Genomic DNA, 1,153,433 nt, shown 5'->3' with positions numbered 1-1,153,433 from the left:
ACATTCTCTGGATAACGGCGCTGGGAAAAAGGTCACCGAATTTTCTTCCAACCGACTGGTAGCGTGAGACGTAGCAGAGGAATTTTCAGTGATAGCCACGAGAATCGAACATTATGCTACTCGCTGTGGTTCAGTGTTGCTTAGGACGTGTTATTGGGTGTTTGGTTGGAAATTTGGAATCGAGCGGTGAGTGAGAATTTTGTGGTTCTGGTGATCGAACGTAACTTCAGATTTTTCATCTAAATCCTTCGTCCATGTTAATAATAAATTCGTCGTTTAGTATCGTTTAGAAGGAATCAACGTTATGATTTACATAAAATTAAATGCCGATTCACCATCTTTCGTTTGATTTATCCTTCGTATTAGATAGCGTTGCAAGTTTTCTAGTATTTTCTTTATACGCAACAGTGTAATGGAATCATGTTCGACAATTTGAATCATGTCTGTGTGTGAATCGAAATTCGCTGATTCTGTCACCAAAGTCGTATACAAAGAAGGCGATACTAATAGACGTATCATTCTTTTATTTTAAGTTTCCTATTAGTGATACTTGTTTCCAAAACCAGAAGATAGACAATAAACAATGTTATGAAATTTACTATAAGAAGAATTTTGTTAATGTACGATTTATATTTTGAAACAGAAATAAAATTTATTTAGCAAGTTTTGATAACCGTTGTACGTGATAAGCCTCATTATGATAGTAATAAAACTGTACGATAAAACTATAAAACTATGTATATCAACGTTTAAATATATATTCTTAATATAAAACAGCGGTTAAATAGTGTTTAATGCAAAATTGTGTTGAAAGATAAAACTTGCAACTTGAACGTTATAGTAACGAAATAGTGTATTTTTAAGTGAGCATTATTAAGCTGTCTTATCACACCTTATTTAGCGGAAAAGAAACACTCTGTCCGTATTCTATCAACATAAAATGATGTCTAAAACGTAAAAGGAATTTTCAATTATTAAATATAAAAAATTAAATATAAACTCAAATAAAAATCTAAATTAACCGATCACACTGCAGCTAAAAAGTGTCGTGACAAGAACCGATAATAAAAAACCAAACTTCTCCGCCTGTTAACTAAAACTTCGTGTTTTCGAATATACGTTTCGCAGGACAGTGGCACGAAAAATCGGACTTTCAATTTATCCGATGAAAAATCGAAGAATGGTCGAAGTACAGTGTAATCGAAGTGAATCAGGCAAGAAGAACTAGAATGGCCGGTGGTTAAAAACAGCTAAATGGATTCGAGACGCAGTTTCCTCTTTCGAAGGAAATTGCTGTCACGCAAACAGAAACGTTACAAGAAATCTTTCCCTCTTAATCAGCCGTACGAGCTGTTTACAAGGCACCTTAAGCCGCTCCCATCGTGATTCCGTCGAAAATAAAGCACATCGATAATCCGTGCGATTGCGCGCTCGCGCACGCGGTTATTTAAAGCGGAACACGTAGACAGGAAAACGGAGGTTGTGGAACGGGGGCATGTTGCATTTGCGTCGAAACTAGATTTACAACGATCAAGAAACCAGTTGGAACCCCTTTTGCCAGCTGCAATCACGGTCACGTGATCAATTTAATTATCACCGGGTTCCGATGCATAGCTTTCGGCTGATTGCAGCCGTGAACGACTCGATATCGACTTCCGGTTGCTGGGTGATCGGCGCGAGCCGATGAAACGAAAGCGGTCAAACGGCAGTTTGCAACTCTGTCTTGGTAATTGCGCCGATTGATAATCAGTACAATCCGCACGTTTATGCATATTTATTTTTTTATAAACGCGATTGAATAACGCTTAGTAAATATTATAATGAGCTCTATACTTATTTTAATTAATTTTAATTAAATATTAAGTATTAATATCGAATATTCTTTATATTGAATATTAATAAATAATCTCAAATATTATATTCATAGTATATATAATAGTATTAATGTCGGCATATTACAGTCGTCATAAACGCACAGGACAGTGATCAGATTGTACGTCTGGTTTAATCGTGACTGTGCTGAAATCTACTTATCATTATCCGCGGAAACTTTTAAGTAGTATATACATTTATGGCCAGACAAAAGAGTTAACGTTGATTGCATACAGATGTTATGTGACAGAACGGTCACATATGGACCTAAATGCATGTAACCGTTGTTTGAGAATGCCTCTTCAATGTATTGAAAATTTCGAGTACAAATAATTTAATAGTACAAATTATAAGCACATTATATAAATCTGCCTCAAATGGGTTGTAGATTAGATCAAGATATACGTACATAGTAATTGAAAACGATGTGATGTTTCTCTGTTAGCCTTCCAAATATTTTCTCCAAATTTTTGCGATATGACTTGTCTTTGATTTATTATTACGTTTCGCATGACAGCGGCAGGTGATCTAACGCATACGTATTGTACTTCATTCGAGAAACGATAGTCTTCAATCGTTGAAAACAACGTTTACTATAGGTAGAAATTGTACGGTAAATTAATTGGTTTAACGAAATGGTAACAAGAAAGCCAGAAAACAAGGCGGAGTTTAGATATTAGAGGGCTGCAAACGATCTAAAGTTGGCTGAGAAACTAGCGTGCGAATGGGGGGACAACGTGAAGCGATAAAAGCCGGATAAATCGTGTTGTTGAATCGCGATGACGGTGAAATAACGAGGGCAATATCGTGCGCGATAAACGAACCGAAAGACGCAACCACGACGAAATTAAAGAGGCTCTTCCGTTTCGGTGCCCGATTCCGGTGGAATCTCTTAATTAAGCACGATTCGATCGGGACCGAGTAATTAGATCGGCCGATTCGACGTATAAAAAGAATTTTAATGGAATCCACCGGCCGTGTCTTTCGGCACTGGTACAATTAACGCGTGTGACTTGTTGCCTCAGTGATTAATCTTCCTCGGCTGGATGAATTAACAAGCCTCATCAGTGAGAGACGTGTTCGTTAAGTATTGGTACCATTGACGGGGGAATTATTAAGAGAGCTGAAATGACTGGTCTGTAATCATTCACATGAATTATCAAATGCAATCTTTTAATCACTTTGTATGTTTTCAATGTACATACGTTGCTATTTTTTAAAACTTGCAATGTAAAAGTATATTATTGTAGAGAAGGATATATTTTACAGTTACGTAAGAACAATTATATAACGATATTAGTAATTAATTTATTTGCGTATTTGGTCGAGTTGAAATAATTAATTTGCGATGATTTTTCTCTCCTTCGACAAAATTAGAATCACATCATGTCACAGTAATTTAAATTTATGTTGCTATAGACAGAGATATATTTTGTTGTAGTATGAAACCAATTACATCACGTGATTAGTTATTAATTTATTCGCATATTTGATTGATTATTAAAAGAAATTGAATTTGATCAATCAATTAGAATGGGTGCGATGATTGAGCAAATTGGTTTTTTAATATAATTGCGAAGGCACTATGATCAACAAGTAGAAACAGAATGATTTGAGAGCTCGAAGAGTGAGAATAGCTAGCTAAAATTGTGCGAAGATTAATATTTTAATAACGGTTTGCCATTTTCAGTGCTGTTTATGGCAAACTTCGACGCCATTTTTCTAGCCGATATCAAATTTTCCAAATGGTTGGCACTCATTTCAGTTATTAGGAGATACAGTACTATAACATATAAGTAACAGATACCTTTTTAAAATTAATTTATTAACTAATATACAAAAGGGCACTCAGATAATACGAAATTCTAATCAGTGAAAATTGTTACAGACAATTATGCTAAGGCGTGAGCATTAGCAATTATTTAATATTCTACCAAATAAGAATGCAGTAACAAAGGGTATAATTATCGATGCAAATGAAATTATTGCAAGTAGAAATGAAAGAAAATTAACTACGGAAGTCTGTGAGCAGACTTAGGATAATAGATCTACTTTAAGTAAACCTGTTGATGAAAATGGGATTATAGAGATTAGAACGAGTGCACATAGAACAATTACATGTAGGATATATAATTTGTTTCTTTTATGGAACATTCGCGGATAAGAAACCGAATCGAAAATGACATTATAAAAAAACGAATAATCTAAGAAGAAGTTATCGCAAATAAAGTGATTAGAAATCGCATAACAATTAATCGATGATCTGAAGTACAATAATTAGGGATAAGAACGAATTGGGATCGTCGTGACATGACTATTAACGTGTACCAGTAGAATTGCTGTAAACGGAATGGCCGTAAGTAGAATGGCCGGATATAGAACGACCTGAAACGTAAATGGAACGACTCTATAAACGATTTAACTATAAACTAATCAACTGTAATTGAACTATTTTAAATGAATTGATCATAAGTGAAATAACCACAGTTAGCTATCGTAAAATAGTTTATTATCCATGAATTTCTGTAAGTTGTGTGACAAGTTCTATGTATTAGTCGAACAACTGTACATATTTGTATATAAGCATTGTAACATTTCTAAATAAATCTATTATAATTCCAATAATTAAGAATATAGTTGCAGTCAGAATTACGTACAAATATCGTAATCCTTAATCCAGTGGCTACAAATGTGATTATATCGCGTGAAAGAATTCTAAATGCAATTATCACAAAAGATTTGAAACTTTAAACGAAACTTTTGTAAACGACTTCGAATGACTGTGACTGATCAATCAAGTACGAGGAAACAACAGCCAGAGGATAGTCATCATCGTGAAACAAAATTATTGCAAAGAAAAGTACAGCTAGGAGAGAAATCTCAAATGGAATCTCAGCGAATGGAACTGTAAACGAACGATACTGTAGGAACGGAACCATCGCAAATGGAAATTTCGTTTGAAACGAAGGAAATCTCGAATGAAATATGACGTACTAAGAATAGTCACAGGATCGAAGGTACCGTATATTCAAATAGATCCCTCTAGTCAAAGTTATCAGTGAAGAGATCGAAGATAGTCCAACGACATCGTGTACTTTCTCCGATGTAAAATGCTCTCTGTCGGCTCTTCCTCTCTTACTCCATTTTTTTCTCTCTTCTGTTCTCTCCTTTCTCTTTTTTTTCTCCGTAGCCGTGATCTGTTAAACATTATCATCGTATACGGAACTCAGTGGGAAGGAGCGGCATATATTACGAAACCGGTAACAGACTAATGTCATGAAAACTGGCCAAACGGGTTAAAAACCGGCCGGCTGACCGTCCCGGACTAAACCGGCGCCAAACTGGGCCCCGAACTCGTTGTTCTTGGAAAGCGAAGTCTCATCGGTATCGAATTAAAAATTCCTTTAACGCCGGTGAACGATGAACGCCTCTTGCCGATCTTTCTTCGTCTCTCTTCCGTGACCGAAAGAATTCTTCCCGAAGAAGGGTTGTAATAACTGTTTGAGATATTTTGCGCGATTTCAGCTAATTAAATAAAAATTAATTTGCAGTACATTTGAGTCCTGTGGATGATCAAGAATTTGAGACATTTTTGGAATTATGAAATCGACAGCTGGTTTGGCGCTGTATTTTTAGGTTAAGGTTCTCCGGTTGTGAGACAATGCTATTAAGATTTGCTTTTCCACAGATTTTTGACAGTGGAATTATTAGTTTATAATTAAATGTTATTGCCTATTATCACTAATGCATAAACTGGAGAGCAAAAAACAAAAAATTGCTTTAATCAAAAGAAACCGCTCTTTCATAATTTAAGTTGAAGAGCAATTCCGATATTAAAGAGGAACAATGAAATATAGATTAGAGATTACAAGTGCTGCTGAAATAGCTTATTAATTATGCTAAATGATGAATATCTCAGATACAATTAAAGAAATAGATAGAAATTTATTTTACCTCCAAAATATTATAATAAATACTTTATGCCTTATATATAGTATATTTTAGCATATTAAATCATCCCATAAACGATTTCTTAACTTACTCATAAATCCTCTCGACTTGAACCACAAAGTAACCACAACAAAACCTCTGAACCATCAAAAAATCACTCACTTCTCAAACTTCTTTATCCTTCATAGAACGAAGAATTATCGCTACGTGGTAGGACATTAACGCGGATGATGCATCTCCAAAAGCTAATCCCTACTCGATTCCATCGACTTCTATCAGGAAACACACGAGGAGGATCGTGTACCTATTAGAATCCTCAAAGCTTCGCCACGTGAATGGGAACGCGCGTGGAAGTCGCAGTAAAAGGCACTTGTGTCTTGAAGAGGTTGGAAAAAATCGGTCGTTCGGATAAACGGCGTCCATTGTGCACACTCCTGGCCCCCTGTGGAACTGACCGATATCTGGACCCTCTAATAGGGCGGATTAATGGAGCAGGATGTGGGGCAAAAGGCGAAGCTGGGCCGAAATGCAGCGCAGGTGGCCAAAGAGAAATGGATGGAACGAGGGAAAAGAAAAGACGGTTCCACTTGAAGAAAGGATCCTGGATAGCGAAAAGGGGGGAGGGCGGGTTGAAGAATGGAGAGGTCCTCGAAAGCTTCGTCCATTCCGTCTGACAATGCCGTTGCGACTGATATCGAGAACGGTTTCTCTGTGGCTAGATGTGTCTACGCTAATATACTGGGTGTTCTGGTAGGATCTTTTAGTTTCCACAGGAAAATAATTAGATTTTGATTAGGAGCATTTGCTTTCGTTATCTTCGTGTAAAGGAACGTGAGAGAAATTTACATGTTTTAGAGTTTCGATTCGATTTAAATGCGGAGATATTTTTTGGAAAGTAATAGAATTGGCTCTTCATTTCTCTTGCGTTGTATTGGGAAGATTTTATGTCTGCATTGAAATTAAAAATATTTCGTTTGTAACACGGATATGAGAATTATTCTGCTTATCAACTGAGGCACAGACTTAGGTATTCTAGCATTTACAAGGTATAGCAATGACATCGTAATAACGATTTTGTTCAGAGTTGATGAACACAGATGGACAGTGCCAATGTAGTAAATAAATTACGCAAGAGTTTCACTAATTTGGCAAATAAATAAATATATATATTACAAAAGAACAAGAAGTTCCAGTTTTGTGATATGATAATAGCGATGCATAATGTAACATATCTTTATTTTGACCAGTAGAATTGGAAGTTGTACGACAATGTTAAATATCTATTTTCCCTTATATTCCATTTATAACTAATTAAGCTTCATGCGCGTAACTAGAAGAAAAGCGTACATTGCAAGATATAAATAATTTCAAGAATAATTATTTAACTACGGTTGAAAAGTAAAGGAACGATTAAATGATAAGAGTTTCATAATCGAACACCCAGTATTGAATGGAGCGGATACAAGTATCAGAGAAGCCAAAGCCCGGCGGGTATTATTCCGCAAATCGGTTGTAAGATGTTTGAAGAAACGATTGTTTCGAATCGATCCTACGCCGGAGGTTCGAGTGTTGAAATGAAACTCTCGACGTCTGATCGAGACTCCATCGAGAAGCACCACCTCATCGGTACTTTCGAGCCCCTCCACAATAGTATAATAGAGCCCATTCAAGTTAAAAAGGTTCTTCACTATTCTTACGCGATTCCGCTTTAAGTCTTACCTGACTTCGGTTTGAATACTTATACTCGACGTGCCTTTTTTCCCTGTCAATTTCAACGAACGAAAAGAAAAGATACCATCCGCTTTTTGCTTTTCGCTTTCCATTACATCCGACGGTAAAACATTTTTGACGTTTATGCTGAATAAATAAATAAATAACAGAAAGGAAACTAAATTTTATATGACAGGAAATTTTACATTTTACAAGAGATCAAGAAATTGACGATTTTCAGAATGAGCTATAGAATTAATTTTAACTTTCGGAATTAAGTTGACGTATATGAAATATTATTCTGAAAAACAAATCGTAGTTTTTCTATAAAACATTATATCTATTTAATTAAAGCAATTTCCATACGAATTAATGTATTTTTCCAATTAGTTTCTAATTAGTTTCATTACCATTTATAATAACAATCGACTCTAGGATTTTTTAGAATGGACCTGTTGCAATTCTAAAATTGACAAAAAGATAATTTATGCATCAAAAATTATCTGAACGGAGCGCATGGTATCATTAGCCTTCCTCTTAAATGCTTCTGTTTTCAGCCACTTCCATGCCACTTTTTACAAATTTAAACTGTCACAAAATAATCAATATTTTGATTATTCATGATGCTCAAAATGAAGGTTCTGGTATTTTCATTATGCATCCTTACGTGATTCATAAGAAGTTTCTTCTTTTTTAGCGTCTTTGACCATCCCCATTAGAGCAAAGCTTAATGCGTGCTATCAAACTTCAAAGGAGCGACATATTATATGCATCACAGCTTAATTGAAATCCATTTTACATGATTTTTGAAAACATAATTGAAACAATAACTGTTCCTTTATTAATTCGGATAGCACATCGCGTACCTGTATCTTCAAGTAATACTACCAAGTATCGCAGTTCCAAGAAGGAAGTATAATATACAACAAACTATCAAGCGCGATATTATGTTAATTAGGAATCATTATTTCACTAACACGAGTCGAAGGGAGCCACTTAATCGTATGTAAAATGCAGCCGAATAACGGTTTGCAAGGCTATCAAATTGGCGGTATAAGCTCGTGTGCAAACTTGGAGAAGGAGAGACCGTCATTTTCTGAAGTTTATGTCTATAACTTTGCCGGTATGACAAAACGACCGTGATTCTGCTCGCGTTAAAGGCGGATGTGCATGTCAACCTGCCAGAATGTGTTACAAAATAGCAAACTAATTTCCCCCTTTCTTTCTCTCCGTCCCTGTTATCGTGCATTATATGTGACATCAATGTTAGCGTATCGACTGACGTAATTCACGGTTCGATAGAAAGCACCAGATACGCCTGGTCATTAAGATAATAATACAGAAAGAAAGAAAAAGGAAAGAGGAAAGAAAGGATGAATAAGTTAACGAAATGATATTTATTTTCAAACAGAGCAAAGCGTGTTTGCGATAAGGTTACGAGCACGGTACTCGCGATGAAGATAAAATGAAAAAGAAAAAGGAAGCTAGTTGAGACGTTCTCTTTTCTTTCTTCCTTTTTTTTCCTTTCAAATAATTCCTAGCAGATTCTTGAAATGTATTCTATAGGACATTCGGCTGTTTGTTTTAGCTGTTAAAGGTAACGTTTAATTGACTGCTAATATCATTGGATCATATCTTCATTGGATGTTACAAAAATGTATTTATATTTGATCTTGCGTCGCTGGGTCCTGCGACTGCTTCTCTTTCAATCTTCTAACGGATACTGTCGACGTACAATGAATAGGCTGGTGCGTTTGGATGGTTTATTGTTCTTGTTTTTTATCTATCGAATATTCGCTGGATCTTCTCACTTACAGCGGGGATTTGACAATTTTTACGTAGCTTTTCATTTCGTACGTATCAAGATGCGTCTACTGTGGTACGAACTATGATTGATGGCATAGCGTCTATTTTGACGATGTAACTTTTAGCCGCTATACTCCGCAATTAGATGCTAATACGTCATTATTGGTTTTATTATGACTTTATAGATTAATAACCTGCTTTCTATACCTGGTATAGGTATTTCTTTCCTTTTGGTTCTTACTTATTGTACTGTTTTGTGTATGTGCTGTTTCGAAGTTAGTTTGGAATCTAACGTGGAGTCCCGGGTATTTGATCATTTTTATTTGCGGTATTTCGTTGTTGCGAAGTGTGATTTTTAGAGCGTCTCTTTTACGGAGGATGAAAAAAACAATTACGTTTGTTATAGTTGACCTTCTATTCTATGCTCTACCAACCATCTTCCCAGCGAACTTATGTGGCTTTGTAAGATCTTAACTGCTTCCTGTGGATCTTTATGTATTGCTATTATTCCGGTGTCATCTGCGAATGTGCATGTTGTAGTGTTTGGCGTTGCTGGGATGTCTGCTGTGGATAAAGTGCAAAGTACTGGACTCAGTATGCTTTCTTGCAGTATTCCAGCGTTTATTACTTGTATATCCGAGTACGAATCTTTTACTTTACGTAGAATGTTCTGCTATTTAGGTAAGATTTCAGTAGTTGGCAAATTGCATCTGAGAAATGCTGTTTCATGGTTTTCAGTTAACCTTCGTGCTAAACTTTGTCGAACATGTTCTCTATGTCTAAAAACAGATGTATGTAGTATTTCTGACTTTCCAGAGTAATCATAATTTTGGCAATTAATCTGTGAGCCTGTTCTGTTGTGGACTATTTTTCTCTAAATCCAAACTGGCAATCTAATATTAATTTCACAAGGATAAAGATAGTATTAGTAGGATAGAAACGAGTCTGTACGAGGAGAATTCGTGAATGTTTCTATTTGATTTCGACAGTATTATTATTTTAGGGAGTTTCTATGTGCTTGGGAAGTAATATACTTTGAGTATGGCGTATAAACATTATTGTGATCATTCTGATAGCCTTGTCTGGAAGTTCTTTAATTATTTCCCCGCTGGTTAAGTCAGAGCCCGGGGTTTTATTAGTTTTGATTGTTGAAATTAGTCGCTTTATTTTTCTTTTCGTAGTGCTGCGTATTTTACTGCCCGGTCCCTTGTTGTCGATGATGTCACTTGTTGTTATTATTGCTCCTGTTGTCATAACGTTTGATTGAGAGATCTGATGTAGATATTCTGCAAATGTCGTGGCTTGTTCCAGAGAAGTCGTTGCTCAACAACTTGTCTCCTTTTCTTATTGATGGTGTCAGCACTATTGGCCTTTTTAATCTTTTCGATACCTCGCCTAATGAATAATTTGTGATCTTCCGTCTGGTGTCAAGTTGGAGACAGATCTGCTAAATTCTTTATTGCAATGTTCTTGTATGGCTTTTTTCAACTTCTTTCGTAAGTGCATTCAGCTATATTTCATTCTCTCTTGTTTTATACCGTTGTCATTGTGATATTGCTTTTCTTTTTTGTTTTATTTTTTGTAAAATACAATCTGGGTATGATAGACCGGTTTGATTTTTAACGATGGCGGAGATGGATGACCAAGCTGATTCTTGGATTATTCGTGTTAGAGAGTCCGTTGCATTTCCAATGCGTACAGGTTTTCTTTTTTTGATAGGATTTTACAATTTAGTTTTTTACTAATCAGTGATCTAAACCTGTCCCCGTCTGTTTTTCTGTGTTATATATATATGTCTTTATTGATATTATTTGCTTCAAGTTCAATGGTAAACAGAGATAACGGTTGCTTGATGTCGCGTTTGACTATGTCATTTCTTGCCTTGTCAGAGTGATTGCACTGATTTCATTCTTCAGTGATTTTATTTCTCTGAGTATTATCTTGTAACTTCGATCTGTTTTAAGTTGATACATGTGAAAATTTGCATTTCTGACGGGTTCACTATTTTTCTGTAATATTCTCACGATTTTAGCTGTATTTTTACTTGGCTGTTTTTTAATTATCTTAGAATTTCACTAATTATTTGTTGCTCCATTAATCCTATCAGTGGTTCAATAATTTGTGCCTGCACGGAGAGAAGAAATGGTTTTGCTATTTCGATAGTACTAGTGGTGACAGTTTGACTGTCGTCTGGTACTGACAAGACACTGTCTATGTTACTTATGGGTACATCTTTTGTTCCTGTTTTTGATTATATGTATGTGCATCTGTGATGATATCTATTGCGTTTGCGTGTGAGTAAACTTTCCTTCTTTTCTTTATAGCTGGGTTTTGCGCAGAGTTCGTTGGCTTATTTCTGATCATTTCGTCGTTGTGATCGTTTATAGTTTTATAGCGTTCAACAGATTCTGCCAGGTGTAAGTTGTTCGCAGTTTTCAGACATTTAGCTGTATCGGTGGAATTTCTGGTTCGGTTTCCATGCTGTTGTAGATACACAAACATGAGACTCGCATCACGACAACTCTAATGGTCGTTTTGTGTATACTTATGTTTGTATGTTTAACTTCTGTTTGAACTACACTGGTGATAGCTGTATATACGTACATAACTGACTGGTGGTATTAAAGAACGTCTTATCTATTCGGCGACTTGACGAAGACTGGTTGAAACGCGGTTTTAAAATTTGCGTTGGCGGATCGGTTCACGGAGAGTCCATTTTCTTATCGTACCGAGTTTACCGCGGATGCCTTCACGTAATTGCAGATTAAACATAATTTGTGGAGATGCGCGTAGTAAAAAGTAGGAAGCAATTTTCTTTCACGCCGGTAAATTAGACGAAATTGGGCCCATATGCCAGACGATGAATCTTTATCTGTTCTTTTCGTAATTTTAAATGAATTGCGATTCGAGCCCAGCTGTGATAGGAAATTGTATACGTGTACCGTTTTTGTAGCTAAGAGGCTATTGTAGGTAGCGTAAGAAAGAATCGTGAATGTTGGTTAAAGAAGTATTGAGGCAAAGGAAAAGGTATTTTAGGTTCTTACTTGAGTAGTTCTTCAACGATTTCTCGGATTTAATTGGAAGACGAGCGTCTGTGAGAGCTTGATCGTAAAGAAGTGATTACAATTATGTAATTCTTATCTAAAGGTGGAATTCGGAATACTAATGACGTATGCATTGAATCACACATTCGAGGTTGAAGTAACAAAACTAGGTGAAATAATTTGCAAATACTCTACGAAGATACTTATAAATGTTGATAATAATAATGAAACGTTAAAAATATTTATAACTATTTAGAATGACCTTCATTATTAAATTTGTACATCGTCGCTTTTGCTGAAACGATGACATACATAATATGACTATGCAATTACTTCAAGATCGACCAGTCTGAAATAGAGAATTATTAATTATACTACCACTTAGCAATCAACAAATTTTGTCTTTTTCGTGTATCGTGTATATTGTTTATTATTAACACGAAAAGGATTGAAATTTACTTTGGATTATGACATTGCTCTTATTAAATAGTATAATTCTATCTGATAATTTGTAAAAGCGAAGATTTTTTAAACATGTCGCTCTCTTAGTAAACTGACGATGTATGTTACAAAGACACGACTGTCATTTCTGCAGACGTCATCATTATAAATAAAACATGATTTCAAGAACATACGAGTATACGTATAAAATATATACTTAATATCGTTTATCTGAAATTAAAAGAAGTAACTTACATTAAAAAATATAAAGGTATGATGCTTAATACTTGATCCATTTGTTCCATGAAATATATAAACTAAGAGTCTCGGATTAATCTATTTCCATGAAGTTACTTACGCATCGAGCATTAATCATTCGCGGTACGTAGGAATTTAATATGCACGTAACGGAAATCTATTTTTAAATCTGGGTGCATTTAAGAATACATTACGCCGAAGGTAGCGTCGAACGTTTTAATGCCTCTGAAATGTATCAGGCTTCCATGTCCTTCAGCTTTTTATGCTTCTTTTATCGTACTTCATTCCGTAGAGTCTCGCTTAATAGTACATCCGCTCGAGAAGCTTTCGAGCTGACAATAAAGATATTGAACCCTTACGTTTCAAGCAGACGATTGCTACGGTATTAATTCACGATAAAAGCGCTCCTCCTTCGTTTCCCAAACGTTTCGATCGTTCCTATTATTATGACGAATGCGGTGTCCGTGAATCGCGTCGCTCTTCTGCGTTATCACAAAATAATTCATTTAAGTATTAAGCTCAAGTATTAGTCCGTAAAATTACAAATTATACATTTATGAGCGAGCATGAGTTCGAATTAGAAAAATAATAAGGAGTAAGATTGAAATTAATTTAACGACTAGGATCAACATCGTATGTATATTCTTCAAATTTCATGCAAGTTATTCTCAGACAAAATTAATACGTAACGACATAATTGATGCATTGTCGATGATATTGTCGGTTCTGGTATCATTCCTTGATTCTCTTAAAAAATTTTCAATCCATGTTAACAAATCGATTGAATTGTAAGTTAGATGAAAAAGATCCTTCTAAATATTTGTCATTGTGATTACATGAAAGATCCTATCGTTTACGTGATTTACATGATATTAGAAAACGTTAGAGATTTATCCTCGTTACTGTAAAAGTGAAACATTTTGATAAATCATTTAATAAAACGAAGTAAAAGTGCGTGGATTATTTGCGAACAGTGATATATATATGTGCATGTAGCAGGTGGGACATCAGCAAAGTTCTAAAGTCAACTGGAATTTTGAAATATCTATGTTGTACCATTGATCATTCAAGTACAATATTTAATAAATTTACATATTAAACATATAAAACTAAATTTCTCAAATTTAGTAAATTATATATGCACGTAAACGTGCCCTATTGTATCAAACTTGAAATCCATCGATATCGAAATACATCGCTATTTTACAAATTAAATTACAAGCATCAATTACAACTTATGAATATTCCTGCCAGCGAAATTACATTTTACTACCCCTAATCACCCATCTTCATACTATTCCACTTTACCCTTATTCCAAACAGTTATCCTTCCAAAACCCAATCAAGGACACATCGACGCTTCCAACAATCTCCATCAACAACTACAGAGATCCCTATCGAGTAAGAAACTTAGGGTTGAGATTTATATTGCCACTTCGAACAAGAGGAAACACACCAAAAGGGTATGTCGCGTGTTTTCACAGAATAAAGAGGTGTATATTTTTCTGCGCGGGATAGCAAAGCCAATGTATCCCTTGGATATTCATTGACGTTTATTGCATTGATATTAATCGATTAGGAAGGGTCCCATGTATCGATGCCACGTCTCTCTCCTCTCTATTCTTCCTCTCTCCTCGACCGAAATGCTACCTGCTCGTACAGCAGGGGATGTTTGCGGGCACTCGTAGTTGTTTGCGCGTGTTCGATGGCGGTATAAACGGGAACGAGCATTGTTTGATACAATGGACCAGCTTTAATGGATGTTTCTCGCAATGGGAAATCGCGCTGCGAGCAGGAAACGCATTTTTTAATGCGGCCAACGAGCGAGACACTTGTACAAGCAGCCGAGTCCGTTTGAAATGTAATCGCGCGCAGGGATGAAATATTCATTCGCGCGTTTCGATGTTGGCAAGAGGGAAAGGGTTGATCGATTCTGACGACGCGCAACCGTTCGAACTGTTTTTATAAATTAAAGTAATTTGGGGGTGAGTCTGATAAAATTGATAAAATCGAATGTTCTTGCGAATATCTCTGTATATCTTGAATGGAAACGGTACATAATGAAATTATGATTAAATTATTGATTATACGAGTGAATTCTGTTTTTAATAATTTCCTGAAACTGTAACATGACGCTGGCGAATAAGCAGAGAAAGAGAGAGAGAGGCTGTTACGAAAAATGTAACAAAATAATGTAAATTGAATAAAATCATTAAAATAGATGAAGTATGAATTGTAAAAGAGAGTGGATGCTTAGGGCACAATTACGAAAGCAATAACGATTCATTAATGACAATAATTTTATTCAACTTCATTGTCAAATTGGTTCGTTAAAGTGGAATTCATAGATCGTATATTTGAAAGACAAAATTTTATCTCTGATCCATATACTTAAACTTCATATTGTTATAAAGAATAGTATATCAATTAGGAATTCGAATCATATTTAATTCCTGGACAAATAATTTACTACGCTTTTTAAGTTTCCAAGTAATCTCGATTTAATGTTTTCATACATAATGTACATCTTTTGATAGAATTTCTTATTGTAGAATTAAAATCGATCATGTAATAACATCTTCTTATCAAGCTACACAGTATATGCAGAAATTTACGTTGTAATTTACAAGTGATCTTTTTTATCGTGATTATCTAAAGATCACATTCATATCAATAGTACATTAATATTGTAGTATCGTGGGCGAGGGGCCTGGGGGGTGTCGGACGAGTTATAAACAAGCGCTTGCGGAACATGTGCGTGGTGGGGCTAAGACAAAAGACAAGGGGTTGTTAAGGGGCAAAAACGAATTAACAGTCATTGTGAGTTGAGAAGTCAGAGTGTTGCTAGCGTTGTCGAGAGAGTGTAGTTCGCGTGAGAAAGAGAGTTGGATCCGTGGTGACGAGAGTTGCAAATTAACTATCTAGTTGTCTTAATTATAATACGTTATCGTGATTAGTTCGTGTTAAATAACCATCGTTTTCTGTTTATCCAACATCTGTTTAATCCATTTATTGTAAATAAAGTAATTATAGTAAAGATCCTACAATATAGTATGTCACATACTAGTACGATAGATATATAATTTCCGATGTAACATTTGCAGGAAAAATATACGAAGATCAATCGCATTTGCCGATCTTTAACCTTCCTATCTGCATCCTCGAAGCCAACCTTCGTCTAAATTGATTTACCATACCACAAGTAAACACATTAATCGCCGAAATATCGCCATTTATACACCGTCCCCTAAAACCTAATACCAAAGGCATTGCTGCACGGTATATGAATAAGTGGTTAACAGGCATCGATGTCAGCCCGTTTCTATTTTCTCGCGGTGGCCCTTTGAGATGCAGACTATCGAGGCACGTAAACGATGCACGAGCACGGGAACGTGAATCGGCGTGCTCCACAGGTATCGATGGCGTATCAATGGGGTCCCATTGTGAATGCCTTTTCCTCTCCCCTCGACGACAATGAGGAGAACGGGCTCGCGTAGAGCAGGTAACACGTCGAGAAACGATTGTGCCACGACAGCGATTGATACGATTCCGAGCGAAATCTCGCGGCGCCATTGTTGCGTTTCGTCGATACGACTTACGCGTGTCTCTCGAGGGCTCGCGAACCAGCTAAAAAAGACCGATTCCCCTCGCAAAGAAGCTGACACAATGCCGCGGCAAAATGATAAAGGTAAGAGCGAGGGAAAACGGTGGAAAAGATACGCGACGAATGGGGAACGGGCAGAAACGTAGGTTCGTTCAGATGCTGAATGTATCTTTGCGGTTTATGCGTTTTGTGTAATCGGACGATGAAAAATATTAGGCTGATCGTGCGTTACAACAAACACGGAATTAATTGAAAAATTGCTTTAGAATGATCAATTATAGAAGAGTTGGTGATTTTAGTTTAATTTTTGGGGTGTGCTTTATGACGTTGCATGACGTATGAGCATTAGAAATAGGATTAAAAAGAAGGGTTGAAACATTGTATTAGAATAATTAGATTTAGATAGTTTGTTGTATTTTTTGTAATTGGAATGTTCCAAATAGGGTTGATATGATTGAGAAATGACACTAGGATTAACTATAAAGGGATTAACGATGATAGTTTAGTGCTTTTTAGTGCTTTAAAGTTAGTGTTTTATTTTCTTCAGGATATAAAATTCAAACTGTGAATTTCAATATCGTAGAAAACCTTTGGTCCATTGTAACATAATTGAACTCGATGAATTTTGAACAGACGAGAATGTTCGTCGTTAAAATGAACTATAGGTACTGGGCGGTACTGTGCGAGCAAATTGGAACCATGTTTCAATTTTTGTCGTGCTCGTCGATAATTTTATTTCACTCCCGGGAATACTCGCAGGATTTTTATTAACTGACCATCGATAGATGAGTTCGATCTTTTTGATCGACCGTATCAAATTACGTATTTCGCATATAAACCACCGATCTTGCCCCATCCCTAATCTTACTAGCTTAATTTTAATTCCTTTATAGAGTAGAGAGCACAAATTAAAATTAATATTCTAAAATGAAGTGTCCTAATTTAGATTTAAAGTATTATACATTTCCGTACGAGCCAACGATACTTGTTGAAAACTAATAATATCAAGATATAAAAAGTCGTTCGTCTTTCCAATCCTATATTTATCTTGTATACAGTCAGTCGCGAAAGTCTACGCAAAAGTTTAAGTAAAAACGTTAGCTCTACGAATTTTGTTGACACACTGAGACCCGCATTGTTAAAATTTTAATACGATTTGTTCACTTTTATCTTTATAAAAAAAGGGGGGAAAGACATAAAACACAATGTCATATTTACATGAAATCATAAAAATAGTAGACTGAATATTATATTCACATCCTGTAGGCTCCCCCCTGTCCGCTACGTAAGCATCGATAACGTTCTTCTACTTCGTCCTGATTTTTGGTGTCGAAACAATTAAAGATCTTACAATTTGTAACATAATTTTACCCCAAAATTGCTATAAATTGGATTTTCTTTAATTCTTCTTAGAGATACGTTAATAACAATTGCATCTATAATATGTAAATATAAATAATTTCTAGTTATAATTTTAGTTTTCTTTGGTAAGTTAGATACATAAAATTCGACGAGTACTATACGTAGACCTTCGTGACTGACAGCAGTTAATCATCATACAGACAATGTTAGATCGTTTCGTATCGAACCGTACTTTCGACGCTGCGTTCGATTCCACCTACAACCTGCTACACTAAACATTTCGGAAAATAAATTATTGCAACCTACGCAATACACTATTCGGATTTTACGGTCGGATCGTTATTTACGGCATAAATTTAGCGGTGGCCGGATCGGTCGTGGCCGTTCAATTAAGATGGGTACACGGGACTGACAGTTTACAGTCCGGCGTAATTGACAAAGTTTGTTAGGGAATTCGACGGAAGCGAACCGCGCCATGTATCGGTGACAGATCACGCCGAACCTTGCTTTCCCTCGTCCCAGTGATTGAAAAAGCTCTGTATTTGCCGGAGGAAATTTTATATTCGATCAAAGCCCGGCTGACCAGCGAGACAGGCATCCCAGGAATTCGATTAAAGGGTGATCGAATTAACGTGACAACGTCGATTACAAATCTATACAGTGCTTTAAAATTTTTCGGGGGCTTGCGAAACGAAAGTCGAGTGATTCCGGAAAAATTTTCTGTTTGAACACTGTGTGATTATATCGTGATGGTTTGGTTTTTTGTTTGGTCGGTTGGTTTCTGTTTATTCAAAGGTATAAAGTCGTGGAACGTGGTCACGTAATCGTTGAAAATGAGAAAAACGTATATGGGATTGCTTAACGTATTATTAAAACGTGATTACAACTATCTTTATATGAGCTCGTCAGAAACTGAATTGATCACTTTTATTAATTCCTTAATTTCGTTAGATAAGTAAATTCTAAAGTAAGCTTACAAATCTCTGTATTCTGGATTAGTTATGTAAAGACACAACGTAAGAAGTCAAGAGCAATAACTAATTTATCTAAAAAGATTTACACACACACAAAAAAATAGAAAAGAAACGATAAGTTCCCTTAAAGAAAATTACATCAAAGAATATTAAGCTTCTACAAAAGTTGTATTATATAAAATATATCTACGTGCGAAGAAATATTTAATACAAGATCGACAATTTCTCTCTTTCTACGATGCGCGAATTTATTGAAACAGCAATTAATACAACTGCTTCTAAATGAAATATCATTAGCCATAAGGCATAATCTGTTTGATCGTGCAGGATCTCAAAACAGGACGCAATATACCAAGACATCTATCTCATCACCTCTCGATGATTTAATTTATTACGCCACTCAACGCAACATCGAAACGATTTACTAGCCAAGATTCGCTATTAATTCCCCCGTATCCAATCTTCCGAGCCGTGTGACAGTTGTTTATCAATTAAAACTCGTTCGCTCGTGAAAATACGATGCTGTGACACGGCTACTTACACGAGCCACCGCTATCGAAGTTATCCCGAAATTTCAATCTCCAACGACGCCGTTCGATCGACGCAATTAATGCGACTGCCTTTAATTATCTTCCTCGTCTCCTTCAAAGGAGAAGAGGAACCACGCTCGGAACAAGGAAGGAAAATATCAAAGGAACACTGAAAGAAACACGAAGATAAATGGAAAGAGAGAGACCAATCTTGGCACAGGCGTGTAAATAAAGAGGTTTATTTATACGCGTGCAATTAACCAGCGAGCAGATCGGCAGTCGCAGATGCAACTCTGCTCGAAGTGCATCAAGTAGCTACTTATCCACAGCGGTAACTGCGCTGGTGATAGCGTTAATAGCGGTGCGTGTGCGCTCGACTAAAGGTCGTTAATGCGACGTTATCCAGGAAATAGGGCGTCCGTTTTATCGGTCCCGTCGTTTCGTCGCATTTTTCGGTGGCCACGCTGTTATCGTCTGGTCGATAAAACGTTGGCCGTGATGGAACATCGAGAAATAATGTCGTCGTTGCTCGGTCGATCGGTTTTGCGGCGAGTATTTAAAAGAGGAAGCGTGTTTCGCCATATCGGGCCACTTTTAGTCGATAGATAAGTAACTCGATTTTTAGATCATCGAAGAATACGTGTTGACGTATTGCTGAGAAAATGTTGATGATAGAAAGAGATGGGATGACAGGGTTGGTGAAAATTCCAGGGATTTGATAGTTTATTGCAATGGTATCGTCTCATCGGTTTATTTTAGGAGGATGTTTGAAGGGGAATGTCGAACCGGTGGTTTTACGAGGACATTTTTAATTTGTGCAGGAGTGAATTGATAAGATCGATGTAAAGTAGCAGAAGTAACATTCCTAAGAGACATTCCTAAATGAAGATATTGGTGTGGTAAACATTAGGTCGTGGATATTTAGGTAAATTCGGATTTATAACTATTGATACAAGTGATAAACATAATTATGTATAATGATATACAGTCAAGATCCACCCAATTTCTTTCAAGCAATTTTTTAATCGTTCAGTCGTATTTACAGTTTTTAGAAATATTGATTGCACAAAATCAAACTTCGAATTACTTTTTTGGGTAGTAAATGATTACGAAATTATGAATTAAACTACAGATCATACTTTTACAAATATAGTTAAAAGAGTTGAAAATAAGCAATAAGTTCTACTCAGTTAAATATGTTAACGAGTACTATAGAAGTATTAATTGGATATTTTGTATATTCCTGCGTGTTATATTTATTTCATATATTTTAGCACATTTATACTTATAATAAATGGATAAACATTCGATATCTTATAATTAGATTAATAATTTAAATCGATATAAATAAATTTGTTTCTTTGCAGAATTCCTCGATCTAAAGTTTTCAACGTGTTGATTGTTGGAAATATATATGTATATATCTTCAACTTGAAGAGCTATTTAATTCAAAGAAAATGACGATATAAAGAATTAATAATTATTTTGTACAATTTACTTGCAATTGGATAGAAAATCTTGAAGAACGATCATTGCGAAAGGCAAGAAAAATACACGCGATTAACATAAAAAGATAGTGAATTTTATAAATACGTCCAAAAAATGTCGAGAACGAGGTCAAATAGCACGAGAATGCCCCGCTGTTGTGAATAATAATGATTAACACCTGTTCGTTAATTGAAACGTGCCAACAACGCCTGTAAAGCTTTCTGCTTCAATCACTGTAATTATGTATTTATAAACGCTATTTAGCATTCGTCGGAGAAGGTCTAAGGCTTTTCCTCGGCTAATGAGTCTTCGTTATACACGCGTTAAACCTGTCGTCTAATCGCATCTGAAATGTTTTCGAAAATGATCAACGCATCCTTGGCAAGTATATTATAAATACGTAGAGGTATTTACATTCATCGTGATTATACGGATGACATGAGAAATTGCTTCTTTGATTTCGAGACTATAGTTTAAAGATAAATTACTTAATTAAACATACTATGAAATAGATAATAATATTAAATTGCTGTACTGTGTTAAACAAAAATTATAAATAATACCAAATTATCATCGCAAGAATATTCCCGACGATAACGTAATTGACGTACCGTACAATTCCATGCAATTATATGCAAGTATGTGCGATTCCGCATACTTTAACAATATGTTGGTGAAAACATAAAATTGCATAAACGTTTGAAGTGTACTCATTGAAAAGAAAAAAAATTCAAAAGTGGCTAAAAGGGTGGAAAAATCGAGGAATCTTTAAACGGGCCGACTGGGACGGGTCCCGTAACATCGTAGCTTCACGCTTTCATCGGACCGCTGGGTCCGGAGCTTTGATCCGCGAGACAGCTGGTAAAACGGCCGCGTAACAAGAGGAAAATAGTATCCGGTATCGATTAGAGGGGTGCGACGAGATTTTCCGTGGCAGCGAGCGACGCACGATTTCACGGGCGTTAACTCGAATCGAGGCGAACCGTCGATGGCCGGTCGATCGCGACAAGATAAATGACCGTGCGTCCGGCCGACCAGCAAACCGGCACTATTCTCCCAATTATGTGGCCTCTCCATCGACCCCGGTGTCCACCTGTCGCCGGGAACACGCCGTGATTGATGGACCACACGCGAGCAGTACGTGCCTCGCCACCGCCTCGATCTTTCCACCACTCTTCCTTCTCTCCTTTTCTTGCTCCACCTTCGACCGCTCGGCGTCGTTCAAGACTGAAATTTCGCGAACGCGTGACGCTTTAATTGTCCACTTTAATGCCTTTGCGTGGTCTTTGATCACGCGATTCCACGTATTTAAGCGAACCGTGAACCGATTCTGACGAATCGTCAGTTTCAGACGAATTCTTTAAGCTCCAGCCGCGAGCCACTCGGGGCATTCTTTTCACGCGGTATGTAATGACGGTTGTTGACGTTCTTCGCGGCTACTAGGAAGTCTGAGATGCGTCGCGCAACTTTTTAGACGTTACGTAATTTGAGATTTCTGGATATTAGTCGAGTTTAATAGGAATTATATAATTAGTGCTTCGGTGATAACTGGCTGAACAACATTAAGATAAGAATAATACTGTATTCGATGTAAAAAAAAAAAAAGATAGGAGTAGATATAGAAATGGACGATATTTGTATTTAATATTTTCTCATGACATTACAAAAAACGGAAACGTTCAACGTGGATATAATTATAACCCCAGCTTGTGTCTTATAAAATTCTTCAATCTAATAAATATCTAACAGGGAGTAAGAAATTATCGGAGGATAGAGAAAGTACGATCAATAATGGAAAATATAAACCGCTGCAAACAGTAATAAGAGATACAAAATATCTCTGCAAATTACCAAACTATCCTAATCGGCGCGTTAATTATAAACGCTCGATCCCGTCCCTGATTTCACTCACAAAGAATCCCAATCCCTATAAAATAAATCCGGACAACCTAACTATATATGTGCAAATAGTAGTCCCAAAAATAAACCGTGGCTACCGTTCAATGATCAAATAATGGCCGTAAAAATATGAAGAAACCGGATCGGAGTAACGAGGACCGCGATAAATCAAAAGCAGCGGGATGAAACGTTATCGGTCCCAGATCAAAGAGCTTAACGATCGGATCGAACGCAGCGACGTAGGCTTGGCCAATTATCAGTGCCACGAAGAAACGGAACGGCGCGGCAGCAGCAACGATGGCGACCTCGGTTGGGGATGTTTAATTAATTAAGCCGGTCGTTAAATATAAGTCGCGTGGTGGTCAGGGTGTCTAATATTTCTTTGACTTTACGATTTTGCGCCGCGTGGACCAGAGGAGTCCTCATAGCCTATTGGACACTCAATGGGCGTCCCATAGGTACCAAAGTGAAAAAGAATATGTGATCGTAAGGTAGTGAATGGAATTAGCTTATTTTATATTTGATTAATATTTTTAATATTTAAAAATCTGGTAATAAGTTATATTTTTCATGTTTCACAAAAAAAAAACGGTCTTAAAATTCGACATACGTTGTTAATGAATTTTACATTAGCAATTTCTCATTTTTTATTTGATTTTAGTTTTAAATATATATATACATCTTTGTATAATATTTGTCAAAATTTACAAAACTTCGTAGATTTATTGGTTATTTTCAGAAGGCTTATATTTTGGGATTTTATAGTCTTCTTAATTAATAAGTATATTAAAATATTCCTTGTTAGTCATAAAGCGATTTTAGTAATAAAAATAAAGTGTTAGTTGCTAGAATAAAAAAAAAAAAAAACAACAAAGATGTACCGATATTCTGTTCCTGTGATTTTCATTTGTCATGCTTCTTATATTTTTTCAAGCGAATAATAATACGAAACAAGTAGAACAACAAGAAAATAATATTTCAATTACACTATAAGATCGAACTATCAAATTCACTTATTTCTCAGACAACTTTCTAATAATCACAAAGATCGCGTTCTACGAATGTAAATAGACTGGAAATTTTGATTCGTTTACAGGAAATTCGAAAGTGCAAAATTTCATAGAATGCAGAATGCGCATAATATGAAAAAATATATAAAACATCCAAAGTATAGTGCTTTCTATAACACTTTATAGGTAAATCAATTTTCTACCAAGGTTCTACTTGCTCTTTTACGTTCTCAAAAATATGAATTCGCATGAAAATCCGCAGTCGAAATATAAATAAGCAAACTGACTAATTAAACAGGTAAAGACGAGTCTGATAAAACGGAGACATTCCGTTGCAGCTAATGCACGTTCCATGGATACCAGAGTGAAAAAAATTCGCGATCGCAAGGTAGCGGAAGGAAGCAACCTATTTTTGTGGCTGGAGAGCCCGTACGATGGGACTCAGCGTGGGGTTCGTTTCTTTTTGGTCGGTGATACTAGATGCCCCGTCTAGGGGAGGTCTTTGACGAAGACGAAGGCGAACACGACGATGGGTAAAGGAAGATCGAGAAGATGAATAAGAGAAAAGAAGGAAAAAGGATGGATCGAGCGACGAAATAAAGAGAAGGACGTCGTCTGGGTGTTGGATTACTCAAGGCCTACGGGCAGTGGTTCCTTGAAACGTGCAATCGAGGCCCGCGGGTTTCGACAGTCTTCTTCCTGGGAATTTGGTTGCCAATTGCACGACGATGAGTCTTTTTTTAGGGTAAGGACTTGGAGAGCTACGAGGAAGGATACTGGTGTGAGTAGATGTTTATACGGTCGATGGCTCGAATTCGTTGTTTTCGTTGTCACGTTATTTCTTATTGCATATATCCATCGCTAAATTATTCTCATCGAATGGCACAACAACTAAAATGCAACAATTACGACAGCAGAATTGCTTAACCTTACTGTGGCCCGATATAACTCAATTTAGCCCGAAAACGTAGATATATAATTGAATAAGTATCATTGGAATATAGTTAACGATACCAAAGATAGTGTTTCGATATTTCATTCCAGTATGAAATATATTTATCTGTGTTCTAGTAGCTTTTATGTATTTTACGCTTTTCATAGATAGAATATTTTAAAATTTGCGAAAAGGATATCCGGAAGGTATGCAAACGTCGATAAGAAACGTAGAATAAGAGCAGAATTAAATAATTAAATCTACACAACGTACGTGCCACTAACAATGAATGGAATCGTGAACACTAGTCTTTCATGAGTTTAAAATATGAATGACATTCGTAGGTCTCACGACTTGTCTATTCGAAACACTCTGAGAAGACTTACGAGTAAACGGCGTTAAGAGCCTCTGTAACCGCTCGATACCGGTACCGTTTCGAGTCACGAATCGAGAAACGGAGATCGATAGCCGGGATACTCGCCAATATTCCTGGTGCCGATAATCTTCGCGCAATTTCGCGGAGCCGTGAAGCCCGGGGCGGTCGGTTCGCGGCGGCGAAAACAGAAAGAGCGAGCGGATCCGCGGTGCAGGATCACGGAATGGTTAAGAAGCGTTCTCGTAGTCTTGGCTCTGAGATCCAGCCACCCCGTCATTTACATATTCATACCCTATCGGTTGATCTCGATCAACGATGCCTGATAAAACAGTTTAAGCGCTAATGCAGCCGCCGCGGTGCCCAGTTCCAGGCTTTTTCTCGTCGCGATAATCTCCGTTTCGTCGGGATTTTCAATCGACTGCCATCGCTTTCCTCTGGCCTGGAACCACGGGAAATTACCAATGAATAGTGGCAGCTTTGGAGAATGGTGAAAGGAAACGCGGCCAAGTGTCGCAGTGTGTTCTTCGATGCTTCGAGGGATAGGATGTTTACCCACGTGCGCCAACGACTACACCGAGCTGGGAGTTAAGATAATGTTTGCTCGAACCAGGAATCGACTATAGGTTACCATCGACTGCCGTGCAGACGCTTTTTTTTTAGCTGACGTTACCGTGCAAGGTAAGGAATTGTTTTTTCTAGCGAATTATTTTTATTAGACTTTCCTTTGGTACGCGGAGCAATTTGTTGGAGATTTTAGAAGTTAAGTTAAGGAGCTTTTAATCGAGACCGAGGAGCGAGATTTAGATTTAGGACCGAGGACGCAATTAGTTACGCATGTGTGTGTTAAGTTAATTTTAGAGACATTTTTCTTCGTGCTTTTGTTCAATATTTACGTAGAATCGAGCGAAGGGAATATTTGGAACGTGTCTTTTGAGTTTATATCTGTCTGTAGTAATTTGTCGTGGCGTGAAACAGATATCGATACATAGAAATAATAGAATTCGGGATTTATCTTCACTTCAACGAATTTTTCTATCTACGTGTATTCGAAAATTTTCTGACAAAAGAGTTAGCAGATTTAGAATATCGCAAGCTAGTTATGGCAGGTGAATTTTGCGAAGCGAAGAAATAACGTGGTTGTATGTTTCAAATCTATTTAAATCTCCTGAAAATATCTTAAATAAACCAATCGACGATATTTGATAGGAAAGTTCCTAAACAAATTAAGAAGCTACGGTAAATCTAACAATCCAAAGCACGATATCAAAATCAATCCTATTCAAACAATTTCATACACACAGCCTCCGATGAAAACAACGAAACAGGCCTAAAATTCTTGAATAAAATTAACAATCAACCATCGATAAAATCCATCAAAGTCGCATCGCGTATCAAAATGAAACACTTCCGTGTAATCATTAATCTGAAATCTGGAAAACGCTGAAACACTCGTCCAATCCGGAACTCATCGTAATTCCTTTCACATAGAATCGTTCGAAGCTGTTCGCTGTAGTTCCGCAAAACTCCATCTACCCGTCCATCTATCTGAATATTTCCATCGGCCAGGATTTTACGCAGGATCGTTTCATCGATCGACGATTCCCTTCCCATTTATACACGTGCTTCCCCGTTTATCGTCCCGATAAGAGTATCCCGAGGAAAGATAGTGTCTACCAGAACAAGAAGCATTCCGTTGGTTCGAGGAGAAGCCTGGAATTCCTGGTCCGTATCCATTTCAAAGGACAATGATCCGGCAGTGCCTTTGTGCGATCCGCAATGGAGTGGTTGGACTGTCGTTGATTACTGGTGAAGGAGCAGCGCTATGGGTGAAAAGCTATGACAAGGGTTGCACGAGTGAAAAGAGAGAAACGAGAGGGGCTGGATGAAAGTTTGGAAGAGAGGAGAGTAGAGGAGGAGGGATGGTTGCTATCAATCACACAGGCTGGATGAAAGCCACGCGGTCGGCTCTGTGTCACGCCATTGTGAAATACCAGCCGAAATTCGAGCGCGAATCGTCCGAAATTTTGGAATTTTAATTCAACGGCTAGAAAATCGCTGGCTATTCGACGGATCGACCGGTATTGTCTGCTGTCCGCGACACGTACGGATGCCTGGAAATGATTATTTGCTGGCTGTATGGTGTTTCGATGAGATATGGCTGAATGGAAATTTCGGGGGCGAGCCATAGGTACGGATTGATTGGTGGTAAATATTCGCGGAAAGATTTGTGGTACTATTCGTATTAAAATCTTGTAAGTTGAACATGGGAATTGTTTCGTTATGTTCTTACGATGCTTGATAGCCGCGTTAAAGGTTTTTAGTATCGGTAATGTACCAGTATATTTAACAACGTGATTTCCGAGATTTTGTTCTTACTATGATTTGGTCAAATTCTTATGTCTCTTCTTTTAGAAAGATCGAATCCCGTAGTTGGTTTTATTCGTTCAATTGGGGTTTTCCTTTATTAGCGAGATTAGCGTTTGATCAACATTGTTAACATTTTTTGATATTCTTCTATCTCTTTTAACGTATTTTACGCTCGTTAAAGTTTATTATGTCTTCTATATCTCTTCACGTTTGTTGCGCTTCTTCAATTTTTCAAACCAATGATAAGACGGGACAGATGCAGAAGAAGTAAACAAAATATTTCAATCGCGCAATAAGGTTTGCTCCGATGTTCTTTTGAAAGATCCAGTTCGCTCGTTTGTCAGACAATTTTTCGGCAACTAGAAAACCACATTCCACAGGTACAAATAGAAGAACTGATTAATTAAATCGGGAAAAAATATAAAACGAAGGCGCTTCGTGGTATCCGGCGTTTAATTTGCGTTACAATCCGGGATTACTGTCAACAGCTTTTATTATACGTTCTGGTCGTAGCATTTCGCGAATCGCCTGGTATTTTCTGCCCTAAACGACAACACGTTTCCTCCTCGAACGACATTCCGTCTTTTTATCGTTCCCTTTATCGCATTCCCTTTATATCGAATTCATGACCAAGAGATGCATCGGATAGGATGTTCCATGGCGTGTCCAGCTTGATGCCTCCAACGGGCATCATCCGTATTTTTATCAGTGTCTCCCGCAGGATGATGACACGACGTCGCCTCGTGAAATGACAGCAATTAAAATTCCATCGTTCGCGGACCTCGAAAATCGTCTTGTAAACGAGTATCGTTCGATCGATGCTTGTCGTCGATGTAATCTTTTCATTAATGTACATTTTTAAGCAAATTGGTCCAATAACGAAGAGACGGAACTCGATGATCTATACTCTGTACCTGTTAAGTAGACGACGCTCGAACTAGTAATAGGATCGTTAAAGAACGATCTAGTAATAAGATCTACGGTAGTTTGGTCCTTTGCAAGACGACCATACACTCTACACCTCCTTCTTTATCCTTTCGTTCACGCTGCATATTTCTTCCTTCTTTTGTTAAGTAATTCTTCCTTTTTCGCGGCTCGTTATAACTTTTTTGAAATTTCATCAGCACCTAGTCACGAAGGAATCTAATACCAGGTCCTAGATTTTCATGAAGGCGTCGTGTTCACATAACACGTGCAGCCGAATATTATTTTACCTGGACGTAGGAGGGGGGAAACGAATTAGATGTCCTGGGGCGAGCAGCGGTCGGTTTCTGGTTACACATGGACCTCCTAAGGCTGTCCGGGTTAATAAAACATTGGTACCAACGACAGTAGTCCCTTTATTACGAACGTGTCGCATGATTTTCGACGGTTTCGCCAGTCTGCCAAGAAATACGCTTCGATCAGTATCGTGCTGTGTCAACGGGATATTTTGACTGGTAAAAAAGCAACGTGCTTTCAAAGGGTTAAAAGATTCTTGTTTAACCACCTGGACTAGCCAGGATTCTATTTTCAGATCGGGAGTCTTTGATTATTGTATTTAATTTAGTTGACGAAGTGAATTTTTGAGAGATTGTGGAATTTTGTGTGAATACTGCGCGTATTCTCTTTTATGTAAAATATCAGCGACGACTAAGAGCTCGTAGAATTATATCGTTAAAAACAGAAATATATGAATTGCTATTAATTTAGAATGTTACAATTTACATTCATGCGTTAAAAAATATATTTTTCGATCTTGTAGTTACGAGAGAATTCTTCCTAACTTTAGATATTTTCGATTAATTTTGTCAATAGAATTAACTTTTTGTAGTACCAGAAGGACTAAATAAAAACTGAGTGTAAAAAAGTTTATTACCGATCGGAACACCACCAAACTACGATCGCTAATAACAGGGTATAAAAGATCCAAGATAAATGGCCCAATCACACCGATTATTTTGGCAAAAAATTTTATCAACAACATCAATTTTGCGCACATCTATGCTACTGCCCCAAAATTGAGTATAAAAGTAATTTATTACAGATTGGAACTTCGCCTTTAATTACATTGTGACCACAGTGTACAGAAAACACAAATGACTTTATAAAACCGATTATTTTTGTAAAAAAATTTCTGAAAACAATATATTTCTCCTCCATTTATATTCATTAATAGCAACAAAATTGATAGGATCGTGATAAAGGAAATGGGGTAACGTTGATCGTGGCCACTGTGATATAATACGATGTTATAAATTTAATACACATTTTTGACCTACCTGCTCATTTACATACGAATAGATCGCGATCAAAGATCATTAAGACGAAACAACCGCTCGATGTTGCTCAGAGCGAAAGATAAGGGAGGCAAGATGGTGCGAAGGTTTCGAGCAAAAATCGAGAACGATTTATACCGACTCACGGTAGTCGATCGATCGATAATCCAGCATCGATCGAACCCTTTTCACGAGCCAGACTTGGAATAATTGAGCTGTATGCCCGAATAACCGAATTAACGATATACCTGTCCCTTTATCTGAAATGAATCAACGAAGAGAAGAAAGAGTATTCTCGTCGCGTCATCGAACGCGTCATCAATTATATCGTCAGCAACGCCCTTCGTGATGAGAACGTGCAAACACATATATGAATATTTTCATATATCCTTTAGAATTTCCATTAACTCCTTTATTCTTCTCTGATCTCGATTCTACTAAAACACTATTTGTCGTTAGCAATTTCCAATGTTTATTGAAACATTATTTCTCGTAAAAAAAAAAGATGAAATTTACTTCTCAAGTAGAGAACAAAGAAAACAAAAGAAGAAGAGAAAACAAAAGAACAAGAAGATAATTTACCAAGGAGAAGAAGGAAGACAAAACTTTCGAATCAAACTTTTCGCACAAATCCGTCGTTAACGAACATGCACCATTTAATTTCGATCAAATAAGCAGGTATTTCAGAGAAATAAAAATAAACTGATCTCGACAAGGGAATACGTAATTAATCTCACAGCTTTCAAGAAAAATACTTGCCTCGCAGTTCATTTGGAATGTGTAAACTGAATATAATAATACATCGGGCGATATAAAATTGATACCTGTGGAAGATAGTAGCTTTTCTGTCGAAATAAAAGAACACATAAATACATGTAATCATCGAAACTTGAAAGAAAGATCAATGAAACTGCGATATTTTGCAAGAAATTGCCCGATAAGGAGCGTCGTACAAAACGCCCTTGCCGCATTTAAATGGGGACCAGTATCGACTAACGGAGCCGCAAAGTCCACTTAGTTGTTCCGCACGAACGGACCCCGAAATGAGAGGCCCACGAAAGTGTCCACCTCCTTTCTCAAGGATCCATTTACTCTCATTGCTCGTGGTACAACTTCCACGCATCGTCTCCTTCCCACAATGAGCCACCCTTCGTTCTTTTGCTTTCTTTCGTAAAGGATACTGTCCATTCAGCGCGAATGGTACACCTTTCAGCGTATAATGTTAAAAATCGTTCGAGAAAGGCGCTAAGAATAGGATGAAGGATGTTGTAAATAGTATTGTTCTGTATAAGAAAGAAAGTGATATTTGAATGAGTATCACGGTAAATAACAATGAGATCTCAGGTGTAATAATGTCCGCAATTTTTTTTTCTTTTCAGATTCGTGTTTTCCTTTTTGCGTTGACGGATAATGGCAATTATTATTACTTGTCTTCCGTCTATTATAAAGACCATGATCTTCGTATTTGTCTTCCGTATGATCTTCGTATATCAAAGAGCGTATTGCAAATTTAAAAAAGAATTACAGATATTTACAGAATTACAGATAATTACAAATGGCACAGAACGAAAAAGCTAACTATTTCACATGGAACTAAATGTTCTCGGTCGAACTTTTCTACAAGAGAGAGACTTCCGCAACAGTTTTCCCGCCAATAAATAAATAAATAGACACGATGTCGTACAACGTATAGCTGAATATATCAGCTTCTTATCGTGCAAGTACATGTACTCTATCAGGCGTGAAGAACTTCGATCGACGCCGATAAAATCTATACGTGTTCGAGCCTTTCTCTTTGTTCTTTTTCAAACGTAGTTGCGAAGTTAGGTTTTCAAGCCGTACGAATCGGTTCCACGCTTAACAGATATCCGTGACGATCCCTCGACCGCTTTACACGACGCACCTATCCAAAGGTACATAGACGCCTCCAGTAAAATCCATGACGTGCGCGATATTCAACGATGATCTTTAACTCTCCCTCTGTAGCTCTTCCGACATTACCGCGCACCTCTGTCAATTCAAATCCAAGGCTATCACGTGCTTATTTCGTTCGATGACGCGTACGATTCTTCAACGCGAAATTCATCGCAGCTGGAACGCGCTCTATCGAAGAATCTTAAAGAATCGTTGGTAAAAGTGACCCGCTATTGCCAGAAATTTGTCACGCTTTTAGGTAGTTAGGAATCTTTCGATCGTCCTTTCGCATTAATTTTCTGTTATTTTCTAACGAATTGTTTGATAGACCGTAGAATAGAATTGACGAGGGATAGGAAATTGTAATAAATTATTTCTTTCGGTATTTAGGACAGGCAGTACGGATTAGAATATAACGAAATGTTTATCCAAATAAAGAATATGGAAGTCAGAAATTCGGTAGAATCTTTGTTATTTTTGTCAGATTTTTTCTGTTTGAATTTAATTTTTTTAGTGGAATAGCTACTTTTTTAAAACACGCGATAATTCTGTTATTATATGATTCTGATGCGTTATTCCGTTATTAGATTGCGTATATAAACCAGATAAACCGTAAGGTTCAACCAAGACACTTGCATCTAGCAAGCTTCTCGTCAGCAGCGATCCCATGATAACGTCAGCAGCAATTGAAAAACAGAATAATTCCCTTCAGGTGGAACACCAACATTAGACCAAGTCGTAAAACCCTCCCTGGACAATTTACGAGGCAGCAACTCTTGCAGCTGGAGTTGTTTACCGCGCCTTTTTCGCGTATACATCGCGGTACAGTTATTTCCATTGGCAGTACCGCGCTGCAACTTCATCTTCAAAGACGAAGACCGTTCGAAGAGGTCGGGGAGAAGTTGTGTAGTTTAATTGTTTACAGACACACGAGAGGCCCACGGTGCCCGCAACGTCTACACAGCCTCGTACGATTCCGCGAGGATGCATTTTGGCTGCCCTAGAATTAACCTGGCGTGGGGCCCGCAGAAAAATTGCAGGGTAGCAAAAGCTGGGGAACGCGGCGACCGTAGGAGATGAAGAGAAGAGAAACGAGGATATTAAGTGTGGGAAAGGCGAAGCTGGCCCACATGACGCGAGAAAAGTAGTCCTCGCGATCCTTTCTAAAATGGGAATCACGTTTCTTTTTATTTCTTTATAATGCACATTGCTTTAGATATTTTGTATATCGGTTGATTTCTTGCGAAAAAATGAGGAGAAAGTATAGAAAATGATTTTTTCGTCCGAGCCTCGGTTTTCGAAAACATCGAATTTAAAAATGTTTCGAGTGAAAACATTTTGTCCCATATTTTCTTTTCATTTTTTTTTCAAAAGGAATTACCTCGTTGTTATTCGGCCAGATTGCGTATTATGTGCGTTCTTATGTGCATTCGCCTGATCTTCACCAGCAAATATCCCATAAATATATAAATATTCACAGTCTACGATTCGATGAATTCATAAGTTTTATTAGGGAAATTTTTAATACTTTATATCCTGTAACTCGTGGTTTTATAATATCGGATCGAATATCCTACTGAATTAATATTCGTGATGCGGATTATGGATCAAATTCAACGAAAGAAAATTGTAACTGTACCTACTCTGAATTTAATTCTAAACTACAAGGTTATCGGATATCAATTATGGATATCAAACTACTGCGTATCAATTGCATATAAAATTTCAATGTTTCGTTGCACACATAGAGGCAAAGATTTAAAATACTTCGGATATGGGAAATTTCGTTCCTCGTTTTTTAAAAGATTTCATAGACGCACGAACAATGAAACAATATTGTTTACAGTGATTTAGATCTTTTATTTTTACAAGAATACATTTTTAAATTTTTTAGGTAACATGGTAAAATGCTGAAGATCTACAGTGTTTCAGATTTCTCAGGTGTATTTGGCCGATGTTTGAGTATTTTTCTACAATAAATCCTTCAATACATAGGAAATCATAAAGCATTACTAGAATAGTTTTCAATTATTTCGGACGATTCCAGATTTCCCTTATGTACAACATATATTTTATTCTAGTAATAAACGAAGCCAAGGTATTACGATTTTACGATATTTAAAATCTTAGGAAATAAAATTCGAAAACGTTTTTTTTTAAACATATTAATTTCGTTAAACGTACGAAACACACCAAACTACCAATATCTCCTCATACTTTCGATCTTCGGGAGAAATCGATTCAATCTTCGATTTCCTTAAGAAAAAACATCCCTAAATATAAATTAAAACTTTCGTACACGCTTTCAACGATAAAAAAAAGAAAACAATCTCATTGCGGAAGTAAAATGAAATATTCAAAGATTCGAGTCGCGTCATTTTTAACGGTTCGCAGAGAGCAGAACGTATTCGTGACCGAGTTACGACGTTTCGATTCGTATAAATCTACACTTGAGTATCGTTCTGGCTTTGTAGCGTGATATACACGCAGCGGTTGGCTCTCTTCCTCTCCCCCCCTTCCTCTCTGTCGTTTGCATAACGCGAAATTGCCACTGAAAATGGCCACGCACGGTTATTATTGAAATTTCTCGCGGTCACACGGACATGACCCTATTCCGAAGCGCAGTTACGCGCGAGAACGGGAACAGCTTCGGACGGAACACGTTCATCAATGGATCGTCATCTTCCTTCGAATCGGCGATTTCACCTCGATCGGACCATTACCACGGGTTATCGAGAGGCTGCGGTGGATTTCGCATGACGACTGCCGTTTGTCGACGTCGTGGTTTCTACGGTTTGATTAATGAAACGCGTGGAAAATCTTTCAATCGTCCGAACCAGCTACCTTTTTTGCCTGCGAAATCATAACCAGTAGCCGATTCGGCGTACATTTGGAAAGCGCGTAGTGAAAGATAACGTTCTAGCGACAAATTAATGACAAATTATTTTTGAATCTTTAGCAGGTTTGTTAATCACTTGGCTTGGGATTTAATCGACGTCTGTTATCTGCGTTTATTTAATTTCGCAATATTTAACTGAGAATAATCTTTGACGATATAATACAATAAATGTATATCGCAGTTGTAATAGAATAATATTAAATTTGCATTTATTAACCATTCACTTCAAATTTAATCGATGGTCGTAATTGCGACGACTATTTAATTTTATAATATTTAGTTGAGAACAATCTTTGATAAATGTATGTTTCGGTTACAGTGAAGTAATATTATATTGCACAGATTAAAAGGAATTAGAGATTAAAATAAATCGTAATCATTTGTTCCATAAGAATCGAAACATTGTTATGTAGTAAAAAAAAAGTATTTTATTGCTACTAGGGGATTAAGAAGAAATAACAAATTCATCAAGTTCTTTATTGCAAAATAAATTTTGCGTAGAGGACGATTAATATAGTAACAGTACACGTGATATATTTCGAAACTTGAGAATTTAATAACATACGGCAGACGTTGTACCAAAACTTAATATAATATGCTTAATATTTTTGTTATATTGGAATAATTTAGAGTACCAAAAATTGATAGTTGAGGAAACATAAAAGTAGCATTAATGGTAAATTTAATGGTCGGTACGTTGATCCTTAATTGAAGAATGTTAGAGATTAAAGTTCGATATGGAAGGTAGAATGACTAATAGTCAAACAGTACGAGATAGTTTACGACAAAGTGACAAATGACATTTTCAAAGAACATTAATGATCCGTGAAGAATCTGATCTAAAATGTTGAAAGACTCCTGAGACGATAAAAAATAAACATTCAAGGAAAAAGAATATATAATATTCGTGATAAGTTCATAGTAATTTATCTTGCAACATTACAACTAATCTAATGCAATCTATCCAAAACGTTCTTAGATATAAAATTTATACTCATGTTTATAAATATATTATAAATACGAATAAATATATTTATATACGTGTAAAGAATCACAACCTCGAGATATATTTTGTTTTACTTTCTATTTGCTGGCAAGCAAAAAAACAGATAGGTATTTTCAAAGGAACGAAATTACCCATAAAATTCCATTCCACCAGCGACGATTGCCTCGGATGCAATCTAATTTCTAAAGTTCCCGATGAAACCTTCTAGTTTACGAGCGGCCATTCTTTAACTTTTACGTAACGCACACGCATCGTAAGAGAAACATATCTACGTAACTAATGACCGCAACAGTTTTATGATGAATGCACAGAGACGTCGGAGCGCGCGGAGAAAGGAAAACGGTTGCTTCGATGAGACAAATCGCATTTTCTCAACGACACGTTGCCATTAATTGACTCTTCCATCTCATCTATTGCATCCATCGCAATTCGAGCGCTCATAAGTATCGTAGCTCCCGCACAGTAATCGCGAAATTGACGTTTCAATTAATTCAACGATTACGAAATCATGAGTATACAGTTCGAAGGAGGTTTGCTAGATGTATAACTTTCGTTTTGCTTCGTTTCTAATTATGAACGCGTCTCTCCGCGTCGATCCTGCACGCTCGATGAGAATTCCGGTAGGATATTTATAATTTAACGTTTGATGACCCTACGTCATGCGTTTCACAGGGATTTTGATCGATGATTATTGACAAACGAGCGAAGGATAAGCGTTGCGGAAACTAATGTTACTTTCTCTGTGCAGATCTTTACGGGCACCGATCGCAAATGGAGACGTAGATGAGGAAATATAATTGATACGAGCGTAATGAAACACGAAGTCGGTTTTAGTCATTAATTCGTACGCTCATTCGTCTTGTTGCATTCTAATTGCGTGTACGATGGTAATTTTTTACTATTATTTTTTCCTCCTAGCGGTTTTTACACCTCGCGAGATAACGTCGATACACGTAATTTCTTCGAACATGTGTCTTTTTCGTGATACATATTAATATAGATCTTTCTTCTCAGCTGCGAAGCAATCATAGATAACACAACATTCTCTTCCACACAGTGACAAATATTCGTACAATTTCATCGCTATATTATACTCTTCACGATCATAACACTCTTCACAAAATCTATAAGGTTCTATTTCACATCACCAAAATCCTCAACTCTATCCTCAACTACTGCCCAATTATAGAGAAAGGAAGAATTTCTTAAACAGCCAATTTGTGGAAAATTGACCTGAACTTTTAGTACCTGTTACATTCATTACTAAAGGTTGTATATTACCAAGTATATTATTGGCTTTCCTAGCAAGATAATATATTATTTTACTGCTTTTTTCCATTGAATCAAGAAACGAAATGTTCACAACTACTCAGAAATGTTTGCTTTAAAGAAACTCATTTTACATTTCGTTATTCCTTCCCCATCAATTTATATTAATTATATATATTGCGAGATTATTCAAACCCACAATTAGTCAAAAATTTCATTCCCTGAGAACCAACCATACAACTTGCACTCAATTCACTTTACGCGATACTTTCCAAACGATCGACATCGATGGTCATACACGTACCAGTACCGTATGGTTGCGTCACTCGAAGTCTAACAATTCCAAAGCCCGACAATCAAAATCATCGATAGCAAGCAACAATCGCAGGCTGAAAAGCCCGATAGGCGAAGAATCATTTCCATGCACGTTACCCGGTAATAGTCGATCTACAACGCGATCGTCGATCGCAGTTTTGCGGCCGGCCAAATCGAGCTAGGTCACGGTGACAAATGGCCGCGCGATCAGGATCGCGTGTGATAAATTCCTAGCTCACGGTATCGTTGTACAGCTCCGACGAGTCCAGGAGCAACCGGTTCCAGATCACGATGATATAGGTTTACCCGGTCGCGGAGGATCGATCGATATCGGCCGATAAATCCCATTATTAATGCGGTCTATCGCAAGAAGTTGATAAATTGCCGACGAAGGGTGAACACGCCGTGGCCGCGTCGGTCTCACGTTACAAAACGATCCCCCAAGGCCGCACGGGGAGATTTATCCGGCAACTTCCTCATGATTTTCGCGATCCTATGCATCGCGAGGTCCGCCTAATGACTCGAGCTTTTTTTTTCCTCGTCGTGTGGACGCCGAGACCGGTGTCGCTGGTTCGACGGAAAATTATCGTGCTTGAGAACCTGCACGATTTTTAACCGAGGAGTTTTCTGTTGGCAGGATGAATAGGAAATTGATGGCGAACGATGGACGTACAAGAAGAGGAAGGGCTGGAAATGTGAGACCCAGAGGCGGATGGCTCGTTGAGATTTATGGCGGTTCGGTGGAAAATAAGAATTTAGAATTTTTCTTCCTGGAGTACGGGTGGTGGTCTCGAGTATGATGTAGAGTTGGAGTTTCCTACGTGGTGATTGATTCTTGTATATTTGTTACGATATTTTTGAAACTGCACCTGCAAAATTTCGTTTGGTTCGTTTGTTAAGTTCTAGATCGACGACAAACAAATTTTAATCGATATTTTTCTTCGTGAATTTTAATAAATTAGGGTGTCTTTTTATACGCATAGGTATGTATGCTTGTACATTATCTATCTACGCATGTACCCATGGATATGAATATTCGATATAAATTGAACCTATTTATTTTCTAGGAATACAACTTCTTCTTGTAAATAATAAATAAAATATCATATCAGAACATAGACATCAAAATCACGCGACATCGTTATTTCAATATTCCTCCCCTCCCCTCAGAATCTTAAACCCTGAGAACCAGTCAGCTCGTTGAAAACCTGCTGCAACCGGAAAGGGTTGATCACATCCTTCCATCTGCGGCGATGTAACTCAATGAGCTCATGCTGGAAACAGACTGTCACCAGAACAGTATCACCGTTTCACCGTTATTACTGTTCGTCGAGACCTGTTCCCCTCTGCCTCTCAAAACACCTTTCTCCGTTCTTTCGAAACAGAAACTGACCTGAATCGCGGTGCATCTATCACGAGGAAGAATCGCGACGAGACACGTACCTATACGTCGTTCGATGCACACGCCGCGCCGGTGGTAACGTTGGTGTACACGGCTGCCACATTCTGTGTATATTCTCTCTCTTTCTCTCTCTCTCTCTCTCTCTCTCTCTCTCTCTCTCTCTCTACCTCCGTTGTTAATATTATTGCATGGCGCAAGCCGAGTTCTGCAGCCGGCTGCAGGTGCGTCGCTTCTCCACGCTCGATCCACCAAGGAGACGTTTCGGTGTGCATTGTGATCGAATGATATAATAAAGGCTGAAGTCCGTGGGAAACGGAGAACAGAACCACCTGACGCATCGTCGGCTACGACGTAGAGAAAGCCGCGCCGCAGGATAGGCCACGTGACCGGGACCGATGCTACGACGCCGTAAATACCGATCCCGTCGGAAACTGTCGAGAAAACGGGAACGAAACGTTCCCTTATAAGAGACGTCGCCTGACTGGGCGTTTCAATGGATTTAGGATGGCGTGGTTTCTGAGGTGTTCCGATCCTCTTCCACTTCGTCGTGGGACAGTGTCGGTGGTTTGACTCGATGCATATTACATCTTTCGTTGTATAATTTCTGATATAGGTTGTTTTGTACGACGAATGAGTTTGTGTTGAAAGGTAGTGGATCTTTCTGAAGGACAACGATTTCTGATATCGTAGAACTTTGATCGAAGATCATGCGCCAAAGATACAATAGGAGTCGACCTTTGTCTTAGTCGGTAGCTAAAAAGATGTATTTTGATATGAAATAGTTGGGGATCGTAGAATCGAAAATATAAGCTTCTTGAAAATATGTGATAAATGTTTTGTAAGAAACGAATAATATTAGTTTAATTGTTATGTTACTTTAGTTTAATTAACGTTAGTCTATATAACTAACGTTATTAATATTTCTTAAATGTCCAAGGAAATGATAAAAACATATATTTAATCTTAAGAACAAAGGGAACAATAATATTGATGTAAAATTGATTGACAACACGTGGAATTGTAAAATTGCTTTTCTATGAAACATGAGCAATATTATGTATCACGGTTTCCTTTTGTGACCTCCAATTGGGATTATTCAGCCTCTCCAATTTTGGAAATCTTCAATTAAAGAGTGATTATAATATAATGTTCAATGCGTCAATTGTATGTATATATCACCTATAATAATGAATTATTTGGTATTGAATATTCGATACTTTAGGGGTCAGCAGGTGTGTACCGTTCTAATAATAAATTGCAAGATAAGAATAGTATATACATGTAATTGACGCATATAAAATGTCGAATATTCAATAGTCAATAATTATATAAAATGAAATGCATCAAACTAATCCTCGTATTAATTTATATTAAATTACGATAAACGATAGCACTTGTAATAAATCAATAAACATATGAAAATCTTGATTGTGCTTTTAAGAACATCCCGTATAATATAATGACTGGCAGATTAGTAAAATGGTGACGCAGGTCAACGCCAAACGTGAAAGGACTAGCGCCAAGGAGGAGCAGTCAAGTCAGCAGATCCCATGTCCACGAATTGTTCGAGCACGGTGTCATGAGTTTACGATACGTCTATCGCTGTTAAGTGTGCAGATGCCAGGTCCTAACAGTTCACATGGCCATCAAAGATGCAGACCCTTCTCGCCCATAAAATAATTTTTAGGCTCCTGACTTGAATGGTCGACTACAGCATAAAAATATTAATTAATGCGTTATCAAAAATAACCTTCTTCGAGGTCTGAATCATAAACCCGATCATCTTAACGTTTTTTATGTCGTTGAAAATTAGAAATTATTTGACAAGTATAAGTATCTAACGCGATTGGCGATTTCGTGGGCTAATTTATTTATGTGGATTAAATAAATTTAGAAGTTTTAATTGAACAGTATATTTGCAATTAGTAAGTCTCATTGAGATTGTCTCAGCGAAGATTAAATATTTCACTTTATAAAAATATTTTTTTGATGTTATTCATTACCCATTCTTAACGCTGGTTTTTAACTTAATTTTTATGCGAAGAATAACGACGCGTATAATTTTTCTTATATTTGTAGGAAAAACCAATAACTCCGAATATTTGAAGAGTAAAAAGGTAGTAAATAATTAAAACAAAGCGCAAATAGATAAATAGCTAAACACGCGTGTATATTATACATTAACAATCAACACTCGCACAGCGTTAGTGTAACGTTGTCCCACGGTGTAATATTACATGAAAGAATATTAAGGGCGTATTGTAATTAACATAAATTTTTCCATGCTTTAGATTCGCTATTTTTTATGATTTTATAACTTATAACAGACGATCAGAGAAAATTGCGGGAAAATTTCTAATCCATTTCTCTTTAATTCGATCATTGTACCAACGATTGTATCACATTTGTATATTTATGCAAAACGGTTTTATTTTCCTTCAAACCACATAATCGAACTCTAATAATTACTAAGGAGTATCTACTTAGCCATCTAACGTCATATTCAAATCTCGTTGAAGTCCATCCTAATAGAAAGGCGAATACCTCGCATATATCTAACGTTGAATTAACTACTACAAAACGAAGAGTGCAAAAGCGTAAGCCTAGCATCAACGCGGAATCATTACGTCGTTGAATCGAACAAAAATCTCTGTAGCATAAATTGCAGACTTGACTGGTTCGTCCATCGAACCTGTTGCACCAACCGTTCGGAGACTGTCGAAGTAACTTTTATGAAAATATAATTATTTCAATAACTTCCTTGATAACGTTTTCATCATCATCATCATCATCATCATCATCATCGCCGACGTCATCGTGCACGCACGTATTACTGTAATTACGCTGTCAAACAGCGACAAAAGAAAACAGTTCGAAATGGAGAAAAAAGAAAGATCGAAATAAAGAAAGAAAGGAAAAATACACGACAGATGATGGAACGATATTAACAAACAGATGACAGCGGTACCTCGCTGCATCGGCAATTAGGGATATCATTAACGAAGGAAAGCTGATACAAGTGCAGGGAGAGGAATGTGTTACGAGAATGCAAAAGGTGATAGGGGAAAATTACGGTGCGCGATCAAAAATTAAAGTCGCTCTCCTTGTTATTACTCGTGTTCGGTGAGCGCGTTCACGGAGTAATTGAACTCGTGGCTGAATGTTACCGCAAGCGTAATAATATGAAAATAGATTGTGAATTGGAAAAGAGTACTTACGCACGTCAAGGAACGTTTATATTTCCTTCGATAATTGCTCCATACTGTGTTTCTGAATAAAAATGCAGTTGGCTATTTGATGTCATACGTGGACAATGAAAGAGGGAAAAATAAATTAAAATTTAATATTGTACACAATTCTGTAATAATTTAAAATGTAACAGAAATAATTTGCGTTAAACTCCTGGAAATTAATAATTGCGATACATATATATATATAGATAAATTCATAAGAATGATTTGTTTGAAATACTTAGGAATTAATCGAGAAACTGCAGAATATTAATAACTGCAATAAGTAGATCAATAAGATACGTGAAGAATTAATGATCTTGTATAAGGAAATATGTTGTATAAGTACGTGTCACGTGTACGTGCCATGAATAGATTTTACGAAAATCTTATTAACAAACTGTTACGATACGTGCAATTATAGGCGATAAAATATTTTCTGGTATTTTGATATACGTGTACAATCACCATATTCGCGAATATCTTTCACATAATAAAATAAAATGATACACATGTATACATATGAAATGAAGAAAAAATGAAAAGAATAAAAACTGAAGAAAATAACATCGCAACTTTATCAAGCATAAGAAAAAATAAACTGAAACAAAACAAATTTAATATAACAGAGCATAATATGATATGAAAATATAATCTAACAAAAGAACCTACGCTTCCTAACAATATCATTCATTAACTAACCATTCGTTACATTAAAATAATTTTAAAAAACCTATCTCAAAACATTTTTAATCGGCAAAGCGATCACTCGAAATTCACTATAATAAAAAAAATTCACCACTATTTCCTTGTGCAGAACATATTCTTTACACAGCCATATGAGAAAACACAGTTAATCATGACAATAATCGTTAGGAACACGCACCAATAAAACGATCTCGCGAAACATGTTTCGCAGGAGTATCCATTTTTATACGAATAGGCAAAGGAAAAAGGAGAAACGCCGAACGTTAGTGTATTTTGGAGCGACTCCCACGAGCTGGGAAGGATCGACCTAAGCAAAAGAAAGGTGCCAGTACGCCCCCGCTCGAGAACAAGAGTCGAAAAAGCCTACGAATTATTCCAACCGTTTGCTCGCAACGGGATATCGAGGTGATATCCTGCGGGGCACGGCGTGGTGCCGTGCCGCTATCATCCGAAGCTTTCACCATCGTCATCATCATCGTCATCTGGCAGCTCCCTATTCCGATGGCCGCTGCCCTTAATGGATCGATTCGTCATAACTCGTTTCAACACCTTTACCAACTTCGACTATCGATCCCGATGATCTTCTGCGAGCACCATTTTCGTCGAACTGACGCGATCGAGATGTTAGATTGTTGAAGGTTGTCTTTAATTGCGTGGCGAATTATTGTGAAGTTTGAGAAGTGTGAGACGATCTCATTTGTGTCTCATTGTTCAATGAACTCGATAAATTCGAAGAATTCAAGCTTGAATTCTAAGGAAATGTCTTTTTGATACGTCGAGATGGATTCTAGTTCTCGAGATTGGCAACTGATAGGTAGATTGGGTTATGCATTTATAGGAAATTTAAAGATGAGAAATGCGCGGAGTGGAAAATGTGAAAAATTATCGAGAATTAATATTAAAAATTCGTAGTTATTAAGATCTAATGGAAGAATCATCTTGAAATAATATAGAAAATATAAGAAAGACTAAAAAAAAAAAAAAAAGCCAACAGCACATGGAATTCCCAAGCGGTCACCCATCCAAGTACTATCCATGCCCAACACAACTTAACTTTGGTGATCAGACGAGAACCAGTGTACCTTGTGTGGTATGGCCGTTGGCTGTAATACTAAGAGTATTACCTCTATTTCTGGATAATTATTTACGTATTTTTTAATAAGAGATATAGAAAATCATAATAAACTTTTCACAATCTTTATTATAAATAAAAAGTGAAGAATAAAATATTTCTCACCTACTATGTACCTAAAATCAATATTAACTAATATTAACTAACTATTAACTAACAACACTAAAAATATACTTTTTGCTTATACCAATTCCTCCAATCTTGAAATAAATAGATTCTCCCAATTCGAATAACATTCACCCTCTTTTCAGCCATCTTATATATCAAAGAAAGAAGGATAATTTCAGTGCAAGTTTATTTCAACAATTGTATGATTCCTTTCACAATCCATCTATTTCTTTCCTCATGAACTCCGAGACAGTCGAATAAACATTTTCTTAAATTAAACGTCGCGAAACTCAGATTAAGGTCAGCAGTTAGAGTCGATACGTGAATACACCTCTCCTTTTGCTGATTCTAAACAGTGGAAATTAATTCACATCGCTTAAAAACGTACTTGTAGATCCATCTTCCTTTATGCAATCACGAAGATGGAATATACAAATTGTTATTATTGGTCGAAAATCTCACATTTACGAATTGGACCATATCACCGAATGACGAAAAGAAACAACGAAATATGTATCCAGAATTGATCGATCCATATGAGGGATACCAAAGAACAATCATTCACAATCATAACAATCGTAGATAATAATCTTTGTTATAACTGAACGTTAACAGTTATAGCTTTCGATAAGACGCCCGAGTCGCAACTGAGCGCACGTCGAAGAGAAAACAGTCAGGGCCTACTTGAGGATACGTGATCCTGTTAGGGTGGCCTAATTGGACACGCTACATATTTACACTCTGATCTTGTGAAAGGTTACCACTGGACTTTAAATTATCTTTAAACACCAATTCAGACGCGCCCAGTAATTTAGTCGAGTAATTTAATAACCGATCGTGTGTCAACACGAAAATTTAGTCGAATAGTAGAGTAAAACGATCTAGCGAAGAAGATCCAAGAAGAAGCCAATTGAATAGATCATAAATTAATAATCCAGGTATACAAATTTGATCGTTGTGGCCATAGTTAAAATTCCGTTTCTCCTGAAACAAATTCTTACAGTTTCCACGTAAGCTCGATCAGGAGAAACATAACACGCGTGCGTGTGAAACGCGGGCTTCCTAACCTAAAAAAATATCCACGCGCGCCTCGGCTGACACCTGGCACAATCGTCGGCAATTTCTACGAGTAAACCGCGTTTACATATGCATACAAAGCGGCGGTTCCAGCTCGACAATGTGCGACACAGGCGGCCACTGCATCAATTCGAGAAAAATAAAAACTCCAGTGGCAAAGACGACTATGACGCGGTATGGTTTACCGCACGTCCATAGAAACGTCGTTGGATAGAACGTCGGCCATTTATGTAGCCGCCTGGAGGATCGGATTAATAGCCCTTGTACCTAGCCTGCGGGAGCGGATATCATTCCTTGCACCTTGTTTCCCGTTCCTACGCGAACGCTGACAATTTGCAAGGCCAAATAGGGCGGCTCATTTAACCGGTAGATTTATTCGCCGATTTCTTGCGAACCTGACGATCGAATACTATACGATAGCGGGACAAGAAAGGAATTATTGGGATTTTCGTCGAGCGTACATGTTAATGGTGTTAAATCTGTTTGCGTTTAGAGAAATAGCGGTTTGACCGATGATTTCTGTAAGGATAATGCGAAATTGGTGAATATATATAATATATATTGGTGAAATATAAATTGGTGTAATTTTCGAGCGACGATAATAACTTTTTTTTATTCGGGAACGAATATAGTTCAGTAGTAGAGTATTCAGAGTATTCAGAAATGGAGAGTGACAGCATTGGACGTAGATGAGTACACAATGATTAGAAACAGTAATACAAATAGAAATCAAAATAGAATTTATCTTTTCAATGGAATACCTATATCTAATGCATATTTTTAATATCACACCCTGATAGCAACTACGAGACTATACTTTCAAATGTCATTGTATATATCTAGAAAACTAGACATCTCGTTGTACTTTATCCAATATTTAACCTTCTTATCAAATATCAACTTTGATAAAAACGAATCAGTTACGCTATACGATACGTATAGCGAAAAATATATTTTAGGATCGTATGTACCAAGCTGTACATCGTGAACACGCCATCAACCCTATCCTTCCATCACTCTAATTCAGCTTCAACTAAATCTTCGTACACGTTCGAAAGTCACGGAAAGCAGCTCACAATCGCGGATTTAAGCACGCCAATCGTGGATCCCTTTCGGAGTCCGGGAACGTTCGTTATTCCTAGTATGCGCGAGGCGGTGTAACCTTACGTAGCGTTCCTAACTTGGCAGCAACAATTCGCTACGCCAAATAGGGCCGGTTATTTAATGCTCGTTGGACTTGTTTATTCGATCCGTGCCGCACAATTGAATTGCGCCCATTAAATGCTGTCGGAGAGACAGCGAGGAGAGCTTTCCGCGGCGTGCACACGCGGATCGTCGCTTATTCGCGCGTATATTCCACGTGAAAATTCAATATTTTACAGAAGCAGATAATCTAGACGGTTACGCGGGGCTCTGTATTTTCTTCGAAGCGGAATGCTGTTCGTTCTCCGCGTGTACCATTACCCCATTACCCGGGCTATGAAGACGTATGGCTCTATTTTCCAGGCTGAAACTGAAGGTACAATTTGCCCTGTCAAAGAAAGTTATTATACCGACGGTGCAGAAGAACGCGTTGCTGCGCCGTGATTTACTGGAAGCAAGGATTATATTATTGGAAGCGTGTAACAATTTGCCAAAATAAATGGTCATTGGTAACAAATAGGTGATGTCTAGGTTAAACAAATTTTTGGGGTCAGTATGGTTTTACAGATAAATAGAAACTCTTCTATTAACATATAACTGAAATATGGTCAGATTGTTATTAATAGTTATACTAATATATTATGCGATATACGGAGTATCTGAAGCTTCTCATAAATTCGTATAAATTTTACCGGAGTCAGTGTTACAGGTAATAACAAGAGTAAAATGTTATTTAAGGAAAAGTGTACAAGTATTTTATTAAAACGTTGATTAATTAAATGTTTATTCAACGTTTTATTAGATAACGTTAAAGATATGAGGAATTATACGATAACACTGTCTTTCGTACTGTATCATAACGAATTAATTATAAAAATCAACATTGCATGGAATTTTAAAATAGTATTGTCTTCAATTTATATACGTTTCTTATTATAAATTATGATAATCAAGCCCCATTGCAATTTATAAGCTGTTAATATTACTGGTTAATTTTATTTGTCAAAGTGTAATAAAAGAGGATTATATGTATGGGTATATATGTACAAATTTATTTTTCGAATATACAAACAATAAATACTAGTCAAAATTCATATTTAATATGAATTAAATTTTCAGCATTTTATGTGAAAACAAAGAGGAAATAATTTTTGATAAAAATAGGATGAATATTGATGGAAAGAAGAACGCATAAACGTTTCCCGTCTTATGGGATATCAATTACATCCTGCTATCGCCCTTGGCGCGAAAATATCATTAGAATCAATAACACCGACTAACCTTCCCCTAGGGTCATCCCTCTTAGCTTGTGTATTCGCGATTCTGCACCCTAATATTTCCCTTCGTGGAATTTCCACCATGGTACTGTCACTCAATAGCATTGTGTCTTGTATTTGGCCATGCTACAAAATTTTTCTTTATCCTCTTTCGATCATTCATTTCTTTACAGCAACGTGACAAAGATATGCGGGAAGATTAACAACACTTCAATGATTTAAAAATTTTTTCCAAAATAGAATTGATTAAGAAATACATCATATTTAGTGGAGTCCTCCTACTATTTACTCCTATTTTAGAATTAAATATTTTGAATTAAGTATTTCTAAATATTTTAATATTGCGATTAAATATGTTTCGATTCTTCGTATCAGAAAATTTTCTTAAAAAACTTTAAACATACAAAAATATTATGAAATAATTGAATAAATGTTGATATTAAAATGAGTGTGCTAAAAACGAAACAAAAGACAAGAATTATTCTAGAACGAGCATTAATCGAAATACATTTTCCATTAGCAGAATACAAAACTCATAGCGAAAGATTATACCGTTTTCATCTCTTAAAATACTCCATTGTTCTTGTTTCTCCAAAGCATCAGAAACCAGGAGCTCGCTCTCTCCATATCTTTCGTCGGTTCAGTGGTAATATTTTTTCGGTATGACCCTCAGGAGCTGGCGGTCTTGTCAAGTTGTTGGAAGGACACGCGAAATCCGGCGTCGTCGCAACAAGGAAGGGTGGAACGAGAAATTGGAGACGCGTACACGGGGAAAAATATATACGTGGCCCGAAGGTCCAAGGGGCCGCGACATTGTCTTCTGCAAGGAGGATTTGCCTTCGAGGAGGTTGCGGTCGCTACGAGGGAAGAAACCACCCCGCTAAGCCACCATGATTCCACGAGATAAACCCCCATATTATGTCGCCTGGGATAATACGAAAAACCCACCGCGAGATGCGGTCCACTCGTGTGTATAGAAGTATCTGTGTACACAGGGTGGCGCCAAACGAAAGAACACTGGATGTAGTTTATGGAGTCTTTATTCGACTGAAAACACGATTCTTCGTGGAAGGATTGTAATTGAAAATATGTGTTGTTCATTGGGAATTATTATATGACAAATGTAATTTTCGAAATACAAATGACACATCGTATTGTATGTTCTTGTTTTCTTGTTAATTTTATAATTGCACGCTACGAACAGGTAATGTTATTTAGAAAAATAATTTCAACGAAGCTACTGATATAAACATTCCATGAAATAAAATAAAATAACATATTCTAAAGTAAATACGAATTCATTGTACTAACTGGTAGTGGTTTATATTGTAGTATAATTAATACTGTTATATCGTAATATATAAGACAAAATAAAAAGGGATGATAGCTAACTCTTGTCTCATTTACAATTTGAAAGTCGCTCATTTTTATTGAAAAAGTTATAGCAGAATTATAGGAACATTTAGACAACACTTCGCATCTTGTAAAACACATCGTTCGATGTAATCAGGAGTAACATATATGTATGACTATCAGTAATTCAGACAAGTAACTTTAACATTAAAAGAGATGAGGTATATTTACTATATTTAGCCGATCACATAAAACTTCATATCCAAACATGGGTACTGTTTCAGCACGCAGTGAAATCGCTTTAGTAAACAAGCCTCCAATTACCTGAAGAATGTATTCGAATCTCATTTCACCAAAAGTCCGGTATTTTAGTGTCTGAAATCAACTGCTTTCTTTCGTGACACCCTGTGTGCACACATATCCATGCATAAAGATTTTACGGGCGGCGTGGTCAGGACGAGGCTTACTGGAAAGAAAAGAGCCTTCTGCAGTATCCCAAGGAACGAAAGTAACGAACGAGCGTAATCGTACACCGCGCGTGTTTCCTTAAATTGATTTTAAAAAACGAGCAAAGGAAGGACGGAGTAGCATACGGAGCTGAAGTAGCAGAATAAAAAAATCAGGACGAGAACGAAAATAAAGAGGAGGAAAGAATAATACGAGAAAAAAAGGACGGAAATCCCATATTCCCGGATTCGGAGACAAAAACGTGATCGTACGGGCCAGGGATAGAATTTATGGCGCGACATTAATCAGCCAGAGGTACGAACGATTCGCGCGAGCTGCGTTAATCGGAGAATAATTTCGCGAGCAATTTCGCCGAATTAGTAATTTATTTTACAGCCGTTCGGGGAGATACGCAGAGGCCTCGTAAAGCGGCTGCAATAAAAATCGAACGCGAGCCCGCACGAAAACAAGCACAGCCCCGCGAAAGAAGCCCAACAGAGATGCCCACCTAATCGTTGTTTCCTCGTAACGTTCGATCGTTTAAACAACCAATCGTTGCACCTTCAGCGATCCACGTTCAACGTTCGTCAATATTTCGACTAGATCATTTTAAATTTACAATAATTTCTTTTTTAATGTCTACTGTTTTTAAGTGTCGTTGAAATTTTAAAAGATTCTTCTTTGTTATCTGTCGCCACTTTTATGTGCTGACGCGATTTAAGGAAATTAAAGTAAAGCTAAGGCATTTGGGTGAACATTGTTTTCTTTTTTAATTTTATCGTGTTCTTGGTCCTTATATTTTTATGTTTTTGATGTAAAGTAGAAAACAACATAATAATAAAATAATAAAGTAGAAATACAAGCTGATGAAATGCTTATTGGCTGTGTACATCTTCAACAATAGTACGAATGGATTGCGAAAGATAGCTTTTGCTCAAAATGTTCTCTGAAGTAATTCGCCATTGTTCCTGACGCTTACCGTAGAACTCTCTGTACTTCAGAAGTCAAACTGACTCCTGAAGATTCCATTTTCTACAAATTTCCAAATTTTAGCATTATCATATTATTTCAAAAATCAAATATAATTTATTCCGATGTATGTAATCAGCCGTGCCTCTATATGATCCAATTAGCAACGGAATCAATATTTTACAATATCATTTAACATTTCAATATGACTCGAAATATCCAAATCCGCCTAATAAAACCTGAAATAAATCCATTAGAAAGAAACAAACAAAAAAAAAAAAAAAAAAACGACAGATAAAACAACGATAAAATACGGTATGGAAACAGACAAGAAAAATTTCTTCCGCGATCTAAAGCGGACTCAAACCGAAAGGGCAGTTTATCGGCGGTGAAGAATAGAAAAAGAAAGCGACGAATAACCGCGCGGCCATAAACGCGTCCGTGGTCTGGCAACGGGTGGCTCGTATTTAAGGAACTTTAAGGAAGCAGCAACGTTTCGACGATTTTTCGTTGCTGTCTCGGGGACTTGGTGCGTTTAATTAAGCCGTAAATCGATGCGGCCCAGGTCCCACGTTTATTGCGGCCCTAAACTATATCAGCTACGCTGAAAAAGATAAAAAGCACGGCCTGAAATTTCGAAGCCTCTCTCCACAGCTCGATTCCGTTCCCATTCGCGAACTCGTTCCTCGTTACGATTTTTGCTTTACTCCCCACTAGTCCATCCATCTCTCTCTATCGTCCTCCGTTTCGACCTTCTTTATCCCTTTCTTTTCCCTTCCTTTCCTTTCCAGTGAAACGACCCGTTTTTATCTCGACAGCCACCCTCGCGATCCTCCTTCAGCCCTCTTCTCCCTCCTCTGTAACGTCGCCACGCTTGTTAATGACCGAAGAAGCTCGTAAACAGGGTCGTGATCACGGTGGTCCTCAGAGATCACTCGTTCGTGGTCCTTCTTTCCGCTTGGCCCGGTGTCAGCCGTGTTTAAACTTTAACGTCCCCCGTTTCATTGGCCTTTATCCTCACGTGAGGCCGTCGTTAATGTGACGATCAAAAGCGCGCTTTGTATCGCGGACCTTTGCCTTGTTTTTCGGCTTATCGACGGAACATACGCGCAAATAGTAGCTTTTAGCTGGTAGAGTTTATCGCTTCGAAGCTCCGTGTTAATTACGTGTCGTACGTGCGCCGTGAGATTTAACGTTTCTCAACTTTTAGCATTTTTGAGATTAAAAGAATTCTTGGTAGACAGATGGAGATGGTTTTTACGAATATGGAAGAAAATAAGTGGTTAGGTATTTTGTACGATTATTTAAAAGCTAACGTTGTTGTTCATCTATTGCTATGCATATCTGCCAGATAATAAGAAACTGTAAATTAATGTAGGGAATGTACGTGCACGATTTTACGATTGGCCAGCGATTGTTCCTGTTTGATTGTTGTAGCTATATTCGAATGAGTCTTCCATAATGAAGAGATTTAGTTCCTGCGTTAGTGTAAAATGAACGAGGAAATAGGTGTATTTAGTAAAACTGGGACAAACTTGAAAAGAACTAGAAATACGTCATAATTCTAGCAAAGAACGTTTCTAGTATCTCACTTTTCATACATTAATAATTTAAAAATCTCGGTAACAATGCTTGCTCTATCCCAATAAACGGCAATCATTAAACGAACGTCTATTCTGAACTAAACTAAAATCAATTATTCGGTTATTCGGAAGATCTGCAGCATTTTTGATAATTGATAAGTTCTATCAAAAACCTTTGGAACGTATTAGCTTCTTAAGAATATGTATTAACGAATTCTCAACCTTTAAGTTAAGTTTGAGTAAATTCTGCATCCACTGAAAAGAAACGATACGTATTTCACTTTAAAAGATATAAATTTTACAAAAATATGCTTTCTTCAACCCCTACTGAAATTTCTCTATAAACCTTGCAAACGTAATATTTCCATGCAACGCCTAATCAACGTCCGTAAAAAACTCCACATTCGATTTCTCTCCGCAAGCAGAAGCACTTCTTCCACTTTGAAAACGCTTTTCCCATCTCTCCGGCACGAGGAAGAGGAAGGCGAACAGAAGCGACTGAAAACAGAGAAAAGATAGTAGGTGGGGATAGAAGCAGAAAAAGCGAGTCGGAGATGCAGGTCGCATCCGGCGCAGCTCGTCGCCTTCCACTCCCATTTGAATAAAAGCAACGATAAGCACATCCTTAGAGTCACTCGCAGTTCTGAATTGTTTCCGCTTCTTAAATCCCCGACAAATTTATTATAATAACTACCCTTAGCCGGCGGATCCCGTTTTTCCGTCTCTGTCCTCTCCGCCGCCTTCGTCCCTCGTTTCGTTCCTCTTTGTTCCGTTTCCACGCCAGAAATACGCTTCCCTCCTCGTTCAACCAATAGCATCGCCTACATCACCGTAATCCTCTCTTGGCCGTTTTTCCTCGCGTCGCGTCTTCTTCTAGCTGGTTTTTCGCCGCGAGAGAACTCGGCCCTTTTCTTCGTGGCCGCGAGGCGAAAGGAAGGATCGTTTCCGCGAATAATGCGTTCGTTCTCCGCCACGCGGTAGAGAAACTCGGGATAAGGTACGGATACGGGGGTGGCCGGGGGCATCGGCTGCAATATTCCCGATGAAAACATTACGGCAACGAGTTTCAGACTTCTTACACGTGGCCATTTTTACGCACGCCTTGATCCTTCTTCTTTATGCATTACGTAAGATTACGTATGAAATTGCATTTTATCGTGGTTGTATGCACGTTGATGATTGGACAGGTTTGTATAATAATAATAGAAACTGGGGTTTCACATTTAAGAAGAACGATAGAATTGTAGTATCATTTTTGAAAGTATTTCGAGATTTTCAGTAGCGCTATTCGTACTCGACATTATTCTTCCATTTAGACAATAAATAAATAAAATAAAGATACAATTCCAAAATTTAATTAACCTATCTATTCGCGTTAAATCTTAAACAGAGAATGAATAATTTGGATGTTAATTTTAATGATCACGCGGAGACATCAGTGGCAGTTCTTGAAAATTACTTATATTTCTGTATTATTTGATTTTTGTTAAAACTTGTTGTTCTTCCAATATTCCATTTTGTAATTCTCCTTTCGTCTGAAAATTTTGATCGTACAATTGACGGCTGGTGTATTACCTCTTACACATTTATCGCGATCGTTTTATTTCGTGTAAATACTATACTGCGGAAATAATTCAGTTATATCTATGCGAAGAATCGAAGAATCGAATTTTTGTAAAGATCCAAGAATAGATGAAAGTAATTGATCTGAGTAAGTATGCAGCTGCGTTTATGGGCAGATAGAAAACAAAGCGTAAATCTCAAAGCAATCAAGGTCTTGGTGAATGAAATATGCTTCGTGGAAACGTTAACTGTTATTACGAATAGCTTATGCAGTTGTTTAGATTGCAATTGTTCACAGTTTACCGTAGAGTAATAGCTTCTCCTGGTACTACTTGCAGTGGCATGATGCAACACACATATGGTACGCATTTACAGAAATAAACGTTTCTCCTAGAAATTCTGACATAGTTGCACGATTTGGAAAAATAACCCTAATATTACTTTTATATACAATTGTAAAATCATAACTAAGGAAAAAATGATACATTTAATAAATTGTTTAAATCATATCATTAAGTCATATCATTAAAATACGACTTGAAATTTCACTCTATTTACATATTACCGAGGCTTAAGAAAGATATGAAAAAACTATTCCCGCGAAAAAATTTCTTCCAAGCTTTAGAAACTCTCTAACCTTGTTTTCTTATCCATAAATAAATATTAACAAATCGTCGTAAAAATTTGTCTACATAGTTTACAAATATTTCTGATAGGATAACAAAAATCTATCTATATTCCAAGTCTGTATTCTATATTAAAAATTATTCTCAAGTTTATGTTTTAACATTTTCGTTTAACGTACGATATAGTAACTTTTTTTTTACTTCGAGTACAGTGTATCATCTCATTAATTGCTTTGGCAACACACTTTCACAAAATCATTTTACGTCACGCGAGCGTTAAGAGTTTTTGTAAAAGCGACGCGAGAGACAGCAGGGAAATGATAAAAAGCGTTAAAACGGTCATAACGATGAGCAACTACGAGAAACTGGCGCAACGAAAGGGTTCTTTATTGTTTGTTTCTCCAGCCGGATCCTCGTTTTAAACGACACGGCGGCAAAACACGAGAACACAACATCTCAGCTGTTAAAATACCTTTCTTCTTCGGCCATGCAACACGCAGCGTCGTTAAATGATATTGGACTTTTTTGCTGAAGAGCAGAATTTTCCAAGTTTTACGTCGGTTTTTAACCAGAGAGACTTTTACAGGATAATCAACCTTGGTAATGTACAGATTTCACAGTACTTTTAGCTGACGAGCGATATCTTTTTTCAATTATGTTTACGAATCGTTTCGCTTTAATGAAAGAGCAAAATTTTATAATCTTTAACTATGTATATTTCTGATGTAAAACATTTTTTTACGATTAGGCGGTTGTCTATTAAAAGAATATTGTTGATCTTTAAAATTTGCAGCTATAGAATTTTTAATTTACAAGAAATTATAAAAACTTTTTCCTGTTTGATTATGATTTGAAAAATCACATAATATATCAAAATGCTTCTACGTTAAAATTATGTTAGGTTTATTAGAAATAAGAAATTCTTCATACAATTCTTATATTCCTTCCTAAATAAACGCAGCTTTGATATGGATACCCATAGCAACAAATAAATTTTTCCAATATCCAAACTTCGATCTAACTTCTATATTCGTAATCTATTTTTTTTTTTTTTTGGAAAAGGAATTTTAAAGTTTGATTCATAGAAATTGAAAAATCCTACGCTTTTAAAGTAAATAGAATTGAAATTACGTGAAATTACACTCTGAAATATTGTTCTGCAAAAATGTTAATTTGATTAAAAAATGTTATACTTGAAGATTTAAAAATTGAATCGATGAAAGTCAAATTTTACGAATAGTTAAATTAAATCTAAATTAAATCAAATTGGAATTACAAGGAATTATACTCTCAAAAATTAGTACTTGAGAACATCTTTCACTAAAATGGCTTCCATGGACAAAACGCCGAGCGAAACCACATTCTTTTTATTTGTACACGATATCTCGAATATACACAAAACCTCGAGACCGCAAGTAAAATTATTCGGTGGTCGAGTTTCGAAACGTTTAATTCACTTTCCCCGGACTGTTAAAAAGATAACATCCTCTCACTTGGGCGCGGTTCGACGACGTTACGACAAACAAGGGATCTCAATTTTTTCCACGGTATATGTCCGCGTGCATGCCGTTTCCGTAAACGAAACCGGAAACAGTCTGTATACTCATTTCAGCCAAATAATGGGCGTTTCAACTTGGCCGCCTTTGCTCTTTTGAAACGGCCCCTTTCACTCGGCTAAATGCATGCACGTAGGAATCTCTTTCGCTTCCTTTTTACAGGAATTTTTGGAGAACCTTGAGAAAAAAAACGGGGGTTGCGAAACATTGCCAAGAATACTCGAATAACGACCACATACAAAATTCTTAGAGACGATGCTTTCAACAACTGAGTGTTCTTCTTCTTATCTTTCCTCTAACGATGATTCTAACGAAAATGAAATTACTAATGAGAGTTGCAATGCTTTTTCTAAGCATAATAAATTGTCACGATTTTTTGAAATTATTAAATTTGTCTATTACTCTTATTGACGCTTTATTCTAATATTGCTGCAAATATTATTTATCTAATTTGGTCAATTTTCTGCAAAAGTAACAGTTTCACGATTTGTATTCCTTCTATAGAAGTCATTAATTAATTATACATAGAGGAATAATTGTTAAACAATAAAGTTAAATAATAAGTTTATATAATATTCCTCTTTATATAAAGAAAAAGAACAAAGTACAGAAACAAATCTAATAATTTCTAAAGTAAAGAGTTTTAAAACACAAAACTAAATCTAATAATTATAAGTTTCTGCAGATTCATAAAATCATACTTCAACCGCAATCGTTCCCTTATGTCAAATTTTTCCGTTGGAACCACCTGCAACACCTGTCACAGACACTCCTATTTCTACCTCAATCATACTAGAGGAACCTGTCAATTTTACGCAACACTCGTAGCAATTATCCTGACATGAAATCATACTTCAGTACTTCAGTACTTCGTGCATACTTCACGTACTATACAGTTCGCACGAGATGTTGTAATTCTACCCTGTTGGTTTCGTTCTACCCACTTCCATCAAAAAACGCGTTTTATACGGTGAAAATGTTTTCTGAAACGCAGTTACGAAAGGCGGGCCTGTTTCAGTTGGATATGACGACGTTTTCGTGACAAATAAGGAAGCCAGCCCTTTCTCGTTTAGTCGCACAGTTTGAAAAATCGGACGAAACGGAAACAAAAAGCTAAATAGAAACGAGAAATAGTCAAAGATGGAACAAGATAAAGAGAAAGGAAAGTTATTCGACGTAGCGCACGACGTCGCGCAGTTTATTTTTAATATTTACGTAATATTATTATATCTGTCGTCTTCTTCCTTCCCTTTTGTCTTTTCGAATGTATAACAACACGTGAGAAGCTTTAGAAAAACCGATATTTGGAAAGTGGTAAAAAATCGATTGTCTGATCAGTGTACAAGATATTATTCCGAAACAAATCGAGCAATTCGATGTCAGAAGCCTTTATAACATTGCACCAAGTCAAACTTATAAAAATCTCTTTATCGTTAAAACTCTCTTTTCCATCTATTACTTCGAAACTCCTCGCGATAAACATCGAAACCACCAAATCCCTAATTCCGGTAGCCGAAAAAAATGAAGCGTCAAACAGGCGAAACGCGTTCAGTTGGTTAGTCCGAGTAAAAAATATGCTTAGAAAGAAGTAACGTATCGAATCAATTGTAGAGCGGATCGCGTAGGGAAGAAGGAAGGTTAGACTGAGGCGCGAAGAAAACAAAAGGGGAATGGGATTACGCGAGAAGAAGCGCAAGAAGGTGGCGCCTGGTAGAAGGGGAGGTCGGCGAGTAGAGGCCAGAGGGTTCGGGGACCTCCGACGTGGTATTTACGACGTCATTTCCTCGCTGACTGTCAATAATTTCCCTGGGGGATGTGGAAGATACCGTAGCGGCTCTCGTGTGCGGTTTGCCTTCTTTCTTGTCCGCCTTCTCTCTTGGCCCATCTCCTTTCCAACCGGAGGACGCTTCCTTGTTCGCGTTTCGCGGCCTCCTTTTTTCTCCACAGGAGCAAATTGAAAAGCCAGCGACGCGACGCCGAGACGTCCTCGAGATACTGTTTCGCGGCGACCGAAAAGTAATATCGCGCAGATAGAATGAGATTGCGTCGGACCCGGCCGCGCCGAGTATACATTTTTGATAATTTGCTCGTATCGTTTTGGCGGAGGAGTGCAAATACCACGGAGAGGATTGAACAACTGTGGTCTCGGTAATTAGCGACAAGTGTATGGAAATATGTGTGTGACGTGTTCTTGGCAATGTTACTGCGTTATCTTCTGCAATACCAAGATAAATGTAAAAATGCACCTGTCAACGTGTTAGTCTGAGAAGACGAATTAAATCGTTACTGGTTAACTTCCAGCGATGCTTATAATTAGACGAAAGCCTAACCTACAGCTTCTTTCAATTTAATTTTCCCAACATTACCTATTTTTTAATTTCATTTAGAATCTTTATGATCTGTTAATCGGAGAAAATCAATTAGCTGATCATTGTCAAACTTAATTATTACTCTTGTCCGATACGTAAAGTAGTAAAAAAACGAGTCTAAAGTATTAAGAAGAATGATCGAGTAAATCTGAAAATGTCACAAACTTTTCTATATGAACCTTTTGTGCGTGTAATTTCCATTTAATAATCATCGGTCTAAAATACTGAGACTGCATTTAAACTAACCGACTAAGGGTGACTCGAAGAATCTCGTAAAAAAAGGAAGATGCGTAAGAATCAAAAACGGTATATATACAATCTCGTTAATCTTCAGCAAAACCTCAGAAGGAAATAAATCGTACGAAACCAAGTACGTAATTCTCGATCAATCCATCATCCCCTTGATACTTCCAGAATATTCCATTCTGTTGTCGGTTAAAATCTAAGAATCAGCTGATTCTAATGAAGCATCTCCTTTAACTAATTTACAATCAGCGCCCTCGTGGCGGTTCTCGCGAGGGGCGAAGCAATAGAGAAAGCCAGGACCAGAGTGGAGGAGGGGCGTGAGTACCTAAGTTTCCGCACTTTCTCTCTGTCCCGGGGGTTGTCGCCTTCATGACCCAGAACTCTTTAATTCCTCCAACCCCGATACCATGGTATCCCCTTTAACTCATTAGACTCAATCAATTATACGGGCGTACGGTTACAGTCTCTTTTCCCTTTCTCTTGGCTACTACCCTGCCTTTATCTCGCTTTCACTCTCAGTCTCTCGCGTTCTAGCTTGTTCGCGCCGATTCCACCGGCCCTCTGTCGTCTCGCCGAACAACCCTGTCTTAATCCCTCGACCGAGACCCCGAGTGGTATGCCGAGATATCAGGGTTTACCAAGGTAAACCTCTTAGCTGGCAAGCCAAGGTCACAAGGCTGACAAGGATCAGACGAGCCAAGGGAACTTCGTGAGATCGGCGAACTCAATGGATGGCCTGGTTCTGGTCAATCGAAGAGTCTTACCTGGAACAGAAAAAATTCAAGCTTTCCTTTAGTAGGAGAATTTAATATATTTGACGTTCTAAGATTTGAAAGGTACGTGTCGAGTTGATAATAAAAAGAGTGACTATTTGACATGGTGTGATAGGCGAGGTAGAATGAATAGAATGACGATAGGGAAGATCTCTCGTGATATACGTGTTTGTTCGATTATTTCATAGCTTGGAACGATATAGATAAGCTGATAGTGATTATTTGGGAATAAAGTATGTGTATCTTTTGTAGAATTTAAATTTGTGGTAATACCAGTGAAATATAGAAAATATCTTAATTTTGTTAGCAAAATTCGTTCGATCAATCTCTCTATTAATAAATGTTCCTATTATTTTGTGATTCTGTTAATCGCCATCAAATTAAAATCTGATACGGTATCACGATAACTTCATTATACGATAAATCGAAGAAATCAATCTTACATGGACTGTCCAGAAGCCATATTAATCAGTTCCATGAAAAGTGATTCGTGTGATCCGTTTGCCTTAAATAATCCTACAGAAACAAATCAATTATTTTTTTAAGAAATTTCAAGCAACAAACTCGATCCGAAACGAAACTCTATTCTCTAATATCACCAGTCCATCCAACTAAATCATAAGGTGACTAAAACACACAAAGAACGAACTACGCTATTTGGGGGGGTTGAAGAACCTGTGACGACCTGCTGGAACCTCGCAACGTTGCCTTCGTTATCCTAATCTACAACAGGTACTCACACAGATACACACGTGTACGTACATCCACACAACCTGAAAGGAACGCATTATGGCAGGGTGGGCCATTCGTTTTCTCCACGTCCAGGTCCGTAATGTCGACCGATAAGGCCCCGATAATCCACGGTCGCGTAGTGTGTTAGTCGGCAGTTAAAACGTTATCGTCCCGAATCTCTTGTTATTCGTCAGGCCGTGACGAGTGGGTGGAATTTTACGCCCGGACGTCTCCTCGTCCGCTACGTCCCCCGTCTACCGCGTCCACGTTGGAAATAAGCTCGATAATACGAGCATAATGTTGGATATCCGTCTGTCGTCGATCACCATTACGATCGACTTAATGAATCGAACGCGAGTCCCGCTTTCGCGGCCATCTAATTATACGTCCGACGCGGACAAATTAATTTGCCCAGCTTGCTGATTATGATTCGCGATAGTGGAGAACGCGATACCACGGTATAAGAGTATCACTGTTATGCAGGCTTGTGTTTGCGATGAAAAATGTACAGATGCATAAACGGAATGTGTTTATTCAGTCTGAGCAGCGGAGTTCATCGAATTTGACCGTTTTACGGATGGTTGTAAAAAGATATCGTATGGTATGAAAGTTAAAGATTATAAAGGCCTTTTTGTGTGAAATATCTCCTCTTTGAAATCTTGTTTAGTATTCGTGTCGTTCACCGTGTTTTATTAAGTTTTATGTTGCAAAATACGTACGCAAACTAGGAATCTGTTAATCGCGGTGGTAATAAGATGGTGAAGAAGTTTTTACTGCAGAAATATTGTAATTATCTGGGAAACTATTTAAGAAATTGAAAATCGAAAACTTCGTGATTGGCAAAAATTGTGTATTCGGTTGTTAAACTAGTTGAATAATTGGAGATAAGCGAATTATCCAGGTCATTGCTTTCGATTGTTATTTTAGAATACTCTTCCGATACTACTTGTTCCATTATTATTTAACAAATTTCATACGAAGTGCGTGGCGTACGTAACTGTTCTGATACTATTTTTATCGGTTAATATATGAAGATAATGTATCTGTACCAGATATAGCACTCTCCATGATATATTGTATATATGATTCCAATACTTCTTCAACGTCTTTTCGACACAAACATATATTCCCCTATAGGGGAAGAACACGATAAATCACATTTTCCATTTTTTATATTGCAGCAGATTTAAAGTTCTGTATCTTATTGTTAATTAATTGCCAATTAATCTTACGTTACTAAAATTATCTTTCTATTTGATTAAAAAGACATTGCTCGCTATAACAATAAAATATGGAAGATATTAAAATATATTAGTCGCATTAACGATTTATATCTGTAGTTAACTTTAACAAGAGTTTTCCATTTTTAGCTATTTAATATAAAAATATTTAGTTTCAGTTAGAAAGCTTCGTTAGAAGCAAATAATCCGTGAAATTGTAATTATTTTCTTTCCAATGACCCTATTTCATCGTAAAATTTCTAGTATTTCTCTCAACATCATGTCACCGATATAAAGTAATTAGCTTGTCACCATCTTATCCAAAATGTAATATTATCTTGTTATTAAGTTATATCCTTTAACCAGCTATTACTTTTCAAACAGAACGTACACACGAAATAGTAAGTTCCCTTCCGAAATAAGAACGACGGTATTCAAACGGCTAGAAACTATTCAATTTCACCGCGGAATATCTTAATCTCGAAACGCGGCGACTGCACGAAATCGTATTTCTTTCCCGTAGTAAAAAATTACGGGGCCGCGTTATCGGCTTGTTAATTCCGATAAGCGTTTCTCTTCTTTATCGTCCGCCATTATGGCGAACGATAGTGGAGCGGGGAGGGATCGGTGGCGGGAAACGGAGCGCCGGGGGTGAGAGATTAACGAAATAAATATGACATCGTCTTGAGTCGGCCGTGCAGCACGCGGCAGTGCCCGCGTTGTTTCACGCTCGACGCGATAACAAAGCGTTTGCCATTAATTACCGCGCTCTGAAATTATTTAACGACCTTCCTTCAGCCAACGTCGGCACGCAAACCACCGACACCACCGCCAACTGATCGAGTTAATTCCCCGACGATGTATCAGTTTATGAAATTTCCGTGTGTTTTAACAGTCTCAAATAAATATTCCTCTGGACGTTTCCCTTTGCACGAAAATTCCAACAGTTTGACGCATGTCGAAATATTTTTGTTCAACTGTGATAGCTAGCAGACGTATAACTCACTGAAATGTAATTGTAAACATGTTCCAATAATCTTGCATCTTCAATTTTATTTAGAGAAGAAAGTTGGTCGTCATTAAGCGTAGATTTTCAAGTGTAAGATAATTATTTCGTTAACCATTCTGTCAGCTAACTCATTCTTTTTCAATACCGATATGGGCGGAATATTTTGTTTATAAATTTTAGCCGAGAGTCGTGTGGATCACAATTAATTTTGGATGATTGTAAATATTTCGTTGTCGTAGAAAACAATGTGTTTCAAAAACTGTTACAATATTATCTATTAGTTTCTTAAAAAAATATAGACACTTCTTTTGATATTTACATTACTACGAGCGTATAATATGATTATTTTGTTATCGTACGATAGCTCAAAAATATAATATTGACTCGTTAAGATATCAGTGATTAAAACTCGTCTAACTACATTTATTATCGTGTTATACACACAAATAATAATATATTGCGATATACTAATCTTATGTAAGCTCTATAATGTCATAATCTATTAGCAATCTTGTTACTATTCTAACGTAATTTTGGTACACAATTTCGTTATTCTGCTCAAAAGAATGTTCCTGTGCAGAAAGTATTTTCCACAAAACAACCCTAAAATAAGCTTCCATAAACTACAGAAATTAAAATATTTATATTTCCATTTCATACTGTTAAAAATAAAGAATACGTGCATTTACAAGAACCAGGATTCCGAAACAGTAATTTGTGTGGAAGAAAGCGTAAGAAGGAAGTCTGGAGAAGAAGTCAGAGGGACTGTCAAGACTGCAGGGACGCAGCTGGTGATATTATGCAGGATACGAAGGCAGGAAACGGTGTAACGTTGCCTGTAGAGCCTGTATACGAGGGTGGAATATGCTTAACGTTAATTTGTACGATAAAGGAATTATTGATTTTTACTTAGGCGGCTCAGTGAAGGGTGAGAGAGGTCGGAGGGGTGATGAAACGTCGCTTTAAAGTGGAGGTACTAATGAGATGCCCTCAACACGACGTTCAGTTCCTTCATTTATCCACCTTGCTCCCAGTAATTCTTTAAAGCGTCAGGGTCATTTGCGCTAAACGTTCGATTTCATGACTATCACGACGAGCAAACATTTTATTTCGCCAAAGTAATAATTGACATTTTTTACGTCATTTCAGAATTATCAATTTTAGTGATGATATTTTTTTATACACGTAAATTGAACTTATAAATTCTTGAATAAAGTTGTAGGATATCCAGCGATTAGTAAAGAATAATGAAAACTATATCGGTTTAGTGGAATCTAGAAATCTAGAAATTGATTTTAGACAGTAAATTTAATGAAGTTTTTTAATTGATACTCTTGTTTGTAGTTATAAATTGATTTGCAAGTTCTTAAATAGAGGTGTAAGGCACTAAAATTTGTACGATATAGTTTTTGAGAAATCTAAAAAAAAAAAACCTTAATTTTAGCTGTTTTAAGTTTTGCATGAGTGAAACTCGTACAGGTTAAACAAGAGACTGACTGCGCACAAAGGTTTCTTCAACCTGGTAATATGTTTCAGGAAGTTTTTACCTAACTCTTTGGAAGTTTAAATTGATTCAAGTTTGATAAGCCTCGCTGGCATTTCTTTTAATAAAGAATTCCGCATGAAATGTACCAATGAATAGTTTCAATCCAAAGCTATATAACTTTCCTCGTGCTAGAAACAATAAGCTTCAACGTTTTCTCGAACAAAAATTTGTATCTGCCATTTCAGAATCAAATACAATTTCGTGAATATTTTGCACAATTTCCAAGGTGTGATTCGAAGAAAATGTTAACTCGAGTCCTAAAACACACACACAACAGGTGCAAAGATATTACCGCGCAACTATAATCAAATACAATTGTAAATTAGGAACTTTTTAATACGATAGCGTATAATTTCCAACATAAATATGGACGTGAAAAAGACAAATCTGAAAATTCTCAAATCTTTCATTAATATCAACATACACCAAAATATTCAATTACATTCAATAAACAATTATAGAACAAAAATTCTCACATGAAAGGCAAAGAGACAAAATTGAAAACTACGAAATTTCCCTTTTCTTTCAACGTACGTAATGATTTCTATAAAAACGAGCAATTACTTCCAACAAGCACCGAACCAACTATGCGATAAAAATTCTAAATAAAAATTTCTGATATACGCGTAAAAATCAAATATATGGGATAAAAAATTCCTAAACTTCTCGTTCATTAAAAAAAGAAATTTTCAATTATCCTATATCCTTTGAATACTTAAATATCCTCAAAAAACAAACCCCAACGTTCGGTTGCTGAAACAACAAAAAACCAGTCCCACGACGATACACCAATTAGGCATTTACTAAACAGATCGACCGTTTCCCCGCGAAGAATTTTGCAGTCTGGCTGCGGTACATTCCCGCGGCCGCGTATTTCTAATAAATTCAATCTCTTCGCCATCGGCGTAGGCGTTCGTCGATGAAAAGAAATTTCCTTCGCGATACGACCGGCTGGCAGCTCGGTAAACCACTCTCGTAACACGGCCTGGCGAACTTTTAGCCACACGCACAGAACCAACTCGCGTTTCACAACAGTCTACGTGTATATATGAGTGTAGGTGTGTGTATGTGGTACGCGCGTTCGCCAAGCTTTGCCGCGGCTGGAAATTCGGAGTAATAGGAAAACTCCTGAGCGGAAAAGAAGTTCAATCTAGCCGGCCGAGGGAGAAGCCTGGAAAAGCTCTTTTGACTCCTTTGATTCCGACTCAGCCATCCCCAACCCATTCCTCCTCTACGGCACCTCACCACCACCTTCTAAATCTTTTCCAACCCTCTTCGTCGGCGTCGCCAGCGACATCGAGTCCCGTTTTACTCCGGAGAACGTTTCTCAACCCAACGATGCCAAGAGGATTCCAAAAGTTGCTTCGCCAATCTACCCCGCAGCCCTGTTTCAGACTACTTGGGCCAGTCCCGAAAAATTTTACCATCCTTGAAAGACCGACTCTGTTTTAACCACCGCAGAGGGTTCGTCAGCGGAGGCAACGTCTTCCGCTTGTGGTTTTAGACAGGGTCGAAAATCGTGGAGGATCTTTGCTGAGGTTTTAGGGGTGAAGTAATGGCAAAAGGGGAACGGAGTTTTGATTTGGTGGAGTGAATTTGCTTGAGAAAAAGGGTAGCGTTGCGATCTTGATGATAGTATCGCGATTATTTCTTAAAACGAGTCTGCTATGTTGAAACAGCGTCGAAAGGGAAATATGAATTTATTTCTCTTGTATATTTCAATTTCGATGGGAAATTGTTTGCATTGTAAAGGGAGATTACGTTTTAAGTGACCATGGAACGACGATACTTGAAGCTATTTTAAAATTTGTAGATCTGTGAACTACATGACTATGCAATTTATTTCAGAACATTGAGATCCAAGATCGAAGATATCAAGATATATTCGAACATTAATTGCACCAAGTAATTGCAATTTATTTCATATCCACTTATACAAACATAAATATCAAAGACACAAATTTGCAAATCTTCCTTCTCTTCCCTTCCAACTTCAACTACTAAACGACAAAGTTTCACAAATTTCCTTCACAAAGCTGTACTACATTTCCAACACCAGCAACCAACAAGCCACCCTCAAGTCGAAATAAAAATACCCTCTTGCATAAAGAACAACCAATACACCGATCATCGAGCTCGATGCAAGAACAACAAAGCTTCAGCTCTCAAAACTGTACCCTTTATCGAGCCTGTTTCCTTTCAAGTGTCTCTCAATCTGCATCAAAGAGAAAACACAACATCCCCACGTTTTCTTCGCCCAACCTCAATCCCAGCAATCATTTCATAAAAGCGCATCTATCCTCGTTCTCGAATACAGAGTAGCATTTGCCTCGTTATTCTCTTCCTGCTCGTCTAATACGGCCCGTTGCCAGTAGGTCAACGAAATACTAACCAAGTTGCCCGTTGTTCTCGAAAGGTCAGAAAGGGATACGAAAAGGGGATGGGCGCGATCGCCACGACGAAAGAGTGGAACGACGAATAGGAGGCGGAGATGGAAGTCGTGGCACGAGCAAAGAAATAATGAAACTCCGTGCCAGGAAAGTGCTCGCTTTATTGACAAGAGGGCCCAGGAGAACGGCCAGGAGGTGCGACGAGGGAAAATATAGTGCTTCCATATCCGTGCGCGGCTGTCTATCGATTCTCGACGAGTATAAAGTACTGCGATTCCGCCCGACGCCGTCGCCTACTCGACGGAATAAATTTGCGATCGCCCGGGTAAAACGGGGTGAGAGTCGCGAGCGAGACCGCGGAAAAGGAAAAAGGAGAGGAACGAACCGGAGGAAATGGAAGAGGCGACGCGGAAGACGTCGACGATGGAATTTTTGAAATTCATTCGCCTCCTTCTTCGCTGTTTCCGCTCTTGTATAATTTTGTTGTTTAAGTACGTACTGTAAGCAGCTTTCAACGACGTAATAGGATTTTTCGTTAAGAATTATTGGTTTGTTAATTCGACGGAGTATAAGCGGAGTATATATTATTGTTAATTGAGCACCATTTGTGTAAGCGGCTTATATTGTACTATCGTATAGTTTTACTATGAGAATCTTGGATTTGTTAGTTTCGATGGAGTGAAATTCGGAAAATGACTCCTATCTGCTAGAAAATGTGAAACTTAAAATGCGTTTTATAGAAACGTAGAATGTCTCTAATCATCGGAATTTCGCCATTTAGTTAATGTATTTTATTGTTTGTTAAAGTATAAAATGTCTAATGCTAAATTATGAACTGAATCCTGTTACGTTGTACGGGACATTTTCCGATTATATCGGTAAAAAAAATCCTCGAGTTTGAAGAAAATATCAAAGAATCCTTAGCCCATATTTCGAAACAACTTATCGTGTCAAGTTTTTGTCAAAATATATTAAAAGTCTTTTTCTTTATTGAAATAAGCGCCATATCAGGATATAAAAATAGCTGAATAACATTCTATGACAAGCACAATGTTTTGAAGATTTTCCTATCTTAAAAGAACGATTACATGTCACTAAAAAGAAGTGGAAATTCTAGAAATTCCAGAATCAAGTATCCTTCGATAAAACCGATTTCTGGAACTCGATCGAAATTAACGTAAGAAACGATCATCGAGAGCAAAAATTTCAGGAATACGTTCGACGTAAAATCTTTTCTTGATGAAAGAAAAAGGAGAGCGGTAAAACTCAAACGTCGGTAGCCGAGGAACGTGATTTTCTACGCGCGGAACGAAAAGACGGCGAAAAAACCCTTTCCCTCCGTTTTATTCCCTGTAGATCGTTCCGAGGCGAGCAGGGAAAAGGATCTCTTCTTTGACGGTCGAGGATCATTACGGCGGCTGATTGGCGGGAATCTTGTTAGAGGTTTCGTTTGAATAATCGCCGCTCGAACCGGCGATTTTCATGACTCGATCATCGCGTAATGTCGCGTGGAAATTCGGCCCTCCGCCCTCCACTTTCTTTCCATTCCGCGAACAATAATTTCGAGGGTCGATTTCTCGTAAGCGCCGCCGCCCTCGTGTTCTTCTTCTCCTCCTCGTTACAAACGAATTCAATTCCGCGTTAAATATCCCGAACGCGGATCGTCGTTGCCCTTCGACTCGATTAACGATCCCTTCTGGTTCGTAAAATATTAGGTAACTCATTTTGACTTTACATATTCTGCGAATCAATGTGATATAAATATTGCAATTTTATAGATAGAGAAAAATTATGTACACGAAATTTTACGTAATGTGCATCTACCTATTTCTAGTATCAGTTTAGTTGTCAGTTCTCGAAATGAGACGAACGAAGATTGCAAGTTAAATAAGAAGTTGAGGTACATTTTTGACAAAGTGTAGATTGTATATATTCATAGCATGATATAGTCGAAAACAGATTAAAGATTTGAAAAACAAAATTATCCAAGAAGTAGATTACTCATTATAAGAAATTGTAGTTTATTAAAAAAGTCACTCCACCAAACAATAGCTTATTATCTATATGTTTCAGCATTTATATTTATCCACATTTCGCGTATCACTTTTACCCCATAGCTCGAATAAAATTACCACATACTATCCGTTAAATACTTTTCAGTGACAAATGACATTCAAACGTTTCATGGAGTACTCGTTCGAAAGCCATTGACATAACCAATATCTAACAATTATAGGTAACTAAAAACGCTTTACAAAAATGGGAATAATATAATTAAGTTTCATTATCAAGTTCCCCCTACTTTATTATTCTTTCCAACCATCCATTACCAAAGAAAATACCAGCCACGCAAACCTCAAAAACCGTCGAAAAAGGAGACCGAAAAATACATGTTTCCATTTGAAACAACCCACAGGTGTAGCGCTTTACACGATTATCCAGCGCCCTTTTTCCAAGAAGCGTCTACCCTTCATCCGTTTTCCCCGCTCCGTGGAAAACGGAGCGTAGCTTCGCAGGGAAAGGTGTAGGTGGTGGAGGGGAAAATAGCAGGAGGAACGAATAAAACGCGTATCGGCGAGGTACGCGGCCAGGCAGATCAATCTTCGCTTCTTTCCCCGTTGCGTTCCTTCGTTGTGTGCGTGCGTTCGCGCGGCCAGCTCCACCCCCGCCGCCCCGTTCCAACCATCCAGCTTCTTCTTCTAGCCACGTAAACGCGTCCTGGCACACGTACGAAACACGCACGCGTGCACGTCGTCCGTAGGAAAATATATCCGGCCGAGGTCCCTCCTACGGGACGCTCGCGAGTAGCAGCCACGTTTCCGGATTTATCGAGCGTGGCCCGTGCCATTATTTCAGGGATTACCGGCGGTGGGGCAACGGCGAATTTTTCACCGGCTCGTACATCGTTCTTCGACGCTGCTGTTAGCAAGGAAAAATGCGCGAAGGAATGATAGAGGATTCCGGGAGAAAGGGCGAGGGCGAGGCGAAATTTCGAGTTCGCCATAGGATCATAATCGGCTTTACTTTTCCGAGTCAGTCCCTTTTTTGCTTCGTTCTAGATTCTTCCTCGTCTTCCTCGTCTTCTTCGTTTTTCATTAGGGTTCGGTTAAGAAGGGACTTTTTTACCGGATGGCCTCTCGAGCGTGAGCATACGAAATTCTAGAGAGACTTCTTAACGAGCCGCGTGGACCGTGTCGATAAGATTGTTTGCTGAACGGACGTTTATTCCGGCGCGCGAACACCGGATTTCCTAATTATTCGCTGCAGGCGAACTCTTATCGCCGCCCACGCGCCGCTACGTGCCCGATACGCAGGGTAAACGTAATAGTTCTCGCGCTGGGTCTGGGTCAGGACATTGGCTTCCAGAAGGATGGAAAGGGGTGAGGTCGATGGCTACTCTTCTTGTTACTTCGAGGAGATTTTTCAATTCATTTTGTGGAATTCCTGTTAATTGGAGTCTCAAAAACGATGTTTTATACTAAAAATGATCGTCCTTTTAAAATACCTGTATTCATAGGTAGAAGAGAATAGAACTAGTGAATATAATTTTTAGATGAATAGTAGAGAACTGTAAAACTAAGACGGATACAGAAACGTATTCGGTTATAACGCAACGCGTTATTTCCAAACGATATTCTGTACGAAACAGTGACAAATAAAATAAAATTTACTCGAACAATTATTTTTAGAAATTGATACATACTATAATAATATTATCGATTTGTAAATTTTGGTGACTTTAGACTAACTTCCATGCAACGAGCGTAACTTTTATGTCGCGATTCCTGCACGATCGCAAGCTTCGTACACAATATCTTCTCGATAAAAATTCTTACCAACCCATCCAACCAACGACCCTCGTCAACAAATTCTAAAACTCTTCTCTAAAATTTCATTGAAATCGTACCTCTGCTTATCTCACCTTTCTACACGCAAAATCATCTCACGAAAAGGCAACGGCAGGCGTGGTCGCGAAATCTGGAATATTTCAGGGGCGCCGAATGGAGGCAGAGAAAAGAGCAGGAACAGGAAAAAAAGAGGCTGCCGTAGAAAACGGAGGAACCTGGGCAAAGCAAGCAAGCAAGCCGGCAGGCGAGGCAGGCGAACGAAGGAAGCAAGAAAGAAAGAAAGAAAGAAAACACGTGAAATCGAGGGACAGAGAGCGATAGACAGGAGCGTAGAAGGGGTGGTTCGGTGTTCCCGGGGGCGAAAGTGGCGCGGCGTCCTAATGCGATTCCGATATCGGCCCGGACATCTCGTGAGCCGACTACAGCTCCTGTTTCCCCGCCTCTTGCCCCGTTACCCCGTCGTCCCATGGAACGAGTGGAACTCACCCCATCGCGCGGCTCGATGGACGAGAGAGAGCGGATCGGTCCGTGGGTGGCGGAAAGGGGGTGGGCCGTGAAAGCGAACAGGGCTCCCCCGTAAGGGCGGGGTGGCTGCTAGAATGGGCCGATATGTATGCCGTGGGCGCACCGCTGCCACTCCGCCGCCATCTTGGAATCGATGTCGATCAAGCGGAAGGAAGGAACTTCTGCGCAGCTCGGGGGCGCCCGGGGTGCACCCGACCCACCCCCTTTCTACGTGTGTGCGCGTCTCCACGCATATATTCCACCTCCTCGTCGGCGTCCTACGAGCGAGACCTCCTCCTTCATCTCGCCACCCTCGCAGCTACCACCCCATCGCCACGTAAGCAGCAGCCGCGTGCGTGAGAGCACGTACGCCGCTTCTGCGTACGGATTTCTTCTTCTTTCACCTCGAAAAAATGGCGCCTTTGCGGAGACGGTTCGATGCTCTATCAGATGGGCTTTCTGTTTCGATTGGTGGATGATTGTAATGGGAAAGGTGGGAACAAGGCGGATAGATTTGGAAGCTTGGTGGAAGCTTCTTAGTTTCATGTGATCGAGGAATTTGATGTTTTGGATCTAGGTGTAATATGGATATCGTATTTTGTATGAATTGTGTCTGACTTGAGTGTAATCGTCTTAGAGGCATGTAGAAAAATATACAGGGTACTGATGTATGATTGTGTGTTGTTGATATTATTAATATTGATAGTTACAAGATGCATATCAATTAAACTAGACAGAAGCTGAAACTTTTTTTTATCGGTTAAATGATTCGATTAAATATTTCCTAGCTCTAAGCTTCTCATAGCTCTATCTAATTAATAATAGAGAATAAGTAATCATTAACTGCTTCAATTGAATATTTTCCATACTTTCCACTTTTCGATTAATTGGTCCAGTGAAATATCTTCTCCCGATAAATTCTCCCTTACTAATCCGCATCCATATCAACGTTTAAAACCCAGAATCCTGTAATCTACACTAACCCTCCGCTAAGAACACCAAGTTGAAGAACCTGCAAAGAGAGCGAAGAGGAAAGAGCCTTCTCCTTTAACAAGAATATCCAGCGAAATCGGATCGTCTTAAATAGATCCAGCGGCGAAAACAATACCGACGAATAAATTACCCTCTCGGGTGGCGTGTCCGTTTCGAGCTTTCCCTAAAAAGGTTCCCGGCGCTCTCGAACCTAAGAAATATCGCTGTCTACGGCGTTATTTCTGTAAAACGGCACGAGAACGAACACAAAAAGGGGCGGAGGGAGAAAGAGAGATAGAAAGAAGAAAAAGGAAAGGAGGAGGAACACCAGGATAACTGGCGCTAGATATAGACTGGCCGGATCGTACGCGAAGAATCGACAGGGTTACGAAGGCGGATGGGAGAAGGAGAAAGAGGGCGGCTGATTTATGGGATTGCAGGTTGCCGGTATAAGCGAAAATGGCGTCTCTGCAAATCGATCGTAAAAAGGATGTCGCGCGGCCGTACAATGGCTAGCATCTCGTTCGTTAGCTCGACTAGCGAATAAATAAAAACTTGGGGATCGCGAGAGACGTTCACGGGGTTGCGCTGGTTATCGGTTCGCCAGGCGAGGCAAGGGGAAAAGCGTTTCTCCTCTATAACCTATAAAGGATCGAGGCCTACGGTGATTTATAGATTATGACGGCTGTGCACGCGATCCTTCGTCACAATGGCGAAAAAGAGACGAATGATATACGAGAAACGTCTTTTCGTCGTCGCAGTCGTTTCCAATTTTATTAGAGCAGGAAGTTACGTATGAAACTCGTTCCAGGCTCTTCGATCGATCGGTCGATGTTGCTTTTTGTTTGGGTTAGCGTAGGATGAAGAAGGTGAAAGGCGGTCGAAAAGGGAAGACAATTTCATGAATGAGTGGAAAGTGAAACATATGAGGTTTCAGCTGGAATTTATTCAATGATAATTGGAAAACGCGTGTGAATCGAAATTGACCATGTTCCTGGAATCATGAGCTGTGAGAAAGGCATTCTAGAAAGAGAGGAGCGTTGAATTTTGGCACGATAATGTTTAGATAGTTTAAGTAGTTTAGATAGCTTCTATAAATGAAACGAAAAGGAGATTATCAATTAAGAGGAATGGACATGAATTAGGTGGGTGTTTGTTGAACATGGTTTGTTCATTAATAATTGGAAAAATCTTGTACGTATAATAAATGTGATTGATTAGTATGTAGTTAAATTGAGACTATACATATTTGAAACTATAATTATAGATAATAATAGATAATAATAATAATAATAATAACAACAACAATAATAATAGATAATTGAAACTATACATATAATCAGATTAGATTTGAGACATAATATACAAAACTAATATTACACGAGGAAGAAAAATATAGTTTTCTAAATTGCACAATATATTATTAAAAGCGAAAAACTTGCAAAAAATGGGTTCATCTCGGTAGAAGACTCTAATAAAACTGAAAAATAAGGAAGTCATATAATAAAAGAATTAAACTTTTAAAATAAAAAGACTTAATAACTATTTGCACGATTTAACAAAAAATATCTTATAAGTAACAATTTAAAGAAAAAAACGAACATATAATTCCACGAAACAGTTAAATAATTTTTCATAAAAAATTTTACGCGATTAGAAAGGAAAACAAAACGCTAAAAATAACGCTGCTAAAAATGATATCACATTACTACTGTTTACAAAGGCACGTTTTATAGAATGAAGCGGAGCGTTACAGAAACAGGGTAGTGTTACGAAGGAGCGCGATAATAAACCAGCGAGAAATAATCGAAACTCGGAAGCGGGGCTTAAGGGTAAATTCGGTCAGTGTGCCCCGTGGGCTGAGGAATACGGAGAGTTGAATGGCTCGTGACCTTGGCCCCGAGGCTGCTAGCCTGGGGTTGGCAAGGTAATTAAATGCCATGGATGGGGTTGGTCGCTATAACCGGCAGGATAGAACGAAGGGTATCCAGGGGGATGAGGCTAATTGCCGATGCAAGGAAAACCATCCCCCTCCGTGCCACGGCAGGATCTTTCAAGGTGCTCATCCTTCGGATTATACCGTCACCTTATTAACGATCCTCTTGCAACGCTATTCCTGTCGACAAGGAACAGTTCTCTCCCTCGTCAAGAAGTAATTTCCGTCGCATAAAATCGCGTTGACGACATTCTACTAAATCTATAGCTTGATATTAGTTTCAAAGTTCGAAAGATTGCATTGTTGGAAAAAAAAATTGAACGTGTAAATGTAAGGCGTGCTAAATATGTAATTGGACGTTATAAAGGTGTTTGCTTCTTTTTTTAGGCGACGGTGTATACTTTTTGTAGAATTTTTGTGAATAAAAAATGAGAGACACAATGGAGAAATTATTATTATTAAAACGCTGGAAAGAAGCTGACGGAATAACATGGCGATATCTTTAAATAAAGAAACATTCCACACTGCTCAATGTTTAATGTATAATTTTATATTAATATTCGATATATAAAATACTTCTTACTATTTGAAACAAATGTATGTGTATTTTTACAACCTTTCAGCTGTCTTACGCAAACCGTTATTTTCTCTAAAGTCGATCAAGCTTCTTTAAACGTTCAGTACAGAAGCTTTTAAAAGAGAACGATTACCGCCAAAACAAAAACTTTGCCAATTCTTCGTCGAAACAAGTATCATCAGTGGAAAGCCGAAGTTAAAATCCAAGTCCAAGTGCAAGTCCAAGTGGTTGGTAGTTTCCGAGCGACGGCCAGATAAAGTTTCGCGTGACGGGGAACCACTGTCCCGGAAGTAGCCCAGTTACAAATTAGCATCCAAGGATTGCCCTTGGCGTTGCTCTCTACCTTCTCCCTCTCTCTTCCTCTCAAACCATTCAACGCCCTTCCCCTCTCACTCTCTCGTACCGCCAGATCTTCTTGTTTCTATCCTTCCTCGTCGCTCGGAACGGACTCGGAGAGTTCGTTCTCTTTCCTTCTGGGTTATTAAAGAAAGCCGCCTTCGGGGTCAGGTCGGGTTAGGTCAGGGCGGTAGGGAATAATGAGCGGGGAAAAGTTAAACGAGAGTATTTTTTACCGAGAGGAAAATTACGTCCCTTCTACCCCCTCGGACCGCTTGGGCGCGTAGTAAAAGCGGCAAGACGAAGGAGCCTGGATCGCGACCACGTGGTCACGACGAAGACGGAAACCGGGAAAGGGAAGCGGAAGAGCGACGAGGAACCTCCGGTGGAGATACGTTGAGTTGAAACGAGAGAAGAAGAAAGAGAAACTGACGGAGAAATCCAAGGGTTGGTGGTCTCCGAGGTGGCACAAGGGGGAGGCGGTGTCCTCCATTCATTACCGCCGGTTACCCCTTAATGGAATCTTCGTGTCCTCATCTTTCCACTGTCCTTCCTTGCCGCCATTTCTGTTTTGCCGAACAACAAGAAGTCGTTTGTACCCCCGGTCGTCATTCAGCTACACCGCCGACGACTTGTACCCGCCTTGTCCTTAATTTGCCCTATTTCCCTCCTTCTTGGTAATTTCTCTCTTTAACCTGATACTTGATAGTTCGAGTGAGAGTGGACTACGGAGAGGATTTTTTCTTTGTTGCATGGGTTGAAAGTTTTTCTAAAGTGGATAAGTTTATGGAAGAGGTATTAGGGTACGAAGGTTGTGTCGTATATGTAGGTCGTGAGTGTTCGTGGAATTTTATATTTCCGTGAATGTAAGTAAGGGGATGGTAGCTAAATTGCAGATTTATATCATCTATTAAACGTTGCAGTGGAGCTTGAATATTTTAGATGCCTCTGCATATTTGTGCACTGTGTGGCTTTTCGCAAATTCCAACATTTCCCGCAAATGCATAAATGTTAATGATTCAAATATAATACTGCGATTTATCAGTCAGATAAACAAGATCTTTATTAGTTTTCGCAGAAACTGCGTGAAGAAGGATGATTCAAATATTAAAGTTAATATGAAAGTCTGTCGCGTCTGCTACGTCGCGAAATTTTTGCCAATAAATCGTATATGAATATAGTTAACAAAACAGTTAACACGACAGTTGAAACGAGTAAAAAGCAGATTGTAAAAATCAATCCCCTGAGACATATCTAGTAAGAATGTTAAACCTAAAAATGAACGATCTTATATTTCTCAACCGACATAAATAAAAATTACTATTCTCTTTAGAAGAAAAAAGTAAAATTCGACATATGACGGATATAGTCAACCTATAACAAGTACATCCATCGCTAAATTTATTCTCAACCTACTTATTATAATAAATCACCAAGACGATGCTATTTGAAACTATAAAAGCTAGTAATAATTACCAAAAAATTATAATGGTAACATAATGATATAGTAATGTACGAAGGAATAACTGTCATTTTGTCGCGCGGTCAATTTCAAAACGGAAGGAACAGGAAAGATATTCAACGGTGGTAGGACAAAAACGAAAGAACAAAACATGGGTGGAGAAGCGGCGTTATACCTACTCTTTGAAGCACAGGATATCAAATTATTCTGCATAAAGGATGACACAGGTCGATGGTAATAAACTGACTCGGGAAATAATGGCATAACGAGCATAAAGTGGGGTCCGCTCGTGCAGCCGGCAGAGCAAAGAGGCGGAAAAGGGGTTGAAGAGGACCAGGTAGGCCCATTATCCTCGATGTGTGTCCGTGTACACAACAGGGTGTCTATAAATGTTTCAGGGACTCTTGATTCTCGGCGGCGGTAATTTATTCGGAAAGTCACTCGCCACCTGAGTAACGTGAGAACGATCGAGATGCATCTGCATGCAGATGTCGCGCCCAGTTGGCACGCTACTGCCGTCGATTTCGTTTAAATTTTTTGTCGTATGTTTCTCTGCTTTTCTTTTCTTTTTTTTTTTTTGTGTGTCTTTTTTTCCACCGATGGATGTACGACCGTTGAATTTATACTGTGACTGGGTTATACGGCCTTGGAGACGTTTGGTTTGTGATGGATGATTGCGTCGATGAAGGAAAAGAGTAGAGTTAGCACATTGTACAAAGTTTTAAGTTAACTATGTATCGATCTTTTGATAAATGTTAAGAGATAGAATAAAGTTTATCTCTGATAAAAGAATTTTTTAAAAAGCTCTTTATTTATGATTTTATAAATTCTATGTTTTCATAGCTCATTTAAGTCGCCGATTATAAGTTTTATTAATAGATCGATATAAAATGTAAAACCATAAATACACATCACAGTCAGTTCGCAATGAATAACATGTAGCAATGAACAAATGCGTTTGCTACATGTAAGAATTGTGTGAAAAGAAAGCATGACAAAATTCGCGTGAGATTAAGAATTGCCAAGGTATAATATTTAATTAGAAATCAACCCCTAATCGGCCCTACAACTTTCCTACGTATATTCATTCTAAAAATCGCGGTTTTATCTTGTCCTTCATTTTCCTTCCTTAATTCAACTATTTGAAATCAAGATTTAATAGCACGAAATAGTGACGAACGCTATCGTAAGCTAAAATTCCGACAGAATGTCAACGTGTCGCGTGTAACTTTCGAATGTAAACCATGAAGGATTTGAATATCGCGTGACTAACGTTCTCCTCTGGAATTTCCCGTGTACAGGGTGAAGAGATTAGGTTTCTTCGGATGGATAAGCCGCCTGGTGTCCGCGAGATAGGGACATGGGAAAGCACTCCTCCTTTTCGTATGTAGATTTTATGGAATGCCCGAGGGACGCGAGGGATCTCGAAAGCAAAGGGAGCGAAAGGGTTGAGCCAGAGAGGTTCGATACGGATAAGGGTTAAGATATACGCGTGGGAAGACAGTCGTCTAGAATTTTCGAGTCATGCCACGTGTACCGTTCCTTCGATACACCGGATTAATCTGGAATGACTCTTTCTTTTCTCCGTCTCTCTATTTTCATCTACGTTCGTGTCTTTTATTATTCTAGCCTCGAAAATTAAATTTCTACTTTGAGAGATATATATATACGTATGTGTCAAATTTTTGTGTAAGAATAGATATTACAATGGTCAATACTAGAACAAATTATAACAAAAAAATAAAAGTACAGAGTGATAAATTCTGTGATGAACTTGTAGAAAATATTGCTCTTATCTAAAATTAAATTTACAATTCTAAATTATGAAATAACAGTTTACTGCTTAAGTATAATTGAAGTATTTAAATAACGTTTGCAAAATTTGAGAAATTATTCTTTTAACAATATATCAGTTTGTTTGTAGATATAATTTCAAGATTCTTGTTCTTGTGATTACGACATACGTATACGATAATATATTAAACATTTTTCAGGGAATGTTTATAATTATTATCAGAAAGAAATTACTTGTACTTGACGTGCCTTCTGATGATCCGAAACTCCATAAAATTTATAATTCGATAGCAGCCGAAACGTAAAAGAACAAACACAGTGTTTGGCCATCGTACAACAGTTTCGTGCCTGGCTGCGACTGTTTGACGGTCGTGTTTGCTGAAGGTCCGTTTACACGCGAGCTAACATCGTTAGAAAATGTGACAAGGTATATACACACGTGCCCGATGCGAGTCCTTCCTCTTCCAGGGCAAATTTACACGGGTACTTAAAACTTCGGGCCAAACACGAAATAAAATCGAGGAAAGCACCAGGCTATGATATAGCTGCGGCTCGTGTCTTTCCAGGTGTCAAGCATTCCGGTTCTCTAAATATTCTCGTATCTTTGCTCAAAATTCGATGGTTAAAGCGCCATTTAAGAGAAATTATTAATGTATACTAATTACATAGATTTCAAGTATAATTTTTATTACTTCGTAGTATTTCCACCGTCTCCAATCTGTTGAATGTTTTATTCAATATTTGAATATCATTTTTTCTTATAATTTTCATTATCCCTGCATGTGAAATACATTTGCAAATAATACCACTGAAATTCCACTTTTTCCTAAATTTATTTTAGATTCCTCAATTGTACATTTCGATTCTTTCTCATTTCTCAGAAACATATTTGCTTCTAATCGATTTCATACTTAAATAAAATTTTAATTTCCATCATGAAATAATATCGCTGGCCTATGTGCACTCTATCTTAAATGAATTTTAACTTCTCTTAATCAAATTTCATGAAAGATATCGAAAACGCGATTGGTCCTTGACCTTGAAAAGTAGTCGTCGAAACAGTTTGCCAGAGTAGAACACGATCTCGGCCGGTATAGGCAGGATACGCGGGAATTAAACTTGATGACTCAATATAGTTCAAATGGGAATTAACCCACTCGTGTTCTCGGTCGGTGGAAATTAGGCTTAACCCTTCGCGGTCAAAGGTCGGGACATTCACAGCTGAGTACTTTTACCGTTTAGACCGTATGCCAGGAAATATTCAGCTCGGTCAATTTGTTTAATTCAGATACCGACATGCATGCTACCCTTTATTTACTCGTATCGTTCTCCATTACGCCTTCGTGAAATGAAATTTATTTTTTCCAAGCACAATTTCTAATTTAATAATCCATTGATCAACTTCTTTATTGGAAAATCAAGCTGTTCGATGTTTAATATTTTTCATTAGATGAAAACAATTAAAAAATAACCGTATGGATATGGAATTACTGTTAAGCTTAATACATAGAATTATTCGTAGTCCATTTCCAAATAAAACTGCATCGAGTTTTACGTTAAATATTTCTACAAAATATCAATACAAGAATATACGTAGAGACTTTCTATCCAAATCAGATTTTTATCCAATTCCAAGTTCTCCAAGTCCTCGATTCGCATGATCAAAATTTATAAGTATACTATTAGTTACAATAATACCCGATATTTTCTACTTTGATTCCAAACTAATCTAAAATAATAAATATTTACCAAAAATATATAAATAATCTTTTACACTCTTCTTTTTATTTGTCCGTAATTTTACACAAATGATCAAATACTTTTATGATCATCCGTAATTCTAGAAGTACGGCTGAGGAATACTATCCAAATCCTCGATTCTGAATCAGTAAAATCCGATAATCCTTTCTTCGTAAATCCGCCATATATACAACAAGTCCACCGTTTGGGAATTATTAAAATATTCATAACGCGCCCCCCAAACGTTGTTTCTCCGACGAAACTCAAAGGAACGAAAACAGCGCGGTGTATCATAACGATCGACAAATCTTTCCTCCCTTTACCATTTAACCTTGTACGAAAGAATGTTTGAAAATGGTCGCGAGTCGTAAAACGATCCTTCGAGGAGATGTTTCGCCAGCAGTTTGCAAATTGCGAGCAGCCACCGCGCGATCATTCGATTTCCTATGGGGAATAGTTTCCCATAAGCACGGCCGCTTCCTGGTCACAGTTTGCGGTGGCTTCAGCGCGCCCGTGCCAGAGTTCAAGCGACGAACAAATTGCCACGAGTACAGGCCAGCCATTACGAACAAGTATTGTCGGCAATTATAGGATTTAGGATCGGATTCCAATAATACACGCACTCGAAAGCACTCGAGAACACTCGTCCACTCGGGGACAGACGATTTGATACGATTGTGTTTCGAGATACATATATACCATACGCTCTATACCTAATTCTCTCGTCGTAGAATAGTTCGTTTAAGAAACTTTAATGGATATAGTGTAATTAGAAGACTGGATGTTTATGAATATGATCAAAGAAGGCGAAAATTGTATAAGGATACATAATAGCGTCGAATTGAACATTTACTTTGAAGATTTTATATATTTTTATATATTATACTTGTATATAATTTTACATATATAATACATAGTGTATAATATGCAATATACGAGTATAATTATACGTTACGTATATTTTGCGCATTTTTACATCCTCAAATTTGTCGAAAGGACATTCTTAGTTTAATAATTAGTCTATACATTTTTCAAATCTTTCAATTATTAACACGATATTGCTTGATTTTGAAAATGCAAACCATGTCAAGGTATTTGGGGAAACATTACGCATCTCAAAAATTTGGTTTATTGACAGGAAATAAATAATACAAGAAACGGAAAACATGAGATTGTAATTAGCATGGAATATTTCATTTATAGCTGGTTTAAAGATAGCAGAAGTTATATTTAATATATTTAATGCGATCGTATAATATGATTAAGAAAACAGCTGGGAACGAAGATCGTATAAAAACGATGTTTAAGTATCTGTGTAGAAAAAGATATCTTTTTAGCAGCTTATATCGTATAATGTGATCGTATTGAATTTAATGGTATTCATACGAGGGACTAAAATACTAAAAAAAAAAAAAAAAAGAAGAGATGGAATATCATCATTTTCTAATTACCAAACATAATAAAAAGCCTTTGAAATACTCGATATTCAGGAGTGTAGATCATGTTGACTAATTATTACAATAAAAATTATACATTTTAGCATACAATTCTTACTATTATACGATCGTAATATACGTTTATTTATAGATCAATATAGTCACAGAACGTCGACTTATTTTCGAAACAACGATATCTAATCTGAAAATAACTTGCAGTTTGATATATGCCATGCAACATTGTAGAAACGTTACATCGCTGTTGATGAGATTTACTATAATCGTTTACATCGACATTCCATGTAATAGATAAACGGGAAGCAATTTCTTGTACAAGCTACCTAAAGAAACGTAAGATTCCTCACGAACGCCTATTTATTACTACAACCTTATAATCCTTATCCTCGAGAGGTATCTGTGTATTACGTTAGACGAATACGATATTTAACGTCTCATTTTTTTTTAAATTCCACAGATTTTTCTCTAACGTTCTCAATTTCCCAAGAGTTGGAGCATCGTTACTTCGGAATTTTGCAAACTTTTTCAATTTTTATCTCACGTACCATAACGCAGCAAGAAATAAAGAGAAGAAAATAGAACGAAAGATAGATTCGCAAAATATAAAATAAAAAGAAGAAGAGAAACAGATATCGACGATAGGGGAAAAAGCAATATATAAATATCTCCAATTTCCATTTCAACTACAATATGAAGAAAGAATAAAATAAAAAAGAAAGAAATATTTTCAATTGTCACCTGACGCACAATGCCATGTCGAAAGAAACTAAAATAGAAAATATCTCCGAAGCTCGTCCCATCCGTAACATCGAACAAAAGAACATGTTTATTTAAATGTACATTTTAAGTTTACATTTGCAAGAACATTAACAACAAGGTCACTTTTATTTTTCTCGCAATATTAAACCAAGAAAGGTAAAGAAGTAAACAGAAAACACGTCGAATACAATAAAAATTTTCTTTACAATACAAAAGCAAGAAAAGTAAGAAAGGACAGAAAAAATACATTGTCGAGTACAATAAGAAATATCGACGTGATTCGCACGTGCGTGAAACGTCCAGACGACGTGGGTGGAAAGCTGAAAACTGGTTCTCCTATCGTCAACAGGAAACGAACATTAAAAAACCATCAGGCATTGTATCCTCAACGAACTGGACTGACCGCGAACGGAAAGATCAGACGGCAGATTTCGATCTGATAAATTTTCAGCCCCTTTCTTGTCTCGAGGCGGGATCGAGATAAGCCATTATCCCTTAAGGAGCTTGCTCCTGACCCTGTCTTCATTCAAGTTCGATAAATCCGTGATGTAAGGTAATAGCGAGAGATTACTGAACTGCTCCCCATCCCATTCTCAACCCCCTCTGGTTCGCGTCACGGAGGTCAGTCTTTAGCAATCGCTATTTCTCTCGGTCACTTGACCCCTGAATATTGAAGTTGTTGCAATCTTCCGTCTACAAAGCCTTATTGAGGCTCTGTGTGCAGCCCTTGGGAACGACTGAATGGAGGATGGCCGCGTAAACAGAGAACAGAGCGCAAAGCAGGGGAGAAGGAGAATCGTTGTTTGCGAAGATTAAAGTGGAATGGCGCGAACGAGAGAGGCAAGTTTCGTGGAAAATTAATGAGTCGGAGTTTTGGGTTTTCGAAGAAAATACGCGTTGACGGTAACTCGGTGCAAATGCTTTCGTTTATACGTGCACTGTATGTGCTTAAAGCGCAGTTTTGGCAGTAACATAGAAATTTATTCTTTTTAGTACAATATACAAAATATTAATATACGATCTCATCTTTATTCTAGATTTTTAGCTATATATACGTGTTTTAAGATAAAGTTTCGAGTAATGTAAAAATTAACCTTTTTTATTCGGATATTGATTTGAACATTAAAAATTAATACGATCATTCTTTATCGCAAACGTGTCTTATTTCCTTTATATTCTCAACGAGTTTTGAAACACGGCGATGTACATTCCAAGTGTATCTTTTTCCATTCTCCACATATCTTTAATAGATTGACATTCTTTTTTAATTAGCTTTTTATTCTTTCTCGCTTCTCGACGACTCGTTTCTTTAGATCACAAGCTCCAATATCCCTCCGACTCGCAGAAAAGTACAACATAACTTTCAGTAAACTTCTCCATTTCATATACCAAAGTCGTCCAACACTTCTCCACTAACCGTAATACATTTCACTCAATCGATCTACCTCTTCATTGGGCTCTATCTCCTGTGAATAACTGCAGGAACACGCAACGCTAAAGCTCAGATGAAAATCAGTGCAGATCAAAATCGACGCAACAAAGAGAAATTCAGCAGGCAAGTCCGTTGAAACGTGCGAAAGAGATAGGTTTCATCGTTTGATCGGCGAATACGAATTATAGAACCCCGCCGAAAACGGCGTATTTCAGCGTTATCACGATCTTGCGGATCTGACTTCTCGGCATCAACGATATCACGAAGATGTACGAAGACACCTGAAACTTACGACGAGAGACAACACACGTTAATGAGCACCGTCGAACGGTTTATCGTCAGTTTGATGCTCGTTAGCCTTATCGCCAAGGCCTAATCGTGGAACGAGGAGAAAAGTCCCCAAGGAATCCGCGCGGGCCTGTCTCGATCGTCCAACTTCGATACGGAAATGTTGCCGAACCATAGACGATTCTGACGTGACACGGTGTCGTAGGTCAAGCAACAATGTCAGTGGAAGCTGCGTTGGTAAAGTTTCACGACCAAATAAGTACTCTTTTGTATTGATTGCTAGTTAGAGGATAGCTTAGTTAGCTAGTTAGGGAACTTTCGTATATGTTGGATATATTTATGTTGAAAAGTTAGATCCAGGTGATTTATCGTATGCAATTGAAGTGAAACGAATGTTTGGTGTATTTTATATAAATTAAAATTCTTTCATTCGTTAGGAGATACAACTAAGAATTTCTTTTCCGTGCACGTCACGAAGTGAGTTAATTAAGATTACGCTGATTTTGAGGATTCTGTTGATCAAAAAGATAACGATGTTAAGTGGTAGTTTGATTTACGTGAAATACTTCCGAGTCGTACGTGAAGAGTTTAAAAGTATTTTACGTTTATAGTGAAAGTTTGATATCCAAAAGGGTTGTAAAATCTAGTTACATTCCATTAGAAACAACATATGTATGTGTTTGTGCGTGTGAATGTTGAATCACGTCGTATTCAAATTATGCTGTTCTTTAAACTTTTGCTCTGAAATATTGAAACTATTGCGATAATATATTTTCCTCTCATTTCGTGATGTAACTAACCAGGCAGCTAGTAGTAATATTCCTTAATCATTTTCAAAGGAAAGGGAGTAAGTTTTTGTAAACTAAAGATAGATATAAATAAACCAAAGGGTAGTACTTATAAAAATTCAAAACATAACCGATAAACATGAACCGATAAAATAAATTAGTCGTGATAAACTAAGCTACTTATTATTTTCCCAAATTTTAAAATAAACACGCGAACAAAACGGTCGCACGAAACATCCACGTTTAGGAACGAGCCGAAAAAGTTATAAAGGCAACGTGTATAAGCCATCGACAATGCTCTTTCAGAAAGAGACGGAAGAAGAATTAAATAGAAAGAGAAGGGGCGATCCACCTACACCTGTAGCAACGCTGGGTATTAAAGCGAAACTTCAGACACTGGTTTTCAAGTTCAGTGATCAATTTCAGACAGGCTAACGGAGCAGTCTGAGCGGGAGAAATTATGGCCACGGGCTGATAAAGGATCGTTAAGTTAATTCCGAAACGTTGTTCGAGCCTCGAGTTCCGCGAGGAAAAGCTAGAAAGAGAGATTCAAAGCATCCGAGGACTCGTTCCCTTTTCAACTTCTTCTTCCGAGATACTTCTATCTAACCCCTAGTACCCTTGCAATTAGCATGTCGAATATAAACCAAACTATCAAGTCCATTCGACCATCGCAAGAAAGATACTCTCTAATTATACGTCACTATGTTGAAAAGCAAATCGTGGCTCGTCAGTACCTTTCGCAATCAACTTCTCGATGAAAGAACAAAAACTAGGTTTTCTTGGAGGCAAGAACGAGACAGCTCTTCGTGATTCCTGTTCAAATGCAACCGAAGAGCGAGAACAGAATCAAGAAGAAGAAGACGAAGGATAAGACAGCAAGATAGCAAGATAGCAGGAAGAAACAAAACAAAGCAGTGACAAGGACAAAAATAGCGTAGATTCATAAAGAAGAGACAAAGACGGATAGGGAGGCGCCCTTGAGAGGAGTCTCGGGGTCGGTTCTGTATGCGGGCCAAGCGTGAAAGAAGAAAGAAGCCAGTGTAGAGAAGAGGGCATGATGAAAAGAGCGATGGGAGATTGTAGTGGAGAGAAGCTGGTGGCTGGCTGGCTGGCTCCGGTTGGCTTGGCTGGTTCAATTCTCTCTTTCTCTCTCTCTATCTATCTATCTCTATCTCTGGGTTGTACGTGGCGCTCCGAAGGTAGTAGTATAACGCGACACTGGTGGTAGTAGCTTACAGAGGGAAAAAGAAGAGGGAAAAGAAGTGGAGGTTATGGAAGCAAGGGTGGTGGTGAAGGAGAGAAGGGGGTGGCGGAGGAGAGACTGTACTAAGAAAAGCCGACACACGGGGCGGCTGGGAGCAGTGCAGATCAATGCCAGCCAGCCAGCCAGCCAGCCAACCAACCGACCCAACCCTTCCGAGTCTACTGCTCTTCAGTTCCCTAACCCTTTACCCCCTTTTTTCCACCCCGACTTCGGCGGACTCACCCGGAGATAAAACACGAACGGCTCCACGAACCACCCCCGCCTATCCTTTCCTCTTGCAGGTCCCTCTCAGCCTCCCTACGCCTCGTTCGTCTTGCCTCTCTTTCTCTCGTTGTTCTTTCCTCTTCCCTATATCAGCCTCCTTCCCTTCGTTTCGTCCCCTTTGCTCGCCCGGTACTTTTTCTCGTTCGTCCTTCCTCTTCCTCTTTCGTTCGTTTCGTCGTATCTACGTTAATATACGTACAGACGAGACCAGGTACCAACACCGATGAAAAATAATAGCTGCGGCTGTTGTAGCCAAGGCGAAGAGAAGGAGAGAGAAAACGAAACCGAGGGAGATAGGACGCATCAGCGTAAACGCACTCGAGACGGAATTGCTGTGCACCAGCCTCTGCCTTCCCTTTGACGCTTCGAATGCCGTGCATTTCAACGAGTTGCCTTCCTCCCGATTTGTTCCAACGAAACGATTTTTTTCGGGGCAACGACGCCCCGCTTGTATACACGCCGTCCTATCGGCACACGATCCTTTGACTTGGATGATACTCTTCGAAATCGAGGTAGAAGCCTTTCTACCTTGGGACGGTAGAAATGGAAAATGCAAAAGCTGATTTCTGCTTAAAGTTGGTGCTTTGCATTTGTGGGACGAGGTGTCTGAACGAATTAAGCTTGGTACTACTGATTTCAGTTATTATTATTTCCACGTAAGTACTGGCGAGGTAACGGTATCTTGTAGTAGTTCCAAGAATTCTATCAGAATTCTTCATGAAAAATAAATGCTAATGCTTCTTATGACTATTCTACTTGGACACTGAATATTTTCATTCGTTTAACGAAGATTTTCTCTCCCTCGACTCTCTGCCTTATAATACGAAGTCACGCTCACGAAGCAGATTATTTACAAAAGCAGACAGTATGTCGAACTCCATTTTTGACAAATTACGATATTCTAAATTCATGAATATAAATTATATATAATATTTCCGTGCTATTCGACCTATTGTTATTCTTTGGAATATTTTATATATTTTTACGCGTTATATATTTTCTGTATGTTTCTGTAACTTATAAATTATTAAAGAAAAATCCAGCAATCTATCTGGTTCATCCAATTCCGTCTTAAAAAGCACCCAAAAGTTCAGCAACAATCGTAGTGGCGAAGCGGACAGTAGAGCGCGTGAATTTCAGAGTTCTACGTCCCGAGATGCGGTGATCTTTCCGTAGAAAGGATGAACACCGTGACGAAGAGGGGCAGCAAAAGCTGACGAGGGGTAAGGGATGAAACGGCGGGATGAAACGCCTCTCGCAATCTGCCAGGAGTTACTTTCATGTTTCTACAGAGTGGCGGTGGCGCGGTCGCATATAAAACAAATTAATCTTGTTAGGGGGAGCGTCTACCTTCGACCTCCTGCCTTTCAGAAGCTTCCCTATCCCGTTCCACCAGACGACGAACCCGTCGACTATTTGACGGCGAATCCTCCGACTTTGCTCCTCTTTTATCTTAATTCGTCGTCTAAATGAGAACGAAGTCGCGGTTATCGCGGTTCCAGAGGGAAACGGGCCAACTCCTTGAATCGGGACGACTCGAGAAATCCTGTTCACTGGCCAACTCGCCAGTCTCGTTTCACTTTTCTCCGTCACCCCTACCACCTTCCTTTCTTCTTCTTCAGGCTGCAAGATCTTTTCGTTTAAGTCGCGTGTCTTTTAGGTGAAGTGGGCGCACGTGAAATGTTTAAGATAAAATTGTATAGTGATAGATAAGCACGAGTTGAGAGGGAGAGATATTTTTCTGTTTTAAAAGCTAAAATAGATAGTAAGGATTTCGAAGGCTTTGATATAAATTAGAAGGATGATTATGTTATTATTTTCGTGATTTATGTACAGGATCCTCGTTCGTTTAACTTATTGTTAATCGAAATCAATAATGCTAAGTACGTATGTATTCCATGCTATTTATACTGCTAGTATTTAACCGCTTGCTTTATAATTTCTTGACAGTTCCTTGAACAACGATTCACAATTGTAATTTATAACATCTTGCTCGATATGAAATATTTAAGTACTGCGTACATACAATTTGTACTTATTATTATTCAATCTGAAGAATTGGAAGTGAAACTAGAATCCTGTAACTATAGTGTCAACTTGTATATTCATCTAGAAACTATCGTCTTCAAATTGAAACCATAATTTATACGTACCATAAGTGTCATCATACAAAGAAATGAAGCAACAAAGAAGCATGTAAAATTTACATCAGAGATTGTTTGAACTTAAGGTGAAAACCTAAGTAGTCCACAAACGCAACCTCGAGATTTCAAAATGTATCGACTCTCGTGGACCAACTAATTAACAAATTTCGAATAAAAAGAAAAATAAAATTCATCTTCCATTCTCATTCCATTAAACGTCAAAGGTGCCAAACTATGCTGAAAAGAAGAGAACCCAACTGCTATTGCGATACCAAGACATTTGAAAAAATATATGCAGAATCGCCATCGTGGCAACGTAAACCAAAGGGAAGAACGAAAATTTCCTTGCGCGAAACCTCGTTGTCAGCTTCAGCCAGGCTGACAGAACGGAAAGCGGCGGGCATGAAATGAAAAACTTGGAAAAGCATCGGTGGGCGGGGTGATGTCCGCGCCGCGGAAAGAAAACTGCGAGGAACAGAGAACACACGCGACGAGGTAGCTCGCGTGTGCGAGCGGATCGTGTGTGTGGGTTCGCGAGGGTGCTCGTAAGGGTGGCTGAGGGGCGCATGCGCGTATGTGGGCGTCAATACGAGCCGCACACGCTACCCTTTCTCTGTCCTTTGTCACACGCACAAGCGCGATCACGAGCGTTTCCTATCTGCTACCAGGTCCACGTGCACGCATACACAGATAGAATTTTAAAAGGTGTGTAGGTGCGCGCACGTGTTCACCGACGAAAAGAAAATACGTGCCGGGCTTTTACGGGCGCAACGAGCAAGGCGAGCGGTTTTACTGCTCGAATAAATAGCGGTTCGATGCTCGCGCGAGGCAACAGCATGGAAATTCGTAAGCGGGCCGCGCCGAGCGTACCTCGAAGCCGGTTGATAATTAATTAAACGTTACTCAGCTAGCAGAGAGCGCGGCGCGTGTTACAACTACGTGTCTCGCGGTGATTTTCTAATTAAATTGTTTGATCGCGACCGTTTGCTTGGGTCGGAGAGGAACACCACGGCCACGCAATTAAGATGAATATCGCGACGTGCACTCGTTAATGCGCGCCGCGATCGTTTCTCGTGATAATTAATGACACTCCGTTTTAATATTATGTTTCACGGAGGTATGCCGCGGTAACACGGACCCGCGCAGGTGAGAATACTCGCATTACGGTGACGCGTTAGAGTTCACCTTTGAGTAATGGCCGTATTGTAGAATGTCCCGACGCTCGGCAGAACGCAAGTATTTTGCTGCATCGATTGTACGGTCGCGGAACGGTAACAATCGATTAAGAAGAATTATTAAAAGCGCGATATGAGAAGAGTTTGAGATCGTTCGAAATTCAATAATTATTAGTATCTTTAAAATTTTCTTTTGTACATAGTGGTAATACGTTGAAGTACTAGTTATCTAATTTTAATGACTAGAGAATCGTTTTAATTAAGCTTTAAGTGGCATTCAAATGACTGTGAATGGCATTTATATAATTTTAAAATAAGTAGAACGTAAAAACGAATTGTCTGTAAATGAATTTGGTCGTTTGAGTACCAATTTAAATTGAATTACTATCGACATTCTCCAACACATCATTTAGGCGAACAAAGTAATATACCGTCATTTATAATTCATCTATATCCATACGATGTGTACTTAGTAGTATCGTTTGAATAAGTCCGATGCTTATCGAATTTTCATCGTCTACGGTATATATTAAGAAATAATTTTCATACAAAATCTGTTTCTATGTGATACAATTTTAAGTATATATATGCTCGACGTGAATTATCATCGAAGTCTTCCGAAATTTCGGAATTTTCAATTTGCGTCCCACATACGAATTGGTACGATTAGGTGCATGCAGGTATATGTCCCGACATGTCGATTCAAACCCGAGATGTACGCAGTGAACGTGTTGAACTGTACGCTTTCAACAGAGTTGTAAATCAAGTTCGTCAAGTGTCATCCTTTCATGAATACCTGCCAAAATTTGAAATTTTATAATTTTATACTTTGAAAGAGAATAATTCTTTAACATTGTCACTGTTGCTAAAATTTTATTTTCTCTCTCCGGAATTACGAAATTATGAAATGGATATCGCATGGGCATAATAACGAGAATTATGAAATACATAAAATTCTTTCATTAGAAATACATTTACACCAAGCTTCGTTATTAATCATTACTTAAATAAATAAATGTCAAAACTCGATGAATGACAACATATAATTACAACTGCGATACAATATCCTTTTTTTTAAGCGCATATAAATCATACGATGAAACAACAGCAATTCGATGAAAACAAAGTCGCGATAGTCGCAGCAGTAGTAAAAATATCAATAAGTATGAAATATTCTATAAAATATTAAGAACAAAATTTAAGGGTATCTTAAACGTTTCCTTACTCGAAACAATTCAACACTCCGATATATTCAAATCAATCCTAAACCCATTCTAATTCCTTAACTTAACCAATACCAAATAACTCGAACATCCCCTATCCCATCGAATCACCTTAAACCACGATCGTTCCTTAATCAAACGCAACTGAGGCTTATCCTGCGGGAACACGTGCCATAACCATGCAATCTAGCGGTCGTAGCCGCGCCTTAAATATAAATGGACGACGCACATCCACGAGTCGGCCCACTTTCGTATTCATGCGAAAGTTTGCCTCGTTAACTTTACACGAGGACCGCGGATTCGGCTCCGCTGTCACCAACGCTCTCTCGGGGGCTCGAGTTGTTCAACCAGCTAAGGTCATTTACCAGCGGTCCAACTTGCCAGGTAATTCGAGCCATTCCGTGGAACGGAGTAACGAGTCTTTGGCTCGGTGAATTGGTCGGCTCCGGGTTCATTTCTTCATGGCCAAGGTCGAGTGGATCGAAGAAATTTGGCCCCGAATAACGTACGAGGAACGCTGCGGCTCTTGCTTCGTACCTGTTTGCTTCGATAGCATATTTCATCTGGCATTTTTAACAGATTTTTAACCGCCTCGTAACCATGGCCGAGATATACCCTCGCCACGATATCGTTACGATGCCACGGACGAGATACGTCGCGCGTTTGTTTATTAGTACGAGAGTTGTAATTACGGAGAAACAGACTCACAGCTACTCGCGGGATACGTTGTCTGTAGCTTCGTACGAACGGTATTGCGTGATTTCATCAAGTAAGAAAAGTTCGTGTACACGAACTTGTTAGTAACTTCATCAACTTTTCTTCGGAAATATTAATTCTTGAATTAAGTCTCTTAATTGGTAGTCTCTCGTTTCCTCGGCTGAAAGTATAAACTCAAAATATCGATATTAAAAAATAAATACACAATGTACTACCATTGGAAGATGAAGTAATATCGGAAAGTAACATAACGAGAAACTATAACGACAAGTAATAATATCGTGTTAATTGAATCATACTTTAACCAAAAACTTCTATAAGGAATTAAAAGTCAAAGAAGAGAAATTAGATCCTATAAACTCGGTCTTAATCCTTGCAAGTTTTACGCATAAAAACGTAGTAGATCCAAAGAAAGAGAGAGAGAAATTATTATGTACAATAGATTGCTAACGCAAATGATTATATAAAAATGCCTGGACAAAAAAGAGCAAGCTCCCATATAACACCCTTTAAACGACTACCATTTCAGCCATGCAGTTGACAGAAAATGAATTCATGAACTAAACCATACAGAAGAAGCTCTGAAAGCGTAAAAGAAACGAATATTCCGAAGAATTAATTGGTAGGCCGTACTAATTGTTTTCTGGAGCAATTATCGCGCTCGACCGTTCGAAACGCGTCTTTTTCTTGTTGTCGCCTCGTTAAAGGGTCGCCGTGCGTCCGGTTCTGCTCGCACGCGCGCACGCGGACCTGTTTTCACGCTCGCCGAGCATATGTCACGCGGATCCAACGAGAAAGGTTCCGATTCATCGAGCACCCGAGAGCGGTTTCCTCATGCTGATCGCTTAACCGTTTAGGGTCGGACACAAATCGTCCGGAGGGGGTTGAGGTTAAGCGATGAAGCGTGCATTTAAAATGGCCACGAAATGAAAGGCTGCGCACCCGGACGAAGAACGTAACCGCTCGTCCTGATGCGACGCGACATCATTACTATTTAACTCGTGACTTATCGCGCGATGCAGTTTCGTACAATCGCGATGCTTCGCGTTTAATGACACTGAAAATGCGTATTAAATTATGGCCACGCCGGCGTTTCGCCGGAGAATAGTAGCCACATACCGCTGTAATTATGTTTCTGCTCTTTTCGTCTTCCGTCATTTCTTCTTTCTTCTTCGGCTTATGCACTTAATATAGACCGGGTTGAACGTGGAATTAACAGAGGATTCCAACAACGAATTCTCAGAGATTTCTTTTGTGGACCGTGAATGGTAGCGTTTGAGCTTCTTTTTGCTGGATATGAGCTCCTGACGGGATTTCCCGAATTGTTTCATGCGGAGTATAACAATCGTGTTTTGTGAAATACGTTGTTCTGTAGCGAATGTAGCGAGTATAAAATTGATCGATCTGATGATAAGAAACGGTCAGCTTTTACAGTGCTGAGTGAAAATGTTGTTATTTTAAGTATGGTGAAATATGAAAAGGTACGCGTATGTTAATAAACAAACTTATATCAATATCATTTTCTTCGATTGAAGATCGAACAAATTGAATTTATGTTAATTGTAATTAGGTTAAATTTATTTATTCCTTTCGTTTCCCAATCACGATCGACCAAATTCTAGGACAAAACAAAGGGAGTTACCTAATTATTATTAAAATAGCAAAGAGTTGTGAGATAAAACAATTTTTATTTCGTATAATAACAATGTACAATGCGATTTATATTTTCATTGCTTCGTTATAATAACAAAAATACACGCTTACGGATTAATTTAATACTTTTATATAATAACTTTGAGAAGTATCACAGCCCACTTCTAGTCTATTTTTCTAGATTAAGAGAAATAAAACAGCTTATACTTATATAAAATCCTATTACCTCGTGCATATTCTGATTATCTTCGCGCACTGAAATTAGAATTGAAAGAACAACAGTGAGCGAGAGAAACTCGTTAAATGTTAATTTCTCTAAGAATTCATACACCTGTCTTTATTATCTTGACACACTAATCGGAAAAAGAATCAAGAAAAATGAATTATATTAGAAACTTGAACGATACATTTTAATGGATTAAGAACGAATGACTTAATTAATTTAAAACGGTGTCGAACAATTTCACCGTAATAGAAACGAAAGGAACCGGCGGCAACTTTCATTCTCTTCCTTATTCTTTGGTTTACCTTTGTGCTTAGCAGGCGCGAATAAATCCCAGCAAGCATGGAACAATAGCTGGGTAGGTGTATTTTTACTCGAGTATTACCATAAGTCGATCGCGTCCTTCCTTCTCAATGGAAAACACGTGGTACGATGAAAAAGGAGAAAGAGGAAGAAGGCGATGATCAGAAATTGCCCACTCATTATCACAAACGAGATATAAGACTTCTGTACCTCGTCTCTGCTATTATTCGAAATTAAAACGTGCTCTCAGAGAGAAAAATTTCTCTCTGTATACACTTCACCGTTATGAAATAACTTTATGAAAATTTACTATTAACTTACAAATTCTTTTTTAAGAACTGAACTTTTTTTTAATGATTTTCAAGAAATTGAGAATTTTTTAAAAGATTCTCAAACCAATGCTCTTCATATAGAATCAACTGTTCTTACAAAAAATTTTTAAGGAATAGTTAACTGAGTAGTAAAAAATTTGAAGTTTATTCTAAATGTTAGATGCCAGTTGTTTCACGTTCTTAACAAAATTAGCAATTTATAAAATATTTTTGTACGATTAGTAATTTTGAAATTAATACGAATTATTTAAAAGTCAATTTACGTTTATTTTAAAAATTTATTGAAAATGAACATCATGGACACCAAGGCTGAAATTTCGTACGATTTAATTTCGACGAGATAAAATTTCACTCTGGCGAATTAAAAATTTAATAGGAATTGTGATTAACCAAATTGCATAAATTTAATTATACAAATTTAGAAGTTATCGGAAACTTTTCATTGTTTGATATATTTTACACTGATAACTATTATAATGCGAAGGATAAAATATTTTTCTCTTATCTCAAACTGCGATTTCATCCAAAAGAGAAAAAAATATGAAATCATGAAGAGAAAGTGAAAGGAGGGAACGATAGGATAGAAAAAAAAGTAGAAGAAAGAGAGACAAGGGAACAAGTGAAAGAGTAAGACGAAGAACGGCGGTAGGCCAGGAACTTTTTAAGCAAATTAATCAATATCAACGAGAACGAAAGTTTACGCAGGCTATGGCGGAAAAAATTTCACCGAGGGAACATCCGAGCGGACCTCGCTAATTTCTTTAAAGTAGTTTGGCAATTTATTATTTTCCAATTTTCCACGAACTTCCGACCCGTGCACGCTGTCTTCGTGCCCGGCGTCCTTATTCTATTTCGCTCTTCTATTTTCTTGTCCGACGACGATAGAAAATCTGTTCTGAATTTTCGAACAAACGAAATCCTCGAATCTATTTTCCAATCCTGTTAAGGAGGTAATAAATGTCGGTTTTCACATTATTTATGGCATAACTACCCTTATTTTTTTATTTTTTATCTTTTTTTTTCACTACACTGAAACGAGTTTACATCTCTTGATAGCTTCACTTTAAAAGGACCGTTATGTTTTTAAAATACGTTAGTTGTTTAAACCAATTACTTTTTTCTTATGATAGTTATTTAATCATTAGAATGTTGTTTTTGGCATAATTTGTATCTAATATGCATTTTGTAAATTTTAATTTTCTGCGTGATTAGCACGCATGAAGCCTTTCATGCTTGCGTAGATGTCTCAAAAAAATGATTAATTCGTGAGATTTATCCTTCGATCATATTGTCTTTATATCCAACAACTTTTATTCAATACAAATATGTATAACAATGCGGATTATTTATATACAAGAATGTATAGCATTTTTTCTTTACACGCAAAGTGACATTCGACTAATTCGCCAAGTCACCCCTTCATTCCTATCGACACAAAATCTTCCGAAACTTCCTCACACCCCTATCATATCTCAACCAATATTTGCGAATATATTCATATGGCCTGTTGTGCCACTCCAATGCTTTAACTAAGCTACTTAAAGAATTCTTAAATATATACTTAAAAGCTGAAACCCTTCAAACCTTCAAAACACAGACTGCAACACCACTGTGTGTGTCTCGTATTATAAATTAATCTCTTAAGAACGAATCCCAAGATAACTCGATTTCGATCGTATATAAAAATCGGTTTCGAAGAGCCAAGGAAAGTACATAAATCAATGAACAAAAAATGTGCAATCGAAGCTAAACTAATCTCGATCGAAGTTACCGCGAAAGAGAAGGAAGCATTCCATAACAAAATCCGCCAAAATTTCAACCCGTCTCACTCGGACACGGACTGCTCGAGGAACTTCTATTCCCGGCGAGTTTTTCCCTGCTAACGACCGGCGATGTTTGAGCGCGGTAAAAGCCAGGAGCGCGGGATCGCGCAGACGAGGCAAGTTTCGGCTAACAAGGGGCTCCCTGAAAGAGTAGGCAGCACCACGCCTAGGTATGTAAATCTCGTTTCACCGAGGTCGCGCCGCCTCAACCTCTTCCGACTCTTTTCGTTTCTCTCTTTTCGTCCCTTTTCTCTCTCATTCTCCCTCTTTAAACTGCCTCCAGCCGAGCCAGTCCACCCCTGAGTCAGGTTCTTTCGCGGCAGGGGTGGATTTTAACCCTTTTTCCAGCTATCGATTTTCAGCTCGAGACGGATGAGAGGAGGGCCAGGGCCTGTGTGCCTTCGGCCACTCTGCTTCTACACTCGACGCCACTCGACCGCTTCAACGGCGAGACTCTACCTGGCCACTTGTACCCTCGCTTTCTTCCTTTCTTTTTTCTTTATTTTCTTTTTTTTTCTTTGCCCTCCTTCTCGCCTCCATCTCACTGGAGCCGTGGCTCGAGTGGTTCGCCCCCAGGTGAGACGGCGACTTTGTACCCCCTGCGAAAACGACCATCTTCGATTGGCCCACTCGAGGAAACGCTTGCTCAAGCGGATCTCGCGAGCCTAAATTCTGTTGCGTCCGAAGGATGCCTCGGATGAGATTTCATAAAGGATCGAGGATCTTGGCACTCGGTTATAATTCTTCTCAGTTTCGACTGAATTATCCTTCTGAGACGGCGGTTCAATGGGGAAACGAAATCTGTTTAATTCCGGAATATTGATGTAGTTGGTTTAGTAGGAGAGTGATTCAACTGGGAAAAGTAAATCTTTTAAGAAATTCGACTTGAAATGGAGGATTATTAATAACTCGACCATTTAGCATCGAGCAATTTTTGTTTGTTTTAAAACTTAGGCAATGGTCTTTGGGTTTTTACGAATTAAATATCGCTTATATTTATTACTTACTATGGAAGAAGATTTACAACAGCTTTGAAACAGCGACATTGCTCTATAATCTTATCAGTTAGAATAACGACACTCTCATAACGTACCTCTGGCCATTGGATACACAATCAAGACATACTGTCATTATAATGACCGGGAAATCACACAGTAGAAAGAAAGTCAATAAACTTCTGTTATATAAATTATTATTCATCGTCCAAGGCAACTTACATTATAATATTAATGTTTAACTATTCTCCAATCAGCCAACCCCCAAACTACTACAAATCAAAATCCTAACAACTACCCTCGACCAATCTACCGTACTTCTCGTACCTAAAAGTTCTTCGAAAGAAAAAGAAAGAAGAAATCCAGCAAGATCCGTAGAACTCGCAAGATCGGATAATCAATCAGATTCGAATTTCTTTCTTCCATCATAGTGCCACCCACCAGAGTTTCCTCCGTGGAGGGTTTATCTTTCGGCGATGGAACGTCGCCTCGGTTGGCTGTGCCGTAGACGGTGCGCGGGGAACAGGGTGTATTTGATTGATTGCCAGGGTGGAGTCTAACACACTAGGGTGGCTGACTTGCGCAGATTACACACGTACGACTTCCCTTGGCCACGTACGAAGATTCCGCGAAGAAAAGGAGGTCGTAGTTGGCCGGCTTCGCGGAATGGTTTTCCTCGCCATGAAAGAAGAGACAACCGCGAAGAAGAGGCAAAGACATCGTTTGCCGTACGTTATTTGGAAATGCATCTGCATATATATGTTCACGTAGCTATATGTATATACGTTGGTAGCTTAGCTACCGGGAATTCCGTGCAAAAGCAAGCCACGGAGAGAAATCGTACAAGTTTTATAGCACACACGTATCGCTTGACGGGGGTAAGATCGTGCGTGTGTACGTGTGTGCAGCCACACGCGTGCACACAGTGTATCGAGGGGTGTTTGAGGGGGTGGGTGGGCAGAGACCAATCGGAAGCAAGCATTCTTTATCCGAGCTAGTATCTTGAACGCATGCCTCACGTACGAGGCGTGGTTTGGGGGCTACCCTTACTCGAACGGTCGCAGCTTTCTTTTTTCACGGGCGTTGCATTCTGTGTCCCCACCGCCATACTAATCTGCCTCGAATTCGCGTTCCACGTCGCGACGTGCCTCCTCATCGACGTGGGTACGTGTCGCCCAAAGGTGTCGAGCAGGTTCCCTTTTTACCTTTCTATTGCAACTTGAGATAGAAATCTCAGAAACAAGAATACTTCCTTGCATGCCTTTCTTGATGCCATTCTGCATTAGTTGTTGGGTAAATTGATTGTTTTAGATTTCTCTTTTTTACTTAACTTAAGTTCGTGAGTCTTCTTCTTTTAAGATATTTTTATGTTACTTCTTCGGTAGATCGATACAGTTATTTGATTTTTTTTTTTTTTTTTTTGGTTGTAGTAAGAAAGTTGCAATAGTTGATGATTTTATAAGTACGAAATAGTACAGGAAGCAAGATTTTCACGTATCAGCCTGTTCGCGGTTATGACACTTCGCCGCGCACTTCACACTATTACGCGCTGTTTGCACAGGTGTTCGAGCGGTGCAACAAGCGCTCTTTCTAGCAGGCTCTTGCCTTCGGATGGTTTACGAGCCTTAGAATGTGCGCTATTAATTATACACTACGTTTCGAACGCTTTGAAATTGCTTCAAGTTTTTTAAACACGTTCATAGTTGCATATATGACAAGTAACAGAACTACATATTTTATTCGAATAGTATCAAGCTTTCCATAATACAAAAAACATACGTATATTTCCTCTCGATTAATAGTTATGTGTTAAATGCAGGCAATTATTATAATTTTAGTAATAAGAAGTTAATCCTTTATGCCTTGTATCACTTCACCCCGTTTTTCTTTATTAGTTTTATTTCAGATATTCCAAAATCCTTTATATAGCAGAATATGCTGTTATATATATTCTGTATAGTATAATGTAGTACATTACAGTTTAGTATAACATATATATATATATACTATAAATAGATAAATATTTTGTACTAAAATTTAAAAAGTGATTGAACAATTAATTTGAAAAGAAGATATAGACTCTGAATCTGTACTTATCTAAAAACCATTATTTAAAAGAATTGTAATAATATCCCTAAATTTGTAAAAGAATCTTACAAGTATCAACCAACTAAACAGTCTTTAGTATCCTGCACCCTGCCTTCACCCTTTACTCCTAATCTATTCATTCATCCAAACACAAAACTTCCTAAATAATCTTACACTTCCTATATTTTTCTCCTCTTTTCTCGTTTTACGAATCTTAAAACGTTTTATTTCACAGCGACGCAACGACTAGAATAATAAACTAGATCGCTTTCTGAAAATCTCATGGCGGCAGCTCGAACATCTTTCCATCTACCGAGTGAAGATCCAAGGATCCGTCGATGGTTGGTTCGTTAGTTCACGTGCAAAGGCTAACGACGATTTTCTCGGAGTTTTAATTGCGACCGGTAGGAAGGAAACGCGATCGTAACGCGAACGGTTGAATTACTGTTAGAGCCATATACGGTGATGCGTGTGCACATGCTGCGGCCAAATTGCCGGCCGTTCCTTTTTGCCCGGCTGGAAAAATTGGCAAAGGCAGTCGGTACGCCTCCTCCTGCAATATGTAAAATAATGACGGCCGCCTGAAAGGAATGCATAATGAGAGATATCTCTCGACTCGTGCACCGGCTCCGAGGCGCCTCCACCCATCGCCCCTCCAACCCACCCACGTGTCTATCAGCATACGAGCATGCATTATCGTTATGCCGCGCCGTGAACACGCGCCCGCGCGCGCGTCAGCTACCGTCGAGAAATTCCATGGAAATTTCGTAATCGGCCTCGCCTCGTCCATCTTACAACCACCTTCTCCTTTATTCACCCGAAATCATTTCTTTTCGTTGCCTTCACTTTTATGCCACGTATTCTTTATTGGCGTGGCAGTGAGTTAATACAGGTAATTTGCTTTATAGCGGTAACATTCTTCTTTTTTTGGTTTCGTTTAGCGCACGTTAGTTCTATGCTTAATTACTTTAAGATGCTTATTAAACAGAGGAATGAATTTATAAAATTTTGAAACGTTTTGTCTTATGTTTATGAGCCTCTCCGAGATTAAACTGATTCGCTTCACTCTTCTCGAATTGTCGTATTTCATTATACAAGTGTATAATTATTATCCAATATCCCAGAAAACAAATAAAGTATTTTCATTTTCTTTATGACAAGCAGATAGTGAGTATAAATAATCAGAAATTCCCAGACAAATTGAAAATAATAATAATAACAAATATAAAAGCCACTTAGAAACGGAATCGTTCAACTCAATTTTCTTCTCTAGATCTTGATACGATTAATACTTAATTTTTCGATGATTGATCTTGTCGCAGTCGATCAGTTTAATTGACTTCTGTAAGAAATGCATAGTTACGTTCTTGGGCATTGGCTCGTAAGGATACTTTCAGCAATTTTGTATTCATTTCTATGTTAACGTATTCACCGGACTCATCCATTTCATTTTGTTAAAATTCTTTCGTATGATCAACGGTTTTAATGCATATTTGCTGCTATCTTCGTTAAACATAATGCAGCAGTGCTAGACGATATTATACAACTGTTAATTTACATACGAAATATCCACTAAGGTGTAATTGCTTTTTAAGTGGGCATAGCAATCTACATATACATACCTAATTATTATATTGTAATAATACCAGAGTTCGTTTCGATGTTCTTTAAATTATCGAGCCTAACTGAAGCTTTGCTTTCCAAAGCATCCAACAAAGGGATCTACCCATAAATCACGAATGAACCCTCCAACTGAAGTAATTAACCTTTATCTTTAAAAATTATCATTAATAATAAATAATACACGTATGTCAACGAGTTTTCTAGAAAACTCTTCTACAGCTTCCTACAAAAGCAAGTTAATTACACGAAAATCATAAATTAGCACAATATTTTCAAAGTTCCTGTCATTTCTTTCACTTTCAGCATCCCTTTACACAACGATTTGCCAATTAGCAATATTAGTAACTCGATCAGTTGCAATTTACAGTATTTTCTATTCCCTTCACGACGTTATAATTTCTCATCGAATAAAATAACCACACAACTTACAATTTCTAAAATTCAGTTGGAAAATTCAATTCATTTTATTATATCAAAATGGTTATTGCCGTGCAAAAATATACATTGATACTGTATTTAAAACATATCTATATTTATAATATTTACGTTAGTACGTATTAACATTTTTATAACTTGTAAAATATCATTAATAATATTAATTTAATTGTACAGGAGATTCCCCATTTCAATTTCATCGAATTCTTTCGACATTATTTTTTCCTTTTTTAATTTTTACTCTATCTCCTACAACATATGTTATTTATGATTACATATACGATTAATGTAGGTCCTGATGAATTCGCAAACTTCTGATCTATCGTCACGAAAATAAAAGACGTAGCTTTGTTTCCACCATGACAGCGCGATTTCGTACAGGGCATGCGACAACGCTTCCGTGGAGAACGCTCCGTGACGGACACCTTGATTGATAATTAACCGGCAGACGAGGCAAATGATAGGATGTCGAAGAAACGACAAGATCGTTAAGTTGTCCGAATATCGGACGGCAAACGACCCGAGAATTATGGTCGCGTCGTTGTTGTAGTTTGTGCCGCGCCACGTGTAATTATTTCCACCGTTTGCTTGGCTTGTATTCATTGTTTTTAATTACCTCGAAACGAGAAGGTGATCCGTGCAGATAGGCGTGCACCTTGTTAGACGGTAGCCGTTCCATTTTCCTCTTTTCTTCGAGTTCTTCAAGCGCAGGCCTTCGTTCACGTTCGTACATTGGCGATCGCGTATTTTTCCCCCCTCGATTCTTTTCCTTGTCTTTTTGATATCACAGAGATTAAAAACTAATACCTCTGTTAATATTGAATCTGTAATTCGATCTTTTCATTCCTTTAATATTTAAATTCATTTTTATCAATATACTCGAATATCGTTATTACTCCTGTACTTCATACTCGTTCGCGCGGAGTATTTAAAAATTCCTAGACGTTTGAGTAAAATAAAAAATCTACTATTCGTAATATAGAACCCTCTGAATATTTTATATCGTAAGTGAACGAAGAATTTCTTGAAATATTTCAAGAAAAAATCTACATCATCGAAACTCACAAAGACAAAAGAGATAACTGTTTCACAACCCCAAAGGAGGAAGCTTCCAACGAAACTTATTACCCGTGCTAATAATTTCAGTAAGCAGAGCCCACTCCCAAACTTTTCAACCCTTTCCCTGCCTCGGAACAAGCACTCAACAAGCTCCAAACAAAACCTTTACTACCGAATAATCTCAAAAACTTGTGTTCGTAAAATCAGCTTAAAATTCCGCGCATATCCTACGTTAAGATTCCGCTTGCGGCAGAACAAGATGCGCCGCAAAAAAGAGTTGAAAGAAGAAGAAGAGGAAGAAGAAAAAGAAGAAAAAGACAAGGAAGAAGAAGAAGAAGAAGAGGAAAAGTGTCGCGAATAGCTCGCGTTCGTAACGCAATCGCGGCCACGAAAGCTTTCCAGCATCGTCTGGTAACGATTTGCCGATAGCTGGTCCGCTGCAGGCTTCCTCGGAACGCGCATCGATTATTCCAAAAGGGCGAGCTTCTGTTCTTCCTTTCTTCTTTCAGGAATCGTTGGAAGAACGAAGCCACCTGTACGTGCACGTAAGCCAGATAAATCTCGGGGCGAATCTCGATGCAGGAAGAAGGGAGGGTTGTAACAGAGGCCGTCCTATATGTATGGTAATATCGACAGGGAGGTCCCGGCGATCCAATAGCTCGCTATCGCGCGCGTATTATGCGGTGGTGCCGAAAAAAACGAGCGGCGGAACGGAAGCGGAGGAAGAAGGGTGGTTCTGGTTGCGTCGCAGACGGTGGAACTGGAAGACACGGTAGGTAGGAAGAGAGAGGGGAGGAGGACGTAGGGGAACAGGGAGAAGGAGAAGAAGAAGAGGACGAAGAAGAAGAAGAAGAGGAAGAAGAATAAGAGGGAATGCAGAAGCGAGAGACACGAGTATAAAGTACGTAAAGGAAAGAAAGAGAGCACACAGTATCACGTAAGTTCCACACTGCGATTCGTTTCTTTTCTAGTTTCGATCTTCTTCGACGTGGTCGAACTCGACGGCAGGTTATGGCACGACACAGAGAGGTCCTCGACGCAGAAGGAAGACGAACAATCGAGAGGAAGAACGGACTAGAAGAAGCGGGACCGGTGGTAGTAAGAGGAGCAGCGGCTGCAATAGAAATGGAAACGAAGAGTATAAAGAGAGCGAAGGAGAAACAGATGGGAGAACGAGAAGAGAGAGGGAGAGAGAGAGAGTCGTGCGAACGGTATGGTCGAAGGAAAAAGAAAGAGGGTAAAGAGTAGAACGACGACTAAGGGGAATGGGGAGGGAAAGAACATCTCTCGGTTCTCTCTGGAAAGCATAGAGGAGAGTAGTGAGTCGGCGTCGCCCGGGCAACGGCTCTGCCACCTTATTGGATATGTTGAGCAATTTATTTTATTTTTCCCCACTACCCACCCCTCCCCCTTCGCGGTGGTAGCGGAGGGTGGAAAAGAGAGCGGGACGCCGAGTCGCGGATAGCAGAAAGAGAGAAAGAACGGGAAGAACGTCAGGGAGGAGGGGGTGAAACCACCCTCCACCTACTCTCTCTCTTTACCGCGTACCCTCCGCGCGCACACATCGACGCCATTTTCCAATATCGCGTCAAGCGTTCGCCTGCTCGCTCGACTCGACTCAACTCCACTCGCTTCTCCTTCTCTACGCGGCTTGTGCCTCCGCTTTTTCCTCTCGCTCCTTCGCTCTTTTCTCCCAGGGAGAAAGAGGGAATGTGCACGGCACAGAGGCACGAAACGAGAAAAAGGGGGTGCAAAAGGAGAGAAGAGGACTGGGGGGTGATGCTGGCCGGGATCTGCGATGGGACTAGAGGAGAAAACGAGAGAGAAAGAGAGAGAACATGGCAAGCATAGTAGCGGAGGAACGGAGGAACGGAGCGAGGTTAGGTGAGAACCGTACGTTCCTCCACCCGTAAATTGGCAATATTCATGCCGGGCCGCGTACACGGCTTCGGGGGGTGGGCTGACTCGGAGGAGGGGGTGGTTGGGCTGCACAACCGATTCCCATAGCCCCGGGCCGCACCCGCGAAAGCGCTCACCTAGACAGTTCGTTCGTTATTTTTACGCCCCTGCCGGAATGAGGATAAAGCCACGGTAACCGCGCTTCCTCCCTCCACCATGCCACCCACCCCGTTCACCATCTCGACGGTACCTTCTTCATCTAAACGCGGCTGTTGCTCGGGCACTGCCGATGGAAATTCTTTTCTTCTGTTTTTCTTGTCCCTCTGTCTTTTTCCCCGCTTCTTGTTTCTCTTTTTACTCGCGACGACGATTGGTTTTTTTTTCGTTTTTTTTTCTTCGTTGGTCGCGGTGTCGGTCTGGCTTCTTTCAGACACTCTCGAGGCTGCTGGTGCGCCTTTGTTGTGCAGTTAGCTGAGCGTTTGTCTCACTGAGAGGTGATGATGGAGAACAGCGGTATTTGTTGGGCTGGTGCCTGAGTAGGGGGAGGGGGTGAAAACGAAGGCTGGATAATTTGAGTGTCTTTAGCGATGGAGTTCGCTCGGTGCGAAGTTCCTGGGAGATTTCGAGGTTATGAGGTAAGTTTTGTTATGGATGATTTTGCGAAGAGTCTGGATTTTAATTTCAAACAATTTAACTATCGAACAAGCACTTAATATGTAATATAGATTATTCTTAATAAGTTCCATTTAATATTGTCATGTCACGTTTTATCGCAATGGTATGCACGTGATAAATTGTAACATAACTGGTACCTATTGTTAAGAGCTTGTTTCGTTATTGACAAATAATTAAATTAATTAATGGTAAATTTCCAACATAACGTATAACTATTCCGCAAGAAACCTCAAAGAATATGTTAATATTAATTGACTTAAAAAATTCATTTTATACGCTCTAACCACTCAGGTTATCAAAAAACGTCTTGCGACATTGGAAAACATCATTTCCGATATCTGACTCGACCTTAATCTCAGTCTCTTTAAAACACTTTCTTAAAACTGTGCCACATCTTCGAGATTCCGACATGGCTTTCCCAAAATCCCGATTTCTCATACATAAAATTAATAGAACGATCATAACGAAGCTAATCGCAGCACGAGAATCGAGAAAGGGTCGTTCAGGTTTCGGTAAGCCTTCAATTAATCCGAACTTCTTTCGGTAAAAATCGCTTTAAAATTACTTGGCACCATCGTGCTGGAGCCGTGGCCACCCCTTGCCGCGACCTCGTCGCCATGTGCCACCCTTCGCTGAGCCCCGGGAAGCGAGGAAGCCGAGGGCGGCTTTAGAAGTTCGAGCGGTATTCCAACTTTTAAAATATGTCAAATTATTTTCCTTTCAGAGGAGCTGTCGTCTAAATACATTTCCATCTTTCCCGATGTATTTAAATACACGGGACTCGAACCACGTCGCCGTGAATACGAGCCTGCACACCCTACCCGCGTAAACCTACCACACTGTCGAAGTGAAATTATTATATTTTGCGATTGACATGCCATCGTGAATATCGGAAAAATATGTACGGATCATCGATTTCCCTTCCGTTTCCAGGAAAGCTTCTTTTAATAGGTGAGAGTACGTATCGTAGTTCTCTTTTGTTAATGGAAAATAATCGACTTTTGATACTTGAAGCTTTGAGCTTCCAGTGGATTTAAGTTTTATCGGTGTGTTGATGACATACTGTGGTCAAAAAGATATTTGCACATCGTTATATTTATTATACCTATATGCTAATTAATTAAAAAAATTTTTTTAAAATATCATTTTGTAGCATTTTAGTACGACTACAGAAATTTGACGCTATGAAGATGAAATAACGTATAAAGACTGATAAGAAGTACTTTGGAAAAAAAGTTCTATGTAAATTCTTACAATCATTATAGATTTTTGTCTTTTATATTAAGTTGTGAGTTGAGTTTTTCATAAAAGTCGTACTATGTATAGAGACTTTCGAATAATTCCAGTATATGTACATTTCACCGTCAGTTTTTCTTCAAATTAATCATAAATAGACAATTGCAAAATAATACGTTTTAAAAAAAGCACCACCCTGTATCATCAGTAAACTTCCGATCGCGTTAAATCCATCATGACATTTTTCTTAATACAAGCTTTTCTAAAAATTTCGATATAACCACGTTTTCTCTCTCGATTCGATCAAACATCAAATTACATTTCTTAACACTACGTTTAATTTTATTCCAATCTCGAAGCTGCACTTTGCTTCTGCTAAAATTTACCAACACGATACCAAAATGAATAAACAAACCTCAAAACCGTCACTTCTCGAGCAAGTAGCTTCAAAAGCGATTTTTAACCGCGTCTAAACAGCAATTTTCGTTTGACCATCGTCGAAAAGTCGGAAAATCCAACGGCGCAGCTAGCGCAAATTAGACGCGCAAAGACAAAACGACTCATAGGCTCGCGTGCAAGCGCCTCTGTGGAAGCGTCAATTTGAATGACGCGGTGCGACGCTGCAAAAGAAGAACAGCAAGATAAAGGGAAAAAGGGAGGGAAAGTCAACGACTTCCATCTCAATTACAGCAAAAATTCTGTCGAACAAAATTCCCTGAAGCGCCGGTACCGATTTCAAGCGACGTTCAAGAAACTCATTTCATAGCGTCGTGCTCTGCCCGGCAAAAGAGGAGGAGGAAGAAGAAGACCCGGGTCCGGAGCGACAATCACTTTAAACGGTCCCGCGTTTCCTCGAGCAGCGGCCGATTAAAACGTTTCCCGATGCTCGCGCGCGGAATTTTCAACCGAGCACTTTCATTTAAAAGCTCGACGACGATAACGACACCTCTCTACCCGGCCAGTCTTATTCGCTGTCCAGTCGACAAAGGGACACGTGGACCGGCGAAACGCCGTCTCGTTCATTCTCTGTGACGCCAATTCAACGGCACACGCTGTCTGGAATTTTCTTTCGTCCGAAATGCCGTAAGACACGCTGCTTTCCCTGCAATTCTGCGAAAAGTTGCGTGAAGATTCTCTCTGCTTTACGTGTACCTCTTCCGACGAGAAAAGCGGTTGATTATGAAAGGGTCGAAAGATAACAGGGGTTGTAAATGTTTCGCGTAGGTTTATAGGTATATAATTAGCTTATTTCTTTCACAATAGATTACTGGTGATGGTATAGGGCAATGGTCATATTGCGTTATATCTCTTTATTTATGATTTATTTAAACAGAAGCAGACAATAAAATGTATGTTCGAACGATTTCTGTGTAACTATTTATCCGTACGTGGTAATATTGGCCGAAATAGATAGGAAGTGCTGTATTCCTGTATTCGTATGGCGATGATAGAAAATTCAGAATTTTGAGTAAAATAACGAAAATCAGTTGTGCGACACCTTATGGGAATATTCATATTATTGGTAACAAATTATTATTAATTCCAATTATAATTCCAATTCCAATAATATTATATAATTATAATTATAATTATAATTCCAATAATATGTATATAAAAATTCGTTCATTAAAATCCTCCAGTTTCTTAAGGGCCAAAATACACTTGGAAGATATTGATAGAAAATGAAACACTTTTAGCAAAATGAATATAAATCAATACCTTGAAAATACCAATATATTATTCATAACAAATACTATGAGCTGTAAGAATACACAAATCAACATCTATAACAAAACAGTTAAATCGTTCAATCGTTGAACATTGTGAAATATTGCTAATGTAAATGCTAATATTGTTAATGTAAATTGTTGATTTGTAAGGCATTGAAGAGAAATGCTTATTTGTTTATCCAATTTGATCGTTACCTGCGTAACAAAAGATACCAATATTAAATAATATCTATAATTATACATATAATAAAACCATCCAATGTCTAATTGTTAACAAACATACAAAAACCATCAATTACATTAATAGCAAATTAATAGTGAAAAAAAAATAATGAAAAGGAAATGATCTAAAAAACGATTCGATATTTAGAAAACCAACTCTGTCAATTTCACATTCTCCCCTATTTACAGCCACTCTATCCACCCTTTTCTTCCAGATACAAGAAAGCTAACCTATCCATGCAATTATATTACGCACGGAGCGACAATTCTTTGTGCCAAGCTGGATATCAAAGCACGACACGCACACTTCGTCGTCCTTGCTCCTCTTTTTCGTTCTTATATGACGAAGCAATAGAGTCCTTGCCTTTCCGCTACTCTATATCCGCCACTGTTCGCGACGCGGTTCTTCCGCTGCCTGAAAGTAGCCTCCTCCTCCTCCTCCTCTCCCGCATCTCCCTATCCTATCTTGGTATCCTTTCTTCCTATCTCTTGCTTCGACCGGCTGCTTCCGCCGTGCTCTCGCTTCGTAGAAAGAGGATGGCACAGGAGAAGAGACAATTTCTCGCGGCGCCGTTCCTCGCCCTCTTTCGATCCGTCGTTTTATGCGACAGACAACGTGTAGCCTGCGTACACGGCAATAAATTGCTCGCGAACTAACCGTCCTTTGTGACGCGAGTATAAGTTTTTACGTTGGAGAACGACGCCACGTTTCTTCAGAGGTGAATATGGAGCTGGAATTTGGATGGAAATGAGACACACGTAAATAGCAAGGCGTGCCTTACTGTCATCTCAGTTGGTCAAGCTTCGACATGATAAAATTCGATCTTGAACTTTGCACGGAATGATCGAACACGTTGTACAGTATTACGAGATACCATTAGTTTTTTTCTTTTCATGTAGTGACGAAAAAACGTGTATCTTAGGTCTAGAAAAATATCGCGAAGAAAATGTATCGAACGATTTTATGAGGTTATTTGAGTCAGCGAGGAGCTATTATACAACAAGTAATAAAATACAGATGGAATTAACATTCAGAAATAAAGCAATATATACACGCTATTGATCTGCGATTGTTACAACTGAGAATATTAATATCGAACAAATTTATTTCCTATTAATAGATAGAAATTATATTCTCGCGAAAAACTACGAAGGAAACACCGAACTCTCTATGATCATACGCACGATATATTTCTCTATTTACCACGCCACCAATGACCATTTAAATAGTCTGCTTTCAAACGTAGATCGTTTAAAAATTGTTCATGACCGGATTTGGCAGATTCCAAGGCAAATTACTCAGCTTGATTCAAATATCCTCCTAGCACAAATAATTCTACCTTAACTTAGGTACGAATTGTAGAGTTTGCAGTAATACAGAGGCAGCAGCTCCAATGTTTAAATTGCAATTATTTGAAGAGAAAGAAAGTCGTAGGTTTCATAACGAGCACACGCGAAGAACACGAGAAGTCCATTTTTATTAATTTCTTAATTTCCATGTAACTCGAACAACGTATTAAATTTACAAATATTACGTTTCTAAAAATAGCTAGTAATTTTATAACAATTTTATAAACAATCCAGAGAAGAATCATTTTTGGAATGTTAAACAAATTCCACAGTGAAATAGAAAGTTTTTGATGACATGGAATTGATTATTGAATTTTAAAATTGCTCCTTATGTTCTTTGCCCATGGTCTTCGTATTCAAAGCTTCGAAAGCTTATCACTACGAAAATTAGTTGACTGGGTGAATTTACAGCACGTTTGAAAATGTAATTTGATTTTCATGGAATCTGAGTTGGTTTGTTCAAATTACTGAAAAGTGGAGCTGCCTCTTTATTACAGCAGCACCTATAATTGTTGATTTTTAACTTTTTGAGTAATCAATAGAATCTTTTCTAACGCCTCGAAAATGTGTCTTTTGTTTTTTCTTTGTTCGTATAAATTGATCCAGCTCAATCCTGTTGAAAATTTCCAATCGGCAGAAGTAGAAGAATCTTTTCCCTCCTCTTCGTTCGTTCTTTTCTTCACTCTCTTCCTTCCTTGTTTTTCTCTTCGGAGACATCTTCTTCAGAAGATAATGAGAATACAGCACAAAAGATGAAATACAAATATTCTTGGATTATTTGAAATTGAAATAAGAAGAGGAACTGGAAGAAGATTTTCTTAATCCGTTCTCTGAGAGTAAAAAATAGTAGGCGAAAGATACGGAGGATCATGAAACCGCTTTTCACGAAGCTCCAGAGCTACCTGAAGTGCAATATAACTTATGAAAAATAGACAAAAAACTGTTTTAATCTCTGTTTTGATTAATAAGAAGTTGAAATTGAAAGATAGAAGAATTGCCGAATACAACGATACACGAATTCTTCGAACCACACTGAAATCCAATAAATCCTCCGAAATAAAGTGTCAGGTTAACGATTAAGGTTAGCGTTAGGGTTCCCAATAAATCCTCTCACGATTCTTCCGTTCGACTCCAGAAAATATTAATAACCACAACTAAATTTCACAACTCCTCGGCTTTTCGAATCACCCACAGCCAACTTAACGACAAACTTTAAACAAATCTTCGCAACCTACGCGTTCAAAAATTCTTCTAATACTAAAATGGATAATTAAGAGAAATCTTAAAGCTATAAAACGCTAAAGTAAAAATCGAATCATATCGCAAGCTTCGTTGGAATAGACAAAAATCCAAAACTACTGGAGACGGTTGAAGAAGAAGGAGGAGATGATCAGCGTGCCGTAACATCGACGATTACCTACACGTATTCCTTGTTCGCGCGAGAAAAGCAGTTAGCTTTATTACAGTGAGCGAGCGAGCGAAGCTAGAACGCGCGCGCGGCAGTTTTTAATATCGCTTTGGCGCGGTCGCGTCTGCCAACTGACAAAAGGAGGAAAAAAAGGAAGAAGAGGCGTTAATGGAGAACGTTTTCGCTCTAACGAGCATGGAGAAAGGGGAATAGAAGAGGGACGGGAGTGAAACGGGCCAAGACTGCACCGGTCGGGGCTGCGGAAAGGGGTGGACCCTGGCGCCTACTCGCTGCCCACCAGACATGCTCGCCAGACCGTATGGTTTTTGTGCGACGAGAAGCGGAAGAAGGAGGTACAATAAGAATGCACGGAGTTTCCTCGTCCGGAGAAGTTTGGTAGAGAGCTAGGACACGGCCGTTTATCGTTGTTTCGTGGCAGAAGAATGTCGTGAGTCACGATGCTACCGTTGGCTAGCCTGGCTCTTGCGAGATCGAACTCCCTACGGATCACCGAGCAATGCTCTTGTTCCGTATCTCCGTCGTTTCGATGCTTAGAAAATGATAATAATGGGCAGCAGTGAATTTGATTTTGGGACTTTTCAATTAGCGAATTATCAGATTACCGTACTTTCTTATAGCTCATCAGTGTTTTAGTGCAGTTGCTGGTTACGTTGATAAGCAAGAACATTATAAATCCAAATTGATAGGACCTATACATTTTGATCTAAGTTTACAACATCGTTTCACATTTTATTTTGTATTAGTCATATTAGATCGATAGAATAGACGAGTGTTTCCTTTTTTTTTGTGATTTTTGAAGTCGATAGAATAAATCGAAGTGTTTCTTTTTTTGATGATTTTAGTTGGAAAGGAGGAGGCAAGAGAAGAATTCATATTGTAAGACAACCAGTCAGTTGACATGGAAATCTTTGTTATCCCAAATTGGTGCTGCGATGTCTCATTAACACTTTTTATAGCACGAATACGATAATTATACGTTGTCTTTATTTATAACAGAAGTATTAGATATTTTCCGCATCTTGGCCGTAAGAAATCTCTTATCTGCCACCTGGCTGCACCTTCGTTCCTTCCTTAATCACTCCATTACTTGCCACATTTAAACTTGAGCTAATCAATCTTGAAACCTGTTTCCCATACTCGAGAACGAGTAACCATCAATCATCGTGAAGCCGGAGAGTTACGAAAAATATGAATTCCACGGATTTTGCGGAGCGAGGCCAAAAATAAGCAAGAAACGTAAAATGAATAGAGCATAAAGCGGCCAGATTAATTAAAACGACTCCTTACGAGAATTTCTAGTGAGTGACTTTATTTGAAACTTAATTTAACGAATGTAGCATTTTAAAATGTAGTATACATAATTAAAAATAAATTGGAGGCTGTAGAATAGTTGCAACAGAGTTTGTGTAGTTGAGCTGAAATACTTCGTCCAAGAAACGTATTATTTTCTTTCTCCTATATTTACAATTCTTGTCTTTTAAAGTAATTTGATTAAAAGCCAAAAGTTAATGAGACCAGTAAAGATATTTTTCCTAAGTAATCGTACGAATAATTGAACTTTTCAAAAATATTTTCTAGCAAAAATTATATATATTTTCTAATTTAAAAATAAAAATATGAAATGTGAATTTTCATATGTGAAAAATATGAATTTATAATTAGAAATATAAAGGGAATAAAATTTATATTTTATACTTTAATATATCATAAAAGTACGAATGTGACCACACAAAATAAACCTAGAGCCAATATAATAACAACGTAGAAAATGTTCCTTTTCCATAGAAAACACATAGTAGATATCAAAAGAACGAGCTCGAAAATTAAATTAAAAGTCAGTATAATCCCTATATCCAACACTCGCAGCAATATTTATCGATACGTGATTGTTACATCTTATATTTTTCAGATGCAACAGTTAAAACCTTACACCGTACGCGCAGATCTGTAATTAAAATTATGGACTCTATGATTGAATGGTTGAAGCAACCCGCAATTATGTTTGAAATAACCATTAAGCTGATAGATCTTAATAGCATCTTTTAAAAATGATATAATAACAGGGAAACATTAAAATATACTTGTCCTGTGGTTTTTGCGCCATGAACTTATATCAGATTTCACCTGTGAGCCGCAATTATATTGGCATTGTGAATAAAGACTAGCTAACATCAGGATGCTTATCGCGGTAAAAATGAAGAGAAAAGATATTTAAGTATATGTATACATAAATCGTTGCGTAGCCTATCTATCTTCTCGATGAACTAAAAAGACGTTGAGATGGAGGTGAATCGTATCAGTATATCCGTTGATTATCATCTTATGATATTTATTATTTTAAATGTGCAAAAAGACGAGCACAAAGAATGAGAAAGTCTTAGAAGCGAAGTAAAGCTTGGTAGGTTTAATGGAATTATTTAAGTTTTTATTGACGTAGAAGAAAGCGAAGTAAAATTTAATATTCATGTTCGTGTGCAAGGAAGAATATTGCGAATTATTGGAATATTCTAAACGTGATTATGAACTTTTTACTACTCGCTTTGAGCATATACGTTATTGAAAAAATTAGGTCACTTTTTATCGAATAGCAATCGCTGCAACAAATGTGTTTCTTTAACAAGTACGCGTAACTACAAATTATTTCCTTATGAAGTCGATGATTTTCAGATAATTTTGATAATCTTGAAGAACAATAATACCATCCCTTTGTCTTGCAGTGACACGACCCTGATGACCCTTCGACAACTTCTCAACGATCCTTGATTCCTTAGATCCTTAATTAATATGTATTCTTAAAAAAGTTATGAACGTCGAGAGTAACTGAATAATTAGACTATCGATCATCGTACGTAATTCAGAGACTAGAATAGATAAAAAATATTTCGAATTTTTTGCGATATTTTAATAAAACAGATCTAATAATAATAGCCATCCATTAACCTTTCAATAGGTTCTCGATAAAAGTTATTGTTCTAGGGTAAAACCGTCCCTTGTCATCCTGGTTATTTCAAAATAAACGGGGGAAAAGAAAACAAAAAGAACTGTAGAGTCTCGTAATTAAAAGTTCCCCAGGAATCTTTCACATTATCGAAAATACATTTAAATTCCTCGCGTATCACCCCCCTCTCCAATATCCACGGCTAATATCGCTTTAATAATGTAACTTTCGGCTTTGTGCAGCGAAGGACAGGCACGAAGGTCTTGTAAACACATCCTTAAATGTGGTACACAGCACCGTTACTAATATTGACGGATAAAGAGAGGCCGAGGGCTAAGACCTTCCCCTTTCCCTCTTTCTTTCTTTCTTTCTCGTTTCCTCTAGAGGCCGAAGAAAGTCGAAGTAATAAGAGCGACCTAAACTCCGTGAATCCTTTTATTAATCCGCGTGGCGGGATTGGATTTAAAGCTTCCACCGAACCCCCGTTTCAGCCCTCGTTCCCATTCCTTCGAGCTCAAAGAATCTAGGAGATTCGACGAGCTAGGACTCACCAACTCATCGGTTCATATCACTTATTTCTCTTGGTTTCTCCTTCTTTTTTTCATTCTTCGTTGGTTTTATTTGATTTTAGTTGTTTTTAGGTAAGACAGTTTAAAAATAGAAATATAATATCTAATATTTTGATTAATTTTCGTGTAAATTACGTAGCTCGAAGTATGATTTCGTATTTTATTAACAACAGGCAAAATAGGTAAGTTTAAATTACATTTAAAATAACAGGTATATTTATCAAATTTATCGATGGCTGATTTTTGTGCGAAAATTTTACTTAACTCTTGAATTGATAAAATCGATTTTAAAAGTGAAATAAACAACGTTCCAACTACTGTTAATCGAGTGCGACTAAGCAAATTTAGGAAAGTAGAATTCCACAAAATACAGAATTCGTTCGAAAATGTATATATCTGATACTGATATCAAACATTAATTTCCATCGAAACACAAATTTTAATATTTTACAAATTACTTCCAATGTAAATTAAGTGCTATGCAATTCCAAAGACACGCTTCGCTGACGTGTGAAATTTCAGCTTACACACGATATATAAATATCTGTAATTAATTTCGAGCATTATTTAAAACAAAAGTCATCGATCGATATATTTATATACGTTCGAATGAAACGTAAAAGTACGATGTTAAATCTTATTATTTTATCGAAGATCAAAGGGTACGCGAACATCCCTCAGCACATATCTCGCTCGAACGCACGGTCTTTCCCGAGAAGATCCAGACGATAATACAAGAAATTTCTCGTTCAAAGGACCGAAGAGAACAGAATTTATTTATCATTTCTTTGATCTCGCGATGCAATGACTTACGATGATAAAGGTACACGACCGTTCTATACCTCTCGCAGCTTTTGCTAGATGCGACGAAATTTGCCATTAAATAGTCCTTCGAGTATTATCGTCGAAGAAATATAATGTTCAGTATTGTTTATATATTTCTGTAATTCACTATTGCTGGCTTTCTGTACTGCTACAGAAAGCAATATACTTTTAACAAAAGAAAAAGGACAACTATATTTCTTATTAATATCCTAGATAGAAAAAGACCTCTTCCCTTTAATAGTGCAGTACGTATATATATTCCTATTGATTTTTCTTTTTTCTTTTTCGACAGAGATTTGCAAAGTAAACGTTAAATATATTTTTCTGTTAAAGAGTATTAAAATTTCATTTATCCATAATTTTCTGCTCCTTGGAAACGATCATCGAGAAAAAGTCTACTATTTTAAATATACAGAAAAACACCTATGTCCTTTTAAAAATTGGAAACTTGCAAATAATTGTACTCTACGATTGTTATCCTGTTAATTATTACTCTACAATTGTACAAATCTCCGATGATTTCTTAATAGATCGAAATAATCCAATCGATATTTCTATATCAGTTTCTTTAAAATATACCTATTCGAGTTCCTATTTTCGATTTCTGCAGTCAGAAAATTACGATACGACGAAGAACGACGAAAATCAACAAAGTTCTTTCTTGGTAAAAACAATTGAATTCCACATTTCCGACGAAAAGAATCAGATTGGATATAGGAGCGCGGTATCACAGCCGGCGAAATCAATTAAATCCAATTTAGCATCAGTTCGAAAATGGAGCGAAAAGACGCGCGGACAATGAACAACTCGCGATCGAGAGCGCGATTCCTTCGAATCGATTAAACGTTCGGTGCACCGTGAAGGGAATACTTGCTAGCAATTAGCCGGAGCGCTAAATGCCTTCTAGTTAATTCAGAGGCCGCAAGAAATCGACGTCTGGAACGGCGACGTTGTCGAGGAAGTAGGAAAAGAACGCGGAGCCTCCTGTTAATGGCTTTCGTCTTGTCACTACCTGTATCCAAGGGAATAAAATTCGTTCCTTGTACGCGTTGCATTCTCACGATCGCGTTTCAGAGGTACCCTCCCTCCCACCTTATAAAAATTCCCCCACGATCGATCGATTCGGTACAAAATTTAATTCGTTCGTGGGAATTGTTTTTAACTTCTTGCAAACCTTTTTATACCGTTAATCACCGCGTTATCTGATTATTAGACTGCGGATATTTCTACATTTTTGTAAAACTTGAAGCTACAAAGATGTGCACGATAATTATAATATGCAGGAATACATAAAATATATAAAATATTCAAAAAGGAGTATTCATTATAATATTTGGTATATGAAACTATTTAAACTTCGTTTCTTTATATATGTTCATAAAAATATAGAAATGCGTAAAAATTCGTGGTCTACGGATTATTTTCTAACCTAATGGTCGTTTAGAAGAGTGAAGGAATATTTCTTTAAGGCAAGTTTATAATAGGCGAGTTGGATATTTCGCGAATGTAGAGATTTGTAATTCTTGTAAGGAGCGTTATGAAACTTCTGTGAAAATGAATCAACTTCGCTGTGCAACTTTAACGAGCAATTTTAGTTTCGTTGCTCTTAGTAACATTCTTGATGTTTGCATACACGTAGAAAGTTTATCGGCTGTTAACTGAGTTACGCGAATGGAGTATTCCGTAGAATATTTTTAGAATATAGCTGTATTTCTTGAACATATCTATAAGCAATGGAAAATTGAAAACCTGTTATTACCTGTTAGCTATTATATAAATAATTATTATTAAGAAGAGTATTATCTGAACTATAAATACATAGAAGAAATAGAGAATTAATAAAGAAATAATCCGCGTTATGACGAACAGTTAACCATCAATCCTATAACATTATCCATAAACAAAACAATTCTGTCCACATGAGAATAACAAATTTGTGATTTTTTATAAAAACTTCATAAGACTTGCGACAGTACATTCTTGAAGATTCGAATGATTTCTTGTAAAGATGCATTTCTTTTTCTTCTCGCACTTGTCGCACTTTCTGCACATGATTCTTCTCACATCTTTCATTCTGTTCTTTTTTCTACAACCCGAAAATTGTTCCTTTTATCCTTTACAAGTCGACGATTCTAACGTTGAACTATACCACTGAACTTACACTCCGACTACTTACGTACCATTAAACATACCTCTACAAAATCTTCCCAGAACACTTACCTACGTCAAACTCCCGATCGTGGATCAAACCTAGCAGTTATTGAACGTTATCAAGTCAAGTCACCGGCAGCCACGTTAACGAAATTTCATTAACGACACGCGATACGAGAACAGCGAGAGAGATAGATCTAGAACCAGAGGTAACCAGAAATTCGTTGCACTCAGAATCAGCTTATTCAGCGTGCACAGTGTACCCGACGCTCTCTAAACACGTAGCCGAACCGTGATTTTCGCCTTAGTAATTCGCCCAGGCCAGATTTACCTCGTACCTTCCGCCTTACTCTTCGTTTACATCTCGTTATACGTGCCTGAGAATATTTATTTACCGACTGCTTCTCTGCCTCATCGTTGCCTGTCTCCCCGGTTCCGTTGTCCGCCATCGTTTCTCGGAAAGCCCGCTACAATCGACACGAAGAAGCCTCCAACTGCCTCCTTACCACCTTCATTACAGCGATCCACCGGTAAGACCGCAGAAAACACCGAACCAACTTATCGAGGACTTCTTTGCACGAAACACAGCTGAAACACAATACCATGCCTGACCTTTCCCACACCGACTCTGTGGGCTATCCCCGCAGACTTTTCGACGATTCTTCGGAGAACACTGTAATACGTTGCTGGAAATGACGAGTTCTCGGAATTGATGACGCGAAAGATCCCACTTTGTAGCAATTGTAGACGATGGTTCTAATTGGATGATATTTGAAGTGGATATTTGGGGGATTTTGACGAATTCGGAAGCTTTTCAGGATTTTACTCGATTTAGGAATTCAGAGATATTACTCGATTTGAAGGTTCGATCAATTCGACACTGATGGTTAAGAACGAAGATTTCGATATTTAGGATGAATCGAATGAAATGAATAATCTGGAGATGTTTGAGAATTTTGATCAATTTGGAGGTTTCGGAGGCTTCGGGTATTGCGTTCTTGGACGGTTTTCATCAGTTTGGAGATTTTTGAGAATTTTTTAATAGACTTGAAGATTCGAACGATCGAATACCGACGATAAGACAGCTAACTAGTCTTACGGGTTGAAACGTTTCCCTTCGACACCGAAATCATCGACTTTCGGTTCATCGATTCGCGAACGATTCCCTGCGCGTTTGCTGTGCGCGCGATAAACCAGATTACGCTACGAGACACGGCCCCGGTAATTGACAACTGGTAATTATTAAGACCTGACGGACAGCGAGGGCGTGCAGAAACGAGCACGAGAAGGAAACATTAATCTGCATCGTTGGTTTCACAAGACTGCCAGGCATTAAACGACACAAAACCAGTTCGTCGATCATTAGAATTTCTACATCATTGCTGATGAAAATAATTGACAGTGAGATAATTACGGTCTCTGTCGCGGCGTAATGCGTACAAACAAAAGAGCGGGGACAATTTATTGCACACTTATCGCTCGTGTATCGACCGTCCACTGGTTTATATTATACATACATATGTATGTGAACACAAATATGCATACTTGCGACGAGAACGAAAGAAGAAAGGAAAAAAGATTAGAAAAAAGAAGGATAACGTTCGCTTGTTGTGCAAACTGTCCGCGAGTGAATATGATTTACGGTGTCGGTGCGTCGATATAAAACGGTTATCCCGCCTGAATGGCAACCTTACCAAGATCAATTTAGATCGAGAAACAGCGCGCGATTACGCGGGAATTAATGGATCGTAGCGTCGACTCGACAAACCAATTCCGACTTAATATAGCAATTTCGATGGTGAATTATGAATGAAGGTAACACGTTGCGAGCGTCGAACGTTCAGGCCTTCGTGTAATCGTTTCATTTATATTGCTGCGTTATGTCGCTTACGAATGTATCGATGTACATTCGAATTGATTAGAGACGCTTGGTTGTTTCGATTCGTGATAATTGCTATTCGATCGAGATCCTTGCTCCTTTGAATTTACATCTTCTAAGTAACTCGTGTGGTTGTATGGACTTTTACGCGGTTGAGAATGTTTTACGGAATTTTGATCGAGAAATTAGCGTACGTGTATTATAGCGAAACGCGAAAGATTAAAAAATAAGGCGAAGATTTTTATAAAATGGAATTGTAAGTCTGTTGCAATTATAATAGCATAAAGTCACGTGGCGGACACACTGATAAAGCCATATCGTAATAGGCAAATTCGCAAATGTACCTGTCCACGTATTGTTTTATGTTGCACGTCACGTCGTTCAGAATTTACGATCTTTGATAACTTTATATTACTGCATTCAAGATGCACACGTTGATTCTGTAGATACTATAAAAGATTAAATAGAACACAGTATTTGAATATTATTCCCAATAAAGCTAAAAATGTTGAAAGTTTCAAAATTCAATCCAGAATTTGTGTCTAGCAACAATTTCATTTTCCAAGGAGCGTCCACTTGCAAGTTATACAACACGAAGTAAATAATTGGTCGAATATTAATAAACACAACGGTCACTACAAACAGTTCAGCAAACGTGACAATTTCCTTCCACTGCGAAAAAAGGAAAGGGGAAAGAAGAAAGAAACGAAAAGAAAACGAAGGAAGGAGAAACGACGAAATACTACGAAAGAAAGTCACGAAAGAGCGTGTTTCAACGCGTTCGGAGCGTGCATTTCCGGAAGCAGCGTCTCGCGGACCGAGATTTACGCCGGCGCGTTCGCCTAAACGCTGAAACGAAGGGAACATTATTCCCGCGGCAGAAACTTCCTTTTAGCGGGGGCCCTGGTAGAAAGTAAAACGATTCCGCAACTTCTTGGCGGAGGAAATAGTCGAGGCAGCCGTTACGACGAAAAGCATTCGCGACCCTGCGGATACGTTGCCATAGCGGGGAACAGGACAGTACCATAGGCGACCATAGGATAAAAAGAGACCAAGCGAGGGCCATTTGTATTCATATGAAAATATTATCTCGCCGCGCGTCCTGCCTCTTCAGGATCGCTATTGGGTTTGCATAGATACTTATGCATGAAGGTAACATTGCCCGGCATTGTTATGCAACCCGCTGTAGATCCTCAATATAGATCCTCGACGCGCGAGCCGCGCTTCCATTCGGATTTCAAGAGCTTCGTCCTCGCCTTCAGAGGATTCATCGTTCCGGGACCAACTTCTAAATCGAAACTCTTGCTCCGTACCACGCTGCAGATTTACATTTTTTTCTGTCCTCCTTTTCTTTCCTTTTTTTCATGACATCGTAGAGGGAGAAGGAGAAAGAGTTTGGTAAGAGCGTGGCAAGTGTGTAGTTTTGGAAATTTGTTTCGCGAAGCATAGGATGAATTCTTCGAAAGAGAAGATTTGTGTCTTATGTACTTTGAATGGAATTGGAAAAATAGGTACCTGTGTTGTAATTGTTGCGCACGAAATATAAACAAACGAAACGTTTCTGTAGCATGATATTGTAAAGATTTGAAGATAACACTTGTATTAAAATAATATTACAGTACATACCGCTTTGACCTAATCTTCGGTACACTTTCGTAACTAGATTATAATACAAGATGTTTGTATGAAAAGCGCAGATCTTTGATTTCCATTTAATAGTCTTTAATTGCTTCTTGTAGAGGCGTTTATACTCTAAAAGAACAGGATGTATTGCATAATGTAAGAAAATAGAATCATTAATGCACCAATTATGAAAATGATCGTTACATTGAATGCATTACGTAAATAGAATTAACGTTAATAACGAGTAATATCCTCATTTTCTAATAATCGTGTGATTTTTTAAATTATTTATAGATATCTTACAACTACAAAAAATTACGCTTAAAAACAATCAAAAAACCACTTCACCACTATCTAGTAAATAGTACTTGTCATAAATAGATTACGGAATGTAAATTTGTTTCACGCACCAAATACTATAATAAGTACTCTATTTTCAATATTTTATACATATATTCTTATATACTATATGAATTGTATGCACTTTTGCACCTTCAAATTGCCCATAAATATCCGCAGTCCGGTCATAAAAAAAAAAAAATGGCTATCCGATCTTTACATTTTTCATTTTCAAGAATAATACAACAGCGTAACCGCTAATCCACCATTAGCCACGCACCGCCTGAAAATAAATATTCCAACCCCTGAGCTGGCGTTAATTAAATACCAAAGCACTGTTTCTCCTGGCCAGTGCATTGCTATAGACAGGTCAATAAATCTCACGGAAATTACAACGTACAACGAAATTTCAATTCAACTTTCACATATGAACCGGTATTAAGATTTCGATCTTAGAGGGAACGCGGCCACGCGGCTGTTTCTTTTGCGTTCGTTCTTGTTCCGCACGTTTCCGCGATAACGCGATCGCGTTATGCGAGTTTAATGATTTTAGATAAAACTTAATCGCTCGGGAAGATCCTATCGGCACACAGGTGTAGACCCAGGCTCGCGGTACTTGTCGCACGACAAAATTCTAACTTTGTGACGAAGATGAAATGCACGTTTTATCTGCATAAAACAACGCCACTTCCACCTCTTCATCGTATACAATTTGTACAAGTCTCGAAGATGATACAGTTACTCGCTAAAAATTGCCGTTTCATCGTGCCGTGTCTCTGTTTCTCTCTCTCTCTCTCTCTCTCCTTCTCGTCAACCATTCAACTTTTCTTCGTCTTCTAATGCAGTCATAATTTCGCGTTGCTTATTGAATCGATCATGTTGGATTAATGCAAACGGACATCTACGAAGTGGATCGGAATATAACATGAAGTTTAACGAGCAGTTAAATTTGATGAAAACGTCAATCGTTTAGTTAAAATATCGACGCGCGGAAGTTGAGCTTTTTGCAATTATTACGGCTCATGCGGAGTACGTATTGTTACTCATCGAATAGGATTAATTGGCAACAACACCTTAAGGGTGATTCTTATTATCAATGTTTGTTAAATGCTAATGTAAATTAATATGTATCGATAGCTGAATGAACAAAATAAAACAAAATCTGTAATTTTCAGCACGTTCTTTGATCAAGTTACATATCGCGACTAATATTATGGATAATTTACAGCGAATATGGTTCAGTTGAAACATAGTCAAACATAGTCAACATTAAAAAACTTATTTCTTTATTTTTCTTTTCCTTCAGTTAGATCTTTGGACGGTTGTTTTTATTTTCAATCGTGTTATATTAGAATAAAATAACAACATATCATATTTTTTTCCGTAAAACGATAGAACGTTCCGATACTGAGTAACCAGAGTTCAGATACAGCACACCCTATCGCAATATAAAATCCAAGCGAATCTTCATTTTGTTTTTTCACCATTAATTACACCGATCACGTTAAAGAACATTTTTCGCAAAAAGATGCGGTAAAACCAGGAACGGGAACCATTGAAACTTCCGATCGAGATCAGGACCGGTTTAGCAAACGCGGAAAACTTAGTCGTCGCGAATAAAACGATTCGCGAGCTACGCAAACATAAGGCAAGCATTAACCCGCGCACAACCGTTCATCGTATCTCATCGACTCGCATCATCGTGCAACCTTGCGTAAATTCTTAATATAGAGTGGTGCAACGGCCAGGTCCTCTGCCCCTCGCCAAGAGTGACTCGAGAGGAACACGTAGTCGTCTTTGAAGAATCCGTTCACCAGTAGCATGTCCAGTGAACCGTTCGTCTACCCTCTTCCCCTTCCCTTATTCGACTTCTTAACAACCAACGTTGCTTTCCTTCTTCTCGTACGCAACACGGTAAGGTGTGATCGGATTTCCAGTTGTCGGAACGCAGAATTCCACTTTGATACTTTAACGTGACGTCGCGTTGACTTAATCGCGTGCACGAATCCGGTTGGATTCCTGATGGAAACGCGCCCTATTCATTCACGTTCAAACGATGACCTATGTGTTGTGTACATGATTTTCATTCAGTTTCGGGCTTTTGCTTCGTTTATTCGTTTCCTTCTTTTTTTAAGCTTCTCTTTGGATAGTGGGATAATTTAGATCCGTTGTAAATGATAATTTAATTTTCTATCAAACCAAACACCGTGACATTTATATGAAAAATCTTCATTAAATTTGAAGTAGCAGCCAAAGTCGAAAAATATGTACGAGTTATAAGATCTCATTATTTTATTCTCTCTTTAACCCTTCCTTTTTTTATACTACGTCTATGTCAATGAATATATAGCGTGTGTGTTCATTTGATTCAATTATTGCAATTAGTGAAATATTAAGCTTTATTATATACTGTAAAATGATTTACATTTACTCGTGAAATTAGCAGCTAGAAAAATAAAAACATAATACTAAATATCAGCATGAAGAATTTTCACTGCCATATTATGATTTTATACAGATAAAAGTCTCAATGACTAATCTAAAATCTCTTTTTTTAATCCAATTAACGCAATAGGTCTCACAGTGGTAATAAATAGAATTAAACACACTCAACCCCACAACTAATCTCATTCAAATACAATTAATTCCACCAAAAGAATGTTCCATATTTGCCAACATTTATGAAAGATTACACCTGGAGAATTTTTCTTCTTTCGTGGCTTTTGCTCTTTACTTCCTCCATCCTCCCGTTTCATCGAACGTATATTCCATCGCAAGGGTTCACCGCGGCCAATCAACCCCGGATAACAGCCAGCTTCGTTTCTACGTCCGTTATACAATAGACGTGCACACGGTGTACATGTGCGCGCACGACTGCGTCGGGATGAGCTTCCATACCAATGTATTCCGCGTATATACGTGCACGTGCACGTGCATGTGCCTACGGGAGACGGCAACATTTATTGAACCCCCGTATGCCACTATGCAATCAATAATTACGCGGAGCTGGATTAATGTACAGGCTCCGACGAAAGCACTTGTCGGTGTTTGCAATATGTATACGGTATGATTTAGTTTGCTCTTCTCGACGTTTCCATATCATTCGAATGGAGAAAAATGGACGTTTCTATGCGCCGCACAGCGAATAATTAGAAATATATCCGAAGATTTCACGCTTTCTTTTTTTTATAAATGATTTCATTTACATGGTATTATTTTCTGAGGGTTGTAATGGAATAAAAAGGAACCCATTTTTCTTTGGAGAACATTTTGCACAGTTACTTGGATGGCTACTTTTAAAACGAAGAGTTGGATTAAGAATAGTTTGATTGAAAACGAGAATATTAAATCGATGAGTTTGATTGAGAGTGGAGATATAAAATTGACAATTTTGTTTGGAAGCAAAAATATTATTTACAATATTTAATGACGTATAATACGACATTAAATATAATATAGGAATAATTTTTCGAAGATGATTGGAGCTACTGAAAATTTAGATGAATAGGTCTTTTATTTGCGAATACGTCAATTTTTCTCTTCCAATATTAATCGCTACTATTAACGAATGTTTTCCAAGGAATTTCCCTGACTACCGCCTATTCAACGTTAGAACTACCAACGACTGCAGTAATAAAACAAAGATATCTAACAAAGATATTGGGATAAAAGATAAACAATACAAAATAAATAAGACAAGAGTAAAAGCAAGTTTGTATCCACATACTTTACCTAAAACAATTATTCGAATTCCCAAAACTGCAACGTTGTAAATCCATAAAATTTCTATACGAAATGATGAATTAATCATTTACTCGCTCCGATAGCTCTGATGATAATAATTCCATACGTAGCTGTAAAACAATACCAAATACACATAGACTTACAACAAAATGTCACGCTAACCTTCTTTATCCAAAAATCTCAACCTTACAAATTTTAGAAAAACCAATTTAAAAATTCTTCCATGTACCTGTGCACATACAGAGCAAAATATGGTACAATAAAAAATTCGATTAGAAGCGTGATTCCTTGTGACCGTGTTCTTATTCTCTGCTCACAGAGAAAAGGAAGAACGTAATGAAAGGAGGCAAAGCATGAAGGCGAACGAATATAGAGCAAGGATGGTCCGAGAGAGGAAGAAGAAGCGAGAAGGATTCGACCGAAGTATGAGATTACATTACATCCGTGTGGTCTGCGAAAGAAATTCAAGACGGCAATTTCGATTAAATTTAATCTTACGCAGGTTTCGAATCAAACGCAGTGGCGCAATGAAACCGGAGGGGCGGCCGGTTGTCTCTCTCCCATGTAAGACAGCCATCGGGCCTCGTGGGTCTGAGCTGAGGTTACCTACGATCGTCTTAAAAGGGCGGCCCTTCTCCGGAATCTACGGTTTCATGTGGAATTTCCGATTAAAATTCAGCGCGTCCTTTCGGCGATGTCATTCCGATTTCTCTTAAGAGCTGCCGTACCAAGCCGTTCCACTTCCGGCCACTGCATGTAGTAGACTGATAATGTTGCTATAATCGAACTTGGAACACTATCGTTTAGATAAATATTTTTATCGTTTATTGGGAAGTTGATGGTTTTGTTACTTAGATCATAGGTCTCTGTACAGATCGGTAATATCGATATAATTGAACTTGAAACGCTATCTTTTAGATGAGTTCTTTTATCGAAAGTGGGAAGTTGATGCTGTCGATGGTATTTTTATTTGGTATTTTTATATGAATAATTCATTATTTTTATTTAGATCTCGCGAGATTATTTATATTCGAACGTAATATTTTTACTGTTCGAAGCATTAAGAAAGCTGAACAAACTTTCGAATACTTATTAATACCTGTGTCATAGAACCACTCGTTATATCAAATGTTTGAAATTTTTCTCTATAATATCCACAAATTCACAAAATTACATAGATGAGAAGAATATCATTTATCAGCGAACAAAAGAATTTACACACAAAGAAGAAACAAATAGGAAACACTGAAACTTACAGAAGCTTTCGCAATCAACCTTCTCATTTTGACCTCACTAATAATAAGAAGCTTCCAAGCATCTTTACCACAGAACTTGCCAAATTCTCCAACAGTTACCAAATCTTTCGCAGCCTTCTCACACGTTAACCACAAAATCTTAATTCTCTTTATAAGCATCATCTAGACCTAAAATCATCATACTAATCAAACAGCCTATCGAAACTGCAACTCTCAAAAACACATCAATCACACGACAAACCATCCAAAAGGGACATTATACTCCAAGGATAAAGAAGCAAGTCAAGGATACAGAAGCGGTAAAGAAGGTTCGACCATGCGATGCGCGATGGATGCGATCGACCGTAGTCCGCGATGCATCGATTCAAGACAATGCCAATAAATTTCCAACTAAACAGCAGCAAGATACGCGATCACCGGTGCAAATGAATCGCCTGTGAGAAAAATAACCTGCCAGATCAAAATAAAAGATCGTAATTGGGGGAAAAAAAGAAGAGAGCAAACTATGGAAGGTAGAAAGGTGAGAGGAGGATGAATCCGCGGTGCAGGCTGCGCAGCGCTATTCATTAACCGTCTGCGCGCTGGTAAATCCATAATGACAGGATAAACTAGCTGTTTACAGGTGATTACGCCAATTATCGACGATACTGGGAGAGCGTACGCGACTTGTTTACATTTGACGCAATCCTACGCGGTTCGCGCGCGCACACGCACGCATAATGGCGACGTATGCTCGGCTGCATCCTGGTTGCAGGCCTGGCTTGACCAACCGACAGCTTGTTCGAGGCAATTTATTGCTCGCACGGCACGCTAATCGGCAGACAGAGGAGGGAAGATAGCTTTGACAGCGGAGAGACCAAAGACACGACCGGATGCGCCATAGGGGCCCGCTTCGGTCGTCCATCTGAAGTCGCGCTTCGAAGGTCACTGAACAGACGGTAATGAAATACTAACTGGCCACCAATCTCGTTGGAACGCGTGAAACGAAGCTATAGGGACAGCTTCATCGTGAATCGTCTATGGTAATACCCATGGTGTAACTTTGATTTGCGTTTGCCGCTGCTAATATTACTTTCTACCGTGTTATTATCATATATTTGGTGCTTTCACTAGGAATGTTAGCGAAATGTTTATGGATTTATTGTTATCGTATTATGTCTTTTCATATTATCGGGTGATAATTCTGGGATAAAAATTATTCGATGTAAATTTAGTATCCCGAGTTTCGAGGACTTCACGTTATAAGCATTTAACGAATTACTCGTCTGTGTGGTTTATAACAAAGAAATAGGAAAATTACGAGGGAGATTAAAGAATTTGTACGTAGTTTTTCATCGGTTCATAGTCTAACAAATTATTCATAATTTGTGTTGTAACAAAGGATATATAATGAAAAAGAAAAAAGAAGGAAAAAGAAATGAAATTACCAGTAAATTTGAGGCTGTATAAAATCTACTATGTGAGTTTTAATTAAAGGAGATTTTAGTTAATTTAACTATGCACTACGTATTTTAATATATAAGTATATACCATTTGTTAAATGTTAAATAAACGTGGTAAGAAAAGGAGCTGAAACAATATGGATGATAACGTTAAATCCTGCAAGAGCTTCGATCAGTACTTGTTTCTAGCAATTTATCTTTAGTTCGTAACATATAACAAGTAAAACTTTTCGAGCTACCCTGTGGGGCAGCTTAGTCACTAATCTCGCGAGATTAAGTTGCTGCGTGGCTATAAATTATTGCAAACCTGTGCAACAGATGAGACCATTGGGATGCAATAATTAACATTCTACTGCTAATTTAACTATGTTCTATCCAATGTCCAGCTAATTAATGGTCTAATATGATTCTCTGAGCAACATAACAACCGCAATTATAACGAGCAGTTGAATCCAGTAGATTGTAGTAAACAGCTCACTGTCATCTCCTGAAATAGCTTTGTGTCCCTAGTTGATGCTTTCAGTGAATATTTTCGTCAACATATTAAATAATACATGCTCCTTTACTTATCCATTTTTTGATTAGATAGTTCATTACATATAACAAAATGTCAATTTAAACATAATAAATAATAAATAGTACAATAGTTCATTGCTATGAAATATGTAAACACATAAGTATTATGTTATTATACAATTCATAGAATGTTAATGACGTGTAATTGTCAGAACATAAAATAATAAATCTATATTGAATTATTTTTGTTTATGAATCTTTACACTATAACAGTATTGTTATTATAATAAATGATACGAAAAAATATATACATACGGAATGATACAAATTGCGATGCGGACAGATACCTTGCACCAATAGAAAACCCAAACTCCAATCAATGTATATAATAAAGTAAATAAAAATTAATGTTTTTTAATTAAATAAAATAATCTAAGAATTAAACGAATATTATGTTTCGTTAATACGCACAGAATCTTAATTAACGAACCTTCGATAAATCAACAAAATATAAGTAGAAAATTCTGTTACGCAGACATACTTATTCTACTTATTCTACTATTGCTACTCATTCAGAAGTCCAACTCTCGACAATTTAATGAGAATAGAAAAGAGTCAACGATATTAAAATAAACGATAAAACCAAAATCCAAATTTAAACCAGTTACTTTAATACATGGAAACTATCTCCACTCGGTGTCAATTAAAATGCCATGGCGAGAAGATCCCGGAAGTAGAGATCGTGGAAGAAGAGCAAGCGGTCCGGCAACGTTCACTCACGTCTCACAGGTGAATTATAATACACCAATTATTATATTTCATAACGTGACGTTATTAAAACTAGATACGGTAAAAGACGTGGCGTTGCTTCAAATTATACTCGATCTCCTTGCTACCAAGAAAAACGAACGAGGACGGGCCACCCTCGTGTTCTATGAACCTTGCGGATGCGGTCATTAAGAACCTTGCAGACGTGTACCATTAATTAAACAGATCTACAAATTCCTTCCATGTTTAATTACCGTAGACGATGTTACGTGCAGCGATCGACATCGATTAGCCCCGTGAGTATTTTTTAAAATATTTCATTCTACTTCGATCCTTCTTATTTACTCGTATAAACAGTTGATCCGATACGAGAAAATTATAATACTCGAATGGTCTCGAAAAACAATGTGTTAGTTAACCGATACGCGAGTAAATTGCGCTCGTTTCATATCGCGGGTGTTATAATCTGTTCTCGAAAGCGGAACAGATTCTAAGAACGAAATTGGATAATTGAAGCTGGAAGTCAGATTAAGAACACGATATAGTTATAAATTAGCTGTGATTTCGCTTTACAGCGAATTGAATTGGTAATCGAGGCTGCAAATTTCTTGTCAACGATCCCCGTGAAGCATTAATTGCTCGAGCCGATTACTGAAATGAAAGTCGTTGAACGTTGTCAAGACACGGGGTACAGGAACGCTATTACCGTTAAAACAAACTGATAATTATTATCGAAGATAATGAAGCGAGTGAAGTATGAGGAAATACGATAAACATAAATTGCTCTGCTTTATGGTCAAGTTTCTTGTTTCTCGTTCAAGGTTAGTAAAATTAAATATTAAATTAAGATAATAAATTGGAAGCTCATATCACAGATATCAGATAACAAGAAATTAAATTATATATTAATTGCACAGACAGACGAGTTATGGTATCAAGCGATAAATGGAGAGATTTTGAAAATTATATGAAAATTATACTCCATCGAATTCATGTATCTTTAGAATATGATACTAAGAACATAAAAAATATAAATAGAGTTATAAAATAACCGAGAAATCGGTGAAATTAAGTTTACGATATTGGAACACATTTTTGTCCGAGCAGGGACGGACCGATATCACTTGAGATTTCACTCCTCAATCAAGAATATGTCAACGTATACATTCGATTTGTACCATAAATTTGTACAATAAGAGAAAATTGTTTCTACCACGATTTAGTATTCTAGCAAATCTCACACACAAATACACTTAACTATCACAAACTTATAGGAAGAAAAAAATCGATGTTTCTAAACAATCTCTACGCAAATTAATCAGTCATTTTAAAAATAATTTAGCAATAAACCTTAAATATCGCTAAGCTATCGAAAATTCGTACAATATTATATTCTTCGCGAAAAATACAACGTCCCTACGTAACGCAAGCGTTCAACAAACAATCGTTTAATCCAAAGCACAAATTTTTCAAATAAAAATCCATTATTTTTTCCAAAATTGACTACCATGATAAATTCAAAATATTCTCAACTATCGCGAATATAACTGTTACGTATATTACATTTTTCAGGTAGAAAATATCAATATGCCTAAGTAACGCACGCGTCTACCAAACAATCGTTACGAAACGCGTGTACAAAGGTCTTTGCTCCTGCGGTCAGTACACAGGCTCGGAGCAGCGAGATAGGCCAGACAGTTTCATGGCAAAATAAGAGGACGCGCCTTCATTGGCTTTAATGGGATGGCAAATAGGCGGGCAGGAAATTTGCGCTTTTGAAGGCACCTTCGTGCGCACGAGATAGCACCGCGCAAGAGGGCACGCAGGAAATTCTAAGCAAGATGGCCGCGACGAGATTCCACTGATTCAATAGAAACTATTTGCACTGCCATTAGACGGTCCGTTGGTGTTGGTTGGGCGCCGTGGCCTGTAAACACGGCCACACAAGAATCGAAACGAACTTCGCGCCAGAGAGAGATAAAGAGACACGCAAAAACGATAAAACTATCGAACCTTAAGGTAAGTAGAATTTAAAAATCTTCGAGTTACAGAGGTTCTATCTTATCAAGCTTCTCTGATAAGACAAAATTTCAACGTCTCGGAAGTCAAACTGATCAACTCCACTGTTTATTAGTTCTTTATTCTCCTCGTATGGACGTAAGTATACCATTAATATTGAATGTTAGAGGAATAAATGATTTGCTTCCATAAGGGCATTCATCGAAGATGACACGAACGATGGTAAACTGTAAGGTAAATTTAAAAAACAGTGTTCTGCATTTTTCAATTTATGGAATTGCTAACAAACGAAACCGACCTGAAGGCGCTGTGCAAAGGTGAATACTCTTCGAATTGTAACTTTTCGAAGAAACACTAATTCAACTCTAGCAGATTATTTATTTATTTACGAAAGTAAATGACGGTGTACGTTATACATGTAGTCTACAATACGATTTTTCATTATAAAGTATAAATATGTATATATCTGAGTACTTTTTCGAGTTAGAACGCTGTACAAACTTTGACGTGTAGAGATAAATCGCGGCTCGCAGAGATTAGATTTTTCTTTTTAAATTCGAATTAAACAGGTAAAATAACATATCTAATCACGTAGCAAATTATTCAATGTAAATTAAGTTTATATTTCGATTTATAGAAGTTTTCACAGCGGGATGAAAGAGAACGAAGAAACTTGCAGAGGTTTTCGAGTTACCGAGGTTCGACTATACAGCAAACAGGACAAGACAGAGAAAGACAGAGAGAGAGAGGAGTAAAAAGAAAAGAAGAAAAAGAAAAAAAGGAACGAGTGGCGTACTTAATGGCTTACACTGTTGCAAGAAGAACTCTAAATTATCGTTGCAACAGGCGTTTCATTACAATTGCTAATAAATGGCACGCGGCGATGGTCGTGCGGGTTTATGCGCTTATGTGCTCATAAGCGCATGCATGCCCCGCTGAAAAGACACCGGCGATGTCTTTATTTCATTTAAAGGCCACGCGAGCTTCCGAGTTTATGAGAATAAATTATGCACACCTTCGGAGGGCCGTTGCTTGCCACCGCCAGGCGAGGCCTTTTGTCTCTCTTTCGCGTCGCGCGAAAAAAAAACCACATTCCGCGCGTGTCGCGACGCCACGCCGCGAGAATAAAGGCCCTCGCTGTTTAACAGTTCGTCACATTCGTAGCCGTGACTTAATGTCGGACGCGGAGATGCTTCGAACAGGATTCGCCCTTTCAGACGAGAAACTTTCTTGGTGCTTCGTTAAGAACGTCGCGATAATGATGAAACATCACTCGGTGTTTGGCTTGGATTGCTTCGTCGACGTATCCGGGTAAGTTTCGAGGCGCTGTTTAAACGTTCCGGTATTTAGTTTAGAATATTGGCAGTGGTTACTATCTTTGAGTACCAAATCTAGAAGAAACGACTTACCGATGAAGAAACTTCGAGAAAGTCAAGTACGTAATTTGTACATTTTGATACAAAAAGTACGCATTTTGATACATTTGTTGTCCCTTTTTGTGTATGATAAGAATATACTAAAATACAAGATAAAAAATACGCCTGAAAATTTTTATTGGCAATGAAATTTTAATACCTCGATAGCCTAATTTAAAATATTGTCAATAGCACTGTGTTGTGGGTAGCTGTACAATCTAGGAAGTACATTAATGAAGAGATTTTGAAAAAATTCATATTTTTTATTGGTAGTAACTGTATGTATACTGAAATACCAGGTTAATTTTGCATATTTTAGTTGTAAATGAAATCTTGTCAATACTTATCGTGTTTTGGTACAAGATCAAGAGAGAAGAGGTTTCTTTGATAGAGAAATTTTAAGAAGTTTGTGTCATTTGAACTGGAATTTTGACATATTTTGTTGTTCGAGGGTAATAAATATTCAAGTATAAAATAAAATTTATCTTTAAAACGTTTCATTAGGAATAAAATTTTAATTTCTGGAAAATCTCAATTTGTATGATTCTCATGATTTGCATGATCATTAACGAGACCTTTCAAGTGCATTGAATACTATACACGTTTTTAATTATTCACATTTTTAAAATAATTTTTATGCGAAGTTCGAGAGAACAATAATTATAAGTGATTTTGATAAATGACTGTATCATTAGTTATTTGGACGTCTAGAATCTAGACACTAGTTAATCAAGTCCTAAGATCAATAGACGTTGACGTAATCAAAAATTTCTATCCTAATGATAGAAGTATGGTCGAACAGCCGTACTATTACTAATTTATCGAATGAAGTTATTTCCCTCAGTTATTCGCATAATCAGCACCTTGTGGCAAGAGAGCTAACGTTACAAGTAACTACCAGCTTCACTGACATTTACGTGTTTAGTCTCTTTCCTTTCGATCCTTTTAAAAATTCGACTGCATTAATTTATCATATCGTAAAGGAAAAGTGATTCGACCTCAAATATTTGATCTATCGACAATCTAACAAACGATAAATAAATATAAATTATGTTTATAAAAAAGAAATTAACAATACACGTACAAAATTTCTAACGCTTTAAAAAGATTTCATTTAAAGATTTTTAGGTTTCAAGTTCCCAAATATCAATTATCGATAAGTTATTGGAGAATTAACTTAGATCAAATGGATATCTTCAACATATAATAATTTCTAAGATATTTTTCTCATCATTTATAGAGAAACACGAGATGGAAGATCATCGAAATTCTTTTAAGCCTACGTAGATATACCTACTGTTTCTATTTATATTCTTTAAACAATTCTCATTTGTTCCTCTACACGGCCTTTACCATACACAATTTCTATTCACCTTTGCTCAATTTCTTTTCTTAAATTCTAGCCCTAATTCTTTAATCCAAAAAGAACCACAATTCAACCAAGCTGCTACTGAAATTTCTAAAAGCACAACGGATCGCATACCGATCATATACAATGGATCCGTTCAATTTCCGGCTTCCTCCTTGGTGGTGGCCGAAATTGCATTTCTCTCGAAGACGTCCCCGAACGTGTCTGCGTACGCCATCTCTGTCACGCTGGGAGGCACAATTTCCGCTCCACTTCCGGAAATGGACCTATTGTCCGATGTAATCGGAAGACAACAATATCGTGGACGAGCGTATCTCTCCCTTCTCTATCTACAGTCTACATGCAGCCGTGAATCCGCAGGCTTATTCGCACACACACGCACCAGACTAAGCCTCGTATGCATAGAAAATGACACGCGGTACCGCAATACAGAGGGTGGAAACCATCGATGAATAATTTCCACGCGACTTGCACGCTCCGGGCAAATTGTCGATGAATTAAGAAAGGAATGTATGAATGCTCGATGCCTTAGGTTTTGCGCTCGAGAAACGTCAAAGAAGATTCTGAGAGAATGTTGCCCCGGTGATTGCTATTGTTTGATTAATAGACTGTGGATTATTTGGCGTTTGTGGTAAATTTAATGAAAGTGCAAAAATCCAGAGTGCGTATAATGTAGAAAAGTATATAAAGTATACGTGTTTCGTAGACTGCAAGAAATTTAAAAAATAATTCGTTAAGAATTCTGCTATCTAAATAATAATACTCTTGAAGAAGACCATTTTGTAAAAAGTTATATAGAAGTAAAGAATACTTTATCACTGATATCTGCAACGCAGTTATTGAGAATAGAATTCGATATATTTTCTCTTCTTTACTGATAACATAATTTTACATATAATGCACATGGAATAGCTACAATGGTCCGACACCCTTACGATCAATTTTACGTTTGTACGAACCCAACACTTTATTCTTACAACAACGTTACTCTTGTAGCAAAGAGACGTTTCAACGCTCTAAGTAAAATAAATTCGATCTTTATACCAATATGTAAATTATTCTAGAATGTTGTAGAGTAGCGTTACTTCCTATCTACCAGGATGTTATCGATCTATAATCTGTATAATTACGATCTATTTTGGTATATGGATCTAACTAAAAGAAGCACATCGGTTACAATGAAGAAAAAGAAGCTTCGCGATCACGATGTACGAAGAAAAAAAGAGAACCGGTTAAAATGCAAAAGGAACATTCATCGAAACCACTTTCATCCGACGACGATCATCGGTTGACGATCCCGATAATCTCAACGTGATGGTACCTCGATCATATGGACAAGGCGACGTTGTTAAAGCTCGTAAATTCTGAGACATCGATTATCATCCGCTACGAACTAGACACGCGATGTATCTTTTACGATCTACGATAACTGTGTGTACTCGTATGATGCAAATACAAGCGAGATATTAAAGTGACAGAAAGATGCTCGTGACGAAGATACCACCCAGTAGAGGAGACCAATAGAAACGCACACGATCGCGTTCAAGGGGATCGAAATTATCCTTCTGGCGATCCGCGTACTCTGAACATGTACGTATTATGCGAATATCCTGTATATAGGGTGGATCGATAAGAGACACTTACAACGATACAAACAGCAATTCTTTTTATCCAAGAATAACGAAAATAGGATAGCATTAATCGCGTCACGTCCTTTCGGTTATATAATATTTTCGTCTCAATTATATTTTTCTAACGTTAAGAAATACCTTTAGTTCCAACAAAATGGCTAGATCATTATTGTGCTATGCACATTTTCGTTTCAATTTTATGTCAAACATCTTTTTAAAGCATCACAGATATTTTTTATTCGTTACAATGAAAATTGAAATATAAAAATTCAAGGGTCGTAGCGAAAATTAAGGTAAAGAATGAAAAAATTTACGACACGTTATCGTCGTCTTAACACTCTTTTCGTTATTATTTAACAAATTTCGCGAATTAAGCTATCCACGCTGTTTTTACTCTCTATTACAAGAATCGTTTCATCCTCTCTCCTCGCATTACCTACTCGTCTTATGTCGTATTTCTTATTTAAGTTATTTCTTATATTAGTACCAATAGTAGAATTAAAAACTTATGACAGTGCCTTATAATAACCTACGAAAAGATAAATTCTAATAATAAAAAATACAAAATCGTATTACGACAACGAAAGTTTAAAGCGACAGTGAAACAAATTATTTTATATTCATTAAGTCTCTAAATGTTAAAAAAGAAAAGGGACAGGAAACGATTATTTGTATCGTTAGAAAGGACAAAGAATAAATTCTCCTCTCACATAATTGTTATTCAATATTATATTACTGCAAACTTTATCTTTAAATATTATCGAACGACGAAGTTTTGAAACCGCAGAATCTCGATTTCAGATTAAAATCACCGTAGATCGAATAAACGTAACGAAGATATATAGATGTTCTGTTCCTGTTGAATTACCCTGTACATGTATACGTGCATAATGCACACGTATTGCCGCGTATTGTATTCATACAGTGTACGAACGGGATACAAGGCCTCGTACGTGTTGGTACAAGCGCATGGTGTACGGTTTGATGCATGCGAATGCGTATCCGGATCATGGGTAAATTAGTGCGAGAATTAGTGTGAGAATTAGTGCGGTACGCGCACCGACGTATACGCGTAGAGAGATACGAACGGAGAGAGACAAGGAAAAAGATAGATAGATAGATAGATAGAGAGAGAGAGAGAGAGAGAGAGAGAGATCGGCTGGGTCGTTGCATAACGTTAACCCCGCGTGTCGTGACTTGTAAATGCGGTGTAAAGACTGACGTGAATATACGCACTAATGGAGGCGTTGCGGGAGTTCGTAATGGCCGCGTGGTGCGGTGCGGCGAGCGGGTTAATGAATTAAAGAAGATAAGGGACGCGTGTTTCCGCGAGCAACGCCGCGCATAAATCCACCGGGAACGATTCAGTTCGAGATGTCCTCCAGGTGGAAGGTGGACGAACCCCTTTCGAATCGAATCGATCGCCTCTCTCGTCGGCGAAATTCATGGATATCGCTTTGGACACACCTTTAACTTCGAACTGCCTGGTAGGTATCTAGGGATACATATACTAATTTCGTAACATTATAACGACCCGCCTATATTTTATATTCAAGTATATTATACATAGACGATTATTCGCTTATGGTTTCTGTTCGTTTATTGCATTTTTACTACCTTAGGAGACGTCACCCGTGTAAGATTTCTCTTGCAGCTTAGAATTGATTGGCTGGTGTGAGGTCGGTACACCAGGCAGTAAGTATAATAGTATGACAAAAATTATGATGATGATAAAATATGTACTGGTTCAAGAAAGTATTCGTAGTTGGCCATTTGAAACCAATTTGGAAATGTACATGAAGATTAAAAAATATTTATTGCAAATGTAAGTTTGGTACAAAGATAAATACACAATAGCTGTGTTAAGTATATATTAATAAGCGTTAAATATGGTCCCACTGAATATTGAGGATTATGAATTTTAATGGATAGTTGACTGCTTAGATACTTTTACAATTTCTATATTTTCTGATCGGTTTCAAATTTTACCAATATGGTTATGATAGTTGCATCGCATAATGAAATTTTAAAATGTTTCGTGTTAAGAAGCTAGTATATATGTATTGATGTTTCCTATATAATAAAACTACTTTTGATTTTTTTTTATTATGTAATTTGACTTTTATCTGGAGGAAACAATTAAAGTTCTTGACCAGGCAGGAAGAGTTAACTCGTCATCTAGCTCAATATCGACAAATCCCATTAATGGTTTATTCACTGTTACTCTGTACTCTATGCATCATTACTATCTATTAGACATAGATTATATTGCATGTAAATTTGCAAGAATAATAATTGATTGGAGTAAAATTAATTCACCGTATACCGATTGTTAATCTAAATGATCTGATTAATTCGTAATAATGTAGTGCGTCACGGGGCTGTACATTCAGAGGATAAATTAATGTTAGATAATCATATGGCTATCCAAATGAGTAAATAACTGTTTCATTAGATTTCGGTAGAATTAACTAAGCCTAAACGATATAACAAGAAATAAAAGACCGAGAATAAAAAGATATCGAAAATTAAAATTGAAAATACAGATACCACTTTTATGGCACCTTCAACAGCCTACAACTAATACGCATAAAAGTCTAGGAGTATAATAGATACGGAAGTACAGTGCTAGAAGTATAATAAATACAAAACTGGAGAAAAGGAAACAATAAGGAAGGAGAACAATAAGACTATTATATAAAACAAGTGCGTAATTTCTCGACTTAAAAACCCAACTGAAAACCAATTAATTATAATAGCACTTGACTTTTCATCAACATATATAACAGGATTCAACCAGGTGTTAATAGTATCCAGTAATAGACGAGACCATAACATGATACTATAATTAAGAGACATAAAATCCCATAAATCCAAAAGAAACACCAAATCTTCCATAAGTAACTAAGTAATTTAAATTTTAATTAGTAAAAATATTTGATTTTTGCATATCTTGATAATTCCACTTTCGACTTTTTCCCATATTTTTACATCATGCTCTATTAAGCAACCGACAAATCTTACCATTTAATAAGATCCTTGGCACACAAGAACAGGTTTCAATAGCTTGGCATATTGTCATATTTTCTCATACACTGATAAGTATGCATGAACGATATCTTAATATTCGACGTGCGCCATGATTTCGTTAAGCGCAAATTTTTCTACAGCTTGCAATATCGTCCCTCTTATTCTGATAATTTAATCGCATGATTTCTATTAGCCGCGATATTAATTCTCGATAAAATCACTACGATTCTAATAAATCATCCGTACTCGATACTCGCAGCTCAGATTATGTAGCCGGCTGTCTTAACATATTTAATAGCCCACTTGTTTAATATGTAAAGCAACGCGAAAATATATGGAACGAGGCCAAAATGAAAGGAAAAACGTTGCACGCCGTGCGGGGGAGTGACCATAATACGATACTCGCTATGCTGGATATGCAGATGGATGCATCCACTATCACACGCGTATACGCGTACGCATACTAACTCGTACCTGCGTGTCATGCATAAATGATATATGCATACCATTGTGAATAAGTCTAGCCGCTGCAACCACCAAACGAAGATGTTCAATCCGTCTGACAACATCCCTCTTTATACGTTTCTGGCCCTCTGTTTCGCGTCATTCTTTACGCGTGCACGAGTTATACCGAGCTGTTTTTGCGCGTCTGTCTGTGTACATGTAATTAATAATTTATGTTGCGGAGTATCATTTGGGTCTCCGGGGGATGGGCGAGTATTAATTTCGCCGTGTAACCACGTGAATGTCTAAACTGCTTAAATGAAGTCCGTTATTAATCGGTCTCGTGAATTATTCCCAGGTTTATTAGGAAATGTTGCAGAAACGAATCGAATAGTTTCGGGTATTTATGACGAGAGAACGAATTCATGAATTTTATGGTAACGAGTATCGTGTGCTTTCGGAGCGAACTCTAAGCGTTTCGTGTGTAAGTTTTAATAATAAATAGTTATGCATCATTTTACATTCGTGATAAATTATGGAACATGAAGGAACGAATATCGTCTATCGAACAAAGTTTGGAATCATTAAGCACATGTTCTATAGAGTTAACAAATTTCAGGGACATATCGAGTCACGATTAAAATTGATATAGGCGAAGGAGATTTCAAACTTTTAGTCGATAACGTAGGCTAACGTATTATCTGTAGAAGAGTTTCAGATAAAAAATGAAAATGAACGTATATTCATCGTCGGTGAAAAATGTAGAATCGTTAGACACGCGTTTCATAGAATTCAAGAATTTTGGAAAGAGGCAGCTTGAAATTCTAGCATCTCTCGATAATTCCTTGATACATTAACAAAGAGATAAAATAAAAGAGAGATGAAATACTGGTACACTTATCTCTTAAAGTATAAACTATTTTAATGCTAGTTGGAAATATACGAGATTACTGTATTTAGATGCCACTTATTTTCCGTGAGAATAAATAAAAGTCAAATGTTATACATAGTACCTCATGCGGAAATACTCTGTCTATTGATGGTACAGTTAGATTCGAACGTAAAATGATAACGTACGAACGCCTGAGCATTTAGGTCAATAAATGGTTTCGTATAACTGTTCGCTAATTGTTGAATTAAACGTGTATAACTAGTGATGAAAATATTTTCGGAACGAGCACCTATTACCTGATGCACGCAGTAAGGCGCCGTTCCACTAAATTCTGCCAACGAAACCGTGGAAAATCGTTCTGAATCAATGCGCGGCTCCTTTGCGCAAGATACTAATTGCTTCTCTGCATTTCAGTCACTTAACTGTGCCTTATGTAATTTCAAGCGAACCACTCCAGTTTACTGGGTGAACAGAAATTGAATAAACACTGTACAGTTAGAACTCGATTGAGCAAAAGAGTACCGGTTATGTAAATAAAAGATGATGGAAATAAGAATACTTCTCTACTAAATGATAGATCTAACATATAAAAGATTCATTTTGTAATTTACATTATGTATTATATTTCATTATGATGCGAGATAAATGACGTGTGACCAAATGAATAAACATCACGGCGTACCTTAATTAAGCGATTAAACATTACGTATAATGATTATGTGTATAAATATTTCAAAAGAAACATACACGAAGGCATTTACATTCTGTAGCATGGAACATAAAGTCTATTTCCATTACACAAGTCCCGTCGAATCGGAAGAATCCAGTTTAATTACATTCTGTAGTCTTACCTGAAACCAAATAAAAAAGATTGTCGTTAGATCATTTACAATTTGATTAAAAATACGATACACAATTCGATGTATAATTCGCAATAGGATATTAAAAAGTACGAGGTGGATTAATTAAACAGATTAATTCCTTAAATGTCCTGCAAATTAATCGTTGCATTACTCGCAATTGGTGAATTATCTAATTGAAAATAGGATATACGATACACAATAAAGAATTTAATCGAAACAAATTTCCTCCTCACATTTCCTACGCTAATATGAATGACGCTACTACTTAAGTTATTTTAAACACATCTGCATACGCAACATCAAATCTACGAGACAGCTTCCCTACAATCTACATCCTGTCCCAGTTCTCGGTAAAGTTCCACAATCGCACGTTTAAACCCATACTTCGCAAAGCACCCCTTTCATAAACACAATTACACAGCCCACGTCTCTCTGAAACGAGGCTTCCGAAAATACTCAATTATACATTCCAAACCATATTTCTCACGATCCGCCCTCTCAAAAATTCACAATTACGCAGGCAAAGCCGTATTACACAGAATTCAGCCAACCACGATGCACGTAGGCTAAGCCACCCCGTACATTACATCGTACCGTTCGCATACATGGCCCCGGTATGTACACACGTATCGCAACGCTGTCTTGTCGTTACAAGCAGCGGATGGCGAGTTAGACGAGGTTAGAGCACGTGCGATGTTATAGTACAAGTGTACACCCCCGTTCATAAGTACATATTAACAGACATCCTGACTTGATACAAGGTATTATAATTAGAGTGTTCGTAACAATGATAATCGTTCACCACGTTTTCTTAGAATGTTCAATATCCGTTTAATACGTTTCATTCTCCTTAAACAAGATATTTATCATATTTATACAATTGTTGTGAGTTTACCAGTAATAATATCGCAAAAGAACTGTATCGAATTAAATTACGAAGTTGCGTCATAATAAAGGAGAAACGATTAATTTTAAATCGAATATGGCTAGATATTTTTGATAATATATTTTTAATTTATTAGGTCATCCCGTAAGCAACCTGGTACTTGTAACAGCTACGTTTAAAACAAAGAGAATTGTTACCATTCGAGTGCCATAAAACTGGCATAGAAAACTTAATAAAAAGATACACAAAATTAGAAAAATGAACATTACACTGATCAACTTCTCTTTTTTTTCTTTCTTTAATTTACCTTAGAATCTAATTATACCATCTTGCTGCAATAAACGAACCGATGCTATACGATGTAACCCGATAGATAGGTCGCTTGCTCCTCGACAATCGAATACTAATCGTGTACTTATGCAATGAATTTAAGAACTGAACAAGCAGTAGAATTGACCGAGTTGATTTCTAAGAGTCTCGTGTTAGAACGATGCCATAGTACATATGCACCCTGCGCGTTGTTGTATCTGTACATTTTCCATAAATGCATAAAACTCCGCATAATATCGACTAATAATATTTAAAGCTGATCATATACAGCAAGTATGATAATACTTATGAACGGGGGTGTACGCAGGGCCACATAGAGATACGCGCAAGCGTAATTACACGTACATGAACGTAGGGGAGAAGGCAAGTCACGGTCGCACCTGCTCCTTACGCTGACATCGGCCATCCCCATTCGAGGACGCAACCGGTCAACGAGGCGAACAGACGGACGGTACATCGGTTATTGTCCTGTCCCCGTTCAGGACAGGCATTGCCCTATTGACTTCGTTAACACTCGATATCTATCGAAAGGTGTTTCCTGCGCAGGCTCGATCACTGTCACGGGCCCCGTTCGTATCCTCATGCCCGGCTGTCATCGTTAAGTCGAACGAGCAAAGGTTAATAGCGTTTAAATTAGAGTTCCACGATAACGACGACATTGTCGGCGGGACGTCTAGCAATTTATCGGCCACGCTCGTTTACGATCGCGCCAACCATGGTAATATATCGATCGTGCGGATTCTTGCCTAGTTAAGGTGTGCGAGAATATGAGAGGAATAAAATTTTGGCGCGAAAAGGTTGGAGAAGAAGTTTTGATACAATGAAAGTGATTGCTAGGCGAGAAGTTGTTCCGGGGTGACGGGTTAATGGATACTTTAACGACTTTAGATCCTTTTGTGGAGGTTTTGGAAAAGTTTACGACGAACGGATAGGATACTTCATTCGTGTAATGATTGTTTTATCTTCTTTATTATGTAAGAAGTATGTATGAAGCATGTTATTTTAACGCAAAGAATTATGAAACAAACGATTGGTACTTAATTAAGTACCAAGAATATACGGATATTTTTAGTAAATATTTATGTTCACCTTTATCGAGATTGAAATATAATTATATGTAGTTATCTGTTTTTATCACATAACAGTTTAATTATAATTATGAATGCAGGATACGTAATATTCTTATTTTTCAATGAAGCGTTGTTCTATCAGGTTCTAGCATTTTATTTTCGTAGTATCAAATTTTTTTGTATGGAAGTAAATTTAATATACTTCCACCTAATTAACTAACACGTAAACAACAGATATATTAAATACGACGATATATTTTCACTATATATTTTCTATCTATAAAGACAGAAAACGATGAAAGACGAGTGTTCAAATGATAAACGATATAAACGTCCAAATGAAATGTTCTCTATTTGTATCGAAAATCTTCGCCTCTGGCACCTACGTTATTTATTATTCCAACTTCTGAATAATTTCAAACGAATTACAGTACCACTAACAAAATATTAAAAGTTCCTTCGATTCCGACAAAACCACCGAAACGCACCGACGTATCAAAACTCAACCATTCAACTATGCCAAACAAATTACAATACAACCTTACCACATTGAAAATACCTCGGACTGCAGCCAAGCCGAAATAATCGCGTACCGACCCGACGTATCAAAATTCAAAATTGAACATCCAAGTAACGCGTCCCTTTGACAACAATTTATAATTCCCGGCTGGACATCGGAATGGTATTACCGATAATCCATTCGGTTCGTGAGTACCATTGTAAATCCCGACGCATGATTCGCGCGCGAGATGGCGGCGACATTAGTGGCGCGTAACCACCAGATGGAAATTTATAATAGGGAAACGAGACAGAATTAATTGAATGGAATCGTCATCAATATCATTGGCTCGTGTTTGGCGAAGGACGTACCAAACGACGTTAATGAATATCGTCGCCGGACAAACTGTTCCTTCTTTGTCGTCGAGACGCGAACGGGACGGAAAACAAATTGGTTCGGCAGTCGTAAAGTGTCGTTTCCACGATGCAGAAATAGAGGGGTGCGAATGAACGTAGCGGCGAAACTGCGTTGCAGATTTATGCGAGGTTGTAAATGCGAGCGCCAGAGAACGGGTTGCGAACGATCGACATAGGCGTACCTGTGCCGTCTTCGTCTTCTTATTGGAAATGCGACAGGATAGGAGGAACGATGCCGGTGCACCGTGTTATTTGAGCACACCGATCCTCGCCTTAATTCACCATTTAATCGATAGCATGGCCACTTGTACGCTGTACTTTTAATGACGCTATTAGAAAATTGTTCCGTTCTTTTTTCCTTCTCCTTTTTCCTTTTCTTCTTTTGGTGCTTCGATTTATCTTTTTGGTCCTTGAATTCATACGTAATTTTCGTATAACACGGCAGAGGTAGGTTGATTTCTTTGAAATATCGCGCAGCTTACAAACGAAAAAAAGAATTGCGTTACAAATTGGTACGATAATGTACGGATTTACGTTTATTATCAGAAGAGGCATTGTATTCACCAAAAATAGCAATAGGTAGATATCATATCCTCTGCTCTCCTCTCTCTCTCCCTCTCTCTGGTCGATTTAAAATATTTATGGGTCACGTGTGCTGAATTTAAACTTCTGTCGATCGTGCATAACGCAGCGTAATTATAAATGTCAGTGATTTTTGTACGCTCTGCTATGGCGTTGGGCAAATTTAATAGCGGACAAAACGAGTAACTGCATTTTATATCGCCTTTTGTATGTTTTTTACGGAGTAATAAAAACGTTTTATGTATTATTAGGCACCATAGACGTCACATAATGTGTAGGTCCTCGTTTAATATTCTTTGACTTTCTCAACCGTATTATCACAGAATTATACTGTGGAGAAAATTATGTTATACGAAGGTTGACATTATTGTTATTGTATACATAAATTATGTCTGTAGGAAAAAATAGATATTCCATTGAATAATTAATTACTTCACGCATATTTATCGTAAGATAATTATCATAAACAAATTATCGTCATCATTTTTGTGCAGTAGGTATATTAGATCTTTTGCAAATAATAAACAAAAGGTTAAAAAGTGTGAAATAGTACGATATAAATAATCTGTACCATTAAGATACACACGCGTCTCTCTTGTGCATACAAAAAATACATAAAAGTTTCAATCAAAATCCTCCTTATCGTATAATATATTTCAAATATTAATACATTGTACAAAGTAAAAATGATACTTCGGATGGCTTTTACGATAACAGCAGCAATTTTTGTTCATAACTTACCGATTGCTGATAGCTATTGCTGCTCATTTTTACAGAGATTTGCATCTGGTTTAATCGTTTCTACGTGGGTCGAACCAGAACATATTTCATCGAACACCGAACTGTATAGCTATCGAAGGAAATATGTACAATCAAGTCGCAACCTTAATAAAGAACGCTCGAAAGGACATAAACCGAGCGTAATATTTTAGGTGTACTGTACTTCATACCCTTTAATTACGTGCAAACTAACAATTTTATGACTAACAATTTATTGTTATACATCGGCTGAACCGCGGTTGAAATACAAAATGTAAAAGGGGGCGAGGTTCCACAGTAATCATGTTCCAGAAGATGTAACTTCGAATTAAACAAGTTCTGCAATGAGATCATACGTTACAAGCACTCTTTAATGCAACCAAAGTACCGGTGTCGATGAATAAGTTTTATAGAATCATGGAAATGGTTCGAAGAAACGATACTCGCAATTTTTATTTATATTTTTTTAGCTTCAGCCTGTACACGAACGGAATAATTTAGTATATGTCATATTACCGAGAGTCAGTCTCATTTTTGTTGTTAATTGAGCAATTTATATTAAAGAACTTGTGATACTCATAAATTTCTTTCCGTGATATATTGATCAGATAAAACATACATAAGTTGTCAGTTCATTATGAAGAAATGTATTGATCAAGATCCTGAGTTTCATAAAAAGAGAAAAATATCCATGTCTCTTGCCAATAAATTCTTTTGAAGTGCGAATGATATAAATATACCCATAAATGAAAGGAATGTTCTATCTTCATCGACAACATCATTCTTTCATCTTCTTTATTTTTTTAAATTATCATCATCCTGTCAACGGTAGCCAAACAAATTAAGAAATAAATCAAATTCTTACAAATCCTTTACGTTTCCCACGATCTTCTGCTTTCACCTATCACATAAGGTGCAACTTTCCTGTAGAAGATTACTTAACAATAGTGAAATCTATAAAACAAACTCAAATTCTTTTACATTCGCTGCTTGCACTTGCGTAAACTAGCAACACCTAATCTCCATAGTCTACACAAAATAACAGTTATCCAAAAAACAAATCTGTACCTGACAATCATTCAGTGTTGCAAAGTTGCTTAAATCGAGCAATATTTCTTTCCAGAAAAAAGTACAGTAGATTAGAAGATCAAACGCTATATGAAAATACAAAACATGAAATTCAACTTTTATAGTTTTTCATTGACGAAGCTCTTCAGCTGTTTGTTCACCAAAAATAGAACATGGCAGCTTATAGCTGAATCGATAGCGTAGCTTGCTCACTAAACGTATTCGAAAAAGTGAACAACGTTTCTGCGTATTTTTTCACCTTTAAGTTTCTTATAAATGCATAAGCATCCGCAATCAACTAATCATTACGACGTTTCGCGATTTCTCAAAGCCCGTGACGCAGGGAACAGTTGCAGAGCATTCGTGTCTTTCCGACGTTAATTACGAAGGAAGTGAAAAAACGAGGGAAAACCGGTTAGTCATGGTACGTTATCGGTCAGTTCCATCATTTTGAAAAACCGGAGAGACACACGAAAATTGTTCGGTAACGCGAACACGAGCGCGTGCAGCCGTAAAGGCGGATCCATCGTGAGTGGGATAGTTCGTCAAGGAGACCGGAAGCGGCCTACTTCCGAAACGGCGTATAATTTTTTATGCAAAGCCGGGGCCCGATCGTTCCAGCTCGAAAACTGTAATTTGTGGCGGTCGTTGGTAGCCGCGCGTAAGGATACGTCCGCGCGGACCCGCTCGCGCGCGCGTGCAGCGATCGCAAGCTGCCCCCGGAGACGGCCCGATAATTACCTCGTCAGAAGCCTCCTTTTCTTCCACGCTCCACCGCTGCGATTCTGGACACCGAATCGTTAACGAGTCCGGCCCCTTATCTGGTTGGGGAAATCAGGGAAAGGTTCCAAGGTAGGAACTGGGACATGATTCTGGACGAGTTCGGTTTTCGAGCACTTTTTTTCTTATTTTTAATATATATATATATATTGGAGTAATTCAAATTTTTCTGAAGAGATTTTTCGCAATTGAAAGTTAAGATTACTGGTTAAATGGTTAAAATTCCTAATGAGGAATTATAATGGCAATTTGAATTATTCAATAGATAAGCTATATAATAAATCGAGATTAATCGTTTAAGAAGAATTAAAGGTTAATTTTGGTGTCAAAATTGTCAAATTGTTAGGAAATTCTCGTTTAATTTTACATATTTGTTAGTACGTAATATGGAATTTTGACTACGAAGTATTAAAAATGTCATTTGAAGCATACAAAAATATAAATAAATAACTTTCGCAGCTGTTTAGTCAAGATACTATTTGTACTGATCTTGCTTTTATGCTAATAAGAAGAAAATAAGTGGCACAAAAAACATACATATCAGATACCTGTTTTACACATAAAATTGGAGTAAGAAAAGGTAAGTTCTTATATCGTGATGCCAAAGATGAACATTCATCTTAGTTGAAATAAGAAACACGGTAAAATGATGTACTTTCTATCTTGACAACGAGTATCACATGTATTAAGTATCAGTTTATTTCTGCGCATATGAAATATTTCTCAAAGGGCTGTCTGCAGTGAAACTGACAATTCGAATTCGTAAAATCTACGTACATCTTCGATGTGACAAACGTTTCAGTTTCACAGTACTTCCGTCATTAAGCACAGGCGACAGCCAGTCTACCGCAATGTAATAAATATAGATGAATGAGGGCGAATATCGTGCGTGCATCTGCGACGTGAACTCGTTCAAGATGCTTTGATCTATTTCTGGTCCAAACGTGCCACTTTGTCCACCTGCGAGATTTACGAAACCACGTCCGGTTCTCCGTATGTTAGATTTTAGATGATCGTGAATCATCGTTTTCTATCCTGACGCGCCGGATGAAAGGAATCGTAAACGACTATATCCATCCACTTGAGCCAAGACGAACCGGGACGTTAAACGCTAAGTTGAGGATACAAGTGTGATTTAGGATTGTCGAGCTCGAAATATAATTGCGTAAATGAATCCTAGGTACATAAAAGTCCGACTAATCCATTTAGGAAGTATGCGACGGCGCCTTAACATCATTTGGAACTTTATTTATTAATTTTTCGTTATTATTGCATCTAGATCCTACAATTTATTCGTTTACTTTTTATCTTCTATGACGTTTATGGAAATTTAAGCATTTATGACAAAATGATATCTTTTAAATCACGAATATGTTTTTGTATATATCTGATTTATATAACGCGTATCTATTATATCAATACGTTTCTTGCACCTTGATAAAACAATATGTAAATTATTTTATTTATATTTCTTAATAACATCGTATTTATGCAATTTTTACACGTTATTTTATCGTGTGTTACTTAACGTATTAATTGCACTGTAATTAATTCAGGTAATACGAAACGAAGTAAACTCGAATTTCAATTCAAATCACACGAGTATTTTAATTATTCGAGTATATCTAATAGCGAATGCAAAAAGAGTGTTAATTTTCAAAACGTTTCATATCATATTATCGATATTATTAATACAATAATATTTCATACTATCAATATCCTTTTATGTCGTGCTTTTACAATGATAATAAAGATACGAAAAATGGTTATTCATTACATAAATGAGTATTGATATCAAAGAATAATGATTAGACAACGGTCATTAATCATTATTACCACTTATAGTACATAAAAAAATACGATGTAAACAAACTGAATTCGATCGATCGCGTATACAAAAATCGAGACGCGGTCGGTTGATATCGGTGCATACAAATTTTTCCGCGCAAGCAAAACAACTGATCCGGCGAAAAATTCAATTAATCACCATGCCGTCGATATTTCATCTCTGCGAGATGGACAGGTGCAATTTGTACGTATCACAAGCAATATATTATCAACCAATACCCGGAACCTATTTACGACTGCGTAGACTTTGTTCTTACAGTCGCGAATTCATAGGTGAACGAACGCTCGAAACGAGTTTCTGACCAGCGAGAATTCGTCGCGATCTCGCCTCGATAAAATCGCGTATGCGAGCCAGAAAACGGTGCTTTATCGCTAGCCGGAAGAATGTCCTGGTCGTTTAACCTGCAACGTTTCACCGTTTCAAAAGACGACAGGTGGAGAGTTGAAGGTGAAAAGCAGCATTTAAAAACGACTAAGAAAAAGAAACGATGAAAAGAGAGGAAAGAAATGAGAAAGAACACTTATCCGACGACACAAGTCACACGGAAGGGAATATACAAGGTTACGAAAATATTCGAACACTCGTAGACGTCCTTTATGAATATATTATGTGTATTGCAATTTCCTTAGCCTTGTTGCAAGACTATCACGATCATATTGATCAAGTTTGAAAGAAATCTGAAAATACGTATAGTAATTAAAAGATATTTAGTACAGATATACATTTCGCAGAAGTCATAAAAGTATTTGTACAGTCGATAACAAATTTGAATATTCAACGGGCCATATTTAATATTTATTATATGGTAAATATATGCCTGCAACAAATATCCTGTAATTTCTATACATTTTCAGATTCGTTTCGAATTTTATCAATATAATCGTAGCATCTCATTACAGTCCTAATGTTTTGTATAATACGTTCAATACGAACGTAAAAGTCGCCTATGGTAAGACACGTTGACGAACCAGTGTAAATGAGACGGTTCCCGTGGCCCGGAGAAAACTATTTTCGCCGAGTACCGGTCGACGATCTATTTTAAATTTCCAAGGATAATAAATTCAGGAATTTCCGCCCGCTTAATCCTTTCCTCGATTCGGTCCCGATTATATTCACCCCGGCCACCCGCCATCAACCTTTTTCTTCGCAGCTTTGAGAAAGATGCGATCAAGACGCGGGCAAATTCATATTTTATCCCGCGTCGTGTTTCGGTCGGTTCGCGGTGTTTTACAAATGGCGCACGAAAAGCTTCGGGAATAAATTCAACGTGCTGGGTCACGATTATTTACGAGTCGAGGCCGCGTCGACTTAATTAATTTTATGTAAAAATATGTCACAGAGAAGCCGCGAGTCCGACAATGTGACGGCGCGGTTCGTTTCGTTGCTGTACGACGCGTGTATATGGCCGTACGGGCGGGCTAGAGAAAAACGTGTTTGATAAAGCGTTACCCGGTGATCACGCACCTGCCGCCGCGTGATACTTTGCACGCGTCTCGGAGCGCGCATACTTTTATGCCGCGTTTCGTATTTTTCAGCCGTGCACAAGCGTGAATTAATGGCGCGCCACTGTTCGCGTGGACGCTCGGTGACGCGACTCGCACGCTCACACAATCTACATTTCGGACGATATGTGTCGACGAAATTTGAATCGAGTGATTTATCGCGGCTACGTTATATTAGTGTTACCGTGTTGGTAAGAAGTCACGCGTGTGTATAATCAAGACATTATTTCGACCGAGGGTTGTTACAAAACTACATAGACAACAAGATACGGGAATACTAATTGAAGAAAAAAAATGTTCGCCGCTGAGAAGCTGACTACTAACGCGTGGAATATTCGCTTCGTGTGTATTAATTGAAACTTGTATGGAAATGGTATAATAAAATTAGTCCTAAGTGTATGTAAATGTGTGACGTAACTCAGAAATCCAGACAAAGATACATGGAAGAACTGTATTCGCATGATCATCGCGATAAAAGCATCCCCGAGCGATAGAATTCCATTGGGTAGGCAGTAAACGCGAAACGTGATCGTCGCGTTGCAACATTCTGCTACAAGGCGAGCCCGTTTAGACGGCAGGTCACGCGATCCGTGGCATTCTTGAAGAAGGAAGAAGAAACGGCTGAACAAGAGCGGAAAGGCAAAGCATTCGCGACCGGGGTGGATTTGGAAATCGAGATTCCGCCTTGATGGATGCGACTTTCAAGGGGGTGGGTCTGGGTGTGGCGAGAGGGTGCGCTGAAATCGCGTCTAACAGGCCGCCGTGCAGAATGAATCTCTTCGCCGAATTGAAAGCCGTTCCACGTATCCACACGTACGGAAAAAGTTTTACGTGAGATCCCTTTTTCTTCTCGACCAACCCCTATTCGCTCTTGCACTGACATGCGTGCCACGCATATTATGCGCACGCATCCATTATATCGGCTTTGGTTTGTCTTCTTTTTCGTTCTTTCATGGGTTCTAATTTGCTTTTCATTGTCTTTCATTGTGCAATTTTAAGGAATTCGTAGGTAAGAATTACATACTAAGTACGATGTTATGTGTTCTTTAGAGCATAACTAAAAATGCTCATTTGCACTTATTTTATTTCGTTTATTTTATATTTGTAGATTAATTTTATTATTAAATAATCAGAAGAATCATATGTTTTTAAGGGACGTATTTTTAATACAGCGGTTACAGTTAATATCAGTAGTAAAGAGGATAATATTTAATTTCAGTAAAACTAAATCATAAAACATTGATAATCTTCCTTTTACTTGTATATTCATATACTAATTATTTATATACTTCATATTAGTCGCGAAATATCCTATTATATATAAATTTTCGTAAATATTGAAGAAAATTAAAAACAAAGATAAAGTGACAATTATAATTCTATCAATTTTTGTGAATATCATAAAAAAAAGAATGAATTTTTTCCACTCGTATATTGTTGCATATTCTAGAAACTTCGGTGTTCATAAATTTCTTCTAAATGAACAAACATTCGCAGTCTATCCACAACATTTCAATCAATTATCTGATTGCATTGGAAATCGTCTAAATCCCACGGAATAGCAATTACATTAACCAACTTGGTAAAACAAGCATCACTAGCTACATTCTCTGTGAAATCTTCAATCTCTGAACGTCGTTGTAGAAGCATGACGTCGTTCTACGTTCTCGTAGAAAGTTCCGGAATAAGACGACGCTCGAGTTCACCCTGGGGCGAGTAAATCGAGGCGTACGCTAAAATGGAACTGTACAAAGTACCATTTCATAAATCTTGGCCGGAAAAGCGCGCGCCGCTGCGGAAGGGGCGGAGGGAAAAGAAAACTGTTGATAGATGAGGAAGACGAGGAGAGCAGGTCACAGCGCCGGGAGCGCGAGCTGCTGGAAGCATTATTTCGGAGACGGTGTATGATATTATAAACCGAGAGAGGATACGTCTGAGGAGTCTCCCTCTTCGTTGTTGTGTACGTAGAATCTCCGGGAAGAAACTGTGTCTTTGATGAAGATACTTGTGGTAAACTGTATATATATATGTGAACGTGGAACTGAGAAAACACGTGCAGTGTTTGTTAGCCAAATATGAAAAGACACGAACGTTCTTAAATCTATTATATAATATATTATATATCTAATACGTTATATATTATATTGTAGAGTTTTTAGCATTTATATGAAAATTGGAGAAAAAGAAGCAATATAACAGAGACGTTTTATAATGGAATTTCTAAGAAATATTATAAAAATACTAGTGTTAATGTTAGTTTATAAAATATAGAAATTTGTTGGATCGCTGATAAACAATTGATCAGATTAATAGCTTTTTACGCGAAGATGATATATGTGGCAATCTTGTTAGATACCAACGTATATTTTACACTTAATTAACGAAGATTAAATAAAATATCTTTAAAGAACCAATGTTTTAACATCGCCTATAGTTATAAGATATAATTCTTCGAAATGTTTTCTTCGTCGTTATTTTGTTACCATCTTATACCAATTAGGTTCATAAGTATGGGCTTGATGATGTGTAAGGAATTACAAAAATAAGAAAAGTTCTTTAAGCAAATAGGAATAGATAAATGGCTCTTAAAGTAATATACCATTGATAAAATATTATAATTATTCTTCGTTTCGCGTTGCTATTAAATATCTCGCTAAATCACTGCAATTAATATTACCAATATATTGAAACAATTATATTGGCATATAAACATATGATTGGATTAGAACATCTTTACGTCCAAAGACTACGATATTTCAATTTCACCAAAGAGAAACCTTTTTCCACAGGTGTGAACAGGGTAGATAGCGTACAGAGTGGAGTGCGCGTGCTCCTCGAAGCTGTCGTTCTACACGCTGGACGTATAATGTAACGAATGGAGGATAGAAAAGAATAAAAGAAGGGAAAGAGAGTATGAGCGAGCAATATATCAAGCAGGGGTTGGCAGGAAGACGGAACCTCCTCCGAGGAACTACCGACTCCTCTCCTCTTCGTCTCTTTTTACCCTACAGTCAAGAAAAATCCCGAATAATCCGGTTGCAAGGATTATCCTGTCTCTCGCCGAACTTCCCTTGTTTTATATAACTCGTCGAATACCGTGGCTCTTGCGCGACGGGATCGTCGTTCGATTTAATTTAACCCTCTCTGCGATGAAATTTTAAGATTTTTAAGCAATATCATTCAGGCAAAATTGCGCAATTTTATCATATCTATTTATCATTTCAGTTATATTTCTTCAGATACGTCATCATTACAAATTAGTTATTTTTTTGGATGTTATAACTTAGTATTATCGTAAATTACTTCTTTTTCATCAAATTCCGTATCATTGTATTAATGATAAAAACGATGGTAGTGTCATTTCTTTGATCAAAGTATATTCCCTAATATTTGAATTTTTATATACATTTGGAATATACTAGTATCGGCAAATACTTTCTTGAGGATATTGCATAAATAGATTATATACTCAATAATATTGAAATTATGACTTTTCACTGCTGTTAGTATCGTTTCGTTCATTTTTATATTATAAAAATTGATTAAATTTTACTATCGTGCACTGATCGATCAAATACAGCAAAGCAACTTGCAATTTATAATAACTATAAGAGGAAATATTTTACCTCGTACACGTTTCAAAATAGACGATTAAAATCTATCGTTTTGCACGAAGAAGAAGTAAAAATTAACAAATTCCCATATTACGTCATGTATCGAGCAATGTAAATTGGAGGGTTGAATCGTTACGATAATTAATATAAAACATCTCCGACAATTTCCCACAATTGTACAGCAACGCTTCCTTATTTTCTAAACCTCCGCGAATTTCACAACTCGCAAGAAAAAAGCTCTTAACTGACTCGTACCACTGAAACATTGTCTATGGCCGAAACCATAAGCAACATTCACTTCTAAGAATGCGAAAGTGTAGAACGCATGGTAACATCGTGACGGCGTTACATAAAAGGTTTCGAGGCGGTATACTCTGGGAAACTGCGTCGGAACGAACAGATTTATGCGTGGAAAGCGGTTGACCGGTTTTATAGTACAATAAATTTATTTAAAAGACATTAATGAATAGCGGGACCGCTTAATGGCCAAGGGATCCTATGATGATGTAACCGTAATCATGGCGGTGATCGCGTCGGAACAGCTATGAAAATTACACACGGTATTCGCCGAGATCGAGGGAAAGATTGCGTTAAAGACGAACTGAGTATCTAATCGTTGGTCTCGCAATAACGTCCTCGCAACAAAGTTTAGTTTGGCCATCGCGTCGTGCAATCATATTCACGGCGAATAAAAGCGACGAGAAAACGCAATAAACGCGCGAGCCGCTGTAAAACGCGTGGAATGCTTCCCTCGTAGAAACGTTGCGAAAGCAAGGAATCCGGATTGTAAAACCTAAGTATGAAACGGAGACAAACGTTGCTCGTGTGATTTTATACTCGAATATGTTTCGGTCGCGAGACAGACGGCGATAGTTGGTTTGATTAACTCGGGGGATAAGCTTTCTTATTCCTACTTTATTTACTTGAGATGTTGGAAAATAACCTACAAAAGGATTAAGAAATAGTTCGTCGTAATGGTAGAAATTCTTCAACTTCTCTAAAGTTCTCTAAAATTTCATAAAATTATGAGGTTTATATAAAAGAAATAGCGACAAAGGGAATATCGAGCGAATCGTTGGCATTCTCTTTTATAGCTACGATGTTAAAATGCAGATTTCGATAATATAAATTGATCGAGAGAAATTGCAAATGATACGCATTAATTAATAATAAACGTAACTGTGGTCCTTAATGGTTTTCGATATCGATTGTAAATGGATTTTTCTTTAATTAAAAGAAAGAGAGAAGTTTGTCTGGTAGAACAATGAGTTATGTAATTAATAACTTTAAATTGTATTATTCTAAGTAATTTCAATGCTATCAAATTTGTAGTAAAATACGTCGGTATGTAATGAGAATTTGCAACATTTTATTATTGGTTGCTGACGCGTGGGAAGGCATCCAAGAAATGAATTTTATCGCAGCTTATTACGATATGAATTAAAAGTTTGCATTTATAATTCGACTTCGTGAGCGACAGAAATAAACAAATACTTATCCAGCGACGACAGATATTTAACTCTAAACTTAACCTTCTAATATCAAGATAGAAAATCCTGCGTAATTTTCACTTCCTAACATCGTTTCAACTATTTCGACAAATACAATGAAATTCCAATTTTAAAATAGATGATTTCCTAATAAAGAGTCCGAAACTTATACCAAAAACTTCTTCATCCGCGAGGAAACAAAGTTGCCTAAACTCAAGCCGCCCCAATCTCGCACTTCTTCGCATGCCAATTACGAATAAACGCCGTACGCATCTCCGCAAATCTCCCAACGAATCCTACAACCTAATCACCTAAACCAAAACAGGCCGTGGAACCGGAGAAATGCGACCAATTAAACGCAGACTTCGACAACTAAAGTTTCAGGTTGATCAATTGTTTGCTAGTCACCGGCGAATTTCTTACGTCACGTTTAGCCGCTTAAGGTGCTCGTTTAGGGTAAGGGCCACCCTTGTGTTCCTTCTGCCCCATTCTCATGCCGACACTCCCTTTATCGATCCCACTCTCAGCCCTCTTTCTCGCTCCATCCTCCCTCGCGCTCTCTTTCCTCCTTTTCTTTCTGCCTCTCCCTTTTTCGCCCTCTTTCGCCAGGTTCCCGTCGTCTCTGTCCATCTCGTTCCCTCCTCGCCACTGTCTGCGTCCCTCTTCACCACCTAGTTACCCCGGGGAAAAGCTAGAACCGGTTCCATCCTCCGTCACCCTCCTCCTTCGCAGACGCCACCACCATCGCAGCAGCCACTGCTGCCACTCGCCTCTATAAACCCGACCAACCAGGAAGCACGTATCTGCCCTTTCGAATTATCCGGCTGGCTTGCCGCCCTTTGTTGCACGCGGAATTTCGTTTAATTAAAATGAGACTGTAGGGCCGACTGGCTTTCTCCTGAGAGGCCGCCTCGCTCCGCTCGCTTCTTCTTCGATTCTGTCAGCTCGAGAGGAACAAAGTGCTGGTCCGAGACGTTTGAACGTCTGAAAGAATACGCGTTTCTCCGGGCGTTTCGTGATTTCGTCCGCTGCCACGGAAAATCGCCAGTTTCCTTCGCCACGATGGCTCAGGTCATATGCTTTCTAGTGAGTTCGTGATGGTTCAAGGTGGGTCGAGATGGTGTGGTAGAACGTGGATCGGTTTAATCGACGTGGTTCGATGAAGATCGATATTGGAAGATGATGCAGAGGAGTTTGGAGATACAAAGTGGTGAGAGGAGATCGAGAAGGGAAGATATTTGTTTGAGAAAGTGAAAGATTCTGAACGAAATGTGGGTTGAAAGGTGAAATAGGAAGCAAAGGGGCAGAGAGTTTTATACGTGATCGATTAAAAAATTTCTTGATTAATAGAAGATTGGAAAAAGCAGGTCTTCAGTGAACATTTTTATGAATTATAGAGCTATACTGCTAGGTCTCTAAATATCGAGTCGTGTCATTAATATTTCTGTAATACCGAATTAATATCTCATTTGGACAAAGTTTCTCTAAAAATGCAGCTCTTTTATAGATATTGCATTAAGCAGATCACGTGTAAACTTAACCACGTCCATACCTATCAGACTATTGATGAATTATGATTACAGGAATGCGGAGAAAGTTCAGAGTTTTATATTTTTACACAGGGAAAAGGTCGAATGGAAATAGAAAAATACACAACGAGAGATTTGCTAACAGAGAAAGGAGAAAAAACCTTTTCCTTGAAAGAGAAAGACATAAGTTTACATAACTTGAAATAAATAAATGTAACTAGGGCCCTTATATTATTAGGGCTAGTTAGAACGCATCAGCAAGTATCAGATGGGAAAAGTAAGTCGCGCACGGATATGCAAATTAAAAAAAAGATAACAATGTTGCGACGAGCGAATACCAATGAAAGAATAACAATGTTGCGACGAACGGATAACATTGAAAGAATAATCGTACGATCATCGTTGTTCTTTGTTCCTCTTCCTCTCTCTCCTTTGTTGGACGCAATGAGAATTTTCGTGTGACCACGCGGAAATTAGCTTCGATTACGATCTTGGGAGGTGTAAACTGGCAAAATGGCGGTGCTCGAAGAAGGAAATACATTGTACGGGGCGGGGCTAAGCCACTGGAAAGGGCAGACGGGTGTTAATCACGCTATCGAAGCAAGGGATCGACTAATTAACAGCGAGTTAATCGGTCGCCTTGCTGGCCCGAACCAGCCGCACGCGTTCTTTGCCATTCTGCACGCGTTTCACGAATTTTTCAAGATGAAGAAAGGTCACTCGTTACGTCTCCGAATATTAAAGTAAATTAAAAAGCGCGTTGATAATTTATGACGATATCTTTTGCTTCGAAATATTTTTAAAATGTATGCCTTTCAAGAATATCTTAGAAATTCCACAAAGCTATTAATATTTCTTAAAATACTAGAACAGTCTAGTATTTTTCGTACTAAAAGGCGTAAGAATCATTTGGTTTTCTTATATTGACAGCACGTGCCAGTCACGTATGTTTGTCGAACGTTAAAATATACACAACCAGCAACTGATAATCCTCGACCATACTTGTAACCGTATCAAACGTAAACGATAATTCTTACGATTAAATAACGATCCGCAAAACTCGCTGACAAAAGACAACGATTCATTGAAGGAACGTGTCACGGCAACAAAGAAACGACCGTTTCCACCCAAACGCCGAAGATTCACAAAACGCCATCTCCACGAGCCAGAAGCTCGTTTGCAAAAAGCCGAGTCAGCCTCCTCTTGCACACCCAATCTAACTGGTAGCGAAATCAACGGAAAACCAAGAAACGCCAAAACCCATCGGCATCCGTCACTGTCACGGTATCACCGTTCCGTGTCAAGCTTAAAGCTACGTTCACACTTCACCGTGTCCCCGTGAAACTCTTCCCCCGCCTAAACGATTGATCTATTATGGCCCGTGCACACTGTACGCTCTCACTACGGTGTTCACGCGTCCCATCCTACTTCCATGTTCCAGCATTCCAGGGGCAAAACGATCGCATCGTGACGACATCACCGTGTGACGATGATCCGATGGTAATCAGCAGTGGCACGTTGCGAAACAACGAATCGAAGGTTCCTGTTGTGCGCCACGAGACGACGATGACGACGACGACGGGGTGAGACACAGGGAGAGAGAGGATTGCAAGGCGTCGCGGCGCTGGTCGGTACTAGACTTGGCGTCGGTTCGTTCGTTAGCTGGACCCTCTTGCTCGCCCGTATTAATTTGCTTCCTCCTCCTCTACCCCCGTCGACACCGCCCGCCCCCTCCCCCTACGCCTACCCTCCCCCCTTTCGTCGCGGCCCGTTTCCTCGGTCATCCCCCCCAAAACGAAAAGGGGGGCTTCGGGTCGCCCGTGGTCTTAGCTGCTGGCTGCTGCCGCCACCACCGCGCATGCGGACCACGCTAATCACCCTTCGTCCTCTACCCCCTCGGACCACCCCCTCGTTGCCCCGCTCGCAGCCCACGATGTGCTTTCTACGCGCGACGCCGCCGGCTCCATGAAGGTGAGCCGGCAGAAAATTAACTGGAACTACCGACACTGTCTCTGTCTACCGTATACTCGATGAACGGTGGATGGAGAGCGGAGCTGAATGGTCTCTGTCGCAACAACGAGCGTGCTCCAGACCTACTTCGAGCTAGTTACTCGCGACCGTGACCTTCCGGTTCGATGAAACCAGGAGACTCACGGGGAAATTAAAGCTGGGAGTTTGGCGAAGGTTGCTGGCACGAGTGTATTTGGTTTTGAGGCTGTTTAGAGTCTGCGGTTTTTAGCGAAAGGGTTGTTGGGAATTATTAGTGCGTCAACCATATTTTGGATTTTATAGTAGATATAGGAATGTCGAAATCGTTATTCCTTTCTTTCATTAATTTTTTATTCGTTTCCTTTGGTGACTATTTTTGTACAGAGGCTCGAGAAAGAGTAATTAACTAGGTAGGATTTGATATATAAATGTGACCATGAAATATAATTGTTTCAATAAGTACAAGATAGTAGCTTTCTCTAATTTATAAAATCTTCTTCTTGCATTTCTAATTTTCGTAACAGACTTCCACGTAGTATCTATTATTCCGATACATTTTTTCATCTCGATAAGCTATTTTATTTGCATCTTCTAATAACGTGGTATTCGTGCAATTTCTCTTTCTATAGATTAAAAACATCTTATCTTCGTACGTAGCGCGTCACTTGCTTAAAATTACATTTACAACCAACCTAAGCGAGATTGATTCGTCTCTCTTAATTTTTCATTTCATAATTATAGAAATCTTTATTTGCGACGACCCCGTTAGAAATTCTTCGATTTCTTCAAATAATTTTCTAATTTTAAATCATCAGCCTGAAATACACGAAGAAAACATTTATATACATTTATATATATACATAGCGTCAACATAGTGTGGTCGATCGAAGGGTCGATGACGTGATGAGACTTTCGAACAGACCCAGACCGAAACGCGCGCGCCAGGAGGGTGGCGGCCCGATAGTAAACGAGTTATTGGAAAATCGTGTGAGGGGTGCGCCGAGGGAGAGGAGGTCAGCAATTTTTCGCCTCATTGGCTGTAAAAAGGAGACGCTTTATCGTTCGCAACGGCGGCAGTGGCGACGTAACCGAACGACGAGGTTCGAACGGGAAGTTCGAAGGTGGGCCGGGGGCATTAACACCGGCTCGTTGTAGATGTTGATCAGGCGGCGCATTTTTACCGAGGCCAATTTGCCGGGGATGAAGCTCGCGTGACGTTCTCCCGCTGCTCCATCCACGTAACCGCAGATAAAATATCACCTGCCCCGCCGAAAGCTATGGAAATTACGCTGGAATTTCGTTGGCAGCGCGCTCGCGTTCCAGTACGGTGTGTGGATCGTGGAGAACGAGCGATATGTCCTCCGAGGCGAAACGTAATTTCGAGAGGCGAACGTCTCTCCAACTTCTTGACGCGAGCTTCATGACCCTGTTTTCCACGAATTTCAACCGTTTAACCCTTCAGCGGTGAACGATGTAGCCATGTAACAACAAGTATGACTTCTTCGCGTATCGCTGTCTGATGTAAGCACATCCCTTATCGAAAGTTTTAGCGGATGCTGACAAAGTTTTCAAGAAAGTTGTAGATACTTCGGATACAACATGAATTTTGAACTGTATTCAGCTTTCAGGAAAATTGATAGTGTATTTCAGAAACGTGTGTCTATTTCTTTCTTGTAGAAGATAACTCCACTCTCTATAGAGAAGAAATAGAAAGTGCTTATCAGACGAAATAATATTTCTTCGTATCTTTTACACACTGGACTTTGAGCAATTCTCCTAACATTTGTATACACTATATAGAAAGAAAATAGCAAGTATCTAATGAAATAATATTTTTTGACGCTTTTCAAGGACCAGAGTTTGAACAGATAACAGATAACGTTCATAGATGTGTACGTACAAGGTTTAATTTAACATTTAATCGAGACCGATTATAGCTTTTCTCTAGTTGTAAGTAGGAGAAGTATCGGAGGAGAAGCGAATTTTACTAATGCCAATAAAATGCAAGTGCAATTTGGTATTGTCCATATAAATATGTTTGCAACATTCAAAGTATGCACATAGGTAACACTCGAGAAGTACAAGGAAGCAAAAGTTTTATTTCAAAGAACATGAAATAAATATTCCGAGTTTACCTATAAATAATTCAGCACACGTTACAACGCTATGTTTCCATAAGATTTATCATTTAGAAATGGATAACGCTTAACCACCCCATCGCCAATTGATTCCAACTTAATCAACCTAAAATTAAGACAACATACAAAAATTCTACGTTAATCGTACAAGACTCTTTAACGATTTTCCTGCTATTAAACGACTCGAGCAACAAGCAAACAATCAGCCACAGATCCATTAAAATTCCGCAACGCCGGAGAACCACGATGCACAATAAGCTCTCCACTTCTCTCGATTAGAATCTGTCGGATCGTTGACTCTTCTCACGGGCCAACTCGTGCCATAAATAATGTAAACGGCGTGAAAAAAAATCAAACGCCTCTTCTTTACTCGCTTTACACATCCTACGGTGTCCCAAGTTTAATTAATCGGCCACGTTTCCATATACAAACTTCAAACAACGATTTAAACGTCAAGCTCGACGCTGGAATATCGTGGAAAAGCGACGTTGAAAAGGGCGTATCGACGCCATTGACTTCGGTACGAAAAGAAGAAGCTGCAAAAGACGAGGAGATGACTCGATAAAGGCAGCGCACGATGAATCGAGTTCAAAGAGCTCGAAGATTCCGAGAGTGCGGCATATTCGCGGGTATAAAACAGCGAAACGCTTAGCATAGTAACATCGCGGGAACGGGGGCGTCATTACCGTATTGATCGCGGGGGTGGTTCCACTCACCCCTTCGCTCTACCGGTTCCCTCTTCCTCTTTTCCGCCCTCTATCTCTGTCCGTCTCTCTTTCCCATCCCCTTATGATACTCTGTTGTCGAGGATCAGCAGGGTAAGGGCCAGACCAGAAGAGATTCACAGGCGAAGAGAGGGTTGAAAGTAGGACAACGAACTTGCCGGCATAACGAGTCTCGGATCAAAGGACCAGTCTGCACGTGGAACGATCCGATAATTTGGAATCGCGCGCCATCATGCCGCTATCGATCGCCTTCGTGATGATTGTGGACGAAACATGCGCCCTCCATGATGACGCGCCCACCCTGCTGTACGCATGGGATGATTTTCGAATTATCCTTGGAATTACTCGGTCTGCGTGGTAGCCGAGAATGGTTGGTTGGAAATTTTGATTTATGTAGGTTGAAATAGGATTTGTATTATGTTAGTGGATGCGGCGGTTCTTGTAATACGTTTGTGAGGATAAATAACGAGAAGTAAAATGGAAGTTGAAATGTTATTTGGGAATGCGTTATATGTGGGTCAATCTCAGCTTTTGAATGTTTAAATTAAATAAAGGATGAGAATTAACGTGGAATGATGTTTCTCTGGTACGTTCAGACAGACGATCACGGTGAAATAAGATGGAGTTTCGTGTACAATTTGAAAGTAAATAGTGCTCTGTCTATAAAAGTCGAGAAATATTCGGATTATAAATTATTATGTTTATTATTCAAAGATCAGATATTCATCATCGAATGTGAGAATTATATTCCAAATATTTCGAACACATATTGTCTTACTTGAACATATTAGTGGCACTATCGATATTGTTAGAAAATACGACCTATGAATAATTGTAAAACAATCTGAAACCACGATAAAAACATTATGATCATACGTAGAAATTTGAATTCATTAAATACTTTGTGATAAACTAACACGCACTAAGTATTTTAAAATAATCTAAAAAGGAAGTAATCTTAATTTGATTATTGTGGTATACTGCTGATCCAGTATTGTTGTCTTCAAAGACTTTAAACGAAAAAGCACCTCTACTACATAGTATTAAAAAGAAAATGATATTTTATTTCGAAAGATTTGAATGGAAAATTAATCTTTTTGTACAGGACGATGACGAAATGCACCCGGTTCTGATTCAGTCAGGTGATATTGACCTCCATGACGTCAAACGAAGTTCGAGGATACTTATTTTCTTTTCTTGCCGTAACCCACTCCTTTACATCCTCGCCGATGGATCCAGGACCCGTTGCAAGACCGGTTTGGTAAGAATCAACTGATCACGAAGGCAAGAAACAACTGAATCACTGTGGCTTCGACCCTTCAACTCAAGGATCAAGGTACGGATTGCTTCGTCAGAATGTCGAATATTTAAAGAATCAAGAACGAACAGTAAATTTCAAACAATGCCATAATACCCTGATTATCGTGTAATTAACAATGGTCAAGACAGTTGTATGGGAAAATGGAGCGTACAAAAAGAAAATAACGTTTCACTTAGTAATATCGATTCAAACGTATCATAATATATCAAACTTTAATAGCTAATGAAAATAACGAATATTCTAGTTTCTGTGATTTTAATGCTAGATACGTAATGTCGTCTTATGAGTTTCTAACTTCAAGATAGATTTGCTAATATCTATAACATTATATAAAAAATATTCTTCGTCAATTTGAATTTATTGCCTTTACATGGAATAAGTAAATAAAAAAGGATTTCTGAGTCGTATAATTTACGCGACGTTTTCATATTCTTAGGTGGGCTTTTTCATATTCTTCGATAAAATATTGAAATAATTGTAACGTCTAACGACGACAACAACAAGCAAACTGAAATAAAATCATCGCTAGAGTACCTCTCCTACGTTTTCAGATCATTAAGTCACTGTGGCCTTTCTTTATTCTCACCGATCATCACCAATATATGCACAATCAGCCCAGAATGTGAAGATACTTTTCCAGTTGTCTTTATCTTGAATCACTTATGATTTAATATTACAAATACCAATACAAATATCCTTCACTTCGATCCAATTTCTCGTCAATGTGTTTCCTTAGATAAAATTCTAATTTGATTCCTTTTTTAAGATTCTTTTCAATTTGAATCGAATGAAACACGTAATGATACGAAACTTCTAGTCGATAGTGCATGACGAAAACGCATTCTTACAGTCACTCACAACTTCCGTTTCCCCAGAACATTCTACAAAGGGAATATAGAAACCTGTCTGTCAGAAAGACAGCCTCTCGTTATTCCACGTTTCCACCCTCCAACTTTTTCACCTAAAACACCTGCCACTAAAAAATTCCATGCCATGGTAAAAACTGAAGAGACGATAACGTCGAGAGGTAGAACGCACGAATGGAAGAAACTGAAAGAAGAGGAAGAAGAGATATTCGAAGCGAATCGATCGGTTGGCCGCTCGTGTGCCGGCCGACAAAAAAATAAAAATGAGCTTGGTTCTCTCTTCGTGTGTGGCGTGGTTGTGTGGCGCGACGATAAGTTTACCGGGGCACAATGAGCACGAGAGGATGCGGGACCTGTACCAAACAGGTTACAAAATAGTGGGTTACGTGAATCACGCTCGTGTCGCGTGCAATGTAACCGGGTCGTCGATTGTTCGCGCGAGCACGCGCAGGATCTTTATCGAAGGAACACGATCATCAAATCAACTACAAGGAATATTCGAAAAATATTCGATTGCAAGACGCACTGCAAGTTATCGAGTTGTCGTAGAATTACTTGAGACAGTTAAACCTTAACGTATTAAAATTCTACCTTGGACTTCGCACAGAATAATCCAATTTGTTGGATTTATATTACGCGGCACGGATTAGATTATAATATAATTTATATATACTTTAGGCTTAGCAAGAAAAAATATCACCAATGTCAGTAAAATAAATGAATTTGTTGTAGCGTCTTAATCTACGTGTTTGAAGTTATGGTTCTAGTGTTTGTTTGGATTTTAGATTGTTAAAAAACGTTATCTAAAAAATTAGTTATTAGTATTATATTAAAAAGTATAGAGAAGGAAATTTAAAGAGTTGTATTTAACAATTTGTGACAATTTCATATTCAATTTTATTTACCTAGAAATCAAAATGATAAGTTTTTAAATTGAATTCATTCGAACCAATCGGAGTTAATCAATTGACATAAAGATTGCCAAACTGGATACAATAACGTAATATAAGAGGAAAAGTGGTACAAGTGTGTCTTTTTCAAAGAATAAGTTAATAATAGAACCATCGTATCTGAGTTCTACGATTTCGAGATCATCTGTTTGTTGCAGTTGAAGCGTATCTTAAAATTTCAAACGGAATACGTAAATACTTTGGTTTCTGTGTTACAACTTGAAAAAGCAATTGATTTATCATAAACAATAATATCTTCCTTCGAACGATAAGAGAGAATATCGTATAAATATTAATATGGTCTGTCGTATTTTTTTAATATATTCAAGACAAAGCTGATATACAGAAGAGAATATTCCTTTTATTGGATATAATACATTTCAATAAAACCTGCAAAAAATATCGAAAATAGACATTATACGCGAAATACGAATACTTCAAGAATAAAATAAAATGAAATATTTTAGCCGCACGAATTGCAGAAAAAACTGAGACTTTATGTCTTCGTGTTTCTTACAACATAATCTCATAATAATGCTGTAAGAATGCAAAAGACACTATCAAACCAAATTTCAAAATTCGTTTTTCAAATCAAAGCCAAATTGCTTCTAATGCACAGAAATGGCATACAAATTGCTTCTAATCCGTGCAATGACGGCAATAAACGTCGCGAAATTGTCTTTCGATTACCACATCATAGTAACAGGAAGAGATAATACATTCTCAAAGCCTACGCAATCATGATCGCTCGTCAGTCGAAATTTTAGGCTTGCTCGACATGGGAACGGGGGAAAGAATTGGCCGTGATCGTTAACATAATAGTGCAACAAGTAGGACTGGAATGATTTAATGTAGCACGTGATTACACAGGAAATTCGCAATTTCCATACGGTCTTGCCACCGCAACGTTCAACGACACACCGACTCACAAAAGAAAGCAAATTGCCATAAAACGTTCCATCGTGTGCTTGCTTTTTCGTTAAAATTACAAGAACCTACGTAGCACTGCGCGAAGAAAAAGAGTGGTTAGGTCGATCGAGACCACGAAACCCTTCGAGTACTAAATTTCTAGAATAAACGACAATGTACAATTTTCGTAAGGAAAAAGGAAAGAGGAAGGAGAAAATGAAACGATCGAGAAAGAAGAAGCAACAACGACAACAGAAATGGCGAGGAAACGTCGCGTTGCGTTATGACGAATGCGAATGGAAGTGATCGTTTCCCGTTATTATACGAGAACTCTGTAATAATCGGTGTAATTCTCGTTTCTCGTTCAACTGTAAGAAATTATATAGACGTGTATAAATCAACAGGCATGCAGACCATGCGGAGGGAAACAAATACGAATGCGCGTAATTATTGTCTTTGCAGATGGAAACAATAAGCTGAAACCGAGCGTACAGAACGTTGTTTCGTACGTCTGCAGACTGATCTTTTCTCAAACGAGAAATTGTATTATCTTTTTAAATTAATTCGTGCCTTACAATGTGTAGAATTAGTTTGTGAAGTCAGAAAAATTAATTTGCAAAGCTTCAAAATTAATCTCATTCAGATGTAAATTTAAATAAAATGAAATTAATAAGTTCGAAAGAGATGGATCTTAAATTAAAGAATTGTTAGATTGAGAATGCAAGAATTAAGTACTAAGAACTTACAAATTACAAATCGAGGAAAGTATTGCAAGATCTTTTCGTTCATGTTTCAGATACATGTTTAATAGAATGCGACAGCAGCGGAAATGAGTCTGTTTCTGCAGTAAGAACGTATAATCGATAGAAATAGCTTATCTTATGGTATCTGTTCGTAACCTGATTGTAAACCGATTTAATGATTTACAATAACACTATTCAAAACTGATTACTCTCTGATAATGAGTTTCTGTCGCTAAACGTGTACTAAATACATCGTGAGTATACACTATATATTTCACGAACGATAAATTACGAACTTTTGTCAAATAATGTTTACATTGTTAAAAATTAATACATCAGAAAATTAACAAACTGAAAAGTAAATATTGCCAACAACTACATTAAACTAATATCGATGTTGAACAAATAACAGTAAATACAATTAATTATCACATATGCGTAATTTAAAATTAAACAACAACGACCTCTTGAAACTGATATATTATTACATGGAATTTTTGAAATAAATAAATTTAAGGAAATACACGTTGCCTTCTAAAAAAGTGATACTAAATGATCGTGGGCGAACCACTTTACAGTAGCTATTTTGTAAAATTGTCCCGATAACTCGTCTAGGAACTAGGTTCTCCGGCTCTCTACAAAGAATTTCAACCGGTTTCAACACGGTAGCCAGTGAACTCGATTCCTATGATTTAACAAAATTACAATTTACCCACTACTTTTTCTTCCTCTTCACCCATCATCCGCATCTCCCTGTTTTTGTTCGATCTGAAACTCCATTTCATCGAGTCCGGTTTCAATAAACAGCGGTTAAACACCTTGGCATACGTATACTTCATGGTAATATTTTAAAGCTGAAGAATGTTATTTTGCGTTCACGATATTTTTATAACAGTTTAAAACACAATCGTAATTTTCGGACAGTAATTCAGAGTAATTTTATATTATTTTCTCTAATTTTCCTCGGTACTTTTATTCTTCTGTTGCTTTTGTACTACGGGGATCATCGTATTACGATTTAACATAATATTTTCAAGGATATTTCTATTCAGAATTTCAAATATTTTCTGTTTCGTCTATTAAGTACGAGTTTAACAATGTATCGATAACCATACCAATAATTACAATTACATGCCCGAAGAAATTATTAATATGCCAGAATTAAACTTTCAGCGAATCGATATCTAAACAATTTGTAATTCGCCAAAAGCATATTCATAAATTACAATAACAACTATTGTTATCCATTTCATCATCACCCGTAATTATTAACAAACAGCGACATCAAATATCAAGCCCAACTCGACGATCCAACGTTATCAAATTCTCTCTAAAATTCGAAAAACAAAAAATGTCCGTACTTCGAGCGCATGGAATCAATAATCATAAACGCGACTGCACGATACAGCGACTACCCATCGAGGAGAGGGATCGACCGACAGACAAGCGGCAGAAACGAGAATGGCCAACGCGTGCAACGATCCAAACAATGACGCGGTAGTCGACGAACCCGTTCCTCGAAATATCAGCGATATTTCCTGGAATGGCTGTCTTAAATGGACCAAACGCAGTCCCGATATCTTCCGGCAGAAAAATAAAAACAAAAGAAAACAGAGGAGAGCGAAAGAAACGAGAGAAGGAAAAAGAAGAGAAAGAAGAAAGTTCAAATCCTTCGAGATGCTTTCTTTCTTCGCCATGCAACGATTTACGGTCAACGACTCGTCGATCCTCTCCCGTTTGAGCTTTTAAGATTACCCTCTGTCAATGCCACGAGAAATTACCATTCCCGCCACTGTCGGCCGTTATTATCGAGATTACGGATCATTATCGTTCTGTGCGGCGAGTCGAGCAAAAAAAGTTCATTTATCGTGGATCAAGACGTTGGACCGCGAGAGACGAGCATGAATTATTCAGCGAGATCGATTCGTTTGGTAAATCGTGGCCACGATTACGCGTCATACGCGTCTTCGCCATTCGCTCTCCCTTTCCTTTTCTCTGTCTGTCCACGGATAAATTAGACCGAATAAGCGGGTTCCACGGATCGTCGCGTTGCGAACGTTCGAGGATCGTGGCAACAAGCTTGCGATTGATATGTTGTGCAACTGCAGAAAATTGGACGAGAGCGGATCTGTTCGCAGAAACATTCGATAAACGCAAAGGACACACCAGATAGACGTTATGTTACGCTAAATAGATGCTGTCAACCGCTTTTTTGCCATGTGGTTTTACGAAGAATTCCGTAGTTTATCGGGAATACATGATAATCGGTTTTCCTTTGCTCCGATGAAATTGGTATCATCCGTGAATAATTACAAATTATTAGAGTGCGTTGAAATTAAAGTAGTCGTAAAAGTATACTCGAGCCACAGTGGAAGGAAGATCTGCTTTTCCAAGAGATAATTCGCATTCTTTAGTTCGCGCATAGTTTTATTATTAGAAAATGTTTTATACGTCAATTGCATTCTAATGGTGGTTGTAAGAAGTAGCTTTTGCGTCTAGACGTAAATTATTCAGCGATGCTAATAACGTTTATGTATGTAACTATTAATAGAAAACTTCCAAGTATGCACAATCTATGCTTCACAGCTAGGAAATTGTTATTAAAATATATACATATCGCGTATTTTCATAGAAAAGATAATTACGAGGAATTGATTAGTAAAAAAAAGAACTAACATATTAATTTATATTTCCTAATAACACGCTAAATAATACACAGTATTAAACGAACAACGCAATATTCTCGAATCAAATAGATTTGCTACTCTCCACTACACAGTTGCCGATAAATAATTTTCAATTCTTGCGCTTCATCGTCAAGATTTTATTCCATAATACCGTTAGACACGATGAGTTTTATCCTCAACTTTCACGTTATTAATTTTCCTGACTTCTCGAATCGTTTTTTGAAATTTTCTTACACGTGCAAACTTATATTCGAAAAACTCGTAAGTACTTGGATGACTTTAATAAATTAACATATCGTAGTTCGCAATGAGATCGTCTCGGAATAAGCTACTTACTTGAGAAGTTACTTGAAAATTTCACAGGTTCGTGAATAAATTAATATGAGATACCCTGTATTAACTCGTTTAACTTTCAGGGTATAATAGAATTATATATATCTGAACTCTTCCAATTGTAACAAAATTTCAATCAACTTTTGATTACACGAACTCCTGCTCTTGGCATCTGTTCATTTGAACTTTAATTATATTTGTCTCCTAATCAGCTTAAATGAACGATATTCTGTTTCAAGATTGCAGCACAAAATTCTCTCAAATGTTCAAGCTAGCGTCCAACTGCAATAATAAAGTAGCTACAAAAATTATTGATACAGCCTTGTATTTACATATTAATTAATTAGCCTCAAGTACAAGTATATTAAAGCGATCGAAAAATTTGAATCCCATGAAAATGAAACGTTTCGTAGCCACTGTACAACAACACACGTTTCTAAAACGTAACGAGATCTTCGAACCACCAACCTCGTGAACGCTAAAGCACCGATAACGCGAAGCCGCAAGAACGCGTCTCATTGTTCTCGAAAGACGAAAAGAAGCTGCTATCGAAGCAAAGAGTATCATTACGGAAGACGTTCGATAAACGAATCGCAAGAAACGTCCGTATCGTTGGACGTGCTTCTGCTCGGCGATCCGTACTCCTCCTCGTTCTCGTAGCTAGAATCAAATCGTTAGACATTCCTCCGCGTGGTCCTCGTGAACGAACGATTGAGACGTTCAGCACGACGACTCGTGTGGCGCATACAAGGGGAGTCCTTGTTACCGAGTCGCCAGTCGCGAGTTGCATGCTTGGTAATCTTTCTCGAGCACGGCTGCAAAAAGCAGAGGCCATTTAACGAAGCTTAAAAACAAATCTCCGCGTTGTACCCGGTACACTTTGCTTCTCTCTCTGTTGGCCGACGTCTCTCTATCCGTATGTGTCTCACCGTTCCTCTCGACGAACCGGCGGACACGCGAGAGAACGTATCACAATGCCTAACGAGTACCCTCGTGCTTGATGCGTCTCGCGCCGGACTACGTACTGCCATGTTTCTAAAGACACACCGAGTGCTTGTTCTGTTAAGCGCTTCCCTATTTTACTGTTTCGCTTGTTACCTTCGTTCTTTTTTTTCGGATTCTCGAGAACTTTTTCTCGTTATGTCCTTTTGCTTGTTTCTTCGAGGGATTACGCTTTAACGATCGTACGTGGGAACTACGAGATGGAACGTTGCAATGGGCAGTGGAAGATTTCGGTAAAATCATATTTTGTTCGTTAAGTTAATTTCTTGGAGCGTCGAGAATTTGTTCGGTCACTTTGGAAAGAAAATTTGTTGCGTTGCGTTGTTGATAGTTGCATTTTGCTTGTTACGATATATTTTCGCAGAATTTCTTCGCTTATTTTGTTCATAATTACGAAAGTTACGTCTCCAATGGAATGGTAATAATATACGAGAGCGAAGATTTGTGTGCAGCGATTGAAAATTTTAATATCGTATTTTATATTCGTTATGAGTTTTTCTAGACTTTTCATGCCGTATAACGAATGAGAAGTAATACGCGACAATTGAAGACTTTGAAAGGTTTTACAAAGCAATTGTGTAAACCTTTGTGTGGTTTCACAAAGGAAACATATGGCTCTGTAGAAATTGAAAAACTGTGAATCGATTGTTTAAACACGATCTAATCTTCGTTCCATAAATTCTAAATAAAACAAAATTGCTATACCAAAGGTGTTTTGTATTAATAGCGTTTCATAACCTGTGAACTGCGAAAACTAGTCCATAAAACGAAGATATTACATAAATATATTTACAATGAAAATTAAAAGGAATTTTAATAGCAATTAGACAAACTTTTTGACATTTTGACACTATCTTACATCTGCACAATTTGAACAATAAATTAAAGGAAATCTTTATGTCTATCCTTGTGCAGTTAATTACATTTATATCGTATTAATAACTATTAAAAATATGATTTGTATCGTTTTTCTATTTCACTAGTGTTATTGAATATATTTCTATTCCAAGCAAACAGCGGAATTAATGTTGTACGATAAAGCAGGTAACTAATTCAGGTGAATCTAAAGCGTACTCCCTACAATTGAATACTCTGTAATATTATTCAAGAGTGACCTTAAAGCTTGTTTATGCTGTAAGAAACAATAGTTCATTCGGACCGTATAATCAAGGTCTGAACTGTGGCTCATAAATCATTTAAATAATTCAGGTCGTTGACAAATTCTTTGCTCTTAAATATTATACGGTAAACTGGTTGTCGCCCACGCATTCACCAAGTAGCTATCGAGTTTTGTGTACAATGTAGCTGAAACGTGCACGAGACATTCATTGTTGATTTAAGCACGAGGTTGCCACATTGTACCGTAGTATAAGATAGGACGGTGTTAATTTCTCTACCTCACCTTTCGTTTATTGCATTTTCAATTTCATTCACTACCTTATAGTACTCTAAATGATTCTTTGTATGGTATTCGTTTCACAAATGACCGACAAATATGCATTCAAGTATCGTAAATTATTGGATAAGTAGTATAAAGAGCAAATCACGATTATAATTAATTATATTGGTAATAATTAAATTGGTTAAACTTCGTTCCAGAGCATTCAACATTTCTCGCTTATTTTCATATTTTGTGGTATCGTTCGAGGAAATTATGAAAAAATATCACCTTTAAGGTTAAAATTAGATGTTTCCTGGAAACCAAGAAATTCAGTGGTATTTTACTCTCCTTAAAGAAATCGAATAAGATAGAATCGTGAAAGAAATATATGGGTTTCGTTTTCAAAGTAACTTCACCTCTGTCTACAGCTCAATACCAATAGTACGAATAATGTAACTTCACGAGTTCTCTCGTTGCATTTCTTCTCTGCACATTCATCCTTTCAATTATCTTAAACTCTAAATCTAAATTCCTGTAAATCAACGTGCTTACTAATAAATTTTCCTGATGAACGTAATCACGCGATAAGAATAAGACAAACTGCCATATCTAGAAAGCAATACACTAACGTACAAAAATTCCTAAAGCAACTATTCCTCGCTTCAAGTAAGAAATTTTTATTCTCAAGTACAACGTATTTTCGCATTAACAGAGCAACTTTCTCGAAGCAGCGTGGCAATGCAAAATTCCTGGTATCTCTCGGAAAACTAACTCATCGGAGCGTACAGCGGCGAGGAAGCACGGTTGAAATGATATTTCTCGTTGCGCCTCTCCTACGGGATCCTCGTGGCGAAACATGGCGTCTTCGCGTACAGACGAACGGCCACCATAAAGGTACCAAAGATTTCCATGAAACGGAATTCTCCTCGTTATCTCGTCGACGATGCTGCCTCGGGCCATCTCTCGATCTCGCGTGATAAATTGCACGCGAACGCACGTGCGTGTACCAACGAGCACATTCCACGTGTGCCCACACGCGTAATTTTGAGGAAAAGGGAACAAATTCCGAATCGAAAGTGCTGCACTGATTATAAGGATAAAGTGAACCAGATACTAACGAAAGTTAAGTTCGTTAAGTAACGAAATCATTACGCGTTGCTTATTGGATTGTGGTCGATGGATTTATCGAAGTTTGTTCGAGTTTCTTCTTCTTTCCCCTTGAATGGATAACAAAAGATGAAACAAATGTTTTATAGAATAAGTGGGAGGATTTTGAATTTTTAGAGTTGAGCACTTTTGTGTTAGATATGAGTTTTGGATATAAATTGGACATAGATAATTGCTATTAAAGGTATAATACATATTACGTTATGTCGTATAATACGATTTAGTCAAACTTAGAAATTTACTTACGTTTAGATAGTTAAGATGGTTGTATAGATTTGGGAGTTATTTGTTTATGAATTATAAAATTTAATAGCCAGTAATAATTTTAATACAAATAGTTTTTCTTTTCAGATTCAAAACGAAGGACGAGCGTGGCATTTATGTGGTCTAAGAGTTTCGATTGACGTTTAAAATCTCGTTGATTCTGTAAATTAACAACGCGTCAGCAATTATAAATACGCAACAAAATTTTATCAAAAGTAATTGAAATTGTAGTAAAAGAACAGACCACGGTACTGTATAGATATATGCGCAGAGTTTATGGTTATAAATTACTATTGATGCGCTACCGATGGAAATGAAATTTCATGAAAGGCCAAAGAAAATGTAAAATATGCAGCAGCGTTGTATTGTTTAATGAAATTAAACCGAGAAGATATATCTATCTACCATTACATTATAAAATACATATTCATCAAATTCTTCGCTAAAATGGACATGTGCGTTTCTTTTTAATAAATTTACTGTCGAATAACTATGTAAAATATGTTTATGCTACGTTAGCAACAACAATAATTTTACAATATGGACGTGAGATATTTGTATTTTTTGGAAAATTCGTTGAATGTGTATTGAATGAATTAAAACATGCATTTTAACAATATCTGCAATTAAAATTTTTTTCAATACGAATACGAAGCACCATCGAGGAATAATTAATACGGACGCTTTCAGGAAATAATTAATATTGACATTGCTAAAAACCATATTTTAGAGGAAAAGTATCAGACGAAAACACGGAAGCTTTATTTTCTCCGTCAATTAAAATGTTACACAAAAGAGCTGTCGCATTCAAATAATAAAAAGCTATTCGTTCCAAATTGATTTCGTACACATATCTATACACTTTTCATCTGGATATTCACGACGAATTCTAGAGAATACTTTAATTATTCGTCCAATTGGAAGAACATTTTCATATGTATGAAAATATATTCGCTCGCTAAATGAATATATTTTCATCTTCTTGTCACCAAAAATATATCAAACAGACCACAAACGACCAATATTGAAATTATTACGTATCGTATCTCGATGGCAAATAAGTATTGATTTCATACGTATGAACTTTGCTGCCTGTATCCAATCACATTAAAAACATTTTCCATTAAATAACAGCAGCAATAAATTTCGAAAATTGGTAGAACATTCGGTTAAAACGTTAAATTTCATTATTGGAATAAAAATATACGATTATATATGTGTGTGTGTATATATATATATATATATATCTGGTATACTGAATATTAAATTTTTTAACATTAATTTCAAAAAGTACGTTCTGTATTAACCTAAATATCTCGAAATATCTTTTTACGATATTCACCAAATAATTTAACACCCTGTATCGTATTTAGATTATATGTATTAATTCAATCTTCTTATTACACGTCTCTGTTCATTTATTATTTCAATTGTCTACTTAGAAAATAGTGTTAAATATGAGAAACGTTGTTAAAAATCGCGAAAGAGACACAAAAATAACCTTACAATCCCTATGATAACAAATGTGTCTGAATTAACGTCAAACCTTCTTTATATTCAACAGAGAGTACAAGACCTTTTGAAAAACAGGAATGCAGATGAAGAATATGTATATCCAAAGTCTGATCCTTTCTTTTAAAAGATGTATACTAAATTAATGTCAAAAATTTCCATTGGATCGACGTTCGTAAGAGATGGTTGTTGTGCAAGAACGAAGCAGTTTCGCGATTTACTTCTATGGAGAATGTAGCAACAAATCGCACGGCGGGATCAAATTGCAAACTTACGCCTACGCGCGCATTTTGCGGCACGCTTTGCCGTCACATGTGTAAAAGGTTGAAAGCTCGTTCGCTCGAGTTGACACGTACGAGCATACGTAGGCAGCGGTTCAAGATTGAAAACTATAGCTCGATATACAGGCCAAAAGGCACGGGGAATAAAGCGAAATTCGCACTTTTCGAGCGGCCTAACTCCGTTACGACGTGCGTGGGTTGCGTCACGATGGATTACGAAGACCGCGAGATTGCATTCAATGATCCGTATTGTGCATTATAATGTAGAATCTTGATGCGAACAAATGGAGCGGTATAACTACATTTCTGAGAAAAATCCACGCAAAATTAGGTTACGTTTCTTAGGTCAAATTGTGTATAAATTTAGAAGATTAGGAGAGGATTTATTTGTGATAAAATCCTGATGTAATAATTCATTTTCTATGATTAAGAGAATCGCGATATCGTGAGAAATTAATGGCTTCGTTTATTAGCTAATGCCAAGAGTAAATAATCCTTATAGAAACTAAGTAATCATAAAAATATAATAAAACATTGCGAAAATTGACAAATTATATTGTAGAAAATTCCAACGAATCAGTTTGCTCCCCATTTATTATTAGATATATTCTATGCACTGTTACGATGAAGTAACATCGCTTTATACGCTTGTGTTTTAAAGATCTTTGGATATTGATCATTTGACACTTATTTTCGAACATGTACACACGAAACATTCAACGAAAATTGAATCACGCGTTAATTCACCGAATGTACAACACGATAGAAGAAGAAAATCTAGCATTCTCAATGTAACATTTAAAAATATACACAAAATCAAATTAAAATTTTTTACTTAAAATAATAACTCAATATATTCTTTTGCTTTTACTCTAACCGATATTAATAATTCATTTCTTTGAACAACTTTAAATTCAACGTATCTTTTTTCTACTCGCAACCCACGTACAATCCCGCTCGCATCAACTGCAAAGCACGATTCTTTAACATTTGCCACTTTGTTTCTCCTATTCAGGAACTGACTGCACAAAGTAGCTAACACGTACTTGGTGTACGTGCCTTGCATTTAGCTACAGGTTACTGTCAATAACCTAACAAAGCATGCATAAACGCCTGTCGTCCATGATATCCAACCTCGTTCACAAACGAAACATTCCGCTCTTTTACAAGCATCCTTGCGAGCCTAACGTCTTGCCATCTCACAAGCAACTCATAGCTTTCATCTCATCAATCATTCGCTAATTATGCAACCAGTTGTACCACAGCTTCTATACACTCACCGCTTCGCGGACAGTTCAGAAGGTTCTTGCTGTATTTTTCGAAAACTTTGCTCTACCGGAGTCTGCGCGAGCTTTCACAGGATGGGAATACGTAAAGAAATCACGTGTATCATTATCTACCGCTTCTCCACCCCTGCTAAGGCGAAGTTTCTCCTTCCTTTCTGCTCGACTCCACCTCGCGTCTTCATAATTCATACGTCCCGCCTAATGGAGATTTAATTTTGCCCAGTTACCACGGTCCCCACGGTCCGTTTTCATGGCTTTCTTCGAATCCCTCTTTTTCCACTTTTCTATCGTCGCTTTCCTTTTCTCCGGAGATTTTAATGTGTTTTCGTGCTCGTCGTTCGATTCGTTTAATCGTTCGATTCCTTGGATCGGATTTCGTGAGATGAGAAGTCGGGATTCTTTATGGATGTATCTTGGTAGTGGTTAGCTTGTTTATGTATTTGATAAATTCGTAAGATTTGGTAAATTCATGAATCTGTTAATTTTAATTTAATGGAATTGTGGGTTACTTTCAACTGAATCATTTTGGAACTGAGTTTTCGTGCATCACCATTTTTATGTGTAATACGTAGGTGTATTTTATAGCATGACTTTAGTTTCTAAAGGCAAGTGACAAAAAATTCATCTAGATTTAATAAAAATTCGTTTTTATTCGGCTTTTAGCTTCATTTACAAAAGTTGATTTTGGATACCAAATACAGAAAGTTGTTTGTTTCGTTGATAGAAAGAAAGTGTTCTCAAATGTTCACTTTTCTGTATTTTATCTTGTATTCTATACTTATAGACAGATAGTTTGCATAAGATGTGTAGTGCAAATTAGAATTAAATACCCTGAATTTAACCCCAGCACACAAACATTCGTAACTTTAACTTTAACTTTTTAAGGATTGTCACAGAGGATTTATTTAGATAGAAAAGAAAAATCTGGCAAACGGTGTAAATTTCACGAATATTTGTACTAGAAAAATATTATATAACGTTTCTGTTTTACGCTACTAACTGAAATCTAATGCGGATCGCTCTGATCGCTTACGCTCTACGCTATCGATTACGCGATGAATCAATAAATCATCATAAAATCACAAGATTAAAATCCTAGAAATATCGTTAAACTAATGTTTACTCAATTATAATAATCGTATTTCACAATAAAAGAAATACAAAACAAACACGAATCCACGTTTCGTTTTCGTCTTATGCAAAACCAGTTCACGATTTACTATAAGATGACCGCTGCCTCTTCCGCGTTTCGAGAATGAAGGAAGGTCGTTCTTATTCCTTGTCTAAGGTTCGCCATGCCCGACCAGGTTGATCCTGGCGTTCAGTTAGTAACTCAATCCTCACCGAGTAAGGCTTTTCCCGGTGCTGACCGGCAGTGTCGGTTTATTTGCTTAGGAGCTCGTTAAGGCTAATCCACGTCTATTTACGCCGATCGATAAGCGATCGAACGGTAAGTACCGGTGTCGGCGATACCTCGAACACCTTCTACGAACGCGAACAGAAATCACGGAACGGATTGAATGGGAATTCAATTCTTTTTCTCCGATTCGACTGAATTCCATCGACGTCTCCTCTGTAACTGGTAACGTTGAAACTTGAGTCGAGTTTTAGTTTCTTCTATATTCTTCCTATTGTTTTTCTTTGTATTTTACGACAATATTTTTTGGTTGCCATAAGAATCTTGTTTTGCTTTATGTTGCAGCGTTGAAGAATTAGGCAGGAGTTTTTTTTAATTCGTTTTTAAGTTGTGTATCATATCTTGCGCATTTTGAAGCTTTCTAGTACGCATATTTTAATTTCAGCACACTTTACAAAGACACGCACTATCACTAATTAGCGAGGAAAATTTTCATCTCCCATTTTTTAGAAAAGAAATGCAAAATGATAAAGTTGTTAAACGGATGAAGCTTATATTGGATCGTTCGAAGTTAGAATTATGAAGATTCACAGAAAAACGATTTATAAGAAAAAGAGTGGAAAAAGTTTCGTTGGAGAAACATTTGCTAACATCCAAACACACACTGTATGATTTATTAGCCTCGAACATTAAAAACCTCCCGAACGCTTTGATTTCATCAAATAATAATTCACGCAATATCTGTACCATTGATTGATTTCCACAGTATAATACGAAACCATAAATTGTATCTTATCCCTCGTATCCTATTATACGCAATATAATTGTTAAAAATCTATTACTTATATCTTGAAATTATCTTTTGTATCTAGTGTCACAATAAAACAAACGAGTATTTTTTAAATTGATCTTCTCATAGTTCCAGCTCTACCATTGTAAATATATTACACTGTAAAGAGGTTAAAAATTATAAAATAATCGTATAAAGTGAATAAAACTCGCGAAAGACGAAAGGCGAGGAGATTCGCGGCAGACCGACAGAAAACTGATCGAGTGGCCGATCTTCGACTGTGCCTTCCACCTGGACAACCTGAGAAGGGGTTGCAAGGAACCCGCCCTTGGGGTTTAACGTGCCCCACAGCTCGTACACGCCAGTGTAGAACCTGCGTCGGTTCCCCTCTTTCTAAATCGAAACGACGTCGATATCCCATTCAGTATGTCCCAATGCTCTCGATCGTCGTGATCTATTGATCCCCACTCGACCTTTGCGTGGTAATCGTATATTTCATTGGGCGAATTGAAAGCATCAGGCGCGTTTCTATGTTTGCTCGAAGGGCCGATTGTTGTGTCGCGAGTCTCATTGTCGAGCAACGACTTTACACTGAGAGGAACGGGGGAGATTTCTCAGAAGTTAACGTGTTCTCAAAAAGTCTGTGGCTAATAGTTGTGGAAACGAACAGGTACGTAATAGATGAGAATAAGAAAATAGAAATAAAGTACGAAGTTTATCGAAGGTTATCGGAGAGAAATAAAATATCGTAAAATAGATGTCTTTTTTCCAAATAATTGGTATTTCCTAGCAACAAAGTATGGAAGATATGGAGATGAGTTTATTAAAGTCGATCTTACGTTTTTTCTTTCTTTTCTTTTTCCTCTTTTTGTAACTTTGAACGATGAGAATGGGCGTATTGTGAAAATATAATTTTTAAGAATGGTTGTACATTAAAATATCTAGCTTAATAAACGTTACTTGTTAATTATAGCGTGACAATTTTCATAACATACCCACAAATACACATTTACTTGAACACAGAGCAATAACTTCGCAAACTTTTACGTATAAGAAAGAAATTCAAAAAAATGTACACTTTGCATGTCATTAAGCAAATTAAAAACTCCAGGACTAAACGAATTAAATACTCTATCGATTAACTCTTAAAATTCGTTTCTTCAATATCCATTTCTCGTCATGGGGCTAAAGTATTAGCAAGAAAACGTGTTAGGAAAGAAGAATTAAAATAACTCGATCTGGCTAATCAGAATTTGGACGAGAAGATAAAATCGACATTCAGCAAACGTTGTTCGTACGTACTCTTCGAATAAGCGTACCTTGGACGAACAAAGGAAAAAATGCCAATTTATTTAAAGTACCGGATTCATCGAATAGAAGATTGATTATTTCTCGTTTTCTTACATAATTTTCCCCCTTATCTCTTCGTCGTTTTTATAAAAACGCGCCTCCTGCATCGCACCTTCTCAAGTACCTAAGGTATATGCGTTGAAGAACGGATTTGTAGGCTCGATCGCGATCGACGGGGCGCGATCTAATGATCCATGATCGATTGCCAAGCATCGATCGCGGTAATAGGTATAATGAGAGAGCGATATTACGATGCAACGATAGTAATCGGCGATCACGAGGGATGTCTTTAAAATTCTCTTTGCAAACGGTGAATGCGCGGTTTCTGGTGACGTAATCGCTGCATGGGATCTGCTCTGACACAGGATAGAGCCCGGGATTCGACTCTTACATATCCATATATCGTGGCTCTCGTTTTGGTCGTTTGATTCTTTCACGTGGAAGACAGTATTATTTGATCGATAGATTGCGTGATTGAAATGATTGATCGGACGAAGTAATTGGGAGATACATTACATTCGATGGAATGATGTTTTTTTTTTCTTTTCTTACCCAAACACGTCTAACACGTTTCTCTTTCTTCGTACTCCGTATGAAGAATAGTCTCGCTTCTATCTCGATTCTAGTCGTAACATTTAGTCGTATACGCAGTAGCTATAATAACAAAGCGTATCTGCATGTATATTGCGCGTATTAATTTCTACGTTTCATTTTCTTGACATAAATCTCTTGCGAACTCGTGTTAAAGTATGTACCTTCGGACGATGGAAGGTTTAACAAGTGCAGATTCGTATGATTGATACATGCGTATACATATTAGCGTTCAAAAATATCCAGGCATTTGTTCAATTCCAGACTCGATTTAATTTCATTGCAAGATCACAGATAAATCATAGAATGTCACGATACGATAAAATTAATTCCCGAAAGCTATTGTATGCTAAGATATAAATGTCAAATTCAATGAACTGTTTTGATCTTTATACACTGCATTATATTCAGATTGTTTTATTCCTAAGTTATAGATCAGGTATATAAGATACGTTTCTAGAACCGATATGATATAGTATGATTAATTCCAGGTTACTTAATATCAGTAGACAGATAAATCAATGATCAGGTTGTTGATTTCAAGGTACGTCAATTCATACATAATATCAATCATAATTTGTAATTGTCCGCGAAAATGACAAATACTGCGTTTGATCGTTGCTTTGCCATTAATTTACGTATTTTAGTAACATCCATGTGTACTGTTACTGCAGACCATCTGCAATATCCATGCAATCGCTTGTGTACAAATACCGTTTCAGAGTATCTATTTTATATCAGCGCTTGATACTTTCATTATAACATACCGTATAAAATACGATATATAAAATATGATATATAACGCAAAAAAATATAACACATCTCGCCGTGTCTTCAAAACTCAAACACAGTGAACCAAAGAAACGGACCATTGCTGTAATCCCACCGTTACAAAAACATAATACACCAGGTTCCATTAGCCTTACGACCTCTGCAACCGTGCTTGCAACTGCTCGTCTCACAAATCACAATTATTCAGCATATTCGTAAATCTCGAAACAAGTCCTGCCTTCCTCTCTCCGTCTCACTCTCCGCCATAGAAAAATTAAAACCGTCCTCGCGTATCTTTTACCCTGATCGTGCTTCCTAACCTAACCGCTTGGAAAAGAACCCCGAGAAGAAGAAGAGCCTGAGAAAGTTTCTAACCAAAAAATATGCCTCTACCACCGGGCATATTTTTTTCTCTCGACATGCAAATTAGGAAAGAAAGGGTGAGGGAAACACGGGGTTTCTCCTTTCGAACCAACGATTCGTCCCGTCGAGAGGGAAAGAGAGAAGCGATCAACCCCCGAGGTGGAATACCATCGAGTTTCGTCGACCGTTTTCCAGCACGGTGCATAAAAAGCCGGCGCTAATTATGCGAGGACACATACCTGGCTCCGGTGAGACATTAATGCTAAAGTTGCGGCATTATACGCGTGACAAGCCGCGTATACGCTCATTGGGGACACAACGTGGTTCAGGGTGGTGCATGCGCGCCAGTGTTATAGAGTATATACCTGAAGCGCGGGAATGTCACAGACAATGCGGCACGTTAGGATACACGCAGAAAATTCTGTTTCCGCCTGTCAGCCATCAACGTCGTTACGGTTCGTTAGTTGCTACATTTATATTAATCACGAGCCGCCGTGGATGCTCGCTGTTCCTCGGTTTCTCGGTTGCGCTTCTCTTTCAACGGTTGACCCCAAACACTTCCGGACTGACTCGCCGATTTAAGAGAAGTTGAAACCAGCGACGAGAGTATATTACCAGCCAGTTTGAATCTAATTACAAGCTTCGAACATTTTATACGGCACATCGACAAGAGAAAATTCTACTTCTAAATTGATTTGAACCTAAATGAGGTAACATCGAACTGTTCATACGGTAGAACGTCGTTTATCTGGAACAAAATTTTAGTTAGCGCTGGATTAACTGAACTTCGAATCCACTTGATAATGTCTGCTATGCGAACGAAAAATAACAAGTAGAGGGGAAAATGAGCGAACTCCAATTGTGCAAACTGTTTGTCCCCCGACAAGTTGAGGTAAATGCAGTTCTATTGCAAGCACTTTGAAAAGTACAAGTATGCGAGTGTGTGAGTGGTTACCCTTTCAGAAACCTAATTATGTGGCTAAACAATAATAACGCAACAATAGTTGAACTGAATCAAAATATGAATGAATGTTTGCTTAGTTCGTAAAAAGAATGGTGCGCGGTTGCAGCCAAGCATTCTTTTTTAGAAATTTAATTTCCTTAATCGTCGCAATGACGGCAGCTTATTAAAGCAGGAATTATACTCGCGAGTTTGCATTATACGTACAGTACACATTATGGCTACCTTCTTGGATTTAATGAGATGCTACATATAATTACGCTCTCCGCGCGTACGAGTACGTAACATTCGAATAATGAAGTCATGGCATCCACATGTCATTCACATTTCATACCAGTCGTTTCAGTCAGTTTCAACCTTTCACGGTGCTTTGCAAATCAACATGCGACACTCTCGATTATCACCCAGTTCGAGCTGCAAAGAGAGAAGAGGAAACCGGTTTCCAGATGCTCGTTTCCTTTTATTTCTACCTTCAAAGTTTTTCCTCCGTTTCCTCTTTAACCGTTTGCCAGCGTTAATATTCCTTGAAAGACATTGACGTTATACGTCTTTTTACGGACAAACCAATATAACGTATAAAATAATTCGAATTTTAAGACCAAATATTACGTATACTGCTTGCGTAAGTTCCCTCGTCTAATTATTAATAGCGTGTCTGTTAAAACAATAGATGTAACACGTTATTCTTCTACCATTCAAAATGTTAAGAAAATCAAATCCTCTGAAGAAAAGTAATTTCAACCATTTATGATTAAAAATTGTTTGCTCATGGGAGGAAAGAGTCGAAATCCATTAGTATTTTTTCGTCGTAAATAAAATGAACGATTTGAAACGGATGACAATAAATAATTTGACGTTGCTGCAATGCTGTGCTGATAAAATATACGAATAATACAAAGGTAGGAAAATAAAATAAAACTAAAAGGGTGTATCGTACGAACGTCAACGCAAATAAATATTAGATAACAAATATGAAATGAAAATGTAACTGATATAGATATCGAATGAATATTATTTGCATCGATAACGTAAAAGAAACGTTTCTCATTTCGAAACGAAGAAAATTTTAATGACTAACGCCTCCAGTTAAACTTAAATTCCTCGCACAGTTCTCGAACCATTGACGATCCCAGCAGTGACCTAATAGAAACGAAAGTTCCACGTAATTCTAACCAAAGAATTCTCGAGCACCTTTTGGCAAGAGGTTCTCTTTCTCTTTGGCCCTTTCCGAAAGGAGCACGCCCCTTTTCTCATGCTAACTTCTCTTCGAGCGGAGGCACGAAAAGGAGAACTTTTCAGATTTAAATCGGGACGCGGATGCGTACGTAGGCCAGTCAGCATTTGCATGACACTGTGAGTTAAAAACTACGACGTTCACAGTGGCACGCACGAATACAACTTGCGGGAATAAATGTGAAGTACGCTGCTCATTGTCGGTTAAAAGGGGTTACTACCTGTGCGAGATTAACGGTGGAAACTCAACGCAGAAAAAGCGAATACAAAAAATTGCAACGATAGTCGGAGAAATATTAAGTTACTAGCATTGACACGTGTGTAAATCTCGATTCAGAGAATTCAGTTCTACGAGCTATCGATGTTATATTTGCTCGTTATTCTACTTCTACTTTTTTCTTATTTTATTTTTTACTTTATTTCTTCTACTTTGTTCTGCCTGTAAAACAATTTCTTTCCTTCTGTTTTCCGTATACCGAGACAACAACATCGTTACGTTACTTGTTTATAACGTCGTTGTTTTATTTACTCAATATTATATCACGTACTTTATATTTATATATCGCAACATTCTATTTTGGGAAATTCAGTGCTTTATCTCGGACGAAGAAACATACGATACTTTCATAAATTTGACGAAAGGACTTTAGATTAACCGTATACGCTGGCAAAAAAATAGAATATTATAAATCCAACAGTGCTATAATTAAATACCGTTAACAAACGTCGTTTATCACGTGAAATCTCAAAAGCTACATTATCATAGAAAAATGTAGCTCCCAAAATCCCTTAATTTTTCGAGAAAAAAGTGGAAATCAGGCACGCTGATAAAAATGATCAACGCAACGGACAGAAAGGTTTTTACGAAAACACCTCGCGGCCAGTTAATTATCGATCCGGACGATAAATGTTCGCTTACATCGCGATTGCGTTTAATGAATTTTCACTGTAAAACGCCTCTCTGTTGGCCGACTGCAAAGGTAAAAAAAAAAAAGAAGAAAAAATAGAAAAGAGAAGATAAAACGGTAATGAAGAGTAATTATAATGACGCTCCCTTATAATGCTCGACGATGGTAATACCACCACGTTACATATCCACACGCATACACGCGAACACACGGTAATTACGTTTCTTTCCGTGCATTAATTCGCGATTCGCTCGCGCGTGTGACTGAAATTTCATTTAAAAAGCTCATTGTTTGCGGCGCGTACGGATTCACTAGCGCGCAGTAACGCTGGCAATAATAATCATGGACGATTTCCAATTAACGGGCCAATACTTTGACGCGTGCGTTTCGCGTTTTCCTGCGTCCTGATCATTGACAATCTTTTATTATTCCATAGATTACTCTTTTTTTTATTTTACTTCCTTCGGTTTATTGTACGTAAGTATATTTAATGATTAATACCAAATTGACGAGTAGATTGTAGATGTTTATGCAAATTCATGCTGAAACTACAGGGTAGAAACACGAGAAATTACACTTTCTCCTTTACAAGAGTGCAATTTTAATACATGCTCACGTAATACATACTAAACTATGGTTATTATTTTCTTTTTTTATTTAGGAGTTAAATATTGTACAATGTTATTTCTTTTGATGATTTTTTACAGAAAAATCTTTGATTTACTGCCTAGTTTTAAAAGGTAACACATTTTTGCACATAGCAAATCGTTCTTCTTTTCAACTAATTGCAAATCATATTAAAATACTTTCTTTTCTTCGCGTCTAAGTGATATAGAAACCAGAAAATCGACAAGTATAGACTTATCATGCTTTCCCTGTGGTCTTCGTATTGTTATGACTAGAGAAATGAAATTTTCACAGAGATTTCTTTCATTCGCTAAATATTATAACGACTAGATACTGTATTTTCGATATTTTATGTAACGTTTAGTATTACGTGGCTCCTGTGCATTTCTGCACCTTTGAATTTTCTAGAAATGCATAAACATTTGCAATTACCTGTCGATGAGACGCGTTGAACTAGTCAAATAGATGGAACATTTTTTTAGATACGTGAAGCTATAAAACTAGTTAATTAAGCCTTTCATAACGCAAGAGAAAATGACGAATATTACAAAATGATCGGTTTTCACCGTTAAAATGTTGATCGCTATAGCAGGTATAGCGTGACAAAAGATGCGTGACTTCAGCTGTTTATATCTGATAAATTTGAATAATTATATTGTATATCGAACAATTTGAGACTGAAACTTGCAATATCACGTTTCACAGTGTTCTTTTTATACTACACGGTGAAAGAATTAAGGATTCGTTAAAAAGTTCATCATGAACTTTATTCAGGTTCATAAAATATGACTGTCATCATTATCGATTATTATTCAACATAATTTTCAGAAGGTTTAAATTATAACAGGTGCAGAGAGCGAAGACGAGCTTTAAGAACGTATTCAGATTACCTTAAAAACGCTAAGAATGGTCGAAAAAGTTGGTCTGTTGTTATTTTCACGAATGAAAGCTTGTATTATTATAGAAGGAGGAACTTTTAGACACCTGTTGCGACCTAAATATCACAAACTCATGCAAATTGGAAATGACAATGATGATAGTCATTTACTCATCAATCACCGATAGACACGATTTTGCTTCGACTCGGATGTTTGTAACGCGCCTATCATTCTTATTAACGATTGTTAAGATAATTTTATTTTGCCATTATTTTGCCATTCCTGACTCTGATTCTCTCGACTAACAAAATTATATTTAGAAAAATTACACTATTCTTAGTAGATATGCAAAATCTCAGGCATATCGAGGTTCACCAGACAACGAATACTTAGTTTTTTAAAAATTATTTACCAAAATACTTTTGTTCGCAAATTTATAAAAATTGTCTTCGTTCGTCTGATTTTTTTCCTTATATAAGTAATAATTTATTAAGTAATAACGTCAGTGTAGTTTCTGAAATTTTATAATTTTACATCAAACAGGACGATCAGGTGGTTCGTACTTTATAATTCACTTGTTGAACTTCCCTTATTTTATTATCAAACTTCTTACTGTTATACAAGAGATTTTATCGTATTGGTGCTGACCCCAGGTAAATTGTAACTTGCAAAATTTTGCTAGTAATATCTATCAGTTCAATTGCGCAACGAAGCTTTGAACACGTGTCGCGCCAATTCCATACGAATTTTTCCGCACATCCTGTATATCTTTTTTTCTTATTGTTTGCTTTTCTTCTTTTCCCGTTTGGCTCTTATCCATTCCTTTTCTTCTCTCGTTTCTTTTTCTTCTTTCTGTCCTGGTGGACTTAATTACATTGTCCGAACGAAGCGTTACTTACAATGCAATCAGTTTTGTTTGCGTGCGGCATACGTATTAATTTCCGTACACACCCAACGAAGTGGGGACACCTGCTCTCGAGATAATTTGTCTCTGTATAGGCATGGAAGTGCAGGTGACGTCGAATTATAGAAATTCGTTTCGAAGATTCCCAGTCTAAACGTCGCGCAGATGCGACCGCCATTGAACGTATCTCCTCGTTCGACGAAATCATCTCGCCGAAAGGTTTCTTTTGCCCAACGATACTAATCTTACGTTTCTAAATCTTGATACGATTGCTGAATAGTTCGATTAAATCTGCATTAAGTTAATCATGATAAGAGTAATCAGTATCGTTGTTCATACATTTATGGCCCCTGTCTTAGGTGATTTTATATTCGTTATAGGTCCACTTTTTTCATAGTTAAAGCATGATTGATCGAGGAGTCAAAATAGCCAACGATCCAACTTCCAAGGAAGAAAAATAATAAAGAAAAATTTCGTACGAAGTGCAATGGAGAAAGGGTAGAATAATTTATTTTATTTTATATTAATTCATTTTATTTTGTACTAGATGGATCATACGAAAGTAAAGTAAAGGACAGACTGTTAGAAAACCTTAATGGTTCATTAGATATTCGCCATAATTATATTTATTATTACTGGTAGTTATCAAAGTTAAAAGGGTTTGTTTGAAGGAATATGTCAGAAGTTTTAAAAATTCTCCGATTTGCTGATATATCGAAATTCAGATGATACATACAAAACGGTAACTCAGGATCGATGAGATGAAGAGTCGATCATGAAGATATTTAGAGAAACCCCCGAAACATAATTTTTTACAATGTCCACGTTTTACTTCAATTTTCTTACTATATTCGTGTTTGTCAGATATCTCGATTGAAGATCGACGTAATTACAATATCGCCTGGTCAATTTCTTCTGCTAAATATGTACTTATTTTCCATTAAAGTTTCACGCTTGCATACATACGCTGCCGTTCAAAAATATTCAGGCACATGCTCATTATTGACAAGATGAATTTTAATTACGAAATTATGGATACATCAAACCGCAGTAATTTTCTTCTCTTTTCAATATATTAACGTGTAATAAAATATTACCTATGACAAGATTAAATTAATTTTCTAAAGTCAATAATCAGTAATAAAACTGGTATTTGTAATTCTTAAAATTGTTTCTATGGTCTTGTGTCATGTACGCTACAACAAGTTTGGTCTAAAATATACCAAAAGTATGTCAAAGAATTCAAAGAAAATTTTCCCTTGCAATTCCGTTACCTGAGAAAATTCTTCGACAGAAAATCTACCAAATTAAAGACAAGTACCTACCTACCACTAATATTTCTAATACCAATTTCAATAGCGAAATTAGCATTAATAACAAACGAGTAAAATTAACAAGAAATTCATTACAGATGCGACTAAAGCGGTAATTCCAAACTTTCGAGCTGCTTTGATATAAATTGATAATTTCAAAATATTTTATCAAATTCGAAAAATCATATTCAAAGCTTAATGCTTCTTATAAATTGCTTCGTACAAAATTAACAAAGTTCAGATACTATTAGTATAAGTTGACGAAAGAATGAACAGTTTGACGATAGCGTACGCATATTGAACGAACTGATCTAGATGCGTACGATCTATCACGGAACCCGGTTCTCGTGTTGCCGATCGTTACAGAGAGGTAACGCACAATCGACATCTTAATCAGGCATCGGCCTAATTACAATACCATCTTGCACGGCAACGCCGGGCGTAATTTTCCGTCCGTCGATTGATAAGCGTTACTCGCGTCCTCCCTGTGAAAATGCAAATGTTTAATATTACACCTAGCAGTTACAGAAGGGGCTCCTCTAAAGTTGGCTCGTCCGGTGGCTTCTCTAAAGATAGCGCGGCTCGATTAAATTGCCATTGTAACCGTAATCGATATCTCGATCGGAAATCGTAATTATAGTGCCACCCTGCTGGCTACTTGCGCCTCGTTAAACGACGCGTATACACGCGTTACACGATCCGTCGAACCTGCAAATCATCAACGTCGTCCGTTCGTGATCGTTCGTCCAAACTTGTGTTTAGTAAAAATGCGAAAAAATTGAAACATACGGTGCTCTTTTATATCGTTTTGCTTTTTCTCCTTTCTCAGAAGTTCTGTTAACTCTTCGCGATTACTTATCGAAATTAGTATGTGAGAAAATGTGACACGGTTGTGATATGTTCTTTTTCTTTTCTTGTTAAAATACTTTGTTAACGACAATGACTATGCTACGGATGTTCATGCAAGTTCATATCTTCGTGAACACCATTGAACAAATAGAATCTAAACAAAGATCCGTTTCTTCGATACTTGAAATATTTTATACATTTTCTATGCGTATCGTGTAAATGTTTGTATTTTCATATTTCTTACAGATGCATGAACCGGTAAAAACGAACATTCACCTTGATTCACTCAATAGCTTACTTAATATTAATTTTGTATACTAATTAGTCACGCACAATTTTCAAGCGAATGCTAAATTCTTCTTTGATTTGTATTATCAATCAAAACTGTTCTATGTGCCAGCAAATTTACGCAATCAGCGAATATATGAAGCATTCCCCGAATTAGAAAACTCACAAAAATCAATATATATACGACTATGATATATATGACCGGTCTATGTCCATGTTCACAGATTTATACTCGAATCATTTATCTTTTTCGAAGTCGCCGCTGAAATCGGTGGACAAAGGAATGGTGCAGTTGGAAACGGAGCTAATTACAATTCGGACTATCGAGAAGCGCGTAATTGGAACGCGCAACAGCAGCGTGACAATGCAACTGCAGCTTCATCCAAAAATCAATCGAATCGCGAAGCGTCTATCTTCTCTCTTGGTCCCTTTGTTACGCAACCGTGTACAATGCACGTTTCCAGCTGCTCCATGCAAGTCATTGGTATCGCGAGCCTCGATTATCCTTCTCCGAATCGGACAAAGATGGTTGCATCGCCGGCCATTGCTACATCGTCCTTCCGGCTACTTGTGTGAGAACGTGAGCAATCATAGAAACGGGTATTAATTTTTACTTCCTGACGCTTCTATGACCGATCGACGAATATAATTTAATTATTTGATGGTGCGATGAAAAGACAACTCCGGTTTCCATTGATTTGTCCGCAAACTTAATACAAACGAAACATCAAAATCAGATCAATTCTTCGAACGTGCTATGAATTTGTAGCCAATTGATACTTGTGGCATAAACTTTTGCACCGTTGAATATAAAACTTTTGAATATGATATCTTCCAATAAATAAAATTATGTATTATATATTCAATTAAAAAAGAGAAGCTATCTCTTTATTGCTGCAAACTCTTCGATTTCTTTCCATCGACCAAATGTTTGTAAACGATAGTAACGTTTTACGCAGTTCCTTAGATTACACGCGTTAAACTGCCGTGAATTCTTGGAACGTGCCAGTGACTGGACTCTATGGCACACGTAACAATAGCGAGACTTAAATGGCTATTTTGTGCCACTATCGATACCGCGATTTGTGACTCGATATAACAAGCCACAGGATTCACACGTACAATGTTTAAAAAAGAGACTACTCTGCTTCCGAAATTCCATATTGTTCTCGTCAAAAATATCTTTATTCCAACCAACAACATTCGTTCTAACTATACTATTCATTGCGTTCCAATGTTTAAAAGCTTCGGTATTTGATACAGATTGCGGATTCTAAATTATACGGATCCTTCGATACATTTGTTAATACACTGACATCTTGTACATTCGCTCCATGTTTGTTTCGCCGTATAGAATATCAAGTTAAATAATATTCCTTTCATCGGTTATGTGCTTGTTATTGGCGTTTCTCGGCGTTGAAGAAAATACAGTACCTGCCCTAATACTATCCTCTTGTTAAAAAAATATATATATACATGTGCTTGTGCATTTTTATTTTATTCGCGTTTGACTTTCGCCGTCGCTGACAACCTCTGAGAAGCTTTGCACCGCATCATACATCTCCAGTGAAGATCTACGCCCAATTCGATCTCCCGAACATTTTTCTCCAAATAGGTCGAATAAAGCATCGAGAGATTGGAAACGGGAGATCGAGGAACGGACAAGCGGCTGCGACAACAACAACAACAGCAGCAACGATCGAAGAAAAAGAAGAAGAAGAAGCATCGTCGTGAGGAGTGCCGAACTAAATTACCCGGACGTGGCCGCGCAGATAAGGCTCCCTGTGTACGCGCATAATGCGCTACGTAATGTGCAGTCCACAAGCAACCACCCTCGGCCCCTCCCAACCCCTTCCTCCTTCACCAGCATCGCTATCACGCCCGGAGGAAGAGGTAGGAACCTATGTACCTACGTATGCAGTCTGTGTACACAGAGGCTGGGCACATATTGACCGATACGTACAGCTGGTAGCAAGATAAACAGTCCTCTCTGCGTCTGTTATCCCCTTTCTTCCTATTCTCCTCTCTGTTTCTCTTTTCACTCTGTTTCTACCCTCCTCGCCCCTGCTCGTAGATTGTTACGGCCGCGTTCCTCAACTTCTTTTTAACGATGCCCTTTCGTATTTTCGGATTTTTGGTCGTGCACGAGCTTCGTTTCTGGTTTTACTTTGATTTACGAGGATTTTTGGACGTTAGAGTTGGGGTAGTTTTTTTCTTTATAGGAATTTATTTGCAGGATAGGGAATCGTAACGATGCAAGCGAAACTTATGGCCAATTTTCGTAAAAGAGAGTTCTCTGTTTATTATTAGTTATTGATTAGTTAGTTAATTACATAAGTAGTTAATTTGGAAGCCTAAGGGTTGATATATTTTCCAGGCTTGAAGCGCGCGATTAAATTCAGGATCTTAACCCACGTCGTTGTAATTTTCAGTCCGACATACGGAGGCCTCGGGCGAGTTTTAAAGTTGAGTTTTGACGTAGAATTGTTTTGCACAGATTTTTTAAGGTACGATGGTAACTGAATGACGAGGCAAGTAGTTTTTTTAATGCTTTTTAGGTAAGTAGATTGTAGATTGTATTTTTCGTTACTTTGATAAATAGTCGATTAGTATCTTGACGCTGTAATGTATAATTCGTGATTTGAGCGACCGTGAATCTACATTTAGTATTACGCAACAGACGTCTACATCTTGGACAAAAGATCCAAGTTCGTGTTAATTCTACCCGGCGAATATAAGAAAATATATCGTCGTATATAAAAATATTTAATTTCTCTGCAGAATTAGAAACCAGAACACCAACAAAAACACCCAAAATTAAGAAAGATTCCTTAGATCAAGATCAATCGATCAAATTAAAAAGGATAAATATAGACATATTACCTAAAAGAACATTCTCACAGAAGCTTCCCACTACCAAGTACAAACAGCTCGTTATACGCAACAGAAGACCAGCCTCGCTAATCACAAGCGAAGAATCAACAATTCCAATCTCCATAAGAAAGACTCTTTCAAAAGCGTGACCATTATATACGAACATTAACGCTCGCATTTCTCATGAAGAATATGCCTCTAGAACAAAAAGGAACGCGATCCCACAGGGTTAGGAGGCAACACAGGATACTAGTGTTTCATGCACGGTAATTCTAAACTAAACTAAAACATGGATTCCCTGTGCCGCGACTAGATCCCTCCAGCAAACGACAAAAAAGGAAAACGTAGCTTTGAAAGGAGGAGGAAGGAGGGAAAAAAGGAGAAGAGGAAGAAAAAGGTACGAAACCACCGTGAAGGATCACATAAATTGACAATGGCGGGGTCTGTGTGAATCGGATTTTTTCGTCGAATCGACGGTGGCAATTGAACGTCGGAGGGCGATCGTTAGGCGGAAGCAGCCCTAGGGCCAGTGTTTCAGTATCCGCTTAAGTGGCGGCTCCGTGTTCGCTCGCCTTCGGTTACGAGCGGCGAGTTTATTCGCGTGTCGTGCCGAGTTTATGTCGAAGCTCGCACTTAAAGCCAAAAGGGATAAGTTTCTTCCATTGAAATTACCCGTTTTTTCGAGGGTAGCGGACCGTGATTCGGTGTCACTGAACCACCGGCGCTACCTATTGTCCCCCTTCGATGGATCGATCGCAACCGACAATTTCAGAAACGAAAGGTCGGCCGAAAATTGTGATTTCTCGAGAACACGATTCCTGAGTATCGTTCAGAGTCGATTTCCGAGTGACGTGGGCGCGTTCAGCTGAATTATAGTAGCGCTCTATAAAACAAAATTTTATTCATTGAAGCGAACTCGCGAATTTGAATTATAAATCGAAAGATGATAGGTAAACGGGGATAATTGGAGAATTATCGTTTGTCCGATAACAACGAACGTGTAATGATCTTTGTCTCCGAAGAAATGAAAATTCTGTCGCGTAACGACACGGTGTAAGAGAAAGTCAATGCGAGTTCGTAGAAGCTGCATTTTTATATTTTACGCTGGCTAAATAGAAGAATGTCTATACGATACAGTTAGAAGATACAAGATTATAAGATACGATGGGTTTGATGGCAAACTTTTGTTCAATCTAAATAACGACGAATGAAATAACGAACACGACAATTAATAACTGCACGTCAACTTATAAATAATTAATCTACGTGAAAACTGTAAAACTGTTGAAGTTTCTAATGTAGATCGAAAGATACGTTCTTTGTCTCTGTAAAAGTTTCCAATAATATAAATAGGTATACTCAGTTATTCAACGGACTAAGATTGCAAAAGTTAACACGACCGAAGAACAAACGAAAAATATCTAGTCATTTTTATTACATTATTACATTCGTTCTACTCTAGTTAATTAAGTAGTCGAATTAATTCTTGCACGTGTAAACTTGGACGTTTGATAATTACGAAAAATATACAAAGGCGAGGAAAAACGGAAAACGATGTAAATCTAAATGAAACTGAAAAATATACAAGGTTATTCCGTATTCCATGGACTGGTTCATAGGTGTACGTGAACGTACGAACATACGAGCGCACGAGCGGAAACGCATGATAAGCATATGCGCGTTAATGGTTCCGCAGCCGCAGTTTGCGTTGCGAAGACAATGATAACGACACGCTTGGTCGCATGAAACGCGCACAGACGAAAGGCAGACGCGTGTATGCTAATCTCCAGCGGCGTAATTTAGTCGCTTTGGTATTTATGATTCTTAAAATATTCACCACGTAAGCAACGCTTTTGCATAAATAGATTATCACGTTACAGAAACAAATGACATCTATTCTGCTTTGCTTTCGATAAAAAAAACCATAAACTGTTCTTTTAATAATTATCATGATCCCCGCGTTATTACGATCCATCTATTATTTACAGAATGATGCTTTGGAAATTATTTGAAAAATAAAAGTCCTTTTATGTATATAGAATATACGTTTCTTATTACAATAAATTAAAATTGAGTTAATAAATTTTATTAACAGACGAATACTTAGGTAACATAAAAATTAAAACTTCGTCAAACGTTTCTATTGGAATTTTGCAATGTTCGTTCGAACTGTGTCCTTCAAATTAATCGATATATCGATACGAAAATTTTAGGATGCATCCATGAAGCTTCGATCGTTGTTTCTACTGAACTTTTTTTTAATATTCAATTATTATACAGGGTGGTTGGTAACTGGTGGTACAAGCGGAAAGGGGGTGATTCTACGCGAAAAAAGAAGTCGAAAATATAGAATAAAAATTTTTCGTTCGAGGCTTTGTTTTCGAGAAAATCGACTTTGAATTTTCGCTCGGTACGCGTGCACTTTATCGCGTCTCGTTATAACGGATCTCACTGTAGATTGTTGTCTCGATGGAAAAATTAAAAAAAAATGTTTATTTTATATTTTCGACTTCTTTTTTCGCGTAGAATCACCTCCTTTCCGCTTGTACCACCAGTTACCAACCACCCTGTATAAGTCGCTGTTATTCATTAAACTCACAAAAACAAATGTAAACCAACCGCGTATCTAAATGGAATACCGACCACGTTAGCGAATATTTCACATTTTTAACATTTCATTGCTCTTCCCCCGTCATTCCACGAACCACTCCATACATATGCAACTCGAACTAACAGATATCGACTGTAGGACGGTTAATCGAAGAACTCTTTTTCCCCTCCCTGGTCAGAAAATGACTGGATTGATGCTTGAAAATCAGACAGGAAAGGCGAAAGAGAAGCGAAGAGGGAGAAAGAGAGAGCAAGGTAGATTGGGAAAAGAGGAGAGGAAGAGCGGGCGAAGCAAAGAGGTCGGAGAGGAAAGGCGCGGGCCTGCAAATTACATTGTGAAGTGCCATTAATGGCGATGTAATAGCCACAATAGCTGGCACATAACGATACGTGAACCGTTGTCGCGTGTACGAGCGTGTGTGCACACGCGCAACCGACGTCCACCAAATGTTGCTGGCCGACTAGAACAAAAAGAAGAAGAAAAAAGAAAAGGAGAGAAAGCACAACGAGCAACCCTGGTCCCGTTCATTGTAACCAATAATTACCCTGTCTACGCGCTCCGTACGCTGGCGTATTGTAATTAAACAAAGGAAGCTTGTGCGTATGCGTATACCGAGTGCAACCGTTGCAGCTCTGCGGTTAGCCTCTTTCAAGTCCCTTTTCGCGTTAGAACCACTAGATGTATCCTGGCGTAATATACCGTCAGGATGTCGATTAACGAATCGTGAAGAAAGAGTATCGGGAAGGGTGGTATTTCGATTTTTGCGTTCGAACACCTGTCGTATTTGTCTAATGCGTGGCAAGATGTCATTTTTCAACCCTTCTTTAACGTAGGTCTTAGTAGCTCCGCTGGAAAATTCTGCCCATCTGCTGATAAACGAATGGAAAACTATTCCGCTTTTTTCTATGTGATATATAGGATGATAATTTTAGCAATTTCATAATTAGCAGTGAGAACAGGGGAAACGAGTCTGTGGAGAAAATACATCCACGGCTTTGTACGATTTACAACAAATAAAAGAATAACGCGGTTGTAGCCCCGTAAAAATTGTAGCGTGTATTCCATGAGAATCTATTTCAATTGTACTAGGTTGTTCGGAAAGAATCTTACTTTTACAGACACGTCTTTTACAACAACGCATCTTTATACAAACATGAAACCTAATCTGTCGAACGTTGTGATCTTTAGTTTGATAGAACAACATGGATCATACGTAATTCGATAAAATAATATAAAACGGAAAATGTGCATCCATTATTTCCTTACAAAACGAAAGAAACTTTTCGGACGACCTAATACAAAACTTGAGCTGCAACTGGTATGACAATCATTTTATCATATAGGAGGAGATACTTACGAGTGTACAAGAGAAGGTATTGTGGGTTGGACATATACATTAATAGTCATTAAGTAACAGCGCAGCATCCCACGACGCGTACTTTTTAAATTACCAGCGTTATATAGTTTATGGTTGAATTCCAGCTGGTCCTTTTTCTTTTCTATTCATTCATCCTTTGTTAGATGCTAGTGAACTTAAAGGATGAAGACAAAACAGAAAATCAGTGCTGTGGAGAATTCTTTCGATTCTGAAATGAATTAACAGCCAACAGGACAGGGATCCTGATGGAAAAGAAGATTTCTTTTTTGGATATCCTTCGAGCAAGGATCTTTGATTTTCAAAATAATTCTTTCTCCTTCAATTTCTATTTTATGGTTGGATTTCCGGACATTTGTCTTAGTTTATCGTTCCACTGTTTCACGAGTATAGTATTATTTTAATTTAAGCAAAAATCGATCGTACTTAAGGGACAAAGGGCTAAAAGGATATTCCAGGATACGCAGCCAGGACCAACGCAAGTACGATATTTTGCCGCAGAGGGAACCACCTGCTAAGCGATGTGCAACGAGCTCAGCGCCAAATAAGAAGGGAGGGAAACAGTGAAAGCTCGAATTCCTTCCCTTTTCGTCCTCTGACGATAAGGTAGTAGTTTCCGTGATAAGCCTGATACGCGATCATCGCGACCATCTTACACTTGCCATGTGTGGAAGGTTCCTGTCCTTCCTTGGATTTCGAATCGACTGCCTTTTTTCAATGTCACTCGATCGTTGAACAAGCAGTTTAAACTTCAAATCGTTGGCTATGTTTGTATAAAAAACTCGACCGTAAAAAATAGCGTCGTGCTATTTTAAAATAAAGCGTCACTCCCTTTATGCGTGTCTCTGGTATATTAAATTGCGAAGATTCTAAATAAAACAAGATTTTTTTTAAATAAAAAAGGAGCGATGTGTAGGATGATTTTGAAAAACTATTCGGATCAGTCAAGATATAAATTCTCCTATATAAGATATAAAAATAGCGAGGATTTATTTCTTCGTTTTTGTATCGATCAGTTAAAAATCAAACTACGTAAACGTGTTATCAACCTTCGTAAATGCAATATTATTTGTTCGTATTCTAGTAGCAACAGATCAAATGATATCTGATAGACTATGAAATAGAATTCTATAGATTGGTGCAACCGACCAATTGCTAAAAATAATCCAACCAATAGCGATCGATGGTAAACTAATAATTACAAAAAGATTAAATGCTAAAGTTAACGGCACAGGCTTTCCTATAATTTAGAGGAGTTCACGTTACTTTCTGTAATTACGAGTGCAACGCAACGAGTCAAAATTTCGAGACACGCCGCATATTATTCTGCCTTCGAATATATTCAAATGTTTAAATCGACCGAGGCAAAAGGTCCGAGTATAAATGCGCCCGTTTAAAAGTTTACGAGCGAGCGTATTATACCAGGTGATTCGTCGGGTTGAAAACCATGCTGAGGACGAAAGAAGCGGCTCGCGAGAGTTAAAAATCACTACAATTTATACGTCGAGTCCGACAAAGAGTCACGCTATATTTGAATATTTGATAATCATCCGTAACGCATGGAATTTGCTCGGGCGTTCAATATTTTTACGTTTTCTTTTTATTTGGGGAAGAAGAAGAGGAGGAGGAGGAGGTATCCGCTGATATTAAACTATGAAAATCAAAAGCAAAGTCAAATTATAATGAGAGCATAATTATGAGAATAGCTAGACTAGTATTAGTAAATGCAACGATGGTACTCTTGATAAGAAGATGAAATAAGAATATCGGGAAAATTGTCGGGAAGACAAAAGTACTCTTTCGTTCATAACAATATAAAAATTGGTTAAAACACGTATTGATAAAATTGAAACAATGTCCAACGTTAGATTATTAGAAATTATCTTTTTTAAATGTAAATTGTTAAAGATTCGCGTTGAGGAATTCATTTTAGTCAACAGGTTATCAAAAATTCCCGCTTAGACCAATTTGAGATTACTCTACTTAATGAACATCATTTCAATCCGAACTTCCAATAAAACCAACGTAAGTCGTCATGCTACCGTTATACCAAATTATACGTTACGTTACTACGTTATATCCTTTGTTACAAATCCATATAAATCAATCGCGCTATTTAATTTTCCCCTCAAAGTTATCTCTTTATCTTTACCGCTTTCCACTTTCCACTTAATAACAACAATTCATCCTCCTTCGCTTGAGAACCGTTCGAAACAACCTACCCTTCCGTGAAACGTTAAAAAAAACAATGATCCATTCTTCATAGTCCCTGCTGATAAACTAGACAATTTAATTTTCCTTAGAAGATTATCGCCCTATCTCTATCACTTTTCAGTTTACATTTACCAACAAAAATCCATCTCCTTCGCTTGAAAATTCCCCGGCGGTGAACTGTATGAAACAACGTAACCTGCCGTGAAACGCCAAAAACAATGATCTATTTTTCATAGCCGTCTCCGTAACAACGTTACGGAAATCACGACAACCTCGAACAGCCTGAAAATTTCACGGGCAATTTAATCGCGCCGCTTGCAGAAGCCTGGAGGCGTAGCGAGTTTTCAGGCGACGAGACGCAGCGCGTAAGAATGATCCGTGATCAAAATTAGGATCGTAAAGGCGGCAAGAACGCCGCGGCTCGTTCGGTTTTACGGCGCGTAAAGCGTTCAGCAAACGCAACGAAATGCAGCGGCCAAGCCTCGCGGGAGAAGCCAATGGGAAGAACGTAATTAGAAGCCGCCCTGGTGTAACTGACAAGAACGCGTCAATTAACCCGGGCGATACGCGAAGCTTCGTTGTTCATGGACAGTGAGAACGAAGCCGTAACAACGCCACGCCGCCCTCTTTCTTCCCTTTCTACTTTTCATTTAATTCTTCGTTCTTTACCCGTTACGGTTCATTCATCGTGTACTTTAGATTTCTTTCGTAACGCTATTTTGATGGTACGGATAGCAAATTATTAGCCCTTTTGTCGTTTATTATGTATGTACACATGAACATATATACGAACAAAAAATTAAATATTCAAAGGGAAATTAAATGCCAGTTTCATGCATTCAGCGTTTAGGAGGGAAATTTCGTAGAAATTAATTGTATAATTTTATAAGCAAATCGTAAAAGGAACAAGATATGAATATTCAGACTATGACGTACACTTAAGTATTCTTCATCTAGAAAGGAGTCATATAAAAGTCAATTATAAATGTTCTTAGAAAATATAAGAAAAGTCATGTAAGAAATGTATGCACGCGAACAGGTATGTATATTGTATATTGAAATTCATGTCATAAATACATCTCTCTTCCATCACGTTTTGTTATCTTAGCGATTATTCAAATGGTCGAAGGACAGATACGAAGATTACAAAGGCAGAACGTATTTACTATCTTTTTATTATTGGCCTTCGTGAATAATCAGAATATTCGCATCAGTTTCTTAGATGAGTTCATTATTGTTAGACGTGGACAAAATAACAAACGTATAAATTTAGTATTTCACGAAGATTCTGAATATTCCCCGTTGCAGCTGAAGAATTGTTTTCGTATACAAATCATCTGAAAAGAAACCCTACGGTAGCTTCGTTCCAGGAATTTTTGTATTCTACAACATTTCGTTTTTAATTTATATTTTAATGTTAGATGCGCGCTTTACATGTAACATTAGAATAGCTAATTTTGAAGTAAACGAAAATCAACGCTATAACGTTGGCTTAATTCTACCTACGTTTCTAGCCTTACTCTCAACACATAAAATCAAAGTTTCTCGAACACAGGCCATATCTATGTACGTAACGTTTCAATATTCGTCTCTTGCTACAGTATGCAATAACTAAGTTTAACGTAAACGATCAAATAGCAAACAGATATCAGCACCATGGTTACTTGCCGTTATTCATTCTAATTCTAATCCTGACCTGAATCTCAACGTATAAAACCAAAATTTATTGAGTACGGGTCATACGAGTATAAGGTTTCGATATATTATGTACTTCGTTTGGGAAATGCAATTTACTAACAAGTAATAACTATCTTCGATCTAAAGAATTAGATAACATAAATATCAACAAAGTCGTTTTACGCCGTTATAAATCTTAATTTCCATCTTGACTTTAATCCTAATGCATGAAATCAAAGGCTGCTGAGTATAGATCACGTGTAATACTCTGATACTAGTTACGATATTCCAACGAGCAGTAACTAAATTCAATGTAAGGAGTTAAATATTGAACAAATAGCAATACTGTCATTATGTGTCTTTATCGCTTCAAATCTCAATCCTGACCTTAATCTTAACGCATAAAGTAAAGTACTTCGAGAAGAAATGGATAGTTTCAATATAAACAAAATTTATCCATAAATGCGTAATATTACTATTTGGCAATATAACGATATTCTTTTTAACTAATAAGATATATGGTGCGTTTAACGTATTTAAATGTATTACTGTATGATGTATCGATATAAACGAATAAGGCAAAATGACGAATATCTACCTATTATATAATAAATTATTTCTTATTTTATATCTTATTTTTTAAATTATTTTTCTGTGGTCACGTAGGACGCAAAACTCGACAATTTCAAAATGTTTTGTTATATTAGACGTAGAAAGAAATTCCATAAATATTTAACGCGTTAATTTTTCTTCAGCGTGGAAATTTAATTTCTCAGGAAGTTGCACCTATCGCCTATAATTTCATTTTCAGTATAATTCAGAGAACGATCACGAATACAACGAATGAATACACAAGACGTTTGTAAAGTGAGTATCTGACGATTAAAAATTGCACGTTTCTCTATTTTGTAGAAATAAAAATACGTTCTTCACATGAAAGTACATAGTTTCTCTTCTTTATTTAATATTTGAAAAATATCATATATTTAATTATCAAATAATAATAATGTAATTATCAAGATCTTCGTTACACGTATATCTACCCTAATCCAGAAGCTTTAGATTCTAAACTTTGGAAACACCTCGAAAAGTTAGCTACACGCAAAGCGATCACCTTAAGATGTATCCGTAGAACGTCCATCGCAGCAATGAGGACTTGTTTACACACATGGGTGTAAAGTTCGCACCACAATGATTTATCCAACGATTCCAACGAATTTACAGCCGATACCATGTATAATCGATTCCTGGCACGCAATCGAGCTTTGCTATCCATGGCTCCCAATTCAAGTCTCGTTTGTCACAGCCCACGCGCTCGCTTTTGCAGGTACCGACGATTTCGCGCGTTGGTCGTGCACGTGCACGTGCACAGGAACTACGCTCCTTTCAAAATGATCAACTTACGCTATGAATTGTCTCGAATCGAATGTATACGAAGTAGTATAAATTTGTTTTTTTATTAACTCCTCCTTTGTTACAGGTAAATTTATATAGATTTTTAATATCTACTATGAAACTGTTCCAGTATCGTAAGTATAAAGTCGATGATTCTTGGGAACTCAAACGTTCCAAAAAATGTAATATTTCTTGTTTTGTATATATTTTAATAGTAATTGAACGAACTAAATTAAATAAAATCTTAGTCAGCGGACTAAAATGAGTTAAAGAGACCGGCTGTAATGGAATTAAGCGTTGTATCCGAATAGATTGCTGTTTTGTAAATGCATGGCAGATTAATTGTTGATTTATTTAAAATATGAAAAATGTTCATTCCTGTAAGAGCACATAACGTTTCTCGTTTTCTTGGCATACGTTCATTAACTTGAAACGAATTTCTAGAGGAAAATACTACTAAGATAAAAAAGAAAGATCAGAATAAAGTATAGTAATATACGAAAGGAAATAAACGAGGAGTAATTTCCAACAATCACGCAACATCGATAAATAAGAGAACAGATCTTTAACCGGTAATAACTTTCACGTGAATCAAAGATAGAAATATCAAAAGGTAATACGAGCATAAAGCTGTATTACGCACGATTTCTTGATATTAACAGGGCGAGAGCGTGAACACGCGTACGCATATGCAATTTAGAAAATATTGCACCGACGATTATGATCCGGGGTAATAGCGCGTCAGTTTACCGTGGCGTAAATGTATTATGGTTTCGAAGCAACAGCGTATTAGCAAGTCAAATCGCGAGACAGTCATTGTTAGCGAGTGAATTTCAGCCTTGCTATTCGTAAATGCACGTAAATATTTTCAAACAGTTTCTGAAACGGCTCGCCTTCGAATAAATATAAAGTGTAGCACGTAACGCGGACGATTCGTAAACGTGAGTTATAAAACGTAACGCACCCTTAATAGACCATGACGAGATGCGAGGTAAAAGACCTGCATTACTTCGCAACTTTGATTATCTTAAACTTCTTGAACTGGAACTAGTTTTCAATTTATTTAAAATTCCAGTCACAAACAATTTTAAACTTTATTTCGGCTGCAAAGTAATCGACAAACAATGACCATCACGGCCAATCGATACAACATACATTGCTACAAAGCAACATATATCCAACGTATACCTCTAACTTATCCAACCATAATTCTTCACGAAATACATTCAATGCAATCTCATCGTGCATGAAGTCTCAATCAATTAATTCCTTCGAACAGTCTATAACTTTTTCTTGAAAATGAAGCAACGATAAATGGACTTCGTTTTATGACATTTTTCTCAAATGACAATTAACACCAATTTCCAGAGATTTCCACCTTTTTCGATTACGCTATCCTAATCAAACTGTCACCGTTATTTCTCCCCCACGACGTAGGCTCGTGTTTAGCGTTGCACAGTTGCAAAATGCCAATTAACTTCGTTCGCAATTTCTTTTTTCCCTAGGTAGGACGACAATGTGTTTTCTCGTATTATGCTAATACCGTGCCTCCAAGTTAATGTCGTCATGTTGTATCGAGCTATAAACTACACGCTGGAATCCTAGTTTACATCATTCCTGCGTGACGAACAAACACTGGAATCTATCGACTCTCGCGTGTTGCGAGACGTTTATTATGCTCGAACCTTAAGCACCAGCCTAACACAGTGACATCTTCTTTCATCTCGATGCAAGAGAACCACCTGCGGCAAGATCCTGCAGATCGCTCCGCAAGGACGATGTCGTGGATGTGTGAAAGATTGTGAAAGGCATGCTTAACCCTGATACGATCCTCGAATTTTTAAACCTCGATCATGCTCTCATTTTAACAAGCAAAAATTCCTGATGTCGTAAGAAAATATTCAAAATCGTAGGTCGTTAGAAACGAATTAAACCGAATCGACGAGTCCTGCATATCGATAAGATATTTTTCATATTTCGTTCAAACTGTGCGCGAAGATGCTCTTTAACGTTAGAAAAATATAATTGGATCTAAAATGGCGGAAAGAACGTCATAGGGTTAACGATGGTTTTCAAGGGAAGTAGAATTAAATTTGGAAATGTAGAAATTGATTTGGATATGTCTTCGTGATTTACTATTTTATAGAAAGAGTAATTTAGAGGTAGATTATTATGATTTTATGTGATTGCTTTTATAAAAAATTTTGAACACTATACAAATTAGAAAATTTGCACTTGTGACAAAATATTCAATGTTAAGAACTCACTTAAAAATACTATTCTCTTAAAAATATTTTCAGCGATATTTTATATTAAATTAGCTGTCACTGATACGAATCATACTTCACTATCCTTGTCACATGTGAAACGTATAACTAGATGAAACTAGAATAAGAACAATAAATCACTAATATTATATATTGATATACTATTATTTACTTAATATTTTTCTTCCTATCAGAACATTTCAATAATTTAATATTTAATTTAAGCACACGGTTTTAAAGATTCTCTTTAGAGATAAATTCTACCTTTACACATATCATCAAGATAAAAAATCTGACTCGCATTACACTACTCTTTTACTTCTATAAAACCTTCATAGCGATATATCTATGATTTTCACAATCTGCACAATTCCTCCTACTAATATTCTTATGTCACCGTATTGCAAAAGTATTAATATACAGAATACGAATAGATTAGATCCTCGATGGTGTCCGTATCTGTTCACGGTTCGCCTTCTTCCATCCTCCACGATGTCCCTCGATTCTTCGTCGTGTCATTTCCGCTTGCCATTTTCCACCCGCTACCCGGTGAGAATTAAGAATTTGTAATCACTGATCGTGATAACGATTGATGGAACGTTCCCTTCTACTTCAGTTCGTTCCACGAACCTGAATAACACTGGATTCTGATGCATCGTGATATTTATTACGTTGTTCCGTGCGTTATTCTACGATTTCGTATTATTACACGGCGTGTCGAGTCGTTAAACACTTTAATCAGTGGCGTATCTATAATAAATCGAGGCTTTATAAGACGATACCAGGATTCAAAATACTTTTGTTTATATCGAAGAATAAGGTAAACTACATATTTGATATCATGGCATTCACCACATTTGGACAAATATTGAACGATAGCGTGTTGCCTTGTGTATCATTGATATTCAATGACAAATTAATTGCTAAATGGATTTTGAAAATTAAAATGGGTTTATTAAAATTAGCGACGTCCTGGTTTGTGTAGGTTACAAAATAATGCATAGGTAAAATACATATTTTTAATTTAAATGTACATTATGCACACAGGAATATTCATTTAAACTTACAATGGGAAAAATTGTTTTACATCTTTTTAAAGTGGAAGAGAATCTCAGTCAAAGTATCTATGAATCTCAATGAAGCGAAAATAATCGATAAATGTATCGTAATATGTTATATATACCTTGCGTCTTATAGTGAGGAAAACCACTATCTGTAACTAACAAAACACTAACTCTTCTTAAATTGCGTATAACACAATAACATCTCTTAAATTCGTATTTGTTATAAAGTAGATATATGTTCTAGAATTTACAAATCAAATGACAATTTGATTCAAAGATATCGAAAGACTATCTTGAAAACCTATCATTGATTTACACCGCAATGAAAATCTTCCACGAGATAAAGATAATAATGTCATCATTATAAAAGTTAAATTAATTTATAGCGTGAAACAAGACACGAATTATCGGGAAATTACAGGAAAGAAAGAAAGTGTGTTTCAGATGGTCAGTAAACAGATGTTCTTATGTATAAAGCACGATAGAGGGAAGTAAAATGAGATACAACTAGCGTGTGTTCGCCGAGTGGTCATGCGAAACAAGTGGCCGCGCTACGAAATGACCTTAATGGAGTTTGATAACGTAGAAACTTCGCGAAAAGGTGATAACCTTCTCTATCCACTTTCGTCCACTCTTTTCTTTATTACAGAGTGTTTTATCCATCGACTTTCAGCGACGATTCTACGCGAATCTTTGCTTGGAATGATCGACGATCGAAAGGTTACATTCACAAAGGAAGAATGTGTAGGATGCTCGCAACCATCGAGAAAGGTTAGATTTAATGAAGAGCAATAAGGACAAGAAGTATAGATCCGTCTCTTGAGTGAACGTGAACTCTATGTTTCATAAAATTTAATGACGCTTGCTTCTTTTGCATATTAATTATTGAAGTTTATATCGTGCAATGGAATTTTATTAATTCGACCTTATTAGGCTCTGAGATACAAGAAGTGAGTGGAACAAAGTAACGATCATAGTAGGAGGAAGATTTTCTGTTTCTATATCTAATTTTTATTTTAATATGATAATTTAATAATTGTAGTAAGTGTTTTGCATTATTTTTTACCTAATCTTCTTTTCGTAACATTAAAAAATATTGTCAGTTTGAGAGAAATATAAAAGAATCTTTCACGTATGTAATTTCTCGCTCGCATTTGGTCTAAAAACTCTCGGAGTATTCCAATTTTTCTTAATATTCGAACTGAATAATATTTTTAATATTCGATAATGTATATAAAAATACCCACTGAAAATTTTTACCTATGACATTTCAGCTGCAAATTATATATATGAATATGCTTCTATACGTGTATATACGCATCTGTATAAATATTATAAACCTCTAACGACATCAGATGTTTCGTAACAAATTATTTTCACTTACCAATTATTCGACGAAGCAAATTCACATTTCTCAACTTGTATTTCTCAAATTTCCCACTGTGCGGCAAATTATGCCAAGATCAATTACATCATCAAATCTGCAGGAACACAGATAATGGAGAAAAATAAGATGACACAGTGTTTCATTTTCTCCTCTTTCTGGGAATATCTGTTATCCAGAAACGGGCAATTCGTAGAATATCCTCGGCAGTTTCTCCGTAAGAATAGAGGAAAAAAACAACAATGTATGGCCGACGATTAAAGCATCTACACCGTTCGACGAAGGTACAGAGAGAAGAGAAGAATGATCGAAGGAGGTGTGTGCGCGTGATAATCCGCTATGTGGTTAAGGGTTTCTTGGCAAAGGTAAAGATTTCTGCATTCCGAGGATACGTTCCAGCGAACAATTTACTCCGACCTCCTTATATTTTATTTACAGTTTCCCTGATCCTCTGTTTCTTCTTCGTTAACGCAATTCCGCGCATTCTCTGGCCCCTCTCGATGCTCCCCCGTGTCTAATGAACGTTAATTGCGCGCACGCATAATACGCGCAACTATTCGTTTAATGAAAGACCTTAACACCGTATAAAACGCTCGCGGTCCTGTTTCTCTTGTTCTTAATCCCGCTCCTGATGGTTTTTTTTTTCCTCATTTAGTTCTCTTCGTTTCTTTTGGAGGGAGAGAGGAGGGTCGTTTAACTGAGACTGGCTTAATGAGGCTCGTTACACGAGTCAACACGTTGTGGTCGAGGCGACGAAAAATGTGGTAAATTATTATGAATTATCTTATCGATTATGGAATCGCGCAACGAGTGTCCCGGATATTATTGGGAAAGAAGGTGTTAAGTACTTGGAACAAGGATTACATAGTTTAAGGTGAATTTTATGACTTTTATGGCTATATAGAATTTCATAGAAAGATAAGCGTACTAAAATAGTAGGTGATTAAATTACTGTGCAATCGGTTTTATCGTTTTGTTTATCTACGCTGTTAATGATACATTGCTTTTTTGAAATTTCATACGTAAAATTGCCTGCTTTCAAATGTTAGGTAATTGCATATTACTCGTATATAATACACATACGCATAACTGGGAAACAGCGCACCTGCTATAGAGCGTAGAATATTTGGGAGAAAGCTATGATTGAAAGATTCATGCTGTAGTTTCAGCAAATAATGATAAAGATGACGAAACATTCATGTTTTAATGTAATTTGTGTTTTCATGTTTTGATTTCTTCTTCGTCAAAGGTCTCTGAAATTGTGACTCTCATTCCTGAATTTATTAAAATTTAAACAACCTATCTGACCAATGTATTATTTCTTCAACGTATTAGTTTCCATAGCAATTAGAAAATATCAAGCGTCCCATAACAATCCGTTGTTCCTTTAAAATGACAAAATGTTCTAGTCGAAGTCTCTCGAATTTCGAACGTGTAATCCATTAATTAACTGCTTAATTCTTCGATAGACTTACTAACAGGGGGCATCTCATTTTCTGTTTCACAAATTTGATCACTTTACACGAATAACATATAATAATAAAACCGAACAAATTGTTTGAACAATCTCTAATAACCTTATCGTTCTTTCATTTCTTCAACATGTTACTATTCCATTAAAATCTGCTGCTATAGTAACGCAATATTTCTTTTACGTTTCTTTTTTAATTAAGTTATATCATCGAATTCCATTTTTCAACATTGCGGCTATGAAACAAAATCCCACTACTTCTTCTTCTTCTTCTTTCGAAGCTTAAAAATATCAAAATATTCATAACGATACAACAAATCATACAAAATATAATAACTCGAATATTACATACTTTTACGAAATCTTGGAAATTTTGTTTCTTACGTGGTATATCGAACTTTTATAAAGTATTCTCTAACGCTCTTTCCGTACCTTAACGAAGCTACATAATATACAATAAGTTTCTTTATTCGCACTTTCCAACATTTTCTCATCCGCAACTGTGATCCTCAGTGGTTCAGTTCGAGTATCACGCGAAACCTCTTCAGAGTCCGCGTGTCTATCGAATCAAACGAACTCTCCAACCCCCCCGCTCCCCGCTCCAAGAGAAAAAGCAAAGGAGCGGTAGAGTGGTTTTTACGAGGGCGCGAACGCGCGACTAGCGGGACGTTAAGCTATCTGAAAGGTGATCTAAGAGCGGTTGAGCACGCGGTAGAAACCGTTCAACGGGCATCGAGCACGGACTAATTTATTCCGCGAGTCCCTGCGGCCATCGTGATAGCTCATTAAACGCGCAAACAAGAAACGATTCGCGAGCAGTTTCGTTGCGGCGTCTCTCGCCGCTCCCATGGATCGGCGGCGCGACGCCCTTTTCTTGGAACCGGAGGCACGCAATGGGAAAGAAAATATGGAAATGGACGTGGCAAGACAACGAGCTTAATTGCGCGAGATACGCATAGAGACGACCGGGAAGAAGAACCACGAACAGACCGACGAACGACTTGCAAACGGTTACAAAGAGATACAGTACCGACTATTGTCCTGGTAATTGCGAGAATTTGCGCTCTATTCCGTGGAACAGAACTGATTAATGGTCGCCTAGGATTATAGGAAAAACATTAATTTTGCTAATTTTAACTGATTTTAATCGTTGATTTTAATGTCAAGATAATTAGGAAAATTTCGTAGTTGTTATCCTTTGAAAGGAAACGAGTCAATCGTTTTGATCTTCGATATGATATTTCTGTTACTTGTCACTTTTCTTTCATTTATGTAGCAGTTGAGAGGCTATATACGAAACTTTTTAATAGAAGAAATGTTCGATACTTGAAATCAGGCTATAGGCACTGGAATCTGTGACAGAATAAACGAATTGAGGAGTTTGTAATAAAAACGATCTTTATCCAAACGAAAAGAACTTATGCGTACTATATTTTATTTCAATCTTTTTTAACAGAATATTCATCGTATCATATAATCGCGTTAAGTTTGTCTGAGATTATATTACAGAAGATGTGTATCTGAAGATTTGAATCACGAAGTTATGGAACCATGACAAAAGTTATGTTTCTCGTGTAATTTTACTTGTCTCTACGGTCTGATTTAAGGAATTTAATACGTCTCTTGTTCAATTTTACTCGTATCTACAGTTACTTAAAAAAAGATATAATTTGATATCTTCATGGAGGTCTTGCCATTTTATATACGTGTATCGCGATACTGAATTTGTAATTATAATGAATCGTACATCACACGAAGAAGTGGCTTATAGTTTCTATTCAATCTGCGCATGGTATTTTGTCTAAATTTATCTAAATTTGTCTAGATTCAGAAATTAATTTCCTAATCTTGATCTGGTTCGTACTTTATTAGACACTTGTTCGCATCAAACGAATCGGCTGACTGAATTCTAATTGAGATTACAATTGACGTCGATAATATCTTCGAGACACGGCGTAGTTCGTATTTCCACCCTGGCGTGAGTAACTAATTCCACTTCATTTCGTAATTTATATAAATTCATTGTTATCCTAGATTTCCATTAATTATCACAATTTGAAAAGTATAATTCCGGGTAGAAAAGGAAAATGCAAAATAAAGAAATAATATATATAATTACATTCTTAAAGGATAGAAATACATAATTAAAAGCGTAGAGCAAGGAGATTTTATCATAAATGCAAATGCAACGTGATAATAAGCATATCCATAATTAGGCGAGGATCTGAGAAACAATTTAAATCATTTAAATTTTAGATTAAACTGTTTTAAGTTGTAAATTATAATTAAAACAAAAGAAGATGCATCGAATAATGGTTAAAGAATTTCCACTTATAATAAGCATGAAATATTAGGCGAAAGAAATTGAACTCGAGCTGAGGCGAAGGCGTAGCAGCATATCGGTCACGAAAGAGTTAATGAGCGTTTAGGGACGCGTAGATACGCGAGGAATTACTTAAGAACGCGCCGCGCGTAGCCAAGCCGAAAGCCAGGATCGCGCTGAATTATAAAGCAGACCTTTATTCTACGGTCTTCTTGACCATTATCGGCAGACGTATCTTGAAATAGTAATAGAGGCGTGAAACAATTTGTAACGCGGGGGCAATCAACGCGGGAAAAAACGAACAACAATAGAAGAAAGATCGCGAACCAAGAAACTATTTCCTTTTCTTTTTGGCCACCTGTCATTAAAAACTGACGATTTTGCCCGAATTCGACGAGACATATCAAGTTTGTGTTCGAGAAGTTTAACGAGAGTCTTTCTTTTAAATTTACGTACCTACTTTTATCTTTTACCATCTTCTATCTTCTTGAGAAGCTTCGTGAAAAAGGTGTCTGCAGGTGTTACAGAAGTATTTGAATGCTTTACATAGAACACTATCACGTTCATATGATTGTGTTATATAAAACATTTTGAAATTTCACTAACGTCGCGACGAGACACGACTGTGATGATTATACGCTGGTTAAATTTCTAACCGTTCTGAATATGCATGTGCAAATGACGATGCATTTATTGCAAACATGCTTATATTTGGTACAAAATTGGCGTAGCCATCTTCAACGAGAGCAAGCCCATTGAATATTAAGGTTCATTAATATAATAGATAATGATTGTTCAACTGATTTATTAATGTTTTATAATCTATGCGAAATATATATTTGTATTAAATATTTTGTAATTCGTATATCTTCCCGAGAATAGAATAAATTCTGCTCTTCCTCGTTAACATATTTAGGTATTTTATTCAATTACAATTCCTATAATATTATTTCCTAGCAACCTGTTCCTGTAGCAACCACTCGAAGAATAATTACGTCGGTGTTAATAAGCGACCAAGCAAAAACGAAACAGTTACGTACAACTCTTTGAGCATAGTTTTGCATTCACCTGTTATTAGAAATCCTCCAGCGCAACTAAGAAATTATTTATAGAGATAGAAATCGGTAAATCTCTATTACTCCAACTATCTTCCCCCCTGCGTGCTACACGCAGTTAGGAATCCGAATAAACGACTATCTATCCGCTATAAATATGCAAGTATAAAAAAGAGCGAAACGTAAAGATGGTTGTATCGTACACACCAGGGTGCACCATAAGGGTTAATGGTCATTACCTTTCGCGGAGACCGAAATGCACGAGAGCAACGAATTTATCAGTGACGGTAATTAAACGCGCGGCGCCGCGTGCACCTAAATATACACTTGGTTGCAGCTATTTAACATGTCGCGTGGATCGCAACAGGTTTAACGAGACGAAAAATCGTCGCGTTTCGCGTTTGCGTAGCGAGCAATTAAAGGCCGGTAACAACGTTTTACGCCGATGCGTCTCCGTTAGAATGAAAGAAAAAAATAGCGACGCGGATCCAGGGTAATTAACTCGAACGTTCAGTCTCATTCTTTGACCGCTTCGCAATCGTGGACGAGATATCTCGCAAAACGATATTGTACGACGCCACGGACGAGCTATCCCGCTCTAACAAACAAATACACGGGATATCTTATTACGTTGCGAGATATCTCGTCTGTGATAGCGGAGCGGTTAAACGACAGGTAAAATGAACGAAATATCTACGTTTTCCGTTTCTACTAAACATCTGCATTTTGGACATTTACGACGAATAGAAAGATAGGAAATTTGTAAGATAAGGCAAAACGAATTTACAGATCAGAAGTGGAATACGCGCGTTGTCTCGATCGTGATTATCTTCGCGGTAGATATCGATCTCGTAGCGAGAAGCAATTTTAGTTTACGTGTTTCGATGCTACCGATTCTCCGTTATTCTTTCAATCTTAATAATACACGTTGGTATTTTACGGCTGTTCCAAATAAATCATCTAATGCTCCTGATTCAGATACCTAGTTCGAACGTACAAGAAATTTGCAACTCGTAAGATGCTAAATATCAGTCAACAAATATTAGTCTACATTCTGTTCTTCACTGGCCGACGCTCCAACCTAAGCACACAGAATAAAATTACCCTCTATAAGACCGTAATAAAACCTGTCTGGACCTACGGAATCAAACTATGGGGAACAGCAAGTAATTGCAACATTGAAATACTTCAACGCTTCCAATCGAAAACGTTAAGATCCATTATAAATGCATCCTGGTATGTCACCAATGAACTAATACGTCGCGACCTCAAGATACCCACAGTCAAAGAGGAAATAGCAAAATATAGTGATAGATATTAGAGGCTAGACAGATAGACTAGATAGATAGACATGCTGAAGAGACACTACCCGTTAGACCTAAACACTAGATTTAATTAGATATTTATATTACTTATAAATTATACTTATCTATAATAATTAACTGATTATAAATAATTAGCCACGTCACTGCGCCAAGCCAACAAAAATTACTGAAAATTCTCAATGCGAGAATTGATTGTAAATTTTAATAAATAAAAAAAAAAAACATTCTGTTCTTAACTAGCTACCGCTGTCCTAACCACTTACAAATACACGGTGTACTTTCAAAATAAATCAGATCTTTCCACTGACTTGCGCGTGCCCAACATCGAATAAATGGAAATACAAACAATTGCGTCGAACGCGCAAAGTCAGCAATTAACTCCAACATTAAGCTACCCTTTTCACCACTTCGTTTCGCAGCATTCGACGAGATTCAACGAAACGATAAAACTACCTGCTATCTGCCCCTAGAAAATTCCACCACCCTATCAATCTCGATCAGCGACCTATCTAATTCGGCCATTTGCAGGTTTGCACGTTTGAGCCCAAAATGGCGGACACGCGGCAATCTGCGAGGCAACGAAGTCGGAACTCGCTTGTTTTCGGTAGATGCTTTGTCTGGTGTACGTCGACCATGAAGCTCGTAACGCGCGAACGAGCATCGATTGTCACGAGAATTACCAGCGGGTCGTCGCTCCTCTCTTATTCGCGTTTCGACAACCGTGTCACGCGTCGCGGACGGTTTTGTCGAAAAAACAATAAACACTGCCGTTCGTTTCCTCGCCTTTCTAATTACCTTTTCTCTCATCGACACCTCTCCCTGTACATCAGGCTCACTTTGTCCCCATTCCCCATCCTCGTACCCTGTACTTCATACAAACTGCTTCCTCCGGATTGGCTCGTTCACCCCTTCGCTTTCTTCGTTTCTCCCTCTCCACGTTCCCCTTTTTCTATGCGTCTACCACTCTCTCTCTCTTTCTCTCTTTTTCTCTCTTTCTTTCTCTTTCATCCTCATTTCTGTCCTTCTCTTTTTCGCAGATAGGAAAACAGAGATGGAATACGTAATCCTTTCGATGGCACGAAGCGAGAATACGTACGTTCATTCGGTTTCACCCTTGGTGCCCAGCCTGGCCAACTACCAGCGACTCTTGTAACTCACTCAGCGAAATTGTAATCACGGTAATGCGTATCCAGACAACGATGGTCGTTCAACACAGTCGAACGCATCCGGCCGATTAAACATCGTCGACGAAGAAACGACACCTTCGATAGGATCGACGCGGATGAATTTATGGAAATTATGGAAGGATTCGTGTAGAAGACGGTAACTTGCGCGAGACAAATTACGTTAGCAGGGTTATTGTTTCCGTTCTACTGTGCACGTTGAATGGTTTATAATTATTGCACGAGGTTAACTTTTGTCACGATTTCACCACAACACGAACAATCATCTCCTTTCTCGTCCGAAACGCGGTGTATTCTCACTGACTGCCATTGTCCAGGTATAATTACGGCGCCGAAAGGTGTTCCGCGGGTAAATTTAAGTTGCAGAGGTTGAATTAACGGACGTTTCGCGATTGTGAACGATGCAAAGGGTTTTCTCTGGGCCGTGGGTACTTGAATATTTAATTAGTTGTTTAATACGTTAAACAGGCAAAACTTGTCGCTTGGCTTTTCAATTGATTCGATGTAATAACTTCTTTACTTATGCGTCGCTTATTTCTTAATTTCATTTCATTTTTAACGAAAACAAGTCAGATCACTATCTATATAATTATATTTGAAAGAATTGAAATCGACCGAATGTGAAATGTATATGTCCTTAATAGCTTGTAGCTGTCATTTATTCAATAGGTTTCATGATTACAGAAACTTCCGATTAAGTAATGACAGGGGAAGATAATAATAAGTTATTCTTCATTCTTCTAAGGAAAATATCATACCTGTATATAACCATTAACATTAAGAATAATTAATCATAATAAAATATCGTACCTGCATTGAAAAATATTTACTCGGGATAATTATTCAAATGGTTCATAAATTAAAGATTGAAGAAGAAGATTGAATGTACATCTACTATATAAGTGGTAGTATTTCTCAAGAAATTGAGAAAATGTGGTCAAATGGATGTTCATGTTGAAAGATGAATCAGTTATCTCACGTTGGCTGCCGCGCTTGAAATTATTTTTATGATACGTTTATGTCAGTATTATTGAGTAATTGTAAGGTAGATGCGCACATTTTCTATATGGTAATTGATTCGAATGGACACAGGTATAATCGGTATACACTTCGTATATGGTAATTGATTCAAATAGGTAGAGGTTAAGGGGTAAAAGAAAAAGCGGCGAGTAAAAAAGTTGAAAAGTCGTGTAACGATAATGTATAGGAGGTAGTACGCAGTATTGTAAGCAATAGAGCAATTTATCAACAATAGAGTACTATTATCTAGATAACCTAAAACAATGGGCTATTGATACGGACTCTGAAAAGAATACAACTGTAATTTGCTAAGAGAGTACATACTGATATTCCTTTCGTCGTAGTTCGTGCACTAGCCTTCTGGCGGTGTAAAATATTGTATATACACGCAATAGCCCCAGTTGTTTCCAACTATTCAATAAATACAATCTCACCGTTATCTATCTCTAACTTAAGCTTTCATAAATTCTACATAAATTTCATCTTTTTCTCTGAAATTTTTATTCGATTTTATCGTATTCAATGTATTTGAATGGCGACTTCTAGCTAATAGAGCGATCAAGGTTATTTAGAATTTAAAATACACCGAATTTAAAGTAACAAAAATGAAGAATATCAAAAAGAAAGTAACAAGTTATTGATACATACGATTAAAAAAGCTTCGAAGATGCTCAGAGTAATGTGTAGATATCAACAGATTACGATTGCCAAAATCGAGATATCCGAAATTAACAATTCCCCGTATATACCCAAATATATCAATAAAATTTGTAAAATTCGAGACACACGGAATTAGAATCAGAATTTTTTCGTTTTAACCGAAACTAGGAATATCCAAAAATAGAAATATCTACCAAGGAAATCAAGGCAATTCCCTAAACCTCGCAACAAAACCTGACTTAACAAACCCTCCTTTTGTCTTACGCTAGTACTGTTATTCTACTGATCCTATTCTGCTTGACCTATTCTACTTATCCTACTCTACTTATTTTATTCTACTTACTCTATTCTTCTTCACCTACGAACTGTCGTGCAATCAACGAACTGAAAAAAACGTAACAAAGCAACGACGAGTATCGTCGTGGAAGCAGAATCAACGATCGGCATATCCACAGAACAACGAACGCGTGTTTTCAGTGCGTAACGAGACTCGCGGTAGGTTACACACGGAGAAATAATAGCGGCGAAGCCGTGGTCGACGTCGTCATCGTCGTCGTCGTTCTCATTATCGTTATCATTCTTGTGGCCACTTATCATGGGACGAACTCGAAGAAAGCCACAGCTACTATAAAGAGGCGAGCACGAATGAAGTCATCTTCTCTAATGCATCGATGCTTATCCCAAGCGCAGTTTCTTAAGCTCGACTCAACCCATTTACGACATTACCTGCCGCACCCACATGGCGAGGATATGGAGACTAGAAGACGAAGAGCAGCGAAAGAAAGAGAGGGGGAGAAGAGAGAGAAATACGCAAGCCAGCGTTGCATTGTGAGCTCACGCTCTTCAAGGCCCCTCTTTTACAAAATGGCGTAATATGTCGCGCCATTATTTGCACCCATCCAAGGACTTCTCCTTCTTCTGATTGCTTTCGCTACAAGAGACACTCTAAACGAACCGCAACTACCTTTTCGGCCATAATCTCTTCCTAATTGCTATTTAGGGCTGCAGTGGTTATACAGGCGAATGAAACGAAATTGGAGTTACTTTAGCGAATATCGGATGAATGTAAGGGGAGAAGAAAGAAGATGCATTTACTTGTTCATTTTCTTATTTGGCAATGTAAATATTTAATTTCTTTCGCTGTATCTACGTTGAATTGTGTATCTTCGTTCTTTGTCAATCTAGCGATGCTATCCTTCATTGAAATTGTTCAATTGGTTAATTGAAATCAATAGCTTTAATAAATCAGATCCTATGGTCTGCGTCAAAGGATACGATAATGTGTTGGATATTCAGAGGAAAGTATTCCGTATTTGTATAAATACGTAGATATTTTTGACGTCTATGGAATGACGATTAATCAATTTTCTAGGAGCTATTTCATTAGTTATATTACAAGGATATTCATGAAAAAGAGATTCAAGGAAAAGGATTCTTTAATTAAACCAACAGACATACGATCATCAAAACGCTGTAGGTGATTTTATAAAATAAATTCCAATCATATGCACTTGTATATGTAACTATCATCATGTATATTCCAATATGTCTATAAATCTACTAAAAATATGTCGCTACAAATAAAATACTTTGACGCTTCTAAGACCAAGTAGCCATTAACATCTACTGTGTCTTCGATTAAACCAACAAATTTACAACCGCTGAGATAATTTACAATTACTATCGTCACGATCCCTGCCCTATCCATACTCCGCGCTAATATACCCATAAATTTACTAAAAATGTGTGTAGGTGATTCTTCTTAAACCTCGTTTAACTGTGATTAATTCATCGTAAAACCAGACGCTATTGACAACATGCTCACGAATCCCGTGGCACAATGTCGGGGGAATCGAAAGGTGACGCGTCGAAACCGTCATTTTTACCGGGCTCGACGCTGATACACGATCATTTTTGTTTCTTCCGGCTAGTTATGGCACTGGCGTATAATAGTGGCTTTAACTGCGTTCGCAAAGTGGCGTAATTTATTGCGCCATTATGCTCGGCTAAGGAGCTGCTTGTTGCGAACGACGACGAGACCCGGTGAGTCGCGTGCATGCGGACGTGATTTAAGTTAAGGAGGATGACTACCGTGTCGCTATTACGAGGGCCGCGAGTTCCACCAAACCGGGACTTTCCATCGACGTTACTCGGACTATAAATGCCTCGTTTACTCCTTTAACACCCTGTTCGAGGAAAACGCCAAATTCATCAAATATCGGTCGTCCAGACGCTTGTTTTTATAGACGTTTCCCGCGGTAACGCAAGACGCGATAAATTTTCCACGATTACTTGTTAAATACGGTCATTCGAGGATCACGATAGAACACATTCGAAACTGGAGAGAAGTTGCAGTTTGGCAAACATAAAGCGTATCGCGCGATCAACAAGCTGAAGGTTTGACGATGAAATATTTAAAGGCTGTTTAGTCTCAAAACTTGTAAGAAAACGCGTGAGATCTTCGGTGGAAAAGTTTGTAACACAATCACGAAGGAAGGCTATTTCCAAACAGAAATTTGTCGAGTAGAGTATCGTCGGCAATGATGATCAGTTTTCTCAAAATTTATCCTTCAATGCTCTTTAAACGATTGAATAATCTTAAAACGATGCGAACGATGATCACGAATACTTGAGTTTAGAAAATAATATATTCTGAATATCCAAATCCTGAATAAACAAAAGGAAGCGTGACTAATCTGAGCTCGGCCAAAGATAGATTCGTTTCGACGCTCGAACAGATCAGATTATTTCTTCACTCGCACAATCTAAAATTCAATCTAAAACGAAAGTAGGCACGCGAATCGACTCTCATCGTTCTCCGACTTATTATCCTGATTCCCATTGCTTCTAGCCTAAAACAGGAAACCAGACCACTCCTTCGCTAATCCTAACTAACCTTTAATATCTTCTAATCGAACGAGTCTATCACTGTCTCCAACCATCCGAATCTAATACATCAGACAGAAGGTACTCCAACCCATCGTCCAAACCTGATTCCCGTTATCCCCAACCTAAAACAGAAAACCATATCTACCACTCCTTCGCTAATTCACAATTTCCACAAACAAGCTGACTAGTTTAATCATATTAACGATCTTCGAGTGAAATGTCCGCGAGATTTAGTACCAGCGTACGACCGCTCCCAACTCCCAACAGCTTCTAACAAACGAAAATGATTCCGCGCGATACGATCGACCCGTAGACGGAAAAAGTCGGCGAAACCCACGCGCGGTGTACGACAAGAGGAGGGCAAGGTTGAATCGTTTGTAAAAGCGAAGGAAAATCGTGGGAAGTGGTGAGAGACTAGCGAAGCGTGCCTCCTATTTGCTCGTCCGCGGATCATTAGAGGCACACGCTTGCCTATCGAGTTAATAAGCGTTTGGCTTTACGAGGGGATACGCAAATGAAACACGCAGAGGAAACGCGTGTTCACTCTACTCCCACGCTTCACCTGGACGCGAGAAACGACGAAACGAATAACCTGAATGCTTTAAATCCGTGTACCTATCGACTAGGACTATTGCGGACGTCTACGGGCGTTTGGAAATGAAATTATTTTTATTGTCGTAAGTACATTGTACATTGAGGCGCGTTTCAAATGTAATAATTTGTTCCGCACTATGGAAGTACACGTAATTCTCGTTATGTACATAACTACATTTTGGTTCGTGAATATTAAGATATTTATAATAAGTGAGATAAGTCCGAAAAATTATTAAGAATTTATTAGAACCTTCGTTATTATTATCTTTTGTACGACTATGGATTATGAATAGAATACGGATGTTTATGCAGTTTGATAGTTTTACGAATTATGAGACTAAAGGAACGCGATCTACATAGTTTGTTTCATCTGCTAAACATTATAATACTCAACTTTGAATATCTACCATTTTTTCTTCTTTTTTACATATTACATGTATTCTGCAGGCTTATACACTCTCAGACCTTTTTCAATTTTCTCGATATATTTTTCTCAATAAAAATTATTAGAATTACCATTATGTTTGTTAGTCTCTCGTTTGATGTATTCTATGTAATATAAATGATTCCAGGAACCAGATTCAGAATTTTAGAGACTTCGTTGAATTTTCCAATTAATTTGTCAAAAAATTGTACGCGTCAATATATAACACTTAATTCGTTACTTTTTCGTAATTGTTGCAAACAACTGGCCAATCCGACTACTAACTAATTTGTAACAGAAAAAGAAACTTTGTCTAGAATGATTAATAATGATAAATAATGATTTCCACGTTAGAACACCCTATTTCAGACCCACTTCCTACAAAATTTAATCTTGTCAGTCGTACGATCTTTTTGGAAAACTAACGATGCATACCAATTGCATTCTGCCACTATGTTGAGTTATAGAGACAAATATATACACATTTATTTATTTAAAGTTATGAATCTTACAGTATCAATATTAGTCAGGAATATTCAGGTTTGTTTCCATTTGCATGACTAGGAATACATGATTTATTGTCAGCTACACCTCGACAAGTACGAATTAAGTCTACACTTTCAACGAGATGATTCGTCGTGCACTAACTGCACGTCCTCCAGTTATGATAATTTTACGATATCGCTCGCAAAGTCGATACAACTGAAAGATGATTATTGAGAACGAGCCGGATGACGTATTATTCCGGATCGTTTTACGTCTTCGCATATTTCCTTTCCCATGCATTTTATTGATTGTCCAGATGAAGTACGCATATGTATGTCGGGTTTACATTAGAATTAGGGTTAGGGGAGTGAAACGAATCTCCGTTTGGGTTACACGTTGTCGTTATGCAATAGAGAAGACATTGACTAGTGCAAATACGATTATTATAGAACCAGACAAGTAACCGTGGTAGTTAGGTACTCGAGAAACTAATGACAATGATCCTAGGTTCAATAACGAATCCGCGGTCGACGGGATGATAGATGAACGTACTCACAAAATCTAAGTCGGATGCGTAATGTTCCCTGGTCGTAAGGGGTTACTCTTTTTCATCGATGAGATCGCGAGCGGGAATGCCTTTCCCGTCCCGATGATGCCACAGAGGAAAACTATAATGGGGTGTGTCTAAGGACACGAGATCATCGGATTCGTCGAGAAAAGCCTTCGTTCAGAAAGTAAGGGAAATTGGCGTTGCTGCTAATTGGTCAATCTCCATATCGGTGGTTAGAAAAAGATGCTAGCCGCCCTCGAGGGAAAGTTGCTAGTGGGAGACGCCGCTCGTTGAAAAATAGGTCTCCCCTATTTTCCCGTAGTTGGGACAAAGACTGTTTGTCCGTTTGAAAGACTTTAGTTGACTAAATCTTAAGATTTATAACGGGCCCTCGAGCTAGCTGACCATGTACTGCGGAGACGCATCGACATCTGGCAATCATCTTACTCGAAGAATAGGGTCTGCGTGTGACGAGCTACGGGACAGAGACCGTTGGAATGTTTACTGTCGAGTGTTACAACTATTTCCTTTTTAAGGAGAGCTATAGAATTATTCCATGCCTTTGTTAGACAAAGCGTTCATCCCGTGACCGCGACTACGTTCGGCGACTGGCTGTCGCCTCGAGCCCAAGCTCATTATCACAACTCTCGAACAATTACAATCGGATTGAATAACTACAATTGTTTAATTACAGCTATAGTAGACTCTAGGTTACAATGTTGCGGGATTAATCAAAATTCCAAAGACTCCGGTGTTCTTTCATCTCCGACATGTATATATAGTAATATAAATAGTACGATCGATGAGATTTGTATTTCAGACATTCGGATATTAAGATACTTGGATGAAGAAAATCTTTGAAAAATGTTCGAAGAAAATTCGGTACATCTAGACGAGACACTGAAAATACTAAATAGAGATTGGTGTTTGTAAAGAATATCATCTTCCGAAAATTGCGAATGATAAATTCATGAAAAATAAGCTATGAATTTATTACTTTAAACGTCTAACATACAACAGGAAAATACGCACAAAGAAGAAAAAAACCAAGAAAAAATCTACTAGAGGAATTCTTTAAAGAATCAAATTATCATCCGTCATATTATAGAAACCTGTTAACGTCAAATCATAAAACCAAGTCGATCTTTCCTTGTTAGACCAGATAACTTGCCACCAAACTCTCAACAAACCTCGTTCAACTTAATCACCGAACGTCTAATGTTTCTAAAATGACTCCTTAATTAAGAAAGCGAGGAACTGAGAGTAAAATTTCACTCATCCTACTATGGACATCTATTAGATCATTAAGAATCCTCCGACGTTCTCCACGTGGAATGAAGATAGCAGATTACACGGCGCTCTGGTCCGTATTTTTCGCGATACTCAAATGAAACGTATATGCATTGCCCGATGGTATCTCCAAGTTTCGCAGGATTGACTCGGGTTTCATCGCTCGTATGTGGCAACGAGACTCGAAGAAATGAAACTTCAACACGGTACGTTATTTCCGCTAATTTATCAACAGCGACGATCTTGTGGTCAAACGTACGCAAACTAAGACAGTATTAATCATAAACCGCGATCAGATATATTCGCCTGCTGCTCCACCAAGTGTTGACGTGCGATCGTTGCATATCGTCTAACCGTTTCAACGTATGAACCTGTCACGAAAAGCGTAGATATTATCTGTGTAAATTTAATGGGACCTTTAAAAATCGACCAACCCGGGATATAAAAGTGATTAATCTTTTGACACGTCTCGCATTCGTGTTTAGACTGATTCGTTTCTTGTTTCGAGAAATCCGATTCGTTTCGTTGTACGGGATTTCTGTAAGAGAAAAAAAGTTGACATGCGTAGACAGAATGATATAGTGGTTAAAAGCGTGAAATAATCTTTGATAAATTACATGGAAATTAGATCCGTTTTTATGACGCATGTAGCGTAATACGCGATGAAATTATTCTACACTCGGAAAGAGAAAATATACAATAGAAATGCGTATAATATTATTAATTATACAACTTCTGGCTTGTAATTTGTAAATAATATTTAATACAATATTCGATCGTACTTGTTGATTATGAAAACGATGCCATTCAGAGTGGGACAAATACTCTGCAGAAATCGAAGGTTATACAAATTCTTCGATAATCGTAAATTCATAAATATAATGGAATTAGTCCAAGAGCTTCGCTCTATATGAATAATATCACGATATTATCGCATGTTCCGAATAAAATAAAACTATGAACTCGTTAAAATTCAAATAGCTGGAAATAACATGTCTACAACATCTATCAATACAAACTTCAAATACCCCAACTATGAATGTACGAATGAGAAGGATACTCAGAAAACTATTCATCATCGTTCAGAACGTAATAGGTACATGTTTCACTTTCTTAATTATAACGTCCTGTTCTATGAAGAATCGATATCGATATCGATACCATTTACCATATCGAAAACCTCAAAGTAACAAATATCCCGATCCGCATCTCGAATCGGAAAAAGAGAGATTAATTGCTGTTTTGACGAATCAGACGGAATAGTAGCTGACTGCATCGAAGGGAGTAAAAAGTAGCGTACCTACATAACGTAATCTTGTCAGACGTAGCTCGGGATAATGAGAATCGCAATCAGGCCGGAGACTGGATATTTCAGGTGATGATCACGATCGCCCTGGGCCTTAGTTTCGATTGCAAACGATTTATCTTTCGTGCTGACCACGGCAGCGACCGACTATAATCAAGGAAACATCACTCTGGTGGACAGACTTTGGAGCCAGTTACACAAGAGAAAAATACGCCAGATAAAACGTAATGCTCGGTCACCGGAAATGACGGGTTCATCGTCACGCCCTTCTGCAAAGTCCTTCTAGAACGACGTTTAAGGAAAGGACATTGCACCATGGTCTATAAATGAAATTTAACAGTTCAATGGTCTGAAGATTATAGAATTTAAATTTTAGGAAGAAAATGATTTGGAATTTTATATATAGGTTCCTTGATATTATCTTTGAAGGAATTTCGTTAATTTAAGTGGCAACGTACCACTGTTCTGGAAATTAGATATTCTTGATTATTGTTTTTTGTTATTACCTCACGTTATTTTACGTTTCTAAAGACAATCTTAAAATTCAATTCGATGTTGATCAATTTTATACAGTTTTACCAGTATTTATTTTTTCATACAATATTACCAGTTTCGTTCTCTTTATCCGACTTTATTTCATAACGTTATGCTATTATTAGTTTGTTAGAAAATTTCGTAAATTTATCAGCTATCTTGGAAAAGCTTGTATCTTTGTATTTAATAAATCCGCCTATCTAGCATGAAAGTCATAAAATTAAAACAAATAGATGAACCCATATCATACCTTTTTCCCGTGCTCTTTACTTCATTCGTTATATTTCGATTTATTTCTAACATATTAAAATTCACTGCTGGTCTGGCATTGCTTGTACGCATCGTAGATAAATTGTGCGAGTCAAATTCCACAAACATGCGAAGAAAAAAAGACACGTTCGATTAAGAATAATTACGCAATTAAGATTTCGTGCGGGCCAACGTATGAAATATTAAAAGTATAACGTTCACGAGCCAAACGACCTATTCTTTGAATTATGATGTTAAGATTGTTAACCGTGGGTGGCGCAATTCCGTTGAATTATATATTCCGCGCGCAACGTTGAATACAGACCGTAATTTCGACGTTTAAACGGAGGATTAACAATTTAATAGTCGACCCCTAACCTCAACGAGGAAGGTTTCGGTCGACGAATTCTGGAAGCCCCGACCTGTTTCCTCCGGCACAAAACAAAAAAACACGCGGATAGTAATTATCGCAACGACCGACTGTGAATTTTAAGCCTCCGCCGTTTTTGGCCAGCCTTAAGTCTGATTGGCTAATGACTTCATTCGTGAAAGACGAATATGGCCTGCGAATATATTTTTGCTTTAAAAGGGGATACTCTTTTTACGAGTTCCTGGTTTAATTGCGGCCCAGATGAATGTTCGTTCAGAGCATGTTTGGTAAGAACTTTTCTACATAATGAAATATGTTTTCTGACTGGAAATTTGTATAATTAGTAGCTATATAGTTTGGTATCGTTGTGTTTTTGTGGATAAGATTGAATATCCGTAACTATACATAATAATAACATTAATAATAATAATTTATTTTGCTTCGACTTTGCCACCAGAAAATTATACTTGCGTACAATTTTTTTTAGTCGTACATTTCCTTATCCGACCTTCTGATTTATCCTTTCATAATTTATTCTTACGCTACCATTAACATCGTTCGTACATATTAATAGTCTACGTTAGAAGTTATTGCTATTTTAAAACTATCATTTCCGCCAGCCAGCCGTTTGCTTATTGCACCTTTTAATCTTTCATATTTCTTCCAACATCTTTTTCCTTACCTTTTTCTGTTTCTTCCTACCATTCTTTCCTTTTTCCTTCTTCAACCATTCGTCCATCGTTTCGATCTTTTATCCCCTAAATTATTTTATTTTATCCTCTAATTATATATATATACCTCATGACGAATTTATGTTTCACGAGGAGTGTTCGTGGAAAATATAAAGTTTCAGAAGAGAAGAACAAAAGCTTGAACTTGACGATAGTTTGAGGAAGAAGAAAGATTTGTATATGAACTTATTTGCACAAAATATTATATCGTATATTAATTAGAACATTAATTTAAACTATTTCGTTAAACCGCGAAACTTTACGAAATAAGAATTCTTTAAACAAATTGAAACAAGAATCGTTTACTCTACGCCTCCCGTGCCGCACTAAAATTTCGCATCAACATGAAACACAGCGGACAAATCATGAAATACGAATTGTAATTCATGAACGATTCATAAAACGAACACGATGGAAAGATCGCGGTATAAAAATTCGATACGAAAGTTCATGAAAAGAGAATACTAATTCCTACCCTACATCTGACAAACAAGTCGAGAAAGAGCTTCGAATACCTGCTGCAAAGAAACTGTCGATCGATTCGTTTCGAATAATTCGACACACCCCTATAAACACACAACGATCAAAGAAGAATTCATAAAACAGTTTCATGATAATTCCTATGTATTTCGAGATCGCGACATGAATAAATACGACGTCTCGAATTTCCGTGCGAGAACCAATAATAATAAGGATTCACGAGACGAAATGAAAGAAACGTCGAAACGATCTCGTTAAGTTTGCCTCGGCTACCAGGTGCATCGTGTATTGACACTGAAAATTTACGGCGTGTCGCGAGGACCACTCATTATGGGGGCACCTGAGGCCGGTCGTGTATTCCCGCGCGATTATTTCTCCGCCAACGAAATGTTTTTTCTCGAAAACCGTGACTACCCGTGATCGAGCGAACGCGAACACTGTCATTATCCTCCTTCCTGTTCGCGAGCCGCTTCGTGTCAACGCGCACGCATATTTCAAACACGTTTGCATATGTATTATGCATACAGGGTGATTCCGAACCAATGTAGCCTGCATATTAAATCTACAAATGAGAAAAAAATGATAATAAATACGTATCGATTAACTTTTTGCCATGCAAGTAAAAGAATATTAATTTCTTTCTTTGGTTGGAAAGCGTAGAAGGTTCGGCGTGCAGTTTTTATAAAACAAGTAGCTGAACGAAGAAATATGATCTTTTTTAATTTCGTGACGCCATGTGACGATCAAACATGTATTTTATTGATTAACAATGATCATGGATCCGCGAAGATAACATTTCTTTAAAACATTGTTATAAATTCTGATCCTACGATGTTCGAAGTAACGCTTTATACTACAGATTAGTGGAAAAAAGGGCAAAAAATAATATTTATACAGATTTATATTTTTACGAACATAGAAACGCAACCTAAGCAGAGAATCGTTTCAGCCTTTAAATATTACAATACGAATATTTTATTAACAAGTTTTGTTCGGTATCTTTTACTTTGATTTAGGAATTAACCCAGCAGTCGTCTAATTAAAAATTTCTGTCGACTATTGCTCCGATATTATTAAGCTTGCGAATCTTTTTATTCGAAGAAAACATATACGATTGAACATTAATTTACAGAATATTCGATCGTTAACTTGAACCTGCCCGATATCGTGAATTTCATAACATCCATTTAGCATTATGCTGTACATGTGTCACGTTAATCTCGATGCGAGGATCTGACAGTGGACTAAACCGAACCATCTTGATTGCAATATTTAATCATTGTCGCTGTGTAAGTTACCGTGTACCCTGTCAACGCGGTTCCTTCCGTCTGATCGCATACAGAAACATCTGCGAGAAACCGATGGGCGTGGAAACGACGTTTTTTTCAAATAGAAATCATCCGTTTTTGATCGTAGATCGATGTCGCCGCTGTCGACACCAGTTTGCTAATGTGACCCGCTCGATCAGCTTTGCCTTTTGCCACGTCAAATTACCGGCCACGTTTCCACCCAGCCTTCACTTCCAGGATCTCGATCGTAGACATTCGATGTCCGATATCGAGGCGATTACTTTAATCGGCACGATCGATTAAAGTCGTCGCGCTAGCAATTTCCGTGCTGGTGTCGAGCGGAAATGATTCTTTAATTATAGTCTAAGAAAATCGATGACGAAGATTCGAGGGCAATCCAGATGCACAGAGGTGCAATTGAAAGCTGACAACCGCGAAGAAAAACGGAATCGGTCGAGGGTTTCATGGATCATCTGCAACGACCGCTGCTCAATCGGCCGTAAAAAAGGTGAGCCTGGTTCATTTCCTAGACGGTACTTTCTTCGGGTGGTCTATTTTTCAAATCTTCGATCAGTTTTTTCTTCTGAATCGTTCTGAACAATTGCTTGGAATATTCCCTGCTTCCGCCTTCTGTTTTTATCCTCTGTTTAGAGATTCCAAAGTTTCTCGCGACTGGACTGTGGATTTTGACGTATCCATAGGAAATATTGCACAGAACGCACACGACATGAAGAAATATATAGGATATTCAAAGTACAGTGTTCTCTACTATATTTGGTAAGTGAAACAATTTAATAATTATATTTCCAAAAATATGAATACTTTCGTAAAATTACTTGTAACAGATGTTAAGCGACCTTATACTTTCTTTACGATTTTTTCAGTCGGATTCGTTTGATTTGTTGTAACGTGTACGATGAAATAGAAATTTTAAATAACTCGCTTTATACACGCGTTAAAAAGAAGTAAATTCGTTAAATCAATGAAACGGTCAATAAGATATAAATCTACTTCACTATTTTTGGATACAGTAAAAGTTAAAACGTACTAAGGAATAAGCAATATCAGTGAATCTCGCCCATACGCTATCAATCAGCATAATTAAAAAAGCTATTTCACGAATCTTCCAATGAACCCAATTAAAATCTTCAAAATCCCTTTACCATGCCGCCGTGCGCCATTACGAAACAAGTCGTTCGAAACGAATTCTTCCACTTGAGCCTTTTCCATCGACAGAAGAGACAGAAACCAGCACTGCCAGCAGCGTGCACCACCATGAACAAGCAATCCGTTCTCCAAATAGGAATCGATGGCGAGGCGCTCGTTAAGTCTCAGTCTTTCGGTACGCATCGACGAGCAAAAGGACCGAGAAACCGAGCGTTAGTGTTAATTGGGTCGTCGCCGTTTACCCAATAATTACGAAACATTGCTTCAATATAGAATAAATTATTTTATAGAGGATCAGAGTTGATAGGCGAATTTTACGAGATTTGATTTCTATTTTCAGTAAATTAATTAGCATATTTTTTTTTAACTGCTTCAGTAAAAGTATTATTAAAGTTTCATTTAATATTTAAATTAATAATTTATTTTTCTTCTGTACAATCTATAAATTAATGATTTACCTCAAACCAGTGTTATGGACGAAATTTTACAAGTCGTAAGTTACGAACTGTCAGCACCTACTGACAAATTTCCATACAATGGGTAACTTTCTAAAGGGAAAAATTATCGTGCAAGAGAGTCCTGGTAACCCTATCCATCACGGAACGCTAAACGTATAATTCGATCTGTAGATGTGACAGATCCAGACAATAACCAAATTTCACGTACACTATCTTCTGATTCTATCTTATTCTATCTTAATATTTATTTTTATGATTGCGTAAAAAATAGTAGATCCATCGATTAGTAAACGTTCTTTAAAAATACGGCATAAATCAATTCTCATAGCCACAAGCTCTAAATCTCTCTCAACCTCTAAACAAAAATATCAGAATTTTGCTACAAACCTTCTAGCCCGAGTGTAGTCAACCCGAAGCAAACCTGTCCTCGGGTAAGTGTTTTAAGCGTCGTACTGAATCCTGTCATTCGGAATCCAGCACATAATACCGTAATTTTGTGACCAGCTTCATAATTATTCTTACACTCACAGCTCCATATCGAGAAGGACACGCACCTGTGGCGATTCATCAGAAAGACCGATCACCGTACGATACGAAAAACCCGAACGTTGGGCGCCAACGCGGCTGCGAGAATTTGTTGCTTTAATTACGTCGAAACCGACGATACCTATCGTATTCGATTCACGGAGGAGACTTTCGACCTTCCGTGTGTCTCTCCTCCATACGTGGCGCGAGATAAAAAAGACCCTGGCCCTCGTATAAGGGCCAGCCAACTATAAATATTTGATCGCCGGCTGTGTGAACGAAGATCTCGAGCCGAGATACGCCGATTGTTCGTATGGTTCGCTTGATACGCGGCCGTTATTAAGCGATTCTAGTCGCCGGATGAGTAGCCCGTGTCAACCAGTCGCCCGGAAGTTGGAATAGTTCGGTAGTATCGATGCCCGTGAATGGACAATGTAGGTAGAATTTTGGCCGTGCAGGTGTCGTGCAGCATCGATCGAGATTGGGATCTCCGGGGTAGCCGTGTTCGACTTCGGTGTCGTTTGATAGGGTGGGCAGAGATGATTATGATAGGCGAGTCTTGGACTTTTTCGTATATTCTTGCGAGTCTGGTGTTATATTATAAGGTGTGACAGTTGTTCAGGTAGTTTTTCGAGTGAATTTTTTTGCGTCGAAGTTCCGTAACATACGCACGTTGTTCGACCACCATGTTCGTGTTGGAATTTTTATTTCAATTTTGCTCCACTTCTTTGATATTTTAATTTGTATAATCTCTCTTATGTAATATTTACACGTATATCATATGTATATTTTATAATGACTATATTTCATCGACGAGAAAGTTTCGGACGACTGGCACATTTTATAAAAATGATATCTTGCTACCAGTGATATATTGATACGCATTACGTATGTAAAATAATGCAGTGTCCTTTTGAAGAAAATTAAAATTTCATATAAGGATCGCGAGAAATATTACATTTGCCATTAAAACGGTCTTTGTTACTCATCTAAAATGTTGTAAGTCTTACGTAAGTTACGTAAATTTACAATTTTGGATCTTTTAATAATCTGAAAATTTTATGAATTTAAGACCTTTAGATTCTTTTTCTTTGGTAACATACAACGATCAAACTTCTTAATTTAACATGGAAAAAATGGCTTCATATTGCTTATTTTCTCAGATTAAGTCATGTAATCTATACATTTCGCAGAATGACATCGCGTACACGTATTTCCGATCATTCTGTTCCGCTTCGATCTGTCCCTTCTCTTCCTAACGCGAGTCTATGGAATTGCAGATAACAAAGCCGAAGCATCCTACAAATCGATCCTACGAATATCGAGCGATCGAAAGGCGCGTACACGCATTTGACGCAAGTAAATTGATCAATAACTTTGTAACGTTTAAGCGAAGCAAGGAATTACACTGGTGCGATTCGTCGCATGAAATACTAACTCGGGCCAGATAAAGTTGTTAACGAAATGAATAATTGAGGGGTAACGATAATAGTGGCCGTCTACCTGGACATTTCCAACTGCTCCATATTTGTCTTCCACTTTCCATCGACGTTTATTCGGCGGCGCATTAACGGAGAAACTGCACCTGGAGGATGCAGGAGTCACTCGTATATGTAACACGACGTGAATTAGCATTCGATATTACCGGGCGATAACGTTGAAAAACCGTTCCCGCAGTCGTTGTACGTAACCGAGTCTTCTGGTTGCTTGATTTCGCGTTAACGCGCGAAAAAGGGCTGGCTCTTATGGAGGAAAAAAGAGGAGGAAGAAGAGAGAGAAAAAAAGCGAAGGAGAGAAAAAGTGTCCCTTTATCGTCGTAAAATGCTGTCGCAGCTGCCGTGGACGACGATCCGCATTCCACGCTTCTACACGGTAGCACGTCGTAGGTTAACCCCTTAACGAGGCGCCACGTGCACCCCATACCGAACCTCTCGAATCGTGGAAAAAATGAGAGACACGTTCTCTCCAGGCATCGTCTCGTTACGCGGCCACGAGTGTCTTGGGATTTTTATACGCTTCTAATAGGACCGATGTATACCGTTCCTTTTTTTATATCAACTCGCTTCTATCTAAGAGGGGACATCGGACCTCGCTGTATAATATTTATGAAACTTTGGTCGCCTTTGAGCAACGTGCACCCGCTGAGTAACTCAGCTGTTAGAGAATTTGAATGTTTACTCTGTTTTTTCGTTTATTGCTGTGCAGAAATGTTTCAATCTTGTTGAATTTTTTTTCAATCTTGTTACTGATAGATCTCGATATTTGGTATATTTCTTGTTCATCGTATCGATTGTTTTTGATGAATGTGACTATTGAGATTCTCTCATTGCTTTTGAGAATTTTCTATGGATTTTTAAAGGTATGGATATATAACCTGGAAGTTAGGAAATCCTAATACTAGTTTATTTATAACGCATCGTTCTAATCGTTTTGACGAAAGCAACTGTTAGAAAGATTCTTTTGCATTCGATAATTTAATATGCATTTTAAAGACGGTTTGTAAATAAATTGTGTAAATAGATAAATTATTAAACGATGTTAAGAAGGAGCTCAGAAATAATCTAGGGAGGAAGAAATTATTAAATAATTATACGTTTTATCGATTGAAGCCAGTATTGCTTGTAGTATTAATTCCTGTTAGCCATGGAACAACTGTGTTGGTGTATAAATTATCGGGCGATGCTGCGATCATGTTCTTGTTTAATTTCAACTAATTACGTTGAATAATTTCTCTCGTGAAATAAAATGAAGTACCTTGTAAGATAAGAAGAAATACAAGGAGGAGTACAAGAAGGAGATGAAGAAGACGACGAAGAAGAAGTCAAAGAAGGAGAAGAAAAAATTTACACAAGCCATTAATAAATGTTTTCTTCCATGCTTCTTAAGCTTAATCAGCAGCCATTAAACCGCTATCCAACGTATAAAATTCCGCCTCCCTACAATGTTACAACACTTAAAATCTAATACGGCACTAAATTCACAAAAACATTACTGTCAAGCGAAACCGAACATAAACATTAAATAAACATCCCATAAACGTCCTGTAACACGTTCTAAACGTCTTTCACACGAATTTCTTGCAACTTTAATTCTACGATCAGATTAAAAGAGCATCTATGTTCTTAACGAACCGCAAAAAGTATCGACAAAACATAACGAAAAGAAACGCAGAAGAAGAAGAAGAGATGCAAAAAGGAAGAAAAAAAAACATAGAAACAAAAATTACTCGAACAAATCGGTCCAATACCAGTGCGTCGTTTGCCATCGCCCAAGTATCCCAGAATTTCCAATCGCCGTGGACCAATCGATTTACACGATCGATCTTCGGCCGAATTGGCGATCGATTAACAGTCTTCGCACCGATCGATGCGCCCATCGATGCATCCATCCATCCATGTGCGACAAATTTAAAATTCCTGCATCGTTGTTGCCGCAGGCGCATGCTTTGTCTTATCGTTTCTCACCGATGACCCCGCGGCCATGTCCATTCGTACACACACACACACACACACACACACACTCTCTCTCTCTCTCCTTACTCTTCGTATTCCCTTGTACTCGTTCAGTCTCTAGTTCCACGTAACCACTGTCCCCGGCCAGTGTTAGAATAGAATGCATGAGGAATGTTATCTGGCTTTATGGCGGTTTTCAATAATAAAACAGGCGAGTTCCGCCGGCGGGCCAACATGACGAAGCCCTCTATTACAGAAAATTTTATTAACGACCCGATCCCGGAAGACAAAGCTGTTGTACCGTGTGCTACAGTGCGTAAATCAACCGCGGTGCCTCGGATCATTAAGGTTGCTTCTCAAGTGAATCCAACGATATCGCGCTCTTTCTCTTTGCGTACGCGGCATGTGAAGGCGACACGCGATCGCTTTTAGCGGTTGGCTACGTATAAAGTTTCGCAGAACGATGCTTGAAAGGGAAAGAGCTCAATAATTTCACCTCCGCTTCTAATTTCTCTGTTTCATTATTCTGTTTTCGTTCCTTTCTCGCTGGAAAATCGCCCTGTTGCGTGGCAGTGCAGCTGCCATCCTGGCACGATCCTCGCGTGAAACGTTCCCATTATGTACATGTGTATATCCTTCAAATTGACGTTTCTTGTTGACAGGTAGGATTATGGAAAATTGGTTGAAATGTCGAGAGCATATAGGGTGTCTCTAAGGTAGTGGTCGAAATTAACAGATATATTCCATAACCTTTAACTACTACTGTCATAAACATCAGCACTAAAATAACACGCGAGATAACGTTTGATCGATCTTCAACTACGTTCAATCGTATAATTATAATCTATAAGTCGAGATTGCCAAGAAATTAATATATTTCCATTTCGCAGTTACACTTAAGTCGCTGTTAACTAATCGATCTTAATATCGTGATCGAAAAATAGAGAAATTTAAAGTATTCTCTAAACGTGATTATCTTTTCAATGTACTTCCCTCTTGTCACATAGATCTGATAGTAGTGGGAAATAGTCGATAAAAGTACAACTACGTCGCTTTAAAAACAAGTAGCCTTCAATGTCTAAGAAAGAGCCAAAGTACCACAAATTTATAGCTGCTATTTCTCTCCACTTGAACACGATTCGCTGGAAACTAAAATTCCACTAAAACGTTTCCTCTTCCTTGAAATCAAAACACGTCTCGTAGATCTACCATTATCCCTTTCTTTATATATAAACTCTTATTTTTGACGTACACTCTCGGTACTCTGTAAGCGCCTTAAGAGCCTCTCGTGAGAAACAGTCGATACTTTCGTCGAAGAAGAACCGCTTTCGAAGCGATCGCGTCGAAGTGCAATTGAAACACGTGGAATAGCGCAAAATAAGGAAGACAAGCGAGACGCGATAATAGGCTGGAAATGAGGCAAACCTCGTCCCTGTCGTTGTCCAGCAGCTACGAAGATGAACACTTTTAAAGCAAAGCAACGGTAGAGAGCAGAAGCCAAGAATGGCGACCGGCAAAGCGAACAAATACCGATCGCTCCTCGCAATTTGCAGCGATTTCTCATCGCCTGCTGTCCGCGGTATCTCTGCCAGTGCCAGCCGCTCGACACACACTAAACATCCATTTAAGATCCTTCCATTCGTCACCCTTAATTATCTCCTCGCTAGAATTCTCGCGTTTCTCTCGCTGCCTCCCATTGAATCTGCTCCTCGTGTCTCTCGAGCAAAAAGAGCATAATAATTCAATAGACTCTACATCGGTAACAACGGTCTGACCGTCAGATCGAGACCATTTCGGTAGCCAGTTTCTTCTCCTTTCACCTGGACGTTGGCTTCTCTCTTTTTTTTTTTTTTTTTTTTTAAGACTCATCTTTCTTCTTTATCTTTCGATGTTTTTTCGTCTTTGATAGCGATCCTTGCAACGATAATTACGTGCAATTAGCCGAACGACGTATTCTACCTGCGGTGATACCTGGTTTCACGTGTAGTCATTATGCCTCGCATAATCCTATAGCTACGACTATATTTCTTGCGCACTGTCAGTACCAGGACTGCCCATCGCGTCGATTTGGATCGGATACAGAACCCGCGTATGTTAAACAGCTTAAAGATTTTTTGTTTCAGAGAAATAATACATTTTTTTTCTTTTTCTTTTTTTTGTGATATTTGCATTGCTGATTCGAATTGGCGTGCAGATCTTTGTGGATTTTTTGAGACGCTGCAGTGTCATTTTTTTTTTCGTCGATATGCAGATTTCAATCGTTTCGGATCGTGTTATTTAGTTTGTGTGTGTTTTTGATGATTATGGTTTGGCGAACGCATTATTCCCAGTGAACAACTTATATCGGTTGCATCGCTATGCATTTACGAGGAATCACGGCTTGTATTTCTTCCGTATCATTAAGCGTCGAATCGTTTATTTTAAACGTATTGACAACTCCGAGAAAGATGATTCCAATAAAAAAACTATTGCTCGGATCATACGGCAGATCACTGGAGACTATGATTATTTGGGACGTAACCAGTGCTTCCGTCAAATTAATAGGGAAATCAGAAAGTACCTTTATCTTCCGAGACTGCTCCGTAAATTAGGAAATTTAAGAGTAACACTTTGCACATGTGTAATATAGTATTAAGTAAAGCAAGATACACCTTTTAATTCCTGGAACGTGAATTTAAGGATAGTACTTTAAAAACACTAAGAATTCAACTGTATCCACCAATTTTTTTTCAAACAATCTCTGCGTTCCAATATGGTATTCAAAAATTTTCCCAAAATACTGCCACAAACTTTAATTTCTTCGCAGCAAGGATCGTACTAATAGCTACTTAACCCATTTAAGCGATAATTTGTCATAACGTTACAAATATTTTAATTTCTGTAAATTTCATAAAATCGTAGAATCCAGACGGAAGAAATAGTAACGAAAAAAATATTGAACTAATCCTTAAAATTCCTTTTTAAAAATACGAAGAAACGATAATATAAATTGATGGAATAGAATTGCAAATAATACGTCGCGGTAACGCAACGTCGATCCTCGATCAATCCTTCGCTATTGAAATCGATACAACGGACACGTATTTCTAAGAAACTCACAGACTACTCCATTAATTAAATAAATTTCTCCATCGCAGGCTCGCAATCCTATAACAAAGATTGTAAGCTATAAGTGCGTACACATCGTTGGATGCTGCTTTACACGCATTTCACAAAAGAATCTCGCATTCTTGTTAGATGTCGCCGGAGAATTGTAAAAGTTATCGCTGCTAATAAAACTACGATCGAATGTGTGTACCACGTGGTGTGACTAGCGGAGACAAGACATTCCAATCAAATATCCGGGGAAACTTTTGTTCTCTCGTCGGTCATAAATTTCTGTCCGCGTTTACAATTGCAAGCATGGTCGTGAAAATAACTTATTACTTGTCGCCTATTGGCTCACAATGGCCTACACGTATAACATCGATATGAAGATTTATGCCGCCGCTAGATCTTTCTTGCCTTCGAACGTGAAGTAACGTTTCCGATGAAATTACACGCAACAGATACCGCGAGAATTATTTCTCCCTGCCGTGGAAAAATATTTATCCACTACCGTTTCTTTAGCTAACTTTTCCCTGGTGTAACGTCAAAGTATAAATTATTAGATTCGAGTACGAGCCATTCTAGCTATTCGTTTACAAGGCGCGCGAAATGATATAGCATAAGTATGTAATACGTACGTATACCTTTCAATTTTTCACTTTTCAATTAATCGAATCTTTGATTTTTTGATCGTTTTGAAAAATAAACGAATAGATTCGTATTTGCAATGACTTCGACGCAATCTCGTTACCTTCCTTTTCCATTGATGGGAAGATACTTTAACGTTCAGCGTTTCGCCACTGTCTAGAGACAATTAAATTTATTTCATTCGGGAAATAGCAGTAATCCGAATAATTAGAAAAATAATATTTTGTCATATTAATGACAGGATGAGTCGAACCGCATTTTCTCTTTTGTTTCTTTCTTCTCCTTTCTTCCTGCACTCAAGAAAAAATCTTCATATACAAGCTTTATTACAGAAAGTAGTAACCGTGACTTTACGATTATGTAAAGGTAAAAAATAACATTTGTACAGCTATCGGAACGTTCTACGAAAAAGAAAGTAAGTAACGTCCCACATAAGAAACTGACAGAGGAATTAATCGAAATCCTCGATAAAATACGAAGTCATTCGCGCAAGAATTCCACTAAATTCCACCAAATGAATCCTCATACACGTTATATTTATCAATTTGTACACAAAAAAAAAAGCTGAACATGATAGCGCGGTTTCCCACGGTGAAAGTTGGCCCGATCGATACAAATGCCGGGATATAACGAAAATAAATTCATCGACCGACGTGTACGAATTGCGTCTCGATGGCCCGTTCCCCGTCGATATAATAATTTCATCGGGATCGCGACATCGCTTGAACTCCAATTACCCTCGATTCTCACCTCGCAGCCGTATTTCTCGAAACACGTACGCGTACATAATTAATTAAGGAGGCGAATCGACACGGTGAAATCGCTGGCAAGTTCGACACCGATCCGCGTGTAGTACACATCCAGGTGAAAACGATTTTCGGTGCAGCAAAATAACATCGACGAACGATCATTCGCGATTCATCGTACGAGTATCGAAAAACGAGGATAACGAGGTTGTTTCACGCGATTCTGTCAATATGGAATTTATCCGTTTATTACGGATGTAATCTCGAATCGATCATCAAATTCACGTGTAAGTTACACAGGGGGAATTAAAATGAAATGATTAAGATTTTCGTGGTGGCAAAGCTGAGGAGAAGGAAGTTAATTTTGTATTGGATGCGAGATCGTAAAAATTAACATACTTATTAATGACAAGCCTCGGATAACTGGATTCTGGCGTTGTTTTCCATTAATCAGAGTGTAAGTAGGTTGTGCAGAAGATAACGTAATTGACGGTATTACGAAGACGGGGACGGGGATGGTACAACGAACTGGAGACGAGGAATTTCTTCTTCTTCTTCTGGGGCTTTGTAAGCGTTCGATTCAAAGAAAAACGATTTGGAAGTTCGTAATGCGTGGATGCAATTAATAAAGCATATTCAGTGAGTCTCCATGGGAATCTTTATGATAAGTTTTTGATGCAATTAATATCGTATTACTTGTTTTAGAAGTTGCAATATATTTCGTACAGTTGGATACCTTAATGGATTTAATATCTTATATTCACGTTACGTTTGCGTTATAAATGGTTCAGTTAAACTGCCGAGTCTTAAATCCACACATTTCCTTTTATATTCATATTGCAATTATGAGGAAGACGAGGCGTTTTTTCTATATTCCAATTCAACAAACACTAGTTTACATATAATCGAATCTACTATCGTGCTATGACAAGTTTTCTTCTTTCTTCTTTCAATTATTTTAAGATGATCATAAAATCTACTCTAAATATTTCCAACATGAAATAATAAAATATTAATTAATTTAGAACCTGAAAGTCTGCCACAAGAAAGTATACATTCACGATCTCGCGTCTTACTAATAATAATATCGTCATATTTAAATATGATTTATGACATAAAATAAATGAACGCTGACCAACTATCATAAAATAAGATATCAATATCCGTCACTAACGGACGCTCCAGCAGAAAACACGCGTAACAAATCATCTACTATGATATACCGTCATCTGTGTGTATAAGCTATAGAGACACCGTTTATGACATAACGAAAAATCCTGTAAACACGATAAATAAATAAATCCAAGCAGCAAATAGCGGAACGCAAAACCAGCCAACTCCTAGAATCTGTAACTCATCCCATAAATAACACGTATTTCCATACTCAACGTAATACGAAATCCATGAGCTATTATTGAGAATCCTCGATATCAGTCGCAGTCAAGCGAACGCTATATCTTTCATCGGACGCTCGTGGCTACGAGCATCTCTCATCTCGCTAGAGATATTATTTACCGCGCACCATACGCGTATTTATATTGACGAAAATATATACGAAGACCCGCGGACATCCCCATCCTAACGAGAAAGTCAATTTATACGAAGGAAGTGAGTTTATCCAAGCGAGAAGTTACTCGACACCATCCACGGATTTGCTATTTTTGCGTATCCTCGCAAATCTCAGACTGAAACTTCTTTCTAACAACTACGTGTACGAGTTACGTTCGATCGTTTTTCATGCGATGGTCAAATATTTTTACGAAATCCTAACCGACTAGACGAGAACGCGTTTCGAAAACGCGAATATCACCTTTCCGACATTTGGCCTTTCGCGGTTCTGACTTATTCGAGAGATATCGAAGTTCAGGTAAATTTTGCGAGCTGGAGAGAGCAAATAAGAATTTAATCCTCTCCTTCGGATGACGTTAGTGTGGAAAATAAAATGTTTTTAATGTAAAAAGGTCAGAATGATTTTCCATGGAAATTTTATAGCCTAATAATTTGGATTTTGTGCATTTGAGTGATATTCCGTAAAACGTATCTCTTCGTACGTCTTTCCTTTTTATTTATTTCATACAAATTGTACTTTAGTCGTTGATAGTTCTATACCGTAATAGTGCTTTGCGCAAACTAGTTTAATATTTAAAAGATGTACAAGCAAATGGTCATTCGTTGGAAAAAAATGAATATTAAAGAAGTGGAAGATCGTTGACGCGAAGATTAAGAAAAAATATCGAATGAATCTGTTTTGTACAACTGTTCCTTTTAGAAAATTTACGAAAGAGCACAGATGAAATAAAGTGCTGATAATAAAATCTCGTGTGTTCTATATATCATAGGTATTCTATAGAAGATTCATTCTACGTATATTTCAATCTGTTTTACAATTAATTTGAACAATTTGTCATATATTTTGTCCGTTATTAGCTGCACAAAAGAACCACTCCCTTTTATTATGTACAATCCACGTGCTTATATTCAATTCCCTATGCATCCTAGCTATGAAAAAAAAAGATTCACTGTCATAAATATAGCATTCCTAGAAACTTGTCGCAAGATTCTGATTCACAATCGATATCTCAGCCAAATAACTACGTGAAATAAACCTTCAGCTACGTATCTACTCTTGCGACAAATAAATAAATCTTTAGCTACACATAAAGTACCACGCACAATCGTCATCTTGAAAACAATAGACCGTTCACATATCCGTCCGTAAAACCTCTCATCTTATTCCACTTACTCCTCCATGAATCCATCAAAGAGGCCATCCATTAACGTCGAAAACGTCATAAAACGGATAAAAAGTCAACGAGAATGGTTACTCGACCGTTACATTCTCCGAGTAGGTACGTTCTCTACGCGAGTTCTAGGGAATTCAGAAAGTGGGAGGACCGAGGGAGCGGTAAATCACGGTGACGTACAAGATACGCAAATTCGAGACCGAAAGAGCGCGAGAAACGGTCGGACATTTAGCGGATTTAAGGGCGACCGTATAAAGACTGTTCCTCCGTTTCTTCGACCGATGAACCAGACTTCTAAATCTTCCAGCTAGCTGTCTAATACGTTTATTTTCCACAGTACGGCAGACCGTTTGAAAATTTAACGGCAATTACGCAGTTTATTATTTATATTGCGCGTCTGTAATCCGGTCGCAGCGTGAGTTCGTTGAAAATGAAATCCGACGGTTGTTCCTTGCGAGTTATTTCAAAATATCTCTTCTATCTCAAATGAAACTTACGTATATGTCGGAGAGTTACGAGATTTGGCGCGTTCCTAACGTTTTCGTCCATATTTATCGAAGCATAGGCGCGTGAAAGTATTCCAACTTGAAAGTATTTGAATATTACGTGTACTGTATTTTAGACATTTAGAAATTTTCTTAGCACTTTTACGAGACTCGTCTATCACGATTGTATTGGTAATGTTTGAAACAAATCTGGAAATATACATATATATAGAAGTTACATGACATTTGATATAAGTATATTTAATGTAAGTATATTTTACACAAGCCATATTTTAACATTTGTTATTGGTATGTTTCAGATGGCTATTCATAGTGTATACTAATCTTCCACTGCTATTTTTGAAACAAATGCTTTGCGACTTCTATGCTGTACATTTTCATAGGATGCGGTGTATTTCTTTGAACAGGTAATATTTTATATGCTATATACCGCTTCTATGTGGAGTAATTTTTATAAAAAATAAACATTTTATAAATATCAAATATTTTTATTAATATTTATGATATGGCTATGTGCTGTTATCTCATTCGTTATACTTTTTATAAGGGTGTTCTGAAAATTAATCTGCAGATACCAACTGCGAAATTAGCAGCGCTGATGTTTTACGATATTAAAATTGGATTGAATTTCGCGTAGAAAATTTCATATGGAATGCGACTCTTTAATTTGCATATGGAAATTTAAATTTATATTTCAAACCCATATATGTAAATTTCGATTGAATGTTTTAAATTTGTATATTTAGATTAAAGAATAGCGAAGGATTGTCAAATTTGTGTTATTTGCACGGACGGAATCACATATCGTTTAAATAGAATGAAAAAACTCTTCTTACTGCTATCTCAGATAACTTGATTCTTATTACAATCTGTATTAAAACATCATTTGTTATCATTCGTTGTATTAAGATAATTTGAATTATACTCCGAGTTAAATCCTGTATTCCTTAAAGGAAAATCAATATTAAATTCCACCCTATTTTTCCCTACCAGTTATTTCTATTATTTTATTCTATTTTATTCTGCAAGACATTAACAAGTTTCTGAGACAACATACGCAACACACGATTAATAACTAACAATTTACACCGATCTTTCGCCCCTACAATCCAAAGTAACATCAACGCAGCACCTACAGAGATCCAACAAACATCGCAAATAAAAGAACAAGACCGAAATCTCCTATCCTGCAACCAATCAATCTCACCAAACTACGTCTCACAATTTTCTCCGACAAAAACTGAAACGGAGAAGCAATTGGGATTCAACGCTGATACGTGCAGTTACGCGCGTAACACTGTACGCTCCGGAGACAGGTAGTAGTAAAGATAAATAACTGCGACGTAAATAGACGAACGAAAGTACCGGCATGTGTACAAAGAGACGAGGGCGCGCGGTTTTCAAGCAGTTCGATGATTTTTACGCTCGTTAACCGACCTTTCCGTTCCTAATTCGACTATTCGTATCTCGGTTCACGAATAAGTTTTTCTCCTGCGTACGTCGCTGTTAAAGAGCAGACACCATCACAATTTAATGGCGAAATATAATACGGAAACAACGGATTCCGTATTCGTAGCGCGATCCGGTTGTCTCGTCTCTATAGCTGGACGGATTCCAGCGAGCGCAGACTCGGGTTAAAGGCGGTGTTTCCGATGTCCCAATGCTTGTAACAGGCCGGCGGAATGCGCGGCAGCCTCTGATACCGATCTCGCGTTATCCCGTTTGCTGATCTTCCCTCGAGTTACGCGCGCGCGTAGGAGAGATGGAAATGTTGCAACGCGGTCCGTTTCGTGAGAATCTCTAACGATCGAATAAAGATAACGATCGCGTATAAAGGTAAGAAGAGAGAGAGTATGGAAAAGGCTCGATATTGAGAGACCCGATATTGATAGGAAAAGTAAGTATCGAGGAAAATTGATTTAGGTTCGAGCGAGTGTGATTGAATGAGAATTTTTCCGCGATACGCGGACTTGTGAATTTATGCGAATGTGTTTTACGAATATGACCGAAGAAACGGAATCTAAACAGGAATTTGTTTCGCTTATTAAGTATCAGAACGGGTACGCCACCGCCTTCGATATTTTACGCGTTTTCACATCCTTCGAATTTTCATAAATAGATAAAAATCCATCCAAATGCAAAAAAAAGGGATTAGAAAAGTTAGGACAAAGTCGGTGGATTCTTGGTCAGTGTTAGAATATTTTAGTAATTTTTGTTTATTTCGCGACGTGTTTCGGTTATTCCAAGAGGAAAAACAGAGAAAATGAAACACGTTTTAGGATCGAAAAATGAGAGTACCAGAAGAAAACTTAGGAAAAGGAGAATTTAACGGAATAACAGTTTCGTAGATAAAAACTTACCGAATTAGACTACAACGTAGAACGTTGATTTATCCCAAGCTATTCCGTTAAATCGTGAATTTTTGGCACTGAAATTGTTGTATCGTTTAAAGAAACACGAATATCTGAAACTTCGTGAAAGTGGCCACGATGTGAATTTTTTTCGACCAACTGGAAACACAGAACGTGATTTATGAGTGTTTGTACGTTGCATCGTTTAAGAGTCATTTAAATCCAGGCCGTAGGGTTAATGAAACGCGAGACTTATGAAAATTTATAAAATATTGCCGCACCATGCAAATTGCCCCCAGAGTTGAGAAATGAAATTAACCGCAAAGGGTACGACTGCATCGATTTTTCATACCAGTGTTCGCTCGCAATGTACGACGCGACTTATAAAAACGTACATAATTATCTACCGGTGGAAGTTGGTTATTTATAAGTATGCGTTACAGCAATCTTCCTGTCCATTACGAATACCTGTATTATTCGTTGCGTATTTTCATTAATAAAATTGCCACGTTTTCTCCTTTGACTTATCCATCACCTATCAGTAACACCTTGCCTTCAATTTTCATATTTAGCCACTTTTAGAAAATCATGAAATACACTTCGAAAGACCCTCCACTTTCGGCTTCTTCTTCGACGATTTTTTATAGAATTTGTAACAGTCATCGTAATATAATAGGGAAATAAAAAATTCAGTAAACATTACACGGAAGATATTGTAGTCGAGTCATCGTCAAAAAGGAAGGGAGACCGTTACCAAGGACTTACAGCAGTAACCGGAAAAAAGAAGAATTGTTAAAAAAAAATTTGTTGAAAAAATTAATCGGAACGCTTAAATTGCGCGTCTCGTAATAATCTCGATATCGAAAAACGCGATTAAACAATCTTGCAAAAATGACGAAGAAAGTTATTCCGACGGAGTAATAAAAAAAAAAGCGATCTTTCCATAATTAAATTATTACCTTGCGCTAAATAATTAATACGGCTCATCTGTATTAATTGAGAATAAATGGTAGGACCACCATAAAAACGTGGCCGATATTTATCGCCACGGTTCAATTACCAACATCGAACCAAAGACGTATCGATAAATCATACGCGTGAATAATAATCCTGTGGATAGGTCCTGTTAGAATTCCATAAGCTGCCAATGAATTGTGCAACGGACGTTACAAAGGAAACTAATTTAATATGGGACATTTGAACCGAGTTATTCAAAGCGCTTTCTATTCGCGACACGGCCATAGTTACGTTAATGGAACAATAAATGGTGCGTGGTGTCAAAGGTGGGCGCCATAACTTTGCGCTTAATTTATCACTCTTCCCGATCATCGAGGATTAACTTCACGGCTGACCCACATATTTCCAAACGCTTGATGGATAGTCATTGAGGTAGCAGCATGGCAGTCACCTGCTACCAGTAATGGACAATCCCATAAATGGCCTTCCACGGAATTGTCGTCCCCTCCGCTAAGAAGCGACTTTGTACTGTGCGTAGTTTCACCTTGCGCTTACCTGAAACAAAAAAGGAACAAAACGGTTGGATTGAGAAAGCACAGCGTGCACAAATGTATCGTAAATCAATAGACTGTCGTACGACTTCCAACGTTTGATGTTGTATACGATATCGTATCATCCGAAAATAATAAAGAAAATATATGAACATCCTGTCTGACGATTCGCGTCACTTTCTACTGGCGAACGATCCTCGGTAAAGTTTCAGGGAATCGAAGATGCAAAAATGATTTGGAATTTTTAGTCAGACGTACGCTTGTTTGGTCGGTGGACATTTGCTTGTTTTGGGCAAAATGATCGTTTGGCAAAATGAACGTAGATACGATATTCTGGATTGACTTTATCGTTCACTCGTAAGTTACTGGGTCGAATTAAAATGTGCACGATTTTATACTACGAAATAAGCTATATTACGAAATAATCTACATTACGAAATAAAGTCAGCATTTGCGTCAAATATTAAAATTACATAACGTCGAAACTACGTCAAAAGTATCACCGGAATGATGTTTACGACGTTTGAAAGCGATTTGTGCTGATGAAATAAGAAGATGAAAATTATCGTGCTAGGGATTAGACGATAGATCGTTTCAGAATTCCAGGTAGCTCGGGTAATCAATTTTTATTCGATAGAAATAAGAATGTAAATTATATTGACAAAGGATATCTTTTCTATAGAATTTCCAACTGTACATTTCAAATAAAGAATGCTCAGTATCGGTTTGAAATTTCAAATGTGAAGATTTATGAAGTTCCTTTAACGAAGAAGAGCTACCTACCATCTCAGTAACTTCGCATAGTCACTTCGATACTCAATTACCAATGAGTATTCAATTACAGCTCGAATAACTTGCTAGCAAACTTCAAAAATCTCCGGTCAAACTATAAACTTTCTCAAGTGTACACAGATCACAGACGCAGGATATATGTATTAATTAAAATATCATATCGTTTATCGCCGTCCACCCCGAGCAACGTTCACAACGCTTATTACTTCAACTTAATTTGCAGATACCTGAACGTTATTACGTAGAAGTAAAGAGATACGATCGTGACCGATCGTTAAAATTCTGGCTTCTTATGTACAAGTGAAATAAGATATTTCCCGGATTTTATGCGAACTTTTCTGGCTGTCAACGAAAGAGGGACGATCGATTTCTCTCGCCTGGACGAAGGCTCGTTCACGCCATAATTCTTGGCATGTTAAGGGAACCGAGCTGTTCACCGAAATGGATATCCCGCTGCGACACAAAATAACAACGTGTTCGCGCACAAATTAATCACCGGTAGATAATTAATTAATTTCCCTGGAGCCGACAAGCGTCATAAGCCGGCTAACGAGAAAAATCGATGACTCGATGCAACGCGAGTTAGCAAGAAGTAACCGCCGTGTATACCGTGTGTGGTTCACGGCCACGACTCGTCAGCTATTTAATACACCAACGGAGTTAGGTCGCGCGATTCGCGCGAGTAAATCATCCACGTGGATTTTTTTCTTTCGTGAACATCGATCGAGGGGATTAATAATAATCGTACGAAGTAATCGTACGAAATTGCGGTGATTAAATCCGACGAAACAGATATCCGTGTCTAGAATAAAGGTCGGTAAATGAATTTCAGTTCTCGCGAGAGGTCAAGTATGGACTATGCTAATTAATTCGAAGAATGTCTCTCTTTTTCCTGCTTCTTTCTTCCTATTTCCTTTTCGTTTTTCTTTTTCGTCGTTTCTAGAGGAAATCGGTTTCTGTGATGAATCGACTGTGCGAAGTAGTCGCTAATGATCACGAAGTACATATGTTGTTTGCCATTATTGTGACACTTGTTTCCGGTGCTCGTTTATTAGCGGGCATGTGTTTTTTGCTATGTTTAATCGACACGAGCAACTTGCTTCTGGCGAACCAGAAATCCTTCTCGTTATCGGCATTGGTTCGTTCGATTATTTTTAAGATCTCGCCGCTCGTGATTAGTTATGTAAATCGGACCGGCGGGGGAAAAGCGAACGCGCGGCGTAAATTTGTTTTAACGATCGATCAAGTTCTCGCTCTTTCTTTTTCTCGCTTTTTAAGTTCCAAATATATATGAATAAATTAACGGTTATGGAAAAGAATTTTTTAATAAAACGGATAACACGAATCATATCGGTATTCGATTAATTTTTCGTATCTCGCATCTACAATACTGTGACGACTGTTTTCTATATTAAATGTATGTTAAATGTCAAGAAAATCTAGTAGAATTTTTTCCGATATAATATTCGGTATTTATTTCAATTTTTGATAAGATATTTTATAGAAGTAATGTTCGGTATAATTTTGAAATAAACAACATACATTCTATGGTTACTTTAGAATTTTAATTATCTCCGATCGTAGTTATCAAATTTTGCAGTGTTCTTATAACGTTAAATATAAACGAAATTGCGTGATAGAATTATTAATGAAAAATCTATATAGTCCCGCTAAAATAAATCTGTAATAAAATAATCAATAACTTAATAATTTATCTCAGAAAACCAATAACCCGTAGATATCTAGGTCTGCTCTTTCCTTCGAACATACAAATAATACCTTTAAAATAACCCTAAAATGAGACTACCAACGATCGAGCAGTTTACTAGTTCAGTTTCAGAAACTTAACGAAGTGCTGAAAAAGACTCTGCCTTTTTCCTTGAAAATCCCAAATAATCTCCTTAGAACAGCTCTACGATGAGATTACCAACAATCAAGAAATTTATCAGTTAGATCGCAGAAAATTATCGATACGTATCACGAACTTCTGAATTTTTTCCCCTTCGCAAATCGCAGACGGTACACTCGAAATAACTCTGCAAATGAAAAATACCAACAACTAGGAACTTTATAATTCAGATCTGGGAAAACTAGCGACGTGTATCGATAAAAATTCAGATTTTTCCTTTAAGAATCACAAATAATACGTTTAAAATAACTCCGCAATCTTTAATAGCTCGATCTCGGAAAATTAACGATCCGTATCAAAAGATTCTAATTTTTCCCTCGAAGATCCTAAATTATTCCTTTACAAGTAACTGCAATATCGCGAATTCAACACATTACGGAACGTGTTTCCATTTCTTCGGATAAATTCCTTCTAAATATAATACCTGCCCGCCTGCCTGTATCCGTAATTGCGAACTTACGGAAATAAGAAAAGAAGAAAAGAGAGAAAAAAGAGAAGATAAAAGCGAGTTATCCTTGCGGGTTAGGTTCGAACACGAGCGTGTAACAAGCGTGAAACGCAACGAGATTCCGGGTCTCGTAACTCATTAGCGGATCGACTATTTCGGTAGTATAATCCGCACGTCAGGGCGTCGAACCAGTTTAATATGCGCGATAACCGTATAGGCGGACTGGCGCAATTTCAACTCGTAAACGTAAAATATAAACGCCAGTTAAGTTTTTACGATCGGGGCCGGGGATTTTGCGCGAGGGTAAGGCGCGAGTAAATGGCCAGGCACCTGTGTGGACACTGTGCACGAATTACGTAATCGTTAGGTCTATTTCTATATGGGTGCGCATACGGATTTATCTATTTCACCCTGCGGCTATTCAACATCTTATTGTTCTATAGGAAAACCTGGTCGATCCCATCGACGTGTTCCGTTTAAACTAGTTAACTACTACTTGGATCGATAAACACGAAATGAGATTTCTCATCGTAGGATGTTTGAGTTCGTTGTACGTTCGGAGAATGCCGTTTGACTTGTTTTATTAGATAATAACTGGCGAATTTGCTGAACGCTCTAGTATATTAATTTTCGAATATTAAACTAGATTCCATGCGAGAGAACGTTACTCGACTCGAATTAGCTGATAATTTGTTAATTTCCTGCAGGAGTCGGTTATAATCAATTTTCAAAAAACCTATGTGCTAATAGTTCGTATGATTGGTGATTTTAAATTATTGAATGAAATCATTAGGACGTGAAAGTTTCTTAAGGAGAACAACTAATTTGTTGGCAAAAAGATAGAGTAATTTAATTTTACTGTACTCTTTCTAAATGGAAGTCCATTTAGCGAATTGCAGGAATTAATAGCTTTTACTCTGTGTACGAAGACCTGGTTACGGAGCATTTATTTCTCATCAACTCCATTAAAGTGGAACAAATTAAATTCAATCTGCCTTTTATACTATTGTCTCGCAAATGTACTACTCGATATACGTATCTATGTAATTATACCTCTACAACATCCAGTTAATTCGAAGGAAGCACGCCTATACATTCAGAATTTTTGTTTCTTTTTTGCTAGTTAATAATACTGTACCGCTAACAAGTATTTTATGTATAGTAACGATATATCAGATCTGTTACTTTTCGAACTTAAGAATTATAATTGATGTATCTTGCACCGAAGAAAGAAATTTATCTACGAGCATCGATTATTAACATGTTCTGTATCTCATATGCTTCTGATATCGCGTAAGTATTTAAAATGAAAGCTAAAGCAGAGATTTACGTTCTTATATTCATTTCTTAAATATGTTAGGTTCAGTCAAAAACTAAATACAACGTATAATTCCCTGTAATTAAATACCTTAATATAATATTTTTAATATGAAACTTCTGCCAAACTAAAGTAAATTAAATTCACCTCTACGTTTAGAATTAAATATCAATATTAAAAAATACCATAATTTCCAGCAAATCAATTAATCGTAATATCTAATCAATTTTCCAATCGAACCAATGAACCGAATCCAAGTCCACAGAATGCCACTTTTATCTCGTTTCACGTAATTCGATCTTCGATTAATTTCAACATTGTGGCCATTTTATGCCCAATCTGGGATTTAAAACAGACAGAACGATAATCTCGCAATAGCAGCCGCGTTTCTCCATAAACGAGATCATGGATTTGATATCTAAATCGAACAGGACGTCGTATCAGGCCCAATAAAATGATTAATAAAATGACTAACCGAGATATTTATTCTACGCCAACGAACGATATTCCTAGCGTAAATACCAGAGATTTGCATTTCTCTCGTTTAGAAACATATCAATTATTGTACGAACTTTTTCTAATAAGGACAAACCGGATCGGTATCCATTCGTTTAGCCGTGGAAAACGGTCGAACGTAAGTACAGGTGCCGACCAGTGTCATAACACGACGATGACGAAAATCCGCGCTCAGGGTGGCAAAATGATCGTGGCGAGTTTTTCGAGATATAATGGCACGCACGTTATATCACCTGGCCTGAAACGAATGGCCACTTATCGCAGATATATCTTCGGAACGACCGTCGTTTTCCAAACTATTTCGAGTCACCGTCAACTAGAACGAAATCGATATTTTATTACCATATACAACGAAAAAGCATAAATGACATTATCTGCTGGTCAATCCGAGCGGACGAACGTTCGCGTCCACGCTTATGCAAAGATAAAAATGGAGCATTGGAAATTTATTGACAAGAATTATTGGATCGGTAGTTGGAGACTGTATTTATTGAAGTTATCGTTAACAGATCAGAGAGTTTGTTAGTATGTTTCCTTTTTATAAACGTGATTTATCGTTTTGATATCAAAGATATCGTTATAATTATACGTGCATTACGTATACGAGAAGTATATATACACGAATAAGATGCAACATGTACGCCAAGCTGTTATTATAATACTATATAAAAATGAATGTTTTTTAATGAATGTTTAAAGTATGGGAAGTTTTCCAGGATAATAATCGAAGAATTTCTTTAATGAATCTTTTTATTCGCGAAATTTGTATATCTCACGATCGTAAGTTTTTGTACTCAAAATCTTATGGAAAGCTTGTATTTTTAAAGTTCAGCTGTTGAAAGATAAATCGTGCTGAGGTTGACTGATAGAATAACGAGTGGATGAATTTGTAATAGAAAAATATATTGAAATAAATAAAGGTATAAGTATACAATACAATAGAATCGATAGGGAGCACGTTCACATATTATTTAGTAAAAGGAGATTATCAAAAAAAGTTAACCTTATAGCTCTAGCTAAAGGCTACAAAGAACATAAATAGAAATCTATTTATTAGTTCCTTTATTCCTAGACCTTGTAACCCAAAACATAATTTATATTCAAGGGTACAATAATATGGACCTTTCCTCCTTATTTCGAATTTCTTTTTTCACTAAATTTCCAGATTTCCAGGTCACCAATATACAAAAGTAAAGATGTAGAGTTTTTCTTGAAGTAATTACTACAACAAATCGAAATCATATATTATATATTTACGAACCAGAAAACGTTTTCTACATTGTATCCTGCCATTTGATCAAAATTTATTTTATCACGAACGATATCATACAAATTAGACTATTTCGCTTATAATATTAATTTCTTTATATTTGGTTGTCCGAAAAGTTTCTTTCGCTTCATAAGATGATAATAAATGAACGACAATTTTTGTTTTATATTATTTTATCGGATTAGGTATGATCCATTTCGTTCTATTTCTATTATTATGTTCGTGCATGATTCAATAAACTAATATAAAACAAAAAACATCGTGCGTCTATTATTTCCTTATAAAACGAAAGAAATTTTTCGGACAATGTAATACATTTACTTTCACAGGTTTTCGATTTTTCTCTAACGATGTATCGTATAATTTTTAAACCTACGATAGACAAAAAATTTGCCTCTAAATTAGAGCAAATTTAACAGAAACGATAAAAAGATCTTTTATTTCCTCCGCAAGATCGTTACTGTACAACACGAGTAAAATATGGTCAAATTTGTTTAGTTTGTTTTCTTATATGTTGCGTTTAAAATGCAAGTAAATCACTTTGCACCTGGTTAACTAATGGATTCTCCAGCTCCTTAAATTCCGTATATCACCGCTACTTCCCCTACAGTTTGCAGATTATCCATTTAACATTCACAGTACGCACGTGAATTATCCCTCTGCATATACACACCTAATCAACCATTGCTTTTTATTACCGTGAACGATCGTAAGACAAGATCGCAAGCAATAGAAGCAATTCGAAAGATAAGCCTCGAAGCAACCTCTAACCTTTCGTCACGCAATAATGGATGCATATTTCCCTATAGGGGTCGTGGCTCTACGATCCACCATACGATCCACGAACCTAACTGCAATCTAGCTTCTCAATCTCTCGTCGAATTTAATAAGACCGAATCATCGTACCGTATTCGTGATTTTCATTCTCGCATCATTAGGCAGACGAGAAATGAAATTACCCCTTGAAATTTTGCTTCGTAAAATTTCCTGCTGCAAAACGGCAAATGGACGATAATATAAAACGAGTAAAATAACGAAGAAAGTAAAAAAGAAAAAAAAAAAAGAAATTTTGCTTTATGAAAGTTCTCAATGCAGTACGCTAAATGAACGATAAAAAGATCTTTCGCTGAAGAACGTTACGCGGTTGATAAAAGAAGAAAAATAAGCAAAAAATTAGAATAAAGTAAACTTTGCTTCGTGAGATACCGCATTGCAGAACGTTAAACGGTTGAAGATGGAAAAGAAAGAGAAAAGAAGAGGAATATAACGAAAAATGGGAAAAAACGTTTGCTTCGTGAAATCTCCGGTGCAGAACGCTAACTGGAGGATAAAAATGAAAAATAATATGAAATAAAATAAAGACTGCAGAAGAGTAGAATAAAATGTTGTATTCTGGAAAGGTAGGATCATGGGATCGTTGACTACATTTGCACACGCGAAATTCCATGGGCGGTTGCTCGTTTTACGCGGAACATTCACGCGGACGTCGGCGATATTAAGATGGCCATTAACTGGTCCCGAGATATTGCTAAATAATGAAATCCCGAGGTTGTAAAATAATTTGTTTATTGTTCGATTGCGCCGCTAGTACGTTTTATCCAAGGTCCACGCCTTTTTCTCACCTTGTCTCGACGAAGGTAGCGAGCTTTCAACGGGAATCGTACGCTGCGAGATCTCGAGGAACACGCGAGGACGTCGTAAATTTTATTTCTCGTCTTAACGTTTCCGAAATCCGGACGTTTCTTATAGAGAAATATATTTTGCGAGGTAGCCCGGCGAGATTTATCGTGCCATTAAAGCAGGGAATTAAGTTTTGAGAATTTTTGTACGTATCGCTGCCGGTTAAGTATCGTTGCGTGTGTTTTACAGGTTTGAAATTACAGGGTATAAAGCGTTTGAAAACAGAAGCACGGGGGTCTGAAATTGAGCAAAAAATGTAACTTGTAAATAGGTTTTTGGTGATTGAGGATACCGATGGAAAATTGCACTATGTTTGATTTTTATTAAGTACTAATTTTTTTTATTTGCATTTATATGAACAAGTAAACGTCCTTCTGCTTGGAAACAATTTCAAGTTGCTTGAGATATTATTGCGAATCGTGAATATATTGCTATAAACATTGCGAAAAAAATCCTTTCAAGATTTTTATAAAATTTTTAATTCAAAGAATCAGAAATCGATCGATTCGAATTGATCCGGTAAGAAAATAATCCTCTCCGGAACGATGACTATAAGAATTCTTCTCAAAAACTAATCTCAACTTCTTGGAAAAATTTGTTTATTTTGTACTTGAAAAATTGTGGCACGGGGAGCAGCAAATAAAATCGACACTTTTAATATACGAAAATATATTACAATATGTCTAAAACAAAACACTAATTCACATCAGCTAGTCCATTGTTCAATGCCTAATCCTGCATACAGGACTTAACATCCGATTGAGCTAATAAAAGAACAACCTTGTTCGTTTACAAAATAGTTCTCGATCTTCTCCTCTCCAATAGAAATTAGAAAAACTCTGCTCGGAAAAAAAAGAGAAAAAGTCATCTGGACTGCTGAACAAGCAATAAAACGAATCTAAGTAAATCCAGCGCTCGTCTCGCAAGAAGAATCGCGCTTGAAGAAAGAAATTGCCAGGAATTTCAACATATCGCGTTCTCGTGTGCGCACGGCTGGGCCGGTTTGAATGGACGCAACCTGAAAAGCCAGTGTTTCTAATTCATGGCGGGTAAATGGCAAGCAGCCGGGGCTATTTACTGTTTGTACCACTGCCGGAGGAAATTGAAGTTAACGATTGTAACGCGGCTCCGCCGCTCGTCGAAAGTTCTGACGCGGATACGTATCGAGAGAGACCAAGGTAGAACGCGATTTCACGACCGCGTTCGTTTCGTATTATTCGGTTTCGTGTCCGCGTGTAATTTATCGATTCCGCGTTGATACCGCGTTTTGCGTTTATGTCACTGTCGAACCGCCGCGCTGGTAATTGCCACGTTTAACTTAAAGCGCCTCGATCCAGCAATTTTTTTTTTTCTACCTCTTTTCTCTTTTCGTTTCTTTTCTTTTTTCTTCTTCCCCTCCCTCTTATCACTTCGAACCAGATCATTTTTCCAAAGGAACGTTCCCGTAATTGTAGCGGAGAGAAACCCGCGTGGCGGATTTATGGCCGTGGTTTCGTGCACAAAGTACGATTACCGGCGGGCTTAGGAGGAGTTCGATTGCAAATCGTAATGAAATCGCGAGTAATTGAAAGCGGGCAGGTCTCATGCGTGGATGTTGTTGCGTGAGATATGTGCGCCGTTGATATACTTGATTGTGAGAAATAGCGAGTGAGATATTGGCGAGAGGGTTTAAACGTGCCAATGAATATGTATTCGCAATGAATCACCCGGTACTGGAATTTTATTACACGCTTTCGACGCATTATTTCAACGTAACAGGAGTTTTTCTGCTCTATAGCACGTACACGGTATGTAGCGATTATTTTTCCCTATATTGATCTATTTGTTCGCATGAACGGAGTGATTAAGTTCCATGGGAAAATGTTAACGTAACGGATCTTGCGTGAACATTTTCGCAAACGGTGTACAAATTGAATACGATACAGGATTAAATGTGGCAGACACTTGTAATTATTGCATGGTCGTATCGTAAAATAAGAGCAAGTTTATGAGACAGATATATACTATGTATCGTAACAAATTGTTACACCGTAAGAAACTTTATCCTAAATTAAATTTCCTTCGCTCCTTCGCAACTAAGATACGTATCCTATACAATTTCCAGATGTCACTAACGAACAAATATATTCTTGTATGATTTACTAGATATGAATGGGCAATACGAGTCGAATGTGAAATTGAAAAGTGAGGAAGTTCTTCATCCGAGACGCGTGTGCATCATTTGAATAGTTCTAACGTTAATTACTCGAAACAGGAAGATTAAAACTGTAATTAAATTGTCCGTCATACGTGTAATAAGAGAAAGCACTGTAAATATTCTTCTTTAAATACCTTGATCTTCCTTATGAAATTCGTCAAGCATAGTCTTATCGATATTCTCGATCCAATTTTTCAATTGCTATTTTCTTACCGCTTCGTCCATCTCCATAGAGTTTATGTCTATTAATTATTGAAACCAAATTAGGAAAATAAGCTGCAACACGGCGTAGACGTGGTTGAGTGGGCAACAATGCTTCGTTGAAAAATATAGAACTTACGAAACGATCGATCGACGTCTAATGATACCTACTCATCTTACTGGCAGCAATTTTCAACGATCGATCGAAATCGAGCAATCCGTTATCGACGCCGAGATATATGTATCACGTGCCGTCGAATACAACTTTCTCCCTTCGTATCCACGCATAAAATTATGATGAATCGTTCTCATTATCCCGTCCATTGAAATTCACCTCTCGACACGTAAGTAGACAAAAGAGGGATTCGCTTCTCCTTCTCGCGGATTTCCATATAGCGAGAGCACACGCGCACGTTTATGATTTACCAGTGATTTATCGACCAGCCGTTGCCTACAATCCTTCAAAAGCGTATTTACATAATCCATTCTCCGCGAGGAGAAATGACACACAATGGCAAACGCGAACATTGTAAGTTGGATGCGCGGCCGGCGAAAGATTCGCAATAAAAGCGGCGAGATATCCCTACCTGCCGTAAATTATCTTTCATTCGGCAATATTACAGACGTGTATTTCACAAACATGCATTTACCGTTTTGTACCGTTACGCACGCTGTATTGTACGTGGTAGGGACGAGCCGATGATCGGCAAGTTTGAAACGTTGTATAATACGAGGAATCGTCAGCACGGTTGGAGGAAAATCATCTTGGTCATCGTCGGAATTTTCTTCATTTTTGTAGAAAATTATCGAGGAAGATTTAAATTGGATTTTTACCGTATGAGTGATCGAACTTGAAATAAAATATATAAGTTATGTATACATATAATAAATGTAAAATATATCAATACCATGGCCAATAATAATTCAACGATAATTAATCGCAGTAATTATTGTACCAAAATTCTAAAGCGTCCACATTTCTGAATTACTTGGTTGAGACGTCGACCACAGGAATAAAATAAAAAAAAATAAAATTGAACACGTCTTATTAGAAAAAAAAGTCGTTCGAGCAACGAAATCTCGCACAAAATATTATTAGCTTATTGAGAAGGAAAATTTAGAAACGAGCGATAAATTGTCTAATAATTAAATGATATTAAAAAGTTGATATTTACAGATTTTTATTTCACGCGATTAACTTTCTTCAGTTTCCTTCGACTTTCTTTTCCTTCCTTTCGATTTAAGAGATTCTTATTAACATATGCAATTTCTCATATCAAAATTGCCTTGAATTCTCAATATCGAAATACTCGTAAAAAAACTAAGCATCCAATAAACTGCTTTATTTAAAATTCATTATTATAAAATATTCCGTAAAATATCCAACAACTCGATAGCAGGGAATCGTACGGATCAGGCAAGTGTAATATCCCGAACGGCATTAATTTCAGACCACCTTGGTCGAAACGATGATTAATTACGGTGAACATAGGCGACGCGAACACGGCGTTTCGTAGTTTACGACTCTATCGCGATTTTTACCGCGTTTACCTTCGAATCGTTTCCCTGTCGCAATTTACCTCGTCCGCTCGCCGGGCACACCGGGACCGAGGCAATAGCGGAAACATGAATTACCTGAAATCCATTTTATTTGCTTGGCCGGAGTTTCCTCTGTGAAAGGCTCGTTTCCCGTTTTACGAACATTATCGATCGCCCTCCGGTGAACGGGACGAAAAAGATCTCCGCAAGTTTGCGAAAGAGAAAGAGCGCGCAAAGGGTCGAAAAACCGGAGCGACATTAAGAACAGACTGACTTTCAAGGATATACGTGGTTGTCCATGATCGTTCGAGTGTATTTACACTCGGTGCACAAGGTGCGGCGATGACGATGATCATGGAATAAGCATTTATACGGTGTGTGGGTAAAAATCAATGGAAAGTGACGGACGATACGAGATTTTTTAATGGGCATATCGAACATAACGCAGATTTCGCATATCGTTTGTTGACTATTGATCTTCTTAATTTGTAGTTTGATAGCGATAGACAACGAAAAATTCTTCGTCATTGACGAATTAAAGTTAAATTTCCACCCTTTGAATTTTGACGTATAAATTAGATCACGTCAAATCGTTTCTCCGTTGGATGAAGAAATAAATTTTGATTGGCTCGTTGATTCATTTATGCAAAGAAATGGTACGGTTTCTAGATATTAAAAATTTGTATCTTTTTCGTTTTAAGTTTTCCCTTGATAGAGAGAAATGGAAAATAAGTCCAATTATAAGACAATCGTTTCAGAAAAAATTTCTTAAATGTTATCTTCATTTTTTCTTTTATCCATGAGTTATAGATTTTATTTGAGTACCAACATTCGCAGATACTCGTATATTCTTGGAATTAAAAAATAATATCGCGTATCACTTTTTTTGCATGAATAAACGGTTAATCGTGAATTATGGGTCTCATGAATAATCATGAATAATGTATTTTTACAATTTAAAAATAGCATTTTATACTATTTTTCGCTTAGGTGAATGAATCTTTGACCATAGATTGCGAGCCTTATATATAGAAACAGCTCCAACATTAAGAAGGAATAAATGAATAAAGTATTCAAGATTTATTATGCTTTCCAGAACTTTATTATCGACATTTACAAATTCGCAAACGAGTGGGCATATTAATCTACAAAAAAATCGAATCTTAATCAAATGCGCGCATATCAAACGGATGGAAATGTTCGACAAATTTATAACAGTGAATGGACGAAGAAAATTTCTCATCGTTAACGGTACTGCATTTCATAACAACGTGCAAAGAATAGCAACGCATATAAATCACTATCAACTCTCTAACTAATTGCGATATATTCAAACAAGTTTCCCATAAATTTCGTATTTTATCGATATTAATAATACGTTCGTAAACACGCTTTCTTTACATTCTATATATTATGTGACTAAAAATATACATCTACCGACTCCGAAATACTATTTTCTCGCTTATTTATGCTGTAAAATTATCGTTGCTCTTAAAAAAAGCTGGAAAAAATACTCGTTCATACTGCGTTTTTATATACTTATCTTATATATTTTTATTCTCTTTTGATCTTCTAATCAAACCAGCTGTATCGTACTACGTCGATCCTCTGAAGTTATTGAGTTACGATTGAATTATCAAAGAAAAATGTCCAATAATATATCTGTTCGAAACAAGTTCAGTTACTCGAATAATTGAAACATGAAATTGATTTATCACTTGATACCTGAAACAATCAAATACTACTTAAATAACAACATATTAACAAAATAATTTCACTATCGCGAATATTCTTCATCCGAATTACCAGTTGTAATTCGCTCGTCATTCGGTTAATCTTTTTAAAATTTATACCTAACATATACATATTAAATCCGAATTAAGAAACTGAACAAATAAGAACGGACACGTTTTCGACAAATAGCGAACAACGTTTCATTAGATATCGATAGGTAGATAGATATCGATAGGATAGATATCGACGAAAAGACGATGTAACGGAGTAAAATAAAAACTTAGCGATGATAATCGAACGCCTAACTCTATAAACGGTGTCCATAGAATCGAAATTCCACCAAATCGAAAATCATGGAGCCAAGTTTGCAGTACTGGTTTGTCTAACGCGCTGACAAGAGGCGTACACGTAGGCAGGTAATCATGCATTGCACGCGCTGTTTTATTCGCTACCTACGAACAACCGTGTATGTACCAGCTGCCTACTCAATAACCAGACAGCATCGATTAATAAAATAACAATAAAACACGGTCTGCCTACCTGAATCGCATATGGTTAAAGGATTGGCCGCCGCGTGATTCCGGTTCTCTCGTCGTTTGGCCCCGGGCTTTATCGCTCTCTAAACACCTTTTACGACCGTTTAAGAACCGCAATTATGCTCTGGAATGCTTATGATTCGATATAGTCACGACCAGCAAAGGACATCCGCGCGACTTCACACGCTATAAATTGAACCGTTTAATATAAAAGTGCTGTAAGTCAATTTTTTCTCTATTTGCTTTAACGCAACATTTCGAAAGCGTAACCATCGTTCTATTTTCTATAGGAGTATTGCCTTCGTTAGTTTCTTGTTAGATAACAGAGAATAAACGAGAATCGCCTAACCCGATCACTTACAGAAACGTTACCCGCTTTTGCATTAAACCGCTCGATTAATCCTCGCGTGCTGGCCGAGAAAATGCTCTGACCGGCAGAAGATAATCGTTGAACTCCAACTATTGCCCAATGGGTCGTATGCACAGAAGCAAGCAAATGCTTTTAAATCTTAAGTATTTACTTGACAAATCATTGGATAAAGCTTTCGCTTGTTTTCATGCATATACAATGATAATTGTTATATGTAGCGAAGAGTCGGTGTTTTCTCGAACGAATCGCATTTTTACTTATACGACAAGTTTTCAAACTTTCAGAAAGCATGGTCTTTGACACTGTTAGAAGAAAGTTCTTTCTCCTTCTTCTTCAAGTGGTTAATTTAAAACAAGATTTATCGTTTTATTTATTACTTGAAGAAATTTTAAGGTTTTATGGTATATTCATCCATAGACGTAATATTATACTACCCAACATAAACTGCATATTCAACTTGTCACTCTTATCGCAATTATTAAAGTATGTTACGTCGGAAAGCCGATGGAGGTCTTCTTATATTTTCTATAGCCAATGCAAATGACTTTCTTCTTCCTGAATTTCCCTTCGTCTATTCGGTTTAATCCAAATTACACCGTTGCACATTGGGAGAATAACGCTCTGCAATCGACTAACGACTTCTTTGTGCACAGCTATATTATGATTGAACTGACCACAATGCAATGCATCGTAATTACAGGCGTTAAGGTGTACGACGTAAAAGTTAAACGAACACACGCGTTTCGCCTACGATCCATTAGGATAAATGAAGTAAATCAACACTGCTCGCAAAGATCGGGTTTGATGATTCGAAGCGCAAGGCTTTTGCCTCATTAGAACGCAGCCAGTTTTCTAGCTCGGCTTATACGCTCGTGAGATATATAATTTACTGGTAATTGGTAAATCGATGAAACGCGTCGATCTTCCCCCTACATGTGAGAAGCAGGGGCTGTGAGAAAGGGAAACAACGGAGAAAACGCGCATTAAATTCGCCACGGCGTTGCACCTAATAATTCTACGGTCATTAACGAGGCCGAGGAACATTTTAATAGCTAACTAATTCCATGATTAATCATCTTGCTACAAAGGGTAATGAAACGTTATTAACTCATGGCACACATAAACACGCTGGCGTTAGATGGCGAAGATAGCATGTAACTTTTGCATTATTCTAACGAGAGACGATGATGAGTAACAGAGATTCAGAGTCATCGACTCCGATGTTAAGGAACCGTTGATAGAATACAACATCCTGATGGTTTGCGTTTCGCTCGTAACTGTCGATCTTTCATTCACGCTCCATTCTGAATATTCGAAATTATTTTGTTTAATTATCGTTGAATATCTGTGGTAGAACGTTTGTGGAACGAATGCTAACGCAAAGTTGAACTTAAAATTCCTGTTAATTAAATTTGTTGCATTAGGTACTTAGGTAGTTGAGATAGGTAGGTGGATAGAAAATTTTAAATATCTGCCTTTAAATTCTATTTCGTGAATGTTAATTCAAAGAGTAGGAAATTTTCAAACAATCTTGTATCTTTAAATATCGACGAATACAGTCGTATAATAACTGCATAAGGCCCATTGTCCACGATGCGTTGCTTCGTAGAAACGTAAGCGCAGTCTATTAGATGCGACGATACGTTTACACCGGTGTACATAGTCTACGAAGCGTACGGTGAAGGATACATTTTGTCTCATTATTAAAACGCCGGGCGATGATATTTCGCTACAGTCCTTTATGACTGCAACGTACGCCTCGCTAATGGCAATGTTAGCGCCAGTCGTCGTGACGAGAACGCGTAGCGACGAAAACGACTCGTTGCTGTATCGTGGGCAGGTGCACATTATTTCACAATAACCGCTGCGTGGAAGCGTAGTTACTGTTAACACCAAAGCGTCTAATAAGCGTCTACGAAACGGCGCTTCGTGGACAGTGGGCTTAAATATAGCAAAAGAAGTAGTTACTTTTGCGCAACATTGTACAATCCTATAAATATTTCATATTCTTCGATTCAATAAGCACCTGACACTCGTGCCAAACGTAAGCGCATGAGTCGTATGACATGAAAATATGAAAATAAAAGAACAATTTATTACACGCCATCCATATAATCGGAAACACGTCGAACGTATCGACGTATGTGAATAGCCCATAAACGATTTATCCGATGCTAAAATGCTGATCGTTTGGAACCCAGATTCTCCAGCTCTCGGTTGCGACCACAAGAAGGTCGTAAAATATTTTCGACGGGTTCGTCACAATTATTTTTGCTTATAATCATTTTCATATAAGATTTTTCTCGTAAAGAGAAAATTATGTCTAGTATTTGTTTATTTCAGGATATGCTTTATAATATTCTACTGGCTGATAATTGAAAAGAGGTGACTCGAGATCTACCACGGCTGATACTTGAAAAATACTAGAGGCCCGCCGTGTTCATGCATATGCGCTTCTTTATTACTAAAATAATTAAATATTAGATTAAATCTATTCTGAAAATATCTATTTTTAACATTAAAACTACCAAGCTCGTCGAAGCGACGAATTTCAGATGCTTCGTTCCTATAGTTGTTGAAAACATGTAGATGTTCATGGCAAAATGAATCTTGACTTTTTAGCAAGATAAAAATATATTACAATAATAATATATATTTATTTATCGCGCCGTTATAGTCATATTATTTATGTACATTGTATTTATAGTAGTAGATTGCAAATCTGTAATTCTAACGAAAGTGTGTTTCCTTTGAGCCATTAAAGATACCTTTCATGCTAATATGAGAGGAAATCACAGATCGTTCGACCATTAGAAAAGAAGATAGCGCTTGCGGAAAGGTTGGAAAACGCTGGTTTACGACATACAGGACTACGGTTAGCAATCGCGTTATTAAGAGCTCACTACTCTTTATTACATCAACTCCTGGCGAGATTTCTATTTTTCTTGCGAGCCACTATCAGATACGTTGCGCCAAGTGAAAATTATTCCATTCTCCGTAGCTTTCAGTAGAGCAATTAACAGATAATGAAATTTCTGATACAGCCCTGAAACTCGATACCTCGCAGCGAAACGCAATCTTCGAAGTATCTCGTGATCCTGTTCTTATCCATTGCGATAAAACGGTGTCGAGTTGACATACCAAGTGTAAAAGTGGCAGTGTTCGCGAAGCGAAAGCGGGATAATTAGAAGCTATGCTGCACGTAGGTTACACCTTAATTGCTTGTCGTGACGCGAATTATCCGGAAGGCTGAAAGCCTTCCATTGTCAGCCGAAGGAAGTGGAAGTGTTTCTAACTATGTATCTGGCCAACGACTGAAAAAACCAACTGCTCGCCATGGGAAACTTTTTGTCTTCGCGGCCACTTAACGCGCTACATTTTAGCGAGTACGTTCCATTATCGTTAATTATACCAGCATAATTGTAACTTCGAATCGTTGGATGTCTAGGTTTAGCCGATAGCGAGAAACGGATATCGGTGAATATATTGATATTTGACTTTTACGTAAATCGTACTTTTGCCTATCAATAAAGAGCATACGGTAATGGATAAAAGAAAGTTTAAAACGGCAAGACGCTATAATTTTATGAAATGGAATTATACCTGATAAGAGGAGCTTGATAAGTGGATATAATATATACCTCGGAGTAGATGATTGTTATCAACGTAAAGAATGATCTAGTCACTGACATAAAGAGCGCTAGTACCGATTTAAAATTTTCTTCTGATTACCATTTTATGCGGATTTTCTAAATATATAATCGGTATTGTAAGGGAACGATATGATAGCGAAATATAGAGAATGAGGAGAATTCGTCTAAGAATAGAACAGAGTATGAAGAAGCGCGTAAGGATTATTAATATTATAAATTGCTTATCGCTTTTACTCGTGGTAGAATACAAACAATCCAAAATGCAATTGTAATCGTCGTAGTTCGTCGATGTAAACTTTGCAACTGACAAAAATAAGAATATAAAGAATTATTTACAAGAAAGAAAACTACAATTGTCCCTTGCGATAACAATTTTCTTTTTTCAAATCCTTTGTAAGAGTGAAACTGAAAAAATGTCGATTGCTAAATTATCTCAAGAGACCCTAAAACATTCTATTCTAAAAATTCTGCGAAAGAAATCATTGCAATTTTTATAAATTATAAATATATACCGATCAAGATCGTATATACGTACACGAAAAGATTAAAATACCGAGTCGCGACGAAGTTGCAGTAAAACGACCTGGACAAACGTCTACTAAATCTAACTTTTCCTAGAAATAATAACATTATTCACTGTCTGTGTGGCATATACTAAAACGTTAAACTTAGTACACGGTTGACCAAGTTGTTCCAGGGCAACTTTGTCGCATCTCGGTTGCTTACACGATAACCTAACCTGCGGACCTATTCAGCCGATACAAACGACGAAGTACAACGGATAAGGAGGATTAAATTACAGAACTTGCTACAGCTTTCTTGAAACACACCTTCGCAGTTGCAATTTTTATAACACGCGATCCACAGAAATTTGAGAGCATACGATGTAAGTAGAAGCACGTATTGCTCCGATGCACTGTAAATAGTTGTCGTGATAAGGGTACTTTATACTCGAACGATTTCAAAAAAATCGACGAAAGGAAAACGTGGGTGGCGTTAAATATATATATACATATATATAGACGCGCTCATTATACATAATATCAGATGATTTTGCCCAATGATGTTGTACTAATGATAAATTGAAGTAGTTGGCCACTTCATTTATGGTAATTACGTTTGTTCGTGTTGTTATTTTTCATTTTACGATCGGAGTTTCTTCGTGTGATGTGATATAGGAGGTTGAAATTATTATATTAATTGCAATTAAGGTTATAAACTGTGTTTTCCACGATACGGCATAAATTTAGCGAATACACACGATTGTAAATTTTATCGTATTTTATACTGTATGTAGTAAGAAACGGTTGCTTAAATATGTTCATGATGATAAATATATGTAGAAAAAATGATTGCACGTATTTCAAATATATGGTTGTGATTAAAAAAAATTTTTTACCGTGCTTCATATCGGTATATATGATATATGATATATAGATTGAATTAACTTATTTAAGTGTCGAGATAAAAAACTTCAGATAAATCATAAACGCTTTAATTAAAGAACAGTCTCCGTGATGATTATTAATAACAGAATTCAAATTTCACTGAACAATTTTCCGAGATATTCCAATTAAAAAGAGGAAGATCGCTGATTAATTATTATCTACTAATCGTTAATCACTATCAGATTTTGTAATTACGATTAAAAAAGTTTCATAAATGAATCAAATAAACATCACATTGTTGCGCACTAGTCTATTTTCCTTTATAATTCGTACTATCATTTATACGTCGTGAGCAACAAAATAATTCAAGTTTAATACATGGTTACTTGTAAAAAATAATGCATGAACCTGTCGACTACAAAACAAGTTAACAGAGAATTATCTATAATGTGTTAACGAGTTAATTATAATGTGTTAATGATTAAGTGTAATTTGTTAACGAGTTAGCTGCTTACCTACACTACCAATATCTTAGACACAATAATTACCCTAAGTTCTCTACTTTGTTCTTTTTCTGACGATTCATTATCTTGTAATTAAAAACACATTATAGCATTCACGTCGTTCTATGACAGTCAAAAGAAATTGATTTAGCTTTATTACACTCTAATCCTATAATTAAAACAAGATTTTGATTAGGAAGCAACTCAGATAGCAAATTAATTATTTGATATTTCCAATCATCGATACAATACGACCATAGATGACCAAAATTAAAATTCTATAATAAGAATAAATCGAAGTAAATAGATAACGCACATAATCCATTTTCTGTCTCAATGAAAATGAACATTAGTATTATTCAAAGCATATTTTTAGTAATTGCAATAGCAACAAAATTTGATATCCGGCTTTTTTCATATTAATCTTGCAAGATATTTTTGAAGTGTAATAACCAAGAAAATAACAAATATCAGCATTATCATTTCGCGTAAAGCGTTAGAATTGAAGATTAAACGAAAGCATATTCACGACATGGCTTCATGCTTCGTCACGCGTATCGGCTAAACAGGCTACGCTCGCGTTATTACATCGGAGGAACCGTAACTAACTTTAATCCGCGATACTTGATAATACCACGGATTGATCGATCAACCACCACGTTTAGATATCAAACGCACGGTCTCTTTCTTCAGCATAGTTTTGGAGGAAATTGATTTACAGCGAAAAACCCGCAATTAGAACCGTGTAACGTGATTCGGAAGAGAAAAAGTCATTTTTCTGCTAATGTCATTTTAGTGCTAAGTATACGAAGTATACGATCATTAAAAATAAAATAATTCCATAGTATACTTTAGTATACTTTATACTTAAAAGAAATTGAAAAGCTCTGTGAAAGAAAAGTCTATGAAAATATGAGTCTCTGAGAATAAAAATTTATCAAACTGTACTTTTTGTTCATTTCTTAATTTCATTAAGTAATTTCATTAATTTCAGTAAGTAAACGATTAACGTTCAATTTTCAAGAAATAAATAGCTTACTCCTGTAAGCCGTTTATCGCAAGGCTATAAGCTTAAAAAATAATGTATTTCTTAATTTGTAGAGTCGATAGCATGGCTTTGGGACTTCTCATTACTATTGGTCCCAAGTGTGCTTGTTATAATCAAATAGTTGACATTGTATTTATTTTGTAAATACAAAAAGTACAAAATTCTTTAAGAGTCATTATAATTGTCGATTGAAAGGTAACTACTCTCGGAAAAATTAGAATTAAAACATTCGACATTGCCTTCTTTCAGAAAATTCTTTGATCATAAAACATAAGAGTCAGGAAACGTAGAACCCGCGACTGAGTTCAAATTGCATCAACTTGGAAATAAGATTTAATGAGGAATTTAAAAGAAAAAGAGAAAAGAATTTTCACGTGCGTTGATTTATACGCATAACAAAGAAATGAAATCTCGAAATAGCCGAATAATTTCGAATAAAAAGAATTTTCATAATTTGCTCGTATACAAAATAAAGAGATTAAGATTTACGTTTGCTGGCTGGCTCGATAGAGCCAGCTGTAAATGTAATACAGATGTTTAAAAAAAGAGAGAGAAGATTTATAATAGCTAAGCAATCTAGAAAAAGAAAAATTTCATAATTTATAATGAAGAAATATACTAAGAATAAATACATGTATTGAATTAATCATCACTCGTCTGCATCGTATGTTGAACAAAACTCATGAACATTTCCACGAAGTGAAAGAGGGATACCTACAGTGAAACAGGTTGCAATCGACTATATTACATTCCTATCTGCGGCTCCTCCCTTACAAAGTAGTATCCATGTGATAAACGCTTCGTCGCCCATAATGGCAGGGCAGTTTATCTTCTCGAACGTGCCGCGAAAACCAGCAGCGTCAAGATCATCAGGATGACCGGTGCACCGGTGGTGATGCACGTGTGCTGGCCTGTGCCTCTTGGTCCGCTGATGGTCTCAGTTATTAATTTTTATGACGTCCATGAGCGCCAGGGGCGATGAAGAAACGCCGGATTTAATTGCACTGCTCTTGAAATCTTCAACGTAACGTACGTGACAATGTTTGATCTTCTTTCTTGATTGTCGAACTTCTTGTACGAAGGTGATACAATGGAAAATTTGTTGGGCATATAGTTTGCTCCCTTCGTGGGAGCGCTATTTGTTGTTTGACGCGATCAGGTAATTGATGACGGTGTTGTTAAATTTTATGAGATCGTGCGGTTTTAGGGTTGTGTTTTTGCGATGAAGCGATCGTGTCGAGTAATTTCTGCACACGGCAACTGCTAACGTTCCAAAAAGCTAAGACGAATTTTCTCGCCTACCGTTTACTGTAATTGTCGTAATTAATAACTTGAATATCAACACGAAATATCACTTTAAGAAAGGAAAATAAAATTTGTCAAATTAGATGTAACATTAATTATCGTCGAAACAAGAGTTTTCAGTGTTCTATGTTTGGAAATTATAAAGTATACACGTAACGCTTAACGATACTTTAAACAGCGATATAAATTGGTAAATCCGTTTAAAAGTCACGTTTTAAAGCAACAAAACGAGTACCGCCGATTCTCTCCTACTTATTGAAACTTGTAATATTCCATCTGACACAGTGGTCCTTACACAGTGGACTTTGTGTAAGATCGAATTAATTAATCGTCCGTTTTCGATACGGTGTAGGATTTCGTTAAATAGAAGCACGCGGTTTAAGTATTCCGCGAGCTGAGGTTAATTCACCATGATATTTCCATTACAAATCAACGAACGGATATTATTAACTCGATATCAATTAAGAATTGTAAAATATAATCGAATTAACCGAGGAATGCGTGGCTATTTATAAACAAACGTATTTACATTTTATATTTCACTTGGCTTAAGACTCTTCGAAAAAATATAATTAACATCGCGTACATGTAAAAATATATATGCGTATATGTGTAAAAATATATATGTATATATGTAAAAATGCATATATGTATATGTAAGGCTCTGCGCCTTAATTGATTCGAATTACGTTTCTTCTTTTTTAATTATAATCTGAGGATCTCGCACCGATCGTGCCCGTCTCCCCGATATTATCTGATTGGGCAATTGAATTAAGGTCATTCAAAAACACGCAAAAGAATTTCACTTTTCTTTTACACCCAATTTTCGTTGCATCGTCGCCCACCGTTTAATTTTCGGCGAATATATTAACAAACACTATTTATTCATCCTCGTTGTTCCAAGCAGTTTCCTCGCAGCTAGCTGATCGAATAATTAGATTAATGCTAGCCAAAACGAGCAAACAAATTTCATTTCATCTTTATTCTACTTTTCAAATTAATGTTCGTTACCCCAGTAGCCAATGTGTAATCGTCAACGAATATCGACAAACTTCTTTCAACATTTTTGCAAAGAAATCTCATGTAAAGTTTTCTAAATGCCATAGGATGAAGCAATTATTCAAACAATAATTAAACTTTTGTGATCTCTTTTTCACAACCGCTCAATATTTATTTCCAAACAAATATCAACGTATTTTGTATACAACGAAGACGAAAAATATTCGCGTACCATTTATAAAATTATTACGTTTACGTATATATTTATATTTACATATTATATTCCAGTTACATTTATTCATTCAAGTGTACTCTCATACGACTATAAATATTAAAAAATTAAAAATAAAAGAAGGAACTAAAAAAGAAGAATATACATAATGCTTTACGAGTGTATCGTAATAAGTTATTCAAAGAAATTAATTCGCGTTTAGAGGAAACTTTTTCCCAATTTTACTACGATTTAAAAATATACAATATTCGTTGAAACAAGCAAATATTTATAATAAACGTTGATTTTTAACAACGATTTGTTTCTACATTGTTAAATTTCAAAAATTACGTTACAGTGGCGACTGTCTTTCTCATTTCGAAAGAAAACTGTTTTGCAATCTCATTCGCCCTAAGCTCTTTCTCAAGTAAAAACCAATAAGACAATAGACGAGGTCAAGGAGAACGATAGCAGGGAGTTCACGCCGTTCTCGCAGCGTCTATAACGCCGATGTTTCGGTTATTAATTTTTACGAGCACTCGTGAGCACTGTACCGACGAAACGCTATCTTACCCATCTACCGCTCATGCACACGATTTTGCAGAAAAGAAGAAGGAAAGAAGTTCACTTCCAAGAAAATTTACTTTTGTCCCTAAGGTTTTATACATTTCATGCGTAATGCGTGCAATTATCTCGGGTATAACGTACGTTTCCGGAAACGCGCGCGTCCGCCTTTTTTTTTAATAAAAAACTAAATGCTATTTAGTTTGGAGCGAGTTGCGATCACCAAATAAATAAATATCATGTGTAACGAGACGCGTTCACCGTAACGGAATGAAGTTCACGTTTTATCGAAGAAACATCGTGAACAGAATCGTAGAACGAAGGCGGATAAAGGAAGATAGAAAGGTAAAGAGCGGAACTCTACGATGTAATCAGTGCAACGGGTTGCACAGTCAGACGATAAACCCGCTGATCCAATTACTATTACATATAGTCATCTCATTTTCAGTGGCGATGTTACAAATGCGTTTCAAATTGCACACAATTGTGCAACGACGCCTTTGGTCACTGTGTGCTTATATATAAAAAAAAAAAGAAAAAAGAAGAGGAAATAACAGCTTGTAGCATTTCCCTAATTAAGGGTTGTAAGAAATTTATCTGATGGTGCTACTTGGCGCAAAATCGCATCACGTTTTTCTTTGCCATACTAAACTGATTTATCTAACATATTTCAGCGATTGCCTGCAGCACCACGTTCGACGAGATCGGCAAAACGATAGAAACAAAAAAATTTCTGTCTTATCGATGATTTAAATTGCGGACATTATTTTAGAGGAATCGTTGCGTCCGACTGTGTTACTGAACTAACAATGAGTCGTAATTATGCACAATGCTGAAAGAAGGCTGTAAAAAGAGTTCATAGAGATATTTATCGTAATGGAGATTTATTTATTGATCGTAAATCGTAGCAAGTGTATCGTAATAAGTTGTTCAATGAAATTAATTTGCGCTTAGAGGAAACTTTTTCTCAATTTTCTATGATTTAAAAATATACAATATTCGATGAAACAAGCAAATATTTACGATAAACGTTGATTTTTAATAATCATTTGTTTCTACATCGTTAAATTTCAAAAATTTCTATATGCCACTTTGTTCCTTACAATCTACGTGATCTTCCTACGATCTTACGATTGTACGTACTTCATTTTCTTTAATAGGTATCTACCTGTAGGATAAGAAAAGTTTCTTTCTTTCAACGAACATTATCACCATTTTCAAGCAGTTTACAGACTACGGTGAATATTGTTACACGGTTTCTGCACCGTTGCGCAATTAAAAAGACGAGAGATGCAAATATAGAATAAGATAATAACTATGAACATCGAGATGCACGTGTCCGCTTAAAAATACCGAGTGTAAATAAAACTAACACGCGATGAACGTTGATAATCGTGATTCTTTTTACGTATTACCATTTTGTTCCTCCCTGTATGCAGATGCTCATTTATTACGTTTAATTACCATAGTTACAAGTATTAAGTTACAGTAGGGCATGTGGAAAATATTTTCAGCAACAACGCTCTTCTGTCACGCGGTAAGCCAATTTTAAGAAGGTTATCGACAAATAAAACCAAAAAATCTTAATGCCAATCTTCTAAATGATTACACGAAAACAGCAAAACATAGTTTCGAAACAAACAAAATTAATAAAAGGACGAAGTTTCTAAATTCCCTCATACTATCGCGTAATCGTTCGAACAAATGCAACAATATATCGATATATTCGTGACGAACGGAGTTGTCGTCAGTATACTGTAGCATAGTTGGAGACTCATTTGAGATCAACTTCGTTGGAAGTTTTACAATCGCGCGTAAATGCACTGGTAGTAATAGAAAAAGTGATTGATTTATAGGAATACGGTACAACTGGAGAGCGACGATTTCATTGAATGGAAATCGCACGAAGGTCGTGAATTTATGTGCAGGAAATGTTTCGCAGCGTAGATTCGAGACGAATCTATTGTTCGCCGTTTCGAAAAATCGGTTCGTATCAAGATTCACCAGGCGACGATTTTCGATATCGTCTGACGACAATGACAGAATCCATTCGACGATCGTCCATCTTAAAGTCGAATAGCTACGTCCATATAATAGAACTGACTCGTAACTCTACGCGGGATTACCAGTGACACGATCTACATGTGACTTTGATGCTCGTGTTAGCATTCGCGACCTCTTATTGAACCACGTTCTCGTGAAACTTCTTTACTTGAATTCCGTCTCGTTATTCTCTTGTCACACGATCGCAGTTTCTTACAGAATCACGTACAGTTCTGTTCACAAGTTTAGCTGCCGTTTTTTTCAGATCAACGAACATTCTGAATACGACGTTGAATTTTAGATAGAACAATTTTAAACAGAATGAAAGTTTTACAGTATCGCGTGTTATTGCAATTAATTACAAGACATATCATCTAGGTATTTTTAAATTAAGTAGAATTTTCTAACCGGGATCAACCCTTTGTACTCCGAAGACTTTTTTCTGTTAGGATCGGCCAACAGCTGCGATATAATTTTATAACGAACCTTGACTTGGCTATGGTAAATTATAAGCATTTTTGAACTCGTTGATAAAAAAATTGTCACTATCTTGAAATAATTTGGAATTAACATGTTTCGAGAATTTAAAGTCGTAGGTTTCATTTGTTAAAAAGTTGAGAAATCTGATATGTTAGTTTGACACATTATAAATGTATAAAGGAAACAGGATTTTCAATAAAATAACTTGCAAATTTCTAACTATTTATATATTCGCTATAATAAAAATAAGAGATAGATAAAAGTTAATATACGAGGAATGAAGAGAGTGCATGGAATTAAATGCTGCTGTAATCCAGATCAATGACGGGTGTTCTGATAGATCAAAAATTTACGTTACAATGTTTCTATAAATCGTTAGATATATATATAAGCAATATATCATACGAACAAGAATATTTCACGCACTACAATGAATTCAAAATATCGTGGCATACAGTGAAGTTACGTGTCTCTCATTTCCTATCTAGTAAAATGAACACTACTAGAACTTAACTACTCGCATATACCTTTTTACGCTACCACAATGAAATGACAGTACGAAAAAAAAAGTAGAGAAAAAAAACAGAGAAAAAAGATACGAAAAACTTGATGATCGCTTTATGCGACGGCATTACGCTTTTGAAAGGTGCTGTATTAATAATGTTTTAACAAACATTCCTAACGTTCTGTGACACGAAGGAAGGAGAAAAATCGTTCGTTTTTATCAGAAACGGTCGTTTCCGCGTGGAATTCCTTCTCTCTGAATAACGAATTCCACAGGAAACATTGGCGCCATTCCGCTCGCATTTCTCCGCTCGATCGTAAATTATTTTTCCCCTCCTGACACGATTTGAATTCGTCAGTTTACTTTGTCATTGAAACGTATATATGAAATACTTGGCGTCCGGGGACACTCGACAATTTATTATGCACCACGCACCTGCCTGATTTAAGTGGCCCTAGATGTACGCGGGCGCTTATGGCAATAAGTCGTGGCTCGAAAACGAAGACGAAGATGTACTGCGAACATGGTATCGCTGTACTGTTGGGAAAGTGCATGTATATGTCGCTTGTTGAAAGCAAGCGGAGTTTCTTAACATTTACAGGTGCGTGAACGTTACGAAGAACGGACAGAAATTACGTGAATTGAATACGCTCGCGGGTAAACGCGGCTATAGTTTCACGGACAGTCGTTAAGTTTCAAAACGTGAACATACGCTCTGGCATTTCTACGATTTTCGTGTTTTATTTCTACTATTGCGAAGGATAGAGAATTATGATTGGTAATAAGAGACAAGTTGTTTGGACATTTTTATGAAATTAAGAATCAAATTTCACGTCTACGCTTATAATCTTTCCTTTCGTTCAAGCATGAATACTGTAATTAGATAGTAGTTAGTGCTATGTTATTTGAAAATTATCGTGACGAGAATTGAATACAAAATTCACATTTAATTACCTACGTATATTACTGATTCGTTCGTACAGTACAATAATGAGTACTCGCTTTCAAATCTGTGCATGTACACCGAGTTTTATTCTCGATACTAACTGTTATTAGTAATTAAGCAACCAGTACGGTAGCTAGTACATATTTAAAATTATTATATGAATTTCACTTTTTAAAATGCCTAATGGAATATGAGCAACTCGGAAGCCGAACTGACCAAGTTCATTTTCTAAAAATTGTACGAGTTTTGCGCTAATACGCACGATCGAAAATCAAACCATTAGAATCGTATGAATTCGTCTTCTGTGCGGTCCTGTGTACTCAATTTCACAGGTTTCGTAAGTTAATATACAGGGTGGTTGGTAACTGGTGGTACAAGCGGAAAGGCGGTGATTCTACGCGAAAAAAGAAGTCGAAAATATAGAATAAAAATTGTTTTTTTAATTTTTTCATCGAGACAACGATCTACAGTGAGATCCGTTATAACGAAACGCGATAAAGTGCACGCGTACCGAGCGAAAATTCAAAGTCGATTTTCTCGAAAACAAAGCCTCGAACGAAAAATTTTTATTCTATATTTTCCACTTCTTTTTTCGCGTAGAATCACCCCCTTTTCGCTTGTACCACCAGTTACCAACCACCCTGTATATCTGGAATTTTCCATTCAAAAAAATCGTGTGTACCATGACTTGATCCTCGGAATAGTTTTGTTCCCGTCTGATTTGCGAGAACGAATGAGATAGAACGAGTCACGTTGTTATGCAAAATATCGGAGAAATGATGTGTAACTGTGAAATAAGGATCAAAAGTCGTTCGTGGATGAAAGGATGGCGAAGTAACGATCGTAGGCTGACACGAGTAATCCGTCGACGAACATTCTATTCAGGCAACATCAAAAGCACATTGGAGCACGAAAACCCACGCAAGCGACGTATTCTTACGTCCACGCGGCTGTACTTTATACGTGTACATTCAAACACTTGTTTATTGTTCAACCATGCTAAGTAATTCCGACAACATTGTGCTACCGTGCAAAGATACCTTGTTAGCAATACAAATCAACAGAAATTTACGATTCGAAACAAAGGGTGAAAATTCGATACGCTCGCGTTGAATTTTACGTTTAAACGATTCCATTTAAATTGAATTTGTATACAAGTTACATTTAAACGATGGTTCGCATTCGATTTAACGTACGAAAATATTGTACGTTGAAAAATGTAAAGTTTCCATTTTAATTTCGAAATTGAATAAAATTTCATTGAAATTTCGTTTCTTTACTTTCTACGCCATTCGTCTGTTCTTTAAATTTTCGTACCTTTAGCTATTCTTTAAGTCGAACGTTTCTCAATACTTCCAGGAATACGAAGAATTAAATTCATTGCAAAATTTCATCACACACGACAATTACTTGTTATCCCTTCAAATAACATATAGGTACACTTTTAATGACTTATACCGACATTTTAAGATAATTACGAACTGAAAAAGAACAAGAACACAAAAAAAAACACTATTCGATGGATAAAAATTTTGGAAATTTCGTCAACATTGTAACGAGACAGGATTGTCGTGATTATAATGGCCTAATTTAAAAACGATGTGAATATGCATATAGAAATTATAAGACGTTTGTAACGTTAAAAAATTAGCATATGTACGGTATAAGTAACCATCTTAAGCATATGAGTGTTATAAGGTTTATCAATATGGACAATTGCTAATTTTCGATCTCTGCGAAATATGTATATATTCATACCTACAAAACATCTTGCAATATCCAGACGTATCTTCGTATTGCTTTCAAGCTTTACCGATACAATGGCGATTGTCGAGTCTCGTTACGGTGCCAATGAAATTTCAAAATGTTTCGTACAACGTACACGATAGAAAAACAAAACTAGATAACAGGAAATTGGAAAAAAAAATTGAAAAAGGGTAGAAAAGTATTACAACGATATTAACCGCGCAAACAATCGAAGAAAAGCGAATCAAGAGATTTCATCTGGTCTGTTAACAAGGAACAAACAACCACCGACATTGTTCGAGCCGTGAGATCACGTCGATTCGAATCTGGTCGCAACCGTTCGCCGCTGATTGCCGCCGCTAGCATAGCCGGTGTCCATTGAACGTTCGCCAAAGAAAATATAAATTCCGTAGGTCACGGCGATCGCAGCGTGCACACGCTGCAGGCGTTTTGGCATAAGGCCTGCATACCGGTGTATGCGTTATCGGAATTCCTAAGTTTCTTCGTAACATACAACACCAATTCGATCGCCGGTATCGAACGAACAGTCGGCCAATCGAAAACCCGTTAATTGTGAGTCCCTCCTCCGTCCGCTGCAACCTACGTTTTCCTTATTTCTCTACGGCCTCTCCTTTCTTTCTGTCGGGCGATTTATTCCACCTTATCGTTATCGCGTGCCCGGTGTACAACATTCTGGCTTCCCTTGCGAACAAGGGCTGTACCATTTACTTCCTTTAATCGTTTCGCCTGCATTTACACACACGCGCGCCAGACTTCCTCCTCTCTTACTGGTTTCTATGGATTCAGACACGTTTTCAGCCAGCGGTTTTTATACGTGAATCGAATGTTAGATGGAGATAATATAGGCTATCGTTTGTAAAATCGTTATATGGGCGTGTGACGGTTGGCGTATGTAGCTTTTAGTAAGAACGCGCGTCCTTACATACTCGTACATGCTGCTACATATCTTTGAGCAACGAATCGAACAATTTTTATTATGTTATTCGTAACGATATCTAGTTTCTGTATTTTGTTTTAAGAAATTCCGTTGAGTTTCACTTTTAAATTTCACGTTGCCGATTTCTACATGCGTAGCCAATTGCCGAATGACCAGCTTATTTAGTAGAGGATATATCGAAAGGTATTTATCGTCTCGGTACTTTGAACTTAAATGACAATATTTTTAGTAACGTCATTTTATCGTATGAATGAATCGCGTGAATGAATTTCAGTGTTTGGTACTTGTAAGTGCGTACTACTGACGAGGATATAAAGATCTCGATAAAAAAAACATATTACTGGACGATACATTATGAAAATATGTACGTGTATAAGTAACTTATAAAATATGTCAAAAAATGATACCAATTGAATAAACGAATATGGAAAATCTACAAAGATATTCGAAGAGAAAAACACATCTTGTATGCCATACTTTCTGCACGACGATCTATCCGTGTACCAAAACTACTCGTTAGAACACGTACCACGATAATAAATTATCTCGTATCAAATAAGATTCTTAAATTACTATCGTTTCTTTATCTCTGCGATAATATGTAGCAAAATTATTGCCTGTGTCGTATCGGAGCAACATACTGCATTAAAATACAATGATATTTTCGATTGGAAATAATATCTGCTCCAAAAAAACGATCATCTCGTAACGCGTATATAACATCAATGCACATAAACATCGATTACTATTGTTCTTTCTCCTCTACAACAACATTCACTGAAATTACCCAGCGTACCATACGTACCAGAACAAAAGGTTTCGAGCAAACTGACATTCTCGATTCGAAATGAAATATATACGCGCACGTTGGCTGTACAAGGAGCGTTCGACTTGTGACACAAATAATATCGATACGCGTGTAACATCGTCAATTACCGTCATTTTTTCTTTCTGATGTCGCGATCTATCGCCGATCGTATCTGACATGCCGCGAAATTGCTATCTGGAACCTGGTCGCGGCGAAAATTACACGCGAGGCCGCGCGAGTACCGGTGCGAAGTAATCGCGTGGCTCGATCGGGGCGCGTGCGTTTCGCGTGCGCACGAGGAACAGAAGCCCTTAACGATTCGGGTCATCTATCTCATAAACGATCACCGATAGGGCCCCTTACGATTTCATCGATCCCATAGCGGTATTGTCCGACCGATCGATCGCCTTATCGAACCAACTATCTGCACTCGGTCACTCCCACACCTGGCTCCTCGTGAAAACGAGAACACGCCATCAGCCTGCAACCAACCAACGCCCGAGCATCTCGATCTTACGCTTTGTTGCTGCCTTTCTGTTTTTAACCTTGGATTTTATTATTTTCCTCTATCGTGCATATATTTCACAAAAGAAAAAAATTGGTAAAAAATTTGGGATTACTTTTCCGATAGCATAGACGCTGAATGATCTGCTAATTTTATTGTCAATTCGAATGCTACGAGTATCGATAACAATATTCTTCGGTTCGATAGAATTTTTCGTGAAAGCGTCTTCTCGATATAGCAGAATTTTAAATCGACTATTTTTTTAGATTTTTAGGTTTAGACAGAGATTCGAAACCTTTGGCTGATAGCGCCTGTGCGATCGCGCGGAATAGATCGAATTGGACAGGTTCAATCGAGGGTGAATTTATCAGGCGATCGTATTTCATGTATGAATACGAAAGTCGACTATACTCGATACGGTTACGAAGAGAAACTTGTAATTGCTTTAATAAAGGTTCGCAGTGAAAATAATGGACGCTCGTATAAAGTCGTCATATTGAAGACTAAAGAGCTTATACGTAGATAAACCTAACAAATAGATACTTTTTTAAGATCGATCACTTCGACTAGACACGTTGAACGTCTAAAAATATTAGGTTGTCCGAAAAATGTATTTCTTTCGCAAACGTGTCTTTTGCAACAGTACACGTTCGTACAAACGTGAAACTAAGTCTGTGAAATATCACGGTGTTTATCTCAACAGAACAAAACGGATCGTACGTAATTCGACAAAATAATATAAAACGAAACACATTGTGCGTCCGTTATTTCCTCATAAAACGAAAGAAACTTTTCGGACAACCTAATACATATACGAAAATATGTATCTTTTTATATGTTTAACATTTCTAATTCATCTAACGGTTCATCTTTCCTCGACTCTTTTAATTCATTTAAAAGCAAACCTACGTTAAAAAAAAGATGAGAATTTATACGAAAAAAACTACACTAAAACTACGTTAAAGCAACAAACAATAACAAAATGTAGATAAGCAAAAGCTACGATAAAGTAAAATGTGACCTATGTGACTGGTTTCTAATACAGAAACTCTACCGTTCAGACTACAACGTCCACTATCTCCATTTTATCGTCGATTAATCCAGGAAGTTTCATTCGGACGTTTAGACAGAATTTATCAGAGAATTAATTGTAAAGTAGCCTTCGTCTCTCTATGGCCGGATGCGATTCGATAAGGACATCGTATCGACAAATCCTCGTCAGAGAGTCGAACAAATCCTCGAGATGCAGTGGCGATTTTCACGTCGACCGTGTCCGCCGTTCGCGAACCGCCACTATCGCGACAACAATCGAGATCGACGAAACCACTTACACGCTTGCACCTTACGAAACAGTAAATAATGGACGTTCCGTACGATGTTCGCCGTGTAGATCATCGAGCGGCCGTATCTCGGGATTATGCAAAGGTTGAGCAACAACGGGATAGGATACGAAGTTGGAAAAAGTCTGGATCCCGATGATTGTGGTGAAACGCGAATGAAATGGGAAAAGCGTAAGAAACGAATAGAATTTGCATGGAAATGCTTGGTGATTTTTAGAAATCACAGTAAAAGTTGATATCGTTTTGCGTATGCGCGTTGTGGATTTTATATATAAAGAATTCTGGAAAATCGGTCATCGATAAAGTATCAATATCTGACAAAATGTACCGCAACAGGATTCAGTGTTTTTTGTAACATTCTAAAATACAATTTTTTATATTTTATTTTATACGATATTTTAACGGTTTACCATAATATTTTGGAACATAACTTTTTAATACGCTCTATCTTAAAGAACGTTCCATCAAGTAATTTATCGCTTTCTACGATATTTTGAAATATAATCTTTTACTGACGCTCTAAGGACTCTAAGAACGTCTTTAAAATAAATATTTTCCCATTGCCGAAGAATTTGAAAAAGTATTCCGTCAAACGTTACAACACAGCTGCACGATAATAAAAGAATTGTTCTCTGGAATTATCGTTTAAAAACACCGCTGATATAATATTTGTACTAGAAATCACTCGGAAATAATTCAAAAAGTTCAGAAAAATATTGTGTGTAAAATTTTTAGAACGTGATCGTCGAAAGACGTAGAGCAAAGTGAAAACGTTCAGTCATCGTTGGATTACGAATGGACAGTTTCAACAACAACACGATGGTCTTGTTTTTTCTTTTAATTAGAAAGACGTCTTGGCACGGAGCGCTGTCAACCAGACGCATTATCCATCACTGTCCACGGAGAATTTTGTTATTCAAGCTGATGCATTCCTAACCGTCATCTCTAACTCGATCTCGACAGTCTTCGATACTCAACGCGTTCCGATTAGCGCTACTATGTTTATTCAGTCGAAGCGTCACAAACCGTCAGATCGAATCTGACAGACTACTTTAACAAGCGACTGGCCACGATTGAATTCTTGCTGCGAGCTTACTACCAGCCGATTCGAAACGTGTCAATGCGACTTTTATCGGAGATCGATGAATTCGAAACGGCAAATACCGTTACTTGTTAAAACCGATCAAACGAATTCTATCGTTATTATTCGTGGGCTTATTTTGAATCAATTGTGCGACAAGATAATCAGGTGTTGATGTATCAAGAAATAAATTCAAACGGAAGAAGATAGATATTCTTTGCTCGTTTTGTCGGTATCTCGTCGTTTTATTTAACGCTTTATCTACCGCAAGCTTATTAACAGACTTTTCGATGCCAACGCTTATCGACCGGAAAACCTTCGTATTTTACGTTCACTTGTTACTAACCGTACGATAAGCTCTCCATATTCTTACGAAAGTCTCACAATTTTCATCGTTTACAATGGATCAAGATAGCGGAGAAAGAGAGAATTTTGTTTAGATAATTTGTCAGATTGCAGCAGTTATTTGAAAGTATTATACAAATATCAATTCATAAGCAGTACTATTACGTAAAATAAATACAACAGTGGTATTGTGGCAATTGTAGGTGACAATATTTACTGTAATGTAATATACAATATGACAATATTTACTGTAACTGTAATGTAATTGTAATGACAAAATTACACTGTTTTGCAACGAAAAAAAATCTGCCGATATAACGAGTAATCCGTCGCATCTTGGTTATAGTACGAATGGGTACATATTAAGTCGTCCGAAAAGTTTCTTTCGTTTTATAAGGAAATAGTGGATGCACATTTTATATTATTTTATCCAATTACGTATGATCCATTTTGTTCTATCAAAATAAAGATCACAAAGTTCGACGGATTAGGTTTCATGTTTGTATAAAAATGCATCGTTGTAAAAGACGAGTCTGTACAAGAAAGACACGTTTCGGACTACTTAACACATTCCCTGGCGAAAGTGAAAACCGAGACGGTACTTCTTTAGTGGCTAGCAACCTTAGTCATGAGCGGTAGTTAGAGTGTTAAGAAAATTATGTGACAAGATAGTTAGATATCGATTCATCGAACAAATAAAGTACAAATATTATATCGACGTGCAAATCAAACGTGCAAATCAAACGACTTCCTGTTAACAAGTGGTTCCGAAGGATAAAAGGATAAATACCGTTTACCTCGTTGGTGATCATTTTTATAACACTTGGTAACCATTTTCAAGTAACAGATAAAATTAAAAGTCGTAGTGATAAGAAGGTTAAGTTAAATCTTAAATAGAAATCCTGTGTACCCTTATCGAATATACAAATTATACTTGAAACGCGTTTCATTTTCTCAAGTAAATATCGTAGTATCGTAAATATAATAATATTAGTTTATTAATAATAAATGGATTAGACAGAAAACGATGGTTATTTAACATGAACTAATCGTAACAACTCTCTCTCTCTCTCAACAACGCTAACAACGCTATCTCGACAACGCAATCCGCACTCTCTGGCTTCTCAACTCATACCCTCTTTAATTCGTTTATGTCTCTTAGCAACGCTTTGTCTTTTGTCTTATATCTTTTGTTTAAGCCCCATCATGCACGCGCTCAACAACCGCTTGTTTATAATTCGCACGACACCCCCTAGGCCCCTCGTCCACGATACTATGATATGATCTTTCTAAATGATATCTTTCCTAGCAAAGACATCAATCGATATTAATTACAAAGCAATAAAATCTATAGAGAAACTATAAACTATAAACAAAGAAACTATAAAGTGCTCCCATTTAATTCTAACGCGGACGATACATAAAATATACGATAGTTAGGAGGAACGTTGTCGTAGTTAAATAAAGCAACAAACTAAGCAAATTAATCCTCTTACGAAGCTACATCCTTATTTTTCCTGCAGTGTTCCTACCACTCTATGCTAAAATCATCGATTTTATACGCAAGAATAGATGTTCGATACTGAATTCCTCTGTATCTCGAAAGAAACTACTGTTGATTGCTCTGGCGCAGATATACAGATCGCAATTCCGATTACATAAACCGGAATAAATCAATGTCGACTACGGGAATCGAATTAATTAGCGCGGATCGTCGACATAATTGAGTATACGAGAACAGCAACAGAAATCGATATTTGTTAAAATTAGAAAATGAAATAAAATTGCAAGAGATACGTAGAAAAATGTCTTTCCGGCGGAAAGTTATAATCAACGAATATCTTGTTAACAAATTGCAAGAAATTCGCAAATATAAATTTTACAATAGCATACGACGATTGAAATTTCTATGTAGATGTTTCGTTCTACAAGTTAATCATTATAATCGTTTTTCTACAAACATTTCTTGAACATAGTATTCCTATAAAAATGACTATCTCTGTATCGACGCACTTTGATGAAAATTTCTCTTTAATCGTTTCGACTCTTTATAAATATCTTCGTATCCCAGCGTACCCGCAAAAATGTATTTTTCATCGTGATTTTACGACAGAAATCTCCATTTATTCCGAAAATTCTTGACTCTATAGGACATTCTACGTAACTATAAGTTTACATAAATATTCGTCAAAATTTCCATTCATTCGGTGTATATTCGTCACCCTATAAGAGATTCTACGTAATTGGAATTTCTTGCACTGGTAAAGGTTTCCAGATAGCCACGATTTCTGAAAATATTCTACAAAAATTCCTCCGTAACAATATCGCCACTGAAATTCTCAAAATCCCGTTACTTTGTTATCCGGAGACCGTTTCGCCGAGCACCAAAGTCGTGCACCCGGGTTAAATCATAATCACGGAGCATCGGACCGTTGTTGAGAAATCTCGATGGATCGTAAAATCCTCGTGAACAACGAGGAGGCAGGTAAGAAGCGAGAGAGTTAAAACGATATAACTCAGAAGAGCGTTTAGACGGCAAGTACTTAGACGAAGGAGCGAATATTGCCACAGAGCCACGCGGTGGCCCGTTGGATCGATAGAAATACCGAAAGATTCTAATCATCGGAGCCTTCTCCGGCAAACAGAAGTCGTGACTTGCACGTCGTCTGTCGCTACCCCTTTCGAGCTGTAAAACGATCTAGCTCTCTCTTTTCTTCTCGTTCGTGTGCGCATCACGTGTTGTTCGGCTTTCTATCGATGATCTTCGAAACGAACACGCGAGAAAAGAAGAAGTAGAAAGGAAAAATCGAAGGAGAAAGAAGAAGAAGAAGGAGGAGAAGAAGAAAAGACGAATACTCGGACTTTGCATTGACGCGGATCAAGCATCGGTCGCGGTTTCGCAACGTCACGATTTTCTACTTGCTATCGATCGCGGCGATCTATCGAAAAGCATGCGAACGGCATACCTCACGACTTTCCACGACTGTTAGATTCTTGTAGATCCCCCGCGAATTTGAAATACGAACCGACCGTGGAATCTCGTTGATCGAGGAAGCAACTTGTCCCGCTTTCTTCGGCGATTATGACAAATGCGTGTGCCACGGCGCCATGCTGCGTTTCTGAAAAATCACCGTCTTGCCCCTCTGTCTGTTTCTCGAATCGTTTTCAGAATCGACGTTTTTTCGTATCGATGCATCGACTTACACGGACGAAGATTAACAAGAACTACATTCTCCGTCACCGTGTGCGTTTCGTTTTTCCTTTCTTTCTTGGTGTTTTTCGACGGAAGAATTTCATCGGTAGCTCGAGTTGTTATGTTTCTTTGGAAAAGACTCGGTTTCCTGACGTGTGGTTTGCTTCGTTACAAAAAGATCCAACCGTAAATGCTTAATGTCTAGAGAAAGAGATTAATCGAGTCAGAAGTACACGAGGAGAACGTATCTTACGTGATTAATTGCGTGTACGCAAGTTTACGAACAGATCAAAACGAGATCTTTATTATGATTTACAAGACGTATTGGGGTAAGTCTGTATGCTTTTCTTCGAGCTACTGCTCTTACTTTATCCACGTACTCTAATCTTCCGCTATATTCTTCAACTATCGTCGTTCTTTTATTTACACGTTAAATTTTCACGTCGTAATTTTTAACATTATACGCGATTCTATGCAATGTAGGAACGTTTGCATCTTGAAATTTCCCATATACGCGGAACAATTCACGAGCGTAAGCGTTCGGATACGAAAAAGAACGTAGATCTTCCTTCTCAAAAAAGAAAAAAAAAATGGAAAAAAAGACAAAAGAAGAAGAAATAATCAAAGACAAACGATATATAGCAATACCAATACAACAAGTTCGATAAATCAATATAGTTATTATACTTATTAGTAGCGTGTTAATCTCGTACAATACTTTTTCGTCATTAATCACGCTCGTGAGTAGTCGATAAGCCTTCAAAGAAAACAAAACCGTTTCAAATCGCAATTAGCCCCGTAGCCATAACACGATAGTCCAGTTTTTAAGCTAACATGACAATTTGCAGGCTACCAGCTCATTCGGTAAGAGAAGAAAACGAAACGAAAATGCATAGACTCTTCAGAAGTCTTCCACCAGTCATTCTCCAAGAGATGATTTACGTCGCAATTAGGAGAGGAGGAACGAGCATATCTCATCCAGTTATTGAACGCGTCAGCAAAGACCGATTGATGGAGTATCGATGCACCAAGAAAGAGGAGGAGAGATGAAAATCCTTGACGCGTTTAAAATGCGTAATCCAATTTAGGTGACGGCTGTAATCAAGAAGGAGATCAAACTAGCCTCGGGGGAAGGGGCAAAGAAATCGAATCTCTAGCAATCGAAGCGAGACTCTTGATTACCATTCCTAATTGCGTCCATTAAGTAATTACGTGCGTCGTTACAGTCATTCCTCGATCGAAGCGAATATACGTTAGACCGCGAGGATGAAATCGATCGGGGAACCGATCATCCCGTCGCGTACAGACGTAACCTGATTGGTTGGAACCGATGCGACGGGCCGGCCGAACCCGTTCTATTATCCTGGCGAAAAAATCATCCGGAATGTCCGATGCGTAGTTCGTAGATTGCCGATAGTTTAATAAGAACGTTAGCGATAATTAATATCTCTGGGTGCATTCGATCAAGAGCAAAACGAATCGCCGGGATAACGTTGAACCAATAATTAGGATGCATTAAACAACGGAAATGGAGAATGTAATTACGTTATCGGTCGGAAAAATCCGATGAGATACATTTGGGTGGATGGAAAATTTCGTGCTGCATCTTAATTAGCTTTTGATTAGCGCAGGACCGTTTATTTCACTGCGATACAGCGATATGGATGGGCATGCGCGAAATGTTTCGAGAGATCGTTTAGATAAATGCAGTTTGTAATGGAAGAACGTGTTAATATTTTACGACATTGTGATTAGAGAGTATATTGAATTCTCTTCTGGCTGCAGTGATAATCAAAATGATAGTAATTACGGGTATCAATAAAGATATCAAATTATGAATTTTGCGTAAAATGGCACATACCTTAGACGAAGAAAATAGTTCCTCGTTATAGAAATACCAAGTGCGAAAGAATATCTACGCTTTTTCAATCTCGGATAAAATTTTCTGCCAATTACATCTTCTTTAAGACCGAATGATTTCATCTAAGCTATTTGTCTCTATTCTGAAACACCGAGAACGTCCCTCATCAGGGTATCGCTCGTACGAGGACAAATATTTCTACCAAAGCCAAATTCTTTCAAGCAAATTGTCGCTATTGATCTCACGCGTTTCGATATTGTCAATAACTTGTTATCTTTTTAGTAGTACCGAATACTAGATATTATTTAATAAAACAAGATACATTACAAATCATTTATAAAGTAATTTAATGAATTTAAAAACACGATATTTTTTACACCATAAAATTATAATCGTTTTTCTTCTTCGGACAAGATCAAGCTATATGTAAACGCTGTTCGTGCAAAGAACAAATTCACCGAACGTCTAAAACGTTCGCCTTAACGCGCACACTATACCACCATCAACCATCATTAACTCGAGAGACAGACATTCTCATTCCACTTACTTAGCTCGATTCTCAAGCTACTTCCTCCGCAAAAATCACCAACATCTGCATCCCTTTTACTGATAAACCGGTGAAACAATTTTCGCTTCCTTCTATTCCTCTCTTTTTTACATATGTATGTCCCTGTACGCGTGTGTGTACGTTCTTCTTTTTGTTATTTCTTTCTTTTCGCAAGAAACTCGCCCACCGTGACAGGAACTTGAGTTAGAAAGGGAGAATGGCAGAGCCGTAAGAGCACAAATGCGAAACGAACGAGCGTTTGAGTCCAGGAAACCGTTTGCGAAGCACGAGTGGCAGCCGAGCAATACGTGCCCGTTCATTGTCCGTCCTTCCGTCCGTCCTCGCAGTCTTTCACGTGATTATTTTTGCCGGTTCGCGGGCACAATGAGCGATTTCTAGCCGGCCCTATTGTTCCCCCTCGAGACGCGCCGCGTTTTGTACCGATGCCCGGCCCTAGCGCCCACTTGCATGGACAAGTTAGCAGGAATTTATTTCCTGACAGTCTTCCCAGCTACGCGTTCACGGTGAATCGTTAAAGCTGTACTTTTTTTTTTCTTCTTCTTCTTCTTCTTTCGTTCCACGCTTCTCGATCGAGGGATTCGACGATTTGCAACGGAGTTTCAAAGGAGCTATCGATAATATCTCGACGACTTTACGAGGATTTCTAACGTTTTACGCGATGTATAACGAGACGAATGACAATTTGGAGTGTTGATACACGTTTTAGTAGTTTTCTGTTGGAACGCCTATTATAATTAGAACATTGTGTATCGTCGAATATCGTGGAATATCTTGAAAGTGGAACGATTATTTATCGTGTTTATATGTATGCGTGTATGTATACAACGTATTATTCAAATATGTACTAAACATCTGTCAACCTAAATAATTCGAAGAACATTCAGGTACCAAACAAATAAATTCACGTAAATATATAACAGGCACTCGATATAAAAATTTTATTCGATGAAACTTGCCAGTTGTCGCCCGTCTCCGCTTAACTCGAACGTTGATACAAGTTTTACGAACAGGGCAGGCGACCTCTGATCTTAAGAAAAATCCAAAGAAAATCGATAATGCCAGCCCGGAATGCTGAATTTACAGCGTATATAAAATCGTTATCGAGGAGTTTCATCACTGTGTGGCTTTCGAAGGACAACCATAATTTCACCGAACTATTCCGCTACGTATAAACGTTATTATAGATGATAAAACGAGATGTTACGTCAGTAGAAACAGAGAATCGTGGCAGCAGTTAGACAGCCAACAAAGTAAGTAAAATGCACGCGTGTACGCGACGAACGAGCTTTTATTATACTATAAAATCACACAAAATATTTAACCGTATATACTCGACTATGAGAAAACGAAATATACGTGGAATAACCCTTATGGACGTGAATATACATATATATTTAAGGATTATGATCGATATAAATAAAATTATACAGAGAATAAGATAATACAAAAAATATCTTGCAAACATGATAAAAAATACCTTATGGAAACAGCGTGGAACACGTGTACGTTTAATTAAGCAAATTTTATACAAAACTTCTTAACTCTATATCATATCTGCCATCTTCAATTGCATGCAAAGTGCAAATCGATGCAAATGTAGTCGGCACACCGCATTTGTGTGTGCGTATATGTTACAATAAATTTCTAATATTTATACTTACAGCTACGATAGAATTTCACGATTCTCCTTGATCCTGTAATTATCGATTTTCTAATTGTTAAGTTGCTAATTGCTTGGCGACATCTGAAACGAGGTCCTCGATGCCAGTTTCTCAAATAGTCAGTTTCTACGTACGTGTTTTCGATAGTATACCGACAGAACATTTTTCCTTGCCATTATTTCTTTTAAAAGAAATATTACTTTCCTCGAGAGGACACCAAATGACCACATGTTCCGTTTTAATATCAACAGTTACTATTTTTACGAACCACATATCAGACGCATAAAATCTAACGAGGTAAAATATCCTGCAATAATATCGTTGAACCGTTGAATATTAATTACAGGATGTTATTTAATAATCGCACGTAAGATACCGTCCATTAAAACGCTGCTGACTTTACGACACCTGTATGTCACTGAACGTGAATAAATAAAGTAAGATAAAATATGACCGACTACCTATGTTGGCGTACTTTGAAATACTCGACATTCGATGTCACGAGTCAGCCGCGGGAATAACTCCTTCTTACGACCAAGAATGCTCGACAAATCACCACCACTTTGACCTTGCTATTCTTCTTCGTCTTCGAGATTTCCTCGAACCAATAGCATCGTTATTTGTAGTTTGCATTTTTATAAAAAAAAAAATTAATCTTTTTCGCATCGATAATAATTTCGACGTAAATATTTCTGTAAACAGGGCCGGTGCAAGGCAGGTTCAGCGCGTTCGCCGGAATCCGGACCCGCGTTTTCAGAAGCCCCGCGGTCTACCAAAATTACCCAATCAAAAACACCGATTTTGATTAACTTTTTACAGAATGATGATGACAGATACAAGACATTTTTTTAGTAGCGATGATTCAGTCTAAAGGAGTGACAAAAATCATCGAAGTTCAGTGTACCTCCATAGAGTCCTCATATCCTGGAAACTACTTTAGATAAAAAGATCCAGGCGCTTTCAGAGAAACGTACCTTTTAGAGAAAATAAACTACATCGATAGTTTTTGTGCAAAAGTCATACACGATTATAGATTTTGTACTTTCGTTGAATTTTTTGCCCCTTGAAAGCGAATTATGGATGCGAAAAAATATTACTTGTTTGATTTGTTTAAAAAACTGCTTATAGAAACTATATAATATGTAACAGCACTTGTGAATAAATAATTCCTCGTTGTAAAACCGAAGTGTAGGATTTGAATGTGCATTGAGGCCCCGCGAAAGGTCACGCCGACCCTGTCTGTAAAAAGTGGGAAATTTGAAAAAAGAAAGAAAAGAAAATACATTAGGGTTGTAACAGGATTAAGCAGTACAATAGTAGATACGATGATACGATTTGTCATTCGTGATTATATAGAGATTGTCCTTTGCACTTCAGAGGAAATGAAAATTCTTGTAAAGTATATTTATAATAATAAAATGATTACGATTTGTTTAATATCGAAATACCAATGAAATAAAAGCGATAGTCTGATGTACCCTGTGTTGCGTTAAAAGCACTAATTTCAAGTGATTCTGAGAATATTCGCCTCGTTTGTACCAAAGAATTATTTCTACCGCGACATTTTCAGAGAAACGTACGTTTAGAACCGTAAATTAAGTTGAAAATTTGTTACAGCGGAATCCCATATTCTCAGTTAACGATCTTGGAGTGAACTTTGAAGAGATTTTACTCCAACTTGTATTTATACGACGCAGAAACATCGAGGAAGTTGTTCATCTTTCGGGACAGGTTTGTCGAACAATTAAACGACACTTATTTCGAGTTTATTAAACCGAATACAAATGAACGTTCGATCCTACGAGATAACCAAGTTAGTTAGCGCGATTCTTGTAGTTTGAAAATGAATTCTTCGATATGACACAGACTCAAATAGTCAGCTCATTCTTTAAGAAATTAAAAAAAGATACTTTTAATATAGAAAACATCGACCTTTTCTTTTGACATTTAATTGTACAAAATTGCATTGAAAAAGATGATAAAAAGTTTTCTTATCAATTTTTACGTCCGAATAAAAAATCAAATAACATCTGATACCAAGCAGAGAACTTAATTAAATTGCTTTAATTAAAAATTATGTAAATGCCATTTTTCTCTGCTTCGAAATACTTCACATTCGTTAATTTCTATCTAACCAAGGGAAACTACTACTTGCAGTACGCGATACGTGATTACGACGTTAATCAGAAATTTTACGATGTTAAATTGATTGCGACATAAACACGATACCGTACACATATCTTTAATTACCTACTGGTTTTTAATCGAATTTCCTATCTTTCAAGTATACGATATCTTCGTTTAGGAGCCCTTGTTTCTCCACGCATCGATGAATTTCTATTAAAAATGGATTAACTTGTGTTTACATCAACGAGAATTAAAATCAAGCAAGTTGAAATTCATTTGTCCTTGTTAAACTTTCAACTCCGTGGCTACAGATGTTTCTGATTAAGAAACAACTCGGTTAACAGGTTAAAGAAGCGAGAGAACTCGAGTAAATAAATTATCACGTCGGCAAAAAATACCGGCGATCCGGGTGACGAGGCAATTCATCTTCTTCGGTTAATGGGTTGGTTAAACGAATTAAATGGACAAATTCGCGGCGAGATCAGACCGAGCACGAGACTCGATGAAAAACGTTCGATTTCCATTCCGCAAAGGAACGTCCAGCGTGACTTCGTTAAAGTAATTGACAGAAGCCGTCGACATTGTGGAAAGATGCCGCGAATGCAAATGGCCGCTTTGAAGCGCGGCGTTTTATAATGCATGCCGGCTCGGTGCGACTTTTTCCATAGGATCGTCCACTCAAAGATGAAAGTAAAAAGTGCACGGCAACGAGACGATTTCTCGCATCCGCGCGTCCACTTCACGGCTCGCAGTCGAGGACTGTTATCGGATCTCTTAGAGCTCGTTTATACCGGTTCAAAGACCTATTTAGCATTTTCTTGCGAGACTTTAACGACGCTCCGCCACTCGAACCACGCTCCAAGAATAATTTCCTCCTCTCTGAGCTGCGATTCAGAAAGCCAGTTAACATCGCGCCGAAAGAAAGCCGCTTCGACCGCCACGGCGAACGACGTATATACAACAACGAATCACGATCAACTAGACGATTATCGATCGCAATAATCGTGTCTATCAGGCAGCCCGGCTTGCCAATCTACTCGCGAAACGATCTCGTTCCAAAAGGCAAGGACACGAGGTTTACTCATCCTTTCACTTTGTTCTCGTCTCTGCCATCTACTAACAGATCCGACGTGCTGAATCGTGGAAATAACGTAGGTTCGGCATTTGGAAATAAACCGTGCGATAAAAACAAGTTTTTCTTACAATTGAAACTACCACGTTCTAAGAAAACGAGAAATTTGGGGAAAATCTTGAAGTAGAATAGAAGATTGCAATGAAACGTTTCGCACAGTATCGAAACGATAAATAGAAGAATCGCCTAACAATCTTTTATCGACTTATTCTTAGATTATCATTCAACCGATCAGTGAACATCAAACATTTCCAATCAGCGTCATACTTCGAAGAAAGCAGACATTTATAAACTCTACAATATCTTATAAAGTATTTCTATTCTTTGCAATTTGCGAATTGCGTATCGTCTGATGAAATAAATGAATGCACGAGGCATCTATGAAAACATTCAACCTATCAATATTTAAAAATCGATAAACCATCGATAGACACGAACTAGTCTTACAAACCTGCGTTTAAACAGATATTTTGCACCATATACGATATACTAAATGCGTCTCTAAACAAACAATCGGATCAAAACACTATATTCCGTTGCAACAGTAAATCGAAATCCCTTATAACGTACAGCTACCTATACAAACTTCTCTTATCATCGCTTGTCCTCGAAAATCCTATTTTATGAAGCACTTTTTAAAGCAGCAAACGAGCAAATAGAACGCCATTAATATACGTCCTTAATCTTTTCTAAACTGGCTGAAATAAATGCCATTTCAATAAAGACCGATCGATACGAACGATACTGGAATCGAAATCGAAAGCTGCTGGCCTTTTCACGATTAGGCAACGCGAATTCCATCCTAGTCGACCAGAAATTGACGAACGGTGCGCGCTTATTAATTCGTTTACATTGCCGACCGATCGAAAAGAATGCTTCCGCTTGTCGTGTCGGTTAAAAATAAAATCCCATAAAATGGAACTGCAACGACAAGTTATTAAGCCACGTTCACGCCAGAAAATGGCGGATGTTGATTCGTTACGCAAGAAATTTACAGAACGCTCCTATAAACATCGACTTAACTACACAACAACATTACGACGCGATAAAATTGCAGACACGCCAAACTGGTTAATTAAAAAACATGACAATTTATTAGAATAATTAATCATAATAATTTATTGGGTTAACGCAAGGCATGAACATACACAGGTATCGTATGCCTCGCGACTTTTTCAGCCAGCCTTTCGCTTAACGAGTATCTAACACCTGCGAACCGATTTCTGTTATTCAGAGAAAAAGTTAGAAAATGAGCACAGGCGAAGCCTAGTTGCAGCGTAGTTGATAGGTACGTAATAAACAGCTGTTAACATTTGCTCGTAAATAATTGGAAAAATTTCTAAAACCTACCAGTAACGATATTAATAAAATATACAGTGTAGACGTATTAAACATGACGAACGTAATGCGAGCATTTAGGAAGTCGCACCACGGAATAATTTTCTATATTTCAAAATGTACGTAATTCTATTTTATCACAGCGTTGGTATATCGAAAATTCAGATTAAGGTTCCGCGGTGTTAGAAAAATTTAATTCTTACGAAATTCGATTGTCTCGGCGTTCAAGAAATATGCGATCCTACTGCTCCGTAAAAATACAAAAGAAATAACATGGAAAGATAATTAAGACAGTAAAATGGAAATATAATTGAAGCAGTGTAACATGGAAAGCCGACAATTACGTCGTATTTTAACAGAAATTCACAAAGCAATATCTCGAGTAATATGTCTAATATATCGAAGATTAATTGAAGAAGTTAATTTACAAGATAATTACGCGATCGAAGCTAAAAGAGGCTAGAAAATATTTCCATTTACAGCGACTATTTCAAAGTTGCACATTTTTGAGCTAAATGGTCGAACGCCTGGATTGTAAACGTTCTTACCAATGAAATAACTAAGGGCACGGTAATAAGACAACAATTAAACACTGGCATAGCGATAACGTAGGTTTTTAAGAGACCGTTATGCGAACGTTTCAGCAGCGCCGTAATAACAGCGGAACAAGCGAGATCGGGTTTATCAATTCGTTTACAGGTTTGCTAAAGTGTTTTCCGAGTTCAGTGCGTGAACTAAACGAAATAAACGCTTTTTATTGCCACTGCTTTCACACTTGCGCAGCTTATACGAGAAGTCAACAAATCGTAAACAGAAACGTAAATTAAGAGAAATGAGACAGAAAATTAGTTTGGTTTAGGCTGATCGAAAATGGCTATTAAAAGGATTGGATAGTCCGTAACATTGTTGTGCTAGAATATAAGATAAATCGAAGACGATGCGAATAAAAAGTACAGGATTCTTTTAGGAAATGTAAGTTGAGAAGATGAGATAAAATTTAGTTGGAAAATCTCTTGATACGAGTTATAGAGAGATATGAATTTATCTATTAGTTGAATACGATGTCTTAGATTTCTTATTAGATATTGAATTTCAAAAATGAACACCAAAGTTTAATTCGTCATAAGAAGAAATAATACAACTTAGTAATAAAACTTCGATAATAATACGACAATTATCGAAGTGAAACAAAAGCAAGTAGCGTATAATCTTACGACTCTCTAGGGCGAGGATTTGCTTACAAGAACATTTATAAGAACGTTTTTCAACCATTCGCTCGACGATGCGAATATAGTAAGTTAAAACCACTAACGAATAAATTATAAATACTTGTCGCGATATTAACAACGAGAATTAACAACTTTCAATGTGCATTCGAATTTGATTTTCTCACAAATGGAACCTTGCTTTATTGGAACAAATATTAGCCTACACCTTCTTATTGTCCATTTTTCATCGCTCGAGACAAAATTCGCAGAGAGAAAATTTTGATATCAAATTTGAAAGTAACTGTAGAAAATAATTCGTGGAACAACTACGAACATCGTGAATAATATTCCAAAGAGAGCGAAAGCGATACACAAACGTACCTTTCGGTTCGCCGCAATTTTCGATATACTGTGAATAAAAAAGGGAATAAAGAAAAAAGAAATAGCCGGTGAACTGGAATTAGATCGAGTTCGAAGGTCGAGTTGGACGGTCATGGCATATAAAGGCGACGGAGACGCGGAGAAGGGCGAATAGAGAAATGATACCCGAACTTTCGAAGCACAGTGGCAATTGTACCATCGGACGAGGCCGAGGACACAATGATCGGCAAACAATGGACGCTCGTTACGCGAATGAATCGGGCCGAACCGTTTGCATAATAGGTATTAATGAATAGACGACTGGCCTCGACGCCCTTTTCAATTCGTTGCCAGCTTCAAAATTAATTATGATAATGCGTCGCAACGTAGCCCCAGACTCGACGGATTTGGTCGCATCGATGTCGATTTTATTTTATCCAATTTCGTTTCATTCAGGCAACGATCCGGTCGTGGTCAGTTTTGCCTGTGAATATTCTCGTCGATTTTATCCTCGATCTTCAAAGTCGTGTAATCAACGTCGACAAGCTGCTGGATTTGGCGGACTACAGACTAACGCTATTCGTTCTCGATCATAGTGGTCACACCTGCTTGTTGTTAATATTCCTACGTTCGTACGCGAAGATAAAAATGACAGAAGCATAGAACGAAAGACGAATCAGATGCGCAGCTTTGCCATAAACTCGACGCTTTCTTTCTTTGTTATTAATAAATTTAAATAGTTACATTTCCTCTTCAAATTTAGTAATTTTTTATCTCGAAATGTCCAATGGTACAAAAGCGCGAATTCATACGAACCGCCATCCATTTAAAACGAAACGACTCGAGTCATTAGAACTCGTTTAATCGACGTACAATTACACGCGACTCCATCTCCTACGAATCCGGCAAAATAGAAAATAGGAAATAGAAGATGATAGAAAAATAAAGAAAAAGAGAATAGCGAGCGATTAAGAGAAAAACGAACGGCCACTGACCGTCGCGTCACCACGAAAGTAAGTAAATCAGCCGAAACGTTTACGAACAGGAATTAGCAGCAACAGAGAAAATTCCTGGTTCGATCACCTGCGATCAAAAATATTATTACCGCGATTATAATCGTTCCCGTAGGTTTCATAAAAGATGGAACAAACGTTAGATATGTTTCCTACGTTATATCCAGGTCGTGTTAGGAACAACGGGAACAAGAAAACTGGAACCAAGGAAACGGAACGTCCGCGGTCTCGATATCTTTATTATCCGTGGAGAAAAGTAGAACGTTGCTCGGTGTAACGCAGACCGCTGGCGAATATTTTACAATGCGGTTTCTGTCGCTGTACAATGCGGATATACAATGCAGATTGCGTCGTAGCCAGAGCCCCTGATATATGAGCGCATTGGTAATAGTGATAAGTTAGCCATGCCACGGTCCATAAATTGGAAATAGTAGATACTAATTTTGTGGTCGACCGTGCAGTGTGTTTTATTGGTACCTACGTTTACAGCCACCAAGGTGGCTATCCTGAATATCGTTAATATGATAAGATATCTATCTACTTTGCAGGCTTGTCGAACCAGTTGCTACTAAGTTCACGTTGCTTATTATTCTTGATAACTATCTGGATAATTTCAAAAATTCATGCATATTGTTCGGATAATTTTAATTTAACACGGGAATGATCGAAGGAGGGCTGGAAGTAAAATGATAAACGTGTTTAAGCTGATAAAATTGCGAACGAGAGATAAACCTTAATAGGAGAATCTATAGATAACTTTAGAGCAATATTTGCTATACATTGTCGCAAAGATTTGGCAATTCGTTAAAAAATAAAATCAAATAAAAAACATCACCGGATAAATACGATGTCGCGTGTCGTAACTTTTTCTATATTTTTTATATTTATTCTCATTTTTTGGAAAAAAGTATATTCGCGTGTATTACTTCTCCACGTTGAACTTCTCATTTCTAATTAAAATTGGAATTAAAACAACGTTAATCGTTGCAATAAAATTTTACATATCTTTTATGACAAATACTAGGGTAAAGCAAATCTCAGTAAATAATTATAACGAGTAAAAATCTTCAACCATATATCAACAAAATTTCAATCGATTCTGTTTTGTTATGTATTGGAAATAAATCTTTGTCAAATGTAAATGGAACGATCTAAAGTTTTTGCATCATACTGCATATTCTAATGGGCCTTTTACAATCATCTGGTATCGATCAAACCTGTGGCAATTATCATCGTAATGGTCGTATAGATGTAAGTTTGTACGATGACAAGAAATTAATCGTAGACAGGAGAAATTTCGCCGGTTGTGATCGAATTTTCTATACATCGACTGATTTATGAGGAACAATTATGGTAGCGGAGAAACGATTGATATTTGAGTAGCTCGATCCGATTTAAAATACGAATAACTGTTTAGTTGAACTAGAATCTAAGAACTTTTTTCTGATATGCATACGAGGAAAGGATTGTTAATTGAGGAACGCTACAGCTTCACGGGGATTTTACATGCGTTCGTTAAAGCGTATTATAGATGATTTAAAACGTAAGTTCGATTAGAAATATCATTCTTTAAACGTCCAAACCTTTACTTAAGATTAAGACGCTAAAGTTAAACTGTACGCGAATAATGTGGTCGATTTATCTATTTGCGTGCAACGATATTACAAAATAGATCGTCACAAAAAGCGTAAGTATATATTTTTACTTTTGATAACATTTCTTACGAAATCAGATGACGCACCTTGCGATGATTTGTTACGACCGGTTAATGCGTGCATTATTTTGCTGCCGGTAAATATTCGAAAAGCAAGATTTCGTTGCAATTTTCAAGTATAATACTATTTTTCTACCAATGATCAATGAAGATATAGACCCACTTGTTAATTATCTTATGTTTCAGAATTCCACGGTTCTTTCCCATTTCCCAGATTCTGTTAAAGTTATCTTCTATCCGACAGCAAAGTAAAATTTCTCTTCGTAAAATAACGCGTAATAAAGTGTGCAGTTGAGGTAAAATAATTAACCTAAATCATATCTAAACAGAATCTAAGAAACCGAATACGCAACGTGGAATTTCCTGGTTTCCTTCCAATTTACAGATTGGCAAATTTCTCTATATCTTCCAACGACATTCCCACTTTCACCATGTGCGCGTGCATTTAAATTCCCCAACTTTTCTCCTACACGCCGAATGTATCGCGGTAAAGTGACATTCTAAGGATATCGTAGCTAGTCGATCTTCGACCAAACGCTGAAAAGTCTTCCCTTATCTGCCTTCGCAGCCGAGCTATCGTTAGTCGAAGAAACATTCGCGACGCTGGTCGTACGAAGCTTTGCTCGGCCGAAGCGTAAAGTCTCGTCGTAAAGGAACCGTAAGAACCGAGGCGGGTTTACAGCCAATAGTAATTTTCTCAGTCAATGTGGACTAATATCATAAACAGCCGCGGCGTTTTCGCGTTTTACGATAATTCGCGATCCGAAGCGGCCGCCATTACCGAACGTCATTGGCATACGTTTCGCCACGCGAACCAACCTTCGAATACCTACGCTCAACTAACCGCGCTCGTGTGTCTTTTTGCGGAATTTCCGCGATTCCAGCGACGTGCATTCGTACGATTCGACGAAAGTTGCGACCGACCATGGAAATATCTTGCGAGACGTAACGCGTATCGCGTCTCTGTGCCAACAATAACACGGATATCGTTTGCGAGCATGGACAATCGAGTGCTTAGGCAAGTTATCTAATGGAGTCCGCTGTAACTGTTTCCCCCCGCGAAAAATGATCGTTAACGCATCGAAGAGGTGGTGTACATCGCTTGTGCAGAAGTTATTTTTTATGATTTTCTATGTAACGTAAGTTTACCATAAAATGGTAACCAGTTTGTTCGTCGATGTTGCCGGAGGATGCGGGATCTGACTGCTAGGAATAGTGGATGCGTGGCAGTAAATATAATATTTTCAAGAGAATTTTGCAAGCATGTTACGAGAATAACGGAAATTACAACGCTGCTGTAGGTTTGATGTCGTAATGTGGGCGATTTTATCTTCGAAGGACGAACACGTTGAATTATTCCACTAGGCAATTTCTATTTCATTCCGTTTCTAAACGAATCGCAATGCGATATTTATTTATCGAGCCACGATCGAAATTTATACAAAAAGTTTTATTTACTCGAAAGTTTTATTATCGGACTGCGATTTAGAATCAGGGATTTCACTGTAATCATCGTTCTACCATATATACTTGAATTTTCGAATGGAGCTCGTAACAAAAATGGATTAACGACGACTAACGTTAATTTAAAGTATTAACACACTTTGAAATTTTAACCATATATCAAGAGAAAATCTTGCAAACACTTTTTCTTTCGAGTTATTTTCCTACATAACTTACTATTCATCTACGTCATATCTAATGAAGTATAATATTTTCACGAAGCGTAACTTTTATGGTATTTCTCTTGCAGAATCTTTACCTGTACACGATGTTTCTAAAGGTGAAGCTCCTCCATCATTAAGGGATTAAACTCGACCTTTAAATCTACCAGGCATTGGTTCGAATAAAAATCATCGACCAACACCGGATAAACCTTTAAATCTACCAGACCTCGATTCAAATCAAACTCACTGACGAACACAATGGCTCTATCAACGAGTACAAAGCTACCAAAAACCATCGCATCTGTTCCCAACGTCGGCCAACTTTATCCTACGGTATATAAATTATCGTAGCGATCGCGCTTTCACGCAAGAAACGCACAGATATTCCACGTGTGTCGGTGGCCAATTCCAACTTACGATCTAAACAGCAAAGCAGCATTAATCTTGAGGCACGCGGTGCGTCGACGATAAAGGCAATGGCGTGTTTCGTCCGGTTGATAGGTCGTGCATCGCCGTCTTAAGCTTTTCATACTCTCCACTGATTAAGCTAACGAATCTTATTTCTCTCGTGACTCGTCTTCGTATCTTCTGTTTTCTTTTCCGCGTCAAAATTACGCTTCTTTCGCAGAGCCGAAAAGTTTATGGGTTTTGGAACTTGCTCGAGGTACAAATGGGCTTTTTGAGATGGATTATCGTTGAAGTGGTCACCACTTCTAAGAAAACTCTACATCTGGTCTTTTTTTAGTTTTCTCGAGCACCGAAGCCATCGACAGCGCGTAGACAAAAGACTGCGACGAAGACAGACCATAAACGGTAGACAGGCGACGTTGGCTTCAGTGTTTTTCAGTTATTGGGTAACACAGCTAGCGTGCGGATCTGGACCAGCTCAAATTGTATTCTTACTTATAATTACACTTCTATTTAAATATATTTTCTACCTTACAATTTATCCACCAGTTCCTCTGTTTACACATCGAATAATCTCAACGATTATTATACGCGTTGGTTTATTAAAGAGACGAATGATAAAATTGTAATAATCAGTGTATATTAAAATCACGTTAAATACGAGTACAGAGGTAGCGTATGTCGGTCGTAATCGTCGCTCGCTCAATGTTACTGCTCAACTCTACGCTCGCTATTCGACTGTGTGACTCGCTATAATGATTCGTCCTAGAGAGTACGTTCGTCTATTTGTGTCGACCGGTGGTACTGTAAAAAGTTCAAATGTAACTCCGCTTGACGATTACATTGATAATGTTTTGTCTGGAGTTTATTTACATTTGAACCTAGCAAACCAAAACAACGTTGGCGCTCCAAAGCACAAGAATATGAATCTCTGCCGGTTCGAATCTTCCGTTGACTTATTTTCATTTTTAATGAAAATATTGCTAAAATATTGAGAAGTAATAACGTAACAAAATAAAATTACCGCGTTATTTAGCATACGAAACGTTCGATCCGAGGTACGTCGAGTAAAGAAACATATTTTTTTTTTTTAAGATTAAAATTCGTTAGACGTGAAAATGTTAAAGTAAGACGAAGACCACTTGCGTTTTACGTGAAACGATCACTCACAGACTGTGAGTTTCATATCGTAAGTTACGGTATTCCAAATTCTAAACAGATATGCGAAATAGAACAGCGTCTAAATTACGCGTAGAAACACCTTCGACGATTATCTCGAATATAATTATAGTTCTTTGAAAGACCATAAGTACAAATGTGCATTTCTATCTTTATCGTAACTGCGGAAAGATAACTATTAAGATATATATGTAATTCGTAGATGTTTCCTATCGATATATTATAGCTACTATATACCACATGACGATAGTATACCTGTAGGAATCTATAGAATAGAGTACTATACACGTTAAAAAGATAAAGATCGGCAAGGGATACCGCTATAAATTCTAAACGAAACCGATAACTTAATAACTTAACGTCGAACGAATCTACAAAATAGCGACGATCAAAAAGATCCACCCCCGACACAAAAGTATGACAATTTATGGCTAATTATCTCTGCTCGTAGATGAAAATTCGCGGTAATGGCGCGATTTACGACGACGATTCGTCATCGCGACACCGATCGCCAGCCATAAATTGAAGAAACACCAGCAATGAAGCCATCGCGTCCTGGCAATTAATTAACAATAATAAAACAGCCAATAAGGGGCATGGGCTGTCCGTAACAAATTGATCGCGTACGACCTCGCGACCCTGATTCAGGAATCCAATTAATGAGAATGTACTTACACACCGTACTAACGTGACTTGCCCATATTATTAGCCGGGCCGTCGGGAAAAGGTAAACGCCACCCTATGCTTGCAAACATATTGTGATATCGGTGATTTAGGAAACTTTAGTCGGACGATCGTTCGAACAATCGTAATTTCCAATTAACCGAGAGAATATCTTCACCACTACCAAAATTTATCGTATCTCCGTTCGTTATTTACGACGTTATCTGCGCGTCTTACGTCTATCCTATGCGAAGCAACGTCTTGAATTATAGAAGGGAAAAGCTTGATTCTAAATACGTTGTATCGTAAGCGTTGCTAGCGTTTAATACTATTCGATAAGCGTCAAATAGTCAAGCCACGTGCTAATTAAGTTATCGAGGAATCGCTGTAAACGTGAATGTTTTTGCGGTTTCTCGATATACCTTATGGTCGATGTAACCATTAAGATAAAATACGATTGAAATAAAACGTTGCGAAACTTTGACGAGCGAATAGGTACGCGGGTAGAAATCGACGATGGGAAAAAGATTTGGAATTACCGTTGGACGTTTTTTCTTGTTTTTTTTTTCTCGGTCGTTCTTTAGTATCGTTGGATATGCTTGATTAGATGTTCGACTGTTATCGGTCAGAAGAATCACACTCGTCGGCGAATACTTGTTAGGCAGTAATTAATCGCGACGAACGCTTAAGCAAACAGCAAGAAGAAGGACGAGTCGCGATCGCAATCTTTCGTTCGTGACCACGAAACGTTTGATTACGCCGATTAAAGGGAGCTGATTTTTTAATGTTGACTGGCGCAGACAAATGTCGCAGTATGAATGATAAAATTGAAATATCTTCTACGCTATGGTACTCTTTTCCGTTTACGTGCTGATACAGAGGAATGACGTGTTACGAGCATATTACAAGTGACAACTGAATGAGAGATAAATGACGTGTTACTTTTTATACCGATAAAAGGATTAAACTATATATCGTAAGGTTAAATTCGAAATCTTCTAGAAAATAATATGTATAAAAGTTTAGTTTATATAAAATAATCTGTATTTTAAACGAGAGTTAAGAATAATAAAGTAGTTGTAAGGAAATATAGAATAAAGATGTAACGCGTTAGAAAATAGAAAATGAAACTAACATCCGCTAAAGCAAGGAAAACAAGAAAGCACCGGACAGACGTAAAATTGATTTAACCAAAAGAAAAATATAACAATCTCGGATCACTGCGAGGATTATCCTTGAGATGTGTATGTAAAGAAACTACACGGAACGAAGGAAAATTATGTTATATTTACAATTGGAATTTTCATAAAACCCCTTTTACCATTGTATCGAGTCGATTACTGACTGAAAGAAAAATAAAACGTATAGACTTGCAACAGAGTAAAATAAAACGATACGAGGTCGTTGTTAACTTTAATGGTCGTTGCCACGCGTGAATCTCGATTAAGCTCGCGAGTATAAATTGATCGGGCGTTTCGTACCGAACTCGATTTCGCATAAACGAGATACGAAACAGCGATCAACGTGGCGACTGCCTCGGAATATGATATAATAACGTGGCATGCCTAAAAGTCATTACAGAAACTTGCGATAATCTCGATCGAACACCCCCTTAGGACTGCAAAAAGATAGAAAGAGAACCTGAAAAATCGGTCTCTTTACGAATATTAAAATTAAAAAGGCGATGTTTGCCAGTTGCTCGTAATGATTAAAACTTTAACGCGGCATCGGATAAAATCGATAAACACACAGGCTCGCGAAAGTATTCGAACGATTGTTGGAATTTTCTACGAATATGTTATGCGTGTTCTACGAAACATTTTGAAATTTCATTGACATTCTCACGAGACTCGACCATGATGATTTTACTGGTAAAGTTTGAAATAAATATGAAAATTTGGATATATTTGGTACAAGTATATATACAAGTACGTGCATTTCAGAGATCTGAAAATTACTTAAACGATCAACTATCCATTATATTAATAAACCTCGATATTCAGAACCATATTTAACGCTTATTACGTGTCTTAGAACAACCTTTCATTCTGTTGATAATTTTTTACTGAACATATATCGCGATAGATGTCTCGTAATTTCTACGTAGATTTTCAGATTACATGATTATAAATTTTACCAATGTAATCACAACAGTCGTGCCTCGTTGCGATAGTAATAAGATTTCAAAATGTTTCGTATAACGCGTAAAACACGAATATACAAATTTTCTATCGTAAGTACACAAACTTTCGCCAGGCAATGTCAGAATTATTTTTTCGCGAATGAGAAGATCACAGGCGTTTGATCGATTGTACGAGAGTACCGTAAAAGCCGGCTAGCGTGTCTCGCAGCTGTTAGACCCGAGTATCTTCATAATTTTCCTTTAAAAGTAAACAGACTGAAGAATCGCTCGAAGCTATGAACAGCGTATTCCGCTGCTAATTAAATATTAATAACTAAGCGCGTCAATTAAACGTACGTATTTTTCTCGTAATTCCTATAACGATGCGGAGCACGGTTGTAAGAACACAACGATTTGCATAATATATTAGCCACGACTTTTCGAACAATCCCTCGTAAATCCAAACTGCCGCGTTCCACGCGAATCGATCCACCTTGAACCTCGACAAAACACTCGACAACGCGGAAACAGACGATTCGCGGGATGGATCATCGGCAGATCGATTCGTACATACAGCGGGACGCACATAGAAAATCCATTTCGTGCGTTAATTTCGCTCTAATTTCCCGAGAATCGATGATCGAGCCTCTGAAGTTCGCCGTTTCTCTCGTTCCTCTCTTCGCAACTCGTTAACAGGCCCATTTCGCCTGGAAAAAAAATCAATCTCTCTGAAGCCGGTCTCTCGGGAGCTGGTTGATGGCGATGGCCTCGGTAGAAGAAGGAAGGAGCAGCATGTGATCAATATCTGAACGATGATCTTCATGTTTCAGCGCTCGCCGTGGAATTCCAGCCTGGCCTGGCTATTTCATTATCTCGTTGCACTTGTAAACGAACAGCGAAGGATGCGACGAGGTGAGGATAACGCGGATACGAGGAAGGTCGTGGAACGCGTGCCCTCTGCGACACGAGGAGGCAAGTCCACGTGTTCGACGAGTCCGCCTTAATTAAAGGTTCTCTGTAGGGACTTCATTTATTGGTGAACACCGTCTCTTTCTATCTTTCGCTCGTCGAGCTGCCACGTTGCATACATACACACCAGCCGGCATTATGGTCGAGAGCAAGGGGAGGGAGAGACCCGGGGAATAGAGAAACGGCTCGGTGAACAGGGAGGAGAAGGGGATGGAGAGAACGAGAATCACGGTTCTCAATAGACGCAGAGAGCAGAGGGAAGAGGTGGTTGCACAAGGTGGACGAGAGTTATAATCATTGGGGTCGAGGTCCGCCTGCCAGCCACCTTTGAACGAGCCCACGAAAGGTTGGTCACTTCAGGAAGTGAGGAATCATAAGGATCGCCGGCAGACGGTCTGATCCGTTCGTAGACCCTCTCGTTTATTTGAATTACTGCTAAGCCTTTAACTGTCCAGCCGGCCTAACTGTACAACTCGTCCACTTGTCCGTATGGGAACACCATAATTCCGTGCCTCTTCAACGGGCGAGGCTGTCTAATTCTTCGCCGATTGATATTTTCAGCGACGAGTCGCCTGAATAGATCGAGGCTCTTGATATTTCGCCAAAGGATATAAGAGTGCGAAAGAGGGATCAAGGTGTTGCGACGAGGATGCATTTAACGGCTGGGCGAAAGGATCTTTTGGTAGCAGTTGGCTTGGTTTTATTCAACACGGAGGGAAGTTTCTGCTATTCTTAATCGAAACGATAAATTGTCACATGGACGGTAAGAACGTCGGAGAAGATGCAACGAGAAGATGGATTTATGGCTTTGAGAAGCGATGGAAAAAGAGACGCGATCGAAATATCCTAGGAATATTAATACTCTGTCCGATTCTTCCAATCGATAATCTAAGCGCTCGTTCAACAACGAATTGATTTCGATAATTCTAGAAAATAATACGATCGACTCCATAAATATTATTCTTACCATCAACTCTACAATTTCAGTCTAATTCGTCGACGTTGGAATAATCTTCCTTTCGCGTTATATTAAAAGAAATCAACTCAAGAAACGCGTAACTTTGATTTTATCCGCGACTACGTAGAAACACCTACTACTTCAACGAATCTTTATCAGCGACCAGACAATATAGTAAATCGAACCTAAAGGAAACGAAAATATCCATAAATTTTACAAAGATTGCGGGACCTAACCTTCCAGGGCGTTCCACGAGGCAAAGCGAGTCTTACTTCACGTATGATAATTCGCCATAAATCGAACCGCGAGCGCGGCGGCCTAAGCGAGAATAGTAAACGATCAGCGAGCCGCGACTTTTCTCACTCTTATCTTAATCGCCAACGAACCAAAAGCAGAAAGGACGTTTCTCCGCATTCTCGCGAAATTTACGATCGAAAAATGAAAATTCTTCAAGGACGAACGATATCGAACGATTCCATGCTATGGACGACAATTATTAGCCGTGCCAAATATTCAGGTCTGCTACAACGTATCCGCATACCTCTCGTGCCAGTCGATACGAGACAGATACTGTCTCCGTATATTGGTAACGTGATATATAAGCCGCGACAAAAGTGACGACATCGCAGATAATCGCAAAGGCGGTTGTCTTTTAGATCGCGTTCAGATAAAATAATAATCGATCGATTAGCGTTTGTTTCGTTGCTTTGATATTAGTCGTCGTCAAGGTAACTGTCACCGAGGGGTCTGTCGTACAGCGGCTGTAAAGAACATCGGGACACCGTCGTGTTTATTATGCAATTAACTAGGTCCAGGTATAGTAAACTTCAAATTTGGTATTTTCGTAGGATCGATACGATGTAAATAAAATAAATAAAAAGTGCTCTATTTAACCCTTTGCACTCCTACGTCGAATTTGACTCGACATCAGTTTTTATCTCAGCAGCTCCTTTGTCGAATTCCACTCGACATTCTTTCGGGTCCACCTATTTTTGCGAAACGTGCGAAAGAAAATCAGGATTGCATCCTGGAAATTGTTTCAAGGTATATCATACACTTAAAAATTACAAAATAAAACAAATAAAAGTGGTATTTAAGTGAATTTGCTTCTTCCTTTATTTATTTAAATTGTCTTATTTCTTAGTTAAAGCAAATTTCAAATAAAACACTTAAAAGCGTTGGCAGCTGCTGGTAACGAAATTGAAATAAAATTCGGAGTGCAAAGGGTTAAGAAATAAGATTATACAGCGATACTTTTTGCAACCATTGTAAGTAAACTGCTAATATCGTCGTTTTCGCTAAATACGTTACACGAACCTCACAGAAGCTAAACCGGTTAACTCTATTTTTCCGAAATTTTCGATTTCTCGTCCTAGGAATATAACTACTATTGAACTTCTCAAAAAATCTGTACATCACTTGCATGAGTTTATTCGTCGAGAGAAGCTCGCGTAAATAATCGCGAATTTCAACGTGAGAATGTCTGTATTGTCGTTACTTTCTTTGCTTCTTAATTTACGACTTATAACTGATCATCGTCGTGATTTGCTTTCACGAAAGTTGTTAAATTCTTCGATACTTCGATGTCGTTTATATTCGCGTTGTAAAATGCAGAATCATTTCCGTCCGTACAAGAAGTCGCCAATTACATGATATGTATTAGATTTATCTATTTGATTAACGTAATAGGCAGCTAAGAAGTTATGGTATTCTGAATATTTAAATTTTAATCTTGCGTTCGACAATCCATTCCATATCTTCGATTTATTTAGAATTTAGAAACCGACTCATTAACTTAATCGAAGAAACGAAATTTACCATACTCGAGCTATAAACTATATTCCAGAGAAAGTTTCGAATATCTTAACTTTATGCATATAATTTAACGGATTAAAATAGAATAAAAAAAAAATGATACTTGTAATCATAACTAGATATTTCTACACAATCTACGTTAACGGAAACGTACAAGCACGAAAATATGCACACAGCTATAAGCCACGTCCTAATAAGTAGGTAATTTTATTTTTTTCAATCATAAATATGCTCTAACGATAACGATCTGCCTGTCATATATCTCGTCAAACATCCACTTTTGCATTCAGAAGCATTCATACCAGAAACCTTGTTATTTATCCAATTTAAACGTTCGATTTAAAAAAGATAGTATCCAGTTGAATATGCGTCCTAAACACCTGCCATTTTTCTCTTAATTGTTTTCAATCAGCATACATTTATCTGCTGGCAGGCTTTGCCTGTAGTTTGTAGCCGTTGTTTCAGTTATACGTCCACTTGTCTGGTCCATTAAACGTCGATACGATTGCGAAACGCGGCCGAACAGGAAACCAAGCAGCCAATAGGAACGATTAAATTTTAATGAGAAAATTACCGATATTAAAAGGAACGTTGGAGCTGTCGCAGGCATTCGACATCTAATAACAAGTTGCACCCGGAGAATGCGCGTAAAGATCGGCGTCAGTGCGGGCGCGATAAGATCGAACGGCAGAAAATCGATTTGTTGAAAAAGAAAGATCTCTCTCTCCGTTAGGGGAGCAACGCTATCATCGATCAAGCCGTGGCGACGTTTAACACGGCCAACGCCACGAGCGAGCAACGTATATGCCCATGGAACACGCGCGTGCACCGAAGCAACTCTCGATTTACATTTTAATTGAACAAACGAACCCAAATGATTTATCCCGTGCAGAACGTACATTCTTGTACCGGCCGTCCAGATGATGCGCGGTCCTTGGAAATTGAATCAAACGAAACGAATTGACGCTCGCGACCATCCAATGTACGTGATAAAGATTCCCGGTCGTATAACCACTAATTGCATTGTTAATTCGCGAATATGTATCTGCTACGCAGATACGCGTTCCCCGTTTCTTATAATTGTATTATATGTACTACTAAAGCTGGCGATGCAATGGAAATGGCGATCGCGTTAGAAAGAAATCAAATAAATAGTCCATATGATAAATATCCAGAACAATGGTTTTCAGTTTTCAAAGATTTGTTTTTGAGAAATAAAATTTTACGATGAATTCCATAAATATAGACGTTTCTATATTGGATCGAAAGAATTTTACTATTTCTATAGGCTATCGCTGTAGATCAGGTGTTGCGATTTGTAAATTAATTAAATGAATTAATTCAAACGCCAAGATTTCGTGCCGCAGCGTACTTGATCTATAAGGTTGTCCGAAAAGCTTCTTTCGTTTCATAAGGTGATAATAGATGAAGAACAATTTCTGTTTTATATTATTTTATTACATTAAGCATGATCCATTTCGTTCTATTTCTATTATTACTTCTTTATAAAACGAAAGAAACTTTTTGGACAACCTAATATATCTAAACGATAGGATATAATATACATGTACAGATAATTCAGACAAAAGTATAATTAAATACACGTATCTATAAATGTTATCACAACGTAACTAATTAATCTTGACTCTATTCTATTCCCTGTGAATTCGTATCTCTATTAATTAGTATTTAAAACTCTTGGTCGAATATACGAGTAGCCAATGCTCCAACGTCGAAGATATCAATATCTCAAAAATATTTGAAGACTGTACAGTTTTGCCATAATAATGCCCATAAGAAATATTATCATTAGGAAGAATCTCATCCAAATCAGTTTTCCAAAGACGTATGAATCGCTCGTTAAGGGCCGAGGCTCGTTCTTTCTCGTTGGCCGGATAATTGGACAAGCGTGTATGCTGATCAAAGCAGAAAATAATCGAACGGAAGTTGCCTGTTGCGACTAATTGCAGAACAAGAATCAAACGAGACTTATTGCGATTCGCGGAATGAGAAAGGGATTTTTGCATAGCCGGCTACTACAGGTTTCTGATTAAGCTTCGTACCTTGTCTATTCCCTTCTCTTTCTTCCCGGTCTCTTCTCGCTTCGTGCCCCACGGAAATTCGTTATCCAAAGCGCGCGCTTTGCGAAAGAAATATTGTGTCACGCATGCTGATTAATTGGCCGCGTGACGGTAATTAATTTATTTGCTCTCGCGTCGGAAAGTGAACGGAAGCGAAGGTCTTCCAAATACAAAATCGTATCGAACGATCTGACATGCCACGCAGCTCATTGGAGAGACAAATCGAACCGTGATATGCAATTGCGCGATTGCACAATTATAGATAATCGTGAAATTGTTCGCTTATCTGTATCTATTTTCCCTTTTTCTGTACAAGTTTTTCTGCTGCACACGCCAAATTGGTCAAATTTGCATACCGAGTGTCTGCCTACGTGAACGACGAAGACGCCACGTTGCTCGATTAAAACTTTAACACTTCATTTGTTTCGAAGAAAATAAAGATATTCATCGACCGTATCCTCTGGTCTCATCGAGCCATCGTTGACTACGTTAATTAAGATCAAAACAAATCAGATAAATCAGGATTAAATCAGTATACATTTAATTACAAAATGACCACTCTATGTATGTCTACCACACTTGCATAGTAACGTTTTATTACACCAAGCTTTTAACGCTTCTCGAGCCGGGAATAATCAGTTTGCATACGTAATCCTGACTACGATCGCGGCCTTACACTGCATCGAACATTTCCTGTTCTCATAGTTATTTCCATTATTTCAAATTTGATTACCTGTGCCTATAACTTGCAATAAGAAATTCAACGGCGAGCTTAAGTCTATTAAAAAAATTCTACTCGTAGGGATTTCGATAGCAGATTCTGTATTATCAAATTATGTATTATCCGTAGTATGTTAAGTAGCGTCGATTAACCGAGTTTACCATCGCGTAATTTAATATCCCGTAAGGATAGAAGCGGCATTGGGATAGCTCGCCTAATTGGAGAAAAGGCATGCAAATATTCGAATATGATGAAAGTTTTAAAAGCGATGCCGGAATCCACGGGTTGCGATCGGCGGAAAATTCAGTAAGACGCAACGCGCTTCACGTTCCGCTGCGTTCCATTTACAGGCACGATGTTTCGCATTCCCGTTTCGATCTCGACGGCTCGATTACTCGCGACCAGCGTTAATTAAAATTTAATTTACGCCGGATCGTTGGATGGTCTCGGGCCCCTGAGTCGCGATACACAAGTCGATCCATTGCACGAACGAGAACACTCGTTCAACTCGACGACTGCGTGCTCGAATACACAGACAGCGATGCTTATATACTCACCGTATGCATGTATGTGTATATGTATGTACGTACGTACGTACGTACGTATGTATGTATGTATCCGTGAAACGCACCAAAGCACTGTGGTACGCGTAAAAACTTTTTTTCCCCGTGTACGCATGAAAGGGAACTGCATGGACAGACAGCCATGGGGCAAGGGGAACATGGTAGAAAAGGGAGGAGGGATAGAGGGTGCATTAATTAATTACGAATTCGTTAATTGCTACGAAAATGGCCGACTGGGCGTGCCCGATCGATCGGGTACCACCTCGAAAAACCCTGCTGCCTCACCGCTTTTTCTGCGCCCTTCGTTCCGATTTTGTGCCAAGGGGTAGGTCTTTCTATTCGTGCGCCCAATGTTGGGGAGGTGGGATGTGCAAAAGGGAGAGGGTGCAAAAGAGGGAGAGAAAAACAGAAGCAGCAGAGAGAGAGAGAGAAAAGAAAGGGGGGAAAAAGTAGAAAGGGGAGAGGGTACGACTGTGTTACTTAATTTAATAATTATATGCTCTCGGTTTTTACGACTTAATTACCGGCCACGAGGAATTGCCGCGAAGTAGAGTTGAATGCAACTTTCATGCACAATGCCGTTCTAGAATTATGCGACGGGAAAGCAATATTTCTTGAAAGGCTGACCGCGTCGCGCAAGAAAGAAGGGAAGGAAAAAAAGGGAAAGGGAGAAAAGGGAGAAACGCGAAGAATAACGTCGACGAGAATGTTGAAACGAAATAGGAGGAGAGAGACGCGCGTGCTCGCCGCGAAAGCGTAAAGAAACGATTCCCCATCGTTTAAGAAAAGGACGGTTGCCCCCGTGAATTTTATAAGTTATACCAACAAGAAGAACTAGCCTCCGTTATTGCCAATAACAGCAGAACCTGGCAGAAATTACTGCTATTAAAGTTTCTCGCGGCCACGCCGGTGTTATACTTCGTGTAAACACGAGCCTTCGCTCTCTCGCGTGTTTCAACTTTGCCGCGCGCTTTTTCCACACACATGAACCGTATAGCATTTCGAATCGAGCTTCCATACTATAGGATAAGATCGCCTAACGAGTAATACAGGGTGTCTCGCAAAATATGATACTAAACGGTAGGATGTAATTGTTGGTGAAAAAATTGAGCCGAAAATGGGAAGTAAAGTTAGTTCGTGCAATGGTATACTTGACTGGTACAAGATAAATTTATAGAACGTGGTGATAATTGGTCGTAGACAAAAAAGATATCCACTCGTTAAAACTAAGCGATGACGAGGTTTAGATGAAACTAATTTCATATCATTTTTCCATATTCTATAGTATTCTTCGCATAAACGCAATTGCAATGCAATGACGATATGTAAAGCGATATCTAAATTATTTTTCTAATCGTATCGTATATTCTGAAATATTTTCTCCATCTTATACCTGCAAAGAGTAATTTAACGATACTTTGGGTTATAAAAGGAAGTTCTAAGAATCCTAGAACGAGCTAAATGGCTTATATATATTTAAATGTGTAACATTTCGAGTATCATGCGTATATGGATTTAGAAAAATATTCGGTGAAACGAAATTTATTGATATCAAATAGACCAGACGCTCAGGAACAAGGATTCGCATTGACAACTCAATTATATTCTTTTAACTGTACAAAACAAGCGGTCGAGAAGAAAGTATGTTAATAGCGGAATACCAACTGAAAATGAATGCGCAATATCACCGGCTTATTACGAGGAATTCTGTTCTTTGATCTTTCTTAAGCGTCCCGAAACAAATGCGAGCGAGAACGTTTCCTCCGAGATCGTGGAATTCATTTATGACTAAAAACATGCGCTTCAATGGAAGAAAAGGATCTTCCACTCGTGGCAAAATACAATATACACGAGGAAATATGATAATAGTGACCTAGTGAGAAAATTAATACGCTGGTTTAATGATTTTCTCAACGGAATATTGCCTCGCATTCGATACTTTAACCATATATTATGGTGAGAATAAAGACAGAACAAAGAGAGAGAGGTAGGATTCTCATTCAATTAAAAGTAAAAAGTCTAATATCGCTGATAACCGTTGATATACCGACAGAAATACCATAGTAACGCATTATCTTCGGTACGATATTAACATACGCCTACTACGATGTTTATTGTAATTCCAGCTCCCTACACACCATAGAACGAACTTGCTTTACAATATTCCTTAGTGGCGCGCATTCCTCCATACAATACCCGTATCGTCTTCTGATTAGTATTACACGCGGTATTCTCTTTGGTCCTCCTAATGTTAAGATCCACATAGAATTAGAAAGTATAACGAGAAAAGAAAAAACGCGCCAGAGAACACAAGGCTCATCGGGCACCCGCATGCATCCATATACATATATAGTTTGAAAAACGTCTGCCAATAAATATACCGCTAACTACGATTAAATTAAAATTACAGTTAAAAGACTAAAGCTGAAGCTGCACTTAAAATTAAAAACACAACATACATAACGTATTATCTTTCGTCTCAACGAACACTGAAAGTATGGAAAATACGATTGACTCTCTTAATTGACTGGAATATTACAGTACATTCGCAACTTAACGATACCTATGTTCGTTTGACACAGTAAGTATCAAGAAGATACTTTTTCGAAATACATTGGCTCAGCAGAATATCTGAACACTTGGCATATAAAGTTTTTACGTTCATATGGTATATGTCGTATGTAAGACATTTTGAGATTCTATTAGCATCGTAATGAGACTGTTACGATTACATCGGTAAAATTTGCAAGCTGGAAATGTATATGGAAATTACAGGATATTTATCGCAAGCGTTGTATTTAGTAGAAAAAGACAGGAAGTATAGAGCATAAATAACCATCTTAAGCACGTAATAAGCGTTAAGTATCTCACTGAGTGTCGAGGTTTATCACCTAATATAATGGAGAATTAACAGTTTAAACGGTTTCGCGAAATATATACTTCTACCAAATATTTTATTTCTCGGATTGGTATCAAACTTTAGCAACACGATCGTGAAAGCGGAGCGTCATAACGGTGCTTTAAAATTCCAAAATATTTCGTGTAACACGAGCGGTAAGTATATTCATAGTTGGTGTTTACGAGTGTTGGAATACTTTCGCGAGTCTGTGCGCTCTATAGCCATCGTCCGGCACAAAAATACGTAAAATTCATGCGCTACGTTATTATGCACGCGGTATCCAGGAAAATCCTCGACGATTCTTGGCAATTCTACGAAATTATCCCGCATGACCGATTCCAAAGAGAGGAAACACCTCGAACCAAGCTTTAATCTCCGTTGATCTTTGGTTCGGTGGACCGCCATTCCATCCGCGAGCGCTCAACCGCGTTACCGAGCGCGCACCGATCGTAATCGTTATTATCTTGATAGATGCGACTCTCTTGTTAGCGCTAGTCCGATGTATTCGCGGTTGGAACTTTACGAGCTGTAAAATAATTTAGCGGCGTATATACGTATGGCGGTCGGTGCACGTGCAGCGTGTTGCGTGCTGGCGCAACGTACCGTTAGAATTCGAGATACGGCGCGTATCCCTGGTGTCTCGGCATAGAGAAAGGATATTTACCGCGTGCCGCGGTAAGAAGACGAAGAAATTCCGTGAAATTCACCGCGCCGAGAGGAAACAACGAGGATCGAGCGAACGACGCTCCTTTGGCCCGACACTTATCGGTGGGAGACAGGAAGAGGCACCTTTTCCACAGCTCCAAGACGCGACCAGCATTGACACTTAAGCCGATCGTAAGTCATCGTTAAGTTCGAGTTCGCTTGGATCGTGCGCGCCGCTGGAATATTCCGGTAATCTGACATCTCTCGCTCCGCGAGTGATACCGTTAGGGTGCGTTTACATTGTTCCATGGTTTTCGTCTAAATTCCTTTGGAATATTCGCTACGTGTTCTTTGTACGATCAAAATGTTTTTTCGAAGGAGAATTCAAATATTCTTTATTGATTTTGATAACGGGAATTGGCTATGCTTGCTGATACGATATGTGCGTACGTATTAGGTTGTCCGAAAAGTTTCTTTCGTTTTACGAGGAAATAATAGACGCACAACGTTTTTTGTTTTATATTATTTTGCCGAATTGCGTACGATTCATTTTGTTGAGATAAACGCAGCGACATTTCGCAGACTCGGTTTCACGTTTGTACGAAGGTGCACTGTTGTAAAAAAACACGTTTGCGAAAGAAAGATAGATAAAGAATTTAACGCGCGGTTCACATATACCCGATAATAAGGAAAACAATACGACGAATAAAATGCGAGGTAACGTGACTATAGAAATAAGATACGGGTAAACCACGTTGCAAGAATTTACAGCGCGTAGTTTTTGTTCGCTGAGAAAAGGGCGGATAACTGGCAAATACAGCTACGATTTACACCAAAAGGGTATTAACTAGCTCGTAGTTTTTATACTTTAAAAGAGCAATTAACCGTTTAGCGTATTTTCGACCAAACCGATTCAACGTAGGATACGTTAACGAAAACCGCGCAACTATAATAATCCAGCAAAGATAGATTATACTGGGAAACGCGTCGTTCGAATAAAATCGTACGTCGGCAACCGACTTAGAAACATTCTGTACGCAGCTTTTGGAATATACCGTGGCGTAATATACGAAACGATCACGTTACAGGTAGAGCAATCGAATTACAGCACCAGGCAACATGACAACGCATAAATGTGAATCGAAAGTAGCGAACATTGAACGAACCGCGAGTTCCATGTACGAAGGTACGGTAAACCGTTGCCGGAAACAGAAGAACGGTATCAATCGCGAGAAGAAGAACGGTACGAATCCCAACGCAGGCGGCCAGGCGCTTTCGAGCACACCCATGCCTGGTCCCTATAAAAGACGCACATTTGCGTCGAGCAGTTACACGCTAATGCACTTATACAAAACCTATGATTAAACCTGCCGAATGAGCGCGGCCTGTAGGAAGGAAAACGCGATCCACCGTGTACACGCACGGTGTATGCGCGGTATACACCCGGCAACAAAGGAGACAGCATCGCGACTCGGTGCGCTGCTGCGAGTATAACGCACATGGAAAAGTCGGGGTTCGTCGGTACGCGGAGAGTTTCAAATATAACCACATGGAAACAGTCGCGTCCTCGTCGGTGTGCATGCGTGGCCGACATCGTCATCGATCATCCGGCGTCACGGTAGGGTGCGTACGACCGTAGGTATATCAACAGGGGATCGCATCTTTCTTCCTCATTTTTTGCCAGTCGACCATGCTACCTCCCTTTTCTCTCCCTCTCCTCGCCTCTTCACTCCTCTCCTCTCCTCTCGTCCCACAGCCTGGTCGTTTCTTCTTTCGGCTCCCGCTGCCACCGCGCACGGTTTCCGGTTAGAACGACTTCCGGTTGGCGGCTGAACAGCACCGCCTCGTACCTCTTCGCTTCCGGTCGGTCGGGGTAGAACGAGGTTGTCATGGTGACTGGCCTACTGGCTACACCCCCGGGCACACCCTTCGCAACATGGCCGTCATCTCCTCTTCCTACCCTTCTTCCGACGCTGTCACCACCGCCTCTCCCCGCTATCCATCCTGACCCGTGTCATCCACTCCCCCGCTATACCAGCGTCGTTTCCTACAAGCCCGTGTCAAGGATCCTAGGGGCTGCTTTTACCGAGGGCGGAGGCGAGAATATCCACAGTGGCCAGAAACCCCATGGGGCATGGCGTATACCGTGGAAGAACCCTCGATCCTACGAGCGCCACTCGTGTTCCACCGTGTTGGCCATCTATACGTATACGTCTATGCGTACTTCGTAAGGTTAGCAAGTGTGCGAGCGTATCGCGAGTGTGTTTTAGGTGCACGCGGGACTCTAGAGGATCCTTGCTGATCGGGATGACGGCTGGTGATCTCGTAACACCGGTGGGACGCGTCGATCTTTCGGCGAACGGTCTGAACGAACGTCCGAGGGACGAACGAGAGAAGGAGACCGGAATGCGTGTATTTAGCATGGTAACTCGACTTCGCCTACGTAATATCTACCTATACATATAGGTACGCGCGTCCGGTTCGATGGAGCTCGTGCGCGCGGCGAACCAACGAATTCGTATCGCGCTCCACTGTTTCGTGCGATTTACGTTGTTCGACCTCGGCCGTAAACGGATCTATGCCTTCGAAACGCGCGCGAAACCGAAAGGGTTCACGGCGCAACCGGGTACGATGAACGACTGAAGCGGAACGAATTAATTAAATTTATACGCCGGTAGATCGTAAGTTAGTTGGCGAACGAGGAGAGGAAACCGCTCGGGAAACTTTGTTGTACGAGGGGTAGAACTGAAACGTAATCCGCGAATTTTCGAAACGCGCCTCGCTGTAAATCATCTACACTACGTGGGCGTCGGTAGTTTCAATTACGAGTAGCCGCCATTCCGGTCAGATTCTCGCTACGATAACTCGCGATAAAGTGTATAATTATCTTTTGCGTCGTGTTAACGCAACTCCTGCTGGCCTCTTTTATCTTTTTTTTTTTTTTTAATACCGTGCTTTCTCCTTGTTCTTTTTGCACGTTTTGCTTTTACAAATCCCTCTTTTTGGGGAACGTTTCACGGACACTCGTTGCGTGGTTACGGGGGCAGACGGGTCCACCACTCGTCTGAATCGGTCTGCGCACGTACAAGCACAGGAAAGCTCATATCGATCCGTTCAAATCCCCATAGAAATTAACTCGAGAACACTCGGCTGCCCCTTTCGCCAAGCCACCCGTTCCAGACACGAGCACTCGTTAGAACATTCATTAATTAGCCGTAATCGAAGCCGGTTTTACTGACGCGGAATAGAAATTCGCCGGTACCGTCGGGATTTCCCTCCAGAAATTAAAAAAATAAAAAAAGAGAGAAGAGGTAGAAAGAGAGAAACTTAGTCATTCTTCTGTAAAACCATTCTTCCAACTGGCGCGTTTCGAGACTCTAACGCACTTAATTATCTCTGTGGACTCAGCCGGAAAGTCTCGACTTCGATTCTCATTGCATTTTCGTGTGGGCAGAAGAAACGAGACAAAAATTTGAATGTCCCTGATAATAATCCACTTGTATACTATATATGTAATATACTAGCATCTCGTTCGATGAGTGATTTCGCGCGGTAATTGGAGAACCGTGTAAGTACCTTTTGTCGTTGTCGAACGGAGTGGATAGATGATGAAATATCTCATAAAGATTTCTAGAGAAAATTGACCTTTCCATCGAGTGGTTTCGTAATCAAGAAGACCTTCGTGGCTCGAAATTAAAAATTGATTCATTCTAGTCCTTGTAAATGGACGAATACGATAGATACGCTTTGAACATGCTGCAGCGACACGAGTGACAAATTAATTGCCCTTAATCTTTTCGGGACGCATCATTTTCAACAGCAGCCACGATAGTATAATAACGCAGATTATAATTCACGCAAATTTGGATCAAAGAATTAAGAAATAATTTTTAAAACGAAATACGCAGTTGCATTTATCGTGGGATGATACATTCCGATGGATCTCGCTGGTATTAAAAAAGTTATAACGATTTAGCGATCCTTCTAAAAGCTACCTTGTACGCGTGCTCCGTTAATCTCGATAAGATTAAATCATAGATACCGATTATTCAAATATATTCGAAAACTTTCGCTCGATGAAACCCACTACATCTTCCATTAGCATATTATTTACCACGCCCGATTCAGCTTTCCAACAGCTCGGCAAGAAACAAGGAAACAAAAGCAAGAAGAAAGAAGCGTCTCTAAATACATTCAGCGATCGCTGAGATCGCCGAGTCTCTCGCGCCGTCCCCATCGATAACAGAACGACAAGTTTTCCTCGACGGGGCTCGGTATTTCGTCGCGGCTGCTTAAGATTCATCTTGAATTACGATCTTGGCGCCGTCGAAAGATCAGCCGAGCAGCTGGAACCCTTGAAATCCCGGCCGCGGACACGGGGTTTCAGGCGTCGCGTCGCCAACGCCGACGCCGTCGACGACGAGTTGGCACGGCGTCGACAGTGACGTCGCCGTGCCAACCATCCGTAACGACAAAAGAGAGGCGAAAAACCGGCGACAAAAGGTCGTCGCTAGGCGCACTCGACGAAGGAACAGAGAATGGGGGTTCATGGGGTGAGCAGAGAAAGAGAAGGGGTGGAGAGGGGAGGGGGGGAAGGAGCCTTGAAAACAACGAAGGGGAAGAGGTAGAGATCCTCTCGTGCACGGGGGGGAAAAAATTCGGGCGTCGCGCCGCTCTCAAGTGGACGGGCGACCGAGAAAAATCCATACCAGGACACGAGGGGCGGAGTCAGGTACGCGCTGGAGAGGGTGCGACTCCCTTTTTGGGGTGCATGGAGGCGAAAATGATAATTCGTCGGCATGGCAACGCCCGTCCTACCTCGTTTCGATTCTAAGCGAGTATTCTTCCACCCTACCTTCGACCCCTGTAGCCACCGGCGACGACGACGACCCATCCCTGCCTGCCATCCCTCATCCCTCTAGCGGCAGACGAAGCTTCCACAGACTCTCTCTCTTTGTCTCTTTCTCGCTGCCTCGTCTTTCTCCACCACCTAGCGTTTCGGAGCCGAACGAATGGCGCTCGTGAAATCGCGTTTTCTTCCTTTTGAAGATCTTCCGACGGGCGCACTTGCCACCCTCGATCCCTCCATTAGGAAGGAACGCAGGGGTGAAACACGAAAGAGAAGACGATGAGAGGAACGAAAGGGCGGAAGAAGGACGGAGAATGTGGGGGAGCACGGTGAGTGGGAAAAGCTGGTCTGGTTGGCATGGCAACTACTGCCTGGAAACCCTCTGCCAGAGAGGAGGACACTCGGCTGCTTCTTCGACTGGGATGGGGAAGAAGGCAGCTGGATAACCTTGAAAAGCACCTCCTTTAAGGCCGCCGCATCGAGGGTGTAGAGGAGCAAGGGTGGATTATGCAGAGGGTACAGTATCGACGTGCGGGTACACTTGACTGAGCTCGTTGCCGCGCACGAATCCCTCTCTCTCTCTCTCTCTCTCGCTCTTTCTCTCTTGCAGGACTTCTCGTTGGAATTTTTATTCCTTTCTCGGAAGCTCGGCCGAACTGAGATGTTTCGAGCTTTTTTTCCAATTAAGATGCGCGTCGTTGAAGTTCGCTGTCTTCGGAGGTTCTTTCTATAATATAAAAGGTAGGATGGCGAAAGATTTTCACGGAGAAAGGAATATCGTCCTTCTGGAGAACCCGGAACGGGCGAAATATGCAAATGCCCGGCCGTTGAACGACCAAGTCGAGAACGCCGGTGGAAGATGTTTGACATCGGCACGCGACTTTTATGCCGCCTTGGCGCGCGTATAAAATTTAATGAACATTCTTTCTTGAATTGAATTTCTCGGTACACGCCCGAGGAATCTGGCAAAGAGAGAGAAAGAGAAAGAGAGAGAGAGAGAGAGTCAAAGAGAAAAAGAAAAGTAGAAGGAATTGTAAGGAGATCCTCAAGACAACTCTTCGCTTCCTTTTAAGCACGACACCTTTGAATCGCGGTAGGTAAAGAGGGAACGGAGAAAGAAGGACGAAGAGCACAAAGAAAGGAACGCCCGTCCAGGGAGAAAAAAGGAGAAGTTTCTTTGGTGACGCACGTTTTGAGCAGTATAACGAGCCGTCTACGTAATAATAATACTGGCCTGAATAATGGAAACCGTAGACAGCCCGTGAATGTCACGATCTACGGACACTCGATTCGTCGGTAGATCGCGAAGCCCGGTTAAAATTCAAATTTCCGTAGCTGCCGGTACCTTTTACGATCTTCCGGCTGATCGGAGTAATTTGTATGCGAGAAATATCACCGTTATACATCTACTTGCAAATATCCAAACAAAACACATTCCTTCCGGTGATGAAATATTTGACACGAATTTAATTAGCATCTGACATCTTGACGAAACGAGTCGTTCGTACACGTCCTCGACGACATACTACGGAAACGGTCCTGTATCGAGATACTTCGAAACATAGCAGACATTTTACGCGCTCCCTTTCGAAAACCTTGGTCGAAGAATTTTCCGGTAATATCTGCTATAAGAGTACGTCGAGCGAAAGAAAATATACGCTGCTATTATTGCACAGGTAATAGATCTACTCGCGTGAAAGATCGCTACATTAGTTTGTTCGACAGAACCGTAAAAGACGTTTAGCGATTGTTAGATCGCGGATTTTACGCGAATTCGTATTTTCATAGACAATGAAAAAACGAAAATTTCAATAACGGTATCCTCTACATGTCACAACGTATATTTTTCAATTTCTACACGTCCCTCTTTATTTTCGAAAGATTATACTTCACATAAACGCATGAACACGCACAACTAAAAACCGTGCAGCATATTTGTACAAAGTTCTTGAAAACTTGTACCATTCCTACCATACCCTTCACATTTTAATTTTCCACGCCGCATTAACATAAATTAGCAATGTATTGTTGAAAATAGAAAGAAAAAAAGAACGGCAACTATGCTCTAGAGAACGTAAACCGTTCTCGGATCCAGCCGCAGATGTAATTAAAAAGTAACTCATTAGCATGCAAATAGTCTCTCATGCATATGCAGACGCGCATAAAAACTTCCATTTCACAATTGCTCATTTCTAACTTGTAAATACGAACGCGTGCAACGCGGCGTGTCGTGCGACATCGTTATGCGTCTCTTTGCTCCTGGCTTTTACAACGACAAAAATAACCAAGCACACGTGAACCACTTACGAAGCTAATTACAACAATGAAACAGCGGATAGAGATAAAAAGTTCCTGGATATTCGCTGCAGACTCTCGTACAATCCAACCGATATTATCCGTCAAATTTTACAAGTCTCAACATGCAATTTGTCGGTATTAATACATATCTCTATTTTAGAAGACGCTTTATGTATTTAGTATAAACAAAATGTTCTTTGCTAGTTTCATTTCTTTGGTTTTTCTTGATCAAAAATGGTTATTTCATTCGATCGTTAAAACATACGATACTAAAGAAAATAGAATTTAGGAGATTCCAATAAAAGTAGCAATTAAGTACTCTAATATGTGTCTATTTATGGCCAACGACGTACATAGCGTCCCGATCAATCGTATACCAGACTAATTGATCCATCCAGAATATAGAAACGATACAACATCGAAACTTTACTTTTAGTTGACAACGAGGAGGAAAACGACGACAACGATGACGAGTCTTGAGTAGGCGTGTCATTAGCCGATGCACGCGTCTCAAAACTTAATTGTCAATTAAGATAAGCGAGAGGCACGGTCAGCTCCAGCACACCTGTCCATCTGTATTTCATTTCTTCCAATATGAATATCGATGTTTTATTCATGAGCCAAGCGATAAGCCAAGCGTCGACTGTCGGTTTATCGAACGAAAATCTTCGTGTATTAGACACGAAATCAACAATTAGTAGCATTGTTCTCGAAAAACGTAGAAGATAGAATACCAAAGTTATTTTAATATCGCTTCTTTCGTGGTCAATGGAAAATCTCTGAATATCAATAATTAGCAAACTTTTCGTATCAAATATCAAACTTATGTTTTCGTTTTTTTTTAACGACATATTCAGTGCACTCTGTTTCTTAATAATAAAATTAAATTGCCAGTTATTACGAGGCGAAGAACGACCATCGGTGAAAATCCACAAAAGGGGGAGATAAAAGCGGGGAAAATAAGCAAGAACGAGTAAACCTGCTCTACCTGCCGAAGTTATTAGTACCTGTCGCGAGCTTGATACTTTTTATCTGAAAACTCCGGCATTTATGCTCACGTGACTTCTATCGGTACAAAAACACAGGTAAGACGCAGGTTAATTAGCGTGTCGGTACTTCCAAAGGACGATAAATCATAAAAGAGCCCTGGCAAAAAGGACTTCGGGATCAGCATACTATGCGGTAGCAAAGATATATGACCTACTTTATGGCACCTACGAGTGCGGTGTGTGCGGGAAGGCGATAAATTCGCGTACGTACGACGTCGCAGTTACCTTTTGACACGCGAAAAGGTCTTTTTGTTCGAAAAGAAGCCGATTACGGCCGGCCAAGGATGCATATTGTTACATCGTAGTCACAGAGTTAATTACTTCAGATATTTTAAAAGAAATAACATACGTATCTGCGGAATCTTTTTACATCGAGGATAAAATAATCGAAACAGACAGAATTATTTTATACGGTGAACAGAGCATTAAAATAATTTCTTCTTCGCGCAATATTTGTTCGTGTTAACCCGATAGTTTGTGAAACTAGATTCGGCAAGACGCGAGATTTATATATTGTATCTGTACACTTTGAATGTTACAAATGTGAGAAAAACGAGACCTAAATCGGATTCAAATTTTCTGGAGACGTTGCTCTACGTTACAAAAGCATTCGTGCAGTTAATCGATCAAACTCTGAGCTCTGATCGAAACGAATGTAAAGTTTCGACATAGTTCTTCGTTATAATCAATAATAAACTATATAATTGATTTAATAACGAAACACCTGTATGTATAGATAATTCTAGAATGTATTTAAGAAAAAAAAGAGAAAAAATATGAATTAATGGTTTCGAACGGCTGGAAAAAAATAATCTTCACACCTGACTTGCTTCGTGAAAGCAGTCAGCTTTTAAGATAATTAGATGTTCTGTTCTTCATTTATCAAGCAGCGCATAGAATCGTACCGTTAACTGGTCTCTATAAGTTCTCTCGGTATGATATATGAATGTAATTCCGCGAAATAACGCGGTAATGCGTAGCAAGGCTTATGCACAATTACGCTCATAATAGCGCCTTGTAAGCATTATCTTATGAACATTAAACAATCTTATTAAAAGTAATAACGCGATATTGCGGCTTAAATTACCTGTAACAGTGGTAATAAGGGATACAGGTTCTAAATGTAAATTCTTCGACAAACTCCGCGTCTTCGACTTTTCAATCTCGTACGAATAAACTTTCAGTGTGACAGGTAATAAATAATAAATAAAAATCTTTTCACAGATATACAAAACGAAGCTAAGAGATGTTGGATCTATGTCTTATTCTAAAAATGTTATTCGTATAACAGCAACGATATAAAGACGGTATTCGTTGAATATTCGACGAAGTTGATAATAAAGAGTCCATGGTGTGTCGCTATTTTAATTTTAAAATGGAAAGCTACATGCTGATTGTCGTTGCAACGATATCACTGTGGCTTGTACGTATAAGAAAAACGTACGAGTCGATAACCATCTTTCCGAGTTAACAAATTAACGAAGGTCATTACGTTTCTTACGAGGCTACTCTGCGAGGCTACTCTGGAAATATATTACAGGCATATAAGATAGTATCCACGTGTGAACACAACTCCTTTCCGATAAATTCATCGAATCGTAAACGGTTAAACAGCTACGAAAGCAAAGTAACTATTCCGTTACTATCGATGACTTATTCGGTATCTACAATTACCTGTACGTATTAAACGCAACTGCATCGAAGCACGAAGCACTAGAAGACGGAAATGAGGCGAATATTCACGCATGCAAAGGTGTACAGACATGCTGTTTAAATTGACTTCCACAATGCCCTCTCAAAACTCCCATAAAACGCACCAACTGTAACTACAATGCGTACCGATATATTAAATCGCGAATGATTTGTGTCAGGTGCAACCAGCTACATTTTTAGAAATATTTACACGCACGATTGCACGTGTATATTAGATCATTGCAAAAGTTTCTAGCGTAATTTCACGATCGATGTTAAATTTTATCACCTGTCTGGCAAAATTGTAAGAGTAAATAAGGAAACACTGAATTAAGCAGTGTTCCTAGTTAACCGCCAAACTCAACGAAACCAAAGAGAAAATCCAAGATTATTCACCAAACAAAACGTCATTTTTCAAGGAAATAGCGTTCGATTTCGGGTATAATAATATTCACTCCTGTTCGTTACATCGTTCCCGACGATCGTTTATCCCGAACTTTATAAAAATTTAGTAGCAAGACGCTAAAAGTTTGTGATAATTATAATAATATGTATAATAAGATAAATAAATGAAAAGTCTTTCGACAAATGTTCGCGAAGCTGCTTCATCAATGACAAATAATGGTGATTTGTCCGGTGTCGCGAAATCATAGATCCGACGGAAAAGAAATACTACAGGTAAATTGCTATGTTAAACCCTAAAACGCAGTCTATTATTATTATCGCAATGTAATACGTAATATCGAAATTCTTAACTGTTACAATGCTACGTAATACGACGTTGATATCGACTTATGAATATATGAGACGCGCAATAACAACGGAATCACAAAGATACAGCGCGATGAGAAACTATAGCATTAGTAATTATCGATCGTACACTTTGCACGTTATTTGGTAAAACGATTTACGTAAATTCGCTTAAAATTCCGTTTGAAACCGAGCGACCCAATATAACGTAATATTCGTCCCGGTGCAATCGTCGGGAGGCCACGTGTACCACGGACCGGTTTTAACGAACCGAACGGCAACGTACAAGTTTGTTACGGTAATGAAAAAGTATGCAACAGCAGGAATCTTTTCTGTGAAATAATATCGTCCACAAGCCGAGATCGAATAGGTGGTACACGCCACTCCCAACGGATTACGTAAGCGAAGCCCGAGCACATGTATTTCGACCGGTTGATGTATTACGTGTACCTGCACACCATGCACACCTACATGGAAGGGAGCCAGGAGACCAGTCAAGCCGGTCTCCGTTGGCTGGTCGGTTCCTGGTTCCTGGTTCCCGGTTCCTGTACCCCCGCATGCAAAACTCTCAAGGCAATCCTCTTCCGAGGCAGCTCGCTACCTCGGCTACGATCCAGCTACGGCGAACGATTTCGCGTGACAACAACCTCCTTGTGTGTAGTAAGGAAGAGGAAATTCACGTGGAGCGAGCTAACGCGAGATAAACACGGCTCTCGCCTGAAATTTGCTCTCGGCCGCTACCGCTTTATTGCTTTATCTAGCCGTGGATACCCGGCATCTCTCACGATCGGCGTGCACCGGGAACCTTTAGCAACCGGCGCGGTGATGTGCCAACCGTGGAATTATCAAAGAGCCGAGAAAACCGAGGATAAACCGAGGAACCATTAAACGGGACACGTTCGTTTAAACGCCAGAGGTACACACGCAGGATTCAACGAAACGAACATAGAACATAGTACTCGTTTGGTCGTACCTGGCCAGACCTATGTAACTCGAAATTATACAGACACACCGCGAAGGTCGTAAAAATACGCGAGTACGCTCGATAATTCTACGATGGAATCGCGTGTTCCGTTCGTTTCGTAATCGTGAAACCTTCCGGGTATAACAAGACAGCGCGCAACAGAAGAACCTGCTGCTCTCGTCTATACGTCGGCAACAACGAGAAAACCGAGGCTCCTGATGTCGTTATGAAACGGAAATGAGACGATTTGAAAATGGTCGAAGCGGGATGCACGAAATGGGTACCATTCGATACCAGAGAGACGGCAACAAGAGGGAAGGAAATAAGAGAGAAGGACCCGCGCGTACGCCAGGGCAACCGATGATTGCATGCATCTGCATGAGATGATGGATTGCGCGAGGCTGCAAGACCGATCGCAAGAAAAGGAGGCGAAGAGAGTTCCCGTCGTTTGATTCCTAGATCTAGATGGTCGCATCGACCACCTACGGCTCTTGTAATGATATCGATAACGACGCCGGCTACGTACCTACTAAAAACCACCAGACTGCCGCTATAGGTACGACTACACCGAGACCGAGAGATGGAACAGCTGCTGATTGCATTCATCGTGATGGATTGGCTCTCTCGTTGAGTTATACGCCAAATGGAAGTAGCCACGGCCGTGCTTTCCGTTGGCCCACCTACCGCTTCGAGTAATGATACCAATGGTGAGTCGGTAGGAACGTACCTGAACAAACATAAGCCACGGTGTGTACAAGCCACCTGAACGATCCCGACCGGGCTTCTTCAATGAGTCGCGTGCACGCATCGATCGCTCTGCTCGCGAGACCGAATCAATTGCGACAACATGGTGTTGTGTCTTGAATTTGATCTGGCAATTTGTCAGCTCCGTTCTCTCTTCCAGATAGGTACTAACAACTGAATCGGTTTATCCCGGTGCTCGCAGTGACGCGGCGTTGCTTCTTCCAGAGTTGTACAATTGGTGGACGTAATATGGCCATGTTATTGATTAATGTGCATGCAAAAGTCGTAGAATCGAGCGAATAGAAATCGGGACACTGTACATTCATTGTATCGAACATTTGATCTTTGCATATCTTGCGATAGAAAGTTATACGTCTGAGTTTTACGATTTTAGGATAATAGCTATCGTTTCTTAGAGATGTAGGGAAAATTTATCGATATAATCGTCGAGATACGCAGCAATGTTACTTTATTTTTAATGCGTACGTAGAAGTAGACGTTGTTGATGTATTCGCAATTTTATTTAAAAGTAAATATAGCATAGAGTTGGCGATCTAAATAATAGAATTTTATTAAAAAGCAGTTGCCTGTTGACGAATTAAGATCTTCGACGGAGGTGTATATCAAATTTCAAATGATATATAACATAAAATTGTTTTAATATGTACATTCTTTATTGCTGCAACATTTTTATTATACCAAATACAACATTTAGAAGACTGCTACTCTAAAGTTTAATTCATATTATCTCTAACCTGTACGGTAAAGTAAATACACGATGAAACAAAGCGTGAAACGAAATAATCCAAAATGATTCACGAATGTTTAACTATGCATATAACGCATAAGGATGAAAATACGGGACGATATGGCGGAAATAAAAGAGAAGAACGTAGACCAGGGACGATATTATCGAATAAAATATCGATATCGCGATAATGACACGAAATTGCACATCGTGCCGCGTCATGCAGCTTTAAGTAACATCTCAACTCTTCGTAAGTCTATCAAATCTTTTGTTTCGCGAAATAACAATCGTGATATAAATTTTTGAACGAATTCCTGAACCCCTGTTGATTTTACAACCTCTGTATATTCCTTTCACAAACTATAATGGAAATAATACCGGGCATTACCAGCGAGATACAAAATATCCTGCACTTGGCATTCGCTATGCCAAATTCTTGGAGAATCCATGAAATTTAACTTAGACGACAGAACCATTTAACTGCGACGCTATCGTGAAGGTATTAATAGAGACGTAAAAACTTTCAAATCGCGTGAAAACCACTGTTAATTAATATCATCTTTATACGAGCTTATTTCATAGCGTGATTGTCATATTCGAATATCAACATCAAAGCATAAAGCAAGCAATTTTATTAGTTAGAAATTCGTAGAAATAGCCTGAAAGGCGAAAGTGTTGGTAAATTACGAATAATACTGGCTGATTTATTGCAGTTTGATTTATTCACCGATAAATAAATAAAGTTTATCTACCAAAGAAATTGGTTATTTTTGTCTCCAATAACGTACGCCTTAGTTTCGTCGTAAATGCATTATGAACACCATCTTGCGCGGGAAGAATCTCGTCGGTACGGTCATAAACGACGTGTACATAATCCTTATTTATCGTTCATGCGTTTCATAAAACACGAAATATTGCCGAATCGTTGGCTCGTCGCTTGAAAACGCAACAACGTGGCATAAAGTCTTGTTACTTCACTTCCGATTGACCGATCTAACATTTTTAGGAGGCACTTCGTGTTCGTTCGCTTTTTTACTATGCCCTTGCAAAAATTATTTTTGCAACATATTTTCTGTATTATACCTACGTAAATTGAACAACTATAATATAAAAAATATATAAATATATTATAACTACGGTGTATAGAAATATTTAAAGTTATATTACCGTAGTAATATTTAAAGATTAACGAATCGATGGAGAAGTCTTAAAGTTCGTAGAAAAATGTTAGGCAATAAAAAAGATTGTAAAATTACAATACGGAATTTTTCTGAACGTTATCGTTAAAAATAACGTTTTAAAGCCACATGATAGGCTCCCGAATGATTACCGACGGCCGTGAAATTTAGGCCTAAAGAACACGCACGCTATGACCATCGTTTACACATTAAACACGATTAAATGACAGAATTTCGAAATAATTGCATTATCGTTTAAATATCGCTAGAAACTCGAGTTAATAATCACCAAATACGTTATCACCAACTCATCGAACGCTGTTTTATATTTTACGACAGAAAATCGAGTCGCATCGTCTTTCTCTCGCCACGAAACTTACACCTTTAAATTTACATTCAAAAATTATACCCCATAACTTACAATAAATTCATTGACTTTCCTCTTACATAGCTCGCAACTAAACCGCATCATACAACAAAAATGTAAAGCGCCGACACATAATACAGCATGGCTACGTCGTACCGCCGCGTATCGGTACCTTTGCCTAACTTACCATTACAAAAATTCATATTTATTGTGAATAATGCACTTAAAATCTGTATTTTCTGGACTCAATAAACTCCTTTGTAAAAAAAAAAACATAACTCGCAACTTCTCTGACTGGACGTTATACTGGCAAGACACGAATTATCCATAATCGAGCGCCACGAGACGCTTAATCGCTAACCGGACACTTTCATTCAATCGTCGATTTTCAAACATTTATGCGACGGAATATTCATAGATAGCAATTTACCGCCATAAATGCCTAGAAAATATCGGAATTCCATTTGAACCGAGATTTGTATCGCGTGCATGACGCGAAGTATACACGTGGTCGATCAACATGCGATGAAAATACCGATTGATTAAAATACAAACAGCCCCTAAATACATTATCGCCTGGTACAGTGAACAAAAATCCGATTGACGCAAATACGAATATCCTATTCGCTGCTGGCTGTCTGGAAATGCAACGATAATCGCAATCGCGCATATATTCACACGGATAAAAGATTTTCCGATCGAAATGGATTGATTCGGCATAACTGCTTCCACCATAGAGGAAAAAGTTCGTCTCGGTTGAAACACTGATAGGATCTTTGCTATTGTAGTAGCCAGCGTTTTAGAAACGATAAGTCTACTAGGCTTCTCTTCTATCTTTCTCTCTCTCTCTCTCTCTCTCTCTCTCTCTCTCTCTGTTTGGTTTGTTAAGATAAGCGTGACGATAGTAATAAACGGCACGCAGTTAAGCTACTATAAGAGGAAGGCAAAATTATTGCAGCCTGCCCCGCGTTATCATTTTGTATCGCTTTACCTATTACGCTATTGTGGCGGCGTTGCTCGGATGGCAGGTCCTTTTGCTAAATCGACCTATTATCCAATACAGGAATTATTATCCCGGCCGTTGTGTGGTCCGCAACTAGAGAAACTCTACCGACGGAATGTAGGAAGTCCTCGCGAATGCGAGAAATTGTGAAAACGATAACGTTTCTCCGTTTCGATGAAAGCGGACGTGTGCCACCACGACACCGATTTGCATTTAAAGCAAGAGAAAAGGTGAATATATTATCGAATAGTGGGCGCGTTGGTCGATAAATGACATAGATGCTAGACATAGCCGAAGAAAATTACTTCAAGAATTCCAAGTTTCGGGGGATGAGAAAAATTTCCCTCGTGATTGAAGCGTTCAAACGTTCGACAAATTGTCTCTCTTTAGACTTAATATAGACACCGAATTTTTCTCTGGTCTGGAAATTTCCCTCGAAACAAACTGTATTAAATATCGACAAATTTGCAAAAGGAAAGAAAAACGCAAGTTTTATTGGAACGCAACTTCAGGTCGTTCGTGCGTTTCCAAATGAATCGAATTACGTGATTGAATTATTTTAAAATACAGAACTGTTTCGGAACTCGGGAAACTATCGTCTATAGATTACATCGAACCTGGACAATCTCGCTAAGTGCCAACGATCGTCATCGAAACTTCCACCTGAAAGCATCAATTTTAAAATAACCTGGAGAATCAGTGACAAAGTACAATTGACCAAGTTAGAAAATAATCGAAACATAACACGATTCTGAACAAATTCGTCTCGTGCTCTTATTCTCCAACAAAAACATTCCCCAACGACAATATTATCTACAAATCGTGGAAAACTACGAATTTTAAAATATCTCAGGAACGAGAAGCAAATGATTAAAGAGTAACTTCCAAAGCACCGTCTACTTTCGGATGCTGTAACGCGATATTAAATCAACCAACCGGACAGAAGGACAAGTACGATTAATTAGAACAGCCTATCATTAAATTACACGTTGCGTTGGCTTATTGCTGGTCGCGACGTATCTCCATATCTGAAAATGGCCCGATAGGCTATCGAGAGGAACGGTACCACGACACCTATCGACGTCTAAAGTGCGCCCTCTCATTATAAGGTAGCCCCACTTATCTCGATGACGCAGCTCTCTTTTTTAATCGAGCACTAACCGATCGATCAGCCCGCGCAAATCATGCTCGAACACCTTGCGACTAGAAGGTAGCCGGTCATCGACGCCTCGCACCTCGCAGCAATTTGTTTAATCAGCGCCCGTAGATTAATGACTTCGGCAGGTCAGTGCTTTTTTCCCGGACGAAATTACTGATTTACGATTACATTTATTACGGTAATTTTTTACGCGTAATGGTCGATTCGCCAAGATATAACGAGCCCGTGGAATTTTTATGACGCGAAATTCCGCGGTCAACAAAAATTGGATACTTGGCGGATATTCGTTAAACTGTAACCAAATGAAGTTTTTAAAACACCCTTTCACTCTCGATGAGCTTGCGTAAGCAAACGCTTGTAAATGTTGCGTCGAGCCGATGTTTCGTTCGTCTAACCGAGTGCATCGATTCGACGAGATACGTAGGTAATTAGAATCCGTTTTCGAAAGCGATATCTCCTTGGTCTCGTGGCCGCAAACTTGGAAAAATTCAATTAGCTTCGTTCGAAGAAATATCTCCAACTACTTTCGAATGAAATATCGCCATTGCTAATAGCAATCTCAGGGCTTCTCGCGATATATCCATCATAAGCTATAAAACTGTTAATTCGAGTAGAGATTAATTCATCAAGAAGAAAAACACTGGAATGAATGCAATTCCTCGAACGCAAGCAATCGGTTAATTCGTTACCTCCGCGTTGCAACGAACGAGATAACATCTATGCAACAATAAAATTTCCCCTGTCCAAACATACACGTACGGCTTCGTACGGTACACGCCTATAATAATTATGATTAAACGGCGAGTCGCGTTCTGGCAAGTGTATTCGATAGCGCGCTTATCGAGCATGCGAATATTACGCGGATAATGTTTTCTGCGATCGATAACGAGATAATTTCGAATATTTCGCGGCGTTCAAGAGAAAGAAGAGGCGGCAAGGAGAGAAGAAGGATCAGAATCGCGAAGGATCGGTGGATTTCGCGGCGCGCCATCTAACCGGCGTATCTGCTCGTGCCACGGTCGAGAATTCTTCTACTCCGAACTTCTTTTTTCCTCCGGCTGACCCGATAAAATCACGAACACGTACCGATTTCTCTCCGCGGACGGATATATTCTTCGACGAAGAGTTCGAGGAGCCGCGGATTCGGCGAAAGACTCGACGAAAGAATGTAACAATGTTGGCCGGATGGTTTGCACGTGACAGCAGGCCAGCAATCCGGGAAAGGAAGTTTCTTAACGGCACGTACGTGCCAACATACGCTCACGTACGTGCCGATGAGTACCTGGGTACTTACGTGCTCGGTATCCGAGGTCCCCGATGCACTCTGCCTCCTTATCGATGCGGTAAGAAAGAAAGTTTCGAGCTTAATGGAACATGTCGCGGATAAAAAAGGAAATAATACCTTTATTGGATACGCTTAGGAGAAGGGAAGGAAACGGTTAGGCCGAGTATTGTACACCGTCGACCAGTCGATTCGCTGGATCGCCGTTCAGTTTCGATATTTCTTTGTCACATCGGATGATTCCTCTTTGCGGTTTTCCTACAGGTTTTCTTATCGATCGTGTTTTCCTGCTCCTTCCAATGATCCGCAGTCACGATTCTTCCTTGACGAACTAAGAAATCAACGGAAAAACATAGAAACTACGAGAGAAACGATTCGTCGATATGTAACTATGTACGAAGACTGCACGGCAGAGACAGGATAAATCACGTTTCCTATCTTTCGCAAGCCAGTAGATTTAAGACTCGGTACATTGTCAATTATACGGCAAAATTATTTTTTCCTTTAATCTTCAAACTGTATACGCGTGTTCGTCAACGTGTTGAACATTTAAAGATATCGACAACATCCGTCATACGATCTAATCGAATTGAATTAACGCAAGGGATAAAGAAATGTTATTAAGCTCGTATCTTTCAACTTACCAGGTTATTCTCTTCTTCGACTACGTCGTATCAAAATATCTTTCAGCCGCCAAATGACGCAAAAATCGGATAATCGACAGAGACGAACTTGCGTTTTTTTCGTATCTATGGTATTTTTACTTCAATTTGTAGCCATCGTACGTTTATTTTTCGATAATTTCAACGATTTTGAAACAAGGTGGAATATTACTGGAATAAATTGACTCGGAAGTTAAGAGTCTTCGGAATCGTTGTTAGGGAGAATAATAGCGGTTACGATCTTTGTATTAAAACACGAAGATGGAAACGCGAGATACGATAATGTAGATTGACTGTGGATTGATTAGCTTAATAACGTCGAGGTAACCACGATGGACAATGAATTAACGCATACATCGACGAAGGGAGTACGGACGTCGGTAGTCAGACGTTAACCGCGGTGAAACGTACGCGCGGAAAACGGCAAGCTACACGGTGTGCTTATAACAAAAAAATTCTTGTTAACACAGAGAGTAACAAGCAAGAGTACAACAGCGGTTCGAGAAAATTAAGGACCCATTTACAATTACGATGAGAAGTTGATGGAGTAACAGTACGCAAAGCTCATTAAGGGGATACGGCAACTGTGCGCCCGTGATTATGAACGTTGATTGCGTATGTGTAACTCAGTCGCCGGCAACCGACCTTAAGAAGCACGGTTAATTGTAAATGAAGCACGCTGTAATTTACCATGTTTAATTGAAACCACGCGCAACAAGCGCCGTTGATTGGTTTCTTTGAGGGACGCGAATGATTAATGTGTCTATTCCGATCAATACACGGTGGCGTGGCGAGGCAAGAAACTGCATAGGGAAAAATGCCCCGGAATACATATCTCTGTGGTTCATCAAAATGCCAAGTGAGAATTACGGTACCCAGCGCCGGTAACCATGTGTTGTGCGTGAATAAACGTATTAAGCTTTTTTCCCCTCCCCCCGTTCAATGCATAATACCACTATTCCGGCTAATTGGCCGTTACGAAGGACGAAAGTGTTGATTGGTGCACACACGGAATGCTTATTCCTTTCGAATCGAATCAAAGGACTGCGGATTCTCTACTTACTGTTTACAGATAACACTATCTTTCGCAAATTTTCTTATCGCGCACAGATTTTCTCTCGGATACTGTATCGAAGTTCTACTCGATAATGGAACTGTTCATGAGACAAATTGAACGACACCATGGAGTTCTGTATTTCGCTGCTCCGATATATAAATAATATTCATCGGTGTTGAAAAAAGTAAATTGGGTATTTTTATAAAACCGTCGGTCGCAGGGAGATAACAGAAATAATCGTGAATTCCGAAGGTAAATGTTAAAAAAACAATATTTGGCATCGTCACTTTGGCTTCACAGAGTCTCGATTATCGAGCGTTACTTCGCGAAAACACACAGCCGTTACACCGTTTCTTTTGCCAATTCTTTCCTCACGTGTTCATTATGCAGCAGAAAGAAAGAGATAAAGGGAAGACAGAGAGACTCACTTATAGAACCACTTTGAGCAACTTCATTTTTATTTCATTTATTCTATTCATCCGGAACTCGCACTTTAAACATCGGCTACCGTAAATTCTCCGATCGATTCGGCACGAGCGAACGAGACGTAAAACCGTATTTTTCCGCCGGAACAAGGACAACTGGAATCGATTCGTTGGACCATCGATTTCCCTACGATCGACGAACGAACGAGAGAAATCGAATGGAATGACAGAGAAGTAAAGCTATTCGTCGTTTCTCAGAGGATGCTTTTGACGGATCGATAATTGGATGGGGGCAGACACGGCTGAATATTAGGAGACTCTAAGAAGATTGAGCGTCGGAGGCAGAGAAACTGGTTTCGCGAGCGGATCCGCGAACAGCGATCGCCGAATCGAGCGTTTCCTCGCGTTTCTTCGGACGCGAAAGGAGCGAACTGGTAGCAAACATGCGAATGGTACGCGTGTACGTATACGCGAACAACACGACACGTCTGCAACTTCTATGCAACGTGGCCGAAACGAACGCCAGGATGTTCTCTCGTCGCGTCGCGGATAACGCGCACTCTCGACGTACGGGCTGCATTGAGAATCAACAGAGGCTTCGGGGAAACGACTATGGAGGTAATCGTTCAACGATTTTACGTCTTTTACGGTGTGTGATGTACTGAGAATTTACGGGCCTCCTAAGTACATACGTATTCTTCTACAATTTAAAAGCAATTACGGAAGACTAATCCGCTATTGACTCGAACGTGAAAACATTCGGAATTTATTAAAGCGGAGATATCGTGAAATATTAGCAGCGATATTCGCAGAAATAACGACGTAGGAATGAATAAAATATGCAAACAATTGGAAGCAGAAACTCGAGACTTTTTGAGCTGACACGCGTTTAAGCGCTACTTGGGACTGTTCTTTCCGAAGTATACGTATATACACAAGTTTCTTTGTTCTGGACTATATTTCTCACAAAAATGGAAACAACGTCGGCAAGATCGCAACGAGATAATTGCATCGCTGCTTACTAAAAACAGGCAGATTAATTACCTCCGGTGAGTACAGGTGGTTCACTGTCGTCGTATTACTCGTCGTTGTTTTAGCGTCCAAACGGAGGAGGAATTCGCGCGGAGGGGAAAAGATGCGAAAATTAAATACGAACATAATAAATTTTCCGCTGGAATTACAAAGACGAAAAACTGTTGAACGTAGCTAACTGGCTGCGGTGTGGTTCGTTAGGCCATACCTCTTAGCGAGATATAAAGCACAACGTCGGTGGCTGTTGACGGAAACATCATTTAATGCCAGAAACGCGTCCTTGTTGCCTCTTTGCACGGTAATTTCTTTTTTCTTCCGCGATAATATCCGGCGAAGAATTTCTAAAATAACAGTATCATCGTTCGCGATGCCAGATAAGAATGGAAAAGAAACGGCGAAACAGGAAGTAGCCTGTAACGGAGAGAACGTCGATGGAAAGGTACGCGGAGACGAAGAGAAGCGAGACGATAAAAGCGATTATCCTTTGAACAGAGGAAGGAAAGAAGGAAAGAAAACGCAAAGCGCGCGCTGAAGATTCCGCAAATGGTAAATGGGAAGCTTGTTAAATTTTATTGACATTGCTGAGCCAGCACATTCGGAACAAGAAGCATCCGATTCCATTAGGAGGAGGGCAGAAGTGTCCCTTTTCGTCGATGCTGACTGAACCAATGAGACAAAGAACCAGCAGGATCCAGAAAAAGCATAGAAGGAGGCTCGGGAAAGGGTGCATTCCCTAATTGTACCGATCCAATTATTCCCAACTTCCAACGGGATATTCTTCCAGTTACACGAAGAATACTGCGGCAGAAACGCAGCGGAACTGCGATTTCGTAAAAAGATCAAAGGGAAGCACGAAACTAACGACTTACACGATTATGCGTCGTAAATCTTCTTTCTAAGAATTACACGGAAATATTTGATAAGCAATCGAACATTGATAAAGCAGAAATTTCAACTTTCTGCTTTCTCAAACAACGCAATTCTGTGCATTTTATCCGCCGTAAGAAAAGAGGTCGAGCGTCCAAGCTTAAATTTATTGAAACCCTCGATAGAGTGTAACGACTCGTATACGAAAAAGTCGTCCGAGACTTTGATTACAAAGAGCGTAATTAAAAATCCCGATATCATCTGCATTTACGCCCACGAAAAAAGGAGGAAAGCAAACCGACGAAAGAAAACCGCGCGTCTAACACGCGAACCGACACGCGCGCGAGACGTTTACATCCGATTCGTGGGATCATGGTCGAGACGATCGTCTGTCGAGCAATTTCATCGTGGTTTGTTTCTCTTCTCGCCGAGCGAAAAATCGTGTAAGACGTTTTCAGGAAACTTTACGGCCAGATAAGAGAGATCGTTGCACGACAACTAGGACGATTCGTCGCCGTCACGTTGGTGTCGTGCTTCTCTGTATGATTCATGTATTAACAGTCAGCAGGAAGCAATATGTCGTAAACCGAAGGTTGGCGCCAACTCATGTTGATATCATCTCGACCCTCGGCACGTCTGGATTTCGCGTTCGTATGTACATCTTGAACATGTCTTGCGCGCCAACTCGCTTGCCAGGACCTTATATGCAACGAACGTGCAAAAATAGTCGCCATTGCTGCGAGACTATGTTTTGCAGCATGTAAAGCGGTGAACTACACCGTTCTTGATCCTTCATACTTCAACGGAACTTTGTTTCGGAGTGGAATCGTGGATGAAAGATGGGCGAACATTGGTCTGTTCTTATTTTCAAAATAGTATTTCCGATCGCGCGTAGTGAGAAACAGCCGATAGATTCGATATAACTCTTACGCGATTTCACAAATATTAATACGAATTTCTCAGCATTTGGAAATGCGCGAATTGTTTAATATTCAAGTTTCGAAAAGATCGAGGTTGAAAGATTTATAGGTACAAATGCAATTAATTAAAATCGATTTATTTAGAAAAGAATAGCACGCACGAAAATCTTCAGTTTGGTCGAAATTTAAATACACGTCTATCGTAAAAATGTTCAAATCCATCTTTTTTCCAAGACGCAGTCACGTATGAACAAATTTTCTGTATCTCCGGTTAGTTAGAAAATGATTCCTATAGACTCCTTTTAAATCTTTGTACGCGGAGCAACGCGAGTACGTAGGTGTATGAAGAAGACGTTTGAAGATCAAAAGAAACCGAGCTTCTTCTGGTGTGAATAAACGAACATTAACAAGGCGTGCACGTCGGAAACAGTTCGCCACGCTAATTGTTGACCATTGAGAACTATCCAGTGATTTCTTTTTCACGGATATTTACCTTCGCCGTGGAGCACTTTCGAATGGTACTTTTCTCTTTATTTCTTCCTTTGAACGCGCGTCGATATCTGGTCAAGCTCCTTTGAATATCCGCTACGTATAAAGGGATCGTTACCTCTGAAATCTCTTGTTTATAAAGAGCTTCGAATGCTCGAGATCTCTTGAAATCTTGAATAGTGCATCTGTCGTACGCCTTGGAGCTCGCATTTCATAGACTACCACTATTATTCGCGTGCTTGTAAATTCACAGTTAGCCATTAAACGAGTAACAGAAGTTCGATGCTTTGCGATACAAAGAGGCCTTTGTTCGGCCAGGATCCTTTGACTCGATTATGTATATCGAATTCTCGCAGAAAACTTGAAACTCGTGGCACAGAAGAAAATTTCTTTCTTCTTCTCCTTTTTCTAGACTCGAACGTGTCGTTTGTGATTCTGACGTGGAAGCGATCGATGACGAACGACGGAAGAGAAACGATGCAAGTTCTGGTCGAATACCTCGCTCAACATTCTAGAGATCAGCCATCTATGCCTCTGCCTCACGTCTTTTCACACGCAAATCACACGTATTCATCGACGCGTCCACGCGAGACCTCCGACGTAACACAAAGAACGTAACGAGTTTTCTGCTTCTCGCATTCACCGCGCGTTAATTAATTTTCGTGGTAGGCCGAAAGCTCTGGTAATTGGTGGCGTAATGACGTTTTCTCTAATTATGCAACACCGATGGAAACACACGAGGAGACCCGTGCGTAGTCGGTCGGTCTCTCGTTCCGGCCTCTTACTCTTCCCTATTTTTCCTTCTCCCTTCTTTTCTCTCCTCTCTCCCTCCTCCTTCTCTCTCCTTCTCCTCTTTTCTCCTCTCTTAATCTCGCGAGTCCATTATCGTTATTAACGTTAACGCGAGCGTTTAACAACCGCGGATACGTTTTTGTGAAACGCACGGAGAAGTCGCGCCGCGGTTTTAATGCCGGGGAAGCTCGACAAAAGCAGAAAGAGAAAAGGGGAAAGGGGAGAAAAAGTGTATACACCGGTCCCCGAAACGCGCCACGTTGCGATTCCAAGAGTCGCGCGGTTAAAAAGAGAACGAACGGAAAAAAGGAACGAAAGGTGAAAGAAAAAAAAAGCAGAAAGAAAGACGGGGATTGAAAAAGAGAAAAAAGGAAGAGAGGGGGCAGAGAGAGAAAGAGAAGGAGAAAGACGCAGGCTTTGAGCCGCTCGGAGAAAAGTGCTAAAAGCGTCGGCATTTATTCGACAAACGCCTCCGCGCAGCGCGAGCTTTCACCACTTTCTTCTTCCTTTACCTTTTACAGTCTCGTGCACGGCGTATAACCATCCTCGAAACCGCGCCGCGCTCGGCAACTACCACGGAACCGTAGCCATTACCGGAACAGCAATTTTGTTTGTACACGCTCGTTAAGAACGAGTCGGACACAATCTGGACATCTTTCTCAGGGTGGGATGGGGCGAGCCGGTTGCAGAAAAAATGGATGAAACGTTTCTCCCTTAAAGGGGGCCACGGCGCGTTGCGTCCTACTGAATTTTTTACGAAATCACCGAGATGAAAAGAACCACTTCGGGATGTGTTTCTTTCAATAGTCTACCACAGTATACATTTGTCCTTACTTCCATTCCAAGAATTAGTATTTTTGGAAAGCTTGCCTGATATGGAAGAAATGGAAAATATTTCATAAGTACACGGTGCTTGCAAAAAGTATTTGCACATTGTCGTACTTATTACAACTTATACCGATTAATTTTTCGTATCGTTTAATAATATCTTCATACGATCGCAGGAACTTGATGACGACGAGAAGTTCGTTTGAAAACGAAACGCGGAGGTCGATGAAGAAATACTTTATTGGAAAATAAGGATACGTAGATATTCTCTATAGACACTCTAGTTGGAATTTTAGAAACGTTTGAACGATTCGAGTAAAGAAATGTTTTAACATTTTGAGATTAAGCGGAACTTGGAATATTTGAAAAATAATTATTCGTCGAACAGAATTTGCATAACACATTCCAGGCAGGGTAGAAGAGATATATCTTGAATATACGTAGATAACATATTGGAGGTTTTGTTTTCAAAGTATATTTTAAACGATGAATGATTTTCTTTTGCGGTCACCAGGTTGGAAAAGGAAGTATTCCTGCGAAAATAGATTAGGAACGCCCAGGTGTGGAGGCGAGTGTTAGTGGCCTATAGCACCTTTTTTCTTCGACTTTGCGCTCTCACACGTTGACTGTTAAGGGAGGTTAGTTATACCGGTTGTCGGTGCGAGTTCACGAACAAACAGAGACCGGTTCCTTTCCATTGAATCGATCTGTTCAGCGACCGGACACCGACCAAGTTACATATCGTAAAAAAAAAGGTAAAGATCGAGAAAAAAGATTCACAAAAAGAAGAACCATGCCAACGGAGCAAGCACGTAAAGTCGAATTTCAAACCAAATTCTTCCTTTCTTGTTCTTCATAATGTTCGACTAAAATAAACCGCCACAAAAACATCCTTAAATTTTCCAACGTATCGTTAAATAAAAAAATTAAAGATGGAAGTAAAGTTATCTTCGAATTAACTTCACCACGACAAGAGCACAAAATCGTAAAAACGACCACTGAGAGAATACAACGAACATCCTACTTCACTCGCCAATCTCGTGGTCAGCATCACGCGTAGCAATCAATAAAATCACCCAAGAAACCTCCCACGAAAATGAGAACGGCATTAGATGCGACGATTCGATCCTAACAAAATCTGCGACGTGTGTTATACGAGTCCCGTGGTCGGCCGCAAACGTGAACGCAGATCGGTATGGCGACTAGGTCGCCGGTAGAAGCACAGAGAAATACAACAACAGGAGCATAATGGCACCAATGGCGAACACCTGGTATCGTATCAAATATCACGGTCACGTATACGCGAAGAGACGAAGTTTTCGGCTGTTTGCCGTATGATCGCGGAACTTACGATTATCGTCGTGGAATACTGGAGGAATCAGGCGTAGCGGCCACTAATGGCGGTGTTCCGACACTGAATCTGGTCCAAAGACCGGCACGACCCACGCCGGTTGCTCGGCGAGCTCGTAAATTCAATTAGTCGGCGAATATCTCCCGGACCGAGGCAGGCACCAGCCTTCTTCTTCTTCTTCTTCTTCTTCTTCTTCTTCTTCTTCTTCGTCTTCTGCTTCTCCTTATTCTCTCGTCCACCTACCAGATCCTCCTCTTTATCTCGAGCGAGCGGGAATTCGCCCACTTTTGTTCTTTGTTCCATACCACTTCCTTTTGCTCGCGCTACCCTCTACGCTTCCTCCTTTATTCCGTGACGCTGCCACGTCCACTTCTTATTCTTTGTGCTACCTATTCTTCGTCACCGCTACGAAAAGAGTTCCAGGGATAATGTTCCGCGCGAGTCGTGCGTAGGAGTCTTACGCATCGAGGATCTGCACCGGACCTCGCTCGACCAGCTTTCAGAGGCATCACCTGTTTCACCGAGCTGGAACGTTTTCCAAGACCGATACGGGCCATTAGGAAAACCGATAGCATTGATTCGTGAGACAGCCATATCGATTAAGATTATCTGGATCGAGCGAGTCGATATCGTTGCACGTCTGTTGGCGTTTTCGGTGGCTACGTAACGTTTGATCGAAAAATTGCTGATTTACTAATACTATTATAGATAGACAAAATATCTATTTCCTACTTTAATACTACAACAGTGTGATAAAATGTCGAGGAATTCAAAACGAACGATTTAGAAAGTAGGTAATTTTATCGTCAAGATTTCTTGTATTTCTGGTATCCGATAAGAAAAATACATAAATTTACCTTTTAATGGAAAATACATATCGATAATTGCGTTACGTACGATACGTATATAAAATTTATAGTGTTGAATGTAACCGTAGCCTTCTCTTTCGCTATGTTAATAAAAGGTTAATGAAAGCTTGCTGACCTAATTAAGATTAGTGGTAGATATATAGGAAAAGCAAAAAGACAAACGTACGTTGCAATAGCAATTTATGCTTTATGTAAATTGGTTTCTATGAAACCAATCGCGTTATATAAATATGCAAACGATATTTTGTTTATCCTTGTTTGTCTTATGAAAACAAACATGTTCGAGTCAATAGGAGAAGAGAGTGCTGTACATTTTAGAATAATTGTACTACAGTTCGTTTTATTCCGGCTATAATCATCAACGTTCGCTTCATAGTATTGTGTCATACCAGGTTTCGCGAGGTATGAAATTGTCAGTATCTGATTGCAGTAAAACATTCACTAGCAATTTCGATAATATAAACCTGGCAGGACTAAAGTACTGTGATTTCTGGGGCAAGAACTTGTGTATGCCTGGCAGGTAAAAGAATGAGGAGGTTAAAGTGCCGAAGGAACGCGATACCGTAGCAAATAGCTAATTCGTACTCTGTGTGCGCACGATCTCGTCTTGCCACACAAGTAGAATTCATAGAAGACTGTTTCGACATCGAGAAATTCGTATCGGTCTTACTCTGCATGAAAAAGTTCATCGAAGATTGTCATTTTGTCTGATACTTGATCACGCGTAATCGTATGGTCGTCGTATCGATCGGGGATCGTAGAATTTTCTACTCGACCCTTAAAACGAAAATAAATCTTCTTTTGGAACAGATACACATACGTAATCGTAACCTAATCGAACAATTTCATTCTTCACTAGGAGAGACGGACTTTTCCTATGCAATAAATTTTTTCTTCCAAACATCTCGACAATTATTTATAAAAAAAACACACACACACATAATCATAATCGAACGATTTCGTTGTTGAATCGCGACTTAAAAAAAATTCTTCCTTCGAAGTAAGTTTCGTAGGTGAATCGCTCGTGATCGTAATCAGATCGAAAAACTTCGTTCTCTAGTCGAAAATGGAAAAAAACCTCTTATTTTACATGAAACTTCGAAATACCAAAAATCTTGTCAGACGAGAAATTTCGATGTTAAAAAGGGCCTAAGTATACACGTACGAAGATGCGAAAGACGAAGGTCGTAAAACTCGCTGGGAAGATCATCGGTAAGTGATATTTCACGAAAAATATTGACGAGCATGCGATGAAGCTCGTAAAAAAACTTGGACAAGCCATTACGTACGCGGCACGGTCGAGGTAACTTCAACGTGAAACATTCTTTATAGCATTTTACGTAAAAGTTACTGGTACTGATCAAGATAAATGAACTACCCTGTACTCTGTGTACCGGTGGCGTGGTGTATGTGGCAACTATAGGTGTGCCCATCTCGAGGCGAGTTTGCAAATCAATGTTCTACATTGGCTACCGGCAGGCTGCAATAAAACGTGACGAGCGACCGATAGCAACCCATCCTGATGGATACGGTGATGCATTCACGGATACCCGGCATCGGTGGTATACAATGAAAAACTTTCGCATGGAAAGCGCACGTCAGCGGAATCATGGAAGAGAGCACGAGGGCGTTCTTTCATTGCGTGGGCGGCTTTATCGATCATTGCGCTGCCCCAAGCTGGAAGGTTCGAATGATTTCGCCGCCTATAGTATCGATTATTGATTATGTATCCACGGGATGATTACACGATCGAGAAAGAACTGGCAGGCGAGCGGGAGTACCAACGCTTTCATAAAAAATTGATCGGCAAGCTCGGCATGTAATCCCCCAACTTATTTTACCTCTACCTTTTACTTAATGAAACCATAATCTATACACACTGTGGTTTTCGACCATATCGGCTAACTTGAAATTAGCTACTAAATTCAACGTAAGCATGCCTCCCAGTGCCGTGTAACGAACTACGGCTATATTACAGCGCGGACATGCAAGTAATTACTCTGGAAGTAAGTCTATCTACCCGTTTGACGCGGCACATCCTGAATTTGAATGACGAGAACCTGATCGACGGGAGACGATCTGCTTACCTGCGGGCGAGACTTTGGAATAATTTCCAGGAAAACTGTTTTACGATGTTGCTTCATTTCAGAAGGTATACCGCTTCAATGTTCCATCATGTACGACGAAAATCAACCCATAAAGATTCCATCTTAACATTTTCATATATCTGGCTAAACTCTCGGCTAAGTCTTCTTCTTGTATTATTTATAATAAATGATATTTCGTTACCTTGTAATATACGATAGCATCTGATCGAGATTTCGTACTTGAGACGTCGATCTTGACGTCGAATTTCGTACAACATAGACAACAGAAGCGATAATAGAATGAAAATCCTTTAGAATTACTAGAAACTTGTAATAAATTGTTAGCACTTTAATTGTTTCAACCACGTATGAACAACTATGTATCCCCTGTTTCAAAACGTACATCCTATGAAGAGTATACGTGTTATCGATAGGTAAATAAGTAGATATAAAATCCACGCAAAACAATTTTGCTCAAATGTTTTGGGACAATTATTCCAGCAGATGATCATTTTAATCGACAGCGAACCAATTCAAAATTTCGTTTTATTCTGTTTAGAAAAATCTGCATCACGAAAGTTACTAATCCATATTCGATATCACGCGTACGATATTACTTCTCCTAGAGATTTCTAATCAAGGCATGGCTTCACACCGTCATTCGATTACGGTTTATCGAAAATCAACCGTCTATATACGGTCAGCTATTTTGATAATCGAATGGCATTACCACTAACCGTGGAGGAGGATGAAAAATCGTTGCTTATGCAACAAAGTTTCTTACATCAAACCCACTTGCAGCTCTCGTGAAGCGAGTTATCTCGATAATAAAACGAGCGCAACGTTTATCTGCCTACGCTATTAGTTTTCGCGAGCTTATGGTCACCATTTAGGAAAACGCTGTTTCATACGACTTCCTGTTATTTCCGCTGCCGTTACGTCTTTGTTACGCCCTTCCTTACCGCACGAGTATCGTCGAATCGTTCACCGTCAATGAAGATCTCCGTCTACCGACGAATGGAACTGGATCAAAGGCCGTTTATTGTGACGTTTCCACTCAGCAGGTAGACTGGTCATAACGTTTAATTGATTTTCACAGGCGAAGTACGTATCACGTATCGAGTATTCGAAATACGAGACTCGGAATGTTTATTCATTCGAGAACAGTAAAACTCCATTTACATGAATTCTATTTGTTCGAAGCAAATTCAGTGCTCAATTAAATAAACTTTCTCTCTGATTAAATTTACGTATTTGAACGTGATTATACGAACGAAAATCGTAGACAATAGAAAGAATTAATGAACTTTTATTACGTGCGTACCAATTATATAAAATATTTGTCCATCGACGAGTAAGTTTCCGTAAGACGAAGAATAATTGCGTTTCATGATGTGGACGTTGAAGAATAATAAGAACGCTATGGCGTCTCATACGGAGTTTGAATGGTTCTTCCGACGTTGTCATTAGAAGCATTAAATCACGGGAAAATGTCGTAATGTTAGGATCAACGACATCACGTGTCGTGTCTATGCGAAATGATCCTGAGAAATGTTTTGCGTTCATCTCGAATTCGCGTCGTAGTAAAGCCATCTAAAAGATGAATGTACTGGAAAAAAACACGTGGAATGCGATATCGTAGGTGTAAAAGCTGTGCAGGAAAGCATTAGACGAAAGTAGAATATAAAAATGTAGTCTCGTTTGCTTTTATGATCTGCACACGCAAATCACGACCTCTCTGATGGATACCATTTCTTTCTTAATTTCGTTGCACTTAAAACTAACGAACCATGAAGATAAGTTTCCCAATGGACTTCGGTATAGAGTTCTATACAAATTAATCGGAAGAAAAGAGAACACCTGTTACGACTTTCTAAATACATTCCTAAACTTCTCTGAATTTCTAAACTATAGTGACGATGCTATCAATACATTCAGCTAATATTAATACTGGAACCAGTCAGAATGGGTACAGTGACTAATTCGTTAATTTCACGCCAATATCGCCAGAAATCTAAAGGTCTTTCAAACCTCAATCTGCATTAGATGATCGTACAAGTCTTATACGTTGTCCCTAATTGTTCAGAGCATAAACGCTAAAATCAACAGAGTCAACGACATTGCGGCGCCAATAGTACACGAATAGTACAGAATGGCATCGCCCACGTAGCTGGCATTACCAAGCGAATGGCAGATTGATGTTAACGCTGAAAAATAAGGACCGTGGGCGAGAGGAGAAGCGAGGGACGTATTATTTCGTACGAGAGCAGCGTTGGGACGTTTTGTACGATCTGGTAAAACCGTGTCCCGTAAGTAAGAAACGAAACTGCCCCGTTTCTGGTCGTTTCGCGATCACGATACGGATCTGCCATTTTCTCGTCAAGCGTAGAAAACATCTCGGTGTAACTCCACCCACAAATCCCACAAATACGAGCGTAGTGCGAATTGCGAAATTTGCCCGAGCGTTTGCGTAACACGCGCGGCTCCGCGTTCCCGCCATTGTTCTAAGACCGATGGTCGGCCGGTATCTCGCCAGAAAGCGTATTTCTCGGACAGGTAAATGAAGAGGCTTGATATTTATTAGACGTGGCCGTAATGTATTGCCCACGCGTATTCATAAATTCATTTCGCGCCGCTTGTGAAACCGGAAGAATATGGAATCCTAAAATTTACGATCAACGGAGACCGCGATAAAGCTGTATTTAAATAAGCTGTTACCATTTTCTTCTCGTTCTTCATAATTCTCGCGTGTTATGTTGTACGCGTTCAATAGGCTGCCTCCCTGGCTAACTACGTTTTCGAACGTTCGCGTTGAACGATAATTGGCAACATAAGACTACATTGCCCTTTCTCTGGCAGAGACAGTTACGTGATTACACGTGCTCCTACACGAGCAAAAGGGATCTCGTTCTCTCGTGTCGGTTCGTTCGCTTTGGTTCAACGTTGTACGAGTAGTTAGAGTTAACATTAGAATCTTGTATATCGGTATTTCGAAATAAAAGGTACACGAATGTGTCTTGTATCAAGATGAAAATTTTTGATTATCATCTCTAGGATGTAACCTTTTACTCGATACTTTTGTCGCGTGGCAGCAAAATTTATAGAAACACATATACTCTCGAAAAAAAATGCTTCGATAAGAAAATTATCGATCCAGTAAAGAATATAGTAACGAGTTAAACGAATCGTTCGTACACGAACGAAAATAATTCCGAATGTTATCATTTAAAACGACTAAGATAAAATCTCGTTGGAAACCAATGTTTGTTACACAATATCCATAAGACGTGGTTCTTCAAAAATAAAAAGAAGAAACATAATTTAATTGTCCTCGTCGGAAGTTACAGTACGCTTATCTAATTTGCAAGAATAATATTTTGTACCTAGAACTTTTCTCGGAATACTTTACGTGTATCTGAAGATTATACGATGGAACTACGAAACTAACGATCTGCTAAAAGTCTCTAAACCCTTTCGAAACGATCGACGACCAATAGCCGGCTGTTTGTTCAAATCACCAGCCACGGATTAACAAAACTTAGAGGTTCGAAGAATATACATCGAGTTATGCCTAGCTCCGAGGCATAATTGTAAGTAACGTCTCAGCAACAAAACGGTTACAATCTGTCCATCGTCGGAGTCCATTTGCGAGCCGAGCATTGGACATCCATCGCATGGTCCTCGCCACGCAAATCATCCCCCGAAGTATCTACAGAAGCCGATACTCTTCTCGTTTTCCACCAGCTGCCGCTACTACCATCTACGAACAACTCTGCTGTTTCGGCCGCAAGCTAAACGGTGCAAGTTGCAAAGCGAGACAGAGAGAACCGGTCGAGTGCAATAAAGTTCGCGTTTTAATTCCGAGCCGCGGCACGGTGTAAGTGAATTTAAAAGTCGCGCCTTATACCTGCATTTACTGCGCAGTAAAACGGTACGTCGGGCCTCTAATAGTACGCATCCGCCGACTTTCAGTTCCGAGGGCCGTGGCTGCGGCTACGGCATTTAGGGTTGCGCTAGCAACCGTGAAGTACCCCAATCAGCCGATAGGATATCTATTAAGGTATATTAGAGCCACCAGCTCTTCTCGATAAATTGCTGTTTCTTCCAACGTCCTCCCTACCCCTCTTCTTATCATCTACCTTGCCTCGATCTATGAAGATCGATACTTGCGCGGGCCCCTCGTAAATGCTTCGTCTTATTCCGCTCTCGTGTTTTCTTCGCAGATCCCTGATAACTTTAATCTATCTATTTAACGAGGTTTCGTGTATATGGTACGACGTTTTGCTCGTTGAAAATCTTTTTTGCCTCGGAAATATCGTAGAAACTCCGTTTACTTGAACTCGTTCAATGACAGTTTACAAATAGATTATAACAGATCGTGTTATAAGAGTTATAAAACAATTTTCACTGTTACGTGCATGTTGTTATTTTTCGTTCGCGTAATAGGAGTTTATAGAGAGTTGAATAAGCGGAATCAATCGAACGTTAAAATAAAATTTCGTTCGATAAACGAAGAGGAGGCAAAGTGGAATTTTGTTGGAAAGTTCGTTCCTATTTTCCTATATATCTTATTTTCATAGTCTAAAAATATTGAAGTAATTACTTGAAGAAAAACTCTATGTCTTTATTTATGTATATCCGTGACCTGGAGACGCTGTTACGTAGAAATATTCTAAATAAGAGGAGGTCCATATTATTGTACCCTTGAATGCAAATTACGTTTTGGGTTACAAGGTCTAGGAATAAAGGAACTAATAAATAGATTTCTATTTATGTTCTTTGTAGCCTTTAGCTAGAGCTATAAGGTTAACTTTTTTTGATAATCTCCTTTTACTAAATAATATGTGAACGTGCTCCCTATCGATTCTATTGTATTGTATACTTATCCCTTTATTTATTTCAATATATTTTTCTATTACAAATTCATCCACTCGTTCTTCTATCAGTCTACCTCAACAATAAATAATAATTCTCAGTCCATAATCGGTAATTTTACGTTAATGATTGCTCTAATCCAACAGCGTTTGAGGAAGATACGCGTCGTATGAAATTTTACAGGCTATCTCAGTGTCGTATCTAAGACCCGAGGAAAGATCGACTCTCGTAATATACCTACAATTTTCTAAAAATGTTATAAGAAATCTCTTTAGACACGCCTGATTAAGCATAACCGTTGAAAATCGATTCAAGCGCGAATTGTAAAATTCTTTTTTTTTATTATGTAACGCGTATAAGATTAAATACAATACAAGCTTAATTGAAATCGCTAGTTTCTACAATTACCGTTGATGTATACCAAAGACAGGAGAGTGACAAAAAAGCAACAGAGTATGGATCTAAGAATATGAAAAGATCAAGGAACGATGGACGTATGAACAGACTGTTGCAAAGCTTAATCCGCGTAAAATGATGTCGAGAATGATACATAGAATATAGGAACAAACGAGTAAATTGCAAGAATATACCATGTCAGTGGTAGAATTAACAAGTTGGTTTATATTGTTAATTCACTCGTCGAACGAGTAAAGATGAGAAATAATAAAAATTACACTCGGTCTTAAGGCCAAAAGAGATATAAAACTCGTACCATTGAAACAGTCTTTTTTATAATTCAGTGCGCAATGAATTCACAATGCTCGAAACTTCGAAAGTATGAACTGGCATTCGTAACTTTTATCTCTAGTTAACGCTAACCATAAATCTGTGTATTATATATGTTTAAAATTCATAATGAGGAACTAAAACGACTCACAGCTAAACTTCTTCTAATTCTAAATTCTAAGGAATTCGCGTAATTTCTACTAATGTTATTTAATCTCTTTTTCTCCTATTAAAAGTAAAATCTGACGCTTATCAAGCTCGTTTAGCTCGATTAGCGCAAGAAATTCACAACGAGATAGATTCGTCATGAAAATGGAAAAGATCAATCGGAAAGATCAAGTTCCGGAATTAGTATCAGAAATTTCAATGAAATTTAGTGAATTTCACGTTTGACCCGTTTTCTTCGATTCTCCTTAGTCGTATCAATAATTGCGAACTCACAAAGAAACATACACAATCGGAACAAAATATACAAGCCCTATACGAGGAGCATTATCTGAAACAGAAACTGTTGTCAAATATTAACGACTTTCATTTCTACATGAGATCGTATCGACAAAATATTATTCGACTATCTACAACTTCCATCTAGCACACACGCCTTCGTTCGATATATTAACAATTAATTAGTGGTATTGTACCAAGTCAATCTGATATCGCGAAATAAGATCCTAAAAGGCAGGTGTACCAGCCGAAAGACATCTTCAACCTGGATCATAAATAAAATGAAATGAAATACTCTAAATTTTATAATCTAACATAAATAGAATAACATAAATTACTAGAATCATTTGTAATTCAATGACGCTAATCGAGGGTTAATTGTCATAACTTATTATAAATATTATTCTTGCAAATAATTTTAACTGATTTTCGCCATGTACAACAATCGATCGAAATTTGAAAACGGATCGAAAATGGAAAAAAAATGTTGATCGAGTAATTGTTTCCTTGATACTTTAGATCAATTGATATATTTCATATAAAACCAGCAGGTGTTCTAGTACTTATGAACGGAAGTGTACGATCATATTCGTCCGATTCGATATCTCCGCGGTGGTTCGCACAAACGATAAATAGGACGCGACAAGGATGTCCAGCGTTTCGTGAACAAAAGGCAAAAAAACTATCGCTGCAATTAATCTCGTATTTTATAGGCCGTAATGAATTCAGATAGCTATCGTGTACAGAGAATTGTTCGGAGATTCTCTTATGAAAGTAAAAAACAACAGAAGACGCAATTAAGATCGTGAGTAACGAAACATACATAAGTATTTGGATACTATCGTCTGTAAATATTTGAATACTTAAACGACTGTAAACATAGAAAAATACTTGAAACGAAACTCTTTAATTTAATTTTCACCCCAGGCTTTATCTCGGGCAACTATGTATAATTAGTAGATATTGATAAAAAGAAAAGTACTTGATGTTAAGTATTATAAATAAAAAGAGCGATATAACTGAAAATGGCTAAAAATTCGTTTTGCGGAGACACTTGATTTAAGTGATGTTAAATGTGTCTATTCGCTGTTGAGATCTTAGAACGATCTAACTATACAGGGTGGTTGGTAACTGATGGTACAAGCGGAAAGGGGGTGATTCTACGCGAAAAAAGAAGTCGAAAATATAGAATAAAAATTTTTCGTTTGAGGCTTTGTTTTCGAGAAAATCCACTTTGAATTTTCGTTCGGTACGCGTGCGGTACGTTATAACGGATCTCACTGTAGATCGTTGTCTCGATGGAAAAATTAAAAAAAAAAATTTTTATTCTATATTTTCGACTTCTTTTTTCGCGTAGAATTTTTTCTTGTACCACCAGTTATACAGGGTGGTTGGTATGTCCGCTCATATTCTAAAAGTTTCTACGAATTTTGTGGAGTATGAGCCAATCTTTACGGATAACGATACAACTGGAACAATATATTAGGTCGTCCGAAAAGTTTCTTTCGTTTTAGAAGGAAATAACGGATACACGATATTTTCTGTTTTATATTATTTTATCGAATTACGTATGATCCATGTTGTTCTATCAAACTAAAGATCACAATGTTCGACAGATTAAGTTTCATGTTTGTATAAAAATGCGTCGTTGTAAAAGACGTGTCTGTAAAAGAAAGAAACTTTTCGAACAACCTAATAGATATATTTCTGGTTTAGGATTAAATTTAGCATTGATCACAGTTATGAGAAGAGTCAAGAATCTAACGTTAAAAATACGATAAAGTAGCGAGTTACTGTAAAAAGCTAGGAAGAAGCAAAATCAGAAAAATCTGTATCGTACCTTTCAAAAGAAACCTCCGAATGGAAAAACTCGGCAGGATAAAAAAGGTTAGCAACATCATCCTCCTGGATTCTCGCAGTGTACTCGAAAGTTTTCAAAGACCGATAACCAACGTAACGACTAATTCCTATACTCTTGAAATCATAACTGGATATTTAGAATTCTAAGCTTCTGCTAGATCCTCTTCCATTCCTTTGCCGGATTCGCGCGAAACGTTTAAAAAAATCGTGACTACAACGGCTCCAAGAGTACAGTTATCGAAGTAGCTTAAAGAAAGGAAAGAACTTCTTTCAAAATTTCTATAGTAATCAGCCAGAATCTTAGTTTTTTAATTAAAAAGCTCCTTCGCGAATCGATCGTTACGATGATTCGCTGCAGAGCCGATCGTTACAGTCTTGCTGCGTCTCTCGCTCGAGTTCGCATAATTATCGACCCGAAATGCTCATGTACACGTAGCTATCAAGACACCGACTTAAAGAATGAGAGTAGTTTTACAACTTGTGGAACTCAAGTTACAACTACCCCCGAGTATGACCATTTTACTCGTCAAACTAAATGTACTTGCGTGCAATTGTGTCTTGTCGTTTCTCTAGAACTGTAACAGCAAAGCATAAGTTTAAGTGTTTATCTATATTTATAACGTATAGCGAATAAATCCGTAAAAGATTTGAAAGCTTAAATAATGAAAGAAAAAGAAAACAAAAGAGACTGGTCGACTACGTATTAAATTATAATATCATAAAAAGAAGGATAAAAGCGATCGAGCACGCATTACCGAGGCAAATGAGATACAACTAGAACGATAAGATCATTCAGAAAAAAGAAACGAAGATATTTAGGAAGGAAGCCATAACTCTGACGTGTAACGAAGTCTGCTAGTCGATACGACGTTTATGCTTTGTCTGGCGTGTCCGGTGTAATAAAAGAATGCAAATCTCAATGTCGGCACGGGGGATTTATCTGGACGCTGCCTCCGACACCGGATCCACGGTATTTCCGGTCGCCCAGTGCCATCGTTTATCGTTTAATTAGGGAGCAGAACGTTTAGGCGTGCGAAATTCTCGTTTTTCGCTTTGCACGACTTGTCATGCGTTTTGTCTTTCTTCTCGGAGAGGTTGAACGACCTACGCGGTAATCGCGATGACGGGCTCTGCTTCACCAAAAATATCGTTTCCTCGCTACCTCCGCCCTCTTTTTGTTCACCAGAAGAAACAGATGCAGGTGATAGAAGGCAGAAGAAGAAAAGGATCCTCCCAGGATGAGATTCGTTCGATGATAATCGTTATCCGGTTCATAAAAATTCGTAGATGGAGACGGTATTCGAGAAAGAATCAGTGACATTGAATACAGACGTATAGGTAAACTAATGCGACTTAAATATTTCAATTATAATCAATTATAATTTCAGTTTATAATTTTATTCGTTTCTAGCTTTTCATTTATTCAATCTTCTTAGCACGCTAAAAATTGACGAGGATAATCTTGTGTACTCTAGAGGATCCTGCGTATTTTAATTCAAAATCTTTCGATAAATTCAACCTAAGAATATGTATTTAAACTTTGTAATTAGTAAAAAGTATTAGTTGAGAAAAATAAGTTACATAAGTCGGTACTTGGCTTTTCAAATATGCAATTTCTTTATTTGCGAATCCTCTATACTTTAACGCATCGTTTCGTTTCCGTTAAAAACAGAATTCTGCTGTTATTAAAGATTCTATCGTTATTTGTATTTGAAAGGATCGATCGAATCAACCTGTTTGAAGTTGATTCGTCTCTTTTAACTTTTAATTTCACGATGATAGAAGAGTCTGGTTAAGGAATAACTCTAAACGAATCTATTAAACTTTTTCTAACGAATAACTTGAATCTCTTGCCTCGGCTTTTAAGAATATATGTTTGAAAAAATATGTAATGGAAGTGGCGAATTTACAAAAGACAAGCAGCCACATAAAATATCTGAAATGCACAACCATCACGTAGGAAACACGAAAGCGTTTAGCGGCAGAATGCGAAAGACTCAGCTGCTTTCCCGCACCTAAAGCAAATTGACCACCAACCCTTGCAATTAAGGCGGAACTCGTCCCGAAAAGAGCGAATATAACGATTAGCAGGCGTGTTTTATGAACACGGGGATGGTCGAATCGTGTACCTTCGGTGATGTAATTGCAGGTAGGATAAATTTATCTGATAGTTATAACGCGCCTGGTAAATATCGCCAGATATAACATTGACATTCTCCTTGTGTAAGTACATATCGTATAAATGTACCTAAAATAAAATATCACTAACACGTTACTCGCCTTCCCCATTTATCTGAAACTCTTACCGAGACATCTTTTCAGAATTTCAATCTACGTATTTTTAACGGTTAATTGCCCGCAGAAATTTTCCCTAGCGTTTGTAATTTTATGATATCTCTCAGTAAAACTACATTTTTCAAATATCTATAACGGGAGAACCGTAATTGGCAGCAATGATTAAAAAGTTGAATTCTTCGACTAACAAGATATAAATATTTCTACAGATTATTATCACATGTAGAAAATTTACATTCTTTTATATACATTGTCGCTGAAAAATATTTACTATTCAAGTATCGCTGTTTTCATTAGCATTCGAAGTTTTTCTATCAATTTCGAAGACCTTGCTTAATTTGATTTCAGAGAATAAAGAATCGAAGGAGTTTAGTAGGTAACGAGATATCGATTTTATTATTTCAAATTGATATTAGCATATCAATTATAGATTCGTATTTTTTTCGGTTTCATCGGTTTTATCGATAATTAAAATATATCTTACAAAAAATAATCAACTTTCTCACCTTCAACAGGTAGCGTAATTTGCCTGTAATTCCCAATTCGATGTAGTAAAGATATCAATGTCGCGACGAACGAGAATTGAAACGAAAACAACGAAGATACCAAGTATCGAGCATCCTTCCCTCTGTACGATACTTGGACTTTTCGTTACTTATTCGTTGAATCAGAAATGGCCTAATTCCAGTGATAGGGTTAACAGGCACAATATTCCTCGAGTGAATCACAAGGATAATTGGCAGGCGAAAGCGTCCAATTAAAACACCTTAATTACAGGGTTCCTGCGGACGGTCGTCTTATTCACTTTTTCCCCCACGTATTTTTTTTGTCACGACCGAACCTTTTCTTCATTTCTACACTCGGTGGCGACGGTCCTCGATCTTAATTACTTTCGCAGTCGGTTAATTGCGATTAAGGAACGTGCCCGGCAGGAGCCGGATTCTTAAAAACGAGGTAGTTGAAACATTCGCTTTCATTACTGTTAATTGTGAGCACCTTAATTAATTTGCGGACCCAGCTCGGTTCCAGTTTTGCGACCATCGTTCCTTTGAAGGCAATTTTTTTCACCACCCTCCCGAAGCATTAAGCCGATAACCATTCAATCTTCCGCATCCGATTTGACGATTCGTTAATTAATTTCACCCCTCCGTCGTCGGTGAAAATTCGCCGAATACGCATTTACGACCTACTTCCATGCAGGAAGTAATAATTGCAGCGCAAACTTGTTACTTGGTTCGGCTGGTTAGATTAAAAACGATACATAGCCGAGTCTTTATTCACCGTTAGCGAGAAAGATCGATAAGAACACCAGACAAAGTTTAAATGCACATTTTCTGAGAGTCGAATCTTTTCAATTTCACTGATGCTTTTTGGGAATATACAGCAATTTTTAATAACAGTGCAATTGTTCCTTTTACCCTAACGATATTATCGTTATATGTCTTTTTCATCGTCGTTTTTATAAATAACGCTTTTTATTTATAACATACTTTTATTTACATTTATTCAGTCGTAAACTTGTCACCTTCATTCCCTCTTTAAGTACTGCAAAGTACTGCAAAAGGTGCAAGGAGATAAGCGCGTTTCAAGCTTCAGCGTTCAATTGCCAAAAAATGACAAAGAAAACGCTTGAACAACATCTTCTCATTCTTAACATCGGCAAATTCGTTAATATGCATTCTCATTTTATGACAGACCCGGTACACTGTACATATTACCCGAAATCGATTATATATTTGCATGAATTAAAATAATCTGTCTAAAATGGGGCTACCTTAAACCAGGACATTAATTTTTATACCTCGAAACATAAAAGTTTACAATCTGGAACGCGTTGAAATTCATTACCAATTGATTATATCAAAGATACGGAATAATATGAATATCAAGACGAAGCAATATTCATTTCTGGTAAGAAACCTGTCTCGTTAAAGGGAGAAAGATAAGCAGTTGCGGATGACGCTGAAGCCGCGGCGCGAAACGAGGACCAACTTAATAAATTATGCATCGTTCGCCCTTCTGACATTAAACCGACTTCAGGCATTGTCTTCGACGGCCATTGGAAGCGCGCACTTACAACCATTGTCGGCCCGCGAGCGTAACCTTTGTCTCCCATAATAAATGGCCGTCTCGTGCTGGGAACTAGTACCGAGTCGGCCGGTATCCAGAGTTAAACCAAGAAAAAAAAAGGTCTGCTTGTGATTTTGAATAATGTAGATCGTGAAAATCCGTGTTAACACACGAGGAGCCGCAAATGAACACGTTCGCCTGAACTTTCGTTCTATCGACTCAATCACGATCACGCTGACGCGAACACTTTCGTAGATCAAAGATCGCAGCTCCGACACACATTTTTGCATGATCGTTCAATTACTCGATGGAAAGGAGAGTCAACCTATCAGATTGTTGTACAAATTGGAATTTTAGTTCGCGTCTTTTGTTCCACGGCTAATTATTCTACAAATTGAATACTCGAGCTATCGAGGATCTTGAGATACCTGAAAATTACTACACTATACTACTTGGAGTATTATTGGATTAATAGGTTATTTGTCGAGCAATTGTGTGAGCAATTACCATAAGCTTCTCACGTATTAAATTCCTGCGTTTGTTGTTCGTAGTACTATAATAATTATCTCTATGGGGTAAAATAATCTTATTGATAGAAATTTATAAATACGTAACTATTTATTTGTAAATGTTGCGTTTACAACACAACTGGGTTTTTTCTGGCCTGACACGTAATTCGGAATCTCCTAACGAGCGGAGTGGGCCTGTCCGTGTCATAAACGGATGGCCTCCAAATTCCGAACAGTAAACAAACTTATTAATATTAAGCTTTCTTTGTTATTCTTCTTACAGAAAAAATTAACCGGATATCTATCATATGATAATGATCCAAAGATATTTTGAAGCTATAATTAGTCGATTAATCGAACCAAAGACATTTATATAAAAATATTAATTTTCTCCAACCGCGAACGTTTGAAACTCAAGCTTCGTTTTCCGTAAAAAGGAAAATTTGCTTGCTCAACTTTTACGATAATATCCTACCACTTGATCAAAACCTTTCGAAAAAGAAGTTACACCAAAGATAGCCATCGCAGAATCGAATCGACTTCTCATTCCACGTAACATCAATACGATGTGATATCTTCATATATGCAAGATAATTTCTTCACCATAGGTCGCAGGTGAGAAAGAAGGAGTGACTTTTTCCTTTAACGGCCGCACGATTTGTAGATAATCGTAAACTGTGTATATATATATATTCTTCCTATTTTTGCAGGTTACCGATTGTGAAAGGGACATACGAGCGACAACAAGCAGCAACCTTAGGCAGCAACGAGCCCAGAAACGAGTTTGCATTTGTTTTACAAATGGACTGAGCACAGCGAGGGCAAGACGCGCCGCAATAAATGCCAACGTGATTTTATGGCACGATCAACTGATTTTTCGTTGCTGCGAACAACACCGCGAAACAATGAGCTCCGTTCGGAAAACAACACGCGCGCATTGGTTCTTACCGCATTGGCAATTTCTCTTTGCGTCCTTTGACGAAGTCGTTGGAAAAAGAACGACAGGTGTGAACGTCGATGAGTCCACTCGATCGATTTTTTATTCTCCCTTCGATAATAGTGTTACTTGCATTATATCGTCGCTTTTAAACGTTTATCCATATTACACGGATAGTAAGAAGAAGTACGTTTAATCATTGATATGGATATTTTCAGAATTTTTGCAACGAAAGAAAATTCAGATTTGTCGAATCTAAGAAAACCGGTGTGATACCGATAGTATTTTGTGTAAAAGATTGTCCTGCGCTTTTTTATCATTTCAATATATCGCGACATTATCAAACATACGTGGAGGATTATTCAAATTACCAGAGATTAGTTAATAATTAAAAACACTAACAATAAGGTTATTTAAATTATAAGACCTTCGTTTGTCGAAAATAATGTGTTCGATTAAAAGAGATTTGAAGCTTTCACGGGAAGATTAAATGTGCGATATCGTACCTATAAAACTAAAAAGAAAATTCGCATGAAGTATTTGTATCGTAAGATTAACAAGTAGATAGGAGGTCACAAATTCCCCTTCTTCGATAAAAAGAGAAGAAATAAAGAATTTAAAAGATAACTTTGAATACGTTATTTATTTATTCTTTAAATCCATCCGGAGATTACAGTAAACGGTAAAACATAAACTCGATGACCCAGAAATTTTTAATTGTCTCCACGTTGGAGTATGATAAGCATGACATCAAGATCGATCTTGGAAAGAATGTGATTTACATTAATTGTATGTTTACGTTACAAGCACGCTCGTATACGGTAAGAGGCAGTTGACAAAACTCGCTCGAACCGTTAACGATCTCGAGGACGATCGCCGATGCTATGCACGTGTGACCTGTTTTACCCCAAAGATACCGCGATCGATAACAATCGTGACAACCGTTATTCACGCTCGAATTCGAACGGTTCGCCAGCCGATACCCTCTGCTATCTAATTATATCTAATTAACGTCATCTGCTATATAGATACGAAATGACGAACGGCCGACAGCCAAAATTTCTATTATTTCCTTTTCCTTCACTAAACTAAAATCGCAATTTGCATGAAATAAAAACTGCAAGTTTCTATATTCTCCAATTATTTCAGGCGAAATCGAATTTAAAGCGGAAAACGAATCTTGTGTACTTAAAAAGGAAGAGAGAATTTTTTTTTATAAAAATGAGCGTGCGTCGAATGTCTTTTAATATTCAAAAACTTTACACGCGTGTAATGTATAAACGTAGTACATAAAAATTTTCCATGGTTAGCGTAAGCCATACTTTCGTAAACCAGCGTAGCCTCCGGGTGACATAAAAGTTTAGATACTTGTTTTAAAAGCCAAGAAATCAACGAAATCGAGCATACCGTATTTCTCTCGTCTGAACTCTACGATACGAATATCGTAACGCGTCTAGTGAAAATTCGTAATTACTTTTCCGATATGTTGGATGAAATTGTAAGTCACCGTGGGCCGGATGTCGTATTTACGTCATGTCTGCGCCGGCAAGGGACACGTTTGTCCCTCGACAGCCGTGGAAGGTACCGATGCCATAAGGCTATATACGTGCCTGTTCCAACCGGACACGGTAGCGCAGGGAGCGTACCGCATTTTATTTCACCTCTAATGATTCCTCAAAACAAGCTTTATGTCCCGGACGACTCGGCCGTATTTGGCGCGGCGCTTTTATCGCAATGTTTTCTGTCTGTTCGTGTCTCGGACAGAACGGCGAGAACCTCCGACAGGTGGCAACTATCGGTCTCGAGACGCGAAAAAGAAGAACCGATCGTCGTTATGATATTTTTTTCATCACACCTTTTGTTCGAAACCTGCAAAGACCCGGCACCGCGAAGGAATACCAATTATACCGGCTTCGTTATTTGCGAGCTGCAGCGATAAAAAACCACCGACTCAACTCCTCCCCCTATCCTTCTTTTACTTTTCCTTGGTTGCAGCAACAAAGAGAACGAAACGCGAAAACATTCCACCGAATGATCACGCCACGCGATTTTGCGCTTAAATTCACCGTGTCGGAATTTTATCATCGATTATGGATAGTTTTAACTTCTTGTCATGAGATATCGAGTTACGCTCGTGGTGTGAATTGGCAATTAACTATAACGAAGGCAGACTCTACTTACAACGATGTGAAGAAGTTTTTTATCGGATATATTTTTCACTTCGTATCTCGAACGAGATATTTTGAAGAATTTAAGCAATATTACTATGTAACAGTGTTTATTGCTACTGCTTGCCATACCCTTGTATTGCTATGTAACAGTGTTTGTTGCTACTGCTTGCCATATCCTTATGTTCGATAGTAATTGATATTCGTTTAGATTCCAATCCCGCCTTTATTTTCAAATTATAAAATCGAATGCCAATCGAACGTCGAGCTTACTATCGAGGCAATAAATTGTTGAAACCGAAGTTCATATCTATGAAAAATCTCTAAAACAAACTACTACTTTCAACGAATCACGATTTGTGTCAAATTTAACCAACATAATAACGATAATCAGAAATGACAACTCGGAAAGAAATCTGTGCCAATGAAATTTCAAAATGTTTCCTATAACACACATACTATATTCATGAATGTGTATAACGAATGTTTACAAGCGTTCGAATACTTTCGCGAACCTGTGCAACGAATTTCGATCGATGAGATTTCTTGTATAAGGAAAGCAAGTCGACACCGTACATGCGTGTGTCGATCGATTAACGTGATTTTTCGTTAATTAATTACCAGGTGGAATGGTTGCGTGCGCGATAACACGACGATATTCTGGAAAAGGCAAAGGCCGATTCGTCAACTTCCGATCAATTCGAACGGCTGTACCACAGTGACAGCGATCTAGCTCGTTTATATAATCAGCAGCAAGTTCCGTGCGATTCCGTGGCGACGGAAAAACGAACTCGAGGCCGCGGAAAAGGCTAATGTGCCGAAGAAACGAGACGAACTCGTTCGGAATCGAATATGGTTTGACAGCGTACAGTAGGACCCGACAGAGAAAAACCGCCAGTCTTCCACGTGGAAAAAGTCGATGACAGTCAAAGGAGCAACGGCTATCCTTTTTGTTCGCAGGCTGCGACAGATGGCAGAGTTTTTCTTGTCGCTTCATTTAAAGTAATGCCGACTCTGTCCCTTTAACGGAAGGTTCGAATACAGATTGAGTCGCGTCTAATTTTCATTGAAAACACACTAATGACAAGAGCGTACGTTGTAGAAGAACTACATCCGTTACTATGCTACGGCATTAAAAGGAATTGCCTTAGTTTTTACGCATCGAACGTGCCTGCCTTTGAGGAAACGATTATTAGGAGTATAGCTGTCAAATAGGATTAGAAACGTATAGAAACCTGCGAAGTCGAAAATGACAGTTAAATTACGTACTTTCAAATGCTTACCTATTCGCAGAGAAGAACGTCAAGTGGATGGCCAACACGTTCTGTGTTTAGAAAGAGGCAAACGATAAATGGTGTTAAACGCGTGGTGATGATACTTTAAATCGAACTATAGTTTAAGTAAATATTGATTTACTTATATAAAGAAAAGCCAGATAAACAGCTGTAACAAAGATTACTTTTTTTTTCACTTAATAAAAGTTTCCCTATCACGAACAGCTCCAGGTGGCAATGAACGTGTTAATTCTACCGTCTACCGATTTGATCGACGGATTTCCCTTTCACTGGTCGGACAATTATTTTAGTAGTTAAGCTGGCTGGATAATACTCGATTAATAAATTACAAACGAAGGACACGAAAAACTATTTCTTTCGTAAGGTTCGAGCGTAAAGTTTGTAGACGATCGTAAACTGTACGTGATGCAACCAAGACCAACCGAATGGAATAATAAAACAGTAAACTAACCACGACGCTAATTATCACGAACGCACCAAAACATCGATGTTAGAAAGCGAAATTCAAATAAGAAGAAGATATTCCTCGTTTTTTCCGGGCGTTAGACAGAGTTCACGAGGTTAATCGAATACTCATGTCGCAGATAGTTTAGCACCCACTCGCTAACCATGCGGTCGTTTGCTTTCTCAAGTAACGTTCCTGTTTTTTCAAATAACCTGACTACCAGAGGCACAAGAAATGGCTGTTCGATGAACAACTCGTTCCCAGGGATCAAACGTTGATTCATGAGATAAGTTGAATTGTTTGCCTAAGCCCCGCCGATTCACTTCTTCAGCCCATCTTCGGTATACATTCGCCCACGTATTCGCCTGGCTAGGGCAGCTCTTCTAGATTTTCTTTCTAAACTGCACACAACCATGCGGCTCTTCGAAGAAGGAAGAATAATAAGCTGAACGTCTATGCAACCGGATATGTTCGAACTTTGCTAAAAGACAGTGCGTGGTTGGCTAACAGAAAAGACGAATGTCGTTCGGTAAAGTTTATGCAAGACGATAGATTAAATATTACTCGTTTTACAAGATGTTCTAGCTACGTATAACTGCTCCTTCGATCAACCTTATAAATGTTTATTTTACAGTGTGAAATCCATTCGAAGCTTTTGCCATGCTATTCGTGTACTTTATTCGAGAAAGTAAAAGTAAAACTTGTAAACTACGCTTAGTATTTATCTTTCGAACATTATTTCTATCACCTATTCTTCGAAATATCTTTGCTTTTTTATGGTCAACGACCGCATCGATTTAAATGATACAATGGAAACTTTCGAAAGGATCAAACGGAAACGGATCTATAGCAATATTGTTATATGATTGTTTCTTTTTTGTTTGCTTAATATTCTATTCTTTCATACCATTAATCTTCTCCGTATTGCGTTTCCCTTCTTTCGTTATTCCACAAAGTTTTTCCTAAGATATTCCCTAAAATTGTTATTTTTGTAATTTCTAGAAACGTCTTATTTCTAGCGCACCCATAGAACCATAGATATCGGATATTCGTCATAAATCATCTTTACACATTCTTATCTCTTGCCTCTTATTCCCATCTAACGCCTTACGTGCTTGCACTCCCAAGTATTAGCTAATAACAATGATACAATCAAGAAAAAGACTACTTTTTGCCATAATTACTGCCTATTGCGCAAGTTCATCACTACACACGGACGAGTGCGTAACGACAATAGCGCTGTTCTCATCGACCGTCTCTCATGCATCGGCGAAATATCTTTGGAAAGGGAGAAGCTCGTTACAGCTCGGTCTGATCGATTCTCGCATTCAACGGCAGGGGCGATACGTCAATGTTTAATTGCCAGCGCTGTCGATTAACGCCGGTGTTAAACTGGTGGCTGTGCCGCGAAAATAGAAACGGAGCAGCGTTACCGTGGGAGAAAAGAAGTGAATCGGCACCGGCAGAAATAAATATGTCCCGGCGCACGTCCGCCACGATCTTGTCTTCTCTGGTTCTCTAGGATCCTTCCGAGAAGCAGGCAGGAAGGTTGAATAGATCCGGAAGATCGTTTGGACGATAATTAACAAGGTACACCGAAGGTCGAAACGAGCGCGACTAATTAACGCTAACCAGAGCGCTCGTGAAGTTAAACCAGTTGATCCAGCGCGAGGTGAATCCCGAGAAAAGGCTCCAACTCTATTAAATAACGAGTCGACGGTAATTAGTCGTTAATTACGATACGCTATCAGGGAAACGCGAGGTTTACCGGTCGACGAAGACTGATCCGGGGAAACGAACAAAGCGGAGAAGAAGCGCAATTCTCCTGGTTTCTGTTCTTTCCCTTTCTGACAAGCACACGATCTCCACCAACCACCTCGAAGTCGCTTCAAAAGCGGAAGCCGATAGAAGGTCGCGGATCGTTCGATCAACAGATTCGATAATCGACGTTATTCCAATCGCGTCCAGTATTGAAAATTAAAATTTAATAGAATCACGCTGTGTCGATGCCAAAGGATCAGATAATCGTTGTTTAGTGATTTCCAGAGGTGATTGAATACACGCTGAACGTGTCGATCTAATCATCGAACATGACATTTGGTTGCAAATGACAAGCATCGAACAACCGATCTCCTGTTGATCAGAAATTAATAGGAAGGCTGACTGATAGCTTCTTCTTGACGGAGTCTATTTATCACTCATTTATCTGCACTGTACATTCGACTGTACGTTGGTGTATGTTCGATAGGAAATGTTCCTTCTATGGTCGATGAATTAAAGTAAGGAAGAAATCGTAATAAACTTAATCTAAACTTTCTACTGTGTGACGAAAAATGCTAAAAAGAAATGTTAAAAGGACTCCGTTGAAAAAGAAAGCGAAGAGTCTATCGGAAACGTCAGTTCGTCCGCGAAGCGACTATACGTATTTGGCGTCGAAAGCAGCAGTCTGTTCAATGTAGCAAGAAAAGATCAAATCTGGAACAATGAGCAATTTTCTCTTCTTGCAACCTGCCTAGCGATTCCAAATACGTTCGTGGTCGAAGCTGGCGGGCTCGTCAGCATTTACGAGCGAGAGAGGTCTCGGGGTAGTTCACAGAAAACTTAGGTGTACCCGGGTAATAAATCGCGGTCGGTGCGTAAGTAAGACAAACGCATAATAAACAACCAGGACAGCGCTCGCGAGCAACGGAATGGCGAAGGTATCCGTCCCCGCTTAGCCGGTGAAGTTTCAAGTGAAAACTCGGATCGATGCGCCGGCAATAACTCAGAGAGCAACCTTTCGCTGCGAGAGCCAAGGAATGCCAACCAACGCTGCGCATCTCGTTTCTAGGAAACGATATATGAGCGTCGTGACATCTGGGAAATATTAGCATCCAAATTTGCGCCGTTGAAACGGGATCCAGATAATTTCGTTCGCGTTTGATGAAGAATTATTGTCCTTCGTTTGAAGTGTATATTTAACCAGATATTAGCCGAAGAGAACCGTGCAACCAAGCAAACATATAAATTACCGATAAATCGATCATCGTAACAATATTTCCGTAGTCGGTTAGACGGATACTAATGTAATTTCAATCCTGAGTACGACATATCGATGTTTCGGGGAATAATTCAAAATTCATATTATAAATAAACAAGTAATAAATATTGGGGATGAAATATAGCCGTTGACAGGGGTCTAAGTATATGAATGACACGCGACATGCATAGATACATATATGTAAATGACCAGCATGAAGAGTTAAAGAGCGTCGTCATTAATCAGTAAACACGATGTCAGATGTTATTTCAGATGCTGAACAAAAAGTTCGATAAATATCTTATACTGTTATGTTATACAATAATTACATATCCCGATATAGCGTTTTGCAATCCGACATTTTTCACATTTAAATATTTAATTTATTCTTAAGTAAACCAACTTTGAGGCTAATTTATATAACGATCCTAACGCGTACTACAATGTATGAAAATGTGCATATATTACATCAAATGTTCCTTGCTTTCAGTATGAGCACAACGTAGAAACCGGTCCACTTAAAACAAGTAAAAGGTTTCCGATAGAATGCCGTACGACTGATTCCTGTATGTCGAGACTAGATTACAAAGGGTCAAATCAAAGTGTCGTGTGCAACGCATATGCGACAGTGTTGGCGATAGTTCTAATAATATCAATTGATGAATAGGATGTAAGTTTAGACTTTAAAGACTTGTTCCCGCTAAACGTACAATATACCTAAGTCTTGCGCAGAAACAAATATTACACGCATATTTCATAATTAATTACCAACTAAATAGGGAGCATATGCGCAGAAGACACAAGCTGGAATGAATCTTACGGTGAAAGATTAGAGAAAATACCTTGTGTCAACTTCGTCATTCTAAACGTAGCTCGCGTTACAGACACGAGGATGGGATTAGGTTCAACACGTATTCTAAAACCAAAGTTAATTCCAAGACTCAAGAAGTTTCTTCATATACAAAGTAATATAAAATTCGAACTTCATATAGTTCGAGTGCTAATTATAACAATCGTTACCCTGGTCGTTGCATTTATAAAATCTTTAATTGAAGCGAGTTGATTTAATGGATCTTAGATCAAGTGGTACCTTAAAAATTTAATAATTTAAATATAATTGTCCGGATTATTACTGGAATCCTGAAAGTAATCTGTCTACCGTTTAACAAATAGATAATTATTATACATATGGAAATGCAAGAATATATAAAACGTGTAATAATATGTAAAGGTATATAAAATATGCAAAGTAGAGCGCTCATTGTAATATCTATATTTTATATAGGAAGGGTGGGACGAATCTCCATTAGTTATTATTTATAAAAATGTGAGTGCTCGCAAATAGTTGCAATCTATGTACGAGGAACAATAGTATTTTTAAAAACAGCACAAAACTTCGCTGTCCACGCGAAGATTAAGAAACGAAATGATACATAGACCAAGTTGTTCAGACGATTTCACATTTTTCGATAAATCAAACGATCATTTTGCCTGATAGGAACGTGAAAACCAAGCCTACCACAAAAATATAAATCTTCTCGTATCTCCTAATAGCGTTAACTCTCGGTTAAACTCCAACGTTTAATTTCGCGTGCTGTCACCCGCTAATGGATTCACTCTAAACTTCTACAGAGATTTCATGGAATCTCACTAGAGAACATTACGAAGCTTGTCCATTGGTAAAAGGGAAAAACGGGAAGCCACTTCATAGTGACAGCGTTATGAATCTCGTACTTTTGTGCACAGACTCGTTGCTTGTAAAATTACACAGCCCCAAAATTACGAGATTGTTATAGAAAGTCACCGAATAAGCTACCAATCCATCATCTTCTGCTCGAAGAGCTTTGCGCTAGGCGAAACTCTCTCTCTCTCCTTTACATTTTCTCTTTTCATCTCTGTTCCCCCTTTCGTTAACTCATTTTTGTTTTCTTGCGTGCGTCTCATACCCGACGCTGTTCCTTTTGCTAACACGTTGCAGTTTTCCCCTTATTTCACGTGCAACGCCAGAAAGAATTCGAGATTTACAACATGGCCTAATACACTCGCAACGAGAGGACGGCTATACGTCATCCAAAGCCAGCCGGAATTTATCGTATAGCCGAGTTAGTGCGCACCAAGTACCACCACCGTCGACTACATACCTTACGCCAAATCTAAACACCCGGATATAGTCTGATGAATTATGACACCTTCGCTCTATCAACGATGTGCTCTTGCTTCTTGTACATCTTTGTAGCAAACATTAATGAATAAATCTTGCGAATGGCTGGCCTCTTAACAGCGCGTTCGAAAAGGAGGATCGTACATACAGAGAAATCACATATCAATTTCATTACTGGCACAGTGAGATATTCTGAGAAGTATAATTTATTAATGGTATTGCCGAAGGAAAGCTCGTGGGCTGATAAATTATTTCCCAATACCGATCAGAAGAGAAATCGTAGAAACGTAGTGGTAGTCACGTAGTAATAACGATCACATAAATTTCAGAATGACGGTCAATGGCTACTGATGAACCATACAATATACGCCATCCAAGGAGTAATTGGAGTAGTACAAGGCAAAATTCCAACACTTGTAAAAATTGAAGACACAGAAATTAATAACAACCTCTGTTGAAAAGTACACAGCGTACGGTCACCCATTATCTAATAATGCTGTTTAATGTAGAATAGCTCTTGGTTACCGACAAGTGTTGTACGGTATTTTCGAGCCCAAGTCGATTATTCTTTAATAAGATAGAGCAATCCTTATTGAATGCAATCTTGTGCAATCTTTATTGAGTACGATGTGCGCCAATCATTGATGACAATACATCACTTGATCTCTCTTGTACTTAGCGCCAATCCTTAGTAAGTATAGTCAATAGAAGAATCATAAAATTATATCATTTAGGTTTTATGTGTTGAAACATTTCTACGAACGAATCGATAAAACCTGAAAACCTAGCTAGGAGCTACACGTAGCATACCTTGGTACAGATTTTATCGAATAAAGTAGAGGACTACACGCAAACTCAGACGCGAGGATACCAATACCGAAACGCATTTTTTAACAGGACGCACATAGCGTGTCACGGTATTGCAGATAAACATCGTAAGAAACGATATCATCGAAAACGATAAACCGATATCTACCAACGTACTTATCACGATGAATCTTATCTTCGCCCTTCATAAGAAATTCATTTATATTCACAGAAACCACCCAGACACGAGAGAAAGAAAACGAAGAAACATCGAATACTATAACGCGACGCACGATGAGACACGAGGAGGCTATAATTCGTGGCGACACGCTTACGAAATTCTCTCGAGTTTGGACTGATTACGGGAGGAGTTAAGAAGAAACGCGATACTCGAGAAAATTATGAATTTACAATTCGGCCGGTATCTTTCTTCCTGCGATCCGATCGGAGATCGAGAAAAGAAAGGAAAAGAGAAGAAGTGGAAAAAAAGAAAGAAAAAACGGTAGGATCACCGGGCCTCGGGGCCGATCTTATCCCCGGCGTCGTGGCATCGGCTGCCTACGCACGAACGTCCCCGGTGTCTTGACAGACGTCTGAATGTGCATGCGCGCAGCTGCATTTCACGCGAGACACCCACCGGCAATTATGCGCATGGTGAAACGCACGAGGGTGAAAAAGAAATCGCGAAAGCCCATGGCGGGAGCCAGGCCGCGTATAACCGCGCACCAGAAGGCTGCGCGTATACTCTATACGTGGAAAAGACCACGACGACTATTTGTCAACGGTTGAGAGACGGCAGCGGATCTTACCCACGGACTCCTCTTCTCTTCTCTTCTCTTCTCTTCTCTTCTCCTCTCTTCTCTTCCCTTCGCTTCTCTTCTCTTCTTTTCTCTTCTCTTCTCGTGGAACGGAGAAAAAGCGGTGGAAAGAGAGATAGGAGGAGAGAGGACACTTCCCCTTCGCCAGGCCAAGAGAACGGGGCACGTTCTTCTTACGTGGATCGCGGGTACAAATCGTCGCGGTAAGATCAAAAACCAAGCGTACGTTCGCTTTCAGTGCCGTGCCGACAACGAGGCGACCAGATAATCCGCCGTATAATTTCGTCACCGAGGAACGTGGCTCGCTATAGCTGAAAACCCCTTTTAGATCCGGTGGAAACATCGATTCCTTGTGTAAATATAACGTCAGAGAAAAATATGAAGTGGTCGATTCGAACAAGATGCTTTTTCAGGAATGACGTTGCTCCGATACAGGTAATACGTATCGTACGATATAAGAAAGTCGAGACGTACGATTGTGTGCCTACTGACAGAGAATTTGATAGTAACGAACAGTTTTGTTCGGTATCGCGTGTAAAATCGAAACGATTACTTCTGATAGACTACGAACAGCTGGGCTTTCAGATTTATGATGTACCAAGAGGAACAACGAGATTGCACAACGGTGCATTTCAATTCCAAGCTGTTACTACTCGACAGCCAGTTTTATTACGCATCTGGTTGATGAAATAATAGAGTCGAGATCTAATACGGCCGTCTGGTATTTAAATATGGACCGATCGTGACTATTGGTAACCGCATGAGCGTGAACGAGAACCATCGATATACGTTGCTCCATACTACGCGAAGAAATATAAAAACGCAGGGTTGTCCGGCCTCCTTCGAACATTGTGCGTTCGCGAGCGCAGCCGCAGTTCGAATGCCATACATTTTCTCTCTCTCCTGTTCGCGCTAGTCTCGCGTGCTGCTCTAGTGGGAAGCAATTTTTCTAGAGGCGGGCTAAAATAACCGTTCTCTCCGCGTAGGTACGAGGTTGACGCGGTATCAGCCTTGCAAGGCTGCTTCTGACAAGGCGACCTCGTTCGAAGTCAGATAGTAAACTCGTTGTAACGTGACATTCTCGAGCGTGCATTCAACGAATCGCCGGTGTCCAGACAAGCCACGTGAGATATTTTGCTCTTATTCTTTATCGGGTATCGAGTATGGAATCGGTCGGGCATTACCCGTAATCATTCAGAGGTCTGCGAAACACACAGCCGGTCGAGCGATATACGTGAATACGGTTCTCTGTATGATTTTGATCTGCCATAATACTAGCGCGGCTCTATTGACGGTAAATGCAATACAGCTGTCTTCGTATTTCAATTGCGTATAGCTCGGCTTTGAATGCACCGGACTGATACGGATAATCGAGACTGCGCGTATGCATCGATAAACGATGGAATTCCTTTCTTTCATTTCGCTCTTTTCTCGCAAAAGAAATATTAAACAGGAAACGATAGCACGGTTTGATCGATGTCTTAAAATATTCGATCTTATTACATCACGGACTAAGAAACTGGTACGGGCAAGACGAATGTTTGTTTCTCGGATTATTCGCTAGAGGACATTCCCGTCTGTCGTTAACGTTTAAAACGAAAAATATAGAAATACGCAACGTAACGCGATACTTGAGCGTGATTTACGATAAGTTTACGGGTTTCGTGCGTTACGAGCGAGTGAAACTGTAACGAAGTAACAAAATAACGAAATTTTTTCTCTAGACATTATCGGTTTTTAGCTTTGAAACTTCAAGTTGAGAAATTGGAGGAGAAACACGCGTAAAGATGAAAACTTTCGCAAGCCGTATATATGGCCTGTAACGTAACACGCTGTATGGTATTTGCCATCGCAATTATATCCTTTCCGTAACTGCAATTACACCAGCTGCTTATTTCGCGTAGCACTTTTTTCGGGTATATGCCAGTATCCTTTATAGTTGCTAAGGTATCATTCACACCGTAAACACAACTTAATTCTACACACTACACTTCGGGATTCAGGGACAGATGTACGTATTTACCGTCCGTCACGATCGCAATTTCCATCACCATCTCCATCATCATCATCTTCATCATCATCATCATAATCATCATCATCCAGATCGGACCTCCCGGCAATACACGTATCTCTGTTGAGGAATCTAAAAACGAGTCATGCGAACGTATGTAATACCAAGAATCGAATGTAATTGGGGGAGGAAACGCGAGGCCCCGGTCGCGCAATGCTCATGGCAACGAGACCTTATGCATTATTGTTCGCGTTAAACGTATCTGTAATTTCTTGGAATTACATTTACCAAAGTTACGTGTATCGTATACGGCACTCTACTTAACAAACATCTGCTCTGGACTCGAAGAAATCAGGCATCGGACTCCCCTTTCTCTCGTACGCACACATCCACCAACGTTGATTATGCATAATTATTTGTTGCATTTTGAAATCAACTTCTCGCTCGTTTCCATACACGTATAATTCAATACGAAAGATTCTGACGTGTTCGCTCGTTTCGTTTTTTCGTGAAAGTCGATAGAAAAACACATTTTATTTGATTCTAATAAAAATTGAAAATAGGGAAATCAAATTGGATTTTCTACCTTTTTTTATATTCAATTTCTTCTATCGTCTAAGCGCTACGTTGAAACACTAAAAAAAACATAAAACGCATAAACTTGCGTTTACGATGTTTTAATTGTAGCAAAACGTGGATGAATGGATAATCCAGATACGCGTCGGAAGGAAAGCCGATTGTTCGCCGTAACGAGCGAAAGTTGCATAACCCATCGAAACTATAGTCAACAGGCACTCCCCCATTATGAAATTCCAGCTTAATAGGCTTCCGGCTAAGCGTGCGTGCCTGATCGGACCAGGCGGCCTAAATTCCATCCGATCCTGCTCTAATTGTCATTCAAGTTACCGCGGCAAAGTTTTCTTTCCAGTCAAGTTTTTCAACCGTGATCTCGCAACGAGACAGACAGCCTAAGTACGGCCGCGTACCCGCTAAATTCCAACGAAACCGGACCATGAAATGCAACGAACAAACTCGACCTTTGTCACAACTTTGCCATTCTGAATGTCCAACGATGCGTAGACATTCTACGACGCGCGTGTAACGCTCTACCCATTCGTATGCCAATCGTAGAATCAATTAGAAGCAACGCTCGAACATCTCGCCTCCTTAATATCGCCGACGCTATTCAAGTCTAGCCGAGTGTTTAGACAAAAGATTTATTTGTTTGCGCGCACACGCACGCGTATCGCGATAGTATCCGTAGCGGCACATGAGTAGAGGACAAGTCAAATCATGTTGTCGTTTTGCCTCGGAGTATCAAGATCGTTAGGACACACGTAATGTAATGATAAATAACCTCCGGGCAAAACAATGTCGCCACTACGTACAACCGTCGAACAAAGACGAATTTGAATTTTTCGGCTCTCCCGCGATCAGTATAAATAAACGGACGCGATCGCGAGCGAATCAGTATATACCGAGTATCTGGGAATTGTCGATCAATATGTGCGAGTTATCAGCGAGCAATTATACAATGTCTTGACCAATACGTTCGTGCAAACGTCTCTCAACAGTATTTATATTTATTAATTTATTTAATTCTTTTAAATTGACGGGTTGCAACAGCAAGTTATCGTTATTCTATATTACAGTCCTCTACAAGTGCTCTATATTGTGAACCGGAGTAAAAGAGAACGTTTATATATGGATAGAAGCTATAAGATTAATACAAGGGACATTTTGGTCAAAAAAACCAGCCTATCAAGTATACGTCGAAGTGTTCATCGTCGAACAGGATGCGTATATTCCAACTAATATATTTATTAGACAGAAAGGAGCACTTCTGGTCGAGCTTTCTCGACCTTACCCCAAGGATGTGCAGATCGACATAATTTACTTGTAATTGAAGTCGCAGATGCAGAAGGAGGTTCCCAGAAATTCGATAACTTCCTTTTAACAGTTGATCGACGGAGTTCATCGAGTGGAGCAGACAAAAAATGATAAGCGGGAGCGTCGATTTAAAAATTATGGCTTTAAAGCTATGGGAACCTCTGCGAAGTCAAAGTAAAAGTATTCCCGCTGCAGAACCCGAAAATCTACAAGAAGTGAAGGAACGGAAAATCACGAGGTGCACTATTAAAAGAGCAGTTCGCAGCAACATAAGTGTAGCAAAAATCGAATGTCTGAGACGAAAGCGGTGCAAATAACGATAACCGAACAACGGAAGAAAATACCAGGAATAAGTATGTTACGCGGTCTGGCCGAAGAGTACAATTTTCCGATTGGTTTCAGGCAAGTTTCGCTTAAGAGTTGTAAATTATCGGACACAGGATGTATCGGTAACTTTTAAAATAGCGACGACCAAGGACAAAATAGTGTAAACAATTTTATAAATATAACTTAATAAAAACGTTATCACTGATAGGGGCGGGGGTTGTAGCGGCACATTAGTAAAGAACAATTCAAATCATATTGTTGTTTTGCCTCGGAGTATCGAGATCGTTAGGATACACGTAACGTAATAATAAATACACTCCGGGCAAAACAGTGTCGCCGCTATGGACACCCGTCGAACAAGGACAAATTTGAATTTTCCAGCGCTTCCCCGACCAGCATAAATTGACACGATCGTGGTCGAATAGGTATATACCGAGTATCTACCGATTATCGATCAATATCTACGAGTTATCAGCGAGCAATTATACAATGTCTTAGCGAATACGTTTGTACAAGCGTCTCTCGACAGTATTTATGTTTATTAATTTATTTAATTCTTTTAAATACATTTGACGATTTGCAACAGCAAGTTATCGTTATTCTATCTTACAGTCCTCTACAAATCCTCTACAGATCCTCTACAGATCTCTCGCCCTCAATCATATAGTGCAATCGCAATTAACCGCGAGTTCGCACGTAACTACCACCGAGAAACGTTCCAAGATCCCACGTACGGATCGACCCCTGTGTGCGAGCTCTCGTTCGAGAACCGATCGGGAACATTTCCAGGCAACCACGTAGCCGCCTTGGTGTTACGCGGCTAACGATCAATTAGGAGGCAACCACGACGAATCAATCGACGGGGAAGAAACAACGAGCGACCACGACGGAGAAGGGAGGAGTAGGAGGATCGAGATCCCTAGGAACCGATCCCCTTGCGAGGTCGATGCTACTAATTCCTCGGGGTCGAGTCGTGCCGCGACCATGCTCGCGATTGGTCCACGTCGGTGGCGGTCCCTTTTGTTCTTTTCACCAAGAACCGGCGATATGTGTAGAGCAACCTGACGACGATCGTGATATGCCAACTGGCGCCCACGCTCCTGCGACTTGAGACACGTTCTTGTGCTACCTTCTCGGCCCTGACCTGCCATCACCTCGTGCACCACTCTTTAAACCAACACCCTTTTATTTCTTCGCGCCGATTACACCGGACCTGCTGCACCTGGGGTATAGGTGTTTCTATTGCCCCGTCCTATTGCCCTTCCATTCCTCAAAATGTACTTGTACGCTTTCATTCACCGGCATTAATGATGATGGATCGACCGCACCATGGAATCAGATAGTAACCGCTACGGGAAATAATTGAATCGCGATAAGCCATCAGATAGGGATACCACGATCGTATGCTGATCGAATCCACGGTGAATTCATTTCTATTCGTAAATGAGCGATAACTTCCTCGAAACTCGACAACGCGTACTGCGTTATATCGTGGAAGACGACTGGATAAAAGGAATCTCTAGTGGCCGTGAAATTAGTAGCTCGGAATGATAGAATGAAATTGATATAGAATCTGTAGCTAATAGAAGCCAACTTTGAAAATTAAGATACCAAGAGAAGATATCAAGATAACGGAGTACTGAGATAATACCTCTCGTAAATCTACGACGAGAATTATTCAATAACACACGCTGATAACTACCCATAGAATTATCCTTTACTCTGTTAAGAGATGTACATTTTTAACGTATAATTCTAACATGCAAACCTATATTGAGGCGTCGTAGAGAACAATGGAAAAACGAAAAATTATACCTAACACCTATTCTACTTTGGCAGTGGTCAATGACGATATACAATGAGCGTAATGGTAATGGAAAAAAAATCTCGATGGCTGACGATTGCGTTCACCATCCACTAGAATTTCTCCCACCTCGAGCAACCTCTGTCCTCCTACTCTAGCGGCACAGCGATAGTTGGGCCACCTCTTCCTGGAAAGTGTACCATCGTCGACCATTGGATACCATAGAAATCAAGGCTACCAATTGGACGACACCAGTCTCTCTAGCGTTCACCTAGGAATCTCGCGACCTCACGGAACAAATTCACCGCGCGGTACACGCGATGCACGTGCAGATGTAGCCTGATGCAGTCACGATGCGTTATCGACTCGGATCTGCGACGTCACGCCTTCAGGTTGCACGAAGCGTTTATGTTAATTGCACGCGACCTTCGCTGAAACCGATAGCTTCTCGCGTCAGCTGTAAAAATGTTCGACGTTCGCTTTCGCAACAACCACGGACGTAAAAATTGGATAAGATCGACGAGCAAAGCGTGCAAAAGAGAATCGACGAAAGGGATTTCAATTAGCAGCTGCGTTTATTGTTATTCGAAAAGCGCGATATAATGAAATTTAATTCACCGGGTTTATGTACAGGGGTACGTAAGAACGACGGACGGCAGATACGATGGAATTAATTCGATTTTTTCAATGTGTAAGCTTTGTGTAGCCAGGGACCTTGTTATTTAAAATATTTCAATATACATGAAAATTTTTAATCGAAGACAATGAATTTTTTTAAAGCATCGTATTTTTTCGATTTTCGTATAAAGCAGTTCGAACAAGACGATCACTGTGAAATTTTTTGGTAATTTAGATAATAACGATGATACACGAATCGTTAAAAATGACAAAAAGTAATCTACGTGTTAGCTTACGGTCAAATGAAAATTAACCGATTGTATAAAAACTTTTATCGCGAGATTCACAACTTCGTGGTTTATTCGCATACCTAGGTACGTAATCCTTCTGCGATATAATTACAGATACATTCACAGAAATTACGTAAAATGTAGCGATGGATATTTTGTTTAAAGTAATGGAAATGTATGGAATAGAAATTAGAGATGCCAGAGTATCTTTTCGCTATTATGAAAAAAGATAGAAATTTTGAAAGATCGTTTTTTATATGAAATCCTCGATCGAGTTACCATAGTTCGACACATTAGAGATTTATACGAAAATCAAGTTATAGAATTTTCCTAACTTAATAAAGAAGAGATCGAACTCTCTTTCTTCGAACATACATTTACGACGAATCTTTATGAAAAAGTTTATAAGCGCGCTAAAGTTTAGAAAGCACTGTGAAAAACACTAGAAAATGAAAGTTCCCAACTCCAACTTATCGTAATATCATGTAAGAACGACTGAAGAGTCTACATTAATGAATAGGAAGCACGATACGACCGATTTTCACATTCTTCGAGGGAAGAAAAATTGAAATTCCACGCGAGTATTCTTAAACGCGTATCGTAAAAACACTTGCGCGATAAATATTCGAGCAACAATCAGAAGAAAAGGGTGGAAAATTTAATTAGAACCAATTTCACGCGTGAATTTGAACGCTTCCGTAAAGAATTATTCGCATAACAGACGCAATTTGTAAATAATGCAGCGGTCAACGTTTCGTCGAGGAGTTCGACAAAGACAGTCGTTCAAACTTCGAAGCGTAGAGCAATTTGTGCTCTACAACCCGTGAACTTTCCTCCGGCTCGCGTTTCTAATGTGTTGATAAACGTTCTTGGTGAAAAAAGGCAGGAAATATAAGCCTCGCTTGCATTACCGAGAACAAGTTATGCGATTAAGACACCGAGTGAAAATCTCGACGTGCTTCTACCATACCGGTATTCAAAGAACCGAGACGCGGGGTCTCTCAGTCACGGCAGGTATTTACTCCTATGCTCTAGGTATGGGGACACATTAGGCCGATCGCGTATTCCGTGACATCGGTGCTGTTTTTCCAGAAATTCGAGGAATGCTTGAGATCTCTGTGGTCGTGGTACCGGACGTAAAAGAACGGAAAGGTCCCAATTACGTAAGCGTTTTCGTGCGAATCACATTCCGCGAATTCCGTAGGAGTATCGTTATCTGAAGATAGCCTGGAATCTCTCTAAGAGAGGCTTGATAGCGTTTATTCAGAGAAAATCTCGCGTGTTGTAACGCGTGCGATCGAAGAAAACGATTACGCGTAATAGCCCAAACAAGTTAAATTAAACTTTCCCCGGTAGAACGAAAAACGCTCGGTGTTCTGTAAATTAGCGTAATTTGTTAGCTAGATGCTACGCATGCTTTTCATTATCGGCACCGAACAACGAAAGCAACTTGCTGGCTGATCGAACTACGGTAAGCAGACGCAAAGTAGCGTAGGTCACGTTGCCCACGATGGAACACAGGGAGGGAACTTCCTTAGTTAGAACAACTTCGCATAAGTAGGTGATTCTTGCGTCCGCAGAACTACAAAACGTGAAATATGGAACGAAAGAACACACACCGCGGAACGATAGGGGAGGGGCGTGCAAAGAAACCGAGTTTACGAGATGATTGTCCTAGGGACCCTATTCATTCGACACGGAATCTCCAAGCGGATCTCTATTGTAGATTATTGCGCCATTGTCCATTGTCGCGATCCCCCCACAACCAAGCTTCTTGAGCCTTTCCTTGACGACAACGAAAAAGAGAGTCACCGGCGAATCAAGGTGAATGGAAAACGGAAACACGTGGAGGTTGAGAAAAATTTCTTTCTACCATCGAAGATGTGCAAATCTCATTTTACCAAATAATTAAATAACCAGATAACAATATACGATATACAATTTAAATTCCACGCTTTAATCCGAATAATTAAAATTGCGTTTGATCGAAGAATAATTTAAATGATACTCTCGTGCTACAAAGTCGAAATAGATATAGATATCCAGTGTACAGCCAAATGCATCGAGTCTGCGGGGAGCTAGCGATTCCAGTAATTAGCCTGACGCAAAAACCACGTAATTCCAAATCCGAGCACGGGCGTTCTCATCGGAATCCACGCGTCGACGAATGCCAATCCCCGATGCGTTGTTTCCATTAAAAAAAGTTCATCCTAGTTTATCTTAATAATGGTATCACTCTTGATCGTGTTGTGATAATCCCCTATCAAAGGAAGATCAGTTGTTACGCGTATCCAGTAATGTAAGTCATTGAAAAAAAAAAAGAAAATACATTCAGAGCATCGAGAAAGTTAGAAAATCGTGCATCCTGTGGATCGTCAATGCAAATCGATCCGCTTTCGATCGACACCTGCGCGTGGGTACGCGCGATTACATATGTATAACTTCGACGAAAAGCGGTCGATGTCGTCGTATTTTAGATTTTATCAAGAAGATTCTACCCACGGTATCCTGATCATACGAGAAGGCAATTATTAGTAACTGGCAAATTATTGTATCCGTCGTAATTCACTTTAATGGTTACGCGTACAGTTAATGATCCAAGACGCTACTACACGTTTTACGCGTTTAAAGTCTAATCAAGGGTGAACTTTTCTTGTTTCATATAAAACTATCAGATATAAACTTTTCCTCTCTGATAGCTTGTGCTCGACAGTTCTCCTCGCCAACTCGATCAAATGTATAAAATACGCAAATTGTCCCAGAGAAGTATATATATGTACATATATGTATGTATGTTCGAACATAAAAATTAAGGAGATTACCATTTCCACGTGGCAAGTCTAAAGTGTATATATATATATATATATATACGTTAAAATATGAAAATATTTCATTTTGTTTATACACCGGACTATAAATCGAGAATAGCTACGACCAAGATACTCATCGCTCGGAGATAACGAGAATGAGAAGACGAGAAATAATTCCGCGGTCGGCTTAATTGTATGTACCCGATTCCTCGAATCGTTAAGCGTCTGACGAGTATTTAAAACGTTAAAATTGTGGACGTCTGTTCCAATCTAGGTGGATAGCCAGCTAGAATTCCAGATAGTCACAGGGGGCAACGGAATCGACGTAATCAAAATATTCATCGGATAAGGAATGAATGGAAGCACACGGAGAACATGGAGAAGTCTTGACAACGGCATAATTCGCGTGCTTCACTCACGGTACACGGACATATATCCACGGTAATTCGAGAAACATAACTCAAGTCCCAGCGGAGCGCTACATCACGGCCACCAGTTTCTTGGCAGATATCGCCACGGCGCACCGTGTCGGCTTCCCTTTGCTACTTTACCTGCCTTTTTCCTTTTACCACTCCTCGGTCAGCCCCGCGCTCACCCTCGTGTCTTGTCAACCAAGTTTTACCCCTTCCATCGTGGATTAACCGACTGTGACGACTTTTCATCGCGACGCGTGTCTGCCACCTTCCGCGAACCATGTAAACCGATATTCAAGACTTTCGCGGTGTTCGTCAGAATCGATTCAAGTCGATACTTATTTTCGCGACGAGATCACAGGTGTATGGATAAAGAATCGATATATCAGATTTTGCGGGATCATTGCTTGAAAATTTCATTACATCAGGATATCGTGTGCAGGATATAAAAAAAAAAACACGGCCTTTTATAACATTTATAACAAGTTTAATGTATCTAGGAAGCGAATGGAAATATATTTTTGTTTATGTGAATCTGTGAAAGTAATATTTCGATTTCTCTTCCGGAGAAATGTATCGATCAATGTAAGTAATACAACAAAATTATATTCGACCATTTGCATACAATGAGATTAAAATTAAAAACAAATAGACAGTAATTAAAAAGGAGAAATTAAAAAAGACGGGGTTGAAAATACCGACTAATTTACCAAATATATGTCAAATATTTCGAAATTTATTAAATGCTTATCAAAGTTGATGAGTAATACTATGTACAATACACTTTTGAGCGTCATATTCATAAAAGGTCAGTGATCAGGATTTAAATCAAGATATATTACGTAGGAGCTGACAAGCCCGTTACCATTGATTTAGATGGTCGTGTTAGTCGTAGTAATTTAAAACGAAATTACCCAGCTAATTGAACGTATCGCGTTATGGTCAGAATATAATTACAGCGTGATCAAGTTATAAAATACGATGTTACGTCTTTATAGATGTAACATACGAGTTTAAATATCTGCATTAGACCTCATGTTCATAACAGAGAAGCAATCATTCATATCGTTGAATAACGCGCGCACAAAGAACCACGACAGAACAATAAAACCACTATACACATACTTCATGAATCATTCTCAAACCTTATAGTATTTTATGTGCATTACCGTTCTGTTATGTCTTTCGTCGCTGCGTCACACCCTTGTTTCATTGAACATGTTTCAGCTAATAATTATGTAACTTCTGTCATAAAAATAATCAAATCTAATACTTGCCCGATATTGCAACAATATTGCCGTAATGAATATCTACGATAATTAATCGAGCATGAAAAATGTTAAAACAACTTTCTCTAAAACGACAATATATATAATTTAAATGTAATACGAAATCGTTTAATATACATCTTAGATTTTATCGTTCTCATTCACAGCATTTTAACACTAACTACTGACTATTACTAACCTAACCTAGCTTTGTATAGAAACAGTTTCTGTATTTTAAAGAAATTTTAAAGAAATTTTAAAGAAATTAGTTCCTTGAAAACTCAACCAAAGAATACTAATATACAACACTAGCATGATTCGTTCAATAAGTACGATATCTCAATGAAAATGAAATTTTTGACATTCATTGTTTTCCATCACCGGTAACAGATTCATTTTACATACTTGTACAGTGTTGATTATAATGTTTTAATTAATTATACCGTTTTACTATTCGACAACAAGTTATCACGTAAACTGAGATCAAGCAACGGTGATAATAAGATGCAACGTTTGGTAGCAAAACTGGTATCACCTGTCGACAATTTTCTGATGCTTGTCTCGGTACGAGAGGACACATGTAATATTATGCTACAGCTATCCTAAATGTATACGAAGTGGCATGTTCATATATGTTAATCGGCACAAGAGCAGGCACTTAACCCTCGCTCGCTTTTACGAAGTGAAAAATAATTCTCGGTCCAAACGATGAGCACATCGTGAATGTCTGTTTTATCTGGAACTTAATCTCTGCGCAATGTACGAATGGCTTCGCATGTTATCCTAAACGCATCAGACGACACGTGCACAATGTAATTAAAAAATTAAACTAACACGCCTTCAGAAAATATAATTTACGATTCGTCATGGGTCTATAGTTATTCTTATTTTAAACGTTGTAAAATAAAAATATCATGTCAAATTATCGAAACGTCTCACTTTCTCCTTTTCAGTTCCATTTTTCTTTATTAACCGCCCATAGGCAAACTAGGTAATTTATATTATTATCTAAGCCTACTTTTTTTTCATTATTCCATGTTTTCGAAAAACCTGAAAAAATTCTAGAACAATTATCAATATCTTCGCTATCAAATGTTAAAAAGATATTTGCAAATAAGAAAAGAGTTTTTATAAAGAATAGAAATCCAAGGATGAAATTTTGCCTGGCTCGTCAACGATGCAATTTTCCTATGGAGGGTTAATAATTTTATTAGAAGTTTTCATATCTTTATCATTTATAATTATAAATACCATTATTTTTAAAGGCCGTTCACAAGTTACATATTTCAATATCCGAAAATGCTTATTTTCTACTAACATGTGATATAATGTACAGATATCGATAAAAATATGCATTAAATGATCATTGCACATATATTGCTTGCACTCATGTGTTTGCACAATGTAGAAATGCAACGTAACGATTAACATCCATTATAGCGTCGAAGTTTTTCATGGTGCATTTACAACCACGGTTCAGTTTGACATGTAATAAAAATAAAATAATGCGATGAGAACTTACCTTATTGATCCGTTGTCCTTGTGCTTGCCGATGAAGAAGGTTGTCACGCCATCGACCATTTGATTCGCCCACGGTGGTTTGACCCAGATAAGGTGCTTAAAGTGACCGGCATATGCAGCAGGCAACATCCAATTTTCGATGCTAATTTCACTATTGGTGAAGATATGTAATTTAATATCTCATAAATGATTAAAATTTAGAAATAAAAAGATAATTTTTTAAATGTAAAAATTAATTTCAAGAATGATTTTACGAACCCATTTTCTCAAAAATTATTGAAATTGAAAATGTCCTCGTCCCTTCTACGTACAAATTTTTTTTAATATAGCGTCCTACTCGATCTTCTTTTTATATTTAAACTGTTTCACGCGATACATCTTCCAAAATATTTTTGGATGTATTTGTTTGTATTTGTTTATGGTAACTATTTATAAAAAAGACCTAACCCTAATTTTGATAATCTTTTAATATATATGTTGTCATCATCCTGAGTAGTGTTGCGAAGGTTTTAATTGGGGTCGCTTTATGAAAGAGTTATTATCAAAAAAGAGTTTACTCAAAAGTATATAATTTTCTACACATTATTTGCATTTAATATAATGTAGTTAACCAGATTCCTTAATTGTTTACCTTTCTTACTGAGATCGAAAAAGAACTCGAGAAAAGATGACTCACAATTAATACAGAACATATCGTCGTATTCAAATATTGTACATTAATTTCGGTTACTGATAACAACGAACGACAACAAAATACAACGAAATTAACAACAAAACCTAATCTAACCCACATCTAATTTTAATTTAATCAGAAATAAGTTTGTTAGACAAAATTTTTTTCAGAATGAGGTTATTTCCACACATTCGATTTACCATTATCATTAAAATCTTCAGACTGGTGACCTTAAGAACACATTAAAAAATTATCGAAATGAGGGTAGCTCCGCTTTTATGCATATTTATCTTATTTATATATTAAGATATAATACGTTAAATGAGAAAAATATGCAAATATTAATAATAAAAAGAATAAAAAATAGGTTCGTTATAATGAATATATAAGAGAGTATATTTAACAAGTAATTAAGTTTTCTTAACAGCTTCTATTCAATAATAAAATAAAGCTTATTATCAATAACAATAAAAAATCTAAAATACCTAAACAATTGATTTTTATCCCATACAGTGTTCGCCAACATCGTTTTCGGTATAAGCATATCAGGATGCGAATCTAAATGCACGAACGCGTTTCCTTCGAACGGAAGGTGTTTCGATCCCAAACACCGATAAATGAATGGTAGCACCTAATAAAACAATGCAAAATTTCACAAAAAAATTCGAATTTTGTACCACAGTTTAAATTTAGCATCGCACGATTTTAATTTCCAACGCCTTTGATCACGTGACCAATTCGTCATTGGTAGTTGAAACGCTTGTAGCGCCTCTGGTGTGCTAACAAGGAAATTTGGACAGAATAAGTTGCGATGTAAACAAACTAGGAAGATGTTGGTCATTCATAAACTCACCTCATTGTGGCTCTCTACCGCATAAATCGGGATCCGTTTGAAGTATTTCCTAGAGAATGACATATTTCTTTCCAAGCACTAAACGTATACGAACGAACGCACGTAATCTACAAAAAAAAGATAATTACGAAATATTTAATAATTAATACCATACGACATCCACGTACACGATTAAGAGACTCCTTCACGCGAAAGCACGTGGTAACCGACTGAAGTATATACTAGGCGGGCTGCTCAAACGATTATTTTGCGAATAAAGGACGGACACAACAAGCGCGTACCCCAAATTCTCACGAGACGAGTTTCGTAAGGTGGCTTTTTTCTTCTCGTTCCCCTTGAAGAAACGCCTTAGAAACCTGATCCCGCTAACTCACAATCATTATATGACATTCGAATAAATAAAATTACTTAATATTTTTTGTACTGTGAACATTACATATTATTAATATTCTTTTGTATAATTTAAAATCAGTAATAATAAATTTCAAGTTTGCAAGAGAAACATAATTTTGTTGAATTACACAAATGTTATTTAAATTAATTTACCGCGAAGAATGATGAATTGTTTTTTATGTAAAGATTATAAATTTTAAAAACATTAATTTATATTAAATGAAAAAAACGCACACGAATACTTTCATGTACAATATATCAAACAGTTAATTCAGTATGTATTTCAAATATTTATTGTAAAAACATATAATTATATACAAGCTATAAAACATTTTTCGAAAATAATAATTATAAATATATTATTTTCATAATCAACAAGTTTTACATTTTATAAGATATTATCGTGATTTCTATTGAAATTAACGATATATCAATTGATAAACAAGGATTAGCAAATGTTAAATGAGTTGCACACGAATACCGTCCCACAATTATTAGGATAATATAAACATAGTTCATTCTGAGTGTTTTGTACAGTATATTTCTAATTTAAGAATGATTTTCCATTAATTCATCACAGATTCATTATCAAAAAATTTAATTACGCAGTCCACAATTTGATTAACCACGCATACAATACGTACACATACAGACGTGTATTGCATGCACGCCTCACATATACAACAGTTGTTGATAATAAGTTCATAATATTGTTTTATCTTATTAATTTTAATTATAATTTTGCATTGCATTACGGAGCATTTCTGATTTATAAAGTTCCAAATGCAAGCGATTTGTTTCCTCTCTTAATGATGATAAAAACTGGTCAATTTCGACTTCATTAAGGTTATTACTTGATGAATGAGGAAAATGATATACATTCTCTGAAAATATATTGTTGGACAAATGTCCAGGTATATACATATAATCTTCTACTTGATTATGAGGAACATTAGGCATATAATTATAAAAAGGAGCGTAATATTGTAAATTTACAGGCTTCTCAGTTGTAACTTCATTATCTAAATGTCTCTGTGAAACATTTTTTGTTAAAGGTATAGGAGAAAAATTACATGAATTATTCTTTCGATGTTCATTAGTTCTAGGAACAGAAACAGAACTTTGTGGTTCATTATCTACATAAGACTCTTGACAATTAGATATATCTTGAATATTCTGACTACTTTTTCTGCTTAAATTTGTTTCTATAAAAGACGAATTTAACCGATCTGTCATTGATCTAGATGACAAATCTGATTGCGTTTGTGACGTATATTGTTTTTCATACGTATCAGTACTATCAGATGATCTGATAATAAATTGTTCTTTAGCAGTATTATCTCCTTGTTTCTGAATCCTTTTCCGTCTACGAAATTTATTTTTCGGATTTACTTGTCCATTCAATCTATGTTCCTTAACAGTATCATTTTCACTAGAAAATATACTTGATGTACTACTAGTCAAGTTACAATTTTCATGACGTGTAACTTTTTGTATTTTAAAAAGATCATCCAAACCTAAATCAATTGATATAGAATTGTCAGAACTATAGTTATTACTCATTTTATCCCATTTATTATCACTTAGAGAGACGTTTTCTTCTTGACTAGTCATATTTCCAGTATTATCTAGTGCCTTATGTAAAATATCAACCTTTGAATTAATAACGTTTTCACCTCGATTTGTACTATCAAAATGTTCTAATAATTTTTCTTCCTGTTCTTTACTTTCATTTTTATTTGATTCCTTCTTAGATAATTCACTTTGTATTACTGTTAACAATTCATTAACTGAACAGTTGTTTAAACTTTTTAATTTTTGTATTAAATTGTACTTTCTATGCTCATCAATGAATGCCACAAAACTTGCTATTTGCAATAAATGTTCCCTAGGATAAGGATTTGAATATAAATATCGTAATGCATTGAGATAATCTTCTCTGTCTGTGTTGGAGATCATAAGATTTGGCATATATGAATCTAATTCAACAGGATATGGAAAATATGCATTAAAATTTTCTCCACATTTTCGATGGAAACTTTTGAAATTTTCTATTTCTTTATATAGTTCTAATACATTTTCGTCTACAGAAGTTCTAAAATATAAATAAGTGTCATTTACTTCATCGTCATTTCGTATTTCTGGATAAACGCATAAGAGTGCTTTCTTTTGTACTCTATAAAATATTTTGAGCATTTCAATGTGTTTCTCATATATAAACTTTTGTATAGATTCTTTCATGACTTCCATTGTATTATTTAGTAATCTGATTTCAAAATCAAGTTTGTTTTTCCAAATAAATGCCTGTTTTAATAATATTTCCTCGTCATTTGAACATAACTCATCACAAAATGTATTAGAACCTTTCATATATTCTGTGAGATGAAAATTCAATTCTTCTAAAATGGAAACATCTGTGCTATTTTGAACATTATTTGAGATAGTTATCAGAGTATCAGCAGTTACATCACTCTTTTTCTGAATTTTCTGTTCTAAGTCTTGTTTCTGCATTTCATTATGTACAATACTTCTAGAAATGGTATCTTCAGAATATACATCAATATTCACGTAATTATAATGAAAAGAAGATTTTTCTGTATTTTTACTTTGAAAATTATATTTTGTAAATTCAATAATCATATCAATATTAGAATTTGATAAATCATCTTCTTGTAAATCTGATAAATCAACTTCAAATACCACATTTTCATTATTTTTCTGCCAGCTGGAAGGATTATTGATTGCGGCATCCAATGTAAAACTATATATAATTTTAGGCTTAGACACACTGTACGACATGATTGTAGTCTCTTTCTTCTTCTTTTTAATGCATTGAGATTCATCTATCGGATTAATACATGGTACAAACAAAGAATTAACTTTTATTTTATTTTGTAAATTAGGCATGTTTCTTAAACAGGAAAAATCCATTATATTATTTTTTACTTCTTCCACATTTTCTGTAACTTTTTTATTTATATTATCTGTTGTTTCATTAACTTTTGACTTTATATTATTCTGTATTTCTATATTAGCAATATTCATAGATAAATCATTAACACCTGTAGTGATAGGCTTAATGTCAAATTGATTTTCGTCTTTTTCAGATTTTGCGTAAAGTTTCTCAAATTTTGTATTAGAAGTATTCCAAATATCATTTGGATAATCAAAAGGAAGTTTCAGTACATAAAAATTTGGACCTCCAATGGACATTAATAATTTTTTTAATGTTTCTAACTCATTTTCTGCAATTATTGTTATAGAGAGACCATAAGATCCATAACGTCCAGCTCTTCCTATTCTATGCAAATATGTTGGTGCATCTATGGGTAAATCAAGGTTTACAACTAAATTTACGTTATCTGCATCTATACCTCTTGCAGTTAAATCAGTTGTTACCATTATTTTACATTTAAAAGTCTTTAATTTATTAATGGCCTCAAGTCTTTTATTCATATCTTGATTTCCAGCAAAAAAGGTTGCTTTAAAACCCATAGCACTAATTTTGTTACATACAGATTGGGCTCTGTAAAAGACAGTGTATTTTAAGTATATATATGCATGGTGCTTAATTATTTGAAAAAGCGTAAATAAAAGAAATTATAAAAATATACTTACCTTGATTGATAATTTGAAAAAACTAAACTTTGTTTGAATGGAATTTTGTTAAATATCTTTATTAATTCATCTACTTTTATTTGAACCTAAAATTTAGTATTAAAATAATTTTATAACATTTAATATAGTAGATCGAGTCCATAAGTTCATGCATATTTTTAACTGTAATAAAACAATAAAAGGATATGAAAATGAATTTACAATATATTTACCATTATTTAGTGCGATTCCTTATTATTTTTATAATAATTTATGCACCATGTGTTTTTATAATAAGTACAATAAAAATGGACATGAACTTATGAACTGGCTTGATATTTGTATGATTATACAAAACAAGAAAATTAAATCAAACCTGTTTCATAACATTTGGATGAGAAGGAACAACTGTTATGAACTGCGTGAGTCCAACAAGTATTGGTTCATTGTTATCTGGGGATGCTAAAACAGGAGAGCACATATATGCCTGTAAAAATATTTCCAAATCTCCCGGATAAGTGGCACTTGATGCTATAACTTGTTTACTTAATGGTAATTTTGAAAAGATATAGCTGAAAATTTTTATTGTGAATAATACTTTTACTTTTTTAATAATGTCAATAATATATTTCATTATTATACGAACTTAATGTCTTTCTGAAAACTGGTTTCCATTAATTTGTCTGCTTCATCAAGAATAAATAATCTAACATTTTCAACTTTTAAGAATTCTTTATCAATTAAATGTCTAATTCTACCTGGAGCACCAACAGCTATGTGACAATTATTCAATTTCTTTCTATCACTTTCTATAGCTGTTCCTCCTATAAATACTTCAACTTTTAAACCTGAAATTAAAAAAATAATTTTATTTCATAACTCCAATTATACATCAAACAAATAAATTTAACTAAATTTAGAAAAATATTTACCTTCTATTTCACAAGCTACAGATGAAAAAACTTGTGCAATTTGTACAGCAATTTCTCTAGTAGGTGCTAGTACTAATACTTGTACAGACGATATATCTATATCAATCATTTCAAGTGATATTATACAAAACACTAAAGTTTTACCAGTCCCTGATTTGGCACGTACTATTAAGTCTGTAGTTAACATATACATTAATAACTTATAACTTAAAATATACAGATACAAAATAGAAAATATTATATACCAAAACCACATCTTCCTAAAGGAATCGCTTTTAATTGTATGGGTGAAGGTCTTTGGAAACCACAAAGAGATAATCCATCCAAAATTTTTTGGGAAAATCCCATTTGATAAAATGTAATATCTTCTTGTACTTTAATATCCTTTGTCCGTGGCTTTTTGTCAATATCATGTGCAATAATATGAGACATTTTTTCTATTTTCTCCTGTAACATAACTATAAAAATATTGTTTGAAATTTAGTTTTACTATTTAAACGAAATTACGTAGATATTAGTATAGTATTAACCTGCTTAAATCAGATTAGAATTATTTTCTAATATTATATCATTTTGTTTAATCACATAGATATAATATATATATTAAATGAATGTACTTCACTGTTAATATTTTATGTATTACTAGAGGCATATCTAAAGGATATACCTGAATAATCACATATAATTCTTAGCGTGTCGGCTTTTACTTGTGATAAAAACAAGGTTACAAATTTTGTTGGGTCGACATACATAAATATACCTACATGACATTTTATAGAGACTGTTTTGATGTACCAGTATTACTTTCCTATCTGTTACTCAAGTTAATCCATTCTCCAATCACTTTATGTGAACTGGACAAACCGTGAAAACTTCAGTATAGTCAGAGAGGAAATTTCCTCTCTGATATAGTCTATCCATTGAAACAAGACAGTAAACGTAAACAAAATTTGATTACTGCAGCTGTAGTCAAATTTTCTTTGCTGCGTGGAGAATTTCAGTTTGGGTTGTTACTAAAGTACTCTGGTCGTGCTTAGAAGTTTTGAATAAACAAACTTGATAATTAACAAATGGTTTAAAAAATAACATACAGGAGACATGCAAGAACACAAAGAAACCCAAACTTAAATGAATTAAACTTGATACAAATAACTATATTTTAATAAACTAAGTACAGATTAAGAAATCTTTAATGTAGTATGATTTCCATGCTTTTTGGATAGCGCCCAGATGTCGGGATTAGCTTTACAATATTCCTCCCTTTCTCTCTTTATTTGGTCTATTTATATCTTCGTATTTTACATAACAAACGCAATTTGCTTATGGTTCGATAAGAAAAATTGTTATTAATTAATATTAATAATAATTGTTCTTATTGAAGTTTATCATATAGCAGAGCGAACGATTTCTTTGATATTATGATATGTTACGATAATTTAGATAAATATCTAAATTAGAAAGTGGGCGGAGCAGCCAGCTACGCTCGTTAAGACCCAGAACTGAGGACAACGCGTCGCGAGTTCGAATCCTCGGCAAGAAGAACTTTTAATAAAAGGGACGGAAAAACCAATTAGAAAATGATTATAATTATCACTGATAGATAATTTGACAATTAATCAATATTTACATAGGTAAAATCTCTCTGTTCCTTGCTTCGGCTACGTTAGTTTACAATTTGAATTTGGCGCTAGCTAGTTCATGTAGTGTTCATGTAGAGGACGTACACAACGATTTACAGTTACTTACGTCTCCATTTCGTTGCACAGGCTGCAGCAGTTTAGTATACATTCTGCAGTGTATAATGAGTATAGTCGGTGTACCCGTAGTTACGATAAATATAAATATTAATTTATTTAATATAAAAATTGTGAAAATACAATATAAATTTACGTCGTAAACAGTTTTCTTAAGTGAGAAAACATGGGACGCCGTTCGATAAATACCACAAAAAGTGGAAAATATATGAATCCTACCGATCAAGCACGTAAGTTGATAACATAACAAAGAAATTTACTTAAAAATCATAAATTTAATAATTATTATAACTTATTATAACAAATTTGTTGCAGGTAAAGAGGCACGTAAAAAAGAATTAAAGAAAAATAAAAAACAACGGCAGTTAGTACGCGCTGCCGTTCTAAAGGGCAAAGATCCGGCTCAGATTATCGAAGAAATGGAAAAAATAGATCAAATGGGTAAGTAAAATATTTGATAGTTAACATTATTATGAATTGTTAACTATTGTTTTGTTATATATTATACATTTATGAAGGTTAATTTATATATTTATGAAAATATTTATATATTTATTATTTATTATATATTTATATATTTATGTTTTAATTTTCAGAATATAATGTTATGCAGCCACCACCGCTTAATGAGAAAGTGCTGAAAGACAAAAGAAAGAAATTGAAGGAGACCTTGGATCGTGTCTTGAAAATGTATGTAAGTATTAATTTTTAAGTAAGTATTAATTATTAATATTAAATCAATGGTGATAGTTAACATATTGTAAAATATTACATATTTATTTTTGGTTCTTTACAGGCAAAGGATGATCAGGAAAAGTGGGCAGAGTTAAAAGAACAATTGATACAATATGAACGTAGAAGAATAGATCTCGTTTCATATTTTGAAGCTGTACGACATGCACAACAAGTACAAGTTGATGAAATTCCATTACCATCAGCTGCTAATGACATATCTCGAATGTACTCAGGTAATTACTTATTCTGGTGTTTATTATTATGGTATTATCTACAATTTCATTCACTTCATGTACATATTTTATAATCTTATATCTTTATAGGTTCTTTAACTTCACAAATACCTTTGCCGGATATGCCGCAACCACCAGCGCATATGTATCCACCCCATCCACATTACATACCACAGCATCATCCGCTTATGAACATACCAATACCACCAAGTATTTTAAAAAAGACAAGTGCATATGCAACATCTCCTTCTATACCTACACTAGCACCTAATAAAGAATCACCCGGTGTCCCACCTTTTCCACCGCCGGATCTATCAAGTGACGATGAAGATATGTCTGACAAGGTTAGTATTTCAATTTGTTCTAAATCAGTTAATACATTATTACTTTAGAAATACGAATATTATATGATCATGAAATTATTTATAGACTAAAGAATCAGTACCAAAATCGAGAACAATTCGATTTGCAGACGACAAAGAAGATAATAAACAAGAATCAGACGGTAAAGATAAGGACGGTGACAAAGAGAAGGAAAAAGAAAGAGACATAGCTAAAGTAAAACCAACTACTCTACAACAGAAAATGTTAGCTATGGCAGGGCAAGATATTGATCAGTTTATGCGTGAAATGGAAGTTGTTCATAAAAAGCGTGAAACTGAACGAGCTCAAGATTTAAATGCTCGATTGTCACTACTGGAAGCAGAAAATGAATCTAATTCAAAGTCTAATAATAAATCTGGCAATAATAAAACAGAAGTAGAAGATCTAGAACCTCCAGGGGCATCAGACCATTCATCAAACCATAATCAACATACATCACATTCTCATTCTCAACATACACAACCACACACAATGCCACCTATGGGATTGCCGCCGCCTCCTTTAATGTATAGACCTCCACCACCACCTTTACATTTAAGGATGCCACCGCCCCCACCGCCCCGTATTGGACTTCGATTACCTCCTGGTAAGAATAATACACACTATTTAATAATTTGTCAATATAAATATTGTAATAAATAATGAATAAATGGTAATGAATAAATTGATAATCATTACTTTGTTTGTGATTATAGGCCCACCACCAGGAATGCCGAGGATGTTGAGACCTGGTCCACCAAGTATGCCAAGAATGCCTCCTCCACAAATGCAAATGCCAAATCTATCAAATATGACAAATATAGGAAATCCTCAAATGCAGACACAATCTGCAACAGGATCACAACCTAAAACACCTAATGTACTTTCTGCTGCACCACAATTAATTAATCGAAAAGATAAAGACGGTAAAAGCACTACAACTATCGAAGCAAAACCACAAATTAGGAATTTAGCAGCTGATGTTACAAGATTTTTACCTACCTCTCTTCGTGTGAAAAGGGATGATAAAAGGAAACCAAGTATTTTGTCAAGACTTTCAGAAAGGATACCAGAAACGCAACCAATGCGAACTACTCAACCTAAAACAAAAGATGATGCATATATGCAATTTATGCAAGAAATGGAAGGATTACTTTAAATTTGTAATACTGTGTATAATAGAACTTTACTTGAATAGCAAAAAATTAAATCTTGAAGAATACGTTGTGATTACTATTACTATAATATATTGCTATAAAATATTACTATTAGCATAATATAGACATATTTTTTTATTTTTAGTCCTTAATATTTATAAATTTCAAGTGCCTTTATTTCTGTGTAAATTTATATGAACTGAATTTGTTCAGAAGTGTAGCTAAAAGATTTCGAACAAAAAGATGTTTTATTGAATATTGTACTTTCTAGTAATTAATTTTAACAATTAGTAATTAAAAGTTGTTCAAATTTTGCATTCAATATTACAGTATCAACGGTAACTTGTACTTTTCCTACTTAAATTTGTAAAAAATTGTTTTTTACGCAATACATGACGAAAATTTGCTCTATTATTTAATTTTAACGAATTAACAGAATAGACAATGATGTTGTAAAAATTTGTTTTCATTAAAATTATGAAATCGCGAACTATTATTAAGGCATGCGCTTAATAATCCATATGACAGACTTGTTCTTGCTATTTCCGACAATAGTAAACGTCATTTCCTAGTTTTGAGTCAAGCATGATCATATAAACAAGTCTCGACATTCGCTAGTTTAAAATACCAAATATGTTGTTAAAATAAATTAAGTTTTCGTAATAACTAACTAGTGTCTGCAATCATTTCAAGGCAAGAAAAGTCATCGTCAACTGGATTATTAAGAAGATAATAAATAGCCATACATAAAGCATTCTCTCTTGTTGTGACAAGGGAAGGATCAGCACCTATATGCAAATTTAGAAATGTAAGAGACCTACGTGTATTATAATATTTAATTATATTATGTATACTGTAATTTTGTATAATAAATATATATAGTTATGTGTAATTTTGTTTTGTGTTATTATTCTACTTTATACATACCTTTTCTTAAAAGAAAATACCATGCAAATCTTTTTGCTAAAAAAATATTTGACTGTAATTAATTTACATCATATAGAACGTAACTCATGTCACGTAATATAAATGACATAGTATAGAGTGGCAGTGGAGTTAATGTAACGCCATGTATTATTCCCTTGTGAGGGAATTCGCCTGGCAACTGGCAACAGTGATTACGCCAACCCTGTTTCCTACTTCTCTGTAACGAGATAGGAAGTCATTCCTTAGTTTTGTGACTACGTTGTAAAGGTATCTAAATATTATTAGTGTTTCATAAAAATTAATTCTACCCTACGTTCCAGAATTAAATGTATTGTAAAAAAGTATTTTTATGTTCTGAAACTAATTATATTTGAAGTGATTTAACTTGGACTCAAAACATGTATCCAAGAAATAGACAAAGCCAAGGCTATCCCAATAGTAAGTAGCTTTAAATAATTTTACAGTAAATTTGTAATTGTTTTCCTTGATATTTTAATGTAGTGGATATATTTTTTTGTTCATTATTTATAATAGTTAAAGGTATGTATATGGCTGTAGTAGAAGAAAATCGATACCTATATACCGGTTCATAAAGAATGGCGTTCTACAATGAATATTTTGACATAATTTTACGTTATACTTCCTCAATGATGCTAAAAATGATGTTCTAAAATAATTTTTATAATTTATTTTGATTTTTTAAAATATGCTCATATATGAAAAAGAATTTTTTCGTTTAACATGTTAATTTGAACTTGAATAATGTAAAATTTGTATACATAGGTAGTCACAAAATTATTGGCACATACAGAAAGTTAACAGTAATACGAAAAATAAAAAGATGATAAAAGTATTCTCAGCACTTTTTATTTAAAAAATATAGTTTTCTAGTCCTTTAACTAAGAAATCTATGGAAAAAAACAATAAAATTATCATTTGTGGTTATGAAAAAATAATGTGAAACAATTCCAAGAATTAATTGTGATCACAAAATTAGCAACACATGTTATTAAACTTAATAATTTTGTATAATAATAATTAGAATTTTTATTTGGCGAGATATCCTTTTTGTTTTATCACCTCCCCAAGGTGGATATTAATTGATTGTTATAATGTTTTATACTGAATTTATAAGGCAGTATTTGGGTACTTGAATTGTTTTTCATAGAATGTTACATGTGTGTCATTAATTTTATAACCTGAATAAGTGCAAGGAATAGTTACATTTTGTCTTGTCAAAAACTATACTAATAATTTCATTGCTCTTTATATAATATTCATAATTCAAAGACTAAATATCACATTTTTTAAATAAAGAGTGCTAAACGTACTTTTATTATTATTATTTTTTTTTTTTATTTAAAATTTCACATTCACAATTTGTCCAATTTGGACATTTGGTAGAATTTTCTATCTGTTTGATTATCATGTGGGTGACTATCCCCAATGGGGTACCATCTTCGTGTTTGTTAAGATATATCCTTTGTGAGATCTGCTGGGTGTTTCCTTTTTAGTCTTCTTTCTATGGTTGTGTTGAACGTTTCCACTGCCAGTCGGTTTGGGTACGTTGCTATTCTTTCTCTATACCTTCTTGCGAATCTGCTAATCTCTTCCTTGACCGTTGGTATTCCAAGGTCTTTCCATATGTCCTCGTTTCTAACGTACCATGGGGCGTTTACAATTGATCTAAGAATTTTAGCTTGGATTGTCTCTATTTTGCTTATATGGCTCATTGCTGTTGTTCCCCAAAGTGGTATTCCGTACGTCCAAATTGGTTTTATGATCGTTTTGTATATCTTTAGTTTGTTTTTATGCTTAGTTTGGATTTTCGACTTGTTAACCAATACATTTGTCTCCTTGCTAATTGTATTTTGTCTATTATAGATTTAATATGCTGTGTCTATGTGAATCATGTATCTAAGTGAAGTCCTAGGTATTTGACTTGCCTTGTTTGTATTATGTGCGTGCCGTTCAGTATAATGTTTGGAGGTATCTGTTTAACTTGAAGCCACTTTTCTATTTTTGTGATATGTTCTTGTAGTGATGTGACTGCTGTCAGTGTGCCTGACTAGTACCGCTGTGTCGTCCGAGAATGTCAGTATCTTGCTATTAGTAGTTGTTGGTATGTTGGCCGTGTATAGTGTGTATAGAATTGGTCCTAAGATGCTTCCTTGCGGAACCCCTGCCTTGATGTCTTTAACTTCAGAGTATGTGTCTTTAATTTTTACTACGAAGGTTCTGCTGCTTAAGTAGGATTTAATTAAATGGTATATCTGCTCCGGGGATTGCTTTCTGATTGATTGAAGTAGACTTTCGTGGTTTATATTGTCAAATGCTTTCTCGATGTCCATAAAGAGGGCTGTACAGTATTGTTTGTTTTCTAATGCTAGAATTATTTCATTTGTAAGTCTGTGCATTTGCTCTATCGTGGAGTGTTTGTTTCTGAATCCAAATTGGTGATCTGATATGGTAATTTTTCCTTCTCTATTATTGGTTTTAAGCGGGCGTAAATTATTTTTTCTAGTATTTTGGAAAACACGGGAAGTAGTGATATTGGTCTATAAGATGTTGTTTGGTGTGGGTCTTTGCCTGGTTTAGGTAACATTTACCTTTATTATCGTTTCATTTTTCATATTTCTATAACCTCCTGTATGTGTGAATAACTTTGAGACTCACTGTATTTATTATAAAGCCACAAATGTGTTTTTCTTGATTTTATTATCACTGATTTCAACAAAAGATACCAATAATTTCATTAATTATGTTTCCAGTGAGAAACCAAAGTAATCCAAATGTACCATATCAAGGTCAAAGCACTGTAAGTTTGCTATTTTAAGAATAATTTTACTGCATAACAATAACTTAAAAAGTATAAGAGAAGCATATGTATATATATATATTTTGAAAACAATAATTTTCCAAGTAAATGATTCATATAATTACATATAGTATAGAAACATACGTAGTATGTAATATGTAAATAAATGAATAACACATTTTCATTATATCAATCGATAAAATCTGTTTAAGTAATTTAGAAATTTATACATGAAAAGATGCAAAACACACATTCACTCAATATTTGTTATCTAAGTATTCCAGAACTTAAAATTCTTTTATTTTTCTATAATTATATTTAATTTGTTTATTGATATAAATTATTTAAATATACTAAAGATGTTAAAAATATGATATATTTAATTTTATACATAATACAGTGAAAAAATGTGATGTAAAGTAATCTAATATCTTAAGTAATTTAAATTAGTATTATTTAGAAATGCATTTTTTGTTTTTACAAAATATAAAATACACATTTGCATTTCTTAAACTTATACATATGTATGTACACAAAAAATATTTCCAGTATAAAAATAATATGGAAGTATTTTTTATATTAATCTAGTACAAATACTAAACTACATTAGATTTTTATGATGTATATAAATACATTACATATATAATACAATGATATTCACTAATATCATTTGATGTACATATACTAGAAATTTACGACAAAATGATTCATAAATACAAGAATAAATATCTGTATAACGTTATTGATCATTCTTTTGATACTTAAAATAAATACATTTAGTACTTTTTAATATACTCAATATCTGATAATTTTGTTCGATCATACTATGAATAGAGTTATGAAATCTAAATAATAATACAAGTAACAATAAAATAAAAATAAAAGCGAAATTGGTTAATTCAAATGAATTATCCTGTTCTTGTCCAAAATAATATATATTAACATGTAAAATTTAAATTCTTTTTTAAATTGAATATTTTTAAATTACTTTTTTTCTAATCTACTTTTTTACAAATATTATTAAGATCATTATCTTTCATAACAAATAACAGCATTTATACAGCATATTATTTTTTTATTTTATGTCATATTAATATAAGAGGAAAGAAATTTTGTGTGTATGTGTGCGTGTGTGCGTGCGTGCGTGCGTGCGTGCGTGTGTGTGTGAAATATTTTGAATTCATCATAATTAGAATGTGTAATTATTGTTTTCAATATTTCCATTTGTTGTTTTCAATATTTCATCCATTTGCATGTACTAATTAGTGGTCCCTACTTTCCCCTCCCCTGCAATGCAGGAACTAGTAGCTATACAACAATACCGAGGAGGTCTATTCAGCCAGGGGCTAGTTCGTCAGTTACCCCCATAGCGTAGCTTGCCATAGGCCATATTTTTAATAACATACTGAACTGATGTTTACATAACATTTTAGGCTAAACTGTTTGTCACTATTAGTAATTATGCTTTAGGTACAAACTAAAAATAAACTTGTCTTGGTACTACATATGTAGGTTTCTCTGAAATATTATGATTTAATAGTAGATTTAAAATATAAAAATGGCGCATGTAAGTTTTCTGTTTGTTTAAATCTTCATTATTTATTAAATTTTATTTCACTATTAGCTTAAGTGTTTGTTTTCATAAACATGAGCAAATTTTATACACAACATGTTACAAAATTATATTTATTATTGATATAAAGCATATAGTAATGAAACTTTTACTTAGGCTTGAAAATCTTTATTCTTCTTCTTACTCTCCTTTTACTCTCCTTTTTTCTATTTTCTATTTTATGTAAACTCAGTTCAGTTATACATAAGGAAATATAGGCCACAGAAATAATTTGGCTGGTATGAGTTATGGGAGTAGCATTAGACTGCTTTCAAGTGCATATGCGATGCTAGACCTTGGTGGGATAGCACAACCGTACAGGTTCCTTGTGTAGCGGCGACCCACCCTATGTTTTGCAGTACAATCAGCAAGCCAGTTTTCAAGCAACACAACCTCCTCCAAATCAACAAAGTAATTACAAACAAGGAAGTTCACAAAATGCACAACCATTTAAACCACAGCAGCAGCAACAGCAACAACAACCACAAATGCAACAAGTAGCAGCAAGGAATTTGCAACATAGCAAATCTCAGCAGCCACAAATGCAACAAGTAGCAGCAAAGAATTTACAGCAAGGGAAACCACAACAACAGCAACAACAATTGCAACAGCAAATTAAACAACCACAACAATCCATTGCCAATTCTTCTCAAAGCCAAGCTCAACCACAGCCTCAATCACAGTCCCAACAACAATCTCAACCACAGCCTCAAACACAATCACAATCACAATTTCAACCTCAAATACAACGGTTGAAACCAATTTTAAAACTACCTCTTCATAATCAGCAACAAAGTGCAATTGCTATGCAAAATAATCCTGTTTCATCTTCTCAACCATTAGTTCCTACTCCAACATCTCCCTTAACAACTAACTCTAATCCTACACCTCCAACAAGTAATAGCACATCTGAAGTAAAGAATGAAAATCAAGTGAGTGAAGATACAGATACTAAAATAGAAGAACAACTTCCAAGATGGAGGCGTAAAGCACCCGGATGTAAGTATTTAAAATAATCATTAAGAAGCAATTTTTATTTCTGTTTTTTTCTAAGTTTATTTAAAACGTTTTTTTAACTACATCTGAAATAATTTTGAAATTTATATTGCATAAATTATCTAAATATAGAAACATTATATACATAATGATGACAATCCACTGCGCAAATTTGAAGATTGAAACTATTGCTATGTGCTCTAATAGATTACTATTGAGCTATTGCATATTTATAATCATTGTGAATATTGATATACTGATATATATATATATTTATGGAAAAAATTAATAAAATATACTCTTGTTTAATAAATTACATAAAGTTTATACCTTCAGTTAGAGTAAATAAAAGACTGAAACGACTTCGTTTGAATCAACGTCTACGAAAGACATTGCAACCCAAGAATGCAATTATGGTACTAAATGAAATGAAACCTGGAGTCCAGTTCACATTTCCTGAAACTCAAGGACCTATGCCAAACTCCCTGTATCTCGTTCATGCAGAGGTATTTAGAATAATTTAGTGCGCGCACGCACGCGCGCGCGCGCGCGCACACACACACACACACACACACACATGTGTGTTTATACATTATAAATACTAAAATCCTAAAATAATTTTTTTTATTAAAAATAGCTTGATGGTAAAACTTATGTTGGACAAGGACTATCTAAACCACTTGCTCGTCAAAATGCTGCTGAAAATGCATTGAAAGCATTATTACTTGAAAAAATGACGGCAGCATCTATGAAAGCACGTATTGATGCTGAGTCAGATGGACAATCAGTTCAGTCTATGGATTCATCTACTATATCAAAAGAGGAAAATAACGAAGAAGGTGTAACACCAATGGATACTACTGTTGATGAAAGTGATGAAATTCCATGGAGCTCTTTGGCTAGTTTTGCATTGTATAAACTTTTCCTTGAATGGCATAATCAAGGAACATCAGTTCCAGTTCCAAGACCAGGATTACCGTCACCTGTTAAAGGAATTAAAAGAGAGATTTCTCATGTTCAAAAAACTCCAGTTCAGAAAGAACTTCCACCTAATGCAACAAACATACACCCTGTAATGTTATTAAATCAAATGAGACCAGGTTTAACATATGTAGAACTTAATCGAGTTGGTAATCCACCAAATACAATGTTTACTCTTGCTGTTGATATTGATGGTATTGAATATTCAGGAACAGGTAATATGATTTCTGTTTTAGTTTAAGCATTTATATCTTTATTTTATACATCAATATAAAAAATGTGTTATATATTATAGCAAATTGTAAACTAATGATTTTATTTTATATGTTTCTTTTATGTTGGATTAAAAATAAATGTATGTTACAGCAAAGAACAAAAAGGATGCCAAGAAAATAGCAGCAAAATCTGCACTCTTTGCTTTGTATGGCTTAAATTATCCAGATGAAGCTTCATCAGTAATGGACCAACCAATAGCTTAAAACATCAATATTACAAACATCAATAATTTTTGTAATATATTATAAAATAATACTATTATATTATAGTATTACTCATACTATTACTCATTTTGCTTTGACTGCTTTAATTCATATATTGCGTGTATATGTAGCATATTACAAAAGACATTCAAAAAATTTGAGAATTGCAATGAGGAAAAAGATTTAAATATATAAACATGTAGAATTCATTTATACATTATTTTTAGTATATCTTATTTTTCGGTCCAACGGCCTTGAAAACAGCCTTAGTTGTTTGACTTACAGAACTAAAATTCATCTAAACAAAAATTGAACTAAGTCTAAAACTATTTTCTATTATCTTGCTTCATTGCACTTTCTTATTCTTACTTGTCTTCTTTCGCTTCCTAAACTCAATAACAGCAACTACCACCCGCAACTGATTCATATATCTCTATTCTTTTCTTCCTTTCTCTATGCAATATCATGTTCCTTCTTTTGAACTTTTATTGGGTTAAGATCACAAATCTTCCCTTTTTTCAATCCCCCACCCTCCTCCGCCGCACATATATATTCTATGTTTCTCATCATATCAAAACCTACGTATTCTATTCTTCCAAATTTCCGCATCTCATCCTAAGTATCAATCTTATTGGCTTCCTTTAATCCCTTTATTAACTAAGTGCTTTGGTATCTTGTCTGTTTTCAAATCTTTATATTTACAGTCAAACTTAGAATTTATTATTCTACTAAATTTAAGAACAATTCTTCTTGAAGTTATACATTCTCATATATTTTCTAAGAATGCATTTTTTCTCGTTTGTACTTAAATACTCCAATCTTTCCTGACTATATTTAAATCTTCTTAGGTATCTCTCTTTACTTATTTTGACATTTGGAAGTTTTTGTTTCCTTCTTTTTCTTCCTTGGCTAAGGTTCTTCTTGTTACCTCTTCTGCCTTTATTTCATATTTGATGGTTTTAAAGCCCAAACATACTTTCATCTTTTAATTTTTGATCTCTTCTAATGTTATGTAATCTGCCCGTTTAATCCCAAAATTCACTTTAGGTATTAACTGTATTCTTCTTAATTCATTCCTTCTATCCTCAAATTTTTGCTCCATATGATATTACACTCTTTATTAAATTATCTAATAAACTTATTGTTTCCATATAATCATTCAGGAACAGTTTTTCTCCAATTCCTCAGCCTTATCCTACTGTTAACACTTAGCCTCGCTCGGACAAGCCAACCTAGACGCTGTCCGCCGCCCACTTCTCCAAATATCGAGGACTAATATTCGTTACTTAAACAAAGAAGTCTAAAAATTATTTAAATGGTCAATTATACTTAGCGGTAATGATTTCATTTAATGATTTCACATATTGTTTATACGAAACATCAAATTATGAGTAAATATTAAAAGCATAAGAAAATATAGATAAAATTAAAAACATTAAAGATGACTAAAGATAAATAACACGACTTGAACGCGAAGTTAAAAATTCATAATACATTTTAATATTCTTTTACAATATGGTATTGTTCGATTATAATTTTATTTAGTCATAACTAATAGCGTAATCTTTTAATTAGTTTTAACACCACTAAATTGGTGTATTTTATTATATACTGTACTTTATAAAAGCAGAAAAAGTTGTACAATTAATTGGGAACAATTCCAGGTAAACAATAACTGATAATTTAAGCGCAATCGCTCTATTCGCGTACTGTAGTGAACTGTGTCGCGATGTTTGGTCGCGATCGTCAATTCGAAGCGTTATCGCGCTGCATGGCACAATCCGATACAGATTATTAAAAACCGCTGGCACTAAAACGGTTAATATGTAATATATCCTTATTTCGTATCTAATGTTTCTCATTGTATTGTATTGTATTCAAATGACATGTTTATGTATCATAATAAATTGACATGTATAAATAAATTTTATGTTTGTCAATATTTATTACGCATTAAAATACAAATTCTCTTCCATTTTCAACGAAATATAAATTTTTATATTTAAATATAAATATTTGATTTGTTATTAGAAAGCTGATTAAACTATAAAATTCATAAATATAAGTAGTTGTTATGGCGACAATTTTCCAAACACTTAGGTTCAAGTACAGTGTCTGCACTAAATTAAAGTACACATATAATATGCAACCACTAAAGATAATTGTTACAGGACCTGTTAGGGTAATATTTCAGTTGTATAATCTTTATGTAATTACTGTTTTATTATGCAAGAATTTATTGCATTGTTTGTTTCACCTACTATATGTAAAAGTAGTGTTAAATAGAACTTGTAATCAATATGTATATCTATAATGTATACAAAAATACAAATTGAGTTAATTCTAAAATTTCAATTATTTAAAAAATATTTTTTAGAGTGGTAAAACAACAATATCTAATTTTCTTGCCGATGCTACGGAAATACCCTATGATTATCATCCAACTAAAGGTGTTCGAATATTAGAATTTGAAGTACAAAACATAAATGTGAATAACAAGCATATCGCAAAAGATATTGAATTATGGGACTGTAGTGGAGATCATAAGTATATATAAACAGTACTTTATTTATTTAAAAAATAATATAATACGTGTAATGTGCTGCAAAAATATTTCAGATTTGAAAGTTGTTGGCCAGCTATAAGAAAAGATGTGCATGGTGTTATACTTGTATATAATGAAAAATCAAATGAATGTTTGAAAGAAATTCAACAATTATATGATTATTTTATTGATCAAACAAAATTAGATCCAGATAGATGTGCAATTTTCTGTTATGACCCAGAAAAAAGAAATCCAGAAATATCAAAAATTATTTGTGAGTATCTATGACTTATAATATTAATAATCGTAATATTCACAAAAAATTATATATTTTTATTTTATTATAATTTTTTATTTTATATAAACAGCTTCAACATTTATGAAAGTATCCCATGTTAAATGTAATATAGAAAGCGGTGGAAGTAAACTAAAAGCAGATTTTGCATCATTCATAAGTACAATACTTAATAAAATGCATCATTATATAAATCAAGAAGATAAAAATATTTTAAATGAAAACATATTGTTTACAAAATAATATTATTCAATATTATATAGCATAATAAATTTTTATCATCTGTTTTTAGGAATTATATTCAAAAATTTATTTTTGATGCGAACATTTTATTGCAAGAAAATCAATTATTATCTTTTTACAAAATATTTATGTATTTTCACATTCTATATTTCACATTATAATTATAGCATACTTACACGTGAATATTATGTATTATATATAAAAGTTTAGATTTATTATATGACATTATTTTGTTTACACAATATGTACGCAATATATTCAAATATACTTCCTCTCCCCAAACTTTTATTTCTTAAAACTAATCTTATTCTCTCATACAAATATTTTTTATAATTAAAGACATATTAATCATTTCAATTAATGTGGGAAAAATTACGTTTCAAATTTACCCAAATGTAATTTAGAACTAGCACAACTTATTAAGAATTATATTTTATACAAGCAAAAAATAAGGAATTTAATAGATATTTGCGATCTTATACTAACATAATTTCTGTTAACTTTTTGCTTGGTTGGTTAAAAATGTCATTGATTCGTTCCATGCCCTCTGCACTTGTTCTTCGGTAATGTTATAACTCCATAAACTACATATCACAACATTTGCTTCTTTGATTTGTTCTACATTATTTGGTTGAGCTTGAATTCTTACTTTTGCATCAGCTTCGGTTAATCCGTTTCTTTCTACTATTCGTCGTATAGCCTATGAATAGAAGAACAAAGAAGTTCTAAATTTTATTAACAAAAAGTACTCTAACATGAAATATTAATCTATAAAATTTAATCTATAAATTAAAAGTTTACCTCTTCTTGTGGAATAATGCATGTCCAGATTTCATGACATTCATGTTGCCATTTAGCTTGAATCAAAACAGCAGCTTCCATTACAATTACATCAAATCCTTTTGCGTTGAAATCATATATTTGTTTCTTTGTTTCTTCTAAAATTATAGGCCAAACAATCTTATTTAGCTTGCTTAATTGCATCTATAAATAGATTTATATTTTTAAATATAAGCCCAAAAATATCAATATTAGGTGCTAGTAATAATATGAAATAAATAAAAGCTTACTTGATCATTAAATACTATATTTCCGAGTGCTCTTCTATCAATAGATCCGTCAGGTTTCAAAATAGTGGGACCAAAATTTTCAACTATCGTATCAAAACACTTTTTGCCAGGTAAATATAAATCATGTGCTATTTTATCACAATTGACAAGTGCGGCACCCAATTTTTGTAGTTTCTCAGCTACAGATGATTTTCCACTTGCTATACCACCAGTCAAGCCAATGATATAAGGTTTTAAAGGTTTATTTCCTATTTGCTAAAAAGTTAATACGATTAAAACCTTTGTATAATACAATTTAGTATAATACATACAGGAGCTTTAAGTTTTGTTCCCAATAATCGTATTCTTTGATTACTAGAACTGACTTTACTTTCTTCATGTTCTTTATGATTCTCATCATTTATTAATTTCACGACATGAATGTCTAATTTGTTTAAATTATTTTTCTCACGCATTTCATTCACTTTATCTCCACCACGTTTTGTTTCTTCGCTAACTACTATCATCTCAAATCTTGAATCACATTTAGTTGGTCCGTACATATCATTTATAGCCACAACTTCATATGTTATAGTTGGATCTATGTCTTCTAGAAAGTCTTTGAGATTTAAAATTCTTATAGAGCAAGGTTCTATCAGTTCCCACAATAATTTTGCTGAAAATTTAATTCAGTAGATTAGTTAAAATATTAAGGATTATGCAAGATTTAATTTATAAAAAAACTTTTCATTTATGAGATTCTGTAATAATTTATTAATCAGTAATATATGAATTACATTTCTTACAATTTATATTTATCTGTATACTCTTACCAGACAACATATTTGTATCAGTTACACCAACTGTAAGTTTCTCTGTACAACGTAATGCAGCTTCACTTAATAATATTTTATGTCCATTATGTATTCGATCAAATGTACCACCAAGTACTACATTCTTGTAAGTTTTTTCTTCATTAACACAAGATGTTACACTATCTAAGTTTCCTGATTTTAGATCATCGGTAAAATTAATAAAACTACAACCCATGGAAGTGTTTGCTAAATAATCTTGAATGAATGTGTCAGCTTCTCTTTTACTACAAGCTTTATCAAAAATAACTATTTCCACAGGTTTCTTGGTATTTATTACTGATATATTAGGATTTTTCATACTTGTAAGTAACACTCGAACATCAAGTGGAGAAAATATACTAGATGTATTGATATAAATATCGGCAACGATTTGAGCGTAACAACTTATTCGCCACTGAGGATTTGTAATCATTTGATTACCAGAGAGAAATATATTCTTTTCTGGAAAATATTGGATATATAAAGTTTTTAATACGTGTTTTTTTATCATCGGTAATAATTTCATCACTCTTGTAGGATTTGTTAAAACTAATAAACCGGTATTTGCCATCATGTAACAGAATTTCTAAAACTTTAACCTTATCTTTTGATGATATCTTATTTGAAATGTAACGTATATTGTCGTGCTATGCTCATGCGTGTTTTATTATATTAAACTTTTGCATATCAACTACTTGTAACATATTAAAAAATTCTCTTATCATCAAGAATATAACTGTGTTAGGATATTGTCTTCACATAGTTGCCATGCATATACACGTAATATTATATAAAGTATTAGTATATAGACGTAATTACAAATGCTCAAACCTGTTACTATCAGTTTTTAAAATTTTGTTATTCAATTTTTAGTTTATTATTGGGTTTGTTACAAATAATAATAGTACATATTTATAATTTTTGAAAGAAATAAGAATTTCTAGTGAAAAAACATTAAGTAATTAATTAACATTAACAAATATTAATCAAAATATTGCATTTCTTATTCATAACCTATATTTGTAATTTATATCATATCATATCATAACTTACATTTTATATATCATATACAAAAATGAATAAAAATAATGATTAATATATATATACATAATATTTAATTAAATTTATAATTCCTTCATATTGGTGGTGTAGAAAAACAGCGCAAGGACTTGTGCGAGGAGAGTTTATGATGTAAAATTAACCATTGTACTAATTTTATATGATTATTATTAAATGCCATTTCTAATAAGCTATTGTACCATTTGTCTTCAAAGCCAAATCCACATCCTATGAAAGTAGAAAATATTATGTTTAAAACACCAAATATGTTGGTAAAATAAATTAAGCTTTTGTAATAACTAACCAGTTTTTGCAATCATTTCAAGGCAAGAAAAGTCATCGTCCACTGGATTATTAAGAAAATAATAAATAGCCATACATAAAGCATTCTCTCCTATTGTTGTGACAAGGGAAGGGTCAGCACCTATATGCAAATTTAGAGATGAAACAGACCTACGTGTATTATAATATTTAATTATATTATGTATACTACAATTTTGTTTTGTATTATTATTCTATTTTATACATACCCTTTGCTAACATAAAAGCAATTAAACATTTATGACCTTGGAAACAGACACGGTGGAAAGGTGTTAAACCATAAGGTAGAGATTTTACATTTACCAATTGTGGACAATTTACTATTATATCAATGCATTTTAATGCATAAAATTTGTCATAACATTTCTAAGAAATAATACATATAATTCTATATATTTTATAAATATGACGAATCATAAAATAAAGTTAATAATAAGAACTGAATAAATATGTTTAGAAATATTTTTAATACAGAATTTTATATCTAATATTTTATAGTATAATTCATATTATATAACGATATTTAATAGGTAAGCAATTTACATCAGTCGCATATTCCAAAGCATTTAACATTTCTTTATGACTGATAATACTTTGATGTCTGGCAATTACTCGATTATACGTGTTAAACTTTTGTAATTCTAATAAGTCGTATTTCGACTCATTCGTGATTCTTTTAGAACGATAATCTGCAATTTAAACGCAAAATTTAAGATATTAAAAACATTCTTTTTATCTATAATCTATATACAGAGCTGAATATAATATATAAAAAGGTCTGAATTAATAAGATTTTAATTTATATGGAATTATCAGCTATCAGAAGTTTGAAATTTCAAAATGTATGTACCATGAATGTAATTGAGTATAAAAGAAACAACTACGATAAATCCAGTAGTGGCAATAAATTTAAAAATGTTTGTAATTTCACTTAACGTTGTAAAATATTTAAGTAAGATATCGTAAAATGATTCGTTATATTTTAATATGAGGCTCATAGTATCTGTTTCTTTTAAATTATTTCCAATTTCACATGTGTTTCGTGTCAATATTCGAATCGAGAAACCCCTTTTAATCGTACGATCTAGGAACAAGAACAGCAGATAGGAATCTACATATGGCAAACATTTCCCCATAATTGCTCTGAATAACCAATCAGAATAAGCGAGAAATGATGCAGGATGTCCTCTTTCAATAAGTAGTCGACACTCCGGAAGTGATTGTCTAAAGTCTAAGGGGTAGAGAGAGCCGTTACCCTGAGTAACGATTAGATATACCCCGAATCCTCAATTTGAAGTTGTGAAACGGGGTCGCCGTAGGGGGCACAGATATTCAGGTATTGCAACGAAAACAGAATCGACGCAGACGCGAGAGCGATAGCCATAGTTGCTCGTCAGAATGAGTGCGTTGTGTTGAGATACCCGTCCCCTAGTGTTTACAATTTTCTTTGGCAAAACTAATCGGTGTTATGATTGCACATTGTTGGAAAATATTTGTGAAAATAGCACAGTGATCATTCGATTTCCAAATTGTTTTATTCGAAATTATTCGTGATACAGATATATGAGAGGCACAGTGTAGGTAAATACACTCAGTTGTATTTCCCTGTGTTACTTCAAACTTGTGTCTTGTTACGAAAATGGCGAATCTTACAAATCGCCGATATTCTTATGGAAATTTTGTATATATCTATATGGATAACAAAAAGTAAAACTATTCTACGATTCTAATGTGGAAGAACTTTATCGGAGCCAAGTAAGGAAAAAATTTCGGATAGTCAAAGATGGATGCAACAATTGAGAGAGAGTGCAGTGCTTTGGGTGGCCTCTTTCAACAGATTATAACTGACATGAAGGTAAGTAACGTTAATGGTGTGTCAATATTCAATATTTATTTTGCTTGAGCGCGACCGCGTTTTTTCCTGTTCATTGTTTTTTGTACGCTTTTCTACCTTTGCACAAGTAACGATGCAGGCCAAGGCGCGTTGTCGATGCAACTGTTCTTAATACATATACATATTTCGTAAATATTATGAAATCAGTATGACCGAAGAGGCAACATATTCCTTTAGTTATTTTTTCTTATGGTACCTTTTAAAAATATGGTTCCATTGTCCTAATTCTGGAAACTACTCTTCGAAACCATTGAGATACTTTAATGCGATAAAACGAGGACGATAGCTAATTTACACTTGTTCTAGTTCTATAATACTGTTCCGAAATATTTTTTCATATTTCCAAGATAATAAATGTATATATTCTTTTTACTTGATGGAACTAGTAAACAACGAATATAACGTCGAATAATATTTATAACAAAGTAAATTATGTAAAATAATCCTATTTAATAAATTTCATATATAAATTTTTTATAAAGTGTTATTTAATTTTATCAAACAGCCACAAAAATGCATGTAATATTGCAGCTATGTAACAATTCAATTTTCTTCTTCAGGTAGCTTCCTAGTTCATAAAATTATCTAATCAGAAAAGATAGGTAGGCGTATGTGATTGCATTACCCTATTAAATGTGTTGTATTTTTATGATAACATAAAAGTATCTACATCAAATGTAATAATATGTATTTGTACAATGTATAAAAATCGTATATATAAATTATTTATATATTTCTTATTTTGTAAATAAGAAAATGTTATAAAAATTTGTTTTTAGAATGGAGCACCATTATGGGAAGATTTAATTTCAAAAGCAACCAAATTACATTCTTGCCTAAGGTAATAATTATATTTTGATTACAGTTTAATATTTATTTTATTAGTAAACTTAAGATTTGACTTTTGTATTCAATAGTAATACTAATTATATTGTGCATAAAACATAAAAATAAAATTTACTGCAAGCTTGTATTTTAATTACAGATGTATTGTAAAATTTACTTTACAATAATATAATATCTCTAATTACATTAGATATTTTTTTAGGGCTGCTATTTTAGCTATTTCTGCATATCTTGAAACCTTTCAAAAAATTGCTGATGCTGCAACTAGTGCAAGAGGTGAATTATGTCTTATTTTCTATGTTTATTATAAACAATCATACATCAATATTTGTTTGTGTTATACTTTCTTTTTTAATTTTTTATGAAATACTTTTAAATGTTAGCTCTTAGTCCAATAAAATATTTGTAATTAAGGTGCAACAAAAGAAATTGGAACTGCTTTAACCCGGATATGTCTTAGACATAAAGCAGTAGAAACACGAATGAAATCATTTACTAGGTAAGTTTTCATTAAACATTAATAATTTTAAATATTTATTTGTTAAATAAGCATTTTTTATTTACATATTCTTTTATTAGTGCTATTATGGATTGCTTGGTGTTGCCTCTTCAAGAAAAATTAGAAGATTGGAAAAAATCTTTAATAAATTTAGATAAAGAACATGCTAAAGGTTAGTATATTTAATGATAACATATTTGGAAATGTTGAAATATACTTGAAATTCTGTTAATTTCAGAATATAAAAAAGCAAAAGCAGAATTAAGAAAGCGATCTACTGATACATTACGTTTGCAAAAGAAAAAAGCACGAAAAGGTCATCATTTACAAGGACAGACACAAGGGCATGGAACATTATCAGGTGATATTGAATTGAATCGAATGCTAGAATCTTCAGCTGCTGTTGTTCAAGAAAAACGGTTAAGTTTAGAAGAAACGGAAAGAAAAGCCGTTCGCGCGGCTTTACTCGAAGAAAGGGGCAGATATTGTCTTCTTGCCAGATTTTTGAAACCAGTACTTGTTAGTAACATCAATTATAATTACCGGGTAATTAATAATTTAATTTCAAATAACACTATTAATAACATGTAAAAAACAAACATAGGATGAAGAAATTGCAATGCTAATGGAACTGACACACTTGCAAGAGGTTTCTGATCAATTACAACGACATGCAGCCTCTCCACATCATTTACCTCCTGCATCAGAGCAAGTAATAACAGATATAAAAGGTTGCGATGTAACACAGTGGTCACTTGCTACGCCGCCCTCAAGTCCTTCTCTGTCACTTGGGTCAAGAAAAAGTTCAATGTGTTCAATTAGTTCTTTGACTAGTAGCAGCAGTGGCTCTTGTAAAAGTCATCCAAGTCCATCTGGACACCCTTGGCACAGATCACTTTCTCAGGTGAAAATTACGGTAGCATAAATAACGGATATTACATCTTTTTCGTTCTGCTTCGTTATTATACTAAGAATGTCAATCATTTGTGCATGGCATATTAGTTTCACTATTTATGCACTAGCCATATTTTAAGCAAGTAGTTGCTTATGGATCATAGCATGAATGCCACTTGGCATCGGCTTAGTGTGTATGTGGTAGTCGATGTTGTACTCGTTGTAGTCTGTCGGTGTCAGGCCCTCCAGCATCAATGGTATGATGACACTACGCCACTTGGTAAATGGTAGTTCCCGTGACTCTGGCTTCACTTCTCAGGACACGTTATACACACAACCAATCTCTGAACATCAGGTAAGGTTGTTAGACACTAGTTGCTTGCCAGCACTTCATATTTTTCCTTTTTATTTGCAATATTCAATAGAGCACTGCATCCTTTGAGGTGTATGTCTTTTTTATGTTTTTGAAGTTAAACTGTGTTGTCGTAGGTATCAAATGTGTCTTCTCAAACTAATCAAAATACTGGTTGTACTACAACAAGACCTGTAACTACTGCTACTTGGCCTGACTTGCAAGAAACATCAGTTCAGTATGATAGGCAAAATCAAAACACAATCAACGAACGACCGCACACGATTTCTTCTGGTAAGAAAATTATTAATTAAAATATATGATAAAGAATAACGTATAATTTACTTATAATATTACACTTATTCTTGTAGCTTATGAAAAAGGCCATCAAAGACCAGCACTCAGTGTCTACACATTCCAAGCTCCAGATAATAGTAGCTGTTGTCATAGTCAACCCGCTTCTCCAGTTTCTTCTTCCTCTTCATGTTCTTCCTCTAATCAACAAGCATCTAGAGTACAATTGCGTAGAAATAATGGTAGTCATCGCCCTCCTATACCAAACAGATGTTCCAGTTTAGAGCGACCAACAGTTCCAGTAAAAAATGAACCTCCTGGAAGTCCTAGAGGGAAACCTAAGTTACCACTTCCAGCACACTTAGCAAAAGGTCTCTATTAATCTTTATGAATTATGTTAATGTTTAGAAAATAACATATAATATTACGATATAATACAGAATTAGCAACTCATCAACTTCAACAACCAATGTATGTGAACATGCACGAATTAGCAAATTTAGCTGCAAGTCGCGCTCAAGAGATGCAGTTACCTTTACCACCACCTCCTGCTTCATTATCAGCACCAGGAACTGAAAAGGTAAGGCAACAACATTTGACATTTTGTAACTATAAGTGCTTAGCTAAATATATTTTTAGACTGAAATTACGGAAAAAGATGGTGGAAGTCAAACATCAGAATCTAGTATTGAATCTAGCAGTGGATATGGAAGTCAAACTACTATACCGCATTCTCATTCACTTCATAATCCAACTGAAAATGCATGGAATGTACCTGGTGCTGTATCTACTTTAACGGTCCGTAGAGGATCGATGCAGCAAGTGAATAAACCTCCACCACCAACAAGACGAACGTCTACTATTATAACTGCTACATTCAATAATCCTTCAGCAGGTTCTAACGATGAACGCACTGATAATACTTGCGACGAAACTGAAAATCTTCCTCCCCCGCCAGCGTTTTTGTTAGAAGGTTCTTCACCTACAGCTAGTCCTACTCCTCAACGGTAGAATATAATTCTTTTCCATGTCTATTATGAAAGATTTCAATGGCACGTAAAACGCTAATGTAACGTAATATATATTCTATATCGCAGATCTATCTCAGTGTCGGAAACAGTAAGGACTCTTACAGAGTTACGTCATACACCTGCTAGTCCATCTCTTTTACGGAAAGCTACAGGACAAGCACAGTCGCATAACAATGCGTCTGCTACATTACCACATAATGCTGTGTTGCAAGTAACTCGATCATCTGTTGAACGTTCATGTGCAGCCATTCGTTCAGCTTCTCAAGAACGTAATTCAAATACTACACAAATAACTACTGTCAATACAGGTGTAAATATTCAAGGGCAAGGTCCGGGAGGGGTTGGCCAAAGTTTTATGGCGGTTCTCAGTGCTAAGCTCATTAACAGTACAGGTAATAATGCCACAAGTGGTAACAATACGAATAGTAGTCCCAAATCTACCAGAAAGCACTCCATTGAACAGCAGATAAGCAAAAATTCTAAAACACCATCTGGTTTTCTCGAGACTTTGAATGCTAAATTAGCGCAACAACAGCAAAACTTGCAAGGAAATAATACAACGAGTAGATCCGCAAGCGTAAGACGCATAATGGGTAATCGTGTACCCATTATGGATCCTTTACAAGTCAGGGATTCTCTCATGGATCAAATACGAAAAGGTACCTCTTTAAGGAAAACCAGTGGTCCCATTAACGATCGTTCAGCACCTAAAATTTATTGAGTATTATAATACGGATGTTCGTACAAGTTCCTTTGTTATTTCTGATGCATCTGATATTTGCGACCGTTGCAACAATCGCAACACGCATTATCAAGTCTGAACAATAACGTGTTTACATCGCCAAATAAAATTGCGCTTATTGCGCGTATATATGTACCTTTACGAACGTACATTTGGTAATTGATAATCAGTTAGACTGACTTCTTTGCATTTCGGTGCACTGACGTAAAATTCAAAGAGTAAAGCCAATTTTTTACCTGAATTCGTTAATATCGTGTTTAGTTTGATTAAAATTATGTAAGGAAGGCAAGCTCTATATTAAATCCATCTTTAATTTATATTTCACAATGCGTGTCATAATATATATAATATATACATATATATTAATTCAGTGCAAAGATAAAACGACGTGTCTTGTTTAATTAGAGAGCCCAATTTTATTATATCGTACGCGTACTTTATAATTTAAAATAATAAGATTTAAATAATATATTTATAAACTAAAGTAGTATATTTACATATTATTGCAACTTTAAGTTTTAACTTAAGTTGATGTTTGATACTAATGCCTGATGCTTGCCAGTACTATGGAAAACCTGACTGACTGAATCATATTTTAGTAGCAATTTAATACTTTATATTTTAATTTAAAGAAGAAATACAAAATCTGCATATATAATTTAATATAGAGCTCGTGTCTTAATGTATTATTATTTTACATGTAGTGATTAATTTTACCTGTATTGTCTGTCTTTCATTTTCCTGTATGAAGCGCACAAACACAATTGTCATTTTTATTTCAGACTATTTTTATTTTCTACTCAGTATCGTGTTCCATGCGAGCACAGGTTCTAATAGTAGCATTTGTCAACCAATATAATACTGTTTGGTATGACAAAATTGAACGTAAATGTATGTGAGTATTACTGCCCAGGTAGAACTTAATTTTAGAATTAGTTTTTATATTGGCCCGATTCCATCGAGATTTATATCTTTAATATTTATTCAATATCGATATACAATAATATTGTATTTTCCAGACTACAGTATTACTGCATTATTTTTGTTGTTTGAACAATGTTTGTAAGTTAATTTTACCACACCTTGAAAGTTTTTGTATTAACTTAGTGTAGATTTCTTTAGATTATACCAATTGTCTTTTACACATACTGCCTTCTTGCTAGAGAAGTGACACTTTTAAAAAATCCTTAATTTCGATATGTTTGTAAAAATTTCCCAACTTTTTTTTTAATAGTAAACGATATATATGAATAATATTTTATAAAAAATTTTAGAAATCTAAAGATTATTAGTTAAATTACAACAAAATTATTAAATTGGTAAATAATTACTAAATTGTTCAATAATTAGTAATCTTCTATTTCAAGGGTTCTATTTTATTTTTATTAACTGTGGATCACTTTTCTAGCAAATTAATGATAACCACTTAGTCCTAGTTTTAAAACGTATATCCATATTTCGGAATACCATGGATTTGTATTTAGAATACTTCGCGATTGCAATGTCTGTCTCTTGCATATTGATTCTACATATCCGAATTTTTGTATCACTGTGTTTTTTGACATTAGGGTAAATATTGTACAATACTGTTTTATAATATCGATATCTACGAAGTTAGGAGAGCTGTTGAGATATGTGCATTTACTATTTACTCGAGCATTTACTGCCAACGTGTTCGACCAATATTCTCATAAATATTGAGTCAACATTTCGTCACAGTACTTGTGTTCTGCCTGGGCAATGCTGTTCCAATATCGATAAATATTAAAAGTAAACGTATATATGTATATCAGATCGGCGAGAAAATTACTAGTGCGTTAATACATCATTTTTGGTGAATGTATACCTTTGCGCATATTTAACTAACTGATGAAAATTATGATCCCAGTGTAACAAAGTATTATTAATCGTATTCGTCTCGTTTTTTCTTAAGTGACCATTTGCGAATAGGATTCTATAATATCTACTACATGTACCGTGTTGTTTATTCGTACGGATAAACGGTGATGTACTAACTACAAGCAAAAAATATCTATTGAATAGAGTATAATTGAAATCTTTGGAAACGACGCCGACTGAACTGAAAACGCTACTGCCAATTTATAGACATTCAAAAATCGTTCCTTTCATTCCTGATGCAGGTGTTAGGTTTTGCATTTTACTTTAGTGAAGCGTCGCTACGGTTAGTTTCTCTAGCGAACAGTGCAAATAGTCTTATTTATTTCGAGCAAGCATTTTACCGTTTACAAATGTGGATAAATAGCGAACACATTTCCAGTGATAATGCGATTTGGTATTTAATGCTGAAGTCGAACATAGGAAATTACATAAATAACAATAAAAAAAGAAGGACGAAGAAAGAAAGAAAGAGAAGAAAGATCGATAGCTTTATAACAAATATTCTCTGTAGCTGTGCAAAAAGATAGAAAGAGAAAATGTTTCAATTCCATCAGCATTAAATGACAAACACTTAGTATGATAAATAAAAAGAGCCGTAATAATAAAATAGATAACCGTAAAATCTGCTGTAATAAAATAATATTTAATGTAGTAAAAAGTTCGAGAGGTGATTGTTAATTTGTAATAATTATTTCAGTAGCAGATCAGATACAAAGAATAAATAAATAAAAGTATAACAAACAAAAAACCGATATTCGCTTTTTTGCGTGTTCACTTGTCAATATACATATATATACATATACATATATATAAAATTACGAAGGAATAAATTAATCAATTTACTATATTGAAAACTTTATTCACAATATATATAAAAAAAAGAGGAACTTTCCATTCCCTGATACATATATAACTAATTGCGACGATGATGTTCGTTTATGTTTTCACGTGGACTATAGCTTATCCTATGATTACTTACATATTATGTAACTGATATATTTGTAGATAAAAAAAAAAAACAGAAAATGAAAAGAGTAAAGATTCATGTATATACCCTGCGCGAAATTAGTTCAGTTAAAAAAGAAAACAGAACATACAGTGTTATATCCTTGTAATCGAAATTTACACAATCGGTTTCAAACATTTTGCGCATTAAACACATTAAGATAGGTATACTAAATCTAACCGTAAACCGAGGGATCTTCGTACGTGCATTGAATGTTCTCTTCATTGAAACAAGAGGCTCGTGCCTCGGCCAATTTGCAAGGCATACCGCTTACCATTGGTAAACCATATATATGAAACGAATCGTTCAGTGTTTGTTTCTGATCCCCGGATGCAAGAAAGTCGTTATCCTTGTTTATGATTAATGCAAAACTTCCAGCTGCAAGAAAATATTTTTTTATACTAAATATACATTGTAAAACGGTGTACGTGTTATGTGTATCGAGGTATGGTGGTTTAACTTATCAATGTGTACCCCGTCTCTTAGTACGTTACGTACGGTTATCTAACTGTAAACAGGAACAATTTGGGCTTAAAGTGAACTCGACCGTGGCACGAAGACGTTGAACTTCTCGGGATGAATGCAAGTCTAGCAGCAATCTCACTTTGCGAAGTCGTCTGATTGCTACTTTAACCGCGCTACTTGCCGAACAATAAACATCGCTAATGTTTGACGGTAACTCCATACATACGGGACATGATTGGTTTACTCCCGTTGGCACTAAAGTAACATGTAACGTGAGAAACGATAATTGTACGTGTAACTGTTGTAGATTGTAAAATACATTTTACTTACACGGAATATTCGTCTCGGCGATTGTTGTAGTGTTCTTTATTTCAATGTCTGGCTCCACCTGTAAGAAATTGTCTCTATCGATAGTTCGACGAATCTTTTTATTTTCTTCGATTTTTCGTTGTTTGACAAATTTTATTTGACTAATTATTCGCAAGTCGTTTGGAACGATTAAAAAAGTTTGAAATGTATATAAATACCTGTACAGGTTCTTCATTCTCTATTTGTATAGTTGATACAGTTTGGTCTTCCGTTGTAAATGTCGGTGTTAAATCAGGTGATCCATTGGTAGTGATAGCCATTTCTGTTTTATCATAGGCATCCGGTTTCATATAAACTGGAATTGGTCCCTCTATTCCATCTGGCACTGCTAGTTCATGATTGACGACGAAGAAAGAGGAATTCACCGGACTGGTATTAAATTCTTTGTATTGCTTCATAGTAGATAGTTGATTTGGCGTTGTTTGTTCATCGACTGGTTCCGCGCTGCTACAAATTGAAGCGATTGTGTAATTCTGAAAGCATTTATTCTATCAATCGTTACATCTTTTTTTTTCTAATTAAAATTGAATAGAAATCGTCTGGACTTACAGTGGATACGGTAAGCTCTTGCTGATAGTAATCGTAAAGCCTCACGTTTGCTGGCTTAAGATGATCGACAAAATACTCCTGTATTATTCTAAACGAGACGCAAGTATTTTGTCCAGTTAATTTATCAAAATAAATCGTCATAGTATCTTGGTCTTCCTCGAATCGTTTAACTTCTGTAATTTATGAATAGATTTCAATTAATATCGTATTATTATCCGTTAATTCAATTTGTAATAGGAAAGAGAGTGAATTTACTTGAAGATGGATCTAATAACAAGTGAAGACTCGCTCGATCAGGCACGTAACCACTTATCATTCCAATTTCTAGCAAAGCCATGTTACTTTCCTCATCTGCCAGCTTATATCGAGCACAGATTGTAATTTCTTGTAACGAGCATTCGTTTCCATGACTAACGGAACGGGCTCTCACCGAAAGATCAAAAGCATCTGAACCGGTACTATGCGGGACATTGTATTTAAGATTGCTCTAAAATTGAAACGCAATGTTTATATAATTTGCAACGAAAAAGAAATTGCAAGTAAATAATTATATACAGAGTTCGTAGCAAAGTTCCTGTATTCTTGAATAAAGATAAAGACATTTATTTTACCTGTACTAAAACACATCCTTTGCCTTGAGCAAAGATTTCTACGATAGTTGGTAAAACAGATAAACGAATTTGCTTAAGAACCATACGATTTTCGTTATGCAATTTGTAGACATAATCCACTTCCTTAGCAGTGACAAGAACAGACAAATCGATATTTCTATGTTGTACAGTCATAGCATATTTCGTAAGAGCCTCCAGTCCAACAACCGTGTCTTGAGTGGACGTAAATCCACCTTCGGCGTTTCTTTGCTTTGATATCCAGCGAACGGCTTTCAAGGCTTCAATCAAATGTCCATCACCTAATTTCAGTAAGGTAAGAATGACATATGCAGTCATTTCGATGCTTAGACCGATTGAAGGCTTAGTTTTATCCTCCCACCAAATTAGATTCTATAACGTAAAAAGATCAAGTATTAAGAATAATAAAATCGTAATTATAGATATATTTTAACTAAGTATCAAATAAAAAGGAAAAAAGTTTAGAAATAAGATATATTTCCTGATCGATTATATATGTTCATTCTCACTTTGTAGCGTGTAGCGAGATTCATCAAAGATGTCATGCTGGAATTGGCCTTTGGATCTCCCAATAATGCTAACGCGTATGTAGTGAGAACCGTAGTGTGTAGATTATTGTGACCACTAGCTGTTCCCTTTTCCAAACAACTCTGGGCATTATTAACAACAGACGATGACAAAGGAACACCAGATTCGAGCAAAGAAATTAGGATGTATGCTGTTATTCCTGATGACAAGCCATCGTATTCTTCAAGACCGCCCTAAAGTAAAACTTGTTGCAATTTATTGAGACATTCGAACAGTTGAAAATTTGGCGAACCTTCATCTGTTTGTGAAAGACAGTGCCTATTACGGGGAAACAACCATTTTCCAATTGTTGCGATGTGATCCAGCTAACAGATAGCTTAAGATCCTGTTCGTCGATATGAATCAAGGTTACAGCCTGAGCAAATGATTTTAATACGAATGCAGTCAGCCATATAGAGCTTTCACTACTTCCAAACGCAGAATAAGAACCATCCACATGTCTGTACGTTAGCTCTCTCTGATATCCTAAGTTCAATATATAATAAAAACGGTTAATACTGCCTTAACTGACCAATAAAAAATGGAAGGTTTTTTTTCAATTTTATAAAACAAATTTCAATCAAGTACATTAATCGTTCTTGCTAAAAAATATTCCTCTTTCATAAAAATATGTAACGATACCTTTTTCCATATTCCTAATCGCTTTCGTACGAAGTTCGGGATTATCGATTCCGATCACATCCAGATATTTAATCACGTGAATATTTGGAACAAACAGTACCATATTTTGTTCACCGCAACCTTTTGGTAATTGTACAAGTTTATCTAAATTTTCGAGTGCCGGACCTAAGATGTCTCCTATCAAATTTAAATACGCTCTCCCACTATCCGGTACCGCATCTTCAGGCAATGTCAATTCCCACATGAACGCGGAATCATCGCTGAAATCCATCGGGCAAATCAACGTAGATTTCGTTTCTTCCATGGGGAAACCTTCGGGTAGAATTAGAATCGGTTTCATGATTACGTCCCTTAAACATGAATAGATCAGGCATTACGTTCCTTAAATATGAATAGATTAGTTATTTGTTTATTATTAATTTCTATTTCTTATCTTTGTATCGTTAAAATTTATTCTTACTTCCTATTAGGAAGTTTCTTCTTTTTTTTTTTTTTTTTACTATTTGACAGTACGAGCTATTTATTTATTCTTAATTACCGCGTAAATACCACAGTCTCTGGTCCGCATGGTTCAGGAAAATCAGTGTCTATGAAAGCGGCAACTGTTACGTTAATTTCTCCGATTACTCGTGGTTTCAAGATGTATTGATAGACAATACTGTCTCGTGGTTTTACACAGAACGAGGCGATAGAATTCGACGAATGCAAATCAATTCCTTCTACTTCTTCCATTTTAATTTTTACCTGTATATTAATAAGTGAAACAAATTATTAAATACATGGATACGAATTTCGTGTTACATGGATTTTGGAGTTGGGAAAATTATTTGAAATAAAATGCAATTTCGGTAGACGGTATACGCCTAAAACCAATCTATTAGAAAGTATATTTAAAAATACGAAATTTCATGCATAAGAGAATTCATATCTTTTAGTACTTAAGAATTTATTTGTTATAACAGTGGCAGATTCAAACGGAGTGAGGGCAGTAGCGCGGTCGCCTGTCCTCTCCTCAAGATTAATAAAATATAAAAATATTATGTCACAGTTTGAAAAACTAGTTAGATATGGTACAAGATAGAAACATTAAAATAAAAATTACAAGCAAATTTATATCTTGTAAAATAAGGTTCAAAAATGTACTTATATATGTACTTTTACACCTTTTGTTACTTCTTCCTCAGAAAGGCTTCTGGATCCGCCACTGTGTTATAGACGAACTTACAACGATGCACTTACAGGTAAACTGTGATGCATGTAATTGAAAAGGGACACTTTGAAACGCATTATTTCTCCACGTTTTATGCTGTATGGTAAACTATAATCCAGGAAGAACAATTGGAATGCTGTTATAGTGGTCGGAGGGGCTATTCCAAGACCGTGAACCGGCGAAATACATGTTGTATATCCAACCCAATCGGTGATGGTGTGCGGAAGTGTACGTTCTATCGTTACTTTGCCCTCTTTTCTATGAAAAATAATTAAATATATAGTTATAATAATAAATCTGATCGAATCTTGATCGTGATCAACAAGTAACGTATTTATCACAAGAAGACATATAAGAAGGATTGTTAGCACTCTCGAAATATTCAGTACGCTCTTAAAATGTATTTCAATCATACCCAGTAGGCACCAATTCCCACAACCACGTTTCAGGAAAATATGATCTAAGTGTAGCCGTCTGAGCCGGATTTTGGTCAACATATTCTACTCCTGGGTCCATGGCCGCAGCAGCAACAGCATCTGTTATTGGACAAGTTAAAAATTTCAATGTTTTTATACTTAGTCGCTTTCTTCCATAAAGAAGTTTTGCAAGCATGGAGCGTGAAGCTTTGAATTTAAAATCCACTAGTTTTGCGAATGCATAGGTCGCAATTGTTTTCTTTGCAATCGTCAGCTTGGACGAACGATCGAAGAACGTCTTTCGTTTATTCTAGTTCTGTAAATATACATATATGTATATCTCATCGATTCGTACAAACTTACACTCGATTTCTTTTCTTTTATTTGCACATGCATTACACATGCCAAGTAAATGGAATTTTTTAAAAACAGAAAATGACCTACGATATCTTTATGTTCGTAAAAAACTGAAGGGAAACGATGGCATTGCGTACCTTTCGTACTTTGTTACACGAGATTAAATTCGTTAGTAATAAGAAAGATTAGCAAAAACTCGCCAGAATGGAAGGACTTGAAAGAAGACACATGGGAGGCAAGAAACATGTCTGTGTGTTCCATGTACATCCACGGGCATGGTCGTGTTTGTAATACGAGATCGCTCATTACAATCACTCCAAAGTCCTATGAAAATCAAGATCGAATCGTTTAGAGTGTCTAGAGGTTAAAGGGATGAACACATACGCAAAAAATCTTACGACAAAAGCTTGTACAGCGTCCACATAGTTAACCCTTTTGTTGTATATTACGTTGTATTTCGTGTTTCTCCTTTTTCGCAATTCGGTAAATCCTGGAAAATGATTGATCTCTTCGTTCGTTCCTTCTGATGCCATTGCTGTACGATTCAAATTTAATATTACAAATTACGTCAATAATTATATCAAAGTTATAAATAATTCAAGGACGTACATTTGCAATGAATTGCCGATAGAAAATGTGGCTCTGGAGTTGGATGAAATCTTCTCAACTGGTCGAACGTTTGAGTGGCACTGATCAGATTGGATTTCGATTTACCCAAAAATAGGGTCGATTTATCTACCGCGGAGATTCCACAAAGCGATCCAGGAGCAGCTTCCACGTGATACTGAGTCGCCGATCCTGGTGTTTGAACATCAGTATGCCATGCGGTTTTTACTTTGTTCTCAAAACAGTGGCCAACTTCTATTGTGTAAGTTGTTGCGACAATTTCACCATCTGATCGTACGTAATAAAGTAGCAATTCCGAAACTGGAGCCATGCTTGGCGTTACTTTAACGCTTAATGGGAATCTAAAAAATATATATTTTTTAGCTGAGAGCTAACGAATTGTCGATGACACAATTTAGAAATCGTAGTATAAAAATATTAGAAAAATTTACCTGTGTACTATAGCTTCCTGCTCCGTTTTGTTAGCAAAAGATTCAATAGAACCCAATAAATTGTGAAATTCAAAATAATTCAACACCGTATCCCGATTAGGTTTGTGCTTTACGTGTCCATATATTAAAATACCTCCCTTGGAATTGATCGAATAATGGAAAGAAATGGATTCACTCATGTTAGGGGGTGTCGTATACATAACGTTAAAGGAATACTTTTCGCCACACGTGATCGGTTGATTTCCCCGAGCTACCGTTAAGTAACTATCGGACGGAGAATACCAAGGATTTACGGTGGTAGATGCTGATGGTTGATTCATGAAAACCTGAAATAAATTGTATATGAGACCAACATTTATGAGAAATTAAAATCTGAATGTTTATAAACATAAAATGTTATTAGGATTGATAAGTCTCTAACGATAGTTAGTAGCAATATTAATAAGTTACTATCAATGTTACTTACTTTCCAACGTTGGTCTGGTGGATAATAGGTTGTCGGATAATCAACGGCGGTGGCGACAAAGCTTAACAAAACGATATTTTTATGTTGCGGTGGTACGACAAAATCGACGAAACCATCAGGCGATGACATAAAATCACGACATTCTACAACATCTTTGTCCCATTCGATTTTTCCACGTACTTTTAGGCAAATTTGAATTTTTTCGTTCGGAGCAGGCGTGTCGTCGTGTCGCAAAACTCGCAACTATCATAAAAAGATACGATTTAAATAAGGTAATTATTACCACTGACAGATTAAAAATTATATTCGAGTAACATAAGCATGAGATAAAAATTCACTTTTCCATGATAAGGTAAACCGAACTTGAAGTATTTAGGTGTATAATTCTCGTATTCTAATTTCAGTGCTTCGTGCATCACCACGGTTCTACTAATCGTAGTTTCTACTACACCAGTCCCGGCTTCTGTGAATTCGGCTATGAGAACGATATTGTTCGGATCCATTTTCCAATGCGCCAATCCAAGAACCGTTCCAGAAAGAACAAATTCGGTGCAACCATCCGGTTTATCGAGCTAAAATATTTATTTCGTCTTTGATATACCTTTCCACTTCGATAATCAAAATGAATACGATAGAAGAAATGTATGACCCGTTTGATGCAAAAGTGGTATAGGTCGATCTTTTGCCTGTTTGGTTTAGCTGCAAATCTCGAGAACAAGTATATATTCGTTAGTTTCTTGGTGGATGGCAGAATAAGCAACGATCTTCCTTATGGAACTCTTACTCTATTCCTCGTTATTCGGTAACCAGCATTTTTTTACTTACACCACTTTTGCATTAAAAGGCTCGTGTATACGTACTTCCGTTTCGTAACGTATTGCCGGAAGATTGGGCAATCTTCTCCAACTTGGCGTTTGCGGAGTTAACTTCAGCAATAGATTACCTTTCACAGGTTTACCGTAACTATATCTGTAATGTTAATCATTATTTAATCTTAATGTATAATACGATTTACGCATTAATGTAATAGCTTAGCAACGTTGTTCGTAATATTTGAAATTTTATGGTAAAGATACGATAACGATACTTGACACAGATGTTCCAAGTCACGTTCTCCACATCCGCAAGAATATATTGTGGTGAATTGATGGTTATTTGAAATTTTGGCAGAACGTATTTCTCTACTTCAAATCGAGTAGTGTGAATCAACTTAGAATACTCTCTTTCTTTCATTACTTTTATGTTCCACGTTCCCTGTTACATAAATTACACGTAGGGTTTATATAAAATTATTTAAGCATAGAGAAAACCATCATATTCTTATTTTTCTTATCTAACAAAATAGCAACTTGTCTTTAGTCTTTGAAACAATTATTTTCTCGTTTAGTCGATTTGTTCTCTCTATCTTTTGATTCGAAGTATTCGGTTCTTTCTAACTTTCTCTTTAACTTGATCGCATTTAATTATTTTCTCCATAGACGTTTCGATTTTACCAAGGTTGGTTCCGGAGACAAAGGAAACGTCAACTGAGCCATCCCGTTCTCCGTGCTTATGTTCGTCCATTGCGCTACTCTCACTAACGATGGACTTTCGATCCATACTTCTGGAATCTGCGAAACATATTCAAAGTAACGACGAAACGATAACTTCAGGGAAGCAATAGAAATCTAACGAAAAATTTGGAACGAAGTAATTTCTCACCGATTTTTGCGACGGTTTTAAATCATGCATAAGCATAAGAATTCTGATTTTAACGTCTTGACCGGGCTTGTAGGTCGGTTTATCGGTTTCTACGAAGGTGATCAAAGAATCATCCTCGATCTCTACGGTTGATTCCGATACCACGACGTAATCGGGATACTTGTCGAATTTGATTTTTAATCGGAGCCTTGCGGTTCTGGAAGCAGTCTGCGGTACTGTTAAGTGCAGGCATGTTTCTGTACCTGAAAAAGGGAAATTCGTAGATAACATCAGGAAAGAAAGTTTTGGGATTGAACTGGTGCTTATAATTTATAATATTAAGTTTGAAAATGTAATATATGATTATTTGCCATGTTAGCTTGCAACATCGAAGCAATCGTCTTCGTCTGACATAAATGCATTCGCGCAAAAGGACATCCTTAATCGTTAAATTGCTATACCAAGAAAGGCTGCAAACAATTAGCTGCTTAATTACACGTCGATTTAGATAATCGTTGTTCCTACAGTTGCCCATACGAGCTTTAAAAAAACATTTGATACTAAAGTTTTCCCAATAATAATAGGATTAAATTTGTTCATCCCGTATATAATAATATAAATGGGTTTCTCATGTATATATTCTAGCGATTGCTTATTTCCTCTCCAGAGAGGGAGTCGGCCAATTCAGTCCCCCCGCAGGAAGCGACAATTTCAATTTACGATTTGTTTAAAGAGTCCGATATGAGATGAAAACACCTACAGAGATAAGGGAGAAAATGAAAACCAAGAGAATAGGAAAAGAATTTCTTGAAAGTCGAAACTTTGATTATTTTGTAGTTTCTACGTCATTTTTCGCGTAGCTAGACAATTGTAAATTAACTACAAAATAACGAGTTATTCGAAATATTCTTTTATACCGTAAAACGTTGTTCCAAATATCATCTTTTCCCTTAAGCAGTAAAAGCGTAGAATTTGGAACGATCTTTATTAGTAAAATCTTTATCTTCTATGTTACTGTACACCTAAGCACTCTTACATCTTGATAGTTTTCTGCTTACTCGTTATCGCAACAAAGATTACGTAAAATTAAGTAAAATTCATTAATAGTAATTATAATTGAAGAATTGCGTGTTTAACGTTTAAAATCAAAATCAGTAATAATTTAACGCAATGGTATTTCTATATTAACAACTCATCAACATTTCGTTAAATTAATAAATAATACAAATTCGTATAAATTAATATAAATTGAGATACATCTTGCAAATTTCATATATAGTTTATGCATGCCATTGACGGAGGTCGCTTATCGAAATGATACCGATGATCTTGAGTACATACATAATATGTATAATGTACATACACAATGTGATGTCAAAGGTCTAGATTGGATCTCAAAGAACTGTGAATCTATTCTCGCAGTACAATAAAGACGAGTATATACAAATTACAAACATCTATCAAGACAACTAACGATGTAACGCGTGAATAATCTTTTAATAATTATTAATTTAAAACTTGAAAAATTGAACTTTGTTTCTTCGTATGACAAGAATTTTTTAAGTAACTAATAATGGCGTGCACGTAATTCTTTGAAGATTATCGTTACTCTTGCAATATTCTTTGGTTTGCAGTTCTTCGTTCAATTACAAGTGTATTTACCTGTTTTTACAACGGCGCTAGTACGAGCCAATACTTGATTTTCTATCGTGGGCACTAGCTCGAGAAGAACATGAGCCGGTAGTTCCAAATTGTGTAAAGACAAACAGCCGCTTTCGGTTTCGCCGGCTAATAATCTTTTCGGTGCCATAAACACATATCCCCTAAAAACAAAATAGAGCTAGCACAAATGCAAAATAATATGCTACAAACTTTATTTTTCGTCTTGTTCTGCAACCCCTGCAGTGCATACGTATGTTTAACGACGTAATATTACATCGATCAAATTTATATACGTTAAAGATTATCGGCATACCACTGTGTATTACCAAATATCGTAACTAAGTAAGAAAGTTGATATCTTTTTAGAAATCAAGCTTGGAGATTCTATCGAACAATCGCACAATTTTTCTCCTGAATATTATATATTAAATATTTTTTTCATTTATACTTTATTTATATTCTATCTATCATCTTCTTATCTTTCTTCTATATATTATCTAGTCTTTACGAAAATTATACGCGCAATTAGTTAGTACTTCAAGATGGCATATTCTTCTCGTAAAGTTATCGACGTCTAACGCGTCCACTAAGACATTGTCGTGATCGATAATCTGATCGTTATCTTGAATTTGAATTCATAGAATTTAATCGGCTACAATTACCGATTTGGAGTCGACGTAGTTTCGCAGTAGCGTGAAATTCCCACAGAATAAACAAACAGCACCAAAAACACCAATTTACCCATCGTACGTATCTCGTATAGTCACACTGTTTCTAACATTTAGTTTCGACAAACTATATTCGCGAACATGCTTAACGCTTATTCAAGACCTAGCGCTTGTTCGCCCATTAAATGGCAAGTATCGTTTCCTGTACGATAAAGACGCAAAGAACGTTTAACAATGCGTTAATATATGTACGTAGCTCTGCGCTGTACGCAGACTGAAAGCACGATATTCGTTCAGTCCCTCTTATTAACCCCCTGAATCTGTAAGGAGAAGGGTTAAGCGTTTCGCTAATACCGAATAGAACACGTACGACGTACGTTCAATTTTCTTCTATGTCACTTATCAAGCTTTAACGTACGATGAAACATGAAATTGTTGATAGAGGTAAGGAGTATTACAATAAAAGAATTTTCTGTACATTTCAGAAAATGTATAATTTGGTGTTTGATCTAACAAAATTATAAGATATCTACGATAAAGAACGAAGTATAATAATTTTTTGTACTAATTTGAATAATTATAAAATTATTGAAATATACTTAATAAAGAACTGTAATAACTTTGTCACAAGTAATATTATATTTCGTAGGACATTCTTCTTGTTTAATTACTGATAATTAAATTATATAGCTGAGAAGTATATGCGGACGAGTTCGTCTAAACTCTGTTTCTTGCGATTCATATTTCTTAATCCAATATTCTTAATTCAACGTTAATAATGTTGCAATGATTTAATGTTTACATCATGCATTGCATATCTTCTTCTCAATAACTCTACGTTATCGTAAAAGTTATCAAGGTTTATTATGGATTTTCATTCAACTTATTTAATCATACAAAATCAGAGAGGAAATTTCAGAGGGTGTATCTCTATACAGAGTGTATATCGCAACTGATAAAAGTATAGGGTCTAAACGATTCGTCTGAAAGATACTTTAACTTTAATTTCATACAATCTATCGTATAAAAGACAAAGAAACGCAGAACCAATTTATGTTTCCCTTGTCTTTCGTATGAAAAGTTTTGTTAACTTGTGGTTAAAATATCTTTTAAGTTAATCGCTTCTGTATACAAGCACCACAGTATGTTTTTATAGAGGATAAAGAACGCATCGATTGATGTAGAAAAAATATATAATTTAATAAAGAAATAGAAGTAACCTTGAAATCTTTAAAAACGCCTTTACTTTGATGACAATCGCATACGTAGCAGAGATGAAAAGAGGTTTTCTGGAAAGAATACTGATCTGATTGGTTGTTTTTGACAGACCGTAGAGTTAAACAACACGCGTATTGGCCGAAAGTGCCACCACATGCAAATAAAACAATATAGCAACGCGTGAGTCGCATGACAGCGGACGATAGACAGCAATAGCTCCTTTACCCATGTAACGTTTTATGAGTCTTTTTTCCATCTTTGTATATATACATTATTTATGTCACGCGATATAATACACGAAACCATTTAATTTGTTGTGTTATTAATTTTTATGCACTTTTACTGTTATATGAATTTGATTGATAACATAATATAGATATCGCTAAACATTATATACTTTTAATAAGAATTATTATTTATTACTATCTGTCACTGCATGAAAGGCCGAGGATCTGGAAGTACTGTTACGCTCCTGCACACACTGAATAACAAGTTGTACAATTGTACCGATACATATGTACTTTATTCGAAAGTTGCTGATCACTGACAAGAGTGCATTATTAATCATTCGCATAAATTTTCATGTAACGTGTTATGAAACGATTAAGAATAATCCTGAAAAGTAGAAAGTTTACAGATGTATAATATATATAAATACGTACGGGAGAATTGTAGTTTTAAAATTTGTCAATCATAAAATAGGTTAAACTGCTTGTCAAATTTTCAAACTCACAAATTTTGTATAAGCTCCGAAAAGTTTAAAAATGTCTTTTTTACGTGGATCGACAAATTTTGTATGGTGTACAACTAGCGTTCTTGGGAAAGGTGCAACTGGTGCAGTTTTTCAAGGTGTGAATAAAAACAACGGGGAACCCGTCGCGGTTAAAACGTTCAATCAGCTCAGTCATATGCGGCCACATGATGTACAGATGCGAGAATTTGAAGTCCTTAAAAAAGTAAATCATGAAAATATCGTTCAACTGTTAGCAATTGAAGAAGAGCAAGATGGACGTGGAACGGTAATTGTTATGGAGCTTTGTACCGGAGGCAGTCTCTTCAACATCTTAGACGATCCAGAAAATACTTATGGGCTAGCAGAGAGCGAATTTTTATTAGTCTTGGAACATTTAACTGCTGGAATGAAACATTTACGCGATAATAATTTAGTACATAGAGATTTAAAACCAGGTAGGAAATTATATAATATAAAAATATAAACATATAAGTTTGAAAAATATGATATATCTATCTGTTTAATAAAGTCATAAATTATTACTATTCTTATAGGTAATATAATGAAATTCATTGCTGATGATGGTAGTACGATTTATAAACTTACTGATTTTGGTGCTGCCAGAGAATTGCAAGAAGATCAGCAATTTGTATCTTTGTACGGTACGGAGGAATATTTACATCCAGATATATATGAACGTGCAGTCTTACGTAAACCTGTTGGCAAAACCTTTGGGGCAACTGTAGATTTGTGGTCTATAGGTGTGACATTGTATCATGTAGCTACAGGAAATTTACCATTTAGACCGTTTGGTGGTCGTAGGAATAAAGAAACAATGTTTTATATTATTACAAAAAAAGCATCTGGTGTTATATCTGGTGTACAAACTTCTGAAAGTGGACCTATCGAATGGAATAGAGAATTACCACAAAATTGTCAGCTGAGTATTGGTTTAAAAAAAATTGTAACGCCGTTATTAGCTGGTTTACTAGAAGTTGATCCCCAAAAAATGTGGAGTTTTGAACGATTCTTTTCAGAAGTAACTGATACTCTTTGCAGAAAACGTATACACATATTTAACATGCATAAAGGGAGTCTCATAAAAGTCTTCCTGCATCTTGAAGAAAAGTTGACAGCGCTTCAAGTACATATACAAGATCAAACTGACATTGCACCTCATGCTCAGATAATTCTTTTTGGAGATACATTTTTAACAAATATTGTCGAAGAATGTACTCCTGGAAAAGGTTATCCTAATACATCTGAGAGCAAACCATTAATGTTATTTTCTAAAGAAAACAATAATGTTGATTTGCCTGTGGATTCAGAATTACCTAAATTCCCAGTATTTGCAAATTTAGTGTCTGTTGAAAATGATGCTAGTCAAGCAAAAGTAGCTTGTTCTGTAGGCTATGTTTGCAAAAGAAGAATCGACAAACTAGTATTGTGTAGTAAACTGTCACAGGATGCGATCGAAGCTTTCAGTGGACTTGTCTCAACAGAACTCACAAGATTATTAGAAAAATGTCAACATTCCAAAGATTTTACAAAAGCTATAGAAGATACAGTTATAGCAATAGAAAGAAGTGAAAATCTTGCTTGGCAAATTTTTAGAAAGCTTGGAAGTCAAAACACTTTAGAAATGAAGAATTGGAAAAAAGAATTGGATTTGAAAAGTAAAGAACTTTTGACTGAATTAGCACCTGCGGTAGTGCAGCTTCATCAGAGGTGATTAATATTTGTTAGCATTCTCTCTTGGTTTGTCTAATAAGAATGATTTATACCATTTGAATAAAATTGGTTTTATTATTTCAAATATAGGTACATGAAGGAAGGTAGTCTGCGTGGTGAATGGGACAATATTATTCGTGGATTGTGGTGTCCATGGGCCAACAAAGCGAGCCAAAAGGCATCAACTTTAGTTGACCGTTTACGAGATGGTTGGCAACATTTATTAAGAGACAGAGCTACTCGTGGCCTTACATACAATGATGAACAGTTTCATGTTCTGGAACGAATAAAGGTATTTTTTCAATATAGATATCTTCATATCATGTAGACAAGAAAGCAGAGCATTATAAAAAGAAAACCAATATTTATTTTTAATCTCTCTCCACTTATTTTCAGGTTACATCAACGGGACAAAGAATAAAGAATCTTCTTGAAACATTTTGTGTACCATCTATGATAAGCCGATCTGAATGTGTTGCTGATTGGTATAAAATGGCACAAACGGTTTTCCTACAAATTCAAATCTTAGACAAAGATGTAGATAATTATGAACATATATTAGAAACGTATTCTTATCGCTTGTCTCATGAAAGCAAGGAACGTTATGAGAATTTCTTACATTTAATAGACAGATTTCCGGAGAAATTAAGAACTATTGAAAAAACTAATTTACCCGCTCAAGAAAGTACAAAAAAATGGAAGAACATGTGTGTCATGCAGGAAAGAATTGCAATGATTCTATATAAAAATGATTTACTTATAGATCAACTTGACCGTATATCAAAGCTTGATAGTCTAGATGATACAGATGATTCAGAGTATACATCACTCTAGCAAAATGTTTCATAAATTTTATTATTTTTTTAATGAGGAAAAGACTGTAAATACCAATACATTTATTCTATTTATCGTTTTGATGTACTTATATGTACAAAGCCAATAAATAGTAATTGTAAAGTTAACTGTATATATTAAATATTATGAAAAAACAATTTATTTTGATAATATATCATAATTTTGTAATAAAAAGAAAATATCATAAAAATGTGTAAATTTCTTTTGACAAGTAATTCATACAATAACAAAGTTTAAAAGTATGTATCCATCTGTGTATATATACATATACACAAGTTTACTATCACATAAATTATTATTTATAATTATTTAAAATTTAATATTATAAAAATGTTATTTATATGTCTGCATGATTTGTATTTCTTTCTGTTAAATTTGTTAATCGCAGTTTACGTTTTTGTTCTTTATGTTGTTCTTGAGTAGTGTGAAAATGTTTCAATAATTCAGGGAAATTAAATGTATCTTTAAATGATTTTGACCTCGATACTGTTTTTGGTATAGATTTTGTTGTTGGTGGAATTGCTGCTAAACGTCTTTGTAAAGTTGCATATGCTTCACTTTGAGGAAGAATCATAAGCAGACCATAAAGTGCATATACTAAAGCATCATTTTCTTCCCTTTCTAGAAGTTGTAATCTCAAATCTAAAATGCATTATTTTTCTGTAAATATAATTTAAATACCACAATAATTCAATATACTTACAAGTAAATATTGGAGACTCGATCAGTTGTACCAATTTATCTATTTCAGTAAGAAATTCGACAGTTACTTCTATATTTTCGCTAATTTATTTTTAATTAAGAAATATTAGATTAGAAAAAATTAATTTTAAAGTTTGATATAATACGATAATAAAGGATACAATGATCGAATAATATTACATGCATGTTCATAATGTTGCGATAAAAGGCACAGTGCTACAGTTGCAACAGGATTGTGACACCAGGATACATATAAACATTTGAACAATTCGCAACTTTCCTATAAGAACACATATAGTTTAAAACATATAAATATATAAAACATTTAAATATGTAAATAATATTTAAAGTATACTCACTACAGAATCTAAATCTTTAAGTTTATTGCGCAAATCAAATAATTCTGAACTTGTTAATAGTATAACGTTTAAAGTTTGTATCATTGTACATGCAAAATTTAAATTTGGTTCCTCCAACAATATTTTTGCTAATGTTTTATAAATATCTTCAGCACTTAATAATACACATAATTCTCTAATAATAAAAGCTCCTCTTTCTTCTAATAAATGTCTGTCTGTTGAAAATATTCTTAATAAATTTACAATAAATTTTGTAAAATATTTGTTTTGCATTTCTGCATTTGAATCTGGAATTGCCGCTTCAGGTGATTTTGAGCTAATTATTTCAGCCATTACAACTAATGTTTGTTGCACCACTTCATCTGAATTATCACTTAAAGACTTCATTAAAATTGGGAACAAATTTTCTATATGATTAAACATTTTATGTGGAATGTTTATGAACAAATGATGAATCCATTTTAAAACAGCAACTTTTGTTTGGACTGATATATACATTAAGTGTTTTGTTAACACTTCAACAACACTAGATAAATCTAAACTTTCAGCTAGGGAATAAGTTTGACTAGAATCTGAAAAAATCAGTTTTTTTATTATGATCATTCTTTAAGTATTTTAGAACTTTTTAGAAGATTTTAAGAAAATATAATTTTACCTTTTTGAGTTTGAGCACCAGTTTCACTAGCATTATATACAACTTCTTTATTTTCCATAGTTATTAATTTCATCAAGTTCATATTCACTTGTGTTGCAGTTTCTTTAATACTTTTTCTAGTATCTCCATCATATGCTAAACATGGTAATACTGCTATAAGAATACCAGACATATAAGGAAGCATAAGAGGACCTGATAATTGTACAAATTCCTTAATCCATGTAATTGCTGTTAATTGTAATAATTCATCTGTACTTTGGGCATGTGTAATTAAGATATTTATCATTCCTGGAAAATCTACTCTTCCAGGACTAGCCTTTATACTTCTTAAAAATTCACCCAGAACTGTGTCTGTAACTTTCTTAATTTCTGGCATTGGATCCTCTAATATTCTAAATAAACCATCAAGAATTTCAGGCAAAAATATGATAAAATCCATGTTGGGGACAGCATCTAAGACAGACACCCAAGCTATTACAAACTGCCTACCAAATGGATTTTTAGTATAAATGCGTTCTCGTAATAAAGGCATAAATCCAACTAGATCAAATAGACCACTCTCAGTTACAATATCCTGAAATAGTGTTTAAGATAAATAATTTTATATTATATATGCTGTGTATTCCACAATTTTAAATTACCTTCATTAGTCTATCAAGTAACTCAGTAGCATTTTTTACACTTTGTTCTGAGTCACAAGCTAATTTACTAAGTGCTGCAAAAATATCTGTAAATTGTGGCAATACAGCACCTCTTGCTACTTTCACTACATTGTATAAGCTTTCACAAGCATAATATCTTACACGTAAATCAGAATCACAGAAACAAGCTAGGATAGGGTGAATTAAATCTTCTATATATTGACCAGTATCTTTTCCCAATCCTACTGCTATTGCTGCAAGACCTATTAAACCACCTTTTCTTGTATGCGGATTTTGTGATGTAGCAAGATCTTGGCCTAATACTTTTAATAATCGTTTTATTTGAACGGTATTATTGTGTGCAGCAAATTCTTTTACCATTCTGGAATAAAATATTATTAATAAATGTCAAGAATAAATAATATTATAAACAAGTAAACAAGAAATATAACCTTACTTTTCTATTTCTAAAGCAGCTGCTTTTCGTTTTTCATAAAGTTTATCATTAAGAGAACGTACACAAGCAGCACTAAGTGGCGCATAATCTCTTTCGGACATCATCTCTTAACGTCACGTTTTAAATTACAAAACTATACATTAAAATTATTCAAGAAAGTGACAGCTGAGTCCGTATTATTCCGATGTCAAATTTTCACTTAATATCATCTCTATCAGCGCATGTGTGCGTATACAATACGTGTAAATGTATATATATCATATACAAAGTGGACCAGATAAATAGGATCACCTAACATCTGCTTTATTTATCGCTATATAAAAAATCTTTTCAAGGCAAAGTTACACCATTTCAAGGGTACACATAATGGTGAAAATAGATTTTTCTCATGATTGTTTTTTTTGCAAAATTTCAAGGTTATAAGTATTTTTTAAAACATAACACTATATTTATTTTTCAATATTCTTATAAAGCGCGAATAAACCATAAATTTAAGGATCTTAATACCGATCCCATCATTTAATCTTAAAATATTTACGTTGCATCTGAAGATAATTGAAATTTTTTAAAGATTAATATGGCCACGGTCATATATACAGGTCTGGAAACTTCTGTTGTGGGGATAAGACTCTTAATGACCGGCCAGTTTTAGTCAATTTGTCCACAGTAAGGCGCTTTAATCGAAAAGTTAGAATTCGTTGTGTAATACCATCGTATAAAGATAGCTCGAGTCGTCTCTGCCTCTTTTTCTTTTTTTTTAGTGCAGTAGCGTACACGATTCATGACGGACCGAGTAGTAGTGGGGATGAAAGAAAAAAGTGGCGCCACGACAAAGGTAATAGAGACTTTTGTCTTACATATATGATTATTATGATTATATTATTATTATTTTGTATTTAACTAATGTTTAATAAATGTTATATAATATACATAAATATTTTTCTGTACCAAATGAAATATTGTATATGTACGTACTTCAAATAAGTGGTGAAAAATTACGAAAAGTAGTTTAGTTTAGTCATTCAGCAAGCTCAGTGGTTTAGTCTCCTTTAGCGTTTTTCCTATGTCCTTTGGTCCTCCCGTTATTTCACATTCTTCTATTACTTCCATGACCATGATCGTGACGAATAGTTGAGTGTTAGATCTATGAGGTATCTTGTTCGTGGCGTAATGTTTTGAGAGGTTAATTATTTTACGAATCTATTATTGTCGTTATTGGAAGGTGGTTTAATAATAGAAGAAGGTTTTATGCTCTTTACATATTTTTTTCAATTTTATATGTACATTGAAAGAAGAAATATGAAAGACTGCTCTATTAGGAATACTAGCATATGATGTATATGAACAGATATTAATAACGATAAAAATGGAACAGCTACAGACTGCACTGACAGCAATTAAGGTATTACGCTCAAGTGTTGGCCAGGTCTTTGACTCTTTAGGGAATGGACTACGTGCTGATCATGGGGAAGAAAATAAAGAAAATAAATATTTGCTTGAATTGCAAGAACTTTTAACAACAGTCAATGTCAACCTAAGGTATTAAATTTCTAACAATACACTTATCATAAAACCATATTGTACTAAACATTCTTTTTTTGTATTTAGAGATGTTGAACAAGCTGTAAGCAGTTTAAATCCACCACCAGGACCATTTAATTTAGCAAGTACTACATATCTTAGTCAAGAAACAACGCAAGAAAGACAAGCATTGTATAGTACATTAGTAAATAGTTACAAGTGGACGGATAAAGTTCATGAATATAGCAATGTTGCTCAAGCAATACTTAGCCAAAATTCTCTGAAAAGGTCTTATAATACTACTAGCAGAGCAAAAAGAGGTCGAATCCAAACGAGTAATCATAATGTTCCTCAACAGTAAGTTAAATTGTCTCAATGACATAGTTATAAGTAGCATAGTTTAAATTATAACTTATGAGTTAATATTAATAAGATTATTGATATATATTTTATTTCCTTTATAGACAAGTTGATTCATTAATAGCCACATTTGATAGACTTTTTAATGATATGACAGTATCTGTATCTCGACCATTTGCATCAAATGTAGTATTACATGTTACCCTAGGACATGTTTTAAAAGGAGTCATAGCGTTTAAAGGTTTAATGATTGAATGGGTAGTAGTTAAAGGTTATGGAGAAACTATGGATTTATGGACAGAGTCCAGACACAAGGTTTTTAGAAAAGTAACGGAAAATGCTCACGCTGCTATGTTACATTTTTATTCCCCTACATTACCTGAATTAGCTGTCCGATCATTTATGGTAAGGAAGTAATAAGGATAATAGGATTTGAATAATATAACAGATATAAAATTTAACTTATTCAATTCGTATTATTATTTTTACAGACTTGGTTCCATAGTTTAAATAATCTGTTTAGTGATCCATGTAAACGTTGTGGTTTACATTTACACAGTGCTTTACCTCCAACATGGAGAGATTTTCGAACATTGGAATCCTATCATCAAGAATGTAAACCATAAGTATTCAGAACAAAATTCCAAATTTCAAATTCCAAATGTTTTTTTATAAAATATATTTAATTACATGGAAAAAAAATGTTTGCTTTTTTCATATACATCTCTCTAACTAAATAATTAAAAACACTGATATTACTTAGTAAATATTTTTATTTGTAGATTTTAAAAGATGTTGTATATGATCTTCCCACTTAAATTTATCTGTTCAGCTTAAATACATTAATCATAAGTATGTAATTAAAATATTATAGACAATTGCTACGTATATATACAATTGCAAATAAAACCATGTTTGCAATATTATATGTTTGTATCTTTTTTAGTAATACAAACTCAAAATAACATTGCATGAATTGAAAATAATTAAAATGTTTTTCCAGAAAATATGAAATGGTTTCTCCTCAAAAAAGAGATATCTATATAATGCTTCATAAATATAAAATTAACTTGTAGTATTTTAACAAATTTGAAGATAAGAAATTGTTTACAGGCCATTGAAGAGAAATTTATCTTTTTTAAACAAAATATTAACTTCTTTCCCAAATATCTGTGACCGAATATATATTCTAATTAAAATGAAACAAACTAAAAAGATATAACCTTTTTTATGAAATAAATATTCAGAAAGAAGAATCACGTCAATAAGTAGAATTTCTACCAGAGAAACTTTTCTGCGTTAAGATTTACGTATAATATACAAATGAGCAGGCATAATCTTTTTCTTGTCAGGAATATAATAGTTTTGCAATCGATGGTTTTTTCTTTTATCTGTACCCTACATATGTATATCATTCTTAATATTATTACATGCTATTTAGTTTTACATAACTCTAATTAATATTATGTAAATATAATTAAGTTATAAGTACTTTTCACATAACTGTACACATTCACATTTGGAATATTGGCGCTCTCCGTGGAGCACAAGTCGTTAAAGTGGCAGTGAACTTATTTTACAAATCGTTATTCTGATCACTTTGTTGGACTGTTCCAATTTTTTTTATCTTTCTTTAAGGCTCTATAAACGTTGCAATACACGGTGAATTTAGTATCATATCATTGACTCAAAACTATATATGCAATCATAACTGATTTTGTTATCAAAGTCATGTCGAGTACGGATAGGTCCTCGCATAAAGGTTGCTGTTCGTATATATGCATATATATATATATATATATATATGCATATTCATAATATTACAGTTTTAGAAACCAGTTATTTATTATATCGTTACGTGTGGATGAATTATAGTGAAATTAATTTTCTGATACGAGGAAGTGTATTTTTTTGTTCTTTTTTTGAAAGCACTTTGAACACCTACAAATTACTTTAGACCTTAGACCTTCGAAAACAAGAGAAATGTCTCGTGTTTTGCAAAATTCATATGTATATATATGGCATAACTGCATCTCATTGTTATATTTATCTAATGACATTAATTATAATTTTCATTGTGGCGAAAGTAGAAAAATCGTTTATAGATTATCTTTTGTTTCTTTTTAGATGTAGATAATTTTGTGTTTGCTTCGAAATGTTCAATGAATATATATCACAGCATGCCTTTTCTCAACAGGATAATAAAAAAAATCATGAAAGATAAAAATTTTATAAACGTAGTTAATCCACATCTAATAATCTCAGATAATTTCTCTTACTAATTTACATATAGTTTAACAAATTTTAAGACGTGAAAAGTAAATCCTTTGTTTGTCTTAAAATAATTTTTCTAACACAATACAGAGTTTTTTCTGAATTCGACTCATCGATCTCATCATTCAGATGCATAGTTAGTTTGAGTTGAAGTAATTGCAGTTATGTATAATTATCGTCTTTAAGCTTGTAATGATTTTAAAAAATGGATATGCTACCAGCACTCGGTCCACGATTATCGTACATCCATAACACGAGTGGGAAACGTACAGTTCATTTTTGTTCAACATACATGTATGATATTAACGAAGTTTGCGATCGTTATCATTAGCCCGTTACAATGTGCTACTATAAACTAGTAGCTATGTATATATGTTTGTATATCTCTAGCCTAAGTATCCATAATCAATAATGGAATTCTGATAATACTCTAATGCAAGGAAATCTACTTTAGCATATTTTCAGTTCAATAGCTTTATTGCCTTTCTCACTGATTCTGTATGATTTGGACAGCTTATAATTAAAAGTTTTCCCTTTATTTTGTTTTTTTTTTCATTAAATTATAGCATACGATTTACTGCACACGATGTTATTTATTTATTTATTCATTTTTCATTCTATTCTAGGTACTGTATCGCGATTATAACGCGATATTTAAATAGCAAACCGATTTGAGAGATTGTTTAATTTATTTATAAGCTAGCGCGAAAGAGAATTTACCGATGGTGTCAGTGTATTCTTTGGTGCTTATTACCCTATCTCTGAACGTAATTTGTGTGTAAAAACTAAAAGTAATCCGATCTGTTTACACTTTTCAATCGATGTTACGTATAATCATGAAAATAAATAAAAAGCTGTAACAGTTTAAAATAATGCTTTAATTTCTCTGTAAAAATCAGATCATTTTATGTTATTGTATAAGATATATCTAATGTCCAATATAATCTTTGAGTGAATGAAATTTTAAGTGTTGTTTGTTCTCCAACAAAAAGATGGCGCTTGAAACAGTATACAGTGCATCCGGTCAATGTTCATCTCAGTTCGATTAAAGCGATCGGTTGAAACGTTTGTGTGTATCGGCATCGAATAGATATATCGCTCGAACGATGTAATTAATTTTCGTGTAACGCTATTTTGAATAGGGAATTAAATATACTATATCGAATAGTATAGGATTATCATACATCTTCTTATGCAACGACATGGTAAGTACCATAGAAGTATACAGTATATACATCTATATACATATAGGGGAAGTTTTTCCCAAAGAATTTGCATGACATCAAATGAAGTGCATTTTGGTGTAAAATATTAACGACAAAAGGTAGTAAGAAAAGGCATGCCTCTAAATGTACGAGGTTTTATAGAATATTTTCTGGTCCAAACGAAAGGGTTTGACATTCCATAATAATTTGACATTTGTTAGTCAAAGCTTAATTCGTAATTCATTTTTCGCTTCATATTAATACTAATCTTAACTCGTAAAAAGGTTTGTGTCGGTGTTATCCGTTTAGTTTTAAAACTGACTATCGAAATAAAACTGCGCATGCGCATAATTCAAAACTTACTATCGCAATAACCAACACCCGTTCGTTTGTACCACTATGTCCTCGTACTTTTATAAGATAAAATGATTGATCGACTTATAAATGTTGTTTTTATGAGGCACCGTATAACGACATACAACATTATCTTAGTTAATGTCTTTAAACACTGCGACTGTTAAAGTGATAGACCGAGTCCGTGTTTTGGTTTAATGCTGACTGAATAATAATTTGGTCGATTCCAGATCCGAAATTTGTTCCTAACTTCAGCCGTAAAATTTATCGAATTTAATTTATCAACAAACACGTAACGCATAACCATATTACAGTGCAATGACTTATAAAGACGACAGTGATACAAAATGACATATAATTCCAATAAAACCTATGAAATTAACGATATAAAAGTGAAGTATATATATAGATATACACCTTCTTTTCCTCTGGGGTTTCGTTAAACGATTCGTCGCATCTAGCAATTATATGTTCTATATTCTTCGATGTCGCACGAAGTTCAAATGCTTTTTAGTGATCACGATTCAACTTACGCGTTTTCTATTTTCTTTTCTTTTCATTTTCTATCTTTCAAACGTATGTCTAGGCACAATCACTTTCGCAACATTTTGTTAGGTTCTTTTTCGAGGATCTTCATTACCTCGTCCTTCGTCTATTTTTTCCCTACGTTTCACGTGGGAAAGATTCTTACGTCTCATATCGAACGCTGCGGTTGATTCGCCTACCAAAATCGTATCGAAAAATCCCCAAATCATCGTCGAGTCTTTTCGATGTCTCGACCACCTATTTGCACTTACTATTGTTCTATGTTGTTCGGTAAATTGCAATTGGCAAATTTCGCGAAATCAAGAACGTTTCGATCTTGTATCTAGATATATTCATTCTTAGAGGTTACCTCGCGTGCGAGCATACTCGAGACCGAACTAAATCGGTCGTTTGAGCTTCTCGCTTAAACGTTTGCGATCGACTTCATTTTATTCAATATTCGAATACAATCAACAGGTGATCCACATTTTCAACCTCTTCGTCCATTGAATCAGGCATGATTGCACGATACGTTACTCTCGAAATTCTCCGCGACACTCCAACTGACAGTGGTCGCGTTCACTGCTCGACGTAAACTGTTCCGCAAGAAAGCCGCGCAGGCCTTGCTCCTCTCCGTGATGATTTCGTATAGTTGATTCTCCAATGTGAGACTGTTGGTGGTGAGCAGTAGCGGCAGTGGGATTGACGCGTTCATGATCACTAGATTACCAATATTAAGAGGAGCTGTTTCCCATTGTCAGACACCGCTGTTCGGAAAGCGTGGCGGGGGAAGCGGGGGCGGTGGTCTCTCCGGTTGAGCGGGTGCGCCGGAAGATCGCTCTGATCCAGCTGCAAACACAACTGTTCACCAACATTAATCAGATGCACATTTTTTCCATGCGCGTTTGCAATACTTGTTACTCTACTCTTGGCATTCATCTACCAAACCGTTTCAATTTAGATAGACGACAAATAGCAAGCCTCTACGATTCTTTGTAGAAAGAAACTGTTAAAGGATATCGAGCTGTTTCTTAGCAATGTACCTTCGGGCCGTTTGCATATTCAGGCATTAAATCGTTTGTTAAATGCTTCTGATTTATATTAAGATGAAGCAATCCTGTTACCGAGATTCAAATTTTATTACTATGTTCTTTTTTTATGATTGCAAATACTTGCTATCCTTTTTAGTATTTGTATAATATATACTTAGATTAAAGTGATCTTCATATATTTATGTAAATATTATATGTTTGAATATTTTTTTATAATGATTAATAGAAAATTAGTTTGTCTATAAGAAGTAACGTCTTGCGTTTTTAAAACATGGCAAACATGTTTCTGTATTTTATTTAAGAATATACTCAGATTTTTCAGAAAAGTAAAACTTTTTTATACTTGAATTATGTATTATCATTTTTATAGATTTAAAAAAATTTTTTGTCGTCAGCATCCTGAAATTTATGACATAAAGATAATTCTTCGCTAGAAAAATATTAAAAAATAATTTTATTTTTAATGATTAATATTTTTCACTCAATTATTTCTTAATCCTCAAGTACGTTAAAAAATACCTGAAAAACACAATATTATAGTTACAAATACTTATGCGATATGCTCATGAATATTAATTTGTATGTTACGAATATTCCATTCAAACGTTATCTGTATCCACCAGAGCGATGACGTTTGGAAGACTTAATAATTGTATTAAGTTACTTGTTTCAGTTAAATTTTTGTCTACATGATCAATAGGCAAACTGCGACTTCTACGATATAATTATCTTTTAGCATCTTATCATGTAAATAAGCTCAAGGATGAGAAAATTTCGAAATAAAAATACGGAAGATTAATATTTACCATTCAGAGTTTTCTTTTTTCTTTTTTTTTTTTTTGTTTTTAATCTAAATGAAGTAAATTACATTCATGCGGACATGCCCATTACGCCACACATGCTCCAACTGCGGTAGTATTGAAAAAGTCGGTCTTACAGTTTCATATAAAAAATAATGATAATGTGATATATATAATTTGTTTTAAAATCTTGTAAGTTTAACATTCATATGACTCCTCATTCTTTTTATGCCTTTACATTTACAAATCGATAAATCGATCTGTGGAGACCATATGTGTTAATGTAAGAATCCTTAATGGCCTACCTCCATTTAAACTACTACAAAGGCCAGTGTCAATAGCGCATGTATACTCTTAGAATGGAAATGAAGCCAATATATCTACTAATGTTATTTATAAGAATCATAGGAATACTTAGAATTGACTAGAATCAGATATAATAATAGGACAACAGATTATCATACTGCACACAGATGACAGAAGAGAGACATATATACATACATATATATATATATATGTATATAAATCATAGAGCTCATAATGCTGAGAGTTTTATCGAACTATGATAAAAAAAAAAGGATTACGATAAAGTAAGTACGTGTCTACTTCTATTCACAATATTCCTTAATATTTACAACACCTATCATTTATATTCACATATGTGGTGAGGTCAGGAATATAAGCTCTATATGCAAATGAAAGTATATTCAACTATATTCAACTTTTAATCGAGTGTAATGGTGTGAGTGTTTGGCTGAAGCAGTGTGAGTAATGAAAAGCTAAAATAGAACTATGACCGATGAAATGCAAGTATTTAGTTACGTAAAGTGAAAATGAACTTGAGACAATTAAAATTTCGAGATAGTAACGATCTTTTTTTTTCCCCCCCTAAGAAGAAAAGATTGCATTTCAAATAATTTACGAGACACAGTTGCTCTGATTTATGAGATCGTAAATTTCTAGTGAAAATTCCTTACCATAGAATAATAAAAGGTGAATAATTAGAAACGAACAGTTGAGGAATGAGCATTTACAAAAGATACCGATGTCGTTAAATTTTCGACGTCTAACGTCTTAAATATGTATAATACATCTGTGATCGGTGGTTGATTGTGATTAAAATAGCTTGTTGTCTCATTTACAACGGAATTATACTCGATTGTACTCCTCTAAATTGCTATTGTCAACACGAAAATATAGGTAGTGTGATATTGTTCTCTGCTAGGACCACTTGTATGTCTTGTAGTAGCGAAGCAGCAATGTAATTTTGATTTCATATAATCAGCACTTTGATTCCTCTGCACTTTTGAATCATACTGAAAGCAGAAAAATAATAGTCGCAAATAAATTTAAAACGAATGTATCACAATGAAACTACAAATAAACAAAATTTACCAACATACATAGATGGCATTATGACATGCACAATGACAGGTAGATGGAATAAGCGACAAGTAACAAACAATTCTTCGAAAGAACATAAAATAACTTGGATTGGACATAAGTTTTATCTTATAATAAATTTTATAATGAAACACGTAATATCATATTTCTATCGCGATTCGTATCTGTCGATTATCGAAAAGAAAATTGAAAGAATTGTTTGTCGTATAAAGACGGAAATGACTATATTGGTGACAGATGATTGTGGACGATCTTGGTCAGGTTTTTAAGCCTTACATGAATCAGGGTGTGGCTTCTCCTCGGCCACCATCAGGGCTGCACTCTCTGCTGGCGGTATGTGTCCCTCTAATGCATTCACACAGTTTAGCATGCTCCTGCAAAACATCACGCGACTTGTCCAAGTTTCCGCTTCTTCATACATGTCTATTGAATCTTTCCTTCTCTTATTACATTCCAGATCTTCGTCAAGGGCATCGATTCAACATGCACCGACGTCGTAGAATTACGAGAAAACAGTACATCGCGTCTTATCAACAATTCGTCAACGTAAGTTACATATCCGTTTTTTTTTTTTTTTTTAGTTTATCCTAATTGACCTGGATTTGAATTTGAAAATTTCAAGGTTTATGACGTAATTCCGCTTATTATTTACTATTACGATAATTCATTATGTATTTCATTTTTGTTCTGTGGCACGCTATACGATAATACACTTGCAAAGCTACCATTAGTCGAACTTTAATTTTGCCTATCGTCGTTCGTTTATCTAGTTCCGATGTGCGCGTACGTTCGTGTTTTTTTTCTCGTCTCAAGAAATGATAATTCATTTCACAGTTTCTAGCCTTGTAGGATTACAGTGGTTCACTGGCCTGTGTAGTAGACTTCAAACACATGTACTTATCGTCTGCATAATTATCCAACTTTGATACTATTATTTACTCTCGAATCGAATGGAACGGGTGTCCGCGGGATCGTTTGCTAATCATCGAGAAACGAAAGACAAAAAAACGCACGCTGCATGAGACATTTCGATCTCTTCAGCGTGACGAATATTCTTAATTGACTTCCCCTGCAAGGTAAACGAAAATTAGGTCAAAAAGTTTGACCAACGATAAAAAAAATTCCACGTCGAGGTCGTATGTACGAGTGGAAGAGAACTGAAACCGGTAATTAAATAAACAAACAGATTTATTTTACAACATAGAATATATGTATATATATATATATATGTATATGTATATGTATATGTATACGATTTTATCGGTGATGCCGAAATATTCGTTCATTAATATAATATATGCTAGTAACGAGTGTTTCAAAAAGTTTTCTTTTTAGTCTTAAATGTGTGTGTAAGTCAGTGATACAATGATATCTTATAGCAGTTTGTGTGCTACGAGTATGCTAAATCGTTGCCGATAACAATTATTCCATTAGATTGACCGGTTACGAGAATCTATAGTGACCTTCGATTATTCGATTAAAATCGTTCTCAATTATCAGGTTTTTTTTTTATATTTTTATGGTTTGTCAGTAGCATGGGTATGGTTGGCAGTGGTGGCGTCAGATAGGACGGTCTCCTTGCTAGAGTTAGTGGCGAGCTCCTCTTCCCTGCAATATAATAATGTTACATGGCCAACGAGCCTCGAATCGTTTTTATGTTCGATTTTGAGAGAGAAATCCTAGTTTCGCACCGTACGTACAAGGAAGCTATTTATTAAAAAAAAAAAAAAAAAAGAAAAAAGACATACAAACGCATTACGCATCTTACGTTGGAAGAATGAAAAAAAGGGGGTTCGTTCAAGATTCCCAAATACCCAAGCACCCTCGCAATTTCCAAGTACACTCGTATCGAGTTATCACACGCGGCACGCAACAACAGTCTCATCGACTGTCGTCCGACCAGTTCGATACGAAGTAGCCCGTTCTACTTCGTGAGACTTAAGTCGTGCTATCTATTTTTGTCGTGCGAATAGTTAAAAGAATATAGAATTTTCCGGCAGAGATATTTCAAAGAAGCGAGAAGAAAAAAAAAAGAAAGAGTCTGTTCTCCATATGTATTTTGAGCTTTGAGGACAAGTGATTCCTAGCGTCGTTAAAACCAGTCTCGCTTCGATCGTTAGAGACTGGTTTTTTCTTAACAAAAATCATCGATATCATTTTATTAACGAGCTAGATATACAGTTTGTTGTTCAAAACTTTCCAATGCATACTAGTCCAAACTGTATATTCGTTACGACTGAAAAACACGGTGAACAATCGTATTGATAAATTTGATAATTTCTTCGTGTTATACCTTCTGCCATTTACCATAATTTACCTGAGCAGTATATAAATATAGATACAAAATATCGATGACATAAATGCGTTTACTGGCACAGTAAAAGTCAAACATACACAATAATAAATTGATAAGTAGCACTCATTCGATCATAAAAGACAAGAAGAAAATGGCTTTTTATACTATTTCTATGTCGTTTATCAACTAGCGTACGGTTGTTATAAACCAACAAATTTAATAAAATTCCACTAAATCATAAGCAACCATAGACCGACTATCGATTAGAGTTCATTCATATGTATATGTATATATATATATAGAAGCTGTTAACGATTCATCGAATGTTTCGGCAAAACCTTGTGTTAGCGTAATTCATAATAGAGAAACAAATGGAATAAAAGTAAAAAAAAAAAAAAAAGAGAAGAAGAAGAAAAAGAATAATTGCGTAGCTTGCGAGTTTATCAAGAGCTGCACTGATCAGATAAGGGAACTTGAACGCAAAATTGCTTTCACGCTTCGCGTTAACATTTCCCTTTTCTTTCCTTTTACTCATTTTCATTGTTACTTATTACTTCAAAAAAAATTTTCTTTTTTTTTTCGTTCTGCGCGAACGATGATAGAATAATATGCAAAGCTGCTCTTGCTGCGTTTGCCTATCGAAGTAAAATATATCTATATCACTTTGTATACAACTCAGAAATGAATTTGTACGCCAAACAGTAATATAAGCACTAACATGCAATCGCACAGTACAGCGCCATAAACTCGTGCCAACTATCGACATGAAAATTATTCCAAGACTGATCTGTCGTCGAACATTTATCGGGTATTGGTAGACTAAAAAGGAGCATGCTGTAAAATACAAGGCTCCAGGAGGGAATCAAATGGTCGGGGCTGTTATGTTATAGCAAACCTTACCAGCGAATCGTTAGGAATTGCACTTTCTTTTCTCTTTTTCTTTTTATATTCTCGCAAGATCGCTAAAAGCATTCTTCTTTTTTCTTTTTTTTTTTTGTATTAATCACATAATAGCCCTGAAGAACTATTAGAAACTGTGAAATGTATCTTCGCAAAAGAAAAACGAAAAATTACAATTTGTCGTAAACGAGTTATTCATGCAATCTATGTTCTCTCCTTTATTACGATTAATTAGCCTGACTTAGGTAGCGCATGAGATGGAAACTCACATGAGCTGATAGTAAGTAAAGATGTTTCAACATGCCAGGCTGTTAGACCGAAGTTAATGGTAGTCACTTAAAATAGGCAGGGACAGGATTATTTTTCGCTTGCAGAAGCAATGATCGAACGATAAATTCAGATCGAATTCGACACACATCGAAGTTTCACCTTCGTATAAATAGAAACGTTAGAGCAAATAGTAATATATAGAGAAATATTTATGCGTATAGATTCGAATGGCTTGGCGGAAATGAAAAAGTAAAAAAAAAAAAAAAAAACAAGAGGAGAAAATGGATGAACGATCGCTAAAAAATAATCCTTTCTTTTAAAGACGACTAGTGGTGTCTTTGATAATTGTTTGTCATGCATTTAAATAATCTTTAGAAATTCATATGGTATATCGTAATAAAGCCACCACAGTAACAGGGAATGTTTTGCGTGACTCACCCATAAAGTCTGCTGTCCCGCAAGCTGCTCCTGCTCCAAATAACATAGAAAGCACAATTACGATATGTAGAACATAATTCGTCATCGTATAAAACAAAACAGAGTACGGAAGTTTCAGAACTTAAAGAATTTATCAGAACCATTAAATAACGATTTATTGAAATAATACATGTACAATATGCTAAACAAATAAATATAATAATATCCATTTGGCCTTGGGGAATACGTAACAATAAGACTATAAAGCTTCAAGCTGAGCACGTCTTACAAATGAATATCTATAATAATTACGGAAACTTCAAATAAATCACAAGGTTGAAGGTAAAACAAACGATCGTAGCTTCGACAATTAGTTTGGCTCGTTTATTTTAATCGCGTATGCGACAACAACGAAAAAGAAATCATTAGATAGATGGCATTTATAGTCGAACGAAACCATTACTTATTAAACATAGAACACGTGAATCTACGAAAACGATGTTGTACCTTCTGTGTATTACAAGAAAGACTTTGTTCGGTGTAACGTCAATGCCGAAAATTTTATTGGCAAATACTACTATGATACGGTATGAACAATAAATTGTTACTATACAACCATGCGACAATTACCATGAACGTTTTCATGATATTATACACATATTATAATCTGGATTATTTGCTGCTGAATAATTTCCTACGTTACGATACGAAGTTAAAATCTCGTCTTGTATGCGATCGAATTTCGAATCTCTGTTCCCAATAACGAGCTTTTAGATATTTAATCTCGAAACCTATAAACGTTAACGCTGTTCACGATTCTAATCGCAATCTTCGCGAAAATATTATTTAGTTTTACTCTTACTCCGGAGATACAATTAACGAGCGTACTAGTACGTGTACGAGTCAACTGATATACTGATTTAGAAATCTATCTCTCTCGAGAAAATCGAACGAACTTTTATCACAGTTGAATCCGTATTATAGCCTCGATTAGGCAGCGATACACGCATGGACGTGTAGTGTGACATTAGTATCCTACCAAATTGATAGTACGTCCCTGTTTTACTATAGGGTAACGCATTTGTAAAACGTCATGTCTCATCTACACAATGTATAGAAAGTAGTACTAGAGAAATTGTGTTGTTGTATGTTCGATATAATAATAACATAATAGTAACAATAACGACAACACAATAATAATAATGAAGTCGATAGTACTGCGTAATTGTTGATTAAAAGAAGCTCTTACAGATTATTAAGTGTTCGATATAGCGTATTACTGTGCAATATTATATGCGTGATTCGATTTATTCCAAGATAATTGCTGCACTCGTATTTTCCTTTTTTTTTTCCCCTCTCATCAAACGGATGTTTCGTGATCGTTATACTCTCCATTCGATTAATCGTTTTTAATCGTTATCAATCTTCGCACGATGAACGTATAAATATCATATCGATTGCCGAATCGAGTCGAAGTCGTGCACTTTCTAGCCTTCCGGTTTTTATTCGCAAGAATATATGCGAATTTTCCTTTCATTTTCTACACTTTCCATTTGATTCGAATAACAATTAAGAATTCACGTGTTACGTATACGCTTGATGATTCGTCGTAAATTACAGACGGCCGGACGTGTGGACGGATATGATAACAGTATATCGTGCATCGACAGGATACGATCGTTCTTTTCCGAGAGGAAAGGTAATAATTCTTTTCGCGTTTATCGTTAACGGATCGACACATGTTATAAAACGTGAATACAAAGTCTTCCGTTAGTTGGATATTTCTTCACGCTCCGTGACAACAAATGAAAAGCGAGGAGCGAACAAAAATGAACAAGCTGTCTTCTGATAGAACCATCGTACGTATAGAACGATACGTATACGTATAATAAGAAAGAGATCGATGGAAATCAGCGAAATAAAAAGGGCTTGAGAACTGAAGATTATCTATCTAATGATTTGCTATACGTATTAGGAATGGTATTAAGTGGCTTATTTATTGCGTACCTGTCGTTACCATGCCTGAATAAAGCTAGAATTTCTTCGAACGTTTTATTCTTGGTCTCAGGTACCTTCTTGTATGTGAAGATCCAGAAGATGGCTAGGAATGCACTGAATGGTAGGAACGTGTAGTTTTCAAGGCTAGTCTGTAACACATTAAAACAAGGGGCTAACGTAAAACTAACAAATGTCAATCGTTTCTTTCTGCTTGACACACTGTCTGTCTTTTGTCTATGTTTCGATTACGAGTACCTTAATCCTCGAACGGCGTTTCTAACAAAGTAACATTTACGTGTTATCATCCTAATAAACTATAACGAAACATTTTATTTCTTACGTACAATAAATATAGTTATCGCACGGACGTAAAAAATCTTTTAATTTTGTCCTTCCCTTTATTCATATAAAAATAAAATATTTAACGTTTCGACCACTGTTGGATTAAAGTTAAAACACTCGAAAACACGAAATCCCGTAGAATTTATTTGTCTCGAATCGAGCGTTTTTTTCTTTTAATTTAAAGAATATCTTACCTTCATACTTGGAAAACCGATGCCAACCAAAAAATTAGCCATCCAATTGACAAGAACCGCGATAGACATGGCCGCAGGTCTAGGACCTTGCGAGAATAGTTCAGCTGTGATCATCCACGGGATGGAGCCAGGCCCGACAGCAAAGAATACCACGAAACTGAGCGTCGACACGACCGACAGATAAGACATCCAGTCAATCATTTCCTGCACATAACCGAAAAACTCCTATCAGGCAGTAGAATCGTGTTCTTCTTTCCTGAGCAGCCGGAGGAGTCTCTCTCAGAAGAACAAAAATCGTAAGACCTACGAAACTCAACGAATAGAACTGAAATGTAATAAACCTGCATGCAAATAGTGCAGCTCAACCCTGTGTTTAAGGCGATAATGCGATTGCGACAATGCGTATAACGTGCTCTGTTATTATGTACAGTAACATCTTTCTGTTTCAAGCGTTCAAGCGATATGACTGGCCATTTTTATATACCTAAGGAGTAACCAGGACACGTAGCTTATAGACCTCGGAGAACCTAAATGTATGAGAATAAATACGCGCCAGACATACAACGTTTACGCTCGAATAAGTATACATACACGTATATATATATATAGACATATATCTACCGTTATCGTATTAGGTCGTTGATCGACGTTAAAGTCTGATGAACTCTTGTAGCTTCTGCGTATGACTTACACTGTTTGCTTTACACGAATTGTAATACACATCGGAATAGCGTTGCGAAAGAAGCAAAAGTGCTACACACGTTTAGCGTACAGAGAAATGAAATTTAATCTCATCGTCGTAATTAATTGTGTAGCCGTGTTTGGTATATTGACGTTATTATCGTTGATTTAATTATGCGCAAGAGGGTGACAGGTTTGAGCCGAAATATAGACTAATAATAAAGGGAGTAAATGTCTCCTCCAGGCAGTCACGAAAGAGGCCGTTAGTGAAAAAGGGAGGGGATGGAGTAAGGAGCGGGACAGGATTCGTAAGAAGCACAGTTACTTAAGCCTAAGCAAATAAAATAAAACGCATGCATCCTAGGTATTCGACACATCGATATATTTTTTTAAAGATTTTCGTTGTTTTCTCAAATACGTTTGTATTTGTGTAATTAGAAATTAATAATAATCTTATCATTTTATCAAGAATGGATTCGTTATGTGTCGATGCACAGAATATTAGTAATCTCTATAACGCAAATTAAAAAATAACATGCAGGATTTAGGATAGACCTTACAAATTACATGAATGGTCGGGAGAAATAAAAATGAGTATCTCGAATGCATATTTATATACGTAAAGTGGTGATAATTCTCACTGTCGATGCAGTGCTGCACTCCAGCTGTGAACAAAGTGTTAGATACACCTTTCGCCAAGGTGCATGAAGTGACAAAGCACAAAGAGAGACAGCTATATACAATCCACGTTCTCTGTGGCGTAATTAACGTTCTAAGAGATCTCGATTTTCATCAACTTTCTACGTTCGACGAAATAACTTTTGTCAATGGCAATTTATTTCTCTTTAGCTTTTAGCGAAAGCCGATTAGTACTTCCTATTCGACCCTTGTCGCTCGAATAATTTAATCGCAAAAGATACTATGTATTATCGTTATTGATTTACACGACAATACGCGTGATCTATCAAGGAATAGATACTCTGTGGTGAAAGACGTAACATTTACTTAATTAACATCGATATTACAGTACGTAGCATAATTAAAGCGAAGATGTCCTAAAATTTGAACTTACCTTTATGAGAAAAGAAATTGTGATGAATATTGAAAAGATAAACATGCCACCAAGACCGTATAAGTGCAGTGTACGCCTTCCTGTCCTATCCATAAGCGGGATGGATCCTAACGTCATTAGAACCATAATGGCACCTATGCCAATGGTTGCAAACTTGGCACTCTCCTCTGTCAAACCAGAACTAGTGAACAAATTTGTCGAATAGTAAAACACCTGAAACACACAGAGGGCAATTTCATGCGCTATTACATCCACTTTCGCGAATGGACCGTGTTGTGGAAGAGAAACGCAGCGCAAGTTCGTCGGTTGAATTCGAAACTTCGCTCATGGAGACAGTAGTACCGTATATGAAATTTATAGACGACGATACTTACAGCGTTAATGCCTGAAAGCTGTTGGGAAAGTTGCATGACCACACCTATAACGAGAGGCGCTCTCAAAGTCGGGCTACATATGAGCTCTGTCATCGATATTCTAGACTCGGCTTGTTGAGCTCGTTCTTCGGCTCTCATTTCCTCGATATCCTCTTCTACTTGGTTACTGGCTCTCAACCTTCTCAAAGCTTTACGGGCTTCTTCCTCCCACTGTTTGGTAATGAGCAAATATCTAGAGCAGAGGACCAAAAGAGAGAAGCTGTAATGGTCGGCGAGGAAAGAAAAGCAGGGAACAGAGATCGTCTTGTACAAACCACTTAAGTAGGTACATATTAGAAAACTCTATCGTCTAGTATCTACTAAAAGCCATTGCGACAGTTTTGGGAAGATGTTTCTTTATCTATACGATCGATGGTCTCTACCTTGGAGATTCGGGACAAACTGGAAGCAGCAATAACTGTAGAATGGCAGGGCAGATAGCTAGTCCTAAGAGAACAGGCCAACCCTCGTTTGTTCCAAGGATTTGCTCGATGCCCAGCACCTGGGAGACCAGGAGGCCCACCGTAACAGCGAGCTGGTTCACCGTGCCTAGGCCGCCTCTCAGGTTCAGTGGTGCTATCTCCGATATGTACATGGGAACCAGCGAGGTGTTTAAGCCACAATTGACACCGATGATGAACCGTCCAAAGAATAACATTTCGTACGAGTGAGCAATCTTTGTACAACCCATCAGGCACGCCCCCACGATGCCCAGCACGTTGTTTAGCAGTAAGCCCCCCTTTCTGTCAGCGAATGGAAAGAAAGAAAATATATAGATGAGTGATACGATAAACGATCGAATCATCCGATTACCTGATCGCAAGATACACGTTTGCACGATGCGGATTTTTAATATCGATACGTCTGGCGCGTAGGAAGCCCTAGCGAAATTACACGTGAACGAAATTGCTACGGTAATAGTACAAACCTGCCAAATCTGTTGGCAATTATCCCTCCGCTAAAACCACCTAGCATACCACCAATCGCAAATATGCTTACGGCCACGGAATATAATTTCTTCACGGAATCGTCTGAGATATCCTCCCCATACCTATCCTTGTACACGTCTTTCATAAAATTTTCAATATTCTGAAACGAATAAATCATATTTTATTTTAATTACATTAGGAACGTTAAGTTCTTTTCCTCTGTGTTCGTTAACACGTTTTCTACCATATTGGATTGGAACGAGAAGTCTATAACACATCGTATTTTGTCACTTGTATTTTTGTACAATGTGCAAGCGCAATGGCAAAATATACTTTTAGCAATAAGCAATAATTGTTTGACATTTGTCTTTTAAACTGTCTATACGTGTGCGTGACGTTGATAGTGAACGTGTTAAGTATTTATGAACGAGGAACGAATATATTTAAATCGATCCTATTTATAACTGGAATATAATATAAATACAGTAAATGGAAACTAGAAAAAGGAAGAACATACCACTTCCGGCGCATTAATAACTCCAGTGTTGTATCCAAACTGCAACATTCCTAAAACTGCTGCCAGTATTGCATACGACAGGAAAAGTGTTAGCCCCTGAAAGCATCGAATAAAGCATTAAATTTCGAAGATTTCTATGGAAATTGTTTTTCTTTTCTTTTCGATTGAAAGTTCAATCGAACGGTACAAACTACTTCAAATAAAATAATCGACGAACGCGCATTCTAGCTGAAACGAAAATCATATAACAAGCGAGTGGGGTAGAAATAATAATGAGAGGTGAAATAAAACTGCGCCGAACAACGTCATAATGGTTTATTAAATAATAATTTGTCGCTCTGCTATATAAAATCATACGCTACAACAGATAGTTATCGTGCATAGGTACAAACAGACGCATAAAAGAAAAATCAAACAGAATAATCATAACACAATATGTACATCACGCAAGTAACCAAATATAATCGATATAACGATAATAACGATGCAAATCGATCGGTAGAAATAAACAGCCATCAAAAGCGGTAGCAAGTTTCTTTTTGTGCGAAACATAAAATTGCACGACCAAGAAATAAGAATCTTTTTTTGATCGTCAGAGATCAAGCGTCACCTGCTCCAAAAGCCTAAGTTTCCGTCGATGAGAATGTTCTTCTAGTCGATCCACGTATTCTCGTAATTCCTCTATTTCTTCTTTCACCTGCTGTACCGTATCTAGTTCGTGCTGCGTAACACATTAGGAAATACGATTTAGAAATCTGCGTATCTTAACACGCCCGTACATTAGAACGATTTAGGACAAAATATCCTTTTTTAAGAGAAGACATTTTCATACGTGTATGTATAACGAAACAACTGGCAAATTCTTTTTTCTCGCTATATCTTTTTCTCTGTTTCCCTTCAATAACTAGGATAGAAAAGTCGATCGACATTCGTCGTGTTCGATCACTAATTGGTAAATTTCGGGATATCTCGTTGAACGTAGAGACCAACAGTACCTTGATCGCGACCATGTCCCGTTTGACCTCGCTGACCTCGCTCTGGCAAGACTCTACGCTCTTGGTGAGTTCCTGCAGCTGCGTGCGGATCTCGCAGAGGGCGACGGTGGTCTCCAGCTGGCGGTCACCCCGCTGCAGCTCGTCCAGCTTGGCACTCAAGTTCATACTCATAACGCTGACCTGTTTCTGCAGACTGCCCACACACACATACCCTCACGTGAATCTCGCTGGCTCGCCCGGGAAAATAAATCGACATTGTCGAGCACATTGACACACTAGACACGATCAAGGCTAACTATGCCTAGTCCCCTAAACAAGAAGTCCAACTACCTCCGCGCGGAAACTGCCGAGCCTTCAATAGCGTACGCTTACTGTACCGGGGTGTGTTCGCTCTTTCTCTCTTTTTTACTTCTATTTCTTTACTTTTTTTTTCTTTTTTACTTTTCTATTTCTTTCCTTTTAATCTACGTATACGCGAGGAGATAATGTGATTTTGATTATGATTGGGGAAAAAGACAAGATACTATTTCTATCGTGGTGTAATCACGTACACCATGTTCTTCTCTCGTGCTTTAAATCTCAGCGAGCCAGCGGTAGCTCGGCAGCTAAGGAAACGTTGGGGGTATACGAGTAGCGTGTAAACAGAGATATACAGACACATATATATGTATTTAATATATCATATTCTGTTTATGTATATACGAACATAGAAATATATTAAATTGAAAAATAGCACAACGTACAAACGCCACTAAAAGCACGTCTAAACTGTGTGTAGGTGAGTGTCAAGGTGAGAAACACTACGGTGACATATATATATATTTAAATATATATATATATTCTTTTTAATATATATATATATATATATGCATTATATATATTATATAGTTATTGGAGCTGTGCACATTAGATGGAAGTTTGTGAAAGTGAGAGATGGAAACTAGAGTCCCCGTTGAAGTGTAAAGTACGCTCCCGCATGTTTCAAATGATTCATCAAAATTTTGCAGTAAAAAAAACGATCATCCTTTGTTCCTTGTTATATTTTTCTTTTCTTCTTTTCGATATCACGATCGTTTTCCCCATAAACGCGAGAGAGCTTCGGCACACGCGAAGCGTGATTACTCTACTGGCACGATGCGGGAATGTGCAAGTGGATAAGAAAAAATATGATTCGATGCACGCTTTCAATTCGAACGTTGCATGTAGACAATGAATAAATAATATATACGCACAGATCATGATGAATGATCAGAAATCTCTCGATCGAAGGAGATTTTAGCAAACTTATCGATCGATGTGCACAGCCAAGCAGAAAGGTGATCTTTTAATCATGGACGAAACCAAAGAAGAAAAAGAAAGAAAGAGAAAGAAAGAGAGAGAGAGAGAGAGAGAGAGAGAAAGAGAGAGACAGTATGTGTGTACGTGAGTATATGACAGAGTGAAAAAAGAGAGAAAATTTACGCAAGGCACGTCGAGTGACAAGTGAATAGTGAAAAATGAATGAACACATGAGCCTTAGTGGAAGTAGAGAGAAAATGTATGACCCGGATGATAAAGTGAAAACACAAAGAAAGAAAACGAAACATACTTGTACAGAAGGATGAAAAGGTACAGACGGGATAATAGAAAAGAGGGATTAAAGAAAATAATTAATTAGATAAGTAAATAGACAGGTAGAAAAAGAGAAATAGATAGAGATAGAGAGAAAGAAAGAGCAGTGATGATGTTGCCATGTACCTGGGAGGTAGGGAGACCATGGCTGTGTTCCGAAACTACAGTAGCCTCTATGCCTCCCCACTCACTCCTCTTGATTCAGTATTTCGTCTTATTCTCACAGATCTATTTGTTCTTTGCTTTGTTCACGACATATGTACGTACGTTGGATTATCCACCAAATCCAATCAATTGACTCTGAACGATTGCACAGCTTGTTGTCAAGTGGGTCCACAACCAAAGGTGGAGGGGTAACGTGTGGCGGGGGGTTTAAAGGCCGACGACGCCCGCCCCTGCCTCTTATCTCACTCTGTAAAACTTTACCTAGTTTGGAAACACAGTCGTGGTTCAGTCAAAATCATGTCATATAATGGTATATTCGCTCGAATTAGTCACGTGACGTCCAATTCTTCTAAAGGACAGGTTCGTCACGTGCGAAGACATTTCGTCTTTTTTTTTTTTTTCGTAAATTTTTTAATTTCTATTTTTTTTTTTTGTTGTTGTTCTTTTTCGTTCTTTTTCTCACGCATCGCCATGCGACGCGCCGCCAGCTTACTCACCCCTGCCTAGTCGCCCGCGTCCACAAGCGAGCTTGCAATTTGAATTGGGCCCATCACTTTTTATGCGAAACGATATCGATCGGCAAAATAATTGACAAAAATTAGCATGATCTCATGATAAAGTGATAAACAACAGGAGACACGCACACAAATAAGTCACAAAGGTGGCACATCGAAGTAACGATATATGAGAGTGTATCGATTAGAACGATGCCAAGGAAATATGATCGTATCGTCGTCGCGTCTATATGGAAAACATATACATGTATATCTATGTTGTACACGTGTCAGTGGTAAAGCTGTTTTCTCCTTCCTCCGATCACCAACGAATTTCTCTTGTTCGTTTTCGAGCGTGAATTCCATTATAGTGCATTCACACAGAACAACGTGGTTTAAACAATGATCGGTGAGAAACGCTCATACACATACTATATACTGTGCGTGTGTTTCACACAAACTAGTCGCGTTTTGCCTTGTGCATTCGCCGGCTGCATCTATTTCCCTTTGTCCCGTTTTCGATATTCTCCGTTATCGTCTTGGGTGCTGTTTGCGTACTTATTTGTGTACCTGACTTCGAGAAAAGTGACATGACATCGAATGGAACATGAGCAATCAGTGGTAAGCCTGCGAGCGCCGCAGCCAAAAGAGTTTCATGTAAAACCGTATAACAACGTATTACCGGTGTCTCGATATTACTGTTTATGATCAAGGGTGTGTAGTATGTACAAGTACAGGACTAGAGCGAGTGTGATTTATGTATAAATGATAAATGGCACGGCACAAAGCCTTGCATTGCATTCTCTGATACATAAAGAGTCTATGTAAAACGATAAGCAGGGAAAACGTCTGTTTCTTTTATCTTAATTCGTTCTATATTTCTTTTATCTCGTTTGCTTCTTTTCTTTTTGCATTTTTGCTTTTTCTCTTTCTTTTCTTTTGCTAATTCTCTATTGTGTACTCTCCGTTCAATCGTTAATTCAGGTGAACGAGGCACCGCCACTTAGGCCGGGAATTACCTGGATGCGTTTAGAGAATATCGCAAGTATTGTTGGACATTGAAAAGAACAATATCCATGGAAAAGGTTCGTTGGATAGTAATTCTTGTCTACGAGAGAGTTTATGATCGATAAGTAAGTGCTATCGATTCGGGTACTTCGGGGCGAATAATAGAGAGCGAGAAGTGTTCTCTTAATTGGTATGCAAGTCTTAAGAGCTTATATACGTTGTTCTACTGAACTGCCGTGGCACTAAGCTAAAGTTACTTCGAAAGACTCTTATTTAAAATAGAAGGAATAATATTTGAAAAAGTCGACAAAGTTCGATTAACCCCTTACCTTACGATTTAACTTCCAATAGCGCGTGCCATGAACAACAACAAGGTCGATCACACGTCGAGCCATTTCACGGTTTGGCTGAACGTCCGCAGTTGTGCAAATCGCACATATCTTTTCATATACAAATGCAATGTGTATGGTACAACTAATTTTATTTTCCAAGATGTTTGATAAATAATTACTACCAATTGATCGTTGAACAAGAAAGATTTATTATCTTAAAGTAAATAATAAATCAATAACACCGACGTACCACGTCTCTCACATGTGTTGTTCGTGTTTGGCCCGATCGACGTACCACGTCTCTCACACGATACTGTAGATTAAGGGGTTAACCACGGTCGCAACGACTTACTTAAACGCAGGGTTGCTAAGATTAATTCAACTACGTTTTAATCGCTGAAGAAACAAAGAACATAATAATTCTATATAAGAGCCTAAAGAGAGATCACTACGGAATATCAATACAGGATCCTAAGAAGAGAGGCGCTAAACTATGAAATCAGATGATAAAAATGTTTCGAGATATTCGTCGCCCGCGGGATTCGCCAAGATTAAAAGTTCACGATCGAATCTTAACAAATAACAGATTTCACTTTCCTTTAAGTGTTATTTCGCGAATCGAACGAATTTCTTCGTTTCGTTGAAAACCGGAAAAGAAAGAGATCCTTCACATTGTTCGAACATGTACAAGTTCGCGTCTCGTCAAGGAAAAAAAAAAAAAGAAACAAAAAGAAGGTGAAACAGATCGGTAAGACCGAATGATCGATGGACCGGAAGACGATCGCCGGTGTCAGATACGTAAATGATCTCGGCCGGTACATCCAAACAATCCAGATAATTCTCAGAGACGTCGGTGGCGACGCCCATGTGACAACGTCTTCGACAAATCATTTGTACATCGTGTATAATTTTATTTTGAAACGTAAACTCTCCCTTTTCCGTGATAGCAGTGTCGCTCGAGGTCCGAACTCTGATCGCGAAGCTCGTACTATTCGACGATTGGTAGTAGTACGTGGTATAAAGAAGAGAGTCGCGTTATCATTGTACGATAATACTATATAAAATATATAAAATCGAAAAGACGCGTGGAGGTGTTTCACAGAAAACGTTAAGGTATATAAGTATAAGAGAGAGATATGTATGGTGGGTACGTCGGGGAAACGTACCTTACAAGCAACTCCCGTAGAGTGGCTTCATCGTCCTCCTGTACCTCTTCCTGCGTCTCATTACTGAACGTGCCGCGACTTGAGTGATGATGTTGATGTCGCCTAGTCGTCGGCCTACCGATACTGCCTGGTGGATACTGTCCGTGCGACCCGTGATGATGATGGTGATAGTGACCGGTGTTGGTGGAGGCCGAGTGCAAATATCGGGCGACGGTGCTGGTCGGACGCCCCCTGGTCAGCTTGAGACCGGTAACAGGAGGCGGCAGTACGGCGCCTGTACCGGGCTCCACGTAACTTCTTCGTGAGGCATACTGCTCCTCCTCCACCCTGATGATGTCCTGACGTCCGCTCGATGGCCGATCGGCCGATCTGCTGCGCGATCTCGCGCTAGTTCCAACACTTTTGCTACTTTTACGTCCGGCCGTGCCGACGTTGCTGCTGGCGGCGATTCTTTCACTTCCTTTGCTTTGCCTCCACCAGCTGCTACCGCCGACCTGTGCACCAAAATCGAGCCTCCCTCTTTCCTCCTCTTCCTCCTCCTCCTCTTCCTCCTCCTCCTCCTCCTCCTCCCCGACGGCGGCACCAGCCGGCCCTGGTTCCGTATCCTGGGACCCCGAAAGGCCCGAGATTTCTTCGTAGAGGCACTCCGAATCCGGGTCCGTCGACACTGCCGCGCTCTGCCACAACTGGTTTATTGGCTTGAAGCCGCGTGAATCGGCCATCGTTTGAGCTACACGCCAGGACACAGACACAGAGAGAAGAATTTATACAACATCGACATCATCCTCCCCTTCAACGTCTTCCTCGGCTGTGTTGACTAAAGACCACCCGATGCTGCATATCCGAGGAATACTAAGAGCAACGAGCGATAAATTTCTTTTTTGTTTTGTCGTTTTCTTGTTTCGTTGGTTTCGTTATTTCGTGTGTTTTTGCGTTACATTATGATGATTCTAAATCGATTGATAAGCTTCGTCTAGACTTTGCACAGCAGCGATTTTGCGGTGAGCTTAACGTGTTATAGTTCCGTCTTTTTTTTTCCTAAATAAATATCTTTGCGATCGCTTTTTATCGTAATTGTATCGTGATTGCGATATCGTGAAAGCAGCCTTTGATCTTTCTTTGCTTGGTCTTTACTACGTGGCACGCCACGTTAGAAGCGTGGATACAAATGCGCAAGTGGTAATGTCATTCAGCCACGCAGGAAGCGGATTCGATAAAATTACACAACTGCAAAGAAGGAAGGGAGCTAAAAGAACGTCTGACCACGAATTAAAAAAAAAAGACGACGATGAACGCGTGTACGCGTGATTCCACGTTACCGTGTTTCCTGATGATTCGGCTTGACGTGCAGTCAAACCGTACAAGTCCATAACTGTTTCATTGCAAATTAATCAGAACGATTCTCGCGTCAATTCGTTGAAAGTCTGACAGCAGCCAGAACGAGGAAGCACGATGATTAATTCACGCAAAGTTGCTCACGGTTTGTTAGAAACGTACATAATGCCAAGCCCGAGCAACTTTCCTGCTCGCTGACAGCGAATATTACCGCGAAAGTGCAGCCGTTTAAAGAGAAATAGAGAAACGTTAACGGGGAATAGGGAAAATTGACCGCTACTTTCGCCATTCGATCAAAACGAAGTCCCGCTCTGGAGCGTTACATGGCCGAACGACGTGAAACGTGAAATTTCGAAGAAATTTCAACACAACTTTCGAACGATCGATTAGAGCGAAACGAAGCTTATGAATTTTCATTCCAGCCGATGCGCACGTGAAATTGGAAACGATGAGCCAGTTACTGCAAGATCGTGCTGCAGTAATTAAGCCGAGCTTCCCGCATGCATCGCACTGGCTCGTCTTACGACGACAATTAAAGTACCACGGTAACGAGCATTATTAATATCGTTTACCGTCGTTAAATATATTCCAGGTCTCGTCCGATGCGAGATACCACAACCGAAACGACATAGATTCCTTCCATTCTTCCGAATAATAGCGTTCGACCATGCTTCGCGAAAATCGCACGTTGGAAAGATATCACGGCCAAAATACGGATCGAACGACGTTCGAATCTTGGCGATAACGATTGTTTTCGTTAATCGTTCGAAAATCGTACTTATCGTTTCGAGTATCGAGAATCATTCTGTGTAATTCGTTTCGCATAATTTATAAAATACGAAGGTAAAAATAATAGATGTAAATAAGTATGAGGGGGAGAGTCGAGTCGCCGATGAAGTCGTGCGCTGCACTTCGAAGCGTTTAGTGATACAGAAATTCTAGAAGCGAAGGAAATTGCACATAGCCGCACGACAGGTATGCAACATCCTTATATTCTGGCTTGGTGCAACCGATTACGGAATCATTGAATCGCATCTCGCCTCGATCAATTAACACCGTAATCTCACAACGGGTAATCTCGTAATCTCGAGAAGTAGGAGTAATAGGTTATACTCGGTAATTACGAAACAATTAGCTGGCTATGAAATATTACTGCCGATAAATTGGCAAGCGCTTACGTGCACGAACTATGAACAATGATGTGTATTTATTCTCTTTTATTCTTTTTTCTTTTTATTTTTCATTTTCCTGTTAACATTCTCGACTCACCTTAGACAATTCGCAAGCCATCGTGCTCGACGATGATATTATCACGCCACGACGTTTCTCGTGTCTCGATTTCGAGTCGCGAGACCACTCGCCACTCGGGATTCCTGCAACTTGGCAGAGACAATCGCCGTTTCTCTAACAGGTCGATTAACGTCTCGACCACGTGATCAAAGAAAGGTAGAAGAGGTAAAACGCGAACGATACGGACGTAAACGTAGCAATCAGTGGAATTTCCACCGCGGTACGATCACTGACGTATCGCGAGTACCGAAGAGCCACGTCCTTCCTCTGATCGTGAATTGTTTTCGACTCACTATAAGACGGCGGTATACACTAAGTGAACCTGTGAAAACAAAGAAAACAGATGTAGTGGTATCGGCAATCATTTTTAGACGATAAAATGTAATCGTGTTTTGCTCCGGACAATAGAGGATCGTTAACTACGAACGCTACTGTTACATCAACTAAGCGGAAAGAATGAAAATTTTAATGAAACAACACAATGAATGTAAATTCTATGCAGTCGATCGGTTCGTGTATTATTCATGCGGCATTGTAACAAAGATCATTTTTAATACAATTACAAAGAATCGTACAGACGCAAAGAGTGACTGGAAAAATCAAAGTAAGATGAAAAACGATCCTCTAATTGTTCCGAGCAATATATAAAATATCTAAGATTCTACGAAGATAATATCTATAACAAAATCCGTCGTAAAAGGAGAACTATACGATAGATCGACGAGGACGAGTTCGAATCGAATTCGAGCTTGGAATATTGTATTCCAGCGAAACGTAAGCATCCTCGGCTGTACATTCTAAAGATATATCGTTATCTACCGTCAAACGCGTAACAAATAGCGTTTAATCCACGGTTATGCATCAAACTATTTTCCGATAAAATTGCGTAATATTCTTCTTTGCCTGACCGATCTCAAGGAAAATCATCTTGCAGTTCTGTCGGCTCTAAGGCGAAAAAAAAACAAGGAAACAAATAACAGAGAAAAAGAAATGAAAAACATGGTGAATCGAGGGAAAGAATAAGAAGAAGAAGCATTCAGTCGACGATAATTATTCCCCCTTTGATCGACCACGGTTTTTGTAGCGTCCATTCGTCGCTGGTATACGAATGAAAAGAATGCGAGTGGTGAAATTGCCTGAATGCCAGGGAAAGGATGGCACGCTTGTTGTAGAAACCGTGAATGCGTCTCCGCACAAAGGCGGTCGTAAACACGGCCGAGTAATGTATAATTACAGACTGCAAGTGTAATTTCCAATATGACCTTGCTTGGCGACTCGGGGCACCGAGTCGGAATTCTCACGGCACGTCGTCCTAGAACTCGGACGTACCGAGACGATGTGTAAAATCGACTCGACATAAATTCGTGTAATGGACACGCGTGGAATGCGTTTGATAGCCGGTGAACGGAATAGCAGTGATTCTTCCTCGGTGGCGTTCTGACTAGCCATAACGTCGAACGCGCGTTTAAATTGCCTCTATGCGATAACGACATAATTCCGCTTGCTAATTGGCAAAGTTTCTCTCTTCCGATAATGAAATTAAACGAGCAAGGTAAACGAATAAAGTAAAAATAATTGATTTCGTCGTTTCGTGTAAAGATATCAAAGCGTTATAATTATAGTTTGGCACGAGTTTCGTTCGATCGACTTATATTGATTTCTATGGAAACAACCAACACGGATCTATGTATATTTATTATGGGTCGATACATCAACGATATATAAATAACTCTATGAACGTAAACAAAGTAACGGAATAATTAAAAGATAAATCAGGGACACGTTTGATTTTTCATTCGTCCAGGATCGATGTCTATACGTATGTAGGTACAGTCATTCTCGTTAATATTCAGACGCTCTTTAAAAACAGGAAAACTTCATAAAAATGGATGAAACGATTTGAGCTCTTTTTCAAATGTTAGAGGAATTGGTTTACTAGTCAACGCGCCAACAACAAATTTTCAACGCATCGCGATTGGTCAGAATTGCGAAAAATATAGTAAAATTCACTTTTTTCCAAATTTCTTATACAAGCCTGTAACAACGATTCGAATAATACGTTTTGTAGATTTATAACAGTTATATATATGCTCAGAATCGGTTAACGTTGCTACGACCTAGACGACGTTAAAATTGACGAAATCACAATTTCTCACAACTTTCCTCTAATTGTAATAAATCTTAAGATTCTTACATCTTTCGATGCCTTTTATGACAGTTTTTGCTTCGATCGATTTCAATAAAACTTTCGACATGTTTATGACCGATGAGCCTGTAAATCTGCAAAACGTATTGTTTAAATTCTCACTACATTCTCATTATTGAGATAAAAAATTGTAAAAAGTAACTTTTACTATTCTTCTCGCGACTCCTACCAATCGTAGTTTCTCCAACATTTTTTTTAGATAACTAATTTGGTAAACTAATTCTAACTTCTCAAAGAAGCTCAACTCGTTTGATCAAACTTTAAAAAAGTCACTCTGTTTTAGAGAGTGTCCGAATATCAACGACAACAATAGCTAATATACAGTAAAATTTAAATAAACGACCCTAAATGAAAGATCACTGAAATCCTTTAACTTTCTCTTTCCGTGTATATATACCGACCCAGGCTCTGTCAAAATCTATGGCCTTTCAAACGATGTGCAACGATCTCGATGCTATCGTACTTTCAGTATCGACATTCGATCGCTCACCTTGTATCAAAAATCTCGACTGTATCTAGTTCCTCGATGACGTTGAAATCGGTAACGTTCACCAGCATTCTCGTCACAAAACTCGACGTTCTTGAAATATTTTCAAGTAACACAAGGGCAAACCGAACAGATACCGCTTTATGTAACGACGAGCGAACGGAAAGGAACGACAGTACTAGTCGACGAGTCGCGTACTACTAACGCGTACGTTCTGTGTATCGCGTCGAAGATTAAACGAAATCCAAAGACTTTCTCCCCTCCTCTGCCGCTTGTTTCTCCGTCAGATCGCTTTCGTTCGCCGTCCTTGTTCCATCTGTCGAGGGAATCCACCCGTCATTGTTCACAGTCTGTTACGTGTCTGTCTTGTTGTCCAGTTTTTCAACGAGTTTTATAACCAGTTCCTTGTGTACTTCTGTGCTCCGCCGTACCTTAGCTGTCCGCATCTACTGTGAAAGATTAAACACCAGCGACACCGAGATACGGAACGCGCGTGAATCTTTCTTTCTCTCTTTTCTTTTCCCAACTTCTTTTTAACTGTAATGTTTGTCGCCAGAGATCGATAGATCTTCGTTCAACGAAGAAATATCGAGTTCGCGGAGTTTGTCGCGTTTCCTAGTTCCTTCGAGATGGTTGTTTCTCTCGTGTTTGTATGCACGTGTTGCAAAAAGTTCGATGCGAAATGGAGAATGATGTCGTTCGACATTTTTCACCGTCCAACGAAACGCGAAATTTATCGGTAGTAAAAGTAACGTATCGCGAGTCATACCGGACCGTCTATGAAATTACGTAAATTTATTGCTACCCAATAACAACGCGATCTCGTTCGCTATCGTGGGGATAGTACGGTAATTTCTTTATCTATTTTTTCAGGTGTGTTCCGAACACGCTTTTAAAATCCAAAAGTAAATAACTACAAAATGAATCTAACGGTAGGAATGTGGAAAATATTATCATTATTATCGATAGGTGTTATTAGTACGTCTTTATTACATTGTAGCAGTTATATAAAGAATGTAACCTTCTATAACTTCGTGTACCTTGGAACATGAACATATTTCTATTATCTATATGCTTTAAATCTTGTTTTATTATCGCTTTATTATTGTACTTTATATATTGCTTAAGTATGAAAATCAAAGCAGAAAACTGCGGTCGACTACACAATATTCCTGTTTCTCGTGACCAAAGAAAATTCCAGCCATATAGAAAATTAATAAAAGTATATCAACGTAGATGCATTATTAGTCACGAAAACGTGAAAATACATACGAACAACGAACAAGTACTTGCGAAAGTAGCTTACAAAATTTAGAATAGCGAACAAACGACGAATAATGAAACTTCCTTAATCGAAATCTTTGATACGATCGTACCAGAAAATAAATACAAGATTCTACAACCACTCTGAACAAAAGTAACGCAATTCTAATAAATTTATCGCGTTCCGCGGTTCTACCAGAGAAAACTAGGAAAGCAGTACCGACGGCGAAATTTCCACTCGCGACTGCTCGCAGCGTAATAACGCGGCGTTATATATCTAAAAAGCATATAACCGGCTGAAAGTTGCGTTAAAATTTCCAAATAAGGTTTGTTGTTAAACGGTTTCAACGAGTAACAGGTGCACAACCTACATTCGCGGTATTTACGCTGCGCTGGCCTCCAGAAATCTCTGTTGGAAAATGACACATAGCGGATTATGCGAGGTGATATTTACGATCTCGTAACTCTGTAACATCAATCTCGTCGAATAAAAAAGAATTCCATGCTTCTCTCAGCGTTGTTCAACGATATCGATTTTAAGGGCGAGATCGAGTCGAGATTGGTAGGAAATACTGGAACCGATCCTACGAAAACTCTCGGTTATCTGCTGATATCTAACGTTCACGATGACACACATACTTACGTCTCCGGATGCTTGTGATTTAAATGGATCAATGAGATGCGCTTGGCGAAACGGCAGGAGCCAAGCTTTTCTCATTTCTGCACCATAGACGTTGGCATTGCGACGAAGACGACGCGAGGGTGCATTTAGGATTGGCACATCGCCAACAGGTCCTTCGGGAGATTTGCACTATACGTTATACCTATACGTATGTATCTGTACACGTAATATCGTCATCGTCATATACGTAAATCCGAAAACGTTAAGCCGTTTGTCGAGAGACCAGGTATGCGCATTTCGTTTGATTTCCATCGAACGTATGATGAAAAGGAAAAGGAACGAAATAGTCGGTAGAGCATCTAGTCGCGCATTAAACCGCACAGCGTGTGGAAATTGCGATTAGCGATAAAAGTGGGAAATAACGAGGCAAGGAAAATCGTCATCAAGCTCGACGGAGATAAGATAGGAATGTTAATTTCGGTTGTAGTGAAACAGGGGATTAGCTGAAAATACGAGAATGGACGATGGTAGTCGTGGAGATAAAAATTTTTACTTTTAGAAAAAAATATACATATATATATATATATATGTATGTATATTTTATATATATATACAGGTGTAATCGATCAAGCAAACGTGAAAGAGAGAAGTAGGTCACGAACGTACGCTCGTCAAGTTACGCTTCTTCCGTGAATCTTCAACTTCGTTTTAGCAGCAACTTTTCGACTATGGTTGAGAGCGAGATTTATTAATGGACATATCCAACGATGATTAATGTCTGTTTGAAAGTTACGACATTAAGGTATCGTTGTACATATGTACACGTATGTATCGATGAACAGATAAAACAAACTAATTTACAAGGAAGGAATTTTAGAATTTTATCTTCTCTTGTTCTATTTCGATAACAAATCGCATGACTTAAATCGTCTTAATCCGATATATATTGCGCAAGTCTTAATCGTCTATTGGTGTGTTGCGAAATTAATCGCCGATTGTTAGTTGCGTTTTCTATCTTCGCCACGGTGTTTTCTTCGGCTCGATACAGCTACAAGATGAATTACGCCTTACGTTCTCGAAAGATGGGAACGTTACCTTAAATTAATCAGAAAAGTACACGCGCTTTATCGTATGCGCTTCGTGCACTTAGCGCACTAAAAGCAGTCCGTGTATACTACACGCGCTCGGATATGCATATGTACGTAAGGAATATGCACTTTACCTATGCATGTATCATAACCATGTACACGTATGCACACGTTATGTGTGCTTTTATCGACGAAGAAAGAGCAAAAGATAAATGGTATATTTTGCTATTCTGTCTCGGCCCATTATACATTGTACACTCAAAATTGAAAACATTCGTTATCGTTGAATTTAAAAAGTTTTTTTCCTTTCTTTTTGTAGGTAAGAATGTTCGACATGTCGCGTTAGAATATTTCACCGCATTTAACGTTACCTTAGTTGTACAAAAAGTAACGACAGATCTAAAAACTTGACAGTTTCTTTTTCTTTTACGTGCTTTACTGAATTAAAGAAGTTCTTAGAACGCAGGTTGCTGGATGAAAATTATGCCCTCAATGTCTGTCATGAATCATTACTAATTCACGTAGTACTTAACTTTTTCAGAACAATTTCCATTCAGCGATTCCATGGCGCAACTCCAGACCGATGACGCACGAATGCATAGTTTTGTCGCGGCGTGACACCATCGAATATATATGTATATATATACATAAAGGTTCGACGAAAGTAGATACAGAAGGAAGAGTTTTTTTTATCGGGCGTACAGAGAGTTTAAAAACCTCAACAAGAACGGAAGCGCGATATTGGAATTCACGGCGGTGACGCTCGAAAGACATCGATCTGTCGAATTCGATGAAAGATCCAAGTATCTGTATAAACGAAAGCGAGGAACGACGATTGGAGAAACGGGTACACGGTCGGTTGAAACTAGCGGCGAAAGGAAGGCATGCCTTACAGTTCCGATCGTTATCTAATAATGAGAAAAGAAGTTAAAACCGATAGGCGAAGGCGTTCTTTTCTACCGATTTCGTGCCACCGCGTAAAACGCTTCCACGGAGGCCCGTATATTTCCAAGTAGCACAATTGCAAACATTGATTCGAACCAGAAACTAGATACGTATGATTATTTGCCCGGCCTGGGAGTATTATAGCTCGCGTGTAGATAACAATACGACAATGGGGCGCAGTTTGCGATCGTGTATACAGAAGAATCGGAGAAAATGTACCTTTACGTTCGCGTCCAAGTGGCCAACGTTCGATTCGTTTTAACAGCCCGACCTGTGGGAGATTTCGTCTTGAAGATAACGTCTCGATGATAGATCCAGTTTCAAAATCACGAGCCACGGTTTGCAGTAACGATTGGAAGAAGAGCGCGGAAGGAACGCGAAGGAAAAAACGAGACGAAGAGATCGCGTTTTTCGGAACGGGCGATCTCGTTCTCGTTAACCTACTTACTTTTATTCACGGCATTCATTCATCCGCTTCGCGCAACGCGTTATACGTATACCCATCTATATACGTGCATATACGTATATAGATATATGCAAGTATGCGCGTATATCACCGGCGGCGCATTCGCGCATTCTATACGGGGTAAAAAAACGCGTTTTATTACATTTCGGCACGCAAATGGCGTTCGAAAGGTAACGACGCGGTCAGGTGTACGAACGAGATCTCGTCGCGACGCCGGATCTTCGTTAGCTTCGTTCCTAACCAACGATACCTCGTCTCTTATCGCTTTACCTCAGCAACCAGTTAACCCCGAGTTTCCGAGGTATTCGCATCGACGTTAACGGGAAACCTGGGCCCCGAACGTGCGATTGAACGACCGTGAGGCCGCGGCCGTGTAATCGTTTCTAGGAAAATCGATCCTCGCCAATTAACATGGGCGAGGTTGAGACCGTGCCACGAACCAACGAGGAACAGGATATATCCTGTGCCTGTGCGTGGACAGTCGGAGGGCAGGTAAAGGGAGAACATCGTCGTTCACCGCCCAACGACAGTCGATTGCATTCGTACCAACTTTCGACGCTTCTCATCGCGTGAACGTTTCGATCGAACGAGTAATCGGTGAAGGCCAGGTGCTGCTAGAATGTCAGGTAGAGAAAGGGTAGAAATATCGACGACGCTCATCGATAGGGTAGCTCGACTCAGGAACGCGGGTTGTGTTCGTTCCTAGGCCGATCTTGCCGAGCGCCGCGGGTGCCGTCGTCTTGTATTATCGATTGACGGAGGTTATGTGGAGTCGAGTCGCCGGGACACGACGATCGCGTAGAACACAGGACGAGGAATCCTATTCTAACGGCATACGCGAAACGTCGAGAGACAAATAAAATCTTTTATATCGTTCGCGCTTCTTTCCTTTTATCCTTGATCGTCATCCCCTCCCTCCTTCCACCCTTTCGTGTGACGTTCTTCGCCTCTCTCTCTCTCTCTCTCTCTCTCTCTTTCTCTCTCTCCCCCTCCCCATGCTCCTCCTCCTCGCATATACAACACAGCATTCGCACTCTCTTTTTCTCTCCTTGTGCCTCGATTTCTGTCTGCATACTTTATTTCCATTTTCCGTCTCACTCTCTCCCTCTTCCGTCTTCCTAGTTCTATCTCACTCAAACGTGAATCTATCCGTACGTTCCTCTCCCGTAGGAAAGGACAAGCGCACCGAAGAAAGAAAGGGTGGTTTCGAAGGAGGAAAGGAAAGTCTCGAGCTGAGCTAGCTCGACTCGCGAAAGAAAGGAAAAAATACTGTAGAAAATGGAAACGTTTCGATGGACACTCACCATTTGGGATATGGGGGTGGTTAGACCGTCTGAAGAGTCGCGCTGGAAGCCTGGTTGGCAGCAAGAGCAATCGTGCTCGTGGCGTCAAAAACGACGGTATTGGCAGTGGCGAGACTGGCGATGGTGGATACGGCAGCGTTGACGGTGGCGGTAGCGGTAACGACGGCAGCGATAGTAACGGCAGCGGTGGCGGTGGCGAGGACGACGCTGGTGGTGGCGGCGGCGGTGGCGATGGCAGCGGCTACGACGACGTCGAGGACGTTGTACGCGGACGCGGCACTGACAGTAGTAGCGTTAGCAACCAAGTCACTTTCCTCCGAACGATCCGGGGACACCATCTCCTTGTTCGTCCGATCGCGTGCACAACCGACGACGATGCCGACGCCCGCACTGGCCACGACGCACTGTGGCCGCGCTACCACGAGTACCATCGTCGTAGTCTCATCGTCGTCGCCGTGTCTGCGCTGACACACCGATGGGGAATTAACGGGTGAACAGGCGGGACCGTTCCGTTCCAATCCAGTCCGATACGATCTGGAACTAACAGTGACTTCGAAGAAGGCGGTGGTCGTCCCCCGATCGACTGCACGACACCGATGCTCGATGGCAGGAGACGCCCCAACGCGGGGCACCTAGTTCGACGTATGCCGAGCGACGGCTCACCCCGCGATCCGTCTGCGCTCGGCCCGACTCGCACAGTACCGTAACCACCACGGGTGCTCGTCTACCCAGGATCCCCGCGTTATCCCTACTCTTTTTCCCTCTCTTCTTCGCTTCTCCGTTCTCTTCCGACTCCGTGCACTGTCGCTTCCTGATACACCCCCGCACCTATCTCCGTCTCGTTTTACCACCGAACGGCCACTTAACCGCGAAATTTTGAAGAACGCCTTTAATTCGTGCGTGTTCTCCTATCGTATATCGTTTCGCTTTCTTCCACCCTTCCTTCCTATTTTCGCTTGGTCCGACGGTTTACGATCGAAGGCAGACCGCTTCTGTTAGTTTTTCGTTCAAATCGCGTCTCACTGATACGCGAAATGTAATCGAGTACCCCTTGAAAGAATTCTAATCTAATACAGGGTAATCGATCTTTCTATCTGTCTTTGTCTTTCCACCTGCATGCGTTATCTTCGAACTTGACGTTCGACCGAGTCTTGACGCGTCTTGAGTTTCTTCTTCCTTCGAAGGTTTGTCTATCGTTTTAGAAGAATGTAGTTGCTCGTTTGAACGATGTTTCGTTTACTGCAACTCCGTAGATAGCGGAAATTGAAGGCAGGAAGAGGAAGAAAGGCTTGCGCGAGTTGCATGCGGGTTAGCTGGCTGGACGAAAGGTATAGAATAGGTGGACCAGTAGTGGGAGTAAACGTATGGAATTGTTTTAGTCGCGGGCACCAAGAGCCCTTTGGGGTGACCTGAAGCTGTCGGGTACTCAGCGGCAAAGCGGGGGGTTAAGGAAGCCCTTGAAATCAATAGCCAGTCGCTACTGCCGCCGCCACCCTGATCAGGCTGCTCTGCGCTGTATCCGCCGCTCCACTCTCTGCCATCCACCTCCCTTTTCCCCGATCCTGATTTATCTGCACGTTCAGGCCGACCGAGTCCTCCTGTCCGACCTTAGTTCGCAGTCGAACGTCTCGCTATGGTGAGTGTCGTTTGACGAGCTCCATTAAAGAAAGTCACGTGTCCAGTGAACGAATTTTATTCTTCAAGTTCCGCTCGACCAATCTTTTTCATGTTCCGTTTTATCTTAGGCGACGATAGCGTACTACGAATTTCGCTTTTAGCAACATTACGGTGAGAATTATTTCCGTCTTAGACTTAGGTGTTATCGCGGAAGAAAAAACGCGCGTATGTTCGTACGATGCGCACAGAGATAACGAAACGACGAGCGTCGAATATTCTTATGTATACAAAAATGATGTAGCGTTTACGCTGATCTTTACAATTTCCTATCTTGACGTATAGAAATATGGCGTTATTACGTCTATATATTTATAGATATCGTCGTTCAGCCAAATAAGTATGGCGCTGCAATTTGCTTTCTCGTTATGCCAGGTAAAGATATCCGAATAACGACGAAGTAGAGTAAAATTTGCAAATTGGTCGATTAACGATCTTTACGTTTCTCGGCTGAGATATCTTCTTCCACCTTCTTCTCCCCACTACCCTCTTTCACCTCTCTTTTTCCGTTCGATGGTCGCGCAGGGAGAAAGTATGCGAGTGCATGTGCACCCGAGAAGGTAGTCTGATTATAAGTTGACCTACTCTACTTTGGTTCGCGTATCTATTTTTCGGGAATGAAGGGTTTAAAATTCATCTATAAAATTATCTCGCGTACCCGATCGATTCGAAACTATATTTATGCCGGTCTAACATTATGCGATATCGAGTAACCCTCGTCGTAATTGATCGACGATATTTAAAGTACAAGTACATCGTTACTTGGACTTGTTTAACGCAATTTTATTGAACGTGTATAGTAAGAAAATCGAATGTTACATTCGTCTGGAACAATTATTTCGCAGTATGTCAAAAATTGTCGTTTAAGTATACGTATATATAATATTTATCCAATTGTGACTGTTTTCTAACTTTTACAAGTTCAGCCATATTTTATTTTGTTATTTCTTTTTTTATGTACACAATGACAATCTGTTCGTTTCGTTCCCGAATCGTATTATTAGTATCGTAATTCTATGTATCGTTATATTTTCTCTACAACAGTGATAATAACGTAGTAACATTGATCGTGAGACACTCCATAATGGATTAAGAATTCAAGCGATAAATGGAATAATCGTGTGGAAAAAATTCTTCTCTTGGACGAAACTCCAACTTGTGCTGGTGTATAGTAGCGTGGTTTTATGTATTTATCATCTTAAATAACATATTTAACAGGAACTTAGGAAGTTGCTCGTTCGAGAAAGCTGCAACGCATCTGACCAGAGGAGAATTCTCAAACCATTTTCTCACGTGCCTCGTATATTCGTACAGAAAAAGCAATTTATACCTGTACCTTAGACGATACACTGGACGATCGTTATTTAATTATATTATAAACACGAGAATATAACAGAGAGAATTTTATAATGATTACGCTTCGTAATCTGTAAAGATGTGTAAAACGATGAAATGATGCGACAATTTTTATCTGAAAAAATCGTTGTATCCTGTTAAACTTAATTTGCGCTATATTAAACATGCACCATCATTCTACCAGTTACTGATAATTCATTTCTTTTTCTTTCTTTCTTTTTTCTTTTTTTAATATCTGAAAAATCGAGAACTCGTAACTTCTCAATCAGAAACTCGAAGAATGATGAAAAAACTATATATATATATATACACATATAACTTCGAAATTATAAATAATGCCGTCTATAAATAATAAAAGTTTAAATATTTACGCCTGACAATGTAATTATAGTTTATCCCTATTTTACAATTAAAAAAACAAATGTTCACTATCGAAAAGAGTTGGAAAGACCTTGTAGAGTCAGGAAATATTAGAACGATGGAACTTTAGTGAAACACAAATATGTTATATTGCTGTCTCTATTTCTAAGGCACAGATATACGAGTATTATATATATGTATACGTATGTATATTTGTATGTGAGTGCATAGATATACACACACCCGTAATAATTAATTCTGATGTGTTCGATATTACTTGTGATGTGACGATCTACAAACTGTTTGCCACTATATAAATGTGTGTGTACATATGTATATATACATTATACACACATCTATATAGCTAAATTTATATGATTCGTGATGACAACATTTTTAGGCGGTACCATATCAATGTATACCATGCACCACTTCAAATTACTCGAAAACACAATTACCAGCAGAAAGGTTTAAAATATAAAACTTTCATCATATATGACATCCGAGATATCTTTATTTCGAATTTTTATAAGATAAACATAAAGAAATAAAAATACACTGAAGCGTCCAAAACTTTAATGCATCAACTTCTTAAATGATATTCCATTGCTGATGGATAGAGCCAGCATATCCAAATTCTGAATCATGAACCACTACTGATCAGCCAGCCCCCCTCCCCCTCCTGACTATATACGTTAGACATTAATATATTATCTTAAAATACATTATGTACAATCTTACATTGTGTGATTGTTAAGTACTGTTAGAATGTCAAAAAAAGAGTATTCGAATTCATCCTGTCTTTTTCCATTTTACGTTAAGGATACACCACAATTCTTGAAACAATTGAATTCTTTTTTTTTCTAATTGAATGTAATTCGTTTAAAAGAATTATATTTCATAAATTTTCGTGTCCCATATATAATTTAGTTAGTGGCAACATGGTTTCAAAGACACAGCCGCAAGCGAATTTGTAAAGCGAGAATCCTTTTATAAGAAATGTGAGAACAGAAGTAATATATAAACATGAAGATACATAGTATTTAGTTTTTATTTATAATTTTCTACTTAAACTAATGGTACTTTCTGATACGTAACAATAACAAAATTTATCCACAGGATCTCCCGCATCTATACCATCCGAGTATAGTGTTTATTTCTTAAAAAAGGATTTCGAATTTGGTCGCTTTACCAAAATAGAAGCACACTCCTGCAGCGAATAATTCTATTATTGTAAACCACTATCCGTTCATGTTTATAGTATTTATTATGAACAATCGTGTAATACGATGACTGTTTTCAACCTCTGCGATCAGTACGTGGTATATGGTAGCAGGGGGGCAGGCTAAGAAACACAGGGGAAGAGGGGACGTGCCAAGTTATGCGGTAAAGTAATGGCTGCTCAGATCATTTTTCCCAGCACATATCCCAGTATGACCATGACAACAGCAATAAGGATGCTGGTAACAGGAGGTGACGATTCGCTACTGTTCTGCGAGCTAAAATTTTTGGTGGCTAACGTAGCCTCGTTAACCAACAGGGCATTTCGTAATTGCAACAAATCCTCCTACAAATAAAAATTAGTATGTTTTTTAATTAGTATGTTCTTATTAAAATTATTGATCTGTTTACTTAATTTACGCCAAATATATTTTTCAATTGTTTACTTTCAATTGGAGGTTTTCCTGTCTAAGGGCACTCTCTTCTTCCCTAAGCTGATTGACTTCTTGTGCTGCTTTTATCAATTTTTCCTCTGTTTCTCCAGGGACCTGATAAAATAAACATATCGCTTACTTATATAATAAGCGATAGTAAAGGGGCATCGAAAATAAAAGCGATATTAATTATTACCTTTGGCGATGACTTAACGAAATCACCAACTCCTTTATTTTTACCATTATCTGTAGTAACTTCTGATTTAACTGCTTCAAATGCCAAAGTTTTAATTACTGGATTTTCAAATACACATTTTAGCTTGGATTCCATCAATTGTTCTGGATCTATGCCTTTCCACTTTGAAACAAAATTATATGTTATAATTCACACAAGGCAGGAATAAGACTAACGCAAAAAACAACCGATAAAAATGAATATTTTCTAATATTAAAAATAAATATTAATTGAAAACAGATTAATAGTTATATATTACATACCATGTCAGGATTTTCTTCATCATCATTATCTTGAGCTACTAAAGCTTGCACCATGAATTTGTGTTTATTTTTTTCTGCTGGATCAAAATCGAATGGTTGAAGGGTCACTGAAAAATATAATACGTAATGAATTACATTTTCTTTATAAATAAAAATAATTTGAACTTTAGTAAAGATCCGTATTAACAATTGTTGTGGTTATATAATAAGTCAATCGTAATATGTAAATTTGATTTGCAAGTTAATACTAACCAGCTATTTGTGAAATTTCCTTTGGTTTAAGATACCCACAATTTGGCCGTACACAATACCTCTTTGGGGCAGTTGTTTTTATTTTAAAATAAACTTTCTGATTCGATGGATTAGTTAATTTTATATACGATGTGACTGTTCTTTCTAGGAAAGGACCTAAAATGTAACATAAGAAATGTTTAACGTTATTTTTATTACTTCTTTTATTCAAAGATTATATAAACAAAAAGCAATCATAACTGCTTTTGCAAAATATATGCATCAGTCATATTATTATCTATATCGCGTTCTTTTATGCACTTCAAAATACTAAAATGATATAATTGTAATAATACATGTAATTATAAACAACATTTCCATATTTTATTTATATATTCATATTCCATTTGCAAAACTACACTATATAAATTACCAATCCTTTCATAAATATCATTGAACAAAAAATGTTTATTGTATTGTAAACAATGTTCTTCCGGTATTTCTTACAATGTGTACGTATTCTTAAATGTGCGTTGAACGCAAACAAATTTGCCTGCCAAATAGACGTCCATATATGCCGTTTACATAAATATGAAAAATCTATATTTTATTGAAAAAAAGTCTAGGAAAGCATAAAGACAAATTAAATGTAGTGGGAAAAATAAATGCATAGGATTATAACTCGTCGAATATGCTGACTGTATATCAGTTAGAGGAAAAGAAAAGTGAGAGGGGAGGCTGAGAATTGAATCGTGACTTCGTGACTGCACTTAGCTTTGACAGCGAATGACGTACGACGAATGGGGTTAGGTACAACTGAAAAGGCCGATGATTTTTGCTGGGTCGTCGTACGTAATCCTATTTGGTTATAAATGAAAATACAATAAAATTGGCTAGTGGAGTCAACCTTACGTCATCTTGACAACGTAGCGCACCGTGTGCAGCTCGTGTTAACTAACCAACAAAGCGCCTGCCAGTCATGGATCGAACAAAACTCGGCGAAGGAGTGAAAGTAAGGAGGAAATGTGCAAGTAAAATCCGAATATAAGTGAATGAGTCGTCGTTTAAAGCGTACCCTTGAATCGCAGTTCATTTCGCGGTTCGATAACTAAAATTTGCTCAGGCTTCCCCATCCTGTCTGGAAGCCGACCGAATCCTACGAACGATTACCCGCAACACCTTTGACCGCGTAAATAACGATACGATACCACGTCTTGACAGGTTAATCAACGCTCCTTATGATTTTATACAGCGGCACCGCCGTGTCTCACACTCTCGCTACTTTCCGGGATTCCGTTGGACTAATTCTGATTTTTGCTCCGAATCGAATACGCATGCGTCACGACGGAAATTATCAAGAGTATAGCCGTTACGTCACGGACAGACGTTACCGCGGTAATCATATTCGCTACTTCTGCACATCCCGAAACTCGGAATACCGAAAAGACGCGCTACATAAACAGAATTCCAGAGCATCGTCGGTAGGAACTATTTCCTAATTACCGGGATCAAACCGATTCTGTTTAGTTGATGCCGATCTTTATTACATCAAACAAAATGATAAATCTTTATTATTATCAATTATTGTATTTAAAGAATATTACTAGGTGATTTAATGTATAAGTAATTTATCCTCGTCTTTGAAATTAAGCTAATCTTAAGATAACACTCACGTTTGCCTTTTTTATTTATGTAGAGATGAATCTTTTATTTCTAGTAAATAATAATTATTAGAATATGCAGATTTTTTATATTTACAAATTTGCATATTATTAATTTGAAGTATCGCTAGTACTTACTAATCGTATATACCTTTGTATAACTCACTAAGAATTAATCATATTCGTATACATTTCCAAACATTTTCAAAATACATGCACAAAATACAGCTACATGTATCTCAAACGATATAAAGCATATTCTAATTTCATAGTCATACTTAGTTTTAATTTTGACCACTGCTAGTGTCATAATCTTGTTCTATGCTGAATCGATAACATTGGAAATGATACGAAAGCGATAATGATTTTATGCATCCTGAAACAAGTGATACCGCAAACACATTCGTATGACAGGTCGTATACCGAAAGCATAGAGTGACATAGACCAAAGCGTGCGAGTGAAGTCAAAAATTCCATATGGCGTCAGCTTGAGGAAGCATTTCATATTCGCGCAAAAAAATTGTGATTTATTTTGAGTAATTAAAATTAACTATAAAATTTGTAGATACTTTTTTTTATTCAGTTTTTATTATTAAAATAATTATAATAAATCCAAGCAATAAAAGCTGTAAAACAAAATGTCATCTTTTAAGTTAAAAGTTTAAGTTAAAAAGATAAAAAATTATAAATTTAATAATAATAACAAAATATAAACAAGAAACTTTATGTTACAAGAGATTATTGTCATAACCAGATAAAATAACAGATGAATTAAAGGTGGAATTCTTAAATAATTAAATTTTTTCTATAACGAACATATAGACTTTTATTCAAAAAACTTATTATCTAGACCACATTTTGTTTCTACAAGAGATAAACATCGACGAACAGTTCTTGCACAGGGCAAAGGCAATATATTCAACTTTTGTAAATGTCCATATCCTTCAGGAGAACGAATGTACATCAAAGTGCATAGCATCATCCAATCTCCACTATATCGTTGACCTTTTACACTTTTCAACTTTGCAGATGCTATAATTTGTTCAATTAACGTCATCTGTATATCTGGAATTTGGTGATCTCTGCATTTTTTAAGTACAGTTTGCATATCTATATTACTTAAATCTACCTTCATTTCATTAATACGAGCTTGAAGTGTTCTAATTGTTTTTTTTGCACGGAAAAGCGCACTTCTTTGTGCGTCAAACTTCTTCTTCCAGATATGTAAAGCATCTATGTTTGTAAAATCAGTAATTTCCTCACCCATATTTCTTTTGGACATACGGCGTCTTTTTTGTCTAACAGTTCTCCTCACTTTTTCACACATTTCACATTTTTCAAATAAAGTCAATATATGACACTTTTTATGCCTTAATTTATCATGACAATCAGTATATCCAATTGTATTTTTTACTAGGTTTACACCATCAATGTCAGCTATCCCAGAACAAAATAACATATTAGAAAAATGATTTAGTATTATCCTCAATTCTTCAAAATTGTGAAATTTATTTGGAAGATTAAGTTTTTCTGAAGATATAGTTTTTTCCAATGCTATATATACAATATCCATATTATCTTTTATTATAATACTTCTTTTTACTAGACAAGCATTATAATTATCATTGGTTAAATTGATTTCAATTTCTAAAAAAGCTACGCTATTTTTATTAGAAGGAATATGTACAGTCCAATCTTTTGGTAGTTGAAAGAAATTAATATTTTCACATAACTGCGTGAACATATTTTCTTCTTCTTCTTCTTGATCTGCGCACTGAATATTTTCTTCTTCTTGATCTGCGCACTGAATATTTTCTTCTTCTTGATCTGCGCACTGAATATTTTCTTCTTCTTGATCTGCGCACTGAATATTTTCTTCTTCTTGATCTGCGCACTGAATATTTCTTTCTTCAGATGAATCGATCATTACTTCTTTTATATCCATTGTAACTATATTGTGTGTGTAACCATGGTCATGAATTGTACTATCAAAAATCTGATTTATAGTATCATTCAGAACATTCTCAGATGTGTTTTCATGAACAGGATTATCAAGTTCTTCAATACTTTCCTTTTCATCCATATTACCATTCGGAGAAAGAGATGGAATTGCATTTTCAGAAAGTCGAAAAGTTCGAAGTGGTACCTAGAACAAAAACAATTAAAAAATATTTTGAATATGACTTTACTTTAAGAATGAGAATAAATTTAATTTGTACATACCTTAGCAATTAAATTCCCAGACGCATCCCTGTGCTCTGTACATCGTATCACATTCTCTGGAGGAAAATGTTTTTCACATACACGATGCTTCGAAGACTCCAAATTTTTTATACCAAGTGCAGTTTCCCAATTTTGTCTACGTACGATATCTTTCGGTACCGAAAAAAGCGGCAACTTTAAACCACCCGGGCGGTTAGTTTTGCAACCAGAAATTACACAATAAAATACCATTTCTTCGTATTTTGCAATAAAAAATCACTTTCTAACGGGCGAGGTGTAAACACGATACAATCTGAGCATTGACAAAATGTAAGTAGTATGTACATGTACGTATCACGCATGCGCGAAACACATCCTCAAGCTATCCTCAAGCTACGTAAATATTTTTGACTTTATATTCGTCACATTTCCCTCGTTGCGTGCCCACACCTTTTCACATGTATTACGACCGCAGTTGATCGCATACAAGGACCTATAATATAAAAGTATACAGGTTAATAAATATTCTACGTCTTTTACGTGCTATTTAATTTGTATATGTGATCTGCAATGATTTATAGTATAGCTTTCACAGTCGGATACAAATAACTATTTGCTATAATTTATGTTACAGTATATCAATTAAGTTCGGCATTGTTAGCATTATTAATTTTGAGAATTAATTTATTATGGACTCTTTAACACCGCCCAATTTAAATACCGATGTTTATAGAAACATGACAATAACAGATAGACCACTTGTTTCTAATAAACACTTGCAGTTTATCAATATATATAATGGTAATATAATTTAAATTTTTTATGTGGAAGTCTTTACAAAGATTGTATATTTATTTGTAAATAGATTTATGTTTGTTATACAAATATTATTTAATACATGAACATTTTTTTATTTTGCAGAAAAAAGTGCTATTCTTGGAGCAAGTAACCTGACAGATCGCTATTGGAATGGTGCTGTCTGGTATTACAATGATATTAAAGAGTTTGATAGGGATAAAGCCTTCCTCCATGCAAAAACAGACAGTGGTGTTTGCGATGGTGTTTTCTTACAACACGATAAATTTGTAATTGGCCAAGATAGTGGAACCTTGCAAGTTTTTGATCTATCTACAAAGTCTGATGATTCAAAAGAATTGCAATGTGCAGGACATGCTACTTTACATGATGATTCTCTATTAACTTTGTCTGCATTTGCTGATAAGGGTCATGTAGTTTCAGGAGGAATGGATTATTGGTAAAACTAATCTAAGTTTTTTATATTAAAAGGGATTTTAAATATTTATAATAAAGAATTATAACTATTTTTCAGTATAAAAATATGGGACATATCAGAGTTAATAGCGACATATTCATTTAGCTTTGCTCATACAGATTTAATCACTTGTGTTGATGTTAGACCTGGAAGTAACACAGAATTTGTGTCAACATCGTATGATTGTGAAGCATTAATGTGGGATATAAGGCTAACAAGACCAGCCCAAAGCATGTATTCATATACATATAATAACACAGATACTTATATATAACATTTAGTGTTGTCAGAAATGTTATTTAAATCTAATCTTTTATTTGTTAGGTATTCTGAAAAAAAATGTTGGTTTAAGGGCAATATGTTGGAACCCCAATAAACCAAATATTGTAGCCATTGGTACTGATGGTGGACAGGTTGTAATAGTTGATATCAGAAGGGGAGGTCTAAAACTATTATCAAAATCAATTCCATCTTCTAGACCAGTACATAGACTCGTATTTAATCCAGATTCAGAAAGGTAATATAAGCTGACAAATTACAGATTTTATCAGTATAATAAATTACATAATATTATTACATAACAGCGTGGAAGAGTTAGCAGTATGCTGTGATGATGCTTTTGTAGAAGTGCTTGATGCAAACAATCAACTTTCATTAATATACGAAGATAATCGTCACACTGACTTCGTACGTGGTCTTACATGGTTTGATCGTCATTTATATTCTTGCTCTTGGGATAGTGTAGTGTTAAAACATACAACAAAGTTAAAAAAAAATGTATAACTTATTAATATGACTATGATTTAAATTGTTTCACCTCATATACTACTTTTGCGTTTCTATACATAAAAATAGATTTTTAGACTGGTGTATTTAGTTTATTTCACTTTCATTCCATATAGTTAATCCTCTATATTGTTCATATTTATATTCCTGCAAATTATTTGTAGTTATATAACTGCTCTTTATAGTATTTGTATACCTCTTTATAATAAAACAGCAGAACATTTAAAAGTAATACAGTTTATATAAAGTATTAAATACAAAATTTTATTTAAACATAGAAATTATTTGTGTAACCGCATTAAATTAAAATAAAAAATGCATTTAAAGAATAAAGATACTGAAATCAGAAAATTATTATTAATGTAAAAAATAATAGCAATATAAATAAAAAAGTTTCATAGTTTATTTGCAGTACACATATGTGTAACATGAGTCACTATAAAATAATTACAAATCAGTCAAATCTTTAAATTATATAACTGATATTACATTCATATTTAAAAGGTTCTTAATTTTTCACTTTTAAATTTTATACTGTAAATATACGTATATAGTATATATTGCTCTCTTCCTTGCCTGACCATGTATTTCAATGATATATTTATATTAATTATTGAAATGTTCAAACATTAAATCAAGCTTGTTCGCACCAATAAATTTATAAATGTTCGATTATAAAATATGGGCACAACTCTGTATTTGAAATTATTAAGGATACGATGATTACATAATCTTTTAACCTGAATATTCATACAAAATTTATTGAAAAGTTTTTTCAATGTTTCTTTCATTTTTCAGAAACTTATCCCCAAAGTAATTTAACTTTTTATTTACGAAATATTATTTCAAATCGTATATTCATATGTAAATTGCATCAATATTCATGAAAAGAAATAATTCTTTTAATTTTATATCCAAAATAATTCATTCTATTAATGAAAAAAATAATGAGAATAGTTTGTTATTATATCAGGCAAATAGAAGAATGAACGAATTATTTAACAAATATTTTGTTTTTAATGTTTTTAATGTAAAAAAACAAATCTATGAAAAATTAAGGAAAGTAATTCTGATTTCAATCTCAAGAAAAATAAAAATATAATTACGAAACAAAGTAGATATAAGATAATGGTCTATCTTTTCATATTACCAGGTGAAAATTTTTGTATATACACGTAATATATTACGTATAATAGTGAAATTATTTGACCAATGATCTATTTTTAATCAAAATATAATATACTTTCTTAATATAAATTCTTACATACTTAAATGAGTATGTTTGACAAAATATACAATTATGGATTTTATATTCATTCATACCATTTTCATATGACTTTAAATGTAATGTAAATTTGTAGAAAGGAAAAGAAATGATTTTTCACAATTATAATGCACATGATTAAAAATAAATTGCACATAAATTGTGAAAATTTTAAAACAGTTAACCATGAAATTCTTGAAGTTCATTAATGACAGAACTTTACATTGAAATACAAACAATGATTGATGACAATATATTATGCAATATATTATGTCACTGTTTCGTTTAAAAATTACAAGAATTAATGAAATTGTTATGTACAATTCATATTTTTATGCAATGAAGTATAACTGCATCATAATCAATGCAACATATAACTCTCATATGGACATTTATTATTTTTCGTTAATCTATGTAATGGTTTCTTACATAATTATTATGCAGTTCGTAACATGTCTTTTTCCCTGTATTGATCACTTTTTAACCAGTCCTTCCTTGAGCATTTAGTTCTTTACAATCCAAATTCTTTTTCGTCGTCTGCTCGTATGTCACCGTATCTCCAAATATTACGTCGATTATGCTTTGCATCTTCTTCTGCTTTCTTATATTCTTCAATCTACAGCGAATTAATACATAAAAATTATTTCATGCATCTACTGTAAAGTACTAATATACATATGTAAATATAAAAGTACGTAAATATTAATTTACCAATTTAGTAAGTCTTCTATCGCGTTGGTTCTGAACGAGTAATAACCCATCAGAAATAAGTCCTTTCGCAATATCATCATTAGTAGAAGAATTAACTAAAGTTACAGCAGTAATATTATTTAGCTTAAATTCTGTATTCAATAATAAAATTTTATCCATGACATCTTCCTTAAATATTTCAACTGCCGCTTTTTTGTCATCATTCTATGAATAGTTATAAATAGAAAATTACAACAAATCCATTTTTAATTTTGAAAATAAAACATTTATTAATTAAATCGTATTTCTTTATAAAAATACTTACGTCGTTTGGAAGTGCAACACATGCGAGAACATGTTCGTGAGCATAGGGTTTATCATTAGCAAATCTTGACGGTAAATCCGCAACTCTTGTGACATTAATTACTTCTCTGTTACCATAATCGACATAAAATACACTGACATTTGTACCAAAAACCTTCTCTATTTTAACGCGATACCACTCATCATCGCCAGTAAATTTGGCAACTGCTAATTCACCTCTAATGGGCTTATAAGCACCCGGAAGTGGTGGATTGGATGCTAATTCTTGACGCAATTGCAAAAGTAAATTTTCCAACATACTACGTTGATCAACACTTTGCGAATAAAAATGAAGATCTTCGGTAACTTCAGAAAGTACTACTTCTTGATAGTCAATTTTTCTTTCAACAATTTCTTTATCGCTTTCGTTCTTTTCATTTTCAACTTGCACTTCTACATAGTTCTTCCACATCTGTAATACACAAAAGATTATTTTTTCAGATTATTACAATTATTACAGTTATTAATTAACGTTTAAGTAACATTTGAATCTACATACATTTAATTTCTTTGTTTTGGCACGTTCTTCTGCAGCTTTAAGCGTTCTTGTTAACTCTCCGAAATCGGGGAAAGTAACTACTTCTGCGAGACCTTCTTCAACAAGAGTAACAGACATATTGATATCATTTACAGTTAACCATCCAATAAATCCACTTCCTTTAGTTTCTGTACTTTCAATTTTTATTTCTACATCCCTTTGGAAGCAATGTTCTCTAGTGAAGGCTAATGCTTTCTCACCATATTCATCTGCTTTAACAATACCACCACCTGGCAATGATCTTTGACATCGTGGAGTTCTTATACCAGCCAAAACAAACGTAATGAGTTGATCTTCTTTTGGCAAAAATAATTTTAGACGCGAACCACTCGTAACAAATTCAACCACAGCTTTAATGCCCTGCGCTCGTTTAAGCGATGTTAAAAATGCCTTTGCCTTTGGTGGATCATTAGAAAGGTCTACTAATCTATGTACAGGAATATCCTTCTTTGCATGTAAACCATGTTGAGATTTTTCTGCCTTGCTTTCTGCAACTTGTAACAAGTTGTAGTGAGAAGAACGTTGATCGTCATTTTGCCTGTACTTGATAACTCTTGCCAGACCTCGTGCAACTAAAGCCTCAGCAATGTTCCTAAACCAATATTTATGTTATATAAAACATTTTAATGAAGATAAATGAAAAACAGTTAAGTTTTGTTATAACATACGTTTTACCGCAAGTAACAGTGCAACATAATTTTTCTGGGAAATTGTCTCTAGCAGGTTGAGTATAGTCAACCACGATTTTTACGTTTTTCCTAATAAATTTCTCACGTAAAAATTCACGTGCTTCTAACATCCATGGAATATCATAAAGAGGTTTGAAATCTTTTTTAGTTGCATTATTTGGCTCCTCATTAGATTTTTTTTCTCTGGACGGTGGTCGAATACTGCTCAAAAACACTTTTTTGTTTTCTCCATTTTGTGTCCTAATTATAAGTGCATCTGCATTGACAATTTCGACAATAGTACCGGTAAATTCTATTTGTGGACCTGATGGTTTGTAATCTTTCCATAAACGTAAACGTGCTTCTTTTGCAGCTTTTTCTGCAAGATAAAGTTTCTCTGCACCAGCTCTGCTATTGTTAATTGACCAATCCTGACATTTAGCGAAACCTTCACTCAATAAAATTTCGGCAATATTACCTGTTGGATATAAAAAAGTTTATGATTGCTTATTCAAATATGTAATCATAAAAGACATGATTTGCATAATTTGTTCTGAACTACCAACCCTTTGGATGAAGAATGCTACCAATGAAATTGTTATTATTAACAGATTCAAGTACTATTTCAACATCTCTATGTAGAAGGCGGGATTCTACAAAATATCTTGCTTCATCTGCGTACGGATCACCTACTGAAGTTTCACGTCTTCCATTTGGCCATCCAGGGCAACGGACACCCGATATCATTAATACTATGTTGTAAAAATCAGGTAATAAAAGTGCTTTCACTGTAGATCCGTCAAACACAAATTCAATAATAGCCTTTACTGGCTTCTTTCCAAATTTTTCAACCAATTTGCGAGGATCATCAGCAGTCCATTTTACATCGCGTATATGTTCAGAACTTGGTGACTCCGACCATTTTCCTTTCTTTGCTGCTTTAGCTGTATTTTCTAGTTCAATTAATCGGGTTTGTTCAGGACTGGGATTTCTGGTATCTTTTTTTACAGTTACCAAGCCCTCAGATACTAATGTTTCAATTACATTCTCTCCATTTCTATCTATTATTATTAGAAAGTTAAATAAACCATTCTTTAATCAATTTTATATAATACATAAATAATAAAAGAATTTGTGTAAAATGTACCTTTTCCTAACCACACAGTACCATATGTTCTGTTTGTATTAATTGATTTTTCTGTAACAAAAGATACATCTTGACCAATGAGTTTCTTACGTAAAAATTCTCTAGCTTCCCAAGCATATGGTTCATCTTTACTTTCATCCATACTGAAAGCAAAAAAGACTTTTTAATATATATATTAGCAAATAACTTAACAAACTAATCAAAGTAGACAAAATAAAATGAAAGATTAAATATACCTATCATTTCCTTTCCACCGTTCTAATTTTGGAGCAGTAATATTACAAAGAGTAATAGTAACTTCTGGAGGAGGGCCACCCATAGGCTGGCCACGAATAACAATGGTATCCCCCGAAGTAACCTTCAAATATAAAATTTCACATTGAAAATATATAATTAGACCTATTTTTAATTTTCAGTGTACCAGTATGTATAATGGTAATATATTATAATATAATATTATATTTTTCATAGAAGTCTAAGAGATTAAAAGTAGGCTCTACTGTAGATTGTTCGGGTTACAGTAGTATAAAACAAAATACATAATAAACAAGTAAAAGGTATTTCTTTAACAAGTATATAATGTTTTAACGGCATGTCAGACGTTCAAATAACAATTAATAATCCGCTATTAAAAGGAAATAGCAAATAAAATGAAATTCCTTCCATGTAACGACCATATGTTGTCGGTACTGATTATTTGCACCAACAATATCGTACACGACCACATACATGTCAAAATATGAGGTTATACATGACAGTAATCACATAAATCGTATTTACATTTGAGTAAGAAATTCTTTAGCGAACAGAATGCCGTAGGATTTTTAATACTTTACCTGTTTTACTACTCCGTTTCTTGATTTCACTTGCCCCTGGGGTGCGCTCATCGTGTCGTTCATTTACCACGTTATGCACCACGAAAAAATTTATAATTTCTCAGTCTACGCCAAGCCGGAAAAGCTATTCGGTAAACAAAAGGCTATCTACGCGTTGGTTTTTGCTTTTCTTGTGAATATTCGTTAGAAATTCAAGAAAAATTTGACATGTTGAATCGGAGTCGAGAAACTCACGCTTTCCACGTATTGTGATGGAGTCGGCACGAGCGCAATCTACACAGAAACATCGTCCAAGACGTTTGATTTGGTGGTGATGTGGCAACACGCAACACTTCGACAATCTCCAGTGTCGCGCTCTATCGGTCAACCTACACCGATAATTCAATCGGTAGAAAAAAGTATCAATATTATAAGATTTATAATTAACCTGTGAACAAGTACACATATAATTATTTATACGATTTTATTGTTCAAGATGAATTTGAATACAATTTTTTCTCTTTAATATTGTTTAGATTAATCTATTGTATTTATTATAACCTATTGCATTAAAAAAGTTATGTATATTTATAGGCGGTCGATGAATCCATTCACCATGTGCGGTGAATGCACTTATAATCGATAAGCATGGTCGACGCATTGTGACGTCATATTTCAAAATATGTATATTTATCCTTATAAATGTTAACACGAAAAAAGATTTTCATCGCATTATTCTCAATTTTACTGGTACATTAAAAGTTGATTTCTATTAGGAAGTACAGGAATTTAATAAATATATATAACCATTTATTTAAAGTTGAGGAATTTTGCAATTTGTGCTCAAAATTTTTTAATTAAAATAAAATTATGGGAATTTAGAAAATACACTGGTTACTTTAATGTGTAAGGTTGTTTTATTACACACAAAATTGTTTATAACGGTTTTAATCTTTTATCAGACTACATGACGATTTCAATATGGAATGATGAAAGTGCGAAATGAAATCGTAATGATGTACAGTGCAAAAAAAATAAAATGATAATGCTGACGCATGAAAATGACATCATAAAAAAGAATTTGAGGACAGAATCAAGTGCCAGGCTTGATTTGAAGAGCGCTATTGGCGGAATGCAGGGAACATCTACTTTGCCATATTTCCCAAATAAATAGAGATATTAATTAGCACTATGCGATACTTAATTAGGCGTGACACTTCATTCTGTTACATATAGAAAGACAAAAAAAAAGTTTCAACACTTAAGTAAAATTAATTTGTAACAGTCTTTCTACATCCTAGAAGTCTTTGGATTTAGTTAAGTAATTTTAAACAGTAAAAGTCTTAATCTACTTCTTCCATTCTAGATGCTTCTTCTGTGTCATCTTCCAACGGAGGAACTTCTGTGTCCATCTTCTCATCCTCTACGTTTGGTGTATCATCATCATCAAAACCAAGACCAAGTTTGATCATCCTGTATATTCTGGATGCATGTACTTGCGGGTCTTCGAGAGCAAAACCGGAAGAGAGAAGTGCTGTCTCGAACAGAAGCATGACCAAATCTTTTACAGATTTGTCATGCTTGTCTGCCTCAGCCTTTTGCCTCAAATTTTCCATGATTGGATGATCTGGATTGATTTCTAAATGCTTCTTGGCAGCCATATATCCCATAGTGGATGCATCTCGGAGGGCTTGAGCTTTCATAATTCTTTCCATATTGGCAGTCCATCCATACTGTGACGTAACGATACAGCATGGAGAATCGACTAACCTGTTGGATACTACAACTTTTTCTACTTTCTTGTCTAAGATGTCTTTCATAACTTTGCAGAGATTCTCGAATTTAGCTTTGTCTTCTTCGCGCTTCTTCTTCTCTTCCTCATCCTCTGGAAGTTCCAAGCCTTCTTTCGTTACAGATACCAATTGTTTGCCATCAAACTCTTTCAGTTGTTGGACAACATATTCATCAATGGGTTCTGTCATGTACACTACTTCAAAACCACGCTTCTTAACTCTTTCTACAAACGAACTATTGGCTACTTGCTCCCTGCTTTCACCAGTGATATAATAGATGTGTTTCTGATTTTCTTTCATTCTTCCAACATAGTCCTTCAACGAGCACATTTCATCTCCAGATGCAGATGTATGATATCTAAGCAATTCTGAGAGTTTCTTCCTATTCTGACTATCTTCGTGGATACCTAATTTTATATTCTTACTAAATTGTTCATAGCATTTTTTGTAGCTCTCCTTATCTTCAGACAATTCTTCGAAAAGTTCTAGACATTTTTTGACAAGATTCTTCCTGATGACTTTGAGGATTTTGTTTTGTTGTAACATCTCACGGGAAATATTCAATGGAAGATCTTCACTGTCCACAACACCTTTGATGAAGTTAAGGTATTCTGGGATAAGGTCTTCGCAGTTGTCCATAATAAAAACTCTACGTACATACAATTTGATGTTATTCTTTCTCTTCTTATTTTCGAAAAGGTCAAACGGTGCACGTCGTGGAATGAAGAGCAACGCCCGGAATTCCAATTGACCTTCTACCGAGAAGTGTTTGACAGCCAAATGATCTTCCCAATCATTGGTTAAACTTTTATAAAATTCGCCGTACTCTTCTTGTGAGATGTCATCTGGGTTTCTTGTCCAGATTGGTTTTGTCTTGTTCAGTTCCTCATCTTCGGTGTACTTCTCCTTAATGGTCTTCTTTTTCTTCTTCTTCTCATCTTTAGGTTTATCCTCATCTTCATCTTCTCCAACTTCTTCAATTTTAGGCTTGCTGGTATCTTCAGCTTCTCCTTCTTTCTTCTCTTCTTCCTCTTCTTCTTCATCTTCGCTTAGTTCTTTGTCTCTTTCTTTCTCAACAACAAGTTTAATCGGGTAGCCAATAAATTGAGAATGTTTCTTAACAATTTCTTTGATTTTGGATTCCTCCAAGTATTCAGTTTGATCTTCTTTGATGTGCAAGATAATTTTGGTACCTCTTCCAATTGGCTCTCCACTGTCAGGGCGGACTGTGAAGGAACCACCCGCGGAAGACTCCCAAACATATTGTTCATCATCATTATGTTTTGAGATGACAATAACTTTATCCGCTACAAGGTAAGCAGAATAGAAACCCACACCAAACTGACCAATCATAGAAATATCTGCACCAGCTTGAAGAGCTTCCATAAATGCCTTTGTACCAGACCTAGCAATGGTACCCAAGTTGTTGACTAAATCAGCTTTAGTCATACCAATACCACTGTAAGAAAGAAAATGTTTTTATTCATTTTCTGTTTTTAACATAAATTAGATTTATGCAGGTTTATATCTTTTGTACTGATTTTACATCAAGTAGTTAAAATAATTCATATCTTTTTAATAAATTAAGAAAATACATGATTGATAGAATAAATGAAATGAATTCAAATTTCAATATGTGAAAAAAATTTATACGATGAAAACTAATACTTACGAATCAAGGATAGTCAAGGTACGTTCATTTTTATTGGGAACGATTTTGATAAATAGTTCTTTGCATGTGTCCAATTTGGATGGATCTGTGAGAGATTCATAACGGATTTTGTCCAACGCCTGCATAGAAAAAATAAAAAATTACTTAGAAATTTTTACAAAACGATATAAAATTTGTAATTTTAACATTTTAAACTCTAAAATTTGGTTAAAATTATTTAATCCAAAGGATTCTAGTTATTTAACGCGAAGAACTTCAGTGATGTAATACGATATTAAAATAAATTTTACTCACATCAGATGCGTTCGAAATCAATTCTCGAATGAAAATTTCTTTGTTTGAGTAGAAGGTGTTAATAATTAAGCTCATCAATTGTGCAATTTCAGCCTGAAAGGCGAAGGTTTCAACCTCGCCGGCACCGACCATGGTAACGTCTTCTGGCATCTTTTCTCACTGTATTTGATTACGTATAATCAAATATCGACACACAGAAATTAATGAGGAATAACTTGTTTCACACTAACGTTGTGATTATATCGTACGAATATAATCGCAAAGGAAATATCGCTTTATATCACTCTCGGAGATCCGCTACGCACGCCGTCACTTTTCAGAGTATTCAATACTAGCGCGCAGCGGCCGCTTTTATCGAGCTTTGAAAATTCTAGAAGGCACCTGCCGGAAGCTCGCCCGTTTTCTAGAACATTCTATCATGTAAGCTGTTATAATCAATATTTACAGACAATTTTTCGCAGAATATTTTTGAGGAAACGATTTTAAAATCCATAATATTAATTTTAAATGTATTTAGCATATAATATTAAGAATGGTTCTGGTGAAGATTATAACAAGAGTAATCCCTTTTGAACGCAGTTACGTAGTAGTGGAAATGACGACATGGATACACATGTCTAGAAACATCGCGATACCTCGGTACTGGAAATTGAGGGAGGCTCATGAGACAAATATCAAAATTTTGCACAATAACGCCTGTATACATATATACATTAAACACGAGTATAACGCTGCTTGATGTTGTGTACGTAACATTTTTTCATGTTTATGATATTTTTTTATTATGTCTGATATCATTTTTTTTTAAAACTCTGAATTGTATTTTTCATAAAGTACTCGTTGAAACATATAGATATTTATCTCGTGCAAAAATAGTCTTAACAATTATCATAAAAAGCTAAAATTACGACACTGATATTCAATACTGCAATCATAGTAATTATTTTACATAACTGTGTTGTGTGGTTTCTTTACCATTTTGTATTGTATATACAATATTATTTTTATAAAAGTCTGGTCATTTTACATAAGCAAGGTTCGTCCAAACTTTTAATATGAATTGGAGTTTTGTCTTATTTTGTTATTGTTTTGGCACAATTGTTAGTTAGTTATTAATTAGTTGATATTTCTTTCTCTTAAACTGCTAATTATAGTTGTTTTCAAAATATTGCAATATATTATAAACAAATTATTCTAGAATGTCTGAAATTATTTATCAATAATTTTATTCGAAGACAAAGTGAATGATTTTATTATATGCTTTAAAGCGAACATAAATGAATATTTTTATTATCCTAAGTAGAGTATTACGATATATCTTGTTGAAACAATGGTCTGTTTTTATAAGTTAAGAAGGTGAACATAAGGTTGTTAGGCACAGCACGATCAATGATTTCTGTTCGCAGAACCGTATCAGAAACGGTATTCGCGTGACAACAATGTATCTCGCTTTTATTCTTGCACTAGTTTTGTAAAGACAATTATAATAGAACTTATTCTGTGCGATTAGTAAAGTCTCACGTTTAAAATATTCCGTAGATCAAGGAAAATATCATATTACAATGAAAGGTAAACATAGTACGAATACTAGAAAATTTTTATTAGATTTTACTAGAAATGACAATAGAGCGAAAAATACTAAACCGCAGCAACGTAACGTATACCTTAGTGTCCTGAATATTATATTTCCATTGTCGACACCATATAAATAATAAAATTGTATATGTGTCGAGATAATGAATACAAAGTACAAGAACGTTCAAATGAATGTCCTTAACCTTAATTTTATTTTATGAAAGCAACATAAAATGAACAAAAGCGAGGCTGTAGTATCTGTGTCTTTCATCTGTAAGATGATAGTAAACGATTATGTAGGTGAAAAAGTTAACATAACTGCAGTTCACGTACTTTTGTTTAGAGAATGTTGCAGAAAAAGTTGAAAAAGGTTAGGTTTAGCTTACTAAAGGTAAGCTTTAACTCCTTATTTTCGATCTTAAAACAGTATTCACGTAGTTTCAATGCTGTAAGACACGCATTAACAGAATGGTTACTTAAACATTCTTCAAACAATCGATTTGAAATTCACATTCGATTCGAGTTCCAGTTTGTTCAAGATGTGTAGGTGTATAGCATACATATGTATTAAATATGAATATATATGTATATTTCTGTAGTTTGTGTACCATCTTTATGTTACAAAGACTTATATATACATACTTTACGTACAACATTTATTCAATTTAACAATTTAATTTTATGTGATAGCATTTACATATTCCTAAAATATAGTTTGCGGAAGTATTGATTAGGAGGGACACAGCTTCTAGAAAAATCTAAAGCATTAAAAATGTTTATCTATTTGAAATTCTTGAAAAGAAGTTCAATAAATAAAAAACATATGTATTTAGAGATAAAATATGCTTTATTGACGAAAGAAAATGAAATCAAATTTTAATAACAGGCGTTTCCGATGTGACGATTTTATCGGCCTCAAATCAGTTTGCCATCTATCGGTAGGAATAAATACTTATTTCCTATGTAACGTAGATACCTTCGTTAGGTACAAGATTTTACGATCACGTGACTACGAAGGATAAGCTTTACGATGTCAGTTGCAAATGACGTATAACGCGTTCAAATCATGCGTTTAATTTTTCTATCTTTTTCCTTAAATAATTAAGTTCTTTTACACAAAGGTGTGCTCTAACCGATCAGCGAGCGAATAGAATTGATAGTTAAGAGTTTTCTTATAGATATTGCGAGTGATCGTTGAGGATGTAAGAAAGGCGATCATTGTCGAATTCTGATCGAAACGTGCGTGAAAGGACATTGTTTGGTCGGTAGTGTGTTCGATGCACGAAGAAGAGGACGAGATTTATTATTTACAAGGTACACATTTTCATCCATAACATAATTTTACTCACGCAATAAAAACTTTTACATAATAACGTCGTATCACGTAGTAATAGTTTCATTTAGGTATATCGGTCATGCAACGATACGATTTTTTTTCTTCCGTTATACTCGTTTACGTAACAATGTATGTTATGTTCGCCGTCATTTAAAGATGGTTATGCTCCAAGTGATTTCGAGTGCATCTCTTTTCTTTTTCTGTTGGTATATATTTTTTTGTTTGTTTCTTTTTTCGCTACAAGCTTGTAATTGTTCACAGGCCGTACATGTTCACTGTAAATTGTACGGCTTACAGCGATCGATCTGAATATATAGAAATCGTGATCCTTCGTGAACGCACAGCGGCGAACAGGCACGCGCACGACACCACACTTTTTCCCGATATTCCCCTATATTTATACAAACGCAATTAAAAACTTTCTATGAATAATTTTCTGTGTATTTTTAAAATGAAAACTATTTTTTCATCTGTAGTGGATTTACAAACAATTATGCAATTTCATGAAATTAATTGCGTCATAAATACAGTCCTCAATTAAATCCTTCTGATTTATCGAGTACTTACTACACTGAATAAAAAATGTATACCGTGCTTAATCGTTGGAAATAGTATGGGTTATGTTTCAGTGCGGAATCTAGAAACGTTTTATTTCTTTTCGTTATATATATATATATTTTTTATATATATATTTTTTATATATTTTATATATATATATATATAAAAAGCACCAATGTTGCAAAGTGATTCTACGGTCTACTTTCGATATTTATAATCTTTTAACAATTTCTACTACTCGATTAAGTCGAAGTTCCACCGTTACTATATCAATATTCTTTCGCTAGGAAGCATGAACTTATAAATATTAATAAAGGGAGGGAAGGATCGTATCTCTCTTTTCGTTTTCCTTTGTAACAGTAGCTATTACTCGAAAATATCGTTAAAATATTACAACCTTTCGATATATTCTACGGATTTCACGGAACAAGTCGCGAAGTTTCGAGATCGATATGGATCACTGGTAAGATTGGGTTCGAAAGACCCATAGTTTGAAAAGTAAAGAAATGGCGCGTGTATGCGCGCGCATGACTGCAGCCGCGCGCGCGTGAATCTTACTTATACGTACGTAAAATTATTTTTCATTATACTGATGCATATCTAGACTTTTGTTCCGTTACGAACGTTATTTAGAATATTATTTCAATGAGCAAGTAACTAGGAGAGCCTCTGTTTTATTTACTCCTTTTTTATCTTTTCTTTTGACCATCTCATTTTTTTCTATCTTTCCTATATATATATATAATATATTTCTTAAATCCTTTTTTTAGTTAAACGACACACGAACGCGAGGGCACGCTTACGTCCCCTAATATGTCCTTTTCTCGGCAGTTAGCACGAGCGATTCTCCGATTCTAACGCATTTAATACGCGATTGCGTATTATAACTTATTAATACACACGCTCATATATGTACATTCTCTCTTTTTCCCCTATCGCATCTGCATTTTCTCCCTCACATTTTCTCTCACATTCGTATTCTCTCATTTATGAATCTCTCTCACTCTTTCCTCTCTCTCTCTCTCTCTCTCTCTCTCCCTTTCTCTTTTTCCCCTCTCTCTTTGAGTTTTTTAATATCATCTGATTTATTTACAATGTAATCGTTTCGCCTCGAATCGCGCTCGTTGGATGTCAGTTTCACGATCGTGAGCTACGAATGATGAGAAGAAACGCGTAGCTATCGATGGGAACGCGAAAATATTGCTGCAGTGGACGAAGGTGAAGCACGGTGTACGACGAAACGCTGCGAACGGAAATTAATCTTCCACTGGCAGAATGAAATATCCGCTATTTAATTGAAAAATAACTTTAATTTGATATTTATCGAACAAAATCGATATTTCCAATAATTGATAATTTCAGTTTGTAGGACGTTACAGTTCACGACATATCGGAGTAAAAATTTATTTATTTAAATTTGTAGCCCTTTAACGTCGCAAGTGGAGAGAGGCTCGGAAAAGTGGTCAAACGTCGTACTATAAATTTCATTCCATATATATCTTATCTTATATTTAACATTTTTATTTTTGTATCCGATACAAAAGATAGAAACTCAGGAAATTTCTACGGATAATTATCCTCCTTTAGATTATTAACTTTGAATTTTTCGCAATTTCATTGCATTACCCAAGGTGTCGGTATACCATTGTTATGATGTAATAGTGGATCGTTTCAATTCTACCAGTCAAAAATTCATTCGACTACGAATGTAAACTGTTTTGCAAGAAGAGCGTCTTGAATTCTTGCAAAACGATGGAACGAAGATTGGCTATCTTTCCATTGAATATCGTCTCTCGGTAATTTATATTGAAAACCAAATAAAATTTTATTCGTAATTGATAGACATTGCTAAATGGGAGAGGGAATAGGTTTCGAGGTATTGGCCTGTTACAAAGAAAGCTAGAGAAAGCTTCGGTTGTTCCAGTTGTCAAGATGCTCGTTGAAAATATCGCGAGTGAGATGGTTCGAGAGACATTGTAATTCGATTTACACGATTCGCGTAACACGACGGGCGCGGTTTAGCGCTTGCTCATGTTGTTGCGCAACAAAGACGATCAAGCGTAATATTACCAGAATAGCGTTAAAAACAAGAAACAAAAATAGAAGAAGAGCAATAGTGGAAGGCGAGTAACGAAAAGATGTTAGGTTTGGAAAGTATCAAAGACTGAACGTTGCTTTCGTTGAGTTTCGCCTTTCGTGTATTCTTTGGTCTTTTGGTAGGTTATATAAATCGCTCTCGTTTCTCTCGTATAACGAACAATTTTCTATTTGGCATTCGGTGAGCGTTAAAGATAGCCTAGAATTTGCCTTCACGTCGATAGAATTTTCGTTTGTACCGCGTAATCTATATAGTCGTGATTACGAGGATAAATTTTTGTCTATGCACGCGCGTTCTCCAATAGCCATTCGTTGACAGGGTGGGATTGGTTATTCTTCAGCGGACAGTCGCCTTTCTGTGGGACGATCATGGTAATTGAGCTGATATTTATATACGTTGTCGTCGACCATGCATTTTATTCGGATATTACAAAAAACGATTTCTTTAATGGCGCACGGCTAATCATATATCAAGGGCGTACCGTAATCTGCCCGTTCTTTCTTTTTTTTTTTTTTTTTTATATTCTCTATATCGTTTCTCGTCGTTTCTCTAATCTGAAAAGGAAATATAGGTATATCACATTCGCCAATCGATTCTATTTCGTTTCTCATGCGGACAAAAATGTTTTTCGTGGTCGTGGTTGCAAAACGAGATTCTCGACTCTTCTCGAACGAAACGCAGGAAAAAGATCGAACAATCGGGCAGATATCGAGGCACCCGCGCAATCGGTATATTTTTTTCTTATTTTTTTTTTTTTTGTTCTTTAAGGATCTACAAAAACTCGGTGACTCTCACGGCTCGACTTTGTCATCCGCTCTCGACTACTTGCATCGTCGTTATCATCGTCTTCGTCTAAATGTCTTCTCGTTAATTCTCGAGGAACAGGAACTTCCGCAATAAAATACAGACCACGGAGATACTCACGCACGTACCACGTATGCAATAGTGTACACGCGGACATTCTTTCACGGACGAATCACGCTCTCCCGATTAAATCAGCCACACTCTCACGGATTCTATTAAGTCTACGCTATTGTGTGTTATGTATGTATGTATGTTCGCACTGCTATATACGCCCCTGTCGTGCAAAATGCAACACTGTCCATTCTCGCGCGTCCTTTTTCTTCTCTCTCCTCTCTTTCCCTAGCCGATTCTTCTCTTTTCGTCTCTCGTCGCTCTCTCTCTCTCTCTCTCTCTCTCTCTTTATTTTTTTCGTAGAATCAGCGCGTTACAGCCACGTAGATGTGTTTTCCTTCTGTTTAATTTTATTTAATTTTCTTTCTTAAGGTAGTATAGGTAAACGTATGGGTGTACCTATATCTACCAAGTGCTGGTATATGTATATATTTATATTTATATATATATTTATAATTAATTATATATATGTATAATCGCATCGAGATGGTAATCACCCAACCTACGGGGTATGCTTCGTGTGTACGTGTATATTGTATCGTGTTATGTACTGCGTGTATGCATGTATATAAGTATTATTCTTTATGTGTGTATGTGTTCGTTTTTGCTTATATATCGTGTACGTACATGTATATGTGAATGTGTTGACTGCGTGTATCTACATTGTTCTTCTTATCGTTAACGACCGTAGAATACGTTTCTACAACATAATGCAATTAGTGTGTGTTATTAAATACATTTTAGAATTTGATACTCTCGTCAAGACAGTCCGTCGCGCGATACCTCGTCGTACTTTCGTTCTTCTTCCTTCGGTCGTCCATGAGCACGATCACTGTATCCGATCTTCGGCCGTTGAATTCCGCATCTTTTACATTCGCGGTCGTTCGCCATCCGATCGAAGACGTTCCGCACGGCTCCGGTTTGGTATACTCTTGGAACAACTCGTTTATTTTTCTTCGCTGTATGTAACGCGGGTTGGAGAGCTCCGATTCGAAGGGGTTTCGAAGTTTTCAAGCGGTTTACGAACGTAGAAACGTGCCAAATCCCGGAAGATTCTGGCAGCTACGCGAACGAAATTGCAAACTTGCGTAATACGAAGCGGGACATGCTTTCTCGTTGATCAAACCCGAGAACAGAAATACACCGTTCTCGCCGAATACGCTCGCGTATATTTACGCCCGACGCCTGCTAATATTGTTCGAGGTTTCAAAGTGTGAATCGTTTCCTCTTGGAAAATAGTGCGAGAAGTTTCGTTGGTGTTTCGTGCAACTTGTACCGAAATACTGGAATCCATTGTATATACAACTTTCTCAATATCATCCTCGACTTTTCCATTTATATTTTTCTCAATGAAAAATATAGTATACCATGTTAAGTGTATCAAACTGGCTGGACCTTTCGTTTTGTTATTTAATCAATAGATCAACAATTTTTCGTTTGAAAAACGTTTATCAACTCGACGTATGGTTCGACCGTCACGCCATACGTGACGCTGGATCATAAAAAGTTAATTTGCTTAAAGAATGCAAGCTGTCCTGGAGAATAAACTCGGTCGTACTCGCGACGGCGTTAAAGCAGATCCATTAAGATCGTAAAAATGATTTACACCCGCTGGAACCTCGAACGATATAAACTGCAAAAAAGCGAGGTCATGAAAGTCTCAAGAATCTCGTTCGCTAATAAACACACACAGCATGGTATGAAAGCAACGGGAGGCTAAATTAAATTATAAATATTCGATAGTTGTTCGAGTCCAACGTAAACCATCTTATTAATATCCATCGATCACATGTTCACATGTTTGTTATTTTATTTTTCTTTTTTTTTCCATCTCTTTTAATATGCTACGAGCAACGTTAAAACGAAATGTTCACATTAACATCGGTGTTTCGCTTAAAAACCGAGATTTGAGCAACGAGTTACTCCGAACGTATGTATCTCTTTCGATTCAATTCTTCTGCGTCACTTTCTTTCTTTTTCTCTACTTTGTAATTTTCCTAAATCAAAAAGGTTGGCTGCCAAATCAATTCGTATGTTTGTACGTGTAGTCAGACACGCCCAATCGTATATATTCGTAACGCGGCGGTGTTAATTTTATTTTGAGCAGGATGATACAAATTGTTTTGTTCTTTTGTTCGGCTACGAAACCTAAGGGAACGGATACAGGTTACAAAACACGTTGAACACGGTTTATCCGTTCGAAGATACATCGCTATATTCGAGTTGATCGAAATGTTCGTCGTGTTTCGCGAGATCGTTGAGCTTGCGCGCGTTTCGTCCCGTGCGTCGACGCGAACAGCAAAGCGGCGGTGCAACGAACCGCGGATCGTTCGTCGTGAAATCGAACTGGGTGCAACGAAAATACAACGGGAGAAACGTTGCTCCGAGTATTCTCCTGCTATCGATCGATCGTCGAACCGAAAATAGGTCTCGAGGAGTTTAACACCCGTTCAGACAGATTTTCCAATTCCTTAGTCGCTTAGTGCTTGTTTTTCTCTAATTCCTTTGTTTCGTCGACTGGTTTATTATTTTTATTTTCCCCCCCATTCATCGCCACGATTGACTAAAACGTATATTGCAATATGAAGTTGGCAGTTTTCGTTACAATGCGATTTGAACTCACATGGTCTTGTCGTGTGCACGCCCGTGGCTTGATTTCTTCTTCATTTACGATATCGGTGCATCGACGAGGACGACCATCGACCACGATATCGAATCGTGCCGACGAAAAAAACCTTCGTTCCACTTGGTCGATCTATCGTAGAAAATACTTTACGCTCTCGATAGGAACATTTTCTTCTTTCTGTGTGCATATTCCGTAGAGTATCCTCGAACAATGAGAAACAAGATGAAGAGCGAGATTCTTTGCGTTCTGCCGTTACACGCGAATAAACAACGTTGATTCAAAAAGAAAATCTCTGCACACCGAAGCGTACGCCGATCGAGGAGTTTCGTTTTGAGCAATTATGCGTTTCCCGAACTTCGTGATAGGGCTCAAGGATGCTCGAACGATCGTAGAAAATCGAGTAATTGATTTGGTTCTATTTTGGAATCGTTAGCGGTAGAATCGTTTCGATCCTGCACGTTCGTTCGATATCTCAACGAATTTCTCTGGGGTAGACGTGAAAAATCGTGAAAATCGTAAACTAATTCGAACATCGTGGTCGTACGGTCGTCTACGTTGTTTGGTGCACGATTCTCGATCGATTCGTCGATTTTGGAAAATACTCTCGCTGGCCGCGTATCAATCATTCGCTACGTTTTCTTTTTTCTTTTTTTATTTGAAATACTTAAATACTCTCTCTCTCTCTCTCTTTCTCTTTCTCTCTCTCTTTCTCTTTGTCTTCCTTCCTCTCACACTAATTTAACAACATTTTTTCCAGTTAATCACTCACTACCGAACGAACGAACGAATGTACGTACTCACTTCGGTCCCCCGACGTGCCTCCAGTCTACTTCTTCTGTTTTTTTTTCTCCCTATACTTTAAAAGTGATTTACCTAAATATGTGCGAACAGTCACATTCTCGTGTGCACTACATTTGCGTATATATATTTATATATATATAATATGTATATATATATGTATATATATATATAATATGTATATATTATTCCGCAGTAGGTACTCTTTGTTTTTTTTTTCTTTAACGAATACAATCGCTCTGTATAAAACTCGTATTTACAAGATGATCGATTTGTATAGTATTAATAGGTTTCTTCTCTTTCTCCCTATTTTCATTATTTTTCTCTCTTTTTTTTTTAACGTTTTGGTTTCATCCTTTCTTTTTCATTTGTTTCGTCTCGTTTAAATGCCGAGATGCCTGCGCGCGCGTCGATGCTGCTCACCGGTAATTAAACGATATCGTTTCATTTCGGCAATATAATTACGTGGTAATATTTATATCTATATATATACGTAGGTGACCGTCGGTAACGCGAGTCTTCACCTTTTCTCTTATTCATTTTCTTTTCTTCATTTTTTTTTTGTTCTTTTGTCTTTTATCCTGCCAGAGGACAGAGATCGTCGTAAATTTCTTATTTTTCATCCTTAAAACGTTTATGTATATAATATATATATATATATTAGTATAATAGTATCAATAATAATAATAATAATAATAATAATAATAATAATAATAATAATAATAATAACAATAATAATAATAATAATAATAATAATAATAATAGTAATAATAATAATCATAGCAATAATAATAATTGACCGTGGTCGGTTCGGAGGAACTGGCGCGCGATTTTCAAGGCACGTTTTAACACGTGCGTCAGCTTGTTCGTAATGACGTTATATCGCGGATTAAGAATTTCTTTCTCCTTTTTTCAGCTGTTTTTTCTCTGTTTTCTCACGCGTGGCGTCGTCGGGGAAGAGAAACGTTAAGAAAGTTCCAAGCGTTATCGTTTCGACACTTTGTCGCGAATCGACGTTTGTTCGCTTGCCAATCGTTATCCAATCGTGTTTTCGACGTAACCTGGTGTTTCGAGGGTGCTCGAGATCTAAACGGTGAGAGAAACATTCCTCGAATGAACTTTCGAAAATATAGATTATATATATATTTATATATGTTTGTGTACGTAGATGTGTGTGCGTGTGTCTAGGTGTGTGAATATATACGTACGAGGTATGAGTTACATCCTATATGAGATTTCTCTATCTTTTTCCGCTTGGAACGTATCTATTGCGTTTCCGCCTTCGCGCGCGTTTACTTTCCGCCGAAACGTATCGAATAAGCTTATATATATATATGTATATATATATACACGCACACGTAATCATTTCGCGCAGAAATGGACAGGAAATGTTCGAGTGTACACGATTGCGATCTGTCCGTGATTCATCGAATCGGTCTACCGACTTTTCTGTATCATTACAGTTTCGTTTCCTCGGTGTTCTGTTCGTGCACTTGGATTATTATCTAATTTGTAGTTCATGGCGGCAGAAATAAAATGGAGAAAAAGATGAGAAAAACGAAACGATTTATCGAGAATGGTCTTTTCTTTCGTTCTATCGGTATAATTCGCTTGTAGCTTAGCCTAACTACCTATTACAGTTCGCTCGCTACGGAAGAGCTCCTTACCCTCGTCACCTTCGTGGACGTGCCAGTTCCTCGTGTACACGCGCACACACGGCTTCATAGATTCAACGTAAACAATAGGCACACGTATATAACGTACATACGTACAAACACGTGGGTATGCATGAATGCATACGTGATATACGTATGAATAAATGCATATAGACACTGTAGAATATATCACAACGATAAAACGCTAGTTCCTTTTCCCTTTCTTTTTCGCTATAATAGAGACTCCAAGTAGATAACAGATGTACAATTATATATAAATTGCGTAATAATGCTTCCGTTGGGGCGGACGTGGAAGTATCGTCGATATTACTTACAATTATCATCATAATACGTGCAGAACGAAGAGACGAACGAGGGTTAAGAATGTTAATTTACGTCCCGTCCCACCTCGCTGCCAGAATCGATCGACCCTTTTGCCTTCATCTTCTTTGGGTGCGTATCACCGCTTCGACAATCGTTTTCTCGCCCGATCGACACAGATCGAAAGAGCGTCGCCCCTTCAACGGTGTATCGTTCGATCATTCGACGTAATAACAAGCAAACGCGTGATGCAACGCGCCGATAACAACGACGGTGGTGGCGAGGTTAATCAAGAGGCATTCGTTCTCTCGTAAGTTGCACGGGTTTTTGGAGGGTGGTGGAACGGGACGGCCAAACACGAACTTCCCTCGGCCACTTCTTCCGTATATTCGAGGGGGATGGCGACCAAGGAGATCCTCGAGCAAGATTACCTACTTTTATAAAGAATTCTCGCAGAGTACCAAGGCAAGAAGCTCCTTATTAAATGCACAATGAGCAAGAGCGTCTGGCAAACGGACTGTTTGGCGATTGTAGAGAAGAGCGGCGGAGAGCGCTCGGGAAAAAGAAGGAAACGGAGAGATCGAGAGACAGACGCGAAAGACAGGAAAAGAATTTGAGCGAAAGAGAGGCAGACATGGACAGTGAGAAGGAGAGAGAAGAATAGAGGGTGGTGGGCGGGTTGGGCGTGTCAGCTGGTCGATATCCTGAATGGCAAGCTTCCACGACCCAGTCTGCAGCCAGCAAACCACGTTGGAAGAGACAGAAGAGACAGAGAGAAAGAAAAGAGGGACGAGGGATGAAATGAAAAGGAGAGACAGGAAAGCAGAAGTGTGTTACATGTACGTACGTACGTATGCGTATATGCACTTGGGGAATCAAGATGATTCTCGTTCGTGTGTGCGACTCTGGCGTTCGTGGATGTGGTAAGGTCCGTGTCCGTGAACGCGCGCGGTCGCACACAGTGAGTAGGAGAGATGGTGGATGGAAAAATGCGAGCATACAGCATGGAGTATCCAAAAGACGGAAGTAGAACGGCATACAATTGGCGTTAATTAACTCGGCAAAAACGTACCGACGGAACAGCTACCGGGGAAGACCAAGGGCCTCTCCACGGAAGGACCGCGCCGCGGTGTACATGTGTTCGACGGTAAAACTAATCCACGCGCGAGGATAAATGCGATCGCTGCTCGTTTTCTCGGATGTGCTTTATGCACGGCGTCGCACGAACCATCGCGACACCGTTCTTCGCTTACAATTTCGTTTGTCGTTTTGCTCGATAGAACGTCACAAGTATTTCGAATGGGAAACAAGAGCGTTTACGTTGCGTTTACGGTTACGGTTGGGAATAACTCGTTGCAGAGTGACGCGCGACTAAGAAGAACCATTAAAAGAAGGACGATTCAAAGGAGATCTTTTTTACTCTTTTCTCTTTTCTGTTTCCTCGAGATTCTCGCGTCGCTCTCTCGCTTCTCTTCCCTTCTGTCCTCTCTACCGTATTCTTCAGCGAGGACGTATTTTAAATCGTTTTCGCGAAAGCGTTTCTCTACGCCTGCGTGCCACTAAACAGAAAAAAGCTGTTTGATTTCGTTTGATCGCGGTGCGCTTCTCTTTTTCTTTTCGTGTTCCGTTTCAACGCTAAAACGACGGGAGGAAAAAAGCTTACTCCGCAGCCTGGAGCGGCTCGCGTTCAATTTGCGGACTCCTCCTTGGCTGGCCTCTCCCAACCTCGTGTTTTGCAATTTCGCGAAAAATTGGAATAACTCTTACGTCCGACCTAATCGTACGTTCTGGGAGTAGATCTCTACGTATAACAGTTTTTTTTTCGCGGCTACGTAGTAGTACGAGCTAAAAAGTTACTCCCCGTTGAGCCACGTACACGAACACGTACAGGGTTGCGCGCCGCGACGATTCCACGGAAGTTACACGATTCCGAGGGAGGATCGCGATCATAGAAGTGACGGAAATATAAAAGTCGCTTCGTCCGACGAGTTCTATAAATGGTAAAAAAGTGGTATAAAATGAAACGGACACACATAACGTTCGTGGCAATAAAAAAGACATTCGAGAAAACAGCTCTACCTCGAAATGATGCGACTCGCGTTGAAATTGTTGCTCGCTCCGCTCGTCGATCCGGCCGCGTCCATCGGGATGCTTTGCGATTCGTCGCGATCGATCTTTCTTCTGACTCGATACAGACGAAGGATCGATCGTATTTCATCGCGAGGACGCTTCTCGAGGATCCGTTACCTCGTGTGTTGTCGACGCGCGGATAGTCGTGTACGTGTGTCTGCACGTAATTACCTAATGTGCATGCGCGTACGTACGTAACGCATTTACGCGGCACATGCACACGTATGTCTCCTTACATACGTAGATACTTAAAACGTACTTACTTAACGGATTAAGTCGCACCAGTCTCCGGTAGTGAACCGTTTTTTGTCTTCGTTCGAAACAAAAACCTTTTCTCCTCCACTCTTTATTCTTTCGTGCACGTGCGCTGGCGCTCGTAGAGTAACACACACGCACGCACGCACGCACGCACGCACGCACGCACGCACGCACGCACGTACGCACGCACGCACGTACATACGCACGTTCATATATACACATGTATAGGCACGCATGCAGACACACACGAAGGCACGCACTTGTACACGTAGGACAGTGGCGCGCGCGCACACACACAGTCACGCGGTCTCGCACACGCAGATTCACGCGATTCTTCGTCGTTCTGCTCAATCACATGTACACTCGAGCGCCATTCGAGCGACGATCGTTGAATTCTCGATCGACTCGTTCTTAGAATTTCTCGTTTTCCATCGGCCTCGTCTCGATTTGTCGATCTCGAACTGACGGGCTTTTATTTTGTGTTTTCCCTTACGTTTAGTTAATTTTTTTTACTATGTATATATATATATATATTTATTTATATGTATGTATATATGTATGTATATAATGGTGGCTAAATTGACAAGTGTTTATATCGAAGGTATTCTCTTCTTCTTTTTTAAAGACCTAGGTACCTAGACTGGCAATGTTTAAGGTATGCACGCTCGTGGATTCGCAGTTTTAGTTTTTGAATTTGTTTTCTTTACTGTTCTCCGTTTTTCTATTTCGTTCGCATCTTTCTTTTTTTTTTTTTTTTTTTTTGGTTTTCGTTCTCTGCCAGCGATGGCAAGTTTTCCACTTTCAATCTTTCGCGTATCGTGGATAATATACGCTCGCGTCGTCGTCGCGATTAAACATGGGAACGAGAGTCAGCGATGGGTCGCGTAAAATCGAAGATCACGTCGCAGGCGCAGGGAGATTTACGATCAGCGCGCTACGATTGGAATGTCACGAAGTAGTCACAGCGCGTTTTAGTCGTCCGACCGGTCTGACCAGCGGCTGTCTCTATCTCTTACTCGATCGAAGCACAGAGGCGCCCGGCTCGTTTGTTACCTCTTCGTCGACGTCTTTGGTCTGGACACTTTCCATTTCACATCGAAACAGTGTTCGCGGTCAAGTTAGCCATTAACAATCGCTAACCTCGATCTCTATACGTTTCCTTAGTCGTTCTCGCATCGAACTTCTTCGTTCTTCTTTTTCTAGTTCTATTCGTCGATCCAGGATGCCAATGTCGATCTAGCTTGTACAGTTTATCTATCTCCCTTCGTATCGAGCTAATCACAACGTTATTTTTAGTCCGTCGCACTCTTAGGACTTTTAGTCCTGGCGGGACATTGATTCTTTTTTCAATATTTTTAGACCTATTTCGTAGTTCCTTCTGCGAATCGACTTTGCCCCCTGTTGCCAATACTTTCGTATCTGTCTTTGACCGCACGTTTCGTCCATCGTACACGCGCGATCGTCGCGTTCTCTTCGTTTATTTCGCCTCCTCGAGAAGCACCAGATCGTCCGCCACGACGTCGCTGATGTGCAGGTAGATGATCCAGTACATCAGGTTGAAACAGACGAAACATACAGGAAACACGATGCGGGAATATTTATCGATATCCGATGGCGTCATACCTGACAAGAAAAATTCGTCTATGCGTTAAATTGTTTTAACGGACAAATTATATACATGTATGTTCGTATTATGTATATTTTTTTTCTTAAAGAAAGCGATTATCGTGGTGTACAGATGTAAATATATTTTTCTATTAATACATTGGTGTCTTACTTCTTGCCGGAGAATAATTTTACCATTGACTGTCGGTGGGAAAAGGCTTGAATAGAGTTAATTTACAACTATGAAACATTCTTCTATGTAATTCGCTATGCAATTGTTCAAATCTGGTTTTAAGGATTTTCTGTTAAGGATTATCGATTATTACTGCCAATTCAGCTTAAAAATAGAAAAAAATTTAAGAATAGGTAACCTAACCCCAACCCAGGGAATCAGATATTTTAACTTCGCTTCCTTTTTAATGCCTTTTTAATGCCTCGTAAAAGGAGTACGAAAGGAAAATCTCGATATAAGCCGATAATTTGAGAGATAGAGAATATTTGGTCGTACCGTAGAGCTTGCTGATATCCTTGCCAGGATGAATAAGATGTTGCGGCGCCGGCGCTACCTCCTCATCGGCTCGTCCGTTTATGGTATTTTCGAGCGTTCCGCCTTTGCTGTGTGCCTTCGGGTCGTGCACCTTGAACCGCACCTCCTGGACAACACGGGACCACTTACAAGAGACACGGCAGTTCGGCGTGGGGTGTCCTTTTTCGAGGAGAACCCCTTACTTTGGTAGATTGGCATGCGACATCGAGGATGGACAAACGCGAGTTCTACTATATTTTATTCTTTCTCTCCCGTAATTTCACATTCTACAGTGACTCATAAAATTATTTGCATACTTGTAGAAATCTTTTGCGAATACATTACGTGTATTCATAATACGAAACATTCTTAGATTTCATTAGCATTGTAACGAGACCCGACTATCACGATTATATTGATAATGTTTGAAACAAATCTGAAAATATATATAGAAATTGCAAAATATTCGGTACAACTATGTATTGAGTACATTTACACATTTGCACGATTACAAATATATAGTATATGTATATTTCGCAGAGATTATAGAAGTATTTAAACAGACAATTATCCATTATATTAATAAATCGTAATATTCAATCGGATCACATTTAACACTTAATATACGATTAAAATGGCTATTTACGTAGTGGATTAATTTTTGTTTAGATATATGTGTACGACTAAATATCTTGTAATTCTTACGTATATTTTCAGTTTGGTTTTACATTTTGACAGTATAATCATGACAGTCGAGTCTTATTATACAGCTAAGTTTTAAGATGTTTTATATACTATATATATATGTCGGAGATGAAAGGAAAACCGAAGCCTTTCCTTGGAAATTTTGGGAACATCCTCTAGTACTCTAGCCTAGATTTTATCATAGCTGTAATTGTTCGAGATAGCGAGATTGGGCTCGAGGTGACAATTGATCGCCGAACGTAGTCACGGTCACGGGATGGACGTTTTGCCTAACGGAGGCCTGGGGTGGTTGTATGGTTTTTCCGAGAAATGTGGTTGTGGCGGCATGCGGCCTCGGGAGCGGGCCTAGCCTCGTGTGATGTTGCCTCGGAGGTGCCGATATAATGGGACGTACATTGTATTAATAATCAAACTCCAGGCAGAAACTGCCTAGCAATGGCGTTTGGAACTTTCTCGATGCTTCCAACGAGTATGTATCAAAGTTCAGGCAGAAACTGCCTAGCAACGGCGTTTGGAACCTTCTCGATGCTTCCAAACGAGTATAGAAAACAAATGCAATCGTAGCGAGGAAAATCTCCACGAGGCTGGCATTCGTGCGATTGCCATGGAGAGTGACACATTGAGCATTTCAACGATCGTATTTTGCGCCTAGAATTAGTCTACGCTTAGTGAAGAGCTATCCCGTTGACCGTGGATTCGTTCGAACCCAAGAACATTGTTAATAGCGTTCATTAAACTTATTATTCGTAAAATATACTATTCATCAAACTTATTATTCGTTAAATTTTGTAGTAGTCTTGTATATACGTGTAAATATAATCTCGGTTTTGTAAAACAATGGCTAATTCACGTGAAGAGTTGTTACGCGCCCAAAATTCTAACCATAACCCGACATATATATATATATATATATATATATATATATATATATATATATATATACATATATATATATATATATATATATATATATATATGTATATTATATAGTGTTCACATAACACATACAATCTACATATACGCAAAAGTTTTTCATGACAAATATCGAAATACTTTCACGAGTCACTGTAGATCGCAAATCTATCAAGCGACTCACCTGACTTTAAGATCTACGCGACTTCTTTATTTCCCACCGTTCATTTACGTTCAATCTGTGGCTCGAAGTGTAATGGAATTCTAGCGGACGTACGAAGCGGTTTCCGCGTTAATGCAAGCTTCGTGTCCGCGTTTAATCACGTTTGAAAGTAGAAAACAGAGAGAAAGACATCGGGGCAACGTCGTTGTGCTTTTATCTATGTGTCATTTTCATTAACGCCCCTCGCTCCTTTTCTCTTGGCCGCGTGCTATTTTTTTTTTCTTTTCCGAAGCTGCAAAACCGGCCGATGAAATGAGCCGTGCGACACGAAGCGTTCTTGTTTATATCGCGCGCGGTGCGGTCCGCACGGCGTGTCAAAGAGCGAGTAATTAATCCAGTTCAAAATTAATTAAACTGCCTTATCCTGGCGACATTTTACGCGCGATACCGCAATGCAATCCATCCGACGGCACCGCCTTCTTTCCAGTCTTCTTTCTGTCTGTCGTTTCTCCCCTGGCCTTTCCCTCCTCCCGCGTTCCCTTTAATATTTTTCGTTCTCGTTTCACAATCCCCGAGATTAAAAGAAAATTTATAGTGCATCGCATGTCCGAACACGAACCGCCACCATCGACCGGCGTAACACGACCGAATGGGAATTCTTTTCACAGAACCTTTTAGCTTTTGACCTTTCGCGGTTCACTCGTTTTTCGAACGACAAAAAAAATATTTCGTTTTTTCGTCCCTCTGTTTTTCATGTTGGTGCGCGGCGAGGATCGAACCTCTGGTTATCGCGAACAAACTATACGGTTGATCCTCGTGGTCGAAAGTGTCGTGTCATGACGTTAAAACTTGAAACTTGCGAAAAAGTAGCGAAAATAATTGATGGTATACGATGATAAAAAGGCAATGCTGGACTAGGAAAAGTAACGTGGCAGCACTAACATGATCGCTAGTAATAATAACGCTATTCTACTGCGCAGCTAGAAATTGCTTCTTTTTTCAATTCGATCAATTCGATCGAACTATTTACATGGCTAAAGGTATGGAATGTCGACAGCAACAGAAACATTCTAATCGGAAAGAAAGATGAATGGGGCGCGACAGATTGGTCGATGTTACACTCACAGTTTGCTTAGGCGCGTGATCTCCGTGATCACCAGGTACTCCAGGTGGTCCTGGATTCTCCCTCGCTGTCTTCATACTTTCTGCGATTTTTTGGAACCGATTCTTTCTCATTTGAATCCTCTTTGCCATATAACCCACTGTCGCGTATTCTGCAAAGACAGAGATCCCATACAAATAATAAAACAAGATACATATATATATATATATATATATACAACTGCTGAGAGAATTTGTACGCTAGAGAATTTCCCTTTGTTACGGAGAAATCGTGACGCGGTATAAAATTTCCCAGATACGAAGATTAAGATAAACGATATAGAACGGACAATATTTGTACATACGTATCATAGAAGAGCACGTAAGAAGAGTACTCACCGAGCAACGAGGCAAACACCATGACGAAACACGTTCCTAGGTAAACGTCGATGGACTTGACATAGGAGATTTTCGGTAACGCCGCGTTCGTCGATGACATAAGGGTGGTCATGGTGAGCACAGTGGTTACTCCGAGGGCCACCCGAGCGGGGGTCGCATTACGGTTCAGCCAAAAGCTCACCCACGAGATAATGACGATCAAGCCCGAAGGAATGTAGATTTGAATCAGGTAGTAGCCCATCGACCGTACGAACTGGATCTCGCAGGCCAGCCGCGAATAATTTCCTACGATGAAAAGATCGACAGTTAGGATAGGGGGACGGAGAGGCGCCATGAAATGTCTCTTTCTATTCTTTAGTTGTCGTTACTTTTTTCATGTCTCTCTTTCACTCTGGCCCCTTTTCATTTTTATACTTCCCTTCTCTATTTAGAATCGATATCTCTCTCTTTCTCTTTTCGTTTTCCCCTTTGCCCTCTTTACGATGCATATCGACTACGAAAGGCAAGGAGAGACGTTCTTCCCTTCCCTCTTGTCTTTCTTTCTCTTCTTTTTCTCTCCATCTCGTCGTTCCCCTTCGTTACGTCAGACAGATACGCGTCGCAAGATGTTAAGCAAAGTTTTCGCGGTGTTGATAGATCTGTTGCGTGTGCTCGAGAATACAAGAGGATGTCGCGTGTGCTCGAGGAAAAGAGGTTTATGCGGGGTCGGCAGCGAGGCGGAAAAGATGGAACGAGGAATCGGCGTGGATAGAAAATCGAGTTGTTGCCTCGCTGCTTCTTTTCGCCCAGCGAATTCCCGTCGGTTTATAGCCCTTCTCGCTTTACGTCTTCTCCGTTACGAATCGCAAGAAGAATCAACGACGTTCACGGGAGGAAAATGGGATTTGCTCGGAAGGTCTGATTGCTGCTCGGATCCCACGGTTATGAGCTCAGTCGTTAGCTCCGAGCAGATGGAACTTCAAAGAAGGGATGCTACGCGAAAGAGAGTAACGATGACGTGTCTTGCGGTGAGATTACTCGCGTGATGCGTCGGTACCGACGCGAACGACGATTACACCGCTTGTCTTCCGACCAAAGGATATTAACTCGAGACTTAATGAAGAAGCACAGTTTCGACACGAGACTCATCGGAAGATCGTTACTGACGTAAAAAACTTTATCGAGGTATCTCTTCTCGTTGATACTTTCGACATGTGATTGTTACATTACATCGTATCAGAAACATATTCTATACTTTTGTACGTGATGCAAATGTAACGATCGGACCGTACGTTCAGATACTGGCAATTATTAGGAATAATTGAAATTACTGGAAATTTACCGGAAATAATCGAAATCGTTAGGCATTATGAGGAATAATAAAATTTACTGACATTCACTGGCAATCGTTAGGAATAAATCATCGGGGATCGTTAGAAATAATCGGGACCGTTTGGATTCGTTAAGAATACACGATAGAAATCTCTAGGAATGATTTGTAACAGTAGAAATCACTAGAAATCGCTGTACGTAAAATACGTAAAATCTCTAGGAATCGCAACGACGATGAAAAGCAACGACGAAACGAGCCTAAGGATTTCACATCCAGCAACGTGGCGTATCTGCATAGAGGGCCGTAGATCGCGAGAAAGAGAGAGATATCGGTCGATCGATCGACGATTGATCAACGTCGAGTAACGTTGCTGCGAGCGACATCGTGGTTGCGGACATCGGATAGCGCAAACGTGTCTCTCCACCTTACCCATACCGTTAAAAGCGAGGGTTGAATTATTAATTTTTTTTTTTTTTTTGGTTGTTGGTGGGGGTGGGGTTCTATTCATACGTTACCGGTAGTTAGACTAATCTCCATGGCTCGTTGACGATGACCAAGGACCTTGAACTGAGGCAGGGAGACCTCGTTGCTGACACCGACGCTGTTCGGGCCCTCGTTCCACTTGTACCGGATGTCCCTCATCGTGTATCCGACTGAAAAAATAGAGAGACCCCCCGCGGTTGGTACGTACCTTCGCGGAAGCCCTCAAACGCGTTTCAGCTCCGAGGGGGCCTCCACTTACCTCGCACCCCCGTCAAAACCCCAACAAGTCCGCTCTCTTTATTTCCCTCTCTTTCTTATTACACACACGTGTTTGATTAACGTTTAATTTTTCTCTATTTGTTTCTCTTTCAATCTGTGCGTGTTTCGCTTTATTCGTTCCATTCTTTTCTCTTTGTTCTATTCTCCGTTCTTTCCTCTATCTATCTGTCCCATCCATTCGTTCTTATTCTTTGCCTTTCTCACGAGAGAACCATTTAACGGGGGGACAATAAAGATCGAACACGAGCGCAGGAGGACGTGCAAGCGGAATTTATTAGCTGTTCGTTTGTTTGTTCATTTTCTTTGGTGTAGTGGTCTCGTAGTTGATTCGTGCGATCTTTTCGATCGACGGAGACGATCGAGAAAAAAAGATGACGGTAATGTCGTACGGTTCTTTTTTTCTTTGGATTTCGCTGAGAGCCCGTCGTGTCGGTTTGATTTGATGTTGTGGATGATTGTCGGAAGTTGACTCGGTATTATTTTCTTCTTTCGAATCACGGTATCGAGATAGTTACCATACGGTATAGTTACCATAGAAAAACTGACGATAAGATCGTACGATCGATCGTAAGTGAAATAAGTACGTCGTCCACTTCCGACCCGTGATAGAGGATTAAGTCGGAAACGATGGATTCGTATGAACTGGGAGAGTTCGTCTTCGTCCTTTGTTCCGTGGATTTAAAGATCGATGAAGTCGATTGATTAGTCGATCGGTCGGTTGGTCGAATGAGTTAGCCCCGGGGACGGTTTCGTCCTAACGGGTAAGCTCTTCCTTGATCGGAACGATCGATTGTGTTCGCGATAGAAGGCGAAACGGTGATCGGTGCATATCGGTGCGAGTCAATAAACAGGAAAAGAAAAGAAAAGAAAAGAAAAGAAATTATACATTGAAAACAAAGAAAAGAAAATGTTAAAATATATACATGTACAAGAAAACTAAGAATTATAAAAAGGAAAGAAAACAACGCTTCACACATATCGTACTGTATATAACGGCGTGTACACGCGTGTGACAATTATGTTACAATAAGTCAATAATTATTTAATCATCTGCGCGAGCCTTTTGGACGAAGTTCAGAAGGAAGAACTAATAAGAGGGGGATATCTACCTGTAGATAGGTGTATGGTTGAATGTCGTTGCCTGTGACCGAGCACGCGAAACTGCGGTAGTTCCACCTCGTTCGAGATGCCGACCGACTGTAGGCCGGCGTTCCATTTGTACCGAATATCGCGCATTGTGTATCCAACTGCCGGGAGAACAAGAACACAAATATCTTCGCTCTAACATACAATAATTAGACACTCAAGTTTTGTGTGGTAGGTATTAAGAGGACTTTTCAGGAGAGCAGAGGTGTCACAAGGTTAAACTGGGCAAGTTGGGTGATAGAGGGTAAGGACGTAGATAGAAGCAAAACATTGTATCTAGCACCCTAAACCGCTTCTACACGGCGTCTATCGCTATATTTACATTATCCATTATCCAACGATTTTGTACAATTTTATCTCTCTCGTTCTATTCTATTCTACGTAGGTATAGATCGGCTTAAGGTGCGTTTCAGCGCTGCAAAAATCGTTGGCATAATCGAGCTAGGCGTTGAAATAATCGTCGGCCGGAGTGACTGAGTCAATTCGGCCGATTATCAAACGCGATCGAAAACGACAATACTTTGAACCGTAGCGCGTGTGCAGCGTTTATAATCGTCTCTTATGGACGTAGAAAAAGTCCTCCGTATGCAGCATCGTCCGCTTTTTAATCGTCGTCGAGTTCTCGTAAACTCTTGCGTTTATCCGTCGATGCTATCGTTTCGGCGATTTACTTTCCATACGTCCATAATCCTTCTCGCAAAAATCCTTTCGAGTATGGTACGAGCTATCGAGGCCACGAGGAACGAGTTGTATCTCTCGAAAATAATAACCGAACTATAGACGAATGTCTATGTTGGAATAATTTATCGAACGCGGGGACAGATTGTGCGTTTTAATCACGCTGACACAAAACGTATCCGTTCGCGATCGACGGCGAATTTTCCGCGATCGATCGGAATTCGCACCTATTTATGTTCCTCTAATTCCTCGGCGCGGCCTCGAGCGTGCACATACCGGCCCGAGAAACATTCCTCCGTAACTGAATCTTAGGTGATTACGATCGTTACACCGCATTCCAGGCACCAAAGTGGCATTCCATCGCGGCGTCGGCCACATTGCGCGAACATCGGCGAAACGTGGATTAAGCGATCTACGACCGAGTATTCGAGATTAACTGCTTTTGTTTTTGGAACACGGAAATACTATCGCCGTTCTCCGTTCCGTTTGCTCATTTTCGGCCGGTAAATGCCTCTCTGTAATTCCGCCTGGCGAATGCTTTGCCGCTCGGCAGATTTATCTGTACAATGTTCGCGACTCTGGCGTGTGTCGATTGCCAGCCTGATTCCGATGTTTTCCGATGCACGAGCTAGCCTCGTTAACATTCGACCGGCTGCCCTCAGCAAGAAACCGTGTAATTTAATTGTCGCAAGAGTTTCGCTAATTTTAAACTATCGATCTTTTATTCGCGTCTTCCTTCTCCCCCCTTTTTCCTCTACCTGGTTAAAACGATTTACTGGTTTCTCCTATTTACGTCGTCTTTTCATCTCGTTTCCGCTTTATGAAAACGAAATTCCCATTCGTCGTTTTTATTTTTTCAAACATTTCTCCTCCGCACTTTTGCTCTAATTTTCTCATATTTCACGTACCCGTCAACGCGTCCGATAAAAAGCGTAAAATATACATCATATACTACAAAATATATCGTATTTTACAAAACGTAAAACGTTTACATTATTTCTCTACATTTTAACGAGACGTTAATCGGTATAAAATATAGTTGCTACTCTCTATGTCCATCCATATCCGGAAAAAATGTTTTTCATAAACGTTAAAAGAATATTCTGTTCGCCGATGTTCGCCGCATATAGCAATATAGCGTACATTATAAATGTAGCAATACGCGTAAACCGATTACAAATGGACAGGTTACGTCTTTTTTCTTTTTCTTCTCTAAAAAAAAAAAAAAAAAAAAATTTTCCTGGATTGGGGCAACGTTAAGCATTACTGGGTTGAAGGGGTGCGGAGGGGAAGAAGGGGAGGTCAGAGTGACTGGCGAAATACCGTAAGAAAAGGAGGGTTGCGGCAACATTAGCAAAGAGAACCGTATAGGATCGTAGTGGTGGTACCAAGTTTAGGTTATATAAGACGATAAGTGGAAAGTGTATAAAGTAGATATGGAGAAGCGAAGAAAAAAAGTTTCGTGCCTCGGCATGCGGTGGTTGTGCGGGATTTGGAAAATACGTGGGTGGACTTGGCGGATAGGCGCGCGCGCGCGCGCGCGTTCCCTTCGCGCATATACACACACAAAATATACATACACGCACACACATGTATACATGCATCAGCATATACAATCGCATGCTTCGTGCCACGTAATTTTGTACGTCATGCCCGATGCCGCATGCTTTGTGCTTTACCAGTGACACGAATTCTGAACACGGAATTTAACTTCTTTTTACTCCCGTTGGAATGGTCGTTTGCAATATTCGCGTTCGCAAAGTATGCTATTATCGGATCCCATTTAGCCTGGATCGAATTCGGTCGATCAATTTTTTTACTTTAACGATCGCCCGTACCCGCCGCGGTAACTATTTCTTTTGAAACGAGACGAGCGAATTATTCAAATCGCGATAGCCATACTAGCGAAATGTATCGTTCAAAGTAAAAGATTTAAATCGAATTTTTATCTGTTTGAACTTTTTCAGGAACTTTGACCAAGTTTTATATTTCATTGCGGATAATTCGTAGAATTAAAAAGAGATAGATCAAGATCCGTTGTAACGATATTCAATTGAATTTCAGGGAGATAGTCGTTTTACTACGATCTCGTGGAAAAAAATATTTACATTCTAAATGCTTCGCTTAAGCAACGAGAACCGATCGTTCTCTGGTGAATACGCGTTAGATTATCCACCAAAACCCAAAGCGGCACATTCAACGGATCGTTAAAGGCACGCACAAGTATAAATAACAGGAAGCAAAAACTCGATGCCGACTAAAGTTGCGCAGTCGAAAATTCGGTCCTGGGTTAAGAGAGCGGAACAAAATATTTTCGTGCCAAAGGCATGCCGACTTTCATCTAGGACGAAGTATCATCAAACTACGGTTCTATAAGTATGATTAATAGCATACGCAAAAGTGGCCGGGGGAATTGGGTACCAGTTTTTGGAATATTAACAAAATAAGAGAAAATCGGTTTTCCAAGGTCGATATATCATAACTAGATATTCGAAAAAATGAATATGTATAGGCATACCGAGAACGGGGCCACGGCACGTCACGTCGTGGCTAAAATGCTGCAGTCGTTTCGTTCTTACATGCGCTGGGCTAGATGCACAATGCGTTTTAATTCGGTCGCACCGTAGTCGACACGTCGTTTTCTGTGTTTAGCCTCCTTCGGGGCTGGCCGTCGTCGGCCCTTTACTACGTCCCCGGACACGAGGCTCAGTGCTATATGTCGGAGGCTTTTTAGAGGGGGCCGGGGGCTTGGTTTTGTGATAGTGATGGTCAAGTGGTGGTGGTGGTTTTGTGACAGTGGCAAAGTGGTGACTTTTAGTGTGTATTCATGTAGCACACGTTCGTAAAGACATTTCGTCGTCGGAGCCAAAGTTATAATATGTTTTGATCGTTTTGTTCGAAAAATTGTCTGATATATACAGCTGTGCGTGTGCTCTATGGTTTTCTCAATTTTTGTGCGATTTCTCCGTCGTTTGATATCATTTTTTTTTCTATTTACTTTTTCGCATCTTTTTTTTTTTTTGTTTTCGACTTTTTACATCGATATCTTTGAATACCTCCGTTCTGAGTCGATATTCTCTGCGCGTATTCCCGATCGAGCAGAAACTCGACACGGTAGCGAGACATTCGCTGTATGCGGTTGCGGAGAAATTACACTAAAGTTTGCTAAGACCGACGTGATAGTTCACAATTGTGGTAAATTGGTACAGTGGAGACCCTTCGGAGGATGCTCGTAAATACGTTTTACGGTTATGTACGGTTATGTCACGCAGATTGCGATCGAAGATGCGGAAACTCGTACTCGTCCTCGAATTATTCTCGACGAGGAATAATCTCTTTACATTTTCAACTTTTTTTTCTCTTTTCGATATGTACTTTTTACTCTTTAAATGTTTACCCTTTTTCTTTTTTTACGTCTACAAACCACCACGAAATGCGTCTGCCCTTGCTGCGTAAACGTCGGTCAGCTCGATATCCACCAACGGTGGATCAACGGTTGACCGTACTTCTGCGTGATCGAGCTCACTACCTGTCGTTTGGAGTTACTGCAAATTGCACGTCCGCTTTCGTCGACGATGGCAACATCGTGTAACGCCGAAACGCGATTATATTGGAAAACGCGGTAGTACAATAACGTTAATGCGCCACGTAGCAGGCCAAACATCACAAACTGGTTCGATAACAAAGGCCGTCGTTTATTTTTTCACTCGGGCTCGCAAATGAATTCTCGGGCTTGACCAAGTTTGTCGTTGATGACCTATGCCGGCTCGATAAATCGCGACAATAACGAGTGGGCGTGTTACATCGACCGATAACGGGATTAAAAATAACGATGCCAATGAATCGCGTTTGAAAAAATTTAATTAATATCCTTCCTCCGTGTCCATTCAGCGTAGGGCTACGATGGATTCATTATTTTCCACGAATCAAAATAGTTACGGTGAAAATATTACGTAACTCGTTAAATACGAGTAACGACGATCCCGAATTTTCGGGGTAACGGAGAGTACATTTCGATCGATAATTAAGCGAGCATTGTTTTAATTAGACCGAATTAAAACGTGGATTTGGTCGGACGAATAAAGTTGTATTAATTAAAATAAATTACGCGAGAACATTAGCGACCGATGGAAATACTCTGGAAACGAGTAGCGTTGAAAGTCATCGAACAATTTTCTGTAATTACTCGTCGTTTATAGTTAGATTGGAATCTATTCGCGTTGCGTTTGCACGCATTTCCTCCATTACGGTATTACTAAGAGCGCGCTTTTATATCGTTTTCCAGGAAGTGGAATGTTTGCCGAATGTTCCGAGCTGGCTGGGATCGACGATTGATGCTTCGTCCATTTACGTAAGTAGTATCAGCCTTGATATTAATCGTTATTAATTACCATTTCGTGAGGAAGCGGAATGAGCGGTAGGTGGGAATGGCGCATGGGCCGCGACAGATCGGAACAGAAATACTTTTAACGACAGTAATAATTTCGCCGGGGACGAAGCTGCAGCAATTAAGGACGACGGCACGATCCGGCTTTCTACTCCGCGAAACTAATCAACGAACTTGGTCAAGTTACTTTGATATCTCGAGCGTCCGACTTCCGGCGGCCTTTCGTCGTATCCTGCAAACGACTGAGTTTTAATATAGATCTCTTAGCCGGAACGAGTTAGGCCGAAACTTTTTCCATTGTCCCCGTATAGATTACCAATCTCCGCTAGACTTCTGGTATAATCAAAGGCACCGGATGCGTTTCACGACTCCTTTTTGTTTCTTTTTTTTTCTTTTTTTTTTCCTTGTTTCTCCTCGTTTCAACCCTTATACAATCGTCGGCCAGAATCGTTACGCGAAACGATCGTTGTAATTTAGCCGGTTGGTTACCAGGTGCGTTCGTTTTATCATTTATTTGCTTATCCGACCATCGATAATACATATTGTATCGTTATCGAGAACCGAGGCGAATAGCTGGCTACTGGATTATACAGTACAATTACCGAACTTATTGATACAGGGGCAATGATTTAATGGCTGCTAAATGATCAGACTGCTGGGCCGATTATCGTTAACGAGTTAATAACTTGTTTACGATAAATATTTCTAACGAGGCGGCGGTTTGCCCACTTTTCGACCATCACCGATTTTCGAAGGCTAATTAATCGTTTTTCACCGCGAGCTAGCCCTCTCTCCAACGAGATACGATGCTTCGATCGAAGTGGAACGAGAAAAATTCGTTCGTTCGAATTGATTCGCTGTTAGAATGATTAAAAGAAACCCTTCGATCGAATAGAGGAAAGAGAGAGAGAGAGAGAGAGAGAGAGAGAGAGGGTGAGCATCCGGGCATCCTCTTTCGGTTTTCACACACCCAATAATCGCGTGCAATTTGCAGCAGTGATAATCGGCGCGAGCTCGTGATAATACGCACACGCTCACAGGCCATTCGCGCGTTTATACATACACACAAAGAGGAATTCGCAGCCGCACATCTATACCCACGCAAGGTGGTTGGGTTAGCTCTCCCGTACGTGCCACCGTACACTGGTGTGTTACCAGGGGCGTTAGCTTGTTTCTCGCTTTGCGAGACCTTTCGTTCTCTATGCGTTCTCGTAACACTATTAGCAGCCTAAATGTAGCGGCACGTCTAATCGAGCCGTGTGTCGTCGACTCGTTTTCGTGCTGAAGTCAACGTCAGGGTTGATTGCGTATACAGCGGGCGACCCGATCGAGACGGCCGTCTCGGCTATTGCGGACACGCTTCTCGTCAAGGTGCTCTTGTTGTTCGCACACTGTGCCTCGTTGCCGAGCCACACGCGTGATTCGACTCGAAACGATCGAAATAGGCGAACCTTGCAACTATTCCAGAATCCTGATCCGTTCAAAAGGCAGTTAATTACGTCCAATCCTGTGTAACGCATTCAACGTGCAAGACGCGAACGTACGTACGATCATCGGAATTCTATAGTTTCTTGCGAACGATGCTTGGATAAATGAATACGCGTTATAGAAAAATTGATTTTCACCAGGGACTCCTTTCGATTTTATGTGCCCCGTTGAACGCGTTAAGACAAATTTTCGGATAAAAGTTTTCTCGAGGATATCCATCGAGCGATTCGATCGACTATTAAACTCTGAAACATCATCCCCTTCGGTGTAAAGTTTCTTTACGTTGTTTTTTTCTTTTTCCTCTTCTTTTCTTGTCTCTTTTGTTCGATTCGCCCATCATTGGAATTTTCCAACGAAAGCACGCGTCTGCCTCGGCAAGTTCACGATGTCACGTAGGTAAAACAGTCATCGTGAATGGTATAGAAAACCCAATAAGAGTGAGCGAGAGCGGGTGAGTGAGCGAGTGAGTGAGTGGACCGAGTGAATGAAAGTGATCCACGACGATGCCGCGGATCGTGTGACTGATTCGTGTTAGTGAGCGTGTAAAGTGGCGAGTGATGGACAGACAGACAGACAGATAGATAGATAGCTAGAGAGGAGAAGACAGAGTAGAAAAAGGAATAGAAGAGATTATCATGGATTCGGGGAAAGGGTGGGAGGAGGAAAGAGAAAGAGAGAGAGAGAGAGAGAGCGGGGGAGGTCGCGTTGAAGGGGGTGGGCTGTAAGGTGTCGGGTAACGAGATTTCGTATGAGCGTGTAAAAGTAGAACATACGAGATTCCCTTAGGTTTCGTTTTTTTCATAATCTGTTCTTTTTCCTGTTACGTTTGACGCAAATGTACACGACAGAAGCGTCTTTCTGAGCTTATCTGAAAAAGGGTTTGAAAGCGATGTACAGTTGAGTCGCGTTTAATCAACGGCAATCGACTCCCTTGATCCGATTCAAAACGTCTTTTAACTTCAACTTCATCGCGATAAAATGTTTTTAACTTTCATCGAAACCGAGTATATAACGAGTGGAAATTAGCAAGCGGAATTTAGATATTAAGCGTTCAGAACGATATTTTAAATAAACAGGTAACGTCGATTGCCGTTCGCAAGATCGACACTGTTAATGCTCCGATGATAAATTCGAATCGTATGTTTCCATGTAACGTATGTAGCGTGTCTGTGTGACAGTGGACAGAGGCGAGGGTGTCGAACTTTTCTGAGATCGTCACTTCGGTTCAGTTATGTATGCATTTATACACGCGCACGTGCGTACTTACAGCTCTCGATCTCGATATGGCAGAGTTGCCGGTCCATCGGAAAGTATTGCAGATTCATTGGACACGATGCCGTGATCGTTAAACTGTAACAAACGCAAACATTACTTTCAATCTATGGAACGTGATAAACGAAAATTACGATCAAACGTTTGCTCGACATTAAAAATTCATACATCGATATCGTTGCTAGAGGACCAACTTCAAAGAAGCTAGAAGAAATTTGTACAAATCTCTCGTACTATTGCCAATTTCAAGCAACGGTTATCGTTATAATATTCGTTCAACCATAGAGAATCTATGTCCAAATATACACATCGATATCCATTCCGATCAATTTCTCCTGGTGTTTTTCGCTTTTCCGCCTACGTTCAGTCGGCCTTGAGTTTCTAGATCCGGAAGGCAATGTAATATAAAGCAACGAAAGGGTGCGCACGGGAAAGTTAGGTATGCATGGATCGCGTGAATATAGCAGCGCCGTTAATACCAGAACACTTGACGTTGTTTTAGAGGGGAATGGATATGGGGGATAATACGACGTAGTGTCGAAGGAAGAAGGGGATGGAAACGATGACGACCGATCCTCGGAAGAAAATTTGTCGTCGTTGGTACGACTGCTTTCTCCAATGTTTAGACGGTTCTTGAATGGAACGGGGTATCGAAACGGGGTTAAAATCGCGTCTGAACGTGGCAGTTTTATCGCGGGCTCCTCCTCACGCTAGAAAATATATTCCATTACTCGAAAAGTCTTCTTCGTTTAGGGGTTCGCCGACTTTTGCCGACGTCGTGCTACGAAATACTGCTGCGTCTTGTGTTCAGAGAGATTGCAGGATACTGTGTCGAGGATACTTTTCAACGATTTTAATTACAAATTAAAGCTGGTATTAACATCGAAATCGTCTTTTTATCAGACTTGATCCTTTGCACACTGAGAATTTTACACGCGATATAGCAATTTCAACATACTTTTGGAGTGAAGTTTTTCAGACTAAAAATTTCGTTTTGAGAAAGGCAAAGTTGCAGGTGAACTCTCTTCCAATTTTTGTTTATATGTCAAAACAAATTTTCACGTCGTTAATCCTTTTAGGACAGAATTCTTTTGCAGCCTGTGGAAAAAATTGCATTCTCTTAATTGATTCTCTTAGAAGCCAAATCGATCCACTTCTTGTTAATTAATTAATTTCGTTACAAAAGCACGCGATTAATGTTCAATTCTCAAGAAACAAATAATTTCCTACCTTCGTTACAAACAGGTGACACGAATAATTCTAAGATACATTTAAGCAACAGCGTTTGTAAAATCATTGTATTCTTTTATTTCTGATTTTATGGAGTCGGTCGATGTGGCTTCAATTATTAATAGCAGAATCAGGTCTTTTCAAAGAAAAAATGAAGAAGACATAACAACCTAAAACTTGTGATTAGTTTTGCCGAAAATAAATACATCTATCGTTTATTTAGCCGATAGCTTATTAAGATACAATGTACAATTAATCGTGAACGGATTAACGTTTCACTACAGACACCAAATAATTGCAAAGGATAAAATATTTATCCTTGCTTCTTTTCTATAACTTCTAATAGTATAATAGTTCTAATAGTAACTTATAGATGAGAATATTCTTATTTTCTAATTAGAAATGAAATAATCGTTGTCACTCACCGTATACTACGTGTAATGCTTCCCGAATGATGAATACGAATGAACTCGTTGCTGGTGGTAGCGATGTGAAAGTACGACTGCTTCTCGTTGACGAAGAACGTGTCGGGTACCCAAATGTTCTTGATGAACTCCGAGCCGACGCTGAGCGTTTCGACGCCCGCTCGTTTCTTGAACGCCAGCCGCGGGTCCGTCCAGAATTGCCGGAAGTAAAAATCCAGCGTGAAGTCCTGGCATGAGACACACATACACACGCGAGTGCTTTCATTAGAGTCGTAAATAATCGTGGTGCGATACGACACGCGAGAACGAGCGTGGAAGAACGTAAAAGTAAGTAATTCCGTGGTCGAATTTCGGATCGTAAAACGCCGCGAGAATCGTATTTTCGATCGACACGATCGTCTGGGAACTACAATGGACGCCAAAGCATCGGGTCCGAACAATGCAACGTGACACGTTCGTACAGACTAACAGCATTTACGCGACAATGCCTTCGTTAAAAATAACATAGTTTCGCCGGATACGTGAGGAAGAGAGCGAATGCAAACCGATATCGCGACGGGATAACGCGAAGCCTTCTATCTGACGCGTCTCTCATCCCACTTTATACGAATAAATAGATTTGCATCGATTAAATTCTCTGATTTATTTGATACGTTGCACGTTCGAAACATGCGGTTTATCTGTCGACGAATACGAGAACCCTGTTCGTATTGTCATTAAAACGCATCTACGCGAATATCTATGAACGTATCGCGAAAAGAAATATTCGTCATTCTATTTGACGAGAGAACGCGATTATCTTACACGTTATTCCTCGTTTTTCTCGCGTGTATCGTATTCTCTTTGTTTGTTTGCGAGGCGGGGCAGTTTGTGACGGAAGGAAGATTCAGCGTCTTTCCACGGGGATGGAGACATCGCGAGAAAGACAAACGGAAAGTAAGAGAGATACGGTTGTACGCGAAATTGACGGAGGGTTCAAACGGTTAGGGGAAACAGCGAGACGTAACACGGAGAAACGAAAACGTGAAGCGGCGCGATCGTAGGAGACAGGGGTTCGAGCGATCGATCGATGGAAGAGGAAACGCAGAACTGAGATCGGGAACGTCGACAGGTAGCTGGAAACTCTCGTCGATTGTTGCTGACGACTTCTCTGTACCGGGTACCACGTGTCGTGGTTATCGTAACGCGCTAAATCGCCTACTTGAACACTCGCGTAACCTTATCGAGACTCTCCTTCAGTGTTTTGTTCTGATCTCAGGCTGCTAGCTAAGGCAAGCCAAGACACCAGTCTTTCGTGAAACTTGTCGCAAGTTGTCCCGCGAAAATTTTTAATGTCATACGTTTTAAGTTTGCAATCGAGATTAAATTATTTTTATTTTCTCTCTATCACGAAGCTATAGTTTCGTATTCGATAGTTGATGTTATATTTGTCGATGGTATTAACCAACGTATATTTATGTACAACTTCTGCACAAATGCATCGAATCCAGAGAGCGGTTAAAACATCGCATAAAATTGAACGATTTTCACTCGCAACAAATGATTTCACGGCTTGGTTATTCGAGTTCAAGTGAACGGAAGATCGTGAAACGCTCAATCAAAAATTTTACGCATGACGAAGAAATCGGGACGCGATTGAATGGGCGCGATTTTATGTGAAGCGGTTCGCAGAGTGAATAGATTTAATATTTAAAGGTACGGCCGTTTTAATAGACGGCCGTCGAACGTAAATACCGTAATTTAAGGGCACCAGGAATAGATTCTCACGGAAAGGAGTTACGCGTCTTGAAATATTCAAGGTTCTTCCGTTAAACTTTGATTACTTGGTTCGATTCATCGGGCGAAAAGAAGAGAAAAAAAGAAGTGATTTCGCGCGAGTCCATCGTGAATTCATCAAACGTTGTAGCGTGCTATTCCTCGTATATTTCCACTTACGAGGCGAGTAATTTGTTCCAAGAAGAAAGTTTAAGTGCGAATAGTTGGAGCGTAATCAACCGATTCCGATGGCTAGATTTATTATTCGAGATCAAAGTTTCTCGATTAGTCTATTATTATTGAGATGTAATTACAAGGGAACACATTTAAACACGGTTAAAGTTTCACCATTTAACGAAGACGCTATTAAAAGTTCACTTATTAAAGACAAGTAAGGCGTATATCGATCGTGCTATAAATCACATTTGCATCCCGTTTAGTAAGTTAAAAGTCTTCCAGCGATTTTAGAATTTTGAAGGAATAAAGATTTTTGAAAATCAAATATTCCGAGATTCTTAAAACACAAGAAACGCGAATCTGTTGAAACAAAAAGCTTCTGTTTTCAATTTTAACGATTTAAATAGAATGACGGACAAAAGGAAGTTTAACATTAGTGCACTATGAATTTTAATAAACCTTATGCTAAACGTCTTTCACCACATATTATATTTATTCGTTGCTCTCATTAATACGAACTCATTTTGTATACACGCACAAATTACGGTGTCTTTTTATATTTCTTATTTTGTAAACTTTCTTTTGTCCGCCACTGTATAGCAGGTCTTTTTTAATAATTTGAGATCTTTGAGCGTGAACAGTCAATTACTGGTTACATGTCGTACTCTGTTCCTGAAATTTCGACACTTATTTCGAAGTTTCGACGATAAGATAATTCTATAGAAATGGAAATTATACAGGTTGAAGCCGAGCTGTATCGCTCGGTATACGGTTCACTCGCATCCGATCTCTGTCGACGTGGTCGATCTCAGTTGGGGAGTTCCACGACGCGAGGGTAATTCGTGTGTACACGCGAAAGCGGTAAGGTGCATGGACCGTGTATATGGTGATTATATGTATTCCATATATAGACTATTATTACTTGGGCAACACTACTAGTACGTGCAAGCATGCTACGAAACGCTATCGAAGCAACATGCATTGCCTATACCGTACTTGCGAAGAGAGAATCTTAAGTCTAATTATAAATACTTATGTCTAATCGAACTTCGAACTTGATAACAGTAGCAACGATATGCAGCAGGATCTGAAAGTTGTTGGAACTTTAGTGTGAAATTTGATTAATTCTATCATTTTGTTTCAACACTCGGTCCAATATAACGATCATCTTCGAAATATGATATATCCTTGAGATCGATTAGATTCTTACTCGTAACGGATACAACGAAGTTCTGATCAACTTCTGGATCAGTATATCAATACTTATGTTGAATTATTTTCGTGTAGAAAATTTTCCTTCGTTAAATCGTCAGTTGCCGAGGCGCACCAAAAATGCCGTACACAATTGAGCGTGGAATGAAACATCTTTCACGCGCGTTTGCGCCATACACTTTGCACGTGAGATCATAATCGCATGTTGCATAAACACGATGTTCCGATTATGTAGTCCAGTTTGTTCGAGGCGATGTTTCCGTTATTTCGCTCGACGCGTTTATACGCGTGCAATGCACGCGTGTAGACACCATTCTACTTTATTTCGTAATTGGTTCGTTTGTGAGGATGTGAAAACGACTTTTATGCGTGCACGAAAAAATTGTCGGGAAAGTTTTGATTTAGGATACGAGTTCAGTGACAGAGGAAGAGGAAAAAAATTGCGGGATCGTGCAACCGATAAAATAACAATTGTCGCCATAAATTCGTAGGTTCGCGTTCTCTTGTCCCGTTGTACATTTTATCGAGAAGTTTACGACTATTACAAACGTTGCACTGAAATTTTCGCAACCGTTATAGGTGTGAAATTTTGTTAGAAGAGAGGAGAGAATGAGAAAGAGAGAGATAGAGGATAGATAGATAGGTAGATAGGCAGATAGGTAGATAGATAGAAAGATAGAGAGATATATAGATAGATAGATAGATAGATAGAGGAAGAGAGAGGGAGAGAGAGAGAGAGAGAGAAATTCAGGAAACTTTAGGAACGAACTTGGACATTTTACAGCTCCAATAACGGCTGACGTTCACTCTAGCTATGTTGGAAAGATTTCAACCCGAGGCGACGCTTACCGCCGTCATCGACGCTGTATACGTTGCCGCGATATTTTTGTGACGTTTTCAAGCGCGGAAAGTTTTATGCCGGATAAATGTGCGGATTTATGCTATTGCGATGCTTGGATACCGCTTCAAGGATGGAGTTGGGAGACGAAAATAATAAAAATGGAATAAATAGAGAAGTCCATTCCACCGTACTGTTTCGTTTGATGTTAGTCGAACGACCCTGTCTATCGAGCATGGAAGCTTTACTTTTTCCTATTTATTTACTTACTTACCAAGTCAACGAACTAAATCACTTTTTTCACTTTCTAAACTAGTACTATGCACGCATACAATATAAAATTAAAACTTAGTACATAGTCATCGTCATCATTTATAACGTATTAAATATAAATCGTAACTTTCCAAACGATAGAACAACGTATCGATATTAGATTATCTTACGGAACAGCGAACCGTGATGTAAATACGAGAAAATTTTCAACGAACAATATGTATGCAATGTTTAACATGTAAATAACTTTTTGCAATTGTATACACGAGGTTTTTTTCATTTCCGTGGAAATTGGCTCCTTGAAGTGGTGCTCGATGGCAACAACGTATTCTACGTTTCGATATCTGACATCGTCTACTTTTCAACGAGTCTTCAGTTTCAGATGATATTGCGTCTTTCGCGATTGAACGCGCGCAAAGTTGCTGGTTGTTATATTAATTGGGTATTGTCTACCTAGTGGTCATAAGTAGTTTCTGATGCGAACGCGAATCCGTGAATGCAAGTTTAATTAAAGTGGGCTCGAAAGTAACTCCGTTGTAATGTGGTGTTGATGTCACTTCGGGCGGAAGTTGTCATGGCAGCGAGCTTTGCTTCGTTTGGCGTTCCTCCAGGCGCAGTGCAGTCGTGTCGTGATGCGCACTGGACGTCTAATTTGTCGTATTATGCATTTTGACGCTCGTTACCCATCGATTTTACGAATCTTCGAACCGTTTAACTGTTCCTCCTAAAGTTATCGAACGACGTGTGCGGGAAATGTATCTTCCGCGTATTCTTCAAGACCTCGTTGATTCTGTCCGACCGCGTTACGTCTACAAGAAATATTTCCTTCTCGACTGGCACAGTGGTATATAATTCGGAATCACGTTCTTCGAGTAGCATCGTAACGATGCAAAGAACGTCGGTCGCGCTTTGTCGAGTGTTTCTAAGGACACTTCGCAACTTTTCCTTGGCAAGAGAAGAGAGTTCGCGGGCAGGCAAGTAGCGCAGGTAAGCGTTTGCCTACGAACATCGAGATAGAAAAGAAGGACAAGAACGAGGAGTACGAAACAACTAGCGGCTATGTAACGATGCTGTTACATACATAGAAAGAAGCAGTTTCAAAAGCAGAAGCTTGCAAGCGAATCGAAATTGAAGAAAAAAGAAAAGAGACGAAGAAAAGAACGGAAAAAAGAAGAGAACGAAGGAAAAACGCAACAGCAGAGTGTGTGCGACGAATGATGGAAGGCAAGAGAGGCTCGTACGAGAACACTGGTTGGCTCAACGTGTATTTCACATTGTGCTTTCTGCGCCTCGACGAGTGGCCAGTCTGTGTGTACGCGTGCACATAATCTCGATGCGATACACCTGCGTGGATATTAACATGTGCACGTGTATGATTGTACAAGCGCACGCACACACATACTTGAATATTAATAATAATTAGAATGTGTACGGCATCATAGTGATTCATAGCTACCAGAAGCGTACTGCACACACTGACAATGATACAGCTCAATATAGGTGTTGTATTATATCCATAATATAATATAAATATATATATGTGAAATATATATATATATGTATAGATATCTATAGACACATTATTTCGTATAGTCTCGATTCGTAGTCGCAACGTTGCACAAGCTATATACTCTTTTCTTTTTTTTTTTTTTTTTTTTTTTTTTATATTCTATGCGTTCGTCGGCTGGCCAGAAGGAAGCAGGAATTCAGGAACATGGTGTTTCTCGTTCGATTGTTTCACGGACTCTCTCTTTTGCCACTATTTCCGCTCCTCTTTGCGTGTCTCCGTCGTGGTACCCGAGACGTCCGTCTGACAAACGCTATGTCCAGAATCTACGAGAGTAAAGGGCGAGGAAAGAAGGAGCCTTCGTGCAGCATCGTTCGGCGCGAAATTTCTCACTGATGCGCCTACAACGGGTGAGAAATATAAAGGAGGGAAAATTGATAGGAAAATTGGCTACTTTGGTAGTTCTTCGACGAGTTTCCGAAGAGGGGATAAGTTTCCGATTAGACGATCACCGACGATGGACTGCACTCCTTGCTTAAATTGGTACGAAGGAAGACTCGAGAACGGAAGAACCGACGGATAAGGGGAAAGAGGGTCGGGCAAAGAGGAATATACAGTGAAGGCTCGCCAACGGGTATAAAAATCGCGAGTCACGTCCCAGGTGACAGTGTCGACTTGATTTGGTTTCCGCACAGGGCTCAACACCTGGGGTCCAGTCTCGTACATTCAGCTCCAAACTCGCATTCTGGATCACGATCGAGCGTCGATGATCTCTTTTTGATGATTTATGAGTTCGTTGGACAAACCGGGAGATTATATGGTCCGCAACTTGCAAAACTTTATTCTTCGCTTTTCCGTAGTATTTGTCATTTGTCCATAAGTCACGACTAAACAAAACTGCCAAAAAATATAATCCACAAATTGAAGCTTCGATATCGATCGATAAAGATGGAAAAAAGTATGGAGCCTGAAACTGTGGCGGACGCAAATGGATCCAGTTTCGTGCCAGTTTGAAACTGATTGCAGACACCGGAACAGATACCTTTTGAATACTACAGGAGTATACGCAATACACAATACGTTATATGATTACGCTATGTACGTATCTTAAATATTGAGAAAGAAAATATATATATAGATATATATACCATACGTAACGCTGTATACACGCTTATATACGTATACATCTAGAAATTGCAAAAATACGTGTAAGTCTACGCGTATATATGCGTGCCTCAACGTATGTGCGGCCTGCAGCGCTCGAATCGCGATTCGTTCGCTTTTCAACCTCGCTCAGAGCAATCGTACTTAAACTCTCGGCTTAGAGACGAGGAAAAATTCGCGAAAATTTTGATAACGTCGCGGATGTTTATTGGACGCGACGTTTTTTGCCACTCGAACGGATAACCTGCAGTATATCGTTCGTTTGCTTTTACCCTTCGATTCGTAAATCCTTTCTAAGCGATAAAACGAATTGGTAGAAAACGATATTGCGCGAGAGAACCGTAAAAAGCGTTAGAGCAGATTGGCGTGTATAGTGGAACGTATTTTTCTGACTTTTTTGTCCGAGGGTGCTATATGTTTCCCATTGTTCGCGGCTGGTTTTCGTTGCTGATCGAGCTCTCGTCGCTGATTCGAGCACTGCGGGTAGGGCCATGCAACAAGAACATCGCAAATCGAATTAAACGAGTCAACCATAAACCATAAACGAAGTAGACAAGAATATATCTTGCGAAGACTGTGGAACGTAGCAAGGTTCCCTTGTAACAGTTCAGCCAACCAAACAGCTGTGACGAGCTATAAAAACGTAGGTTAGTAGGCCATCCGTGTAGGGTGTGTGAGTGTGTGTACGTATGTTTTTATACGTATGTATGTATGGTATGTATCTCTCCTTTTCTCTATGTGTGTCTCTGTTTCGTGTGAGTGGTAGACAGTATATGCATCTGTATGCAAATGTGTACGTGTACGTGCCAATATGCCCCTTGCTGCCAACATAAATATCGCGAGCCGCGATGTCTATGTGTCTCTTGGTGCACGTTTCTCCAGTCACCCGTCGAGAATTCCTCGAGATTTCGATGCGTGTATGAAATACTTCGGTTTACGCTTCTGTGTACGCGAACAGAGACGTATAGATACACGTGTATATGCGCCGCGACCGATCTTATTCTATACGACGAACTTTACGCGACATCGGTCCCAATCGGTGAACACTTAGATTTCGCGACCGGATTCGAACAATGCTAACGAACGATGAATATTCACGGACGAATATTTATTAATCCGTCTCGCGTTGTTCCGTGTTGTTCTTTCGTTGAATTTCACGTGGAACGCGAGCGTATTGATATTTGCGCGAGAACGTTTGTACACACGTACACACACGCGGATCGGATAATCGTGAAACAAACAATCGGAAACAAGCGGCATAGTTGGATGAACGACGCGCTCGAAAAGCTGGTTCGTTCGGACGACGCGTTTGGTATCGCGTGGTTCGATACGATCGATCGACCCCGATTGATCGTTTGCGTGGACGAACGATCGATGGATCGTATCGTATGTGCGACGATTCAATTCGCCGCGATCGCTCTCACGGTGAATAGTCGAGTTTTCCATGAACAGTGTGAAAGAAAAGGGGGTACACGCGTCGGTACACGCACGAACGAAGAGGAAGGGTCAGAAAAAGAAATGAACGAACGGTTGTCGATGTGAGTTCTGTATGAGTTTGAGAATGCAAACTGTACCATCAACACTTCGGACACGGAGCTGATGCTGAGGACATACATGGTGACGCCAACCTCCACTGGTGGACCTGCAATCAACAAAACCATCCGGCCTTGGTCGCTCTGATTATCCGCTAGTTTCTAAGTTACCGTACATGTGACAGGTACATTGTACGTAGATAACGGTTAAGTTCGTGTGTTACCCCTGATTCACGGAAGATGAAAAAAGCGAATAGAACAGATTCGTTTGATGCTCAAAGTAGAGACATTCCCTTTAGAACAGAATAGAATAATCGTTGAATATTATTTACAAAGATTCGAACGATATTTGACTATAGATACGATAATATTAAATGCTCTAGGGCAAACGTTAGCGCGAAAAAATCGCGAATTAGGGGTACAATGCAAGCGTACAAGTCGAAGAGAGCTCGCACCCTGCACGGAACCAAATCAACAGCACTCGTCGGCCACGTTGTTTTCCAAGCTAGAAGAATTATTCACACACACTTGACTCGTTATATATATATAATCCTTATTATATATATATATATATACACACCCATCACAGTCACGTGTTTAAGCAAGGTGACTTTACCCTTGATCGACTATCGTCTTTTGTTTCTTTCATTTCCTTTCATACTCTTTTGTCACTTCTCTTTTCTTTTTTTGTTTTTGTTTTATTCTCGTTACTCTTTCCTTTTATACATTTTCCGTTTCTTGTTTTGCGGTGTTGTTAACCGAGTCACTCTAATTATATCGCGCCAGCTATACGCGTGTCTCTACTTCGTATATCTTGAACGTATCCGGTACTGTTTTTATCTCCGGTTGTTTTCTTTCTTTCTCTTTTTGTCTCCATCGTTTTAATCCTGTCGTTTACCTGTCCATCCCCCCGAGCGATATGTCGATTCCTTCTCATTTCAGACCTTCAAAGTTCGTTATTTAACTGTTTTCCAGTTATAACTCTATCGTTCGTCTCTTTCCTTTCGCTTCCTGTCTCTTTTACTCGTCTTTCACCCTCGAGTTAAGAAACGAACGATACTCGTAAACATTCGCTGTCATTGTCACTGCGATCGTCGATCCCGGACGAATCTTAGTCGCGTGTAATTGTAATAGCTATATATTATCTCTTTGCATCTCTTTCCTCTTATTCTTTTTGTCTTTTCTCTTAACTTATTTTTTGCTTTGACAAATCAGCTATCGGACGGATGTGTGGACGTCGTTCGAGACGTGGAAAAATCGGGGTCTTTCGTGTTTGAGAACGAACGTGTGATACGTGCGGTGTCAGACACAGGGGGTGAAGGTAGAAAGTGTGATAGTGAACGGTGGTGATGGGCGGGGTTTTCGGGGGGTGGGCGGGCGGGCGGGCGGGCGGCGGCGGCGGCGGCTGGGGGCAAAAGGGGGCAACAGGGGTTTAATCGGGTGGAATAAAATATAGAATAATAATAATTGTAAGTGGTGGCAGGCGGGCAGCCCATCTTAGCAACCGCGGCATAGCAGCTAGCGTCTAAAAAATGGTCTAAACGGGACGGTTCGTGCGTATGTAATATATTTATATATATATAATATATATATATCCAAAATTGAACAAGATACTATTCTTCTACATAGAGAGGAAACAAAAGTGTTCGTTCGTATTTTTTTTTTTTGTCATTTCCTTACAAGAGCAGACCACGCTTCAGATAGCTTAAAGGCTAAAAAAGTAACAAGCAGGAGACAGTGAGTAATAACTTGGTCTACACTCGGAAAAACGTAAGATCAGAACGATTCAGGCCGTTTAGAATGTGTATATATGTATGCAAAAAACAGTATAGTATTGACAAATTGGTCACCAGAGATTCGACGAGAAGGAGAAGAGTGAAAAAAAAAAGATAGAACGTTCTGTGCCTTCTAGAAACTATGCGTGTAATACAGATACAAACCATCCAACCGGACTACGATTCACGGTCCCAGACTACTAGGTATCACGAGCCGACTTCTATCTACGATTACGAATTCGATCCTTTTATTTTTTTCTGAGTGTAGCCTACTTGGTGATTGCGAGCACTTTCATCGTTTCACACACGCGAAATAGTACTTTGTCCATTTTTGGTTCGGTGTTTCTGTCGTGTTTCTATTCGTGACTTCTTGCCACGAGAGTGTTTCGTGTATTTCGTGTGTCGGCGTGTTCCATGCACGCGCACAATTATTCTAACATTAACACGAGTCGCTACTATGGTAACCAGGCTGACTTAATGCATAGTATCAAGCTGATCACACCTCTTGACCATAAAGAAAGGTTAGGTTCGCCTCGTCATTAACGAAGTTGCGGTGGTAAGCCATGGCCGTAGCTCGAATCGTTTACCTGTACTACTTGATTCTATTTATCGCCTACATTATTCTGCTTGGGTTGTACTTGTTTGCATTAATCGTAAAAATCAGAATATGGCTGGATTGTTTAAACATGAAAAGCTAGTTAAATTTGTATCGTACCTTGTTTACTTTGGTACTGCAATTCGAACCGGACGAACGAGAATGATACTCGATTGTTTGCAAACTGGGGAAAACGCAACAATTCTGCCGTTATGTATTTTAGTTTCTCCGTATGATAAAATCAACACGCGTCTCGGTGTATGGAACAAATGAATTAAAAAAAAAAAAAAAAATAGAAAAAATTCGGGAAAGTAAATAACGGTTAAAAAAAAGGACGAACGTAAGCTTAACAACTATCTGCCAGGTTCTGCTTGGCAAACTTAATAAAAAAAATATGCAAGAAAAAATCCTATTTGGAAGCAGAAATATTTATTTCGATAAAAGAAGCGGAAAGTTAATTTTAATTTTTTCGTAGAAATCGATTCACCTATCGTTCTATATATCGTACAAAGGAGAACTTTCGTGCCGATGCAAATTAAACAAAACGACCTCGACGTTTGTAATTAGAATTTCTTAGCGTCGATTGGCATTTCGGTGCATCGTGTCAAGGAATTGGACATCGAGCCGGTTGGAAGACGCGCTTGAACAGCGATCGTCTGATCGTAATCGTGTTACACGATTGTCGCGGCGGTTCCAGGCGTTCTCACGAAACGTAGAGTAGATCAAAGGAGCACACAGCTCGAGGCGATGCGGTTCTGTGCACGGCAACCGAACTAATTTCATCGACAGAGCGCCAATCGGCCTTCGACACGTACGAACGAGCGAGCGGTTGAGCGAACGAATGGGCGACGGATGGTTCGCCCTATTCGAGACCTCGGGGACTCGACTCCTCCTTTTCTCTCTGCGATAGAACCAGATTAAACCTACGAATTTCCTCTGGTCGGACTGCAATTAATCGATTATCTCTTGCACGTCTCGCAGCTTGATCGATCACGGCTACGACGTTATTGCACGATAGGGCGATTTCCAATCGGAGAACCAATCCGGAAAATTGTATTTAAAACTTCGAAGCGCGGCTCGATCTTCGTCTTTCGATATTCGCTGGAATATTCCGGGCCGTTTCGAATCATCGAGGTATTTCCAGGTTGCACGAACACGTAAAAGAAAGATGTGAGCAGAGAGTATGGTCGAACCTTTTGGTGAACGTTATGCCAGCGACAAGGAAACGAAAGACGGAGAGTTTCAGGGAGAATCTATGCATTCCTGTGCGCGTGCATGCATCCAATGTAAGTGTTTGCGAGTGTGCATTCGTATGTCCGTTGTTTCGTGTTACGTTTCAAAGAGCAATTCCTTTTATTCTGTGGCGGTGTGTTCGTATTCATATACGTGGCTGTTTATTCGTTTCGTGTATCTGTGCATCGTGTGTCGGTATATGTACATGAAAGATCGTGGCTGTAACGATTGACGGCAATCGTCGTTTCAAATACACGGGCACTAAAAAGAGAAGTGGTTGCTCGGGCAAATGGGGTGGGGGATGTTTTAATCGAACGATCGAAATGATTAGTAATCGATTTTCAGCGTTAATGACTGAGTAAGACCTAGAGGTATAGTACCATTTTCACTTCGGATAGCGAGCTGATACTCAAGACGTACATGGTGACGCCCACCTCGACAGGAGGACCTGAAATCGAAGGTTAGTCAGACTGAGTCGGCCGTTTCCGGCCGCGGACAAGTTACACGATGGGGTGACTATGGCTTTTTTTTTTTTGTTCACTGATCGTTAAGTTATTATTCTTATCATTCTCGTTACAGTATCTAAATACGTATGTATGTATGGTATACTTTTTTTTGGCTTTTTCTTTTTTTTTTCGTTTCATTTCGTGAATAATTTTTTTTACTGTGAGTGTGGAATGTCATGGGTATTGAGTGGTATCGCTACGTCGGATGGATCGCTGAAAGTGGTAATTACTCTCGATTAGAGGACCACCAGGATCATCGTTTCTCGATACGTGTGCTTGGTTATCTCTTTAGAGCTTCGTTGATACTCTGGACGCGATGCTGAAACGTTGATCGAATTTCCATGTCTTTTATGGCCGGAATAGTAGCTTTCAAAGAGAAAGAACCTATTGATTGAACGGCTCGATTGTTAGCCCTGTCCTCTTACAAACATAAGATCTAACCGATTCTTTCTCTTTTTACGCCTAAAAATTGCCCCAACTAAAACTTTCCGGAAACATCAAATATTCTTTCTACGCGTTTCTCGATATCATTCTCGTTCCACGTTACGGTTTACGGGGTAAACTTCACGGAGAAATTCGCGAGATTCGATTCAAACTTTGACAGTTTAACGCGGAGGTAATAATTTAATATATACGTATATTTAGTATCCAAATATCGAAATGAACGAAATTGTTCGAGTATTATCGCAGATGTGTAAGTTGGAGTCTGAGCATCGAGTGATTTTACGAAGAGGACGTAAGAATTTCATTAGAATTGTGGAAGACGGTGGTTGTTGGAAAAGTTTGAGGGAACGAAGTGAAAAATAAGAGTCGGGAAGGTTGGCCAAGGGAGAGAAACACGAGGGCAGGCATTTTCGCGATAAAGTTGACTCGTAAACAACGGCTCTGCCAGCGGCATCGTGCGCTGCTTCGATATATCTTCATTTCCATTTCTGGGATGTTTTTAAAACCCTATAGCCAGTGAACGTCCCATATGGGACACATATTTCACAATGACGGGTCGGCGTACACGTTGCAAAACGCAACGAACGTACGTGGTATCAGGTTAATTGAAATGCGTTGGTATGGCTTACCCTTCCAAGCCAATCGCCCATGAGAACGTGTTTAAAAAAAGAAAAAAAAAACAAGAGACAGATGGAAAAAATGCAAACACGACAGACATCGGTGGAAACGAATTTCCAACGAAAAATATCAACCTCGCCGTTCTACACGCTTTGCTTTATTTTATTATCTGGAACCCTTTTACAATTATATTTGAATACGCGATGTTTTCTTCACAGGAAGGATAATTTCTTTGCATTTCTTCGAATAATTTTACTCTAACAACAACAAATGATATCTACCAGGAAAGCGTAAAAATGAATTCTTCCATTCTCTGGATAAATTTTTTACTTTAATGTTATTCTAACAAGAAACAAATTTATCTAGCAAATATCAATAAAAGATCTTGTCTTAGCGTAAAAATGTATTTCTTCCTTTTTTACGCGTGTCAAGATTTATTTTCGAAATTGTTTTCACTCGACAATGAGATCTAGTTTTCTCTACGTCTTTAAGAGTTTCTCCATTGTCGGTCCTCTTTCAAACAATAGAGAATTTACTTTAGAGTATGATATTGCTATCCTTGACAGTATATATCCTATCGTAGCCTATCTTATTGCCTATCTGTATTCGTTATCGCCCCTAAATCGTCAGTATTCGGTATCAGCCTCTCCACGTCTCAATATCCTGCCCTTATTAAGTCTCTTTGAAACCGAGTATTCCCGTAGCCGATACACAATTTCGTCGAAGATGCTCGCGTCGCAACATTGTTACAGCTAACAACGAATCTTTACGTCCTCCATCGATCAGCGGTTTAACGAACACCCAAGGGCGCATCGTTGCACCAGAGTCCTTGAACTATATTGAATTACGTAGCCACCCATCGATCGAATTGTTTGCTCGCTAATATACGCGAGCCTCGTAGCGACGTTCGAGAAAGCCAAGCAAGAATGACGAAAAAGGAAAAAGACGCAGACATATATCCACACATCGTGTTTCCTCGTCACGTGCTTTGTCATTTTTACGTAAACTTTGACCGGAATGAAAGAGAATCGTATGCTGGAAATTTAACCGTGCTACGGAGAATATCGAATGAAGACCGGTTACTCGAAAACAGCCACGGGGATGTCTATTTATTCCATGTTGGATGCAAGATATCCCGTTTGCTCGTCCGTAATGTCCGAGAAAAAGCTGTAGCCATTTAAATTTTAAATGTTAAAACCTCGTATTCCATGGACCCAGTAAATCCAGACTGTCTGGAAGGCTCGAGCCGCTTCCATCCAGCCGCGCAGAGATCGACGATTCGGCTCGGCTCGGCCGCTGGAAACCGATACGATTCGAGACGTCCACGGGAAACCGATACGGTTCGAGACGACCACGGGCTTTGGCGAATGCGCTAAAAATAAGGGGGGCTATTGAAAATTCTCTTCGGGATTTATAGGCATTTTTGCCAGAGCAGCGATAAATTCGAAACGCGTGAATGTAATGCATTCTATCGGACGCGAAATATCGAAGCGACCCACGACGAGAAAAAGCGAACGAGACGAGCCTCGAATGAAATTCCGCGATCGGTCTCTTATTTACGACGCGTGTTTGCCATTTGGCTCCGCGCACAGATCAATCTGCGACGTTTGTCGCATTTTTATATTTCTTTCTCTTCTTCCTGTTCCCTTGGGTAATTTACTGGGAATACATTCGTCGAATATTCAACGGGAGAATCGGGGATCTCGAAGGGGGCCTGTGCGCGGTTCTAAAAGTAGCCCAAGAAAATCGATCGTCTCGAGGCAAAACAAGAGAACCGATAGGGAGCTGTTTCACGGAGTAATTCGCGCGGTCGGCACACTTTTCGGAGTCTGCAATTCTCCGGCATTGTCTCCCGCGGGAAAAGAGCAAGAAACCGCAATTGTGGCATACCTCCGTGGGTCACCGTGGCTCGCGGCCAGCGTCAGGAGTCGCTCCTGGAACTGTCCCAGCACAGGATCAGCCCAGGAATGAAAATGAATGCACACGTTCCGAAGCAGTGGCGAATAAATAAAGCGTGTTGCTGTTTACTGTTTTCTCCTGCTCTGGACACGTTCGCGGGTTAAAACGTACCGAAATTTTCCGCCAGAATTCCCTCCGACTATCTCGTTAGTCGCGATTTCGCCGCCAAGACCTTTTTTCTTTCTCGTACGACGACGCGGAGCCTAAATTCAATTCTCAGCTTCCAAATACTTTGCGATATTCTCGAAAAATCATGGACGTGATTTGCGTGACTCGCCTCTATTTTATTAGTCTGTTTGACGAGGTATCTGTGAAGTTTTTAAATCCGATTCTCAAGTTTGAAATACCTTACGTTACTATCGAAATATGACAAAAGTAACTCGAATGGACACAGCTATATTTTACTGGCTTGTTTAGCAAACAACGTCTAAACCAACCGAGATAACCGTGAATAATTACTAGAGGCCTTAATTCTACGTGGGAACTAATTGCTTCTCGGTTGAAGCGATTTCGGTTGACCAGCGATTGCCTAACTAACTCGAGTGTTAATTGTTCGGCTGATCCGAATACCGATCGAATCACGATTCTCTTCAATATCTAACAAGAAGTTCTCTTATTTTCGATCTAATCGATCGAAGATCGATCAGCTATTTTTGAGTGACTGTCTCGAACGCTGATTAATATCTCATTCCGAATTCTAATAGAATGAATCTCAACTTGCCTAATCTAAGATTCGGATTTAACGAATTATCTATAGAATCGCGCGATAAATCATCTTCGTTTACATATCTATGGAAACTTTTCATATATTTCTCGAGTATGACACGTGGTGACGGGATTACCACGAGGAGGATCGCGAGACCGAAGCGGAAATTCGAGAACGGACCGCAGCGGTATATAGTGACAGAGAGATGACGGCCGACTGACGGAATGAATGTTGAAATTGTAATCGAAGGTGAAGAACTGTGTGGCGGAACGTGGCTGGAGTAGAGAGATGCCGTTAACGGTAACCCGTGGCAACCCGTGCCGCGTCCCAGCATCGATCCAAGTTTTATCGAAGCGCTCCAGCCCCGCCCTGCCTCTATGGAGCTGGCCGAAAATTCGACTTTATCGCGGGAATTGAAAACGGCGGATTCGGTTTATGGGGCTCGAACGCCACCGATTCCATTCACTTCCAACGTAAACAAATTTCACCTATCGGTTTCTTGGACGCCAGCTGGCATCCCCTGTCCCGGCGATGGGTTTACCAAACCGAGTAACTTTCTTTTAGAACGATTTACGTTCACGGCAAGTCGATAGAGACGTATTTTTCTCCGCTTGTTAATCTTTTCGTTACTTAATTAATTTGATCCTGTTCTTTTCGAATTTTCTATCGCAATTTCGCTCTTTTTTTAACAAACGGAAAGACATCTAATGTTTGCGAAGAAGCTTTAACATAAAACTGAAACGATAAAGTTCGCAGGTTAGTAGCAGTTTGTTCTCATTTTTTCATCTCTTGAAAGATGTTTAAACGATAAGAAACTACGATCGAGTTAAAAATAATCCCGATGTAGCTACCATGAATGTTAGTGTGTAATTTTTAAAGCGAGATTTTCCAACGATAGTCTTCGTACGATCATTTCGATATTTAGAAAGGCGAAAGCATTGTTCACGGATGGAATGAAACTAATCTATAACCGTATGATTAATTCCTGATACTATTCCTGATAATATTCCATTTTATAATTCTAAATACGTAGCCATAAAAATTCCGTGGAAACGAGATGATTCGATCGAATTCTAATTCACCGATATATAAAATACACCTACGATTCTTTTTGAATAAAATGTATCATTAATCTCTCTGAGAAATATCACGCTTATCAAAAGTAGCTTGCTCGAAATTGTTTATCAACGGGTCAATAAATGACTGACGTAGAGAAAGCGAACCGCGAATGGCGAATTTTTCATCCTTCCGTATTCGTATCTAGCTGAGATTTTTCATCACACGGCCAAAGTACACGCCCACCAGAGGTTTCTCCCCATTGTCCGGAATATTCTTTTCTGTATCGTCCGCGACGAAAGAGTAAACGGCGTCAAAAATATTTCCCCAAGCGTTTCTCTATCCCTTCCGTGTTGTCGTCGTGCTTTTATCCCTTTGTCACGTACCGATCAACGTCTCCGGACGGTGTTCGTTCGTTATCACGGCGTTTTCACGGAGTTGGTTGGTTCGCGCGCGCTCGCGTTTCAATCGTTAAAATCGTGCCTCTCCTATTTCGAGGGCCGATTCTCGATCTTGGTCGATTTTAACTTTATTCTTTCGCCGCTCGTTTTTCCCCTCTCCCTTCGCGACATCTGCGTGTTCGTGTGGTTCGTCATGAAAGCCACGTTTCAGCATCGCTATCTAGCCACTTTCATCGCGAATTTCATTCCATTTGGATCCAAGCACACGTTGCAATCTTCGTTCGATGTTCGCAGCGAACCAAGCGCAAGTTTCGTAATTCGTCGCGTCTTGAAAGCATCGAGCTTCTCATTCGAACTTTCGAACATTCTTTTTATATAGTAAGAGAGACGCGTAATATATTAATTTTCAATGGCGATACTTTGTTCGCTGCGGAACAAACTCTCGGTACGCCCAGTCCGTGCAACGACTATCAGAAATGCGACGATTAAGCAGGTATATGCGAAAGTAATCGAACATCGTAGGCAAAACCTGATTTCTCTATGGATGGTTGTTAGGTTCGTTAGTCGGGGCAACGATAATTAGTCTGGCGGCAGCGTTAGTCGCGTCGGTTGTCGTTCCAGTGATTGCGGTTTTGCGCACGATATATCGACGCTACCACAGAGAGTGGTCGAATGATCAGACTATCGATAGGCAGGAGAGAGAAAAAAAAAGACGTCGTATCCTCTACTCACCTCCGTAGTTCGGCCTTACTCTTTTATCGTAACTGACGGAGAACGAGTCCAATATCGCGGAGATGTTGACGTCATTCAGCATACTGCCACCGCCGGTTCTGCAATATAAAGAGGATAACGATTTTGAGAAAACTTGCGCCACCGGCACACCGGTAAAGTAGTTCTAGAGCGGTATGAAACTGGTGGCACGAGACCAGCGTATACAACACAGGCCGGTGAATACTTTTAATATGACTGACGTGCCGCGAGTTACGATACAGAAGGGGAATGGGTACAAAGTCTGATGTTTAAGCCACGTTGAGGATATTAAAGTTTCATCCGCTATGGTGAAGTTTAAAAAAGAATTTTAGAGCCCTCTGTACGCGTACTTTCCGCGCGTACTGCGTTTTAATTATGAAAGAGCGATGCGACTATAAATTTAGGACAGCAACTTCTTTTTTTCTTTCGTATTTCTTTCTTCCTCGTACACGGTGAAACGAGCGTCCCGAGTAGCTCGAGTTGTTTATTTTTTGTTACCTTCCCCCTGCTCCTACTTTCTTTTCTTTTTTTTTTTTTTGCTCCTTTTCTCTTATAAACGCTCGAATTTTTATGCATCAACGAGCAACTGTTTAGTCCGCCAACCGCATCTGTATATAACGTTAAACAGAATTGTGTGTCAAAGAAACGAGCGTGCGGTGGCTGATTCTCGTGGATCAACCGCGCTTGCCCGGTTAAACGAAAAATATGCTTTTGACGCTTACAAGCGGCTAACGCGTTTAAATGGCCAATGACGCGAAACGGCAAGAGATAATTATATTTCAGAGTCGATGCGCAAAACGGAGTTTGTCAATGAAATATTCTCTCTGCTCTATATTTTGTTCGATCACATGATCCATACGCGTACTCGTACATTGTCCTATTTTTCTTTCCTACTTTTATAATATTGAAAGAAGAAGGTTAAAGGACATTGGTATTCTTAATCCCTTTAAAATTCACGATATCCATTAAATGTTACATTACGCTCTTACATACTAACCTAATTAATACGAGAAAGAAATTCAATTCAATTTTAATTCCGGCGATTAAATTTCTGCCGTACGGTACTTCCATTTTCTTCCAATAATTATTTTCAAAGGCATACAAAAAAGAAAGACAGAAAACAGATACCTCTTTAATATCCAACGCTTAATAGCTTTTTAATATCCGAGGTTTCTCCAATAGCGGGTAATTTATCGTTCCCCTCTTATCTTACGTTTCCCAGAGATTTCCTCCGAGTGGAGAGACATTGTAACGGTTTGTGTAACGTAGTCGTGCACGATGGAACTTATACGTTAGCTTAGACACGTAAAATGCAGAACGTCTGGGTTTGACTTAACGGGTCAGCAGATATGGGCTCGATGAGCCAATCAATCGGTTTCGAATCAACGAATTCCATCGAAGATACTCCGCTTTAACGAACGAAAAAGGAAAAAAAGAAAAAACAAAAGAAAGGAAAAGAAAGGGAAACTTACGCTATTCTTACAAAAAATGTTTTAGTACCGTTGGGGATCGAAATCCGTAATTAGACGTTTGGTTTGATCATTCGATAGAGATCGTTCAACGGCCACTGAAACGATATCGTTTTAGCCGTTTCGCTATGTGGTTGTGATCTTTGCCGAGGTGTGGAAGGTAGCTCGATCGAGATACGCGCTGGAATAAATGACCGTACGCGTGATAAAGTTAACTTACTGATGCGACAATAGTGGGCGGTACCGAGGCTTTGCGCGGGCTTCAATTATCACAGATCAGTTCGGTGGTATCGTGGAAATTCGAGCGACCTTCCTTTCACTGTTAATCGATGCCTTGCTCCCGATTGCAGTTTGCGTAGTTACCGTATTTGTAGATCGAATGCCTCTAGAATTCGACATTCTACGTCTATGTCTATCTTATTAGGTCTTTCGAAAAGCGTCTTTCTTTTACAGACGCGTCTTTTACAACGACGCATCTTTATACAAACGTGAAATCTAATCTGTCGAACGTTGCGATCTTTATTTTGATAGAACAAAATGGATCATACGTAATTGGATAAAATAATATAAAATGTGCATCCACTATTTCCTTATAAAACGAAAGAAGCTTTTCGGACGACCTAATATATCGTCTTATATTCTTTTATCTGGTAATCTACTAAGGACCAACGTTGCGTCAACGCGACATTTCAGTTTTAATTCTTGTTCCACTGAAACCATTGTTCTTGACTTTATCGTTATGGGAACGTAGATTATGGATTCTGAATGATAAACTGTTCTTTTTTAGATCATCGAAACTTCTTCTTGTATTATTTATTTCCTCTTGGATCTGTAACTTATGTGTCAGAATTCTGTAAGGTATTTATTATCCTATATATATCTACGTTTTTTAATAATATTTCTTCAATGCAATTTTTACATATTACTCTACCGTTTGATCTTTAACGTTAGAACTATCAGAGTAGTCAAAATCACTGATCGGTAATCTTTCATAGAAATTTTATAGACGTGTCACGGTAGTAACAAGCATTGATTATTATTGAATGAACTTTTGTATAGTACGTACATGGACAAAGATTTGTTCTCTGATTTGTATTATGTATCCGTTCATGTACTTTTCATATTGTTTTCTTTAATATCAGAGTTACAGTTTAATCACGTATAGTTCTAATGTTAGTAGCGAATTAATCTCGCGAATTTTGTATAGTTAGTTTTGATTCGTTTCATCGCATAAGCGATTTTATATATCGATAAGTATCGGTGACATATCGACTGTAAGTGTAGAAAGTTTAAAGGAGCGGCTGAGAATGAAAGTCGAAGGACTCTGATTGATTCGACGATTGCGGGAATTTTGGAAGTTTCGAGAGTTCTGGCGATTCCGGAAGTTTCACGAGGCATTCTAGCGTTTTAGAGATCCTCGATGTCTCTAAGGAACACAGGAGTTCCAACGATTATAAACGTATCACTGAGTTCCACTGCTTTTAACAGTTTAGGAAATAGTACTTCGATTACACTTGCGGTTTTCGAGATAGCCAAGTCCTAGGGATTCGAGAAGATTTAGAAGATTTTACATATCTCTGGAATTTCTCGTTCGGAGGTTTCTCGAATTTTACAATTTTTCAACGCTTGACACACGACGAATCTTTGAAATCCCTGGACTTTAGCATATTCGTAAGATCTTTCTATCTTTTGGAAACTACAGAACACCGAAAGTTCATGAACCAGAATTATCGAAATTCTGTGAAATTCTCCGAACTTAATGTTTTCGATATTTCCAAAATCTCTCGATAGTTCTGAATTCGTCAATGCTTGTAATATCCTCTGAAACCTTTGGGATCAACTTGTCAGGATGGCCAGAGTTATGGTAATCTCTTGAAATCTTTAAAACCCTCGAATTCTCTCAGACTTTCGAACCTGCTAAAACTTCAAAAAAACTCCGTAGGTTCTTTCCAAATTTCTGAATTTCCCTTCCCACATTTTTATCTACATTTCACATTCTTACGCACTATTCACGCTAAGTCCTCTAAAATTATATTTCAACGTTCCATGAAATATTTCCATCGTCATGCAAACTCGTCAACTCCAATAACGTTTCTTTGATCGTACGCGTTGAGTAAATTTCATGAAAATCGTTCCAGGGTATTAGGATGTTCTTTTCATGTTCTGGCTTAGCCCGTGCGTGACAACGCTGACGATCCATCGACGGAATATCCGACTATCGTATAAAAGTGTCCTCGATGCATCATTTCCCCTGACATTCTATATGCGAGATTTTTCGATCAAACAACAGAACGGTAACCATTTTCTACATCATGGCGCGAGAGAGAAAGAGGAGAAAGAGGAGAGAGAGAGAGAGAGAGAGAGATAGAGAGAGAGAGAGAGAGAGAAATCAGGGTGGAACGCCGCGTGCCGGTTGGCGTTCTACTATTTTTAAAAGAGCTGGCTGACGAGTGCACCGAGCGGAAGTGCCTTTGACCGTACGTATGTACCTAGAGGAAGGGGAGCTGGACGATTTATCGAACAACTCCCAGAAGCCGCTGTGAACTAAATCTTGCGCAACGATATCTACGAAGAACTTACTAGCGGTCTGCGATAATAGGTCAGAGGTTAGGCGTATCGATTAGACGCAGATACCCGCTCTTAGAACAAGGGTGCGAATATCGCCGACGCTGTTACGAACGTGTAGATACATATTCTGCGTCAGAGTGCTGGTAGCCTCTTGTTTCGCTGGATAACACACGGGTAAAGCCTCGATTCATTTATATTAAATTACCGGGAGATGGTATAATTTCGGTACTCTCGTCAGAGCGTTGTTGCGTCCCTACTAATGAACACCTCGCGCGCAGAGAATACAAATACGTGATAATCGTTTGGCGATCGTATCTGGCGAAAGGATCGCGGATTCTCATAATGCACGTATATAATCGTTGTTCATCGTCGCCAGACGTTTAAAAGGATCGAAATTACGCGTAATTTCCTCCCGTTAGTATCGGTATTATAGAGAAAGGAAGGAAAAGAAATGGAAATAAAAAAAAGAAAAGGGAAGAAATATCGCCGGTGGAGAAACAGTACGCTGGAGGCGACGTTAATTGCACAGAAAGTGCCAAAGTGCCGTAAACTTCGAAGCACGGTAAATTCCGGCGGATTAAATGCGCTACGGAGTTCGCGGCGCGGAGTCACGTGTGATTAATTCGCCTGCGCGCCGCCGGGAAGTTTCTCTTTATATAAAACGTGGTCGTGGCACAGGTATTTCACTGATGCGCATGGCGAAGGAGCGGTACGAATTTATTTAAATTTTAGCCGGCGAGTCTTTGACGGATGGTTTTCAGCTTAGGCAGCCTCTTTCTTCCTACGGCGTTCTCGCTTCAGAGGAGACACCGCCTACAGGTCCCTTTAATCAACTTCGACTCGAGCGATCCGTAGTCTCTCGTTGTTAGCGGAGACAGGAAAAGGGCAGAGTGTCCTCGGCGGATGACATTTTCGATCGCTTGAAATATTCGGGAAAACCTCCGTCGGGATGAGCGACTGGTCTCATCCGGGGAGACCAAAGCGTGTTCCTTGCCGCGCATGAAACGCGTACAGGCCTGGCAAGCAGCCTTTTGCGAACTCCCTTCAGAAATGTCACTCGGTCGGCCATCTTTTCCTTGCCGCCAACGTCCCTCGCTTTTTTGAACAATTACTCGCGCTCGTTTATCGCGAGCGTCTTACCGTTTACTTCAGCTGTTTCGCGCGTTCGTGCTATCGATGCATCCTGAATCGTTTGAAGATATTTTTGTCGTATCGTTGAGACGAAGATTTTCTAAGACCAAAGGTTTGTTATACAAATGACATTATATGGTAAAAAAGAAGTCGAAAATATAGAATAAAAATTTAAAAAATTAAAAAAATAACGTCAATCGAGACAACGATCTACAGTGAGATCCGTTATAACGAGACGCGACAAAGTGTACGCGTACCGAGCGGAAATTCAAAGTGGATTTTCTCGAAAACAAAGCCTCAAACGAAAAATTTTTATTCTATATTTTCTACTTCTTTTTTCGCGTAGAATCACCCCCTTTCCGTTTGCACCACCAGTTACCGATCACCCTGTATAAATAACGCAATGAGTGGCGTAAATTTGAAAAAAATACAAGTTAATGGTAATTTCTTAAATGGCGTGTGTACCTTCATTTGTAACGAAATTCTATGTTGTAGTAGATCTCAATGATGTCGGAAACGATATAAAGATCCTGTCATTTTTGAGATGTATTGCACCAAGTCGGTGTTATAATTAAACTTTCGCAAGAATTTCAGTGATGTATACGTAGACATTACAATTTCAATAGACACTGTAGGTTTAGAAAGTTATCACGCTTTAAAATATATTCCAAATTACAAGTTTGGAAATTTTCTTTACTGCACGATACTAATTTATTAATTTCCAATTTTAAAAACGACGTGTCTGTATCCATTTAATATACTACATGCGGCACTTATTCGAGTATTTCGTTCACCGCGTTAATAATTTTTCTTGTAAAAAGAGGAGAAAGAAGTTCAAATAAGAAAGTTACCCGTGTCAATGTCAATCTAGGAGGCGTCGGACCGTGAACGGCGAGGTTAGTCGATGATCTGACATTTTGCAAGGTATGATACTGTCGGCGGGTGTCAGAGCATCTGCGCGTGGATAGCGCCTGTGTACACGTCGTGGGTTCCAAATGCGTCGTAGCCACATAACAGAAATGCCACGGGAAACAGATAGAGAAGTTATAAGAACGAAATCGCTATATGTCTTAGATGAAAGCAGGGGAAGTTATGATCGAATATCATTCGTTTCCGTTTTCGATGAAATGGAGTAACAAAGCTACCAACGAATGTCTTTATATCGCCCATTTTTATCATCTTGGCTCACCTCAAAGCGAGGTCTGAAATCTTATAGAAATAGAAATCAAAATTCATGTGACTTTTGGACACTAGCTGTTAGTCACTTCGTTGTTAGTATCAATAAAGTAATAGTGTTTCATAATTATTATCGGTAACAAGTTCGGTAAGAAAACGAGTAAATCGACGAATTAGAAATCGACGTAAGATTGTTAGACTAACTATGAAATGTATTCGTCCACGGTGCCTATTAATACATCGTATTAGTATCGTTACACGATAAGAACTTAAATTTGTTGAGCTCGTGATTTTATAATTCGATCCAACGTAATTAGAATCTGAGAATCATGACGATTCAAATTCAACTAACTCGGACGCGTAGGATCTATCCAAAATCACCAGAATCCAAAGATCGCGATTTAATGAACCTAACAGTATGTTAGCCCGATCCGTGATGAATCTAACCACGTAACGACAGGTAACGAATCCAGAATCATCTCAATCTGGACTAGTATGGTATCAATTGTATATGTTGTATTTAGGATGATCCCAGCTAGATCCGCCATCTCGAGAGTGATTTGAACTCTATCTGTTTGATTTGATTCAATAGCAATTCAATCGAACGCGATCCGATGCGAGATTTTCAAGGGCCGTGGTAATTCTAATCAGGTTCTATGAATTCAGTATGATCCTAGGTGGGTCTGGCAAGTTGAAGCTAACGCAGATCCTATCCCGATCTATTAGGTTCGAAATAACTTCAGCTGCAATAATTCCAGTAATTCCGGAGGAATTCTCGAGTTCCGGGTAGCGTTATTCGAGTTTCATGATTTCGTGGTTGTACCAGTCATGCCCTATCAGCTTAAAATGGTATCTACCGGATATCGCGGTTTCACAATTATGTTCCTTCAAAGTGCGTAGGTCGTTTCAATTGGAAGTAAAGGTATGCATCGAATTGTGGTTTTTTAAGTATCGAAAAAATGTCGGGCTTTCAGTTTCAATGTTTTTCTCTTCTCAAACGCAGTGCTTTTTTTTTCTTTCCGTGTACTTTCGACTAGTCGCGCTATTTCTTATTTCGTTTTCCGTCTGGTTGCAGTCGTTCTCATTTTGCTTTCTTTTTCTTTGGTTTCGAATCCCTTGCGTTAACTTACGTTTTTCTTTTATTCGTGGAATACTTTTCCAGAACTTGCACGTTGCGACAGCTTTATCTTCCATTCGTTGTTCCTTCCGGGTTTCCCTTTGCTTGCCAAGAAACAGGATGAAAAAGGAAGGAGATCAAGAGCGGCCGCAAAACATATAGCATACGTGGCTAGCAGTGTATCCAACAGTTTCTTTCTACTCGATCGTTCTACGAAATCCCCCCATACCTCTTCTCGATTTGATTTGTGCTCGGCCTGGTACAACCAGCTTTATCGTCCAAGACAGTAAAATGCACAGCCTCTCGTGGCCGATTTCTTTCGTACGTTCGCCCCGCGATACCCTCCTTTAACTTCTGTTTAATACCATAATTTTTGAGGGGGAAATTTCTGCGCAATCCATTTTCCCGACCACGCCGCGCGTATCTCGATAAAACGACTCCGCTTTAACGACCCATGCGTCTTACAGGCGACATATACCATGCTTTTTTATTTTCTTATTACTTAAATACAACTACCTTTTTTATTCTCTTGAAATACTCTACTTGCCGATGGAAGACAAGTGTTTCCCATTTTCACTTTGTCGACGTACAATAAGGTAGGGTTATTTGAGTCGGAAGGACATTCGAACGAAGCCAAGTCTCTTACCTTGTAATTTATTAAATTCGATTGCGAACTAGTTTTAGGCGACTTATATTTGAAAACAGATTATTCGACCTGTTGTTAATGGCGCGATAAACAGTGAGATATATCGTGTACTTACTTTGGACAGTTCTTCTTCTACGAGAATATGACTTTTACTCGTCAAAAGGAAATTGTTCGTTAAATGTTAATATTCTCATTGTCAGTTAATATCGTCATCGTGTAATTGTCATACTTCGGTACCGCGTATATATTACTTTATTTCAAAATCTTCTTTTCTTATTTGTTTCGTTAGATTTTATATATCGTCTTATTGATATTGTCTTTCGTTGTACCTACAATACGCGATATTTTCTCGTTCTTTCTTTATTACGTTACCTTTCGGAAACCAACTCTACTTACTGTTAATTCCCTAGTTTCATTAGAAAAGTACACGATTAACTTTCATTTCTCAAGAACAAAAAAATGGTACGCTCGTATAAGTTGATTTATTGCAAGAAGTACACATAAATACCAGCGAATGGCAAGATAAATGTAAAAAGCAGTGTTCGTAACATCATCGCGTTCCCGTACTTTTCGATCGTGGCTTCCGAACTTTCCTCATATACAACAAATTTGATTACTCTGTGGAAAGTTCAAGATTGAATTTTAAGTTGTTGAAGCTCCTGCGACTCGAATAATCCTCGCTGTATTTTAATCAATGGTCTTTGTTTATCCGCCTGTTCAATTACATCACCGTGGTAGAACGCCGAACAATCGTCGTTGCAAGTTTCGGCAACACCTACAAGTTGCGCAAGTGTTGCTGCACGGCCGAAGCCCCGCGGCCTTTGTCAAGATCTCTTCTCGCAATTAACAAGTTATCGGCGGCTACAAGACGTCGTCTGTTGGTCCTTCTAGCTATCGATCATCGTCTGGCCTAGGATTTTCCGGTTCTCCGTTCTTCTCGTCTTCGCCAATTCTTTCCACTCTCCCCTTTTCCCATCCTCTCCGACCATCGTCGTTCCTTCTCTTTATTCCTTTGCCAAACAGCCAACGTCACCGCGTATCGGTTATGAATTATTCATGATAAGCGAGCCGACGTGGGCACGAACGAAAAACCGGGTTATATTCTGGTCACCGGACGCTGTACATAACCGAGAGAAGAGGCGTGTGTGCGCGAACGAAAACGCTTTGCAGTGTGATTTACGCTAATTTCGGCACCGATTTACACGCTCGACCACAGCCAGGAAGCCGGTAAGTGCGCGGACGCATCCTTCCGGCCAGTGTCGCGTGTGCGCTTTTTATCGCCGCTCCGCCAACAAATTTCCCACCGTCGCCCTTCTCTCTCAGTTTGCCCCCCATATTTCTCTGTCCGGTTGTACGAGTCAGAATTAGTTCGCCGTTACCTCATGCTAATGAACGCAAGTGCTGATTAAATTTCTATCTTTTGCCCGTCGGTTAATATTCCTGGCAGCGAGCATGGCGCAAAAAGGGACGAGGGTGTAGCGCGCGGTAGAAGCATTGGCTGAGCGCGTGTTTTATTTACAAGCTCTTAGCGAATTCATTGCTGCGGCTGTTTGCTAGGTTTTACGAGAACCGACGGAAATGTTCTGTATTTTTAGCGGGACTCGAGAAATTGTTGAAACGACGTATCTCGAATGTCGGTCCTTTCTCTAGTGTCTTGCGTCATGTTTATTTTACCATTGCAACTAACAACGATTATAGTTTGGTTCTTTTTATGGATAATTTCTTATGCAAAGTTGATAGGATTGTTGTGTATAAAAATGTTTTAGAAGCGAAGTACGTTCGAAAGTGTCTGTTTTGCAGGAAAAATTTCCTAAACGACGCTGCACATTTTTCCGTTCACACGTTCGAATTGTACGACGAAACCGATTCGATCGCAGTTTAAGAATACACAAAGATATACAATGTCGTGTAAAAATTGGAAGATGGGTGTTATTTAGGAGAGAAGATATTTGCAAAGATTCTCTTTACGCGAAAGATGCTTCACCTCACCCACTGTGCGATGAATATTCGTTTGAAACACTTTCTTGTTCAATCGCTGCAACCAAATCGGACATCGTGGCAACAAATTCATACCGCGCCCTATATATAAATTCAGTATGCTTTTACCTAAAAATGTCATCTAATCCACTGTTTTATCAACATCGAGAACTCTGTTTACCACGGCTGCACAGATAATCATTTTTAAATCCAGACTGTTTCTGGCAAACTGTTTTTTACGCAACATCCTCGTAGATATTCACGATTTTCCAGCGATGGAATAAATCGAAATATTCCCCGGCTGTTATGCGTATACACACGTTGGTCGTTTCTCAACGTCCGCGGCTGGTCTCCCCATCAACCCCCTGTTCTGTCCCTCTGCCTCTGCCTCTGCCTCTCCCCGTTGCCACATAATTATCAGACGACGCTTTCATTGACGTCGTGCGGTGCTATTTTCACGCGGCGACCGGTAATAAATAACGCGCGTAATGGGATCGGAAAAACGTGTTCACGGATGGTCGTGCAGATAGCGAAGAGAGAGAGAGAGAGAGAGAGAGAGAGAGAGAGAGAAAGAGAGAGAGAGAGAGAAACAGCCTGTGAAAAAATTCGAAATGGAGCCGGTTGCCGATACAAGCAGTTGGATTTGAACACGACCGGATACATTTAACGTTGGAACGCGTCATCCATCGTTAAATCCATTTGTCACTGTCCAAATGAGCACGGTGTCCTCCTACCTCTTTTCGTGCTCGCGAATCCTTTCATCCTTCGTCGCTTTCGACGGCATCGGTGCGCGAAAATCTCACATAACGTTCACGAGGGATCGATCATGTACGAGGGATTAACCGCGTGCGCCAAAGGAAAACGTTTTTTGTGCGTTAAAAAATGTGTAAACGATGGTTCCAGAGTTTTAAGAATTCCTCTTTTTTCCTTAGCTTTCCGCTTATCCTTAGTTTGTTTGCAAAAGGCCTTTTCTCGTTTAGTTACAGACGACGAGTTTAATTTTTGGTAAATTTAGAGGCTTGCAAAATTCGTAACTTTAATTTCCAAGTAATTTTTTATCATGACACGGACGGCGGGAAGTTTTGTATTTGATAAACAGAAGAAGATAGTTTGGAAGTTTTGAGAATGTTCTTATTTTTTACTTGTTATTAATTTACTCTTCGTAAAGCGAGTAGATATTTTCCTGTTCAGTTATGACTGGCGAGTTTAAGGTTTAACGTTCGGCGAATTTAAGAGTCTCTAAAGTTCATCGTATCGAAGGATATTTGACATTAACGCTGTCTTTATGGATTTAAGCGTTCGCGATGGAAAATTTTGTTTTTCCATAGAAACGTAGGATGTCGGTATTAAGGCACTAAAGTGGCTTAAAAAAGTGACTGAAGCGAGCGATGGTTGAAACAAAGATATATTTTTCACCGGTTACCTGGTAATGAAACTATATTTAATACGCTATTACCTCGTTTACCACGTATTTATGGGCCCCGGTATAAAAAAAGGTAATCCTCCAATGGTTTTGAAGTAGCGTAAAAAGCATCGTGACTAATTTTGAGGAACAAAAGTATGTACGACAGCTTCATAGATAAATGCTCGCGATGTATTAAACCTCGTAACAAACGAATATTTGAATTTTCGAAACTTTTGTTAAAATCATCGAGCCCGTTTTAACAAGAGTTCGCTGATCGTAAGATTTCAAGAGCCACAGATTTCCTCGAGATTTGCTCGAAACGACTCGAAATCTTCGTCTACATCTCGTTGTACGTAAAATCTTCGCGTTCGATGACGCGACCATTTTTAACGTTTCCAAAGATTCCATAAGAGAGTGGAGCATTGTTCCCTGTTAAACGATGCGTTCAACAATACTCTCGGCTATTTCCGTTGATTTTTAATCGAACGGAAGACAATTGGCCGAAAGTCGGAGATGTAGAAAGCTGTTTGGAATATCGCCAAAGTGGTTCCGTGGCCGTTTTAAAATTCAATTAAAACGGTTACTGTTCCCCTGGAACGCATCACTTCCTGTACACATTCGGCGTTATTCGTTTTAATAAAGGCGCCCGGTGAATTACTCGCGTTGTCGGCCAACCAAGATTGGATCCCGCGGTAATTAAACGCCGAATGTGAACCGGTCCCGCGTAAGGTGTATAATACACCTCTCTCGCTGAACGTCGCGCGGAAGTATAATTAATGCACGTAGTAATACGTTTATTCCGACCATTTTCAACTGCCTTTCCGTCGGTACCCGTCATTTGTGCTTCCCGTTTGAATACATTAGGATAATCCTGAATTGCAGATGAACGGTTGAGAGGGTTAATCCAGAGTTATACGAATATGATACGCTCTGTGCTCCGTAAATCGTAATCAACTAAAATCGAGTTAGGGATACCGTGTTCTAGGAACGATTTATCTTCACATCGGTGAGCTACGTGTATATATTTCAATTTGTTACAACAAATTTTCACGCTACGTCACGTTTTCAACGAATAAATCTCTCTATCCCCACCTATTCAACTACGAAACAACGGTGTGCGATTACGAATTCAAGCCCCGTATCTCGGCTTCGTCGAATTAACGATACAACGAAACAGATGCTCGAACCTGGTTCGAAAATCCGGCCGCGTTTTCAGCGCGAATCCAACGTCGAGTTGACACTTTGACGCAGAAATGTATTACACCCAAGGGGTGGGGGGAGGAGGAGGAAGAAGAGGGAATGTTACGGTGCGGGGGGGTTGCAGCCCGAGTTCGGGGCCGAGCGCGGCTTTCGATTTTTCCGGAGGAAATTAAGAGAGCGAAGATAAATGGAAAACCGTTCGCAAAACGGTTTACGTCATAGTTCGGTAGTTAGGATAGAAAAAGGGGGGAGAGGGTGAGAAGAGGCAAGGGGAATGCAGCATCCAGCAAAGCTTATCGACGCATCTGTGTGAGACTGTGTGCGCGAATTTGACGTCACCGGCCGCCCCTCTCGCCCTCGCTCCCTTTTCTCTACCCCGTCGGTGTGACGCCCTCTATGTGGGTTATGACGATAGCAGGGGATACGCGCTCGGTTAACCCCTTGGCTGTGTACGTATTTGGTTCAAGCTTGCGAAAACAGCCGCGTGCACGATGCGAAGGCATCCCCTGGCCAACTTTGCACGCGCATAAATACAGACACACCGTTACAAGGATAGACACACGCGCAGCCTTCAACGCCCGTGTGCGTTAATTTCCCGCGCTCCTCCCTCGGCTATTTCTTTTTTCTTTTTTCGTGTCCGTTCTCTTTCCATTCGTCCCTCTTGCAGCCTATTCTCTTTTCGCCCAGCCAGAGATCACTGATTCTCCACGAATCGTGATTTCACCGTGAAACAACGTGAAACTTTGGAAAAGCGGGCGCGAACGACGGTGGAAAGTTTCCCAACCCATAGGCTGTGTTCGCGCGTTTCGACAAAAGCCAGACGGCTGCCTCTCGACATAACGAATTAGAGAAATTTTAACATGGCTCGACGAGCAAGCTCGTTTTTTAAACGAGTTTACGCGGATCGTGAAATTTTTCACCCATTCTTTGCCCTTTCTTCTTATCTCGTTTCGAAGCGATGTTGTCAAGGTGGTCTGTAATTAAAGAACGTTGATTCGAGTAATTTAAATGCAACCGGAGGTGCGAGCTTCCGTTACTTTGAAAGACGTAGCGAAACGCGACACAGAAAACGGATCAAGGAAAATTCCTTGATCCACTCGACGTTTATCGTTTGTGAGCGAAGAAATCGTGGCATTGGCGCGTGGGCGTTCACGACAGAAGAGAAATCGGACGACAGCGAGAGAGGCTGGATTCAGTTCTGGATCAATGAAAAACTTAATCTATTTGTTTCGCATGCGTCTAAATTTGTCTGTGTTCCTTTGTGTGATTGTTTGTGGGCTGAAGCGAACGGTAGGTAGCGCTCGGTTAATCTTCCTTTCATCCGTGTTTCTTGTTTCAGGTCGGCTTAAGGAGAGGACCATCGCAGTGTGAGAGCGTCGTCGCTTTCCAGGCAACCACGTCCGGTATTTAGGTAAGCGACACTGTTGCGGGCGTCGACGGACGATAAGAAAGACGGAGATGCCCTATTAGACGAGCGACCCTGGCGGCGCTTAAGTCGCTATCAGTCTTGTCTGTGTTCTCGTTTCATCCCCTCTTTTTGTCCTCGGCCATTATCGTTTGACTTCAAATTAACCCGAAAAAATAACATTTTCCAGTGGCGTCCCGTTGTGCGCCATCGTTTTCACTGAAAGACGGAACGTTTCAACGGAGGAAAACATTCGAAACGTGCTTTCCGCGCGAAAGTTCGCGTGTTTGGTTTGTAAATATGGGCGGAACGTCGACAGAGAAAAGGCGAGAAAGAGCTTTCGAAACGGATTTTGCCGTCGTGGCGTTTCTTTAACTCGTTCGACGATACTTTCAGAATGTTCAGCTGGTGCTGTGCTTGACGTTATAGTTCATGGAATCGAACATCTGCCTCGAGTTACGTGTTGCAGTGTTAATGAACGCTTGAAACGACACTTCGAGCGCTTTATAGATTTTTACCGATTCTCTTATTTGAAATTTTGATATTCTATAGATATAGATTTGAGACAAATGTTCTAGAGAGATCTGTTAAAATGTAGCGGTATTGGATATATTTTCCGAACTTTTAGTTTCGCGTATATTACGATTAATATTACGTTTGGTTGAATCGAACGTTTGTTCCGACTTACGCATTGAAATGTTAACGAACGCTTGTTCGATCAACATTTCAAGCATTTCCGGAATATAAAAGAAGTAAAAATTCATTCGTTTTACAGTTTGTATATTTGTAAATAATTGAAGAAATCTAAAGAAGCATTCTACGAGGATTTCTAAAAAATTCACGAGCGAATACGTTGGTACTGCAGATGTTTTCTGTATTCTTAATTTCCGTTATAGATCATCGAATCCAACGTTCGAGTTTAAATGTCAATAACCACTTGAGCTCGAATTTCCAGCACTTTAAGAACTAATTCCTTAAAATTCTTTCATTTCAAAATTGATAATTTTATAAATACGAGAATCGGGGAGAAAAGATCGTAAGAAGAATTGGGGAAAAATTTGCAAACGAAATTACCACAGGTTTCTAAGTTGTTTCTTCTCAGAATATCCGCGAATCTTAAGATCTCTGATAAAGCCAGCCGCAACGGAGCCTCGGGATTATTTCCCTAAAGGGCACGGTTTAGATCCGGAAGCTTCTAATAGATTCAATTGCAAACACCTGGCCCGTGAAAGTCTCAAGAATCTCATTTAGGTATTGGGTTTGCCGCAGGGATATTCTTGGGTTTCTTATTAGGAAAGTGGAAGCATCGCTCTAACAACACCAAACAAGTTTTTTAATTATTGAAATACATATAGCGAGTCGTACTTCAGCAATTTTTTTCATCGTGAAACGCTGTTTTTAACGAAGAATCCGCAAGAATTATCTAACAACCCTACTATCATTTCCAAAGAATCTTCGCTCATTAAGCCATTGAAATCTCTGCCGTGCCACTCCTTTCTCGAAATCTTCTTCTACATTTAAACCAGAAACCACTTCTACCAAACTAACTCGTATGTCAGCGAAATTAGGAACGTTCTTTGCTACAAGAATCCCGTTTTATACTGCGTAAAACCACGAGGATAGCATCCGTTAGAGAAATCCAGGGCGAAAAAATCCCGGAGCATCCCCTTGAACGAATCTCTCGACGTTGGACGATCGCTCGATCTCAATTTTGTTTCGCGTGAATTCGTCGGTTGTGTCCAGCCATACTAACGGTCCTGCTCGTCCGCATAGAAGGACGAACGACGGGGTTGTATACGTCAAACGATTGCCGCGATGTAACGAAGACGAGGACCAGAATGAGAACGAGGGCGAGGGTGAGGGCGAGGGTGAGACACGGCTCATTAAACGTCGACCTCCTCCCTCGGCAAACGGACCGACGGTACAAGAGCTACACGCTGGAAATTGTTGTGCAAATACGACTACATTTATCCTGCAGCCTCTTGGCAAGCGCATATATTATTCAACGAGGAATACTGCGCCTTTCTCGTTCTCTCCGTTCAATCTTACCCCGCGCGCGCTTCGTTTATTTTATTCTCCTTGTTTTGCATGGGCGTTTTAGACGACGAGCAGAGAGTCGAAAATCTCGACTCGAAGTCTCGAGAGTCTCTGGCCTGCTTACACCGTAGCAGCGACGTTGGCAACGTCTTTCACGTTGGATCGTTTCAGGATCATGGTTCCAGATACGATCACGCGCATATGGGTCGACCGACTTACGTGTTTTACGATGGAATCCACAGGACGTTGGTTTGGCGCGTGATAAACGCGCGTGCATGCTATCAAACATAAAATTAAGATCGCGGAAAACGGGACGCGTTTGAGTCGCGTCGGTCGGTGTACTCGCTTTTTCCCCTTCTTGCACGATGCGTCGTTCTTTTTCTACGGGATTTGCGTTAATTCTGCACTCTCAGACTTGGTTGCGCCATTCTATCTTACACACGTTAGATCTTCTTTTGATTTGCTATTTTCCCGAAACTCCTCTTTGTTTCTTTCTATTCGAAATACGATTGTAAATTGCGAAGTTTCTCGATTTATTATCGATTCTCTTTGTTGTTGACGAAACGAACGAAACGGATCGCAAGTTTTACACCTGAACGAACGAGTTGGCTCGAAATCGAAATCGCACGCGATTACAAGCTCGTCAATGGGGATGACAGCCGGCTCTTTATCGCCATTCGTCGCACTCTTGACCGTGGCCGTGTTCGCAGTGATGGACGTAAATAACGAGACTGCGCCAGTCCACATGAATAAGAGAGATCGCAGATACGCAACGAGACAACAAAGACACTGTTCTTGTTGTCCTTATTGCTACTCGTTGGCCTTTTTAGCCGTCACGCGTTTCACGATCACGAACGCGAACGATTAACCAAGATCGAAGATACAACGGTCGTCGACAATGACTACAACAACAAGAACGACTGCCACGACGACAACGACACGGCGGGGCCGGGCCGGTTCGTCGGGAACTAACTTCTCATTGTCTTTATTGCAACTCCATGGTCGGCTTATCTGCGGGACACGCGATGTTCCCAAGAACTCTCGTAGATAAGAAGTTTTTCGTTCAAAACAGCAAAGAACATCTTCGTCGTGTTATTGCTATGATCATCGTTACGGCTGCTGCTTAAAAAAACTCGCATTGTCCGCGGAATACGGCAAAGAAAAAAAAGTCTCCCTTATGGTCGAACCATTTTCGGTAGACACGTAATTGTCATAGTTTGCCCTCAGCACGTTCCTTCGTCCTTTTCTTCGTTCTATGCGCAAAGTTTTCTTTTATTAATCTCTCTTGTCTCTTTATGCCCTCTGAATCCTGTATTCCCGTTGATTTTCGATTCAATGGCGTGTCGATACTTTTATCATCGTACAAAAGCTTTCTCCGTTTCGATATTTATCGGAATATCCCTTGAAATTAAATTTCTCTTGGAACATCGTGAAAGGGGTGGAAATTTCGTTACGTCGAAGCTAGAGGCCAACGAGAAAGGATCTGCGGGGATCGAGAACGCGCGAAGAAAGTCGCCGGACGAATTTCAAGGAATAACTCTTCTATATCGTGGTGGTGGCGGTGGCGGGGGCGTAGGGACCATCGGGGGTAGGTTTTCTCATAAAAGTTTCTCGGCCGAGTCGACGGCGCCGTCTCGTATTTCGCTGCAAGTAAATTCTCGTTGTCCTTATTACGATTCGTGGTCGGCTTATCCAAGGAGCACGCGATGTGCCTGGGAATTTAGATAAGCATCCCTTGGCCTAGACCGTACGAACGTCGGAATCGGAACTTGTACACGACTTCCACCTCTCTTCTGAAACCTTCCCCGCATCGTTTCTCAGCCAGGTCGACTCGTTTAAAGACGGCTATTAGACGGTGGGCCAAGGAACGGCTACCATGTATTTCTCGGGGTAGCTTTAAAAATGCATAGCTACCACCTGCGGGGACGGCGTACGTGTCGTTCGACGATGAACTTAGTCGTTTTTCTGCGTTAAACGCGAATTACTATGTTGGAGACTTACGTTGGTCGTAGGATGTAGCCCGCCGTGCGAATCGGTTTATAAACACGTCTGTTACTGATCCAATTTTCGTTATCTAAGTAACGTTATATAAGTAGCAATGCAACGAAGTTCAATATTTACTTGTAAATTCGAACGAAAATGAAGTATCCAAAATTCACTTCATAAAAAGATTCATTTCGTAGAATAGTACTCTTAAGATGTAAATGATCCATTCTTATTATACTTATGCATTCGATGTTCATCAGCTGGTTTTGAAGCTTAGTATCAAAACTTTGATATTTCAATGAATCGAACTGCTTCCAATTGGTAATCGAACGGCGACAGTCAGAAACTTTTATCGAATTCTTGCAAGAAATTTGAGAAAATTACACCGAGTTACGGATAACGAACAGAATTCCCATAAATGTTAATCTCAGTTTAAAAATAATAGAGAGAAGCGATTCCAAATAAATGGTATATTTCTGACAAGTGCTTCTAAACCGGTGTTCGATTTTGCCTGAAGGTATTTATCGGCGGCTTGAATTTGTTGTGCTTCGATTCCGATGTTTCTAAAACTACTGCTCCTCTTTTGGAGATATCTTGATATTATTTGAGATATCTTGCGCCTTGTTAACTTTTAAGCAAACTTATACAACTGAACAAGTTGTTGGAAAGTGTTGAGAACTGTGAATCATAATCGCCGAAATAAATGTATAGGAACACTTGAATTACACTTAGAATTGATATCAAAATAGTTTCAGATTTATTTGATATGTGATTTACAAGATATTCGTCGATACACATTTGCACGCGTCTCAGAACTCTCTTTGTCTCAGTATCTTCTTTATCACATTACCAACCGAACAGTTGCATTCTTCTGTTTTACGAGACGCACATACCCCCCACACACTCATACTCATATATGTGTGTCACTACTACGCGGCTAATCTAGTGTAGTCATATCTCAATAGGAAGCAATAGCTAAATATCGCTATTGAGATATGTATAATTTTGCGTGCTAGACTAGATTGGCCGCGTAGTAGTGACACACGTACGTGAATATGAGTGTGTGGAAGTATGTGTGCGTCTCAAAAATAGATGAATGTAACTGTTCCGTTGGCAGTATGGTATGGAAGATGATGAGACAAAGAAAGTGCTGAGAGTGCAAATGTATATCGACGAAGATCCTAGAAATCATTTATTAAATAAATCTAAAACTATTTTAATATGAATTCTAAGTGTAACGTTCGTGTTCCTTTACTTTTATTTCGGCGATTAAGATTCACAATTCTCAGCAATCGCGAACAAAAAAAAAAAAAAAATGAAGATGGCACATAGAAAATAACAAAACTTCTGTTTCGTTCAATTTCGAAATGGAAATGGTAAATTTGGATATTTTAACTATAAGAGAAGAGTACAAATAACAGAAAAGTACTCGGATCTGTGTCACATGCAGTGTACGTGTTGAAGCTACTAAAGGTCGCTTCTATGGCTCGTATAATTAACCAAGATCGATGATACCGAAGACGCGAGGCGACCAGCAATATCGGTTCGATGAAACAATCTTTGATGATCGACGCTCCGATGTGGCGGGAACAGTGGGCCAGTTTGCTTTTCCGCCTTTGCTCGCCGCAAAGTTTGTTTGCTTTACGTAGGATGGAAAGAGTAATTATCGTTCTCGCGAAGATTCAACAATCTGTTCCGTTCCTTTTCTCTGGAGCTGTTTGGAAATGACACCTGGCGAACGCTTCTGTTACCAATCATGCAAATATCTTGAATTCAATGGTCCTCCCTTAGATTCTCTTAATTCAATATTTTTCACGCGTATAGCGGGAAAAATCTTTCTATATAGTTCAGTTCACGCTTCTGATCAATTGACGGTGATTTAAATATAAAAATGCGATAGTGTCTTGCAATTTCATATTTTTATAAACGTAACTAATGGAATGGAATCTAAATAGAGATATGTTTCGTCTAGCAAATACCAGGTACTTTATTTCCAAAACATTTTCCTGTTCGCGAAACAGCAACGAATCGTTTTCGTCGCGACAATTGGCATTAACATCGCCAGTAGCAGGACATACGTTGCAGCCATAAAGAAATGTAGCGATGCAGAACGAAAGCGTCTTCCTTATCGCTCGACATTTTAACGATAACACAAAATGTATCTTGCTTTACTGTACGTTTCGTAGACTGAACACCGGCATAGACGTATCGCCCCGTCTAATAGACTACGCTTACGCTTCTATGAAGCGACGACTCGTAAATAGTGGGCCATAACTTCGCTGATTCCTATAAAACTACCTGTCTAAATCGAAGTCAATTTCACCTGTGTGAAACGAACGCGAAAGAGGTACATTCCGGGCGTTCACAGCGATAACAACGCGGACAAGAAAGATCGTTAGAGTGTCGGCTAACCAACGTCGGGTCGCGACTCGACGCAACAACGATGATGGGTGCAACGAGCACGCTGCAGGGCGTTTACCATTATCTAATGGACATGCCAGTCGAATGCAACGAGCCGTTATTCTTACGTCTTACGCTGGTTCCTCGTAGCCAGCAGGGCGTAGCTCCGTTATTAAAGTCCAACCTCGTTCACAGCTTGGAGACTATAACCGGCTAGATTAGCCGGCCGCCCGTTTCTTACGTTAGAAATGCCGGTCGACCGGGTTTATACAGTCGTTTACGCGTTTCACGCTGCTCCAAGGAAGCTAGATGAAACGCTATAAATCCAGGTTGTATCGTTTCACGCTTGGAAAGCTTAAAATGCTTTTTCCTTTTTACGATGACAGGCATCGTTGCATGCCTCGATGCTTCTTGATCATTTTCGCCGTTGAAGTTATGTTTCCAGTCTGTAATTTACAGACATAACGGGCTTGATGTAGTCAACAAGGGTGGAGAACGTTAGGTTCGTTTTGTAATTGTGTTGCGACGTGGATTTATGAGTAGTTCAAACGATGTATGGTTGAGTGAAACATCGCGCAACTTGTGTCACGTTTTTGATGGCTTCGTTTGTAGCATTCGTCTTCGAGTTCTTTGAGTCATCGTCTGACGTCTGGATCAGTTCCCTCTGATTTCTTTATTCCACGAACGATAGGAAAGAGACGAAGAAAAATTGAATTTTATTTAGATACGGCAGTCGGTATTTGTCGGTATTTCTAATTACCACATCCTGTGTCTTAAAAATAACGACCAGCGAATTGTGTGTTTGGAAACACGAAGGAAGGAATAATCTTATTATCAGCGACTGACTGTTTGTAAATCTTTCGTGATAATAATTCGTAACGCTCAATGTACCGAGGAGTTTAGTTTATCTCGAGGGGAATACCCGACTTTGAAAGAACTGGTCGTATTTTTGAAATATCCTCGCCTTGAAATATCACGAATCGCAGTTGTTTAAAAGTTTGTTCGACAGGCATTAATCAGTTATCTGGCGGAGCATCTGCAAGCAGAGCTGTAAATACTAAACGCACGGCGAGCAGAATTTTATCAACGGCCGTGAGAACCTGGGTGCCGACTAACGATAAGTCTGGTCGATCGGTCCGTAGTTGTAATTATAGCGTGATTTAATGGTGTTGGAGATGCGCGGCCGAGCTTAGAAGAAGCGGGATAAAGGCGGACAACTGTTATCGACGATAATGACGTATGGGTCTTCGTAAAATAGAGCGTGCACGCGAAATCACGATGATTTTGACGGGAATTGGTAAAGCGTGAGCTCGCGATCGATAAGCAATAAGCAGTAAATCGGGACTGCGCCTCTCTTGCAGCATGCAAATCATCCGAGGGCCTCTAATAAGTGGCTGCATAGCTAGAAAGGAGAAATTGCGCGATTTCGACCCGACGCGGGATTATGCATCGTATATACGTGCTACTGTAATCTTGGCAAATAACATTTTTCATTTCGGCTTCGGTTTTTGCCCGAAGAAATGCAGCTGTGGCACGCTATCATTTTTTCCCCTTCGCTCCGTTTTCTCCGATTCTCTCTGTCGATAATATCGTTTCCAAGTTTTTCATTTCCTACGATCGTTCTTTAATGGCAACTTTACCAGTTCTTGTTGCTACGTTGTTACGGTGGTAATTGGACTGTGAATTTTTATGCAAATTCGTATTTTTATGTGTACGGTCGAACAAACTAAAGCCGAAGATTTGTACCGTTAAGTACCATAAACACCCCATTGGCGTATTACAGCCAAAGGTTTTCTCGCATAGCAATTTACCAGCTAAAAATATCAGTGAATTAGAAAGAATTGAATTAGAACAAGTTCTTTTCTAAAAGAGAATGATCAATTCTCTTTTAGATTTACGTATGTCATTAATAATATTAAATTGTATAAGAGACCACAGCGTTCTATCTTAAATATTCCATACATTTTTGTATGTCACGTGTATATTTTTAAAATCTGCGATCTAACGATAAATCATACGTCGATTACGAAGGTAATAAAATAATTACGAACAATATCGTATTGTCAGGAAACGATTCAATTTTTCAGCGTAGTTTACGCAGTTTTAAAAATATTTCATACAACGATGTAGTATATAATGCTAAAAGATTGCGTATAATGACCTGTTAGAGAATTTCCAAGTTTCTGTTATATCGCAGCTAGCCGCGTGTTTCCACGAACAGAACACGGTCGTTCCGTGTAATACTTAATTAACTAATACACACGTTGTTTCTTCGCCCGCGTGAATGAATATTAATTAACGAGCGTTCCTCGGTTATTTGTGGAACACGGCTACACAACCACAGCCGCCGATGCATCGATGCACAGTGTTCGTTCGCAGCGTCGCGTCGTCGAAACCCGTCTTACAAAGTTCGAACGATTTGCGAACTGCAGTTCCACGCGAATGGCGTACCAAGACCTTGTCATAAAGTTACGCTTTATCGTGTTTCCCCTGACATGAACGCGGCTTACTTCGATCTGCCAATCACGAGTTCGGCTCCTGGAAACGCGAAGCTACCCGCGTTCGTGCCAGGATGTACAAAATGAAATCGACTCGAACGATCGTTCAGCCTTGCCTTCGTTTTCAAGCGCTGGACGAACAGCCAAACTTCCATCGTTTCTTCTCAAATTAGTTCCATTCTTTTTGATACGATATCAGACTAGAAAGAACGCCATCGTTCTTATTACGTTTTGCTAAAATATTCAAATGTCGTTAATTCGTTCGTACTCGATACTGTGCGCTATTTAATTCAGACAAATTATCAATTAAATACAGTTTAATAATACACGAGATAGGTAAACGATCGTCAATTAAATCGATTGCATAAATGACGAATACGTTACAACTTTGATTATCCGAACCAATCGTGACACAATTGCGTTTTCATACGAGGAAAGACCATTTGCTTCGAACTATTTTATAAATATCGTTTCGCGAAGAGAAACAAAAACTGTTGGATAAAAATTGTGATAATTTATTTCGCTTTCTATGCTCGTTTTCTAATTTTTCTTATAGAGGACCATTTGCAAATTTCTCGCTAATCGATGTTCCGATAATCGATCGTTCTGACTCTGATAATCGAGGTATTACCGTATATTTGCTTTCTTTAAAACTATTTTTAATTTTAGTGCGTTATGATTTTCGTGCAAAAGAAATCCTTGAAAATCGACAAAAGAGGATAATTTTCCCATGGTCTAAAAAAAAAATTTCAATTTCGAAGGAGTTAACGCAAGAAAATACTCGAAGAAGTAACAAAAGAGAATTATAAAACGACTTGATCGCGAAGTAGCGCGAAAGCTTCGTTCTATAGTGACATGGAAACGTTTGTAATTTATTTCTGTCGTTCCCGATAGGGCAGGTCAAGTGTAGAGAAGAAAAGGCAAAGCGGTGTGTATCAGGCCACTTCCGATAAGCATAGCCCTGCAATTGCCAGCAGCTTACCTATATGGTTGTTCTAACACGCAATGAAGATCTGCGTTCACGATAACGGCCACTTTAGATTCGCTTTTGCCTATTCCTTCTCTATTCAGCTATCCTCCATTCGTTATATTACACATCGACAGTGCCATCATGCGGTCTTAATTTCGCCATAGGAACATTGTCAGTCTATGTCCATTCGGTCCTTAACGTTGATCTCTTTAGGTTATAGCGTATAACACTAACGGCCGTGTATAATTCGTGTGTATCACGTTACATTTCCATAGTGGCACATAAATTTTTTTTATTTCTGGAATACGTGCCACTAGAATTCCAACACGTTCTAGAAACTTGTAGAAGGTTATTTTACACCCTGAAATACTTTTTCCACACCTTTTTCCTGTAAAACCTTTACTTTCCCGCGTGTTCTGATTTTTTCTACTTTTTTCTTTTTTACGGTGTCGCTTATTATTTTCATTGCCAGTATTTTTTCCCCTTTATTTTCCTTTTCTAATGTTTCTTCGTCGCTATAAAAACAGCATAGTGAAACATAATTTCAGCAGTAAAAATTGTTGAAATTTTTTTCCCGATGCCCTTGTCATGTCCGCTTTATCGTCGGAATTCTTCTTTCTTCAGAGGGTTGGTGTTCCATCTTGTTAGAACTCCTACTATCCCTTCTGCGGTAAGATTGCTTCCCTGTTTTTATACAGGTCCCAATTTCATCATGGTAGAGTGTACCATAAGAAGCTATTGCCGACGTGAAACCCCCAGAGTGATAGATTATTTCCTACCACTAATTCGGGATAGCTGTTGTTCGCGGAAGTAGTTAGAGCTGGAAGGGAATCCCCAAAAACGTCGACAGTAGTTAGGTAGTCGTATAGGCCGACTTGGAACGGAATTCGAGAGAACGACCACTGATGACAGTGTGGGCGAACACTGTCTGTCGTAGGTATTCGATCAAGAGGCGTTTTTTATTTTTGGAGTCGTTTCAAATATTCTAGCATTTGTAAGGATTGAAAGAAGATTTATTAGATTTATTAAGGTTAATTAGAATCGTGAGAAATATGCAGTTTTATCCATTATTTCGTACAGTCTGACGATCGATGCTTCTCTTCTCATCTCTCCTGACAAGTCGATTAATTTTCAATAACGCACACATGAAAGAACGCTTTTTATGAACACTTTAATGAACGCGTACATCAATTGACGTTCTATGCGAAACAATCGCATTGGAATGTGTAAATACGATACAGAGGCATTTCAAATGTTCGATATGTAAATCGGATAATATTAAGTAAACGATGTAAAAATAACATCGTGATTAATTTTCATCAAACATCGTTGTAATGCAACGGTAAAGAATTAATTGCAAATCCTAGTTCACGATCGATCATCGTACGTATGTAAACGATGTTTATGTAAATTGTCTCATTTTTTAACGATACAACAAACGCTGGTAGGTAGAAAAAATATAGCGAAATCATAAAATCATCTAGCAATATGTACGTTGTGCATATGTTTAATCGTTTGAGTAAATTGACAGATGATTGATTGATCGCGAAGATTATAGCCGAAAATTTCAGCGAGGGATGCAGGAAGTACATTTAGCCTAAGCTCGTTTATATCGAAAGGGACGGAATACCGTAATCGGCTCTGCGTTACTGCATTAATCAGTATCACTAGTTGATACTTTAATTTACAATTCCATTATGTCAAGGTGATTCAATTTTGGATGATTCCTGTCCACTGTAGAATGGCGATTCTTGTCTGAATATTGTCTTGCGCGGATATATCTAGAATGAAATTAATTCTTTTTCATCAGATACGCGGACATAGTCATTCTTCTTCCTTGCATATTAAAGTACCGTGTTTCATTCTGTCGCTATGAATATTACAATACCATAATTCTTTCCCACCATCTGTTCGCTATTATCCTTTTATTATTTCATACATCAACTAAATTCACGCACGCACGCATAATCATGATTCTAAGATAGAATTCTAAATTATTTCTCGTAATATATACTTGTTCCTTATCTTTCGTTCGCGTTTATAACAATCTTCTAGCTCGTAAGGCACGTATGCTCAAGTTATCAAGTTATCTTTCAATTTATCTTGTTCCAAAGTCATAATTTAGACCGGAGAAGAATCTTTTTCTTATTCATTGTACCGGATAATTTCGCTTTAACCAGGATCTTCCTTTTCTCGAAATTAAGGTCCACATTAATAAACAATACGCTCGCTACTTTCTATCCTCGAAGATTACCTTCTCCTGCACAGTGACGTATTTTTCGTGTCATATACCTTAAAATGGGCATACTGTACGAATCTCTTCCGGTCTATTCACTCGCTTTGATAATTACACCTTGATTAAAATTTCCCTCCAACGAATATATCACGTATCTACTATATCACAGTATGTATTCGTGTAAATATGAGAAATTTCTATCTCTAAGATACTAATATTATTCGTGACAAAAGTTAATAGATTCTATACCGTGGCTACAAAAGCTATGCGCACATGCCCTTATTTCTCTATTCCCTATTTTAATGAAGCGCTTCTTTATCAGATTCTACGTTTCAATTCCACAGCGTCGAATCTGTATATTCGTATGGAAGCACTGTTAAATGATACGAAATTTAATTTACTATAATATAAGATTTGATTAATTACCGCGTAAATATTATAACAAACGCAATGATGTGCACACGCTTTTCGTAGTCGCTCTATGTAACCGCGATATTTTCCCGATAGAAAGTAAACGTTAATATTACAAAAAAAATACCAGAACTATATAATTTTTAGTAAGATGATCCCATTCGTTTTTTTGGACTGACTCGACGGTATTAGTGTTAAATGGTTAATGCCGAAATTCTAGAACAGCGGCAAATTAACCCTATCGTCGTCGCCGATCGAAAACGTTGCTTAAAATTCGGTCTCGTTTTACCGGTGGGCAAAATCGGCTGGGTACGAGTAATTACAGGCGAAATCCTGAGTTTTGCCTTTATAATCGGCAGCTTGGTAATCCTCGTCCAATCGTTGAGCATCGATCAAGGAGCGTCGGCCGAACTGGTGGCCGCTGGAAATCGCGCATAGGAATTGCGATCGACGCGGCTGGTAATGCACTTTCCGATAATGCTGCCGCCGATGTAATCGCGCACCTCGTGCTTCCGTCTACTACGGCTACCAACACGGACCACTGTGTGCACCGGTTGTTGTTCGTCGATGTGTCGGGATAGAGCAGGAGAGAAACAGAAAGAGAGAGAGAGGGAGAGAGAGAGAGAGAGGGAGTGAGAAATGAGAAAGAGACAGAATGGATCCTCTCCAACGTGCAGAAGCGACCGGCTGCCGGATTACTTTGATTTCACTGTTCCTAGCTGCCGTCCGTGCGAACTCGTTCTCCGGTTAGCTGACGTGGATGAGGAATTAACCGCGTTACACAAGCCTCGGACAGTCGATGAAAATGGCTTTTAGTTACCGGCCCGGATTTTACTTCTCTCTTACCCTGGCCGTTGCTCGTTAGTGTTTAGCAATTTTCCAACGATATTTGATGGATTTTTTTTTATGGACGACATTTATTTTGTGATGGTTGTATGACCGAGAACGATTTGGATTTGTTCTTGTACCCTGGAGAATTTGTATTCGTTTTTGTTAGGATTTTTGTTTACTTTCAGCGGAGTTTTTGATGCAGGTTTAAATGAAACAGATACGAATTTTTGTTTCGACTGATTAGCAAAAGAACATAGTTATTTTTATATTTTGGAAAGATTTAGTTTTGTTTTGTCTTTTTTTTTTTGGAGAAGCGTTCGTTTAGTTGTCGGGAACTTTTTCATAGAAGTTTATTTAAGGATAGATTTACCGTTTGGTTTAGAATTATTTTCGTATCTTGCAGGTATTTGGGTCCATTTTTACTGAAAGGATGTTTCCCCAATTTTAGGGGATGTTTTGGTAGACATTTGACAGTTTCGATTCGAATAGACTCGATATTTCGGTTTAACCAATTAGACAACTTGTCTTACCTAAATTTTCAAGTACTTAAATTCTACTTAGTAATTGTATTAGTGAAAGGTCTAAAGGTCGTGAAAAAGACTTTGTGATACTAAGATCAATTCTGCGATCTTTCGCTCTTGGTGACATATTTCTTATTGATTATTCTTGAATTGGTGACAATTATTGGTGACATATTTCTTATTGATTATTCTTAAACTTCGCTTAAGATTCAAGAAAAGTAAATTACGTTTTTTACAATGATTTCATACTTCATACGTTTGTAAATTATAACAAATTAATTCCATGCAATTTTAGTCAAGAATTAGCACATAAACGTATAACTGTTCTCTACCTTTAACCTCATATTTCTTCAAATTGTTTGAACCATTTAATCCATGAGTTTGAATAACTTGCACGTTAGAGTTAGTTATATAAATAGGTATCTTTCATTGGTCGTAATTGATTACTTGGGAAGATTAGGCATAGGAGGGAACGTTAGGGACATTAAATATTTAGATCGATGAACAGTAACACAGAAGTGCAAAGTATGTTGACACAGCATGATCGCATCGACTTGCTGCTTGTAGTTATTCGCGTAATGTATGAAGCGTTATCGTGCAAATTTAAGTGCAGATATAGTATGACAGTTGCGCAGGATCATAAGTTCCGTCTCACATACAGAAACGAATTTCAACATTGTTCGTGCGGATTTTCGTTCGAATTATCGCTCTCAATTAGTACGAATTAACGACAATTTTCTCCGTTATTACTTCCATATACTTCCATATTATTTTCAACGATCGCATCGTTCTATCCCAAGTCGAAACGTCAAGGATTGTCGATTCTCTTAATTAACTCGAACGAACGAAATGTCATCGTGAAAATTATTGTATATTTATATGTAATTTAATGCGGAACTGGAAACATGCAAAAACCTGTTTAAATGTTATTTATTATTTTTGCCATATAAGGCATACACTGTTTAAATAACCAGCTAAATTGTTATGAAAACTTTGTATTTCGCTCGATTGCAAGAAGTAAGCTAAAACAATTAGTATTATATTTACTATCTTTAGACGAAATGTAGAGAGCGTAGCTGTAAAATTTTATGACAAATTTCCAGAAGTTAATTGACTAACAACGATTATCTTCCTTGGCTAGCCGTAATTGGCTAGAATAGGACTTCGCATACGCGTTAAAATCAGTTTCCTTAACCCGTGAATAGAAATTTCAACAAAGTACTCTCGAAAAATTGGATGTTTTTTACCATTTTAACGAACGGTTTATATCGTAATGAGCGTCTGAATTGCTTGTGATTACATCCCTTAATTCCTGCGTTATTTCTTCACAATTCTTAGAAAGAGATTAAAAACGTATTCGGATCACCAGCATGTCTTTTAAGCACCTCATTAGGGTAGACGTATGTGGCAAAGAAAAGCAATTCGTACGAAGGTAAATACGCTAGACAAAAGATAAAAATACGATATCAAATCGTAGAGAAAACCAGAAAATTGTTCCACGATTTGATATCGTATTCTTTTGTTTAGCGTAGTCATCTTACGAATTGTTTTCCATTGCCACATATGTCGACCCTAATGGGATGTTAAAGACATAATAATAATAATGATGATATATATATATCTTCAAGAACAAAATCTACGGCGAATGGTTAATTCGCGACGCACACGAATACAGGATTTCGCGAATACTCCCGGGGCCATCTCAGCGGCAACGTGCAAAAACTACCGATTCCCGGATTAATCCAGGACGTGTCCGACACGAAGCTCGGCTATCCAACGAGACTAGACGAGGAATTAACAACGTTACGCAAAACTCGAGGAGAACGAGCTTCGGCCGGACACAGATTTCATCCGAGTTTCATGAAGTTGGTAATTTAATGGCCGAAACTTTCGAATTATCCGACGCATCTAAATCTCCGCGTTTCGTCATATACATATCTGCTTCCATACCTCCTTCATCGAGAATCGTCGGAAACGTTTATCCGATTTTTATAACGCTTTTTTATGGTATTAAATGCTTTCGTTTATCGCTGGAATCTGAAGATATTTCGAGTGCTTGGATATCCACTCCATTGAGATTCGAGTACTCGATAAGTTCTTACTATTTGGATACAGTAGAGAACTCCGTCTATCTAAACTCTATTTATTGGAGCGAAATTTTCGTTAATGCTCGATTAGCAGAACTTTTGCTGTTTGGATTCACTTATCTGCACGCGACCTCTTATTACATGTACGGAAGAAAAATAATAGGTAATGAGGAAAATTGATGAGCTATTATGTACGTACTATATTATGAATTCTAATTATACATATAAGCTGCTTATCCTTCGACAAGTTTCGGCAAATAGTTTTACTATATTCGAGATTTTATACAGTGGCCCCAAAAGTATTTATACATAGCCTTGTTTTCCAACGAAGCGTTTTTACGAAGTTCTACTTTGATTTTGCTTCCACGTCAAATTTTTCTAAGATTCAATGCGATTGGGTGCAAATAATTAATACATAGATGCTATAATGAATACAATGGTGCGCAAATACTTTCTGTAGCGACTGTATATGTGTATACCAATCTTCAATTTGAAGCTGATTTAACAGGACCAAAAAGCAAACGAGTTAGAGTACAAGTGAGCCCCGTACAACGCTAAATTCGTAAAAGGTGAAACGTATAGCGGCTGCAAAAAGTATTGGCACCAACCTTGTATCTATTGCAGCGTTTACAGAATAATTAATCAAGTTCAAGTATATGAAGCTTCGTATCATTTGGTAGTACTTCCACGTGGTTACAAGATTTAATATTATGAAAATGGAATGCGAAGTCCGATGAAAGAACGTTTCAATGGAAAATGAGAATATTTACAAATACCTTTATCGATCACCGTATCTGCCGCTTTATAGGTGATTCTACTGGTTGAGGTTATTAGATGTATGGACAGGGGAACGGGAGTCGTAAATTCCCGTTACGATTATAATAATCGACACCACGAGTTGATCGATCCCCTGATTTTCGTTAAGATAATAGGGGTGGTTAAGATAGTATAACGCTGCGATTAACAGGGTTATAAGCTTTATTTTTCCAACACTTATGAGGTACACTGTTGAGTATGTATACGTTAAGTAAATGATTGATTTAAGGAGAGTAACCCGTTAATGAGTTGTTGACTATTCTAACGTTGTAGAATAAGTAAGGTACAGTGACGATGCTGTGTCGGAGGAAAGCTAGCGATGGGTGTGTCTAGCGCACGAGACCATCGGATTTGTTCATGACATTTTTGGTCAGGAAAGTGAGGGCAGTATACGTTGCTTCTCGATAGAAAGTTGCTAGTGGGAAGCATCATACGTGAGAAAAACTAACTTTCCCGTGTCAAGCCGTAGTAGACGATAATCTACAGAAAATGATTTAGAAACAAAGATATCTGTTCCGTTTGAAGGACCTTAGCTAGCAAATTACTGGGACTTACGATGGGTCCTTAAGACTATCGAGGGTACGCAGTAAGGATGACAGGACATCTGGTTCCCGTCTGGCCTTTTCTAGGTAGAGTGTCGCCCCACGTAACAGCGTGGATAAATTGTAAAGTAGAAAATATATTTTAATACAGAAGTGTAAGTACAAGTAGGAATATAATTTGAGCTGGTCCCGATCCGCACGCTATAGCAGTGTTACCTTATAACTGAAAACCCCGAAGCCATCGTCGCCTGTCTACTGTCTATGGTCTGCCTTCGTCCCAGTCTATTGTCTATACGCTGTCGATAGCTTCGGTGCTTGAGAAAACTAAAAAGACCAGATGTAGAGTTTTCTTAGAAGTGGAGTGTAGAGTTTTCTTAGGAGACCACTTCGACACTACTGCATTTGGATATCCAGGAAGTAAGAGGCGTATTTGGAATCGCTATGTCGTTAGAATGGACTGCCGATGTTGCGTGTTAATTAAAGCACAGTTCGCGGGTCGAAAGGAAAATTTACAATGAAAGGTTCACGTGCGCGCGATAACGCGGCCACAATAGCAGATAAGAAGAGTAAGGTCTGCGTGCCGGTGCCTTGCCGTTTCTATTCAAGGTGCACCAGTCGATTCGATGGTATACGCAATCTCGTGGCGAAATGTAACGCGGTCAATCGAAGGAAAGCATCGGGTCGAAGGGCAACCGATCAGGCGAACGCTGTGTAAGCAAGCACGTTACAATGCACGCGGATTCGCTTAATTTCCACCTGAAGTCGATGAGATGAGATATATCTGATTCGTACGATGATTGAACAAGTGGGTTAAATACGCGTTTACTTTATTTTAAATCTATTGAAAGCATTTTTTTATTGTTTCAAAAGGGGACAGGGTTTTTATATAATCGAGGAAATTAAATATTCAAAGATTATTTAATTATAACAAAATAGAGATGAAAGAATTTAATATTATCTCAGATATACTAGAAATATAGTGATTGCTCGTGCAGACGATGGTGGAATTTTTTTGTAGAGCAAGTGTACAATCTCGATTTGTTTTTTTTTCAATTCGGTGGAAACTGTTTGCAGTCGTCCACATACTCGATTTTGCTTTTTTGTAGTGAAGCTTTAAAAATTCGTATTGAAAGGTTAGCGACAAACAATATGCAATTTCTTATCCAAAACTGTAAAATCTATATTTTTAGAGCTTCGTTATCGAAAATAACTTGAGATTAGAAAAATTTCTCTTTTCATAATTTCCTATCATTTCTTGCCCGATTGATTTGCAGTTCTGGAACCCTGTATATACTGCAAATTTGTAACAAGAAGTGGTCAACGAATTATTTCCAAGTTCTTAGTAAATTTCACCATTGGCACAATTTCGACGGGTTTGTATCGAAATTATAGAAGGCTCGCGCTACGTATTATCGCACGATATTTCGATGCAATAATGCGGTTAGTTTTGATTATATCGCGCCAATCATGGGTTAATTTGTGCGTGAAAACACGCGAAAATACTCGCATAGAGTCGCAGCAAAAGTATATGTAAACTTGGAAACGCGTACTCGGCAACACGGTATTTTAATTAACGGTTAATTCGCCAAGTTTAGCGATTGCCCGATCGTTAAACGCAATTGATGTCTTCGGTCACATTGCTCATTATAATGAACATCAATTTTGACGGCTGTTTATTCGTGTAATTTGCAAGACACGATATACCACCCTCCTCTTTTCACCCTCAACCCCACTGGTTGTTAACGGGTCGTTCTCGTGTTCGTTTATAATGAACATTGCTTCCCAGTCGGCCGAAAACAGTGCGCTCCAATTAAACGGGGACATTTTCGAAGTAGCTGCCAGTGTACAGCTGAAAATTAGCCGCAACCAAACGGCCCACGCGACAGTCAATGGATTAAATAACGTGACATTAAATTTCATTTGCGATTGAATTTTATGGATGGTCTATTTCGGGATGTCGATCTTCCTTTTTGGCTAAAATTCGTCGTTTCGATCGCGTAAACACGATCATCCGGCATTTCACAATTTTTCATACGTTTCAGTCGCACAATAGATCGGAAAGCTTCTAAAACGAGCACGACGGTATTCTTAAATGAGGTTCCGCGGACAAGTGGGTCATCGAGTCTAAAATCCATTTTGCGTTTCATAATGAGGTCTCAAAGGTCTGGGCCAAAGGCTCGGTTTATCTTTAAGGTTACAGGTTTCTCTCTCGAGGGCTGTACGGATTTAAGTTCCACCGTTAAGCCCGTAATCACTCCGACCACGCTCTGAATTCTTTCAATTCGCTGTCGTCGAGCATCACGCCTCTGGGACTCTCGTCGTCCCTGGTCTTATTCGAAATTCTATATCTTTCGAATCTTCGCGAATGTACCTGTAACATTTTGTATTCGCGTTCGATCTACGCGTATCCATATCTACACGTATCTACACGTGTATATAAAAATCAATCCCTTTAACGTGTTGCAATGTCGTTTCAGTCGCGTTCGCGTGCTTTCATCGGACCGTTCCATTCCGCGTGTTTCAAGGTTTCGCTCGTGCGTCCTCTGGTCGTCCGATTGGCGGAACGCGACGCCAAAACAAATCGTTTCCCTCGTTTTTCCCTTTCGCCATGACCGTTCGATCCCGACGCGGGAAACGCGTTGCTCGAAAGAGAAGGAAGGCGAAACGGAAAAGCACAGGTTGCGCATTGACGCAAGACGTTGGAGAAGGGAAGTCGAAGAAAATGACGTGGTCGCGTGTGTGTAAGTTGCACGGTCTTAAAGGTAGGGAGAAGGGGCAAGAGGGGGTGCACCGATATCAAAGCGTTACCCGTTATATATCGGATTAGTGCTATTTTTATTCAAGGTATGCAGCGGCGGTGGCGACGGCAGCAACGTTGCTAGGGCTCGATAAGAGCGTAGGTATAGCAGTTAATTATATCAGTGCCCCATTAGCGTGCCACTATACCACGAGATTGCGATGGCTTTTTATACACTCTGTGCAAGGGTTTGCCGTTGCCGCGCGCGCGTCCTCCCTCTTTCTCTTTCTCTCTTTCTTGCTCTCCTCCCTCTTTCTCTTTCCGTATGTGTTCTTGCCTTTTTTTTCCACCTGGCTATACAGCAGAGAAGCGGCGAGCGCGAGCGCAGCCGCCGCCACCGCCGCGCCGCCTTGGTCCGCGCGCAGCCCTCTGCGTAAATACGGGCCAGTAATTACGTTGCTGCAGGGAAATTACCAGTTACCGGGTTGCCGTTGAGTTTTATCCAATTAGGGGATTGCTTCGACCACCGTCAGACCAACCGTCTCGGTAATGCTCGGCCGAAAAGGAGGGCCTCTCGTGCTCTCCCCTTTCCCCCTTTCTTCTTCTGTCTCCAATTTATTCGACAGGATGTTCTTTAGCTCGCAGCAGGCTGGCGCTTTTTTCGGTCAGACGGCGACAAAAAATTACTCGAAACGCGGACGGTTTTTTCACCGGCGCTTAATTATCGCGCTGGAACCGGCGGTTTTTCGGGAAAATTTCGACTTTTTTTTTCTTTTTACAAAAGAAGATCATCACGGTAAAGATCGAGCTCGTTCTTTGTAAAACGAAAGGTTGGCGTAGTTAGAATCAAGATATGAACGGCGTGAATGAAATTTCATAGGACGGCGAGGTCTCGTTGAATGGAAACTCGTGGAACACGAGCGCGTCTTGTCGATCGAGCCACGAGGGACGAAGAACGAGAAACGTCAGGTGTAGAATACATTGTCATTTCGTTAACAGCGACGGTTTCGTAGCTGGAAAAAAGTCGTAGAGCGCGTTCCATAGGCAAGGGAACGAGTGACCCTGACATAGACGTAATCGATTTCGCGAAGTTAGCCGTGTCGCTGCCGAGTATCGTGTGTCTAGTCAATGACGCTTCCAGTTGCACCGTTCGATTCATTATTATATTTATAGCGTGTTCCAGTGATCAGTGTCTCAGGGTTGAATGCAGTCCGTCCAGGAAACGGTAAAGAAAAACCAAGTGGAAAAAAGCAAGAGACAATACCGGCTGCGCTGGAGGACGATCGATCGATAAGCAGATCATAATTTATCAGCCGCGTCATCGGCTTCCGATTAATTAACGGGTCAGTTTGAGAAATTCTTTTTCGCTAAACGTATCCATCTTTTCAGAGACGGATTCCATCTATTTTCAAATACAAACGATTACACGAAGAGAACCATCAACCTCGATCTTTCAAACAGTCATCAGGACAAACATTATCGGCGAGGAATTTATGGGACTATTCCTGCATTTCTCTATTTCGTACAGTCTGTACATAGAATTTGTATATATATATAAGCTCGCAAAAACGCTTATTTTACGAATATATATTATCTGCGATGTATGAAACATTTTGAAATTTTATTAACGCTGTCGCGAAACTCGAATGTCAGGATCGTGTCGGTAAAATTTGCGATAAATCCGGAAATGTATATAGAAATTACAACATTTAATACAAGTATATACGTCACAACGATGACAAAAGTATTTAAACAATCAATCATTCGTTACATTAACGAATCTTGATATTCAGTAGGGCCGTGTTTAACATTTACAATGCGCTTAAAATGGCTATTCATGCTGCTTACTAATTCTTTTTTACTAAATATATGTTTACGATTAATATCTTGCAATCTCTATATACATTTTTAAAATGAATTTCCAATTTTATCAATATAACGACACACCTGTCACGTTACAGTGCTGATGAAATTTTAGTTTGAAAATTTAGTTTTATATAATATGTACGACATGAACATACGAGTATTTTATGATAAGTATTCAAATACTCGTGCACGTACGAAGAGTTCGTAGTCTTGTTTCTTCGTTGCTTGGAGTATTTTCAGACGAAGTAAATGGAAAGGTGGCGCCAAGGAGACACAAATCGCGCGACTTGCCCTTTTGATACCGCCAAAAAGTACGACGGCTCTCGTTGTTCCACCATTTCGCCTAACTTTCAAGCTGGGCCTCGCTCGCGCCTAGCCGCGCCATGGAAGCATTACCTTAATGCGACCCAGAAAGCTCTTTTATTACACTCGTACTCAGGCGCACACATTACGTTGGCCGAATGCTCGGGTACACGCACACGCTCAATCGCGTACATATGCCCTGCTGCTTCTGATCCTATTGCTATGCTGAATCGAAAAAAAAAAAAAAAAAAAGAAAAAGAAGAAGCATAGTTCTGCCACTTTTTAGTCGGTGAACGCCGTTTTTTTTTTTTTTGGAACTCTAATGTTTTTCATCGTGATTAATCCTTTTCTGCTCCCGATCCCTTAGCACGTTTCACGAAAATAATTAGTCTTTTTTCTTTTTGGAAGGATTATCGCGATCGGGATGTGTAGACGATGGTTGATAATCGTTAACGATGTTTTTAGGAGTCTTTAATATTTTCCAAAATTTGGTCACGGACCATTTTATAGCTGGGAAACGCGGTGGTGGCTCGCTTAAATTCCAACAGAGTGGTTTCATATAAATTCAAATGGCTCGACGCGAAATGTAACGCTCGGTGTAACTTTAATCTATTGACAAAAACGGTGAATGGCTACAGTCAGAGCCAGCGAGAAGCACTGGTTTTCTCATTCGTTCTTGTTACATCTATTCTTTTTCTTATCAACAAGGAACTCGAGTATATTTTTAGAACAAAGTAGCTATGTTATAGATAAAAATCGTTCCACGATTTACACGATGCTAACATTTACAGTGTAGTATCCTGATTTAGTGAACTCAATTAAGGTCAATTAAATGAACATTGTAGTAAAATTAGCTGTGCGAAAATGGAAACAGTTTGACTTATGGATAATAAATTTTCATATAAAAAGCAATTTTCATGTAAGATTGACAAAGTTAAGTGATATTTCGTTAAACGTGGAAATGTATAAAATGTAATGGAACGCGAAGTGTACGATAAATAAGGTTTAAAAGTTGCTTGTCCTCGGTGTTGCAATTATTTAGAAGAATAGCCATTTTAGCAGTGGCGGCGAACGGACGATCAAGGACGTAGATGTTAGTCGCCGAGGGTGATGTCCTCGCCATTGATTGGCAGCCCTGGCCGCGCTCTCGTCAAGGTTCTTCTACTCGGATATATGTATAGCTTTGGTTGCGGATTACGTTGAAAACCGACTTCGATTACCTTTTATTTTCTGTGAAATAGTTCGCGATACGATTTAGGCAGTTCTTCGTCAAATCTATGATTAATAAAATATTCTATCTATGTAGTAAATTAGCATACTAATCGAATAATACACGTAAGCCATGATCGACTCGAGTAAGCCTTGATTGACTACACGGAACAATTGTAACGTAGATTACCAAGAAGAGTAAGCCATTCTACGCAATAATTTTATTCTTTATATAGCCCGTGAAAATAATTATTCTATGTGCATGAAAATATTCCGGATAATGTTTGAAGAAATTAAAAAAATGATCGGTAGATAAGGAGTTTATGTGTTTAATTTAAGAATAAACTCACAATCGGATATGTATAGAAGCAGAAAAATAGTTTCGTAAGAGAATAACGAATAAAAATTGTCGAAGCTTGTTGTATACGTCTATTACACCGTGTTTATGGAATAATATCTTTGATGAATGAAAATATAGAGATTACGCGAAGTCAGAAGGTCGATAATAGATTTCGAAAGTCTGAAGAAAGTTGCCGCTGTTTCCATCTCTGATCGGTGTGTCCTTATTCAACCGTTTGACGTTTCCTTCGAAACGTCGCGTCGTTTCATTTCCCAGCTATCGGTATCGCTGTCGTCATCGGGACAGACGTTGCAATGGACATTGTATCGAGATCTCGACCGCGAGGTGTGCTCGCGAATCGATCTATTACAGCTTACCTTTCTACGATAACTGCGTTAACCAGTTTTTTCTCCCTCCTGCCCTTTCACAACAAGAAATTCAATCTTCAGGCTGGTCGATAGAATCAAATTACAAACACTACATCTAGCGTCATTCTTTAAACTGTATCCACCTTATACGTCCACTCTGAACGTTCCAAACGATGGTCAAGTTTCATTCAATTCAATTTGTAATATCATTTTTCAAACAGCTATCGTTCATACACCCTACTACCTCTTTTTTTTTTAACTATTCGTTCCTAACGTTCGATATTTCCTCTCCGTCGATCTTTCTTCGTTCCATCATCGTCGTTTTTTCATTTTCTCCCCAACCAGCCTAATCATATTCATCATCAACGCTGATCACCGCGATCGAAAAACCCGCGTCCTTACTCGACATCGAGTGAGACAACGACTCGCCCTATCCCTCGCTAGGTTCGCCCAGCAAAGAAACGGCGCGCATCCGGCGTTCTCGATAATCGACTGGCGTGTACCGAATAATGAACGTTTCATCGAGGTCACGATCTTCGGGAGCGACGTTAGAAGCAGTGTCGGCACTTCGCATCGCCTTCCATACTCTCTCTCTCTCTCTCTCTCTTCCTGTTCTCCTCTTTCCCTTCCTATGCTTTTTACCCCTCTACCTCTCTAGGTTTCTAATCGGGAAATAAAAGCGGGGAAAACGGACCGTACGAAAAGAGGCGTTTCTCGATTGGATCCGACGATCGATCGTTCGTCGACGATACCGAACATTCCCGCGTGCGACTGCGAATTATAGGCATGGGCCGTGTGCACGGCTCGACTGACCGAGTTTGCGTTGGTGTTGGAGGTCCCATTGATTTCCTGGCCCATGTCAAGGCTGCACGCGAGGAACCCCCGTTCGCCTCCGACCACCCACAACCTCCGTCAACCCCCTTCGACCTCCTGCGACCGCCAACCCCACCCTCGTCGCGGCCAGCAGCCCACGACCAACGTTTCACTTCATGCCGACTCTCTGTTCCTTTCTTCCCCTCTTCTTTCCTCTTCCTCGACCCCGTGTCGTCTCTCTGCGTCCGCCAGGAACGAATGCACCGTATGCACTTGTTCCGTCTGCGACGAACGTACTTATCTGCAGCCAGACGTCGTTGTTTCCGAGCGATTTTCGCTGCCGTGAACATCGCGTCATAAGAAGTTCGTTTTCAGGGGTTGATAATATTACCGGCTTTGATTTAGAGTATAGTTAGTCGACGATGAAGTTTTAAATAGCCGAGGTGATTATCGTAGAGTGGCTTTGGTTTAACGCGTTCACTACATACGTCAGGGATACTGGTTGACGCATAATTTCGCGTTTGATACCGATTCGTATGCGGAATGCAAATGAAAAATTATGAAAGTTGGAGAAAAAAGTTTGTAGAATAATTCGCTCGAAGGACGTATGTTAAGTTTTTCGATGGAGAAACAGATTTTGTATGAAAATTATTAGTTAATGTACGAGGCGTGCGGAGAAAGGTGGCACAAGTTATTTTAATTTGAGAAAAGATCGTGGCTGAAGTTTCGTACGTATCGAAATATTAAAACACTTTGTTACACGCGTTAAAACCTTGAAAATTCATAGCAAAATTCTGTAGACAAACTTTGCATGCGATTAATTTATCCCCTGCTTATCTCGTTTTTTGCAAAAAAAAAAAAAAAAGAAGAAATCCATTTCCAGTGAGTTTCTCGTATGAAGTAGATAATGAAAATGCGACCGACAATGGACGCGTTAAAAGAGCATAAATAGTTTGGGATAAACGAAGAGAACAATTTTGTTATTAACGGTTAAACTTAGAAGCTTACTTTAACTTCATATCCTTACACTTTGTTTTCTACCGACGACTGAGATTAAACGCATTAAAATATATGCATTATTCTCTCGACTCAAGGAAACGATTCCAATTAACATAAAAGGGAAACGTAGAATTCTGCGTTATAATATTTTCATCGAGCATAGCTATAACACCGTGTCTCGACATTGCGTTGCAATTACTTAGAAACTGTAACAAACTGCGTGTCGTTTCCAGTTCACGACTGAATCGCGAGTAAGCAGAGATCGAGACTCGCAGGGTGACTGTTAAACAGTTCGGCTAATTTCTCGACCTGTAAATGCCGCAGAACCACCGCATTAACTTGAAAATAATACGAAAAGTATGGACATCGTCACGACATGGTTGCTGGTTTGCTTGCGGGAGAGAACGACCGCATATTAATCGTGACACCCGGCGTTGTGCACGAATTTACGAGCTCGAGGGTCGCGAAACGAAAATTCAGAAGCGGTCGGGAAAGTCTTTGAATCGCGTGACCACTCGACCCTCCATTGTACCTTGTACTTAACTCGGCTGTTAACAACTCTGACCGATACGTTTCGCGGTTTTTATATAATTCGCGCTGCGGTAAAGTCGATCGTGTCGACTTCTCGTGGCGAGAGAGAGTTTTTCAAGAACGAGCGGGCGGTCTCGTGTTTCGAAAGTTAAGGTTTCGAGAGCGTGTTCTCGTGTATTAGAGACACAACATGCAGCCGGTACACCGAGTGTATACGCTTTGCTGTAGACGCGAGAGAGTTCCTAAGGGAGATCAGTGTACGATGGCCGGAAGTTTTAGAAAGAACAGAGTGCGAGGCGAAAGTTTTAGAAGCGAAGTGGGAGTACTTGCGAAGATTAGGGCGGGAGATTTTGTTATTGGTGCATCAAGAGGATAGTTTTCGTTTGAGCTTTCGTTTGCCGATAATTAGACCACGGATGTTCATACGTTTATAAAACTTACGGAATATGAAGATCACAGGGAAATGTCAAACGCGATAATTCTCATCTTTTATCTTTTACGATATTTTGTTTTTTTAGTAATTTAGTAATTTTTAATCCAACCGCGTATTACCAGATAATACCAATTCTATTCGATTTGTTTATGCAATTCGTTTGGAAAATCATACGCAAGAAATATCGGTTTTTTAAAGTATTTATTATTTCATCTTGGATATTATTAGGTTTCCTTTGGTTTTACAAGGAAATAATAGACGCACAATGTTCTTTGTTTTATATTACTTTATTGAATTATGCACGAACGTAATAATAGAAATATCACGAAATAGATCATACCTAATTCAATAAAATAATGTAAAATAGAAATTGTTCATCTATTATCACCCATTATGGTATTTTGTTTGATTTTTTGCAAAACTTTATGATTTTATCTATCGCCAAAACGATATCTTTGGGTCCAATAGATTGTTCTCATTTTCTACTGTATTATATTAAAATATATCCTTTTAACTACTAGATAACACGAAGCTCAGGAAGTCAACAGAATTATACTTATCAAATATTTTCCCTGTAATCATCGTATGTAAAATAACTTGTAGCAGGTCTTCGCGTATATGAACTATATCTACGTGAATGAAATTTTAGTAAATGTCTGATTAAACGAACTCCTCCTGCTGGTCGAAGCTACCAATCTGAACGTGAATTTTTATCGTAATACCTACATAAACAAGAAATCATAGATAAAAATCAGAATAAGCGAGCTGCCATTACACGAACAATACAAATTATTTATATACAAATTACTTGTTCCTCGACAATTTTATATAAACGGAGCTCTATCGTATTTTATAATATTTAGCGAAACAAATTTCCATTTAAATTGCATTTCTTTAGACGTGTTCATAAAAACACGAATTTGCAAAAAATCTGTAGTCCACTGACTATAGGATTCACGTTAAAAGTTATTGAAAAATTCCTTATAATTTTGCCAATTGATCACTCGAGGCGACAACTTGGTAACTGACAGTGAGAAAGTTTTGTTTTTGTCTAGGTACTTCGCATATTGATACTTCGTCGATGGTAGTTCAGAAAGATAAAGTGGAACGACAAACTTTGTCCAAAGGTTCGCGGTAATAACATATAACGTATTAATAACAATATATTGAACGAAAAGGTGATTGCAAATTGGACGAATGTACGGAGAAATGAAATTCACTTGATTATCCTTAATTTCCACGATTGCCACAAGTACCAACGATCCTGTTGAGAGCTAGTAGAATGATAGGCTCGCTGGAAATGAATACGAAACCTCATTACGTTAGAAGGATGAGGACTAGGAACTATTGAATAATTAAGTAAAGCTGGAAAGACGTTATGTTCGAATCGGATGGCGGATGGAATGATTAGCATCGATCTCTAGCGATGATTTCCTGGAGATCCTCGCCTCGTGGAATATGTAATTTGCGGCGGCAGTGGTATAGGCCAACGCGTAGTCAGACCTAGGTCGGATTCGATTGAACCGCAGTACGCCGGATATTGCAGTCACTGAAGAATATTTGATTTCCACGTAACTAGGAAGGTTCGTTCATTGATCTGGATCCTGAATTCTCATGTTTTTTCCACGTCGGTTAAATCTCGAACGGTGTTACCTCTCTCCCTGGTGTTCTAACCGTGAATTTTTATCTCCAGTCGTATTTGCATTATAATCTTTTGGTTCGTATACGAATAAAGGGAATATCCAGGTTAAGAATCGTCTACCTCGACAAACCTTATGTATTAATTCGAAGCCGAGAAACGTTGGTTATCGATAAAAAGTAGCAGCTATTCAGTCAGCAAAATGTAACGGATACCTGTGAGCATAATCCGTAAGCGGGGTAATAATAAGCGAGTTGCGCGTTACCCTCGCGTTCACCGCTATTGTTTTATAACCATAATTAACAGAGTCTAAATAAATGAAGTCGGAGGGTTAATAACGCGCATTGTAAACGGCGCATTCAGCAACTCGGCTTTTCACCGACGTACACGAGTGTCGTTTGGTCGCTTCTAATTAATTCTTCAAACGGTTCTTGCACAATACGAAGGTCGGTCGCAATATTTGCAAGTGTTTCCATTGTTTTCGCCCCATCCCATTCCATCTCTATCGTTCTCGTTCGCATGTTTTGTCCATTTTTTTTTTTGTAGCGATTCTTCCGAGTTCCTTTCCCCCGCCCCTTCCATGAAAAGCATTATCGCATCAAGCCAAACGGAAATTTCACGATAATCGCGGCTCGTGTATGACGGCCGGAAATCATTAAAAGCCCAACCCCAGGCGGCTCTGTGTATAGTTTCATCAATCATCTCTCGTAAGCGCGCATTAATAATCGTTTACTATTAAATATGCATTCGTTTGTCGTCCGGTCAGTTCTTCTCACCCCCCACAATGTTCCCTCTTCGCGCCAACTTTCTCTCCCGTGTGTTTCAATTCTCATTCGATATTAATCGTCGCGTTACTAGAAACTTTGTTTCTTCGGTGCTTTGATTTGTTTCTCTTTTTCAAGCCCGGTTCTTATCGAGATGGTCGATATTTTGCGTTCGATAGCGTCGACAGAACACCGTGAAGTTATTACGGTTCATTAATTTGGTCCTAGGTCTCGCGCTCCATATATATACACTGGGCCGCGTTTCAGTTATTTCAAACAGAACGATTAACAGGTAATCGTCTAGTCAATTAGTCGGCGAGATTTAAACGCGTTTGCACACCGCGTTTTAAATGTTTTAAAAGCGACAGCTATTGGTCGATCTACATGACGCGGCCGTGTTATCCCACGTGAATTATCAAATTTGCGCGGATTTCCCGAGAGTTGCAATATCGCAATCGAATCGTATCCATTAGTGTCGTTGATAATTAACAGCAGCCCACTGATTTTCAGTTGTTGGCTAGAGACTGCATACGCTCGAAAATACCCTGCGTACTGCTTCGATTTCTGTTTGCCATTGTTTTATTGCCACGCGTAATTATGCGAATTTTTAATCAACGGTTTGACAATGCCTGCTCTCTTTATTTTTCATCTTTATTTTTACTGCGTCGTGTACGTTTCGAGAGCTTTAAAAACACAACTCGCTACTTTTCCTCGTCTTTGTTTAAGCGAAGATACCTTACGCTCGCTAAACATTTTCTTTGTGAATGTCGACTAGTAAATTTACTCCTCGTAAATTGCTACGTATAATTGTTTGAACTCGCGAATAATTATCCGTACTTCTAATTACATCTTGATGTGCATAGCTAAGCAGCTGCTCAAAAGGCGTGAGAGAGAACTCGAACCGTTAAACTTACCTATACTGTTTCTCAACATTCTTAACACCGTGCTAATTGTCGTTATTTTATGATGAAAAGATACCATTAATTCAAAGAATATCGTAGAATATAATTGACAACAAGAACAATAATGCAATACCTGAACGATATCATTAAGCTGTACATATGATATATCCGATATTCTTAAACAAATTTTGTACAGTTTTTCTTTTTTCAATGAATATTTTCATTTATGTATACGTTTTGTATATTATTATGAAGTTTGGCATTGTCTTTTCTTTTCTACGATTCTTATAAACGTTACGTATATCGTCTAGAACTTAGTGAAAAATAAATTCCCGTATTTCATACGTTGCAACTTAATACATTTATCTCACAGCTGAATAAATGACAAACTCCGCAATTACTGCATTCGAGCGTAAAAATACTCGACAAAACAAAATGCCATAGATAATCCAAAATTTCGAGGAAAATCTTAATAAATGATATTTCTAACGCTATTACTCTTTTACGACTTGAATTTGTAGGGCTGATCAGTGTGGCTTCTGAACAGTTTAAAGTTAGAAAAGAAATAAGAGAAATGTCTATATCTACTATTTAACGAAACTGTAAAAAAAGTATTTCAAAGAATGTCTCTAGCAAATAGCTTAAGCAATTCACAAGTACGTGGTTTGCCGAGTCCAGGAAGTATCGCAGAATTACAAAGTCGAGGCTTGCGAGGCTTCGCGCAGAGGCCGGGCTTGGGAACCCGCGCCACGAAATTGGGATTTCTTTTCAGGAGTTATGCTCTTCAACCGTCATTCATTGTGTCTACCAAAAAAAAAAAAAGGGAAGAAAAAAAAGAGGGGAACAGAGATAAAAAAGGAGGGAAAAAGGGAGGAAAAGTGGAAGGAGAGAAAAAAAAACGCGAGGCAGCTGTGTAACTATATAGAAGCACAGGGGGAGAAAGGAGAATCAGTTTCGTCGGATCGTCGTCGCAAAGTGCGCGCGTTTTACGCTTCCGCGAAAAGTGGGTCAGACCAAGCCGAATGACTTGGCACGTTTTCTCTCGTTTCCGTGGTAGACGATTCTGCCGGCTTTCACGGCAAAAACACGACCATTCGCGACCGCACGAGTATCCGTAGCGTTTTCAATTCCTGTTAGTCCTGCAGCACGCGCCCTTCCGCCCACGAGATTCGCTTTCACGGAACCGTCCAGGGGAAAGATGACGCGCCGCGGTTAACGACATCGTCATTATACGTCGCGAGCGGTGCTCCAAGATCACAGACCTTCTGATCTTTCTTCGACACTTCTCTTCTCTGGAGTCCCGCTTTGTCGCGACCATTCGGAGCAACCGTGGTCTTTACGGATGCTAGCTCGTTTCACGAGAATCTTTCGTTTTTTCGAGCGTTCAATTTAACCATCGTTTATATTCTTCCTCTCACTGTTCCATCGATTTTTACACAATTTTTTAAATTAAAGCAACGTTACAGGATTTATATACGTCTAGACGTATGTATATTTCATGATCATAAATTTTTGACACGAGTATAATACAGTAGATTTCGTTCAGATGAAAAGAAGACGCGAAGGAAAACGCTGAAAACAGCGACCTCAAATGTCAAAGAGGAAAAGGAGCGAAAGATAGAGATAGATAGATAGATAGATAGATAGAGGAAGAGAGAGAAAGAGAGGGAGAGGGAGAAAACGAACGTCCGCTTAGCCCGAAGCCCCGTGCCGCTCGAAGAAACGTTGTTTCATATTCCTTGTGTACGTGGAACCCATTTCAGACCCGTTTCAATCATGAAATCGGGGACGTACTACTCGACTGTGGAAGAACGGTGGCTGTCCGCCCTTATAGATCTACGACCGGCATACTCACGAAGCCCGGCTTGGACCATGAAAGAGAAGAAGAAAACGTCAATGAAGATGGTGGCAAGAGTACGATTCCGGGTCGAGCTTGGTCCGGGTGACCGAAAAAAGGGAGAATAAGACACGGGGGCGTGAGCTGTAGCCGGATAAAAATAGAATCATCGATGTGGAGGAAACGAAGCAAGGAAGATAGAAAGAAAAGAAACGTTCTCCTCGATAAGAAAAAGAGGGTTGATATGTGTCGGTGGACCAGGAATCGGTTGGCGGTGGGTCGAAGAGAGTGGTGGTAACGACAGCGGTGCGAGAGGGTGGCAACGTAGGAGGATTTGGAGCTCTGCCACGTCGGGAGCACCCTCTTGCTCGAGAGCTCTACTGCGATCACCGATACCACACTACAGAACGTCCGCGGTTGGTACTCTTAGGGGTTTGGAGGAGGCTACAGAGAGGCACGGCCCTCGAGGAGAAAACAGGTGGAACGACCCGAGCTGTGAGCTTGCTGGAAGAGCGTAAATATTGATAATCCCTTCGACTATACCTAACTACCCTCTTCCCATCCTCTTCCTGGATTAGATCGTAGTCTCGGCCAAAATTGTTGCGAGCGGCCCACGGACCGCCTTCCTCGCTAAGGTTAATATCGTTGCGGATTGAACGAGGATTTTGTTGATACGATTTTCTGTAAACAGTTCGATGCGCTACGTATACACGATGGAAATAGGATTGCAACGTAATTAGATGAGCGCCGTTTCGTTGGATAAAGCCATGTCTTTCCCTTCGAGGCTTTAGTTTTCTTCCTGAGAAATTTCGACGTTTCTTTAAAGGGTATCGTTTCCTATCTGTCCGACCTTTTTCCGTTCTGTAATTTTTCTCTCTGACGTAATGTTTGTATTACGGATCCTTTGGATTCAATTCCGGAATCGGATAAAGCCTCGTAAATCAAAAATTATACTAAGTATTAGATAACGTTTGCGCTTGAACGTTAACTCGCTCCTTTGTAATGCGTATTATATAACTAGAATCCTTGATTCAGTGTTACTGTTCATAGCAGCGTTCGTTCTTTATCGGTAGTGTTACTGTTATTCTACGGTAAAATTAATTTGCCTCTTCCATCAAACGACATCGAGTCGATTAATCACATCTTTTTTATTCTCTTTTATCTCTTGAGATTTCAGACTTATAACCTACATTCTCTATTCGTAACAACAATTTATGAACAATACCTCTCACCGAGGAAAATTGAGAAAAAAGTGACCTCGCTGTAAAACCGCGTCACTATCGATGATGGTGCATTTTGAAAACTATCTCTATTATTGTAATCGATTAAACTGTCACTGGAGCGGCGGTTGATAAGTAAACGTGTTAAACATTGTCGGAAAATAGCGCTCGATATCAGGCGCTCGGGTTACAGAAACGTTTGCGGATTACACATATACGAGGCAACTGGATCGCGCGTTAATGCGAGAAGGGATGAGCCGGTACAACTAATTTCAGCTTCGCCATTGTTCTCACGGTGCTGCTGTCACTCTCGAGACACTGGCTGTGTACCGACTAAACCTTCCTGCGTCGCACACACACGATCGTGTATTTATTAACCAAATGTATATTCCATTCGGTTATTAAACGTTATAAAGCCAGCATGTTTGCCTTTACGAGACCTTTGATCCTATACAATCCCCTCTCTCGTTCCCTTTCTAGCGTTACACCGTACAAATTTAGCAATTTTGTTTCCGATATTATCAGTTTCTGATAATTATCAAGTAACAAATTCTTTAGTCGTGTGTTTGTGATTTGTAAAATTACTTTGTTTGGCTTTTTATGAATTGAGAGTCGTGGTAGAATCGTTCAAGTAGTATAGGCAAATAAATGTCGAGTCAGAGAGAGGCACAGAAAGTCGAAAGATGAACTTTAGGAAAGATACATAGGAGATAAACGATCGGGAGAAATTTTTCGCGTTGAAACAGAGTAAGCACGTTTAACACGAGAACTAAACGTAGCCTAATTAGAGAGCAGCTGCTACGATCGGACGACGCAATAATTGCTCGACGAATGAATTTTTGAACGTAACAGCGAACGCGTCGCGACTATTAAAGCGCGAGACGACGACAAGGCGTCTTGAAGTCACGAGGGGTGGCGTCATTGTGATCATTGAAAGAGCGTGTGCGCCCGGCTGGTGTGTCGTATGTCTGGGCATGCAACGTAGCCTGCATGTTTCCGCTCATTTACATGCAATCACGAACGTACATCCAGACACCGGAGAAGGCTGTACACTGTACAATCTCGCAGCTCCGTATTGTCGACGGTACCGTGTCAAAGATAGATGTTTCGCGTATACACGCTTGCACGTGGACTTGAAATCGTATGTAGAATCAGATGGTCGAAAATGCGATCGCAACGTAACGCGCGCGTAACTCAAACGAGGTGATTGTTTTTCTCGCCCTTCTATCGTGCCCATTATAGCCGTTTATCGACCAATTTCGCGTGCCTCGATGGGTGTGCATGCACGGCTCACCGCAGGCGAAACACGTAATCGAGATATAGGATTATGGATCATTAATTAAATCCTTGCACCTAGCTCGCGCCGTAGAATCAGCTGCAAGTCTATCGATTGCCAGCGTGTGGTATTCTAGGCACATTAGGCTTCGTCGATTAACTTCGACTCGGCGTCCGTTCGAGGTCACGACAAGAGAGAGAATTATTCTCGGAGAGTTGGTCGGAGACTCGAGTTCGTGAGTTCGCCTAATGTGAGCGCGTGACTGTCTCACCGCGGAGGTGGGTGTACATCAACTTCGAGCGGAACACAGCGTAAAGTTCAAAGAGACCTTCGCATACACGCGGCAAGTCCGCCAACAGTTTCAGCGTCTATCGATTTAGACGTGCTCGGCTACGTTTCTACCCTCGCAAATTACGCGTCTTTACTTTTGGTGGCCTGACATCACGTCCGGGTTTTCAGATTACGCACGGATACCGGTGCATTTACCGATCTTGCGCGATTACACGTTCTATTTGGCTGCCTCGTTCGAGCAGCGAGACGCGTCGCTGTTAGAAATAGAATCACGTTAGATGGTAAGACCATCTGATCGACTAGAATCTTTCTTTCTTAGGCGATTCGACGATTACTTACTTCGCGATCGCGTCGTTTGCGATAACATCGGATTAACCTCGAAGGAAACGGAAACATCGAGCGAGGAGTAAAAAGACAGGGAAGAAACTGTACTTACGCGGCTTGCGCGAACGGAGCACGATGCGTGGCGGGCAGCAACGCGACCGTGGCCGCGAGGAGGGCGAAGCTCCAGGAGGCGGCGTGGAAGGACATCGTATTATCCGTGGAACAAGACGGGATGTCCACGTTCCAGGAGAAGCACGGCGCGTTGCCGTTCACGATGACGACGAGGACAACGACAAGGACGTCGACGAGGACGTCAGCGGATGTCCTGAGGCGTTGTTACCTGGCGCGTTGACCCGGCGCCTCTCTGCGTGCCGTCCGCGTCTCACCCTCCCTCCTTCCTCCTCCTCCCACCCTACCTCCCACCCACCCGCCCCGCCCTCCTACCTCCGTCTTGCTCTCTCCGTCCGCTTTTCGCTCTCTCCGTTTTCCTCGTACTTTTTCCTCTTTATTCACGGTTCAGCCTGGTCTGCTTAGTAAAGTCAGCTACTACTTGAATTTCACCCAGATGTCTTGGCTTCACTGACACTCGCGTTAGACGTTTCCTCGGAAACACTGTGTATCGCAGCTCGAAATCCAATCACCTCACACGATCTCTTGCTCGCGACCGAGCCTCGAGAGACCGGTGCTCCTCGAGCTCTCGCGCGGAGAGTAGTAGTCTCTCTCCTCTTTGTCACTCGCCACTAGATCACAACGAGATCTTTCCTTTCCTACTTTCTCCAACGTATATAACAACTTTCCTCTCTCTTTTTCTTTCCCTCGATCTGTATCGTTCTCTTTTCGTTTCGAAGCTTCGCAGACTACGTGCGATTATCGTGTACCCGTGTCACACCAGCGTTCGTTATCTTTGTGGCTCACTGATTTAACGCATACATAGTCCCCGGGTCGATTTCCACGATATTATTAACACGCCTTCTATTTCCAACCCTGCGACGCAGGTTTCACGAGCACGATGCTTTCCTCTGTTCACTAAATCGCGCGATGCTCCGGCGCGAGCTTTCCTTCCAAACGCACTGCTTTTTACTTCCGCGAGCGTTCTCTCCTTTGACGGCTGACACCTTCTGGTTCAATTTTGTCGGCGAGACGAGACGAGCCTCTCGTTCCTCCGTTTTCGTTCACCTGGGGAAAAAGGACGAGGACCAACGTTATCTGGGGAACAGGGAACGATCAAGGGGCTTGTGTGGTGGAGGAGGGAGATAGCGGCGAGATCCTCTTCGAAGAGAACCCTCTCTTCCGTTCTTTTCGTCCTACAAGCACGGAGCCGCCTGATCGTAGAAGATGTCCTGCCGCAGGCTCCGCTTCCTAGGGATCCTTCCTTCCACGATGGACATTCTTCTCTCTTCTCCACTCTCCTCGCTCTCGTTCGCTCTCGCACTCTCGCTCGCTCGCTCGCTCTCGCACTCTCTCTCGCTCTTCTCACGGGGACACTCGGTCAGCACCCGCGCTACACCGCTACGCGCTCGGGAGTGGCGGCTCTCGCGTCTAGCCCGGCCGTACCAGCGCGCAAGCGCTCTTCCTTCCTCTCTTCCTGCCTGCTTCCCTGCCTATCTCTGCCTGACTGCCTGTTTCGCCTGCCTGCTTGCTTTGCCTACCTGCTTTGCCTGTCAGCCTGCCTTACCTGCCTGCCTGCTTGTTCCCCTGCTTACCTTGCCTTGCTCTTTCGTCCCTGATTAGTCCTCCCGTATCTGGCTGCTTCGAAACCACCAAGGATGCTTTTCACCTCTGTCGACTACTTTCCTGACTGTCTATTTCACTTCAAGCTTCTTTCCTGCGAGCGTATTTTCCTCTTGTTGGAATTTACCCGTGGTTTTCTTTGATTCGCTGTTTCAAGGCTTCGTAATGGACGACAACGAGAATAATTCTTTATTTCCTTTCGTTTCCTTTCGTCCCCCTCGATTCGTGTTCTTTCTTTCCTCGGTTGTCGAGAATCGGACGTTTAGCCCGCGGTCTTGAACTACTGACTCGATTCTATACAGTTTCGCTCGCTTTCGAGATTCGTGGAATGTTTTAGTTATACCGGTTCCTACGCGATAAATGTTTACTTTGTCGTTCTTTTTCCAGGGCATGGAAAATTTTGATTCTTTCGGTACAAACCGAAATTATCCGCTCTCATAAATTAGTCGTCCCTTTTGCGTCTGGCCAGATCAAGACACTTACCGATTATTCTTTCTTGTAATTTCCTATTTCACCTGAATTTATGGATTCTTAACCACTTGTGTCAACGATATGGAAGGATAAGAAACATTCTTCTTCCAATTGTATCTAAAATTTACGTCTATTATATATACCAGCATTTGAGAATCTTTCGTTCCAACAAAGGAAGTTGTTCCGTGTTTAATTTTGAACTTTGCATATCTGCCGGTTGCCTGTACAGAGAACGTGGCTGGCCGAGGTTCATTCAGCGCGTGTATCGCTAAACACCGGTTTACGTCACAAAGACGAAATACACAGGCCGACAAAAGGGAAAGAACGTATGTACATATGCACGTGCATACGTTCGCGTAAGAAAATCCGCGCCTCTCTTGCGTGCTGGCTAGTGAAGCAGAGTAATTGGAATCGTCGCAGGCCGACCAGATGCACATTCTTTCCGACCGCGTGATTCTGAATCGAAAGCACTCTTTTTCCTTCTTTCTATGCTTGCGGGACAAACATTGAATACGCAGTGCAAACGCGCGTCTGCGCGTGCACACCTGCGTACTCAAACCGACCACGCAAACCGTCAGGTATCCCGTTCGAAACCTTTCGATGCAATTGCTCGTGAAAGCCCGTCTTTGTGGATGCCCGATTCGTCGAAAGCTTTTTCCTCTTTTTCAATTTTTCTTCCTCTATCTTTTTCCCCATTTTTTATTTTATTTCCTATATCGAGATATACGCACAATGTGCGTTCTTCGTGGCATTTCTTTATCGATGGTCTCTGACCCTGTCTCGATTATCGAATAGCGCCGAGTTGCTAAATTTTGTTTGTTCCCCCAATCGAAGGTTTAAAAGCGCAGCTTTTTTTCGAATATATTTTTCGATTTCAAAAGGATATCGTTGGTGTAGCTCTGGTTTTGTTCCTTGCGTACAATAGAATGGCGAGGATAAAACGAGGGAGTATACGGGGCAAGTTTTATTGGCCTCTTTCTACCGCAGAGCGTGCTACTGCTGAAAACGGGATGCGACACACGATGCTGCCTTAAGATTTCGTATAGGAATCTCTGAATACACCGCGAACGCGTGGCCTGTAACGTAGTCTGAATTTTAGGGTGATGTTAGTACGGCATTGGTTTTCGATGTCTCGTGCCCGGTATACACAGTTCATAAAAATGTAGAAATAAGGGCGCGGAAATCTTGTCGCGACGAAACACGTGACTTTCGAAATCTAAAGAGTTACGATCGATTTCTTCCTACAAGATTAATTCATCGTTTTCGTCGTCTTCCATTTACTTTTTTATTCTCAAGTTATATCAATTTTGTAACCACAATAAACAAAAATTTGAATAAAACGAGAGATTCGTTTTCGACGTTACATGTTCCAAAAAAAAAAAAAAAAAAGGAAAAAAGTGAAAAAACAAAGATTCTCCGCATATTAAATTATTCGATCCATCAAAATTGTATTTTATTTTCCATTACATCGTGTCACGGAGCGTAAGGTAGCATCAAATGAGTCGTCTACTATGGCCATGAAAGTAAACGAACCACCACCAAGCGTAGTTAGCAATCTATCAGGTTAAGCACATCTATATGTATGTAGGAGCCTCGACAGAGAGCGTTCGAGCTTTGAGGGACACTTTTCCGTGCTTGCCATTGATTACAAAGGAGGATGCCAGCATACACGATAACGACATACACGATGTGGACACCGAAACAAGAATTTCAGTTGCGATTTTAACAGGAAGGGTGCTTGGTATCGGTAGTGTTCGCGAATTAACCGAGCGCAAGGTTTCGCCCGGTGCATTCGCACGGCTGAATGTGCAGGAAGTGAGCCGCGAATGAGAGAGAGGTCAGAGGGCGAGCGTTGGTTGTCCGAACGAGGACAGAGACAGAGGGGAACAGAGTCGATATTACGGTTCTCGAACTATTGCTCGCGCAAAAGTTCGTTCGACGGTTTAACGGTGGCATTTCGCGGTAACTCGAGAACCCATTGTCGAATCTTCGTTGCATATCGACGGGATCGATCCCTGCCGCGATCCTCGAAACTGGAATACCTTTTCAAGGGCTCTTCCTCTATCCTTCTTTGTATTCGTCTCTCTGTTTCCATCGGTCTGGTTACCTCTTTCTGTTACTTTCGCGCGTTTAATGAATTCGGTCAGTGAAACTTTGGCGAACCGTTGGTCAATTTTTACTCGAAAGCCGGTATTGTTACGAACACATAGACAAAACTGACGAAATATCATGCGAAGCACCACACGTGTTGCGTTACAAATATTGCGTTTGACACGCGTGTAATCGAGTTTTCCATTCGATCGAATCACGCCGGGAGCAAGCGGTCATTTCGAAACCGATACCGTGGGATGTTCCGGTGAAACGAATCGGTCAAGAGGTTGATCAACGGGTTGAATAGAGAACGAGAGAATATTCGAAAGTATCTTTGGGTGGTCTCGAACGATCGTCGACCTTCTCCGGTGTATATTGGCCACGGCGAGTTATTACGAGTCGGCGGCGATTTTATTTCGCATGGATGCGAGTTCGCGGATCTGAAAAGCTTCTATCACGAGTCGCTTGAACCGCTTAATACGTACAAAGAATATTTTTCCCCTGCATCAGCCGCCTCTCTTGCTCACATTTCTGTACGTCATCGATATGGTCGGTCGTTGTCTGCTCCGAGTCACTCGGTTAGCCACGCTATTTTGATATTTTCTAAGAAGCGCTCGGTCTAATTTCAGCCACCTGATTCAACGTTCTTTCCCACCCCTTTCGCTAGCCGCCGTCTCACTGCCACCGTTTGCCGTTCACTGAAGTCTACTTTAATTTCCTTCAACGTTTTGTTTCTCTTTCATAAACGCGGATTATAGCAGGGGAAACGCTTTTGTATCTCGTCGTGCTCGCGTCTCGGTACATATTTACCCGTGGCGGGTCGACTCGGAATATAATTGCGATCGTCGTGAAGGAGAAGCTTTGGCAGAAACTTGGAGCGTGTAAGGGTAGAGAAGAAAAAGATGAAGGAGGGTACGGATGTTGGGAGGGTAGAGAGGCAAACGACGAGGAAAAGAAGAAGGAAGAAAAGGAGCTTGCAGAGCGGCAGTCGAATTTCCGGGGATGAAAATAATCCTCGAGTGTCCCGGCGGGGTCTCGGTAAATTCCTCGATTCATCGAATTCGTAGGACTCGCCTTCCTCACCCCCGTCCGATCGGATCTTTCTTTCGTGGCAGCTTCGTTTCCGGGTGTACATTTAAAACTCGATAGAATTGAGGAAAAAAGAAAAGAAGGAGGAGGAAAAAGAAGTAGAAGAAAGGGAAGAAGAGAGAGATTTCGTTCGACGTTGGTTAAGATTCTTCCTCTATTTGATCTCACGAGTAGAGAGAAGGGGATGGAAGGAAGCGGAAAAAGGACGAAACGGCGCGGTTCTCTGCACGGAAGGATTCCGACCAGCGTCTGTCGTCGAACGATAGAAAAATATTTGAGGACGGCGTCGAGAGGACGCGGCTCGATAAATTTCTTTATTCCAGCAGTTTGGAAAATTGGATTTTATTCGAAATAAAGATCCGCTCCGGTGCTTATCGGGGCCGGACGGATAGAAACGGTATCGAAATGTAAAGCTCCAGAGACACGCGATCGATCACCCCTCTTCCCCGCGCTCTACATTCTCATTCGGACACGTTTGACAGGAGCGTCTGCTCCTGTCGGCCGACAGGCCACGTCCACCACGTTATTTCCTTCTTAACGCGTCCACGGGGATGCCAGCTAATTAAAAGGTAGAACAGCAGCCTCTATCCGCGTTAATAACCGTATCTAGCGTGTACGTCGCGCAACCTCCAGCGCGTTCCATTTAAAATTGAACCTGTACAGCGAACCTCACGGACCAACTGTGTCGAGGCTTAACGCGACGCGTGTTCCTCGCGAACACGTGTATACGAAATATTCCTTCTTTTCCTTTTTTCTTTTCTTTACGATCTTCACGCGCAGCGTGTATACACACGTGTCTATATATGCGTGTCTCTGTTTAAAGGTATAGAAAGCGTGGTCGAGAAGATGCTCGTTAACTGCGGAAAATTGATTTGATGGGAGAAAATTACCGAAAGAAAGCCAGAATCGAGCGTGGACGCGCGGTTGTTTTAATTAAGGACGCGGCGTTTCGTGGCGAGACGCCTCATTGTGGAGTCATTCGACGCGATCGTACTGCTGTAGGCGGGCCGAGCTGATACTGTCTTCGTCGTTGACCTCGTTGTCTCGGCCGATTACCTTAATCGCAGACAAAAATTATGGACAAAGATTTCTAATTAGCGGTGCGCACTGCGCGACGTCGTTCCTTTTGTCGACCAGTGCTCGTAACAAGCGGGACGGAATGAAACACGGAGTATCAAATATAAAATACCGCCTCTAATTAAGAGACTAACGTTTAATTAAAAGAAGAGAGGCTGCTGCGTCTTAGACGATCGTGCATCTCGAGTAAATTGGAGGTAGTCACGACGAGTCGTGAAACTCGTACACGTTCTTTGTTCGCGTACAACATTGACGTTACCATCGCGATTCTAAAGTTAATCGGCTTTTAAGCCATTCCAGTGGATTTATCTTTTTACATATTTTTCACCAATTTGTTTTCCGACATAACGTTCTATTCGATCATCAGGAGGATTCCGCCGCGATCAAAGGCACCTCTTTAATCAGTCTCCGATTCTCCTTCTGCCAGAAACGCGTAGCTCGTCAAAAGAAATATCTGAAAGGTCCATAAACTTGGCACAGGGCAGTTCTTCCGAGACACTCCCATCGACGTTCTCGAAAGGGTTTCAACCGTCGAGTCTGACCAATCGACACGCGGCACCCCAGCTTCGATAGCGTTTCCATGTAGAGTCAGGCTTGGAGCGCGATCCCTTGTTCGTCAGATTTTCGTCAATCGCCAATAGCCGCGCTACCTGACGAATAATCCACCGAGAGCTTTCCATTTGCTCACCCGCCCGCATCCGTAACACGCGTCTCTGTCCACATTCGTGTACGCACACGTGCACGAACGCCAGCGTCCGGATCTGGACCAACGTATATTGTACTTATACTTGTTTAAATATATTTCTATTACACGCTCACTCACGCGTTGTTCTAGCGGATAACCTCAACAACCTCAACGGTTCAAGCTGCTTATAGAGCAACTAAAATTTTTTTGTTAGTGTTAGTGCTTAGTGCTTAGTGCTTAGTACTTAGTGTTAGCGTTAGTGTTAGTGCTTAGTGCTTAGTGCTTAGTGCCTAGTGCTTAGTGTTAGTGCTTAGTGCTTAGTGCTTAGTGCTTAGTGCTTAGTGCTTAGTGCTTAGTGCTTAGTGCTTAGTGCTTAGTGCTTAGTGCTTAGTGCTTAGTGCTTAGTGCTTAGTGCTTAGTGCTTAGTGCTTAGTGCTTAGTGCTTAGTGCTTAGTGCTTAGTGCTTAGTGCTTAGTGCTTAGTGCTTAGTGCTTAGTGCTTAGTGCTTAGTGTTAGTGTTAGTACTTAGTACCTAGTGCTTTAGTACTTTAGTGCGTCAGTGCTTTAGTGCTTCAGTACTTATCACTCTAGTACTTTAGTGCTCAGTACTTTAGTACTTTGGTACTTTGGTACTAAAGTACTTATTACTTATCACTTATTACTTAGTACTAAGTACTAAGTAGTAGTAAGTAAGTAGTATTACTAAGTACTAAGCACTAAGCACTAAGAAAAGCCTAAAGATCAGGGCAAAATTATTTTCGATCTAGAAACGATCGTCGAGTTGACGTGTTCGTCAATACGGACGTGTATATTGGACGTGTCATTGTACTTGAGGTGGCGGGTGCACGAAAGCGCGGAACATGTTCTTTCCTCGAACCTTCGTCTTACACTCGCACTCGTGAATTCCGCTTCGGCATTCATCACAAAGCGACACGTGCAAGTACTACTTTCACGCCCTTTCTGTCTTTTCCTCTACCGGTTTGTTTGTTTCTCTATTTGCCTGTCTGCTTCTCCGATTTCCACCCCTGTCTTTCGTATCTACGTTGTCGAGCTGAGATTTCCACGCGTCACCAGCAAACGCGTGTAATTTTGCGAGTTATAAACGCGTCGAGTTTGTCTTTCAGCGTTTTACGGTGAATCTACGCGCTTTGCTTCCTTTCGTTTTACCTACTTGTGTTTCCTACGGTTTCGTTTTTATCGATTATTTAATTGTAATCGACTATGATTTATGTCGGTAGAGTATGGCTAAGGTGAATGCTTCGCACGATGTATTTCTTGGATATTTTCATAGTAGAGGATAAGGGAACTGACGCAAGCGTCGGTTTACGTTGTCTGTGCATACTCGAAAACAGAATAATTTTGCTTACTCTCGATACGTATCTCCTGACCGGTGCATTTGTCTTCTAACAATGTTATTTATACATACGGAGTGTGATTTCATTCGCGATCTGGAACAACTCGCGACATTACGACTGGATCTATCTTTTCGTACTTGTACACGTGTAAAAAGTACGTGTTTCGATGTAATCGTATCGCGGGTTGTTATACCGAGAAACGTTTCAAGGCACATTAAGCAGTGTTCGATATTTATCTCTGTTTCGTGTTAATATCAACGAAACGTCACGTTCGCTCATTTTGGTTACGATAATATTCATATGTCCGTGCATTTGCCGGTGGCATAAATTAAACTTTCGTCACACGTCCAAAATTGTCACGAGGTTAACGACAGAACCGAAATAAATTGCCACATATTAAGAGCATTTGCCTCTAGCCCTGGCCTTAGGGTATCGAGGATAGAGAGAAAAAGGGAGAGAAAGCGCGCGCGCGAGAGAGAGAGAGAATCCCTCGTAAGTAGCATAGGTCAGTGGTCAGGCTCACGCGTTATTTTCATCCCCCCTAATGGCCCAGCTGGGGTACAGTTGTTTCGATTATAACCACGTCGTTCCAACCGTCACTCTGAAACACAAACACAACCTCGGAATTCTCACGAAATAATTAATTCGTGGCCAGAATGTTTCGTTTACTTTTATCTTTCATATCGTCCGCTAGTTTCTCAGAACTCGAAACGTTGGCTTATTTGGGGCATAATCTATACTTTCGTTTGAAAAATACGATGACGAAATAAATAGCATGCTGAGGATATCTTTGGTCTCCTAGACCACATATTTTGTTCAAAGAGAATTAACACGCTTTACGATCGTTTTTAAATTTTACAATACTATTGATTTTATATTCATTATCGTTGCTTTGAAATATTCATGCAAAAATTTGTTACCAGCGTAGGCCACCCTTTGAAAAATTCAGTAACGTAAATAACTCGATGAAAATAGAAAGTGAAATTGGAGTTACAGGAACAATGAAACGTGTTAGCAGAACATTGCGCCTATAATAGCATTTACATACGAATTAATTAAGTTCAAGTATATTAAATTTCCCATGGTTTAATAGTACGTTCACGTAACTATAAAATGTCACATTATACAAAATGAAATGCATGGAATTTCATTGGAAAATAAAACTACGTGGCACATTTGTAGCCGCTGTAAATGTTTCTTAATAATTATCTCCCTCATTCTCGCCCTAGAAAGTGAAATACCCCCGAAGCAAAAAACAACGCCTCTCGTATTTCTTGCCACGATTGCTCCTCCTTCAACCTGAGCCCCTTAAATCACCGAACACCATCCGGCACACCGCGTACACACGTTCGTCCCAAATCATCCGTGCGCCTCCCAAACAAACCGAATTACTAAATCAAATTAACGCGACCGATCGAACGTATCAGTAAACCCTCTGGATTTGGCCAACCGTCCTTCTCTCCCTGCAAACCCCAGCCTCGAGATCTACGATCCAGCCTATCGTCCAAGCAAACCGCTCCTTTCGTATTAGCGACGTTTTGGCGAATGTGCGTGACCGGGCGTGAACGGTACGTACATATGCACGCAGAATTCCTGGCCCTGGTCGAATTTCTCTGATGACGTTATCATTATAGCCGGTAGCGTGGCAGTTATTAACGGAGCGGCAGCCGACGCGGAGGAACGACGCGGACGGGGGGCGCTTGCGCGAGAGATCAAAACCAGCGGGTTCTCTGTCGCCTGGGATGATGGCTCGTGGCCCGTCTATTGATCTTGGCCAACGTTGCGCGCCGGAACGAGGCGCGCTCTCTCCTCGTCGCCGTACACGCCAGCGTTGCTCGCCTCGTCCCGCCTCGGATCGACTCCGCTCGCTGCTCTCTACGGACCACACCGGCCCGAAATGATACACCGACCACGGAGACTAAGTTGAATTGCCCGTACGCGGAAGTCTTCTCGCTGGACGATGCGTTCTTCGCTAATATACTCCTCTTGCAGCTTGATTATAGCACGTTCCGAAGAATAGGAATCAGAGCACACAAATACGTACACCATGTCGACCATAAGTACACATTGAGATATCTATGGATATTTGGCATAAATTCGCCGCTATACATTGCTTTCTTCAATTTTCATTCTCTCGTTATTTTATTAGAAATCAGTTGTTTCACTCGAAACACGTGTGTCCTATAACGTATAATATGAAGCAAAGTGAAACTTTGTTAGAGTTTTCCAGTAAATCTAACCGGTAGATGTCGTGATACTTAAAGCCGGCAGTGTATATGGATTCTCACGAGTATACGTATTTCGGTCTGCAGATATTTCATTCTTCGCAACACACATCCATCGTAATGGTGGCCTGATGCTTCATCATCCCCTTGGGTTTGCTTCCTTTCTTTCCGCTTCGTTTTGTTCTGAGTGCTTTAAGAAAGATGCGAGCTTAAGAGAAGCAAAGAAGGACTTAGTTGTTTTATTGTTAGTACAATAGATTGAAGTGTATTTTCGAACGAGATTAAGTCTTTGAGTTTTTCATGGGATTGATACCATTCCTCCTGTATCATACTGCTATTTTTTTTTTTTTTTAGAGTGAGGGTTGGGTCGATTACACAGAGGCGTGGATTGTTGGTATTTGCATGGGATTTTTTCGGCTCGAGCGGTGGTTTGGTTTGGGGTTTATTGTAGGCTAGCGTTTGACACCGAGTATTTTTGGTTCGTTAAGCAGTTTTTCTACACTCGTAACTGCGGTTGGGTAAGGCGTCGAGTTTGTAAGGATGATTACCGTGATTTGCGGCGCCGTCTGTTTCTTGTATAACATCCTCTCTGTCGTTTTCTTTGGAACTGTCGTAGTTGAATCTAAATTTATTTTTGCTCATTTGTATAATCTTTAAGATGGTGGCCCTCGCTCGTCGCTAAAAACATATGTAACAAAACATCTTGTCCAATTATCTTTTTTCATACATCTGGTAGCACTCATAATTCTTCGATACACTTTGTATTATTTACTTGGTTTCTGCCACAAAAGCCAAGTAAAGATTCCTTACTTTTGTTAACACATACAGTTTCTTATTGGAGTAATAAAAATTGTTTTGATTGTATTATCGATTAGAAATTGTGCGTGTATTAAATTTAAATTATTCAAGAAATGTGCATCGACTATCCATGTTGCTTGAATAATTATGAGCGGTGGTGGTATACATATTCTCTAACTTGATCTCTACTATTCTGGACTCTAAGCCTCTTATTGGCAAGACCTTTGGTAGACTCACGATGAAATGCATTTCTTTTCTTTTCCTTTTCTTTCATCTATCTTACTTTTCTTACCTTCTTTCAATTAACAGCACCACAAGGATTTTACAGTTAAGGAAATCTTCGTGATAAATTTTCGTTGAAACGAATATCGTCGAATTTCAATTCGCATCGGAACGATCAGAGTTCCTTATCGATTATCGATTTCCCCAATTTTCGGCTATCGTGCTTTGCTTATCGATGCCGATAGTTGAAATCGAAACGCGATCGCTTCGATGTTTTGTCCCTTCTCGTTTCGTCCGAAATTCCGAATCCACAGCAAACTTTGAAACGTATCTGTCATTTTGACTCGGATCTGGGTTCGGTATCGTCCCACCGATAGCTAGATCGTTCATGTACAATTGCTATCCTTCGTTTCATGGTCCCTAACTTGACTTCGTAATATCACGCGACACGGTTCACCGGCGTTTCGAGGCGTCTCTGGTTCTCCAGGAATCCGTGTTCCTCATAAATAAGATTGTCCAATTTAACTCCGCGAAGGCACCGGAATAATCGTGAATCACTAATTAAAGCGCTTTATTGAAACCGTAGAAATAATTCAACGTCGAGTGTCTAACATCAAGAATGGTTTCAATTAAATTTATTCTCCATTCGTTCTATTTAACAAAAATTCAACAAAAACCGTATTTTTACATTTTACGCTGCGTTTCTCGCATTTGTCTTTTATTTTACATCTTCGCACCGTGTTATTTCATCTGTGTTTCTTTTCGCTTCTGTGCTCCTTTGTCTCGATTTATTTACGTTCCACTTTATTCTCCGATATTTATTATCCTCTATATTTATTCTATATTCCTTTCTTTCTATTTACCAAACGTTCTGCCGCCAGAAATTTTTCAAGTTTTTCAATCGATACTCGCCAGTTTATGACTCCCTGACGCTTATGAGCCGTGAAATGAGTAATACGTTGGAGAAACGCGAACATATAATAAATTTTCAGGGCCGTATAGAAAAGGAGCGCGATATTTCGCGGGACGCGCGACGTAGCGTTTCCTTTTTGCGATTTCCTAATCCACGCGGTTTCATTTGTTTCAGCCGACGCGGTTCGTGATTATTTCCCGCGATAAATTGTTATTACAGCCACCATGCACGAGGGTTGCTCGCTCGAAAGACGGTGGTTGCTGTCTACTCGAGGAAGAGAAGTTCGGCTGTGTTCGCGTTTTCCTGGATAGCAAAATCCTTGTAATGACCGGAAGTCTTATCGTTTACCGCGAACACGAGGTTGGATAAAATCGGTGGCAGTCAGACGTAGTCGAGATCCTATCTAGATCCTACCTGTATAGGTGCAGACCCTGTCGTCGTTCTATTATCCATTATGCAAACAACCGATAAATGAGTAGATAACGCATTCGTATTCCTTCTACAACATATTTGGAAGGATGAATTTTTCAGAATAAATGCGTTTGTTAAGTATATTGACCTGAAAATTGCGAGAAATCAATATTGTTGAGAAATATAAATAATTGTCACAAGATAGGCGCGGAAATCGTAGTAGGACGATAATCTATGAAATTCAGAAGAATAACAAAAATTTCTTTGGTTCAAAAAACATAGTCTCTCTCTTTCTCTCTATTTTCAAGCGAGCTATTGGAATTTTCTCTCACAACTATGACGTTAAATAACAGCGTTTAATGATAAAAGCCGAGCGAAAGAAATTGCAAATGACAATATGTTAATCGAGTAATTCATTACCGCTGTATTTATCTTTCACTTCCTTCGTTAAAATCGAAAATAATTTACTTTGTCGCAATTTCGAACGACTTTTTCTGCTTAATCCTCGGCACACGCTCTCCTGGGATGATTGTTTAAGTATTAAACAGTTACAGAGAGATTAAATGAATCCTCCTAGTGGGAAGCTTACGGACTTGTGTTTTATGCAGTATTTATTGCTGGCAACTACCATCAGTATTTACTACAGTCATGGGACTACTTAAGAATTAATGCCACCTTAAGAAGGATAGAGAAATTAGAATGCACCATCGAGTCGCTAATTCACCTTGATGTCTGAAATTTGCAACTCGGTTACTTTGCGTACAATCGTTGGCAACTCCTTCATTTTTAAAGGGACAGCGAGCGAATAAGGCGGCAACGTGATTCTTCTTTCTTTCTTGGTCCCTTCCTGTTCGTATACCTTTGAAAGAAAAACGAATAAACGCGGAATAGAAAGAGGGGACGTTGTATAGGATGAAAAATTCAGCCGCGACAAACTCCGCATTAAACTAACGCCACCGTTGCTAGTATTCTTCTCCGTAAACCAACAGCATCTCGAAGCTTCTTTCCAAATTATCTCACTTAAAAAAGACACTTTACGATAATAACGCTCGTGTTACGTTCCACGCTTTAAACAACGAATAAAGTCCGCCGCCTCCTTCCCTTCCCTCGTTGAAACTCGTACATTACGACGATAATGTAACGTAACGCGTGTATGTCCAAAAAAAGCAGTAAAAAAGAAGAAAAAGAAAGACAGGAAAAGTAGGAAGAAAAACAAACGAGAAAAAAAAAGGAGAAGAAAACAGTGTTTACACCGCTTTATTCTTTCCTGACTGGCATTTAATGGCCGCACAGGCGCCAGGTTACATCCTAATTTGCCGGGCGCGCTAAACTCGCGGCAGAGAAAACGCGGAAAACTGGCTGGCGTTTTATCGGAGGAAAGACGAGTATCCGGCTACATCTACATGCTAAGGAAAGCCTCTGGACGCGCCTAGAGCGGAAGTATTCAGCACAGAGAATGCAACAGGCAACGACAAGGCCTGGTCGAGCGAGTATATAGCTATATAGCGGTCGGTCGGACGGTCGGCCGATCGGCACCTGGCTCGAATCGCAGCGATGATTTTCCAGCCTCCTAGCCCATCCCCTTTTCGTTTGCTTTTCTTTCCCCAGGGCGTGGCGCTCAACAGGCTTGGCATCCAGCCAACTTTCTGCTTTTCTCTCCTTCCCCTCTCCTTCCTTTTCTCTGTGTTCTTTCTTTCACTCTGTCCGTCTTCCTCTCCTTCCGTTTTCCTTCTTCCGAGTCGGTACAACAACGGGGCGGAAAAAAGGATGAAAGAGCTAAGGGTGCATCAACACTATCATCGACCATCTTCTGCGTAAATGTATGTACGTATATATACACGTGCCTATACAGGGTGACCAAACAGTCGAAAACGTAGGACAAAGGTTTTGCGTATAAGGCTTCGCGTTGAAGAAAGACGATTTGAAGAATCTACTCGGTACACGTGTACTCTGTTTCCACGCGACGAATCTCTGTTAAAGATGTTTTATTAAATAAGAGGTATATTTTACGGATAACAGGTTTGTCGAAGAATTAAAGGTTTCTATTTTCTATTTTCTGTTTCTATTTTCGAAGAATTAAGAGATACAAATAGTATACTACAGGGGTTGTATAACTTAAGAGACACAATTGTGTGCAATATCGTGTTTGATATTTTGAATAGTTTTTATTTAAAAAATTTTTTAAATTCGTTTTAAAAAGCGATACATATTTATTTATAAAATCATCCAAATGAAACACAACAAAAAAGCTAGACTTAGATAATAGACGTAGATAATAAATAATAAGCAATGATAAGAAACAAATAAAAAAAAAAAATACAGAAATAGAAGTGTATTAAATTGAAACTTGAAATAAGTATACGCGTGCCGAATAGATTTCCGAAACGCTTTTTCTCGACAACCAAGTCTCACATACAAAAATAATTATTTTACGTTTTCCATCCATCTTTTCACGAAGAATCACCCCTACCTTAGCTGTATCACCAGTTACCAGGCACCCTGTATATAGCAAGCACTATATCACGTTACATACGCGTTAGGTATACGTTACATGGACACGAACAGAGCCGGATTGTTGTTGCTGTTGCATCTCGTGGATCTATTGCCGGACTCTAACTCGCATCGGATACATCCGGACGTATTTATGCTCGCGTTTATAGTGCGGCTGCTCGAAGGCCGCTCGAAAGCCGCACGGCCACTAACTAACTTCCTGTTATTTGCACGGTTTACCCTCGACCGGAATTGACCTCGAGTCGCGGCGTCGAATGCGATTAAAGTTAGCGCGGCGCGCACCCTAAATACCAGAGGGTGGCCGAGAAAATTTCGTTCGACAGGCCAGGGAAATGTGTTACTCGTGTTCTCAACGAGGATCGAGGAACAGCGATTGTTTCTTTTCGCTGATGGTAACGAGATACGTTTACCGAGGTTATCTTACAAATTGCAAGTAGCCGGTATTAACGACTACAATAGAAGTTATCGGGAAATCGGTCTCGCGACTCCGAGGTCTCGCCTCTCGAGTTTCACAACTCCAAGCTTACTGGTATTGCGTTTCAGTACTCGTTGATATTGGATACCTGATTTAAGCATCTTTAATGGTGGTTTTCATGATTTTGAAACATCAGATATCAGCCACATTGAGTTGCTTCGATTTAGTTCGCAATACAGGATCGTACAATTGGCTATATACATATGACCGATAGAGAATCATCGATCACAGCTTATTATTGTATGAAATTTATTATATCTTCCGAAGCCGTGAAAACGTATCACGAGGAAAATTATAAGTTATTAGAAGTGAGTAAAATTAGAGGAGTTAATTTATAAATTCATTAATTATACAGCTACAAGGACGATACTTGTAAGAATTGAGAAACATCTGATTCAATTCAAATTCTCAAAATCTTGACAAAATACTGCCGCAATTTTTAGCTCGCCATATGTATGTATAACAGGACTCGTTTAAATTCCAATGAATTGGGAGCTTGCATTGTAATTTTTGCGATACAGACAGCGATTTTGTTCCAGGAATACTCTTAAGTTCCTGGACAAGAAAAACGAATAAATCTACATAATCAGAACAGACTAGAAAGACACAATTATTTCTCGCCTATTCTCGTTATAACTATCGTTCTTGTCAATCGCTTTGGTAGTGCGCTACACTAAGCTCGTTATGCTAATATTCGTGAAGCAATTTTTATCTATATCATATAGCGATTTTCTTCTAGGAATATTTCTAAGCTCCTGGACAAGGACACACGATAAATCTAGCGAGAACGAACAAAAAAGTCACGATATTTCTCGTCCAATCTGGCTATATCTATTCATTGTTTTCGCCAATAGCTTTATGTTATACTAAGCTCGAGGCGCTGACAATGAGTTAGCGAGGCGCGGCGAAGCTAGGTCGTTCGAATTTAGGTGAAATTCTATTGGAATTTAAGCGAATACCAGTGAACCAAGTTTCATTAGCAGCGAACTTTCATTTAAACTACTATTTGAGTACGTGTATCGTTTAAGTATAGGATTAGTATTTACATTAATACAAGAGTCGACTGTTGTAATCCTAATATCGTCGGTTTCGATTATCTCTAGCTATAACTCGTTTAATAGAGTTAGTGTTATCACGGAACCAACAGTTTTGGCTAAAACCATTCGAGACTCGAGGGATCGAGCAGGATCGCCACAAACTCAATCCACTCCGTTGGTATAATTTTAAACTCGAGAAGTTAGATTCGAACGATTTTAGTCCGAAAGGATCCCTAAAGCGACGTCACAAATATTCAATGAGAACGAAAATCTTGAACAGTCTCGAAGGACTCGAGTCTTGAAAATTTCACTCACGATAGAGTTGCAACGGTCTCTAACTTGTGGGTCGTTCGATGTCTAGAGTAATTCTAGTGGAGTAAGGTCCGGTTAACGTCATCTTGGGATCAATGGGTTTCCCTGAAGTCATCTTAAGGTTATAGAGCTTGATTAGAGTCCGCTAAGATTTGCAGGATCTCGGTTATCGTAAGTTCGACTTTACAGACTTAATCGGTGCAGTCTCGTGCAATTTATTCTTTGCCTCTTCTTCTCACGTGAATTTGGTTTAGTTTAGTTTCTCGAATTATTTCGATTAGGTTTGGCTTTCTTTCTTTTGCATTTAGAATCACGTTGCACGTTGGAATTGAATCGCGGTGTAACTTTATCTGTACTTTGAGGGAGACTGCAAGGCACTATCGTGCCGTATCCTATTGAGATTTCCTAACGCTGAGCCTCAGGTTAGGGTTCACGATTTAACGATTATCTCAGCAAGAACTTCGTCGCCTAAATCAATGCTAGGTAATTCCAATCTTAATATTAGAATAAAACGATGTTCCTTTGTTGTCCATCTTATATTCTAATAATATTACAATAATAATTCTTTCGGATATAATATTTAACTCTATGGATATCTAAATATCGGTATTTCTAAAAGAGTAGTAAACCTGTCCTCTAAACCTATCGGTGCTGAGTATCTGTTGTGCTAAAAAGTGTTCTTTTTATCATTTACTAACGACAAATGTACGTAGTTTCTTTTGGTTTTGTGGAGAGGACAATAATGCACCGAAACAAACAAAAGGCTAATTTATACTTAGCAATGTCCAGCATGAAAACTGTCTTTTTCATTTATAAAATGTTCTTTGGTAAACTTACAAATTTTCAAGTCCATATGGCCCGTACTTGTATTTATTTTTTTCTTTACTCTCTCTTTCTACTCGAATGATATTTATTTTATCGCAAATGCTTGTCATAAACGTCCTTTTGAACAAGCGTAACCATTGATACTTGCAGCAGGAATTTTCTTCGAGAAAAGGTAACACTTTCCTCGTTACCGTTGGGAATCTGGTTTCTATTCGGAGTTGTAACGCGTGCTTCTGCAAGGGGTTGTGGGATTCACGAAACGTCCAGTCGCAATTGGCGCCAGCTTATCGGTCGTCTTATCGCGATTCCTTATCGACAAGTGCTCGCTCGACAGGTAGCGTGCTTCTTGCCGCGCCACTTCAAAGTCCTCCTCGATGTAACTATCGGAAATGGATACTTGCAATTCTCTAGACAATCGAGATTTTGCTCGATTATCGCGTATAATTCATTCCCCCGGCTCTTGGATAAGCGAGAGGGGATGGAGTTCGACAGGAGAAGGAAGTTGATAACAGGAAATTGAAAACCAGATAGCAATTTCCGACCTTTTTCTCAAAGCTCAATTAAGAAATCTAGCTTGCAGCAGGGAAAAACGCTTGCTAACGAGCTCTACGATGCTGAACTCATGGAAAATAATTGCAAGGTGGAAAGTTTAACTCGTGGCCGTTCAGATGGTTTACTCTTCTACTTTTATTCGGCAATCCAAACTGTGCAGATTATTGAGTAGATGTTAGCGCAAACGATTAGATATCCGATAAAGTATTTCGAATATTTGAAAGTAATTTTCGCGTTACCGCGCGTGTTTCAGAATATTTAACGAATGAAGTTGAAGTAGAGTTTCGATATATTTAACAGTACGAAAATACACTTAGAAGCAGCGGTGGACGTAAAGTTTGATCGACACATCGCCTGTATCAGTTATAATAAATACCAGTTATCTTGTTTAGCTGTTAATCATAATGAAATTAATTTTTTAGAGTAACAGTCTTATCCCTATCTATGAGATTATTTTAGTCAAATACAAAAGCATGGGATGGTTTGTACGAATCGATAGTGTAATAATGATCATGACGTTATTCATGTTTATAAATACGTCGAGTAGCTTTGTAAACTGAAAACTTACAGCCAGTACACGTGTATCGGATAGGCCTTCAAAATTGTTTTTCTCGCAAATGCAGTTCGATATCATATCCAAAAACGTTATTCTACGCTTTCGATTCAGATTTATACGAGGAATCATTGCTTCGCTTGTTAAGATGTTCTGTATATCATAGCAATGTATACCTATGCAGCGCTTTCAGTAGTATAACCGTGCATAAGTAAGACGTAGTATCCCCAGTCGTTGATTTCTCTATCGTAACGTTTGAAATATCGATATTCTTGCGTTTTACCTTGGAAGTTCTTTAACCGTATTGAATTCACGAATGGGAAAATATAAAAATGTATCTTCTTTCGATAACGCAACAACAAAATAAAAACGCATCTCGTTTACCACCTGTGCGATAAATATTTAATCCTAAGAATTAACTCTTACCTCGAAAAACCGTCGTACGATTGCAACTTCTCCTTTAGATTTACTACCCCGGTACGAATCACATACGTTGTTCAACACGGAAGTAGCGCAAAGCGCGAGAAGTACGGCACGGATGGTGCAAGGACTCACCCGAGAAGCTGCGAAAAGGAACGTAGCGCCGTTCAGAGAAGTCGGAGAAATGGATTGCTCGAAAAAGTATCGAAGGTGGTTAGTGATAGATCGCGGAGGACCGGCGAGAAGGGTAGGGCATGAGTGCTGGGGTGGCTTCAGAAAACGCGGAAACTCGTTAGAAGGATTTCACGCCGGAACGAGGCCGCGCGCGACGGCGCAAAGTATCGAGCTATCGATTTCACGGCTCGGCGGCTCGTCCGATAAGGTAACCCACCCCCTTGTCCCGCATCTACCTTTCGTTTCGCGTCCCTCTTACCCCCTTTCCTCCTTCTCTTCTGTCCCCCCTCTCCAGCATTTCGTCTTCAACCATTCGACCTTCGTTTGCTCGAACGATCTTAACCGTTTCAGCGATCGCTAAGCGAACTGAACTGGTCGATCAGCAACCGGCGGCGTTCGAGAGTCTCTGATACAGACTAAAAGAAGTTTGGCAAGAGGGTTGCTAAAATTTATTGTTGAAATCTGACCTTAATAGACCAGTGTAGCAACATGCATAATTAATGTATCGAAAATTCATGAAATGCGCTCTGTGTGTGGTACGTAATCGTTCGAAGTGATAGAAGGAGGAAAGGACGAGAGAGAGAGAGAGAGAGGTAATTGCGGGTATTAAATGGAAAGTATTGGTAAGTGATCATTATTAGAGGTAAGTTGCGCGAGAGTGGAGAGAAGGAAGCCGTTGGTCGAACGATAATTAAATAGAGAGAAATGCGATAACGAATGCTGGATCGATCGATCGATCGAACGGAGACAATTACTCAGACCGATCGAGCCCGGTCTTTCAGTTTAAGGATCTTCTTTTTGCTTCTTTTTCTTCTATCGTTCGATACCGTAGACGACCGGGTAGATCTACTTTTAGCTGCAGCCGACAGCGATTCGACGATGCTTATCGCGTGATATCCGTGCACGAAACTCGTCAAAACGTATTCGTGTTGCTCGTGTCGCGACGCTTTGCACAGAGGGCTAGAGAGAGCGTTTTAAGCTTCTTACCTGTCGCGAAGTTAGCTTCCACGAAAATGCCATCGGATTACCTTGCGGCCGTGTACGTACACGAACAACCGCCCCGCGTATTGTAACCGGCAGGCAACTAAATTCTGTACGGTGAAATTCCGCCTCCGCGGGACACGTTACATTCTATACCTTCAATGGGATTTAATCAAGGTATTAGCGCGTTACGTCGTCTTGCGTATTTCGCTTGGGACAGAGCTGACAGGGATGGAATCATTCGCGTATATCTTTCGATACACGTATAAATTGTCCTATATATATGTTATAGATTGTTACTGTTCGATAGGGAGGGTCGAATTTAGCTGTCCCGTTATTCGTTGTTACGTTAATCGTACGATCGTGACGTTGCGCACGATATTTCAGAGACGTTTCGGTTTATATAAATTCAGTATGTAAATCGAACGCTGTGTTTGATCGTTCATCGAAATCGCGATATTTCGTGATCGTTTTGTTCGTCCATCATGTTCTCTTTCTCTTTCTTTCCTCTTTTAATTTAATACTCAGGCAATTGTACGATTTAACCTGATACCGCGATAAAATGTGCGCTACTCATGGCGGCCGGGGAAAAAGGGGGTTCAGCAATTTCTCATCGCGACGGGAAAAAAAGGCCGACTTGCTCGAATAATAATCGCACGCTTGAATTTATTTTATTTATCTTTATTGCTACGGTCGGAACGAGGCGGCAATAAAAACTATCCGGTTCGCGCGAGTTCATCGTTCACCTCGGTCTATGTGATATCAAAACATCCATGTAACTACCTTTTGTTATTGCGAAGACTTGCCTCGTTCCAAATAAAAGCTACCGTATATTTGTTTTTTTTTTTTTTGTTTTTTCGAGCTCGCGAACTGTCAAAAACCTGAATTACACACGGTGTTTCCCAGCGAGTGTATAAAACTTCGAGAGGTTGTTTAGGAGGTAATTTGGCGTAAAAAATATTATACGAATGTAGACCTTATCCTTGATTGGCTGTTGTAAACGAAAATTCTACCGCTGCTACGATAAAATTGCAAAGCTGACGCAAGGAGAATATTAAGAGACCGTGGCAAGACACGAGAACGTGAAGTGATATTTCAACTTCAATTAATTCATCTGCTGTCTGTTCGATTATTTTCTAAGTATTATTTCGTATCGAAATTGTAACTCGATAGGATCGAGTGAGAGTAAGAAAAAATTAAACCATTGAAATTCGTAAGAACTAAGGACGGTATCGGTATTATGACAATAGTTTATATAGAATGATTCGAAAATATCTCGTAAAGTATTTTAAATTTGTTTAAAGATTGTAGAAATAGTGTTCTAATGATGTTTCAATTTCGTGACAGGTACATAGGTGCTAAGTTAGTTACTATACTAGTTTTGTAAGTCTAATCGTTGAAAAAATTAAAAAACCGATTTTTTATACGATATTGATACATTAAGAAATTTACTAAGAAGTTGACATAGTTCAAACTCAACATATACAATAGGTATAAGAGTTTTATTAAAGTTAATGAACGTTCTTTTAAACGGAAGAGTACATTGTATACATAGTTGGGGATTCGAAAAGACATATCTAAACTCGATTCAAAAGTAAAAAACAAAATTCAATCTCCTTTACCTATCAGAGATAGGTTGCTCGTTTAGAATTAATATTTTAGTTCCGTGAAATATTGCAAGTTTAAAATAGTGAATACACCTTGTATTATTATGAACTGAATCATTACCCTAATTATTATCTTTTATACGCAGGCACATATGTATAATTCCCTGCACTATTATGGACTGTATCATTACCCTAATTATTTTTTATACATAAAATATCCTCGCGAACTGAAACTTAAGAAGAAATTCCCTTCTGTAAGACCTCGAAAAGTTAAATTCCTCTTCTTTCTATACATTTTTTCCTATCTTTTAAATCTGTTACATTATAAGATTCAAGAAGTTGTTGAAATTTATCGTTGAAAACCGTAGAAATCTATCAGCACCACGGATACCAAAACCTTTTTGAATAATTGAGATAACAGTATTGCACAAGTTACAAGTTCGCGGTACTAAGAAATTCACTTACTGGCAAGTTTGTTGATGAAATAAATAAAGTTTTAGGAGCAAATTTTACAAATTATAAGGGCTGCTGAATATTCTATTTGACTTTGAAATTGATCTGCAATTTAATTTCGAATCGTAAAATTGTACCAGAGAAGTATACAGGGTGGTTGGTAACTGGCGGTACAAGCGGAAAGGAGATGATTCTACGCGAAAAAAGAAGTCGAAAATATAGAATAAAAATTTTTCGTTCGAGGCTTTGTTTTCGAGAAAATCCACTTTGAATTTTCGCTCGGTACGCGTGCACTTTATCGCGTCTCGTTATAACGGATCTCATTGTAGATCGTTGTCTCGATGGAAAAATGAAAAAAAAATTAAAAAAAATATTTATTTCTTCTTCTTTTTTCTTACTTCTTATTTCGCTTAGAATCACCTCCTTTCCGCTTGTACCATCAGTTACCAACCACCCTGTATAACTTACGATATATAATTCGCCAATGATGTCAGTCGTAAATAATTGCTCGGAGATACCTAAAAATTTGTTTGTCAAATTTGCATAAATTTCGAGTAGTTTCAACGTGAATATAATCGCTGAGCGTCGAGTCCTGTTATCCCGTGCGGTGGTATGCGAAGAAGTAGCAACGGATTGACGAGCACGTGCACAGTGTACACACACGTAAGAAACGTACGCGCCTAACCGCTGCGTGGTGCAGTGCGACGTGGCATCGCGTGACTCTCATTTTCCATTTGACTTCTATCCGTCGCACGTACGTACTCAGTTACGTTATTTCATTGGCGTTCCTCGTCCCAAGCCGTTGGAGTTCTCTTGAACCCCGCGCGCCGCCCTTTCCGCTTTGGCACACCTCCCTCATGGTGTTGTGCATGCCACTTTCTTCTCTTTTTTTCTTCTGCCGTCGCGTTTGCTCGTACTCAACTTTTGGTTGTTGCTTGAAAAGAAAATGCCGCGACGCCAGAGTGTGCTACGAGAGACTCGTGGGGATTTGCTTAATTGTTGGTTAAAATCCTCCACCGACGACCAACACGTTTCGTACTACCGTATGCTACCGATGGCCCACAGCGGTTAAGTTAAGAAGCGAAGCTTTTATTACACTGAAAAAGATATTCGTAGACTGTAGGGTAGATTTCAAAGAAATAGAAAATTTTTAATATCAAATAGGATTTTTTGTTAATTAAATATTTACAATACCGTTCAGAAATATGCGGATATTTAATCATTTTGGACAGAATGTAATTTATTATTATTGGTTATAAAATGATGTGTAAGTAAGGTAGACGTATAAGAAAGATCAAAGTATCAAGAATTTTTTAATATTAATATCGTTTTTTGCTAACGAAATATTCACAGTATCGTTCAGAAATATCTGGATATTTCATTATTTTTTTACACGGCGTAGTTTATCGTCATTGATGATAAAATTATGTATAAGGTAGACGCAAAGGGAGATCAAGATACCAGGAATTTTTTTAATATTGCTATCATCCCTCGCTAATGAAATATTTGCATTACCGTTCGGAAATATGTCGATAGTTAATTATTCTTCAGAGAGTCGAACTTATTACTATCGATTATGAAATTACGGGTAAAACAATTGTTACAACATAGTATAGTGGAGTAGTAGAATAAAAGGTATATTAGATACAATAGGATATTATGACGTGGTAAAATTAATATTTAAGCGCCGATGTGTAATAGTAAAATTGGTATCCATGATTTCTGACATAAAATTGTTTCATCATTGGAATTATTTTATTACTTGAGTAGCTCTTTATCTTCAGATTATTTTATTTCTAAATTATAAATCAAATAAAGAAGATTTGTTTTAACTCGTAGAAAGATATGTAGTTGTCTTAAATTCAAATAACCATATTTATCAAACCATAGATTTTTTAATGGACGACTTGTATTTATAATCTGTTCGTTCAATAAAAGCCTAGTATTTCTTTTAATCGTTAATTTGTACATTTTGTTGAATTCGTACATTGTTACAAAGAAATCGATCACAGTATTCGGACACTTATACGTGAAAATATAATTGTTTCACTTGAAGCTGAATCGCTGGGGAAATATTTATTTTCCTTGAAACAGAAATTGTTAATCGCACGTTAATTAACACGTTACACCATTCTCGTTTGGAAAATCGCTGTTTTATTAGAAATGGGAGCGGTGTGGCATGGGTGTGTCACTAGGAACGTGTCGTAACGAAGCTATTACACTTTATGGCTTTTCTTCCGATTGTTTGCTCTCTTTTCTGCTGTGCAAGTAGAATCACGGGAAATCTGTGTTCAATATGACTGCTGGGGGATTATGATTGGTTTAATCGATTTGCCAGAGGTAAACTATACAAAGAAGAAGATCGGCATTTCTTTATGAAGTACCTGACGAAGAAATTAGTTATCCATGTAGGGCTAATTATTTCGAAAAATGACAACTAACATTTAACGATTGTAACAACGCGGCGTGTGTCTTGTGTTATCGACGATTGTTACTAAATTGCATGCAACGCGAATGAAATTCTCAAGTTTGCGTCTAATCAGCAGGTAATCAGCAGAACTTTCCCTGTGTCGACTCGGATAAGTTTTCCAGTTTAAGAGACTCCGAATCCAAGAAACTTTTCAGATTATCCAAGATACCATACCGGAATCGATCTAACTCTGTCTATGTAGTAGAACTCATTCTAAATTTACCGCCGGCGCAATTCTTCGATATTTTTACCTCTGAACTTTTAACAACAAACTATTTTTCTTGGACTGTACTTCGTAGGAAATTAAACTCCGACCGCTCGTTACCGCAATTTTTTAATCGGGAACCTATTAGTCTGATTCCACTTCGATATTCATAATTAAGTTTTGTTCTTCTTCTCTAAGGCAAATATTTCTCACGTATCCTGCCGGTTATCTAGCTTTTGATATAACAATCTCGGAGAATTTCAATCTTTGGACCAACGGGAAACTTTCGACCTCAATTCTATTCCAAAGCAATCTCCACGACATAGAAATATACATTTTCACTCATCCTCAATTTAAATATCCTGTGCTTTCTATGAACATTTTCAGATTGGTTTCAAATTCGACCGATATAACAGTCGTGACTCGTTACAGTGCCAATGAAAGTTCAAAATATTTTATACAACGTGCACAATATGGACAATCTTTTATGAAGAATGTTCAGATACTTTCGTCAGCCACTGTATTTATTTAACACATTTTACACAAACGATTTCCCATTTTCAGATACGTGCATCGTTCGTTTCTTTAACTTAACCAACTATCTGCTACAATTATTAAGTAGAACTACCTTCTGATTTCATGCGCTATGAAAAAATTCTGATACGCTAAGGGCACGAAAAAAGTTTCGGTACCACTGTACCAACTATTTACTACAGGGCGAGTTCGAATGCTGACAATCTACGGAGCAAGCACTATCGTCATTTACAAGCAAAATTGACGCATTTGCGGTAAAGGTGAGATTACGAACCTCAGACAGAACCGCGAAAATACTGGGAAAGATGTACGACACGAGTCGAATCGAAACGGCCTCGTCACGAGGAAAAGGTAGCGCCGCGGAGGATACTTAGGAGCAGGTTTACGGCACATACGTTGCATTATATAGGAGGACGCGGCGTACATGGCCGTGGAACGCGGCGACACTGCACTGCAGTAAAGTGCATCCTAAGCCTAGCGCATCTGTGACCACTCTCGGGGTCGCAGTGCCCGCTCCTGGTATTTATTATTCAGCCGGTGCAACGTGGCGCCGACCTGCGACTACTTTCCGCTGCTCCCGTCAACGAGCCACTCCGGGATTTTTCGATGGGACCGTCTGTTTTCCTACGTCTCTGCTGCGTTTTCCCTTCGTCGCGTCGCGATTCTGTATCACAACCGTGATACTCGTCGTTCACTTTTATGGCAATCGTGGCTCGCGTCCCCTCGTCTCGACTCTGAATCGGTTATCGAATCTCCTGCGATGTCGTTGAAATCGCAACGCTCGACACACACGTGAGGATTTTTCAACCAGATGAGATTTTCCTCACCTCGTGCGCTTGGATTTCCCTCGTTTTCCAAGCTACGTTTCAAAGTTTATTTTCCGTCCGATATTTTCTTGGGTTCTTGTGTCGCATAAGGTTATTTCATATGTATGACGGTTTTTTCTATATATATTTATATTCATATACGTTAAATGCAAATGTTAACCTGAAAGCGTGAAATCCGTTAAAATTTGATACGAATAGAGGAAAATAGCTTTATTAAAGATCTGTACCGGCAATGTTAGCTTTAAACAGTTATAATTTATTATTAATTTCATGTTATTCGTGATTTTAGAAACAATCAAATAAAAGATTTAATAGGCAATATTTTTATTTATAATGACTTTAATTCTTCGTTAAACTTATATAAATTATTTTTGAATTTTAAATTACCAAGAATAAATTAATTGATATAAAACTCAATGATACATCAAAGTGTGAGTTTTAACTGCAAGGGAAATAAATATCTATATAAATGTCGGTAATTAATGATTGATGAACTAAATTCTTTTTTCTCTATTCCGTTGTTTAAAATTGGATTCTTAGAAAATCTACGTTAATTATACGACGATCTAATATTCGACTTCACAATTCAGACCCGATGCTATTTTGGTTTGTAACTGTTGAAATGTTTCCTGTTTCGTTTATTCCTCGTCTACCTACTATACTCGTACAAAATATATAGCAACATTCCAACGATGGAATTCCAAATATTCAACTATAATTGAAACGTCTGTGCTCTTTTACTTCAACAAAAGTTTGGATACTTTTATTGTAACTGGATCAAAGATCCAATCAAATATCTGGCGAACGAAAGTAAACTGAGAATTCAGCTCACAATATCCTCCGGTTGATCAGGTTTACAAACGCAAGCTGAGACATAGAAGGGACGCAGTTAACTAACTGGTACTCGATTGGGGAAATCGAGCTTCCTGCACCATACGCGAAGCCCACGATATTCGGTGGATTGGCTTTCCCGATAATAGGTACATAATATACCTGCTGGGTATTCCAGCGCGAATGCACCGAATTGATTTAAGCTTCCTCCGCGTTTTCCTTCCTTCTCATTTATCCCCCTCGGCCACCCTTTCGAATCTAGGCAACAGCGGTTTAGTTCGATCCCATAGCTGCAGGCGACTTTCTAGAGTCAATCGAAACTTTGGGGTTTTGTTCGACGTATACGCAGGTTTGCGTATTATCACGGTATCCAAAGATTGAAGATCCTATTCCTAACATTATACAAGATTTCAGCTACTACGACGGTAGGAGTAGATAGACGTAAGAAATATAATATTGTTGTGAGATCGAAACACCAATGTAGAATTATAGCAGACATTTTATGGATATAATAATAATATATCTGTAATGTAATATATAATATTAATAAAATGTAATGTATGTAGATATACTACTTAGTTATGTAAAACATTTTGGAACTTTAATAGCTGTCTAATGAGATTATCAGGATTATGTTGTTAAAGTCAGAGACAAATCTGAAGATATACGTAAAAGTTAGAAGACATAATATGTCTGTAATGTAATATATAATATTAATAAAATGTAATATAATATAATATAACGTTTGTAGATATACTACTTAGTTATGAAAAACATTTTGAAACTTTGATAGTTGTCTAATGGGATTATCAGGATTATGTTGTTAAAGTCAGAGACAAATCTGAAGATATACGTAAAAGTTAGAAGACATAATATGTCTATAATATAATATATAATATTAATAAAATGTAATGTATGTAGATATACTACTTAGTTATGAAAAATATTTTGAAACTTTATTAGCTGTCTAATAGGATTATCAGGATTATGTTGTTAAAGTCAGAGACAAATCTGAAGATATACGTAAAAGTTAGAAAACATTTATAGAGTATATACATTCGTAAAAGTCACAAAAGTATCCTCTACGACATGAATAATCATCTCTGTAGAGATATAATAATGACAATAGATCTTTGTAAAGTGGCAATAAATATTCTGTTACTTTTATGTACATTTTCAAATTTGTTCGTACACCAACGTGCCCGCGCACTATTTACCTAATGTCAAGGTAGTAAAAATGTTGTGCAGTCGTGATACTGTGTAAAATTAAAAGGTCTTATGAAAAATTATGTTTTGTGAAGATCAAATGTTCAACAAAACATGTCGTCTATTTTATAAAATTGATATGGTAAGCTCTCTTTTGAATAATAAAACGAGCAAATTAAAACAGAAAGCGTTCCTGCTATGTGCTTCAACAAGAATGTAATTTTCATAACTAGTAATTAGTAGCAAGTACATACAAATATTTCTAAGAGGACGTGGAAGCTGCTAATCAATCCCAAATCCAGAATGTCATCAAAGTTCCATAACTCCTGTATTTTATTATATAGGTCCCTTGCCTCTATTGTGTCACCATCTTGCTCTAACGACTCTAACATAGCGTCTTAGAGTCCCATGACTCCATTATCTCGTTATTTGAGTCCCATGACATTAATGTATCATGGCACGAACCCCTAATTTTAGAATACCAATATTCGAGTTTTAAGATTTTAATATGTCGTTACTTGGGTTTCATGATTCTGGTGTCTTATTAATTCGGCATGATAATTTCAAAATAATTCCATTCAGATTCCGAAATTTCATCCAAGTCATAAAGTCTTCGCGTTGACGCCAACAGAGTGATACCAACACGGTTCAAGTTCCAATAAAACTCAACGAATCTAAGTTTTACCTAGCGAGGTCTGACTCGGATGTTGTCACAACAATTTTAGAAGTTCGCGTTAACGTAATCGTGCTAATGTAGATTTTCGTATTATTCGTATGAGTCATTTCCCTACATTCTGTACCTGCTATGTGCATTTATGTATCCGTCTGTTTCATGGCTAATTATTTTAATTTATACTCGCGTGCACTCAAACATGCATGCATGTTTAAAGAACGCGTATTCCGTAATACGAGTAGTATACATCGCGTCGTCTATTATTATGCAGATTATGGTTTATTCTTGCGCGTTATATTTTACTTACCAAGAAATTTTATCAGTTCCTGTCATCACCTGCTCATTTATGTTTACACTTTTCTAGCGGCGTTTCAAAGTTTTCGATTATCCGAAAGTTGAAACAATTGACGGAGGAATGTTTGAAGTATTCTTAGCTTGGCGTCTCTAGGAAGTTTGATCTTTTCTCTCGCCAGGAAAAATAAAGAAAGTTTCTTAAGCCTTGACCCGTCATTGCACATACACCGTTCTTCTGTTTTGAAGAGCTACAGCAGAAAAAGCCTTCTGACGTAAAATTAATTAAAACTTCGTTAACGGTTGACGTATATCCTTCTGGGAGGTTTGCGTGGAAAATCCTCGTCGTCTACACGCGAATCCGGTTTGTCGAATGAAAAGGAACATTACTGATTTATGCCTTTTGATTCGTTACGGTTATGCTTTTCCGTGTTCCAGCAAAGAACGCTGATGATAATCTCGAAAGTCCTTGAGACGGTGACAGAAGCGAAACCTTTTCGCCATTCCGGCTTAACAACTCTAACTATCCGTTGGAACTGCGGTCGTTGTTAAATTAAACTCTTTGGTGCAACTTACGGAGGTTCTTGGCAAACCATTCAATTATTTCTCCTTAGTTCGCTTTCTCTGTATCAAGTTGCTATAAATTTGCGTTTATGGTATTTTTAAGACATTCGATGATATCCTATCATGTTTCGTTGTTTGTTATATTTATAGAAAACGTTAAAATTTCACGATCTCTTTACGGAACGTTCGTCACATATCAGCTCCGTATGATTATTTAATTTTGTAACACTTCGTAAGGACTCGTATCTTCGATCCAACGACGTATAACTCAACGCAATGAGCTGGAACGATGCCATTTTACCGCACAATTTCGCGTAGCACGAGAGAAATGGAAACGCGAGAGTTCGCACGATTATTTACTCGCCTAATAGCCGTCACCAAATAGGAATATTAAGAAGCGTGTGGTCGTGTACGTAATATCTAGACATTTCTCTTGCGCTGACCTGTACTTTGCCTTGATCGTCGTTGAATATTACATTATAATATTATTTTACGTTCTTTGAACATTATATTGTCATATTATTTTATCTTTTATGAATTTCTGATTAATTTCCTGATTAATTTCCTGATTAATTTCATTCCCATCGATAATCGTTTTTCATATTTAGTTGGCAGTTAAATCCTCGATTGTAAATTTAATAAACGATTTCAAGAGCAACAAACTTTCAGCTAAAACAGCTACTATGCAAGTTTGCGTACCAACATCAACTCTTCATCTAATGCAATAATAACTCGCTGATCTAGTAGCTCCACTTCGGTTGCGCTGCACCCCCAAAATCTCGTTACACATCATACAGAGCTCCCTTAAATTTCATTACAGTTTATGTACACAGTGCGTGTTTACATCGCGTATCTATCTTTCCGACAACTTCACGCGCGCAACTAGAAATCATTTCAGCGTATATTCTCACCGAGATTGATCTTTTATCCTTGTGGTAGGATGCATTGCGTTATTTGAGTTGAACGAATCTTAAACACAGCATAGAGCTCATTGGGAATGCTTCTACAAAATTATTTAACATAACTCTTTATAAAAGAAGCGATCGAATTTTACAAAATGGATACATATATGTGTATAATTTGAACAGATATTAGGAGAATATTTTTGAATAAATGGAAATTATTTTGGGGAATAATATAATGTATTTTAAGTGGAAAAGGAACGAAAGAAAACATTGTTTTGTTATATAAACCGAAAAATACAAGAGCTGTCCACAAGATCTATTTATCTTATTTCTGTCTCTTGTAGGATATAAAACATATTCGAGAAAGAAATGTACCAGTATAGAGAAATCATTGGATACAAAATAATGACAATACAGGTTATCTTGAATTTTTCTGATCAAACTACAGAAGCATAATCTATAAATAAAAATAAGAAAAAGGTAAATATTTACTTATAACTTTATAGTAAGATTTTATGCATGTATAATATCGTTTTTATTTTCACTTGTAAATTGTGCTCCTATAGTTTACGTAGGAAAACTGAAATCGCTGTAATCAAATTATGCACAGCTGTAACTAGTTGAATATAAATTAGATAGGGTAAAATATCAAGTATCAGCCAGTTTAAAGTATTAACGTCTGACAGATATCGGTTTAGCAACTCAATGCTTTTAATCAAAACGCATAATAAACGCTCATCGGTTCGAATAAATCTAGTCGGCCACGGTTCCGCTACAATCATCTCCGAAATTCCTCCTACGGTATACGTTCTTCACCGTGAAATCGACTTATCTCGGATATCTAACGACTATTCGGCATGTATTTCCGAGAATTTAGGCGAATATATAATCGACATATCGATGTAATGAAAATGGGGACCGGGCGTGCGTATAATTAATTAATACTCGATAGCTGGTACCTCGAAACCTCACGGTTAATTATCGCCGCCACCATAATTCCGGTGCTTAACCCTTGCGAGCTCCTAACATGGGATAAGATGGCCTTGGAGCGGGCCACTTCACCGCCATTACGATTGATCGATTCTGTTAATGGAGTATCAGACACCGGCAAGCATAATTCTGTTAATTGCGAGCACATCGGTTACGTGTGTTCATTTCGACGCGTCGACTTTACCGGGTACATTAATTAATCACGTTACAACCGTCTGGATAGCTTAGCCACCAACGGACTTTATCGTATTTAATGTGCGATGGAGGGCTCGCAAAATTTATGGGGTTTAATGTTTGATTAATTTCTCGGACGACGTTCGTTCCTTCGTTCGGTTCGTTCATTGGCAAGCAGCTCGTAAGATCGCTGCTGAATTTCACAAGCCTATTAATTAACGATCACCCTCGATTCCCAAAGCCTCTCTCACTCTCGGTTTTGCGTTAATCACGTTGATAAGCTGCTTTAGATCGTGTTGACTCTAATCCTGACGGTCGGATACGTTGTTACACATGGAAAGGATATAGTGCGGGACGAGAAAGTGGTAGCGATGTATAGTTTTTGGAAATGTATAGAAGGTGGTTAAGAGATGATGATATCGTGTTATGTTAATTATGGGCAGTATCGTTTCGTAGAAGATAATCAGAAAATTGGAAATTGCGTTTAATCCTACAAAGAGAATAGGACAAGCTTGTTATATAATTGCACGTTGCATTGGTAGATTTATACTACCTACTTGAAATTGAAATTGCTCTCAATAACTTTTCAATTGTTTCATTTATGCGACTTAACAATTAAAGCATTTATAAACGGCCATTAAGAGTTGTAAATCGTACACGTCTGATATTGATAGATTCGAGCTACTTAAAGCAGTACCGTCCGACGTCGCTATACTTGTACTACTTAGAACTTACATTTTACTGCTTGACCATACAATTACTTAAACTAGACGATTTGAAACTCAAACATACGATTTTATATTTGTTGATACATATATTTTCTAGCGAATTGACTTCAAGTATTTGCCTAGCATATACTTATCTATGTCTACTTATCTCGTGTCTAAGTTTGTACTTATCACATTGAGCAATGGGAAATATTCAATAGAATAGTACTAATACTCGCGCAAGATAAAATTCATTACTTCAGAACGATTAAAAATGTTTTCCATTTTGCTGAACTCCTAATTGTGCTCTTCGTTTTTACGAACACAATTTTGCGATAACAGTTTCTTTAAAATGCACGGTCGATTTTATGTAATCTCAGTCCATATGCAAAATCCGAGCGCAGTGAAATCAAATATTTAAGTTCGATTTTTTCATAAACACTGCCTCGCATCAAAAAATGTTATTCCATATTTTTCAATCTCAGTTTTCACGTAAATCCATCCGTTTCTGATCGCACCATCGGTTACGGGATAATCTCTACATTTTCTATTTTCTTTCTTCTAGCCCATGTTCCCAATGGATTTCGTGAAACGTAAAAATTCTTCGACTACAAAGAGAAAGCGACAAACGACCGGCAAAGCTTCATCGGCGAATAGACAGAAACGGAAATGGACGTGGTTACAGCGAGTGGGTGCACACGTGGGTATCACGAGCGTTCGTTACATCGTCAGGCGGCTCGTGACGACTTTTCCGTCGAGGCGTTAACGCACAGCACAACGTGTTACCTTCGTAAGTATAATACCGCTTATTCATGCCTCCTTGGCGTCGCTGAATCGGCGACGTTACGTGGCGTTGCGCGCGCGACCTCCGCACACGTACACGTGGCCGCGTGACGGTGAATGCGAAAACGCGCGAGCTGGTCCTTCTCTTCATTCATGTGTCCTCGAGTGTCGGGATCCTTATGTATACAGGCATGCTTTTCAGCGACGGATTTAATTTAGATTCGCGTCCAGGCCGGCACGACGCCGACGAGGAAAGGCAAGTGAAACGAAACGCGGGAAAAAGTAAATTAGGCTGCGGCCTAATGACGTGACAAACCATCGCCCTTTGAATATGTCCCGTCGCAGGTATTTCTTAATGAGTATCTCGTCTACTCACCTTTCGAATCCTCTCTTTTACTCCTGTCTCTTTCTCTCTCTCTCCTCGCGGTTACTTTTTTACATCTTCTTTCCAACTTTTCATAGCCCCGTGAAATCGTTTTATCGTCGACTCGGGTTCGTTCCGATCTCGACACCGAGAGCTTTTCGTTTTTGAGACATTTGGAATTGTTCTGAGACGACTTTTCTTCGTCGAGTATTTTTTGGAAGAGAACGACTAGGTTTATTGGGTGTAATGCGTTGGGTTTGATTATTTATTAACGAACAAATCTATTTTATGGCAATGAAAAGAAAACGTTACGTAGATTGTGGAATGCTAAATTATCGATTGTAAAGCGACTAAAGTTAAACTGACTTTATGCAGAAGTGAGTCGTAATAAGTAGAATGTTTGGAAAGAAATACACAAGAAGTATACGAAATAGAGTAAAACACGCGTTATTAATATTTAATACGCGAAACAAATCTCTATCTAGGTTGCATTTTTTAAATTGTGTTAACAAAGATACGATTAGTCTAATATAATATAAGAAATAATACAGTATAATCCCGTTTATATGAACTTCGTTTATTTGAGTGGAATTTTCGTCTTTGGTACTTATTTGAACGTAAATTCCTTTTATATGAACTGGAATTGTGTAAATTATCTCTCATCAAATTCATATAAACGGAGTTTTACCGTAATTGTAATGGGTGACATGGGTAACATGATTGATATACAGTGAGTGACTGTCCTTTTTTTACTACATCATCCCTGTTGGATCGGCAGATTAAAAAATATCTTTGGTCTTAATGGGTCGCAATTTCAATATCCTTTCTCAACGATAATTTCTCCAAAGTAATTTTTTAATAATTTGTTTAATATATCTCGTTGGATAATAAAATAAGTGTATATTTCTTAGGTTTCCTATAATTTTCATTTTGTCTTATCTTTTTCCTTCTTTTTCTTTTTTTGACACATGATAGTTTGTACTGAGAGTTGTTTCCAACCTGGTACGAAATTTATTTTCCTTTCCCATTCAAATGTTGTATTTAATGGTCCGTGCTTGATATAACCAGACGTCACGAGAATGAGGAAAGCCATACTAAACGAAAGTTAATTGGTTTCACTTAATTAAGAAAATATTATCAAATTAATATTTTCGAGTTCCTACTCTTTTTTTCAACTGACGCGTCACCTCGAGTGCTAGCGGTTAAATTGAAAATTGTGTCGTGGAAATTGCATAGATCTCGAAAGATATCGCTCTAATTGAAAAATCAGTTCAATTGGCCTTTGTGGAGTCGCTTGTGTCCGGTATCGAGCGACAGAAAACAACATCGATGAAAGAAAATAAAAAAGTGGAAAAATGGAAAAGTAGTATCACTTCGCTGCTAACAAAGAGAACTATGGTAAATTACGCCATTCACCCCGTGCACACAGGATTTTCATTTCCTCTCGGGTAACTAGTCTCTCGTCGTCATCTCCATCGATGAAACTTTATATTAAGCGATCATATCGATAAAAGTAATTATAAATAAAGCTTGTTACAGAAATAACTTCGGCACGGTTTACTCGTTGTCGAATTAATAACTTGTCAATCCAATAAATTGAGGGAGAAAAAGAGAGCCACAGGGCGATAGAAGAGCGAGGGGAGGATGATGTTAAGCGTTTATTAAATCAATTCGGGGCCAGAAAACGCGGAACACCGGGGCGCAGGATCGCATTACGAAGAAAATATATTTTCCTCCGCAGCGTCACTGCGCCAACCTATCAGGGTCGCGAGGCGGTGCAAGGTGGTAATTGCCAATTAACTGTAATTAATTCATTGAGCCAAGTGGCAGTGATCAAGCCAACCATATCTCCGTTCCCGGGAACTGGTCCTAACGATCCAGGATCGGTTTCCGGCCAATCGAATGCCGAGGAAACACGATTTGACAAATTTAAAGCGGCCCGTTTATCAATTTACATATTTCAGCGACCATTTAAGACGGCGTTCTCATCGATCCAATTTCGGACGCCTGCACGAGACGTTGTAAACTTTATTTTCCACCTTAATCGCTTTGATGCGATTCAGGTCGTGGTTCGTTTATTATTTCTATTACAATAGACGATCTTCTTGGTAAAATTTGGCGATAGATTCGACAAGCTTTCTAAAAAAAGAGACCTGTAAATTTATGGCAAATAGAAAGTATTCGAAAATTCGTAGACATCTTTTATAGAATTGCGTTATGTGTGTTATACAGAAAATTTTGGACTTTTATTGGTACTGTAATGGGACTCGACTGTTACGATTAATCGTTCGATCGTGTAAAATTGTTTCGTTATTGACTATTTTTATTAGTTATTTTATGTACGCTTTGGTCTGGTTCCAAATAAAATACAGCAGGTTATGCCTTGAAGATCGTCTCTGTTTTATATTCGCTCGAATTTTCAGCTTATATATCGAATACAGCTTATAATGCAACAACAACTTTTGTTTCCCGTAGGGGTGAATGTTCGGCGAAAGCGTGGGCGCGAATAACAAGTGCCTGGAATAAAAGATCGCGTAGGTTCGGGTTTTCTATTCCAGATGAATTGTGTAGGCGAAGTCAGTGAATTGGAGGAATAAACGTGATTTTATACACACTGAACGATAAATGGGAATAATTTTTGGAATGTCCCGTAATTAAAGCAGCTGACTGCTCTTTGATTTTCCGTGCAATAATTTCTTGCTTTTTTTCTTCTACGTTCTCAATGAAACTATTTAAGTTCACCAAGAGTTGTATAACATGTGCAACGTATAAACGAACGAATATTTCACGTCGATATTCAATTTCCTGTGTTAACTCGAAGAAGAATAACCAAAAATTTCAAATTCTCTCTCTACTTGTTCCGCGTTAAAATTTTCTCGAAATTTTCTTTTGTCGATCGATCAATCATGTCGCCGCCATTGTTCACCGGCAGAGAAATAGTCGCCCCGTTTCGGCGATCGTGGACTATATTTAACGAGCCGGAGATCGGAAGCACGCGAATAAGAAGACGCTGGGCGCGAACGATTCAAAGTATCGTTAGAGAAGTGGAAGATCGAAGTGGCAGCATTTTCTTGCCAGTTTTTGCTGCTCACAATGGGACACGCCAGGAAATAGGATCTACGTGTCTCGTAACCCAGTTTCGCGGATCATTTTGCTTTTGCACGAAAAGTCGATTGTCTCTCTTTCACGGCGTTCGTCTCTCGATACTTCTGTTGTTTTTCCCCCTTTTGAACCCCAGAACGGAAGAATCGTCCCAGTCGTTCAATCGAGACGATTAACGATTACAATGCGATCAGTCGACCGACGTATTTATCGCAACACAGTTTCGTTTTCGATACGAGGCGAGAATATAATTCTTCCTCATCCCCGAGGAAAGTGGTTATTCATTCGAAGTTTCCATTTGACACCCCGTTTCTAATTGGTCCGGAGAATACCTGGCTGTGAGTTCCGGAAGGACCTTTGTCTGGTTGGCGCAGAGGCAGAAAAGAAAGACACGGAAAATGGAATGCGCGGATACATCTCGCCTCCGTCTATTTTTCTCGCTTTTCTTTCGCGTTTCCTCGCCCCCTTTTTCTCTCTTTTCATTCCCACCGACCTTTCTCTCTGCGCCGTTTCCTCTGTCCTTCTTCGTCGTTTCTTTCATCGTCCACGTCCTTTCTTTTCTCGTTTGAAACTAAAGCTGGCGGGACAGGCGCTTGAAAATCGCAAATTGCACTCGGTGCCCCGATCCTTCAGAATTGAAAGCAAATATTTTGAAAAAAATCGTCGCGCCTCAGGGCTGTTAAACGCCATCGGAACGTTCTTCCCTGTTTTCACCAATTTTTTACTCTATCCTTACCTGTTTTTCTTTCATTCCTCTTCCCTTTCCCGGCCATGGCACCTTCCTTAACGAGATAACTGCACCAGCAAGTGACGTTCGCCGTTCAGCGAAATCGTCCCTTTTTGAGCACCGCTCGCTTTTCCAGGGTTCACCTGGTAATATTTTAATACCAGAGTTGACGAAAGAGGAAGTTTCATGGAAATGAGCGTGAGTAATTCTGACTAAGAAATAAGAGACGACGCTGGATCTCTCGCCTTTTAAAGTTAATTTGTTGACCTTTTCTAAAATGTATCTCACGTAAGCTATTGAGTTTTTATGAAACGGATTTTCGTTAAAGTAGCGTGATAACGATAACGTGATTGTAAAGGTAATTTCTTTAATTAAATACGATCGACGACATAATTATAGTAGCTTTACAAATATAATAGAAATCAATAGAATAACTCTCAAATGTTGATAAAATGTTGATAAAACGAAAGTAACGACAAGATTTCTTTTACTCTACTTTTCTGTGATTTGTTTCGGTTGCACGTGTAGTAATCTGTTCGTGTCTTCTTGAGTTCAACGAGAATCGATTTTTATTTTCGGAGCTACTTTGTTTTCGCGCGTTTCTTACTGTTTACCGACGCTCGAAAGCTCGAAGCACATATCACTGTCACTTATTGTTAAAAATTCATAAGATCTTTTTGCTCACCCTCTGAGACCAGAGAATTTATGATCTACACACTTTTCTTGCATATATGTTGATATGGGACAAGGGAAAAAGCTCGTTTGCATATAATCCATTATATGAGTACGAGTACGTGAAATTTTATTTTGACGTCTCGCTAATGTTTACACGATGTTCATACGATTTGTATGATTCTGAGAAAACCATATTATTTTTTTTATTTTAAGCAAACGTATACTACACGAGAAATATGCGATCAATGGCAAACAAAATAATACTATTTTTATAAAAAATTTCTATACAATACAGTTAATCGTTTGACGTTCAAACATCTTCATAAATGATCCTATAGAATGTGATATACGAGTTCGAGGAATAATAATGATCATTTATCAAATCAAACATCACGTTCCACCAAAATAATCTTGTACTGTTTTAAACAGAATTTATCATATTCTAAGAAGATATCATGTTCGGCTGGAAGCTTGCATTCCATCATAAGCTTCGTTAATACAAATTGGTTAATTCAAATCTTCAATCTTTCGCGATCTACTTACTAGACAGGACGATATTTAAAACATAAACATGATTATGCATTATAGTAATCTATATAACACGCATACGGTTCTATACTCTGTATGAATATTTATATCTCACTATCGTACTTACGATATCTCAAGAATTAAGAAAGAACATTTTTTTAATGAAATTCAAATACTAAGAATTACCAGACAAAGTACTATACTATATTCCTAGAATTACTATGCAAATTTTGTTAGTCGTTATCCCTTTTCGAATTCTTAAATTACTCTGTTTTTATTACTTCTACTACTTTATATTCCGCCACTTTTTAATCTTCCTACTATCATTATTCGCGAATCATAAGAAAATACAGAAAACCACGAACTAGCAGAATTCGTCTCAAGCCAATGTTTGATCGTCTTCGACCACGACCATCGCACCTCGTATCTTAGCCGAAATAAAGTTTCACGTTGCACAGGTGGAAACACGGTTGTCAGGCAGCCGTGGCGTGGCCACGTTCTTCGCTTTTAGTAGGACGTCCATCCTGTCGCGCGGTTTCCAGAATTTTTCTGGTTGGCCGTGAATCGGTTTTAACCCCCTCCCCCTCCACCCTCCTTCTCTCACGACGATCGAGCGAGCCGAATGCAGAGGACCACACACGTACGTATGTACGTAAGTAGGTATCTCTGCTATGAAGAGCGACCGGGTCGAGTTGGCCAGGATGGCAGCCATGTAAATAGGCCAGCGGCATAATTTATACCCGTCATGCCTAGGAACGGGAGAGCTGGCGCGGGTCTGCTGGGATCCAAACTGTCGGCCGAAAAGCTGCAGAACACGCACGGCTTGTCGGATCACGACTAACACGCTCTCCGTACTTTTTATTCGGTCCCCACGCTATCCACTCTTGCCCTGCCCCTCTCTGTTCTCTCCTCTCTCCTGACAAGAATTCATCCGCGCCTCTTCTCCGTGTCTCTGCGTTTTACCGCCAGCTACTCGAGCATGGTTTTTTTATCGCAACGTTTCCCCATTCACCATGCCACCGCCGCTGTCGATGATACCGAAGAGAATATTTTTTCTCCCGGAGAAACATATCGGGCTCTGCTCGAGAGCACTCGTCCTTGTACTATGGTTTTTGCTTCGCTCCCTTTTTCTTTGTGTCACTGTATGAACGGTTCCCAACGGTTGAAGAGTCCCTTCTTGTTCCTGCTGGATCTACGAGCCAGAGGTTCTGAATCGTCGACCCAAGCATCGTCTCTATTCACTTACGGTATCAACTGAATCATCGATTCTCCCCGATGTTTTTTCCTGTCGCGAAAAGAACCCCGCTGAAGGAGGCAGGGGGTGCGCCCGCTAACGAGGGGTAATTAGAATCGACGACAAAACCGTGGCACGCAGTTAGAACAGTTTGTAATGGAGATTAATCGATCTTGGGGGCGACCGCCGCGCTATGATTCCCGCGAAGGCACCCTCTGCTCGTTCGAGGTGCTCCATATTCGGCCGAAATTATCCTCGCCCTACGGTGCCGTCGCGAGGTGGTGGCAGAACACCGGGGACATCGCGAAGGGGAAACTGGAAATTCAGTAAGGGTGTCGGGGGAAAAAAGAGAGCAACGCGTCGAACAACGACGTAGCGCGCTAAGTAAAGCGTACCAAAAAAAGCGCGAGTCAAAGCGAAGCAAAGCGAAGATGATGCGGCGGGAGAGGGTGGCCGGATGGGATGGGTGGGTATAGGCCACCGATAGAGTTCGGTGGAGAGAGGACACGAGGGGCTGAAAGGAGGATTGGGGGAAGAGGGTAGGAGAATAAGGTGTATCAGGGCGAGGCAACAAACGGGCCTGGCGCGGAGAGCTGGTGAAAGAGAGGGCGCCTGCGGGTAGTTCGAGGGGGTTGTAGAGAGCTATGACGTCACTAGGAGCGTCATACCGCCACCCCTTCCACCCTCGATCAATGACGCGACCTTGCCGCCCTTCTGCACCCTCCTCCGCCCTCCGCGACCCACGATTCTCCACGTTACCCCTTCGGGCTGAACTAACCCGTCCCAGTACTCAAAGGGGCGGCGGCTGTTTCTGCAACCTGGCAACCCTGTCTATATTTAGCATCCATTCCATTCCCCACCAGGGATCTCCTCTTCGCGTTTCTCTTTCCCTCTTTCTCCCTCCTGCCTGCGAATCTACTATTCCCCGCGTAGAATTCTCGACTCTTCGTATCTTCCCTTTCTCCGTTGCACTCGATCAACCCGCTTCTGCGTCCTTGTCACCCTCGTGCCGTATTCTCTCCGTTATTCCCGCGGCTTCTGCTGCGTCACAGTCTCTCTTCCACTCCGTCGCTCTTCGTTATTCTCCAGTTTCGCGCTCTCTTGCTCTCGTACCATCTCCGTTCGTTTTACGTAGCCTGAGCAGCGTGTTTCCCTCTGACGAGGCAACGATATAAACAAGCGGCCTGCGCCGGCGTCGACCACGGGAGGCGGCGGCTCGAACGACGCCCGATCAACAGACACAACTAAAGAGAGGCCCGGGTTGCTCGTCTCCCGCATCCTCTTCCTCGTTCTAGGCCTCCACGGGATCGCTGCTTGCCGATAGAAACTCGTTGCATGAGATCGTTTCACGAGGTCACGCGTGACTCCCTGTTCAGACGCTGACAACCAAATCTTTTGTAGAATTACTTTTCCTTTCTAGCGAGGTACGTACTTGTTGCAAAGTTGTATCTGAGAACGAAGAAGAAGAAGAAGAAGATCCGTTTGTAACTGGACAGTTGGGCGCAGAGAAAGAATTTTGTTTATGGTGCTGTTGCGGGATATGCCGTAGATTTTACGACGTGGCTCTATTGAGATGTAGATAAGAGAAAGAACGATTCATCTTGAACGGCCAGACTATCGATAAACCAGCGCGATAATTCTAGATGATCGTGTCAGCTCGATAGGCGGATCTTCTAAATTTGCTGCGTAACGTTCTTGCCCTTTCCATTCAATTCCGTATACGTCCATCGAGTTCGATCTTCGTCTTTTCGCGATCGTCTAGGTTTATCTAGAGCTACTCTCTTGGTCCGCGATTTGATAAATATTTTATTCTATATATGTATTGGATGATAAATATTTTGTAACTTCAGTGTTCTTGTCATTCGATAGAATTGGAAAGAAACGTTATATATTTTAAAGCAACAAGATTGAAAGATAAAATAGAAATAGACTAGAGAACAAGAATATAAATTCCTAAAATAGAGTGCGAGGGAGAATCCTTCATATGGAACAGAGTAGAAATAATAATATTTGACCCAATAAAATACCTGGAAACGGAAGACCATATTTTGAAAGGAAATAGGATTATTGTTATTTAGTATAACTAAAGGACTATGGCACAAAAGAACTCTCTTATTATATCTTATTCACAGAAGCAAGCATCGTTATCATCCATAGCATCTTACAATTCCTTTCCTTCGGACCTCTCATTACTTCCATACGATACCAACGATCCTAAATCCAACATAATTTGAACATCAACCACTGTAATTGTTTACGCATTCATGGGAAATTTATACGTGCAGAAATGCACAGAATGCACAAACACGTTTAAATATCCGAATTTCTCGTAATATCTAACGGATGAAACAATTCGCTGTTTGAATTCTATTTACTTAATTATATTCGCGAAAGTATGAAGTTGTATAAAGATCTTTGGTCAAACGATTATCTGAATACTCTGACTAAACTACGGCGTTTATGAACTTCTAGCAAACTGAGATAGACGCAAGGATGCACAGAATCCACCGAACATACAAAACTATACGAGACATCCAAGGTACAGTACTCGTTCGAAAATTTGACACACGAAAAACCTTTTTCCTTATCTAATTTCATTTCTTTTATTGTACCGAGTTAAATAATAAATTCGCTCGTCCTTCGCTAACGTATACATTTCGAAGAATATTATGGAAATTCTTTGAGGACTGCAAGAGTACATTTGTTTGTATTTTTTGATGACAGATATATATTAAAGAAAAACAGTAAAATAGACAAGTTACTCCTTGATTGCGTAAATCTTATACAATAGTAATAGGACTCGACGTTCTAAGCAAACACCCATAAACTTGTTTCTCAACTTAATATTTACAAAAATATAAATTCTCATAAGTATACGCGATCTAACCGCAACACAATCGTTTCTACAAACCGTGAAATATAAGGTGAGAATGATCGGGTCATTCCAGCCGGCGCCTACCTCAAACCACTCTTGCTACATACCAGAGCGATAAACTCGTTCCTCCGCAGCCCCACTTCCGAATTCCAACGCGCTAGGTGCCCGTAAAAATTCGACCGATTTAAATTCAAGCCCCGGCAGCTCGGCTGGCTTGGCCGTCGCGTTTTCACCAGGTAGACGAGTCGGGATCGATACGCGTTCTCCCGCTTCCGTAGGAAGTTCGTTTAAATTATCATGATTAATGTTTATCGACAAGCTCATCATAGTTGGTGTATATAATACATCTGGAGCGGCGCGTCTCGTCCTGTGATTGGCCCGCATCGATCGCGGTGCCGCTTCGTCGTTAGCATGTGAATGAGGCAGAAGCGAGTCGTTCGAATTCAGCTGCGCTCGCCATGGATAGCGGCGGAGAACACGAGCGGGAGGGAAAGGAAAGGATAGCGGGATCCATCGATCACCTGCCATTTGGCTGAAATAATTCGAATGCAAATGCGCCGCGGAACAGACGACACAGCGGGGAAGAACCTTTACGAGCACGAGTCTCGCGATGGTCATCTCTCGTTCCAGGTAAATCCAGGTCCGATAGGTGAAATTAGTACGCCGCACGTGGCCGCGGTCTCGCGTGATCTCGATTTCGAACGTTCTTTCGAGAAATTTTCCTTTTATCTCCGTCTCATCGTTATTTCGTATCTGATCTACGTGTCACGTGTTCTACTATCTGATGTTTCGGTTTCGGTGGTAAAAGAAAAGCGAGAGAGAAAGTGTGTGTGTGTGTGTGTGTGTGTGAGAGAGAGAGAGAGAAAGAGCAGCGGCATCTTGTGTTTGTGTTCTAACGCTCCTTCTGCCAGACTTTGACGCAAATAGCTCTTCAGCGACGCTCGGTACACAGCAGGTTGGTTGCCTTTGACTGTATCGGTCGTATTAGTCTGCATTAGCTAAATTAACGTGGTACGTTCGTGGAATTGAGTATGATGGGAGATGATCGAGAGATGAGGGCTGCTGTTTACTTTGCCTTGATCACGGTGCTTGTGTACAGATTTTAGGTAATTAATGATTTACAGACGGACTGTACATGCTCCTTCGTTGATTGTTACTGCGTTTACAGTTACGATTCTTTACGATTCTTTTGTTATCTTTATTGAGATATGTATAATTTTATGTGCTAGAGTAGATTAGCTGCGTAGTAGTGATACATGTATGTGAATATCAGTGTGTGAAAGTATCTGTGCGCGCGGCGTCTCGAAAACAAAGGAATGTAAACGGTTCAGTCGGTTAACAGTCGGGTATGGAAGAAAGTGCTGAGACGCGTGCACGTGTGTATCGATGAATATCTTTGAAATCGTTTAACAAATAATTATATAATTATTCTAATGTAAATTCTAAGTGTAAATTTAGTGTTCCTATACCATTATTTCGGCTATTAAGGTCCAAAATTCTCAACAATCTTTGTTCTTTTAGACGTGATCTAGATTCAGCAAATTCATCCCCGATGCTCTGTATATGATGGACATTAAAAACGAATAGAACCGTCTGACGATAAAATAGCAGACGTGTGTTATTCTTTAGACATTATTCAAGACAGACGTCGAGTATTTAATGAGGAGAGATGAAAGCAAAACGTCTTGAACGTTTTACGGAGAATGTTTCTTTGCGAAGAAATGAGAGGCTGGAAACGATGGGAGCTTGCGGAATTTGATTATTTTTAGAAGAAAGCCTGGTAACGACACCGCGTATCGACGTTTCCCCTTTAAAAATAATTACCGAGTCGAGTTAAAGGGTGAAGCGTAACACTTACACCGCGTCGTAGAAATATTTATATACTTGCCCTTGTTTCTTCGCGTCTACCATTCTGTTTACGTATTCCGCCTCAAGATACAATTTTTAAAGTCTCGTTCTACTCTTTTTCGCTGAATACCGCTTTGTACGTTGCCTGAATCGCAACAGATCCAACTTTAAAGGAACATCCTGTTATTTAATACAAGAGAGACCTTTCTAGCCTCGAGATAGTAAAAAAAAAGGGAGGAGGGAGAAAGAAAGAAGCTCTGAAAGCTGAAAACTACATCGAACAAACGTCGTTCGTTAAAAAAGTAACGCCTACTATTCCGAAAAGAGCATTGGACGTAAATATTTCCCCTTGGAAGGCCTTTCCTTTTTTTTTATCGCGTAACTAAACAGCAATTTGCCTCAATTTTCGTACTTAGTCTAATGGAGAATATTTCTTTATCGCCCGGTAAAACGGTTTTTACTTTGTACTTACCGTAAAAGCAGATTTTCTACCACTTTATTATTCATTATATGTTAATTTGTCCGGTATACCCCGTTGTTCCGCTTGGTCGTTACTTTTTATAACGTTATATACTTTCAACGCCACGTTCGTAGGCAACTTTCTATTCACGTTTTGCTCATCGAAATTTCGCATGGCGCGCGGTTTATGCGATATCCGATGATGGTAGAATGTATCTATCTTTACGTACAAAAGGGCAGAAGTGCGCGAGGATTTCTCACAATTCTCTCCATAAATCATTGTGCGCGTTTCCGCACTGCGCTGGGACAATTTGCAATAACCGAATATTTAGCTGCTTCATAAACCGTGGCCAATCGCGTAAAAAATAAATTCCTATCGGGGGAAAATCTTTATTCTCCAAACTGTCCAATTTTTCAGATTATATTCACAACTTTCAATCAATTTTTTCTTTTCTACGTTTTGTCCCGTTTTCAATTATTTTTATATTCTCGTGTTTGTAATTTTGTTCGTAATAAAGGAGACAATTTCGCCTACAGATTGAAATATAAATTACCAATTAATGATTCACTTACCTGTGACGCAATTGGGTAGGGGTCGGATCGAATCACATAGCAGGTTACATTTAAATAAACGATCCTGTATTGTGACAAATTTGATTGGTATACAACGGTTTACAAGGGAATCGATCGTATCATGCCACGGAATGGTACGGGAGATGACGAAGGATACTCGAATCGAAGGTACAAGCGTAATTCTTATGCAGCGATCGGTGAAAGCGCAAACTGGAAGACGCTATTTTATTTCTTATTTCTCTTTATTTTTCCCTCATAATTTTGCTTGTTCGTTCTCATGTTTCGTTTTGAAATTCGTTCGACTTTCGTCGCGTGATCTCCTTCCACATTTTTTTCTACGTAATTGCTCTTTTTTCGAACGAGTTTCGAGTTTCGCTTTTATTCTCTCCGGCCTCTTTGCGCGCTTCCTTCTTTTACAGCTGGTAACGCATCGTCTGATCGGATACTGGGATATTCTACTGGATTTTCATAAATACTATTCACCAAATGTTCGTTTTCATCGCTTTCGATCAACGATATCGAACATTTTTATGCATCCAACTAATTCAAAAAATCCATTATATGTTTATTACTCGAAAAAATTACGAAAAGTTACGCAAATTTTCTTATTTATTCTACGCGAATATGGAAGCATTTACAGTCATTCAATGTAAGATGTTATAAGAATTATTTCAAATATAAAAAGATAAACAGAGAAGGAAGGATGAATAAAGAAATAGAGATCTTGTCTGATCACGCGTTGACCTATTCTACTGAATCTCCGCAAATACTTCCAAAATAACTCTGCTTTTGCCAGTTTCGGCTGTTCTCGTCAAACATAACATTGAAAAAACGTCAGTGTCTATGAAATTTTTTTGGAAAGACTATCCTCTTCCATGTTATATTTACAAGATTAGAAATTCCTTCGTACGATGGAAAAATCACGTTGCTGATCTTTTCGGAGGAGAACAATATTTACAACCATCCGTCGTAGAATATCCTGAAAATTTTTCAAGCTTTATCTTCTTCTTCTTCTTCATTTCGATAATTTTACGTAGAAAAAAAAGGAAAAGCGTAAAAGGTGAACAGGAAGAACAGGTGAAAACAGGTGAGTTGTTTCGTAACGACGCCGGGACGGTATACGGGGACTGTTACATTGTTCATTTTTATTTTCGTTCCGCTTCGTATCGGTGAGTTTGTCGAGGGATAGAAAAAGTGACGACGAACATCAACATGAAAACGTTAACGACCACAACGACGGAGGAAACAAAAATACCGTCGCTTTTATATCTGAATTTGGCGCCATGCTACTATCAAGAATAAGTTACTCCGGCGATTCGGATTCATTCCATTTCCAACGTCCATTTAAATATCTGACTTCCCTCGAATCGTTCGTAACTTTATCCTTTTTGTAAAGACGTATATAACGCCTGTCCTGCAAATTGTACATTGATCAAATGGATCACGCTGGGTAAAGTCGTGAGAACGTGCGGCCTTCGATCAAGATGACTCGAGTTTCTCTTCCGCACCGTTCTGATGCTCCGATAAATGCATCACCGTGTTCATCGTGTGTTACCATCGTTACGTTAACGGCTTAATACCCGATATACGCATTATCTATCGTTATTTAAACCGCTGATAGATAACAATTAGTCGTAATAAGAAAATCTGGCGATATGATAGGTAGATCGATCTCGTCGCTGCCACGTATAAAACTTGCTCGACTGTCGGCTCGATTCTCGTTTCTCTTTCCTTTTTTTTTTTTTTTTAATGGATCTATGGGGAATCGTGAAATAGAAAAAATTCGTGATGGAAGAAACGAAGAGTCACCAAGGTTCACGAACAATTGACGAGTATTCTTTTTTTCTTTCGTTCTTCGATAATCGTCGGTTTATGGCAGTTTGTTTCGGTAAATAAATGTGAACCGAAGTTTCTCGGCGGGATAGTTAGAGTGCGTTCCAGAAAAATAGTTTTATACGTCGCAACATGCAATTTTGCTCCGCGACCTCTCTCCCTTTGTTCAGTTCAGTGCTACGATGATACTCGAGTAACAATCGACGCTTGTTTGACACAGTTTGATTCTGATTTTTAATTTTGATTTAGATCGATCAAAACGGTTTAAAAACGCTCCAGGCGGCCTGCACTTTACATTTCAACGCGGACAGAGCTCGAGCTTTTGATTTTTACTTTATACTACTGACGTATTATTTTCTCGCTAGTCGCAATATTTTGAACGTCTTGAGAAGTATTTTTCGAGGAAGCAGTGTTCTTTGATTTTGTTAATCTTCGAAAAGAGGAATATCCATAATTTTAAAAGGGTATCTATATCACCTTTAAAAAAATATGTACATGCGCGTTTTTGCTTTTTCGCTCTTGATACACCTTTAGAATCGTGGAATTTATCGTATTAATATAAAAGAGTATCAACGAAACAGAACTCTCGAACACAGTGTTTTATATAGCAAATTGCTTGAAAATTTCCAATTACAAAAACTGTTTATTCGATTTGAAAGAAGCACGCGTGTTTCAAACAGAAAATTCATTTTCGATGAATATTTCCTAGAAATAATATCCAAACGATTCAAACATTTTCACTAATAGAGCATCCTTCTTTTTACGTATTCTGTTCTCCTCTCGTGTTCTGTTTTTGACCAACGATATATGTATATATTTCAAGTTTGTTTTATACCTTGCGTCAGAGGTCTTCCTCTACCCCAGCCTCTTCTTTCGTAACAGCGTAGCACTGGACGTTATCGTTATCGGGAGAGATATCGTCTTTTGGCACGAAAAACCTTGGCCGTAAACGTCGTTCTTCGAGCCAGATCACGGCGATCCGACAACGCAAGGAAACCTGTTCGTTTTGCGGCGTGAAAACGGGGCCTGAAAACGGCAGCGTGTGTAAAAAGTCTGTGTCCATCGACAAAAGGAAAATTGTCCTTCGTCCTCTCTCGGCTCGGATCGGCGCGAACTGGCAGTGATAGGTACTTAATAATGCGTTTACACGATTATCGTTTAATCCTATGTTCTTCACATACGCTTTCATCACGCATTCTCTGACACATTTTCTCCTACGCTTTCATCTCACATCTCTCGATAAACGTCTATACGTATGTATATTTATATTTATATTTGTATATATATATATATTTATATTTATATATATATTATTTATCACACACGCAGTACCCACGCATCGATGTGATTATACACCGTTCTCGTCAGTTAAAAAACGCATCGCGGCTCCAGTGTTGTTTCTTTTTCTTTTCTTCCTCTCTTCTCCCCCTTTTTTTTTTTGATTTCTTTCCTTTCTTTATTTCTTTACGCAACGAATTATCCATTCTCGCGAGATCCACAAAATAGTTTGCACCGGTGTACAACGATCTGTAACGAACAGTAATCCGTAATAAAAACTTAGCTGTCGCGATAATAGTAATCAGAATAATGATAATAATAATAGTAGTGTTACGCCACGGTCGACCTGTATTCTCTGTTTCCACACAGTTTTCTCAAACTTCTTCAGTTTCTTTCTTCCCCTTTTATTCTTCTTCCTTCTTTTTCGTTCGATGTCTGCCAGAATTTCATCCGCAGTCACTTCTTTCAGAATTCTCCTCTTACGCGTTTCATCGTTCCTCCAGCAAGTTCTTTCGTTCTCTCGGTCGACCCGCGTATCTTCCCTCGCGAAATATAATGTATACATATACGTACGTGCACGCGTTCGTGTCTCGCGTGTATACAGGGCTCTCTCACGGAAATGGCAGTTGAGTGTGTTAGTTCGAGTTGCTGGTTGCACATGCACCCACCCCAGGACCATCGAATTCTACTATCGAATTTCGCGACCTGTTCTCGTCGCCGGTAGCCGGTCGTACGCGTTGTCCTTCTCCTCTTTTCTCTACACCATTTGATTCGTCTCGTTCGATTCGATTACAACGTAATATATACAATGTACAAACACGGCTGTCCACGAAGATTCCTGTCGCAAAACCATCATTCGTCTCGTCTAACAGAAACAAATATGGATACCAAGAATCTTCGTCGATCAGTCGTGACACACGGCTCCTCTGCGTTCCTCTCGAGCGATTCCTCGGACTCGTTTAGTTCCTGTTCGCAAGAACGAATCATTCCGAAAGGACTCGGTACACGTCATCGACGATCTCAAATCACGTGTGTGTATGTGTGTGTGTGTGTCTGTGTGTGGCAGTACGATTCGAGGAACTTGAACAAACAGACGAGTCGTTCTCGTGATCGACGCTCGAAATTCCAACTCCTTCGAGCTTCTCTGGAACACGGAACTAACAACGATCGAGGGATACGCTCGAGAAATCGAGCGTCGCGGATATTCGATTTGCGGCAAACGCGTTGCTCGGGATTATTGGATCTTTGGATCTTTGTGCCAGGCTGTCGGACGATCGAAATTTTAACGATCTATGACCAGCCTACGGGACAGGAGAGCTTCTGTGCTCGTACTGTGATTTATTTCCTTGTTTTCGTTTTTACGTGATGTATTCGGGTTTGTATTCGCCGAGACGACCAGCCCAGACGCGCGGCGAAGCCGGTGTCCAGGGCACCGCGATGTCTAGCATCGTGATGCTCGGCCTACGCAGGAAAGGCGAGAACCTGGACTTTTTCGGGCTCTTCGGCGGCGATTCCGCGAAGGTGACGCTTCTTCGAGGCGGTCTTCTGGGCGGCGGCGGCGGCGGTGGAGGCAGGGCCGCCATCAACGGCGGCGGTGGAGGCGTGGGCAGGGAGATGGCGGGCGACTCGCCTGGGCTCTCCTCCGGGTAATTTACACCTGGGTATGCGTATTGCTGTGTACCTGGTCGCCCTCGGTATTGCCAATCGCGTTTGCCGGAGCGTAGTACTGGAAATCCAATGGTTCGCGCGTTAGGCCTACGGTGGTTTCTACATGGGGCTGGATAGGGGCGATTTTTCGTGTGAACGGTGCTCTTCGTGGTGAGTGAACTGCGGATGTTTATGCTGCTGGGACTGTGAATTGATTTGAGTTAGGCGAGGGTTTAAGCTGTCAGAGAGTTTTACTTGAACAGGAAATTGGGTGTTATAACGAGTATACGTTTAAGAGGAATGATTTTATAATTTAAGATATTATTTTGACCGGTTTTTATATATTGAAAAATATACATAAGCAACATTTTGTCGAACATCTTTAAAATCCTAATCTTTTATTTCGATATATATCTTTCATACATTGATAAAATAATTTTTAACAGGTTTTTCCAATAATCTTCCATTTAGGCAACTTTTACGCATCGTCTTACTACATATTTAGTCCTTAATATGTTTTGGTTAAAGTCATGCTCTAATGTTTCATGCTACGGAATAATTTCATTAAATAGTAGAAAGATCGAATAGATTTCACGTAGCTTTATAATGGAAATCTTAAATTTCTTTCTGCAAGAATTAATATTATACATTAAAACATGGCTTCGATTTAAAAGTACAAATAACAGCATGTACCGTTTGTGCGAGGGAGATTAAAATTTCTCATTCACTTTGCTTTGTGAAAATAATGTTATTTACAATGGAAGGATAATGATAGGATAATAGATTCAGAGTTGACATCTGAAATTCTGTTTGTAATAAAAATTACAAGTTTATCTCAGACTTCGCTGTACGTCCTTTTTCCTCAGACGAACATCTCAAAACCAGATTGCATTTCCTTTTCAAATAAATGTTATACGATCTTTGATTTTATTTCAATTTTGTCTTTAAACCTGTTTTGAGATATCTATTTTTCAAGTGGAACGAAAAATGGAAAAATTATCTATGCCACTGTTAGCATGTTATACACGAACCATTCTTTAATTCTACAACACTTGAATGAATTATAATATTTTTCATGTACGCTGTTTATAAACCTAGAACCGTTACTGTCGTATAGATAAAGAATACAATTTTATAATGCAATTTTTCAATTCTCAGATACAGTATTTTTTACAAGCATCGAGCAGTTTGTAATCTCAAAATAACGAATTGTATTTTTCATCTGAAACAAGTTTCCAGAATAAGACCAACGAATTTACTGCAACGATATTCAACGCTATCAAAATACTCATCTTTGTCGAATTATTCGAATTTTACCTGTTGAGATTCTCTTCGAAATTGTCCGTAATTATACATTTACACACATCTTACACAGTTTTTTGTACAGCTGTACACGTTTCATCCGCATAAACATCCACAGTCTGCAGATAATTACCATCCAGGCTTGTGTGGGAATTACGTGGTCGCGTGTATTGCGCGAGAGTGGTAAAAAGTAATCGTGCCGTGAATCGCGATGTTACAAACGACTTCCCGTTCGTTAAAAAAACGCGTGTTTCGCGAACGGTGCATAAAATTCTTCTCGGTCGTCGTTCTACCGTCCTGCCTTTTGTGAAACGTACTTGCTCCGGAAGAGTAGAGAAGTGAAAGAGAAAGAATTCATTCTATCGCCCGTTTGGCGCGAGAGTAACGTCTCTATGAAGGTGAGTTGTCATTCGATGCATAGTTCCGTTCAAAGGTTTGTTTACACTGCTACTGAAAATTCCATTTGTAGCGTTTAAAGCGCTTGAAACGGAATAAAAAAAAAGAAAAAAAAAGAAACCGCGCTTGACACATATTGTTTGAGAAAAATTCTACAAAAGGGCAAAAATTTGTCGATGTAGGTTTGTGGAACGATACAGCATTCTTCGTTTTGTCGAACTGAACGCAGATATTCGTAAATTCGCGAAATTCAATGCAACATAAAATGTTTCTTTTGAAAAGCATAGAATCGAATATCGATCGTTCCAAAAATATGATTCGACATTGGCAATCTGTGAACGTTGTTATCGACGGTTTAGAATATTTGTAACTTAATGTACAGCTTTACGATCCATCTTTAATATATCGTGTGCGCAATAGTAGCAGTGTAAACGCAGTCCAACGTACAAGCATTTCCAAAGCTGCATGCCATTCGATCAAGTCACGTTTCATTCGCACGATCCTCTAAAAACGTCGCTAGAAGCCATGCTCAGTTCGCGATTATAAGCCAGCGTTTTCATGATAACCAAAGCTGTAGAAAGTAAAGGAAGAGCCGTGGAACGAAAGCAGGAGGTAGAAGGACGCCTGTGTGTACTTAAATTGCAGAGAAATGCAAATATCTGGTCGATTTACACTATCCAAACTATTTGACGATTTAAGCTTCAAATTACACAATTCAGAATTTTAATAATCCTCTTATTTGAATTTACTTTGCTCGGTTTCCGCGATGATATCGTGCATCGATATAGAGAAGTGTACAAATTTATTTAATTAATTAATCTACTTAGAAACTGCTTCGAGATAGATGATCGAGAACAGTGACGCAAGAAAGTGTGAGAAAGTGAGCCGTGTTCGTGAAAAGTTTTGAATAAAAATCGAGTATCTACGACTTTGATCAGGTTTAATAAAGTTTGCAGACATACTATACCGCTGATGATTCACTAATTTCATATCGAAATCTCTATTATAAAGATGAAAGAGAACGAAATGAATGAGAATGACGAAAGCTACGTAAGATGATGTACACGAGAAGCAGAGAGGAAATTTGGAAGAGAGAAGATAGGTACAGCAAAAGAGAGACGTAAACCGTACGATGGGGATTTAAAATTAAGGGCTAGAGAGTACTCACATATGGTCCCGGGAAAGGCGCATGCATCCTCCGTCTAACTCTGCAGTCCGTACCACTAGAGACAAAAACAAAAGTAGAACGAAACGCGCAAAACGAGCAAAAATTACGTCTCCTGCATCCATCGAGTACAAAGAGAGAGACAGAAGAAGAAGAAGAAGAAGAAGAGAGAGAGTGAGAGAGTGAAAGAGTAGAAAAGAGCGCAACACATCCAGCCAGCCGCACATCGCACGCATGTACGTATGTATATATATATATATATATATATAATATATATATATCTACCTATATAAATGTATATATAATATTTATTTATATATATGTATATCTATTTCATATCTATTTATATACGATATACATATGGACAACGATCGATTATCGCCCTTGGGTCGATCGTGTCTTCGAAACAGCCTTCGAGAACCACACCCCTGTTTGAAATTCTCGATACTCGACCGTCTTTCGATCACAATATACACGTCGAACGTATACACGCTGCTAACTGCATGCCAAACGTACTCTATTATATGCTTCTATGTATACATATGTATTATAGGTTCTTGTATTACACGGATATGCATAATGCAGCCCGATGCCGCCATGTTACCCACGTATGTTACACGATACATCGAGATCGTTGGTTCGAAACAGGGGAAAAAGGATGAAAACGTTCCTGAATATAAAATATATAGCTTCTTCTACGATGGTAAAGTACGGCGAGTTGCAAATATGTTTCTCAAGCTTTATTTCATCGAGTAACGAAGAAACATAGGTGGAACGTTTCAGTCCGTTTCCTTGCTTGTCCGTTGCCAACACGATTCTACGAGCTCGTTACTCTAACCGCGTGGTACGCGTGCGATCGATAACAAGGATCTAGAAGTGTAGATTCGTCAGGCTACTTACCCGGCCATTGTCGAAATCTCGACCACCACCGATCGTCAATCGAGCTTTCGCCTTCATCGCGTCCGACAATGGGATCTGGAAAATTGTGAGTTTCGATAAATAGAATTTTTCTTTCTTCGTTTTACGATGCGCGATCGAATAACGTCAGTCGCTGATTGCTACTCGTTTGCTTGCAAGGAGAAACATCGGATACAGTTTTTACACTATCGTTCGCAAGTGACGGATATACTTTGAATACGTATCCGTAAATGGATATTGTAATTATCAGGCTGCGGATTTTTATACGTTTATCCGTTAAAATATTCATAGTAAAATATCCAAAGTAAGTAAGCTGATTATAATATTTGGTGGATGAAACAAATTTCTATTTAGGAAAGTTTAAGTATCCGAAGGTCTGGTAACTAGAAAATAAAATTGATGCTTATCAATAGCGCGTATCATAAGAGGAACTAAATTACATTACGTTTCGAAAATTTTATTAAAGCGTATGTTTGAAACGAGCAAGTGCTCCGTGACTTACGAACGAAAGTGTGAGTTACACAGTTTGAGATTAGTATCGAAGAAAGTTTTATTGCGGAGTGGTGCAAGCTCGTTACCTTTGCTCTGGTAGCTTCCGTATGTGATTTGTAACAGAATTCTAGCAGCGCGACGGCCAGGGCTAAAAGCAGACCACCGATCAGGATGTAAAATATTCCCGCCACGTTGCTGAGAGATAATTCGTTTCTAGAAGCATCTTGCTTGTCCCCGTGCCTGCATTCTGTTCTGTCGTACCACCATCGATTCACCAGTTTCGTCAATTCTCCGTTTTCTTTCAACGATAGCACCGCCAAATTTATGGGATCTCTGTAACGTGTCGAATATTAGAAAAGGATAATATTACAGAAAATACAATAAATATGACATTGCAGAAATACTGGACTGTAGCCAGGCTTTTACTTATTAAATATAAAACAACGATAATACAATAACGATGATGACTTTCACTCAGTACGATTCGATCTTTTTAAACGCTGTTCCTCTGACTTCCCGAATGATTCTCTCGATTATTCTTAAAGACATCGCACATACGACACATTCTTATCACACGCAATCAAATCTGCGCACATGCAAGCTGATCCAACCTATATGTTCTTAAGAATAACTCTTCGTTCTATCGTTATACTCATCGATACCCTAAACTAATTCCATTATCCGTCATCCATATTCACGGCAACAACATTATGCGTGAAAATACCGGAGAAAAATCGCTTACTAAGATTTCTCAACTGTACGTATATTAACGGATTTGTTGTTAAAAAAATACGGCTGTATAAAATCCGATATCTTTTTACGAGAATAACGTTGCTTATTATAAATAATCGAAGCGTATGTCAGTAAGCGAAAATGTTAAATTAATTTATAAAATATACAACGTGAAAGAACAAAAGAAGGTTTTATAGCCAGTTTGTAAAATGACATTCAACAACTTTTTAGATGAAGTTCACAGAAAGTAGATTAATGACCGAAGAAGGAGAAAGCGTATAGGGAAAAAATACATAGAAGATATCAGAGGGAGAAAGCCGATTGTGCCGCAAACAAATGTAATAAAATCGATGTTCGTATATTCGTTGAATTACAAATTGAATGTTCTCCGGACGAGGGGGTGAAACCTCGACGAGATTGAATTGGTTAGTCGAGACGAGAGAGCAGAGTGGGTCGACTCGTCCCTTAAGCGGTAATGATACGGAAAAATGGGTGTACGAGTTTTTCTATGCTAATTGTGTGGAACGACGTGGCGTGTTTCGAAAGGGAGGCACAGACCCGGGGCGACGGAATTTCAAAGAACCACGAAAGGGGCGGGTTAGAGGGGCAGATGCTTCGCCTCTTCCTGATCGCTAAAAAACCTCGTTAATTATGCTTTCGTATGGAAGAAATAGGTCGAACCTGTCCTTCCATTCAATTCGTGCGTTACACTTGCTCGAATGCATCGTGAGTGGCTTTGTAGAGAATTATCGAAGGCTCGAAACTTTTCGTATTTACCGTGTCGAGCACGTTGCTCTTTAAATCTCGTCTGTTTGTGCTACTGAGCGAGGAGATGATGCTTTCGTTGATTCCTCATTATCGTGTGAAATTTCTGGTTTAACCCTTTTGAAAGAAATCTTCCTTTTAATTGTAACGTATTCAAATTTTAAAATATATCTTAATATAATGTAGATACTATAGATTGAATATAATTTTTCAAAGGAAATATGCAGTTCCACATTTACAATGAGATTAGATCGTAGGATCAGTGATGTCAAAAGGATTATAATAGTGCAGTTATCGGTGCAGTAATTGTGAAAGTTACCACTTTATGTTCTACTATCCCATATTGTGCCATTGACAACGGGTTAATAAGAACAACTTATAATTGGGAATATTTCTCAGCATACTGTATTTCCTATACTTATTTTCATTTTTGATTTTTTCTATGAAGATCATTATTAATCCTCTAATACGTCGAATATTACCTTATTTTCGCGTAATTTATATCGAAGCTACGTATGACACTAGTGTTGCATGCTATTACCTGTTCGTCTTTATACACTGAAAACTTCAATGGTTCAAATGAAAAGTTTAACGTGCAGCACACGATAGCTACGCAGTTCTGAACATATCGGATATTCCTATGGTACGTATAGAGCCATACTTGAATCTTTTTTACCTGCATGAATATTATCATCAAACATGTTTCAATTTTACCATACTTCGAATCAAGCCTGTACTTACAATGTACACGAGTACATGAGAAAACAAGATCTGACAGTCGAAAAATTATTGATCAAAGAATACAAAGCGAGTTTCAAGCAACAAGGATGTCAAAGCGGTACATCGATGCAAACGTAATTACATAGAATGAGATAAATTAAAAGCAAACAGTACAATAAAGCAGTAAAGTTTACTTGAGAGGAGATCCCAATGGCGTTGCTACTCCAAAGCCTTTGGCATCCAGATTTCTGCCGACCTTCATTGTATCGCAGGGTTCCCTCTCGTTTATGTACTCGTTCTTCGGACTTTCGATCAGGAGAGCGTATTTTCCTTTGCTGGTCCTCACTCTTCGTATACCCTCGTCGTACGTTTTTACAAACACGTGTTTCCGTGAGTTCATGAACTCCCACATTTTGCTGTAGAGATTAATCTGCGATTTCTATGAAAAAGGAAAATAGTCTTTAATAGGAATTTTAATTACGTTTATGTATTTTTTAATCGAGCATTTAAAATAATATATTATTTTAATATAGCTTTAACATATTAGGTCGTAACATGTAAAATGTTATGCCAGTGTCCTAAATCTCGTGCTTTCAACGAATAATTTTGTCATTTTAAAACTAGATATTATTCTAATCTCCACTGTACTAAAGATCAACGTTCTTCGCTATTATTATTATCGTCGTATATTCCTTTCTTGGCATGTTAAAGGTTAAAATTAAAATCTTTTTTTTTCCGTGTTTTTTCGAGTAAAATTGTTTAACTCTTACATACTTTGTATAAACGAATGTTTTTTTAGATTTACGATCGGTGAAGTAAAAATGATTAAAGATCGTTAAAAATCATACCTATCCTATGTTACAACCTAATATTTTACTGTATTTACTTCGTTAAATCTGAGACGAACTTACGCGAAAAAAGTCCCAAGTAGATCCGTGAGATAGTGTGCCGTATTGCACTTCCGTTTGCGAGGCCAGGTCTTCCGGCGAGTTAATCGGCGCGACCATCCTCTCGACGGTTAGAAACGCGGCTAAGTTGGCAGTGTAGGAGGAGATTAGGATCAGGGTAAAGAACCACCAGACGCTGCCGACGATTCGTCCTGATATCGACCTGTTAAATGTGATTTTACGAGTGCTGAATATTAATTGGTAATTACTTGTAAATAAGAGAATTAACATACTAAGAAATTATAGAGTAGTCTATTTAAAGTTGACGGACATATATAAAATATGTTTTTTTCTTGAAAAATTCACTTTATCATTGTGATAAAAGTTCTAAAATTTTTGTTTTATTTTAAACCACGAAGATTCTATTAAATGAGCCATCGAGTAGTTGAACTGATCACCTGTACCAATTATAAAGTACAAAGTTTTAGTGTCTTGTTCATTTAAACTTTAATATATTACAAGTTACAAATTACCAATACTAATGACTATCTTCGTATAACCTCATCAAACTTGGTAATAAAACAAATGGAATTTTAATTTGACAAATTATCTGACTATCATATTTGGTGAAAAATTATGAAACTGTAAGAAAGAAATTTATAATCTGCAGACCAGATCATATGATTATTGTTTATCTGCTGAGAAACCAAGTGATCTACGTCGGTAAAAATTATCATATTGTAAAGCAAGCATTAAGCATTAAGCTGCAATCTTATCAAACATCTCAATAATCACCCCTTTCGGACATAATTTCTAAAAAATGTAGCAAACACCCCTATATATTATAGCGCACTTATAATGTACATATATTATATATAATAACATATATTATAACACACATAGTAATATCATACATAATAATGTAACATTAATAATTATTACCCTCTCTCTCTCAAATTGCACATTCTCACCTCACTTACAATTCCTCAGCAGTAAACGTTTTGCACCTCTTTTCTTATTAGTTTCCTCAACTTCTTGCCAAGTATAAGAACAAAATCCTCACAAAGTTGTAACTTTTATTCTATTTCTTCTTCTTTCCCGAGGGCAGCTTTTCAATGTGATTATACTTTTCGTCCAGTAGATGTGACGATATTTAATAACGAAGCTTTACATGGTGTCCACGGCGGAATCACAAGTCGTATCGCGGAAGAAGCGGAACGAGAGGCGGCGGAGGCGGGGGACAGAAGGTTCCGCGAAATTTACAATTCATATGGGCGCTGCGCGAATATTTAAACCATTAATCAAGGAGGCTACCTCGCGATGGGTTGGCATGGTGGAATGGAAATTAATCGAGACCTAGTTCCGAAGCGACTGAAACGGCCCGCGAAAACGTCGCGATCGCTCCTTCAAAGATTTACGAGACGTTCAGTCGCGAACGGTTTCATCCTTCGCAATTTCGAGCTCCTGTTTGTTTTAAAACGAACGATATATCCCGTTCGAGGGATTTAGGAAGGATTAACGCATGTCGAAAATATATTATGTTTTGTCGTGTTTCAGTGTTCCGTAAAATACGTTACACGTTTGATAATTTTACGTAGGTTGAGACGAATAAATGAAAATTCATTTAGTCGTCAATGAAAGAAAATTAATGAAAAAGATACGATTGGTTTTTTTGATATTTGATATTTGATAATATTACATCGTTTGGGAAATTCCTTTAAGTTATGCGATATTTTCTGAGGCACTTTAGTGTAGAGGCACTTTAAAATTATTTCCTGATTATGCCAATTCAAAGAGTTTCGTTATATTCGTGTCTAGGTTAAAATATACTAAAATTATATAATATAAATGTTTGGCGAGTGACATCTTCTTTATCGTGAACTTCTCACGTCTCACGAAGAACGACGAATATTGTTTCTTTAAATTTTCTTTGGAACCTGCATTTATGCCATCTATTTATGATAAATAAATTTATGAAAATAAGATTTCTCCTTTAGGATGCCGAATACTAATTACGTGCCTGAATAATGATAACTTTATAAAGAGTGGTCTTGATCAATTTTGCCTTTGAGAGGTTCATACGTAACAGCGTATTTTAACAAGCTTCCAAGTAAAATTAATCTTAAACTGCATTATTTACTTCTTTAAAAAATATTTAAAAATCTCTACATATTTCTATAGTTAGTAAGTGATAAAAAATATCTGATCGTAATCCAAGAATGACCGTATAACTCTGCATAATCTCGACACGTTCTACGAGCAGAAGAAACACGTCAATTATTCGTCGTACACGAAAACTGGGTAAAAATGCGGTAAAATCGCATGGACATTTATGCAAAAAGAAGGCGAGAACTTGGCTCAGCATGAAATGTATTATCCGCGATCGTAGGTCAGTTGATCAATGTTTCATGCGTGGGAAGAATGATATAAAGACAAGGAAAAAGAGGGTCGAATTGGATCGAACACCTACATACATACACTCATATATACATATATACAATGGCTATGAAAGGTATTTACATATCATTGTTGTTATTATCACATCTACATACTAATTAATTAAATCCAACCCGATTAAATTTCCTATGATTTAGTAGTACTTTCATTTACATTTGAACTTGATAAAAAGACGCCTTATTGGAAAATAAGGGTATGTAAATACTTTTTTATAGCCACTGTACAGTGACTCACGAAAGTATTCGAAAAATCATAGAAACTTCTTCCGTATATATCGCAGAAAATATTTTGAAATCTCATTATCATCGTAATACGATACGGCTATCATGATTATAGTGGTAAATTTTTAAACAAATCTGAAGATATATTTAAAAGTTACAAGGTATTTATCGAAAGCGCATATTTCGCTAAGATTAGCAAAGTATTTGAACGTTCGATTACTTACGATATTGATAAGCCACGATATATTTAATGAGATCATCTTTAACACTAATTATATGTTCAAGTTTTTACTACAAATATATTTGCAATAAACGTCTGGTAACTTAACTTCTACATCGACTTCATTTATCATCATTATTATCGTGATAGTCGTGTTTCGTTATAGTGCTAATGAAATTTCAAAAAGTTTCGTACAAAGCACGTAAAAGAATTTTATGGTAAACGTTCGAATACTTTTTATAGGCACTGTAGCACATACGGCCTCGGTTGGCGGCAAAGCGTGTCGCTAATGGAATTTTCGAGCCGCGGCTACGAAACGGCACGCTCATTCAAATGAGCCACCCTCGAATAGCCTAGGAGGCCTAATCACGGCGCTGATTGCGAGAGAGCCGTTCTAAATTACGCCCGGCACGAGACTACGAAATGTAATCCGATTATATTCTGATAATTCTGGCCACGCGGTTTATAATCGCCGTTTACCTGGCACGCAGTTGTAATTTAAACGAAGGAATTTGCAACAGTAATTACCCTGCACCTTAACCCCCGGGTGGCGAACCCAGTAAATCACCCTCCTAAAGGTTATCATCGCTCAGCTATCTGCTACCGGTTGGCGATGGAGATCATGCGTTGAAGGACATCTTAAACCTGTATTAGGTCGTTACGTATGAAATATCTGTTTTCCCCTTTAACGTAATCGCTGCTATTGACGCGTACTTGCAATTTTTGCCTCCATGCAATTTTTTAACGATAAGTAATACTTTTGATATCGTAGTTATCGCATTTTTATTCTTATGCGCTTCGATGAAATGATTTTGAAAAGTAAGCGAAATAACGGATAGAATATAATAATTATTGTTTATTATGAACACGTCTCCGATGAAATAGAAAGGTTCTTTTTAGTAGAACACACTTTTATAGAAATACTTTTGCTATATTAATCGGTGTCTAAATGAGAACTAGGTATTAGGTTCGATACATTATTCAACACAGTTAATTACAATCATACAATAAAACAATACATCATCGTGAGGCGTTTATAAGCGCGCCTATTAAATCCTTCGTAATTTATCATATCTTCGATCGAAACTTGTTAATTACGCAGAAATAATCTCTTTTAAAAGAATCGCTCTGCCTGTTCTTACGAAAACAAAAAAAGAATCGCGAAGTGTTTAACCAGGTGACTTTAAGCGAGTTCGGGGCGACGAACCTTTAGAATCTTATCCAATTCATCTCATTAGCAGACAACGCGGTTGACCTGTTCCAACTAAAAGACAACCATTCTTCTGTGCGCGCCGTGTACTTTATGCACTTCACCCCATTTGCTTGTACCGCGGAAATGGAAACAGGACGCAGGGCGAAAGTAGCTATAATTAGTCGAGAAAGAAACCAGCTATCTTTTCCCTCGTAACACGCAACGCTTCCTATCGTTGCGTTGTTCCGCTAAACGACCAGGCAAACATTTTTCAAACCTTTCTCCACGTGCGCTTCGATTGCTATCGCGATACTGATAAAAGATGTTCAACTTGCTTTTACTCAACGTTTCGAGATAAGAGTGGTTCTAGAAGCTCCCAGGATAGCACCGCTTGACTGATAAGAGGACTCGAGCGCGACGTAAAAAGAAAGCCTGATAATTGACCGAGATTAAGCTAATTAGTTTTTACAAAGCACCTGCACTTGATAGCGATTCGCGTTACCACGAGGCTCAGAGGATGATCGTTGCAGAGGAGGAAATGAACGAATACCTGGGTGATATGTCACAGCCTTGCTGCATGAACGCGGCTAGAGCGAACCAAAGGCTGTTGATGATACTGAAATCGTTCGCCATGCTCGAGGTTGGAATGTGAGGAGATCCTTGCGATCCGTGTGGGTGTTGCAGCGTGGGATCGTTCCTTGTACCCATTGTGGGATCCCCACCGGTGCTTAGAGTCAGTACTCTCCATTCGTATGGGGAGAATCTGTGGAGAACGTGTGATATTAATGACGAGACCTTTATGTATTATGTTTGTGTTTTTGAAGACATACGATTAGGATTTAATATTCTGTACGTAGAATAAATAGATTGAATAATAGATTTGATATTCCGTAAATTGTTTTAATTTGCAGATTTCTTAATTTTGAATCTTTTCGATTCTTAGCTCTTTTAAAAGCTTTGTTTGATTTAAATTGTACATTTCTTTTAAGGAAAATTAATTTTATGACTAAAGATTTGGGTTAATCGTGAATTGAAATTATCGTGTCATAGGTATTGCCTCTATCACTGGATCACCTCAATAACGTATGTTAGGTCAGCTAATATTAGGATTCTTATTTTATACAATAAATGATCCCACTACTGATACCTGTGATCTTTATCATATAAAATATAGAACACATAAAACACAAAATATAGAATACCTTAAAATTATCAGACCTAAGCTAATCTACAGTAGTCACGTATGACCCAACAATACGAGTCGAGGTTTAAGAAAAACGTTCATTAAAGAAGATAAAATTTAATCATCAAAAGAAAATCTGAAGTCCCTCTGGCCGTATTTCTCTCGGTTAATTAATCAGGAACTCAAAAGAAAAACAATGATTGACCAAGATATCCGCTACTCGGTAATTAAACGTTCAATTGTTTAGGTTTCATCGGTCTTTCATCGAGATTAAGATCGTATAAAATCGTATTTGGGAAAGTCACGTGAAATAAGGAACGATAAATAACGAGATAAGAATTGAAACAAACTGTGGCGAAGAGGTAAACAAGCTGTTGTGTAATTAACCATCGACAGGAAAAGGCTAAAGGGAAACTAATGTCGTGTGGTTTGTGTGTGGCATTGAATGTGCCGATCAATCACGAATACGGGAATTTCTGTTACAATAAATTACTGCTTTCTCTAGCTCTAAGGCCTAGCTTCCCTTTTCCTTGATTTACAATATGCGTGTTAATGAATATATTGGAGGATAGAATATATAAAAATACGCATAAACGAAAATAAAAATTTATAATACTTGCTACTATATATACTTATCGTAGTCCCTGAATTTCGTTTATTTACTTAATTAAAAAGAATTGTTTTTTGGAAGTAGTTATAGCAGTAGCAAATATTTGTATATAAAATATTACACGCATTAACATTGCTTTATCATACAAGCGCAATGCACGATGAAATATATAACGAAAGAAAGTTACAAACTTTCAATATTTCATAGAAATTCACTTTCATGAGAAACTTCTCTATTGTTAATCGAAATACTATGTTTGAATCGAATTTGAAAAATATTAAGTGTGCTTCAAAGAAACATTAAACGCATGGAACATACGTATCGCCATATGGCTGACCATATACCGACCGTATCTACTTAACCGTGTATCCGTCGAAAGAAGCGAACAGTTTCGGAAAAATCGCATTTACCTGGACACGGTAAAAAGAACGATGGATACACCGATGTAGGAGAAGATAACGCAGACCCAGATCTCTTTGCTCAGCGGATTCAAGAAGCTGAACACACCAGGTTTCTGTTTGATGGGCTTCTTGATCATGATACTAATACCCAGTGACATGAAAGGTTTACTAAAATCGATCACTCGTTCACGTTCAGAAGTGATTGTCATTGGAGCAATGGCAATGTCTGCTTCCTAAAAATATAGTACAACTGTTAATAAAAGAATTTACATTATAAAACAGGAAGATAACAATAAACGATATTACAAAAGATAAAATTTACAACACTTTTCAGTTTTAGAATAAAATACGTCGTCCAAACAATATGCTCGTTATTTGAAGAATTATTAAACAATATAGTATAAAGTATATTAATATAACTATTTAATAATAATAATAATACACTAAATGTTTCATTTTGGAATCATTTTCGTCAAATGCGAATAAACAGCTCTCGCGTTCCCATTTCATTCTTTCGAAGTTCGTCCACCAGATGTAGCTCGAAATACAGCAGACAAGATGAAAGAGCTTGCAAGCTCGTGGCATCTGGTGGAAGAGCCTCGTACTTTCTGCCCAAAGATAAAACAGCTCGTTGAACGTTCGTTTCGTTGGACCTCGATCAATAGTACAATCTTTCGCGTAGTTACACGAAATCCTTTAGTCCGCCCCAATACACCGACATCCAAAGTGTATTATTGTGAAAAACGCATCTAGATCGCGATGAAATGTATTTGTCGACTTCTTTGAAACTTACTTTCCGAATCAGCTCGCCGACCATGCCGTCCCAACCACCGGGAACGTCTGGATTTTCCATTCCGTATTTACCGTCTTTAACTATTCGTAACTCATCTAGAAAAGGGAAATTTAATGTATATATACACGTTGTGAAATTATTGTTAAAGTAATGGTAATTTTTTGAATGTTCGATTTCAATTTAGATGGATAGTGGGCGAGAAAAAGGTTCTTGAACCTCTAAGGGCGGGGTAACTAGGGGCTTCATGTGTAACATCCTCTTTTTTAATTTTATTCCTTTTTCTTCATAAAATTGATATATCAATGATAGTCATATGGACGAGCATTTATAGTTCGATTGGATGAGCTTCGGTTATCGTGTAACAATTGCTAATGACTCGAGAGAATAAATAGGAGGGCAAGACAATAGGAGGGCAATTTAATTTAATTCAGTTTAATTACTTTTTATCTTGTACAGAATACATAAAGATATAAACTTTGAAAACCGTGTAATAGCATGTACATTGAAAATAAAATACTTACACGATATTCCCAATTTCTTAGCTATAAGGTCAGCTAGATCCTTGCAGTAGCCCTCGTAACTATCATTGCCAGTCAATATCTCCCCAGTGTCTGATTTCTTCTTCATTATGTACGGTTCCTCCTGTGTCATTAAAAAATAATGTAAATAAATAAGACAATTTAGTCGATACACGTCTCCATTTATTCAACCAATATTCAATTCAGATATTCAATTTATATCCATTTCATTTACACTCACGCTCAAAAATCTCAGGATAAAATTTCAATATTTGATATAGATTGTCAATTTTAAATTACAAATTGCCAATACTTCAGCATTTTATGCATTAGCTGCGTTTTCTATCGTATGGAGTATTAAATTAAATGGTATTTCATAAAGTTTTTTACAGATCCTTTAACTTTTTACCCTTTTGTAGTAAAAACATAACAATGACATATTTGTGAGTCGCTGGGCTTCAGTCGTGTTAGTAGTATGTTACGCTCTATTCCGATATTTCGTAGACACTTCAAGTCTGGCTTGAGCAAGTGCGATTTTAAACAAAGCACAACGTACTAACAATACGATTGAAACCCAAAGAGTCATTAATAATATGTCATCTGGTCATTGTGAAAATCTAAAATTTAAAAATTGTAAAAATTGTTTTACCGCTTTTAAGCGAAAATATTGCGTGTCCATCGGTTTTTGAGTGTTTAGAAACACTGTAACATAATGTCTTACCACAATAGTAGTGACAATGTAGGTCTTATTCTTCTCAATTTCGGTATGCGGTCGAAGTCGAATGTATTTCGCCGCGATGGCCTGGAATCCAGCCTCGTCTGTCCATTCAGCTACCTTGAAAGGAAAATCGTGAACGGTTAATAGCTTTTCAGCCACGTCGCTATCTCTATGAAGTTCGTACAGCGATGTTCGCGTCCATGTCGGTCGATAGTCACCGATAGTCAACATTGCTGCGTAAAGTCATCGGACCGTAGACTTCGTCAAACAGCAAACAACATAAAACGAGGAATTAAAAGGGATTGGTATTGTCGAGTTTTTCCACGCGACAATTTCGATGTTTTTTTCCCTTTATTTTTTTTTTTTTACGTTGTAAAATTTCGAAACTGTCCGATTACATTTTGGCCTCGGTCTCTGGGGGTGGAGGCACGCGGCTCGTGTTCGTTGGGTGAAAAAAATATTTACTTTGACCATGGCGCTGTTGACCGTCATCTCGACGACGTGGAGGGTGTAATTGTGCCTGCGACCGTCATCGTTGAAGCGGATCTCCCCAGTTAGTCCCTCGATTTCCACCTGAAAGTTAAACACGCGTGAGTGTTAAATTTTGCAACTCTGTTTTTATGGTTTTTAAATACGCAGTAGCACGTGTTTGCGAAGATTACGTTGTCTAAAACCAAATGTAGCCCTTTTTCGATAAGATATATCTTATTTATATTTTATCGATATTTTTAAAAATAATGTTTCGGTTTTTTGTCGATAATATATGATGCGATTAAAATGGAGATACATTGTATTTAGTAACTTGACTATTTTTCAGTCAAGGTGTGGTTTCATATAACCAAGATTTTAGTATGTCATGACCTACTTCTCTTTTATACTTCCATGCTACGAATATTACGATAGCGTATGCTTGTTTTATAATCATCTAGTAAAATTCGAAAATATTTGTTTATCGTTCGTTGCCATTGTTGAGAACATATAAGAATTTTACAGAGGATTGTAGTGGAAGGGCAAAGAAGTTAATAAGCTATCAACAAACACTAAAACGCAACAGAAAGTATCTTTATCTCTGATAGCATAAAAATTTACAAGATGAGATGGAAACAAAATAAATTCAAATTTCTTTATTTTTCTCTCAATACACCATTTGTGAACTTTTTTTGAGCTTTCTAAGCTTCGTTCAAATTAGTCAATTTACGTGCCTCAAACGACTTAAAACCAAGCTACTCAATCGCACTTTATCAGTGTGTATCGGTTATTTACTAAACTTAAAATATCCTTTCACACTTCACGTGAAGCTGAAGTTCTTCGAAATATCTCCATTTCTTAAACTAAATTAACTTTAAAATATATGCTATATTAAGTATTCTTTATCAGATATTTACTTAAATTCATGTTATTTGAATTGAAGCGATTTCGAGTCAAACACAACTTGTCTTGTATAAATACAAACACGACTAACATGTACGACACTTTACGAAAATGAAATTTATTTTTCTGGAATCGTTAATTATACGCTACTGCCATACGCAAATTTTTATCGATGATTAACAATTTGGAAAAATTTCTTTCGCCTAAGAGGAATTTCTTGATCTTGTCAGACGATAAATTGATGAAGAGGAGCAAAGTTGCAGATATAGCGACGCCATTTCCGGTGTAACTGTATACGTACGTATATAGAACGAAGGGAGACGATCTGACGTGGACGTAGGAATGCCGTTAGAGTCAGAATAACCGCCAATTACTGTCAATGGCAGAGAAACGTCGGCAAGGGTCCTTGGTAATTTCGGTTGCCACCGGTATTTCAAATATATTGACTATTTCTGCGTTTCTGTCCGCGCTTCAAGAATTTCCGAATGAATCATTTCGACAGAGCTGCGTAGTCTTGTCATGTTTTTAATGTGAATACCGCGTTCGTTGGAAATATGTGCCAATATTAGATGTACGCGTAGTGAATAAACGATCATGTCGTAAAAGCTGTTCATGAAGAATTCATGAAACATAAATAGATTTTCAGTTTGTGCATTTGGTACCAAAATTGAACGATTACGAAATTCTTGCAGCAGGAGTGATCGGTTTATAAATTGTTCCAACTGCATCTCGGCAAATCATATAATAATTAATCACAACCTGGAAAAAGTTTTGTGTACGCTTCCTATATTTTGTCTGACTTCGTATACGTGAGAAAAGTAGTTAGTTGTGAATGATGAATTATTTCTTTCTTTTTTTTTTTTTTTTTGTAGAACAGATTTCACGATTTAATTTCTAACCGAATAGTTTACATTTTAGACTATTGTATTTTTGTAAACGTTGCATGTCATGTTTGGTACGATGTATGTACTTGTGGATAACAAAGTCAATTTTTAAAAAAAATGTGCGTTTCGTTATTACAAACTGAATTTGCTAGTATTAAGATGTCTGAACGATAGTTTAAAATAAATTCTGTCTGTGTAAATACCATGGCGCACAATGTATAACTTCTATTAAATACTCATTTTACACAAAAATAGGAGATGGGACTTGAAAATCAAAATAGTTGTTTGAACGTATAATTAGTTGAACGAAACATATAATTAGTAATGGAATGTTTATGTTGCAGCTGGCAATGAGTCGTGATTTTATAGTAACTATCTAGTTATTATACTTAGCTGTAAAACCAAAGACAAAGGTTAGATTCGCTATATTACATGATATCTATTTTTAAAACGATTTTTGGGTTTTGCGAAAAAAGAAGTTAGCGTCGACTTACTTTTCTCAGATTCTTGGAAATTTTATCGCCATACTCAAATGGCGTCACCCAGCCCCGACTGTTATTGCAATCCAGTGCCCTGGTGCCGTTGGTAATCTGACTGCCGCCAGGAATCCCTGTTCGCCTCACGTTGCTTCTATCCGGCTTTTTTCTCAGAAACTTGTTGAACGCCTCGACGAGGACGAATACGGCGTCGTACATCAGCGCAGCTTGCGCCTAACGCGAAGAAAATCGTAGAATGAGTGTTGGAGTCGTCAGCGATCATTTTTGTTTTAAGGTCAGAAAAAGGTAACTTGGGGTGTCTAACATTTCACAAATGAAATTCCTTTTTCTAACGTTGTTTCGTCATATGGTTTTGGAAAATAAAATCACCTCTGTATTGTCGAGAGATATTTTATAAAATTTAATATATCTAGTGAGATATGTATAATTTTGTGTGCTAGACTAGATTAGCCGCGTAGTAGTGACACACGTATGTGAATATGAGTGTACGAAAGTACGTGTGTGTTCAGCGTCTCGAAAAACAGATGAATGTAATTGTTCCGTTGACAGTGTGGTATAGAAGATTTTTTTTTATTTGGAAGAATTTTACAATCAATTCACAATCATTGAGAATTATAAGTAAATTATTCTGGTGTGGTACTTTAACTTGAATAATATGTGTTTATCGTATGTTTGATTCTAGTTGAATCTGATGCTTAAATCTAAAGGATAATGTTTTTTTAGCCTGCGGATCTGATCCATCGTGTCAAGTAATTGAGTAATTGAGTGGGTTTTGGCGGTTGTTAATTCTTATGTTATATCTGTTACTGAATTTGGATATTTCTTTGTTAACTGCAGGTATCTTAAGGTCGCGATATATCGTTTCGTTGGTAGCATACCAAGGTGCATCTATTAAGAATTTTAGAGTTTTTGATTGGAATCGTTGAAGAATTTCTATGTTGGAATTACTCGCTGTTCTCCATAGTTGGATCCCGTAGGTCCAAACAGGTTTTAATATGGCTTTGTATAGCATTATTTTACTCTGCACGCTTAAGTTGAAGCGTCTGCCAATGAGCCAGTAGAATTTTTTTAATTTTGATTTAAGTTGTTTGGTCTTGTCTACGATGTGTCGTTTCCATGTCATTCTTCTATCCAGAATCATGCCCAGATATCTGACTGACTCTTTGTTTGGAATTGGAATATTATTTATGGTCACCTGTGGGCAGGTTTGTTTCCGCAGCGTGAAAGTTACATGACTGGGTTTATTTTCATTAATTTTCAAGGGTACAAAGGTTTCAAGATGGTGAGAGAAAGAGAGTGCTGAAACGCGTGCAAATGTATATCGACGAAAATCCCGGAAATCGTTTATTAAATAAATCTGGAACTATTTTAATATGAATTCTAAGTGTAACCTTAGTGTTCCTTTACTTTTATTTCGGCGATTAAGATTCACAATTCTCAACAATATCTTATGTTGGATTACACGGTAAGTTATTTGTGTATATAAATATAATAAATTTGAGAAGGGTATTTTGCGGTTTTAAAGTGATTAAAGTAAGAAAGAAATCATGGTAATTGCAATGACCTTTATAGGGCTGTTTTCTTTTCCAGTTAGAGATACAGTCGCTATAAGTAGCGGTATGAATTATACATGAAGCTTGCTTTTAAACGCGGCACGAGAAGTAAGTATCGTGAATCTAAAGAGAGTTTTCTCACAGAACGTAACCTGATATACATGCAACATCGATATACTAAAAGTTTATCATGTATGCGTTAAAAGCGATATAAAATTCCTTTTTCGTGACTTAAGATTTTCTTAACTGTAATGCTCGCAGTATATCATGAAAAAATCGCTTGTTTCTTAAAACGCTGTTTCTATTTTTCTGCTCTTTATCTCATCAAACTGTACAACGTTAAGAAGTATTAATATAATGGTTTGAATCATGCAAATCGTTTAGAGTCTCTAAAGGACTGTGTGATTATTTCGTGCTGTAATTATAATATATTATAGATATCACATAATTATATTAATATAATCATATAATTTATATACATTTATATTTAGTCAAGGAAAGAACGGCAACACATCCAAACCAACTGGCTGCTTAAGCGAGCAAAACTCTCATAGAAAGAAGGCTAAAAAGGAAACACCTCACTAACCTCACTAAAGAAATAAAATAGTCAAACTCGAAGATGGTATCCCGCTGGGGATATCTGTTATTTATTTAACCATCCACATGTTATTTAGCAATTAAGTTAAGAAAAATTTACCAAATGTCCAGCTGAACAAATCGTGAAATACAAATTGAATAATAAAGAAAAAAAAATGTATATTTAGTCACAGTTCTTTCTAATGGATATACAATAAATACTTTATAATTTCCTTAGGATGTAGGTGGAAAAATGACTCTTAATCAAATCATATTACTTCCTAAAATTTTTTTCCAGTTTGCAAAACGTATTGAAAATTGCTCGAATCCTATAATTATTCCCGCTATTCTATACGCAATCAAACAAATTACCAATTCGTAGTTCCACCTGTCACATCGAGTTCCCCTATCAAAATCCGTTTTATCAAGCGCAAAACCTGGCCAGTTTCAAAACATCCAATCGATCCTCGTCAATGGGCCATTCGTCATTGTTACAGGAGACAAGCAAACGTACCAGACTCGATTTGGCAATCCAAGTCCTCTGTTAATCGTCGTAATAATTGAAATGATCGCGTGGACAGGATTACGGGAGGACGAAGGGAAGTTTCTTCGTGGTCGTTTCCGGACGGCGCGGTTAAGCTGACTCTGGCAACCGAGAAAATCGTTTATAGTTCTCACGGGACGTACGCAGATTCACGAGCACGGGGACACATCGGGCACGTGGCCAAAGTTGGGAAACCGTGGGCAGAAATTGCACGAGGATCGATCAGGATAATCGGTGCGTTGGGTCGCACACAGTCTTTCGAGTTACAGTGGCTCGCGAAAATGTTTGAACATTTACTATAGGAAATTTTTATTTGTATAATATGTACGTAATATCAGCGGTTAAAGATGAAATCAGCAAGTACGCAAAAAATACAAGGAAAGAAGGGCAACACATCCAAACCAGCTGGCCGGTGAAGCGAGCAAAACTCTCATAGAAAGAAGACTAAAAAGAAAACACCCCATTGACCTCACTAAAGAAATAAAATAGTCAAACTTGAAGATGGCATCCCGCTGGAGGTAGCCATCCACGTGTTATCTAGCAATTAAGTTAGAAAAATTTACCAAATGTCCAGGCGGACAAATTGTAAAGTAGAAATTAAATAATAATAATAAAAAAAATATGTACGTCGTACGAAACTTTGGAACTTTATGCGTTCTGTAATGACTCATTGCTAGATTGCGGATTTTTATGCAGATTCATTTTCATATGCACGCGATTAAAGAAGTTGAACATAAATATAAATATTGTACTTTTATTTGTTTATTATTGTACTGTTGTAGATATTTTTTCAGATTTCTTCCAACTTTTACTTTCCAACTTTCCAATATGCTCACGATTGTTTTGTCTAATTAAATTTCGTGTTAATTAAATTTTGAAGTGTTCTGTACAACACACATAGAATATTGATGAAAAGTTTCTCGAAGTGTTTGAGTGCTCTCGCGTACCATTATATTCGGATCTTATGGAACCAAAACTATGGAAGTGCAACGTTACTCAAGATCGTGATAACCACCGATCGTTTTGGTTAGATTATGACTCATTGATAGATCGCAGTAAAATTCTACGATGGACGTGCGAGGGTTGATGTCGGTTTGCGATAACGGTTATGGTCGAATGAAATTCATCGTTACGTTGTGTAACACTATCCCGACATCTTGGAATAATTTGTATAGCAAAGTAATAAGATATTTGAGTCACCCAAGATTAGACGTCTCGAATAATCAAATTCATTATATATTTGTATATGTATATGTATTATGCGATTTCATTAGTTTTTAACATAACAACGAAAACATGAGAAAATATCGTGTACTTCAGGTCTAACAAGGAAAGATACCACAAATGGGAACAACTCTATGGTTGAGTCATTCGAATCAGTGAAAAAGTATAATACAGAAGCTAATAAATTAAATAACAAAATAACTTGCAGAAAGAAAGTAACCTACACACATTGTTGAATTATGACAATTATAAGTGAAGATAGTAACATTGGACGAACATTTCTCCTTTCGACAAGTAGAAATTGTATCCTCCTGAAGAACTATAGTTGTCGAGCTGTCAGTGTAAGTATACGATATACGAATATGTATCTTACTGTTTATCGCTTCGTTAACAACGAGTCTAGTCTGTTTTTAAATGTAGGTTGCTTAAAATTGTATTGCTTTCTTTATTGTTATTTCAATTCGTATGGCTTGCAACCTGCGAGCTTTTTATCTTTAATTTAGGTAAAACAACGCATCCTCTGTTTTCGACACTAAGACCGTGGTACTCTAATGTCTCAGTGCGTATACATAGAGCGAGTAACAGTGATTTTTATTCCGTCAGAAACACGTGGAATCTACAGCTGTTAGATGGATACCGGATCACCAGAAACCGCGTTAAAGTAAACGCAATGTGACAACAAATATGTCGAGTTGCAGAAACGTCGGGTGAAAATCGACCGGAACCGCAAACTTAAAAATTGTTCAGAACCGAATTTGACGAATTACAAGGCAAATTACTTATAAATTACTTCGGTCAAGTATCTTTCTGGCTTAATCGTATTCTACCCTAACATTCTTATGCTATGTTATTGCGAATCGATAGCAATATTGTTGCAAAGGAAAAAAACATATAAGGGCGTGTCTATCGATTTTCGATATTGTATAACATTGGTGAAAGTGCTGAAAATATTTGATAGCCTTGTGTAAATATTGTTGCATGATTTCAATGGACTCGGTAACATACTTCAATAGTGCTAGAAAGGTAAAAATGATTCATAGCTACCATTCCCTGTTATTGTGAATTTTAGATCGTCTACGAAGTTACGTGATATTCGATGTTGTACAATATTCGTACGATATTTCTAAGCGTTCTCTAACGTCTTTTCATGTAATTTAATGTAATTTTCTGTTCAACACTTCAACTTTTCCCTAACTTTATTTGTAGCTTTGTGTAATACTATCCGACGCAATTTTTTTCAAATTACATTAGTTTACATTTTTTTTTTTTTCGATGGAAGATCGCGAAGGAGCCATACAACTCACGTTTTTTCATTTTTTTTTATAGAGAAGAAATCTTTAAATTCAACATGCTGTCAATCAATCCTATATTTATTAAATTCATTTATATTAAATGTGTATTTTTTCACCCTCTTGAATATTTTAAAAATATTGGTTTTCATAATATTAAAAATTCTGTATATTTATTAACTTTTTAATAAAAAAAAGCCTATGCATCTATTACAACCATTTCTTTTTACATTTGAAGTAACTAACAGATCATTTTTACGTTTAACCCTGTCATATTGAAACATTTCGTGTCAACCACCGAATAGTATAACACAAAATAGTAAAATTCACAGAATCAACGAAATTCAATGAAATAGCTAAAGGACAAAAGTTTAAACACGCTTTATACTCTTTCTTTCTGCATCTTGATCTTCCTGCATCTTTTGTTAAGTTTTCTCTATCCAATTTTATTCGATAATTTCTTCAAAATTTGTTGGTTGATGAAAGCAGTATAAATTACCATGTGTAGTGTTCTAGACTTAGCCAACATTAATTTGATTCAGACCTGGGTCCTTTTGTCTGACGAAGAGTCAGGTTACTCGGGTTACGGATCTTCAGTTTGATTTTCTTTTCAGGCGACTCGAAACGTCCCTTTTACGTGCAATCGCGTCCACTTGACCGCGCTAAGTATCCGAAAACAAGTCGGAAACCGGAGTAGACTGGTTCGCTTAGGGTAGAAAATTGGAGTACTTGATGGTACTCGACAGCCCATATGGAACTCGAATAGGCGTCTCCCTCATGGAAAGACGACTACAACCTGACAGGTATTACCGAGAGCGTTCAAGGCTATTGGGGGTACTAGAAACTAGGGATAATACTTGATTTTCAAAGAAAAGGAAAGATCGTTTTACCACAAGAAACGAGACAACTTTTTAAAAATATATGCAATAGAAAAATATACAATTTCGGTACAGAGTCGTCTTTCAAATCTCCAGCCTTTGGTCTTACGAATAAGATTACGATACATCTATCGTCGTTGAACAAGAAACGTTCACCACTTAGACGTCAATTACATAGATGTTCGATATTTTCTAGATGGTGAAATCCATTTGTTTAATTGGGTTTATAAATGTACGAGTTTACGTACAAATTTCCAATTTTTAAATATTAGGTTGTCCGGAAAGTGCCTTTCTTTTACAGACACGTCTTTTACAACAACGCATCTTTATACAAACATGAAACCTAATCTGTCGAACGTTGTGATCTTTAGTTTGATAGAACAAAATGGATCATACGTAATTGGATAAAATAATATAAAACGGAAAATGTTGCGTATCCATTATTTCCTTATACAACGAAAGGAACTAATAACACAGTGCAATGGAAATATGATAGTCCTTAGAAATAAGGATATTCTGGTTTGTATCGTTAACTTTGAGATTGTATGGGCGATACGAAATAGTCGTAAGGAAAGAACGAGTACGATACGTACAGAAATGGATTCACGGCCAGCTCCTTGAGACGTAGCTGGGTCGAGACGATGCCAACCAGCTAGGAAATCTTTGACGTAGGGTCGCGTAGCATCCACGATTCGAAACCCGGTAATGTTGATGGCGCCGTACTCGATCACTTCGCTCTCCCATCGGTCGTCCATTATCTGATTTTACGAAAACAACGTGTTTGCAACATCGTATAAAAGACACAAAGCTCGCAATCAGTCGAGTGTTCCCGCATTTCTACTTGGACGTTCATAGAGATAAAAGGGTTGGTTTTGTATTCGTGTTCGTTTATTTGAAATTACTCGAGCCATCGTGTCAATACAGAATCTATCTGATTGGTGAGATCAAACCACGAATAAAAGTGCGAACGTCATAGTAGTTTTGATTGAACTGTAAAGTCTTTTACGTTGCTGGAAGATTTCTTTTCAAATTGAAAATTATAATTTATATATAAATTATAACGCAAAAGCGAAATATGTATTTTCATTATTATATGATGGTTCGAAATGATCATCGCTTTTATTGCATTATATAATCATAAGGCGAATACTCACCAATCCACTTAATAAATAATGGTACGTTCTTTTCCCAAGTGCAACATCCCTCACGTGGCTCACCACAATATCTTTCGCCATGTCCGTAGGACAATCGAGTATCACGTACTTGTTACTCCATCTGTAAAGAGTTTACATCGTTTATTACGTTTATTATTTAATCTTGCTGTAACGGCTAAATTGAGTTTCCTATTGACTTTGAGTGGTCCTGATGTTACGTTGGTGGTACTTTGAGTAATCTTTAGAAGTTTCAAGGGGAACGATATTAAAGACGCGAGAACTGTCGATAAAATAATTCAAATAATATCTTGGATAAATATTAAAATACTTTAATCTACTTTGATAGAGTGCTACAAATCCGTTAAAATATATGGAAATGTCTTAATGCGATTTAATGAAACGTTACTAATATGTTAACAAAATAAATTACCATTTAAACGAAATACATATTTTGATACCATATCCAAATAATTTTATCGTATCTCGAAAGATTTATTAATATAATCTTCTTACACAATTGTTTAAACATATAAATACCGCATCCAAACGATTTTATTATATTCCGAAGGATTTACTATGCAAATTTTTCAATTTTTAAACGCTATATATATATATTTATTTATTTATTCATAGAATATCCTTCGCGTTTTCATCTCGCTTATAGTATCACATTTAAGCGAGTATTACAATTAAACAAGGAACGTTCATTGTCGTCCCCATTTCGTGAAATATTTCTCGACTTCTCTGGTACGGAACAGGTTCTAACAACCCTGTGGACCCGTAATGAATTTACATAATTCCAGCCGCGTCGTTCCTCCAACGATAAAGTCGCTGTACAACGAGCCGTTTGCCTGCAACGATCCGAAATTGTTACGTTTTGTTTTTGGTAACGGGAACGTTCATTCGATTCGGGCTCATTGTCAGGTTGGTTGTTGATTACCTGGCCCGTGCAAATGCGTGGCCGGTGGTAAATTGCGGCCGAGATACGCGGTGACCGCTCGTACTCGCACAAAAGCGTGATCCGTCAGCCTGTCCGAATGCGGCCAGATTTTACTGCTCGAAAAATAAAGCTATACTAATGCGCCAACGATCGCAGAGAGCCTATTCTTTTTCCCTCTATATCGCAAAAAATTATAAGTATCATAGATTTGCAGAATGTCCACGTGTTATATCTCTTGTGGCGTATTAAATTTTTATTACTGATCAAATTTGTAAATTTGATAGATAAAACGATTTTGACTATTCTTTCATACTTTACTCCATTTCGTAAGCAAACGACCTACATTCATAGAATATTCTCTTATAAATATGTTTCACGATTTACTAAATTTTTATTTTCGACAAATTTGCCAAATAAAATGACTATTTTGAAGGAATTAACGTTCGTGATTTTTATTATGCATAGATTTATATGTTTTCCTCGTTACCTTCGTTTTTAACTGCAATTGAATCTTTCACTGCCCGTAATGACATAAATAGCGCTTTTAGAGTAAAATTGTGAAATAATATGTTATTCAAAGAATAAATCAGCCCCACGAGCAAAGCTACGTTTATTATTCCCAACAATTTTTATTATTACATTTTGCGTTCTATTTCAACGTAAATATTAATTTTCGAGCTTTCGTGTACGCAACCATTCATTCGTTAAATCCCTCAACGGAGCCGAAAAATCAGTTAAAATATCATTCGTTACATTCGATGCTCTATATTTTAACATCGAACTTATCCAATCTCCAAACATATCTAATTTTCAACAAAATTTTATCGAAAATAAAATTCGAAAACTCACCTATTCAATTCTTCCAAGCTGCGCAAAAAGTCGATCGCCTCGGACATATTTTGTATTCTTTTCACTGTTTCTACTTGAAACGATTCGTTGCCTGGTTTCAGGCCCTGGTAGATCTGCTGCAGCCTGAGCAGTCCTGGAACAAGCAAGAGATTTACCGTCAGCAGTGCAAATGTGAAAATTCTCTATGGTCGGTCGTTCGCGCGGTTCGCCACTCGTCATTATGCATTATACTATTCGCGTTTTCCGAAAATTATGCGTGCACGATTGCGCATCACATCGGCCGTAATTCATTGGCAGACACTGTGTTTGGTCTGCGGTGCCCGTCGAGGCCGAAATGTTCCGCGGTGATTGTAGCGGAACCACCTCTAATCTCGTAATCAGATGACGCGATTCGTTTGATGCGTTCATCCGAAAATTTCATCGCCCGGTTTTTCTAATTATCGGTGAGTTGACGAGTGCTAGAACGTTTATCGATACTTTGGATAATTTCTAGTAAGTAGTGCGAGGATTACGGAATTTCTGCAAAACTTACGAGAAATATTTAAGTTGCAACATTAAGTTTAACATTAAAAAAGCTCTATCTGTTCAAGAACCAATTCGTATATCTACATGTCCACCAGTAATGCTTTAAACGATAATATTTTAAAATACGGTTATAAATATTTTTATCTGTGTTTCTTACGTTTAATTTAAAGATGAGAAATAGATTGATCATTTTTCAAATCGATTCTGCCTGAAATATTATACATACTGGGTGGTTGGTAACTGGTGGTATAAGCGGAAAGGGGGTGATTCTACGCGAAAAAAGAAGTCGAAAATATAGAATACAAATTTTTCGTTCGAGGCTTTGTTTTCGAGAAAACCGACTTTGAATTTTCGCTCGGTACGCGTGCGGTACGTTATAACGGATCTCACTGTAGATCATTGTCTCGATGGAAAAATTAAACAAAAATTAAAAAAAAATTTTATTCTATATTCACCCCCTTTCCGCTTGTACCACCAGTTACCAACCACCCTGTATATTGTATGTTTGAGATGGCTATTCATACTATTTTCTTACTAAGTATATGTATTCAGTAAATATTCTGTTACTTCAATATACATTTGCACATTGTTTTACAATTCTACCAATATAAATTTCAATACGTTTTATACATATAATGCACACAATATACGCATAAAAGATTTCTGTAATAACTGTCGAAATACTTTCACTGTATCTTCAACACTGAAAACTCAACCGCTCGCAAGAAATCGCCCTAAATTCCCATTCTTGCAGTATCATAGCATACTACTTCATACTTATCGGACAAATTCCTATTGCAATTCATAGCGGAATCCAGCAGACTCGCCAGAATCCCAGGATCTTTCGAAAATCTTTCGCGGCTGCAATCAAAAGTCCACTCGCATTCATCCGTTCTGTTTCGCGGAAGCAGATATTAAACGGTCTTTCTGTTTGCTGAGGGAATCGCTTTCGGGAAGTGGAACAATCGTTCGCCATGAAAGGATCGAGTGGTTCGTAACCGCGGATACGGGTGAGAGCGTAATGCGAAAGGGATAGAAATTGAAAAATCAGAAATAAAAGAACGGACAACTGGCTGGGGTGAATCGGTGGTGGGAGCAAAAAAGAGGGGCCCGGAAAAGTCAACAGCCGAGAGTCGGCCACGTTTTGCGTTGTCGTCCTGCTTTTTTGCAGCGCGTTGCGTGAAACTGATGGTCGCGTTAACGAGCGCCGTGCACGTGTATGCCCGGTGGCGCGTTATAAAAGAACGGCGCGTTTCAACGAGTAACGTGAACATCGCCGTCCTATGGTGGCTTCTTCCTGTCCCGTTTCTTGCGCCGATAATGTCCGCGTTGAAAATCACGCGGCTCGTTTCTGCGAATCATGCGATCTCGATGCTCACTTCCGCTTCACTTGCGACTATTATCGTTCAACGATAAGCATAGAAATTATGGTTACTCCGTCATAAATCTCAGCGCAACAAATTTGGTAATTTGGCTACTTGAGTTTGGTCGCTGCATTTTTTATGTCCTAGAAACACGTTAAACATTCTGCTTTCTTTTTTAATAGCAGTGTATTGCCCGGAGGGATATTAAACCGATTTCGATGTCAAAAAATGTTGTACACAGGATTATAGACCTTCAGCTGTCATACTTCTCTCTTCAAGCAATGAGTAACTTTAATATTTGCACATTATACGATTTTTAACCTGTTCAACCTGCCAATACTCAATCTTTTGGATATAATAATTTCTTTTTTTTTTACCTACTATTTAATATTTCGCTCCAATTCTAGTAATGGTAAATTATATTATATCTATATCTGCAAAAATTAAAATTGATCTAAGATTGATTCGTTTCCGTCAATTTTTAATTTCGCGATTATAAGAGCTTCTGGCTATAACCTAGTTAACAGGTTACTTCGTCGCATTAAATTTTTATTCGCCCAGAAAATGTCTAATTGCATGCTACATCGTTCGCATTTGCATTGTTACAGAATGTTGTCAACAAAAGTACAAGAATGATACATATAATTGTACAAATAATTCGTAATATTTACTATATTGTTTACTTTAAATGAATGAATGGTCGTATCATTACATTAATATTCGCATACTTTTTGGGAATACAGTCGAGAACAAAAATAAGTGGGCAGGTAGTACCATACTTAAGTCTTATTTACTATATAGCCTTATAATACGTAAATTATTTAGCAAATAATTGAAATTAATTTTTAAATTCTCTCATAAATAATCTGTCCATTGATCTTTGTCCCCAACTGTAAATTACTTCTACTAATTATACGATCGTTTTTCCTAGCGCCAGCGTCTCGCATATGTCCTTACCCTTTAGTCGTGCGAGTTAACCAGTCAACTCAACCGAGCCAGGCTGATCGCAGGAGGATGTTTGAAGCGTCGACGTTCGTTTGCAGAACAACACGAGCGTGCTTGCTCTTCGAGGCTAATCAGTTTACCATTTCCGGTAAACTTTTATTTTTTATTCGATGCACGGGACGTGGCTCGGTTTTCCACGGCTGCTGTCATTTCACGAGCAATTAAGCAGCCGCGACTCTATAGTTAATCCTTTATGATCGCGTTTCGAACCGCCTAGCCGTGAGTGTCGCGTTTTATTTCCGCGTGGAACACGGACAGCGCGGGATCTCGTCGTACGCTCGTTGGAGAACGTGATGGACCGTTTCATAGATCGGTGATTAAGACAAAAGAGGTGGTGTTAGGTTTGTATGGCCAGAGGAAACCGATCCAACAGATTTCCCGGGGATTGCTTTTTATACCTTTAAAAGCAGCATTTTTGTGGACATTTTTTTACACATCGAGATGGTAAACCAAATAATACTTTGGCCAGAATTTGCGCATACTACGATGATTTTGACATTTAATTTTTGTAATTTGTTGCGAAAAAATGTACGGATTAGTATTAAGCGACGAATTTATATAATTTGTCACACTAGAATTCTCACATGAATTTTTATTTAATTCGTCACACGAGAATATCAAATAAATCTGACAAAATTTACTATCATGGAATAACTTAGATAATTTAGAGTTATATGGAGTAACATGCTTGCCAACGACTCAAATGAGTTGATGTAACTAAAAAGATCTAAATAAGTAAATAAGTAATTTAAGTTTATAAGTTTGAATCTTTTAATTAACAAGGAAATCTGACATTGCCATTAATTAAATGCTAATTTTGTAAATATTTACGATAGGAGATTCTAATCCCTTAATTTCCAAAACCTCGTGTATGCTGTAGTACCAGCAACAGGGTAATTGCAAAAATTGTTGCCATTCAACTAATGACGATATCGGTGCGCGAAATTCGTTGAAATTAATTACACGAAGGTTGCGGTGGCGGATTCACGATCACCTTTTGCGGTTCAATACGCTCTGAAACGCGAATCGATCGGTGTAATGATTATAAGGGTGGCTAATTAACGACGCGTTGTCAACATGGATGTCGACCACGGTTCACAGAAAGCCGTATGACGTCAATTGTGAATGTTCGCAGGCTTTAGTGACACGCGCAACTAAGCCGATGATGTCTATGCGGCGACACGTGACCGATTCAATGGCTTTCGTCTGATTTCGGCCAACTAATTGCTTTTCAGCAACAAATTAGTAGAATTGAAAATTTCATGTTAGTGTGCTTGCGCGAATTTCCAAGGCATTTCACGAATGTGTTTGAAGTTACGACTCGAGATATGATTCTGGGAATGTCTACAAAATTTATTTAAATTAGCAGAAAGAGAAAAAGGGAGAGAGAAAGAGAGAGAGAGAGGGAGAGTTTATGGCATGGAACATATACAGCGGAGCACAACAGAAAGTTTAAAATTGTTACATTATAAATTTTAGCAAATTCAGTGCTAAAAAAATTGTTACCACATTGATAATAGTCATCTATTCTGTAGTACATATTTTTTCTTCATTGCTTTATTAAATATAAATTCATTTCGTTAATTAAAATTATAGTGTCTTTTCATATTTCTCATCTTATAAACTTTCTTTTGTCCGCCACTGTATACGTAATATAAGTACGTGAGTCAGATTTTAATTAACCTTGAGCAAGTTCTGAGAAAATTAAATAATTAGAATTGTAAAAGGAAAGGGAGGAGAAGATTAAGTCGTTGTGTTATGCAATATGATAAATATGTATATACTTACACGCATATTAAAACATACATATAAACTTTCCAATATCAACATATCTTAGATATGTACATGACCATTGAGAAATTCTTACTTTTTCAAAAAATCTTTCAAACCTATGTTATTGAATTCAGAAGAAGAAAGCAAAGTTCTATTAATAGGACGTTTCAGAAAATAGTGCGAAGCTTTGGTCAGTCTTATTTCTAGTTGTTATTGAACTATCTAACAATGCTAATGGCACGGAGTGGTAAAAGGCTCTAATTAGATGTTGTTATTATTACATTTTTTTGTTGACCTGCGTACTCATCTGTTATGCGTTAATGGCTTAAAAGATTTATCCGTATTAGTTATGCTGTTGTATATTCTCTGTTTACTTATCAAATTCGTCTAAAACGTACAATATTTTTTAGGATACGTTATCATCTAGTAAAATATTTTCTCTTCTGTCGGCGGTCTTTGCCGTTTTACCTGTTTAGTTAGATGTTTCGCAGAAACCCCAGCAGTTCCATAGCTTGTTCCATTATCAGCAGTCTGTTGCCGAGGAAATTACGCTAAAAGCAAGCGTTTGTCAAGCGATCGAGTCTGACCAAAGCAACAACGACGCAGCAATAGATAAATTAGTGGAAGAAACAAAGCATCTGTGGAATTTCATTTCGAAATAGGCTATAGAATGCGCTGCCGTGTTTTCAGTTCGAAAATACTCGCTGAATTTCTTCGAATTGCTTCCTCTCTATCTTATCTTTTTCTTCTTTTCTTCTAAAGTTTTCTACTTTATACTTCTTTCACATTCGCATTCCCTCTTTTTCATCTTTTTCCTTCTCCAATTTTCTCCTTATTTTCTATTTGACACTTTCCACTTTTTCCAACTTTCCTTGTTTCCTTTTCTCACATTTCATTTTTCCTTCTTTTCCTCGCTACTCTTCTAAAATGCATATTATTGGCTATCTTTAAAGATTCGAAAGCTAACTTCCGAGAGATTTGGAAATCACAGAACAAGGGCAACGCAGAAATTGAACTCTCATTTTACTTTTCTTACTTAAATTCTCCTTGTTCGGTTTATGATCAGACGATTTATTATTCTCAAAGTTCTATTCGATAATGTACAAATAGCTGTTAATTGGAGCTATCGTTGCTTACTTATTGCCAAGAAATTATCCTAGCGTTCATGAAAACGTAGAAAGGAATTTAACGAAGAACGAAATGGAGTGGGCGGTATGCAAATATTCAATTAATAAGAAAATAAAAGGAACGAAGGGACACAACGATCAAAACAGTGGAATTAATGAACCACGAAATGGCACAACCGGTTTTATTCTTCTCCCAGTTGCGAATTGACTCACGAAGTGTCTCCAAGGATTTGTACGATGCTTCGAGATCGCTGTTGGTCGGTAATTGAATAATCACAGGTACTCGAATGTGATAATTCGATTCCAGTGCTTTGTTTTCGTTATTACGTCCTCAAATGTACACGAGTATCGCGATAAAGAAGTATCTTTTTTTTCATATCATTATTAAAGTCACGATATACTATACATTTTTTTTTAATTACGTGGAATTATTTTATCTTTCTGAGAATTTTTTGATCGTAAACAATACCTTAGGTAATTCAATTAATTTCGAAACTAACGTACTTGAGACTAGTGGAGCGGCCCAATAATTTTAATTAGCTTATTCCAAGTATTAGGTATTAAGGCAAATTCATATTAAATTTTGTAGAAAATTCTCGATTAATTAGTAACAGATAATTAAAACATAAATATTTTGGAATTCTGTAGCTTCTGCCTGAAGTATGATGTAATAACGTTTTAATTGGGCAATTAAAATTAAATTGGGTAATTGAATAATTAAAATTGCCTCGGACATCATATTACATTAACGACACAAATTACGACAGTTACGATTTGTAAATATATCATGAATTTGATTTAGAAAAAACTGATCAATGATGCGATCTATAGATAATATTTATTACATTAGAAATTCGCCAATGGCGAAACTATTTTCCTACTCATATTCCGTATTTCTCAAATTATTGTCAAATACGAGCATCGCAGCTCTGTTATCGTTTGTTTCTTTAAAATGAGAAACATGAAATGTAAATGGGATAGTTCCAATGCTACCTGAACATTGGCATGAACTGATACGATCGACAGAAATATTCTCCACTCACCATCATTTCTTTTTGGCTTCATTTAATCGTCGCGCAACGTGATCATCGGTTAATAAGGATAATACAGTCGAGGATAAAAGTAAGTAGACAGGTAGTGGAAATAGTACAACTTATACTGGTTTTATATTCTTAAGTCTTATTCATTATATATATATTAGTTAATAAATAGTTGAAATTAATATTTACATTTTTGTGTAAACGAGGCGTACGATAATGAACGAAAGAAAGTTTAAGTTAGCTAAATAATCTATCTGCGTATATGCACATACGTGTGATATTTGTGTAAATATTATCATATTGCGGACAGTCACCCATTCCGTAGCGTATATCGTATTTGTTCATTACTCCTATCAAATATAATTCTATTTTATAAAATTACGATATTTCTTGTACCACTTACATTCGAACTTCCTCTTGTCCGTCGCTGTATAGAACGAAACTCCATTCACATTACCTGCCCACTTATTTTTATCTGCAAACCAATATACGCAGAGCGTTTACGAGTGTGAGAATCCAACGATCAACGATCCACGTGGATGAACGCATACGGCATGTCAGCTTCGGTATGCGAACAATCCTGTCTGCCGCCTCATACGGGAGGTCTGTGGTTTCTCGTAGCGTGTACTTGGAGACGGAAATGCCATCGTGACTGCCGGAAACTAACGTCGAAATAGACGACGAAGCCAGAGAGACGCGCGATGGTCCATGGCATCGACTGCCGCCTGATTCTATCTGCGGTAAGCCTCGTTGCCTCGGCTTTAAAGGAGAGAGGACGTCTTGTTAAGGAAGACAACGACCCCGGGCCCGAAAATCCTCTATGGCTGCCTCCAAGTGAATCTTCGCTGCGAGTGTTTCCAAGCAGAAAAGGAGAGAGAAAGGGAAAGAGAGGAATTGTTTACCCGCGAAGAGTCGCGAACTAAGAAATTTCTCTCGCGACAGCGCGGTTCCAGCTAAGTAAATTTTCGGGCGAAATATGGACGTCGAGTGGAATTTCTAGCGAAGGATGGAGTTAAGTGGAATTTCTGATGAACAGTGAGAGAAACGGAGAATTTGTTGCCAGGGATAGTGTTAAAATAGGATTTTTCGTGGTAACCATGAAGTTTGTTTATCTTTCTCGTAGGATGCTTCTACGAAGGTGGGGAATCTTTTTGCGTACAATACTGTGCCGGTGTAATTTTCTTGGGTGAGATCGGTAAGTTGCGTGAGTTGAGCGGCATTTTTCCACCAAAAATAATGTTACGTGTATACTTATTTGTTTTAGATGATCGCAAAAAAATTGGATATTTGTTTGTTTGTGGTATAGTACAAATTTATTCTGGGGAATCTTTTTGCGTGCAACACTGTACCGGAGTAATTTTCTTGGGTGAGATTGGTAAATTGCATGAGTTGAACAGGATTTTTCCACCAAAAATGATGTTACGTGTGTACTTATTCGTTTTAGTTGATCGCAAAAAGATTGGATATTTGTTTGTTTGTGGTAACTAAAATAACTAAAATAGTAGTTTGTGTAATAATATATCACAACTATGTACTATATTATGTAGTAAGATATAGTACTAATTCATATAATAATATAGAAACGAAAATCAATCTACTAGAATTTTTGAAGGCGGATTATAAAATTTTGTTATTATAAACTAGCATTGGATAGGATTGACATAAAATAATTTCAAACAGATTTTTTAACAGAACACGTAAACGATATAAATGACGTAGGATCTTTTTACAAAACCTAAAATTTTTCCATGTAAAACTTCCTTTTAAACAACAACGTTGAATGACATTTTCTATTAGGGAACACTACTAAGTAGAATGTTCTCCGTGATGGATCGCCCGTAGCGGAATCTTTAAAAAAGGATTTTGTAAAAATCAATTTAATAAAATTGTTTGAACGAAGGTAGCGATAAATAAAATTACTTCGCAGAGATTGTCGTCAAACAGAATTTTCGTCGTGTAAAATAATTTCAAATAGAAGTGTCTGACAAAAAGTAACGGCAAATAGGATTTTTCCATGAAAGCTGAAGTTACGTAAAATTTCCTTTTAAACAACAACGCTAAACGACATTTTCTATCAAGGAACACCGTTAAGTAGAATTTTCTTCGCGATGGATCACCAGCAACGAAATTTTCTCGCGACGATTTACGGACAGCGAAATTTGCCCGCGAAGATTCGCGTCGAGTGAAATTTCTTGCGAGCGAACCTTCCGCGAGAGGTTTACGTTCAAGAGAAATTCCCCTCTAAAAGTTTGCGTCAAGCAGAATTTCCTTGCGAAACGTCCTCGTGAAACAACATTTTCTGCGCGAACGTTCTTGCGGAACGATCTTATATCGATGTTGACTTTTCTCTCGTTTTTTACTCGTTTGGTCGTTCACCTTGTTGCTCGTAGTCACAATGAACCGGATTGCTTGGTCTGTAGTTTGATTTCGAGAATATTCCAAGTTTTACGCCAGCATCGTATCTTTTTTATTTATTTCATACCAAACACGTAGGATTTATTTTGTTCTAAAAAAATATTTAACTTATATTCGTTTAGATTCACTGTTAGTTACTATATTTACTATATAATTTTTTACTTATACGATATACTGATATATAGGATTTGTTATAATCTAAATAATTTTTTTTAAAAGGGAATTAAATAAAAATTCCCTATTCAATAATAAATATTTTGATCTGATAATTGTTTAAAGTATAATGATATTTAGGGAAAACGATGCCTATATCTACAGTTATATGTATATACAAAATACACGATACAAATGTTCGGTTGAAGCGTCAAGTACACGATTAGGATTGGATAATTATAATTTAAACAGTAAGCTGTGACTCGATTAAAAGGAAGAGAGGAAAGGAACGCGTAATATAATCTTAATATCATCGACTTCTATATACACCATGAAACGAATATACACGTTAATTATTGACTTATTCAACCACGAGCACGAACATACAGATTAGAGTATGTGGATGGCTAACTAGATTTAATATTTTATGAGATTCATGTTACACGAACTGAAATAACAACTTTCAAACAAATCAGATATTCTGTTATGTTCTTTACCATTGAATACGATAATATTGCATTATCTCATTTTATGTATCGTATCAGTCACGATGTTAATCACATTCGTTAAACTATAAAATAAGAAAATAAGAAAAAAGTAGAAGGAACAATGAGATTAAAATAAAATTCCCTGGAATATTTGAACCTTTTCACAGGTTTTTACACATGGCATTCGAATGCTATAGATAGACCATAGATCTGCGGTTTTCTAAAGGAAAATAAAAAGCATCCGTAACAGGGGAAATTGAATTATCGATTGAATAATAGGTTAGAGTCGCGGAAACCACGCGTAGGTTGTAACAATAAAAGCGAACAGATACAGAAACTGCAGTGTGCGCGTGGAATAACGCGTGTCGAGTGGAACGATGATCATAACGTTCGTGGCGTGAACTGTTTTATTGGCGCGAGTTCGTGATCGACGAATTCGCCGGTTCGGTAGCCGGCTATCGTAAACTTCCCACCCTATATTGGTTTCCGCCGCTATTTCTGCCCGCTCGTTAATAGTCGCCGTTGGGAAACTTCGACACCGCGTTTGCACGCGTTGCCGAAGATCGATATTCTATTTGCTTCGCGTGCCGAATTTATTAAACGATAGGAAAGTCCCAATGAGTTTTAATCTTTCCCGAGTGTCTTCTGAAACTATTGTACACCAACTTCCGCGAAAATAATCGACGCGAGACTGTGTGTCGGAATTTTAACTCGATTTAAGAAACTTTCGCGTTAATATAAATAGCTTTGCCAGATTTTCATTGTTTCGTGCTGAGTAATTGACCCATTAAGGACTAAGCGATAGTTTATTACGATATTATTATAAATACTTTGATTTGTTTCAATTTTATAAAATTGCACAGCCAGCTAGGGTCAACCGGCAGATCGATTGGAATAATATCGAGACTTGTTAGAGTATAAATCGAAAAATTGTTGTAAGAATCGCTTGAATCTTTGATCATATTTATTTACGTGTTAATTTATTTTGAGATATGTGTAATTTTTTGTGCTACGCTAGATTAGCCACGCAGTAGTGATACATATATATGACTACCATTGGTAGTGTGGTAAAGAAAATGCTGAGACAAAGAGAGTGCTGAGATGCGTGCAAATCCCTTGTAAATCACATATCAAATAAATCTGAAATTATTTTGATATCAATTCTAAGCGTAATCTAAGTGTTCCTATACATTTATTTCGGCGATTAAGATCCACAATTCTCAATAGGTATATTTGTCATCGTTTGTCGTCAACATACGTCGCGACAAACTTATTGATTATTTCCAGAAAAATTTCAAGAAAATTTTAAAACCGCGATGGATGTCGTGGAAGTTTCACGGATCTAAGGATATTAAAACATCTTAAAGAGTGCGAAGGTTCAGTTGGTATCGTAAGTCGGAGATTATGGGGAATTGGGAGATTTCGGGAACATTTCGAGGCATCCTAGTTGCGAGTGTCCTACAGCTGAAGAATCTTAGAGGTTCAGTGACTTCTCCAGTTCTAAGAATTCCACTGGTCGATAAAGCTGACGATACTCTTTGAGGTGTGTGAATGTTCGAAACTGCCGAGGATTCTTAGAATCGTTAAGGTTTCCCAGTTCTTATAACATCGTCTTTCTGTTCTTCAGGTTGTTGTAGACTATTTGTAATATGTTACAACACAACACAGCATTATAATAAAAGACAATCAAATTTGCAGATACACCTAACATTCTGTATAAATTCTATTTGACGTATCTCAAACAACATTAAAATCTTTAACGCTATAAAACAATTTTAAATAATCTAAACGTAAACGTTAAAAGTATCAAACAATTTTCAATATAAATCATCAAATTCTTAAAAAACCTAAACTTAAATCTTTAGAATCTTAAAAAACATTTTGTACGCTCTGGTAATTATTCAATAGTTATGCCAATGTTTTGAAAGTACAGAAAGTGAGTCATCGCCGAAATATTGGCCCAATTTCGTTCACTCCCTCCCATCTCTTCCTAGCCGGCTAACAACAGCTATCTGCGACCGCCTACGCTTCCTTCTTCCTGGTCAAAGACGTCGAGACGACCACGCGTATAGAGAGTCCGACTCAGCGCCATATTTTCAACGTGCTCGTTGAAACGAATCTTAAAGTAAAGCATCGTAAATCTCAATAAATCCTAAATTTTAATAAATCTTTCTGGAAATGCTTCAACTTCGCTAACGTCAATCCCTGGTATATAAGCTGCTAAGCAGCAATGATTATTATTGATTACACTGTCATCGTGTTTGACGAGACGATCGCGAATTCAATTGAAACATGGCGCGACGCCTCGACGCGGCGAGGCTCGCCCCCCAGAGGATCCTCGACGAGGTAAGAGGCCAATAATAGCATTAGTAACGGTGTCGATAATCGACATACCAGGCTAACGACCGCGCCATTCAATGGGCTAATACCGCGTGGCTCCGATTAACTGCTAAGCTAGTACGATAATTCCCCGGTTCGAATTAAGCGGCTGTGTCACTGAAGGAAACCCGCGTCCCGAAAACGACTCGACGATCCCGGATGAGCCGTAATAACACAAGGGTGGAGGACTGATTAGCAGCGCTCCGTGTCTTGGTAATCGTCCCTGAGGCAATCGCGAAATGCCTCATTCTCTTCGTAATCTCGCCAGAAGCTGGCGCAACCAGCCGTCTTAAGGATGGAATATTAGGCGAGCGAGAGGTCTTGAGAATTTTTGTCCCGAGACTTTTGTCTCATTGCGTCTCGTTGTCGCATCGTCTGCGAGGAACAAACGCGATAGACGGCGGGACCGCTCCGCTGGCAAATTTTCCCGTCAGATTCAACGCCTTTTCGTTTTCGTCCTGACCAATGTTGAATCCTGCTCGAGCATGGCCTTAAAGCGGATTGCGGTTTGCGGTCCGAGGGACCAAATTTTGGTTCTGGCTGAGAATGCAAATTGGTTCGAGTTCGTTGTTTTTGGTAGGAAGCACTTTTTCAGAGGAAAAGGTGGACAGATTTGAATTGTTGATTAGAGGTGGGATGATATTAAGTCTGGATTTTTGAGAAGAGATTGGTATACATTGGTGTGGGATTTATGTGAGATATATTATTGTGAATGTTGTTGATAAATAATGGCAAACATACTGTGATTACGTTTAACAGAAAAATAACATAAATATCGAAACGATTAAAGAGGAGTCTGTCGATTCAGAACATGTTCTACCGACTCGTCACACTGATAATACCAACGTTTCTTTTTTTCAATATTTTTCTTAAATACATCTTTGTCTTATATGAAAAATAATCGCTGCAGAATAATTTATTATGTCAAATAAAACACAGAAAGCTACATATCTTCCTTTGAGATTTAAAAACTCGTGGATAATTATAAATGTACAGTGGCCACGGTAATTGTGTGAAGTTGAGAATGAAAGTTATCTCGTAGTCCGGTAATTATTATATCATAGAATATTTACGTTCTATTTATTTATAACTTCGTTTGCTTGTTAACCATTTTAGAACCTCGTTTTTCCACGATATCGGAGATGACAAGTCTGTCTGATCAATATCTATCGTTTCCACTGCTACTCTATAAGAACGTCTTACTTGATACTGTTCACGCCAAGTTTTCCGGTAGTTAAGTTTCTCTTCTGTCTATCCAATTACTGTTTCAATACAAAGATTCAACAAACAATTATTCGCATCAACTTGTCGAAGCGAATAATGCGATCATGCATGGAATTGTGAGTGAAGTTATTTTTTTTTGTATATCGAACTAGCTGTACCTCCTTTTTTTTAAAAATTAGATTAATATATTTCTTTCTGTTTTATTTTACGATCTCATCGTCCTATTATATTGGCAATGATCAATAACAGAAAAGAGATTTTGTCTGATCTGCATTTGCCATCGCTACTGTCACTTCAAGATTATTTTAACGCTGTTCATACTTTCTCTCCATCTATTCAATTATAATTCAAATGCATACGTTCAATAAAAAATTATTTATTTCGATTTGTCAAAATATATCCAACTTGCACGATTTATTTGGTATCTATAATTTGCGAAAGGAAAACGCAACGAAGTTTCTTTGGCAAATTAACGACGTGCTCTATGGAACGTATTAAAGCGAAAGTTTCCTTTTCATTTAACGTTTAAATGGTGACCAAAAACTGGTCGGAGGAATAATTATTACTCGCGTCCCAACAAGAACCAACGGTGACATAAAACGAAAAAGCTTTCGCGTGTTTTTCCCGCCGGTGAAGCGTGGGATTAGAAAGGTCATCCTTGAGAACCGGTGCTGTTTTTTAACGAGAAAGCGGATACGCGAGTTACGTAATGAAAATACGTTTCATAACGAAGCCAACCACGGGGACATATAAATCTAATCCTTCGTGTCACGCCGGCTCGCTTAAGACAATGTTCTCGCTTTTTCCTGCGTTCTTTTTTCGTGTCCTATTTACCAAGACAAACAGAGTCGCGTCGTCATCCCAGTGATTTCGCGAAAATCGTAAAAACGCCATTGCTAAGTGGAAAAGAGGTTCGTGACGAAAAGAAGTTGCCGAAGAAAGTTTTACTTTTGCGCGGATTGTTGAGAGTTTATTGGTGGTTAAACTTTGTGCTTCAGAAGAGTCAGAGATACTTTGTCTTTCAAGGTATGAGAAGAAACAAGTTTGTTAATTAATTCGTAGGACTGACTTTTTAAAGTAACAAATTTTCTTCTATAGGATGTTTCTCTTTTTTTTTCAATCTCAGATTTTCCTTTTGTTCATTTCTCTTTCGTTTTTATTGAATCACATATTTTTATTACAAGAATGTTTACTTATAAAAAAAAAAAAATATCCACGCACTTACGAAAAAACTGGAAGTGCGAACGTTCTTCAAGAATTTTTTCATTTTTAAAAGTTAGGAATTTATTTTGTAGATTTTCAATGATATTGTATATTTGTATCTCATATTCTTCTGAAAAGTTTTTTAAAATAATCTATTTCTAAATAATCTGATGATGATGTACTTCAAGCTTCTTGTAAACAATTCCCTAATGACATTTTATTGTGTAGATATTCTTTTAATGATTTTTATGACCTTTAGCTATATATATTTCCTTCCGAAAATTTATTATTAACAGTACTCGATGAACGCAAAAAATGTCAATACTCAACTTAATCGAACTTCCATTACTCGTCATCATTCCAATTACATATCGTAGAGTATAAAAATTATCAAAGAAATATTGCTTATTTTCGTCCTAGATTATCCTTAGAAAATTATACTATTCTTAAACTATTTTTAATCTCGATGGTATATAACCACCACCGATAACGTGTATAACTATTAAAAGTCTGTACAAAGAATTTTCTAACACATTATAGTCACTCAAGAATTATACCTGCTATAATGTATTCATTTACTTAACTGCAATTTCCATCTAACTGTTCTTTGTACATCAAAAAGTCTATTTAGTTGAGAGAAAGAGAGCTCAATTTATCCTCAAAGTATGAAGTGTTTTCGCGCAAATATCTCGCACGGAGGACATAATCGATCTTGGCAAGCCGTTGCCGTGCGATAAAGACGAGCAGAGGCAGCAGGTGTCGCATGGCGTTCATCTGAACACCATGAAACAACAGGCGCGCGGACAACCGAGCTTATTACTGTTCCGCTTCTGTTATTACGCGCTTTAAAGCCTGCAACTTCCTCGCGTAAAAACACGTTCCGCTTTTGTCGCCTGCCTTATATCAGCGAGACTGTTTAATCAACGCTCGGTTGAAGTCAGAGAAACATGGAGGATGGAATAACTGAGCTTTTGGTTAATGATTAACTCTTTTTGCGTCAGGCGTTTTGTCTCTTCAGTAATTATCGCTTTCCGCAATGGTTAATAGTGAAATCACCAAATTTATAAAAATCACAACTCTCAGATTTTAGAAGAATCATTGCTTTATACGAGCGATCATCGATATTGTATTTCGTGATAATTAATACTGTAAAATTATAAATTTCATTCTTTTTTCTTTCGTGAATATATTCGACGAATGCAAAAGTAGTAAAATTAAGTTCATTGCGTTGGTTTTTATTCCTTTAATCGCGTATCGTCTAAAATGACTAAAAGTTACTTACTGATAATATGCAGGTATTTTTGTCAAAATTAATATTAACTTTTATTAGCACTTGATCGACGAAGCATTTTTCACTACATATTACACAGAATGATTCATAGATAACAATTATTAAGTACGATGTAACGTATTTACTAAAAGATTTTACATATGAATTTTTTACGAGCGCTAAAGCGTGTTTAACGTTTATATTATACATTGCAATATGATTATTTGACGTAAGATGTTAAATACTGTTCTCAACGGACAATGTAAATTTTGCTTAGGATGTTCATTATGCTTCATTATTAAAGTTTTAAGATAAGATGATGTTCGTATACAGTTACTTGTTTTCGTTATACTTCTTTAATTATGGTCATTTATGTATAATACAGAGCCGAGCATTTAAATAGGAATACCTTAATATCTCTATTATTTATGGTTATTTGAAACGATTCCTCAGGACCAAGTTACGCTATTTTACAAAAGTAAAGTTAAAGCATCGTCTAAATCAATCAATTTTGGACCATGTTACCTTAACGCTTTTTATGTAGAATAAAAATTAAATAAAAAATTAAATTAAATTAAAATATAAAAATTAAATTTTTATTCTACGTTCAAACATTTTTACTTTACTTACATTTTTACATTAAAAAGAATAATGCAAGTAATTGCACCTGCGAAATAAACGTGGTCGTGAAAATATAGTTCTCCTCGAACCTCTTATCTTTTCCTCTCATATTTTCCTCTAACTTCAATTAAGAAAGTGACATGAATCGTTCCAGTCGTGTGACTCGCAATGTATAAACCGGTTAATGCACAAATCATTACGAAAAATAGACAATAAACAGATCCTATAACGCACTTATTTTTCTATCCAACTCAGTACTATTATATAGTTAGATAAAATTCGTAAAACTTCAGTATAAGGGAAAATTATTCAACGAAATAATCACCATTTTTACGAACACATTCGACGCCATTCAAGCCAGACATTCGCCTGAAACTCTATCTGCCAATTTTCACTGTACTCTAAATCCAGATATTCGATCGCCACCACACAGTGAATAACCGTGCATGACGATCATAATCGGGACAGCGTTTATCCCAACCCAGTCACCCAGCTATTTCCGGTTTGGCCGGTCGTTTTCACCGTTGAAAACGATACGATCTACTATTCCGAATCGGGGCCTAAAATCTATCGATCGATCGCGCAAGAATTTCTCAGCAGGCTGGTATATCTGTAATCAGTTTTCGTATCCGCTTTAACGCGCGTACAATGGGCGTTTAGGTGAATGGAAGGTTCGAATTACTGACCGGATAGTAATTAGGGCTGGCCTGGAACACGACGAGCTGTAATCAGAACGCGCGGTTGTCGGCTTGCGAACGATCTCTTGCGGGAAAAAAATATCGATGTCCGCGGTTTGTGCTCTGCGGTGAATAATCCGGCGCCGCGACCGCGTTAATCTCTGAATCGGGATCCAAGATCGGCAGGAAATATGGAACGCCGAAATCCGGTGGCAAGCGTCATCGAATATTGTCTATGATCGGTGAGTGAAATCGTACAAGTAGAATAGCTTCAGAGGAAGAGGAAGATATTTTGCACTTTTTATACGCGTAGATTTTTTTATTTATTTAGAATGGATTAAACAGGAAACGATGGATATTTAACGCGAACTAAATACAATAATGTGCTATGACTAAGACAACTAAATAGTTAATTTACAACTCTCGTCACCACGGTTCCAACGCTCCCTTTCACGCGGACCACCCTCCTCGACAACGCTGACAACATTCTTTCACAACGCTGACCAGAACTTTCTGATTTCTCAACTTACGACTGACTGTTAATTTGTCTTTCTCCCTTAAGCATCCCTTTGTCTTTTCTCATAGCCCCGCCACGTACGTGTTCCGCAACCATCCGCAGCCATGGTCACATAGACCTTTTTTCCGCGCAAATATTCGACCGAAGCACCGGCGACACATTGATGGGCCGCTCGGTTCATGGAAGTTTCCAGACCCTTTTGGCCTGTCGGCACTTAGGCTTTCTCGCAACATTGTTTACGGTTCACCCGATATTTCTTAGACAATCTGTCCACGATAGTACAGTAGCTTTAGATATTAGTAGTTAAATATGGTAATAGGTTGTCCGAAAAGTGGCTTTCTTCCGCAAACGTGTATTTTACAACAATGCACCTTCGTACAAACGTGAAATGAAGTCTATGAAACGTCGCGGTGTTTTCCTCAGCAGAACAGAATGGATCGTACGTAATTCGACAAAATAATATAAAACAAAAAACGTTGTGCGCCTATTATTTCCTCATAAAACGAAAGAAACATTTTGGACAAGCTAATAGTTCTAAAATTCAGTAAGTCGTTCGTTAATTCTACGTTACGGTGGCTACAAAACGTATTGGCACACCTTTGTATTTATAACAGTATACTTTATAGCATACTCTTCTTTATCTTTTACGGTGTCAAGGTAATGAAGACGTTAATAACAGTAGTGCTACGTTAATGTATATGTATAAACTTTAAAGTTCGAAATTAGGGTAGTTTCATATGCAATTGTTATAAATTAAAATATTAAAAATGTATGAGCGTCGCATGCTAATAAGTATTATAACAAAAGTGTTACAACTTCGTTATTTCACGTTATGAATCATTGAAATATTCCTCGTAACTTTTTTACGAGTTTAAACTTGGATAATATTCCGTAAAAGCTGCTGCAGGCATTTTAGCATTCGGAGAGCCTTACGAAAATGTAGGAAAGTTCAACGTTAATTTGTAGGATTCAAAATGGATGATATTTCAATGGAAAGTAAACTAGAAGGGGAGCAAGAAATAAGAATAAATAAATAAAACGAAGGGAAGAGGATAAAAATATAATGTAGAAAAGTCTTTTAAATGATCACACACTCAAAAAGTCAATACAATATTTACTAACACGACGTTTAAATATTTAAAAAATAAATGCAAACGGAATAACCAAATATCGTCTACGTTATTTATTATAAAAGTTTAAGTATGCCAATCTATTTGCAAACTGAAATAAAGCAAAAATTGTTGTTTTATTATTACACACCTTTTATATTCTCCGAGGCAAATATTTAACTCTGACAATGAGGAAAATAGCGGCGCGAAAAATGTCTGACGTATACGATGTTTCTATTGTGACTTCGTTATATCAATTTTCTGAACCTTTTTTTCTACCAAATATTTTTATCACCTCAAAATTGATGACTTGTCCGAATTTTAACGATTCATATTTCATTAAACCTTAAAAAAGATATATTTATATTAAATATGTAAACGTTAAGACATTAAAATCATGCACGGATGAGAAAATTAAGGTTTATGAAATATAAATCGTTCAAATTCATCGTACGTATCATATGTTACAGCATAATATTTATCTTAGACCCGAATACTCATAACAATCCTAGGGATATTTGCTCAAATTCGTATTTTTATGAAAACAAACAGAGGAATGAAATCGAAGGAAAGATTTGTTTCGTCTATTAAATACGACATATGCTATACTTTGGATGTTTTATATAATTTTGTACATCATGTACACTCTGTCCATTTTCACACATGCTGACTGCCACATAAACTTTACACTTATATTTAACCATGGGAACTGCGACAGATCGAAATATACCGTACGATAACATTTAAGTTTTATGAAACGTTATATTTCATCTGCACGCTTTTTATCTGACAATGATATTCAAGTCATTCTCGGATTGTTAAAAAAATTTTTGTCCATCAGTTTTATCTCGTTCTAATCACTTTGAAATATTCGGTAACGTCGGTCACCGATGATCACGCTAGAAGTCAACGTGTTAAATTTTCCACAAATCTATAAACATTCGCAGCTCGATTGTAATATAAAGTACTAAACTATATATAGACTACAAACTATAATTCATTCCTCCCCGTATCTTGCTCACAACTCTAAAACGCCCTCTCTAATAACGTCGAGATCGTGATATTTTGAGATCGAACGAGGCAGGTTGGTAACGTTTTACGCAGCGTTCGCGCTCAAAATTCAGCATAGGAAGTTATAACCGGATGTGGCGTTCGCGGATCGGAGACAAGGGTGAATTTTACGTGGAAACGTGGCAGCCCGTGTCGCATTGTTAGGGCAACGAGAAGGAGGCAAAGCAGGGCAAACAGAAGAGGGTTGAAACGACGTAATGGTCACGTGCGAATGAATTGAAACAGTGGATCGACTTGGATATCTGCGCCAACCATTTTCAGGGCTCACGGGTAAAGGGTGGCGCAAGGGTTAAAGCCCTGTTAAGCCTGAGTTAAACACCGTCATGGCGCGACTAGTATTGTCTGCCGCTTAGTGTCGCTCATGAAAGTAAATAGAATATTCCCATATGTCGTGCGGGATCATTTGCCCCGCGAAATTAATTTTACTTCCGGCCGCCGTTTCGCCGATCATCAAGTCGAGATTTATATGAATTTGACAGAGTATTATTTAAAAGAATCGTTGAAGGAATATTATAATCTATTTCTCGTATGAATTGTTTCTTATTATAGTGTGTCGTATCGTTGTTTTTTATTCTACACAAACGTTTTCTCATTCTACTGCAGCATGTGTCTCGTAACTATAACGCTTCTTTGAAATTTCCAATTCTTCTGGAGGTATGAGATACGAAAGTGACAAAACGCGAGAAAATTTAATTAAAGATAAATAGTTAATTTTATCGTACTGTATAGCAGTTTGAAATTTTATCAATATGATAATGATAGTTGAGTATCGTAACATTGTTAATGTAATTTGAAAATGATATGCGTATAAAAGGTACTTATTCTATTTTAAGCGTTCTTTACTCAGATCTCTCGAAATATTCCATAAAATGCATCACCATTGCAAATATTAGTTGTCGATCGCGGCACTCGTCGACAAAATTCTCATTAATGATTCTTTAATAAGATCGATTACAGGGTATCTGGCTGATTGCCCGAAAAACAAACGAAACCGCTGAATCGTTGATTTTGGTCACGCCCACGCTGCTACTGGCGCCATTATGTAAAATGCAAGCCAAATGACGTGTGGAAAACATCCGGTAAAAACACTCGTAGCAATTAAAAGCAAACCAATCGTTGCAAAAAGAAAAAAAAAATCAACGTAGCAGGAGCTCCACCTGCATTTATAATTATACAGATCGTATAAAATGCAAAATTTATCTTTCAATCTCTAAGCATACAGAACCAAATACTATTCTAATATTCAACTTATTTATTCGATGGCCACATCATCTTTGGCTCGTAATTGATATGTTGGTTATTTTACCCAATTAACCAAATTATTAACCAATCTTTGCAAAAAGAAAATCAACGTAGTAGGAGCTCCACCTGCATTTATAATTATACAGATCGTACAAAATGCAAAATTTATCTTTCAATCTCTAAGCACACAAAGCCAAATACTATTCTAATATTCAACTTATTTATTCGATGGCCACATCGCCTTTGGCTCGTAATTGATATGTTGGTTATTTTATCACGTATGTAGATATCAAAATATATTGGGTTTTAACTCGAGTTGCGCAGAATTGCAAACGAATTACTCCTTGAATTATAATCACGAAGTAACTCAGTTACGTCGTATCGCATTAGATTGTAATTCGTAATTCATATCTCTCATGCAATGCGTAATTGAAGCTACCGCGTACCTGACTCAGAGTTACAAATTAAATTGTAATAAAAGACCACTTAAAGGTGTTAAACAGAAAAAAATCCTATCGATGATGAACGTGATATTATTCACAAATAATAGATATTTATCTCGCTTCTTCAAAATTCAGTTAAATTGTATTTTAACTACACTCGTGATTATAGTAATTAGCAATTACAATGTAACTGTATCATTATGTAATTAAAATACAGTGTAATTAAATTACAGAGTAACCCAATTAGCACAACTGTGGTTGAAACATAAATTCGGCCTGTGTTTATATTTATTGTATAATATTGTAATAATATATGTGATATATATATATATATATATATATATATATATATATATATATATATATACGTATAAGAACAGAACGAATTTATCTTACACTCCAATAGATCGCAGAAATGTTCAGAAAACAAAAGCTCGTATTGTCGGTTATACAAATATTGGTAATCATTAAATTATACATTGGCTAACCGTGCAATGTTTCAGAGAGGACATATATCGTGCAAATTATTACAGAAATAAAAACTTCTATAGTTTCATGGACCTTACCTTAGCAGCTTATTTACTTATTTTACGTTGCATCAACCACAAAGTTGGTTTATCAGCGACTCAGACTATAAAACTATATTTGAAGTACTCAGTTTTATCGATATAATCTCATTAATATCAAACCACTCTTACAATAATAATTTATCGTTAGAGCATAAAAAATTCGTCAGATCGAAATTCATTTCTTTTTTATCGTGTATTAGCTTAAAATACTAGCTGCGCAATATTAAGCAGCTTGTAGATTTTATACGTCCAATTTTTTCTCATAAGTGGACAAATAAAAATCCTTCCTGTTTTTAATCGTCGTCAGAAAATGAACGCAACGACAATTATAATTCGTTTCACAAGGAAGGATCATCGAACGAAGCATCGATCCCTGCGAATATGAGTGTGAATGCAAATCTAAATGCGAGTCCATGTCAGAGGGTAACGCCTCGCGATAGAAACGCTATGATAAAATTTCTCCGAACAAAATGCTCGTGGAAAATCGACCGGACGACAATTTTTCTCTACGGCTCTTCCGCTCGATTACCGTAGTGACCACGATCGAAAGAGTTGGTGGTCGCCCGTGCCACTCGGCGAGGAAGAGTGCTTCAGCACGGTTTGTTCGCTCGTCGACGCCGCGTTTCGTCGAATTTCCGAGGAGAAAACGCGCAGAGAGTCGCGGCTAATTTCTTCTATATACGCGTGAACACTTTGTCTCCTTTCAACATTTCCCTGTTCAGCTTGGTGCGCACGTGCTTCACGATCATAGGAAAACGCGTCGCGATGATTCTCAGCGTTAGGAATCGCCGTGGCGCGAATCGACGCCGGAAAAAAGCTGAATTAATTAGCAGACATTAATATCCTTTTAATATCGCCCGCCTTAAATTGTCCGCCACGAAGCGAGACTGATGCGAGCACGCGCTCCACCGGCGCCCAACGACGGGAATCCACGCCGGAAATTTTTCATCCTGGCACACTTTTACCCGTCCTCGTATACTCCGCGCTACGTTTTTGTCCCCGGATATTTTACGAATGGTAAAAGTAGCGTGAATTTTGATCCGCTCTTTTTATCCTTTCTTTTTTCCTTTTTTTGGAACGCTGATAGGTAACGTGGAATTTTTGTCGATGGAGTTGAAATATCTTCAAATTGAATGAAAATCTCGAACAAGAGTCTATAGCACATTTTTTATTTAAAGTTGAGTATGGTTCTACGATTTCTGTCGATGGTTTTAGTACACGCAGATATTTTATCGGAAGTGGATGTAATCGAATTACTGTATTGAAAACAAGAGTAGATGTTTGAAACTTGTGGAACAAACTTAAAATTCGCTTTCTCCCCAAAATGTGCTAAACGCACTTCGGAACTTCGTTCTAGGTTCCCGATAAATTAATTGGGTTTCCGTAATTAGTCCTTCGTTGACAGAGTGGTTTATTAAACGTGTGTACTTTGACTAATATGTAAGTGTAAGTTTCGTTCGTACGTGCGTGATCGTAAGTTTGATATTATGACAAACAATATTTTTAAATTTATAACGTGGAAAAATACATCCTTTGCCTTACAACCATACTAAAAAGGACAATTTGGGTAACGTGGAATGAATTAAAAACATATCCAATTTTCAAACTGCTTCTCCGTAAAAAAATGGAAAAACGCAATCTATTGTTTTCGTCCCCTGTAACCTTTGTATAACTAATACCACACGAGCTTTTAACCAACCATCGTTCGACTGAAATAGTCGAACTCGGATTTATTAGAGTTCAACCAGTCTTCGAAATCTGGTCACTATTCGCCCACTATTCAGTTTCAAATTCACAGTCGTACAATAGTTTTCGATTATTATCGATACCGTAGGTGAGCAATACGATCTCGAATCCAGGACAAGTAACAAATACCGTAATTAAAAAAGTTGCCAGTTAGTTGTTAGCCGGAGGGTCGGAATATCGGGCGTGTTGCGGCATACGATGGCCCAGGTATCCATAAAATATTGCATCTCGCAGCTTTGATGAAAGAGCCCCGTGCTTTCACGGGAACGCGAAATAATGGGAAAAGAAAAAAGAAAAAAAAAAGAATCACTGTGACCTCGTAAAAAGGGAATCCCACGTTTCTCCAACGTTTCCCATTTCTCTTCGATCTTTTCTCTCTCTATCTCTTTATCGATCGATCTCACAGGAACCTCTCGAACGGTCAGAGTCGAAGCAGCATTTCTGTTGGGCGACGCCGGCGACGGAACAATGCGCCGCGATATGTCACGCGTTCCAAAGTGTCCTCGACGTGCCATTAATTGGAATTCAAATGGACATAAACATCTCCCGTGTGCGGCCAGTGCCAGCAAGATGTGGCTCGATCGAGGGGTCGAACACCTCTAGATGCGAACCGCGGTCTGCTCGTAAATTATACTCGCCTCGTCGATCCAGTAGAACGTTTTCCAAATTTCAGATTGGTTTTTGTTTATGAGGCTGCGTGCGTTCGTCGTTGTATTTCGTTGATTTTGAAAGTTGTTCTGGCGTAAAATTGCACAGATTGTGGGTAACGTGTGCGGCTTGGAGGCAGGAATATCTACGCTTTGGTGGAAGCACTAGATCGAGATTCTGTATAAATACACAGGCTCCTAGAAGCGTTAGAATATATATTTTACGAATATATTACATGTAATATGTATTTTGAAATTCCATACTTTCATCTTGATGTTCGTTACGAGTAGACCGCGGATTTTTATGAAATTTCATATTTTTCTCAACACAGCTAAAGAACTGGAACCTACGTAAATATTTATTTCATCCACTTGGTTTTATAGTAAGTAGTTCGCTTTGAATATATTTTTTTTTATATTTTTGCACATTGTGCATTTTGTGTTTTTTTTGTGCGTTTAAATTTTCCATAAATGCATACAAATGCAGTCTAGTTATGATACTCGACTATCACGATTATATCGATAAAATTTGAAACGAGTCTGAAAAAAATATACATACAGAAACTGTAAAATACATATTTACTGCAAATGTATATTTCATAGAAATCGCCATAGTATGCGTTTCAAATATTGTGAAACATAATAGTATGTGTTTGATGATTATGAAACACATACTATCGTGTTTCATGATATTTTAAGAGGAAATTCGAGAGTTATTGTTATTGTAAAATAAAACTCACGTTAATGTCAAATGTCAAAGATATCTATTTTACAAAGAAATCGCATCGAATCTAATTAAATTTGACAAATCTCATATACTTCGAGTTTGAAAATTGCAAATCTTAAGAATCTATTTTTAAAATGAAATATCATCAACAGTTATTCTGTTCGTCGTCATTAGTTTTCGTGGATAATTAATGTTTCGCGGTGTTAAAAAAAATGCGTTGGCTTTCAAGAAAATAAATGGTTTAAACTGGACGAAACAAGCGTGGTTGTCCAAACATGTGCATCTGTGTTATTCTACTTCATAAATAAAATGAATAATAAATTCTGCTTTCAAATTAAAAAGTCGCCTTTATTAGGTCGTATTTTTTGTCTTTCTCATTAGTGGAAAGCTTGAAATAACAACAGCGACCAAGCAGCCAGCTCTGATTCTAAAATGTAAAAATATTTCAAATTACATTTTATCCAGCAGGATCAAGGCGAGAACGTAACAGAACTGTAGCTGTGCTATCTGTATTACTTTTAATTTAATAAGGTAAATGAAATTGTTGATGCAATAAGAATTGTCACCGAAATCGTAGATTTAAATTTCGTTCAAATATCTTCTTTTGCGCAAGTTGCTTAAACCAAATGCATTCTCCGATATAACGTTGCCTTAGATGAAATATTTTCTTTGGCATAATTCCTTAGGTCAAATATTTTCTTGGATATAAGTTTGCTTAGACTAAACGTCCTCAACGTTGTATGTGTACGATACGTCTGAGTATACTTCGTCTATTTCTACTTAACGATTGCAATTTCCTCTTCTAAACGTAATTCCAACGTAACAGATCATTCGATTTATTCAATTCGACTCTTTCTTGAAATAACGTACATCAAATTTCATTATCAATCAAATTTAATTTATATTTATATTTATACGTATAACGTATCTGAGTATATTTTGTATTAGGTTGTCCGAAAAGTTTCTTTCGTTTTATAAGGTGATAATAGACGAACAACGATTTCTGTTTCATATTATTTTATTGAATTATATGATCCATTTCGTTATATTTCTATTATTACGTTCGTGCATAATTCAATAAACTAATATAAAACAAAAAACATTGTGCGTCTATTATTACCTTATAAAACGAAAGAAACTTTTCGGACAACCTAATACATTTCTAGCTAAAAGTTGCAATCTCCTCTTGCAAAAATAATTTCAACAAAATTAACCATCCAAACCGAGCCTTTCCTACAACAACATATTAAATTTCCATTATATCAGACTTCATTATCAATAAAACTGAATTTGTATTCGTCATTAGGACGATGTCTAGAGTAATCAGGATCCAAAATTAGGCTAAGACAAAGTGCGGCTTAAAGCCAAGATTATCCATCATGCCGGATTATCCATTAGCTCTCCGTTAAACATTTAACAAGCCTAGGACCAGACTCCAGCCATACGAACCCTTGTGCGTGGCAGAAATCGTTAGAACCGTGGCAGACTTGACGTAACTCAGCCATGACGTAAACATTCCAGATATCAATCCACGACGTTGTCATGTTCCAAAGTAATGTTCGCTTGTGCCGTTCGCGTTGCACGTTCAATTTGCGCGCGGGTAACGTCGCGATTTAGACGTGACCGAGCGTAATCGAGCATATTGGCCGAATGGAATCGCGAACCGGAAGCAGGGGAACGAGACAACTCGTTCGTAGCTCGAATTCGTGAAATTCGTCGGCGAAGCAACACCCTCGATCATCGCGGAACTTACGAGAACAGTTGGCTGCAAGGCGTCTTACGGTGGAAATGGAACGCGATGGAATAGCCGGCGTATTTTCGACGATAAGACGCGCGAGTCCACACCGGAAGTAGGTGTTCCAAGCCGGTCAGGTACCAGTTCTAGAGGATTTGTCCGAGGCCAGGAATTTTTCGTCGCTCGGAATGCTCACCACGTACATGACGCAAATTGAAATTCTTGTTTCGCTTACCGGTATTTGTCGTCTCTGCCGATTTGCGGACTCTGTTCCTGATATCGATCGAACCCGGAAGGTACACGGAACCCGATTCCTGTTCCGGGCCACGCTCCCGTTCACTTTATTGCCGGATGATCGAATTTTCATTAGCTTCTTGCTGCGTCGGCATACGAATCCGCCGACTATTTTCCTTTTGTGCTTGGCTGTTTCCATTTTGCACTAATCAATAGCCAAGTGTCCTCTTTTATACGTTTCGGCAAAAATTGGTGAACACGTGCCTTTTTATATTAGTATGTAGCGTAATGTTAAAGGGGACATCTTGTAATTTGTGATTTTGCCCATTTGAAATAGTAAACTAATTTCATTTAAGCTTAGAATTCTTTTAAATATCGTAACAGTTATTTCGCAAAATATGAACTGAAGATTCTTTCAACTTGTTTCCGCTGCTGTTTTCTTTCTCTATAGATTTTATCATATCTTTTACAAACTTGTTTCGACATTACTATCTTCCTTTACAAAATCTTTGGTTCAAAAGATTCTTCTCTTTTTTTCCCAATCAAATCAATCATTACACAGGAATTATATTAACATAACAAAAATTAAATGTGATAATAATAAATTTCATCTTCAATAAAATTCATCTTCAAAGCATATACGTTCATGCGTATATAATTACCCCTACATTCTCTACTCATTGCGTTTGTTTCATACTAACACAAAATTTTAATAATATTAATATTATCGTCGTCGTTATTAATAGTATCTTCGTAATATTAAGGAGCTTTAAGATTCAATATATTCAATTCGTTAATACGAGTTAAAAATTGAACTCCTATTTAAAGAATCGTTTTTAATATAACTTTATAAATATTTATATGATAAAATGATATTTAAGAAAGAATTTTTACAAAAGACTATTGGAGGAGCACGAGGAAAATGTTACGTTAACCAGGAACCTACGACATCTAGTTCATGATCGCGTTAGGTACATTTCCGAAACTCGAAATTAAATAGATTTCATTCTAAATTAGTAGAATAGAAGATACGTTGGCTTGATTGGATACGCGGAGCTGATTTTTATATCTCTTTGTTAAAAACTGTAACAGAATTCGGAGGAATTTTTAGCAGACAGACACGAAATAGTACGTGTGCCAGTATGTGGGTATTCAAAACGTGGTCCTGCAGATACATGGCTCGACAGATACGAATCGATCGTATCTCGAGGGAATCGAGTTTGTTCCGGGGAACTACACCAACGATTATTAAATTGCTTGGATTATTAATTTTGTGTTCCAGCATTCACATAGAATAATCGCACTTCTATGGAGAACACATGACTGGTAAATGATGACAGTGAGGTACTTTAACAAAATATACTCTAATATCGCTAATGCTGAATCTAATTATCTTTTTTACTAGAAAATAAATAAATAATACTGAAATAGTATAGGTAGAATTCTTTTAAAATAGTTTGATCAACTCTACTAGGTTGTTAGGTAATAAATATTTTTGTTTCGGTCATTTTAATACATGTTTCGATGAAAGAAACGAACGATAAATCTTGAAAACATGTACAGGAACTGAAGTTAAATTTACAATATACTGTGTAGAGTTACAGTAAAAAAATATTCAACAATTGTTTCTGTTTGCGCACTATTTCGTTCAAAAGGCTTCAAAGTGTTCTTTTTACGACTAGTTTTTTCTGAAACCAATAACATTTTAGTTCTTTCATATCGCACCATTTTTCTGTATGAATATTACACAAAACTTGGCGAATTTATTTGAAAATAGCAAAAATATCAGATATTTATAAAATTGAAATCAATAAATCTATATAATTAGAAAAAAATGTATCGATGCATATTTCGGTTACAAATATTTATTTGAAAGCATATATTTTATTAAAATGTATTTTCAGGAATCGCTTGATAATTCGTTTCGTTCGGTGAACTTCGCAAGTATTTTATAATAAAATGTTCTTCTTTCAACAGACGTCGTTCTCATTATTTATCGTGAACAATAACAGCAATTTAATGCTAAAAACATTTTCCTCTTTCGAAATGAATTATCGAACGACGTAAACACCTTTCATTGAGACAGATTAAACGAAATCATTTTTTGAAAAGAATCTTTTTTGCAAAACATGTCAAATAACGTGACGGAAAAAATTGCATGTACAATATGTGGAATTTTTCAATAAAATTAGCTACAGTGTTTGTTTGATCGAGTAGCAGAATAAATTTCAACTGGCATTCTTGTTGCTGCGTATATTAAACGGCAGAAACATGAAATAGTTAAAAACGTAATTTACAATTTTTGGCTGTGCATCGGCGCTCTGTTCGCGAGTAATCTCTCGTCGAAACGATACGCATTGAAAATATCATTTTTCCTTTCTCTCTCCTCTCTTCATTCTATTTTCATTTATTTATCTTTCTTCGTTTCCTCTTTTTGTTTTTTTGGCTTTTCATATTTATTCACGCGTTCGCCTCCGTTCTGTCAATTTTTATGCACTCAATGTATTTTCGTCCCGAAACAATTTGTCTCGTGTCAGAGTGAAATACGTTGTATTATTTATTTGTGATCGTGCGTGTACGCAACGTATGCCAGCTAGTCGACACGACAGCGACGATACATACTTCAATTTTCCAGTAATATTTTCCAACAATTTTAAGCGCTTCAACGCCCGAAACGATAACGATTACCAGCCGATAAAAGATTCACTGGAAAACGGGAATAAACTTTTCTAATTGCGAGCACCAGGCGAAATTTGTTGCAAAGCACCAAGCTGTTTTTGAATTATTGGGCCAGACATTGGCAATTTTATTCTCTATCCTGCACAGTAACGTTAATATATAGCGACGCGGAACGTGCCACGTGTTTTCATCGGTGTGTTTATCTTCGAAATTGAAAAGTATTGTTATTTCCGTGAATTATACAAATTCCTTAGATCGTGTTGTTTAATTTTAGTTTTCCGTTTATATTTCTATATTCGAATGAAACGAGAAAGTATCTGGTAATGTACAGATACATTGACGAAGATCAATCGGAGCGTTTCAACACCCAAAGATTACTTTAATGCCGTCTTCGATTTTGCTCTTCCTCCATTCCCAAGGTTTTTCGTTCGCTCCTTTTCTCATTCCCCAATGGCTTTCCGGGGACTTTTACCGGCTTCGTATTCTCTGACAGACGATTACCTTTGCTCAAGAAGATAAGTAAATCTGATCTCGATAGATTCAACATTGTTTTATCGAGGATATCTAAGCCTGAAAGGACTTTGATTTGTACCACCTAATCGATAAGATTCTTAAGAGAAAGAATATCGAAACGAAGCGTTGAAATGGGTGTTTAAAACGAAGGAAATATTTCTGTTATTTTGAACTGATTTTTTCTAAAAGAATTCGGATTTCTTGCTAGGACTTTCAATCGATAAGTTTCCAGAAAAATGTACAAAATTTACAACGATTCGTTTTTAAAGATACGACTGACTTTTCGTAAAATAAATGGGCAAGAACTCGTGTTTCTTCTTGTGAAATATATCTTTTCATATAACTTTTGTTTCTTTTCTTTATATCTTAAATGGTTACAAATTTATAGTATATCGATTATGTCTTTTTTAGAAAAGAATTTTAGTTAGAACAGCAACGACGCGGCTAGCTACAGGATAAAAACTATTCATTAAAGATCACAGCGAGTCCACGTAAATAATTGAATACCGAAACTCGATACCAATTAAAGCAGTGCAATTCGTTACGAGTCGCTTCTCATTTGCAAAGCCTGCTGCCAATGACTCTGTCGGTTCTGAAACTCCGTGTGACTGCCCCTTAATTAGCGAGCCTCATTCCACATGACACTCGAGTCTTGGAATTTGACATCAAATATTCTTACGGTAGCAAATCTGACACGAGTGATTTCAGAATCTCGTCATTTACCTTCAAGTTCGGGGATATATTAATTATTAACTCGTTGGAAAAGTTCATAATCAAGTTTATACAAAATTAAAAGGTAATACATTTTTATAGAATCAGAATTACATTAAATGATCTGCACCGTTTGTTTTACGACGACCTTTTGGCATTTATTGTATAGCTTCAAGATTATTTTTCTCAAGATTTTTTCAATTTTTTTTTTTTATCAATCAATCACATTTCAGGTAAAATTTAGCAAGTTTTCGAGAATAATTTATAGACTAGATATATTCATACAATTTCATAATTTTATGAAAATAATTAAAAACATATAGCATAGATAGAAAATTGTTGTCTCTACTAAATATTACAACGAGAACTGTACTTTACATACACTATATATATTTGCTTGTTACATGCGTTCTGTTTATGTTTGCATCTTCGCGTAAATTCATAAAATCCACAGTCCATCATAAATCCAAGATTGATCAAACAAAGATATAAATGAAATTACATAGAGATACATAACATTAGGCGATTTAACTGCTCGATTTGATCAATTTTATTGATCTGAGAGGGACTGTCTTATTCTACTTTGAGATTCATTCGGCATCCGTAACAAACACAACATATGCGTAAATTACCGTTGATTTTCTAGTTGTAAAATCGATAGAAGCTTTATACTTCGAAAGATCATAAATATTGAATCCTACGACTTCGCGTTATGTCGTGTCCTCAATAATGGTATCTGGTTCTCCTGAGTCATCGCCATTGAGTTTCACCGATGTTAATACTTACGTCCCCAGAGTCATTGATGTCTGACCTCACGACACGGGGATAGTCAGTATTACTTACGTCTCCAGGGTCGTTCAGATCAAGTCTTACGACTTGAAACTTGGCCGAGAGTTTGACGTCCCGTCAATATCGATTTATATGACCCTGTGCTTTTCACATTGGCCTATAACCTCGGCTATCATCGATAAGATTCTATGATTGCTACCTTATGATTAACCCTTTTGATACTGACTGTTCTCTATGATTTATGTGGATATCGATGGAATATTTAAAGTAGTAAGGCATATTCAGCTGACCTGTAGAAAGTTTGTCAACGAATAATGCGAAGGTATCTTTCATACTCGAAGTTTTGATTGTCCGGCTATTACTGTCACTTTTCACTTGCATCGGTCTTCGCGGTTTTGCATACTTAAGAATAAGAATCAATATTTATTATTGGATTTATTTTATATAAAGATGTACGAAGATAATATAAATATAGCGAATTGTAGAAGCGTATCAAATTTCCAATTTGTAAAAAAATTCAGGTACAGCGCATATTTTCGTGCGGGGAAGATGATTACAAACTTCAACAAACAGAATAATGAGAAACTTTAAATGAAAATTTCGATGATCGTAGAGTGATATTAAAAATATCTTCTACCAAGTATTCCATGTACCATAACAAAATCTAATTTCCGAAAGCAAACTCATTTTATCATTATTATGGCTGCCAACCACATTTGTGCAATGCGATCGTAAAATTCCTTGAGAGAAACAGAACGATGTTTGTGCTTCTTTGGAGTAATGTTTATCTTATTGCAAAGTTTCTACCAAGCTCTTATTACAAAAGAAAGTGTTAACCATACTCTGCTTCACGATCGTCCAATCACAGTACCTTATACTCGACACAGACAAGATTACTAGAAACTGCAATTTCCTGAAAGAACCCTTCCTTTCTATCTTCTATACAGATTCAATCCTATTACCGTCGACATCTGATATATTTTCTATTTTTTTTTTTTTTAAATTATCTCCAACATCTTTCCCTTATTCGAAAGTCACGTTCCGCGAAGAAGCCGCGACCTGGAACCCACGTAATCAACGAACAGGGTCCTCGAAGGAGGCGAGGAAATATTCAATTTTTTTCCATTTCCAGGCAAGAATCGCTTGGTAATTTCATTGGACGTAGACATGCACGGCCGCACACTGCTATCTCACGGTCCGACAAGTGAAATTCGATACCACGCCGTAATTGCTGCAATCCATTTTCCACGATAGAACTTTTCCTTATTCGCGTCTATCCCGTATTTTTCCGTTTCCATTTTCTTTTCCCGCTTTTCCGTACGCGTCTACGCGTTCCAACGTCACACAGCTTTCCTTCTCTCTTTTCTTGTTTCTTTTATCCAGTCGTCGTTTCCTCTTATGAGCGCTACGGATTGCCAGCTTTTTGCCAACGTAGCCAGCAATAAACGATTACAGGCACACCGGAACGAGTAAAGTTTGTTCCATCAACGATCTTCAATGTTATTTTTTTATTGATTCAACCGGTCACCGACGACGATTGGATTATACTTATTTTACGAGCTCTATATAAGTCGTATCAATTTCATTTCATAGCTGGCTGAAAGCTACGCTACCCTAAAATCAATTCAATGTTCTTTTGATACGATTTTCTTTCCATTATTGTGGGTTTTAAGAATTTATAGGGAAACTTGAATCTTACGTCTTTCTTTCTTTAAATAAATTACAGTTTGTTTGCTTGTTTATATTGGTATTGTTTATTTAATTTTCATTCAAGTCTGTTGACATTCTCGAGTTACTTTTCTACATTTTTTAATTGGTTGTTTATATCGCTAGTTTACACTTTGTTCATATTTTCCACGCGACACAATATTTCATTATTGCGTTACGTCCCGAGAATTGAATGACCTGGGTGAAAAATTAAATTTGCATCGTCAATAGTGTACGAGTACCATAAGTTTGAATCCAAAAGAATATTGTATGGTATTTCTGATATTATTTGTTGTTGTATTGTTTCGTGATTCTATTTTGTGTTTCCTCGCAATGAACTTTTTCTATTTATAAATTATCTTTATTGTACTTAATTATAATTTTATTTAATATCGAATTTATCTTTTCGAAAAAAGCTACTCTCATAAAAATTTGTATATATAAATATACAACCAGACTGCGAATGTTTATGTGTCATGTTTATTATGTTTATATTTCGTAAGAAGTTCCATGTACCAGAATGTCTGCCAAAGATACACGAGATAAGAAACTACTGATTATAACATCTACCTATAAAGGAAATTTATTTTCTATTTAAATTCCTTTTCTTTAATTATGTTTATAAAAGTATAAATTTACATATTTGAATATCCCCAGTCTACGTGTAACATGTCAGATTTGATTCCTCTAGACAATTTCACAATCTCTTTCATTTCTTTCTTCGATGCACTCGCTGCTTTAGAAACATATCCGTAATGACGCTTTCTTCCTGTCGCGTCGATAGCGACGGTTACCCTTGAGCTATAAAGCATAAACCCGACCGATTTTACATCCGAACCTTGTGAACCTTGTTCGCGATGCTGAAAGGGACAGGGCACGACCTTCTGTCCTGGCAGACACGAGGCAGAAGAGCGTGAGACGCTCTTGCAAGATTTTGTTTGATCTTCCGCAGTGAATAATTCGCCATCAACGTGTTTCCCTTGTCGTGAGCAACGCTTTGTCGCTCGGGTTTTCTGTGCTTTTTATTTCCGCGGGATTTATCGGGCCGCGTGTGAAACGATCGCGTCCACTGAAACCGCGACCGACGCGACAGCTTGGTATAAAGGATGAAAAAGCGATCGTGTTGAGCATTTTGCCGGTTAACAGCATTCGATACTTGCGAATAAATCACACTTGTATGTTTCCCAATAATTTATCCAATTTATTATTACAATTTACTATTAAAAATAATACGTTTCAGTCCGTGAGAAAAAGAAAGGATATCAAGTTTTAGCATTCTTGAAAAAATAAAAGTTTAATTTTCAACTAATGTCACGATTTCCAGTTTTCTCGTAGATATGTTATGAAAATAAAACTTTTTACTCGTCGTCTTATTCTGTATGATTTTCTACTTTTACCTGTAACTTTAAATAATATGTAACATACTAAACTGTAAAAAATGAAAAGTACGTTGTACAGCTCAATTTTGATAACTGCAATAAAACTTTGAGAATTTTAATTCACGTCACTACGACATGGTCGTAATGATAAAGAGCACATACAGGAGCATACGAGAAAATGTTAAACTCAAAATTCATTGAAATCTACATTCCTCATTTTTCCCGCGAGCTCTTTTATATAATATTAATTAAAATTCTTTGGATCGACATTTTTGAAATATACAGGGTGTTTCATTTTTATCTTGGTATCAGAATGTTTTATGATTAAAATTATGACAAAGTTATGACAAAAATATCAATATCATAAATGATTGGATTTTCGTTCGAATTATTTCGAATTCATAAATAAACGTATTTTAATACACAATCTGAACATATTTTTGGTAGGGTAATTGTTACAAATATTAATCATAAAGGGTTACCCGAAACGTGCTGAAAAATGTAATTTAAAACAACGAGACGCAAAATACAGATTTATTGGTTATTTACCGAATCAATAAAAATATTGTTTCAATAAATTAAATAAAAATAATATATGTCATTTCAAATACTCAGTTGTCAGAACAGTGTATAGTATAAATATTATACATCAAACAACATTGATACTTGCGAAATATGGTACTCTTGAATATTAATTTCAATCTGTGGTAAGGGTATTCTTATTTACATTGCATTTCCTTTAGCATGTAAGGAATTTTTTTTACATCTTTACATTTATTAGATTATCCAATAAATAATAAAATTTAAAACCTTTAAAAGCTTAAAATGGATAAAATATCTTAAAAGTAAGTAGAAAATAATAACTACTAAACTGCGAATGTTTATACATTTGGAAGTGTAAAAGCGCGCATAATATACATATAATACGCGAAAATATACGAAACATTCAGAGTAAAATACCTGCTATAATATTTAATGATTAAAAAAATTTTTGTTTAAGATCCACTTTTTTTACAATCATAGAAATACAAATTCTGTATAATCATGCGCAGTTTAACAGTTACAGGCATAACCTGTAGCGATAATGAATTAAGCGTGTAAATCATTTAACAGCCAATACGTAGCATTCGCTTGAATATGATATATTTTACTGCAAATACGATTCCCATCGTTTCGAATGGATGCAATTTTCTTTCGACACACGTGACAAATTCGCGAAGCCAGTGTGCCACTATGGCAGCCGAAGTTCAGCGGTGTGGATCATTTAAACTTCTCCAGGACAATTTCGGCGATAATGAAGAACGATCGTAGTGATGAATCAACCGCAATTACCGGCTTACGCTCGACACGCTGAAATGGATGGGATCGCGCGATCTGTTTACACGTCGAGACGACTAAAGAAGAGGAATTCGTCGATGAATTATTTTCTACCTTGCTGGATTATAATATTCGATCATCACTTTGACGATATTAAGGAAAAATGTGTACAATTAATTACGTAAAACGATGCATTAGAATATTGCGTTTAAGGTCTTAGAATTCTCGTTTCATCGTTTAATCTCATTTAACTATGTAGAAATAAAAATATGATATATGATATATGGAAGATTATTGAATATCTTTAATTTTCCAATTTTTTAATTTCTTATTTTTTTCTTCTTTTTTTAGAGAATAATTTTTTGTATCGTCAAAGCTTCTTGCATTTCTTGTATCGAGTATACTATGTTACTTTAATATATTGCTTTAATAGTAATAATTTTACATGACACTTGAGATGTGAAATTTATGCTACTACAATATATTTAATGATTCAGCTTTTCTCAGGCTACGCTGTTTGAAAAGATTGGACATTTTTACACAATCCCGGAAAAGTAAAGAGTTCGTAATAGGATCATTGTTCATGTATTTTTCACAATGTAGCTGATTGATTAACAAAAACTTTTAGGAGGAATTATTTAATCACAACTTTTATTATTTTAACATCGGGTTAAAAGCATCTGCGATATTCGCAGGTTCGCCAACTTTTACAATATAATGGCTTTGTAAACTGGATCCCTTTTATCAGAGGAAATAAATTTCCGAACGCTTTTGTTCTCGACCGACCAGTTTTTATTATCTCTTTTTAATAAACACGAAATGCGTTTTTCATTGAACACGAAATCGCGTGCAGATACCAACAATCGATTTCAAACTGTATACCACAGATTTCCAGCGCTAACATGCCTCTTTAGGTCTCTCGAATTGCATTATTTTTCCTCTTGCCATTCGTTTTCTCTTCCCTTGTCCGTTTCACTCTGGATATTTACAAAAGCGGTAGAAAACAAAAATATACGGGTTTCCCTGGTATATTTATCTTCATTTATACTACGATTAACCTACAACTTGTTTCCACCAATTTACGCGAAATTTTGTACAGAATTGTTCGTCTGGAGCTGAAGCTGGTAGAATATGAATCTCGTGAGAGCTAAATTGATCAACTTCGCGTTTAAAGATTTCTTAATTTTATTGTACGGATACACGATTAGTATTGAATTTCATTAAGAAACAAATTATTTCCCCTCATAAGTTTATTTATCATAAGGAAATTGCTTAGATAAATATATATTCCATGAACAAGTAAATTAAAAAAAAATCTTTGTAACGTCGTTGCATTTTTTATTTTAAAACTTAAATACCTTAAAAAGCAAATAATTAACTATAAAATGTCTAACTTTTGAGTTTTATGGATTAGAAAATTATTTAATACTTGCAAATAAAGGACAAATCGTGCGTAATGGTTAATCCATATAGAATAATTTTGTAGACTTTTCCTCTGTTTTCTACATAATACATCGAGTATCTACGATTTATCAATTTTACGAAATTGGATTTGGTTATGAGTATATTTGGTCCAGGCTGGGCCATTTGTGTTTCATGTACTGCGCAAAATCGCCGACGAAGTCCTATTCCTCCTCTGTAAATTCCAGGCGTCAAGACTACTTCTACTTCGTCTGACGTGATACGGTCACTCTCCATGCGGCTGAGAGACATTGTCTGACATAGCGCTGTCACTTTCTACTGATTTCGCGGAGTGCCACCGATCATTGACATATTCTACTTTTTGTCCCGTTTTATATTATATCGTTGACATCTTCTACTTATTATTCCATTTTATATCATAAAATTAATCATACATTTCGTTCGCTTTAAAGACAGAATTGTCGCCAGATGTTGATACATTCTACTTATTATTCCACTTTATATTATATCGTGGCGATCTTCTACTTATTATTCCACGTTAGAACTATATCATTGACATGATCTGTTTATTACTCCACTTTATATCATTAAAAGAAAAATATATTAAATACAAAAAATATTCACAAAACATGTTCATTCTCCCATGAGAAGTCAATTGGTATCTTACGTTCGTATTGATAGCATACTGTCAATTATATCAGTGTTGTTTAATGGTCCCTTTTCTTTTTTTGAAGCCAAAATTGTTTGTCACGGAATGGTCGAAATTGCCGATTAGTCGGTTCAAGTCTGTTCCTCCTGTGGACAAGTGGTTGCTATTATCAGGATTGCAACCGTTGCATTAGGTAAGAGATCCAACCTGTACACATTCTCATCGGGATAATGCACTGCTAAGTGGATGCTCCGTACGTGTTGCGATTTGTACCCTATCAATCTTGATCCCGTGAGCTCGCGCGCACCTACGTTAACCGACACACGTATTCGAAACACGTGTGAGGCCGATTCACGAGCACAGAAACGCATTAGCACTTGCATACGTAACACATGCCACGACAAACGCACAACGGCTATATAGGTACATATAAGTGTTCAGGAATACGTAAGACGTACACGTATGATATGTACGTATACATATCTGTACACATATGAACACAGAAGGATGAGTTTCATATACAGCTCGGTGTAGAGTAACGCTTTGGCATCGTGTACATGGTAAATCGCACAGAGTGAATCAGCATTGCTAGTCTAGCACCATAAGTGCTTGTGTTTCTCTGTTTGAAATGATTTGGTACTCTGTTGCAGTGACTTCTGCATAAGTGGACTTGCCAGGAATTGACAGTTTCAGGAAATGGTCAACCATATGTTTATCGAACGTTATGTTGTAAAATTCGCTGTTACGATTGTAATTATCCGGAAGAAGCACACGTGTTGGACTGTCGCGTGTAAATTTAGATTAAACAGTAAAACTATGAAAACTAAAAAGTCGGCGCTGTCTTTAATCTTCCGTGAATATTCCTGTCGTTGAACAAAATGGTAAACTTAGTTAAATATTCACTCAGTTTCCACGTATTTTACGGTTTAACGTTTCTTGTAGTTGTTGATGTAAAAATACATTGTTCCTTTCGTATCAATTTATTCGTACATGATTTAGTAACTCATGTCATAATTTACGTGTCAATATTTCACGAACTATCGAATTTATACGTGACAAATTAATGACCATAAGAGCAATTTGTCAATAAACATGATGAGACAACGAATGATTGATACACACTATTCTTGTATTTATTTGAAACAATACATTTTCGCGTTCTACTGTTTGTATTTGTCTTTTTTCTTTTTATAGGAGTCTATAGAATGGATGTCTCCTGTTACTTCTTATTATTGATAATAATAATAGTAATAATAATAATAATGTTTATGTGCATAACATCTTCCATTAACGTTATAACGTATGATGCGATGTTTGATTAAATAATTATATGACTCTGATTCTTTCTTAAGTTCCTGTTACTTTTGTAGTCTGACGTGAAATATATCATGTGTGTTATCTGTAATGTTTGTTACACGATGATTTGTGCGAGGGAAATTTTTCAGCGAATAATTTAATAAACATTAGAGGATAAATGATAGATGATAGAAAATGAAGAATAATAATAATTCCAGATACAAGAAATCCATTTGAATGTAATAATCCTTGATATTTTCTCTGTAAAATACTTACCAGAAGACATTATCGATCTATTAAAACTTAAATTAAGTTATTTCAGAGTTTAGACTGCATATTGTAAAGCAAAGTGCATTGTTTGAATTGTTATTTATACCTATATTTTGAATTTCCTTTCACTGACGGTTATTTGTGTTTCATCGCACGGTATATTTGAATATTTTCGAGGCTCAGATTGCCTGCATCGAAGCTGCGACTCATCGTTTGCACTGAAGTTTATAAAAACCAGGATACCGTAGCGATCCTTTGTTATCACGTTAGATAAAGGACGTGGAAAAGCGATGATCGAGGAAGTGTGGACTTTGATTGCGAGAAATATCGTGTGGTGTGATGGAATTTTGGAGAACTAGCTGACCAATGCCAGGAACGCTGCGAGTAACACGAAAGCGGAATTTTTGTGGTGAAAGGAGTGGAATTTCACGCGAAATTTTAATAAACTTGCTTTGTATCGTTTTTTTCACACTTTTTCAGATCAAAGCTCCTTTGTTACATTATTGAAATAAAAGAGAATAATATTATTATAAGAATAATAATATTATAAGATTAACATTTTTGTATATTTGTATTTTTAGATATTGGAAAACTAATTTTTTTATCATTGGAGATATTGAATTAAACGAAGTATTGTATTATAGAAGAATACCTAAGATTAGGTAAAAGAACAACTGTTGCGAAAGAGAATTATCGTGTTACAAGATTTAAATTGTTATGTATCTGTATTTTTCTCGATTTTTGAAGAGATTGTATTAGTGTAGAATACACGAAAGAATAATTTTTGGTTTTTTAACATTTACTACTGCATTATGATATTATAAAATTGACAACAAATTTGACTCTTCAGATATTTGAGAAAATAATAAAAAAAAAAAAAAAAATGATGCTTCGATTGTTATACGTCTACTATGACATTATGAAACTATTATTATTATATTATAGAATTAGTATCGTTCCATATTTTTATTTGTAAATATTTAAAGACGAATATTTTTCAATCATGAAAGACATCGAAATATTTAAACAGCGGAACACAGGAACAGTGTTTTGGTTATCACGAATTTACATATAATTACTTGTAATTACGCATAATTTCTTTGATCCCGGTTTCACGTTTCCGTGAAAATATTTGCTCTATTACGATGTGCAGTAGCTTTCGAGATAAAATAAACAGGAAGCCGGTAATTTTCACCGGAGGAGTAATGCGTAGATTTTAATATCCGCTACAGTAATTTCAGTTTTCTACGAATCGCTGCATAGTTTCGACCAAGTGAGAACCGAAACGATTTTATTTACATCTGCAAACTGTATTTGTTTGCACTCTGCTTAAGCATCGTGCACCAGGTCTCGCGTAAACGCGACAAAATAAAAAAATTTTGGTTGAACAGAATATCGCCTTGTACACTCGTTCACTTGTTCTTTCTTTTACTCGTCCCGATGTCTGTTTCGATTTCACGCTGTTTCGAATAATTATCGTTCCGACGACTACAACAATAACTCAACTTTTATTTTAAAGGACCTAACTTTTTTCTTCGAATAAATTGTATAAAAAAATACGAGAGAAACCATAAGATGTAATAAAATATTAGTAAATACTGATTCAAAGGTGCAACTAGAAATCTTCGCATTTCGCAGTATTCGATCGAGCATCTCGAGCGAGTTTTCTATAAAAAAAGAAAAAAGGAGATCTGCATTCCATGCAAACACAATTCGCGTACCAATATAACCCGCAAACCCTTTCAGGCTCAACTAAATTCACAACTGCGGCAACTTGAAGAACGTTTCTAAACTACGGCCAATTCCGTGGTCGTTCGCCATTCAACGAAACGTTCTACGATACTTTGACAACGCGCTGGAATTGTCCGAGCTGGTTTAATTGTAAGCCAACAGGCGAAGCCCGGAACGAAAACAAAAGGGGGACAGAAAAGGAAGGAAAAAAGCTACAAAATGAAAAAAACAAAAGAGAGGGGAAAAAGGCAAAAAGATTGTCAAAGTTCGCTAAACCGGTGGTAAAGTGTGTACACTGACCCGGGAAAATTTCGTATGACGCGGCGAACGCAAACAAATCCTCCGCGGCCCACTCTAAATAAACACGGAACGAGAAAGCTTGCTGCACCGCGTTTCGAGCACAGTTCGGTTACGCGGCACGCGCGTTTTTTAAACGGAAACTCAAATAGTTTAGCCAGGAGAGGAAAGAGAAAGAGGGAAACGTGCGAGAACGCCTCGGCGTCAGTGATATCGCTGCTTAACGATTCTCTTTGCAGATAGCGAACTTCGCGATCAAACAAGTCCCACGGTCCTCTTTTAAGCTTTCCCGCCCCACCCCCCACCCCCAGCCTCTGACGCAGTTTCGAGTGTAATTCGTCGAAATTACAGTTTGCCCTCTCCGTCGTGCCTGATTCCGGGGGAATCAAGAGCACGTCGGTATTGATCACCGTCCACCCCTTCATCCTTTTTTTCCTCCCTTCGTCTTCGTTTTTCACCTTCCGCCTCTCGCGAATTTCCATGATCACGTTCACCACGCTGTTTACGTAATCGGTTTGCATTCTATGCGTTCTTCGTCATACTTTTGGACCACGCTAGGTATTTAATCTATAGCGGGTTGTTTGGATTTTTTGGACTTTTTGGCCGGTCGAATTTTTGGTTTGCGCGGGTTTTATGGGATTATATAGCTGTCGCGATTAGAAATTTTGAAATGTAGATTTCAATAGGAATAACGCGTTGTTTCAGTGCTGTAGTTAGGATTCTCCAAGGATTAAACGATACTTGATTCACTTCTAAAGGCATTCTTTCTGTTCATAAATTAAGAAAAAGACTAACAATGTTGGAAATAGTAAAACGAAGTTTAAGAATATTAACTTGCAAGATGACGTTACACGTAATAAATACTTGGAAATTTATGTAGTTGAATAGAACAGTTGATAGAGTGTTACTTTATCTTGAAGAAGTTAGTTGCAATGTATATACATACAATGTATATACAATGTATATACAATGTATACACATATGCATATACACAATTCTTATTGGATATAATTGGCAGTGAGAAGTCACAAATTATATATAGCAATTATGGAATAACGCTGTTTTTAAATATTTAATAGCAAAGATTTCATGTTGAGAAAATAAATGAATAGAAATGTAGAATTTTCATGAATGATTGGATTGGAATGGTGCTTACTAAAACAATTATTAATTGTATTGAAGAGTATCGGAAAGTACATTCAATATAATCAATATATCCAATATATAATTTATCCATAATATATAAAATATGCAATATACAATGTCAATATATCCAATGTAATAAATATGAGAATCTAATGGAATAAATTTCGTTTATTTATAACGAAACTTGCTTCTGTAGTGAATTAGACTTATAGTTGGATATCATGCGGGAAGAGTTTAATTAGCAGAAAACTAGCTCTCTAATCCAACAATACGTTGCCATTGCATGTTAATTCACAAGTTTCAAAGACGAGATTATTATACATCGAACATTGTTGAAACTCTGATTAAAGTTAGAACATCTCCAGATGAACTAATAATGTCCTTTAAATATTCAAATCTCGATTCGATTTAATATGAGACTTTTCGTGTTACAGGGAAACTCTAACATCTATTCTACGTTATATCGTACATACGTATATCAAACTCATAGTTCAACAAAGTAACGCTATAAAGTAAGGGAAACGAAGTATCCACTACTTTTATTTAAGTGTCATATATCCTTTATTAAATAATTTACAACGCTGAATCGAGTCAATAAAAATTGTCAATATTTTCTTCGTAATTCTATTTGTATTTCCTCCAAGGTCTTTCCTTCGGTCTCTGGCACGTATCGATAAATTAGTAACCATATAAGTAAAGTAATCACAGCGAACACCAATATTGGCATGTACGTTCCGTACGATTCTTGAAGCACCTACGAATAAGGCGAAATAATTATTCGAGTTTGCACGAGTCTATTACATGCACGTAAGTTATGCGGATACACGACGATGATCTTCTCTGGTATGCAATAACGAAGGAAAAAAAAGTCGTTAGAAAAATATTTTATAAATTCTTCGTTGTTTTTGCGTTCCATCGATGCGTTACGAAACGCGTGTTTTTAGATTATGGAATTACAGTTCGTTACAGAAATATCATTCGCGTGTTTCATATTTGTACTAGGTACGTATAAGCATTCACGTACTTGACACATATTTTCTTTTGAAAAAAATTACATCATTACTGCAATATAAAGTGATAAATATTTATTAATGATAGATTTATAATTAATAAAATAATTTTTACGTACACAATATATACAATATATAACGTAGTCGAATATTTCTATGACCAACGGTATCTCTCGCTCGATAAACGTTTCAATTTTGCTATTGTGTTTGAAATACCGAAAGTGTAAAAACCGATCACTATCCGGAACAAATAGCTACTGATATGGGATTTTTCCCAATTACATATCTCGGGAACCTCGGGAAAATAAAACTAAACGAGGATAATATTTAGTTTACATTCAAGATTCTGCCATACGCTAATAAAAAGAACCGATAAAATAAAAATAAAGAAGCTGGTTAATGTTTTGTTTCCATATAAATTTACATTCCATAGTGATAAAAAGACGCTTCTACCACGAAAATAGAGATAAACATAAAAATGGAAGGATAATATTTAATCTACACCAATATCTTCTTCCATTCGTAACGAACAAAGATATTCTCGTCCTATTTGCAAAAAGAAAAAAAGAAAAATGAGAATTGCAAAACAATCGCAAAATAAAAACATTTCTATCTTATTGTAAAAAAAGAGAGAAGAATGATATTTGATATGTACAATTATACAGTGTATCTCGTCGAAATTGAATATCTACGTTACTTCTTCAATTATCGAAGATAGGAAAAAGCAATTAAAAGTTTATATGGTTTCAAGAACTGAACTTGATATTGTACAATACAAAAAATAGATGTTGATATGTAAAAAATGTTAATAATCTTAAAATAGCTATTTTTTGATCGTTAACAAGTATATTTTAAAATCGTGTAAACCTTCTAATCATTTCTTCCTCTCGCTTCTTTTTCCCTTAATTTAAACGTTTCGTTCATACGTGAAATCCTATACTCCGTTAATGAATAAGAAAAAGCATCCCGACTCTATTTCCAAGAAAACATACACTTGAAGTGAAACGCCATCATGTTCGATCAATACCGAACAATTTTATTCTCAAGGCAACCCAAAGTCTTTACTCAAATCGAATCAAAAATCCATCACCTGATCGCCGTTTCAATGATTAAGCAACGATGATTGTCATATCTCTCAAATACCTACCTGATAGAATTTTACCATGGTAGTGGTAGCGATGGCGTAATAGACTGAGCAGAATATGGCGGCGGGTACCTTCACGTCTATGTGAAAGATCTCGCCTACGTAGGCCAGCGGGATCGGGTTCAGCGCGAGTCCGTACCCAAGCACATAAATCACAAGGAACACGCTGGGTATCCATCGTAGCTTGGAGACGTCGTGGTCGCTCGTCAGGAGCCCGAAGAAGATTCCCATCATCGTCAAGGACACCACACAGATGGGCGTCGAGATCAGCAACAGCAATCTCTTGCCGGCCATCCTCACCAGCAACACGCACACGCTTCCAGCTAATACAATTGCACATCCAGTGATCACGATGCTAATATTCGTTGCGACCTCGAAGCCAGCTTCCTCGAATATGAACGATTGATAAGCGAGCAAAGGAGCCGCCCCCGTTAACGTCAACGCGCTCATGACAATCACAGCGATACGAAAAGCACGACGATTCTCACGCCTAGTGAACATCTCCTGCAATGATCTTCCCAACGTTCTATCGGGGCTGTGATCTTCGGTCGCCACGATCCGTTTGATTTCTTCCAGTTCCTCCATCACGTCGTCCTTTCCTAACGCCCATTTCAACGTCCTCTCCGCGGATATTAGTTTGTTCTTCTTCGTGAGGAACACGGAGCTTTCCGGTAACCAGACAAACGTCAAGAGAAATATTAAGGGTATCGAGACCGAGATCATGGACATCGTGAAACGAGACACCCATAAGCCGATCGCGTACGCTAGCATCATCCCCGTGTTTAGAAGCACAGCCATCAGAGTACCTGGACGACAAGTTTGCTTATCTTTTGGATCATCTAAGAGATCGGTTTATTTTATGAGATTCGGACAGTGTTAAGGGATTTGGGAGATTAATCGTGGTTACATTGTTGGCTTTAGGTTTAGATTTTAGGAACAGGAGTGATGGTTGTTTGGGAGGGAAAATTTTTGATTAATGGTACAAAAGATTGGTCTCTCTTTGGTTAACCGTACAATCAATGGTATAAGAATTCTGTACAAGCGATCATCGTATAATGCGATGTTTGTACGGGTTCTATGAAATTCTCTTTTTTCGCTATTGGAAATATTTAGATCTTAGAAGATTATAATCTTCTTGGAAATATTTAGCGTTATTGATAAGGTTAACGGGTAGTACAGAACCGAAAATAGAATTTTGTATTGTTAATAACAAATAAGTACTCATCACGTAATACATGTATATTATTACTATAGTAGTGCTTGTGTAATAATATTTGTATAACACGACCCTTAATAACGTGAGGCCAATTAACCTTATTATTCGAAGTTTACCTATGCTAATATATTAAAGTTCTATGTAATCTTGAATACATTATACGTCGAAAAGAAGCTTTGAAATTTCATAACGATGTACCTAAACATCGAATCAAAGGGATAAGGAGTGAATTGAATGTGATAAAAATAAAAGTATATATCATTATATATAGTCTATAATTTCATTGGAAATAATGTTAAGGAAGACGCAATTCACCGTAAAATATTTATGACGTACAGTTCGAGTCTTTCGTTGAATATTACTGATAATATTATTTGTTATATACTACTTTCTGATGTAATTTTTTCATACCAATGGTAGATTGTTTTAACGTAACATCTTTAAAAGTCATGCTTTTACTGATAATTTAATATCGAAATAACTTAATGAAAGAATAATCGTAGATAAACAACAAAAGATAGAAAACAAAATAGATAGACCGATTTCAGAAATTTCTAAAGTTTTTCACAATTTAATAGTTGAATATGTCATAACGTTTCGTTTCAACGCTTGAAACCAGACGAATGCGATATAACAGGTGTTTGCAGGTTTATCATCAACCGTTTTATTATAATAAAAATTATAAAATAGAAGATTGAGCGTGTGCAAGTAATGGACCGACATTTTCTGTCATAAATATAGCAACGGCTATCTTGAATTAAGATTATACCATGATTCGTGCGATTTTCAATGAAATTATAGACGTCGAACATTTCAATAAAAATTCGACTATTACGTCTGTGACGATCTCATACTATATAAGTAAAAAATAAAAAAATAAAAATTAGTACTACCTAACGGTCCACGGGTCTTTTTGCTGCTAACTTCGCCCAAGTACATAGGCATCACAGAATACGTTATCCCACATCCAATGCCAGCAAGTATTCTACCAAAGTAAAGCTGTGGAACAGTAGCTGCCAAACCGATTAAAATCCAGCTGGCAATCTTTGGTATCGTGGCGAACAATAGCGTTCCTTTGCGACCGATCCTGTCCATCAAAAGAAACGGCACGATTGAGCCGAGACCAACTCCGACGTACATCAAGTTCACTATCCAAACCACTTTGTCGCTGGATACTTTCACAGGATCGTCCTGCTCGAATTTTGGTATAATAGGAGTGCTCCATCCTTCGTTCAATCCACTATCGATGATCAGAAGGTTGCCTATGCGACGATGAATAATTTGAAAATATTCAGCCGCTTCTTTTTTCAATCGATTCTCCTATTCAGGTCAATGATTTACGATGCTGGTTTGATTTTTGATCAAGTACTACTTACAAACGATTCCAATAAACATCTGTCGTAATATTCCACGCTCCATGGTTGTCATTGAGCCTTCAGATTTTATAGTCGGACGGTTTGAAAGTTGAAGAACGAGAGAATTATTGGAGTTGTGCAGTCTGTTTCATTGGTTTGCGAGGTAAATATGCTGTGGAACTTTTCGAATTAATTTTGTTAGGATAGAGATTACTTAAAATCTTTGATTAAATAAATTTCTTTAAATCCGCGCTTAGAAATCGATATCGTAATAGTAAGTTATCAGTAAAAATTTCATGCTTCTGAAAAACTATATTCGTTTCTATAGACTCCTGAATTATTATAATATTATTGTTACTATAAGAACTCTAGTAAAGAATTCAATGTCTCTCTTATCGGGAAAATATTTAAATATTTGAGATATTTAGATAAGAATATGGGTTTCATTATGATTCAAACAATGAGTGTAATTGGGGGTGGAAAATGATCTCAAGTATTTCTAAGGGATTGATGATAGTTTCAGGACCAGAAGTCTTGTAGAAAAATATGTCCTTATAGAATCCCACTATGCCAGCAATTTTATGTCGAGAAGCAAGAATAAGTGAGCATACTCAGTTAATCCATAGATAGAGAAAAATAGAGTCATTCGATTATTATATTAGTATTTCCAATATTATATTAGTTTTCAATTTTTTCAAACAGGACACAAAAAGGTTTTAAATAATTAAGGTAACTGTAGCGATCGAACTTTAACAAGGTTAGTTTCAAAAAGATTACAAAAGCAATTACACTTCAGATTCAAAGTTAAATTGATTCTCAAAAATTATTTCATATTAAGTTCTTCGAATTTATGCTTGTGGAATATTCAGTGGCATAGAAATTTGAGAATATTCAGCCCTAAAATCAAAACGATCGACATTATCTACTATTTCGATATCTTAATACTTTCACGCGGGTTGATCTCGGTCGTTGGCGATTATAATAGCGTACAATTTGCAACAAAATTATCGCAAGATGTCACAAAATAGACGCATGTCGAGATGTTAAAAAAATATATAATAATATTTAAAGAAACAGAAAATAGAATTCCGCAGAAAGATTAAGCTTTCACACAACAAATCATATAGCGATCCAAATCCCATTGACGTGACAATGTTAAAATTTGTTGCCAAAAGATTTCTTTCCTTTCTATATTTTCTACAACTTCCACCAATATTATTCAATTCGAAATCGTTTTCAAACGGTTGATCCGGCCAAGTTCTGTCATACGAGGAAATCTTGGTCCTCCGTGGAACGCGGTGAACAGTCGTAAACAGGTAGTACGTGTCGGAACAGCGCGGCGATTCCGGTTTAGCTCGGAGCAGAGATAACGGAAATAAAGCCAACTAAGATACTAACAGGATCCCGTGATACGTATCCCGTAGCCAGGGCTGCAATAAGGCCGCGCTTGCGAGCATGGAAACGGCTTTGCACGCTTGTCCTCCCCCGTTTCGAGCCAGTTGTTTTCGCTTTGTAACCTTCGATCCTCTGTTACGAGTCGACGCTTTATGGCCGACGTGCCATTAGGACACGGGAAACGCGATTCTCACCCTAAATCCTTCACGACTCGAATTTATCACCGTTGCTGCTTATTTTCTCGGTTTACTTTTCATTTACCTACTTTTACCGTGTTAATTCAATTAATCATTATCGTCTCGATTCAATTAAGGAGGGACGTAATTCGGACAAGAAGGGAACGAGAAAAATTACGTTCTTTTAGAGATATACTTGGAAGAATAACGAGCTTAGAGCTTTGACGTGATTAACGCAAAATAAGAATTTCTAAGTTTCAATATAATCGATTGTTTAGTATAGTAACGATAATATCTACTGTAAAAATGAATCAATACTTTTGTGCAATACAATTTTGTACATCATAATTTTGTGAACGATAAGTGGTCGAAATAATACGGGAATTAATCTGTGAGGAAATGAGTCTCGCTGTAATAGACGCGATACGCACGATACAGTGTTGCATTATTTAAAGATAAATTAAAGACTGTAAATAATATTTGCGAGCGATGAATATTCCAAATAGTGCAAGAAGTAATTTGTGAAACTTGTAAGGACGAAAGAAGTCACATTTGTACATTTTTTAAAAGAGTAAAAATTCTATCAACATAATATTGTCGAAACGAATGAAACTGTGAACAATAACAATAATAATAATAATCGAATGATACGGTTTATAAGAATTTTGAGACATCAAACATTTATCATGTCATGTCAACATTTAACATGTCAATATAGAAAGATTTATACATACTCTTGTTGACTCTAATCAAATATTATTTGCGTTCAAGTCTAATAATGATCCATATTTAAAACATTTAATCCACAGGATGTTGGATGATACGTAATAGTAGCAGCATTATCACAAACTCGAACAGTACTCCACAGTGTTTAACGCGTTGACATTCGTCAGGATTTACGCTCATCTCGTCAATGTAACTTCGAGATAACTGTATTATGCGTTTACGACTTCAAATAACTTGATATAACTGCGTTATTTAATCTCATCTCGGAAGCCGTTATGCGACAAAAGCATGCAATAAAGACGAGCTTCTCTCTCAAGCTGATGTTCTTGCATACAACACGATCATTACGTGCCACGTGACTTTATACGACATTATCTTTACACACTGTGTCAGCGACGATTATCGTCAAACCGATTATCGTTGTACGTACAAGTATGCACGTCGATAACTTATCACTTTTGTAAATGCGGCAAGATAATGAAAAAGAAAATCGTACCGTCATATCGCAAACAGTTTTTATCCTGTAATTTTTTTAATTTACCTCGACAGTTCGACCACAGTTGCATACAAAATTCGCATAAAATTCACTTACGCCCGCACGCTAGGCGCGTTTTGAAACTCCGTTACGTCGTAGACTGGGGCTTTATGACCCACGTTATGGTACATCTGTTATCAAGGGATGAAAACTAAATGAGTTGAGTCGTTTAATACGTTCAGCGCCTACGGCGTAAATCCGAGTTGGCACGTACTTTTAGATTATGCGATTACGCGTATTATGTGTAACATCGATTTAAACGTAAGATGTAAATCAAAAAGTTATAATAATTCACATTAGATATATATGTACAATTTTCGGATCTAGAAACAATTGTTGCGCATGAAATTTAGTTCTTTTGCCTATTGATTTATTCCTAATGTCGGTTCTTGATATTCAGACACTATAGTGTGTGGAATATTATTATTGTATCGCTGTATACATTTATTTCTAATAATTAACTAGTTGATTATTTTTTAAATATATTAAACAACATCGCTGACATTCATCCCTGTCGACGATCATTCCTATTGGTCAATAATACAATCATTCTATTATATTACATATTATCAACATGATCGTCGATTCCTCGTGTTTCAGGCGCTTTCAATATTCTGAATAATATTCTGAATTCATTTCGATATTGCATTTCAATTACTGGGCCGAGAAGGAGATTTTATTACGCGTTTGCTCGTACGTTCACAAACATTTTCTCCGATATAAATCTTGGATCTGTCCATTTGTCATTTCTTTTGCTTGATAACGCAGTCTCGTCGTTGTTTATTCTATTATTCCGTCTGTTATTATTATCACGTGAATTCTGTCCATTATCATTGTCGCACAATTAAATCATAATTGCGATAATTATGGCGCGCCGCCGCGTCCGAGCGTCGTTCACTTATCGGTGAATTTCCATGGTGGAGGAATTATTGTGCTTTCATCGTGTATGGAAGAACAATAATCTATTTATTTTTCAAAACATATTCTAGTTTTCAATAAACTTTCCCTCTCTTCTTCTTATTTATTTATTTGTATCTTTATTTTTAGTTACCAGACTGTGAATGCTTATACGTTTATGTGAAATTTGAAGATATAAAAATTGCGTATAATATGCCAGAATGCGTAAAATATTGAAATGAAAGTTCCTATTGTAATATTTATCAGGTGAAAGAAATTACTGGTGAGACTCCATATTTGTTCTTAATATTAATAAAAATATGAAGCTGCGTAATAACGCACAGTTTATTAATTACTATGAGTCGAAGAATTTTACAAAATCGTATCAACTTAGAACCGATAACTTAGACTTTTTATTTCGTTTCATTTTTAACGATTTCCGAGGATATGTGAAAATTCACAGGATTATGATAAAAAACCGATATTTAATTGGACCTACGACGCGTTTCTTACTTACAGCTGAACAAAGGGCGCACGAAAAAAATATCTAGTTATGATAATAAGCGCATTGACGCGTCATCGTTACGCAATTTTTATAGAAAACGGATATAATTATACCGATTCGTAACACGGATAATGTATCTTCCTGTTGTTGCATAATGGCAAACTGTTAGCAATGTGAGTTTGAACAGATGATCTAGACGGTGTTTTCCAAGAATCTTGTTATAGTATCTATCCTTCGTTGTTACATAAACTGTAATAGAGTTTTCAAAATATGAAAATTTATTATTCCTAAACATTGTGTGTTTAATTTATTTCAGTAAGATTTACTATTAACTTTTTCTAAGAGAATTCTTCCCACCTTACGAATGTTTATATTCAGTAAATACAATCTATTCCTTCAGATTATTTACACATAGGTAATATGTATGTATATTTGTGGGAAAAAATCCATCTTTACGATTTACGAGCCTGTAATTAAAGTCTGCAATCATTTTCTTTAATCGAGATGCGTTTAAATTTGAATTCTTCTTCAAATAGGATAATCGAGCGTCTTTTATCATTGTAATTGCTATCGACATTGCTAATAGCGTATATTGATTTATATGCATGTACAAAAAAGTTCCACGAAAATTAATTTCTACTTTTGTTCGTATAATATAGGAATAATTAAATGCTCTGTCCGTCCTCTTTCTCTTTTCCGACTATTTACATACGACAGATTTCTTCTATTTACTTGTAACTTCAGAAGGCCAGACGCTGCAGAAGAACCGGAATCAAACTGAGCAGACATACAATTATACATACAAAGATAGAGCGAGAGTCAAAAATGTGAATGACAAAAATATTTTTTAACAAAATTTTATATACACACACAATAAAAAAATATGTTATGTAAATTAAAAATTCATTAGGAAAGCATAAAGTATGCAGTAATAGAAATTAATAGGAAAGAACATAGGTAAGAGTCTGTAAATAAATCAGTATCACAGGAACTTCATTTTTATAAGGTGTATACTCACTTTTTCTCATTGTATACGTATAGTACAATAGTCGTATGCACAGAATGTACAATTTATTACGTTTATACAACTATTTCTTTGACACATTTGTTCACACAGTAGCGTTGGAATGATATGAAGATATAAAAGAATCGATTGAACAGATATAAAGTATGTAGGAATACAAATGAATAGCAAAAAAGACATAAGTAAGAACAGGTAAATCAATATTATACAAATCACATTTTTGTACTTTGACTCTCGCTCTATGTATAGTATAAATGTATAGAATATATATATATTTATGTATATTTATATTACATTTACATAGTTATCTTTTCTCGAAACATTTGTTCAAACATCTATACGATACAATACTTGATACTAAAATAAGAGGAAGCGGATATACTCAGTTAACAGTTACAACAGTTGCAGTGTTGCAGATTAATCTCGATATTTTAGGAACGATTCGCATAAGCACAAATAATCCGCGTTTTATCCTCCGCATTTCACAAAATAACCTATACCTTTTTTCCCTGCCGGCAGAAATCTCCGTCCCTCTTTCCCGCTGGAAAAATGCAATCCTAAAAGATTGTATTTTTCCGAGGAAGTTTCTACCGTCTTCGTAGCTCCTATATAATTTACGACGCTGTTGTTCCAACGGTGAATATTTAGCGCACGAAAGAAAATTCAGCGCAGACGAATGCACGAATTATTTATCCAGAGTTATCTTCGCGCGTAGAAAAGTGTACGGCTGTCGATTAATAAATCGGGCAATCGAAGTTATATCCGAGCCTCGGGTGTATCTTGTGTTTTCGTTGTCGTTGTCGGTCCCGAGTAATTTTCATTCGCACGTTTCACCAACAACGAACTCTCTCGAGTCTGGCTTCCCTTTCGCTTTTCATCGCCGTTGAAAACCATAAACCATAAACGTTGGAAACTCGATGTTCTAAGTCAGTCGAGTCTCAACTATTTCGATCAGGCGTTTTGCGAGTGAAACATATGCTTGTCTACATGAAGAATGAAATGTTTGAGAGTTCTTTTCGTATTTTGCAATCTATAACACACTACTATGTATTGCGTACCGCAACATGTATGTTGGAATCGAAGAAAAGCATCGAAAATGGATACAACGTACGAAGTCTGTGTTCGTATTTGTCTACCTTTAATTTAAGTTCTCTTATTAAACATTATTTTTGATTAATTTAAAAGATTATCGCTGAATCCATTTCCAAAATTTCACCCTACGTATATGTACGTTAAAATTGTTTTGCTCGTGTAAGTACATAGATTTATCGCGTCCCTAGATTGCTAAAATACATGTAGATGTATGAATTTCAATCATAATTTTTCAAAATATGACCAAAAATTGTATCGATGACTATAATACACACTCAGATATTTTGTTTGTTATTTTTAATTGATTAATACCATGTATATCGAGTATCTTGGATAGCTTTATGATTAGAAGAAGAAGATTTTCTGTGAAAGCTTGAGCAAACGAAATTTTGAAACCCTTTTAGTGTTTCTTTCTTAGCTTCATTATTAACAAATTTTATTGCATCCTACCACTAAATTAAAAGAGCAATTGTGCATCAAGTGGACTAAAATCACGCGCACATCCATAAAGAATAAGTCAATGGTATATTTACGAAACGAAATTAAAAATTAAATTATATTATATTTTTCTAGAATTAAATTAATTTCGAAATTATACTATTTTTAAAATCATATTAGGAATTTATCTTAATGAACATTTTCCTTTAAAGTTAACAAGCATTAGATGAATTATGGACGAGGCTATAAATGGAAAAAAATATTATTGCAAGAGGAAAAATCTGATGTATCTACTAGTTTATGATATATACCTATTATGGTTATGAAATATGGTAAGAAACTTCGTCGATGATTTATTTAAAATATCATGTTCCATTTTCCGAACGTTCCAAGTAAATTGTTTCCACGTACATGAAACCTACGTGTATCTTGTTATGGTAGCAAACTTTTCGTTGAGTATGGTATGGATACATGGGGAAATTTGATACGGTATGCAAACCTTAAATTACCTTCGTTATTCGTTCATTCGTTACATGGATTTTCGCGGAGTTCGTCGCGTGTAAAAGCACGGTTCAATTCTGGAAAACACGATCACCGTGATATTTACGGTCATTCCTTTATTACCTGTATGGTGGATTATGTTACGAGAGATTCTCTTCTATGATATATTCAACGACCTTCAGCTCTTGTAATTTAATATCACTGATTTTACATAAATTTAATTAGAATAGATACAGAATTTTTCAAAGTATTGAATTTCGTAACAATTTAAAAATAAGATTGAAGGCATTTTAAACATGATATATATTCATAAAGGTAGTTCTAATAAAAAGAAAAGATAATTGAAGATTCTTAAAGTGAAAATCACTAAAGGAATAAAGAAGACGAGGTTTCTTTGGAACAGTTGAATTTATTCAACAAGATAAATTCTAAGACAGGTTTAAAGGCATCTTAATTAAGAAATATGCTTCTTCGAAGGCTATTTTTAATATAAAGAACGACAAAACGATAAGAAAGATACTATCGCTAATAATAATAATAACTAAAAGATCCCACAACGTCTTTATCGCAAGGTTTAATAATCGAATTAAGTTACCAGAAAGAAACACGTTGTTTAACCTACATTACGCGAAAAATGTGCAATGATTGATTGGAAAACCACAGAGAATTAATGACAAAGATGAAAGCAACGCGGTTACCGTTTCGCGGTGTTGTGACGAGTAATCACGAAATCGCAATTAGTTAAATGTAACCGGGATTCGCGGTTCCAATTACGTCACTGTGATCAGTGTAACGATAACTCGTCGATCGAGAGTGATCACGACAAGTTGGATTTCATCGATAACAAAAACGCTGATTCGCAACGGTATAAATAACAAAGTCCGATTACCGATGCTGACAACAATAGTCACTGTCTTTCGACCTCGAAGTATCTATTATTCTATCTTGGTATTTCATTAGCTCCTTTTTACGGTCGTCGATTTCGTAAAATCACTCGACTTAAAACAATAGATGAAACTCAATGATTTCGATAATGCGATAGTGTTCACGATTTCTGCATTGTCACGTAACACATTTGTATTCTCCTCGATTGTTGAAATCTAATTTCATCGATAGGATAAATTACCTTTGTCGATAGTACAACGAGCAATAACGCTACACTGGTGTGCCATGTAAGTTAGTGCACAATTTTTCGAGTGTTTATTGTCCTCAACTTTTCACTTTTCAAACTTTTAATCATCTAATTTCTCTGCACACAGAATATATTTTGCTGATTCTTTACGTAAAAGTCTTTGTAGCATTTATTTCTTTGGATTTTATTATTCTTGAAAAATTAATTTCGAACAAAATCTTGCGTTGCACTATTATTTGTGCAATGTTTCGGACATTTCCTAGATATATTTTCCTAGATTTATTTTATAGAAATAAACAAATGTTTTCTTTTTTGATTCTTGAAAAAATATATAGGGGCGAGTGGGGCATAATGGAACGCTTAGATAACTTTGGATTGTAATAATAAAAAATCGAAAGGCGATAAAAGCATAGGGTTTCGATAGGAGGTTTAAGTAGGCCTTAGATTATTAAAGAAAGAAAATAATATTTAGGAATGTTTAGAAATATTCGCTTCGTTCAAGTGGTAGATTTAAAAAGTGCAAAATCTTTATTCCTATGAATTCAAAATTATTTATTTATGTAATATATGTCAATATATATATATATAAACCTATGTTTTAGTTTTATTATTTCACGAACAAAGATCATAAATAAATACGTCATCTTCTTACTCAGCGTCGGTACAAGCCTCATGGGCCCACCCTTGACATTTCACGAATCGTGTCAATTTTCTGGGAAACTAGGACAGCAATTACAATTTTATTTCACGATCTACTAATTGCAAGAAAGAATAATAAGTGCCACGAAACATTTCTAATAAAAATGTTCCCTTTTGCCTCAGACGAGGGAACTTAATAAACATTTGATATTTACACTTCAACGTGATATAAAGAACCAGTGATATAAAACGTTAAAATACAACGTAAGGACTATAGAATTCAATGTTGTATTTATTGTTCGAAATTTTCAAAATACAAGTTTTAAAAGATGGTAGAGATAGCAACAGAAAATCGAAATATCCACACCAAAAATTTCTCCAAGCCTGTCAGTCAAGAAATAACGTGTGCACTGGTCGATGGTCGATCATGAACTATTGTGAGGACGTTTAATCGGTTCATGTCACACGACAACAATTCCTTCGTATCTCTTATCTAAGAGAAACATTGACGTTCAATTTTATTCATCTGCTCCGTTATACCTTATTTTCCCGTATAACGTATTTTATATTTAGCATATCGTATATTTAACTGCATTAGTTAGTCGATGTTTGTTACTCGAATCCTTTATATATCATTCCAATGAAAACACACATAGCCTAACTATTTCACTCGAAGCTTACGTTAAAGGTTAACTATTTTCTTGTGGAATGTTAGAAAATCATCAACAGCCATTAAATTAGCGCAAGAGGTAACTGCGACATATGAATTCTTACGGTATTACCTATTTCGTCACTGTGCATATGTACAGGCAGTGACACATAGTGATAATTGCATGAAGTGTTAGTAAACCCGCATAGAGAAAAATTGTAACTAATTTTTATCACAGTTCCATTATGTATTTGAAAGCAAGTAATATCGACCTTGCTAAGTTTTCTAGCACAGAATAAGACTGAGAAAATCGAAGGTCTTTGTTCGTTAAGACCATAACCCAAGTGTTTATGGCTCAATGAATTACTTGATAACATTATCTGTCATTTATGCAATGGGTAAGCACGCGTACCGCTAATTGAGCTTTTACGATTGTAACAACACTGCCGACCTTTGTGAACAGACTACTAGATCGATTTTATCCTTTTGAAGCTTCCGAATTCTTTTTGCTAAAAATGTTATTTGCTAGAAGCTAGAAGTCGAGTTTTATTTAATTGTATAAATTGTCTATCATAGGATCAAATAATATCATTAAAATAAACAAGCATTTGGTTAATAAAAAAAATAGACATTTTCAGACATTTGTTTATAATAAAAATGCATTGCGTGAAATTGGAAACAAAACATGACCTGTAGACATTCTTTTGCTATCAAGAAAGACAAAGGATTCTGGTTAATCGGATAATTGTTATCTTTAGAACACAGGAATTGAAAATAACAATACGTCGAATAGTTCTACTATTGTAAGGACTATGATTCATATAAGATTATGAAAGTGGTTAGTGAGATCAAGTTACAAGATATACAATCTCGATAGTAACTGAAACAGGTTAAAGTCGTAATGAAAATTATCAAGATTCAAGGTCAAGTGGGATAAGCGTTCCTTTGGATACTTTCCAATTACGTCTGCACGCAGAACACTTTCTCTGTATCCGTATTTTATAATACATTCAATATATGTACACTATAACGTTATCAACTTAATAAATAGTTTAATGAAATAGATATTTAATTACGGATCACCCTGTGGTGTGGTTGTGTAAACAGAGACTCTATATATGTACTTTCAATATTATACATATATGATCAAAGCAATAGCACACGCTTTTATTGAACCGAATCGTCAATTTTTTTAATATACTCGAAAGTTTGTTCATGCGGAACATTTTTTTGTTTATAAACTGTCTGACAACTTCCAATGAAACCATTCAACCCTAAACTTGGTTCGTTAGATTATCAATGATCACAATAATTTCGATTATATTGGAATTAGATCGATTAATATTAATTTGTAGTTTATATTAAATGCAGCTTATACGAATTAATTTGAATTTGTAGTTTATACTATTATATTTAATTGTTATTAGAATCGTAGTCTATATCGTTATATATATATATTGTAGACTATATCACGTGAAACGCAGAATACATATTACAGGATACGATAGAAATTAAAATTAAAATGAAGTATTCTAATATTAATGAATATAACACAAACTGTCGTGATTCGACTGTAATCCAACGATGTCAATTAAGTGAAGTCATTATATTGTACATATACTCTGTGTATTTGATACAACACTACGTAAACAAGACATCTCGCGGTTAATTACCAACGTTCTATTCATACGATATTTGTAAACCGCATCGAAACGTTGTAGAAATCAAATTACCCTGTTAAAACGTGGTTAAATCCAAGGTCACTCGGGACACTTTTTCTTAGAAAGTCTGATGATCTTCTCCTTTTCCATAAACTTCCTTTCACTTGAGATTCTGAAGTTTCGATCGCCGTGCACGATTTTTCTCAAAAAACTCAACCGTTTCTAATAAATGCAAACGGAAAGAAAATTGAATAAAGAAAGAATTTTCTTCTTCACTTGTTGCCAGTCTTGCACCTTCTTGTTCCCAATGGCTCAATGATTTCTTCCGTCAAAAAGGTGGAAGCACGCGATCGACACGCGCGCGGATCTCGGGAAGCGATCGAACGCCGTCGACGCGAGTCAGCGTCGATCTCATTCTCGAAGACGACGAAGGAGGAAACTGAACTCGGCAACGATACGTAGACGCTTAGACACGTAAAACTCACGGCTCGATTTTGTTCCAATCCCACTCTCGTTCGCTTTTATAAACTGTGACGACACGCTCCAACGCGGTTAATTATTTTCCTGTTCTTTCCCACAACATAAACGTAAAAGGCATACTTAGACTTGACATTTTGGATATGCGTCGCGGCTAATTAATAGAGAAGATTGAAATGTGAGGATCGTCTTTGTCTGTCTCGTTTCTTGCAACGTATCGCTCTTCATAATACGTTTTTCATTAACTCGACGAAACAATAACATACTCTATTTACGTTGATACGTTTGTGATTTCTCCTGTTTCCGGATCCGGAAAAACACGAATATGTCATCTGACAGACATCGAGAAAGTCTAAAATGTAAAATTTGTTTAATTGTAATGTTGGCTTTACACGACGATAATTAAAATTTATTTAATCATAACGTTGCGTTTACGCGTGTTATTGTATTACTCGATCCTTAATGGATTAAAGAATCGTCTTTTCTGACTGCGAGTCGATCACGACGAAAGTTGAAATCGATCAGGATTGAAGAGCGCAACGAGAAAGAAGGAACCAAGGTAAACCATCAAGTTCGCGGTTTCACGAGGATTTTCCTCGTTGGTTGATTTAAAAGAAAAGTCGTTTTCCACTCGAGAGCCCCGCGGTCAGTTCCATGGACTTGGCCTGCATCGTTCTTCCTCCCGTGAGTTTAATTGCGAGTAATGCGGGTGCCGATCGCGTGGAAATAGAGATAAAGCCGATTACTCGAAATCGGGAATTCCCTGGGAATTCTTGCATTCGTTTGTTTATTCTGAAGAGAAACACTTTTGTAATTATAATTAGTCTATTGAACATTGAAAGTTGAGATCTCGGAATTAATACTTGGAATTTCACACATGTACATCCGGTAATCCGATACGAAGAAGTTTGTAATTGTAGAAGCTGCGTGGAATGATCTGCGGATGCAGGGAATCGTCGAGCGACGAGTGCTTGAACATCGACAGTGAGTGAAAGAAAACGAAATAGCGATTTCCATGAATATGCGCGAATAGCATGAAGATTTAGGCTTATGACCCACGTGTAAAATATTTGAGATTGCAGTAGAAAAAATTGTATAATATGTGACGTGAGACAGATACCAGAGAAACGTAAGAGAATCGTCAGTGAATCTTTAGCAAGTGGTAGAATCGTCAATGAGTCAATGATTGCAGAGTGATTGCAGGATCGTCAAAAAATTGATGAATGAATTTATAGAAAAATATAATATATACGTAAATATATATGAATGAATATTTAACAAGTATAGCCAGCGATGTACTATAACATGTAATATAATATATATGTTTATTTCGCTTGATCTACATATATTTACAATAAATATAACTCGTATTAACGAAGAAAATGGCTAATAGCAAGCAAAAAGGAACGATATAAAATTATTGAACCAGCTTTTACGCTATTGATTCAATGCTGCAGCCAATTAACCAAATACCCAGAGATTTTGAAGCTTACTGTCCCTGTATAGGATTATTCCAAACATAAACCTCATACGACAATTCATTTTGCCAAATTTATTGAACCGCAATAAAACGCACTAAAGGAAGAAATTCGATAATATCCGATCCATTCGAATCTCGCACGACGTTACGCATAACGATGTTTCTAATTGATCCAATTGAACGCACGCTCTCGCACGTTTTCATTAAAAACATCGAGGCATTGTTAAACAAACGATTCCGTTCGAGCAAAAGTTATTAAAGCTCGAACACCCGTGCAATTTTACTATCGATATAAAATGGGAAATACGAACATCGAATATGGGAATCGTTGTTACATGTTTTCCCCGTGTTGATTGATTTCCTCTCGTTTCCCTTGCGCTTCTACTATATATCTCCAACGATATGATAGTCAAACAACTGGCCAGCCTCGCTGTTATTTTAATTGAATTAATATTCCCATTATGATCGAATCACAACGCGCATCATTCATTTCCGGCTATTATTTAACGCGCTTCTGCATCCAGGAAAAAAAGATATTTACACAAGTTTCGCATGTAATTATACCGAAATGGTACAACGAAGCAGTAGGAGAAATAAACTTTTATTCGAATCGCGTATTTGATGTGGCAAATACGAAACACGTTTTTCCGTGTTTCTCCGTTTCGTTCGATGGAAATGCACTTCTCTTCTGTTCACGGATGATGAAAAACCGTATTGATATCGATCTGAACGACTCTGTCGAAATAATCAGTCCAACAGATATTTAAACTCACTGTTTAATCCCGACAGATCAACGCCATTTGCCAGGCGAAATAAAATTGTCAGGGTATTAGTTTACGAAATTTGTACAACACACGGAGCACGAAGTATTTCTGCATGGATCGCGAGCGCTGTTTGTACTCTTTCTGATCCTTTCCAAACACGTTCCTTCGTCTTGAACAAAGCGAAGAGAAAAAGCGGACCGAGCGTAACCAAGGGTTCTCTAACTCGATGGCCTTGAACGCACCAATTCCTGACGGTTAGACCACTATAGGAACGAGTTTCGTAAATTAGCAAACGTTCGAAACTTGCCGAAACCAGAAAAAAATGGGAAATTTCTTACGACGGTTTTACAGTAACGGAGTTACAAGGAAATGTTTGGGATTTTTTGTATCGACAACTACGATAAGATTTTTACGTTGAAGATGCAAAGACTTGCAACGGTGTTGTAACCTTTAAAAAATTTGGTGATACAAGGACGATACCTGTCAAGACGAAAAGAAATGGGAAGCCTCGCCGAGTCAGAAGGCGGTTCCAATAAGAAAAAGCGAAACTCGTGACGCGAAACTGACCAAGCAGAAATGCATTTCCAAACACTCTGAGACAGCCTTTGAGACGTGGTTCTGTTGCTTTGGCAGGGTGAATGGGCATCCAAATGGTATGTTTGACAATTGCGATAGCTGCAAAGAAATTTGTATAAATCGAGTCACGGTTGTAGTGGAGATGAATGTTGATAGATATGTCCGGGAAATTCCTCTGTGATAAATTAATAATATTTTGCGCGAATTGAGAATTCTGCGAAAAGGATTTGTTTGGACCAGATGGGAATTTTGAAGGAAAGATTTTGTTTATTAAAATTTTTTTAGTTAGGAGTTATAAGGAATAGACTTTATCCTTCGAAGAATTTCTTAAGGACCTGGACATTTATAAGGAAAAGAAATAAAGAAAAACAATTGCAAGAAATCCTACGAGCTAAGTAGGAATTTTGCGATAAGGAATTTATTTTTAAACGTTTTGTCTGCGTTAAATGTAAATGATTCATTGAAATGTTTTATCCAATTTTATATCATTATCTAATAAACGTGGAATATTTTAAACAATTGTTCAATATTAGCGTATAGGACGTGCTAGCCACGCGTCCGTGATAGCAATAAGTCACTAGTTTGCACGGAATAAGAGAAACGTGCAAATCAGTTTGATTGAGCAAGCTTGTCGTAAGTGAGATCGTGAATATTATTAAACACTCGATTAGATCGATTTATCGATTGTTGCACTGCATGTACTTAGATATATGCATATTAGTATCTCATTTGAATGGAAAAAATACGAAATGGGAACATTTCTGAAAGCTGTTAACTGCACGCGAGAATGTAACGATTCGCGATAATCTATGCTAATAAAATCGTTAAACATCTGAAAGTGAAATTTCAACGATATTGCATAAACAATTGGTAATCCCAGTTAAATTTGATATTTTATTCCGAGTAGGTCGCGCTCATTAACCTGTTTTTGAAAGTTGTTCATAATTAAGCTGTATTTTCATATTTTACGGAATAACATAAACAATTAGATACTTTTGTTAAAAAGGTAAACTGGGAATATACGTGTGCCCATTTTTAATTATTATACTGCATACTGTATAACGTGTTTTGTTCGTAGCAATTGCGATCGCAAAACTCGTAATTTTCTTTGTCGATGTTTAATTAAAACGTAAAATACACATTACAAGGAATACAGTTAAATCGAATATTATTTCTTCTATAGCGGATTAAAGTACTAAACATTGTCCCGGGCAACAAACTTACTTTTTCACATTATACAGTTTCCTCTTATACTCAAAATTAAGTTATAACTCAAACAAATACACGCACATATTTTATATATACAGATTGAAAAAATACCATATCCATAAATCATATATTCACTAACTATAAATAATATATATATTTTAAGAAAAAAATTATATTGTCTTTCGAAGATGTCATTATAGACCTAATATAATAAACACAGTAAAATTCTCTTCCCAATGTATACAGTTAATAAGTTTTATCATTATTTTGTAATTACCATTCATTCGTCCCTATGCTAACTACATTATATTAACAAATTCGCAGGATTATACCGCAATTAGACGTAGAATCGCAAACAGTTAACCCGCCCCTAATTTACGACATTTACATATCCCAAATCGTTAATCCAGACCTATTACTCGGTAAACAGATAGTTGGGAAAAAAACGTTACACTAGACGCATAAAGGAGCAATAAATCTAGGCTAAAGCTTCCCAATTCACGTATACAATTTCCTGCTGTTACCTCTTTCTGTTAACATTGTAGCACTAATCGGGTAAGATCGCATCGTACAACGTTATGCAACCTGAAATCGAGGGTAAAGGGCGAACTGCAAAGGACGTCCGCCATACAAACAGACAGAGAGAGAGAGAGAGAGACAGACAGACGGACAGAGAGAGAGAGAGAGAAAACATTGCGTACAAAGGCCACGCGATGGTCCCTAAAGTATATTTACATTTGCATTCGGTAATTAAACCCCAGTGGGGTTTGCGCGATGGCCGTTCTTATCGTTCGATGGTGGAAGAAGAGCAATTGTTGGGAATCCTAAATAATTTAGCACAACGGGCGCGTGACCGAGTTATAACGAAACGGAAACCGGTAAGGCACGGAACGGTCACGAGGCAGGCAGTTGGTGATTAATAGTTTCGGTTGAACGACCGTTCCACTAGCTTCATTAAGTAATTAAATTCTCGCCCCCTTCACAAGAGTTAACGTTTCGATCGCCTGCAAGGATTAGAGCGCTTTCGTGGTGATTCCTTCCTCGAGATCATCCATTTCATCCTAAACCATTTAATTATACACACGTGAATTTGTTCATATACAGACGGCCACGTTAATATTCCAATATCCTTTAAAACAAAATAACTTTCTTAAAATTGAATTTTTCTGAGCAGTTAAAAGGATTAGTTTATTGGATGATGTGTGAAAAAGATTTGGAAAAATTGAGATTGGTCGCAAGAAGAAAACAGTAAAGATCATGTTTGAGAATAATTGAAATCTAAGCTTGTAACGAAAATTTAAACAATACGGTTCGTAGATTCGTGTCAGTTATACACGTGTTGAAAATTTCATCGTACAGCAATGTAAGTTTCATTTCGTTCGTAAATAATTCTGACAAGATTCTATTATACGTAATTAGTAAATTACCTACATATCATACTCGTGTAATTTATCTGAAATTATTTTTCATGTAATAGGTAGAAAAAATCAGACAACTGACGATTAAATAATTTATACATCAAGGATTAATAACATTTACGTGAAACGTTCTTTTTTTTTACTCTTTGCAATTACCGTGTTATAACTAAACCTGTCTTTTTCAAGACAATAATGACAAAGACATAATTGTAACCGTGTTTTAGGTTGAAAATTATTTATTCACTGTTAAAAATATTTAAAATTATTTCCCTTGCTCCATTCGTTAGTTTACAAGAAAATCGGAATAGATGTCTTCAAGAACTCTATAGAAAACAATTAATTTATTTTTTCTTTATCCATCTTATATGTGTGATAATTCGTGTAAATATGGTATAATTTGATAAATTTAAGACCATATAAGTGGCATTAAGAATAATTACTCGTTGGCCGAACGAATGTTGACAGTTTAAATCGAGACGATCATAGGGCGCGCTCCATTATTCGTATTATCTGGAATCAAGCATGAATAGAAGTAATAAAGAGTATTGGACGAAGCGTCGCGCCGGTTGTATAAGATTTAAAGGCAAATCTTGTGATTACACGCGATTACCATCATTCGAAGGTAATCGGGTTAGAAACTCGTCGAGGAGATGTAATAATCAGTGAGAAAACATGGAAAACAATTTGCCTGTTGATTTATTAGTGGTAATCGAGCGGTATAATTGGTATTTAAATAATTTATTTCCCCATTATTGGTGAAAAGTAGAAACAATTTTCACGTTGTAAATCACAAAGAATCAAAATGTATTATAAAAGTACTCCTTCCTGATCGATGTTATATAGTATATGTATGTAATATACGTATACGTATGTAAGATATACGATATGTAAAACGTAAAATGCAGATAAATTTCCAATAGTATGTTATAAATTACAATAAGTATTTTTATTAATTGTAATGATTACAGTAATTATTAATATCTGACACAGTGGCTTAAATACATCCGAATACTTTATCAAGTATTTTATTATAATTTCAATAGCAATGTTTTAGTATTCGTTGCAATCCCTCGGCATTGATAAATGTCAATTTATTAAACAATTATGCTACTTATTTACTGCCACGCGCTGAGAGAAATTTTCCAACCTTTGAACGTCGTAAGTCCGTACATTGACGCAAATATCGTGTACATGGCGAATTCGTGAAACTTTTAACTACGTCGTTGAAAATACGTGTAATCGTTAATATGGAGGTTGATGTATATGTTGATAGAGAGATATGATCATTATAGAGGAATTACGCCGTAACAAAATCGCGATATCAACGGCTTACGCAAATGGCGAAAGTAAGAGGAAAAACGTCGCCTTGAATGCGCGCAAGTATTCACCTGATTCGACCTTCGAGGCCAAATTATTTCCTCGAACCTACAGACAGTAATCTCGTGCAACACAATTGCATTTCAAGCATAGCGTGGCAACCGGTGTTGGTAAAACTGCGATTGTTTTTACATTTCGCGATTTTACATTTTCCTTGTCGAATAATTGCACGTCTTGCGTTCTGTCTAAAGTGATTGTTTTATGGATCGTCCAGGAAGAATATTAAAGTGACTTTGAAATAAATTAAACTGCAGTAAACTATTAAGTAATTCCATAAGCAACGTTGTCTCTTAGATCGTAGTTCGAATCTCTCAAGTAAAATCGAATCGACAAGTATCGGAATTAATAATTAGCAATTTGAACGATTACAAATGCTAGTACAATGATACAGAAATGATCGATAATAATAAATAGAAAAAGGTTTTTCGCTTCATTGTAACATAATGCTCGATGTAATACAATAGTTGGAGATTATTAGATATACTCCATTTTCTATGTTTCATGCGAATAATAATTTTCATTTAGTTCAAGAAACGCAACACAATAGAGCACATTAAAATCGAAATAGAATATTCTGCGCCGAGTTCTTCATTTTTCTTGTAGAGGAATCTAAAAATTATCAGATTTTTTTTTATTTTTTTTTTTTATTTAATATTTCACATTCACAATTTGTCCAACTTGGACATTTGGTAGAATTTTTTAGCTGTAAAAATTATCGAGACATTGGATTAGAAAACAATAGATAATTCAATAGATACGATAATCTTTATCTTTTTTCATTTTTACAGTCACATATGTATATTATCTAGAGACTGATCTCATACATATCGTTTCTTCAGCATTGATAGCATTGTGAAAACTAGTCATTTGTACTTATTCAATTTATCTTACAAGATTTCATTTTAACTATTAATAAAATAGTACGCGAACGTTGTAAGTAGCAATTATTATCAGTTACGCGCGAGATTATTGGGGGGGGGGGGGATTGGTATCCTTGATGAAAATAGCATCGCAAGGTTTCCATTAAACGTTTTCACTTTGAATAGTGAAATAATTAGAGCTCAATGTCATTGGAGAATTTTTATATCGGTTCGATATTTATACATGCGTAATCCTTGCGAGAATATTAGGTCGCGTAAACGGTGAAAAATACCACAGATTATACTGTGTCATGGTTTCTAGCACGCTCGTCGAGACTCAATGTCGCCCACATTTTCGTTTGCATACGGAATCACGATGGAGATGAAAAATTTCATTTCTACGAACTACTAGACCGTGTCGGTATGAAATTAAAATTAACACAGTGTCGTAGTTAAGCATGCAAATGTATTTCCTTTCCGTGCAAGCGTTGAAGATCGGCCCCGGCCATCTGATATTCACGGCAGTAATAAACATTTCAGTTTTCGTCAAATTTATTCGTGACTTATTCGTTTGACATTAGAGATATAAGGATAAGAAACGTACCAAACGAGGAAGAGATTAACCTTCAATTATTTTTATCACATATAGTGCGGTGATTATACATGCAAATTGTAACTCTCTTTTTATGAATAAATCGCAATTTTAAATTCTGTGAAGGAACTTTCGATTTACATGAAATAGGAAATGTCGAATTATTTTGTTTGGAATGATAACGTTCTTGAAGTTTCTTCTGATTTCCTATGTGGCCAAATACGTTATTTTAGAATTTATGTGTAGCAAAACTTATAACAAGATAACGTCTAACAAAAGCAAGAGAAATTAATTTTCATTTAAACTGCATAAAAACGGATTTAATAAATTTATTTGTTCATCCTAACTTAACTTTAAATTATATATATATACATGTACATATATGTGCAACTATATACTTCCAGAAACTTCAAAGAAACTTATCCAAACCTGTTTAATTTATTATGATTTTCTGGCTGCCCTACGACGTTTCGAAAATTTCAAAACATCATTCAAATATTTTAATTCCAGAACCGTGGGGATATCTTTCAGAATATTTAAATTCACAAGTGCTCGAACTTCCATATTTTTGCTTTCCTTTACGCTTCCTTTGAAGGCTTGGAAGTATCTTTGAAGACTTAGAGTGTCCAGTGGTTGAAACCAGAAAAATACTGCGGATATTTATATAAATTTATACTTGTAGAAAAAACCCCAAGGAACGAAACTTAATTAAATATTTGTTTCATCTCTTGTAATTGTATACTGCAACACGTACTTCTATACTTCTGAATATTCTGCATACTTTTGCAATTATATTGATGTGCAATATACTTTCGCACATCAATATAAATGAATGAAATAAACATTCGTAGTTTATTTATTATTTACTTTGTCAATACCCATCTAAATTGTGAATACGAATTATATGTCAAATGTCGTCAACACCCAATTGATAACAGAAATTAAAAGAGTACTGCGTAACAAGAAACACAGTCAGCTTAATCAAACTTACAAACACATGATACTATTTGATTCCACTTAGTACAAATCTAAGACTTCAAACTCGAACTAAACGCGTACAACTAACGTACAACATAATCCACCGCCACGATTCAACCCATCTAATCCTCGAATTTTTGTGTTCTAATCTCACTCTTACTTTTAACAAATAAAAATATTTCCAGCACTTCAAAAGAAACTTCAGCATGTGCTCAAGAGGCGAAATCACGTAGATCGGCAACGATCCTTTCATCTTTCCCTCGGTCTTAAGAAATTTGTTAACGACAATCCAAAAAACGCAGCAGATTTAAACACGTCTCACGATAGAGCCAGAAGAATGAAGAAATTCTCGTTTCCCAACGCGTCCATTACCATTCTGCGATTACGATGCATACGTTAGACGGACGAACGTTGTCGATTTTTCGCTATATCGACCGAACCACGGTCACCGGGGACCGGATCCTTAGCGAGTGAAATAAAAATAGAAACATCCGTATACAACGCAAGGAGCAAGATCTCTGTGTGGCCTATAGGGGCACGTTGTAAAATGAGAAATGCATGAGAAAGGTCGGCGACTTACCATCGTGGGAGTCGTAGAGGTAGATGATTTTCTTCCAGCCGTAATATCGCACCGTGTCGATGATAGCGCGATGATAATCCGGACGCATGCTTATGGCGAAATCCAAGAGACCTGAGGACGGTGTCAGAACCTGAAACACGTAGGGCGGACATTCACGTTTACGCTTTCGACTTTCAGATTTTATTCGGTCGGGGGGACGAACAGAACCGAAAACTGCGGGGACGCGTGGTGAACCGTTGAACGGCGCCGTTTTTCCGAGCGAACACGACGAGGACGGAAACGCCGCCGGTGTAAATGTAACCGTAAATATTTACGATGCTGTACCGTGGCGCGAATGTTGGTCAGTTCCAAAGCTCCTTGCTATGTAATATCGGACCGTTTCCCCAGCTTTCTTTCTCCCTTGCGAAGTAACCAGCCGATTTAAGCGAATTACGCTTTCGTTTGGGATCGTTGGTGCTTTTTTTTGCATTCAGGAAGAAGGAACTTTTTCACATACGAATGTTCGTAAGTATCTGGATGCTTTATGATAAGTCGATTTGTAGTAATATTAATTTATAGAATAGTATTTGAAGTATTTGAAAAGAAACGAAGATTATAGCTGATCGGGAATCAACGAACAGAATTGGAACATACTATCCCTTTATGGACTCGGGGTACACTATAAGTTAAAATTATATTACATTTTAATAAATAGAAATATATTCTATTGCTTACTATATATATTTATCATTTAAGTATTACTGCTTCCATCAATATCAAAAGTCTTACTGTCAAATTAGAAAAACCTTTTTTATCTGGCTTTCAATTTAAAAGTTTACAAAATTGACAATTAAGAAACATTGTAATCGTAATAGGTTTTTTATTAGTTTAATTATTTAATAGTTTTATTATTAAATATTAGTTTTCAGAAATCCATTTAATTCACTTGTACGTGATATGATAATTATGAAGATAAAGGTCGTGACAGTACGTTTCATCTGTAATTTTGTAAATTAAAATACATTTCGTCAAAAAACACGTGTGTATCCAGATACCTCTGAATAATCGTATAAATCTTTGTCGAAACTTTAAATTGTACGTACATCTAATTAAAAAATACTTCTTGGAAAGATATATTTCAAACAACACAATGACTTTTAATCATTAAAAATCATAAGTAACTTAAAAACGTAACAAACGGTGTAGGTTTTTATAAGATTTAGTAACTTAAAGTCTTTTTTTCGTAAGCTGTCCCACAATTGACAAAGAGAGGTTCCAAGATGATTTTTTAATGAAATTTCATCCGATGGAACAGTTACAAAACCGTCATCTACTCGTACGTATCTTATAAACTATTAAAAAATCCAGTGTCAAAAACCGTGTGCCATTAGTTTCAGTTTTTCAAGCTCTACCATGTCACGAAGTCTCATAAAAAAATTAGGGTAACACTTTGGGATTTCTCTCGGTAAAAATGACCATAGCTAGCCATTAAAGTTTCCTGAGCTAACTACAGAAGCAACTTTCCGTCATCCAATATCTGCTGTAACAGAATAATCCCTTACGAAGAGACAGAAAAAGGAGGAAGAAATATAGCAATAACAAGGAACACGTCGCATTCTGTAAGATGCCAGGAGAAACTAGCATTGTACAAATGTTCACGGAAGTATTCGAACACTAGTAGATACCTTTTATGAATGTATCATGCGTATTATGTGAAACATTTTGAATTTTCATTAACATCGTTTACTCGATGTTAAGACTCGATTGTCGTGTTTATGTTGATAAAGTTTGAAACAAATCTGAAAGTCCATATATAAGGTACTTAGTACAAGTATACTCTATATGAACCTGTTAAAAGGTGTAAATTAATCGATTCCACTTTTCATTAATTTTCTAATTTCATTACATAAATACATGATTGATATTTGACCGACAAGAAACAAATTACTTACTTGCGCAAGTTCATTAATCACGAGAGAATGACATAACTACAATAATAGTAAATTTTAAGACAGATTTAAAAAATAGTGTTTTGTAACATCATTATTTCTCTGTATTTCTTAATTGCCTGAGTTGATCAACGCTGCTTCTGAACGATTTATATTTCAATTCAGAAATTACAACTGTATTTAAATACCCGATTGTCCATTATACAGGATGGTTGGTCACTGGTGGTACAAGCGGAAAGGGGGTGATTCTATGCGAAAAAAGAAGTCGGAAATATAGAATAAAAATTTTTCGTTTGAGGCTTTGTTTTCGAGAAAATCGACTTTGAATTTTCGCTCGGTACGCGTGCGCTTTATCGCGTCTCGTTATAACGGATCTCACTGTAGATCGTTGTCTCGATGGAAAAATTAAAAAAAAAAATGTTTAATATTAAATTAATATAAATATTAATATAAATATAAATTAATAAATTATTTTATTAATATAAATTATTATTTTATAATATTTTATTATATTTTATTAAATATAAATTATTTTGTTAATATAAATTAATAAAAATTATTTTCGACTTCTTTTTTCGCGTAGGATCACCCCGTTTCCGCTTGTACCACCAGTTACCAACCACCCTGTATATTAATCAACCTCGATATTCAGTAGGATCGTATCTAATACTTGTCATAATTAGCTATTCATGCTATATACTAATTTTTCACTAAATATACGTTTACATCTTCACATCTTGTAGCTTTTATATGTACATTCAGATTTCATTTCATTATTTCATTCCATTCCATTCCGCAGATTACATTCCATTATTTCAGATTGGTTTCAAAATTTACCAATTTAATCGTGACAGTCGTGTCTCATTACATTGGCAAGAAAATTTCGAAATATTTTATATAACGTCCACAATGTACACGTAAAAGTTTTCCATGACGAATGTCCAAATACTTTCATGAGCCACTGTACCGCATGGATCGGTAGAGATTGTAAAAGATCTGCTCTTATATAAATGGTCGTTTCCTCCTCGCGAACCGTAATTGACCAGTCGCTGTAGGGAAAGGGAAATGTGGTGTGGGAAGCATAGATAGGAAGAAGAAAAAAGAAGAGAGGGCTTCGAATTAGCATTACCACGCGATTAGCATTTAAACGACATGGACATTCGTTGCGCGGATCGTGTTGCGTGCTCATGCGTGCTTACCCTGCACGTACATACGTATCGAAACACGGCTGGATAAAAACGCACACTTATATCCTGGCTGGAATATACGGGGTCGCCATTCATCCAATATGGACGTACGATATCAGTTTTGCAAGTGGCGTTACCACGCCGCCACCCGATAAATGCACCCACCGTTTGCAATTCGACGTGGCGAATAAATTTTCGACTGGACCAATTCATTTCGAAATTCAAATTGTAATATGTTTGTATACACTCCATACATATTTATGTATTTATGGATGAAGCTATGGTAGGTATAGGAAAGTGTATGTAAAGCGGTTGTACGTCGATCGAGCAAGCTCTGTCCGCGAAATGATAATTATCGACCACCACGATGAATCTCTATCGATTTTCATTCGAATTTCCTCGTACACGGTAATGTCTATACGTTTGTTTACGCCAGGTATCAGAGGAAAGAGAAACGAAAGCAAAATTAGTTTGACTGAATGCTGGATAACCGCTTCGAGGATAAACCCGCAGCAATTTCTAAGAATATGGCGCGCGTCAACTGACGACGAATATACCTATGTACGTATGGTAGTTACGGAAAAGTTTGACAAGGTTGCCTGGGAAGGTGGACAGTTTCTACTAGCCGATTAAATTACGGACTGAGTTGAATTAAGTTGTTGAGATTGTTGGTGATTTGAAATGAGAGGTATCTTTCGTTTTCCTTTGACACAGTGGTGTCTCACATGTTTGTTCTTTGGTAATCAGTGAATTATATTTTTTGCCTTTTGCGATGGAACGTTTCTTAATTTTATTTTTTTTTTGTTTGTAGTTCAGTTCACTAAAAATAAACTGATCAATTTGTATAATTGATCGATTGTTTGTTTAATTGAGTCTGGAAGCCATAAGTGACAGTTATTTTTTGAATTTTGTCTGTGGTTTTTTGATACGTAGGTATTTCTATACGATCGAGGAAAAAGAATTTTGATTCCCAAATAAGTTAGAAATACTTTGCATTATAGGGGTAGAATACTCCGGATTGGAGATATATTTCGAATCCTCTTTCGTATTAAAGAGTCGATAACGAAGGGAGTTTAACAGATTAAAAAGTAATCGTTCAACAAAAAATTAATCCAGATTGTAATTTAAATCTGAGAATTTAATCTATCAATTTACCCTGTCTCCGGTGTTTACTTGTAAAAAGAACGCTTCCATTTTCATCGGAAATCCTGATCAAATTATACGTTGCAAGAAAGACGTTTTCGCTAATAAAACTTGCTGAACGTAAGCTCGCGTTAGTTTTTTATCGATGCAGCTGAGCTTCGAGAAAAGCGATAAAAATAAGCGTCGAAGGCCGATAAGTGAAAATAAGCAGAGACGTAGGGGTGGGTAAGATAAGAATAAATATCGGTGCGTTTTTCCCTTCGGCGATATTATAAGTTTTTATTTAGCCAGGCTGGAAAAGCTATTTACCTTCTCGGGAAACCAGGGCGTCACGAAAGGCATCTGAAACGTGTTGCTATAAGAATGGAGGGTGTCGAATGAATCCGGACTCACGGCACCCAGCATGGAAAACACCCCTCTGCTAAACTGACTGCAGACTGCAACAAACACGCACATGCGATTCGTTAAAATTTCTACATCCATCGATTATTAATTTATAACGATCAAAAGAAATGTAATTAATATTTTTTATTTTAATTCCATTCGATGTATTTAATATTTCACGTGCAAAATTTCATTTACCATACTAGTATCGACTTAAAAATGATCGAAGAGGGATGGAATTTGAAAATTAATATAAATGACAGACGATAACTATAAATGTATATTTTATTTTATAAACTGCTAACTATAAATCTCTATTTTTTCATTTCTATTATACACATAGGTATTATGAATGTTTAAAAGCTCGGACGAATGCAATGGAATTTTTTTTGCGACTGCAGTAACGACTTGGAAATTATTGAAAAATGACGCAACACAAAATTAATGTAAATTGAGATCAATAACTACAAAATTCCATTCCTCGATTTCTTACACACATGTATATATGTATCGAAGACTTTGTACAGATAGGATGGTATTTTCTTGATTATCGCAGTAACGATTTGTAAATTATAGCAAAGTGATGCAATTGAAAATTATCATATATTAGAGATATAGCTATAAACTTCAATCCTTTCTGTAATTGTAAGAAACATCGTTAGGTGTTATTATTTCTTGAAATTATTTGTAATTGTCTTTAAACGATTTCTCGGAATTAAAATGATATATTGTTACGCATAATTTCTTATGATTTTATATGACGTAAAATTTTAACAACTACTCGTGCGATTGTTCCAGAATAATGTATAGGACATGTTGCAACGTAAATCTAGCCAAACAATATCATAAAAGTATTAATTTCATCGGTAGTAAAAGAAAAGTACTACGCTATAATTTGTCAATTATCATAAAAGAATGATCACCGCCATTTAGGTATACCCTCTCTCAGACCGAATAACGAACGAGTAAACGAAGCGAATTGCACGAAAATCATGCGACAAAGTTCAACGAGCCGCGTCGGCATTTCACGCGTAATTTCATTCGCAAGCTGCGTTTCTCGTTGCCTCACCCAGTGGCAAACGTGTAATATCCATTCAAAGGTGTCAAAGCATAGCCAGAAGTCCAATAACTCTGTTTTTCATTATCGGGTAGCGAACAAAGCGAAGAGAATTCCATCGAACGCTTCGCTGTCTGCGCGAGTTTTCCTACAGCCGCGCGTAATGCACGCGCTCACGAGCGCTCGCGTTGAATTGCGCGAGTAACAGCTCATTAACATGAAAATTTTGCTCATCTATCACGCTAGCTACAGTAAAAAAGTATTTTGGAGGTAGAACGTTATTTCGATGTTCAATTTTTAATTTTTTACCTCTACTCGATTATTAATTTTCAATTATTAATTCTCTATCTGTAATTTATAATTTTTTACTTTCAATTCTTTATTTGTGATTTTTTAGTTTTTAATTCTCCACCTTTAATTTATAATTTTCTATCTTCAGTTCTTTATTTTTAATTTTTAATTTTCAATTTCCAGCCGCTAATTTCTCATGTTTAATCTTTAATTTCATATTTTTCATTTTATCTCTTAGCTCGTAATTTTTAATTTCGTCTCTTCATTTTTTATTTTTAATTTGCGTTAATTCGGGAATCTGAATTCTTTTTTAATTTTTTTGCCGATATTAAATGTAGAAACATATTCAGGGAAAATTGTTCGTCGGATAGATTAATCTGCGAATATGTGTAACAACAGCAATTAATAGCTGATTGATTCATAATGTATACATATTTAAGAGCAATGGGACATTCGTATAACATAAATGGAGAATTTCCCTAAATAGCGAGCTAGTTTTAAACCGTATAACCAATTAATACTATAATGTAACACACAATTAATACTATAATGTAACATACTCTGTAACACACAGATACAAACATTTAAACTCGTCAAACTTTGTGAATAACCTTCCGTACCTAACTTCTTCACCTTAAAACAACACACTTTTTTCTCCACTATAAGCTTTAATAATTTCCATTCTTTAATCCTAGCTCAACCTCCATATCGCGGACTAAAGTCATAGTGATATAAAGTCAGGCCACTGCTACTTTGCGTAAAACGATGTTTTACTTTTACCATCGTAAAAAAACCTACGCATAATCTTTAAAGTTAACAAACCATGCCAGGATATTAAACTTCTAACTTATTTCATTACCGAATTAAGCGGATAATTCTTCTAAAGATTGCAAAACATATGAATAACCGTGTATTTAAATATTTTACTTACACCATTATGATTCTTAGCTCCTCGTATTACTTTGATATCATCGGTTACGATCGATCCTCTCATACTATTTATTTAAAAATTATATTACCTTCTCATCAACTATTTACCAAGTTCCCTTTCGTGTCTCAGCTGTACCCTCTTCCAAAGAGGAACTAATATTTGTACTAAAGAGAAGAACCACTGTTTGTAAACTTTTTACATACACCACTGTGATTCTCAACTCGTCATGTTACGTCTTTAACTTCGTCAATTATCTGTCTTTTCACACTATCCACGTTAAAATTCAACTTCTACCTCGTCAAACCTACACGAGTCACTACACGTCTGTTCTCGTATATTTGCGAGGAGTGCTAGCTGTACGTCGCCCCTATCAAAAGCAAAACGTGCCCAGAATCAAGCAGTCTTCTTCTCGGGGCAGTGTTTTTGAAAAAAGGAGTCGGTACGTATGCAAAGCCGATAATAGGTCGGCCATTTGCTAGGCAGGTTTGGTCGTGCATCCTTCTCGCTTACTTGACGCAACGACTTGCATGCAACACGCGGCATCGCATATCGATTAGAAGGTTCTCGTGGCGAAGGACTCCCCGCGTCGTTATACGACAGAAGTAGGGGTTGAAAAACTAATGAACGCAAAGTTCGCCAGCTGACGACGAATCAAGCATGGGATAGATCGGAGAGCGAAGCTAGAGGGGCGGTAAAGTGGCGCGACGAGGTGCAAATAGATCAGGAAGAAACCGCAGGTTGGAGAGTCGTTCGCCGTGAAATCGTAAATAGAGAGGCGCAAAAATGCGGATTCGCTACAGGAATCTTAATGCCGTGCAGTGCTTTAGAACGGCTGCTTGAGTAGGAAAAATCCAGCTGACGTTGCGCAGACTAACGTTATTTAACGCTTAACTATGTATATCAACTAATATATTAATTTATTTTTTCATATAGAATCATCCTTATACAGAGCAATCCACTTTGAGCTTGACACGTAATCGTCTAATTAAACTATTAGCGAAAAATAGCGAAAGTAAAATGTTTCAATAACTTTGTTGTGTTTTGTACCAGGGGTAGCTTCATCTTACGATACTCACAAATCTTATCTAAATGTGCGTACTTTTACGATTTGACAGTGGCTTTCGTTTTAACTACACCGTTTTCATCGTTACTGCACTTAAAAAATCTTCACAACTGAATAATATTCTAATTAAAAATTCGAAAGAATATAGAAACTTAAAGAAATGAAGTACCGAGTAATACAAAAATGATGAAAAATAGTGACTTTCTAGCAGTCGTTATCAAAGGTCGTGTGCTGTTGGTCGAGTTAGAGATCAATAGGATGTGGTTGGAGGGTCGAAGGTGGCGAAGGCGAAAGCAGAGACGAATTCGTGGGACGCAACGGGGCCCAGTGGAATTAATAATGATGAAAGAGCGAAGGGACAGAGTCGAGCGTGCCGCGACCGTATACGTCACGATGCCCCATTATGCTTATGAATATAAATGCACCCTTGGGGGTGGCCGCAATAAATGCCGGTCACAGCGCCGCGCGGATCTCTGAATTCTGCTGGAAACGGCAGCGTACACGCGGCGCTGCCCGTGGAGTAACAAAAATAAAAGGCGTCGCTGCGCCGCCGGCCAGTTTTTCTTCCTTTCTCTCGTACTCCTATCCCTCCGTCCGCCCCTTCTGACCACCTCGTCACCCTCTGCACCCATACCCCTCCCATGCAGTCCCCTCTTTCGTCTACATCTCCTCATCTACGGTCGTTTGCGTCCCTTTGCTTTTTCTACGGGCGCGACCGCGAAAGGTACCGCGTAGCAGTCCGCATAAAAGAATAATTAAAATAAAGTAGGCTGCGTGTAATTCTGCCGAAATTGCGGCGTTGCCACAATAACGATAACAACGAAATAGTTAATGAGGGGCCACCCCTTCCCCCCCAGAAGGGCATGAACCTCGTCGGTCTAATCGCGGGGTTAGAAAAAATATTATAGAAAAGATGTTTTAGGATCGTGTTCGATCCGAGAATTTATTTTTTAGCAAGTTATAAGTTTATTGGCTCCCCGTTGCGTACCATTTTCATATCGTTCTTTGAAAAACTCTATTGTTTCTAACGGCTTGCGATAGTTTTTATCTTGGTCCCCGATGGTGACATTCTTTAGTTATGTGATGCGCCTTAAATGTCATTTTGTATCAATGGAATGAAGAAAAATATTTTGTCCTTGTTTTATGTTAAAATTCTTTTTGTGTTTGCGGTTCGTCACAGTGGAGCCTCAACATTCTGCAGCTCTTTTTTTTACTTGTTTTAATCTGTTATGCTGTGGTTACAACGGGTGCGTGTTGTAACGAATGAAACACGTGAAGATGGAAATGCACGTAGTTATTCAGAAGAATTTATGTAGAACGTCGCAGAACACGTGGGAAATATTTATAGCGTTAATGCTAGGCATCAGAATGATGAAGAAAGTTTCATCCCAGATTCACGAACTTAAGCAAATGACAGAATGTGAATAGCATTTTGTCCATTCTACCAGAGTGAGAAATATGAAGCGTGAATGGGATAAAAAGAATGATTTGTCGGCTAATTCATTGATAGTAGCATATTTCTAGCGTAAAATAAAATTATTTATAGCTTCGAAGTAAGTCTCGAACGATATTTTTGTACGTGAACTGTTTTCATCGACTATAATTAATCTCTGTTAATATTTTACGATACTCTGTATGTTTAATCGATCTGTCGTATTCGACAAAATGACAGTTCGTCAGAACATCGGATCGTACTTTAATCAGCATCAACGTCATTTAGATCGATTTTAATTTCTGTAATGTAAATATGACGCGCTTTATCTTTGAGATAACTAAAACATGTAAAAAGAAAAATAAGAAATTTATACGTAACGAAATTTATTATAAATATATTGTACGTATGTAACAGATTGTCTTAGTCGAATGTTCAATTTCACAACAAAGGTTCAATTTCCATTCTTATAGGAGATTCCTAACAAAGGAAATTGTCTAGCGAATTGACTTGCTCATTGACATTCTTATCCTTCGATCTTTTTCTTTTCTCATTTTCATTAAACAAGATGGAATTTCTTCCGTTAAGTTCTTCGATGGAATTCGAATAACGTTGTGGGAGGCAAACTATCGGAATTTTGGGATTTATACGGTGGCCCACTTTCGAAGCTCATGAATTATGCAAATACGAAAACGGGTTCTCGAGCGCGGTAATTGGAGAGAAGTGGGTTTCTTCTTTTAAAAACACTGGTCACCGAACTTTCGCGTCTGTTCCGATCGATCTGTATTTCTTCTTCGTTCCTAACATTCAGAAATATTCTTCAAAAATATATAACGTGAATTTTCTATTTACGATGGTATCTTCGCTATCCTTGATAAATAATCTAAAATCTAAATTACACATAAAACCTCGCGTATTTTCTATTTATATTTAACATCGTCGATAAAATCCATTTAAAGCATCAAACTCTTATAAATACAAAAACAGATTTTATATCTAAAGCATCTATTTTTACACCTATACCGATTAACATAAACTTCAACTTTGAACTTTGACAAGAAAGAAAGGCGTATTGATGACAAAACACAAGGAAGGCTCACTCGTATGTTAATACAACGTTTATACAACATGTTAAACGTGTTAACCATCAATGAACGATCTACACCGTGTCATTATCTCGTTTCACCTATAAATTTCATTCTTGATTTACTCTCTCTCTGAAGTTCTTTTTTTTTACTAAAAAAATGTTTACCGAAGTAAATGATCGTATAACGTAAAAGAGATATTAATTAGTAATAATAGGTTCATTAAATTTTCTGCAACCATAGTATGACTGAAAATTACAACTTGAACGTACACGATTCAGTTTACCTACAAACAGCTAAATTCACAAATGACAGAATTTTCCATCATTTTTCCGTAGCTACGTACCATACCAAACGTCTGTCAATATAAATATAAAAATTCACCAACAAAGAAGTAACAAGTATTCTTTTTCCCTTCACATCTTATACAAAGCGTATCTTCTTCCGCTCTTCCTCTCTCGTGTAGACGATTCTTTTACTCGGTGTGTTCGCGTACTCGGGTTGGCGAAGCTCCAAACGTTTGAATCGTTGCTTTACTCGATATCATATCGCCACCGCGGCCTCTCCTTTTCGCGTTTTGCAGTTCGAAAACCTTTCTGTCCGTTTTATCGAGTGTCGGCTTGTTCGCCGCAGGTGTATCGATCGTGTTGCACGATTTCGCACCGTTCCACCAACTGTGCCGAATTATCGGAACATTTACGAGCCGTATTTAGCCGACTCGAATTCGCTCGGTGTTTTCGCTAGTTCCGCTTCCGGATCGTTTGGTCCTGTGTACGTTAAGTAGCCTACGAAACTTTAACGTACACAGTTTCTGAAACTCGGAGATGTTAGGAAATATCCTATTTGATCCGCGCGATCGAACTACCGATGTATTGGTTTAAAGTACCATCAAACAGAATTTAAAATTATATTTCTCCGATACTTTGTATCTTCTTAGATTGATCTAACTGACATTGATTTGATTATTAACTTTCAATTCGATCCTGATCCTGTTAATATAAGAGGATTAAAAATCTTGATAAAACTTGATAAAATCGAATTAAAAGAAGGAACGAACGAATAGAGATGCTATTGAATATTTAATCTCGTTATTCTTAATTCTTGTACAACAAGATCAAGTATATTTCTTCTAGTGTTTCATAATTTTATCGAGAAGCTGAAACGAGAATTACAAAATTTGCAGAAGCCAGAACTAAATATTTTCGATATGAATAAAAAACAAAAACATGTTCTTTTCGTAAAATCGTAAAATCTGAAACAATTTCCAATATTAGCTCATTGCCGTATACGACATAATCTGTACTTTTCTTCACAAGGAAATAGACAATTCCTAATCAGCGCCGATCCACTTCGTTTTATCCAAATTTCTGCATTCCGCCATAACCAGAGTACACGATTGATCTATATAATTTTCCAAAAATTAATAATGACCAGTTTCGATGGAGTTGTTTAATATGGTCTCGCGTGGCCGTGAAATATAACTTTCTGTATCCTTCCCTCACCGGTAATAAACAACATCGATTATACGAGCAACCATATAACCGAAGAACACCTGTTTCTCCCTTCCAACCTACGAAATACATATTCCAAAGTTGCGACAAGTATGCAGAAGGGTTTCGCGATAAAATAGGCAGCAGATGGTCATGGTATTATCGACTCCTCGTATTGGTTCGAACAAGTTAACGTCTATTATTATATAGATTACGCTTGCTTGCCGACCTCGGACAGACTAATGATGCCAGCGAAGTTTCCATCCTATGCACACACGGAGGTGTTGCCATCCGTGCAGATGACACCCTCACCCACCAGCCAACCGCACGATGCACACCCTTCGCTTCGGGCTGTAACGCGTCTTTCGTCTAACAAATTGACGTCGATAAACGAGAATATTCGCTATGTCCTCGGAAGAAATAGATTTTCTAAATGATTCGCGTTTCTCTAACGATATCGCGAAATACGGATGACAGATAATAGTGGGTTCATTACGTGTTAATAGATCGCGGATTTTTCATGCATTCATGAAAAATTCAAAACTAAGGAGAATGCATGTAAAATTCTATAGAATATTTAAAATAAAGTACGTACACGTTGTATTATCTAGCGGATGAAATAAATCTCTCCCTAAATTCCACTTCTGTAATTACTACAATAAAAGTACGAATTTGCATAAATATCCGCAGGCTGGTTACTAGTGCTAGTGATAAATGAGAGGGCTCAGAGGAAAAACGTCACGAGTAATAGTTTTATACGTTTGTGAGAAATTTGGAGGTTGAGAAATGCACGGAATACGCATAATGGGCAAAAAATATATGAAATATTCGAAGTGTGGTATTTATTATGGATATTTAGTAGCTGGAACAAGTTCCTCTCTAGGTTCCATTTCCTAAATTATATTCATAAAGATATGAATTTCCATGAATATCCGCACGTTGGTTCTGAGTAAGGAGATCTGTGTTTCTCGATTAAAGAAACAGATTTTAGAGTTTGTTTATTTGTTTGTTAATAGGAAAGATAGTTAATAGTTAAATGGAAAGCGATAGAGTGAAACGAGGGAAACAGGAAGAAGTTCAGTGGGAGAATGGAAAGAAAAATTGAAACGTGTACGATATTATGATACAATGGTTACTAAAATTAAATGAGTAACTTGATTCTGATAAATATTAGCGGATTATCGTTGGAAGTACAATTTCGTGTTGTAATTAAAACGGATGTTTGGAAGGATGTTGTAGTTTCATGAAAAGTAATCTTACGGGAAGAATAAAACTTTAATAGACTTTTTTTTTTACTGAATGCGAATTCTTCAAAAAACATCGAAATAATCGTGATTATATCGCAATTAACACAAAACGATATACATATGGTTTGATATATTTACTGAATAAATTATACGAAATAGAAAATTGATATATGACGACAAATATTACGTCCCGAAGTACGTACGACAGCTCTGGCGACTTACAACTCTCTTTTATATTAAAGAAAAATCCCCTTTCACCTTCTCTACCTATAACCGTTCATTCGCGCTATTTTATATACCAACGCAGCCCATCATTCACCCAGGCCCAAATATGGTAAATGCGATGGCGGCTTTTCCACGTCACTGAGGGTTTTACCGATAGACCTCGTTCCTTTTCCCTATCCTGTACTTTCACTTTTACGATTCTGCTTTGAAACTACGATACTACAGTGTTTTAGTATGTAGCTTTGATAGTTTACATTTTAACGAACAGGAAGATTTCTACTGGGAGATCTTGCCACTGAATGTCCTATGGACCATATAAAAAGTAAATTTAAAAAACTAGTATTCCCTCCTTTTTTCTTGTACATTTAGCATTAAATATACCATTTAAAATTCCTTATAGTTATACAAGGTTCTTGTGATAACTGTTACAAGCTGCTTTTTTTTTAAATTATAAATTTAAAATGCGCGTCATTCTTTAATAAAATGGAACAGGAGAATAATCGTTTCGAATAGAATGAATTTTGAATGTACTGCTGGAGGAACAAACGTTTGTTGCCTCATTTTTTGTTAACAGAACGACATATCAATATTTTATTTGCGGGTAAATATCTCTTGCCAAACCTTGTAGCATTTACCAAAAATATATATTTTTAACTGGTATAATTAAAAGATTATAACAAACCGTCGAGAAATAATACGAATATGTTCTATGTTAAGAATCATTTTATTAAATATTCCTCTCTTTCAAATAGAATAATTCCATCGGAACATAATTCCAAACCAGAACAGAAAATTCAAGAAACCGTCATTTTTTATTATAAATATTCTATAGCCACAGCTAAAGGTGGAAATTTATCTAGAATTTTCTTCCGAGAATACATTCGTAAGCGTTCGGCTCAGCCGTTAACAAAGAAGTTGCACGTGTCATAGAAGCGTCGAGTGTACTTATTAATTATTTCAAGAAGCTTTTCTTCCCCGTCTGACCCCTATTCCCGCGTGGTATTCCCCCGCGAAAAAGTTTCCAGAAGTCGGGACGTAACTCGCAGGGGCCGTCAACGGGAACGGTTCGCTACTCGTCGTCGAGGAAATTCTTCTGGAAGACTCGAATATTGCAGGAATTATTTTTCACTCGAAAAGTTTCAAACATCCCGGTCCGTAATGTAACCAAACTCCCTCCGCGAGATCTCGAGTGACCCGGAACGAAGAAAGTCGGACGATTCTCGCGGAACTACTTGATGACAAAAAAGAAAAAAAAGAAGGAAAGGAAATGAGGGAAAAAAACATGATTCCCACTTGACGGGACTGTACTAACGAGCTTGATCACGCACGCGACATGCATGTGGAAATGGGTTAATGAAACGTTAGAAGTTAGTGGAAGTCTTTTTCGATGTGAGACGGAGTTGTACGAATTTGTCCGCGTTCTTCCGTTTCTCTTTCATCAAATGAGAGATTTTATAATTAATAAGTTGAAAGAGATACCACTAATTATGTATGGAAATTAAAGCGTGTTTGTGAATGGAAAACGTTTTCAGAGGAGATTGAATGAATTAAAATTCGAATGAAACGCAAGTTGTTCCAAGTTTACTTTAATAGAAGGTAAATAAAACTTGATGAAGGTTTGATGTTTGAAATGGTTATTGACTATACTTTGACTATACTTCAGGTGTGTTAATGGTATGAGATTGGTATTTGATTTGTTGAATGAGAAACCTTCGTGAAATAATTTCGTAATTATATTAGAAAAATAATTATATATAAAACATTTTTTATTTATATTTATAAAAATATGAATTTTCGTAAATCTCATCAGTCTAGTAATCGCTACTATAAGTTCCACACACAGAATTCAACAAAAGCATGGTGTTTTCACATTCAATAAAATACAAGATCTCGGCTAAAACTCACCAACTTTCCTTGCTCGGAGGGTTCTGTAAACGCAACTAGATCTTCAATTCAACGAATATTACTCGCGACAATGCGATGGCAGCAGCAACGCGATGCTGGTTGCGCGTTCTACTCCCGTCTTCTAAGACACTCGAAACCGTAATTTAGCGTCAAATATAGACGCGTATCTGGAATTGTCCCCTCGTATTATATTTAGCAACTAGACAACAAGTAATTCCAACTACGGTTCACGGGCCATTTAAGTTGCTAACTCGTCCTATCACGCGTGTTCCTACTTGTCCTTTAACAGCCGTCTCTACGGTCTACGTGCGCATACATACGTACGTGCATACACGTACACATACATACAGACACCTGTACACGGCGTTCTTATCAGAATTATCAGGGCCTCTGTTTCCTGGGATCCCTTCCTCGCCGCGAACTTACCGCCGCACAATAGAGAAAGTTTCCTCGATTTACCGATTATCTCGGCCTCGAGCAAAGTTACTGCAGTAGCTCGGCCGCCAGATTTCTAGAATTCACCGATGAACGGTTATATACGAGAGCCAAAGTGAATATCAGCTCGACGTGATCGTGTAGGTGTATTATGTTTTCAGAATTCCGCAGCCACTCCTGTGGCGGAAGGCGAACACGCGCTTCCGGGCTAGGAGAAGCACAGACATCCAAGGGAAATGCAGTTTAGAGAGGAATCTCCGCAGGGGAGTTAACAATTTGCAGTTGAAATATTTTTATGACTATTGGATACAAAGGAGAGTAACGTTATTAGCGTAGATATCGGGTTGGTCACTAAGTGATTGCGGATTTTGTCATTAGGTGATAATCTATCTATCAAGTAACGAAATAGTTGGAAGATAATAACCGCTCTTAATTGGATGTGTATTTCTTTCTGTCGGTAAGACAATTTTGAACCTCATCTATGCAAGAAATGTTGAATTCCGGCTGGAATGTTCATCTGTATTTGTCTCATTCGCCGAATATTGCACTCTTGTTGTTGTATATTGCGATCTTTGTGGAATTTATTCGAAAGACACAGGTAAGAATCGAAATACTTTGGAAAGTATCTGAGAGAATTTATCGCCGAAAAAGATAAGAAATTTGTCAAAGAAAAGTAAAATTATAAATAGGGAAGAGTTTACCTATAGTTAAATCACACGTTGTAGGATTTTTTTAAATCGCGTGAAAAAGTTGTTTTCGAACAATTTTTCTTATTAACTAAATGAGAATAAAAAATACGTGTTTTCATTCCTATAAAGACACGTCTATTTCTAAGAATCGTTGTACATCGATATCAATTAATACGGTAGAAAAGACATTTCATATTCCCTCTCAATCCTTATAGAACAATCAAAAAAGAATTTATATTAGTATTTATAAATAAACTAAAAATGAATGATAAAAATGAAGTTATTAGAGGCATTGGAAAATTAATATGAGTAGACAATTGACGAAACTGAAGGTAGATAATAATTATGATCGATCAGCATTAATCATCATAACTAAAAATATATCCTTATTTGCTCAGCTAACCAAACTTACCCTCCTAACAACGTCGTAAATCAAAATAAATAAATCCGCACTTTCTATCTATTCATACACGTGCAAAAAAGAAAAGTGTTTCCAGGAAACTTTGAAATTCGCAAATCACCCAAATAAACCAAAGACGGTAATCGCAAGGCAAACTCCTGCTACAAGCCTAAGAGATCGCTTCTGTGAGAATTTCCTTTCTCGATTTTAACTTCATCGGGTCGAGGGTTTGGCTAAATAAAAAAAAGAAAAACGTGCAAAGACCAACTTCTCTCACAAACACGGATTAAGGCTCCCAGTCGTGATATTTATCTTGAGTTGGATATTATTGCGAAAAAAATCGGGAGATCAAGCTCGCTGCTTCATTTCCTGCGCATGTCCGGAACCGCCGGCGTGTCCCTGGATTTTTCATTTCGAGCAAGGGCTGGAAGTCGGCGCAGGAAACAGCCATTATTCTTTCTCCGCTATATGTGGCGCACAAGACGCGTAATAACGCAATGGAATTTCCCGAGAACCGTCCAGTTTCCCTGGCGGACCCTATATCTCTTTTTCTCTCTCTCTCTTTTCTTCGTTTTTCCTTTTGCTCCTTTTTCTTTTTTTTTTTTTTTTTTTTTGGTCGATCTTCTTTTGAGATTTTCCACAAAGTGAGACTTCTACTTCCAACCCTTTCATCTTCGTCGCTTGATCGAGCATGCTGAGACGCGAGCGGAATCGTATTAGCGTCAAGATTCAGGAGAATTCATCGTCATGGACGCCTAGACTTTTCGGTCGATAGCAAGAAAAGAAAGAAGTGACAAAGGTGAGAGAAAGAAGGAAAGAGAGAGTCTGTGGTGTTGCGTCTGTTTCTACTTGGCAACGCGCTGGTGATTAATGATGGTCATTCTATCAACAAGAATAGAATACATATACCTATCATCTCGAACAACCTTGTGTCACAGAAATGTGACGAGAAATGGGGACTGACTTTGACAAAATTGCAGGTTTTATCGTGGTCCACATACTTGGTTTGAAGCGATGAGTTTAAGAATTAGATTAAGCTAATTTAATTAGGGTTATTAGAATAAGAAGGATATTCGAGTCAAGTAATTTGTCTTGCAATTTGTCAAATTCCGCGTTCGTTCACTCGATGCACCGCGCTTGTCGCTCGTTAAATTAATATCGGGTGGCTGATTCAAACAAGTGGAATAGGCGCGAAACGATCAACTATCCGCAAAAGATGCGCCACCGAAACTATGTTGCGAAGCTTCGAGAAACTCGTGGATCGATGGTTGGAGTAAAGAGACAGAAGCGCCAAAGGATTGCTTCTCGAGACGATTCTCAAATAAAATACAAATAACCCGTCACATAGGGTTGGCGGTCAGCAAATTTGGTACGAAAGCTAAATCGATTTTGATTTTTCTCTGTCTTGCTGGACTCGATCGAGAGTTCGTCAAGGCCCAGACGAAAGTCCAAAAATGTGCATGAGAGACCCAATCAGTATGCTCGTTAGATGTTACTAGCGCATTTCCGTGCACTCGAGTCGCGAGCAACCCTTGGCGGGAAGCGGGCAAACAACACGTGGACGAACACGAGACTTCGTACGCTTAGGTAATGGTCGTGGAAATTCCTTCTGGTGATATCGACAGATCGGTCCGTTATAATTAGTTAAATTATCCTTCGCGTGAGTAATCGCGTTTATGACAGGTTCGGCTATTGTAGTATCGTGGACAAAAAGGCCTAAGAGATATCGGGTAAACCATAAACAATGTTGCGAGAGCCGAGGCGTCGTCGGGTCCATCAATGTGTCGTCGGTCCTTCAATTGAATAGTTTCGTAGAAAAGGCCCACGTGACCCAGGCCACGAGTGTTTGCGGAAAAGAAAAGAAAAAGGGATGCTAGAACAGTCAGCGTCAGTAGAGAAGCCAGAGAGTGTGAATCGAGAAGTCAGAGAGTGCGAGTTGTCGAGATAGTATTGCTAGCGTTGGCGTGAGAGTGTGGTCCGCGTGAGAGAGAGAGAGAGAGAGAGAGAGAGAGCGTTGGATCTGTTGTGACGAGAGTTGCAAATTAACTATTGATTTGTCTAGATTATAGTACGTTATTGTGATTAGTTTACGTTAAACAACCATCGTTCTTCTGTTTGATCAACATCTGTACAATCCATTTATTGTAAATAAAGCATCATCAATAATAATATTTTATTTCCGATACTACACTATCGAGACAGGATGGACATAGAAAATTATAAGCACTGTTATCACGGCTAAGAAAAACCGTGTTAATGTTTCGATTAAAAAAATTGTCTCTTGTCTTCGAAACTTGGCGTCATAAAATTATCGACGATCCTCGTGTTGTTGTTCCTTCGGACAGAACATTGGTTATGAACAATTTTTATTTTTATTTCATTATTCAATAGCATGTGTATATTATCTTATTTTTGAAAATTGTTGTGTCGCTTATTTACATGTACTAACTTCTCGCTGATTCAAATAACTCTGCTATGCTTTTTCTAAATAATGAACAATAATAAAATTTCAGTTATTTTCTCGTTTTTTCATCGTTTTTCTTGCTATAAGTAAAGTACAGGATATTTTCTAATTATTTCGTTATTTTATCAAAGACCAATGGTGTCCCATAATATATAACAAGTTTGACTAATTTTGTAGGAAGTTCAAAATAGAATTTTAAGATGTTGGAGATTAAGTGATTCAAATGGTCCCACTTTACTATGTGTACCTATGTATATTCAATATATTCAATTTAGCTTCTAGTAAACGACACGTGATATGTAAATAAATATATATTTCTTTTGCTAAATTTTATAGAAGAAACGTGTCTTCGTCTGTGGCGTGAGATACTCACTCGTTCGATTCTTAAGAAAATGTGAGTTTCTATATGTTCGATTTAACTTTCAATGAAAGTATCGAGGTGAAATAATATTTCTAATTAAATTGAATTTACTGGTAATCCAGACAATCATCAGAAACAAACGTAATTATAATTTAATTCTATTATATTGTAATTTAATTACATTAATTAACGCGCACTACATTTTATAAAGAAGGAACAAGTATCTTAATTACTGGTAATGGTACAACGCTCTCTATTATGTACCCCATAAATAATAAAATAAAAACAATGGAATATTCGAAGCAGCTTCAGTAGCGTTTTTGACGTCGATCGAATTCAAACCGTTTAATTTCCAACTCGAACAGTCGAATCGAAATTTCGATTTAAATATTTAACATTCTATCAATCGAAATCGACTACGCATAATTAAAACATTACGATAACTCGTCAAATAGAACGTTACTTATTATTCCTGGAACAGCGCAATGAACGTATCAGTGTATTTATGAAACGTGTTTTCGTACAGTAATAAAAATTGCACAAGCAATACGCGTAACAAGTTGCACAATTAAACTTCAGCGAAGAACAATACCGCGTGTTGTACAATTTCGAGAGCGCCAGATTGCTCGCCTTAACGTTCTCTCGCAACCCTTTTTGATTTTCAGCCTGTTTTCCCGGGAGATAGTAGCGCCGTGAGATTTTCTTTTTCCTCGACACGCTTTATCTGCACTTTGATCGGAAAAGTTAGCGCGACGCGAAAAAAAGAAGAAAGGCCGGGATGAAATCTCTCGCGGATGACGCGAGAAGTTTTCACCCTCGTATTTGTCTCGTATCGCGATCATTTTTAACAAACCGCGAAACCATCGGGAAAAGGAAAGAGAACAGGCGAGGAAAAAAGGAGCTCTTCGATTGCCAACGGAAGCTGGCAATAGGGGAGAAAACGGGCGGTGAACATCCGCCCTTTTCCGACTTGTTTTATGGAAGATCACCGACACGATAAGAAACTGCCTGTGTCTGACAGCTTTCCGATGGCAAAACGACGAAACGGAGATGTTGAGCACCTGGCTCGCGAGAAGATGTGTTCTCGAACGAACCACCTTAGATCGAGAACCGAGACTTAGATCGAGAATCTTCGTCTCCTCAAGATGTCTGCTACATAGAATTCCTTTCTTCTATTTCTCTTTGTGGAATAAAATCGGCGAGCTACTAAAATGTTCGTAAACTTTTCTACAGATTTTTACGATTACCATACAATATCACAGATCTTGTTTTTGATTAATAGTTAAACGTGTTATTTGCTTAATAAACGATAAGCGAACATACCATTTGTAATAAATGAGTTTCATCAATTTTGGAAATTACGAACCTAATTTAGAAGTGGTTAAAGGTTAATCGATTAAATTATATAGGTTATCACGAAACTTTTTCTTTTCAATATTCCACATCGTAGCAAGCTAAAAAAAAACAAGCTGAAAGTTCTGTTAGAAGGTTCGAAGCAAGTTCGAGCGAGTTTCGTTCGAAGGAATAGAAGACTAAATGCAGTTTATCGACATCTATTTCGCGTGCACGGGGTCTGATTAAAATTTGAAATAGCCAGCTATGTTTCTTCCAACTCGGTTACGTTTCATGAATATTCTCCGTGTAGTTAAGTTTACAAACGTTTCCTCTTCCCTTTTTTTCGTTTCTCATTTTTTACTTTCCTCTTTTTATCCTCCGTACTTGTTAAAATACTTTTTCATAGAGACTATGATGACGATGGCTGCGCGACCTTTTATAACGTTCATGAGCGAACGTTAACTTGCAAGTAGACGACAAAAGCTTTCGTTGCGTTATCGTGTAATTGAAATGTCGGCGACGCCATTAACAAACACCAAACGTTGTCCTGTTGTGGCTTCGTAATTCTCTGTAACTATGTTGGACGTTGCATCGAGTTACTTTATTAAAATGTGCATTGTCCATAGAGATCTAATTGTATTATCGTCATCTTTTTATTGTTATCTTCCATTAAATTTCATCTTATCCAGAAATATCTGCTTTTACCTTGCTGTTTTCTAAATTCTTCCCTTTAAAATATGCTTCTTCCTGGAATGTTTGTTTCTTCCTTTGGTATTGTTAATCGTAAATTAATTATTGTAGTTTCCTACCTTTCTAAATGTTAATGCTTAATTACAGGTGTTATATTGAATTTGCCTTTTTTGTATAATTTTGATAGTAACAGATTGTACGAAATGTTTTCTAAATGAAAGTGTTTTCTAAATTCTTCCCTTTAAAATGTGCTTTGGAATGTTTACTTCGTCCTTTGGTATTGTTAATCGTAAATTAATTATTGTAATTTCCTACGTTTTTAAATGTTAATGCTTAATTACAAGTATTATATTGAATTTGCCTTTTTTATATAACTTTGATAGAAACAGATTGTACGAAATACAGGGAAATAATTTAACAAAAGTCGAGATTTTACAAAATTTCAATTAAAAGCTACGAAAATAAGAGCTAAGCAGTTTGGAGTGAGGAACATACTTAAAAATTGTTGAAATTCACGAAAAAGATCATATTTGTTCATACACTCGTACTTCAGAAGTTTTAGGTAATTAATATTTATAGGTAATTAACAGCAGCTTCACATCATACGAAATAATTTTAAACGTTATACATGTTTCGAATGTTTGCTGGTTCAGTCGTAAACGTTATTTTGGTTTTGTAAAAAAAAACACGCTGTTTTTCACGATTTAATCAGCCATCAAGTGGTTTGATTTATTGACTGGAATTTCGCGTTGCAAACACTAAAAAAGAGACGAATGGAGAGAAGAGAAAGCCTCGAGTATATACTCGAGCAGGAAAGTTTCAGGAAAATCCGGCGTCAACGCTGGTAAACAGGTGCTCCAACTTCAAATGTTTGTTACTCGAGCATCGGGGACGTTGTTTTGGAGTTTGAAAAAGTTAGATTAATTACCGGAGCGTGTAGCAATACCACGATATCGTAGATCATGTTTACGTTCAAATTAACGGATCAGAAGCTTGCTGTATTAAAAAAAAACACACACACACATACACGAGGATAAAGGAATAATTTTTTATTGATCAATGTAAATACGTAAAGTTCTACTATTTTATGAATATTCCTTCAATGATGTAAGATGGTTATAATGAATTTAATCGGATTGTTTTTATGCAATGAAATTTCATGCAATAATCACATATATTTCTACGTAAAATACATCAAAATAAAAAAAAAACGAAAGTGTGAAACATTGAAAAAGACGATATCTCCACACATCGCACACAGCATCAGAATAGTCATCGGATCGTATGAAGAAAATGAAGCAAGAAAGTACCGCCGAGGAACTAATAACTTTAAAAAATATATGCAATTTAGCAACTCAGGAAGATTGGCAGAATAAAGATAATTAAAACATATGTATGTAACATACGTAATACGTAAAAGATTATAATTTTTCTTGTGGAATGTAATTAAATGGAAGTCGTTCGATGAACCGAAAAATTCGATTATCCAAAACACAGCTAGTTCCCATAATCGTAGTCATATTGAATCGAAGAAAATTCTCAATACGTAACATCAACCATAAAAAAAAAAAAAAAAAGAAATCCTAACGAAGTTACACTTAAATTCTGACGCGAATAATTTGTTCCTTCCAAATATTGGAAACGCCCTCTAAGTCAAGGTCTCCAGAGGGACTTATCGTTCCGCGTAAACGGCCAACACACATGATCGAACGCCCGGTTGCGAAGATCACGAAAGAAGATTAATTACAAGAGGAATAGGAAAATCAGGGTTTCATAGGTGTCGTCGTTTGCTCGAGACAAACGATTCGGACGGGGGCGTAGGTATTTGGAGATCCTATCGGTTACGATAAGAACGGTGGTTTCTTCGCTTTTCTATTTGTTAGGCCGAACCATGTTCGCGTCCCTTTTTTCCGCAGGCCTTTACTACCATCCCGCCATTAGTCGTTTCTCGTCACCGATGTTGTCTCATGAGTTTTCCTCGCCTTTTTCTCTTATTTTCTTTCTTACTTGCTTTCTTTCTTGAGCTCGTGAAGGGTGCCAGGATTCGGTTTCTTTCAATACCCGACGAAACGATTGGATTTGTAAGTTCGTTCGTGCGAGAGCTGCTGCATTTGATCGCAAGGAAAATTGATTGTATGCAGAAACGATTGTATGTAGACGGATTGATCGAACCTTTTTTAGGTTTGCGGTGATGGTATTGGTTTATCGAAGGTTTATTTTCGCAACAATTTGGAATTTTTCGTACGAAAATTTTCGTATAGAAGCATTTGAGTTTAAATCTGTGAATTTCACGTCGACGTTTCGATAATAAACTTTTAATCCGATTTTTGGGTTTTGAATCGGTTTTGAAATATGAATTTTTTTAACAATCGTTATCTCTTCTACTTTCATTTTTGTTTCTTTTCTGTTGTTTAATACATTTTATGGATTGTTAATAACGTGCTCTTAATCTTGATAATAATTTTACTCGTTTTTACACTGTGTATCGTTTCAAGAATACCAGGTAAAACGATTGTCGCATCATTGATAATTTAGAGAAACGACTTTACGTAGATACTCTTCTCAATGTTGGTTTATCGAACGGAAGTTTATTTTGAGATGTCTCGTTCGTGCTTGAACAGTCTGCCAGCGAGTAAAAGGAACAGCCGAGAATCGAATAAATTATGCAGAATAACTGTTGCGATCACTGTGCTTGTTGAATTACGCGATAGCGATAGAATTAACCGCAATAAATAGTTAATGTTGCCTTTAGGAGGGTAAAAAAGGAGTTCCACTTCTTTGGATCTAATGCAATTTTGCACGTCTTTTCTTGTTCAACGATCTCAAACTAAAATTAATTTATGCATTCTTTTATACAAATCATATCAATGCTAACATATCACGATAACAATCCCTTTTTTTTAAATTAAATACGATTCTAAAATTTAACAATTTTTATTAATATTTTTTAATGTAGAAAATATAGAACATCGAAATATCAACAAGACCAATACGATACTCGATGAATCAAACCTTCTTAAATACAAAACATAGAAACTTAAAGACCAAATTATCAAAGAAATTTGTATCTACGATAAATTAAAAAGATCTTTAAATTTCCTTCTCAAACATGAAAGATATAATAAGCACCAGAAGATGAAATTCTCAAAAAGATTTGCTAACGCAATAAATTAAAAGAGTCTTCAAACGATTCCGAATCAATAAATCTTCTTAAATGCAAAACACGGAATCGTCACTAGAAAATCTGATTTTCGAAGAAATTGGCTAATACGATAAATTAAAGAAATCTTCCGAACTTCCTCGACAAATAAACCCTTTTCTCAAACGCAAAACGTAGAACCCTTCTCGTCCCATATCTTTCTCCCTTCAATCATTTCCTACCATCTTCCTTTTTTTCTCTATCATTTTTTTCTTTCCTATCTCTTTCGTCGCTTTTTCACACTTCCCTTCGTCTGCTTCGCTGTCTCGACAATTTGGCCACGTCTCGAAGAATCTGACCGTGCAAGGGTCCAACTTAATCAGCCGCGCAGCCAGACATCAAAGGCCGCCTAAAATTTGTCGTTTGATCGGTAGGCGGCACGTTCTGACTTGGAGCATGGCTCCGCATTTAAATGGAGATCGATGGCCTTCCTTTTGATCGCGATCCAACGAGCTTATCCATCGTCTTCGTGCATACGACAGTACGAGTGGTATACAACTACTTAAGTCGACCATTGACCCAAGTAGATGTATTCTATCCATCCCTATTTATCGCGTTTTAGGCCTTCGTCGTTCCCATTTCTGTTTTCGATACTCGCTAATGCATGTTCGTCGTTTCGTTCTGGCTACCTGCGTATAGATATAAGTTTATTGTACCGTTATAGTGTACACTGGCTTCTGAAAGTATTTCAACGCGTAAAAGAGTTATAGAATATTTTTATTATATATACTATACATATATATTTTTTATGTACTTTATGCGAAACTTTTTTGAAATTTCATTGGCTTCGTGACGAGACCGTCATGCTTACATTGGTAGAGTTTGAAACAAGTATGAAAATATAGTGAGGTATGAAGATATTTAGTGGAAATATTATACAGGATGGTTGGTAACTGGTGGTACAAGCGGAAAGGGGGTGATTCTACGCGAAAAAAGAAGTCGAAAATATAGAATAAAAATTTTTCGTTTGAGGCTTTGTTTTCGAGAAAATCGACTTCGAATTTTCGCTCGGTACACGTGCGGATGCGTTACAACGATTTACAGTGAGAACCGTTATAACATACTACACGCGTACCGAGCGAAAATTCAAAGTCGATTTTCTCGAAAACAAAGTCTCAAACGAAAAATTTTTATTCTATATTTTCGACTTCTTTTTTCGCGTAGAATCACCCCCTTTCCGCTTGTACCGCCAGTTACCAACCACCCTGTATATTTGACAAAGTACACGAAAGTATATAAATAGTTAATTATCCGGCATATTAATAAGCTTCGATACTCAGTGCGACTGTTTTTAATACTTACTATGTAATATGTGTCTAGTGGGTGATTATTCATCCCGTATACTAATTATTCCTGTAAGTCGTATATATATTTTCAGATTGGTTTGAAATTTTACTGGTATAACTATGACAGTCGTGTCTGAATGCATCGTTAATAAAATTTCAAAACTGTTCATATAATACGTGCAATATATACGTAAAAATTTTCTGTGTTAAACGTTCAAGTATCTTAGCGGGACGCTATATATCGTGGAAGAATTATATCGAATGAAATCATGAAATTGTGCGGATTATGAAAAAGATTTTTATAGGACCAGTTCATTCTCATTCGACGATAAGTCAAGATATAGATCATTTTTTAAAACATCAACTTTGTGCTGTAAATTCAACGTCTGACGAGTAGAATGCGTTATTATATTAAAAGTTAGGAATTAAAATTATAATTAAAAATAAAGGTTATAATCACAATGTATCCTTATTTTTTAGAAAAATCTACGAAAAAGTCTGTTTCATCTAAAAAGCAATGGATACTCCGAACTTTTGACCAAGAATGTACATGCAGTCTATACATATATGTATATTCATGTCCAAGCTGGCAACGATGTGGCTAGTCGGAGGTGAAAAAGCTTGGCGCGAATTTAAACGGAATTGCTTTATTCTTCGATCCGTACGGCTGAATTTTCAAACGGTCACTGGGCTTGATAAGGAAAGCCTTTTACCGGCTGCGGGTCCTGTGACATTTCTTTCGTGACAATGCGTACGATGCAATCGATATTTCCTGGTATTTTAGTGGCCTGAAATGGTGGTCCATTCTATGCTACATTACCCTCTTATTTTGATAGTTATGCATGACAGCATTTAACTTGCAAATGTGAGCCACACGAAAGCCAGATTGATCGACTACATCGGGCTTAATCGTTTGATTTTGGAAGAATTATTTTGCTGTCATTGTTACAAACTTCTGAGAAAATGTCTGGATAATACTTTTTCTACATACGCATATACAGACACAATTTTCTTTCGACTTTCCTTATCTACTGTACGATTTTTATCGTTTACGCTATAGAAATGTTTTAAGACAATTATCACTTACAACATCGATATACTTTTTCCTAGCAAAGAGCATTTGATAGTTTGCAATAGAACTTGCAATAATCAATATAAGATATATAGTATTAGTATAAGTCTGTGATATATAGGTTGTCCGAAAAGTGTCTTTCTTTCACAGACACGTCTTTTACAACGAAGCATCTTTATACAAACATGAGACCTAATCTGTCGAACGTTGTGATTTTGATTTTGACAGAACAAAATGGATCATACGTAATTCGATAAAATAATATAAAACGGAAATTTATTTTCTTATAAAACAAAAGAATTTCTTATAGAATTTTTGTATCATCTTTGCATAGGTAATATTATTCCCAGAATATGTGCGTTACTTACTTCCAGTTAGAAACAATAAAAAACGCATCTGTTCGCGCCTTAGCAAACTCAGATCACGCGCTATTCTATTCTTTGAAACGCGAGCTGAATAAAACTCCCACATCCCATACTATTCCCTTTTCTATTTTAACGTAATCGTTACCAAACTATTCCTTATTGGCCTTTCCGTTAAACACCATCAAAGACAAAATAGAATCGAACGAATCCAACCAATTACTCGAATTATCACCAAACGATCCAGCTAAATAGTCTTATACGACTAGATCCGAAATTTTCGCCACCCTTTCGACATACGTAGATCCTTTATTAGACCGTTATCGGAATCGTTAGACCATCGAGACTGATAACGATTTCGATATACTTCGGTTCGTGTCCCGGTCTCTATCGTGCTGGATATCCAGCCGCGAATCCAGGTCTAGCAGACACCCTCTTTCGTGACCTGTCGCAGGATTTGCCGCCCCAATAAAAGGATTAACGGGACGAGGGTTAATCCTATTGGGAGGACCAACCTCACACCCCTCTATCTCTACGTTTCTATCTCTTTCTCTCTGTCTTTTCCTTTTCCCCTATCTTTGTTCCTCTATTTCACGCGTGGTCAATTCTGTCTTCCTCTTTCTCGCTCCCTTAAACCCAACGTTCCTCGCTCTATTTCTTTCACTACCCGCGTTTCTTCTCACTGGTTCGTCGTCCTCTCTATAGCATAGCCTGATTAGCGGCCACCCACCCACGTACCACTGACCTTAACGCTGATAACAAACGATTATTTTCAGGCCGGATTAGTCGAGACTCTTATTCAATATATTCGCGTTGGCCTCGATTCCGAGACGAGACTCTCGTTCGTCGATCGCTAGTTTTCAATCGGTTGATTCTTTCTCTACGAATGGGAATTTTAGGAGTTGAATTTGTATAATATGTATAGCTATGTATAATTATATCTATAATATGAGATAATATAATATATCGACGTATATCGCTATAATTGTCGCATAATTATCATTAATTAAATTTTATTTATTTTTATTGTTTGGTGGCTTTTGAATTCTAAGAAATATACGTATCTCTTGAGTTATCTCCTCGAGTATGGTTAATTATTATCGTCGTGTTGTTCGAAATGTGTGTTGGAATATAAGTTAGAAAAATTTACCAAATTTCCAGCTGGAGAAATTGTAAAATACAAATTAAATAATAAAAATTAAATGTTGGAATAAAGTACGGTGTTCAATTTCCTAAACCTGAATCAGAGAAGAGAAGTGAAATCACTTTTGGATATCTTTGGGGAAAACGGGGGAGGAGAGACTGGTCTTTGGAACCAACGTGAATTTGGTGCAAATCGAAATTTGTTGCAGAACGTAAACGATCCAGGTTGCCCGCGACGTTAGTATTTTCGGAAGTAAGTAAATTTGTATCTTTTTGTTATTCTCATAATATATGAAACGCTTTTGCAGATTCGCCTTGACCGATCGCTGTAATACAAATGGAATCTTATTAATCGTCCACTTAAACAACTCAGATTGTCTACTGAAGGTACGAAAACTATGCTTGTTGACGAATTGTTTGTTAATTAGATAATAAACATAAAATAATTACACAGATAATAAAAAGATTATCAGAATTTTCAATTGTTTCATCTGTCTCATGGAATGCCAATATCATATTTTCATCATATCATATTTTATTTATTTCATACAATTCTACTATACAAATTATACGTAGTGTAAACTAATGTAAAATGTAAAAATGTAAAAATGCAATGTAAATGAATACTAAACTAAATAAACATTTTCTCACCTGGACATCTGACTCGTTTTCTTTAATCGCCTCTACACTATACACCTCACCTGTGCTTTATACATATTACCAAAACAAAACTTTAATCAACTTCATTAATACCTTTCAATGCTTCAATAATATATGCCTTAGACTTCAGTAAACCATTTCCAGCATAAAAATTACTCAGTCGAGTTATTATGCCCTAGAAATTATTCCAATCAATTAATCGCGTTCATAAAGCAATCGTTGCTTGGAAAAATGTCGAACGCTCGAACTATTACGTGTAAAAAGATCGTTACAACAGAAAAAAGGATCATAAAACAAGAAACGAAATGAAATCAAGAATTAGCGCGGATTGTATGAAATATCGAGGATGGTTGCCGTGCCAATTTTACCACGTCGAATGAACCGCAGTGAATTACAAAACGTAAATATAACGGCCATTTTGCGCGATGGTAAACGAAATCGATAAAAACCGGTCGTCCAGCAACGATTACGGATAAACGAAATATTGAGCCATCGTTGCCAGGACCGTAAATTTTCCCCTTCCATCCCCCTATTTCCAATGGCTGGATTTGTTCTGTTAAATTTCAGGATTATTATTATCGGAGAATATTTCGGATTATGGTCGTTTCATCGATCGCCGCGCATTATGTTTACAAGCGCGTTGATCCAGTAATTTATCATTACAGGGAAAAGACAACGAGTATTTTCGATTAATTCCTTTGTAATCGATGTGATACGACTGGAATCTGATAAATAGACAAAGTGATAGTAATATCGGATAGGGTAGCAACATGAAACGCCACGATTTTGAATTACGTAGCTACAGCAACGATATTTATTATTTTGTAAATTATTTGTAAGTTTCACAGGATCTCGCAGTAATAGCCGTTTATTTTCATAACAGTTCTGTTATTTATCCAATATCGTATTTCCCTCTAATATTGATTTACGATGGTTTATCTTCTGATTTTCAAAAAACTAGAAACCATGAAACGTTCTCTTGTAACTACAATTTCAGAATATCGACGACAATATACAGTAGCGAACCTGTGTTTTATAAAACGTACGATAAATTCTGTCTTTCGAATGTGATAAAATATTGAAAAGTAAAACGGTGCGTTGGTAGCAATAGATTTAAATCACGAGACGTGAGTGTAATGTGCACTATTTTCTACAATTATGTAGATCATAAAAATGTATTAAAAAATAACAAGAGGCAATTTAATCGCCTTTGAGATACCAAGAATGAAATTTATGTCAACGTGAAGGCTATTTAAAATTGTCAAAGTGAGAGAATATCAGTTTTTGTAAACGTTAAAGAAATATACGTATCGTAATTCAAATATTTATTTTCTCTGATTATACACGTGATCATCGTAGAGTAAGTGAATCATCGTTTTTTCTATTTTATTATTTTGCTTCGAAATACAACTGAAAAAATTCGTAACTTGTACAAAGTCCGCAACATTTTATACAGCACATTTCACGCGTAAAACTCCCTAATTCGTTTCTCTCTCGTTTTCTAAATCCACGAGATTTCCATTATAAATCTATAATTTGAGATTTGTTAGATCAAAATTCAAAATGGGTGTCCCATATTACTATCTTTCTGACAGATTTTTCCCACGACGAACCATGGGAATATTTTCAACCATATTAAATCATCGAATCAATAAACCGTTCTTTTTATTTTATTATCTTGCTTCGAAATACAACTGAAAAAATTCGTAACTTGTACAAAGTCCGCAACATTTTATACAGCACATGTTACGCGTAAAACTCCCTAATTCGTTTCTCTCTTGTTTTCTAAATCCACGAGATTTCCATTATAAATCTATAATCTGAGATTTGTTAGATCAAAATTCAAAATGGATATCCCATAGTACTATCTTTCTGACAGATTTTTCCCACGACGAACCATGGGAACATTTTCAAGCATATTAAATCGTAACGGTCTCAAGTATCGCAATTACGGAGATATTTAACAAAATCCAATTACTCTTTTATATTAGCCTTTTGGCATTTCCGTCCTCGAAAAATACCACTGCTCGTTTCTATTTCATATTTACCTCCCTTCCACGCGGATACATATATACGTGACTCTTTTTTTCTTTGTTGTGTCCGCGAAACAGAATTTCATCTCGTACCAGTGGTAGCTTTAATGTGTTTGCCGCAGCAGGTACGGGACAGGGGAGAAAAGAGAGGGACGAGGAGAAAAACGAGGGGAATTTGTCTGAATCGTTGCTCGTAGCTCTGAGAACTGGATTCGCTTCTATTTCTACTGAAATCTGACAAGAAACGGCTCTTAAGGTAATTTTATGAGTGGGCGGTGTTTGTTGATGATTTGAATATACCCCATGTAATTTCCAAGTGATTGTCATGCTTAATGCGATACATTTTATGGACAAAGCTGATTCTGTTCCCTTGATTCCTTAAAGATTGGGTTTTCAAGTCGCCAGTTGTTTTCAAACGGTTTAAGAAACAATTACGAAAAAAGACGGAAACGAGTATATATACTTTTGTCTTCGACCTGTTTTAAGAAAGGCAGCGAAAATAAAATGAGAAGTAACAAATGGTGAACGGTATGGCGTTCTCAATTCTATGTACTCAGCGCCCTGCAAAAGTCTTCGTTCATTTGCGATAGCGATCTGATAATGGCATTTAATGAGAAATATTTCCGTATGATGTAAGATAGAAACGAATCTTTGAATATTCTTTTCATAGTATCACTGGATTACAGCTTCGTTTGCTTCAGTTTCTCGAAACACTTTGATAAATAGAGCCTTCGATTAAATTAAGATTTTCTTGATTTCCTACTGATTCATTAATGCTGATAAATTACACGTAAAATGAGTCGTGCGGCAAAGGGGAATCAAAAATGAAAATAAATGGTTCAAAACGTTAAAAAGACAAATTACAGTAGGAGAAGGGTTTGTTGAGAAATTATTTAACAAGATCTCTAAAATTAATCTCGAAAGAGTTCACAAAATAATAATCATTTCTATTAATCAATATATTTTAAGGTACTTACGAATCAAATACTTTTTGTGAAGTAAAGATAAATTTAAAGTAGCGTCAAGTAAGTACGTTTGTATTCGTTTATAAAAACAAACCATTTCTGCTTGACAGAGAATTTTTGCACAGTACTGCACAATCTGGAGAAAATCGTCGTTAGAAGTCAAACAAGATAGAAACTACAGAAACTCGAATGGAGCACAGATTTCTAAGCCATTTTTAACTCCATGAGACGTCGTAAAACAGCCATGAAACAGCAAGAAAGGGGAGGGCGATGGCGGAATAGCGAATTCGGGGTCGGTAGGTGGTTCGTGAATTACGAGACGTCGCGTCGTCGTAGAGAGAACGCGAATAGGGTTGAAATTGTAGTGTAGCAATAACCTAATGGTCGGGATGTACATAAGCCTTGCTTGAATGTAATGTACACGCGTGTTCGTTTGGCAAGTGTAAGAATATCATAACTCACGAGCAACTGAAACGAACGACTCGAAACCTGGTGCATGTGTTACGTAATACACTGTAAATTCGGTGGCCGATTCATGTTTCTATATTCTGTTCGAGAGAACATCTTTACAAAGTATATCTAGATAAATTAAACGATTAATAGATTCAGTTTTAATTCATATCTTTGTTTAATTCTAATATACATATATCATTTGCACAAGGTAAATATTACATTCTAAGCTATAAATTAATTAAATTCAAAGTTGGAATTTTTATTGAATTATCTGCGATCTATTTGTAGATTCATAAGCCTATTTATTTATTGCTTTGGAAATTTTTAGAGAGAGAGAGAGAGAGAGAGAGAGAGAGAGAGAGAGAGAGAGTGGCTGGCGAAGAGAAATACAAAGAGCAAATAGTAAACAGGAGAAAGAGAGAGAGGTTTTTCTTTGCTTGGGTTAGCTGTTGGAGCTCAGGGATTCATGCTATTTGAATTTAATAATCCAGAGTGGTTGCCATCTACAATCTACAGAGCCAGATTAGATTGCCAAATATTGTACAAGAAAATTTCAAATTCGTTTTTAATAGTCTCCAGCAAAATGTTAGAATTTCGTTAAAAATGTTTAGTCGTTTAATGAAAACCTGTTGAAACTGACTTTCACGGTAATTTCATTTCTATATTAAATTATCTTTAACACAGATTTTAATGGCTTTTACTAAATATCATGGCAATCGAAGAAAATAATGATTCCGTGCGATATATTAAAATCGACAGATATTAATTTTATTAATATTTTTTAATAAGTAAAAGGTTTTTGCAATTTACACGGACGTTACACGCAGTTCGATATTGCATATGCACTTGAAACGAAACTGAATTTACAACTCTGATAGTTTCGCTAAACTAAAGACAATTAATAAATTTGTTGTGGAAAAATCCATTTCCTATTCGCATTCTAATTCGCTTTACGATTATTTAAGTCAAATGAAATATAAAGCAAACAACTACTTTGGCGTTTACTCGGCAAAAGTTTGACGCGTAACATGCACGCGAATACTCAACAGGTCGACAGAAGAGAAATCGACAACGAGGAACGACGGAATTAATAAAACACGGTGTAAAACCAACAATCGAACGAGCAACTGGGAATGGACATAGAAAAAGTAAGACCACAAAGCGGTCGACATACATGAATGCCTGAAAAGGGGCGTAAACGAACAAGCAAAAGGTTAGCGGGGGAGAAGAAACTTGCTTGTTCGGCACAAAGCACAATGGAAACGGAAACAAAACGCGCGAAAGAAACGTTGTGGTGGAAGCAAGGAAGCTGCAACTTTTCATGCATTTGACAGAGTTCTTCGAACTTTCAGCTTTTTCAATATCTTTTATCCGGTAAAAGGGTTGGAAAATTTTCGGCGCATCAGGATCCCGAATATTCCTCCGTCTTGCGAGCAACTTTACGACTGAACAAACGAGAGATGGGTGTGTCGCCAGTAGGTTTATCTTGGAAACGCATTTCTAAGCGCGTCAACGACGACCCTTCGACCGTACGGTTCGAAACTTGGACGTAGCCGCTTTTCCATCGCGGAAAGACCAAATTTCAAGGAAAACTTTTCGTCGACAGGATAGACGCGCAACTTCAACGGTTATTCCTATTCACAGGGAATCGCGTCACTTAATTTCTACACAGAGTTATATGTACAGATCTGTCAAGACTTTGGAATAAATAAAGATGACCTTGAGGATAAGTATTTCATGGCTGGTTTATTACGAAACGTATATATATTACGTGAAAATAAATATTTAACGATGTATTTTCTCTCGATGTCGTTTCTACGATTATTCGTTGTTTCTGTATTTTTTATATCTGGTTTATTATTTGTATTTATGTGCATAGGATGAAAATAAATAATCAGCGATACGTTGCCTCCTACTTCTACGATTGTTTGTTGTTTTGTTATTTGTTAGAATAGAAAATATTTTCTGTACATGTTTGATCATTATCCTTTCAGTAAGAATCCTACGACGAATTTAAATACAACTCTCGAATAAACTGTATTATTTATAAGATGATTCGATAATATCAATAGCGAGTAGAACTTTTTTTTGAGCGAAAGAAATTTTTATATTTCCCTTGTTTCTGTTGGTGATTTCAATTCGGTGATTTTAGTATTGTGGATAGCGTTAATATGTGACTTTCGCTACGTTCAACCAAACATTCGTCTTCATTGGAAAAGACGAAAGTGACAAGGGAAAAGTGATCGATTGACAATTACAGGTAAGAGAAATAAACGAGCTCTTTGTGTGCTCCATTCACTTTGCGTACTTTTATCTGGTAATCTCAAAATCGTAATTTTGAACGGTAGTTCATACGAATATAGAAAAGGGTCGCAAATAATTTTCTTGCAACCTAAAGAATGTGTCTTTCGTATCGTAGCAGAATAATCTGATTAAAAGATAACAGCGTAATTTGTTCCGCTTGTCGTGCTATTTCCTCGCGGTTCCTAAACGCACCGATTACATGGTATAAATCAAAATCCTGATTTATGAAAAACGAAACATACGAGAACTTTATCATTAAATAATTTTAAACGTTCGTACTAATTTGGAACAATGTCAATCGAAGAAAATGGTATTGTATGACCTGAGATTCAAATGTCGATTAACGTGGTAATAGTTATATATACATATATTTTAATAATATCTAATAACAATCAGACCAACCTGATCTTCTAGCATTTATGAGAATTTTAAAGAGAGATACGTAATATGTAAAAATATATAAAATATCCAAACTATAATACTTGTTATAATATTTATTATGAAGCAAATGTCGATGCACTTTTTTAAAGTCCATAAAAATATGAATACAACAAAAATACAATGTTCCTATTTTTTTTTTCTCGCGAAAGACAGTAACAACTTAAATACGTCCCTTATGATTTTGTATTTCTACTTTCACGCAAAATGCTACATATTCGACTACCCTTTTTCTAAAGTAATTAAAATTATTTTCATATTAAAACATCCAAAATCTTGTTCTCTTTCGAATATTCTCTAAAAATTGGACAAAATCATTTATCCTCGATTCTTCGATTCTAAAATATCTTTTTCCTCTATAAAGTATGTTCTTCTTGTTATCAATCTCAAATGACGCTGCTAAGTAATTCATCGATGGATCGCGAAACATCGGAGCGCAATTGTATGAAAACCGATACGCCAGATATCATGACGTATGGGCCGCTTAGCTTCTCATCGAAGAGCGGACAGAAATAATTTTTTCCAATTTTTCACGACGCAAAATGCGCGATCCGCACGGGCCGATAACGAGTCCGACATAAATCGCGCAACAGGAACGGAGCCGCGTTATCGAGCCAGCGACAGTATGGCCGCTCGGTGTTCTGATAAAGTTCTGTCATTTTTATCGACGAGTCGTTCGCAGGTTCGTTAAAAAACGAGTCGCCTGGCTCGTCAAACGGAATTATCGAACAGACTCGACGACGAACGGCTGTTTATCCTACGCGTAAATAGCGCCATACCGTTATTTTCCTCTATTTTCCTCCCCCTTTTTTTTTGTAACATTTATTTTTTTATTTTTTTGTACAAATGTACTATCCGTCATTCCATTTCGCGAACGTTCCGAACGAATTCTTTGGAATAGAATATCTCATTCGCAGTCGGTAAACTCTCGTTTCTCCACTGCGTTACGTTGATTAAATTTTGAATTATGACGTTTACACAAGCAAAAGGAAATAAGAAACGAGAAGATGAGCATCGGGTACGAAGATTATCTTAAAGAAAGACTGCAGAAGCTCTAGCTCCGGTTTATACTTGGTTTTCAAGACCATTTTCAGTCGTTTTCAGCCACACGCGTTATTTCGACGTGATTTTCTGATTTTCACGGTATAATCGTTCGAAAAGGTGACTTCCAATGTTACTAAAATTTTGCAATTTACGTTCTTATATAAAACCGAAATTGTAAACACCGTGGAATATTTGTCAAATTTCAAGGTTTTCAGGTACCGACAGCAAGTCAAATATGGAATTTGTATCGATAATTTCCATAGCAATATCGTTTTTTTTTTTTCTTACGTATGGAACAACATTGGTCGAACGAAAATTGTACTCCTGTGCTCGAATGTTTGCTAATGTTTTTATAATAATTAAAAGCACTACAAACGTAGACGTCAGGAGCAACTACTTCTATAATCTATAGATATTGAAATTTCCAACTGCAGCAATATTTTTCAACAATTGAACTTTTAGTTTATTACATGTACAGTTCTTCCCCAAAATTCATCATCTATCTTTTTCACCGTCTCCTTTTCAAAATTCACTTTGAAACTTAAATTTATAGAACTATGCAATTTGCATTTTTTAATAGAACATCAACAACAATCTCGTATACCTTGGGAAAATCACAAGATGCAATTAATTGATCTAATTTCTGACAGTTTATATTTCGTTTATATCTCGTTCAAACTATTAAAACTTATACATCGCAATTTCTAAAATGAACAAAAAACATTCAACTATATATATCTATCTAACAACGTTTTTTTTGTAACGTACCCTATTTAAGTACATGATTTAATATCCAACTATACCTATATTTTCAACTATACACGCGCCGATAGTCCAATATTCCAATGCAATCTTCCCACCAAAGAAAAAGTCTCAAAAGCGAAATGTAAAATGGTCTCGTCGAGAGGTTCTGGCGCAAAAGAAACACAGTCGAACGCCCACGCATCGGTGCATCGAACAGCTCGCTAATTACCGGCGTCTCGTTAGCGTATAGCAGCGAGAACGTAGATTAGAAGGACAATTAGCCTTAACAGCCGGTCGTCGGCGTCTTATGAAAATGCAGGGCAAAACGCTTTTCTGGTCTCACACGACTTCCGTGGAATTCGCGCTTCGTGGTCCTGCGTAAATTCCATGGACGACGTGAACGACGACGACTCGAGGGTTGGAGAAAGGCAGGCAATGGTTGGTTCGAACCCCTTCCCCCCTCGCCAAGGAAAACTGGCCGGGATTACCGTGGCTGGAACACTGGTAGCGGGGGCAATGAAGTAAGGGTCGGACATTAGAATTCATGCGGAGACATTTGCGGTCCGGTTCCTAACGACTAGCTGTAAAAAGGCTAGCCGGAGCTGCGAAGTGGAAAGTGAAGGAAGGGAGCGGCAGATGAAGAAGAAGAAGCGCGTGAAGCATTGGAGTAAAAGAACGCACGCTGTTTCAGGATGGTTGTCTGAGTGGGAAAAAGTATAATTTTGATGACTTTCTATTACTCAATTCTTGGCTTCCTTGATCTTCCAGTCACGGTCGATTTTCATATTTTTCTGTGTAAAATCGTGTACGGTATTTGTACCTTGTACAGGTTTATCATTAAGAAACTTTTAACGCAATATGAAAAAAGATGATGAAAATAAACGGAGAAAAGGGAAATATTTTTATTTATCAACCTACAAGTTACAAGCAGCTTGGCTAGTCGAAATTAACAGAATAAATAGAACGCCATTTCGACGTCGCTCGCGGCTGGAGGTTTGTGTTTCTGTACTTGTTTGTACAATACGTACCGATGAACGTTATTTAAATACACCAGTGGATACATAGAAGTCAGTAATCTCTAATGTGCTGAAGAACACCGTTTAAACGTTGATAATTCTTCTTCTAAAAGAATTCCAACGAAGATGTTTCATCCGAAGGAAAAAAAAATGATTTTCGCGAGTAATTTTACGACGCACTCTTTCACAGTTAAGAGGCTACTTCTGATTCGAAGCTCCAACACTTAGAACTTTACTAGTATTTTGATTCTCCCTGTCCATCGTGTTCTTAATAATCGAACGTGTCGTAAACGATGTTAACACCGAAAGGTAATTTAGCTACTTGTAACGGTCCGATCGATCGAGTGCCATCCGAAAGAATTTCCGTGACCCTCGCCTAATTAAATTCAGAGCCTCGCGCTCGTCCGGATCTCCCGCGCTCCGAGCGCGCGAAAGTGCGGCGAGTGATGCTCAGCGAGCGAGTCATCGGTCATTTCCTTGCGCTCGATGAAAACCAATCAGCGTGCATATCGTTCGTAAATTTTGCCTCAAGAGTTGGAGATAGTTCGAAATTTTCTCATCGTTCGGAGAAGAACTGCTCTTAGTGTCTTTGGTACGTATCATTCATCGAGCAACACCTCCCTCGTGAACAAGATACCTAAAGTTGATTAGGCGAAAAGCAAACTCAGTGGTGTTTCATCGTCATCGGACATGCACACACACACACACACGGGAAGATATACATTTAAGTGTCGCGATAGAAAGATTAGCAAAATCTGACCACATTTTCGGGAAGGTACGGCTAAAAATTACAAAAAAAAAGAACGAATTACGTACATTTAGATAAGATGAATAAATTCACCAAAATGAATAAAAAAATCGTCTCCTCAGTAGACTGTGTAATACAGTTAATATAATAGTACCTGTAATATACCTTTGGTATATGGTACAGCGTAGGTTGTAGATTGACGCGTATCGATTCGAAGATCGTGCGTACGCGTGTCACGTTTTACTTGAGATCGATGCCGGAAACACGAGTTCGTAGGCAGAAGGGTGAGCGACTCTTTGGGTTTGATTAGTTGGGTGGTTACGATTGGGTGATTGGCTCGAAGGTCGAAGGGTAAAATGAAAGGGATTTGTGTCGGTGGTTGGGTCGTGGCTGTTGGAAGGAGGCTGGTAAATCGAGCGACGTTTCTCTGGGATTTGAAACGGACTGGAGGATTATTGTTTGGAAAGATGTATTAATCGGTAGATTTTTCGCTGAGCAGTGAACGGTACCGTGTTTTGCAGACAGTTTTTTTTTTTTTTTTGTTTTGCTAACTTCGTGTTAGTCGGACGTTTGGATTACAGATTATTGATAGCAGCAACACGAACATTTTTTACATTTCCAATGCTAAGAATGTCTGCTATGTTCTCGAGTAACGCAAATTAGAAGATAATTGGTAAAATTATGAGAACAGGTGATTTATAAATGATTGTAAGAGAATATCATTAAATAGTCACATCGTATATTTATGTTTATTAATCGTTATCCAACTCTTTTTTCCCAATTTCATTTTTCCCTTAATGTTAAATTGATATAATGATAAAGAAATTAATAATTACATTTGCAAACTTTTTATTCGTGATTGTATTGCTCGCAAAGGATGAGCTGACTTGTAGAGAATAATGATGCTTCGAATTTATCATAATACATCATATTAAAATAATGGATGTATAAAGATTAGTGACGAATATGAGCGACTAGAATATTTCATCGCTCGTTAATTTTATACTTGCCTTTGCTATTCTTTATAAAAGTTACGGATCGACAAAGGAAAAGCAGAATTTCAAAATGGCACGTAAATGTCCCCTGAAACTCGTCTATCTATGGTGCGCACAATTATCTACAAAATTCATTATATATCATTCATATTATAAAAGGGGCATTTTTATTTAAACATAACATATCATTTCATAATATATAAAGCAATATAATGAAACAGCATTTACTCTTCCTAGTACGGAACGTACTAAATTTTGTTCTAATAAAAATGGCCGTTTTATAGCAAGACTTTTGTACGCCTGTGTATATAGCAGGAGCGCCATAAAGTCAGAAAGAAGTAATCGAATAACGTTATGTGCTTCGCGATACAATATTCCAGAACGTATTCTATCGAACACGTGTAGAAACTTTAAAATAAATGAGTTTAACAGGGAAAAAAGCTGTACTGTAACATATAAAATGAAAATATTTTCGTCAGGGAAGTGGAGGACTGAGCGTAATATTCGAATCGTTCGTAAATCGAATACGAGCCCATCTATATATGTACGTATACCGTATGCATCTGTGAAGGTACTTGAACGCTTTCTATAAAAAAACTTTTATGTCCATATTGTATGTGTTATATAAAACATTTCGAGATCTCATTGATACTGTAGCGAGGCAGGACTGTCATGACTATATTTAAAATTTGGAACCAATCTGAAAACGTATGTAGAAATCACAAGATATATATTGCAGGCATATAACTAGTAAAGTAAACTAGTAAACACTAGTAACTTAGTGTTCCTTTACTTTTATCTCGACAATTAGGATCCACAATTCTCAACAATATTTAATAAAAAAATCTACCACGATAATTACAACATGAATAGCTATTTTAAACACGTAATAAATATTAAATATGGTCCCACTAAATATTCAGCTTAATTGATATAACGAGTAACTTACATAAATACCTTTGTAACTTCTATGAAATGTAATACTTGTACTAAATACTTCGTTATTTTTACATAGTATATTTTCAGATTTGTTTCAAACCCTCAAGCTTTATATATAATAACGATAGTCGGCTGTCATAATAACTGTAATGAAATTTCAAAATGTTTCGCATAATATATTCATAAAAGGTATCTACAAGTGTTCGAATACTTTCGCCATATATGCTGTGTATATACATTTATTATATGTATATGTATCTATCTGAACGCAGATAAGTTTGAATAATATAACGAATATCTAGGGGCTGATAGACGAAAGTTAGGGGATGCTCGGCAATGTTAAGGAAATGATTCCACCTCTCTCTGTTTACGGATTGCGTTTCGATGGAATTTCGCGACTACGTTGCGGTTAAAACGCAGCCTATAGTTCCTTTGAAACAAAAGTTACCGATATGAAAGTTGGCGATGTTTCGGGGCAAACTCCGCGGAATGCTTAAATTTGCAGAAATGGTTAAATTGTTATATTGAAATAACGCGTAAGAACGAATTTAATGCGATATACATGTATATGCTTATCTAGCGTTGAACAGAGGGAACTTTAATTAAATCGTTGCGAAAAGAAAAGTTCTTGCTCGAATTATGCCGGTCAGCCGTCAGTTTAATCTTCATGCACGCGTGTTTTTGAGAGTGGAATTACCGCGTGCTAGAAAAGATTAATTAAAACATAAGAAACGTGATCGTTTTTCTTACGTTTGTTTTGTGAATTCTTTCTCCCACTCTTTTTGTGCTTTTTGTTTTGCGATAAGCGGTTAAAAGTGTGCTACTTTAATTTTCTCTGCGTATACGTTTTTAAAACATAATTATACAACGTTATGAGCGGCGAGAAATTAATTAAAAGACGGAACACACAAAACTATAACATAAACAAAAGGCATGAGATTACTATCTCGAGCTTTTGAAACATAAACCTTCGTTTCGAAGGAGAAGCAAGTTAATCGTTAAATATAAAATTTCAACTTGTATACGCATAAATATGAAAATGAATTGTACGAAATAAAGAAACTTCAATAATAATTTGTGTCACATTATTTCGTTGCGTAATTATAATCAACGTGAACGAACATCGAGCGATAGATATAGTCTAATATGCCACGATACGTGATTTAAGAAACATTTTTAATTTCCATAACAAGAGTTCTATTTTTATTTCCTGCAATCATATCGTCATAAAATATTATTTAAAAATATTAGATCATCTCAGAAAGCGAAATGTTTCTTTTACGTGAATATAATTATACATATATTTATTAGTATTTTATATTGTTCTATATATTTGTTTCATGACACTTCGTTCAAAATTTTATTTATTGCAATATTTCGAAACAACGTGTCAATCAACAAAAAAACATTAAAAACTACAAATTACAAGCATCGTAAAAGGAATATCTAAAGAGCAGATCAGTTTCTTGTATATGTAACTATATAAAAATATTTTCTAAGAATATGACTAATTATTGTTATGAGATCGTTATAGTAAATCACCTGACAATAGATTTTTTCTATAGTACTGTGGTTACTGCTTTATTTTATTGTAACCTTGAACAAATAAAAAGGTACACTGATTGTCAACTGCTTTGTTCTCTTCGAATGCGTCGCGTTAATTAACAGCCACATAAGCGACAAAGAATCGTAATCGAAACAATTTTCTCGCTGTTGTTCTGACAAAAAGGAAACGCAGCCTGTGTAACCACAATTTGAAACAGTGGTCGATCACGAGTTGTTCGCACTTACTACCATAAGCTACATGAGACAAAAAGTTCGTAAATATCGGCGATAATCGGGACGAATTGAATGAAAATCGCGCGATCAACAAGCACAATGGTATCGACGAATCGGATAGAGGGTTTGATAGAATTTTGAAGAATTTCAGACTAAATATACTCTGGCATTTTCAAATGTCGAATACTCCACAAAAATATGTTTTATTCAAGATAATATGGTAAACAGTAGTTTACGTTAAAATAAACGAAAAAAGATATTTTATTAATATAGCTGTGTAAATTAATCGTGAAAAAGATACTTTTCGCATCTCTTCAATTATATTTGCTTGTTTACATAAAATACAGAATGTAGTGGAATAATTCCATGTAAACAAGAAATATTTTAAGTCAACATCTCGTGAAATTATTAAATTTAAATTGAAAATAAATACATAGGATAACTGTTATAAGAAAAGAGAAGCTCAAATAAATGTTCATTTCTGTCGCATGGTATTCCACGCTGATCATGTAAACAAATATTTTTTACACTTCATCGTTGAAACCAAGTTATTACCAAAACACCACTTAATGATTCATTTTCACATAAAATTGTTATATTTCCATTAAAGATTACACTTTGGAAACATTGCTGTAGTCGAAAGAGAGCTTAGTACAAATCAATATAAAGAGAACTTCAGAACTTTAACGCTTTAATCTACACATTTACCTAAATATCTTTACACGATCGGATGTTAAATGACAGTACAGGAAAGACATGTAATTTCAAATATATTAATTCAATTATTAACTCGATTAAATTTTGCAAATGTTTACGATATGGTCAAGCAATTTCCATACAATTTTACAGTGAATCTTTTCGAATCCAAACATTCAAATAGTGTTCTTCCATTTCTCATCTTTTATCCGTGAAAACAATACAAGAAACACTACGAGTGTCTGCATAGCAGCGTCATTGGAAAACAGTGTCGTTATATCTTTTGAAACATTAATTCCTAAGTCTACGATTTCGTTTGCTCCTTTCAACTCATATTACATGTATACACATACCTAAACTATTCAATTCGTTTTTTTTCTCGTTTCATCTTATACATACATATACGTATATGTAACTAACACCAAGCAGCGATGTTGATGCCGTATTGCCCTTTTGTATCGTCGGACACGTAAACGGGAATTAACGAATTAACAGCTGCTTGAAGGATCCTCTTTGACTCACGGTTGATCTTTCAAGCAACGGTCCGGCTGACGTTCTGCCCCGCTTTCAAAGGCGAAGACGTCGGCAGAAATTTAAAGTTTCGTGCAAAGGCGCCACGTTTCCAGGCAAAGTGCCCTTTAATTCTAGCGTCGAGAAACCCGCTCTGAAAATCCTCTTCCGGCTGTCGCAGGGATCGCGTTGTAATTAATGTAACGCTCTCCTCTCTCTCTCTCTCTCTCCCTCTCTCTTCTTCTTCTCTCAGTCATCTCTCTCGGTCGCCCCCTCGGCCCATCTCTCGCTAGTCGAACGACCAAGGGATCAATTTTAAGTTTAACAAACGAGTTTGCAACGTAGCGACCAACGGGTGGTCCGCTTTTCTCGTTAACTTTCTCGCCGCGTTATAATCATAAATCGGTTATCCGACGCTAGGCCCTTGTCGACTTGCGTTATTATTAGCGATTAGCAATAAATTGCAAATTCTTCCGATCGCACGATTAACTGGAAATCGGTTCTAAACCGACGACACCGAGATTCGTTCTCTGACAGTGACAGAATTTTGACGGACTAGCGAAAAGTACATATTTGGGTCAGTGTGATATATATATGTGTAGCGGCACATGATTAAAGGACAATTCAAATCATGTTGTTATTTTGCCTGAGAGTATCAAGATCGTTAGGATACACGTAATATAAGAATAAATAAACTCCGGGAAAAACAATATCGTCGCTACGTGCAACCGTCGAACAAAAACAAATTTGAATTTTCCGACTTTTCCCCGACCAGTATAAATAAACGGACGCGACCGAAAAGAGTATATATACCCAATGCTATGTAAAGTCATATTAAATTCTGTTTGGACCTATGGGATTCAACTATGGGGAACAGCGAGTAATTCCAACATAGAAATTCTCCAATGATTCCAATCAAAAACTCTAAGATCCTTAATAGATGCACCTTGGTTGGATGTTACCAACGAAACGATACACCGAAACGGTTAAAGAAGAAATGTTACAACGAAACGGTTAAAGAAGAAATATTAAAATTCAGCAACAGATATAATACAAGAGTTAACAACCACAAAAACCCATTAGTTACCCAATTACTTGACACGACGGATCAGATCCGCAGATTAAAAAGACAATAGCCTTTAGATTTAAGCATTAGATTCAACTAGAATCAAACATACTATAAACTCTTATAATCCAAGTTACAGAACCACGCCAAAATAATTTACTTATAATTCTCAATGAGAATTGATTGTAAAAAGTCTACCAAATAAAAAAGAAAGTATATACCCAGTATCTATCAGCATCTACGAGTTATCTGCGAGCGACTTTACATTGTCTAGCGAATACGTTCGTACGAGCGTATCACGACATTACTTATTTATTTATATTTATTTAATTATTTCGAATATATTTGACGGATTGCAACAGCAAGTTCTCGTTACCTATTTACCAATCCTCTACGAATCCACTACATATGTATAGAACGATGAGTGCGTAAGTGCCACGGATTTGAGAAAATATGTCGCGAGCAACAGAGAGGCGAAGTGGTATTGCTATCTATCGTTTATCGTCACGCGTCGTTATGGCTACTGTTTTATTTGTGTATGTGACACTTTTGGCCACTACATATTTTTATAACTACGTTAGATCTAGAAGAAATAACCGATCGAGCTCGCGTTCCATTCAGGACACTTCATTTCAGGTACCTATTATGTCTATTCTAGACTGTAGCGCGTTAGAAGAACAAAAGGGTATTTGAGATGGATACAAAGTGCTTGAGATTATTATATGAGCGAAAACTTTTGAATAACGGGAGCGGCGAATGAAAAAACTTACGACGTTCCGTAATACGAAGATCTTGGTAACTTTCAATTCTTAGATCAACACTTTTGAAGACTCGCAGTACAAACTTTCATACTGTTGCACATATGTACAAATAATTCCTGTGTATGTACTTGGTTTAGATTCTAAATTTTACAATGTTGGAAAAGCGAATGGAAAGATGCTTGTACAGAGTGTTTGGATTATTGTACGAATGAAAGCTACAGAGCTCAGGTTTCGGATGCACGAGTCCGAGAATCTTTTGATAATAGATAGGCACATTGAGCGAAAAAACTTGTGACGTCTGTGATGTGCGATGTGAAATCTCTCTTAGGTTCGATACTTTCGAGGATTTACTATGCAAGGTTTCGTATCGTTGTGCAAATATACCGATGGAAGAAGACATTCTATTGACTTGGCAACTAAGCGGATTTTGTCAATACCATCTAACGACAAAATCCGCAATCACTTAGTTGCCAAGCCAATAGATGTCAAAATGCACAATTTAAGGAATAAAATATTTAACAATAAAGCAATATTTAATAATAAAATTATTATAGAAACTAGTCGTTATATGGAGATATAATATATCATATACATAATTTCATAATTTCATATTTATGATAATTCGACTAGTTTGATGATTTGTTAGTAAAAGTATGTCGAGTTCGTGGGATGGATTTTGACGTCTAATCAGAGGATAAGAGAATCAACAGAGGAGAGAATGAGCGCGTGTAGACTTAAATGGTGCTCAAAAATGCGTGTGCTAGTTAGTCGAGAGTTGAAACAAGAACTAGTTTCGAGTCGAGTGTCAGAGTTAAGTGTCAGAGTTAAGTGTCAGTGTTAAAAGTCAGAGCCGGTGTTGCCAGTAAAGAATTGGAGCAAAGACCTTCAGTGAAACTCGTTGCATTAGTTAAATTGCTATTGTCACCGACATTTTACGCTAAAATATTTTTATCACTGTTTTATCTATATTACATCGTTCAGATATTGTGTCAAAAACAGTGTATGGTTTACTAAAAGCGATAGTTCATTTCTAACTATTTTTTTCAAACATATATATTCCCTTAAAGTTATCGATGTTTTATGATATTTTTACACGGTTTCGTGTACGCTAATAAAAATCGCGTATTTTCTACCAAGTTGTGAACCGTGCTATACTTATACTTTATTGATTCTATGATCGTGTTAAATTTGGAAATAATTAATTTAATATCCGTACATAATAAAATTTCTAGATTTGCAATTATTAATATTTATAAAATGTTTCCTTATTGTAAAATATATACGTTAGAGATTATAAATTCGTCGTTATAATCATCGTTTTTCAAACAGTTAGTTATAATCAATTGCTTTTTCATCGTAAATCTATTTTTGTATTGAACTTTCTATGCATTAATATTCGCTGCATTAATACATCAGAATATTAAACGAAACTTTTTAGCGTGGGGAGCCGTGATTTTCAAGGATTCGCTTCGGGCGTTGTTAGTTCCTGCGCGATATCGCCGCGTGATTTAACGCAGAACCGTTCGACTAAAGCAAAAAATATGCAAACGAGATAAATCGGGCCGAATAAATCAAACGGAGTGAATTACACCGGTTACTTTACTGGTTTCCCCTGCTTCGACTAACTGAACGTCGAGTGCAACAAAGAAGCAAGACTTAATAACCTCGGTTAATGCTGGAAATCCTCTTTTCGTTGAAGAGAATCGCGTCTTGTTTGTCACGCTATTCACGCGGTCTCTCCCCTCGTAGAAATTCGTTCATCGATTCCTTTTTCTTCCAGGGGATGACAAATTATTCGCCAGTGGAATGATATATTAAACGATATTAATACATCGGTCGCATAAAACTCAAGCAAAAGCAAACAGAAGAATATTAATGGTTTACTAGAGTGTTACGTTTTATTTCTTCCTCTTCTTTATCGAATCTATAATGTATAACTTAGTGACTGTTACTACATCTTCATTTTCCTTTAGTCAACTTTCGATATCACAAAATGTATCGGTAAATTATCGATAGCCCGTGAATAATCTTTATTAATATCTCAGCTATACGTCTCGCTAATATTTAACGAATTCTAATCGAGTAAAAATTTAAAACATAACACGAACGCCCGGTAAGAAACACGCATGGCTATACGTCATCGTAATCGTTCCTTCCCTCTCAAGGTCTAATCAAAATTCACGTTCCATTTTAATTAAGCGATATTCGAGAACGCGCTTAAAGCCAAAGAGCGAAGAAAGCGAAGCCCGGGGGCTTTGGTCCCGTTCGAAACGACGAATATTAATACCGATGAAAATTGATCACCCGCGAGGGCACTTTTTAATCATCAATATTAATTAGTCCATTGAACCGAGCCCGAATTAAGAAAGTTCATCGAGAAAGAAGAAAAAAAGATTACGGTATACCTTAAAAGCGAGAACTTCCTCCCTTTTTTTCCATTCCCCTTTTACCCTTTTTTCTTTTCTCTCTTTTCGATTCGATTTACAAAGTACCCGATCGAAAATCGAACTTCGACTTTGGCTACCTGTACGAAGTCGCTCGAAGAAGTCAGATTTAAACAGTTCGATTTCGAAATTAATCATTTCGTACTTTGCTGCGACTGCCGACCAAGATGGATTGTCTCGAGGGACGCATTTGGAAACTTAGGATTTATCAGTAGCCAGTAGCCTGCGTCTTTGTAGGCCATAATTATGACGAATCATCGAAAACTTCGTTATTTGTCGAATCATCGACTCGTAATCTCTGTTCAGAGATGAATTTTTCAGACTCAAAAAGTAGAATTATTTGTTATTTCCTTGAGAAAAATATATTATACAGGACGCGCGTATGTTAAATATTAGAACATCCGATGTGTCTGAACACAATTGGTATTTGATAGAAATCGAACGGTTTTCAATCCTTTTAACTTTTCGTCTTGTTATTACAAATCCGTTATTTTGCCTGCATTATATAACTCTGTATTGCAAAGTGCTAAATAAAGTAAAACTTGTGTGAGTTTTCCAATAAACGCGTAACAAGCTATGGTTATTCGTGAGAGAAATTGGTACATTCGGTCAACATTTATTCACGGTAATGTTGATTATACCTTTTGAAAACACGCTTAATTTAATGAAAAAACTAAACGTACCTCGCACGAAGTTTCTAAGGGGAAAATGTCTACATTTATTCACGGTAATGTTGATTGTATCTTTTGAAAACATGCTTAATTTAATGAAAAAGCTACACCTATCTCCTAGGAAGTTTCTAAGGAAAAAATGTTCGTTGAAAACCTAACTGTAACCGCATCTCGCGCGAAACGATAAATATCTGTAAAATTTTCGTAATTCAATATTAATTAGTATCATGACTATCAAGTTCTTATACTTACTGATCATCAAAATAATATTAGGAAGACCAATAGTTTGAACGTTCTCCGGCAAGAAACTTTCTTAAATAGTTTATTACTGCGTCTGGCAAACTTGGCTGATTTGCATTCAGAAAACGTCTGCGGAAATACGTAAAACTTGCTTTCAAGTGGACCCATTGTCGAGCGTTTCTACCAGATAGCCGTCTCGAGAACCTCTAGACGCTATCTTTAAACCATATGCACGCTTCTCTTGCTCTTCGAACTTCTTTATTGAACAATTCACGTGCAAAATCATCGATCGGATTTATCAAAATAATTCATCGTTAATATCAACCTGTCTACGCTCTCTACCTCGTAGGTGTATCCTGTTAAAGAATTTTGTTATCGAGGCTGGTTATGCTCCGCTAACACATCCACGAAATAATGACCGTTCATCCGTCAAGTTGCGATAAGATACTCGGAACCGATTTTCCCTTCCTTCTGCATCCAATCCATGGCTCTTATCGATTTCTTATTACTTAGAGGCGTGCCCCTCCAACGACGACGAGATCGTTCCACGGATGCCTGGTGTCGTCTCGTGGGTGTCGTTATTCGCACGTTTCGCCCTCTTGCTAATCTCCGACCAAGACGATGTTTCCCGGTGTCAGCAAGTCCCGTCTGATCGTCTCTCGACTCTTTTTGACGAGAAAATCCGCGAAGAACGACGACCTACCCACCCTACGCGTCATCGAACATATCGGATTTCCGTCGACGCGACTCTCTCTCTCTCTCTCTCTCTCTCTCTTTCTCTCTCGGTCGCTCTCTATTTTTTCACGATAAAGTCATCGATATTTTCCAGAGGAACGTATCGATCGGATATACGAACGTGAATACCCAACGCGATTCAGCTATTCAACGTGCATACGACGATCAAAGAGCGTGCTTTCAAACGATCCAATTATTCGCAGATTTTCTCCTTTGATCTAGTTGCTATCTTTTTTTCCTATTTTTTTCTCGGCTCCATTTTTTTCAGGTCTCATTTACGATTTTGCCAGAGTGATTGGCTTTTGATTATTGCCCTTGTTCGACTGTGTTCCTGCAAGCTTGGGGAGCTTCCAGAGACACGGAGTGGATTTCTCGGTTAAGTGGAGAAATTTCGATTTGCATATACTGAGAAGTATTTCGATAATAGAGCGAAGAAGCAGCGAAGTAATTAAATATATAGCGTATGCCGAAGATCGTGGAAGAAATAAGACGAGGGAGACTCTATGATTAAAATAAGATGCATATCGAGAATAATTTGCATTGACTCGATTGACTTTCCTCGAAAATAAAACTTCTAATGTAGTTTTGCGGCTCTTGATTTTTATTTTACTTTGCGTCACAAAATCTTCCCTATTTCTGAAATGTGTCTAGATTAAATATATCCTCATGAGTAATCAGTTTATAGTAAACGTTAGATGTAACGAATACGACGAATTTTAAATAAGTAAAATATCTTAAAAAATTACAATATAAATAATAGTTCCACGAACAGTTAAAGAAGACGAACGATAGACAAATAATAAATTTCCTTGTCTAGAAGTTTACTTTCTCTTCCTTGGTTGATATCGTTACACGATATGCGTTAAAGCAATCGAAAGCTTCGCTAGTTCTAAATAAACGATCACGCTAGAAACATTTTCCATATAAATAACAAATTGTTGCAAGGAAAGGAGCGCGAGAAAGGTGATGATTCCAGTGGGAGAGTTGAAACCTTTATAGACTCGAAGTAAAGTTCGTTGTAGTCAAGTGTAAGTAACCGAGGAAGACGACGCCTCTCGGTGGAAAACCATCAGGTGACCGATAAAAGATACCTTCGTGAACTTTCATCGAGGTCGAACTAAGTTTGAAACAAAGATATCGGTCAAATAAAAAGTACTTCCTCCTATATTTCTATTCGTTTAACTTATAAATTATATTTTCTCCTGTGCTGTTCTTAAAATACCATAAACAAAGAACTTCTTGCACTGCTATAGATTGTTGGCCAAGCATACAATTTCGATACATCGCAATTACAAAGTAACAAGTGATCAACGATTTTACCAAAGCAACTTAATAATTGTGGCTCGTATTTTTCACAAGCTGAAGATATATTTCTTACGATAGAAAAACACGATTAGATCGTTAATGACTCGAAGAATGTAATTGGGTTAAGTTTGCCTACTTCAATGAATTTTCAAATTAATCAGTAAAACGCATAAAATTGACAGGTTAGAAATTTTTTATTTTACTACAAACGTTCAAGTGCTTTCGATAATATTAATGTTAACTTTTGTTGAGTCAGAAATATATTGCCATGTGTATACATGTGTGTATTCATTTCCATTACATTCCTTCTATCTTAATTACCTGCAATACCACATATAACTCGAGAGAGTATACCTAGAACAAATATAGGTAGGTAGATGTTATAATTGCAAAATTTATACTTATTAACCGCGTCTGTTCTAAAGGAAATTAATTATGGGAAATTCTAAACATTTTATCGCAGATCTTATTGAAGTTTTTATTAAGGCTCATTCCTAAGATATCGTAGGGCATATTTTACATTCAACCCTTTGGCCTCGGCAGTCCAGTCCGCCGAAGTACTGTCACTGAACGGAAACGCGCGCCAGAAATACGCACAGTGTGCATGGTTGCTGTTTATACGTTTTCCTGAGTCTTAAATAACAATAATTCTTGTAAGAACCGTATATGAAATATCGTTTCACTGTCAATGGATTTAATAGATTTTTTAGCATGAAACAGTATACGATCGTCTGGATGTTCGAAATATATTGCGTGAAACGTTTTGATGTTGCTTCAACAATGAGTAACTGTAAGAAGTGATTAATCCAATATGTCAATAAAATCAACAGAAAATGTCCTGCCGATAACGAAAAAATATATTATTGACTATAGATAGCATTTGTATATGCATCATTTTGATGCCGGATATATGGGGTGCCGGATTTAGAATTCGTCGCATGGTCGCTGCCTATATACGGCGTTTGAAGCGAAAGGGTTAATACAACTCTAGTATTTGATGTAGATCCCGGTGTGTCGCTCACACCAGTTCCCGGGCCCCTCTCGATCGCAGCCGGGACGGTCATAGTGGAGGTTTTAGTCGGTTGGAGTCCGACACTACCACGCCGCTTTTCCCCAGAAGCGGCCTGTTGTCCGTGCGGATTTCCTCCGCGTTAATAAAAAAAAAAGTATTTGTTGTAGATAATAAAATTTAAATTACATGAATTTTGTCAGAAAATGTTTAGTACATCAGCTTAGTTTCCTTGTCATATAAATTCTCAAATTAAATATTACATACACACACATTCTATATTTCTACGATTGCTTAAATCCGTTCAATTTTCATCTAAATATAGCAACTCTAGAATCAAACATACGATAAACACTTATCATCCAAGTTATAGTACCACGCCAGAATAATTTACTTATAATTCTCAATGAGAATTGATTGTAAAATTCTCCCAAATAAAAAAAAAATATATATATATAGCAACTATCCTAAGATCGTCGAATGGCGCGTAACATACACAAATAGACCTAGCCTTAACATAGAAATTTTGCTTGTTTCGCGCGAGATCGCGGAATGAATTCTGAAGCGCACCGTGACGTGATCGTCAGATGAGAAATTCTCGGCTCGTATTCCGATGGTAGCTAGATGCTCTCGAAAAATACGAGCCGCTAAACGTAACGAGTGATCGTAACTGAGAGCAGAGTAACTAACCGAGGTGGCTGGAACGCGTCCGGAATTTATCGAGTCCACTCGATGGAGAATTAATCGACGACGCTGGCTGGTCGGTCGCCGGGCAATCTCGAAGAAACGCGAACGAGCCAGAGGTACAAACGATCGGAAGTAATCCTCCTGAGGGAAGAGGGTAGGTGAGATTTCACGTCGAGAGGAACGATAGTCTTTTTCTAGTCGGCGAACGAACTTTTCGAACCGCCTCGCTGTTTCGCGACTTAATTGGAAACTTTTAAATCGAGGCTGGGCTAATCAGCTGACGAGACTGTACGCGCGGTTTTACGCCTGACACGCAATCAGCGTGGATTCCGCGGTCGAGGGTTCGTTCGTTGCTCGATTCCTGCCAGAGATTTGCGTAATCCCGACCTCTTCCTCCTTTTTCCCCTCTACTCCCATTTATTTTCTGTATTTTTTTCTTTTCCAGTTTATGCGTAGTCTTCATAATGAGTTTCGAAGGAAGGGTCGTTAGTTTGTGCGAAACGAGAATACTCGGTAAACTAGGGAAAAATAATAATTGACGTTTTATTTTATTAAAAGCATGTAGAAAATTTAGTCTTCCCGTATGTTTTAAAGTTTGTCGAAAAATTTATTAAAAATGCATACTATTTTATCTGAAATATCATCAAATATATGAAACTTATATGAAAAAGATGCTTCTGTATAATATTACGTATAGGAGATCACAATTGGTATTAAAGTTATGTAAATTCGGTGTGCAAGCTAGATACGTTCATCGGCGTGTCATTTAATGCCTGTTGGTGCTACAATGTTTCTGAAAGATTGGCGTATTTCTTTTAAAAGAATACGATTTACCTGGAAGCCTCGTACTTCGTCCTTCGTAATTCCTTATAATTTTCACAATTATTATTCTGTTTAATCTTGAACACCGTTTTATGTGCAATAAAGCCAGCGTATTACCGTAAAATGTAGCAGTAACGTTACAGGGATTTCATCTATCTATCCACGTAACTATAACTGTCTACTATATTTCAATAATTAGATAATCTCGTCGAGCGAACGTAAAACGATTTTATTTATTCGATCGATCGCCAATTAGCAAGAAATTGAACAAAATATACCTATCTGCCGCTCAATTTCTATTTAATTAGGAACAAATTGCTGAATAACGTTGTCTTATGATGGCTAATTTGCAATCATCGAACAATTCAAAAGCATTCGTACGTATATAACGAGGAATGCAATGTCTCCGATGACTGTTCCAGTTTTACACTGTTACAAACAGTAACGTCACTCTGTCCGAAATAGTTACACACCAAATTCCCATTTCCATATTATTATTAAACTACAACACTCCATCCGAACAAGATAATTAACTCACCTTCTGCGTTTTATCCTAACACGATTTAGTTCGTGTTTAACCTTCTGTCTCATCTTTACACCATTTCTTTTAACCATCTAACCAGGTCCTTAATTATGTTTCCAGTGTATTTGTATTAAAAGTTCCGCTCACGTCTACGGTATAACGCAACAACTTTAATTTTTCGAGGTGAAAAGGAACGAAACTGTGAGTCAATTAGGAGCAAAAATTGGACTGCCATCGGCGGTACTTCCGTATAATCCACGTTGCATAACTTTGGCTGTTTTAACCAGTTAACGGTCCTTTTCGTGAGAAACGACAATCGGAAATGACACGATCCAGGCTAACCAGAAGCTTCGCTACCACGCTCCGAACAAATAACGTTTCTCCGGCCCGGCGTGACAACGACCGAATTCCAGTCCTCGCAACCCTTTCAACTCGCTCGGAACAAATATTAAATGATAGTTGCCCCTCGGTGCCGCGGGGCTCAACACTAATGGAAAATGTCTCGCTGAGAAAAGAATTTAATACCGTATCGGAATTGGCCAACTTTCCGACTTTCGAAAACTGGCTGTCAACTATCGGCGACGTACATTTGTTATGAGTTATGACAGACTGAGGGCAACGACGGCACACACTGCCAACGAGGACGGTTTGCTTTTTGCGTTTTTCGTGTCTGATTTACATATCTATACATACGCGTGAAAATTGAAAGACACTGTCATTAGAAAAGTTAGAATAACCGCTAGGTGTAGAATAATATAAATAGAATAGAATAGAATGGCGTTGTTTCAGGATAAGAAAAATATAAAATTATTTGTATACTACGTTTTTGCTCTTAATAGCGTGTATGTATGTAATTTTGTTTCGTGTAAAGACTGAGTCTGAAAAGTGTCTTTCTTTCGCAAATGTGTTTTTTATAATTTTCATACAAACGTGAAACGAAGTTTATGAAATGTCGCGGTATTTATCTCGACAGAACAAAATGGATCGTACGTAATTCGACAAAATAATATGAAACAAAAACGTTGTGCGTCTACTATTTCCTCATAAAACTAAAGAAACTTCTAGGAAAACCTAATACATTGATGTAAATTTCGATTTTCTCCAAATGTGGTCGATCAATTCTGTTCTAGCCATCAATTGGTATTAGAACTGGAGCTAGGATTAAATTTGAAGTTAGAGTATTCAAGTGATATTTGTATCTTATGTCTTACATGACAAATGTCACCGATGGTTTCTATGATAAATGGCAAAATATAAATTAAAATTAAATAACATTCGAATTCTGTTTGATTGGCAATTACTAAGAAACTTCATTCAGATTCGATCTTAGATACGTACTACATCTACCAAGTTTCGTACAATATTCTGAAAATGTGCATAGACAATGAGATTGCGCATAAAGTACAGGCAAAGTCATTTACGAAAGCACAATTTGTAGGGAAAATTATTAAAATACAAATCTGTTTCCCAATTTGGAAACGAGAACAAACAGAACAAATATTTAAAGCGACCTTTCTCGTTCCTCTTATAACCCCAGTTTATACCCATCATTTATACCCACGTGTTTTCATATCCCTTGTGTATTCAGAATAACATATGTTATATAGCTCACTTAATGACGAACCTACAGTCCCTGGTTATTAAAGTGGGACCACATGCAAAAATTCACTTCACTAACTCTGATATGCCACGCATATATTATGTCAAATAAGTGGAAAATTATCTTTTATTGTTGAAGGAAGAGAAATACTGTTATAGAAACACATATTATAAATATATTTTACAATGCGTACATGTAAATGTAAAGTAAAATATATACAAGGTGGTTGGTAATTGGTGGTACAAGCGGAAAGGGGGTGATTCTACGCGAAAAAAGAAGTCGAAAATGTAGAATAAAAATTTTTCGTCTGAGGCTTTGTTTTCGAGAAAATCGACTTTGAATTTTCGCTCGGTACGCGTGCGGTACGTTATAACGGATCTCACTGTAGATCGTTGTAACGCATCCGCACGTGTACCGAGCGAAAATTCGAAGTCGATTTTCTCGAAAACAAAGCCTCAAACGAAAAATTTTTATTCTATATTTTCGACTTCTTTTTTCGCGTAGAATCACCCCCTTTCCGTTTGTACCACCAGTTACCAACCACCCTGTATATAAAAATGTAAAGTAAAAAATGTAAAGTATACATATGTGTATAACGTTAAAGGAAGCCGAGCAACAGATGATTTATAAAATATCTCAAGAAAATTTCAAGCGATCTAACTAAGTTAGCAAACAAAGTTAGCGAAATCCAAGAAGTAACCGAAAATCCTGAACATAGTAGAATTAACAATTCCGCTGTGGGCGTCGCTCATCGCGCTATCTTCTGCCAAGTAAATCTGCCCAAACCACGCAGAAATGTCAGCAGCTGTTCCCAAACCTAAAAGTCATAATCCTACGGTCGCGTGTTCTGGGAAAGATGCCTGGCAAAGAGGTGTATTGTCTGCGTGGTTGCTTGCTGTTGTACCGAACGTCTCGGTTGCGGTGACAGTAGACCAATGTCTGCTCCGAGATAAATCGCGCGGGAATTGAAGCTCGAGATTCGTCTCGCGTCTGGCGATAGTACGCGGCCTGAAGCGCGACAACGAGAAAGAATGAAAGGAAGAAAGAGAAAAAGAAGGTAAGAAATAGAGAGAAAGTGTAAAAGTGCGGAGAAGAGGACGAAGTGCGCGCAAGAATAGAAGGGAATGGCTAGAGAGAAACGGATGAGAAACGATGGAAATGTACATAGGGTGTCTCGACAAAAGTCAAACGCTCGAATATTTCGTTAGCCTTTAATAGTGTTGGAAAATTTATAAAATATGATTTTAATAAAAGAATGAAACTGGCGATACTACCAAATTTCTCGAAATGAATTTTGTAACACAATTAAGCTTTCTAGAAATAGATTTCTTTCGTCAGGAATGAATTTTCACTAACAAATTTTATTTGTTTAAACAAATTTGTTTTAGCGTCTGTAGATATTTTGAGCAAAATCAATATCGTTTTTCTCATTAAGTTTGAGACATAATTGTATACGCCTATTTATATTTACTACATCATTTTAATATAATTATCTATGTATAGCATATATTTTTAGGCGCACAATACAGGCCAATGATTCAAGTGCAAAGTTCATTGGCATTTCACGTATCGGTTTTTCTGCTGCATGTGACACGTATTAAAATGTATTCAAGCGTGGCCTTGAATATCGAAAGGCTACCGATCAAATTTCAATACAGTGCCAGGATACTCTATGAACTTTCTATTGCCTATGTTCATAAATGCTGAAAATAGCGTTCATCGAGGATACATTATCTAAAACGAGTACTTACGAACTGCGCTGTTTCTGAAATTATTACTGGCATAACAGTGCAAGCTCTAATTGGTCGATTCATCATGTCTTCCGGAACGTTATGTTGCCGCCGTTAAATGTGTGTACCCAGTTACGTTTATGAACATATTACACGTGTTTGCAAAGACTAATTAAAGCTTAAGTTGCTTAATTTAAAATCTATAATATAACATAGTGAAATAAAAAGAAAATTTAATTGTCAAAAGAATAAACTGCTACTTGAAATTTAATTACCTTCGTAACATTCATAGCCATCTCATAGAGTATTATAACTCTTCTCATAGTATATGTCATAGTATTATAACTCTTCGCCTAAAAGCATTTGAAATTTGTATTTTAATCGGTATAAAATACAAGAAGGAAAGAAATTTATGGTTTGCTGCATAAAAGGTATCCATGATATTGAAAAACTGAAAAATAGAGATACTCGTAGATAATTATGCCAACTAACCACTTTGAATCGCATATAACGATATAATAATCTCGAATAAATTGGAAGATAAAGATCGTCGTATTTAAAATTCTTGGAGAAATATCAGTCCAAAAAAAAAAAAAAAAGAAAAAAGTAGTTCTAATGAATAAATCATAAACAGTGGGGGGTTCCTTCGAAATTTAACCTAAAAGCGGTTTACGTCTTAAGTATTTTCCAATAGAGTTAAAAATAAAGGAGATATCGAAGAACTCGAGTTATGGTGCAAGACACCCTATATAGGAAAAAAGGCGGGAAATACTCTTGGGAGCCCCACGGCAGATTTATACCGCTCCTGGCTGGTTGGCTGGCTGGCTGGCAAGTCTGTGCACCCTATATACATACCTCTACTCTACATCCACCCCTAGCCGCGGGGTAACCCCCTAACCAAAGGATCCTGCAGGATATTATACGATATGCACCGAAAGTTGATAGATGGCTATTACGTTCCGCTAAGACGAGCATGCTACGTTCTGCTGCTCTTTCTCTGTCTATCACCTCCTTTTTCCTTTCTTTCTCTCTTCCTTACCCTCGTGCCGATCCTTCGGCTGTATTCGAGCTCACGAATGTGATTTTTCGGTGGAAAGATTCCCTTGGCCCTCGTTCATCGTCTGACTCGTGCAAACGACTGAACCGTGTCTGTGACTTTTTACTCCTTACCGCCATATACCTCGCGAGATTTTTGAGTAGTAAAAACGATTCGAGAGAAATATTAACAGAGGGAGGATTTCTGACCGATCGACCGCTTTATTGTACGTACTCGATGGTAGAATTTTATTAAGTTTATCGAATGGCTTCGTATTCGATTCTAAGTTAAAGATTTATCTCAGTTTTAGAGCGATTATAGTTTTCAATATAATATATGTATATATAGTAATAATAAATAATAATTATTTTTTAGTTATATGTGGATATGTGCAGAATTTGATAATTAAGAATATGGAGAATAATTAATAGCCAGTTTAGTGAAATTGTTGGTGAAAGTGGATTTTGCACGTGAAACATATTTCTCGTGAAATCTTGTCTGATCGTGCATTTATATATGCAATTCAATTATCGTACGTTGATAAAGTTACCAGTGAAAATAGAAAGAAACCATTGTGTTCTATTGTTCCGTAATATGATTATTCTGATTGTCCTTGACATCTTTCTAGTGTTTCTGTACCGATTTATCAATAGCGTTTATTACGTATATTTTGTTGTATATAATCTTCTAATGTTTGAACAAGTATGTAAAAGGTGAAATAGTTTTTCAAGTAATATTTGTTACTTGCTTGTAATGACTTTATCTTTGGGAACTTCCTCGGAAAACTAGAAAGGCAAAAAGGAAAAATAGAAAGATTCTAATAGACCTAATAGTTTTTAAAACTCTGTTGATGAAATAATTTTAACCTTCCTGAATTTATTCACGACTCCTGCAGATAAATCAAAGGTGGTTAACCCTTCAAGCCGGGTTGACGGGCACGCGTACGTCAGAGTAACCATGTTGGTTGTAGCGCGGTGATCCGACGTTCAAGCGTACGTTTTCTAAGTTACATTGGCCTTTTTCGTTTTATTTTTTTTCGCGGTATATTACATGAATCGTATGTATCCTTATGTAAGATCAGTAAATTATATTTATCAGACAATGCAACGTGTTACTGATAATTTTGTTATAGAAAATAGAACATAAATGATAGTTTATTATTTCTACCTAAATGGCGTTACGAGAACCACCGAGATTTTTATCACGCAGCGAGTTGCTATGCGATGTAAAAGGTATTGATAGCAATCTATTATATCAAACTTTTGTGGAAAATAATGCGAAAAAATATTGATTACGCATAGAACGAAACTTTCATATTTGTATTACATTGAATTTGAGCAGAATGATAAGCTATTGTCACCTGTCAGAAAAATGGGAATGCGTTTCAATTGATTTCTCGTACAAAGGGACGAAAATCCTATTTTCTGGAAATTCAGGCGTGCAAAGAGAATTTTGTACGGTTATCGATACACTTTTTTTTTTTTTTTTTTAAATAATAACGCAGCGATAGTTGAGGAGATTAATAGATACGCACAACAGTTCTATAGAAAGTCATGTACTGAAACCACGATCGCGTCTACGAAATAAGGAACCAATGACCGTCGAGCAAATGTATTTTTATCTGGCATTACTTTCGTTTACTGGAATTCTACGGAAATCTACGATCGAAAATTATTTGAACAGAGACAGTTTCATAGAAACGACAATATTTCCTCAAATCATGTGGCAAAATTTCGTTTCTCGTTTACCTGAGGATAGTAACCTTGAAATAGTAGCCTTCGTAAACTATCTTTTGTTAAATGTACCTTCGCAATTTGAAAATTACCGCAGTAGCTTCGTGATATACAATTTTAAACAAGTTCCAATAAAAGTAACGAAATTACAGACTTGAGGAATAAAGAATTACGTTCATCGAGAAAACTTTAATTTATTATAAAATACTAGGTTGCGGACGAAGAAACAATGGGTTGGTTTATGCTTCGAATGAAAATTTTTTTTTATAATTAGGCAGATTCACACACTTCAACGATATTTATCCATATTAAATATTCAATACTAACGCGTTCAACCTTTCACGAAAATCGGTATTCTTCAGACGAATTTGTACAATGCAAAATGCTGTTCGTGGGATCACGCAATAACGGAAAACGCATTATCGTAATACGTTTTGTTGGACGAGACGCGAGTAACGGAAATGAGGACTTATGTCCAGCCGCTGTCTTCCGTTCAGCATAATTTTTTCCCATGCCGCCGTGCCGCGGGGAAATTTGCTTTATAACGTACGTGCGCCACCGAAAGAGATAAAGTAGTATTCACCGGAGGAAAAGTACGAGTCGAACTGGCTTTAGAATTAATTACAACTCCGGAAGTTTATGCATTTACAAGAAATTTAGAGACACGAAAATGTAAATGTGCAGAAATATAGGAAATATCCAAAATAAAATTTTCGTTATAATATTTACAGGGTGAGATAATAAGTTTTCATTTTAATTCCATTTCTCTAGATATATTTATAAAACTATAAATTTTCATGAACATTCGCAGTCTCCTTATAAGCAATAAAACGCACCGACTATTTTCTCTCTGTGGTTTCTTCTTTAAAATTGTTTACAGGATTCGATGAGAATTTCCGGTGAAAATGTAGAAAGTAATGCATAGACAGTACGTAATTTAAGATGGTAATTTATAATCATTCAAAACTACACGATATAATAATTTGTATATGCAATTTTAACTTGTGGAATTGTTTCGTGCAGTCGTTCATTTATCATTTATATTTCTCGAAATTGCGATGGAATTGTATTTCGAAAGCTATTTAGAACAACACACAAGTTTGTTGTTTTCTTAGTACATTACATGCAAATCCCCCGGAAACGTGACGACAACATGTAATGTCACCCTGGTATTACATGAAAACGATGAGAAACAGATATTTGTTTTATCCTGTTGATATACTGGTCAAAGAATTGGTGTTTCCAAAAATGTAAAGTTCTCAATTGGAAAATACGACGTTTGAATTACAAAAAAATGACAATTCGTTTCTATCTTCGTGCAATGTTGAAACGTTCGAAAGAGAAATATCGAACGCTATTAGCTCGTGTTACGTTAACTAAATAAAATCTTCACTTAAGTTTGTCTCTTTCAATCTAAAATTTTTCGTGGCGAAATCTTTAGTAATCAAACTTTGAACATGTCTGACGCATAAGATTCAGCATCGCGCAAAATTGAACTAACTCTCAACGATTACCCGAGAGATTTAATAAAAGTAATTAAAATTGCGAAAATTGCTTCATTTACAGACTACTACCTTACGTGTAACACATAGGATTAAAGCAAATTAGTCTCTGCGTTTACCTTGAATGAAAGGTATTACCTTAAATACCATTACCGATTAGTAATTAATGTTTGCCTATTGCAGTTCTTTACAATTAAAAATATTCCAATTAACGAATATCCAGATGAACTGTAAAATTCACCGCAGACTTTAACGATGAAATGAAAAATAGGAAGATAAGGAAATTGAAATCAGAGATTAATTACACCAAAAGCAATCGAATGATTCAAGTAACTGTAAAATAAAAACACATGAAATCTGTCATACCTTGATAATTTTAATATTTTAATATTTCCTATAAATTACAAACTTTGAACTGCATGTGTTTATTAATATAGTTATCCATACTTGTCCTATTCAAACACGCTACGCAATGTAACAAAATATTTTTTACTAGCTTGTAAATGTAATATAAATGTAACATAATATCCTTCAGTAATTATCACATCGTTTCTCGATTTTCAATAAATATAACAATTCTTTCGAGACTTTCGAACTCAGAACTGCATTCCACATTGGTCGACCCCAAGGAAATCGTTCGGGCGATGATTCAGCGAATGCAAACATTTAAATGGATCGCATCTCGACGATAGATATGGCAGGAGAGCAACATGGCTTACCGTGGGATTATAACAACGGGGTCTTGATCCGGGCGAACCAACTAGCATTAATACAATTAGCAGAGCTTCCCTAAGTACCGTAACGCGGTGCACGGTCGGCCTGACCCTTGGACTTGGCCCAAATATTCGCTACTTCGGGGCCAAACCACCGCTAACTGTCCACGAATTCTATTACCGAATCTCTGTTCCGATATGCTGCCCCTGTGCCTCGAATATTTTATCAAATTTGACAGAAATGCTAGTGGATGACGAAAAGTAGGATGATCGTGAAACTGAGATAGGAGAGACGGAATTTGCATATGTAGGATAACGAAGGAACAACATATTTGAGAAAAATAGACGTAAAGCGAAGTAGAAGAAGAATGTAAATTATTATTCGACAAATCGATCTAATAGAGTTCGTTGTATGAAATGTTTTCTTCTTTTGTTCGAATGGTACGAATTTAAATCTTATTACGGTCCATGTTGTGTATGTGCAACATTATAGCGTAACAGATTGTCACCTGACTAAACAATATACGTTTCTTTTTGGTAAAATTAATTTGAAGTTTATCGGTAATTCGCAACAAATTTTTGTCCAATAGATCGAACGACATTTGCTTCTAAAACCATTAACAGTTTCACTTACGATAACAATTTATGAGATACGTAGGTTTCCAGTATTTTAATACTCGCATACATTATATCTCATAATGCAAAGCAATCTTGTTTTTATGCTTTTGATATACGAGTTACACGATTCATATATGCATAATATTAGAGTACCAACAGTTTCTATGATGCTAGAAATAAAATGGAAGCAATTTAACTCGCGAGAGTAGTAGCAACCGAAGTACATAAAACTATTTCGTTTTAATATCCACCTACCCTCACAGAACCATACGACTACGTACTTATCTTTCGCTACACTGTATTATGCGATTAAAACAATAAATTACTAAAACACTTTCGAGAAAGGTAATAAAACTATCCACCACGCAGTACAAACATATCTGTTATTATACACATGTATATATATATATATATATATATATATAGAAAGAGAGAGATAATAAGTAAGTATATGATATTAAGTATGGAATATATTCTTCAATTAAAACAAGGATATGTTTTTGCTGTTCATTAAAATATACAATATACTACGTATGAACATGAAATTTATCGATCAAAGCACTAAATGAACACTAATAAAATTGTCACGCTTTTACTATGAGATACAATGTTCGCAATCTGATTTAGATATACAAACCTTCTCAAGCTTACCCTTGTTTTTCATTTCTAAATTTACTATTTTCCAAATAAATTTTTACAAATTTAGTACGACTGACAAAGAGTTTAATTAAAGTCATAAGAAAACGCAGGAGAGAAGAGTAGGAAATGCAAATTCATTGCGAAAAGTATACCGAAGAACTCTCAACTCTATTTTAAACAAACGATTGACAAAACATAAAGCACAAATCGACATTGCACGTTTATGTAAACCATACCGCAGATAAACAATGTACCACTAATTATAATCTAAATGGAAAGCTGAACCATTCAAACGGACATTTCATATGCTACAACCTACCTACAAGCATACCATAATGGTTACACCGGTACGTTGCAAACAGATCTATTAGGGACGTAATTGAAATTTGGTGAAAGCGAATTATGAAAAGCCGTTAACGTTACAATTGGAACGCTACTGTTCCTTTGCCGTTATAGGGACACACTTATAAGGGTTTCATCGATGACAAGACACCGATATCTTTGGTACCCAGGTGGCCATTCGTTTACGGTTTAGAACGAAGCCGATCAGCTTCAAAGGCAATTCCAACGCGGCTCGATTGGCCGACACCCCCGGGTTAGAGAGCATCAAACGATCCTGCGGATGGCCGGCCAGCTCGTTCGCGTTTCAAATCTACACGTTCCAGGACAAAGTGGACAATGAGTCTGTGTAGAATCGGCGGGGACGACGACGTCGCCACGCTCCAAATCAATTTCGCACTAGGACGCTCAGCTTGGATATCGGCTGCCCCTACCATTTTATCATAACCGAAAGATGATTGCTAGTTAGTTTCAATCTCCTCTATCGATTTTAGAGTGTCTATTGTTTTTAATGGCTGAATTTATCGCAGATTACTGATCTTATTAATCAAATTACTACGAGTCAATCAACAGAAAATATAAATAGCTCAATTAAAATAATGAAGATAGTTATGTGATAGGATAATAATAATTAGAATTAATTAATCTGTTAATTAACGAAGCCAAGGGTGAGATTGACGTTGATTAATCAAAATCTGCGATTTGATTTCTCGATATAGAAAATCTCTGTAACGAATTTTTATCTGATTGCGAATTCATGTCTGCAATATTGTATACATATAGAAATTACGCGTTAATAAAGTGATCAATGGACTATTTAAACCGTTTAACAAATCTTTGCGTGGCAATCATGCGTGAGAATAAACTAGGAAAAAAGAAATTAATTTTTTACACTGAAAAATATAATTACTATATCTCTCAAAATTCATTTTCCTTAAAAGCAATCAATTTGTTAATTTCGCAAAAGTCATATCCCACAATTAATTGCAAAGCGATTTGCTTTACCGGTTAATCAAATTATTTACGGTTTCCTTTTAACATTCGATCAACCAATGAAACTCCATCCATCTAATTAAAAGTAATTACTTTATATAAAAGTTATAGAGTATTGGAAAACTGTAATTAAATATTTGAAAAAATGATACAGCGCTATACGGAATATCTTTCGCCTCACGCGCCAATCTGTTGTGTGGCGTATCGATGCGTGTTATCAAAAGCATCAGGGATGTAATATCCACGTGGAAGCTTCCTGTTCACGATCGACGCGATAAGAAAGGACATGTAACCCCGTGTCGTACGTGCATGACTTCCAAAGACGAGAAATAGGGATGTCTCGATGAAGGAACGAGATTAGTATCTCCGCCGTGACATCGAAACGTTACTTCGTGGACCACACACTACCAACGATTTCCACCAGCGCCGAATTCAATAGCAAGCGTGATGCCGCGTTTCCGGCACGTACGAGTCTGAGTATTGTGTTGATCATTCGACGTTTCTGATACGCCAGAGATATCGCGAACAAAATGACATCGATTCCTGATATTCCACAACGTGCTCTACTTTTCGATACTCGGCCTGTTATAGCCAAATAAATGTTTGCCAGTAAAACGTACGAGTTTTTGGTGTTTTACTACGATTTTGTTGGAAATTGTGTTATTAAGATCTATCGAACAGTCTTTCTCCGAACTCAAAGGCAGTTTCTAAAGAAGTTAGATAATAATTCTTGTTTGAAAAGGAAAGAGAAGTTACGCGATTCGCAGCAACATAATTCTAGTTTGGTCATCGTATATAAGTTTCTGTTACTTTCCCGTTCTTTAGCTATCAATCGAATTATAAAGTTTAGAAACCAAGTTTTCTATTAAAGATATATGTCCGATGATGGTAGAATTTTTCTAACAAGGAACGAAGTATTATATATTTAATGTTCGGACAAATATGCATAATTCTGTACTTCAAAGCCACTACTGACTTAGTTCTGGTTAAAAGTCTCGTTTTCTTCTCTGTCGCGTACATTCTTTATAGCAGAAAGGTAGAGTAGTTTTCGATTTTTGCGTACAAATAAATGCAACATCGTTGATAAACGTATTTCACCAGACTATAATTTTCTGATTGTTTCCTTTTGTCAAAAGTAATTGATTTTTATACGAAGAATATACGAATATGGTTGTTTCTCTATTTTGTTGGTGGATAAAAAAAAAGCCTTCGATCAGTCTGACTCTTAAATACGAAATTATCGACAAACATTATCCATCAATTTGACCGATATATGAAGTTCATACTTACTAAGACGAGACAGTTTGTAAGCATCTGCGGTATTAATTACGTCTACGAAAGCTTGCAACTCAAACTTCCGAGTCGTGGTATTCTGGTTATGGTTGAACATCGCAAATTTGAAGGCTGACTGAACTTCGTCGGTGCCTTGCTCGAAAATTGCACCTGCAATCAGAAAACATATATATCGATTACTTTAGTTACTTTATCAACTAACGACACGATCGATGTAAATATATTAATATTCATAAAAGAATGCACGCACGCACTTGACGTTGCTCTGTAACCATTTAAAAAAGTACAAAACAAATTTCTTAAGAATATAACACACGTATCATATACACACATCGCAACATCAAGTGTGGCGTATTTTAATAAAATTGCAATAAAATTTGTAAATAAAATTTCTCTACATGTTGTCACTTAACGACTTGTTTTATAGGATTATATCGTATTCTAAGTATCGTCAGGTTGTCCGAAAAGTTTCTTTCGTTTCGTAAGGTGATAATGGATGAACAACAATTTCTGTTTTATATCATTTTATTGAATTAGGTATGCTCCACTTCGTTATATTTCTATTATTATGTTCGTGCATAATTCAATAAACTAATATAAAACAAAGAACATTCATCTTCTATTATTTCCTTAGAAAACGAAAGAAACTTTTCGGACAACCTAATATTTCAACAGGTCGAGAATTTCTATAGATTAATCAATACATACTCGTTTGATAAGCTGAACTGAGAATTTATAGGGGAAAATAACGATATAACGAAGAATTGTAGGATTTCCAATGCATATTCTTTATTCGCTTCTCGAAGAAAGATTTTTATTAAATCCTGCTAACAAAACCCAAATCTATACGATTAATTATCATCGTTAATTTTCTTATAAGAACCGTTATTAATATTCAAATATACATATCCAACAACGATGTTATAAATAAATTTACATTTAGTAAAAAGTAATGTGACAAAGTATTCCACTAAAAAACTACCCTTAATTTCGCGTCTATGAATAAAGTGAAAATGTTTAGAAAAGGTGCGGTATCACCTTTCACAGGTTCGCAGAAAATTTGATTATCCAGTTTATTGATGAAATACGGTATAATAATCCGACAGTGGTAACCTGTATTGGATATATGATAGCATAGAATTTCGTTTGCTAGTGGCTAACATATGGTACAGTGGTAGAAGCCAACGTCTGTTCAGCCACTGCTGGTCCACGACCCTCGTGTAATTACGTCGATCCATTCGCCGTTAATAGTCGGTAATACGTACCGATATTAATGCTACCGCCTGTCCAACGGTTTACCCTAAACTATCTATACAATCGATATTCCCTTCGATCACTGATTACAATATCTCTTAATAAGATAATAGATAAGTTTAATGATTTCACTTATGTAGGGGCATGGTGAAGCAAATATATTCGAGTGATCCAAGCTTCGATATTTTAAAATTCAGTCTTGAACTTTCCACGGAATAATCAAACTGGTTGTATGTTATGAGACGCCATGATCTTAAGTTTAGAAAGAATAATATCAAAAACGTGAGAATGATACGAATAATCCTGTATGTGTAGCGTTATTTGAGTCAACGAGAAAGTATGCCAGAATTAATAAAATAAAAAAAAGGTAAAGTAATATACACACGCCACTGAATCATGATAATTGTAACTGAGAATACTAACGTTAATAGCATCAACTTTTTACTTTTCGATGAGTAGAAGTTATACGCTCGTAAAAAATTATAGCTGTCACGCTGTCGACGTATATACTCGATATATTTCACTCTTTATATCGCGCCACTAATAACAAGCCGAATAGTTTATTTTCAAACGTAAATCGCACAAAAATTGTTCACGATCGAACTACTTTTAACTTGGCTCAAATATCCTGCTGACTGAAGGAACTCTATCTTACCCAACTCTCTCGTCTATCTTTATTTTCCAATTTCTTCGATCAATTTAAAACACTATAGTTTGCCCAAAAGATAAAAAATGCAGATTTCTCAACGAGCATCGCGTCCCGATTATCGCGGGTCGATGATATCCGGTCGTTTCAGTTGGCAAACATCGAGCTTCCAAGCGATTTGTCACGACAGGCATTGATTTTTCGGTAAACAAAAGTTAAACAAGTTCGGCGCACGTTCCCCTAGTATTTTTTCTGCTCTCTTATTTTTTCGATACCGTGTACGGTTAAACGAACGTTATGTTCATCAAAGGCGGCTCCATACAGCCCGGCAAAATATTCTTTCCAACTTTTAGACAGAGAAAAAGAGTTTGGAAAAATTTGGCCAAAGCAAAGAAACGCAGCGTGTGTGTTTTTCCCAGCTTGGTGAACAAACATAAGCAACGAGACGTTACATCGGAATGATTTTCTTTACGACTTTCAAAGTCGCCACGCTAAATTTGACTTTTTTCCAAGTGCTTCTCTTCTCCATCGCGAAATGAGAGAACTTCTCGCATGCTCTCTCCCTACGCCATCGTGCACACCGTAACCTTACGTAATATCGTTTCACGGATTTTTCTTATTTCGCCTTCCTCGCGTTTCTTTCGCACCGCGGCGCGCCTCCGCTACCAACGCTATTTCTACTTTACGCAATTTCTTCTTGTCGTTGCAAATCCGGCGAATCCTTAAAGAATCGCGTATCACCGTGAAACGAATCTCACGAGCTCCATTAAATCAGCCAACAAATGCTGTTCTACGCCCAGGGAATACTCGAAGCACCGAATATTCGAAAATTCTATTCGTTTCTCGTATACCTTACAAATATCTTTATTTATTTCGTTTGAAGTTTCTATTTACAATAGTAGCGCAAAAATTAAGGAGCTGCGTTGCATACGTAGTAGAGCACTTACTGACGTTAATCGAATGCTTTTATCTTTCACTATTTATTTCATCATGATAAATAATTTTTTAATTATTTTATACGTGTCTCACGGTACAAGATACCAATTAAGATAAAATTTATTTGATTCTTCCAATAAATGCAGAAAATAGGTATCTTGATGCTTGTGTCGGTGTACGTGGTGCACTGTAAACTAAGAGCTTGAATCACTCGAATCTCATTTCTTATTGCGATTAGTGTATTATCAGAATTTTCAAATTTTCAAAATACTTGAATACATTTAATAAAAATGCTGTTTTGCACATACGTTTGTTCGAAAATTAATTTTTCTGCTTACTTTTCGTATATCGTGACGAAATTTTCATAAACGTTAGACGATGCTTCGATACTTCTTTACAACACGGTATTTAGTATAGCGGATGCTTCTTGACGAGACGAGAGCCCACGTGATGTACAGACGTATCTGATCGATAAATTTTAGGAGAGAAGCGGATGTCGAGACGTTTGCACCTAGATATACATATGTCTGGAGTTTGAGAAGGTCAGGGTAGCTATGATTTTGGTAATTTATGGCTTTATGATAAATTGGCATATTCGAACATTCAGCGAGTTATCTCTACTGCCTATCTTATGCTATCTGATCTCCCCCCCCCCTGAAAACTAAACTTATAAATGACTGATGCATTTCATCCTACATGGCTTGGTCTTTCTATGGGAGTAAAGCATTTCTTTTCTTTTTTTTTTTTTTTTAATATTTCATATTTCATATATTTTAAGTACGATATTAACATTAAATAGAAATAAAAATCTTCAAATAGAAATGTGATAATTTCTTCCAGAATTCTGCTCATATTTTTCAATATTTCTTTAAAAAAAATCATCTTCAAATTTTCTGAACTAATTATCGCAGCAATCAGGGTCAAGCTTTTCAACTCTTGCAGAAACGTTATTTTCAGACCGGTACATCGAAGGTTACTGGAACTCCTGTTCTCAAACTAAACAAGCATTATGTGGTGTTCTAATTGAGCAGTCGAGCGAGATGACACGAAAAAAGCAACAACATATCGATTTTTCTAAAATCTAGCGTAGCAAATTGTTTCAAATCGACGTAGAAACAAGGTCGATTATACTTTCAACAGGTGTTCGCAACAATCTCCGCGTTGTTTTTGTTCCTAGCGGCGAAAGAACTTGAATATTTCGTGGCAATGTGTAAATCGTAAGAACAAGCTTGCGAAGAAAGCGTTCCTTACTTTCTTTGTGCGAAGGTATGCAGGCGAACAGAATGAAAGAACTTCTTGCTTGCTCGTCCGTCTTTTCTACTTGCGATATCAATGCGACACGCTTCTCTCTGTTCTCTTATCGGAGCACCGCTGTTTCTGCCTTTTCAGATACGCCGCTTCGGGGAACTTCGTAAAACCATATCAGAAGAAACGAGATTATTATTCAGCCGGAGGTTACCAAACGTAGCCGATCGAAAGATAACGCGAATGCATCTCTATCATTTGTATGTATTGTACAACATTCTTGCAATTTTGTTAAAATTAGGTTTTCTAGAAAATTAAAGATTTAATTTCATATTAAGAGAGAGAAAACTAGAGACACGATTTCAAGAAATATTTATTACAGCATCTATCTTCTTAATTTTTATAGTAACTACGGTAAATAAAAAACGTTATGCTTATTGCTGTTCCTAAATTATATTTTAAATTGCTTCTTTTCCAATGACTAACATTTTTACGCGGTATCATTTTTAATTAATTAAATTATTTTTCAGTATCCGGCGTTAGTGACAATTTCATTTTTTTATTAAGTTTCCCATATTTTATCAACTGGTACGTTGCTTGCAATTTCCTTTTCGATTCGTTTCTGTACAAAATTGGAAAAACATACTTCGAGAAATATTTATCACAGGATTTCAATCTTTTAAGTGTTTTAATAATCGAACAAAGCATTTTCTTTCATTATCGTTCCTCAATTATACTTTAATTAGAGTATCTTTCAATAACAAATTTTCTTATCAACATTTTACTTTTTTAATCAGATTATTTTTATATAATAACAAGTATTTACGCATAGTCATTTTATTTTTACTTAATTTAATCGTAATTCAATGCTTGGAGTTTTTGTATGGCAATTTTATCTGTATATTATAACTCCTATACCCATCAACGGATTCATTGTTCGTAATACGATATCAAATAGTTAATAACTATTTATTTATGGTTAAAGATTACTGAAAGATTAATGAAAAAAGAGTGATAGATTACAAAGTTAGAAAGTAGAAAGTTTTGCGAGTAGATAGTAACACACATGTATGCGAACGATGAAATTTATACAAGCAGAGGCGTAAACATTGTTTAATATCTTAAGACGTTGGTGCTTGTTCGTGAAACAAGATTCTAATAGTGTAATTGCCAAAAGTTTGATGAACTGCGTCCATAAAGTTGCGCACAGGCAATCAACCATTCATGATCTAATGTGTTTCAGATTTTGTCAATGTGCGAAGCTGTGACAACTTTTGGTCGATCACTGTCGTCAAATAATAGTATACAGAGTTCATCCAATATTTTTCATCGTTTGTTTTTTAAACTATTGCAAATATCAAAAATTATTTTACATGTATCCACTGGTTATAAGAGACTTGCAGTGGATTACACTTTAATATTGAAAATGAAATCAAAACCTTTATTGCTTTTCATTCTAAATTTGTTCATGTATGATTGATACGCGATAACATATCGGATTTGCCAATTTTTCTCATGAAATCCAAGAACAATAGAAGAAAATATGATAAATATTAGTATCTCGAATAACCATAAAAATTGATTTCCTCTTCCATACACACAGCCACTCAAAAATTTTAGGCTCGTTATCGTTATATATAAGCTTCAAAAGTGGAGAATGTTAAGTGATCGTTAAAATGTATAAAGAAATATGTTTGAACCTGAAACTTTGTATGACAAAGAATGTACGACAAAGAAAAAAAAGTTAATGTATATTAACAAGTTTATTGAAAAATCCATGTAATTCAAAGTTCACGTAAAAAATTAATGTTCTATTAAAAGTAAGAGATGTCGTGAGATATTTTAGAAGCAGTGTACGTTGCCGTAAAAACGGTTCAAATCAGAATTGCAAGCTGCAAGTATAAAAATACAAAGAATTAAAAATTCGAATCACAGAGGTTAAGACCGAAGGTTTCCAGTGCGCTTAACTTAAGCCCGAATTCACCCTCTCCAACTTTACCCTTTCAATCCTCCTTAAAGTAACCATACCCTAAAGTAACCCCTTCAACTCCTCTTCTATTCATCCCTCGTATAATAACATTTCCCACATCATATTCACCTTCGACTTATCCTAAATCAAACACAGGCGAATCCAAGATAAAGCAATCGAGCCAACGATCAACCCTCTTAATATCTACCAACCCTGTAAATTCGAAACGTTCGAAACGACGAATATCCATCTTGACAGATTCACGAGTTTATAGATGGCCGTTCGCTGAAACTTTCTAGAAACTAATAGGTGAAAAGTATGTATCGAGTACAATAGCACCTTTAAATACCAATCTGGGTGGCCGTGTTTATCTCAGGGAGCGTTGACAGGTGGGGCGCCGCCGCGCGTCTATTGATTGGTGCCCAGCCTCCCCACCATGCACTCACACTCACATCGATTCCCCTTTTCTCCCCTGTCGAGCCACCCTGTTCTTTCAACCTTCCTCAACCTTCTTCCTTCCACGCTTCCCAATTTTCCAGCCGCGTGTCATTCCTTTTCTCCTTTTCCTCTTCGCGCGTCCTTCATATTTTTCTTTCGACCGCGAACCTCGTTTTTCGGCGTTGCGCCTCTCGTCGACATCGGTATTCGCCTGGAACCGCCGCTTTTACGCTTCTTGCATCCCCCAGTCTCTGTCCGTCCTTCTCTTCCTCGTACTCGCTTCGTTTCCAAACGTCGTTCCTCTCCTATCCACCGACGTCGAACGACCAATTTTTTCGCTCATTTGTTACCAGTTCCAAGTATATTCAGAATTTCTACTTCAGAGAGTCAGACACATTGTCAGTTTCGAGCTTTTCCTTCGACGAACATTTGCAAGTTTGATCTTGTCTCTGTTCTTTCTTTGCTTTCCACCTCTTTTTCCCTTCGTACACGTGCTTAATCGTTTGTTCGCCCTGTAATTTATTTTAACTCGTCTTTTTGTCCGCGTTCTTCCGTCGCGTTCTTACAAATCGTCCTTGGTCGTTGCTTTGTCCTAGACCGTTCCGACCGAATCAACCGACCTACCCTATCCACCAGGAATTCGTAAAATTCGACGAACCCCTCGCGTGTCCCTTTCTTTCTCGCTCGTCTCTTGATTTCGTTAGCGTCGACGTTCGTTTGCTCCTCTCTTTGTATTAGCTTTTTGCGCCTTGAAACCTTTCTAGCACGCCGCAACGTCGACGATCAATGTCGATTTTCGACGTTGAGTAGTGTTTAACGATGTTGGACAATCAGTGATCGTCGCAAGAAGCATAATGTCAATAGAGTAATAGCAGTAACGGTATCGTTGTACTTGATATCATAAAAATTTTAAGTCAGTCGCGTTTATGTTATAAGATTTCTGTTTATATTGTACATTTTTCATTGATTTTTATTTATGTTGCAAATGGAAGTAACGTTTGTTCCATTTAAATACGTCTGTCATCCTCCAAAACAATGACGAGTAAATAATTTCGTTATATGACTTTATTTAATATTATTTATATTGCTGAATATACTTTGGGATGGTAATTGCTGGTAGATGATGATGGCCATTGTTTGGTCATAAATGATGGAATCAATATATTTAATTGAAATCAGAAATGAAAGGGAAACGATATTATTTTGAAAAATCCCATGAAAATTAATTACATGAATTACATGAATTAATTCGAATATATGTTTTACCTTCACGTCATGAAAGCATTACCAGTAGAAAATTTTCAATCATTCTTCTAATTGTATCTATATACAATTTCCTGTCAATGTTATTATTAGAAGATTTTAGATTTGAAGCCAATGCTATGAATAAAAATGCTAATTTTCTTTACTTTGATAGACAGATCTTTGATCGAAGAATTTCCTGTCAATGTTATTATTAGAAGACTTTAGATTTGAAGCTAATGCTACGAATAAAAATGCTAATTTTCTTTACTTTGATAGACAGATCTTTGATCGAAGAATTTACTCAGGTTTTACTAAATTCTCCGAATTTATATTCGTTTAACGATTCCAAACTTTTCATTTATGTAGTATTTACATATTTAATAGCCTCTGTCGATGAAACATTCAGAGAAACAGAATAGCGAAGCACTGTATTTTCCACTGTTCTCTCTGTTCTTAATCAAAGTCACCCGCTCGAGTCTATTTCAAAGAAATTTACCCAACTCCAAATTAAATTCGATCTAATTGCATAACTAAATTAAATCGAACCATCTGAGAGAAAAATGGTGAAACGACGATAAATCGACGATGTGCTTAACAACGGGGATTTCGAATACGAACGTCTGTACCGATGTGGTATTCATGCCACAAGCTAGCAAACGTTTCAGCTAGCGATTACAAAAGGGACAGCGTGACTTTCGATACAAAACACGTTACGTTTAAGTAATCTAGGAACCGATGGGGATTCAGCTGAATCGACATCGTTGAAGGAAAAGGGAGGCCACGGCTGAAGGTTTGATCGGCGAAGCTTGAAATTATCGGTGCTAGAGAGAGCGAAATGGAGGAAATTTCGAATAATAGCCGTTACAAGCTGAACGACGCCGAACCGATCGACAATGTCGTTATGTTTCGGTTACTGCGATTCGCTTCAGCGTTTTCCATTAACTTTATTCGTTATCTTTTATTATGGTGTCCGCACAGGCGTCGATCGCGTCGATATGGAGTTTATGGCGGTGTGTTCGCGAGCACGCGAAGCGTGTTCGCAAACGAGTATACACAGGATTTCTCGTTAAACATGAAAGTACGAGCACGAGCGGTGAATATAGTGTCCAAATAGTGTTCAACCCGGTGGAAAATTTCCCTGGGATTTCAACGGTACGTAGAAATTACGCGGAATGTTTAAATAAAACGCAATACGTTGCGTCGAATAGAAACAGTTCTAGGGAAGTGGTTTAATATGCGACGCGATAGTGGAAATTAGTGGTCGTTTCATGCAGCGAAATTCGTTCGTCTCGCCGGGCAATACGTCAGGCTTTTGATTCGCTGTGTTTCGTGCGCCGAATTCCGTATCTCGGACCTCGCTAAATGTTACAAAGCTACCGCATTCCGAAAAAAAAAAAAAAAAAAAAATGGATAGAACTTTGGTCAATTTTACGTAATAGATATCTATCGATTAGAGAAACTTTTCGCCATATATTTTACGATGAAACTTATGTAACTGTTAAACGACGTTTTCATAATTTTTTTTAGAACATAGTACTGGCATTTAGAAAAGCAGATGTTTGTGTTTAATTGAGTGGAGTAGATTTTTGCCAAAGTGGAGCGCGACAGGATACGGAGTTGCAGCTGATCGATAGCTTTTGCGAGAGGATCGGAAGTCAGGATGTTGTACGCATCTGGATATAGGTACACGTACATGACTAGAGCTACGGAATTTTGAACGAAGAGATTACAGATATGTTTTCTCAGGTATTATGTTTTGCAAGGTATTACAGAATTCCGCAGTTCCTTGATTTATGGAATATTTACAAATTTCGGTATAAGTGCTACTCTGAAATGTTTAGAATGTCCGATCAGATACTGCGCTATTATTCTCCATTTTCGTTTTATTCTCTTTCATACCAGAGTTAAACCAGAAACCAGAGTTAAACATCCTGTATATACAGCCAAAAAATATATAACTAAAACTACGGTGATAGGTAAACGTTTCGATATCAATTACAAAAATATCCGATATAAAATATACATTTCTATTTCAAAATATGATTACGACTTTCCTATACATTCGAAAAACTTGTGACATTTTCGAGCTTGTACGAAGATAAAGAACATAATAATATATGTTTGTTTATGTACATCTGAAACTGTAACAAATATTTCCGTACATTCCTGTATCAATAAATTTCCCACAAATATACAGGGTGGTTGGTAACTGGTGGTACAAGCGGAAAGGGGGTGATTCTACGCGAAAAAAGGAGTCGAAAATATAGAATAAAAATGTTTCGTTTGAAGCTTTGTTTTCGAGAAAATCGACTTTGAATTTTCGCTCGGTACGCGTGCGGTATGCTATAACGAATCTCACTGTAGATCGTTGTCTCGATGGAAAAATTAAAAAAGAAATTTTTATTCTATATTTTCGACTTCTTTTTTCGCATAGAATCACTCCCTTTCCGCTTGTACCACCAGTTACCAACCACCCTGTATACAACATTCCTCTGAAACATTTTCCTTTTCCCGTGTGTCCAAACACAACTGTGCATATTTTTCGAGGTAGTTAAACGCATACACCGTGTATAATTTCATCGTAAATATCCTAAACGACTTAAAAATTCTCCGAACATTTCTCCACTTCGTTTAACGAGTGTCAAGGGAATAAACTGCCGCGCGTTCAGCACGTCACACAATTCTATGTCTATCGCGTTTGCGATAATCGATTCGTCAGGGGAGTCGAAGGACACCAGAGAGAGCCAGAGATTCATAAGGTTAACGGCGCAATCTCTTTTGCCCGACACCCTGGCTAATCAGCGAGTCGGTTCCATGACAAATCCAATCCGAGGACAATGACCTAACGAGCAAACTCGATTTAAATCCGTGCTCAATATCGTTCGAGAAGTCTACTGACTGGCGGCCGCACGAAGACTATCCGCGAGACGTCTTGTCGCCCGTTGGATCCGATATTGTATCCCTTAAGACGTTCCAAGGATTTAAATTAAGTTCTTGCCCGCAGATATTGAATCTACTTTATGTTAATACCGGGTGATCCTCGCCACCCTCGAAAGCCACCAGGAGAAACTCGAAGACGAACGGCTGAATAATTTTCGAAAGCTTTTTCCTTGGAAGAAAACTGGCGAAGAAGAGGAAGAAGAGGAAGAAGAGGAAGAGGAAGAAGAGGAAGAAGAAGAAGAGGAAGATCCGAGCCGCTGATCCGTTTCTTCGAAAATCAACTGACACTGGCTTGTCCTTTCGTTTGCCACAAGCTTTTTCCTTGGTTATAATTCAATTAAACGATTTAATGAACGGTTTCGTCGCAGTCTCTCGACTGTTTCGATTTATTTGATAGGATCGGGGAAATGTTTAGAAAGAGGATGAACGAGATTTTGTTTGAGAAAGGCAGATTCTTATTAGATGGAGTTCTAAAGCGAGTGGAACGCAAGAATTTTATTTACATTTACAATATGTGAAACTTCTCGATTTACAAGACTCGATATAACGAAATTGTTCATTTATACGTGTAACTCTGTTTGACTATTTATAAAGTTGAGTATTATAGAGTACGTTATTGCACATTCTAGATGAATGACGTGGATATATAATCATATATTTCTTTCGAGTAAAGTTTGATTATTTGTCGGTGTAAACAGGTCTTAATTAATGTTCAGATCAAAATTCATATATAGAAGATTCTCCAGTACTGTTCATTCTGTAATTATCGATAAGAATTCCAGATCTTTGTACCCTTTCATAAATAACGTAGCTCTCTATGAAACGTATATTAGAAAAACGTAAATATTTCTCAACGATATATTTTCTCTTATTTTCTAGAATTTTTATCGTATCTTTTTTAAATTATCGATTCTTTTCGTACAAATATTCTATCGTAACATTCATTGATCCCGAGACGAAGTAACTATTACTTCTATATTTAATTCCGTTTCAATAGCGAATATTTCATTTCGAAACTAATATGCAACCTATCCCTGCTGCATCGCCATTCTCCGAGAGAATCAGCGCTTCGTACGCAAATTGATCGATCTCGAACTTTCGAGTTTCACATTCTCCAACATACAGGCGACTTCAATCACGCACAATATATTGCTTAATCTCGACTTCGTCGCGTTTACGAGCGGGCATTTATACTTCCCTGCAATTTAGGGTAATACCAAGCAATTCCTCGTCCGTCTACCAGCAACCAGTCGTTCAACTTCTCTTGTTGCTCGACAAATTATCGCGCCAAGGCGCCGTTCAATCACTATATCGTATCAAGATAAGTCTACTTACGCTTTATCGAATAATTAGATAACAGGCTTCACGCACGCAAAGTTCCAGCCCAACTTTTCCTTTACTTTCCTTGAAATCACTGCCAATTCGCCCCTAATTACCATATGGACGGGTCGCTGGTAATTTTGTCGAGACATAACTTTCGTAAACTATCAGGCTAGCACAGTCATGTTGGCATATTATGGAATAACAAGTTGCGGTGTATTACCGTACGTGAAATGCTTGCACATAGCGCTACTGTTACTGTTAACTTTAAACAACAAAACTTCATCTACTTGCAGAACTTTTGTTTCGTTTTTCAGCGAATAGTTCGCGAAGTTATTAAGAAACTTTTTAGGTACGAGAGGCACGCCTTACAAACTGATGACTTAATACGGTGTCTTCCGATTGGATTTCTATTATGTATAATGTGTACAAGAACACGTGAATTACCGAACAGTAGACTATACAAATTTTAGCCGAATTTTTCATAATTTTCAATTCACACGTGACGTACGTTCCAATAGAATTACGTGCTCGATAAAACTTAAGAAACGTTCAAGTAAGATGGCAGAGGAAAGACTTTACGATGTATGTGGTAACTTATCATATATGGATCTTAGAGTAAGGACAAGTAATGATGTTTTACTTGGAGTTAAGTTTAGTTTAACAAGCAATATTCAATACAAAAAACTGATTACAATATCGTCGTACGTCTTGTTGTCATACTCGGCTCTCAACTTCCCGATTCATACTCTTCGGCTCCTCCACTTACACTCTCTGACTTCTCGACTCACACTGCTGCTTCTCAACTGTCACACTGCGCTGCCGTCGTTCGACACTAGTTAGTGTCGAGTGATGGTATTTGCTATCGAGTGCCGCCACAGGCCTTTTTTTGCACGATACTACATATAATTGTTCATTTATAATTCTCCTGAATTCATAGTGGTATAACAGTATTCGTATCCTGGTAAATAGGTAGTAATTAACTTCTGCTATTCTTATTACAATTTCAACAATTTGTGCCACGTTAAATAGAAACTTTACACACAATTTGGTAATCGACTAATTTCAAGATATAAGTAGCTAGATAGTAGATATTTATATATTCCTGAAGAACCTGAAGATGTAAAAATTCACTGAATGTACATAAAATGTTAAAAAATATATAAAGTGTTGTATATATTGCATACTATATTCATATATTCTATAATACATAAATATGTAAAATAGATTTAAATCTTCTCTCTCCCCTCTCTCTCTCTCTCTTTCTCGTTATAATATTTAGCAGATTAAAGAAATCTCTACCTAGGTTCCATTTCTTTGGTTGAATTTATAAAAACATCACTTTCTTCGTGCACTGTGATTTCGTTACTCCAACATACTGAATTTAATTGTAATTAAATTCACAATAAGCGGATTTTTCGTATTAAGCGTGGATTTAACTTCAATCTTCTTAAAAACGAAGGAAGATCGGACGAAAAGATTTCTCGGTCAAGAAGCGTGGTTTTCTCTTGATTAAAGCAAAACGGGTCATCGCGGAGCGTTAAGCGCACGCAAGTTAAAGTGGCGAACGTAACACGCGAGGAATTATCTTTCGGCAAAGGAGATTAAACATCGTAATCTGGGGAAGAAAGTCCTCGCTAAGTAAGAGGCGACCAGGCAGGAACATTCTTAATCATGTAAACGGCAGGTTGCCTTAAAAGCTCTTTCGAATAATGGCAATGGTTCCAGTGGACGGAAGATCCTGTCTTTTCTCTCTTTTGTTCAAAGATTTACGAGTGGACAGGGGAACTCGAACGAGTAGAGACTCCGTTAAAAGTGCTCGATTCGATTCTTGCTATAACGTTCCTTCTGTTTCTTTCTATATTGTCCCTGAATCTTCCGGCTGGACGTTTCTCGCTTCAACGACGTTTCGCCACCAGGAATTAGTCCAACTTCCATGTTAACGCATTTCACGTCGCATTTACCACCTACGAAACTCGCTTTTAACAAAATACCCTGGCGACGATAAATTCTTATGGTTCAGCTGAAAATTAGGCTTCGGAAGAATTGCTATTATAGAATCAAACAAAAGAGAACCGAAAATTATGGCACGAAATTTGAACGTGTAACGTGCAAGAGTAATATTTTTATTCGTAAAATTAAGTGAGGCTTATCGTTTACAAATGTCGCAAATATTTCACTATATAGATATTTAGGATTTGTAAAATTTTTATATTAGGTGACTGGTTATAACGAGTGTTTGCATTTGTATCTAGTACAAAAAATATTCGCGAGAATATTATCACGGTAATATCACAGTGTCTGATAATGATATGAAAAAAGAAGAATTAGAAATTTAAATTGAGTTTTATGATAGCATATTTGTTATTCACTGGGCCTCTTTTTCTAATTATCGTCTAGTTGTTATTTATATATCCTTTTCTTTTTGCTTTCCTTTCGTTTGTTCCCATCGATATCTTCTCTGCGAAGAAATAAATATTGTAATTATATGGCGTTGGGAAACTTGTCAGTTCTCAGACAAATTTCACATTCCACAGTTTGCCACTTAATCTCGATTCAAAAAGGGTCATAAATTTTGAATAAAATATTCCGCGAAAGGCGTTGACTCTAAAGTATACTCGACATTCTGATTTTTACACATATCGAAGTAGAGAAACTGCTACACTGTATACTTCGCAATTATTCGAACAACTTTTTCGGTTGATTAAATAATTTTTACAAGAAATACGCACTTGCAACTGTAACCAATGTATTAGGTCGTCCGAAAAGCTTCTTTCGTTTCATAAGGAAACAATAGACGCGCAACACTTTCCGTTTTATATTATTTTATCGAATTACGTACGACCCATTTTGTTCTAACAAAATAAAGATCACAACGTTCGACAGATTAGGTCTCATGTTTGTATAAAGATGCATCTGTGAAAGAAAGACACTTTTCGGACAACCTAATACGATATAAACGATATTAATCGTTTTAATCTATCACATGATTTCATATGAAAGCCAATTACCATACAATTTTATAATAAAAACGAAGTAAATCTATATTCTTTTTTATATTAAGAACTGTGGTGTAAAACGTATCACGAGACGTAACGTGGATTCACGTCGAGAACAGAGACGAAATCAAGCGACGATATATCGAAAGATATTCGTGAGAAATCCGAGAAACGAATCGTAACGTCAAATCGTCATATCACGTCGCTTTTTCTCTCACCCTAAGTCCCCGTAAACATCGTTTGAAGAACGAACGAGCCACGAAAGGAAAATAAAAAACAAAAAAAAAAAAAAAAAGAAACGGATAACTTCGATCGAATTGTATTAGGTCGAAGCGTGTCTACGGTAAGGCAACGATCAGAATTTATATTCCAGAGTGGTAGGTGGTTTGACGACGATCCATCTATTCCCGGTAGACAGTTGACCGGAAAGCTATGAGTTCGGAACAGGTCGTCTACAAGTTCGATCAAGAATCAGTGGTGGTGGCTCTCATGAGCGTGCTCGTCGAGACTGATGTACCCTATCAAACTGTTTGATATACTGCCTCGTTGTAGAACTCTATTGGCGTGCTCGAACAAGTCATAAATTTTCTTGAACTGGCTGAACGCGCGATTGAAGTGCACGCTGCTTGTATTTTTCACGGCGCCACTATCGCTTTCCTCCAAGGAATATTTCCCAATAGTTACGTCCGGAAGCTTGTTTTCGGCATCGGTCCGCGCGATAGACGCCATTGAAAACGCTCGAACCGAACGTTCAGTTCTACGGCTTATAGTTATATCCGAATTTCTCCGCGAATTTCCTGTTTATTCGGCCGCGTTATCGCTCTCTATCGTTGGAGATTAGTTATAAAGATTAAGCATCTGTTAGCATACACGCGAGGTTTATGAATAAATTTTCAACCGGTTATTAATGGCACTCCGTCTTTCAACGATTATGACAAATCGCCAAAGTGTCTTTTTAAGTAATGACCTGACATCTTTTTACTAGTCACTACATTTACGGCTATGATTTATGATTGTTTATGTAGGAGCATAGAGACTCCGGAGAAAAAAGGAAATACTCTACTTTAACAATGATTTATCACGCAAGCGCGCGTGTAACTTTCCTACATTTGCATGTACTTCCGAGTTTGGATTTACAGCACTAACGCACCAGGAATGTAACTTCTACGTAAAAAATAAGAAAGAAAGAGAAGATAAAAGGAAACATCTCCACATGAAATTTAAACAAGTGGACTTTTTATTTGCATAATGAATTTCATCGCCTTGGCTATTTAAATTCTGAACGCATCTCTCGCCAGACTTTGAAACTTTCGAGGTAAGTAATGTGTATTATTTCCTCATTTTCCATGAAGGTTCTCTTCTACCCGTGGTACACTGCTGCTCGTAAATGACCACTTGGGTCAATTTGTAGTGACGATACATGAATATTACCGGAATATATGAATTTGTAAACAAATTGCATATCACAAACGGTACTCGCTATCCTTTCGCAGAATCAATAGATACATCCATACAATATGAAGTATAAATTGTTTATTTAACATCTGCCAACGATATATTACAATTAAATAGATGTACAATTGGTAGAATTAATTATAATCTATTAATTTGAAATAATTCCCTTTATCTTGTCTATATCTTGACAACCAATCTTGCCGGAAATGATCTCTGAAACAGCTGTAGCTACCAAAGATAAATCTCATCGTGACACAACATTTTCTAATAAAGAACAAAATCTTGTTGAATCTCTTCATTTATAATTTCGTAACTAGATTATGTTCCGTAAGAAATAACCGAGTGCCGGCGTACTCCCGAATGAAATACCAAAAGTCGCTGCTTCATTTTCCCTAATCCCTCGCAAGGGAACGCCGCCAGCCGAAAACCATTACCAAAAGAAAGCTCATTGAACAAAAGTTTCCCTTTCGCCCTGTTACGCCATTATCGCGTTCCGGATAGAACGCCGGCTGGAACGGAAAGAAGAAAGGATGATGTTGCGAAAAAATTCGCCAGTCGGGCCCGATTATTCCCGCGGCGGCGTAGCCGGGGCCATTTCGGCCGATTTTTCAGTAGGTAAGTACAGGTGGTGATTTATAAAGTGGGAATGCAGCTCGGTGGGCCGAGTGCCGCTCATGGCTATCCATTACAGCCTCCTGCTGCTTCGAGTCATAATATTTCCCTTCCCACAGCCAGCATCAACCCGTCCTACCGCTTGGTCTGCTCGTATACCGCCCCATCACCGCACTTTATGCATACTGGGACTTTCTATACCGCCCACTATCCTGGCAAACATTATAACGCCGTGAGATTATGAATTTTGTATACGCCTCAACGAGTCTGGCCGACGTCTTCCTCCTGCAACCCTTGCCAACGTTCACTCCCGCACCCCTCATCGTCCTTTTGCGCAACACTTGCCCAGTTGTTTTATGTGTTAAACCGAAGAGCGCGCTCGGATTATTTGTTGGAAATTATTGGTCCATCGCGAAGATGAGACATTTGTTAGATTTTCAATGGGAATTTTGAGTTGTAATTAGGTTCTTATTTGTAGAACTTGTGCCTACGATAACTGCGGAAAATATCGTTAAAATATAAGTAATATTTTTTCCATCGGATTTTAAACTTCGCTTTTGTAGTATAAATTTCTTTTTAGTCATATGAGAGTACTATTAAATTATACGAGATTTAATATACTTGTGACCTTACTAAGTACATAGCATGTAAGTGCTATAATAAACACGATGTTTTAATAAATGTTGTAATAAACAGAACATTTTACGTAGTCGCTATACGTATTTATCATAATGTATGCGTGTCAGAGTCATGTTTACTACGAGCGAATGATACGATCTCTGTTGATTAAAACTTAGTGAAAATGTATGAGAAACAATATAATATACCAGATGTATACCGAGCCTACTCTATAGGATTATGGAATAAAGTAGACATTTCAATCTACAGAATAGCATTGTATACTACAGAATTAAAAACTCTGTCTGGCTCAACATTGTATTTTCAACATTCCACTCTAGTTCTGACTTTTCAGTAATTAACCAAGGCATGCATTCTTCTCAGTCATTTAGCCTTGTATGCGCACTACATACTCTCTTTTTTTCTATTCTTTTTTCTTATTTTTTTCTACCGAAAGATAGTCATACGCGTCATTTTTGTTATTCTTCTTCCGCGCGATAATTTCAAACACGCAGTCGCGAACGTTCTTTCAGCTCTTTAGGCATTTCCTTCTGCTTCTGTTTTCTTTTTTTCTTTTTACAAAATTGACAATGATTTTGATACAACCATTTCGATGAAATAATTTCGACACGATTGATTCTCGATAAAATCCCATCACTGTCACAACTGTTACGGATGAAAAATAGCGAACATGATAGATACAAATTTAATTATCATCATTTTCGCGTAATTATCGATGTACTATTGTTATATCACAATTTTATATTCGCAGAATCATTTTGCAAACGAAGAAGTGGAATATTTCGACAAATTTATTACAGTTAGAACTGTCGTATCGAATTAAGCTATTTAATTACTCGAACGAAGACTTCCAAAGCCGGTAACAGTGCGGAACACGCAACAGAACGACGCGGAGGAATTTCCATGATGAAATTCCGAATTCCAGCTAGTTTCACTCCTAATTAGCATATTCCTTCGCTGCTAGCAAATGTCTATGTATGCGGATCAACAGATTCGTTCGCCACAATACAATCTGTCTATTTGTCCTTGATAATATTTAAAATAGCCGATGGCCATTTGCACGACAGGTTACTATTGTTTTCGCTGATTAAAAGCCACGAATATACGTCGAGGGATCGCGTGAAACACGATAAACAGTCTCGTGAAACGTTAAATAGAGAACTTGAGTGTCGAGGGTGTATTATGCGAAAGTTTCACGCAATTAGGCGTTTATTGGGGTGCATTCTCTTCAGTGGGATTCCTTTCCAACCAATGGAGTTTCGTTTGTCGGTTTTCTCCAGTTGAATTAATTATACGGGTTATGGGGGTTGCTTTAAACTTCCACTTCGAAAGTAGAATTCCTTATCCCGTTGATTTTTAGCTTCAGACCTATCCCGAACAAGATAAATAACCTCCAGTGAATACACTGCTCTCGGTAAACTCGTAAACTCTGAAATACTTGCTTCTTTTGAGACGCGACAAAAGGAATAAACGAAACATTCCAACTTTGCATTCAACCTTGCAATCGATACGGAAAAAGAGGAACCAGAGTACGATGTATAATGGGAAATTAAAGTGTAGTTGTTCTCGTAATTTATTTAATTTCATGGGCAATACACTATTTATATATACATATGTATTGTTGTTATTTCTGTATTCAGAGGTAGGATCGTATTAGCTATTGTTTTATTCTTTGGATAAATCTATCACACTGTTCCCAGCCGAAAAACCTTTATTGCACTTTCTTACATGGACTAGAAATAAAAATAAAAAAACATCTTAAACCTATCGATTAAATCTATCGATTGTATCTTGAACTATCTTCTACTATTTACTATTTACTGTAACTAGCTTTAATTCTTTTTTTAAATATAAATACGTCTATCATCCTTCTGAAACGACGATTGATTCTCTTTCTTTTCATCGTTTTTCTTGGGAAATAAAAAATTATTATTCTTTATTATATCCTTTCGATTTCAGCATACTCATCCCCGGAGAAATTAACATTTTAAATGATGCTTTTCTGTAGCTTTTCTGTTTTTAAATGCAGAGGTTTCGTAGCGCGTTCTTATCTGCAGAGCACCTCAATATCCTGGATTGCATTAATCTTTTCACTACGAAATAGAAATCTCTATTCAGAACGAAGCTATGCAACAGCATGCAATTTTACAACTAACAAAACGAATGCACATCCACATATTATTAGTATAAGTGAAATAATATCCGAAATGTTCCAATGTATAATAAATCTTATTGTTAAATTATCAAGTACATAAGAAATGAATTATATAAGCATATGTATTACAGTAACTGTATAACGATTATGCATAAATGCATGATCCACGTGTATATTAGAAGACTTTTATCAAAATCTTGAGTAACAATACGACAGAAGATCAAAAATCCCAATTGTTCGACAAATTTGAATTTTCTCCAAATTTCATTACGTTGCACGCTTCCGAAGAATCTTCTGTCGCTGTACGAAGGGATATGACGAAACAAATCGCGCGACATTCGGACATTGTATCAAACGGTCGTTAAAAGGAAACTACACCGATCACACGGCAGCGAACTAGGAGAATATATCGATCCATTAACTCGACAAATCGCCAGCAATAGAGATTCATGGGAACACACACGTGCTCGCGTAATTGATACGAACGAAACCACGTGGACGTCGCATTTCAACGTTCCTTGCCCTCGAACTCTGTGAAATCCGCAGATGAGAATGTCTCGAGGGTTCGTAAAGCATTCTGTAATAACGGAAGATAGCCTGTGAGGCAAAGAAGCCTTTATTGCTTGCCGGTCTTTGCCGTTTCGATACTTGAGCACGGCCTTCGACTTCCAAGAGCGCATGTACTCGCGAATGCTTACGGTTCTTAATCGGAAGAAGATGCCCTTGAAGGAAGATCGATGCAAGAAGAAAAGAATCTTTGATGGTGGACAACAGGGAGTAAAATCAGCGTAAAAAATCGACCATCTTTTTGAGCTTTTATATTCTACGATGGAATTAATTCGCGAAACATTCTTGCGCACTGAGCTGTAAAATTCTGATGGAATTTCCGCAGCACATCGAGCTTCGGTGCTCGATGCTCCTGACGATTGTACCGGAATGTGCAGTGAATTTATTAGGAAAGTTGCACCGATGCGATTCTTGCTTCGCGCGTTTCTATTTATCGATTGTTACGGAAGTAAAACGTTAACAATACTGTTAGTTCGTGGAGACGTTTAAGCGGCAAATTCGACCTCTACGTACAGGAAGAAGAAGTTCTTTCCACGGTGTTATTGGCTATAGCAAAACCGACGCACTCTTTTCGTATTAATCATTTAGTTTCTAAGCTCTAGTCGCATTTCCTACGAACTTCTTAGCGCGGTTGATCAGATTGCCTTCTGTGTGTCTCGTATGGAAGCTTCCCGTTCTCTTAAAAATATTATATTTCAACGTTTGGCTTCGATACAATGGCATAATGCTGGTACCAAAATATATACGCACGGAAGAATATCATAAAGTGGTAGAATAAAAATACAAATCGAATTACAGAACGCACTTAACTGAACAACCTTCTTCTAGTACTTGTCAATTATCGACGAACTTTAAGAGAAAGTTGCCTCGTCCTCGTTGCAGCAGTAAAGCAAAAGAAAAAGGAGGAGCGCTAAGTGCGGACACTGGCAAAGAAACACACGAAGTGTTGGTGTTGGGATGCGGGTACACGGTGGATTACGCTATGGAGGTCCGCGGCCACGTGAACGAGTTCGGTTCTTTTCACGGAAGAATGGCTTTTCCATGTCGGTGAATTCAGTGGCTGGGCAGCACAATCGCGTCTCACTCAGCGCCACGGTCTACGGCTGATCGACGCTCGAAAATACGAGCGGAAACCAGAGGGATGGGATAGAAGCAACGAAGACGGAGGAGTTGGAGGCGACGTCGAAGACTCAAGGACGAGCACCGGCTTCTTCAAGAAGGGGAACTGTCCCGATGGGTGACGCCGATCGGTTTCCTCGCTTTAAAAGGTTCTCCGCGTAGTCCCAAACCGATCAAGTATTTTTCAAACATCTCCCCCCTACCTGTTTTTTCTTCTTCTGCTTCTTCCACTTTCTTTATACTCCTCCTTCTTCTTTTCTCTCGTTCGTCCGAAGTAACATCGCGCTTCGTCGGTTCCGCGTATTTCTACTCTCTTTAAGCTACTTTCAGCCGACCCTATCCCTCCGCCCTCCACGCGGCTTACTTTTTTCCTTCCTCAAAACGCGCTGCCTGCGGCTCAAGCGATATCACTTTCCGATAAAAGTCAGCTCGCTCGGTTCTTACCAAGAGTTAAGGTCCGAGGAAGGATGGGAAAGAAAAGGTGGAACGCGGAAGACGAAAGTAGAAGGCGAAGTCGTGGATTTACAACGGTGGAATTGAATATTACACTTTAAAATCTAACTGCTCTGACGCTGCGAATTTGCACGACGTGCTTGCGGCGTTTCCAGCGTCGAAATGGAAACATACAAAGGTTGCACAAGCTATTGGAACGTTATAATATATATTGTAGTGTTTAGGTATTAGTTAATTAGGATTAAGCATATTAAATTTCGTAGCGTTTGTTAGTACCTTCATTTCGGTACGACGATTTGATACTTCAAAGATGAATCGTAGAATCTGATGAAGAAACGCTTCGTTGGAGAATGTGTGGATGTGTGGATGTGTGCCGGTGTCTTTTTTAATTGTTGTACAGCGAATCGTTTGTATCTAGCAGATTACTACGAATAAAAATTATCACATACGTTACAAGTCAATCTCTTTCTGTTAACAAGATAAATATTTATGATTATTTCGAGGTTTCTGATAATAAGCTTTCGTGTATAGCATTTTACCGAGTTTCGGACTTAGTTCATTCGGTATAGTATTATCAATATTTCATATTTTTTCCTACGTAATATTTATCACGGTCGATATACGTACTACCTTCGATCGATCGACTGAAACATATTTTATTTAGGATCATACGTAAACAAAGTTCATTGAATATTTCTGTAGAAGCGCATACAGAAAATTTGTAAGAGAAACACAGAAGAAACTAGAAGAAATTGAACAAGGAAACAGAGATTCTCGATGACGAAGAACTGCTGTACGAAAGAACCGTCTAGTCACAATGTACGTGCATTTCCAAAAGATTATGTCTTAACCAGTAGACATCTAACAAACCATGTCACAACCAACCTCTATCCGACAGATGCAGAAAAACGAAGGAAGTAGGAATGACACTGGAGTTCCCTCGGTCGTAGTTCGATCGAGAACATATGCACAGCCGAGGAAGTTCCTCCGTGGAATTTTACTGTCGATTGTCACCGTTGGCAACCAAGAGAGGTGACTTAACGTCGAAAACGTGCCTGTTCGTCTGTTACAGACATCGTCGATCTGCGATTCTAGCGACAAAGCCGGTTCTCGCATGTGTTTCACAAGGAGAAAGAAACGTTTCATTATTCAATAGGTTCTTGAACGGCAGGAAGTTAGTTGGAAACGTAAATTTAGCGAAATTACGTTGCGGTATACAATCTCGCTTTCATTTCATGGAAACGCTTGTCCAAGTTCCTGGCGATCGCCTGTTTCATTGTAATTCGCGCTACGAAAACGGCTTTTATCGAGATAATTAAACGATTGCGTAACGAATCAGGTAATTTCACCATGTAGCTGTTTGTGCATCGATTATTTAAATCGCCGGGATAATTAATCGCTGTTTGGTTGCTTCTTCCGTGGGTAATTAGTATCCTGTTTTCCCGATTGATTACCAAAACAGGTTTCTTTAATTTAATGAACGTTAGCTGCAGCCACGATACACAGAAAGCACGATCAGGTGCTGATGTTACGATGGTACGTACTAGATTGTTAACACGTTAGTTGCTATTGCATAATTGTATGTTTATATATATTTTATTTATTTATTTGTTTTGTATAAATTTATATTTTGAAATGGATTGAAACGTACCATAACATTGAACTTTTGTAAAATATTATGTCGCAGTTGTATACTTTTTTACTTACAATGTTACTCAAATTATTCACTTTGTTGAAAATTCTTTGCTCCGTGAAATTTATCTTATTTCAGATCATTCCAAATGATTTAATAACGTGGGCCACCGGTGACCACCAACGTGGTCACTGTCACTAAGGTAGCAGACAACGTGTTAATTTTGAATATCGATGGCGATGGAGCAAGTTCATGGCTTTGTCAATAAGTGCTGGTTTTATGTTACACATTATATGTTTGAAATTTGAAGAGAATCATTTATCATGTACTGCTGTAAAATACAGCTTTTAATTGGACATCAAACGTAGTTAAATAGAAAACTGGTATTAGCCGATAAAAAATACCGACAAAAAAAATTTCTACATGTTTTAAAAATATCAGCATAAAATGTTTCGCTTTAATGTTTATTGAGGATTTACCCAATTTCAATAGGTGTTTCGAGGAAATCCTTTCTAAAAGAAACATTCTGCAAGATTTTCAAGAAAATCTACCTTGTAATCAGCAGAAAGTTATTAAGAGAAACGCTGCATATATTATATTATATATACAGGGTGGTTGATAACTGGCGGTACAAGCGGAAAGGGGGTGATTCTACGCGAAAAAAGAAGTCGAAAATATAGAATAAAAATTTTTCGTTTGAGGCTTTGTTTTCAAGAAAATCGACTTTGAATTTTCGCTCGGTACGCGTGCACTTTATCACGTCTCGTTATAACGGATCTCACTGTAGATCGTTGTCTCGATGGACGTTATTTTCTTAATTTTTAAAATTTTAAAATTTTTAAATTTTTAAATTTTTAAATTTTAAAATTTTTAAATTTTTAAACTTTTAAATTTTTAAATTTTTAAATTTTTAAATTTTTGTTCTATATTTTCGACTTCCTTTTTCGCGTAGAATCACCTCCTTTCCGCTTGTACCACCAGTTACCAACCACCCTGTATAAAAATATAATGTCTTCAAATTTTTCTAAGTATTATACCATTTTGTATTTCTACGATAATTACTTCGTAATTTACTTATGTATTCATTAGTCGAACCAACTATTATATCTCCGAAATACAAAATACAAAATAGATTTTTCAAATAGTTTTTCTTTTCTGATATTACGACACATAAATTAAGAATTTCAAAATGTTTTATCACGAATTATACATAAACTGAGCCGATCGATTCTATCCAGATTAATTCTTTCATTTTTCAAACAGTAAATTCTAATTATTACATTAATGGAGATTTGTAGAAAATAGGATTGATAAATCTGGCTTCCAAGTGACCCACATAGAGAAAGATCACATCGAAGGGTTAACATTTAACATTAAAACAAGGCGCATCTAATTAAATCGTCGCAAGAACACTTCGCAGTAAATAAGGTCGGCTTTGATCGGACATCTGGTAAACACGATCAATATCAACAGCCCGATCAACAAGTCAATACGAGGGTCCATTAACAACCGCAGATACACGTCGTTAAAGGTGAAAGAACGCGGGTGATTATCATATCATGGCACAGCCATGAAACCACCGCACCGGCTCGATAAACGCGTTCTTAATAATCGTTGCGCGCGGGCCATGACAAAGTGCGCCACGATGAAGGAATAACGAGGCCTGTTTCATCGACGACGACAACGACGAGGACGACGATTATCAAATACGATATAATGAACTCGCAAAGGCGTACATCATCTGACCCGTGCCATCGTGATGGCAACCGAATAGGAAAGAAAAGGTGGAAAGGAAGGAAGGATGGAAGGGAGGAAAAGGAAGAAGAGAACGGAGGCAGAGATAAAAAAAATGTGGAAGAAGAACGAACGAACAAAAAGGAGAGAAGGAGATAAAAGATGGAAAGAAAGAACGTTGATCCTCGAATCGAGTGACTTACGCGACCCTTTTGCTTTCACCAGGCGAAAGAGGGTGGCGGACGGATGGTCGGGGAAGAGGGCGGAAAGAAAAAAGAGGTTGGAACGGTCCGTGAGGTTGAGAATGGTAGAGAAAGAAGGGCAGATTCTGGAGAGGAAGACAGGGGACGATGGAAGCGGGACTTCGGGCCAGGAGAAGGTCCTATCTCGGAAAATTATGTCAGTCCTATCTCAGGTTGAAAAGAGAAACGTGGATGGGCGCGAGTGATATGAAATAACAGGAATAAAAGGGAGAGTGAAAATCTCGAGCTTCTAACAGGACACCGATGGAATAGAAATATTGCCGTTGGGATAAACCTTGCCCTCTTTTCTTCGCTTTTCTCTTTCTCTGTAACATGTTTCTTTCCACAAAGGCCAGGGTTATCTGCCTCGTTTCTCCGTCTCGTCTTCCAACGATTCTTTCTTCGTTTATACGTCTACTTCGCTTTAGCAGATTAATTGCCGATAGACGATAAGATAGCTGACATTGAATTCTTGAATTTTCGCGAAACCGTCACGTAAGAATCGACGATTCTAACGGATCGAGAATTTGTAACCGAGGTTGGAAACGATTCGCGGGGAATTCGCTCGTCGATGCTCGTAAATACAGAAGCGTCTAGGATGGTGGCAGCAACCTCCGTCTCGTTTTTGTTCTCTTTTTCTTCTCTCGTTTGCTCTCGATGCGATTTCCATAAATTCAAATCTTTTTGTACAGCGTCTGCTAGCGCGGATCTGGCCGCGAGTCCGTGAAAATCGTATTCCCGGAATATTGAAATCGTAACTCTTATTATGAAATCTGAAAAAAAGAGCGCGGTTGAGAAATTAGACGGTTATATCGGCCCTAGATAAATTTTATTCTTTACGGCGCGTTTGTTATCTCGTTTTTAATTTTTCTTCTTTCCCCCGGATGAGCTTGCGTGTTTTCCGCGATGCGACTGAAACCTATGGAAATTCGGGATGAAAGAGGGATAGGTATACTACGAGGAAATATCGCGAAGGAAACGTGCAGCCTGTCAATATTTAAAATTCTGTTGCGAAATGGACAATTTGCACGATTATTTATCGCGAAGGAAACGTGCAGCCTGTCAATATTTAAAATTCTGTTGCGAAAACGGACAATTTGCACGATTATTTATCGCGAACGACTGAGATTCAAATACTAGAAACGCGTGTTGGTGACCGAGTGTTCAACATTAGTGTGTGAACGAAGAGCGCACGACCGTTTAAAGTTTTAAACCTTAAATCTTGATATATAATAAATTGGAATTCCCCGCGTTATTTCTAAAATAAAATTAATAAATTAGAATGATTAACTATTTTACATCGTTATGCGTTATCTTTGTCTCAAAGCAAATTTTCTCCAGAAAAAATTTCTCGCAGGTAAACGTTAAATTATCTCGCGTTATGTTGAATTACGATGAGCTATATCGAGTTGCATTTCCCCGCTTTTCACCTTGTGGCCTAGAATGTCTGATCATTGTCGTAGTATCGACAGGTACCCAGAAAAATACAAGGAAAGAACAGCAACACATCCAAACCAGCTGGCTGTTGAAGCGAGCAAAACTCACATAAAAAGAAGACTAAAAAGAAAACACCCCATTGATCTCATTAAAGAAATAAAATAGTCAAACTCGAAGATGGTCTCTGGGGGTAGCCATCTACATGTTATTTAGCAATTAAATTAGAAAAATTTACCAAATGCCCAACTGGACAAATTGTAAAGTACAAGTTAAATAATAATAAAAAAAATATTATTGTAGTATCGTGGATAAATTGCCTAAGAAATATCGGGTAAACCATAAACAATGTTGCGAGAAAACCTAAACGCGAACAGGCCAAAAGGATCTGGAAACTTCAATAGGCCCAGCGGCCCAGCAATGTGTCGTCGGTCCTTCAGTCGAATAGTTACGCGGAAAAAAGGCCTATGTGACTGTTGATAATTTTGGATCTTAATTGCCGAAATAATGGTAAAGAAACACTAAGTTTACATTTAGAATTTATATTAAAATAGTTATAAATTTATTTGATAATCGATTTCAAGGATATTCATCGATACACATTTACACGCGTCTCAGCACTTTCTTTGTCTCGCCTTCTTTCATACCACACTGTTAACTGAGCAGTTTACATTCCTTTGTTTTCGAGACGCCACGCATACACATACTTGCACACACTCATATTCACATATATGCATTACTACTACGCGGTCAATCTAGTCTAGCACACGATATTATACATATCTCAATAGTGACCATGGCCGCGGATGATTGCAGAACACGTACGTGGTGGAGCTATGAGAGAAGACAAAGGGTGTGCTTAAGGGAGCAAGACGAATTAACAGGCAGCCGTTAGTTGAGAAGTTAGTGTCGTCAGCGTCGTCGAGGAGGGTGGTCAGCGTGAAAAAAGAGCGTTGGAACCGTTGTAACGAGAGGAGTGAGTGACGAATGGTGACTGCGTGCATATAAACTGACATACTTAATTTCGCGTTGACGTCAACGATATTGAAACAAATTATACCGTTAGCAAACCTGCTAGCACTATACTTTCCCATATTATTAATTATAATCAATTATTATACTTATACTTGAATATATCTAATTATATTTTTACTCCGACGTTGAAACTTTATACCCTTATCTGTCTACCCTTCGGAAAGTATGAAAATAAACACCCTATAATAATAATAACGTCACACCGGGTGAATCGAAATCAGATCGTAGAGCAAATAAAGCTCAAGATTACCCAGAGTCCACTCTATCTTTGGCAAGATATGTTTGGCCAGAGACGATCAGGGTATTACCAAAGTTATGTTCGTCTTTTGAAAACATGGTTAAAAGGCTCTTTGGATACCCTGTTTATACGATATGCTCGTGAACAGAAAGGGGACGTGGATTATCGGTAGATAAGGTTGCAAATTTGAGCTGGTTTCTTTCTCCGGCTTTAATCTGAATTCTTTATTATAGGTTATTGTAACAAGAGGTTTTGAATGCTCCTATGATAGGAGAAAAGTGATTTGTTTGTTGTGTTGTTATTTATTTGCAATAAAATATATTTTATGGAATATGTAATATAACTTATTATCGATAGGTAAATGGATTTTGAATTTAGAATAAAGTATGACTTTTTTATGAAACCAATAAATCTTGAAAAAATGTTTGTTGAATTGTTAGTATTATGGAAAACTAATATCTAATTACATATATTTCATTATGCTTTACTTATATTATTATACCTAATATACTACATTATTGAACAATATTTTACGAACAAGACATTATTCGTGTTATACGAGGCACTTTTCGATAATATAAATTCTGCAAGCTATCGTTTTGGGATAAAACTTTTTTGGGTTAATTTTTCAAGATACACGCTGTTTTTCGATACTCCGTTTCATTTAGAAAATACACTTTTTACGCGATTCCGTGCATCCTTTATCGTTATTATCACTATTACTATTAAAGGCAGACAGATCATTATAGTTGTATACGTATATTATTAGTAGATTATTTAGATTATATACCTACAAAACTGTATGGAGAAACTTTTAAAAAACACAATGCGCGAATTCTTGCAGAAAATCAATATGTACAAACCGTTAAAGAAGCCGTGTATCCTTACAGGAGCAAATATTATTTCACCAAACTACTTTATCATTTCCACCGGACCGCCCATTTCCCCTGGTGCGTTAACGTCAAAATTTTCCCCGAGCACCGTCAGCCAAACAAACAACCACCATCGCCCTCAACCACGCTCCAACTCGATAACCATCGATGCAACGTGCAACGCTCGTGTTTCCACGTCGAAAGAAAATTTGGCACTCGAGTGATCCCCGGAGGTTTCGCCTTGCTCACTGGCGAAATAGTCGATAGGAAAACCGAGGTAAGCTAGGAAAGACGGTTAACGTTACCGAACAAGATGGGTTCGCGTGGCGTTTGAGACCCCGTCGCTTTATTAACACGTCTTACACCGTAACGGGATCTCGTGGCCGTTAAGAGCCAGGTATATACGGCGAGCCAGCTGTTGCTAACGCAATTTTCCCCTGATATAAATCCTCCTAGCCACCGCGATATTGAATCGCACGATATACATCTCTGTTCAGAACTATTACGACGTTTACTGGTTTGGTTCGAATAATCAATTCAGATTAATTTGTCAAAAGGATTGTTATTAATTAAATGGAAGCTTTTGTATTCGTACGGTGCTTTCCTGATGATACAAAATACACGAAGAAAGTTTATGGAAACTATTTACGAGAATATCTTGCCTTCAGTTGCCTTGACCTTTCTCTGAATTTATCGAAGATTACCTAATTTTTGGACAAAGTAGAGGAGAGCAGGGGCGAAGTTTAAATAAAAGGAAGGTTAAGACACGAGGTTGGATCAAAGCAGAGCGCGCAGAATATTGGATTTATTAACGCAATGGACAATTGATTATGTAAATACTTTTGTGGTCTCTGCGATTACGCGTCAATGAGATGAAAAATTTTCATATAAATTTACCTTCGAGAATATCTCATCGAGGAGTTGCAAGCGTTCAAACATTTGCATTAGTAGTTTCGGCAGTTTGAAGAAATGTTCGAGATTTCAAGATTTTAAGCTTTTGTCGTAGTAATACTATTGTAGTAAATGCGTCTGTTTCTGTCTGCAATTCCGTATAACGAGTTCGAAGAACTTTCCCAGAAATCTTTGTACCCTTATAACTCTTCGATAAAGAATTTTCTTTTATTACTTAAGTGATCTCATTAATACATTTTCAAACTTCACCAAATTAATCACGATAGTAGAATCTCATTGCAACGCTAATGAAAATTTCAAATGTTTCGTATAACACACACGATATATTCGTAAAGTGAAGAGCCACATAATAATAGATAGAAATAGATAAAAAGATAGATAAAAGTTTCTAATGATTTGTCAAGTTTATCTCGTTTTGAGATAAGTGTGCCATCTCTTATGAACAAGACTGTAGCTAACGGCTTCATCCAATCTTGGTTGACGTGTTCCTCTGGTCCGGTAAACGAGATCCTTGATGGACGGTCGAGCAACGATGGAACGACACGCGGTTATATAGAACGGATCGAGCGGAATAAGTCGGCCCGATTCCACGACATTGTCCAATGGTAAAGGAATAATGGCCAAGAAGAGGGAACAGTGGAAGAAGTTATTCTCCCCTTCCTTCGTTCCGACTGTCGTGGAAAAGATGAAACGTCCATTAGGTAGGGTAGCCGAAAGATTTTAAGATCGGCAGCGGATCGTAAAAGGAAGGTTGGAATAGGTACGTACCAAGATCACGATTGAACCGAATCACCCGACCAATTAGGTCCTTCATGGACGATTCGACCTCGTTCGATTTTCTACAGCGATATAAATAAGAAAAATAAGTCGTATATTCTACGAATTTTATTATCGAAAGTTCTATTTCTGTCTTTTTTCTGTCGTAACGTACGATTTACAAATACGAGTCACATTCACGGACGATATGGCTGTGCCAGTCAGGCATACTAATGCAGAAAAAGTAGTCACATTACTACAAGAGCACATCACAAAAATAGAAAAATGGCTGCAAGATAAACAAATAAAATCAAACCTTAGTAAAAGCAACCATATTACATTTACACTAAGGAAACGGAAACCACCAAATATCCAATTGAATGGTACGCACATAACACAAATAAGGCAAGTTAGATACCTAGGACTTCACTTAGACACACGACTTACATGGAAACAACATACTAAATCAATTATAGACAAAATACGGATAAAAAGAAGACGGATGTACTGGCTAACTAGTCGAAACATTCAACTCAGCATAGAAAATAAACTAAAAATCTACAAAACGATAATAAAACCAATTTGGACGTACGGAATACCGCTATGGGAGACAGCAGCAATGAGCCGCATAAATAAACTAGAGTCGCTACAATCGAAGATACTGAGACTTAAAAATACCAATGGTCAAAGAAGAAATCAGCAAAAAAATACAAGAAAAGAACGGCAACACATCCAAATCAGTTGGCTGCTGAAGCGAGCAAAACTCTCATAGAAAGAAGACTAAAAAGAAAACACGCCACTGACCTCACTAAAAAAATAAAATAGTCAAACTCGAAGATGGTACTCCTCTGGGGGTAGTCATCCACGTATTATTAAGCAATTAAGTTAGAAAAATTTACCAAATGTCCAGCTGGACAAATTGTAAAGTAGAAATTAAATAATAAAAAAAAACTGAGCCAAGCTGTGCTGATCTTATGATAATATAATATTAATATAAATATAGCAAACAGTGTAATAAATAGAGAGAAGAAACATAAATTACAATGCAGGGAAGAACGACAACTACAAACATCTCTTCTTTAATTTCCTTGAAATTTTGCACTTAACTCTGTCATCTTCTTGCGATGAATGAATTTATAGAAGTAAGTCACTGTTTCTTGAGAATGGAACATTAATCGCCTAACAACGAGAAACGAAGTTGATCAGTTCGGCTTCCGCCGAAGCTTTCTCTACTAAATCAAGCAGAATTATGTCAAGCGCTATTTGCTTGAATATCGTTGATGTAGGTTAGTTTGGGCTCGTTATATCGACTCGTAAATTCAATTGGACGATTCGATAGAAGAATCGTCAGGATGGAAAAGTAGAATTCCAGAGGTAGTTAAAATAGACCACGGAAGAAGCCTACGAAACTTTTGTTCCATATTACGAACTTCGCGCTGGCTTCGATCTTTTACTTAAGAGGGGCGAAATTTCCCGTTGGAAAAAAATTCCAAAGACTTAATTACCGGCTTGGATTCATCGAGGCAGAGATCGATCGATTAAACCGAAAAGGAAACGGCTGGCTAGAAATCGCATTCCGTCCAGCATCCGACCGAGAGATCCAACGTCGAGCGTCCATGACAAAGGATTCTCAACGGCGCGGTTACACGGGGGAAAGTAGAATAGAACAGATTGGATCGACTGGAATAAGTCGTTTCGTCCGAAAACTTGGACCAATTGAAAGGAGGGAAAAAGAAAAGACAGGTTGGAAGAAAGAAGAGAAGGGAGAACCGACGAACCTGTGCAACTTTCCTCTCTTTTCTGACTTACTCTCGACCAGGAAGCGAAGGTACGCCCATTACGGCCTGCACGACCGAGCTACCATGATCAGAGATGAGCCAGGAAAAAGGAGGGAAAAGGAAGAGCCGGTGAAAGAAGAAAGTCGAAGGATAGGAGCGTAGGGGAGAAGAGAGACGAGTGGATGAACGAAAATCGAAAAATCAAATCTTGGCCAGAGAGAAGAAGATTGGGCAACGGTGAAGCTCGATCGACGATGACGTCGGAACACGATTTTCTGGCGTATCGAATTACTGATTGCGAAGATACTACGGCGCAACTCTGGCAGCCTACTCGATACCCATATCGGATGGGTACGCCGAACCCCACGCCACGACGCTGCTTCGATGTTTCATGGAGTGGCGTCGAGGGGAAGAGGCCGGACGCCACGTTACGTAGAGCACACTCTCCTGAAAAATTGTCGTCGATTTTGTCGATCCGATCGACCAAACATTCGTCAGCCATGTGTCCCTGTGACTTCACTCGATTTAGCGAAACGTTCTCAGATAAATAATAATTTCGTTGGAGCGTTTCGTCTTTGTAGGACGTAGGCGATGCCTCGCAGACTTTGCTATAGAGAAGCAGTCTATTAGCGTTCGAAATGCTATCTACGATGCTTTGTCGTGGGCGAATACAATGTCGCAGCGTTAATAGTTCCTTCGTTGTTCTCGCGGAGTATGGGATAGGATAACGTGCCTTTCAATGGTATTTCAAAAACATTCGTGCTACATACGAGTCGTTCGGATGATACGTTGATCGACTTTGTTAGTTGGAAAGTAGAGAAAAATAATGGTATTGCAAATATTAGTTTTTTGAAATTGATCTTACAGGTTAGCGTTACTTGCGTCAATTTGTTCGGACAAACGAACTCGTTGAAGCAAGTTATCTGCTTCTCGAGAATGAAATATTAATTGCGTACTTGATGGCACGATGGAATTTGTAAATTTACAAGATGTATTTCGTATAAGAGGCTACTGTAAGAGGCTACGTACGAGAGATCTCGTATGCTGTGTGCATCAGTCAAGAGAAATTGTAACTTAGTTACAAGTACCGAACGAACAGTGAAAAAGAGTTTCAAACAAACCGGGTGATTTTTCAAACTATATCGACGATAATTGTAGTTGTAGCGGTAACGAAAAATTAAAACTGTAAAAATTGTTGTAACGATTACAACGACGGAAGGTATTAATTTCAAGTTAATCTTAGAGAGAATAAATTAACCGTTTCAGAAATTCCTTAATCGTTTGATGTTTTATTACGATAGAAGACAGTCGATCGAATTTAGAAAAGTTTGAAAACAAAGAACAAGGTTAACATCAACTATCGACAAACCATAAACTTATATTTAATACAAAATACTTGACTACTGTAAATGATTAACGATAGAATGTCCGATCTACGATGGATTTTACTACTAGATATTCGAACTCGATTTAAAGAACAGAACCGAATGGAAATAAAAACGGAACTTGATCTACGTTCAATAATAATTCCTTAATGGATAGCTTTTAACGAAGTACGATAACAACTGGGAAATTGTTAGACACACGTTCGCGTATCGAGCAAAATATTGTCGTTGGCTGTGTAGCAAGCGACTACAGAACACGACCAACGTGTTACACGATGTACGTACATAGGGATTATTCCCTGTCGTGCGATCGTTCTCGCGAAAGAAGAAGCTTCAACGTAGTGCACGATCGACACGACGTATAAATACATCCCCGATACGCGCAGCTCGTTTCATGGCCGATGAGCTATACGTAGCATCCAGCCGCACAAGGACGACAAGAACGCCGAGCCAAAGATAAAGTCACCGTTGTTCGCAGCTATAGGTTATCGATTATCGACGATCGTTATCGTGAAAACATCGAGCCATTCGTAGTTACAAACGAAATTCGATGAAACTTCTCGATATCTGGATTATTGTTCAGATTAAATGGGTTGTTAATTACTTTCGTTAGTTTTTACGATAACAGAGGGGAACTCGTTATACCCTTGTTAAGAATAATTAAAGTTACGCCACGTTTATGACTCGAACGAGATTTCTCTGCTGTTTTCCAGAGTCGGATTTTAATATTCCACGTATTTTCTGTTGATTTTATATTACAACCAAAGATATACGATATTACGCTTTTGCGTTATATTCGTTCAAATACAGCCAAACAGCTAACGATAGTTGCCACATAATCGAAGACTGCAACGTAGCTATATAGAAATCAAGCGTGACAGCTATAGGAGAACGAAAGGAAGGAGGAATGTTCACGGTTTTAAGAAAATTTCTGTATGCTTCGGTTGAACTTCTCCTTTGTACGACGATTCAGCGGCGGTTACGACCAGTACACACGGCAAATCTCTCGACTACTACGAGGTTACGCCTGAGAAACTTGGTTCTCTGCTCCTTTGCAGCTTCCACGAGCCGTAGCCTCGAACCAGTTAGCTACTATGTTTGCTGTTCCAGCAAGCGATCCAAGGATATTGGCAACATCTGGCGGTTACGTATCGTTCGATGAGTATGTAGCAAGCTGAAGGGAACGAACCTGATCTTCAGTTTGGCCGTTCAATGCTATCGAAGGGATAACATCACGAATCTCGCTAAACAACAGCCGAACCAAGCCTGTATCGAGACCGCGTGCACCTAATTACTAGCACGAGATCATGTACGGACAATATTATCGCTTCCTACTGTGCGTATACCCATGATCACCCTAACCTACGACCTGTTTAACAATCAAGGACTTGGGACGTCGACACGTGTGAAATCGGATAACACGAGGATTTATTTGCAACATAAATAAGGAAATTTATGGTGCTGTACGATTTTGCATTAAGTTCTTTTATTATCGAACTCAAAGCGAGTTTTTAAACGATTAAAAGGGATATATAAACATTGCAATGAAGATAATTAATTTACAATCTATATAATAGGAGTTTACTGATTTTTCGTTGAAATAATTGGAATTTACGTGCACATAAATAAATGGAATCGACAGAAGTTCGGTTAATTTGTGTACTAATGTATTAATAATCTACTGATTAAAACCTCATTGATCTCATACCAATGGTCTGCCGATAAATATAGCTTTACTGTACTCGAAAAGGAAAGAAATTAATTCTCTGTTTTTGTTAAAAATAAATCATATCATATATTCATTTGGACGAACCGAAACTGAAATTAATTTTCTAGAACTGCTTTCGTTTATTTTTTTAATTTCAAATTCCCCGAAGAAATTATCGATGGAAGTTTCTGACGAGGACATGGCCCGGCTAAAAGGTAAAATCTTGAATATTTTTGATATTTGCTAAAAACACAGTAACATGCGATCGAACGTAGAATTCGAAGATCAAAGCTTCTCCCGTCGAATAATCCTATCGTTAATCTTCATACTTGCCACGTACGAGGCATCCGACAAATTGCAGACAAATTCGCGTCATATCGCGATACCGCAGATCCCAGAGTTAATTAGCCACTACCATATCGACTGCTTAAGCGAATGAGCCGAGGATATTGGCAAGATTTGTACCTACCTATCGTTTGACGGGAACATCAAGCAGAAACGGAATTGCGAAGTCACGTCTGGAAACAGGGCGTTGCTAGAAGCATTTAGAAGCTCATGCAATAAGAGCTACGCCCTATAATAGCACGAAAGGAGAGGATGAAGTATAAGACAGGTTGGAAGACGGATACAGTTAATCGCGTGCTCACAGCTAAACAGATTCTTGTTAACTACAGTTACTTCGGAGCAATTGCTCGTAATTATCGGATTTTCATTCAATGTGTCTATAGCGACTTTATACGTATCAGCGTAGTATGCGTTACTAAACAGCGATATCGATTAGTTTTATAAATTAGTGAACAACAGGCGAAAGTATCGTACGATCTTTTATCTTGTAATTTACAACGATTACTTGTGCTATCTTCAGATAATGAACAAACTCATGGGAAGAAGTTTGATCCTTGAGAACTCGAATGCCAATTACGTGTCTGTGTACCTGAGAATAAAAGACATTGAGAAGTTCAAATAAGCCATTGAAAAACTAAACTAATCATCTGTACAACACTAATTTATTTATTTTGATGTATAATGTATTGAATCGATTTGTTTCATAACAAAATATTTTTCTTCCATTTGCAATAGTAACAATTGACGATACAGAAATTTGTTTGAAAATTATTTGATACCCTTTTGACATTTCTTCTATTTTATAATTAAACGTTCAAAGCAGAATTTCTTAGAAACTCGTATTGAGCTTAAGTTCATTCTGACGAAATGAACAAGCACGCCTTGATGAGAAGTCATATACTATACCAGTTTGATGGTTGGCTCACACAGTGTACGAAGAACAATGCCAAGCAGAGCGTATATTGTCAAAGACCTTACGGTAATTAACATTGTTACCATCTCCCATTTTGTAGCTGACATTTATTGATATAATGTAATAATATATTACACGGTGGAAGTACTTTAGAATTTAATAAATAATAATAAATAATATTTCATAATAAACAATTCAGCAGCAACTTGATAAACATTAAAAGCTACAAGAGGATATTAAAACGTGAAGCGTGTATTCTTAGACAGTTGGAAGTATTTCAAGAAATAATTCTTTTTAGCGCCAGTTTCACGTGAAAAGGGGTACCCATCCATAAAGAGACGGGTTTTAGACAAGACTGATGCGGTCCTTGGAATAAAGTTTCATGGTATATCTACTGGCAGGGAGCAATAATAAAAAGTTTTATTACCGCGATAAAAGCTGATGTTTCGATCTACATTGATATCGTTACTTTTACCTACTTCATAAGGACGAGTACTTTGGCAAATGCTTAATAGCTAACATTCGATTGTATATTTACATTCCATATGCCATAGCGTTATACGATAAATGTTTTAATATAAATGTAATAGAAATATTTCTAAGGAATATTTCAAGAGTGGAATACGCGAATTTAAAAAGAATATCGAAATGAAAACGGAAAGTTTACGAAGGCAAAGGTCTAAGCGCGACAAATATCACGTTACGCCCGTTAAAAATACCACGGTCACGCGTCGCGGGAAGAGTAGAAAAGCTCTCTCGTTTTTCACGTCAAAACCATTCGTCCTCCACTCGACGTGAATAACCAACAAATAATTCCATTCTAGACCTGTGCACAGGCCGCGTACGTGCACACAGAGAGGCGGATGCCACGCAAGATACTTTTTTTTTCTCCTTCAAGCCGGCTGAATTCTCTGCATTCGCGATACGCACGCTCGCAAAATCATAATCAAAGAACTGTTCCCGCTCTGTTGTGTGAAATTTCACCAACTACGTACGCTCTATGTTTCACCGATCTTAGAAATGTTAATTAGATAGCAAATCCTTTTACAAGGATTCTTAAAATCTCACTGATAGTAAAACATTTAAGTAGAATAGCTAATGACAGTATTTGATTAAAAATAGTAAATTGTATATGTCGATTGTTTCACTGATCTTATAAATGTTGTGAAACAACGAAAATATCGAAACGAAAGATATATGTATATGACTCTTTTAAAAGAGAAGATCCTCAAAATATTCTTAATTAATTAATTAATCTAATGTTAATTAATCTTCGACTAATGTACATTTAGAACACATAATATTGGAAGCAAATAACGTACGCGTTGTACTGAGAAGGAAATGTGCCTGACTATACGCGAACCGCTTCTACTTACACAACGCTCTTACGCTTAATACGATTCGAGACGGGATTCGTATGGATTTCACGAGTTGATACAAGCTTAGTATCTGTAATTTCTATTTTTCTTAGACACAAACAATCAGAAAAGCGTGACAAGAAATTACATCTCGTATAAGCTCGATCATATAAATATACACTTTACTAAAGCAAAATATTGTATTAACGCGACTGCAAAGTAAAGCGTATCGTTCGTGTACACCAACACCGTTATTCGACATCGATTCCTTAATTACTCTCCATCAGGCCACTTTGCAGTATCTTTCCAATCGACATCCAGCTATTAGTCTACTAATCACCCAACAAACTCAATACTCGTCTCACGTCTCGATCCGACACAAAGGCCATCGATCGTCTCTTATCCTCCTTTTCCAGCTTCTCTTTCTCTTCCTCTTGGCAACGCATTTTTTCTTACAGCCGTGAACGTATTGGCGCAGCTCGACCGTTTAATTCCGGCACAGCCGGGCATTATATGAACCGTATATATCTACGTTTATACGTTCAATGAGTAATGGCAGGCGTCCATCATCGGGAAGGGGCATGCGTCTGACGCGAGCCGTGTGTGGCGTGCCCAATTCCGTTGCCTGTACGGAAAACAATTTTCTTCGAGTTGTGAGCTAGCGAGCCAGAACCTAGGGAAAAACAGAAACCGAACGTCGGGACGCTGGACGTCTATAGGCGTAGAGGGGCGGTGGGAGGAGGGGAGGGGAGCGTGAGGTTCGACGAAATGCGGCGTAAGTTGAAACAAATATCGAATTTATCGGTTTGCTGTGGGATCGAGTCGGGGGACGAGGAAAGAGTTGGGGGAACAGGTCTGTAGGAAGACCGGACGCCAAAGAGGGAGCAAGTCGGCGTGAGTTACGAGCCAAAGGGGATGAGAATGTGGGAGAGGAAGTCGACGACGACGACGACGACGACGACGACGACGACGACGACGGCGTTCGTTCCTGGGTCGTGTTTGAATTACGAGCTCTAGTAGCCCAGGCTGGAAATGGAAGCCGCCGAATGGCGGGAATGACATAAAACCAGTGACGACGTTGAAATTTCCACCCTTCGGACCAACCGTCTGTCTCCCTCTCCCTCTCTCTCTTTCTCTCTCTCTCTCTCTCTCTCTCGTGAGCTCTTTCAACCCCTTCGGTGCTCTCACTTATCCACGTTTCCCACGTTTCTCTGTTTTCTGGTCGATTGGTTTGATTCGAATTACCGGCAAACTCGAACGAACTGTACGTCACGATTTTCATCCCTTTCAAAACTATGGAAGGAAGTCCGGACGATTTTTGCGGTGATCGTGTTACCCCATATGTACGTACGTGTCCTAGAGGGGCACATCTTGATATTTTTTTATCGTTAGCCAGCAAAGAAGAAAGCACGAGAGGATTTCCATAGAACGACCTCGATACCTTCCTAGGGAAGCTCCTCTTTCTTTTACGATTATGTCCCTCACGAGTTTTCTTAGTTTCGCGCTCGATAAAGCGTTCTCGTAGCATTTGATATTAAAAATCCCACCGTTCCCCGGCCTCCCTGCTGTAATACTGCTGTAATATAGAACCACGTTGCGTTTGCTTAATTAAATTTCATACAGAGCCCCGTGGCAACGTACCCATTCGCTTATTAAACCCCTATTCTTATGGTACTTTCTAACAGCGACGAGTAACCGTACGGTGATTCACCGCAAAATATTCCGCAATTTTGCCGCGTAAACGAGCTCGAATTCGCGTACACTGGTGCGCAAAATGTATACGAAAAGGCGCAACATGCGCTGTTTGACGAATATCCTCGTACGCATCGAAAGTATTTGATCTCGAGTTATAGTAGATGCTGTGTAGTCGCGCGAACCTTAATCTTTGCAGCGTGTGCCAGCTTTCAAAGTCAATTTGCATGCGATTACTCTCTCGAAACTCGGTTTTTGCAAACTCACCGTAAAACGGGAATTCATATCGCGTCGATGAGAAAGAAGATCTCTATCTAAATGGCCGCGTGATTTGCGAGAGAAGCTGCAGAATGGGAAACGGGGTTTGACAGAGTCATCTGTGACAATAGGCTATCTGGATGAAGCCAAGAAACTTGGCCATGAACAATTTTTTGACGATCGTAGCTTGAAAACAGACTATTTATCCGGTTCACAGTGACATGATAAACAGTGAAACAAATCACGTACAGTTGCTCGTGCCCGAATCTCGTACGAGCATTTTACCAACATATTATGTGCGTTGTACGAAACATTGTGAAATTTCATTAACATTTCTATCAGACTCCATTGTCGTGATATACATTGGCAATGTTTAAAACTGTTGAAGTGGTCACCACTTCTAGGAAAACTCTACATCTGGTCTTTTTAGTTTTCTCAAGCACCGAAGCCATCGACAGCGTGTAGACAAAAGACTGCGACGAAAACAGACCACAAACAGTAGACAGGCGACGTTGGCTTCGGGGTTTTCAGTTATTGGGTAACACAGCTGGCGTGCGGATCTGGACCAGTTCAAATTATATTCTTACTTGTAATTACACTTCTATTTAAATATATTTTCCACCTTACAATTTATCCACGAGTTTTCTCTGTTTACACATCGAATAATCTCAACAAAAACAAACACCTGAAGATACAGATACGTATATGTATATAAAAATGATAAAATATTTATTATATCAAAAGTCAATTGTATCTGATAATATATATACGTGCGTACAAGAAATTTGATTATTCCGTGAGAAGTTCAAGATTGAATTTCGAGATAATACAACCTAGCTGGCTGAAATAACCATACCTTGCCATACACGAAATTGTTCCACGAGAAACCAAAGAGAAAAATTGGAAGAGGAAAGAATAAGCAACCTGATTGAAGCAAGGCAATTCTATACCTCGGCAGATACGTTCCGCCAAGCTGCGAACATTTTTGAGTTTTTACGCATTTGCCACGGTCGAACAGCACCAACTCTCGGCGAATTAATTGGGTCAGTTGGGGTAAAAAAAAAAAAAAGAAAAACTCGTTCGACCAGTACCCTCGTTTCCTATTCTCTTTCTTTCTCTTTGTCCACGCGCGTTCCGCAAACATTGTTACCCATTAACAGAGTTAGCATCACCGGTGCACGTTCCAGCCGCGCGCCGTAATAAATTAATTCCGGGGAGGAGCAAGCACGGCCGTACCCTCTGAAAGGAACAGAGAAAGGACGGAGGAGTAAGAAGAGGCTAAAGAGGCAGACAGAGAGGAAGAGAAAGAGAAAAGAGCGTAATCTCGGAAACTGTCGAGGATGAGACGCGTCAGATATAATTGAGAACGAAGGCGTTAAAAAATGCGAGAACCGGCACGAATGAACGTTACTGATCCCCCTTTCCCCTTCAATTATACCGAATCCCCGTTCTCGTTCGTTTACGACGCGAACATTCATTTCCTCACGGGTTACTTTATCTTGTAACTCAAAGATTCGTTGTTCTATTTTGTAATTAATTTAGCTTTAAAGTTATGGCCATAATAGTGAGACTTTTTTGCGCTCTCCTTTTAGTTTAATTCGAGGAAAAATGTTAAAAGCTCCTTTGTGCGTGTAATACTTGTAGACGTATATTATAATTCCTGTAAATTAAATAATATATGATCCTTATGTAAATGTTATGGATTAATTACAGTTTGATGATTTTATGTATGTAAATATATCTCTTTTCATTGCTGGTTATTAAATATTTTAATAAATTGCACCAATCAATATGAATTTTGAACGAATATAATTCAACAAATTTCCAGTTAAAATTAAACACGGTTTCCACGATCACTTTATAATGTTCAGCGTTTCAATATGTATTTTATGCTGTCACTAACAGCATATATTCGTAACATTCTAATATAAAAAGCTCCAATTTCTACAGTTACACGATCCTGTATATATAAGAATATATATCATGACGGCCACAGAAGAAAACTCGATTATATATTCAGTTTAATTCGTTTCTTGTGCTCTATGTTATTTACTGACTAAAAGGGAGTATTCTGATATAACATACAGTTGAAACGATCTATTTAAAAGCGAATAAAAATCTAAGAAACTATTGAATTAAATAATAAAAAATTTAGAGTACAACCAACTTTTTGGATAAATCGAAGAACAACTGATATTCGTAGATATGAAAAATCCTCGTAAAAGCAGACATTTAATTGCAAAACGAGATAAGAAGACAGCTTCGACCATGTAACTGACACATATTGAATTCGAAATTTACTTATTAAAACACCGAACTCTTATATAAAAGACCATAAAAATTTATATATACTATATTTCAAAGCGCTATATTTACCTCGAAAAAAAAATGCATAAAGTACTTCGCCTAACAATTCTTGCAACATTGAAAACAAATTGCTACGCGGCCGTCAAACGGAAACGGGGGCGTATTCACGATAGGCCAAACAAATGAAAAAGCGTTTCCCTTCCGCTAGCGTTTCGTCCTGTCGTTCCAACGGGCCATCTTGTCTCGTTCTTGTTATTAATGGCGGGGTGGGGATTAGCAATGAACGAGACAGCGGCGGTAAGCGGAATCGGCGTCGCTGATGGAGCCGGAAATGGAGCGATCACGGCTAAGACACTCATAGTACGGATGTCGGGCGTGCGCCAGCGAATACGCAGCCCCTCGAAAGGGTAATCCACTGTCGAAAATACGATCTCCCTCGCCAACACGTTATTCCACGTCCACGGAAATCGTGTTCTCGTCGGTCGAGACCGACCGTGCCAGTTCGCAGGGGAAACGGCCGATTTTGTTAATGGATCGCATTTCTGGATCAAGCGCGATATGCATATTCTGAAAAATTAATTACATCTTCCACTATAGTTTCATTAAAGCTAGATATAAATAAATTTCATCTAGTCAACTAGAGCTTGTCCATTCGTGTTATTAAAAGCGATTAGTCGATGCGTTCCATTGTTACGAGTTTGCAAATATGATTACGCATAGTGTCGCTATACGTAGACGTATAGTTGCGATGATTCAGCTAGGAAGCAACGAGGCAGATTATCTTAAATTTGATAGACGCAGCGTGGATAAAAGAAAAAGATCGATATTTAGGAAAGTCGAGTGTGAGTGAAAGATAGCGGAGTGTTTAGTAGTTGGATTTCTAATAATTCTAAGAAGAACGATGGAAATGAGTGGATAATTCTGAAGCTTGCGACTATCACACACGATATAATTGACATCAGTAGCGACAGTCTCCAAATCGCAAATTTCAAGTTATCGAATACTAATAAATTATCTTGAACGATAGTAGCTTTGCCGATGTTCGTCATCCCTTATAAAAATCAATAAAATTGTAGAAACTGTGCAACAGAAGTCTCTAACCAGTGAGTTATTATGCACGAACCTTAAGATTGTAGAAGCCATGAAACAGCAAGATCCGAGTCTTCGACATCTTCCTCCGCAAACCCAATGTCAATTCTCATGATGCCGTCGAGTTCGAGCAAAGATAACAAAATCGAATCAGCCAGCGTTCACCAATAAACGCTGTCTACGATTGAACAGCATTTTTAACGTTTAATTTTCACCCAGTCGTAATGTACCCCCGACGTGTACAATCAGAGGTCGGCAATCAGGGCAATAATGCGATCGCATGGCAAAAAAGAGCGGGCCAAGTGGAAAGACGAAACAAGGTGAACCGGGAGGAACGCCATTACGTTGATTGTAATTGCGCAACGAGTGAGGCGAATTGAATCGGGCTTCTGGGCCAGGAAATGGGTTACCAACGAACGAAAAAAAAAAAAAAAGAAAAGAAAAACGAACGAGCATGACTAGCTCGTTTTCATGATTTCGCTAGCAGTAAAATCGCGACGAAGACGCGTTCACGCGACGATAATGGGCTGCTGGTCGCAGCGCTGGTTAGCTCTGTGAGGTTGTTTCGCGTCGCGAGTCTCGGATACGATTAAGGACAATAACGCGAAGCCGCCGTGGAAAGAGCCGGAAGAAGGAGCGCCTCGACGACGATGCGCTTCTATCGCGTAACGAGGCGAATCGGAGCACAAGGAAAACGAGGGATCCTCTTCTGAAGTGCAGGTGAATGGAAAGCCAATAAAACCCGTAAAACGGAAACGGGTGTACGATGTAAAGATGAAAGGACGACAATTCAGAGGATAGAGGTCTGCAACAAGGGAATACATTGACGGAGTTATGGTCACGGCGATACGAGCGTGTCACGCGTAAAAATACAATGGCGTTTATTTATTTTTACAACGCTCTTGAAATCCATCCCCTAACTTCTACGACTCGGGTCAGCTTGCCTTCCCTTTCGCGAATCTCTCTGCGACGATTTTTTTTTTTTTTCGTCCCTTTTTCCCTACCCCTGTTCTTTTCCCCTACTCCTCGACGTAACCCCACAGCCTCGACGAATGAAGAATTTATCGCGAGATCTCAAAGCGAGAAACAAGACGAACGTTTTCATAATGCATACACGCAGACGGAAAATAGTGGATAATTCAAAAGCTTCCGGCTGCTGGCTGGCTGCGTAAGCCAGCTACATTTTTCTACATTTCGGTGGCTCTTCCACCGGCGCGTTCGTGTCGCCGAGCCATGTCATAAAGCTACATTGTCGTCGCCGTGTCATCGTCGTCGTCGTCACGGACAATCCGGTGATCTGTAGCTGACATAAAATTCCCTCGCGCGAATTCTACGGCCCGCGATTTGCTGGACTCGCTACCTGTCTCGGTGATATTCATATTTCACGCTCGCGCGACCGTACGAACGTTTTACACGACCGTGTAACGTTGTAACGATCGACCAGTTGCACGATAAAACCAAGGATTTTTTGTACGAACGCAAATGGAATGCGACCCTAATTTCCCCGGTTATTTTCCCCCGTCGTCCCTGACAACGTCCCTGATGCCACGTCGGATCTGGTCGATCCAAAAGTAGATATCCTTCGACGCTGATCAGCCTATCGACGATCTAACGCGTGGCAAATCAGGCGATAAATAAAATGAAAACACGCTTACCCCATCGAACAACACGCAACTAAATCGAACGATGAAAACGGAACAGGAGAGACGAGTTATGTCGTTCGAAGAGACGATCGTTCGAACGAGCGTGAAGCATAGAAGAAGTTTCACCTTGCGGACAAAAAGGTAGCTAAAAGCATATTCCTGTCGTCCTTGGCTTTAGGTGGCCGTGCTTATATTTTTATAGCCGTCGGCTGTACGAGCGACCCTGCCGTGTGTAGCTCAGTCGTTTATTCTTTCCCCCGCGACGACCTTTGCCACCCTTAAACGCGTAACGCACGACTCCGCTCTTTATGTTCGCTGGCTCAAGGACGGCCGACTAGAACGAGGGAGCGATAAAGTTGTCGGCTTACGAGGGAACTGTTTCGAAAGTTACAAAGAAAAGCGGGACTACCGATGGAGGCTGGTCCGTTTCACGGCTGACCGAACTTGTCCGGGAGTTCACGACGAAAACGTTTACACGAGCGAGCGCAAATTTCCCGTTCGCGGACCGCGATTTTCTTTTTTCCACGTCTTTAATATTTTCTGTGCCAAGAGACCGATCGTCGTTGCGAAAATGTCCCTGTTCCTTTCTAAACGCCCCCTGGCTATCGCTCTTTCTAGCGTTGCATGTCGCTTGGTTAAATACCTTCCCTTTCTCTTCCCTTTGGAAGATTTGTTCCTTTAGTTTATAGTTTACACGTAATGATTCCTGTAATTGTTCCTTTGCTTGTAGGGTTTAAGGTATCTAGTATATTTTTTGTCATTATTTTCGTGGAGAATTTTGGACAGAATTTTGGGCGAGACTAAGATTTGTTGAACCGATTAAACATTTTTTCGTTGGTCGTTCGCGGTCTTTTTGTAGCTTTTACTTTTTAATGTTCAAAACGTTTTGGTATATTTCTGTCGCTGCTCTGATTGATGGTTTTCGGATGAGGTTTCGGATAAAAGTAGGGATTTCTGAGTAATCCGTGGGAAAATGCTGATCCTTTTCCCGAGTATAGTTCCGATTCGATAAAAATTCAATTATATTTGTTAAGTAATACTCCTTAATGAATTCTCATTTCAGGTATAATCCTTTGAACTGAATATCACTAAATATAAATGACGCATAGTACTGCAATATCAAGTCAGCCGGCATGACGTTACGATATTGAACAATTATTATCATTACTGTTACCATTCTATGGCTGGTAAAAGATACAACACTTTGTTGGAAGCTTAGTACGTGTTTGAGTATTTTCTCTATTTACGGTGATACAGTTTATGACGTAATTGTGTATAACTTTGAAAAAGAAGCTTCAATTATTTAAGAAGCTTTTAGTATTTATTTTAAAATATTAGGTTGTCCGAAAAGTTTCTTTCGTCTCATAAGGTGATAATAGATGAACAACAATTTCTATTTTATATTATTTTATTGAATTAGTTATTCTATCATTATATTCGTGCATAATTCAATAAATTAATATAAAACGAGAAACATTGTCCGTCAATTATTTCCTTGTAAAACGAAAGAAACTTTTCGGAAAAGCTAATATTTTTCCGAATTATCGGTATCTTTTTTATTGGAAACTGTATATTTATCTTGCTATTGCTCTTCGCAGCGGTGTTAAAATGCATTCAATCATGCTTGACTTATGAGCTTGATATCACGTTAGATACCAAAAAAGTGGCCAAACTCTGGACATGATTGAATGCGTTTTAACGCTCGCTACAAGGTACAGTAGCTAAACGTGTATGCTTTCAAACAGGAAAATATAGGCGACATTTAAAGATTCCAAAAAAGTGTTTATAAAAAAAGATTTGTTTTTCGTATATTGCTCGCTTTCAAATCACTCAAACCAAACCATAGAAGAAATATCTGTTGAAATTGAATATGTATGAAAAATACTTCTCACACAGCTATAAATAGTTTAAGAAAATTGCAATTAGACACGGATTAAGTGGATATATTTTCGAAATATCTTGCTATAACTACGATTCATTCGTTCATTTTCTTTCGTTCAATTTCTTTATTCTTCCGTTAAGAGAAAATTACGATAAACGTAATATATTTGTAAAGGAAACTGCATTTCTAAAATCTAATTAAACAGAAAGAAAAAATGATACCATTTCATAATAATAATTGTATTCCACCATTCATATTCATTCTTCGCGCAAAATAGAAACGTCATTAATATCAACATTACTATTTTTTTAAACAGAAAATCGTTGTTTTCGTCGGCTACATTTTCCAAAACGTCCGAAAGACTCGAAGGTAAACGCTTTCATGATTCCTTTTTCGCGAAATAACCGTCGCAGTAGTTGCCATAAACACTATTCTCTCGCTTACGACGGCTACCGCGAAGAAACGCCGAAACAGCCGCCGGAAGCCCGCAGGATAAACCCTCCAAGATTTCCCGCAACGTCGCCATTCTCCACGGTTCCTTTCGTTTGTGTTTCTTTCTGTTTACTGGCTGCGCATGGTTTTACGCCGCGTCGCTGCTTTATTGTTCCATGGTACGAAAAAACGGCTAGCGCAAGCACCGTTCCAAAAGTAAAGTGTATTTGACGACAAAGAAAACATTTTTTTACACTCTTACCAGCGTTTCCGTTAAACATGGTATTCACGTTTTTCGCGCCAACAACGAAACTCGATGCGACATCGAGCCCGCGGAAACAAGTACCACGTACAAAATTAAAGCCACTTGGAAACGATTCCCTGGACCGAATACCTGCAGCTAAAGGGAACGGAGGCTGCAACTTTCGAAAATAACTTCCTATTCTCGCGTGGAATACACCGAAGCTTCGTAATGGCGTTGTTCGGCCACGCGGTGCTCGTAATCCTTGGAAGGATCGTTTGGAAATGTAGCAAGAGGATAGGTTTTGGTAAATGCGTGAAAAAATGAACAAGTGATATTTGTAAATATGAAAAATGCTCGTAAAAGCAGGCATTTAATTGGAAAACGAAATAGGAAGACAGCTTCGACCATGTAACTGACACATATTGAATTCTAAATTTATTTATTAAAACACCGAACTCTTAAATGCGTGAAAAAGGTAGTAAAGCTTGAAAGCGAAGAAATTTCGCTATCGTAGATATCGTAGATATACGAGTGGCCTCAACTGGATAGAATTTCAAAGTATTGGATAAGACTAAATTCCTTAGGATATTTTAACGTGTGATAAGTGTAAGTTAAATACGACCGGTATGCGAAGTTCCAAAAGCAAGAATTTTCTATTTGTTCTTAATTATAACACGAGTATAAACAATTTTATATGACGTTTAAAATTCGCTTGTTATTTCAGCAAATATAGTGTCGTACACGTTTTACTGGAAAGAATGACTTGTACACGCAGTGGATGTTGACGAGTGTTACATGTATCCACGTGATTTTAAAAATACACCTGGAGACTAGAATTGATCGTGCTAACTGGAGAGTTAGATGCGTAGTGACACATGGCAAAATTGTACGTCACGTACATAAAATGTTTAAAGAGTATGGAACCAATGAAGAATAATTATGAAACGTCAGAGTAACCATAAATATTCTGCGTCTCAGTAGAATAATCGTAAAAGCGTAGTAGCAATGAAACAAATAAAATACATAACCGCAAATTTATTCGTTGATCCTGCGATACAAATACGAGACAATTCACACCTAAAACTTCTCCACAAACTCCTTTACCACTGCTCTCGCAGACACCTTTCCTTTCATCTTCTTTTCCTATTCCTCCACTCACAAGAATCTCGCTTCTCTCGAAGCTACTCACAATTTCGACGCTTCCTGCCAGAAATAATGGCAAAGGAACGCTGGAGTTTACAGTGGCAAGCGAACGGATGTCTATCCTGCCCAGGCCTATTCTACCATCAACTACAAAGGTAAAGAAAACAACAATTCTCATAGCGATTCGTCGCAAAGGACTGCAATCCTCGGCAATAAGAAAAGAAAGAAAAAGCAAAGGAAAAAGAGAGGGGGGAAGATTAAACGACGAGTATTTGGCGACGTTGTGTTTTTCCCAGTTGCACTTGATAAGCCCCATATTGCACCTGTGTAAATTTTAATAATGTGTCCTGCAGTGCGACCGTGGCGACTGACTCTAGTTACAATCTGAAAATATTTGTTAAAGCGCGAACAGTCCCCCGAGGGCGTCTCTCTCTCTTTATGAAGTTTTATGTCGGTCGGTGGCCGGATACCATGGAGACAAAAAAGAACTGAAACCGGAAGAAAGAAAGAAATAAAACAAGACCTAGAGGGGGTAAGAACTTGGGACGACAGCGAGTGCAGACGGAAGAAAGGATGAAAGAGAGGAAGCAATGGGTTGGTGGTTGGAGGCATAAGAGGTGGGCAAAGTCGAGAAAGAAAAGATGCCAGTTCGGATGAAAAAGAACAGAAGGTAGGGAAACGCGTAAGGTGGCTTTCATGTTGTTGTGGGAAAAACAGCGGCCGCCATGGTACGACGTATCGGGCCGGATGATGTGTTTCCCCGAGAGAATTCGATTGGGCCGACATTCGTCCCAACCTTGTTACTTCTGACGTGTGCATTTTTTTTTTCATACACCGGCAGTCAAACAACTTGAATTTTGTAGACAAATTTTTACTCTGTTACGTTTAGGAACGTACTGGAAAACTGAAGAACTGGCTAGTGGAAGGAGTATGAATGCGATAGTATAATAATTGGTCATGGTGTAATAGTCCATTTTTTTATGCTGTCATAAAGATAGCGTACACGAGATTTTCTATTAATGTCGAAACTGTTATACCTCGAGTCGTACGAAGACTACAGAAAAAGAACGCTATAAATTACATTTTCTATACTCGATTTTGTAGCTACTGTATCTTTTCGTGCCTTTCAAAATTTTCCAAATATCGTTCACCGTAATATTAGAATACCGAAGATATTGAAATATCGCTATAAATAATATTGCTTGTATTAATAATTATATCTTTTTATTTTTAATAAACTTTCATCAACTTATCAGGTATTTTTAAAAGACACACGCCTTTAGACTTGACAGACACTTTCCATTATGCCATAACAAAACTCTTCTCTTTGATCGTAAAGCGACGCTAAAATCGGAAAATTAAGAAAAATGAGCGTATCGCGTTTCTCTCTTGTAATTTTCATCTCGTATTACGCGTTAAAGAAAATAAATGAGATACGAAGACGAGATCGAGAGGCATATTCTTTATTGACGCAACCATGAATGAACTATGAATTTATTCACTGTCCAGGCCTTAACGTTGTTTAGATATTTCATTCGTGCTACGTATCATCATTTGTTCAATTATTTTCACATTATTTATGTACATATATGTCGAGTATAAACGATACAGAGAATAAATATCATTCATCCAGATAATTTACAGGAATTTCCAGCGCAAAGTTGTATATACATATAACTGTATATAAGTGTATAATATTACAAATACAACGAATAACGAGCATCACGTACGATCGTAATATATTGTAACGCACGCGTACCTACTATATTACGTCATATGATCGTATAACAATAGCAACATTATTATAACGCATTTGTAGGAAATTCGAAAGTGTAAAATTGCACAAAATACGCGTAATATGGAAAGACGTATAAAATACTAAAACCATAGCGTTTTCTATAGTACTTGAAAAGTAAAATAATTTCTACTTCTTTAATTACACTCTCAAACATGTGAACCTGCATAGACGTCCGTCTCACATACCATCGACGACCTAACGCTGTATCCTTGAACGATGCTAAAGACATCATCCAGCCAATTCCTTGGTCTGCTCGCGATACAAACGTGATCTCTAACGAGTGAAGAATGTTCCGTAGAACCGAAATCTCGTTCGAGTCGATAACATTTGAAATTCGATGAAGTAATTGCAATTCGATGGTTAGCCTGGCTCGAGACACCATCGAGGTGCGGATAATTGATAAATATTGATGGGCAAGAAGAGGCGATCTCGAGAGATGAAAGGTCGAAAGAATAAAAGCTGGCTGGCGGATCTTCAGCGTTGAGCACAAAGAATACAGAGAGAGCGAAAGAGAGAGTTGCGGTATTGGGGGCTATCGATGCAGGCATTCCTCTCAACGATTCAATCGAACCGACTTTCATCTCGCCTGCCACGGATCGTTTTTCTTCTCGCGCGGTTTCGAGACACGCTGTCGAGAACGACGCTTATTGAGACCAGGGTATACGGGGGATTTCGGGACCAAAAAGTCTCCTGGCATTTAGCCTCTTATCCTGGTGGGATCTACGCCGTCAGACATCCCCGTCGTGAGTCTCCTTTCGACGCTATATGCACCGATATCAATGGTAATCCCGTTCGTTCGTTCAGCTGTGCAATTTCCAGGCAAAGTGCACGGACATGGAGAAGGAAAGAGGGGGCTGGGAAAAATCTCCGGGGGATTTGTCCGGCAATGTCGAAAACGAACAAAAGGCATTCTTTGAGCGCGACTTGGCCGCGTCTGCTTCCAATCAAAATTCTTTTCTTTCTGACGGTCGGCGCGCGAGGAATCCATCATCGCGGCAAAATTGAAACGTAACGCCGTTTCACGCATGCACACGTACGCGACCGTGTGTCATTTACACCGTCGCAGCTCTGACGAATTGAGAATCTTGCCGCGTCGCACGCGTCGGCCACATTGTCGCGTCTGATTGGAACCCGTCCGCGTTTCTCCTCCTTTTCATCACCCTTCTTTGTCACTTGTAACCGCTTGCATATTTCCAAATCGCTACAGTATGGCTTATCCATTCATCGAGAATAATACGAGCATCTCGCGGTATTGGCCGTTTTGTTTCACTCTACTCTGTTAATTATTTCCCGGTTTCCACGTTTCGTTCTTTCCTTTCGCTGTGATTATCGTCCATTCGGCGAAGCCTCCTAGCCATTGGCTGTACGCGCTCATGTGTGCGAAGAGCAGGTTTGTAAACACGAATGAAATCAGCGTGCCAATAATCGACGGGATCGCTGCAACAGGGAAGCAGCCCCATTTTCCAATGGTACGAGTAAATCAACGAAAACCAGCTGAGAATCGATCAAAATCATATCACTTTTTCTGGCTTACTATAAATTCATAGCCAATTAATATTCGTAGAATACACTCGCGTGTATTTGAATATGCCACCCATACCTTTTTCTACTGAATACAATTTCGATTTTGAAGTTCCATATCTTCATAAACCTCCTTTCTTCCAGTCATCGTAAACCAATGATAGCCTATTAGGTCTGCAATGTCAAAAAGAAACAAAAAAAGGGAAAAGAGGAAAATACCAAACTCAGAGAACAGGAGTGAAAACCGATGTACAAACGAGAAGAAAGAACGATAGCCTCAAGACGACACAGAAAGGTTTGGGTTAAAGGAAGACCGGTGGAATTCCTAGCGGGTTTTGTTACTTCGCTAACAACCAACCGACCCGGCCGAAAACTTCCACTTCGACAGAGAGAAACGCCGGCAAACCGGTGGAAGGGCGGCGGGGTACACGTCGCATTGCGGCTACCGGCCGGACAATGCCATACTGACCAGGGTAACTGCCCTATGGAATTGCCACTGTGTGTTTCTCCTCGAGGTCTCTCCGCCGCTTTCACCAACTTTGCCGCACGGACGCGTATACATCGAATAGTTCTTGTTTCGACGATTATTCTGGAACTATGAGGCGCTAGAAAAACCTTTTGCCCGGTACCGATAGTCTTACTCTTCTTGCACAGAACCCGAAATGCGGCTAAAATACCAACGTCAACGACCTTATGTTCCGACGCTGTTATACCGTCGTCGAGTCTTCCCTCCTTCAATGTGTATGTTACGAGTTACACAGGCTGTTCTAGGGTGTACAGGGTGTCAAATTTGAGGAGTACGTAATACACTCGTGAAAAGAATCAAAGAAGTCTTGACAAACGTGAGTCCAAATATCATTAATTACGATATTGTAAGACGCGTTCGTCGAAGTATTTAAAGTAAGTAAAGATATTAGTCGTTTAGAAAATAGAACTATACGAGTCATTCATTTGCCAAATTGGTTAAATTCACGCAACAAAGAGCGGAGAAAATTATACGAGATAAGCATAAAAAACGATTGTTTTGACACTAAAATTTCAGAAAATCATGTTAGCCATTTTGGCCTTCAACGGCTCATATGATGAAGAGACAACGATCGATCATGCACAATTGTCGATACGGTGACATGGATAACAATACCTTCCTGAACTACCATTCTTCGACAGTACGTGTCAGGTGTTTCAATTGCAAAGTAGTTTCTTCCGCATTTAAAATACGAACTGATTTTATCATTTCACAGTCTCAAAAATTCCATCCTTTGATATACCAGTCTGTCTTAGTCGTTGATATATGGCACTGAACGCGTTGTTAGTTCGGTGTCAGCGATTCAGGAAAACAAAATCTCTTACGTTATAGTCAAAGCTGTTCGTGTTATTCGCAAATGAGAACTAATGATATTTGGACCCACGTTTACTCAGACTTTTTCGCTTATTTCGATAAATATTACATGTTCTTAAAGATTGGTTCCAACTTTCTGAAACATGCTGTATGCATAGATCGAAAGAGGGAACGGGCTTGAATATTTACGACCAAATAAACGCGGTGAAAAACAGGTGAACATTTTCCGTGACCGCGTAGAAATTACGCGTGCCGGATTGCACGAGGTGGAATTCCGTGGAAATCGTCGAATAGACGCTGGAAGGTCGCGCGCTTTATCATTCTGATGCTCTTGCACGACCTTAACGAGACCGGCGAGAGTCACGACGTCGACCAACCGAAGCGAAGCTCGTTTTTTACGCGCGTAACATCATCTCGTATTCTGCATACATGACGCCTTCGAGTTCTTCTTTATTCTTCTAGTTCTTACACGCTGGTTAAATCTTACGATATTAAGGTTAGCCGCGTGACCGCGAGACAGATGGGATGTGACGACTTTTCTCGAAGAATCGAGTGATCCTAACTGGCGTCGTCGAAGTATCGACCGTACAATTTACGATATCGTCGGACAGAAATGTTACTTTTTAAGAATAGCTTCTACAGTTGCTGATGAAAGTATTCCAATACTTTAACATTTTTATCAAAACATTTTACAGGTATATTATGCGTGTTGTGAGGTATACGAATATTTATATGTATCGCGAGGTATTCAAACGCTCGTATCTTTGCTATAGTATGTGCAACACGTTATGTGTACCGTACGAAACATTTAGAAATTTCATTGACACTGCAGAGAGATTCAACCATCGTGATTATATTGGCAAAGTTTGGAACAAATGTGAAAGGATACGTAGAAACTACAACATATTCAGTACACATATGTATTTCGCAGAGATTACGAAAATATTTAATCAATTATTCGGTATATTAATGAGCCTCGATATTCAATAAGATCATATTTAACAGTTATCATATGCTTTAGATCGTCATCTATGCTGCGTATTAATTTTTTTACTAAATATACGATTGCAGTAAATATTTTGTAGCTTTTTCATATATTTTCATTTGTATGCACTGTTTTCAAATTTTACCAATATAGTCAGGACAAATCTGTTTTATTGCGATACTAATGAAATTTCAAACTATTTTATATAACACGTGTATATAAAAGTTTTCTACGCTAACTGTTCAAATATTTTCGTGAATCGCTGCATTTATCCATATCGGAGTTATCAAGTATTCTGCAAATATCGAAAACATTTTCAAAAGAGAAATTAAATGTTTCACGTAGATCTCGCCATTTCCTATTCTCAACAACAAGAGTGCTGTAAACCAAGAGTTTCCCACGAGTGTATTTACTTGTAACGTTAGAATGGTCAAAGTTGAGCTGGAGGGAAATTCCGACCCGTTGCTACATCTTACTCAATTTACGCAAACATGAGTACGCCTTCGTTCCGCGTAACTCAAGACGTGCCAAGGATACGATGAAAGGACATTGTCAATCAGCGTGTCGTTTAATCAAAAACGTTTAACTTTGACGTTAAATTTCTAGCAGGGAAAACAATCAATCGTATCCCCAATCGAGTTAACAAACACGCGATTGTAATAGTCTTTGTAAGTCGCGAAGCATATACAGTCCTCGTACACTTTGTAGAAAGGCAATTTGTATTTAAATAAGATATATACATATAACATGGCATATAACAATATAATTGTTTCTTAACACATAAATCAATGACAAAGTAGTTTTCAATATTCTTCGCGTGAAATGCATTTTCGTAATGAAATTTTCTCATATTTTATATTAACAAAAATGGCCTCTTTGTAGGTCTACGAAAACTCATGGACGATCGTAGACAGTCACAAAATAAAATAACGCTATAGTAGCTCGACCGTGGGTATTTATGCAAATTCATATTTTTATGAACACCACTAAAAGAGTCAGGAATTTGTTTCACTCACAAAATATTATAACAGGTACTATACCTTAGATATTTTATATATTTTCCCATATAAAAACCCAGTCTAACGATAACTAACGATTCAATTTACTTGCCTTCGTTCGTATCCACGAATGCTCTACATTTTAAGGCCTAAACGATCTACGGATCGGTCATAGATATTACCAAATATACCGTGTGTTTCTAAGATAATTCCACCTTTTTGCGGCTGCACATCCAGCAGAAATCTGATAAGTCTAAATGAAATTGAAATCTATGACGTTGAGAGCGACGCTTCAGTTGCGACGAAGAACAATATAAAGACAAAAATGTCGGCATTACCTCGCCATCGTCATCTGTTCAACGCATTCGTTCATGAAAAACAGGTTCCCTCGTCTTGCTCGCGATATTTCGAGGAACGCGAACTTTAAATGCGATGCGAAGCTCTCGACTCGATCGTTCTTCATTCACGTACGAGCTCGCTTTTCTTCTCTTCTTGTTCGACGAACATATGTGCGTGGTATAATGCAGAAATTACCAGGTTATTATGAAAGAAACGGATTTTGTCCTCCTGCAGAGCTGTTTAGAGATAGAGGCTGAATCAAAACCTCCAGGATTTGCTGTAGAAAAAGCGATAACCCATTTCGTTTGAGAGATTCGAATTGGATCGTTGAACGAAGATCACAAAATCGTCGGAACATCGTTTGGAGATTTTCAATTGCTACACTTAGTATGATACCTTTTACAATGATTGCGTTTAGAATAACGATGTTAAAAAATTAGAACGTAGCAAGGATTGACTCTATTGCAGTTTTCGACGCTTTATGTATTGATCATTTTATCGTTTCAACAAGCAGAGACCTCTGTTGCTCTAAGAACGACTTCGATATAAGACTCGAAGAAAAATTTATGCGTATCGATGACTATTCTTTTATATTTTCTTCAATATTTTGGTTAAGTCATCGAGAAGTAGGCAATATTTTCATCTATTACAATCTTATAAATACTTCGATTTTTTTGAGTTTTATAAAATTGAAGAAATAGCAACGAAGAAAATATTAATCAAACGCATAGAATTTGCTTTCACGAACATAATATCGAAAAAATAAATTTTGACGATGAAAACTGATTGAAAAGCATGGAAATATAATATAAGAATACGTTAACGCTGTTTTCCTTATTATTAACTGTACAATGTTACATAGTAAACTCGATAGAAAATTATATGAAATCGATAAGTACTTGATTCGTTGCAGCTGCACAGTAACATAATACGATTGCCATAGACGAAGCTCGTGCCATCCACGAGTGCCGATCTCAAGAGGCACCACCTTGCAGAGCAAACATCGATGAATAAACATCCTTCCATTTGCGCATTCCTCGCCAATTCCCTTTCGTTTCCTTCGGATTCCTCTCCGATCTCATTATTCCCATCTGTTCCTCCAACTTCAATAATCAAGTGACTTCTCTGTTGTACGTAGAATTACCGCGTACACGTCGACGCGTGAAGGAAAAACAATGCATCGAGAGTAAGGACGACGTTTCACTCGTATACGTAGACACAAACGACGGAGTGTAGCTTACTTGGTTATTTAGTTGCTGGATGAAATATGGTTTCAGCGTTCTCGCAATCGCGAACATTCAGCTGCTGCCGCTTTTAAGATTTACCAGCCACCTCGGTCAGCCGAAGAAACTGCACACTTGGTGTAATATTGAAGCTGTAGCTGGTTCACATTCTTAGCTCGGCGAGCTACGCTCAACGACTCTTACACAGATGACGACGTGGCCAATAAACTGACACTGTGTACCTTTCGTCTGACTTTTAAAAAATTTTATTTCTTCGCGATATTATGTTTTCAAGAAAGTAAAATATCGAAGTAGCTTAATTTATGGAAATGTAAATGGAAAAGCGAGTTAATTCGTTATTTGTATGATATTCGTATTTATTTTGTCTTCTGGGAAGATTAAAAAGGAAACACCCAACAGATCTCACAAAGGATATAACCTAAGAAACAAACACTCATCACACTAAAGAAATAAATCAATCAAATTTGAAGATGGTATCCCACTGGGGGTAGCCATCCACATGTTATATTATTATACCACTAAGCTATAATATTTTACCAAATGTCCTACTGGACAAATTGTAAAATGTAAATAAATAAGAAAAAAAAAATTTTGTCTTCTAGCGAATTGTATCGTTTCTATTAGAGTCGGGTAATATTATTTTTATATTTAAATCGAACAAAATCGGTCTATTAATTAGTTTGTTTTGGTTGATCGTTAATCCCACGATTATGGAAGCATTCGACTAAAAAGCAATCAGTATCATAGAAATTATTATATTTTCTAAGAAATTTCAAATTTTAAACATACTTCGTTCATTAAATTTGCATTAAACAGAACATATTCGTTCAATATCTACACTTAGACGGATATTACGACAATGACTAACGTCTTCATCGAGTTAGTTGATAAAGTGATATGAAGGATGATCTGGAGAGAATTCTAACGTCATAGAAAAGCAATTAACCGACAAAACAAGCTTTCCACTGCTCGATACAAAATCCTCCTGCCGTGAAAGTTTGATTCTCTCCCTAGACGTATGTCAGAGGAACACGTATTTTCCTTCCGATGCTAAAAATACGCCGTCGCTATTCATCGTCCAGCCAGCAGAGGTAAAATTATTCTCGGTCGAAAGTCAACAAATCCAGCATGCAAGGAATCACACGGAACGCTGCTTTGTATCAACAGACTGTATTCTCTGGCGAAGTTCATTTCCTGGCGTCACGAGAGCACCAGATATATGCGTACTTCCAAAAGTAGAATAGCACTTTCAATCTAAACGTTGACCAATTCTTTGAATATACGTGCTATACTAGGAATAAATTGTGTTCAATAGAAACACATCGAAAGTAAAGGAAAAATGTCTTGAATGTTTATCTTTGATAAATTTTTTTAACGGAAGGTAAATAATGGGTCATGTCAAATATCTGTAAAACTCATGTAGCAGCAGTAGTTTCTAATTTTAAATAAAACGTTTGTCGAGACACGTTCGCTTCAGCCAACTTCGTTTAATAGTTGTAAGCGTAATTTGTTATGTAATTATATTAATTTATTCGTATTATAAATGTAGAAAGTATGTTACGAATAGCAATATATTAGAACAAATGACATACACATCGTACACGATGCAATTCTTTGGACCGAGAAGAAGGTTTAACAATTTCATCACACGAAAGAATTAACAAAATACCGGCCAATGAACGATCGTTTCCTTTCTTCTATGTCACGCTCTGTCACAATTTTATTTCATTTATTCTGCCAGAATTTTATCCAAATTTCAAATTGCAAATTAAGCGACATGATACAAAGAGAAAAAAACAAATACATTTTATGCATCAGAACAAGTTTCTACCTTGCATATAAAATTTCTAGCTTTATCGCACCAAGGAAACAGGTAACTGTAAATGATTTCTTGAAAGACAATCAACATTTTATACGAACAAAATCGAACGACAACCAGTCGCTCGATCCAAAACACGAATGATTCAACGAGGAAATATATCACCGTTGTTTAATTCACCCTTTCACGAGAATAGAGTTCAGAAGTGGCTGGTATATTTTAGTCCCCGCCAAAAGAACGTTCTTTATTTTACCCTCGAAACGCCTTTTCTTTCGCATGGCCGCGTGAGGAATCGACATCGCTTCGACATTCCCAGTCGTCTCACGTTTCGAATTAGCTGTTCGACTCGACTGCACATCGGATCCATAGACTATAAGAACGAAGCTAAACGACGTGCCGACTGGTTTTATTCCCTATCCGCTGCCACTTCAGTTCTTTCAGTTTGTGAGCTTTCGCCGCGACATTATTGTTTTAAGGGAGTCTTTAAGAAAGATACGCGCCACGTTGATTGCGAGAGGAAGTCCCTTATTCGATACCTTTCGAGTGTTTCTTTGAAGAATACGTAGCCGTATAAAACTCTGCGATGTTAACAAATTCCAAGATGACTGACATGAGAATGTTATGAATTTTATTCTAATTCTTCTAAGATACAATTGCAATTTTGATAACTGCGGAAATTTTTGTTCGTTGAAGCTGAAAAGAAACGAAATTGAATTTTTAGTAGGAAAATTTGCTGAATTAAATCTGAAGAAGTTTCAATTGATAATTATTAGACTGTGGATATTTTTATGTGAAGTTTGAAGATGCAAAGATATATGGAATTTACGTAATATGCTAAAATATACAGGGTGGTTGATAACTAGTGGTACAAGCGGAAAGGGGGTGATTCTACGCGAAAAAAGAAGTCGAAAATATAGAATACAAATTTTTCGTTTGAGGCTTTGTTTTCGAGAAAATCGACTTTGAATCGAAACGGATCCGTTACAACGATCTACAGTGAGATCCGTTATGACGTACCGCACGCGTACCGAGCGAAAATTCGAAGTCGATTTTCTCGAAAACAAAGCCTCAAATGAAAAATTTTTATTCTATATTTTCGACTTCTTTTTTCGCGTAGAATCGCCCCCTTTACCGCTTGTACCACCAGTTACCAACACCCCGTATAAAATATCTGAAGTAGAATATTCGTTATAGCGATATTTGGTAAGAGAAATAAATCTCTGCTGAGATTCTGTTTGTCTACTTGTGATTCCAAAAAATTGAATTCCTGGCTTATGCTAATAAATATCCAACAAATAATAAATCCAATAAATGCTAATAAATATCAATTCTATCTATTCCAAGCACTGATACCTTAATACATTTTTTAATACATAAATGGTTACTCGCACAGTAGAGACAAAATTCACTACGTTTCTCAAGCACGCCAGGATCTATGATATGGTTTTCTAGATTAAACCACGAATCGAGGAGCTATCTTTGTTCGTACAGATTATAACAGATTATGTGAAACAAAGCTTCGCGTAATAGAATGGGCAGGAACTTTAATTAATGGAATAGCGGACGAATGAGTTGCGAGAAAGTCGAATCGAGGTAATTAAGAAGCTTCTTTCGCAAAGGGAGGAAGCATTGACAACGGTAGTCGACGTGTTCGTGTAAAATATCTGAAAAAAGAGAACGAAGAGCAGAGTCGAGGCGACAATGCTTCGAGCTTCTCGATGAGTTGCATGAAGGCCGACGGCCAACATCGAGAAAAGTTTTGCAACCGGACACTCTGCACGCGAATTGTCACGACACCTTCGCCAACTTTTCTCCACCACTGGCATTCCTGTCCTTTTCTTTTTTTTACATTGAACTAAATGAAAGTGAAGGAAAAGAAGCGGAACATCTACCGATAGCGAATTCAAAGATCAACTACTTAATTTGCAGGTTAAACAGATTGAGTTTTCAGTTTACTTTGAAAGCGCTAAATATCGTTCCATTTCTTACCTGGGATCGTTAGCGGATCAAAATTCTTTTCATCATTCTGAGTTTGCGTTTAAACAACATTTATTTCTGTAAGAGTCTTTTATCGCCATATCCATAAAAAGTGCCAAATATCATAAAATAAATAACTATGGGTTAGCAACTAAGTGTTGTTTTTCCATTTTTAAATTGGGATAAAAACTAAATAAGTAATTGATACAATTTTTTTACTAAATTAAAGGTGAAAGTCCAAACAACAAGAAAACAATATAGGTTAGGTGCTTTGAACACGTTGTCAAAACAAAAGAATATACCGAGACCGCCTATTGACAAAATCCGCAGTCGCTTAGTTGCCAATCATTAAAAAATTATTTTTAATGCGTCATAAGCAGAAATTTCACGCTTGGCTTTCAGTCTTTGCCTTTGGATTTTCTTTTCTGTCGGAAAATTTTCAATCTCTTGATTTAACGATCTCTTGTTTTTGTAACGTGGCAAGGACATTGATATATATTATAAAACGTTCTCAGATTCTTTAAAACTCTATTTATAAACTTTAAAAAAGGCACATGTGCAGCGTGAACAGTAGTATGCTTGCCCATAGGGAGTTAAGAATACCACACACGTAACTAGCTAAAAATACAAATAATTAAAATTGTTAAAATAATAAAAATAAATAAAATAAATTACGTTCATACGAACGAAGTTACACTCTATTAAAATTACCCATTATACGTGCAATATAATTAGCTTCACAATTTGTGAATCCGAGCGTTTGCGTTTAATGTTTCGTAAAGGAAGCGCGTCCCTAAATAGCGCGCACCCTCTTACGAGCACGTGACTTGCAAAGGGTCGTTCGATCCATCGCGAAACTTTCAACGCCGTGTAATAAATCAAAGGGTAAATTATGTCCCCTACACGGTAAATATTTCACGGGTCTCATAATGAAATACCGTTTGCTCGAAAACGTAAATATGTATTTAAGTTGTTAATGGAATCAAAGAGCAGCGAGTAATTCGCGTCACGAAATTGTATACGTATATCATTGAATATTAGTGTCGGTAATTAATCGACGTAATAGTGAAATATAATCTTGATCAACCATTAAGCGAGGCTGTCCGTAACATTGTTCGCTTTGTGACTTCGTTAAACGACGGTTCATCGCGCGCGCGCGCGACGCTCGGAGAATGAAACAAAAATTCAGTTAGCAGGCTAATGGACGGTGCGAGCTATTAATGCAAATTCACTTTGACCGGTTTTCAGGCTTCCACCTCACCGTTCGTCGCGCGATTAAAAACGTCGTCCCGTATGGACAAGCTCACGACACAAAGGTACAAACGCGTTTATGTTCATCTATCTCTATCTAGGCTGTTTCGTTTAAGAGCAATCATCGACTAGACGATGAATCGAGTAACTGATAACGTCGTCGTTTGAATAATTACGAGGGAAATTTGGTCAATACGATTGAAAGAAAGTCGAAGGAAGAGATGTAACGATTGATTTGCACCCTGAGATTTAAGTATTACTGAACGATGATACAGCGTGAAAATTATTTTCGATTAGCGGTGGGGAACTTTGGAAAAATTATACAAGAAATTGCAGGATAATAGAGAAAGTTCGCTGTCTTATTAAATCTGCAAGTGGAGAGAATGGAGATATTCGCGACGATAAGACTTCACCGGGCAAATCCACTTGCTACTGTTCATTTGAACATATTGGGTTGACAACTAAGTGATTGCGGATTTTGTCATTAGGTGGTATTGACAAAATCCGCAATCACTTGCCAACCCAATATATCAGATCTAGTGACTGAATGTAAACAGTTATGTTTAGCTATTATATTCTCAATTAATTTTATCCATATCTTTTTCAATGATTCTCATAAAGTCAATCATTATTATGATATCCTGCGAGTATCTATAGAGTCTACAAGACTTGTTTACTTCTATTTGCTTGCTCCACTGCGATGAATCTATTCTTAATAGCAATCTCCTAACTGTTTCGAGTAGCATATTTAACAAGAGAAGATAAAAGGATGTATAAAATATGAGGATAAGAATCTTGTAAATAAATATCTCAACCTACGTAAGAAGTTAAGATTAACAGCAACTTCCAGCTTTCCATTTATCATTGACATTATCAGCATGGAAAATAGCACAGGATAAACATTCAAACGAGACAAAGATAGAAATAATCGATACAACACACGTATCCCGTCATCACGATCGAAACGATGATCGAAGTTGAAGAGGAAGACAAATTTGACGAACGATTATCGCGATAATTTTTCATTTTAATACCACGGCAGGTTCGTGGCGCGTTTAACCGTCTGTCGTTTGCGTTCCCAAGAGTACAGTGGCTCGCGTACTAGAACTATATCGCCGCCATTCGTCGCTTTCCCTCCTCCACGTAACAATTAACCGCGTCGCAGTAGTGCTCGTCTTCATGCTGCAGACAACCACGAGAAGCACTAAGCAACGTGCGTGTCCACCACTTTGTACGACAAGCAGAACCATCTCGCCTCTAAGTAGATGCGTTTCGGGGCGACGTTAGAGCGTTTCAACTAGATCAAATTACCCCTCGACATTCACGAAACTCGACGGCCAACGTAGCTTACGAGCAGTTTCCTCTCTCCTCGCTTGCACGGACGTTTATGTTTTTCTCGCACTTGCCCTGAATAATTCGAATTTTATTTGGAAAAAGATTCCGAGCTGAGTGAAAAATAAAAGCGAATGCTTTGTTACAGCTTCGGGTTGAGGAAAGATTTACGATACGCTTATAGGCGATTTTTCTCTTTTAGAATTGGAATCTAGGTTTTTTTACTATTCTGACGCTAACGCTCAAATACTTGAGACACTAACTTGAGAATGAATTAATTACTGGATCTTACGTAGCGTACGTTTTGTCTTTTATATTAGTCATTAATTAGTTTTGTGTTAGTTTCAAACGTGAAACCAAGTCTGTGAAATGTCGCGATGTTTATCTCAACAGAACAAAATGGATCGCACGTAATTCGACAAAATAATATAAAAGAAAAAACGTTGTGCGTCTGTTATTTCCTCATAAAACGAAAGAAACTTTTCTGACAACCTAATATTTTCGCCTGTATCGTATTTCACTAATGTGAGTAGTTTGTAAAAAGATACTACAAAATAGGAAGACCAGAGTCTTCTAATATCATACCATATTATACCTAAACGAATTATGCAAACATTTTTCCTTCGTCTAAAGGACTAAGATTAATCGTAATTTCTTGAGAATCGTGCACACAATGAACAATTGCCTAATGATTTCTATGATCAGATCTGAATCTTAAAGAATCTTGTAGAGGATTCATTAGACTGTTCAGTCCCATAGCAGAAGGTTTCTGTTTCCCTCGCAGAACTATAACACGCTGAAAGCGTGATGGAAAGTCTTTTAGAAAGTCTCAGCACGTAGAATCCGACGGAGTTTTCAAACAGGACTTAATAGAATAGCAAATAGAACACGGTAAAGTCCTTTTAATAGAAGCATAACGGATAACAGAGTTGCAGATAGAATTTGATAGAACACACAAAAACAGAGAACGTGTCAATGAATAGCCGCTCGATAGTCATCGCTATCCTTATTTTATCCAATTTGAAATTCGTTTACACACGCGTGGACGATCCTCTAAATTAATAAGAGAAATTTAAATACCACCACTTGACGTGCAATATACAAAGTCGATAGGCGATCCTGAAGTTTCCTTTAGGTTAATTAAACCGCGAATGTTTATGCGTAGATGGAAAATTCAAAGATATCAAAGTGCACAAAACGCGTATAATACACGAAAGTATATAAAATATATAATGTATAGTAGGTGTTTGTATTTATTAAAATTGTATTGTAAAATTGTATTGTAATTAACAAAACGAATCACTCTGTAACTTCTATTTTTTTAGTTATGTTCTTAAAAGTATAAATTTGCGTAAAAATCCGCGACTCTGTGTCGTATTACTTGAATTTAGGCGACTAGAGGTCGAGTAATTCACCTAATGGAAGCGAGCGTAGAAACTTCGATAAATATTTGAAGCCAATTAAATAACAGGTTCGCGTTAGGCACGACGTTCCAAGTTGATCGAATTCGAGTCACTTGAATTCCGGCAACTTGGTTAATCTGAACGAGGCTTAACATCCTCCTCGAACGAAAATTAATCGCATTTCCGTTTACGAACTACTCGCTGGTTTTCGTCTTGCGGTTTGAGATTCGATTTGCACGTTCCAGACGCGTGTGATCTTTCGGATTGATTTCGACTGTAGCTCGAGTCGGGCAAACAAAAATTAAATGAAAAAGCATAAAAGGCAATAGTCTCTCCCTGTCTCCTGGGAGGCGTGAAAAGTCAGTCGACATTTCCAATCTTCTCGATACACGATATTTATAGGCAATACACGGAATATCGGCGATATTGTGAATTTTGATCAGTGATGTGCCATTTCGTTATCGTGTTTTACGATCCAACATGCAACTATGTCAAACGGTCGAGGAATTATCACGATTTTGATATATTTTTTCTACGACGTTTGAATAACAAGTTTACAATCATTGATTAGGAAAATATCGATGTCTTTACGAGAGAATTAGATAAGTTTGGAATCCTTAAATAAAAATTCTCTCCATTTTTCTTAGTCGCAGTAACGTTTTTAATATCACCACCATGTGGAATATACGAAACGAAATATAATAATCTAACCACGTTATAGGTACGTACACATAAACGAGTTACAAAAAGATGTTAACAAGTGAACTTTTTAGAAACATTTTTCGTATAAAAGTATACAAATATTTCATATTATCTTAATTCTATGAATAATGTTATGTCAATAAAAGCTTTTCACTATCTTACTTTATTTAAAAGACATTCGTGTTGTAACACGTGCAATTAGATATACTTCACCTTATCACAGCCGGGTGAAATTCTACGAAGAAATAGCGAACAATTTCCAGCTTCGTTATCACTTTCGTATCACGCAAGAGACAAAATCCGGCGAGATAGAAATTTTGCTATCAACTGTACGCGTTACAAAGCAGGCAACTTACAAATCAACATCTCTACTTCCTCTTATACAGAAACAAAATACTCCAGTCGGAAGACAATTTCATCCGATCATCGCCAGGAACGTTTCACGCCACTCTATCATTTCGCTAGTGGCAAAGGGTCGACCCAAACGGAGTCGTTCAATTTCGCGCGATAACTGAATCAACCCGCAGATCTTTACCCGTAGGGTGATGTTCCGCAAGGGCAAATAGTTCGAGCTTGTTTTGAGATTTCGAGGCCAGATGTTCAAACGTGCGGACAATTTTCAAGACTAAAACGAACGAGCGAACACGCTGCGTGATCTTACGACTTATAGAAGAAGCCTACGATGATCGACGGTAATGTTTCCTTTATTCGTGATAAAGATAATGATATTACCGAATCACGCGGGACGCAGACACGCGCAGCCCGCTTTTCGTGAAAGTTCCCTTCGAGGGAAACTCATTTCCTTCGAACGCGACCGCGACAAGGGACGGTATAACGTAGTTTCGTCACGTAGCGATTCCACCCCTTGGCACACAGAAAAGACAACAAACTTTAAGACGAACGGAACTGTCATCTCCACACCGGACATGACAAACCTGCAGCCATTTCTATCTCGTATCCTTTTCACCCTCGTCTCTCATTTGACCCTCTCGCGCGCTTCTTCTATATTGCCCCTTTTGCGACGCAAACAGGCCAAGGGAACCGTGCAAAATATTTTATCATATTTCCCATCTGAATTCTCTTTTACAGCTGGGCCCATGTGGAACCATCAGGCGATGTAAACGCGATATAAAAGACGATTACGAAACTCCTGGGAATAAATGTCGAATAGATTGTAAAATTTCATCCCTGTTGGAAAATTACCAGTTTCTGAGATGTCCAAGTTTCGAACGTCCTCGCTAACCGTCCTTCGCCATTTAAAGCGAAAAGAATAACGTCTTTCGCTGATCCGCACGGTATAGGACGAAAGTTAAAATTGGAAATAACGCGAGAACCAGATAGAAATGGAGAGATACGACGGGGATAACGTGCAGTAGTTGGAGGAATCAAAATTGACGCGAGAAATTGTATTTTCAACTAGGATCTTACATTCTTTCATTTAATAACGAAACTTTCAAACTTCAACATTAAATCACAATTTACATAATTATAATTTATACGTATCGCGTAAACAAGATCACTTTGTAACGACAAAATCACACGAAACTCTATGAAATAAGGGGAAAGCTGTATGAAAGCCACGAAATTTTCACCGAGAAATCTCGCCATTGCGAATAATCGTCTACAACGAGATCCACCGGAAATACATTATCCGAAAACGCATGGAACTGTCATCTCCGTTTCGTATACACTACGATCACCTCCACTCGCGGCTGTTCCTTTCATTTTCCATTCGTCTTCTCGTCGCCCCTTTCGTTCCTGTCATCTCTGCCTCGTCCTTATTCGTCTCGCAGCAACGATCCCCAGCGGAACTCGCGACCATTCCATCGCTACGTCGAAAGCACGCCGTTTCTCTCTCATATTGTCTACGGTTCGCGTCTTGCATATTAAAGACGCACGATGTGACGGAGGCACGCAAACCGGCGTGCAAAGGACCAGACCGATGGATGAATAGAGACGAAACGCAATTGCGTTGGAAGAGAGAAAGAAGCCGAGGTTCGAAGCGCAACGTGAACGCGAGCGCGAGTGGAAAAGGAATCGTGGCGCAAGAAAGGGATAGATAGGTTGAAAGAGGAGAAAAGAAACTCGAAGAGTTGCGAGCCTCTAACTTTTGTAATTGAGTTTAGTCGTCCTGCCATTGTCGTGCTTTCTCCTCTCTATATCCTCTTTCGTCAACCGACAGCCTCTTCTCTTTCTCATCTTGACCTCGACCTCTTTCTTTCTCTTTTCTTGCCTTCCGCGTCTACTTCGTGTCACTTGCTTCGTTTCTCTGACGAATCGTGTCCTTGCACAGTGTCTCGCAGAGCCAACTGCAACGTCGCGTTGGATAAACTTCTTATCTCGGGAATGTTGGCTCGTAGGTAATATCGTCGAAAGAAAAACTATTAGAGGACCGTGCCAGTATAGCTCGGAACAGATGTCCGAAAGCTAAAAAGCCAGTCTTGGTTTACGTGTGCCGGGTGTACACGTGGCGGAAGTAACGCGATGCTTCCGCTATTTACGACTTGCGTACGTACACGATGGTTGCAATTTTTTTTCTTGCCAATTGGCGGACAATTCCCGCGCGATGGACATCTACATGCGTAGCTGCAATCGTCTTGTGACGTTTTCTCGGTAAGAGCTACGAACTGCCCTCCGTAAGCTACCAGACACATTTTTTACATCTTTGCACGTTTGGGGTAGACGTAAATGGATGTTACAGATACGTTCGATGTGGAGACAAGTTTAAAACGAAGTTAATATTTATTAGTCGTGCGTGCTACAAGGGAAGTTAAACGACCGATCGACTATTTTATCGAAACTCACGCTTGAGATAGACTTTTTGTGCATTTCTGCGAAACTTGGAGGTGGAAATGTACATAGAATGCGCGTAATACGAATAAACGTAACCCATTGTCGAAGATGTACAACGTCTAGAAAAATGTTTCTGGGGAAAAGTAGAAAGAGAGGAAGAAGGCTAATGAGTCGAAGAATTCGAGAAGATATTAAAGTTCCATGGGGCGGGTTAAAGCGTGCGTCGATTGAAGGGAAAGTTAAAAAATCTTTAAACTCGGCAGGATCGACGCAAGAAAATAGAGTCCGCGAGACGGGGCGGGGGTGTTGGTCGATAAAGTTGGGTTCCGCGAACGACGGGATTAACGCGCAGAGACAGAAAGCTGCTTGGTTTATATCGATGGAAGCTAGGGCCTTCGGAACTTGGAACGGGACAATGAATTAGATGAAATCGGGCACCGTTTGAAATAAATGCGATCGACGGATGTCGAGGCTTCTTTGTTCGGCCGTATTAAATGGCGTCGAATGAGAATGGAAATCAATAGTGGAGGAGTGAGGCGCGGACGTTCGGCGGACCTGAAACGTCAGTGGGGGCGGGCGGAAAAGGGACGTTGGAACGAGAAGAGGATGGCTGGAAGCGAAAGCGTTACGCCCGACATCGTAATCCATGATTTCGTAGCGTGTTCCGGCGAGAATCTGCGTGAAAGAATTTATGGGGATCCGCCGTACCGAAAGATTGGTTCGTTCGTACCTCTTGGGTCAGTAGACCTCCGAGAAACTGCGAGTAGAGGTACATAGAACGACGGAAGAAGCATGGAAAATATACCGGGATCCGGGATCTGGTATCTGGTATCTGGTATTCGCACCAAGAAAAAGGTATTACTTCCTGGAAAGATAGTCGGTACCCCAGAGACCTCGTAAATCGTTGCCGCTGCCATGCCGGTCCGAGAAACTTCAAACCTACCTAGTGCCGCCGCAGATGCCTTCGACTTCCAGAGAGGCAATATTGACTGCCGTCGGGCATCCTCCGAAGAATTTCATACTTGGTGCGTCAAGTATTCCTATTGATTCATAAATAACCTATGGAAATTACATGCTCGTTTATCGTCCATATTGAGGGCTGCTAAGGTTATGCTTACAGCGGACGCGTGTTCCGATCAACTATCGTTCTAACGAATACGTCAAACTATTATACGTATAGATTCTTACGAGCGTGTATGTAGGTACATATTTCGATTTTGAGATGTTTCATTCGTCAGGTCGCGTAACTGCTGTAAATATAGTGTAAGAAGGATGTCGCGATAAATGTACCGAACGTCAACTATTCATCGAGAGTTTCATCGGGTAATAATGTTGCACGTTTATAGATAGTTTACACCTATGAGTTTGAGAATAGCTTAGCATCAATTAAATCTACCATAAACCTAGATGTAGTCAAGGTTTATGGTAGAATAGTTGAGCTACCCGTGATCAGCGAGTACAGTTTCGACGTTTATTGTATGGTCGTCGCTGTCAAATGTCAAAGGAGGCAGGATACCTTTCTTTCGCTTGTACGAGATTATCAATAGCCTCGCGAAACGCACGGATCAAAAGTGGCATCACCTTCGTGAGAACGTGGATTGGCCAATGGCAACGTTCTAACGTTTTCAAACCATTTTATCCGATTTATCGTGCGACAACAGAAACTTATCACCCAAACGACCACGAACACCGTAGACGTTCTAACAAGTGCTGGTCCAAGAATACGCGAAATCCGTCGCATTAGTATCGATAGGGCTGCTCGTAAACGTCGGCCAAGGGTATATCTTACGACCATAAGCCGTAAAAATTTTAGGCATTCAACGGTATCTAGGATTCGCGTCGTTAAAAGGAGAAACTGCTCGCGCTTTACTTTATTTTCTTCCGCTAACTGCAGACCTCCTGCCACCAGTACAGGTAATAAACGTGATACTTAAGGGACCAAATAAATCCAATCTTACGTCGAAAAACCATATATCAGAGAGTTGCGTGAGCCGGTGCGATTCTTCTAGCTCCGAGAAACGCTTCGATCGCGATAGTTTGCTCAATAACAGCCGTGTTATTGTCACGCCGTCATCGCGCACCACCATTATCGCCACGCTCCAGTCTTTTTCCACGGAAATTTATGCTGCAACTTTAAGTCACCGGCTAGAACTATCCGAGGGTATGCTGTGTCAACAAAGGAGTATAAGTGCGTCGACCGGTAATACCAGATTTTCTCTCGGTAGCGACACGCCCCATTAAAAGGGTAGCACCGACATTTTATCGCGATAGACATCGTGCATGCAAGGCACGACACCCCGAAACGATGCTTTATTGTCGGGCGTCGTTACTTCGGCCTTTCTTTTACTTCGAATTTTACGATATGATTTTATGATCGCGTCACCCTCCTAGTTCTACGACTTCCGGCATGGGAGTCGTGTCAAGACGACGTTTCATATCTCTTCCTGACACGCTCCTTTTTCTTTTTTCTTTTCCCTCGGTCATACTTGGCTTTTACGGGAATTTATCTCCAAGAACATTGCGACATGGAAACGCACGTTTAATGTAATATACCGAAGAAGAACGATTATGCTACGTCGTTATTAAATTGGAGAAGCTTGAACATTGAGAAGGAATCTTGCGTTTGTTAATGATTATCGTAATAATTAACGTTTATGCGTTTATGGGAGCCAAGTGTGCAAAAATGTAGAGAATGTACGTGACACGAGAAGGAAAAGAAACATAATACGATATAGTTGACGATGGAAAGAAGATTAGATCCAAAGATGTAGATTTATTGAAGCTAGTTAATAGATTAACGAAATCTCCTAGAAATATCAAAAGTATAATTATTAAGAAGCAACGTGTTAATATCTTCGATAATTTAATATTACGATAGGAAACATTTTTGAAATTACAAAAGGTTTGGACAGATGCACGTTTAGCCTTCAAAACCGAATAAAAAAGACAATTGCGATGACATGGAGTTTTGGTCGACGACCTACTGAATTTGAAAGGTCCACTCCTGTAAAAAATTCGAACGATTCAAATCTTATTTCTTTACTTGCGTTTATAAAAATAAGAAATTGTATAAACATTGGCAGAAAGCATCGAAATCTTTCTATTTACAAAGTTTGATAAAGTTTTGTAATTTATAAAGTTAATTCATAAAGTCCAATTTATAAAGTTAATTTATAAAGTCCAATTTACAAAGTTAATTTATAAAGTTCAATTTATGAAGTTTCCGACAGATATTCTTTTCCGATTCTTTTGTTCCTTGGATTTCGTTCGACGCTCTTTCAACGCCCGATTTACGTTCCATTCGTATGGTCATCGATTCTCACAGAAGGTGATAGACACACGCGATTACGTGGTATTCTAATGATCCCCCAGAGAGTTTTCAGACTCCGACACGAGCCCTCGGGTTACTGTCGTTAAAGAGTCGTATCGCTCGTGTCGACGTTCACCCCTAACATCCGTTTCGATCGATAGTCACCGTTGGAACGCATTAGACCGATCTACTATTTGTACCAAAATTTCAGATATTTCTACGTGTCTTCCACCATCGAGTCGATCTGCTACGACAAATAAAAAACGTATAAATTTTGGTCAAAATAGTAAATAACAAAATGTAATTTATCTTTCTCGGTATTTTTTATTCTTCCAATCGCGAATTCCAAAGAGACGATTTTACGAGTAGAAGAAAATAGTAGCTTTGGAAAGAAAATATTTCTTTCAAAATTAGATAACGCTTCCAAAGTGGATAAAAAATTTGTCGAAAAAATTCAAGCGTAAGTTGCGAGAAGATGGTGGATCAAAAGAATTGAAGAATAACGCGTTCTTTAAAACGACACGAGGATAAAGCGATTCGGTGGAATCGGTCGTTGAAGAAACGGCAAAAACGATCACAAGCGGCTAGTCGTCAAACGTATTCGCCATGGTAGCAACTCCCAAGAAGTAGGGTCGTGGCTTTTATCTGATTCGCCATAAAACTGCCATTGAAATCGACCCGACAAGGACCACCATCGAAGATTCGTCGTTTACACTATCCTGCACCCCCTAGTCTTCTTCCGCATTGCAGTCGATATCATTAAATACTCGTACGTCAACCATAGTTCATCCCCTTATGAACTTATCCACCGCGAAAATGAAGTCCACGTTATTCATTTGCTTTCTTTAGTTCTTCTTACTGGTTCGTAAAACGTTTAAAGGTTGCTATTGAAATAATTTTCAGGTCGACTGATAGAAGAACGAGTGGATGAATTTGTAATAGAAAAATATATTGAAATAAGTATAATTTATGCTGATTCAGATTCTCTCTCTTATAGTGTTACTATACGATAGAAGAAGCTATGATAGCGAGCACGATCATATATTTATGGCAAAGAACATTACCAAAAAATTAACCTTGCAGCTCTAGCTGAAGGCTACGAGAAACAGCAATAGAAATCTATTTATAGCTCTTTTGTTTCTAGACTTTGTTACCCAAAACATAATTTATATTCAAGACCACGATAATATGGAACTCTCTTTATTTCGAATGTTTTGTTTCGCTAAATTCTATTCTCTTAGTGACAGCGGTCTTCAGGTCACGGATATACAAAAGTAAAGATGTAGAGCTTTTCTGGAAGTAATTACTTCAACAAAATAGAATAAAAAATGTATTAAAAATGACAACGTGAGTTTGTGCTCGCCATTCATATGCAAATGCACTAGAGACAGTAAATAGTAAACAGAAGATAGTTCTAGATACAATCGGTAGACTTAATCGATAGGTTTAAGATGTTTTTTTGTTTTTTATCCCTAATCCATGTAAGAAAGTGCTATAAAGGTTTGTGCTACACCGGTTCAGAACGGTGTAGTAAATTTATCCAAAGAATAAAATAATAGTTATTGTAATCCTACCTCTAAGTACAGAAATAACAAAAAAAAAAATTATCCAAGCACCCATCTACCATCTAATTTTATAAAATAATTATTTTTCTTCTTCAAAAAAATAGCCATTAAGTTTACATGAAAGTATAGCTATTAATAGCACGCATTTTCATTTCACTTTGTTGGTAATATTTTAGAGTTTGGAAAATATGACTTCCAGGGTGTGGTAAATTTATCCAAAGAATAAAATAATAGTTATTGTAATCCTACCTCTAAGTACAGAAATAACAAAAAAAAAATTATCCAAGCACCCATCTACCATCTAATTTTATAAAATAATTATTTTTCTTCTTTAAAAAATAGCCATTAAGTTTACATGAAAGTATAGCTATTAATAGTACGTATTTTTATTTCACTTTGTTGGTAATATTTTAGGGTTTGGAAAATGTGATTTCCTTTTCTTTCAAGAGAGAAATAAATGTTGAGAGTTATGAGTTATATGTATGTCGCAGACGTAAGAAACGGGCAAATATCAGAGGGAAATAAATTTACTACTCGATTTTAGTGGGTATGTGTACAACAAAACGTTTCCTTTCTTTTCCTGTTTTATGACTTCGCTTTTAACGGGAATAATTTATACCCGCTTTATCGAATCCGATAATTTTTCCTGAATTCCCACTCCTTCGCGAAAGTACGAACTTTTTAACGTTTCCATTATACATTTAACAACCGATTCGAGGGAATGTACGGTAAAGATATCTCCTTTTTTCTCTATAATATAATTGTAGCTCTACTAATTCTTCTCAACTAGTCTTAAAAAAAAAAAGAAAAAAAGAACTTCCAAAAAATCGAAATGACATTGCGTATCAGGAATTAATCACAAATATCTACCACGATTATGTTCCAACCGAGAGTACAAAGTCAGGAATCTCGAACGCAAGACGTTAGCGAGCAACAATTGCAATTAAAAACCGATACTCCGTGTCGCGTAATTCGTCAAGTGCGTCATCATGACAGTTCTAAAGGCTATCCGGTCATCATCAACCATAGTATCAAGATTACAAGTGTACAATGCCTTAGCTTAACCAGCTACTGTGTGCGATAGGACTAAAGTCTTGTCCGTGTACTCAACGTATACCTGGTGGCGCTGTAAACTGACAGAACGTCGGCCACGAAAGAGAAGAGACAGAAATGGAATCGCAGAGTGTAGCGCGAAGGGAAGAGACGGAGAGCCGAAGGGTGGAAGGAAAGAGAGGGAACGTTTGGTCGGTCCATTTCGAACGTACGTTGCGTTCCGTAGCCGTAATTTGCAAGTCCCGGCCAGGGTCCTAACTGGGCCAAAACTCTATTGCGCCAAGTTTAAGCGAGCTCACGCTTAAAAGCTTATGTTTGTTTAAGGAGTTGGCGTGCTGCCGCCCTCGACGGCTTCGTATCTACGTACTTTGCAATTCGCTAAGCGTCGCCGTTTTATCAAAGACAGACATAAAGGCCCGTTTACATCGTACGTTAGCCGGGAATTTTTATGCGCGATACGCGACACTCTACATCGGTGTGGAAATAAAGCTCACGATGGTAGTTTGTCGATTCCGATTTTAAAATCAACGCGCCAAGACTCCTGGGAATAAAATTTCTTTGGTCGCGATAATTCGCTTCTTCTTTCTCAAATTCCTTTGACTATACCGCGGAATTTTATGCACTTGTGGAGAATTTAAAAGTATAAAGACGCGTAGAACGCACGTAAGAATGGAAAAATATATGAAATATGTAAAACAGAGTACTCGTTACTTGAAATGACACGTGATAGATAAAACAAGTTTCCGCTTACGTTGCATTTAACGTTTATAAAAATATTAATTCGCATAGATATCCACATCGTCTACTTACGATGGATCTCCGTGATTAATTTAAAAGTCGAAAAATTTGCGAGAAGATGCAAAGTTTGGGAAACAAATTGTTTGCGAGGAAGCTTCTTATCTACAACGAGCAGTAACAGATTAATAAAATTAGCGTTTTCCAGATTCTTTTAGCAACTTCTTAAGAAAAAAAAAGCATGCAATTTCGTTCTTTAATTAGTTTCTTAGAGTTAGGGCTACGAGTTGAAGAGGAGAAACCGGTTCCGTGGATCGATTGCCCGAGACTTGTTATTCCGTTCCGCATCCTTTGCCTCTAGCAATGTAAACGCAGGCACAAGTTAAACCAAAGTTACGCGTGAAGTGTCGCGCGATGAAAAGCAACTGCTTAATGGTGAACCACTGACCGAGCGAAAAATCAAGAATCCGGAAAAGCGTTGGCGAGCGAGTACAACGGGTGAAAATGCTTTCAGTCGAGAAACGTTCTCGTGGCTTAAATTCATTCGCAGCCAGACACACCTCCAACGGAACAGAAGAAGTAAATTTTCTTGGTTAACATTGCTCGACCGACCTACCGCTGCAAATTTTCGCAAATTTCAATACTTATTTTAAAACTTTGCTACAATTATGAACGCATTGCTTTAAAACCTCACCGCAATTACTTACACGCGCATTTTCACGCGTATAACAGAGTATAAGCTAAATTCTTGTAGTGATATTATTCGAAGTAAAATTTAATCTATGTAACGCTAATTCGTTCAGAGTTTCGTATACTCTATCTTTGACGATATATTTTCCACTTAGTTTCAGTTTCAAATATGTCCAACGTATTCGAACGAATATACTATCGTACAATATGCTAATTGAATTGACAAATTGTAACGTGTTTAATACCGCAAATTTATACGTGCAACTATTTGTGAGTCGCATTTAACTCTCTATTAGTGTACCTTCGAATCATATACGATTTACAGTGGCTGGAATTATGTCATTTAACTCCATAGCACCTCGTTTTAGTTTATATTCTGTGCTTTACGCGATAGGTGTCATCAGCGACATTTTCCATCTTCGTGTAAAATATAAATTGAAATTAAAACGAAACATCCTACCCTACCCTAGCGTGACGCGAATCCAATATAAGCCAAATTATTGTGCTCGTCTGTGATATAATATCGAGCGAAATAAGAGCAGTAGAAGCGATACATAATAAATTTATGGAATTTTTTAGGAAAGTTTTTTTTAACCTCCTATTACCCAACAATATCGATGGAAAGTGGAACAGTTGGAACAACGTCCATAAATCTACGACTTAGAAAAATGTTCGATTTTTCAAGTTCTATAGTCTTCGAATAATTGACAACACAGGAAACGTGAAAAGGGTGCCAGCCATTTGTCAGAAACGTCTACAATATGTCATGAAAGAGAACGATCATTCCTAAAGTGGCCTTTCAGTTCGACTATCCAAAAGCGCATCGCGTGAAACCGTAAAACCGAAGATAGTTACACAGCGTGGCACAGAGAAGCAGCCGCGCGGAAGCAGATCGTAATCGGGAGTTTTCGCGGATCTTATGAACGGGCAAAGATGAAGACGAACGTGGTCGCGAGACCGGAAACTCTGGCACGTCCCGACGCGTAAAAACAACCATTCCTCGTCAACTTTTATGAAAATGGACGGCCTGTGTTCACCGGTGAATCGCAACGTATCCATGAAACGACGTGTACGTTGAGACCGATCCATGTATCTCCGGCTGACACTTCCATGAACGCCGTTGTTGTCGAAAGTCACCGCAAAACTAGTCGCGTCGAGCGAAGAAAAAGAAACGCGACGATGGCTTCTTCTCTCGCTTTTCGTTTGTCCTTGCTTCAGGAAAGGCGTGTTTCACCACATCACCTTTGAGTTTTCGGTTGACGAGCTCTTTCAAACGGATGAAAGAAACCTACACGGGTAATCAACCTTTGCGAACTTTCAACCCTGTTACTAATAACAGCGTATTTTTAGAGCTATCAACTATCGAAGGAGGCCCACGATCATTTCGAAAGAATAATTATTAAGCTGTATAGGGTGTGCGACTCGAGTATATTTCTGGCAAATGGAGAAAAAGGAAAAGCTCGCGCTTTTTCTACGCAATACGAACGCTTGTATGCATTCTTATAATTTATCATGATTTTCACGCAATGCAGAAACCATGCATCTTCTCAAATTGATAACCACAATATTCTTTTCACGTCGTATAAGAGCGAATATTAAAAAGGATTGAACGACATACTACGGTGTATATTTCGACGTTAATGACATATAACAATAAATGGAATATTTTGTAGATTTTATTGAAATTCTGTTGTTTTTGTGTCTGGCTGTATTATTATTTTTTTATGTTTTATTATTATTTTCTACGCAATACGAACGCTTGTATGCATTCTTCTAATTTATCATGCATTTTCTCAAATTGTTAACCAGAATATTCTTTTCACGTCGTATAAGAGCGAATATTAAAAAGGATTGAACGAGATACTACGGTGTATATTTCGACGTTAATGACATATAACGATAAATGGAATATTTTGCAGATTTTATTGAAATTCTGTTGTTTTTGTGTTTGGCTGTATTATTATTTTTTTATGTTTTGTTATTATTTTCTACGCAATACGAACGCTTGTATGCATTCTTCTAATTTATCATGCATTTTCTCAAATTGTTAACCAGAATATTCTTTTCATGTCGTATAAGAGCGAATATTAAAAAGGATTGAACGAGATACTACGGTGTATATTTCGACGTTAATGACATATAACGATAAATGGAATATTTTGCAGATTTTATTGAAATTCTGTTGATTTTGTGTTTGGCTGTATTATTATTTTTTATGTTTTGTTATTATTTTCTACGCAATACGAACGCTTGTATGCATTCTTCTAATTTATCATGCATTTTCTCAAATTGTTAACCAGAATATTCTTTTCATGTCGTATAAGAGCGAATATTAAAAAGGATTGAACGACATACTACGGTGTATATTTCGACGTTAATGACATATAACAATAAATGGAATATTTTGTAGATTTTATTGAAATTCTGTTGTTTTTGTGTCTGGCTGTATTATTATTTTTTTATGTTTTATTATTATTTTCTACGCAATACGAACGCTTGTATACATTCTTCTAATTTATCATGCATTTTCTCAAATTGTTAACCAGAATATTCTTTTCATGTCGTATAAGAGCGAATATTAAAGAGGACTGAACGAGATACTACGGTGTATAGTTCGACGTTAATGACATATAACGATAAATGGAATATTTTGTAGATTTTATTGAAATTCTGTTGTTTTGGTGTCCGATTGTATTATTATAAATTTGTTAAAAACCGCAGGAAATTCCTTCATTTTTACTATTCGCGTTTAATACTGTTGTGTTGCACAATACCGTTCGAGGCATTCGGGTAAACTCCGTGTCGAAAAGGAATTTCTTTCCGACGTTTCGCCAGCATTCCGGCTATATCCTTTGAGATCTAAAAACATACTCAGTGCAATGCCGCAATGCTAGCGAAACGTCGGAAAGAAATGCTTTTTGGACACGGTTTCTATTCGAAAGCCTGGACCAGTGTTGTGTGCGACAGCGTTGAGCGTTGATGATCCAGGCCGTGAAAGCCTCGAATCTTTTTCTTCGTTGTTGTTCCATTTGTCTGACAAATCTATGGGTTGCGAAATAAAGAACACTGGGGATTAATAGCATAAATATTTTCCACTGTATAAATATAATTTGATTTGGATTCTGCAATATTTTTCCAATTTAAATCAATCACTGCTACCTGTCGATAATCAATGCATCAATGAAAGTTTTTTGACCAATTTATGAATTTCCATTGCTGCGTGATATATGTCCAGTACGCGTGATACTTTTATTGTTCATACGAGAGCAACGCTCGATCAGAGGTTGCTGAACTACAGTCAGTGACAAAAGTTTACAATTTAAATTTGAAACACGTTAATTCCAGAAACTTTATGATACCGAATCTCGCGTTAATTGTATCTTAAACTCGTCTTTTTAAAGAAAGAAAGGGATTTATCGCACGTTTGTTAAAAAGAAAAAACATGCCACGAAAGTGTATACACACGTTGATTTATTATTTTATTATGTACATAATACGTAATATGATATAGGTTTCTCACATACATCAATAACGAACTGTTTTTTTCTTGATGTTAATAAAATTGATAAAAGGTTTCATCATTCCTGATACAATAGAATTATACAATAGAACTTCATTTATCTGCATTCGTCGAGGATAAATAGTTCGTACGATGAAATCGATCCCCTCTTATTATTTTTCATTCGCATAATAGATATCCATGTCCAGATAAGTGAATTCAATCGACAGGGGTTCGATTAATCATTAAATAAAATTTCGCTGCTATAAATAAAGTTGTAATTCTATCTCGAAGCTTTTGTACAACCTAAATATTCATATTTCTTAAATTCCCTTTGAAAATATATCGAATATCGAGAAAATCCAAAATCATATTATCGACGTATAATCAGATACGATATATATAAATGATATCATACTAACGCATAAATATACATAACTTAGTAACAAACTACGTTTTCAATTTCTCTCGATAAGTCGAATAGACTAAATTCGATGGATATGTGTAAAATTTTATGCCCAACTGTATATCGAAGAACACGGAAGACGAATGTACAAAAGGTGACGTTAAAGTCGATCGGAGGTATACGGTTTCTCCGGTATCGTATGGTATTCTATCTGCAGATTTAATTCGCCAATCGTTTTTCTGGAAAACGAATCGTCGATCCACCGAATAAAAGAGAACTATAGTCCCTCGCCGTAGGTATACGATCCACCCTCTCTAGGACACGATCGAACAATAGTTTGCGGTCGAATAAGCATGAAATGCAACGGGTACGAAATAGGGAAGCGAATCTTTTGTGTATCGAAGATCCTTAGCTGGTTTGACCGAGTGAATAGATCCACGGGTAACCCGAATAAATCGCGGTTCTCCAGGCCAATAAAGTTGATCCTTCGGCCTGAACCATCCACGTGGCTGATCCTTTCCGGTGACTCGTCAAAAGTCGTCCTTTATGACACAGAGCATCACCGTGTGTTATCACACAACGGACAAACGACGCAACCTCGTCGACGTTTCTCCTATACACGTGGTTTGGTTGGAAAAACGAGGCGCTGTATACGATTCGAGTATGACACTCGAGAATAATACATCGTGTTCGGTACTCTCGCGGGAACTGTAGCACGGTCGTTGAACTTCTCTGGAATCATCAACTGCGTCAGAGAACGTCACGATGTAGGTATTCGAAAGCGTAGGAAAAATTGCAAACGCATCAGACCGAAATTTCGCTACGTTCAAATACATCGAAATTTTCAATTTTCCATCCACCCTTCTTCTCTTTTTTCAATTTATCAACTTTCAAGACGAGCGAGTCTTTTGACAAAAATTTCACGATACTCGAATAGGTCGGGATTTTCAATTTTCCTGTTACTTGCTTTTTACCTCGTTAACTTTCCATCCAGTTTATGACGCAGTTCAAAGGTATCAGGGATTATGAAAAATGACGACAGGGTAATTTCTCGCGATTTCGCTTAAAATGGTTCGTTATCGAGACACGTTAAGGTAGCGAAGATGTCGCAAGAGAGGAGGAGCGTTGGTTCGATACTTTAGCCGGAGCTTCACGTGCGATCGCTTTTTCATTTCCGCAATTTACATCCATTTGTGGCGAGAAATCCCGCTCGCTACACCTGGCTTGTTCCAGCCCAACCCGAAAGCGTTCCGTTAAACCTACTCAGACCTTTGCGCGAATATAGGTCATCCCAGAATACAACAAAAAAAGGGAAGAAAAGGGATGGAGGGAGGCAAAAGAGAAGAAAGAAAAGAGAAAACGTCAACGAACGAAAAAGAAAGAGTTTTTCCATCACGCTGGAAACGACGCGAACGACAGCGTTGCGCTGAAGAGAAACAAGAGGGATCCACTATTATCGCGTAACAGTGGCAAGACTTGATGCTGTTTTTCGCGATTCAATTTCTGCTTGCGAAAGAAAGTCGCAAAAATAAAGCTGCCTCTCTGTTCCGAGTAAATAAATATGATTTTTCTGTCCGTGTCAACATGGCAATATTCTACTTGAAATAGTTTATCAATGTTCGAGCACAAAACGTCAGCCACTTCATTTCGCTATGAGACGAATAATAAATCAATTCGCAAAATGGCAATAGAAAACAAACGGTACGTCGTAATTTTTTAGAGTTTGGAACGATATGTGTAAAATATGAGTATAATGTACGTTTATAGCAAATATAGATGGTTGATCGTTAGAACGTGGACAATTTTTGGTGAAGAACCTGATGCGGCTAAGAAACTTAACTTAAAAAAAAAAAAAGGAACTCAACTTACGAAATATAATGGAAAATTTCTATGCAAAATTTTGAGTCGGACATTTTGACTGCTTCGATAATTCTAACGTTGCAGACGTTGCGCGAAATATCGACAAATTTTAACACTTTACGCTGCGTTCGGAAAATCTATCAAATTTTCTTCCGCTTCGAAGGTAAATAACAAAAATGGTTCTTGTTAACTAGCAATGAATTTATTATCGTCTACGTTTGTAAAGTGAATAACACACGACAAATCAATTGTTATTAAATAGGTTTGGGGTTCGATATTTAATCGATTCACACAGATTAGTTTTGTATGCTCTGTATTTCACTTCACCACTATGTACAACCATTTCACACACCGGATACTCAGATAAAAAAAAACGTGGCGAACGGGGGAAAAACAGAAGAGTCGTACCAACTCTGCGTGTAAGAACTAATGATCATACCAACCTGACATTTATCTCGACATCGACATCGTTAGAAACATTCGCTACAAAGATTTCGCACTTCTCTACGGCCAAAAACGCATGAATCTTATTATCATGTTCCATAAATATTTCATTGCTTCCATCCCTAAAAATATTTCGTGCCCCTCAAGCACAAGGAGATGTGTAAAACGAAATTATCAAGTAGAAACAATTTGGAGCACGATGAGTTAAGGTCGATAACGAGGGCAAGAAACACAGGGAGACAAATAAAAAGTTTCTCTATCGCGAGATAACGTTATCAAGCATCGACCTCATCTTTTACGTCCCAATTTACGCCTGGTGATAGAAGAAGAAGAGCAAGCGGACACGCTCCACTCTCGTCCACGTTGCGAGCAGGAATGAGCGAGTAAAGTAGAAGATGAAAGAGTGTTCGCGTAGAAAGAAATCGCTGGAGGGCAAAAATAAAGAACGCTGGTCCCACGCCGCGATCCCTTATCCATGAAGTTTGATTATGTTTTCAGGATGACGAGCGCTGGATCAAATTTTGCAACCGCCATGCCGAAGCTCGCTCTGTTCTCGCGTCTACACGAGCTTTCGTCGCGTTCCCCAACCATCGTCGAGCTAACTTTTCATCCCCTTTTTCTTCCTGGCTTCGCTTGCTTCTATGCCCTTGCCTTGTTCTAAATCAGTCTTATCGATCCTGATAAACTAAGCAGCAAAGTGAACGATCTCTTTCACGGGATTTAATTAAAAGCCGCATCGAACCGAGTTTTGCCGCTCATTAATCAAACTGTCGTTCGGACGGCCGATGCATGATGATACTGTATAGCTGTTCTTATATACAGCGACCAATCAAAATAGGGTCTTTATTAAACACGATGAAAGGAAATTTCGTACGTTCACCGATCGGATGGAAAGAGCTCGTCGAATCGATAAACTTGCGAAGTCTTTTTGTCGTTTCTCTACCTCTGTAGCGGAAGTCACTTCTTCGTTGCCAGCTTCAATTTTACAGACCATTTCCAAGAGAAACTGGAATTTTTCTTGGCAAAAGATGCATTTAAAGGGTGCCTCTACGGACGAGATATTTCGTTAAGCAACGTCGTTCAGGCAACGCTACGAAGAAGGTACCTCGCGCGCGTAGCTTTTCATTCAGACGCCAAGTATTTTGTAAAAATCACTTTCGTCTTGCAAGTACGTAAATGAAAAGAAATTACCTAATGGATGCTAACTCTAGCGCATGCTATAAATTTCAAACTAAAATCGTTTGCATTCTTCTTTTTCACGAAAGAATGTAATATCGAAATTTATATATTAAAAATTAAACACGTCAAGTATCTCGTTCAAAGCGGCGCGTGAATGACATCGCGCCGCTCCCGCCAAAGAAGTGAATTAATCTCGCGTCACATTTCTAATATTTCTAACGCGCATCATTCATAATTATATTTCACCGAGTCTCAGGTGGTTTATTATACGCGTTTATTTATTAAAAAGACGGATGATAAAATTGTAATAGTCAGTGTATATTAAAATCACTTTAAGTACAAGTGCAGAGATAGTGTATGCCTGTCGTAATCGTCGCTCGCTCAATGCTACTGTTCAACTCTACGCTCGCTATTCCACTGTATGACTCGCTATAATCATTGTCCTAGAGAGCATGTTCGTCTATTTGTATCGACCGATGTTATTACAAGAAGTATTGAGATGTGTATAATTTTCTGTACTAGACAAGATTGGCCGCGTAGTAGTGACACACGTATGTGAATATGAGTGCGTGGAAGTATGTGTGTGCGCGAGGTATCGAAAAACAGACGAATGTAACTGTCCCATTGGCAGTGTGATATGGAAGATGGTGAGACAAAGAGACGCGTGCAAATCGACAAACATCCTGGACATCGTTTATTAAATAAATCTAAAACTACCGTAATATGAATTCTAAATGTAACCTTAGTGTTCCTTTACGTTTATTTCGGCAATTAAGATCCACAATTCTCAACAAGAAGTTCAACTTCGGTTGACGATTACAAATAACTGGGATAATATTTTGTCCGCAGTTCGTGTTGCGACACCCAAGTAACTAGCGACCAGTCAGGCACAACTGATCGGTTGGTATCGCGAGCCTTGAACGTTATTAGCGTCCAAGGTGGAGGATTACAATAAATGTAAAGAGCGAGGTTTAATTCACCTTATTTATTCCACTCAATACTCTGAGTACAACTGTCTTTAGTTCACTGGCTATCCTGTTAAATATAATGGTCACTGACTGAATATTGTTATATGTTGACTCTTAGAATACTGGTGCAAGAGTGACTCTCGCTAATGTTGCTGTCGTAGAGGAAAGTTCGTGGTGGGTGTGTCTCGAGTCCGTTCCTAACTGATCATTGGGTAAAGACGTACATATGAGGATGGGTTAGCCGCCCTAATGAAGGTTCGTGCGCGGGTGACCTTACACTTGGGGAAAACCCGCGTTTCTGGTCTTCCTGAGATGTACCATGAAATAAAGAAGTTACGTGCCTTAGTGGTTTTTTCCGTGGGGTCCTAAAGTACCTTGACTGTACAATAGGTCCACTGTTTATGATGGGTCCCCACTAGGGTAGCGTAAACCCTTGACAGTCGTCCTGCCCGAGGATCGCATCTGGTTCACATAAAGCGTCGCGGTAATTACCAGGCGGCCACGCCAAATCCCGAACAGTTCGTTTACCTTTGAACCTAGCAAACAACGTTGATATTCCAAGGCACAATAATACGTGTCTCTCCCGATTCAAATCTTCCGTTGACTCACGCGCCGCTACAAGTCTAAAATTATCCAAAAATCGAGAAACGACCACGCGTAACAATCCCACGACTTACCACGAATTAACGTGCGCGCTACTACGCGCGCGCGACATACAGGATCGTCGTTTCCTCAGCTTAATCGGTTCGTTACATATTCGCGTTGAACACGTTCGCAGTTTCATCCACGTTCTATATTTCCGGTGTCGATCAAAGCACCTCCGCAAGTGGATCGCGCGAGACCTTTGTCTCCGTATTTATCGCGCTTTAATGGCCAGGTGGCTCGCGCCAGAATTCAGCGACTTCCAACAGGAACGTAATCGTTAAAACGATAGGCGGCGTTCCCTGGCAAGGGAAAAGGAAGAAAGCGGATCTGGATCTATCTTCGAGGTGCAGAAAGAAAGTAATCAGACGTATATCAGAGGGGATCGAATGATTCTCCGTCTGAAGGAACATCTGTGCGATGAAAGACCTAAATTGTGACGAATATAACGCAACCCTCTTTGTGAACTTGGCTTGCGGGAAGTAACGTTAATGATACCCCAGGGGATGTCGACTTGGAGAATCTTCACAGCGCCAGAAAAAGCGTTTCCATTAGAAAAGCAAGTCAGGCGAAAAGAAACGCGATCCGATTTCCGAAATTACAATGCGAAATGATAATGCGCGAATATACGAGCTACGCGGATATTGTAAGCACGGTGGACGCCGCTTCATTAATACGATGCACCTCTTTGTTCGTTGCGAAGCGATACGATCGAATGAATTAGCGGTCGATGAATACTCGTAGCGGAGGAACAGAGCATTTGTTAACGAAAATCCTCTGGAAAATCCTGTAACGATGAAACAGCGATGGGATTATACGTTGTTTATGCAGTGATCAAAAATTCGCCGGCTCAGCCAATTTTCTGTATCGGTTTAATGAAGTTACAAGATCTGCAAACGTTGAAATACAGCAAAAACCTGAATTAGGAATAATTCAAGGAATCTAGTTTCTACCCCGGCGTATACGAGTTCCCATACAACTGTCTGTTTCGCTGTAACATTGCTCTTTCAATAGGTATTCACATTTCGCTTCATTGTCTTTGATATCGCGGAAGAGAGAATTCGCGCGAATGACACGTGGCTAAGAGTAGTGCGAATATTTACGCTAGTGGTACAAACGTAATAACATGCTGTGCTTATACCGATACCAAGTCACAAGCGATTTGAAGAATTTGAAGAATAAAAGATACTTCCCTACCTTTCGTTCTACGTTTCATTTGAACAGTATAGAATTTTTGTAATCGTATGAAAAGTACTGCTAAATGACTCGACATGCGATGTACTATTGAACTTAATCAATCGGCATTATAAATATTACAATATAAGTATACATATCGGCGATTATAATAAACATAATGGTGTGCAAATACTTTGCGTAACCGGTGCGTGAAATCTTCCAAGAGAATATTATTCAGAGAGTTTAAGAGACTTTTGTGCAAATTATTGAAGAACTGAGAGAGTCGTTCGAAAGAATTGACACGCTCTGAATTAAGAATTATCGTAAACTCGTATCATCATCATACGTATAATACGTAAAACTCCTATAGGCAAACCTAAATTCTCATCATATCGCACCAAACTGTCCAAACGTTACAAAAATAACGTTACGACGATCGAATCGATGTATCGTGCAAATGACAGCGCGTAGATGCCTGTGCGTTCGATTAATCACAAGACGGCCATTCCAATGGAACAATCATCGGAATTAGGGAGACAATGGTGTGGGGGCAGGAAGACCGAAAGGATTTTAGGCGATTTACGCTGCGGCCAGGTTGTACTCCGCATTGTTGGCCCTGTCAACTATACGCGGCCAAACTGAGAGACGCGACCTACGTAGAAACGATGAACGCATACACATATATACCAGAGGAGGGTGTATCGGCAAACTATCCTACCGACCCCAACTGGATTACGGTTCGCTGTGTACACACACTCCCACACATCACCGCGCAGGATAATCCCATATAGCCGATTGACCGCCGATAAAATTTTCTCCCTCGTCCGTTCATGACTCTGCGTCATAACCTCTCAGCCACGAACCTCAGCCATGAAAGTAATTTCATCGCCGCTTCTTTCTCTCCTTTCTTTTTCTCTCTTTCTCTCTCTTTTTTTTTTATCGTCCTTCTCTATGGTGCTGACCTGCCCTTCGCAAGCTTCCAACGAGATATCAGCGATACCGGATTAATCCCTAAGTAGCCGTGACGTGCCGAGCCGAGAAGTCCTCTGCTTCTCCATCCACCTACAGCTTGCACGGCTTTTTCTCCCTCGAGTCGCGATACGGTCGCGGCAGAATGCGATTTCGCTGGATTCTGCCGCAATCTCGCGCCTCCGCTTCCATACTCTGCCTTTTCCAACCGATATGAAATATAATGGGATATCTGTCGTCTTCTTTGCTGGTTTCTTTTACGTTCGCTGTATCTTCGCACAGCCTAGGAACGCAATTATTTCTCGCGTGGATATATTTGCGTAGGTAAGATTTTAATGTATGTGAAGTGGTGTTGAGTACAAGTGTCCAAGAAATACTCTCGATGTTCAGCGATAAAGTTTATTAGACAATTAACAGTCAACAATCTTGACTGAATGAATCTTTTATTCGAAACCAAACGGATTCTTTTCTTTGTTGTTCCTTGATATTCCCACTACGCACGCGTTTATTAGATGTCCGCGACGGTTGCCGCATTCTTCCGAATATTCGACTAAAGAACCGTAGGGATATCGATGGTATTATACATTAGACATGTCCTTCTTACGCATTGAAGGTATAGCGCTTTTTGTCGCGAAGCCGTCGGAAAGTTTCGTCGTCAAGTGTCGTCACATAAGCTTCGCGTTATTTAGTTTATGTTCATTTAGTATCGGAAGACCTTCCGAGATTTCGAAGAGAATTCGGAGATTTTTCTGCTTCCCGGTAGCAAATCACGTATCGTAGCGTGAGTTTTCCTTGAGACGACGCATATATCGTTTCGATAGCAGTTCTTCCCGAAAGTGGTCAATCGTTCGTGAGAGTCGTTTGGAAATGAACTAATTTTACATTAATCAGAGTTGCATCGGAAATACAATCTCACGTTCTCGTGGAAGAAGCATACGGACTCGTAGCATATAGAAGTTTTAGATCGAGTGTTTCACGATACAGCACACGTACATCCTCCAATAGCGAGTATTTATTTGTTAAAAGACCACACATACGCGTTATCTGTAGAATCGTTGCTATATTCAATCGTCTTCTACATGCTACACCGTAATTCATTTTAATCTATTGTAATACCGTAACGGAAGTTTGATTAGAGTTGAAAATAGAAAAAACTGTGTACGTCGTCCTTCTGTGGTTTGGTTATATTTAAGAGCGCCTATGTGACTAAAGTCACCTAGTTCTTGCAGAGATATGAGAAAAACAATAAAGAACGCTAGAGAGGTCAGAGTATGCGAGTCGAAAAGTGTGTGTATTGCGAGAGTCAGAGTTGATCGAGACATCGAAGAGTAGAGTTGAGAGAATTGATCGAGACATCGAAGAGTAGAGTTGAGAGAGCTAATCGAGTCGTCTAGGAATAGAGTCGTTAGAGTTGATCGAGTTGTCAGTGTTGTAGAGTTGTTAGAGTTGCTAGTGAGAGAGAAAGAGAGAGAGAGAGAGAGAGATTCGTTGTGACGAAAGTTGCCAAATAACTGTAAAGTTATTTGAGATAGATACGAATGTCGCATTTAGTTTCAGTTAAACAAACATCGTTTTCTGTCCAATTAACACCTGTATATTCAATTCATTATTAATAAATTGTAAATAATCGGGAAAAAATGTATATCTTAATTTCCACGATACTACACTATGAAATACTTAGATATTTACGGAAATGTCTCCAGTTTCAAAGATTCAGAACAGCATTTGAAACAACAATAAATAACGAGTCGAGCCATATCCAAGCAACGTACAAGATTTACTCTTCGTTTAGAGTCAAGCAAATTGACGTTAATCTTCATCTCGTTGGAATTTATAATTTATGAATTCACCGTATTTAAATACGTCTTTCTGATTAGCTAGAACGACATAGAAATCGAACAGATTTTGTACAATAGTATCGATGTTTAATTTTAACCTCGTCGCGTCGAGCTGCAGTTCTGTTCGACGTAACTGAAGCATCGAGGTGCAAGCACGAAAGCGGGCTCCGTCGTTCTCCAGCATAGTACTTCGTATGGCGATCGTATTAACTTCGCTGTATCCCTTCCCCGAGGGCACGTTTTCCGCATAGGCAATATCAACCGCACTCAGCGTGGCAGGGTATGCACCCCCTGGCAAATAATCGGACGATACGCCCGGCTATACCACCGTATCATCGGCTAAAACGGCCACCGCGCATGCTAATGCCCCGATCAGGGCTAACTATATGTATATTCACCGAATCTCTACCTTTTCTACCATTTTCCGTCCTTTCCCCGTGATAACCTACTTTGTTCTATTCTTTTTACACGTTCACGTTCGCTACGCAAAGAAAATGAACTTTCATTTGATTTATGAAAGCTTTGTTACGAATGTTGAACTCTTGCGAGATTTTTATTGCTTAATTTTGGGACCACGTACATCACGCAGTATCGAAATATCGTAGAAATTAGTTTTAGAGATTCGATACTAGGTATTATTTATGCAAACATAGGATTGTGAAAGATTACAACTAAATATGTTAAAATAAGATTGGCATACGTAGAGTTCGACATAAATATTATAACTCGATAATATGGAAGATAATGCGATTCAATGATGGAAAATTCTCGTTCTCGGTATTATCGAAAATGAATAATTAACAACTACTGATTATATCTGTATGATTATTCAAACGATTCAACACACTCGCTACTTGTACGTGTATCTTCTATGAGAGTATTTTTCATTCAATTCAGGGTACATCCATCTGAATTATAGCCAAACGAGAATATATCTCAAACTCTGTTGACTCGCTCATTTAGAGTATATATATCCAATCTGCAGTGAATTTATTCGAATTACAGAATTCCGAAGAAACATTCAGTCGCGTGTATCTATAATCTTGATATGTATTTCTAACGCTCTTAAATCATTCGCGACGCTCACGTTAAATAAAAATTTCTATCTGTTGAGGTTATTTGATGTGTAAACAGAGAAACTCGTGGATAAATTGTAAGGTAGAAAATATATTTAAATAGAAGTGTAATTATAAGTAAGAACACAATTTGAGCTGGTCCAGATTCGCACGCTAGCTGTGTTACCCTATAACTGAAAACCCCGAAGCCAACGTCGCCTGTCTACTGTTTATGGTCTGCCTTCGTCGCAGTCTTTTATTTTAGTTTTTAGTCTTTAGTTTTAGAAAACTAAAAAGACCGGATGTAGAGTTTTCTTAGAAGCGGTGACCGCTTCAACACCATCAAAATTTTATTTTTATTTTATTCTCAACTTATATTCGCAGATGAATTTCTAGATTCCGTGTGTAGAGAAAGTTTTTGTAAGTTCGTCTGTACACGATACAGGTAAATCAAGAGATGTGTCTATCTTCTTGGTTCTTTGATTAAGGTAAAATCCAACCTTACGTAGACACAGTATTTCAGCCTGTCAAATGAAGGTTGAATAATTAAGTTAGTTTAAAGTGTCTTCTAACTCGGTGTCCATATCCTCGGCTTTCAATTACCTTAGAGAATCTATTTAGTCACAGAGAAAATTACTTTCGTTTATATAACGCGAATGAAAAGCTTTTTAGAAAATTACACGTGCAAGGTGCAACTGTGTAAATGATTTTGAATAAACTGTGTAAATAGATCACATTTTAAATAATGCCCTGTAGCTACTATTCCGTTTGTCGTTTTATTTATTACATATTTGCAAACAGATATCAATTAACACGGCGTACATTGTAAAGCGACTACGTTATAGTTGCCAACCGAGTCATCTTCGCGTTCATGTAATATCCGAGGTAAACTTTCACACTATCATAAATCGCGTTACTTAAGACAAACCTTAACTACGATCCAACGCATAAATCACAATAAATTCAAACGAATCCACAGGTTTATGATATATAATTCGAAATTGCCATTTTCTGATATCGATTTACTGCTTTTACTTTTATAGTAAAACTCAAGAAATCAATCGACTCGTCTTACGATCACCTAACAACAATTTTCCATATATCAACTACGATAAAATCCACGAACTACGTCAAATCCAAACAATTATCAAAGTCTCGCAGGAACTTGAAACGAATCGATCGATTCGTCTTACGATCGACTAATAATAATTTCCACGATGAATCCAAGTTGCCATAAAATCTGTAAAACTCAATAACTGCGAGAGAATCGATCTATAACAATTTGCAAGATGAACCTACCAACAACGTTAAAATCTATGAAACTATTGGGTTGGCAACTAAGTGATTACGGATATTATCAATACCATCTATTGACAAAATCCGCAATCACATAGTTGCCAACCCAATATACAGTTTCCAACGAATCGATCGACTTACGGCAATTTTCGGTGTCTCGTATCGATTTGCTAATTTCACCCCAATCGTTTCTTTTCTACCTTTCGTTTCGTCGCATCTTCGAGCCATCCCGAGGGATCTCTAACAATCATGATTTTCAGCATCCAACGACTAGCTGGTAGAACAGCAGCGAGACTCGAGGGAAGTCAGGCTAATTTTGAATAATGAGCGAATATTAAATTCGACCCGAATAACGCCGGGAGCGGGTCGTGGTGTTTGCGAAGAGTTTGCCAACCACTCTTTGCCGAGATATAACCGGGGTCGGTGCAACTTCCAACGGCCTTTTAAAACCGGGTCCGGGACTTTAACTGGCTTTAATCAACTGAAAACTTTTCGGAATGCTGAATATTACGTTTTGCACCTCGCAGCTCTTTGATCTGTTCGCCGAATATCTTTCATTCTCGTTTTCTTCGAATGCCAAAATCGACCAAGAACGCTTCCTAATCGAGCCACTTCATCATATTTTTCCGCTATCTCGTTGCAATTTTGCTATTACATGGACGACGTGCAATGGCAATTTTCGAATGATCGAAACAGAGCAGAAGGAAATTGTACAGTTACGTCGTTCCGCCAGTTACGAATCTAATTAAACGGGAAAGAATTATAATTAATTTCATTTCGTGCATCCTCTGAATGATCCACTACGCTACTGCTGGCTTCTTCGTTAACGTAGACTCCACGTTATTAACGTTCCTCGAGGTATTCTCCCCTTGCTTTACGAGGAAACCTTTGAATGCTTCTATACAGCGATATATGAGTCCTTCAGAAGCCAAGCGAAATTGATCAATTCCACATTCTGCCTGTTTCGTAAATTCGTTACATCAGTGCTACACGATCTGTAAATTAATAAAATTCAATGCTTAAACAAGTTACTTATATGCACAAGTTTATTCGCGTATTCTACTTGAAAGTCTTCTCGCGCGATAATTTGCCAATTAATATTAGCAAATTAAAAATTATAATTATAAGTTATCTATAAACTTCTTCTTTACAATCTTGTAATTTTTCGTCTTGCGTTACATAAAATTCCATTGTTTTCTTACCAGCCATTACTCTTATACAATGAAACTTACCGATATCGATAATTTGTAATTCGTTAGTTGTAAGAATTTCACTCTAATAATATTAATTTAATTAGTAACGTAATTAGTATAGAGTGCAAAAGGTATCCGATAACTCGTAAGGTCATAGCTCGTGAAATTCTACTAATAATATTAGGTTGTCCGAAAAGTGTCTTTCTTTTACAGACACGTCTTTTACAGCGACGCATCTTTATACAAACGTTCAACCTAATCCGTCAAACGTTGTAATCTTTATCTCCATAGAACAAAATGGATCATACGTAATTCGATAAAATAATATAAAACTATTGAGAATTGTGGATCTTAATTGTCGAGATAAAAGTAAAGGGACACTAAGATTACATTTAAAATTCATATTAAAATACTTTTAAATTTATTTAATAAACGAGATCCAGGATCTTCGTCGATATACATTTGCACGCGTCTCAGCACTCTCTTTGCCTCGCCATCTTCCATCTGTTTGTCGTCTGTTTGTCGTCATCTTCCGTCTGTTTTTCGAGACGCCGCGCATACACATACTTCCACATACTCACATTCACATACGTGTATCACTACCACCAATCTAGTCTAGCACACAAAATTATACATATCTCGATAAAAAAAGGAAAAATGTTGTGCATTCGTTATTTCCTTCTAAAACGAAAGAAACTTTTCGGACGACCTAATACTAGTTGGCTCAAGCAAGAACATCTTGGTGTAGAACTGTATCGATTTGCGTCACGCGCGAGGCAGATATTTGGACAGTTTTCACCAAGATTATTGCCAGAAAGAATTCCTCCTACGATCTCATATTTCTTCCGTATACCCACATCAGCGCTACCGCGTTATAGCAACGACGTTCGACGAGAAACGAAAACTCGCGCGAAAATGATGAGCGTGTTGCCTCGTTTTCTGTATCGAGGCGATAGCTGAGAAGGATGAGCGTATGTACGGTTCGCGTAGAAGTAGCCGGTAAACAGCGATTTGTCATCGAGACTAATAACGGCGAGGTTCGTTCAAAGTAATATACAGTTTCCACCACCGCCGCCGCCGCCGCCGCCGCTGTATTCCGTCCGATTGCTGGCTGACAAAAATTTTCTCGTCGCAGCGTATCACGGCAGGAAGGCGGCCGTATAAATTGATCGACGGTAATAAATATCTGGAGAAAAGTTTTCGAACGAGCGGCGCGCGCGTTTTGAACTGCGCGTTTGTGCCTATGCGATAGCATTTAATCGCGCGTTCACTATTTTTTCGTCAAATTATACCAAAATTATACAATATGAAAATGCAGTAGCCAAATACGTATATAGAAATAGAACAGAATAAGAAAAAATAGATGGGAAAGTTGGCCAAAAACTGTTTTATAATAATTCATAATTATAATAATTAATGTAAACAAGCTTTTCTTATCTTTCTAAATTTTTTTTTATTTCAAAGTAATTTACAATCAATTCTCATTGAGAATTATAAGTAAATTATTCTGGCGTGGTACTATAACGCGAATAATAAATGATTATCGTATGTTTGATTCTAGCTGAATCTAATGTTTAAATCTAGAGGGTAATGTCTTTTTAGCCTGCGGTTCTGATCCATCGTGTCAAGTAATTAAGTAACTAGTGGATTTTGGTGGTTGTTAATTCTTATGTTACATCTATCTTTCTAAATTTTTTTTTAATATTTATTAAAATTACAATTAATTCTCGCGTTGAGAATAATCTTTCTAAACGACACCATATTTTTGCAACCTCGTAACTTCTTTTTCCCCATCTTTTTTCTTCCTTTCTGTTTCTTTTCCTCTCGTTTACTTCTCCTTTCTACTTTTCTTCCTATCTCTTCCTTTTCGTTTCATTTTCTACTCTATTCAATCGACATAGGAAATTCCGTCGTCAGGATTAACCCTCTATGCTACCCGCCAGCGTTACGCTTTGAAATTTTTGGAACAAGTAGTTCCTTAGTCGCAATAATTCTAGTCGATGTTCAAGTACGTCTGTCCATTCGAAATGCAACTCCATTACCCGAGAAACGCAAAATCCATCGAAGTAACGATCGATCAAAGTTTCGACAGCCAATACAACCAAGGGCCATTGTAATCGAGCGTAGTCCCAGACGGTTCAGCGAACAATGTGCAAGAGTACAATATCGTGCACCACACACACGGCATCAAATATTTACTCAGTGATAACTTGATTGGAAATGAACGCTTCGTCCCGATGGAGATCGAGTAACGTGAGAACGTCGCGGAAATAATCCATCGTCCAGTAAGAAAATATCAACCACTTTCGCAAACAACGTTGTTCCCACATTTTGACTCGCAGTGACCATAATTTAGGATAACAAACTGTCGAGCGCGTGAAAATTTTCAAATAAATTATCGCTTTCCCGACCACTCGTGTATTTTCACAATTATACTTCGTATTAATATACGTTTAACATTTTCCAGTATGATATACCTGTTCCAAGCATTAAAGAGAGTCCAACATGTAACAAAAATGTTTGATACAAGTAGACTGTGGAGTTTAATGCGATTTCATATTTTTATGAATAGAACTGGGTTGAAAGAAATGGGTTGTACTTAGTAATTTATTTTGTCTGTAAGAAATTATGACGAATATTCTACCTCGAATATTTTATATATTTTTCCACATTATACCAATTCTCTGGATTTTTAAATATATTCGTTAGAATGAATATGAAAATTGATTTCCGGTTGATGGATTGGGCAAGGATTTTCACGATTATCGGATGCTTTCTCAGTTCTTGTTGCACCCTAATTAAGTTCTAATTCATTTTTGCCCGTTTGTCTGTAATTTTCTAACGATATTAACGTGTACCTGTTGGTTAATCTACGTTGGCAGAAAAATATGTGGGAAATTCGCGGCCACCAGAATGATCACTACGTGCGTTAAATACAGTAATTAATATTTTCGTGAATAGTGGCGTAAATATCCGACGCGAAATTACTGAGATTCTGCTACTCGACTAGTTCGTATCGTAATGAAACGAAGAGCTTAAGAATTAATTAGGAAGAAAGGTGCATGGTTTATGGATTACGTGATTTTCCCAACGAAACGAGTTCGACGCGACGTGTGTGTAATCCGAAAACCTTGTTATACCACGATCGAACAACTGCTTCTCCGTGAAAACGGCGAAGAAACAGCGGGGATTGTAGAAAAGGGAGAGGAAAGAGAAAAAGAGTTTAATTTACGACATCGTAGTACAAGCCGAGCGATACGGTCGAACCGGTGGAATGTCCACGCCGCGACGTCGCGAACACCATGCGTGACGAAGACTGAAAGAGGCTCAAAGTAAGGTAGGAAGAGAAGAAGACGCAGAATGAAAGGTGAAAAGAGCGAAAGGCAAAAGTCATTCCGTGTATCGCACACATACGCCGTGTTACGTTTTGAATCGTATCGTACGAAGAACTGCAAGTACTTGCTGGAATATTATCCTTTTATACGGCAGTGCACTGATAAATTTTAGAAATAAATTTCGAATAATTTTCGACTCATTCGCGTGTAAGTGGGATTGAACGTATAAGGATCGAATGAGATTGAAAATTGAAAGAGTTGTTGATGTTTCACGAAAGAAAAATTCATATAGAAACACGTTCGAGTTTTTTAAGTTATTTGTATATTTTTTAATAATTTCTCGAGGGGAAGAGTACAAGTGCGTTCAATTGTGAAGTATGATATGTATGTAAGTTACTTGAAAAATTTCTATCAACTAGAAAATGTAATATTTTCTGTAGTGCGTCAGAATATGAAACGAATCCAGAATGTAACGTATTTCGAAATTCTCAATAAAATATGTAAAGCACGGTTAGACCCGTTTCGCCTCTACCTCTCCTCACATTAAAAAGGAAAATATAGATTCTATTTAAAATAATAAGACCATCTTAAAGTAAGCTTAACATCTCCGCCAACCAACTTTCCATGCATCCACATGAAATTCTAATAACGTTTCCAACTTCTCTTCTATCGAACTTTCTTAATTCAGTATGCTTTCCATAAGAAATTCAAGAAATTCAATTCAGTATGCTTGCCAAAAAATCTAAGAATATCAATTCTATATGTTTTACAAAAATATTACGTGTGTACAGATTGACGTATCAACCCCAGCGATTCTTATTTTCGAGATAGACAGACATTACATAGAATACAATTTGTATAAATTTCATACGATGATCTCAAAATAAAAATCTTTATAACTGACAACTATATATATCTGATACCTCAAACTAAAATTCTGCAGCATTATACAATAAATTCGTAGAAATAGAAACTAGTAGTTGATAAGTAAATTAATATTATATACACAAGTATATACGCAGAATCCAATTTAACTACTACTACTATATTTAAATTTATTATTAAAAATCTACAACATTATACAATAAATTCGTAGAGATAGAAACTAGTAATCAATAAGTAAATTAATATTATATACGCAAGTATATACGCAGAATTCAATTTAACTACTATACCACTACTACCACTATATTTAAATTTATTATTAAACATCTACAGCATTATGTAATAAATTCGCAGAGATAGAAACTAGCAATCAATAAGTAAATTAATATTATATACGCAGAATGCAATTTAACGTGAGCCAGCCTATTATGCACGAATTTTTATTAAATTCATCGAACATCATAGAAACTCTATAGAAAATCTATAGAAAAATAATGATTTAAAAATTGTAGAATTGGTAGTTGATGGATTAAAATTGGTCGCTCTATATATAGACGAACCTCAATTTAATCTAAGGCACGCGTACCTAGTACACAGACGATAACAACAAAAAGGGAAAAATATAGAAAAGATCGAAGCGTGCAGATTCGAACGCCTCCGCGTATCTGGTACACCCACACAATCTGAAATCACACGCGTGTAGAGGTACTACATACGCGTATCTACATATGTACGGTACATACACCATGGCAATTGGGTAATGGGCGATTTAGCACGGGCCATCAGATAGCGATGGGACAAGGAGGTGCGGGACTGTACGATTGCGTGGTTGCAGCTGCTGCAAGAAAAGAAAGGAAATAGCTAATGCAGGAAGAAGTAGGAGGGAAGAAAAGGAGAATCAACGAGATCGTAGAAAAACCTTCCTGATTGCCACAGCCCCCAGGTTGCTCTCGTTTGTTCGCTACGATTTTCGAGCAGAAGATGGGAAAACGAAAAAGTATGGACAGTCGTAGAGACGGTAGACGCCATCGAACGTCTACCACCGAGACACCTACTTTGCTATTAACAGTTATTTCGTGCGTCGAATATGATGGAGCTTTTATCTTTTGTATCTCAATTTCTTCGTCGTTCGGTCACGCTTAACTGTTTTACTTAACTCTTATTTAGAAAATTTCAAAACGAAGATATTAGGTTGTCCGAGAAGTATCTTTCGTTTTATAAGGAAATAATAGACGCGCAATGTTTTTTATTTTATATTAGTTTATCGAATTATGCACGAACATAATAATAGAAATATAACGAGATGGATACCTAATTCGATAAAATAATATAAAACAGAAATTGTTGTTCATCTATTATCTTATAAAACGAAAGAAACTTTTCGGACAAGCTAATTTAAATATAAATGACGATAAGGAGGTAGCCTCGATATGATATTTCAAATATGATAGGACATACGACCAAAATATTGCAATAAATTTATTATTTATAAGCACCCATACTTTGTATCCCGGTCTATTATATCACTGCATTAAATGAGAAGTGTATTAAATGAAAGACTCGTGGATTGTTAATTAATGTTTCAAATGTAATGGGAATTATTATAGTCGTGGTCAATCGAATCATATTACGATTAAATACGTATTGTCGTATTAAATCAGTAGAGATATTCGAGAGTTTCGAGTAATATTCTAATATAATATTGTAAATGTAATGGAAAATATCACTAGTCATGATCGACCCATCGTTACGTCCATCGAAATTATGTACATATTACTATCTATTATATTATCATATTAAATGAAAGTACGTATAGATTTGGGGATTTCAAATAATACTCTAACGTTATGTTCCAGATCTACTACTGTATGGTCGTTACATCCAAACTCTACATATCGCTACACGTTATATTATCCAATTAACACTATACAGTTTTAATATATACGTAAATATATCGTACATGTTTATTTAGAATTAAAGGGATATGACGATAATAACAAAGTATATGTAACCATGTTTATGTCTCAATAAAATTATAATCGAAAGCAGTTACATGTTTCTAGTAATTGCAGAATCAAAATAAGTTTGATGCCAGTCATTTTCACAGAGCGAAGTGATCCGCATTTTGAAATTTTATTTGACGAAGCGCCTAATTGACGCTTATTTATATTATACGACTTCGTCAAGTTTCTCTACTCTTTCGTTTTGTGGAGTTAACCGATCTGTTAAATAAACAACTGAAACAAAAACAGACTTGACAATTCACCGAGGACCATGACACCTGTAGCTATATTCATCGCGAAACACTTGCGAACGACAAACGAAACGAGAGCTATTTTAAAAGATCTACTTTTGCTGCACGATCAGAACCGCGAATAAATCAAGCCTCTATTATGCGATACATTAAAACGTTCGAGCACAATGCCGACAAGCGAACGTAGGCCGTTATTTGTTCAAATTACCAGGTTAAATATCGAGAAGCTGGATCGGTCGAATGGCGTTTGTTAAATTCTAAATACTGTCGAGTGTTGCATTATCCGCCATCGATACGTTTCGCTATAAAGGCAGCCATTGTTTCCTCCTCGATGTTATTACGCATTGTCAAAGTAGTTCCGCATTTTCTCTTTAACGAGATACCGTAGTATCGGTAAATACGATATTCCCAACGAGCTGGTCGTCGTTCGTAAAATCGCGTCTGTGTCGGGTGAGGTAGGAAGGAAAACAAGTTCAGGTACAATAACAAGTTAGATACGACCGCTTGGATGAAAACGAGTATATTTGACGATCTTCGTAACGAACTCACAATGCAGCGTGCTGTGGAAACCGGAATAAATAACAATCGAAATAATTATTGTTCGATTCTGATCTTGTTATTCTATGATATCATTAGTCTGTAAGTAAGCGATATAAATGTGTCTTTATAGAAATCGTTTGTAAGTCAAAATCTAATCGCTCGAAAATTAATTCAGTCATTCGTTGTACATTTTTATTTGTTAATTCTTGCTAAACAGTGTCTTGTATAGATTAAACATGGAAAATTTTGGCAAGGATATGTGTAAGTTTAATGTCCAATTAAAAAATTCCTTTCTGTCTTCAGGAAAAAGTTTCAAAAAAGCTATTCAAACCATACTGTAATTTCGATCGCTCTGTGCCAACAAGGTGTTGTATTACGTTGCTATGTAATCTTTTTCTGCTACAAACTGTTACACTCGGTGTTCTTTTTAGTGAAATCCATTTGTGACCGCGGATTTCCGACCACGCTTCTTCCAACAAAATATTTAGAGTTCAACTCGGTTCTTTAGTAAATGTCAGCAAATGTCAGTAAATATCTAACGAAACGGAAGGAAGGATAAATAATTTTTGTATTACACTTACAAAAAATGTAAACATTGTTCTCGGTATCAGCGCTATTTACTCGAACGTCATTGTGTGTGGTTAAACAAAGAGATGGATATTCAAGGTATTTCAACTGTGCTGGGAAGTAGGGAAAATAGTAACACAAACTTGATAAACAGACTTTTCTTCGCCTCGAATCTCCTGATATCAAGTTTCAGGAAAACCTATACAGGCATTCATATTACATGCACATTGTGGAGGGTGTTAGATCTTAAATTCTACAACTAAATTATTCATTAAAGCGCGAAGAAATAAATTTTCTTAATTCTTCTCTTCCGTAAATTGTCTTCAAGGATTATCTATTTACTCGAATGATCCTTACAAACGTTCTATGTTTGTCGATACAATTATTCATTATATACAAACGATACAAATAAAATTCTACTCTATACAGATAATACAGATATATTCTATATTTTTATCAATCTTCTCATTGTCATATTACTTCTGTGTATTATGTCTAAAAACATGAAACAGAATATTGTAGCTACGTTTCTAAATATCAAAATGTTTGTATGAAATCACTCAGTGTGATCACGTAATCGAAAAGTGAAAAAAAAGATTATAGACAAATGTTTATGGTTGTAATTATGAGTAATATAGAATTACGTCAGGTTTTACATAATATAATCATATATGGGCGCGTAATCTTTCTTTTCTTTTGAGACGCATAGAAATATCTTTCGATTGTGTTAAACTTTATATTAGATTGTCCGAACAGTGTCTTTCTTTCGCAAACGTGTTTTTTACAACAATGCACTTTCATATAAACGCGAAACCAAGTGTGTGAAATGTCGCGACGTTTATTTCAACAGAACAAGATGGATTGTACGTAATTCGACAAAATAATATAAAAGAAAAAATTTGTTTATTGTGCTTCTATTATTTCCTCATAAAACGAAAGGAACTTGTCGGACAACCTAATACTTGGACTCGTATAATGAGAGCATCGATATCAGAACAAAAGCATCAACGTACAGACGCTCTTTGAACTCGCTATTACATCTGTACGCAAGGACATTTGATACTTTTAGAAATATTGAAATCATAAAATCGACACGATAGTTCGTTACAGCTACGGAACGACTACAAACAAACCGATCTGTTAAACCAAAAATGATGTACGTATCTTAACTGGAAAGGCCGCGAGATGTCGAGCATAATGGCGTACGACTGGCTAGTCCGCGTACACATCTGCGTCAGACCACGGCACACCGCCACTATTTTGCATCGATTTACATAACAGATAAAACGGCCGGGTACCAGCACCCTTCCCATTGTTGAAATGGTTTCTGAATTATATTTTCGGAATCGCGATATGCATCCACGCTATATTCACATTCAAATATTTTCGGTAACGCCGATTCGGCTGGATGCGCACCGCCGACCGGACAATGGCTTCGTCTCGACTTCGTTCGCGTTGAAAAACGGCCGACGAATCCAGCGTTTCTCGCGAATTTTCCGTATCCGCCACCAAGATGACTCGGAAATCTGGTAAACGTTTCGATTTCCATCGGAATAAATTGAGAAAGTGATTAAAGGATCTCGGTCGTTTATAACACGCGAATAATATTTCTACCTCGCTGCTTATAAATATTTGGACACTTGGTTATTTGAAGATTACAGGCGAAGGATATTGTTACGAACGTTCGCGGAGAGACGCGGATGCGAGGAAAACGCGTCAGCGAGAGGCGTCAATTCTCGCTACGATTCTGATAATCGACGCCGCGAATTAGTCGTTCTCCTGTTTCGATTAACATAACAGAGGTAGTTCAAATGATTTTAACGCTGAATTAACAGAGTTTACATAACTCAAACATAAACTTGTATGTTTAACAATATTTAAAATTATAATGAAAACGTCACAAATGATTTAACGATGATACAATTAGTTTGTTACGGTAATTCGACCCGACTTTGTGACATTTCTCGATGTATTCGTTAGACCAAGCGACTTCCATTTTATTCGTCTGAGCCTCTCGATGCATTCCGTTTGAATCCTCAAATAATACTGATCGCCCTTCGACATTTTCTTTGCCTTCTCTGGGAGACGACCCCCACCACACTCGGGTCACGCCATCGTTCGCTCCTATGATCACGTATGGCACCTTCTTTGAGCAGATAAAATAACGGACCGACGACGAATCGACGTTTCTGGAACTTGCTGCTTGATGACAACTATGCGCTTGACGCTACGTTGTATACAGGGTGGTTGGGGTTAGGTGATTCTACGCGAAAAAAGAAGTCGAAAATATAGAATAAAAATTTTTCGTTCGAGGCTTTGTTTTCGAGAAAATCGACTTTGAATTTTCGCTCGGTAGGCGTGCACTTTATCACGTCTCGTTATAACGGATCTCACTGTAGATCGTTGTCTCGATGGAAAAATCTTCTTTTTTCGCGTAGAATCACCCCCTTTCCGCTTGTACCACCAGTTACTAACCATCCCGTATATTTCTTCGGTCGTATAAGACGATCTGTCTGCGACACTGTAGTACCACGAGCGAAGGTTAGGAACACGGCCTATAGTAAGCCTCGTGGTGTAACAGATATGGTATGTGAGATTTCTTATGTTGCAGAGAGCAGCAATTTTAAAATTCAGTGCACTTGCATCAGTTAATTCTATATTAACCAAATTGTTCTTTCGTTTGATTTTGTAACATGTATCTGTAATGATTATAAAAACTTGATATGTAGTTAAACATGTCTTTCTTCATTCTCTTCATAACTTTGGAAATATTGCTTGTCATAATACGTACCAAAATATCGTTTATCTCAATAGCTGTATCTGTGGCTTCTTCGACGCTTCATATCTCTAGACTCGATAGGATCTTTTAGCTATTTTATATTAAAACATTTTCCTTCGGTACTAAAGTGGTATTATAGTGATGAAGAAAAATGTACCTTTAGTGTTCTTCTCCCGTGATCATCAATAGGATTTAATCCGAGAATCAGAAGTAAGAACTTACGCGTTGATAAATACCGATTGTATTGGGTTGGCAACTAAGTGATTGCGGATTTTGTCAATACCACCTTACTTACACTGCCAACCCAATATTTTCTGTTTCGATAGATACGCGATGAGATGTTAGCATCTAGAAAAGTAAACCGAGTTATGACGATATTTTTAAATAAACGCACGCTCTTGAAAATGAAAAAGTTTCATTTCCTTAATCAACGATGTTTATTGTACATAAAATTGATTAAGATAAAGATGTACGCGATCGTTTATTTTTAGTAAAGACACAACGAAGTATTGAACGTTTGCACTTGCATTAATTTAATTTAATATACATTACAGAGTACTGTCATGAAAATCGGAGAAATCTTACAATGTCTTCCGTGATTTTATATTATCGAAAAGGACGACATGAAACTCGGTAAATAGTATCGATTCTCTTAAAGAAATTAAGCAAACTCCGAAGAATATTCTCGATATTCAAATGAGCGGTACTGGAAATGGACATTCGACGAAATTTCCATTATCGATCACCGCGCGTTCAATGTATGATTTATTAATTAATTCGATCCTTTGGCTTCAATACGAAAGAAATACACTTTTCGATTTTCATTGCTAAAACAGCATTCATCGATCGCTAAATCCAAGGAGAGGATTTTCATTCCATTTGAAATTCATCAATTCGCTTTCAACCTATGGGCTACCGCTCTTAGCGAATGATAGAATTTAATGGACTTTCATAATTAATCGCAGCTTTCTATGAATAAACTTGTTACACATTGAATAACTTAGCGCGATGTAATTACCAACCACCGTGCACGTCATCTTTTGATCGAACGTAACAAGCACAATGTAGCAGTCGACGAATCGGCACGAGATATTTCTCGTCGAGGATGGCGATAGAACAATATGACGGATGCATCTTTGTTAATGTTCCGATTTTGATGTGATTTCGTGACTAAAAGATAGTATTTCAATGTGACATAGTCGAGAGTGCAAATAATCTGTTAAGTCGAAAGATATAAACATCTTAAAAACAGCTGATAAGTTGATAAAATTTCGTAAAAATTACGGAAAGCGCGGCACGATGTATGTTAAGCTCCGAAACCAAATAAAAGGACGATCTTAGTAACATGGGAATGATTCATAACCTACTGAACCCTGTAAAAAGCACGACTTATCGTATTCTTCCTCTGTAATCTTCAAATATTTTCAACCAAAAAAATTGCGTCTAGCAACGCGGTCACAGTGGAAGTTGTTCAAGTCGAAACAAAAAGTCAAAGAGGAAAAATAAAAGGGCTAGAGAATGAAATCTGCAGTAATAAGCCGTGCTTTCAATGTAGTGGATGAACGAATGCGGATGGAGCAAAGCAAGCGGCCATAAGCTCGGATTAATTGTGTTCAAATATTAGCAAGACAGACAAGGAACGCGGCCAAAGAGAGGAAGAACCGAAAGAGAGAGAGAGAGAAAGAGAGAGAGAGCAAAAGACCGATAGTACGGCTGGGCTGTGGCTGACCCGAATCCCTGTATGGAGCTCGCTCCGCGGACTGAAAACCTGCTGGCGCAGGAAAAGCTTCGCTGACGCTTCAAGGAAATGCGAGAAAATGCCGCGGAAATTCAGAAAATCCTGCAACCTTCCCCTCCTTGCTACTTTTCGTTATCCCAACTCAGCTTAGGTCCGAGGGATCGATCGTAACGCGCCGGCATAGTTGCACGCGTCGTCATTGTTGCACGCGTCACCGTTTCGGCGATAAGCGTTTCCTTGACTCCTTGTTGCGTCGTCATCGGCCACGCCATCGTTACCACCTCCGCGAAAGAGCAAACTAATTTTCTGTCGATAACACACCACCGAATAATCCCGCGGTAATTGGTAATTTTATCCTCGTAATGTCGCGGTAAATATGGAAAGCTATTTAATCCAGGCTATCTGAAACGAACATGGAAATTCGTGAATATGTAAGTACAGCCGTGTTCAGTGGAATCGTTACGAAAAATTAGATAAACCTGTGTAATCGCTGAGAAATTATTGCAACTGTTAAAATCATGCATATTATACGAATAGAAAATTGTTTTCCTCGTAATCTACTATATTCCACTGTTTTATACGAGGCCAGTATGTATCCTAGTATCTATTAACATTATTATCTATTACGTTATATTCTTTACAAATACATAAATTACACGTTGGTACGAAGTCTGTGTTTGTTATTGACATAAAAGTAAACTATAAAGGAGCAGACATTCGAACGAATTTCCAACGACATCGACTACTAGAGGAAACCCGTTTCCGCAACAGCGGCTTATCGATTTCTCCAACAGGCGTCTCCTTTTTTTATGACATACATACGCGTCTATGACGAACATTTTATTGCTTTATATTAGATGCAACGCCATGGTCGCGCGAGCTTACGTCGATCGGCATCGCCAGATAAAAGAAGCCTGATTGAAGTGCACGGTATAACGCAAATTCTGAGGTTATAGGCACAGAAACGACAAAACCGCGATGTATAACGGCAGTTTTATGTACTGTCGTTCGATAACATAGCTAAAGAATTATTTCGTAATTGAAATTGGAGAAACTTGGGAATCCGGTTGCTAGAAATTCTAAGCCCGTACAATTTTAAACACGGCACGACATTGTAGGCGGGGAATGAGCAAATAGTTTCGATTAGAGCTTCCCTGGAGCGGCGCACGAGACAAAAAGGACGTAAATAAATGAAAAGAGCGCTCGAGTTCCTCGAACGTGTGCGCCATCGTTTCGATTTTACAACGACTAAAAGGAATTCTTGTCGTTCGATACGCGATATTGGAAAACGTAGCGGAAAGAAAAATGTAGAAAAATAGAGAAAGAGAGAGAGAGAGAAAGAGAGAAAGAGAGAGAGAGAGAGAGAGAGAGAAAGAGAGAAAGAGAGAGAGAGAGAGAGAGAGAGAAAGGGAGACGGAAGTAAAGACGATACCGTGAGAGATATCGTACGTAAATTTCAAGTGAAACTTCCCTCTGTTATTACCGTGGTATCAACGATAAAGATGTTGTGAAACATTTATGATATTTGTAGCTTGGAAACTCGTACGCCGCGATAATCAAAGCGCACTAAGAAATCACGTAATTGCGAGTGGGAATTCGCTTTTGCAAATAAACCGCGTAGACGTTCTCGTTAACAGGCGTAGCGTGGATAATGCAATGCGGATTGTTATTAATTCAATCGTTGCGAACTCAGTGTCGCGTGATTTATAAACCTCCCCTCCAGCCTCCGCTCTCGGCCGATCGATTATTTAATCAATGCTGCTTTATAATTTCACCGAATAATATTGGCTTTCCGCAGCAACGATTTATACCGCGAAAAATTCACGGGTACGGCTGTTGATTTCTGCCACGAACAATACCGGTAAATGGAAAAGAGAATTTCTGCAATGGCCTTGACTGGAAATTAGCAAAGCTCTTGGTTAGCGGATTCAGATGATCGCCATAGGAATCGCTCGAAGGTCGACGTATCTTGACCTAAAAATGAGGTTCTGTGCCGATTCCTTTCCCTTTAATCGTGTTTATTTTAAACGCGCGTCTCTTTCACACGTATTAGGAACCTTCTAGAAAAAGGAGGTGGACAGTTTTCGTAATTCTTGCTATTTCGAGATATTTAAAATACCTTTTACCAGGTATTCTAGATTCTTACCCTTTTCAATTAATTATTTAACAATTTCGATTAATTATTGCGTTATATCTTATTTTATACGTAATCTTAATATTTATGAACGATTATGAACTGAATTTACGAGTATACTTGTGCGTATTTAAGTATTAGGTTGTCCGAAAAGTGTCTTTCTTTCCCAGACACGTCTTTTACAACGATGCATCTTTATACAAACATGAAACCTAATCTGTCGAACGTTGTAATCTTCATCTTGATGGAACAAAATGGATCATACGCAATTCGATAAAATGTAAAACGGAAAATGTTGTGCATCCATTATTTCCTTATAAAACGAAACAAACTTTTCGGACGACCTAATACGTTTCTGAGACCAAAATAGTCAGACCAAAGTAAACGAACGAGCCATACAGTGACGTTTATACCACCGATCCAGATCGAAGAAACTATCAACGTTTCCATAACAAGAAGAGACGTGACATGTTCAGCATCGAGTACAGCAAATTCCCGATATCCCGGAAATAATACGCGGATTGCGTAACGATCACATCGCGTGAAACCGCTGATCGTTTCCAACGATGCTCGTTGGTCAGACATTAATTTGCTTAGTACAGACACTTGAAAGCCACGATAGTACGAAGGACCAACGTGAATTTGCAGTAAGTTCGTTTTATGGCTGATTCGGTTTAGAACTGGATGTAACAAAGGTCGTGTGTTTTGATTTGAGCTTTATAGCAATTTAATTTTAATTAATCGATGATATACAGGGATTATCACGCTCTTTCGAGTTTAAAGAGGACGTGATTTATGCACAGGAAGAATGTAATGTTTATAAAAATAGGAATTAAATAACCGGTAGTTCTAAAGCTATAGAATACGTAGATAAATTCGCGAAACGATAGAAATCAAGAAAATTCTGTGGTTTAAAATAAAATTTCCAGAATAGCAAAATTACATCGGAGGTTACCGTTTAGAAAATGGAGTTTAATAGTCACGTACGCGTGAATTTGCCTAATATCAACTAGACAAGAATAGTCAATCGACAAAAGTTCAAGTTGAAAATGTACAATAAAGCGTTTTGGTTTAAGGTTCCATTTTTGACAACAATTTCCCATAATTAAGCATCTGGAAGCTTTATTTTCTTTCCAGCACACTTTTTGGCGATCGAATCTTGCGAAAGACGCAACAACTACTTGATTAATCGATATTTTCGATCAATTCGAGCAACATATAGGTTTTTATTCCTTTACGAATGGAACGAATTTACAAAGCTGCGTGTAATTCGTATTTACACAAAACAACATGTTTATGTTTATGAATGATATCAATCGCTATATTCAAGTAACTACGTTGAACGAAGCTTAAGCAAAACCTACTTCACAACGATATATTATTAGACAAATTTCTAAAAAAAAAAAAAAAAAAAATATCGCAATCACGATTGTCATATAAATACAATTTAAAACTTCGTTCAATTAACACATAATTTTCGTTCAATTACTACCCCTAGCTACTTAAGATGGTTCAACCCTAATATACATAAAATTGATCTTTCCCTTTTAATATAAATTCCTTCATTCGTTCGAAGCATTAACGCGGGGCACCCAAAACATGCTGCAAAGAATGGCCAGGGCCAACGAATTCGCGGTAACTATTTTCCGTGTCTGCATACCATCCAGGTGCCAAGCGGTCCACCGAGAACACGATACAACCACAATACGACGCAGGATAGGAGGCGCACGCGCGCTTAAAGCCTCTAAGCACACGTGGACATAACGTGTACATACGTAGGTATGTACGATTATGCGGCAAACGTTGGAGGAACAGAATCTTGCCGGCACAGCCCGTGGAACAATGCAGGTTACATTAAGCGCATTGACGTCAAAACTTGTAACGACTGTAAAACGCAAACGCGCAAGAAAACATTACGTCTCCCCCTGCCCATCCTTTGGCTTTCAAAGGATCGAAAAGAGAAGAAACAGACGGTGGAACAAAAATTTGAAATTCCACGTTTTTGCGAAGCGGTAGAGGCTGTGACTAAGGGGTGGAAGAGAAGAAGGAGAGAGAGAGAGAGAGAGAGGGAGAGAGAGGAGCTTTCACGATTTTCATAATTAACCTATTTCAACGAGCCGCGCGCCTCGTCGACCGGAAAGAGAGGTATGGAAGCGGCGGAAAAAGAAAAAATTAGACGAATTTGTGCGCAGACGTATTATAGAATACAGCGAATTCTGGATATAAGAGAGTACATGGCCAGGACAACGGGTGCACTGGATTCCTGGCAACTATTTTCCACGTTTGCGTGGTTGTCGGGCGGTGAGCGGTACACCGAGAACGCGTTGCGACCAAAGTCGATCCACGCACAGGCTGTGCGTGTATCGTGCGATTGTAGTGTGCATACACCGTACACGTACACGTTACGCATCGGTAACCGGACGCACAGTCGAAAGGCATGGAACGAAATTTCTACACGAGAACCACAAGTACAACGAAAGAGTCTGTCTCCCTTTTTGTGTTCCTGCTGTTCCTTGTGTCTCTCTCAAATATTCTATACACGCGTTCCATGAAAAGGAGCATCGGCAGAGATAGGATTTGTATGCTGAACTTCAAAACAACAATTCCAGATTTTTTTACGGTTCGGCTGGGAGCCCTTGTACGCCGTGGATGGAAGAAAGAAAGAGAAGAGTACACGGATAGGCCAAAGAAGAAGAAGAAAAATTGAAATGCAGGTTCAGCGTGGATTATTTGGAAGGTAACGAGGTTCGAAATTGCGTTCGGATCAAGTAGCACAATGCGCGACGTAGTAAGAGGAGTATGTGACGAACGTCTTGCAAGAATCAGTTCTACAACGTTTGTGGAAGATTTAGAGAAACGTATTGTTGCCACATTGTATTAATGCTTGTTTGATATATCTTTCTTCTTTGATATACAACGATGTTTGAGATCGAAGCATTTCCTTTCATTTCGTATTTATATTATAATTTTTTAACGAGACTCGAAGATTATATGTTTATACAATATTTGTTGCTTAATAATACTCGTAAGATACATCGAGAAAATTTAGTTATTACGCCTTGCATTATTCCGTATAATAAATATTCTGTATATTCGCACGATTTCCATCTTCTATCATCTTCTACAATAGAAGTAATTTCATTCGCGGGAAATAAAACGTTAAAATAAAGATGACCTAGTCCATCCAATTATAACTAAACTTTGAACTGTAAAGACGGGTATTTCATGCCCGGGATATTTCGGCCGGGTTGAGTTTCTCTCAAGGTAATAAGTGGAAAACCATTTTTCCCCCCGGCTAAAAAGAGTTATTTGACAAAGGTTTTATGATAACGTTAATTTACTATGTTTGAAGATTTTATACGAAACTTTTTGGATTTTTCTAACAAATATTATCTACCGAAAGATACATCGCACGTGAAAGACCCACGTTTAAAAAGGTTTACGGTCTAACGATTAATATTAGAAATATTACATAGAATGAAACGAGATGAAGATATATTTAGAACAAACTGATAAGATCTGGTTGATAGTATCGATTTTTTATGTTGGACCGGAAAAATTTACACAGACGTGGAAGAACCGAAAAAAAAGGGAACGCGTTAGCCAGAATCGTAAGCACCTTGAACAATGTCACGGACAAACACAGTTGATACCTGACACCAACCCTCTGCAACGTCTTCCTTGCATTTCAAGCATCAACAGCACAATATCGAGCACACGATCTGACCATATACCATGTTATACGTAGCGCGCGGAATATCCGGTAAATAGAATGCATTCGCAGATGCATTCCACTCATACGTTAATATACGCGTAAGACAGTAAAGCAGAAACGTTGAATATCATAGTGAAACTAAGCGTTGCTACCGTAAAAGCTGGAATTTCACTTACCTTACGACAAATTCTACCGTGTCACGGTGACATTAACGCTAGAATAATTAGTTCCTAATATCGGTCTAAGTATACCGCGTATAAGCGACCATTATGATTAAAATTATATGCTGAGAACGAGGTGGGTATGATGTGTATAATCATATTTCAAACTCGATAAGAGTTAACGGTAATTGCGTGAATAACGCTAATTTTTCAAGACTAGACGATCGATATTTTTGTACGATATAAATCTGGAGATTCTTATCAATGATAATGTACGTTGAATTAATCTTTGTTATTCCATACAGTATATAAGATACAGTACAAATAAAATTTATGTTCTATATGGAATAAGCTTAGTTAATGCAATGTATATTTTAGATAGAGATAAGAATATCGAAGACGAGTAAAAAATATCAATCGTTCGAGGTTCTTGGGAATTTAAAAAATAAATTTAGACTACTTCTGTGAACCGCTGTGTAGATGCTGTTAATAATTACAAGCAGAAGAAAGTTTTTGTTGAATTTTGAGAAAATCTTAAAATTCTTATGGATGATAATGTACGTTGAATTATTCTTTGTTATTCCATACAGTATATGAGATACAGTGTAAATAAAATGTATCTCCTATATGGATTAAGCACAGCTAATGCAATGTATATTTTAGATAGAGATAAGAATATCGAAGACGAGTAAAAAATATCAATCGTTCGAGGTTCTTGGGAATTTAAAAAATAAATTTAGACTACTTCTGTGAACCGCTGTGTAGGTGCTGTTAATAATTACAAGCAGAAGAAAGCTTTTGATAAATTTAATAATTCTAGCGTTAAAGGTAGTATAATTTTACTGGACGGTATAAGTTACAGTTAAATTTGTACGTAACGAGAGATAGCACTTGAAGTAATTTAAAAAATTGTACGAAGATAACCTCCGTCCTCGTCCTTTCGTGTTGATAATATTTACCTAGCATTCAATGACCACCGATACCATAGACCAATAGCACACACATTAGTATTCGCTCCTTACACATCTGTGAGACCAAATGCCTCGTATCGGTTCATTTGCATGCAGACCATCGACGTGCTATTAAAATCAATACCAATTCGAACGCGGTCAAGTACCGTGCGCGTATCCGTCAACGTTATGATACGTATTCATCGTGTATGATCAAAAATTGGTTTCATGTATATATTATGATACGTACATAGGTGTACGCTCATTAATCAGGATCATTTCCTCTTACCATTACTTTTGGTAAAGCTTTGAGAGATGTTGCCGTATTTTCTGCGTATCCTATTTCCCTCGATATTCACAGAAATCGATGAAACTTGTTTATTGACATATTGTTCACTGGTCGTATCATGCAAAAGCTAATTGTGCGTTACACGTTGATTCTATCGAATAGAACGATTGAATTTCAATAAGTTTACGTGTATAATGTTACGTGTATAATATAATGTGGCAAACATTATTCGATAACGCTATAATAACAATTTGCACAATTTGAACGATTCAGTAAATCGATGCACCTATATACAGGTACGAGTGTAAGCACTTGCGGCGGTATAAACACGGCAAGTGCTACTGACGCATACGTTGCGTCTATTCAAATATCGCAGCCATTGTATTTTTTAATTTTATGTGTTTCGATAGAATTTTAGAAGACAAACGAAACGGCTAACAATTTGTTCAAATGAACATTCGCAGAAAGTATGCAGCTTTCGAAGAGCGATAGCCATATTTCAGCAACGGAAAATGTCTTAATAGATTAGCGACCATTTTTGTCTAACGAAGATTTCAACTAGATCCACCTATTTTTCGCTACCCTGGATACCATAAGCTCCGTCAAGAATTGGATTAAACGTAATAAGATAAACATAAAAGAAATTGCATTTTTCCTGTTAGAGGAGTTAACGAGCCATATGGATGCGCGTGGAAAGCCAAACAGTCGAACGAAACTAAAACGCATTCTGTGTAATTGTTTCGCTATCAAGAACGCCAGTACCCGTCCAAACCTTTCTGCTCGTCATCAACAACGGTCCGCCATTGGTGCGCGATCGTTGATTCCGGAACGTTTTTTTTTTTTTTTTTTTTCATCGAAAAGCCAGGATCGAGTCGATTCGATGGCCACGCGAGAACGCATCTACGCGAGCATCAAACTGCATCAAGCAGATTGCTCTATCGATCCCTCTATGCATCGAAACAAGTTAGCTACGTCGCTCGCAACATGGAAACGTTTACTTTACTACAGTTATTTTTCGCTGCTGGTCGTTGACGCGGATTCGAATCATACTCGCTCGAATCTCGATTTCGTCCGATCGAGATCGAAGTTGGCGCGCCAACAGTATTGCAAGCGCGTATACGCGATAATTGGCACCGATCATCGAAACTACCGGTGACAATTATCGAATACACGGGACCAGTAGGTGCGAGCAACTGTCTGCCGGTAGTAGCTATCAGCCGACAGGATACTCCCGTAATCACACGTACCATTAAGTCGGACTGTAGATGGATCAGTTCTAATCCCACGTGCAGCCTGGAATTTGTATCGTGTGCGGAAACACGTTTGGCCACGCGGCTAACCGATCTTATTAAACTGTTCGTAAATGCCATGGGACGCGCGCACGTACAGCTACGGTATTAGTCTCGCCGAAGGAATAGAACGACGGATTTGGCTAAATACCGTGATGATTTAACGTTGAAGGACAATACGCTGCAACGATTCTCGATGGCCACAGTTATAGGATTAAAATTAGATTCTGTTGGATTACGAACAGAGGTCTTAATCGTTTGATTTCATCGAAACCTAAAGTACTTGCGTAGAGATTCTGTGAATGCTGCATTTCTACTAGTTAAATGTTCAAGGTGTACGACATGGTCAGTGACGATAGTTACTTTTTAGAGTTTACATTCGGTGCTTTCGTCACCTGCATATCAGTATTTAGATGATACGCAGCTTGAAGAGTATTTGTGCGATTTTTCCATAGTATATGTATCTTTGTACCTTCAATTTTATACGTCTCAATAGGAAATTATAACGTTGTAAGTACACCTCGTTGCTTTAAGTGACAATATTACGACGATGAACGTCCAATAATTCCCGTGATCAGACAAATCTTGGAAAATTTTTCATAGAATTATTCAAACTCTGTTCCACCCCTACAGCGAAATCACACTATTTCCCTTCTGGGAAATAGCGCGTTGAGGACGTAATGGAAGAAAGGGCGCGAACCGTTAAAAAGCTTTCGAAACTGCGAAGAAAGGAAGGATTTTAAAGTTTCAGACAATGTATCTAGAGTGAAAACCGGAGTGGAAGATTATACGAGTATGCTTGGTAAAAGATTAATATATATAGAGAGTATCGGTAGATGTCTTGAACATATTAGGTCGTCCGAAAAGTTTCTTCCGTTTTATGAAATAATAGACGCACAACGTCTTTTCTTTTATATTATTTTGTCGAATCACGTACGATCCGTTTTGTTCTATTGAGATAGACGCCGCGACGTTTCACAGGCTTGGTTTCACGTTTATGTGAAGGTGCACTGTTGCAAAAACCATGTTTGCGAAGGAAAGACACTTTTCCGACAACCTAATACAATGAGTACTAAAGATAGTCTCGTTAAATATTGTGATTCGTTAATATAGTGGACAGTTGATTGTTCAAACATCTCGTAACTTCTATATACATTTTTAGATTGGTTTCAAATTTGATCAATATAATCATAATTGTCGTGTCTCGTTACGATGCTGGCGAAATCATAAAATCTTTTGTATTATATATAATTGTTAAGATCTTGGATCTCAATAGCCGAAAAAATGGTATAGGAACACTAAATTTACACTTAGAATTTATGTTAGAATAATTATATATTTATTTGATAAGCGATTTCAAAGTATTCATCGATACACACTTGTACGCGTCTCAGCACTTTCTTCCATACCCGACTGTTAACCGACTGAACAGTTTTTACATTCCTTTGTTTTCGAGACGCCGCGCGCACACATACTTCCACACACTGATATTCACATACAAGTATTACTACTACGCAGCTAACCTAGTCTAGCATATAAAATTATACAGATCTCAATAATAATATATAATATATTGGTAAAAAGTTTCATGATATTCTTCGCTAGAACATAGATAAACCCTACAGAATTTTATGCCTGTGCAACGAAAAAACTAATATCGACGAGGTTCGAGAAGGAAATGAAAGAGATCCATCAAACGTGTAATTCGAACAGGCGAGTCATAGCTCACATTGGAAATCTTGCATGCAAGCTCCGCATACCGACTTCGGTTAATTCGTTCGCTGACACGGGCTACTGTCTTCGTGCAGAGACGAGCATCTATCATCGGCCGGTATTCGACTGTAGAGATGTAATGACGGATCGTCTACGTCGAGTTCCGTGTATAATTCTCTCTGGTTCGCCGTACGTATGATGTACTCTCTACCCTTTCCGAGAAATCCGGATGCTGGATTACGAGCGGACGCTTTGTGAAAGCCACCGAACCACGCCGCAGATCCATGACCATTGCAATGTGTCCTGGTGCCAATCTTCGTGCATTAATATCATTCACTGGCCATCATTCAATTACGCCAAAGGGATTCACTGTTCACTGTCACGCGCCAGAACTGTATTCGCCACGTACCGACGAGCCTATTCAATTCAATATGGATATTATCGGACACGGTACACTCGTCCGACTTATCAGGTCGCCACCGATCAACTGTATTTTCCGCGACATCTATTTTTGTTCCTGTATCCGTGTTGGAAGAACTCGTGTTCGGACATCGGTCAAACTTGAAACGTGTAACAAGAACGTACGGTCAAGTATAATACACAATGAGGTAACTGACGTTAGAACAAGTAATTTATATATATATATATTACAGAGCTGTAAATAATTTAATCTTTTCAAATTCCATGGAATTGTAAGAAATAGATGAAAGAAGGAGTAATGTTGGCGATGAATAAAATTCAGAGGAAAATCTCCGAATTCTCTTTCGTAATGGTGATGTTTGAAGTATAATTCAGTAATACAAATTGAATGAAAAAGATTGCAAATAAAATGTGTCGATATTGGTAATTTTGTGTTTGTGCGTGAATTATGATATTCTGTGATAGATAACACGTTGCTGATAAGTCGTCGATAAAAAACAATGATCGAAAATAACACGAGAATTCAGCTAACCACGTTAAGAATCGAGAGGACATCGTCCCTAAAATATATTCTATGCCTTTACAATGTTTTCGCTCCAATTCTACAATGAATTGTTTGCCAGTTGCCAGCGTCGTTATTTAAAGAAAAGAGAAAAAAGAGACAAGCGGAGGAGGTAGAAGAGAAAAGATGGAATTGTTTCTACTTCCTTAAAGAAAGCATTCCAATTGTCGTTCCTTTCCGTTCCGTTCGAGCGAACAAAACAAAGCGACGAGCTCCGAGGTTCTCGGTGTCTCGAAATTAATTGTCCCCATAGCGAGGAATTATTTAACGAATCGATGCAGTTTCCCTCCGGTTCGCAATGGAGCGAGGAAATAATCCAATGACCAGCTGAATCTGGAAATTTCTCCGATTCGAATTACCATGGCTGACAACGTGACTCCGCGCGTACATGATATAAGAAGCAGCGAATGCAATGAACAGACAAACTGAACGAAAGCACGGAGAACATTTCACGAAAACATCGTTTTCTCTGTCAGTAATTCTCGTTTTTCTATTTTTCATTCTTCTTTTCCCATAATCGATAATAGAGTAATAATGCACGGCTGAACCATAAATGCGTAGAAAGAACGGCGAGCATACACGCGAGGGTAACAACGAAGATAGATAGCGACGAAGCTGCTAGAGAAGACAGTTTCGTTGGTTCGGTATACAAATTAACACTTTTTGGCACTTCGATGGAAACGTAAGTACCTCGCGTTACTGCGCCAGAAAACTCACTATTTTTTCAATCTTCCAATCTTCGCGTGCTTCGTTCGATAGAATTCTTCCTTCCTTGTTCTTTAAACCTTATGTACTATCCAAATAAACGTTAAACAAGCGTCGGAATTGTCAAGTTACGTAAATAAAACAGTATGACAATACATGATGTTAATGCAATAAATCTATGCCATTACAACGTGTATAGAACATAGAAATAAATTTATTGAGATATGTATAATTGCTAGACCAGGTTAGCTGCGCAGTAGTAATACTTGTATGTGAATATCAGTGTGTGAAAGTAAGTGTGCGCGGAGTCTCGGAAACAAAGGAATGTAAACTGTTCAGTCGGTTAACAGTCGGGTATGGGAGAAAGTGCTGAGACGCGTGCAAATGTGTATCGATGAATACTTTGAAATCGCTTATCAAATAAATATATAATTATTCTAACATAAATTCTAAGTGTAAATTTAGTATTCCTATACCATTATTTCGACTATTGAGATCCAAGATTCTCAACAAAATTAAAAGCTAATTATTGTATAAATACGATAAATCGATTGCATGGACAGTCTTGTAATAAAAGAAAATGGTCACAGCTACGAATAGTTCTGATTCTGAGAATTATAACACGTAAAGATTATAAAACAAAAAATTGCTTATGCGTAGACAGTCCACTATTTTACTTATATCTTCGACATTAGAAAACATAAGTACGTTAACATTATGCGTTTGAGAATTAAAAACAGTAGTGCAATAACAAGCACTTATCGTCTTACCTTAAATAAGATTACACGTATTTTTGCATCTATCATCTATCCTACGCGTAGTATTGGGTCAGTAACTAAATAATTACAGCTTCTTACAATACTATCCAGTAATAAGATCCGCAATTCAGTTGCCAACTCAATAGTAATAAGTGTAGGAATGCTTTATTACTCATATCCTATTCCTTATATACCTATTTTACTTATATCTTCGACATTAGAAAACATAAGTACGTTAACATTATGCATTTGAGAATTAAAAACAGTACTGCAATAACAAGCACTTATCGTCTTACCTTAAATAAGATTACACGTATTTTTGCATCTATCATCTATCCTACGCGTAGTATTGGGTCAGTAACTAAATAATTACAGCTTCTTACAATACTATGCAGTAATAAGATCCGCAATTATTCAGTTGCCAACTCAATAGTAATAAGTGTAGGAATGCTTTATTATAAGTAAATAGAAAAGAGTATGATAAATACAATATCGTTGCACGAAATCGAATAGAATACCGCGTTTCGCGTATTCGTTTCTCACTAATTCTACGTCGCAACAACACAACGAACTTCACACGACCACGACAAATTCAACTCTGACAACTTTCCACACTCATTTGTCCCTGAACAAACCTTGGTAACGCTCACAACACTCCTTGACAACGACATTAACATATCCTGACAACGTTTATAAACAATTACTCCTCACGTCACGTCCTTCCCCGACGTTACACCATACCACATAAGAGTCAATACAAAGGTATTTAGCGTCGTAATTAAAACGCTCTTAGCGTTAGAAAATTCAAACCTATTCGGATAATGAAATGTAGATTGTCTTAATTTTCCCAGTTACTGGGAATATACTTCGCCCTTATTAAGATAAAAACATAGTCACGTGTATCTATTTATTTTCACTGTAGCAGTTTAATCAGAAACATTTACAAAATACAATATATTTAGCCATCCGTTTCTGGTCGGTAGTTTTAGCGTTAAATAGGTATCCAATTTTCGTTTCGAATCAAATCGACTGTAGAAATAGCTGCAGGGTCGAACGATACAGTGGCATTGCTTTTATCTTGTTCGCGTTTAAGAAAACGAATCACGCTCGCGCCCAGAAGAGTAGAATTGCTGTTTTATACTTAAGCATAAACGTTCCGTTTTATTTCATTCTCATCGAACCGTACGTCGTGCATAAAGCTTCCTGATACGTTCTACGTGAGTCGGGTACCTGCCGTCCGCCATGAAATTCGACCAAAGCGATATAAAACGCGGCTATCCTCGTTTCCGTTTATTTTCCTACCGCAATGACCGGTTCGTTTCGCCAGAGCCACTAAATGCTCTAATGATCCAATTAGAAATCGTAACATCTACCGAGAATAGATCGCTCGAGTGGCACGTTATTTACGAAATAGCAAGTTTCCAGAATAACTCGAATGTATCGCGTTCGCGAGATCGTTGCTCGATTATGAATTTTCATCGGTGATACCATTGGAGAAGTAGCCACTCGTGGAAACGCGCAAACCTCTGAAAATTCATTATTCCGCGCTCGCGAACGAGCTTTTTTTACCTGTTCGATCGTACTTGTCCAAGTCGGCCGTGCAATAAATTCAGCGTAAAAATTCACCGACTGAGCAATCGTGCGATTACAAGAAAACGAAAAAGAAATTTATCGCTTCCTTTGAAACGAGCCAACAGCGGCAAGCCCTGTTGGTCGTTTGGCTGGCTGTCGAAACAACTATACAAAAGACAAAAAAAGAAAAAAAAAGAAGGACGTTCAGAATACACAGAGCCGCTGTTGTGCGTCATGTCAATTGTAAATAAACCATTTACCAGTTCGAGTGGCGTTTCATGAGGTCGATTTATATTCCTCTTTGATCGCCACTCGAAAACTTTCTACGATTATGGAAGCAAACAGAAAATACACCGAGTGACGTGTAGCATATGAAATCGTCCGATTGTTTCCGATATTTTAACAATGCATGATATCAACGAACCGAAATCGAACAGATTAACGATGTCCGCGCGTCTCCTTTCAAACCTTTCTCCGTACAAAAGCTGACGCGTAGGATCAATAGCACTTCGTTCTATCAGAGAATCGTCGAAAAAAAAGAGAGAGAGTTTCACAAAACACCTGTTATTATTCGCTTCCTGAATAGAATGCAACGTTCTTATCGAAGTAAACCGTCCTATACGATATCCAATTTTTCCGGAAGCTTTAAACGAAGCGAACAGTAACGACGGCTTAAACGTAGGAGTAGCAAGACAACAGACTCTCAGTCCATCTGGAAAGAAGGAAAGCATTCCGCGAAGAACATCGAACTTAAATTCGTGGCCGAGCACTCTACTTTACTCGACGGGCTACCGGTTCGTCGAACACAAGTTCTCCAGTAGCTGCCTTTTCGTGCTGGTTGCGCTCGATAGATGAACGCTAGGTGCGTGTATAAGAGCGGAACCCAGCGAGAAAGAAAGAGAAACAAAGAAGGAGGAAAAAGATCAACGAAGCTACCTACGATGCACGAACGAAAATGGAGGAGAGAAGAAGGAGAAAAGTAAAAGAGAGAAAGGATTTGGAATTAAGAAGTACCACGTTACAGCCTAGTCCGGGTCAGTTTTCCGATCGACCGATTATACTTTCGTGTCGATAACGTATTGGTCGATAATGGCTTTCAACCTCTCGAATGGTAAAGCTTTTAAAAGTTCCATGCAGACAAATATATGGAGCCTTCGTTGAAAGTTTTTGTTTCCCGTTCGCTACATATCCTTTTTACCCTTTTTCGTTTCGACTTTACCTCATGGTTTATGTCATGGTACGATATGTACATGCAATATAGCTCGGCAAAGTATTCGTACAAACTTTTAATTCTGCGCCAACTTTTTACGAATATAGTATGTACGTTATACGAAACATTCTGAAACGTCATTGGCACTGTAACGAGACACGACTATCGTGATTATGTTCCTAAAGTTCGAAACAAATCTGCAAATGTACGTAAAAGTTACAAAGTATTAAATTCGAGTACGTATCTCGACGAGACTATTTATTAAACACTTATCGTGTGTTTAAGCTGACCATTTGCGCTGTATACTGATTTTTTATCAAATATATGTCCGCAGTACATAGCTTTATATATACAATGCTCGACACAACGATATCGTTACACAAACTCTATATGCATCTTGAGATTGATTTGAAACAAGCACCAGGCAGAGAAAAAGCACATTATATCCACGTTTCATTTTGTCGATTTTCTAATTTCGACGCTACTTCGAGAAGCTAGAAGGAAATATTTGAAAAGCAAAAGTGCGGTAAATCGAAAGATACCTTGCCTTTCAAGAGCAACTGAAATCTACCAAGTTTAACAAATCAATGGGCATATCGCTATGACAACTAATATTTTTGAAATGTTCGAGAAAATGACGTATATGTACGTACATTTAATATCAAACTGAAATGAGAAAAAGAAAAATTGTTAATATAAAATTCGACGATATATTAAATTTTATAATTGCCCCTCTATAAAATATGAAGAATATGATTTATTACGTTCTTGCCCTGTGATTTTCAAATGTTAACGATATTAATCGTGACGGTCGTGTCTGAGTATCAACGATATTTCCAAATATTTTATATAATACATACGATCATTTATATACAATATATATGCAAAATATATATACGTAAAAGTTTTGTATGCTAAGTTTCCAAATACTTTCGTGAGTCGTTATAGGTTTGCAACATGACGCGTTGTTGCGAGTTTAATGGACGTCGATACAATCGCACAGAAATTGGTGATTTTGGTTTCGAATTGCGTCCTTTGATACGACTGACAATTCGTTGTGTATGCAATACATCAAACGTGACTCCGTTCTGGCACGCTTAAAATTACCTAATTTTCGTCCAGGTTACTACATTTCATCGGCCTCACCTCTGTACGGCCGCAAATAACGGTAATTTGACCGGGTAAACGTCAGTCAGCTCCGTGCAGAAAATAATTATTCGACCAGGCATCCATTCGACACCGGCATATTAAATATGCATTTACCTGGTCGCCCCTTGATCAAGCCGCGGAATCCATCATCGACGATATACTACATTTTCAAATGTATATCGCACCCGAATAATGCGCAACCCATCAGAAACTCGAGCTGATATCGCGTTATGGAAAATTAACCGGGTCGTTCGATTCTGTGGTTCGTTTCCATTACATCGCGATTTTCTTGCTTGAAGATATTTTCATTTCTATAACGCAAGATGATAGAGAATGAGCAAATTTTGGGTAGCATCAAAAGTATTTACGAGACATTATTTTTACACGTCGCTAGAAATTATAAAAGTACGTATTATTTATCGCGGATGTAATGAAAAAATGCTTTACGAATAAATATACCGGGATTATAAAAGTATATATATTCCAGGATCGTAAAATAATATTTTCGTCAGCTATCTTCTACGTATAATTTAAATAGCCACTTTTATTTACAAAATAACGCTTGGATTCCTGCGTCCCACGCATCTGTTACAAACTTACGATCATTTGAAGTTATCGGTTTCCAATTCTTTGCTCTGTGCGCTCTTTTCACTTTCACTGCTTTTTCGTAAAATTTCTTATAATTACAGCTTTTACAATTCCTTAAAGCCTACAGAATGATGGTTTATTTAAAAATTTCTACCTAATATATGTTATGTATATTATGTGTATATATGTATAATGTATATTACGTGAGTATTTTTGTCGAAAAAGTTACCCGAAATCTGACCATTTCCTGCTCCCTTTATTTGTCTTTTTCTTGTTTTTACGTCGTTAAATCGTATATCGATTTTATGGTATTCGATGTGTCGCGCGTGATAATTTGAGTAATCGCGGTTGTCGAGTAAAATTGGCAAGTCGATATATAATCGGTCGTAACAAAGCCATTAAACTTGGTCGAATATCATTATTATTCGACAATAGGTTACAAACGCGTACACTCGAAAGCCTTTTGCAAGGTACTTGGGTTACATTGGTATAATTTCAAGTGTCGCACGTATTGACAATTTCACAAATTCGCTGATTATTCTTGCTGGAGAATAACGGTCGTTGTAAACCGTAATTTTGCTTATTTTCAAAGCGTTTCTACCATTTTCGTTCAGCAAGAAACTGCGAAAAATCAGCATTACCGTAGCAACGACGCGATACATAAAATCAATGTTGTCAGATATATTTACAACCAATTGGAAACAATTGCATGGTAGAAACGAGCAACGTTGAAAGCTTTCATCTATAAATCGCCATCCCCTGAAATACATTCTCAGGGGATATTAATTGTACCACATCTATGACGAACGCTAACAGGTTAAATCGGTTTGTAATGCAAAAGAGCTATCGAATGAAATATTTGAAAAATATCATTTAATATACTGTACTATCAGGAATGATTTTGCAACTGTTAATACAGTTTCTGTGCATTCGATTTTCATTTTCTACGATGCTAACAGATAATTTAACATTAACATTTAACATTAAACTTTCTACGATGCTAACAGATAATTTAACATTAACATTTAACATTAAACTTTACGCGTGAATTATTATTGTATCGTATCGTTATTCTGTAAATGTATTCTGTAAATATTTGATCAAAATTTCGTGTTTTTTGGTTCGCGTTTCACGCTCGAACAACAATTCGGTACAATAATCTAAAAAATACGTGTCGACTGAATTATTTATAACAAAGGTGTTAATTATGGATTGCGAAATTTTTGGGCAAGATAGTTTTATCTAAAAAATATTTGATCTTTTTCTCTCGGCAATTATTCTCATGTACAGAATGAAAACAGTCCTCAAAGTTGGAGCACGCGCACATATATTCCGGAATAGCTGAGAAACTATTAGAGACAGAGTTCAGAGAATTGTGTTAATGAACAAATTTCGTAAGACGTAAAATCGATTAAACTGACGAACCGAAGCGAGGAGATTACCACACGTTTTCGTGCTAACGACATTATGAAATAGTAGTTTGTCTGACTCATCTATACCACGTTCACTGTATAGGTGAATACTGCAAGAATGAGGATTTTGTTGAGTCTCGAATAATGAGAGAAACTTTCTTCTACGTCCGGAACCGACTTTCTTACTTCTTCCTCCGATTTTCCACGAACGAACGCAACCAAGATGTTTGCAAACTCGGTGTCCTGTAACACTTCTCTATCGCATACAACTCGAATGTTGAACAAGGCTCTCTGTTTCTTATCACGAACCGGCAAAGGTATAGGAAAGTTTTACCAGAGACACGAGTAGTAAGAGTACATACTAGTCAGACATTTTTCGAATTCAGGCAACGATAGATATTTGAGGTAACTTTCAGACTAACTCGTTGAGAAACCCCTCAGTGGGTTAACACTTTGACTGCCACGTTGGTCACATATGACCAGCCACGGTTTCTCCTGTGACATCACGGTGATCATTGGTGACCTGAGTGCTTGAACTTCCTACGATTGTAAAAATTGAACGAAAATTGACAGTTAAGGAATTTTGAATATAACCGATAAATAGAAGATACTTTGAAATAAAAAGTACCCCATTGAACGATTAAACATTTTTATTAGAACATCAATAACAAAAAAACATGAGTACAAATCTGGGATCTAACGGTGCACTATGTTTGCATCCACATCTTTGAAGGGTAATCTGAATATTATTATAAACACACCTTAGAAAATAATCGCAAATGCTGCTTTATAATCGTATAATTGAAGTTAGAAGTGTGCACATACCTTACTATAATAAATATAATGAGCAAATACTGTTTACTAATATCTTCTACACGTCTCAACAATATATTCTGGACGTTTTGCTTACCACGAAATAACAAATGCGAATGGTTTGTTGAAATAAACGAAGCCTTGTTATAATTGTTAAGTATATGACACATTTATACTGTACGTGTGAAAGCGTATGCGAGCGTTGAAGGACGTCCAGGTCTCGGTTGAGACAAAAGCGGTTAAAAGTTATTAAAAGCCATTAGAGGTGATTGGAATCATCGGAAGAAAAGAAACAAACAAGCGAGTAGGTTGTCGACTCCTTCAGAGAGTAACGTATATGTAGAGTTGAATAATTTGTAAATAAAATTTAAACTATTTGTTTTTCCAAATCCTCTCTATACTGTAGTATCGTGGACGAGGGGTCTAGGGGGGTGTCGCGCGAATTATAAACAAGCGATTGCTGAGCGTGTGCATGATGGGGCTTAAACAAAAGATATAAGACAAAAGACAAAGGGTTGCTAAGAGACATAAACGAATTAACGGCAGTATGAGTTGTTAATTAATTATAATACGTTGTTACGATCAATTCATGTTAAATAACCATTGTTTTCTGTTTAATCCATTTATTATTAATAAACTAATTTTTTATATTTACGATACTACAATACCTTAACAATAATATGTCGCTATCAACTATTAGCATCACCCGTGACCACCAATAAAATAAACAGTCCATTGGGGAAGAATTATATGCTCTGAATAATAAAAATACCCCCGTGGCGTCCTGGGCGAAACATGTGATTTCGGCGTGGCAGTCAAAGTGTCAACGCGTGTAGAAATATCGCATCTCAATAATACGGTACGACGTTTAATAAACCTGTTTCGATCGAACTCCCGCTAACCTAGAAAAATTAACATATTTCACACGCTACTGTATGTACATTATAGGTACGTACACCTTGGTACAAGAATAAAATTCTTTGGATATTTTATTTTGCATTTAGTATCTTGTATCGTTGCTGCATTACTAGAACTATTCGAAATTTCAAAAATATGAAGTTTCTTTACTTTAGATATATGATTTATTTCCAGCATTGCTGATCCATATGGCGTCACTGACGTCAATCTGATGCCGGTGACCAATGTCTTTCAACGTGTTTAACAAAACATGTCGTTTGTACAGTGTATCAACTCCAGTCAGCTGTGTCTACTCGATCAGTCATCTGTCAGGATTTAGTGTTTTCAACGACTGGATTTCGATCTCTATATCACTCTTATAGTTAGAGTTTCACTGTAGCTTGTTAATGATCGAATCGTTACAATCACATACACGCGATATTTTGACGTATAGGGTAGAAATGATTAGAAATTGATCTAACTTGCATGTATCGTATCGTCTTCGGGTACACAGATATGGTAATGGAACGCGGGTTATTCGGACATCGATCATCCTGACATCGATTCCCTAATTCCTAATCGTCTACATACCGTAACATGAAATTCTAATACTCGAGATATAAGAACAATTACTGCCGGAATTATGGAACAGATACGATTATTATCAATGTTACTAGGCCAAGTTATCGGTCAACTTGTCCGGATAATCGACGTTCCATTTGCCTGGCGAGCAACATCCACCTGACAATACCACCGAGTGATTAATGAATAAAGAATGATAAATTTGCAACGCGATATCCAAATAACCGAACTTCGAAAACAGCGAAGAAACTTATCGCCATGTACCAATCGATCACAAATAGCTCAATAAACTGAGTATCAGAGAGAAATGGAGACAGAAAGATAATTAATCTTCTGGTTAGAGATTCTAAAGCACCTCGTCGTTCAGATTAGTCAAATTGCTTAATTTTAACTTTGTGCTTGGATTAGTTAAGTTCGTTAACTTGAAGTCGTTTAGGTTTAAACAACCTAACTTCGAACAGACAAATAGCTAATAAGTAAGCCAAGCTGTAGACTTTCATGAAAATTCATATTTTCACGCGCAATTGAAAAAATAGAACCTACATGAATAAATAAAGATACGTTTCATTCTCGTAGATCTATTATAATGGGTATGTTGTATTAATTTTTTTATATACGTATCATATTAATGTTTAATTAAACAAGAACTATGCTTTTTACGTTTACCATTTTACCTTCTACGTACCACTTTTCTCTCTACTACGAGCAGAAACAATTTCACTGACGAAAAGAATTTATCAGCTTCCCATGATTAGTTGAACAAAAAAGCTAGTATCAACCATTTTGAAACTAATAATTTTTCCTACCTAGTAGGCTAACAAAATGTACCGAGATACTATTATATTACCACGATCTCTTTTAAAAGAAACATCCGCCTCGTAAGAATCAACGCTCGCGTTTCTCTCGATCCAACGATAAAAAAAATGATGAATTCCCCTCTTCCAGTGAAATTCTTCCTCCGTTATATTAAATTTAATCGTACTTATTAAACCACGCATTCGATTAACGAACCGAAAACTCTGACAGAATAATTAAACGAAAGAATACATATCGATGATGTCTCGGTCTCGGTGGGTCTGATTCATTGTTTCTCGATTCTTTCTATACGTGGCTACCGAAGAAGAATACGTACATCCCGAAGAAGCAGCCTGAAATACGCTATGCCTTCGAGATACATGCATTTATTCAACGCGGTTCAGGCAATCCCGCTTGGCAGGAAAAGTGTTACGAGAAATGGATGGGCCAATTTTCTATTTCGCAGCGCCGCGGGCCTGGCGCCCCTACTACTATATTCCTATACTATACATCCACATGCATATCTTTCGAATATAGAGGTGCGTGTATTCATTGAAAAGTGCACGGCAGGAAATTCCGCGTGCCGGTGCACGCGAACCAAAAATCGCATACGAACGATGGAATGGAGAAGGACGTAGAGCCGGGATGTTGGCTTTATCAGAAAGCTGTTGATGAGGTGAAATATAAATTATCGTTGCTCTTCTGCGCGCGTCAGTTATCATCAACGTAGCAGCTGTCAATTTTTTCGTCCTTCTTTCATGAGAATTCTACATGAGAATTTCTACATGAAGATGACAATGATTGGGAAAAGTGAAATTTTGAGGAAGTAAGTCGTTAAGAGTTTAAGAAATACCTCAGAAGTAAGTTTCAAATAAAATGACATTATTCGTTCGATCAATCGGTGACGAGCGAATGTTTCATCTTTCAGAATTTAGGAAATAAAATAGGAAAAGAAAAGTATTGCTTGTATACACTGTATATTATTAAAGCAAGAGCTGGAATTGTGCTTTTTATTAATATAATTTTGTTCAATGAAACAACGATATTCTTATCTATCATATTTTACAGTATCTATTCTATAACGATATTCTACAAAATGATGCCTTCTTAGAGTCACATTTTACATTTTGAAATACGTACGTATGTCTCTTTCCTAACGAATCGATTGGATGTTAATATTCTAGAAAAAATTTGGAAATTAAAAAGGAACGGAAAAATACACAACTATAAAATGTTGTGTAAAATACCATACATATGTATACATATATATATGGCGGCATTTATATAAATAATTTTATATAAAAATATGACAGGAATCTCTTTAATCAGAACTTATTCAATTTTTCATTTCGAATGCAAGATATTTACTCGAAACATATATTTTTCCCATATTCTTTGTTACCAAAATATGGTTATAATCAATATTGACGTTGATCAGTTATATCTCAGAATTCGAATACCGTGGAAAGCAAATTTCCAAGGGACTGGTCGTTTAACTTATGACACGTAAACCCGGGTTGATAACGGAAGCGTTTACTAGCTGACCTGGTCATCGGAAGTCTACCACGGTACCAGGAACATTGCCAGCAGGAGTAAATTGTTACTTTGTCGTCGATAAAATTGGTTCCGCAGCGTGAACCTGATAAGGCGACAATGGCACACTTACTAAATTGAGATGAGCTTAGATCGACGTTGATTTAGAAGAAACTGAATCTCTCGTCTGTCGTTCTTTTTCTTTCGACACGGAAAATTCAAGGAACGAACAAGATACTATAACGAGCCACAATTTCAAATGACCGATCTCTATACATAGACTTTTTCCGTAAATACTATCATATTCCAGAACTATTGGCTTGGCAACTAAGTGATTGCGGATTTTGCCATTACCACCTAATGACAAAACCCGCAATCACTTAGTTGCCAACCCTATACGAAGAAAATTATTTCGTATAAACATAGGCTCGTAAGTGCTTGTTCAAAGAATTACACTAAAACGTTCTACGTTATAAAATAAAGCATAGAAATAGATTGGCGATGTTTAAATTAGTTCTCATTCTAAATTACTGAAATACAAAAATTCAACTTATTACACTTTACATTTCTTCTAATTTTAACAATTAGATTATGTACGAAGTCTTTGCACTTTAATATCTTACGTGTAGTAATTCCTGCTACCTAAATCTTTCCTTTTGAAGTCTTCACAAGTAAAACTCTGGTCGTTATATCTGACAATTCCAATGGTCCTTTGAAAGAAATTGTAGGTCCTGCTTGATCTACGACTAATAATATATATATACGTAATAACGTATGGATCAGTAAATGAATATTCGATAAATGTGTTACGCGTTTAATAATGCCTGCTTCTACTGATGTCTATTTATAGTACTTTCAATTAGCATTCTCGGAAATTAATTAACAATTTTCGGATGTGATGCTGCAATATTTGCAGCAATTTCCGAGCACATATTATAATACCGCCATCTGTCCAATAACCAGCTGCGCAAACCAGTTGGTTTGAACTTCGGCTTTAATAGTTTCGGAATAAACGTCGTACCAGCGTCAAACCGGCTAGCTGCTAAACTTTATTTACCACCCCCGTGCCTCCGGTACCCGCCAGAGAGATTCATTTTACGAGTAATTCAGCCGCGACGTCGCTTAATCTGTTCACGTCACAGTGAAGCAACTTATCTCTCTCTTTTTGTGTTAAATATTTCCTGTATTAAATACTATCCAGCTAAAACGTCGGGCGAATCTTCTCGTAAATTCTATTTCGGAATTCACCGAATACAATCGTTTGTAAATCCGGCAATCTGATTACTTTGTGGAAAACTGATATTTTTTCACGGTATATTTGAGGCTCAGGAACGTATCAAACGAAAAAGAAGACAAGTCTGGTATGCAGTGTATAACAGTCTTGCCGCACACTGAATTTCTCTTTCGCCGACGCTTTCTGTTTGTATTTACTCGGTTACGTTTTGGTGGCGAACCTTTCGTTTTTCAAATTGAATATTTGATCGAAACTGGATTTCCAACTAAATAAACTTTGATCGCCAGGGGCTGAGGATTCACGTTACTTCAGTTTCGAAGGATCCTGGTTTTGAGTCGAAAGATCCGAACAGTTTGAATTCTGATTGGATGTACATATGGATGGGATATAGTAGCACGATAGATTGATTTTCATTCCCAAAGAATGCATTCATAGGATCTTTCTTACATAATCACGAAGATACGTTACACAAATCTTTGTTATTACTTAGGAACGTTTACAAATCGAATCATATAGAATTCTACGATGAGGAAAGCGATCGATCCTGACTGTGGCCACTCTGGGATCGTGCAACACGGATCAATATGAAATAAAATATGAAATTATATAATAATAATCTAAAGATCGCGATCCATTTGAACCATGGGAGATCATACCGTAGATGATTCTTGAGACTGAGCCCAAAAATGGTGCCTCAGACCTGATTCCACGCTATAATACTTTACACGTGATATCTGTAACTCTAAATGCAGGAGTCTGCAAGTTGGAATAACAAAATTTCTGAACTCTAGATACCTCGGAGTTTTCTAAGATTTTAGATCCTTCGAATGCAAATATTAACTATGCGAAGACGTTTTACTTCAGAAGCAAACTTCGATCTATCTAAATCCAAGTTTGAACGTTGGTCTCTCGTATCTGAGAGAGATCTGACGACTTACTTTGCCGTATTTATGTTAACTGTGACCAGATCCCTCGGGTGTATAACTTGGATCCTACGAACGATCCTGACTTGTGTATTGCCATCCTCGGTTGATACAATATCAGCTGTTACTACCTCTATGTACCGTAGTAAGATCCACAATGCTGAACGAGCTTTGACGCCGTGACTCTGTATCATCTGAACACCTTGAACATCTTGAACACATGTTCAATGATCGCAACTTCTTGTTCAAGACTCTATACGACGAGCATTAATTCAAGATTTTATTAGATTAGAGCCAAGTATTAGAGGGAAGTCGCTCTATTGTTGTTGTTTCAAATTTTACATTTTACCTTGGGTGTACATTCTTTTTTTTTAATAGAACATAACTAGTACTTTCATATTCGCATGATTGGTATCAAGTTGAATCACAGGTTCGTTCGCACGTTGTTAAATAAGTGTAATAAAATCTATGTAATCGGAGAGTGACTTTCTTCGTAGATGCACACGTATCTATCTTGTATCGAAAAATTCAGGCAGCCACATTTTCACATTTTTTCGAAACCTACATACTGGTAGAGGACGAACAATATTTGTATTTAAAGAACCTAAAATCACAGAAAAGTCTCTTAGAATCCAGGAATTCTTTTATCCCAAGGTCCAAATCCAAAGTCACAGAAACCGTGTCTAAAGTATAATAGCGTGGATTGAAGTCAAGAATCATGAAATTATAATATATAATATACAAAAGTATATATATATATATACATGTACTACACATTGTACAGAGAGAAAATGAAGTCTCGCAAGTGAGTGACTAGCGAGCAGATGGACGAACGTATCACACGAAGGAGTAATTAATTACATAATTTAATTATAACGCAATATGACGTGCAAATAAATAATAAACAGAAGCGTTAGTAACTTGGTGCTCGACAGCGGCGAAAGAAAGCTAAGAGTGGCTGGAGCTGGAGGTAGATGGTGCTAAATGAGAGTAATTATGAGACAAGTTTTAACTACCCCGTCGGTGGACAATGCGTTATCCTTCATTGTGTTTCGCTATCTTCCTCTTTTAAATAAGCTCTTCGCAAGTGGCTGTACGCTAGAAGGAAGTACCAAGAATGCAAAAGAGAACAAAGGCAACGCATTTCCACCGCTCGTTTCTTTTCTTTTAACTTTCCACCAAGAAAACTGTTAAACATTTCGTCGTCCGTATCTAAGATACACGTTTGAAGGGCTGTGAATAATATTATCGCTAGCCGATTCTCGTCAAAAACTTTCAGTCGTAAACGTTCCCTTTTTTTATTCTCTAAGCAATAACAATCACATGGAAACGTCCACAGATAACGATTACAGAAAAAAGATACGAGAAGTACAATTTTGTTGACTTTTTTATTTTAATATCGTCTAATGGTTGAAACGACATAACATACCTAACATATATATATATCGATATAACATACCTAAAAAGAGAAACAACCTACACGGTACAAAAACAAGTATTTCAGCGATAGATCATAAATTTGGAAAAAAAATCTAACGGCATGGTTAATACCTAGAATATGATAAACAATACTTTTGAGATAGTTTTCGAGAAAACGGAGAAATCAATATTTTTCAACAGATTTTGAGTGTTTGAGATAATTTTTGATAACGGCGAGTCACGTTTCCTGTCTTTTATAAAACAAGAATTCAATTCGTTCGTCAAACGTACCTCTCCATTTACGGACTAATATCGATCAAGTTAAAGTAACACGACAAAACTCTAACAATCCGATGATTTAACAAAAACTAACCATTCGACAAACAAGCAACGTTCGAAAAACGTATTACAATATTTCTTCTACCCTATCGAGTTATGTAAAAATCAGAAAGTGAATAAAACGATTAAATTATCCTATCTTCCGTCGTGTGGCCTTTATGTGAAAAAGAAAAAGTACGACTCTCGTCACTTCGTTGCGATCTTCAAGGTAGAAACAGATGACAGATAATTGGAACGTAGAACGAACGTTCTACATTCCTAGTTATTACAATTAACGCAATACTCGATCCTCGTACAATAAACTGATTCCCATTGTCTCTGGTGACAGGTCGAATCGCATAATGGATAACCGAGTTTAACTGGCCAGTCGATAACGTGGCCAAAGTCCAGAGTCGAGTTTGATGGTCGAACATTAGACTTGGCCGGATTATTCGACGTATCCCCTCCGCGAAAGTTACCACAACGGTAAGAGGGCTTCTAGACTGTCGAACCAACTCGAAATAAAGTGGTAAGAGAAAACCGACGAATAGGGTGGTAAATAGGACGGGATGGAGAGATGTCAATTTATCCTGGCTTTGTTTACGAGCGATGCCCCGAGACACCGTGCGGGCAGTCGTCGACTGTGAAGGTCTAACAGGGAGAAAAAGAGAAAGGAAGAAAAGGAAAGGAGCCCCTTAATCCGGGCAAAAGACCAGTCGACGGCTTGGCATTCGTCTTTTCCAAGGGGGTGTCTGGCTTTAAGTTATATCGGTGTCCCGTTATCCAGGAGCACGACATATCCGATGAGAGTATACATAGGAGTGAGGGGAGAGCGGTGAGCACTCTTCTTCCAAGAAAGTCAGTGATAAGGTGATGGCAAACAGAGGCAATGGCCTGCACAGGGGAAGGAGGTCGTCGTCGTCGTCGTCGTCGTTGTTGTCGTCGTCATTCTTTTATCCCAAACTTCGCTACTGTGTCAACTATGCCGGTATTAACGATGACTCGGTTACGGAATACTCTAACAAAAATAATTTAACGATCTTTCTATTCGCATAGATCTCTTATGGCTGATCCATATTCGAGTTAAAGACGTTCGCGACTAATGTCGTTGGTTTACTAGAACAGTTATATGGAAAATATTTCCAGTTGTCGGCTATCTACGAAAATGAATTTTGAATATGAAGAGGATTTTGTTTAATACGGTTGAATGTCATAATTCGAAGAAAACGTGTCAACCCTATCCTCTAACGTCGTATCACGAGTCTGTTACGAATCAGTTACAGTTCGATGCAATAGTATTTGTATGAATGTTCAGTTTCAACTTTAATTTTGTACATTTCTGGGTACAAATCACGTGTAACGTTTCGAAGTTTTGCATCGGGCGGTATGTCACAGTAGAATGAGCAAGTAATCGATCGTTAAAGTGGCCTACTAGAAAAATCAACAGGCAAGAAGATGCACGATAGTAAATAATACACATACATAACAGTTTGTGAAAGTCTCTCAAAAGCTGAAATCTATTAGCTAAGCTGTAGAAAGAAAATTGTATGTATCGTTAAATGGTGGAACAATTAATATTCTCTAGCCCAACGTATTTCCTATTTCAAATCAATTTTCTAACAAAATTTACTTCTACTTTCCTGGTCGTATCGTTCCGCAAGCACGTTAAGAGATTATATCGAAATGTTTTATTTCGAAAAAAGAATTAGTTGATGAATCTGTCAGGAAATGAATATTTGAACAGACTAAAATTGGATTAACACTCGCCAGGTTCAAATGAAATTTACATAAAGCGATCTCCATCGACAGAAATAAATAACATATTTGCTGTCCTTTAACAACGAGGTAACGATAAACGGAGTATCGTTTAAAATTGATAATTAACGACACTGCGTTCAACATAATTATCGTATAAATTTTCGTGACATCCTGCTCGAATATCACATACTATAATATGTTCGTGTTGGCGAGTACGAAAATCTATTCGGAAAATTATGAAATTAAAGATAAAGGGAATGTAGTTAAAGGCGGGAAGCGGATGTTAAACAAAGTTTAATACGAACAAATTAGTTAATTAACAACCGGTCAGATGAAAAAGTAACCGTTGCGTTTGAGAAATCGAGTTAAACCATGCTGAACTTTAAGGTACTTTAAAGCAATTGCTACTAGCTGTTGATTTTACGCAGTTCTCTATGCAAACCGTATATTTAATGCCCCGTGTCGAACGTGTAACGTTCTCGTGCACATCTGCCAACAGCTGACACCGCGGCAACATTATCATTGTTCACGATGAGTTTCAGTATTCTAAACAGTAATTATGTTTTCTGTTTCATAAACTAAAATCTTTTCTAGCTTCGATTATAATATCAGAAAATGTTTCGATAGTACGTTGTTTAATCGGGCGAAGATACGGTTGGAATACGACGTAGCTCGGTATTTTTAAAATTAGCATAACTTTCGTATCGAACGTGATATTTATAATTTTCAATGTCTTCTTTCTATACTGTAGAAAAAATGTTTTAACGAACGATCACCGTTGTGCGGTTGAATGTTACAGAAACAATTAATATTTAACTTTGCATTGGATAAAACTTGCTTCATAAAGAAGAACGAACGATAATAATATTATGAAATTTACGCCTTCTATAGGTATTCTTTGTTATTTTCACGATTTATTAGTATGTTTGTTGTACTCTTTTCAGTATATTCAAGAATAAAGACAAAGTCCTAGTTATTTTATGTCTGGAGAAATTCCCACTTTCGTTTCATGCCACGAGTTACGTTACTTTTACTCGGCAAAGTGTCATTGGCTTAAAACCGATATGAAACTTCTTATACAATTATACGATAAGAAAGAAACTAAATAAGAACATTTTTAACTTAGCAACTATTTAATAGCAAAAAACTATAGTGAGCGTCGTCGCTTGGAAAGGGAAAAGTTGAAGCAGCGCAGCGTAGTGCATAGTTGGCGAGACACGTAAAAACAGATTAAAGTTCAAGAAGTTTGGACGACTAACTGCAACATGAAATTTGCTAAAACATTCTTCGTACTTTTCGATCCGTATTAACTTGACAGCGAGCCAGGATAAAAACACAGGACGGAAAGCGTTGACGGCCGATCAGAAACAACCTTTCCTTTCGAAAGCTAAAGAGCATTAAACCAGACGACGTTACACAACTTTTCGACTCCGACACGAAAGTAAACGAAACGACGCGTGACTCTTATACATACGTATAGCGAAAGAAAAGAAAAGTTCTGAAAACTATTCGAAAAGGTTTCGCGGTTTCGAAACGTCCAAAGAAAGTATACAATGTAAGATTTTTCTCTACTTTCGCTCGAACAGTCCAAAGATTTCATCTTTTTTCGATATTTCGTCGCTCGTCTCGTACGACGACGTGAACGATTTTTCCTATTACGGTGTATTCGAGAGTACGTCGCGAGAAAAGTCTGAAATACAAGCTCCGTTTAGTTTTTTGATTTATATTACGCTCGCATCGATCGTGGATGTATGACCGACGCTGCCGCCAGAATTTCGTTCTTCTCGGACCCTCGCTTCCTGAATAAGTGAAAAACTCATGAATAAGTAGAGAAAGAGAGGAGAAGGCACACACTCCAGCATCGGCTTTAAAAATGTTATTTACCATCGGATTCTGAAAATCACATTTTATGATCGAAGAAGATGTGGATCACGTATACACGTCCACCTTTTGCCATAAAAACAGAAACTGCTCCTAGGTGGTCAGATGCGATCATTGAATTTTTTAAATATTTCTACGTTCCACGAAGAATGTTTCTCTTATATCTTGATCGTGACGAAATTTCCACCGTGGAAGATTGAGAAAGCATCTTTGAGAAGGGAGAGCACGAGTATACATAGAGAGGACGTTGAAAAATGAAGAATACTTATACGATGTAATTTTATATATATATATAATCGGAAATATCATTTTTAACCAGCTAGAAGTGCACTGATAACTCAGTGAATCAACTGACAAATGTTTCTTCTTATTGCAATTACATGTTTTATTACTCTCACAACTGATGTTTCTCACTCTGAGACAAATAAACGAGATTAAGTGTAACTGTGGAAATTCTATCGTCGTTTGTTTGGTCAGAGTGAAACAGAGAGAAACACGAAGCGTAAGAGAAACAGAGAGGAAGATTCGTCTGCTGATTCATTGACCTATGACAAGCAATTCGTATCTCTAGCATTCCAAGCCATAAATTGTTTACAACTTAAGAAATAAGACTGAAACGACATTTTTGTACATGAACTTTCTTCGTTGTCTCGATGTCTAGAATCACACCATGTGAATATCGTCAAAGCTTTCAACATGCTGTATAATATAACGGTTGAAAGCTTGTCGAGCGAGAAATCAAAATTTAATTTCCAAGCGGAGACCTAGAGGAGGAATGCACTGTCTTCATAGTTGGTGGCTCCGAGTCGTTCGCCGAGTCATTCGTAAGACAATCATTTGAATTACGTCCGTTTACTATGTCGTAAGTCCATGCAGCAAGGTTTGCAAAGGAAGATGCGAGCAGACGCGGCGTTAATTAACGTTGTATTTACTCGAGCGGAAGTAGGCTGATGCATCGTCGCTGGCCTGACTTTGCATACCGACTTGTTCCATGACCTAAAATTATCTACAAAAGAAACGAAACCGCGAAATTTCTCGGTTGAAAAAAATGTGAAGCCATCCCCATTCCTCGCTTTCTTTTTACTTTTAATTATATATTCTTCCCTCTTCCCCGTTTTATTTGCAGCCCCGCGCTCCAAGCTTAACAAAGAATAAACAACAAAATGAGAGAGTTCTTTAAGAAACCTTGTTTCATCGATATCCAATTTCAAAGTTACATCCGAAGCTCGTGCTTTGAAGGATTGTTCGAGATGCATATTCTTTCTTCGTCGGTGAAACACGAACATACTAAGATCATTTATGGTGAAATTAGTATTTTAGTTATATTATAGAAACTAATGGACTTCAAGCATAGAGCCTTAAATGACTCAGTACGTAGCAACTTCCTATACTAAATATTCTTATATATCATAAATGTGCGCGTTTAAAAATTCGTAAGCCGTTTACGTTCAATAAAAATCTATCGTCGATGGGATAAACGATAATAACGTGGAATTATTTTCCACGTATGACGATTACAAGTTATAGAAAGGACAGATTGGCGTTTTCGAACGAACGTTAACCATCGCCAGAACTTCCAGAGAAGCAGTAAATCCTGGTCGAGTAAGGGTTACTACGATTTTCGTCTCCTTTGCCCGACTCGACTTTGGATTTCTTTGCAGTGATTCTAGCACGGATTTAGCATGGAATATTCATCTTGCCCCGTTTTCACCCTTCGCGCATCGCCATCTCGATTCCACAGGCTGCTTATCCTCGACTTTCCGAAGGATCAAACGTAAATTTAATACGAATCATCCTCGACAAAATACAAAGAAAAAAAGGAAATATCGCAGTCAGTATTTTTCTCTTTTTTCAGTAAACGCGAACCAGTTCATTTCGACGAAACAAACGTCGGCCCATTGCAGCTACTAATTAATCATAGCGAACAAAACGAGCATCTAGTACGAAGATAGGACGATAAAAATAACGCAAGAACGTTTCCATTTATAATCCCCAACTGTCTAAAAATTTTCACCCACCGGCGGGAATGTGTCGCTGTAAACGACAGGTTCAAAACGCATCAACAAACATTTTTACACGGCGCTAAACGCCACGAAGCACGCCAAAATGGCACTCATTGTTACAGCTTTTTTTCTGGCATGCTCGTCTGCATCTGTTGGCCGCGAACGCGCATGCCTTCGTGGCCACGAGAATTTTGTACGGTATAATCTATTATTCCCGACAGCGGCATTCTTCGGGTCGAAAAATAAATTCGCGGCAAAAAAAAGAAAAGAGAGAGAGGGATATATATATATACGTGTTTTTTTCATCTTGTGATGCGAGAAACGACAGGAAACCAGCTGAAATTTTCTCGTTTCGTAGAGTAGTTCGACAGACGTTCGACGATGGGTCAAACGTTGCGTATTATGTAACGTTCGATTTTCTAAAAATATTTCTTCGTTTGATTGCATAGGGTTGCAGACTGACGATTTTAGCAACGACGATCGGTTTCTAATTAAATATCAGTTATAGGGATATATATATCTGGCAGCCACATGTAATCGGCTCATTTGCTGTTGACAAATAGCGTCATCCAAAACGGATTCCGCTTGTGCGATTCGCTAAATCGATAAGCATTGAGAGAGAGAGATAACGGGAGTCGTTTACGTCCGCACCGATTAGCCGGATCGCCTCTGCTTTCGTCGAAAGCCCGATCGTTTACCTATATCCGCGATTCGAGGAACCGGTCCCTTGGTTTCGACCTGTCCTTTGTCTTTATCACGAGGCACTTAAGTAGATTTTCAACAAGCTTGACAATTTCCAGGATCTATAGAGGAATCGTGAAATCCCTGTTTAAACGATCTATCGGGTAACAACCCTTGGACGTTCGAAGAAAATGGAACACGTTATCATCTTAAATTAAATTACCTTAAAGTTAGCTTAAATTTCTATAGAAATTTTCTACGATGAGATGTTTCGATCCATCTTCCACAAGTTGAACAATTTGCAAAATTTATGAACGTCGTGCTGTATCTCTTACATTGTACCATTTAAACAAATCTAGTCGTCGACTTTGAAATGTTCGGATAAAGAAGAACACATACATATTGTTATCCTGTTGCTTAAGATTTCTACATAAATTTAACAATTTTAGAATTTCGTTTGAATGATATATTAACCAACAGTTCTTAAACATCCGAATAAAGAAAGATACATCGCCAATTTTGAATATTGTGTAGGATCGACGAATCTTTTGAAATTTACATTTAAACAATCTGTTAACCAAAATAGCTCTTGAACGTTTAAATAACGAAGGACAGATTATCATGCCATTATCTTAAACCTCTAACCACATTTCCTAACATCGAATACATTTAAATCGATCATCTTTGTTTACAAGTATTACTACGCATGGTCGCATGATCGAGTGACTCGATTAATCATGAAAATGGAGAAACGGCGATACTAATGTATTCCATTTGAGAATCAAATAAAGTAAACCACTCTGCTACCTCGATATACCTAAACAACGCTTCTTACATACATTCGTACATACACATTCGTACATACACATTCGTACATACGTGTTACACGTAATATCACGATATCGCACCTCGTAAATGAGCTACTCGCGATAATAAGAATTCTCCGTTCACAATCTAGCAAATTTCTCAATTCATTTGCAACGACAGTGTTCGCGTGTAGCTTGAACTGAAACAAGCAAGGGATTAATCCTTATGCAAACAAGCAAAATTCTGCGTTTACCTAACTACAATAAATGTAAGCTTCGGGGCTTTAAACTTAAAACTTTTAGAAAAATCTTCGTACAATAAAAATATCCAAAGAATAGGAATTCGAAATGATTTTCTAACATCTTCACTAGGAAGTGTAAAAATTGTTAAAAGAAACATAGAAATAAGTATCTAAGTGTCACGGAATTATATAAGAAGATCGCATTCCTGACATATCGTTGTACTTATATCATTCGTGATATAATATCACAAATGTCTAATAAGGTTTTGAGATACCAGAACGTCATTAGCAGTGTAAATTTTTTTTTTATTTGGTAGACTATTTACAATCAATTCTCGTTGAGAATTTTAAGTAACTTCATTTGTCGTGGTACGATAACTTGGTTTATAATAATTTATAGTATGTTTGATTCTAGTTGAATCTAATGCTTTAATCTAAAGGGTATTTTCTTTTTAGTCTGCGGATCTGGTCCGTCGTGTCAAGTAGTTGGGTGACTAATCGGTTGTGGTGGTTGTTGAGTCTAGTGTTATATCTGCTTCTCAACTTGTATATTTCTTCTTTGACTGTGGGTATCTTGAGGTCGCGGTGGATTGTTTCGTTGGTGACATACCAAGGTGCATCTATTAAGGATCTTAGCGTTTTTGATTGAAAACGATGTAAATAATCATTAAAACTTCTGTATGTCAATATACTTACGTCGTTACTCGTAGATAGATTAACACGCGTAAATACAACTTCTGTCCATAGCATCTTATCATTAGGTTGTCCGAAAAGTTTCTTTCGTTTTACTAGCAAATAATAGACGTTTTGTTCTGTTGAGATAAACACCGAGACACTTCACACACTTGGTTTGTATGAGGTGCATTGTTGTAAAAAACACGTTTGCGAAAGAAAGACATTTTTCCGACAACCCAATACATCGATCTAAAATGCACAAGTAGAGCGTTGGACCAGCCACGTAGAAGCAATCTTATATCTCGTTCAGAAGGTATTATTGCTCCGGTACGAACGGTTTAATGATGTTCTTCGGCTGTGCATTCGTGTTTCAGATACGCACGTATATACATATACATAGATATATATCCGTGTAGGAATTGCGAGTACGTGAATTCATAGATGGAACTACAGAAGCTACGTGGCGCAACGGTAAACGGCACCTGTATGTACTTAAGGGGTGGTCACACACGGACACAGCAGGCCCGTGCACAACCACGCTCCGATAACTTAACTCCCGATATACACGACGTCCGCCTGGAAACTCGTTAGTATATAGGTAGATTGTTCCACAGACTTGCCGGCGTTACCATTTTGTGGGGGAAGAGAAAGCCCGGGAGCCCTGGTTACACGTAGAGGCGGCATAAGATAGGGTAATTGATTGCCGCGCGGTCCTACGTAGATTAATAATAGTCAGCGTTATCATCCTGCGCGTAGAGGTTTCACCCTATGCGGCATGCCGTGATACACGATACTTGGCTGCCAGTGACTCGAGACACGTTTACCCGTGACACGCTCGTTCTACAAGCCGCGATACGTTTCACGCGACAAGATTTCAGACGCGTTTCTGTCAACGGGAAGTTTAACGCTATCCGCCTGTGTATTAGCTCTGCCGAATGCAACTGGTGTCGAGCAGCCGATTATCTATGCTGTCTGTCACGTATGGGAAAAATCGAGAAATCTATAAGGACGGGAATGGAACAAAGATCCAAGTTTCTTCGTTCTTCCGTTTAATATTAGTTTCTTTCGTTTTATAAGGAAATGGTGGATGCGCATTTTCCGTTTTATATTATTTTATCGAATTACGTATGATCCATCATGTTCTATCAAGATAAAAATTACAACGTTCGACAGATTAAGTTTCACGTTTGTATAAAGATGCGTCGTTGTAAAAGACGTGTAAAGAAGACACTTAACCCCTTAACCTACAACTACGGGCATAGCCCGTAGCACGATGATCGGGCCAAGTATAATATATAATATAATATATAATAGCTTGTTTACGTTTTCGGACCAAAATTCTCGAACGTAAATCGTAGGTTAAGGGGTTAAAGAAAGACACTTTTCGGACAACCTAATACTTGCGAGCTAGAGCATATACTGCTGCAACCGAATATACGTACATATGTAGATAGTTTATGTGAAGGATATTTATGCGCCAAGGATGCAATTTTCTCTCCCGTAGAGTGTTTCATGCGTTTTCGGCATATACGAAATACTTATGTATCATTTTCCGTGTGTTTGCACAACGAATGATTCGTCTAGGTATTGAGCTTTTATTACGATAACACGTTGTTGAGAGGTCGAGCTTTCAATGATAACATTCAATTCTGTAGAAGAACTGGCATCGAACTGGCATTAAGATTGTCTTGAAAGCTACTAATCAACTTCAAATTAAAATACAGAGAAACACGAGGACTATAAACGTTGTATGATAAAGTTTATCTTAAAATTCTCAGTTATTGAGAAAGAAATGAATTCATAAAAATAGATCGTTTGTTTTCGAAACGTTGAATATCAATCGTATAGCCATTCATGAATAAACGTGAAATTGATATTTTCGTATCTGATTGTGATTAATGTTCAGAAAAATAAATAAATAATTCTCCTTGATTTGACGGTAAGTTGAAGAAAATATCTTTGATAGAAAAAAAAATAGATTTTGGTTATCGAAGTCGTTAACTATATCTGATTCGTTTCATACAGTTTTATCCGATAAAGAATTGACAAATGGCATACTACGAGAGTATTATAGTCGATGAAGAAATAGAGAGGTTACAGTCGATATAGTTGAAGATAGACCTGAAGATTGTATTATATAGATACGTCGCAAAGTTTAACACGATACGGAGACTTCGGCTGATGAAGAATTTGCTGTATATAGATATATTAGGTAGTGTTGTTAACCTTATCAGTAACAGCATAACGTTGCATTAGCGATGACTTAAGACACATGTTCCGTCAAGATCATCCACCTCCAAGCAAAATTAGTAGTTGCAATTGCAGTTGGAACTACACTGGCAATTATGTGTATCTAGCATCACGTTAATAATAATCTAGTAGCTACCTTGGGACCAAACACTAATCTGTGATCGTTAACTACAATTAAGTTTGACCTCGACTATTCTCGTTGCGCATTGCGATGACCAAGCCCTTCTCTCCGATGAATTTCATCCTAACGCGTTGGTAGTTTTCAGAGTTTCGTGCCATATATAATTAAAATCGCGCAAGAGGCAAAGATCATTTTATCATTTGACAATTGAGATAACGTAGGGTGATTCCACGTGCGATGGTTCTCATTTCTAAAAACGTTTCAAACCTGAATATTTTCAGAGAACTGGATAAGATTCTTAATGATTGTAACGAAATATTATTTCCAAAATGTGTAACTGTTTAACCATACGTTCATGATATTTCTAGAATTAACTTGCGAAATTAAGTATACAACATTTTGTATGACAATTTACCAACTACCTAAGCAACTATCTAACTAATTTGTTAAATATTTGTCAGTCTACGATCTACACGCGACTAACGTGAGTTACAAAAAGTTTATAGTTTTACGATTTTACAAATTTGTACAAGTACGCTTGTAAATCTTTGTTTACAACCAAACTTGTTATTGTTATACAAGAAAACCAATTAATACCGATAACTTGCAATGTATGGCTCGTAAAATCTCATCAATAACGTTAACTCGATTATGCGAAAAAAGGACCTGCAGTGAAAATCCTGATTTTTCTTAAAATTATATATAAATACATAGCGAAGCTCGTATATACGTCCGATTAGAACATTCTATAAAATAATACCGACATACTGCACGTTTAGTTTACGAAATATCGAGTTAACGATCCATCTTCGTTTAAATTATTCTGACTACGTAGATTAGATGATGTTGTAGCTCATTTTATAAAGATTGTAAAAAGCGAGAAATATAGCGGAAATTTACTGGCGGCGAAACATCGATCAATCCCAGAGATTGTGAAATTCCACCGGGCAAGTTTGGTCAAAGCATATACAAACGGTTTCGTTGGAATCTCCGCAACTAATTCTCCGGTTGCTCTCGCCAGCGCGAGATATCGAAATCGTGCAATTTACTGTGCAAACTGCGGCATTTCCGCCGTCGTGCACACTTGCGCGCTAAGTTATTCTCGCGTTTAATCATGTCCGCAATAATTATCCACATCAACAATGCGAACGTTTTTCCTAGCTGTGTCGTTTATCGCGAGGACTGCCATGCATTGAATAACCGCCCCCTTTCGCTACAGAATTCACCGTTTTCCTGGGAGACAATACTGCTCAAGCTCGGAAAACATAGATTTTAACAGAACACTTAGCTAAAGTGTTTCTTTTTTTTTTGATATTCTGGTTAGTAAAGCAGTTTCAGTTAATTCTTTCAATTTCTTGTTTTATTATGTTTAGTCGTACTTGCGAAGTAGATTATCCTTTTCACAGTGCGGCGAATGTAGTAGTATATGCACGTATATGTCGTACAAACTGCATACTATTAGGTTGTCCGAAATGTTTCTTTCGTTTTATGAGGAAATAATGGATACACAATATTTTACGTTTTATATTATTTTGCCGAATTACGTATGATCCATTTTGTTCTATCAAAATAAAGATGACGACGTTCGACAGAACGACGATCAGAAAATAATCTATACGCTGTTCGTTCTTTCCTTTTACTGTATCGTGTACAAGTTAAAGATAAGATACAACGAAGAGAATTTTGTATTTCTATCAAGATTCAATGTTCAAGCTTCGTCTTTAATTCCAAATTAAACTCCAAACAGTTGAACGCGTTTAAATTCCAGACCAAATTACCGAATATAAATCACGATATTTCCACGCTGTGGTTTAAACGTACTATTGTAAAATAACAGTTAGTCGACGCCGACGTTTCTACTCAGGAAAAAGATCAGCCAAAGACTAAGGATTAAGAATCTTTCGATAAAACGTTCTTCCTTCCCTGATTATCCTTTTCCTTCCTGCCTACGATTCACCACGTAAGAATAGCAGAGTGCACTAAACGAACGATTGCAAGATAAATTCGAACGACTCGAAGGAAGCAAAGGAGAATTGCACGGCGTAAGATCGTGTAACGCGTTCAATGAGTACGCGAAGTTGCCTCGTTCAAGAAGATCCCACTGAGGCGGATTGTTGTTACATCCTTTAGCAACACGCTTTATTATTGATCCAGCGATACTCGTCCTCTACGCGTATCCAGTAGCAATGGTAGTTATGAGGTCAGTCACGTAGCTACGATCGTATGCCCACATAAGTACGTACGTATCCACTTCAACGATGCTACACCTCCGAGCGCGCGCCTCCTTCCGATTTTCCTCTTTTCCTCTTGCGATCGTGTGCACAAGGAGGAGATGACGTTGATCACAGAGAAAGCGGAGAGAGAGAGAGAGAGAGAGAGAGAGGGGAAAGACCAGGTGCAGCTGCATGCCGTGACACGTATACCGTCGGCACACTCAGGAATGATTACATTAACCCGTTGTCGGTAGTGTCATCAACGTGGACGAGCTTCCAGTTCGGACGAATGCATATGAAGAGTGTGCGTGTACCTGCATATCTATGTCAAATACACGCACACGTGAACGCACAATTTCCAAGGTGGTCTGTAATAAAGCGTCGCGGTGGCGACGCGAATGTTCTTTGAGAAATTCAACAGCGGGACGCGACTGTATCAAAGCGACCCGTTCTTCAAACATGTAATTACCACCGGCTTCTTCATTTACACAGTCGTAATTAACACGAATTTTTTAATACTCGTACCCCTGTTATTCCCTCGGGTTGCCTCTTACGCTTATTAGACCATTGTATTTCCATCCTGGACCACAGAGATATATTTTTTATTCGCAGTTTTACTTTCTTTTTTTTTTTCTTGTGTTTCTTTTTTCTATGTTTCTTTTAGCAAGAAGTAATATCACATTTGACGCTTTAGAGTTGGACGATGAAAAAATGAGGCGAGGCGTCGATCGATACTGTATGTTCGCGATCGGACCTGGCCAGAATTCAAAATTAATTTTCATCGTGAAATTTTCCGGTCGGAACGTCATGAAGTGTTTTATCGTACCGTGACGATGCTGCACGGTCTGAATATCCGTTGTACATACTGGCCTGTACATAACGGGACACGTCAACGGTCCTCCAATTTACCCTGGCCATCTACAATTCGCGCATCCACCGGCAGCTACTTAATTAATCGTTCGCACGGCAGGTAATTACTTTCATCCTCTCTAGTCAGGGACTGAAATAACCTGAGATTCGAATGACAGCCATCCTCGTAATTAGACGTCGTGGTACATACGCTCGTTTGAAAGGATGTCCGGTTCTCTGACCGGTTCACTAACTAAGTATTAACTAAATATTAACTATAATTTTATTATAAAATTGCCAAACACACAGATACGTTCGTATCTTTGCACTGTACTCACATATTCTATATGAACTTAATCTTGTTGTAGTCTTTGAATATTTAAAACGATATAAGGACATAGAGACTATAATAAAGAGATTCTTAGCCTGTTAATTCGTCACTTGGATCTTCCATGTCCTGGATATCTTAATTCCTCTGTTTATGGATCTTTCGTCTTTCATTGTATCCTTCTATTTTTATCTGAAGTGAATTACATCGTATTTACATTTGCAAGAAACGAAATAGATCCGTGACTATGGAAGTCTATGACTAAGAGATGTTTCTCTTCGTAAATTAACATTTTAAGGGAATCTTTAACACGAAATTTACACTAGAAAAAATCCTTAAATTTAAAAAGTTTTTTAACGATAGAAAGACTGGTAGCTATGTACTGTGATTTGGGTAAAAAAATATCTGGAAGAACGTAGCAGAATTGAATTATAAAGCTAATATTCGTCGATGCGTGGCTATCCGAGAAATTGGTTGTTTCGAATTTACCTTTTGTCTCGCGTGATAAACGATCACGGGACGTAACGACAAGACATTAAAGGATTAATTCGTAAGTCGATGCCAGGCATACCTGTCACATGTTTATAGGAGGGAACATAAGAAACAAGACTCGTCGTCCTTATTAATGATCAGTAACGACAACGAGTTGGTGGCTGTATGTTACCATAACGCGGGATGCCGTTGTTCCAGAGTACTCGAAAGTTTACCGTTCTCTCGCATTCCACGCTACATTAATTTTCTATGGTCGCTAATTATTACGACCAAGCCTTGTAGCTTTTGTTTCTCTTTGTATTGTATTATGCCGTAAAAGAGATACGCCATACCTCGCTCCTCTTTCAAACAACGCGACACGGTTACGAAGACGCGAACGAATCAAACGACATGAAACTTTTGTGTGGCGAGAAATAAAACAGAAAAATTCAAAAGGAGGGCCGGTTTATCTTTAATTTGTAGGCAGTCGACGTTAGAATCGCTCGAGATAAGACGGAGCGACGAGAGTTTTCACAGGAACATCGAGTAATTTCTGCTTTAAAATCTCACGTGCATTTCTAGGTAACTACCGGAGCTACGTAATTAAGTTTAATTATAATTCGCAGAGCTACGGCCTCACGTCATCTGCATCCTTCCGCCCTCCCTTCGTCCTCATTCCATTCTTCTCATCACCATATTCTCTCTTAACGATCTTTTGGTATTCACGAAATTTTTTCCTATTTGTCAACTCGACGTTGCATGGAAACCAATCTAAGCGTTCTAGAGAAACAGAATAAATCCTTCTAAATTTCAAATTGGAGCTACTAAAGTAGCCAAAACGATCTTTCATTGAAATTTTGCAGATTTACAATGACGCGTTTTTTTTTTTTTTTTTTTGCGAATTTGGATTCTTGAGGAAATTAAAGACTTGTGGTTTTTCTTTCTTGCATTATGTATTTTGTTACATACCTCTCATTTCAGTTTATTTAATACAAGTTTTACATTTTAGCCTACGGCAGTTCTAACGTTAATCAATTAAGGCTACATGCGTGGAAGTTCAATGCAGAACAGTTTTGTTTTAATTAAAAAATCAATAAAGTCAAAGAAGCGAAATTAAATGCTTTACTGTTCGATATTATTCAGTGTCGTATGTAGAATAGGAAAGTTATCGTTAAAGTAATCAGAAATAATAACATAGCGATGATATCGTTACGAAATAATTAATATTAAAATTAATACTAAAACGAAATTCGCAGGGAGTAAAACCATCAGCCGTTAAATAGCGATAACAATATTTTAGAAATGGCGATGCGAACAAGTATCTTTCTTCTTCAGATATTTAAAAGATTTTTGAAAATATACTCGTAGCGACCGTGGATTTTAAACAAAGAAACTAAAGAGAGTTAAAAATCTTCATGGAAATGAAAACGTACTTCAAAGTGTAGAACCGTGTCTCTTGGAAGAGTCGTGAAAGCATAAACAACTTGACGAACTTTAATTCTACTTTCTTGTTTTGAATGCCTGGAGTCTTTTGCTTCTGATCAACACCAGGATAAATATTTTCCGAGATTCGATCCGGTTAAGCAATTAATTAAGTAGGTCAGTAGCAGATTCAACTTCCATTCGTAGGATGTTTATCTTTGACTACTTGGCGCATTAAGTTTGATCGTAAAACAGCATGTACGAAACAATCGAAGCTTTACTTGGCCGATTTTTATTTATTATTTCAATCTACAGCCGTGGTTGTCTTATCGAGTGGTATTGAATCAACACTCAAACAGTAACTTCAGAAATACGGAAAATAATGACAAAGACAAAGAGAATTCTATTTGACGTTCGAACGTATTGTACTGTTTCTTTGCTTCTTTTTCTTTTACAAATAAATTCCATCTGTAAATAAAAACGATGGGTTATTAACATTTAATCCGATTTATTGTAGCGAAGGTTACAAAATATTGCCACTCTGTATAAAGAGGTATAACACAATGGAAAATGATGAAAATATTGAAAATATTAACGAGATAATGAAAATATTCTTACTGTACGGTCGAAATCGGAATTTTTCGCTATTTACGAAAATAGTATGTCTCTTAAGTATGAAAATGTAAATATAGATTTGAACTAAAATCAAGAAAATATAAAAGATTGTAACGTACAAAAGGATAATCGTAAAACAAACTCCGAGAAATTATTCTTCGAATTATATTATTTCATTATTACGTAATGTATGAAACTTGAAATATGTAATTAACTTCGTTATTTAACTCTTGCGTTCATTATGGTTTTTTATGTAATTTTTTCCCAACAATTTCGTTTCTATTTCAAAAATGTACCATAAAATACATCTCTAAATGTTTTTAATAAAACTTAAATTACTACCAAGCATCTTTGTCCAAGAAACAATGTATTAAACTACAAACGAGACGCCTGCACAGTCATTAGGTTATCGTTTAAAATGATTATTCTGTGGATAGCTTATCGTGTTACGAACTAGGCTCTGCATATTCCTTCTAAATCTCGAAAGATTCTCTTAATCTTCGAAAATTCAGAATTTATTCGAAACGCTAATATTAAGACACAGATTTAAGATAGATAAAAATTGTAAATTTTAAATCATACATTTTAAACAAAAGTCTAAAATAATATATGTATATACCGTAGCTTACAATTTGTTAGACATTTCTTTTTAGGTCTTAAAATATCGAAACGGAATTATTGATACGTAGTTTCGTGTTACTTCATTAGCGTTCGTTGATCGAATGATATGATCGAGAGATGCATACGTGTTCTTAGCTTTTGTAAGCGGAGCAGTTTCTCTCGAGGTACCAGGAAGAGTTTCAAGAAGATTGCTTAGTCGGTCGACTATGGTGGAGTGGTCGTGAAAGTTCGAACCAGACTTCGTACTCCGATACCGATTGCTCGGAATGTATTTTCTTAAGAACTTTCCTCGAACACACATTCCAAAATCTGTATTCTCAGAAGGGAACGTGGAAGCTCGATAAAGCGCAAGTTCGATATATTCGATCGAAAGCTGGTTGATACACAGGTTGTCGAAGGTAAAGTATTCTATAGGACTGGAAAATTTTATCGACACCCTGTTCTTCGTCAAAAGCATCATCCTTTGAAATACCGACTTTGAAAAAAAAAAAAAAATTAAATATTTCGGTAAACGCGTTAAAAGTTTGCCATCTACCTATTTTTAGTTGCCACGTAACGATACGGTTTATATATTCGTTCCGAATTTTTATTCCAATATCGCGCACATAGAAACGAAGACAAAATTTTTTAATCGTACGCCACATTATTGACGATTCAGTTTAAAAAGGTATGAAAGATCGCCATTGTGCAAATTGTGCACAACCTCGTGTATTCGTTATATTTAATTTTGAGATTTATACAAATTGCAATGTGTAATTTTAATATAATTACAATGTGAACGCTAGAAAAAAGCTAGTACCGATATTATACTCGTACAATGACTGAATTTAACAGAAAGACGTAAAAATCCCTTTTCATCGCGTACCTGAAATCTTTCTGTCATGGAATACGTCGAAAGTCGAATAACGCCGATGTCTAATTACGCCGAATATTTTCTTTTTCTCGAGCTTCTTCTATATCTCCGATATAAAGCCATACGAATCTACTCATACATTAAATAATATAATAAATAATACACATATGTCTACCTTCCTGGTAATTCTGCCGGTTTTAACAGCATAGAATTAACATGAAACAAGGAGTAGCTGGAATTTATCGAGAAGTAATTAATAAATACGATACACCCTTCGTTTTGTGACCGATCGGCACGCTTTATTGATTATTTTAAGGGAATCGATGTCCCGCGATTAATTCGATATTAGATAAACGTTGCATAGAACAGCGCAGCTAGTTTTAATCAGATGATAAAGACTCAGAACGATAATTGCGTTATGTCGGTCGGTTGATTACATTCACTTTCCAGTAACGAGCGCACGCTAGTGAATTCACCAGGATATTAATTTTTGAACGCGCTAACACCGGCTATTATCACCGATAATATCACGTTCGAGTCATTTCCGTGCCAGGGGTGCCATTACAGATAGATTTCGGAGTAACGACGTACATGCACCATCTACGTATACCCGTTCAATGTTTAACCCCCTGCACGGCTCTATACCTTTCGTTTATATGCTAATAAGAGCCGAGCTCTTTCAGCAATTGTACCGGAAAATACATTTTCCAAGAGCAAGCATAAAGAACGATAGCGAATACGGAAAATGCAAATCGATGCTCTTTAACTGTTTTCAACCGAGCTATGTCTTTTCTTCTAGTCGTGTAACGTTTCCTAATCGCTGAAAGATTTCCTAAATTTAAGGAAATTATTGACACGCGTGATTTTTCCTTCCAATTTTACGTTAATGTTTTCCTCGAAACATTAAAATTTCTTTCGTTCGGCGGAACTACAGTGAAATCGGGATATAACAATTCGAAAGTAGCAAGATGAAGCATACGGTTTTAACACTAAATCGAATCTACCTTTAAATTAGGACTTAACTCTACGATATCACGTCTACGCTTTATCGTCGGAATATCGTTAGCGTTATACCAATCGCAAGAAAACTGAATCTATCCCTGGCATGCAAATGAATAGAAGTTTGAAATAATAAAGAAGATCTGTTACTCGAACCTGTTATTAAATAATCTCGATGTTCCCCTAGGAAAAGATTACCAGGAAATATACATAAATAACAAAAGATACTAAGAGAAGTACTATAAAAAAAGTAGGTGAAACAAAAAGGTAATGGAGCGTACAATATCCCATTGTAGCATATCGATATTAACATTGGTACAACGGACAGAAAGAGAGAGAAATGCGAATCGATCGTTCATGAAATACCGTAGCAAAAATGAAATTACAGTTATCGTTGGAAGAGATACGGTATACAGAACGTATATATGTTCGATTTCGCGTGCAAAACCATAACTATGCGCCAAAGATTTAAGTGTGTGCAGCGTGCACAGTAGAACGCGTACGAAACCAAGAGAATACATGGCATAATGGATGCTGACGTTGTTTCGAGGTCGGGCTGTATGGTTACCAAGGATGCCAAGAGACATTTCTCCCAAGGGAGTGATCAGAAATTATCATTCAATAATGTCGCAGACTAGCTACCTTGTCGCATCTTGATGAAGGTCTGCACAGCACGATATATCTAATCACAAAGTTCTCGTAACAAGCAACTTGTTGTAAACAAAAAGATCTGTCTTAAATTTGCCGTGGATCGCGATCGATCACACACCGCCGTGAGTCTTATTAGAAAGTTGATTACATGGAATCGAAGTGAACAGAAGCAAGGTAATGGTGTACGTATAACAAGCTCGTTGCGTAACTGATGAAATATGCACGAAAGGAATTTAATATCTGCAAAGCCACGATATCGAGTTGTGCTATCGGGTTTTCCACGATAATTAACCAACACGGTACGGAAAATATGTCCTAAACCTAGAGCATAGACGATCTTGTGTAATTGAATTTTTCGAAATAAACTGGAGGCACGAAAAATTATTTCTTTCCTTTTTCTTTCCCGCTGATATATTTCATTTTTTATCGATTCTTCTTATTTCCACCGTTTCTTAACTTTGCAATTTTGTTAAAATTCTTAGTCTTTCTTAATTTATACCTTGATTTTTCTCTTTAACTGATTACCAGATTATTCCTTTACGAATATTACTAAAGAAATAAAATCTAACTAGAGATTTGTTTCGTCCAACGAAATCCACAACGATTTGTACTTTAATTCGGATATTTTATGTACTTTTACCTTCAATATTCTAGTTTTCCATTCCTCTATGGATAATTAAATATGCTGCTATACAAATTTAATGACGCACATCCTCGCTCTATTGTTCAACGATAAACCTGCGTTCTAACAAACATTTATCGACGACACGGAATTCTTTTAATCTTCCATTTTAACGAATCATTCTATATACGTCCGTTTGCCACGGATAAGAAAGGTAGACGATGAAATTTCCATTTCACGAGCGTCATTCATAAAACGAAATAGATCGAAATTTCCGGTCCCGGCTTAACATCGCGACGATGCAGCATCGTCGAAGTACTCGATTAAGGATTTGCCGTGTGGGTAGCACGGGGGATGGAATATTACTACACCCATAAGCCGACCGCTTAATATATATCTTACAGTGGAACTGGGCCTGGCCGTGTAAATGCATACCTCATACGTGGAATATAACGTATGTAGCCAGCGTATCGTAAAATGAGATGTCGCACTAGCTTTTATGGTAGCTGAATCGAGATTAGATTTACTTTACTTCAGACGACAGACGTTTTCAATATAACTGGAAAGCCCCGAACGAGGCGTCGCGACGCTAGGGTAACAGATCATCTATCTGGAGAATTCTGCTACGATCCTTAAACGATACCGTATAGAGCATACTACCAGAGGTACACAAAGGGAGGGTGTTTCAAAAGAACTTGAAAAATATTTCATTTTCAGGTTAATTAAAACGTAACGTCGATCTTCGTGCTAATTTCGATAAAGCTTCGTTCTGTCAGAGGAAATCAGATTTAAATCCCCTACGTGAAAATAGGATATGAAGGGAAACCTTCGTTCAACGTATTAAAAAATTGAAAGAAAAGAGAGAAACAAAGATACCGTGAAGTACGATAGATTTTATAATTTTATAATAACACTGATTTCAAATCTGAAGCCGATAGTATGATTTATGAATTAAAGATTCTCAGCAAAATACGAATCGTCGCATTTACTTATCTTTACTCATAGCTTCCGGCATCGTTCATCTACGCTATATAATATGAGTTATCGATCGAAAGAGTTTGAAATTACGGGAGTCACGCATTTATACATCGTCGGATAGAAATATGCGAGAGCGAGTACGAACTTCTATGTTCTCACGTAAAAGCTACTCTTTCACGCTTGAAAAGTAATTTATAACGCACTTTACTGTTTTTCGCTTTAAAAGCATTTTTAATACACCGAGAGGGGGGCGGGGGAGTGCACGACAACCGTTCGGAACGTGCGTCTTTCATTTCACAGAAATAAATTTCTACTCGTCTCTCGAAATCGTTTCCTTTAGAAAATGAGAGATGCGTGTCTCCTTCGTTAATAAAAAGTCAAAGAGAAAGAAACGTCAAATAAGAAACGACATTTTCCCTTCGTTCAATAACGAAATAGTAAGTAGCTCGTTCATTGACATAGATATCCATCCAGGCGCAAGATAACCGGGATAAAAAGCGAGAAGACATTGATCTACCGATGTAACTATATTCTATATTCATATAGTCGCGCGATGTTCACATTTCTTTAAAAGAATATCAGAAGCCGTTAATTACTTTCACGGAAGAAAAGAAACGCACACAACGTTAATTTTCCCGCTGCAGATTTATTTTAAAAAGTAGACGTAAAATTACCCTTAACTTTGAAATTCGTTCTAACGATACAGCGTAAAATTGAAATACGCCAGTCGTAACGTACAATTTTTATACATCTTGTACGTACGCTTGATCATTCTATTCTCGTAGCTCGTTTTACCAATCTTCAACTATCGAACAAATACCAACAGGACGCATCGCGCGAATTACCATCCCTTCCAATCGAAACAAATCAAATGATGGAACAAAATGTGAAGAGACGAAAACGATTCGGCGATCTCGTTGAAAACGAGAACCATCCGCAACCTCCATTGAAGAAAGCAACTAAAGTTTGACGATTCCACGGAGTTACAAAGGCTTGTAACTCGCGTGTCGTTCCGTAAACACAATTACCGTAAAATGAAATCAACGTTCTGTAAAGCAAAGGGGTGAGAGTGAGAGAAGGCTAAGGGTAGATGAGACGGGAGGAAAAGAGAAACGTAGAACGGACGAGCCGTGCCACGGTAAGTGGCGCGATTATAATTTCCAAGGAAAGGAGAGACCGAGGACTTCCCTTCTGCTGCAGTCTGTTCTTCTCAGCTCCTTTCCAACCCTCCCTGGCTCATCCTCCATACAGTCGCAATGCCACTCCACGGATGCCGACTTTGCAACTAGCTGCAAGGCGCGAGCATCCACAGGAAGTCATTAAAATATTCATTGTGACTCGTGACTGAAAATTTCTGGACCAAATAAACATTCGGATTTGTCGTCGCTCCGTTCTCCTCTTTCTCTTTCCCTCGTTTTACCCACGAAATCGCTCTAACCTGCCTTTTGCGTCGGCAATGTTCTTCAATTCGTAAACACCCTTTATCACATTCCGTAATTCTACCGTTTCGACGTTTGAAAACTGATTCGTTTCATTTAAATTAATTATAGCGGAGTTTCTTCAGGTAAAACAAGTAATTACTAAACAATCTTCCGTTGAAATAATCTGTTGAAATGTATAGTGATAATGGCTGTTGTATAATAAGAATATTTAGCAAATCTAACATATAATTGCTAGTTAGACTTTTTAAGGAACATGTATGACTAGTGTTGATAGGACTTGTTGCAAATTGTCGATAGACGCAATCATATTCCAAGGTAAATTGGTTGCCTATTCGTAACCTAACACCTTAACCCTGGTTCCAACCTAGTAGTTAGCGACCCTGAAACTAAGTATAAAGATTTGAAGGTCCTACGGTGATTCTCAGAAAACGATTCGAATTTAAAACCACGCGAGTGATTGCCTGATCTTCGCAACAGCAAAATGTAAAAACATTCAATTGCATTTGTCCAATTTCGATTTTTAAAATGAAAGAAAGAAGAAGACTGTGTATGTAGCAACATGAATTTCACTTGTGGAGGATGTTTGGTTCGCTCGTTTAAATGACGAGATTACTCGATGTCGAAACCGTCAAATATATTTTTAAATAATTATAAATACAGAGCGAACCGTAGATTGCTCGATACTGGTCGTTAAAAGACTTGGTACTCCGAGGCAAAACAACAGCGTGGCTCGAATTATCCTTTAACTCATGTACCGCTATACACTTATCACATCTCTAATTCTCTTCGCTAGCTTCCAGAGATTAACGTCGTTGTATCCTTTTTCTCGTCTGCTTGCCACTATTATTCGGCCGATTCGAGAAGTTTTATACCGCGACACATTTTTACGGTAAAACGTTGTCGAACACGTTCCTTCGAACATTTGAGAAGCAAAAACAAGCTCGGCAATATAATTTGTCGAGAACTGGCGCCCACGTTCCTTCCCGTTCTCAATACTTTCCACATCCTTCCACCGTTTCGTCCTTTTTCTTTTTACGATTTTTCCGCCTTCCACCCTTTTCAACGGGGGCATACATGCATGCCAACGGGAAACTTTCCCAGGTTTTAGTACGATACAAAACAATTCCCGGATCCACAGTACCCCTTTCCATGGCACGATCAGTTGGCCACCTTCTCGCGTTCGAACCTACTTCCACGTTACTTCGACTCTTTCCACTTCGCCTCGATTTTCCACGCGCCCTGCTTCGATACAGATTCCAAAACAGTTCTTGGCTCGGCTGCAGCGCCGTTATTCCCATCCCGTTTTGAATATAACACGGCCTACTTCGCGATTCATAAGGCAAACTACGCGTATGAATTCGCATTACTCGAACAGCGACTTGGATAATCGTCGAAATTTCTTCGCATTACCGTATCTGATAAACGCTCACGATTGTGCACTCGACCGTATACCGGTGATCCACTTTCCAAGAATAATTGTCTCTGGTTTCGAATTGTGGAATAGACGACGCTTCCCAAAAGAAGACGTAAATGAGTTGGAAGAAGAAAAGTGAAATAACCGGAGATCGCAAGAGAAAGCTATGAGAGGTGTATCTTTGTTATTTTTTAATGTCACTTTGCGTTTTATACACGAAGAGACTGATTTTAATACGGTGAAATAAAAAGGTGATCCATAGATGTAATTCTTAAACGTAACCGATTAATTCACTGTCAAAGGTACAATTTGACGAAGACCACGTGGCACAGAATATGAACAGTTGATCCTTGATAATTCTCTGATTTTTGTACGTAAGTGTTTTGATATGAAATAACGTAATATGTTCGAAGATATAAATCGTTTGTGAGTAAGCATCAGACCCGTGATGTTTTGTAAGAAACGAATATTGTAATAATTCTAGTCTTCGTGATATTTCTTAAACATTCAAAATGATTAAAAACGTATCGAATTTGAAAATTCTTCTTTGCTCCAAAATACGAGCAAATTCGATTTATCGCGTTTTTCATTCGCAACCTTCGATTATTAAGGCGATATCTACTTTGATATTACGACGAGAAATATTTCGAAAATTTCGAAGACCCGAAAAACACGAATTTAATTCTAAAACCAAGGAAAAAAGTCAATTTTAATAACATAGAATCGATTGGCACTGTACTGAATTTAAAAACTGCCTCCCTGTGATGTATTATAGAAAATGAAACTGATGCTCCTCTTCTGTATTCCTCGAATCTCAGTGATAAACGAAACGAGCAGGATTTTCTAATTAAAATTTTTAATAATCTACGAAGAAACTCGAAGAAAATTTCACGTGCGAAGCTAACTAAATGCACGCACGTAGTTTTCTACGTAAGTATTTTACTTTTCAGTGGATCGTTAAAATTCGGTTTAGCGCTTTCTCGTTTTTCTCGCATGCAACTTACCAGCGTCAAGTCTAAAAGTAAATTCTGCCTCGACCTCTTTTGCCTCTTATCGTGGCTCCGTTTCGTTCTTTGAATAGCAGCGGGAGCAATGAAAATGATTAAACGCCAAGTCGCAAAGCCACCCTAATCCAGCGTCAAACGTGAAATCGGAGTTCGGTTAGCGGGTTCTTGCCTTTGTACAAGTTAAACGCCAAATCTTGCATGTGTATAAATAGAAATGGCTATCCTAGGCTCGAGATTCATTAATCTTTTCTATTTGCCTTGCACTTTTTTTTTGTATCTTTTTTCAAAGTAAGGCAAATCTATGCTATCGTTCAGAAGTACATTTCCACTCAAAAGCCTTAGAACACCTACTTTTAAGAAAACTTCAATGTATAATACACATATAAACTAAGTATGCGCCATTCATATTGACATTGACATATACAGGGTGGTTGGTAACAAGCGGAAAGGGGGTGATTCTACGCGAAAAATGAGGTCGAAAATATAGAATAAAAATTTTTCGTTTGAGGCTTTGTTTTCGAGAAAATCGACTTTGAATTTTCGCTCGGTACGCGTGCACTTTATCGCGTCTCGTTATAACGGATCTCACTGTAGATAGTTGCCTCGATGGAAAAATTAAAAAAAAAATTTTATTCTATATTTTCCAGTTACCACCAGTTACCAACCACCCTGTATAACTTCTTTTATGTTCAACTTAAATGGACTGTTGACAATTATTTTCTTTTCGTAATATTTTTCGTAATATTTTTGTTGAAGTGGTCACCACTTCTAAGAAAACTCTACATCTGGTTTTTTTTAGTTTTCTCAAGCACTGAAGCCATTGACAGCGTATAGACAAAAGACTGCGACGAAGGCAGACCATAAACAATAAACAGGGAACGTTGGCTTCGGGGTTTTCAGTTATAGGGTAACACTGCTAGCGTGCGGATCTGGACCAGCTCAAATTGTATTCTTACTTCTAATTACACTTCTGTATTAAAATATATTTTTTACCTTACAATTTATCCGCGAGTTTCTCTGTTTATACATCAAATAACCTTCAACAATTTTTAATCGCGGGTGTATGTGGACACTTGCCCTTTTTTGATATGGTGTAATTTATTGGTAAATTTACAAACAATGAGTCTTATTACTCAACGAATTGATTAGGTTATCCGAAATGTTTCTTTCGTTTTATAAGGAAATAATAGACGCGCAGTGTTTTCTGTTTTATATTAGTTCATTGAATTATGCACGAACATAATAATAGAAATAGAACGAAATTGATCATACCTAATTCAATAAAATAATATAAAACAGAAATTGTTGTTCATCTATTATACTTCTCGTTTAGTTATTAAACCATTGATAAGATAGAAAAGATGTTCCAAATTGATGGAAAGACTATCGTGACTAGTTGTAATAATATTTAAAACCGGTTAACATGCTTCAACGAATTTACTATTTAATTTCAATATGCTAGTGGCAGGATTGTAATTAAACAATTTAAATTTCAGGCGAGGTACATTAATAATATTTGTTGATTCCATGAAATATGCTATATGGTATTATATGAATACATATTACATATCAATATCGTATTGCATAAGTACAGACAATAGCAGATATTTATTAATTTATCAATTCTTACATTTTTGTAACATTCTTATATTGTTTCTACGAATAGACCAAAGTGTTTAAACGTTTAAGAACGACAGTGCACGTTAACGTTTTCGAAATGGGGACAGTACGACGTGACGAAAGCAAAAAATGAAAGAACGAAGAAAGAGAAAAAAGGTAGATCGTACGATGTTAAAATTCGGCTGCAGACACAACGAATGCATGAAATTTTCATATGGTACAAAAGAAAAGCCGGATAAAGCTTCGGCGCCCTTTTGCATTCTCATACTGAATCGCTTTCTCGTCACCAGCTACCCTACATCCCCAACATTTCCACGATTCGCAACATTCCGTGTGCAGTGAAAATGATTAAACGCCACCATGAGTCTCAGCGATGCCGCACTAATCCGGCGTTAAAGGCAAAACCAGAGTCAACTTTGGGACTGTAACTTGCGAGTTACCCTCCCATTACATACGTAAAACATGAAGCGTACAACATGAAACACGAAACAGCCCGCATGCATTCGTGTAAGCGCATACGCAAAACCGTTCTCCCGGACCCACGTCTCCCTATAATTATCGCTTTATTTTCTCTACATCTCCTACCCAAACCTTTCTAGCCATCCTTGTGCCTCATCCTCGTCCTAACGTTCCTTTTAACCTATATACCTTACATTGAATCATCTACATTATCAGAAAAGTGACTAGAATTACAATTTAATGGAAATACTGAAATGTTGTCTTGCTAGAGAATTTGCGCTAAATGTCTTCGTCATTAAATGCATCTACATTAGGGGAATTTTCATTTTGATGTTAAGCAAACCTGTACGTTACCGTATCAAAGATATAAACTTCAAAGACAGTGTAAAATGAAACTATTTATAGAAGAGATTCAAAATTCTAGATCTCATACCATTCGATGCACAATATCGAAGGATTTAATAGATTCTAATATTCGTGTACTTATTCTTTCTCTTGTCGCATATTCTCATTCTCTTTTATTTGCTCCAAATAAACTACGTGAACATTTACAGACACATTGTCGTTCAAGACAACCAATCCATTAACTCGAGCGTAATGTAAGCGACATAATTAAAATCTTCAATGGTGATGCACTCTTCCTTCTTCCTAACCTCGGACTCTGCTTTTCTACAAATTTATCCTTGCCATTTGAAAGTTAGTCGCATGAAATTTATATTCCTACGATCGTATAAGGAAATAGTTATTCAATTTAATCAAAATGCTAAATTTACTTCGTAAACTTGGAATAGAAGTTTCCCTTGTACGAGAGGTCGGAGGTAAAGGTGGCGAATAAATAAGAAACGGGAAGATTTCATAGGCAAAAAGACACCTATAAAGCAATCGTGAAAACATATAAATAATTCTACAATTTTGCATCATTCGCGAACGAAATTGTTCGAAATCATACACAATGAATTTTACCGTCCTGAGAGGTGCATTAAGACTACGGAATATTAAACGTTCTGCGATCTACGAGCCTCTATGTTTCTCTATTCTATTCCATTTTCTCTTAATACAGCCACCTACACGTCGCTTTGTAACAGTGCGACGTAACAAACTATTTCTACGATCCTGTTATCATCTTTCCGGCTCTGAGGACATTCGTACAGGGACCGTCGGAGATAAAATGACGAACAAGAACAGGATTAATGGGCCATCGTATCACGCACAGTGGGCGATAAAATACCGTAGGAAATATCTCTTGGTGGCGAGTTCGAGCCATCCATGGAATTTACTCTCCACGACATCCATTATCTTAGATAATCTTCGCTGGAGTAAAGGTCGCCGAATGGACACTATTCCAGTTTCACCTCGTTCACGATTTCCCAACAAAAGTTACGATGCCAACTGAATTCCCTAAACCTAACCTGAAACCGTTGCTCGTTGAATCTAAGACCGGTGAATATAAGAACAGAGATGCTTCAAGTTTTACATAATCTCTGCGTTTAATATTAAAAAGCTACACCTTTTGAGGGTTTCGCGACAAAAAGTCGGATCGAACGGTCGGCTATGGATAAAGGAAGAGTGGAAAAAGCTGCAAAGTCAACTTGTATTCTTTGACGACTCCAATACTCGAGGGAAGGGAACGCGTATAAGAAGGTTCCTTGCGTGTCCTGACATATAAATAGGAATATCGCGAACCGAAGAAGAGGGTGAACCACGCAAGGCTACTATATAGAAATAAGCTAGACGGCACACCCCTGTCAAGTTCTTAAACCGCAGCGGTCTGCCAAGTGGGATTCTGGTCGTTCCGTGAATCCACGAGGTAACTCGTAACAGAGTCACCAAAGCGAAGAATTACGATTGGGACGTTGGATTTTCTTAAATTTCGAGAAGTTGTTCGATGCGAGACGCGGTGAATATCGATGATATTCTTACCTGCTTGTGGTCACTGTTATCATACCTACGTCAAATGCTATTAGGATGAATAATAAATTTGCTCGCGTCCCTCTGGGAGAACGCAATTATTGTATTAATTTTGTACACGTAAAATATATCCAACCTTGTAACGTATTATATTGATCGTATTACTATTTATAATTGCGTTGGATAGTTTACGTATCTTATTACTGTAAAATTTCTGGCGAAATAGATTTACAGTGAGATGGTAGAAATAATCTTATGTTAAAGAAGATATTAAGCCTTATTTCCAGAACTCTGGAATCAATAGGAGCAAAAGTAGATCATTTCCTTCCTTCTCTTTTTACCCTCTTTCCATTCTTCCCGTCTTCTTTTTAATTCCTTCGAGATATAAAGATCCCTCATTTTCACAAAAAAAGAGAAGAGGCGAAACATCATATATCATTAAAAAGTCAGAAGAACCTAAAATAACTTAAGATTAACCTGGTCTATAATTATGAAACTTTTAATCCGCGTCAAACAAAACCTTATTATTATATTATTTAGGATTCATCGCGTGCCCAACGCGGATACATCTTTTAATGGATGTTGGTATAAAAATCGGAAGATCTTTCGGACGGAAGCCGACCGGTTGCGTTTCTTATCCCGACTTTAATTAAATTCCAAAGAATCGAAAGTAAGGAAAAGTTCTCAGCGGCAGTTACCGAACGGCTCAGCCACGCAGGTTTTAATAACCGTCCCGGATCTCCAGGCCAAGAAGAAGCTGGCAAATGGCTGTACGGCGTAGCTGCTGGCTGTGGAAGTCGAATAGAGAGAAGAGTATCCGAGCTCGACGAAGTCAAGCATCGATCTCTCTGCTTGTATCCTACTCTAACTTCGTCTCTTCTATCTCCCTATATCTATCCCTGTTCAGCCCTTCTCCAATTTCTTTTCGTTACTCTTTCGTTCTTAGAATCACCGTCTCTGCCTCGGAAGACTCGAACGTGTCTTATATCTATCTCTATCCCTTTCCATCTCTTCTTCATATAGTTACACCTATACCATCCTCCTCCATTTCGCTATCTTCTCCGTCTTTCCTCGCTGCGACACGTCTATCTACTTATCTATCTCCCCGTGTCTCGTTATGTCCGTCTATTCGCCGTTTCTCTACTTCAGTATTCACCCCTTCGTCACGTTTTTTTCATTGCCTCGTAGCAGCCAGCCTGTCTCTGCTCCGCAGACAGTCGATACACGATGTTATCGCACGATCTTAAAGCATCATTTTCTAAGAACACCCTCTTACTTCGACTCGTGAATTTCATATACATACATGTAAAGTGTTAAAAAGAAGGGAGGCTACGTGAAGATCGGAGAAGGAATCGCTATATAATTCAACTAGTGTCTCGCGAGTAGCGTTGAATTATTCAACTTCGTGAACCCTGCGGATTTTCGTTCAATGCTCCCTCAGATTCGTCCGTATCGTTAAATACAACGCGAGTTGTTTGCGCTCATCAAGTAGATCGACTCGAGCGCGAGATGACGCTTGTACCGTACGCGAAAGAATTATATGAATATTATTTTATTAACATCCATTAATAATTAAGAATGAAAAAAAAGATGTCTAACGAGCTTATAGTACTTAGCCAGAAGAATAAAAGTAAAACTCATTTACAAGGTCGAATGCTCTTAAATAAGAATGATTTTACGTACAAAGTATCGTTCTTGTGATTTACATTGACTACAAGCTTTTTGTTTTTTTCGATGGATATTATAAGACCTTAAGGTCGCAGACCTTTCTTTTTTTAACACCCTGAAAATCTGTCTCTCTCTCTCTCTCTATCTTGTGTCGCCTTGTTCTTCCTTTTTAGCTGTTCCCCCGGTTCGTCTTTTTCTCGTACGATGACACGCTTATCTCGAGTAAAAATTTTTCGCGGGCGTACACACCGTAGCCGCAAAAGCGACTAAAAACAGTTTCTTTTTCGGAGAGTCGCGTAACTGCGTGCTTGAGTTTCGTAACGACCCGCGCTGTTCTCGGTGAAAACATCAAAGCGAAGTATCTCTTTCGCGAGATAAATATCCAAGATAGAAAAATTCTAGATTCTTTTCATCTTTCTTCGCGTTGCTCTTACGTTGTAAGGAAACGGGGCAACGTTAATTCGACGTTACACGGACATTTTATGCAGAATTGCGAGTCACAAGATTTCAATGTAACGCGTCAGAAATACAGCTGGAGTAGCGACGCGTTAAACAAACACAAATCGGCGGATGGTGTGCGGGTCAGTGTCGAAGATAACGTTATTCCCTAGTCGAATTAATATGGAAACAGTGGCGACGTACATGCCACTTTGCCTACTGAAAATCCTATTTGATTAATGCCAGGTGTAATCATCGGTCGTGTAACATTAGGATTGCTTTGATGTCCGCATTGTATAATGTAAAAGTCATCTCGTAAACCAAACGTCGATGGATAAACATGCTTACATTTGGACATTCCAATTATCCTTCGACTCCACCCTTTTCGTTAGAATTCTATTTCAATCTCGTCGTTTTCATCTGTATTTTTAATTCTAATTGTTCTCCCTTCTTGCAATCTTTTTACACGCAGTGTATATCGAACATATCGTAAGACTATAAATTTACATAAAAACTACGAAGCAGCTCGAGCTTCATCTAAGGATTTACTACCTAGTCACCTCGATAAATCAAGAAATTACCCTCCATTTGTTTCCATCATCTTTCTGCCTCTTGCCTCTTTCCTTAAATTTTTTAAACCTCTTCCACCTTCGCGAACGTTCGTCTTGAGTCTTGACAGGGCACGTGGAAATATAAAATAGTCGATCGTCGAATTGTTCGTCGTCTCAATTAACAAAACGATCTCGCGTAGTTAATCGCTGCAAGACCATTACGGAACACTCGTGTGACGTAACAACGAACAACGAATACGAACGGTAACTTGAATTACCAAGTCGTATAAAGGACGTTTTGCAAAAAATTTGTCACAACTACGTCACTCGATCAAATTGAAGAAGAAGAATTTCTCGTCTCTCTCGAAAGGTATCCTATGCCGGAAAATGGATAGAAAAAATGTAATACCACTTTGCGAGACAACAGTGACCGTGAGACAAGACGTATGTATGACCTATCGTACAGCTACATCACTGAACGTATCTTTCGTAACAGCAAGACGACATCGGCTGAAAACCCTCAGGATGCTTTCCACCGAAGACATACCCATCTCTATGTGGAAAAGCGGCTCGGTAATATCGGATTACTCTTGGTCGTGTCTGATGCTTCTACGTACTATTGCTACGTTGCTCGTAATGGCAGGTGTATTCCGCCTCCGCGATACGGCAAAGCTCGTGTGCAATGGTAGGGTAACATTATTTTCCGATACAGATATACGTTCCATTGACACTGACGATCACACAGCAGAAACGACACTGCGGAACGTCGAAACACGTTTAAAATGCTCTCACATAAATATTTCGCTCTTCTGCATACAGATACGTTAACGTTCGCTCTTCTTCGAGTTGTTACTCAACGAGACTGGGGAGGAGATACATTTTATAACAAGAAATTTATCAATGATGTCTACTTGATGTATGTATATCGTAGAGCGTGTTTGATCAAAGATACGAGATAGAAGATTATATGATACAGGCGAAAAAGCTGTTATACGCTCTTGCACGAGGACAAGAGCAGGTTTCATGGATGGCGGGAATAAGTTGGTCGTATCTGGAATAAGCTTTGTTGTAGCGTAGCGACGCTCGGAATTCCTGTTGATACGTTGTAAATGGTCGTTGGGGTGTTACATGAGATAGTACATATCTGAATGCTCTCATTAACATTTCCCCCTGTTTTCATAGAAGATATTACGCGTAATTTGAACGCGTAACGTGAATTTCAAATAAAATATAAATATAAGAGGAAGATTCAAAGAAACGTACGATCGAAATATTAAGCTTTGTATTGATAAATATTTTTAATTAATAGCTTGTTGTTCAGAGTTGGCAAATATTATTTGAATTCGCTGTTGTTTCAGTCCTTTCGATATTATATGTGATTTGAATTGTCGTAGCACTTCGTCCTTGTCCGTTGATATGTTGCAAATCGAAGACTTTAAGTGTAAAACTACAGGAATAAAATTACGTCTCTTTTTATTTCCGTGTACTGTGTTTACCTTTCAATCGACACCCACATATTCCGAAGCAATCTAATCTGCCATCTAATTTTGTTTTATCCTCGAAAAAATGATAATCGCCTAAGCTTCTTTCAATTTCATAAAATACAGACTCGCGCTCGATCCAATTAATTTTATATCTCCAAATATCGTAGCAGTGTAACCGACTGAACGAAATTGTAAACAATTTCAATGACCGCGATGAAACCAACCCCAACGAAGCAATTAATGAATCTTATTAAAAAGACGTGTCTCGTGAATTGTAGGTAATTCCGTGAACTTGGATGGCAGATTTCTCCAGATCGGTGGCTTTAATGGCGAGTAACTTCGCAGGAATACAGACGATATTGTAAAGCACGCTTTAGAGAGATATCTCACGTGGTTGGCCGTCGTGTTCAAGCATAGTAGAATATGCGTCGATGGCCATACACGAGCCGGCGGTTTTGTCATTCTAATAGAGGAGCCAATGCATCAATTATAGAAACACAGCCGAGCCAGTCTCGCATTACACGGCCGCCGAATAACGCGGTCCGATTGCGCCCGATTATGTGAATAATAAATTGGCATTCGGATGCTATCGGTACCCGAGACATTCGCCGTTCAGAATGCCAACCTTTTGTACGGATTACTCTGTGCGCGAATTAGTATAATTCGCGAGGAAAGGTCAGGTACAACGCCGTGCCGATTCATAAACTGTATGGAATCGAATCGCGTCCACGGTATTTGTACCGTTAGGACTCGTCTGATGAATCGAAACAACAGAAATCGTCTCGTGAATATGAGTTTCGTTCGCAACTTTTTGAGAAAAACTTCGATAGTAATATACAAGAAGATCTTAACTTTGGCTTAAAGAATTCGTGACACATCGTGGATATATTTCTACCAGTGATTTATTCATTTTAAAAGTTGGAGAGTTAGCAAGGTACATTGAAGTAGTAGATACGTATATATAAGTATACATATACCTTACACGATTCCTACTTTTTCGTTATAGAAATTAATACGTAAAGAATAATAATTTGAAAGATTTTCTATAGTAAGTTAGTATTTCTAAGTAGTAACGTTGAAATATTTTGTTCGGTAATTTGAAATTCATCATACACAGCCTATGTTGTGATACTTTTACATCGATTAAAAATGATACTTTTCAGCTTTATAAAAAGTAACATTTTCTTTCGCTAAAACGTAGATCAAAGCATTATAATCGCAAACGATATAGTCGAAAACCAATTCTAAAATTGATCATTTTTTTTCGATACGTAGTTATCTCGGAAGAGACGCGTACATCAAGGATTCATTAAGGATTACGTTAAAAATTCTTCCATTTCACAGGTAAATCTCGCCACTCGAAAATAATCCATAACGGTATATACATATGCATAGAGTTACCGTGACGAAGTAGCAGCAAAATACTTTTTTCCACAGACACCTCGATCGAGCATTCATTCCGCCAGCCAATGCCCGGGAAACGCGGTAAAATTCGATTTCGTCGCAACGTGCGCGTTCTAGCAGCGAGAGGGAAATTCTTCAATGATGAACACGACGATACAGAAGCTACGAGCACATCGCCCTGTCTCTCTTGTCTGATAGCGGGCGTGCTATTAATCGCATTAGTCGGACGGTAGGTCGCTTGAGTGGTAGGTACCGCTACCTTCCTCTACAAAGGCATCGTACCTTTGCTCGCGTCGTTCGAGATGCTACTTGCCAGACGTTGCCAGCATGAACACAGCTGGAAGACAGAAATTTTCTGTTCTCATCGAATCAAAAGACTTCGCCCGACCACCCCATAGCCATTCTAATTCCATTTTGTCGACACGGAGATTCGAGAAGGAACCGCTACATAATTCACGCCAGTGTCTCGCAGCTACTTCGGTGCTGAATTTTTGGAATTTTCGTTTAATACTGGCAGAAATTCGCATTTCTTGCGTGGTACAGTACGAGTTCCTTGCATTCGTCAAGCAGATCGATTCGAATAGAAGACAACGTGCACTTGTACCGTGCACAAAACTATTGTACTATACGAAGATCACGGGAAAATATGATAAATCCATCTTTGTTAATTTTACGTGTATCATTATGACACTTTTATGCTAAGAAGAACTATTTGAATATGATACAGCGGAAAAAAGGAACAACCTGATAGATTTGAAGATATAAACTTGAAAATGGTACTGGTGATAAGCGTACGATGTTCTTATAAGAAACGAATAATATTAGTTTAGTTACCACGTGAATTTAATTTAACCGATATTAGTTATTAATATCGTTAAAGCATTCAGAAAGGTGACGAAAACATATATTTAATGCTAAAGTTAAATGCGAAGATAGATCTGACGTGGAATTGGTTAACAACATACAGAGTTTTAAAGTATATGGTGGCATACAAGAGAGAAAATGTAATTTATGTGTTACATCCGTAACCTTTGTACCATATATATGTATAGTATGAAAATCAAATGTTAAAGATCAAAGTAAATGAAATGTCAAAAAGGATTCGCTGATTTTTAATGCTTTATGGATGATGTTTGCCAGGATTATTGTCGTGTTTGTATTCATAGTACCTACTTTGTGCGAACAAATTGATGTAGTATGGATCTTTGCGTACAATGGGGAAATACGGCTATATGATTCCTTTGTCCGCCGTATAAGCGTCTTTAGTGGATAGACAAGACAAGTACGAAGAAGGTGCATTTTATTTTCAAATAAAATACAAATCTCACAAAGCGCGCGTTTTACGAAGGATTTAATGTTAAAATTTCGACTAATTTCATTGGAAAGCTCTGTCGAAAAAAGCTGGCGCTAATTGGACGAGCTCGGAACGTTAAGATAACGAAATACTGTTTGTAACTGAAAATTTTTAAGTTGTATGGAAGGTAAAAAGCCGAGGTGGTTGCCACGAAAAGTGAGTGTAATGGAATTTTTTCGCGTCTTCTTTGTTCATCAGCGTAAAAGCATCGTACACGACGTAAGTAAAATTCGCAATTAAGTTCTACTGCTTAAAAAGTCTACTCTTCTATACGTTGAACCTTGACCGCGATTCCGCCACAGTGCACTCTACACGAGGTGAAAACGAACCTCCGACGCGTCAAGCTTTCCCTTGACGACCGAACTGGTTCCCCTGAATTTTAAAGTATACCAGAGAACGCTAATGATCCCCAGCAAACAATTTTGTTTATATAGACACCGTGTATAACGCGATGACAAAGATAGTAAATATAATTATTTACATTTACACAAATTTTGTACAGCATAAAACTTGAAAATCGTGTTTGTCATAAAGAAATCTAATTATTTCCATTGACGACTTATCTTACATTGTACACTTCAATCACCAACTTCTGCATCTTAAGATTCAACATACTCAATTGAATTTCTTCAGAAGTTACGACTCTTATATGTCTCTTTCGGCAAACATACCAAGTATTCCGATAGACTGGAAGAAACAGCGTACCGTGGAAGTACGCGTGGCGCGACCGCGTGGACAACAATCCACCGCAAGTGTATTTTAATCCGGCGATTTATATCGGAATACGTAATGTACGTGCGACGTGACGTCGACCAGGAATCGGCTGAGAACTCTCTTAAAACTCCCTGCAACGAGCGACTCGGGTGAATCGGGGTGGACGAGGGGCGAGGACGGGTATCATAAGCGAGGTCAAGTACCGATGACGCGTTCCGTTGATATATTTTCGCCGCGGTCTTTCGCATAATTCCGTAAAAATATACAGAGCGAGTGGTGGTGAAGTGGTAGAGAGCGCCCTTCGAGTAGCAAAGAAAGCCGCCGTGCGCTGTATAACTTGGCAAGGCAACGAACCTTCCAACTATCCTCATCCTCCTCCAACGTCACCACCACCTCTCGTGCCACGACCTCCTCCTCGCCTTTTCGTCGACTTAGCCGGTAGTTCTCTACCTACATACCTACACGAGTGGAAGAAAGACACCGCCATTTCTATAGGCATTCATCATTCACTCTTCGCTCAACGTTCCTCTCTTCCTCCGCCTCGTTCTCTGTCTCTCGCGCATTCTTTCCTCCCCTTGCTCGGCGCCCTCTTACATCAACCACTGTTTCTGTATTTGTTCGTCTCACTCTCGCGTCCACTTTCTCCGTTCCCTTTCCACCCTCGCGCGAGACATCTCGCTCGCTTCTTCTCCGTCTTACCCTTGCCCACGGCGTTTTCACCCGCGGCCGCCACGCTTTCCTTCTCTCCATAGTCATTTCCCACAACTTCTAGCGTTACGCAGCTGAGATGCGCATTGACGGTAATCTAGCAGGCTTTTAACCGAATATCACGCTTCTCCGTCGAGCGAGACATTGATGACCGATTTTTGAATCCCACCGGGAAATTATTGGCATTAAGAAGGAAGAGGGGAAAGAGAGTACGTAGAGTAAGTAGAGTAAGGGACAGACGGAAGAATGTTTCCGGCAAATTCTGTGGGGAATGAAACTTTTTGAGAGGATACCCTCTAGATAAGAATCGAAGACCATAGGTGAGAAATAGTTTGTATAGTTTGAGTCTGGTTCACGTGTATTTTGATCTTTTTGATATTCTGATTTCGATATTGGTACCTGGCTAATTTTAACGCTTTAATAATGGAATATTGCGAAGACATAAGGATTTCAAGTAATATGTAATTTGAATTATGTTAAATCAATAATGTAGGAATAATAACCAAAGCCTCTTTAACGCGTACGCTTGACCAGCGCCACATACGTGCGACGCTTTAAGATTAATCTGGATTTAATTTTTAGCTGCGAAATAAATGAACGCGTAACCGATGTGCTTGGTCAACAGAAAGAAATCTCAAAGTAATGTTTATAATAAAAATATATTGTATTATTAAAGATTCATAAAAGTAACGGAAACAAAATATGACGTGCGATAGACGTTAATGTTTTATTAAATTTTTATTGTTCGCGATAAATGTTTGATCGATAAAGTGTTAATACGGTGGATACTTGAAACTATCACTGTGTGGCAATATAAAAATTAAAAAGAGGGCTAACCTGATAAATCCATAAATGCACGTCTCTTAAAACTAACTATTAAATCTACGAAATCTTCCATGAAATGAACAATATAATTTCGTAATAATAATAAATAATAAGTATTCTTCGAGCAAATGACAAGTATATTTAATCTGGAAAACCAAATAAAAACACAGTATCGATAATATCGAATTAATTAACACGTTAAGTATCATACCACTGCTCTACGGTTCTACTGTAAAAACGAAAAATGTGATTTATCATGTTTCTCCCTATTTCCTATTGCGAATATTTTTTAACGTATTCCCCGTTTCCTTGTTTAATTACGCGCACTTTGTGTGCTCACAAACGTGTCGTTCAAACTTACGCTCCCAAGCGTCTATATGTACGATGGCGTCATTCGGTGGCAGAGTTAATATTAGGGTTGCTATAACGTTATATGAAATAACTTTAAACTCAGCTTAATTAAGTTGAAACTTCGACGTAAAGATTTCGATTTCGAGAAAATTATTTTAATTGGTGGTACCGAAACGATTTATGTAGATACTTGTGTATGTATGCTATTTGATAATTGAATTTCAATATATTTAGATTTATGATGATTTTCGTTCGTAGGAAATTAAAGAAACAAATTGTATGCCTGTTATGACATCGGATAAACGCCGCGGGTTTCGAAAAACGTGCTCAGTATTTTAAAACTTTTCAGTATTCTGTTCAACCAATGATTTTGAGATAAATAGCGAATATTTTTTTAATCGTGGTTATTTCAACCAGAAACGTAACCAATGATGGATTGATCAATCGGTACAATTCTATCACGGGTTTGCATTTCATGATTTCGCTATCAGATGGTTTACTCGAATCTATTCCCTCGTAAACACAGAGGCAAATACTAATTTAGCGTAACGGAAAAAAAATAGTAATAACGTAAATCGTAACATTTATATTAGTAATAATTTTGCTTTGTATTACTGAAATCGATGTTTAATTAAAAGCATGCAATGAAATAATACTTCGTATGTATGAGGCCACTTAACAAAAGGATACGTAATGCGAATTTAATACGTTTTATAATTTATTATTCGTTCTTTTCATTATTGTTTTCCGAACAATTGTACGTATGGATATAACAATATAATTCTACGTGATAAAGCATAACAAGCACGTCGTCACGACTAGAACGTTCGTACATGCGATTTATAAACATTTCAAATGGAACGTATTTCCCTTCGTTGCGAATTCAACCGAAAAGACTCGACGGTGAATGTTTTCATAATCACGACAAACTGTAATAACGCTACTGATTTTTATTTACTGTTTCTAGAAATAGCATGTAAGACGGGGGACAACAACAGAACTACGAGCTTCCGTCTCGAACTCTACCTGGATTGTTTACTTCGCTGCGATTACGCGTATTTTCATAAAAACAGAAAAGAAAACATATTAGTTTATCCAACGAACGAACGTATCAAACTCGAAGCACTGGGGATTCTAGGAACGACGACGATGATCGTTCGTTCGTTTTCATCGCATGAAAAACACGTTATTTACACGACCATCGCTTGCTTCCCCCTTTCACCTGCTCTCACGTCGTCAAAGAGAATCATGTGCAAAAGCTTTCACGCGGACCGTAGCAACTGCACATCAAGAACGCGGAGTATTTACTTCCAGCCAGCGTTGAATAGACACGTACGGGTCGACTCGAGTGCAACAACCCTCCATAACCGTTGGAGCAGTTGCACAACGTTCGACCAGCGATGTCGCGCAACGTGCCTCTGTCGTTGGCCGTACGACGCCCGTACGCGTGTTTCATGCCCACGGAATACTCGGGCGATTCGATAGAAAACACTCGATAGCTACACTCACCGATGGAGATCTTGTCCGGATACGCTGCTGGCAGCAAGATCATTAAAAGGCCCAAAGCGGTGGTCATGATGGTGGCAGTGGAAGCCGGCCTGATGATCGAAGAAGAACTCACGACGTTCCTGGTGTTTCCAAGCGCAGAAGACACGACACCGAGAAAAATCGTGGCGCGGCGTCGTCGCCGCGACGAGGGTGGTCCACCCGTTCCGTAAACAACCGGGAGCATCTTCCGTGCTCCGTGGTCTGACACAAACTGCCGTACTCCACTTGGCGTGAACTCGATCTCGCTTGAACCGCCCCAGCATCCCTCTCTTCCACGCTCTCGTGTCCCTCCCGCGTCACCCCGCGCCTACGACCAGTCGTCATTTAACCAGCCCTACCGCCCTTCTCTTCCCTACCCTTCGCTCCTCGTCTTCCCTCTCTTTCTTCCCTCCTCTGGCCTCTGCTGCTCTCCTCCTGCTACAGATCCCGGTCTCAGTGCCATCTCCACCAACCAACCCCGTTCTACACCCTCTCTACCTCGCGCCCTCTTTTCACCCTCTCACTCCCGTAACTACTTTTTCCCTCCTTCTCTATCATTCGTCTGCGAGAACCGGGAGCGCACGCTTAACGCGCATGTTACGACCCTAGCGCACCGCGCGCGTTCCCTACGTACGGCATTTCCTGTTACTTTCTATCGCGAATACCGATGCGCAGGAGCCAACGTTGCTCTGTCGGTACGTACGAACCGAATAAAAAAGATGGAACGTGCGGACATACACGGAATACGGCAAACGTTCCTGCGAAAGTGATAACAAGTTATGGAGCGGGTTATCGAATGTAAACATCGTGACACGCTACGAATCTGCTCGGAATGATGTTTATGTTACCGAACGAATTGTTTTGCTACCACTCCTACCAGCCCTCCCCCTCCTCTCGACCGCTGTTCACGATCACGATGTTTGCGCGCAATTGCTACGATCCAGCCACGCCACAGACTAACTGTGATTTCTTGCACCACGCCCGCGAAATGTTTACGCTGCACTAGATTGCGATAGCTTTTGGGATAGTTACTGTCTTTGTACGGATGCAAATTACGCTTTTACAAAAAAAAAAAAAAAAAAAATAAGTGCTGGCTGTTCGACGTTGCCGATAATTTTACTCCCGTTTATATAAACATGGCGGTTATAAAATTGGCGGGAAATTTCTGACGCATCTAACGGAATGAAATCTGAATAAATATATAAATATATATATATTATAGCTACTCTACAAGAATCGAGCATTTTATATAGAATATATTATGAAAGATTTTATACAGGATATATTTTATAAGATTCAAATATCAAGCGTAAAAATAACACGGTGTTACGTGACAAAGGAAAACGTCGATTTTCGCTTCATATAAAAGTTAGTACCTTTCGCAATGAGAACAATATGTTCTTTCTGTCGGCTCTTTTTAAGCTCGTGGAAGGAACTGCTCTTAAAGCAGCGGTTACTTTGCCCTTTTGACGCGACGTTCGTAAAGTGCGAAATGAAGGAAGCCGGCTGTGTCGCTCGCAAAACGTCGCAGGCGTCAAAGAGCGTGAAAATACTTTGGCGAATTATGTCCACTTTATAGCACGTAAAACGTTCATACTTGCAAAAAAATCGTAAAATCATAATTCACTATGACGATCGATGTCGAATTTGATATACGAATTGTAGACGGTTCAGTTAGGTCTCGATAAAGACGAAAATAGTGTGAGTAAAATTCAAGAAGACAGTAGAAGAACAAGGATACGTATCATATTCATCGAAATTATTATCGAAACTGAATAATTCGGAACCCCGCGATCTGATAAGTCTACTTAAATTCACTGTATTCACATAATTTATATATATATTGGGTTGCCTGGAAAATTCGTTCCGATTTTTAAGGAATTTCGTCAACACGAAAGATCATACTGAAAAGTATTTTACCGAAAAACCTGAGAGGTTCTGGAAGGATTGAATATTCAAGATGCGTGAAAGATGGAGAAAAGTTGTGAGACAATATGGCACCTAATATATAGTTCAGTAAATGTATATCGAATCGAAATGTAAATTGGAACAAACTTTTCAAGTAACCCCCTAATATATTCGTTTATTTTGTTCACTTTTCAGATTGCACGCACATTTCACCGTGACATTTTATTTTATTCATGCGGCCATATTTCGATATTTGAACTATTGAAACGAAATTATCGAGTAATCGAAATTATGGAGCGATTTATCGAAAACAAATGCGCGCATGTGCAGTATAGTTTCATTTCACGCTATGGACATGGAACGAATGATGAGATGGTTAGATGACTCATTATGCGTTTAGAATGTGACAGAAGTGATAGTTCATAAGGAAAGTGGAGATTTGAGATTTTAACATTTGTGCAATTGAAATTTTATAATACAATGGATCCAGCATTGCTTAGAGAGCGAGAGCTCTTTAAGAAAAGAGCTCTTACAACACCATCGTGAGTATTATCTGTGAATTTTCTTTTCCAACCTCAACTTTTGTAGAAAGTATATGTTATGTTTAAAGCAAATATTGAATTTGCGTAAATTTTGTCGTAAAGCTCACGCAATAATTTAAATGTACGAATTATTCGAAGCAGATTGCAAGATATTACAAATTACGATAAAAGATATTAAAAAGATAGATACAAATTTCAAACATAACTTATATACAATTTGATAGAATATTGTTTGTTTGTTTGGTTCAATATTGTAGGCAATAAATTTTGTTCTTATAGGGTGGAGAAAAGAAAGAAGGAACAGGAGAAAGATACCACACGAGATGAGCCATTCAAAAAAAAGCCAAAACTATCCTCCGTGTCTAGCGGACCCAAACTAGACATGGTTAACTACAAAACCATGTCTGGCAGTACGCAATATAAATTTGGTGTGTTAGCCAAAATAGTAAAGCATATGAAAGCTAGGCATCAAGAAGGAGATGATCATCCTTTAACGTTAGAAGAAATCTTGGATGAAACAAATCAATTAGATGTTGGATCCAAGGTAAGTTTAATAATGCATTAACACGTTGACTGCCACTCGTGTTTTCAATGAAATCTCCGTAAAGCCACGCGTACCGCAGTACCAAGCGTTCTCTGCTAGGTACTCCCATCGATATTTTAGTAATGCGGGTCTCTCAAATGGTGGTCTCAAGAATGATCTCTCTAGCTGTTGTTGAATATAATGAAGGAAAGTATGGTATAGATTATTCCAACCAAATGGTTTCTTATGCCACCACAATTAGAAAAGGAATCAAATGGTACAGAAAACTTGGCGTTCAACTCCTTCTGGGAATTTCTGTTGTAAACGCTTTGATGGTTTACAAAATTGCAACAAGGAAGAATATAAATATTAGAATATTTAGAGAGTTATTAGCTACAAAATTATTATGGTTGTTTGAAAATACAAAAAATCCTTCTCTTTGACGGAGTCAGCATGATAAAAGATGTTGAATGGACCGAACAAAGACACAAAAGAATTTTAAGAAAACAACAACTTATTGTCCAAATTGTCCCAATCAACTTCAGCTATGTATAGAATGCTTTAAAGTTTTACATTCTAAATAATTTTTTTAATAAACCATTTTCGTATTACTTTTATAACAATTCAATAGCTTTGTTCTCTGGAATATCTTTTCAAATACCTACGACGATCTTTCGTAAGTAGTCAAATAATCGACACCCGAATACGGGTTACGTGGCCCTACCAGAATCTTTGCTGACACCCGAATACGCGTGTCGTGACAGTCAACGTGTTAAACAATTTGTGAAAATATAAAGATACAACGCTATTCTTGCATTAGGTAAAACAATGGCTTCAAACAGAAGCTCTCATTAAAAACCCAAAGATAGAAGTAACTTCGGATGGTAGATTTGTATTCAAAGCTATGTATAAAATTAAAGATAAAAAATCTTTACTGAGATTATTAAAACAACAAGATTTAAAAGGTCTTGGTGGAATACTATTAGAAGATATACAAGAAAGTCTGCCACACTGTGATAAGCATTTAAAGGTATGTAGAAGCATGATGATACCGATATAATTGATTACAGTATATCAGTTTTGTCAGCAATTTTAATATGAACTAATAATTTTAGAGTTTACAAAATGAGATATTATTTATAACAAGACCCTTGGACAAGAAAAAGATTGTATTTTATAATGATAAAACAGCACAGTTTCCAATAGACGATGAATTTCAAAAGTTGTGGAGGGCTGTTGCAGTTGATGCAATGGATGATCAAAAAATCGATGAATACTTAGAAAAACAAGGAATACGATCTATGCAGGATCATGGCCCCAAGAAACCAGCCCCGATTAAACGAAAGAAACCTGTTAGTAAGAGAAAACAGTTCAAAAAACCAAGAGACAACGAACATTTAGCAGATGTTTTAGAAACGTACGATGATACGAAATAAATACGAAATGATCCTGAAATTTTGTAAAGAAACTAAATCTATGACCTAAGTGTTAAAAGAGAGATAAGAATGTTTTATTATCATAACTTTTTACGATCATTATGTAAGAGAAATTGTCTATTTTGGAGTTAACATGTTAGTGTTACATATCACAGTGATATAATAAATAAGAAATATTTATTGTCATAATTTCATTGTAAGTACAAAATAAATATAGATCAATTATATATATATTACATGTTTCCATATCTATCTAATCTATTCTCATGTAGGTTACATTTGTAATCAGCCTCACAAAGTGAACAGATACAATTTTCATATGTATGTTATAGCAAGATAGGACGTGAAATTTTGATTCAAATATTTATATCTTGCGTCAAATTTTTACATACATTAATTGATATTAAAACTATAAATTCTTCCATTAAAAAACACGGGAGTATATTAAAAAACTGTGTTTACATTACATGTTGACAAAATTATAATATGAAACTTCTAAACTTTACGTATTGTATATGATTTACATAATATATATAAGTCAAAAAACATTACACGATGTTACATAAATCTTTGGTAATTAAACTTTCAATAACAAGTACACATATATAGATAAGCTATGTATCATTCAGTTTTGATTCGTAAGATTGTATTATAAATTTTTTTTAAACATTTCTTTTATAAAATTTACATATATATAAATTTTATAAAACGATATATATATATATAAATATATATATATATATAAATATATATATAAATATATATATATATATATATATATATATATATATATATATATAAGTAGATATGAACTGGTTTTACGCGTGTATTAATCTTTTGGAAGCGCCGAGTCACTTTTACCTCGTGAATAAGCACGCGTCGCTTTGCTACCAAGCATTCTATCCAGTAAAGATTGCTTATTCCTTCTTCTAGCTGCCAGAACTTCTCGACACAGTTCATGGAAAGATTCAGCAACTTGTGTGACCTAAGAAACCATATTACACTTCGGTAATAAAATTTATGTACGAAACTTTGTTTCTAACTAATAATAAGATTAGAAGCATACCTGTTCCGCGGCAGACACTTCACTGAACCAACATTCAAAATCTTTCGCAAGTATTTCTCCCTCTTCGGTGCTAACTTGCCGCAAATGAACCATGTCGGCTTTGTTTCCGACCAAAGCGAGGGGCATCGTGGCTTCGGGATCAACCACCGCCAGCGTTTCCTTCGCCTTTCTCACGAAATTGAAAGAACCCCTGTCGGTTATCGAATAGACTAAAAGTAATCCATCCGCCCACTGTACAGTTTCCGTGGAAGGTAATTCATCTTCGCTCTGTAACAGGACGCAAGAAAAGCATGAAAGAATTTGATTTGCTTTCGACCATGAATGAAATCGTCTCGGCAAATGTACATAGATCATTACGATCATCGATAAATACGTTACCTTCGGGCAGGTGTCCAAAATTTCGAAAAGGATCGGTTCACCGTCGACCAACACTTCGTGTTTATATCTGTTTTCTGAAAAAAAAGAAGAAAAGACAAGAATGAAAAGAACGATCGGAAGATTCTTTTAATGCGAATCATAACTTGTGTCGATAAATGTTAGACGATTCGAAACGATCAGCATCCTCGATGCGGCAACGGAAAAATTGTGTAATAAATTTTCTCCACGAGAACGCGTTGCAACAGAAAGATCAGGTATCTATCGCGATCGTTAAGTAGATCTTTCCAGCCCAGTCTAGTTTTAGATCTCGGTGGGAACACGTGCTCGCAGAGAAGCTGCTTGCTCATCCTGTCCGCGTCTCTGTATTTGTACAAAAAAACAAGTTTTGTTCGAGTATCAACCTCGCATTAGTACCAGTCCTGTCTAGTGTCAAATTCGTTTTCGATAAATTTAGATCAGACGCGGACCGAGATACGCGCAGGGAGAGTATAGGCGGTCCCTGAGGTGCCACGCCGGTTGTTGGCAATTTTTCAAAAAAATTCATCGGTCTATTGTCCACTCTATTCACATTTCATCGTAATTTATACCGCATCGAGTAACCGCATCCTATTGGCCACGAGTTCGTAAATCGAGATGTTCCTTACCCGACTGGTGATCATATTCCCCGATGTATCTCCTTGTTAGAAACCGCACTGTCAATGCTGGAATTTAAGAACAATACACGTTGTTGAAACGTTGTTGAAACGTTATTGTTCTACGTAATCTAGAAATGATCGTGACTCACTCTATGTAATTATTTGTTAAAACACACAGTAGTAGTCGCGTTTGATTCTGTTTCTATTAGTATCTGTATAACTTTTCTTTATTATCGTGCTTATCCACGAGCGTGACACTTATTAGATCGCCATTAATACAAATCAATACAAATGTCATCAATACAAATTCCATGCACACGCTTGTTAGAAAGTTGTCAACCTATGCTTTCTTTCATCGTGCGTCCTATTTACGTCGATTCCTCTGCTGTCTGACGTATAAAAATTGTTCTAAATGTAAAGTAATTGTTTTTTGTTTACAAAAGAAGAATGTAGTACGCCATATTCTGTTATTGATTTTATATTTGATTTATAGGAAATGCAGACAACCGAATTTGCAGACTTTCCTCCATTTTGGATCAGTCGAAATCATTTTCCACCTGATATTGTGAGAACGTACGGGATCTTGCTCGATACGATGCACGCGTTCCGACATATCGTGATTCAATCGAGAGAAACGAGAGCTACAGCCTAGTGACCCGCTTCGAGGCACACCACACTATTTTTACCTCGAACTCGAACCTGCCACGGCGCCACAAAACCTTGTACACGCGTTAAACGTCACCATGGTGTGTTTCGTCTTAAGTTCAATGAAAAGTGACCTGTTTTATAAGCGCCGCGAACAAGTCGAATTGGAGTCGGCTAGCCAGCAATCGAATGGATTTATCAATTTTTGATAGCGTTGCGAGGAATTTTTATTTACAGAGATGAAACATTGATTCGTGAAAAGTGTGAAAACCGAAACGTTGATTTTTTCATACAGAATACTCGAGTTTTAAAGGTAGCTAAAATGGCAAAACTGACCGCAGACTGACGTTCCTGAACGTTCACCCAAGATTCTGCGGTGTGCTTTATTTCATGATTGACAGGACCACCTGAACATTTCGTGGAAAACAAATTTATTGCTAATCCGTGTATTTGCGTTCGAGTCCTTAGACCAACATCGTTTCGGCGCTTTCCCTCGTGTGGATCATTAAAAGTTCGCCGGTTATTCGTGCCAATTTTCTGCACGGATCAACTCCGTTATACGAATCGCCTTTGTTCCCTGTCTTTCAACGAACCGAGCAATTATTTGCCGAGTTAAAAATACGTATATGCGATGGAAAGTATACATCGTATGGGAAAACAGTATACATCGTTGTTTCGAGATATACAAACCATTGGTCTCTCGTTTATTCGCGAGGAATTGACAGGGCGGTTTAATCGTTTATAAAACGCGATTCAAGGAAATTTTGAAATAAAACTTTATAAATAGGACGCGAGCGTGGTTTGCGGTCAGTTTGAAATGTACAGTTGCTGGGGCCCAACCAATTATGTACTCACCTATGCTTTACACGTGCCATTACCAAAAATACACGCGGTTGGCTCCTTTCAGGGTCCCAACCACGTTTATCATACGCACACAAACACACCTAACGCGTGGATATATGCGACGCATGCACTTGTACTTGAATCAATCGTACTTGAGATACTTTTCAGCGATCGTTTTTATACGAATATTAACGAAAATAATTTAATTCCTAGCGGATAATTACTTTATCTCGCGAAGAAAGATCTATTTCTATTAACAAGTATAAAACAGGCAAATCAATACGTTTCCACATTAGTTGATTATTCTTTGTTTTAACCCACTCGTACTTAACGTTACAAATTATTAATTAATTAAGAAATAAATTGGCTTCGTGTTTTAGTGCGTTGCGTAACATTTACAAAGATATCAGAAAATATATGTCTCCATTGTTATATTATTCTCTACGTTAATCTACATTAATAATTGACAAAAACAAATTTTTCTCAAAGTCTAAAAGACATTCAGTGCTGAACTTCCGTATCTAGTAATTTACAGTCTTGTAATTCGAAGTAGCATCAGAGTTGAAATTGATCTTCGATACGATGGTAAATCTCGCTTTCGTCGAATTTAATCGATAATTCATGCCATAAGTGTGATTCGGTATTGCAAGGCAAAAAGTCAAGGGAAGACAATCAACGTAACAATAGTATAAATGCATCGCAGGAAAACGTGGAGAAACAGCTTCTTCCTTGGGATATCCTTACGATCTATTTAATGTAACACTTTCTAATTGCGCTCCTGCATGGTGCTGTATGCAAAGGATTACGGTTAATGTCACGCCCGTTACCATTATAGCAAAATTAAGCGCTACCGCGTGTGTTAGCGTGCCCGCGTTGAAAGCGAGTCGAGTGAAAATGCGAGGAAAGCGGTCGAATTCTAACACGCCAGCCGATGAAAACGAAGTAACAGTGCTAAAAGTAAAAGCGGATTTTACATAACTATCCCAGCGAAACTTGGCATCTGGTATAGCAAAACGTATTCAAATGTATCAAAACAACTATTAGTATAAATAACGTCGATTGTTGTAGACCATTTCTCGATCTCAAGCAGAACACAATGCCGGATCTCGGCTCGAATATTTCTGAATGTAGTATGAATGTAAAACAACAAGTAAACTATGCATTTTTATGCATTCGTGAGAAATTTGAGATTGCTAGAATGCGCGTAATACGCAAAAATATGTGAGATATTCAGAGTATCGCTTTTATTATACTTTCCAGTAGTTGAAACAAATTTCTGCAAAAATTTCGTTCCTTTGATCGCGTTTATAAAAATATGAATCTGTACGAATATCCGCAGTTTAGTGATAAGGCGTTGTACCCACCGCTTTTTCCAACTCCAGGCGCTCCAATCACGGCCACCTTTACCTCGCATAGCGAACTCTTCTTCCTCCGAATACCTCTAATCGCATTTGACGTCATACTCCGCGCATTTGTCACTGCACAAAGTGTAACAAAACCATGTAACGCGTGATTGCAAGACAGAAGAAGCGTCGCGGACGAGTAGAACAGACAGGGCGCGTTTCCGTGACGCGAGATCGCGTGTGCGTGGCCAGCGACCAAGCAAAAATTTGTCACGATTACATCTTTCCTTGGCTGGTTTCCATGTCGATAACACCTTTGAATTTCGTATAAGACATTCGAATACCGGCACAGGTGAGTCCGTATACGAGGATTCCGTCTGCCAAGGAAAACACGCAGTCCAAGTTTGTAAATTCGCGTACGAACGGTTAATAATACCAGTCCGCTGTCAACGAATAAACAAATTTAATCGCGAAGATAGATACGGAGAAGAAATTGGATGATAGTTTTGATGTTTCTGGGACGAAATTACTGTTTACTCTCGTTTACCCATCACTAATTTGTACATTCCGATCTTAAGACTCCGGTGGACGTTCTCGGATATAGTACACGCGGTTCCATTTACCGGGTGTCCCGTGTCTCTTTCATCGAAATCGAAACGGCACCATCTGCGACGATCGGCCGAGGCATTCGCCTCGTGTTCCCCTTCGAACGAAAGTTTAAATACGCCGTGCTCTCCTGTTCCGTCGGCTACGGGTGAAAGAAGAGGAAGAGGGATGCGATGGAAGAAAGGAGAAACGAACGCGATGGAAAGAGCGGGAATCGAGGTGCGTGTACGGACGTCGTCGTCTGGAAAGAGAAGGGAAGAGACGATGGGTACATTAATAGAACAGTTCGCACATGTCCCGTGGAATTCAAGGAATTTACTCCGGCGTCTAACAATGTACCACCGCGGCACGTAAGTCTCGTTACGGATCAACCAGTTCGCTGGCTTAGACATGACCGTGTTTTGGTCACGTATCGTGCGCCTGAACGCCTGATAAACGATTTATCATACATTAAGATTAAGACAATTTATATTTAGATTTCTTACTCCTGTATATATTTATAAATTATCGTATGTTTCCTTTTATAATTGACGAGCTCAGTGGACAAGTAATCGGGATACGTCTTTCCAAAGATGAAACGAATACGGGAAATTACGATATAAATAAGACGCGTACTTGTTGGAAAGAAAAATGGTAATAACGTTCTTTCATAATAGCAGTGAGATTTTTCGATATTTGGAAATATACGGAGCTTCTCGTATTAAAGTTTAATATTATACACGGTTCCTTCGAGTTAGAAATTTCATCAAATTTTACCAATTTTAGCTCCGAGCTCCTCGATCGTTCTTTTCTTCGGTTTCTTTTTTTCTTCTTTTTTGAATTACGCAGAGGGAGATAATTTTCATATGAAAAATGAAGATATCGGTCGATCGTATTGCACGCGTCTTTCAATATCTCGTACTATTAAAAACTCCGCGTTATTTTTATTTCATCGCATACTTACTTACCAGTCGCCTAGAACACACCGATGTACCGTTCCTTCAGCATTCCTCGCCGCACTTTCTATCAACTCGTACGACAGGCAGACATCGCGGACCCTCTTGGAGCTCTTGTATTAAACGGAAGGGAAAAAGGAGCCGAGCGTGCACGTGAACTCACGACGATACTTTCGTCCCTACTATCCGAGTCGTTGGAAGTTTCCTTTTCGTAGACGATGTTGCGAAGGGAGTAGAGGTACGGTTAATCGCGCGAAACAGGGCGGAAGGGATCGATATTGGAAAATCCACGCGTTCTCGAAACGACAAGAAAAACGGAACGTTCGATCGAATGTATCGTTGTACGTACATATATCGAGCGAGTCACGTGCTTCCTGACAATTTCGCGGTTCCGTTGCGTGATCCGACGCGCTTCTTGGTCTCCGCGCGACTGTCTCTCCCCATTCTCTTTTAGCGACTCGTGAGTCCGGGCCTCCTTTATTGCTCTTAAGCCACGTATATACGCACCGATATCCACTTCCGGCAGCAGCCAGAGCGCGCACCAACGGCAAGTTTTGCGTTTCAAAAACTCGGCCGCTTTCTGTACGTTCGACGATTCGCTTACCAATTGGCGCTGCATCGTGATAAATATTGACTTAACGAACGTGCCACGGTCAGTCTCGTAAAATGAGTCGACGAGATATTTTCACGACCGACCACTTCCGGATGCGTCGTGGGAATCGAACGAAAATCTGTTTGTAAATCGACGAGTTCGTGGAACAGAACGATCCTTTGGTTATTATTTCGAGCATACGCTATGCACTTCGCGTCTGTTCGAGATAAGACAAATAAACGAAGAAACGATATTTCGAATTTATTGCGGTTTCACGACGAAGAAACGATATTTCTACGATCGTTCGTAAATCGAGCGATCGCGATGTGCTTATTAACGAGATTGCGATTATTCGATGCGGCAGAGTATCGGTTTTGCCGACGGTCTGAGTTTCACACGACGACAGGTTTAACGTCCTTGGCTAGAGGAGCCACTCGTCGGTTAACCCTTGGCTCTCTTCCTTTCCGACCTTGTCACGCTCCAAAGCCGTTCTTCTCGTAGCTTCCGGACAACCGCCGAAGATCCAGTTTACTGCTCGTAGCAGAGCTGGCTTAAATTGATCTGAATCATTAAAATAATTTGGTTCATCGAATTTATTCATCGCGGAATACCTTTATATCGTCTATTCTTACTATCCCTTTTTCCATTCGTAGCTTTTATGCCGCGATATTCGATCATGTTCAGACGCTGATATAAATGTGATTTATCGTAGAATTCGATTTTAATTCACGTTCTCTCAAAATTTATTCTCTTTCACTAGGAAAATTGACGATATTGGCTAGTCATATAAAAAATGCAAAAGAGCAATACGATAAAAAGGAATTGGAAAATTCTTTTCTGTTCTGAAATTGATACACGTATCTCGAAAGTAGAAATAGAAATTTATACGGCAATTTCGCAACGTAAAGGTCAAGTAACTTATATTTCTCAGTCGTAACAACTCAAGAGAAAAGTACTTGAACCTACTATTTAAGTTTGGTTCCATGTAAATGTCATTGTAGTAATCGAAGACTTCGGAGTCGTTCGAACATTTTTCGCACAAGGGATTTTCTCTTTGAGGTTTCTCATCGAGATCGTGCTTCCTAGTCACTCGTTCTCCGTGTTGAGAATTTTCATCGTCCGCTTCCCCTCCTCGATCGGTGAGGTAAAAACCGTCGTTAGAACAGAACTGTGTCGATTCGTTTCTAGGCTTTTTTCTTCGAGTGTTTGCTATATTTTCATGCGAGCGTCCATTTCCTTCGTGTTTCTGACAAACGCAAACAAAATACAAAGTTACTAATAGTAAAATAGAAAATGTTCTCAAAACACTGCCAATATTTATTATAGATAGGGTAGTTTATTTATTATAGAAACAATCGATTACTCGTGTACCTACTTCGTAGCCATTTACGTGTTCTCTGCGAAAATCTACTTTGCGATTATTATTCGAATTGATTTGCTTCATAGGACGTTCGCCTACGTAATTATAGTTCGTATAATCGACCGTATACAAGTGTTCCGCGCTGTCTTCGATCTTTTTCTGCAGTTTCGTAGTCACCACGCTTCGAGACGATCTTAAACGACGCTTTATGGAATTACGATATTCCCATTAACATTTGTCACGTTGTACGGTGTGTCATTTACTTTAAAGCATTCTTTGCATCAACCGACGAGTTGGATGTAACGTTTGCTCTGTTACTCAAGTTTGCTGACGATATGGAGCACCCGTTGCTCCCGCAACACTCACCGCCGCACTGATATTGGCTTGTTCGATACAACGATTTATCAACAGAGTACCGTGAACCATTGCCTTCCGACGTCGAATTAAATTCAACTTCTTTCACGTACGTTTCTATTTCCTATATTTATGAAAATTTGTCAATCGATCTGTTACGTCTTCCGTAAAAACGCGAAATTTCTAAGTGTTTCGTATTACCAAGTCTATTACCTGCTCGTTATGATCTCTGGTAGGTCCCTCTTGTTCCGAACTCGAAGCTTCAGCTTTCGACGATAGTTTATCGGTGGATGTACCACATTCCCTATAATCCACTCTCACGTAAGGATCTTCAACGATCACCATGTCATCCTTTTCGTATTTTTCATCGAACATTGCCAGTTGCTGTGGACTGCCGCTGTGACGAATAAATTTATTATTAAATAAAATAACTTGACAAACGTTATATCGTTAAGCTCGATCTGATTTATTGTATCTCTTGCCTGATTAAAAGCGCGTAGTTCTCCATTGTTGACTCGTTAGAGTGTTTCGAACCAGACACGTTCGTTTTCAGGTATTTTTGGCCATCGTTCATCTTGTCGGAGTAAAAATAGACAGGTTTAGCGATTTCCATAGATGGCTCGTGTTTAATCACGTTACGAAGACGTTGACGCGATAGTCGATTGTCTTTATACAGTTTGCTTCCTTTTTTCTTATCTTTGCCTCTATAACGTATTTAGTAACATATTTAGAATAAACATGTCGTTAGGAATTTATTTTCTGGCGAAAGGTATCTTTGTAATTACTTTCTTTCGTTTTGTAAAACGATGGAAAATAATTCTATATACAGGGTGGTTGGTAACTAGTGGTACAAGCGGAAAGGGGGCGATTCTACAAGAAAAAAAGAAGTCGAAAATATAGAATAAACATTTTTCGTTTGACGCTTTGTTTTCACTGTAGATCGTTGTCTCGATGGAAAAATTAAAATAAAAAGAAAAAATTTTTTCACCCCCTTTTCGCTCGCACCACCAGTTACCAACCACCCTGTATATACTAACCCTAATACATCGTCCGCGTCGAAGAAGATTTTCGACTTCTTGGCGTAATTTCTTTGGAGTCGTTCGAAAGTCTCGTCGTCATCTTGAATTTCTTGCGAAAGATACTTTTCTATGACCGACGATGGCTCGTATCGGCCGCGATGGCACTTGGATTTCATTTTCTCGTACAAGAACTCACTCTCCCGAGCACTCAGAGCGGATTTCAAACCATTCGCTGTGAGATCGATCAACGCGTAGCAGATTCGGCGCGCGTCTGAAATATAAATATTTTGACAATTTTTAAATCTACTAAGAAGTCGTTTAAACTTCAGAGTAAATGTTTACGTATATGTAGGCTTTAAATACTAAAACACTTCTGGCATTACTATATCTACACACATACGCATCGCTGGATTTGTTCTCAAATCCGGTATACACGATCCTGTCAATCGAAAGATGCGAGTTATCTTTCTATTGCTAAAAAATATAGTCTTGACGCGAGTAATTCGTTAACTGTAATATTTTGTATAATTTCTTGCATAGCGTTTTTTTTTTTTTTTTTTTTGTCGTATTCGTTAAATACGATTCTGGTCTATCTCGAGTGTAATTCGTTGAACGAAGACCACCGCTCTTTACAAATAGACATCTGATTTCACGTTAGAATTCTGCGTGACAGTGATTTATCGGAATAGATAAAATTATCGTCGAGCTTCTGGAGATAAATCTTTCATCCAGCTTCCGTTTCACTTTAAACTTGTTTTCTTACTTACGCGGTCGCGATTCCGGGATATAGTAGAGAACTACACCAGACAGCATCAGCACAATCAGAGAGAAACGTTTCAGGTAACCGATCCAGGCAAACACGAAGAACGTCTCCTCTGAATAATCTGACGGGCAAAGAAGAAAGTGACTTCGATCATCGAACCAAACGCTTTCACTTACTGTCGCTGTTCCATGATTTTGTCGCGGCGCACTGTATCACGAGCGCGCCAAGCACCGCCAACAGTTTCATCTCTAAAAACCGGACTGCCGGTTCGCCGTTCGTTGGCCGATATCCAATCTTCGATTTACGTTGGAATCGCCATGATTTTTCAGAAAGAACAAAGTCACGACGGAAGATGGCAACGAGCCTCTTTGACGCGACGTTCGCCCTCAGGCGAATTATCAGGAAGCGAATTTCACTTCGATCATGTGAATAACGACAAAAAAAAAAAAAAAAAAAAAAAAAATACGAAGACGAAGAGCGTTGTAAGTAGAATCGGCACGGCTATAACAGACACATACGTAACGTAAGTAACGAAACGTAAGTAGCTTTTACATCGAATTAAAGCGTATAATATTCACACGTTGGTTATTCAGCGTAATTTTCTCCTTTCTTTCCTCGTGTAACGCCATGTAAAACTTATGATCTAAGAAACTTATATGAGACACTTATCTTCCAATGACTTGGATCGAATGAAAAGAAAATTGGGGTAATGTCACATTAGCGAGAAGCGAATACACTTGACGCGTCGTATTATCGGTAAAACAAACTCGTACTATGTTGTTGATCTGAAAATTACATTAAGGGCTGAGATATGCTACGGTGTGGTACGACAGATCGATGCGTCATGCGACGCAGCGAAGCAAACCAAAAGCGACATGCCAGCACGTAATAAGACAAGCGATGATTTAACTCTTCACGAGACAACGATCGTCGAACGAGTACTAATTTTGCCTCAAATAAGTAGAAACGCACACGTAATTCCTGGAGTTTCTCGCGTTTTATCTCTTCCGTTATCTTTTAAAAATGGTAAGTAAGAAAGGATCAGAATAGAAGGAACGATATTATCGAAGAAGAAAATAATAGTAAATCGATAATATGTAACGATTATCCGGAATTCGTGAACGAAAATAATTTCTTAGATTCGTATTTTATACTTTTATTATGCTCTGAATACTTTACAATATAATACAAAGGAAATCTAGCGGACACGCCAATAGTTTTCTACAGCTTAGCAAGCGCGAGAGTGACGTGCGCATCGATACGAACGCGGAAAAGTATTTGGTACGAGTTAGCGACGGGAAACTGTGCAAGGTGCGCAAGCAAGTGCTCGCACTACACGCTACATAGTGCGTCTCTAATGCAACACTGATCCGTGACTTCGTTATTGAAGTTGTGTTCGTGAATAGTAACTAGTTTCTCGAGAAACGATGCTATTCTCTCATTTTTCTCTTCTCGAAACCTATAATCCGACTGGAAAAATAAAAGAAATCCTTGAACCTATTGTATTAACTAAGGTTTCGCGTTAAATCTATACGATCTGATACGAAGGATCGTTAACTGTTTACCGGTAGAGAGCAAGCATGTTTCCCAAGATGTGGTACATGTTCGTTAATAACTCTATCTAAAATAAAGAATCTACGTTGTTTTATAATACTGGTCGTCTCGAAATAAAGTTGATCCAAGTGACGACGACACGTTGATCATGTACTGTCGCGGTGAAGGAAGCAAATTCAAACGCGACAACGCAATACTCTGCGACTAATATAATAATTAATAATAATAATAATAATAATAATAATTTGTAATACAGTAGAGTAAAATACAATACAATACAATACAATACGTGTATCGGAACGAAATAAGGAATATCGTATAACGAAATATGTACGCGTGGAACGTTCAAAGCGTATCAAATTCGGTCCGTTTTTGACAAACACAGAGATCCGCTAATAATACTTTTTTGTAAGAACGTTAGGCCCGTGAACGACGTAGAACGCAAATTCGATAAATAAGACGAGAAGCGCGACAAGATTATCGAACACTCGCGTTACGTAGGACACGAGTGATCCGTTTGTTCGACGAGTGCATAAATACCTAGTCCACGCTTCGAACGACCTGGATACGCGCACGTGTATTCAACTACGCGGATGGACGACTTTATACATAGAGTGAGAACGATTTAATGCGAACGACGAACAATGATGCGAATGACGTGACGTAGACCACCAGGTCAATGAGATCTCGACGTCCTTCCAATAGAAACGAAAAGAAAAAAGACAAAGAGAAATTACGACACTTCTATGTACATTCCGCTGGAAACGATTCTCAACAACGAGAATAGGATTCGCAACTTAAACGAGCAAATTTCGAACTGGCTGAAAAGCTGCGACTTTTTCCAAAAAGAAAAAAAAAAGAAAAAAACAGACAGTGAAAGATTGAGAGAAGCTCGATGATCCGCGAAATAATCGTATCCTGTTACACGGGCATAGACCCCTTCGTCTTTACGCGAAGGATTTCTTCAGCTTGTTGATAGCGTTTGTGAGATGAGTCATTTCCGTGTTCAGCTGAGACACCATATTTTCCAACCTATCCACGCTGTCCAACACTTCGACGCGTTGCGTGTGCGGATCGTACCTCACCTCGAAGGGTCGGCTCATGGTGGACACCTAAAACGAAAATATCAAAGATCATAGTTCGTGAATCACCGTGATAGAAAATTGTTTCTTTAATTTATAACGTCAAATCCAAGTTTCAATCGAGGCTCGACGAAAGTCGCCTGCGAAAGAATTTATATTTAATCAGTAAAAATAGTAATACCATTTACGACACTGAGCATGAAACCAACACTCTCAATACACACATATATATACAATATATAGCTGAGATACGCGTTACTACCACGCGTTCAAGTCTCTAGCATCGATCGACACTTACCCAACGACGGAATTTCTCTTTGGCGTCCTCGAAGCTTTCCGCCACGTAATAGATCGGTTGATATTCTTGATCTTGATACTTCTGAACGGCGGTGGTCTTAGGATCGAAGGATCTGTGCTCGCATTTGTCGCTCAATGCGTGAAGAAGTTCTCCATAAGCAGACAGAAGACCAGCGCCATAAGCTTTCACCTCGGAACCTTCCTTGCAAAGACCAAATTCAACGGTGAACCAGTAAATCGTGGATAATTTTTCGATTTCTTCGTCGGAGGCTCCGAGCGAGGCAAGTCCGATTTCTTGAGAGAATTGAGCGAAGCTTGGATCGGCTAGCAACGGCATATGACCCAAAAGCTCGTGGATGCAATCTCTGCAAAGTAAAAGAGAATTAACAAAATCGTTCCAATTAGACGTCTTGACGATATCGGTGACGTTATTGCTTTCATTTCGCTTATTCGTGTCGAAGGTAATTAACCGAGTACCGATGAGCGAGTAAGAGAACGAGGACAAAGTACGGCGGTGAAAGTTCTCTCGCAACTAAATGGAGGATAGGCTTTCATCTCTCGACTAATTACGATGCATAATCTCATTATTTAAAATTTCACGTTCAAGTAGAGTCGATGTATCTACGAGAGGTGTCTATGAACGTTCCACGAACTCCACGATATTACAATTATGGAAAATGCGCCACGAGGATGAAAATAATGACACGGACGAGAGGAAAGAATATTTTTGAAATTTGTGCAAAGATTTAGGGAAGAATGGTCGAACGGACGGAATAAGATGTGGTCGATTAGAATTTCTCTTACGACAATGCACACGATATACTTGGACGGAAATCGAAAATTATAACGAACGCGGGAACCGTTTCAGTGGAGAAACAAGTTCGCAACAGTGAAACTAAGTTATCAACGCCATCGTGTCGTTAAAAGCCAATTAGAGCTCCATTACGAGCTTAGAGAGGTACGGTAATTCTATTATCATCGTTCCCTGTGTAACAGGATGTCGCTCTCGTCATAACGCAGTATCGATTGCTCTCGCGTACTTTCGTACGAAAAAAATCTTCCTCGTGTAAACTTAAAAATGCGAAAACCAAAATTGAGAATAAGGCAAGGAGAAAAAGTACAACGAGACGAACGTACAAACAAACTCGTGCCTTAAAATGCTTCAAAAAATTGACGATACAAATTCGGGAAGATATAATACGTGTAAAAATCCTAAAGAGAGACACTTACGGTTCCGGGGTGTGGTAAGGAGTCTTGATATGACGAATGTATTGAGTGCTCTGGAAGACCCTGAATGCAAGGCTGGATAAAAAGTCCCTGGCCGTGAGCAATCCAGCCGCAGGTCTCAAAGTAAATCCAGTGTTCTTCTTCAAGAATTCGCTGACTTCCTGCAGCTGAGGTATGCGATGCGATTCGAAGATCTTTTCTTCTTGCAGCTTCCTGAAGGTTCTTCGATATTCCACGCAAGCGTGTTTCGGTACCAGGTCGACGATCGTGTTGAACACACGCGACCAGGTCTCGTTCTCCGTTTCGGTATAAGGGATGTTAGGTATAGGGTCACCATACTTGTACGCGAAAGCGATCTCCGCAATGACCTTCCTGCGAGCACGATACTCCTTGTCAGCGAATCCAGGATGGTTCATGTCAAGGTCAGGTTCGTATTTGGTCATCAAGTGATTACAGTTGTCGAGCTCGGACGCGTGTCTCGGGAACCAGGGATCTTTGATGCTGACAGAATTGTCCCCGAGCAGAGTAACGCCGTCTAACGCGGAACTCTGACGAAGGTTCCTGATTAATTGCAGCAAACACTGCCTGGTCATGTCGATCTTCACGAGAACATCGAATTGGAGTCCTTCCTTCTTCGATGGTCGTGTCTCAACGTGGGTCACCGTTCCCTTGAAATTCTCGATCGTCTTGAGGATTCTAGCCAAGGAGCCTATACCTTCTCTCAAACGCAAAACGAGCGCTGCCTTTTGCACGGTGTGCTCGCTTTCGGGGCATTCCGCTATCGTCTTCGCGAGTACCACTTCCTCTTCTGTTAATCCAACGTCTAAGGAAAACCATAAATCGCTCTCATCAAACAGAATTCCTAAGATGGTAGAAACACTTAACCGAGTAGGAGAGCTGAACCTTTTTATCAAATTCCAGGGCAAAAACCATAAGAAAGGCAGACGTTTCTTTCTTGGAAACAAAATTCTTGAAACTACAGGCATACGTCGAAGTAAATAAGAGAGCTTTCGCGTTATCAAATTTCAGACTGAACGTTCTTCCTTCGAGACTCTTACGCGATATTTCGAGGCGCTAAGTGATTTCCTCTGGACTGTGTAATAATCTGGCAATTCAAAGTCCATTTCCGCGAAATGTCTCCCACTTTTATATGGGTTACGGTGCAGCTGGCGAGGTGGGGAATAGGGACAGAATAAAGTAGCTCTTATTGTCGCCCACGAACGTGCCGGGACTCGGCCGAGCAAAGATGGAGACGGTAAAAAAGAAATAACTCTGTTATACATTTATCGTAGACGCACGGAGGCGTTTCAGAAACGGGAGAAAGGGGTCCCCGGCTAATACGATTCTAAATGCACAAAGCGGATTCGAAAAGAGAAATGGTCGGGAAAAGGCGGTAAAAGGTCGCCCCCGTAATTCAGCCAAGTGTCGGAAAGCGCTTGGTTCAACTCTCTTTGGTCAGGTACATGCCATTTACAATAGAAGCTGCTTCACTCCCCATTTACCCTATTCGCTTCGTGCAGTCTAATAACGATCGCATCTTCCAGAATTTTACGTCTTTCCGATTCCTTATGAAGCGGACGATATGCTTCGAACTTTGAACGACATATTTTTTCTTGTTACATTTATTTATATTAAATACCAGATTATTTGAAATTATTATATTTCGATTACTCGTAGCATGGATCAAACGATTCATCCGATTACTCGTACTCTACCAAAGAAATTTACGAAGTAATTAAATGAATCGTTATTTTAGATTCTTATCTTTTATCTTTATCTGGAATGAAATTTTCCCAAGCTCTAATTACGTTTCAGAGTGTGTTTCAGAGTTAATTTCGTAAGAAGTATCCTTGACGCGTTAAAAGTCCTTTATCTGCGATCTGACGAAAAACATGTTGCATACACTTACCATTGTCGTAATCCTCTGGTTTGCCAATATCGCTGTCCGACGAAACCTCAGCTTTGGCTTCTGCAAGTCAGAAATAATTGCGTGCTCATGCAACATGCTACATCTATCGACACTTCGTAATTGTGTTTCTCTTGGATACGAACAAATTGGATGATAAAAAGGGAACTCGAAGCATCGAAATTTTTGCTCGTCCAGAGGACATTCGTAGAAAAGTTCATAAATACAAACCTCCGTCCTTAGCAGCACAAGCCAACGTTTCCACCTGTTCATCGTCGCTCGACGAAGCGTAACGTTCCGTATCTGGGCAGATAGTCTCTTCGCCTATCGAGTTCAACAGCAAATAAAATTATCGTGCAACACCGATACTGTTACGAAACAAGTTGAGATCAAGTAATATCAAAAATATTCGCCGCAATACGAAGTAAAAAATGCTATTCGAAAAATAATCTTAACATCGATTACGCAATGCAACATCGAACAATACGAAAATTTAAGAAAGATCATGCTCGTTTGCTTAAGCTGTACAAAAATTATGTTAAAAGTAACAGACTGTTACTTACCATTTGCTCGTTGACGCGCTTCTTCAAGAACGCTCTGCTTCGTTTGCTTGACAACCAAAGTTTCAAAGCGAGCATCGTCCACGAGAGATCGCCGTCTCGCTGGATAACCGTTCTAAATAAACAAAATGATATTTCGATATTTAATCGAGAGTATCTTATAACAGTGTCATAGCATAGAAGGTACATTACTTATGTGCATTTATAGAAAATTTAACTGATCGCATACTGTACATATATACGAGAGCGAGCCGTGTGTCACATCGTAGAGAATCGATAATTTGACAGTTAACAACTGTATATTTTAATAATCTAAGGACTCACAAAGGATGAATAATTATCATCAAGTGATATAAGTAAAGACCATCGACGATGAGTTCTAAAAATTTGAAATAAAAATAATAAACAATAATTATTTTACGATATCTACCATAACAATCTCTTGCTTCTTAAATAAGCAATTCTAAACCGACGAGTGTTAAATTAATTTAATGCACGATATGTTAAAGCTAGAAAAATGCGGAAAATGGAAAAACGTAGCAAGTATCCGAAATACGATATTCGTCGTAATATTTCATTAGTGAAATCTCTCTTTAGATTCCAGTTCTTCAATTCTATTCGAAAGAGTATGAATTTACGTGGATATCCGCAGCCTATGCATCGCGATTAAATTACATTTTTAAACGGCGGATATCCTATCGGTAAGTGAAATCTCGATGCCTCCAACTGCCTGTTCGCGACGAATCAAAGTTTACCTGACGTTCAAAGAGCGGATACCACGGTTGGTAATTCTGATAAAGATTCGAAGACGCGGAAATTAGCGCGCACAGCGGTCATCCGGCTGCCGTTGAAGGATCGGAAATTAGGATCGAATCCTGGGACAGAGGACACAAAGCGTTTCGCGCCCTCAAAGAGGATCGCGCGTCGACTAATACTTGCGATTCGATTTTCTTATTGTTACAGGCGAAAGGAAGTTGGAAAAGAGAATTCTTTGTCGGTACTACGAAGAGTTGGTAGAACTTTGCTAGAAAAAGAGAAGAAGGATAAAAAGACGATTTAACGAGATTTAATGGAATATCGAGAATCGACCTATCGAGAAGCTCGTTAGAAATTCTTAGACGTTGCAAAGCCAGATGCAACAGCGTCGTTCAAATTCAGAACGATCGTTTTTCACGAATGGCACACGCAAGGTGGCACCCAGTTTTATTTTTCAAGCGTACAAAGCGGTTGGCACGGTTTACAGAAAACATGTAGTAATCCCTTACCAACACATCGCGCGAACTGGGCCAAGTACTTCGACGATGGATCGGATAAATGACCGATGACTCTATCGGACAGATGCGTCACGCGATGATTAACCGATTTAAAAATATTGTCTCGTTTGGTTTAATGAAAAAAATGCGACCGACTTTGACCAATATGATCGTTTACCGGTCAGGTAAAGTCAGTACACGCGTTCAGTCAGTGCCACATGGTTAATTATCCCGATCGTGACTCATATTCGTTCGTAAAGTTCTATTCCAGCCATTTTCTGATATAGATTATTTTTCGTTTCACGCGTACAGTATATCTTGTAAGTGAATTTGACAAGAGAAGAAAAGAACGAAGTAAATGAACGAGGTAAAATCGTAGGATCGAGCGAAACAGTGGAAAATCGCGTAATAGATCGAATATTCCACGATCTTAATTTATTTGTATCGTTATTTGTATTATTATTTGTTTGCTCGATCTTCTCTGATTTAAATTAATTGCGAATCTCGTAGGAAGTTTATGGCACGTCGATCGAATCAAGAAACTCAATCGACGTTTCAAGCGAAACCAACGACGAGTTTCGCGATTGATTGAGATATTCGCATAGTACTGGCGTTTTTTGCCGATACAGCCGCGTAATGATGCATAACAAATGCATCCAAGGTCGATCATTATTTCGCCATTTCATACCAGCTTAGAGCTATTAGTTACTTTACACGGACTCGTCCACGTAACACCTATTATGCATTATAGAAATGTAGTTACCGGCTAAACAACGAAACGAGTTCTTCGACGTTGGCCGACCGTGCAAATTCGAAATTATATTCATTTCGATAAAGTCACGGTTATTTCGAGTGATAATCAAGAGGATGAATGATCGAGGGTTTAGCAAAGAAATTCCCTGAACGGGCAATTGCAACCTTTTAGAAAGGGAGGCACTCGTTTTCACGTCGAATCGATCGCATAAACAAGAGGCAGAGATTCGTGTAAATATCATTGGGATTCGGACAAACAGGTTTTCGATTGCGTAAAAAATAAATCGAATAGGAGAAGAAAGAAAAAAAAACATGGAAAAACGTTGCAGGACGACAACCACCACGGATTGTTACGCGATCAATATGCATAATTCATTTGATGCATTAGCATGATTTTTTTCAAACAGGAATCGGACTCGATGATTGAAATGGGCAAAACAAGACATTTAAATAGAACGATTAGCATAATAGATGAACGAGCGGGCATTAATACACGCTGTCTGTTACACGTGTGTGTACGTATGTATGTATGCATATGCACGTAAACGTATCTCGATTGATCGTGGATGTCGTCGATGAGAGCGATCAGAGGCGTTGTCGCACGCGTGACGAGCCTCCAAAGGCGAATAACGGAGTTTAAAACAGCGTTCAGGGCCTCTCCGCGGCTCTCGGTAACCATTGGACTTACAATCACTTCGTTCTCATATTTATATGACATATTCGTAATTATCATGCGGGAGCCGAGGTCGATCGATTTTGCAACGCGATACAATTATACGATGTTGCCGCGCGGTCGGCTAACTTTTCTGTCACTCATCGAGGGTGTACATGACTAATTACGAGATTTTGTAATAAATCGATCGGTATGCGCGTCGATCAACAGCTAGCTTGTTAGCTAATGCACGTAATTGACCGATTTAATTAGTCCACTGAGATTGATCGGATCGAACGATCGACGATGCGAGAAATTCGACCATCGTCGAGAAATCGATGCGAACGAGGGATGCGTTAAATTCATTTACAAAAATTATGAAATTTTTATGTACGAATCTGTACGTTCCAGCAGAATATTACTCTCACTGTCGAAAGACGAAGAAATGATTTTTCATGTTACATATTTCGCAACGTATCAAATCAGCAGTTAAATTTAAACAACTCGAAAGATAATGCCAAACTGATTCACTCTATTTTTTAAACATTTCCATTTTCTTCCATTTTTTTTTCTTTTTTTATTAGCCGATCGATTAATTTCCGAATATTCGTTACGGTCTATAAGAAGATGAATAATAGCGAAAAATGAATAAGCTATAGCTCGCAGAGACTACGTAATAGGCGATGAAATAGCCGTTGGAAATGTTTTAATAGGAAACGCAACGAAGGCCGTGTCATTTTTCACCCCTCCGTTAGAATGACGCGAACACGATCGATAACGATCGAACGAGCGCGCGAATAGCGGATTCTGGATCCAATCTGGTAACTAGATCCGGCGTGTGCGAGAGTTCCGTTTCAGTGAGTCAGAGTCGTCGTGGCTGTTTCCCATTGTCGTCAACGGTGCATACGTAAATATGCTTACGTATGCAACGTTTCATTGTATACCAACAGATGCAATTGGCCAGTAAAACGTAAGTTTCTTATGCCGTTAGGATTTCGAAACCTTCATGAAATTCTTGTATAACGAAAATGCATGATACCGTGATTTCCAAAATTTCGTCAGATAGTGGACCCAACTGTTTGCCTAACTGCTTGTTCGCATATCGACACGGGTTAGCGCAGAAGCGTTCAAGCTCGTAAAGTTGCACGGAGAAAGTAAGGGATTAATGTTGACGAGTCAAACACGGGGCCAACTGTGTGTCTTTGCTGGTGAAATTCGGAACCGAGGAATTTCACGTCGTACGATTAAAAAGTTCAGTTTTTCATTCTCGATAGTTCGACGATCGCTAAACCAGCTTCTCGGAAGTTAAACCGATCGACTGCATTTTTTCCGTAATTTATTCGCGTCTTGTGTTTATTTTTCTTTGTTCTTTCCTCGTCTTCCTCTACGTCCGACGCTTTGAAATCCATCATTTTATTAGTTTACTCAACGCGTTACTCATTAGCGATTGTTAAGCTCCTTGGAAACAGGAAAACTCGGAACGATGTAACGATTCGATATTGTTACTTTAGTACGATATTCTTATTTTTAATTTGCTAGTTTAATTTCAAATTGCTATTTTACAGCAAGCATAGAAACGAAATATCGCGAATAGCAAAGTAAAGGAAAGAAGAAGGTTCGATTCATGGTTGATCGATATAGCTGCAACGCGGCTCGAATTTTTCTATTTACAACGAACAAAGAATCGCTGATCGATGAAGCGTCGAATCAAACGATGAAACGATGGACTCGGAGGATTCGAGCCTTCAAAAAGGAAGAAAAATATGCGAAAGCCGAAGGATTGCGAAAACAGAACGCAACGTTAGAAGAAGACAGTGCGTGCAACTAATAAATCACAATTGACGGCAGACGTCTTGATGATGAAGCACACGTATGAATGAAAAAGTTTGCCGCAGACCTTGTCGCGATGCCAATTAAGCCTTGTTACCGTGCGATTCGAAAAAAGAAAAAAGCGCGCGAAGAAAATGCACAGGGACGCGTCCTTGTGATTCTAATTCTCGGATGACCTGTTCCGAGGCGGAGCTCCCGTAACTGTTATGAATGGAAAAAAGAATCACGGCCTCGAGAAGAGGCTCCGATCGAAAGTCGTTATTGCGCGACTGTTCTAATGTAACGCGCCATTACTTTGCGCGAACTTTGCGAGCACGCGATTTCCTGACGACGTTCCGAAGCGGAATCGGCGGAATTACGCGTTCGTTAAAGAACCGCGTGAGACGAAGTCGTAATTATAGAACCGGTGCAACACGATTTATCGTCTCGTTCAAACGATTTAACGTGCAACACAATCGAGCAACGATTGCTTGTACGATATACAGCGGTTACGAAAAGTCTTTGTACGTATCCTTTTTTTTCCAACGAAGCGTCATCTTGCAAATAAATTTTTATGGTCATATCAAAGTACCGTCGAACCATACACGAAGCTTCATACGCTCGAACTTAGTTGATCAATGTGTAAATGGCGTAATAAATAAAACGATGCATAGATCATTTCTGTCGCCACTGTAATTTCTGCCGATCGATGTAAATGATGCCACACGTATAAAATTCTTCCATGGAAACTGAATGATCGAGGGGAAAAGCGTGTGCACGCGTGTACGTATTTGTTTCATCGGCGGGTCTATGGAAAAGTGAAAGATCGAAGCACACTGGCTGTTCGTGACTCTCGTCGATTTCTGATCTTACGTCGTTTTCACTTGTGTTTCAACGTCTTCCCCTCTTTCCTCTCGCAGCGTGATTCTTAATTCGAAACTTCCGCGATTGATCTGCGACGACGATGAATCAGTGTATCGTAATAGTTTCGTCTCGCGTCGGAACGTCCGGCTCGTAGGAAAAGACGATAGCAACGATAACGATCTTCCGGTTCTCCGAATAGAATAGAATGCAACGAATTTTGAATAACCAGATCATCGATTACCGCTCGATCATCGCAGTAATCGATCACGTGTACTTTCTCTAGACTTTTGGGCCTCCTTTTCGTTTCCAGTTTGAGAATTTCACTCGCGCTGTTTGGTCGGACGAAGAGCGTCGCGTTCGTATACGTGTGTGTATGCATGCGCTTACACGAACATAGGTTTTCGTTTATTTTTTTATCTGTTACGAAATATACCAGACGTTTATCATGAAAGTCACGTAGGCAAAGATGAAAGAGGATTCTTCCGTAAGAAAGTTCCGAATATCTCGAGTCACTAAATGAAATACGCGTTGGAAGACGTTTCGTTTCAATTTTTACGAGTTTCGTCGAGATAAAACGAACGAACGACGAAATTTACAAAGAGTCAAGTTCTCGAAAATAGCGAGGGATCGTCGATGGAAACTCGTCGTGCGTTGCATTAACTGTAAGAAACAGGAGAGGCGAAACGAGCGAACGAGGAGCGGAGTATTCGCAATTACGGTACAACGCGCGAGAATCGTGGCAGTTTAAACGTGCGGCAAAGTTCCCGCGCTTTCCCGCGATCCTATTCGACTCCGTTTAACACTCGACTGCGCGTTTACCCTGACATAATCGTTCGTCTTAACGACTTTTGAACCGTATCGTGAAAAACATTTACGCGTGATCAGGACTCGTTTAAAATTCGTGTGCCAATATTGCCTAACACAATCTCAAACTCTAAATACCAAACTACTCACCTCGATACTGTAAGACTTCTTGATAGCAAACATTTCGCGGTTCTTCTGCGCTGCTGCGACAGCCATCATATTCGCCGTGTCGTTCTTCGTAATGAAAACTCTTCAAGCCCAAAGATCGGCTACTCGACACCTGCAGCTTTTCACTGCCGTCTGATCGAACGAAGTCGATGGATCACCGGGATAACAATGATTTATTTTTCGTACAGGCAGTCACGGACCACCGAAGAAATCTTCTTCTCGATGGTTTATTCTTTTCCAAAAAGAGCTGAATAACTCGGTCGGCTAACTGGCTACCGGCTTCGCACTGCAACTTCTCTGGATGCAAGAGATTTCTCTCTAACTTTCCTGTCTTTTCTTTTTTTTTTTTTTCTTTTTTGCTTCTTGCAACTTCTTCTCCCTTTTGGCTTCGGTTCGATTCGATTCGTCTGATTTGACTCGACGGCAACGACGACAACAACAACGACGACGACGCTGTGACGTTAAAACAACGGGTTTCTCTCGTCTTAGTCCGCTTTCGATGAAGCGTACGAGCGAATGCGCCTACGGGGCGGATTGCTGCCGCATATAAACGTTGCCTCCCTTCACCGCCGGCTAATGCCGGGGTCAGGGGTGCCCCCACCCCACCCCTCGTTTCGGGTGGTCTAGCACCGCCGCCACCACCACCACCGCGTCCTCGCATTGCCAGCATCGCCGCTTCCACCGATCGCGCAGACCAGCTTTTCGAACACCACGAAGTGGTTCGACCGTCATTCCCCTTCCTCTTCGTTCTTTTGCTATCAAAGCTAACCCCTAAGACACGTTCTGTTGTCGATCCATCGGATTTAATCCCGCGACAATTGCGTGATTTTTTCTACGCAACGTTCTCTCTGCCATCGTTAATCATCGATGGACAAATCATCGGAGGCTTTTTACACAATTATCTCTGCTCGTGTTCGATGGAACGACCTATGATTTTTTAGAAAGAACTCGAGACAAGTTTCTCGTCGAGTCTCGAGTCTTGTGAGTCACGAGAAATAAGATCGCGATGTTTCTCGCGGATTTTTCAAACACCTGATATAGGATAAAGATTTTGTTGTAAACGATGTGTAATTGCTGAATAATCGGATGGATAATTAGCCTGCATGGGTGTTATTAACGGCGCTATTAACGTGGCTATTAACAGGAAAGTAATCTCTGCAAAGCGACTTTATAAATAGCACGCGCTGGGATATTCTCTGCGAAATGTCATTTCTTCGAAACAAGTAGGAAATTTTCCATGGTCGTTTCCGTGTGACCGGCGCGATCGACGTCATTGACACGTCACGAGTCATAAGAGGTTCAAGCATTTGGGAACTCCCAGTCGCGAATTCTCTACGGTTGTTCGTCCCATTCGCGTCATGAATTCCCCGTAAGCGAAGAGATCTGGTCAGCCGGTAGAAAGAGTAGAATAGAGAGAGAAAGATAAAGAGGACCAGTTGCTTGGATTTCCTGTGCAGCGGACGGTCGTGCGCGAGTCACACCGTCGCGTCGTTCGATCACAACACACGATCGATTTACTATGCCGACACGTTAATCACGCTCGATCCGGATCGTCGATCGAACAGTATCGTATCGTTGTATTACGTTAAACACCTGTTCCACGGTGACGTGATTCTGGGAATTCCGATTCTCGGTGAAACCTGCAAGGAAACGCCGTGATCGAAACTTGACAGTTGTCACACGCTCTCTTCCATATCGCTAACCGCAAAACGAAACATTTTAAGCAAGCATCATAAGCAAGTTGCTTATCTGAATCATAAACTTGCGCGTATTAGCGTAAATGGTGCAACGAAGCCACTAGGATTTTGTTCTCTCTGTTTTCGTTTTGAATCGATTTTAGATTTTTAGAAGAACGACAAGCCGGAAGTTTCGGAGTGGCCTTCTTCTTATCTAACGTTAAAGATCCATACATTATATAGCAATAGGATCATTAAGAATATAAAATTGCATAGATCTCAACGATACCGCGCATACATATACGGCGATCATACGCGCCTTGATTCTATCGTCGTGGTGTTCTAAATGAGACGAGATCTTACTTTCATGCATCAAGGCCGCTCTAAGAGCACGGAAACGGAGTGGCACTTGCTCTGCGTCAGGGCAACAAGACGCGTAATCCAGCGGTTCTCGAATTACCGAGTCCCATAAACCGGTCTGCACGTTCGATTCGTACATACGCGCCTACGTACCTATTTTTTCATTTTTCTATCGCTGTCTTTTTCTCTCCCTCTTTTTTCTTTTCCTCTTTTCCATTAGATAAATCTTGCGTCAATGGGAGGAGAACGCGTGAACGAGGTATTCCACGATCCCGGTACACGGAACAATATTCAAGGAACAATGCTCCTCTATGTTTGAGATTTGAAAGTCTCGCACAATTCAACCTCTCGAACAACGAATCGATCCACTTTATTTTACGTTTTCTCAGTTTAAGAAGGAAACGACTTACTTCTATTTATAAATTTATTTATAGCTGCGAGATGACACGATGGATCGTAAATTATTTTCCCTTTGAAAATTTTGCAAAGTACCTAACGTGACAAAGTAACCTGCTGCTTCCGACGTCTTATCACTTTCCTATAATTTCTCGAGTTTATTAAAGTATGGGATCTAAAATCTGAAAGATCCTGTCAGGGAAGTTCTGGCTTACGGGTGTAATTCGTGTTCTTTCAACAGGTATACCGTTCAAAGCAATCGCAGAATCGTTTACGTTATATTCTGATTTTGATAGCCACTTCTCGTGTTCTTATGTTTTATCGCACTATCATACGAACGTCAATTTGTTAAGTTTATACAACGTGTCGAGTTATAAAGTATACGTTATTACAATCTTTTCGCTTCCTATTTGTTTGCCCATGCAATAGAACGTTTACAGCAGCGGCCCTCCTATTGTTTCACGCGTATTTCAATTCTGATAAAACGCTGTTAAGAAATTATGGTGAGAATTAACATTGAACTCGGTAACGTTACTCTTTGAAAACTTAATATTCATCTTCTCTTCGTTGCACGAATCTTGTCTGCATCGATGGAACATAAAAATCTGCGTAAAAATACGACTGAGATCATCGACGTTCCTCGCGAATGAAGAGATTCGTTAACAAGAACGTGTCACGTATGTCAAAATGTACAGAGTATCGACATGTTCGAACGAATAATAACGAAACGACGAGAAAATCGTGGCAAACGATTCTCAACGAGAAATGTTAATTACTTCGGTGTTTTCACTTATTACGCACACCTTGTGACTTTACGAAATACAACGCGCATACTATCGAGATATTTATTATTCGAGACGTTTCAATATTAGAAGTCTGGGATAGATGGTAGAAAATTCTTAGATAAAAATATTTACGGCGCGCCTAACACCAATATGTCACATGTACGTTTATGTGACGTTTCAACGCAAGAATTGTGCCATTCACAGTCGTACGATGATTATTAACATAAGATAATACATATACGTATTTTATTATATGTCAGTATCCTCGAGCTGTCCACACGTAACGAGTAAAACACGCGCGATGCTCATTTTTAAAATATCTTTTCAAATAAAATTCAACTCGTAACGTCTTACTTAACGTACATATTAATGATTTACAAAGTAAATGAAGCTTGAAAAGTACCATTAGCGAATACAGTGTATGTAAGACCTTCTACTACTCCGTTTCCATACGGACGATTGTAAAAATTTCCATGTGGCCACTCGCCAACTTGTATGGAAACGTCCCGAAGCTAATAATTCTGGTTATAGTTCTTAACGACTATTCCTCCCGTGTTCTAAACATTTCCAGGTAATTCCAACAATTTTCAATTAGTCTCGGGCATTTGTGAACACGGTTAAATAAATAACACGTCGAAAAGTTCAGGCGTATCTCGCGACTGCAATTTCTCGCCGCAAACATATTCTCATGTACACGTATACACGTGTATTCAAATATATAATCTGCCCCGGTTGCGCAGCAACAGTCATCGTATCACTGTCGCAATGATCCTGTTTCCTATTAAAGCGAAGTAACGAGGCCCGATTCTCCGTTATTTTCCTTATCATCGATACCTATCGTCGTGTCAGTGACGTCCATTATTGCTCGAATCGTTTTACCACAGACTTTCCTTGTAGGAGAGAAAACAAAAAATAAGGGAACTCCAGCAGGGCATCCTAAGAGGAAACACGCTGCAATTAAATGGCATAGTTTCGCGAGGATAAAATTCTTCCTCGCGATACTTGACTAACATTTTGTTTTTTTTTCTTTTTTTTTTTTTGTTACAATGTGATTCATTACGACGTTCGGGATTACCACCGATCGATGTGTTTATAGAATATAAATGCAACGAGACGCTGATTGCTTCCAAGGAAAGTACAAAAGTTTCCTCTGTCTTTTTTTCGCGTATAAACGATCGAGAGACCTTGATCGATATATAGCGTCACAGACACGTAAAGAGTTTGATACGTTTCGTTGCGCGTTTCTCGAAAAGTATGGCTCGAACGTGCGGTGGTTGAACGATGTTTGAAATTCGTCATTGCGCTGCGAAACTCGCGGCAAACGTTAATTGCCACGCGGGATCGCGGAAATGCGTCTAAGGTCGCCCTACTTGTCGCATAGGTAGGAAAAACGAAAGGGAAATCGTCGGATAAATTGCAACGCGTGTCGCGTATTTCCGATTTTAGAAAGAAATTAGCAAGAAATAGACGAGGCAAAGTCGATAGTTTAGGGGTTTGCGTATCTATCTAGCGATCCAATACGATCCTTCTTTCCTAATAACTTTCTCTCACGAAATCTTTGGTATGCACGTGTGTTAGAAATGTTATCTAGATGTAATCAATTACAGGATAATTAACGATAGAGGATCTCCAGATTCTCGAAATACTTCATTCCATCAGATTCGATCGATTTCTTTCAAATTCCAAACGAGTTTCCTGTACATTTCAGCAATATTATCTAGTTTTATAATTCGGAGATTTTTAACGAATATCTCAATTTCTCTTTCCTTTTAAGTAAACTGGTTTCTCAAAAGCACGCCACCCATCGCGTTTTATTTCTTCTATTTTTGTCACGTGATATATTTTTATCTATCTAAGATGCGTTATCTCTATTTTAACGAAGCACCTCTGTTAGACACATTGGCTTATTATGTAACCTAAAATTAAATCTAAACTAATCTCAGAGCGTCGCACATGTGGCAGCGAATGTGTTACCTTACTAGTTTCTTATCACTTCAATAATATCGTAAAATAGATCGTTTGCTCGCTGGTTTGACAGTATTTCTGCCGATAAGAAACTGATAAGATGAAAAAGATATTTAAATAGAAAACATCAAGTAGCGCAATTGTACCGGGCGATCGAAGCGAAATGAAAATTTATACGAATGTACGAGTATCCTGCAGAGTTTCAAAGATACTCCGTAAACAACCTTTTTTTCGTCGATACAAGAAAAGCTGAAGGATACGTAAGATTTAACACAAGATACAATTTATTTGCTTGTCGGCAACTAGTTCCGCTCTGCGTTCGTTCTGATATTTTTCAGCCGCTAATTGTAGTCGACCAATACACTTAAACTGTGTACACTTTACGCGATACGAGATTACAATCATATTATTAGTAGCATAATCATGCAACGCAAGCAATAACTTATACAATATCCGGATAATTAGTTTACTAATGCAAATCGATCGTCTAGAAACGAACCTTGAACGCGTCGGAACTGTAAACGCAACTCGGGGGCACGGTTATGGTAATTAAGCCGGCAATAAACTCGTCCATTTGGTATCCAACTCTTAATTTCCACACCTGGTTATGTAATTAATCGGAGTACCGTTCGTTAAGCCTGTCCCGTTTATAATATTCATCGATAATTTACTCAGGAACAACGAAATCCGTCGTTGCAATCTTTAAGTTTAAGTGTTCGACCACACCAGATAGGCAAATAGTCGAACGCAACTATTTGCACGTTCAGCGACATTTTAACGACGCTTTCTTTTCACGTGTAAGTGGCAGACTTCTTTCGCTCGATTCTAGGAGACATAGAAAAATCGAGTTTCAGGGAAAACTTTTCTAGTAGGTATAATACGTAAACGCGTGACGCAATCGAATCAAAGATTAAAATGCTCGGAACAACGCAGACCGGTGATTCCCGTTTGGCAAATGGCCGATTATTCTTACGACGAACAACAACCTACGACTTTGACGTAGACGCGTAATTATGCACTCGCATCGAGCCGTGATATACGCACGATGTCTGATTTAAATGGCACGTGCGAAAAGCGTGCTAATGCGATAAGTCGACACGTTCGCCACTTTAATTCGAAGGGTATAAGTGCACTATACTATATCCTGTAAATTACTTTCGATAAGAGGCTCGCGTACATACAGTTCTCAGCAGAAAGCTTTAGGTATTTAATAACGATCTCATAATAGTAATTCATTATACAGGGTGATTGATAACTGGTGGTACAAGCGGAAAGGGGGTGATTCTACGCGAAAAAAGAAGTCGAAAATATAGAATAAACATTCTTTTTTAATTTTTCTTTTTTTTAATTTTTCCATCGAGACAACGATCTACAGTGAGATCCGTTATAACGAGACGCGATAAAGTGCACGCGTACCGAGCGAAAATTCAAAGTCCATTTTCTCGAAAACAAAGCCTCGAACGAAAAATTTTTATTCCATATTTTCGACTTCTTTTTTCGCGTAGAATCACCCCCTTTCCGCTTGTACCAGCAGTTACCAACCACCCTGTATATTAAGAATCATATATTTCGTAAATATCGTCAATATGGTGCTACATAGAGATCTATATGCCTACTTCTTTGTAATTCTTCTAATTTTAGTTTTCATCGAGATTTTTGATTAATTCTCGTATTACGCGACAGGTATCCTGCACGTTTTATTATATACAAAATTTTATACACCAAGTCAGAATTTCTTCTCATGCTGATCCCCTGTTTGCGATTTATGTTTTTATCCATTTATTCATTTACAGTTTGAAACGTTTAGATCTGTATAAATTTATATACTAGTAAGGATTTACATTTATAAGGCTAAGAAATTTATAAAGCTAAAGAAATAGTAATTCATCATATATTAGGAATCATATATTTCGTAAATATCGTTAATATGGTGCTACATAGAGATTTTTATATCTGCCTGCTTCTTTGTAATTCTTTTAATTTTATATGTAATTTTGTATCGAGAGTTTTTATTAGCTTTCGTGTTACGCACAGATATCCTACACGTTTTATTGTATACAAAATTTTATACACCAAGTCAAAATTTCTTCTTGTGTTGATCCCATGTTCGCGATTTATGGCTTTATCCTTTTATTCATTTACAATTTTAAACGTTTATATCTGTATAAATTTATATACTAGTAAGGATTTACATTTATAAGGCTAAGAAATTTATAAAGCTAAAGAAATAGTAATTCATCATATATTAGGAATCATATATTTCGTAGATGTCGTCAATATGGTGCTACATAGAGATCTATATGCCTGTTTACTTCTTTGTAATTCTTCTAATTTTAGTTTTCATCGAGATTTTTTATTAATTCTCGTATTACGCGACAGGTATCCTGCACGTTTTATTATATACAAAATTTTATACACCAAGTCAGAATTTCTTCTCATGCTGATCCCCTGTTCGCGATTTATGTTTTTATCCATTTATTCATTTACAGTTTGAAACGTTTATATCTGTATAAATTTTTATACTGGGGTAATTATAGTATATTTATTAGTTATATTTATATTATATAGAGTTATATTTATTATATATATATAGTACATTATAATTAGTATATCTACAAGGCTAAAAAATTCTGACTTTCCTAATACCAATACGCTTATGAAACCAAAAAAAACTTATTCCATCAGTGGCAGCTATCTGGGATTTTCCTTCTCTTTAACTTCTAGACGGAATTCGCGTGCAGACCTTCACGGGTCGCTTCGTACCCTCGGGTACCGATGACGCGGAGGTGGTCACTTGTGGAGGAAATTTTACCAATCGTATTAAACTGATCACCATCCTTGCAAGGTCAAAATATATAAAAAATAACTAATTCACGTGTTACTCCCCTATCAACAACTCTTATCTTGCATAGTTTAGAGTCAGCGTGCATCAATAGTTCTTCGCCAGTTGCTTGATACTTAGTCCGTTTTCAATTCAGAAACGTTCACACCATCCACTATATGGTTCATGGTATATGATTCACTTCATAATAAATGTCGCATATATCAGCGAGTGATTCTTGCCACGTTTTATCTTACGGACAAATTATCTTTATCGACACTTTTATTTGGTGGCAAATGTTCTTTGTCAGCTTATCATTCCGCTGGCGAATAATCTTTGCCGCCACGTCTTTCGAGCCCTGTGTCTCGAACGGAGCAGTTACCGAGGTAGTTGAAAGGCGACGCGAAGAACAAGCACAGAAATTTATTAACGAGGTACAGATATGGAAAAAGTATGAAAGGCAATGCAAAGGAGTGGAGGAAAAGACATGTACGTAGGATATGTGAAGATGGAAAGAAGGAATCTAAAATATGTCATAGCGAAATGCGAACAAAAATAAGGGTACAGAAGCAATTGCGAAAACTGTAGAAGAAGACGAGAAAGGAATTGAAGCTTCGAGGAAAATAGAACAGCCGAGGAAGAGGTAAATGTGCATACCGAAAGACACAAAAAATCGTATCGCCAAGTTTTTAATAGAGTTGCATATAACAGAGTTAGGAACAATAAGACGAATAACGATAGAACGATAAGAAAGATAATAACAAGTATACTGCAATCGTGTTTCTTAAGAAGTAACAGCGTATTCGAAACAACTTCGGTGTGTCTTTATGTTCGTTCGTAAACAAATTCATCGAGACATTTGCACGAACCTATACGTCAGAAAGTACGAAACAATGTGAAACATATCGGCGAACGCCTGCGTTTGCAGCCACCAAACGATTTCAAGACTCGTGATAGGTAACGACTTGTTTCTTAATCGACCGCTTTTAATCGGATAAAATCTTTTATTACGCATCCGTTGGTATTCGTCCGCAAGTAATATCCGTTAGGCATACTTAACGTTGCCTGTTAATGCCTGGCATATTAATATTCATTATCGAGGGTGTGTAAGCCGGCGGGATTCATAAGTGGCTGGTATTAAACATGCATTCGCGAATCTCGGCCGCGTACGAGTAAAGCTAACCGCTGCATAACGATAACGTCGTTTGATATTTAAACGATCGATATTGGACGTTTTATAAATCGTTATCAGCGGTTCGCGATTATCAAGCAAAGTACGACACTTCGATGCTAATATCGACGCGTCCACGCAGTAGCGGATAAACTGTTTCAATTGCAATTTATGTTCATAATATAATATATAACGTATTTATGCGTAATAACGACCAGATGATCGATCGATAACTATGCCAATGAAAAGAGAGAGGAGTTGTTTTTACGATCGCACAAAGAAACCCGGCGTCGACGGGAATCGAATCGAAGCGGAACCGCAGAAAAATCGCAACGAGTCCTCCGCCCCCACCCTCGCATACGAGAACCAGAAATGTTATCACTGCTACTGCATTCCGCTTGGAATTCTACTAGGTTTCAGTCGCAAGGTCGGGAATATGTGACATCGCGCGCGTGCCCCATCGGTCACGCACGCTGTTCCATTTCGTTTGGATCTTAGAAGGAAGGATGAAAATGAAAGATCAAACTCGATCGTGGAACGAATCGTCGGCGATATTTAGGAAACAGGTTGATCAACTAGTAGCGCGATGTCATCGATAGACTTTGGATTTTTGTCCGTTTACGAGAAAGAAAGACTAAAAAGGAAACACCCAACAGATCTCATAAAGGATATAACCTAATAAATACGAAGATGATACCCACCTTGGGGGTAGCCACCCACGTGATAATCAAACAGCCAAAAAATTCTACCAAATGTCCGAATCGGACAAATTGTGAATGTAAACAACCAAATAAAAAAAAATTTACGAGAAAAACTGAAACTGCAAGGATTTATAAAATACACGTAATATGCAAAAATATGCAATGTATGAAAAATATTTAAATTACATCCACTACGATATTTACTTCGTGAAACAATTTTTTTAATTGACAAGAAGCGTGACTACCGTCGGTAGATTGTGACGTTTTATGCTTTCGCGGAAAATTTGGTGGTGCAAAAACGCATAGAATACATGTAATACGCGAATGTATATAATTATATTCAAAGGATAGTTATCATTATAACCTTTAGTCTGAAACACAATTCTTTACGCTTAGATTCTATTTCCTTTCTTTAACCAATCGCCAGAAATTAACCCAAAGAATAGATCGAGCAAAAAGGTAAGGTGGTGCAAAGACGCATAGAATACATATAATACGCGAATGTATATAATTATATTCAAAGGATAGTTATCATTATAACCTTTAGTCTAAAATACAATTCTTTACGCTTAGATTCTATTTCCTTTCTTTAACCAATCGCCAGAAATTAACCCAAAGAGTCGATCGAGTAAAAAGGTAAAGTGGTGCAAAGACGCATAGAATACATATAGTACGCGAATGTATATAATTATATTCAAAGGATAGTTATCATTATAACCTTTAGTCTAAAATACAATTCTTTACGCTTAGATTCTATTTTCTTTTTTTAACCAATCGCCAGAAATTAACCCAAAGAATCGATCGAGTAAAAAGGTAAGGTGGTGCAAAGACGCATAGAATACATATAATACGCGAAATTATATAATTATATTCAAAGCATAATTATCACTATAAGGTTTAGTCTAAAATACAATTCCTTACGCTTAGATTCTATTTTCTTTTTTTAACTAATCGCCAGAAATTAACCCAAAGGATCGATCGAGCAAAAAGGTAACACGCGGAAGAGAAGGAAAAAGGAAAGGAAGGGAGGATAAGACTGAAAGCTACGGGACGAAATGATCGCGTGAAACGAAGCACCGCAACGGGTTACCCATGGGCTTTTCCACAAAAGAAACGAAACTTTTTCATCGAATGAGGTCTGGGTGAGTTCAATGCCTCTACCTCTCTCTTTTCATCCGTGGAATAGACATCGATGGTTGTATGGTGGCCAGTCGACTACCGTGTAACACATGCACCGATTGCTGAACGATTACTCACGTCCGGGCGGGGCGATTAACGCCGCGAAACAGAAAGCAATTCGACCTCGGCCGGAACCAAACTCAAGGACCAATTATCCAGCGACTGGTAGATCGTTTTGCGATCCTGCGTCACCGCAGGAGGGGTGTCTATAACGAAGAATTCGTTTCGCTGCTACGACAGGGTTCCGCTTAGGTTTCGTTTCCATCGATTCTCTTCTAATCCGTTCGATTTGTTCCTTTTTGTTGTTCTTCGTACGCGATCGGGTACACATCGATGTAACGTAATAACAGATCTATCTGTATCCTGTTTGGTGTACCTTGAATCTGGCGAGACGATAGAATACGAGCAAACAAGAAAATCGTTCGAAGAAGATGAAGAATTCTTACGTTTCGTTGTGTTTTGTTAAGCCTACCACGGCCTCGAATGTTCTTTCGTCCGATTTTTTATTACTAAATTCCGTGCTTTTCCGAGAAAAATAAACTTTCAATGCGAAATCGTAGCGGAAAATTACGTAGGTTAACGACTGTTTTTCTTTTACGTTTGCAGATAAAACGCGAGAAACACGAGTCTCCTTTTATTTTTCAATTTTTTAATTCAACACGCTGTTAATTAATTTTATATTCATACATTCTGCAATTTAAAATACCGACTGTCGTAAGATTAACTATGCGGTTGGATTTTTGTTTAATTTCGTGAATAGGATCAAGCGGAAGAGAGAATTTAGTCGAAAACTGTGCTTAGTTATCGAAAAAGGTTAAAAACAAACAATTTATCCTATATTTTGGTAAATTATTTGTATCGTGGCGAGGTTCGATTACGAACCGATTACGATCGATTACAAACGCGATCTCGAGCAGCTGCGTGACAACACGAAGTTGAGCTACATTTCTAATTTTTGCTTTATAGCAACAATTTTGTTTAGTTTTATAATATTTTCAAGGAAACTACATTTTCTTCTATGTTTTACCGCCGCTTTGTTTCTCAGAAACGATCAACGAATCGGGTTTCAAAATTACGTATCACGCGTTTTACATAAACGCGATCCTTAGAATTTTGATAGCGGAATAGTAAGATTCCAATTAATTCGTTTCACCGGGAAAACCACATCGAAGACGGGAGAATGTGTTTGTGTAACACGGTGATTTCGCTTTGCGGAAGGTCGTCGTATCGGTTTCTTTGTAATTCTTGCGTAAAGGAAAATGTTGTCGCGAGTCAACAACCGAGTAAATGTAGTAAGTAAATCTCGCTGCTGTAAGCGGACGACATTTGCATCGCCTTTTTCATCGCGCTATATTTAGATATCTGTGATCTCACGAATCTCGGTTGATTCATTCCGGGTGTTTTTCACGCCGATGTCTTTCTAGCACTTCGCACCTTGTACAGCTGTTGTTTCACCGTTTCAATTCGCTCGAGAATCTATTGATTTGCTTCTTTCGAAAACGACGCAAACGACACAACGATACAATTTCGTATTTAATCTTTTATTCGAATTGTACACATTTAGATTTCGGGATCGGGAAGTTTTCTAAAACGAGAAGAACGATGAAACTAGCAAATTCAGATAGAAACTTTTCTTTTCCTAATATTAATCATATTGATTATTCGTAGCTCCCAAAAGAGTTTGTTCTTTTCCTGTTTACGAATTAAGTAAAAAGTATCATTAAAAAAATAATTCGACTATTTGACTAGAAAAGTAAAAATAATGTCTATTTATCACAGGTATAAATAGATTTTCTTTCAGAAAGCTCTTTAGTTACGAATATGCTGGTACAGTGTAAATATTACAAATACAAGTATTGTTCTAGAGGAAGGTAGAAAAGATTAAAGCGTTCGTTGACCTCTGATCCCGGTTGAATTAATCATCGACATGTTTATAAACATCAAATCCTCCACTTCTGTTTCTTTCTTCCACTTTTTCCCATTGTTTTTTTTACTTTTCTCCTGTTCGTACTTTTTAGAAGGGTTGGTTTAGAAACATCTTCACGGTCGATACTGCGTGTACAATCGAAGTCGAGCTCGGTTCCAGAACGCGGGAAATTGCTGTGAGATTGACGGGCCAACAATGAGCGTGCCATTGGCACGAAGGCCACTCTATCAGGCCACCGAGAGGTTTTTAATAATTACGAGAGCTCGCCATCGCGACGATCCTGCACATCGACGCGTGGAACGTTCGAAAACAGCTCTGGCTACGAGACCTACGCGTTTCTATGGTGCGCGTAATGTCAATGCTTTTACGCTTTTGCACCGTGAAACTGGGCGTAATTAAAACGCCAATTATCTGTTATGTTTTATATCGCATGTAGTTTTTTCTTTTTTTTTTTTTTTTGTCAAACCTGTTATCAAGTCTGTGTAACAGCTGTCGATGGACCGTTAGTGAAATTACACTATGTAGAAGCATTTACAATATGTTGATTCGATACGCGTTCCGGTTATTTTTAGAAACCTAACCAACTAGTTTCGACCAAGCTCGAAATATCCAGCAACATTTTTTGCAGACTTCTCGATACCTGAATTAAATTAGCACGAGGAAGGACATTTACCTGAAACGTGACACACATTCTACAGCTATAAAGGTTAGTGTCAAAAATATATAGATATATGTAAATGTATTTTAGATAGATCGAAGATAATAGATAGAATCAATTACACGGTTCCAAAAAATACACGAAAATAAAATATAACACCGGTATTATGGAAAACAGTCCATTCTCTAGAATTTTTCAATTAATCAACGAAGTGACGCGTTACGATGTTAGATGATAGTTCTTTGCGCTTTGTTCATTGTTCGTAAATTACGTTACGTACATGTTATTCCTCTGAGAATCTTCGAAGTATTATTATCTCGTTTCCATATAAATTTCATATTTTAATGTTATTTCGTTATTTCGTAATGTGAAGTATTATCAAAATTATCAAAAAGTATAATATAAAATTCGCATAATATCAGGTGAAAACACCTGATATTATCGATCGTATCGAATTTGTCCCTGAAGGGATCAAAGAATGCGTTAAAAAAATCTGACTCGTGCAAAACGATCGATAATCATTCGTAGATATTTCATCGACGACCAATGGCCACGATCACTCTTCCGTCAATTTGCTTCCGCCACTTGACCTTGAGTCCTACGTTTACCCTATCGATTCGCCACTTCCTGAAAACAGCGCTCTCTCTCTCTCTCAAGCAAGCTCTTTCTCTTCTTCCAATGTCATTGAAACGGAGAATTTCGACAGTCGCTTTTTAAGTTACACCAGGCCCCGGAAATCCATCGTTTCACCTTCGATTCTCGTCACAGATTGTCATCGCATCGGAAACAGATCTCGATCGAACGCATGTATCTGTAGCAATTTTAGCAACAGAGACAAACAGAAAACGGTATCGCGTTGGTCTGGCAAAAAAAAAAAGAAAATGAAGAAAAAAAGGATCTTCTACACGTTCCGCCGACACACGTCATTTTCTTACGTAACTTCGATCGGTTTTTCGTAATGCCGGTCGAACTGTTGATCGGCTGTTTTTACCAAGTGTTCAGTCTGCCGGAGGTTGTGACAGGCGATTCAACGAGTTCAAGGAACGCTCATCCTAGTTTTAACCTGTCATTGTCTCGCGTCCGATTAATCAACGAGCAACGAAGCGTGATCGTTTTCTCGAGTCGTGATCGATAGTGAATCGTGAAATGGTCGCGAGATCGTCGTGACTTTGGAATTTCTACAGTGATTTTAACCCTTTGCACACCGAACAGCGATTTATATTCGATAAGAGATCCCTTCGAAACTGATAATTTGGATGAATTTTTATATTTCTGGAAGTGATGTGTTACCATATTCTATATATTATACCATATACCATAGGCGCTATAATTATTTAAATTTAATTCTTGGCTCCTTCGATATCCATCATTGTATTGTGGTATTATAATATTTATTATAATATATACATATACTGTGAACATTATTATATTCAAATTTGTTAAATTTGTTGCACACAAAGGAATATATTAGCTCGCCCGAAAAGTTTCTTTCCTTCTATAAGGAAACAATAGATGCACGACATTTCTCGTTTTATATTATTTTATCGAATTACGTATGTTCTACTTCGTTCTACCGAAATGAAAATCACAACGTTCGACAGATTAGGTTTCACGTTTGTATAAAGATGCACCGTTGTAAAAGACGGGTTAAGAATTTGGAAAGAAGAAAAGATTTTGTTTCTTCGTTCAACGAAACGACGTATCTTTCGTCCGAGTTTCGTTCTATGTGTGTAAATGGAATAGTTAGAGCGAGACGTCGATTAAATAAATAGATGTGAACAGGAAAATGAAAATTAAAAATGAAGATAAAGGTCGTGCGAGGAATTTTTCTTCGTATCTACTTGGAGGAAAATCTTCTCGAAACGTTTCCATGATTCGAAGATAATTCTACCCTCGGTGAGTTAAGCTCCTGGAATGCCTTGGAATTTTATGGCCGACGTAGCTCGGTTAAGACTCGACATATTTCATAGGGATCTTCTAGCGATTCACGAACCACTTATTCTGGATAAGCAACCATAATCGAGATTTCTGACTCGCGATGACATCCCGACGGAAACCGACTGTCTTCGTTCGTGTCACGACGTTACGAAATCAACAGTCGCTTGATTGATTCTATCGCATTATAACGTAACATATACTACGACGTTTGAAAAATATATTATTCAATCGAACGACAATTCTTCGATTTTTCCCGTATTTTCAGTTTCCAGATAATATTTTATCGATGAAACTTCCGAAGAAGAATCTCGTGATTCTGTCGAATTTTACAGATTTACGTATATCTTCAATTCAGCGTATAAGACGTCATGTGAACGATATCCATTTAAATTGAACAAGAATCTTTCCAATTTTTCTACAGGGTTGGTAACTGGTGGTAGAAGCGGAAAGGGGGTGATTCTACGCGAAAAAAGAAGTCGAAAATGTAGAATAAAAATTTAAAAAATTAAAAAAATAACGTAAAAATAACGTTAAAAAAATAACCACCCTCTGTATTCTTATTTTCCAGACAGCAAGCTTATTGATGGAACATTCGAAGTTCGTGATTCTTGTTAAGAAAGTTGTATTATAATTCTGCTTAATTATTCGCCAAGTAATACGAGTCAACGCAATGTTAAATGGAAGGTAAAGGGTGAGAAGAAAACTATAACTACGGGACGAAGAAAGATACGAAGGAAGAAATGACAGACGCCGCATGGTTAGAATCGTCATGCTGGTATCTCGAATCGTCTTTTTCGATTTATTTCACGATCGACGAGATATTGTTGCAATCGGACGCGATACAGAAATCTAGATTTTATATAGAACGTAAGAAAAACAGTGGGCACATTGTACCGTGAAATTGTTGCGAAACGGGGAATACATTAGTAGGAGCGATGTTAAAATCGGTGACTAATATGTTGATCGGTATTGCGATAACTTTTTGTTAGCAGTGAAAACCCGGTGGTAAAAGGCGTACAAATATCGCATGTAGACATTTTAATCCTTGATTCGAAGACAAAGAGATCGAACAACCGAGCCACGTTTTCTATTACTGTCGTTAGCGAATCGAAGCAAGCTTTTAAACGTCTAGTTGTCCGTTACGATTTCAGCGATAACTGTACGATCGTTTCTCGAAGAAATTTATCCGATAAAAATAAGAGTTTCGAAAGAACTTGAGTAGAGGCAATCGATGACAGAGGAAAAGAATTTTAATGCTTTAAGAAACTCTAGCGCGTAACTGAAACGAGAAATCAGTCGTTTTCTTATTTCGCGTTCGATTCTTTCGTAATTGTGCGTTAGTCTTAAAAAATTCTTTAATAACGAAAAAATATGATTCCATAGAAAATGAAGCAAACGACGTAATGGAGTTTACTCTTAAAAGAGATCAGAGAAATACGTTGGCTTTGTTTCGTGGATAGAGTGGATATAGTTTCGGTGCACGTTTTTATTTTAGAGCCAAACAAATGCAAGTAGGCTTTTCTAATTATCATTCAAAATGCTATATTATGCAAAAGATAGAAAAGATACTACTCGTAATAACTACAAATAGCATGGCTACGACCACAGCACAACGATACTGAAGCAAAATTCACATGGATCGACAGTCAAACCATAATGTTGAGCTGTAAGGGTTGAAAGAAAAGAAAATTATTTTGGTGGACGAGTCGGTGTAGGACGAACGTAGAATAAAATACAAGAAAGTTCCATTCTATGTGTAAAGTGTGTTTACTCGCGTATCAGGATTGTGATATAACGAGACACGCGTTCTACGTGTGCTTGGCGACCTTGCGTGGATCTCGAGTGAAACCTAAGACAGCGAGGGATGCAAATTAATCCTTAATTATTGTAATTATTTAGAATGTATGTGATCGTTAAGCGTTGCAGCACGGTTGGCTTAACTCGTTCGAGTAACAGTTGAAATGTTTTGTCAGTGTCTAAGCTGTCAATGATTAGGATCTGATAAGAGGGCCTATCGCTATTCGAACGTTTAGAATTTTATTAGTTGCCAGCGTAACTATCTAGCGACACCGGAAATTACATGTCAAACACGGAAATGTTTGGTAAAGTAATACATCTTGACAGCATGTTGAAAGTCGAAACGCAAATTAGAGATCGAAATTACACACATCTACGTACACTATGTAATTTCGTCAATAATTTTATTAATAGACGATGACCTACTTTGAATAAACAACGAGTGGGACAAAAGCAATTCGGTATTTTAGCTCGTCGTTGGTATTCCAGCAACTGCACGACCAATTAAAATGATTCATCAATGGGATGTTTCCACGTCGAAAAACAGGTTACTGGGTGATGTGTGGTTTCAGGAAAACAAATTTCTAAATAAACTTCGTTTCTTCGCTTCTGTTTGGAATAGCATGAGATTGCATAATGGTCAGCAAGTTATTTGATTAATGATCGCGTTATTTAGACTAAAGGGAGGAGACGTATTCACGAAACGAATTCGTTGTTTCATAGAAAAATTGATTTTAGATACAAAAAATGTAACGACATTATTATGATTCAAGGACAAGCCTGATCAACTCTGATCGATCGCTTGGGTATATTTTTAACCGTAATCGAGAATAAAAAATATACCGTAATTAAATACCACTACGACGTAATATCAACAATCGATTTAAATGTAAAATTTAATTAGAGATAACTACGGAATGAAAAATTGCTGAAAGGAAAAAATCAAATCGTTAATCAATAACAGCGTTTCCAACGAGAATTACAAGGAAAAAGATATGTAACATGATTCTTCGATAAAACCTGTCGTTTCGAGTTACTACACTTTCTTAAGGACGACTCCTTTTCGACTACTCTTTCTCCGTATCTGTCAATAACCTTTCACGGGGAATCCTACGGCAGTAGGTCGGACCGGTTGTCGAGTCACGGTTTTTCCCCGTTCCCGACATCACACCGTGCAATTCGAGTTCGTGGAGGCGATACTCCTCTGTGATTAAAATATTTTCCTCGCACATTTAAGAAGCTAATACATTGGAGTGTCTTCTTATTTGAGTACGTTAGAAGAAAAGCCGATAGAAGCGAGAAAACCTTCAACTCGAGAAGATTTTGGGTAATATTACATTCCAATATAGAAGTTTCCAAACATCAAAATACATTTTGTATGTATATTGGGTTGGCAACTAAGTGATTGCGGATTTTGTCATTACCACCTAATGACCTAATACTTTAGTAGAGTGTATACTTTGAAATGAACACGGGAAGAAAAGACTAATATTTGTTAAAAATTCATGTAAACCCCGTAAGATTGCACATCTGTGAATCTATGAAATTTTGATAAAAAAGTTCCAGATTAATTATTTCGATATGCTGTTTGGTTCGACCAGTATTTTTATAATTATAGCGTCGATTATCATGAAAAGCAATCATGTTATTATCGATATTGTGTAACGCCCTATTAAAGATGTTGTCGCAAATAAAATATTCATATAACACGCTCAACGCAAATAGATGATTATGAAACGAGTAAAACAGCTGAATCGCAAGGAATCGTAACCCATTCCAAGAAGCTCGATTAGTCGTTGTACGTACCGCAGACAGTTTACAAGATTCACCACACGAAACAGGTGAGTCCAATTTCTGTAATTACTGTTTCCGCGTATCCCTCGAATTTTGATGTAATTGTCGCGCACTCATACAGAACATGTATTCGACGAATCCTACGTATGGAATGTTTAATGAAGGGAATGATACTCGCTTTTCTACCGAGAAGTGGTGCAACAGAAAGAACTGCCTTTACGAACCTGTCAAGGTTAACCGTTCCAACGTAGCAACCCCCGAAGATCTTCGTCGCTTCTTCTACGTACGTGTCTCGTTGAGACAATGGACTCTTCAAGGATGAAAAATTGAAAACGGTCTACGACGTGACGAGTTTGAGAGATTTTCTGATAAAATGAGAACACGTTAATCCTTGATTACCGATTGCTGGCTTTTGAGCAGGCTCTGAATTTTTATTTTATTATCATAATCTATATAGCAAGGAATTTTAGAAACTCCAAAAATCTTGAATATCTTCGGTAGCATTAGACGATACGATTAAAGAGTATCGACTTGTTACTTGTTACGCGCGATTTATTGAACTTTTATTCGATTACCTTAAAGCAGTGGAGAATTTTATAATCTCGAAGATTTGAGAGTAAATGCTTCGATCGCGAAGCACCTAAGTAGACGAAATGTATTCAGTGTGATTAAATAAAATAGTTAGAATAGATTAATGTTTGTGGCGTAATGATTTAATAAATATAATAAAATATCGAGACTAATTCGAGAGACTAGAAGTCTGTGACAATGAAAAAAATAAATGAAAATTCCATTGAAGCGTAAGATATCGTATGTAGAAATAGCGTAATTATCTGAAAATGAATTATTTATAATTTTCGACTAAAGGTTACTTACGAAATAAACTTACGAGTGACCTAACGAATAGACAGCCCGAGATAAAAATCCGTGGCACCGTAACGCAATATTGCAGAACCAGGTGCAATATTTTTTAATACGAAGAAATGCCTCGAAGGAACGTTTAAATTAGTCGACGATTAATACGTAGAGGAAGTGGTTAAGTCGTAAAGTATAAGAACATTTTTCTTACGTATGAAATCCTTCTAGGTAACATGACAAGCTGATAACAACGAGACGAATGGTTTAGTTTCTTTAAGCGTAAACCTGAATAACAATCGATCCCTATAAATTGTTACGAAATTATGCAGCTGATCGTATAAACTCTGTTATCATTGTTGGATCGAGGTATTTTGTTACAATTATAATCACAATATTTTATTGCTTACGATTACTGAGAATCTACCAACGACACGCTGACAAAAGTGGAACCAATAGATTACATGCTATGTATTAATAATAATTAATCGAGCCTACATTACTGATTCTAGCGCTGTATTTATATTAAATTGAATTCATGCTGATAATTGATATTGCAAAATCCGAATTTGAAACACAGAAAAAATGTATAAATATATACGATATTTGGTAACGAGTAGCTAGCATAATGATCTCTTATAAATTCATAGACCCATATCATACCAGTTTTATTTATCACTAATGGAATTACGTAAAAGGTATTTGTAAGAAAATAACATTATAAAATAACGGGGATAAAAAGTATTTATGCCCATTTGTTAGACCATACGTTTTCAAATAATTAAATTGTCAATTGTATATTATAATTTTACATTGATATCCCTATTTACCTGTCCCCTGAGACTTGATTTGCTTTAATAACGTAAATATATATTTTATTACACGTTAAGTGATATATGTGCATATTTCACCGTTGGTGTCATAATTTCATAACTCGAGGAACACGTTTTTCAAGCTGCCGCTATAAGAAATCACATAGGTTTCAGTAAGATCATAAATACAGCAGGACGACCGATCCTGTTTTATAAAAGATAATCTCGTTAATAAATTCAATTAGAAAAATAATTTGTCATTACGTTGAAAGATGCTTTCTCGTATCCTTTTGGAAAACTAAATATATTTATGTCAGTTTTGAAGCAAGGCTGGGTATCACACATTTTGGTATTATATTGGTATCATATTATACATATTGGTATTATTGGCATGGGTACCTACTTATATTATTTTTCTCAATTGTTTCAAAATACGTTTATAGATGAAAAATATGTATTACATAGATACAACTGAAGGATCGAAGATAATTATCCTTGGAAGAAGCTAACTAAATTGTCAAAGAAACCTTCGATTTATTCAAACGATGAATAATCGTGTCTTCGATAACTCATCGATAATCTATGGTTTCTAAATGTCACTTGTGAAATAAAGATTCTCGTGATACGTAAATAATCTACATGCGAGCACGAAATTTAGCGTTAAATATAGTATAAAAATATATTATAGAAAAAGAATTTTTAATACAAATTATATTAATCATCGAATATTACATCGATAATTATACCTTCTTATCTTCACGATTGTAACTCGGTACACGATTGAAACTTTCCTCGAACAGAAAGATTTTTCATCAAATGGATGATTCGTGACAGTAATTTACACGTGGATCAATTAAATGATCAAAGAACGATTCTTCCTGATACGTAGACAAAGTACGTATAATCCTGCGTATATGGAAGATCAAACGTGTAATCAGGATAAGGAAATCCAAGGTCTGCAAGGGGATCGCGCAGCTGCAGGACAAGTCTCTTTAGATCCATGACCAGATTGTCTTGAGATCACGTGCGTCAACCGAGGAAAAGAAAGAAAGAGAAAATATCGCGATAATGAGCAGTCATTGTGTCTTATCGATCGTTAAAGGAAAATAAATCAGTTACGCAACGCTTCACTTCTTACTAATCGGCAGGTTCAATGAGAATTATCAGACGAATTATCATCAGGGTTCTATTTCAAACTGATCTATCTTCTTATACTTTTATGATCCAAATACATATATACATGTTTCCTGCGAAAGAATGAAAAATTCATGATACTTTATTTTACCGAAAAAAAAAGGATTTGTAACGTTTTAAGATGTACAACGCAAGATTGCAAGGTGAAAGCATTCGTTGGAATAAAAATTTATTTATATTTCTTCAAGCTTGAAGTATTTTTTTGCGTTAGAAACAATTTTAGCGAACAAAAAGGATTTGTAACGTTTTAAGATGTACAACGCAAGACTGCAAGGTAAAAGCATTCGTTGGAATAAAAATTTATTTATATTTTCTTCAAGCTCGAAGTACTTTGCGTTAGAAACAATTTTAGCGAAAAAAAAGGATTTGTAACGTTTTAAGATGTACAACGCAAGATTGCAACGTGAAAGCATTCGTTGGAATAAAAATTTATTTATATTTCTTCAAGCTCGAAGTATTCTTTTTGCGTTAGGAACAATTTTAGCGAACAAAAAGGATTTGTAACGTTTTAAGATGTACAACGCAAGACTGCAAGATGAAAGCATTCGTTGGAATAAAAATTTATTTATATTTTCTTCAGGCTCGAAATATTTTTTTTGCGTTAGGAACAATTTTAGCGAACAAAAAGGATTTGTAACGTTTTAAGATGTACAACGCGTTAAGTTTGTTAAGTTAAGTTAAGTTTAAGTAAGTTTGCGTTAGAAAAATACAGTTGGGTCGAGAATGGTCGAAAGAAGGCAAAAGCGTTAAATCAGATTTGCGAAACGATTCGTTTTCAATTAATCGACAATGGTGAATCAAACTCGCGCATAAGGAAACGTTCTACAAGCCAGTTTCGGAGGTGGACGCGATTTTTGGCGGACTACCTGTAACTGGTTCCCACGAAACTGGCCTTAATCGATTCGTAAAAATATCCCAATCGTCTATCATGGTTATTTATGTCACAGTGAGTTTGCTATAGGATTTTTCGTATAGTTATAATATGATCTAGCATAGCAGATAGATAGATATGCTATTCTATCGTGAACGGCAACAGGAAACACTATCGAAGCGTATAGTTACAAAATCAGGAAGAAAAAAAAACTTCAAATAACGAGGTTCATTAACTGTGTCCTTGGGAACACTCTTCGGAAGTAGCAGAAATATAATGGTTGTGTTACTTATCGTAATATATTGCTCTTTTGCAGTAGCGAATGGAAGCCTATCGATAAATCTATCGATAAAATAGTTGAAATTTGTTGGAGGAAACGATCGACAAGCCCCTAACAAGAACGATCTTTGTCAAATTTTCCACCTTGTTAGATAATAACGTGTTTTAGCAATTAGAATTCATAACATGGTGGAATAAATCTAATTACTAAAAACGATATACACGCATATATCTATGATAAATAAAAAGGAATAAGAATAATTCCACAACTTGGTGATTTGATTAAATACAGTTTTACGATATACCTAATTACAGATATATTCACAAAATATTTCGTTGAAGAAATCTCAGTTGTATAGTTGCTTTTCTTGTAGAAAGACAAGCACAAACAAGAGCTATTTTTATTACGATTACTTCAGTTTAATCCAATAACTTGTGTAAACCAGTGTCACGCGTATTCGAACTTTGTTACAATTACACTTACTCAATTACGCCTTAGAGATATTAAAATGTACACTATATGCAAAAATATGTAACATATCCGAAATATACGCTATTGGTTGTTAAGATATTTCGAATATTTAGCAAGCACGTATTTTCTTAGATTCCATTCCTTCGATTTGCGTAAACATTCGCAATCTACTCACAGCATTTCTTTGTTCTAGCACATTCCACCGTGATAATTACCGCGTGGTATTCGAAAAGCATCGAAGATTTATATCGAACGAACAATAGACATCGACGATCTACCGAATTCGCGATTCTATTTCTGGAAATAACGAATTAGACGAGTTGATTGCAAGTTAGTTATAACACTATAGTACTATAGTACTCAGTTGATCGGCCGAGGTTTGATACAACCAATGAAGATCGAAACGCGCAATTGTTCGTCGATCTGACCAGTTACCTGCCTTTGACGAGTATACGCGTCAAACAAAAACTTCATTTCGCTGCTTCTGACGCGTATACTCGTGGTCGCTTGTATTTATTTACGCACTCCATCGCCTAATTCCATGACAGATTTCCAAAACTAAATTCCGCATTAATCGGTCAAGGTCGTATCGATCTCTTAACGACGCGTCTCCTTATAACAAACTGATATCCAACGTCCCTTCCCGACGTCCTGTGACACACGCGTTCACTCGTCAATGGCGATTAATTAACAAAGGATACAGAGTTTGTTAAGGACGATTTATTATTTGAGATATAGATCATCCATCATCAAGTACACGCGTGAACGCGATACAAAAGTCACGCCGTGTAAGAAGCAGACACAATAGCTTCCGCATGATCGCGTAATTTAAATGAATTATCAGTTAGATGTTCAATTATGCAAAGCGATTTAATACGAAGATACGTTTAACGTAGAAGTTTCATTGGCTCTGGTTTATTTGCATGCGATATTACAATAGTTGTTTTATTTGCAACTTTATTGCAGGGGGAGTTATTGGTTGTATAACCAGGAGGTGTGTCAGACGATTTATTCTTGAATACTGATAAGATTGATTCGAGTAAACGATTATAACGAAGGCTGGTAGCAACCGCTAGAGAACAGAAACAGAGGAAAACCACTGGAAATATCCGATCGGGTGATTAAGAACGAAACAAACAAGAGAAGAAAAGAGGAAGAAGAAGTCGCGCATCAGAAATATCAAAACACGATTTGTTTCATTTTTCCTCGATCCCTATCGACCAGATTTAATTAGTTGAGTCGAGCATTGTTAACGTTTGGCGGGTGAATAATTTTACCGTGCGAAATGGAATTCGTTTTTCGATCGTCCGTTGTCTCTCATTATCTGATCGTGTCAATGCACGCCGTGAATAGAAATACGAGTTGGCTGCCGGTTGATCAAGATAGCGAATGGATTTATAAAAGCATTAAATTTCTAGTCCCTATGCCAGTGGCAATGTAAGAAAACGAGGATGCCACAGATCGAAAAGGAGAATGCTATTATCGCGAAGAAAAACACCTGCAGTTACCCAACGATGGGAATACCTGCAATATGTTCTCGTCTCGATTAATTAAGCCGCGTGTCTCTGGATGATTCAATGAGGAAACGACGACAAAGGATACGCGGTGTGTTTCATTGCGTAATCGCCGACTGTTCTGATCATATACTTTTGACGTAAACTGACCACTGTGATGGACAAATACTTATATCGAAATTTTGGTCAAAAGTCGATCTTAAGAATTGACGGAGAAGATTTCCAAAATAAATGCCAAAAATTGCCTTTGAAGAATTGCGAAAAATAATCTTCCCATGAAAATTAACGGTATTCGTTGAAGACTATTCTTAAAATAGACATGTTTTGGTATAATAAAATTGCTCCGTCTATTCTGCAAGATTAAATTAAACAATTTACTTGTTATGCTACTATCATCCGTTTCTAATAAATATTTTTCGATCAGCAAATTTTCAAATAATAATTTTCTCCCGATTAAGTGATTTACGTAGGAAGAATAGATTCGTCCAATTATTCAGTTTGCAGATCACTGTGCAAGGATGTGCAGTGCACTGTGCAGGAATCGTGACTTTCGTTGAAACGCGTGTCTCGTTCCGAACAGGATTAATCGAAGATTATCGCAAATTGCTTTACATAACGCTTCGCTTGGGTCCACGATAAAGCAAATCGAAGCAAAAAGGGCGATTCTCGTTTGAATTGCGAAGAAGCAACATGTAGCTGGTAATCGGTGTCGGCACATAAGAGAGAAGAACGAAGAACGTTTATAGAATTGATCGAAATGAATGATATGCTAATCGATTCTTACTACTACGAAGTACGTTGGTAATTTCAAGTAATGCATTTTATTATTATCCAGTTGTAAATGTTACAAGATCATGTATAATTAGAACGTTATATTTCGAAGGGCTATAAAAGGTTTTTTTTTTACCAAGAAACTTAATTAATTTACAATCGCTAATTTACCATGAAAAATAATTGTAATAACGATCGCATCGATATGTACAATATATATAACGCGTACGACTTAGACATATGTATATAATTAATTTATACCAATAATTAACGACGACAAACAATCGTCAAGAATTAAATAACATAAATATAATATAATATATATAAATAACATAAATATCAATATAAAAGATAGAAGATAACGATGCATTACCATTATTATTTATATAACGAATTATTATTTGTATCAAGAACCTTAGCTGAGATTCTTGTTTCCAAAACGAGAAAAGAAATTATTTTGTTAAATAATTTATATTATTTATATTATTCCGTTATGACAGAATATTATACTCGGCGTTCTTCTCGATACGCGTTGTCTTCTATCGTATACCGATTCGTTACCTTAAGTTTCTTTCCAACATTAGGAAGCTCCATGTATGTGGTTTCGTTCCTAGAATCAGTACCTGTTTTCGAGTAATCAGAGACCCGAATAGAAGGTATAGAATTTTTCTATGCTTACTGCGATGAGAATAACTTAGCAGAAAAATTTCCAAACATTCCTGGCAAATTAGCAAATACTCTCAGGAGTGGGCATTCGCAAAACGAAGAATCCTTTTTACGAGGCATTCCGTTATTCCTTTCTTCCCGATAGAATTTAAGAGTAATAATCAAAGCCTCTGTGGTTGTTCGAACAGACGTTGACATACTTCTACTTTCGAATATATCTGACAATTGAGTTTGATTCATCGTTATATCATTGATGGCCAGATTGCAAATTGATTTTTCGTCCAGATTGACGATCGATGGATGGTCGTTTTGGAATTTCTTCGAAATCCCATCGTACCCTTCCATTTTATTACCATTTTTCGCCATGGCTTCGTCATTCATCGGTCTCAAGTTCGAACCGCTGACACTGATCCTCGTTGAGGTGAATACGCTGGCAGGTCGATTCTTGTGCAGTGTCATCGGATGTTCGATTGGTGATAAATTATTGAAAGTTCGAGCAGGGATATCTAGCTTTTGGTTTCTAAACTTCTGGTCGCCCTCATTGCTTTTTAAGTCTTTGCCTCTTAATATTCCCAATCTGGAAATTGTTTGCACAAAATTTCTACGATAATTGAACGATAAAAATACCGACGTATTGGATTCGTCGAAAAATTCGTAGCGAAATTTCCGAAAAATCTGAAAATATTCTATCATAGTAATCAATACTTTTTACAATGCTTTTTTTATAATGCTGTTTACTATTTATCGCATAACTTTATAATCGCTGCTTCAAAAAAAAAAAAAACGCATCTTTTAGCAATGGATTTCTTGAAGTAATTTCGCAGGTTTCTGGAATATTCAATTCGTAAAGATATTTTGTAAAGATTATTTATTTTTCATATAAATGCAAAATCTTTAAAAATAATACTGCTTTTATCGACAAATGCTATATCGTTCTCTTTAATCAACGCAACATTTTGGTCTGAAAGCAGTATTATCGAGCTGTATTTTACAAAAGAATATAATAAATAATTCTCTTCAAATCTTATTAAATTCGTAACGCTGGAAGCTATGTACATGTACACAATGTTCTATAACATGTAACATGTACACGATAATTAAATACATGATATAAATATAATAGAATAAGTCTATCAGGATTATTTATAGAACTATTCGAAACACTGCGAACTTTCCGACAACCAGATAGAGCCTTTGATTTATAAGTAGAATATCTGATGACATTCGGTTGGAAAGAAAATAAGAACTATGACAAATACTGAAATGTTTGCGTGCCAACCTCGAGCAAATTTCCGCCTTCCATTTCAACTTCTTGATTCTTTTATCGGTTAAATAACTGCGTCTGGATGAATGTTGCGAAGAATTAGCGCTATCGTCTCGGAGAGATTCGACAGTGTCGTCCGTCGTAATATTCATAGGACGTGCTTCTATCTGAGCTTGCACTATTGTCGTATTTTTACAGGCCTCCGAGGAAGAATTTGTAATATTATCTAGTTGATTTTTCAGCGCAGGTGCCCAAATCGCTGTTCTGGAACATTTTGTCACACTCGATAATTCTCAATTTGCGTTCCACTTAATGGAACTTCATTTAGTATCGGAACTAGTGACATTTCTTATCTTTGTGATCTTTTTCTGCAAAGAACAAACAGTTCTAGATTCTTCTGTTTTGTAACTAGCGCAGGAAATAAACAAATGTCTTTTTTTTTATTTTTTATAAAACTAATATCGTCCTTTAGTCAGATAAAAAAAATAATTACGTATAAAGTACTGATATTCACTGTACCATTTCAATTACAAGAATTTCCCTATAGTATAATGTATTTATATATATATATATATATATATATATATATATATATATATATATATATATTCGATAGTTCATAGTTGGTAATAGTATTATAGAGAATTAAGGAAGGAATTTAATTACGACACAGTGTTGTTATTTCTGTATTCAGAGGTAGGATCACAATAGCTATTATTTTATTCTTTGGATAAATCTATCAAACCGTTCTGAGCCGAACCTTCATTGCACTTTCTTACATGGACTAGGGATAAAAAAGGAAAGAACATCCTAAACCTATCGATTATATCTAGAACTATTTTCTAGTTACTATTTATTGTAACTAGCGCATCTGCATATGGATGGCGAGCATGAACTCACGTTGTCATTTTCAACATACAGTTAATCGTAAAATTTGAAACGAATAAAGATCAATTTCAGTTATTCCTTGGAAATATGAATACGACGTAATTTTGAACGGAGAGAAAACGACGTTTAAAAGGATAAGTAGTTTTTTTTTTAATAAAGCGATTATTATGTCTAACAGATTGCCAATTCATCTGACAAGTTAATTCGTCTTTCTCGGTTAACAGGTTAATTCACTGCTAAAGATGTCGTCAATTAAAAATCACCGATACTATCATTATCCGGATGTAAGTGTTTCTATATTAATAAATAAACACGGTTATTACCTGTGTCCATCTTGAGGTAACTTTGCAGAAACAGTCTGCGTTTCTTTCGAGAAAACCGGTCTTGCCTCTTGCACGAGTTTTATTTCCTTAGTTTTGTCCAAATTTGTAGAACTCTCTTTTCTATCTGACACATTGGAAGAGATTTTATCCGGGCAACAGTTTCGTTCTGAATATGGCACCTTAATGCGAACTATAGTTGATTCATAGTCTTCGGTAAGTTGTCTCCCATCTAAAAAAATTCGGCCACGGTTTTATATCCTTCGAATTAATGAAATTTTTAATTGTAAAAATACACAGAATACACGTAATATGCGTGAAATATTCAAACTCTCATTTCTTTCAATCATTTCTTCCTTTTCATTCGTCACCTTCGTCACATCTCTTCAATTTGCATAAATATCCACGGTCTGACGATCAATTATGCGTGATTAATCGTTTCAACGATTTTCCTACGTTTTATTTATTTTTCGATAACATAAACAAAAGATCACGACCAAGTTCACTGTCAAAAATATCTTTTTCGATCAGTCGATCAATTTCATTTTTCGGAAAATAAATAGATCATGCAAATAGATCGTATCAGTAACTTTAACGAAGCTGGATATCGTGTTCCATTTAATCTACTTGTCTTCTTGCTGCTGTTAATCTCGTAATTAAATGTTCACAGATGTAACTTTTTGTGTTGCGATTAAAACTTACGATTAATTAACGATGTCGTTTGCCAGTAATTGATACGACGCGTATGAAAAATTCGAATTCAATTATCGATAATGAACATTGAAGGAATTAGTAACACACGCACTCACCGTCATGTTGACACAACTTTTTAACGTAACAATACTGTCCGATATAATAATTTATAATCTCAACTATAGAAGATAGCAACACACCCAGATACAGCAACATTTTATTCTTACGTTTAACGTCTCTATCACCGACAAACTAGCGTACGTTAAGTTATGGATTATTCGATACCGTCCAACAAATAACGATATAACGAAGAAATAAGAAAAGTCAATGTCAAATCGATAAATATTATGGAATACCTGTATTCGTCGATTGATCGTATGATTACCTTCATCGTTAACAGCGTTCGTTATACATCGACTAAAACTTCGTTCAATTTCAATTAAAAACTGGAAAATCACGATCGATGATTGATATTTTTATCTAATGATAATATCAATTATTTATCATTTATTATTATTTCTCAATATTTTTTTTATTATTAAGAACTAACGATCAATAATCGGTATTTGTAATGGAAAATCTTTTAATTGGAAAACTTTCGAGAATTAATCGATTGATGCTCAACTATGCGTACTTAATTACATACGCTTGCAACTATATTGTCAGTCATAAATGATTCCATAATGTAGATTCATTAATCGAAGAAAACATAAATACAGACAAGTTTGCGTACTGTTTAACGAAGTACAGACATTCTGATTGCGTAAAAATCGGTATGCGTTATTCTTAATCTCGTGCAATGTAACAGTGTGAGAAATTCTCGGTGTATCGTAATGAACGTTCGAACGATCGTTAACGACAAGAAATCAGTTACTAATTACGATAATCGACGTTATTACGCAATCGACAATCACTGATACTTCAACTGGGAAACATTTCTGGAATTTAAAGTTGCAAGAAGTCACGCGATTTTTTCTCACAACTTCGTCCCGATCAACGTTACACAAGGATGCTGAATCGTGCAAATGGTGTCTGATACACGATTCCAACTAACATAAAACGGAACGTAATTGCCGGTTTCTTCGATTCGTTAAAGTTTCCCATAACCGGTGTGATAAAAATGATAGATGAACCGCATAGCTCGTTTGTTTTATGGTTATTTATATACGTATCTTAAGATCGGAATAACTTAAACGCTACTTGTACCATGGACTTCGTCACAAAGATTGCCATATATAGCATACTGATATACTGATATATAGAGTTGAATTTACAACTTATGTTCATGGAGGAAAGAAACAGAATTATGACATCAAATAATAAGAAACGAGGAAAGCTAAATTTAGAAAAAGAGGGATGCTAAGAAACTGGGGAGAACTGTGTCGTTAGAATTTGGCTCAGGAAAATTTTCTTTGCAGTAGAATAAGAACGAAGAACTTGAAATAACGAGCCAATTTAACTATTATAATTACCCTTATTTCATAATTTTGATTTTGACGAAAAGTAATTTTATTTAACAGCGAGAACACGCTGTTCTGTAAGTCATACTTTTAAAGAATTTGTTCGTATCGAGTAACGAACAAACAAAATCTCAAACAAAATAATGGACGATTTAGTAGAGCATTAAATCCTATCTTTTTCTCGCGTACGTTTCGCTAATATATCGATAAATTCAGTTTATTGTACAAGACAACAGTATTTGCTTCTAAAAAGAAAAAAAAAAAGTGAAACGATAAAGGAAATCGTGAAATTCGCCTTTGCCTGGTCGAGGCAAATTACGTGAAAATACCCATTGTTCTTCTAGTTGAACCTGAGGTCGAGGTTGAAGTCAAACAACGAGTTTCTCCGTCTAAAAATTATTGTTGTTGGCCAATTTCGCTTGGATCGTGTTTACGATTCAGTATCGGATAACGCGCCATAAATTTTCATCATGGTGCGTATCGAAAAATGCCGGATTTCCCTTTTATACGTTGAAAAATGAACAAACTTTTATCGAAACAGAATTAATACGATAATACATATACGCGATGAAGGAAATTAGAGACAGGAATGGTACGACTGGTATCACCGCGTTATTCAAAAGCAAGCAGTGAATGTCGCGAAATGATTTCACATTCGATCGGTTTCGTTTAGCGCGCAATGAATGAGACATTTTTATTACCTTTAAATCTACTCGATTTTCCCCGTTTATCCATGTTACGCAATTGTATGAATTTATTATACAGGATGTTCATCACGGTGTGACGATCAGTGATCGTAATCGTGTTCAGGATTTTCGTGATTGTCCTAGTCCTTGATAGAAACATGTCCTAAATCTGAAATAATTTCCAGAAAATATCTTTCAAAAATGTCGTGATGAAATTTTCGTTGCGCGAAATATTTTAAAGGTGTGCCTTGCTATATTAAAATCGAAAGGACTATACGTATATCCACGTACGTATTATGTATAATATTGGCATTTTGTAGCCATTAAACAGCTGCGTATATGCATTAAGCGAAGTATGAAATCTTGGTTCATTTAATTCGCATAATTGCTACAAGAATCTAAACAGCCTGCTACAAGTTACGTTTAATTAATTCCTTCAACTATTTTTCCATCGTTACCGTCACAATTCATATACATATGTACATAGTATATGCATTTTATATGCATAGTATATAATGAAAAATTAATATAACACAACAGGAATACGAAAATTGTTAAAATAGAAGTTAGTATGCAAATTCGTTGTTCATATATTACAAAAATAAAGAAAGTGGATATAGGAGACTTGCGTTAACTGATGAAGTATGACAAATGTAATAACGAGATACTAATATGTAATAACTTCTTTCAGCCTGTCCTTGTCTCGATAAAGTTGTTTAAAGAGTTATTATACATAACAAAAAAATGTTAAGATGGCCGTTATTGTGCATTACAAAGAACAAAAATGCAGGCTTTCTAGGAACAAAGAGTCCTTGACTTGCGCTCCGTATATCTACGTTCACGTCAGGACTATCTCTGAATAACGTAAACGTATCCTCGATATATATATATATATATTTATTTTAATTAATATTTTTGAATTTTACAACATTCAAATCCTCGATTACCAGACTTTTTACTTTTCGCGTTTTCAAATCTCTCGCCTTCTCGAATATCCGAATTTTCGAACGTGCAAATTCTTTACTTTTCAATAAAAAATTTCATTTTCAAAATGCTCGATATCTCAAATTTCCAACATTTTTTTATCCATATCGTAGCGTTTCAACTTACATTCCTATTTTTTGTTCCTTGCGCGAGTATTACTGCGTTCTATTTCCGATCTCGTTCGGGGTAAATCGGCTTCCTTCCTCTAATTATTATCGCGGTGATCGGCCGGGTTTCTCTCTGAAACGCACTGATACAACTCGTTATGAAGAGAAAGCAAAATGTTCGAGTTGATCCATCAACGTGGATGAATCATTGAACGTCTTAATTATTCCTCGGGCTTTCGAGTTGCATGGAACAAAGCCACGCTCGGATCCTTGCATAATCGTTCGACATGCGCGCGTAAATGGAAAAGGTAAAACAATAAGAGAAATGACAATGATTAGTGTGGGATATCGTTGGTGAACGATTCATCTTTGATTTTATCCGATAATAGACTCGTTTAACAATTTGTAGATTTATCTTGTATGCGGTGACTTCGATGAATGGAACAAAATGACATCATAAACGGTATTAGAAAAATTACGAAATTTGTTTATAAGAATGAAGGTTATTATAAGAATGTGGAAACGATACGATTAATTATTCCAACTTTGAACAGTTGTTTAGCTATTCATATACCACGAAGGAATGGTGTATAGACAGGCGAATTAAGATCGTATCTCAGCAGTTAATTTGCGTACCTCTTGTCACGCGTTTCAAGGCACAGGAGCACTTTCCGTCGTACACGTCGAACGAATTAAATCATTAGATCTTCCAGTTAATTACAATCTCCACGCAATAGTATTAAACCGGTGTAAACTCTATTTTTCTTTTCTTGCGCACGATATTATTATTAATAATAATATTATTGTCTCTCTCTCTCTCAAACGTTAGCAAAGGGTTATACATAATACGATTGAAATATTTAAAACAACAAATAGTTCTGTTACGTATATTTTACAGAATAACTTTCGTAAGGAAAGAAATCAAACGTTGATCTGTACGTCGTAATTAATCCAATCTTCGTAAGTAACGTGATCGGAATGAGTTGGTAAACCTTGTTAAGTAATAAATTATACGATTTTATTGACAATTTATTATCATGTGTCTCGCCGATTAATCCACTTCTAAATACACGTTTCTCTATGCTGCACGATCGTTCCTATTTTACATAATTATCGGCCTCGGCGTTTTCAACGTATATTAAAACTATCCCTGTACGCTCCCCTGTGGGAGGATCTGTATACCTAAATTCCTATGGTAAATAAGACAACTTAATCAATTATTAATTATCATATCAAGGCTCGCAATGCGCACGGGATAACGTTCATGTTCGAATTGGCCACTTCACCAACGACCATAACGCCTGTCCTTGTATTCAATTAGCGTTTAAAGAATCCATGTAACATTCCATGTACTTAACGTTGAAACATTTCGACGTTTCATCTCTACATCTCAATCACGGCTATACGAATAATTGCTCCGAGTTTCAACATTGTAGACAATACTTTTCCCCCTCTATCTATGTATGGCCTCCACTTTTGCCCGAGGTTGAGTGCAGACTGTTCAAAGAAACGATCTAGAACAAGGGCAGTATCATTGCGCCATACAGCGTCCTTCTTTTCACCAAATCTTTACGATATTGTTTGAAAGTTATTTAGATAAGATTGGTTCTCCCTTCTCGTTCTTTTGTCATTTTAGTCATCGTATACAGCTTACACAAAGAGGGGAGGAAGAGAAAGGAAGAAAAAATAAAAAAACATTTTGCGTATAATACGCTCGAGTTGAACGGCACCGTGTGTTATTTTCGGATTATTATTCGTAATGTACGTGGATCAGCCGATAATATTCATATCGCAACGACGTGTAACCAACGTAAATATTACGCTGTACAAGACCACACCTACGATGCAAGGCTAAGACTTCTATTCTAGCTTCCACAATGCCGATACGTAAGATTTATTTCGTCGCATTCTACTAATTCTTACGCGTTTTCTTATCGGCCATTTCGCCGATCCTCTGCAATTGCTTCGCTCGTTCCTGCGAAATCGTTTTATCTATAGATGATCAAGATTGAAATAACAATCGAAATAATTCAACTCTTATTTCGTATACCGGCGATAATAATAACACTGGTAATTTCGGACATTAATTCGCTGAATCATCAGTGAAATAGTTACAATTTATATCGATCGTTAATCGCTAAGCACTTTTACGTTACGCGCTACTGTTTCTCCTCCTAAATCACCGGTCCACATAAAACAGGGATATGGTTTTAACGATATCCATCATAAACCCGTCGTTCTTGCCAATGAAGTTCTCTCACGTGCTAGTAATTTATTATCCTCGATTTCATCCTATGTTTAGAGGCGTGACGAACCAACACACTCGCATTGCATATTCCTACGATACACCAGAGAACAACGAAAGTGCACCGTTCAATGACAATATCACTTTAATAGAGATACAAGGTTGAATTTGATTAGTCAAACGGAATCGACAACAGGTGCCATTTAATATCGCACGATAAAAGGAAAACTGGAAAAGGGAAAGATACGAATAACAACGTACCATGTCGATCTTAATTGCTTTCACGTGTTTCCTTCTCTCATTCTTAAACGGCGTAACGCAGCTCGATGTCTTGGGAATTTTTCGGAAAAAATTTCCCTCGTTCTTTGTCAACTTTTTCCTAAGATCTGGAATTATTTTCTGGTCACGTGGCCAACCTACTTTCCAAGCTCTTACGAGCTACGCGAGTTAAGTTATTCTAAAGTATACGATGCATTCACGAAGATTATGTGCCGGTTCAGTTTGACTCATGAAATTAATCGAGCTGTTTAACATATTTTATACACGTATGAATTTTCCAAATGCACGCTTGTCTGAGATCGCAAACACGTCAAGATCAAATAGCAATGTGCTGCAGTTATCGTACTTTTTTTCCTAATGAAAAAAAAAAAAAAAAAAAAGAAGTGCTTCAAGTATGTACGTATCAAGGGCGAACAACAACATTATGCATATTTGAACACATCTGCATTTAACTTAAACGTATCGGTATATTATAATATTACGCGAGTATTTATTTAATACGATACGAAAATTAAAGCGTCTCGTTACCATTGAAAGATTCACCGATGAACGTTGTGGTTTCAATTACTTTTGATTATTATAAAAATCGTGATACCAGTACTATAGAGAAGAATAATTTAATGCAAGAAAACAGGTGGAGATCACACCTTCGGTAATTATCGACTCGTGGTTACGTGAATTGTGCACACCCATTGGCGTGTCGCGATTTTTTCTTCGCGTATTAACAACGTATTAACAATTCAAATAAGATTGCCACAATATCACGTACCGGAGGCCTGCCTGGCTGGTGACCAATAAGATCATCGACTGTTAGAGAGAAAAATCATCGGCTGAATGCGTGTTGGCTGTCCACCTTGGAGGAGTTATGGTTTCGGATGACGTTCGTTAGAAAATACATATCGCTTTAAATTCCACCTGAACAGCACAGAATCGATTCGCGTGGAGATCGTGTAATTACCGTTGTACACGAAGGGAAAGGTAATCCAAAGGTAAGTACAAGAGCCATCCTTGGAAAAGTATCGGGGATGATATAGAAACAGAAGAGAAATGAAAGAGAGATAAGAGGATTTCTTTATGGATTTCTTTTATTCCTGACTTTGTGTAATTAAGTTCTTCCGGTGGGGTTGAGACCCATCGTGTTATATCGAGGATGGTCGAAAAAGAAAAAAAAAAGAAAGCATCGTGCGATATTATCGTGCGTTATTATTAAATTAATTATTTAATAAGCTTCGTCTGAATGATACAAAATATGTATTGCTTATTATTTCTTAAGAGAAAAATATGTTAATTACGTTTGAAAAACTTTATAAAATATTCATTATAAATCTTTCTCGTATCTGAACGTTCCTTTGCGACGAAGTAAAATAAACGACGCTCGAAGCAAAAATATGCAGAAGAGATATTGAAACGTATAAAGTAGCTTAATTAAATACGGAGAAACGTTGGAAGAGCGATATAAATTATTTAGCGTTATATGGTTAAAATATCAGAATAGTATATCATATAACAAAATAACGTAATTTATGATTTATTAATATTTTCAATGAAATATAATTCAATATGTGACCTAAACAAAATTTATTTCTCCTTTATAGCGCTTTAGTCTTTTGTATCTGGATATATAAAATACAGAAAATAACGGAAAATTATAATCTTTTTACCAATTCATAAGAATGAAATATTCAAATAATTGCAACGCGCCATCTGACGTAGTACTACGCAACTCTTTTGATCGTAGATACCAACTGAGGTTACAACATAGCAAATCTTTTTGATTTTCGATTTTATTGGTACATGTAGATAGAGTTACTATCCTATATAATTTCTAGCCTGTAACTCTCTTAGAGAGAGTATCTTCTCTAATAATATGAACTAGTATGAAGTAATCATCTCGCGGATGGGGGAGTACACTGTACACAACACCACGCGTCATATATGGTCAGATGTTCGATTATACTTATTGCAATGCAATAAAATTATTATATTCAACATTGTGTGTTATTTTGTGAACTGATGTACACTGCGGATTTCGAATCTCGTTACTAATCCGTCTAATAAGTGCAACGAAGTAATGTGTAGTTTTTATGTCAGCGTTGCTTGTGTGTGGAATTATGGTTATATTTAGTATATGACGACTACGGTGTTTTGAAGCACGAAGCACTGCCACTCCTTCCGTTATAATATTTTTACAATTTTTTTATTTTATTTGTAAGTGAAAAAAATGGAAGATATATTTCAATGGTGTCGTGAAGGAAATGCCATGCAAGTACGTGTTTGGCTGGATGACACCGAACATGACATGAATCAAGGGTAAATATAGGAAAATTCCATTTTCCGAGAAGCACCGTCTCCTGTTCTCGTTTTTTTATTATTTTTTTTATAACCGTTACTGGTCTCTGTTCTCTTTAACACCGGTCTTTCGAATGTATTTTTGTTGTTGTTTAAAGCTTTTTATCTGGATCGGTCTCTTTAATTACAATAATAATAATTTAAAAAATATATATTGTTTTTTCTAATCCTTGTTATCATCCCATTGTATCCGTTTTTATACTTCTTATTTATTTAATTATATTAAACTGTAACATTAGTCTGATTTCATTTATGATTTCATGTTCTATGTATAGAGATGATCATGGGTTCAGTCCACTCCATTGGTGTTGCAAAGAGGGACACTTGAAATTGGCTGAGTTGTTAGTTAGCAGAGGAGCACGTATTAATGCAACTAACAGAGGCGATGATACTCCTCTTCATCTTGCTTCTGCCCATGGGCACAAAGAAATAGTTCAATTGGTAAGCCAAATATAATTGATTGTATGTTAAAATGATAAGATAGGAATATACTCGCATATTGAAAAATTTTGTAACATAAAGGAACAATCCATGTTGGAGAGTCAAGTAAAGAAATAAAAATAATTCTTTATTTTTAAGAATTTAATGGAATTTATTTTTATAGTTACTTAGGAACCGAGCAGATGTCAATGTCACAAATGAGCATGGTAACACTGCCCTTCATTATGCATGCTTTTGGGGCGATCAAGCAGTTGCCGAAGAATTGGTAACTGCTGGTGCTTTGGTATCAATTGCAAACAAGGATGGTGATACTCCGTTAGATAAAGCACGAGGCCATTTGGCCAAAAGATTACACGGTATTTAATAATTGTTAAGGAGTTATGGATATATGATATGTTGTTTGCGGATTTGTAATATATGAACTATCGTATTGCCAAATTGATTTTTTAGATTTAGCTGTAGAATATGGACAGGATTTAAAAAAGATTCAGTTTAAAGATCAAAGCTGGCTAGGTTTGAAAACTAGAAGTCGTGAGTAACATTGTATTATACGTATTCTATTATATTTAAGAATTAATTAACTAATTAGTAACTGTTAATTACTAATGTCTAGTTATATCATTTAGGTGATGCAACGCTATCAAGGCATAAAGGAATAAACATGGCAGATCTTTCTCTGCATACTCATTTAGCTAGTACGCCAAGTGGTGAAACATGGCGTGGACGTTGGCAAAACAATGACATTGTGGCAAAAATATTGAATATACGTGAGTGTACGGCTCGAATTTCAAGAGACTTTAACGAAGAATTCCCAAAATTAAGAATTTTTTCACATCCCAATGTACTACCTGTACTTGGTTGTGTCAATCAACCACCGCAATTGGCAACCGTTTCGCAATATATGGCACGTGGGAGTTTGCATAGGCTTTTACATGGAGGTACAGGCGTCGTTGTTGACACTGCTCGTGCACTTAGACTTGCCCTCGATGTCGCGAGAGCTATGGCATTTCTTCATGGACTCGAAAGGCAAAATAGATGTAGATTTCATCTTAATAGTAAACATATTATGGTATTTTCATTCGTCTTTATAATGATATAATATTATTATGTAAGAATTTTGGTAATGAATATATTCGATATTCGTATAGATTGATGAAGATTTAACAGCTCGCGTGAACATGGCGGATTCGAAATTTTCATTTCAAGAGGTGGGTCGAATCTACGAACCAGCGTGGATGTCTCCGGAAGCATTAAGTAAACGTCCGGCGGATATAAATCTCGAGGCCAGTGATATGTGGAGTTTTGCCGTCCTGTTATGGGAACTTGCGACAAGAGAAGTTCCGTTTGCAGATCTTTCGCCGATGGAATGCGGCATGAAAGTTCGTTAAGATTTGTACATCGTTCATTTAACATAAGTCGGTAATTTAGTGATTATATTCATTTTTCGTGTATTTGTTGTAGATTGCACTAGAGGATTTACGTGTTAGTATACCTCCAGGAATTTCACCGCATCTTGCTAAGCTTATTAGAATTTGTATGAACGAAGATCCAGGGAAACGTCCGTCTTTTGATATGGTCGTTCCTATACTCGATAAAATGAAACGCTAATTTTTGATATAATTTTTCTGTGCATTGCAAGAATCGTGGCTTGCGACCAAACATATGTATCATTGCGAATGCGATTAATCAAAGATTGTTGCAAATTAGTTTACTTAATGATTGGTTCGGATTTGTGATAAAGTAAATCGAAGCAAAAAGAGCGATTCTCATTTGAATTGCGAAGAAGCACATAGTTATACTTGACGAAATGTTTCGAAAAACTGTATCTGCTAATCGGTATCAGCATATAGAACAAAAATGATAAGGACCATTTATAGAATTGATCGAAGTAAGTAATGTGCTAATTGATTTTTGGCAATTTCAAGCAATGCATTTTATTATTATCCAGCTGCAAAACCGGTATTCTTGTAAGAATGTCACTACTACTAAATTTTTTCGATACAAATTGTTTTTTATCGAATACATTCTTTACTAGTAAATCTATTATTATTTTTACTATTATTTTTCGACGCTTTTCGCAATGAACACAATCTAGCAGAAAAATCTTCGAATATTTTTGATAAACTGGTAAATAGTTTCAGAAATGGACACTCGCTAAACGAAGTGTCATTTGTATGAGTTATTCGTTATTGTTTTCTTGTCGATAGATTTTAATAGAGATAATCGAAGTTGGTTAATGAAAGATAATCTTTATTAACTATTTTAAGCTAGAAATCTTTTGGGCAGAATTTGTACGATAATTAAATGATAAAAAATACACATTAATTTATATTTGATGAAACATACTGAATTCTTCGAAAGGTAAAGTTTCCGAATAGTTGTATCCTCGCCGGTATCTATGCTCTTGAAGTATATTGTCAGATCACCATTCTAAACAATCTTTTCTCATATGTACATATATAGGGTGGTCGGTTTCACTTTACGAGTTACGCACAAAAGTATATTTGGCATCATATATGTACTTTGCTTCTATTTTTTATACAAAATTGAAGATTAGATATTATAATTATTGTTTGTACATGCGCATGTGTGTTCAAATTATAATTGTACTGATCTAGTCGCGCCATTATTGATATTGTCTATCCGGACCGCCAGCAGTTAAATACTCCTTCACATATGGAGTTCAGTGACTGGAATTTTTATTAGTTTTATCATTGTTTGTGTCACCGTGAAGATACTAAAACAGTACAATTAAAATTCATGAGGAGGTTACGCAGAAGGTTATCGACAGAGTAACCTTCAAGCGGTACATATAATACGAAATATACTTTAGCGTATAATTAGAAAATTAAAACCAACCACCCGTTGTATGCATACGAAAAATTTATTTAAAATGGTGACGTTGACAATAGGATTTAAGGGCATCAGAATCTGTGAAGTGGCAACATGGCCCTTCGAAAAATTCGTAGCAAAATTTAGAAAAGATCTGAAAATGTCAGAATAAGGAATATATGCATCGATTTCTAAAATAACTTTTTACTATCTACTAGATAACTTTTGATATAATTTTTCATATATCGTTAATTAAAAACCATTTTCATTCCCAAAGAAACCTAATTAAACGTAATCAAATTGCACTTACTAATTGCATTAGGAAATGCAGCCTCAACTGATCTGCCTTTATTAAAATAACTAAACTATATTTTTTATACAATCGTATTTAAAGAAATAATGTGCCTACGAAAATCTTCCACAATATTTGTTCATATATAGTGAGCAAGTTTATTGTTGTCTGTTATTTATACAATTTTCATGTATTCCTATTGTCTATAAACATATTCACATTTTCTAAATAGATATCGACTCGTCTTTTTATACATGTATAATATGATCGATTTTATAATATCGTTAATTCTGTTGATACATTCTGCTGCACGGAATGTTAATTATAATTAATACTTGATGTGGCTATTACTTTATCTGTCATCTCACTCTGAATATGGCCAGCATATGTGGCATCAATATCACAAGTTAGATCTTATAACCTCTGACATATTGTATCTTAAAATAAAGATAAATAAAACTCTGCAATACATAAATAGTGACTAAAGTTATTTACAATATATTTTCTTATATTTCAAATATGATTTATTCGTTGAAATAAATAACTAAGGTCAGTAATAAGTTTCTTTCCCAATTTATCGTCGGTATGGTGGAGAGAAAAAGTTATATTCTCATACATATCATGTTTTATGCTCACGGACAAAACCCATTTAGTTGATACGCTAAGTGCTGAAACATATTGGCAAAAAATTTGAATATACAACAATTTTGATAATTATCGCTGTTTGTGGATAATATTTTAATCAATTTGTAATCAATATCATGATAAGCACCGTTCAGATATACTTTAAGGCGCAACTTTTGATAGCAGATATTTAAGTCTAATGAACTGCTTGATAATACTGTTTGATATGATAAGAGTACAAACTCGAGTCGCTCTAAATACTCGGATTCTGAATGTAGAAAGGAGTGGCAGTATCAAGTTGGCAAGACTTTGGTTAACAATGAGCAAACCGATAGTACTCGTAAAACAAGGTAAATTGGAAGGCGCGGTACTGAAAAGTGCCCTAGGATTATCATATATCGGCTTCAAAGGAATACCTTTTGCTGCTCCTCCTATCGGAAATCTCAGATTTAAGGTACATTTCCGACAATTGTTCTTATCATGCTTTTACTTCATTATGACATATTAAATATCATACCAACCATGACATTGTAAAATTGTAGAGTTCCAATTATCTTAATTTATACAATTCGAAATAATTTCCTATTACCCATTAATAAAAGACGATTAATAGAAGTAGTGCACACAATGTGATGCGTTACGTAGGTTATATTCACTTATTATAAAGGAATCTTAATTTTTTTGCGAAAATAGGATCCTCAACCACCTGCACCATGGGCTGGTATCAAGGATACATCCAAAGCCAAAAAATACATTTGTCCACAATTGCAAGAAGTTCCGCCTTTCGATGTTATTGGTGACGAGGATTGTCTTTACTTGAATGTTTATACGAATTCTCTCAATCAATCGAAACCGGTTATGTTCTGGATACATGGAGGGGCATTCATACTAGGAAATTCGAGCTTCTACGAATCGAGGCCCGACTATTTACTCGCTAAAGATGTTGTAGTTGTCTCAGCTAACTACAGGCTTGGCGCATTCGGTTAGTTTTGCTTCAGTTTTACATACATTCGCAAAATATCAAAAAAGAGATTGTGCATGCAATTTAGAAACAAAATTTTTACTTTACGAATAAACAGAAAGGCTCTAGAATTATCCAGTTTTTTAAATTTCAAGGATTTTTAAATTTGGGTCACCAAGTCGCGCCAGGAAATCTAGGCTTAAAAGATTTAATCGCAGCTCTAGAATGGGTGAAGGAAAATATTGCCAACTTTGGCGGAGATTCCAATAATGTTACGATTTTTGGAGTTAGTGCTGGAGGTGCTCTAGTACATTCCTTACTCGTATCGCCTCGCGCGAAAGGTAAAACGTATTTTCGTTACGTCCTTGATAAAATTAAATCATATCTTTGTGATTTGTCGAGATATATTGGACTTTCCAAAAGATTTGTGTTAATCTCGTTAGTTCGATACTGATTTTAGGACTGTTCCACAAGGCGATTTTGCACAGTGGAACGTTGACATGCCCTTGGGCAAGCCGAGGTGCTGAATATCGTCCTAAACGTGGTTTTAAACTCGCTTCACTTCTTGGAAAAGATTCTAATGATCCTGTCGAAGTTGTCGAATTTTTACGGACGGTGCCCGCTGAGGACATCGTGAAGGCTCAAGCCTCTCTGTTATTTCCAGAGGTAACAAGTTTTCTTTTAACATACTTCATAATTATAATCAAATATCGGAGATTGAAATAAACAGGATTTCTTATTTCGTCTTATAGAAAGAGGAGACTAGTACCCTTGCTTTTGGACTCGATTACGACGAAGTGGCGGAGAATCCTGTTTTACCAAAACCGATCGAACAATTAATTGCAAAAGAAGCAGATGTGCCTGTGATAATTAGTTACACCGCTCAGGAATATATTATGTTCTTGAAAGGTAGGTTCAGTTAAAACTCGGAGAAAGAAAAGTATTATTTCCTGTTCATGCATCGATACTATATGATTTTTGTATTTCTCAGATAAAAGCGAAAAATCAATCAATTCTTTTAACCAGAATCTGTATAACCATCTGAAAACTTTGAGATCATTGAAGACGATAGAGGATGCAGAAATGGAAAAATTGTTCGAGCTGGTGAAAAATCAGTATTTCGGTGGAAAACCGATTAGCGAAGAAAACATAAGCGAATATTCAGAATTGCTTACTCTTATTAATTTCGGCATTCCCGCGATGATGCTGTTAGAGGATCGAGTAAAAAGAACAACCGCGCCTAGTTATTTCTGTGTATTTTCGTACATTGGCAATGAGAAAGCCCCGACGGATCTCCTAGTAACACGACTGTTTTCTGGTAACTGCATTTTTTAAATTTATTATCTCATAATTATCAGATTATGTACACAACTATCAAACGCACTATTTACTCTTACACTCTAGGAGCGTCTCATGTAGATGACATCGCGTATTTATTATATTTACCCAGATGTAAAACTGACAATCCTGATCCACCAACGGTTGGTACGAAGGATAGGATTACGTTAGAACGAATGACTAGAATGTGGACTAATTTTGCCAGAACTGGGTAAATTTTCAACATGATTTTAAAAAGCATGAATTTGAATTTTAGAATTTACATATCGTATATGTTTAATATAGGGATCCTACCTCAGTCAAAGATAAGTTTGTCAACGTTGATTGGAAGCCTGCAACGACGAAGGAGCTTTGTCATTTAAAAATTGACGATGAATTACAGTTGCTGTCTCTTCCACCACACCTTTTATCCTCTAAATAGGTCTCATCAATTGTTTTTTGCTTTAACGAAGATCAATTTGCAATTTTTCTTACGACGACAAATTATCAAAAAATATTTTCATCTCAGAGGAACGTATTAAAACGTGATAAAAAAATGTAATCTTAATCTGGGTGTTAGATTATCTCGATGTCTTTATTGAAGTGACTGAATTATATTTTTTATATAATTGTACTTATAGAAACAATGTCCGTCTGAATATTGTTTCCACATTTATATAATATATTGTATTCATATATAGTGAGCAGATTTATTATATAATGTATTGTATAATTTTTATGTATCTTTACTACCCATAATTACATATTCATATTTCCTAAATGTCTATTAACTCATCTTTTTGCATATATTACAATGTAATTATTGATTCTATTTATAATATTCTGGTTTATGAAATATTAATTATAATTAATACTTAACGTCATGGTTACTTTTTCTGCGAGATCAAAATAACATATAGGAACCTACGTCACTGCACTTCACGACAGGTGGAAGAATCATTGTTTATCGCATTGCAAACACAACTGAACTGACATAATACGTCCAAATCAGTAATCCGAAAGACAGTACGATCTCGTACGAAAAACGAAGGTCCACTTTTCCAATGATAATATCCCAATACGTATCGTAAATAAAGCATCGTAAATTTTTCTTTCCGAATGAACTCTCCATCACTACCTTGTCATATGTTAGCCATTTTGAGGCAAGAAATTAGAACAGTTTTGGAAAAACAGACTTATATACCCATCGATGGTGTCTATAGCAATATAATTGTACCACTGCATTTTCCATATGTATAATTCACTATAGTGGAAGTCGCATAAAACACTTTATTATTAATCTAAAACAATTACTCCATTAATTTTTAACAATTATACTTTTAATTTATAACAATATGCTTGCCTGAATTAAAAAAAATTATGCTCTTAATTTATAATAGTTATATCGTTCGACTATAATAATGCAGTTATTTTCATCATAAACTGGCATTCAATATAAATTAACACAGTTCTAAATCAAAAACTAGTATCACAGAAATGAGAATTTAATTTTAGCTTGTAAAAATTATTATAATTATAAAAATGGTTATTGCAATAAATCGTTAAAGGCGTCAACCTACAATAGAAATTAAAGAATTAATCGAAATTAATTAACAATTTATTACATTTAAACTATTGCCTTATAACACAAAATATTAAACAACAACAATTAAATTATTGCTTTATAATATTTAAACCATTAATTAATAACATTTAAACTACTAATTTATAACATTTAAGCTATTAAATTATAAAATATAAGCCATCAGTTTATAACTTTTAAATTATTAATTAACAACATTTAAACCATTACTTAATAACATTTAAACCATTAATTTATAACAATTAAACCATTAACTTATAACATTTAAACCATTAATTTATTAAATAATTAAAGGCGTCAATTTACAATAAAAATTAAAAAATTATTAAATTTGATCGTGTTATAATGGAAAAACCGCCTTTCACAAAAACAGCAAACCGTTACCGTTCGATTCACCTTCAGATACCTTTGCAAGTACATGCCATCAGGTATATATGCGACGCGAAACTCGCGCGCGAGCTCATTTGCGAGTGGTCTCCCGTACCGTAAAGATCGAAGAATAATTTTTACAAATTACAATAACAATCTATAACATTTAAACTACTACGTTATAACACTTAAACTAGTAATCAACAATATTTAAGCTATTACTTTATAATATTTAAGCCTTTAATTTATAACATTTAAACTATTAATTTATAACATTTAAACTAATAATTTATATCATCTGAGCCATTAATTTGTAACATTTAAGCCATTAATTTATAACATTTAAACTACTAATTTATAACATTTAAACTACTAATTTATAACATTTAAACTATTATTTTATAACATTTCAACTATTAATTTATAGCACTTAAAATATTAATCAACAACATTTAAACTATTACTTTATAATATTTAAGCCACTAATTTATAACATTTAAGTCATTGATTTACAACATTTCAGTTATTAATTAACAATATTTATACTATTATTTTATATCATTTAAGCTTTTAATTTATAACATTTAAGCCATTAATTTATTAAATTGTTAAAGGCGTCAATTTGCAATAAAAATGAAAAAATTGTTATTTGATCGTGTTATAAAGGAAAAGCCGGCTTTCACAACAATAGCAAACCGTTACCGTTCGATGCACCTTCGGTCACCTTCGTAAAGATCGAAGAATAGTTTTTACAAATTACAGTAACAATCTATAACATTTAAACTATTACCTTATAGCACTTAAACTATTAATCAACAACATTTAAACTATTACTTTATAACGTTTAAGCCATTAATTTATAACATTTTCGTATTCTAATAACGAACAGTATAATTGTTGCAGACGAATGCATTACATTCACGATATGCCTAAGCATTTGTTTGATATCGAAAAACATCTCACAAGTTTCAACTAATATTTTTCATACTTGTTTCATTTTCTTAATAATAATTACTAAGTGTAAAGAAATAGCGGTATTTTCCAAAATTAGCATTCGATAAAGAAAGGAAGAAAATCGTCGAAACGACATTTAGCTTCTTTTCCACCACGCTCCCCCACCCACCCTGCCTTAAACAGCTTTATTTTCAGGGAATATTTGTAACCGCGCGCAATGCGGTTTATAGAGTCAGTGTTTGCTACGCGATAGTTTCCTTTCAATATTTTAAAATCGCGATAGTTTTGATTAAAGTCGCGGAAACGTAGTCTTAATCTTAACAGTCTACTTTTGAACATTCGTTTCCGGTATTAGAGTCAGTGCATCTCTCAAGAGGATAAAGACTCTCCAGTGGCTGAAGAATGTAAGTAGTTTTATATCATGTATTTCAATTTGTTCGATTCTTTGTATTTCGTTTGAATTATTTTTAATTAGAAAATAAAAATGATCGATAATTTAGAAAGCTTTGCATGTTTTTTTTTAATTGGAATAAACTGTTAAAATGTTAACATTCGATTACAATAACATTGTCTCTGATATGCAACGAAAATCACTGAATTTTCAATTTTTTTATTTCAAACTTTTATATCAGAGTTTCATTTTGCTACATACTTATTACGGTCTTTTAGAATTTCAATCTCTATCATTACTAAAGATATAAATTTAATCAACTTCCATTTTTCATTATCTCCGATTTTTCAAACGATCACTCATCGTGTTCTCTTCTGTAATAGATTTTTCGCAACCTCCACTTCCACCATTGGACGGTTCTTGCCTGATGTCAGTCTTCCTGATGATATTCGCTGGGGTGGCGCAGCATCCATGGTACGTCCTCTGTTTCTCCGCATCGAACGGTGAGTCGCATGCATTTTTGTTCCTCCGGTCACTCAATCATGTCGTAGGATGAAAGGTCCGAATCGGCACGGGTGACCGGTTGTATTACGTAGAATTTTGTTGCGAGCATAGTGACCGCGGGTATTTCTTATACCCGTGAGTAGTAACACTCATTTTTTCAAATTTATTAGTTTAGGATAGGTCTTCTTGCACATCGCGATTATAATAATTAGTTTTTTAATAATTAGGTTAAACATATACACTCGAGAATATATTCGTGTTATTTATAAATATGCATTTTAATATTCCATATGAATATTTGCAAATGGCAAATATCTACACGAATATATCTGTATGACATGAATATGCTTGATCTTAAGCAATGAATTTATCGTGACAATATCAAGTCACGTTCGTTTATTTCATTTCGGTTCGAATTTAAAATATGAGTCAAAATTCATTTTTTTCCCGTACAAGAATGTGTGAAATTTTACGTGCAAGAAGACACTTCGCGACAGGCAGATTTTTGAATCAAAGCAATAATTTTGAACACTGCTTCTGCACTTTCGAGTATATGCTTTGATAAAGAGATCGCCTGAGATTATTTCTTTCTTAGTAATATATTTAGAGTCAATTATTCCATTTGATCGAGTCTCAGTCTTTTTCAATTAACGCTACCTTTTTTGCAATATTAAAGTTTTGTTCTGATTTATTAAATTAATAAAGTAGAGTTACTTAGTTACTATTAAATTGATAAAGTAGATTTAATCAGATACGAAGTAGTAAAATATAAAATCAAAGAACGTTAGTCCGTTAAATAAAAATTAAACAAACTAATCATCTTTTTAGATCAGGATTTTCAGTTTTAACCCTTTCCGTGCCCATTGTCAGGACCTCATTCACGTGCCCAGGTGCTACTTGAATGGGAGAAAAACAGTGGGCACGATGATCTAGAATTAAGTAATGTAATAATTTGTCAGCGACTGACGATGTGTTAGTGTACCGTGCACGACGTATTTTCCACGTTATGTGTGTGTGTTGTTAGGCCGTGGAACTGCGTCGCTTTCTCTCTTTCGTTAAAACTTCAAATATTAAAAATATCGAGACATATATCGATTCAATTTACGTCTCGATACAATCACAATTTGTGATAATATCGCCCACGCGATTAAGTGTAACCACGCTTTAAATATTGCCATAAATTACAATTATAATTACAAGTTTACTTACATTTATTTTAACGATGTCATTTCCTCAGACGTGTTTTATCACGTTTTACGCAATGGTCACTAGCCTTCGTCAGTCGACTTCAGGAAAACGGTACGTACCTTAGAGTGTGCATGTTGTGCGTTAAGCTCGGGTGTCGGAGGCGTCCCGGGACGTCCTCTCTAGTGTAGGACCTTTGCGCCCGAGCGTTTGTGTGAGAACCGTGGAGCGAGTGTGTAGGTGTGCCTGTTTTGCCATTTTTAAATATAGCGCTAGGTAGGATAGGTAGTATACTTTCTGGTATGTCTGTTAATTATAAGTAGGTAGGGCCGGGCAGGTTGGCACAGTCTCTGGTCGGGTAGGCGCGTTTTCGTGTGACCAACCTGTTTCTGGAAATCTAATTTGAAAAATCGACGGCGAAACTGGCACGAGTAGAGCATGCACTCGTCTCTGGTTTTGCCTTCCGATTTTTCGAATTCCGCGGTCGCGGTCGCGAATGGGTCGAAACGAACGTATATTGCTCGAGCACGCACATGCGAGTGGGCAACGATCACTGCTGTGATCGTTGGTCAGTCCATGTGAACTTCTATCAGCTTCCGCGGTTTATATTTTTATTTTACCTCGGTAAGTTTTTTTTTTTGTTTGCGATTTAGAAGTCTCGAGCTTAGATTTAAGTTTCAGCGGGCATTGCGCCCGAAGAAAGAAGAGGCTATAAGCCGAAGAGGCCCGGCAAACTGCCACTCAAGAGGGCAACTACTAATGGCTGCCCATCCTCTGGGTCATCCAGAGCATGGGAAGTCATTATTGTTACTACTTTGTCACTATGCTCGATTATAGTATTTGTAGTGGTAGTAGTAGTAGTAGTTTGCTTTTTTGGCCGATGTATATGTCGGTCCATCGTCCCATTGGGCAAATCGCGATTTTTCTTATTAGTGTTGCGACAAATTAATTACGGGTTGTATTAGAGTTGTGAAATAACATCGCGGCTTTTCATTAGTGTGGCGAGAAAATGATTACGGTTTGAATTAGAGTTGCGATAAAATGATAACCGCGTTTGCTTTAGAGTTGCGAATTACGATATCGCGATTGTTTTTTGCAATTTTCAGAATTTTTCCTGTTTTCTATTGTTTAAAATTAGATTATAAAAGTGTTAGTTTTCAATTAATTTTATAGTATTGCAAGTAGCAATACCGGAATATTTTATCTTTTTTATATAGTAAGTAGTAATTTTTATTAAATTCAATATAAGAGTTAGCGTTGCGATATTGTTCCATCGCGAGTTCTATTAATTTTTCCCTTTAGCGTTGCGAAAATGAATGATCGCGTTTTGTTCACTAGAGTTGCGTTTACAAAATGCCCAAACCCTCCGACTGCAATTGTCGGACACTGTACCTGGATCACACGTACAGCTGCAAGAGCTGTACAAGTGTGATCATTCATCGACAACCTCCTACATGGTTGCACTGCCATATGTCAGCCCTCCACTCGCGATTTTTTTTATTAGTGTTGCGACAAATTAATTACGGGTTGTATTAGAGTTGCGAAATAACATCGTGGCTTTTCATTAGTGTGGCGAGAAAATGATTACGGTTTGAATTAGAGTTGCGATAAAATGATAACCGCGTTTGCTTTAGAGTTGCGAATTGCGATATCGCGATTATCTTTTGCAATATTTAGAATTTTTCCTGTTTTCTATTGTTTAAAATTAGATTATAAAAGTGTTAGTTTTCAATTAATTTTATGGTATTGCAAGTAGTAATACCAGAATATTTAAAGTAGCTTTTTTATATAGTAAATAGTAATTTTTATTAAATTCACTATAAGAGCTAGCGTTGCGATATTGTTCCATCGCGAGTTCTACTAATTTTTCCCTTTAGCGTTGCGATAATGAATGATCGCGTTTATAAAATGCCCAAAACTCCGACTGCATTTGTCGGACATTGTTCCTTGATCGCACGATACAGCACAAGAGCTGTACAATTGTGATCGTTTGTTGGCAATCTCCTAAATGATTGCACTGTGATCTCTTGCTATTGACATTACGTATTTTTTAAATATGAGTGCATAGATTTATACTTATTAGCGTTGCGTATCAAATTTCGGGTATTTTCAGAATTTCTTCTTTTTTTTTCTTTAAATGGTAGGTTAATTGATATTGCAGATATAATGAAGCACCCTTTGCGTTCGATTTTGAAAATTTTCTGCTTCATAAATATTAATAATAAGTTATCATTGCGAAATAAGAACATAACATTTAAGCCATTGATTTATGACATTTAAACGATTACTCACCAACATTTAAACTATTACTTTATAACATTTAAGTCATTAATTCATAACATTTAAACCAACAATCTACAACATTTAAACTATTATTTTATAACATTTAAGCTTTTAATTTATAATATTTAAACTATTGCTTTATAATATTTAAACTGTTACTCTACAAGATTTAAACTATTAGTTAACAACATTTGATATATTAATTCTTCACAATTAAATTATTAATTTGTAACAATTGAGCTAATAATTTATAGTAATTGCGATATTTATTTATAGCATTTTATTATTAACCTAAAACTATTACTCGATTAATTTTTAACAATTATGATTTTAATTTATAACAATATTATATAATCATCAGAATTACTATAAATGGGAATCACAACTCACACTTAACAATTAACAACTCATAACAATTCGGCAACTAATGATTAATAAAATTCAATACACGCTACTTCTTTGCTGTAAAATAATTTTACATCTCCTGCTTCCGATGCGTAAAAACTCTTCACATAAATGGGGCCCGAGCGTAGTTACCTCCTTGTGGTGTGACCTGGTAATTGGCATCGTTTTTCAAAAATTAATCAGTTGATTAATCTCTGGAAAACGATACCAAGCCAAGAACTACGCAACAGTCCAGTTTGGATCGCCAAAAGCCTCTAAGAGAATTCTGTCCAAACTAATTGATAGTCGAAAACTAGTATTAAAGAAGTGTGAATTTAGTCTTAGTTTGCAGAAACTATTAAAATGATAAAAATGGATATCGTATTAAATCGTTGAAGTCGCCAATTTACGATAAAAATTAAGAAATCGTTCAATTTGACTTTATTATAATGGAAAAACCGTCTCCTGCTATGTTAAAAAATCGTTGCCGTTTGATTGACATCTCGACACCTTGTCAAGGTATATAAGGAACACGGAAGTCGCGCGCGAGCTCTTTTGTGCCTGAAATTCCGGAGAGTGAACATCGAAGAAGAATTTAAAAATAAGGTAAATAAAAAAAAATATCAAATAACAACATTGCAACTGGTAATTTATAACGTCTAAACCATTAATTTACAACACTTAAGCTACTAATTTATAACATTTAAGCCATTAATTTATAACATTTAAAATATTAATTTATAACATTTAAGGAATTAACTTATAACGTCTAAACTATTAATTTATAACATTTATGCTATTAATTTATAACATTTAAGCTATTAATTTACAACATCTAAACCATTAATTTACAACATTTGAACTGTTATTTTATACATTTAAGCTATTAATTTATAGCATTTAAGCTATCAATTTACAACATCTAAGCCACTAATTTACAATATTTGAACTGTTATTTTATACATTTAAGCCATTAATTTATAACATTTAAACCATTAATTTTTAACATTTGTGCTATTATTTTATACAATTACACCATTAATTTCTAACATTTAAACTATTAATTTATAACATTTAAGCCATTAATTTATAAAATTTAAGCTATTAATTTATAACATTTAAACTATTAATTTATATCATTTGAGCCATTAATTTGTAACATTTAAGCCATTAATCTAAAACAATTACTCCATTAATTCTTAACAGTTATACCAATAATTTATAACCACATTCTCCCATTAATTCAAAGTAATGATGCTCTTAATTTATAACAGTTGTACCGTTAATCGGAAGTAACTCTACATTCATTGATTTAAATCAATACCATCAATTCGTAGTGAGTGCATTAATGATTTATTTTGTTTTATTTTATTAACAGAATCTATCAAGTCTTCGAAGTGCTATTTTATTTCTATATAGCATTATTTTTTAATTTTAAATACAGTATTTAATTTCTCATTTCACTATTTCGTATAAAACCAGTGGTAACACAGAGTGTAATTTTAAGATGTAATTTTCCATGCTCAAAACCAAGGAAACAACACACCATATTCATGGAATCAAGGAAGCGAGTACAATTTAACCGAAGGCAACCACATCTTATCTGTAGCTGCACATGAGTCAGAGAACATTTCAAATCATGTTGTTGCTTTGCCTCGGAGTATCGAGACCGTTAGATTACAAGTAATGTAAGAACAAATAAACTCCGGGCACAAACAATGTCGCTGCTACAATGTCGCTTTATTATAAAATAATTTTGCATCTCTGCTTCCAATGCTTAAAAACTGTTTATGTAAATGGGACCCGAGCGTAGTTACCTCCTCGTGGTGGGTCCCGGTAATTGGTATCGTTTCCCAAATAATAATACACCAAGTACTATTTTGAATATTAGTATTATTATTTGAGAAACGATATCAAGCTAAAAACTACTTGAATATAGTCTGGTCTTGATCATCCAAAATAGTTTTGGTGATCTAGACCGGACTAATATCCCCCCGCGGGGACGCCGTGGGACATCGTGGGACATCGTGGGACATCGCGGGACACCGTGGGACATCGCGGGACACCGTGGGATGCGAGCGTTTTAGCCTTAATTAATCATAAGATAGATACCTATGTTATGTGCATTGTAAGCTCATTCTGTACAAAAATACTTATCTATCTTGGGACGAAAAATAAAAATCTCGTCTCTCGTGATCCCCTCGCTTACCACACTGGAAAAATGGTCCCCACGATTTATCGGTTCACGGTCCCTCAGTTCTTTCGAACCGTAGCGTGACGTACTCGCTCGCGCGTATTCCGGGTACGTGCGGGTCAACGTGCACTGGACAACTCTTTGGATTCGTAAGTCGCCCCAAGGACACCTCTGTCTTGGTGACTGCTCGACGACTGCTCGACGTTCGCATCGGATCGCGGGAGTTGTCGTCGCGCCGGTGATGCTAGCGAATCTGTTGGGGATTCAGTCGTGGATCTGCAGTCCTGTCCGATTGGTACTTTGGTACTCGGTCAGGGACCTGCAATTTCACGTCCTCCGTAATTCTGTTCGGGCCCGCGGGAGTGGACTCCACTGTTCAGTTGAGGTCAATGCCTTCGTAATCCTGTTCAGCGGTCCCTCCCCGTGAGTGGACCCCACTGTTCAGTTGAGGCCTCTTGCCTTCGTAATCCTGTTCAGCGGTCCATCCCCGGGTTCCACATGTTCAGTTGGAGTGTGTTAAGTTGCTGGCCTATGTGCTGGATCCTCGGCTGAATTACCCGTGATTCACTGGCATCATCGGTCGGTGCCATCGACCGCGACTCGTGTAAGTTTCGAATGGCGAAACAGGAATCGAGTTACGGTCAATTCTTGGGCTTTCCGCTGAACCTTAGGGTTATCTAGTGCACGGGGGTACGTCATGTAGGTTTGTTAGTTCTTTCGAGTGACCGAGATCTCGTTCGTCCCGGGCGCGCCGCGGTTTTTCTTTCATCGTCTGATTGTTGGGGCTCCTTTTCCAAAGTAGCCCCATTTTATTTCTTTCGTTCCAAGTTAGACAAATGTGTCTTTGATACGGAATGTTGCGGATAGGGTTGCGAATTATTGTACGATGTTTGTACTGATCGATGTAAGCGTTATATGGGAGATGAATGTTGCATTGCGTGGGAGATAGATATTGCGTCGTTTTGCGTTTGTAAAGATTCGTGTAATTGCTGCGTAGGAGATAGGTGTTTCGCGGTTAGGCTACGAAATAACTATCTCTTTACGCAGGCCCATGATCAAGTAGAGTCAGAACTCGACATTCTTGCCAATAGGTTGAATGTCGAGACCGATGCATAATGTTGAATAACTCATGGGCGGGTCTCGTGCGTAGTCACCTCCTCGTGGTGAGACCTGGTAATTGGCATCCTTTTTCAAAGATTAATCAAGTGATTAATTTTTGGAAAACGATGCCAAGCCAAGAACTACGCAACAGTCCAGTTTGGATCACCAAAAGCCTCTAAGAGAATTTTGGATGATCTAGACTGGACTGCACCGTGGGACATCGTTGGACACCGTGGGACGTCATCGGTCCAGTGTGGGTCACCAAATGCCGCGAAAAGAATTTTGGATGATCTACACTGGACTGCAACGTGGGACATCGTCGGTCCAGTGTGGGTCACCAAATGCCGCGAAAAGAATTTTGGATGATCTACACTGGACTGCAACGTGGGACATCGTCGGTCCAGCGTGGGTCACCAAATGCCGCGAAAAGAATTTTGGATGATCTACACTGGACTGCAACGCGGGACATCGTCGGTCCAGTGTGGGTCACCAAATGCCGCGAAAAGAATTTTGGATGATCTACACTGGACTGCAACGCGGGACATCGTCGGTCCAGTGTGGGTCACCAAATGCCGCGAAAAGAATTTTGGATGATCTACACTGGACTGCAACGTGGGACATCGTCGGTCCAGTGTGGGTCACCAAATGCCGCGAAAAGAATTTTGGATGATCTACACTGGACTGCAACGTGGGACATCGTCGGTCCAGTGTGGGTCACCAAATGCCGCGAAAAGAATTTTGGATGATCTACACTGGACTGCAACGTGGGACATCGTCGGTCCAGTGTGGGTCACCAAATGCCGTGAAAAGAATTTTGGATGATCTACACTGGACTGCAACGTGGGGCATCGTCGGTCCAGTGTGGGTCACCAAATGCCGCGAAAAGAATTTTGGATGATCTACACTGGACTGCAACGTGGGGCATCGTCGGTCCAGTGTGGGTCACCAAATGCCGCGAAAAGAATTTTGGATGATCTACACTGGACTGCAACGTGGGGCATCGTCGGTCCAGTGTGGGTTACCAAATGCCGCGAAAAGAATTTTGGATGATCTACACTGGACTGCAACGTTGGACACCGTGGGACATCGTGGGACACCGTTGGACACCGTTGGACACCGTTGGACACCGTGGGATATGTCTTGGCTATGTCGAATCCATTCTGAGCCCATTCTGTACAATGATACTTATCTGACTTGGAACGAGATATAAAAATCTATTCTTTTTTTCCACTGAATCTTGCGGTTATTTTGTGCACAGGAGTGCGTCGCGTGAGTCCATTGATTCTTCTGAAAGATCCCGATGTATGAAATCATTCTCTTATTTCAAACCAATTTTTAACGAATTATCTTATTGTTTCAAATTGAGTTATAACGTCATAAACTTGCAAATTAGTAACAGGTAGATTCAAATACCTCGAAACAAGGTTTCGCTTGCGTTTGCACAGTATTCTTTAAATATATTTAGTGGCGAACTTTTGAATTCTTGCAAATATTTTCCATTATTTAAAACACGCGACTGTAGTGTATTACTGGAATGTATATTTCGTATTCTAATAACGAAAATTCACAGTATATATTCTAATTGCGAACAATATTATTCTTGCAAACGATTGTATTGCATTCACGTTATTCGTGAGCATTTGTTTGCTATCGAAAAATATCTCACAATTTTCAACTAAATAATATTTTTCAAACTTGTTCCAATTTCTTAATAATAATTTTTAAGCGTAAAAAAATAGCAGTATTTTCTAAATAAACGTTCGATAGGAAAAAGAAGAAAATTGTCGAAACGACGTTACGCTTCTTCCTAACCCCCCCCCCCCCCCCCCACCCTTAAACAACCGCCATTTCCACCACTGGACTTTACACGGTTCCTGCCTGATGTTAGTCTCCCTGATGATATTCGCTGGGATGGCGCAGCATCCATGGTACGTCCTCTGTTTCTCCGCATCGAACGGTGAGTTGCATGCATTTTTGTTCCTCCGGTCACTCAATCATGTCGTAGGATGAAAGGTCCGAATCGGCACGGGTGACCGGTTGTATTACGTAGAATTTTATTGCGAGCATAGTGACCGCGGGTATTTCTTATACCCGTGAGCAGTAACATTTTTTTTTAAATTTATTAGTTTAGGATAGGTCTTCTTGCACAGCGCGATTATAATAATTAGTTTAAATACATACACTTGAGAATATATTCGTGTTATTTATAAATATGTATGTTAATATTCCGTATAAATATTTGCAAATGGCAAATATGTACACGAATATACCTGTTTAACATAAACATACTTGATTTTAAGCAATGAATTAATCGTGACAATATCAAGTCACGTTCGTTTATTTCATTTCGGTTCGAATTTAAAATATGAGTCAAAATTCATTTTTTTCCCGTACAAGAATGTGTGAAATTTTACGTGCAAGAAGACACTTCGCGACAGGCAGATTTTTGAATCAAAGCAATAATTTTGAACACTGCTTCTGCACTTTCGAGTATATGCTTTGATAAAGAGATCGCCTGAGATTATTTCTTTCTTAGTAATATATTTAGAGTCAATTATTCCATTTGATCGAGTCTCAGTCTTTTTCAATTAACGCTACCTTTTTTGCAATATTAAAGTTTTGTTCTGATTTATTAAATTAATAAAGTAGAGTTACTTAGTTACTATTAAATTAATAAAGTAGATTTAATCAGATACGAAGTAGTAAAATATAAAATCAAAGAACGTTAGTCCGTTAAATAAAAATTACACAAACTAATCATCTTTTTAGATCAGGATTTTCAGTTTTAACCCTTTCCGTGCCCATTGTCAGGACCTCATTCACGTGCCCAGGTGCTACTTGAATGGGAGAAAGACAGTGGGCACGATGATCTAGAATTAAGTAATGTAATAATTTGTCAGCGACTGACGATGTGTTAGTGAACCGTGCACGACGTATTTTCCACGTTATGTGTGTGTGTTGTTAGGCCGTGGAACTGCGTCGCTTTTTTTCATTCGTTAAAACATCAAATATTAAAAATGTCGAAACATATATCGATTCAATTTACGTCTCGATACAATCACAATTTGTGATAATATCGCCCACGCGATTAAGTGTAATCATGCTTTAAATATTGCCGTAAATTACAATTATAATTCCAAGTTTACTTACATTTATTTTAACGATGTCATTTTCTCAGACGTGTTTTATCACGTTTTACGCAATGGTCACTAGCCTTCGTCAGTCGATTTCAGGAAAACGGTACGTACCTTAGAGTGTGCATGGTGTGTGTTAAGCTCGGGTGTCGGAGGCGTCCCGGGACGTCCTCTCTAGTGTAGGACCTTTGCGCCCGAGCGTTTGTGTGAGAACCGTGGAGCGAGTGTGTTGGTGTGCCTGTTTTGCCATTTTTAAATATAGCGCTAGGTAGGATAGGTAGTATACTTTCTGGTATGTCTGTTAATTATAAGTAGGTAGGGCCGGGCAGGTTGGCACAGTCTCTGGTCGGGTAGGCGCGTTTTCGTGTGACCAACCTGTTTCTGGAAATCTAATTTGAAAAATCGACAGCGAAACTGGCACGAGTAGAGTATGCACTCGTCTCTGGTTTTGCCTTCCGATTTTTCGAATTCCGCGGTCGCGGTCGCGAATGGGTCGAAACGAACGTATATTGCTCGAGCACGCACATGCGAGTGGGCAACGATCACTGCTGTGATCGTTGGTCAGTCCATGTGCACTTCAATCAGCTTCCGCGGTTTATATTTTTATTTTACCTCGGTAAGTTTTTTTTTTTGTTTGCGATTTAGAAGTCTCGAGCTTAGATTTAAGTTTCAGCGGGCATTGCGCCCGAAGAAAGAAGAGGCTATAAGCCGAAGAGGCCCGGCAAACTGCCACTCAAGAGGGCAACTACTAATGGCTGCCCATCCTCTGGGTCATCCAGAGCATGGGAAGTCATTATTGTTACTACTTTGTCACTATGCTCGATTTTAGTATTTGTAGTAGTAGTAGTAGTAGTTTGCTTTTTTGGCCGATGTATATGTCGGTCCATCGTCCCATTGGGCAAATCGCGATTTTTCTTATTAGTGTTGCGACAAATTAATTACGGGTTGTATTAGAGTTGCGAAATAACATCGCGGCTTTTCATTAGTGTGGCGAGAAAATGATTACGGTTTGAATTAGAGTTGCGATAAAATGATAACCGCGTTTGCTTTAGAGTTGCGAATTGCGATATCGCGATTATCTTTTGCAATTTTTAGAATTTTTCCTGTTTTCTATTGTTTAAAATTAGATTATAAAAGTGTTACTTTTCAATTAATTTTATAGTATTGCAAGTAGTAATACCAGAATATTTAAAGTAGCTTTTTTATATAGTAAATAGTAATTTTTATTAAATTCACTATAAGAGTTAGCGTTGCGATAATGTTCCATCGCGAGTTCCGCTAATTTTTCCTGTTAGCGTTGCGATAATGAATGATCGCGTTTTGTTGAGTAGAGTTGCGTTCATAAACTGCCCAAACCCTCCGACTGCAGTTGTCGGACACTGTACCTGGATCACATGTACAGCTACAAGAGCTGTACAAGTGTGATCATTCATCGGCAACCTCCTACATGGTTGCACTGCGATATGTCAGCCCTCCACTCGCGACTTTTTTTATTAGTGTTGCGACAAATTAATGACGGGTTGTATTAGAGTTACGAAATAACATCGCGGCTTTTCATTAGTGTGGCGAGAAAATGATTACGGTTTAAATTAGAGTTGCGATAAAATGATAATCGCGTTTGCTTTAGAGTTGCGAATTACGATATCGCGATTGTCTTTTGCAATTTTTAGAATTTTTCCTGTTTTCTATTGTTTAAAATTAGATTATAAAAGTGTTAGTTTTCAATTAGTTTTATAGTATTGCAAGTAGCAATACCAGAATATTTAAAGTAGCTTTTTTATATAGTAAGTAGTAATTTTTATTAAATTCACTATAAGAGTTAGCGTTGCGATATTGGTCCATCGCGAGTTCTATTAATTTTTCCCTTTAGCGTTGCGATAATGAATGATCGCGTTTTGTTCACTAGAGTTGCGTTTACAAAATGCCCGAACCCTCCGACTGCAATTGTCGGACACTGTCCCTGGATCACACGTGCAGCTGCAAGAGCTGTGCAAATGTGATCGTTCATTAGCAACCTCTTAAATGGTTGCACTTCTATCTCTCGCTATTAGTGTTGCGTATTGGTTAAATACGAGTGCGTAGATTTATACTTATTAGCGTTGCGTATCAAATATCGCTAATGTTCAGACTTTTCTTTTTTTTTTTAATGGTAGATTAATTGATATTGCAGATATAACGAAGCACTCATCGCGTTTGATTTTGAGAATTTTCTGCTTCATAAATATTCGTAGTAAATTAGTGTTGCGAAATAAGAATATTCAGTTCCACTCTCGGCGTGTTGATCGGGTTTACATAGAGTGGAAGACGATTGAATTTTAGTAGCCCTTCTGGCTGCTGCTTTGTTTCCTTTTCAGCGCCCCTTATTAGCACGTTTATTACTGAAAATACTGCTATAAGACATATTTCTTTGTCAGCTTTAACGTTACCATGACTGCTAATATACAGAACTTTATTACGAATGTATAATATATATATATATATATATATATATATATATATATATATATATATATATATATATATATATATATTCATATTTCATATTTCATTATAATACTTTGTTGCGCATGAAATCGCTCACAGATTCATATATGTAAATATATATATATATATATATATATATATATATATATATATATATATATATATATATATATATATATTATAATGAAATATCTTAATGTTGCTATGAAGGCTTAAAATATTTTTTAAAATTTAATTCATCGCAATTGGAACTAGTGCTGGTGATTGTTCGTTCTTAGAACCATAACTTTTACATTTTTCGACCGCGATATTTTCAATCTTTTAACAGTAATGTAGAATTTTATAAATATTCGAACTTCATATTGAATTTTTTATTCAGATTAAATTCAATTACTTAAAATACTTGTTTTCAACGTAACCCTAGTTTCGATTAAAAAGATACAAGTGATTCTCTATATTTGCTAAAATTTAATCAATAATAATTTGATCTATAATTAACCATTATTAGTAGTTTATTTTCCATGTATAAAATGTTCTCGTTTTAAAGATACCTGTTTCTTTCATATACCAAATCAAGTAAATGAGTTTGTTTCAAATTTATCAATTTGCAGAAAGTACATTTCAATTACATATATGAACATTTCATAGCATATTAAATATGTATGCTAGATACCCAAATGATTTTTCTTCCATTGTCTGATTGTTCAGGCTTCTTCCCGTTTCCCCATTTTTAAAAGAAGCATATTGCGATAACGTTGGAGTATATAACTTTTCGATATTTTCATAAGTTTAGTACAACGAGTCGTATGTCTCTTCTGCAAGACTCTAAATTGTATATGCAGAGTCAATAGTTTCATTTCCATTTTTTCGTTCCAAGTTAGACAAATGTATCTTTGATACAGAATGTTGCCAGTACGGTACCGAATTATTGTACAATGTTTGTGCTGATAGCTGTAATCGTTTTCGCAGATTAATCAGTTGATTAACTTTTGGAAAACCACAACATCCATAAGTACAAACATTGCACAATAATTCAATACCAAGCTAAGAACCACGCTAATACAGTCCAGTTTGGATTACGAAAAACCACGAAGAGAATTTTGGATAATCTACACTGGACTGCAACGTTGGACGCCGTGGGACAACGTTGGACACCGTGGGACGCCGTTGGACGCCGTTGGACACCGTGGGACGCCGTTGGACACCGTGGGACGCCGTTGGACACCGTTGGACAACGTTGGACACCGCGGGACACCGTGGGACAACGTTGGACACCGTTGGACACCGTTGGACACCGTTGGACACCGTGGGACGCCGTTGGACACCGTGGGACGCCGTTGGACACCGTTGGACAACGTTGGACACCGTGGGACACCGTGGGACACCGTTGGACACCGTTGGACACCGTTGGACACCGTTGGACACCGTTGGACACCGTTGGACACCGTTGGACACCGTTGGACACCGTTGGACACCGTTGGACACCGTTGGACACCGTTGGACACCGTTGGACACCGTTGGACACCGTTGGACACCGTTGGACACCGTTGGACAACGTTGGACAACGTTGGACAACGTTGGACACCGTTGGACACCGTTGGACACCGTTGGACACCGTTGGACACCGTTGGACATCGTTGGACGCCGTGGGACACCGTGGGACACCGTGGGACACCGTGGGATGCGTACGTTTTCGTCTTAATTAATCGTAAGGTAGATACCTATGTTAAGTGCATTGTGAGCTCATTCTGTACAACGACATTTATCCACCTTAGAACGAAAAAAAGAAAGATCTCATCTCCCTTCACTCGCTTACCACACAGTACTTATTGTACTCGCGATTTATCGGTTCGCGATCACTCAGTTCTTTCAAACCGTAGCGTGACGTACTCGCTCGCGCGTATTCCGCGTACGTGCGGGTCAACGTGCACTGGACAACTCTTTGGATTCGTAAGTCGCCCCAAGGACACCTCTGTCTTGGTGACTGCTCGACGACTGCTCGACGTTCGCATCGGATCGCGGGAGTTGTCGTCGCGCCGGTGATGCTAGCGAATCTGTTGGGGATTCAGTCGTGGATCTGCAGTCCTGTCCGATTGGTACTTTGGTACCCGGTCAGGGACCTGCAATTTCACGTCCTCCGTAATTCTGTTCGGGCCCGCGGGAGTGGACCCCACTGTTCAGTTGAGGTCAATGCCTTCGTAATCCTGTTCAGCGGTCCCTCCCCGTGAGTGGACCCCACTGTTCAGTTGAGGCCTCTTGCCTTCGTAATCCTGTTCAGCGGTCCATCCCCGGGTTCCACATGTTCAGTTGGAGTGTGTTAAGTTGCTGGCCTATGTGCTGGATGCTCGGCTGAATTACCCGTGATTCACTGGCATCATCGGTCGGCGCCATCGACCGCGACTCGTGTAAGTTTCGAACGGCGAAACAGGAATCGAGTAACGGTCAATTCTTGGGCTTTCCGCTGAACCTTAGGGTTATCTAGTGCACGGGGGTACGTCATGTAGGTTTGTTAGTTTTTTCGAGTGACCGCGATTTCGTTCGTTCCGAGCGCGCCGCGGTTTTTCTTTCATCGTCTGATTGTTGGGGCTCCTTTTCCAAAGTAGCCCCATTTTATTTCTTTCGTTCCAAGTTAGACAAATGTGTCCTTGATACGGAATGTTGCGGATAGGGTTGCGAATTATTGTACGATGTTTGTACTGATCGATGTAAGCGTTATATGGGAGATGAATGTTGCATTGCGTGGGAGATAGATATTGCGTCGTTTTGCGTTTGTAAAGATTCGTGTAATTGCTGCGTAGGAGATAGGTGTTTCGCGGTTAGGCTACGAAATAACTATCTCTTTACGCAGGCCCATGATCAAGTAGAGTCAGAACTCGACATTCTTGCCAATAGGTTGAATGTCGAGACCGATGCATAATGTTGAATAACTCATGGGCGGGTCTCGTGCGTAGTCACCTCCTCGTGGTGAGACCTGGTAATTGGCATCCTTTTTCAAAGATTAATCAAGTGATTAATTTTTGGAAAACGATGCCAAGCCAAGAACTACGCAACAGTCCAGTTTGGATCACCAAAAGCCTCTAAGAGAATTTTGGATGATCTAGACTGGACTGCACCGTGGGACATCGTTGGACACCGTGGGACGTCATCGGTCCAGTGTGGGTCACCAAATGCCGCGAAAAGAATTTTGGATGATCTACACTGGACTGCAACGTGGGACATCGTCGGTCCAGTGTGGGTCACCAAATGCCGCGAAAAGAATTTTGGATGATCTACACTGGACTGCAACGTGGGACATCGTCGGTCCAGTGTGGGTCACCAAATGCCGCGAAAAGAATTTTGGATGATCTACACTGGACTGCAACGCGGGACATCGTCGGTCCAGTGTGGGTCACCAAATGCCGCGAAAAGAATTTTGGATGATCTACACTGGACTGCAACGCGGGACATCGTCGGTCCAGTGTGGGTCACCAAATGCCGCGAAAAGAATTTTGGATGATCTACACTGGACTGCAACGTGGGACATCATCGGTCCAGTGTGGGTCACCAAATGCCGCGAAAAGAATTTTGGATGATCTGCACTGGACTGCAACGTGGGACATCGTCGGTCCAGTGTGGATCACCAAATGCCGCGAAAAGAATTTTGGATGATCTATACTGGACTGCAACGTGGGACATCGTCGGTCCAGTGTGGGTTACCAAATGCCGCGAAAAGAATTTTGGATGATCTACACTGGACTGCAACGTGGGACATCGTCGGTCCCGTGTGGGTTACCAAATGCCGCGAAAAGAATTTTGGATGATCTACACTGGACTGCAACGTTGGACGCCGTGGGACAACGTTGGACACCGTGGGACGCCGTTGGACGCCGTTGGACGCCGTTGGACGCCGTTGGACACCGTGGGACGCCGTTGGACACCGTTGGACAACGTTGGACACCGTGGGACAACGTTGGACACCGTTGGACACCGTTGGACACCGTTGGACACCGTTGGACACCGTTGGACACCGTTGGACACCGTTGGACACCGTTGGACACCGTTGGACACCGTTGGACACCGTTGGACACCGTTGGACACCGTTGGACACCGTTGGACACCGTTGGACACCGTTGGACACCGTTGGACATCGTTGGACGCCGTGGGACACCGTTGGACACCGTTGGACATCGTTGGACGCCGTGGGACACCGTGGGACACCGTGGGATGCGTACGTTTTCGTCTTAATTAATCGTAAGGTAGATACCTATGTTAAGTGCATTGTGAGCTCATTCTGTACAACGACATTTATCCACCTTAGAACGAAAAAAAGAAAGATCTCATCTCCCTTCACTCGCTTACCACACAGTACTTATTGTACTCGCGATTTATCGGTTCGCGATCACTCAGTTCTTTCAAACCGTAGCGTGACGTACTCGCTCGCGCGTATTCCGCGTACGTGCGGGTCAACGTGCACTGGACAACTCTTTGGATTCGTAAGTCGCCCCAAGGACACCTCTGTCTTGGTGACTGCTCGACGACTGCTCGACGTTCGCATCGGATCGCGGGAGTTGTCGTCGCGCCGGTGATGCTAGCGAATCTGTTGGGGATTCAGTCGTGGATCTGCAGTCCTGTCCGATTGGTACTTTGGTACCCGGTCAGGGACCTGCAATTTCACGTCCTCCGTAATTCTGTTCGGGCCCGCGGGAGTGGACCCCACTGTTCAGTTGAGGTCAATGCCTTCGTAATCCTGTTCAGCGGTCCCTCCCCGTGAGTGGACCCCACTGTTCAGTTGAGGCCTCTTGCCTTCGTAATCCTGTTCAGCGGTCCATCCCCGGGTTCCACATGTTCAGTTGGAGTGTGTTAAGTTGCTGGCCTATGTGCTGGATCCACGGCTGAATTACCCGTGGATCACTGGCATCATCGGTCGGCGCCATCGACCGCGACTCGTGTAAGTTTCGAACGGCGAAACAGGAATCGAGTTACGGTCAATTCTTGGGCTTTCCGCTGAACCTCGGGGTTATCTCGTGTACGGGAGTACGTCGTGTAGGTGTGTTAGTTCTTTCGAGAGATCGCGATCTCGTTCGTTTCGGGCGCGCCGCGATTTTTTCCTTTATCATCTGATTCATCGGGCATTTTCTTGTTTACCCATTTTTAAGGGATACTTATTGAGATCACGTGAGAGTTTATAAATTTTTAGTATCTTCAATATCTTACAGTGTCGCAAAAATAGAACGATAACTAGTTTAGTACAGCGACTCGTATGTCCCTTCTGCAAGACACGAAATGGTATATACAGTGTCAGTAGCTACATTTTCTTCCTTTCATTCCAAGTTAGATAAATGTGTGTTTGATACCGAATGATGCCAGTAGGGATGCGAATTATTGTACGATATTTGTACTGATCGATGTAATCGTTGTGTGGGAGATGGATGTTGCGTTACGGAGGCTTTGTTCTACGTTTGTAAAGATTCATGTAAGCGCTGCGTTGGAGATATGTGTTTCGCAGTTAGGCTACGAAACAACTATTTCCATACGCAGGCCCATGGTTAAGTAGAGTCAAAACTCGACATTCTGCCAACAGGTTGAATGTCGAGATTCATGTGTAATGTTAAGTAACCCATGGGCGGGTCTCTTGCGTAGTCACCTCCTCGTGGTGAGACCTGGTAATTGGCATCGTTTTCCAAAGATTAATCAAGTGATTAATTTTTGGAAAACGATGCCAAGCCAAGAACTACGCAACAGTCCAGTTTGGATCACCAAATGCCTCTAAGAGAATTTTGGATGATCTAGACTGGACTGCAACGTGGGACACCATGGGACGCCGTTGGATACTGTGGGATACCGTGAGATGCTTGCGTTTTAGTTGTAATTAGTCGTAAGATAGATACATATGTTAAGTCCATTGTAAGTCCATTGTATTCTTTACAATGATACTTATCTAACTTGGAGCGAAATATAAAGAACTATTCTCCTTTTACACTGAAACTTGCATATAAACATTACATATTTGAATATTTCATAGCACCTTAAATTTGTAATATGCTTAAGGCTCAGAAGAATGAGAGAAATAAAGGAAGTGAACAAAAGAAAGAAGCTGATGTTACGAAATAATGTTCGAACCTTACCAATCAGGGAATAATTATACATATATTATAGCATTTTACTAAGCTTTCTTCGATTGAATTTGTTTCTTCGACTGAATTTGTTTCTTGTATTCAATTTAGTTCTTCTATTGAACTTGTTTCTTCTATTGAATTTCTTTTCCCTTTCCATTTATTATGTTTCTACAATTCTCCCTTAGACCATACCGATAAAACAAAAATACAGTTAAGAGTTATAAAATGGCACTCATTGCACAATTTCGCCATACAACAAGATAAAATTCTTTTACACTCTCTTCGTTAATCAGCAAACAAGAATATCTTCTTAAAAAGAATATCTTCTTAAAAAAAGAATATCTTCTTAAAAAGAAAGAGAGAAACAAGAAATGAAAATTCAGGTTTCACACGAAACAGGCTAACGGGCTATTGATGCTTTTTAACGATTCGAAAGGAATCTACCATCAAAAATTGACATCAGGACCACCAAATTTTTTTGCTTCACAACGTTTTAGATCAGCAACTATAAGTGTACGGCCATACCGAATGACAGTAGCTCTTACTTTCTATTTCTTTGTTACATCGATATCTACACAGAAATATTTCATGTAAATAATAATAATAATGTATTTATATACATATGTGTATCTACTATTGAATTTTTCAATGCTTACATTTCTGATAATATGCCACGAAAGCCTTAAAAATAGCTTGACACATACCATAAATCTGTGCTACATGACCACCACAGTTTATTTTTACTTTAGTGTCAACTTCAGGAAACTCTTCCTACACAAGTAGAATGCATAACAGTAATTAACAGAATATTATTGAAATGAAGACATTCTTATTTTAGTCAACACGAGGTATCAATATTACTATTTTGATATTCACAAATAATCTTTTTTGGAATAGGAGAATATTGCAGGAAAACATTGAGAAAAATTGGAAAGCTGCATTTCCGTCATCAAACACAACGTTGTTAGATAGATATTCTTGAAATTCGGTGGTATCGACGTATTATCGAATACATACTTACTATGGCGAGTAACAAAATGGGTTGTTGTAATTCGTATTGCGATACTCGAGATTGAAGCAATTCCAGGGAACGTCAATTCCTATTTCAATCGAATTCAAACTACAAGTGCCTTTTGCTTTTAATTGCACTATACAAACGGCTCGAGATCGATCGATTATTATTAAATGAGTTTCATAATTATTATTTTCGCCCAAGTTTGTACACAGGAAGAATATTCATGCTCTCCTAATTCTCAACTTTATTCTCCAATTCTATGTGATGTTATTGCTCATGAAAGAATTGTATATGGATATGTATATGTTAATATAATTTTATTAGAGGAAATACATGCCATGACAATGTAGCTATGATAAGTGATAATGCTAATGGTAATAACTGGTAATGATGACAGCTGATATTAGTTTTATTTTATAATCATTTATAGTCGTTTTTTGAAATAATCATTTATTACAGCATGTTTAGAACTGTATTTAAAATATTACGTTCCGTTACAAAATACATTATCTCGTTTAATGTAACGCATATCTTATTTTATATCTTCGAATCGATCTAACAACCAGGAACACTGCATCTCATATCTATAATTGCAACCACTGAACGTTTTATCAAATACAATTCTAGAAATGCAATGAAATGTATTTACCAGATATTTGTTGTGTACGTGTCGATAATAGTAAAATATTGAACGATCTTTTGGATCTCGAACATAGTCTTTCTGCGTGCATGCAGAATCCGATGACGATAGCGTTGATGGTTTAGTTTCGATCACGCGATGTTGGAATATATCCTCTCAACACCTTATTTATGGTGCGTAGAAGCGGATACTTATCACCACATACACCATTGAAGTCATCGGTTTCGATGCTCCACATCATCATACCACCAAGTCCCTTAGACATGACGTACTTGGCCTTCTCTTCGACAGATCTAGCAACATAGACATATTACTTTACATTCTTATTTCTATATCTTTTATCTCTCTTTTTACGTTCACGTAACAGCGAATACTCACATAGTATCATCGTATCCAACCCATTGGTTGCCCTTGAAAGCATAAGGTACACGTTGTTCAGGTTCGCGTTGCACCGTCCATCCCCGTTGAATATATTCGCAGATCTCGTTGTAACCAAGCATACCAGCTTCTCGCGTGTAAGGACCAGCTTTTCCAGGACCGATGGTTTTAGAACCTATGTCATTCTTCGAGGGACTCGCCAAGGTGAAGGATCTACCGTAAGCAGGAATACCAATAACGAGTTTCTCAGGTGGTGCACCTTGTTCGAGCCAATATTCAACAGACCGGTGCTAAAACGTAAATGTTCCCATACATCAGAATCGATATATCGAATATTTCGTTTGATACCAAACTCGAATAAAATTTGAAGATAACCGAGAATGCAATTTTACCATGTTGAGCTTAGCTTGTTTGCCAGATTCCTGCGAGGACGAATATAGAGGAGCGTTAATCGCTGCGAAATCGTTCCACGGTCCATTCAAGTCGTACGCCATCAAATTAATTAAGTGAGGATATTGCACCATTTGTGGAATATCATAAGATTTAGAAGCTGAGTTTTCAACAGCACCCACCGCCACGCTGAGGATGTAATCATATTTGTCGAATTCTTCTCTCATCTCCTTCAACAACGTGACATAGTTCTGTATGTCGAATGGATTGCCGCCACGTTGGTTCGGATATTCCCAGTCGATGTCGAAACCGTCGAAATCGTACATCTGCAGAAATGTAATCACGCTCCGGATGAATCGCGCGCGTTTTATAGGATTCGCGAAAACCTTGGAATACTTGGAGGAACCTTCGTTCCAACCACCTATCGCTATCAAAGCTTTCATTTCTGGATTCAGTTGACGAAGTCTGGTGAATTTTCCATAACCATCTCTACCGTTTGGTAGATCCATCCACTTATCCAATATTCTGATGTTGCCATTCTCAGAGATACCAATGAAGGTATAGATTATATGAGTGCATAGAGTGGGATCTATATCGGTTGGTTCGAATCTTCCAAGTCCAGGACGATAGGCTGACCAGCTACCATAGTAGCAAATGATTTTCTCTGATTATCGGAAACGGATTATCATTATTACTATAACTTAAGCTGTTTATTATTGCAATTCAATAGAACAGAATATATCTAGGGTTACGGGATTATTTAACGATACCGATAACGAGGCTTAAACAGAAATTTATTGATCGTTAGTTTTATCAGTAATTATGTATTTCATACTTACTATCAGTCGTGTTGTTCGCAGTGGCATACGCCATAAAAGCAATCAGGAACAGCGCCTTCAACATCTGATAAATAAGCAATTTTTGTTAACTATTAACGATAGAAATTTCATCGATGGAAATGCAAATAACGGAGAGCTTAATTCGATATATCGCGTTAATGTTTTTAAATTGATTAATTAAATTGTTATCGATTTTAACAAGATCGCACATATCGTTGTACGAGTACTAGCTATAATTGTGAAAATAAAATACAGGAAAGAGTTCTTTCGAAGAGAAGTTCGAATAAATCTAGCGTTAAACGTCACGTTTATATTTCGAATGTACTTTTACCTTTAAATTGACACAGGTGTGTATGTAAGACAAATAGCGACAAACGGCGTCTTCACTTGCTTGCTATAAAACTGAAATAAAAAATAATACTAGAACGCATAAAATGAATAACGCACTGTGAAAAGTATTAAAAATAGACAACATTGCTGAACGAAAGAAATTTTCAAGCGTGAATATATATTTCGCGATAAAATTTACCAAACACAGTAAAAACTAACATAGTAAAACAGAACTTTTATCCACTGTCACATACGACGCTACATAAATATTAAATATAAAACAAAGTTAAATAAATAAGAATTGTTGAATAAACGTTACCTGTTTCAAAGTTGCAGAGCTCAACTTGCACTTGTCGCAGCCGGTATCGGTATGTCACAGTTCACAAAGCGTAAGGGACTTGATATATCAACTAACTCCGACAAGTATCTTAAACGCATTTATCGCGTATTAGGTATCGACTAACAATTTTTTCTCAGATATCTTGATTCAGACTTTTATATAGTAAACTTCAAACCAGCCCGCTAGTTGATAACTGAATTAAACATTATACCATCCATCAATCGCTCATCGGGACTCAGTTACAATCAGGGTGTGCCACGAAAATGAATCATTATCGTGTTTACTTTTTTCCTTTAATATCCACTATCGATCCACAGCTTATCAATCGCTACAAATCACCAGATGTTTGACTATGTTAAATATGACAATCTTTCGTACGAACGAAAACATTACGATAAAGTTGTCTGAAAGGTGTTCAATAAATTTTAAATCGACGATATGACAATTATAAATACTGTAAAATCGTGGTAACTCGAATCTCACGGGAACAGTTGAAATTTTCCAGTTGTGGAGGTTTCGACTTATCGAAGTCTTTCAGTAAGTGAGATTTTTGACGAACGAGAACTCGACATACGGAGACCTTATTATACATGGATTATATTTTTCGATTTACACATATTCAAAGACGCAGAGGGGCGTAATTTGCTTTTTATTTGGCTGACGAAACACATTCAGTTTGCATAGGAGACATATAATGGCACGATATTTCGAGCTCCAAACGCAGCGATGATAAAACCGTAACTTATGTGGGTGAACCTCGACTCGAAGAGATCGAGCTTCTCTGAATCCAAGTTACAGAGGTAAAACAACGCATCTACACGTGCAGGAAATGATTCGAGCTAGAGGGAGATTATATTTCTATATTCTTCTATCTTTATATTGTATAGATTTGCAGAAGCTTTTACAGCGAAGCGGAAGAGAATGAACAAAAGTTTTGTCTTATAGATATTTTCGAATTACAGAGGTTCGAGTTAATGAGATTTTACTGTATTACATTTACAGATATATGTATACATATAATATCGTGAGAACAATTGCTTTGAACGCGATATATTTCCTGGTATCGCATTACTTTTATCAGTTGCTTCCGAGGAATTTTTAAATCCTCCATTATTTCTAAATCAAACGTTATGCCAACGCTAATGTCACTGTCAGGCGATAGTTTTTAGAAAAATATCCGATACAAGGACAGCAAAGTATACAGGGCGAGTTACTCGAGACTTTAAGCTGAAATATTTTCAATGCTGTTAATTATATCGGCAAGTTTTTCGGATAAAAGTTGAACAGCTTCGAAGAAGGAGACATATATATGTTGGTGTCACTAGTTTTCAGTTTCAATTACTAGTCATGTGATTTGGTTTTTAAATAAAATGATATATTTTTTAGGAACTGAAATATTTTCACTGCTGTTAATTATATCGGCAAGTTTTTCGGATAAAAGTTGAGCAGCGTCGAAGAAGGAGATATATATGTTGGTGTCACTAGTTTTCAGTTTCAATTACTAGTCATGTGATTTGGTTTTTAAATGAAATGATATATTTTTTAGGAATTGAAATATTTTTACTGCTGTTAATTATATCGGCAAGTTTTTCGGATAAAAGTTGAACAGCTTCGAAGAAGGAGATATATATGTTGGTGTCACTAGTTTTCAGTTTTAATTACTAGTCATGTGATTTGTTTTTTAAATGAAATGATATATTTTTTTAGGAACGTTAATCGATGCAACTCGAGATTCTCTATAGAAAATTATTAACCTACTTACGTAGACAAACTAATAGTTTGTCGTAGTAGATATTTTAACTTCTAGTTTGTAAAACTTATCGTATAGAAGATAAGGAAAACGAAAACAGAAGTTGCTATTTGCTTCGTGTTTTGTGTCCTCGCACACGATTTTTGCTAATCATCGACGATAGGAACAATGTTTCGTACAAATATAAGCAAACGCGAGCCTTGAACGCTCGCAGCGGTTGTCTGACTTTCGTCACTCTTGGTTCTAAGAAGATAAGGGCAAAATACTCGAGGGTGCCATACGTGAAATCCTCTGTGGTACTGCGTCGTAGGATAGCGGGTCCCAAGGATCTCCTATACTCTAACATTTTTTGTACAATCGTCAGTGTAGACGAACGACCATGTTATCCATATTTTAGCGTTTACCAAAACTGTAATTTTATATTCCATACTATTCATACTATACATATTATATGTATTCTTTAGTGTTGGAATACAACGATATTAATCGCATACAGATGAGGTGATCGATCGAACGGATTCTTCTCTTCGTTGCCCTGCGATATCCCCGCTAGCGTTCGTTCGTTAGATGTACCATGGCGGCTGGTGCGTGCATGTTCTTCCGAAAATTAGGCGGAAGAAGCGTAAGGATATGGATGGCACATTGGGCACGCTTTGTATCGCAAAGCTTCTGGAAGGTTCCGTGGCACATGCCGCCACACAGACGTCTACACAGGTCACACTCATTATTGCATAGAGAGTGGGGTTCAAAATCTCTTCAGGGGCCATGGGTCACTAAGTCAGTCAATCTAAGAATAACTGGCCAATTGTCAACGTTCCACAACGCTCACTTATATTTCCTGTAATTTTTGTTTAATAAATATCACATAATATTATTTCAACGCAAACATTGTGTCTTCCACAGATTATTAATCTTAATTTCGAGATTAAATTCTAACATTTGGCCACTTACTTATAAATATAGTAATCGTAATAGTATGTAGTACCGTTGATAACAATAATATATTCTGTATATTTAGACACGAAAACTACATAATATTTAGACTGCATATTTATAAGTTTTGTAACGTAAATTATTGTCTTTTGAAATTTATACCTTTAACGATTTGTCTGATAATACTAATAGATGTGACAGTTAGAATTGGATAGTATTCATATCGCTATGAGTATACACGGTTTTGTACGCAAAAAGGTATGGCAGTATCAAGTTGGCAAGAACTTTGTGAACAATGGGCAAACCGTTAGTAACTGTGAAGGAAGGAAAATTGGAAGGCGCAGTATTGAAAAGTGGCCTAGGATTGTCATATATCGCCTTCAGAGGGATACCTTTCGCCGCTCCTCCTATCGGAAATCTTAGATTTAGGGTACGTTTCCGGTACTTGTTCTCGACTTATTTCAACTTTATCACGCCATGTCAAGTATCATCTTGTAGCAATTCTAATATGTAAGAATTGTAAGAAATATGTACTAGCGGAGTTAAAATTCCAATCTTTTTGTAGTCGCCTATGTTAAAAATGGTACCGTAGTCTCCTACTATTCCTATTTCATGATTCTCGGTTTTCGAGTATGAATTCAATTCCCATAATTATATCGTTTACGCGAAATCGAAAAATTGTGGAATCGAAATTATTTTATTATATTTTGTTCAAGCTATTCGGAATAATTATTTACCATTGGAAACAACTTGAAGAAATTACCTAACGTTACAGCAAGTTTAAAGTACCGTTTAATAGAATCTGATTAATACGAATGATTTGTACAGATAGTTAAAGTAGTGCGTCATGTAATGTTGTATTTATTTTCCATCCAAGTGTTCTTTTTTTTTCTTACAAAAATAGGATCCTCAACCACCTGCATCATGGACTGGTATCTTGGATACATCCAAAGACACGAAATACATGTGCCCACAGTTGGAAGAAAATCCGCCTTTCGATGTTATTGGCAACGAAGATTGTCTTTATTTGAATGTTTACACGAATTCTCTCGATCAATCGAAGCCCGTTATGTTCTGGGTTCATGGAGGGGCATTCATACTAGGCAATTCGAGTTTTCACGAATCGAGGCCCGACTATTTACTCGCCAAAGATGTTGTAGTTGTCTCGGCTAACTACAGGCTTGGCGCATTCGGTTAGTTTTGGTTCAGTTTTACGGTAAAAACATGCTTATTTCTGTCAACATCATATATGCATACATTCGCAAAATACCAAAAAAGAGATTGTGCATGCAATTTAGAAACAAAATGTTTACTTTACGAATAAACAGAAAAGCTCTAGAATTATTCAGTTTTTTAAATTTCAAGGATTTTTAAATTTGGGCCACCGAGTCGCGCCAGGAAATTTAGGCTTAAAAGATTTAATCGCAGCTCTAGAGTGGGTCAAGAAAAATATCGCCAACTTTGGCGGAGATTCCAATAACGTTACGATTTTTGGAGTTAGCGCTGGAGCAACTTTGGTACATTCCTTACTCGTATCGCCTCGGGCGAAAGGTAAAACGTGATTTTGACTACGTTCTTCATAAAATTAATCGAAATCTAAACTCTCGAGATCATCGAAGATATCTACACAACAGAAAATGTAAATGTCAAAGATCAAGTCTTATTCGTGATTTCAATGCACCGAAATGTTTTGTGATTTATCGAGATATATCGAGGTTTCGAAAAGATTTGTTAATCCTGTTAGTTCTATGTCGATTTTTAGGACTGTTTCACAAAGCGATTTTGCAGAGTGGTACATTGACGTGTCCTTGGGCAAATTCCGAGATTGAAAATGGTTCTGAAGGCGGTTTTAAACTTGCCTCGCTTCTTGGCAAAGATTCTAATGATCCTGTCGAAGTTTTTGAATTTTTACGAACAGTGCCTGCCGAGGACATCGTAAAAGCCCAAATTTCACTTTTATCTCCGGAGGCAACGACTTTTCTTTTAACATACTTCGTTAATTATAATCAAAAATTGGAGATTAGAACAAACAAAGAATTTGAACTCGTCATTTTGTATTGTAGAGAGAGAAGGCCAGTATCCTACCTTTTAGACCCAACAGTGACGAAGTGGCAGAGAATCCTGTTTTACCAGAACCGATCGCACAATTAATTGCGAAAGAAGCAGATGTGCCCGTGATAATCAGTTACACGGCACACGAATATTTGATGATCATAAAAGGTGAGTATAGTAAAAAATTAAAAGAAGAAAGAGGAAGATATTAAAGATAATTGTTTATTACACGAACAATGATACTGTGCGATTTTCGTGTTTCTCAGATAAGAGCGGAAAATTAATAAATGCTTTCAACCAGTATCTCTATGGTCACGTGAAAAATTTGGGATTATTGAAGAAATTAGGGGATGCAGAAATGGAAAAATTGTTCGCGTTGGTAAAAAATCAATACTTCGATGGAAAACCGATCAGCGTGGATAATTTAACCGAATTTTCAAAATTACTCAGTCTTATTAATTTCGGCATTCCCGCGATGTTGTTGCTAGAGGATCGCGTGAAAAGAACGACCGCGCCTAGTTATCTCTGTGTATTTTCATACGTTGGCAATGAGAAAACCCCGACGGATCTTCTAGTAACACGACAGATTTCTGGTAACTTTAATTTTTAGATCCATTGCCGCATAATTATCAGATTATGTACACAACTATCAAACACGATATTTGCTCTTATACCGCAGGAGCGTCTCATACCGACGATGTCGCGTATTTGCTATACTTACCCAAATGTAAAACTGAACATCCTGATCCACCAGCGATTGGTACGAAGGACAGGATTACGTTAGAAAGAATGACTAGAATGTGGACCAATTTTGCTATAACTGGGTAAATTTTCAACCTGATTTCGAAAAGCATGAATCCGAATTTTAGAATTTATATATCGTATATGTTTAATATAGGAATCCTACCTCGGTCAAAGATGAGTTTGTCAACGTTGATTGGAAGCCTGCAACGAAGGAAGATCTGTGTTATTTGAAAATTGACGACGAGTTACAGTTGCTGCCTATTTCACCACATCTTTTATCCTTTAAGTAGACTATATCAATCTTTTTTTGCGTGGGACGAAAATTAATTTTGGGAGAATTTTTATTTCTTTTTATTCACATGTAATTTATAATAATACATGTAATCGCTTTCTTACGTTCAGTAAGAAAGCAAAGGGTGCAAAGGAAGTAATAAATACATTACATATTTTCTACGCTTGTAAAATGTTACTGACAGCTATTTACACGCATCGACCATGCAAACGCATCTTTCTTTCTCGTTTGCAATAAATTTGCGAGTATCTCGAAATCAAAACTCTCGAAATCATCGAAGATATCTACACAACAGAAAATGTAAATGTCAAGGATCAAGTCTTATTCGTGATTTCAATGCGCCGAAATGTTTTTCAGTGCAATTTCGATGAAGAAGAAGAGATAAAGAATGGCAATGAAATAAATTGTAAATATGTTGTACCTATGCTATAAATATTCATCTCAGGCTACGTGGGGCTGATAAGAAACTTGTCGTTAAATAAATAAATATGTTTTTCTTTTCTTGCGATTAGAATTGTTTCAGACTAAACTTCAACTCGTCACTATCGCGTTGATAAAGTTCCAGTTTTTACCCTTTCTCTTTTTTTTTTCATTTTCGTCATTATTAACGAGGTTTGGTGTATGATTAAATTATTGTTTGTGTAATAACACAACGCACGTTTCGATGTTTAAAAAACAACTTATATATTATTAATAATTCTATTCATCCGTGACTCTTTTAAAACACGAAAATAACACTTTTAGGTGTAATAACCCATAAAGTTTCAGTCAAACGATTTTTAAAATATTCGTCAATTTATCGAAAAATACCGGTTATTCTCCGAGTGATATCGATGATGACTCATATGCACTCGTTCACGGCTTATTTATTCCAAAAGGCGAAAGCTTTTTGTATCCTCTCGTTGTGTGGTTTTCCTGGCGTCATAGTGACCACAGGATTTGTACGTTGCGACACGTGCGGTACGTTCGTCGGTGATTTCGATTCTGCTGCCTCTTTCTCGAATAATTTGGCGGTACGACTCACGTTTCCGGTCGGAACGAACTTGCTACGAATTCTTCCGATTAGTAGCCTTGGGTCCTCAATTTCGTCGGGCACTAAAAACATATCAATTCATAAATGTTGTAGCAAAATCATTTATCGAAAAATACTTGTTACTCGTTAGATTTCGATTAGTTAAAAAAGAGGAGAACGAAAATTATTTATTGAACACACCTTCATGCTGTCGATTAATTTCACGCGAAGCTTTAGTCACACCACTCAGTGTAGCTACCTCGATACTTCCTTTGGTATGTTTCTTTGGGTCCGAAACTTCAATGTTTCCTACGTCTGACATTTCGTTGATTTCCTCGAGCGATGTCCTACGACTTTCAAATTGCTCCACCTTTTGTAACACGTTTTTAAGGTTGTCGCTATTATTTTCGTTGTCCGCCTCTTCTTCTTTAATCGACGAAATACCCAGTTCGTTCACTTGTTGCGAAGACGCGGATAAATTGGAAATACAATCTCCGATCCCAGAATCTCGCGAGTCGCCTCTGAAAACCCGACGCGACTTCTGCGAGTTTACACTCGATTCTCGGTCCGTCTTCTGCTTCAATTCCTTGTCTATTTCCATAAATGTATCCTCACTGATCGTCTTTTCTTCCACGTTCCAAGTCGAGTCTTGTTTGCATTCTGAAGTCACTAATTCCGGAGAATTAATCTCATCATTGATCGTTGATTTTGTAGTAACCTCGTCCCAAAGTAAATCCTGATAAGATTGCGATTTGTCATTGGAGTCGATCAAACTTTTTCCTTCCACGGTTACACTCGTTAAAATCGAAATTTCTTCGGTTATCAAGGTGCGCTCCTCGACCTGACATCGCGTCACGATTTCGGTTTCCTCTTCGATTCTCTCCATAGGAAGCAGTTCCTCTGACTGAACTTCGTTCTGGCCCTCAGTTTCCTCAACTGTATCAGTTTCTCGGGTCCCTCCGGATCCATTTCCCTGAGAACACGATCCCGCGTGATCCGTCGTCGGTTCATTTTTCAATGACGACTCGTCAAGGTCCGACGATACGCCTGTTACTTCCTTTTGAGACGGGTCTAACGTTTCCTCTGGCGAGATGTTCATCTTTGTCTTGTAACAGAACGAATACAGGTTCCTTTCTCGAGTATCTAGCTCGTTCGTGCTCCCGTTGTTCTTTTCTATCGCATCATCAATGTCACGTGATTTTTGTTCGTTCGATGAAACGTCAAAATCGATCGTTCGTGGTGATTCAATGGGATCCGAGGTTGGCGAGGATTCTGCGGTCGCTGTCGGACTTCGTCTGCTGTTCGCTGAAAGTATCGCCATCCTTCCCAGTGCACGAATGGCATTTCCTGTTTTCTATCGTAACAAACAGAAGCGCACACACACGCAACACGATCAAATCCATGCTTAGATTAGTGGCAACTACGGTATCGAATTTTTGTGATTAGTTTTGATAAAAACAAAATAATTCTTTTTCGAATGAAAAAGGGTCGCATAATTAGAATGATTTAATCGAATTGCTCATAACAAAACCGATCCTCGTCCAGGTTTGTCTTTTTCCAGAAGAGCAAAAGGATACTCTAGTATCTTCCATTTCGGTTTGATAAACTTGTTTTTTCTTTTTCTAGCAAGATATTCATCATATTACACAATTGCTGTAAATGTATCGCTGAATCGTAATCATAAATTTATGGATCTCGTAACAAACGTTGTTTCTATTGAATTTATTAGCTTTCATTCGACCATAAGTTAAGGTATTAATCAATCTTTATAATATTAATTCGACCACGTTATGGATTTTCTTTTCGACTACTGGAATGTTTCGTTATCTGAAAAGTCGGAAAATTTTACAAGGAACGTTTTTGTTATGAGTGTATCAACCGTGCGTAAAAGAATTTCTCGATACATCAATTTCACAGTTTTAGAAAAAACTATATTCGTCTTTACTCTTTGAAAAGATACAATACTGTTTTACTCGGGACAATTTGCAACAGTTGTTTCAGATATTAGTATCAAATTACTTACCGTAAATCGTAAATTACTTATCGTTTTTAAACAAGCTCAAAACATTGCAATCTATCACAATGACGGACGACGTGAAAAATATGTAAAGTAATGAGTATCGAGTTATTAATTCTTACCTGCCACTTTCTTCGTACGATGAATTTCTTCAGCTTTTCTGTCGGCAAAGCTATCCTACTCATGGCTTCCGCGTGTTGCGCCATCCAAGCATGTTCCAAACATTGCCTCGCCGACATTCGCGATCTATAAATATAATAAATTAATTACATAGAAACCTCGATTAAGAATTTATAGAACATTTTGGACACAGTTGAATCAATAGTAAAGTATGATTCTACAATCCTTGTCAATCGTTTTAGTACATACAGATTGCAGATATTTCGTTAGAAGGTGATGTAAATAATATCGAATACAAAAAGCACGCCAGATATTTGAAACTTATGGACGTAAAAGCTTAATGCGTAACATAAAAACTGTTTTTTCCTAAAATATGTTAAACGCATTTCAGAGCCTTGTTCGAAGTTTCCATTCGTAATTTTCACTTGTAATATTCTAACGTAAGCAACATAGGAATAATTTTCAACCTTTACACCGTAGTATCTATACATTTGCACGGTAGATTCAATCGTAAATCATTGTCGAATTTGGTTTCATAATTTACTTGTAGTTTTTTTCCGAAAATTTACATATTCTCCTTCGCTGTCACATTATATGCAACGACGAGTATGCCCAAGTTGCGTAGAAAAAATTAGTTTAGGAAAGTATAGAAACAAATGAATATTGAAGAATTTATCTTTTCTCTAACGCGAAGTATTTCACGCCAATTGAAAAAACTAATTGTACAGTATAAAGACTGTAGCTAGTATATTTATTAAACGCGTACTCCTTTCGTTTGACAAGCAGGCTGCTAATGAAGTCCTTAGCGTCGTTGGAAATCGCATCGAAGGCCTCATCTTCCAAGTCGTAGTCAGCCCGAGTAATGTTGGCGAAGGTCTCGGCGTCATTGTCGCCCATGAATGGTGATAAACCGGTTAAGCTGAGCATTTACGACGTTGTTATTTATATAATAAACTTGTAAAGAGCGCAATTACGTATTTTAATCGCTTACAGAACGTAACAGATTACACCGACGCTCCACATGTCCGATTCGGTACCGATCGGTTCGTAACTTATTATTTCTGGTGGAATGAATTCTGGTGTGCCGAAAAGGACTCTGATCGGTGTGTCTGGTTTGAGTGTCTGTGCTAGACCAAAATCGATGAGTTTTATTTGATGGGAAGTTCGTGTTCGACACATTATGTTCTCCGGCTGCAAGAAATTCATTTGTATTAACTAAAGAAAATTAATAAAATAATTTTATAATAATAATTTGAATAATAATTTACGTTACAGCAGTTCAAACAATTCTGTGGGGTAGCATAATTATTAAATTACTTATACTTAATGTAATTAATATAATTTAGGGTAATATAGTAATAATTTTTAAATAATTTTAAAACAGTAAAATCTATATCAATGTTCAAGGTTTCAACTAAACAAATGACACCTTTCCTTACCTTCAGGTCCAAGTGCACCACTTTATTCTGATGCATATATTCGACACCCTCGCAAATTTGTTTCATGAACAGTATACTGTCTCTTTCGGTCAGGGTAAAATCGTCAGCAACAACTCTCTCGAAAAGTTCGCCACCAGAAATACTAAGGAATATAACGTTTTACGAATCAAATTATTTTTTAACGTTTCTATAAGCGGATAAATATATTTTTTATTTTAATATGGAAGCTTACTATTCCGTAACCATCGTGATTTCTCGAGGACTCTCGAAAGCAGCCGCCAAAAGGAGGAGTTTTGGATGTCGCAGCATGTTCATGATTCTAATTTCCTCTCGAACTTGCTCTCGATCCTTCGTTTTGATGGTCCTGACAAATTTTGCCGCGAAGCTCGTACCTGAAGATCTCTCCACCACCCTCCGTACAGTTCCGTATCGACCTTTGCCCAATTCCTCCAATATCTCGTATCGATGATTAAACAATTGTCCATCTTCCATTTCCACTATTCGAGCTTCGAACGGTGGCTTGAATTCTGGAAATGTCAAATGTTTCATGGACTTTTTTCGTTACATACAAAATACTTAATATTTGAAATGCTGCTGTGTACTTTGAATCGTTTCTCAGCTCACTCGTATTTTTTTATCATTGTCAAATTTCATAAGCTCGAGGAAAAAGTAAAATAATCGTTATTGATATGCGTGGTTTTTCGTCTCAATCTTTTCATAGAGATTTTGTTAAAATATTTTTATGTCAAAGCGAGAGCGTGATTGAAATTTAAATAACTTGTGAGCTGCAACAAGTTTGCAAAATGTAGTCAAAGACAGAGATAAGTGAACAGGTAGTGAAAATAAATATCAACGAAATTGCGTTAATTGCAGCTTCTTTACATAAACATGTAAGTATTAATTTGAATTATTTACTAAATAATCTGTGTACTATAAGGATATAATAAATAAAACTTAGTACTGTGTAGTTTTATTAAACTTCCATGTCTTCCAACTTCCTGTCTACTTGATTATATCTGCCTATTTATTTTTCTCCTCGACTGTATATGTACTATCATCTTTTATAACTACATATTTACCGTCTTCGTCGTCTTGCAAACACGTTTCCCCTTGTTTCGGAATTCGAACAAATTCAGATTCCTCTCCAGGTTCGCTAACCCCATGTATGTTTTCAGCTCTTACGCGGAAACGATATCTTTCACCAGGTATCACGGTGTCTGTTCCAACAGCAGGTAGCGTGAGACTCAACGAAAGACAGGATTCTGCGATCGTCATCCAAGTGTTTTCATCGGCACGGTTCATTTCCACGGTATAACCGGTAACCGTGCAACCACCATCGTAGGGAGACGATCGCCAATTAATGGTCGTTGCCCCTGTAGAACAGCATATGTTTGGAACACTCGCTGGCGGGTCTGGTGGACCTATGAAAAAGATTTGCGAACCTTTACAATTTTTGTGAAATTGTAGTATTTTGTTTTAGTAGACAATGGATGTACACTGTCGTCCATAAGTTACGGGTTATGATATAAATGTTTGTAATGTTTATAAAATATTTAAGAGACAGTACATAATTTTACAAAATGGACTTACATTTAATAAAAGCAACGAATAAATATAATCCATGTCAAAAAATAAATAATTATTACGAATATAGTGAAAAATTTATAGAACAAAAGTTATTAAAATCCGCTATATATCAGTTTTAAACTTTTGTTTATCCGTTACTGTATACATCTATTGTATAATACCTATACTGTACTATGCTATACTATACTATTGTATAGTGTCTGTACTTAGTTTTATATTTTATAATTTTTACTTTAAATATTAGAAACTTGTAAGTAGAGCCTTCGGTATAACAGTTTGTTGAAAGTAACTGACAATCAGAACACGTGTTGCCTGTGTATCATTTATTTTTAAGTCGGCTAGTTTTTTCAAACTCATTCGCCGTCAAAGAATGTTTCAAGGACGTCATGTTCAACAGTCCATTTGAAATTATAAACAAGAACCGCTTAAACTGTTTTTCCTCGAACGGGTCTCATTAATAATCATATGGAATCAAAATGTCTTGAAACCAAAAAGTCATCAATCTGTGTATCTACATATATTGTACTTTGTAAACATGAATTATTCGTTTTCACAAGATTTATGAAAGAACTTTACCACAAAGTTGCACGCTTTAAAGTGTCGTCTTTACACTACATGCACTGACACTCGTTTATTATGACAATTTCATACAACATTTTGCAATACGTTCACTCGCTTGACAATTAGTAGTAAATAATTCGCCATTACCCATTGCTCTTCGAGTGTCGTCTTTTTCCTCGCGATCACTCGACAAAGAAAACACTGTTAATAAATTTTGGAAATTGTTTAAAATATTGGGCGAAAGTGTGACGTGAAAAATTTCTTTATGTTCTCGGCGTCGCGAATTATTCTACACAACTCCTCTTCTCTTGCACAACGCTGCCATGACGCGCACGCACTTTTTCAGCACTGGTTCGTTTCATCGTGATCTCAAGGAAAGAGGAAGAGTAGACGAAGCAAATGGTGGGGATGGAAGAAGAAACGAGGGAAGAAGGAATTATTGCGCGACACGTCACGTGAGACTGTCGTCTGCCTTGTACATAAGAAGCGGAACTGGACCGTGTGACACGCGCTTACGCACGTGGAACAATGGATGTTTCGTTCTAAATTGCGTTTGAAGACACCAGGAAATGCGATAGAAATTAATCGAAATCGTTGATTTAATTCAGTCGAAAGTTCTTACGACTTCTCGTCTTTTTTACTTCTATCGGTTTTACGTGTTTTCTAAAGCTAAAGCTATAGCTTTCTAACTTAGTGAAAAATAAAAAAGATCAGAGAATTATTTGTCTCTTTCATGTCTATGAAACATGGTAAGCTTGGAAATTGATGGAGATAATTAATTAAATTTAATCGAAATTTCTTAAGATTTCTCGCCTTCTGTTTCTGCATTCGTATATTTTTTCAAGAAATGCGACAGGTTCGGAAATCAGTGGAAATAGTGAATTCTGTGCAGTGATTCTAGGATTACTTGAATGCTTAAACTTTTACGAATTTTTAACACTTTCGCAAGAGACAAACTCTGAAATTAGTCGAGACAACTGTTTTAGTATAATTAGGTTAATTCAGTCGAGGATTTCTACGATTTCTCATACTTCGATGAATTTTCTAAATTTTTGTCTCACTGAGTCACGTACTTTCACGTATTAATTAGCAATGTTCTACAACAGTTTGATCGCGTCGGTAAAAACGTTTCCGCTTAATGCACTCGCTCCAAAGAAGTAACTATTTCCTTCTATCTAGTGGACAGGTAGGATTTCTTGCTCTTACTAGTGCTGATAGCATAAACTGTTCTTAGTTTCATAGAGTTCGCAAACGAAAACACTGGTTCGTATTGTTGTATACTTACTTTTATGCTATGCGCACACATATTAACGGGCGTTTATTGCAGTATAAGATATCGGGAATTTAAACGAGTGATGTAACACCGCTCGCTTCAAAGCTTTGTAAATACAAATCGTCTTCTAGTGTTTGTGGCTCTTGTCTATGTACGTAATTTGAACAAGTGTTCCATCTCTATTTGAGGCTACATTTACGTAATGCCAACGTAATTTTTTTTACAACAGCTTGTATCTCATCGTTCGTACATAGGTAACAATGTTCGTTGGTCAATTTTAACACTTTACTGACCGCTAGCGGTTCAAAAGTATACGCGCGTCCGACCGGCAGCTCAGGCGCAGATTCTCCCTGGCGCCGGCTCTGTTCCGGTTTAGACTCTCCAATACCATTCTTTTCGTTCATCACGATCGGTAAGTTTTTTAAATTGGCATAAAACTGTGCGAACTTACAAAGCAACGCAACTGACGCAACTGAGCAGGGTACCTTAGTACTGAATAACAAATTACTGCTCAAATAATGAGAAAAATTGTCGGTGACAAAAAGCCAATTAATAGGTTATCGGTTGGTAAGCGTCGGAGACAAAAAACCGATAAATCGGCTATTGATGGTCGGTAAAGTGTTAATATTTCTTTGTCACGTACGTACCTTCAACAGCAACGCTGAAACACCGTCGGTCCTTTCCCAATTTATTTTCCACGGACACTTCGTATTTCCCGGCATTGTCAGCGGTCACATCGTCCGATATTAAGCAAGACACTCCACCGCCGTAGGTAATAGCAGTCTTTTTGTTTGCAGTCAACTCTCGACCCTTTAATCAAAATTCTCGATTAAGCGCTTGATTGAACACGACCAGAGATGGACGATTACAACTGACTGATAGGTGCTTATGAACGATTCCCATGCATCTATATAACTATGACATTACTATATATGAATTCGTAAGTTACTATATCTACATAACCGCAAGCGATTGTACATGATTACACGAAGTTAAATACGGCATTGAAGATGCAATTTTTATTAACGTACAATTAGGCCTTGTTAAGGTAAATTTGAGCTTGATATTAATATCGTGTTTTGAATGTATAGTGACTCATGGAAGTATTCGGATGTCTACTACAGAAAATTTGCGTAGATATAGCGAAACTTTATTGTAATCAGTATTGTAATCAGTTGCGGAAATTCATACTTTTATGCACAAGTAAAGAAACAAAGACTAAACAGAAATTTTGTTATCTTCTTGACGTCGTAACAAATACTTTGTTTTAAATGTGCCGTGTATTTTTTTATTGTATGTGCATTTCTAGCACATTTAATAATATTCCCGTTAATGTATGAAAACACTGTGTGTCCAAAGTCTAATAATGAGATAAGACTATCATAATCATGTTTATCGTATACACATGACTACATATTGAACATAAATTTCGTAGAATGTTTGCCTCTGAGCATATAATTAACGAATAATCAACGTTATCTCGCTAAACACATTGAAATTTATTAATATAATATCGATAACAATATAACATCATCGATAGTTTATATGCTTTTGCGAGTTCTGTGAATTTACGTTTGCAATTTTCTAACTTTTGGATACATCTTCGGATTTCGTTCAAACTTGACGAATATACCTCAGTCGTATCTCACTTTAATGCCAATAAAATTTCAAAATTTTTCGTTTATACCACACTTGACACACTCATGAAAGATCTTTATAACAAGCTGTTCAAATTCTTTCGTATTAGTGTCCAAATACTTCGTTCCGGGAGTCACAATATACTGATTTCACTTAATTGACGAACGATATCGCACGAACAGAGATTCTCTTGTTTCGTAACAGTAGCGTCTTTAATCACACGGAGGACAAAAAACTTCTTGTATTTTGTTCTCGAACTACATTAAACAAAGTTTGACGTTTTGACGGGAGAATCTGACGGAAGATATAAATGATACTCACTGCCCGTAGCCACTTGACGACTGGTTCCGGATGACCTCGATACGTGACCCTGAGGACTACTCTGTTTCCTCGGAAAACTGTGACGTCAGCCGGTACCTTTACGATACTGGCAGCCACGAATTCCTCCGACCTAATAGTAACTTTCTCCTCCTCTTTCGCCACGATTTCTTCCTTCTTTACAATCGAATCCTCCTCCAACTCTTGCAGAACGCTTTCCATGCATATTATAGGTGTATTATCGTGTTTATTATAGTTATCTTGAATTTGTTTCGCATTGTTACCAGTCTTATACGGATCAGAAACCTCTGTTGAACTCGTTATACATTCTTCTTTGTTTTCAACTAATTTTGATATCTTTTCGTTCGATACTTCAGAAGATTTTTCTTTACAAATATCCCTTGTTTGTTCCTCGTCTGAAGACGACGAAATCCTGTGTTCACTAGATTTGTAGCGCACTTGTTGAGTAACTTTACGTTCCAACTTTTTCGAGCCGCGAACTATTCTTTTATTCGTTTTGTTGGTCGCCAGTGTTTTCCTGGTATCGAGTAACGGACTTTGAAGAATATTCTTCCTCGCGGGTGCAGGAGACAGTTGTTTAGGACTTGAAGTAGATCTGAGAGGCAACGAGGATGATCTGATTCGCATAGGAGACTCGTGTAATTGATTTCGAGAGGAAGAGAGAACGTCTCTTCTTGTCTTTCGCAGAGAATTGTTACGGCTACAATTAACAGCTTTTGGTGGCTTTTCGTTGTTAATTTCCAGCGTATCGTGACGTCTCGATTCTTCGAAATTCTGTACCGTTCGCTGGAATCGTAGTTCTGCTGTGCAACTAATCGACGGTCCTTTACCAGTCACGGATGCGGTGCATCGAATCTCACCGATATCTCGCGGTTGTACATCATGTATCCTAAGAATGCTAACGTTATCGTCTCTTTCAACCTAAATGTAAAACCAGAAATATGATATTATAAATGAGAAATTAATAGCGAATGAAATTAACAAATTACAAAACTGATAAACGAAGTTTCTTAAATTAGACGAGTTGACGCACCTTGCACCTTGAATTTTCTCTGATGTCCTTTCCATTGATCGTCCACGTGATTTCCATGGGTTTTCCACATTGCACCCGAGCACAGAAACAGGCAGTCTCACCTTTCGGTGTAATGACCGACACAGGTGTTTTCGTGAACTGCGGCGCCAATTTCGGAATACCTTTGTAATCTTGTGCACAAAGTAAAATATTTTTTAACACCTTCGTATCGAGATTATAAGTTGTTACATAGGTGAAACTTTAAAGGAAACGTATAGAAAAGTATCAAAGGAGTATCAAATGTTAAATATGAAAAGATTAATGAAAAGGACGAGACATGGGTCTAAAGTACTGCATGAATCGCGTCATTTTATCTGTTTATAGGAAATTTGAAAGTGCAAAACTACGCATAATATGAAAAAATATGTAAAACATCCAAATTATAGTGCTTTGTATACTCGATAGAACAATTTTCAAACGAATTTTTACTTTTTTAAATATCTTTTCAAAAATATAAATTTGGACAAAAATTCACGGTATAGTCTTAAGATATCTTGTCTGTAAGTGTGGAAAGTTAACATTTTTCTAAAAATAAATTTTATTGATAAAAATGTACCTTGAACAGCAAACAGGCCGTTGCTAGACACCTCTCCGAAATTATTGCGAACGAGGCAAGTATACTCGCCAGCATCTTGTGGACAAACATTGGATAATCTTAGTGCGACGCCACCGTCACCATATATGACGTATTTATGGTAATCGTTGTCAGGTATCTCACGACCATCCTTTAACCAAGTCACCGAAAAAGGCGGTGTACCTGAAAAACATGATTTAATGCTCGTTGAATTATATAATCAACCATTTATATTAATTGACGCAATTGATTTCATCCCTTAAAAGTCGAAAGAATTCACGGGAGATGTAGTTGCTCAGAAGTGGTACTGATCGACTCCATAAATTGAGAAATAGAGAAAACTCACGATACTAATTTAGTTTGGAGTTTACGATTATTTACGATATCTCCTAGCGATAAATAAACTTATAGAAACAAATAATTCTTTTTTTTGAGAAATTGAGCGTTAATCATGTGCAGTCAGGAAATGAAAAGAAATTTACAAAAAGATGGAGTTGCTTAGTTTGGCTTCAGGAGAAGCTCGTAACAAATGATTGAAAATACCAAAAATTATACAATAGTTTGCGATAAGTGCTAACTTATATTGTTCGTTGAGCTAACATTATTTTTATGTTTACTATACCCGCAAGTCTCGTCTGTAGTTCGTAACAGTGACCTTCCATGACGATCGATTCTTCTGGAAGAGACTGTAAGAATTTCGGCGGATCTTTGTCGCACGTAGACGGATTATGAGAATCAAGAACGGTCACCTGTTATCGAAGAAACAATTACGAAAATAATTATTTCGCATTGCAAGACGGTAATGTCGCGTTGGGAAACGAATAGAATGCAGAAGCATGTTGTCTATGCCACGTGGTTAGCATATATCTAAGATTATTTACCTGGCAAGAATTCTTTGTAGAACCAAGGACGTTCGTTGCCACGCAGGTGTACTCACCCGCGTCGCTCGCTTTCACTTTCAAAATTTCGACTTTCGCAGTTGTTCCGTCGAAGTACCTTTTTACTCGAATCGATCGTTCCAACGGGCGTCCATTCCTAGAAATTTGATCCTTTGATACTTTATGCTTTGAATAAATCGTGATTATAAACTAGATACGTAAACATAACGTAGAAACTATGCCACGAACTATGCTATGAACTATGAAACTTTTTTAAGCTCTCTTCCGTTACACCGTCGACGCGATTTGTCTTTGAAACAGGAACAAAGGAAGTCTTATTCTACATAGGTAAAGTGTAATAAATTCTGTGAAAAGTTCTACAGGATTCGAGCTCGATGCAAAAATCGTTAGGTGTTTGGCCATCGTCGTAAGATCTTTTAGACACTCCGAGATTTATGACTACGTTATTTGTTACATGAAACACGCTTGAAAGACTACAATGCATCTCTAAATCTAAACGAATCAGAAATAGATAAATCACAGAAAAAAAGTCAAAAAGTCTGTACGTGTAAAGAAATGGCAATTGTTCAAACATAATTGTGTATTGGGAAGTCTTTCACAAAAATGATTATGTAATAATGTTTCAGAAGGGAACTTTCTTTGTTTTACCTGAACCACGTTGGTGTTAGACTAGGCGTTCCTCTAATACCGCAATCGAGATATAATCTTCCGTTTATTCTGCTAGTTGTGTCTAAGAGGCTTCGGCTAAATGACGGATACGTTCTAGGCGATGCGCTCCTAGTTCTGATTGTTCTGGCAACCGACCCAAGTAATTGACGATCTTTTTGAACAAATTATCAAAATTGTAAGAATGAAATAACAGGTAATAATATTCAGTTTTTCGAATGTTTGTGTAAGAAGGAAATGCAAATTTTTCTTGTAATTTAAATTAACTATGTAGTTACGATATATTTAAATAGAAAATTGCCAATTTACCCGATAATGTCATATCAGCAAGTTTACCGTAATTTAATGAATACGATAAAGTATAATCTCAATTCACATACTAATTATTTCCAGGCGGGCACTGGCTTCGATACGACCATAATCATTCTCCACGATCACTCTGTACAGTCCTGCGTCTTCTTGGGTCACTTCGACGATTTCCAGTATCTTTACGTCGTCTCTTTCTTTTATCGAGATTCTAGCGGTTGGCGTAGCAATTATGCCATTTTTGTCCCATTTCACCCATGGTGACGGGTGGCCAACTACAGCACATTGGAATCGCACGGTTTCCCCTTCCTCGACCACGCGATTGTGCGGAACTGCGTAAAATTTCGGTGGACTGATCTTTGGCCGTCTTGACATCGACCTACTTCGTGGAAGAAGCTGCGGAGACCTTAATTCTCGACCATCTGTAATTGTTCCATTTTGTCACATTTCTCTTCCAATTTAAAAAGTTGATTGGTACAAGCGACGTAAACCTTTTCTTTTCCAGCATTCAACGCAAGAGTTTGGTCACCATCGTTTAATCGAGTCAACGTAAATTTTGTTATTAGGTCAGATATATTTATGGAAATTAAATTAACCCGTAATTGCTACGATGAGAATAAATAATTGAAAGGACAAACATGGATACATAAAATAATAAAAAAAGGTTAGTATTATGGGATTATAGTTATTACTTTATTTAAACTACCCTTATGTAACTATTTTAGTTAAATTATACGTACTTGTGTGTACAACACTCGACAAGTTATCGTGAAAATAAAAATTACAGGAATCTGACAAACTTCATTTTACCAATTACGAGTTAAATCTTTGCGAAAGTTTATTGTTTTATTATATTAGTAATTTATTATTATTATTTCACACGATCTATTCTTGTTACGCTTACGCGAAACTGCAGGAGACAAACTCCTGATCGGTGTTGAGCGTGGCGTCGATCTCGGCGTCGATCCGGCCGATAGAAGTCCTGCGGGCCTCGTCAATCTTTGGCTCAAAACATTCTCTTTCCCTTCAGGCACTGAAACGTATTTAAACAAAATGACTTACAAACAGGCAGCTTTCCATATTTCTGACACGTATTTCAAGAACGTAGGTAGCAAACGTGTTTCTTATCGCGAGAAACTTCAATAAAATCAGAATCTGGCTGTACTCGAGACACGATTTACTTTGCAGATACAGTGGTAATTGAATAACACTTAAACCGAAGGTTTCACGTATTTGTATCACTTGACGTTTCCATATTGCCTTATTAAACGATCGTGAATTAAACACGAAATTACCATCTACTATTAGGCAGGCTGACGTGAATGCTTTTCCAAGGTCGTTATATGCCACGCATGTATATTCGCCCTCGTCTTCCGGATAAACATGTTGGATGCTCAGACGCGCGGTTTCTCCATCAAAGTCAGCGGAGAAATCGCCACCCATTTGTAGAATCTGAATGTGAATATTACAAGCAAGTAAGAATTATCATTACAGAGGCGATATAATCTTATATGAACTCGTAGTTTCTTTATTTTTCTGTATATATGTATTTTAATATTATTATTATTATAGTATTAGTTCATACAGTATAATGGGATATTAACACATATATAATACACTATCTCGGATGGGCTATATAATTCTAACACAGGGAATAACAATATATGAAATATATAGAATATTTCTAAATTTGTATGGAATGACATAATATGATACATAGAATATCTCTAATTTCGTATATGTATAATGGTATAATGTGGTATAAGGAAAGTTATTACTAGACCGCAAATGTTTATGCAATTATGGGAAATTCAAATATACAAAAATGTATAAAATTATAAAGTGTATAGTATAATATATATGAAAACATACAAAATGTATCTTTGAAGTAAAATTATATGAATTTCAAATTTACACGATCACATAAATTTCTATTTAGATTCTATTTCTTGAATTGCATAAAAATATCCATAAAAATACGGATGTATATGAAAATTTAACTATTATACTATATTATACTACATTTATATATATGTATTATAGAGTTTAATTTTCGTTTTACATTATACATACAGATTATACATAATCAGATATGAAAATGTTTTTTAGTTAGCAATTAATATTTACCTTCCCCCCACGTTCCCAACGCACCAATGGCGCCTCGGGAGTAGCGTGTACTTTGCATTCAAGGGTAACAGCGTCGCCGTCGCAGCATCTCAGATCTCGCAGCTCCCTCGTAACTATCGGCAAAGTCAGCACCTTTCTGCCAATTAAAATTCACAAGCGTCATTTAGTAAATACGATCAAGATATTAGTCAATATTAGCCGTTGTTTTATAAAACGTGGCGGAACTTGCCACGTGTCGCGTCATGTAACAGGATTTATCTACGCAGTAATCTAGATATGTACCACTTACCCGTGTGTGACCCCTGATTTCTTCATTTTCTCCTCTTTGCCTTGACCTGAAAGCATGATACATGTATTATCCTTTCGTCTAAGCAAATCGTCCATGCTTCTTTCGAATGCTAAACGTTACCTTTCGCGTATATCTGCAAAGAAATCACGGCTTTGGCCTCCCCATGGCAGTTCCGCGCTATTACGGAATACGTTCCCGTAAAGTCGAGTTTCGCGTACGGTATCTCCAGTCGATACTGAGGTCCTTCGCCGACCAGCCGGAAGTGGGCTGCGTCCCTGTAGTAATCAGGCTGTAAAAGAATGAAAATTGGAAACAAAATATAAATTGAGAAACGTTGAAGAAGTTGGAAACAGAGAGTGGCTCACGAAATTATTGATACAATTAAGAATTTGACAAAAATGTATGAAGTATAATAAGATAACATAAAGAACTTTTTATATAGTTGAGATTTTCAGCTAACAAAATGCTAAAAGATTAACCGTGTATTTCTAAATGAAAAATATGAAAAGGTCCTTGTTACATGGTATTGAAAAGTTCTATATATTTCACAAATCTTTCTTACATTCTCGATTAAGTCTGAATAATTTAGCGATTCGCTGGAGAATGTAGAACATGGAATTTGAAATACAGTAGAGCCCCATTTAATGGAGCGAAAGTTCAGTGTCTGATTGTTGCCGACTGAATCTACTTATCTGAACACGAACTGCTCTTATTTGTATCATAGATGGAGATCATAGATAGGATAGAAACTCAAGTTGTATGAACCGTGTATATTATGTATTTCTTTACAAGGTTCACAACGAATCACAAATTGATCAGTCTATGTAAAAATATTAATTTCTTCTTCACAAACGAAGCAACGTTTACAGTAAACGGATTAGATGGCTAAATAACGTTCTGATATTTTCTTTACGTTCGAGGGCATTTGAATAGCGCCATCAAGAACTTGAATATGTATTCGTTGCTCTTATCCACACGCACTCTGAAATCTCACGCTACTAAACGCAACTTTTATTGCTGACTTCGATAACACGTAATCTGAGTGCGTGTATAAATATCCAACGCAAACTCGTGCTGAAAGAGTCATAGAAGAAAAAAAGAGAAACGCCACGAAGTTTTAAGTCCAAAGGAACTTTACCCTGTTAATGAGAGCTGATCTCGAAGTACAACCTCGAAGTACAACCTCGACCTGAATACCGACATTTCCGTCACTTACGCCCACAGTGAGGTCACCCCTTGTGATCGAATCCATTATTTTTGTCGATTGTTTACAAAATCAACAAATTTATAAGTATTTTGCCACAGGTTTGGAAAATTTGCAATATTTTTACGACGTTTTATTCTTTCTGTGGTTTCCGAGGAAGAAATTATTATTTTCATTGTTTCTCTACATAATCTTCTGTTTTATAAATCTTTTGCTGCATTTGCAAAGCTTTTAATATTTCTTACAGCGTTGTGTCTCCTTTTCGATAACAGAAATTCTTCATAAATTTGGCAGCTTGACGAATCCGGGGTTAAAATCCAGTTGAAGAAAATGTTCTAGATACATAGAGGCAAAGTCAGGTAGAAAGAGAAGGAAGGGCAGTTGATAAAAGTAAGATGGGAAACGTCTTCGTCGGGGCTCTAGTCCATATAGGGAGCGAAAGTTGAACAGATCGTTCGAGACTGATCTCGTTGCTCGTATGACACGAGTGCCAACGCATATTACCGTTTTTTCATTACTAATTGCGCGTCTCTTCGCCAGACACGCCCTTCTTAAACCCTCGAAAATTAAGGTCGTTGAAAAAGAAAGACTCGATTGTTTCCTTTTTCGACCGAACCAATCTGAACATCCAGCGTTTCAACGCGCTTTAAGTTGCATTTAATCGTTCCGGACCTGACATCTCTAATATACCTTGGAATACTTTTCTCTGTCGTTAATAAATTTTATTTATCAAGTTCTCGTCTAGTTCCATTTAATATGATAAATCTTCGAAATACGTATTACGGGTTTCGATGTTTGTAAAAAAATTTGTCACGTGCTGAACACCGAAACTGACTTTGATTTATAACAACATGGTTGTCATCACGAAATGAAGTTTTCAGTATTTCTAATGCTCGAACTCGAATCGTGACATAATGGACCTTCTGAGACCCATCTGTCTTTCACCTGTCGCGGTTCGCCTACGATGAAATTTATGCGGACGACACTTCCCGTTACGGAAGAGAGGCGCCATAAACCGAAGCAGAGCCGGCTACTGCAAGGACTTCTTGCAATGTCATCTTATATAGATCTATATTTACGCGTGTAAAACAGATTGTCGACATACAAGAAATCTGTTTGCTGGTGGACATATAGAGAGCAGAAACTTTCCGAGTTTCTGAGAATATTTTTGTTTTATGGATTAATAGAGTATTATTTCTACGCTGTTCTACGATATACGTAAATAATATATTTAGAAAACTGTATTATTAATGTTAGAAATTCGTGGAACAATTTTTAATCAGCACGTATAGAGATAATATTTTCCTAGAGTATTATTTTCAATGTTTTTTAGAATATGTTTAAGTAATAAATTGATGTTTTCATTAAAATTTACGGTAAGAGTTTTAATCGTTATTTTTACATTCTTCTATACTTAAACGAAAATAAATTCTCGACCATGTTTTTATTAAAATGAATTTTTCACTGAATAGCTGATAAAAATAAACAGACTTTTTTGATAAACCTCAGACAGAAAATTAATATTCTTCACGGGATATTATTTGTAACTTTTTTAACAGTATACTTAATTCATACTTTAGACAATGATATTTTTATTAAAATGAATGTAATCGTTTTTAACGAACCTCAAGAAGTTGTTTGCACTTATGTCATTCGCCGTTAAGTTTCCATTTTGATGCCAATATTCATATATATATTTAGCAAATAAAAATATTATTAGACATTATTTACTAAATATATTCGTATATTTAATATATTCACCCGATAGAGGAAAAAGGAATCGTGACGTTGAAAACATAATTTTTCACGGTATCCAGAATTTTTTGATCAACGAGCATCGATCCCTATCGCGAAATCGCGACTCGTTTATCCCCATTTAGCAGCTGCAGCTGCACTGAAAACAAACTTGGACGTATTTGGCGGTGCACATTCGCAGTCGCGACGCGTCGCGTCCCTCCGATCGACGACGGGACGAAAGAACGAGAGAGGAAACTCGGACTCGGCCAACATTACGGCGAACAGGCGCTGACATTCGCGCTTAAGCGTCGACCAGTTCGATGAATGTCCTAACGAGCTCCGCTGAGATCGATGGATGACTCACGTCACAGAGATCACGGCTTTGAGATCTTACGATCCGATTAGATCCTCGATGATATTTCAATAAATTGGTCGTGGGTCGAACGATAGTTTTATCGATAAAAATAAGAAAAGTAGGTATTATCATTAGATGATAATGAGAATGATAACAAGTAAGACAGATTTATGGGAATTAGACGTCGAATGGAGGAAGTACAAGAGTAACATTATTACTAGAGAAGAATATTTTCATAGATATTGTGTGTTAATATTAATGTTAACATTAACGTGTTAATATTAGTATAGTGTAGATATTTGTGCAAATTTGTATCTTTAGGAGTATTCAATTTTTTTTTTTTTTTTTTCGAAGAAGTGAGATTTAAATAGAAGTTTGCTTTATTCTTTCAATGTTTTATATATTTATATATTTCATATGTTATTATATATTTCAATAATATTCTCATCCGGGTATTATATAATAATGATGACATATTCCCATAAGTAAGTGTCTGCAGTTTAGCTATTAGATACTAAATATGACAAATTTATGCAAATTAGGTGTCAAGCAAAGAAAAAAATCTAATAACATTTGTAAAGACCGTGCGAATATTTATACGAATGGTTTCATGGATTTATGCGGTCTCAAGTAGAAAAGAAAATAAAGGTGTTAGATGGAAACTACGTAAAAACGACATGACAGATTTATGTAAATTGGGTGTCAAGTACTGAAGAAAATTGATCATATTTCAAAAAGTAGAAACGCGACGGTAAAATTGATAATCGCATTTTAGAAAGACAAGCTAATTCTTATCAAGCACTACATTCATTACGCAAATACTAAACTTGGAATTTAGTACGAAGATTCAAAACGAAGCTCTGTGAAATAACTATAAAAAATATGCATTGGTTCGATTATTGATCATTAAAAAGATTCTAAAATTACGTAAATTTCTTGAAAGAATTTTTTATATCTTAGCTCTAAAAAGAATGCATTTGTAAGACGGTAAATTCATGCACATACTGATTCTTACAAGTAATTTTTCTAATTCTTCGAGCTTTCAAAAAGTGTTACAAAAATGCAGTGGGAAAATTTTGATAGATAACGCTACAAAAAGTACAAGTATATTATAAAAAGTATAGAAGATATGTTTCTGCTTACGTTCCGAATTTCCACATCGAATATATCCAAATCCGAAATAAGAGAGTCAGCGATACGAAGAATTAGCGTCCGAAAGATAAATGCCACTTTCTTCGTGAGATTTTCAACGAGTACTCAGAATGATCGAAATAAAAAATATCCATGTCACTTATCGATCTTAGAAGCTACGATCCAGAGGAATTGTAGGAGGACGAGTGGCTATTCGTTCGCCAAAGACACGCGACGACTGTTTTGCCGCCTTGTGCTATTGCACTACCGATCCATCGACGAAGAAAGTCAGCTTCGTCAGGATAAGTGGGGAGCCTCTTCTCTCTACGCTTTTCGATAATGCAGATATCCCTTTGTCACGCGGATACCATATACGCCTGTTTTTTCCGGTCACCAATCACTTCCGGTTTCCTTTTTGACTGCATATTAGCAACTTATGCTTTCACTTGTTGACAAATACATTTTTCGTATTATTTATCTATTATTTTTTGCGTGCCTCTTTCAATGTAAACACATTATATATTATACAAATAATAATGACACACACATATATGTATATATAATATTTATAACGTGAGAGTTAAGTAATTGAACATTCAAAGGACATAGGTATCGTACTTAATTAAAAAATCTCATTATTAGCACAAGATCTTCCGGTCATTTTTCATTTTGCTTCTAAGGAATGCTTAGCGTCAGACAGTGACGATGACGATTCAACGCTAGAATGACGTCAACGTGTTTAAAATTATTATTAATTAGCATTCGTTGACCGTAGTTTCGCGCGTGCTATCGCCAGAATAAACTCGGAAGAGTTCGTACGAAACTCGTATGAACACGTGAATGGAATATAACTGACAGTAGCTTGCAGTAACTGTTGAAAATGATAACGTGAGTTCGCGCTCGCCATCCATATGCAGATGCGCTAGTTACAATAAATAGTAACTAGAAGATAGTTCTAAATATAATCGACAGATTTAAGATATTCTTTTGTTTTTATCCCTAGTTCATGTAAGAAAGTGCAATAAAGGTTTCTAGCCTCGGAACGGCGTGATAGATTTATCCAAGGAATAAAATAATAGCTATTGTGATCCTACTTCTAAATACAGAAATAACAACAGTAGCATATTATTTCATCAAATCTTTCGTATCACTCCTATCAATCCGGTAAACGTTTATTACATCGAATTGGGTCATTTTTTTCTTTGTCAATAGTAGTACAATAAAATTCGATCTAGCTTTTCAGATAGCATTATCAATATGAAGTAGACAACTATACAAAGTACAACACCGTTCATGGATATCAGGACACTTGGATAACTTAAAGTTAAAGAAGAAAAAAAAGTAAAAAAATCACGAGGAAATTATTAAAACCTTTATTTTAATTCATACGAGTTTTATCGACTTAATGCGATAAAATTAATTTTCTTCCGCGTCTATATTTGTCGCATTTTTTCGATCGTTGTTTTGATATTCATACGATTGCTGTGTGAATGATTTCATAATTTCGATCCTTGAAATTTCCCATTTAATTCATCTCGAACTTTTCAATGGAATTTTGGGCCCTTCGTGAGCGAACTACGATAGGTGAGGGGGCAAGTAACACGATATTATTAATTTATTATAACGATTGTAATAAATAGTTTCAACAAATTATTTCTATGCGCATCTCCAACTTCATTTTGCGCGAAAACAAAATTTCGATCAATTAATCGTTTTTTTGAAAATCCTAATTAATTACATTTTGCATAAAGCTATACTAACAATCATAGTAACCAAAGCGAATCTACTGTTATTTTCTCTAAAATAGTGTTTTGCGTTTATCGTTGCAAGAATTTTCACTTAATTATGAAACTAAAGTTCGATCAACTACGAAACTAAATGTATGATACGTTCAAAAATTGAAATATGCGTCAAATTCAAATTCTCAACTCAAAATCTTGACTAATGATTTCCACTGCGCTATGATTTTCACTCCGTTGTGTAACAGGTGTCTCAGCAGTCGTGAACGCCAGTGTAGTTCGAAGTAGTTTCATCCGTTCAGTGATCAGACTGCACTGACCGCAGTAACAAGATTCCCTGGGCCCTGGACGATTCCCATTGTCATTGGGACCTTCCACGCGATTGAGCAATAAATTTCTCTCTTTCTCCTGAAGCCGGGTGTCTAACCTCACGTAACTTACTATTACCTTTTAAAGAGCCGTCTGATATCAATGCCGTTTCCCCGACGCATATAATGCTTGGCCCATTTATGGGCATAATGCGGTATGTTACGTTGTCATTTCTTTTTCGCAATCACCTTGACCCACATCATGGATCAACTCGGCATTAGGGACACGTCATTTCACCAATTGCACAACGTTTCTCTCTTTCTTTTTCTCCATCGTTCCCTGTCCGTTCGATCAACCACCCGCCGATCCGTAGATGTCTATCCGATACGTATCGATTTGTACGAAAGATCGACTCGAGCCTGGATTTTATACGATTTTTCTTTCAATTTTTGATCGACATTGTTTAAGAAGATTGGGGCTAGTGGTGACGAAGGATGACAAATGGTAAAGGCCGAAGGAAAGTTGAGTCATTGATTTGTTCGAAAGCGCAGAGTAAAGTTTCATGCTGGTCGCGTGGCGAACGTGCTTCGTAAAATCTTTTCCCACGTTTTTATCGCTGCTTGTGATTTATGACTTTTCTTGATCGTTATGCAATCGGTATATACTCGATATGTGAATTTGAATGAAATTTATATGGGAGATCGTATAGCAGGGAGTACTATTTGATACGCATTTCTTTTCTACCGATGATTGCACGTGCCAACCAGGGGCGAGAAGAGCTTCCAAACATGGGGGTTGAAGCTATAACTATTAGAGTACGGATGTTTACACAAATGTATCATTTTATAAAATAGATTATGCACTCGTAATCTAAACAAAGATTTGTTTCGTCTATTAAATTACATATTTCGTCTATTAAAGTAAGTAAATTTACTTTTTCGTCTCATCTTTTAAATCAAGTTCCATCCAAGTCTTTGATATAAAATTTAAAAAAAGCAAATTTCTTACATCGTTGAATTTCCTTCGTGTAGATTATTTACATTTTCAAATTAAATGTCTCTCATATGCGTCTTATATATTTCTGCATCTTTAAAATCATAAACACCCGCGATCTAATAATAATTGTTTACTGTGATTTTAAACGTAAAGATAAGCATACGAACAATGTCCAGATTGTTTGAACAAAATTATTTATTTTAAACATAAAAATTATGTAAGATTAAAAGAAATGAATAAAAAATCTTACCCTGAGAAAATCGCGCAGCCACATCACTTCCGGTTTCGGATCACCCACCACCTCACAGGATATAATAACATTGTCGCCTTCAATCGCCTCGGTAGACAGTGGTTTTGTGACGAAGAGAGGTTCCTTCGAGTATCTACAAATTTTTAGCATGAGAAAATACAATTAATTCAGTTATGTAAATGTAAAATGATCTTCATTCGACTGATTGTTATACAGAACTTACGGTATGTCTGGCGTGGACACTATCGTTACAGTTGGCACTCCTTCAGCGGACATCTCGTCATCTTGCGTTTCAGTGCCAATAATGGATACTCTTGTCGAAGTCTCGGCAAAGCCAACCTCGTTTGTAGCTGTACAACAATAAACGCCAGCATCCCTTTGAGTGACCTTGGCCAAGCACAGCTCGACGGTACCATCGTGGTTCAAGGTCATTACAGCTCTTCTGCTTGGACGTAAACGTATTCCGTCGCGATGCCTAAACAGATGATTCAGTTTCAAGATTCACTCTTCGGCATCGATACATGTCGATGACATATTTTATATTTCGATATTTTGATCAATTATTTTATTTATTTAAAATCTCGTTTATTTCCGAGAATATCATTTACGCTTCAGACGAGATATTTCCTGCGCTCTTTCATTAATCTAACAAGATATCTTATCCACAGATTTAGATAAAAAGGTATTCGAATTGAGATATATCGTCGTCTCGAATGTACAAGGGTTAAAATAACTGTGTTTTATTTCTCTTTTGTAGAAAACGATATTGAATCTTAGATATTGTGAAACGATTATAATTTTAGACGATGTTGCCAAAGCAGCATTAAAATTAGAGAGAAAAAAGAAAAAAGACAGGCGAATATCTCTTTTATCTAGAGTTACATAAATCAAATTACGTCGCCAGATATCTCGTTCTTGATCAACTGCTTCTCAAGCTTATTATTTTATTATTATTATGGAAATAACTCTTTTATAGTTTTTATAGTATTATTAAACCGTGAAAATTTGGTCGATATCGTGATTGCTAAGTTGGATATTTACCATACGATGCCAACACTGGGATAAGCTTCTATTTGAGCTGTCATCCGCAGATCTCCGCCTAGTTTCACGGTATAAACAGCGTCAAGGCCACACAGGAATTCTGGAGCAATGTAAGCGCGAATTCCTTTGTCTACTACCAGGATACATCGACAGGACACCGAACCACTCGCGTTCTTCGCCATAACCATGTAACAGCCGGAATCTTCCAACATGGAGTGAATAATCTCCAGGGTGTGGAAGTTCGAATCATTGTTCCAGAATACGTGACGTTCTTCGAGAAAGTAGGAATGTCTTTAATCTGTTGAAAATATTACGAACTAGGAAAACATTGGCAAAGCATATTTACCATCTTGTCGAATCTCTTCGGTATCCTTATACCACGTGACTTCTGGAGCCGGATATCCTGTCACTTGACACGTGAGTCTAACTGGAAAGGATGCTTGAACTCTTCTATCTCGAACTCTCATTGTGAATTGCGGTGGTCTGTCTTCCGTTTCGTCTCCCAAGCCTCTGCGTATCAACGTGGAAGTTTCATTTTAATAATTAAAATTATTAAAATTATATTAAAATTATTTAAAATCATTCCAACAGAGATTAGAGAAAGATAAAAAAACATGATTGAAAATTTACATTTCGTATTTCCCATCTTCGCTTGTTGAAATTAGAAAATTTAATTATAATATTGCGAAAGAGTGATAGATAGACCGCTAAGACTTATGCAAATTTATAGTTTCATTAACACTCACGATAGAAATAGATAGAAAATTATAGAAATATAGAGAATCCGATAGAATATGAAACTTAAATAGGTTTCACTTTGTAAATAGAAACTGTCTCAATAAATACTTCAACAAATATTTTGCCATGGATATGTGACATACTTTTATACATCACATGTATTTTCTACATATTTGTATAATGCTTGAAATTCCTCGTAAATGAATAAACAAAAATCCATAGTATTATCATAATATTTACAATTAACTGTTACGTAAATTTTCTATTAATTTAGACTAACTGATTTCATATGGGTTACTCATACCTCGATCTAAGTTTCTCATCAGCCTCAATGATCTTGGGATCGTTAACAACGAGTACCCTAGCGAACGACGAAACCTTTCCAATCGAATTACTCGCTTCGCAAACGTATCTGCCACTGTCGATTTCCTGAACATTTTCAATCGTCAAACAACACCTGGTTGCACTGTGATAAATCGACAATCTAGAGTCACCGTTGGCATCAATTTCCATCGATTCGTGGTACCATTTTATGTCTACCTTCGAATCAGCCCGTATCTACAAAATTTTACACAGATTCATAAATCTCTCGCAAGATTCTGACCGATAGTATGGAAACCTCGAATGAGGATCTGTAGCAAATTTTGATCAAAGTCGAATCGACCATATAGTAAGATTCTACAGTCTCTGTAATTCGTTTTAACGCACACAGGTTGCAGATATTTCGTGGAAAATCGATGTAATATTGAACGCAAGAAGCACGTTATATATTTGAAACTTATGGAAAAAAATAATTAAAACTTCGTTTTTTCTTCAAATATGTTAATTGAGCCGCTCAAAAGCCGCGTTGATCAACTCTATAAATCAAAAAGAAGGAAAAAATATCATGTTGCAAATAAATGCTATTTCTTTTAAATTAACTTTGGGGTGTCATCTTCTCGTAATAAATGAACTCGTGCAAATAGGTAATTTGTTTTTCGAGAATTAGTCATTAATAACGTACTTATGCAATGAAATTGAAAATTAATAAAAGCTGAGTTGATCAATCTGGCCTCTAAGGTACTCGAATGTGCTCTATATCCTTTTTCGAGGTTTCTGTTTGATGGTAAACATTCATCGAGTACGTGTATTGAATTTAATAGTAAATAGAGCGGAATAAAAGCAGGAAACGAACGATTGACTAATAATAGCGCACTTGCCTCGCATTCCAATTTGACTGTGGCCCCCTCGAGCACTTTGAGCTGACCTGGCAAAATCTTCGTGAACTCCGGAAGATCGACGATTTCGCTGACCTTGACGGAATTCGTCATAGTGACGGACTCGCCCCATCCATAACGGTTCCTTGGCGTTACTTGGAACTTGTACTCGCCACCGGGTTTCAGATTGAACGCGTCGAACGCGTTGATTGGTGTCATACCCAGCTGATAGTGAAATCAATTTAATCTCGTTTCTCAATTTGATTTGATGAAATAAGAAAATTGGTCACGAAACAGAATTGAAGATAAACATATGAAATTTCAATTCACTCGGATGTAAGATTGTTCATGCAAACAAAATCTTCAATTTGAGGAAATTACGGACAAAGTTAACGCCTTATATATAGGAAACCGTGTGCCTTCAAGCAATAAGGTACGTATTTTATTAAAGGTAGCTATAAAACTTTGGAAATCTGTGATAAAATTTTCTATGTAAAAGAAAAATACACTTGATCCACTTTTTCATTAATTGCAAGGGAAATTTGTGCGAAATACCGTGTTTTTACACGTATCACAATTTGTCAAATTGAGACCAGGGACATACGAGACTGCAGGAATAAAAGAGAACTTACGATCAAGATTTGTTAGTATGGTTTGGCTACAAGTTAAAGTAACAGAGATATTTCTTACTATATAGATTCCTTAAAAAGTGGCAGATTGTAACAGAGAAAAGATTTATGTTACTACGCAAAGATGCATCGTAGTTTTAAAGTATCAGACCTCGAACTGTCAAGAAGTTCATCGTGTCCAATGTTGCACAATTTTCGAAAATGAATCCTAAACTTCATACAGATTCTATCAGCTGATCTTCAAATAGCGTTAACAGATTCTTAAATTTTAGTTTTTAACATTGTAATTCTATCTTACTATCTTTAGCATTTACTGCTTGACTTCTCAAGATCTGATATCAAAAGAACGATAAATAATATCGACGATACCTCGACCCATCGTGCGCCACCGTCACTGCCCAGCAACCAAGCGTCGACTTTGTATGCGATGACAGGCGCTGGTCCTCTCCTTTCTGCTTTTCCCCAACTCAAAGACAACCAGTTCTTTCCTCCGTCAACTACCACCGGTTCGCTCGTAATTGGTCCTGGAACATCTAAAGGAAACAATTTACTCTCACTCATTGCTACATCTTCCTACAAATTTTTATAAAATTTTCGTACAAATATAACAAGTTTGGAGCACTGCTCGCTTTCTAAACGAAATAAATATTTTCGTACATTTTTCTGACAAATAAAAATATTATAATGATAAACATCATTTCTAATATAATTAATTATGTGTTATAGTTTCAATAATATACAATGGTATTATTATAAATGAAATATTCAGTTTTACTCGAGGAAGTTGTTATTTTTTTTTGAATTTATGACATGCTCTAAACTTTTGAGTATCAGTAACATTAAATTATTTTGCAGTACACTTTTCACGGTTACAGGTTTCAGGTAATTTTACGCAAATCCAGCTGACCTCTATGTCCATACAAATATTCCAAAAAATCGATGATCAAGCAATCCTTATCAGACCACGATCGTCTCAGACGAGAAATCGTCGTGTCTTCATCGTTGTTCGCGACGATTCCATGATCGTGAGGCTTCATCCTCGTACTAATTTCACCTCACGTTTCATTACAGCTTTTCAGCGATAAAAATCACATTCTCCTTCCCTCGATTAATGATATTACTCACGAATCGATCTTGAATCATCATCGAGAAATACGAAAGTTATGATTCGATAAAATTATTCCTTATACGAACGTTCGCGAAATTGTTACTTTGGCGAGTAGCGTTTCAAGGAAGAAATTAAAAAAATGTCAAGGTTTTTATTTTTTTCTGGTGACTTCAAGGCTCGTAAAAAAAGTGGGGCATACGAGATGACTCGCGTCCCGACGCCGACTGAATTTTGAATTTGTGGATACACGAGGATGTTGGAGGGAGGCGAATAAGCAAGGCAAACGAAAATAACTCAACACGAGAGAGGTGTTTCCACCAGAACTTAGGTAAGTACAGGTGTCGTAGGTGTTGTAGGTGATGTCGTCACACGTTTGCTTGTCGTTACACGATCGTTATATATTTCGTTGGAATTGTGTCACTTATTTCAGCCGAGTCGTTCATAAATCGTAACGGCATCCCCTTTCTTTCGTAATTTCTCGTTAATTTGTTTCGTTTTGTTACGTCCTGACGATAATATCGTTGATGTTTTGCTGTTACATTGATTTGTTGGCAATTGTATAGTCAGCTAAGAGACGACATTGACGATGATTTAGATCAACAGCTGTTTGTCTTTTGCCATATTGGATAACAGTTTGAAGGTAGCAACTTGTCAATATGTTGTATTATATTATCCTGTATTACAGTTAACTGCATTTCGTGTGTATTATCATAATGTCAATTATTGTGAAACGATCATTAAGTAATCGTTACACTGGTATTTATTTGTAATTTTTATTTGCAATACTTCTCTGTTCCTCGTTTAGCTTCACAATGAAAAAATGCATTTAGTAATTTTACGATTAGTTTTTTGCAATTTCTCTATGCTTAAATGTTTAAAGTCCAAAATAATTGTCATGCTCTTATCAGACGATAATACGATTGTAATGTTTTTTTCCTCGTTCTTCATTTTTATCTTCTTTTCTTTTTTTTTTTTTTTTTTTTTTTTTGAAGAAAAGTGCAATTGACGTTTACTCGTTGTTGGTAAATTTACTACGTGTAATACAATTTTCATGCGATTGTTAGAATAGAGTAACTTACGTTTGCAACTGTTCATTTACTCTTTTCATTCTGTTCATGAACTTCTACAATTTTTCCAACGTTGTTAAGCGCTTCAATTTTTAGGAAAGAGATTTTTGAAAGCGTTGTATCTAATATTACAAATTCCGTAATCCGATCTAGGATGTTTATTTATTGAACGGCCTACTTTGTAGGAATCAGCTGTTCCCACAATTTGCTATGTTTATTTTTGCACGTTTTCTGGCGTTTGCAGGAAGTACGTTGTACATTATGATTAAAAAATTCACCAAACTGTTTAACCCTTACATTTCATATAAAATATTTAAGCGATGTTACAAATATTTAAATAATATAGTATATTTATTGTGCTATTTTAGACCATCGAGATATTTGAAATTAATTTGCGATCAACGTCGGGACCTTTGATTCTAATTTGAGAATCATGATTCCCTTCCAACGTGTCGCTGCGGTAGTTTTCTTCTCTGTGCTCAGTGTACGCATTTAATCATGCCATCCGAGTTTCTTTTCGTTTAATTGTGCATGTGATATATTACATTTGTTTCGTTTATATATAGTATAGCGCGCTATTATATTTTAAAGGTTTGGTCAAGGAACTGTCATACTTGGCCCTGTTCCAGCATCGAGATCAACCATTCGTGAATCGGAAATGTTTATAATTTTATTCGAAGGTTTACGACGATCTGATTGAAATTTGTTTCATCATCTGTTTTGTAACCTGCATTGTTGGTATCTGACGTTGAAAATTTATTTATGCGATTTATTCATATTCCAAGAGATTTTCGCTATTAGGATAAAAAATACTTTCTCATTTTGTAATTTTTTACTTTATGCTTCCGATATTCTTACTTTGTCGATTAAAAGACTAATTCCAATACTTAATTGATGTGTAAAGATTACAAAACGATTATTATAAATTATATTTCGTATTAATATTGCATTAATCAACGTGTTAACATTCTCAATATAAATTTTGGGATAAAAATCTTTCAGCGAATTAAAAGTACGATAAATTGTACCTTGTTTTCCACTACGTCAGAAAAACGCGCCAAATTATTCAAAACCAAAATAGAATTCGGTATCTCGTTAAAAGACCTACGAAAATACGATCAACAGATTTTCTACCTTTTGTTTGTGGATGCTCGATAAGTGATCACCCTAAATATTGACGTCATTTCAAGGGAAACTATAGCACGACTCTAGTTCATTTGGACCATGTCCATTAAAACCTGGGCCAAGTGTACGAGCGAAACTACAGTCACTGTCGCTGAACTTCTAATTATAATCACTTGATTATACGTGTTATAACGTAATTAGTAATGCATGACATTTTCGATACATCCCGGATGAAACGCATGCCTTCCATTTATGATTCCAAAAAGGAGATGCTTGTGAAAATCTTTATTGAAATTCAAGACGTTCATGATTTCATATAAAATCGCGCAATCAGCAATAACATTGAAACTTTTGGATACAATCTACATTCTTCTGGAAGAATACATCATCAGCAGCCGAATGACACACTGATAATCCTTATAATCATAATTATTACTAAAACACAGTCAAAATTGTAAATTTATAACGTAATTTTCCATCGAAATTTTATTCAGTTAGAAGCGATACATCTTTGAAAATTCGTATGATTTTTAATAAAGTATATGAGTTTATAAATAAAGGCTTATCTTTTATATATCTTCCATCTTGACTTCTTTGCTACAGGTTTTATGCTTTTTCTAGTCCGTAGTTTTAGTATTAGTCATTGTTAGTATTAGTCAACCCTTGACGAGACTGGTTGCAGTTGCTGGCAAAATGTTCGAATATATCTTTCCAAAATATTCGCAAGCCACAATTAATAACAATTTCTCGGTCGAATTAAATTAAGTAGCCAACTAATAGTAGCTAGTTACCTTATTTGTTAAAATACAATCTCCTTTCTCTTTCCTTATCTCTAAATCGAAATATGCTCTTACTTTTCACGTAGGGCAGATCTTCGTCGCGACTCTCGCTGGACAGACCAATGCAACTTCCGGTCTCGGTACGACTGCTCAAAGTGCTCCAGTCAGGTGTCAGAGATCTTGCCCGTTGTTTTACCTAAATGGCAATTAATAAAGTGATTAATGAAAGTACATTTTAATTGTGTATATGTCGGATTTATATATATATATATATATATATATATATATATATATATATATATAAATCTTATATATATATATATATATAAGAAAATTTACCTTGATCGAAAAGAAACTTCTGTCACAACCGTATCTGTTCTTAAGCAAAATGCAGTACGTGCCTTCGTCCGAAGGTACCACTCTCTTCAGTGTTAGTCTCACGTAATCGTCGATAGTTTCTTTGTAAGATCGAGGACCGTCCGTGATGTCTTTTAATCCCTTCATCCACGTAACTGTGAAATAGCGAATGAATAAAGATCGTAATATTTTAATTGTTATAATTTGACTAAAAAAATAAAGTATAATTAAATTATATTTTACTTCCATTATTGTACACGAACTGTTCATTTAACACTAGAACTACCGATAGTTAACACGAGGCTATTTCTACCAAACCAGTGAAAATGACTAATCTTTAAAAAATACCTAATAATAGAACATTTTTATATTTATCGAGTTATTACTTTCTTACAGAAGGAATTCCATGTTATGTAGCATATTTTTGGTATTATTAATCCATCTGGGACCATTTATCTAATTTAAAACCATATTTATACAATTGTAGAACCAGTCATTTTGACTGCTGTGGTATTTTTAGCGTTAAATAGCGAATCTTACCACGGGGTTTAGGTACTCCACAGAACCTAAAGGAAACACTGACGTCCTCTCCGGAAGTAACTGTAATCGATTTTTCCGAGGGTCTGGAAACGAACATGGCTGGCTTTTCACCATCCATGGCGCTAGGTGATATTACATCTACAGTAGCGATACTGTCTACGTGGCCATAAGCGTTAATAGCTCTGCAAATGTACGTGCCCCTTTCTGATTCGGTGACTTCCGGTAAAACCAACGTGTGAACACCAGACTCTATGAACGTCTTCGCTTTCGGGATGGAGACCGGCTCTCGTCTTTCGCCGCGGAACCATCTTACTTCGGGTGCCGGAACGCCTGCATTTATCGTTAATCGTAGGTATTTTGTTAGAAATTATTCAATTTTAAATAATACAAATATATTAAGATTTATTCGTTCAATTCGTTTCTCCAATTATTTTTGACACGTGTCAGTTTTAAAGGAAGAAAGAATTTTTTAATTTTGAACTTTTTAGTATTTTTTATGTTACTATTATATATCAACGGTTTAGGAATCACGTTGATTAAATTTATGAATCGATCCTTGAATCTGTAGGAAATAAAGAAAAGCTGTAATGTTATAAATACTATTTTCCTTAAATTTACTATTATTTTTCCAAGTAATTTATTAATGCTTGACATTTTTCATTATTCATGCTATCTTGCTGCTGTAAATAAACTCATGGAATTAGGTCATTTGTTTCTTGAAAATCGAAAATTAACACGTCTTGGAATTTATTCTAATGAAATTAGAAATTTACGAGTGAGATGAAATTGGATTCTCCAGCGAACAGCTATCTACATGTCATAACATAAATATTCATTGATTAAACGTTTAATACCTTTGACTTCGACTTGCAAGGCGATAGTACCGCCTTTGGGAACGCTGTAATCGCTCAAATAGCTAGAAAATCGCGGTCTCTTGTAAGTTTCGATGTTGAAGTAGTCGTCGAACGATTTCTCGTGTTTGCCCACGATTCGTCGTTCCCGTTCTTTAAAATATACAAATTAATCCAAATGTGATATTTGGAAGAGATATTTTGTTAACTAAAATTACAAAGATTACCGTTGAATTGAACGACATGCGATATCTCTTCGGTTCGTAGATCGTTCATTGCTCTGCAGGTATATCGACCGCTGTCCGTTGAATTGGGTGCAGCAATTTCCAACCGGTAGATACCGTCGTCTAAGTAACATTGTCTGAATCGATCGCCTTGAAGAATGCAACCGTCTTTCAACCAGGAGATGATCGGTATTGGATGGCCACGAACTCGACATTCCAGGATCAGCTCATTGTCGGATGGTCGATAAGTGTCTGTGTCATGATAATTTTATCGCAATATCAATAATATGTTGGAAAATAAAATATTGTTACATATTTGTGATACTTTGGGTTTCAATCGTGTTTTTACATATTGTTGCGTTGTACTTTAAGTTTAAAGTCTAAGTTAAGTAAAGTTTAAGTTAAGTAGCGAAAGTTTAAAGTCTTAAGAGAGATTAGTAGATATGTTTAAAAATAGATTTATATCTTTAAATACAGAAATATCGATATAATATTTTAATACTATTAAAATTTCCAAACCTTTTCAGGGTTTTACGACCCCAAATGAAATCAACTAAAATTGCTGTACCGTGTTCCACAAGTATCATAGAAAATTAGGGTTCCCAACATTTAGCGTTACAAAATTCCAAAAATTCATGCAATTTTTTTTTAACACACGGGTCATTCGATTATTTTTAATCGTGTTATACACAACGTATAACCTTGCAACATTAGAGAACACAATATTTTTGTTTAATATTATGCTTTATCTTCCCGTTTCTTCACTTTTCGTTTATTCCACAAATATTTAGTAGTTAGAATACTTTCAGGTACATACCTTTGATAGATCTTGTAAAAGTGGGGGGTGACAATGCTGGTTGGAAATCGGGATAAACTTTTAATGTGGATTCGGTGGTCGCGATTCCGTGAATATTTTCGGCAACACAGGTATACAATCCGGAGTCTTCAGGGAGTGCTTCGTGCAATTCAAAATAAGCCATACCATTATCGAATCGAGTTTTATATTTGTTCGTAGTTATGTCAAGCCTCTCGCCATCTTTTGTCCAGTAAACTCTTGGTTCTGGGTGTCCAAGTACGGTGCAGGTTAATCTCGTCCTCATACCAACTCCTACGGTTCTATTCGTCAATCTTGTGCAGAACGATGGCTTCTTTCCCTTGTCACGTGGTGTAAGCTGCGCAAGAAATCATTTTATATGTGTAACTTTGAAAAATAGTCCTTTAAAAAATATATTATTTCTCTTGGAATTTCAATTCTTTATTTTGTTGGTACTTGGAATATAATGGAATACGTTTGATAGCTTTTGAAGATATAAGATGATGCGTTTTACTTTATTCCTACCTCGTCCTTGATAGGCGGCAAATATATAGACAAATTCGAACCACGGTCGTCCAAATCAATTCGTGAACTAGTCTTTGTTCTGCTAGTGTATCTCGGTGGTTTGCTAACAGTAGCAGCTGTAATAGTCGTGTCACTATCACCCGTCGAATAGTCATCGTACTTCAACAAACTAATAGATCTTGTTCGAGTAATTTGATCGTCCCTTTTTCTTCTTCTTCTGTAGTACGTCCCAGTATCATAGTAGTATCTATCGATCGGAGTATCCCTCAGTTTATAATCAAGAAAATCATCGATTCTCTTCCTGGTCAAAGATGTCAGGGAATCTCTCCAGCTGTACGATCTAGAAGTGCTAGAGAGCCCCGAATCGAAACCAGAGTCGTGTCGATAAGATTTGTCTCGCCTGTCCCGCCAAAATTCCACGTCAGAAGAGCCAGCTTTCATTCTTCCAATTCGAAGCGCGTCATCCGCCATTTTTCTAAATAATTGATCCGATTCGCTTTGTCTTATTTTGGACCAAGTATCGTCTCTTAGTTGTTCTTGTCTTCGTCTACGAAGCCTGGATGCTTCTTCTTCCTGTCGTCTTCTTACGCGTTCTTCTTCTTCCTTCATTTCTCGCGCTGCTTCTTCTCTTCTTAATTGCCTTTCTGTTTCCCTTCTGCATCTCCTTTCTTCGTCTTCCCGCCTCGAACGCTCAGATTCTTCTCTATTCTGACGCTCTTCGGCTCTTCTTCTTTCCAAACGTTCAGTTTCCCTCCTCCTCATAGATTCTTTATCTTCGTTCCATTGTCTTTCAGCTTCTTTCCTCTTTCTTCTGCGTTCTTCTTCTCTTTGAAGTCTCTCTTCTTCTTCTCTGCGTAATTTCGCTTCCTCTTCCTGTCTTCTTTGTTCACGTTCCCTTCTTCTACGTTCGCGCGTTTCGTCTTCTTTCCTTAACCGTTCTTCTTCAGCTTTCCTAACTTTCTCGGCTTCTTGTCTTATCTGTTTTTCTTGTTCTTCTCTTCGACGCCTGATTTCTTCTCGTCTCTGGTCTTCTCGTTCCAGTTCTTTCTTTAACTTTTCTGCTTTTTCAGCTTTCCTGCGTTCTTCTTCTTCCTTTTTCAATTTCGCCCTTTCCTCTTTCCTTTTGTACTCCTCTTCCTCATGTTTGCGTCTTTCCTCTTCCTCTTTCTTCGCACGCTCTTCCCTTTCGCGTTTTCTCTGCTCTTGTTCCTTCTTCCGTTTTTCTGCTTCTTCCCGTTCCGTGCGCTCATCTTCCGCCTGTTGTAATCTTCGTTTTTCTATCCTTTTACGTAACTTTTCTTCTTTTTGTTCCAATGCCTCCGATTCAATCTTTTGTTCTCCTTCCACTTTCTTTCTACGTGCTTCTTCCTCTTGTTTCTTTCTCTCAGCCTCCTCTTGCTCCTGCTGTTCTTTTTCCTGTCTTAACTTTTCAGCTTGATCTTCTTTCCGACGTTTGTCTTCCTCCTCCTTCTTAAGATCTTCGTCTTGTTTCAATTTCTCAGCTTCTTTTGTTTTACGCTCTTCTTCTTGTTTTAATTTTTCAGTTTCTTGCTCCCTCTTACGTTCCCCCTCCTGAATTAATTTCTCAGTTTCTTCTGTCTTTTTACGTTTCTTGTCCTCTTTTAATTTTTGTGCTCCTTCCTTTTTCTTATGCATTTCCTCTTCCTTTAATTGTTCAACTTCTTCTTTCTTCTTATGCTCCTCCTCCTGTTTTAATTTCTCAGCTTCTTCTATCTTACGATCTCCATCATGTTTTAATTTTTCTTCTTGTTCCTTACGTGCTTGTTCTTGCTTTAATTTCTCAGCTGCTTCTTTCTTCTTACGTTCCTCCTCCTCCTGTTTTAATTGTTCAGGTTCTTGTTTCTTACGTTCTTCCTCCTGTTTTAGATTCTCAGTTTCTCCCTTCTTTTTACGCTTCTTTTCCCCTTTTAATTTTTGTGCTTCTTCTTTCTTTTTATGTTCCTCTTCTTGCTTTAATTTTTCAGCTTCCTCTTTCTTTTTGCGTTCCTCTTCTAGCTTTAATTTCTCAGCTTGCTCTTTCTTTTTACGTTCCTCTTCTAGCTTTAATTTCTCAGCCTCTTCTTTCTTTTTACGTTCCTCTTCTTGCTTCAGTTTCTCAGCCTCTTCTGCTTTTTTACGTTCCTCTTCTTGCTTCAGTTTCTCAGCCTCTTCTGCTTTTTTACGTTCCTCTTCTTGCTTTAATTTCTTAGCCTCTTCTTTCTTTTTACGCTCTTCCTCTTGCTTTAATTTCTCAGCTTCTTCTTTCTTTTTACGCTCTTCCTCTTGCTTTAATTTTTCAGCTTCCTCTTTCTTTTTACGTTCCTCTTCTAGCTTTAATTTCTCAGCTTCTTCTTTCTTTTTACGTTCCTCTTCTAGCTTTAATTTCTCAGCCTCTTCTTTCTTTTTACGTTCCTCTTCTTGCTTTAATTTCTCAGCCTCTTCTTTCTTTTTACGTTCCTCTTCTTGCTTTAATTTCTCAGCCTCTTCTTTCTTTTTACGCTCTTCCTCTTGCTTTAATTTCTCAGCTTCTTCTTTCTTTTTACGTTCTTCTTCTTGCTTTAATTTCTCAGCCTCTTCTTTCTTTTTACGCTCTTCCTCTTGCTTTAATTTCTCAGCCTCTTCTTTCTTTTTACGCTCTTCCTCTTGCTTTAATTTCTCAGCTTCTTCTTTCTTTTTACGCTCTTCCTCTTGCTTTAATTTTTCAGCTTCCTCTTTCTTTTTACGTTCCTCTTCTAGCTTTAATTTCTCAGCTTCTTCTTTCTTTTTACGTTCCTCTTCTAGCTTTAATTTCTCAGCCTCTTCTTTCTTTTTACGTTCTTCTTCTTGCTTTAATTTCTCAGCCTCTTCTTTCTTTTTACGTTCCTCTTCTTGCTTTAATTTCTCAGCCTCTTCTTTCTTTTTACGCTCTTCCTCTTGCTTTAATTTCTCAGCTTCTTCTTTCTTTTTACGTTCTTCTTCTTGCTTTAATTTCTCAGCCTCTTCTTTCTTTTTACGCTCTTCCTCTTGCTTTAATTTCTCAGCCTCTTCTTTCTTTTTACGCTCTTCCTCTTGCTTTAATTTCTCAGCTTCTTCTTTCTTTTTACGCTCTTCCTCTTGCTTTAATTTTTCAGCCTCTTCTTTCTTTTTACGCTCTTCCTCTTGCTTTAGTTTTTCAGCCTCTTCTTTCTTTTTACGTTCCTCTTCTTGCTTTAATTTCTCAGCCTCTTCTTTCTTTTTACGCTCTTCCTCTTGCTTTAATTTCTCAGCTTCTTCTTTCTTTTTACGCTCTTCCTCTTGCTTTAATTTCTCAGCCTCTTCTTTCTTTCTACGCTCTTCCTCTTGCTTTAGTTTTTCAGCCTCTGCTTTCTTTTTACGTTCCTCTTCTTGCTTTAATTTCTCAGCTTCTTTCTGCTTGCGTTCTTCCTCTTTTTGTTTCAATATCTCAGCTTCTTCCTTTTTCTTGCGTTCCTCTTCTTCCTTCTTCAGTTTCTCAGCTTCTTCCTTTTTCTTACGTTCCTCTTCCTCCTGCTTCAGTTTTTCAGCTTCTTTCTTTTTCTTACGTTCCTCTTCCTCCTGCTTCAGTTTTTCAGCTTCTTCCTTTTTCTTGCGTTCCTCTTCCTCTTGCTTCAGTTTCTCAGCTTCTTCCTTTTTCTTACGTTCCTCTTCCTCCTGCTTCAGTTTTTCAGCTTCTTCCTTTTTCTTACGTTCCTCTTCCTCCTGCTTCAGTTTCTCAGCTTCTTCCTTTTTCTTACGTTCCTCTTCCTCCTGCTTTAGTTTCACAGCTTCTTCCTTTTTTTTACGTTCCTCTTCCTCCTGCTTCAGTTTCTCAGCTTCTTCCTTTTTCTTACGTTCCTCTTCCTCTTGCTTCAGTTTCTCAGCTTCTTCCTTTTTCTTACGTTCCTCTTCCTCCTGCTTCAGTTTTTCAGCTTCTTCCTTTTTCTTACGTTCCTCTTCCTCCTGCTTCAGTTTCTCAGTTTTCTTCTTCTCCTCCTCTTCTCTCAACTGTTGTTCTTCCTCCCGTTTCTTTTCTTCCTCTTTATGTTTCTGTTTGTCAACTTCCTCTTCCTTCTTACGTTCATCCTCTTCCTTGTCCACTATTTTCATTTCTTCTTCAACTTCTTCTTTCTCTTTCTTCTTACTTTTCTTTTTCTCTTTATCCTCCTCCCACACTACCTGTACATTTAGCAATTTATCTCGAAGCAAGTTTATATCATTCATCAAATTCAAAATAGGCGTTTCGAGCTCCACAATCCCTTCTCCGCTTAAACTATCCTTCCACAGTGCTTCAACCTTCTTGATAGAATCTTCCAGCTCATACAAACTTATGTTCAAGGTTTTTAACACGCCATAAATTTCCGTAATCTCCAAATGTGAGGGTTCAGCTATAGGTTTATCAGCAGATTGCTCTCTAACAATCGCAATTGCTTTTCGAAGCATTTTCAATGATTCCATCGGCCCTTCTCCAATCTCTTGTTTATCTAAAACACTTTGAATTCCTTGCTTAAGTTGTTCAAGTGGCTTAGCCAACATATTCAGAGCTTCCTTCTCAATCTGAATCTCTAGACCTAGCAAACCTTTGTAACTTTCTATCTTATTATCAATCGACTCAATAGAATCGTTTACTTCTTTAATAGAGTGAATCAACTTCGTCGATATTCTTGTAACTTCTTCCATAGAAATAACACTCTCTTTCTTCTGCTTTTGCACTTCCTCACGTTGATCAGACAGGACAGCTTCCAAAGCAGCTTGTAATCCTTTCAACGGTTTCTCCAAGTTTTCAAGATATACAGTCGAAGATTCTTCCACTGTCATAATCTTCTCTTTCAGTTGCAACAAAGGTTCAGCCAAGTATCCAATTATAGTTTCTGTTATATTTGAAGCTAATTGTAATTTTTCAGCAGCTTGTTCTTCAATAAACGATATACTCTTCTCAAGATTAGATAATGAATCCACAATAGCATCGATACTAGCTTCTTCTTCCTCTATACTCATATCAGTCTTATTTTTCAGCACTAGGAAGCTTTCCTGCACGTCAGCTAATGGTTGCACCAATGTCTTCACTATCTCATATTCATTTTCCTTCTCTGCTTTCGTATTTTTAATAATATTTTCTTCCATTTCAATGATTGTCGATTTTATAACTTCCACCGGTTGCACCAATTTCTCAACGACAGACCAATCTGGTGTATCAATCCTCGACATCTCTTCAACAAGTCCAGGCTCAGGTTCCACCACAACGCACTCTCGAATCTCAGCAATAGATCTTTCTATTTCTTGCAGAGGAACTGCCAAACATTCTGTGATCCAATGACTCGATTCTTCTGGCATTGGTTCCACTTCAGGAGACATCACTCGTTCTTCAAGTACAGAAATGCTTCGATGCAGAATTATCAAGGGCTCAGCTAAAGCAGATAACAAAGACACCTCATCAACTGGTCGATCTTCCACAGATTCAACCAACATGCGATCTTCGATTAATGCAATCGAATTGCAAAGTTCTTCTAAAGGTTCAATTAATGGATTTAGTGTAGTTTCTGGCTTTTCCTCACTATCAAAAGATTTCTCTTTCGCAGATTCAATGGCTGTTTGCTCGTTGATAACAGACACAGCTACGTTTTTTAGTTCTAATAAAGGCTGTGCCATAGCCTTCAATAAAGAAATGTCCTCTCTTTCGGATAACGTCAGAGCAATCTCATTCGCGTCCATTGATTTTCTTTCTTCGACGATTATTGCCAGACACTCTTTTAACTCACTGAGCGGCTTAGCCAAACTCTTCAAAGTTTGTGTTTCTTCTTCAGAAATTGAAAGAGCCATTTCTGAAGGCGATTCTACGGTACCTTGATCCACAATCCTCGGTTCTGTGACTTGAACATTTGCTTCTTCAACAACATCCGCCCAAGTCTTCAAAGATGAGGCTTCTTCTGAGATAGTATCTGCTGCTGGTTCGATAATTATCTGTTGTTGATCGATAGTGGCAGCACGTTTTACTAAATCGTGAAGAGTCTTTGCAAATGTTTCAAATGCCGCGACACTTTCAGTTTTAGAGAATTTTTCTGAAAATTCTGGAGCAAATTCAACGGCCCGTTGAATAGTAGCCACAGAAGTTCTTAAGTCTATCAACGTCTGTGCCATTGTCTTCAATTGAGAAGCATTGCCAGCCTCTGACATACTTTGCATGCCCTCTTCTACCATCATATGCTCTTCAATCACTGCGATTGATTTCTGGAACTCCTCGAGAATTGGTTTTAAAGTTGTCTTTTCAAATGATACTTTATCAGTTTCTAAACTCTTCGTATCGTGCTCTATCACATGTTCTCCTTGAATCGCAGCAACGAAACATTGTTCTAATCGTTGCAACGGTGGGATAAGTTCGGTTAATATCGTCATAGGTTTCTTCGTATCCGATGTTTCCAATATTTCAGCTTCTTGAAGCTTAATCTCTGCCATAGTCGAAATGGATTCTTGTAATAACTTGGCAGGAACAGTAACTGTTTCTGAAACTTGAGCTTCAAGTTTCTGTGGTGTCTCTAATTGAATCGTTCCTATAATTGTAGCAATCACTTTTGGTTTTGAGATAGTCGCAGAACATTGTTTTCTGAACTCTTCCACAGCTTTTCCAAATGCTTGCAACGCAGACGCGTTTTCGACGTCTAGAATTTGTTCGCCAGGTTTTTCTATAGTTGTCAATTGTTGCACCACAGCTACGGACGTTCTTAAATCACTTAATGATCTTTCTAGATTTTTTATTACAGCAAAGTCTTCAGTATCTCCTATTAAACTTAAAGTTTCCTTGGCAAAAACCAGTTGCTTCTGAATTTCTGCCACGTTTTTGTTAAGTTCTTCTAATGTTAATTTAACTGGTAATTCTTGTAAAGCTGGAATTGCTTGAGAAATTTCTTTGACAGTTTCGTATTTTGTTACTGCTTCTTGCTGCATGGCTGATAAGAACGATTCTTCGAGTTTGTGCAATGGTTGCACCATGCTCAAGAAGAGTACAACTTCTTCTTCTTTCTTCTTCCCCAATAATTCACTTTCTTTGTCTATATTCAAAATTGTAGTTTGTAGCTCGTTAATGGGTTCAATGACAGTTTTTACAAAATCTTCGACCACTTTGTTCTTCGCCGGAACTTCTTCAGATTTCTTCACTTCGTATTGTTTGACTGCAGCTAACAGTTTTTCTCCAGTTTCTTCCATCGATCGTGCAAAAGCTTCCAATCGAGACTTTTCTTCACCTGTCCTCAATTCTTTTGTTTGATCTTGCTGAGCAATTGTTATTTCCTGAACAGCTGCCACAGACAATTTCATCTGTTCTAAAGACTTCTCTGCTGCTAGCATCATGCTAACTTCACTAACTTCTCCTGAAATTGTCGCGGTTTCACTCGTTTGCTGTTGAATAGTAATGATGGATTTCTGGAATTCTTCCAATACAGGTTGTAAATTTAATTTATCAACAGGAATTTCACTCTTCTTCAACTCTTTTGTAGTCTCTTCTTCTAGCACTTTACCTTCTAGCAATGCAGTCTGTAAAGCTTGTTCCAATATATTCAATGGTTCTATAAGAACATTTAATTTCACATTAGTTTTCTCTTTAGGGATTTTCAATTCTTCTACCTGCTGCATTTTCTCTTCTTCAATGTGAGAAAGCGACTCACGTAGAACATGAACCGTATTACTTATCTTCTGAAGAATTTCAACATCCACCATCTTTGCTTGTTGCTTCTCAGCTTCTTCCAACTTCTTTTCTACTTTCTTCTGACTTATCACTGCTGAACATCTTTCTTCTAACTGCTCTATCGATTTAGCGAAAGCTTCCAAGGCAGATTTCTTCTGAGTCTTTATTTCTTCAGTCTCTTCCGAAGAAAGCGTGATTACATGTTGAACAGCGATAGTAGCTGTTTCTAGTTCTTCAAGTGCTTCATTTAAATCCTTAGCAGTCTCTAATTTTGAAGATTCTTCAAAGCTCGTAGCTAACTGTCCTTGAATATTAACAATGCTTTCTTTTAATTCTTGCAAAATTGGTCGAAGGACAATAGTCTGTGGAGTTTCTCTTTGAATTTGTTCCACGGATTCAAGTTTCTGGTCACTTGCTTGTTGAACCACGTTCACCAAAGATCTTTCTAACTGTTGTAGAGGATGCATCAAAGGAGTCAACGTTTGCACATTCCCTTTTTGCAATTCTAACGTGCCAATTTCTTCAGTGCTGTCTTCCTGTATCTTCATAATAGTCTCGTGCAGCGTGTGAATCGGCACGATAATCGTTTCGAGAACTCGTGTCTCCAGTTTTTCAGCTTCCATCGACTCCATCACTGTCTCCTTCGCGTCCACTTGATGCTGACTGACCATAGCCATGCATTCTTCTAGTTCTTGCACCGATTTCGCGAAGTGTCGCAGCGCTGTCACCTTCTCTGTCTCCGACAGTGTTTCTTCTACGCCTGGTTCAGTGGATACCACACTCTGAATGATCGCGAGAGAAGAATTCAAGTCTTCCAGCGATTTTTCTGTGGCTTGCATGATAGAAGCCTCCTCAATGGAGTGCTCTGCCACTGTTTGCAATTTTACTTGTTCTTGTACCGATGCTACGCATTTCTGAAGTTCTTCCACGATAGGTTGAATAGCCAGTTTTTGCAAAGGTGGAGCTGCTTGAGATATTTCCTCAATTCTGTTGAGTTCCGTCGAGATTGCCTGTTGAACAGTGGAAGATAGCGAAGTTTCTAATCTTTGTAGTGGTTCTACCAGGATCATCAAAGCACTTTCTGATGCAGCCATTTTAGAAGAATCGAGAGCTTCCACTTGTTGCAATTTTTCTTCTTCGATTTTGATAATAGTTTCCCTAAGTAGTTGAAGAGGACTGACAGCCATGTCTAGTATCTCCACTTGAGACTCTTTTATTTTTTTGGGGACTAGTTGTATGCCAATCTGTTGCTGGGAAATTACAGCTAAACACTTTTCACCGATTTCTTCCACAGATTTTGCGAACGATTTTAGAATTGAAATTTTGTCTACGTCTGATAAATTACCCGTTTGTTCAGTCTCCAATATTATCTCCTTAATAGCTGCTACTGAAGATTTCATTTGTTCCAAGGGTTCTTCTATAGTCTTCGCAACAGAACCTACCAATTTATCTTTCGATTCTTCCTTAGTAGGTTCCAAAGAAACTTGTTCTTGAATTACACCAATAGACTTTTCTAACTGCTGTAAAACAGGCCCGACATTCAACTTCATAGAGGATTGGACATCCTCCAAGTCTGATGTAGATTCGTCTTTAACGATGCTCGTCTCTTGAACAGCCACTGACAAAGATTTTTCTAATTGTTCCAAAGGTTCGACCAACGTATGTAAAACACCAGCGATTTCTTTCGTTTCTGACATAATTAAAGTTTCAGTCTCTTGTGTCTGTTGTTCGTCAAGTTTGGAAATGGTCTCACGTAAAATTTGAATTGGACTTGCTATATTATCGAGAGCTTGCTGTCCAAACTCTTGTATATCTATTTTAGCAACTTGTGGCTGTTGCAAAGTACTAATTTCAACTTTTTGTTGGCTAGAAATCACCGAAGACACATTTGCTATCTTTTCCACACACTTGGCAAGCGTTTTCAGGGCTGTTGTTTTCTCTTCACTGGTTAATTCTTTGGTTTCTTCTGCCTCAAGTGTTTGAATGGCTGTCACAGCAGATTTAAGAGTTTTTAATGGACTTTCTATCAATTCGGCAACAGAAGCTTCCACTTTTGTAGTGGACACATCAAGTTTCTTCGGTTGTACAGCTATCTGTTCTTCTATCATAACAATTGATTTCTGCAGTTCTTCCAATACAGGACTAACCTTTAATTGCTCCGTAGGTAAAGTAGTACTCTTTATTTCTTCAGTCTTTTCATCTTTCGAAGGATGAATTTGTTGAATTGCTGTGCATAATAATTGTTCCAATTCTTCTAAAGGATGCACTAGAGGTTTCAAAGCTTCTACTACGTTTTTGCTTGTTTCATCTAAAGCTCGTACCTCATCAGTCTTCTGTTCTTCAATCTCAGAAGCTGTTTCACGCAAGAGTTGAATAGGCTGACTCATCATTTCTAAAACTTGCTCCAATTCTTCTTTTCGAATTTTTTCTGGAGATTCTATCTTTACTGGAGGAGAACTGACAATCGCTGTACATTTTTCTCTTAATTCATTCACCGATTCAATGAATGTTTCGACTGCCGGTGTCTCTTCTATATTGGAAAATGTTCCTGCCCTTTCAGTTTCAAATGTTACTATTTTTTGCACCGCACCGATTGACAATTTGAGATTTTCTAGCGATTTGTCTATTTCTTTTACAATTAATGCCTTATCCTCTAATTTGTTCATTTCCTCATTCGCTTCGAAGATCATTTCTTCTTGAATTGTGGCAATGGACCTCTCCAATTCTTCTAGAATATTGGCTACTGGTAGCGATTGCAAAAATGGAACGTTTGATTGTGTTTCTTCCGTAATTTCTTCATGTTCTACAGTTTGTTGCTGAGAAGAGATATCCAAAGATTGTTTCAATTTTTCCAAAGGATCAATAATAGTACTCAAGATAATTGCAGCTGTCTTTGTAGGCAAATCCAATTGTTCAGTTTCTTCCAATTTCTCTTCCTCGATCTTTGCAATCGCTTCACGAAGATTTTGTATTGGACTGACTATCTTCTTCGCGATATCTGCTTCTAATTTTTGTTGTTTGGTTAATTCAGCTGATTCTATCGAAGGCGGAGCAGAACCAAGTGGCGAGGCATCCTCTGGTTTCACTTGTTCTTGAGAGACCATGAGGACTTCTATCAGTTCTTCAAGAGGTTTCGCTGTGGTTTCCTCGATATCCAAATTTTCTTCTTTTGTTTTCGTCATCACTTTGATTTCTTCGACCACTTTCATACTCTTCGTTTCAGCAGTCTGTTGAATGACCTTTACGAGTTCAGAAATCGCTTCGTTTACATTTTGTGCGTTTCCACGTAGTGGAATACAATCTGTAGGAAGCTGAGAAGTTGCTTCTTGGATAGAAGAGAGTTCACGTTGAAGAGATTTTAGAGGTTCTGAAAGTATTTGCAAGGATACCATTACGTTTTCTTTCAGTGCTGGTGCTAACTCTTTTTGAGTCAAACGAAGAATCTTTTCTGTGGCTTGATCTACGTTTATTAAGGATTCCAGCAGATGAACAAATTGCGTTTTAAGTTCTGAGATTGAAGAGGAAGATAATGTGTTTTGAATTGATGCGCTGGTTGCTTTTAAGTCGTAAAGGATTTGTATGAGGGCTGTTAATTCTCGAATTCTTCGTTTCTCTTCTTCCGATCTCGAGGAAAGAGGTTCGTCTAGAGCTACAGACACGAGACTGGTTAGTTCTTTGAAAGGTTGTTGTAGAGCATTGATCAGCGAGCCTGTCTTTTGTATCAGACTGATTTTTGCCTGTTTTCTTTCCTCCTCTGCCATTTCTTCTGCCTTTGCTAAGTCTTCTATTCGTTCTAAAGCTTCCATTATCTCTCTTTGTCTTTCTGCCTCGTTTGATTCTTTAAATGCTGATTCACTTGTTTCTTCTTTTGTTTTCTCTAGTGATTCTTCTACGACTCTTTCTGTTTTTAGTGTTTCCTCTACTTTTTCAAATACCTGCTCTTTAGTATCATGCTTTTGTTTTAATTCTTCGGATTTTTTAGATTCTTCTATTTTTATTTCTTGACTTGCCACTTCTTCTTTTTCAATTTTTTCTTCCTCCATTCTTTCGACTGCTGTTTCAGTCCTTCTTTTTTTTTGTTCTGGTTCTATCGTTTGTGCGATTATTTCTTCCACAGATTCTTCAACACCAGATGCTCCTTTTAATTTTTCTGTTACAGCCACTTTTTCAGACGATGTTGTTTTTTCGTCTACAGTTTTAACCGGCAGTGCTACTTCATCTGTTAAAATTTCTACTTTTTTTTCATCTATCAACTTTTCGGTTTCGCCAAGCGGAGCTTCTACTTTTACCATAGCCTTTGGCATTTCTTCCGTCATCTGCGGCACAGTTTCGACTTCTTCCTCTTTTATCGATAGTTTCTCTGTCATATCAAATAATATTTGGCCAGCACCTTCTGTTATCTCTTCGGAAAACACTTCAACCCTTTCCACTGCTTTCGACAATTCTTCTGTTGATTTGTGTATTACTACTGATTCTCCTTCTTTCGTTATCTCCAGATCTCCAGCTTTTTCTTCTTTCATTCCTTCAACCGACACGACTTTTCCGACGTTCATTACTTTAATACTTTCAACTTTACTCTCTTGTACCAATTCAGGGGATACAGTTGCTGCTTCAAGAGCCATAACTGTTTCTTCTTTCATTTCTTTCAGAACATCAAGTTCTTCTTCTACCAATTCAGGAGATTCAAGTGTTTCCGTTCCCATTATTTGGAGAGTGCTGAGTATTCCCTCTTCAGTTACTTCAAGAGCTTTAGCTTTCTCTTCTGTTGTCCCTTCAAGAAGTTCGACTTTCCCTTCTGTCGCTCCTTCAAGGGTTTCAATTTTTTCTTTTCCCATTACTTGAAGAACTTTGACCTTCTCTGCTTCTGTTACTTCAAGAGCTTGAGCTTTCCCTTCTGTTGTCCCCTCAAGAAGTTCGACTTTTCCTTCTGCCACTCCTTCAAGAGTTTCAACTTTTTCTTTTCCCATTACTTGGAGAACTTTGGTTTCTCCTTCTTCAGTTACCTCAAGAGCTTTAGCTTTCTCTTCTGTTGTGCCCTCAAAAAGTTCGACTTTTCCTTCTGTCGCTTCTTCAAGGGTTTCAACTTCTTCTTTTCCCATTACTTGGAGAACATTGGTTTCTCCTTCTTCAGTTACCTCAAGAGCTTTAGCTTTCTCTTCTGTTGTGCCCTCAAAAAGTTCGACTTTTCCTTCTGTCGCTTCTTCAAGGGTTTCAACTTTTTCTTTTCCCATTACTTGGAGAACTTTGTTCTTTTCCTCTTCAGATACTTCGAGAGCTGTAGCTTTCTCTTTTGTTGTCCCCTCAAGAAGTTCGACTTTTCCTTCTGTTACTCCTTCAAGGATTTCAATTTTTTCTTTTCCCATTACTTGGAGAACTTTGGTTTCTCTTTCTTCAGTTACCTCAAGAGCTGTAGCTTTCTCTTCTGTTGTCCCTTCAAGAAGTTCGACTTTTCCTTCTGCCACTCCTTCATGGGTTTCAACTTTTTCTTTTCCCATTACTTGAAGAACTTTGACCTTCTCTGCTTCTGTTACTTCAAGAGCTTGAGCTTTCCCTTCTGTTGTCCCCTCAAGAAGTTCGACTTTTCCTTCTGTCACTCCTTCAAGAGTTTCAACTTTTTCTTTTCCCATTACTTGGAGAACTTTGGTTTCTCCTTCTTCAGTTACCTCAAGAGCTTTAGCTTTCTCTTCTGTTGTTCCTTCAAGAAGTTCGACTTTCCCTTTTATCGGTCCTTCAATGGTTTCAACTTTTTCTTTTCCCATTCCTTGGAGAACTTTGATCTTTTCCTCTTCAGTTACTTCAAGAGCTTGAGCTTTCTTTTCTGTTGTCCCCTCAAGAAGTTCGACTTTTCCTTCTGCCACTCCTTCAAAAGTTTCAACTTTTTCTTTTCCCATTACTTGAAGAACTTTGATCTTTCCCTCTTCAGTTGTTTCACGCGCTTTTGTTGTTTCCTCTTTCATTGCTTCGAAGGTATCGACCTTTTCTTCTTTCGTTGTTTCCGGACCTTTAATCTTTCCTGCTTTTTGTTCTCGAAACTCCTGAATTTTCTCTTCAGATTCTATTTCCTCTATTTTCAATCGTTCTTCTTCAGGTGGTATTTTTTCAATTGTTAACACACTTTCCACTTCTTCCCTTGAAACTTCAATAATCTCATCCACAATAGTTTCAATCTGTGTAATAGTAATAGGGACATCAGGTGAAATATTCTCTTCTTTCTCTTCTGTCATAGTTTTCTCTACATTCGCCACCATCTCAATTTCTCTTATAGAATCGTTCACACTCTCCAAAACATCCACCATAGCAGACAAGGTTTCGACAAGCGAAGAACCTTCAGAAGCTCGTTCTCTTATTAACCTGACCCGATGAAGAGACAAAGAGGAAGCCAACTCTGTCGTAGAATTAGCCAGAGCCTGAAGAAGAGTCACAGTCTGGACGGAAACAGAGGATATCGATTTCTGATTAATTTTTTCCTTTAATACATTCAAAGCTGACCTAAGTTGATTAGTCGGATACAAAAATCCTTCAACGATAGCTTCTTCATCTACCGCTTGCTCAGTGAACGTTTGCATGAAATGTGTTTCTGATAACGTAATTTGCTTCTCTAAAGCTTCTAACGACTTCGAAATCACTTGATGAACAGATTTATCCACATTCTTATCCAAAACTGCAATTGTATTCTTCAAATGATTAAACGAACTCGACAGATTATATTGAAGAGTAAATTCGTTGCTAGATCTTCTTGAATAATCAGTCCCACCAATTTGTTGTTGAACAGAGATAGTAGCATTCTTCAGTGAACTCAATGCACCTTCAAAAAGTGTGGCTCCTTCTAAATTAGAAATTCTTTCCAAAATGGTTGAAGTTTGTCTTTGTAAACCTTCGACTGCCTTTGAAATAACGCTTCGTCTTTCGTCCAACAAAGCTGATTCTGGAACTAAACTTTTTCTGCTACTTTGAACGACCGAAAGACTGCTCAAAAATTCCACTAAAGGTTCAACAAGAGTTCGGAATTCAACAATAATTTCTCTTCGCTGATCTAAGAGCTCAAGCTCTTGCGAAGTCACGTTTACTGTGTTTAGTAAATAGTCCAAAGGCTTCACCAGAATTCTGGCTACATCTGTCTCCAGAGTAACATCAGCTTGAGCTTCAAGAATTTTCATTTGTTCCTCGATATTTTCCAAAGGTTTCGAGATCTCACGAAGAGATCCAAGAAGCTCTTGCCTAGAATGAATATCTTTCACAACGATTGGTACCGTATCTTTGATATCCCTAAGAAGATTCAAAATAGGTTCACAATTTTTCTTCAGATCAGAATTTTGATCAAGCTTCTCGATTGCACTATTGATCACTTCGGATTCGATCACGTTCAATGGATGAATTAAATGGTTCAAGATTAATAGTTCTTGGGCACCATGCTGGTGTGACTGCTGCAGGACTTTCTGAAGATTGTTCAAAGGCTGGAGAAGGTTCTTTAGCACAGATACAGTCTGACTAACTATTTCTTCGTAGGAATTAATCGATGTTCCATAGGTTCCAGTTGTCACTCTCATCTCAGAAATCGTCTTCATAAGTTCTTCCACAGAATTAGCTAATATAGAAACTGGAACAATGGTAGTTCCAGCTGTAGGTTCTTCAAAATCTTCCAAAATCCCTGTTATATCTATCTGAACACTTTCCAGCGTTTTGAACAAAGAAACAACCAAGCTCTTTGCTTCTTCTTCTTTCTTCGCTTTCTTCATATCTTTCTTTTCCTTTGGTAATTCCTCTATCGTTGTAATTAACTGTTCTGTTCTTTGAGAACTTTCTTCGACTGCAGTCTGTTCAGCTATCGATTCAGTAAACTGCGTTTCAAGCAATATCGTAGTACTTTCCATTAGAGTTGCCTCAGGAATGGTTTCTTGAGAAACGTGTGCTGTAATTTCTTCTCTTTCTGGAAGAATAGTCTCCTGAGGAATGGACTCTTCTTGAATGGTTTCTTGAGACGTCGTTGCTTCCACCATCTTCTCTTGAGTCATTGATTGTACCATTTCTTTCAATTCTTTCCTGTAAAGAGCCTCTTTGATAGAAATAGGTATCTGATTTTCAATTTCTTCCACGATATCCACTATAGGTCGAAGTGTTTCTTCTTCAGGGTGGTCTTTAAGAATGTCCATGATAGTCTGCAGGAGATACTTCATTGGTCTGCCCAATTCCTCCAAAGTTGTCAAATCTGCTGGTTCGTGGTACATCGATATAGCATTTCGTAACCTTGTTAAAGGTTCACGAAGATCTACCAATGCCTCTATCAAATTTTCGTCACTTGGAGGTTCAGAATACGATGTTTCAATAGCAATTTTGTTTACGTCTTTCTTCAATTCGTCGACGGTTGAACTTAAAGCAGATTCTTCTTCGTCCTTCGTGCTTTCTTCAGATGTGTTTGATAACCAATGTTTCATAGGATATAAGGATCGAGAGATCCTATCTGCTAAACCAAACGACTGATCTTTCTGTTTCTTTGGTTCTTCCTTTTTCGGAATTAATTTTTCTGCTTCTCTTTTAGCTTTCTTTTTTGATGTCTCCCTTGCAATCAATGGCGTGTCTTTCTCTATTTCTTCGAGTAATTCCAAAACTGGAAGAATTACGTCTGTTCTTGCGTCGGTGTTTACCATAGTTTGAACCAGTCTCTTCAATTTCTCGATTGGATTTATTAAATCTTTTAAAATTTGCTCCTCTTCAGGTTCATGTTCTTGGGTCAATAAAGATCTCTGCAGACTCAACAGACATTCTTTTAATAAAGAAACCTGTTCTACAATCTGTTCGTCCACTGGATTCTTTAAATTAGCAATCGCTACCGCTGAAGATCCAATATTCTGCCTTAGATCTTCTACAGATATTGTTAGACACGAGGTATAATTAGGATAGCTCTTTTCTTGCCTTTCTAACGTCGAAGACAAAGCAAAGTGAATATTACTGAGATTCTGATCGACGTTCAAACTGTCCAAAATATGTTTTGTCGCTTCTTCAGCCTCCACTAACTGAGATATTGTCTTTGGTAATTGAGTTTCAATCTTTTCTATCATTTTCCAAAGATCTTTCATCGAATTGATATCTTCTTGTGACGCGGAGTGTTTTAATGCTTTCGATACAACGATCTTCAGCTTTTCTACTGGGATCGACATTTTACGAATCACTGGAAGCTCCTGGAAAGTCCTTCCTTTGGAAATAAGAGCCGTTTGAAGATCCAGCAATGGTTCCTTCAAATCTATCAAGCTATTTATCGTTTCATCTTCCCTCAAGGTCATTGCTGTATGAACCGCGTCAGATATATATTGTCTGAGCTCTACGAGACAAACAGCTATTTCGGAAGAAGCTAATAATTTTTGAGAACTAGCTGCTCCGTTTGTAACAGATTCGACGTCTTCTATATTTTGTAGAGCAGTGCTTAAAGCTGCTTGAACATCTATTAAAGGATCCAGGACTCTATCTGTCAAATTGTGAGGCTGTTCCTGTATCGATTTCGAAGATGTACTTTCTTCCAATTCGCTGTCCGTTTTATAAATAATCCGCTCGATGTTATTAACCATTTCCAATATATACTGCAAAGAATTCTCGTTCAAATTAGTTATTGTTGATTTCAACTGAGAAATGGCAGGTTCCAGGAGTTTTGATATCGTTTCAGAATTCTCCGCGGTGGAAATCGAGGTTAAAGCGCACTGAAGAGAATACAAAGGACCTTCGAGATTTGTTAGAGATTCCAGGCCAATTTCTCGTCTTTGTGGTGTCCTCAGTCTTCTGTACATCTCGTCAATTCGGTCGAAAATGGAGCAGAGTCGAGGATCCAGAGTATCAGCAATGTTTTCGTACGTTTTCAACGTTTCCTGAAGGCTCAATCTCACTTCCTTCAGAATATCTTCCTTAGGCTCTTCGACTATCCTTTTCTGATCTTCCATTGGCTTCTTGTCTTTTACTCTTTGACTTTCAACGATTGTTTGTTCAACGGATTCTTGAAGAGACTCGATCAATTTCGTTCGATGCTCAGATAAGATGCCCCTCGTTTCGTAAGTCTCCAAGGCAGACTTTAACGTATCTAATTTTGCTTTTAATTCGCGCGTTGGAGGAATAAGTTCTTCTGCAATTTTAGAAGCACCGTCTGCTTTTGCTTCGATGCTGGAAAACCTACTGAGAGCTCGCGCCATGTCTTCTATAGACTTCGAAAGAGATTCAACGACTACCGTATCCACAGTTTCTATCGTTCCTTTAGTTGGATCCACGGAAACGTCGCTCAAAAAGAGATCCAAAGTATTGAGAATATCCTCCAAGCTCGCTACCAATCTTGTAGTTCGTTTATCCACAGTTAAAACATTCCTGACATTTTCATCGAGCTTAGAAACTGCAGAAATCATCCTGATTAAAGCGATCGGTCTCTCGCCCTTTGCTCGTCCAGTTAGCTCATGTTCGAGCTTCGTGATTCCCATAAGAATCTCATCCACTGGGTCCGTCAGGCTTTCCAAAATCGCAATTAAATCCATCTTACGATTTTTCACGTTTTCCTGACGTTCTATTAATTCCATTCCACGAAGAAGCTCTTCTGTCGGACCACCGATAGCTTCCAATAAAGAAATTCGAATGGTTTGATTCAAAGATCTATCGCCCGCGTTCTTCAATGCCTTTGACTCTATAGAAGACACTTCTTCGCATAAGTTTTGAATAGGTTTGATAACGTTCTTCGTCACGATCATCTTACACTCTTCTTCGCTACCAGCGTTCAATTTAGTTTCCAGATTGTCGATGCTCACTAAAGTGTCTCTAACGATAAAAACAGGTTCTTTCAGCCTCCTCATATTGTCCAACAATCTTTCCTTGTTACTTTTCGATAATGATTTTTCAGATTCACTGGTCGTCTGTTTCTTCTCGCTAGATTTATCAGCCACGTCTTCTACGTATGGTTCTTCGGTCTTGTTTATAGACTCTATACGTTGAAGCATCTCGGTATTGGCGCCTGTTGACTCACTTTTTCTTCGTTTTCCATCGATTTCGCTGCCAATGGACGACTCTTCCGAGCTACCTTTTTCTCTTTTATGCTTCTTCTTTCGGTGTTTTTTCTTCTTTGGGGCACCGGTGACGGAATCGAAGGAAGAATCTCCGCCTATTCCATCGTCTATGCTCGAGCCAGCTGTTTTCTCTGCGCTCAGACTGCGTTTCCTTTCTCGTCCGTCCTCGTACAATCTTTGAACTTGATTCTCTGAAATGGAAAGTCTTGCTGAAGACAGCGCATCAGCGAAAGTGTCGCTGTCGTCTTGTTTCAACGAGGAAACCGGTGACATTGGAGACACCGGTGAAAATGGTTCGTCTTTTTGAGCGCTGTGAAAACTTTCTGATTCCATTTTGTGGCTCTTTTCGCTCTTTTCGCTTTTGGACGAGGAGCTCGATTTTTTTCTCGGAGGTCTCGTCGGTGGTTTGTCATCTTCTTCCAGGCTATACCTGGCAGATCGTTTTAAAGAACTGCGAGAGTCTTGATCCGGGGAGGAAAAGACACGGGTTACGTCGTCCATGATCGATACGTCCTCGAAGTCGGCTTCTGTACGAAGATCGTCGCCATCTTCAGCGCTGACGAAATAATCCGGAGACACGTCGATCACCACTGCTTCCATTAACAGGTTTCCGGAATTCGAAGACTCCTTAACGAATCGCATTGGCGGCAGTTCGATCACGTTGTGCTCTATAAAACATAGGGAACGAAGTCTTGAAGATTATAATTTTGTTAGTTTTGAAGATTTCATCTTGCTGGTCTTTTATCGTTAGTTCCTGTTAGCCTCTTTTGTCATTAGTTCATTGTTAGCTTTCTTATCGGTTTTCGTGAGAATTTAAAAGACGCAAAAGTTTAAAAAAAACGTTAAATAAGCGTTATATAATTCATAAATAAATATATAACATACTCTATTTGGTTTGCCAATTGTTTAAACTTAATGTCTAACATAATTGGATATAATAACACAACAAGCATAATACTCACTTTATTTAATTTAATTCCGATAGACAAAGTTTCTGTAATGAATTTTACGAAATTTTCTACACTCCTTGGTTTGCGATATTTGTTTAGGCGATTTACAGTTTGCACCGCGGAAGATAAAAAAGGAAAAGTATTGCAGCTAATATTCAACGAAAAATAGAAAAATAAAACAGAGTCACGAGGCATCGTATAATAAAACAATCATAAAATAATAACATACAAATGAAGTAATACGCATAATTATATTTATAATAGATAAAAGTCTACCCTTTTCCTCCAGGTACGTCCTATATCTTTTGTTATATCACGGTAGTAATAAAATATTTGATGATTAAACTTCACATAGTATAAAAGTTTACCTGTTACGTGTTCGGATAATTGATCAGCGTACATCTCAACGATCTGAAGAGCTTCTTCCTCGGTGAGGTCAGGTGTTTCGTATAAGCTAACGGAAACCTCTTTACCATCGAAACTGAAGGATACTTCTCCTCGATCGTCTAACGTGACGGAATGATCGGTTTGTGGTGTATCGTATAACTGGGACGTTCTTTCTTCGTGAATCGTTGAAAGTGACAAGTTCCTGGCGAGTTCGTGACCGTTTGGTGACAGTGGTTCTTTCGCTTCTTTTTGAACCGGGAGTTTATCTATGAAACATATATTTGCTGAATTTGCAACATACTTAGTGGATGTTTCATAGTTATAAAAAATTTACTGTCGCTAAAAATACTCTAAAATTATTTATAACGTTGCCTAACTGTGCATCAACGCGAACATTTTATTCTTCGTTTAGATCCTACAATTTTCTAAACTATTATGAAATTGAAATATTTCCAGCGATATGATATTCGCTCTTTCTATTAATAGTAGAACTTTGTCGTATACAGTGAATTTCTTTAAAGTAAATTTCTTTAACGTAAATTTCTTCAAAGTAAATTTCTTTAAGGTAAATTTCTTTAAGGTAAATTTCTTTAAGGTAAATTTCTTTAAAGCATCTGTAGTACCTCGACAAACCAACTTACAAATTATGCCGTTTACGCGTCTCAATTTACGAAACGGTTACGCGTAAACATTTCATCCGATCTGATAAATGATCCTTAATTACAATAATTAGGATACCTTCGAAGCCAAGAAGGGACGCTGAACTGCTGACAGTTCCCATGCAATTTGTCGCTTCGCAGGTGTAAGTGCCCAAACAACAGGTGCCATCTTGTCCAGAAATGATCCTGTGAATATCTCCTGGCTTTAACTCGACGCCATCCTTGTACCATTTGAGAATCGGTTGAGGCACACCGATCACTTTGCACTCTAAATTTACCGCGCCTTCTTCCGATAATATGGCGCGCAAACTCTCAAGAAACTTGGGTTTCTTGTAGTGCTTGGGAATGATTAATTTGAGAAAACAGGAAGTGACGCTTTGACCGTGGTCGTTGGAAGCTACACACTTCCACTCGGCCTAAATCGTCACATCGTAAACGATTATTATTTATCCATTTAATCTGTTAACGTTGCAAATTTTCTTCTTCTTATTTTTCTAAACAGTTACTACTCACTTGATCGAGAAACTCGAGCTTTTGTACGTCGAGATGGCAAGTGCCAAGATTTTCCTTGGCAACCTGGTACTTCTCGTTCTCCTCCACTGGCTGGTCGTCCCTGTACCAAGCTAGGCTTGGCTCGGGCGAAATACTGACTGCGAAATTTACACAGACCAATGTTATTTGTAACTCGAAATTCTCTATCGATGACAGTCCCGTCTTTTATCTATGATCGCGTACCCAAAACGTTTAAAAGGTTGAAAGTCGTACAGAATTTACGACAATATGATATTAGCGTAGGAAGATATTTTTCTGATAGTTTCAAGAAGTTTAGTTTCTGATATAAATATCACGTATTAGGTTGTCCGAAAGGTGTCTTTCGTTTTATAAGGAAATAATAGAAGCACAACGTTTTTTGTTTTATATTATCTTGTCGAATGACGTACGATCCATTGTCTTCGGTTGAGGGAAACACCGCGACATTTCACAGACTTGCTTTCACGTTTGCGTGAAGGCGCATTGAAAGAAAGACACTTTCCGCACAACCTGATACTTTGATGTAGGTTTAGTAATGCTTTTACTCGTAACGTGAAATTTGTTATCTATGACAATCTTGCTTTTCACAGCTCTGATAATACAAGTATCGAAACGTGTATGAAATTTGGAAAGTCATACAGAATTAACGGCAAAATGATTTTTGGCAATTACCTTGATGCTTTTAAGAAAATTGTAGCGTAATAACGATGTAATCGTGGTTCATTCGTAATGGTATGTTCCAAGTCGAAGATTAAGGTAATAAATTAAGTTTCGCATGCAATTACCTTGCACCGTAAATCGGAAATCTTCGTTAATTCTCGCTTCGCAACTTCTAAGACCTTTGATGAAAATGGGCGGCTGATTTGTGCTTAAAAGTTGCAGACGTTCCTCTTCGTTTAATTGATTTTGTATATCTTCGATCGTTAATTCGGCTGTACTTTTTGCTTCTCCCATACAATTTCTTGCGATGCAACAATAGGATCCTGGTACGAAATCGAATATTACGAGCATTAAAGGAACGATTATATGTCGATAAAAAATCAAATATTTGAAAGACGTATTTGGATGTTTAGATTGTACGATCGATACCTAAGGAGTTGGTCCCGGTTAATTGATAAACATCTCCTGGTTTTAGTTCCTGGCCGTCTTTGAACCACCTCAGCAATGGCGTGGGGAATCCTACGACCTTGCACTCAAAGGACACCAGACCTTCTTCTGTCAGGACAGCTTTCAAGCTTTCCATGAAGCGGGGTTTCCTGTAGTTCTTTGGAACTTGACGAATAACAGATTAATCACAATATCTGACAATAAATCTCCAATGTCATTTAAATATCAATTAACGACGAATCTACCTTTGAGCAATTTAAAGATTTTAAAAAGTTTCAGAAATCTTCATTTTCTTATTTTGTTATATTGGGTCGGCAACTAAGTGATTGCGGATTTTCTCATTAGGTGGTATTGACAAAATCCGCAATCACTTAGTTGCCAATAATACGATTGAATTAATTGATTCTCAAAATTGTGTAATGGTGAAAATTCAAGTAGTTTTATTTGTAATTTTAATTCTAATTAAATGTTCAGTTATAATAAGAAAATAAGCAAATTTTAACCAAATTAACTTAAATGCATCGAGTGAAGAAAATGTTAGTTTTCCACTTACTGGACATTGCAACGTAGCAAGTAGTAAACTGTTTCATATCTTCAGCGCTCGTGGCGACGCACTTCCACTCACCCTCGTCCATGGCTTCCACAGGGCTTACCTCTATAAAGTAGCCACCAAGGCCATCTTCCATCACGTGGTATTTCTCGCTCGGCTCGATGCGTCCTTCTTTGTTGTACCACGTAATTGCTTTCGGCCATGGTGGTACTTGAACTGTTACATCGTAATAAATTGAATCTCTTCAACGATTAATCGCATCGTTTATTTAATATCGAATAAGAAAAGAAAAGGTTTACATGGATGTCCGAGTATGTGTGTATTTTACGATCTTTAAAAGCTAGCAGAAAATGAAAAAATGAAATGTAATAATTTGAATATGAAATAATCGTCATAAGTGGGTAAGATTGATAGAAAACAAACAAACAATAGAAAAAGGAATTGCGAAAGATATACCTTGGCAAGAAAGCCGGAGAGTGTCCCCAATCCTGCAACATTCGTCCTGCAGAATCTTCGTGAAAGTAGGAAGAGGACCGGACGGTGTTAAGGAATCTGCTGGCTTCAAGGAACCTTCCCTACTGCCCTTCCCAACCACATGTACCTAAAAAAATATATTTCGCCGTATATGTCCGAATGTCGTGAAAATTCTTTTCTGAAAACGGAGCCAATTAATGGGAAAAGCGTAAACTTTTAAATACAGGGTGGTTGGTAACTGATGGTACAAACGGAAAGGGAGTGATTCTACGCCAAAAAAGAAGTCGAAAATATAGAATAAAATTTTTTTTTAATTTACGCATACCGAGCGAAAGTTCAAAGTCGATTTTCTCGAAAACAAAGCCTCAAAGGAAAAATTTTTATTTCATATTTTCGACTTCTTTTCTCACGTAGAATCACCCCCTTTCCGCTTGTACCACCAATTACCAACCACCCTGTATAACTGTTCTAATATTAATTCCAAGTGTAAATTTAGTGTTCCTGTAACATTATTTCGGCTTCAAAGACCCACAATTCTCAACAATAATATAATAATAAAAATATACGGGTATATAATATAATATAAGAAAATGTAATATAACGTTATAATATTGTTTATGCTCGCTTACTTTTGAAGAAGAATAAGCAGTTCCCATGCAGTTTACTGCCTCGCAAGTATAAATGCCAAGGGAGGTTGGGTCATCGAGGTTGGCAGTTAAAGCGAAGACATCACCAGCCTTGATTTCTTTGTCGTCCTTGAACCATCTTAGCACCGGCGTAGGTACACCGACTACTTTACACTCCAAGGACACCGTACCTGTCTCTGTAAGAAGAGCTCGAAGCTCCTCGACGAATTCTGGCCTTTTGTACGCTTTTGGAACTGTAGATTAAAAAATGAAAACAAATCGAAAGAGAGAATTAATCATAAAAAGAAAGTGCATGGTTCACTCATAGTACGCGATCGAAGTGTGCACACACGATACAGAAAGGAGTACATTCATCAAAGATCGTATTTAAAGTATAAAACGAATACGTTTAAGAGGAATTTTTGTAGGGAAGAAAAGATTCCAACAAAAATTATGATATTTACCGCGTTAATAATCAACGTAAGTTTGATTTAATAAACTGAGTAAGATAAAGAAAGATCGTTTTCTTGTTCGTTATACACGGTTACTCGGAATATCCTTTTCCTGTAGTAATTATGTAATTATTATTTATTATGCAAAAAATCTATTCAGAAGAAACTTTCTGTTAAAAAAGGAACCGTTATCTTAAATTAACAAATTATTATTAACTCTCTATTAACAATACATCGTTAACTTGAATTAATTAAAGCTACAGGGCAAAAAGACCGCAGCTTCAAACGTATTTCCTTTTATTTGATTTAAAAATGTCGAAGAAAAAGCAATAAATATTCAAAGTTACGGCCATTCGAAGAATTTCCTAGCACCTTCGAACAAAATTCACTATTTCTCCGTCCGAATCCCAAAACGCTGACCACGTACGGCTCGTATCTATTTTTGTCTAGAAGACAGCCGCGACGAATCGGAGTTCCGGAAATTCCGGAGTCGCAGGACACACGCGTAATTTTATCGAATTCAGACTTAAACAGGAACTCGTGTTCTTACCGATTACGGTAAGACGGGAGGTGCAGGATGATCGTCCGCCTCGATTTTCCGCCATGCAGGTCCAGTGTCCTTCGTCCTCGACCGTGACAGGTGCCACATCCACGCAATAGAAATTTCCCTCGTGGACGAAAGAGAATCTTGAACCCGCGTGGACCGGCTCGGCATTTCTGTGCCAAGTGATCTGGAATTCAACAACAACGATTCGTTGAGAGATTTAAGCAGCGACAAGTCTGCTGACGCCAACAACAAATCAAACGATACGCGTTTTCGGAGAAAACGAACGACAGGAAGATTCGTTCTACTTGATACTTCGCAATCGATACTCTGTTTGATTCTTTATAATCAATACTATAGTTGATCCTCTGTAATTAGTCTCCTACGTAATCTTCTGTAATTAATATTCCACTTAGTCGTCCGTAATCAATATTTTATTTAAGGTAGGGTATATTTTATATATGACAGGATAGGGGAGATTATAGTCGATTGTATTTTATACTTTAATTTAAAATACGAAGGTTACAGAAGAAGAAGGCGATAAGTGACTTCTTTTTAATTTTTCATGGAAAAGCAAGTTTATGATTCAGTACGTTGTTGTACACGCTAGCATACTGTTTGTTTATTTAATTTTTAAGCGGAACCTATATTGTTCGTCGTTTTAATAATTGTAGAAATATTGAGTATATTAAAATATTGCTTTGGTTTCATAGGAAAACATACAAATTCAACTTAAAACGTAATGTTAAGAGAGTTATATCCTTAGATCTAAAAGGTTGTTTTTATTCTGAAGTTTGTACTATTCTTTAGTTATGAAATGTCATTGAAGCCAGAAAATTAACAGGAACGTCTTTGTAAATTCGGAATACTTTTGAAAAGTTTGAAAGTTTGTACTATTCTCTAGTTATAAAATATCATTGAAGCCAGAAAATTAACAGGAACATCTTTGTAAATTCGGAATACTTTTGAAAAGTTTGAAAGTTTGTACTATTCTCTAGTTATGAAATATCATTGAAGCCAGAAAATTAACAGGAACGTCTTTGTAAATTCGGAATACTTTTGAAAAGTTTGAAAGTTTGTACTATTCTCTAGTTATGAATTGTCATTAAAGCCAGAAAATTAACAGGAACGTCTTTGTAAATTCGGAATACTTTTGAAAAGTTTGAAAGTTTGTATTATTCTCTAGTTATGAAATGTCATTGAAGCCAGAAAATTAACAGGAACGTCTTTGTAAATTCGGAATACTTTTGAAAAGTTTGAAAGTTTGTACTATTCTCTAGTTATGAATTGTCATTAAAGCCAGAAAATTAACAGGAACGTCTTTGTAAATTCGGAATACTTTTGAAAAGTTTAAACGCGGTATTAATGGTTCTGACATATGTGTGTAGCAGATTAATTATTCCAGAGGAATAGAAATTTCTGATAGTCTTCGGCATTTTATAACAGCCCTAACTGGCCGCTCGTATCGCTAATATCAGCATCAATTTATTTCATCTATCTATTCTTTTATTAACCTACATTTTTATTTTATCACGATTCTGCTCTCTAATTCTGTGAAAATTCATCTGAAAGATATATGAAATCTCGAATGGTAGGAGAAAGTAAAGTCCGATTTTTCTTTCGGACCTGTTCAGCAAATGAATAGTCGATTCTTAATAGCTACAAGTCACACAAACATATAATTCGTATTCGATTTAAATAAATACATAATTCGTCGTATTCAACCTAATCAACATTTTTAATAATTATTATTTATAACAAAGATAGTCTACTTCTGACACTAGCCAGCACCAAAATTCCACATTTGAAAGTTATTCGTCTCGTTTTTAATCTCAAAGACCGCATCAATTATTTCAAAATTGCCCTCGCAATTTCAACGAGAAATTCCGCCGCGACCGTTTCGTGGCAGATTCTCTTCCCTCGAGCGTTACGCAACCCGGTCAGAGAGAATCGCCGCGCGAAAAACGAGCATTCGAAAGTTTACGGGCTCTCGAGGAGCAGTCAGAACGCACGCAGATTTAGCCGATCTGCGGGCATAGTTTCAGGCCATAGTATACACGCGCGCGTAATAATAGTCGTAATACGACGCACAGGACCGCGTAACGATCTTCGTTTTCTACCTTTCGTCTCTGAATCTCGGGTCATGGACCTCGGCTGGCTCCCTTTTAGCGCGCGTTTCCCGCTTCGTCCGCTGTCGGCCATAGAAGAACCAACAGAAATCCGTGGCAATAAGTCACCGGTTGATTTCGACTCAACCCTTCCGGGTTAATCACCGAAGTTGGCACGGATTCCTCTGCCTACCAATTTTGTCTACCAATTTTGGAACGTACCAGGCTTCCTCTTTATTCGAATCTCAATTGGTCGATCGATCTTCTGATTTTTGGTATTAAACGCGTGGTAAAATTGTTTCCTTGTTTACCGCGAGATTACCGGTGCTCATTGTTGACCTGTGTTTTCTTAGTAAGTTGTTTAGAACGATTAAAATACGATCGATCTCATGGACTGGACAATTTTCAACAACGCGAATGTCTTGGCTAATATTGTCAGAGAAGAATAGGTACAACACGATAATTTGTAAAAATTGAACATTATCGTGTGGTATTGCTCAGTGCGTCTGTTAGAAAATTATAGGATTGTTTTTCACTTTATTTTTAATTTTTAATTGTGGATAGATAAAGAAATCACGATGATGGTTAACTTCGCATTATCAGTTTTACTTCCATTTTTATTTACATCCTTATTAGGATAATTGGATAATTTACAGGTGGAAAAATTCACTTGTGTAATTATATTTGTTCTATTACCAAGGTTGTTGACTGATCTACAAAGAGATTAATAATATTTATAACATGTAAAATTTCACCGACAGTATTAATCCAACTGGGCAAGAAGATCTAGGAACTGTCATTATTTCAATCTCAAGTAGATACTACGTAATATTAACTGTCATAATATTCGTCAATTTACTTAATTCTATATACTTTACTATTTCATCATAGTAGTTAAGAGTTGAGTGATCAGCACAATATAGCGATGTAAATGATTACCTGCGGCGTGGTCGAACTCCGGATTTCCACGAGGAATCTGGTCCTGGTGCCAACTTTAACTGCAAGATCTGTCAATCTTCGTAAGAAGACTGGTGGATCACCCTCTTCCGAAGCTTCATCGATGCTGAGGTGAATTTTCTTGGAAGATCCTTTGTCGAATCCTTGATCGACTCTCGTAGCCACCAGAGCATAGTGTCCTGTGTCGTCCTTTTGTGATTGCTTCAGAGTCAACTGGACGACGTTGCCTCTCATTTGTACTCTGTATCGATCGGATGGTATCGGTACATCTCCGCGTAGCCTACAGTAAAATTCCAGTTTTGCCATTTAACGTACATAAAATAACATAATATACAGGGTGGTTGATAACTGGTGGTACAAGCGGAAAGGGAGTGATTCTACGCGAAAAAAGAAGTCGAAAATATAGAATAAAAATTTTTCGTTCGAGGCTTTGTTTTCGAGAAAATCGACTTTGAACTTTCGCTCGGTACGCGTGCGGTACGTTATAACGGATCTCACTGTAGATCGTTGTCTCGATGGACAAATTAAAAAAAAGAAAGGAAAAGAATCACCTTTCCGCTTGTACCACCAGTTATCAACCACCCTGTATAATATAAATTAATATAATAGATAAATATAATAAGTAAGATATATACGGAAATTTACATTAATTAATGTATATTAATTTGGTAGTATACTATTTTATAATAGTAACGTATATTGATTTTATTTTTTATGCAACCATTCGATAATTTTATCGGTAGTTTTGATATTTGGTTAAAAATAAATATTTATAAACTATCAGAAAATAAATGCATTTACGCATGTTATCCATAGATATACAGGGTGAACCATGTAATTGGGTTCGATTTCATTGATAAACAGGTAATATCTACGAACATAGGTCATGTCATTCCATTGTACTTCTTCTTCAGCGAAATTGAAACTATAGCCCGACCCAGCTGCGTGGCCCACCCTGTATACGTTCACTTGTTCAATTTTCATTTCATGTGCAACGTTATAAGCTCGTTTATTCGATTTTTATTGCAATACGCTTTAATCAGAAATTTTACAAAAATCTCCAATTATCACAATTCTTCTAACGGGGTTCTGTCATTTTAGAAAATTGTTCGAACGTTTGAAAACGTAGTAATACACAGGGACAAACTCAGATATAAAACAGTAGCAAAAGTTCATATTTTAATTCAGTTGGTCTTTCTTCGTTACGATACTATTCAGTCAGTGTCATTGTTCTTCTTTTCTATTTTCTACTAATCGTAAATCTTGACATGTCTTACGGTTAAATTCGATCATCTGATAACCTTTGTCTCTACTTTTCTACAATTATCCAATCATTCACAGAATCATCACAGACAGGTACGCAGATAACGCGAGTGAGTTACGACTTCTCGGTATACGTGGGCGTTCTATAAATATCTTTGGAACGAATCGCGTACATTGAAACAACAGACTGGCGGAAACGAATTCACACCCTATGCGAACATTCCAACATTCCCAGCTTCCTCGTCTTGCACAATTTCGGCATTTACGACTTGCATCAATCTCTATTTGACCATTACGTGGGATACTAATTTTGGTTGCTCGAAGAAAAACTAACGAGCCATTAGACGCTATATTATAATCACGTAGAAGGTCACAAGCTGTTAGAATTTTTACCATTTTTACTATCATGCATGACTAGTGACTTCATTTATGTAGCATGAACAAAAATAATTTGATATGATAATAAATAACGTTTGTTGTAACGTCGAGAGAGTAAATTCCAGTTTGTTCGTACTTCGTATAATTGTTGGAAGTTCGTGCGCGTAAATTTTTATGAAAATGGATAAACATTTTATAGCAAAAATTGGTAACTTTCATTACATTTTTTGAACGAACGAATTCTTTAAAATATTATTTACGCAGCCTAAATTTTTACGTTCGAATCATTTCTCTAAATCTGACAATTTCTCAGATATTCCGTCAGATATGTTTCAAACCCCCAAATTTGTCGCCTGTTTTCGTCAAAACTATGGTCTACGAATTACAAGTTTGCAATGTAACAAATTAATATTTAAGGATCGACTTTTCATATTTTTCAACGTTGGTTACGTCATCGTCAACAATTAGAAGCTTCGAGATTTACAGATTTCTCTGCTAAAGTGAACTTTGCTCGGAGTTTTCTTAAATTAAAAGTTTCGTCACTCGTGCCATTTGTCCCCTGAACTTCTGATTTAAAAGAAAACACAGACGAATCGACTGCCAGCGAGAAAGCGAAGAGGAACACTTTCTAACGAAACGAGGTCGGTTTTGCAATATCCAAATGCCAATTTGTGTGTCTTGTCAGGGCGATGGCCGAAGTCCAATCGGACCCTCGTATTCGTCTATCTTTTATTTCTTCACCGTCTGAACAAAACGATCGACTGTCATTTGCAAGCGAGCTCGATTCGTGATCACTAGTCATAGCGAAAAAATTTTTCTTTGCGCAATATGTACGCATATTGAAAAGCGCAACCCTTTGCAAGCTCGGGGCGCGTGCATAGACGCCTCCTCGACGACGACGCGGTCAAACGCGCGCGCTCAAACTCGATGACGCAATATCTATTTTGCCTAACCGTGAAACAGATTACGCGTTCCGCAATATCGATCGATCTTATCGTCGTTTATGTTTCAAAAGCTGCAAGAACTTAACGTGAAAACAAATAGAACGGAAAACCGACGGAATTTTCACAGAAAATAGCACGAACTTTTTGCAATATTATGCGATCGGAGGACAATTCGTGAAATTGGGAAAAATTTAACGTGGTTGTTTGGTGTTTGCGTGTAAGTTTAGACCTGTAGTTTAATTGGTTTGTTAACCGAGAGTTTTAGTTAAGCGATTTATTTAAACTAGAAGTTAGAACGTTGTTTATGTAACTTTATATTCTTGTGACTACGATATTTGCATACTATGTACACTCTGCAGGTTTCTTCTACTTGCTTAAATTTCTCTCATAGACGCCAAATATGTGTGTTCCAATTGTCGCATTTGTTTTATTTTAATCTTGTAACGAGGAGTTTCTTATTCTATTGATATATTAAATAACGTAACTAGATACTACGATACATTAGAAATTTTCTAATTCTGTTGCAGAGCTTTTACGGAAACAGCTATGAATTCTCGAGAAGAAAGGTTATTTATTTATCTAGGTATAACAATTATCTAATATGTAACACATTGGTGCCAAAGAGAAGAGAAGAAACACCGAATTCTAATAAATTATTTGCAATTGTGTCAAGTAATTATAATGTAAATTCTAAGGTAACATAAAGATTCACACTAAACTAAGTAAAAGTAAAATAAAAAAACTAAGTAAAATAAAACTAAGTAAAGACTAAGTAAAATAAAAAAACATAGACGTTCGAAACATTAAATATAAAGCTTAAAGTTCATATGTACTTTTAATTACGGAAACAATTTCCAGTCCATATCAATCTTCCATCAAAATAAGTCTATTCAACAAAAAAAAATTATTCTTATACTCTACTTCATTCACAAAGAAAAGTAATCTCTTAATAATTTCACACGGAAAAATAATTTTTTAATAATTCCATAAAAACCTCATCGTTGCGTGCACATCGTGACAAATAAATATATTCGAATCCTGTCAAGAGATTCGACATTAGTCGAAACAACATATCGATAAGAAGAAAAAGCAAGTGGAAAGAAAATGGAAAAGACGGAGTATCGCGTCGTGGTCAAAGCGTACCTAATTCCCTTACGTCAGTCACACGCCGTGGTTGCACCACTGATCTCTCGCGTTACGGTATTTCTAGATCGTTACGAGATATTTCAGTGATTCGAACGCTGTAACACGGCCTCCGAAAAATTCGATCGATACTCGCAGTTGCCGCGATCTCGCGACGATCGAACGACAAAGTTCTCGCCGTTGTGCATACACGCTTGATTAAAAACACGACGAAAATAGGGCAGTAGAGCAATGCCAAGAGTTTGAGGCGCTCTAGATCATTTGTTTGCCGAAAATACGTTGGAAGCGTGCAACCGATTTTTATTTAGATACCTTCAGACGATAGGAACGCAGAATTTTCCTATTAGAACGGTCAAAATTGAAGATACCACGAGGTACTTTGTAAAAACGGTATAAAATTTCGTTAAAAGTACGGTGTATATACTTAGGGTGTTTATGAGTGAAAGAAGCTCGTGTATCGTGTAAATAAGCTTCGTTTGTAGCGTCTAAGACTTGCGTTATTCGCATAACCGTGCCGAAACTCAAGGTTTCTCTAATACGATTTAACATCGGATTTTCTATCCGTTTTACGTTGATGTTTAGAAGAATAGGATTTTATAGAATAGAAACTCTATTTGCCTTTAATTTTCATTGCATACTCGACGATAGTCATCTTGATATTTCTATAGTATTCAGCTCGTAATCGAATGAATTGAATGATGAGAATAATTGATTGAACTCGATGGAAGAATTTAAGTCGTAAAATATCTCGATTAGTATCTCCAGTCGCAGATAATCGCAACAGATTAGGATCTTCAATTTTACGATAATTACAACCTAATTACGCCGTGTACTTTCGATTTTATGTAGCAAAGATTGTTAATGATTTTTATTGCCAAGAAAGTGGAAGCAAATGTGTGACATGCGGCTATGGCGAGGAAACTTTTCGAGAATTTTTTAGAGGCATCCGTTATTAATTTCACTAAAAAGAATTAGAGTTAACAATGTTAATACGAGTCCATTTACAGAATAGAATCCAACTATCTAACCAGTAAAATTCCACGTTTTTCGATCACGTTGTCCTAGATTCTGCTAATACAAACAAACGAAACAAACGAGAAACCAAATGGACGTAAAGAATTTCGCTTTCGGTAACTAAACTACGGATCCTCGTATACTCGTTGTAAATTTTAACCAAAGAATGTACAAAATACACGATACACAAAATATATAAAATATCAAAGACATAGCATTCGTTGGCATATTTCCTAGACGTTACAAACCTCAATTTAGGTATCATTTTTATCTTCGTAAAGAAATGAATTTGCATAAAAATCTACAGTCTGCTAACAACTCTAAATCCTACATTGTACCTCTAGTATGCTACTAATGATTGTAAAATCCTACCGGTATCCAGAACGGTTTCTAAACGACCCCGTAATGGCAGGTTTGTTGCCATTGGCGCACTTGCAGCAATCGCTCCCCATGTCACACGTTAGTTCGACGCTCTTCCTCCTTGAATCAAGATTCACCACTCGCGAAACAACAGCAGTCACCACCAATAATCACTCGCGAGTTTGTCAAACCAACCATCCCAGACGAAACGCGACAGTTGCGTGCTTCGTATACGAGAGCTAAATAAGGGACGAAAAGGTGGATGAAATCCGAATCGATGCATCGATTCTTCCGTGTCCTGCGGTTCTGTACTCGCATTGATACTTAGTCACCGATCGATTTTTATTTCATTGCCGATCGCGTCGACCTGTCACACGTTGGCATCGCCGTTGCGTTATTTATCGTTGTCGTGATATCGCTGGTGTACACGGTGACAGGGGCGCAAAAATAAACCGACAAGCGTTGCTTCGTGTCTCACGACCCTGACACGTCTGTTCGATGACTTCACTTCGACTATCTCGATGACACCGATCGTCATTCTATCCACAGCTTCCGACAATACGCTCCAGCTGGATCGCGAAACTTGCTCCTTATCACTGCTGTATTATACTTCACTCTATTCTTCTTTCAATTATATATCTTCGTTCGAAGTTGAAACTCGCTCGCGCGAACCACCATACAACGTTACAGCCGTTGTTATAACACGGTCGAAATTTGGGAATTATTATGTTAAAAAAAAAAAAAAAGGTACTCGAGGAGGGTTGTTCGAACTGTGTGGAGGGGGGTAGCGTGCGATCGTCGAGCGATCTGTCAGCTATCGGTCCTGATTGTTTCTCTAGACCTCTCTGTTCTAATTAGCGGTCGATGCGTGTAAAGCTAAAACGAATCGGAAGAGAGAGAGAAAGAGAAAAAGAGGGGGAGTTGGAAAGAGAGGTCCGAGCTGATTTTTAGCCGCTCGTCGATCGTCGCGACGCTCCCTCGGAAGACTGATAGCGAGATGCCAGCGCCAGATCGTCCGCGCCCGATTTTCCACCTCCACATCCGCCACCTTCCGCTATAGTTCGAAGGAAGCTATAAGCAACGAGATGCGTACAGCATCCTAGAGTCGGAACCAAGGAGCAGCGCCACTTTCGTCTTTTCGCGAAAATTTTCGAGCTCGGTCGAATTTAGCCTGCATCGAGGGGTAGAAGGGGGATGGTCGAAGAGAAGAACGTCAAAGCCGTGTCGGAATTTTCGTAACTCGCTAGAGGAACGCTTCCGTCGTCGTAGTGACGTAGCGTCTGAATGGTCAGGGGACCGTCACTGGCAAACTCGTCGATGAAAGAAGAAACGATCGTTGAACGTTACCGCTACGTTTCTTTGCTATCGAAAGGAATTTCGAGTTTCGGTGGTTGCTTAGTAAAAGAAGCGCAATTTCCTTGCGATATTTCTCCTCGAAATGATTTTAGGAGACACTTGAAATTGTTTTACGAGAGACATTCTATCCTTTTGTTTTTAACTGTTTCACTTACGATATTCATTCATACTTGCGACGTGAGTTACAGTTTTGAGTCGATAGAAGTTGGGATTCGCATTCGCAATTGGGTTAGCTCGATTTCGATTCTTTAGATTAAAGATAATTAAAGATACGCGTTATGTGCAGTATCTCGATGTTACGTAATCCGACGCGATGTTGTAGAAGAGGAAAGCTTAAATAGTTCGCTTGGGTCGTTAACAAATAAATCATAAAGCGAGAAGTTAAAATCACTGTTTTCTGAACGTGTTAAGTGAGTGCACGCGTTGAGAATTGTTTGCAATTATTTGTTAACTGGTTCTCTGATCGTCTTACAGAAGTATTAATAGTAATTTTAAACGTCTGATTTCCAATTCGTATTATCGAAGCGATTTTGTCCTGTACCACGTATCGTACTTGTCCCTTCTATTCTTTACATAGTGTTAAGAAATTAGCCTGTATCGAGGTCAAGGTTTCGCCTGAAAATCTATTTCTGAAACCGTAGCGATGGCTTAGAGGAAAATAATTTCGATAAAAAAGGAGCTTTCGTACAATAGACAAAATATAATACTGTACATTGTCGCCATACTAATACACGTATAGCAATATGGTACATTGCCTGATAATGGCACGTTATATGGTAACTTTTCTTCGACAAAACGTGTCGACGCATGTATTCGAAGAGAAGGATTCGGCAAGTACAGGTGAAGTGAATCGGATGACGAATCGTCCTGAAAAAGACAACAATTACTACCATCGATCCGTCACCCTTGTCTTATTTAAGCGGCGAGGCTAGATGAGGTCACGTCTTGCGTTCCCGAAATAAGCGTTCGATGGTTATGCACCGAATCTTTCACCTTCCTAGGCAGCTTGATATATTACTCATTACTAAAAAGACTACCTGAAATTCAGCGAAACCAAAAACATTCTCACTAAAGCTAACTGTCACTGATAAAGAACATCGATTATGCTACCATACGAAACTTTTATATCGTGTTATTCATTATGAAAATTATCGATGTTGAGTATTTGAAGGTTTTGGTCCGTGTTTATTCGCAGTTACAATTTATTTTTATACCTAGTCACTCATTTAAATAACACGTTTCTATATTCTTATATTTTGAACATTTTTCATTTTCGTACTCGGAGATTGGTTCAAGATTATCGAATGTACTTTTGCAAGTGTTAATCATTAAATTACGTATTACTCTAGTGTAGTTTTCTTTCCCTGTCTTTCAGTTACACATAGAAAAATTGGAAGTAATTATCTATCATCGAGTATATATTTTTCCCCTTTTTTTTACTGAAGCTTCGCTTAGAGAAATTGGAGAAAAATTGTCCGCGATTAGCTACATATTTTATTCTCTTCTTTTTAGTTTCATTCGAAAGGATCGGAGGAAAAATTGTCTATAATCAATTTGTATTTCTTGGTTCTCGTTTTTTTTTTCTTAGTTGAAGGTATCGGAGAAAAATAATATTTTTCTCTTTCGTTTGACATCGCTTGAAAAAATTGGAAAAAATTACGTCCGATCAATTACGTCCCTGGCATTGAAAAATTTACGCGAGAATTATATGCGAAAATTCGCGCAACGAAATTACACGAGACGTCGGTGTAATTTGGTCCTCCGCGAAAATTAAGTGCGCGACAGCTCGAAATAAACTGCGTTTGATCCTTGGCACGTTTCAAGGTTTCCACCCGAAATTAGGGCCAATAGTCGAGAATGAACGATAACGGGTAAACGACGATGCTCGATCATTATAGTACGGGACGAAACAACGCCCAGGGGTCGTGAACTTTCGAGTTGTTATCAGTTGCTTCAACCCGCGTTTCTGATTTCCCATCGCAACAGCTATTCCGTTCATTTCATTTTCACGCTATAATTATCCTTATTACATAATTTTACTATCGTAAATGTATTGAAATAAATAATATAAAACGCATGGAATTGCACCAAAAATATAATTAACAAATTTTTAATGATAGTAAATAACATTATATAAATAGATATAGTTCGTATAGTAAAATTAAGGATCATATCTAGACTAAAAATTTTTATGAATTTTTAAGAAATGCATCCCTTCTAGAATTTTGAATAGAATATTGTTAGAATATTTCTTAAACCAGAAGAGGAATCGTTATTGATCTGTATCGTGATTTTTCATTCTGATATTATGCTAAAAATTTCCTTGAAACATCGAGAAACGAAACATCTGCAAAATGAGATTGTGTCGTAAAGAGTTCAAGTATTGAAAGTAAAGTACTCGTTACGAAGTTTAATAGACAAAATTCAATAGAAAGAAATCTCTACCTTAAGTTCCATTTTTTTTTTTTTTTTTTTACTTATATTCATCGAAATACAAAATTGCATAAACGTGTGCAGTGTGATCTTAACGAACCAAAGATGTTTGGTTATTACCAAACTATCGAAATTCGTCACAAGGTTAGCGAAATCTTATAATTAGAATATCTATGTTACAAAGTTCGAAGACACTGAAAGAAAATATACCAAACGTTATGGAGCACGAAATTAAACTTACAGTTCGAATCGTAGTTCGTCGAAAACGTCGGACCACCGTAATTTCGGTTCCACGACGATGTCTTCGCCGACGCGTCCTTGAACCGGAAGGACTTGGTCCGGCTCCAGCCATCGCGGCGGTCCTTTGGCTTTCGTCGTTTGATCTGTAACGAATCGTATAATGAAATTGTATAATGTGCCATTACTAACGCGATTATGAAAATACATCTTGAACGGATGACAACGTTTACTTGTGGAACGAGACGCGTTCCAATCGAAAAGCACGTGACACGATATCGTCAAAGCGTTATTCCGTTAAACCGCAGGCGAAAATCTTTTATTCGCGAACGGTACTTGGTATTTTTGCTTTCGCGTGGTATCAAAAATGGCTACTGAATCGGTAGTGTACTTTATACAGTAGGTCAGGACAGAAATCTTTTATTAATATATTATTTTTATATAATAATATACTATTGTATAAAATGTCTTGAAAAATATCATGAGCAGTGTAATTAGACCTAACTATTATGACCATATTGGCTACATTTGAAACGAATACGAAGACGTATTTATTACAAATGTATGCTTCAAAGAGATACAAAATTTTAACGATTTATTGTTTGGTATATTAAAAAATCACTATATCTAGCGATTGATTATGTGTTTAAGTACAGCAGTTACATCGCCGAACATACGTACAGAAACAGTTGATCATTTACATTTACTGGAAAACTCTAATGAGTTATAATTTATTTAGTATTTTGGATTATAATGCACGTAGAATGTACCAAGAGCGTAAATTAATTCACTGTAATTTTCCATAAAATAACACTTTGCATTTATCGTTATACAAAATTTATTGTATTCTTTCGAATCGTGAAAATATATCGCTGCGGAGAATAAAGTTATAATATTATAATTTAATCGATTGCGAAACTAAAGGCACGATAGTCTTGAAAGTTGAAATACATGAGAAAATCTACGTTGTCAGAACATTGACGTACATCGCTGTAAGGAATTTACCGCTCTGATTAAAGAAAAATAATAAATTTATATAATAAAATAAGTAGATGACACAAAAGCAGCGAAAAGCATTGAATCTGTACAAAATATCAATAAATGTCCTAATACTTTTAACCGGTGGTGTAAATATAGATACCTGAGTGGAGAAAGCAACCAAGATGGAAACCGCCTAAGAAAATAAAACGAGGCTCAACATCAAATCTTTGCTATAATAAATTTATTTCTCGATATCCATCTTCGCAGGTCTCTTCGGTAACTTCCACCGCGAGAGGCAATTTCGTTCGCGTGTGTCTCCATCGAACTCGACAGGTAACAGGTAAATAAATACATTAAAAAATAAACATGGCCGCGACTGTTTCGTTCTCAACACGACATCGACAAAAATTTTCTCAAACTATTTCACGATCCGATCTCTTCCACGCTACGATTAAAATTGATTTTTACTCTTATTTTTAACGCGGATTTCGTTCTCGTAAACGCGTGTTATTACCGGTCGCTGGAGTACGCGGCACGCATAAATCCCGACTCTGCCGCCAGCCTCTGTCGGGACCACCAGTCTCGAGATTTTTATGTAACAGCGATCGCGAAACAACCTACAAACGATGTTAAACGCGTCTACGTTGCTCACGCGAGAACGAGCCTCCACCTGGCACCCAGCAGAAAGATTCAACGACCAGCGATCTAAACAAATTTCGTCACTGAACGTCATCGATCGAAGAGGATTCACGTTTTTACCGAAACTTAACGAACCGAGAAGTTTATCGAAGCTTTGTTGATTCTTCCCATCCGGACGCATTTCTCCACCCTCACGATCGTCCACAACTTTAAACCTTTTCACACGTTCTTCGCGCGAATTTCACCGAATCTTCCCATCACAATCTCCATTTTTGTCCATTCACATTTCGAAAAATAGTAACGAGACGTAATTTGTATTCCTTTCTAATACCATTCTATATCGGTTCTCTCGAGATCTTCAGCAACTTCAAACTTTTTCACGCGTTCGCCACATCGAATTTTTCGTTCACCAATTTTTACGAGTTTCAACTTGTGGAAATTTGCGTTTCGAAAAATAAAATACGACTCGGCCGAGACGATTTTAATCGTAAACTCTTTCCTCAATACTCTGGTATCGATTCTCGCGATCTCGGACAATCCTGAGTCTTCTCACACATTTCTTCCATGCGCGATTCATTCAATGTTTCGTCCGCGGTTCCGATCTTTACCGATTCACCTTTCAAACGACAAACCGAGACGCAACTTCTTACATTTCGTTTCCTCTAAATACTCTACATCGATTCTCGTAACGTTCGACAACTTCGAAAGATTCTCGCGCGTTTCTCGCGCGCGACTCATCGAACGTTTCCCTCGCAGTTTCGATTCTGACCGATTCACGTTTCGAGGATAGAGGCCACAGACTCCTTACCTGTTAAGGTCATCTCGTCAGATGATACGAAAACCGATTCTTCCTCGCATTGACATCACTCGCGGAAGAGAGCACGCAGCACGTCGCGTTCGATTCGAGGAAACAGGCAACCTGCACGTTGTTCCGGTCGCGGGCTCCGGCGCTTCGACCGCCAAAGCTTCCGTTCCTCCCTCCGGCGACCTCTTCTTCACTCTGATGACCTGTGGCACAGCACACCCTGCGCCACGAAATCTGACGGCAGGAGGCCCTGCTGCGGTCTAAAATCGTCTCGACACGCCACTCTCGGCTTCGTCGTTTTAACGAAACGCGCACATGCGCCGTTTAACACGCGTTCGGCCCCAACGCCTCTTTTCTCCCTTTCTCCCCTTTCCATCGGCACGCCCCTCTATACCCCTCTTTCTTTGGCCTCCTATCTATCCCTGATGTAACCCGGCGCATCGCTGTTTTTTTATCTTTGAATAACTTGTCCCGTATCTTGCTGCGTCTTCGCCTTCCTTTTTCTTTATTATTCCTTCGGCTTTCTTCAACGTCGTTCTCCTTTCCGTTTCAATTTCATTTATTGAGCGATTTATCGAGGAAAATTTGTTGTTTAGTGACGTTTTCTTGCGGCGTGTGTGCGTGCGTGTGTGTGTACGTGTGTTTGCGTAGAGTAAGATTCGATGGAAAATCGAAGATTCAGGTGTTGAAGATCGCTTCCGGTGTAGACGACGGGCTATCGTTGCGTCTGAAACATCGAAGATTAAAATATTGACGGTTTAAATGGTGGAGATTGAACAATTACAGACCGAGATGTTGAAGATTTAGATATTGAAAATGAAAATATCGAAAATTGAAATGTCGAAGATCGGAACATGCAGTCGTCGCTCGTCTGCGTTAGACCTTAGACTCGGTGCTGATGCGGTGTTGTTGTGATTTCACAGTGGCGATGCTAATAAATATATTGCATATACGTTTCGGTAGATTTAGGCCTGATGCAAACAAACAATGCAACATAGTTGTAATATTGCAACATTGAGGCGGTACGACTCTACGGTTGCGTATTTCTAATGATGCAAAGCTCACC

The 1,153,433-nt window shown here is 37.5% G+C and overlaps 30 protein-coding genes, 9 long non-coding RNA genes and 1 other non-coding gene across 111 annotated transcripts; 18 read left to right on the top strand and 22 right to left on the bottom strand.

Moving 5' to 3' along the window:
* Positions 1 to 43,612: 43,612 nt before the first annotated feature.
* Positions 43,613 to 43,731, bottom strand: LOC126872761 (5S ribosomal RNA). The gene has a single exon (XR_007692177.1). It is a non-coding gene; the product is annotated as a 5S ribosomal RNA (ribosomal RNA).
* Positions 43,732 to 157,754: 114,023 nt separating this feature from the next.
* Positions 157,755 to 174,597, top strand: LOC126872592 (uncharacterized). The gene is made up of 4 exons (XR_007692068.1): positions 157,755 to 160,810; positions 161,546 to 161,776; positions 171,345 to 171,526; positions 172,151 to 174,597. It is a non-coding gene; the product is annotated as an uncharacterized LOC126872592 (long non-coding RNA).
* Positions 174,598 to 232,850: 58,253 nt separating this feature from the next.
* LOC126872648 (uncharacterized) lies at positions 232,851 to 296,580 on the bottom strand. Its single transcript, XR_007692079.1, has 2 exons — positions 295,806 to 296,580; positions 232,851 to 242,612 (listed from the first exon to the last, which is right to left on the bottom strand). It is a non-coding gene; the product is annotated as an uncharacterized LOC126872648 (long non-coding RNA).
* Positions 296,581 to 363,365: 66,785 nt separating this feature from the next.
* Positions 363,366 to 369,119, top strand: LOC126872568 (uncharacterized). The gene is made up of 2 exons (XR_007692064.1): positions 363,366 to 365,426; positions 367,966 to 369,119. It is a non-coding gene; the product is annotated as an uncharacterized LOC126872568 (long non-coding RNA).
* A 5,213-nt stretch (positions 369,120 to 374,332) lies between these two features.
* LOC126872500 (UPF0489 protein C5orf22 homolog) lies at positions 374,333 to 379,322 on the bottom strand. The gene is made up of 3 exons (XM_050632545.1): positions 378,781 to 379,322; positions 378,413 to 378,558; positions 374,333 to 377,405 (listed from the first exon to the last, which is right to left on the bottom strand). The coding sequence occupies exons 1-3, from the start codon at positions 378,841 to 378,843 to the stop codon at positions 377,252 to 377,254; spliced, it is 363 nt and encodes a 120-aa protein (XP_050488502.1). The 5' UTR covers positions 378,844 to 379,322; the 3' UTR covers positions 374,333 to 377,251.
* A 121-nt stretch (positions 379,323 to 379,443) lies between these two features.
* Positions 379,444 to 384,865, bottom strand: LOC126871565 (uncharacterized). 3 transcript variants are annotated; one of them, XM_050630508.1, is made up of 7 exons: positions 384,370 to 384,865; positions 383,948 to 384,160; positions 383,703 to 383,876; positions 383,417 to 383,618; positions 383,147 to 383,342; positions 382,792 to 382,877; positions 379,444 to 382,699 (listed from the first exon to the last, which is right to left on the bottom strand). In XM_050630508.1, exons 1-7 carry the CDS (start codon positions 384,452 to 384,454, stop codon positions 379,903 to 379,905), a joined length of 3,753 nt encoding a protein of 1,250 aa, XP_050486465.1. In that variant the 5' UTR covers positions 384,455 to 384,865; the 3' UTR covers positions 379,444 to 379,902. The 3 variants fall into 3 exon arrangements, with proteins under 3 accessions (XP_050486465.1, XP_050486475.1, XP_050486485.1); XM_050630518.1 differs by having other exon boundaries at positions 384,467 to 384,865; XM_050630528.1 differs by having other exon boundaries at positions 384,233 to 384,864.
* Positions 384,866 to 385,537: 672 nt separating this feature from the next.
* On the top strand, positions 385,538 to 388,836 carry LOC126871889 (WW domain-binding protein 11). The gene is made up of 7 exons (XM_050631214.1): positions 385,538 to 385,686; positions 385,772 to 385,897; positions 386,053 to 386,150; positions 386,253 to 386,424; positions 386,515 to 386,768; positions 386,854 to 387,394; positions 387,504 to 388,836. Exons 1-7 carry the CDS (start codon positions 385,623 to 385,625, stop codon positions 387,944 to 387,946), a joined length of 1,698 nt encoding a protein of 565 aa, XP_050487171.1. The 5' UTR covers positions 385,538 to 385,622; the 3' UTR covers positions 387,947 to 388,836.
* Positions 387,058 to 389,020, bottom strand: LOC126872514 (uncharacterized). The gene is made up of 5 exons (XR_007691999.1): positions 388,872 to 389,020; positions 387,790 to 387,887; positions 387,487 to 387,635; positions 387,275 to 387,391; positions 387,058 to 387,163 (listed from the first exon to the last, which is right to left on the bottom strand). It is a non-coding gene; the product is annotated as an uncharacterized LOC126872514 (long non-coding RNA).
* A 37-nt stretch (positions 389,021 to 389,057) lies between these two features.
* On the top strand, positions 389,058 to 397,699 carry LOC126872053 (double-stranded RNA-specific editase 1-like). Of its 16 annotated transcripts, none has more exons than XM_050631603.1 (6): positions 389,058 to 389,309; positions 391,643 to 391,689; positions 393,769 to 394,300; positions 394,634 to 394,803; positions 394,935 to 395,493; positions 395,645 to 397,699. In XM_050631603.1, the coding sequence occupies exons 1-6, from the start codon at positions 389,270 to 389,272 to the stop codon at positions 395,755 to 395,757; spliced, it is 1,461 nt and encodes a 486-aa protein (XP_050487560.1). In that variant the 5' UTR covers positions 389,058 to 389,269; the 3' UTR covers positions 395,758 to 397,699. The 16 variants fall into 16 exon arrangements, with proteins under 16 accessions (XP_050487560.1, XP_050487558.1, XP_050487592.1 ...); XM_050631601.1 differs by having other exon boundaries at positions 393,763 to 394,300; XM_050631635.1 differs by having other exon boundaries at positions 389,061 to 389,309; positions 392,988 to 394,300.
* A 92-nt stretch (positions 397,700 to 397,791) lies between these two features.
* Positions 397,792 to 399,113, top strand: LOC126872473 (intraflagellar transport protein 22 homolog). 2 transcript variants are annotated; one of them, XM_050632483.1, is made up of 4 exons: positions 397,792 to 397,939; positions 398,135 to 398,304; positions 398,386 to 398,576; positions 398,671 to 399,113. In XM_050632483.1, the coding sequence occupies exons 1-4, from the start codon at positions 397,832 to 397,834 to the stop codon at positions 398,838 to 398,840; spliced, it is 639 nt and encodes a 212-aa protein (XP_050488440.1). In that variant the 5' UTR covers positions 397,792 to 397,831; the 3' UTR covers positions 398,841 to 399,113. The 2 variants fall into 2 exon arrangements, with proteins under 2 accessions (XP_050488440.1, XP_050488431.1); XM_050632474.1 differs by having other exon boundaries at positions 398,377 to 398,576.
* On the bottom strand, positions 399,106 to 401,521 carry LOC126872039 (bifunctional coenzyme A synthase). Its single transcript, XM_050631530.1, has 5 exons — positions 400,723 to 401,521; positions 400,222 to 400,565; positions 399,911 to 400,165; positions 399,642 to 399,824; positions 399,106 to 399,540 (listed from the first exon to the last, which is right to left on the bottom strand). The coding sequence occupies exons 1-5, from the start codon at positions 401,315 to 401,317 to the stop codon at positions 399,337 to 399,339; spliced, it is 1,581 nt and encodes a 526-aa protein (XP_050487487.1). The 5' UTR covers positions 401,318 to 401,521; the 3' UTR covers positions 399,106 to 399,336.
* Positions 401,522 to 401,705: 184 nt separating this feature from the next.
* LOC126872366 (uncharacterized) lies at positions 401,706 to 403,277 on the bottom strand. Its single transcript, XM_050632246.1, has 5 exons — positions 402,974 to 403,277; positions 402,667 to 402,812; positions 402,333 to 402,489; positions 402,107 to 402,226; positions 401,706 to 402,030 (listed from the first exon to the last, which is right to left on the bottom strand). Exons 1-5 carry the CDS (start codon positions 403,257 to 403,259, stop codon positions 401,879 to 401,881), a joined length of 861 nt encoding a protein of 286 aa, XP_050488203.1. The 5' UTR covers positions 403,260 to 403,277; the 3' UTR covers positions 401,706 to 401,878.
* Positions 403,278 to 403,357: 80 nt separating this feature from the next.
* Positions 403,358 to 411,666, top strand: LOC126871671 (protein MTSS 2). Of its 4 annotated transcripts, XM_050630753.1 has the most exons (14): positions 403,358 to 403,978; positions 404,578 to 404,619; positions 404,797 to 404,858; positions 405,066 to 405,139; positions 405,278 to 405,362; positions 405,443 to 405,534; positions 405,601 to 405,881; positions 405,967 to 406,266; positions 406,483 to 406,611; positions 406,746 to 406,902; positions 406,980 to 407,273; positions 407,343 to 407,482; positions 407,542 to 407,909; positions 408,000 to 411,666. In XM_050630753.1, the coding sequence occupies exons 5-14, from the start codon at positions 405,346 to 405,348 to the stop codon at positions 408,652 to 408,654; spliced, it is 2,433 nt and encodes an 810-aa protein (XP_050486710.1). In that variant the 5' UTR covers positions 403,358 to 403,978; positions 404,578 to 404,619; positions 404,797 to 404,858; positions 405,066 to 405,139; positions 405,278 to 405,345; the 3' UTR covers positions 408,655 to 411,666. The 4 variants fall into 4 exon arrangements, with proteins under 4 accessions (XP_050486710.1, XP_050486685.1, XP_050486693.1 ...); XM_050630728.1 differs by lacking the exon at positions 404,578 to 404,619; XM_050630736.1 differs by lacking the exons at positions 404,578 to 404,619; positions 406,483 to 406,611.
* Positions 411,413 to 422,602, bottom strand: LOC126871519 (alpha-2-macroglobulin-like protein 1). The gene is made up of 25 exons (XM_050630408.1): positions 422,313 to 422,602; positions 421,651 to 421,811; positions 420,010 to 420,251; positions 419,802 to 419,918; positions 419,396 to 419,562; positions 419,169 to 419,277; positions 418,647 to 418,880; positions 418,309 to 418,551; positions 417,843 to 418,168; positions 417,394 to 417,752; positions 417,183 to 417,319; positions 416,985 to 417,108; positions 416,427 to 416,547; positions 416,041 to 416,269; positions 415,340 to 415,545; positions 414,802 to 415,151; positions 414,413 to 414,645; positions 414,102 to 414,353; positions 413,575 to 413,964; positions 413,219 to 413,450; positions 412,964 to 413,136; positions 412,573 to 412,887; positions 412,376 to 412,433; positions 412,079 to 412,300; positions 411,413 to 411,958 (listed from the first exon to the last, which is right to left on the bottom strand). The coding sequence occupies exons 1-25, from the start codon at positions 422,393 to 422,395 to the stop codon at positions 411,756 to 411,758; spliced, it is 5,286 nt and encodes a 1,761-aa protein (XP_050486365.1). The 5' UTR covers positions 422,396 to 422,602; the 3' UTR covers positions 411,413 to 411,755.
* Positions 422,603 to 423,534: 932 nt separating this feature from the next.
* On the top strand, positions 423,535 to 426,962 carry LOC126871818 (inhibitor of nuclear factor kappa-B kinase subunit epsilon). Of its 2 annotated transcripts, none has more exons than XM_050631087.1 (4): positions 423,535 to 424,724; positions 424,824 to 425,997; positions 426,091 to 426,292; positions 426,397 to 426,962. In XM_050631087.1, the coding sequence occupies exons 1-4, from the start codon at positions 424,301 to 424,303 to the stop codon at positions 426,832 to 426,834; spliced, it is 2,238 nt and encodes a 745-aa protein (XP_050487044.1). In that variant the 5' UTR covers positions 423,535 to 424,300; the 3' UTR covers positions 426,835 to 426,962. The 2 variants fall into 2 exon arrangements, with proteins under 2 accessions (XP_050487044.1, XP_050487046.1); XM_050631089.1 differs by having other exon boundaries at positions 424,589 to 424,724; positions 424,799 to 425,997.
* On the bottom strand, positions 426,877 to 430,268 carry LOC126871857 (protein VAC14 homolog). 2 transcript variants are annotated; one of them, XM_050631144.1, is made up of 7 exons: positions 429,670 to 430,268; positions 429,213 to 429,594; positions 428,572 to 429,145; positions 427,917 to 428,488; positions 427,719 to 427,837; positions 427,559 to 427,638; positions 426,877 to 427,497 (listed from the first exon to the last, which is right to left on the bottom strand). In XM_050631144.1, exons 1-7 carry the CDS (start codon positions 429,771 to 429,773, stop codon positions 427,193 to 427,195), a joined length of 2,136 nt encoding a protein of 711 aa, XP_050487101.1. In that variant the 5' UTR covers positions 429,774 to 430,268; the 3' UTR covers positions 426,877 to 427,192. The 2 variants fall into 2 exon arrangements, with proteins under 2 accessions (XP_050487101.1, XP_050487110.1); XM_050631153.1 differs by having other exon boundaries at positions 427,457 to 427,497; positions 427,559 to 427,597.
* A 28-nt stretch (positions 430,269 to 430,296) lies between these two features.
* LOC126872358 (mediator of RNA polymerase II transcription subunit 27) lies at positions 430,297 to 432,476 on the top strand. Of its 2 annotated transcripts, XM_050632224.1 has the most exons (5): positions 430,297 to 430,504; positions 431,045 to 431,208; positions 431,278 to 431,547; positions 431,655 to 431,955; positions 432,042 to 432,476. In XM_050632224.1, the coding sequence occupies exons 1-5, from the start codon at positions 430,451 to 430,453 to the stop codon at positions 432,174 to 432,176; spliced, it is 924 nt and encodes a 307-aa protein (XP_050488181.1). In that variant the 5' UTR covers positions 430,297 to 430,450; the 3' UTR covers positions 432,177 to 432,476. The 2 variants fall into 2 exon arrangements, with proteins under 2 accessions (XP_050488181.1, XP_050488191.1); XM_050632234.1 differs by lacking the exon at positions 430,297 to 430,504 and having other exon boundaries at positions 430,657 to 431,208.
* A 1,886-nt stretch (positions 432,477 to 434,362) lies between these two features.
* On the bottom strand, positions 434,363 to 467,356 carry LOC126871700 (glucose transporter type 1). Of its 14 annotated transcripts, XR_007691725.1 has the most exons (16): positions 465,971 to 467,329; positions 457,569 to 457,911; positions 454,965 to 455,694; positions 450,189 to 450,381; positions 449,804 to 449,914; positions 449,194 to 449,289; positions 448,676 to 448,836; positions 448,131 to 448,490; positions 447,709 to 447,940; positions 447,335 to 447,547; positions 445,582 to 445,806; positions 445,055 to 445,194; positions 443,069 to 443,098; positions 439,441 to 439,538; positions 438,738 to 439,076; positions 436,600 to 436,769 (listed from the first exon to the last, which is right to left on the bottom strand). XR_007691725.1 is itself a non-coding variant. In XM_050630805.1 (15 exons), exons 3-15 carry the CDS (start codon positions 455,684 to 455,686, stop codon positions 436,666 to 436,668), a joined length of 2,685 nt encoding a protein of 894 aa, XP_050486762.1. In that variant the 5' UTR covers positions 455,687 to 455,816; positions 457,569 to 457,911; positions 465,971 to 467,356; the 3' UTR covers positions 434,363 to 436,665. The 14 variants fall into 14 exon arrangements, 13 of the variants coding, with proteins under 13 accessions (XP_050486762.1, XP_050486753.1, XP_050486781.1 ...); XM_050630805.1 differs by lacking the exon at positions 438,738 to 439,076 and having other exon boundaries at positions 434,363 to 436,769; positions 454,965 to 455,816; positions 465,971 to 467,356; XM_050630796.1 differs by lacking the exon at positions 438,738 to 439,076 and having other exon boundaries at positions 434,363 to 436,769; positions 465,971 to 467,343.
* Positions 467,357 to 469,854: 2,498 nt separating this feature from the next.
* On the bottom strand, positions 469,855 to 473,055 carry LOC126872407 (vesicle-associated membrane protein/synaptobrevin-binding protein). Its single transcript, XM_050632333.1, has 6 exons — positions 472,820 to 473,055; positions 471,766 to 471,921; positions 471,514 to 471,620; positions 471,212 to 471,373; positions 471,028 to 471,129; positions 469,855 to 470,927 (listed from the first exon to the last, which is right to left on the bottom strand). Exons 1-6 carry the CDS (start codon positions 472,875 to 472,877, stop codon positions 470,763 to 470,765), a joined length of 750 nt encoding a protein of 249 aa, XP_050488290.1. The 5' UTR covers positions 472,878 to 473,055; the 3' UTR covers positions 469,855 to 470,762.
* LOC126872290 (methylosome protein 50-like) lies at positions 472,168 to 477,752 on the top strand. 2 transcript variants are annotated; one of them, XM_050632049.1, is made up of 6 exons: positions 472,168 to 472,756; positions 476,242 to 476,408; positions 476,529 to 476,862; positions 476,938 to 477,110; positions 477,205 to 477,397; positions 477,465 to 477,752. In XM_050632049.1, the coding sequence occupies exons 2-6, from the start codon at positions 476,297 to 476,299 to the stop codon at positions 477,661 to 477,663; spliced, it is 1,011 nt and encodes a 336-aa protein (XP_050488006.1). In that variant the 5' UTR covers positions 472,168 to 472,756; positions 476,242 to 476,296; the 3' UTR covers positions 477,664 to 477,752. The 2 variants fall into 2 exon arrangements, with proteins under 2 accessions (XP_050488006.1, XP_050487996.1); XM_050632039.1 differs by lacking the exon at positions 472,168 to 472,756 and adding an exon at positions 475,962 to 476,121.
* Positions 474,205 to 475,862, bottom strand: LOC126872113 (uncharacterized). The gene is made up of 2 exons (XM_050631692.1): positions 475,629 to 475,862; positions 474,205 to 475,551 (listed from the first exon to the last, which is right to left on the bottom strand). Exons 1-2 carry the CDS (start codon positions 475,857 to 475,859, stop codon positions 474,232 to 474,234), a joined length of 1,551 nt encoding a protein of 516 aa, XP_050487649.1. The 5' UTR covers positions 475,860 to 475,862; the 3' UTR covers positions 474,205 to 474,231.
* Positions 477,753 to 478,047: 295 nt separating the features above from the next.
* LOC126871697 (staphylococcal nuclease domain-containing protein 1) lies at positions 478,048 to 483,479 on the bottom strand. The gene is made up of 9 exons (XM_050630781.1): positions 483,173 to 483,479; positions 482,573 to 482,694; positions 482,337 to 482,479; positions 481,756 to 482,250; positions 481,190 to 481,667; positions 480,483 to 481,113; positions 479,946 to 480,395; positions 479,642 to 479,845; positions 478,048 to 479,546 (listed from the first exon to the last, which is right to left on the bottom strand). Exons 1-9 carry the CDS (start codon positions 483,233 to 483,235, stop codon positions 479,442 to 479,444), a joined length of 2,691 nt encoding a protein of 896 aa, XP_050486738.1. The 5' UTR covers positions 483,236 to 483,479; the 3' UTR covers positions 478,048 to 479,441.
* Positions 483,480 to 484,049: 570 nt separating this feature from the next.
* Positions 484,050 to 487,256, bottom strand: LOC126871839 (heat shock protein 83-like). Its single transcript, XM_050631110.1, has 3 exons — positions 486,911 to 487,256; positions 486,617 to 486,735; positions 484,050 to 486,403 (listed from the first exon to the last, which is right to left on the bottom strand). The coding sequence occupies exons 1-3, from the start codon at positions 487,058 to 487,060 to the stop codon at positions 484,495 to 484,497; spliced, it is 2,178 nt and encodes a 725-aa protein (XP_050487067.1). The 5' UTR covers positions 487,061 to 487,256; the 3' UTR covers positions 484,050 to 484,494.
* Positions 487,257 to 488,486: 1,230 nt separating this feature from the next.
* On the top strand, positions 488,487 to 635,609 carry LOC126872542 (uncharacterized). 3 transcript variants are annotated; one of them, XR_007692009.1, is made up of 4 exons: positions 488,487 to 489,799; positions 514,775 to 514,840; positions 551,821 to 551,892; positions 620,984 to 635,609. It is a non-coding gene; the product is annotated as an uncharacterized LOC126872542 (long non-coding RNA). The 3 variants fall into 3 exon arrangements; XR_007692015.1 differs by lacking the exon at positions 620,984 to 635,609 and adding an exon at positions 583,889 to 585,888; XR_007692010.1 differs by lacking the exon at positions 620,984 to 635,609 and adding an exon at positions 573,132 to 574,391.
* LOC126871982 (gamma-aminobutyric acid receptor subunit beta) lies at positions 492,864 to 587,495 on the bottom strand. 14 transcript variants are annotated; one of them, XM_050631407.1, is made up of 11 exons: positions 587,186 to 587,495; positions 537,775 to 537,872; positions 531,733 to 531,800; positions 519,292 to 519,518; positions 517,632 to 517,714; positions 509,775 to 509,912; positions 508,419 to 508,556; positions 506,592 to 506,876; positions 506,217 to 506,365; positions 503,294 to 503,456; positions 492,864 to 502,803 (listed from the first exon to the last, which is right to left on the bottom strand). In XM_050631407.1, exons 1-11 carry the CDS (start codon positions 587,278 to 587,280, stop codon positions 502,658 to 502,660), a joined length of 1,590 nt encoding a protein of 529 aa, XP_050487364.1. In that variant the 5' UTR covers positions 587,281 to 587,495; the 3' UTR covers positions 492,864 to 502,657. The 14 variants fall into 14 exon arrangements, with proteins under 14 accessions (XP_050487364.1, XP_050487371.1, XP_050487379.1 ...); XM_050631414.1 differs by lacking the exon at positions 531,733 to 531,800 and adding an exon at positions 527,792 to 527,859; XM_050631422.1 differs by having other exon boundaries at positions 503,294 to 503,438; positions 587,186 to 587,494.
* Positions 635,610 to 636,848: 1,239 nt separating the features above from the next.
* LOC126871665 (glutamate receptor 1) lies at positions 636,849 to 973,835 on the bottom strand. 2 transcript variants are annotated; one of them, XM_050630714.1, is made up of 20 exons: positions 973,535 to 973,832; positions 801,994 to 802,146; positions 739,977 to 740,104; positions 735,410 to 735,539; positions 665,794 to 665,926; positions 664,005 to 664,125; positions 663,444 to 663,608; positions 656,784 to 656,999; positions 654,500 to 654,607; positions 654,038 to 654,151; positions 653,320 to 653,440; positions 652,799 to 652,893; positions 652,015 to 652,238; positions 650,362 to 650,574; positions 645,746 to 645,944; positions 645,029 to 645,273; positions 642,704 to 642,950; positions 642,108 to 642,182; positions 641,211 to 641,265; positions 636,849 to 638,423 (listed from the first exon to the last, which is right to left on the bottom strand). In XM_050630714.1, the coding sequence occupies exons 1-19, from the start codon at positions 973,755 to 973,757 to the stop codon at positions 641,245 to 641,247; spliced, it is 2,931 nt and encodes a 976-aa protein (XP_050486671.1). In that variant the 5' UTR covers positions 973,758 to 973,832; the 3' UTR covers positions 636,849 to 638,423; positions 641,211 to 641,244. The 2 variants fall into 2 exon arrangements, with proteins under 2 accessions (XP_050486671.1, XP_050486662.1); XM_050630705.1 differs by lacking the exon at positions 641,211 to 641,265 and having other exon boundaries at positions 973,535 to 973,835.
* On the bottom strand, positions 709,250 to 731,126 carry LOC126872194 (facilitated trehalose transporter Tret1-like). Its single transcript, XM_050631853.1, has 5 exons — positions 725,171 to 731,126; positions 713,750 to 713,908; positions 713,267 to 713,635; positions 711,161 to 711,963; positions 709,250 to 709,757 (listed from the first exon to the last, which is right to left on the bottom strand). The coding sequence occupies exons 2-5, from the start codon at positions 713,799 to 713,801 to the stop codon at positions 709,608 to 709,610; spliced, it is 1,374 nt and encodes a 457-aa protein (XP_050487810.1). The 5' UTR covers positions 713,802 to 713,908; positions 725,171 to 731,126; the 3' UTR covers positions 709,250 to 709,607.
* On the top strand, positions 906,804 to 910,049 carry LOC126872653 (uncharacterized). The gene is made up of 2 exons (XR_007692082.1): positions 906,804 to 907,805; positions 907,864 to 910,049. It is a non-coding gene; the product is annotated as an uncharacterized LOC126872653 (long non-coding RNA).
* A 1,965-nt stretch (positions 973,836 to 975,800) lies between the features above and the next one.
* Positions 975,801 to 981,960, top strand: LOC126872374 (general transcription factor IIE subunit 2). 2 transcript variants are annotated; one of them, XR_007691956.1, is made up of 5 exons: positions 975,801 to 976,002; positions 976,282 to 976,546; positions 977,346 to 977,555; positions 977,641 to 978,157; positions 980,534 to 981,960. XR_007691956.1 is itself a non-coding variant. In XM_050632259.1 (4 exons), exons 1-4 carry the CDS (start codon positions 975,941 to 975,943, stop codon positions 977,959 to 977,961), a joined length of 858 nt encoding a protein of 285 aa, XP_050488216.1. In that variant the 5' UTR covers positions 975,801 to 975,940; the 3' UTR covers positions 977,962 to 978,192. The 2 variants fall into 2 exon arrangements, 1 of the variants encoding a protein (XP_050488216.1); XM_050632259.1 differs by lacking the exon at positions 980,534 to 981,960 and having other exon boundaries at positions 977,641 to 978,192.
* On the bottom strand, positions 978,122 to 984,902 carry LOC126872437 (ras-related and estrogen-regulated growth inhibitor). Of its 5 annotated transcripts, none has more exons than XM_050632394.1 (6): positions 984,421 to 984,900; positions 982,893 to 983,006; positions 980,050 to 980,106; positions 979,406 to 979,479; positions 979,028 to 979,294; positions 978,122 to 978,946 (listed from the first exon to the last, which is right to left on the bottom strand). In XM_050632394.1, coding segments are annotated over exons 1-6 (669 nt in total). In that variant the 5' UTR covers positions 984,422 to 984,900; the 3' UTR covers positions 978,122 to 978,790. The 5 variants fall into 5 exon arrangements, with proteins under 5 accessions (XP_050488351.1, XP_050488367.1, XP_050488359.1 ...); XM_050632410.1 differs by having other exon boundaries at positions 984,762 to 984,900; XM_050632402.1 differs by having other exon boundaries at positions 984,425 to 984,899.
* Positions 984,903 to 986,224: 1,322 nt separating this feature from the next.
* Positions 986,225 to 987,209, bottom strand: LOC126872492 (uncharacterized). Its single transcript, XM_050632531.1, has 2 exons — positions 986,932 to 987,209; positions 986,225 to 986,842 (listed from the first exon to the last, which is right to left on the bottom strand). The coding sequence occupies exons 1-2, from the start codon at positions 987,091 to 987,093 to the stop codon at positions 986,624 to 986,626; spliced, it is 381 nt and encodes a 126-aa protein (XP_050488488.1). The 5' UTR covers positions 987,094 to 987,209; the 3' UTR covers positions 986,225 to 986,623.
* A 2,431-nt stretch (positions 987,210 to 989,640) lies between these two features.
* Positions 989,641 to 1,001,963, bottom strand: LOC126871895 (tyrosine 3-monooxygenase). 2 transcript variants are annotated; one of them, XM_050631227.1, is made up of 7 exons: positions 1,001,412 to 1,001,963; positions 995,130 to 995,241; positions 994,798 to 994,890; positions 994,570 to 994,629; positions 992,664 to 993,483; positions 991,435 to 991,798; positions 989,641 to 991,166 (listed from the first exon to the last, which is right to left on the bottom strand). In XM_050631227.1, the coding sequence occupies exons 1-7, from the start codon at positions 1,001,478 to 1,001,480 to the stop codon at positions 991,002 to 991,004; spliced, it is 1,683 nt and encodes a 560-aa protein (XP_050487184.1). In that variant the 5' UTR covers positions 1,001,481 to 1,001,963; the 3' UTR covers positions 989,641 to 991,001. The 2 variants fall into 2 exon arrangements, with proteins under 2 accessions (XP_050487184.1, XP_050487192.1); XM_050631235.1 differs by lacking the exons at positions 994,570 to 994,629; positions 994,798 to 994,890 and having other exon boundaries at positions 1,001,412 to 1,001,962.
* Positions 1,001,964 to 1,038,846: 36,883 nt separating this feature from the next.
* LOC126872200 (integrin-linked protein kinase homolog pat-4) lies at positions 1,038,847 to 1,042,258 on the top strand. The gene is made up of 7 exons (XM_050631865.1): positions 1,038,847 to 1,039,267; positions 1,039,582 to 1,039,747; positions 1,039,911 to 1,040,103; positions 1,040,198 to 1,040,278; positions 1,040,374 to 1,040,816; positions 1,040,896 to 1,041,126; positions 1,041,209 to 1,042,258. Exons 1-7 carry the CDS (start codon positions 1,039,179 to 1,039,181, stop codon positions 1,041,353 to 1,041,355), a joined length of 1,350 nt encoding a protein of 449 aa, XP_050487822.1. The 5' UTR covers positions 1,038,847 to 1,039,178; the 3' UTR covers positions 1,041,356 to 1,042,258.
* Positions 1,042,259 to 1,043,679: 1,421 nt separating this feature from the next.
* Positions 1,043,680 to 1,046,647, top strand: LOC126871885 (esterase FE4-like). Its single transcript, XM_050631199.1, has 8 exons — positions 1,043,680 to 1,043,949; positions 1,044,189 to 1,044,477; positions 1,044,612 to 1,044,797; positions 1,044,917 to 1,045,122; positions 1,045,209 to 1,045,365; positions 1,045,448 to 1,045,774; positions 1,045,861 to 1,046,005; positions 1,046,080 to 1,046,647. Exons 1-8 carry the CDS (start codon positions 1,043,695 to 1,043,697, stop codon positions 1,046,213 to 1,046,215), a joined length of 1,701 nt encoding a protein of 566 aa, XP_050487156.1. The 5' UTR covers positions 1,043,680 to 1,043,694; the 3' UTR covers positions 1,046,216 to 1,046,647.
* A 23,122-nt stretch (positions 1,046,648 to 1,069,769) lies between these two features.
* LOC126872157 (chitinase-3-like protein 1) lies at positions 1,069,770 to 1,072,460 on the bottom strand. Its single transcript, XM_050631791.1, is given in 7 exon segments — positions 1,069,770 to 1,070,233; positions 1,070,235 to 1,070,402; positions 1,070,488 to 1,070,777; positions 1,070,880 to 1,071,541; positions 1,071,717 to 1,071,780; positions 1,072,048 to 1,072,118; positions 1,072,366 to 1,072,460. Coding segments are annotated over 5 exon segments (1,416 nt in total). The 5' UTR covers positions 1,072,048 to 1,072,118; positions 1,072,366 to 1,072,460; the 3' UTR covers positions 1,069,770 to 1,070,001.
* Positions 1,072,461 to 1,075,316: 2,856 nt separating this feature from the next.
* On the top strand, positions 1,075,317 to 1,078,318 carry LOC126872046 (esterase FE4-like). The gene is made up of 8 exons (XM_050631544.1): positions 1,075,317 to 1,075,499; positions 1,075,974 to 1,076,262; positions 1,076,435 to 1,076,620; positions 1,076,832 to 1,077,037; positions 1,077,133 to 1,077,289; positions 1,077,388 to 1,077,714; positions 1,077,801 to 1,077,945; positions 1,078,020 to 1,078,318. The coding sequence occupies exons 1-8, from the start codon at positions 1,075,365 to 1,075,367 to the stop codon at positions 1,078,153 to 1,078,155; spliced, it is 1,581 nt and encodes a 526-aa protein (XP_050487501.1). The 5' UTR covers positions 1,075,317 to 1,075,364; the 3' UTR covers positions 1,078,156 to 1,078,318.
* LOC126871375 (titin homolog) lies at positions 1,078,201 to 1,152,634 on the bottom strand. 12 transcript variants are annotated; one of them, XM_050630171.1, is made up of 49 exons: positions 1,152,371 to 1,152,634; positions 1,149,947 to 1,150,088; positions 1,140,797 to 1,141,094; positions 1,137,756 to 1,137,936; positions 1,136,757 to 1,137,007; positions 1,136,110 to 1,136,254; positions 1,135,657 to 1,135,869; positions 1,135,086 to 1,135,268; positions 1,134,782 to 1,134,979; positions 1,133,979 to 1,134,115; positions 1,133,545 to 1,133,881; positions 1,132,788 to 1,133,072; positions 1,126,238 to 1,132,137; positions 1,115,903 to 1,125,841; positions 1,112,792 to 1,115,227; positions 1,112,270 to 1,112,624; positions 1,111,456 to 1,111,704; positions 1,111,232 to 1,111,381; positions 1,110,378 to 1,110,707; positions 1,109,820 to 1,109,992; positions 1,109,556 to 1,109,676; positions 1,105,771 to 1,105,934; positions 1,104,776 to 1,104,997; positions 1,103,881 to 1,104,134; positions 1,103,185 to 1,103,348; positions 1,102,839 to 1,103,109; positions 1,102,021 to 1,102,272; positions 1,101,798 to 1,101,930; positions 1,094,197 to 1,094,365; positions 1,094,077 to 1,094,122; positions 1,093,788 to 1,093,923; positions 1,092,956 to 1,093,112; positions 1,092,565 to 1,092,693; positions 1,091,735 to 1,092,082; positions 1,091,337 to 1,091,508; positions 1,090,671 to 1,090,824; positions 1,090,412 to 1,090,538; positions 1,089,772 to 1,089,972; positions 1,089,177 to 1,089,346; positions 1,088,126 to 1,089,064; positions 1,086,814 to 1,086,976; positions 1,083,825 to 1,084,166; positions 1,082,978 to 1,083,272; positions 1,082,746 to 1,082,887; positions 1,082,298 to 1,082,497; positions 1,082,073 to 1,082,225; positions 1,081,309 to 1,081,432; positions 1,079,371 to 1,080,523; positions 1,078,201 to 1,079,252 (listed from the first exon to the last, which is right to left on the bottom strand). In XM_050630171.1, the coding sequence occupies exons 1-49, from the start codon at positions 1,152,381 to 1,152,383 to the stop codon at positions 1,079,020 to 1,079,022; spliced, it is 29,049 nt and encodes a 9,682-aa protein (XP_050486128.1). In that variant the 5' UTR covers positions 1,152,384 to 1,152,634; the 3' UTR covers positions 1,078,201 to 1,079,019. The 12 variants fall into 12 exon arrangements, 11 of the variants coding, with proteins under 11 accessions (XP_050486128.1, XP_050486093.1, XP_050486103.1 ...); XM_050630136.1 differs by having other exon boundaries at positions 1,112,792 to 1,115,947; positions 1,116,038 to 1,125,841; positions 1,152,371 to 1,152,631; XM_050630146.1 differs by having other exon boundaries at positions 1,112,792 to 1,125,577; positions 1,125,710 to 1,125,841; positions 1,152,371 to 1,152,631.
* Positions 1,085,041 to 1,091,880, top strand: LOC126872574 (uncharacterized). The gene is made up of 3 exons (XR_007692065.1): positions 1,085,041 to 1,086,578; positions 1,091,315 to 1,091,550; positions 1,091,748 to 1,091,880. It is a non-coding gene; the product is annotated as an uncharacterized LOC126872574 (long non-coding RNA).
* LOC126872578 (uncharacterized) lies at positions 1,091,944 to 1,092,339 on the top strand. The gene is made up of 2 exons (XR_007692066.1): positions 1,091,944 to 1,092,084; positions 1,092,166 to 1,092,339. It is a non-coding gene; the product is annotated as an uncharacterized LOC126872578 (long non-coding RNA).
* On the top strand, positions 1,141,101 to 1,144,225 carry LOC126872639 (uncharacterized). The gene is made up of 2 exons (XR_007692077.1): positions 1,141,101 to 1,143,616; positions 1,143,927 to 1,144,225. It is a non-coding gene; the product is annotated as an uncharacterized LOC126872639 (long non-coding RNA).
* Positions 1,152,635 to 1,153,433: the final 799 nt, after the last annotated feature.

This window comes from Bombus huntii, chromosome 1 (assembly GCF_024542735.1).
Source record: "Bombus huntii isolate Logan2020A chromosome 1, iyBomHunt1.1, whole genome shotgun sequence".
Lineage (NCBI taxonomy): Eukaryota > Metazoa > Arthropoda > Insecta > Hymenoptera > Apidae > Bombus > Bombus huntii.
The sequence above is the reverse complement of the archived record's forward strand: the minus strand, read 5'-3'. Positions and strand labels throughout refer to the sequence as shown.

Coding starts and splice junctions, on each gene's coding strand:
- LOC126872407 (XM_050632333.1), bottom strand. CDS start 472,877: ATGGGGAAGCCTGAGCAAATTTTAGTTATCGAACCGCGAAATGAACTG. Junction 471,922..472,819: donor AAATGAACTGCGATTCAAGG/GTACGCTTTAAA, acceptor GTTACATTTTAG/GTCCTTTCCTAGAAAGAACA. Junction 471,130..471,211: donor TCGTTAAGTCATCGCCAAAG/GTAATAATTAAT, acceptor TTATTTTATCAG/GTCCCTGGAGAAACAGAGGA.
- LOC126872374 (XM_050632259.1), top strand. CDS start 975,941: ATGGATCCAGCATTGCTTAGAGAGCGAGAGCTCTTTAAGAAAAGAGCT. Junction 976,003..976,281: donor AGAGCTCTTACAACACCATC/GTGAGTATTATC, acceptor TTGTTCTTATAG/GGTGGAGAAAAGAAAGAAGG. Junction 977,556..977,640: donor ACTGTGATAAGCATTTAAAG/GTATGTAGAAGC, acceptor TAATAATTTTAG/AGTTTACAAAATGAGATATT.
- LOC126871697 (XM_050630781.1), bottom strand. CDS start 483,235: ATGAACGACACGATGAGCGCACCCCAGGGGCAAGTGAAATCAAGAAAC. Junction 481,668..481,755: donor TAGCATTCTTCATCCAAAGG/GTTGGTAGTTCA, acceptor TATATCCAACAG/GTAATATTGCCGAAATTTTA. Junction 479,547..479,641: donor ATAGAAGACTTACTAAATTG/GTAAATTAATAT, acceptor AATTCGCTGTAG/ATTGAAGAATATAAGAAAGC.
- LOC126872473 (XM_050632474.1), top strand. CDS start 397,832: ATGGCGACAATTTTCCAAACACTTAGGTTCAAGTACAGTGTCTGCACT. Junction 397,940..398,134: donor TTGTTACAGGACCTGTTAGG/GTAATATTTCAG, acceptor AATATTTTTTAG/AGTGGTAAAACAACAATATC. Junction 398,577..398,670: donor AGAAATATCAAAAATTATTT/GTGAGTATCTAT, acceptor TTATATAAACAG/CTTCAACATTTATGAAAGTA.
- LOC126872366 (XM_050632246.1), bottom strand. CDS start 403,259: ATGGGGAAATGTTTGCCATATGTAGATTCCTATCTGCTGTTCTTGTTC. Junction 402,490..402,666: donor CTTTGGAATATGCGACTGAT/GTAAATTGCTTA, acceptor ATTATTTCTTAG/AAATGTTATGACAAATTTTA. Junction 402,227..402,332: donor TGCTTTTATGTTAGCAAAGG/GTATGTATAAAA, acceptor ATTTGCATATAG/GTGCTGACCCTTCCCTTGTC.
- LOC126872500 (XM_050632545.1), bottom strand. CDS start 378,843: ATGTCATTCTCTAGGAAATACTTCAAACGGATCCCGATTTATGCGGTA. Junction 378,559..378,780: donor CGGTAGAGAGCCACAATGAG/GTGAGTTTATGA, acceptor TTGTTTTATTAG/GTGCTACCATTCATTTATCG. Junction 377,406..378,412: donor GATAAAAATCAATTGTTTAG/GTATTTTAGATT, acceptor CTTCACCAATAG/TGAAATTAGCATCGAAAATT.
- LOC126872358 (XM_050632224.1), top strand. CDS start 430,451: ATGACGGACCGAGTAGTAGTGGGGATGAAAGAAAAAAGTGGCGCCACG. Junction 431,209..431,277: donor ACAGTCAATGTCAACCTAAG/GTATTAAATTTC, acceptor TTTTGTATTTAG/AGATGTTGAACAAGCTGTAA. Junction 431,956..432,041: donor TAGCTGTCCGATCATTTATG/GTAAGGAAGTAA, acceptor TTATTTTTACAG/ACTTGGTTCCATAGTTTAAA.
- LOC126872053 (XM_050631557.1), top strand. CDS start 389,270: ATGTATCCAAGAAATAGACAAAGCCAAGGCTATCCCAATA. Junction 391,690..393,660: donor CATATCAAGGTCAAAGCACT/GTAAGTTTGCTA, acceptor TATGTTTTGCAG/TACAATCAGCAAGCCAGTTT. Junction 395,494..395,644: donor TATTGAATATTCAGGAACAG/GTAATATGATTT, acceptor TGTATGTTACAG/CAAAGAACAAAAAGGATGCC.
- LOC126871982 (XM_050631407.1), bottom strand. CDS start 587,280: ATGTCCTTCCACGCCGCCTCCTGGAGCTTCGCCCTCCTCGCGGCCACG. Junction 509,913..517,631: donor CCATATCGAGATCGAGAGCT/GTAAGTACGCAC, acceptor TTCTCCCGGCAG/TTGGATACACAATGCGCGAT. Junction 502,804..503,293: donor GGATATCAGCAAGCTCTACG/GTACGACCAAAT, acceptor TTTTCTTGTCAG/GTATGACGCCATCGGATATC.
- LOC126871665 (XM_050630705.1), bottom strand. CDS start 973,757: ATGCTCCCGGTTGTTTACGGAACGGGTGGACCACCCTCGTCGCGGCGA. Junction 657,000..663,443: donor CTGGCCGTGAATCCATTTCT/GTACGTATCGTA, acceptor TCTTCGCGTTAG/GCGCAAGCTGCGCTGATGTA. Junction 652,894..653,319: donor TAAGAAATTGGGAATATCGT/GTAAGTATTTTA, acceptor TCCCTTTTCTAG/ATGAGTTACGAATAGTTAAA.
- LOC126872492 (XM_050632531.1), bottom strand. CDS start 987,093: ATGTTCGATGAAAAATACGAAAAGGATGACATGGTGATCGTTGAAGAT. Junction 986,843..986,931: donor CCAGAGATCATAACGAGCAG/GTAATAGACTTG, acceptor TCATAAATATAG/GAAATAGAAACGTACGTGAA.
- LOC126872039 (XM_050631530.1), bottom strand. CDS start 401,317: ATGATGGCAAATACCGGTTTATTAGTTTTAACAAATCCTACAAGAGTG. Junction 400,166..400,221: donor GAACAAAACTTAAAGCTCCT/GTATGTATTATA, acceptor TTAACTTTTTAG/CAAATAGGAAATAAACCTTT. Junction 399,541..399,641: donor GCATTATTCCACAAGAAGAG/GTAAACTTTTAA, acceptor TTCTATTCATAG/GCTATACGACGAATAGTAGA.
- LOC126871565 (XM_050630508.1), bottom strand. CDS start 384,454: ATGTATGTCGACCCAACAAAATTTGTAACCTTGTTTTTATCACAAGTA. Junction 382,878..383,146: donor ATCCAAATGTTATGAAACAG/GTTTGATTTAAT, acceptor ACTAAATTTTAG/GTTCAAATAAAAGTAGATGA. Junction 382,700..382,791: donor TTTTCAAATTATCAATCAAG/GTAAGTATATTT, acceptor TGTCTTTTACAG/AGCCCAATCTGTATGTAACA.
- LOC126871885 (XM_050631199.1), top strand. CDS start 1,043,695: ATGAACTGCTTGATAATACTGTTTGATATGATAAGAGTACAAACTCGA. Junction 1,044,798..1,044,916: donor CGTATCGCCTCGCGCGAAAG/GTAAAACGTATT, acceptor TACTGATTTTAG/GACTGTTCCACAAGGCGATT. Junction 1,046,006..1,046,079: donor ACTAATTTTGCCAGAACTGG/GTAAATTTTCAA, acceptor TGTTTAATATAG/GGATCCTACCTCAGTCAAAG.
- LOC126871895 (XM_050631227.1), bottom strand. CDS start 1,001,480: ATGATGGCTGTCGCAGCAGCGCAGAAGAACCGCGAAATGTTTGCTATC. Junction 995,242..1,001,411: donor AGAAGTCTTACAGTATCGAG/GTGAGTAGTTTG, acceptor TTGTTTATTTAG/AACGGTTATCCAGCGAGACG. Junction 991,167..991,434: donor AAGAGAAATTCCGTCGTTGG/GTAAGTGTCGAT, acceptor TTTTCGTTTTAG/GTGTCCACCATGAGCCGACC.
- LOC126872290 (XM_050632049.1), top strand. CDS start 476,297: ATGGACTCTTTAACACCGCCCAATTTAAATACCGATGTTTATAGAAAC. Junction 476,863..476,937: donor TCAGGAGGAATGGATTATTG/GTAAAACTAATC, acceptor ACTATTTTTCAG/TATAAAAATATGGGACATAT. Junction 477,398..477,464: donor TTTAATCCAGATTCAGAAAG/GTAATATAAGCT, acceptor ATTACATAACAG/CGTGGAAGAGTTAGCAGTAT.
- LOC126872046 (XM_050631544.1), top strand. CDS start 1,075,365: ATGGGCAAACCGTTAGTAACTGTGAAGGAAGGAAAATTGGAAGGCGCA. Junction 1,075,500..1,075,973: donor TCGGAAATCTTAGATTTAGG/GTACGTTTCCGG, acceptor TTACAAAAATAG/GATCCTCAACCACCTGCATC. Junction 1,077,038..1,077,132: donor TTTCACTTTTATCTCCGGAG/GCAACGACTTTT, acceptor TTTGTATTGTAG/AGAGAGAAGGCCAGTATCCT.
- LOC126871857 (XM_050631144.1), bottom strand. CDS start 429,773: ATGATGTCCGAAAGAGATTATGCGCCACTTAGTGCTGCTTGTGTACGT. Junction 427,838..427,916: donor TTAAAGATTTAGATTCTGTA/GTGAGTATACTT, acceptor GTGTTCTTATAG/GAAAGTTGCGAATTGTTCAA. Junction 427,498..427,558: donor CGAGTCTCCAATATTTACTT/GTAAGTATATTG, acceptor AATGCATTTTAG/ATTTGAGATTACAACTTCTA.
- LOC126871519 (XM_050630408.1), bottom strand. CDS start 422,395: ATGGGTAAATTGGTGTTTTTGGTGCTGTTTGTTTATTCTGTGGGAATT. Junction 414,354..414,412: donor TCTTTCACAAACAGATGAAG/GTTCGCCAAATT, acceptor GTTTTACTTTAG/GGCGGTCTTGAAGAATACGA. Junction 413,965..414,101: donor ATCTCGCTACACGCTACAAA/GTGAGAATGAAC, acceptor TTTACGTTATAG/AATCTAATTTGGTGGGAGGA.
- LOC126872113 (XM_050631692.1), bottom strand. CDS start 475,859: ATGGTATTTTATTGTGTAATTTCTGGTTGCAAAACTAACCGCCCGGGT. Junction 475,552..475,628: donor CTGGGAATTTAATTGCTAAG/GTATGTACAAAT, acceptor TTTTTGTTCTAG/GTACCACTTCGAACTTTTCG.
- LOC126872194 (XM_050631853.1), bottom strand. CDS start 713,801: ATGACAACCATGGAGCGTGGAATATTACGACAGATGTTTATTGGAATC. Junction 713,636..713,749: donor GATGTTTATTGGAATCGTTT/GTAAGTAGTACT, acceptor ATCGTCGCATAG/GCAACCTTCTGATCATCGAT. Junction 709,758..711,160: donor CCATGGTAAAATTCTATCAG/GTAGGTATTTGA, acceptor CCTTATTCGTAG/GTGCTTCAAGAATCGTACGG.
- LOC126872437 (XM_050632394.1), bottom strand. Junction 979,295..979,405: donor TTTTGGACACCTGCCCGAAG/GTAACGTATTTA, acceptor GTCCTGTTACAG/AGCGAAGATGAATTACCTTC. Junction 978,947..979,027: donor AAGTGTCTGCCGCGGAACAG/GTATGCTTCTAA, acceptor ATGGTTTCTTAG/GTCACACAAGTTGCTGAATC.
- LOC126871818 (XM_050631087.1), top strand. CDS start 424,301: ATGTCTTTTTTACGTGGATCGACAAATTTTGTATGGTGTACAACTAGC. Junction 424,725..424,823: donor ACATAGAGATTTAAAACCAG/GTAGGAAATTAT, acceptor CTATTCTTATAG/GTAATATAATGAAATTCATT. Junction 426,293..426,396: donor ATGTTCTGGAACGAATAAAG/GTATTTTTTCAA, acceptor ACTTATTTTCAG/GTTACATCAACGGGACAAAG.
- LOC126871671 (XM_050630728.1), top strand. CDS start 403,907: ATGGATGCAACAATTGAGAGAGAGTGCAGTGCTTTGGGTGGCCTCTTT. Junction 406,903..406,979: donor ACCGCACACGATTTCTTCTG/GTAAGAAAATTA, acceptor TTATTCTTGTAG/CTTATGAAAAAGGCCATCAA. Junction 407,483..407,541: donor CAGCACCAGGAACTGAAAAG/GTAAGGCAACAA, acceptor ATATATTTTTAG/ACTGAAATTACGGAAAAAGA.
- LOC126871375 (XM_050630121.1), bottom strand. Junction 1,141,095..1,149,946: donor GACGAACTACGATTCGAACT/GTAAGTTTAATT, acceptor ATTTTACTGTAG/GCTACGCGGAGATGTACCGA. Junction 1,134,116..1,134,781: donor TTTCCGATTTACGGTGCAAG/GTAATTGCATGC, acceptor TAAATTTCGCAG/TCAGTATTTCGCCCGAGCCA.
- LOC126871889 (XM_050631214.1), top strand. CDS start 385,623: ATGGGACGCCGTTCGATAAATACCACAAAAAGTGGAAAATATATGAAT. Junction 385,687..385,771: donor GAATCCTACCGATCAAGCAC/GTAAGTTGATAA, acceptor AATTTGTTGCAG/GTAAAGAGGCACGTAAAAAA. Junction 386,769..386,853: donor ATGAAGATATGTCTGACAAG/GTTAGTATTTCA, acceptor AATTATTTATAG/ACTAAAGAATCAGTACCAAA.
- LOC126871839 (XM_050631110.1), bottom strand. CDS start 487,060: ATGCCAGAAGACGTTACCATGGTCGGTGCCGGCGAGGTTGAAACCTTC. Junction 486,736..486,910: donor TGATTTCGAACGCATCTGAT/GTGAGTAAAATT, acceptor TTTTCTATGCAG/GCGTTGGACAAAATCCGTTA. Junction 486,404..486,616: donor ACCTTGACTATCCTTGATTC/GTAAGTATTAGT, acceptor TCTTTCTTACAG/TGGTATTGGTATGACTAAAG.
- LOC126871700 (XM_050630805.1), bottom strand. CDS start 455,686: ATGGCCGATTCACGCGGCTTCAAGCCAATAAACCAGTTGTGGCAGAGC. Junction 450,382..454,964: donor CTACGGGAGTTGCTTGTAAG/GTACGTTTCCCC, acceptor GTGTGTGGGCAG/TCTGCAGAAACAGGTCAGCG. Junction 449,915..450,188: donor GGGACATGGTCGCGATCAAG/GTACTGTTGGTC, acceptor TGTGTTACGCAG/CACGAACTAGATACGGTACA.
- LOC126872200 (XM_050631865.1), top strand. CDS start 1,039,179: ATGGAAGATATATTTCAATGGTGTCGTGAAGGAAATGCCATGCAAGTA. Junction 1,040,104..1,040,197: donor TTTGGCCAAAAGATTACACG/GTATTTAATAAT, acceptor TTGATTTTTTAG/ATTTAGCTGTAGAATATGGA. Junction 1,041,127..1,041,208: donor CGATGGAATGCGGCATGAAA/GTTCGTTAAGAT, acceptor TATTTGTTGTAG/ATTGCACTAGAGGATTTACG.